The following is an 878,565-nucleotide window of genomic DNA, read 5'->3' on the forward strand; positions in this document are numbered from 1 at the left end:
AAGCAATAGAAAGGCTTATCCTAAATAAAATTATTATTATTAAAGATAAGGAAGAATAGGAAGTTAAAAAAGTCTTAGTAGTATAAAGGAACCTAAAGGAAAATAATAAGATTAAATACTAGGTTAAATAAAAAGGGTATAACCTAATCTATAATACCTAGGAACCTATCGAAAGCTTTAATATAATAAAACTAATTTAAGACTTTTAGAAAAACTTAGGATTATATTTAAAACTCCTAACACTAGCTACTTAATAAATAAAGAACTAACTTAAGAAAAGGATATGGGAATTTCTTCTTATACTATAAGAAGATTTAAACCTTTATACTTTAAACTAAAGGTTTAGGAAGAGGAAGGATTAACAGTAACCTTAGAAGGATTTAGGAAAATATTATTAAAAACGGTACTTTAATTAATAATATCTACTGCCCCTGCTACTTAAATATTAATTACTACTTCTGCTTCTGCCTTTTCCGCCTCGTCTAGCTTATTAAAAGAATAAGTACTATAACGAAGTATTTACTTACTATAAACGTTAATTTACTTTTACTACTTCTATAATTAAGTTAACCGTAAAAACCTTTTATTTATTTATTAAGTTAATAATATTATCTACTATTATTATTAAAATAACTCCTATTTAGTTTTATACTCTTTAGTATTTAAACGTTCCTTTTTAATAGTTAATTATTACGTTAATTACTATTAACTATAAAAACCCTATATTAAAAACAAAAACTTACTTACCTACTGCTAAGGAAATCCTATTTCTATTGCAAGAACGCCTACGACGTATATACTCCTTATACCTATTATACCCCTTTGCTATTTTATAAGGTAAACCTTTTGCCTTATAATAGGAATAAGGTATAATAATAATATTAATAGTCTTAATTACTAATACTACTGCTTTTTGATTTTTTATTGACTTTTTCTTAATGGATAACGGTTACTTAGTAATACTACGAGGTATTTTATAAATAAAAAAAGGATCTACCCCTTAAAGAGAAGGGGATAGCCTAACTTATATACCTGGCCTTAAGGATAAAACTAATAGAAAGGAGGTATTATATTACAACCTAATCTAAAGTATGTACCTTTTGGGAATACTATAGAAAAAATAGCTAATTATAAGCGAACTTTATAGGCTTACTTAGGTACGTATACTATAGTGTGTAAGCCTTAACCCTAAGGTTATAGGCTTACTAGGTATAATAAAACTTCGTAAAGTAAACTACTAGGAATAACTAAATATATAAGATTTAATTCTCTACGCTCTTTAGGTAACTTAAATAGTTAGTCGTTAATAAAGTATTAAGATTAAATATAAACTAAATTTTTATTATATTTTATTTACTTTATAATTACACTTACTTAAAGTTACTTCCTATCCTCTTTGCTAATATAAACTAATTAACCTTAGCTTATTACCTTAGGAACTTACCCTATACTACCTAATATTAGGTTAAGACGTTACAGTAACTTTACAAAATTGCTTATGGCTGACGAGATCCCTGAATTCCAACTTCCAGCTCCTAGCGAAGTCGCAGATAAGCGACCGGCCGACGAAACCTACACTCTCTTCCTTGAATCATTAGCATTATATGCCCCTCAAGAATTAGTGCCCTATCTCGTAGGGCCTCCTCTTAATTCAAACTGGAACGACTTTGTTTATGCTGGGGAAGGCCTGAGGTCTCAGCTGCCTGGTGATATTAAGGGCATCACCAGTCCGTACTGGTATCTAGGGGGCAAGTTTGCCGGCACAGCCTTTCACAAGGAAGACTGTGATCTTAGATCTATGGAAGTTGTTATATACGGCTATAGATTATGGCTTATTATCAGCACTCAAGACACAAAGAGATTTGAGGAGTGGGTGAGGCGCTTTTGGGGCGAAGATGCAGGCCACAGTGATCAATGGCTAAGGCATTTGAACCTTATTCTTCCACCGTCAATGCTTAAAGAGGCCAACATTGAATTCAACCTTATATGCGCTGGCCCGGGGGATATGGTAGTTACCTCTCCGAATCAATATCACTATGTGATTAACATGACCACCAGCCTGGCAATTGCGGTTAATTTTCTTCTGCCGGGCGAAATGATAGCCGGGCAGCCAACCACGCTATGCGAGAACTGCGACTTGTACCCCTTGGTTGGTCTCGTGCCTAATCTCTGCTCTGATTCTGACCAAGCGGCCACGAGAAGATCTTGCAAACGATCAAGTACTCAGCCAGAACTGGGCCACATACGAAAGCGCCGCCAGCAGCCTAAAACAGTAGATTCAGTCTGTGAACACACTGAGCACGATGAGAACGCTCGTCGCGCTGCTGTTATAAAGAGACTGCAAGCCCCGCCAGCTAGTTGCCTTATACCTATCTTTCAAGAGGGAGACCTCCCATGTTCCAAGATCGTTCGCCTGGCAATGGCTATGAGAGGCCATAGTGCTATTTCACAAGTATGGAGGCTACATCAGTCTAATAATAATAGCCAATTTGCCAACATCCGTGCGGCCCTTATTGACAGAACCCTTACCGGTAATATTCAGAAGATGGCTTTAGAGAAAGGTGTAAATATTTGCACTGGGGCTACTCAGCAGTCTAATCTCCTCCGACGTCTTTTAACCTGGCACTTTTCAGAAGCCGTGGAACTCACTAAGGGGCCGACATCTATACGAGTCTCATCAGCTGCCGTCACCCAGTACGCAGGCGAGAGCCCGAGGAGCCGCTATAGCAAACTTAAGTATCGCGGTGACATTCTCCACATGATATGCGGTTCTCACCGAGGGCTCCTCCCATTTATACCACTCCAAAGAGATGACGACTGCGGTATTCGAGATCCCGAGAGCCAATACCAAAACTCAGCGACAAAAAGGGAATTCAAGGACTTCGAGAAGATCTTCCACTTAAATGATGTCCTAACTCAGGTGCTTTGTGCTATTGGTACTAGCTTCCTTGATTCATGGGGTTATAAAAACCCCTGCCAATTCAAATATAACGATTGGCTTCGCGAACTGCACCAAGACTTCAATGAGAAACTAGTACAATCGATGGCTGAGAGCCTTGGGCGCGGAGTTTGTGGTTGCAGTGATAAGCAGAAGATTGCATGAATACCATCACCATCTTTTACTGAGCCATGTTTCATCCAGAAGTACACATTACGTGAATTTAGTCAACAGATGAAATATACATCACCTCACCCAAGCTTATTACTGTTACGTGCCGGGAGTACTCTGTAGACCTCCTACTTATGCACAGTAACCGGACCAACCCCTGTATGCCTAGGTACTGACACTTCACTCAACTCCGAACTTCCAAAGCTGCTTCGCAGCTTTGCTTGATGAATAAGAGTTTATATGGATTTTAGTAGTGCTCTATGTCAACTTAACTCCGAGTTTGAAATCATTTGGTTTAATATTTAGCAAATCTTGTACTGGATTATACTTTCACTCAATAATTTTAGTTAGGACTATGGAATCATTTTAATAGTTCAACAATCTGGTTTGAATATGTAGCTAGCCGGCCCGATGCTATCCAGCATCGCCGACTCAGTAGTTTAGAGACCTATAATAACGACTATAAGAGCCGTATCGTTATATCTGCAGTCTATACCTAGTTATTCCACTACCACGCTATAAGTATTGTCGTCTTTAAGTTGCGTGACAACATGTAATTCTTCGACAACCAATCCATCGAATACCGGCCGCTTGATAGTAGCACGAGATGGGCCTTCTAATTTGGCAGGATCTTGTTCGAAATCATCCAGCATGTAATTAGACAAGTCAATTGGCTCAGTTGTTATGAAAGCTTTGAAAGTATCCCTCATCTGAAAACCAGGCTGGCTTTTGAATGGTTTGAGAATGTCCGGGATTGTAATACTAACGATAACATCTTTTGGAATTGCCTCACGCGAAGGAAGCTCTGAGCTGCTTGCAAAATCATTTGGAAAAACCTCCTGGATGCCATAGGCGGGCCCGAGATTCAAGATTGTTACGTACAGACCTATATTGCTATTGTTCTTGAAGACTATTCTCAAGTCTCCAAGAGAATTGTCGTCCTGTGACGTGCTAGCCAAGCGCTCAATTGTGAAGTCGTACTTTGGCCTCGAATCAGAGGAATGTTGAGAATTGTCGTCCTGTGACGTGCTAGCCAAGCGCTCAATTGTGAAGTCGTACTTTGGCCTCGAATCAGAGGAATGTTTAACGTCCAACAGTATTTGGTATAAGCAGAGATGATTGAGCAAGCACGTGAGCTGATTCACATTTCTTTCTCCCTCTACGGGTATTAAAGGGAGGCCATCGAGGGTGTTTCCGTCGCGATCCTGCACCCGAAATTCTGCCTTCTCGTCGACACTGACGTCGAAGTCGGAAGTGGGAGCATTGGCGGGAGGATCGAAAACCAAATTGTATGGCGCCGAAGGATTGACATTATGCTGCCAGCCAGTGCGAATTCGCTCGTAGGCAGGTTTATCTTCCCCTGGTGGAAATCGTACATAGACTAGTTTGGCGTGGGATCGCTTTGACAGTCTTGCAAACCACCCTAACACAATATCGGGCAAACGTTTGGCATTATCTCCGCTGAGCACAAGATTTGAGGTGAACATATTAGCTGAACTAACTTCGGCCTCTATGCCGGTTGCATCGTCTGCAAGAATGAGTCCTAGGTAGACCTGAGAAGGAGGATACAGCAGGAATTTATCTCCGACGGTTATCTGGTTTGCAATTCCCTTATTCAATGTCACTGTCACTAAGTCTTTGTCGGTTGCAATAACATTTGCGGTCAGAGCTCGTGCTTTAATCTGCATGGTTTCAGTAGCGAATAGGAAGCGATCTGTATCACCCAAAAGCATGGGGATTTGCGTAGTGCTGTAGGGGGTGTCCCGGAATAGGGTTTGTATTTCCTCGCTCAGTTGCTTGTAGGTCACGGGTTCACCCGATGATCTGAGGCTATCCAGAGACTTCAAGAAGTGGTAGGTCATTGCACCGCACCTCAAGTTTTGCCACTTGTTATCCACTTTCTTCCTGTAAGGCCACTCTGCAGCGTTCTGATTTGGCTGACAGCCCGCAAGGAGATTGTATTTGCGAGGACTGTAAAGCGCACTGTTGTTTGAGGGAGTAGCGTTTCGATAACCACCATTACCAAGAGTAGACAAGCCTGAAGGATCCGAGACTTGATCAGATCTTGCATCGCCATGAGTAGTTGAATCCGAAAGGTTCGAGACTTGAAGAGGGATATAGCTCCTGCAACGGAACTTGACATCAGGATCCGCTTCTTGTTCTTTGTCGCGGTCTGCACCCCCCGAATGACAACTATCCAGCGTGACGAAAACTGTATGTTTCTCGGCTAAACTATCCAGAGCATCGCCTAGCTCGACGTCTGTGATATCTTCTTCCCAAGTGCAGATGCATTCATCATGTTGGCCCGATCCTTTGCGATCTTCGTATTTTGTAAGACTTCTATCGCCATGACCTGAGTAGTGGATGTAAACGAAACCACCGGCTTTCTTTTCCGTAAGCTTATCCAGCGCCGCAAGAAAGTTTTTCTTGGTAGGGGCGTCTGATGACGAATAGTCAAGCTTCCTTCCTTGAGCGGCGGTGAAAACTTCAATGTTCTCGGCAGGGATATTGAGATCAGTCCTGAGACGCTCGGAGACATCAACTACATCCTGGACGCAGCCGGATAGGTTAATTACACCGGGGGGGTATTGGTCGATCCCAACGAGAACAGCCCATTGTTCACGGTTTTCGGTCTCCATTATGAAAGAGCTGACACAGCGTGTTGTAGAGTGTTCAAAAAGGTATGACAAGATTGCTTAATTAACTGACTGGCTGATTGACTGATTGACTGATTGACTGAATAAACTGAATTTTACAAGGAGGCATCACCAAATTTATATCCAATCATGTAGACATAATTTATACTATTTGGTATAATGCTACCAGAACAGTTCAGAGAAACTGCTTGATCTTACAGGTATTTACGCATGAGCAACATTCTTCAGAATAAATTAAGATCCCCATGATTACACATGATGCTATAGTATTGATTTACAGAATAAGAATATATCGGCCTAGCTAATACATCCGCTCAGCGAGATCATATGGTGGTAAATACATGTACCTAGCAAGTAAAGGTAATAACCAACTTGACAAGCCAAGTGTTCGTAGCGCACTCCTTCAAAGTCGCAGGCTAAGGTTCCAGTAAAATTTAACTGGAAACCCCCACGCAAATAACAGCTGCAAATAGAGGAACGCTGATAAAAACGAGAATTCGCCATCATTATTGCTGCACAATTGATTGCATTTGATACAATTTGTTGTAAAGATGAAGAGACTGACGTTCGCAGGCTCTAGCTGTAGCGATGCTTCTTTCTCGTTACTAATAGTTTGCCTGTTGGGAATCTATTACTCAGCACCTTTGCGCTCCAATGTGGTTGAACGTTGTAGTCATTAGTTGTTCTACGTAAAGCCCAACGTCTCACTCTTGAAGAGTCTCTTTGCTGTTAATTTAGGTCATCTCTGACATGATTTTGTAATAGATTTACATTATCAGTTTGACATCCATTATGGACAAAGCCTAACTGGCCTCGCTTCGTTGCATTGGCCCGAGGACCATATGATGATCTATCCTGGCCACAGGCGATTCACATTTGAAGACGTGATATTGTGGATATAAAAGACAATGATTCGACAGTATATGGAACTTGAAGTATAAAAGAATTTAACTGTTCTCTCTGATCCAAGTTTTTTATCGTCAGCTTTCACTGATCAACAGCATTCACCTCACCAAGCAACGCAGCGACGCAAATCTTTCATCTATAATCTATTCGATTACATCAACACGACGTAATGTCTGAGATCCAAGAGACCAACGTTGGTGAGTTTATTTGCTGAGTTTGACAATGCATGACGTTCTGACAAGAACTACCAGGTGCCATTGTCAGCCTTCAGGGCCCCGAGGAGGGGGACATCTACTGGGTTGCGACTCAAGAGGGTGTTGGCCGCTCTCTTCCACCTGGGCGCGGTCGTCCTAGCATCGACTGGTCTTTCGGCCCGATCAAGGTAGGAAAAAGACATTACCAGACCGCGATACTATAGAGGTAATGCTGAACGGACATGGATAGATCACTGGGTACATCGACACTGATACTTTCGAAATTGGTGTCACTGTTAGCGTCGCCGGTATCACTGTTGGCAATATTTTTGGAAACTTAAAGGATGGTGTCGGTCTCAAGATTGACCTGTTCGTTGCTAAGGGTGAAATCCGGCTTTACCTTAAAAACGGCAATGAGGTCTGGGTTCACTACGATTTAAAGATCTCTTTCGACGGCAGTTACCAGGGAGACGCAAAAATCTTTTCTTTTTGAGAAGATTACGTCCATATTCTAGTTACCATGTCGGACAGCCGCCGCTAAGGCAAAATGGCTAGCATGTAAGTGAGTCGGGGATTGAAGCGAACACGACGTCGTCAGTTCAATTGGATCCCCGTTCAGCAATATATGATAGAAGCCTAGTTAGTGCATTTTCTATATTCAGCTAATAAATTTGGTTACCGAATCTACTTGGTTCATGCTCGCTCTCTCCGTTGACACCTCCGAGTCAATGGTAGGCGCTTATAAGTCTACGGCTGTGATCACTGGTAAGTCTATTTGTAAATTAGATAGCTAGGCAACTCTCACTATATCGTCAGTGGTAATTAGCAACAATATCTTTTGTCAATAGCTCTGTGCATGATTTTCCCCGTAAGGGAAGAGATGAATTATCACATCACATCTTCCCCATTCAATGCATACCTTTTTTATGTTGATATGATGCCGTCCGACCGGATATCATCATAGAAAGAAAATGGATGCTAGTCCTGCAATGGATATATTGAGTTAATGAATCCCTTAAATGCATTGAGTCAATCTGTAAAGACCGTATTGGGACTAATTGCCGGCCCTCGACAAGAGATAAGTACAGACATAGGATTCGGGCAATTGCATCATATTGTGCCAACATAAATCGGTAACGCGTTGGCATATAAGACAAATCAGGATGATACTTTTGGGCACTTTGTAGATTACGGTGGACTTGGTAATAACATCTGGACGTCATATGTCAGTTCGGAAGCTATCTTAAACACAGCTTGATAATGTAGTGTTTCGGCCTATATTACCAATATTGCTCTAGTGTAACCAGATGTCCAATTGGAAGATTACAGGCTCTTCCGCGAAATGGAATCCTCAGAACAAATTGTGAACTGATTCAAAGTGACAAATCAATAGTCCGGTTAACCGGGCAGAGGTTGGCTGCGTCAGGAATATGAAGTCGTCATATGTTATATTGAAGCCCAGATTTCATAAGAATTGATCTTGCGCCTGTGGACGGTGGCTCAAGGAACGATCCATCAAGCATAGAGCTTACTCACGATCACCCTTAAGACTCAATGAGAATGAGATTTTTATTCAGAGGCCTTTTTGCTTTGCTTTCCGGTGTCGTCGCGCAAGTCGAGCCGCCAGAGCTGAAGCTGCCATGGGGAGCCTGGCGGGCTGCTGTTAGCGAAGTTGACTCCAAGGTCTGAAACCTATTCTCGACTGGCAGCAGTGTAACTTTAAACATGACAATTGACACATCGCAGATTTATGTCCTTAAGAATGTTCGTTTTGGATCTAAACCCGTTCGCTTCGCGGCCCCTTCTTTTCCGGACTGGGAGGATGATTCTCTGCAAAACATCACTTCTGGAACGACTTGCATCCAAATTGACACCACGAAACTACGCAATCCTCCAGGCGGTAGAGATCGTCTTGGTGACCCAAATGAAGCGGCGGGAACACTGGAATTAACAGATCAAAGCGAAGATTGCCTATTTCTAGACATTTATGTACCAGTGTCGGCGTTTCAGGCCGAAGCAGAGTCATTGCCGGTCATTGTATGGATCTACGGAGGCGCATATGCCTTTGGCTCCAAAGATCAAGATACAATACTGTATAAAGGCGACGCCATCGTCAAATCTTCTGGCTACAAAGCCATTTTCGTTGTGGGCAACTACCGAGTTGGCGCATTCGGATGGCTTGCTGGCTCTTACATGGAAGAAGTAGCGCAACCCAATGCCGGCTTGTATGATCAAGCTCTTCTGCTCCAGTGGGTTCAAGAACATATTGGCAAAGTCAAAGGAGACAAAAGCCAAATCAGCGTCTGGGGCGAGTCAGCCGGCGCTGGATCGATCTTGCACCATCTGATTCGGGAGGACGGTCAAGTTGATCCTTTGTTCAACACATTCGTGGTACAGAGTCCGGCATTTGAGTGGGCATGGGATAATTCGCAAAATGGTCGTCTCGACGGTATTTACAAAAAGTTCTCTAACCTTGCTGGCTGCAAAGCCGAGTACGACATTGACTGTCTGAGAGCGACTGATTTGAGTACCCTTATCAGTGCCAACCAAGAACTCTTCGAACAAGTTAGGAAAACGGGCCTCTTCCCAGTCGGTCCTTCAGTAGATGGAAAGTGGATCAAATCTATACCTGCGGTAACGCTTTCGAAGGGTAAACCAGGAACCCTGGCTGGATACGGCTGTGAGCTAACTTGCTCGCACAGGCAAGCATTGGAACGGTATCAAGTCTGCCATCATCTCACACTGCGAGAACGAGTCTGCGCATTTTACACCCAAACACGTAGACAGCGAAGAAAAGTTTGACGCCTTTCTAGATGAGTTTCTACCCGGCCAGCGACTTGAGCCTCAGAGACGAGCTATCAAGAGACAGTACGACTGCAAACTTACCTTCGGGGGCGACTATCAGAAATGCCTCGCTGCCATCATCCAGCACGCGTCCTTTAATTGCAACACCAGATATCTCTTCGATGCATATCCCAATGAGTCCTATATAATGAGTTATGGATACCCTATTGCTCAATATGCGTATCATGCGAGCGATGTCATCCCGCTCTTCGCCAGCAACGCCGAGCAAGTCGAGCAATTACTGAGAAAAGCCGGCATGCCAGGCTTTCTCGCCCAAAGCTATGCTGAACGACTTGAAGACAAGGTTTCTCTGCATTTGAGGCAATACTTTGCGTCACTTGTTATTTATGGTGATCCGAATAAGCTGTTGCAACAAGGAATACCGGATTGGCAGATTGCACACGGGAATGGCGATGAGATGCAGAACGTGATGCGAGTGTGGTGGAGAGGACTTGAAAACTCATATTTTGAGCTTTCTAACGATAATCAGAATTCGCAAAGCGCATGCTCGTTTTGGACGAAGCTTGCTAAAGAGATCGCTGACGAAAAAAGGCAAAATACCCAAGAGGAGTTAGGAGAGATTCGGGATGAGCTATAAGTTACTCGTTCCTGGAGGGATTCATTAGACGGTGAACCTTAGGGCTGTTGTTCAGGAAAATAAGTCGCCCGATTGCTTCACTGTCGATTCATTTGCCTCACACAAGGTTTCCTTTGACATTGTGTGACTAGCCTTAGGATTGATTCACGACTTATCACAGCATTAGGCGGAACACTCCTCTCTGTTATGTACTTTGATATATATGAGCCTTCAATCCTTTTCGCCTGCAGCACCAAACTCTCTCATTCCAAATCACTGACAGTCGCAGGAAGTGGACATTCTCAGCCGACATTCTAGAATGGGCCCTGAATTATATAGCAATACGAGTAAGAATAAGGGTGTATTTCGTAACTCAAAGTAGAAAATAAAAATGAATGGTTATATACATATCTAGACATGTATACATACATGTATTGATGATAACAGCCTTTCAAGTGCTGCAATTGATTATGGACACCAAGGGTAGCATTTTGAACCAATGTGCGCGCGCCGCTACCGCTGTGCATTGTCAGTGCGCCAATCGAATACGACCCCCCTATCTCCGTATGAGTTTTACATATTTTACATTTGTAAATCTTATTGCTGAAAGCGACTGATAGGCCGGCGCTGGGGGGCTTATATACTCACATTGCGAGAAGCCTGCGTTGGCACCTAACGCAAGTCAATGTGGTTTGCCTTGATTGGGTTCGATGACTGGGGAGGAGTGAAATTATTTGCGGCCAGCATTTTCAGAGTGAATACCAATATATATATGGTGTGTTGCCATTTATTGATACCTGTGCTATAATCGCCATTAAATAACATTGTCGGGCATCCGCAACGGGACCTTTTTTCCCTTTATTCCATTCTATACCGCGTGGCCGGAGATGGACCCAGTCGATATTTTGCTTCTTGAAGAAGACCCCGACTCAGGATTTCGCACCAAAAATGTACCAGGAGAAACTGCCCGCAGCGTTCTTATCGATCGTGGTGAAGCGCTCGTCTTACGAGCTGCTCTAGTCAACGTTACGCATGGCAGTTTTACACCAGATAAAGATGCGGCATCGCTGCTCATCTTCCATTTCAGCTTTATAGCAGCCAACAGCTCGCATAGGTTCACCAGCGCCCAGATCAAGCTCGTCTTTAACGACGAAAGTGGCGATGATAGGAACCGCCCCGAGGTCTTTGCGATTGCGCCGCAAGGCAAATTCGCCATCAATAAGGCCGTATCCACAAAAGACGTCAAACAATCGCTCACAGCTAGTCTTAAAGGAGAGTTCACGGGAGTTGGCGGAGAGCTTGGTTACGTCTGGGAGACTACGCAGGTACAGAGCACGGAACACGCGACTACATTAACGGGCTCCAAGCGCCTCTTGGAAACTGGCTGGGGCAAGGATAACAGCGCCGTATGGACGTTGGCTGAAGATTCCAAGCTGAAGCAAGGAATACCGAGCTTCTTACGGACGGCAGTACTGCTCCGCCGAAGGGATGAGGTTCCGTTCAGCTTTAACATCACGGTTAATACGGATGTCGATATCGGTAGCAAGCTCCGGCAGCTAATAGGCCGGGAAAGGCCAGATCCGATAGATCCCGTCCAGCTGGCAGAGAGCACAGATCTCGACAAGCTGGGGATAACAAGTCTCAATCCAGAAGTGGTTGATCTCACAAACATGAAGCAGCTTGATCTCGAGAAGCATGCCAAGATTGTGGTAGCGACGCTGCTCGATGTCCCGGCCTGATTTTGGCAACAAAGGAAACCTCGAGATACTTACTATTAAATAACAAAAGAATCTACCATACAGAGGTTTTACTAGTTCAACCGTATATAATTGTCCAGACCATACTCCAGTCATAATCCTACTGAAGCCAACTTGGCCCTTTTAGCCTGTAGAATATTTCGACAACTAAGTGTCACATCCTAGGCTTTGAAGTCTCGATACTGTGCCCGTAGGAGAAGGCAGATATCAGGCAATCCTCGGACAACCTAATTAATATAAAAGCAAGTTATAATATAGTCGACACGGCTTATAACAACCAAAGTCGTTTGAAGTTAACACAACTTCAGACAACTAGGCGTGACGCTTGTGAATTAATCATGTGTATAATTCACTTAGTATTTGAACCTTTAAAAATTGTATCATTTGGTGAAGTCAGCTCTTGCATCGTACTTCAAAATAATGCTCCCGACAAAGGATCATGATCTCTTCATATCTCTTTATATTAAAAATAATACTCATCAGCGCAAGGTCCTTCGCTGAGATCCTTGGAGTACAAATACCATCCGTTATTACCAAATCTGGGTAGAAATTATGCCTAAACCATCTATTGGGTTTGAATTTATTCTAGTCACATTGTTTCTACACCGTAGTAAGCGCTGAGATGAGGTACACTTGTCCTATCTAGATGAACTATGCAATTTAGGGAGTGTGCATTTCTGGGTCACCCGTCCTATTTGATATAAAAGCCAAGTCTGAGAAGATGCAATCAGTATCATGGTTTTCAGATTAAATCGTATCATTTCTTGTTAATAGAAGAGTGTATATAGTAGTATCCGTGCAATATCGTGGAAAGCTCGCTGAATCATTTCTAATTATAAGCCCTACATTACAATTGATTAAAAACTTGCGGTTACAACTTGACTAAAGAGACTAATATGTCACTATAATTCTTTTTTGGCTAAATGTTCATGCTATCTAGTGTTGTGTGAAGGTGATATCAATATTTGTAAGATTAGCTCGAATGATACAGCCACAGCGCGATTTGAGAGTGGTATGATGCCGAATCACAAGGGAAATGGATCATCCGCATTTAGAAGCATTAGAAAATGATAAACGATAACTGGAGCCATGTCTCCCTCGGGGAAATGGCGGGAATGTCGGCAGGAGGTCAGAATTGCCCCCGCAGATGTCGGATGCCCACATCGGATGCCCTAATCTATGGTAATCATCAGGACTTACTACTAGATTTCGAATCTTAATACTTTTAAAGACAGTCCGTGTCTCAAAATGGCGAGGCAAGCCGACTGTTACCATATCTGGATCTATCTGGGGGCTGTGTCTTTGAGTAAAAGGAGGCCCAGAGGAGAAAATTGTTCACAGGCTCTATTCTTGAATAAGTCTTTAAATCGTATGATGGATAGAAATTTTATTCTCATCAAGGATAAGACATTGGCTGAGTCTGCCTGTGCAACTTTCAGCAGGCATCCGGATTACACCGTACAGGCATCCGAGCTTCGAGACAATTCAAGGCGACACCGGCGGGAAATGTGGATCTTGCAGTCAGCCGACCAGCGGTCCACGGGGGATTCGTGACCGATTTCAGATGTAAAGGAGAAGAAGGTCTCGAACTTCTGAGAGGCCGGGGACATTTCTCGGGGGAGGCTGCTTTGGACCCGATGCAGGCAGGTATGATGGAATCCAGGTCCAGTGAGGAGGAGATGGTGCGGATACGTGATATCACAAGAATGGAGCGCTTCCACCAGTGTAAATTACTACATATGGAAAGGATGGAGATATGGGGCTTTTGATTGGTGAGATTCGGTCGGATAAAAAGAAGAGATTAAAAAGCGATGCTAGATTCGAAAGTAGATCTGAGATGAACTGATGGATTCAGCATCAGTGTGAGTTTTCCCCCTCTGGTACGATCAACGTCGATGTGTTCATCTGCCTGAACGAGCAATGGCGCCCGCCATCTAAGATTTAGATTCGTGCGCATTTGGGACAAGATCTGGGGATATCCTTCTTTGGAAATCGTCGGCGGCGCTAGCCTCCCAGCTGACCCCAAATCTGGAAATCTCGCCGCCGAAAGTTCCACCAGGGGCCCAGCTTTGTGTCTAGACATTGACCCATCGTACAACCTACGAGCAGCACATGGCGATGATTTTTTTTTTTTGAGGGGGTGGAGGATCTCGTTAGATGACGTAAAAAGGCAATTCGGTAAAATAGGAAAGTCAACCATGGGACGTCGAAGGATACTTAAGGCCTGCGATGTCCTAGCTAGCAGAGCTGGCTTTCTTCATCCAAGAGACGACTGTTGAGAGACATACAGCAGACCGTCTGGAATATCCCAAGTATCCCAAGTGCAATACTGGGCATATAACATATAACAATCGTTTTTGATATACTGCAATTTTTACCATTCATACGCGTACTGGACGACACTTTATTCGCTTATTTACCATTTGTTCTTCTGCCCATCAAGTACACCGTTTGACACCTACATATTTTCCTTCACCATGGCACCAACCGCTATCGTTGATCTCGGTGAGACCTTTTCCGTTGGCCAGAAGCTGGAAAATGTCTCCGACGCAATCGACGATGTAAACTGCATCAAGTACGATTCCGAGTCCAAGTTCGACGCCAACAAAGACAAGGCAAACTTCCGCCAGTACGAGGATGCGTGCGACAGAGTCAAGAACTTTTACAAGGAGCAGCACGAAAAGCAGACTGTCGCCTATAACCTCGCTGCTCGCAGTCGGTTCAAGAGCGCTTCACGGGTGCGCCCAGAGATGACCGTCTGGGAGGCCATTGAGAAGCTCAACACCCTCGTTGACGAATCTGACCCAGACACGTCGCTGTCTCAGATCGAGCACTTGCTCCAGTCTGCAGAGGCGATTCGCCGTGATGGCAAGCCACGATGGATGCAGGTCACAGGTCTGATCCATGACCTTGGCAAGCTCATGCTCTTCTTCGACGAGCTCGAAACACAGGGTCAATGGGATGTCGTTGGCGATACTTTCCCCGTTGGCTGTGCCTTTGACAAGCGAATCATCCTGTCTGACACCTTTGTCAACAACCCCGACACGAAGGATCCCATTTACTCAACCAAGTATGGCATCTATTCGCCCGGCTGTGGCCTGGACAACGTGATGCTCAGCTGGGGCCACGACGAGTATCTCTACCATGTCGTTCGTGATCAGTCGCTTCTGCCGGATGAGGCGCTTGCCATGATCCGCTACCACTCATTCTACCCCTGGCACCGCGAGGGAGCCTATAGGGAGTTTATGGTTGAGAAGGACTGGGAGATGATGAAGGCTGTTCAGGCCTTTAACCCATACGACTTGTACAGCAAAAGTGACGATGTTCCCAGCGTGGAGGAGCTCAAGCCCTACTATATGGAGCTGATTGACGAGTTTTTCCCTCAGAAGGTCGTCAAATGGTAAAAAAAAAAAAAAAGAAACAACAGAAAAAAAAAAAAAAAGATTGAAATAAAGGGGAAATGGGGATCTATTGGTATGAAGCGGGCGTTTTTCAGGGTCTTTGTCTAGAGCGTTGTTTTTTTGTAAGATGTTAGATGAGAGAATAGGAGACTGGATAGAAGGCTTCTTTGCCCTCAAAGCACAGCATGGCTGAATAAGCATACAACTTAGGTGATGACACACGCGGATGCTCCTTTGTAAAATGAAGATGTACCGTGATTTTTCTCACATTTCATCAGTTCCGAAGCCCAACTTTGTCGCGTCTCGGCGTGTTTGCAGTAAGCGTTGCTGGTCTCCAAAGTGGGGGTTCCATGTAACTCGGTCTTGAAGAGCTAAATCAAGGGATAAGTCTCAAGTCGGTAATAATGCGCACCAGTATGAATCGAGACGTTTTAAAAACCAATGAGTTTCTAAGTGCATGTTTAAACAGAAGATGCAGTCCAAAGTTCATCGTTTTTGCTGAAATCAGGATGTTTGGCCCAGTACAAGAAACAGACTGAAATCACGTGGCTGTCTGCTCACCCTGGGTACGAGTCCCAAAGTACCGACTAGCTCCTCTGGCAGCTCCAGTCCGCAATATCCATAGTAACCAAAGCTGTCGTCACTGGCAGCCAAGCCACTTTGCGCTGGCCTTTTGCCCTGTCTTCACTATCTCGAGGCTATTCCAACATCACCAACCCGGCGCAATCGCTTCGCCCTACCCCGTCAATGCCTAACTGAGGGCTTGTTTTGTTTCTGGCCTCATCGTCCCTGCAAGCTCAAGCTACCCCGCCGCCTGCCAACAAGCCGCGACAATGGCCACGCCCGCCCCCCCGGAGGATCAGGCTCGGCTGCTGGAGGATGCCCTGGTTGCAGTGCGCCAGCAGACGTCGCTCATGCGGAAATGCCTCGACACGCCGGGAAAGCTCATGGATGCCCTGAAATGCTGGTAGGTGCCGATATGTCGCGGAGACAGAAGGAGGCGGGAAACGCAAACACGTTGAGAGATGTGAGAGAGAGAGGGGCTAACGCATTCACCTTTGCCTCCTGGCTTTATAGCTCGACGCTCGTCTCTGAGCTCCGCACAAGCAGCCTTGGTCCCAAGCAGTACTACGAGCTCTACATGGCCATTTTCGACGCCCTGCGCTTCCTGGCCGTCCACCTCCGAGAAAACCACCCCGTCAACCACCTTGCCGATCTCTACGAATTGGTTCAATATGCCGGAAACATCATCCCCAGGATGTATCTCATGGTCACCGTGGGAACTGCCTACATGTCCATACCTGATGCGCCGGTCAAGGAGCTGATGAAGGATATGATGGACATGAGCCGCGGTGTCCAGCACCCCATCAGGGGACTGTTTCTGCGTTACTATATGTCAGGCCAGGCCCGGGATTTCCTCCCGACTGGTAGCGGCGATGGCCCCGAAGGCAACCTCAGCGACTCGATCAATTTCATCCTGACCAACTTTGTGGAGATGAACAAACTGTGGGTTCGTCTACAGCACCAAGGCCACTCCCGCGAGAGGGAGCAGAGGATTCGTGAGAGAAAAGAGCTCCAGCTGCTGGTGGGAAGCAACATTGTGCGACTGAGCCAGCTGGTGGATCTTGAAACGTACAAGACGGGCATTCTTGCACCTCTGCTGGAACAAGTTGTGCAATGCCGAGATGTTCTGGCCCAGGAGTATCTCCTCGAAGTTATCACACAGGTGTTCCCCGACGAATTCCACCTACACACGCTTGGTCAATTCCTTGGCGCCGTCTCAAGATTGAACCCGCACGTCAACGTCAAAGCCATTGTCAGTGGCCTCATGGACCGTCTCTCAGAGTATGCTGAACGTGAAGGCGGGCGGGAGAGGGGCCCTGATCAAGAAAAGGCCGAAGCTGAAGCCCTCGCCAATCTGCTGGAGAAGGTGAAGCTCCAGAAAGAGGCCGAGCCACAAGTTACTCCTCCAGCCGCCACTGAACAGCCGCCTCCTGCAGAGGATGCCGCTACTACCGATAGCAAGCCTAGCACTGAAGCTGACCAACAGCTACCAGAAGAGGGCGAAGCGGCAGCACCGCCTGCAACTGACGAGGCGGATACTACCGCCGTAGCAGATGAATCGGCCGCTTCAGTTGCTGAAACAGAGACAACGGCTGTCAATGGGAAAGAAGGAGAAGAGGAAGGGGAAGTGGTTGGCGATGCTAAAGATGTACCTCTCTACGAAGTTTTCTTCACACAGGTCAAAAACCTCGTTGAAGCCCAGCACCTCCCTATTCAAGACACCATTGCGCTGCTGGTATCGCTCTGTAACCTGGCGCTGAACAACTACCCCGACCGACTGGACTATGTGGACCAGATCTTGGCTTATGCCACTACAAAAACCAAGGAGAACATCAACAATGCTGATCTCCATTCTGCTCAAGCCCAGCAGAGCCTCCTTGCGCTGCTGCAGGCACCTCTCAACCGCTACGTATCCATATTTACCGCCCTTTCCCTTCCGACATACGTGCCACTTTTCCAAGCTCAGTCATATCCTACTCGCCGGGCCGTTGCTGGTGGCATCATCCGCGGCCTCTTGAAAGACCAAATCAAGATTTCCAAGGTGGACCAATTGGAGCATGTCCTCGATGTGCTGTCGGTTCTTATCAAAGAGGGAACGCAGGCGCCACAAGGGTACGCCGGAGCCACACAGCGGCGAGCTGTAGAGACAGATGAGACCTTAGAGGAGCAAGGGTGGCTGGCAAGAATGGTGCATCTGCTTCAGGCTGATGACAACGACACGCAGTTCAAGCTCCTACAGCTGACCCGCAAAGCATTCTCAGAGGGCAATGACCGCATCCGAACGACCACACCACCGCTAATAACGGCTTGTCTCAAGCTGGCTAGGAAGTTCAAATCTAGAGAGCACTTTGAGGACAACTGGGAGTCGCAAATCAACGCTCTGTACAAGTTTATCCACTCTGCAATTAGCACGCTGTACACTCGCGTAAACGGCGCGGGGGTGGCTGAGTTGGCCCTGCGTCTGTTTTGCTCTGCAGGACAGACGGCAGACCTGACCGGGTTTGAAGAGGTGGCATATGAGTTTTATGCGCAAGCCTTTACTGCTTATGAAGAGTCCATCTCGGATTCTAAAGCCCAGTTCCAGGCCGTTTGCGTCATTGCCAGCTCACTTCACCAGACTCGCAACTTTGGCAAGGAGAATTACGACACGCTCATCACCAAGTGTGCCCAGCACGGCAGCAAGCTTTTGCGGAAACCAGATCAATGCCGAGCAGTCTACTTGGCAAGTCATTTGTGGTGGGCGACGCCCGTCGCCGTCAATAACGAAACAGAAGAGACTGAGGTAAGATATCCAAATAGAAGGGAGAAGGGAGAAGAGAGCAATGCAACATCCGCTAACAAGTCCTGATTCATAGCTCTATCGTGACGGTAAGCGAGTGCTTGAGTGCTTGCAGCGAGCTCTTCGTGTAGCCGATTCGTGCATGGAAACAGCGACTTCCATCGAATTGTTTGTCGAGATTTTGGATCGCTACGTCTACTACTTTGACCAACAGAATGAATCGGTATGCATCTCCGTCGCCAGATGATATTTGCTGAAAAATTTACTAACATTTTCCCCTTTCCAGGTAACTACCAAATACCTAAACGGGCTCATTGAGTTGATTCACTCCAACTTGGCGGGTAACCAGCAGGACTCGGCTTCGATAGAGACTAGCAAGAAGCACTTCCACCAGACCTTGGAGAATATCAAGTCTAGGCAGTATGAAGGCGTCGTATTGTATCCAAGCTAGGAGAATGGACACTTGGTCTCTCGGCCGGGGGGGTTGAAGGTTGAATTCCGCGGTACAGCAAAAAAACTATATCAAGAATAGGCTCTTGGGAAGGGGGGAAGTAAAGGCAAGATGGGGACGGGATGAGAACGTTTAGATGTATAATTTTCACCACCAAGACGCAGCCGGAGCAAAGAAGGACAGGGCATGAATGACTATTGATGTATTTTTATTCTTATATATAGCTTTGGTCGCAAGAGGCACGTTGATTGTTGAGAAGCTGGGTATATAAAACGAGGGGTTATAGTACACCAGGCGTCTTGTAGTGATTGATTCATGTTGACAGCAATGATTGAGTTTGTGTGTACTCGTATGCGAAGGTATCAACATATTCAACCCTCCTAATCTCGCAGCTATTCTCTTGTAGCACCAATCACGCAGCACCAAATACGATGTGGAGCTAAACGACTGGGCTTTGCTGTCGCCTTATTTACCCCGACCATCTGTGGTGTAGCGTATTTTCCTTCCATTTTTAATTACAGCTGGGGTACGAGTTCGGGTGTGGTTAGTCTGACTGTGCTAGGTATTGACAGATCAATGAGCAGATTTGGCATCCCATCCCATGCGGATCAGCGCAAACGAACGCAAAGCTGGCGTCTTTTCAAGGGTCCAGTCAGCTGCAAACATGGATTGCCTCGTGTTTCAGCAATTTACCTGTAGACGATATCTTCTATTTTACTTTATTTTTATTCTATTTTATTGATATCATGTCTACTATTCCGCATGCATTGATTGAATGAATGCAGAGTATTGAATTCACAGGTATTCGCTTCTACAAACGGGATGCATCGTGAGTTACGAGTACATACAAAAGTCCGCAACGTCTTGGTGGCGTTAATAAGACTTAGCCAAATGAGGTGCAGCTGCCAAGCGCGGATTTTAATGTAACCCGTCACGTTTCGAAGGGTCTAGGAGGCGATTTCAATTTTATAGGGGCGGAGTGCGGCGTCTTGTTTTATGGGGGGGAAATGGAATTCATTCTAGGGAGGGAGAATGCCAATCAATGTAGGTACTGTAATACCTAGTAGTACTGTCTAATAGCAGATGAGCAATAGTATTGCACTGGCTTGAGTAGGTTAATAGCTGTCTTGCTCAGCTATTACGGTTGATTATTGGTGGTGTTATTTATTCTTGATTTATTCTTACCACTCATTAATCATCAATCGTCAAACCACAAATTACTCCGCATTAGGCTTTTGGCTCTGTTGCGATATCGATCCAAAGTGGGCGGTGCACAGAAGCCCAAGTCCCAAGTCTAGGCGGCCCCCCCGGCTTTGTACATTTACCTAGCAGAGCATCGTCATCCCTTATCTTTTCGACGGCCTCGTAAGCCTCTTTGTTCCTCCATCCCAACTCCAGCGGATTCGACCGGCTGGACGCTCATCAGCTCTTTTTTCTTGGATATGCGGCGCTCGTAATCGGCCTCGAATACTCACTCTTCTTGTTACTCTTCTTCGTACTACTGTACCTTTGCATTATCCTTTTCTTCTTTTCCTCGTCTTGCTTCTCGCTCTCTCTCTCATTTTCTCGACACTCGTTTGATTAGCCCGCCTTGGCTCGTTTTCTAAACGGAAAATTAACCCCCTTCGATCTGAATGGCCCCCTCGACATCGCGTGCTCTTCCATACCAGTTCGCCCATCGACGAGTATAGACGAACCCTCTGCGGATGATTGCGCAACATCGCCTGTACACTACACCTTTTGTTTTTGCTTTTCTAAACCCCCCAGCCCACCATGCCTTCGGAAAAGGTGCCGTTTTACGACCCGGTGCCGCCGACGTACGATGAGGCATTGGCCGGCAGCAGTCGTGGCTGGGCACCACCCACGAGAGATGCCATCGACGAGCGCAACGCGACCGAGACCGAATCGCGATCACTACTGCCTCGGGCCGGCGACAGCTCACAGGGCTCCAGGCGGCCCGATGGCTATCGAGCGCCGACGGTGGAAACGGATGACGAGGACAGCTTGTGGGATAGCGACAGCGATGCCGACGAGACGAATCAGGTGCGGCGGGAGATGGAGGAGCTGGAGATTGAGGAGCCCGGCCGCACAGGAGGATCAATATGGGGGAAGAGGATAGGCTTCAACCTGTCGCTGCCGGCGTGGAAGTTCAAGTGGCGCCTAAGATTACCGCGGATACGCATCCAGCTGCCATCGCGGCCGTCAGCAGCGCCAGCGAACAATTCGACCGCAGACGAGGCGGTTGAAACGGAAGATCTCGACAACGTGAGAGGGTGGTTGCGAGACTTTGCCTTCCCCAAGGTCAACAGCATGATGATTATTGTCACGGTTGCGCGACTACTAGCGCTCGGCATCGTCATTGGCTTCATGTATTTCCTCTTTGCGAGCGGCATGCTCAGTGGTCTAACAAACGGCATGAACAATGGAGGCATGCGCTTCGATCCGGAGGATCTTCGAGTCCACCTGCAAAAGACTGTCGATCCCAGGAGAATGCGCGCCGCGGTCAAGATCTTTTCGAGCTACGCACACATTGCTGGTACCGAGGGTGACTATGCGACGGCACTGGACGTTGAAGCCATGTTCAACAAGGCAGGACTGGATATTGTGGAGATGGACGACTACTACGTCTACCTCAACTACCCACGCGAAAACGGCCGGGCCGTGCAGATTCTGGACGAGACTGGCGACAATGCAGTTTGGACCGCCGAGCTCGAGGAGGTTGAGCGCGGAGGCGAGTCGGCCGGAAAGCAGACTTTGGCGTTCCATGGACACTCCAAGTCTGGCGACGTCCACGGCCCCCTGATTTACGCCAACTACGGAGCGAGGGAAGACTACCAGAAGATTAAGGACATGGGCGTCAACACTACCGGGGCAATTGCTCTCGTTAGATACTACGGCACTCAGACAGACCGCGCTCTCAAAGTCAAGGGAGCCGAGCTGGCAGGCTTTGCAGGATGCATCATCTACAGCGATCCTGCGGATGACGGCTTCCTCAAAGGCGACGTCGCCCCTGGTGGGCGATATATGCCGGAAGATGGCGTCCAGAGAGGCTCCGTCAGTCTCATGAGCTGGGTTGTCGGCGATGTCCTGACGCCGGGATGGGAGAGCAAGAAGGAAGTGCCCCGCATGAAGGTTGAGGAAAGCCAGGGCCTGGTCAAAATTCCCAGTCTTCCTCTTGCTTGGAGAGATGCGCAAGTCCTGCTGCAGAATCTCAAGGGCTTTGGCCAAAAGGTGCCGGATGCTTGGAAGGGAGGCGTGCCCGAGGTCAGTGAGTGGTGGACCGGAAACGAATCGTCACCTGTTGTTCGTTTACAGAACGAGCAGGATGAGAACGAGAAGCAACCCATCTGGAACGTATACGGCAAGATTATAGGCATGGAGACGTCGGCGAAATCAATCATCCTGGGCAACCACCGAGATGCATGGGCATTTGGCGCGACCGACCCGCACACAGGCACGGCCATCATGATTGAGTTGGCACGCATCTTTGGAGACTTGGTCGATCGCGGCTGGAGGCCTCTCCGTTCCATTGAATTCATGTCGTGGGACGCCGAGGAGTACAACCTCATTGGATCTACCGAGTTTGTGGAGAAGAATGTAGATGCCCTGCGTGAGAATGCCTTTGCCTACATCAACCTGGACACCGTAGTATCTGGGCAGAATTTCCGCGCTGCCGGTTCGCCTCCCCTCCGAAAGAGCCTGTTCCACGCCATGGAGCGAGTCGTCGATCCAAACTTCAACACCACCCTCAAGGACCTCTGGGATCGCAGCGGCAGTAAGCTCGAGGGCTTGGGAGCTGGCAGCGATTACGTCGCTTTCCAGGATATCGCCGGAACAAGCTCGCTGGATCTCGAGTTTGCTGGCGAGCCGTTCCCCTACCACTCCAGCTACGACAACTTTGACCTGATGGAGCAGGTTATTGACCCTGGCTTTACGTATCACGGTATACTTGCCCAAGTCGTCGGTCTTATTATCCTCGATCTGGCAGACCGGCCTATTATGCCTTTTGACATGGTCAACTACGGCCGAAGCCTCGAGACATGGGTTAGCGATCTGGAGTCGTGGGCGAACAAGGAGGCGGAGAAGAAGAAGCACAAGGGCGTTCTCAAATTCGTGGACCTCAAAGATGCGGCTGCGACGGTCTCGGCAAAGGCACAGCAGTTTTCGAAGTGGGAGATGGAATGGGATCGACTGGTCATTCGAAGCGGTGGCTGGGAGACGCAGGAGCTGGGCACGGCGCGAATCGCGTATAACAACAAGATGGCCATGTTTGAGACGGCTTTGTTAGATTTGGAGCTTGGCGGTGGTGTAAGTTGTTTCTCACCCTCTTTCCTCACTCAGGGGAAGGGATTGTTAAACTGATGCTAATTCTTTTCTTGCTAGATTCCCAACCGCACACAGTTCAAGCATGTCGTCTTCGGCCCGCAACTGTGGTCAGGCTACGACGAAGCCTTCTTCCCAGCCGTCCGCGACCTCGTCGACGCAGAGGCTTGGGAAGATGCCAACAAGTACATTGCTAAGACAGCGGCTCTAATGAAGCAAGCGGCAGCGGTTTTGGAGATGTAACGAAAACTAGTTTTCTCCTTTTTCTCTTTTTCGAAACCTTGATTTCTTTAGATGCTATGGGAAATGTGCTGCCACCGTGTCAGACATTGTTATCGACACACCTCTCTCTATATCATATATATATCCGATATTTCCCGCCATACATAATCCAGCTTTTTTCTTTTATTAACGAACGACAGAACTCAAGAGGAGTCCAATGGGGGGGAGGCTAAGATGTGCTTTGGGAGATGATGGATGGCTCTTTTTTGTTTTGGAGGATATGTCTGCTTTGGTTCTTCTCCGCGGCTACTCCACCAGCCCGTTTTGTTTTTCTTTGTCAATCTACTTTGAGTTTTTGCGTGGAAAGAGTGTGTTTTACTTGCTGCAAAAAGGGATGATGGGTATTTTGGGGCCGGGAGGTATCATGGGGTTGGATTCCCGGTCCAGTGTCTTGTCTTGTTTTATATTGTGTGGAATCCTTTCTCGAATCTGAGAAACGGCATGGCATTGGCGTTTTTTAGGTCGCCGTTTTGTTTATCTTGTCATCTTACCCCATATGTTTCTCCTTTGAATCAAAGCACTGAAAAAACAAGAAGCTTAGCTATTCTCCCCCCTTGAAAAGAGTTCCATCTTTGAATGAAAAATCCCATTGCTTGCTCATTCCTACATGCTCATATATATCCCGTAAAACCCAATCCCTTAATTTTACCTCAAAACTTCGCTCGTCCGAAAAAAATCACTCCTTCTTCTCAAGCTCCTCAAAATCCTTCATCGACACAAACTTGCCAATAATATCATACTTCTCCGTAAACCTCTCCTCCCACCCCCTCAGCGCATCCATCTCCTCCGCCCCCAAATCTGCCAACGTGTCCAGCGGCCCATCCAAATCCTTGGTCAACATATCCTCATCAAAACTCCCGCACGCAAGCCCCCGACTAGCATCCCTGCCAGCGAAATTCGCGTACGGACCGCCGGGACCGTAGAAGTTGCGGCCGCGGGAAACGTCGAATACGGCGCCACGGACGGCGAGGAAGACGGGGGCGCCGTTTTCGCCGTTGAAGGGCAGGAGGGTGTGCGGGTTGTAGGTCTTGAATACGACGGGGGGAGGGGGTTTTGGGAGGGACGGGTAGGAGGTTTTGGCGAAGAAGGTGGAGTAGGCTGTGTAGAGGATGATGGAGAGGAGGACGATGTTGAGGGGCGAGACGAGGCCGGAGCTGGAAAGGTGAAAGATTGATGTTAGCTGGGGGGGATATAGAGGAGGGAATGTGTGTGTTTGTTTGATATACCTGGCGGCTTCTTTGACGGCCTCGTCGTTCATGCGATGCTCGACGTACTCCATCTTGTAGTACCAACTGCAGTAATTGCTCAGTGTGTAGGTATGTAGAAGCTTAAGTGAAGTGCCGATCGAGAATCCGAGTTGGGGGGAGATGCGAGTTTATACAAAAGAGCTAAAGCATCAAAAGCCGTGCTCTAGCTCGCTCGGGAACGGTCGGGGGGAACGGTCGGGAGGTGGATATGGGATTTGAGAGAAATGCCCCGCCGTTGATGGCGATTTCGAAGCAAGCCTGACGTTGTATTGCAGGTTGCGGCAAAAGCTCGGACCTTGGATACCTCGGGTTGTGGGAATTCCAGGCACTTCTATTTGCGACTCCGCGGATTATCTGTTTGGCTGACGGGGTTTTGCATTGCAGTGTCTAGTATTCGTATCCGTGGAATTGCGTAATGCTCCGAGGTTATGGCTTTGTTCCTTGTATTGAATTGCCATTTAAGGGAGTCTTGATGCTACCTAGACACGACACCAAGGAATCTAGAGTCAAGATGGTATGCAAGGCACTTTTAACAGTAGTTATCTTCGATTACATGCTACACTATCACTGTCCGTCCTAGTGTCGGAATGAAGAATATATGTCAATATTAATATGAAATTGAAATGCAAAATCTTAAACAAAGATGAATATCCCAAGTTAAACTAAACGCCGTTTCAAGGGTATCTGCTTGCGCCTTATACCGACCCCTGATGTCTAAATCTAATACCTGCTTTTTAAACTACCTATCAAATCAACTCCATCTCTAATGACCTGAGCATATCAAACAAATCCAGTTGTGTAAATAATAAAACATGTCGGCTTCTATAGCTCATAAGACCGATTTTGTAGAAGCAATGGGAAAAAAGACCACGTAAGTCCTCTTATCGTACTTGAGCTTTCTTTAAAGAGTGACTGGTGGTGTCATGGGTTTTTCGGATGACTGATCCTTGACAACGACGACGGAGGTGACGGTATTGTCACCGCATTCTCTATCGCATACATTGCTGTGATTGTTCACAAAGGCGCAAAGGAGCTAGTTGAAATCTCTGACATCGTCGTCCGGTTCGCGAGACTGTGGTATGGTCATCTGGCGAACGGCATCGGTTAGAGCCCTGGTGGCGGGGATGGGTGACTGCTCTGCCTCATCCTCAACAATAGGCTCAAGGAGGAACCGTGTCTGAGGTTGAGGTTCAACCTGTATAGTTCGAGGCTGAACTTGGGACTGAAGTTGAAGCTGAACCGGATCATCAGTTTGAGTCTGAGTCTGAGCCAGTAGCTTGGCTTGCTTCCTGGCATGGCGCTTCTTCTCCCGCACTTCGCGGATTCTCCTTCTCCATGCCGGCTCATATTCAGAATCCGATGATGTAGACGGAGAATCTAGATGCAGCAGTGCGTCGCGGGCCTTTCTTCGAGCTACCCGGATCTCGTTCGCCAAAGCGCGCGGTGTCCTTGAGATGGGCCACTCGTTGGCAAACTCTTCGCCGTAGATATTCTCACGTATTGACTGTCGCAAGGCAAGCCCACGCAGTCGCTCAAACAGATGGTCATAAAACGAAGAAGGGTCGTGACGGGACTCTACTGCATTCGGCGACGATGGCGCTGAGATGAGATGTGCGCCTTGCGTTTCAACTGGATTAGGAAGATAGTCCTATAGAGTCGGTTAATCAAGAGGCGACAAGGTTAAAGATTTCGGGAGGCTGTACATATTCGTTGAGCTCCGTGAACTTGGCATACCAGTATGTCCAGGAATAGCTAATCTTGGGCTCCGTTAATTCCAGTTCAGCGTCCATCGTCTGGTCTACCGTCGCCGCGGTTGCGCTTGCGCTTGGCACAAATATCTTGTCATGGTCAAAGCTATCATGCCCTCTGAAAGAGGCCATTAAACCGGCAAAGTATGGCGATCGAGGCGCATTACAGGCGTGATGATGTGTCAAGTTGCACAAGCATGACATTGTTCGGTTGCAGTCAACCTTGATAGGATCACACACTGGATAAGATCACGTGATGCTCCATCCCAACAACCAGCATAGGCAGCAGGTCTGGTGACCAAGGATTTATAAAGCAGGTATATGATGCATTTTATAGTTTAGATTGTTACATATATCTGCCTGATTTATTCTAGTTGAAAAGCGACTCTGAGCTCAGTATGGCGTCTCCCAGCAGCGTAGCCACTATATTGGACCCGCTAGGATTCAATAGTCCGGCTGGGCGTGCGCTGATGGTACTTCGTCCAGAAAACGAGGCCGCCAAATGGGCTTTTTCACAGGTTGTTGACTTTATCAAAGAGCAAGATGCTCAATCCGACGATGATGATCTCGTGACTGACGTCCGGAGCCACTATGCGAAATTCATGTGGTTTTCCGATGAACAAGTCTATGATTCTGCCGTCTCCCGATTTGTCAATCATAGCACAATAGTTGAAAGTCCCTCGTCACCGTCTTCGTTATCATCATCTACATGTAGTCTTGAAGAGCCATGTCCCACCATGATCTGGACAGGCTTCTATTTCCTAGACTCAAATATCAAAACGCTTCATTCCGACTGCGGCTGGTTAATTGGCCGTCTCAGCAAAAGGGGTGTTTCCTTTGCCCAACCTACCGTCGACATATTACTCACAGATAGTCGTGCTGGCAACGTCGCTAGAAGACACGCCGTCATCAACTTCTCTCCAGAAACACGTCTAGCGACCGTTTCGTTGGAATTCGGCAACTCTGCTGTTGTTAATGCAACTTCTTTGACTTCCAAGGGCAGCGTTGCCGGCTGTGCCCTTGGGCAAAATCGAATTCATTTTGGTGATTTAATGTACTCACTCGAGTATACTTCATATTGCCTCCGACCTCAAGGTCAAACAGATCTCAGTAGCCACCTTACAGGTATTCATGGTGACAATCAGCCAACCAAGGAAGTCCTTCAGGCTACTCCTACACCTCAAACAACGAATGTCCAAACTATAGGAAAATATACAATTACAGGCGGCTTGACAGGCCGAGGCACCTTTGGCCGCGTACGTCCAGCTGTTGGTCCGGATGGACAAAAGATTGTGGCCGTTAAGACGATGGAGGCTAGGCCAGGCAGGATACAGTATACTCGAGAAAAGATTGCATTGATGGATTTAATTGCACAGCGAGCACAAGCCGAAAGGCAGCACAATGTTTTAACAATGATTGAAAGCATTCACATACGAGGACGGCAAGTGGATGAATTCCACATTGTCTTGGAGCCTTACATTGGGTTTACACTATCTGAAATACCCAAAGATACACAGTAAGTGGCAAGCCTGTTTGTTTTCGTGTTACTCCAGTGCTTATTTGATTCCGACAGCTATACAAAGCATGAGCTCATCTTACACGACTGTCTTCGAGGTCTTGCCTTTTTACACGCACACGGCATAGTGCATACAGACATCAAACCGGAAAATATCGGACTATTAGACTTCCACAAAAATGAAATGCATAAGCCGGCCCAGCTATCGTCTTATTCGCGCCCTCCACGCACTGTCATCCTTGATATTGACTCCATGGAGCAGATTCCCAGAGGACAAGCTGTGATTAAAGCAGCTCCTGGATCAAATGGAACAGTTGGATTCCATTCCCCAGAGCACGAAATGTCAGAATACGACGGCAGAACAGATGTCTGGGCTTTGGGTGTCAGCCTCTTCAGAGCAATCTTTGGTACATTTCCCTGGTCTTACGGCACAGAAGGCAATCCATGGAGGAAAGACCGCGAAGTCCCTGAAGCACGACAGAAGTTCCATGCCCGATACGACAAGGCAGTTGGCAAGATTACCGATCATTATCTTACCAATCATGATCCCAGACTAGGCGGTAAGTCCATCCAGGCCAGGCCCATATTGACATTCATATGCTTACTCTTCATAAGAGCCACTTTGCGACTTCTTGATTGCCGCCTTTCGGTTTCCAGATTCTGAGATAGCATCGCAGAGGAGAAGCCGGCCAACGAGTGCAGAGTGCGTTGACATGATAGTTAAAAAGTCTGAATTATTAAAGGAAAGATTGGCGATGGAGGTAGGGATGGCTGCTGAGGCTACAGCAACCACACCAGAGACTAATTATACCATTCAGAGTGGGCATACTAAAAAACGACCGGCGCCAGATTCTCATGCGCAACCCAAGAAGAGGGAGATGGAATACAGACATCAAGACAGACATCACATAGTAGACGCTATATCTAGAATAGATCCTATAGATAAGCTTGGAGTAGAAAAGGCACAAATTGTAGCTGAATAAGAATGACAAAACACACAGAGCACAACTAAAGTGAATATACGGTGATGGCCAACCTGCCAAGGAGGTGTGTTCCACGCAAATCACTCGCTACCCCGCAGAAGACCAGTATGTAGGTATGGTAGAACAGGAAAGAAGAAAAGAGGAAAAAGAAAACAAAAAAAAGAAAAGAAAAGGTGGCAGCGCATACTCAACAGTAATAATTAGTATCGCTGTCAAAAAGCGCAAAAAAAGAAGAAACACGTGGAGACAGAGGGATTTGAACCCCCGACCTTTTACAGGCTTGTATTGAATGAACAATGCAAAGCAAACGTGATACCCCTACACCATATCCCCTGTTGGAAATTAGTTGCACTCATTAGTCATTATAAGGCTAGGCTCTGACTGGGGCCAGCCTAAAACTTTAGCCCCGCTCTGGAGTTCGCAGAGATATCGGCCTACCCTGAAGGGAATGAAAGTGAGGAAATAATTGACTAAACCAAAAGGTACTAGGTAGTTAGAATAGATGTGATGAATTTTTTTCCCTATAGCTTCTTTGTATTAGGTCAGAAAGCTATCACTCATCCCCATTGAGAGACAAGGTTTGGTGGATCAAATCTCCTCGTGGTACTCCGGCAGTATGTAACACTACTTCTTGAGAATGCTCAATTAAGCACTTTTGACCCTCTTATAAAACATTTGCGCTGCCTCTTCCATGACAGCCTTAACCTTTGCTGCATCTAGCTTTTCCTGTCGACTAAATGTGTACAACCCATTTGTCTCTTGCTCAATGTCCGTCCTACGAATATTAGTGAAAAGTTACACATTCAAACTTCATATACTCAAACTTACAGCTGTGTGTATACAAACCCGCAGCAAAACCCTCCACCCGCAACACCCTTGACGACCCTCTCGACCCTCTTCAAGAGATCTTCAGGATCTGCCGCAGTGGTGTAGCCCCAATCCCGCGATTCATCACCGTCGTCTTTCTTGGCTAGTGCAATGTTGATGCCGCCGCACTCTGAGCATATGATGGGAGCCCCAGGGGTGTGGTGAGCGCCCTTGTCGACGTTGGGGATTTCGCCAACGAAAAGGTCTCGTCCAGCTTTGGGTCCGAGAATGGCATCTAAATCGGCGCAAGTCTTCTCTAGCTCTGGGCCGTCGCTGTAATCGTGAAACGTAGAGAGATCAGTACAAACGTGTTCCCAGCCGCAGTTGTCGTTGATGCTACGGGTGGGATCCAACGTCCTGGGAATTTTGTAAGCATTCATGAGTCTCACCATATTACCAATTAAAAAGGGAACAAGTCGAGGCCACTAACTTAGTCAAGTAATAGAGAGAGCGTATGTGGTTGCGCTGCTCGGTGTTATCCTTGAGTGATGTATATGCCCAACTCTCGTTGACCGGTGTCCATGTCACCACCGAGGGATGGTTGATTGCCAGTTTCACAGATTCAGTCCACTCCTGATTGAAACGGTCGACATATTCTCGGCTGAACTGGTAGGCGTTGGCGATTTCAGCCCAGACCAAGTATCCCTTTTTATCTGCCCAATAGTAGAACCGAGGATCCTCAACTTTTTGATGCTTCCGGCAGCCGTTGAAGCCCATCTTCTTTGCACACTCAATGTCCACCTCTAGGCTGTAGTTGAACTCTGGAGTTAGGAACGAGTTTGGCCAGTAGCCTTGATCCAGGTTCAGCATCTGGAAATAAGGAGCATCATTCAGTCTCCACAGACCGTCACCGTTGGACCATTGTATCGAGCGCATGCCCGTTGTTGTTTTGATTTCGTCCACCTCCCTGCCCGAAAATGAATCAAACAATCTAACTGTCAAATCGTACAGCTGAGGATGCTCTGGTGACCAGAGTGCGACGCCGTCTCGCCAGCAAGAAACGTCGCTCAATGGTGCATCTTTCAGTGTTGACTCGGGAAGGGCAGAAACACTCTCCTTTGAGAGACGGGCGCTCAAGCTGAACCCACCCGATCCTTCTTTAACATCAACTTTGGGGGATTTGGAGACGAGTTGGCCCCCAAAATTGACCTCTGCTTCGACGACATATCCACGGCCTGCCTGCAAACCTTGTGTAGCAATGTCGAAATGAATATCCCCAGCATGGATATCATTCGATCGGATTACAGTTCCATAGCTACTATCCGCGATTCGTGCTGCAGGCACAGCCTCTAGCCATACGGATTGCCAAATTCCACCAGAAGGGGTATAGAAGATGCTCTCTGGCTGGGCACCCCAATATTGCTTCCCTCGCGGCTGGGTCAAATCATAAGCTGAATCAAAGACACGCACTGTCAATCGATGATCGCCACTAGTATTTGCCTCAATGGCATCCGTGATGTCAAGTTGGAACGGGACGTGGCCTCCCCGGTGGCTACCGACAAAACTTCCATCGACCCAAACAGAGGCCTCATAGTCCACGGCGCCAAATCTAAGCAGAAGACGGCGGCCCTCTTGCCGTTCGGTTTTGTCCCGCAAGTCTGAGATAGTCCGCTCATACCAGAGCACCTCGTGGATGCCGCGCTCATTAATGCCCGACGCAGGACACTGGAAAACGAAAGGGACCGTAATTGGACGCTTGTGGTTGGTTTTCCCCGAAGAGTCCCGTGTAAAGAGGTTGTCTTTGAGTAGATTTTGTGTCCCGGCTGCAATGCGCTGAGTGATGGTGTCGCTCTCAGACTGGTTTCCAGCCTCACTCTTCTTTAATGTTTTCTTGACGGCAATTTGAGTAGGCAAACCGGACTGTTGCCATCGTAGGCTTAAGCCGACGTCGTCATCGTCAAAAAGAAAATCCCAAGGGCCGTTGAGTGACAGCCAGCGTGACCCGGTGCGCTGGAAATCCGGACGAGGATACTCTGGCGAGTCGTGATACTGAGGCTGGCCTTGCATTTCTGCTAATTTAATAACCTGTCGTCAATGAAGTTGTTGCCAATTACAAGCATTGTGCTGCTATCTCAGACTGTATAAGTAAGTTATAGGGACATGTGTACACGTAGCTGGACCCCCGCCATCACCTACCAATTCAGCTCCGCCAGTTCATGTAATTGAGGGTTTATCACCAGTTTTTCGGGTCGCCGCGCGTCGTGTTAAGGGGAATTTGCAATTCTGCCCATTTTTTGATCGTCAAAACTGCGTTTTGTACGGCATATCATTGCCTCAAAGATGGCTGCCAGACCCAGTATTTACGTCTCATGCATGCCAATCATGACGTCGCTGGCGGCTATAGAACATTAGAACGAATCTAAACGCCCACACCGACATAGTGCCTTTGCTATTTCTCCATGAAAGGACAATTGGTTCCTGGTTCCTGGCTGGCTATTTACGAGTACATGGGTGATTGATGTTTTTGCAATTTCACTGCCTGTTCTCTCTCGATAAGATTTGGGCAACCTTTTCAGTCGAACGCTCAATCGTAGAATCAGCCATGTCCACACAGCTTTCTTCATCTGGGGATCGAGTGAGTCGAACGAAGGAGGGTTCCGAGGCTCAACGCTGGTGACAAGGCCTCGCGATACACAATTACACAGCTCTTGGAGGCTGTGTTCTTTGCCCCAAGAATTGGCCTCTGTTGAATCTATTTGGAGAATTGCACAGTAAGAGCGGTGAGTAGACTGGTTGGATGTCGTACAACACCAGCCACGTTCGGCCTCTTATTTGGGAAGCACGACATGGAAAATGGAAGGGCCCGACTCTGAGAAAAACCCAAGAGTCGAGATTGTGGTCATGATTCAAGGTTGCCGTGGAACGGGGTCCTGGCTACAGACAGTTGGCCGGCAGATCGCACGATAGTAAGATCCGCATGTCCTACCGAGATGGTTGTAATGGACGACGGGAGCAAAGATGAATACTGTTGTTGTGCAAGGCTGCCTCACTTTGGTTTGTTATGTGAATATCGAAGAGGGGTATGAATTGTTCATTGGGCTCTCGCGTTAACTATCACATGTTTGCAACAGTTTTCGCAAGGCTTCGCCGTCTCAATGGAGTTTGCCATTGCTAGTCCCGATGCATGACGTATCCGAGGTCCGAAGAGGCCGGTGAGATGGAGACTAGACGGTATTGATGACGCTTTTCAGGTAATGGTTACTGGATGTTTGTCGAATTGGAGAGATGCAAGATACGACAGTGTTACTCTGTGTGAGCTGATGTACGACGCTGGGTCAAAGTCGAACGAGACCCGCGCCACTCCTTTTACCAGACGAGAGCTCGCATGCTCGGTGGTTTTCTGGTTGTCGTCGGCCGGAACAAAATCATCCATTGGACTCTGTGCTCGTTACTCTGCAGAGTTTCCACCTTTGAACGTGGCGATGCAAGGGCACAGCGGGATCCGTCGTTGCTCCCTTCCAAAGCCCAACCAGAGCTGCGCTTGTAGCTTTTGTGTGATGCTACCACTACTAGTAAGCATAAAGATTCGGTCCTCGGAATCTAGTATACTTGCATAGCCCACTGGCATTAGGGAGAGCTGGATGGGTCCGGACCAGGATCAGCTGCTGGAGCCCAACGTTCTATCACGACGTGGCATACCTAGGTCCTTGGCAAGGATAGCTGAGCAACACCTTTGTGACTCTGAATAATATATCTTGCCACGCTGGCAAGGGAATTGAGGTTATTTTTAATCATCGTGTGGGTGTTGCGAGGTGCCGAGGGTGCTGTGATACAGGGAGGGAAGAAGAGAAGTTGAAGGATCTGAGTCAATGTAAATTGAGTTGTCTAGCAAAAATTCCCTTTGTTGTTATATGAAGACAGCACCTGATTGGCACTAAAAAGTCATCCGTACATAGGAAGGTACGGGTACATGTGGTACCTAGGTAGACATTCAGGTTGGTCAATGGGCAGTTGCAGGGTGCTTCACATGATCTTGATGTTGTTGTACATGGACTCTTTTACACAGTTGTTGAGACGGAAGAATTAAAACCGCTCTCACCGCATCTACTGGCTAGCTAGTAGCAGCTGTCAACCGGGGTCTGATGCTTTATTCTCAGCTGATATAGCAAAAGAAAAAGAAGAGGAGAAGAAGCATAAAAAAGGGCGATGCTACCTGCTCGATACCGTTCAAGTTACATTCATGCAAGCACAAAATACGAGGTTGTGGGTTGTCGATCACTGCAGCTAAGAGAGCCCACCTCGCTCTTTAGCGTCCGCGAGCCGCTAAATGGGCATGCGGCTACCGCTACAAGGCCGCTAAGGCACAGTGCAGAGCCCCCAATTAGTACTAAGGGCCCTTCTGTCGACGACCCTTCACTGCCCCCTTACAGATGCAGCTGCCGGCGAGACTAAACATCTTGTGGTCCGTGTTCTTGGTTTTCGCACTAGGTCAAGTACAGAGTACCTCCTGCAAAGATCATTGTTGCTCTGTAAATCTCGTACAAGATACCCGCCGTCATGACCTGACACCGACTTGCCGACGGCATCCAAACAAAGGTCTCGATCCGCCACGCCGATTCCTTTTTTTTTTTCTCCGCAAACGACGGGATACGAGATTCGTGCTACGTCATGAAGAATGGCTGGGCCCGTGTTCACTCTCCAGCCTCTTGTGCGTCACTCGTTGTACTTGAGCCTGCCGGACGTGATCGGAGCTTACCGTTACTCTGACTACGAGGATATTGTATAAGAGGAAGCGATGATCCCCGGTTTGAAGGGAAGGATATCAGACATCATAGAATCATCAGCATCAGCCGACAGTCTTGCAACTCCTACAACACAAACTCCCGTCGTCATTGCGTTGCCTCGATAGCAAATCCTCCCTTCAACATCACCGCAAACCACTATCACACAATCCCGTCACAATGCTGGGCCTCTTGTCTACATGTGCTCTCCTCCTCTCCAGCTCAGCTCTGGCTCTGCCCACTGTCCCTCGAGCCAACGCCAACTATCCTTACCCAGTGCCTCCCACAGCACCAGGATGCACAGACAAGTCGACGAACCTCACAGCATGGACCGTTGGCGACTTTGACTTCCACAGCTCATACACCTTCACAACGCCTGCCCACCAAAACTCCTGGGGCTACGTCAACTTCACTTTGACCAACCCGGCCGTCGACTACATTCCAGTCTGCAGTGCGGCGTCCAACCAGCTGTCTGACTTCTTCTATGGCACTTTCGTATACGAGTGCACTGTCCCCTCCACAGCCGGCAAGGCAACCTTTACCTATTCCCGTCCCAGCGGCCAGCTGCAGATCAACCAGACATGGAGCTGTGCCGACGAAGGCAGCCGGTTCACGGCCATTGGAGGCGTCAACCTCAATCTCACCTGCGATGACACGACATGGCAGAACCCGAACTGGACCGTCGGCCAGATTTACTCCACTCGCACGGTCACCTGTGGCAAGGTGACGCTTCCTGCGCCTATCGAAGAGATGAGTGCTGTCCTGTAGTACAGAAACAGCACCATACTACTTCCTGTGCAGAAGTTTAAGCCTGTTCGTCCCGTTGTTCGTTACGTGTAATAAGAGGGACGTATTAACGCGAATAATTAGGGGTTGATGCCCTTGGACACTGGACTGCGCGACTTGCTGCGATGGGTGTTTGTTCTTGTTGCGGTTATGACGTTCTTTTGATGATCAATGACATTCTTTATGATGATGAAAATGGATATTAGAAGGGTTCTTGGGTACCTTGGTAATGATTAATCCTCGCCTGTACTGTATCACACAGCATATATATATAATATTATTTGCCAAAGTTTTGAATTGCAACCCCCATCCTGAGTTGGCTATCCCGTATTCTGTCTCCCAGATCTAGTCGTGACTGATAATAGTAGATACGACTTGTCTTGGATGAGTGGTAGAGCAAATACTGCGTAGGTAGGTGTAAATGATTCTGTGCCCGCTCATGACCGTCTCGCCTTGGAGCATGGCGTAAAGAGGGGGAAGATAACATGAAGCCACGGAGTGCAGGATGATATAAGCATGTTGACAGAAGTCAGATAAGTCTAACATCCGCATCAGAGAGGACATACCCTAAAGAACCGAGAATGGATCATATAGCTTAGGAGGGAGATTTTACAAAGGCACAATCTCACTGAACTGTGTATATAAGGTGATAAGTTGAGAAAGAAGGGCTTCACATCTTATTGTAAACCTAGTCAGCTCTCCCCTTGCATCGTGGGAAGCCCCTGGAAACGTACAACGATTCTCTGCTGAGTTCTTTGGTGAACATCCTGAAGAGGACAAAGTCCTTGCTATATCGAGAAGTGGGTGGGTAAGTAAATTAAGGTGCCAGGTAGATGCATAAGGTAGATGCAGGTATGTAGGATTGCCTGACAATATGCCACGTTTTGCGAAGATCTACATGTAAAGTTTAAAGTTAACTCCTAGAGTAAATCCTTCAGTCCATCCGAGAAAAGCTATTGGCCAACAGAGCCTGGGTAGGTAAGCCTTCCTGCTTATGGAGTTTGGGTCGCAATGAAACAAAAACTCCATTTCGTAACGCTCAGCTTCCGGTGGCGGACCGATCATGGCGTCCCAGGGGCCCATCGGCCGCCGCCAGAAGTCAATGATAACGTCTGATGTCGTCAAGATCAAGCCACGGACTGGGAATATGACCATCTTGCCGTCTCGATATACATCCATGATTCTGCATACCCCTGCTTGCTACGGCACCTTTGCACCCGAACAATGGCGAATACCCCCGGGCTCGCCACTACATGCTGCCAAGGCAAAATTTTCCAACTCATATCGAGTTTGAACTCGCCAAACTGCTGGAGGTACATACATAGTGAGCCATGATTGTAAATCGTTTTAGCTATCTAGCTGAGTACATAGCGCCTCATAACGCCATCATAAACGATATGCAGGTACATGTTTTGCATCTCGTTGGCTAATCACTCCCCGAGTATCTTCAAACCTTGCTGCTGGTGAGTGATAGACCAGGATGATATGGCCCTGACACATGCGGCGCAATCCATATGCCACATGGTCTCGAGTCAATCTCTCGATAACCTGCTCATTTCTTTTCAGCTATCGTTAGATCTAACAAACGCAAGCAAGCCTCTCCATGAGGCAATGGGTCTAGAGCTTGGCAATCGGGCTTCATATCATCATCAAGCCTCTCAAAAGTGAATCACTCAACAGCTAGCTGGGCCAAGCTTTCTCACCCGCTAGACCCTCGAGTCATGCCACCGTATACAAGAACGAGGCATTATCCTCCTCGCTTGCAAAGGGCGTCATGACTGAACCATCCCCATGATCCCCATGGGCGGTGCGCGGCCCCCCCGTGGTTCATTAGTTTGACAAGACAAGCACTTTTCGTACTCGTTATATTGACAGCGATATCTATCACGTAAAGGAAACTCCATCACGGACTGCCAAACTAAGCCCTAACCAAGAGGCTAGACGCATCCCATCCACCTTTTAGTATCCATATTCCGCACCTGCGGCCCTTCTTTTTCCATTTGGGACCAGCCTCGCCAATGAGGAGCTGAGGTTGGCGCGGCGTGTGCTTTTGCCGCAAGCTGCGGGTAGTTCAGCTCTGCCGGACCGGTCTCTGTCTCTCTCCTGAGCGAGAGCCAGGGGGACCGGGAAGAGGTGAGCTTCTCTTGTGCTTCTAGCCTCTCCGGCTTTCTTCTTTTTTACTATGATTTTCTCTTAAGCTACTTCCTCAGCGCCACATAACGATATTCCTCCGTAGCGGCGGGTTTGTCCTCCCCCTTGTCCAACCAGAAGGGCGCGAACTATTACCTGTAAATAACCTGTTCAGAAGCCTAGAAGCCCATCCCCGGCACTGCTTTGAAGGAATCAGGCGGCCAAATTTGCAGCGCCGGCAGACGTGATTGGAAGAAGCTCCGATCGCGTCATCGGCCCACGCCGGGTCCGGGCGCGACAGAATCGGGAAAGGCCCCGATGTCGTGCTCGGTGGCGGGTCTCTCACTCTTTTTTTTTTCTTCACCTTTTCTTTTGTCTTTTTTTCGAGAAGGATTCCAGGGCTTATTCTTTGGCTTTAGCTGTTGCTTTTTTCTGTATTGGAGTTAGTTTGGCATGTGAAGGGGTCATGGATAGCATCGGCTTCTGGTTTCGTTGGGTGATGTGTTGTTGGATGGCACCATTGTGTCTCATGTTGAGCTTCTTTCTTTTCGACTTACACGATGCTGTCTTGAATGTTAGCTAGCATAGGCATCCTTTTACGCACTGACTGATTTGTACCTGACTACACGTATCGTACTATAGAAAAGCAAACGAGTAAGTTATTTGAAGTATGCTCCATATTACTAGGTACTCTGGGTTCACGACTCATGGCCCGCTCTTTGGGACATCAGCTTATTTGCACACAATGAAAACTTCCAAGAAATACCTGTAAACGGAATCCCTACAAAGAACGAAATCCTTGTCCCCAGAAAGCCTCGAATTCAATATCCTCTCTCTTGGCGTGATACGGCCTGCGCCTCTTTACCAAGCCTAGGCAAAATCATCATCGCCAAGTCCATTCGCCGCCGTCCCCAATATCACACACACCTCGAATGCTACCCAAAAAGGGGGGGCCCTTGAAGCTCCTTTGCGTACGTTTAGCACCCGATGGCACCATGCGGGCCTGGCCCCGCTCAAGAACAAGCTTTTCTTCCTTCTTGCTACTCGTGCTTCTCTAGTTAGCAGCTGTTTCGTTCTGGTGTCTTTCTAGCCTTTGATCCAGTTTTTGCCTTTCCCGGGTTGTGTGTGTGACTCGATCCACCATTGTGTGTGTCTGGCTTGTCTCTTCGTATAAGTCTATAATAAGAACGGATCCCTTCGTCTTCTTCTCCTGCCTTTTTTATGATTCATCACTGCTTTTGGCCTTTTGTTATATAGGCTTTGCTTTATACATTTGCTTTAGTCTTTGGGTATACCTGAGAGACTGGGCTTGTCTGTTTTGTTGTTTCTCTGACGGCATTTTGCTGTTTTGTGTAAACCAGCAGAAACCATGTCGGGAATCAAGGGCTTCTTCTCGCCCAAGAGCGACGATGTCACCAAGTTGACTGGACAAGCTGGCAGCGACGCTGCTTCAGTGCAAAATGGAACTGAGAGTATGTCCAATCATTATCAAATACACAAATTGGACAATAACATGTACTAACGGCTCTTCCTCTTCAGCTCAGTTCGAACAGGCCCGTGAAGCCAAACGTCAAATCGGCATCCCCTCAGCCTCCATGCTCATCTTCAACCGTATTATCGGCACCGGTATCTTCGCAACCCCCGGCTCCATCCTCGCCCTGTCTGGCAGCACCGGTCTCTCCCTATTCTTGTGGGTCGCCGGCAGTATCATCGCATGGGCCGGCACGGCCGTCTACATGGAATTCGGCACCGGTCTCCCCAAGAACGGTGGCGAGAAGAACTACCTCGAATACGTCTACCGCAAGCCTCGCTTCCTCGTCACGGGCATGTACACCACCTATGTCATCCTCCTGGGTTGGGCAGCCGGTAACTCGGTCGTCTTTGGAGAATACATCCTCAATGCCGCCAGAGTCGAGGTTACGGATTGGAACCAGCGAGGAATTGCCGTGGCCTGTATCACGACGGCGTTTTTGATCCACGGAACAGCTCTGAAATGGGGTATTCGTCTCCAGAACATCCTCGGTGTTATCAAGATTTGCATTGTCATCATCGTCATCATCGCTCCGCTGGCCAATATCAAGAAAGTCAAGGAGATCAACTGCCTCCACAACGCCTTCGAGGGCACAACTGGAAGTGCCTACGGCGTAGTCACCTCTCTGTACAACATCATTTGGAGTTTCATTGGCTACAGCAACGCAAACTACGCCCTCAGCGAGACCAAGAACCCGGCCCGCACCCTCAAGGTCGCCGCTCCCTTGGCTGTCGGCAGCGTCACCATCCTGTACATGCTTGCCAACGTTTCTTACTTTGCTGGTGTGTCCAAGGCAGAGATTCTAGAGGCCAAGAGACTCGTTGCTGCCTCCCTCTTCCGTAACATGTTTGGCGAGCGCGCCGAGAGAGCTCTCTCCGTCTTTGTGGCTCTGTCTGCCTTTGGCAACGTATTGAGTGTCATCTTCTCCCAGGGCCGCCTCGTCCAGGAGCTTGGCAGAGAGGGTGTCTTGCCCTTCTCTCGCTTGTGGGCTAGCAACCGTCCTTTCAACGCTCCCCTGGCTGGTCTGTTTGAGCACTGGCTCATCACCATGATCACCATCCTCGCACCCCCCGCAGGTGATGCTTACAACTTTGTTCTCAAGTAAGTACAATACCACGTCTACACACTGAAAATAAAACAAACGTATACTAACCTTGTGTTTCAACAGCCTCATCTCCTATCCCCTCGCCATCATCAACGTCTTCGTCGCCGGAGCCCTCATCCACCTCTACCGCAACCGCGCCGAATGGAACTGGAACCCCCCGATCAAGGCTACCTACCCAGTCGTCATCTTCTTCCTGCTCAGCAACATTTATCTCGTCGTTGCGCCATTTGTGCCTCCCGAAGACGGCCAGAATGTCTATGAACACCTGCCTTACTGGATCCACTGTGTCGTCGGCTTCGGCGTCCTTTTCCTCGGCGCCGTCTACTGGTTGCTTTGGACCAAGGTCATGCCCTGGATCGGCAACTATGAGCTCGTGGAAGAAATCACCGTGGATCCCATTGACGGATGGGAGAGATCTAGCTTCACTACTAAGAAGAAGTAAAGGGGAGGGTCATGTGTATAAAAGGAGGACAGTGTTGGTAATGAGGTTGTGTTGAAAGCGTTTGGATACCCCAATAGATCAAAATAATGTTAATGAATTTTATCTACTCCCGAATTCCTACAGGAAAGCCATCTAAATGAAATGTGCAAGTAAACTATGTTTTTTGAGTAAAAGAAATCGCGTTGCTATTGATGCAGATGTAAAAGTCTGGAAGGGTACCGCCTCTGTGAAGTGGCGCTCATGTCCCAGCTTGTAGAGATCTATCCAAAGTCATGTATTCCTGGTCCAACTCATCCTGTAACCCTAGAAAAGACACAGTCTGAGAGGCTATCTGGAAAAGAAACCCCGAAATATTGCAGCCTGAAAACCAATCTGAGAATCGCAACCTGAAAAGAATAAATGGATACCTCCGGCAGTCCAGAACAAAGGAAAAGGAAAAGATGATAACGTAAATAAAAGGATAATATCCGACCGCATGTATAGGATGAAAACAATATCATCCAGTAGTATTCGTCTATATGTCCATTGTGATTAGGTGAAAGGGGAAGAGGGAAAAAATGGAGAGAAAGAGATAGCGAAAAGGAGGTTTCATGTCCACAAGCCTCCTCTTTCCGCCCCTTGAGTAGAATGAAGGGAATGAATAACTCGATGACGTTGTTTTACAGTCTGCTTTCATCGAGGTTTTGGGGTCGATTATTTCTGTGACTGTTTCGGTGCCGGTTTTTGGCGGGTGGCAGTTCGTGAGCCCTGGGTGATTTGGCGTAGTTTGCGGTTCTTGTTCATATTTACTTTCATGTTGTTGCCCTTGTGCTATTTCCCCATGAATCCATTAGCATTTTGGTCTGGTAAAAGAGAAGAATAAAGGGGTAGTGTAGAGCCAAGAAACTTACGCCTAGTTCCCCCTGGGGGTTGTTGGCGATGCGGAGTTTCCAGCCGTCGCCTGCGGAGAGGAGAGATTTGACGAGTTGTTTTGATTTCTGTGCGAGCTGTTAGTACCTTTCTTCTAGAGTGTTCTTTGCAAACGGGGTCTTGGGTATAAACGACTTACCCTCAGAACATAACACATTGCCTCTACGCGCTGCGCAAACGAATCGTAAGCCTCCTAAGCTCCGTCGGCGCCGCACCAGTGCGGTATCTGGGTGATTCCCTGCTGGGACTGGACGGCAGCCTCCTGAAATTTGCAAACGAAGAGTCAGCGTGCTTTCCGCTTCTCACGGGACTGGGGCGTTCGTGAAACGGTTTAAGGGTTACTTACAATGAGGTCCCAACAAAGCCATTCGATTGTCTGATCGCTGAGCAAGCGGCCCAGAATCTTCTTCTGCTGGTCTTGGAGGGGTGGGAGGATGGATTCGAGCTCCTCCTGGCTGGGCCGCATATCGTCGAGCGAAATGTCTGTGCCTGCGTCATCACTTCCGGCCTGTTTACGACGCATGCTGTCCATGATTCGGTTGCGCTCCTCCGTCTTAAGAGCTTGCGGCCACTCTCTAAAATGCGACCAGTCATTGATGGCGTCAAACAGATTCCTGATGTAGATCATCTTGTCATCATCGTTGGTGGGAAACGTATCATCAGTGAAGGGAAAGCTACAGCTTTCTCTAGGCTTCCGGTACAGCTCGAGAAGCCTCTGTAGTTTCTTCCTGGCCACATCAACGCTGTGGAAATAGGCTTGATAAACGCCCGTGGGTTTCGACTCGCTGTCCTTGTGAATCTCAAAGTCTTCACTGTTGTCAACCTTTGTCGTCAGCTGGGGCTTGATGACGCGTTTCTTAGGGGCAACGGGGCTCTTTTCGAGGTCAGCTACCGAGATGTTGCGTTTGCGGGCTGATGATGGAAGAGAGGATGGAGGCGAAATGACAGAGAGGGGAGACGGCGGGTTTAGAGACTGGTCGAGTGGTTGCGGAATCATGGATGTCGGCATTGGCTCTCCAGTTTCACGGACTGGCATCGTTATCGAAGCTGTTCGTCCTGAGTCTAGTCTGCCAAACGGTCGAAAATAGACACCGCCGGGCGACACTTCAGACGCTGGCTGCTGAGTTGAACGATTCGACGCTTGGTTTCCCGCTATCAGGGGATGAAGAGCCACGTTCGGATCGCAGATGGAGTCTGGAGCGCCATCTACACCCCTAGGAGTATAATAGGCGATTCCGAACGGATCGCCATCGTCATCGAAGTTGGCCACGTCTGCACGAGGAGGAAACGGTCCCGACTCTGGCCAGGGCAACTGGGCTTCGTATTCGCTGCTGATGTTGTCGGCGCCGTACCCCATCAGATAGGCTGGCGCGCCTCCGTATTCGCTGTTGAGGAACAGACTGGGAGACGATTCTGAAGCAGCACACCAGGGGTTGTAGTGGACGTCTCTAGCCAACTCACTGTATCAAGTCAGCACTTAGCCTCTCAGGCTGCTAGGTTCAACTACCTACAAAGGAAATTGGTCCTCGTAGCACTCTTTGATGAGCGGAGATCGCTGAGTACAGATGAGGGATGTGCCGTCGTGGAAATGTCCAGGGCGATGCTCATACGAAGAGGCTGAAAACGCGCCGGTGTCGTGTTGACTGAGAGGAGCGACACTGGTCCCGTTCGTGACATTGTACGCCTCCACCATTCCCCTGTCGCCATCAGTGGAGGCCAGCTTGTAGTTGGCCTCTCGGGTCTCCATCACGGCTCAGGGGGAGATTTCAGGGAGAATAGTGTCGTCGTTGTCGTTGGTCCTATCTTAGCACGTTCGGCAGACACAGCAGAAATCAGGAGAGAAAAGTAGAATTCCAAAAAGAAAGGGAGAAGGTGCTCTAAATATCAGATTGAAGTGAGGGTGGAGATGGAAAGTAAGAGCTGAGATGGAAGATGGAGATGCAGCTGGCGACGGGCGACGGGAGCAGCGGCTGCAGAAACGCGAAGGCAGGCTGTCAGCTGAGGCTCTCGAGATGCCGCGTCTTCGTTTGTGCTGGCAGGTGAATCAAGCAGCTGCGGTCTGTTTATGAACTGGTAGATTGGAAGCGGGAAGTAAACCTGCATGGCCAGTTGAGGCATCAGTTGAAGACGCAAACACAAACCGTGCTCATGGGAGGCATCATCAAGATCAGCTGTCTCAGCACGGACAACAGCTGCCCACTCTGCTATCCGTTATCCATATCTTCTATCTGGGCCTCCAACTCTGTGAATTTTGCACATCTCTGATGCAGCTGTCACTGGGGAGCGACGGCTGTCAGCATCCGGCCATGGGAGAAGAAGGCGGCTGGCTGCATAATAGGGCTTCCATGGGATGCCGCCGTTGGGACGCTGTAACTTGCACGGAATGGAAGGCTATCAGCCCGTAGCCGTTTGAAGGAGAAAAGATGTTACTGCTTGTCTAGTTTCTACATTCGGCAGTTTCTTCCAATTTCCCTTCCCTTTGCCTCTCCTTCCGTTTTCTCTCTTCTCTCCTTCCCTCCTCCTTCCCTCCTCCTCCTTTCCCCTCCTCCTTTTTTTTTTTTCTCTCTGCCTCCGAGTTCTTCCACAGAGTCGGCTTCATTAAAGCCACCGATCAATCTCTCGTATTCATGGCGGTTCGTTTGCGGAATTCGAATCAGCGGAAGCTTTCCTTGCTTACCCCCCACGACGAGCTCGGCAATGAAGCCCCAATCACCGACCATTTGGGTTTGACAATGGCATCAACACTCAGTAATTGGGCAACTTGGGAATATGACTATCGAGTATGACTATCGAATACCACCACTATCTCTCGCCATCACGGCTTCGGTCGGTACTCCAAGTAACTGAAAGCCGCGGCTACCCTCCCACTCTGGCTTTGATTGCAAAGGTTTAGACGGTCAGCTTTGGCGTTTCATCTGGACCAGCCTTAGCTTCGGCCGGGATCTAAACATGGCAACGGAGATGGAGACATTGATAGATTGCCTAATCGAACTATTTGTCTACCGTGTGTGTCATTGGAGAAGCAGCTGAAGCTAGGAATCGACCCACCGCTTGCTTCCCACGGCAAACAGCAGATGACCGAGGTGTCGCTGAGCCGTGATCATCCAGCTCAACTCTGCAGATTGGCTGCTAACAAGCGCCACTCCCACGTGTCGAAAGGGCACCGCTGCAACCCTATGACCAGAGAGACGGTGTCTGGCTCTACAGTAGGCTGTACCTGCGTTCCATTCTTGGAAATCTTGGGAGTAATGGGCATGGTGGTATTCACAAGCTGTTTGACTCGTGGCATCCGGGGGTGGTGGAGATGCGGGGAGACGATTCTGGGGAAGCGAGAGTTGCACGTCCACTAACGACTCTCGCCCTCTTTGTGTTGTTTAAGTTTGAGCCAATCCTGATCCCACAAGGCGAATTGCAAGACGCATGAGTCGCCAGTCGACGTTTCCATATCACAGCAACAAAGAAGACGCCCCACCTCAACGCCCTCCAGGCAAACTGTTGGCGGATTTATTGATTTCTGATCGTGGCCAAAGACCACTAACTCCAGACTTGTGGATAAGACGGGGGGGCAAGTCCGGACCGCTCGAACGGCTTCTCCAATTCCCCAACCACGAGACGCTGCGGAGAGAGATTACATAGGCAATAGGGCCTAGGAGTAGGGGAGGAGGGATGGCTCAAACAAGAGCTAAGGAGGCTAGATTGGCTGCTAAAAGACGTCCGTCAGCACGCTGTTTGAAGCCCATTAAGACCAATCTGGGAGCGAAAACCCGGGGAAATGGGGCATGGAAGGACCATGGACTTATGGCTGAGGTTCCTTTTCGCGGCGGGGATGGCTTGGCGTGCAGAGCCAATGGCAGAAGATGCCTCGGGAAATTTACAAGCCGCTCACGACTTGTTTGGGCTTGGTGTTGTGCGCACGCAAGTCGTCGACATGGATATTCGATCCCTGCCAATAACGTCGACGGGCACGCACATTACAGTAGGCTGCTTCTCCTCAGCTCAGATCAGCTCCCTATCAGAATCCCCCAACGCATCCGACTTTCTCACGCCATCTCCACACAACAAAGACAGTCGGCAGTCGGTGAATCTGGGGCACCGTGACAGCAACGACGCTGAGCGTGGGGATCCCTGGTCAGAGACAAGGATGCGGAGGAAGAGCGGCTCCACAGGCGCCACGATCTGCCAGGATGCCTTACGCAGCTTGACTAATGTGGCCCGGATGGCGAAGACGGCAGCCAGCTGTAGCAAAGTCTTACAGCAGACTGGAGTTAGAGTCAGAGTCCGTGGACGCCGTGGGCGGTCCGAAATAGTCGGCTTGCTCCTCTTGGACGACGAGACGGCGGCCCACCCCGTCGCTCGCTTGTTGGACGAATGCCAGTGGCTGCGACTAAGAGGAGCCTAACCCTGTTGACTTGGATTTACGACAATGCGACAATATCCTGGGGAATTGGGAAGCACGAGCACACCAGCTGCCGAGTCCGAGTACAAATAGGGTCCGGCAGATCCCTCTTGTCTCTTGTGTTCCACTCGCTTGTTCCCTCGTCCTGCCAACGTCCAACATCGAAGCCTGTGCTTCCTCCTCCCTCCACTATTTCACGTGGGCTTTGCCCTTATTCTCAGAGTTCCAGCTGAGAAAAGAAGAAGAATTTCATTTGTTTTAGGAATAGGGAGACGCTCATCATTCAATTCGTCCTCCAACACAGACCGCAGCAATGGATGAAAAGCACAGCGGCTCGGGTCGCAACTCGACCGATGTCCGTGACACCGAAGTGCCATTTGCTGCCGACGAGGTTGTTTGCCCGCCGCACACAACTGAGCGGCGCCTGATGGCAAAGATCGACATGCGAGTCGTGCCGTTTCTCTGCATCATGTACCTGCTTGCATTCCTGGGTGAGTTGCATGTGCATATACACTCATGTTATGTCATGTCATGTCATACATATCATACTAAACATCTATCACCATTCACTAGATCGTGTCAACATTGCCAACGCAAAGCTGTTTGGCCTCGCTGGTGATTTGGATCTCGGCACTGGCGACAAGTACAACACGGCTCTGGTCATCTTCTTCGTGCCCTACTGCATCTTTGAGGTGCCCTCCAACATCCTGCTCAAGAAATTCAAGCCCCATGTCTGGCTGTCCATCAACATGTTCCTCTTTGGCTTTACCACCATGATGCAAGGCCTGGTCAAGAGCTACGGCGGCCTGCTCGCCACGCGCTTCTTCCTCGGCCTTTTCGAGACTGGCATGTTTCCAGGAGGTACGCTTCTCGCAATCATGCTTTTGGTGTCGCGTTGTGTGGTCGCGAGCTAACCAGTGTAACTTTTATTTAGCCTTCTACCTCATTGGCATGTGGTATAAGCGATCTGAGGCCCAACGACGTTACTCCTTCTTCTTCAACAGCACGACCCTCGCCGGTGCCTTTGGTGGTCTCCTTGCCGCCGCCATTGGCAAGATGGACGGCCTGCGTGGCTACCACGGCTGGCGCTGGATCTTCATCATCGAGGGTGGTCTCACCGTCTTCGTCAGCTTCTTCTTCTTCTTCCTTCTGCCAGACTTCCCTGAGGAAGCCAAATGGCTTACTGAGGACGAGCGCGTGTACGTCGCACAACGTCTCCGCGTCGACCAGGGCACCGGCTCTGGCCACGTGAAGAGAATGACGATCAAGGATATCCTGAACGTGTTCAAGGACTGGAAGGTCATCGCCGGTGGCTTCATGTACTTTGGCCTCATTGTCCCCGCCTACGGCTATGCCTACTTTGCTCCCACGATCATCTCGACCTTCCACTACAACCCCATTGAAACTCAGCTGCGCAGCGTCCCACCGTGGGCCGTCGCTTTCGGCTTCTCTCTTCTCATTGCTACTCTGTCCGATAGATTGCGCCACCGATTTGCGTTTGCCATTGTCAGCATGTTTATTGCCATTGCTGGCTTTGCCATTCTCCTTGCAGAGCACAGTAACAAGAATGTCCAGTACGGCGCGCTATTCCTCATCACGTCTGGCGCATACACTGCCATGCCCATCGTCGTTTGTTGGTTCAACATGAACCTGGGAAGCCATACTCGCCGTGCCGTAGGCAGCGCATGGCAGGTCGGCTACGGTAACCTGGGCGGCATCATTGCTGTCTTCATCTTCTTGACCAAGGATGCGCCCAAGTTCACTACGGGTTACAGCGTGTGCCTTGCGTTTACAGTCATCTCCATGATTGCCTCAACCATTTACGGAATTGGCTGCTTGATGGCCAATAAGCAGAGGGACAACATGACTGAAGTCCCCGACCTTACGGAGGAAGAGAGGACAGAGCTAGGCGACTTGAACCCCGAATATCGGTACCTGCTGTAATTTTTTTGGTTTTTCATTACCTATGTTATGAGTCATGAAGGGGGACCACGTTCAGAGTCTATGATTGTAATTTAATGACTAGTTGGAAATATTCAAACAGGATTGGATAATAGTTCCGAATCCATTTCTTGGCCTTCCATGCCTTTACTCGTGCATTTACTACATTTACGGAGCAACAATTGTCTGATCGCCGAGCCGGACCTGCGCAAATCCTTGCCCCGCTACGGAGCCCTCCGAAGACGGATCTAGGCCTAGCCAAAGTGAAGAATAGGCTCTAACTAGTTGTGAGCTGAGGGCATGGGATGCCAAGGTCGGGATTCAAATGCCGGCATAGCCCAGAGAGTCTTCGGGTAATCTTTTATTCCATCCTTCAAGACTCTCTCTTCAGTATCCGAGCATGTTTTTGCGAAAAGAAAAAAATCAATAGTTTCTGGAAACTGGAAATAAAGAAGGAAACTTCCCGGACCGTGGCGTTCTTTTTTGCGCCACAACTGGGTCCAAGGTTTTGTTCTAAGCTTCTTGGTTCCATGTTTATCTCTTTGTGCTTGAGTCAGGTCTCCCGTGTGCGGAGAAAATATGGGGTGGCTGGCTGGTGGCCTATTTTTTGTTCTCTCTGGGGGGAGAGCCTAGGCCTCGGTTTCGCTGATTTTACCTTTCTTGTTCGGTGGAGACTGGGCCGAAGACTGGAGCTCATGACTCTCTTCTTTTGGGCTGGAGGAAGGATGAGGCATCATGAAGCCTGATGGGGATAGGCGTTTTATTTTCTCTATTATTTAATGTTTTTGGTATGGATGAAGGGATGTGAATTGTTTGATTTAGACTACATAGTTGACTTTGTAGATAGAGACCGGAGAAACAGTAATACTTTTTTCTGTCACTTGTAAGTCGCAATAGAACCTTGATTTACGTGCATGAAAAAATAAGCCTCTAGCTGCACCCCTATTTCGCGAAAAGGAAAGAATCAGCAATGCATCCTCCGTATTTAGATACCATCCATAAAAAGCAAACGAAAAAATCCCTGTCCATGTGAAAATAGCATCATAATACGAGTACCAATGACCCGAGTGTTACTGTTATTCCGGCCTTACATCTCTCGGGCGAGATTGGTTGTGTAACATCGGTGTACCTGGCGACTATTCCTTGGGCTGACTTAGTCCACTTCTGCTGCTACGATGACATGCAAGTAGCCAGCTGAAAAAATGTTGAATGATAAGGAGACGAATCATCTTTTAGGGAAAACAAAGGGCTGCTGATTTGGCGTGTGGTGGTGGTTACACGCATGGAGACTTATGCCCGCGCGAAACTTTCCGAACATGTCCAAGTTGAGGATTTGATACCGTTTCGAAAGACAAGAAACTGGCATCGTTAGAGGCAAGGATGGCTCTTCACTTTCGATCCTGCACTGCAAGATAGCCCACCCAGAACTGCTCGCTGCTTCGCGCATGCCAGTTGACTGCCGCAAAGTCGTTGAGGACTCTAAGTAGCGTCTTCCACGCATCCCCAGGGCCAGCCGTCGTCCGCACCGTCTCCTAGAGCATGGCAACGACGAGCTTGAACCTCTCGGTTGGTAGAAATGCCACCTTGCACACCGTCAGTACAAGGCGAACCCAGTTGTCTACGAAACCCTGGTTGAAAGCAGCCTGCGCATGACGGAATTCGAGCATATGCGAGACGCTATCGTCTTCATGCTTGTGAGTGTTGATTTTCAAGGCTGTGGGACGAGTGTCTCGAGTCTTGGGATGACATGAGAGCATCTGGCTGACTTGATCGAGGTCGGTGGCCGTCCAGAGAAGCTTGATGGCCTTTTCGACGGCTCCTGTGCCCTTGAGGATGTTTGGGGGGAGATTGGCTTCTGCGAGGGGGCAAGCTGGAGAGTTTGTCGCATAGGCAAGGCCTGAAGCAGCGATGAGTTGGTTATGGATTTGGCGGCGGTGAGGCGAGCACAGGTGGAAGAGCAGATTGTTTTCGAGAACGACGACGAGCGTGGCGACACGTTGAACCTGGAGAGCTGTCAGATCCTGTTTCTGTCCTTGTCCCTGATTTACAAGTAGCCCCTGAGCGACTCCCTGAGTGAGAGATGGAACAACAGCCGGGCTGACGTGGATGTGCAGACCGCAGCCATCGTTGATATGCACTCTCGCTGAATGCGCTGTCCAGATGGTGTAAACGGCCGTGTTGAGCCCCGGAAACAGATTGTTGGCCTCTGATTCTCGCAGGATCGGGCTGGTGAGCGCGGTGGGATGCCAGGTCTCGTGTTGACCATGACCACTGATGTTTCTATCGGGATTGATCAGCCAGTATCTCAGGAGAGGGTTGTCTTTGGCGCCGGCCTTGATCCAGGGGATGGACGATTGGGGGCTCATGATGAACATGTTGCCGTTGTGTTTGGTCTTGATGATACTTCCCCTGGGTGCCTGGGCGAGGAGCTGACTTTCAGTCATTTGGCCGTCTGTGTCTTGGTCATTGTCATTGTCATTGCTTTGGTCTTTGGCTTCGGGGTAATTCTCTTCCTTGTTTTTCTTCTCTTCTAGGAGAAACGCAGCTTGGAGTCCGGCATTTTGGAGCGCAGAGGCAAAGTAGTGGAAGCTGCGGTCGCGATCAGGCACAGTCTCCGAGACCGGCGGGGTGAGAAACTCGAGTTCGACGACGAATTGAATACTCGTGACGAGCGAAAGTCTTTCCTGAGGCTTGGGAGCGGAAAAGATGCGCATCGTTTGGAGGCTGCCTGGTTGAATTGATTGGAAAGGGGGGAATGTCTTTTGGGTTATCTGGTACGAGGTGGTTGGAACAAAAGAGTTGAGGATTCAGGCGATTTGACGACGAAAAAGACGATCTTGCTTCTTCTAGACGTTGAGGTGGAACAGATGAAGAACAGGTAGGAATAAGTTGGCTATCTGGGATGATGTTGAAACCTTGATCTTCCCTAGCAATGGGGGGTGAATGGAAACTGATCGTGCAGTGTCGAAACAAAAACTTGCTCAACTTTGATCCGATGATTCACGGCTAGAGCAAACAGACGGACAAACAGAAACGCCGCACAATAAGCAAAAAAGGGGGACACTACAGACAGAATCAACTGGACTGATGGATATAGTCGAAGGCACCTATACATTGTGTATCAAGTATGATCGTATCAATGGTATCTTGGAAAGGGCTTGTTACAAGGTTTCTATTCGTTTTCAAGTAATCATCCTATCCTAGTAGTAAGCAGGAAAGCTTCTGCTAATCGACGGGAGGCCGTTCGCTAAACAACGAAGTGCTCGATACAGTCTCATAAATTACAATACCGCAACTAGATTATTCAACTCCTAGCAAGGGATACCAAGTCAATCCTTATCCTTGAATCAAGCGGTACAACAAATCCCCATTTGTTTGCTCAAAAGCTATTAATTCATCCGCATAAAGTCTCGTGATGAAGTTTCGTCATCTCAAACATTCCCCCGTCACAAACATCTTCATCAACAACCAATCCATCACCATCAGCATCATCCCAAATCCTCGCAATTACGAAAAGAACCAATCAGTAATTCCCCGACAAACATTCAATTTCCCCGTCTCATCACACCATCAGCCATATGTTTCGTAACACTTTCGTAATAAGCTTCCCGACGCCCGTTGCTCACCGAGCATGTCTAGCAAGTATAATGCAAATCTTAACTACTGCAAGCCAAAAGGCATCAACATCCTGTCGGGGAGTGTCGGCAATCCAGGTCACACGCAGGGCAGGCTTATTCACCGATGGCGGAGAATCGGGGAGCTGCCGAATCTAGTGTACAAGTGCTAGGTTTGGGTAATACGCGGATAAATTGCACGCCGACCAGCTTGGACTTTAAAATGAGCTGCGGTGTCTCGTGGTTTATATAAGTCAGTTTCACTTGGGCTTTGTTAATTATAGTGGATAATTTTGTCGAAAGAAAGAGAGTGTGGTTGAAAACATCAGTATACAAACTGTGGGCATATATATATGTACTGACTTACCACACACCCACTCGCCATGTCCAAGACGGAACTCGTCACAGCAGAGACAGAGACCATCCTCCTCCAGCACATCTCCCCACCAGCCCCCATAGCTTCCATCCCGCGTCGATCTTCTGGTCCGGATCTCCCAGCTCCGTTCCCCGAACATTCGGTCCATGATGCCGAATCAGCCTTACCACCTGAAAGTGCCGTCTCCACGGCCCAGAGATGGAACGATCCACCCAGGAACAAGTACCGTGTGCTGTCGTGCTTCTTTGCCTTTCTCGTCTACGGCATGAATGACGGCGCGCCGGGTGCCATGGTGCCGCTCTTTGAAAAATACTATCACCTGCCTCACTCAATCGTCTCCCTCATGTTCCTCAGCCCCATGGTGGGCTGTGTGCTTGCCTCCTTCACCTCCAACCGTCTCCACGCTATAGCTGGAAGACGTGGTGTCGCACTGACGGCAACTGGTGCCTATGTCCTGGCGTATCTGGGCATCTCGCAGCATCCTCCCTTTCCAGTTGTAGTCTGTCTCCTTGTATTGACGGGATTTGGGAGCGGCTTGATGAATGGAAGCTGGAATAGCTGGTTTGGAGGCCTGGTTCAAGGCAGCACGCTGCTGGGATTCCTGCATGGGTTTTGGGGCGCGGGTGCGACACTGTCTCCAATTCTGGTATGTTGCGCACACTTCTCTCGAATGTTGTGAGTTGGTTGTATTCATGCGGGTTATTTCAGATTTCCAGAATTGCGACCAAAGTGGAAAATTGGTGGATCTTTTACTGTAAGCGATATCCCAAGTCAACGTCGTCCTTGTTGCTGCATCAAGCTAACACAATCTAGGTCTAATGGTGAGTTGAATCGCTCTGTTTCGTCTAGAAGAACTGTCAGCTCACATGCTCTCATCTATTTAGATGAGCTTGGCTTGTCTTGCCTGTATAGCCGTAACAACCTCATTTTGGGATGATACTGGGTCGGGATTCCGTCGACAGAACGCGACCCCGTCGCCCAATGCACAAGCAGGGACTCTCAAAGTCTTGAAAAATCGGGTACTATCTCACTGTGGTTGTAGAATCAGGTTGATGTAAAACTGACACCGACTAGGTGACTTTGACGTTCTCTCTCTTCATGGTTCTCTATGTAGGATCTGAAGTCACTATTGGAGGTTGGCTTCTGACCTTTATGATGAACGTCCGCAACGGCTCGCCCACGGCCTCCTCTCTGGCTACTTCGGGCTTCTGGATTGGTCTCACGGCTGGCCGCTTCGGACTGGGCTGGATCACCGGATATGTGGGAGAAAAGGTCATGGTGACGATATACCTGCTCAGTGCAATCGGACTGGAGCTTGGGGTTTGGTTCGGCAAGGAGTTTGCAGTCAGCGCCGTCATGGCTGCGCTTGTTGGAGTGTCAATCGGAATGCTTATGCCCTCAGTGAGTTGCCTGACTCGTGCTCCAGACACGTTGAGATTGTTTTGACTCGAGGAAAGAGAATTAACAACATCATGTTCAGGGAATCCGTGTCATGACCAAGCTTTTGCCGCCAGAAAAGCACCTTGTCTCCGTTGGTTTTGCGACAGCGTTTGCCGTGTCTGGATCTGCCGTGTGCGTTTTCCCAGTCTTATTCCGTACATCTTCACGGGCGTCAGACTTGTGGCTAACAGACTTTTCATTATACAGCTTTCCCTTTGCTGTCGGTGCGCTTGCTGAGGCGTATGGCGTAGAGGTGCTTCAACCCGTCGCCCTGGCGTTGTTTGGATCGCAGCTGGTGCTATGGCTGTTCATCTCGAGAGGGAAGTTCAAGGTCTAGATGACCAGATCCATCGGACCGTCGCTACTGAAGGCTGAAACAGCACTCATAGCATATCGTATAAGTGCCGATGCTCCTTGCGGAACTCTGCAGCCCCTTGACAAGTTGACAAGCCACTGCATGGCACGTCGGCATTGGCTTTGGATGGATCGGAGATGGACTTTAGAGACGCCGCCCAAAGGCCGCCCAGATTTGGTGGTGGATCAGGTAAGCCCACCAGAAGGGCGATTTTGACGACAGCAAAGGCGCATCAGAATGGAGGCCAATGGAGGCCAGCAGAGAATCGGCGGCCGCTGACTCGCTGCTATTTGCGGCGACCCCGCCATGCGCCCCTCCTTTGAATTCCGAGATGGGCAAAATGATTTTGCATTTGTCTGACCCCACTGCGGTTCTCCAACTTTACTTAAGAGCCGCCGTTCGCTTTTGTAGATGTAGTTTAAAGTTCTTCAAGTCCGCAATCATCTGTATCTTTAGTTGGTTTGAATTTTTGAGAATATATATAAACCCAAGCAAAATGGCAACTGTTCGACACGCATACCGCGAGGGTAGGCTCACTCCCTCTTGTGCAATTGGCAACGTAAGAGGCATGATGAGAATGATCTGCTAACATGAATGCGCATTCGCAGATGTACCCACAATCCTGAAATTCATCCAGGATCTTGCCGACTATGAGAATGAATCCGATGCTGTCAAGGCGACTGTCGAGACTCTGGAGAACACAATTGCCTTTGCGCCATCGGGTGTTGTCAGCCCTCAGAACTCTCTACCCGTGACTGAGAACATCTCAGCAACTCGTCCTTCGCGCTGTTTCCTCATCTTCGACGAACAAGGCAAAGCCGCGGGAATGGCGCTCTATTTCTACAACTATAGTACATGGCGAGCCAAGTCTGGTATCTACCTGGAGGACCTTTACGTCGACCCCTCATACCGTGGCAAGGGATACGGCAAGAAGCTGCTGTCCGCGCTGGCCAAGGAGGTTGTCGCAATGGACGGCGGTCGACTGGAGTGGTCCGTGTTGAAGTGGAATGAGCCGAGCATCAAGTTCTATGAGCTCATCGGAGCCACGGCAATGAACGAGTGGGTGGGGATGCGTGTTGATGGACCGACGCTGAACAAGGTTGCCAACCTGACCGACTAAATACCGTATATATTCTGCATTTGAAAGCCGTAAATAAAAAAAAGTTCATGTCTTCACGATGATGGTGTCTTTTGCTGTTTACGGCCGTTCTCATCCACGCCTTCAAAGATGTCGAGTTGATGCTTGGCCGCGGGAGGGAGCCGTGACTGGATGCTACCCCACGTAAATGAGTATTTGAGTGTGTTGGGATCCTGTGTCATTGTTGGTGTAAGTTGCCATGCTCTAGTGTAGGCTCTCTGAAACCATCTCGTTGACAAGTTGCGGTCGCGATCTTTGACGCTATATGGACCGATGTCCTTTTGGCCAGTCCGCCGCTGTTGCTTTAGAGATCTTGGCTTTTCGACAATGGCCGTCGGCTTTGTAGCATAGTCTGTCCAGTTCCATTTTGTTTGTGCCGTCATGTCTTCTGTCGCCGCCAAAGAGTTTGCAAGTGGGCGCCTTTCTGGTATCTGCCACTCGCCCCTCTCCTGGCCTCCATTGCTTAGCTCCTTGAGCATCTCCCATTCACCCCTGCCCAAAGGAGGCATAATCTTGTCGGCATTTCGTCGCCACCAGTTGGCCCTTTTCGTCTGCTTCAGATTCTCTCCGGGTGGTTTCCCCCAAATTGTCTCTTTAGGAATGAATTGATCCGGATCAAGCGTCTTGACCGGAGTCCCAGGCCAGCTAGCTGTGCCCTTTGTGTCTCTTTGCTGCTGTCGCTGTGATTGCAGAATCCTCATAAGCTTCTGTTGGTCCCATTTCTCGAAGAATGCTTTTTTGACTTTGACAGTGGAATCCGTTGTGGCATGTGTCGTTGAGGAAGAAGCCTTGTTAGCTTCGCTGCTTCTTCTCGCTGAATCGAGAGCTTCTTCGAGGGCGCTTGAATCTTTGGGGCCTTGTGGAATCACAAACTGTGCCATTAGTTCTCGTCGCCTACTTCCTGACCTCCCAAATCCTTTGAATATCAGGTTCTCCATTGCTGCTTTTTCGCCGCTGTTGGCAGCTCGCAGCGTTCGCAGAGCTGTGTAGGCTCGGGACAGATGAGCCTTTGCACGCGTGTCATATTTGCGATGACGGTGGAAGCGATCTTGAATTGTAGACGCAATCTCAGCTCGAAAGGCTGGGGGGAGGTAAGAGCATTCTCGCAGTAGATGACGGTAGAGCTGAACAGGTGATGGTGACGTGGGAAGAGGATATGACGGGGCAGGCATACTGAACGGCAGAAGTCTAGGCTCTCATGAGCCAACCAAAGGGAACAGAATTATGCCTTAGGAAATTGAAGAATCCAGTGTGCTTTGTAGATGGCGGAGCAATGAACGAATGGAGCTTCTGATATGGCAGTATCTTATCGCAAGATTTAGCAAAGATTCGATCGTGATTGGTTAAACCCCGGCTGATTTTGAATTGGAGTTGCAACGAACAATACTCCATTTCGGTCACTAACAAGTTATTTACTATAGAGGAGCTGGAGTAATTACGATAATTAATTATTTTTTATACATCATGTTACTATATCGTTATAGATAGTATCTTATGCCATCTATTTGCCAAGCTGTATCAACTACAGCGATATCTCCAAAGCTCATCTCTTGGAGATTGCCTTTTTTTTCTCTCATCATTATATATATGCTATAAAAAGTTGCGAGCTATGCGAAGCCAATTGGCTACTCTAAGGCAACTGACTGACTCTGTCCTTGTAAGTTTGCTCTGCTCTGGTCCAAACGCCCTCGGTGTCACGGCGGTCCAAGGTGAGTAAGGCTGGCAACAACAGTTCAGAATACTCATCAGAGGATTCACGTGGGATCAAGGTTGGAAGGTGATCAATGGCAATAATTCTCAGCTCTGGGTCATTGACAGGCTTGGAGGTTGGAATCGTAGGCTTGTCGAAAGTGGACCAGGTTGAATAGATGGGGATAGGGTTGTTCGGACTGCGCAGTTGTTAGTATTATGAGAGCCAGGATGTCAACAAAATTAGAGGTAACAGACCTATTCGGGTCACATGAAACATCGCAGATGACTCGTAGCTTCCTGTCCGGGGTCGCAAGAGAATCAAAAGTAACGAAAGGAGGAGTGGGGTTGGGTCCAAGATAGACGCAATTGACGAAGATGTCCGATTCCGCAACCTACAAAAGTTAATACAGATGGTATTAAATAAACAGAGAGGAGAGCATACCTCTTTATACGGGCCTGGCTTGGCAGAAGTTTCTTGTAGGTCCCACTTCAGGATAGATTCGTCGTCAAGTCCGGCCTCACGGCAAAACTGAACAGCTCCACTACCACAGCGTCCCAAAGCTCCGATAACAATAACACGGGGAGCTTGGCCGTTGTTGGCACGAATAGCCGGCTCAAGCACAGACTTGACATGTGAAATCAAAGCAGGAGCATTCTCGAAGAGAGGCACTTGGGGTTGTGTGACACCAGGGTTGAGGATTTGGTGAGCCCAAGAGATGAACGCCACAGCAGTGCCTGCGTAACCGGCCCAATAGCCAAAAGCTGCGATTCTTCGATTATCCGAGTTGACAAGAAATTCTAGGTCGTAGAGGGTGCCACCAGCTCGTGCGAAGCGGGAAAGTGAAGGAGCCCATCCAGTCTGCTTCTTGAAGATGTGCTGGAAGTGGATGTATGAATGGGGCAGGTCGATGTCGTCCTCGGGAAGCTCCTTGAGGCCAAAAATGATGTCTTCCTTGGGGGCCTTAACCCACGATCCGGCAGGCACTAATTCAGCACCAACTTCTGCGAATTCTTCATCGTTGTAGATACGTTCGGCCGATCGCTCGACACGAACAATGTAGCCAGCGTCGAGGAGAGCCTTGGCAGTCTTGGGCGACACTATTCCAATTGTTAGACATGTGATGCGACGCAAGGTTAGCGCAACGTACAAGGCGAGCGACGCTCGAATGGCTTGGTATCAGCTCTCAGGTGGATTACAGTAGGCATCTTGGGCGCGAATTGATGTTCGTGCTGTGTGTATGATGTAGAAAAAGAATGAATTGAATGAAATACAGACTTTGCAAGGCAAAAGAGGTTAATATCTAGTAGATACAATCGGCCTTCTTGAGTCACAATCGCAGCGATGGTGGGGTAGCAAAAGTGAAATGGCGGGGCAAAAGAGGCCGTATCATCACGTGAAGCGGCCAATTGACTCTTTGACAGCTCCGACAACGCTTCACTGTTTGTTTGTACTCGATTTAGCGGGAGGGTCTTTAGATGCGCTTTTTACATAGCATCAGCCATTGGGCAGCCAACGAGCTTTGTTGGTTCGTTGGGCTATTGCGCAACGATGCGGCATTTCATGTAGAGCCATGAAGAATCTTGTTCTATTCATGTGTATCTGCAAACCAGACAGAATGTAACCCTGATAGGCATCTGCTATGAAGGTACATGATACAGCATCCAAAGTCTGTGTTGTTGGTAGCCAACTGTTGAGTCAACCATGGCGGCTTATATGCCGTGCTCGTATCAAGAAGACCGGGATCTTACGTATGATCAAGATGACGAAGAGCTTCGGTACAAAAGAACAAGGCACCCAATTGTAAGAGCTGATGATGACATCCCGCTCTTTGGCTACTGTATACCGTCGTATCGGCTGTGCATATGGCTCGTCAGCTGTCAACACCCATCTACACACTGCAAATACACAAACTTTTGCCGTGATTGGCAGAGAGACCGAGTGTTGACGGTAAACAAAAACATTGAATGGCCCTCCAAAAAGGCGCCACTGAAAGCATCTTTAACAAAACAAACATAAAACAGTCTCACATCAAGTCAGAAGCAAGCCCAGGGTTATTGAACCCCACCATGATCCATCTCACTGGCAATTAAAGTCCAAAAATAAGGGTCGCTTTTGTCGCGTGGCGCGACACGACACGAAATCACGAAACAGACACGTCGCCAGCAATTCAATTAATTGAGTTTGAGGTTGCAATGCAAATACACGCGCACCGCATCGAAATTGGCATTTTCAATTTGCAGACCAAGTACCTCGTCCTAGTGCTCGTACCTCGTACCTCGCACAGGCAATATTTCCTGCAGTGCAGGTCTGATGTACATACGGGGAAAGCCTTATGCATATGCCTCTGTGTCTGTTCCGTTCCTTTTCAGGTCCCCACACATCATTTTCATTGCATCACGGCTTTTGATCCTTTTTCGTGTTCTGTGCTCCTTGCTGCGTGATCCGTGCAAAGTATCCAACCTAAACTAACCTTTACGGAGGCCCTGTAAGGTTTCGGAACCTTCCACCTGTAGCCCTTTGTTCTGATTCTGAGACCAAAATCCTCAACTCGCGTCCTCGCTTCGGGATTTCTTTTCCCTCCACAACCACGAGACAAGTGCATCGTTAATCTGCAGCCGTGATTCCGCTGTTTCATTCGTTGCAATTCCGCAAAGCGGAGACATTGCCGACCCCCTCTCGGCAGAAGTAGTAATAATAGTTACATACCGGAACTGACCTTGACCTTGCATACAATCTTTGCTGCAGATTTGCTGCTTGTGTTGGTGCTTGCTTGTTACCCTGCCAGCAACCCACGGCGGTCTCATTTCGCTTCCAACACCGGCCTCGCTCAAACCCTCCGACAGATCAACAGCTTTGCGACAAAGCAAACGTCGGGCAGAACAAAAAGAACAATCAAAAGGCGGCGACGCAACTTTGGATCCGGCGCGCATCAACTTTTTTTCTCGAGCCAAGTATATGGATTAGACTTTGGGTTGGGAGAGCTCGCTAGTGCCACCATTTGTCGTGTCCAATCTCGTGCGACAACCGCTGACCGGCATCAACTCCAACCTTTCCTCGACAAGGCAAGGCAACACTCACACTCCGCCATGCCATCCGCGTCGCAATCGTCGCAACAGTCCTTCACAATGAGCCAGCAGTCACAAACAGGGCGTGCGGCCTCATTTAACCGCGGCTATAATGGCGGCGTCGATGGGCCTCAAATCTACTCGGTATGCACTCCCGCCATATGCCGGCACAGCGCTTCGGGGCGAGAGATGGCCTGCTCCCCGCCATTTCGAGCTATCGGGGAGCCATTGACTGACATTGTGTGCAATAGGCGTCGTATTCGGGTGTCGATGTGTACGAGATGGAAGTAAACAACGTGGCCGTCATGCGCCGTCGCCACGATTCCTGGCTGAATGCCACGCAGATTCTCAAAGTCGCCGGCGTCGACAAGGGAAAGCGCACCAAGATCCTCGAGAAGGAGATCCAGATTGGCGAGCACGAAAAGGTGCAGGGAGGCTACGGCAAATATCAGGGCACCTGGATAAAATTCGAGCGAGGAGTCGAAGTCTGCCGCCAATACGGTGTGGAAGAGCTGCTGCGACCATTGTTAACCTACGATATGGGCCAGGATGGCGGTGTTGCAGGCCGAGGCGATTTCAACACACCTACCAAGGAGCAAGCCATGGCAGCACAGAGGAAACGCATGTACAATGCTGGAGGAGATGGAAGACCCAACGGTCTGTCGGGCACCTTTTTCAAAAACATTTCCAGCACCGCCTCACACGCAGTTGCTGCTATCAGCAAAGCTCGTTTTGGCTCCCCTGGACCCCGAAGTCGAAATGGCCCATCAAGAGCCCCCAGCTTTAGCCGCCAACCTTCGATGCAAAATGGCGATGATTTCCCCGGCAACTCGCAGCAAAGTTATACCTCCGACTATACCAACCAAGGCGTCGACTCTGCTTACTCCACACAACAGCAGCAGCAACAGCAGCAACATCAACATCAACAGCAGTCCCAGCATCAACAGCAGCAACCGAATGGCAGTGCGAGCATGCCTGACAACGAGCCGCCTAGAAAACGTGCACGAGTCACAATGACTCCCGCCGACAGCTTCGGAACCTATGGGCAGAACATGGAGGTATATGCCAACGCCTTTCCGGGGTCACCCACGGAACCGAACGAATCCTTTGTATATACCCAGCAAAGCCAACTCAACGATCGCGACGCTGTCGATGAAGGCAAGGGCCCGTCACCCCCGCTGCCCTATGAGATGTCTCCTGATGTAGAGATGAAGCGAAGCATGCTGATGGGTCTCTTCATGGACTCAGCTACAGAGGAACTATCACATGATATGCTTCAGACATTTACGCCTCTCGAGCTTGATATGCCCATCGATCCTCAAAGCCACACCGCCCTTCACTGGGCAGCTACACTAGCACGAATGCCTCTTTTGCGAGCTCTCATCACGGCTGGAGCCTCGCCACGACGGGTGAATGCATCGGGAGAGACCGCCCTTATGCGGGCATGCCTTGTTACAAACTCCATGGACCAGGGCTCATTCCCAGACCTTCTTGAGGTTCTGGGAGGTACTATTGAGTTTCGCGATCACAAGGGACGAACCGTTTTGCACCACATCGCAGTGACGAGTGCGGTCAAAGGCCGCAACGCTGCCAGCCGATACTATCTCGAGAGTTTACTGGAGTGGGTAGTACGACAGGGCAGCGTCCCCAACAGCCAAGCGACACAGCTGAATGGTAATGGTATCAACGGGTCACAGTCCATCCCCAAAATGGGCATCGCTCGATTCATGTCCGAGATTGTCAACGCCCAGGACAGCTCAGGAGACACGGCACTCAACATTGCAGCTCGGATTGGAAACAGGAGTATAATATCTCAGCTTCTCGAGGTCGGAGCCGATCCAGAGATTGCCAACCGCGTTGGCCTACGGCCCCTGGATTTTGGTATTGGCGGCGAGAATGCCGAAGGAAAACTGAATGGCGACGCCGCTGCCGAGAAGAATGGCGCTCCAGGATCCAGCCAGCGAAGTCGTGAGAGCAGCGATGAGATTATTGATTGTGAGTTTCATTTCTCGCTAATATCCCCCCTATCCGATCAACATGTTTCTTTTACCTTGCACATACTGACCTTTGATATAGCCATTACTCATCTTCTAAACGAAACTGGTGCCACTTTCCAGCAGGAAATGAAGAGCAAACAAGCTTCTCTAGACAACCTACATTCTACCCTCCGAACAACCTCCACCCAACTAGGAGAGGCCCGCCGAAGCGTCGAGCAAATCACAGCCACCCTCAAGAAGCAACAGCTAGCCCGCCAAAAGGTCGCCAACCTCACCCATGCTCGGGAAGACGACCAATTCAGAATCATGAACGAGCAATCCAACGCCGCTCAGTCCAACCCCTCATCATCATGGGAAACCGAGCTCGCCGCTATGCTGGAGGCTGCAGACGAAGCTTCAACGTCAGGTGGCTTCGCCAGCGAGGGAATGCTGCCCTCTGCGACGATCTTACGAGCACGAATCCGCGCCATCGAGAGCCGCCGAGAAGTTACCCGCAAAATGGTCATGGCCCTCAAGGGAAGGAGCCGCGACGTCGAAGTTAAGTATCGTCGTGTCGTTGCTCTGTGTACGGGCGTCCCGGAGACGGAAGTGGATGCCGTCGTTGACGGTCTTCTCAAGGCTGTTGAAAGCGAGAAAGACGAGCTGGAAATAGGAAGGGTAAGGAGATTCCTTGGAGGAGTCGAGGGTGTGGTGCACTAGTGATGGCGCTCACCTCTTTGGATCTCCGTATTCCTCTGCCTCTTACATTTTCTGCTCTTTGTCTTTGAAAAGTAGCGCTTTCTGTTTTTTTGTTTTTATTCCCGTCGAATTCGTTGTATATTGTATTCTGCATATGTGGGACAATTTCCGACATGGAGCATATCGGATATTACTTTGGCCTCTATTTTCACTCTTCTGGACGGTTCTCGGCCTTTTTTGTGGCGGTATATTACATTATTCTTTCTTCCTCATATACACATACCTACATATATTCATATATGCGTGTAGCATTTTTCGGCTTTTGTTTTTTTGGTACACTCGGATATCAAAGGAGGTTGGGGGAGGGGTGTTTGGTTTGGTTTGGCTGAGGTTTTGGCATCGTTTCGATGTGTATCACTTCTTGGACGCTTTCGAGGTCCTACGATGGTGATGTTTTATTCCTTAGCTTGTGTTCATTGTATAACGGAGTCTTATATTTTTTCATTATTGCATGTAATGTAATGAAGGCATGTTTATGTGAGGGCCTTGAAGGAGAAACAGTCTATTTCCTTTTTGCTTGAAATTCAACACGATGCTCAATATGGCGAAATAGTAATTTGACAGGAATGAGTGATTGATTAATATCTGGTACCTATATTACTTCAACGTGTACTCTAAAGATATCGTAGATGGTCGCTCTAATCAAGATCCTCCCTAAAATGGCTTCGAAGCAAAAGACAAACCCAACTTGCCTTGATTCCCCTTGAAACAACACTCGAATAGCTTCCAATCCGCCATAAACGCCATACAATGCCAAGTAAACCCCAGAAACCACCGTCTGTCTTCAGCTTAATAAAACGTTCGCCTCGACAGCCTGATAAAAAAACAAAATAAAGGGAAAGCAAGGCTACTATTTTCCAGCTAGGCACCATTCCGATATGCCACCTCCCACTTCTTCTCCACATCCCCAATCTTCTTCCTCAGCCCCTGAATCTCACCAGTAAGCTCGTCCAAATTCCTAGACAGTGCACTGACTTCCTCGAATCTCCTCGCGCCATGGGCCGATCTGACCATTTCCTCGACCATAAACTTTTGCTCTTCGAGAACGGCGAGGCGTTCCTTCAAGTCTTTTTCTTCTGTCTCTAGCAGACTCACCACCGTACTTGCCTCGCTAGGCGCCTGAGAAGCGTTCTCGGACTCGGCAAGTTCTGAATGCCGCAGGCTTGACGTCGAATGATTTGTCGAAGGAAGGAAATGTGAGTGTGAGGAGGATGTCGAGGGTGTAGATCTGTGGCGCAGCATCTGCGGTAGGTTCTTCAGCGGCAGCATATTGGTGTGTAAAAATGAGCTTGCATAAGCATAAACCGCGACTTGCAGTCTCTGTTGAGTCGGGCTATCGGTATTCAAGTCGCGAAGCCTCTTGGCGGCAGATCCGTACTTGGAGAAGCTGTCTATTAGACGTTTCCGTATCTTGCTGGCTTCCTGGATTTGCGCATGTGTAGGCGGGGGTTTGTTGAGGTCGACTTCCCCATTCTCTTTGACCTCTGGCTGTAGAGCCTGAAGCGCCCGATGGAAACTCGGTAGAAGCTGCCTTATGCCACGCTCAAATTGGCGAAGCGTTTCGTAGGCTCGCTGATCCGGAGGTCTATACGCTAATGACGCTGCAAAGTCGCGACTAGAGAAAATGGTGCTGTTACATTCCTTGCACATTCTGATATCCACGGCCATATGGCCATTGCCGGCAGAAGAGGGCGGCTTCTCCGCGCCGGGGCCGGTTGCTGTGTGTGAGGTTAGTCTAGAGCACAAGAAAAAAGAAGACATAAAAGGGCCAAATTGTACGTACGTCCAGCGATGCTTAAACTAACTTCTGATGAGCAGCCGGTTTGAGGGTCTCCGCATACTACACGGCCACATATTCGGCAGTGATGTCGCCTAAATGTCCAGGAGCCGAACTCCTGGCGGCAAAAGGGGCATTCTGGAACCTTGTCATCCTCCTCCCATGTCACAACTGACTGTTCAATTAATTTCCGAGGGTTCTTTTGTCCAGTCAAAGATTGCACAGGGCCTAGCAGTGAGCCGTTCGATGGGTTGGCAAGTGCCTCTGGTGAGTTTGCAAGTAGTCTCGTAAGTTTGGTTAATCGCTTCTCCAGTCGTGAAACCTCCAAGGTGTGTCGTTCGACCTTGTTCCGCCTAACAGCCTTGAACATGTCCGTATGATCGACCGAAGTTCCGTTGTGGTCGTTGTATCCTTCCCTAGACTTGTAGCATGTCTCGCAGACCCGTGCCCAGTAACCTCGAACGGGTTCATGGCTTGCACTCCTATTGAGCTTCATCTGATACATGGTGTGCTGCTCGCAAAAGAGTCGCCCGCATTTCCTACAGTTGACGTTTCCGTTTATAGGGCCAAGCCCCTTTCCACAAGTAGGATCCGTACACATATCGTACCCCGTCGAGCGTTGCCAATGACTTCTGGTTATGAATTCTTCTGGGTCGATGGGTGTCTCTATGGGCAGCTTGCTAGAAGAGCTTGTTCCTGTCGGCAGCGGCGGCGTGATCGGGTTGGATTCGTTGGATTCGAAAACTTCGAGGCCGCGCAGCTTCATGTTGATCATGGACAGCGGCTGGAAGCGCTTCGCTTTGAGGACCTGCTTGTCGAACCAAGTCTTGACTTCATTTTGTTCTTCGGCAGGGAGTTCTTGGTGGGTGTCGTCGATGTGGCGGTTGAGCTGGAGTAGCGTGACCTTGAATATACCATCAACATTAGAATGCGTTCACAATAAAGAGTTTCCTCCCCCTCATAGCATCACGGTATCGTATCATACCATCTCCTCGCTGCAGATGGGGCACACAAGGCTCGACGCACCGGCTGCGCCGCCCTTTGGTTGTGCTCCCACGCTGATGCTAGAGCCAATATCCTGAGTCAAGTCGGCCAAACTCCCACTAGCAGGCGGCGATATCGAAGAAGAGGCGATGGAAACGGTGCTCTCGGACGGGGCAAACGGACTGGATGATCGAGGCACAGCCGGAGGGGTCGGGCCAAGGCCCTTGCCGCTGCCCAGGATCCTGCCGCCGCCGAGCCTTCGTCCAGACATGGCGGTTTGGTGGTGATGAGCGAAAGGAGAAGAGGCGAATAAGGCGACAGACAAACGAAGAGTACAGAGACCAGAAATCACAGAGGCAACCCGGAACGACGAGACGACCAGACAAGGCCGATCCGTGCCTGGAGCTGCATAGCTAGAGAAGCAAGGCAAGGCTAAGAGGCTGAGGGGGGCTGTGGACGCATGTACGAGAGCATATGCGGCCTGGCTTCTAATGTAATTACGTCGCTGCCGCAGGTGGCCCCCCGCTAATGATTCGATGATTAGCGCACTGGGCTGCTGGCTACAGGGATCAGCTTGACGTGCAAGGGCGCTAAACCGGGCACGCGCGGACGCCATTACAGCGGGCGGGAAGCGTCAAGCGCGCTGTGAAGTGCTGTAAGTAGCAGACACACCAGTGCACGGGCTTGCAGTGGGTCGCCTCCCCGGGGCTGCTTATCGGCTCGCCTTATCGGGCTCCGAATCGCTCCCGTCCCCAAATTCCGCTGCAAGACTGCATTGAAACCTTGTCTTTGCCTCCGAAATCCAAAACCGTGTCGCGTGGGCACTCGAAGATTCGTATCCAAACCCTTGCAATTGATCGAGACCCTTGCTTGAGTATAATAATTTGACAATGGGTAAACCATTTCCGCAAGTTCAGCCTGGAGGGAGCCTGATTCTGGCTTACCGCGTCAAGGACAAGAACGTCCTGGTGGTAGGCGGTGGTGAGGTAAGATCTCACTCATCTCTGTCTAGAGTGTCTCTCCAAGAGTCCGTGAAGCGTCTAACAAGATCATCTCGGTAGGTCGCGGCTGGCCGCATCCTCAACTGCCTCAATGCCGATGCCCAAGTCACCGTCGTCTGCCCAGCGTCAGGCCTCAACGAAGAGGTCGCATTCCGAATTGCCGAGAAGCAGGTGACACACATCGACCGCCTGTTCGAGCCCTCCGACTTAGACAAAGCAGACATGGTGCTGGTCGCCATCGACGACCCGGCAGCCTCTACAGCGATATGGAAACTGTGCAAGGAGAAGAGAATCCCGGCCAACATTGCGGACGTGCCCCCTGAGTGCGACTTTTACTTTGGCAGCGTCCATCGTGACGGGCCTCTACAGGTCATGGTCAGCACCAACGGCAAGGGACCGCGGCTGGCGGCATCACTACGGCGGCACATTGCCAGTCAACTGCCGCAGAATGTTGGGAATGCTATTGAGACAATTGGAGAGTTGCGGACACGGCTGCGCAAGGTTGCCCCCAATCATGAAGACAGTCAGAAGCGAATGCGATGGTGAGTGCAGACGCGCCTTTATGGTGATAGCCCAGCAATTGTGTAACGGAGACTAACAAAAGTATAGGATGTCAAAAGTCAGCGATACCTACAAGTGGGAAGAGATGAGCGAAATCACAGAAGAGGATATGGACAACCTCTTGCTGTTCTACCCAGTGAACAAGGTTCCGGATATCGACATCTTGAAATCGCTGCGCGGCCCGGATAACGACGTCAAGAAGCTCGACATCTTTGACGGGTCCTTTGGCTTCAGCGTGGGGTCATGACGATGATGAAAATGAAAGTATCGGCGATTCGGGGTTGCTTTGTTTTTGTTTGGACAGTTAAAATGGGAATCTCCTAATGATGTGTTTTTGGTGTTGATGTACTATAGGAGCAAGCGCAGAGCTTTTTTGACTACCAGGTATAGAATGACGTATTTCTTTTCTCATATTTTTGCCAATTCAAACATGGCTTCGGTGATTCTTCTAGAAAGCGAAAGGGAGAAACATGCGGAAAAAAATTCGATTCCAAAATCTCAACCCAATTATGACTTTTCCATCCATCGCGGGCATCCCGAATGTGGCATGACGTCTATGGCGACCGGAGTTGAACGCCATTCTCCGGCCAAATTCTTCGGATATGCCTCAACAACAACACCGGACATCTCATATGCAGTAGCACGCCGACTGACTCAGTCGGCGAGAAATTTTTAAACATTTAGCATTTAGACATTATTATTGATTGATCTTTTGTATATATAGATCAGATATCAAAGGTGATGCAGCATGTCTCGATTAAAGCAAGAAAACATCCTCGCCTATCATTGGACAGCATCATTTAACAACTCTTCATAACCATCGATTCACTTAACATGGCTCCCCCTACCGTTCTCATTATTGGTTGCGGTGTTGCAGGGCCTGTCCTCGCAATTTTGCTCAAGCGCAAAGGCTACCATCCCATTGTCTTTGAAAAGGTCCGGGAACTGGGTAATGCCGGAGCATCGCTGATGGTAATGTCCAACGGGTTAGTGCTTTGTCAAGCAGCAGCAACACGTTGAAAACATGGTGCAGAAATACTGATTTTTGAAATTGTAGACTTAAAGTCTTTAACTTGATTGGAGTTGCAGATGCTATCAAGGCAGAGTCTCTTCCACTCACAGCCCTCTGGGATGCTAAAGCATCAGGAGAAATTCTAGGCCAGTCCAGTCTGGCAAGTACATTTGCCGAGAAGTACCAACAGCCCGCTACTGGTATCAGACGAACCGTTCTCAATCTCCTCCTGAAGAATAAAGTGCTAGAAGAGGGCATTGAGGTCAGAGAAGGGTGGGGACTGGTCGATATTCAGGAGCACGAAGACTCAGTGACGGCGACATTCAGTAATGGCGAATCCGTGACGGGATCCTTCCTCGTCGGATGCGACGGAATCAAGTCTGCATCAAGAGCAGTTCTACAGAAGCAAAAGGGAGTTGAAGAAGGTGCTCCTTCATTCACGGGTCTCACACAGGTTCGTCCGATGGCAAGCTGATCAAGATGATGTCGGAGTACAGAGTGGCTAACGAAAGCGATACAAAGACGGCCTTCCTATCAGAAATGCCAGAAGCCCTTGGAGACATGGCAGCGATGCGCAACTGGTACGGCGATGGAGTTCACGTCATTGCCTATCCAGTTGGTCCCAAGACCATGTCATGGGCCCTCACACAACGGGAGACGCAGGAGAGAGAAGAGACATGGCGCCCCTTCACAGCGGATGAGATGGAGGCCCAACGAGATGCCCTGTTAAAACTCCTCGACGGTTGGGACGCCAATATTGCTCAGGGAGTGAAATCGGCAGAGCGCATCATCAAATTCGGCCTCTTTGACCGCGACGAGTTGGAACCGGAGCAGTGGTACTCGAGACGCTGCGTGTTAGTCGGAGATGCTGCCCATCCCACGAGTCCCCATCTCGGCCAGGGTGCAAACCAGGCCATGTAAGTGATAATGCAATGATTATATCATTAATACGTGTTTACTAATTATTTGCCTTCACAATACAGGGAAGATTGTTACCACTTGAGTACCGCGCTCCCGAACCTTTCCACCGATACCCAAGACGAAGATTACAAGAGGAACCTCGAAGAGCTGGGAAGCAGTCTCTCGGAAGACATATTCCGTCCTTTTGCAGAGAAGCGTCAACCACGAACGTCAATCCTCGTCAAGGGTGCTCGCGCTCTCGGCGAAAAGCGAGTCGCCGTGGGCCCCGAAAAGGGCAGAGAGCGAGACGAGGCCGTTGCGCAATCATACCAGGGCGCCGCCGAAGCTGTTGTCGCCAAGTTTGAGGGGTTGCTGAGCCAGCCGTTTAATTAGATCAAAGGCTTCGGAGTTCCGCATGAAGGTAATTTGTCGATGATTAATGAATCTATTGCTTCTCTAAAGATAGCATGTACATATTATTAGAACAATCAAAAAGGAATAGCCGGTTTGTGTGTGTCTGTTCGGGGTTCCCCCCCAATTGGACTCGGCGAATGACTCTGATCTGTCGATTCTTGAGTCCAAAACCAGCCAAAACTAGATCAAGCTGCTGAAAACCTTCCAACAAAAGCTTAACCCAGAACCTCAATTGGTTATTCTAGCCTTCAATTCTCAATTTTAGTCTTCTTCTTTAAATCCTTCGAATCCTTTTTAAACTTTTTTTTTCCTTTTCTGTGTTTCTCTGTTGCTTTGATTGTGCGCCCTTCGTTGAACATTGTCCGACCGGGGCTGCCTTTTCTTTCTCCGAACAGCCCACATGTCCGAATCTCCGGTCACCCACCAGGCCGGCATCGACAGCAGCCAAAAGAGACCCCAGCGCGGTGGCCGCAAGCCCCTGAGCTGCCTTGCCTGTCGCCGGCACAAGCTGAAATGCGACCGCGAGGTGCCCTGCGGCACATGCATCCGCTATCGTCGGGAGGCTCAGTGCCGCCTGAATCCGGCACCTCCGAAGCGAGGCCGGGCCAAAGGAGCCATCCGGGACACCGATGTCGATGCTGGATCGGAGTTGGTGGATATTGATCTTGCAGAGTCGGAGGCCATTGATGAGTCTTTGGAAGTCCCGGGCCGAGATCCTGTTGTTGGCGGATCTACGGACGTGGGCCTGGTTCGCCTTCGGAATAGCTTCAAAGCTCCCGGAGCTGATATCAAGGATACTGCTTTTTTTCTCCGGGCCCTTGGCTTAGACGCCAACACCACTTCAATCCCTGTTTCTTCACTTTCACAGCTTCTAGCTGAGATTCAGACTGCTGGCCAGCCTTCTATCTTGTGGCACATGATGGAGGGGGCGACCAGGAGACGATATTGGGAGACGCAGCTGCGGTCTGCCCTGCCCTCACGGTCCATGTGCGACCTACTGCTCAATTATTACATTGATCACATCAACTGGATATTCCAGATTACGCACGTCCCATCGTTCCGCCGCGAGTACGAAGAGTTTTGGGATGCCGGAGATGACCACGAGCTGGACTTTATCTTTACGGCCCTCGTCTTCACCATCATCTCCGTCAGCGCCCTGTACATTCCGCCAGCAACGGTGGAAATATTCGGCTGCCCTAAGGAGTCTGTGCGAGATCTTGCGCATGTGTGGCATAGGGCCTCTCATCAGGCGTTGGTAGCTGGAGACTTTGAGTCGAAGCCGTGTATTGTGCAGCTTCAGACGTTTTCTATTACACAGTTTTACTGGTATGCGACTAATGGGATTGATGCATTGAATTCGTGAGTCATTGACACGATAGTATATGGAAATGCATTTATTCGCTAACTATGTAAACTGTATAGACGGCTAGGACAAGCTGTACGGACCGCCCAGAATCTGGGACTAGACAAAGACTTGACTCCCTCTCAAACCCTGCATGATGAGATGAGGCATCGCATTTGGTGGGATCTCATTGATTCAGATACGTAGGCCCCCCAATATCATTCGTGAATTTCCAAGCAACATTTAAACTAACTACCATCTTTCACCGAAAAGATTCCAATCCATCTGCTTAGATCGCCCGCCGCTAATCCGCTTAGAATCTCCGGGAGTTCCCTTCCCACTCAACTGCAACGATAGCGACATAACCGACTCATTCTTACAGCCACGTTCCCAAGAAGAACCTACTATTATGATGCTTAACATCTTCAGAGCTCGGTTCTTTAGGCTGATGAACCACCATCTCTGCAACAGCAACGCCGACGATGCCAAATCTTACGATGCCATCTGCAAGTTGGACGACGAAGTTCTTCAAATCACCAGAACCTACCCCTGGTTCTTTCAGCTTGACCAAGATGGTCGGCCACCTCCGATGCCGCAGCCCCTTGGAGAAATACTCACCTGGCAAAATCACATCATTCGCACATGCATCAGCACGCAGCGCATCCGAATGTATCGTCCGTTTCTGTCTCCCCGCCTCGGAGACTCTTGGGCGAAATGCATCGAAGCGGCGGAAGACGCCTTGGCGGTGTATAGAACTATTCGGACCAATAGATCAATTACTTCGTTGCAAAAGTTTCTCCCTCAGGCGTATCAGATCTTTTCCGTTGCAGTGACGGTCACTGCGCTGCTTCTGGTTGAGGGCTCGCTGCCGATATTGAATGTACGGCAGCAGATCAGGGATATGGCGGAGGATTTGCTGATCATGGAAGATCAAGGTTGTGTATCTCCTGTTGCTAGTCGTGGGAGAGAAATCCTGCTCAAGATGTTGAATTTGGTGGACATGGGGAATGGAGCATCAGCATCAGATCAAGATACTGATAGCCTGGTGTCAGGCATAGGCTTCATCTTTGGCGGAGAGCAAGCCGCGCGGACATACATGCAGCGACTTGCATCACGAAACAAGAGACTCAACGCATCAACGACGAAGCAGCAGTCTACGCCGACTTCGATGGAGAGCGTGCCGTTCTCTCAAGGTCAGTTCAGGGGGGTAGTTGACGATAGCACGGCGAATGCATCTGCCGTGGAGACACCGATAGAGTATATGGATGGGACGCAGTCGATGGGGGTGTACCAGATGAATTTGGTGATGGATGATGTTGTATTGCAGAATTTGTTGAATTTCGATATGACGGCGTTGATGCCTGATTCTCAATATGGTTGAGAGTGGGTTGTACGGGATGTGCTTTATGATACCTCGAATACGCTTTTAATTTTTATGAGATGATGAACCGAAGATAGGGGCATAGGATTTCCTATCGCTATGGAATGGATCAAAAGTTCATCAATTAAGATGCAGTCTCACTTCAACTAACATCTCTATCTCAATATCAGTCCGATGGAGACTGTTCCATTAAAAACTGCATCATCCGTGTTTACCCTTGTCTGCATCTCTATAAAGAACTAACAGTCTGCTCCATCTACCATCCGATTCACTCAACCGTCTTATACGGCAAGGATACTTCGACCTCCATCTTGAGTGATCCTGCCCCGGACCCGAACCTTTAGGTGTCCATAAGACAGTTTAATGAGTTGTGGACTTGTTTCCTTTGCGGGGGACCCGTTTTTCGGTGTAATAGCTGTCGTGCGCACGCCAACTATGCCTGATGGGCAGAATAAGAGAGCTTCTCCGCGTCGCAAAGCAACAATCTTGCCGAAGAGCTCTGCTGCAACATCGTTGGGGTTTTCACGGACGTTTCTAACGCCTTTAACCTTTTTATCACCATTAGACACCCCATTTGCGGTGTCTTGACCCTTGGGCAGCAGTGAAAGAGATGCGCCTGCTAAGTGTTTTCTCAGGCTCTGCAGCCAGTCTGGCGAAGTGAAACGATGCACGATCGTCACAGAGCATAGATCCAATAGTTTAGGGGATATGGTGGGCTCCTGAGTTGAGATGATGACCCGAAGCCCCAAATGACGTTGTAAACGAATGTTGGATAGAAGCGATTCCGTCAATACTTGGCATTCAGCTGTGTCCGTCATAAACTTGTGAGCTTCGTCCAACGCAACCACACGGCCGACTTGAGGACTCTGCTCCAAGAAGAGACTGAGACAGATATTGAACAGGGAACATGCCGTCTCCTCTGTCACACAAGGGCAGGAAAGATCGATGATGGTGAGCTGGGCGGTCTACAATAAGATTTCCATTTGTTTAGCATTGGCCGACTAAGATTTGTTTGAGGGTAAGACAACTCACTTTGGGCTCCCAATCGTTCCCTTTACCTTGGCTCTGAATGGCTTTCTTTTTGGAAATATGGACGACTTGTTCCTTAACCATGAAGCTCTCTAGAGTTTCAAGTCGCTGCTGAAGTGGTTGGAGCTGGGCCGGCGTCAGAGCGGCATCCAACAGACGCTGCTTGAACTCCCGGTAGTTGAACGTTGTTTCCTTTTCTTGTTGCTCGATTCGCAAGTCTTTCAGAATACGTTGAACTACATGCATATACAGCGGCATGCCACCCTGGACGGAACTAATCGCCATCAGATCCATCATCCTCTTGGTATTTAAATCTGATTGGTTAATTCGAAGAGTCTCGACCCGAACATTTGGAAGCTTAGAGTAAATTCCCTTAGAAGTTGTTAGCGGGTTAAACCTTCTGATCGTGATTCGCCTGTCTTGACGCACCTCAATTTGCTTCACATTTGTTGGCGGACAGAGAACTCTGACCGGGATCTTTGGGGCTGAAGCTAGATAGGCGGCCTCACAAGGCGAGCCCCTAGAAGCAGATACCCAAGGATCGTAATGGAACACGATCCCTGTTAACGGATGAGGCAGAACGCTGGCCTTTGAACCCATTAAACAGTTCTCCAAAAGGCAGCTTAAAGTGTGGCTTTTCCCGGAGCCCTGGCTACCACAAATGAAGACGCTTGACGGAGTCGATGTGTTAAAGAACAGCCTGGGATCCTTTGGAGCAAATTCGGGACTGTTTTGAGCTACAGAGGTGTTTTCAATGATGCCAGCTAGCAGTCCGTATTGAGCAAAAGGCTTCTTGGGTACCGTTTTCAAAGACGATCCATATTCGTGAACAGCTTGAGTGAAGATGGGTGTTGCGGCAAGTTCTTCCGCATCTTCTTTCATGTCATCCAATGACAAGAGAGAAAGATGAGCTGTCAAGCTCGAGTCCATAGCACCCATCTTTTTCGAAGAAGAAGAAAAAGTATTGCTAGGAGTGGAGGATGAAGGCATCATCCAATGCCTTCTGGGGGCGTAACTAAAAAGTGCCGTATATGATGATTGCCGCAACGTAAGAAGATGGTGAGGCAGGCTCAGAATGGTCATGTTTCCAGGACGGTATCGAAAGAAGAGGGAAGGCGAGGACATTTGGCGGCGGATCCAATAAATACCCCAACAGTTGACTGAATTCACTCATTAGATGAGTTGTTAGACTTTTCTGTGGGAGGCCGACAATGTCTCTCGACTCAATTTCGGATAGCGACTTTCATTCGCCGGGCTGTACATAAAGGGCACACTAATCATGCATCAAGCTACTCTAATAATATGTCGCCATATATTGTCTCGAGAGATGGAGTCGGTGAGTGTGATAGCAGTCACTCATCCTTCTCCCTGGCAGTACGTGTAACTATCACCATGTGGAAATGCAATTCACTGTAGTCGCCCCGCATCTACCTATGGCTCAATTCCTTGGATAGCCACTGGCTTACCTATTGAAAACACCTTGTAAAGGGTTCTGCAACTTGCCGATAGTGGTCAGTGCTCAGATTCGAGGATTGTATCCCCCTTGCTTGACCTAGCCAGAGATATTCAGCACCCTGCGTGTGGCAGGTAAACAACCCCATATTGTTGGTATAAGGGGTGCCTGGCCATATCTCGAGGTGTCTTAGGTAAACTGAGACCTTTTTTTAAAATCCAATAAGGTCCTTTGTCTATATTTGCGAGGGGCACGTACTTGTAGCTTTACAAAAAGTTGAGAAACGCGACGCTTCCAAAATAGGCGCTTCCACATTACTCGGCTTACACCAAGATTGGTGCCTCAGCGGAACGGTTCAAGGGGTATCATAATGTTGCATCAAAAATTCAGCTCTCTGGAATACATGGTGCCATAATATGTGCAACAATATTAATTACCCCTCGATTATCACAAGATGGTTGCATGCATTAATGAGATGGTGGGATCGTCACGCGGGGCGCGAGCGAATAACGTCATTGGATCTTGAATATCCGTAGATGGCATTTTGGCTCAATCATCCTGTTTCTTGTCAATGCCAACGAAAGCTTTTCTCTCGAACACCCTCATATTTATTCCAACATCAATCGAGAAACAGTGAGGAAAATGCCCAGTGTCGACACTTCCATTCACTCAGCGCCAAGCGGTGCAGCTGCTCAGCTAGCTGCTCGCCATGCAGATGAGCAACCCCTCAAGCTATATGGAGGATGGTTCTGCCCCTTTGTCCAACGAGCCTGGATCACGCTGGAAGAGAAAAAGATTCCCCATCAATACGTGGAGATCAATCCATACAAGAAGGAACCAGAGTTTCTCAGACTGAATCCCCGCGGCCTAGTGCCCACTCTCGCGGTGCCTGTCAATGCGGCCGGAACGGAGCAGAAGCCGCTCTTTGAGAGTTCCATCATCATTGAATATCTTGAAGATGCATATTCAGATGAGTCCAAGTACGGCCCTCACCTGCTGCCGCCGGATCCATATCAAAAAGCCAGGGCTCGACTATGGATGGACCACATCAGCACAAGAATCATTCCCGCCTTCTACAAGTTCCTGCAGCACACTCCGGATAAAGACTTCACCATCGATCAAGCACGAGAAGATCTCCATAGTCACATCAAGACTCTTTTGGCGGAGATGGATCCCGATGGTCCTTGGTTTTTGGGACAGAGTATCAGCTTGGTGGACATTAGCTTGATTCCATGGGCGAAACGATTATGGTTGCTCGATTACTATAAGCCGGGTGGCCTCCAGCTACCACAAGAAGGAGGCAAAAATAAGGAGTGGACAAGATGGAATTCGTGGATGAAGGCTGTTGAGAATCGTGAAAGCGTGAAGAATACCTGGAGTGAGAGTGAGAAATACATTGATGTTTACAAGAGGTATGCAGACGACACAACAAATTCGCTGGTGGGACAGGCAACGAGGAAGGGCACTAGACTTCCCTAATGGATAGTTAAAGAGAATTTATGAATGAGATTATTTAAAATTGTAATGAATGCAAAATTGAGAATAGAACTCTTGATTGAACCTTTTTTATTACAGTTTCTTTGATCAAGTCTAGGGTATCAATATGCTGGAGGCTCTTACAGTGTTAAGGCACGTCACTCACACTATATCCACTATCAGATTGCAGGCGGATAGCATCGCAGACAGCTCCAAAACCATCCTCTCTCATCACAAACTGCTCGATCCCAGCATCGGCATTGCCGCCATGTCAAACCAACAGGCCTCGCGTTTTACGCCCCAAAACAAAACAACAAACGAGCGACTGTCGACAAACACCGTCGGCCTCGTCGCCCTCTCAGACTTTCGCAAGCGGCGCGCAGAAGTCCGCGAGCAGCAGGAGCGCGAAGCCCGCGAGGCTGCGCTCTCAGGCACGTCAAAACCGGACCGCTCGCTGACAGGCACTCCTGACAACGCTGGCAGTGATTCCACCGGCAGCGCTGGCCCGGGGCCGCTGAAGAAGAAGCTGAAGAAGAAGACGAAGAACCCAGGCAAGAAGCTTCTGTCCTTTGGCGACGACGACGACGACGATGACGGTGGCAATTCCGAAAACGTGAGCGCGAGCGCCGCTTCTGAGCCTTCAAGCGATAAAGATGGTGCTTTAGGCGAGAAAAAAGCCAAGATCAAGGCGAATGCTGCCGTTGGCTTGGCCCCCAAAGCAGTGACAAAGGCGGCGCTGCGCAAGGAAGCTGCCGAGAGAGAGGCCCTGCGACGCGAGTTTGTTGCTCTACAAGAATCTATCAAGGCAACCGAGATTGCGATTCCGTTTGTGTTTTACGATGGTGCAAACATCCCCGGCGGGACAGTCCGCATGAAGAAGGGTGACTTCATATGGGTCTTTTTGGACAAGAGCCGCAAGGTTGGAGCGGAGCTCGGAGTTGGAGAGCAGGCAAATGCACAGAGAGCATGGGCTAGGGTTGGCGTAGATGATTTGATGTTGGTAAGAGGGACTGTCATTATTCCTCATGTGAGTCTATCCATGCATCCGTCTATCTATCATGCTATGCTTTCTATCGCTTTCTATCGCTTTCTATGCAGAGACGCTAATTCTTATGCAGCATTACGACTTTTATTATTTCGTCGTCAACAAGAGCCTTGGCCCCGGTGGCAAGCCCATCTTCGATTACAGCGCCGAAGCGCCGATCCGCACAACTTCGACCGACTCCGATTCGGACATTTCCTCTGGTGTTTTGGTGACTGCGGCTGCCAAGGCGGCAGCGGCTAAAGCACGACAGCCAGATGTCTCAACGCTGGAAGGGTTCAATGAGGACCCGACTTTGACAAAGGTGGTGGATCGTAGGTGGTATGAGAGGCATAAGCATATATACCCAGCCAGCACTTGGCAAGAGTTTGATCCGGAGATGGACTATTCGGCGCAGATTCGGAAAGACACTGGTGGAAATACGTTTTTCTTTTCGAAATGAAGAGGTTGAGCGCATGTATGGAGCTCGAGTGGAAGATCGAGCAACCAAAATTCGGGGCCAATGATTGTTCGGCTTGTCGCCGATCCATGCAGCTGGATCATGTAGGTGGGAGTTGTTGTTTCTTTGATTGGATATTTCAGAAATATGGCCAATCGAGTAATCGAATCAATCAGCCGGCCAATTGCCACAGGGCAAACAAGGCGCCGCCGATGAGCAGCCAGCCAGGCCAGAAGACGATGAGGAAGATGGCGTTTCCACAGCCGAGGATAAAGACTGCAAATTCGTAAAAGATGCGGGCGCGGATTTTCTGGATGCTCTTGGAGTCCCAGGCGTCGACAATTGCTTTGGTGGACATGGCGAATGCGTGTTTGAGAAGAAATGCGGAGGCGAGAAATGCATAGAAGAAAGCATGTCGCGTGCTGATGAGGAGAATGGAGGAGATAAAGTACGATTGCAGGCAGATGAATGAGGAAATGTGCTTGAAACGATGATGTAATTGAAGGGGAATCGCGAGGGTTCTGCCAAGGCGGGCAACGACCGTCGAGTGGGGCCGGATGGCCACGGTGGGCTCGAGCCGAGATGCCGTCAACAGGGTGACTTTGTCCATGTTAAGATGAGATTGAGATGAGATGCGATTCACGAGCGAAAAGGGGGAGATTTGGATGCTACAGTGCCCATGGCCCGAGCAAGCAGTGGATGGATGGGAGACAGCCTGGTGATGGTGTTGTTTATATCAAGGGGCCACCACCACTACAAGAGCCCAAGATTGCCGGCTTGGGACACCACCATTATTCTATTTGCAGCCCAAGTTGCTAGATAGATTAAATTGCCTTCCCGGTCTGTCCAAGGGTGGTCTGAGACCCCTCCAACGCCGATCTGCCCTTTGGAGCCAACCATATCCCGTCGCTGAGGCAGATGCCGGTTCCCCCAGGTCCGATTTCTCGCGACCAAGAATGCACGGCAGCCGAAGCGAGACACGCCTAGCCCGCACATTTTCTCTTTCCGGCGCGTTACTCGCTGCAAATTGAGCATGCGAGTAAAAAAGGTAATACGGAAGCGTGGAGTTGGTGCAACGGCCTTCTTGATTAAACCCCTCAATGGAGCATCTCGGTGAGGTGTGTGAAGCCCACGTGGGGGAGGTGATTCGTTGGGTGGATGAAGCGGGCTTTGAGGCTTTGTGAGATGGATGGGCGGGATGGAGAGATGCTGGTGGCAAAGGGTATTATTTATAATCAAATAAAATGTATGTTGAACTGAATAATGTGCATGTTGTGAAGAATGGCTTTCCAATAGATGAAGGTATCTGCAGCAGGTGTTTATCGAGGTTGAGCACCAGGAGGATTACGCGGATCAAGTACTTAGTAGATGCTATCTCCGGAGTAGAGACCCTACGTACTTACACACTTCAAACTAACGCACGATTTAAGCGCCCGGAAGTGAGTTGCATCTCGCGTAACAAGGGCCCTGCATGCATGAATCAAACGTTTAAACGGGCAATTAGTTGTCAAGACAAGGTGGTGGGAGGGAAAAAGTAGAGGCGGGCTTGGCCTTAGCCTAGGCGCCACAAGGGAGCCCACGTGGTGGTGGCCTGGACCGGCGTTGGTGGGATTTTACTAAGACGGAGGAATTTGGATGAGTAAAGATGAGAGACATGGTTTGAGAGATGAATTATATTGGTTTGGCTGGTCATGGGGTTTCAGATAAGCCGTTTTCAAATGTTTGTAGTTGTTGTTTTGCGTTCCTTGGTGGTGCTGCTCAGCTGTGACTTACACACACTGTATTGCGCCTTAGATGTATCGTCTAAATTGCAAATGGAACATCTCAAAGATACAGAATATCACAAGTAATAATCCATCTAAATAAAAACGACATCAACCGCTCAAAACACATGGCCTCCCCCATCAACAACAACATCCGCCCCATTCATATAAGACCCAGCCCTACTCAACATCATCACCACCACCCCAGCCAACTCCTCCGGCAATCCCATCCTCCCAGCCGGATTCCTCTCATTCCAAACCTTTCGTGCAGCAGCCAGTCCCTCGCCCTCGTTCAGCACCGTGTCCATGTATCCCGGACTGATGCTGTTCACCGTGATGCCGTATCTCGCCCACTCCGCCGCCAGCGAACTCTTGAGCATGAGTAATGCCCCCTTGCTAACGTTGTAAGCGACTTGCGGCTGCGGGAAGTTCACTCTGTGAGCGGATATCGATGCTGTTAGGATGATTCTGCCTCCGTTGCCTTGTGAGACCATTGCTCGTGCTGCCGCTCGGGCGCAGATGAATGCTCCTGTGGTGTTGACGTCCAGGACTCTTCGCCATTGCGAGATGGGCATGTCCAGAGCGTGAGCGCATCCTACTATCCCAGCAAGACAGACCAACATGTCAACTGAGCCCAACGTCGTGACTGTCTCATCAATGGCCTTTGTTACAGCTTCTTCATCAGTGACATCAACTTCACGAGTCTCGACTTTGGCGTCCGGAAACTCGTCTCGCAGCGCCTGAACCGCATCCCGCGACGCCTCAACGTTGAGATCAAGCAGCATCAGGCCCGACGCCCCATGCTGAAGCACCGCCTTGGCCACAACCATGGCGATGGCGCCGGTGCCGCCCGTTATGACGGCGTTGCCGGCGATGCTGAAGCGGCCGGCTGCGGAGTCGCGGGCGGCGGGGTGGAGAGAGTCGATGCGGGCTTCGGCGGCGGGGGAGCGGCCTTGGGCGAGGGTCATTTCGGGGAGGACGCGCTTGGTGAGGGCATCGCGGTCGGAGGCGTGGGAAGCAGCCATATTTCTCGAATTTGATTTTATGGATATGATGTGTTGATGCGAGTGTTGTGGTGAGATGTGAGTTATTGTGGGTGGTGTTGATGACCAGAGATGGGGAAGCTTGTATGTCGATCGGCTAAATAGGCGAGGACATGTTATGTAAAGATGCAGCTCTCTGGCTTCATCTGAGCATTCATATATCAGCTCTAATGATCAAATTATACATACAGACTATTATTTCTAGCATGTAAGTTATTCAAAGTATGTCACTAGGCATAACAATTGACGCCCTCTCGCTTGGCTGCCAGATGAAGCTCACAGCTGGGAATCATCACATGTGTACGAAGCTCCCCCCACCAACCAATCCTCCGTCACAAGCATCTCTTCGCCTCCAGACATTGGCCAGCAGCTTCGTACACAGAAAAATGAAGCCATTACAATAACAGCTCGACCGCCTTGATACATCTCGAACATAGTTCCCTTTTAGGATACTCCGTCAACTGCTTCACCCATCAAAGGGCGTGCTAACACAGCCCCCCACTCTCGTATAGCGGCTGAAGCTTCACTTCCCGCCTCTCATCTCACATATAAGTCTCTCACAAGTCCTCACTTACACTTAACGCTCACTCACTCATCCTCACCAATCCTCACCCTCACACAAAAAACAAACCAATCAATCTTCATTCACAATGACTGCTGATAGCGATCAAACCCACAAAGACGCCACCCTCGTCTACAACTACCACCGCATGAACATGCCCCTCCTCCTCGCAGACGCAATCTTCTGCCTCTGCAGCCTCGACACCCGCATCGCCGCCCACGCAGCCCAGCTCTACCTCGACGGCTTCGCCCCCTACCTCATCTTCTCCGGCGATTCTGGTGCTCTCACAAAGGGCCTCTTCACGGAGCCCGAGGCCGTCGTCTTCGCCGCCATCGCCCGCGAAATGGGCGTCCCGGATGACCGCATAATCGTCGAGCCCAAGGCGCGTAACACGGGCGAAAACGTCCGCTTCACGCACGCTTTGTTGAAAGAGAAGGGGTTTGAATTCAAGAGCCTTGTGTTGGTGCAGAAGCCGTACATGGAGAGGAGGACGTATGCGACCTTTCGGAAGCAGTGGCCTGAGGAGGGGACGCTGTTTGCTGTGTCTTCGCCGCCGCTGAGCTTTGATGAGTACCCTGATGTGAATAATCCGAGGGATCTTGTTACGAGTATTATGGTGGGAGATTTGATTCGCATTAGGGAGTATCCGGCGCGCGGGTTTCAGATTGAGCAGGAGATTCCGGACGATGTATGGGAGGCTGGGCAGAGGCTGATCAAGGCGGGTTATGATAAGCATTTACCGTGAGAGTTTGAGCGATGTGGTGAATATTTCATAAGAGAATTGTCAATTAGAACCGATGTTATTAGATAAGACAGTATTTATAAACTTAGCAGAATAGAGCTCCTCTGAGAGGATAAAGCATCAGTCATCTCCTAAGCCGTTTTCTTCGCATCCTCCACGGCCTTCTCCGACGCCGACTTCAAGAATCCTTGAAAGCTCTCCAAGGCCTTTTCATCATGCCCTTCCAACCACCGCGCTTCAACAGAGATATCCATTCTCCCGACTCTCACGGCAACGTTGAAGCCAAACATGCAAATCTGCTCCTCAGCCATGGGTTTGACTGCTTTCTCTTCACCATTCGCCTCCATCTCCATCTCTCGCTTCTTCCGTCGCCGGTATGGCCGTCCCCATACCTTGTCCACGGCCCTTCCAATCCCTTCGAGCTTCTCCCTATCCCAGTTCCAGGATATGAGATCCAGCGCTGCGATGGCGCCGCTTAGATTCTCAGCAAAGCCTCCCACGCTCCCTTTTAGTGGCATCTTGTATGCAACAACCTCCGTAATGGCTGGTAAGATACCTCTCGACAAAGCGGCCTTGGTTCCTCTCGCAACGCTCTGCGTAGGTCGTAAAGACTGAAAACTCCATGCAATCGCCCAACGCCTCGTCTTGTTGCCCTGCTGAAACTCGGTGATGGCGTAGTTGTCTATCTTGTGTTCCCGTAGCTTATCCACAATGTGCGTGAGACTTGATAGGAATCCCACCATGGCGGTGTACCACTGGACGCGTTCGCGCAAAACAAGAGATTCTTCGAAGATACGGTTGATAAAGCCGACCTCGCCGCCTTGCGTCACCATCTCTACTTTCGCGCCAGTGCAAGCTGTAAATGGCGGCCGTGATTTCTCTTGTGCGCTCTTTACCATTGCTTCCTCGGATTCGTAAAAGGGTGGGTTCGTCATGGTGAAGTCGATGGAATCCTTTTTGAGATGATCCAGCGGAATGAGGGCATCGTCGGGTTGGCGGCCAATAAGCTGAATCCGGCTGTCAAAGTCGTTGAGCTTGACATTCTTCTTTGCCCATTCTAAGCTCTTCTCATCGATATCTTTTTATAAACCGATTTGTTAGTATCTTCTGCAGCCAATCTCGCTCGGACTATGCAAACAACAGCAGGAGAACGCACCAGTTGCGATAAATGACCACGCGCGTTGGGCACATCCAAGCAACGGGTATATGCAGCTTGCCCCGGTGCCGATATCCAGTCCAACGACTTTCCTGCCAGGCTCATCATATGATGTCGTGTCTAGCAGATCCTTCAGCCACAGTATGTAATTGTGTCTATTCGCGACCTAGCCTCATATGTTAGGGTCTAGACTCGTCTGCAACGGAAAGTAAAAACATGACCCAACTCACTGGAGGACACAGCCGATCATCTGGCAGCTCAATATTGAGATCAAAGTCTACCTTGAGTAAGGTCTTGGTCAGCTGCATCACAGCTTTGGGGTCGTTGAAGTTTAGGTCGCGTCCCTTGATGCTGTTTCTCACATTAGCTTGACCATCCAGAATATGAAAGGGGGAGAAGACGGACACGGCAGCAAAGTCTGGATCTAGAAGAGCTATCGCCTTGAAATCGGGTGCTTTTGTGTACAAATTGCGAAAGTATGCATCTTTCGACTCCTTGGCCAGTGGCCTATGGGATCCCGTCCCAGCTTTGGCGTGCTGAGGGCGGCCCAGAGCATCTTCCATGGCTTCTGTCGGCGTACAAGTCCAAGCTCAATCGGACGCGATTCTTCATCCGCGGTACAAGGACAGCCTTTAAAAAGAAATTATGATGAAATTAAAATAATGCTCAGGCTATCGACGTGGTATGTAGAACTAAGGAAATATATCAAAGAGTTCAAAGAGCAACCCAACGCTGGGTTGCGATTTGTGCACAAGCTTCGTTACAATCATGCACCTTTAGTAGGATATGTATCGTCATCATCATTCTCGCAGCCAATTCACCATTCCAAAGCCCCCATTAGTAGAAAAACGGCCAAACTCTATGCAAGCTCCCTGCAAGCTCGTTTCACCACAGAATCACTCTCCACCTCCATCCGTCCAGAAGCTTGAGGTCCTTTTCGTCGATTTCCTGGTTGCCGTACTCGAGTCGCTGGGAGAGTTTCTTGAGGCGCTTCTGCATCGTCTTGGCCACGCGCAAAGTCACCTCGTTCTGGAACACATACATGACGGAAAAGACAAAGAATGCGATGCTGGCAAGGCGATGATGGCCGAGAACCGAGTCTTTGATTCGCTGGAGGAGGCCCTTTGACTTGCGGAATGCATACTCGGTGTTGTTAGAAGAAGCTCGCGATTCTACATCTGTGCCCCGGCGGAACAGCTTGCGCACAAGAGGAATGAACGAGGCGCTGGAGGACTTCAACTTAGCATGAAGTTCGCAAAAGCAGGGAGAGGGGCGCGGATCTTACATGAACCCTCCAAACAACCATCGTCGCCATCGGTGATTCTTGGCGTTCTTGACCAGTCTGCGGACCTCGTCCTGAAGCGTCCGCAGTTCGCCGATCAAGAGGCCGGTCTGGCTTCGGATCTGCCACTCCAGATCCACGGCCTGCGTTGAGTAACCAAATGCGCGCCGCTGGTTCTGGAGGTAGATGAGGTGACTGAGATTGCGCTGGCAGTTGGACTTGACGTCGGCCAGCTCGAGCTGGGGCGTCGTGGGCTTGTATGGGGACTGGAGCTGTTGCATCGGCCTGACCGGGTACTCATACGGCCTCGGGGGGAACTCGTGAGGCTTGGGGTAGCCGTTGTCCTTGGGGTAGTCGTTGGCCTTGGGATACTCGTTGGGCTTTGGCGGGAAGTCGCTGGCCTTGAACTCGGCGGCGCGTGTAACCGGTGTCGCCCTGGGCAGGTCCATGTCGTTCGGGTGGTCGGGCTGCTGGTCCATGGCCGGTCGCATAGGCAGAGGTCCTGAGGATGTGATGCCGAAAGCTCTACTGGACACGGGCGAATCAATGGGCTCGGGGTCGAGCGTCTTCAAGGGCGAGCGGGAGTCCATGGCTGGCAGTCTATGGTTGGTCACGCAAAGCAGAGCAGAGCAGAGGGAGGAAAAAAGACGTCAAGAGTCAAGTCACGGCTTTGGAGATGAGCGAAGGGCTTCCTTGGAATAGACCTGGTGAGCGCCAAATTGGAGGTGGCTGGTAAGGCTATGGCTATGATAGCACTATTGCATTTTATTAATCGTACACGGCCATGACCCCTACGAAGCTGAGGACGGTTAAAAGTGGGGGTTTGGCATCATCCCGTACCGCCAGTATGCAATATGTCGGGGCGTCGATGAATTTATGCGTATAACCGGGAGGATTGACACCAGGTGGGGGCCCTGAATTGTGCATGCAGAGCTCCATCGATGCATGGCCTTGCTGGGGATTGCACAGTAGCGCAGCAGCACGAGGAGGAATTGATTGGAGGCAAATGCTGCTTGATGCAATTCTCATCCTCACGACATTCTTAATATTCAATAACAGAATCTCTTCCACTGCTCACCATATCATTGCAATTTAGTGGATTATCCGTATCACGATATCCACTCTACACAGTCCATAGCCTCGTTATGACCCTGACTGAGCACAAGGCCTCACCGACAAGTTGGTGTAAATGAATCCCACATCTCCTTGCCAAGGTTCTTCCACAGTCTGTGCAGCTTATTAAAAGCCTCCTCTGTTACCCCTAAACCCCTTTGTCAATTTTTTTTTCAGAAAGTTTTCAATACTATCCACTGCCTTCGCTGTCTTCATCTTCTCTTTCTCCATAGGCAAAGACGTATCGTTGTATGCGCAAGGATTCTCCAAATGCAGTGCCGGAGCAACCCAATACAAATCCGCCACAATCCCACGAGTAGCTTCTAAATTTTCCATCTTACTTTGATGCTCAGGATGTTCTCCTCGTTTTTACCCGGGTATCAAATTTTTGCTGAGAAGTGTATAGCATTGAGTTCAACATGAAGATTCTCTCATCCTTGCAATATGCATATCTACATACACTAGCTTGTTCTGTATAAATCAAGAACGATTTCGTGCCTACGTTGTAATAATTCTGGTAGCCTAAACGCCATTTCCCAGTAGCTGGCTTCAATTATAGGCTGATATACGTGTAGCCTGACTCCAACATCACCTTAAGCCACGTAGCTACAACAAAAGCCCATCTCCGGCAGTTTCATCAACCGTGTAGACTAATATTCATCTCACGTATCTTCAACTCGAGCTCAGCCACTTCAGCTCAGTTAGTTGCCGGGCCAGACCAAAGCGGAACCGTAGCCGTCTTCCCATTGGCAGCCAACAAATTAAGACTATCCCTCGAGCTGCCTTAGTCTCAGGTAGCCACTTTAAAAGTCACGGCCATGACGCATCCAGAGTTCCCCCGCGACCAGGAGGGAGCCAATAATTGGCAACCTTGAAACGGCCAGATGCCAGTATCGCGTCATGTTTGTTAGTTAGAATTCACAGACGACGCGGCATATGCAATCTCGAGCGAATCAGGCGGCGGCGAAACAAAGAGCAATGAGGCCAGTGTGACTCTGATATGCAATTACACGCTTCTGCCCCGCGTCTGCCTGCGCTGCAGCCTACTGATCTAGGAAGTTAGCGGAGTTGAAGCCAACTTGTTTGGTCCAAGTAGACAAAGAAAACGCCTTACATTCAATGTTTAAGTCGTACGGTTTCTTGGCAGGTACATAGGATTCATCCGGCTTATAAAAAGACTCAGGCATCCCTCTTTCACTTTCACCAAACCTTTGATCAATCATCATCTCCTTCTTATTACAAGGCATCCAGTATAGTCGTTCAATTTGTAGCTCAGTTCAACCAAGTTATTGTGTCATTTATACGTCTGAGTGAAGAACATTACACAATGGGTGCCTCAGCTGCCATCAGTGAACTGGAATCAGTCCACAAGATTGAATATCTGGCCAGCGATCTCAACACACCCTCGGTAACCCTCTTTCCTTCTCGGGCACAAGTATATCGAGAGATTAAAGGCGTTCAGCTCAAGGTAAGCTACCCTGCTAGTTCAAGCAACCAATCCTTAGCTTCAATCAACTAACAATTTACTTCAGCGAGGCACAAACGAAGTAACCATTGTTGGGCTCAGCCAAACCGTCGACTCAGATTCAATCAAAGTCGAGACCAATGGCAGCGCCACCATTACCAACCTGGAGGTAGAGTCAGTAACTAACCGCCAGCTCTTCCACGAGGTGTACCCAGAGTCTGACTCCGAGTCTGAATCTGATTCAGATGAGGAAGAATTCTCTGAAGATGAGGCAAAGGCAGAAAGTCATGAACTAAAGTCTGCTGAAGGTTTACTGCAAAAGTCTCGAGATGCGTTGGCCGCCGCCCGCGACAACGCAGCCAACGCACAGAGACGATTAGATCTCTTGGAGGCCATTGGCATTAACAACAATAACAAGAATGGTGACTCTATCCAGACCACCCTCGAGCAGTACAGAGAGGAGCGCAAAAAGGCCTTTCAGGACCTGACAGACAGTAATAACCTTCAGAAGTCGCTCAACAAGGAGGTGGAAAAGGCCGAAAAGAAGTACAACAAGCTGCAGCGAGAGGAAGACAAAAAGAACGCCAAAGAGAACAAGGCCAAGGCCCAAGCGAAGAAGGAGAGAGAAAAGAAAAAAGCTCTCAAGGACCGGCTCAAGGGCGAGGCCAAGAGAGAGAGGCAGCGTCTGCGCGACGAGCAGCAACAATTCTGGCCCCTGGAAGTATACAGCGTGCGCATCACACTCGAAGTTGCAGCATTTACGCCCATGACTTCCCGTCGGGGCTCCACGTCCAGCGATGTCGACACCGTCAAGGTCTCAGTGGCTGAAGCCGAAGTCGACGAGGATGCTAGTCCCGTCGAGGTCGACCTGGCATTTTCGTACGTCACCTCGGCGGCGTACTGGACGCCGGCCTACGACCTCCAGCTGTCGACGACAAACGCCTCGGCCACGCTCTACTTTGACGCCATGCTCACCAACCAGACCAGCGAGTCCTGGAGGAGCTGCAAAGTCACCCTCTCGACGTCGCAGGCGACATTCTCCAGCCTCTACGACACAATCCCAACGCTCGTCCCCTGGCGCATCAAGCTCGCCAAGTCGTCGCAGTTCCTGGGAAACCAACCCGACATCACTCGCAGCAACGAGGAGACGTCACATTCGAGCAACAACAACCGCGGCCACATGCATGCTCCGATGATGCTCCATCAACAAAACCGCAATCGGATGATGATGGTGAAGAAATCGAAAACGTCGTCCGCGGCACAGCCCGAGGCCCTGAGGTCAGCAGCGCCGCGAGGATCTCTCTTTGGCGGTGCTCCCTCTCTGCCTCCGCCTCCGCCGGCACCAATAGCACACATAGCATCGGCGGCCTCTGGAGGAGGATTGTTTGGCTCTTCTGCCGCCCCGGGAGCCGTGAACCCATACGCGCAACAGCAGATGCAGGCACAGCAACAACAATCGATGCAGCAGCAAGCACAGGGGTACGCGGCGTTGCAGTCAAACAACGTCCTCAACGACTTCGACTTTGACTCTTTCCTCAACGACCAAGGCGAGGAACCCTTCAACTTCGACAACTACGAAGCCTCCCAAGTAGAAGAGACCGGTCTGACAACCACCTACGACCTTCCGGGCTTTAAGACGCTCGTGCCCAAATTCAACGGCTCCAAGCAGCGCGTCGCTCGCATCCCCTTCTCCAACGTCGTCTTCAGCCACACCGTCGTCGCAAAGTACAAGCCCATGGCCTACCTCAAGGCCAAGCTCAAGAACAGCAGCAAGATGGCCCTGCTCAAGGGCAGCGCCAGCCTCACCCTCGACGGCACCTTCATGGGCAAGACTTCCTTGCCGCGGTGCAGCTCCGGCGAGTCCTTCAGCCTCAGCTTGGGAGTCGATCCTGCCATCAAGGTCACCTACCCGAAGCCCGACGTGCGCCGCGCCTCTGTGGGACTCTTCACCAAGGAGGACAGCGCTGTGTACATTCGCACTATTGAGTTGAATAACACGCGCGCCGTGGGGGGTAGGGCTGTCAACTTGCTTGTGTTGGACCAGGTGCCTGTTTCCGAGGACGAGAGGCTACGTGTGGAACTCGCGTACCCGAGAGGTTTGGCGATTGATAACGCAAATGGGGTTGCTGTTGGTGAACCTGGCAAGGCGAACAAGGACGAGAACTGGGGCAAGGCTTCGGCGAAGCTCAAGAAGGATGGCCAGGTGACTTGGGACGTGAGCTTGAACGCGGGCAAGACGGTCAAGCTTACGCTGGAGTATGCTGTGTCTATGCCTAGCGGAGAAACAGCTTACCAAGTTTGACGGGTTGTGACAGCGTGGCTAGTAGTGAGTTTTGTTCATGTAACAGGCTTCATGTTGGCTGGGGTTTTGTGGTTCTGGTATAAGTTGGTATAAGTGAGGGTTTATCTGAGATTGTTCATCTGAGATGATCTGCGCCATGCAGAGTGCATATGCAGATCAATAGCTACATATTTGACAGGCGGATAGTGGAGAGCAGAAGTAAAACTGAAACGTCAGATGTAATAAATGACATACTTTAGTAGCATTATCTGATCATTGTACTGCTCAAATCATGTATGTAGAGGCCGTTATAGACAAAACGAGAAATCTCATTGAAGTCTTACATCTACACACCCCCGGCTTTCACGTAGTATTCCCAAACAACACATTTACCGAAAACCACTCAAATGTCTAACACAAATTCCACAAAGAACATATTATTCACTCCTACGCACAAAGAATGGCTGCTCCTTCCAGATTCACCTTGTGCAACGCCGCAGATGCAAGCACAGCAAAAACAAAGTGCCTAGAACCCGGGCCGGTCTCGGATTAATTTCCGAGTGTTTAAGCTTAAAGCGAGGGGTAAAGGCCAGGGACTCCTTTGACAAAGGAAACTGCCGTTACTGTACTGTAGAATACTAATACCGAAGCGCCCACCTGTTCATCCAAAGGCCGACCACGGCTAGAACTGAGATAGCCGAGGCTTGTAGTGGCCGTTCGGAGGCGGATTCATCTTTGCCGCTCGCGAAGCGCCAAGGCGTGCTCCGTCTAAAAGTAGCACAACAATGTGATACTCCGCACTTACCACTTCCTTTTAGCACGCACTCCAGACGCTGACTCTCCCTCCCGCAAAGACGAGACAAAATGTCCTCCCAAACTCGGACATGTCTCGGCCTCGTCTACCAAAACGGCAATCCCGTCGTGATCCTTTTTTCCCCAAGTGAAGCCTCCAACGCCGTACCAGAGACACAAAAAGGACCGTCACGTGATTTCCCATTTCCCGGAGCCGGCCGCCACAATCTCGTCTCCATCCTGTGCCGAGAATAAGCCGGGTCTGGGTCCCGGGTAACGTTTCGCGGCGGTGCCCCATTTTTGCAATGGACTCGTACATACGAATGTGCCTGCTGCTCCTCTTCAATCTTGTTAGTGCAAATCCCTTGCTCCCCGTAGCACGAGGACTTGCTCCACCCCGGACAGCAGATGCCGCTAGCCGTTGAATGAGAGCCATCGGCTGTTCCGAGTCGAGTACCGCGAGCAACAGGCAGAGAACGGAATTCAATTTCTAACTGCTGCCTACGGTGTCCTCCGTGTTGCAGCAGGGCGGGAAATCAAACAAGGACAAAGAAAATATCGTGGGAAGCGGAGCAGCTCGTGGTCCGGGGTAGACGCCCACGAGTCATCCGTTGCGGTACTGCGGTTAAAATGGCTCATCCAACCACTGGTTCCCTTTTCTGCTTTGCTGTTGGTTTGCCGTCGGCACGGGGTAGGAACACCTTTGGACAGTTCAGGACGTAGTGCGGAGTGGTGGCATGCTCATCTTGGTATAATGCTTACTTGCACTAGGACCCAAAGGAAAGAGGAAAAGAAGGGGAAAAAAGGGGTTTGATTATCTCATGCACGTAGCACACACCGGCTGGGACCGGAAGATGCGGAGCTTGGGAGACGCGCTTGCGAGCAGTTGGATCTCAGATCTGCCAGCCGTTGAGAGCGGCCCTCGACACGTCACGGCCCGAATCGCGCTGCCATGTCTTGTCTTTGCCGCAGTGCTTTGTTTTTTTCTTTCTTATCCCTCGCATCAGGCTCGTTCGTCCGTTCATTGTGTACTCCGTACCGCAGTAAGCTTGCGAATATTAGATGGCGTAGCAATAACAAGGCAGGACGAAAAGCCATCTCTTTCTAATCAGACGACCCTCGTCTGGAAACACATGTCAACGGCGTCTTAGTCACCCGCGTGGTATGATCCTTGCTTGCCCAGCTCGGCGAGAATGATCTGACGCAAAGGGACGTGGTGCGAGGATCGACTGGACTCGAAAGCTAGGACCTCTGAATCAAAGGGTGAAATTAAAATTGTCGAAACTTGCATCATGCTAGCCACAAACTGCAGCGGGGGATGAACGGAAGCGTCGCCGCACAGACAGGTATACAAAGCGATGCTCGCTCCGATCCGGCTAGGGCTGCAAGTGGTTGCGGGAGAAAGCATAACAACACGAGATAAGGTAATTATTAATAACTCGCACCAATCGCGAGGTACTCTCCAGTAGAAGCTCTTTGGGGGGCCACGCGAAACCGAATGAGATCCATGGCTGTTCTATCGGTGAGGAAGACAGGCAGTGAGAGTGCCTGGTACTGCTAAGCCATCTATTGCCCAGTAGGAGTACACATCCATCTTCGGCATGGAAAACCACTCCGACATGGAGCTCAAGGATTGGATGCACTCGCATGAAAAATCCAACACAGGAACGGCGCCTTGTCCACGATTCGGGGGGTTCGACTCGAGCCGCCGTGACTGACAGCCGCGATTGCGTTGATCAAAGGCGGGACCCAAGGTGGACCAGAAATTGGCCAAATATCGGAGCACACGGAGGGCCCACCGAGTGCGTCGCGAGGTAGCATTTTTCGGATTTACTTGCACCACTTGTTTGCCTTGGCCACCCCAGAAGAGCCGGAACACGTTCCATTTGGATGGCTCATACCCCGGAGATAGCACCCATGGTGAGGCCGACGCTGTTAGCCAGAGCCCAGAGGCATGGCCAACCGGCTGTGATGCGTGGGTGCTGCAGTCGAGATCAGCGGCTGACGCCTAGATGATGGAGGCTTTGGGACTCTCCTCCCCATGTGTCTCGCATCTCCCTCCACTTTCACGGAGCCTCGCGTGTGCCTTTGCGCCTTTGCGCCGTTGCGCTTTTTGGCTGGGCATGACGCATTGTTTTGTTGTTGTGCCTGTAAGGCGACGACAAGGCGAAGACACTGCGACGAGACAGGTGGTACCAGCTACTGTGCTGGCGACGAGAAGCAAGGGCCAAGGCAAGGCGCGTCCTCGTTGTCCTCGCTGGCAGCATCCGTCCGGCTGCGGACATGATCAAACTGTTCCGTGGATAATTTGGGTCCCACCCCACCGACTGCGACTCTGCTCGCGCGCGCGTCTTCTCACTGGCCGCCTCCTTTCCTTTCCCCCCTTTCTCTTTCTCTTTCGCTTTCGCTTTTTATATCGCCGTGATGCTCCGGGACACAGGCCTACAGCCACTGGCAGATATGGCAACAGAGAGTTTTGATCACCAGGGCATAATTTTGCTTTTCACATGTACAGCCTCCAAGGCAGAAGAGCAGAGAAGCAGAAAAAGAGGCGACCACTGCTGGCGTCGGTGCCGGAGAGCGAATCTGGCTGCTCTGTGAAACCGGGACGGCGCTACAGCCACCCACCTGCATATTCCGTACTAGCCGGCGCAGACCGTGCTCCGAGAGTACATCGACCTCCGCACAGAAAGTGGGCTGGCCCTCGGATTGGCGCTGTTGCTTGTGAAAGTGTGAAAGTCTGGATTCCCATTTCCAGTCCCATTTCTCACGGCGCCAGGCTCAGATGCTTGCATACGAATACGTTGTTAGTGGAAAGGTGGCTTCCATTGTTGATAGCCGGCGCGTAGGTACGAATGAATACCCATACTCGTGCAGGTCTGTACGACAGAATGAGGCTCTAGAGACTTTAGAGAGACAGCGCCGGCCCCACCAAGGCCTCTTTTTTGCCTTGCCTTGGTTGTTCCCTTGATTCTCGTGGCCACACCCTCGATCCCTCCAATGGAAACTCGAGATGCGCCTTGGACGTGCGTGCCCGCCGAAGCTGTGCCGCCGTCGGAGAGCCGCTGTGCACGGAGTACTTGCTATGGAGGCCTGGACACGTACATGGACTTGTCGCTGTCGTACCGGCGTCGTGTGCGTACATGATCGGACGTGTAAAGTCGCAAAATCACCAGATCGGGTGTTGCAATGTCAGCAGCCAGCCGCAGCGTCTTTTTTTTCCCTCCCTCGACCAGAGCCTGGGAGGAATCGGACGATGGAGCTTTTTCGGTTTCGGCGCGGCTCACGGAGAGCGTTTCCAGGTGCACCACGCGCCGCGTCAGTCAGCCCATTTGCTGGGGCACGGCGGAAAGGATTGGCTGATTGGCCGCATCTCAGCAAGCATCGTCGTCATTGGTCCCCCAGATCAAAGTGGGCGAGCCCGGCTTTTGGGAGGAGGCAATCGGCGCTTGCTGGTGAAATGAGAATCAAGGTCGGGGGCAGATGAGAAATGGGGGGGAAAGGGGCGAAGGCCGCAGCACCAGCTCTCACTCGTTCAGTACATTTGGAGGCGCGGACGCCGCAGCCTGGGCAGCCCACGCGCGATGAGAATTTCTGACTGGAGTTTGAATTGCCTTTTGGGCGGGTTAATGCACCTACTTAGCTGAGGTGCATACAGTACACGTTGTCGGGAACCTGCGGGCCCTCTGATTCTGACTCTGATCCTGATTCTGATGCTGCTGCCATGTCGTCGTTTGTTGCCAGAGCAGGGACAGAGACACTGATGTTTGACTCGCGAGAGCAGAATCGTGCCTGGATTTGGATGGATCAGTACAAGGCGAGTACCAACAGCGCAGACAATCGCTGGCGCAGACCCCGAGTACTGTGGCTGTATCGGGCAGAAGCACGGCAGGCGGCAAAACTCCGATCTGGCCCTGGCTGCGTCATTGTGGGATACTGTACCAAGGGCAGTGGCACTAGTCCGGCCGGAAGAGCGCGACACTTTCGCACACCCCAGGAAAAGAGCGCAGGCGTCTGTGACTTGGGCCAACACTGGGTGGTAAAAGAGGACGGGAGGCCACATTCCGAGAGCCTGCGAAAGCCAATGCCTCTTTCTGCTGGAGGAGATTGCATTTTGGTGCTTCTGCTTATGGGTGGCGGCGAGAAAATTTGCATAGTAGAGCGCTCATGTTATATTGCTTTACTGACCGTGTTGATATGACGGAAGAGAGTTTAGACAACCTGGAACAAACGGGATCAAGTCCAGGTTGACGAGATGCGAATCCCGTCAGCGCTGTAGGTACCGCTGGACACTCGCTGGAACACTCTCGCTGGACGCTGGACTCTGAAAAAAAAAAAACGGCTGTCCAGAACCCTGTGGGTGGGGCCGGCAGGACAAGGCCTGAAGCCGATCCGCCCGTGGGGCTTCTGAAGCTGTGGCCGCTGCCCGCTGTCCGCTGGGACACACACTCTCTCGACACGCCCCCCGCCTTTCATCCCCCAAAGACCCTCGCGCCCGTCTCCTTGTTCCATCTCTTCCCTCCTCACCCATCGCCAGATTTTTCTTCCCCTTCTCCTTCTATCCCTTTGCTCACCTGCGCTGTGCAGACCTGCGATCCCACCTGCTATCCCTCTACCACGGCCTCCATCTTTCTGATTTGCCTCTTTACTTGCGCAATCTCTGCCGAGAAGAGCCAGTCGTCAGCGCGTGCACCGTCCTCGTCCCGGACCTGCGGTGTCGCCATCTCCGGCCCTCTGCAATCTTGCCCGTCACCATCGCGACGCAGCAAAAGCCCGGTGCCGACCGAGTCGTCTCTGGGACGGCCACGCGCCTCGCATCGCATCGCGCAGTTTTTCCCTCATCAATCCCCTCTCTTCTGACCCGAATCTTCGCCCACAATGTCCTCCGGCGTGGTGCGCTCCACTGCCCTTAGAGCCGGCGGCGCTTGTGTGCGCTGCCGCAAGGGCAAGACCAAATGTGTCTACGAAAACGGCCGCGCGCCTTGCAAAAACTGCGCAAAAGGCATGCATGAGTGCTATCTGCCCTCGGAGAGCATGGCCCATCACCACGGCCAAAGCCCAGCTCGCCATACCGCTGCCCATCGCCCTTCTCGCGACGCTTTGCCGGCCTCCGGGCCCGGTGCCTCTGACGCCAGGCAGCCCGTTGTGGGCTCAGGCGGAGCCAGACACGTTCAGACCACCTCCGAAAAGTGAGTGCTTTGTTTCCTTGCGCGCCCCCTCTTTTGCCTTTTATCGCCGCCCGATGCAGAAGAAAAAAAGAATCAAAAGAAGAATTTATCTCTTCCTTTTCTTCTCTTTTTCATTCCCTCGCCTTGCATCGACGTCGTCGTTGCCTTGGCCTCTGTTGGGACGGTGTCAATCCCGTCTCGTCCCCTGGCCCTAGCCCTTGGCCCTCGGTACAGCCTCTGCCCCCCCGACTATTTCCCCCCCGAGTGGCCCGGCCGCCCTTCTAGCCTCGTGCTCACTTTGAGCTATGCTGCTTGTTTCTTGTCCCCACTCGCCCATTTCCGTTCGGATGGCAGAACGGCCCGATTTTTTCTTTACCGCCGCCCTATGCGCGAGCTGTCAAATTCTCAATTCCCCCTCCAAGTCTAGTTTGGCTAGCCGATGATGCCGCCGGAACCCGAGCGGAACGTTTGCTAACGCTGCCTCAGGCTTACACCAGAGCTCATCGCCGAGTGCGAGCGTGTCGTCTCAAAGACATTCCCGGCCTGCGTGGCCTTTCACAAGCCGACGTTTGTCCAGCAGCTCAAGAACGGCACGCTGGAATCAAGCCTCGTCTATGGTCTTTTGACAGCCGCAGCCCGGTAAGCCACTTTTCTTTTCTTTCTTTTTCTTCTTCTCCATGGCATGCGCTGCCGTCCTGCAGCGACGACACATGTTTCAGCCGCGCCGGTTTCTGTGGATCAATTGGTCCGATCAGGCGCCGCATGTTAGGCTACAACACAAGCCTTGTCCGCAGTGGCTTGGCATCTAGGAACGCGCATTGGCTTTGGCCATTGATCTGCCTATTTCTTTTTGTTTCTGAAATAATGCAACATGAGCTAATACATCTTCAGGAGCTCTCCAAACCTCATCCGTCGCTATGGTGGCACCCCCACGGCGGCTGCCGACACCTTTGCTGGAAAGACAGTTTCCCTAATCAATGCCAACCTGGACCAGCCTAATCTTGCTGATATCCAGGCTCTCTGCCTCGTCATCATTCACGAATGGGGCAGCCGGAATGCCGTCCGTGCCTATGTCTATCTCGGCCAGGCCACGCGGCTGTTGCAGATGTACCGGATTCTTAACAGCCATCACGCATCTGACAATGCCGACCAGTTCCTGCGTGACGAGTCCTTTCGCCGCACCTTGTGGCTGACTTACATCCTCGACTGCCTTCTCACATGTACGCCTGGCCGCTACCCGGCCCTGGCTCTTCAGGACACTACCGACGTAGCCTTGCCCTGCTCGGACATCAACTTCGCATTTGGTAATACCGTATATGTGAAGACGCTTCCGCAGCAGCTCGCCCAGCACAACACCCACGCCTCACCAGGCCATGTGCCAACCGGTGAGATTGGCGAGTACGGATACATCGTCTTGGCTGCCACCATCTGGCGCGATGTTGTTGGCATGCTCGCCGTGTCTAGCTTCCGCGAGGATGATTGCACAGACCTCGTCATCAAAATCGAGAGGCTCCGAGCCACCCTCCCTATGCAGTTTGTCGATAAGCCTGGCCAAATCAACCTTCATATGACGATGGGATCTGGCTATACTTTTGCCATGCTGCACTGCCTGATCCACTGCGCCACCATCTTCGTCCACCGTCGACGGCTCTTGGAGGATGTGACATCTCCCTCGTTCAACATAGAATCATACCGGATGAGCCCCCGGTGCCACGACATCGTCGATCGCCTCTTTACCTCCTGCCACGGCACTCTGTCTCTCCTGGCAGCCGTCGAGTCTGGCGCTGAGAAAGATCATGTTACCTGCTTCCCCATTTTCATGCTCTTCTCCGCATTCACCGCCGGTGCGACCATTGCCTACCTCTCGCTCAAGGGGTTGACACCTCCTAATGCCGTCGAGACGGCGGCGCACATTGTCAAGGACGGACTGCGCTTTATGCACGATGGCAACGAGAATTGGCCTCTCATGACTAGTTGGCTTAGGCACCTGACCGTTATGCAGCGCGTCCTGCACAACGATGCCGCGGCCATGATGGGCGGTCCTACTGGCCACCAGCCTCACCCTCACATGCCTTCGGCTGCCATCAAGGACGAGATGTCGTCAAATGCTGATACCAACCCGGATGCCATGGAGTATGACCAGCAGAACTCTGGTGTCGCGCCTGGCCAGCACCCCAGTGAACCACGCTCGGTATCCGGCTCTGCCCGAGGGGAAAGCAGCGAGCCGCCCATCTCCCTTCCGCGGCGGCCCGGGGTCACAACCATCAACGGAGGGTCTAACCACGTCTCCACCCCGGATGCCGTATCTCCGCCACCAGCCGGTGCACCGCAAGCGAATATGCAGGTGCATGAGGTTAAGCGACAAAGTCCCGAGATGGTTCAGAACGGCATGGTATCTGTCCACGACGGCCAGACTACGAGTCAAGACATGACTGCCCCAGAGCTGTGCGAGGCTTTTGAGCGCCAGCTGCTCGACCTCGACGATCTTGCCGCCTTCATGGGTGGCGGAGTCTGACTCGAGACAGCAGGCGAGGCAAGCGAGGCATGGCAGATGGCAGCTACAGATGGAGCCATGATGCTAATGACCCTCGCTGGGCGCGCAATGTAGAGAGGGCGGGCTAGCTTGGCTACTTCTCCCTCTTCTCTTCTCTTTCTCCTCTCTCTCTTTTCTTTTTTCAAGAGCGTACAAGACGGGATCTGCAAGACAAAGAACGGCTATACAAAATTACGGCATCGTCAAGACGCATATAATGACACGACACGGAGACTGGAATCGTTATGGATTGAATTAATATGGGGGTTTGTACGTGTAGGACTATTAACCGGGCAAGTCTCCTTTTTTTATTATTTGGATTTTGGTTTTCCGATACCCCGGGAGGAGGGCGGTAGGAGAGGCGTTGAGGCAAATAGTGATAGGGAATGGTTCGACTTTGAGTAGTTTTTGATAGTTTTGGTTCAAGCTGGACTGAATTAAGATTATGCAATTCGGAAACTAAGACTTTGTTTTTGGACCTGTGAAGCTTTGAATCTGTCTTGAGCATGACTCGGAGTGGCGGATAGGTGAGGATACGGAAGCGGTCCGGGAAGCGGGAATAAAGTGGGAGAGGAAGCTGCTTGATAAGCTTCGTCAGGAATCAAATTGAGGTTCTCCGCACATTGAAGGTGATGACTTGCGAGAATGATTAATTGCTTTGATACTACAGAATGATTGACGCGGCCTTCTACCCGTATCATTCCGAGTACCCCTTTTCTCCGCATTCTCGAGACGAGAGTTTCGAGAGGGCGTTGGAGAAAGGGCCGTGACGAGAAGAGATTTTTGGGGTCAAGATGTGGGGAAGAGAGAAAAGAATGGGATGAGACGTGGGGAAGCCCGGGGGAGAATCAATTCAATGGTTTCATTATTGGGGCGGCAGTTGGAGGAGCGGGCACGGAAAGGCACCGAGCATGAGTTTAGTGGAGTTTTGGCCTGTTCTAGTGTTCAGCGGCGATTATTTATATGGATAGGTGGTTTCTCCGGTGACATACAATATGTTACGAGGATATGTAAGGGTTTTTTTCGTGGAGAAGTTGGGGTAAAATTGGGATTTTGATTGATTGACGCGTGCTACGGAGATGTAGTGTTACATGGGGACGATAAAAAACCGGATCCAAGATTCTCTTAGGATGATACTCCGTAGTTTAAATGAAAAGAAAGTGATGAGATTTGCGGATGCGGAGGAGAGGGCGTTTTTTGCATGGTGGGTGAATCCGGGGGCGAGTTCGCTCGCTTGTTGGTTGCAGGGGTTTTTTTACTTTTGGTGGATGATCTTTTTCCTTTCTTTTCCAAAGGCCGCGGAATGGAGGCAGGAGTCAAAAGAGATTGTTTGGTGTGACGTCGTGTTACTGCAACCTTTGCAACAGGGCTTCCGCGAGCTGAAAAAGAAAGGATTACTATTTCTGGCTTACACTAGAGGGAATTTCTCGCGTGGTAAAAAACCGGACCGTAGCATTCGATTCTGTTTTAAGTCTATCCTGAAATGCTCCCTGTGGGTTGCATTCTGGGCGCTTAGTGCTTAGATTTTTGTAACGAGACGGAAAATACCGTTGTCTGGTTGGATCTTGGGGATCTAGGCCTCGTGCCGTTCGCGTGGGAAAAGGCATCCAGTTCCCCAACTCTAACGCCCGGATTTTTAGATTGTTTGGCGTTGGGGCTATTTTGTCGTATGGGGCAGAGGGACCAAGATCCTATTGTTGCTGATGGGTTGGATCCCTATTGTCAAGGAAAAGAAAAAGAAAAGACAGTCACGTGTATTTCGTCTGTGCTTTTTTCTCTGGGTCATTGTCAGATTCCCGCTGGAACTCATCTCGTGCGTATTCGCCCGCCTAAGCTCCGAAAACGCTACCGTTTGCCTCTTTGCCAAGCAACCAAGGAAGCTATCCAGCATCCAGAGAGCGGCGGCAAATATACAGGGTCTAGGATCTGTGAACTGAGTCAAAAACGCAAGACTATCTATTTGGGATTGAATGTTCGGACTTCTTCCGGAAGAGCCTGCATGGAATGTGGCTCTCGGAGTCAACTCGCACGAGCAAGCCCAGTAAAAACAACTAGCGTCTTCTTTTCTGCTTCTCCAAGCCTTCTTCTTGTCTAGTTGGTGGCTTTTTCCTGCTCTGGTTGCGGACGAGGCTCGTAGGTTTTTTTTTCCATTTGATCCTTTCAAGCGAGAATGCGGTCCGGCGCCGGCAATCAAAAGTATTAGCCGAATCTACCGAGTTTGCCAGCCAATGGAACGACACCAAACTGCTTGGTGTGCTTTATGTAATACCGCTAGATTGACTCGTGGCTTGCAAAAATAATGGAAAACAGTAAATAGATAGATAATAAAAAAATGGTAATGCTGGTGCCTGATGGTGAGGCAAAGTGGTCGGAAAGAGTTGCCCTGCTCTGGCCTACTGTACCTTGCCCGTGCCGTAGAAGGAAAATGCGAGACACTTCCCGCCGAATACTGCCACCACTTCTCTTTTACTCACCCTTATACTTGTTAACACATACAATTTCTCATAGGAATAACAACAATTACCCATCACACAATGCGTATTCTATTCAGCTGGATTGCTTACTTTGCCTTTTGCATCTACCTACATAAGGTTGACTCCCATGCGGGCGGGGAAGCAGGTCCGAACTCCTGATTGGCCTGTACCACCTGGAGAGGGCATGCCAAGCCCGTCGACCGGCAATCCTGTGCCGAGAAGGCTGCCATTTGCTGCCAAGACGGGACTAGGCTTGGCATCTAGCGCTGCAGATCCTGGTCCAAAGACAAACTATTCGCGACTTCATGATGGCGGAGAAGCGCACTCGAAAGGGAAAGGGCACCTGGGGAATCGAAAGCCGGATGCGGCCTCGATGGCGCCAAGTACATCATCATGAAGCGAGAAGTAAGTTGTGTCGATGCATGTAGATCGGTTGTTAGATGATTGCAACTGAACCTGGAGAAGCTTCTTTTTGTGTTTGTACGAGCACAGTCAGTAGCTGTGGTCAGCTCGCGAGCAGCTTCAGATGAACCGGTACGTTGTTCAAACGAGTCAGAAAAGGGCTTTATTGCTTTGGGATTCCCGAATCACGGTCCTCGTACGATTTCAATGGCGGAGAATGGATCTGATCGTGGCTTGCATCATGGCTGAATCTCTCGGTTAGGCGTCTGGAATCACATTTCCGGCAAGCCATGGAGGCGTTAATCCGGTTGTTATTGGCGTTGTGTCGAGCTGAGATGATTAGCTCCATCTCCAACTCGCAATGACCTCTGGTACGAGTCATCAAGCAACAGCACTCGAGCATCCACAGAGCTGTTGCTCGTAAGACATTGCAATGGCAAGCATCGTACATCGTACATGATCCTTCTTCGGCATGGCCGCCGTGCCTTTCCATAATCGGAGCCTTCTTCGCCGTCATCTGATGGGTGCCCGCTAAATAGACTGAGGACACAGAATTTGGCCGCTCCCGACTGTCAAAACGATGTCTTAGCAAGGATCATGCGCATGTATTAACCGACTACGAAGTCAAGTTGGAAGAAGCGTTCGCACGGCAAACCTTCATTTGGGGCATGTTGCTCCGTTGGTTTGCGACATCCATGTAAGTCACTTGTGACGGGTTTTGACGGGCTCCATCTCATGGTGTGTGACTGGCCGGCAGACGCTGTCATGGTGGTTCCAAGCCGGGTGGATCACGCTTTGATTTTTTTTTCTTCTGTCTCTTGACCCCGACCCTGGTCGTTACATTCGTATTCCCATTCACTTTGCGGGAGCAGATAACCGGGCTACGGCTGGCAGATCCTGCTGTACAATAGCCCGCCTGCTGGTGCTCCCACTAGATCATGACGTTGGGTCTCAGCCCCGACCCCAGGAGCAACAGAGAATAAGCTTGTGTTGCAGCGACGTCTGTGGAGGCAAGGCTAGAGAATAATTAGGCTTGAACTTTTAGCCCCATCTTGGCTCCGTCTTCGTCTCCGAAGCCAGTGCCAGCATCACGCACTGGCATGTACGGACGCTGGTATTGTTGCGAATTCGCCGTTCCAGACCGGCTCGTGGGCCGGCTCCAGGAAACGTGGAGAAGGGCTAGCAAGCACAGGCACCATGTAAGCCTCAACCCTGGAGAATTCCCGCTTTTATACATGATCATTCTGGGGTTCCCCAACTTGCTCTGCGTTTAGCCATCGCCCCTCGCCCTCCCTTCCCTTGCTCCGCATTTTCTATATATCTCCTCCTCCCCCTCCTCCAGGTTTTGGAGTCCATTCCTCTCCACGGCCCCCCTTTCCTTCTTCCTCTCCTCTACTCTTTCCATTTGGCCTTGTCTCATAGCATCGTCGTCTCAAAACACCGCCATCATGGTAGGGAATAATGAGGAATACTGGGTTCCCGAGAACTACGACAATATGTCGGCTGGCACCTACCTGGCCACGCGGTTCTCGTCGCTCAAGCCGCCCATGCTCAACCTGCCCAACCCGTGGAAGCTTCTGCGCATGCTCAACCGCCAGCAATGGGCCTTTTTCGCCATTGCCTTTTGGGCCTGGACGTGGGACGCCTTTGACTTCTTCACCGTGTCCCTGACCGTTGCGGACCTCGCCAAGCAGTTCGACAAGCAAACTACAGAGATCACCTGGGGCATTACGCTCGTGCTCATGTTCCGATCCGTCGGCGCCATCCTCTTTGGTGTTGCCGCCGATCGCTACGGTCGCAAGTGGCCTTTTATTGTCAACAACCTGCTGTTTATCGCACTGGAACTGGTAAGAAGCCCTTCCATTCGAATTGTGTTATTTCCGCAATCTGTGACTTGGCGATTTGCCAAGATTGAGCCGGCGGTGCCACCCGCCTTGGCCACAGGCCCCAAAATCCCCGCCAGTAGCCAGCGGCACTGCACGCACTGTAACTGCCGGAGCTATTGATTTTGCTGCTCAATTCATCGTGGGCTCACAAACACGCTCGGAGAATAAATTGATGCGATTAAGAAAAAACCGCTAACCATGGCTGCCATTTGTAGGGAACTGGTTTCTGCAACACATACAAGCAATTCCTCGCCTGTCGCGCCCTGTTTGGCGTTGCCATGGGTGGTTTGTACGGAAACGCTGCCGCCACCGCTCTAGAAGATTGCCCGCAAGAGGCTCGTGGTATTATTAGCGGTATGCTCCAGCAAGGTGTAAGTCAGCTCCGATATCGCCCTGTTTTGAAATACGAAACACCAAAAAGGACCCAATTTACTGACCAGCTTGATTCGAACAGTATGCCTTTGGTTATCTCCTCGCCGCTGCCTTCGCTCGGGGTCTCGTCAACACCACCTCCCACGGATGGCGCCCTCTGTTCTGGTTTGGCGCCTGCCCGCCCGTCCTTTTCATCGCCTTCCGTCTGATGATGCCCGAGACTCAGACATACCTTGAACGTGAGCGCATGCGTATCGAGGCCGGCCAGAACAGAAGCAATGACGAATCTGTTGGCAAGGTCTTCATCAAGGAGGGCAAGGTCGCCGTCAAGCGCCACTGGATCCTGTTGACCTACCTTGTTCTGCTCATGGCCGGCTTCAACTTCATGAGCCACGGCAGCCAGGATCTGTACCCTACCATGCTGACGAACCAGCTGGGATTCAGTGCCGACAAGGTCACCGTGACCCAAGTCGTTGCTAACCTGGGCGCCATGACTGGCGGTACCATTGTTGGTTTCGTGAGCCAGTCTGTCGGCCGTCGCTTCAGCATCATCATCTGCTGCATTGTCGGCGGTGCTCTGCTCTACCCCTACACCTTTGTGCACGACACGTCCATCATGGCCGCTGCTTTCTTCCAGCAGTTCTGCGTGCAGGGCGCTTGGGGAGTCATTCCCATTCACTTGATGGAGCTGTCTCCCGGTGCTTTCAGAACCTTCGTCGTCGGTACCGCTTACCAGCTCGGTAACCTGGTGTCTTCGGCCTCTTCCACCATCGAGGCAACCATTGGCGAGCGCTTCCCCCTGCCACCCACCGCCTCTGGCACCAAGCGCTACGACTACGGCAAGGTCATTTGCATCTTCATGGGCTGCGTCTACGCCTACGTCCTCATCCTGACCTTCTTGGGTCCCGAGCAGCTTCGCAAGAGCTTCGATGTGGCCTACGACCAGGACGCCGCCGAGGTGGCTGGCTGGGACGACAAGCCCAAGGCTGTGCACGACGAGGAGTTTGATACCAAGGCGCGGGATTCCACCGCGGAGAAGCGAGCTACTGAGGAGGTTTAAATCCGGATACCCGTAGTTTTTGAATGTCATGTTTTGATTTGTTTTGGGAATTTGGGAAATTGGAGGCCAAAGCTATGAACACTTTGATTGGCCCCCGAGGGTTTTGATAGGATGCTCTTGGAGCTCCGGGCAGTTGGAAATGTGAAACTGTCGATTATGACGTGACGCAATATGCGGTTTATACATAACGAACAAATACCAAATTTATATGAAGCCCATCATTTGGGAAATGAACTATTCAACGTGCGACTGGTCTTAAGTGATGTAGAAGAATCTGAAGCTGGCCCTTTGGGGAATGAGATATTGAACGTACGACTGATCTCGAGTGATGTAGAAGAATCTGAAGCCTAGACGATGAGAAGACACAGTCGGAGCAGCAAAGCCTTGCAATCAAGTGACAGGTATAGAAATAGTCGATTTTGCACGCATCCTGATATATGCGGTTCATGTACGAATACATGTAAATATGGCTTGTGTTTATGTCAAGAGTCCGTATTGTAATCGATCTATGTATGGATCTTGCAGCAGACGCCAGTTATCAACAAACACGACAAACGAGACATGAATGTATGTATAGTCGTTATAATTTCTCATTTCATATAAAACAAAGAAAATAATAATAAGAAAAAACGCCCCTCATAATCATGATATTCTAACAAGAGGTATAAAAAGCACAGTCGCCCTCATCGTATTCGACCCGTTTAGTCACGGTGGTGGTGGTGGTGGTGTCCGCCCTGGCCGCCGTAGGCCATGTTCTCAGCCTCCTTCTTCTCCTTGTGTTTCCTACAATCATTCCGTTAGCATCACCATATCCAGTTATTGAGTTGGGGGTATTTATTAAACGTACTCAAAAACGTTCTCAATCAAGTTCGCAGCAATGGCACCGCCCACAGCAGCCAGACCACTGCCCACGAGACCACCGCCGGCCTTCTTCGCAGCGAAAGCAGCGGCACCGCCTCCGATGAGGGTCGCGCCGAGGCCGCGGTCGCCGTCCTGGCCCTCAGCGCCGGGGTACTGGCCCTGCTGGTCGGCGCCGGGGTACTGGCCGCCGTAGCCGGGCTGCTGCTGGCCGTACTGCTGCTGCTGGTGTTGCTGGTACTGGCCCTGCTGGTCGTACTGGGGCTGGCCGTAGGAAGAGGCGCTGCGGTTGTTGTCGTATTGGGGCTGGCCGTACTGCTGCTGCTGGTGTTGCTGGTACTGTTGTTGCTGGTCGTACTGGGGCTGCTGGCCGTACTGCTGCTGTTTTTTTGTGTTTTGTTAGTCGAGAAGACGAGAGAGATTGTTTGGGGGAGGAGAGACGAACCTGCTGAGGGTAGCCTTGCTGCTGCTGGGGGTAGCCGCCTCCGTATTGTTGCTGCTGGCCGTATTGCTGCTGAGGGTAGCCGCCGCTGCCGCCGGCGTTGTTGTAGTAGTCGTTGGCGGACATGATGGCGGGGTTTATCTGAGTTGTTGAGGTTTTATAGAGGTGGAGGGTTCGGAAATGTCGCAACGATGAAACAGCAAACAGATGAGGGAAAAGGCGAGATGGAAGAAGGATAAGAGACTAGATAAGTGGAAAGAGAGTCAGAAGCACGGGCAAGCTTATTTATTCCGTTTTTATAATCATGCGGGCAAGGGACCTCTCTCTCTTTTTGGTGGGGGGGGGAACCGGAGTAAGGACATGGACATGGACACTTGATCCTACTAACACGGCGCCTGGCCTCTCAGCTGGACGGACGGTTCAGTCAGTGTTAGCCTTAGCGGCTGTTCGATGCACACGAATCAGCATGGCTGGTGGAGGCGTGTGTGGATATTGGGCCTCGGATTACTTTGCGCCTGCGGTTCGTGCCTTTGCTTTGCTTTGGCATGCAAGGTACATGTGCATTGGGGGAGTGGCGCAGTCACTGCGGCTCTGGGAGGCGCGCTTGCGGTGGTGGAATCCAGCAGAACAAATGACGACTGATGACAGTAATTCTACATGGGAAGTTTATGGAAACATGTTGGAAGATTACAGTACAATTTTCTTTTCGTATAGTATGGGTTTTGGTTTTGCAGACACTGGTTTGCTGAGGGCTGATGAGATACAATGTAGGTGAGCGGCGGCTAATATCACCAAAACTGTAGAGGGCCAGTCAGCTTAGACAGGGACACCCAGGCCAGGCCACGGCTTTCCCGGCACATTCTGGAGCTGTCGACAGACTTTTGGCCTTGAACCCATCAGGCTAGAGACTCTGCTGGATGGGATGGGAGAGAGGGATTATACAGTACAAGAGGATCAACGAGGGGTTCACATGCAGCCTGTTGCAGCTGAAAGTATCAATCTGAACAAAGACTCTACGTCCTGATATGATGTGACATGTACGTAGATATGACTGACTCCCTGGATGCAAGAGCAGTTTGACTTTCATATAAAGCAACAAGGTGCATCTTTACGCCAAGAACCTAAATTACGAAGCACCAAATCTCTCATTCCGCAAAATATTCAGCGCAGTTTGATCCTCAAAAAGAGGGGAAGATGCAAAGCTGTCCCAAAGCCCGAAACAGTGGCGGCGCGAGCTACACGGACGGTAGCACTTTAGATTTCCGCACCGCCAAAACCAGCCATCCGCTCAGCCACTTCTACGTCTTTCTTTGTTTCTCAGGGGCAATCATGTGCTGAAGCAACTAAAAGGGCAAGCCACACCAACAATCAGCCGACGCGCATCTTTTTTTTGCCTCTTAGACGCCCAAGGCTGATTTTCTTATGTCGCGATTCCGTGAGGGGCCGGGCGGTTACAGATTACTCTGTGCAGGGTCCCCCATACTAGCCTATTGCCTACTAAGATGGGATACTGGGGAGGGGTCGCATTGCTTTTCGCGTCTTTTGTCCTATTTCGATGAGTGAGGCTCTGCTGTTGAGGGGCCGTTTAGTCGCCGGTCGCTATCGTTTACGAGTACTACTTTCATGTTCATAGTTGATATTCACAGAATCTCTGAATACATATCGCTGATGTTTATTTTGCATCTCATTTTATGATGAATATTCGCGGGTGACAAGACTCGTCTGCTCCGTGCAGAGGCTTAGCTCTGGAGCACTTGATTTCTTGGCTCTCAACAGCAGTGGTCGAGCCACGGCCAAGAACTCTTGGCTGGCTATTCGTTCTCCATCCAGCGTAGCATCTTTGTTGCAATAACTACCATATGACAAAGTACATGTAGAGACAGGGTCAGTTATGCTCAAAATCACGCCTCCATCGCAGGCCAAAATGCATTCTCCGCCGCCACCACCTCGTGCCATTTCGCCAACGCCCTATCCAACAACTGCACCCTGACAAGCTCATCCGCATCCCGCCGCAGCTCCATCTCCCGCTGCACCGCCGAATCGATAATCTCGCCCAGCTGGTCGACAAACTGCGTAAACTCCTCGGAGCTCCAGTTCGGAATGAATTCCCGTCTGAGGGCCCCGCCGTCGGCATCGTCATCATCTTTGCTGTCCGAGGGAGTGGAGAGCCGGGCTGCGGCGCCGGACCAGGCGTCGAGGTAGCATTTCTCTGTCGCCCAGAAGACGATGGCGGCTTCGAGCCAGGGGAGGATGACGTCGTTGTCGTTGCTGGGGGAGATGCCGTCGAAGAGAGCCTCGAAGCGGCGTAGACCTTCCAGTTTGGTGTCGTCGGCAACACGGCCGTTGGCATCAGCAGGTAGATTCACGTCGATGCCGTATTTAGTTGCGGTTTGGACGAAGAAATCTTCTTCTCGACGAATGTTCACAAGCGCATCAATCATCCAGTGAAGCAACTTTGCGTTTGTCGGATGCTCTCGCTCAGCTGTGTCATCACGAGGAGGCGTCACCACCTCGGGTAGCTGCAGAAAGCTCAGTAGACGGCCCACGCCACGGATGTAGGCGTGAATATACAGCCGATCATTGGCAAGCCATTGACCTAGAAGAGTTTTGGAGACGCGGCCTTGGGAAGCGTTGGCGAGGAAAGGGGATTGAGTGGCCGATTTGTAGCCGAGAGGGTCGGAGATGAGAATGGTTTGTGTGAGAGAGAAGAGTTCAGCCATTGTATTGATATAATTAACTCGTGGCTTTCTGAAGGTAAGTATTAGTTGAATGCGATATTGATATCAGTGATGCATACTCAAATGTATTGACAAGAGACTTTGGGGGAGGATTGAGGTGTAAATGTGATGCCGAAATACTACGCATGTGTAGATCAGTAAATTACGTCACGCGGGTGACTTTACTAGACACGCAAGAAGCGACATTCTTGGCCAATGCCTCATTCAGATCACTGGCCACGATTCTCGTGAAAATTTGCCCCTGCTTATGGCAGCGCTTGATTAATAGGTATTTGTTAGAGAAAAACACAAGTGGTTAAAAGAGTCGGATATCCTCTTATTATGCTACCCTATTGTGTTTTGAGTTCTATGCTAAAGTGCTCGGCATTTAATGAGAAACTTTCTTTATTCGTAATCTGAATACTGGAAAAGCAGTTTCTTCAAGTCTATTTTATTCTATCGGCATCTCTGGTTTCATTTTCGCCCCCGTAGTTTTCGGTAGTCTCTCTGATGTATGTAACTTGGCAGTCGCCATAATTCGAAAAAGCATTTTATCTTCGTCTCTAGAACCAAGACGGCTCGTTCCCCATTTTGAAAATTCGTGAAATAAAAGAAATCGAAAAGGATGTCGCATTGTATCAATTGCTGAATGGACCATGGACCCGTATTCCCTCTTCAAGCCTTAACGGGAGGAATCACCATGCCGTACTTCTCATAGGGGAAGTTCTCCAGGCTGACTAGGTACTCGGACCAGCCATCGCCCAACTCACCGACCTGGTGCAGGTCGACTTGTCCAGCCTCACCAGTTCGGCCAGCTAGGACTTCTTCTTCGCGGCCGGCATACTCCTTCTTGAGCATAGGGTGAGGGCACCAGATGACGCGCATGCCAGCGCGGCGGCCAGCTTCAACACCGGGAACGGAATCCTCAAAAACGAGGCATTCCTCGGGCTTGATGGGAGCTTCTCCCTCAGGCAGCGAATCGTTGATGGTCTTGAGGGCGAGGAGGAAAATGTCTGGAAGGGGCTTTCCACGACCAGGAGTGAGACGAGTGTCATCGCCCACAATGCGTCGGTTGTCGGGGAAGACAGAGAAGAGATCAGCGAGGTGGTTCGTCTTGAGCTTAAAGTTGCCCATGTGCGAGCTCGTGGCCAAAGCGATGTGCACCGGGGGTGTCTCAACGCCAGGCTGCTGAGTTCGGACCAGGCTGGTGAGCAGCTCAGGGACGCCTGGCAGAGGCTTGGTGCCAGGGAAGAGCTTCTGGTGCAGGACTGCGTTCTCAGCAGCGAATTCCTCTGCCGTGATGGGGAGCTGCGCCCATTCCAGGAAGATCTTGTTGGCGGCTGGGCCGGGACGGCCCTGGAGCTGGGCCTTGATGGACCAAGGAAGAGAAGGGCGAGAGTACTTGTCCAGGATGAGATTGATGCAGAGAGTGTAGATGTCCTCGGTGTCGAGAAGGAGGCCGTCCATGTCAAAGAGACAGGCTCTCACGGGAGGGAAGCTGGGGTCGTGGTTTAGCACTCAATCGATGGGTGAGAATGAGCGATGAAGAACATACTCGGTTCGGGGAGCCATTTTTAGAGAGAGAGGGACAGAAGATGGCTTCTTGTGGTTGTTGTTTGTAGGAGGTTGAAGATGAGGCTGAAGATGAGGCTGAAGATGAGGCTGATGAGAGATGATGTTTAGGTGCAAGGTGCAAAAGGTTCTGTTGAGCGAGAGTTGAGGGATCGAGGGATGCTCCTTATCCTCGCCAACTTTTTTTTCTTCTCCCGCGTGTTGGCAGCTGGCGGCGGTTTTATGTATCGATCAAAGGCTTCTGATCTACAGCGGCCCAAGTGGGGGCGGGGCGACTTGGAGTTATCGGGACTCGCCGAATGACTCCCACTGGAGAGGCCGACCGGAGTATCGCTGGAGAATTGACATTTGGTTCACTATAGACATGGAACTTAGTTTCTCGTGATATAATTTATTTTATAAGAAACAATTTCTGTCAACCCAGAACGCAGCCTTTGGTTTACAATGGCGCTACATCTACCTGTAAAAAAACTTCACCTGTGCTGCCCTTGTCACTTGGTACCTGAAATTGTCCCCTCAATTCGCTGACATAATCGCATTCATGCCACTTCCCCACCAGCCACGCCTCTACGTAGCCTCCTAGCCATGTTCAATATTCACAATTTCATCCATGACTCGCTGCCATTCAGCACATTAAAGACATTCACAACCCAAACATGAGTGACAAAGACAAAGACTCAAGAAGCACAAAGGACGTATCTCAAAAGGAGAAACCCGATGATGAGCCGGAAGTGGTGAAATTCTCTCCTGAGGAGGAAGCAGTAAGTGCAAATTAGTGTCGTTTATGTCATGGTTAGGCTCTGGGATATCACACACCATTTCTTCTTATACCAAGCTTGGTTCATCTTTTATATCTCTGTACCATATAAAAAGTTCATGGATCTCTTTTAAGACTCTCATTCTGTACTCATACATATGCTACTAGCCTCCTTGTCTAATCTCAATCTTACACTCATATCACTGCCCGGAATGACCTCCATAGCATGAGCCATCTCCCTTTTATTACTATATCTTACACCTTCTCACTATCCAGGATACTCACTCACTTTCTCATACTAGGCTCTTCTCAAAGAATCTCATGCAATCAAGGCTGACGCCAACTCCCTCTTCGCCTCCAAAGACTACCACAATGCTCTCTCCAGATACGACGATGCCATCGCGTCATGTCCCAACTACCTCCACTATGAGCGTGCCGTCATCCAAAGCAACATTGCCGCATGCCACTTGAAAGTTGAGCAATGGAAGGAGGCCATTAAAGCAGCATCAGACGCCATCGACGGCTTGGCAAAGCTGGAAAGCGAGTCAAGTCCAAATGACCCCAAAGAGGAAACACCAAACAACCAAGATACCAAACCTGCTGAAGAAGAGGACGACGTGGAAGAAGAAATCGTCAGCTCTGGCGCAGCTCGCTCCGCGCCCGCTCTCGCCCCTGAACCAACACCAGAGCAAGTAGCCCAAGAGACTCGCAAAGCAGACATCCTCCGAATCCGCACCAAAGCACTACTTCGACGTGCGCGCGCCCGTTCCGAGGCCGGTGGCTGGTCGAACCTCGCTGGGGCGGAAGAGGACTACCGCGCGCTGTCTCAAATGCCTGGGTTGACACCGGCTGATCAGCGCACTGTTCGTACGCAGCTCAAGGCCTTGCCGCCGCGGACAAAGGCTGCTCAGGAGGCTGAGATGTCGGAGATGTGGGGGAAGTTGAAGAGTCTTGGCGATGGTATCCTTAAGCCTTTTGGGCTGAGTACCAATAATTTCCAGATGGTCAAGGATGAAAAGACTGGTGGGTATAGCATGAATTTCTCACAGGGAGGCTCATCATCATGACAGGGCGAGGAAAACACCCTATATTGGTAGAAGGCTACGTGAATCACTGGTGGATTATGCTTGGATGATATATGACCATGGTTATAGCGATGTAGATCATAGAGCGGTCATATGCATGACCTTGAATTTGCAATTCTCTAGATTTAAAGTTGATCTGAGCTCATTTGTTATTGCCATAGCATACCTTATCAACGTCCAGGCCTAAGTGATCCTGAGCAGTTCACTGTGGGTATTCGATTTGAGCTTTCATTCTCTGTAGAATGTTCAGGACCTCCATGCGTTCTTTGTCTCCTACCAGAGCACCTAAGGCAACCAGGAGCGCCTGTACGGAGATCGGTCCTAGACAGCTATCCTCCGTGTGGGCCACGATCCCACACACCTCACGAGCATGGTGCAGTTGAAGTGCAATCATTTCCTCCGAAAGCATAGTTTGCTCCATGGGATGTGTCTGCGTAAGTATAGACTGTGCAGTATGGTATAAAAGACGACAGAAAACTGCCTCTCGTTTAGGAAGCCTAATCAAAAGAGGTCAGCTCTCATGTCAAAATCATCGTAGAAGAGATCGCCAGACATACCATGTTTTCGGAAAAGTGGAATTGTTCTCCGTCTGATCGGGATACATGTATCCCAGCGGACGCATGTTCCTCGGGCAAGCGTCGTTCCATTGATCGCAAAGCTGCTTCAAATGCTTCCATTCCGGAAGAAGATTCTCCAGCGTCCTGTTCTCCCGCAAATCTACATCCGTAAACGACAGCACGCATAGCCTATAGCTTATCACCCTGGCGAGTATAAAGAGCATCCGCTGCACCCACAATTCTTCGTCCCCATGGGTCATAAATTCGCTACCATCGCTGGGCATGCGCATATCGACACTCCAAGAGTCAACGTACAAGCAGTATCCTGCTTCCAGGCTTCCCACAATGTCGAGATAGGCGTTTAGCCAGAAACAGGCTGACCCAATACCGTCGCTCTCTGGACTCCATTGGCTTTCACTGATGATGGAGTTGAGCACGGTAGGACTATGGCCACCGCTCTGCGGGCCTTCTCTGAATATGATGTTGTAAAGTTTGAGAATGACTGCTACAGTTGAGCACTCTTCAATGTCACGCTCTGGATTCTCGTGATAGCGAAACAGCTGCATATTCGCCGTACTGTAGTATGCTGCAGCTGCATCGCTCATGTCAGGATGGCGCTGTGATAGGCGTCGAATGCCGCAGGCTAAGAGAGAATAGAGTAGAAGACGAGAGTCGAGCGCTCTGTATGGAAGGACTTCACCAAAGTATCTTTCTTTGTTGAACGAGTCCATCCATGTTGCAACCTCTTCTACGTAGATTTGCATATATCGGACATGTTCGGGCATGTCGAGGAATTCGCGCTCCGAGGTGGTGACTGTAGTAGTTGGGCATGTAACGCTGTCATCCTCAACGGGTTCGCTAACATTCGATCGATCTTCAACTTCAGATAAACTCATTGGCCCTGATTCGACTTCCCCATCTTTACGCCACTCAGTTGCTTGCAGTATCAAACTGTCGCTATATATGCTTCTCGTTGTGTTTGAGCCTTCTGGTGATATATAGACTTGCCATACATGCCCTTGAAGAACATGGTCGGACGGCCCTGGATCTGGACTTGGGAGTTGTGTTTGGACCGCCGTTTTGTAGTCAATATGTTGGCTATGCGTAGTATCTGCATATCTGCTTGATCCTCCTTCATACTCTGAGGCAATACGTCGAGAATCATCTTGGAATAAGACTAAATGTATCTATATTAGCCCAGAACCAAGACGGTTTGAGAGCACCCGATCATACAATCACAGGGACCAAATGGAACAAAGTAAGCTGAATCGTGGATCGTAATGTTTGAGAAATTGAGTCGAATGCCGCGTATGCATTTTCGGCCGCCTTTCTCGCAGTTTCGGCAGGCTGGTACTGATTCGTCGCATTTGAGATGTCGATCTCGGCATGTTAGACAGCCAGTGCGCACTCGCTTCGACTTGGGCATAGGCTTGGGCGTGGGCAGATCCCCCGAGTAGAGGCTTTCCATTGCAGATTTTCTGGTTGGGATCGGTATATGGCACAGATACCTGCTAGAATAATCGACATGCATAATTGATTTGTCGGAACGAATCGAATCGAGTTTATCGGTGATGCTCTAAAGGCCAGGATGTGTTGAGAACTCGTTCCTACCAGATCTCCCTGGAAGATCAATTCTCAGAGAACTAGTGGCAAGTAATCTTCGGATTACACCTCCAAGAATTAGTTGGCGTACCTGTCAGCTGTTCCCAGCTAGGGTAGGCCGAGATCAAGAGATAAAGAAGATATGCTGTAGTTCCCAAGAAAGCAGGATTAGTATACGCCTAACGTTATTATCTGCAATCTTGGATTCGAAAACATGCCTCATACACGGTATTGGTGTGATGAATAGACCCAGAATGTAGCGGCAGGTATTAGGAGTGGAGAGCTCCGAGATGATCAAGTTCATTCAAGTCTAGTGTTGATTTGCGTCTTGCGGTGAAGAATCTTGTCTATACGATACCTTGATGGAGAACACTGCGAGTTTAGCCACTACTCTTGTGAAAGTTGATCGGATCAAGTAGCCGTTAGAATAAGAAAGTCTCCATCAACAACCGGCGAAGTGTCAATGAAGCAGTGCAAAAAGAGTTTGAGGTAATGAGATGCCCCTGTTGAACCCAAGTCAGATTGCATCAGCGTTTGTGACGGTGATACGAGATGTTCGGTGTTTGTATTGCCCAACCAAGACTACAAAATTGAGGAGAATGTGCAGATGGAACCATAGGCCAAGGGTTTGAGCCAGTGCCCCAGATATTTACACCACTGGCATCTCTGTAACACCAACCATGGCACCTGTGATAAGCTTCTTGAATCACACTGGCCTCGAGCGCCTGAATCTGGAATCTGGCCACTCTGATGACAGCAATCCGCCAAAAATGCCGTTTATAGAACGGCCGATATTAAGCATAATGTGGCGGCAGGGGACACGGAGCCGTGCCTTGCCAAAGGCCGAGGGAAGTGGCAAGTTCGTATGGAATGGGCATGAGCCCACCGGCATCGTTGCAGCAGTAGCATCTGCTTTGGACTCACACAGGACACAAGAGGATGTCCGGGGGTGTGAAGGAGACCGGCAAAACACGACACGCTCGACAAGTGGATAGCCTCATCCCTCTTCTGGTTGTTTGGTTGGCACCAGCCTAACGCACTGATATTGCAGTAAAACATGTATGTTTAATAGCGGCAGTTGCTGATATAGGGGAAATCAACAAAGTCGTACAAACTGAAGCGTTCATGCAATGCCTCTCTGTCCGTATCCATGGCTATCCGTATATGTGAGGTTTCTCCACCTACTGATGCGAATGCAAACCGCCGTGTCAACTTGCGGCATCGGGCAGTGAGCAACACCATTTCAGGGCAATAAACGGAGACTTTTGAAGCATGCCGCATAAATCCAGCTGGCGAAAGCCCTTTCGCTTGAATCGGGCTGTCCGAAGGACTACTGCCTCAGCTCTCGCTGCAGGGAGTGCTAGAGATGCTACTCTCAAGTACTGCCTCCGAATCTATTTTGAGGCGCTCAAGACCACAACGCAGCACGTTCAACTGATCCATCATCATCCAATACATCTCCCGGCGCGGCCCGATATCTTTTGCGTTGCTACCAGTAAGACTCCATACCTTGGGACGGTGAGCTTGTTGGATGGTGCAAAAGATACGGCGTTTGCCGAGCCTGCCCAAGGCGTCTAGGCATCAGTATTGAATTGCCCAGTAGACTGACTTACTGAAAACTCGTGGCGGTGGCTTGCTGCAAAGACAGGTGAGCTGCCAACCTACATAACGCTTTGGATCAGGAAGAGGCACTCCAATTAAACATAGAGGTGGCCAGGGCAGATAAAATTACCCTATGAGAGATACCGGGGCTCCCCTCCTTCTGTTCATGCGGAGGCCTCGAGGAAAAAGAAAGGCTATCGGTAGAGTCTGACAAAGCTGGATCGTGGCAGAGACCAATCCGGAGCCAAGGCCAGTGCTCAGCTTCACAAGGTTCACATGCATGTCTCAGAGGGAGGTGAACAGAAGTGAAGTAATTTCATGAGATGCCTTGTGATCGTGGCACCTCCAGGGATAAGGATCATCGCTTGCTGTAACCAAAGAGATGAAAGATGGCTCATTGAGGTTGCAGAAATCCGAGACCTTGAGAGTAACGCAGCATGAGAGTCGCTGTAGGTCGCCGGTCACCCGCCCTGGATGACGTTCAAATTTAACCTCTGCCCATTTTCCCCCACACGTCCAAATAATTTGATCGTATCCTTCAGGTCCATTTGCGCGCCTGCAATGAAGAAAGATTTGAGTGGAGGAGCTTGTACGGATTGTAGATGTGAAAAGTTGTTGAGAGGACTTGTGCGAGGTATACAACGACCCTGCACGTGACTGATAAACTTGCTCTGTATCACTCGACGCCTCTTGAACTTGCAATACTTGCCCTCTAACACAACCCAACGCAACAGAATCGATCCTTAGACAGATGCTCTCTTCATACTCATGAAGTGCCCCGTTTTGCTAGGGTAGCAATGTTTCAGCTGATAGGTATTCATCAGTTGGCTGCAAAGGCGGGGAAAAAACATGGCTGAATCAACGCCGTCGCCAAAAGCGATATTACGAGGCCATAAGGCCCAGATCCATGCCGCCACTTTCGTGAGACAGAACGAGCGCCTTGCGACTGGCGATGCGGAGGGCTGGGTGGTGCTCTGGGACCTCACCATCATGCGGCCAAGGGCCGTTTGGAGGGCCCATGAGAATGCAATTCTCGGCATAAAGGGGTGGGGTCGCGACAAGATCATCACGTATGTTCTGCTCTTCATGGCGTGGAATCAATTTTGTTACTGACCAGAGTCTCAAAAGTCATGGCCGCGATCACAAGCTCATCGTGTGGAAGCTCACAGAGGAGGACGAGGGTCGGCTCAGCGTTTCTCTGCCCCTGGAAGACACCACCACGCCGCGCCCCCAGCCTTGGGTGCTTCATCTGTTGGAGGTGAACACAATGAACTTTTGCTCATTTGCCGCCTGTCTCAGTGACGCTGAGCAGGGCTCACTCGAGGCGGCCTCACCCACAGCAGAAGTCATCATCGCCGTACCAAATACACTGGCGTCGGAAGCCGTAAGTAGCCGCTGTACTTGGCAGGGCTCTGCGTCTAACTAACAGAATTTGAAGATTGACATCTACACCCTCCCGAGCCAAACCAGGATACACACCATCAAAACCAGCCAGAAAAATGGCATGGCCATGAGTCTATCTCTTTCTTATCACCAAGGGTGCCTAACACTAGTGGCGGCTTTTGAAAACGGGTTTGTCTCTGTACACCGTCTGGGCCCTGATGGGTCTTGGACGATGACATATCGGTCACAGGCACACACGCAGCCGATTCTATCTATAGATGTTCACCCTAGTCGAGAATACTTCTTCACATCAGCAGCAGACGCACTGATAGCGAAGCATCCAATCCCAATCTCTCAGCAAGAGGTGGATGCTGACTTTGAGCCTGGCCAAAGGGTCATGGAGGTGGTTGAGCCTCATCAAACTAACACGGGAAAGTCCCTCCTCTCGGCAGCATTAAGGGACGCTACCGCTTCAGAAACCAGACCAAGGCGCAAGAAACTCAAAGAATGGGAGCATCCGCTCAAAGTGGTTAACACGAAGCACTCTGGTCAACAAAACCTCAAAGTCAGATCCGACGGAAAGTTGTTTGCCACAGCCGGATGGGATTCCAAGATACGTATATATTCGGCCAAGACTCTCAAGGAACTAGCCGTGCTTAGTTGGCACAAAGTCGGGGCGTATGCTGTCGCTTTTGCCACTGTCGATGAGCTAAGTCCTTTGTCAAATTCCCCCGAAAACACCAAGTCCACACCCTCTGAGCAACAAAACGAGAATAATGTGAAAGAGGCCACCAGTGCGTCACCACAAGCGCAAGAAACAGCGAGCCTGGTAAAAGGACCTGGAATGAGCGTCAAGGACCGCAGGCTTCAGCTTGCAAAGACGGCGCACTGGATCGCAGCAGGCGCAAAAGATGGAAAAGTGAGCTTATGGGATATATACTGAAATTGACTATCATACACCAAATTCATAACATCATGATCGCGTTGACCCATCTAATCGTGTCAATCAATACCACCGCTTTGAACTCGCTGGGAGAAAGCTTACCCAAATATGCTATTTACTCGTCAAATATCAGTCTGGTTGAATATACCTTTGATGCAATCCTCCTAACCAAACGGATCCGTCTTCTTCGCAAGCTCTGACCAAACTCTCGACATCCACGCAGATACCAGCGCGTCTCTCTCACAAGCACCCATCATGGCGCTGACAACCAAGGTCATGAAATTCCCTTCGGTCACTTCTCGTGCTACTAGCTGACCGTCTGCATCGCTCCACTCGTATCGAACGGCTTTGTCTTTGGTGGGGATAGCCGAAAAGAGAATGTCCCGACGCACGAGTTGATGATCGGGAGACTTGGTTGCGGTTGCGCGCCGAATGCGATAGCCTTTCGTTGTCGACAGTTTCCTCGGCCGAAAGCTCTCCAACCCGAAAGCGCAGAGGCTCTGCCGCGAGGTAGGCTCGGCATGATACGCAAATGTCGGGCCAGTAACCCGCAGAGGATGCTTCAAATCGTAGATGTGCCTCTTCCGCGCCGCCAGCTGAGCTACACCGTCTCGCCGCTTCATAGAGTAGTCGAGTCTTTCGATGCGCACATTGCGATCCGTGTCCTTGAGGAAGCTGACCGAATGCGAGAGCTCGTACAGTGGCGGCGCCCATGGATCAACGGAGTGGATGAAGCGCCCCGCGACGTAGAGAGTTGTCGGTGAGAGAATATCGTCTTGCGCACCTGGGCCGAGGCCGTAGGTTTCGCTGGAGTCTTGATATGGCGGCGGATCGTCCATGGGGATATATATGCTGACTGAAAACCCGAGACTTCAGCGGGTGTTAGTGACTGAGGAGAATGCGAAAGCGAGAGGCGAAGGCGAACTTCTTGAGTGGACTTTTCGTGAAAGTCGATGCTATCGGTGGCTGTGCCCGTGCCAAGGATTCATTCAGCTTGGACCGTGTGAATATGCTTTGCGAGGCTCGTGCATGACAGCAAGTGACGTGATGCCAGGGCGCTGTCACGATGCTTTGATTCGCGGCGCCGAGCTTGAATTTGGCGGTACGAAAGGCGCCGTCCAATAGGCGGGTTGAGAGATGGGAATCTACGTCGCCAATCTGACGATAGCGAATCTGCTTTGAGCTATGGATGACATCACGTTATAGCTGGATACTCGTTCAGGCTTAGTCGTGGCACATGGCACCTTCGGGCTATTTGACGGACAAAGACGCTAAAGATGCTGTCACAGATTGACAGAGAGCGGGACGGACACAAAGATCGTTGCTGGATTGGGCCTTGACCTGCTTTCAACGCGTGCCGATCTGGTCTTCGGGCTCGGCATTTGGCAGCCGGTGGTGAGATTTGAAACGTGCGTGCATTTGGCCATCTGCGATCAATGCTGCATTGCATAAGGTATGTGACGTGACGTACCTGGATTACGAAAAGACGGGCTGCCAGTGAGATTATTCCGAGCATGGAGCGGTGGATCACTTCCATGAACACTCTATACATAACTAGCACTAGGGCAAATTGTATTTTAAGCAACCTTTTACTCTTGTTTGTATAATACAGCACCGTCTAATCATGTATGACGTTCCCGTTAGTGTCTGTAAACCTGGCTGTTCAAAGTAGATGAGATCTGACCTTCTCATCCCCACCGTTGTCAGCAACTGACAAAGGGAATCAGCGTCATGCCCGTTATATCTGAGCTATTGATGTCGACTGTATCCATCACCATCATCAACTGCACGATGGCTTCAACATCACCCACCTGCAATGACATGAAATAACACCGAATTGCCATTACTATTTCTCGCATTGACATCGCCATCTTCATCCACCAGCACTTGGAAGTTGGCAGGTTGCTTAGACGCTGCAGCTCTGTGTAAGGGCGTTTATTTCTTCATTGCTCTTGCCATTCACATTGGCACCTCGTTCCAATAATAGCCATAAAGCATCGATTTATCCCATATTGGGCGACTGGGAACGTATTATGGGTGTCATTCTGTCAAAGCCTTTAGCATTGACATTGACAACTTTTTTTCCGATAGATAACCGAATCGTATCAATGTTTCCGTAAAATGCAGCGTAATGAGAGCGCGTTAATTCAGCAAAGTTTCTAGTACCTATATCAGCTCCTCTATGCCAGAGTTAGTAGATAATCGCCGGATTGATCAAACATGCAGCAGCAGAAAAAGGGCGTCGAGCCTTTACTACCCCTCGAGTATACACTATCTTTCTATTAACGGTTATCTATATCACTTTAATAGATGCATCATTTCTTTCCACTTGACTAGAATAACTGTGAGGGCATAGAAACGAAGATGTCAAGTTGGAATACACGGTCTAACGTCTTTTAGAAGCGGTTTCGTGACAAACATCTTGCTTCAACAGTACTCTGAAAAACTCTTTGCTCACTTACTTGCCTACAAGGATGCATTTCTGGGCGAAAATATCGAGGTAAGAAGTCTCGACGTTGAAATTGAGTGCACAAATCATTTACTTTCAGATCGAATCTGCAGCCTTGGTAATAAAGGCATCATAGGGTGCATCATTTGGGTTGGCTCTGGATTCTACCTAAATCTGGATTCTCTAGCTATCATAATTTGTTAACTTGCCTGATTGAAGCAATATCTTTATGATTTTATGTTTCCCATCATGCATAGCTACCATCATTGGTGTCTTTCCTTGGTCATCTGGTCCATTGATGTCAATGTCGTCATTTTCAACCAGTAGCTCAACGGCAAGTATATCATCGGCCAAAATAGCATAGAATAACGCTGAACGGCCAGTTTCATCCCTCGCGTTGACATCGGCTCCCAAAGCTATCAACGTTTGGCTCATCTTAGGATTCCTCATCACTATAGACATGATTAATGGCGTCACACCATCGTCCCTTTTGGTATCGACATTGGCGCCCATTTGCACAAATAACCTTATAGTATCGATCTTCCCAAACATAACAGCTGTAAATAGCGGCGTTACTTCATTCCATACTCCATGGATATCAGCACCACTTTCAATTAACAGTCTCATAATATCCGTATCTCCGCAGACGGCGTAATTAAGAGGCGTGTGCCCTTCCTCTTGTCCAGCATTGACATCAGCACCTTTTTCAACTAGTAGCTTTATAGCGTCCAAATTCCTCCGTGCGATAGCTGGAAATAGGGCTGTCTCTCCATTTGAGGTTCTGGCATTTATATCAACGCCTTTGTCGACCAATTGTTGAATAATCGACAATTCTCCCCAAACAACGGCGTAATAAAGAGGTGTTCTGCCATCTTTATCCGATACGTGTACGTTGGCGTCTCTTCGCAGCAAAACACCAAATATGTCCTCTCGCTGATAGTAGATGGCTAACCCTAAGACCGTCATTTGACGTCCCTTCTCTTTGATCTCGAGCTGCGCTCCAGCATTGACTAAGAGCTCCACAACAGGTAGATGCCCTCTCATCACAGCCCAGTGCAGTGGTGTCATGCCAGTTTCGTCATCTGCTTCGTCTAAATCGGCTTTTCCCGTCTGAATAAGCATTTTAATGGCATTTTGTAGATCAAAGAAGGCAGCATTCGAAAGTAGCGTACAACCAGTATCGTCTTTCGCATTCAAATCAGCACCACTCTCTATCAACTGATAAATGTTGACACCACTGATTGTCGCCGAGGTACTACAGGTGCTGTCTTTGGATGTTTGAGTCACGTCTCGATTCTCTTTTTCATCAACAGAGGGGAGCACCCTTTCAGTAGGAAAACCCTCATAATACAACAAACCAAATCTGCCTTTTCCATCTTCTTCGTCAATAGCGCCACCTTTCTGGCAAAGTAACTCGACAATCGTGTCATTTCTGTTAGATGCAGCAAAAGATAACGGTGTTCGGCCGCCGCGATCTTGCGCATTAATATTAGCTCCTTTCTCTAGAAGTAACTCGACTACGGCCTCATGTCCTTCCGCGGCCGCCCGTATGAGTGGTGTGCGTTCGTTTTCCCTATCTTTTAATTCAAGATTTGCTCCCGCAATGATCAGTAGCTCAGCTACAGCTTCATGGCCATAGAAAGACGCATATGATAAAGGGGTATAAGCGTACTTGTCAAGTACGTCTGGGCTATAACCACGTTCAAGGAGCAATTTTGTTGCTTCTGTGAGCCCTAAGACTGCAGCCGCGTGCAGTGCTGTCATGTTTGAGGAATCTTGTTGGCTATATTTTTTGTGTAAAGGGTGCTGTTTCTCGACGAATCGCGCTTGTATCGATGCCTCAAAATTGGGCTGGCTCTCGAGAAAATGTATTACATCTTCAATGACTTCCGTATTGTGAGCAAGGTGACATTCCCAGTGATTCGCGGCGTAATGGAATAGTGGAAAGGATTCTATCCTGTGTTCAAACGCCTCATCTGATTGACAATGCCCGTACTTGAAGACTTCGAATGATAGATATGTAAGACAGCTTCTCAAAATCGACTCCTCAGCGCTGGGGAACCAAGAATTTCGAGTTTGCTCTAGATATTCATGTGTTGTATAGTGTACTAGCCGAATTATGCGACTTTCTTCATCGACAGTAAGTAATCCAACACAAGCTGAGGTTATGTCTGTGAAATCAGGCAGGTCATCGTGACTGAGTGTAGTCATCCCGTCTTGCGTTGCAAGAGCATGCTGAAGCTCCAATGTGGTGATTTGTCTTTTTGCGAGTGTAACCCATGCCAGCGCTCGCAGTGCGAGGTCCCTGATCCCTTCTTTCTGATTTCTGATTCTCTCGATAGCTTGCTCGTACGCATAGGTAAGCGTTTTCCCTTTTTGACCACTGTTATTCTCTGTGTTTCGGGATTTGAAGATCGCTAATTGTCTGCGTATATCGTTCAAAGTCATCTTATCTTGAAGAAGAACAAGATATATGTGAGCTAAAAGAAATCTGCGACATGTTAATATTGTCTCGTTTCTCTGAACATCTCACAACGTACATTCCATCGGCAGCTTCAGATATATCTGCCTTAATCTCGTCCCTTAGAACTGGATTTTCACGAGCGACTTTAGGTAGTCTGTCCATTTGGGCCTCTATATACTTCGTGACATCGCTCGTCTCGGCACGAATTCGTAGCTTGACGATGTTGTCGTTATCGAACTGATCCATAACTTCTGGAATAGGCCTCGAAGTTGTCAGAACCTTTATTTTATATACCCTTTGAAGCTCGAAGAGTCTAGAAAGGAAGAGATGTAATTCGAAAAAGAGGCATTCATCCAGAGCATCGAGAATGATAAAGACTTCTGAGTAATTCGCTATAACACACGTAAGGTCTATTATAATCTCCTCAAGCGACGCTCGTGTTCCCTTAGAGTGCTCATTATACAACTGTTTGGTGCTTTCCGGTAAGTGGTGTAGACCTCCAGCAAGCTGTTTCAATAAACTCGCAAGCAGTTTCTGGAAATCTTGATCTTCCTGCCTATTATAGTTAAAGTAGACATAGGCTATACCAATATCAGAGCTGCTTTGAAATCTTGATGAGAGATGGCTGATGACTAGTGAGGCTAGTATAGTTTTGCCTGCTCCGGGAATACCGTAGCAAAACAATGTATTGTTGCTGCCCGTAATCCAATCTTGGAATTCTTCTCGTTCAAGGAACCACCTCCCAGTTCCAGGTTGGAGTCTCTTGTAGTAGTCGCTGTGTAATAACCCATAGTCTATGGGTGTAAGCCAGTCGAGAATTTGCTTCTCTTCCTGTTCAACCATCTTCAATTGAATGTGGCTTACACTTTGGTAAACTGCGGTTTCGGTCAATTTGACTTATGGTTTAAAGTAAGAGGATGTCAATGACAAACCTTTATCTAAAATATCTCTTGCCGAAGGCTCCTCTTCAAATTGCGCAGGTTGCACTATCTGCAAGAGTTCCTTTGTCAACGCCGCTGCTATGCTTGCAGCATATTCCCGCCAGTGATCATTCTTTTTCGAGTCTGCATAGTCGCATATTCCTCGAACGACAAGGCAGGGAAAGTTGTTCATCACTCCTGCTGCCTCCATCTCCACACAGAGCACTTGGCCGCCCAGTCTTGTATTTATTTCGTCTCTAGTGGAACCGTCTTTAATGACCTGGTTTCCCGATGCAATCAGTCCGTAGTGAATTCTCGGATCACCAGGCGTTCTTTTGTCATCCGTGTTCCCTGCTTCGAACGCAGTGTCTTTGAGCCTATCATTCCATGTATATTTGGAGGCTAGCCTTGGCCATTTTTTTGCAAGCTCCTCTAGAAATTGAGATACTTTGTGCCCTTCCATCTCATGGTTGGTCTTCATCGTCGTCATAGCCGATAGTAGTGCCCTTGGAGGGCGGTCCAACGACCCAGTTCGCACGAAGCCGGCCCCAGTCGCCTTGCCGAGATCCCACTGAACCACTCCAGGATACTCTCCGACAGGTTTACTAACAACGATATCTCCTAGTCGGACTTGTGGAGGGATACCACCGCCGATTCCAACCAAGAGACCGAACTTGATCGATGGGAATGTATTGACCAGCTGCATAATTACGCTTGCAGCTGAGTTGGTCCCTATCTCGCCCTCGGGTAGACAGACCAGAACAATATTATGCTTGCCGATGGCCCCTAAGGTGTAAGAGTTGGTGTCGGTTGAGTTGGATATTGGAAGAGAATCATACTTTTCGTCCAGCATTACTATCACGGCTGTTCGCTCCTCTGATAAGGCGCAAATCCATCCAATAGTGTAGTCATTGTAACTCAAAGACTTGGATGCCATGATGGCTTCATAGACCAATTTGCGATAGAGGTAGGATAGTAGGCTTTTGATTATGCTCAAATTTAAGTGTCATCAGTTGATTGCTATCGTCAGGCTCTTCTCTTAACTGCACGCTCTACTGCCTGATTGCCCAACCAATCAGTACATGTAGCCAATCGAACATCAGCTTCTATTGGCGCCGCTATTGGCACAGCCTTACCTGACCAAATGCTGCCTAATCCAATTGTCTTGTCGCATTGGTTTGGTTTCTTTATTGGACATAATTATAATTATTCTTAAAAGGTGCTTTGCATAGCTTTATTGTCTATATATTTGTGTCTCGTTACCTAAGGTCTCTGACTACATACACGTACCTAGTAGTAGTTACCTGGCTTTCTCGCATACGAGAGTCGGGTACCAATGTATGAATGAAGACCCCTTAGATACATTAACATTATTTTGAGCGCTTTCTAGGATGTGTCTGCATGTCGTCACTATCGTTGTAGTCTTGTCTTGTCCTATCTCAGGGTAGATAATGCATATTGACAGTTTTTCCATACGCGACAGAGAAATTCTTAGGTCCATATAGAATTATAGAGATATTTCTTTATTAATTTTTCGTAAGGCAAGGGGTCGTCGCGATCGCTTAAGCGCCGGTTGCGCTGCTTCGGAGTAGACAGTCCGCGTAATACTTGAGGACAAGAATCCTCCAGTTCGAGAGTAAATTCTGATGGGAATATTTGAGCTTTTCATCATATGGCGTCAGCATCGCGAATGTTCTTTGGGCAAGAATATACTCTATATTTCTCCCAAACCTCCACCAAAGGAACTGAATGGGTCTCCGAAACCTTGCAGAAACGACGGCTCTGAGATGGCGTAGCTTGGCTGATGGGCGTGCATCGTATGAGAACAAATAATTTGTATGCGATACTGAAGAGAAAGAGAAAGAGAAAGTTCATCATGGCAAAACCGCCTGACAGGATTTTGCTGAATTGAAGGAAGGATCTGGCGCGCCCGCACAAGTGGACACTTGCATATCACGGCTGGTCCGTATGATATAAGACGACAACTAATGATCCTTCGACGCCCTTTGGCCAACTGTTAATTGTTACATATGCCAAGAGGATAGTCCAAACTACGTTACTGTAGAAGAATATGTCTGTTCCCAATGAATGGGTAACTTTATTATTATAGTTGCTACCTGAAATCCTTCGTCTCAAGGTCATTCGTCTAAATAAATTACTTGCAAGTATAATCCTATGGAATATGATAACGCCAAAAGGACAAGTATCGGTTTACGTGCGATGGCCTCGGTGTCTACTCTATAGCCCCCTATTATGTGATATCTACCTGTAGGTTGGACAAGAGCTTTGGTATCAGATCAGTCCAAGCGCAAGACATCAAATGATACTGGTATACCAACGTATAACCACGACCGGGTGATGCACTGCAGAGAATCTTGAACTGAATGTCATTTTAAACAACAAGTTTGCCTTGCGAAAGTACTGAAATGTCAATCATGGAGAGGAGGGGAGGAGGGGGCGTGTAATTTGCTGGGTCGTTGGTCTACGTTCGTTGGCCACTTTGCCGCCGCTGATTGATAACAAACAAGAAGGATCTCATAATCTACTGCCCCAAAAGGGAATGTTTTGTATCCCAGCTGTATTCACAAAGGTGCTATCTCTCGAGATTGCAACACAACAGTCGCCATTGTGTACATCACTGTCGTTTGCCTCACCCGACATCAATGCCAACGCACACCATCCGCAAGCTGCATCATCAAAGTCATCTAGATGAATCGTTCCGGAGGGTCGAATGCCCTCAAAAACTCGGAGTTCATTATTAATGTATTGATGCCTGGCGGAAATATCCCTTCCCTTGCGGCGCGGATCTCGTGCTTTTAGGCAAGGGAGAAAGAGGCTGGGATGCGCAGGTTTCGAACCGCAATTCCCCCTCAAAGGTCTGGTGTCGGAGTTGCTGGTCCCTCAAAACCACCATCTCGACCCTATTTCCATGTTTGTCGTCATGATAGCCTATCTTGTTCGGCGGACATTACAAAACTCCGCCAGCCCAACTTGCAAGGCTTACAAAACATGCTACACTACGGGCTGTACTAGAGCCATGGCGTGCAAAAATATGTACTCTACTCAAGCAGAGATTCGCTGCAACTCCGTTAGCCTCAGTGGGATTTCCTGGAATTAGCTGCTAAATCACGGTAGTGGCTTGTCGCAGTCCGGCTCAATATTTCATCCGCTTTTTTCCGTTTGGTCGAGAGTCAAGAGCTGGGCAGCCAAAAGGGCTCCTCGACTTGTCCGGAGTCCTAATTCCGTAACCGATGGCTGTCGGAGAGATCAGGATGGGGCTCAGCTGTTTAGAGGCTCTTTAGAGGACATCTCTAGGCGCTCTAGGCTGGGACAGGGGGTTGGATGTGTGCGAAATGTGTGCGTAAAGTATTACTGGTGAATACATGTATGCGTTTACGGTAGAGTTGACCGGGGTGGTCACGCCGTGGAACGCCGTGGTCTTTCGGCAAACCTTCAATGGATCAAGGTGCGGTTGAGCAGAGATTTCTTTGAGGCTAGTGAGTCACCGGGGCCTCGAGGCGATTCCTGATCGAGTCAAAGGTCGGATCCTGCTAGAAGCTTAGCGGTCGGTAGTCTTGCTCATGGTTGGGCGTTATGCTGCTTATGCCGTGTTAGTCTGGGATCTCGCGTTATAAGCGTTATGTTGCCCGTTCCTTCAACTTAGATTCTGACTCGCACGCCCTTTGTTAATCTTAGAGAGCAACAGTTGAGTGTATTGTAAAAGAAAATTAGAAGAAAATTTACTGATTTTCCATCTCGGGCAATTGTGCTGAGTTGAGTTGGGTTGGGTAGGTATGCGCACATCACATTGTCTCTGATGCAAGGGACTTATACGCCACCTGGACATGCTGTGAATAGCTGCACACATGGCCTGTTCCCGGAGTTACGTGCACAAACAACAACCATTAATTGATTGATTGCTTCGGTCTTTTGACTATATCCGGATTCCAGCAGCGTGTTGTACCGTACCGTACTCGTACCTGAGCCCATTCATTATAAACACATATCTAAAATCTCATGCGAGCCACTTTGGGCCGCTAACTAACATCACGTCTTGGACGCTTGCGGCACGCAGTTCCACCCCGTCTCTCCGTCACTTGCAAGGCAAAACATGTCTTGGGAAAAGCTAAACATGCATAAGGCGGCCAACCAGGCTCGACAATCTGGCTCACACGCCGCGATGATGAGCTTAATTGAGTCAGCATGGGAGATCAATGTTATGTCACCCCTGCGGACTTTGGAGATTAAGTGTCCGAGAGTCGAGAAGACTGCATATCACTTATACGCACCAGAAGCGGGTCGAGGAGGCCATACTAACTAGCAGTGACCTTTACGTTCTCGCATAACGGGCCAAAGGGGGGCGTGTGGATAAAGAAAGAAAAAATAAGAGTACGAAGCACGAGCCGCCGAGTGACGACGCCCCTAGCGGACTTGGGGAATCCGCCTTGATGGAGATTTTTATCTTGATGTGTTGGTTTTATCTTATCCCCAGCATATATAGGATGGACGAGGGCCGGGATGTGGTGATGGAGCTTGCTTCGACTCCTTGTCAACGTGCAGCTGCTTATTGCTCCTCGATACCACCCTGATCTCGCACTACTCACAACCGAGAGACAGGCTCCCTTGTCGCAATGGCAGACTTACACTCGAAATCGCAGACCCCTGAGCGGCTGCATGCAGCAGTAGCCTCGACAACCACGACTCTCTACGGCGAGGACTTTGATAGCAAGACTCCTGTGCCTAGCGTGGGAGACGAGGATGAGGCTCTCGATCTCGGCCTCGATGGTGAGAAGAGAGATGAGAAGAGAGACGAGACAGACGAGAAGCAGGAAGAGATTGCTTCGGTCCAGAATGACGAGCTATCAGAGGATGAATACCCTTCGGGTATCAAGATGTTCTTCATTGTGCTCGCCCTGGTGCTGAGTGTCTTTCTTCTGAGTCTCGATATGGTGAGCTCAACACTCTCTCTTGTCTTTTCTTATGCGACAATGTGAATACTAATTCTCTTACAGACAATCGTCGCCACCGCCATTCCCAAAATCACCGATGAGTTCCAAGGTCTCGACAAGGCTGGCTGGTATGGCGCCGCCTTCTTCATGACAGTCGGTTCATTTCAATCTACATGTAAGCCATACTCGCCTCCCATATGCATATTCATCATACTAACTTCATCACAGGGGGAAAGGTTTACAAGTACTTCCCGCTCAAGGCTAGCTTCCTCATCGCCATCTTCATCTTCGAACTCGGCTCCGTCATCTGCGGCGCCGCCCCCAACGCCGAAGCCCTCATCACCGGCCGAGCCATCGCTGGCCTCGGCGCCGCTGGTCTCGGTGCAGGCGCGTACACCATCATTGCCTTTTCCGCACCGCCTAAGAAGCGTCCTGCGTTTACGGGCATCATCGGTGCTTCGTATGGTTTCGCCAGTGTCATCGGACCGTTGCTGGGAGGAGCTTTTACCGACCACGTCTCCTGGAGATGGTGCTTCTACATTAACCTGCCCATTGGAGGTGTCTCTGCTGCCATCATCTTCATCTTCTTCCAGACTCCTCGAAATGCGGTTCCCGTCAAGGCGCCCTTTGTTGAGAAGATCCGTCAGATGGACCCTCTCGGTGTTATTCTGATGATGGGAGCCACCGTCACCTTCATCCTGGCTGTCCAGTACGGTGGCATCGCTCACCCCTGGAACTCTTCCGTCGTCATTGGCCTTCTCGTTGGATTCGCCCTCATCATCGCTACTTGGGCGTTTGTCCAGTGGTTCCAGGGCGAGTACTCCATGGTGCCGCCTAAGCTGTTTGCCAAGCGCACCAACCTTGTCATGTCTCTGGTCGCCTTTATCCAGGCCGGTGGCTTCTTCGCCGCCATCTACTACATCCCCATCTACTTCCAGTCTGTCCACGGCACCAACCCGACCATGAGCGGTGTCCGTAACCTGCCGTTCATCATTGCCGTCTCCTTCTCTACCGTTGCGAGCGGTGTCTTGGTCACTGCCACTGGCTGGTACCAGCCTCTCCTCCTCGGAGGCACATCCGTCGCCACTGTCGGAGCCGGCCTCTTGTACACGATGGGAGTAAACACATCGACTGGCAAGTGGATTGGCTACCAGATCATCGCTGGAGCTGGCTGGGGCTGCGCGTTTCAGATCCCCATGATTGCCGTCCAGGCATTGGCCGACCCGCAGGACCTCGCTGCCTCTACCGGCATGCTTCTCTTCTTCCAGGGCCTTGGCGGAGCGTTCCTTGTATCTGGCGCTCAGTCTGCTTTTGTCAATACCATGATCCAAAACGTTCTCAAGCACGCTCCTCAAGTCAGCGAGGCGATGCTTGTCTTGACCGGTGCCACGGAGATCCGCAACAGGTTCCCCGTGGACCAGCAGCCATTTGTTATTGACGGCTACATGGCTGGTATCAAGGTTGTGTTTGCCATGTGTGTCGCTTGCACGGGCATTGCGACCCTTATTGGCCTTGGAATGAGGTGGCAGAGACTCAACCAGGACGCTCTCAAGAACGCCGGAGGAGCGGCATAAGCCTCATTTTTCCTTATATGCCATACTTTGATACATGCGACAGCCTGATTTTTATTAGGCTTGTAGACATAGCATGTTCTAGAAGATTTGCATCGCAGGCGTTTTGTTTTTACGTGTTTGACGAAGCGGAGTTGATCATACTCCGTGGATGGGTAATAATAGGCGGAGTGGGATTATGACGCTCTAGACTAGCATCTTTTTTTTGTATACCATATAGATAATCCTTCGCAAAGAGAATGACAACTTACGTACGATTGCACATTTGGGCATTGCTTTACGAGAGAGCTCTTGGACCGTGATGCATAAAGTGGACAGATAGTCAGCTTACTGTAATGAGAAAAGATGATGGCAAGATGCAGGGTGGAATCACGAGTTGGCAGAGTGCGAGTGCATGTGAGGTTGACTGCAGCGAGAAGACAAGGCTGCAGCTAACCCTTGCTTTATACTATATGTTGTGTTGGGAGAAGAGCAGACAAATGAGAGAAGAGCTTGATATATAATAGGCCGGATATACGTATGGAGTAGGGTCATCTCTCTTTGTGAATCACTATGATTTGTGTTGATAAACGTTGGATATCTCGTAATTACCTAGTTACCAGGGCTTTAACAGCTGTAAACTGCAAATGACGTCTTACGCGATCCAGCTCCCAAGCATTGATCTCACGTGGGACATCAGCTCTGCAACCTGTAATCCAGTCCAAGCTCCCAATCCTGCCGCCGCTCCTTTCACGGCCAACTCCGAATCTCCATGCAACACACCTTCAATCCCCAATCCCCCCAATCTCTCAAGGAAATGGAGGGGCCACAAACCCGGCAGCCTGGTTAAGCCATGACATCAAATGGTACACTAGCCTCCAGGGGACTTGACTTACAATCTCCAAAAAATTACGGCAGCACTGTACTATTAGCCCACCACCCCTCACTCCTCTCACTCGTCCCCAAAACTCCGCGGCAGAAACCATCACGAAAAAGAGAAAAATCCCTGGACTTGACTCAGCCATTGCGCGTCGGCGATGGCGGCCTCGGCTTCGATTCCTGCCTGACTGCTTCGGCTGAGCGGAGAGCTTTCACCTCGACGTATATTTAATTGCTTTGCATACCCGGCTGTTCTCTTGTGAAACCTCGGGCTGCTGCGTTCCACTGATACGATACCGATAACAAAACCTCAACTCCAAAAGCCAACCACATCTCCAATTCCACTCCTAACAAACACAAACGCAATCACAAACAACACACATCTCTCACAATGCTGCCGCAATCCTCCTCCTCCTCCCTCTCGCGCCTCGTCTCCCGCGCCGCCATCCGCACCCTGCGCACCGCCGCCGCCGAAACCGTCCCGTCAACGTCCATCAAGGTCCTCCGGCTCGTCGACGCCGTGCGCCAATGGCGAAGGCCTCACCTGACAAACTTCCGCTCCGTCGGCCTCGTGCCCACCATGGGCGCCCTGCACGAGGGCCACTTCTCGCTCATCCGCGCCGCCGCCCGCGAGAACCACCACGTGGTCGTCAGCATCTACGTCAACCCGGCCCAGTTCGGCATCAAGGAAGATCTCGCCTCGTATCCCGTAACATGGGACTCTGACGTCGCGGCGCTGGCCCGCCTCGACCGCGAGTTCGCCGATGATGGGGCTAACCTGGGCCGCATTTCGGCTGTCTTTGCGCCTTCAACGGCCGAGATCTATCCGTCTGGTTTTCCGGGCCAGGAGATTGACAGCAAGGGCAGCTTCGTCACCATCACGCCTGTGGGTGAGGTCCTCGAGGGCGCCAGCAGGCCGACCTTCTTCCGCGGCGTCGCAACCATCTGCATGAAGCTCTTCAACATTGTTCAGCCTGACCGCGTCTACTTTGGCCAAAAGGACGTCCAGCAGACCGTCGTCATCAAGCGCATGGTCAAGGACTTTATGCTGCCCACCGAAGTCGTCGTCTGCCCGACCACGCGCGAAGCCGACGGTCTTGCCCTGAGCTCTCGAAATGTCTACCTCGGCACGCGCCGCCGCCACGTCGCCGTCGTGCTGAGCAAGGCGCTGCGTGCTGCTCAGGAAGCCTACGGCAGCGGCAAGCTGAGCCGTGGCGATGTCCTCGGCGCCGCAAACAATGTTGCCGACAGCATGCTGCAAGCTCAGAAGGAGCTCCCGCCTAACCAGCGGGTTACTTACGAGGTCGATTACATCTCCCTGGCCGACCCTGACACGCTGCAAGAAGTTGATAATGTAGACCCGGCGAAGGGAGCCGTCCTCAGCGGCGCCATTAAGATGCTGCCTGTGGAGGAGCCGCAAAATGGAGAGGATCTGGGACACTCTGGAGGCCCTGCGGTAAGACTGATTGACAACATCATCTTGCCACCCAAGGCCCAATAAGAAGAATAGAGATGGCATGGTTTTACGATTGACGAATAAGAAGTATGGGTTAACGGGAGTTTCACGAGTTGAGGAAGAAAAAGAAATATAGAGACACAGAGATGTTCATTGCGGGTAGAATTGGAATACTTCGCTCCTTCTCCAGCGGCCGCTAATATGCGCGCTCTTCATTGGATCTTTTTTCTTAATTTACATAGCATCATTTGGGTATAATACAAAACAGGTGGAAAATAGGGGGAAAATAAAGAAGAGAAAACAACCCCCTCAAAGTCTTACAAATGCGCTCTGCCTTCCAGCTTCCTCTTCCTTCGTGCACTCTCCATGTTGTGATCCAGCGCATCTTGATCTTCCTTGCTCAACCTGCTGGGCACCTTTCCGCCCTTCTTCTCTGCCTCTTCAGCTTCAGCAAAGAGCCTGCTGCCAAGCTCATCCGTCAGACGAAGCACACGGCTGCTAACCGTGGCGCCATCACGCCGATTCTTACCCTCACGACGCGAGCTCGCAATCTTCTCCGTAAAGTCCCACAGCTTACCCTCAGCCAGCAGAGCGCCGGTCTCAGGATCGCGACTAGGGCGCCAGGAAGGATCGAGCTGGAGGCGGGGAGGAATCTTGGAGTCTTTGGATTTGACGACGTTGATGATTTGTTCTTGCTGGAAGCGCATGTATGAGTTTTTGAGGGTTTCTTTGTTGACGGCCTCGAAGTAGGAAAGGTCGCCTTGGTGATAGAGAGTCTTGCCGAGCTATAATACCACAGAGTGAGCAGAAGTCATACAAAAAGAAGAAATCCACATGAATAATTCTTGCTTACCAATTGGGCACTATTCTGAGCCTTTGCCTCCTCGATCCATACGTGGCCATTTTTACCCGCAGGAGGAGTGAGGCCCATCAATGACACCGCAGCGAGCCAACTGGCTTCGATAAAAGGCCAGATGAGGAAGCAGTAAAAGTCGTAGTTTTCTCTTCCTGCCTTGCGCTCCTCATCCGACAATCCAATGGTTGCAATGTTCCCATTCTCGTCTCTATCCAGGCGAACCACATGGTCAGCTTCCAAGCCGCGCAGTGTGACATCCAAGTTTGCGACAAGACCAGCGCCCGAGAAGATGAACTCTCCGCGGAACAGCGAAGACAAGAATCCTACTTGATCTTTGAGTTCATCGTAAGTGATGTCCTGGTTCGACGGCCCGCCTCCACGCTTGACGCGCGTGTACATGGCAGCGCTGACAAGAGCCTCGTAAATGAAGAGGTGAATTGTCATGTTGCGGTAAAAGGAGAGCTGGAAGCGGTCGACAGCGTAATACGTCGGTTCGGCCAGTCCCTCAACCACTCCAACCAAGTCCTTGCCCAAGACCTCCAGACCTCGGTCGACAATCTCTGAAAGGGGGGCGTTTCCAAAGTGTGCCACTCGTCCACCTTTGGCTCGGACACGAGCGGTCAGCCACTCGACACGACGGACCAATTCCTCTTTCCCGACACCGCGACCACGCAGAGTGAGAAGAACAGTGCCAATGAGGGCCGTGGGCATCACGACCGAAACCGCGTTGATGTCGCCGAGGACTTTGTAGCCTAGAGCACGAAGAAGTTTTTCTCGGACAGCTCTTACTTCAGGGTTGTTATGCCCCGTGTCTAGGCTTGCAGGAATGCTATTCAGCTTTGACAGGTGGCTGTCGACAAATTTTCTCAAACTCCACGGCTCATTAAACCGAACATCGACTCGGCCCAGCTTGAGAGAGAGAATAGAGGGTCCGTTGGAGAGGAAATCGGCCAAGTTTTCCTTCTTCTTGGGCATACCAAGCAGCTCAGTGACATAGCCCTCCGTCTCGATAACCTTGTCATACTGAGTGCTGACAGGGCACACAATGCAATCCTTTACTCGGCCGGATAGGATACTGTCGAGAACGAAGCTCAGAATGCCAAACTTTGGGGGTAACAGCTTGCCTGTACGCGATCTGCCTCCCTCGATAAAGCACTCGAAGTTGTATCCTTTCTGTAGCAGCGTGTCGATATATGACTGCACAAGTGTGGTGTACAAGGCATCGTCTCCGAATGATCGTCTAATCCACATGGCGCCCGCATGCTGCAAGAAGGCTCCTACAACCGGAAAGTTGAGGTTATCTCCGGCTACGACTACCGGCAATGTCAGGCCAAGGCGATAGCATATCAGCTGCAGAGAAACGTAATCCACGTGTGATCGGTGACTCGGCAGGAATACAATGCTCTGCTTATTCTTGGCGGCCAGCTCTGCCACTTTTCGTATTCGCAGAACCTCTTCGCTGGACACATGGATTCCCTGATGGTAGGCGCGCGTCACCAGCTGCATACAAAGGTAGTATGCACCACGGATAAAGGTGTTGCTCTCCATCTTGCAAATCATGTTGTCTGTAAGCTTCTCCGCGACCTCTAGAAGAGAGTTTTCTAGGACATTGCGTCGCTGCGCACGCTTCGTGATGTAATCTTTATCATTCTTATTCAACAATCCTTCCTTCTCCTCCACCGCCAGACGATCGTCGGCAAGCTGCGAAATCTTCTTCTGCAACAGCGGCGCCGACAGGACCATGGAGGTCATGTTCTCCGAGAAGCCGGAGTAGAACACCGGCTGGCCGATGACACGGTCGTAGGCTCGCCATCCTTGGCCAGACACATAGAGGGAGACTTCGCGAAGAAACCTGTTGCCAGCGGAATTAGTAGGAGCGAGAGGAGCCGGCAAGCCTCGGCAAATACGCACTGGAGCGGCTCGCTGCGAAACCTGGGCGATTGATTCATCAAAGCTTCCTCTTTTTCATCGTGGACCATTCCCTTGGGCTCGACGAAGCCACTGGGCTGCAAAGTGATTTCATCGCCAAGGATTTGGAGGTCGGGGGCCGAGCTATTGGCGTCGTCAACGGCATCGCCATCGTGGGACATGGCTGGAGGTCGCGGAGCCGAGGGATGGGATTGTCGTGGTGTGGAATCGATTTCAGAGACGGCAGAGGGACGTTGACACGAACAACAGCAAGGCCATGCTATAAAGAAAGGCGCTTCAGCTGATGCTCGGTCGATGCATAGAATACGCGGAATCAAAGCTGGTGTAGAAGAATAACAAATGGCCAGACATGAGGAGTCTGATGATTATCCGGGGTACCGCAATAGTGCTGTGGGGCAGCAGCGAGTGCTAACAAATTGGCCTTCCAGCGGTTCCTTGGCCCGAGGGCATGTGAAGCAGAGCTGTGGTCGCATTGAACAGCTGAAAACGCTAGCGGCCAAGCCCGTACCAAGTACAGCTAGGGCGCCACCAGCAGCTGCCCATTGCTGAGTACCGACGACTTTTGCTCCACCTGCAAGGCTACTGCCAAGCTTTGATATCCCAAAAATTGCCGATTGGGATGGAATTTTCATCAAACATTCAATCTCTCATTCACGTCAACCTCCCAGTTTCTTCACTCCCTTCAAAGTCGATTTCAAGGGATTGCTGTATTATCAGGCATCTGAGGTTCAATATTTCGCATCGCCATCATGGCATCTTCCGAACAGATCAAAGTGACTCAGGATTTGCTGTCAAGAGCGCACTCTCCCGACAGCGCAAACCGCATCTACAGTGATAAGATCCAGTATCGAACTCTTCAGCTCAAGCCAACATCTCCTCCTGCTGCTGCTCAAAATGCCAGGGCAGCACGTCAAAGAGCCCGTCTGCAGGGCAAACTCCGGGGGAAACAAAGGCCGAAGCCGCTCTCTGCTCGTGAGCGCCGCCAGCTGGGCCTATACGACATCCCCAAGGAGGGGCAGAAGTATGAAATTTACGAAGGGCTGAACAAGCTGTGGATGGGCTACGCCTTGGAAATCTTGGGCAACGACATATACACCGGCGGCCCACTGGCTGCTGCGAAGCTGGCAAGCGCCGAGTTTCACGGAGCTGAGGCCGAAGTGGTGAGGAGTCGGTGCCCAGGGCGAGTGGGTATCAAGGGCATCATTGTGAGGGACCGCAAGTTTGTTGTTGAGCTGATTACAAGAAAGAGGGGGCTCAAGGTTGTTCCCAAGGAGGGGACCACGTTTCGTGTGGAAGTATCTGAGCCTCAACAAGCCAGTGATGCCCCGGAGAAGAGATTCGCCTTTGAGGTTCTTGGAGACCAGATGATGCTGCGTTCTGCCGATCGAGCCAACAGGAAATTCAAAGCGCATTTCCTAAAACATGTCTAACGTTTGGATGTTACGACTACTTCGATCCCTGATGCCCCCGCCCCTATCCGTCATGAGGTTGGGGGGGCGTCTCGTCATTACGAGCTCCACGACCAGACTGGCTTGTCCATTTTTTAAGTTTCAATATTGGGATATACGTCGTCATCCTCCACTCGTATCCTACGTATTGTTGGACTGATATTAAATATCGAAACGTGTCCCCAATATTGCTGCAACATACAACAGGCCTTTCACTCATCTCATCAACTCATGGCTATCGAGCAAAGACGAGACTGCACAGAATCCCGGATCTCTGATATTATCAGCCAAAACCGATCTATCTCTCTACAGCTTACAGAGAAGCGTCAGCAGCAATGTTTTTTTGCGAGCCGATCCCATGGAGGATACCTGTGCCCTTCGTTGGCCCCGCGCTGAGGACGATGGCGGCTCTCATCTTGCTGGCCAACGTGAATGCGCTCTACGACAAGATGGAAATCTTTGGCGTCAAAATATGTCTTCCCATTTATGCCACCAATCTTTGCTTGGTAAGATCACTAGCAAGGCTGTGTGTCGTGTCTAGAGAACACAGCTAATCATTGCCATGACGGTTGTTCAGATTGGCGCAATATTTTTAGTCCTGTGTATATTCGCAGCCCTAAAGCAGCACGACTTTGCCATCGACTATGACACTCTCTGGGCTACAATTACAGTTTCCATTCTCTGGACCATTACCGCTGGTTTCAATATAGGCATCGTGATTACTGCCATGGTGCATTGCCACAATCCTCGCTTCAAACACGACGCCGAGTTGAGATACTGTCACTTCTTTGGCAATGCACATTTGGCTAGAGCTCATGGATGGGCGGGAAAGAGTTGGCCCTTGTACTACTGGGTCAGCGTGGTCTCGGCTCTGGTAATGGCATTCTGGCAAATGTGCGTCATATTCCCCTTGAAATGATCCCCAACGAGCAACGTGTTGACTTGTGATTTTCTTAGGCTCAACTGGATACTGTGGATCAAACGCGTACGGCGGATCATTATATACGGAACGAGACCGCCACATATTCATCTGAATGATTGGCCTTTGCCTCCTAGGTGAGAGGCTGTGGATGAATAAGAAGCAGGGCGGAGCGGGCAAAGCGATCCATGGTTATGAGGCGTGGTTATGGACGATACCTAGGTAGGTATGTAGGGGGATTGCCTACCTAGATGGCGTATTTTGGATAGAGGAGTAATGGTAAGGGTTATTTATCATAGCGACAGCCACAATGATATAGATACCTGTACTTCTCATGAGCTGTATGTAAAGCTCTTGTCGATCCTTTTGCGCGTGCTCTTGTGTGCTCTCCAATGATACCTCCCTTATTGAGCTTGATGCTGTACATGGGTACCTAACCTATGGAGTTGGGCTCCGCATGTGGCTAAAGGTTGATCGACCCTGTGATCCAAAAAGTCGGACCATTGCCAAGTAAACGTTTGCCGTATCTCTCCGATCGAGATAAACAGTTGAAACGTATGGATAATTTACTTTTTTATATAAATACTATCTCCTAGTAGGAGGAAAGATACTAAGATACGCAGAACGTGGGAGAACGAACAACCAAAGTCAATATCTACCAACAGTCAGTACCTGCGGTTGGTGGCGGTTGGTACGTGCTCGTATGTATTACAACAGTCACCAAAGCAAATAAGAGCCCAGACCTCGAATGAGTAATACTGACTGCCCTGTTGGGCCGTTACCCCAAACCAATACGGCTGCGGCTGCATATGTATTAGCATAGCGCAGAGCCATTGCTCCGGAGATGCTACCCTTCCCTTCAGCTGCCGCATGACCCGTATTAGGGCAAATATCACGCAGTTTGCTTCAGGGCTCACATGTCCAGATGCAACTCTTCTCGAGCCGTGATTGTACCAGTACTATTTTATTTTATTTTTTATCCAATGCCTCTGCATTATTTGGCGCTTCCTCAAGCCCCCGCCCCGGTGCGTTGCCGCACTTATCGCAGCATGTCGTAATACGGCGCTGGTCGCCCTGCCAGTTTTCTCGATTAGGATTTAGCCCTCGCACAGTAGGCTCGGTTAAGGTTCGGTCCTGTCCTTTTGCGGCCTAGCGGCGCCCAGCCTCGCTGTACATACAGCCTGGGGAACAGATTGGAACCAATTTTATCTTTCCCAAACCTCAGGTTTTTAACGCCAGCAAAGCCTTGGTAGCATTAGTTTCTCATTCAAGCATTCTGTCCTCTCGCGACCTAGCCTCCAGCTATCCATACGACTCAGACGACCTTTTACGCGCGCCATTGTTATCACCAGTCATATTGCTACTCCTAGCAGACTTTGGAATTTTTCCTTCTCGCCAGACACAACCCACCCGTGTCTGCATTTCTCACCCTCCAGTCGTCGACCCACGACTGCCCCGAACTCGACCAACACCCCCGCGCCTCGATACACGATTCCGATCCGTGGGACAAGTCCAACCATGCCGTCCAATCTCCCGTCAAGCTTTGCCTCGGCCGCTGCCGGCCAGAATGCCAACCGCGATGCGAGGGGTGGCAGAAGTGATGGAAGGGGATCCGCTGGAGGCGAATGGTGAGTCTTTGCCCCCTCGCCAGACACCTGCGTTGGACGCGAGATCTGCAGACGACGGAGATTTTCTGTCATGCATGCAATTTGTCCTGCTTCCGTGCACTAGTGTGTGCCGTACGAAATATTATTTTTTCTATTTTTTCTTATTTTTATTTTTTTGGCGGGGGATGCGCTCACGACACAGTGCCCCTCTGTTGTTTTTCCGAAAACGGTCATGACCTCTTTTCACCTTCGTCGAAGCTAACTTGGATGCTTAGGTCTAGGAGAGACGGCCGCTCAGCTAACGGTACACTGACTTTCCGTCGTTCCTCTACCACGCCCCTGAGCCAGACCTCAAACCCTCCCCCTGCGAACGACAATGCCGTCCAGCTACCTACCGTCGAGGACCCCATCCCACAGCCCACAACATACGAAGTTGGTCCCTCACGTTATACCAAGGATGATCTGCTCGAGATGTATCAATCCCAGCGACCTGGTGGCAATCCCTCTCATCTCTTCATCTCAGGTTGGGATCCAAGCAATGCTAGTGGTAGTGGCGTAAAGGGCTGGGGAAAAAGCAACGAGAACCACGTGCCACAGGATCCCGGCACCTGCTGGGATTTCAACGGCGACACGGCACCCATAGGATTGTCGGGATTCTCTCAAGACGAAAAAGAGGTTCGAGATGCCCAAGTTTTCTGATTGGAGTTGTTATATGGGCGCTAAGTAACTAACCCTTGACCAGGCCTTTTCTACCGACATCAACTCGCCACTCAAGCCTCCTACGCAAGCTAAAGAAGGTCACCAAGCGGCAGTCAACGGCCGGAAACCATCTCTTTCCCATGCCCCTGGAAGCACATTTGGCGTGAGCTCTCCATCATCCGCTGTCCGACCTGCCACCCGCCGACGAGAAACCGTCGACTCCAATCCGTTCAGCCCTACCAACATTGCGTCGCCAACTGCCAGCCGGTTTTCGCGAGATGACCCCCTGTGGTTTTCGCGAAAGCCCGGTGAATTGAGAGAGTCAGAAAATGATGATCCCGACAACACCGAACAGGCCCCGCGTGATGCCCCAAAGCCGCCGATTCCTGGTTTAATGCGAGCCAACACGTCGACCGGTGTGAGCATGACGTCAATGTGGCCATCATCTACCGCGTCTAGTGCTGGCGCGTTTGGTAGCTTTGCCTTGCCCACTTCGCCAGCCGTTGGTGATAAGCGACCGGGCGGTGCTCCGGGAGGCAGTCGACTTGCTCATCTAATCCCCAAGGACAATACCGAAAGCGCGGCTAGCAAATCATCCGAAGCCCAGAATCCCCAACAGTCTTGGAGGACTAGGCCACGAACTGATACTGATCCTTTCGGCGGCAGCGAGGAGGTGTCTGGCATGTCTGGCATGTCGGGTAGTGCTGCTCTCCAAGGCGAGCAGGATATTGCTCCTGGCGGTCCACAGCCACCAAGTAGAGGGATGCCCTTTGGCACTCCCATTAAGGGGTCTACTGGAGATTTTGGAATGTCCAACCTAAATTTGGGCGGCTCATCGTCCGGCGACAATGGTCCTGCCAGTCCCTCGGAGACAAACCCTTACCGGAGCCCCCCGACAGAACGCCACGATCACGACGGACCTTCTGATCAAGGTACTGGGGATAGGATTCATAGCACTGGCCATGAACAACCACACTCCAACTATAGTACGCTTTCTAGAGGTTTTGCTGCTGCCTTTGACGGGAGCGATCGTAGTCAGACGTCCAGCGTGGGCGCCAAAGCCGCCTTTCTGTCGTCTGGTTGGCCCGCGCCAGCTGGCCCATCTACCGGAACCCCTGACCGCGAGCGGTCCAATTTTGGAGGAGCATTCGGCAGCTCTCTCTTTAGCCCTATCGGTGACATCCAATCTCCCGGCTTGGGCAACCTCGGCGGCGTGTTTGGGCCATCCAATACCGGTAGCATCGGTCGGCAAAGCAAGTTGGGATCTCTGTTCCCTCCCGCTATGCAGGCTCAGATGCATGCACATGAACACGAAAGCAGCCTCTCCGACTCTCTTGGTGACCTTAGGCAGAGCAACCCGCTCGGTGCTATCGGCCGAGGCAACTTCGCCGTACCTACTCGAGACACGGATAGCCCCATGAGATCTAATCGTGGAGTCTTTGAGGAACTTTTCCCCTCCAGCGATAGCTCTAGAAATCTCGCTGGGTTTGGAACCTCAGATGCTGGACAGCCTGGCATCGCTGCGGCAGTGCCCCAGTCATTCACACCAGTCAGTGGCGGAATGCCGTTTGGGAATGCTCAGGCTGGCGTAGAGCCCCCGTCTGCCCAGGTCCGCCAAATGGTAATGCCTGATCGGATGCGATGGGTCTACCTCGACCCTCAGGGGCAAATTCAAGGTCCTTTTACTGGACTGGAGATGAACGACTGGTACAAGGCCAACTTCTTCACTCCTGATCTTAGAGTGAAGAAGGTAGAAGACCCCGAGTTTGAGCCTCTCGGCCAGCTCATCAGGAGAATTGGAAACTCTCGCGAGCCATTTTTGGTCCCCCAGATCGGAATTGCTCATGGACCTCCTATGCAGAGCGGCCCCTTTGCACCTGGTGCTGGAAGTGGCATCATTCCACCCCTGAGCGGTGTATTCCCAACGTTTGGCAGGACTCTCACTGCCGAAGAGCAAAACAACTTGGAGCGTCGCAAGCAAGAAGAGCAGTTTCTCATGGCTCAACAACGCGACTTTATGATGCGACAGCAGGCCATGGCCAAGTTCCAAATACAGCCAAGCCTGCAGCATCATTCCAGTGCTCATAGCCTCCAGAGCCAACCAAGTTTTGGTAGCATGACATCGCCGCTGGGAGTTCCCCAGCAGCAACATCACCAGTTGCCGCATCAACAACCCATCGGAGGCCTGGGCCCGGCCACCGTTTTTGATACCCACCCTGGTGCTGCCAACCCCGCTGCTGTCCGCGCCGCTATGGGAAACGGGGAGCTTTTCAGGCCGGAAGACCTGGTTAACCTCTCGGCCAATGAACGTCAAATGCTCGTATCCTTGCAGGGTGAGCCTGCCGGTACTGAATCTGGTGCGCCTCAGCCCATTGGGACTCCGGGCGACGCAAGTCTACGGTACGGTCTGCCAGAAGCTAACGAGCTCAAGGAGGACGATGAAGGTTTCAAAGATCGTTTGAAAGAATTTGAAGATCTACGCGCCGAGCATGACGCCGAACAAGCTGCTGCCGCGATCGTCGAGGAATCCCAAGAGAGCTCCGCAAAGCAAGAAGAAGCGATCGTAGCAACGCCCCCCTCCGTCGACCCGCGAAGCGAACCTGCCCCCTCAGCCAGCAAGCCAAGCAAAGCCTCTAAGAAGAAGGCTGTCAGTGAAGAGACGTCGTCGCTTTCTCTAACCCAGCAGGTGCAAAAGACTCAAGCCTCTGTAGCTGCTTCAGCGGCCACCCCTCCTGCTCCCCAGCCGACTGAGCCAGGAATGCCGATGCCATTCCCCCCTCCAGCTTCGATGACCCCCCTTCCCGCCCCAACGGCACAGAGAGCCAGGTCTAACTTGCCTGAGCAATTCAACCGATCCCAAACCGCAACTCCCGACGCCATCGCCCAGCCTCCTCCGTTGGCCCCGTGGGCCAAAGATCCCGGTCAGGAGGGGCAGAAGGGCCCAAGCCTGAAGGAGATTCAAGAGGCGGAAGCCCGTAAGGCGGCAAAGGCCGAAGAAGCTGCTGCTGCGCTCCGAAAGGCCGCGATGGAACAAGAGGCAGCTCTGCTCAGAGAGAAGGAAAAGTCGGCCGCTGCCGCTGCGGCCGCTGCCAACGCTGGCCTCCCAGCAACCAGCACCTGGGGCCAAAGTTCGCCCGTGGCATCTGTCAGCCCCTGGGCTAAGCCGGGAGCTACCAAGGCCAAGGGAACAACACCTAGCGTAGCATCTGCTGCGGCTGGAGCCAAGAAGACTTTGGCCGAAATCCAGCGCGAAGAGGAAGCACGGAAGCAGAAGGCAAAGGAAGTCGCTATTCAAACCGGTGTTGGCGCCCCTGTTAATACCGCCAAGAGCTATGCCAACCTCGCCGGTAAGCCGAATCACGGCTCCACTCCTACAGCACCCTCTCCCATCTTGACCAGTGGGAGTGGTTGGGCCACCGTTGGAGCTGGTGGCAAAGTGAAGAGTCCATCTACTGTCCCGTCTCAGCTTCAAAGCCGCTCAGTTAGCAGCACCAGTGTCAAGCCTGCTTTGGCCACCCCAGTGAAGCTGGCACCCAAGTCCATTGTTAGCAATGTTAGCTCTACCAACACCGCTATGGATGAGTTCAACAAGTGGGCCCATAGGGAGCTCTCGAGGGGGATCACTGGCGTTAACGATAGTAAGTCGTCTCTACATGGTTCGCATTTCACGTCTCCGGAGTATTCTAACGCTTATTTTGCAGTCACGAGCTTCCAAGCAGATCTTGCTGTCCTGCCCCTCGACACTGGATTGATCGCAGACGCTGTGTATGCTAACTCTACCACGATGGACGGACGCCATTTCGCTGAAGAGTACGTTCGACGAAAGAAGCTGGCAGAGAAGGGTGTGGTTGAAAAGCAAACCCAGGCTGAGAGCAAGGCGTCGGTCTCCGGCGGCGGATGGAGCGAAGTTGCCAAGAAGAGTGGTGCTGCTACCCAGACCAGGGAAAGCGAGGCATCGATCCAGAGTGCCGACTTCAAGGTTGTTCCTGGCCGCAAGAAGGGCAAGAAATGAAGCTCTGTTTAAAAGCGCTGTTGCTTATAGTTACATGTATTGAGCTTGAGGTTTTGTTGTTGATTTGGATGACTGCGGAAGCGGAAAAGCGACATGTGTATAAGCGAACATGACAGCTGTTTAGTGTAGTTTCATGTAACATGCCTTCTGGTGTTGAGAAATGACGTTCAGAGATGCAATTTGTGTCAGATTTTGTTGTCATGTGTGTTGTAATTGCAGTGTTGATTGATCCATGCCAGCGACTTAATATCAGGTCTGGGCAGTGCCCCTTTAATATGTAATTGCATCAAACCCTTACGTGCTTTATGAATTCAAGTAAACTTAAAGTCACAGTGTTTAGCACTTTCAGATGAGCCTTGCTTCGATAGTTTTTGCATTCATCTTATTCTAGTCTATTCAATTCCTGTCTATTTTCAATCCCTCCATGAGATTCTCCAACGTTCGCCACCCCTGGCTGTCCTCCCACGTCGCCTTTCCTCGTCCCATGACGCTGCGGACGGCACTTCGCGCCTTGCCCTTCCACTTCTGTCCAATAGTCTCGACATCAGGTCCCCAGTTCTCAAGTACAGAGACTAGCTCGTCGGTTCGCTTGACGACTTCCGTCCAGGCTGCCTCGTCGGACGTCCAGTCGGTGCTGGCAGATTCGCCGGGTAGCAGTCCGCTTCCAGAGGAGCCGACGGCGGCACGCCAGGCACGTTCCGAAGCGTCGATTGCGCCAGCATAGTCGTTGCGCCAGGCACGGAGACGCGAAACAAGTGTCCAGAGCTCAGAGCGGGTAGTTATGAGGGGCGTGATCTGCTCCTCTATAAGCCGGATTACGGCGCGCTCGACGGAGCCGCGGGCGGGTTCGTAGACGCCGCTGCTTGCGGGGGCTTTATCCTTTGACAGGATGGCGTCCTGGAGGAGGGCGGAGAGGATGTCGATGTCGAGGGCTGTTTCGGACTTGCGGATGCGGATGGTGTTTGAGATTGCGATGACGATGTCTGTGATGGGGGTCGGGTAGATGCGCGAGGCGAGGGTGACGACGTTGTCCCAGATGCGCCAGTTGTCGTGGGCGATGGAGGCGCCCTTTTTGTATGCTGCGAGGGATTGGGCGAGGAGCTTGTTGGGGTCGCGGGATATGTTCTTTTCCTCTGCTTCTGCTGTAATGCTGTCTTCATCATCGTCGTTGACGGTGCCGTTTGTAGGCTTGCTCTCTTCTTTGTCTTTTCCGGGGGCTGTCAGCTCGCAGTAGAGGCTGTACAGAGCACTTCCAAGGTTGCTCCATGTTCTGGCGCCTTCACCTCCTTCGGTATCGTTTGCGCTGCTGATTGATCGACTGTAAGCCTCTGCGGCATCTTCGAAGCGTCCAAGACGCAGGCTGATATCGCCGAGACGACCCCACATGTCGGGACTGAGCCTGTTGACGTTGGTGGCCTTTTTGTAGGCTTCGAGGGCCTTGGCCAGATCCTTTTGGCCGAGATAGTATTCTCCCAGTGATCTTTGGGCACGGGCGAAGCGCTGCTTGGAGATTTCCCATGCGCGCTCATAGTGAGCCGGATCGTTTTCCAAGTCACCGAGGATGCACCACAGACGGGCGGCATTCGGGGGAGGAGGCTGTCGCTCCGGTCCTGAAAAGTCATCTGCTTTGAGGAAGCCGACGTCTTGGCCGACAACTTCATCTTCCGGCTCGGATGTGGAGTCTGCTGCGGCTCCGGTCTTGTTGAAAAGTCTCCAGCGGATGATCCCCTTGGCTTTGGCCTCTCCTCCACTGCCTCGACCGTCTTCGTCTTCGGCAGCCGCACTGCTGGCATAGCAGAGAGCAACTTCTGCCCAAAGTTTGAGACGCTTGAAGATTTCCAGAGCTGATGTCATGGAACCGACGCCAGCCCAAGCATAGGCAAGCTCAGATTCGAGATGCCATCGCGGAGGAGTAGACAGAGCGTGGATATAACGGAGACGAACGTGGGCAGGGGCAGATTCTGAGTTTGTTGCGGCGGGCAGGAAAGTGGTGGGTTTGGAATCGTCGACAGGTGCGGTAGCTTGGCCAGGAGCAGTGACCTGAATAGCTGGGACATCAGATTCATCGTCGTCCTGAGCTTCTTTGCTTGGAGTGGAAAAGGTGGTATCGGTGAGGACTTGATCGGCCACAGCTTGTAACTGGAGCACACCGCGCTCAACTGTTCTGCTTCTGTGGATTTCTATCCTTGAACGAACGAGCAGGGCTTGTGTGTAAATCTGCCAGTTGACGGACTTGTCGGTCAAAACACGGACTGCAAAGGGCATAATCTGCTCAGAGGTGAGGCCGTCGACGGGTGAAAAAGCGTCCTTGATTGTTGCCTCAGTAAGAAGAATGATTTCATCAAGGGCAGATAGCTGTGGCTGGTCATCTGGCGCCAGGTCTGCCAACGCAGGCGGTAGAGTCTCAACGGCTGTCGTGGTCTTTGCGGGTTCCTTTGCGTAATGGATCTCTTCCAGTAGGGTATCGTCGTTGAGCTTGAGAGCATCCGGCTTGGCCTGTTCCTCGTCGTCCTTGCTGACGGCTCCTGCAATATCCTGTTCGGTGGCACTCTTTGCAAAGACAACCAGTTGACTGAGGTTGTTCTCTTGGAATTTTGTCCTTTTTCCAAGGGCTCCAGACAGAGCGTAGGCAATTCCAGTAGCCTGCGCGGCCTCATCTATAGCTTCCTTTGCCTTATCATTACGACCAAGTAGAATGTAGTTGTTAGCAGCTTCGATAAGAAACAAGGCCTTCTCTTCTCTGGTCCAGGTTTCTTCTGTGGCCCAGACTTCAGTGCCGAGGATTGTTTCCCGAAGAGCGTCTATTTCATTGCTGATTTGTGTTGCCAGTGTAGGCACATCACTCCATTGTGAGCTCTTGTTGAAGTTGGATGATGAGCCTAAGCTTGGCTGCGTGATAATCTTGTAGTGCCAGACGTTGACACGCAGCCTTTCCCACGCAAGGCTACGCTTTGTTAAAGTCCCTTCAGGTGAAGGTAGCTCAAATATGTCTTTTGTTTCGGACGCTAGAGAATCAACCAAGATGTACTTGGCCAGAGAGAAGAGTTCTAAATGAGGAATATGGGCATATGGAACAACGCCATCAACTTCGAAATATCTCAGGCAGGCCCTTCGAAGCTGATGCAGAGCAACAGCAGAGTCATGAGATTCTGAGTTGCTGGAATTCCAAGCACTGATAAACAGCTTCTCGACGTGAGTTGACTCTTTCGCTGGCAAGACAGGGCCGGTGACGGTTGCTTGGAGGAAGGCATCGAGAGCGGCTAGACCTATGGCGAGGAGTTCTGAGGATGGGTGCTGTGTGGATGAGACCGGGGCCGGCTCATTTGATATGGAGACCAGATGAGATACATGTGCCGTTATGAGTTGCTCCGTTACAGCACTGCCAACCAGGGTGGCCAGGCTATTAACATTTTCTGATGTTGAGTCCATGGTGGGGTTGATGCTGATATTTGGAGTTGGTGGTGTTGAACGGCAGCCCTGGCAGTCACAGAGCCGCCACGAACCAGGAATAAATGAATCCGGGTATCGAAAAGATGTCACCTGTACGGTCCTAAGACAGACACGAGCTGCCCTGAGATGCCTTGATACGGTATCTTGCGATTGTTTCGCAGGCTTCCTTTTTTTGTGGTTTTCGTTATCGATAACAACAGTAAGGTGGGATGGCGGTTTTCACCAAGAAAATTTTAGTGTCCAAGAACCCTTTACCCCACCTAACAGAACTGACAGCCAGCCATGTGTGTCGATTGAGATGGAAGAAATTCTGGAAGCATTCTCTTGCATTCAGCCTCTACTACGATTTCATCCGATTTCAATTGGATCATTCATTTCTCTACCTATCATAGTTGCTACAGCTACTGAAGGAGAGGAGCATATAAGAGGCAGCTCTGGCTTGTAAGCGGTGAGACGCGCAAAGTCCTGCCTTGGTTGTTACATCTTGCATGGATGCTTGGTGACCATGATCAGGAGCTTCAAATATCAAAGAGCTAGGCTATGAATATCTTCACCGCTAACGCAAATAGATGAAGCTCTGTGCTCACCTCATTCAACAAATTTCATCAGCTTCAGAATGCCATCTCTTTGACATGTGATTTCCCCAAATTGGCAATGCAAATCCGGGGTGCTGCATCTACTCAGTTCTAGGCCTTTGTCTCGCTTAACTTATATAGCCTTATCGCGACATTGCTACTAAATTTGTTGAGCTTCATCTCTATGCGCGGAGATGGCTTCATCCAAATGAGAGAATCCATCTTCACATGCTTCTACAATGAAGAACGTTCTGATGATTTTTTCCTTTCTCTTTTTTGCCCCATCTCATGTCTGTTGGCTTTACTCGATACGCACCGTCTTGAAACGGACCCACACGCTCACCAAGCTGAGTGTGAGTGGACTTGGCAGAGTTTTTCTGACCTGTGCGGGTTTTAGTGATGATGTCCTTTTACTTGTATACTACGAGCAGTAAGAATGCTCCGGGTGGCGGCGGCAAAGGTCGAGTTTTCTGTAAAAGTACATGTATGGAGACTCAAACACAGCAGAGTCTCGACAACAGTATTCAGAGAATATGGGCAGAAAACGTATACGGAGTACAAACACTCATATTATAGGATGCTATCCCCATTTGACCTGGGTAAACAGAGGTCACGCGACAGCAGCAGTAGCGATACGAGGCCAATGCGAGCAAGGCGAGTACTGAGATGCAGCCAAAAGCCACCCTCGAAGAAAAAAAAAGCCCGAGAGAAGAAAGGCTTGCGCTATAATTTACCGTTAGCGTCCGTTTCTTACGGCTCTGGACGCTCATTGGCGACTTGCCACCAAAAGCCCCGGGGCTGCTGAGGCCCTGAAACGACTGTCGGGCGCCGTCTAATACGTCTTCTGGTCTTGTGCTCCCCCGGAGCAAAGCACCTACAGTACGGAGTAGAACATGGAAGAAACTAAAAGGCAGTACGGGGCACGGAGTCCTTCATTCACATAAAAGGTGAAGGGACTTTTTGCGGCACGAGCGCTGCACCCAAGTGTCCCGTACACTGTCACAGTGCGAAGCCAGCGACTCCACCGCCTATCCAGGTCAGCGTACAAGTACGAGAGAGGAACCTGACCACCGTCAGAAACTAGCGAGAACGAGCGGTTTCCGTGAGGTAGAGACCCCATGTTCGGGGTTAGGAACCGGCAGGTACTAAGTCAATTGGTGTGTGCCATGTTAACAGGAGCCCACACAAAAAGTACGGCGAACTGGTAGTCCAATCTAATCACTCCGTATAGACCCCCACTCCAAACTGTGGAGAAAAAGCGAGTCCACAAATCAACTGGCGACGTTTTATTCCTTGCTTCTCGCCTCAACAAACCACCATTTGCCCATTTGATTCGCTTTTGCTAGCCTTGGCTGTCGAGGTTCGCCGTCGCCTTCAGCCAAGGCAAATATGACGATTTCGGCTCTGATGATGTATGGCTTTGCTGCTGTCCTGACTCGCGTCCTCCAGCCTACCGCATGCAGCTCCTCTATCTGAATGGCCTTTTGTTGGAATGTATTCAGCCGGCAGCCTTGTCTTGCTTGTCTTCTCCTCGCCAGCACTTGAGACAAGGATCCGGAGGCAACCACCAATATCCGGCTACGGCTTTCGGCTAGCCTTCCTTGTATCTTGCCTTGCTCGCTACCAAGGGGCGTTGCAATCTCAGGTTATTATACGTGTGGTTTTACAGTAACCAGAATTCATCCAAACAGTTATATTAGATCACACGTGCATAGCACTCGGGTCGTCGCACTCATCATGCCAATTCTACGCAGAATGGCTATTCAGTCTCGCCATCAACACTGTCCCGAAACTGTGCGACCAGGAACATCGTCCACTGAGCCACGGATCGGCGATAGCCTCTAGTCCAAGGCGAGTTAGTAGCGGGACAAGGCTTAGGCGGAGTGACGTCAGTGTTGTGTGCAGGGGATTGATTCCTTCGACGAAAGCAGCTGGATCATGCCGCTTTCAAGGGATAGCAGAGGAGATGAGGAGCGTCACTCGCATGTCCTTTGAGCAGCATGCGCTTTGTCCAGCCGTGATGGGAAAGTTACCAGAAGAAAGAGGCTTTGGTCTAAGCCTAAAACTTTCCGCGGAGTGGCGAAGGGGTCTTCCGGCGACTTGTAGTAAAGAAGCCGATCTGCACAGTGCTCATTCGCAGAGCTGGGTAATCGAGACAAACGCTGTGGAGGTGAAACGAAACGACGAAGATGGCCTCTCTGTCAATGGCGAGAGTGTAAGAGACAGCCAAAGGAACATTTCGGATGGTGTTATGCTACGAGAAGTACACAAGACTCGGAGCCGAATTGTATCTCAGGCTCCATGCAACTCTCGATGATCCATACAGAACGCAGTCCCCTCGGATCAATTGTGATGGTTGAAGAGCCGATCTCGAGATTCTCGATCCGATCTTGACTGAGTAGGCAACATCAAGATCCATTTGACTTGCAAACTTATCCCTAACCTTGTTTTCGGTTGTTGAGTAGCTCTATTTCGGAACGCAGGTACTGGATAATCACAACAATCTTACCAAATCGGCTTCAGCTACCTTGCATCTGTCCGTGGTCAAGGATATCTAGTCGGAGAATAAATGAAAAACCAACGTCATGCAAATTTCAAGCGCTCGAAGCTAATCAATATGACCATATATACATACAACTGAAGTCTCGCCAAACAATCAGTTATTTATCAAGGAGACATGCTCCCTTGCTTCACATGGCGGGCAAGATCCCGGATGCGTCAAGCACTGCTGGTTAGTTTATGGTCCAAATTCTTGAAGGTCACTATACTGAAGCATTTCAGATGTTCCCGTGGTTGTACAGTACCACTGCCCGTGTGTCTACTCCGTTATTCAATACTAATCATTATCTACAGTACCAGATGTTCTGTACCTCCTTTTGGCGACGACACCGTCTGTTGACCCCAGTATCTCTGGCGAGTACAGAATGTCTAGGAGCATGTACAGGGAAGTCTGGGAAATCTGACACTGTGCCCTCCCCCCTGTTCATCCATCTGGGTCCCTGGCCCTCCTCTGTGTGGATGGCTGCTCATCCCGTTCGTTCTAAGCAGGGCCTAATGCGCTAGCACTCCTCTGGCGTCCTCCTTGGCTTCTCCACCATGGACGACAATGGCAGGGTACGCGCGCAGAATAGAGAGCGACTCGCCTGCTGTACGACAAGAGCAGCTTTGGGGCAGTGTGCCAAGGCCAATACAGTTGACTGCGCAGCATCAAGCGCAAAAAAATGGCCTGAGAGCATATTGGAAGCGTTTCCAGTTCGGCCCTCCCCCCACATAAGATTCGGCGTCACAGTGATGCTGTCCAATCTAATCGCGGTTCTAAGTGCTCGGTGTTATGTTCGCTCTTCTGCCGGTCCCTGGTTAATCAGGGTTTAGTATTTGCTCGTTCAGTCTTTCGGTCATTCCCAGCCATATACTCGGTAGGTACTCTCGGCCGTCCCTGGCCCGTTTGATTCGCCGCCTATCAACAATTGCTACAAATACTCCTCCTTCGCCCGTCACTCCTCCCATGTGGAACTTCATTCCTCTCCCTCTCATCCTTTTTCGTCCTTGGATGTTTTACTGTTGGTTGTCCCCACAGCAATCATTCACCTAAAGGATCAGCATTATTGCTTGTTGATGCTCCTCAACTAAGCACTTGGCCATCGTCACACTTTCTCATGACGGCGAACTAAGAGACAACACTACCGTTGCGTTACTGATTAACCTCCAAAATGGCCACTACGGATGATGAAAAGCACCCCAAGTTCGAGGCTCCAGGGTCGCCAGATGTGGCGTCCCAAGAGTTCATCGAGAATGCGGATGGCCTTCAGCGACGACTTAACAATCGTCAAATCCAACTAATAGCCATCGGTGGCTCGATTGGTACTGCTCTCTTCGTCAGCATCGGAAGTGGGCTTTCCACAGCCGGACCGGGCAGCCTTTTCTTGGCTTATGCTCTGTATTCCATGGTTCTCGGATTGGTAAACAACTCTCTCGCAGAGATGACTGTCTATATGCCCGTATCCGGAGGTTTTATTCGTCTTGCAGGTCACTGGGTCGATGATGCTTTGGGATTCATGGCCGGCTGGAACTTTTTCCTGTACGAGGCTCTGCTAATTCCCTTTGAAATCACGGCACTCAACCTTGTCATCTCCTTTTGGGACGAGAATATCACCAATCCGGGCCCGACTGCCGGTATTTGTGCCGCCGTTATCGTTTGCTATGCGTAAGATTTCCATTTCCTACCACAAGGGGTGAATGTCGCAAAGTGATTTCCGCACTTCTAGATTTTACCGCCTTCTCTCTCTTGCTACCCAACCGCATTTGCTAACCCGGTGAATATGTAGTCTGCTAAACGTCCTCGCTGTGAAGGCCTACGGTGAAGCGGAATTTTACCTATCCGGTGGAAAGGTTATTCTCATCTTCATCCTCTTCTCTTTCACCTTCGTGACTATGGTCGGCGGAAACCCGCACCACGATGCCTTTGGTTTTCGATATTGGAATAATCCCGGAGCTTTCGCCGAGTACCATTCGCAGGGCGCCCTTGGCCGCTTCGAAGGTTTTCTGACCGGCCTTTGGAGTGCAGCTTTCGCCGTCGTCGGACCCGAGTATATTTCCATGGTAGCGGCCGAAGCTCAACGCCCTCGAACCTACATCAAGACCGCCTTTAAGACCATTTACATCCGCTTTGGTGTTTTCTTCATCGGCAGCGCCTTGGCAGTCGGCATCATTCTTCCGTACAACGACAAGACGCTGGCTGACCTGGTCAGTGGTGGAAAGGGTAGCGGCACTGCAGCGGCTTCGCCATACGTCATTGCCATGCAAAACATGGGTGTCTCCGTGCTGCCTCATATCGTCAATGCCCTGATGATGACATCCATTTTCTCTGCTGGCAACACCTATACCTACTGTGCAACCCGATCACTGTACGGCTTGGCTCTCGAGGGTCGTGCCCCTCGATTCCTGCGCAAGTGCACGAGCAAGGGTGTGCCCATCAATGCCTTTTTGGTCGTCATGTGCTTCCCATTCCTATCCTTCCTTCAAGTTGGCAACGGCTCTGCTGTCGTGCTCGACTGGTTGGTCAGCCTGATTACTGCTGGCGGAATTATCGACTACCTTGTCATGTCGCTTACATATCTCTGGTTCTACAGAGCTTGCAAGGCCCAAGGTGTTGACCGGAAGTCACTCCCCTATGTTGGCTGGGGACAGCCCTACTGCGCCATTATCGCCCTCGTTATTCAGCTTCTGGTGGTTGGAGGATACGGATACGAGGCCTTCATGCCTTGGGACGTCTCGGCCTTCTTCCGCAACTACACCATGCAGCTTCTGGCACCTATCCTCTTTATCTTCTGGAAGGTGGTGAAGCGCACCCGAGTTGTCCGTCCCAGTGAGCTGGATCTTGTTTGGCAAAAACCAACTATTGACGCCTACGAATCACACTTTATCGAGCCCCCGACTGGATTCTGGACCGAGATGCTGCAGTTGGTTGGAATCAAGCGCAACAAGAAAGACGCGGCTTTCGTTGTGGCGTAAGGAGGGAAGTTGAGAGACCTCCTACGTTCATCTTTTACGACTAAGGCCGTTTTATGAGCACATGTCTTATCACGTCCCTTTCTTTCGTTTCTATGTTATTTTTTTTATATACCCATCACGTTTTGTGGAATTAGAGATTCTACATGGGATATACGGGGCTAGACGTGTAAGATGGATGAGCTACATAGACATGATATATACCCAGGACATATGATGACAAAAATAGAAAATATTATATTAATCATACTTTGACCACACTTGCAACATACAGGAGCACACAAAAGATGTCACCATCATCACCAAGACCACGCAGCCCCACCAAAGTTCATCACATCTCCACGACCATCTTCAACGCTCAAAACAACAAACACCAGAAGCAAAAAAAGAAATCTCGATGCGTAATCTGGGAATCGAACCCAGGGCTCCCCGACGCTGCTCGGATGGCAACGGAGAATTTTACCACTAAACCAATTACGCTTTGGAAAGAAAAGAGGACCGAGAAATGAGCATCTCGGGACTGCGTGAACTGGGAATCGAACCCAGGGCTCCCCGACGTTGCGGATGGCAACGGAGAATTTTACCACTAAACCATTCACGCTGATTGGGTGATTGTTGGGAGAATGGGCGAGTAGAATCGGGTCTTGTTGGTTTGAGGACTGGGAATGAGATTAGAATGAGATTGGGAAGAGGTGTATGAGCGTACCCTGGAGGTTGAAGATGATTTTTGGATAATGGGATGAAAGACGGGTTGTGGAGGGAATTGTTTGAAGAGAGAGGTTTGTGAGAAGTCAAATTGAGACACATTCCGCAACTAACTCTTGGCTGCGTTGTCGTTACCAAGTCGGATTGTGCTCGGACTACAATGGTAGTATTTAGAAGGAAACCATATGATATATATCAGCAAGCTTCAACTCTTGACTACATCAGCCCAGCTAGACAGAGAAGGGTGGCAAACATTGTTCCTAGTGCTATCTCTCAATACCGTGTTGGTGTCAAGGAATAGAACCTTCGGAAAGATGAACATGATGTGAGCTGTCATGAGTTGTGTTTATTTGTATAGCCAAAGTGAGCCATCTCCTGATGATGTCCGTACCAACTTGCGTAAAACACAAAGTAACAACCACATGTGAATTTATAACACAAGGCTTGTATCTTCAAAGCATGCATACTTGCATCTTAACATTCACAGAAAAGAGGCACACGGTGGATGAATTCAAGAGGTTTGTTACTAAAAGTCTATTCGGGCTTCTATGTACCCTCTTCCTCCTCTATAGCCCAAGGTGCGAGAGCTTGTGACAACATGGGGGTCCTCCATCCCCAGGTCGTAATGTCCCACACTCATCCAGGCCATCAATCTATTGAGAAGGCCCTCTCTATCGGCAGCCCGAGCATACAATCATCGCAAAAACGCATCGCAACTTTTCCGTTACCAATCCGTATTTTTCATCAATTAAAAACAAAAGGAACATGGAAAAAAAATCCTCTAAGTCATCAAGGACTAGGCGTCATCGAGATGCCGTGATGTGGGGTATGTTGAATCGTTTACAGATCATCCTCGTCGCTGAACACCTCCTCACCACGCTTTCGGCGGGCCATACGGTCTGGAAAGCAAAGATGTTAGTAAATGTGTTTGTTATTAGATCATGAGATGAATTCGCAATGGACTTACCCTTCTTCTTCTTTCGCAGCTCGGAAGAGGTCAGCTTGGCCTTCTTCTTGGTGCTAACAATCTTGTTGCCCATGGCATCAAACTTGTCCTCCTCATCATCATCGTCCTGCTTGAGACGAGGACCAGAGCCCTGGCCCTGAACCCAGTTGTGGCCGGAAGGAGTCATCTTGCCGTCCATGACAGCCCAGACTTCCTCAGTCAAGTCCTTGGTGAACTCGGCAGAGTGAGTAATGATGATGACACCACCCTCGAACTTCTTCAGGGCCTTGGACAGAGCACCCAGAGAGTCACGATCCAGATAGTTGGTAGGCTCGTCAAGGACGATCAAGTGGGGTCGCTGCCAAGAGCAAGCAGCCAGGACAGTCTTGACACGCTGGCCACCAGACAGACCGCGCATGCGGGAGTGAGAAACCAGCTCGGCATCGAGGCCGAAGTTGGCGCAGTGGGCCTCAATCTCCTTTCGGACCAGAGGTCGGAACTGACCAGAGGCAAGAGCCTCCTTCATATCGACATCAGCGACCATCTTCTGGTGAGAGGCCAGCAGCTCGTTACGGGGCAGCCAGACGTTGTCAGCGGTCATCATGGGAACCCATCGCTCGCCCTTCATGCCGACGTTCTCACCCAGAGCGAATGAACACTCGTACTCGTAGGAGTTCTTGAACTTTCTACGGGCGTTGATGCCAATGACACGACGCAGGGTACCCTCGATCTTGAAGACCTTGTCCATGGCCTTCTCATCAGCCTCAGTGATGATCTTGTTGGCTCGGTCCATGGTCTCACGATCCTCACCAGTCTGGAAACGCCACTGGATGTACTCGGAAGGAGTCTTGTCAAGGTGGTTATCAATGTGGGCAAAGGCGTGCTGCTTGATGTAGGCGATACGGATGTTCTCGTGCTGGTAGATCTCACCACCGGTGGGGATGAGCTCACCGCAAAGAACGTTGATCAGAGTAGACTTGCCGGCACCGTTGGGACCGATAACGGCAATACGAGAGCCAAGAGAGCACTGGAAGCTGATCTCCTGGATCTGGGGCTTGGAGGTACCAGGGTACTGGAAGGACATCTTGGTGGCACGCAGGATGGCCTTGGCCTTGGTCTTGACACCCTCAAGGAAACCGGGCTCGGGGAAGGTGAACTCCATCTCGGAGGCACCGAGCTCGTAGTAGGACTTGGCGGAAGGAACACGCTTGACGAACTCCTTCAGGTTACCACGGTAACGCTTAAGCTTGAATCGCTCATAGTGAACGATGTGCTGGCAGACGTTGTCAAGGAAGCCAGAGTCGTGAGAGACGATGATAGAAGTGCAGGGGGAGCTGGTGAGGTAGTCCTCGAGCCACTTGACGTTCTTCACGTCCAAGTGGTTAGTAGGCTCGTCGAGCAACAGAATATCAGGGGCCTCGAAGACAGCACGGCACAGAGCGAGCTTCATCTTCCAACCACCAGACAGGGCGGAAATCTCGCCCTTAACCATCTGCTCGGTGAAGCCGAACTCGTCCAGGCGCTTCTCGACATCAGCCTGGGTGACGTCGACCTTGGCCTCGGCAAGCTTCTTCATGGTCCAGTCGATGGTGGTCATCTCGGTATCAGCAGAGTCAAGGTCGTGCTCAACGAAGACAGTCTTGACTTCGCTTTGCTTGGGGAAACCCTCGACCTGCTCGTTGTTGATGGCACGCATGAGAGTAGACTTGCCGGAACCGTTGGGACCGCAAAGACCGTAACGCTGACCACGCTTGAGGCGGAGGTGGGTCTGGTTGAGCAGGATCTTGGCACCGTAGGCAAGAGAGAATGTGCAGTTGCAAAGGTCCTCGCCCTCCTCATCATCAGCCTCACCCTCCTCCTCCTCGGCGGCACCGGGAGAAGCGCGCTTGCGGAGAGTGTCAATGGTGCTCTCGGCGTTGTCGATGCCGGTGATGACAGCGACGTAGGGCTTAAGGCTCTCGACCCAGACGAGGGACTCACCCTCCTTCATGTCGATGAGCTGACCAGCAATGGCGGAGATGTACTCAGCGACAGGCTCCATCTTCTCAAGAAGGGAAGCGTAGCGGGTGGAGAGGATCTCCTTGAGCTTGCCAAGGACGACGGAGACGTCACCGTCGTTGCGAACCTCGGGGATCTTGCCGTCAACGACGTTACCGACACGGTACAGGGTGTCAAGGGCCTGCTTGGTCTTCTCACGAGCCTCGGGATCAGCAAGGTTGTCGTAGTTCTTCTGGAGACCTGGCATCATCTTGGGCAAGAAAGGAGCGACAATGTTGGGGTCGTCGACAAGCTTGCACATGTTGTCAACAATGACAGCAGACTTTCGCTTGATGGCAGTCTCACGCTCGGCAAGACCACGATCCAGAAGAGGGACCATGAGGGCGAGGGTAGGCTCCTGGACCTCAGTAACGAAGGTGGTGGCACCGAGAAGGTGGACAGTCTCGGGGACGTTCTCAGGCTTAGCGATACACTTGATAAGCTCGGGAATGAAGCGCTCAATATCCTTGTTGACGATAAGCTGGCAGATGGTCTCCATGACCTTGTAGGCGTGCTCCTTGACCTCCTTCTTGGTGTCCCACATGGCCTCAGAGACGACGGGGATCAAGTCGGGAACACGGTAGGAGAGCTGAGCAGGGGCGGTCTTGACAAGGGCAAGGATGAAGTCCAGAGCAGCCATCTTTTCAGGCCACTTCTGGGCAGTGCGGATAGACTCCATCAGGTAAGGGAGGGCGCTCTTGACAGCGTTGCCGTTGATGGCGCTGGCAATGGCCAGGACAGCAGCGGTAGCGGCATTCTTGACAGCGGTGATCTTGTCGCCAACAGCGGCGAGAAGAGTGGGCAGAAGAACGATGAGGTAGGGCTCAACGTTGGCGGCGACCTCAGAGTGAGAGGCAATGGCCTCAATGGCGATAGCAGCCTTCTCACGGGCAGTGGCGTCCTTCTTGTTGACGAGGCTCTTCTTGATGTCTCCGACGATCCTAGGAAAAAGGCGTGTTAATACCCTTGAACGCTAAAAATTGGTGTCGCACAGCTAAAGGAAAAACTTTTCAGGGGATTTAGCAGCCAAGGTGGCCACTGATGGAGGGGTAGGCAGGGAAACCCCGCTGTGAGTGGCGGGGCATTTTTTTGCCAGGCGAGATAGGAGGCAAAAAAAAAGTTTTCCCGCCTAACAAAAAAGGGACAATTGATATCAAGGTATTGCAAAGATCAACTTACTTCTCGGGGACAGCCTGGTCGTCAATGCGACCGTTGAGGAAACTAGCGAGCTCTCCAGCAGACTCCTTAATGTCCGCCGCCTCCTTGGAGACGGTGAGCTTCTGGAAAAGCTCGTCCAGGACCTTGATGGACTCGGCACCTTCGCTAGGCATTTTGGCGGTGATGTTGAGTATGTATGTGAATTATAAAAGTCGGAGGACGAAGGAAGGAATCGAAATCGATGTGAATCGTTCGATTTCCAATGAAGCCAACAGAGCCGATGGAGGAATCGACTCTCGTATCGAGGCTTTTTTTTTTTGTAGATTCGGGGTGGCGGGGCTGCTCGATGGGGAGGAACCAAAGAACAACTCGTCAAAGAAGCGAATGGACTATCTGAAAGACAGGTCCAAGGTCGGAATCAGTGACGACCAAAAGTAGATGAAAAAAATAATGAAAGGAGATGGAGGTAAGATCGAAGGAGAAGAAGAAAGTGGGTGGGAGGGAGACAAGATTTAAAAGGCTGCGGCCCAAGAGCCAGCAAGTCCACAACTTTTTTTTTTTTCCTCGCGGGGTGTGTGGCTAAAATCGGGCAGCCCAGAAAGATTTTTTTTTGCTGCCCCTCCATTGGGCGTCTCGAGGCTTATCAGCTTTATCATGGCGCGCTAAGCCTCAAAGGGCCAGCCCACCACAAAAGCAAAGGCGGTGAGGCGTCTGAGTGCTGAGAATTTTCAGTGGGAAAAAGAACATTGTGGCGGCCGAGGAGAAGAAATTCGATGCGCAGCGAATGTTTTGCCTCAACAGAAAATTCACTAGTGCCCATGGCTTTGGAGAGTTGAGATATCGGGGTTTGCACAGCCATTTTGCATATCAAGTCCCAAGCCCCCTTACGTTAGGTATCTACTTTTGGCAGCCGAGTTGAAGATATGCTTTGCCTGAGTGAATCTGCATCCAAAGTATCGGACAACAGCCTTTGATTGGTAGCCTGTTACTGCTGCACCCCTAACGTGGCAGCAAGCCGGTGGTTGGCTTCTGTCTATCGTGCTTTGGCGAAGCTTCGTCTTGGTGGGCATCGAGGTTCGACGTTACTGGTCAACTCTCGCAGTCCTGCTCGCCAAAGCCTCTGGGTGCATCGTCTAGTCATGTACGGCGCAAAGGCTGGTGTGGGACGCCTCGTCCAGACTCCTGTGATCTGCCGCCACGCTTTAATATAAGATAGATTGCCTGGCTGATGGTCGTCTCACACACTTGCTCCAGCCGATGCCGCCCCTGCAGATGGAGTAGCAGCACTGCTACTCCAGTACTCCAGCTTATACCGGTACCTATTGGTCCCGTTGTCACTGCTAAGGTATTCACAAGATGCTCCTGCATAAGAACCGAGGCGGTGTCAGAAGCTCTCACACCTCACCGGCTTAGCCGGGCTGTCTGGCATGATTTCTTGTGTCCAGTTCAGTTCAGTTCCCCCCTCAGAGGAATAAGACAGTCAGGCTGCTGCGTCGTCAGCGCATCCTGCCTCATCTCACAACCTCATACCTGAATGCTCCCTACTTGCCCGCACATGCTCGGGGTTTCATACGCTTGTCACCCTCTCGGCAACGGTGGGCCCGGCAGAAAAAAAAGACCGTTCCAATAAACTCGGCCTGCCATTCCTGTCCGGCTTTGGCGCCACGTTGTCACATCAAGTTCGTCTCAGTGGCTGGCTCTGGGACGGCGTGGAGCAGCGCCCGGGACTAGCAGCCACTTCTATGTTGTCTTGGTCTGTTGGATTCGACTCCCATCGTCGGGTTTGAGCAGGTGCAGTTGATATCGAGATCTAGGCTTCACTTTTTGGTAGCCCAGGCTTGCATTCGGCAGCCAGACAATCGTGTCGCCAATTCACTAGATCCAATGCCTTGATCCACCACCATCGCGGGGCCCCAGAGTCCAGCCTGCATTCTCTGCTCCAATGCGCATTAGCTGGGGGACGGACTCACCGACAGTCAGATGCGGCTGGACGGAGCTTGTTCATCAGACCCTTACTCGTACGTACTTGTGGTTAGAGTCCGGCTTTCGTTGAGAGCCGTACTCGCAATATGCCGTAGAGCTTCCGCTAGCACCTCTAGTGTTGAAGAAGAAAATCACCAGCGTTGACGGACAATCTAGAGGCAAATCACGACGTAGGGGGTACATGTAGGCAAGAATACAGAATGCAGGTGCTACTGTAAGGTGCTTCCTATCCATAGAACCTCCGTGCTGACTCATCTGGATGTCGATATCATCCTCGACTCTTAACAGTACCTTGGTGGTCTTTGTCTCTCCTCAAAGCACTTCAACATCAAGATTTCAAAGTCTGCTGATCGAGGCAAACCCCTTTGTGCCTTAAATGGACCCACAGTAGGCATTCATTCAACGGCGTGCGTCTTTGTTGACCCCTCGAATAGCTCATCAGCTATCGCTTTGTAGAGGCTTTAACAATGAGGTGAAGTGGCAGTCCTTCTTTGTAACCATACGCTGGCATTCACTACCTACTGTCAGTGATTGACTGGGCACAGCTTCAAGTTCCTTTAATGAGCTCCAAGAAGCCCGTCCACTCATATCTTTATCTTTATCCAATCATGTGCCTGCGTCTTTGTCGTCGCTGCCCATTCATGGATCCAGCCACTCGTCCAAAGAACCATCGTCTCCAATAATGTTGCATCGCTAGTTCACAAGACGTCTCGATGTGTCAATAAAATCATGGACTTTTCTTTCTTTCTGTGAACCGTCTTGTCAATTTTTATATTCTGAATTATAGGCCTGGTATTTTGAACGGCACATTCTACCATACGATTTATCCTCGTTCTTCAGATGGTTCAACTTCATTGCTAGTCCAAAGGGAAACGCCAGTACACACAATTACAATGTCTCAGAGTGATCAAAGCAAAGGTGAAAACGGCTTACCGTTGAGAGATAATGTGCCTGCTTTGTACGTTCCATTATGGACAGCTCCAGGCTGGAAGGACGACGCAGACGCTCGCAATGGCACAGATTTTTCCGTTCATGACCCTGTAAAGGACGTCCTAAGACCAATGATGCTAGATACAGATAGGGCAAAGAATCCCACCAAAAACGCTGTGAGATTTGGCATATTTCCAGGTCGTTCTGATGGACGGTCGTGTACCTCACCAACCCGATCGGCAGAGCGATTCATGGCAACGCGAGATGGATCCGGCTGCGGCTTGACCGGAAGAGACCTTGCTAGCAAAATTGAAGAGCAGGCGCAACGAAGAGGACTCCATATTGACGATTATCTTACTTCCCAGTCTCCCAATGCCGCACTGAACGATGAACCTCAAGAACGCGAGTGTATAAAAGCGTTTGACGAGCTCCTAATTGAAGAATTCTGGCAAGGATGCCTCTTCGGAGACATGACTATGGATGAGGCGAGTGAATAGAAGCACGTTCGTGACATATTATGAATGCTGACTATGAGTAGCTTCTGGCCGGAAACTATTTCGAAATTGGTGACTTTCAGAGCAATCTTCGAGGGCCAATAGACAGGTAAAATTACATGCTCATTATACAATGAGGTGGAAGCAGTATTCTTACTTGTGATAGCTTGTTCTCTCGAGAGAAATGGGACCAATCTCCTCCTTTTAGCGTTGCCGACGTCCGTACGGTATCTTTTCGTCTTGACGGAAAATGCCTCGATATGGAAGTGGAGGTAAGTTTTTATCGTATGCTGCAAAATTTGGCTAATTATAGGTACTGACTTCCAGCAGCGGAATGATGAGGTCTGGAACTGCCTTCAGCCTACCCTTCAAATGGCAACCAGACTGTTCTGTCAGGATGATCCTTTCTTCAAAGCAGTACTTGACGTAGGAAACTGGTATAAGATCCCGGTGATCACGAACTCGAATCCCCAGAAGGCGAAAGCACCCAACTTCAAGATTGAGCTTCGAAGCGATAAAAGTGAGGCCATAGGCTATCGACACAAAATCAAACCTTCTGCAACATTTAACCCAGTGGAGCTCACCTTCAAAGTTTTGGAGAGTAGATTGAAATGGCGAATTGCCAGTGCTCATTACGATGTTGAATCACCTATAGGAAAGTTTGACGCAGAGACGGCTTTTGCTGTGACACGGTGCAATCTCCCCAATCCCAACACTTCGATTTGTATTGATCTCGCAGCAGAAGTTATTTGGCAACTTTTGGCGGCCCAACTAAGTTCTTCGGAGAAAACCATGGTCAGCTGGATGCTTGCGGCGACGATGGTGCACGAATTATGTGTCAGTAATTCTCTCCTACTCTCATCATTTAAATGCATGCTATGAGAAATAGTTACCGGTTTAACAGAACACATTTGCTGACCTCAGTCTTCATTGTAGCATGCAATTATAGAAGCAACGCTCCTATGGATCCGGCATCCTCGCGAGTTTGGGGTCTCTCACCCTGCGGATCTCAGATTTTGCAAGTTACTTGAGAGGGATTTATATCCATCTGCACCCCATTATCCAGACATTGAGCCATACTATAAAAATGATTCGAGGAAAGAAATTGGGGAAGCTTTTGAAAGACACGTACGTAGAATTCACTCCCCCCTATAAAATGTACAGAGTACTAACGGACTACGTGCGTAGGTTTTGGGGCATGATCCATATCCAATGGCGCATTTATCCTTTTATAAACCAATGTTCCTAATGTATTACGGCGGTCTCACTTCTTCGTTCGACCAGAGCGAATTTTATCCTCGGGATTCTGCTAAACACGAAGTACTGGCCCCGTACGCAGTGGGTGAACAATCATTCACGTTCAACTCTCACAGAACGATTCAAAATTTCTTCACGCAAGAGTTTTGGAGCACTACATTCAAGAAGTATGGCTCGGCAGCTCTGAGGAGCGTTCCAGATATCCCACAAAGAGTTGCCTGGTTTTCAGCCGTGGAGTCTACTACATTTCACTCTTCCCTCGGCGATCTTGCCTTTGGCACTCCTGAATCTCGGGAATGGGTCAGTTGTTTCATCCTGGAGCTGAAAGCGAGCGGCCAAAAAGTTATCGCGCAGTACATCAAGGCTCTGATTTATGATGCGTGGAAGTTCCCGATGCTTGCCAAACGTTTTGTTGAGATTGCGGAAAACTGGCACCATAGAGGCGAAAGACTGACAGCGCAAGCTTGCAAAACGGGTATGATTGCTTTTGAAGCAGGCATATTCTTTTTGTATAAAAATAAGAGACTCAGTTCCAGAAATAAGAGGCAAGAGGCAACAACTTTCTATAAGCAATGGCGGCGATTGCGAAGCCACAAAGGCGTCGAGCCCGATGAGGCTTCCATATCATTAGACGGAATGTCTGCGGATCAATTTATGTCGGATATTACCCATGGAAAAAACAGATACGATGACCGTATTGTCAAATCACTCATGGAATTTTCCAAATTCCTACACCAAGAGTTGTGTATTCAAGAAGCCATGGTAGCTCAATTATATGAGCTGCCTATTGGATTCTGGGAGCACTACCTTGAAGGGATCCCTGGTCATCAATTCATCTGGAGAGTTCGAAACAACATGATCATCACCCAGTTAACAAGATTACTTAGAGATCTCAACGGGCTTCAAGCGCATTTGCCATCTTGGAGAAACGAGTGGCAGGCGAAGGTACTATCCTGGCTAACCTCACTTCGAAACATTTCATACCTCATTTCTAAAGATGCGAGAGAAGTGCATGCCAACTGGCGGCAAATGCTGCATACAGTATCCATGCTGCGCAAATCAAAGCGGACAGTGTGGGAAAGATGGTACCCCTTGGCGAAGCGGGCGATGCTCAACCTGAAAGGCGACCAGCTTGCTAAGCTGGAGGAATTTGAACAGAGATATGCCCGAGATTTCGACTTGAACTCGTACAAGATTGTTTTGCCAAGCCGGAGTGCAGGAGTACTAGAAGTTGCTGAGAAATGGGCAGGCTTACTGGATAATATTGTGGAGTTTGAGCAGGATGAGGGCAAATTGATGGAAGATCTTGAGCGGGAAGAGTTACATGCCCTTGCTTCCACGCCAGATGCTGCCGATCTTGCCACAACAGTAGATCACAAGCATACAGGGGATTATCGAACAGGACAATTTCATCAAGCCATGGAAGCCGAAAAACAAAATGAAACAAGATTGCGCTTACAGCGTGCAGATTCGTATCGCCAAGGAGCCGACAAACAACTAGCTTCCGAAAGTATAAGTTGGCGATGCCAGCTAAAGGAGGCACAGCACTTGGACAAGGCTCGTTCAAAACTCAAAGTCCGTGAACCACAGATTACACGAGCTCTAATGGAGGATCACCCAGTCCCATGTATCAGCTCTGGAAACAAGAGAAAGCGCAACTGGGATCTCTACACCACTGGATTTGACATCCTTGAAGGCCCCGTACCAAAGAAGCGATCCACTGATTCTGTTCAAAAGATCAATAGTCTGTCAGAGCTGATGGCAGAAGTCAACAAAGATACCAACGATAATGTCTTCGCCCCAGCGGGGCGTACTCCGCAGTTGATACGCCGAGAGATTCAAATCTCTGGCGAAATCCTCAATGAGCTTGCCGAATCTGTCCAACGAGACATAGACATGATGGATATTGATGACGAAGAGTTTAAAATTCAGCATACAAGAGAAATGTTTGCGTCTGAGATACAACACAATATGAGAGGGCAGAGGGAAACGCTGTCCAAGGCGAGGGAGTACCAGGTGGTGGCTCACAAGCTTGCTCAGCAAGAACGGGAAAAGGCAGCCGAAATGCAGGACAAGAGGCTAGAGCGTGAGTAACACTATGTGGCAAATTTATTAATACATCACATGGACTATTGTCTTGGATTTGTCCTCAGCCGAGCCGTGATTGTGTCGTATAGAAGGTAGGTGGCGCTGTCCCCCCTGCTTACAGCCAGCCCAGCCGTGCTGCAAACGTGAGGGCTGGGGAGCAGAGCTGAACTGGAAAAAAAAAAAAGGAAATATAAAGTAGAGGCCCATAAATATCGAGTCTGATCTCCCCAGGAAACTCAATTGCTCTTGGACCTTTCAATACCACATCCTACTCACCTCTGTTCAACCCAACGATTTGAGAAACTATTTGCATATTTATACCAATTGCAGCCATGAAAATGAACATAGAAGTACTCATTCTCACAGGCATGCTCACTGCCAGAGCTGTTGCTTATAATCCTTGCCCCAGTGACCGACATTACAAGGCGTGTTGCCCAAAAACCCCCGTCTTCCTTATGCCCTGCAGGCCCGGTAAGCATCCATCTCCAAATGGCCGAGGTCTCCCAGACAAATGATATCTTTGTTAACTTGCAATATTTACAGCGCCCCAATATGTTGAAAACGTCACAGAGTTTGAGGAGATATGCCAAAAGAAGGGAAGGGTCCCTCGATGTTGTGCGAGTAATATAGTACGCTTCGACTGAACCAAACCCGAGGGGTGTTAATGCTAACCTACCATTACATAGTTTGGCATTGCACTTGACTGTGCCGACCTCGTGGAAATCACCCAATAGAAAAGTTGCGATACATCTCATATAGCTACTTGTAGTTTGATATTATAGGGCAGGCATAGGCGAATGAGACAATGTGGCAGTCAAGGAACTTGTTGGCTATTTGCATATCCTACTGAAGCGAAACAAACCACATATACTCAGATATACCTAAATAAAGTTGAATAACCTTGAACTAATGGCTTGTATTTTCTCTTTGTAGAATGCTTCTCTAAAAAAGGACGGAGGCCCATTAATAGTGAGGTAACAAAGCAGAGAATGGCAGCTTTGGGTGATGTCCACTTATCCAAGGAGTATACAACACCAGCAAGTGTACCTATTTTTAGGTAGTATTATGTTACTTTCAAATTTATTATTCTATGGCCTCAAAAATCCTTTGTGTTAGGCCTTTCAGTATAAAAACAAGTAAAGAAATGCCATGGTGGTGAGCGGAGAATGAGGCCAATGAGATGTTCACTGCGGGGGCGCAGCAATTCCGCATCGATCGGCTCAATGAGGGGATCAAACCACTTGACACTCATTGCATGCAGGTCTAAGCCATTGATCGTTGACAGATTTAATCATTGTTTGAACGAGAGAAAAGGAATACTTGGTACATGTGTTGAACTCTATCAGGTATCGATACGCCACAGCCCTAACACGTGCCTGCAATTGAACTTCCAATCTTCATTTGCTTCTTCGTTTCCCCATTGTTCTTTGCTTCATCTCACCCGCATCGCATCGAACACCTCCAACACCCGCCTCTCCCCTCTGAGTGAACTCGACAAGAAGAAGCAACAAAGCAAAGAGTGAACCCTTCTAGCGAACACTAGTAGCTCAAAGACACCTGAGCCTAAAACATCCGAGTACTTATAGTACGCATCATCCGCCATCCAGAAACACCAAAATACTAGCCATCAAGAACCCCAGCAAATCTCACCCTCACATCAAACCACTCTCTCACAGAAACAAGAAACACCACCACCCATCGCCACCATGTCGTCCAAAGTCATCCGCTCCGTCGCCGACATCCCCACCATCTCCCGCCTCTACGCAACCGGCCGCCTCTCACCACCACCAGCAACCACTCCAGCCCTCCGCCCGCCCTCCGCCTCCCTCAACACCCGCATCTCCCTCCTCCGCGCAGACATCACCTCCCTCCCCGTCGACGCCATCGCCAACGCCGCGAAAAACTCCCTCCGCGGCGGCGGCGGCGTCGACGGCGCAATCCACTCCGCCGCCGGCCGCGGCCTCGTTTCCGAGTGCATCGCCAGGTACCCCAACGGCTGCAACACGGGCCAAGCCGTCATCACCGGGGGGCATAACTTGCCCGCCAAGCACGTCATCCACACCGTCGGCCCCATCTACCAGAACCGGGCTACCAGCGAGCCCCTGCTCGCCAGCTGCTACGAAAGCTGCCTCAAGGTTGCCGTCGAGAACGGCTGTGCTACCGTTGCCTTCAGCGGCATCAGCACCGGCATTTACGGCTACCCCAGCGAAGCGGCGGTTCATGTGGCCTGTAGAACTGTCAGGGACTTTCTCGAGGGGGGTAACGACCAGGGCAAGATTGAGCGTGTCGTCTTTGTTACCTTTCTAGCTAAGGATGTGAACGCCTACGATGCCGTGTTACCGTAAGTATTTTTTATTTCCTTTTGTTCCATTTTTGGAGACGACTGCTAATGCTATTGTGTAGCCTTTACTTCCCTCCTGATGAGAGTGAGATGCCTCAGTCAAGTACCGACTAAGGATTATTGAGAGGGAAGAAACAACAGAAATTGGATTGTTTATCAGCCGGCGTTTACGGTTAACGGGAGGGGCAAGCAACATGTGCTTTGGTTACACACACACAAGGAATAGGTAGTTTCACATTCGGACACTTGCAGAGGCACACTCAACAAGGTGGTGGGTGACGCATGCAATCACCCAATACGCATACCAAGTTGGAGAACTTCTGTAGATGTCAAAAGAAATGAAATAAATTATGCAACCCTCAATTTTCCATGCTATGTAAAACGTAAATGCAACCATTTCCCAAATCTCAACAAGCAAAGTCATTCATACATTGAGCATCACCTATTCGTCCAAAGTCCCCGTGTCTTAGCTCAGTCCACGACATACAAGAAAACGCCACCCTGCTTGAGCAGCATTTTATCAAATCAGAACCATTAGGGGTATATACGCCGTCCTTAGACCAAAGATAAAGCACACAATCTTCACTCCTTTGCCGCGCTTACGTGCCCCAGCATTGGCGCCTTGAGCGTCGTTTGCTTAGCTACCGCCGCTCGGGCCGGCTTGCGACCCCTTGTTCTTGTTCTTTCTTCTTCTTCTCTTGGCCTTTGGTTTGGGATCTTGTTCGCCCTCTGCCCTGCCTTCGCCAGATGGACTCTCAGGGCTGGCATCATCGCCTTCGACTTCCTCAGATTCGACACGTTCAACACGTTCAGGCGCAGCCTCTTCGGGAGCCTTGGCCGCAGCCTCTGCATATGTCTCCTCAAGTGGGGCGCCTTCAGATGTCTCGAGAGGAACGCCTTCAGCAGCCTCTGACGGCAGGTCTTCGGGGGCCGTGAACGGAACGTACTCGGAGGTCTCGAGAGGGGCACCTTCGGGAGCCTTGAAAGGCACGTCTTCAGGGTCCTCTGGCTGCACATCATCCTGTGTCTTGGTCGGGGCATCTTCAGAGGAATCGACCGCTGCCTCTTCCGATGGCTTGAACGGTGCGTCTTCAGGTGCTTTGGATGCGGTGTCTTCAGGTGCCTTGGATGGTGCAACTTCGGGTGCCTTGGATGATGTATCTTCACTCTCTGGTTCTGGTACGGCTTCGGAAGGACGCGTAGATTCTTCCGCTGGCTCGGCCTCCTCTTCAGCTGGTTTGGCTCCCTCTTCAGAATCCTTGGACGGCTTAGCAGAATCATCAACCAGGTCAATTAGCTCTTCGAAGCTGCTCCCCGCCGGGGCTTTGCCAGATGAGCTTGCTACGTCGTGTGCCACGTCTTTGCCGGTGCTCGGGGCATGATCCGTTTCCTCATGAGTCGTTTCCGAAGATGGCTTGAATTCATAGGCGCTACCGTCCCCAATCTTGGTATCCTGGCTCGTCGGAAAGTGGACATGGTCGCCAAGGTCTGCCAGCATAGACTTCAATCCAGCAAGCTCAGCACGCAGTTTCTTGATCTCAACAACGGCTGGGTCATCATCCATATTTGGCTTGACAGCTTCGCATGTCTTGGCCCATCCTTCAGCACCAAAGTCAATGTCGTGCGCGAGCTGTTCCCATTCTTCAATGATATCGTCATCTGCCTCCCCACGAGCTCGGTTACGACGAATAGCATGCGCCGTGCGGGTCTCGAAGATTGCCATGATCAAAAGAAGAGGTGAGTAGAAAAGGCCCATGACACAGTCATTGATGAACTCGTACCACTTCTTAGGCATCCACCACTCAAAGAGAGCTGAGAGAACAATCTCGATCAAATTGAGCGGAGCAATATAGACGTTCTCATCTGGTGCGCGAATGAACTGCATCGTCTTTTGACTGAACAGTGCCAAATATTCATCGTCCGCGTTCTCATAGATATCCTCGTAGGCAGAGTTGTACAAGGCAATGAGAATGTTGAGGAGGATAACCTGGTATCATTCATTAGCTTGGACTTGTTCCCACACAATTCACTGTCAAGACATACCATAACAATAAATGTAAAGCAGTAATACAGGATCGCGCCCCAAGGCGGCCCAAATCCATCGAACCCATCAAACTCTGGGCTTCCAAGGATAGCCCTCATCATAGACTCGATGATGAACCACACGTCATCGGCAACGTTGTCATCAGTGAGGTCAAGACCGATAAAGGCTTGTAGGAACCCGATAATAATGACAATGAGCAAGGCAAAAAAGATCACGGATTCCTTCATCATGACTTTGAGGACGACAAGCATGGCGCCAAAGAACCTGAAGCTGTCCAAATAGAGCAAGAGACGACACCAAAACAGCGGAGCGGTAAAGGCCAGGATGTTGTATCCTAGCGTGCTGTAATGGGTACGTCCATCTGAATTTTCCGCAAAAGTCAGGCCGACAATGCGGAATATAAACGATGCCGTCAAAAACGCGTACAAGATGGCGTTGAAAGCATTCCAAAAGCCCAAGATCTGATAGCCAGCCTTGTAGACCTTGAGCAACTCATCGCATATATATCCGAGTGTAAAGAAATAGAGGGCTCCTTCGGCAATGTCGATGACGCCACTGGCGTTGACTGAGTTGATGGCAATGGTGAAGAGGGCAAGATAGACAAGGGAAAATAACAGCTGGGCAATGTTTTGGTTTCTAGGGGTTCGCATCCGATCTGGATCCATATGAACCAGGAAATTCGGGTTGTCCTTGTCGTTATAGTCGACAAAGAAAGATGGATCGTTCTCATCCTGCACGAGCCAGCCACGCCAGAGATAGCTGATGCATTTTTGGTATCCCGACGAGCCAATGACTCGAACTGCATGTAAATCGACAGCTTTTTCAATGACATTGACAGGAGGCGTCGGGATGCCGTTTGCAATATACGAGTATCGACGCAGGAGCACCGAGTGCAGAAGATACGCCGTGTCTTCCTCTTCCTCGATACTAGTAGTCCCACTGTTAGTATATACCAATGAGTTATTTGCAATTGGGCTACGTACAGGGCCTTGGCTATAACACCGCAAGCTTCGGCTCGCAGATTGTGCAGACTAGCATCCCAAAGCTCAACATTTGCTTCATGATTGAACCAACGTTGATTGACGAGTAAAGCGTAGACCTAGGTGCTGTTAGCGAACAATCATCTCAATGGTGGCCGGGATATATTCAGCCGTCACGTACCACACAACCCTTGTACTCTTGACCGCCTGCTTCCTTGGCAGCTTGGATCACGTTGGTCGTAATAATGCGGCTATGGGGCGCGGTGATTCGGCTCTCTTCCATTTCACATGGTACGCACTCTTGGACCAGGTGTCGTAGTCGGAGGCATACTTTGGTAACGTCGGCGGGTGGAATGGCAGAGTCTATCTCCTCATTACGTAGCTGTGGGAGCACTAGAGCCGGGGTGCGAAGCCCTCTGTTAGCATGATGGCCTCTAGAGGCACGTGGCGAGGATTCGGGGACCATTGAATGTGTCACGACTTACAGGCGCGTTCTTCTTCATGAACCCATTGGCGGCGAGAGTGATAGCCATGTCTATCGAAGCCAAGCAGGCGATCAATGTTGCGCCAGCGGTTGGATCGAGGCATGACGGCGGCGACTTTCGAGACGGTGAGAAAACAGCGGGTGCAGCAAGAGAAGCAGGCCCAAAAGCCTCGCGTCCACGGTCAATGGACCTCTAAGCAGGAAAAAAATCCCAAAGAAGCCAGGGATGATGGCTAGTGATGGATAGTCTGCGACAAAATCGCCTGACGCCGAAAAGGAGAGCTGCTGGGTAGGGCAACTAGCCAGCTGCATGAAAGGTTGAAGTTGAAGTTCCAACGCAGTCAAAATGCCCTACTAATACCATCGGGTCACTTTTTCCTGGCACAGCTGGTCATGGATGCCTTAGCCAAGGAACAGCGTCTACCCGTGCTTAAGCTTCCTGCCATGGACAGGTCGTGCATTAGCTGATAAGGGAGCTGTCACGGCCTGATCAGACGTTATCGGCGTTAGGGAGCTACAGCTTCCAGCACTAGCACCCCGCATGACGCAACATGACGGCCAGCTGCCTTTCCCGTAGCAGCTTAGCAGCGACTTTGCTCGAGCCGTTAGCGCTTCTTCGGTGCTTTTAGTGAATCGGCGCGACCAGCTGAAGACGCAAAGATGATGCAGCGGAGTCGGCCGCTGGAAGCTCGTAGCTCCCATGTACCCAAGGCGATACGAGGACGGGTGCTTGAGGTCATCTCGGGCTATTGTTGGGCCGTAATGAAGTGATTGAAGAAATCTCGATCTTCAATTGGCATCTTGGCTGCTGCCCGGTGATTAAAATGTCGCATCGCTGCATGGATTGATACCCGACCTTGGGCCGTAAAGCAGATGTTGGTGGAAGGCATCCAATGCCGTGCGGCTCTCTACATGTATCGGATATTTCCTCATGCAACATCGGATCCGGACAGAAAGCCTCTACTTCAATACGCCCAGCTAAATAAAGCACATGCGTGGAATGCAAGCTCTCAATGTACGAATGGCGAGCCAAGACATGCATACACGTACATGAGTTGCAGAATTTTAAGGGAGGCACAGCCTATGAGACAGATCGGGCAGACCACATGGCCTTTGCGACTGGACAAAGCAAGGAAAGATAACGGCCAGGTTGATTGGATGCGATGCAAAATTGCTTGCATCCCGAAGCCGCCTTTTTGTTGTACATATATGGAGTAGCTGCATGTGCGGACGGGTCCAACGTGGAAATATCCATTGTATCATGTCGTGGAAATACAGAGAAATGAGAATATTGATGCTGCTTCTCTTTGTGATTCGCTTGTGGGTGCCAGGGTCAAGATAGTACATACATGTATCCATATCTACAGTCTCGTTTATCTTGACGGCATCGATCCTGCAGGTGCTTATCAGAAGCAGCTATCTGCAGCGTAGTCTACATGCAGTAGATTCAGCGTATATGTCGATTGCGTCCTAATAAAGATGTGCCATCCCTCGAAAAGCCTGGATCTACTTGAAACACATTTCATATATAATCTACCTATTGGATAGACGGTGGGAGCAAAGAATATGAATGTTTTGCCAGAACGAGGAGTACACTGTAGGATGTTACAAATATGTTGGTTGGTGGAGAATGTATGAGAGCTGTAATATTTCTGCCTCCATTCAGCCCCGTAAGATAGAAGGAGTCGTTTTAATATACCGTGATTCATGAGTCCTTTGGTGAATATGCACATGCGGTATATCCATAGGTAACAAATACTCATTAACTTTCCTCAATTGCTCCGCTGTATACGAATCTCTGAAGTCTGCCAAGGGGTACTCTTTATCTCAGTCATAGAGGTCGATAGTAGTCCCCTCAGCGTCACAGAGCAATAGGCAAGCCTCGATACAGACAGAATTATAATAAATTCTGGTATCAAGTCCTTTGGGAGCTTAGAATCTCCCCAGAATCTCATCTCTTCTCGTCATCAAAAAGTGCAAATACTCAAGAATGACTGAAAATGTAGGGGTAAGTGACCGAATTACTCGAGCGCGGCGCGAAATGTAGACCTCAAAAGGAGAACCTCCACATCAAAAGTCACTCACTGACATGGCTGTCCAGAAATTTACTGACATGGCTGGAGTATAGATGTTGTGGCTTTTTGAGTGGTAATTTGACATTCTGGTATGCCACTAAGAACAATGAAAGCGCCAACATTAATGACAAAGAAAAGAATGATATGTTTCTGGGCCTCGTAGGTATGCTGTCGAACAAAATAATAGCACGAGATATCCAAAGAGTGAGCAGACTAGCAAAGATCACCAGTCTCTAGGTATAATGAGAGGCAAAAAACGGCATACGTAAAGAGAGCGAAAGACGCCGGCCTCCCATAATTTCTAGTTCTTCAACAGCAGAGAAAAGACATGATTCTGACAAAAACAGCATCGCCTGATTTGGGCAATATTGAACCAGCAGAGGGGCAAAGATTACATGTGACCAATAGGCATCTCCGTCTAGAAACAATCGACGTTCCATTGCACGGCCAGACGATATTAGACATCTGCCAACGCTAATGTGTCATCGTGCTCATAGACGATACCAGCGAATTTTGAAATTTTTCAAGGGTAAGCGTCTTTTTGCCTTTGATGTTGTTCTTCAGCACCTCAGATCTCCTGAGGGGTGACTATTCCTCACAGGCAACCGGTTGCACCAGCAGGCGAGAGCACTTGGCCAATAGGAGATTAGGCAGCTCAGGGGAAAGGCGGATGAACTGGCATGCCGCAGTCTCAGAGGTCGAGAAGCTTAGATTGTGGTCAAGATGGCATTGTATTAGTCTTCTGCGAAGAAAGAGGTTGCTGACGTTACACTATTGGGGGGAAGGGCATGGACATTCGACTGGTACAAACGAGATCTCAAAATAACTGGCCAGCCGATGGTATTTTCTACCACCGATGTTGTAAACAGGCAATAAAGATGGTATTCTCTCTTATTGTGTACATCATTATATATTATCTATCGCGACTGGATCTATTTGTTTTTCTAGACAGAGCTGAGTATGTGCGTGATGCTCGTCTTTGACGGCGCATACCCTAGATGCTCATATTGCGAGCTGTTTCAGATCTTTGTCCAGAGAGGCAGGGGGCTTTAAGATCTAGTAGGGTATTAAGCAAAAAGAAGATACGGGGTACAGCTCGATGACGACTACGCAACATGCCTATCGCGTGGAACTGAAACATTGGCTAGAGAGCCATGAAGTGGTGACCATAGGAATCTCCTGGTGGCTAGAGTGGTTGGCATTCTGCATTCCTCGAAACGGACACGACTTGATTCCTCAGCCACAAAAGAGGGGAGCAAGAATCGAACGATGCTGAGTTGTTCATGCATATGCAGGAACCGACCTAGTACATACAGTGCGTGTATTTACAACGAGATGCGTGATTGTGTCTATACAAGTACATCATTCACGGCTACGAGCATAGTATAAAACATACAAACCATTGCACACGTATGCAGTGGCAGTGCTCGTCGGATGTTGAGTAGTTGAGATTAGTATTCCAAGGATAGAAGTTTTTCATAGGGGGTTCGGAGCGTACGAGCCGTCGAATGTTGGGTCTTTTAGGAGAATGCCGAGAGAGGGGGGTTGAGGTAAGGTGAGGAGCTGACGCGGGTCCGAAGCTGCGGCTGGGGATGTGGAGAGCCGGAAAGGCGGGATATGCACTCGCACGGAGAATATGATGGATCCCAGGGGCGGTGCCCGTGTCGACGAGGTTTATAGGAGAAAAAAAAAACAGGGAAAAAGACGGGGAGACGGGATAAGAATAGCACTCATAGTAGCGGTGGGTATTAGCTGCAATGGTCCGTGTGGGAATGCGATAGTTGTAGTACGATTGTACGTAGTACGGGTACATGCAGCAGATGGATCGATATTGGAGGTGTTGCTTTGTGGATAAAGTCAATGCTATTTCTGATTATGCATGCAGTTGAGAGAGTATTGACACTGACGTGTCTGTGGCGCGCGAGAAGGGCGATTGGAATGGAATACTATTTTGGCGTAGTTCCTCTGGTATTGGTGCATGAGATGCGGTGAACCAAGGGGGGGCTGGAGTGCGATATTGCTCCCATAGAAGCGCCCTGCATCGCACTTGGCGTTGTTTGAGTTCGCAGCCACTGTAGCCATTGGAAGAGCGAGAAACGAGGAGACAAATCATTAATGCAGCTCAAGTGCTTTGTTCCCCATAGCGCATGCTACTGTACGCAAGGAGCCATTGGATGCGACAGGCTCAAATACGACAGCCGAACGGGCGAAATTGGATGTGCAAATAGGCGACAAACTGGAAAGATTCCAAGACATGCCCTCGTATTCCGTGACAGCTTCTCGTCACAATGAGACGACTTCCATTAGGTAATCTTGCGGCGACAGAACCCTGCAGGTGAACCTTGGAACAAGTGGACGACAAAACTGCCGGCCTTTACCGCCCGTGACCAGGTTGTTTTAGCCGTTGGGCTTGGCTTCACGAGCCGGTAACCCGATGCAGCAAAGCCCCGATTTCGCACGAAATTACCTCCCAGGGGCGTCTCATTTCCCCTTCCAAAGGTCGGCTACAGGGCTGCGGTGGAAAAGAAAATCTATTCCTTATTCCAGAAGGCGTTGGCGGCGGACTGCTTGTTCATTTGCGGCCAGCGAGATGGCCTTGCGGTGGGAGAAGGGGAGGGGGAGAGACGAAGGGGAGGAAAGGAGGGGAAAAGGGAAAGGGAAAGGTTGGGAGAACAAAGATGTCTGGTGTCTGTCTCGTGCTTGGAGCCTGAGTGGCTGCTGAACGGGCTTTGGCGAGGCGTCATTGGCGTGCGAACAGGCGCCGAGAACAGTTGGGGGGAAACAAGGAGGTGAATTTACAGGTTCTCGTGTGAGGATGGGTGAATGATTGATTCGATTTTCTGGAGGAGATTATGCATTGAATCAACAAGTACACGCGGATGTCCGGGTACTTGCGATGGCCCATGTCTGGCGCTGTTCTCCGCGGTATCTTTGATGAAATTGGTACGAGAACGTTTGACATGGTGGACGTCAACCCATGCGTGGATCACGCGTGGATCGTCCACAAAGAGGACTGAATGATTGATTGCGTGCGTGAACACGACTGGGTGTCTGTCTGTTCTCTGGCTGTTCGCCATTCTGTCATTGATGCATCATCAGCTTGTCAAAGAAAACTCTGATTTGTGCAGCACATGGCTTATCGTGTCAGCAAGAAAGAACAAGCTTTGAACAAACCACAAAGTTTCCTCGACTGAAATTCTCCATCTTCAGCTCCGGTTGCAGAACTGGCCCAAGGTTTGTGCATGTGGGCTGACGCGACAAATTGAACCAGACAGCTCCAAACATTGAACCCCAATTCGGGCTCCACGCCCACCTGGGCCAATGACAGGCAGCGGGTACCTGGTGGTTCCTGGACTGCTGTGGCTAGCTTCGTGACAGGGGTCTCTTAGCTCTCCTAGCCAGGTTTCATGGGGGGAGCATTGAGTCCACACATCTTTAGGGGCAGACGGGCAGCTTTTACGAGCCAGTCCAGCACAGGCACAGGCGTTGCCACCCACTAAGGAGCCCCGAAGCACGGTTCGCTTGCAGAAGTTGGCATCGTGTGCACTCCCCCCTGCTCCAGGGCCCCAAGACTAGGTGCACACAATGTTCGTCCCCTGGCTGGCATGCTGGGGACTTAATAACACCCGCTTCCCTCCCGCTCCCTTTCTTCCTCTCTCCTCCTCCTCACCGTCTACACCAGGCCTCAAAGTCATTCCTTAAAGACAAGACATCGCTTGCGTTGCCAACCACCTTCTTTTACGCAATCCTACAAACAACGGCATCTCGCCCGCGCATCTAGTCGCCTCGCTCCTTCGGCCTCCTCCAGCAACAACCTCCTCGCGGTATTCTGGAAATACTAAGACGATCGCTCGCTCCTTTGGATATACAACCCAGACAGCATCTTTTATAAACATCGCCAACATGAAGTTCTCCACCGCCTCCGTCTTCCTCGCCGCCCTCGGCGCCTCTGCTCACCCTAGCGGCCACGCTCACAAGCGCGCCCACGACTCTCTCGAGGCCCGCGGCGACTTTGTCATTGCCAACAAGCCTGTTGAGCCCAGCCCTCCCGCCGCCACTCCCACTCCTTCACCTGCTGCTGTTCCTACTCCTTCGCCTTCTGCTGCCGCTCCTCCTGCTCAGAAGGCTGCCAGCTCTGCTGCTGGTGTCGGCTCTGGCCCTTCCACCTACACTCCTTTCTGCGGTGGTAACAGCAAGCGTGCTACCGCTGCTGAGATCGCTTACAAGGGCAATGTCGGCTCCGGCGGCGCTTACGGATGCAACCTGATGCTTGTTAAGAGCAACCTCCTCGACCAGTACGAGTACACCGTGGTTTTCAACAACGCTGGCGACGACTCTACGTGCAAGTGCTGGAACAAGATCGGAGCCGATGGCCAGATTGACGGTTTCTTCAACGGCCACGAGGCTCTGACATTCGACCTCCCCGCCGGTGACAAGCAGGTCCTCGCTGTCGACTCCAACTCTCAGTTCGGCTGTGCCTGCGGCGCTGGTGGCCCTGAGCTGACCAACATCGGCCAATTCGCCTCTACCTGGCTCGAGGGTGATGTTGGCAACCTCTCCAACGATGGCTATTCCGGTTTCGACGCCTCTTCCATCGTTGCCGCTGCTAACAAGCTGACCATTCCCGGCCTCAAGGTCTGCGGTACCGGCGACTACGCCGGCACTTGCTCTACCATCTGGCCCGGCGGTAAGGGTGACAACGCCTTCGTTGGCGGCACCGAGGCTCTCGATGGCCTAGGTCTCAACATCAAGCCCGGCAATACCTCCGTCGAGGTTACCGTCAACTTCTCAGGATAAAGTACCGACTGATGACGCAGAGGGGCATAGAGAAAATATGTTGGGCTGGCTTTTGGGATTTGATACATGTGTTTCGGCTTTAAGAATTCTTACGTGGAGAATATCTACGGTGTTTGGTGTGTGGCTTTTACGGATTCCCCCGATGTCCATCGAGGCTATGGACGTCCACGCAAGTTACTTTGAATCCGTTTATATATATATATATTACGGTTCTCTTATATATATAATTGAAATGTTTATTTGCTCTTATGATACGAATTTGCCTCTTGACGTCTGTGGTTGCAGAGCTTAACTCTAACTTTCTTTGAAACATGGCAAAAGCTGTTGTATGGCGTTACACCATCCCACTTTCAAAACCCCATCCAAACCTCTCATGCTCGTCTGTGAGTTGTTGGAACGAAATGCGCCATGGCGTTATCCTTTCCGTAGCCCATTCTCGCCGAGCCGAGCCAAACGTATTCCCAATGGTTCGGTCTACTATTCAACACTTAGTCTGTGTTCTAAAGCTGTCTGGAACTTTTCTATTTTGGCAATGGGAAGTACATCAGTATGAGTTTTTTTTTTCTACTTCGTTCTCCATTATCATGGGTCCTTTGTTGTCACTGGCGGAATGGTCGCCGATTTGGCTACCGGTGCAGGTATCCGGTCGTTAACTAATGCAGGTCACAAGTTTTTTCTCATCCAAAGCTTCCGATTGCACCGGATGTTCAAATTGTTTTCTTACGAGAAAGTGTATTTTCCCCTCTTTTTTCTTCTTAGGACCTTGTTTCGTTGTCATGCATGGATGGGTTGTGGATGGATGATGATCCGAGTGGTCAAGGTACACTGCATCTTGCATGTCACACGTAATTAGGCACACGTACACACACAGGAAACAAGAAAAGAGGCGGGTTGCAGCGGATTGATCGGACGCCGGCTCGAGTCATTGATGAGTTGGCACGACAAGGCAACAGGGTGGATTTGTCCTGTCCGCCACGTGGAAAATGGATTGTGGTTGGCTTGTCAGTCATGCTAGTGGGCCATGGACTTGATTTTGTAGTCTTGTTATTAGCTTAGAGGAGGATAGATGGACGTTCGGGTTGCGGCCGATATGCAAGGAACGAACTTTTTTTTTTTTTCTCCTCCTTGGTTCCTGTTTTTGATGGTGGGGGAGTGGATGGAGACGAGGCATTATTTTCTGGGACTCATGGAGAACGATTGCCGAGCAGTGGCGAAAAGGATGGACGTGAAGCTAGCATGATGGATGGGGTGAGGATTCATGTAAGTGGTTGGATGTTTTTGGAGGTGGATGGAAGATTGGGTACGATGCTGCAGAAGAAAAAGTCTGCTGGATGATCGGGTGAGTATTAGTCCACATGTATTTCATAAATGTTTATGAAATTCTATATATATCTCATTAATAGTTATGAAATTAGAAAAACTTTGTAGATTATTGTAGCCATCTGAATGCTGGTAAGTATGCGTGTGAAAGCATGTGATTTTCGGTAGAGTGAATGCAACGTGGACGACGAAGGATTCAATGCCTTAAAGGGCCGTGATGGCGTCTTTTGCTAGTGTGGCCTGGACCCCTAACCTAGACAAACTGAGCACTCACCGAGGCTAGACTTTTCCCTGGATTATACACCAATCAGGTCAGTGTATGTGAACTTGATGTTGGCTGAATTTAGCTATTTTACGAATCCATACAATCGGTATGGTTTCGCAGTTGCTGATAACAATCGATCAACTACTACCTAGGTACTCCATAACAATGACCTTTTTATCAGTGAATTCACCTTTTGGCCATGTTTGTGACTTTCCACATGAAAAAGCTTCGGAGGCGGTAGAAGTATGATCCGCCACACAGTATGAATTAGGCATCCACAAGGTTCTCACGAAAGCTTCATACTGCAAGGCTGTGCATTTTTAGGCTGTAAAATCAACGGAATGGCAAGAGATTGGCCATGAACTTTCCAAGACTGGGCAATCCCTATTGCCTCTTCCTTCCCTCAACACAACCATCATGGGCTCAATAACTGCCGAGGAGCCAGAGCCTCACCTCCTTCACGGCAGTTCAGATGATGTTGCTGCCACCAAGCAGTTGATGCTGCAAGAGACTCGTAAGAATATCCTTGCGTGTGACTCATACATACCCGAGATTGAAAGCTTTCTCAAGACTATCGAATCAAAGATCAAGAACTCGCGTGTGACCGGTCTGCCTGCTTTTATCCGTAAAATAAGCAAAGAACATGATATCCTGAAACGAGTGGAGTCCGAACTCGTCGACGGCGAGCAGGATGAGATTGGATTGAGTCTATTAAACAGAAAGCTGGTGGCTAGTGCTACAATCGTACAGCATGGGGCGGTTCACTGGGAGATCCTCAAGCGGTGTCATGCCTTTCTCGTCATCGATCAGACATTTCAGGGGTCAGCCAAAGAAGACCGGAAGAAACAAACCTCCCAAATCGTGGGCAATGGGAGGGAAAAGCAGCAGCTTAATCGAACTCTCAAAGAACAGGCCAAGGTGGAAGTTGACGTGGTTGAAGGAGGAAGCGAATGGCTCGATATTCGATGGCTTCAAGCGGACAGATTGGCTCGACAAATGACCGACTGCGGCTGGGGATGGGGTGACCATGAACTGGGAGATATTGTCGACCCGGAAGAATGGGAGGACACGCCTCTTGCCAAACAAATAAGGCGGCTCGTTGCTGCGGCCAAAATGAATCGGCACGAGTATCGTATTCCCCGCTTACGCATTGTCTTTCCTAACCTCATGAGAGGAGAAAACGAAGATATCGATGTGCTGTTGGACCAGATATGCCGCCTTGACCCCCTGGTTGACATCGTCGTGGAGGATTCTAGCAGCGTGTTCATGCAAACACAACCTCCGCCTATCCAGGATGCCATAAGGAATCTAATAGGAGACGAATTTGATGGTCTAACGGATACCCTTAACATGGATCACACGATCCTCATCGACCTCATCTCCGACATCACCCACCTGCAATTGGACCCTCAACCATGGCAAGCCCAGACAACGCGGCTGCAAATCGAAGAAGAACGAAAACACGGCGGCGTCATGGTACACGCCCTGTATCCAATCCTACAAAGCCGCGACCTTGTCTGCACGCAAGAAGCTGCAGAGCACTTCCACGAAGTCCTCCGAACAGTCGGCACCCCTACCGAAAGGGAGCGTGGAAAGCTCTTAGTCCCTTTTGATGATGCCACGCGGGATATGCCGGTCGAGGACATTCGCAGACGCTTCCAAGAGCTGTCTGTCCATCCTCTTCCCAACAATGTGCAAATCCCTATCAAAATCCTCAATGAGACGTGGACCATATCTACCGTCAATCAGGCGGTGACTGAGGGTCGACTCCCCATGGTTGCTCTCGACGTTGCCAAGTGCGGTGCGTTCAAGAGCTCCAAGTTGAGTATCTACATGTATGGCTGGGCGACGGGAAATGTCACCATCACGTCGAACAAAGAAGTACGGGGTCAGATTCGCACATGGGTTGAGACCAACAGACGCCATGACGAGGAGCGTGGCCCGATTATCTGGCGTATTGATGTTACGAGGAATCTACTGGCCAAGAGTGCCACACCACCGCCAGCATTACGGGCAGAGAATGGTCTAGATGAGAATACGCCGAAGAGACAGAGATGAAATGGATTAATTATGTTCGACTAAATTCAACAAACTACATACCAAACATAACAGTTACCATGATATCTTCCTGTAAAACAAGGAAGACATGATTCACTCTCAAAACCATCAAATCAGTAAAATATCACGAACTAGATCATGCGCCAGCCAACGCCCAACGCATCATCAAACTATTATCCCACAAAAAAATCCCCTTATCGACCCCCTTTCGGGGTTCTGCATGCCATGGCCGTGATCTTCGTCTTCCCCTTCATAGTCTTCGTTGTCGGCAACGGTCCAACCTCGAAGGGATACGCAGCCGTGCCCCAGACCAGCGCACAATCACCACAATCCTTATGCGCCGTCGTTGTCTTAGTCGCAGTATAAATCTTTCGCACGCTGCCTAGACGCGACGGGAAGAGGTTATAGTACATGGCGCACTCCACCGCGTCACGGCCCCTGGGGAAATCCGTGTACGTGGTAACGAGCGGGGGCCAATGGTCTTCCTTGGTGAGGTGTGTCCGCACAGGTTCAGGGATGCCGCCAACGCTAACAATTTCTCTCTCGGCATATACACCGTCCTGCGTGGGTTGAGGTTCGCAGTTGAGCAGCGTCGTCGTCGTGGGCTGGATGGCCGTGACGGTCGTGGTGTATTTGGGGAATTGGGGCGGGTAACCCGGGGAGAAATAAGGGACTGTCTTGACGGCAGTGCACCGGCCGCAGTTAACGAGCTGGGATACGGTCGAGGTGGTGGTGTAGCTGGTGGTAGTGTTCGTAAAGTCGAGCACGGGGGGGCCCAGCATGCGTGAAGTTGTGCAATCCATATTCATGCGGTCGAAATGTTGAGGTGCGAAGAATCCAGGCTCGGAATGGTCACTGAGGTAGTCGTCAACCTCGTCATCTTCATCCTCATCTTCATCCTCATCTTCATCCTCATCTTCATCCTCATCTTCCTCATCAGTATCCTCGTCGTCCTCGTCGTCCTCATCAACATCGTCCTCATCAGCATCATAGGTACCGTCATCTTCCTTTTCGTCCGGATCGCGTTCCCCTGGTCCCCCCCAAGGAGGAAACACACGCGAACCTTCACAGTAATACCGAGTACTAGTCGTCGACGAAAGACCATTAGAGAATTCGCAAGCCGGCGCCGCGAACGATGTTGTCGGAAGCGGGCGATGAGAACAGTCGACGGGTGTATGTTCAATGACCAGGGTCAAATGCTTGGTCATTGTTATATGTGCATCCACAGGGTAGGCCGAGCTCGTAAAATTCGCCTTTGATGAGAAGATTAGTTTGTGTTTACGCAGTTTTTCTTCTTTCTTTTTAGCGAAGAACGCACCAGTGTTGTGCCATTGGACCTTTCAATAGGATGGCGAGAGATGGGGTTTGCCGTGGCAATGCAAGCGACAGCGCCCACGACGAGGACGGATTTGAGTGAATGGTGCATTGTCATTTTGAATTTTTATTTGCCTTGTGCTTTGTCTGGTTTGGGTTGGTTTTGTAGGAAGATAATGAGCTTAGAATGCGGCAAAAGAGAAAAGGTGAGGAAAAGGGGGGAGAAAAGATAGGGCGGAGAGGGCCATTATATAGATCAACGTATAAACTATCGTGTGAAAAGTATCTTCCAAGCCGGCAATGAACAAAACCAAAACTATGGGAAAAAAGAAAAGAGATAGAGGAGAACCAAAGTCAAGTTAGAGTTTCCAACATATCGCTGCCTACCAGGTAGGTACCTACCTTCAAGGTATCCTCTTCAACTTCAATCGGTGCCTCATCCTAGATATTCTCTGTGTTTAAGACAAGATATGAAGGTAATTTTTGTAATATGCTCAAGCTTTGTGTAAAGAGAAAACTAGGCGAAGCAAAATGATAGACGATGGCAAATGTTTGAGTTGGCGGCAGAATCTGATGAGCCAGTGGCGCTTTTGCAGTCGGTCCCATGGATACGGCCACATGAAGTTTGAGGAGTGTCGTGGACTGTATACATGCGATAACAGGGCAACTACTAGGTACTATGTATTATGGGGAATCATATTCCTCATGAAGCTGCATAATAGAGTTCATACCACGTAAACTGCACCAAGAGGTTGACCATCTCACAAGGCGTATATAAACGTAGTAGCTTTTGTAATAAGGGCCAGGATCAACTATTTGACATAATAAAGTAGAACAACGGAATCCGGACCTGACTCGAGCAAAAGCTCCCGTATAAAAGGCCAATCAACAAAAGCCCATCCCAAAATGCGATACTCACTACCATCTCTCCACCATATCTCTCTACACTCCCCATCCCACTCCTCAAAAACTAAACAGCAGCCACATTTCCCATCCCATCACCGATACTTTCCCATTATCAAACTCATCAAACTCAAGCCGTAGGCGTAGGAGTCACCGCGCAAACAGTGCGATAACTCGTCGAAGGCGTCGGCACATGCACCACCGTCGAAATAATCATAGCCGGACAATGCACCATAGGAACCGCCGTGACTCTCACATCCGTGCAGCCATGGCAGTCCACTGGGTCATCAATCGTGACAGTGGACGGATATACCGTCATAGTCCCATCCCAGGAGCACTGCTGCCAGAAGGGGGGAGTTGAGAGGCGAGACTGAGTGAGTGTGATGGTGGACGTGCAGCCGGGCAAGCTGCTGGGGATGACGATGTCTTCGTTGGGCTGAGCTGTGGCTAGCTTTGTGAAGAGCGTGGCGAGGAGTAGGATGTTGGTTTTGAGAGCAGTCATGGTGATGATTTATGAGAGTAATTGCCTGACTTTGAAGCGTCTTGAGCGGATGAAAGCTCGAGTTCGTTGGGTTGTAATAGAAAAGTCGAAATCAACAATAATAGAGCAAAGAATCTTTCCTTCACTGCCACCTTCAGTCCTTCTTATAAGAGCCTTTTCTCTTCCGTGCGAGTATGAGAAAGACGAAAGCTGAACATGGCGGTGTCACCTGCAGGGAGGATCTTTTTTCAACTCGGCAAAAACGGAACTCGGCGCAGGAGCAAAAGGGAGACACTTGACGTAGCTGATTGCCTCCTCGCCCACCTATCAACCAACAGCATTTTGTAATTTTGTACAGAATCAACGGGCACTGCTATTTCGGGCAAGTGGGAGGAGTGCGTAAACGAAAGTGCCAGAGACAGTGTCTTGCCTCCTCCCCCTCTAATCGGGTAATATCACGAAAAAAAAAGAGTCTCAGCAATCTATATATAGAGTAGAGCGGAACTTTTTCTTGAGTTGAGTGGCATCCATCACAGACCCCAGGTTCTACCTAACCCAATCTAAAACTCACCAATGTCAAACCCCAGCTCCTCCATGAAATTATCAGTGTCAAAATCAGGATCCCACTGCGGAAACGAGATGCCCTGCCCGTCCTCCCACGTCCAATCCTGCATCCAGTCCATAGGAATGTCCCCCAGCGAACCACCATCAAGGCTTGCTGTCTCAGCCTCCCACTTGGACCTGGGCAGTCCCTCCCGCTCAGCAACCTCCTTGAGAATCTCAAAGCACTGCTGCCCAACCTCCGTCGCCGCTTGAAACATCATGCGCGTCCTCTGCTTGACATCGACGCCCTGCTCCAGAGCCTTGACGTGCGCGAGGCAAGCCGCCGCGAAGATGATGCCCTTGACGTTCGTCTCTCCGGACCGAACCCGTTCGAGCTTCCACGCCTTCGTGGCTTCGAGACGGGCGTGCAGGTTGGCGCTGCCTACCGTTGGGAGATAGCCTAGACTCGTAGGCTGGCCGGCCTTTGCGTTGAGAAGCTCTATTTGGACGATGATCATGGCCTGCGACGCGACGTTATGGAACATGCCCGTTCCGTTGGTGACTAGCCTCTTGAGGTCTGCGTCCATTGCTTCAGAGGCGGTGGTTTGGTCTTCAACCCAGGCATCCGGGAATCCCCAGATGTGTGTAATCTTCATGGCGCTGTCCAGGCACATTTGCCGAGAAAAGTAGAATCTGGCGTCGTTTATATATTTGACAATAATCGGTTGGTGAAGTGCGTGGAAGCAGCGGTAGAGACAAATCTCCGTGACCAAGACGTGAAAGTGCGTGATTGGTGAGCTTGGCGCGGCCTGAAGAGATTGGAGAGCCTCTGAGATGGCTCGGCAGGCCTTTGTCAGATCTGAATTCAGTCGCAGCGTTTCTTCATAGTGGTCGCCCGGCCTCGTGTTATTGACGTGGTTGATGAGGTTCATGCGTAGTGGAATTGTTGCCAACAAGGCCCTCAGTATGGACGTCTGAGTGGGCACTTTTGGGCCTTTAACATTCAGCCTGCCATTGTCCTTTTCGTCTGTGAGCTCATCGTCATTCAGGTTGGCCGGAGGAAGAGTATCGTAGTGAGCTGTAGACAGCAGTGGCGAACCGCCGCCTTCAAAGGATAATTGCAGATTCAGTTCTAGGACAGTCGCCCACAAACGACGCCGCATCTCAGCTCGATATATCGTTAGGTCTCCGAGATATCTCGGATCTCGGTGAAGGCCTACAAACATGGCATTCCTCACCAGATTTCCAGCCATCATCCACACCATGTCTACGCCGACGTTGCAAGTGGACTTGGCGAGGAGCAAAAGACACTGTATCTGGATACCCTCAATATTCATTCTTTTCTTCTCTGGCGGAATCATGAGCCACATTTGGGCTTCAAAAATGAACTGCGTAGCCATTGGCCTCAGGGAGAAGTGATCATCGTACAACGCTGCTCCGAGCGCCAAGACAAGCTGGAGGAGAATCGGAAAAGACTCGTTGGACGGGTGGCTGTCCTCCCAGAATCTCGCATATTCAGCTCGAAACGTAGGAATGTGAACAATTCGGAAGACGCCTTCAAAAGTGCGGAGATAGTTTTCGACAAGTACATCCGCCAGTTCTCTGGTAGGCATATGGGCTCCGAGATTAGTTGAAGAGAGCGGCTTTAGACGATTCTTCTTGATCTTGCGGCCAATTGTCTTGCATCGAAGGAGAGATGCATATAAATCACCCCGGTTGATTTTGTCTTGGCCCATAATATCATGCTCAACTTTGAGCTGGAATGGTATTCTAATTAGCCAAACATTGTTACATGTTAGAGAAAAGAAAAAGAACTCACAATATTGACACCATATATCCAGTGACTGTGGCCGTAATACCGGGACTTGGCCACGAATCCATCCCCAGGCTCCGCCATCTCCGGTGTAGATGGACGCCTCTTCGGCCCATCTGAAGTATCATTGATGCGCAGAGCTTTGGCAAGCTTCTCCTCCAGCTGGTGAACTCGGGCAACCAGCCAGTCGACATTGGGCGACGACGAGGTGGAAGAAGACCCAGCAAGCGAGCTGACGACCTTTGACGAAGATGCGCTGGTAGAGTCCATGTTGATAAACGGTAAAACTGGGTGGATGGTATCTATCGTGTCTGTTCCTAGACCTTCGAGCCTGGGTTCCGCTGCCTTGATGGCCCTCAACGGATTCTTCGCCGCACTATCAATTGCTGAATCCCCGTTGCCGGTGGCCATTAGATCTAGCTTCTTCGCTCGCCATGCTGGGATGTGAACTGGCGCATATGTGCAGCTGGGGGCGTTGGACTCGATGCATTTGTTGCACGGCTGCGTGCGATCGCAGCGAATCTTGCGTCTCCGGCATTGCTCACAAGAAAGCGGCGGTCGACGGCGTTTCTTCTCAACAGGGTTTGTTGGGGGAGGAACCTTTGGGATATCGTCAAGAGACCCGGGATCCATGGTTTGGAACCTGGTGGAGCTGGTTTGCACGACTCGGTGATTTCTCTTGTTTGAGTTTGCTTTGTCTTCTTTAGAGGAATCTGTCTACAAAATCACGCGGCACCCGTGAAATGACGCACGCAATAGCCGCAATCAACAACGGTATTTTCCCCGAGAATAAATTTGCAACGTCAAGAAATGCGCGCAACAGTCCAGAGCCCAAGGAGTTCTGAACGATGACGGCAAGGCGTAGCTCGCAGCTTGAAGCTCGGAAAGCGGCATATTCGAAGCTCCTACTCGGTGTTTTGGCGACTGCTCATTGGCTAGCCTCGGCCAATTCACCGAAGCGGTTTCGAACATCTACGAGCAAACTAATAAGCCACAACTACATAATACGGTGCTGTAGCCTCGAGATTATTGATTTTCCAATGATTCATGTCGACTCAACTCAACACCCTTTGCCTAACAGCGGTAATGGTGGAACTGCTACAGTATTGCTCTTGAAAGGGGAAAAGGTGCCCTAGCCACCTACACGAGCCGTGCCAGGCAGACGTATAACGATTACGGAGCCCTCGTACAGTATTCATGGAATTACATGGAACTCCGTAATCTTGGGCCGTTCAATCTTCAACCAGGATCACGTCTAACTCCCCGGCGGACCGCGCATCTCGCCAGCGTTGTAAGACGACTTGACACCATTCTCACTTCGGACGTTCGGGTGGGCATTCCGAATCCTCCATTCCATGTCCATGTCCCGTCTGTCGTCTGGGTGAGTACCGCGGAAACTGAATAAGCGGGTTAATCAAACAACGTCCATGATGCCGAAACTCTCTGCCGTTAATGCGTTGTGTGTATTTTCATTTCTTGTTTCCTCATCCATGCTTTTCCGTCAAAGGATTTAGCCCGTTTGACTCAGTAATCGTTTGCAGGGAAAGGAGTTATGAGTTATGCTGTGCGTGCGTTGGGCCTTACATCAGCCAGCACCTTGGACTATTAGCGTCTAAAATAGGCGCCATGATGATCTCCGTCGGTCCAACACAAGCAGTGTGTACGTGTATAAATTGATCCGAGTGATATCGCAACTCGACAACACCTTCGGTTTCAATGCTAGGATTTTTCTCTTCTCCATAACTCATCGGCCGACGCTTCCTGGCGATGTAACGTACTCGATTCAACCCATTACAAGTACTGTAGCATCGAACACAACCAAAGAAAGCAAAAACTCCCTCGGAGAAATGCGACGGTCAGCAGGACCCGCCATCTTCGTGTAACCCTTCCATCTGTTGTTCGTACCTTGATTAGACCCTTTTGACGCCCTGTATGCCGGGTCAAATACCACCGACAAAGGAATTTGCAGCATCCGCAAACCGATACTAGTCCTCACCGAGCTGTCACTAGCACTGCTAACAAAGGTTAGTTTAACTGACATAGTCCTGGTAGCTGCAGGGTCCAAATCATCCGGTCCCTGAGCCCTGTAGATTCACCAACTTCCAAAAACCCTGGGCCATATTCATCCCGTCTCGTTGCTCGCTCCATAGACTCCCCTCTTAATATCATCCCAGACAGAGAATGTCATCGCCGTTTCCCTGCGCAATGCGCGTCTTAAACCAGCGAGCGCATAGAGGCCATCTCGACAAGTCGCACCTTGTCCAACCTCAGCGCTTGCTCGAGCAAGGAAGTCGTCGGCCAACTTTTTTTCCTTCTCGGGAAAGGTTATCACCGTTAAAGTTTCGACTCATGCCCGTGCGTTCAACTCCCGTCAAATCCTCTTGTCGTTTGGGGTAAAGCTCAGGAAGAAACTTGCATGCGTCCCCCCTTGCTCTCTGGAAGGGATATCAAACTGTGCTAGCCAGACGGTATAATGCGTTGCTGGTAGAATTACTCCGTGCTAGGGCTGATCGGTACAATGTCTTTCTTTCCCTTGTCTGTCCGAGTTCCCTTGTTCAGAGGCAAGGTGAGTGTGAAAATCGCCATTCAAGCAGCAGTGCTCATCACGCTTGGTTGGAGGGTAAGCGTATCAAAGACAAATCGTTACCGGGTTGTCGCCATCTGGATCTCATGCCGAGGCTCGTGAATAGCCTAGACAGGGCCACGATGTGCTGCCATTCGGTCGTACTTGGATATCCCCCAGTCGATACGGTGATCATCTCATCGCATCAGACGGACGTCTTATCATATTCAATCTGGTTAGTGCTCCGTGTTACCGACAGCGCTCCTAACCCAGATTGTGGTGGGAGAAGCGCGCATCCGTCTCAGAGCAGACGGCTAGCTCACCTATCATGATCATGACCGACGGCCAAGCCGTGACCGAAGCGGTGGCGTTGCGAGCTGCCACAAACGAGAGCATCCGAGCGTATTATTTTGTCAAGATGATGTTGAACTAACTACAGATTGGATCAGCACCCGTAATGTGCTAAGGAAAACGCTGCTTACTCGTCCGTTCCGCACCGTTTTTGGCGCTTAACAAGGTGAAACTAGCATCGCTACAGGGCTTACTTGAATCCTCCTTGGTGACAGGTTGCTTACGGCTTACCGGCAAAGAAGACGGAAGCGTAGAGGAATGTGCTAGCGGTGCGTCACTTTGAGTTGCATCCTAACAGTGTTTGGGCTCCCTGGTATCCCTGATAGTAACTCTCGCAGTCTTGATCTTGGTTCCGTCTTACCGGCAAAGACGGCGGGAAGGTGGGAGAGCGGGAGAGCAAGAAGAACAAGAAAAAAGAAAGGCATCATGAAACACACGAGTGGTATATTGCATCGCATCATGTTCACCGTTTGATAGGTTGCATCCTGATGTCATTTTGGCTCCTTGGCATCCAACCCACCGAGAACCGCATCTTGATCACAACTGCGCTGCTAGTACAGTCACCCATATGCTCAATACCACATTCCAAAACGGTTGCCAGATAAGGAACAGGTTGACAGCGAGATCGGTGATAAACGAGCTCGAGGCAAGGGACTGTCACCAGTCATCCGCTTCACAACTGCAGACAGGCCGGCCGCTTGGCAAAGTCCAAAGCCGTTCGGAAAGCTGCAATACGCGCGCGAGAAGGTCCATCAGTCACCGCATCTCCCCTTTCCTCTTTTGTCCTGTCTTTTCCTATTTGGAAGAAAGAAAAAAGAGTAGCAATGGTAACGTAGAATCTCATTAAGGTTCACGGGCCGAAAGGAGACTTCCAAAAGTTCCACAGATGCCGGGATACGATGCAGAAAGAAAAGAGAGAGATGAAACAACTGACAGAATCTTTTCCAAAATCGCCGGCCGGCATTCACCTAGCAGTCCTCGTACTTTTTTCGTGTTCGCATGATCTGCAGAAGTTTCAAGATGCATTGCTATGATATCAGTCAACGCACATGCAGTGCAAGTATAAGGCCACCTCGAAGCTACGGGGCCTCTGCCTTGACGCAAGGATGGAGACGAGTTCCGTGGCAGCATCTGATTAGAGAGGGTCTTATCCTCCGCATTAGTGCGGCCTAGGATCACGCCGGAAAGAAGAGCCTTCTTAGCATAGCTCTCGTTTCTAGAATGGCGTTCACTCCGAACTAATTCGATACATGTGGTCAGCCCTGCATACCACTTGGAAGAAGAGCATACCTCATAATAACTGTAGTCTCATTTTGACCGTTTTGCTTTACCCATATGTGAAGCGAATTAATCGTAGCAATCATTCTCCAAAGGCTCAAAGCTGCTCTGTTGATTTTTTTATACCAGGTAGTATCTTTAAATCTCCTCCATGTCCTCCAGGTCGTCGAGAGCCGGGTAATCTCCAATCTCCACCCTCTCTGGCCTCACAAAGACTCCATGCTTTAGCTCTGAGGGTTGTCCCCAGTAACGCTTGCCTGAGATGCTGCCGTCATTTTTCCCCACAGGCTCATCCAGATGAACCCCCACCCACGGTCCAGCACCGTTGGGAATCTCTTCAACGTCACCAACGTACTTGACCTCACCTCGACGAGTGTCCTCTCCACCGACGCGGCATCTCTTGCCAACTTCAATGCCACGCTGGGCAATTTCTTCCTTGAGGGCAGCCACCCTAGCCTCCTCGCGGCTTGGCGCTGTAGGGTCAAATCGGCCAAGCTTCTCCGTCTTCTTCCAGGCTAGCACGGAATCTGTCTTCTTTTCGTACTCCTCATCGGGCATCACATACTTATCCACGCCTGAAGTATCGGTGAAGTTAGGCCTGGCTGTTGGTGGGCGGGTGTCAACAACCTACGAAATCATGGCGTGTTAGCTTCGTCTCCATCTAGGCCCCCCCTCTTCTCTGCCGTCTGCATCCCCAGCAAATGCAGAGAGGCGGTCCATTATGGACAGCAGGGGGCACGCGCCCAGAAGAAAAGCGTTTGGCTGCCCAAACCTCGATGAAAGGCCCGCTTTGGGATTTCATCAGTTCTCTTTCAGGCGCTGGCTTGATTGCAAAGCAACCCTCCCCCCACGCTTACACATAGAGAGTAGAAAAAGCGAGGGAAAAATAGCAAAAAGGCAGGAAGAGAGACAAGCAAACCGAGACGTTTGCGCTGCATAGCAGGGTATGAGGTAAAACGCCACATCCCTGACCAGCAGCACTGTCGGCGGCTAATGAAATCGACAATGGCTGACTTACATGCAGCTCTGCATACGGAGCCAGGGGAAAGCTGGACAACCGGACCGCGTCCTCATCTGCTGCGACGAGGGGGATTTTTTCCGAGCCGGCTGACGTCTTGAGACTGAGAATCTGGCACGAGGGAGGGATGCCTGTGACAGGCTCGAGTTTGGTCTTGAGCGTGAAGATTGTCCACGAAGGGGTGATGCGCCGCTCGGAAGCAGCGTACTCCGAGATGACCAGTAAAGGGACGTCGGCCATGGCGTTTGACGGGGTGAGTTTTTAGCTCGGCAAAGGGACCCTTTGGGTTTGGAATCTGTGACGTTTGTCGCTAAGGAATCAATGTTGTGGTGGTTGGTATCAATTCGGCAGGTTTGGTTTTTTGAGGACGAGAAGCGTCGGCTGCTCTCCCACCGTCTCTTCGGACAAACTAGCGGGGTTTGCCCCTAGAATATCGACGCAGAATGGAGCACGGAGTAACTTGGTCAAGGACACTTGACTAGTGGCCCAGGAACAGACCTTGAAAGGCAGTAGATTTGATGTGCAGTGGAAATGTCGAAGCAAGGGATATGACAGTGAAGCAGTCAAAAGGTCAGAAAGGAGAGCACAGTAAATTTCTCATGCCCAGTTATATATTGGCCAATTACTAACGCTATAGTCAGAGTGAAAGGCAGCAACGAAGCAAGTTGTTTCCTCGCCAGGCCGTAACTGCCTACAGGTAAGAGGTACTAAGCAACTAAAGTGCTCGGCGCCACAGGGGAAAAGAACGACGCTGTTTACTTGTGGGTGAGCGCTGTACCTAGAGTTCTGTAGGCGATCAAGATACATAGACATGCACCGCATCAAGGCACTGCGCGAAGTACTCAGCGTCCAACCAATTCAAGTAGGTACCTCTAAAGATCGCCAGCCACACTTGTCGCCCGCCACCTCTTACGGCACTACGGGCCAAGAATACAGGCTGCTTATAGGCTGGAGGCGTCTCCTCCGTACATGGGCTCAAATCGGTACCTAACCATTTTCTCCCTGGACCCTCAACTGCGTAAAGATGGAGCATCACTTTTCATGGGACGGTGGCCAGCGATTGGCTTCAATTTGGCTGCCTTGGATTTGGGTATCCAACAAAGATAGATACCCAGTTGATGATACATACCTAGCAGATGCCTAGAGGCCTCGCCTGAAACCTCAATGCACATGGATACTATATCATGTCAATCGAAACCGCAAACAACAGAGCAAGTTCGAAGGAAGAGAATAACCCACCTCAGCTGCTACCTTTGTGCGAGCGCTCAGTCTCTAACAGGCCGTGGGAATGAAGAGCCGTGCCAGCAAGCGTCTAAGTCGGCTCGGCACTTGGGCATCAGTTCGGGGCCCTGCAGAACCCTTACCCACATGGCATCTCAAAGCAAACAGAGACGACACCGAAACCCTTGCTCGACGGCTGTATCACCCGCCTCGGGGGTATCCGCCGACGGCTGCCTGTATCTACTACTTCGAGGTAGTGGTAGTACATATGGCCAGCCATGTCATAAATGACTAGATTAGTTGGGTGACCCTGTGTGTTTGCATCGGAGCATTGCCGCAGAGCCCATCTTGAATGGGTGGGTGGATGCAACAAAGAGGCAGGATGTAAGTGCCCAAGTACTAGGCCCAATCAATACAGGCGATGCTACTCATGTATACTACATCTGCTTGTATTCTGCACTTCCTTGCCTGAACGAATAGGATACGGGCATGCCAACTCTGTGAATGATAGGAAGAAAGCGATTTGTTAATATGGAACATGAGTACCTTCAGAAGAGCACGAAGCATTGTGAAGCTGCTCTGCAAGCGAGCAAAGAGATGTTTGCAGGTAGTCGTAGTTACAAAACCTGTATACCCTGGAAATGTCAGCATTAAAGAAAGTCATTTGTCCATTGATCTTGACATAACAATTTAGTCATTTCTGACTTGAATCGCTCTTCTGGGCGGTGATGAGATCGAGATAGCACGTCGAGTTCGCAGAGGTACCTGTGTATTTGATTAGGGTTATTGGCTAAACGTGACTCCATCTACCGTCTACTATTGGTGTGCAGAATCTTTCACGTCACACAGCATACGGCAGCCTTGTCCACATCTAGATCGGAATGAGCTCCGTTCGAGTAATTAAGACAATGATGCAACCATTCTCTTAAATCTCATACACCGATGTGGCAAAAGGATGAACAAAGGGTAAGAGGGACGGGTCATGTCCATCAGGAATCGTCGTCACACTTCCTCCCCATCATCATGATAAATGGGTGTCTTGGATTCCGTTGTGCAATGAATATGCCTACGCATATGCACAAATCTTTCCGTCGAGCTGGGAGGCGATGTCTCAGTGTGCAAATTCTTGTACTCCTATGTCATCGACGGTCTCGGCTCTCTCTCGCTCACACGCTTCATTGAGCGATTGATAAACGACGTCTTACCTCTGGCGGCTGCTAAATTACCCCGTAGGCTGCTAGGTTTGAAGCAGCACCCCAGACCCCTGGTGGGATGACCCTGGCCAGGCATGAAGAGGGAGGCAATGCTACCCTAACTACGTATCACTCAAGCTCCTCCTCCCAACCTTCGGTGATCCCCCCGTCCTTTTTTGGGGGCATCATGGCGCCTGGCGCCTGACCCGATACTCACCGCCGCCACGTCACGACCTTCTATTGCTTGGATCATGTACAGCCTGCGTGTTCTACGTCGTGGAGGGGAGAAGGAGGTAAAAGAGGAGAAAACTGAGGAGGCCCAGTAGCTGCAGCCGCATGTTATAGCTGCGGCAGCAGTTCTGTAAAGCGGAGCTTCTCAAGCGGCGTGGAGTCGATACCTCTCTTCAGGTTGCGCTACCATGTGTGTAAGAAGACGCTCTGCATGTGGAGGATGGCGTTGGATTGGCTGGTAGGGTGTTGGAAATGGTCCTCCCGGACTCGCTGCCCACGCGATTGGTAACGGGCAAAACCTGCTGCACGTCCCGCGATGACAGACAGATGTGAGATATGATGTCCCGACCGGGGAACGGCTGCTGGAGCGACGTCGTCTGACAGGGATGTCTCTGGGGATGGCGTGTCGAGCCAACAAAGCCTCCTGTGGATTCGTACATTCGTACTTGTAGCATCTAATGTAAGGAGTTGGGCTGTCAACTATTAGATGTAGACGATGAGAGTTCATACGGCTGACCGATAACGTCCACCGTGCCTTGAGTTGGAGAGAGTAGTGAGTGACCTTGTCGTCATCGTTTTATTTTTGGCAGCACAGAGTTGGCACATTTGTGCCACGTTAATGTATGCGCCAGCAGCACTAAGAACAAGTAGTACGAGTATATAGCTGTACGAGGTAGTACCTGGTATTTAGCATTGAAAATAGTTGGTGATGGCGCTTCCGGGAGGCACCGCGGCAGATGGAGGGGCGGGATGTGTGCTCCGTACGGAGTGCGAGGCACGGAGTATTCGCAATGCTAGCCAGGGAGGGCTGGTTCATGAGCAAATCGACCAGGGCAGCCGCGGGCTGAGAAAATGGCTCTGGTGATCTGTATCCTTGCCTGCACTCGCTACTCCGTACGGAGTGCTAGGCACCGTATTAATGCTCTTCGTTACGGAGTAAGTACTCTACTGACCCTAGCATTAACTTAACATGGAGGAGGAAGGGAAGTGCCAGTGGGAAGCGAAAGCGGATCAACTAGGGAGAATGCTGGCGGTTTTCGGTTCTCGCTGCTCAGGCATCAACACTCGAGCTCGGTACTTGTGGACTCCCTACCGTAGCATGTACAATTACACATGCTCCTATATTAGTGGCAATAGTTCCAGGCCAGAGCCGCGCGGGTTGATCAAACTCCAGGGCATGTGTAATTACTGTTTGGTCGTTGTTCAAAGGGTGACGCTCAGTCCGTGGGGGAGCCGTCTGCTGTTCGCGTGCAGAGTGGACGTCGGAAGGGCCGCTGTGACATTGCCGATAAAAGCGGCTTGCTTTGTTCACCGCAGATCGTCGAGTGCTTCATCAAGCTCGTCTCGTGTCCTGGAGATGTTTGGCTGCGATCAAGCGTGCGCCTCTTGGTGTTCTGGTCCAGTAGCAGTTCGTATATAGCGACTAATAGAGGTGTGGTGGACCTGAGACACAGAGGACATGGGGCATAGCAAGCAAACGGCGGCGCACCATGATTCAATCTCTCAAGCGGCTCGGATGACAGTGCAGCTGAGGCGCAGACCGCCGGCGGAACAGACAGCCAGCAGAGGGCCACGAGGGGCGTACGAACAGGATCTCGACGAGGTGGCCAGTCTCATGCGGCTTGGGACTGGGCGATCATGGTTCGCAGTCAGTTCGAACGATGGTGCCCTGATTCTGGTCCGGCTCCTGAAGCCAACACACAGACACAGACACACACATACGCACGCACACACACACACGTTTGAGCGAGGTGGTGCCCATACCCACGCCTCCACGCTTCTCCCACGCCTCTTGCATGCTTAGTTCTCGTAGGTGCATCAAAGTGAGTACAAACTGGCTGCTCGAGTTTCACGCACCGCTATCGTCGTCGTCCTCTGCCTTGGGCTGCCTGAGCCAGAGTCTAGAGTGGTGGTAGCTTGGAGTTGACCGCCAATTCATCGGCAGCCCCGGACAGGTTCCCTGGGAGTGCTGATGGTGCTGAAAGTCAGCTTGCCTGGCCTGACGATTCCTTTCATCCGCCATGGCCTGTTTTAGTTCGGGGCAGCGGCGCAAGTCGAGGGATGGACATCGGATCATTAGGTATGAAGTTGTACAAAATCCAGAATTAGAGTGATAGACGGTAAATTGATATGGGGGGGCCTGGAACATTAGGTGAATGAAGTGGCAGGGCTGGGGGGCAGGCATGACCGACGTCTAGTGTGCTGGAAGATGAGAGGTAGGGAATGTATGGAGTACCTGTACCTGTGCCTGTACCTAAAGGAGGACCGCAACAAGGCACTCGTGTACCTTGTGTTTTAACTTGTTGCAAGCCCAAGTATGACAACACTCTGCTAGTAGGTAATTAATTTGCCCTATCCAGCACTCACGCGATAGGCATCCTGAAACGGCTTAATATTACAGGTGGCTTCAATTCGTATCCTATTGGTGGTAGCGCTGCTAGACTGAATGAGTCTGTACAACTTGGTAACCAGGGCAGATATACAAGTACAAGTACCTATCGTTGATGCTATTTTTAAAGTTGTAGCTCTCCATGAAGCCTCATCCAACCCTAATCTGGAAAATACAGTAAGCGAACGGAGTAGATGACAGCGATTGTCCGGCGAGTGCGCCGTACAGTAATCAGAATGATTCCCAAGATCTTCATAAACTCCTGCGGCGGGATAAATTTAGATGCAAGCCGACGGTTCGTAGTTACCATCAGACGTATTTCCTAGTGTGTGGCTTGAGGTGCTGATGGCTGACCAAGGAAGGGGGCTGCAGCGGTTCTTCAGAGCCACCCGCAACGACAAGTTGGGTCCAGTGTGAAAATTACATAACGGTACGAGTAAACGGACATACATCAGCTAAATCCTTCTCTCTCTTTTTTTCTTACAGGGCTCGGCGTTTAGATTTAGACTCGGGATTTTCCCCCTTCAACCTACTAGTAAATGGCCGCTATTGCTTCTACCAAAGCAACAGCACCTTCACTTCTCCCTGCATTGGCTTCTGCCTACCAGCCTTAAACCCTGCTCCTGGAGAAGTAGGGTTTGCGAGAAAAGTGCCGAACGACAAGCTCAGCCAGGGGTGCCGCTCATTCAGTTGGACGCTTCCCCGAATCTGACTTGCAAAGTATTTTGTACCTACATGTACGAAGAGGTAGGATCTAGTACAAGTAGTATTAAAGACTCATACAGTACGCCCGTCAAAAAGAGCCGGCAGCCTGGTTAGATGTCAGCCTGATCATCTAGGTAGTTTTAAGCTCGGCTCCCGCAATGTAACATCGCCCTTGAATTTGTTCTGTATTATTGGACCAGGTCCGGGCTATGCCTGCTCATACGCATGTGGCTAATCAGGTCATAGATGTGATAGATCTAGCAGGAAGCTCTAGCGTGTGGCCTCGAACAGGGAGTACGGCACATGTATACCAGGCACTCTGTACTCCGTCCCTTGGTGCTAGTAAGTGACACAAGGAGCAACCGGTTAGTAGTGCTCTAGATTACCTCTAAATTAGTAGTAATAAGGAGTATACTCGTAGTAATTAAGGAACAGGAAGCACTAAGATGAACCCGTCACGGAACGAGTGCCTCCATCTATGTGAGGGCGATTGATATCATTTTGTACCATGTACCGCTTCCCACTCCGTCTCCCCCGGACCAGCGACGGCTCGGGACGCCAAGACGTTGGACGGAACGAGCATCCGGGAAGCGATATATATTACATAGATGGAGACTGTGGCGTTTCTCCTTGCTTCTATGCCATCAATACTGTATGAGCTCGCAGGTGACGGCATGCAGCAGCCACAGACGTGGCAGTCCAGGAGGCACGGTCTTTACGAGGAATACACGTATGAAATGCAGTTCATATTCTCCGTACAACCCCGAGCGAACACGTTCTTATTCAAGGGACAGAAATGCTCACCGCGGTTTGGGCTTGGCGAACCAGGACGAAGCTCGCTTGGCCTGCTGACAACCATTATAGGTTTCACCTTGAACCCTGCGGTGGCGTCCCAAATACACGTTCTAGAGGGGGCCCGGGGAAAAGGCAAGAATAAAGGTAAGACATGATCAAGACAAAAGAGGGCAAAAACCGCCGAGGCGCATTAAATTAAAACCACAACAGGGTTTAACCTGGTGGTAGAAGAGCTGACCTGGCCTTTTAGGGCAGCTTTGCCAATTTGAAAAGAGGTTGAGCGCGAGTTTAGCTTGATTACAACTAGTAGTCTCCAGAGTGGTATCCTGATCCTTGGGACCGTTAGCTGGGCCAAGCAGACACTAGGCGGCATTACTGCTCGCAAGCTAGAGATAAGGAGATTGACGGGTGTCATGTCCCGTAAGATGATCGATACTGTATATCCACCCTGGTAAGCGTTGATGCGAGACTATGACTTACAAGTAAGTGTTTGGGTGTTGTAGTCTGTCCTGTTCTCTCCAAGCAACTGGCCATAGCCTAAAAAGCCCAGCGTCATTAGCCATTGTTTCACCATTTGAATAATTCCGGAAACTCCTGTGCACTACCATGTGATGACGGCCTCTTATCGGTTTGTCGTGTCCCAATTCTCCCGCCCCAGAAGTCTATTCCTGGCAAACGCCGTGCGTGAGGCGGCGCCATCCCGCCAAACACGGTGGTGATGATGGCGCTAGGGAGGCTGCTCTACGGTAGGAAGCTCAACCACGGCCACAACGCAACCGCTCGGACACGAAGATGGCTGCGGCTGGTCGAGTCACGACATTTGGGGGCCGCGCTCGCCAACATTGAGCACGAGGCCCAGCCCAGCGAAGCCCGACGGAAAAGACACAAGCACCAGCAGTCCTAACAGCAGACGGGAAGTGGGATTGCCATTGGTCCTAACCCAGTGCGTACGAGTACTTCGTATGCCCAGCAACTTACAGCATGCCGGGCACCGTGCTAAAGCAAGTATCTAGAGATTAGTACCTGATGATGCATGAGTGCGTGGTCAGGTCATGTGCTACACTGCATATTGTGTATATGAAAATACTAGGACCAAGTTACTGGCGGTGGCTTCAGATGTGAAGCAGCTCGGAAAGAAAAAGACAAGACAACAGATACCTTGGAAGTGGCCAGGCCGCAGCCTATTGGCGGGCTATTTGAAGCGACATTGATGTACAGAATACAAGGGGGGGAAATGGGGCTACCAGTTGGAAGGAGCTGGAGGGGGGCGTGCGCTGAAGATCTGAGCCAGTTGAAACGGTGGCCAGGGCTACCAGGGAGTACCTCGGGGCTAGTGGTGGTGGCCGTGGCAGACGGGGTACTGCTGAGGTACAGTGTGCCGCATCCCGTCAATGCATTGAATTTGCTGTACAAAGTACGAGTACAGACCGTTCTGCTCAAGCCACGACCACGCCCCCCCCCTTCTTCTTCCAAACCCTGGAACTTTCTACCTGGCAATATGGATCGAAAGACGGGTTCCCGACCAGCTGCATGGTAGCATCAATGCTGCCAGGATATGTAATACTACTAATCTATCTTTATACCCAAATGCAAGGCCGTAAGGCGCGATGCACCCGGACCCGCTGTGTGTGTACAGAGGTACTTGGTCTTCTTGCTGCGGTCCTCGTACAGCACAGGTATGCAGACACGCACAAAACGAAGCCATCCATCCATCCAATGCCTGGTGCTGATGCGTGTCTTGGGCCAGCGCGAATTTCGGATGCCTCTGGACTGGCTGATGGAGGCAAGTTCTGTTGCTGATGCTGATACCAGTTCCAGTTCCAGTGCTCGTGCTCGTGCTCATATGAGAGATGAGCTCATGCTTACAAGGCAAGCAAGGGGCTTGGCTCAACGACACGACGACGACAAACCGTTGCTCGACTGCGGCAATGCATGGGCAGAATGGTATGGAAACTCGGTGATTCAATGACGCACCGTCCGGCATTTGAACCCACGCGGTCCCGCCACTGTCTCTCTTCAGCCACTGGACGAACGATACAAACGAGAGGCCACGACGTTGCCAGATTTCCCAACCCGACCCGGCTTCCTCCACTTTGCAACAGCCCAAGACCAGCGAGCCTCTGATCTGATTAGCTACCGATGGACGTCTCCATGCAATTCGCCTGACGACTTCTGGACGGCTAGACAGCCACCGCCATACTCTTGCTCACCGACTTGAACTTCAACAGCTGGACTGGAGAGTGCCTCGAGCAAGCTGGGTTTCTGGTCTCGTTGCTTTTTTGGCTTGGAGACTATTTGCTGCTTTTGTCTTCAGCCGCACCCCTCCCCTGCTCTGTGTGCTGGTTTGTGTTTCCTTTCCTTTCTTTTTTTTTTTATTAATTTTTTCCCCATCTTTTTCCTTTTTCTCTCTTATTCTACGCCTTCCATTTCTCCCAGTTTCCCAGTTTCACCCTTCTTCCTTTTGATGCTGCCCTAACTTGACCTGGCTTGGTCTGGGTCAGTCCGTCAATATTATTCCGGACACTGTCCACAGCGAGCCGTGCTGTCCTCTTCCATCAGCCGTCCTCCCTCCTCAATCTCCCGCCTCACTACCGGGCCATTCTTTTTACTCTAGCGCCAGTGTTAATTAATTGATTCATTATTTACCGGGAGCTAGCCCTATGTTGCTCGGGCCCGTCCTAGCTCACAACCCCAGGCTCAATCATGTTGCTTGCTTCTCCATGCATGCAAACCAGTCCAGGGCCAGCTCCAACATGCCATCTTTTTTTTGGCCCCCCCTTGAATGCTCTGGTTCCCAATTCACACTCCCCCACCGTTCTCTGTTCCCCCAGTCCAGCTGGTGTCTAGAAGCCAATCAGCTTTTCCTTTGACTCTTCCTGTTTCCTTTGGACACCCCTGGGCTGCTCAATTGCTTGCCCGCTTCCTTCGTCTGCACCAACAAAGTGGCTTCCCGACTGGCGTCCGCCCTGTCCCCAGCGCTGGGTCCTCGCCACCCCTGCCTAGCACATCTGACGTTTCCTCTCTCATGGGACTGTCGAGATGGAACTTGTGACTCTCCCAAGGCCTCTCTCCTTCCTACAGGCACGGCAACCCGATCTAGTGGCAGGGTCCTGGTCTGGTCTTGACGTAGTGGCCCGTTGCCGCCGGGCCATGCTCTGCTTCATCGACTCCTCTCATGGTCCCCCCCATTGGCTCCATGAACCCCCCCGGCACGCCAATCATGTTGGCATTTTGTCTTCATAAACTCACTCGTTGCCAGAAGCCCATTGTATTCATTTCTGAGACAGTACCATCCTTCTCTTTCCCTCGTGCTCTTCCCCCCCTTTCGCGGTACCTACAAGTTGGCACATCCGAGCCTCGACTCTTTTTGCTTATCTTCAACTCCCGTGTGCTTATTATTGTATCCTCTCAACACTAGGACACACAAGCTGTCCAGTCCTCCTCCTTGCAGTTCCTGCCTCTGGCGCCGTGGTTCCTCTCTCACACAACGCGAGTCCGCCTAGTCTCGTTTGCTGCCTTCTCTGGTTCTTCTCTAGCAGCAACCCAACCAGGCCCGGGGATACTCATCGACGATCGTTCGAACTGCGTGTGCCTGCACATTTGCTGACCCAGCTTTGCCACCTCACTGGGTCCTGCTACGCCGGGCCTCTTTCATCGCCTCATTTGCATAGCCCACGCCGGGGCTTAATCAGGCAGTCGCTGAGCTGGCTCAACTCCAGAGCCAGTCGCCGCTCTGCCTCCTGCAGGCAGGGCCACCAACGTCGTTCAACGTGGTCGCACACGGCAGTTTCGACCTGATCCGCGGTTCTGGCGCACCTGCTGACCGGCCCCGTATGGGCGGCAGAGGCTTGCCAGCCAGCCCCGTGGATATCACCTCCTTGCTTCGGTTTTCCTCAAACGCTTCAAACGAATCCCCCGTGCCGTCCCCTAGAAGACAGCTTCGACCTGCCTCTGTACCGTCAACACCCACGACTACTCCTCATGATCTCCTACCTCCGCGTGTTGGGCCTTCGGCTGTAGCTCCAGCTCTCATCCCGAGCAACAGGCGCAGTATGACGCCTCACGTCCCGGATCAGCCAGTCAAGAAGCAAAGCAAGTGGTCTCCTGAGGAGGACGCCATCATCATTGAGCTGCGGGGCAGAGGAATGAAATGGGAAGATGTTTCAAAGCGACTACCAGGACGCAGTGCCATTAGTTGCCGGCTTCACTATCAGAACTACCTCGAGAGACGGAGTGAGTGGGATGAGGAGCGCAAGAACAAGCTTGCCAGGCTGTATGAGAGGTATGTGTGATAGCGTCATGGCAGCAAGAAGCTCTTGATTTATATGGGCTTGCCGATCTTCTTCTTCCTCCTTCTCCTCCATCTCCATCTCCATCTTTGTCATGACAGAGTTGACTAACATTCCCAACTCCTAGATTCAAGTCTGACATGTGGGCCAAGGTAGCTGAAGAGTTGGCTGTCCCCTGGCGAGCAGCCGAAGCTATGCACTGGCAGCTTGGGGAGGCAGACATGGCTCGCCGGGCTGGTGTAGTTCCTTTCTCTCTCGCTGCTGTCAATACTAGTGAGTCGTCGAGCAACAGGGCTTTGGCAAGCCGAGCCCAGGCTCCGATTCAGCCGCAGGATAACAGCGCTCTCCGTGAAATGAGGCCACCGTCTCCTCCCACGGGCTACAGCCGCAGCCAGCTTATGCCCCCCATGACCTCGGCGCGAACTCCTCGACGAGGACCTATCAACTCCCAACCGCCTCCCCCACAGCAAACGCGACCAATGCTACCTCCGCAACACATGCATCAGACACCCCATCCCTCACCCCACACAGTAGTACCAGGACCACCGGCTCCGCAGCAGCCGCCGCCACCACCGGCGCCTGCTGCCGCTCTGGCACACCCTCTTGGTGACTACCGCCGTAGCCCGGGTCCTGGCCTGGCTCCGATCCAGCCTCACCCGTCCTCCCACAACACCGGTCCTCTGCCAGGTGTTGCACAGTTGACCACGGGAATGAGCCCATATGGTCCGCCAAGCGGACCACCGACGCCTACCTCTCTGCCTGCGATTGCTACTCCCTCGATGCCTCGTTACGTGCCCCTCGAGCAAGCAGGAACGAAACGACGAGCGAGCCCCGACATGACACGACCCGATGCTGCTCATAGGCGAAGACTCGCATAAGATTATCTTGTCACCATACTATCTATCCAACGATTTACATGCATCATGAAAAGAAAAAAACATACATACCCAAGAAGGGGAAGAAAAAAAGGGACGCTTATAATAAGCGACGTCGATGGATACTGACGATACATTCATTCATTACTTGGGTTAAAGGAACATGGACTCACATACTTACACACTTATCACACCTGAATGGATTCAATGAGGCAATGCAAATTAGCTTGCATTGGATCAAACATTCACTCTGACATCAATAGACGGGGCATACGGAATGTGTTTCAAAGCAGGAAACGCTTACTGATACGGACGGATGGTATCAACAGCACAATACGCTCGGTCACGGACGCTAAGACAGCTGCTATTTGTTTTGTTTTGTTTTGTTGATTTGCTTGATTTGGTTTTGTCTCGGTTTTGATTTTTGTTTGATCTTGGATTTATTTGACCGATCTCGAATCTGTTTTATGTTGGCTTTGTTTTTTTTACCTCATTTCTTGTCGTTTTGGCTCTCTTTTCGGGATATGGCTAGAGGCGCTTCTTGGATTAAAGAAAAGGCTTTGAACTTTTTTGGGGGTCTGGTACATGATGGGCATTCTAATATGGCTTAGAGTACATGAGACGAACCGACAGGAGGCGATGACGGGACATCTTGGGCATCGATGTTGGGGCATCCGCTGGGTAGACGCCAAAGAGCAGGCAACATGAGCGGATGGGCGTTTTATTTGGAATGAAGGAATGGCATTGGCATACACTGGGCACACAGCCACTCTTGTTTTTTCTATTTAGGTAGCTAGCACACCGCATGTCTGCAGCGTTTACTTTGTATCAATCAAGGAAATATGTTCTCGAGGTCTCGTGGTTTAGGCTGCTGCCCAGGTATCATTGTGCAAGTACTACTATATCTAGAAGAAGTGTATTTTCAGACTTGGTTGCTACATGTCACCCACCAATTGTCCCTCTCATAGCCGCTCTCTAGAACTTGCCCCCCTGCCGCTATCACATCCTCCTCCAGCTCCCCCTTGCGATACAGGTGATAGTACCGCTCGAAAGTCTCATCCGGCTTGCCCTTTGAGCGCATCACCCATGGCACCAGGGTATCCTGCTCCGATCCTTCGTCCCAGCCCCTGCGACTCGAGCTCTGCTCCAAGGCCCAGGCATACACGAGCACTCTCCCGCCCTTGTGGACACAATCCAACAGCGCCTGGATGAGCTCCTGGCGTCTCTCCCGCGTAGACAGATGGTGGATGACGGCAACGCAGATGACGAAGTCGACGGAGCGCTGGCGGTAGGGCAGGCTGAGGGCGTCTGCGACGGCAACCTCGCCGTTGCGCTCTGTGCGGGCGAGATGCACGAGGGCGTCGCTGCGGTCGGAGCCGAAGATGTGCAGGGTCGGGTTGACGGGGAGATATTTCCCGTTGCCGCAGCCGACGTCGAGGCCAACGGAGCCGGCGGGCAGGGAGGTGAGGAAGGAGGAGATGAGGGGCCAGGGTTTGTGGCGGGTGGATGAGAAGTGAGGCGCGATGGCGTTGTAGACGGAGTGGACGTGGGTGGCCTCGTAGGCCTCTGGTGAGGAGGATTGCATTTTGTTGGGGAGAGAGTGGGTGAGGAGTGAGGGTGGGGATGAGTTGTGATGTGGTGGTTTTTGGTGTTTTGAGGAGGAGTGGTTGAGATTGAGATTGTCTTTGAGATGAGGACGGGAATGAGAAGTAATCGTAAATGGCTTAGATGTATGTATGAATTGATGTCAATATGAGAGACGAAAATAAGGAATCGGAATATCCAATCTGTGTTGCCGGCCGTATGTATTATCTGATCTGTATAAAATGGCTCCTCCGTTTGACGTTCAAGATATCCAAAAGTAAGTCTGTCGTCAAAGTTTCAAACACGGAAAGTGGGGTGGCATCCGTGCAATGGTTCACAAAAGAAAGAAAAAAGAATTCATCCGTGTGTGGGCGTGCCCGTAACAAAATTTTTGGGTTGGCGGAACAATATTTTTTCGCTACTAGGTACGCGGGCATCCGCGTGGGGGAAAGCAGCGAAAAGCTAATCTGTCGTTTTTTTGGGTTGTTGTGCGAGATGGAGGACCCTTGCTGGTTTTCTTTTTTTAAAAAAAGATAAGTACTTGTGATGTATTCTTTTTTTCTTTCTTTTACACCCTGACAATTCTGCATTGGTTGTTGGGACACCCTTGCGGTGCATGTACAAGTACAAGTCGGGGAGGGCGGAGGACATGGGCGGATGTGGACATTTGCCCCGGAAAGGGTCATGGATAGTTGGGACTCCATTAGACTCCATCGTAGACGGCATATTTCTTATCGTGTACTCCGTATTTAGCTATGATGTTCAGATATTTGATGGACAAGAGGTGAGACGGGCTGGAAGATGAAATATGGGGTGGAAAATCTGGTCTTTACGCAAAGCAGTTATTCGTGCATGGGATATACGGTAGCTCATAGTCCAAGGGCCGGGTTCTATCTCACTTGTATACGAAGCACTTGACTACAAAAGACTACGCCCGATGCCGTGTGGGATTGAGCATTCCATCGTGTCAGGGGATGGGTGCCGGATCTAAAACTTCCTAGATGGGGGTGGCATGTCACTTGTCACATACGTCAAAGGACGCATATTCTCGAAGCTGCTAGTCACGACATCCAGCTTTCTGGCGTTTTCCAATTTACCATTTGATGTTATGTTTTACTCTTTATTTACGTATGTCTCCACACTCTCCCTTTTCCCTCACTGATTGCCCGTGTTGAGAGGGCTCTTGGGGTCATACACATCGGTGGTAATCAGCTCCGGATACGTGATACCACCCTGCCTCAGCGCCTCCTCCATCGTCTCCATGATGACGATGCTCTCCTTCCAGGGCAACGTGGCGCTCTCCAACTTGCCGTCACGCAAGCAGCGAGCGCACTCGTCCGCCTCCCAGAACATGCCGTGGCCCCAGCCGTTGCGCGCAGGGTCCGCGGGCTGGGGGACGTCGAACGTCTGGGCCTCGCCGTTCTTCTTGACCACCCTGTACTTGGTCGGCCGGTAGGCCGGGGCGAAGACTTGGATTTCTCCCTTGGATCCTTGGATGCGGACCGCCGGGACGACGTTCTCGGGGTCGGTGTCTGCTCGCATCGTCGTTGAGGCGATGCCGATGCTGTTGTGGCCGGGGAAGCTGCAGATGATGGCCGTGTTCTCGTCTGCGCCGGTGGTGTACTTGTTGCTGGAAGCAATCACGGTTGGGGCCTCCTTGTCTTGCTCTGGCTGTAAGTGATACAGCGTCTGGAACACCCAGGTTAGGGGGTAAACTCCAAGATCGAGAGTTGCGCCGCCTGCGAGGTCGGGGTTGACCATTCGATGAGAGTCTGCGAAACTCAAGCCGCTACCCTCCTCTGCGTTTGAGTTGATCGACAAGTCACCTGGTTGCACGTTAGTATGTTCCCTTTCTTCCTTGTGATTCTGTGTTTTAGCTTTTTTGAATCATGGCTTACCAATTGTTCGGAAGACGGTGCCAATCTCGCCAGAGGTAATGAGTTCTCGAACCTTGATGCTCAACGGGAAATATCGTGTCCACACAGCCTCCATCAAGAACAGTTTCTTCGCCTTGGCCGTCTCAACCAGCTTTCGGGCCTGGGCAGCGGTCACGGTGAAGGCCTTCTCACACAAGACGTGCTTGCCGGCCTCCAACGCCAGCATGGTGTTCTGGAAGTGGTGGCTGTGGGGAGTTGCTACGTAAATGATGTCGACGTTGGGGTCGACAACGAGTTCCGAGTATGATCCATATGTCTTTGCGTCAAAAGCACCGTTGATCTTCTGGAGGAATTCCGCCGCCCTCTTGCTGCTGCTGGAGGAGGCCACGGCAACAATCTCGTGGCGCACATCATCGGCGCCGCGAACTGCAGGACTGCACAGGAGATCCTTGCAAAAGGCTGATGAACCGTGTTAGTTTCTAGCGATTCGATCGACCTACACAAGCAGGCTCAAGCCATAAGATACTTACTCTCTGCGATGCCGCCGGTGGCCATGATGCCCCATTTCAGGGTGTAAGGGTTTCCGGACGCCATTGTGGATGAGAGTGTGTGGTTATGGTTGAGGTTGAGATTGAGGTTGTTGAATGAAAGGTTTACGACGGCTCTCCTAAACTAACCCAAACATGAGGTAATGGATGGTTCTTTATATCCTCGGCCACTAGCACTCAGCCCTCTTTTACGAGACCCGAGATCCTTTTCGAGTTCGCCGTAAACCACCAGCCAAGGCTAAGCGCTCCACACTAGATGGAGTGGTTGATCCTCGCGCTCGCCAATCAACAGCCTCATAAGTCCGGTGGTCGTGCGGACAAAGTTGCCCCGCGGTAGCAATTTCTCTCTCTCGCATCCGTATTATGACGGATATAGTCAAATAGCTCACCCACAATCCTGCTCATGGCCTCATGGCAACGTTCCTAGCGGCGGGGAGACAAAATCGGCGCTTGGTGGGGTTGGCAGCTTGCGATCCAATTAGGCTCAATGGACGGCGTCATTTTTCATGGAGCCAATTACCCCGAATATTGAAGAGCATAGTAGGTGGCTACATGGAGAAGATTGATAGACTATATATATGCTGCTATGACGGTCGGCACAAGGATTGGTTAAGAAGCGTTGGCTCTACAATTGTTGTGTAGCTGTTAAGGTTGAGATGTAAGATGTAAGAAGCAAGAAATAAAATCTCCCTTGTACAGATTGAAGATTACATGTACACAGTAGATATGTACGCTGATAATGACAACCCTGACGTGACCTCGTCCTATCTTTGCCCCGCGTCTTGAGCTCCGCTGCTATGTGCGTGAGAATGGACATGTGCTTACAACAACCAGCTCCAGGCTTTACTCTACAATGCAAGCCTCCAGCTTCCATCATCTCCTCCATCATAATGAAGGTCGAATAAATAAGTAAATCACTGGTCTGATTGTCATTCATTCCACATCAGCTTACTTTACCCCTCCTCCACCATGGCTCGTCCAGCTATCGGAGCGCAAGCATCACGGCTTGCGCGAGATCTTCCTCTTGGGCTATCGACAACCTCCACTCTCATTCCGAAACTCATCTACGGCACTGCCTGGAAGAAGGAACAAACCGCGGATCTCGTCTACCTAGCTTTAAAAACCGGCTTCCGCGCCATCGACACTGCGGCTCAGCCCAAACACTATGACGAGCATGGTGTTAGTGTAGCTGTCAAACGAGCTGTGGGGGAAGGCCTCATTAAACGAGAGGATTTATTCGTATGCACTACCCGATCCTAGTAATTTCATCAAGAATCCTCTTTCTGGAGCACTCTGGTTGACACATTTTACAGATCCAGACTAAATTTACATCCCCGGCTGGGCAGAATAACGTCACTCCATATGATTTGAACGCTCCGCTGGCGGACAAAGTTCATCAGTCTGTGCAGTCGTCTCTGGCCAATTTCAGTATTGAAGGCCAGGAGCCATATCTTGATAGCCTGGTGCTCCATTCGCCCATGGATACTATGCAAGAGACAATAACCGTGTGGAAGACTCTCGAAACCTATACGCCGCACAAGATTCGGAACCTTGGGATATCCAACACTACCCTACCCATCTTACAAGCTTTGTTCAATGGCATGACCGTCAAGCCCGCTGTCGTGCAGAATCGTTTCCACAACAGAACTGGCTATGAGACCGAGCTTAGAGCGTTTTGCCGTGAACAGAAAATTGTATTTCAATCTTTCTGGACCATCAGCGCCAACAGACATCTGCTTCAATGCAGCCCTGTGCGAGAGGTGGCGCAGAAAGCTGGGGTAGGAGCAGTTGCGGCGTTTTATTCAATGGTGTTAGGACTGGAGGGGACTACCATCTTGGATGGCACAACAAGCCAAACTCATATGGAGGAAGATTTGGAGGGCATAGAGACTGTAGGAGTATGGGCAGAGGGGGATGGAGCTTCAGACTGGGCTTCCGCACTCAGTAGCTTCGGACAGCTGATTGGGGAATCATAGGCGTTTTAAAATTCTTGAAAGCAATGAAGCAAATGTGGTGAAAACTTTAGTGGCTCTAATCTATGTCTAAATGTCTTTCGCAAAAGTATTTGCTACTATAAATGGAAAGCATGCCGTCGCCTCAAGATAGACCTATTGCTTCGCATCAGCTTATATTCATGAGGCCTCGGATAGGGGGAGAATACTAACCTTGACGTTATCTGCCCCAATTTTAATCTTTCCCCAAGATACTGCTTCGTCTGGACGCGCGCCGGCATCGCTGCCGTCGAATTCCTGGGCTGTGTTGATATAGACGGCTGATTCAGCACCGTTTCTCATGAGGCATGCGTTTGCAATGTGGTGCTTGACGACTCCGCCTCCCAGGATAATCATTCCTGCTCTTTTGGCTCGAACGGCAATAGTGTTGATGCGTCGAATATCTTCTACCAGATCAACCCGTAGCTGCTGTGGCGAACTCTTGAATGTGTGGAAGTAGAGCATGTCTCCAATACTGCCATCCGTCAAGGCAGGACAGAAAACGGGAATGTCGTTTTTATAAGCCCAGTAGTACACTGAACGCTCATCGTTAATCTCCTTGCCCAGTCGGTGGATAACCTTTGAAGGCGTCCAGTGAATCTCGTTTTCGGTTCCTTTGCTGGCTTCCTGCTCTTCCAGCATCTTGTCAAAGATGGGCACCACCCAGTCCTCAAAAGCGCAATAGTTGGCGTTGGGAACGACGAGGTTTCCGATGCGGTTGAGGCCCTTTTTTCGCAGGTCTGCGCCGTTCGCACTGAAGGAGCTCATGTATGTTTCGCCGAGACACTTGATGAAATCTTCCTCTACTCCTCCAGCTGTTGTAACAATGCATGAGACATGCTTGTGCTCCACCAGCCACCGCAAGACACCCCTTAGACCGGATGAAATAAGGTTGGAAGTGTATCCCAAGAAAATTGTCGTCTTATCGCCAGTTTCGGGGTCTCTCCAAGCTCTCTTTATGAGGCGTTAGCTATACTAGATTCCTCTTAAGGAACTCTTTTCTCTCATAGGTACTGACCATGTCGTTGATAATCCTAATGGCTTCACTCATTGAAGTTGCCTGGAATCCCATATTTTTCATTCCAAGGAATAAATCCTCTGCAGTAATAGGTCCCTTTAGCTTATTGAAGTCGAGTTCTTCTACTTTCTGTGCGTCTTTTGGCATTTCCTCTGATTTGACGAGCACCGCATTGGTGACCTCCAATGGAGGCGCACCTGAGTTGCCATTTTCTGCCATGTTAGGGAAAGTGAATGTTCAGTATAAGATATGAGCTTCTTGTACTGTGTATTATCGGGAAAAGAAGAGCCTCCTCCAATAAAGGATGAATGAGATGAAGAACAAATATAGCTTCCTTGTTTACAGGCTTGCTTAATCCAGTATGAGTAATTGAAGTAGGTACTTGATGTCTTCTCACAATTTGCACAGCTCGCGGGTAACTTGATCCGCTAGCAAAAGATTGGATTTTTTTCTGCTTTTTTTCCTTTGAGTTTCCATTAATCTCATAACGGGGCTAGTCTCGCAAGTAGCACTAACCGCCTCAGGTATCATATTAGTAATTTTCCATCTCGACAGCGCCAAGCCCTCGCTGACTGCCGGGGGGACAGGTAACAGTAAGGCTCAGAATAGATTAGCGCCTAGCGTCTCGCGGCAAAGAAGACTGCCTGTACTGTCCAAGCGCCACGCGATCTGGATGTATTTTGAAGTCTCTCTGTGGACCTCGAGATCTTCAGCTCCTTCATCATTCCAGCCTCTGACGGCCATTTGCATCGATACCTTGGGATAGTTCGCAGCACGTTAGTCCGACATCGTCGCTAGAATTTTCTTTTGTTTTTTTGAGGCCTGCTGCCTGTTGATATCGACTTTCCCAGCCACCCCCTGCGCTGCAACGGGGCAGAGACGCCTGTTAGCCGAGGAAGTGAGCGATTGAGATTCTCGTGATCAACACCACGGAAGCCGACTTCGTTACGCATCTCCAGTGCCGGTTTCGCGACGCCGCCGGCTTCTGGATGGGACCTGCGGGATTTATGCAGGATCTCATCCGGCACTGGCCCGCCATTCATCATGTACGTACCGCGCTCGAATCGCAGCAGAAGCCGTTGTTTAACCTTGATCGGCGGCATCGACTGCACCATGAGACGAGTCGCGATTGTCTTCTACATCTGTCACTGGTCGTCTTACTCACACTACTTCCTGTTGCAGGGCGTTCAGATACCGACACGACGGTGACCGGCGGTCGAGGTCTCCTCCTCGAGGAGATCGCTCCCCGGACCGCTTTGATCGGGCATCACACTTCAGCGATGGCGATAGGCGCCGTTCGTCTGCAGAAGCCAGAACAAATTCGGCGCCATTCTCCCAAGGCAGGGACGTATTCGCGGATCCGTTGCGCCGAGAACCTCCTCGTGGCCCCAAGGCGCTGATAGATCCTCCCGCCGGGCCGAGAGGAGGAGGGTTTGCCGGCGACTTTAGAGGTGGACGGGGGCGAGGGAGAGGAGGGAGAGGGTGGCCTGGCAGAGACGACAGCCGCGACAGGGGAAGGGACAGAGACATCGACTTTCGAGACCGAGACCGAGACCGATATCGAGATGAGAGAAGCCGGGAGCGAGAACGGGACTGGCGAGAGCAGAGAGACTTCAGGCTGCGCAGATCACCAATTGGAAGAGCACGATCGCCGACGCGAGATTTTCGTGATCGGGATATCCCCCCGGGGCTAGACGCAGACAGATCCCGTCGCGGTTCTCGCGATGGTGGCCCTCCATCAGCCGGCTCTTCATCGTCCGAGCCTGTTTTCAACGCACCACCATTTTCTCGTGGAGGCTTCCGTGGACGAGGCCGTGGAAGAGGCGACTGGCCTATTGAGAGAGGACGAGGCCGAGTCCCGTATGACGACCGTAACGACCGCTACCAGCGCAGTCGCTCTCAGGAAGGCCGCTGGGCACGTGAGCGCGACGAGCGCGAGCGTCCTGACAGATACCCAGAAGCCCGTGACCCACGCGATGAAAGGGATCGAGGAGAAAATCGTGAACTTTTTCGTGCCAAAGTGGAAGCGCGAGCGGCCCAGGAATCCGCTGCGCAAGTCAGAGACGTTTCGCCCCCTCCTGTGGCGCCATCGGCCCCGGCATTTGGATCTGTGCCAAACCGGGCTTCGAGTACTGGCGATGCGCAGGCTACCCCGGCCGCTGTCACGACTAAGCCACCACCGACTGCTCCCCGCGCCTTTGGGGAGCGTCCGGTGTCTGCAGGGCAGGCTTCTGGAGCTCCCGAAACTCCTCAGCCACCCACTGGACCCTCAAAAGTATTACCGCACGATAGCCCTCCTATTCCTCTGGGTCCCAGACTACAGCAACCCAAGCCCCCTCGCCCATCGAGCAAGCAATGGATCAACCCAAGTCTGAAGAAACAACCACCCGAGTCGCCCAAGGTAATGAGATCGCAAAGCTTCGTCCAACAACGGCCAATTCCCCCTCAACCTCCGCTGCAACGGGGCATCTCACAAGTTGATACCTCTGACCCAAGGCGACCGCGTAGTAGCGATGAAAAGTCAGATCCTTACTTGGGAGTAGAGAATAGAATGCGAGCTCATCATAGTGAGGAGCCGGGCGAGATAACTTCACGAAGCGAACTCGAAAAGCCACCGCCAAGTGACGTGGCCGATTACGAACCGCCAGAATCGATGGATCACGATGCCAAGCCTCCTGTATCTCCGGCGCACTCTGTTGGACAGCCTTCGACTTCCCCGAAGCTTGACTCACTTCCTAAGCCGCAGCAGGAAAATGGAGCGACCGAAGAAACGAAAAGCCCTGCCGAGGCAGCGCCTGTGAAACGAAAGCACAAGCCGCTCAAGGTCCGCGCCGTTCGATTTTCTCTACCTCCAAAGAAAACTCAACCAGAAGAGCCTCCCGAATCCGACGACGAAGATATGGGCGATTATTTTGATATGGAAATCAACAAGACCGAAGCTGAATTGAGCAAACTGCAAAAGCCGGACTTGCCAGTGGAAATACTCAGGCGTTACATGGCTCTATCGCATGGGTCAATGGTACAGATACTGAACGAGGGAGAAGGATTGTCAGAGATGTTGGGCGAAATTCCGACCACCCCCGAGCCCGTGGTCGAAAAGATGGAAATTGAACCCGCCGAGATACAAAACGAAGAGCCCCCTGTTTCTCACGACGAGCCTCTTGTGTCAAAAGAAACCGAGGAAACCACTCAAGTGAAAGAGCCCGGTCCTGTTAGCGATCAACCTATTCCAGCCCCAGTTGAAGAACCGAAGGAGGAAAAGGTTGAACAAGTTATCTCGCAAGAGCCAGAGGATCGCCAGCCCAAGGCGGAAGAAATGGATATCGATGACGAACCCAGGCTTCCACCCCCTGAGCCTAATAACGAACCGGAGCCGATGATCGAAACTACGATAGACGGCTCTACCAAAGAGGATAAAGAAGCTGAAGTTGTTCCGACCGCCGAAGAGACCTTGGCACCACCTATTGATGAAGCCACCACTTTGTTGAAACCTGCCGAAATAGAGACCAAGCCTCCAAGCACTCCATCCCAAGTAGCAGACGAAGATGACGAGACCGAAACCGAAGATGAGGCGTACATGGAGGTCCAGGCCGCTGCTGCTGTTGCCACAGTCCGACGATATATGTCAACACCGCCTGTAGACAGTCTTCCCGACGAATATAGTGATCGCCCGCTCTGGTACCAAGATAGGGAGTTCTTGGCAACGTTGGAATCGGACCCTGTTATTGATAATTTCGTTGCCATGTATCTTGAGAAGGTGCACCTCGATAGATCGACCGAGCAACGGCGCGCACAGGAGGAGTATACGGAAAACTACATGCAATATCTTGAGTATACCATGTCGGATGACCCTGTGGCAACAAAGAGCAGAGATAAGTTTTCGGTCTCGGCTCCCTCAGATACTGCAGGTACTCCAACGCCTGAGCAGAAACCGGAGGGCAGGGGAACAGGTAGAAGATTTGCTACAGAGCGTGACCTTGAACGTGTACTTCAAGCCTCCATGCGAGAAGATGAGGAGAGAAAAGAACGAGAGTTGCGAATCCAACAGGAAAAGTATCGCAGCGACAAGGAAGCTGTAATTCCAGACATGTACTGGGACGATTTGGAAAAGCAACAAGTTCAGTACCTTGATCATTCGGGATTCACCCCTCCAGAAAAGCTTGTTTCTGCATGGGATGTGTTTCAACCCGTCAACAACTTCACAGAAGAGGAAGCCCATCTTTTCGAGAAGCGCTACCTGGAGTGTCCCAAGCAGTGGGGTAAGATTGCCGAGGCTCTTCCAAATCGTGACTTCCGCGCCTGCATTCAGTATTATTATCTGATGAAAGGAGAGCTCAATCTCAAGGAAAAGTTAAAGAAACAGCCAAAGAGGCGGAAGAAGGGTGGCCGGGGCAAACAGAGATCCAGTGCCTTGGTCTCGGAGCTCGGCAACGGCGAGCCGGAAGGAGAAGAGACACCCCAGGAAAACGGCGAGAATGGAGAAAGGCGAAGGCCACGACGAGCTGCTGCTCCTACATGGAATTTCGAGCAGCCTCAGACGGATGGCGAGAGCACCCCTGCTGCAACCCCCGGTCGTCGCGGGGCATCTGCTGCTTCTAGAGGTGACCAGCCCGAAAAGGTGGATGGAAGGAAGGGAAGAAGAAAGGCCAAGGATAAGGACAAAGATAAGGAGAAGGAAAAGGATAAAGAGGCCAAGGCGTCCAAGCCAAACCAAACCCTTGCAGCCGCGCCGGGACCCGGAGCCGGGAAAGGAAGAGGCCGAGCTGATTCCCGCCCGGTGGCTGCGGAATACCTGCCGGGCCCGCCTCCCTCCGACCCTCATCGTTTGCCAGTGCAGTACGAACAGCCCTTGCAAGCGGGTATCCAGGCGCCGTTTGCCGTGCCGCAGCCACAGCTCATTGAGAGGCCAAAGCAGCCTGTAGTCGTCCCTGGATCCATCACAGAAGTCATGGCAGCACCTTCACTTCGACCAGAACCACCGCCACCTCCTCCGTCATCTATCACCACTTTCAACTTGACGCAGAACATTCCGGAACGGAAGCAATTATCTCAGGCATCGAGCTATTGGAGCGTGTCTGAAGCCAATGACTTCCCACACCTTCTAAGGGCATTCGGTACTGATTGGTCAGCAATTGCGAAATACATGGGTTCAAAGACAACAGTCATGGTATGTATCCTTCCTAGTTTTTGAACTGAGAATGTTTACTAATGCGGAATCAAACCAATAGGTGAAGAACTACTATGTTCGACAGAAGGATTCTGGAAAGCCAGAGTGGGAGGCAATTGCTCAAGAGGCGGATGCGAAGCGAGCTAGGGGAGAGAAAAGGCCTGATCCTCCTGTGCCCACTACCGGTGGGCGTGGTAGGAGATTTGAAGGCACTGCATCTGGTACCTCGAGGCCTATTGCGGTGGCTCCAGGAGTTGCCGACCCTCATGGCGATCTTCCACAGCCCAAGGTTGAACCCGCGCCTCCTCAGCCATTGAGGCAAACGCAGCATATACCTAGCTACGGGGTACCGATTGCCCAGGCTCCGGTCCAGGCTCCTCTAGCACAACCTAACCAGGCACCTCTTGCGGTACCGGCTCATTCAGTACCCCAGGCCACGCAGCAAGCCATATCCCCCAATGCCCGCACCTTGCACCAAGCATTGCCGCCTTTCGGCTTTCCAGAACGTGAACGCGAGCCTGCTCAACCCCAGCGAGTCCCACTACCGCAGAAGCCTTCTGCTAGCCAAGTTCCAGAACTCCGAGACTCTCGTCCCTTGTCTGTGGCACAGCCTCTGCAGCCAGCACATTCCGATGTCCTTGCTGAACGTGAACGTGCTGCTCAGCTAGACCGGATGAACATGGAGAAGCGGTACAGAGAGCAGCAGCAAAGAGAACAGCAACACAGGGAGCAGCAGCACAGGGAGCAACAACATAGGGAGCAACAGCAGCAGCAGCAACAGCAGCAGCTCATGCGTGAAAGGGAAATGGAAATGGAGCGTGAACGTGAGCGCGAGAGGGAGAGGGAGAGAGAACTCCGACAAGCAGAGCAGCAATCGATGAGAATGAAGCAGGAATCTGAAGCACCACTTCACCGTTACGAACCGTATGGCGGCCATCGACAGCAGCTTAGCCACGGCGGAGGCCCTCGAGAGCCATTCTCACTAACGAGACCATCATCCCAAGAACCTCGTTCTGTTGCTCCTCAGCCGTATCCCACATCAGTTCCGCCACAGCAGCCAATGCGGTCGTTGCTTTCTGACCCCGTAGCGGTACAGTCACCTCCACTGGCGCCTCCGTCCTCAAGGCCAACCCAGCCTCCTCCCCAAAGGATCTCATCAGGGCCTCCGCACGAACCTTACGGTGCAGCTGCCCCGCCTCCTCAGCACCCTTCTTCAATGCCCTCTCTTACACCTGCTCGACCGCCTGAGCCTCGAAAGTCAAATATCATGTCGCTTTTGAACGATGATCCTCCGCCCCCTAAGCGGGTGGCTGAGGTTACGCAAAGCCACACACCTGGGCCATCTTCAACGCCGCCATCCCAAGGTATCGGTCGACCTCCACCACCTGCGGCCGCATCTACACAGGCTCCTCCGATCCGCCGGGAAACAGACTCTCACTACTCTCCTTATGGACGAACGCCATCCAGTGGACCATCGGCCATGCCTTCTCTCAAACCTCCTTATTCTTCCTCGCCGGCTTCTTCGCAACATATCAGTGGACACCGAAGTATGCCATCTGATTCCGCGGTAGAGGTTGATTACTACGGACGGCATGCATACCCACAGAGCCATCCAGCAAGTGGTACAAACTCTCCCCAGACATCACAGCGTTACCCTCCACCTCCGCAGTCAAGTCAATCCCAGTATCAGTCTCAGACTGGTTATCCCACAGCCTACGGAGGTGCTCCTCAGCCAGCGCATATCACTTCGCCACCGACACAGCAATACGCAACTCACTCATCGTCTAGGAGCCGTGAGATTCCACCAAGCAGCCGTGACAACGTATGGCCGTCGTCTGGCCATCAAGCTCAACCTTCTGATATTCGATCACAAGGCAACAGCTGGCCATCTCAACCTCCCAAGGCATCACAGGCGCCTCCTCCGCACTCTCAACCGGCTTGGGGATCCCAGCACCCTTCGACAAAACCAGGGACTCCTGCACAGGCATGGCCAGCAGCCGCTCCACCGCCCCAACAGCACATGTCTTTGAGAGATGACCGGCCTCCTTCAATATACGGACAGGGTACCTCGGGCTTGTCGCAGCAGCACTCGCTACAGTCTCGCTATCCGCAGACGACGCGAGCGCCGGAGCCCATGTCTTCTAGTGCTCAGCCATACCCGCGTTACACGTCAACTCCAGGGCCGGCGCCACCACGAGATCCTCGGGACCCTCGAGATCCAAGAGATCCTAGAGACCCAAGGGATGTCCCGCCTAGCCGAAGCTACACTCCAAGTGTTTACGATAGTCGCGGGCCGCCACCTCCCCAGCCTCAAGTACATGGTTACCCAGCACCAGATCCAAGAGAGATGCAGCTACGTGACTCGAGAGACCCCAGAGATCAAAGAGATCCGCGAGATCGAGACCCAAGGGATATGCGAGACCCCAGAGATCCAAGAGACCCAAGAGACCCCCGTGACATTATGAACCGGGGTAGTCTTCGACCTCACGAGTATGACAGGCACCCCGATAGGTTCGGACGCTGAAGAGCGCCTGTTGACGACCATTGGATGAGCGAGGGAAAATAACATGCTGCTCATTATCATCCATGTGTTTTGCCTTGCCGTTGCTCGTTGTTTTTCCAAGTTTTTGTATACGCGTCTTTACTGTCATCAATCTACACGAGTTTGGTGTAAATCTATAGAGGGCACTTTAGGGTACTGGGGGGCTTATATAGGAAGGTCTCGGGGTGGGTTTATGCAATGTTGACGGAGACCAACTGTGTATCGGAGGGGGGTGGATCTGGTGTGTTTAACTCTTTGTTTAAAAAACGTGTTGTTTATGGAATTGCGAGTGTTACAGGATGTTTTTGAGTTTGGACAGGACCGCAGTGCGAGATTGCTGGTTGTGGGGGGTCGCTTTGTGGCGATGTTGTATGATATTTATCTCGAATAATGAAGTATATTTTCAGTATATGAATTTTGATTTTACATCTTCTTGTGTGAAACTTGATATTAAAAATAGAATAGCCTCCTCCAATTGTATTAAAATCGAATTGGAGAATGATTGGAATCGCTGGCGGGGCACGTTATTGGCAAAGAGAGACAACACCCCAACCCCACCATGAGCTACAGCAAAGTTGGAGAAGCTGCAGCATATCGTTCCAGCCACTCAACGCGTCGCGCAACCTCCAAAGCTTCCCTCCTACACTCTAACAAAATCACACATACCCAAAATCAATCCACTTCACCCCGAACACACAAAAAACAGCACCCGACGATATAAAGCATCTAAAGAGCAGCAGCAGCAGCAGCAGCAGCCAGTCCTTACAATGGACACCCGCAACAGCGTCGCCGGCACAGCAAGCAGCAGAGCCTATTTCGAACAGCAGCGCGAAGCCCTCATCGGCGACATTGCCGAAGTACGTTCCGTTCCTTGTACCAACTTCGCCTGAACAAGTCTTCTATACTGACATCGCGGGTTGGGGGATTAGAGCTTCGAACAAGTCCTCGGCAACATCAACAAATTGAATCGATCCCTCGAGGCCATCATCGCTGTTCGTCTCCCTCCAATTCCCAAACGCAAACAAGATCAAATGACGGTATGGGCTAACAATTGGAGTTAGGTCGGCAATGAATTCTCCTCTGTAGAAGCCCTCTGGTCACAATTCGAAAACGTAATGGGCAAAGACGAAGAATCCAATAAGCAGACCGAACAACAAGACGCCGCAAAGCACAACGACGACGACGACGAGACAATGCAAGAGTAAAGATAAAGATAAAGATACCCAAGAGAGACAGAGACAGAGACGAAGAAGCGGACAACAAACGAGAGATTATATTGCTACAGCACGCATAGGCAAAAGATACCCCCCTTCCACCAAAGTACCCCAGCCCATCTACGCTTTGTATAATCTACACTATCACTATCACTACAACACGATCGCTAGATCGGAAATGAAATAGGGGGGAAAAAGTAGGGAAGATAAGAGACAGCCGGTATAGGGGTGTGAATATGATGATTTTTTTAATCTCCCAATCCCAAACCTGATTGAACTCAACAGTATCATGCTACATAAGAGAAGACGCAATAGCGGATAGAAAAAAAAAGAAACACGAAACAAAAGAGAATAGTAAAAAAAAAAAAAAGTACTAAAAGACCACACAAAGTTTCGCAAAAAACGTCACCACCGCCGTTTCCTAGTTGCGTTTAAAAAGTTCGTGGCTCCCACAATCCGCCCTTCCCTTCCATGCGTCAAAAGGCTAGCATAGCAGGACCTGAAGCGCAAATCCAAAAAAAGAGGCCGGCTCGAATATGTTTAAATCAACCACGCGGACTCCCGCTTATATACCAGGCTGTAGCTTTCTTTCGAGGAGAGAGATGCACCAGCAGCTCGTCTCCACCACCTCGCTTTCATCGTCTTGATCTTGAGAATCGTGGACCATAGCCGTTGGACGTCGTTCGTAAAGGGGCGCAATTCGTCGTAAAGGAATCGTCTGATGGTCATTACAATTTCGGTATCCGCATCCACGTCCGCGTCCACATCCGCATCTGCATCCGCAACCCGCTCTCGACGCCCAAACCAAATTCCACCCTCGACGGCGTGCTGCCTTCTGCTGCCTTCTGCTGCCGGTGCAGAAATGATGAGCATTCGGAGATTTCGAGCGAGCCCTTTAGAGAAATTGACACTTTCTCTTCTTCCTCTTAAGGCCCCCTACCACGGGAGCTTGTGTCTTCCCATCGCCCGCAGACGCAGCTAACGCGGCAGGCGTCTCGTTGTTCCTCCGGTCGTTGGCCACAACAGTCATGATGGCCTGCTCGAAGATTTCGTCGACACCTCGCATTTCCTTACTGCTGCACTCCATATAATGGGCTCCCATCTTCTTGGCAACAGCCATTCCTTGCTCTGCGGTGACAGGCGTGAGTCCCTGGGTCTTGAGCATGTCGATGCAGGATTTCTTGTGTCGGAGATCTGATTTCAGGCCAACCAGAATCAGGGGGGTGTAAGGGCAGAAATGCAGAACCTCGGGGTACCACTGTGGCCAGAGTTAGCAGATTTGAAGACGCCGACGAGTGACGTATGCCGGTTCAGAATAAAAGGGGGGAGAAAGAGAAAGGGGGGCCATGCCTTATCCATGACATTGTCCAAAGAGTTGGGGCAATCGATGGCGAAGCAAACGAAGATGAGGTCGGTTTCCGGGTACGACAAGGGACGGAGGCGATCGTATTCTTCTTGGCCGGCGGTATCCCACAAGGCGAGCTCTACGGTCTTGCCAGTGGGCGGGTGCGTCGGGTAGGTGATGTAGTTTTCGAATACTGTAGGAACATATTTCTGCCCGCGAGGGAGGCGGTCGTCAGTATCCGTTTTCTCGTGCAAGATACGCGACAAAACAAAAAGGCGACAAGGCTGCGGCCGCGGCTGGAGCCCTGGGGGGTTGCTTACCTCTGGGAAATAGCCCTGGCTGTAGCTGATGAGCAGACATGTCTTGCCGCATCCACCGTCTCCTACAACGACAATCTTCTTCGAATATGTCGGGGCCTCCGTTACGTGAGTCGCTGCTGAATCGCGGCCTGACGATGAGCTCATGGTTGTACTGACAGTTCCCTCGCTGGAGCGGGTGCGCTGGCCGCGCTTCTCGTTGCTGCCCGTCGCATATTGCGAGTTGCGGTTCTGATACGCCGCCATGATGGGAGCGGGTGCTGGGAGAGAGAGCTTGTCTCAGGCAGCCAACGGTGGTCTCCTCTCTCGACTGGAATGCTGAAGCTGCTTCAACAAAGAATAGGAGTGGGCACCGCGGCAGAAACAAGGAATCCGGCCGGCATGCAAGTAAAGGAACAATGCGGTGTAAGGGCAAAAGAAAAAAAAAATAACACGAAAAAGAAAAAAAAGAGATTAGATGAATAAAGCACCTGCGGCGGTGTGGGATACGATGCGGCGACTGTTCGACTGTAGCGCAGCCCCCGTAGCTGAAGGTTTGCAAGACGGACGGGATGCAGAGGCTGGGGGGGAATGACGATGTTGTACTTGGCTCTGCTGTTGCTATTGCTGTTCGCTCCGGGCAACGAGACAGTTGGTGGGACAAGGACTTGTTGCTGCAGCTGGTGCAGACGGGGGACATGGAAACCGGAGCCCAAAGGGCTGAGTAAACAGTTGGCCGGGCAACGGATGGCGGTGCACTGACGTGACAGACATTGGCGAGTGGCTGGGGCGGGTTGTTCCGGCTCCGAGGTTGGTCCGTGCATTAGCCGCTCGCGAAAATTCTAACTTGGCCATTTGCTAGCCTGAGTAGACGCGAGCACGGTGAGTCGAAATTTGCAGTATAAAGCTCTTTTTTCTTTTTTCCACCACACGTGGATTCTCCTTTTTTAATTTCTTCTTCTCCCTTCTTGACTTTGTGCAAAGTCACCATGGATCTCGCTCCGCCCAGCAAGTACGTGACGCTCGTTTCCGGAGACGGCTTCGAGTTTGTCGTGCTGCGTGATGCTGCCATGGTGAGCCCGATCATCAAGGGCATGCTGGACCCGAGGAGTGCGTGAAAGAACACCCCGGGAGCCACCAATATCTCTTACATGTTCCTCTGCCTGCTCACATGTTTGTGCAGGTCAATTCGTCGAGGCCAAGGACGCCAGATGCGTGTTCCAAGAGATGAGGTAAGATTTACTATGCACGGCGATGAAATGTCCGCGTGGGGTGACGAGAATTCACGAGCATACTTGACAGAACGCTGCCATCTCACCCGGACTCATTGTCTTCGGGAGAGTGTGCTCGCTGGTCTGGCTGATGTTGCAACTACACTTGAACCGACCAAGAAAAAAAACCACATTGGAAATGCCTGCTGTCATGATTCCACATCGTGTCCGAACTGGCTGACTGACTACTCCCGACAGCGGAATGGTACTCGACAAAGTGGTCGAGTACTTCCACTACTGGTACCGTTACAGAAACAGCGAAGACGTGCCCGACATGGACATTCCTGTAGAGCTCTGCCTTGAGCTGTTGGCCGCGGCCGATTACCTGGGCTTGGATCAGTAAGCCATGTGGGAGTCGAGCTCTAGGCACTTCTAACATTTTTTAACAGGGCCAACATGAGCACGAAATGAGTGGTGCACTGCCATGGATGATCCATGAAGAAGAAGAAGATTATGAGACGAAATATGATACCACACCGATTACGAACTAGAAGAGGAAAGCAATGCGCCTCGTCCCTAATACTAAGAATAACGAATCACAACAGCAACTTGTCTTTACAGTGATACTCATGATGATGATCCTTTGGTGACATCCATCTCAGCATATGCGTTCCTCTCTCACTCCTCCGTGGGTTGAACGTCTATTAGATTTGGAAGATTGATTGCACTCCTCTCACTCTGCTTGACTCGCAATTCTTACATTGAGATCTCGCTTTTTTTGTAGGGGCACATGCTTAACTGAGTATTTTATTCTTTGTAGACGTATGACTTTGCGTATTATTCGTACTGATGGAATAAGTCCTAGAATCCATAGATGTTTATGATCAGCGGCTTATTATTTTACAATTGCAAATTGAAACATCCCTTAAACATGAACAAGGAAAGATGACTCTTTCATTCCTGGTATATGCATGCAGATGCACGATCTGTGACTCTTACAAGCCACAGTGGCTGCATATTAAGTTCTGTGACTCAACTCAATCCTGGCTGGTGCAAATTATCCTAGTCCCAATGAACCATTCATATTGTAGGCGTCGGCCCTTGTTTTTAGAGCCAACGGATTGATAGCAGTGATTCTGGCTGGCCTGGAGGCTATTTTCATGCTGTCTAGCAAACATATCAGACGCCTTTTACGCCCAGTCCCGTTGGCGTGGACTCGCGCTAAGCCCAACTCATTCACCTTTCTTTTTCGACAGCACTTTGGGCATTCAACCTCGAAAATGGCAGCATTCGAATCTCAGGGTGTTCGCATTGCTGTTGAGGGCTGCGTGAGTCTCTCTATACTGTGTCTCTATTAGCTGTTGGTGATGAACTTCAATTGACTTGCTCTCTTTCTTCAGGGCCATGCCAAGCTCAACGCGATATACACCTCCGTCGAGCAGTCTGCCCAAGAGCGCGGCTGGGATGGCGTTGATGTGCTTATCATTGGAGGTGATTTCCAGGTATTTATAAATATCATTAGGAGTTTCACGACGTTGTGCCTGTTGCTGATATTCGTAGGCTGTGCGCAATGCGGCCGACTTGACTGTCATGTCGTGTCCCGTCAAGTATCGCAAACTCGGCGACTTTCACGACTACTACGCTGGCAGAAAGAAAGCGCCCTACCTGACCATTTTCATCGGCGGGAATCATGAGGCTGCCTCCCATGCTTGGGAGCTCTACTACGGCGGCTGGGTTGCTCCCAATATTTACTACCTCGGTGCTGCCAACGTCATCCGGCTGGGGCCAATTCGCATTGCTGGCATGTCTGGAATTTGGAGAGGCATGAACTACCGCAAGCCGCACCATGAACGGATTCCTTTCACTGGCAGCGACGTCAAGTCTTTCTACTCGGTTAGAGAGATTGATGTTCGAAAGTTGCTGCTGCTACAGACGCAGGTTGACGTCGGCCTAAGCCACGACTGGCCACGACAGGTCGAGACTCACGGAGATCTGGATGCATTATTCAGAATAAAGCCATTTCTGAGGCGCGAATCTATGGATGGGTCTCTGGGCAGTGTGGCTGCGGAATATGTCATGGACCGTCTACGGCCGCAGTACTGGTTCTCTGCACATCTACATGTGAAGTTCGCTGCGCTCAAGAAGTACGATGCATCAGGTGCAAAAGAGGCTGTTCAGGCGGATAACCCCCCTGAAGCGGCACCTCCTGTCCAAGATAATCCTGACGAGATTGACTTGGACATGGACGATGAAGATGTCGAAAAGCCTGATGATACCACCAAAGATGCGACTACAGAAGTTCCAGAGGCTGGAGCTGGAGCAAAAGCTGAGACAACTACGGGCGATGTTCCTGAAGATCTGAGAGCACAGCTGCCAGCATCATTCGCTCGTCCTACAGCAAAACCGAGGCGCACACCGGGTCAGCCAGTCCCCTCAGGCATCGAAAACAGAGAAGTTCGCTTTCTATCGTTGGACAAGTGTCTACCAGGACGGCATTTCCTTCAGCTATGCGAAGTTCATCCGTTTAAAAAGGAGCAACTATCACTATATCCACCACAAGCCTCGGGCCCTCGGTATCGGCTTCAGTACGATGCTGAGTGGTTAGCCATCACCCGTGCCTTTCACAAATTCAACATCTTTGGTGACCACACAGCCCAAGTGCCCGAAGATTTAGGCGAGGAGAATTATCTCCCCCTGATTGAAGCAGAGAAGGCATGGGTTGAAGAGAATATTGTGCAAAAGGGGAAGATGGAAGTGCCGGAAAACTTTGAGATCACAGCGCCTCCATATGTCCTCGGCACGCCTGAGATTGTCAACAACCAGCCCGACGAGTACACAAACCCGCAGACTACGGCATTTTGCGAGCTTCTGGGCATTGACAACCTGTGGGATGCTAGCCCGGAAGAGAGGAAGCAGAGAAAAGCCAAGGGGCCGCGTCAAGAACAGGACGTGGGTCGCGGTGGTGGAGGCGGAAGAGGGAGAGGGGGCCATGCTTTTGGACGGGGAAGGGGAAGGGGTAGAGGAGGAGGCGGAAGAGGAGGAGGAGGAGGATTCAGTAGGGGCTAGATTGGAGAGAAGTGGTGATGATCAAAATGGGCAAATATCGCTGCCTTCGAGCTGGAACGGGACCATCTAATCCTGCATACTGTATGTACAGAGTATATTCGAGCATGGGGCAAATTAGCAGCCGTTCTGTTCCTGCAGAGCGCTGAGATGATACACGGGTTGCCCCTATAAGCCAATATTTACCCAGAAATGACTGTGGGTGCCGTGGGGATAAGGAGTCTTGGTGTTTGTTTACCCACTCCTTTCATGTGTGCTAATGCACGTCTTACGCACGAACTTTCTCAGCAGTTCGGCATGCCGTAAACGGTGGATAACAATCAATGCGCATTTGGCATCACGAACGAATAGAATCGCCAGGCTTCCATGTTGTCTTTTCCGGCCCACATGCATCACATAGATTAAATTCGATGGAATTGTGTATCGTATGGACAAATATAGATTGGTAAGTAAGTATCCGAATGTAAACATCGCAGAATATTAGGCAGCTGTTGTTATTGTCACCGCCAGTTTTCTATGGAGCAAAAAGGGCCTGTGCTATTGACATGACAAAATGTTGATGCAATGTTAGTAAGGCGGCTAGTTCGGCGAGACGATTTTCCGTAAATGCATTCCAGTCGCGAACGTGAAACAGACGGGCATCGTCGCTCGTGCCTTTTGGCGGCCAATGTCCGTTTTGCTTATACGGGAGTTAGAGCAAGAAAAAAGATGGCTGTTATCCGGGTAATCGGATATACCTCGAATGTGCGCCCAAGTGGCGGTATATCGCGATGAAGGCTTAACAAACGCCATCTAAAAAGGGATCCCATTATCGTGGCATGCTTTGTCTTTCCTACTCAATGCCGACAACACTCTCATTTCCCTCTTCCAATATCTCGGGCATCATGGTCAATTAGGTTTCTTTTGTTGATTTTTCCAATTTGAACCGTTTCCTTTCCTTCATCATGATCATGGGGCATCTGCAAAATCTCATAACATGGGCCAAGGCGCAAGGTGTAGTCATCCGAAGCATCGAGCCCAGCAGCATCCCTGGCAGAGGCACAGGGATTCTCGCCACGCGTAAAATCAAGGTAAACAGCAGACCTGTTGAGTGTTGAACTTGCACTTGGATAGGTCTAACGTTTTGCTCGCTCGGGAAAAAATAGGCTGAAGAAGAGATCCTGACGGTGCCTCTCCGGGTTCTTCGCCGCTTGGAGTCGGTGTCTACGAGAGTGCGGGAGAAATTGCCCGCAGACACGACTATCCAAGGGTTGCTGGCTGCGGATCTGGCACTCGACAAGACTCCTTACTTTAAGCCTTGGAAAGCTGTGTTGCCGAAGATGAGTGATTTCGAAGCGGGAATACCTATGTTGTGGCCGAGGGAGTTGAGTGATCTCTTGCCTCTGGAGTCTAGAGATAACCTCCGGAAACGAGAAAAGGAGTTTCAGAGCAACTGGAGTGTCTTCAGGGATGCATTTCCGGAGGTTCCGTATGAGGAGTATACGTATGCCTGGATGATTGTCAATACACGGACGTTTTACAACGAGACGCCGGAGACGTTGAAGTATCCCTGGGAAGACAGGTTGGCGCTGATTCCGGTGGCCGACTTGTTTAACCATTCAGATGACGGGTGTAAAGTGTATTACTCGCCTAATGCGTATCATATCGTTGCGGATCGGGCGTACAAGAAGGGTGAAGAGTTGTTTATCTCGTACAGTCGCCATTCTAACGACTACAACTTGCTGGAATACGGATTCATCCCTGATGAGAACCCATCGGATGATGTCTACATTGACGATGTGGTGTTTCCCAAGTTGAGCAAGAGTCACAAGGAAGAGCTCAAGAAGCGAGATTTACTGGGAGAGTATCCTCTTGGATCTTCGACCGAGGAGTTTCGCCGCACGCAGGGAGTATTGCGTTTGCTCTGCTGTACGACAAAGCAGTTTCACGAGTTCCTTGACGGTACGGAAAAGGAGCGACTTGTTCAGGATCGGGTTGATGCATACCTCGTGGGCTTACTTGAGGAATTGTTGAGCGATGTTGTCGTGAAGCGGTTGCAGCAGATTGAGGAGTTGAAGGTTGGAAGGGAAGACCAGAGAGCGCTTCTGGCGAAACGGTGGATGCAGATTGAGGGATTGGTGAGAAAAAAGATTGAGATTTATCGACTTGGCTCGAATTAGAGGGGCTGTATGAAAGGTAATGGGATAGATGGGATAATAGATGGGCATCTAGATATACACGACATAACACGCCACAATTATAGAAGGGGGACATTAGAGGGATGGAGTTGCTTCTGCCAAGCCAGGTATAATAGATTATTCGTTTCTTGCGTTGATGCCCTTTTGTCTATATCCAAATTATAACTTGACTCCCAAACATCAAGGCTCCTAGGCAGAGATAGACTTTGGTATGACTATTTACTTCTGCCGAATGGTCGCCCTTGAAGCCAGGAGTTTGTCACACACCAATGATTCTGCTTTTTTGCAACCGAACCATCTCCAACCAGTTGCTGTTCAATCTTTGAGCAGCTAATCTCTCATAATTCCATTCCAACTGCAAATTAGAGTCGCTCTCATACAAAAGAGGCTTTCATTTCGGTCGCAGCAGATAGCACCAGTGAAAGATGTCCGGATCCGTCACTGCATTTTTCGGCGTCGGAATCTTTGCCAAAACCTCGATATCAAAATGAATTTCGCCAATGTCAAATCGCGTCGCAGAGTAACTCATTGAAACCCAAAGGGCGCCATCTGCAAGACATTCCCTAACGCAATGAGCCATGTCACGGACCTGCTCGTCTCCGCCACATGAGATGGCATCTGCAGTGCTCTTGTCGACGACAAGGTCGAATTTGTCGTTGTCGTGTGTTTCTTGGTTATTGCTGTTACTTGATAGTAATAGAGATTTTGTAGCGTCTGCTACTGAATACTTCATCTTGACATCGCCAAAAGCTTGTTCCTCAAGCTGTCGTCCACGTTCCACTGCTAGAGGCTCATAATCGACATTTGTGACGTCTAGAAAGCCTAGTTGACGAAAGTGGTTGTGTAAGTCACTAGTCCCGGAGCCGAGATGTAGGATACGAGCTGATGAAGGCTCAAGATTGGTAAGAAGAGGCTTTAGGATTGAAATGAAGTCGGCGGAACTCAGCAGCCATTCAAAGGAGGTTTCGTTGGTGAAGCGGTGATGCCAATAGGTTTGTTTGTCAAAGTCGGTGGGCATGATTCGTATTATTCAAGGCCAGTTTAAGAGGTAAAAATAACAAGAGTTATCAACGTTCAATGTCAAGTGGAAAACAAATTGGGAGCGATTGGTGCAGAGATCATGACGTGAGGCGCGGTGCTAATGAGACGGGCACGGACGGGTGGGGCCGTTGGAAGATTTGCTGTGCAGAGTTTAAATATGTAAGAAGAATGAGAGTTTTGAATCAAAATTAAGCCCAGGTTTAGAGGCCTGTGTGAACATGTTATAGTTGAACAGTAGAATACATGCAGTATGAGTTGAGAACCCTTTTTTGGTTCATATGCACCTAACAAGTACCTTGGTACATATTCATAGGCAAAGTTTCACCCAGACAAGTGGAGGATAGAAAAATCGAGACTGGGAAGATTACGAGCACCTACGCGTTAAATTATACACTTATTCTTTAAGTATATACTATTATGTCTATGTTTCTTTAGTAACTGTAACTGCTACTCTATCTACATTTTTCTACTAACTACTACTATATCTACATTTTTCTACGAACTGCTACTATATCTATATTTTTTCTAATAACTGCTACTATATCTATATTTGTATAGTAACTGCTGATATATATAGTTATATAGTCAAATCTAGATGCTGTCTGAATAGGCGTTCTACGAGTTGGTTAAGGGCTTATATTACTGAATGTATGTACGTATTCACTTTGCGGTCTTGCTTTTTCTGACCTTCCCTTGCCAGACTTGCGGCTTACACTAACCTTCACATACAACTCCAAGGTATGTAATAAGAGCAAACATTTGATTAGGGCAAGAGTAGGTTCTAAAAATACGTGTATATTAAAAACACTAACTGTCGACTCCACCAACTTCATGCAGACTAACTTGTCACAAGCCGAATATATAGAGGAACTTTCTGTAAAACCATGCTAATCTGAAAGCTTTCGCTAGTCTAATAGAAAGAAAATAACAAATCTGAAGGCATTACATCTTGCGGAGCAACAATACGCGTGTAAATATTTAGTTTCTGGATGTCTTGTCCCTCAACATCTTGTCCCTCAACATCTTGTCCCTCAACATCTTGTCCCTCAACATCTTGTCCCTCAACATCTTGTCCCTCAACATCTTGTCCCTCAATGTTTGGTTCCTGGATAATCAACTCCTGAACATTTTTTAGTTCCTGGGTGCTTGGCTTCTGGCGCTCAATATTCTGTCCTTCAATGTTTAATTCCTGGATAATTGGTTTCTGAGTTATTTTTAGTTCCTGGATTTTTGGTTCCTCGGTGTTGGACTTCTGGCACTCAATGTTTTGTTCCTGGATAATTGGTTCCTGAATGATTGGCTCTTGGGTAATTGGTTTCTGGATAATTGGTTTCTGGGTAATTGGTTTCTGGATGCCCGGTTTCTGGATGCTTGGTTTCTGGATGCTTGGTTTCTGGGTTGCTTTATATTTGAAGTAATTACCTTCAAATGTACCGACTTCTTTTGGATCATCTTGCCACAGCCCCATCTTGTGGAGAGTTTCTCTATCGACTCCAAGATTGTCGGTGAGATATGCTATTGTGGCCTCTCTTGATTCCCTCCGCTTATCGAACCTGTGTACAAGCGTCTGCTCAGGACGCCTGCTCTGGCGGAGACATTCGACTGCCCGGTCCTTCCCAATGACCTCCACCATCATGACCAGCATGTCTTTCAACCCGCGATATGCGGCGGCAGCAAGAGCGCTGCCATGACTCCCGTGATCAAGCAACATCGCGGGATCAGCACCAGCTTTCAGTAGAATTTCCAGCACGTCGTTAGGATGTGCGTCTCCATATTTAGCCCTCTCCTCGGGTGATTTTGGTTCGCAATAAAAATATATCGTCGATTCTAATGCGCTGCCGGTCTTGCCACTGAATAATTGCAGGTTAGGGTCAGCACGATTCTTGAGAAGGAGCTTTATTATCTTCACGCGGTCCGGCTCAAATGTTCCCTGTAAGAAGGCCGAAGTAACGGCAACGGCAAGGGCGCTCCCAAATCTCGGTGCATGCTCGGGGCGGTGATCTACATCAGCTTTAGCCTCGAGCAGATCCTTGACTGCCTGTAAGTTGCCCATCCTTGCAGCTTCGAGTAGGTAGCTTCCATGCCACGCAACGAAGAGTTCTTTGTCCCCAAGCCACTGGATTAGGCCGGGATGAAGAGCTGCGTCCACAATGGCATCTGGCTTCTCGAAAAAATAAGGAATGCCTTCAAGACCCCCTTGTGTCGTCAAAAGTAAGATGACATCTTTGCGGCCTTCGCGCACCGCGTTTGCCATTGCAGGCTTAAGTTGAGCCGAATCGTTCTTGTCAATCGTGCTCAACAAACATTCGCAAGCTTCTATACACCCGCCCTTTGCCGCAAGTTCAATCGCTTTGTATTTAACATTGATCAGGCCAACTGGCCTATTGTCAACGTAATTCTTCCACCAATCTCGTAAAACGTTGTAAAATCCGTAACGGCACATGGCGAGCCAGCAAATGTCAGAGGATTTAAACCCATCCGAATAAGAGTACCTGCCTTTACACCATCTGATGTAGTAGGTGCTGCGCTCCTCTGGTGCACCAAGAAATCGCCGCAGAGAGGCCACAAGTTGTGCATCCGGGGTTGCGCCCTCTGTTGAGCCCAGCCATCGGTCGTATCGTTGGACGTCCTTCGGCCAATCATTCATGAAAAAATGTCTGAAAGGTGTGTAACCAGTACAGAATTCCGGATAGTCGGGGTCGTCCTTGTGAGATTCTATATCAAAGGCGTCCTCTTCAGGTTCCATAAGGATCTTGAGCTTTATATTGGCAACAAAGGCATCACTGTTCCCCCAAATCTGGCTCTTAGATTCAAAGTATTCGGCAACTGAAGCATGTGGCAGCATCCACACTTGTTTCTCCGCGTCAATTGTCAAGAAATCTTGGCAAAGAGATAGAATGTGCTGAGAAGCTTGTCGTTCTTTCTCTACCAATGCATCTCCTTCAATGGTATATCGGATTGCCGTCAACAGATCTCCGGTCCCTATCGGATGTGGAGAGCCCAACACCCACTTGATGGCGCGCTCAATCAAGGGCATGTCGCATTCACGATCCTTTTTCAATTTGTCCCAAATTTGGTCGTATGCCTTCATTAAATCGTCAGGAATCGTTTGGGCCCACGTCTTGACCGCATCATCCGATATGCACAAACTTAATCGTCTGACCTGTAGATAGACCCATCGGAACCTATAGTTAACAGATAGTATTAGTTTACTATAGTGAAAGAATGATTGCATAGATAGAAGGGATAGTCGGGAGTAATGTGTAATTTGCGACGTGCAACGTGCAGTGACTTACATTCCACCATTATGAGTTTTGAAAGTTTTCTCAACCAATCTTCTAATATTCATCGGCAGGCTCTTAAATAAAGGTGTAGAGTAGAGCTTCGCATCAAGATATTTCTTTATATCAGCCAGTTGGTCGTCGCTATTAATTTTAATTGTCGATTTTCTTTCAAGCTCTGCTAGATATTCCCGGTCTGGGCGACTGGATATAAAGATTCTCAGCGGCCTCGTGGAGTTTGCTTTCAGATCAAGCAGAGTCTCGGCTAGACTGTGCTTCTCGGTATCACATTCGTCCAAAGCATCAAGAACTATAGTAGAAAATAAATAGAGGCTCAGCAATTCCGATATCAGCTCTCTGCATTCCTTGTAGCTTAAGTTTCTGCCTTCATTTTTCGCCTTCTTATATGTCTGAATGACGCTTTTTGGGAGGTCTCCGTAGTTTTTCCTGTAAGCTAGCTGGCGAATAAAACTTCTTAGAACGACGACGGGGTCCTGCATTGAGGTTCCAGATCGGCCACAGTAGAAGAATGCGAATCCATCATTGTTAGATGATGTCTCCCAGACTTCCTTTAGGTGGTCGATGACTCGTGAGGTAAGGTACGTCTTGCCAGTGCCGCCTGGATTAGGTTAGAGATAGAGCATACAGGAAACCAACAAATAAAGAGACTTACTATTTCCTTCGAGACAAAATACTTCAGAACTCGATGTTTGCCACTTGCAAAAGCTTTTATGTTTTATTAACCAATCACCAGTGCCTTTTATTCTTGACTCACTAAAATCGGAGTGACCTTTACCATATTGCGGTGGACTAATAAAGTCCATTATCTTTTCCAGTTTGTCTTGGTCCTTCTCCTGGAAGCGCTCGACGTGCCTAGCCATTTCGTTTACCTTCTTCAGCGTGTCCTGTGTTGTTTGGCCCAATTGTGTGAAATTTCTGTCGCTGTGGTAAGCTTGACAGCCTAGCACTTCCGTCGCAACCCTTTTCTCTTGATCTTTAAACTTTTTAGTGAGTTCTGTGGCCTGATTGGGCTGAACAATGGTATTGAGTATTTGTTTAAATGTTCCCTTTCTGAATAGCTCGTCAGAACGGGCCAGCAGCTCCATTGCCGCGATATATAAATCTTGAAGGGCGCCGCGAAGGTTGGATAGAAGCCTTGTATTCGTATTTTTCTCAGTGAACATCAACTCATATTCCCAACCTCTGTGGACAGCTCTTGTAAACAATTCAGTTGTTCCGGCAAGGGCTGCCTTCTGCTCGATGTTTTTGAGTGGCATCTGTGACTCATCAATATTACCGATGCTGGCAAATTAGGTAGATCTAGTAGATAATTAGGAGCCTTACATTTAGCAATACCTTCACGGCAGCCCAAGGTGCGTTGGCCATCGGTGGCGCAAAATTCATTGCAACATCCCCAAGTACGCGGAGAGCGCTGACGGTAGTTTGCAAATAATCGCGGACAATTATTGTATGGTCGCCAATTACGATGTTGGAAGGCGTGTCTTTGTCGTCGGCCAGAGTTTTGCTATCGAGAAGAGCAGCGAGCCTTTGTATTTGGCTTCCTGGCTGCGAATGCTCGGTTGAATTGAGATGATGGGTTCGAATCCATTTTTTGGTCTCTTCATTGACGTTTTCGAAAACATAGTTCCAGAGATTCAAGGGTGGAATTGGAGTTTCGGGTATTTGCTCAGTAGCTGTAGTACCGGGTGCTGCCTCGGTGATGGGAACAGAAGGCGATATTATAATGGTCGGAAGAGGATTTGATGTTGATGATTGATTAGGACTAGGTGAGACAGATGGTTGAACGGCCAATGGTAGAGATAAAGAATGAGAACTGGACAGGTTCTCAGAACTTTGAGATGTTGCGTTATCGTTTACCGATGAATTCATACGCAAAGAGTTCGATGACACTTTTGTCAGAAGTTGCGGCGCAGCAGAGTGTGAGTTTCCATGTAACGATGTAGACGCCGTATTTGCAGCTAATGAAGAGTTTCTTTCAGAAGACTTGGGTCTTCTTAGGAAGGACTTCACCCTGTCTCTTTTAGAAGGTGAACCACTCATCTTTCACAGTACTGATTCGGGAGTTGAGACAATGTGGAAAAATGACGTGTGTTCAATCAGCAAGCAATAAGAATATAAGAACATATTTAGATAACTGCTTGACGGATTGACCAAATACTCGCATTCGATGTCCATTTTCTAAATTTGCGATGTAAATCGCGGGGGTGGACAGGGGTGCTCTCCAATAGTCAAGGCAACAGCAATCCTTTGCCTCATCTATATTAGCTGAACAGCCAATAACCATCATGAGATAGGCGCTGGGCGCAGCTAACACGGCCAACAAGCAAGGCGGAATCTGCTTCACCGAAATTTCTCCCTTCGGGCGGCAAGGCTGAGTCCGCTTGATCATGGCAACTTGCAGCTGCTTGGTGTGGTATGGCAAGCGCTTATTCAGATCACCGCGCTTAAAACTATAGATCTAAGATGATGTTGCGATCCATTGAAAAGGCTGGAATAATACACGGATACTATATCTGCATGTTAACATTTGTTAAAAGCATCGAAGTATCACCGCTTCAAGTGGTCCTATAACATCATATCTTGATGATCACGTATCCTATTTCAGCTGGGCTAGCGTAACAATGGACGATAATACATGCATGTATCCATCTTGTACGACTCTCGAGCCTCTATACGAGACTCAAACCGTCTCAGGATCCATCACTCCATGTACCTATCCATAGTATTCCGTACAACCAACACTCACTCACGACTAATTCTTTGCACAAACAATGTTCAAGCCATATGTTCCCGGAGGCGCAACATAACACTCATCGGTCAAGTCCGCCGTCGTCCCTAAAACTACATCCGTGCAGTGCCTCGAAGGCGTATCGCCAGCCTGCTGAACAAAGTAGACTGTGCATGTCTGCTCCTCGTTGGTCTGCAAAGAAGCAGGGATGGTCTGCCCAGGAGTCAACTTGACGGCATCTCCAAACTGGAATGCCCATGCTTGACATCCGCCATCGGTCACAGTCTCAGTGAGAGTCTGGACGCCGTTTGCTGTGCAGTGTTGGGTGGTAGGGACGCTGCCAGGAGTGAAGAAGATGTCGAAGGTGAGTCCGTCGGTGGCAGCTGCAGGGGCAATCGCCACTGCGAGGAGTGCCTATATAAAATTAATTTAATACACAAGATATTCAATGATTGGATACTATGTTCAACTTACACCAATGATGGAGAATTGCATCGTGAAAGGATATCGGGGTGGCTAGCTGGTCCGGTTGAGGATGTTGAAAGAACTGCTCTCTTAAGCTGCAACAGCATGTAGTTATAGGCTTCAAGTTTATGTGCCGAGTCACAGATTATGACATACATGTAATATAATGTCCGGACGAGAAAATGCATCTCCGCGCCCTCTTTGTAAGGCTTAGGCAATCATTGCACTTGTGCCGTGGCAACATGACCCGTCGGCTTTAAATGCTACTGCCGCCGCCTACATTTTTTGCTATTTACGGAAAATACACCTTCATACCTATCAAACGGTTGTACCATTGTCAATTCATACTCTCGTTGAACTGCCTTTTTCTCAGTCTCGGTAATAAGAATCTTTGAATCATATCGGTAGCTGAGACCCTGGAGCTTAGAAACCTTCAGTCTCCTCGTCTATACCAGTTGAGCATCTTTCCAATTGGGGATTTTCTACTTTAAGCAAATACATTGGCAGTTAAAATACCTCTTACTAACAGATCAAAAACTTCACGTATCCAAGCTTGTTTTGACCTCTAGAGCCACAAAATAGCGTTTGTATGGTTACATTTTCATCGGAGATTCATGCAATGCTCACGTTATCAAGGTCTCATCAGCTATTCCTTTCCATCCTAGTGGCTATAATGAAACGATATAGGATTAGCATCACGGGTAGACTGGAAGATGTTTCACCGACGCTATTGCCGACTCCCGATCATATTCGTCATACGGAATACAATTTTCCGCCAAATGCCGTTCGAGATCTGCATCTTGTTTGAAGATTCCAAAGCTACTAACTCAGTGGCTAAATAGAAACAGGATATCAATAAACTACCTAAATAGCTGCCAGTTCTGTCAAGCGTTTTGCCTATTGCCTTTCTTGGTATGTTGATTGGAACGGCTAAATCGTCTATAACAGCGAACCACCTAAGCAGTGCACCACGATTTATAAATGAAACAAAGATATATACTAGTAACCTAGCAGACAGTTCTGCCAAGTATTTTGCCTAACTAGATTGCCTACGACAGCGGGCGATTCAAATTGATCGATTTAGAAATGGAACAAAGCTACTACGTAATAAACCGACATAAGTGTCCCAAGGATTCTACCTATTGCCTTTCTTTCTTAGTATGTAGATTAGAATGACTCAATCGCCTACGACAGCGAGCAATTTGAGCCGATCGGTTTATAAATGGAACGATGATATTAATAAACTAACAGGCAGTTCTAACAAGTATTTTACCTATCATCTTATACATATGATTTCAGTGAATTTAGGCATGCATATTTTATATTTTCAAACAATATTAAGCTTTGGACATAGGTTGTTGGTCAGCAAAAGGTAAACGTAACCTCATGATGGCCGTCCATCTACGAGAGCGATCTTTTAAAAGCAAAAGAAAAAACAGATCGCCGGAAAAGGGTACAGACACGCGTATCACACTACAATGGATTTGACTGGTTGGCATCACGACGCTACGCAGTGCGAAAGGGAATCTCAAGTGACGAACCTGGGTAGGAACACAGACGCACACCATGTCGATACCGCTCTAACAGTGTCAGCAAGAGACGAAACACAGAGAGCAAAAGAGAGAAATCATAACAAGAAAAGGAGTATGCACCTTTGGTTTATAGATATCCCTAACAAAAAGTCCAACAAAGCGGTATAATTAGTACTGGATGCAAGTATTCCGGCAAAGGGAAACAGATAGAAGAAAATTCCCACGCAGCCCATCTTTTTGGTGAGCTTTAGCCGAGCCGTACTCCCGCTTCCCTGCGTTTCTTCAACTGCTGCGCCGTCGCCAGGTTCATACCGGCGTTCTGGCTTGCATCGAACATGCTCTGAGCCTCGCGCCGCTTCTCGTCGTCAATCTTCTTCAAACGCTTCTCTGTCTTGCCCTTGCCGCTGCCCTTTCCGTGGAACTGGTGACTGAGGTGCTTGAAAGCCTCCTTTTGATCCAATCTCCGGCCATGATCGTCGACGTATTTCAACTCGACGTTTGGCTTGTAGCCTGCGTTGAAGAGCTCGGCCATCCGCTTCGATTGCTGATGGTCTCTGTGGGTGTTTTGCTGACGAGCCCATTCCTCCCTTTCCCTGACGGACATCCGGTCTAGTCTGCCACTCATCCTATCACGTTCTCTCTGCTGTCGTGTTTGCTCATCCAGTTCTCCTTCCAATACTCGTTTCTTTGCAAGGAAATCTTCGCGAGCTTTGAAGTCTTCATAGTTTCCTCTATCAGAAGATTCGAGAAGACCTCGCTCTCGGAGCAAAGCGAGGGCTGCACCCATACCCGCGCCAACAACTTTTTCATCTTCAATACCCGCATCATCATCTTCTTCATTTTGTTCCCTTTTGATTCTCTCTTCCTCTTCTTTCTGGGCGGCGAGAAGGGCTTCTTGATGTTCCGCCGCGTAGTCGTCCATTTCCGCATCTTCGTCTTCATCGCCCATATGACGATCCTCTTCCAGCTCGGGACTTTTTGTGGCCTGCTTTTGTCTCCTCGACTGGCGGTCCTCGTCGTCTGGCTTGCTCAAGCCGGCGACAAATTCGGAAATCTCACCAATGACAAGACCGCCGCTTTGAGTTTCCTCGGGCTCCTCCTCATCCTCCTTGAGTTGTCTTGCGATATCTTCGGGACGTGTCCTTTTGCGCTTTTTTAGAGCATTCTTCCGTTGGATCGCTAGTGATGCTTGGAGATCGTCGTCATCAGCAAAGGCATCCGAAGTAGTAGCTTTCCGCTTTTTCGCCATTAAAGACTCTTTAGAATCGACATCCATGGCGCCGGTATCCGCCGCCACTGCTTCTATAGGGAAGATGTCATCTTCATCATGCTGTTTTTGCCTGGTCCCCTTGCTTCCCTTCTTCTTCTTTGGCTTCTTCACCTTGATCTCTGATGGAGCAAGATAGTCGGATGAGGGTGCTGCGCCATCTATAGTAAGTTGTTAGCGGCGGTCACATTGAAACATTGTGGAAATAAAGGGAGATATGTACGCACCTATAATATCGTCAAGGCTTATTGACTGAATTTTCTTTCCTTTTCGCTCCGGTTGGCCGAGGATGTCTGAAAGCTCAGCAATAGCGCCATCGTCATCAAGAGTGAATTTCTTCGCCTTTTTGCCGTTGATCTCCTCGTCATACTGTGCCAGAATAGTGCCTTCACCGTCGTCATAATCATTAGGGTTGTAGCCTTTTAGCTTCTTCTTGAGATCCAGTCTCTCGGTGAGCTTCTCTTGTTCTTTAATGTTTAGGTTCTCAAGCTCATCTCCCTCTTCTTCATTCTCATCAATTGTCGTATCTTTCAGAGTAAGAACCTGTTCGTCTCCGTCTAGAAAGGATGTTGAGTCGTGTGCAACCTTGATGCCAGCAAGGTCTTTGGAGGTGTACTGTATGGCAGCGGCAGCGGCAGCTTCTGCTGCAGCAAGTTCCTCCTCAAGCTTCCTTGCCTTATCAATCTTCTTCTGCCTCTTCTTTTGGCCTGTCAACCACGCCTTCGCATCCATGTCGCCACCTTCATCTTCTTCGCCTAGCCCCTTCCCTTCGAGAAGTGCAAACCGCTGGGCCTTTTCACGGGCCTTTCGTACGGCGGCAGCCTTTTCTTCGCGCCGTTTCTTGGCGGCTTCGTCATCCTGAACTTTCTTGTAATTGTCGTAAGCTTGCGCCTGGCGGGTCTCGACTGTGCTCGCTGGTTCTTCGCCATCTGAAGCCTCGGCTTGGGGCGATGCGGCAGCTCCAGGTACCGGCAAGGGCTTCATGCCCAGCGATATCCGGATACGGTTCGTCTCTTCGATCGTTGCCGCGTCCATGATGCTTTGATATTGCGTCAGAGGAGACAGATCTGGTTGAATTGTCGCGAATATGAAGGAAAGTCAGCCTAAAGCATTGACTGTTGATAGCAGTAGTTCGCCAAGGCTTATCGCCAGCTAAATCAGTTTTGCCGATATATCTCCGTTCACGTGATGATCTCCACCGACCCAATCTTATCGCAACGCCATATAATGCCGTATCGTGAAATTTTCTTCTAGGCTTTCTCTCCTTCTCAACAAACTACGGATCTGTGCTCAGCGATCCTCTGCGTTCACGCGTTAGGGTCGATTGCTGTGCAGCTCGATAACTCTATGGAGCCATCAACTTGCTATGGTGTCAATCATCCTATCGACAGGTCCAAGAACAACTCGGCCTCTGGCTGCCTCATTCGCTGTCGAAAGATGGCTTGAGTGTTGTGGCTGGAGGATTCGGGGGCCCCATATTCCAACCCTTTTTTCCAAGGCCGTCGGCCGATGAGGTTGAGGAAAACCATGGGTTGCCTACATCACGATGCTGGTACTCCGTATTAGCAGTTCTGCAGCGGCCGTTGAGCCTCATGTTAGCCTTCTGACTCGATGATGCCATCTGACTAGCTGTACGGAGTAAATATGATTAATTGTGCAACGGGGACGATGAAAAAACATGCACGAAGTAACCGGGCGTGGAAGAAAGGATCCCTTGTTGGTGGGGCGAATGGGAGACTGCTTACATGCCTCGTGACAAGTTTTGTCGGGCCACGGCAAGCCTCTTGGGATTCTGCCAGTGGTGATAATTGCTGTATGATGACAGTATATTGGCTGTGTGTTGAAGCAAACGCACCAAACACCTCATCAAGCCTAGCTTGGCGTGTGCTTGGATGAGTTTGATTACTTACTCCATCGCGCCTCAATGCATGTGAAGATCTACCTCAAAGGAGCAGTTTGGGCTGCTTTGCTACGACGCATTAATGCAGCCCGGCCCTTTTTCCTGTCCCTTTTCCTCCGCTTCACACCATGTTCTTGTTTTCTCCCATCTCCAGCACGTGTGAGGCAGCGAGGAAGCTCGGCCTTGGCACAGAGATCCAGACGCATATGCGAAGATCTTGGTCCACTGCAGGCTGTCATCACGAGCCCTCGGTTGCTTGTGAAACACAACTCAGCTCTCCAAAGTTCGTAGTAACGCCGACTCGGCGTCTTCTGCGCCACATCCAGCGGAACTTGCATGATGCTAGAAGCTGAAAATTTTTCTAATTGATGCCGTCTCGCCCATCTTGTCGCTTCTGGTAGGCACCAGACACGTGCTATCAATGCAAAGCACACAAAAGTTCCGACTGTGTAAATGGGATTCGCAAATTCGAGGCCGTTGAGTCTAGGGTAGGGCGACTAGTACCGGAGGCTAGAGGCGGTAGTGGGCGGGAACCTGGCAACTGCAAACTCAGAAGAGACATGAGCCGGGATGCTGCCCCACGGGGGAGTTGGAGATGCGGAGCAGCCCCTTGGAGCTGTTGGAAGCTTGCTCGGAGCTTTTGCTGACTATCGCTGGTTCGTTTTCGCTTCTTCTCACCGTGCTTTGGATGCTAGCCGATGGCCTGCCTGCTCCCTGCTCCCTTGCTCCCTGCCTCGCCTCCCCTCCCTCCCCTTAGCTGCGCATGTTCTCCTGACAGCGTGACTAATGACGCGTTGCCAGCCTATTCGCCTGACGCATCCTGGCATCTGAGTCTAGCTCGTCACGCTGACCAGGCAGAGCAGCAAGCTGCTGGCATGATTGGGCCGTGCCCTGGCTGGCATCAGCTGGCCATCCGCTGCCACCCGAGACCACATCACCGACTCGTCGGATCTCTCCGAGAAGGAGCTGATCCTGGGCAGCGAGACGATTGAAAAAGGCCGTCAGATCCCGTATTCAGAGGGAAAGAGAGAGAGAGGCTCGTCTGTCTTACATCCAGCCAGCCCGCGTGAAGAGGAGACGATAGAAGGATAGAAGAGCCGAGCAGGAAAGAGCTGAAGATCCCTGCAATTGCCCAACTACTGTTTATTGCCATCGCCGCTGCTTGCTCCTTTGTTTCTATCCCGCAGCCACTGAGTGCAACCCGCCATATTCAGCCGGCTTTTCTTTTCGCAGGTTTGCACCGCCCGTCGCGGCACTTGGGCCCCGGAGAATCGGCCCTTTCACAGCGTTGCGGCCCTCAGTTCCCCATGGGGACGATCCGCACATCCACTCTTGGCCCTGTAGACCTTTTGTTGTCGGTCCGAGTCGGACTAAACTGAGTGTTGAGAGTTGTACCTACGCACGACGTTGCGGGCAACAGCTGATCTCATTGGACCAAGTCGGCAAAACGAAAGCCGTTGTTGTTATTGCGAGAAGTGCTCTGACTCGGGGCGCCGTATCATAAAGATGCCTGCCTTCGCCATGGACCTGGCCGCGAGCCACTCGGCATCGGCTCTGTCTCTCAACGTTTCCTCTCATACGTCCTCCTTCATTCCGCCCATCATGCACGTGCTGTCGACTGCTGTGCTACTTGGCTCAGTTGCCGTCCAAAAGGTTCTGGGAAGACCAGGATCAAATGGCCTATCCGGCGTCACAAAACGATCTGTGGATGACTTTATCAACACACAGACTCCCATTGCACTAAACAACCTTCTTTGCAATGTTGGCCCTGATGGATGCCGTGCCTTTGGTACATCGGCCGGTGCTGTGATTGCATCTCCGAGCACAACTGACCCAGACTGTAAGTTTGACTTATACCGGCATATTCCTGATATGTCAAGTTTCATATACTAACACGAGGGTGATTAATCAGACTACTACATGTGGACGCGAGATAGTGCTCTTGTCTTCAAGAACATTGTCGACCGCTTCACTCAACAGTACGATGCCGGCCTGCAGCGCCGCATCGAGCAGTACATTTCTGCCCAGGTCACTCTTCAGGGCATCTCAAACCCCTCTGGCTCTCTCTCGGACGGGTCCGGTCTTGGTGAACCCAAGTTTGAGTTAACCTTGAGCCAGTTCACTGGCAACTGGGGTCGTCCGCAGCGCGATGGCCCAGCTCTCCGAGCCATTGCCTTGATTGGTTATTCGAAGTGGCTCATCAACAACAACTACCAGTCAACGGTATCAAACATCATCTGGCCCATTGTGCGGAATGACCTCAACTATGTTGCCCAATACTGGTTAGTACAAGCTTGCTGTCTTTTCGCCTTGTTTATGACTAATTCTAACGCCTTCACTTCAGGAACCAAACCGGTTTCGACCTGTGGGAGGAAGTCAATGGTAGCTCGTTCTTTACCGTTGCCAACCAGCACCGAGGTATGTAGCAACATCTCATGTGCAATTTTTAGTTGGAGATAAACAATGCTGACGAGTTCTCCAGCTCTTGTTGAGGGCGCCACACTTGCTGCCACCCTCGGCCAGTCGGGAAGCACCTATTCCTCAGTTGCGCCTCAGATCCTGTGCTTCCTTCAAAGATTCTGGGTGTCGGGTGGATACATTGACTCCAACAGTAAGTCCACCAGTACCATATGCTTTGATGAAGGGTGATACTAAACAGCTTGCTATAGTTAATACTAACGATGGTAGGACTGGAAAAGATGCCAACTCTCTTCTCGCTTCTATCCACACATTCGATCCTAGCCTCGGCTGTGACGCCTCTACCTTCCAACCTTGCAGTGACAAAGCTCTCTCCAACCTCAAGGTTGTTGTAGACTCCTTCCGCTCCATCTACGGTGTCAACAAGGGCATTCCCGCTGGCTCTGCTGTCGCCATCGGCAGATACCCCGAAGACGTGTACTTTAACGGAAACCCCTGGTATCTCGCCACGTTCGCTGCTGCCGAGCAACTTTACGACTCCGTCTATGTCTGGAAGAAGACAGGCTCCATCACGGTGACTTCCACTTCTTTGGCCTTCTTCCAGGAGCTCGTTCCCGGCGTCGCGGCTGGAACTTACTCCAGCAGCCAGTCTACCTTCACGAGCATCATCAATGCCGTCTCGACATATGCTGACGGGTTCCTCAGCGAGGCTGCCAAGTACGTCCCCGCTGATGGTTCGCTCGCCGAGCAGTTTGATCGCAACACCGGCACACCTCTGTCAGCTGTTCACCTGACCTGGTCGTACGCCTCGTTTCTCACCGCCGCGGCCCGTCGGGCTGGCGTTGTCCCCCCATCATGGGCCAGCAGCGGCGCTAACTCAGTTCCTTCAAGCTGCTCGGGAGCTTCTGTGGTTGGATCCTACTCAAGTCCTACGGCCACGTCATTCCCACCATCGCAGACCCCCAAGCCTGGCGTTCCTTCTGGTACTCCCTTCACTCCCATTCCCTGTGCTACCCCAACTTCCGTTGCCGTCACTTTCCACGAGCTTGCCACAACCCAGTTTGGTCAGACTATCAAGGTCGCCGGTAGCGCTCCCGAGCTGGGCAACTGGAGCACGAGCGCGGCCATTGCTCTGGATGCCGTCAACTATGCCACTAACCATCCCTTGTGGATTGGATCGGTCAATTTGGAGGCTGGAGACGTCATTGAGTACAAGTACATCAACGTGGGCCAGGATGGTTCCGTTACCTGGGAGAGCGACCCCAACCACACCTACACTGTTCCTGCGGTGGCTTGTGTTACCGAGGTGGTTAAGGAGGATACCTGGCAGTCATAATAAGTGAAAGCGTTGAGGTTACAGAGTACAGATTGCAGATGGCGCATGGAAGATTGCCAATAGAACAAGTGGGATATATCGGGCAACCAGTAGGGAATAATGCTCTCCACGATGATGCGTTACAGCATGTATATTAATTTAGCCATTATGAATCAGACACGAATATACGATATGATATGTACGCCGCATTGGCATGCGACTCAAACGAAGTCCGTTTTCATTTCGAAGCTTAACTGAGAAAATAGTAATAATCAATAACTTGGGCATATGCAATGCTCCATTTGCACAATAACAGACAAACCCGCAACGACGTTTCCATTCCGATGAACCAGACAGTGCCCGAGAAAAATAACAACCCCCTGTGCATCCCGGTTCTCACTTTGTAGCGTACCACCTTCTTTGCGTTTGCATTTGTTCTATCATTCATTTCATTTCTCTACGCAAACTCAAACTCTTCAACAATCGAGTTTTTGGCATCCTCCAAAACCATCCTCCCCCACTCATCCAGCGACTGATCCTTCGTCACAAGCGCATCAAAACCATTCGGGTCCTTGTTAATGATGGCTTGAAGAAGGTTGAACAGCAGGTCGTACCTATTCTGGTACATAGTGTCCATTCGTCGATACATCTCGAAGTCTTGGGGAATGCCGACGTCCTTGTCGTCGCCCTGGGCTAGACGGCAGACGCACACCTTGAAGTAATAAGTGGGGAGGCCAAATCTGTTCTTTGTTGGGTCACCTTGCATGAACCTGATGATGGTTTGGTAGGCTTCGATGGCTTCCTGGTAATAGTTGTACTTGGCATTGCCCTTTTCGGTGGGATGGGGGAGGAGAGTGGCGAGGAAGGCGCCGAGATCAGCATACTTGGCTAGTAGAGTGTTGGCATTGCTAAAAGTCATACGTATTAGCTATCAATCAACAATGGAGGCTTGGCTCAATGGCTTGGCTCAATGCTCGAGCGAGGGGGGAAACGTACATTGGCGCGTCCAAGCGTAGAAAGTTAGCAGCTTCTTTGTATGCGACGCGCGCTTCCTGCATGGCTGGCAGAATTTGACTCTCTAGCCACTTCAAATGCGCCTGCTCCTCGTCACTAAACGCTGTCTTTGACTGCAGCCACTGCAGCTCGTCGGCCTCCTGGGGAGTCGGCTGTAATTCCGCCGCCAGAGTATCCATGCGTTTCTTGTCCTCGGGGCTCATCTTCTTCGAATTCAATAGATCCTGCCTCGCCTGCACAAACGGGCCCGCAATGTCCTTCTCAGTTATCTGACCAATTGCATCGTACATTCTCGACAATCTTCTCAATTTACTTGAACTGGTGGACGACTCGGTCAATGTAATGGCCTTTTTTCGGCAGTTTATCGCCTTCGCCTTCGCCTCGGCCTTTTCGTTGTCGTTGAGCGGCTTGACCTCCTCCATGAGGGCTCTCCGATAAGCATCGGAGGCATGGACGTAGTTGTCGGGGGCCTCGAAACCGTCACTGAGATGATTTGCTTGTATGTCGGCTGCTTTTATATATGTGGCGGCCGCATCGAGAACTATTGAAAAGTCAACCACAACGATACGCCAGACAGCAGCTGTGAAGTCCCCGTATGCTTTCATTGGGGGAGCTCTCAGCAGAGCGGAGGAACAAAAGGACGGAGAAGACGTACAGTGACCATTTATCTCGTATGCCTGGGCCGCATTCCTGTAGCATTCGGCAGCTTGCTCATATTTCTCTTCCGAGCCGCCAAAGAAACTCCATCCGCTCTTGCCCTTAGCCACGAGCTTCTCGGCCTACCGTCTCAATCTGTTAGCTAGGCGCGCGTCCTCATTTCTTCAGCTTCAACCAAGCGACAAACGAGATGCGAACCTGTTGGATGAGAGCCTCGGGATTATTCATGATGCCGGCAATCCTCGATTTGAACGGTATCAAATGGCAGAGCGGTGTGTTTATGACAAGTGCGTCATACAAAGTCTCCCGAATAGATGGAAAGTAATAAATGTCAGGCCGGACATGGGGTTGAGGCGACATGGTCTCTGGCTGTTTCGGAGTTAGAGCTATATGTACCCGGTTATCAGCAACTGGTTGAAACTGGCCGTAGAAGAGCCGGAAGTATGTTAAGCGCGACTTTGGCTGGACTATGACGATGTGAGGAAGCTGGCAGTGGGGGGTTGGGGCGCAGCTGACTATCCTCCAAGAGGCTGGAGTTTGGATGGATACTGCCAGATGCGGACTAACCCTGCTCCGCCCGTCTCACTTGTACACAGTTTGAATAACATTCTGTACTCATTTGTGGCAGGAAACAAAAATCAGATCAATGAGTGGACAATATCAGTTACACCAGCTGATATTCTTATTTCGAAGCATCCAAGATATCGTCATTCACTTCTCACAAAAATCTCTATTTTCAATCCAATCGCCACAAATGTCTCTCTGCGCCAGATGCCGTCTATCATGCCTCAGACAAAACCTTCGTCCCAGGCAAACAACAGCCACGGCCTCTCTATCAACCAAGTCCTCACCATCCTCAACAGCTCACGATATCCTCTCCAAGCCAACCTGGTCCGTCAGCTCTCTACTTCCATCTGAATCACACTCCGCACCAGAAGTCATCACTCCATCTCAATTGCACCATCTGCTGCGTCTATCTGCGCTCCCCTTGCCCAAATCCCCAGCCGAAGAGCAGTCCATGATTGCGACGCTCCAGAGCCAGCTACAGTTTGCGCGGGCAGTACAGAGAGTCGACACCAAGGGAGTGGAGCCACTTCGAGCTATTAGGGATGAGACAGAAGCTGCAGTCAAAGAGATGACCATTGGGTTGGAAGACTTAGAGGAGGTGTTGGCAAAAGAGACTCTTGTAGGCCATTATCAAAGACCCAGGAGGGCCAAGGAGCGCATTGAATCTGACGCTGAGAACTGGGATGCACTGGCAACGGCATCAAGAAAAGCTGGAAAATACTTTGTCGTCGAGAGTGGAAAGAAAGCTGAATCTGGGGAACCGTGAATGCCATTTCTGTCTTGTTCGACATAGTCTGCTGTAACCCTATGGTATATGAATCGGTATATGCCCTGTTTTTTTTGTACGATACCCTTGATAACAAGCAATAAAGCCGTATTCCCTCCAAAGAAAGAAAGAAAGAAAAAAAATGTTAAGAAGTCATGCCGTGTTCCTCGTTTCAATGTTAAAATAATGCCGCCGTGTGTTCCTCATTTGCGTGCCAGCATCCAAAAACCAGAACAATAACCTTGAAACCCTTTAAGCAAACCTGAACCATTTGTTTAACTCCAACCATGCGCTATCTTCCTTGAGAGATATATTGTGCTACTTGGGAACTTCTTTACCCGTATCCTTTGGCTTGGGTTTTGGTATCTTTTCGTATGCATTTGGACTTGGTGCCCTCTTCTTGCTGTTCCTTTTGTCCCGTCCGTGGTGATGTCTGTGTCCATGGTCATGAGCGTGACCACAATCGTCTTTGTCGCCGCCAGCCTTCTTTTTGCGTCTAGATTCAGCCTCTGAATCCGAATCCGAATCAGATGAGGAATCGGACGATGACTCGTCGCTGGATTCGTCAACTCCCTTGGGTCGATGGTATATGCAGCACACTATCCACAACTCTTGTCAGCTTCATTTTCCAGCTTCTCTCTTCATTTTCCAGTTTTCCTCTTCGTTCCATCGCGTAGCAGCCACAATAACAAAGGGAAAAAAACAATCTAGTCCTTGGCACTGCTCTGCGAAGATTCCGCATACACATACCTTTTGAGCTTTTGCGACCCAAACCCTCGTTATCAACCACGTCCTCAGCCCACTGCACCGACCTCCCATTCGAAGTATGCCCTCCCCTCAAGCGCAATATCACCCTGGGCGAACTCTCCGCCTCCTCCGGCCGAATAGTATCCGTTGTCGTCTGTGACGCCGGAGGCGCCTGCGCGCTGCGCTCTTGCTGCTGCGACATGGTGGTGGCAATGGGCGCTTTGATCTGCACGGAATCTAGATCGATGGGGAGATTCTCAGGTTCTTGCTTTTGTCTGGATGCTCGGATTCTTGCTTTTGTCTGTGGCGTGCCTGTTGATCGCGCAACGTCAAATGAAAAGAAAGATTTAAAAGCCTCTTCTGTGTCGGTATGCGGAATGAGGCAGGTTTTGTGTGTGGGTTTCAGAGGGGGAGATGGATAAGGAATGATTTGACAGGCGGGATGTTGTTTTTCGTAGATGTCATCGATAGGCAAAAAAACGGCCAGGAACAGGTATTGGCCCCGCGGTTCCCCCCCCAAACGGGCATTTACCAGCCCTGTCAGGTGGCGTCACTCAGTAAACATCACCCGTAGTTTAAGGTTCTAGACTCGATGTCTGCCCATCATTAATAAGACGATACTCGGCAATAGCTTGCTTTGTTTATTTCTTGATTTTCAGTCTTCGGTTAATATGTGCTACCCGAGTGAATTTATCCATCTATCTATACAAAAATCAATGACATTTGGGTGTGGTCATAATATACATTGTATACAGTCGTCATTATAGGTAGTGAGGTGGTATTGTACACGGCATCTGGCATGTGACACCAAATCATGCATCGTGGTGCTCGCCCCTTCGCTGTTTTTCAAGCTTCTTCGCCCCCTTCATGCTTCTTCTTGGGCGGCTTTTCTTGTGTTCCGCCAGCTCGCGTGGCTTGTTGTTCAGCCACCCGTTAATCGGCTTTCTCGAGCCAATAAACTTGCCCTCCGGAGAATAGATATCAACAGCCGGCCAGTCTGACGACTCTTGAGGCTGCAGCTGCACCTTGGGCTCTGTGACTTTGTCGTAGGCGGCTGTATCCCTCCTCATGCTGTACATGTCCGAAAATGGGTCGCTGGTATTGCGCGGCGTCTCTTTTGGTCTTGTCTCCTGCTCAATTTCTCTGGGTGCGTTTTGAGACGCAAGTATGCGCTCCAAAGCCCGTCTGCGAACTTGAGCGACGATCTCAACGTACCCAACGCCTTCGATGAGGATATCCACAGACAGTACACGGAATGGTAGCTGCTCAACGCTCAACCCAATAGCGCTCTTCCTGGTTAACGGACCAGCTCTCTTTTTGGTCACATCGTGTTCAAGTTTGAATGTGCCTGCGTGTTTCATCTTATCTCCAGCCCCTGGCAAAGTGATATTCTCAAGGCCAATGGATTGATGACTTTGGTTTTGGAATGTGATGGCCTTTTCCGTTGAGGTCAGATGCTCGTGAAGTGGCGTAAAATTGTACATGAGAAAGATCATATCTGGCGTTCGAGGAGTGATACGAATCAGTCCCCCACCCAGAATAAGCGAAGACCCAGGCTTGACAGTAATCTGCTCGGGAATGATGCGCTTTTTCATAATGAGCGACTGCCTATGCTCTTCCTTTACGTACAGCTCAAGATCACTGCGAGCCAACCCCGGCAGATCGATGAGCTCTCCTTTGCCATTGCCAAAAGGGATGCGGATGGGAGACGCAGTTGTTCCTGGAAGTGACGAAACAATGGGCATGTCCGGATAATTCTGGGCCGGCTGAGGAGGAGGAAGGAGAGATCCAAAATTGACAGTCGCTAAAGTCTCGTCGTCCTCATTCGACGTTGGTTTACCGGCAGATACGCCTCTTGAATGCGTCGAACTGCTGGCTCGCTCAGGCTTTTCGATCATTCTGCCCTTTGGGTATATGGCTTCAAAAAGCTGACTCTTCCCCACGTTGACTTTGCCAACCATCCATCCAGCGCCGCCACGATTCCAGACGTCCTCCTTGACTGTCTTGGTCCACCATCCTCGTCTCGCGCTGACACACCTGACATTGCCCAGGCGAATTCGCTGGCCAAGTCTCCCCAATGCGTCGCGCAATACGTCTTTCAAATAGGGCATCATGGCATCCACCATCTCTTTGGTCGGACCCAAGAGATCGCCCCTTGTAATAATGAAGCTCATCTCGGTCTTGCGATCGTTCTGGTACTTGTCCGCTCGGGAGCGTCGATTGCGCGTGCGCAGTGGAACGTCGCCCAGCAGCACATTGAGTCGCGGAATGAGAGACATGGGAAAGTCGGCGGCATCGATGACGTGGTAGATGTGGTTATACTTGTGAGGCGACTCCTCAATTGTCTCTCGCAGAGACTCGACGCTTGGATGGTACATGGTGACCTTGGCAGTGTCGCCTTTTGTGCTATGGTGTAGCAAGTCATGACAACGATCGCAAACAGGGGCCTTCTGGTGCGATGTCACTGTGCGCAAGTTAGCATGAGGCTATATTCAAGTTTGAGTATCAAGATGTCTCCTACGGCTCATGGTCTCGTTTTCTGTCCCATCGCCTTCGACAAGCGTCGCGGGATCCAAACCAAGCTCTTTCAATCTGCCCTGGTCCAAAGATTCTAGCGCAGCATTGACAATCTTATCTTCGTCGCCTTCCAGAGGACTCGAACGCCGCGCAATGGGGTGTAGCCATTCTCTCACCCTCCTCTTGCTCACATCATAGTATCCAAGCTGCTCAGGGTCCTCAGTCTGCGTGAATGCGCCACACCCAGAACACGTCAATGGCAATCTTCGAACAGGTTTCTCTAATGGCTCAGAAAGTGGTGATGCCGTAGCAGATTCGGTATTGCTGGATAGAGCCTCGGTGTGGTTTGCTCGTCGTTGGGAAATGCTTGTTGAAGCTCTTAGACTTATACTCGAAAGCTTGCTTGAGAGTCCAACAACTGCAGGACACAGATATAGAGGCACTCCCGTTGAAGGCGCAGCTTCGCCTACCCTCAGAGCCTGCCTAAGCAGCCGTGCCGTCAGCGCCCTATGCATCCTCGCTGAAAGAATTGCGTTGGATCACAATTCATAGAACATGATAAAAGGCAAAAAAAAGTTGTCTTATAAAAAAAATAGATCGACCCTTCTGAGAAAATCGGCGACAGTTGACATCCCCCACTGTCGCGTGGTTCACCCCACCACTAAGAAAAAAAAGTCCCGGATGATTAGCCGGCCCGCCAAACTCGCAGCGGTTTGCAGTGCGATTTTCTGAATTGGACCAACTTTGGATGTGAGATTGAACAGCTCGTTGCGATAATTGCTGCCCGTCAAACCCTTTTAGCAATTGGACCCTCGCTATAGCCGAGGCGCAAAGACACAAGCCAAGATGAGGTCATTAGGAGAGCGGTTAAACCTGCTTCGAAAGGTAACATCTTGAATCTCCCCAATGGTGTGACAATCGCTAACCAACTACTACTATAGAAAGTAAGAAGATCCAATTCCAATGCACTCTCGTTACGAACCGAACTCGAACTTACGCAGCCCTCACACAGCTCATTAACATCAGATGCGGCCCCGGCGCAGCGATCCTCCCCGCGGAGGTCACCCGGATACACATGGACTTTGCCCTCCGTCTAAAAGGCGGCCACATGGGAGCTAGGTTCGTTTCTCACGATACCTTCAAGACCGCACATCTCTAACGGGCAAACAACCAAACAGGAAATTCTGGAGAGAATACCTCCCCCGCCTGAAATACCACAACCCCTCCATCCCCATGATCGTCAACCGCCACGACCAGAACCAGCTCCCCCCAACCATGACAATCTACCTCCGCAAGGCCGGCTCCTCAGCAGACCCAGCGTCTTCTTCTTCTTCTTCTTCCGAACCCATCGCCCAGCCCTCATCCTCCCGAACGAACCTCTCCAAGGCGCAGCCCCCCACCGCGGACGAGCGCGTCGTCCACATCGACATGGCCAACAAGCACTCATCACATATCCTCGAGTTCTTCATGGCCGAGACCCGCGCCGTTCCGCTGCAGCCTACAAACGAGGAGATTGCCGAGATGCAGGCCCTCGAAACGCTACGCAAGAACGCAGAGGTCGACCGCGAGCGGGTGCGACTGCTGAGACTAGAAAAGAAGAAGGAAGAGGATATGCTGAAGCGAGCTAGAGCCGCGGGTGGTATGGCAGAGCAAGAGGAGGCTTGAAAAAAAGAAGATAGATATTTGTACGATAAGCGGTTATTGTTTGAGTATATGGCAATGTATCGTCCAAAAAAAGAAAAAAGACTATGGGCTGAATGATAAATATGACACATGTTAAATTCCCCCAAGTATTGCAGACGCTCAACAGCGGCTGGCTCACATATAAACTAATCTAGGGGTATTGTGTAATGCTCGACCGCTCTAATCCATGATAAATATGTCCAAATATGCCGAAAAGCCAAGTGGTCGAATGACAACTGTGATATGAATGATACTGAGCTCACAACGGTTGCCGACTATTTACTTGAGACCGAATCCTTCACTCTCATGAACTGCTCTCCACAACATTGATTCTAGCCTTTCCTTTGAAGCATAACGCCAAAGAGATAACATATTGAAGCATGTTCTGGCAATAGGATACCTCCCACAGTCATCACCAAGACAAGACAATTTGATCGTCAACGATGCGGCCCCCATCGCCGGTATGCGGTCACTTCCAGTGACAAATGTAAGTAGCTTGCGTTGGTCACCGGGACTAGCCTGTTGAAACGTCTCCCAGAACCAACCAATGACCGGCTCGGTTTCTTCAGGTTGTTTACTCTCCCAGTTATCATACTCCGCCACGGCTCTCAGCGACGCAATATCCAACGGCTCATCAGACCCCCTGATAAGGAGTTCAATCTCCTCTGGCCGGAAAAGGGAAAAGGCATTGCCGCCGCAGACCGTGTAAAAGCCCCTCTTGAAGGGCTCAAACTGTCTCTTTACCGCAATGTCGAGAACATGCCGTACGTAAAGCTCGACGTATTCTCGTCGATTCTCGTTTGTTACGGGCTTGTGTTCGCCACCGGGGCAGAGAGGCACTTGTACCTTGGAGCCGTATCTATCCGTTTCAATGACAAAGTCCAAGCAAAATGTTTCTTCGACGTCTCCATCAAAAGCCAGAAGTTGTCTTAATCCGTTTGCAAGTCGTGGTCGGTATTCAGCCAAATCATCTAGCGTATATCTCATTGGTGGTCGATGCTGTATAATCGATCCAGGGGGAGAAGGAGCCGAAGCAATGAGTTTTCGGAAAGCAAAAGGAGGCAGGGCAACATCCAAAATGGTAGAATTGTAGATAGCCAAGCCCATGACAACGCCAACCAAAAAGAACTGATCAGCAGGCTCAAACGAGTTTGAGTTGAAGTAGCAATACTGCGAGTCGTCGTCATAGATAAACATGCCTACTCTTGTTAGATTGACGAGCTTAGCAATTTATATGCATGAGAATCAACGTACCATAGTCGGGATTGAAAACCTCCCGGATGAGGAGCAAGAACCATTCTTTACGGAGACCACCCGCATCTATTCCCTCCTCCCCCTGGAACGAAATGCGGAGGCCTTTCTTCAAATCTTCACCACCACTGCCAATGACGCTACTCACAGCTGTCAAACTGTCGTCGACAAGGCAGTCTCGACGTACATCAAGGACCATATATTGGTTGACGTTCCTTCGAGTCATGATGCTATCGAAAAAGGCGTCTCGAGCTTTGCTCTGCATCTGCCGACGGGCATCGTGCTCTAGGATGTGCGTTTTTGCCCATACACTCAAGAGAAACGGGTATTGGCAGAAGGAGAATTTACTCCTCTTAGATTCCCAAGACTCAAAATCGTCAATGAGATCGGCGTAGTCTATCATGGAATTGTAGAAATCAGTGGGTGGAAGAAAGTACCCGCCAACACGAGGTGCTCCGTTCCAGTTAACTTGACTGTTTTGATGAGCATCCTCGCCGCGACGATTCGGCGACATGTTGTTTGCGGAAAACAAGAGGGACAGCACACGGGAAGCAGCTTTGATCTGCCAGTCATCTGAGTAGGAAATCACCTTGGGTGGCTCCTTGGACTTCTTCGTAGGTCTAGGCCCGCCTATCGCATCATGAAGAGACGCACCGCCGTTTCGACCAGCCCGCATCTGTGGTATCAACCCAGCTGTCGGATCTACTGTGTGCTCAGTCTGCTTCTTTTCGCTTTGTCGAATCATCCGGTATGTCAAAAACCCCGATGCCAGCTCCTTTACTTTGATGAAGCGTGCGGCATGGTATCTAGCCAGCCATGTTATCATTTGGTTTTGGCACTCTGACGATGCATTCGAGATTAATCCCAGTATTCGTTTAACGATTCCAGAGTGCTGCCCTGACAGGAGACCTGTATTTCCAGCAGGGCGATTCACATCCGTTGGCCTTGAACGTATAGACTGGTTCATCTCGGGCTGAAGTAGCCCTTTGAAGCTTTCATTATCCGAGTGAAGAGACGGATTCTCCATAATTATCAAAAGGAATCGAAGATCCATCGGGTCTTTAATTGGGCGGCCGGGTCTTTTCAGCAAGTTTTCTGTGACTTTCAACAGCAACCGCTGAGTGTGATCCTGTCCCTTGAGCACATCCTGCTCGATGGCACGAAGTTCTTGCTCAGCAAGATGGCCCAGAGAAAGATCCGCCGAGACCTCTTCGTAGATTTGAAACCAGCCTTCCGCTGCATTGTTCACGACTGAGTACCATTCATCAATATCGGCCCAATTCAACTGCGGTGACCTTGTTTGTGGAGATGGCCGGTGAACATGGACAGGCTCCTCCTTGTTGGGAGTCTTCTTCGGCGCCGTTGTGTCCTGGCCGGTCCACCACAGCCCATTTTCCGCAACATCGCCTAGCAGTAGCAACTTCGGGTCCAAATCCACTATGGGAGAGTCAACCTCCAACTGAGATGGCCTACGAGGCGCACTTTTTATCTGTGCGGGCTGCCGCACGTCCCTTGAAGGGACTGAGGGACGTCGAGGGGTATCACTTGCGGATCTCGAGGCATATCGGGGATGCTGCGTGGAAAAGGACGAGTTGATACATTCAAAATTATTGAAACAATTTGTAATGTAGTCTTCTAATTGCTTGAATATCTTTCTAGGGTCATCAGGCGGGCCAGCAGATCGATCTCGTGGGCGCGGGCTGACATGGTTATTGTTGCTGTTGGGTGGCGGGCCTCTTAACCCGGGTTGCTCATTGGAAGATGAAGGATACGACCTGGACATGGCGATCGGAGGATTGGCGCTTGCGGTATTGAGATGCAGCGTTGGCTCCTCGTCAAAGGTATACTTGGTGACGGAACCTTTTCTTCTTGGAGTGATATCCAGTGGCCCATGAGTCCGTATGGCAAGATCTGGATGTAGTCGATCTTGCCGCAGCGGCCAATCGTCGCCAGTCTGCTCAACCTGAGCCTCAGCTGATAAGTCGCGAAGCCTCCTGAGAACATATGATCGCAGATTTTGCCGGATCAGATGTTTTGTTTGATCGAGAGAGATGGGCATATTGAGTTGGCCAAAGGGACTCGTCCTGGGACCTTGTCCCGGCGCCATACCAGGAGAATGCGGCGGTTGCTTTGATGACGATGGCCCTGGGCTTGTGTCATGGCGCTGTTGCTTGGAGCCTTGATTATCAACACTAATTGGAACCAAGTCATTGATGGTCATGCAAATGGTACACTTGAAGACCTTTAACTCCTTGGGCCACTTTACGAGCGAGGCACATGTCATACAATTGCCGGTAGCAAAGTCTTTGCTCATGGAGGGGTTCCCTCGTTTGTGCGTCTGTACCGGCCTGTTGCTTGGAGCAGGGCCACCGATTGCTCTATCCACGTCGACGGAGGGCTTTGAAGCCGAGCCCTGCCTCCTACGGCCGTTGAAGAGCGACGGAAACGGATTGCTCATGGAGCGGGAGTGGTTCGGCTGGCGGCCGCGATTCTGCTGGGAAGACGATTCGGCGTTGGCGTCGCCCTCGGAGTCGGAAGAGCTGAGGTTCGGATTCACTCGCGCGTGGGTCGTCCTGGATTTAGCAAGTCGTCGTGTGAGGGAAACGGGCGTATCAAGAGCGTCTGAATGCAGTCGGCTGATGAGGTCGGTCTCGTCTCGCGGCGTAAACTCAGATCCGCGTCGGGCAGTGGGAGGAGTGGGATATGGAGGGGCCATCTCTGCGGTTGCCGAGGCGGCTATGATACGATGCTCCTACTTGTGGCGGTTGCGAGCGAAGATGGCAGCAGCATCTGTGTCTGGAGAAGGCAGAAGGCGTCGACGGCTGAAAGAACGGACATATGATCTACTACCAGTGACAGCCAGGTATGTACAAGTAGCGCTCCAGGCATACGAGCACAAAGCATACGAGGCACAGCACAAAGGCGCAGGCACTGGCAGGCCGCCGGCGCACAGGGATGGCCGATGAAGAGGACCAGGGGCCCCAGGGAGAGGCTCTGCCCCCCTTTGGTTTGATGAAGCGAGGTATGGAGACGTCACTGGCTGTAATAGATGTTGGATAATTGGTGGGCTCTGTCGAGAGGGAATCGCGAGAACGAGCAATCGTACGGGTTGGTGGAAGTGGGCAGTTGGTCGATCGGCAGGGGCTTGAAAGTCTATATTTTTCAGTTGGACGAGGTTGTATCGAATCGCTGGGCTTGGATGGCCTTCAGCGCATGTGCAGGGGAGAATCGGTAATTGGCAATGCACTCAATATTGTGTTCGTCACCGGTGGGAATCCCAGTCGCAGATACAGGGAAATTGGACAAGGAAAGGAAAAAGACAAGACAACGACAAAGGCCGGCGGAGGAATTGCTTTGCATCATGGGGCTGCGCCCACGAGTTTGTTCCCCTCCAGCGTGCATCAAATGCCGGTCGTACCCCTGACGCCACAGCCCGGACGCTTGGGAGGCGTTGGCTCTAGCGTCTGCAGTCTTACCTAAATCATTATGCACACTCATCCATGGATATCCATTTATAGAAGAATATTCTTTGGGAATCATTCAATGACAATACAATACAATACAATACAATCATCGTGATACAAGATCAAGCTGTGCGTATTTTTTGTTAAGTTTAATATTTTTAATTTTCTATATAAGACTAGCAAGCACCATTAATTATTCTTTTCTAGCTATAAACTGCGCAACCACAATAGCCAGGCCTTTTTTTTGGTTTCGTTAGATGCAAATTACTCTACAAGGGACACTTGCTCAGCCATCCCTAATTGTAACCCATCCCAGACGCCATCTTTCGCTCATACATGTAGAAAGTTCCCTTGTCCGGATCTCTTCCGTTTACAGAAGGAGTTCCAGGGGGTTCTCGAGAACCTTCTTGAGCTCACGCATCCAATCGGCACCAGTGGCACCGTCAACGACCTTGTGGTCGAAGCTGCCAGTAACGGTAATCTGGTCATCCCACTCAACAACGGTCTCACCATCCTCATCCTTGGCGGGCACGGCGACCTTTCGGGTGGTGCCAACAGCCAGGATAGCGGCCTGGGGAGGGTTGATGACGGCAGTGAAGTGCTCGACAGCATCGTTCATGCCCATGTTGGAGATGGAGATGGTGCCGCCCTGGTACTCCTCGGGCTTGAGCTTGCCATCGCGCGCCTTCTTGGCGAGCTCCTTGACCTTGGAGGAGATGGACTCCAGGCCACGGGCCTCGACACCGGTAACAATGGGGGTGATGAGGCCAGTGGGGGTGGAGACGGCGACAGAGACGTCGACAGTGGAGAATTGACGGATAACATCACCGCGCCAGCTGGCATTGGCGGCGGGGACCTTCTTGGAAGCGATACCAATGGCCTTGATGAGGAAGTCGTTGACGGACAGCTTGTACTTGCCCTCGCCGGAGGCGTTCAGGGCCTGTCTCAGCTTCAGCAGTTTGGACACGGAGATGGAGCTGCTGACGTAGAAGTGAGGGTTGGTCTGGGTGGACTCCAGCAGTCGGTTGGCGATGGTCTTTCGCATTCCGCTGATGGGAGTGTCCTCAAAGGTGGCGCCGGGAGCGGCAACGGCGGGGCTGGCGACCAGCTTCTTGACGTCCTCCTCGGTGATCTTGCCTCCCTTGCCAGAGCCCTTGACGCCCTCCAGGCTGATGCCCGAAGTACGGGCAAGTCGGACGGCAGCGGGGACAGCATTGGGTTCACGGTCGAGAGCGGTCTGGAGTCTGCCCTCGGAAGCGTACTGCTCAGGAGCAGAGGTGGACTGAGGGGTAGAGGCGGGGGTTGATTCAGGAGCAGGCTCAGAGTCCTTCTTGGCCTCGGGGGCCGGGGCGCTGCCGCCGGCATCTTCCAGAGAGAACTTTTCGAAAGCGGCGATGTCGGTGCCCTCCTCGACCAGGACAGCGATAGGCTATGGAGCGAATATGCTTAGCATCGGAAAGAGACGGAACGAAACAAAACAGGCAGAAAACGACTTACGGTGCCGACAGCGACGTCCTTCTCGCCAGCCTCCTTGAGGATCTTGGCAATGACACCCTCCTCCTGGAATTCAAAGTCCATCTGGGCCTTGTCCGTCTCAAGCTCAACCAAAACCTCACCGGGGGCGATGGCATCGCCGGGCTTCTTCTGCCAGGCACCAATGTTGCCAGCCTGCATTGTGGGCGACAATGCGGGCATCTTGATCACCTGGTGGCTGGGGAAGGACGCATAGTAGCGGACTACGTGCGCAGTGAAGCCAGTTCGCAGGGCCTGGTGAGTAGGCGCGAGGATACGCCTCCGAAGAGCGGCGCTGAGCATCTTGGAAAAATGTCTCTCACCTGTGAGAGAGATGCCGGGGCAAGCGGGCAAGTAGGCGGGCGGCGGGAAAAGGGCGGGCGACGTGAGGCACGAGGAGATGCTCACGGGATGATCGCAATTGACGCTGTATCCAAGGGTGAAGGAGGGACAAGCGAGGGCCCGAGGGTTGTTGATAACACAATGGTCGAGGTGACGGACAAGTCGTTCAAAATCCCTTGGGGCTAGATTTTTGCGTTGAGCTCTTGCGCCTGGAAGCTTTGGGACCTAGCCCTCATTGGGGCTAGCGCCATTGGCCATTTCAACGCTTCTGCGCCATAAAAAAGGCCCTGTTTTGCGTCCATATCAGATAATGGATCAACTCTGCTGTGGTATTTATTAGTGCTCCATACTAACGGTAATAAAGAGTAAGTGGGAGGATTCCATTCCCATGCATGTTCCACCAAGGGCGCCATTTTCTAGGCTCGGCGAGATGAGTTTGCGGATAGTGTCCAACGGGTGAAGAGGTGAGACTGGTGAAGAGGCGATTGTTTTTTCTCTCTGTTTCAATTGTATCAATTGGGCCCCACGAATGAGTGAATTGTCATTGATACCTTTTCAGCCAGTTGGGGTTTTGGGCGCAACACACATGTACTCTTTACTCAATAACGAAGCACGTAAAAATTCGCCGGGACTTAATCACCGATCATACTTTACCTAGAAGGTCCAGTGATAGGAGAAGCGTGGCCTTTGGCACCAACAAAACCATCATTATCCATCACCATCACTCAAGCTCGAGGTTATCTTGCCAATATCATCTCTCCTGCGCTTCCAACAGATCCTTCCGCAACAAGAGACCGAAATTTCGCCAGGCCGTTGATATATATGATCGCCGCTGCCGTAGCTATGACTCCTAAACAGGAGGAAATGTCGTATTCAACGTACTCACATGTATCAGCAGATATCTGCCAATCAGCCATCTGCAGGAGGGACTCAGCAGTCTTTTTGATACTCTGTGCTGAGCTTTGGACGGCTCTTGAATCAGAATGACTAAGAATGGCATCCTAGACAAAATCGTAAAGCACGACGGTGACATCCACCCAGAGAAGGACCAAAGAAGGAAACATATCACAACAGAAGATCAAAAGAGGGCAGATTCGGATCAGAGGTTAAAGTTTGATGTTCTGGTGCCTACGCACCTACCTCTTGATAGTGTTGATGCCATCTGCCTCTCAACTTCAAACTCTTCCTTCTCTATCTTCGCTTTTGTTTTCCTCCCCTTTTCTTTCTTTTCTATATACACATTTTCCAAACCGTTCACGTCATCGTCTTCCTTCTGAACTACTTCCGGTTATCTGTCTTGCTCTCCAGCTGCCGAGTTTCGCCCATTCTCTCCTCTCGTTGTAAAAATGGGGGGAACAGTCAAACATGGGAAGCAGGGGAAAGAGGGGATAGACAAACAAGAGAGGGAGAAGGGAGGGAGAAGCAATCGATCCTGGGCGAAGCAACGCCGGGGGAAGCAAGAGAAAAAGAGGCAGGAAAAAGAGAAGCAAGAGAAAGAGAAGCAAGAGAAAGAGAAGCAAGAGAAAGAGGAGCAAGAGAAAGAGGAGCAAGAGAAAGACATGCAAGAGAAAGAGGAGCAGGAAAAGGAGAAGCAGGAAAAGGAGCAGCACGAGAAAGACACGCACGAGAAGCACGAGAATGAGGAGCAAGAGAAGCACGAGAAGCAAAATGAGACTGCCCTTGATTGGCTCCAGCGAGAGCTTCAGGCCCTCAAACAAAAGTACAAAGCATTGGAACAAGGCATCCAAATGGCCAAGGGAAATAATCAGAAATTCGGTGAAGAGATCGACGAACTACGAGAGGAGGCGCGGAAAGCCTTTGAAGAGCTTCAGATAATTTACGCAGAGAGAGTAACTGGAGAGGCGCATGAGATGACGCAGGAAACGCGCGATCAGATGCGCGATCAGACGCGAGAAGAAGAGAAGCTCTTTGAGGAGCTCATTCAAGAGGAGATGCAAAGGTTGCGCGATCAAGTGCGAGAATATTAGATGCTCCCCGAGGAGCAGACGCAGGCAGCCAGTGAGGGAATACAGCGAAGCAAGTAAGAAAAGTCGATGCAGTTTTTATTGATATGGGGAGACCGTCTCACACGACAAATACTTCATTGTCGTGCGTCCCTCTAGTCATTTCGCGGGTTTCATATTGGAGAAGCTGACAAGATATAGGATGGAATATCTTCGCCGAGGAGTTTTCCTCGCCGCTGTGTTCCATCTTAACCCAACGGCCCACAGCATCCATATTCCAAGATTTCTCACGTCCATGTCGTTTGTGCAGACCATGAACGGTAAGCGCAATATCTCCTTCATCTGACATTGAAGTTACTAACCATCAATACCAGTCTTGAAGCTGTGCGAAGTCTTGTGCATTCTTTTCCATTCTGTTACATTCTACTTAGTGAGGCCTGGATCGATATACAATACTGATAATGGCCCTTTAACAGCTCTCCTTTGTGAAATTTGGATCCCTCGTGTACTTGATGTCTCTCAGCACCTTAGGCTCTCCAAATTACTTCAGATATCCCAAATTTGTATTGACATCTACCAAAATTCCTCTTAACTCTCTGCTACCGTAGCAATCCTGGCAAGATATCAAGCGAGAAGTCCCGCACACTCATTCGCAGCGACATTAATGATATGGACAAGAATATCAGCCAATGATATGGACGATAAATCCACTTCGTAAAATTATAAAAAGCAGAAGAGTTCTGATTCATGTACTATCCGTTTTAGCCGCCATTGACATATGCACTCTGTCAGCACTCTTTTTATCCATTTCCGTGTTGGGCTTTTTGCGGCACCTTGCCGTGCAAATGAATGTCGATGCCCGGCAATAACAAATGACAGGCTAGAGCTCGACTCGACCTTGATTCACACGACCAACAAACATTTGCCAAGTCAAAGCGACCTTGTCAATTTACCGGACATGCATAACGTAATCCGAATCCCGCATCGCTTGCTTGCACGACCCAAGCGAGCTTGACAAACAGAAAAAAAAATAAAAGAAAGAATAAAGCAAACAATAAGAGGTCGGGTATAAAATCGAGTCTGGTGCCATGGCTGAGAATGCATATGGCAGCCAGGAATCAGCATCGGAGCTGCCTCCGCTAGAAGACCTGCTTCGCGAATATTCCACCAGCAAAGGCGAGCAGACAATCAGAAAACAGGGGGATCGTGGTGATGATAGTTACAATGATAAAAACACCAGAGATGAGGAAAACACCAGAGAGAGCAGCACCGACAAGGAAAACGCCAGGAAGAACAGCATCAGCACCAGCACCAGAAGCGATAGCATCAGCACCAGCAGAGACAGCGTCAGCATCGACGACGACGACACCAGCACTGAAATGGCCAGTGCAACCAGCCATGGCAAAGACGACAGCCCCGACGATCTCGATTTCATCCCCCCTCTAACAAACACCTCCGCCGCCATCTTCGTCCCCATCACAGAGTCCACCAATCTTCTCTCCCCTCCCCAGTTCGTCCCCGGATCATACGAATATCACCGTGCAGCACTCAATATCGTCACCAACCATGAGGCCTCCGTGCGGAACAACATCCAAGCCTACTACCAGCGCGAGATGCGCCGCATCAACCGTGAAGCAGAAGCCCGCGACCGTTCCTTTGACTACTTCACCGCCGTCGCAGAAGTCCGGAAACAGCATGAACCCGCGCTAAAGGACGACTTGGACAGCATAATCGCAAAGATGCGCGAGCGCGACAATCCCGCCACTGACTACAGCGTCAAAACCGTCCCGTTGCCTGACATGGACAGAGTGCCTATAACATATGTGCCGCTCAACTCGCCGCGGGAAATCGCCGCTCGGGACGTCATGAAGGTCATTGCTGCTGCCACGCAAGAAATCTCTTCTTTTGACCATCATGTTCGTGGCATGAGCGACGCCATCAAGGTGCAGATGCAGGCCGCGGCCTTGAGACAGAAGCAGCAGCAGGGTCGGATGGACGTCGACTAGAAGCCGGTGCGCCGATCCAGCCTTCGCTCTCCTTCGGCGAACAGGCCCAAGAAGAGAGTTCGCTTCGGGGATCCCATTGTACAGCCTGAGCCGGGCGAGAGCGGCTTCGAGGAAAGACGATATTGAGTTCCAGGAGGAAAAGGAGAAAAGGGGGCCGGCAACGTTACGTTCGTATACCTACTTGGAGAGAGGGACAAATTGTCCCACCCATGTGGATGCTTTTGGGGTTACACGACATGACCTACGCAAACGCATATAGTCGTACTTTATCTTCACCCCTCATACTCGACACCAACGCACAAGGACGGGGGATAATAGACAAAAGCCAACTTTTTGGTCAACGTATTTACCACACACTTCTAGTCCCCCCAACATCCTATATATGTACATATCGACATACCGCTCCGGAACTGCAAGGGAAAATTCTTCTATTTTAATACATTCACCTATCTTAAGCACCGTACGCAACCTGGCCCATGGGCCTGTCCTCCTCCATACCAGGAGCCATGAAATTCGTCCTGGGGTCGCCAGTGGTCTTGGCCGCTGAGCAGCGTGCCATTGTCGGTGAGCTATGAGGAGGTTAGCATGAATTTGTTGTCATATAGGACATAGCATAGAGCATATGATATAGGGAAGTGTATACTCAGGGGGGAGTGCACATACCTTCTGGAGATGACATCTGTGAAGTAGAAGTTCTCAATAACCTTCTTGAGAGGCTGGTTGCTGGCCTTGGCACCCTTGTTCTGCTCAACGAGCTGAACCTTGCTCAGCTCCTTCAGGGCAACAGGCTCAACAACGTCGTAGGCAGCCAGGGCGGGGCTGATCTCGATCATGCGGTCCCGCACAGCGGCGACATCGTCGTAGGGAAGAGGTGCGCCAAGGAATTCAGAGGCAGCTCGGAGAATCTTCCAGTCAGTGCGAGCGGCACCGGGCAGCGAAGTGGCGGCACGAGTCATCTGCACACGTCCCTCGGTGTTGATGTAAGTTCCGGCCTTCTCGGTGTAGGCGGCACCAGGAAGGACAATGTCGGCAATCTGAGCGCCACGGTCACCGTGGTGGCCCTGGTAGACGACAAAGGCGTCCTTGGGGATGTCGGCCTCGTTGACCTCGTCGGCGCCGAGGAGCCAGACAAACTTGGGCTTGGTCTGGGCAACCTCCGCGGACGGGGTGACGAAGCCAACCTCAAAGGCACCAGCCCTTGAGGCTTCCCTCTGGAGCACGTTGTAGCCGTCCCACTCAGCAGTTCTGAAGTTGGCAGCGTTCTGGTTAACAAAGGTGCCGACGGTCTCGTAGAAAGCCTTGGCGTCAACGTGGTCGGTGACACCGGATCCAACAATGATCATGGGCTTCTTGGCGGCCTGGAGCTTCTTGCCAAAGGGACCGGCGAGGGCCTTCTTCAATGCAGCGTGGTCAGCTCCCAGGTGCTCAAACTCGAAGGTGGACTCCCAGGTCTCGCCAACAACACCAATCTCGAGATCGGACCGCAGCCACTGCTTGCGGATGCGAGCGTTCAAAACGGCGGCCTCATGTCGGGGGTTGCTTCCGACGATGAGAATGCAGTCAGACTCCTCAATACCCCAGATCTTGGAGTTAAAAAGGTAGTTTGATCGCACGTCAACACCGTGAGCAAGGGGTTGGCTGCCAGTAGGGGTGTCGAGAGCAAGGTTCTCAGATCCCAGCTTGTTGGCCATGTCCTTGGCAACGACAAGAGACTCTACTTCAGTCAGTGCACCGGCAATGACCTTGAACTCGTTGCCCTGAGGGTTTGTCTGCTGGTAAGCCTTGGCAATCACTGTCAAAGCCTCTTCCCAGTCAGCGGTCTCGAACTTTCCTTCTCTCTTGATCAATGGAACGGTAAGTCGCTGGGTCTTGAGGCCGTCGCAGGCGAAACGGGTCTTGTCGTTGATCCACTCTTCGTTTACGTCGTCGTTGAGTCGGGGAAGAACACGCATAACTTCCAGGCCACGAGAGTCGACGCGGATGTTGGAACCCAGGCCATCGAGAACGTCAATTGACTCGGTGTGCTTCAGTTCCCAGGGGCGAGCTCGGAAGGCATAGGGCTTGGAGGTCAGGGCACCAACGGGGCAGAGGTCGATGATGTTTCCAGACATTTCCGAGTCCAGGTTCTTCTCCAGGTAGGTGCCGATTTGCAGGTCGTTTCCACGGCCAGTTGAGCCCATTTCAGGGGCGCCAGCGATATCGTTGGCAAATCGGACACATCGGGTGCAGTGAATGCATCGGTTCATGGAGGTCTTAATCAGGGGTCCAATGTTCTTGTCCTCGACAGCTCGCTTGCCTCCGATCTCGTGGAATCGTCCTCGGTCGGCACCATATCGCATAGACTGATCCTGGAGATCACACTCGCCTCCCTGGTCGCAGATGGGGCAGTCGAGGGGGTGGTTGGCCAGCAGGAATTCCATAACACCCTCGCGGGCCTTGTGTGTAAGAGGCGAATTGGTCTTGACGACCATTCCGGGCTGCACGGGCCAGGCGCACGAGGCTACAGGCTTGGGAGCCTTTTCAACCTCAACCAAGCACATACGGCAGTTACCGGCAATCATGAGTTTTCTATTAATTGTGTGGTTAGGATTCGGAATCGTTGTGAGAGGGGCGAGGAGGGGTTAAAGCTTTCGTACTCGTGGTAGCAATATCTGAGACATGTTAACATTAGCTTTTCTTGCAACTTTTACATGTTTTTTTGTTTTCCTGTTTAACAACTGACCTGGGAACAGTAGCTCCGGCCTTTTCGCAAGCCTGGATCAGAGCAGATCCGGCTAACAATCCATGTCAGCATCTATGCCCTCTTTCTTATCCCGCAACACAACAACCCCTCCATTGCAAAGCCATACCTTCGATCGAGACCTTCTTTCCATCTGCACCGCCGTTAGCAACTCGCTCCAGCTCCAATTGCCCGCCGCGAAAAAGAATCAGAATGCTTACCAATGGTGAGCTCCACCTCGGCTGCTCGTCTGGGCGTTGTCGCGAAAGCCCGCGAGGCGGCGGCGGCCCGCCTGCCGGTCCGCCAAGCCGAACGTGCCAGAGACTGTCGGAGCATCGTGTCGCCTTGACGGATTGAACGTGATGGACGTTGCGGCGAGTGAAAAAGGGCTCAAGTTCGAGTGGGATGGGCGTCGTCGAAACGGATCTGCTGTCTGGATGGTTGGAAAGCCCATTTCCAGCGCTAGTGGGTTTCCCTTACGGATCCATTTAGAAGCACGCTCATTGGCTGCAGCTGCCCATTGCCGCTGCCTGAGGCACTGATGTCCCGCATTGCCGGGGACCTTTAATTTGCTGAGCCTTGGCTGAACTTTTTTTCTTCTTTTTCTTCTTTTGCTTCATTAATTGTACACGGGCACATTTTATTGTAGGTGAGCTTGGGCATCGCATTCTGCTTTGCTTCTGTCGAGTCCTCCTCTATCTTGTGCTCTAGAAGAAACTCTACGCCGATTATGGAAGCATGGGAGAGAATTTTCATCTCGATGAACGCTGCCTCTTACCGCCGGTCGTAACATTTCATCCAGTAAAAGATGCCGTAGAAAACGCAGCCGTGGCTACTTTGTAATGCCGATGTGAAGAATGAAGTCATGAGAGCGCAATTGGGCTGTATTTAGCTTGCTATCTATGAACTGCAGCTACATTGCATCGCTCGCTCAAACCTGGGCACATCGCCAACCCATCTTTGTTCCTCCTCTGGGTCGCCCTTGTACTCAACACCGTCAATTGCAATTCCGTCCCACGAGTCCTCAAACGGGTGTAGAGCCATGTGCATGATGCGATCCAAGACTTGTCTCTCGCCCTCTTTCTCAACACGCCGTATCACCTCGTCCAAGATCCAGCCTCTAGGGACGAAGTTTGGGTTCACCTGCTTCATGGCCTGTCTTCGTTCCGCATCTTGATCTTCAGACAGGGCATCGGAAGATTCGCTTCCCCAGTCCTCCAAGACACGCACTCGCCATTTTTCAAGCCATTTGGCAATTCTCTCCTTTGCATCGTCTGCACTCACTGCCTGGGGCGGCCCTTCTTTGTGAAAGAAAATGGCCGCCTTTTCTTTTCTACCCGCTGGATCTGCGATATCCGCCAGTTTAATGGTGCCCAAACGACGGAAGAAGTGGTTGAAATCCAATTCTAAAGCTTCCATAGTATCAAGCCCTTCGCTGAAGAGCTCGTCGAAATCTGTCTCTTTGAAGTTGCGCAGGCCAATTCTCGCTGTCATTAGTCGCTTGTACTCATTCAGGAAGACAGTCTTGTATTCCTCTCCAGCTTGAGTGATAAGATTTTCCGCCCTCTCAACCAGTTCTTTCTCCTGTTCTTCTCTGATGCCTTTGTTGACAAAAGTCTCGTCATCAACTTGGGCTCCAATGCCCACAAGCTCACCAAGAGCTTCGCCGAGCCTCACGAGGTTCCACCATATAATAGTAGGTTGATTCTTGTAGTTATATCGCAGCATATGGTCATCATGGTTTGGAGTATATGACGGATCGAAATTATCCATAAAAGCAAAAGGCCCATAATCCATCGACAGGCCATATACTGATGTGTTATCGGTGTTCTACCGTACATGTTAGCAGCCGACTTTTCCAAAAGACATTTCGCAAAGCGGTACATACCAATACACCGTTCATGAATCCATACGCTTGCCAGTGGGCAACCGTCACTGCATTTCGCCTCACAATTTCTCGATACAGCCGCTGAAATCTATTCTCAGCTGCATTACTGGGCCCTTCAACCTCAGAAGCCGGTATCCCGCGCTTAGGAGGTGGTGATTTCTTAGGGTCCTCGGGTGTCTCTAGTCGTCCAGGAAGCGTTTCCCATCCGCCAAAAACATCTTCCGCGATATATGTTGCAAGCTTCCTTATGAGAGCGCGATCTCCTCTTGCCCGCATGATATCAAAAGTTCCTAACCGCAGCCATGATTGGGCGAATCGGAGCACTATAGCTCCAGGCTCGGTTGTCTCTCGCATAACTTTGGAATGGGGAAGCAGGGTAAGAGACAGCGCTCTGGTTGTGGGTATCTTGAGTGCATTGAGTGCTTCGGAAACAACAAATTCTCGGAGACTGGATCTAAGCACGGCTTTTCCGTCTGCAAATCGAGAGTATGGGGTTAGGCCGGCTCCTTTGAGCTGTAGCTCATATCGCACATTAGACGTCGGATTCGTTACCTCGAACAGCGAAATGGCTCTTCCGTCTCCGAGTTGTCCTGCCCACTGGCCAAACTGAAAGCCACCGTAGCATTGCGCCCAAGGGTACCCGCCTTCCAGCTTTGTCTCATCCCAGCCGTACAGCTTGTTACCAGCTACCAGCTGTCGAAAGTCTTCGGTTTTCTCCTCGCCCTCTTTAATTCCAATGTCCCGCAGTGCAGCTGGGCTTACAGCCAGCAGTTCGGGGTCTTCCTGTTGGCTCGGCCGTACCCAAGTAAAGAGAGCATCGCGCACTTGCCGAGGTAAGATCTTGTCTCGGGGAGTTTTATGCGAGTCTGCCGGAGTTGGGAACGCTTGATCCGGAGGTAATGAGGCTGTAAAGTTCCATGATTTGGGCAAATCGTCCAGCGAAACGCCCTCAAACGGCTTTCCTGAAGAGGCCATGGTTCGCGTGCTTCCGCTATGCCGGATGATATATCGAGCTGATGGAGCGCCGAGGATCCTCAGCGACAGGTTCCCTCTTATGAAACGGCTCGCATGGAGTTGTCTTTGCAGCATGGGCGATGATTGAGTGTTCCGTGACTTGGCCGGCTTAAGGCGATTACAATCGGATAATGCGCGGAAACAGTTGCGAGCTGCTCCGTGACATCACCGAGCTGGCTGCATTTCGCCCCACCATCCAATGACAGCGGAATAATGATGCCGCGGATCGGACCTCCGACTTAACCGCTGCGGGAGGCAAAAGGTCCCCGTATAAGATGATGCAAGTGCCAATAACAATTACTTCATTAATAAGAAGATATTCCCAGCTGATTCTTCAGGCAGAGGGCAATAACGCAGGTATATCTATATTGAGTAAGAAAAACGACTGGATGAGGCAAGCCTGACACGGCGATAAATGTCTAGCACCTAGATCAGCTTCATCCTCATCCCGGCTAATACCCCAATAGCATCAAGCTAATGATATGGCGTGACGCACTTCAGCTTCCACCTCATCGTATCTATCTATGATGTCTATCTTATTAATGTGCATAAAGTGTATTATGATTTGGCCTATGTACTGTAATCTTGACGTGACCCCCAACAAAACACCATCTCGTGTCTCACAAGATGAGATGCAGCCCGCTAAAGCAAGCAATAGTTCACATAACCTGTAGCTGCATCCATGCCGCATCATAAGCGAAATAGGCGACAAACAAATCTCGCCCGCGCCCGATTTCCTTCGTACAGCCTCAGCTAGCTAGCACCATCATTCAAACCACCACTAAATAATTCATTCCCTTATTCCCATCAAGTAGCCGCAAACTGCATTTATCATCATCAGTGGGGTAATTGCACGCCATGCGCCAAAGCGTCTTGAGCCTTGCACCTCCACTTATAAGTAGGGCCAGCTGCTCATGGTCTCGTATCAACGCCCGTTCAACCCCCTCTCTTTGTTCATTCAAATCTCGACAACAAACTGTGTGTCTCAGTCATAGACTCTTCAACTCTACAGCCGCCAAGATGTCGTTCCCACCAACTCTCAAGCTCAATGACGGCAATGAGATTCCGCAGGTATGACCCCTCCCTCACTCATATCGTTTCTGAACTTCGCTCGGTGTTAAGTTGAGCCGATACTGACCGGGTTTCCAGCTCGGATATGGCCTTGGAACTGCCCGATTCAAGCGCAATGGAGGACCTTTAGACGCCGAACTCATCGAGCTCACCAGAAAAGCCATCAACATCGGCTACCTCCACCTTGATGGTGCCGAAGGTATGCCGAGGATGTGAATGTTATTCGAGTCAGCATAATGTTTCTAATCACAGCCTTTAACTTTAGTATATGGAAATGAAGAGGAGCTCGGCGCTGCCATCAAGGCTTCAGGCGTTCCCCGAGAGAAGCTCTTCGTCACAACCAAGATCAGTGCCCTCGAGAAGAAGGACACAGAAAAGGCCTTCGCCCTCTCACTGAAGAAGCTCGGCCTGGACTACGTCGATCTGTATCTGATCCACGGCCCTTACTTTGCCGACACCGACGAGGACTTGCAGGAAAAATGGGCTGACCTAGAAGCTATCAAGGCTTCCGGCCGGGCAAAGTCCATTGGCGTCTCCAACTTCCTCCAAGAGCATCTGGAGGCTCTCCTCAAGACGGCCAAGGTGGTGCCCGCAATCAACCAGATCGAGTACCACCCTTACCTCCAGCACGGCGATCTAGTTGCGTTCCACAAGAAGCACAACATCGCCATTGCCTCATACGGCCCCTTGGTGCCAATCACCACCGTCAAGGGCGGCCCAGTGGTGCCCGTGTACAACAAGCTAGCGGAGAAGTACGGCGTTACAGACTCTGACGTCGGCCTCCGATGGGTTCTCGATCAGGGAATTGTCACACTTACAACTAGCTCCAAGGAGTCGCGGTTGACTGGATATCTCGAGAGGTTGCCCAAGTTTAAGCTAACGGACGAGGAGGTGGCGGAGATTTCGACGGAGGGAAACAAGAACCACTTCCGGTCATTTTGGAGAAACAAGTTTGCCGAGGACGACAGAAGGTAGACGTCTGATGGCGACCATCTCAAATAATCACTATTCCTTTTAGACATAATAATAAGGTTATAGATTGGTGGGCGTAAAACACTAGCCACCTCTTGTAAGCTGACGGAATGTGTTGGCGGGACTGCTATGTCATGCATATACTAAGAAAAGTAATAGATTGCTCAAATGTCAGACCTGTATGCTAAAGGAGATATATATCATTCTTTGAACCAAAATTCCCAAACGCTGCTCCCAAATCAAATATCATAAATGAAAGTGAAAGAAACAAAAATACGAAATCTATATCCTGACCCTAGCTCCAATACCTCGCCCTTCGTAATGAACGGTCTCTATCCAATTCCCTATCCTTAATGTTGCCTCTGCCTTGGCATCCAGCTTCAATGAGCCGTCCATTGCGTCAATCAGTTTGTCATAGCCGATACTATCGGCCGACCAGGTGACGGGGAGTCGCGGAGTCTCCGTCACCCCTGGAGGCGCGTCGAACGGCTCATCGTAGAGGATGTGCCCGACAGGTTCTGTATGATTGTAATATGCTGTAGCGTTTATCTTCTCAATGTGTATAACGTTTTGCTTTAACGGGGATGCGAGACTAAAAGAGGCGGTGGAGGAGAAAATGTGGAAGATGGCATCTCTCACAAAGTTTTTGCCTTGATGCTTGCCACTCTTGTCGCCGGGAAGCTTGATCCGGGGCGTTGGCAGTGAGATGTTGAACTTGGAGAGAGCATCACCAATGATAGGCATCCCAGGGATGCTACCTTTATGAGTTTTGAATGTAAGTGTCGTGTTCTTGCCCGAAAGATAGTCGGAAAGGAGTTGCGCAGCAGCCTTGTGGCTCTTCTCTCCACCTAGAGATACTGGATCCCAGGTGGCCAAGACGACCAAGTTTGAGTTATTGCCCAGCTGTACGTCTAGATGATTGACGATGACTTCTCCGATTATCAGCCCCTCGTGGTACACGTGGACGTTTGCAGAAGGAATAGAGGCTGTATAAGGCGTGGGGTTCGTTATGTTGACCGACGCTTGCATGTGAACAGCATGCTTCGTTGTATTCAGAATGACCAAATTGGAGACGCGTGGTTCAATTTTCGTAAGCGATTTACCAGGAAGCTCTGTTCCAGTTTGTTAGCAGAGCCGTCCTTGGGTGCCTTGTGAGGTAACCATAATCGTACTTTCATCCACTTAAAAAGCCACGTTATGCTACCAACACAAGCGAGCCGCGCAAGAAAATCACCAAGGCGAAGACAGACGTTTTACTGGAATCTTGCCCTTTGCGGGTACATCTCTGAGAACAAGGTCTCCAAGCACAGTTGAGACCTTGATGTCGACACGAGCCTCGACATCAAGGATGACGTCCTTGCCGCCGAGCAGGAGCTCTCCCATGACGTCGCTGAAGACGTCGCCATCGGTAATGTCGAGGGGCACATTGGTGATTCTAGAGGTGATTCGGAGCAGCGATTTCTCATCCTCGGGGTCGATGGTCTTGCTCGAGTTGGCCTTTTGCCATTGTTCCACGTTCAGTTCACCAAATTTCTCGCCTTTGTAGAAAAGGTCGCCACTGGCTCGGAGATTGTTGACGCCAATATCCACGTTCAACTCAGAAGGAAGCTCGGCAAGAATATCAACCGTTCCGGACACGCGAGCTTTCGAATCCGGATCGTTGGGATCAGCAAATGGACTGGGAAGCTTGAAGTCGACATCTGTGAGCGAGAGGTTTCGAATGGCATCATTAAATGATTGCCCCGGAAAGCTAATTGGGACAGTAACACTGCTGAGGAAGGCTCGAATCCACTCTGGAATATCAGACTTGTCTGAATCCTGCCCTCGGACGAAAATCTGAGCGTCTTCACCGTGCATGTAGCGCTTGAAAAAGTTATCCAGCGGCGACATGTTGGTCAGAGGACAGGCTCGAGTAAGAGTATCAGGAATGTCATTGATGAGACCAATGGCATCAACGGTAACATTAGCATGCGGCTCCACATCAATTGGCTCAGTAATAGCGGTAGCCACCATAATATGGGGCTCAGACGAGTCACAGTTGGGGACGAGGAGATCAAATGCAAGTTGCGGAACAGTGAGGCCAATTGGGTAGTCGTTGTATGCGACGATTGAAGCATTCGCACCAACGGCCATCCGTCCACCATCACCAGTAGGAACATCATGGATGTTGAGGCGGTCAATCTTGTATTCGGGAATAGAAGGAATTTGCTTAGCTATAATGGAATTAGCAAACAGTGCATCAAATAACATATACGCCAATGACTTTTCATGATATTGTTTTTTCTCCAAAGTACAGTAAGGCAAAGGAGCGGTAGAGAGATTGACCTTCAAAGACCATCGACTCGACTATATCGTGAGTCCCAAGAGGCAGAATGCCAGTTTTGAGGCTCAGTGCTGCCGAACCGGTCACTTTGACTTGCTCGAGCTTGCCATCCAACCAATCATTGGCAATCCGGCGCAAGCTTTCGGCGTCTCCAGGGCTGAGATCAGCAACAAAATCCAGCACGGTAGTCTGCCCATCAACCAGATTGATGCTCAATGGAGGTACAACGGCAGATCCCAAGAGGAGGTTGTCGTAGGTTGGCAGATGCACGCGAACCTTTGTCTCTTCGGTATCGAGCGTCCTGACAATGCTGGTAGCCAGCCTGCCGAGGCGCCTTGCGGTATCGTCTTTGACTCGTGAGCCATCTAACTTGAAACTGGCTTGGATTCGGGCGCGAACTCCATCTGGAGTGAGGGATTCGAGAGACAAGCCCGTTGGCTCGAGGACGGCAGCATTCTCAGCGTACGACTTGACGGCTGGAGGGACAAGGAAGCCAAGGACCATGACCACCACAGTAAGGGCGGCCAGGATTAGTATGGCAATAATGGAGGGCCATCGCCAACGGCTTTCTGACTTTGACGCAGACCTATTTAGGCTATCACTTTCATCCTCTTCGCTCTCTTGATGATCACCATCGGAAAGCAACGGCGAAGACTCAGTTGCAGTCGCAGGTCTGTGTTCGGCTTCCGACGAGAGTAGGGGAGACGTCTCGGATGCCTCCGGGGCATCATTGTCTAGTGTCGTGCCATCGGCGGCGGTGCGGGACGACAACGGTTTCTTGAAGCTTATTGCTACCCGGAAATCGGGCATGAAATTAGGCATGGTGAGCCCAGGTGGTGGTGTTGGGTCAGGCCGAGCAGACCACTGGATGATGCGTCCCCTGGCGAGGCGTCACCTCTCACTGGAGGCTGTCTGCAGAGCTCTGCAGCGTCAAGGGTGGGCGGCCCCAGGCGGATAATTGCTGTAAGTGGAGGGTTGAATAAGAGTGCAGGGATACCACTGCTACTGTAAGATGAGCTCGAATGCGTTAAGACGAGACGATGACCAAGAGTTGGTAGAGATATTGGGCAGCTGGTGTTGTCGTCACGATTGAGCGATAGGAGTGGGCACAGGTACGGAACAGGACGGAGACAACGCACGTGGATGGCTGAATCTCATTGGGTGGCGACTGTCAGAGATGCTTAGTCACGCTTCTTCAACCCTCCTTGGCGGTGTCTCACCCAACAAAAGCTGCTCCAACTGCGTCGTAGAGGTGCGCTGTACTAAGGCTAGTGCAGGGGCTAGCACTCCAATAAAGGCACGGCACAGCGCCATCAGGTACCTGTCAATCGCTTTGTGGAGTGTGGTCACGCTCCTAATGCTTCCGCTGCTGGTGCTAGACCTAGCACGGGCTAGCTGAAGAGAGCCGTGCAACTTGCTATTCCTTCTGCCCCGTTCATTGGTACACGGGTGTGTAAGAGGGCATAATAGAATTGCGAGACAGGGCAGGTAATCAGTACAATTACTAAGATGTTGATAGAGGTATATTACTACCTGTAAATACTCTAGTGTTGGCGTAATTTGGGAGTATTACTGGCGTATTATGGAAAAGTTGTCTGCCTCTTAGTAGAACAACAGTGGGGCTGGTGTCAAGGTGTCATCGACTTTCTGGTACAACTGGATGAATCAACCACTCAGACTCAAGAACCTCAAAGACGTGCTTTCATTTAATTTGACTTTTTGTGGCTTTGCTCTTCCAGTTCTCACGTCTCCAAAAACCGCCGACGCTATCCGTGCTTTCTCCCGAATGTGAGCCGAATCTCCAGGACTATTCACTTTGATCAAACACTAGTTCATGATGAATGGCTACGCCAAAGCCACTCTCCTCACTTTCAAGCTCCAACATGATGCGATTGGAGGAATCATTCTTTGCGAACAAATACAGGACCTTGACAATGGGGCATAAAGAGCCTTGGCATTGGCAAGCTCGTCCCCTCTCTCATTGACTTCAGGAACATTTCCGACACCCGACTCCGTGCCAAGAGCATCGTGAGCTTCCTCTTTCGGTAATCTTCACTAGCGCCAACCCCTGGAACTGAGTCCATAACGACATCTCATGTTCATGTTCGTGTGATGACTGCACAATTGCCTACTTTTGGGTAACACTATTGCGTGCAAGCATGTAGGCATCCATCATCTGTTCGGTCTTTGTCTGTCTTGACTGCCCGCAACATCGAGTCCCTGGCTGGAGGGCTTACACGCCAATATGCTGCTCTTGACCCCGACTCTAGAACTAGCTAATATGCGGAACTGTGTGGAATTAGAAAAAAAAAGCTCATAGTGATAGTATTTGACTCTCTCTCGAGATGGCATTGCCATCGCTACTCGCTGTTCGAAAGATGGTGTTTTGAGTCTTCGATAACCCGTTCCTACCGGTACATACGATCGTGAAGCGTCCAGCTTCCACGATGGTTCTACTGCTCTGGCCTCGTGGTTAACTAAACTTAAAAATTACTCTACTTTCATGGTTACTCTAGTGGGTCCAATCACTTTAGCAATACTACCATGCCTTGGTACGTGGTAGTCTTGTCTAGGGTGATTGAGAGGGCAACACGTTTCCCGGGAACAGATGAGGAGCCCGTCAGCCTATACCCGAGGCCTCCTGACGAGAACAAGCTAGTACCAGCGCGGAACTTGTAGAATACCCTGCCAAATAGAGTTTCCATATGACCTTCCAGATACTGCTCGGGCAGTATATCGTTGAGTGGATAGAGTCAGGACACCAAAATACACTAAACCCATTGCTATGGATTCGAAGAAGCACTAAATTTCAAAGTGAGGCTGATTGAATGGCATCTACCTTGCAAAGCTACTACTCCTAGTACTCTCATCCCGGAGTACTATTGTTAGCATTAAACTTTAAAGTATAAACCATGAAAAGTTGGATAAACTATGTTTCATGGGTGGATGTTCACCTGATAGTGGCCGGCTGCTCCGAACCCATTTGCACACGACGAGATGGATAGTTTACGTGTGAGTTCCGTACTATGGATTGCTCAGCCTTGTGATATACACCGAACATGGCGTTGCATTGAGATCTGATTTCTAAGATTACTCTAGAAGTTAATCCACCACTCACAGCTTGACCCAACCCCGATCCATTCCACATCTTTCATCAATCTCCTACCTAATTAGGCTTTGGCGATGCATCAGCTGTCTTGGCTCGCGGATCCGCCGAGATCCAACCGACCAATATCATGTTAATTCTCTCGTTTTGACACTGAACTACCAGGGGCATGGCATAAGCATATTGGATAGTTTATTAAGGGAACATCGTTTGGAACGGCGGATTTTTCTCCGAAAACATGACAGATTTCTCAAACTAGCCATTACTGTCATCCCAAATCATACACTGTTTCCATGATTGTTGCTATCAAATTAACTATCTGGGTAGGCAGATGTGATCATGGCTAGGGATCCTAGCCTCTATACCCGTGGATGTACGTAAATGATGCCATACCCCTTGTCCTTTTCAACGAAACGTATAGTGAAGCAAAAGTATAAGTAACCTCAGGTCCGTCGATCATTTCCTCGAGACCATCTCCATCCAACGCGGTCTTCCCATCAAAACCCCATCAAAAGAGACAATCACTCCCAAAATGGTTGCTATTCAGTCCATCTTCGCCGCCGTCCTGGCTATCCTGCCTGCGGCCAGCGCCACCCGAAGCTTCTACAACGATGGCCACCTCAACGGCTGGGACTTTGTCCGCCACGAGAACCAGGGAACCGTCTCCGAGGTCTCCAACGTCGTCTTCAAGGGCAACTCTGCTCTCAAGATGACCCAGACCTACACTCCCGGCTACAAGGACCGCTACCACTCCGAGGTCGACCACAACCGCGGCTACGTCCGCGGTGAGGAGCAATTCTACGGTTTTGCTTTCCGTCTCTCTGAGGACTGGCAGTTCCAGCCTCAGTCTTACAACATTGCCCAGTTCATTGCCAACCGCCCCGGCGCCGGCTGCGGTGGCGACGACTGGATGCCCTCCAGCATGTTCTGGATCCAGAACAACCAGCTCTACGGCCGCTACGTCAACGGCCACTACCGCCAGCCCAACTGCGGCCGCAACATCGTCACCCGCCCCAACCTTGCCACAGTCAGTGCTGGAGTGTGGCACCGAATCGTCCTCCAGATCAACTGGAAGTCCGACAACACTGGTTACTTCAAGGTCTGGTTCGACGGTGTCAAGGTCCACGAGGAGTACAACGTTGCCACCACCGTCGATGATGACAGCGTCTTCCAGTTCCGTGTCGGTCTGTATGCTAACAGCTGGCACGACGATGGCCACATGACCGGCAGCCAGAGCTTCCGCCAGGTCTGGTACGATGAGATCTCCGTTGGCACCACCTTTGACGACGTCAACCCTGATCTGCACTAAATCATTCATTGAGATGGATTTCTCGTGAGGCGTCGAACGAATCTGAGCATCACGAGATTTACATCCTAATGTCTTGCAGAATGCCTATACCCAAGTACATAGCTTTACGTCTCTGCAAATACATGTATATAATTCATGAAGCAACGATTAGTTGCTGATACATATATTGACAATAAAACTTTCAGTCTTACTTACATTGCTTTCCATCTTACATGTGCCCTAATTCCAGAACAATTGATGTGAATTCTTTGGGGACTTGCCTGTGAGCTCTCGAATGAGCTCCAAGGCTACATACCTGCAAATATCAGCTGTAATGACAAACAGATTTATGACACGGAATGCTGTATAAGTATATTGGATTATTGGCTAACAAATCCCATTATTCATCAATATTTTTTTGGTATGAAGATGGCTCGTGAATCTCCCAAAGTGCTTGCATATTGATTGCTATCAAAAATCGCTGATAGGGCGTGGAGCTTGATAGTTGCAGCCGGTGACCCCACATTTCCGTCTTTCGCCAGCTTCATCGGCTCGATGACTCTTTCAACAGCTCTTCATGACTCTGCATGTAATTTTCATGACATCTGCCTCCACGAGCAACTATAATTCCAATAACGGTATTAACATCAATCGGTTGCTTCCATCTCCCTTCATAACTCCAATTGGTAAATTTCCCATTCCTCAACCGCAACTCCGAACACGGAAGCTAATAAAGCAAACCTTGTTCAAAGCTGCTACACAACCACAATAAAAAAGAATCATGAAGACGGTAGCGGCACGAGCATTCCGGGGCGCGGTCAATGGCTTGCAAAGCCGTGCCTACTCGCAGGCAGCCAAGCCCAGGCATCTCATGTCCATCAGTGATCTCACGCCCTCGGAATTCTCTTCTCTAGTGCGCAATGCCGCTGCTCGGAAACAGGACGTCAAGTCCGGTCGCGTGTCCCGGTTGAGCGGCGGCTTGTCTGGTGAGACAGTGGCTATGATGTTCAGTAAACGAAGTACGAGGACGCGAGTGTCGACCGAGGCGGCGGTGACGATGCTCGGCGGGCATCCCATGTTTCTGGGCAGTAACGATATTCAGCTTGGCGTTTGTGCTTCCCGATAGCCGTTGTCATGATAACTCATTGCTAAATGCCGTGTACAGGTCAATGAGTCGCTGTATGATACCTCTGTTGTCATCTCATCAATGACATCCTGCATGGTGGCCCGAGTTGGTCCTCACTCAGATGTTACCGGTTTGGCGGAGCACTCGACTGTACCTGTCATCAATGCGCTCTCAGACGATTTCCACCCACTGCAGACCATTGCCGACTTTCTCACCATCTACGAGGCCTTCCCGTCCTCTCTGTCAAGTAACAACACCCTCGACCTAAACGGCCTTAAAGTTGCTTGGGTAGGTGACTCCAACAACGTGCTCTTCGATCTTGCCATTGGCTGTGTCAAGACAGGAGTCGACATCGCTGTTGCATCGCCCCAAGGCTACGGCATCCCCGATCACATGAGGCAGCTCATCAACTCGGCCGCCAACGGCGTGCAGTCGCCCGGCAAGCTCTCAGAGACAACCATTCCGGAGGAGGCTATTAAGAATGCTGACATTCTGGTGACTGACACGTGGATCTCCATGGGACAAGAGGCTGAGAAGCAGAAGAGGCTCAAGGCTTTCGCCGGCTACCAGATCACAAACGAATTGGCAAAGCGAGGCGGTGCCAAAGATGGCTGGAAGTTCATGCACTGCTTACCTCGACACCCAGAGGAAGTTGCGGACGAGGTGTTTTACAGTCCCAGGTCTCTTGTCTTCCCCGAAGCAGAGAACCGACTTTGGGCCGCTGTTGGTAAGTTTCCCTTTGCGGTTACTACTCATCGTACATGAATGACAGAGCTAACTTGTTTTTTTCTTTTCACAGCGGCGTTGGAAGGATTTGTTGTAAATAAGGGTGTCCTTGAGTAACTAGCTCAACTTGTGCAATTTAGGAGGAGTTATCAAAATGGTGGATTTGGATGCATGCACGTAACACACAGGCAGTAAAATTGAATTCATAAAATTGCTAAACCAACGATCCTATCCCCACCGGACGCCAAGTGTCCAAAGACCCTAGCTACATACAAGCTCGCAAGAATAGTCAAAAAAAAAAAACAGTGCTTTTAACCGGGAGGAAGCTGGCTGGCATCAACAACCTCTTCGGCATCCTTGTGAAGAGGCTCTTCGGTGTGCTCATACAGGGGTGATCTGGGCAGGGCCATCAGACCGGTACGGGCAGACTCGAGGATTCCAAAGGGAGCAACAAGCTTCAAAAACGAATCGATTCTCGACTGCTTAGCAGAACTGTTATAACATAGTCAGCACAAGAGCACAATACAAACAGGTGTACCGGGATACGCAGGACTTACACCTCAACGATGCAGCTCGTAGTACTAATATCCAACACCTTGCCTCCAAACTGGTGCGTAAAGTAGGTGATGGTCTTCAAGTGCTCGTGCTTGTGTCGGAGGGCCTCACTGGCAGCCAGCTTGCTAGGGTGGAAGTCCTTGGCCGATTCCTCAAGTGTTCGCTCAAACTCGCTGCCCTCTACCTCGCCGTTGCTCATCTCGCGGTGGTGGGCCAGCAGTTCCTCAAAGAACTCGGGTCCAAGAATGTTGACCTTGGCAAGGAGCAGCTCACGTTGGACCAGAGCAGCATTGCTGTAGTCCAAGACAGCCCAGACAGGCACCAAATCTTCCAATTGACGCCTGGCCTGCTCGACAACGCCGTCCTGACCAGTCAGGACAATGGTCATGCGGGACAGGTTTTCCACCTCGGTGTTGCACACGACCAGCGAGTCAATGTTGAAGCCTCGAGCGGCGAGAATACCCGAAAGACGAGACAGCACACCAGGCTCGTTCTGGACCAGACAGTTGAGGATGTGGCGCTTCGGGGGCGCCATGGACGGCGTGGGCATCTCATACAGAATGTTGGAGACGGCGGCCTGGGCTGACCATGCCGGAGGAGAGTCAGTGGTGGGCAGAGGAGCCGAGCGGCGTCGCAGAGCCTTGTAGGCGATGGCAGAGGTCGAGCTGCTGGACGAACTGTGTCGAACCGTCGTCCTGCTCGCAGCGGCGGCGAGGCGCAAAGAGGCGCCCAACGGCCGAAGCGAAGCCATGCTGCAGCGATTTCTAGGCGGTCACTGCAGGACAGCAAGTTCGGGCGATGGAGTTGATGGTGGATTGGCCCGTGGTGTTGAGTCAATGAAGAGGAAAAGGAAGAGGAAGAGAAAGTCAAGTCGAAAAGTTAGTGAGTTGGAGGCGGGCTCCGATAAACCGGAGGTTGACTGACGCAGCGGCTTAGCACGGATCAGGGTCGCTGCTACATTAATACAGGCACTTGTACTTTGCACGTGTAATTGGCCCATGGACGCTACGACAATTCCCGTTGTATGACTACAGGTAGGAAACTTGCATATGCATTAGTGGTTTCGGCCACCGAAATTCTGCGACGGCTGGGATTACTATCCATGGATGGCAATTCGCGGCAAAGTTACCAATTGCTGAAAGCAGAGGCTGCCCCGCGTATTCTCTTCGTTCCCCGCGATCTGGCAGTAAGATCCCGTCTCAATGTTTATGGAAGCACCGGATGTTTTCATGACAATTTATTTGTCTAGTGTTCGTGACAGGTGATTTCCTCTGCTATTCAATTGATGTTTTTATGACCCCATTGATTTTCTGGGGACTCTTGATTTCGCAGTTATTAGTCGAGGTTGGGATGGACCCCATTGATGAGCCCGACCCTGCAGCAGCCTCACGTAAGAGCGCCGGCCTGGGTGACTACATGTACATTTGCCGCTCAAATCCGTGGCTTGATTTCACTTCATGCGTTACTGTAACATGCTTTGACTCTTGGGGCTGTAGTGACACGTGAATGGCTGCTGGATGCATTCACCAATGACTCTTACCACAGATCCCAGTACAAACAGCAGAGTCTTTGTTCTGTGGTGGAGCACCGCTGTAAAGACCCTTGAACCTATGAAGCTCCGACACCGCAGACTTTACAACCAATTCACAGATCGCTTTTCCCCAGTTCAACTTTAACTCAAGCTGCATTACATAAGTCGCCCTTCAAGGTCGCGAGTACATTTTTCCGATGCGGTTTTACGAGTCCCATCGCCCACAAGGCTAACCACGCCTGGTCGTTCTACATCCAACCCAAAGTAACCAAGTACGGCATACGGAGTGCCTTACCTAAAATTAAAATTACTGCTGATCCACGCACGTCGCGAGCTCTCGCGCCTTGCAGCCTTGCATCGCTCATCTGATTTTTTTCTTAACCGCATACGACACAACCCCGGCCGTACTGCAGCTTCCCGCAGCCTCTCAACCTAGCGGCCGAATCATAACCGCCATTGATCTGCAAACGACTTTCTTTGTGCGCGACACCATGGAGGACTCCGAGCGACGACCCAAACGTTCTCGTTTCGACCAGACGGAGCCTGAGCCCAGGCGAGCATCGAGATTTGACAGGCGTTCTCGATCTCCACCCACGCGCCGCCACGAAGGGAGAGATCGCAGTCCCCTTTCCAAGGAGGATGATTCCGAGACAAAGAAAGCCCCGGTAGACGCCGCCGCGGCTGCTGGTACGTCCTGAGACCTCAATCTACTGAGGCGCAAACTCTCGTGACTTTGCGACAGCATCAAGCTAACCTTGCAAATAGCCGCTGCTGCTGCCAAAATCAACGCCCAGCTGCAAGCACGAAAGGCTCCTCAGCATGTCGATGTTCCCCCGATCAAGTCTGCTAGCGGAGATTCTGCAGCAGCAGGCGAACATGAAATGAAGCCTGAGATGTATGTTGCCGATGGCGACTACATCCAAGACATCGAGGTCAACGACTTGCGAAACCGATACCTGCTGACCAAGGGCTCTACCCAAGAAATGGTAACCAATCCTCAAACCACTATTGCGCTTCCTTCGCCGCTACTTTTGGCAGCTTGATGTTCACGGCACCACCATCGTGGGCAGCACTAAAGCTACGAAGTTGACGGCTCACAAATGCCCTCTCCCCTTTTCGCTCTCGCTAACAAGATGCCGTACTATTAGATCCGAAATGATACTGGCGCCGGTATGCATTCATCCTTGACTAAACTAAAATGTAGAATGGCGGTGTTGACTTGTATTTGCTAGACGTTACGACTCGTGGCAGCTACTACCCCAACAAGAGCATGGCGACCGCAGCGGTAAGATGACATGCTCACTTTGCTGCTTCACTCAATGCTCGTTGCTAACTGCAGACTTGCCTTGGTATTGGAAATAGAACCCTCCTCTATATCTCCACATTACTAGTACTTCCAAGGAAGGGCTTGAAGCTGCCGTGGCGAAAATTAATGATCTCATTAAACAAGAGCTTCCTCAACTGGTTGATGAGCGGCGGTTTCGGCGTCGAGACCAGGAGCAGCAGCCCCAAGTTGAACGAGATGAGTATGGACGAGTATGAGATGCCCCAAAATCACCGATTAACCCACTTCACATCTAACACTGCATTTCAGAGGAAATGGCCTGAGGAGAAGATTCCCATCGACCTTGAGCCTGTTCATGGCTTCAACCTTCGTGCTCAAGTAGTCGGTCACGGCGGTGCCTACGTGAAACATATCCAGCAAGAAACCGGCTGCCGCGTTCAAATCAAAGGCCGAGGCTCGGGTTACCTTGAAGCGTCTACTAACCATGAAAGCGATGAAGCCATGTTCCTTCATGTCACGTATGTATCCAGAGTGGAATCGTCTCTCTACTTTGATCTGCCTTATTGACTTGATAACCACAGCGGACCGGACCCAAATATGGTTACCAAGGCCAAAGAGCTCTGCGAAGACTTGATTGCCAATGTCAAAGAACAGTATGAGGAGTTTAGGGCTAGGCCCCCTCGCTACAATAATGACCGTGGCGGATACGGTGGTGATCATCACCACCGGGGATCCCACGACAGGTCGCACGGCGGCTCCCACAACAACTCATACTCTTCGTACAACAGATATAACTCAGATAGCGGCGCAACCAACAGCCCTGCTCCGGCAGCCAACGCCACTCCAAACGCCACCGACTATGCCGCACAATATGCTCAATATTACAACGGCGCGGATCCCTACGCTGCCTGGGGAGGATATGCTAAGTAATTCTGCCCTTCCTGAAGCGAGTGCTCGTAAAATGGCTAACACTTGATAGCTATGTCGCCTTGTATCAACAGTACTATGGAGGTCAGACTCAAGCACCCGGTCAGAGCTCACATGCTGCAGGAGCCCCAGGTCAATCCGCTTCTCCGCCGCCTCCCCCTCCCCCTGCCGAAGCGGCTCCTCCTCCACCTCCTCCCCCAAGCTCTGCACCACCCCCTCCGCCACCATCCGGGCCTCCTCCTCCTGGTGGAAGCTTCAGCGCTGTAAGTAAATTCGTATCCTGCCTCACCCCAACCCCCTATTCCCGTCACTGGTTACTTACCAACCCAATTTAGGTTCCACCCCCTCCTGGGCTTTAAGGGAATACGTCTCCATGACTGACATAAGAGCTCGCTACTCGTTTTGTTATGCTGACTTTGTATTATGCATGGTTGACAACAGGGGGCTACAGATCTCGTACACGAATGGCTTGGGGGAAGCGCAGAACTGCTAGTTCAAACGCACCGAACAAATTTCTTAGGTTTGGTAACAAGGATTTAACTGACAAGTCCAGAAATTTGAATTTAGACATAATCCAGTGGTAGGGAGATGGTCTGAACGAGACCATAATCTTTCGTTGTTGATAACTGTTGTGTAAACAGGAAAAGTGTTTGGTCTTGTGTGAGAAGTCTTGACTGCTGACAAGCACAGGCTGTAGACATCAACCAGGACCAGAGTAAATGGCAGTGGTTTTTACAAAGTATGTTTGACGTGACGGTTGAAGTAGTGATTTGCATTGTATGAAGCTAAGCTCAAAACCATAGCTTATAGCAGATTATACGCATTTAATCTTTGTAGTCGATATCTTAAGAGTGGCGTGTACAGTGAGGGATATCCGTAGTATGTTTTATCTCTGGGATCTTCTATTTTGTTTCCCACTCCCTCCCTGTGAACCAAGAGGCCAGCCCTCGTATCGAGCGCACCCTAACAACGGCATGTTGCTTAAAAAGATCTTGGAGAGCCTGCGGTGGACAATCCTCCAGGCTGGTTACTTGAGTAGAAGTCCCAGCAACATCGAGTAGCACAGGATTCCATCCTGCATCAGTTGAACCGACGACATCCTTGGCATATTCATCGCCGACGTACACTTTCTGCCAACTCTGCAAGTCGGCTTCAGCAGGAGCCTTGCCGTGTCGAGCGGCGATGATACGGGACAGCATGAGCTCAGCAGCGTTGAATATCCGCGTGTCCGGCTTCTCGACACCAACGTCATAAGACATACAATGGAAATCAATGTCATATCGGTCCTCATGGTTCACATCTATTTGGTCTTCTGAGCCGTACCGCGCCGGACTAACGTTAAGTCCAAAGGAAGACAGAATGCTTGGAACTCGGTCATCGGAATTGGTGACTACGCCAATGACTACCTTGTCAAAGCCCTGCAATGATTTCTCATGCCGTAATGCCCTTAACGCAGGGACAAGATCGTGCTGAGCATCGTAGCCTTCACTTGAAGAGAACCGATGCATCAACTTGGGAACAAGACTAGGGGGAAGCGCCTGATCGCTGCGAATAAGAGGCGTAAATGTCTTGTGAATGACCTAGACGCATGTTAGAATAACTGATTCAGAGAATGATATGGGGTTCGCTTGCATTTGTCCACCACTTTGTAGCTCCTAGTCCAGTTGCTTTGCCGTAATTGGGGTTCTGCTCCCTTTCCTCTTTGATGGCTGCCAGTAACCGAGATTGAAGCTCATTGTCGCTAAACTCGGTGATGCCGCATTGTCGTGCAACTTCGGCGTATTGCTGGGCGACTGCGCCTTTGGGGCTGAATAATGTGCCAAAGGCATCGAAGCAGAGCAGTAGATTTGGCTTTGCCATGTTGAGAAATGGTCTTGAGGGTCTCATGGACACGATCTCAGCCCAATGGGCGAATTACAAGAATGTCAAGTAAGGGACGAACGTCTCCCTTTTCGCTAAGCAAGATAGCAGGTCTTTTCGATGATTAACTTTCACATGAACGATTTCATATTCGTAATGAGAACGCATAAATAATTGAATAGGGAGAGGTAGGAGTAGAGAGGAAATCTCGCATGACCGGCTATCGGAGGTTGGAGACGGACGATCTTCAATTGAGGGACGTACAAGGCACTAATAACAATTTCAGGGACCTGCTTCTGCGTCCCTAGCCTCTCTAGAACAATACTTTGCGGGACGTATCAGGCTTTACACGAGTTGCATATACACAATATACCTAGTAGTTATGTCTATTTTTTTTATGAGCGTCTACGAGATACAATGGAGAATCTAGATACATCTTGGTTTGACCAAGTGTTCGAAAGAGACGCCCATAGTGTCAAATGTGTACGGGCAAACGGGGCACCCCGCTGTAAGTTACGGACGCTAGAGTGCTAAGAATAGAGAGTTGGCGTCTTATCGATAAGGAGCTCAGCGGCAGCTGCGTAAGGTGTCCCGCATCCGTGGTCGCCTGTCCTGATTCTGACGTCCCGAACAGTCATAAACCGACAAGTGTAAAGCAACCAGGCGAGAAATGAGCCATCAAGCGTACCCTTCTCACGATCCTATAAAGGAGCCGCATTCGGTCTCTGTCAAAGTGCTCAGGTACGCATCTATCGCTTGTCAATTGAGTGGATCGCTCCTCACCTAGACGATTGCCAGGCTCTCTCAGCCATCGCTCGTGACGCAGTATCCGATAGATCCTCCATTCTCTCCTCCCAACACCAAATCGCAGCCGGCGCCCGCCTCACTCGCCTACTCTGGCTCTAATACGAACCCAGACCCTTTCCTGCTCAGCCCGATTCTTAACTTGCCGGTATCGTTCGGCTCGGCCTACGTGGGCGAAACGTTTAGCTGTACCCTTTGCGCCAACAATGATCTCCCCCCTGATGCGGCGAAGCGCATACGTGATGTTCGCATTGAGGCTGAGATGAAGACCCCTGGCCTGGGAGGCACCCAGAAGCTTGAACTCGGGCCTGCGAACATACACGGTGCGGCGCCTGCAGGAGGGGTGGATCTTGAGCCGGGAGGAACGCTGCAAAAGATTGTTGGCTTTGATTTAAAGGAGGAGGGCAATCATGTCTTGGCCGTGACGGTGAGCTACTCCGAGGCTACGGAGACGAGTGGACGGACACGGACGTTTAGGAAGCTATATCAGTTTATATGCAAGGCGTCCTTGATCGTGAGGACCAAGGTTAGTAGCCTCAACTCGGATACAAGCAACATCAAGAAATGGATCCTCGAGGCACAGCTAGAAAACTGCAGCGAGGACGTGATACAGCTTGAAAAAGTGGTGCTGGACACGGAGGAGGGCCTGGGCTATCACGACTGCAACTGGAGCTCGGACGGGGACAAGAAGCCGGTGTTGCACCCGGGCGAGATTGAGCAGGTTTGCTTCCTGGTGCAGGAGAAGGGTGCAGACAATGGTCCACGACTGACGGCCGACGGAAGAATGATCTTTGGTGTATTGGGCATTGGGTGGAGAGGTGAGATGGGGTGCCGAGGGTTTTTGTCAACAGGCAAGCTTGGTGCTCGGGTTGCCGTTCGATGAGAAGCAAGGGAAGTCGGAATAGCAGTTCGTTGATACAGAGGCGAGCCAGACCAAGGACTATTACAGAGCGTTTGCCAAAACGTTCCGATTTACGGACCAGACCAGCGTCAACCCGGCAACCGAACTCAAGTTGATAGCGTGGCTGGGCGAGTGCATGGCGTTCCATAGACATGTATTGGAGCAAGGGGGGAAGAGGCATCACGATACACGATTTACGATTCACGAAGGAGGGGGCCAAGCCACGGAGTACAGGGGGGCAATGAGAGCCCGATGGCCCGGTCTGACGGCCGTCTGCCGTGCTAGGATACGAGGACACCGGATCACAGAAAGTCAAGAGCCGATGGTTACGGAGTACAACATACGGGTGTGCGGTTCCGCTCTGTTTTTCGCACAAGTACGGCTGTAATTGATAGGGACTTTATGAGTGTTACCTGGCAGGATTCTGTGCTACCAAGACTGGACGTCTTATCTTACGAAACCAGAGGAGAGAAGGTTACCTGTCATCTATCTTGTTTGTGTATGTTTGGCGGCATAGGACGTGGGCGGAGATATTCGTAGCATTATAGTATCTAGAACATCTTTAAATAAATGTTACTGTTATAGAGGTTATTTTCAGGGTCAATTGGCCACGATTGCATGTATGCAGCTTGATATCCGTCAAGCAGGGTCTGTAATTACTCACGTCTCCCACGCCGCTCCAAACCCAACGCTAGCTACTAACCTAAAACACCTATTCATGATTTCAGGGATACGCCTGCCAGTGTTACAGTACAGTACTCACTCCCAAGTATTACGAGCCCGTCTATTAATAGGCAAAGACGTCGTGTATGCAAGGCCATGTGGCCCGATGCTGACGACGCATATCATACGAGTTCTTACAAAGTTGAGAATGGCCACTCAAAATGCAAACCGATTTTCCTTGCCTGAGACTCCGTATGTACGAAGTACGAGTGGCAGTATCACATCTCAGTCCTTTCTCTCCCCCCTTGCAACATTTAAGGGGTGAAATAGTGCCTTACAAGAAGAGGCTAGTAGCACGATAGGTAGGTAGTAATGGATATGGAGTTCGGAGTATTTTCTTTTGTTGCTGGGTATGAATTTATTACAGCTGAATGGAAGACGATGGATGAGCATGGGGTAGCTGATCAAATAGTAATTTGAAGGGTTTGCTGAAGCCCAATGGGGATTATACGTCAATCTAGAGACATATGATATAAGATGAGAACTGGTAAGAAGCAACAAAATAGCCATCAGTGATGATACTCAGTATTACGGAGACTCAGTCGCAAGATTGAATCGGGAGCATAATTCAGATCAGAGTTAATGTGAAGCCGCCAATCGGGTACAAATGCGCCGAGTTGAAGAAGACGATCGACAGAAAAAATGATTAAATGTGATCGGCGTTCGGCCTTCCATAACGAATTGGGCCGGTTGAAGACTTGACGTAGGAGCTGCTGCGAAGCGTGGCGTTACATGATTGCTTGGTCCCTTGGCGGCGTTGGTTGGATGAATTGGAGGGGTCTTTTGTAGGATTTGCAAGCGCGAACATGTACATTGTTTCTGGAGTGGCTTATGATCAGTGATACTCGTAGCTGATAGTTTGGTTCACCTGCTGGTCATTAAAGGGGCCTGTCGTGATGATATGAGTTCTGGTGGCATCCGCAATGATCCGTGATTGCAGTCACCGTCGATAACATTCCGTGATCCAGGTTGATCACGAAGCAAGGGTTCAATTTGGATTGAGCAGTCCAAGTGGGTGGCTGGCTAAGATCGTGACACATCATATGTGGGGTGTCCTGAAACGGCCTGCAGCTGCTTTCTTCCAGTTGCACCAATTTGTCCAAGTAGGCTGCTGAATCTGCAAAAGGGTGGCCATCCCCTGTATGTATGAAGTATGTACTCGTACTTGCACCATAAAAAAGGTTCTAGATGGGCTGTAACATATCACCAGCGTCGCTGCTCGGTCTGGAGTTGGTCAAGCCTCAGAGGGATAACCAAGGGGGGAAACAAGATTCGAGCGGCGAAGAACGGAAAGACGGTTCAAGACCAAAAGCTAGCTGTATCCAGCCATTTAGCCAGCTTCGAGGAGAAAGGGGTCCTCCCCTCATATGTCAACGTGCTCCGTATCCCAACTCCATGGAGACGAATCTTGTCCCGTATACGAAGTCCTCCGCCCATATCCCATATTAGTTCTCCTTAGTGCGAACTCGCGCAGCAATTGCTTCCCAAGGCCCGTGCTTCTGCTTCCCAGCCGGAGCCAAACAACCTTGTCCAGGGGCTAGTTGGAGACCGCTAAAGTTGGGCTTTGGGTTGATTGCTTCCATGTGCGTCGTCCGAGTGCTTGGTGCTGTCGCTCGCGTGCGTGGCTGTACCTGCATCTCAGTGGCGACAGGAGGTCTCTGCTGCATAGATACGGGCATGTAACTGGTAGCATTCAGTCAATCGGAGTACCTTTTATCAGGTTTTCTCCCCTTGCGCTTCGAGACTGTGCGCAAATATCGCCTGCAGGGAGGAGTGCTGCTCAAAGCCACCCACGATGGCTGCAGAGCAGAGCGATTGCGGTGAGAAGAGAGAGCCCATCTTATTATCGATCAATCATAATCCTGTACCGCACAAGTACGAAATATTACAAGCACCCCCAGGAGTCATCAGCCGCCGCTAGAGGAAGAAGGCCGACGACGAGCCAGTTGACGCGAGGCGCGCCTACCGCCCTAGACGTGCCAGGGGTATCCCTGACGCCTTGGGTTGCTGGATTTGGTGCCTGGTTCCTAGAGTTTGGGAGAGGGATTCCGGCTCTGGTTCTGGAAGCTTGCCTGCATCTCTCAAGAGGCACGAGTGAGGCAGCGTATCAAAAGGCGCGGGAAGAGATGATTGTGCTGTCCCAAGAACTCGTACTTGTAGATGATGCACGTTCCATAACCTGTTGATCGTCTCTGCCGCTTGATTGAACGTGGTTGCCATGCCTCTTGTTCTGAGAGGAGGCGGAGTTGTGCTAGTCCACGGAGTGTCCACAGCAGCTTACTCCGTACTTGTACATGCGCATACATGAGGCATGCAAGTCATGGAGCATCGATTATGGAGCTCGAGATTGGCTCTCGGATCACCCTTTCAAGTCTGGGGGGACTGTAGTAGGATTGCTGCTTACCAGTCGACCAGCGCACAACTGCACTGGTAGACACACCTCCCGATAGCCGTCACTTAGTTGACCGGGGACTGCCCAACGACTGGCTGTCCGATTCTGTATTCAACCTGTCTGCAGCACACTGTGGCGATTGCGCTTGGGAATTATTAGCATGCTGTCGATTTTTCGCATATCAACCTTGATACTTGTGCTACGCCAGATACTAACCTAGCAGCATCTCCAATTGGCCTAGCACAAGCTGCCTGGACATCGATAGCATTAGCTTAGGGCCGGCAATGTTTCCGCTGCCTGTCCGGGTGAAGAGAGATCAATGCCGGTCGTTTGTTTCGGGGACGGTTGGAGATGATGGAAGAGGTAAAAATGGCACCTCTGAACCTAACCTCAACTGCACTACAAATTTGTAGCGTGCCTGCCTTGACAGCCTGGAGGTTTTGTTACCGGGCAGGCAGCGGATGCAGGACTTGTCGTAGGAGCAGAAACCTCTAGGTCTTTTTTGTGACTCGTATCTTTGCCCATCCTCTTCTCTAACCCGCATGCATTAGCACACCTCCTCAGTGCCTTACTTGTACCCAAGGAAGACGTCTTGTAATTGTAGCTGTACCTTTAGGTACCTGTTCACCGAAGGTACACGTAGTCGTTCAACCTCTTGATAATCGGCTCCGAACTGGCGGTCTTGGTTGTCTTCACCTTCGTATAACGCCCTGCAACAGGTATAAGACACCAGGTGGGCATAGATCCTGCAGTCAGTTGGGTTCTCGACTCTCTTGCTGACATCGAATATGACAACATGAACGCTGTTTAACACCCCGATCCTAGACGGATTGATTGTTGTGAGTACGAGAAAACGTCATCGCCTGCCGCCGTCCTGCACCCGATGCAAATGCAAAGACGGCCATGCCGGAGCACTGATGCGACTGACCAACAGGTCCGGAAGACGATGCACGGTGACTGATTTGGATCCCTGGGTCTGTAATCCGTGGACGTTTCCCATCAGCACCAGTACGAATAACGGAGTTGGGTGTACAAGAACCAACATGCAGGTACCTACCCCTACCACTACCAGCGACGACCATCAGCCTCCTCTCGACCAAGTACAGTACCTTCTACTGCCAAACCCGGCAGCACCCAATTATAATGCTTACAAGTGCTAATGTTTGCTTAATCCCTGTGGCTGCTCCATCAATGCTATTTCTGCTGCTGCTTCTGCGAGATGCGTGACCCGTGCGTGGAAGCCCAAACTAGTAGGTGAACGAGGGCAGCGGAACGCGACCTGCAAGCATTCCTTCCATCCGTACTGGTACTTGAATACTTGGGATGCAAGTGTTCGTTCTCTCAAGCCGGGCTGGAGTTTAGTGCCATGAACGCAGCCATCATTCTTTGCAGTGCTATCTTTTGTACTTGTCGCCGATGTAGAAACTACCCAGCGCCTTGGAGAGCCGTCGTTTCCCTGGAAAACTTGTGTAGGGCGTTGGCTGCTATACGGCTCGACGGGGTGGCTTGCTTCCGCAACTCGCAACGCTACGGCTAGTACCTGGTACCTTACAGGTTTTGCCATTTTAGTACCGTTTGGCTCCAGCGCTCCGTAACTGTACCTGTACCTTAAGCCAGACCCCTGCAAGCCTCGCACCTATACAGATTGCAGGTGCTTGAAGAATCGATTGTTGCTTGGGATCGTAAAAAGGATGGCAGCCACTTGATGCGGCTAAAATCAGCGATGTCCAGTCACAGCCCTCCGTCGTCTCTGGCATGAAACGGGTGGGATGCGATATTATTCACTGAGAAAAACACAGCCATAGACGAAGGGAGCTTGAAAGTCCTGTTGTTTCTGGCTTGCACGGGGCAGCTGCTGCACTGGACGCAAGGTAGAGGTACCTGCGATTCCCTGGCTGCACCTTTATTCGCTTGTCGATGGCTGCAACAAGCGCCGGCGCAGATCGGTGCCAAACCGGCTGGCGCCCCCAAACTCCCCCAGGCCAGTCCCTACAAGCCCACTGTAGTGCCTGTATGGACACCCGTCCCTGTACCCGTACCCGTACCTGTACCTATGCCCCATAGCCATGCCGGGGGGCTTTGCGCGACCCTTTTCCTCCCCTTTCGAGACCACCTTAATCCCCTCGAGTCTTTCGCAGTTCGCATTCCGCAGTCCGCTCTCTGCACTGCGCACCGCTCCAGCAGATCCTTCTGTTGCGCTGCGAATGCATTCGTTCACCAGGTCGACCAGAGCTGGCAACCCAGTGCTGAGCTGTGGCGTTTGAATCGCTTGCGGGACCAGGAGCATCCTGGAAAACAATCGACGTCGAGGCATCGAAGCTCTGCAGCACCAAAGACCAAAGGGGCTCACGAAACCCCCCCTCCCACGGCGCCTTTTTTCCCCCAGTCCAATTTCACGACAATTCTTCTCCAGGTCGACCTCGCCCTTTTGTCGCTTTTCTTCTCCCTGAATTAAGCCGTACGGCACAATCACTAGAAATAGGAGGCAGCGTCCTTGCCTGTGTCTCGGTGCGTACTTGTAGCTGTTTCACAGCTTTGGTGGCGGCAGCGATGCCACCTACCGTCAAACAGGCTCCATGCCCCTGTCCTGCGTGCCCCTACTGACTTTCTTGCAGCATTCAACGTGCCACGCGCCGTTCACCGACTGCACGTTCCTGAGCCGAGACGAAAAGGAAAATTAGAAAAAAATCTTGGGCGTTGGCAGAGGAGACAGAGACAAGCCAAACCAAAGTGCAAGGCCACTGAGGGGCTGCTACTGCACATTTGTCGAAGCTGCAATCGCCGTATCTGACGGTAAGGGGGTTGAACGATTGACATGACATGGAGGGCTCATCGACTCCCCTGGCGGAATACTTCTGGATCGCCGGCATAGAGGCGGTGATTTACGATGAGCACTTGCCGCCAGTGACCCATTCCACCGAGACGACTACCATCGTCGAGGATGGAGAGCCCGAGGACGAGGAGGACGCTGCTAGCAACCACACCAAGCCAAGCGCCGCCCGCCACTCTCGCCAGAATTCTGCCAACCGTTTCTCCAAACTCTCTTTGGACGGCCGAAACTCCGTTCAGACCATCGAGGAAGATGATGGCAACACAAGGAGCAACAGGAGCAGTGCCACCATCAAGGCCAAGCCAGGAATTGGCAATGGCAGCGGCATCCCTAACGGCGATGGTCTCAACAATGGCGGCTCGATGGGCGAATTCTTAGGCCTTATGGGTGACTTTGATTTCGACAAGGCACTTCTGAAGTTCGCTGCAGAGAGGGAGAACTTCCTCGAGGATCTCTCCTTCAGTGCTGGCGCGAAAACACAGGCACGAGCGCCCATGGTAAACCCTCGGGCTGAGCGCATTCGTGCCGACGAGGCTGAACCCAGCGGAAGGGTCAGTCCTCTGAGGAGCATTAAGGGTAGCATCCGCCGCAAGATCAGCTTTAGGGATATGAACAGCCTGCGGAAGCAGCCCAGCGTTGCCAGACCCATGTCACAGAGAGCTCGTGAGTCCCTTTCCCCTTCTCTTTCTCCCCTACCGTGGATAACTTGAAGGCCATATCTAACGAGACCCTGTCATAGCTTCAATACGGACCACGAGACGACTTAGTAACTACAACTCGGTGATCCCCCCTCCCGAGCCTTTGAATACCGATCCCGATATGCATCCCCTCAAGAGACGCTTCGAGCCTATGCTCCTGGACCGGTACCCGCCCAAGACTGCTACCGACGAGGTCGCTCGACGAGGGAAATTCCCCGATTATGTGCCCATGTTCGCCTTCCCCAATGATGTTCAGATTGTCTCGTCCGATGATCGGCCGAGGTCTACCTGGCATGGCTTCACAATGACATCCGACGACAATTCCAAGTTGTATGGCATTACACTCATTGTGTGGACAGCACTACCTGCCGATGTGGCCGAGGTGGTAGAGAACAAATGCGAGGACTGGCGACAGAGCCACATGTCCAACGAGGAGCGGGAGCTGGCTGCAAGCTTGGGTGTGCGCCTCGCCAGCGAGCGATCGCACTTGTCGCAGCTCTTGGCTAAGCTTGGGACAATTCCCTCAGGCACTCCGGCCCGCGATAGACTCGAGGATGAGATCGGAGGCGTCGAGGAAAAGATTACCCTCATGACAGACATGCTTAGGCCCCTGAGACACGGTGCAGCCTCTAGAATTGAAGGCCTTACAACCGGCGAGACAGGTCTCTGGGCTCCACGCGCGTACGGTATTCTGGGCAGAGATCCTGCAAACATGGCATTCTGGAAAGAATGGCTCAAGGCGATAGTTGTTCCCATGACCGACGGCGCCGTCCTCAGGATCCCTCCAAGCTCCCCCAAGGTCGGCCGATGGCAGCCTTTGGAACAGTATGTCGTCAACCTGTGCACTGAGGCTTTTAGCCCACTGGGCTCCAAGACTCAAGTCGAGATTGGCGTACGGGAACTGCGCCTCTTCTCCCGCAAAGAAGCGGCCAACGAGATTCCCGGTTCCAGGACCATTGATATCTACGCTCTATTCAGATGTCTCTCCCTCGAGAACATTGTGGCTCTGTTTGAATACGCCATGTCTGAATCTCGCATCATCTTCCTCTCCTCTCACACCAGCATGCTGCACTTAGCCTGCCATGCTCTCGCAAACCTCCTGTACCCCCTGAAATGGGCAAGCATCTTTATCCCTATCCTGCCCGCTAGGTTGATCTCTGCTCTTGATGCTCCTTGCCCATATATTGTTGGCGTGGAACGCCGTTATGAGCGAATCGATCTCCCTGACGATGATTATGTCCTAGTTGATCTCGACAAGGATACTATTGATGCTACGTCGCAGCCTAACCGCTTACCTCGACAGCATCGTAGGAAGCTGATGTCTTTGCTGCAGGTTGCGGCTCCGCACAAGCTTCGATACGGTGTTACCACAGGGCCTCCCCCTTACGCAATGGAGGCTTTCCCGTATGATTCCTTCTCATCGGAAAACGCATCTCTGTTCACAAGCGTTGCTCCGCCGTCGACTCTCGGCAAATGGGTGTCTCAGAATTCGTCTAGCTTTGCGGACCCCGACCCCCCAACTGAGCTATTGCCCCCAGTCTTTAACGGATTTTCTGTGTCTATGGTGGACACAGGTAAATCCGATCGACCGGGGACGAGCAAGTCGAATCACACCAGCCCTCAATCCTCTGTATCCCCAGTATCCATGAAATTCCCTCCCATGCCGTCCACCCCGGTCTCGCGCAGTGATTCGGGCTTCGCCTTGACCGCAACGCTTCGGGAGAAGCGATCTGGGCATTTTGGAGAAGACAAGGGCCGACGAAGCTCCTCTTTTGGCGTTGACAAGCACCAGGCAGTCCACCGCCCCAGCCTCCCCTTCCTCAACGGCCATCAGACAAATCTATCCATCTCAACTTTGGATTCTCAGTCGTCTTTTGGAGGAGGCTATGCTCCATCGACGTACGCGGCCTCGACTTTGGCGGCTTCGACTATTATGCCCAACATGCAGATTCAGCCAGTCAGTAACACTGATACGACGGTCTGGGTAGAGGGGCACTGCTTCAACTGGAACCCCAAGGATACCGCATCCGTCTGCACAATTTGCGAAGAGAGGTCCGAAGGCGATGGATTCTACAAGTGCGGTGCCTGTAAGACTGTGGCTCACGGTAGATGCCTGGGCTTCGTATCCCTGGTGTGTACAGAAGCTTTCCACGCCGACCGTGTCCGGGCGGCGTTTGTGCGGTGCCTTGCAAGCTTGTTGTATACATACCGCAAATACCTGGGCAAACCCTCAAAGCAGCAGAAGAATGGTGGCCAGTTGTATGCCTTTGACATGGATGGGTTCATCAAGAGTCTCCCTTACGATCAGCAAGAGTATGTTACGATGATGCGGGAGACGCAAGGTATGCTTTTTTCTATCCTTTTACTTTGTCACAGCAGCTGCTAATCAAGCTCCACAGCATTCAACGAATTTATCCATGACAGAGAAATCAAGCTTGCCTCTGAGCCCGAAATCCGGCTCTTTGACGAGATCATTATGGCTAAGAAGGCCCGTGGACGCACCGGCCTGCCATCGAGCTTGTCCCGACTGTCTACTCTTCGTGGTAACAGCGGTACCAATTCATGGGGGCTCTCACCGTCTGGCCGTAGTGGCAGCAGCGCATCCAGCAGCGGCAGCAACGGCAAGATTCCCCCCTATCTTAGCGATACTTCAGAGCACATATGGCGCACGGCCTCTGTGCCTCTGCCCAAGGGAAACTTCCCGGGCGAATATCACAGCATCGTGACGCGGATGCCGGCTCGCCTTGACAGATCGCTCATGCGTGAGCCTCGCACCATCCAGGGGGTTCCCCGTGTCGAGCCGCGCGGTCCCAAGGGAGTTGCTCGAAAGCAAGTCCCGAACATGCTGGGTGGCACGCCCCTATGAGATCCCCCTTTTCTTTCTTGGCTTTGAGAGGAAAAGTGGACAAACTTTGCATTGAAAAGGGAGAGTGAGAGAACGAGAGAAAAACGGCGATGTGGATGAGAAGCAAGATAAAACCTTCAAATGTATAATAAAATCACTACGCATCGATGTAATCTATTGTCGAAAGTCACAACATACTCGCGGATGGGGAGGAAGGATGAAGAAGGGGTCAAGAGATTATTTTTTTTCAACTGTAAAAAAAAAAGAAGCAACGGGCATGCATGCATGGAATTTTTTCATATTAGATGAAGGAGAGAGGCATACGATGGCATATAAAAGAACCAAATTTGTGTTGGTTTCTTTTTCTTTTTCTTTTTCCTTTTGAACTGGTTTGACCTAAACGGGATGGGAAGCTCGTTTTCTTTTTTTTAGAACAAGCAATTTTTTTTTCTGGCAAGGGAGCTCTTTGTTAATTGGACTATTTTTGATTTGATCTTCTTGACCGCCTTTGACGGATTTGTGTTGTATGCCTGTGCACTCAACTTGCTGACCTCCTGATATTGAACAGGATTGAGTCCGTTACTTAAGAATGGATAAATCTTATAGACAGTAGCAAAGTTGGCTGAACCATAATAGCTAAATAAATACAAAAACTGTCGACCAGAAAGCTATTCACACCGCATCTGACTAGATAAAAAAGCTCGGGGCTCAAACACGAACGATACAGAGTCCTTCTCTCCAAGTCTGAAAACACAACTCTCCGTTCGAGTCTGGTGACAATCTAGTAAACGTACGCGGCTGAACAAGCAACAAACTACAGCCTGGCATATTTTGATACACTTCATTTTCCCACTTTGACAGCATCTGCCCTGATATCCTCCCAGCCGACGTTCTTCAAAATTTGACTCACCTGGCTTTGATAACTAAGATGGCCTCGAGGAAGGTTACGCACTCTGTAGTTCTCGACACCATCTGCTCCTTGGATATCCTGCAAGCCAGCGACGCCGAATTGAATATTGGAGGTTCGATATAGAAACCCCAGGATATAGTCGTGCTCTGAGTAGACGTTGATCAAGCGACCGCACACAACGCTCTTGAGCGTCAGCCACACTCGACTTTCCGATGGCGCTGGGGTACCCATCAGTATGACTGAGTCGACGATCCCAAATTGTCGGCGCTCTGCCAACACCATGAGGCATGCGTATATGGCTCGGGCCCCAAGACTGTATCCTACCAATGAAACTGGCCTGTCTCCCTGGAACTTTTGTCGCATAATGGCGTCAGCAAGGACAGCACCCGCCTTCTCCGCTCTTACCATTCCAACACTCCAAGAATTGTCCATAATTTTGCTTGATCTGAGCAGCTTAACTGGCCAGGTGGAATCGATGAGGCTTGAGAACACTGCACATAAACGTCAATATTGAGAGTTAATACTCTGTTACATCAGCCCAATTCCACTTACCTGTGCGAGCTTTAATCTCTTTTTGCCCATCCATCCAAGCACTGCTCTTTACAACCTCTTCGAGAGAGTTGCCAAGATTGGTAAGAGCTGCAACTTCCCATCGTGTGACAAAAGACTCCGTAAAGCGGCCAAGACAACGCCAATTTTTTGTGGCGTCTTCATCTTCGAGAAGAAATCCGCTCAGAGCAATTGTAAGACAGAGCCTACGATGCTCCGCAGGGATCTCTCGAGCATCGCGATACTCAGAGCCTTCCACACCATGAAGAGGGATGAATGCAAAGTCTTGAATCTCGCGGGCAAAAATCTCCATCATCTTGGCTGTCGGTTTCGAAGCATTTATACCGAAAAGGGCTCCCATTGCAGTTGCGTTTTCTGCCATTGTACCCAAAAGGCTTGCAGCGGCAGAGGAGGTGATGCCAAGGCCCTCATGTGCGGTACCAATACCGACGTCAATAAGGGAGGCAGCAAGCTTTGGAGCAGCAAGCTTTCCCGGATGGCCTCCCAATCCAACTTTCCAACGCCGTGCGCTCTTCGATTCTTCAGACTTTTGGTTGATAGCATCTTCCGGAGAAAGATCAAGAGCCGCCTTGGCTTGATCAGCCTTGGCTTGATCAAGAGCTGCCTTGGCCAATCCTTGAGCAAGGCGCAATTCTTCCTCTTGATACACCTTGAATGGGAGATTCAAGGAAGTTGTGAGGCCTAGAAGGAGCTGTCTCGAGTTTGCCGTGTACTCTTGCATGGATAACATAATAAAGAAGACGATCTGAAGCAGCGATTTGCGCTTGTTCATATCCAGAGTCCATAGTGCATTCGGAATTGGGGGATGGCGAGCAGCCAAATCACGATCCGCGTAGTTCGAGGGTGCACGAGGCGGTCCTACAAGATCGTTAGTTTGCAAAATTTCTCCCCACGTATAGTTGGAGAAAGATGGGAAGCTGGGAGAGATTCATCGAACCTGTTGCTAGAGTCTGGGAGCGTATTATTCCCCCACCACGGCCGCCTACACTTGGGCCTCGCCCGCGAGGTGCTCCTCTCAGTCCGCGACCACGACCACGAGAACTTCCCTGGAAACATTGCTGATCATTCACAGCAACATTTTTAACACGTAGCAAAACAATTGATTGCCATTTGTCAAAGAAGCCCAAGGCCTCCTTTTTCAACTCGCGTAGTTGTGGAGTCATAGCCTGCTTTTCCTCCTTTTCGATGATTTCTCGAGCCTTATCATAGGTATTTGATGAATTGGCGTGTATCAAGCCCATTAGAGAATGGGAATGGGATGCCGACCTATTCTGTTTGTGATGCAACAGGGGGAGCAAAAGCCACTTGTGATGACCGTGGTCGCCTTGAATCGGAGCAACGGGAGGAGAGTCAAAGATGTTGCTAATATCTCTGGCCATTCTTTCTGTAATAGCCTTGACCAAAGTCTCCAAGTCATTTCTCTCAGCTATTGAGATAATTCCGGTCAAGTCGACTGCGCGACGTTGGCTATGATTGCCGCCTCCGCGTCCCCGAGCCATGATGAACGTTTTGATTCGCCTGAGCAGGACTTTTATTTAAGAGAATGAAGTATCGTGCCGTGTCGAAATTCAGTGTCTAATTCTTGAGAGCCTGCTTCGAAGAGAATGATGGGTTGATTCGATAGCCCGTCAACGTTAAGAGACTGGGTATTGAGTTCTGAAAGGCAGGATGCAGATGTCTGGCAAACAAGCTCCTGAGCAATTGAGTAGTGGAGGCTGAGATTCGGGGTGACTGCCAGTGAGGATGGCCGGAAGAAATATCGATTCGTGATGATGGTGGAAATAGCGATCAAAGAGGCCGGATTCTGCGAGAGGAGATGAAGCTGTGATGTGTCTGATCAAGTAACAGGCATATCAACCTTGTGATAGAGAAGGGAGGTCAAGATTGGTGGATGTGCGAGTTGAGAGGAGAAGAGAGGAGAGAAGAAGAATCAGAAGGTGGAAGAAACGAGAAGAAGGAATGGAGATGAAACAAACAGAATCTGAACTGAAGGTGAACTGAAAAGGCCGTGGGAAGGAACGCTGGTGAATTTGGGGCCGGCCAGCTGCCCGGCGGCTGCCAGTCGTTGCTTCCGAAACGGATGGCAGGAGCAGATTCATGCATGCAAGTCATTGAGAGAAGGAGCAGAATGGAGATAGAGAGTGGAAGAGAGAGAAGGAAGTAGAAACAAAAAAAAAGAGGAAAGAAAAGGGAAGGAAGGAAGATGGAAGGAAAGAAAGAAAAGTAGAAAAGAGGAACAACTGATAAAAGGATTGTCTTCTCAATGCACCCTAATACAGGAGATAAAGGTCGGTCTACAGTCAAAAAGAGCTAAGGGCAGCAAATAAACACAGCCGTAGGGAAATATGGGAGGGTGAAATAAAGGGCAAACAAAGGCAAAGTCACTGCATCACGAACGGTAGCGGGATGTAAAAGACCAGAAACGGCTTCACTTCCCTTTGTACTCTGGGCCAACAAACTACTATACTTAGTACTTTGGAGATAGTAAAAGCAGCAACGCAGCTACCAACAGCAATAATATTTAATAAAGAAGGACAACAAAAGACAAAACTCACCAAGCTAACAGCAATTCAATCGCCAGCGGAGGACAAAGGCAAAAATATCACAAGGCCGCACTATGGTGGCAAGGCGAAGCTGCCAGAGCACCGGCTACCCAAGAATCCGCATAGCGTCTGCATCGGCTCCGCGTCCCGTGGTGGCCACTGCATGTTAGGAGCCGTCGCCTTGTTCTGCGTGGCTGAGCGATAAGTTACTCCCGTGCGTGTTTCGATGAAGTGCCGAATCTATGAGTGGGAAGAGAAGGAGGGAAAGACTGGATGAAAGAGAAGAGGACAAAGAAGTGAAAGATATAAGAAAAAGGAGGATAACAAAAAGACCCAGGGTGAGGCTGATAGGGGCATATTAATCGGCATTGTGAGGCGGAACCGAAGGAGCTGCTGGATTTCGAGACTCCGAACAAACAAAACAATCCATGTCTAATATTTGCTGAATATGTGTATATCCGCTGCGCAAGAGTGCCGCCACCCCAACAATACCATGCCGCCAGCCAGAACATCAAGTTAAGCTTACTCGCGACCACCCGCTTCTAAGAGATGCGAGATGTGTCGCTGGCATATCGTAGCATCGAAATATTTCTCTCTCTCTCTCTTGCTAGAAGACATCGACCTGTCAACGCACTAGAAGGGCAAGGCAATCAAGCTTTGGTCTGACAACGGGACACCTCAAAGGTGGCACAGACACGACAGCTATCCGTCCACAAACATGACGGAAACGAATCTGTCTCATCATCATTCTGTTTGCCAATCCGAGTTCTTGGGTACCGTATGAACTAACATATATACTTAATCTACAACGGCTTGCTCAAAACGTTAATTCTTGCAAGCTCACACAGACTTGATCCAACAATGCCTTTTGAGCAGCCCCCCCCCCTTTTCATCGTCCCTCATTCATATTGCCTAATGTGGTTGTAAATTCATTTGTGTTACACCGCCCAAGCCACCTCATTTATGAAACCCTTATTAGTGTGTGTGCTGCCAAGAAACCTCCATCGAATTGCGCCTGGGTCGGTGATACTAGTGACAAAGGAGGCGGCTTCATTAATACCGCCCAGCCGGTACGCTTCGAGTTTCCTCTCAAGCTTTGGCTAAATAAGGCGGCCAGACAAGGGTATGCGCCCTCGTGGAATATTATCTACGCATAGGCATCGAGAGCACCATGTTCCACCGCAGCTCACAGCGCAGTCAAAGCACATGGTGTCAGTGGTCCTCAAGTAGTCAACTATGACGTGCAATAGCATCGCACAAGAATAGCCACTTCAGGTGTAAGTCTCTAGCTGGTGTGGCTCATTCACCCAACTCATGATATCTCGAGTGGGCGGAGAGTGCAAACGAAGGTATAGAATGACCGCAGGTAGCGCATATGGAATTGTCTGCAGCCTCCCAGGAAATGTCAGTGTCAGAATCAGAATCTTCAGGCACCAAGCTCTCCAGTTCATTTTCCATATTTTGATCATTCTCGTCAATAGCGTCAGATGTAATTTTCCATGGGGCAAGCACTTCATCTTGCCTCTTGAACATGGTTGCTATGTCCCGTCCCGCTCCCATCTTGTCGCCAGTAGCTCCAGCAACCATGTTTGCGGCACAGATGTTAATCAGCTGCAGGTTCCACGTTTGACCCTTTTCATTCTGTAGGCGGCGAAGCAATGGTAGAAGCGCTTCTGCGACTAGTTGCTGGGCGATCTCATCGATGTCAGCCTTGAGATCAAACACAAAGCTTGGCAACGGTCCCGACCGAGACACGCGACTAAAGTCCCGAGACTGGGAGGCATCTGATTTTGGCCACGATCGAATCGAGAGGCGAAGCGTCCTTGGTCGAGCAATCCACTTGCGACTGCCTGGGATATCCGAGCCGTCATCCAGGACAGAGAGATCTACCCTCATTCTGCGGATGAGAGAACAAGACAGCTTGTGAAGCTCTTCCGTTATTCTGGGCACCGTCTCAAGGCCCTTGTAGGTGTCTTCAATGCTAATCTGTGACGGTACATCAGTGGCTTCCTTGACTTCAGTAGGATCCACGCCGTGAAGAAACCCCCAAACTCGAGATCCGATGCCTTTTTCAGCCCCTAGGCCGCCCAAAAGTGTTTCTAGGAAGGATGGCGTGACGGTTGGATGGAGACGAGCTTCCCCTGCAGTAACCAGAGAATCAAAGGGACCAAGGTCCTGATCGAGTTCCTTGGACAAGATATGGGCTTCCAAAAGGTGCGTGATCTTGGAGCCCATTCCTGGGATGGTGCGAAGCTTGTGTCCATCTACAAAGTTGACGATATCATCATCAGTCAATGCAAGAAGCGTTGTCTGATTCTGCGGCTTGTTCTTGCTGCCAACAAGCTTGCTCAGAAGCTTGTTTGTAGAGATGCCACATGTTGATGTGTAGCCAAAGTCTTGCTCTAATTTGAGTCGCAAGTATTGGGCAAGGTGGGATCCCAAGAGGTGTCTCAAATAGATGGGGCTCTCCAAATCCACACTATCAGGGGCGACGCCAACAACGCAGCCTGCAATGGAGGTTAAATCGCATACAAAGCCCAGCTCGGGATCCTTTTTAGATAGGTAGAAGAAAGATTCAGCCATTGAGGCCCGGTTGAGACAGAACATGTTGTATTCGATAATGTCCGTCACGTCTGGTAAACCTATTAGTATTTGTAGATATTTGCCGTGCACTTTTAGACGCACCCAAGAAGACCTCGTCAAAACCAAGGCGTTCGGCTTTACCGTTCCAAGAGTGAGATCTTAGGAAATTGAAGAGGATTTTGCTCATGTCCCGAAACGGCGTCAGGTCCTCACCGTCGACAAGGACAAGATCAGGGCATATCTTCTTTGCCTCTGAGATGAGCATGAGCTTCTTGACATTTCGGCGGCGCGCATTGTAGTTGCACGTGGCCAAGATGTTCTTCTGCTTGACGCCAACCGGCTTTGATTTCAGAACCGGGTTCTTTTGCTCAAACACTTGGGCGTAGAAGCAGTCATAGTCCTAGCACGGCCCGAGTTTAGCAACACGTACATGCCAGACATCTATCTACCTTCTATTCACGGCAGAGTTGGGAGTAAGACGGACAAACTGCAGAATGATGCGGCCTTCCTGGCGTTTGGGCGGCTTCTTGACCCCCGAGCCGTCCATGGCATCATCTCGAGGGCAAAAAAGGACGTTGGCCCTCTAGAGGCAAAGGTGATATTACTAGCTGGAGAGCTAGATGGCCTCTAAACAGGAGCTGTTGGCGATATTGATGGACATTGTACGGAAATGCACTGGGAGGTGAATGCCGCTGACCAAGTGCCGCCATTGCTCGGCCCACCCTGACTGAGCAAGCATGGTAGGGGTTCAACTGCACCAATCAAAGCCCAGCGCGACAACTGGAAGATTGATGACAGTGGAGGCTCTAACCCATGGATCAAATCATGGATGGCTTCAGCGCCCTTCCGCTGCTAGGGCTCTCACTAACCTGGAATGCCAACACGCCGGTGCCGGCCCAAAAGTTGCCCCTCCATCCGCTAGCACTTCAGAACCCTTCGATTGGCGTGGGGTTCGTTCGAGTCACAGCCAAGATTCTGCTGATCTGACTTACATCTTACTGCCCCATCATCAACTCTGCAGACATTCCATGCGCCCATCTTCAACACTACTTTGAGATTCTCAGCACGAGGTCTGGCGCTCTTCCTGTAGACGCTCCTCTTCTCTTCTATCTCGTTCTTCATCTTCTCAGTTTCCGCATCGATACCATACATACCCTCTCGCAATGGCACATGTGGTAAGCTAGTCATCTTTTTTTTCTTACATGCTGATCAATTTTCTTCACTTCACCCAGAAGCCGCCCAGTTGGGCTCGCCACCCTCTTTTGCATGGTCTCAATGCGCTAATATACTATCCTTGACTATAGAGAAGCTTCGTCCCGTCGCTCGACGCTGTCAGAGAGCTCCTCAACAAGCCCGCCAAGAGCGGCGCAAAGAAGCCCACGCTCGTGCCCGTCTATCGCCAAATCAGCTCCGACCTCATCACCCCCTCCGCCGCCTACCTCAAGGTCTCGGCGCACGCCAAATCCACCTCCTCCGCCTCTTCCACATACTCGTTTCTCTTCGAATCGGCCGCCACCGAGCAGGTCGGCCGGTACAGCTTCGTCGGCGCCAACCCGCGCAAGATCCTCACCACCGGCCCGCTACATGGCGACGAGAAGGATCCGCTGCCAGCCCTTGAGGAGGAGCTGGCGAACCATGTTGTCGCACACGTTCCGGGACTGAGGCTGCCTCCCATGGCGGGAGGAGCCGTTGGCTACGTTGGCTACGACTGCGTGCGATACTTTGAGCCCAAGACCGCACGGCCGATGGAGGACGTCTTGAAGATTCCCGAGTCTCTCTTCATGCTGTACGACACAATTGTGGCCTTTGACAAATTTTACGGCATCATCAAGGTCATTAGCTACGTCAAGGTTCCGGCGGACGGACAGACAGGCCTGGAACCGGCGTACGACGATGCAAAGAAGACAATCGACGAACTGATAAACGTCCTCAACAGCCCCGAGATCCCCCTGCCGGAGCAAGGCCCCATCACGCTGGGCCAGGAGTACAAGTCCAACATTGGCCGCGAAGGCTACGAAGGCCATGTCACCAAGCTAAAAGAGCACATCGTCATCGGCGACATCATCCAGGCCGTCCCCTCGCAGCGCTTCGCCCGCCCTACCAACCTCCACCCCTTCAACATCTACCGACACCTGCGGACCGTCAACCCGTCGCCGTACATGTTCTACATTGACTGCCAGGACTTCCAGATCGTCGGCGCTTCTCCCGAGCTGCTGGTCAAGTCAGAGGCCGGCAGGATAATCACCCACCCCATTGCCGGAACGGTCAAGCGAGGCCCAACGCCAGAGGAGGACGAGCGCCTGGCCGACGAGCTGCGAAACTCCCTCAAGGACCGCGCCGAGCACGTCATGCTCGTCGACCTCGCCCGCAACGACGTCAACCGCGTGGGTGACCCATTCACCGTCCGCGTCGACCGCCTCATGGTCGTCGAGAAATTCAGCCACGTCCAGCACCTCGTCTCCCAGGTCTCCGGCGTCCTGCGTCCAGGCCAGACCCGGTTCGACGCCTTCCGGTCCATCTTCCCCGCCGGCACCGTCTCCGGCGCTCCAAAAGTCAAGGCGATGGAGCTCATCGCCGAGCTCGAAAAGGAGAAGCGCGGCGTGTATGCCGGAGCGGTGGGATACTTTGGCTACGGCGGAGTAGATGAGAACGGCGAAGACGTGGAGGGTGCCATGGACACTTGTATCGCTCTGCGGACCATGATGGTCAAGGAGGGCGTGGCGTATCTCCAAGCAGGTTCGTTTTTGACTTTTTGCCCTTTCAATGATTAAAAATAGAGTCAGCAATAATTAACTTTTCGATCTTGATAGGTGGCGGTATCGTATTCGACTCAGACGAGTACGAAGAGTGGCAAGAAACCATTAACAAGCTGGGTGCCAACATGCAGTGCATCGTCCAGGCCGAGGAGATATATTACGATCAGCAACAAGGCGCAAAGACGGCATAAAAAGTTATTTTAGCAGAAAAGACAAATAAAAAGGAATATACAGGTATATTATGCAGCAAGTAATTTGTATGCCGTGTGTATGTGATCTAGTTAATACAGTAGCAACTTGTGACTATCCTTGCTTATACGAATCCCTACGTGTCCTTACACCAACTGCTCCCGTCGATCAAGACAAATAAACACAGTCACATGATTTTAATCACGAAGATGCAAAAGATGAGGTTGTTTCGGCTAATCAAAGCACGGTGATAGTATTCAAAGAATAGTAATATAACATGGTATAATAGCATTGAAATAACCAACCCCTACTCACAGAGCAGATAAAAACGCCAGGCCTGTATGTGTATTCAGGCAATTCGCTATCATAAAAGTTCAGTTCATTTCTCATCAGAATAAAAATGTACCCTTTTTGTTGTTGCTTGCCATGAATAAGAAAAAAAAAATGCAAGCGGCCAGGATTGCCTGGTCCGTACCACCCCCCATCCACATGCTCATCCCTATTATCGTACAAATACAGAAAGATTTTTTTTTTTTCCTTTTTCGTTTCCTTTTTTTCTTTTTATTGCTGGAGTGCCCCCTTGGTCGATTTCATTTCGCCAGGGGGTCAACTCAGCTGTGCCCGCTTACGGGCGTGTCCTGCGCCTCAGCTAGCTCTGGGATAGGCGTATCCCGCTTCCGCTTATTGTACTGCGCCCTAGGCTCCGTAGGCGTCTTCATCTCCAGCTCAGCTGAAGCAAAATGCGCAACGAGATAATGCTGAGAATCTTCTGAGACGACGCTGCTGGCATCTGACATGTCAATGTCGATGGCCGAGTCTGCGCTGCTCTCGATGCTTGCTGTGGGTGTGTCAGGCACCATCTGGATATCTGGAACAACTGTCGTAGACACTGCTTCATCACCACAAGGCGTCTTGGCAGGTGCCTTGGCCCTTGTAGAGGCGGCTTCAGCCCTCGAGGCCGCGATTGCGCCGCCAATGCGTTCGTCATCCTCTTCTTCCTCGTCTGCCACGCCAATTGTCCAGACCCACTGGCGTTTCTTCTCCTTACGCTTGCGCTTGCGAATGCCACCCGTCTCTGATGGAGACAAAGTTGCTGCACTGCCACTCAAAGCCGCAAGCTTGCGTCGCATGTCCTCGAACGGGCCTGGCGTTTGGCCCCCATCCTCGATTTCGTTGGGCGAGAAGGCTTGCTTGATGTTGATTGCCCTGTCGCCCCCAATAGGGGAAAATGATGGCGAGGCGGGCGAAGCCTCTTCCACGAGGAGGTCGATATGTGACTTGGTATACTTGTTGGTGATGATGGTCTGGGTGAGGGGATTGTTGTAGCCTACTCGCTTGGCAGCCTTTTCCTGCAAGCGCAAAGACTGCCGCCTTGGAGAGGCTGGAATTGCCGTCCGAGGGGGAAGAGGTGAGTTGCGTAGAATGCTGTGTAGGGAATGAGGGTGTGTATAGGGAGCCGGGGCGGCAGTGGTATACAGTGAAGTAAACCGTCTAGATAGAAGAGGCTCGACAGGTGAGCATGGAGAGGTGACAGCATATGCCCTAGTCTTGGAGGAGATATCCATAGGAGAGAAAGAAAAGGCCTTTGGTCCGTTGGGGTCGACGGCACCAGCAGACATGGGAGGTGTCGGTGTCATTGTGCTCGGAAAGGCAATTTCCATCTGCTGTGGCGGCGAGCCCGAGGTCTCTGTGGTTGGTGTCTCTGGAAATGCGGCGACATATGGCGTCTTGATTCTTAGCTTGGGGCCTCGAGGCTCCATTGGTGTCTTGAGAGAGAAGCTTTGTAGGGTGTTGATTGCTGTGAGGGGTTCTGCTTGGACTGGTGTAGATCTCTCGATGGCCGTGGCATATACGTTTGATAGTGTGTTGCAAGCGGTGCGATCGGTAGGGTCGACTTGGAAGCCTCTTGTAGGCCTGCTGGGGACTGAAGGGCTGGAGGTGCTGATCTTGAGGGATAGCCGTGGCCTCCTGGAAGAGGTCTGTTGGAAGGGTTGAGAAGCCATCACGATTCACTCAGAGAGATGTACGTTTAAACGGAGACGGGTGAGAGATGTCAAGGTTGAAGAGTAGGAGTAGGAGTAGAAGAGAGAAATAAAGATGGGGAGTGAGTGGGGTGAGTCAACAAGATCCCGGACCCAACCAAGTCAAAGTCAAACTGTATCGTATTATCGTCCCAGGTACGAGTACGAAACAAAACGCAAACCTTGGGGTTGTATTATAAGCGTCGTGAGACGAGAATAGAAATGCCGCAGAACAAAGCCAACAGACCAGATGGCGGGATCGTCGGCGGCTATATACGACGAAACAACCGCGCATGTTGTGCATCGTCCTCGGCGTCTTTTCGTCTCGTCTCCTCCTCCTCTCTTCTTCCTCCTCCTCCTCTTCTCTCTCCTTCTTCTTCTCCTCTTCTCCCCCAGTCCTTGCGCCACCAGCGACAAAGTGGAGCCGCTCCGTCCTTGTTCAGCCGACGCAGCTGCATGATGCTAACGGCAGCGAGCCAAATCACATCCGCTGCAGTCGTCGGGATAGACGCGAGTAGAGCGAGGCCAGCGGAGGTGGAGGGTCGACCATGGCCGTGAGTGGCCCTGTTGCTATTTCTAGCCTGCGGGTAAGCGCTGAGCCCCGGCCCCTGCTGCAGCGCCCTGAGGCATCCCGCCAATCGCCCGCTGGCCCCAGGAGCCAATGGCGTCTAATCGGGCACAAAACTTGTGAAGCAGATGCACGACCTCGGCCGCTGTCACACGGCCGTGCCAATGGCGAGTCGCGGTTTGGGATGTTTCTTGCTTCTTGTCTCGGACCAACGAGCAGATTTCCGGCTATCGCAACATGGCGTTATCACAATTGGTGGCGTTTGTGCGCGCATCTTTTGTTCTTGTTTGCATAAACGTCGGTCCGCACTACTCCGGACGAACAGTGCAGATGCGGCACGAGGACGTTTTTGCCATGATCGAGTTTTTTTGCCTTTGCCACTGGAAACACCGTCGCGCAAAGACTCATGTCCGTTTCGCCATCGTAAAGAGCAAGTTTCGGTGGGAGTTGCAGGGAGTCAAGCTAAATATAGAAATAGAATTCGCACAGACAATTTCAAGCTCCACGTCATGTTCTGGGGGAAAACTCTACAGTAGTGCCAGTGGCCCTGGGCGGTGGGTCGAGGGTCTGTGCGCACTGTGTGTACTGTACTGCGGAATAACCTGCGGACCGATGCTCCAATTGCAGATGACGACAGTCTGCATGTCTCTTTGTTCGCTGCTGTCGGTCAGGAGCTTCCAGAAATCTTGAGAGAATTGAGGTCGATTTGGCTTCATTTTCGGTACCTCCGACGTATTGGATGTTTTTATACTAATACGGCAGAATTGAACGATGTCGCATTTCTCAACTTCATCCATCATGACTCCAGGACTTAGACGATCTCAACGAAGCCTTTGTCTGTCCCTCCACCGCCTCCAGATGCTGAGCAGCACTCTCATTCCTCCCACCGTGCCAGGCTTAAATAAGAGTCCTCGCTCCACGATAGCTTCGCCGTCAAGCCCACATCTTAAAACTAGCCAGGGCAGCTTTGCAAAGATTCCATTTTAAAGTGTTCGTCTACTGCTCCATAGCGGAGGATTACTACGGAGGTAGTCAGCAGCATAGACTCCAGGGATGGTGAGAGATGCCCAAGTTGGGAACATGCAATTTCGTAATTAGCCTAGAACTGTACTAGCATATGCAGTAGAAGTAAGTTATGTTTCAGAATAAGAATAGTGACATGTTGGCTATGGCAATTGTCAAGATCCTGGTCCGCAGAGCCAGCGGAGTGGAGATCCATATACGAGCTTGGTTGTTGGCTCAGTGTTCTATCAAGGTAAGGCACATTAATGCTGTGGAGCGGAGGTATTGCAGGATATTAGATGCCCTTTCCATCGCTTTATTCTGGGGGAGGATAATGAGAGTAGCAGATTATCCCAGATGCTATCAGAACGTGTAAGACAATTCCAAGAGGAGTAATTGTAGGAGAACGAGACAACCATAGGAACACACCACACACTGCAACCGCTAGGCAGGTGAGAAAGTTCCACGTTACTTGATATTGTGATCATTACTGAGTACTAGGTAATCAAGTAAATAAGAAGTTGCCCTATGCCGTTCAAAACCTGTCTCTTCACACTCAAGTTTACCTATTTCCAGATCAAGCAATATTAGACACCAACCACTTGATTCCATACACCTGCATCCAGTAAAATCTTACACGTCCATAGTCATTTGGACAACCAATATCCACCAATTACATATTCTCCTCCTCCTTCTTTGCTTACCCACAGAGTCTCTTCGCTCTCACAAACAGGTAAAAATCCACCCCATCACAAACACATAAAACATCTATACTAAGAAAGAACAAATATAGCACGAAACATCCCACATAGCATACAGCTAAATACTACTAGGTACTACACCTCAGTACATATGTATTTATCGTCATAAACGGAAGCATCTGTCTGAATCAGCACTCATTCTTCAGCAATCTCCACCAAGTCCTATATTTAGCATCCCCCAATACATGTATTAATAGACACCCTCCCCTCCCTTGTCCGTACCATCCATCCATACATGTACAGTCAGGAAAAGCTATCCTACAACTTTCCCTACACAGAAGGAGGTCACGCATAGTCCGCCCAACATCAGACGCATGATGACACATCCAACCTCATCAAGACTCTTGTTATATAAATAAATAGAAAGAAATGAACAAGAAGAGAGAGATCGCAAGACCCTGTCTCACCGTCAGCATACCAACATACCACCTGCCTACTAACACTGCCCGACATATCGATCCTCTCCCCCCAGCCTCATCTCAAAATCACCCTTACTCGCTGTCCTTGCTAGGTATGTACATAACAAGCATTACTTCTCCAGCTCCCTCAAGCAGTCATAGCGCAGGGCATCATCATCATCATCAATACCTATTTCGGGGGGGCCTTCGGACCCGATCTAACGTCGCAACCCGGATCTACCTTACAGTGCGCCAAAACGTAAGCATGGAACAACATACATTATTAGCAAAAAAGAAACAAAAAACTTACTAGGTATAGCTGGAGAGATGCATTTGCGCACGCAACCTCACGCCCGGCAGATCATCCATAGCCTCCCCCCTCCCCCCCTTTCCACGCTATTTTCTTACTGCGCTCCCACAATTTACCTGGTAGGCTAACCCCTTTATTATTGCTTGCTCCCAAAATGATTATACATACCTACATTTACATACACACATAGCATGAGCAGCAAAAAGGCTTCATCAAAATATGATCAATGTCTCTCCCCCGCAATCTTGTGCGATTTTCCTGCCAGGGGCCCTGGAGTATCTCCATCCATGACAACCAGGATTCTAAGAAGCCACAAAGCATATGGGCCTTTCTCAATGACCTCGCTCTCGCTCAACTGCAGCAAGATGAAATAGATGTTCTTCACAGGTGGATCTCACCATTCGGGTAATCCTTCAAAGAATCAGTCCGTCCCTGGACATCAAATATGGCATCTCTACCAAAGATGCCACCATATTTCGTATTCATGCTAGTTCTTGCTACTAGGCCAGTAAGGGCCTTCCTTCAACTCCATCCATGAATCTCATTTCGCATGGCGGGCATTAATCCGCGTTCATTCCTCATTGCCACATTTGATAATTTACCTCCAAAATCCTCCTTGTGCCCACGGTGACGCGATGACGACTGTAGACTCGCGGCCGCTGAGGCTGGTTGATTCGTCATCCGACTTCAACCGGGGTGGTAGATGATTATAGACAGAAATAGAACACTCCAGTGTACCAGAATTTGGCGAGCCAGACGCTGTATGTGTCTTAGTAATTCCCTCGTAGTGCTCTTCACGAACAAGTGATTTCGTACCAGCGTTCTCCTTTTCGGTTTTGGTCCGCCGTTTCGTGTATATCCATGCTAAACGTATGAGTCAAGCAGTATAAAATCCAGCTTTGCCTTTCAGCCGCTGTTGAGAATGCCATGAGACTCGAGCAGGTTGCCCAAAGCCCCGAGCTTTACCGGCTTAGTGAGAAACACATCCATCCCACTCCCAAATGCCTCTTGTTGAGCGTCTTCTGTTGCTAATCCCGACAGCGCAATAATGGGGACGGGCGTCAGTCCCATCTGGGCTTCATGTGCTCGAATTTGCCTCGTGGCCTCAAATCCATCCATGACCGGCATGGATATGTCCATTAGGATGCAGGCATACGCGCCGGGGTGTGCAAGGAAGTAGTCTACCGCTTCCTTGCCGTTCTTGGCTTCTTGGAACCCAATGTTGCGCTTCTTCATATAAGTGGATAGCACTCTCAAGTTGATGTAATTGTCATCAACGAGCAAAAAGCTGATTTGAGGCGCCTGGGGTTTATCCCGCCGAACTAGAGTCTCTTCCGGGGACTTTGGAGGCGTTTCAGTCTGAGAACTAGTCGATATAAAAGAACCGTCGCTCGTCCATATTGAACCGCTGCTTCGAGATATAGCAGTTGTCGGTCTGGTCAATGGCGGCCTACCGGTACGAGCAGAAGAATATGTACTCGGCGTTCGTTTGGGCCCTTTTGGCCTCGTGGCCACCAGTGGAGACGAAAGAGGTGCTCCTGGCGAATTGAAGCTGCTCATCCAGCGCATGTATGCCGAATGCAGTGTTCTGGCAAGTTTACGAGGGCCGGTCCTAAAGATTGCAGCGCATGAGTCAACGAGGAACAAGAAAGTAGCACCAAAGATGGAGAGACTTACGGCTGAGAAATAAACTCAAAAATGGCAGGAGATGCAGCCTTCTTGAACATGTGTGACTGGCGATAGGCTTGTAGAGCGTTTGAGCACACGACAACATTGGGCGTTTTGTCAAATGATTCAAAATCTTCGCTCAGTCTCGCCATGTCCATATGAGACCACAGCACAAGGTCCGGCGTGACGCTTGTGTCCCGGGTGTTGGGGATGATTTCCATATGTAGCCATTCGCGGCAGGTGTTGACTATAGCCGTTTGCCAGTCAGAATTCGCCATTATAACCCGCACACGCAGGCCTTTGAGGTCAGCGACTTGTTCTTTGAACGCCTTGTCTTCTTCATCGGAGATTGTAGGGGCCACTTCCACAGGACGCGGTAGCTGCTCCAATGGGAGTGTGACACAGGCTGTCGTCCCAACGCCAAGCTCGCTCCGAATCGAGACATCACCTTGCAGATGAGATGTTATCTGCTGCACAAGACTGAGACCTAGCCCAGCGCCAGGTGATAATGGATCCTCCTGGGAAAAGGGACGGAAGAGCCCGTGCTTGAGGAAATCAGGGCCGATGCCTTTGCCGGTATCCTGCACCGTAAATCTAACAACACGCTCTTTCTTGCGGCCCCTCAGACGAACCATTTCCTGCGTAAGTGAAACTGTAATCGTGCCACGCTTGGTATGCTTCAAAGCGTTGCCAAATATGTTCATGACTATGCGACGGATGGCTCCCACGTCAACACAATACGCCCAATTGCACCTGGCATCCATTGAGAGAATTATTAAGACATCGTCGAAGCTCCACCTGAGCTCCCCATTCTTGGTCATCCAGGGTTCGAGCTGATCTATTGCTTGCAGAGAATCTGAGTGATGATTCGCATTCACATCGCTGTTAATCGACCCGCTGTGTTGGTCAGAGAGTTGTTTGACAGACAAGTGTAAGAAGTTGAAGCCAGCAAAGACACTCTCAATAACTTCTTCGACAATGTGGTCGATTTGCGAGTCGCGCAGCAAGGATTTCTTGCCAAATTGCCCCAAATCGAGGCCATTTGCCGTTAAGCTGAGCGCCCTGTCATCTCGTCCGGACAGATGATTTATTCTGGAATATTCAAGGAGGTGGTCCACTGTGTCAAGAAGTGTGCGGGAACAAGTTTCAATAGTGTGGGCAACGTTGCCCTGAAAGATGTCGAGCTTGGTATCAATTAGCAGTTCGGCGTTGAGCAGAATTCCATGCAGCGGGGATCGAAGCTCATGTGAGAGCGATCCAAGAGCATCCGTCTTTGCTTTATCAGCCCGCAAATCCTTGAACCGCAGAATTTCAGACATGGCAAGCATCCCTAGAGCTCTCAGATAACTTAATTCCTGTTCAAGTGAAAAACTTCGAGCTACGTCCTTGGTGCAGATGAATCCGCCGGCATGCCACCGATCTTTCCTGGGGTCCCAGATAGGAACAAATCCTATGCTCCGAGAACCAGGGAAAGCCTTGAGGAGAGCCTTTCCCTCAAGCTGCCTCGCCGAGCTTTTCACTCGCGGCGCTGCTAGATTTATTTCAGAATAACTAAAGGGTAACGGAGAGACGTTCGGGTATGCCTCTGATGACTGCCATGGCTGCTCGTCTTCTGATGAGTCCGATTGTAACTCTCCGTCAGCGCCAAAGTTAAAAATCTGGCCCCTGGGATAACGACGAAGAAGCTTGGACAGAAAGTTCTCTCTTAGCGGAATGCAGGGCCGACTTGGAATAGCCCCATTAATGCTCGATGCCGTAGACGTAGAAAAGCCAAGGAGCCTACACTGCGACGCAGTCTTACTTGGACGCCTCGCTTCTAGATCCTCATCGCTACTGCTCGTGGCAGACGACTGGCTTCCATCGTCAGTTGCGGTGCTGTTCTGCGCCGCCGGGGACAGATATGACTGGATCGGGGCTTCGAAGAAAAGGCAGCCCTCCACCTCGATGGACTCTCTGACAATGTTTGCAGCTTTTGACAGAATGACCATTGAGCTTTCGTCTTCTGTCAGATTAGCCATGGATTTGAATTCGGGCCTCGTGGATCCTGAGCTGCCAGCAGAGAATGTACGACGTTCATGGCCAGAGATGGCGTCGTTTGGGCTTAGATTTGCTTCGTTTCCTGGCCTTGAGGCGTCGATTGGATCTGTCAATGTCGTTTTCGGTGACAAGTCGGTCACGAGATCATCCTCTGGTATGTCCTGCTGTTGCTGTTGGAAAAATCGTTGCCTGTGGCTGGGGCTGTTGGGCACTGTCTCCAAGACAACATCATTCGAAGACTTCTGCCCTCCATATATGGTAGCTTTGCCCTCGATAAACGACCCCAAGCCTCTGTTCATTCGCAGATCCCGCTTATGCACAACTTTGAGTCTCTGTGCCTCGAGATGGTCCATGATGGCCCAGGATATGTCTCGTAGATGCTGCGAGTGGGCATCAGTCCAGGCCTTGTTTGGTGTCTCGTTGATGACGCAGTAGACGCCGATGTTGATTCCACGTCGAGTTCGGATAGGTACAGCCGCATAGAACCGAGCCAAAGTGCCTGGCTGGCAGTACGGCTTCTCCGAGAACCGAGGGTCGCCAACAAGGTCATGGGAAATGGTTAGAGGTAGCTGGTTGGGGGTCTCTCCATCGGCCGCATCGAGAGCCTTGTCGCCGAGGAGACTCAGCTCGCAGATTCCATGGCTACGAGGGATAGCGGTGCCACATAGCCAGAGAGGGCGGTCACAGTCGTCACTCTTGAGAGATGGATATAGGCGCTGGGTGGGTGTTGCTTCGGCGACGATGCACTGGCGGTGGGCGTCGAACAGCGAGATGAGGGACCTGTCGGAGCCCGTCTGCAAAGCTCCCAGCTGGGCGAGGCCGGTGAGAATAACGTCGTCGGCGGTAGCGAGCTCAGACGAAGGCGTCGGCTGGCCGGTTTCGTTGAGCCTGACGGCGCTGAGGAGAGAGGAAGAGTATCTACATGATGATGATGCCACGGATTAGCACAAAGAAGAGCCTGACCTGACCTGGGACGATGGCAAGGCCCGATCTGACGATAGCAAGAAAACAGATAGAAAAAGAAAAAAGCAAAAACAAAAAAGAATCCCCAACTCACTCAAACGTCTCTCGCTCTCTGGCCGACTCGGACACCAGCTTGGCAGCCTTCACCTGAGCCCGGTCCGGAATTGCTGCCATCACCGTTCCACAGCCGCCACAAGGTGCACGGATCGCTGTCGCTCGGGATTGGAAAAAACCATGGGGGCGCCGATCACCAACGACTCTCAGAGGCACTATGCAAGGTATATATTGGAGGGTACCCCGGCATGTTTTCAGCACCTTGCCACTTGTAGCAGAATCTGCAGTTGCCGCAGCGCTGCAGCCCCTCGAAAAGCTACATATCCCGAGTACCAAAAAAAGAGTCTGGTGCTCCGTACTAACCTCCGATAATGCAGTTGCCACTCACTGCCTGTACTGCCACCTGTACTACTATAAGTACCTTGTTGACTGACAGCTTTAACCTTATCGTACAGTCCGTACAGTATCAGCAAAACTTGAAACACAAAAAGCATCAAATCTGATTTCATCCATATTGGAACGGGGAACTAACATATGTGCCAGCAAAACTCAAAACTACCCCAAACAGCTCCCCCTCCGAAAAAGCTGCCAAAGCTGCCCAACTAACTGGACGGGACGGCTAGCCTCCAACGCCAGATGCAAAAAGTGGTGAACCTTGATTGCTGCTATGCCTACCTGAGCAGCCATAGCTCTGGAGCTTCTGAACCATGTGCCCACTCTTCCCATCGGAGTCTTTGCTCCCTTTTTTTTTCATGGACGATTAGCTGATTTCTTTGTGCGGCCCCAAATTAGCTACCGCCGCTGCTAATCTATCTGAGGTTACAGCGTCCATCCTTTTGCCGGCTTTAGCACCTGTTAGTGCCCTCGTCTGCGTACTAAAATCCAGATGTGCGCTTGTGACGTTTCTCCAGGGCCCAGGTCGCGATGGTGCATGCAAAATCAAGATGGCAGATAAAAGACGATGCCTACCTACTCACCTAGTAGTACCTAGTGCTGATAGAAGAAGCAATATGCCCGTGATAGAAAGATAGAAGAACGTATTTACGATTAGAAAGGTTCCTGTATCTACTACGTGGCGATAGAGTCTACCGATGCCTACAATAGGAAGTCGTTTAACTTGCAAATGGCCCCCGACCTTACCACGCTCATTCTAATAAGGGTATGATATCAATCCTTCTCCTCTGTCAGCTGCGCGATTTCCTTCACTCTGATAGATAAAATCTCCGCATTTGGTATTCAGTATAGTCGATAATCATTTTGATCCCGCCTGGTATATCCGTGTATGTACCCAGCCCCAGCTATGCAATAGCAAACAAAAGACAAAAACACAAAGAGAAACAAGAGAAATCAAGACACAGTAAAGCGCTCAGGCTTCACAACACAATTCATCACTTATAACATCCAGCTGCCGCCTCGCATCCTCGCTTAGTCGACTCCCAAGTTGATTCAAATTAATCATAATCTGATTCATCCTATCTTTTTCTACCTGGGAGGTTTCAGCTAGAGCTTCGTTCTTAAATCCACCAGACCCTCTTTGCTCGACCGACGGGGCGACGAGAGATTCGGAATTTGTTGGGTTTGCCCTATCCCACTGCTTCTTTGCCTGCTTCGCGTTCCAATTCTGCAGAGACTGGTTATATGTCGACTCTTGGATTCCATCGTACCAGAGAGGCTGTGAAGCTGTTGTTGTGAGATCGCATGTTGGGTCGAAATCGGCATCAGAGCCAGGAGGAGTAAAAGAGTCGGAATTGCTTGACTGCTCAGTTGGTGACGCTGTCGCTGTGGTCATTGCAAAGGGTAGGGCGTCAAAGCAATTGTCGTCAATGTACATCGAAATGTCGTAGCCTGCTGTATTTGTGAACTGGGAATCGTAAGCCAGCCCACCATTGGGACCAGCTACTGAATCCGCAGCTATTGCGCCATCTGCTGGAGCTGCTGTCCTGCTTTCTTGTCGTCCTGTATTCGGTGAGAGAAAACATGGTATCCAGGAGTGCTGCCCCAGGCCCCAAGCTATCTGCGGGAACTCTTGTGCAAATTGACGACTGACTTCTTCATACCGAGAGAGATTGTCTAGAGCATCTTGGCTCTGGACCTGACCAAATCGTATAAGCGACACTGGCCGGATATCATACGGCCGGCGATCGGAGCAGGCTCTCTTTGTCATTTCAAGGTCGGTGGACTGTGCCCGATTGTGTATTTCCAAAATTGAAAAGATAAAAAATCGTTTAAAAAAAATAATAATGGTTGTGTTTGATTGAAAATGAATCCCAGGAGCAAGAAGCTATGGGAGCTTTACATGGTGCACACACAATTGGAAGCGTGGGGCAGACATGGGTATCGATTTTTTTCAAAACCGCATCGAGATGCTGATTGCGGCCATGCCAGACGTCATTCTCCAAACAGCTCCTGTAAGCGTGTCTTGTCCGCGTGTCTGTTCTGTGTCAACGTGGGAACTAAAGCTCCCTGTGCGTGTCTTTAATGGCCAGCGTCCATCCGTGGCTTTTCGATATCCAACATAGTCCGGGGGTAAACCTCCCCGACTAGGTAAGAGATCGCCACCGAGCGGCCAATGGGTGAGGCTTGAGATGATTCGCCTCCTGCATGCCCACCTTGTTCAATGGCACACAAAACAGGTAGCTAGCTGGTCGTATCACAAGGGCAGTTGAAGGCGACATACCGCGTATTTGCCCTGCATTGCTTGTAGCCTGAATGCCTGATTGTGTCCTTTTCTCGGTCAAAGTACCTTGGCCGCCGGAGCTTTATCTACGATTATAACCATCTAACTGAGCCAATCACCGTTTACTCGCAACAATAAGGACAGGGATAGCTACACCTACTTGACAGAGGTTTACTAGCAGATAGGGCGACCATGATACTACCCCGAGTAATGGTTCGCCGATGCTCGTTCGATTAGCGATAAAGGGTTATGGAAGCGAATCGGTTGGTAAAGGATAGTTAGGGGGCTATTAAAACCCATCAACTATCACATCGTTGTTGAGACATCATCTAACTTCCCCAAGCAGGAAACCCTCTTCGATTCAAGTACTTCGGGACAATATGACGAGAAAATGCCATATTTAAGACCTCAATAGATAGAAAAAATAAAAGCGCATAAATACAAGATATAGATCCCTTCCTAGCAGAACAATCGAATCCGCTCACGACTCAATTCCCAAAGCCTTCACTCCCACAATCCTACCACCCTCGTCATCGCGCGAAATAACAAAGTACTCCGCCCTTGTCAGATCCCTCGCAACCCTATAAACTCTCACATCGTTTCCCTTTGTCGCCTCTCTCACAGCATCAATCACATTGCCGTATTCTCCCTGCGAGTCCCAATCGACCGGGTCCATAATGTCGATTTGCGCGTTCTCGGCGTCCCAGTGGTTAATCAGCTTTGCGAATTCAACTATACAGACATAGTTTCAATTAGCTCTTCTGCACAATTTTCTCTCTTCCACAGACTTCAGGGAACAGCAAAACCCCTAATCTTGAAATAGAGTGTCCAGGCATAGAACAAGAAAACTGACCTTCATCCGGCAACCCTCCCTCACCCTTCCACTTCAACGACACCCCCTTAAACGGCTCATCCGCCTCACTCACGTAAAACGCATCCTTACAAACCTCCGCAATGCTCTTCGGCAGCTCGCTCCCCTCATCCGCAGTCTTAAACGCCCTCTGCTGCCCCGCTCCTCCTCCCCGCGAGCTTTGCGCTGCTGCCCTCCCCTCGTCCGCGTCCTGGTTCGCCTTGTTGAGGAAGGCCATGTAATCCTCGTCGCTCGCCATTTTTCTAGACACAGTATTCGACAGGGTTCGGCGTTGGGTGAAGCTCGGCGCAGAGATGCTGCTGTTGTATTGACTTTTGCGCTGAAGATGGATAGTAGCTTGCGGGATGCGGTGCGCTATGCGGTTGTTGATATGCAGTGCTCTTCTAGATGGGCAAGAAAACGCAGCAAAGAGGCTTTGTTGACGGAATGGCATGAGGGAGAGTGTGTGAGGAAGATTCAAGCAGGTAATGAAGGTGCTTTCGTACTATTAAAGCTCTGGAGGTCTGGTCAGCTTTTGAGGTGGGGTGACGTCAACGACGAATCCGTTGGAGTTTGAGGCGCTATAAATCAGGTCCGTGAGCACTAAAAACGTTAAAAATGCTGCAAAATCCATCACTCAAAAATGCGGATATCAGAACTATCTAGAATGAAAGTTTCCATGGCAGCCGTGCTTTTTTTTGGTTCTATAGTTGTTTACAATTACAGTCGTGCAATAAAATCCTTTATAGTGCTACGGTAGATTCACATCAAGACTTGCGTATAAATGGTCAGTTCTTCTCTATTGGCGTCGCTACTTGGCATGCACATGCGCGGGATTTCCATGATCATAACAGGAAATCTCATTTCGAATTTTTCAGATCTCTAGCTGAAATTCATCTTTTTTCGTGCTCCTCCCATTATGAAGCCCCAAAACCCAGCCCAAAAAGCAAGGCAAACCAAATTCCGACACCAATGCAATGACCCGACGCGCAAAAAGAAAATAAGCTTTTTATGCGGAAGCCAGATCCTTCTTGAGGGTACCCTGGTACTGCTTCTTCTCCGCAGGGGTCTGGAAAGCACCGTGACCGAACTCGGATGAGGTGTCGATCCACTTGAGGCTGATCTTCTCCAGAGCCTTTCTTGAGGTGTGAGTCCACATGGACTTGCGGAGGGTCACAACACGCTTCTTGGTACCAGGGATAGAGCCCTTGACCATGACGAAGTCGTTGTTGATCTCACCATAGCGGACGAAGCCACCGAGACTGCAAAGACGACGTTAGCAATTATGTACGCTGATGAGCGGCGCAGAACAGGAGAGTAAACATACGGAGTGATCTTCTTCTTGGTGACATCAATGTCAGTGGAGGCGTTGTCGTCAGCATCACCCTTGCCGATTCTGTAAACCTTGTGGTTGACAGAGGTACGGTGGTGGTAACCCTCCTGACCGGCACGGGCAACAGTCCACTGGACGTGGGAAGGATGCCAAGCACCGATACAAGCAACCTTTCGGAGACCCTTGTGAGTCTTACGAGGAAGCTTCTTGGTGCCCCAACGGGCGGTGACACCGCTGAATCCGTGACCCTTGGTGACGGCGATAACGTCAATGACCTCATCCTGCTCGAAGATGGTGTCGACGGAGACGGGCTTCTCGAAGAGGTCCTTGCCGAAGTCGACCTTCTCGGCAACGGAGCCACCGTTGACCTGGATCTCCATAAGGTGGGCCTTCTTCTGCTTGAGGGGGGTCTTGCGGATCTGGGTGTGAGCCAGGATACGGACGACGGTGCAGTACTTCTTGATGCGCTCGAGCTCGCGGTTGATGGAGGCACCGCTGTTGTCGGAGTGCTTCTTGGCGTACTTGGTGAAAGCCTTCTTCTTGCTCTTGTACCAGTTTTTGTAGAATCGGCGCTTGACTTCGTCGGACAAGTGCTCGGCCCACACGGTGGTGAGGGATCGCAGACCACGGGGAGTCTCGATGTATCCCACAAGACCAACAACGATCATCTAAAATAAGATGTTAGCCATAGGCACATAGCCAAGCGGGCTGCATTGTTCGTACAGGGGGGGTATCAATGATCGAAACAGCCTCCACAACTTCCTTCTTGTTCGCCTTCGCGCCGGGTCGGTCGAGGTCACGAACGATCGTGGTCATACCGGCCTTGTAGCCCATGGCGGCGGTCAGGTGGACGGGCTTCTTGGGGTCATCCTTGGGGAAGCTGCCAGTTCCAATTGATTAGCATTGCTCCTTGTGATATCCTCGGATTGAAGGCATATGAAGTTTTTTTTCGTCTTCTTCCAACACTTACGACTTGACCTTTCCGCGGTGGCGGGCAGCGCGCTTCCGAGGCAGATAAGCCAAGGAGCCGTGACGGGGAGCCTCGTACTTGCGGTGCTATTATAATGTTAGCATCGTCGTGGGAAAACTGAAGGTTCTTTTCGGTATCTTCACATACACTCATTTTGGGCTGTTGTGTGGTGATGAGTTTAGTATGAAAAATTGACGAAGCCTGCGCGGAGCAGAAAAGTGAAAAGGGCTTTCAGGAAATAATTTGTGGGCGAAATTTAAGCGAGACCTGATGTGAGGTTCAGATTTCAGCGCTAGCCGTATATGGCGCAGGAGCCACTTCAACCAATCAACCACTACTAAAATTTTGGTACGGACACAAGAGCGATGGCTCACGTGACTCCAGGTCTCCAGCAAAAGCATTTTGCGGGACAAAGCATCAAAGAGAACAAACTGGGTATAAGACACAGTACGGATACATCCCCAAGGGCCACAGAGAATTGGTCAAAAAAGTCATTGGGATTTAAAAAGGACTACACCTATGGTACGGAAAACGCTCCCTGGCGACAGTTTGTTTTAGCCAAAACCAATGATCCGTCCCCCATTGCCGTCCGTCAAAATCGTCCCGTAACATATGAAAAACTAAGTAGTAATACTGGGGTTGAAAATCTGATATATAATAAAGAAAAGAAAATGGGGGAAGGGACACTGCAACAAATCGCCACGTAAAAGACCTGACTCATAAAATCCCATCCTCTCTTGGTCTGCATGTTAAAATGTCTTATTCGGTTTTGGGCACAGGGCCAGAAGCAACATTGACGTTGCTTGCAGAAGACGCCGGGGCCTTCAAGTCAGTTGATGCTGCCGGAGGCCCAGAACCATTAGTGAGGACCACTGTCTTCTTCTCGTCTTCCCCGCTGTCATCATAGTCCTCGTCGACGTCCATTTTCCTGGCAGCACGCTCGGGCTCAGAGGCTGGTGGAGGAGCTGGGCGAGCTGGGGGCGGCTGTTCGGCACGGGGTTCTTCCTTAGGAACAACCGGCGGCTGGGGTTTTTCGTGGACAACACCAGTCATGGGGCCTGATCCCGGCTGCATCGGCGGCAGGTGGTTTGAGCTCACACTGTGACTTTGCGTGTGATGAGCGGCCTCGGACGGGTGATAGGTCTCCGTCTTGTGGCGCGGTTCATCGGACCTCCTGGGCTCTTCAGGACGACGTTGCTCCTCCGTCCGGCGAGCCTCCGACGAATTGCGGCGGTATGGGTCGCGGGGAGGGGTTGGAGAGGGCCTGCGGTGCGCCAGATCGCCCAGTCGTGCACGAGTCTCCTCATTAGCCGGCTTCTTGGCCACAGACTCCTCTTCCCACTCACGATGCCTCTTGGGTCCTACAGACGAAGGCCGGTCCTCCATGCGTTGAGCAGGGGGCTCAGAGATCGCCGCAGGCGGGGGAGGCGGCGGCTGTGTGTTGTTTTCGGGAGCACTCTGGGGTGGCATTTCTGGATGGTGGGGGGCATAGTGAGGTGGCGGGGGAGCTTGGTGCTGGGGATAAGCCGACTTGGGGGATGGCATGCGGTTGTCGTGAACTGGAGGGCGGCCGTCGGTAGTGCGAGGGCTGTTGGCCGTCCGGAACGGAGCCATTGCATTCGGAGGCGGGTTGGCATTGGCAGCAGGAGCCGACGAAGGCGTCGAGCCATCCCAGTTAGGATTGACAACACGTCGCGAAGGAGTCGGTGCGGGAGCCGGGGGTTGAGACTGAGGTGGTGGCGGAGGAAGAGGCTGGGCATATTGATGGGCTTGGGGAGGCGGTGACGGGCCACGACGTGATGGGCCAGGTCTGTTAAGCTCAGGGTATGGCTGGCGCGAAGGCGGCTCTTGCGGAGGAGGGCTAGGCTGCCGGAGAGGCGGCGCTGGACCACGGAAAGGCTCGCCGGCTCTGCTCTCATAAGGGTTGGGCGGTTGAGGTGGCGGGTTGACGTTGGACAGCCTGCCAGCCCAGCTCTCCCCAGCTGCCTGAGTGGCAGCAGGGGGACCAGCGGATTGTTGCTGCGCGGATCCTCCCCATTGAGGAGGGCCTGTAGGACCTGTCTGATACGTCGAAGGATGCATATCGGCAGGCTGAGGAGCAGCAGGTGGCGGACCGCCATTTGTACCGCCGGAGCGAAGAAGCTGAAGGCGAGCCTTGATGTGTGGGTTACCCGGATCCAACTCTGCTGCCCGTTGATAAGCGTCCAGTGCATCGGCAATCTGGTTGTTGCACGACTCATACTGCTCCGAGTCAGTAATCCGTTGTGTAAGAAGTAGATAGTGAAGACAACAGGGGGACTTACGAGAGTGCCGAGGTCATACCAGACCTCAGAAATATACGGGTTGAGACGAATAGCCCGTGAGTACGCGTCCAGCGCATCTCGATATTGGTTGATCTGATAATACAGGACACCAATAGAACACCAGAACGTGGGGTTCTTACCATCCCGGTATACGGCTTGTTGGTATGCTTCATAGGCCTTGGGGTACTTTTGCTGCGACATATAGCAACGGCCTAAGAGATACCAGCTTTGCGCATCTTGGTTGTCTGCCGCGACAGACTTCTCCAAGTACTGGATGCCACGTTCTTGAGAGTCATATGCCGGGCTCTGTTGGTGGTAGAGCCAACCCAATTGCTGTAGAACCTTGGCGTGGTTGGGCGACTGGTCCAGGACGCGCTGGTAGGCGGACTTGGCGCCATCGAACTGCGAAGCAAGGTTAGCATACCATACAGTCGTGGTGAAAATGAGAAGCTCACATCTTTCTGTTGCTCATGAACGTGACCAATCTGGAACCAGATGTCTTCCTGGGTAAGAGGCCCAGGAGGAGAATTGACAATGTATTTGAAGCACTGAAAAGACTGTTAGTCAAGATGGCTAGAGGGTTGCTTAGTTTAGGGCATTGCCTTACATCCAAACTCTGGTTGAACTTCGACTGTTGCTTGTAGATTATGCCCAGTCGGAAGTATATTTCGTTGGCCTTCTCAAAGTCGGGTTGGATGGTCATGACCTGAGAAAATGCTTCCTCGGCATAGTCGTAACTGCCATAGCGATCGTACAATATACCAATACCGTACCACAACATTGGGTCCTACCATGGTCACAGTTATTACCCAGATCGCCAAGCAAAGCCAAGCTGTCTAGCGCGTCATCCACATACCTTGGGATCCCGAAGGTTGACGAGCGCCTGCTGGTAAGCGTCGTATGCCTTTTGTAAGTTTTCAGTCATCAAGTAGCAGTGGCCTGTAGAGCATTCGATGAGCTAAATCCAAAGAATCAGTGTAGCGGTGACGCGGCATACCGAGATTTCCCCATGCTTCGCCATTGTTCTGATCGAGCTGGACAATGGCTCGGAAGAATTCGAGAGCTTTGTCAAAGGCCTCGCGACCCTTGAGGAGCATGCCAATCGCGTTCATTGCGGCGGTAGAGTTTGGATTGGCCTGCAGAGCTCGTTCATAGGCGTGCATGGCCTCATCAGGAACGCGCAACAGCTCGGAAAAGCTTCCTGTTCAGAGTGTCAGTCTCAAAGCCCGGCCTGGGTGAGCTGGTAAGTAGGGGAGGGTTCATACCGATCTGCAACCAGACAGCCTCATTCATAGCCGCAATCTGGTGCGAAGGGTTGAAGTGGTTTGGCTGGACATTCTGAGGCGGTGCCACGGGAGGGGGTGCCTGATGCTGCATCTGCATCATCGTGGGTGATGGGTGATGGTTCGCCATCGCGACGCACTCGGCAGCGGATTATCGCGACAAGGCTGGCGGTGTAGGTTGAATAGCGCGGGCCTGGACGGATGAGTCTCGACGCGACGGCGCGAAAATCTCCGAGCTGGTGATTGCCGTGTCGATTGAAGGGCGATGGCTGTGGCAGCGGTCCAATGGCTTGGATACAGGCACCGCTGAAAAAGCACCCGCGCAAAGCAGACACTTAATTTATGGCGCCAGTGACAGCTCGGCCCGACAAAAGAAAGAATGAAGAAGTAAAAAGAATACGCAAAGTAGAAATGCAAGCGAAACGGAAGGCCGGTGAGGCTAAAATTCTATGCAGAAGGATAGTTGAATAGTTGGTACCGTGCAGGCACGTCAAGATCCACGAACCCCCGACGCTGCTTGCTATGGCTGCGAGTTGTGATGGAGGGGAGAAAAAGAGAACGGGTAATGGGGAGAGAAAAGGCTGGTCTTGTGGAGGACGGACCTGCGCTGCTGAACCGACAAACTTACCTTACCCATGAAAATGATGAAAATGGGAGGGAAAGGATGGTCTATAGCCACGGAGGGCGTGGCTTGTTGTGGAGCGGGGCCACCCTGGTCAAGTGGGGCCTTTGGCTGCTTGGCGGCTTTGGCTCTTCCTTGCCGAGTAGGTAAAGTGGGGGTGTGGGCAGGGTTCTGCGAGAGATGGTGTGCCAGTACAAAGTACCCGGCTACTCACGCTCAGGTACGTACCGCTGTAGTGCCCGAGGCTACCACCAGCAGCCCACACACACTCTGGGCTGCAAAGGGTTAAAAAGCTGGGGGGGAGACGGAGACTTGAGAGCCTGGGCACCCGAGTTGACGCAGCTGCCGTGGCTCTCTATTTGCAGGCCATCTACGAGTATATGCATAAAGCACAGTAATACGGCCATGTACATAGGCGAGGGGCTAGGCTAAGGCGGCTGAGAGGAACCATGGCGAGAGCGCTCACTCCCCTGCACGGAGACACTGATCACCCGAGAGGATCCATAGCAGAAGAAGCAAAAAAAGAGACCAGTCTTATCTGACGGCGAGGCTGTCGATTTGCTGGCACGCAAGCGGAGGTCAGAAAAAGCGAGACCGCAAAGTAAATATGTACATACATTCAATAATATAAGCACCTCATCAACTCATTGAGTAGTGCTTTTGTATAGCAGTACGCCTACTAGTAATCAGTCAGCATATATATTTTATTATATAAATATAGTAGCAGTTACTAGAGAAATATAGATAGAGTAATAGTTACCAAAGAAATGTAGATACAGTAGCAGTTATTAGGGAATTATAGATATAGCAGCTACTCCCCTTGTAGGCGTATGATTTACTTGTGGGTGTTCGAATTCTTGTCGGCCTCGGTTTTTCTGTCATCCGCTTGGCACGCAAGCCGGTGCAAGCAGTCATACTCGTACTTGGCGGCGCAGACTCTATTCACAGGCTGAGTATGCGCAATTTCCCTCATGCCACCTATGCAGAGATAGCGAGTGTCCAGCCAAAGTTTACTTCTGTCATCGCTGGCTGCGAACATGGCGAACATCGCATCGCTCAGATGAGGCAAATCGTCAGAGTTTGAGGCGGCAACAGATTGACACTACCAGATGGCGGTGGCTGTACCAGTAATTACAATTGATAAAGTGCTCACCTCAAGGAGGAAATGCGTTCCATACTTATCCTCGTACCTGTATGTATTTCAGTAGATTTAATACATCGGTGCATCGCAACGCAGGGCCTGCGAAAAGATCCGTAGGTATCCCGGTTCCTGAGGATCCATGGGCGCATCGAGGCAGAAACAAGCATGGCACGAGGATCCAGCGGGTAAGACAACCGGCAGCAAGAGCTCTCCAGCTAGCTCTCGGGGATCTTCAACCATTATTGGCGACGCCGGCCCTCGATACGAATACAGGCACGGAGCGATGCGTAGTTTAACCCCCGGTATTTGCCGGAGGGAGACAGTGTGTTGGTTGGCTCGTGGGCAATGCAATGTCAGCAGCTCTTTTGGCCTGAGTTTTGGTGGGCGAAATGACCATGGCGCTAGTTTGGGCAGATGGCGGTAATACCAGAGGTGGCACCAGAGGTTACACATGGAGATGATGGCAGTGACACGCTTCAGGTACAAAGGCGCTCCCTCGTCCGGCATACAGTGGCAGGTGTACTCGACAACTTGGTGGCACTCCAGTCGACCAGAACGAGTCAACTAGAACGACGCCAATAAATGGTGGCGTGTAGCCAAGGTGACAAGAAGCCAGCCGGGATGCCTGGCAAGCCACTCAAATCTTGAAGAGGAACAGCTCCAGCCAAGGTTTGCGCAAATGACCGCGTTGTTGGCCGGAGAATCGCTATTTGTACGAATTGTAAGGCTTTCCAGCAGCCAGGCAGAGAAAATTCAAGTGGAAATGGAATCGAGGTACCCGCTTGGTGTTGGGCTCCAGCACAGTAGCTAAGCTCGTAAGAACGGAGCCGCGCTCACTAGATGGACGTAGGTGGCACCTCATTTCCCATTGCCGGCCCAGACAGCAACTCCGTGATAAAAACGCTCGCAACAAGAGATGACGGCTCCCACGGAGTGCCGCTCAAGTTAGAGTGGCTGCTAGCAGAGAGCATCGGACGGGGCTAGTACCTTAGAGGAAGTACTGAAGTACAGGAAGGGGGCGCTAAAGAGAGACCCCACAAAAGAGACGTGAACGGAAGAGCACAGAAAGAAAGAGCGGCACCGGGGCCAGAGTCTTGGCTTTGAGCTCCATACCTAGGTAGTCGGGGATAAGGCCAGGGGGCGCTACGAAAAAGGAACGACGGTCATGTGACCGGGGCTGCAGCGCCTAAAATATAAGGTCAGGGTAGCGCGGGAGGGCTGGGCGGCCTTTTTTTGGGAGCCTCAGGATCAAGATACTCCAAGCCGTATCTTGCATTCGGCCTTTTTTCTGCAGGCAACCTTTGTTACATAAGCGTGTGCCACGCATGTGTTTCTTGTGCCCAGCCCCCCGTTTGGAGCAATGCAAAGCCGCGAGCCACCCTGAACAATTGTTTCGGGAGCGACTGCTTGCATCCATGTGAGCTCTGCTTAGCTGCGGCTGCTTAGGTGTCCATACCATCCATACCTTACCTACTAGGTACAGCGCCATAATCCCGACAGCCAGCAATGGAAGCCTCGCCACTGCCGCACAAGGCTCCAAGACTCCAAGAACCACAATACACCTGGTGGCTTACAGTCTACTGCTCCTGTACTGTCGTTGAGGCTGCGTGCTACGCTACACTGCCCGGCTACGGCGGTCGTGGTACCGGTAGGATCTCTGCGCTGGCCGGGCTCGTTTGGTGGAGCAGGCCAGACAGACAGCGATGCTACACGGAAGCATTGGGGTGCATGGCATGGCTCGCGGGAAAAAGGGACATGGACAGCAAGACAACCTGGACACATGTACAGGTACCTCAGCATCTACTGGTACACGACGTCAATTGTTGCATTTCATGTCGAGTGCCGTGGCCTGCAGCTGCGCCCCACGCGGCGTGCGTGGAGGCAGGTACAAGTACATGCACCTGCACCTGCACCTGCACGAGCAGAGGTCCATCATGGGCCTTACTGGACGAGTAGATACGCCGCTATGTAGGGAGGGAGCATGCTCGCTGACGATGAATTGCGTCGGTGGTCTGGTGAGAAAATGCTCGGACACTAGCCGCGTGTTCGCGATGCGGTCTGAGTCCCCATCGCATCGCAGGCACGAGTACTGTACAGGTACGAGCACACCCACGAGTACCCGTCCTCTAGAACGCACTGCGCACACGCTGGGGCCGCTGTACGCTGACTCCCTTTTCGCTCGCAGCCCGCTCAGCTCCAGCACACCCCTACCGTGAGCGCGTCCAGTCCACAAGTGGCTCCACCTCCTCATGTCATCCATTTGGAACAGAACAGAGAGAGAAAAAGAAGTTCTGCTACCGAGTGGCTACCGAGTGGATCTCGCCCACACACTCCTGAGCTGCTCAACACACTGACGTGCCACGGCCAGCCGCCGGCGGATCTGGCCATCTGGGGCTCTTCCCAGCTCTTGCTAGCTCTGCCTGGCATCCTAGCTCGGCCCCTTGCTTTGCTCAGCGACGGACGCGATGCGTGTGGGCTCCAACCCCAGAGGTCCAGAAGCCCCGAGGCCCGGCAGGAGGGCGGCAAGCAGAAACGAAGCCAGCGCCATGGCCGCCTAGCCAGAATCCCGCACGAGATTGGCTCCTCCAAGTAGGTTGGCCAAGGTGACCCCGATGGCTAGTGCTCTCGTCTCGCTCTGGCCTGGCCTGGCCTGGACTGGAGTGGCATCCGATGAAATCTCGCGGGCTAATGCGAAGCAGCTGGCCGCGGCGCATTCCCATTGCTGCCCTCCCCATCCCCTCCTTTACCCTCTACCCTCTACCCTCTACGGCTTAACGCAACCGCAGCATTAGAACGCTCTCGCTCCCTCGTTCGCTACGGCATCATCCATCAACGTGCTTTTTCCGCGTACTTGGTTTTAGGGGGACGGTTACCACCACGACTTGCATCCGTGCAGAATGCTCCTAGCACAGATCAATTCCAATAGTGGCCGCACGTCCCCCTGCAACGACTCGATCGATGCTCCTTGTGCTCAGCGCGCCATCCATCATCCAGAGACACAGGCCTGCCTAGCACCCTTTCCGGACTAGCTGTGGGCAAGCTGTGGCCTGTCCAAGTTTCATCGCCCATCGAACAAAGGCGAGCCGCCCAGCCCAGATTCCCGCACGTCCGACTTGCCAGGTTTCGCCTGACTGCGATGTTTCGTGCCAATCTATCGACGAGTATGTACTGTAACTGCATGTGTACCCGGCATCTGTGGGTGTCTTGTGCTGTGTGACCTGCCTGTAGCCTCTCTCGCTCTGCGTTACGTGAGCCCGTCCGTCCGTCCTTTGCTGTACAGTGAATGCACGCAGCAGCAACGTTGTCCTGCTTTTGCAGCTCTTTTTGACTCCGGCAGCGGCCCAGTGCTTCGGGTTTCGCCATTGGACGATGGTTGGCAACTCTCGTGTCACGGCGATTCCAGCCTGCACGCCCCTCCCTCCCTTGCGCAAGGCCAGGCGACGAACGGCGGGCGGGCCAAGGACTATCACCAACAGTCCGCGAGCTGCCCGGCTTGTTGTCGCTACCCTAGATGGGCCGCGAACTGTGTAGTAAGCTAGTAATTACGCTGCCTGCTTGATCACCGACCTACTTGAGACTGTAGATGGATGGATCTAGATTTTGGATCGTTCGATTTCTTCAAGTAGCTGGTGAGAGCGCCATCTAAGCTGGGTGAAGCTGAAAAGAAGCAATTCTAGCAATTCTAGCAATCCATGATCAACCCCAGACAAGCAACTCGCAGCCTCTGCCGCAAGCTCCACTCCCCCCAGAATGAGCGTCAGGGGTGCAACAATTTGGCAAACAACCTAGTAACCTTGACAAGAGACGAAAAGAAAAAAAGAAAGAGGATGGTGATGCAAGTACTTCCGCCTGTCATGAGCCGCTGCAATACTAATAGCTTGCACCCAACGAGCAGTCGACGCATCAACTTTGCCGGGTCACACAAAAGCTGCAAATTGTTTCGGCAACAATGTTTCCTACTCCCCCCTCCCCTTTGCATCGTTAAACAAGAAAGCTGGACACACTCACTCACACACACACACACCCTCTTGAATCAGAATGCCACCATCACTAGCTTCCCCCCCTCGATGTTGCTGGAATACATACAGGTGAGGTAGGTAGAGCAAAGCAAGCAAGCCACAATTTCACCCCTACTCCATCCGGGGTGCTACTGTCCTACATGCATGCCCCGGCTTTAGGACATTACTGTAGGTGTCCTTGTATGGATGTATTGATATGCGACTGTTTTGGTGTTATTGTATTTAAGCCCGGGTAGCTGAGGTTTTGGACGCGGGGGATTTTTTTGGGGATTGGTTTCAGGACGCCATGCCTCTTTTTGCGTTTGGCTGCCTCTGGTTGGACTCGTTTACGATGGTCTTGAGAGGAACATGACACGTACGATGGGTAGGTTTGTGATTCTATCAATAATCATTTTTTTGCTAGTTCGTAGGATTTCATTGCTATTAGTTACTACTGTCCTAGACCATGTGGCTTTACACCCTGGGAGTGTATCTCTATGGACGCCTTTTTTCTAATGTCACCCCTTTAATATCTTCTTCAGATAGTCTCTGGAAATGTATGTGATGTGCATCTAGCCTGAGATGCTGGATCCGTGCCGTCCTTGGGAGGGAAAAAGGAAAGACTGCTCCTAGTCTTCTATAGCAAATCACCAGCGTGTTTTAGATATCGTGGCACTACCACGCCATACGATGTGGTGCGATACGATACAATGTGGTATTAACTGTCATTTCTGCAACCTCGTCTTCATATACGTGTTTGTGATATTTGATCTTAGATTATCCATGCAAGCATCAGAGTCTAGGAGTGTCATGAGGAACTCTTAATTTCCCACATACATTCATTCAGATGCCAGCGGCGGCTGAGCTCCCGTTGCATATTGTACCATGTACCATGTCATCGTGAGACAAACAAAGCTACCTCCTTGCTCCGATCCAATCAGCTCAACTGATCGTCACTCAGCTTTCATTTGATTAAGAGGCATTCGCCGCTCATCTACCTGCTTCCCTCGAGGCTTGTGTCCGCTCCTATCCGAACAAAGCGCCTTGCAAATACAAAACACCCATGTCTCGTATCCATTCCAAGACAAGCAAAGAGTGGTGCTCTTCAAAAACACAATTCTAAAACGGACATGTTCTGGTATCGACACGGCAAGCAAAGGCATGATTCATTCTTGACGTGCTGGCTAGACAATTAACCCCATGATCCAGGACAACCAACACCAAGGCGCCAACTTACTGTCCATCGATCCAATCCGCTTGTATCATTATTATCATTTGATTCGTGACGCCATCGCCCCTGGTTCCCTCGCCTCCGACATCGAGATATCACTTATATCATTACATCGTATGAATGTGCGGCTCGCCCCTGAGACTCTCCTATGAATCATCTTCCTCTGGCTCAAATTTGGTCTCGCCGAGCATTGGTCCTGGCTCAGACTTCATAGCTGTCTGAGCACCTGCTTGGGGCTGAACCTGTACAGGCGGGCCGGTTGGCTGCGCAGAAGCTGGCGGCGGAGCCGGTGCCGACTGTCGAGCAGCAGCGGTGGCTGCATTCAGTCTCTGATCCAGCGCTTTGAGCGCGATGGCTCTCCTTCTCTCGGCTTCGGCACGAGCACTTCCCGGTGCCCCTCTCTGCGAGATGCTGTCATGGCGTGTGGCTATGCCCCGCTGTCCCGATGGCTTGCAGAGCCGAATCACCACAAGGATGCCGTAGATCTGATCTGCAACGGCGGCCACAAAGGGCTTGACAGGGCCTGGGAAGAACTCGGCAAAGGCAAACGTTTCGCTGGCGTCACCCCGCAGCGAGGCTGGCTGAGCTGAATCAAGGTCGGGAAAGACTACCTTGAAAAATCGCAGGTATGTCCAGCTGGTGAGGAAGCTGTAGTTGGCCAGCCACAGAGCAGCGCGCGACAGAATCGGTGTGAACGAGAGCAAGGTGACGATGCCGATGTAAATGAGGGGTATTTTCGGGACTCGGAGAGAGACGACTCCTCGGAAGAGCGTTACCGTATGGGCAGGGATGAGTTGGCTGAAGGCAACGAGGAAGGCGATCTGGAAGGGAATGGTGCCGCCAATAACCGTAAGACTGTTAGGAAAAATCGGGTGTTAGCAGTCATCTCGCATAGAGTAACATGCAGCAGGGATATATAAAGATGTATGTGTGTGTGTGAACTCACGTCCAGTCAGGATTCCTGGTCAGGGTGAAGAAGAAGACCATGGTAAAAAAAGTTAGGACATTTGGGATCAGCGAAACAATGGCAATAAACTTGGCCAAGTCTGCCGACGACCATGCTCTCTCCAGATATCTGCCGCCATGATACAGGGTCACAGCGCCCAAGCCAAACGTAAAGACGTTGCCCTCAACTAGGGAAGCCGTCAGAAAAGTCCATGGGTAGGTGATAGACAGCTGTGGGATGAGCGTCAAGTACGGGATGACGATGTCCGTGTCTTCGGACCACTGGCGATACCTAATCGCGGCGCTCAGGACAGACTGGAAGAGCAGAGTGCCGAGCAGGGCTCGTGTGACTGGCGGGATGTTTATTCGCGGGGGCATGGCGACGGGATGCGATGCGGGATGCGGGATGCGGGCGGTTTATCGCGGGGATTTCTCCGATGTCATTTGAACCGGGGGGGTTTTGGCAAGGCGAAGCTGCACGGCAAGGCGGGAACAAGGCTTTGCTGTCCTCTTTGCGTGCGCTCGGATATTCGTTCTCGCAGCTTTGTGGTCAAGGCGACAGCTTCCATGCTAGGGATGCTAGCATTGTGATTATGTGTGCAAAGGGATCTGGATCGGGAGCTGCCGACTGGCTGCTAATGTATGAGCCTCAGGCATCAACCAACGAACACTGGCATTCTTTTCCAGCTGCAAGTGATCTGAGATGAAGCCATTACTACGAGGAAAATGTGATATTTATTTTCTTCTTCTTTGATAGTATGATATCTGCGAGCCACCTGATAGCTGCTATACTGCACACTTGGCGGTTGTTCATGGTATTGCATACCAAGGCTGGACGTGCATTTCCTAGTTGAGTTCTTGTGGCTGGCGCGGGAACGGCCTTGAACCTCCGCGCGACGGTATGCCAAAAATGATGAACTAGGATCAGTGCATTTTGGCTTGAGAACTGACAAACCTTGTAACCCGCATCGATCCTCTCTAATCATTGCAAAGCGCTCATATCCTGCGACTTGTGGATGCGGTCGTCCCAGTTTGCCTGTCCCATTCTTACTCACGCCATGCTTGTTCACCATCTGAGTTGCTCTGTCGAGACCATACTCTGTATCTCCTCGTGCCAAACGTCATGACTCAGCGGTGGACAATTCGAAGGGCAGAACCTCGGCTAGAACACCGGGCTTTCCTCCTATCGGGTCCATCAGCTTGATTCGGCAGCCTGCAATTGAATTGGCCATCATGTGGGGTTCCGATGTGCAAAAACCCGCAATTGGGGGACCTTGTGCGAAGCTCCCGCTCTGTACAGGCACGGGTACAGGGACAGGTACACGTTACATGTGTCACGGAACACGGGGGCACAAGAGACAGGCGGAGAAGCCGTCCCGAACGAGAACCTGGCGGCGAACAGATGGGCAGAGACAAGTGTCGGAATAGCCGACCTTGCATCAGTCCTCGCAGCAACGTTTGCACAAGCTCTTGGCATTGCTCGGGAATAAAACGTCAAAGGAGGAGGTCATCAACTTGTAGGCTCAGGTAAGGTACGAGTACCAAAAGGTTAAGCATAAGGCACTCGCAGTGCTGCTACTGTACCGTTTGTATGTATAGCCCGCAGGCATGGAGGTCAAGGTTGGTGGGTTCGCGGGCTGTGTGTGTACATGTACTCGTACCTTGCAAGTACCTCGACGTTGTACCCGTGGTAGGCCAATGCAAGCTCATGTGCAAAGTACGAGGTGCATGTGCTCCATCTGTACGGAGAGCTTGGTGCATTTGACGTACATGCACGTCCGAAACCGCGACTTGATTAGCCTGCCTCACGATTCTTGTTCCTCGAAGAGTTCTGGGTCGCGTAATCGGTACGTACCTCGTCCTTGTCCCTCGTCTGCGAATCCATGGCAGGTTCTCTGGGCGGGTTGTCGGTGGGGCGAGCTTAAGGGACCCATCAATCACCAAAGATGCTGACTTTTGGAATCCCTTGGATGGAGTTTTTTCGGGGGGGCTGTGGATGTGGATGCAGCGTTTTGTTTTACCGCGACACGTCTCTCGGGGGACAGACGAAGCGAAATTCAGCGCAGCCGAGGCCTTTTTCTTCGGTCAGAGTTTTCTTGGCTCCCAGAGATCCGTATTGACGTACCTGTGATCGTACTTTGTACTCGTACTGAAGAATGCATCGCCAAATATATGCGCTGGCCGGGCTTGGCTCCGTCATCCCCCCTCGTCTCATCCACCGTCTCCGGGCTATAATAAGCCATGGCAGCCATCTCATCGCACCCCTGTCCCCGGCACGCACATCGCAGCCGTCACCTTCGACCCCTGTGCAGATGCATTTCACAGGCATGAAGGGGAACAGGCAAGCTCGCGGCGCCACCTCCCAGGCGGACCACCACACAACGTCGCCGCCCGCCCCTTTTGTCGCCTGTGACCAGTGCCACGTAGTCTGACGATAAAGTCACCTCACCCTCCAAGACGCTGATGTCGTCCACAAGGCTGCTGCGGGAGGAGGAGACCGGCCAAGAGTCGGAGTTGGGAGAGCACGTTGCCCATCCTTGGCCGCTACGGAAGCTTTTTGTGAGGGCTGCCAATTCCAGACTCGAAACGCTGCCAGGGGGAACCGTCAGTGCGCGCGCGTGAGACTGAATCTTAAAATTCAGGACCACTTTTTGGAGGTTAGGTAATCAACGAGGCCATAAGAAGAGGACATGGAAGGTTCAAGGTTCTTTCTTGCGCCGGAGATACAAAGGATTCTGGTAAGCAAAGCGCTGGCCAAAGGAGCTACAGTATGAGCTCTCTCCTCGCATAGCGCACAACGCACAGGCAACGCCGTTGCCTTTCTTCTGACCTCTCACGAGCCCCAGATGCATTCAAGGGGATCCCGTGGCAGCAGTACGGACAGTTGGGCGACAGGACAGGCTGCGGGGCGCGGGATGTCCAGGTACTACTGGAGAGAGTTACGAGACCTTGTCTCCATTTCCGGAGTAGTGCCTAGCCGATCTGCAAAGTCTCAGATTCCTGAGCTTGTAGCAGCACAGCTTGTTTGTGCAGCCCCGATGCGCTCTGGGGTCTGCTCTCGACCATCATGATGGCAGAAATGCCCAGAGGAAACACGCGGACGAGGACGAGCGAAAGGAAGCGAGGCTCGAGAACGACCAGATGGGGAACCAAACAACGAGCTGCTTCTTTTGGCCCTGGATCGGAATCTCGATTGGTGATGGGGATAGTCCGGAGCTGCTGCACAAAAGACCGCCCGAACTTTCGCACTTTGCCACCGCATGAATTGAGGCTTTTGGTTTCCTATCCTCTCTTGGCAGCCGCCTTAGTAATCCTGGGGGGGGACCCTCAGCAATCTGTCCCCGTACACTCTACAGTACAAAAGCAATTTGGTTCCCCCCTTTGCAGGGACTCGTTCGAATGGTTTGGGCTATCGTTTTTTTAACCGAGTCCGTGACGACATGACCAAACGGGTTTTACCGAATCTTACTGGAGCGGATTTTACGGGATAGAAACGTTTCCGCGCGGCTCCCTTGCTGAGACTTGTCTATGTTCTGGATACGGAGAAGCTTTTTGGTCCGCAGAGACAAGGGAGAGACACGGTGATCGAGGGCATCACAGCGAAAGCATGGAACAGATTGATGCGATTGACGAAGAAGCAGCGGTTGGCGCCACCGACGCTAACAACTGGGTGCAATTTTTCTTTTCTCCCTCTCGATCGTCGTGCCCTTATTCGCCTCTTGGAGATGGCACGCGGCGCTGCCACGCATGTCGAAGCCGGGTTACGTGACAGCACAGTAGCACTGTACCAGAAACTTGTACCTTTCATCGTTGCCGATAAATGCACGCACTCGTCAGACAAGGACGATTCTAACTGGTCCCCGCAAAGACTGGTTCCTCTCGATGGCGAAAAAAGCACCTTTGAATGTACATGCAATTTGCGAGCACAGCATGGCTGCCATTTGGGCCGTCTCTGATTGTTCCCTCGTACTTGAAGCCCCGTGACGGGTACCTTGATTCATTGTTCAGATGGTCCGTCAAAGGTCTCGGCAGCTTGGCCAAGGCCTAGGGTTCTCCCCAATCCCCGTTTCTCCCGTTGCCCTACCGCCATGCTATCTCGTTCCACAACGATTTGAATGCTCAATCTAGCGCCAGACCAGTCCACTTTGGTGGCCGACTAGATGCAGTAGTGCCAAGTACGGAGCAGTACATGGACGTCGCACACATGCCGCGGCGTCAGCTCGGTACCTCTCCGTATTCACAGGCTGGGAGGTAGCATGGCAAGTGTGTTAGGTAATCCGTTGCCATGGACGGATGGGACAGTTTTGGCTTCAAGGGCTGCCTACTAAATAGGGTCTGGTGCTAAATACGCCGGAGCGCCACTGCGATGTCGACGGTAAAAGCCACCAGACACTTACCTGCGAGCTCACGTTAGCAACAGACATAAAGCATGTATCAAGATAGACTCGCTCAGGCTGTGCAACATCCGCCCTCTGGCCTCATGCTCATGCTCATGGGGTGGACGCGAGAAGAGTGTCATGCTGCAGACGGTCGTTTGTGTGCATTTGAGCCCCCATCCATGGCAAGGCTAGCGCGTGTACAGCACCCAGCACCAGTACCAGTAGGGAGGCAGATTGGGGGGGAGATCTCTCCAGCATTAGGTTTGGGAATGCCTTGGGCGCGACCTTGGCTTGGGTACCTTGTACATACATAATTGGCAGAGGGCTGTCTGGTCTTTAATTGATGTCTGGCGCCGGCTATAGCGCAGTCCACCGGCTAGGTTTCTCCTTCGGCGCCTCGCCTTTCTGGGCTCTCCAAACAAGGCCCGTTAGTCTGGCGTGGGCTGAAGGGTCGGTGCAAAGTATGCGGTACTTGGATGGTTACCTGGGCGGTGGCGCTGGCTGTGGCGGCCTTGCAGGTACTCGCAGCGCCGCCTGCAAGTACTGCCTACTCCATGCGCGGCATGGCAGGGCCAATGTACCGACAGAGGCACGCAGAGGTACCTTGTCTCTGCCGACCGTGGGCGAGTTGTGGATTCGATTCATCTTCTCTTGAATCTTCACTCACTCACTTCCTTCTCACCACCAGCCTGCCATTCGGATTCCCCTCTGGCGGCTACCCATCAGGGCCTCTGCGCTGCTCGATAGCTGCAACAATCACCCTCACCTGCGACGACGAGCCGTGACACTGCCGCCACCTCGCTGGCGCGCTTCCCCCTCGGAATCTGGACCCCCCGGAAACCATGGTCCTCAAGGAATTTCTCGACTCAGACCGAGTCAACTTTCTCATCTGGAGGTTCGTCCCAGCGCCCTCGAATTCCCGTGGCCTCTATCAGCCTTGTGCTCGTTTTTTGCCCCAGCCCAGCGACCCCCCCAACGAACTCCCGCCGCAGCCCAATCCTTACCTTCAGTTTCCCCGTTTGCCCTGGCGTTTTTTGTCCAAAGAGGCCTCGTTGCCACTCACGCTTTTTGCTGACCCTTTTTGCGCAGGTATTTGCTTGAAGGCAGTACGTGGAATCGCATAGCATTCTCCCTCTCTACTTCTCGTAGAACTGGACCAAGGATAGAATTCTAACCTGTGATTTACTTTTTTTTTTCTAGACTACAGAGAAACAGCCGCCAAATTCCAGAAGGAATGGCACGTCAAGGAGCCGCAACGGGACTTTGATTTTGCGCGCCATGTCAAGGGCCGTGCTCTAGTGTCCGTCGTCAACAGCGGCCTCATCTATTATGCTCTCGAGCGAGAGCACTCACGCCGTCAGGTACGCCATGATTTTTACGTTTTGTTACGATTTCTCATGTCTGCCGGCTCTTCTTGATTGATTTCCCTGCCCGTTCGCGATTGGGCTTGGGGGCCGCCTGTGCGCCAATCGCGGGTCGCTTCTCCCACTTCCTTTTTCCCCCCCTTGGCTAACCATCCAATTCGGCTGCAGATGCCTGAAGATGCGGCCGCACAAGCCGAGGCGTTGCGCAACGGCATCTTTGGGCCGTTAGAAGTCCAGCCGCCGGCAAAGATGGAGGAGGAGGACGAAGATGCACCCGGAGAGGAGGACGACGAGGCAGAGCTGTCGCGAAAACGGAATCACAACTCTCTGCCCAATGGGTCGCCCTCCAAGCGCCCACGGCTCAGCAACGGCTTTGAGAGCAAATCCGATGCAGCCACCGTCAGCACCCCCATGGATGTGGACCAGCAAGACAGCCACCACGCCGATGACGACCAGAGCCTGCACGATAACCACGCCTATCCATCTCCGCTGGAAGGAGAGCAGGTTCCTCTGCCGATTGTGCGGACGGAGGGACCCGAGCAAGGCACGCAGGTCGACAAGGTTGAGCAGCTGTTTGCCGGCACCACCTTCATCCGCCTCATGGACGACTGCGCCACTGAAACAGCGCCTTCGCCCTCCCCAGCTGGCTCTGCCTCTGAAAACACTCCCATTCTGCTGCAGTGCGAGTGGAACCCGAAAGACCCATCAATCCTCGCGGCTGCTGGGACCGATGCGCTAGCCCGTGTTTGGACCGTTTCGCGTGCCACAGCAACTGACCACGGCCAGCATCATCACGTGTCACCCCACGCCCACGCCTTGCTAGATCCCGATTCTCCAAAGTCGACGACGGTGACGGCGCTGGCCTGGACATCGGACGGCGCCTCCATTGCCGTCGCCAGCGATTGCGGAGGAGCTCGTGCCGCCATCCACCTGTGGTCTGCCGGCGGTGAGCTGGTGCAGTCCCTGGACGTGTCGGAGCCGCCCATTGTCAAGTTGCTATGGAACCCTAGCAACACGGCGCTGCTGGCCATTTCCCCAGAGAACAAGGTCGACACGCTGGTGACAGTGCACTCAATAGGCTCTAACAAGTCCTTCCGGTATCTGCTACCAGGCCACAGTCTCGACACGGGCTTGGACGCAACATGGACGGGCGACTCGGAGTTTTTGATTTGCGGCGCCGGCACTTTTGAATGCCTGAGCGTGGGCGAGACGGCCATTCAGAGAACCCGAAAGTTTGAGACAAAGGAGGATGATCACTTTGCCCAAGTTTTGTTTGACCCACGATCCCAGCTCGTTGCCACCTCAAGTGACAAGGGCGTTTTGGATGTAAGTTACAACAATCGGAGGAACGAAAAAAATATGAGCGCTGGAATCAGAGATACTAATCATGTACGTGCAGCTGTGGGATGAATCAGGGCAACGTCGGTCAATATCAGCCCACCAAGGTTCAATCACAACGATGGCTTGGCAACCCCTACCGCCAGACCAATCCGGACCGGATGACGAGCGGTTAATCGCCACTGGAGGAGAGGACGGCGCCATTCTGATTTGGAACGCCAGAAAACCCGAAAGCAAACCAAAGTGCTTCTTCACAATGGACCTGCCAGTCGTACGGCTCGCCTTTACGCCAGACGGAGCCTTTATTGCAGGGGCCACGCCACGAAGTGTCTTGATATGGAAGGTCGACAGCCATACCGTGCCTCGGGCCATCTGGAGACCGTCCAAGGACGAGCTAGAGAACCTCAAGAGCAATCAAGATTCCGAAGAAGAGGATGAGCACTGCCTGTGCTGGGACAAGGATGGCCAGAAGCTTGCTTACGGCGCAAACAGTCGTGTAAGTGTTACATGTACCAAACAGAAGAGAGGGTAAGGGATGTTTAGTGGGCAAGCCATGCTAACCATTTTTGAATAGCTTGCGATTATCAGCTTCAGTGGTAATAACAGTGGATAGAAACCACTGCCGCTGAGGATACGAGAATGCAGACGCATTACGGCGAACGCATATAATATTTTTAGTGATGTTGAATGGATTGAGCGACTCTAGGTGAAGCCGTGATAGACGATACGGCAACCTCTAGAAAACAAAACGGTATGGGCGGATGGCGCGACATGACAACGGGGCTGCGACATGATCTGGTTCATCTCGACAGCGGACCCTCTTCTCTTTTCTTTTTTTGCTCTCTCTCTCTCTCTCTATTCTTCTTTTTTTTTGGAACAAAAGATGGTCAAAAGGATGTGGGGGAGGTGAGGTGCCGCGAACTCAAACGCTGGGGCTCGAATAGCCCTGCGCTTCAATCCCTTTTGTTTACCAGCATTCCCCGTTACACTTTCTTTTTTTGGTCACGAACCACGATATATCTGGACAGCCGGGGGGAAAGCTGGACTATGCTAATCATCTTGACTACGCGGATACACTCGAATGAAGGGACAGGGATAAAACGGACGTACGGAGTAACGAGTGGTGTTATTTCATTTTATCTATTTCATCTTTGCTTTTATCTGCTTTTATTTTGCTTTTTACTCTCTCTTTCGGGTCCAAGGCAAACGGGAGGAGGCGAGGGACAGAGAAAGGGGGAGGCAGCCGGGGCATTTTCTACTTTGTGTCTACACTTGTTTGAACAGGTCGGCGAATAGTGCGACTGCTTCTTGTACAATAAAACCTGCAGAGTACTATCAATCTATCGAGGGACAGCGTCCCCAGTTACTAATCAATCTGCTTTGTTTGGTGAGGGCTTTGTGATGGGATTGATGCAAGGTAGAAACGATATATGCAATTGTCATGTGCAATAAATATATCGGGATGCGTCTTAATAAGTGAATTCTTATTGGAAGGCGGGGTCTGTGTTGAGGCTCAGCGGATAATAAAAGACCATGGAGCAAATCGCCACTAGGCGCGGCAAACCTGACACTGCTAACCTCATTCATCCTCCGCCCAACCACTTTTGTTCCAACGACAACTTGATTGACAGCCAGCGCAACTCGTTGATTTCCAGACCAAGCACTAAAAAGAATAAAGAAAACCACACAATTTAAAGCCAGGCGCTCATTGTAGAAAGGACATCAACTACCAGATCAAGGCATCATCCGTCAATATGTCTGCCGCCCAACAAGCAAATATCAACCAGCAATACCAGCACCAGCTCCAAGAGTCGCACCTCATGCACCAGCTTCACCAGCACTACCACCAGCAACAACAAGCCCAGAACCCGCAGCCCCGGAGGCGCGTCGCCGTGAAGAAGACGTTTCCGACGCTCGTGTCGGCGAGCATGCGGGATCGGCAGGCGCGCGGGAAGAACGCGTACAAGAAGCATGAGGACGACTTGACGGATGAGGAGGCTGATGACGATGAGGATTTGGAGGAGATGGAGGAGTTGGAGGAAGAAGAAGAGGAGGAGGATGAGTATGATGATGATGACTTTGACGATGCTAGCAAAACGACTACATCGTCTATTTTCAGCTGTAAATCGGAAGCTTTCGAGACGCGCGAGCGTAGAGCCTATGCTCTTGCTGTGCTGGATCGGCCTGAGCAGCTGATGATGTACGCCAACACTTCAAATGACGTGCGTATAACCACTCCCACCCCCCCTTCAGATTTTGAAACACCTTAACTTTCTTTATTCTCCTTCTTCTTGATATATATAGAATCCATGACTGTGATACTAACATATGGATACAGAGCCTCGCAAGTCAGAGGCTGCGCTTCACGGCCATGATGTGCGGCTACGAAGACGAGGCGGATTGGCGGAACAATGCGCACTTCAAAACTACCCTGTCGGTGGCGCGGGAGAGGCACGTCAAGACGCGAAAGGCTGTTAATAACATGGACCTGGAGGATGATTGATGATGGGCCTGAATCTTTTTGCTCTTCTTGCTCTTTTTCTTTTATTTTTTTATTCATCACGGCGGATTATGAACTTTTATGACCATGGCATCGGATCCATGACTATTAACGACTCCTTTCTTTTCAAGCTATTCAATTAAAATCATTTCCTATTTGCAATGCCCCACGATTCAGACTCAGCAGCTGTTATAGACAAAAAACGTCAAATCTCAACATCTTTGTAACGATGGGTATGTATGTATCAGCTGTATGTATCCAAAGAAAAAACCAAAACAGCCCTGTTCCCTCTTTCATAAGTCGTCATTAAAATGGCACCCACACCACGAAAAACGCCGTCAACAAGTTTCCAAGCATGCGTATAATCTTTCCAAGCCACAACAAAACGAGAGTCTTATCCCAAGCTGTTCCAGATCCCATACAGAAAAGACAAAACCTCCATATTCGATATAAGACAAAGTGACAATCAATCAACTGAATAAAAGACAACTGATATGTGCGCAGCACTTTTAGGCATACCGCTCTATTCTCGGCCTCCACCCCTGATTCGGCGGCTGTCCGTATTCCGGAGGCTGCTGCTGTTGACCATAGGCCGGCGGCGGCGGATCGTACTGAGGTTGGGCTACGCCAAACTGTTGCCCCGGTCCACGGCTCTGGTTGCCTCCCCACTGTGTCCATGCTGCCGACGGGGGCGAAGAAGTCTTGGGCACTGCGCGTCTTCGCCGGCGGCAGCAGCTGATGATGCAGCTCGCCACTACGATGATGAGCAGAATTCCAACGACGACGGCGATGGGGATGACAATCTGCTTGTGACTATCGATCCAATCTCTAATTTCTCGAGACGTCGAGGTGCCTTCGCATGATCCATTCGAGCAGTGTCCGCCGGCACCGCAGGGCGTTCCATCGATGAAGTTCTGGCCAAACAAAAGACATTGACGCTGCCCAAAAGCAGATTGTCCGTTCGAGCAGGAAACAGTGCAGCTGTCTCGTGTATCTGGGCATGCAGTCGTCGAGCTATTGTCAGCCGTGGTACCAACGGCGGCCTGGCACTGCCTATCACGAGATGTACACTGGCCCGAAGCGCACTGGAGACCGTTACCGCTGCCACAAGTGTCGCCATCTGCCCTGTGCTGGTCGTCAGGACACCTGGCTGCGGTGCCTGGACACGTCTCCTGAATGTCGCACTCGCCAGTGCTGGGACGGCATACCGTTGTCGAGTTTGCGAATTGGCACCGGTCGGTGCAGCAGTCTTCGTTGGACGGGTCGCATACGGCGTTGTTCGTAAACCTGCAAGTCGTGGGGTTGCAGCACGTGTTGTTCTGGCAGCCCTGGGTGCCACCACAGTCGCATTCTTCGCCTTCTTCGACAATACCGTTGCCACACTGGCTACCTGTAATGGTTGGTACGTTCCTGTTGTCTGTTAGGCAGCTTGACAGAGATGCAGCTTTGAGGCTGGAACAGATGTTGCCGATGCTGCACGGGGAAAACTGGGTGATGCCGGTGCCAGTCGAGGGGTTCATGATGTACCGACCCCCAGCATCACAGGTGCTGGCACTGAGCGGACAGCACGATTGTGATGTTTGGCTTACGGGACAAGCAGAGCTTGTACAGTCATGGACGGCTCCAAAAGTGTGTCCCGACTCGTGGGCAAACACTTGCCATTCTGTCGAAGTTCGCACGACAACATTGGCGCCAGCGACGGTTTCATTGTTCCCTTGCCCGTCCGAACTGGTCCCCGACCCCTGACGACATACCTGGCTCCTCCAGGCTAACCCAACAGCTGAGTCTGTGGGACACGTAGTCAACAGAGTCCAGTAGGCATTACCATCGAGAGATCTACCGCGCCAGGCAGAGAAGAGGTTTAGTCGGTCGCTAATGGTGGTGTTGGCCTGGCAATCCACGTTCCAGGGTGTGGCAGTGGAGGGTGCGCCTGGGCAGCCACGGTCGAGGACCGTCAGGTTTCTGATGCCCAAAGAGATCTTGAAAGAGTTTTCATAGACTTGGGAAGCTTGGTTAACAATGCCGATGACGTTTCTCCTAAGATCCTCGGAAGAATTGAAGCCATTCCAATAAGTACAGTCAGTAGCAATCCCGACCAACGCAACCTTCTTGGTAGTGGGGCATCCAGCTGTGTCTCCAATACTCGCAATGAGATTCTGGCCGCTACCGCTGGAGCCTCCGTCGATTTGGCGGCCGAACAGGCTTCTCGGGTCAATCCCTCGAAGCCCAGTTGATCGCCTCAGCTCCAGGTCAAACTGGTTGTTAAAGTTTAGCGAGTCTGAGATGCAGTCTGACGGCTTCGAGACGTCACGCTTCAGGTCTTCGCGGCTCTGGGAGCCTTGAACATCGGAGTCACGCCATATAACCATGACTTCATCGTGATCTTGTATCTCCTCCCAGTCTGAAGGGAGAGGGTCATCTTTGGTCTTGAGGCTGTTGTACTTGGAGCCGGTATGGATGTGGTGGTTGTCGCCGTCAATGCGGAAAGCGCCGTCAAATACCGGATGTTTACCATCGCGGTGCATCGTTATCCTCGCCCATCCACCGAGAGACCAGCCATCTTCGCCGGGACGTTCAACAAAGGCGTCGCCTCGATAGACCTTGTGCTCGGCACGTTCCACCTTTTCTCTTGACTTGACCTTTCCTTCCGAGTCGAGAAATGTCACTTCGAAGTCATCGTGGAGGATATCGTGGTTCGGGTGAAGCGATAGCCGGACTCTCTCTTCTCCCTGGTTGAAGGAGAAGGTCAGGTCAAAGTCGGAATGCGAATGAACTCGACCGGCAGGTGTGTGGATCTTGACATTGTCAATGACAGACACGTAGTTGAGAGGACTTCTCTTCAACGAATGCGCTACAGCCGAGGCCAACGTTAGTAAACGAGAACCAACCCAAGTCAAGAGAGTAAAGGGTTATGGTAGAGGAGCAAATAGTACCAATCGCGGACTGGGCTAACAAGGCAGTGCTAGCAAAAGCGGCCAGAAGAGGCCGGAGCGCAACCATAGCTGCGGGGTGGGTAATATCTACACGGCCCCTCAGCGATATAGGCGGCACGTAATAGAGTAGAAGCAAAGAGGGAAAGCTGTGTTATCGCAAACAGGCCATCCAGATGACCGAACCGGAGTGTCTCTTAACTTAAAGCAGAGAACAAAGACAAAGCCAAGAAGCGATTGCGTCGGTCAGCGTGGCGCAGAACAACGATCGGACTTAGAGATGCAGCGAAGGGAAACAAAAAAGAAAAAGCCGACGAGACCAAAGGAAAGGAAACAAAAGCCCCGAAGGTGGGGAAGCGCGCGCCGCGGACGGAGGCCGGGACAATGAAGGAGGAACAAAGAGGGCGATAATGTGGTGAAGGCGGAGAGAAAAGAAAGCTGAGGCGAGATGGTGGAGGAAAGCCTCAAAACCAAACATCAGATGGCGGTTGAACCTTACTGTGGAAGACAGCTAGAACTAACAAGAGTCGCTAGCAGCGGCAGCTTGGCAGCTTCTGGGGGGCCCACTAAGCCTCCACTGAGCAGCGCTAGACTCGTGCAAATTAGTGGTTGATGACAGGCAGGGCTGCTTGGCGTTTGGGTGCTTTGATTTCAAGTCTGTTTCGCAGCGTGGCTATGCAACACTAAGGCCGGTTATTATTTTGTCTGCTATGTTATCTATCTACCGTGGTCTACGATGCGGGCGTTGTCACTTGATGCCGATTCTGTTCTATTCTTCCCGACGTCATCCATTAGCATTGCGTGTCTCGGTTGTTACTGCAGGTGATGCGGGTGGTGATTTTGTTTCCATACCAAACCTGAGCCTCTACAGGCCTCCAACTTTTTAACATCGACTGGCGCTGTTATGCATACTGCGATACCCTGAAACTTCCCTGGGGGATCCCTGCAGCTCCGCTCGTGTCACTCGCCTTCTCTGACCACGAATCCCTGCTGACCCAATTATAGAGTCCGTGTTGCAAGAGCCGGAAACACTGCGGTAATGGAAGCGCTTGTTTCGTATCAGATACGAGAGGCATTGGAAACGTGCAAAACTACTTGATGCAGACGGTAGATCAATGTTGTGTAAGAGAATCTGATCTTGTATCTCGCAAGAAACAGCTTTAATATATCGATAACAGCCTTTCCGTTAACCGAGAGAAAAAAAAGAATAAGAATTAAAATAAACTCATCTCGTCTCGACATCGTAAAACACATCCCGTCACCCCATTTCTCACCCTCATACTTCGTATAAGGAGGGCTGAGCCACTCTTGGCCGGGAAAAACCCGCCCCGTGCGGCCCTTGACCGCCAGAGATGTTAATTACACACAGTAAAAATCATCATCATCATCATCATCATCATCATCGCGATGCGAGTAGTACCAGCAAAGCAGACATGGAATCCTCCAACAAGAGACAAAGACCTTCTAGTGTATGTAGAATGTCCTCATCACGCTTCGCCCCGATGAGACTTGCAGCCCCGATCCAACCAACGAGAATCCCCGAACCTCAGCGCCCTCGTCCCATGACGACGCCTTTTGTCTTGGCGCTGACCATTTCGAACCAACATTTTTCTTCTTTTCTCCAATCTCTCGGCTTTTAGCCCAAACTCCCCTTCCCCTCTCCCGGCTCTTTTTGCTGTTCTGTGAGGCCGCCTGTGAATTTACGCCGGATATCTCACAAACTTGTTCTACACTAAACCCGGCCCATCACCGCCATCACAAACTTGCTTCTGCACTAAACCCGGCCCCATCACCAACACACAGATACAAGCGCCCCCTTCTCAGACTACTGCTTTACACACACAGATACAAGCCCCCCTTTCGTACTACTTTACACAAACGCAGATTCGACTTCCAATGTCTTAGTGTTGCATCTCCCGGAATCGTCGGCGTGGGTCTCTTGTTTCCAGGCTGTGCTGCATTGCCAGTCTTGGCTCGACTCCATTCCGAATCGGTGGCGCATCGAGCAACGATTATCGGATGAAGAAGTGTCAGATAGTGTGTGCTCAAACCTATCCCTTACATTCGCTTGGATACATGTACCTAGGCGGAGATGTACACAGGCCATACATGCCCCGTACGAGCTGTACTTCTGATTCGCGTTTACAAATCTCCTTGGCAAGAAACTGCGTCGAACAACTCAACTCCCATGCTTGCATCGAACCTTATTTGCAAGCTACACGTACTTTAACGTCTTACTAGCCGAAGGAGTACGCGCGTCCTTTGCTGATTCCTCAGCGAGTGGAACTCTCGTCAAGCCTTGAACTCTCGCCTTATCAGCATCTTCCATTATGTATCACAAGAGAATCCGCCATCAGTGTAACGTAAAAAATTGGATTCGTCGTCTTAGATATCAAAATGCTATCCCATATCGTATCTTCATCCCAAAGAGTTCTCCCCCCATATTACCCTGGTTTTTTAACCTCCGACGGACATTGTCTCCTATCCGAATTGTATCGACTGACAAGCTAAATGCGAAAAACAAATCCTGCTGACTCCCGAATTGCTATTTACTTAGTTTATTTTCCCCTGGCCTCGTGGACGGTGGCGATGATCTTGTCCACGACTGAAGGATCGGACAGCGTTGAAACATCACCAAGTTGATCCTCCTCACCGGCCAGCACCTTTCTCAGAATACGACGCATAATCTTGCCACTTCGAGTCTTGGGGAGATCTCCAATGATGAAGACAGCCTTGGGGGCGGCAAAGGGGCCAATGCTCTTGCGGACTTGCAGGACAAGCTCCTTGCGGAGCGCATCTGTGCTCTCGTTGCCATCCTTGAGAGCGACAAAGGCGTTGACAGCCTGGCCAGTCAGCTCGTCGGAAACACCAACGACGGCGGCCTCGGCAACAGAGTGGTGCTCAATCAGGGCAGCCTCGATTTCGGCAGTGGAGAGACGGTGACCACTGACGTTGACGACGTCATCGACACGTCCACGGATCCAGTAGAATCCCTCGTGGTCACGAGCAGCACCGTCACCAGTGAACTATTACATCTCCATGTTAGATACATGTTTACTCTTAGAACGTCTGCAAAGACGGGGGTTTCTTACGTAGTAGCCCTTGTAGACGTGCAGGTAGGTGTCCAGGTATCGCTTGTGGCTACCGTAGACGGTACGAGCAATGCTAGGCCATGACTGCTTGAAGGCAAGGACACCCTCAACGTTGTTGCCGTGGAGCTCCTCACCAGAGACAGGGTCAATGATGGCGGGCTCAATGCCGAAGAATGGTAGTGAAGCACTGCCGGGCTTCATGGGGGTAATGCCGGACAGAGGTGTGATGACGTTGGAGCCGGTCTCGGTTTGCCAGTAAGTCTGTAAGTCGTCTGTTAGTTTTGCCTTCTTGTTTTGTAATTTTTATCCTTTTTCCTCCCAGGCCGGTGAGATCCATCAGGATGATTGGGTTTGTTAAAGCTTACATCAACAATGTGGGCGCTCTCCTTGCCAACGATTTCATAGTACCACTTCCAGACCTCGGCAGCGATGGGCTCACCGACGGAACCGAGAGTTCGCAGGTACTTGAAGTTGCCGCGGACGTGCTCATCACCAGCTCGCTTGAGCAGTCTCAGGGCGGTGGGGGCAACGTAGAACTGAGTGATGTTGTGCTTCTCAATAATGTCCCAGTATCTTGAGAAGTTGGGGTAGGCAGGTGTGCCCTCGAAGACGACTGTGGAAACACCCAAGAGCAGGGGAGAGTAGACGACATAGGTGTGGCCAGTAATCCAACCCACGTCACCACCGCAGAAGTAGCGGTCGCCGTCGTGGATATCGAAGACGTACTTGCCGGTCAGGGCGGCGCCGAGCAAGTAGCCGGCGGTGGTGTGCATGACACCCTTGGGCTTTCCGGTAGAGCCAGAGGTGTAGAGAAGGAAGAGGGGATCCTCAGAGTTCATGGGCTCGGGGGCGATGTAGCTGGGCCACTTCTCGACCTCCTCGTGCCACCACAGATCACGGCCGGGGACCATGTTGATATCGGCGCCGGTGCGGCGGTAGACAAGAACGTTGCTGACGTCGGGGCACTGCTTCAGAGCATCGTCGACAATCTTCTTGGTGCCAATGAACTTGCCACCTCGCTTGCCCTCATCGGAAGTAATGACGAATCTGGACTTGGCATCAAGGACACGGTCCCGGAGAGCGTCGGCGGAGAAACCGGCGAAAACAACGGAGTGGACGGCACCGATACGGACACAGGCCAGGATGGCGACAACGGCCTCGGGAATCATGGGCATGTAGATGGCAACGGTGTCACCCTTCTTGATGCCAGCCTGCTTGAGGACCCAGGCAACCTTGGAGACATCGCGAAGAAGCTCGCTGTAGGTGACGTTGCGGCCATCGTCGACCTCATCAGCTTCGTAAATGATGGCAACGCGGTTAGGGTCCTTGTAAGCATGGCGGTCGACGGCGTTGTAGCAGGCGTTGAGCTGGCCCTCTACGAACCACTTGATATCGCCTTCAGCGAGGCTGCCGGCAGAGACGGTCTCAAAGTCGCGGGTCCAGGAAAGCAGCTCGCGAGCTGTTCGGCCCCAGAACTTGTTGGGCTCGGTGATGGACTCCTTGTAGAGCTTCTGGTACTCCTCAAGGCCTATCGTTTTTCAAGCATTGTCAGCAATCATCGTCTCGATAGTCTCGATTGCGTGACTGTAGTAGTAAGCTGCACCGGCCGACCGGACAGGCGGAAAAAACGCGCCGTTGATTTGACGCAATTCCGGCCGTCCGGGTTGCCCCCCGCGGACTGCGCCGAGACCGGTGCAGATACGGGGCAGCTTCTTTGAGGTGTTTAGGAAAACGGTTTACTCACTTGCAATGTGGGGTTTGCCGGGGTGCTCTGTCAAATGGGTGAGAGAGAAAAAGATGTCAGCTGGATCTGGTGCCAAACGCGACTAAAAAGGGTAGGGGTGGCTGTCTATCGGAGATTTCGAGGAGCGGCTAGCGGGCAACATACTTGCGAACATCTTCTGAGGAGGCTCTGTTGGGCGCACAGGTTAGCATCGGCTTGGAATGGCTAGAAAAAAAAAAGAAGAAAAAAGCAAAAGCACGGAGCGCAAAGAAGTCCTTACGGAAAGTCTCAATCTCGTGGGCTTCCACGACTACTCCCTGGTTGTCGGCCATGGCTGCGGTTGTTGAAGAGTTTGTGTGGTTTGTGTGTGCCGAAGCGGGAAAAGAGGTAGAAAAGAGGTTTGGAGGGGTAGAGCAGAAGGAAGCGCTGTAGAAATGCGACCGGGTGCGGGGTAGCTTTTCAAGTCCAGAGTACTTTGGTGCTACGTTGCGGTGGATGGATATTTTCCCCCCAACAAAGCGAAGCTGTTGCGATGCGATGCGATACAAATAGCAACAGTCGGTAAACGGAGTCGTTGTCCCTGTTCGAGTCGCAAAGGGCTCGAGGATGGGGAGCAACTAGAGCAGATGCCGGACAAAGGCAGAGAGAAGCTGGACGCTCTTTGAATCTTTGGTGTTTGCCTCTTCGTGACGTAGGGTGAGATGGTCAAGAGCAAGAGCAACAAAGAGAGGAGAGAGAGGACAGGAGGCGGCGGAGCGGAGGGGGTTTGGATGACTTTATAAGATGGTGGAGGCGATTCTCCAGTGCCGTCCAGGGAGATGGCGTTCTGGGGATAGCTTTGAGGATGCTGTCTGGTGTGTGGTAATACCAGACCAGACTCGTACTCCATTGTCGCTCACTACTTTAGTCTTGTCAACCTACTTGACTGACCCTTACCTGTCTGGTATGGAGCCGCCCATACTAATACCACCACCATTCTCCATCTCGACACGGCGTTGCACCTAGGAACCTGCCATTAATAGTGGATCGCGACAACGGCAATGCTGTCTGTAGCTGGGTTTCGTGTCCAGGTACCATGTCTAGTTAGCATATAGTCTTCGTACTTGGTCTGGAGAGCTGTCCATCTCGAGGCGAGGCTGGTGAAGAGAGAGACGAACGAGGGCTTACAGCAACCTCTCTCTCCAAGTACTCGGTACACCATGGTACCGTATCTACTCGCCACGACGCCGGCCGTTTCTTCCCCCGTACTTTTCCCCAGGCTCACTCCTCACTCCCCCAAAGTCCCCCAGAATCCCTAGCGGCTTGTCCTGCCACCTCTATGCGCTTTTGGGAAACCATCGCCACGCACTGCGTATCTGCAACGGGTCAAGCACCGCTGCTGCTGGTGAAGCCTTTGCCCTACAAGCGGCGCATGTCCCGATGGGCCGGGTGGGGTATCAACAGCTCCGTTGCCCCGAAGCGCCAGAAGAAGCATTTCCGTGTTCAGAGACAAGACCCACGAGTCATATGAAACCGGCCTGGAAAGGGCTCGGGTTAGCTGCTCGTCCTGGAGAGTTGCGTCTCTCGTCTTTCGTCATTTGCCATGTTGCCGGCGCCTGTCGTCCGAGGGGCCACGAGACATATTCGACCTTATCCTCGGGTCTCTTGCCATTGAGAGCCCTGGATTTCCCGGGCATTCTCGTGCTAAAGCTGATGTCTCATATAATCACGCTCACTCAGCACTCGTACATGTCAATACGTAATTTTCATTCTGGCTGCTGCTGATGCCGCCGCCTCCGCCTGTTAAAGTGCTAGCAAAAGAGTTTGCAGCTCCTTGCAGACGCATGCCGTCTATCAGGCAGCGGCCGCCAATGGCCGTGAGCGCTGAAATTGCCTACCCACGATGCGCACATGCTAGCTGCATGCATCCCGGACAAGGTGAATAAGCGATGCCCCCATCTAACACCAGAGCTACAGTATGGAGTTCCATTCCGTGCTACTACCATGGGTTTGCCTTGGATCACCGAGGGGTTCCTTTTTCCATCATTTATCACGGATGGGAAATTGTGGCCCGCATCCCGGCTTTTGCAATATCAGATCCACTACTTGCGTGCACTAGATAGGTGCTTGGACGTCTTTTTTCTCCTGCTTGTTCCCGAGATATCCGCCCGCTGCCGTCTTGTACGAGTAGTCAAAAGCACGGGAAAAGGAGACAGACCCTGACTAAGAAAGAATGTTGCAAATCGCCAATGGTACAGAGTAAAATAGACAAAAAGGGGGACTGGCCGTTGTTGGTGGTTGGTTGGCCTTAGATCCTTCGATGCTACTCTGCTCCAGGAACTTTGCCGTGTCCATGCGCTGCCCCTCTTTTACCCTCCCTTCCATCCATCCATCCATTTTCTTCAGTCCACTCTAATGTTGCAGCGAACCGTTACCCTACAGAAATAAAAGCGACGTTAAAAAGGTCCCCCAACGCACCCAACCAACCGGTACGGATTATGCGTGATTAATTTGAGATGAACCTACGGAGTAGCACTACTACTTGGTTACGAGGCCTGAAACCTGAAACTGCAAATCTCTGCTTATTCACTCTTTGCTATGGCTGATAAGGTAGAGGGTCAAGGTTAAACATTATACGAATCTTGGCCAAGATTGCCGGTTAAATACCAAAAGGGTTTTGTGACGGATATGATCGGAGAAGAATGATAAGGTAGGTGTTGGCTCGTCTCATGTTGACAGGTTCTGCATCAAGCCTCTGCAGCCCTGTCCGAGGCACCAACAGATGACTGCATGGATCGGATGCATCTCACCACCATCTCAACGAATGGCAACGGCTTCACGGGGAAACTCTGGTCTAGTTAGCACCTCCGTAGCGGCCCGAATGGAGAACGCAGGCACACTACCACCTTAGTACCGCGTTGAACCTCGAACACCACGGCATGCGTCTCCTCGTTACAGGTATTTTAAAGCCCATGCCAGGGCAGCTTTTCGTGAAAAATCACTCGTTGCGACCTAGCGTTGGTCTGTCTCACTTGTGTCGAAGCTACATTGACTGCTATTTTCGTTGCAAAGGCGTGACAATGTCTTTGTGTTGGCTTGAGCAAGTTTTCTCAGATTCCCTCCGTGAATTAGCCTTGAAAGACTGAAACAAAGGGTTCCGAATAACATAATAAAGTATTAAAGGCAAAAGACTTGCAACAAAGGCTCATTGCTTCTACTCGTTTCATCACGTCCAAGAAGCCTCTGCAGAAATCACTGATAGTAGTCCTGCGCTCGTGGCAGCGGTATTTTCTCGCCTCTAATAGAATGGAAGATCCATCGCGCTATCTCAAAGGACCAAGGATGTGTGAATAGGTACCCGATAGACAAGCAAGGATCATTAAACAGTCAAGAATGGGTGCTATTATTAATTTTTTTTGGTCTTTTACTCTGCATGCCTATCTTAGAACTTCACTCTTCGTTTTTCCAACCTGCTCATTAAGTCTTGGAAAATCCAACGCATCAAACTCGTTCAACACATGCCATCAACTCGAAGCAATTTCAACCTCGCCGAAAGAACCACCAAGTTCTAGTTCTTGCCGCCGCCTTTTCAGTGATCTCAGACGGCATTATTGTGTTGCGATCTACCATGACATAGTCATCCTCATCCTCAAATAGCTCGACAAAGCCGTCGAAGTCGAAGGCAGCGTAAAAATCGAAGTCAGTGTGAAATTTGGTGGCATATTTAAATAGCTTGACGAGGCCCCAGAGGTCGAACTTAGTGTAAGATTTGACGGCACCCTCAGGGAGCTTGACAACAGCCTCGGAACTGAACTCAGCATCTTCGAATAGCTCGACAAAGACCTCAAAGTCAAAGTCAGCATAAAAGTCGAAGTCAGCGTAAACGGTAGCGTAAAAGTTGGCGACATCTTCGAATAGCTCGACAAAGCCCTCGAAATCGAAGTCGTATTTTTCATTTTCTTCTTTCCTTTCTCTTCTTTCTTCCCATTTGTTAACCACCTCGATTATGAATTTGCAGGCGACTTGCTCAATCAGTTTCCTAAGGGCCTGAGTGGCACCATCGTCAACCTTCATAGCACTACTAACTTTGTCATCAGAAGTTGGCGGCGTCTTCGTCAGCTGCCTATTTACGCACCTCCACGTAAGTGTTATCCGTCTCTGCGTCACTGTCTGTGACGATTTCATCGAAGGGATTTTCAGATACTTTGTCGTAATCTTTGCAAGCGATTTCGTCAACCTCATCGAATTTGTCGTCGACAGTCTCGCGGACAGGCTTGTCAACGGTCTCGTGGGAATGGACTCCAAATCGAGCTTGAAGACGGGCTTTAAGTTGGACTCCAATCTCGTGGAGAGAGTCTTTATCGACGTCATGAAGATGTATGCGGACTTTCTTAATCTTGGTAACGAGTTCGTGGCCAATTTTGTCACCTTCTTTGGTGATAATCTCAGAAATCATTTCTATTTTTCTCTCTCTGGCTTTCTCGTCGGAGTTGCTGGCGTCGTGTTCCGCACAATGGAAAAAATGCGCTTTGGTCAAGTCGACGAGATATTTTGAGAAGGCTTCAGAATCATATTTGGGCCATTTCTTCTCCGCAATTTCAGCTGCAAAGACGAGAACCCCGTCAATCGGGTCACAGATCTTCTCAAGGTTGGGACCCCAAACTTGCTCGCCCACGCTGCTGCCTTCCCTGGGGACCTTATCAATGGGTTGAGCAAGCTCCTGGCTTGCTCGGGCATCATGATGCTTTATATCAGAGCTCATTGTTGCTGTCGCGAGATTTGATGGCCTTTGAAAGTTCTGTTCGGCTCAGTAGAGTTAGTATGTCTCGCACGGAAGGCGTGGCAGACGTACGCGTCCAAGGAGTCCTTACTATGGGTTGAGCAAACTTGGTAGGGTGTTTGTTGAATTCTGTGATGAATCATGTCAACGGGGGTAAGCTTTCCGGCATAAGAGGAGACATATATATAGCCAAGTGGAAGCCTCTTTGTTTGCCTGAACAATCACATGAAGCGCTAGATTGCCTTTCTTCTCTTTTGTAGGACATATTCGGGGCCAATGAACAACTTGTGGTAAAATTAAAGGGTCCGCAGAACAAAGCTTCCTTTCAATTATTTTTCTAGTACTCCAGACGCCATCGTGACCAGTCGCTGTAATTACATGTCCATGCTCATCAGGTACATTTCCAAGATGCGCATGAATTTTGCGACAAACGCTTCCAAGTGAAAGATAACCTTTGTACCCGTCTTGATTCGGTGTTCATAGAACGCAGACCACTTTATGACTTCTCCTTTGAGCCCGTCGTCAATGAGACCCAGCAGCTTGAACGTAAGGGTCTTGAGAATCGTGGTTGGTGGGATGCAATGTGTGAGGAGATCGTACAGCTTAGCGCGCACCTGCAGGATCCTTGCCGGGGTGTGTTCCTCGATGATCTCTTTGGCGATCTGGCCAACCAGTGCTTCCCAGTCTGCAGGCGGGATTGGTGTGCTGTCTGTTACTTTCTCACTGTGGCGAAAGGGACAATTAGCAAAGGGAATCAGAGCTATCGATCCATTCGATTTCACTTACTTCTGAGCATGAACCGCTTCGTACATCAGTAGCGCGCGGCGCAGATTTCTTCCACTCTCCTCAGCTATCCGCTGGTGGAGTCCTTTGACAACTTCCCAGTTCTCTTTCTTTGCCGATTGCGCAAGGACGTCGCAGATTTCGGCATGGGTCGGAGCGGCAACTCTGACGAGCAGTGTTCTTGAACGAATTGGCGCAATGATGTTCGCTGTGGAATTGGCTAGTAGGATCAGACGCAGGTTGGGAGAGTATTTTTCCATTGTCCGACGAAGTGCCGCCTGCGCATCTCTGGTTAGGTGGTCTGCTTCATTGATAACGACCACCTTGAATCGCTGCTTTGCCGACTGGTCCACCTGCTGCGTCTGCGCTACTTCTTTCAAAAGATCCTGCACAACGACTCGATCGTATTGCCCTACGTCGGATGGTGTGATTTCCAAGTGGTAGTTTGAGGCGACAATGTTGAACTCGAGCTTTCGGTTGCTAGACGTCTGGAACACTCGTGCGTCGATCTTGATCTTCTCCACGCCGGGACCGTACAGCTCCTTCAGCGTTGCCACTATTCTTGTTTTCTTTCCGGCTCCTGATGGGCCGTAGACTAGGAGATGGGGGAAGTCACCGCTTTGGGCCTGTGACGGGGGTTTAACGGTTAGCCATTGCAGCTGCGAATGTGAAGAATCGCATCATACGAGAGATTGAAGTCGTTCTGAAAGCTCATGATGATATGACAGAGCCTCGAGAGATCGTGGGCGATGCTTGTCGACGATGAGAGCCATTGTGTTGGCTGTTGAGATTGGCGTGCTTATTGAATTGGAAGCTCCAAGATTTTGAAGGTTGGCAGACGCGTCGTCGCGTAAAGTGCTGTGCGATGAACTCAGGGTGGGGAAGTCTAGGTGCCTGCTGCAGTTCCCTGTAGCCACTGGACGAAGCTGGTTTTACGGCCAAAAAAATCCCAGGCCGCTGACTATTGGTCCAACGACTCCATCAACGTGCACTTATACTGCTTCAAGTTTACAAAACTACTATAGTAATCAACTTTCTGTTTTAATTTACCCATTGTCCTTGTTAGTTTCTTTCTTGTAGGTATCATTGGAATTGAATAGGTTTCACTTTTACTAAAAGCACAGGATTACAACATTGCCGACATGGTGGGGGAGATGACCCTTGCTTGAGACCCATGCTCACATTTTCGTTATTTCTTTTCTATTTTTTCATCAGGCGGCTTTTGTTTTATATACAAGTATTCTTATGGTACATGGCATCATCCTTGATGCTTATGAGGACCCAGACGGCGCAGATGTGCTTCCGGCTTCAGCGGTTGTTGTAGAAGTTGATACCTCAATAAGCTCTTGAGGGGCAAGCTGCTTTCTAGGTCTCTTGAGATCCTCCAGTGTGATACCGTCCAGCTTGGTAATTCCAACAACGGGAGCGTCACCCTTCTTCACAAATTCCCACTGGCCTGTAACTCAGTTAGTGGTGGTCTGAAACGGGAGATCGTAGAGATGATTGATGTTTCGCACCTGGGAGCTTGTTGCCAGCCAACCGGAAAGCGTCTCGAACGATCTGCTCGTGGATTCGGCCCTTGATCTCAAACAGGACTTGGCTGACTGCCATTCTTGTGGCCCAGTGGTCGAAGGAACCCTTTCCTTTACCCATTCGCATCTATTTCATCATTTAGCTTGCTATTGCCGTCAAACAATTTGAAGAACGAGTCCGCACCTCGTTACCGCTGACGTAGACACCAACGTTGCAGCATTTCCTCTTGTAAAGTCGGTATTTCTCTCCTCGAAGTCGCACTTTGATCGTATCCTCGGCCATCTTTAGTGACTTGGCGCTGATTCTTCGGTGGTGGTCAACCATGCGCAATCCGTAGTCGCCCCAAATAACCGTTGTGCCCTTCGTAGACCCTCCCGTCGCTACTCGCGGTCGTCCCTTTGCCATCTTCTTCTTTCGGTTCAAGCTAGGCTCGAGCCATGTGCCCATCATGGCCGAGCTTGTGGAAAAGGCCCTGCCATTCTGGAGCAGAGCGGCGCTGAGGACCTTGGACTGGTGCTGAATCGGCGCCCTCAGTTGTCGCAAGGGAGTGCATGCAGAAATTTTCAGCCCCTGGAAGGCGCTCAGCAGTGCGGAAGCGCCATTGGACCTCATGGCGTCGGTGTGGCCGCTTGTTTCGGCTTGTCTCGAGATATCGCACGACTGCTCCGATATCTTGAAAAGAATCCCACCATGGCATGGATCCGTCTCGTGGTGGGGCCTGAGATCTCAGGCCCCGAGCGCCGCTGCTTACTCATCCGGCAGCATCAGGCAATTAAGCCCAGGTCACGCACCTCGCGTCAGCTTCGCGTTGCGCTGCAAGTGGGATCTAGTGCACGTCACTGAACAATTAATTTCTAGGCTGCATCTTCCCTCTGCACGCCGGACCCGCGATTGGTCAGGCAACAGCACCAAATTGCAGTGGAAGAGATCCTTGGGAAGGTTATATCAAGGCTATATTTTGTCTTGTCGCCTCCGTCAATTTTATTGTCTCCTAGCACTTCATCTGCGTTTGAATAGCAGGACACAATGCCTGATATCCGATCATTCTTCGCGCCAAAGGGTGGTGCTGCCCCCAAACCTGCGGCCGCTAAACCAGAGCCACCGGCGGCCAAGGGCAAACGAGGAAGTGAGTGTTTTCCATCGAAAAGTCATCAATTGATACTGACTAGTATATAGAGGGCCGGAAAGTTGTTGAAGATAGCGATGATGAAGTTGTAGAGTACTGCCACCCCGTTTCAAGCTATCACATGCTTCACGCTCCGTCCCTAACCGAACTTACAGAGAGAAGAAGCCCGCACCGAAACCGGTGGCAAAGAAAAGGTATTTACTGCGATGGTCTATTCTTGTTTTTTGCCTTGCCATTGTGATTTTCCTCTCTAACCCCATATCAGGGAGACGGAGCCTAAAGGCGTAGCGATATCCGCCGACGACTACTTTGCTTCATCGAAAGATTCCAAACCAGTCAAGGCATCCCAAACGCCCAAGAAAAGCAGCAGCAAAATCGTTATCGAGGCCGAAGTTCCCGTTAGATCTAGCCCCCGGACCAAGAAAACCACAGCAAAACCGGCTGCTCCAGAGGATGAGGATGAGGACGTAGCTCCTCGATCGAAGAAGGCCAGGACCTCGTATAAAGCTCCTCCTGTTGACGATGATGAGGATGTATATATGGATGATGGCGATGAGGATGGAGATGACATCTTTGCTGCTGACGCTAAGGGTCGTAATAAGCGCAAAAACGATGATTATGAGGAAGAAGAATCAGAAGACGAAGTTCTACCAAAATCAAAACGACTTGCCACACGAGGACGACCTGCTTCTGCCAAGAAGACTGAAGAGAAGCCAACTACCAAGACTGCATCAGCCAGCAAGAAGCGAAAGTCACCAGAGGAGGAATCAGATGACGAAGAAGAAGAGCTACCGAGAAAGAAACCTACAGCTGCAAGCAAGCCTCGAGCACCAAGGGCAAAGAAGGCAGACGAACCTGAGGACGAAGATATTCAGAACATTCTTGACAGCGTAGCCACTGTGAGAGCGCCAACACCACCACCAAAAGATCCCAATGCGAAATTCGACTGGAGAAAAGCTGCCACAGGAGGAGGTAATGCCGCTGCGGCGCCTGCCCTTCCAGCCGGCGAACTTCCAGAAGGCGAAGAGGAGTGTCTCAGCGGATTGACTTTTGTTTTCACTGGTGTATTGCAAACCATTGGTCGCGACGAGGCTCAAGCACTGGTGAAGCGATATGGTGGCAAAGTTACTGGTCAACCCAGTAGCAAAACAAGCTTTGTCGTGCTTGGAGGAGATGCTGGGCCATCCAAACTAGCCAAAATCAAGGCAAACGGCATCAAGACAATCGATGAGAATGGCCTCTTTGATCTGATTCGCAAGCTTCCAGCGTTTGGCGGCACCGGCAAGGGTGCTCAGAAGGCACAAGAAAAGAAGAAGGCGGAAGAAGAAAAGGTGAAAAAACAGGTTGCTGAAATGGAGGCAGAAGAAAAAGCAAAGAAGCTAGAAGCAGAAAAGGCAGCGAAGAAGCTGGCTGCATCCCGAGGCCCAACAAGCAGTGCGCCCGTTGAGCCTGCAAAGGCACCTGATATGCTTCTTACTTCTAAATACGCCCCGACACAGTTGAATCACATATGCGGCAATAAGGCGCAGGTGGAAAAGATCCAGAATTGGCTTCGAAACTGGCCAAAGTCCAAGAAGTACAATTTTCAGAAACGTGGCGCTGATGGCATGGGAGGCGAGCGAGCCATCATTATCTCTGGTCCCCCCGGCATTGGAAAAACTACAGCAGCACACCTGGCAGCTAAGCTTGAAGGTTACGATGTATTGGAGAGCAATGCTAGTGACACACGTAGCAAGAAGCTTGTCGAGGCCGGCGTTAGCGATGTTATGAACAACACGTCCCTGCTGGGATTTTTTGCAGGAGATGGAAAATCTGTGGATTCCACCAAGAAGAAGATTGTGCTCATCATGGACGAAGTTGATGGCATGTCGGCTGGTGATCGCGGCGGAGTTGGCGCCCTGGCCAAGTTCTGCAGGAAAACGGAGGTGCCATTGATCCTGATCTGCAACGAGCGAAGACTGCCAAAGATGAAGCCTTTCGATCACGCTGCGTTTGATATAAGATTCAACCGTCCCACGGTCGATCAAGTCCGCTCTCGAATCATGACGATTTGCCATCGAGAAGGCCTGAAACTGCCTCCTCCGGTTGTTGATGCTCTTATTGAGGGTAGTAACAAAGATATTCGCCAAATCATCAACATGATTTCCACAGCAAAGCTTGATCAATCGTCCATGAGCTTTGACCAAACCAAGGCCATGTCAAAGGCATGGGAAAAGCATGTTGTCTTGAAACCTTGGGATATCTGCCAGAAGATGCTTGCTGGTGGCCTATTTGCACCCTCTAGCAAAGCAACGCTCAATGACAAGATTGAACTCTACTTCAATGACCACGAGTTCAGTTTCCTCATGATCCAGGAGAACTACCTTCGCACCAAGCCCATGGCCCTGAGCGGTTCGGGATATAGTGGCAGAGAAGCTACTTTGAAAGCACTTGAGCTCTTTGATCAAGCAGCAGAAAGCATTAGCGACGGTGATTTGGTGGACCGCATGATACATGGACCGCAACAGCATTGGAGTCTGATGCCTACGCATGCTGTTTTTAGTACTGTGCGACCTGCCAGCTTCATTGCCGGCCAACTGATTGGATCCAACTTTACTTCCTGGCTTGGAAATCACAGCAAAACTGGAAAATTGGGCCGGTATATTCGGGAAATCCACTCTCACATGCGACTCAAGTCATCGGGTGACCACAACGAAGTTCGACAAGAGTACCTGCCTCTACTGTGGTCTCAGACAGTGGATCGACTTCAGAAGGAGGGTAATGAAGCAGTGGGAGAAGTTATTGAGCTGATGGACAGCTATTACCTCACTCGGGAAGACTTTGACGCCATCCAAGAGCTCGCAGTTGGTCCCATGAATGAGGAGCACGTCACTATTGAGACCAAGACGAAGGCTGCTTTCACTCGAACGTAAGTAATTTGCATTACCCACTTTCCCCTTTCCTTCCAATGATTTTCATTTTTACGATGCTAATTCGATATAGATACAATGGCATGACTCATCCATTGCCATTCATCAAGGCCACCAATGTCTTTGCACCGAAGAAGCAGACCAAAGATGCGCCAGACTTGGAAGAAGCCATTGAAGAGGAAGACGACGCCGAGCTGCTGGAAGCACCAGATGCTGACGAGGATGACGAGGTTGACCTCAAGAAAGACAAATATATCAAACAGCCCAAGGTCAAGAAGCCAACAAAGAAGGCGGCAAAGGTCGATACTGGAGATGACGACACTACAGACTCGAAGCCAAAGGGCCGCGGCAAGGCCAAGGCATCCGGAGCAAAGGGAAAAGCAAAGAAATAATGTGCTTACTTGGGATGAACGACCCCATGTCACCTTTCGATGTATAACTTATTATGATGAACATGGCTGGAGCCACCTTGCAGGCTGCTGTATAATGTTGACTGGTTAATGTCAAATGTAAAAAGAGAGAAAAACAAGAATCGGCCTGGTACAATTGCTTTTTATGTCACAACAGCATCGAATTTTACGACTATTAATGTTAGAGACGGATGGCTGGTGGATTTCTTCATGGCGGAGTTGTAGCTCTAGATAAAATCATTGCAAGTCATGTCACAAAGACTCTTTATATGAGCATCAGATTGTTCAAGTGTGTATCGTTCCGCTTGAAGCGGTTGATTAAAGGGCGGCTCATCTGAATGCCGCTCAGAGGACGCAAAGTCGTATGTACATGTATGGATATCCGCTCATACAAAAGATTCTCTCTTCTTTCTCTCTCTTCTTTTTTTTCATCTTCACATTCATGTGTCCAACTGTAATGCGTTACCCTTGTTTTCCCTTTTTCATCGCCCTTGCTCAGGTTTCCCGAACCACTATGCAGATATTATAAATGATGTTTTTCTTTTCAAAGCCGTCATCGTGAGAGGAGCATTATACACTTTTTGACCTAACGCCAAGCCAACGCAAATTCCGGTAGTAGTACAAGTAAGAGGTGTTTGTTGTATGATTGTTTCGAATCATGACATCCACACATCTTGAGGTATAGTTTTTCTTCTTCTTTTAGTTCATGTCTTCTTTTCTTCGAAGTGGTCAAGGATGTAAGAAGAGATAGTAAGGAGAAGGAGTTGAGTTTTTTTCATTCTTTCTTTAAGCGTTCTTGACGACGCCGACCTTGGCAGCACGCAGAACACGGCCGTTGAGCTTAAAGCCCTTCTGCTGGACGAAGAAGACAGTGTTGTCCTCCTTGCCAGGCTGAGGGGCCATGAAAGTAGCCTCGTGCTCGTTGGGGTTGAACTTGTCGCCATCGGGCTCCAGGCGCTCCAGGCCGTGCTTGGCAAGCGTCTGGATGAGGATGCCCTCGGTCATCTTGAGGCCCTCGTAGAGGTTAGCGAGCTCCTGGAGGTCCTCGCTCTTCTCCTCAGCCTTGAGCTTGTCCGCAGGGACGGTGGAGAGGGCGCGGTCAAGGTTGTCGACGCTGTCGACGAGGTCCTTGGCGAACTTTTGGATGGCAAAGTCGCGGGCGGACTTGACCTCACGTGCGGTGCGGTCTTGGAGGTTGCGGAAGTCGGCGACGGTGCGCATGCATTTATCCTGCGAGAAGAGTTAATAACAATGCATTGGATGTTTTTTTAACCCTTATTGGCGTAGAAAAAGTGTAGAGAGAGAGAATACAAACCTTCCAGTCGCGAGCCTCCTTGTCCTTGGCCTCAAGGTCTTTCTTCAGCTGAGCAACTTCGTCAGTCTCGCCATTCTTCTTCTCGCCCTCCTTGGCGTCGGCCTTTTCCTCAGCAGCTGGAGCCTCCTTGGTCTCTGAGGACTCCTTGGTCTCGCTGTACCATCGGCTGGCGATAGGCTGGAAAGATCTTATTGAGATGGCGGGGGCGGCAGTCTGAATTTGAGGCCGAAGAATTGCACGGCTGGCAGCGATGGGTGTTGAGCGCAGAGCTCTGGAAGAAGAAGCGAGAGCTTGTCGAAGCATGATGAATGATTTATGAGGAAAAGTGAGGCTGGTGAAGATTTGTGAAGACGATCAATTGGGAGGCTCTGGTGGTGAAGAAGCTCGGTTATGTCTGCTATTAGACTGGACTTGTATGAGGGGAGGCCATAAAAATTCCAATCCATGGATGACTTGACCCGCCTCCGGCCTGCGCCGGTACAGGCGGTTCAGCCCACCAGCCGGGCGGATCATTAACGGCCCGGGATTTGTTCTGTGCTCCGTACTTGTGCCGGCAGCAGCACTGCAAAAGGTGGGAGGTTAGGTGTTGTTAGGTACACGCTACTTCGCGGGGCAGGCTACAGGGTTGAGCTTACTAAGTAGACTGTACCTTGGAGGCTGGGCTACGTCGCGCTGTGGCTACCTGGAGGGACAAGTGAAGCTCAGATCGAGATTGTGCATCAGCATCAACTTCAGCTTCATTCAACACCAGCATTTCACCATTCACGCCGAAGACGGACATCCTCGGCCTTGCGATAAACGGTACAACACATCGGATTAACGATTCTGCCGCTGTCACCATCATCACCTCCCGAACGCCTCACTTAAAAGCTCCCCGACCTCGATTCAACCTATTCCCCCTCCCACCATGGCTGCCGGCGACTCGAGCCGGGTCAAGGAAGCCCAAGACCTCGTCAAGACGGACCCGAGAAAGGCAGAGGCTGCTTTCAAAGACATCATATCCAAGGCCCCTGCGGCAACCTCAGACGCTGCCACGCGCGAATATGAAGCTGCTTTGATAAGCTTGGGAGAACTCTATCGGGATGAGAAGTCAGTTGTGATGGCCACGGAATTGTGTTTGCTGAGCTAACCTCTCCAACAGGAAGACTCAGGAACTCGTAACTTTGGTGCAGGAAAGCCGGACGGTATTCTCATCCTTTGCCAAGGCCAAGTCCTCGAAGCTGGGTATGTCTCGCTTCTTGATGCTCCGACTCAATGCTTAGCCTTTGGGATATATGAACGCTGACTGATTGATGCCTTGGCAATATATAGTCCGCCAGCTTCTGGACCTCTTCAAAGATATTCCCAACAGCGTCGACGTCGAAGTTGCCGTTACAAAAGATTGCATAGAATGGGCCACCTCCGAGCGCCGTGCCTTCCAGCGCCAGGATCTCCAAGTCCGCCTGGTCACCCTCTACATGTCCAAGCAGACCTACTACGACGCCCTCACCCTCATCAACGGCCTCCTCCGTGAGCTCAAGCGCCTCGACGACAAGCTCCGCCTCGTCGAGGTCCAGCTCCTCGAATCCCGAGTCTACCACGCCCTGGGCAACATTCCCAAGGCTCGTGCTGCTTTGACGAGCGCGAGGACAAGCGCTGCCAGCGTTTACACCCCTCCGCTGTTGCAGGCCAACCTCGATATGCAAAGCGGAATGCTGCACGCTGAAGATAAGGACTTTAACACGGCGTTCTCGTACTTTATCGAGGCATTGGACGGATATCACACCCAGGAAGAGGCTCCCAAGGCCCAGGCTGCATTGCAGTACATGCTCCTATGCAAGATCATGCTGAATCTGGTTGATGACGTCAACCAGCTCATGGCATCCAAACAGGCTGTCAAATATGCTGGAAAGAACCTCGAGGCCATGAAGGCCATCGCCCGTGCCCACGCGAACCGATCTTTGGAAGAGTACGAGCGAGCACTGTCTGCTTACCGATACGAGCTTGGCAGCGACACCTTCATCCGCAACCACCTTCGCCGCCTGTACGATGCCCTGCTGGAGCAGAACCTCATCAAGGTCATTGAGCCTTTCTCACGAGTCGAGATTGACCACATTGCCAAGATGGTGGGTCTTGATACCCAGCAGGTGGAGAGGAAGCTGTCGCAGATGATTCTCGACAAGGTCATCATTGGCGTCTTGGACCAGGGTGCTGGCTGCCTTATTATTTACGATGAGACACAGAGGGATGAGTCGTATGACTCTGCTCTAGCGACGATTGAGAAGTTGAGCAATGTTGTGGATGTGCTGTACACAAACCAGGCCTCCATGCTTGAGTAGACGAAAAAAATACAATGGGCATGGGAGATGGGAATTGATGGCTAGAGAGGATGGATCTTGTATTGTAATGTGTTAGTCACGGTAGATGAGGCGTTCATTCATCCAAAAGACTCGCCGTCCCTACTGAAACACTTCGTTCTATTTTCGTTCATGTGAATGCAAGAAAGGTCCAGTTCTGTTAACTCAAGATGTGACTCTTTTCATTCCATTATAGCGTAATTCATTCCCATGGAGACAAAAGGGTAATAGAATAGCCAACCGTACCGTATTCCACAGATCCATACATACAAGAAGCTATGGTAAGTTCATCCAAGTATGAACAAAAAAAGGTAAGCCATGTTTCCCCCTTAAACCAAACCCGAACAATCCAACCGCTCAAAGTGGTATCTTTTTTCCTAAATACAGTTGTAATAAAAAGCAAACCCCGAACCGAAAAAGCCAAAAGCCTAGCCAGAGCCAAAATAAATAATCAAACCGGTTCCCCCTTTTCCAACGCCAACTCATGCATACGTATTTGTTTTGTGCTTCGGTTACCTTTCCTTGACTCTCCCCAACACCGATGAAATGCTATAAAAAATTTACAAAATCGATTTGTTCCGTTTCTGCCAGTCATGGATCCAAAAAATACAACTGTACCGGCAGAACAAGTTGCAGGTAAATATGATAAACAGTGGTAGACCCTTTCTTGGTTCTCGTCTCATTCATTCAATGAAAGATCACCCCGGGAGATGTGCTCTCGGAGTTTCGACGCCGCTGTGCTTCTCCAAGAATGAGCGCAAAGAGTCTCTTGGCGAGCTCGCCCTCATCCCAGCCTCCTATCTGGGATTTAAAAGCGTCGACGCACTCGAGATGCCACTTCTGCAGCACTAAAGATTCGCCCATACTAGTGACGACTTTTCCGAGGTACCGTCGGGAGACAGGCTCGTATTGTTCGCTAAAGGGGCGCTGTCGCCGCATTTGCAGGAGTGTATCGAGGAAGATCCAGTGTCGACGGGTCCAGACCGTCTCGGAGGGGGGTTCTCGTCTTCCTCGCTTCTTTGCCGATCGTTTCTTCGTCACGCCTGCGGGTTGAATGACCTTCGGTGCGGGCTTTTGTGGTGGTTGCTTCTGCTGCCTGCCCATGCTTCCTTTGCCTGCCCGCGGCTCTGCATGGGTTGGGACAGCGGCAACGGCGCGGATATCCTCCCGGGATACGTCTTCGTTAGCTCGGCCGCGTTGTTCGCGAATTTGAGCTTGCTCTTGAGGCGACAACACGCTGCTTGTAAACTCAACCACTCGTCCAGGAGTGTGGGGTTTCAGAGGAGAACGAAGACTTGATTTCCTTGGCGAGGCATGCTTTGACGGCAGTGGCCTCAGTGCGGATGGGCTGGTAGGCGAACTTCCATTCGCACTTGAGGTTTCGAGCTGCCACCTATGAATATCGTCATGTGTCAACTGCATCCTTGGTGGAGTTGCAGCTGCGAGTGAGGACGAGGGCTGGAAGAAGGATTCGCTGGATTGTCGCGGCCGCGGCGTAAAGTTTTGCTTCTGAGGAATAACAGGCAGAGAAGGTTCCTCAGGAGGAGTGCCGTGGGATGCAGGTTGCTCAGCCACTTGCTTATCAGCCAGAGGCTCAGGCCGAACAGTTGAAGATATAGGGTCTTTGCGACGAACAGTTCGCGGAACATTTCCATTCTGAGAAGGTCTTGAAAAGATTCCTGTCGCAGGCACTGCTGGAGGTTCTTGTCGGGGTTTAGCAGGCTCTGCTTGCTGAACGGTTGCCTCAGCATGTTTTTTGGATTTGGGTGACAGGAATTTTTCAGCCAACAAGCCGGGAATAGCAGCTGGTGAGGAGAAAAAGGATGATAGGTCAAACCGCTTGGATTTAGACGCAGTTGCGGGCTGCTGTTCTTGCTGATTCCGTGAAATCACAGAGTGCTCCTCGCCTCCAAAATTCTCCTCAGCACGCCGGCTAATCGACTGTCTCATGCGAGATGATTTTGACAAATCATTTGGAGCAGTAACGGCTGCGGCAGGTGCTCGTTTTGCGTCTCTCCAGGAATTCGAATGGTCCGGTACCGCGCCGCGATCTTGTGCTAATGGCATCAGCGGCTGCTGAAATTCTTGGCGAGGCGGTACTTCTCGCCGTGCTTCGTATTCCCAGATATCAATATCATCGTCATCGTCCTCTTCATCTTCTTCATCCTCTTCGGGTTGCTGTTCCTGCAGTTGCTCTTCATGTTCCTGCTCCGGTTCCTGTTCCTGCATTTGTTCCTCATATTCCTGCTCCGGTTCCGGTTCCTGTTCCTCTAGCTCCTCTGGCTCTTCCAACTCCTCTGGCTCCTCTTCTTCCTCTTGCTCTTCCTCTTGCTCTTCCTCTTGCTCTTCCTCTTGCTCTTCCTCTTGCTCTTCCTCTTGCTCTTCCTCTTGCTCAGTCTCTTCCTCTGCTTCTACCTCTGCTTCTACCTCTGCTTCTACCTCTGCTTCTACCTCTGCTTCTACCTCTTCCTCTTGCTCTTGCTCTTGCTCTTGCTCTTCCTCTTCCTCTTCATCCTCTTCTTCCACTTCTTCTTCCGCTTGCTCCTCCTCTTCCTCTTCGTCCTCTGCGGCGCCATCAACTTGAACAAAGGGAATAGCATGCCTAATGCTCGAGAAACGCGATGATTGCAGGAACGAGTTAACGCCCTTTATAAGAGGACTTATTGGACCCTCCCTTTCGAACCAGTTCGTGGCACTGCCACTCGGTGGCGTGTTGCCCAGAGAGCTTGCTACGGATTCTCTTGATGATGGTCGCTTCCTATGTAGGACTTCCTTTGGCCCAATATCAAGTGGCTGGCGTACACCGCTACTGCGCATACCAAAAGCCGCGGTTTTAGCAGTGACTGTATGACTCACAGACGCCCTGTTAATAGTCGACTGGTCGCGACCAAAAGGGAACATCTGTGGCGGGCTTTTGCTCGAGAGCTGATATCTGTCTTCTTTGGCACCTTGTGATGACTCTTTGCTTGCGGAACTCCTGAACGGGCTTCCCAGATGTTTCTCTCGGTCTCCTGGTGAGGGTGGATCTGAAGTGACATTTTGTAAAACACGGCCAGCTCGCATTATTGAAGATAGCACAGGTCGTATTGCCGGATACTGCACGGGTTCTGGAGGGACGACGGTTTGAGGGTCCTGGAGTGGCGATGACATCTGATGGAGTGGTGTGGCTTTCACTGCCTGCGCTTCGTACTCAGGTGTCGGCTCCAATTGCTCGGCTTGCTCTAGAGGATCGGAGCGCATTTCTTCGTCGGCATAATAATCTTTGTGCGCAGGCTGTTGGCGTGCAAACGGGTCCGCCCCTAAGCGATGTGAAGATTCGTAGAGATGCTCTTCGGGCTCTTCGGGCTCTTCGTGTTCCTCATGTTCCTCATGCTCGTGCTCGTGCGTCTCGTACTCCTCGATTTCTTCATGATCGTCGTGCTCTTCCTCTTCTTCCTGCTGCTCTTCATCTTCTTCCATTTCTTGTTCCAGTTGTTCCACTTCTTCCTCTTCATCATCTTGCAGTCCATGCTCTTCAAAGTCTTCCATTTCTGCCTCCTCCTGATCGTCTTCCATTTCTTCATGTTGTTCTTCGTGGTCTGTTAGCTCTTCTTCTCCTCTTTCCTCCTCCTCCTCCACCAACTCCAGGTCCTGGTCCGGTTCTTCTTCATGTTCATCGTGTTCTTCAAGTTCCTCTTGTTCCGCATGTTCATATTCTTCTTCTTCTGCGTGTTCCTCATATTCTTCCTGCCCTTCGTGCTCTTCGAATTCTTCATGCCCTTTGAATTCCTCATGCGCCTCGTCCTCACTCTCTTCGACGACATCCCGTACGGGAGAACTTATTATATCAGGCGATGGCGGTGTTGGTAGCCTAATCGTGCTTGGCCCAGCCGTTCTCTGGATTTGTGCAGTTAACGGCCCTTCGTCTGCCACTTCGTCTGCATCTTCCTCGACATATTCTTCAACGTCATCTTCCGCAGGTTCTTCGGTATGCTGGGCTGGTTCCTCTTCGGCTGGTTCCTCCTCGGCAGGCTCTTCTTCCTCTCCATGCAATCCATATTCCATCAGATCAACTTCTCGTTCGGTTCGAGTGGCGGCGAAATTTATGGGCTTAGGGGTGGCAGCATCAAGAAAATTCTGAGGAATCTCGGAGAAGGAGTCTTCGTAAATTTTCGACTGACGCTCTTGGGAATGTGAGGATGCCGGCCGTTTACCAGTCTTAGTGGGCGTCGGCTCCTCCTCCCGTTGGTCGAACTTGAACAGCCTCCCTGATCTCTTCGCAGCCGACCTTAATAATGTCGTCTGATGTCTTGTTGGTGATGATCCCATCTTCTTAGGTTTGCGAGACCACCATGGACTGTCACTCAGACGCGCATTTCTGGCGGATTCCCGTATGATCGGAATGAATTCCACCTCCTTTTCTGGCGAGTCTTCGAGCTCGGGAACTTCAGGAATTTCGATTGCCTCTGTGATGTCTACTGGATCACTGGATTGAGCAACTTCTTGTCTTAATGAAGCCAGAGTATTGTTGATTATGATGTGTGTGTCTTCGCCAAGCTCGTCATCGTCATGGGCAGTGCTGTTGCCAATGTAACTGTTCTGCAAGGAAGGGATGGAATCCATGAAGATCATACTAAAATCCTCACCCTGGGCAATCGTGTCGTTGGTCTGAGAGCTAAAGTCATGGTGTTCATCCACGGTGGAATGGTCGCTTGCTTCTGGAGCACGGTCAGTGTTTCTACTATCAGCAGCTCCAAGCGGCCTGTTTTTGGAAGATAATGATATTGTTGAAGGCTGTGCTGAGGCCTTAGGTGTCGGCTCATCGTCATCGTCCATTGATTCTGTATCGGCATTGGATGCAGCATTAGCACCTGAAGCACTGCCATTGGCACGTTGTCTCGAGGGAGGCTCGGTTTCGCTTGGCCGGCGAATATCTTGTAAACTTCTTTCAGCCGCCGCTTCTTCCGTGATTCCGACCAACTCATCGGGGGCCATTGCCCGTCGTCTTCTCCCTCGTTTCGCGGTTCCTAGCTCGCTGGACGGTTGGACAGCCTTGTTCTTGGGCGGACGCCCTCGCTTTGCGGTTACAGGCGTGGCCTGAACATTCTCTTTCTCTTCAGAATGTAGCTCCCCGGTGTTTCCCCCTGTGAATCTCTCATCCCGTATGCGACGTGGATTTCTGCTGATTGGTGATCCCGCCCTCCTCTTGACTCCCGCCGTGGGAAGAGGTGTTCCATTGGAAGGTCGAGCGCGGCTTCGTCTCCTACTAGGAGTTACCGCAGCTGTGAGCTCATCTTCGACGGATTCCCTGAGCGGGACCGTGGTCGTGATTGTGTCATCCGCCCTGCGCCGCACTGTGGGCGACTGAACCGGCGACTTGAAGAGCTTCCTCCTCGTGCCGCTGGATGCAGAGGCCATCTCGTCGTCGCCCTCCGTCTCGCCGGGGGCTCGTAACCGCTGCGGCGACAATGAATCCCGGGCTTGCAGCTCAAGCGTCTGTTTCTGTTTCTGTTTCTGTTTCTGTTTCTGTTTCTTGGACGAGGCCAGCGAGATTCTCCGTTGCGGGCTGCGCGACACGCGACGCGACGAAACCGATGACTGAGGCGCAAAGCTAGGATACGATATAGTGGGTTCATTCAGCGGGTCAGGCGAGCTCATAATATCAACACTAGGCGTGTTGGGGTCCGCGATGCTGTGCCAGCGGAGGTTGAACGAAGCGGGTTTGAATCCGGTCTTCCTGCGCCGGGGCATCTGCAGCAAAGCAAATGTTTCATTCCAGATCCGTTGTCGCAGATGACATGGGCATGAAGCGCAGGGCCAGCCACCGCGTGAAGAAGCTTGGGTGAAGCGTTAAAGGTATTCGTCACCGACTGAGACGAGGAAAGCTACATCAGCCTGGTGGCTTTTTCGGCTACTGCCCGCAGAGGTTTAGCCGATTCACCTTCGGCTTTTGGTTTTTTTACAAAGTTGACAATAGACTTTCTTTTTGCCGCAGTATCGTTACTCCGGTGCTGCTACACTTCACCTGTTGCTGCTTGATGGACTTGAGATGCACATGTACACATGCAATTGAAGTGACTTTCACGTTACGGAAGGGTGCCAAGTGACATGCCCTTCATTTCCCCAGACTCGACAGGGCTCATTCCCGGACGCCATGAAGCAACACACACAGTGACACAGTTCACACCAAAGTCTCGTGCTCGCACTAACAGCATCCAGGCAATTTAAAACACCCGCTTGCCATTTAGTGATTGCCGCCATCCCCGATCCAGCACCTACCTCGGCACCCGCATTCTGTAATCACAATCCCACTGATCGATCTTCTCGCTACCCAGAAATCCTTGCGCCCTCGAAGCCGCCCAAACCGCCCAAGCCGCCCAGACACCCCGCCAAAGTCACATGCAATGCCCCCAAGCTCCAGCGCACTAGCGGCCTGCCACGGGGGAAGCATGACTTCATTCCAGCGCTCTCTTGCCGCGCTAAAGCGGAACAATGCGGTTACAGACACAACCGCCGGCTTCAAACTTGCAACAGGGACCTCGGCTTGCATCTGTCAGGGGCCCATCGACGACGGGTTACACGACTGGAAGAACCTTTGCTTCCCTCGCCGATATAGCATCGAGCTTCCGCACAATCGCATGCGATTCGAGAACCCGCCGTTTTACTCTTGTATCATCTTATCGTCGGGTACCAATTCGATAGCAAAGTCACTGGTCGCAAGAGGCGTCGCGATACTTCACCAACAAGCCGATCAAGCCGCCGATTTCAATTCCTCGATAGTCAAACACCATGGCTTCCAAGTCTCCAATTCCCCAGAACGACAATGTCGCACATGCCCTGGCTGGGGCAGGCGGTGGCATTCTGTCCATGATTTTGACGTAGGATGCCCCCATCTCGTTCCAGGATTGCGATGTCACATCACGAGAGCAATTCCTCTGGCTAACATTCATCCTCTTATAACAGCTACCCTCTCATCACCCTCTCCACCAGAGCCCAGGTCGAATCCAAAAAGGCCGAGAGCAAGTTCGTCGAAGCCATCCAGAAAATCATCGCGCGCGAGGGCGTCTCGGGTCTCTACTCGGGCATCAACTCGGCCCTGTTTGGCATCAGCGTCACCAACTTCATCTACTACTACTGGTACGAATGGACCAGGGCCTTCTTCGAAAAGGCCGCCACCCGCGCCGGCCGCGCCAGCAAGAAGCTCACCACGATCGAGTCCATGATCGCCGGCGCCATTGCCGGCTCCGCGACCGTCATCATCACCAACCCCATCTGGGTCGTCAACACGCGCATCACAACGCGCCGACAGGACCCGGATCTCGAGGCCGGTGCTGGCGCCAAGGCGGTCAAGCCTCCCACTACTCTGGGAACCCTCATGGCCCTCTTGAAGAATGAGGGACCCAAGGCCTTGTTTGCCGGAGTTATTCCAGCCCTGGTGCTGGTCATTAACCCCATTCTCCAATACACGCTCTTTGAGCAAATGAAGAATACCGTGGAGAAGAAGAGAAAGATCACTCCCACCATGGCGTTCCTGCTGGGAGCTCTGGGCAAGCTCTTTGCCACCTCAGTGACATATCCTTACATCACTGTTAAGAGCCAGATGCACGTCGCTGCCCACAGCGAGAAGAAGGAGAACATGTCTCAGGCTTTGAGCCGTGTCGTCAAGGACGAAGGTTATTCTGGCCTATACAAGGGTGAGTCAAATTCATCTGCCAAAAAAAAGCATGCCAAAAAGCCATGAGAGACTAACAAAAAGTGAATTACAGGTATTGGCCCCAAGGTTACTCAGAGCGTCCTAACGGCGGCCTTCCTCTTTGCCTTCAAGGATGTTCTCTACGAGCAGATGGTGAGGCTCAGGATGGGTCGCAAGAAGGCGTAAGCTGCCATCTACTATAACCAGTGGTTGCTTGCTACCACAAAAAAGCATGCACTCTCTTCCAACAACTTGTATCACTGGACCAGATGCCATGTTGAGAGCCCAATAGATAGGGGATGTAATTTTCTTAGGCTGTACCATAAGTGTACCATCACCACAGGTAAGGTGACTTTTATGAAAGGGCGGTTAATATCCCTGGAGGTATAGAATGGGTTTCCGGAATGACTTCGAACGAATTTTAGGTTGATGGATGTATGTCACGAATGGATACCTTGGGACCTGTTCTTTTCTTTTCTTTTCTTTTTTCTTCTTCTTAACTTTACAAACGCTCAGGGAGCAAGGAAAATAAAAGATGCGATTTCAATTATTCATTTTCCCTTTATTAAATATTTACATGGGCCTGCTCTCATGCTAATGGCACTATCTTGGGGACAATCCATGATTCATGATATGCCTTTTCCGGAGTTGGAATCTCGACCTTGATCTTCAAATTATCCAAATCCTTTGACTTTTCCACCGCCTTCGCCACCGCCGAAATGGCAATTTTCGTAGCAATGCACGACTTGAGCCCATTCTTGGTAGCCGCGGCCCATCGCTGGTGAGAACCGACTGAGAAGGATTCCTCGGCAGTCATCTTGCTCAGAGCCTCAAAGCCCCTCTTGGCGCCTTCCACTGCTCTCTCCGCATACTCAAAGAGCTCGTCAATCTCCGTGTCGGGTTGCAGCGTTCCGGCCGTAAACTCTTCAAAAGTGGGCAGGACGGGAAGACCAACTGGCGCAAATGGTCTCATCCGGATCTCGTATCGGAGTTCGTCGGTACTATACGGCCTCGGCGGTGCTTTAATGAGCTTGAGGCGATTCAAAACAGTGTACAGACAAGATAGAGAGTCGGATAGCTCCCAGGTGACGGCGGCGTCTAGCAGTGATAGGCGAGTGTACATGAGTGATCGCTGCAGCTGTGTGCCGATGAGAGGATCCGGGTTTCCCGGCTGCCCATGCGTCTCCTCAACCCTCTTGATGACAAACGATTTGATTCGTTCAGTGTGGTGAAGGCGGGACTTGGAGATGTAGTTGAGATACCAGTACATGCCAGCGAGCTCGTCGGCCTGGTAAATCTCCAGCTCAAAACCTAGTTGGATAATTTGCTCCATCTGCCGTAGCTTGTACAGATATGTCCATGATGACAGGGGCAGCGAGTAAGACTCCACGCCGCCACTGCCCATGGATGACCAGTGCATGGTCGGCTGCTCCTTGACCTTGACCTGGAGGATTTGGTCGATTTCTTCTGCGTCCACCTGGAGGCTCTCCCAGTCACGAAGGAGATGGCAAAGGGTCCTCCTGACGCGGCACCGATTCTGGCAGGTCGTGCGTAGGATATCCAAAAACGGTTGGGCTGCTCTTGTTCTAAAAAGCTCCATCTGCTGCGCCATGGCGTACCGTGGATCCTGAACAGCTTCGACTTCATCGTTAAGTCTATCAAGATACTGGTGTGCCGGCATCGTGAGAATGGCAAAGTCGTCGTCGAGAAGTTGGCGGATGCTCATAGACCCTAAAACTTCCATGGCGTCGAACAGGAATGTCTGTAATAGCGTTCGTACATATACTATAGGCTGTGGCTTCTTCGCTTGAAATGTAGATACAAACGTCTGTTTTTCGTTGTCAACATATATGGCCGTCCACTAGAGCTTGGTGACTTACGAGCAAGCACTGCGAGTCAGTATAATGTAGAACATCGATAAGCTCTAAGCCGTCTTCGAACAGACTCTTCAGGTGGCCGAAAGCGACGTCAAAGTCGAGCTGAACAATGGGCCTTGGAGGCATAGTGCTAGCCAGCTTCCGCTGTAATTTGGCGCTGAAGGCTTCATCCACCGGCGAAGCGAGAGAGTGAGATTTCTTCAAAGCTGGTAAGATGGCGAGGCCTTCCCTCCAAGGCTTCTTCGCCATATCAGGCTCCTTCATATGTTTGGGGCATTCTACGGCATCCAGGAATATGTGCCTCAGCTCCAACCGAAGCAGCAGGGCGTCGACGAGATTATCAGTGATAGAGCTTCGCTGTGATTTGAGAGCTGCTATGGCCTCGATTATGACGTCTCGGATCGCATCTGTTGGTAGGCTTGCCAAAAGCGTGCGGTTATATGTGTTTGTGACGAAATCTTCTTCCTATACTTTGTGTTGAGTGACCAAATCGCCGAGGTTACCTGAGCATGAATACTCACCTCGTAATAGTGCTCCGATTTGATTCTCTCATTAACATAACCACAGCTTTTGAGCATGCCCAGACAATACGCCCGCAGGACCTGGAGCATGGGTTGTTCATTTGGGTCATGACCGCCGTTGCGGATAAATGTAGCCTCTTGGATGCTTCGGGGATCCGGCGTTGAGAGAGCCTCAACGTAGAAGCTTGTGAAGAGGGTTTGAGAGAGGGGGTATCCAAGATGCCATGACATCTAATCAACTATGAGCCCGTGAAATATGACATGGTGCAATCTTTTCCACACTAACCTCATGGCATAAAAGCTGATCTATGATGCCGAGCACCTCCTCGGGTAAGAGTGGCTTGGAGACGTCGTAAAGATGTTCTACCTCAGCCTCCGTAGTAGAGCACCCGCTGTCCATCTTGGGATCCATGATCTGTCGCCATGTAAGAAGATAGAAGCCTCGCACAAAGCAGTCTGCAGAACACGCACCTCCAAAGCGGCGACAGAGTCGAACAGCGTAAAGAAGCCATCTTTGACGATGGCCCCAGGCTCAAGGGCTGTTGTTCGAAATCAGCTTACGTGCACTGCACGAGAACGCAATTAGATTACTCACTCTTAACAGCATCTGAAAATTTTGCTGTTATGTCCACGACGGCTATACCGTCGCTCCTGATGCTCGGCGGCAGCGTATCTTGAGGAGCAGAGCCCTGGCCCAGCGATAATCTCGCGATTTCTGCGTAGCCTCCAGATTAGAAATTTGCTGGGGATGGGGGGAGGATTGTGATGGCTTGAGCATCTTTTCGCACCGTCTGGCACCCCAACGCCAAAGTCAGCCATGGTTGTAGATGGTTTACACGCTCAGGGGATATTAGCTTGGCATTATTGCGCGGAATATCTGCTTGTTTTAACGAGAAAAGAAAAAGAAAACGTAGAGTTCTATGTTCCCTTGCGGTGGCTTGAAATGGGGTGTGATTTTGGTGACTACTGGAGACAGGCACTGTTTCGCGGGCCGAGACACAGACCTAAGACGCATGAAAGACAGCGCCAGATGCTGAGCAACACCCCTCCTTTGCAAGCCCGGTTTTCGATAGGCCTCAAGCAGTGAGTTTACATGATAAAGGGCATAAATTTAATTTCCTTTTAGGAGATTTACCCGGATTGCGACTTTGCATAAGACCAATAGCTTCATGTGAGATCTCAATCGCATTCTCCACCATACATTCATAGGTAGAGTACATGTACATAATTTTGCGTGAGCAGACACAGTCACCCCTCCCAAATTTAAATCAGTTCAGGATCTGACGCAGGTTTGTCCAAAACATTCAAAAAACCCTCGTCGGACGATTAATTTGCTTTAATATATTGATGTATTGCAGCAATTATTTATTTTACAACGCCAGCAATTTGGAACTCCAGCCCCATTCGCATGGCCTTTCTCATTGTCGCTTCCAAACGTCTATAGCAACATCATTTCGCCCGTCTCATCCACTCTTTTCCCACACGTTTTGCTTAAGAGGAGGCGCTCTCGGCCATGGCGGCGGCGTTGGCGGCAGCAAGATCCTTGGGCTCACCAGCCTTGCCGTTCTACTGAGGTATTAACAACCAGGTTCCGGCGCTTGTTCGTCTTCGTCCAGTCAACATACCTTCCAGGTAGCAAATCGCAGCTCGGAAACAGCACGGCGCTCGGCAACAATTCTCTTGTCCTCCTTGAGGCTTCGGCGGATGGCACGGGCGGCAACGGCCAGGTAGCGGTTGTAGCTATTTGATCGCAAGTCAGTCAGTCTCTCGGCTCGCAGAGTTCGGCAGAAAAAAGTCGCAAGGCAGCGGTCGTGGGGGATTCGGGATGGTGAGGGCGAGGGTGATTCGGCAGGGGATCAATTGACGTACGTCAAACCGGCGGCTTTCCACGCAGCAGTCATCTTGGCGAATGGATGGGTTGAACGGCGAAAATAGGCGTTGTTAATGATGCCGATTGAATCTTTGCCAGAATCGAGCGCTTGAGTATGCGCTAACACCTGAGGCTTCGAAAAGTCACGTGCTGGTAAGTTGCTGACTCATCGGTTGTTGTCGGCAGTGCGGGATCCCGTGCATCTTAAAGCAAACGGGATCCCGGACACCTATTTTGGCCCTTGTCAGCATCTTAGATATCTTGGTATTTCACTTACACCTGAATTGTCTACCTAAACTGCTGCTAATCAAAGCTGGTTTACGTATTGTCTCGGCTTATACCGACCAGGATCGTGTCAGATCTCAAGACATATGTGCAGGACTGAAATACTATCTTTTTGCCAGGGTCTAATCGGCATTGCATCAGCAAGTCCAGCATAAGCCGAGATGATGAAGTCAGCAATTCCGCTTTAGTCCGCCATCTCTCCTTTGATGAGATGATCTTATTCCTGGCCCGAATAGGAAACACATGCACCCCAGATAGTCAAAACATGAAAGTCCGCCAACTCATGGCGGAAGAACTTGATAGCGCCAATTGAATCTCAGACGCTGAGACACGCATTGGCCCAGACTTCTTACACGCCTATGCTCATCAGAGCTCTTCTTGGCAATGGAGTTACCTTAACTCCATTCCCAAAAAGCATTGAACTTATATCAACCTGCTCCTGCTCTCTTTCATACAAATTTTTTCCTTGAGTGCGCTTATGTTTTGTCAACTTCAAAGAAAACATGTCTTCTGCTTTACAGGGAAGACGGCGCAAGCCGCAAGAGCTGCTCCTCCCTAATGGCAGAAAGATAATCGTGGCCCTCCCCGAGGATTTGGAGGACATACGCCGAAAATATCAGGGGGACAATGATACGCAAGTGGAGGTGGTTATTCACGGCTCCATGGAGCACAGCCAATACCTCCGCCAATCTCGAGACCACCATGAGGAGCGCCGGCAATTGTTGCGAGAACAACACGGGCCCGCATTTGAAGAATGGGAAGACGTTCAAAACCAGCTGTCATCGGTGACCGCAGAGCTGGAACGCGTGGAGAACCAAGCATCAGGGCTATACGGCAACTTCAACAAGTTTGGCTACGACGCTGCTGTGCGAACCTACAATGACGAAGATCCGCCTCCTGCTTCTTCGCACACTTCCATTTCGGAGAAATCCCGTGGGCAGCGTGAAGAAGGTGGCCGTCATGGTGAGACGACCAAGTTATTCAAGCGGCCTGTGATTAGGCAATGGTTTCATCAAGGTTTATTATGGCGAATGTCTGAGCCGACGGAAATTATGGCCATTGAACTCTTTCTTGATCTTGTGTATGGTACGTTGCCGCTTGCTATACCGGGCTAGTAAAATCGGGCAGAGAAAATAACAACTAAACAGTCGGCATCATTCATTCCAATGGCGAACACATGGCAGAAGAAGCAACCGGGTACGAGCTGCTCCGTTTCGTCATCACATTCATCATGACATGGAGGATATGGACAAGCATTACTCTTACACTCAGCTGGTTTGAGTCAGACGATGTTGTCACCAGGTTGGAGATTTTGTTCTGCATCTCAACTCTTATTGGGTAAACCGGCCTAACCCAGCGGCAATTGGATGCAAGACTTTAAAGCTAACAATTGATGATAGTTTTACTACAAACATGACCCATATCTTTATCGAAGACCCAGCAGAAAATACCTACGTGCAACTGGTATCTTTTTACCTTGCCGCGCGAGTTGTTACCGCAATATTCTACGGCATAACCGCCTATCTCCTACCCATGATCAAGGGCGTTATGATTTGCCAACTCCTCGGCACTCTTATCCCAACGGCTCTGTGGATCGCCAGTATTCACGTCGACATGCCCGGCCGCCTGGGATTCATCTTTCCGGCACTGTTTCTCGACATGTACGGACACGTCTTCTTCCTCGGTCTATTCATGTATGGCCAAAGGATAGCCCCCGAGGGCAAATGGAAGAAGCGTCTCGGCGGCATGTTTGAGTTTTACCCCGCTATCAGCATCGAGCATCGAGTGGAAAGGATGAATGCATTCGTATCCCTGGTTCTCGGTTATTCGGTGGTTGCGATTCTCTTCCAGAGCCAAGGTGGCTACAACATCAATGCATTTCTAGGGAAGGCTATACTAGGCTTGATGCAGGCCTTTACGTTTAACTGGATTTACTTTGACATTGATGCCAGCAACTTGAATCTGCATGCTATTCGGCGTTCTCGGATTTCAGGTAAAGTTTTGTGCAGACTCTTCTTCCTGTGAACACACTGCTCACAACGCTACAGCGGGAATTTGGGAATTTGCCCATTTACTGTTCGTTATGGGCTACATCGTCGCCACGTCAGCTCTGTCCAGACTTGTCTTGGCGACGGACGTGCCAGACACCAACCCAGAACAACTCGCAGAGCCTTACCGGGATAGCGCTGAAGATCACTTCAATGCAGGCGTCCGTTTCTTTTACTGCGACGGCCTCGCCATCGCTCTTCTTTCCATGGGAGCCATCGCCTTTTCTCACGAGCACATGAACCCTCCCACGCTTCGGTTGCACAAAAACATCAGGCTCACAAATCGCGCCGCCGTCTGCATTGTCATGTTCTTTTTGCCAATGGCGCATTCGCTTCGGTCCCTTGATCTGATCTCTGTCACACTGGGCTTGTCGATCTGGGTGCTCATCGTGGAGTTATGGGGAAAGTCAAGTAGGGATGACCCCTTTATTGGTGAAAAGGATGGCTGTTGCGTAAAGTATGAGGCGAATTGCAAAAAGAAGGATCTCAAAAGAATGACTACGTCGGATGAAATACGGCCAAGTGGAGAGATATTGGAGCTGGGTAGAGGAAAAAAGACGGCGATTTAGATTCAATTTCTTTCATCAGTTATAAAATCTCATAATCGCTTAGCCATAGCCTGCTAAAGGAGGGGCGAGCCGGCTGTATAGTTACATAAATATATAGACTAATAACATATGCATCATTCTATTAAACACAAAGAAAAGGTGATATCGGTCAACGGGTATTGTTCAATATTTCATACAATCCCTTCATCATCAATCCATTCCCTCAGTGAACAGCCGCGGCGGCGAAATAACACGGCGATGTCGTAGCAATCGCCTGCTGCATCCTCCTCCTATCAACCTCCTTCTTCAACATCAACAAGCAGCTAGCAATCACCAACACCTCCAGCTGCTCCGCCTCCCCCTTGGTCCTCTCCCACTCAGTCAAATTCATCATAAGCCTTCCCCCGTTCCCAGCCGTCGTCGCCTTCGTTCCATGCGTCCTCACCATTTCGTTCCTCAGGAATTTCGCCACAGGAGTCCTCCTCTCTTCTTGGCCTCCGCCCTCAAGAGCCACCATAATGATCCGATCGAGTACCATCAAATTATTCGCTCCAGCAGCCTTCCTCTCCTCGCGTCCGGCGTAACGCCATTGAAACGTACCAAGGTGCGTGCGGAACACTTGCGATCTCGTAGTAAGTCCCTTGCTCACGACTTCAAACTCTTCATCAAGAGCCATGTCGCCAGCAAGCTCCATCCTAGGTGGCCTACCAGGTCCCCATCGATACGTAGTCCGACAGATGGGATTCTCCTCCGAGTCACCGGCTCGGACAAGGCTACAGTTGCCAGAGTTTCGAAGTGGACGAAGTGACTCATAAGCGAGGTCGGTAACGGTATCTGAAGAGAGATCTACGTTGTATACGGGGATGGGAACCGGTCGAGGAGGAATTGGTAGAGCAATGAGAGGCTGACCGCGCGTTTCGATCTGGAAGGCCTTGGTGCAGTGGAATGCTGGCTGATATGAAGAGGACGAGCCACAGGCATCGAGGGTGTCGTATTGAGGAGGAGAATTGCTGGAGCGTGAGGATGTTGTGGATAGGGGTCTGAGTTCGTAGCTGCCGGAGTCGTAGGCTGGTGGAAGAGATGACGCTCCAGTTGAAGGTCGTGAATGCTTTCGGTTGAAGAAGAGTACTTCAGTTCGAGTGGCGGTAGCAGCCATTGTGTATGCTGGTGGTGACGATGACTGTGTATTGATTGGAGGCGTAAGTTGATTGTGAAACTGTCAAGTATTAGAGTGATGCATTCTTCTTGGTCCAAGTGTAAGTCTTGTATATTAATTCTCAGCTTCAAACTTGATTCCCTCCATGGCATGTGCAACTCAACGTCACTACTTATACTCAGTCATGGGCACTACTAGGCATATCAAAACAGCATCGTCTTAGTCTCTCACCATCTGAAGCCTTAAATCACCCAACATCAACCAAACCGCCTAATCCGACCAATACGTTCCCTCACAGCCACCGCATCAACCCCATCCCATCACTCTTTCCCTACGTCAAAGTCTCAGCTCCTGTCCTGTTACGGCCACCAGCGCGCTTTCTCTGCATTGATGTTAGCTAGACTAGACCCCAAAGCGGGGCCCTCTGTTCTCCACCCGAGCCAAATACGTGGAATACGATGAACGCGGACCAATCACTCTTCGCAAGGAGGATATCAACTAGCGCGATGCCGTTAGTGAGATCCTTCTATGGAGCCTGCCGAAAGCATAGTCGCACCTTCTGCAATGTCTCGTTGTTCTCGTGCCTCGTGGGAAGCCTGGAGTGGCTGTGCCGGGGGGGCTTCGAGAAGCTTGCTGAGATTGGATGCTTGGGATGGTATCAGGCTTTGGGAAGGGAGAATCGACTTAAGATTCTCGGTGGACAAGAGGAGAGCTAGCGGCTTTGCTGACGGGGTCAGTACTATCGAGGCTTAGCATCGAGTAACCTTTGAATATTACTCGCCAGGCCAACTGCCGTATTCCTCGTAAGATTCACTCTCGACCCAAGAGATATGGGATATGCCATTGGCAATCGGTATAAAAACCGACCGCTATTATCGCAGGGCACCTCTACGTGTAACGTGTATTACTTTGTATGCAACCTGCAAGACCAGATATCATGCCATTCGGCATTTCGGCTATATCTCCCAGCCCCATTCTTTGTCTATCACCCCGGGTGCGGTATCGGACTGTGCCATAGAAATGGCTGTTGTAAATCTTCACAATTATCCTCTTCTAGTTCTTGTAGCTTGCGAATAAACGTATGGCTAGGAGCTCCTCGTCAACTGTGATAAAGAAGTCACGATCTATATCATCATCCTTTGTGGTGTTGCAGAATACGTGATGTGCCAGGGCGTTACATTGTAATCGGGTGTGGCTTCGTGGGAATAGTGGTGTGGGTCTGCATTAGCTCTAGCACGGGCACGGGCCTCTACGTTGAGAATAGGGAGATTCTTATCAAATATATATTTTCCCTTGAGCTATTCAAGGCGAGTAAGATAGAAGTAGTAGGTAGACTCAGACCCAAACACCTTAGGGCAATCCATAGCACCCGCAACAACATTCTCATTAATATACCGGAAATGGTCAAAAATCGGCTTTTCGTCATAGATCATAGCAGTCGAAGTCACGCCCCGAAAAACCATTTCACGAAGCTTACCATAAAACTAACATTAGTAACAAAACAACAGTAAAAGTAATCGGAAAGTAAGAGTAAGGCATGTATAACTAACCGAGCAGTGGCCCCAATCTTTATTCCAGATTCGGTTCCCTTGTTCGTCGAGAACCATGATCGGGTCACCGTCATTCTCAGACCGAAAGTCTTTCCCAGCCCAACGCATTTCACTCAGTGCTTGGTGCCCGATATGCCCTGTGTTGAGGTCGCCGCCTTTCCATTTTCCGATGAGGAATGAGGGCGCGATGGGTTTGAGTTGGTTAAAGACTTGTTCGGCTTCTGTCTCTGAAACTAGTCCTTCGACTTTTGTGAGACGGATGAATTCTTCCTCTGGTCTATACCGAAGCCAGTCAGTCTAAGGAATCCTTGAATAGTCTATATAATGAAACAAAACCAGCTACTAGAGCTATATTACATACCGAGACATGTTTGGGGGTAATATGAGAAGTTGATGATAAATGATTCAGCAAAGGGCTATAGGAGTTGTGGTGTTGCTAAAGATTGAAGGAGTAGTGATATAAAGGGTTAATAGAATATAGGGAATATATACCCAGCTCCAGCAATCACCCCATGCTCCTCGGCTTGTACAGACTCCTCGGCTAACACAGACTCCTCGGCTACCACAGTCTCCTCAGCTACCACAATCTCCTCAGCTCTCACAGTCTCCTCAGCTTCCACGGACCCCTCACTTTCCATGGACTCCTCACCTTCACGGGTATATCGGATGACACCGGGCTCGTATATAACCCCGAAAGTCCGCCAACTATCCTGGTTTGTGTTACAACCTGGCTTTTATAGTCGCGATTTACGATAATAGACATCGCTCCTAACAGAACAATCGCACACCGCTTCGATTATCATCTATACAGAGACTAAAATCCAGGTTACATATACCGAAAAGACCTACTTCAAACCTCGTACATTAATCATCGCCATCTGATCAGCTTGAATCGCACACCGATCGCTCATCGATTCCGAATCAGTCATTATATATGTCGAGTAAATACGCCGCAAACAAACGACGCCAATATGCCTGCCAACTTGCTCGAATCCAAAAGCTTCCTCTCTACCGACGCTTTCCGAAAAACGTTATATCAATGTCGAGCTGCTCATCTACCCATCTTGGCCACTGATTAAACATCTGATGTCCTTGATTGACACGCGCGTTCAGATACTTGAGCCAGCGAATGAATCCTGGGTCGATACGGCTACTCTCTTGTTGAGCAGGGTGTTTCTCCCGCACCTCATACTCTTGTTCATTGATGAAAGCCATGATCTGCGATAGCGCTATCCAATGGGTGTGCAACAAGATGATGACTTGATTCTTGGAGTTGATAAGTTCTTGGAAAGAGGCATGCGGCAACAGCATCCACCATGCATATTGTCTCGAATTGGCCTTGTACGCTATAACAATCCACATTAGCACAGTGCCGGTTACCAGATATAACAGTCAGCCTACCTTCGAACGAGTTGGTTAGGAGATGGGACGCAATGGTCATCAGCTTTTCATGATATTCGATTTCAACCTGGTGCGTACACAGCGGGCCCAAGTTCGTAATGGATTCAATAGCCGTCTCCGCCCATCCTTTCTGGATCAACGGCAATCCTTCCATAAGTGGCGCAAGGACATCATCGTTATTGGACTCAAACAGATTGCTAAAAAGAGGTTTGATGCTCTTAAACATCATTTGCATCCCCACAATGACAATGCCACGAATAAACGTCATGTACTCGGCCAAGCCGTCCTCGAGGCTGACGGACTGGAAAGTCAGTGCGAAGCAGGTAGCTACTAGGGCGTTCGCCTCTTCGTAAGTCGTGTCCATCTTTGACGTCTCTGTTAATCGCTTCTTGATTGCCTTGATGGCTTTGATACGGTGCCCCATGGCCACCGGCGCAAGGTTACTATCTGCATGCATCAGTTCTGAGGCGGCATACCCCAGGATAGCATGCATAAGAAACTCGTGCTATCAAGTGCGCATTAGTATTTTTATCGATACAGCATAGCATACCCGCACGCCGGCAGATATGGTGCCATATGGGAGCCTCAAACGTACGTTATGTGCTATGCTTGGAATCTCATGAGTCCAGATCTCTTCCTGCTTCAGAGGATGATGTGGGTAGCACTGTGTCAAAAAGTACTGGAAGCATCGCATGTCCTGCAAACTAAATAAAGGTATCTGATTGTGAGGCTGTTTGTGGTGTCAGCCAAGTCTCAAATGTATATGTTGGCTGTGTGACGTGATGGTTTTCTCGCCGAGACATACCTGGTGGGTGATCTGGGGCGAAGCAGGGTACTCGCATTTCAGACCCGTCTTAAGACAGTGACCGCAGGCCGGGTGTGTCTCTTGACACTAAAGGTACAATCAGCATATTGATTTCCGCCAATCGAAACGAATGCTTTATGCGCGTTTACCTTGATACGCCGCCTCTTGCAGTTGTAGCATCCCCGACGGCTCTTGGTATGGCCTCTCCGCTCCAGCCGCTGCCTTTGCTGCGCCGGCAGTCGACGGAGGCTCATGTCGACGGCATTGTAGTTATTGTTACTGCTGCTGGACAGGCTCCTGGAGCCGGGATAAGGGGGTGTGTGCATCCCTCCTGACGACCCGGATAGCGAACCCGTCGACTGGCCCTGCATAGTATCCATGAAGCCCATGTCGTCGGCTTGCAGAAAGGAGGCATAGTCGAATTCAGAGGGATCCGGAAACGACATGATGTCGTTATCAAAAGGCTGTTGGTCCATGTTAGGCAACGTTCAGAGCACGCGCGCCCTTCTCTCGGCAAATTATAAGCAGGTCTGTACGAATCCAGCTCGCCGATGACTCTATATGGCCCCACGCGCGTATTCGTCCAGGTTAATGCGACATCCGCACCAGTGCGATTGGTGCGCACGTGTAGTTGCACACAGAAATCGCTCGGCAGTCGCAGGAAACCGAGCAACAAAATGCGAACTACCGAGGGCACTACATAAAATATTTGTAAATATGTGTTTGTGATGCCAGTCGCGAATAGTCGAAATAGTCATACAGCTTGGCTGCCGTAAATGGAAGTAGTAGAAGCTGTCAGACAAAGAGCCGGGACGGCAGTCCGCTTGTTGCTTCAATTTAGCCGCAAGGAACGGAGCACCTTTACTCCGAACTCACGACCTCCGCGCAAATATATACTCGCAGCCTCGTAGCTGCTCCTGATACCACCCATTGAATTTTCAAGGCGAACCGGGCAAAGGCGGCGCAGCAATGCCTTAGCACTAACCAGGCACCAGTATTTCCACGATGGCTTCCACACAGGCTTCCAGTCGATCAGCTGGTTTATTCTTGGCTGTCGCGCTTCTAGCTTGTTTCCTTTTTAGTACGATAGCATGATGACGATTCCTTGGCTGCTTTGCACTGAGGTTATCGCATCCATTTCGCCCTGAAGACTTGGCAGATTTGGTGACCGAAGGTATCACTTGATGTGACCAGGTTAGCAAAATCCTACGAGCTTGGAGGTGTGTGGATGACATTTTTGGTGCAGGCTAGAAGGGGTCGCTTGTAGTTAGCCAAAGAAATGCTTTGCAAGTACATGCAACTGCTGATCCTATTGCGATAAGTGATGGCCATACGCCAGCAAGTCAGGTATTATTTTCTACGTTGATCGGGCACTACCTATATGTTACGTGGGAGGATAATAGGCAGGCTGCCACCATCAGTGATTCTTCTGGCAACAGCCCAAAATCAACGCTCTTTACACCGGCATCTCTTTACAAAATACAGCAATCACCATAATACTACGACTACCTAATACTCTATACTGTATAAATTCAACCCGCGCACTCGCCTCATCCGCAACCCCGCGTTTTCTTCCCCAGCTCCAGGGTAGATAGTTATGCCCGCGCTCGGTGAACCAATTGAGGCTTCAACGCCTTGGAAGCAACGGAGCATGAACTGTGGCGTTCATCGGTAAAGGTTGATAATCTTCTTCTTCATAATGACGGCACTCTGCGAGATAGATGTGGCATTGACTGCGGCTATTCGATTGTTCTTTTACGCTTGTGGATAATCGGCACATTGGCCTTTTGAATGGCGATGCCACTTACATGCTCGGTGAAGGATTCAAGGTTCAATTATGTAATCACCACAATAGAACGAGACACAGCACGCGCAGTCTATTGTAACACGCAGACAATTGAACGTTCCTAGCTCAACAGCGCAAGTGATTTTAGCGCTGTAGCTCTGCCTGGGTAAACTTTCGCGGTGCTCTCCCATGATGCATCACCCACTATAAGTCTTTGCAATGCACACAACATCGTGGGGTGCTTATAGGCCCTGGTGATAGCCAAGAAAAAAAAAAAAGTGTTGCTCAGGTCTTCGTTGGGGGCCAACCACTGGATCCTTCCTGTACCCATATTCACAGTTCGGTAGGAGCCGATCGTAGGGCCCTGAGGGTTGACGCAGGCTAGAAATCTCAGTAGCGTCCAACGTGAATCGGCCTTCCAATACCGGTTGGTCAATGACCAACAAAGAACGTGGCCAACAACTCCATCAGCTCCAGGCACAACAACATGGTGCTAATAAAATGGACCACAACGGTGGCTTATATGGAGCGTGCGATGGGCGCCTCGCCGCAACTTGAATCAAACTGTCACCATCGTCGCGCCATGTCATTCACTGGTGGTAATGCTTTTTTTTTCGTATGATTTGTGCTTGCTGCGACAGAGGCCCAGGCCAGGTTCTGGCGCTTACTGATACAAGTACGCAATTTCCGGATGTGGCGGTCACAAAGTAGGCAATCTGTAGACCTATCCATTGATGACTTGGCCAAAGACACGCCCGTACTTACTTATTACTAGTTGTAGGAGATGCGGCGGATATATATGTCACCAAGATTGGCAAAGGGACGTATATAGATTGAAGCTTCAACTGAAACGCCCAAGAATGTTCGATGAGATGGCAAGATAACCAGAAGTCAGGCCGACAATTTACAGGAACTATGGCAGGACCAGCCGCTCCACTGACTCCGAGTCGGCCCATTGGCCCAACAAGCAGGACATCGGTGATGGAATGTGCGTGTACTCCGTTGGAAGCGCTCGTATATATTAACAAATTAAGTACCTCCGAATGAGTTGAAGGCCAGGGCTTCCATGATTGGCCCAGGGTTCAGGTTTGCTGTGCCGGGTATCCCAGCACCCTGCCTGTAAACAAGAATCGAGGTCCGCCAGGGACATGGGGGTAACCAGGCGGTTGACATCTTGGCCAGAGTCTAGAATAGCAATTGTAGAATAGGAAAGGGGGAAGGTAATTTCGAGGTTGACATATCGCGCCATCCGGCCAACGGCGTGCGCGGAGGCTCTTCTTGACACAGCCAGCATCTGGAGGCAAGGCACTTCTAAAAGATTTGTCTGCACGCCTCCTTTTTGAACTCAGCCGTAGTGCCCTCCTCTCAGTAATACTGCGAGTTTCTGCGGAATTGCAATATGGGCTATCATTACCGTTCCTGTACGGGGAATCGCAAACTCTCTCCAAACAGGCGGTTGGTCCGAGCCGCGAGAGGTGTACGAGTCCAGCACTCGTATCCACGTGTTTGCATAGAGCAGCATGGATGTACCCACTACGACTAATCTTGTACTTCTATTCTCGCTCGTACTATTAATATTAAATTCTGACAAAGATGGTCGTAATACGCAGTAGAAACTCCAAGCTGCTCAGCTTCTTGACAGCTGAAGCCAAGCTGAGCGCCCAGGACTCGAGGCTTGGTTCGAGAAGTCGTCTGTTGGCCACGATCCTTGTATTCCGTAGTAGTTCTAGACTGCAGGTGCCAAGAACGCGAAAGGAAAAAAAAAGAAAAAAACCACCGCTATCTTTGTAACCCGGATAGCCTAGCGATTGGCAGGTCTTGGCCTTGAGGCCGAGCCAACGTGGCCAGGGGTGGAGCTTGTCACCACGATGGTGCAATTAAATGAAGTCTGTGCGAGTCCTCGTAGTCACAACGGCGGCTGAAAAAAACCGACCGGTGTCGTTAGTCAAGGCTTGCATACGATCTAAGCCAGTTTGAAGTCGCGGCCTTTTTTCTTCTTTTTCTTTCTCTTGTTTCACGTTAGTGGCGCGAAAGTTAATGTGCGCAAAGGAAACATGTGAAGCGGCTCGATTGGAGCCACGTTGGTCGATGCAGAGTTCAAATCTTGCAGCTACCCGAGCAAAAGCTTAGCATACAGTACGATAGATAGACTGTCTCACGGCTCCGTGAGACAATCGCAACACAAAGGACCTGCTACAGTAAAATCATTTTGCATTGTGAGCGGAGAAAATGAGACTCCATACCCTTTTATGTATCCGGAGTACTCCGTGCTCCGTATTCTGTATACATTCCATTGGGGGAAACATCCTTCGATGCCGGGCTCCGGTTTGTTTGCCTCGTCTGCCATAGCCAAGTTTCCTGGCCGTTCCATTCTGGTGAGCATGAAACCAATAGGCCCCACTGGCATCGGCGTACCCTGGCACCGACAAGGGATGAACGCGTTGCCTGCCGGGGGGCCTTGTCCCCTGTCTTTCTATATGCGGTGTCAGTTTCCAAAGACCTCCCTACGAACAGTCCAAGTTTACAGCGTATCTAGTAATGATTTTATAGCTCGATCTCAACAGGAGGATCGAATGCAACGCCAAGATAAACTCCAGGCACGTCGAATGGAATACGAAAAGCAATGCGTGACACAGACTCGTATTTTGTCGATCTTTCTACGCATTTGTGAATTTGTCGGGCGTCTTACATGATCATGCCCTCGCAGCCCACTTTACTTTACAGACCAAAGGTTAGTATCCACGCACGCAGCTACATATGTACGAGAAAAGGCAATTTGGAGGGGTTTGCCTGCCATTGCTTGTTCTTTTATTTGTCCGAAGAGAAAAGGGTAAAGGCCTCATCGGCGCTGATCCTTTTAATAGGACGTGTATCAGGAGAGGATGGAGTGTGGAGGAAGTGCGATATTGTGGTATCGTACCAAATGGATGACATTGGAAGAAAGTGACAGAGACAAACGCCCGAGGGCGTGGCCGAGCCCACATGGCCAAAAGCCTCAACCTTCTTTCTCCATCCCTAATGTCGACCTCGGTCAGCTATGAGAATACCAACGCATGGCCAAGCGAGGGCCAAGCCCGCCACCGCCCAAAGCCACCTGTAATCACTAGAAAAAAGCGAGCAAAAATCCAACATACAGTATTACTCGTAAGCAATTCAAAGAGAGAAAAGAAAAAAAAAAAAACCAACGCACCCCTAAGGCAAACCGGATCTGGGCCACGCACGACTTGACATGCGAGGGCTGTTTCACCTTGACTAGAAGACGGGGCGCCGTGGATGGCGATTGGGCCTGGACGGGCCGGACTCACCCGCCGGTGCTGCTGGAAGCCAACCGGAAGTCTGTGCCTGGCAGGCTGCGGCCAATCAGCAGGGGGAGGGGTGTCGTTTGGGCCACTAAGCAGCCTCAACTGGCGCTGTACCTGTGCCTGGCGCTGCCCCCCAAAAACCCCCTTGCGCTAGTAAGGCTTGGGCCGGCGCTAGTTGGTGCTGGAACTGGAGCCCATGGTCGGTTAACGGGACGTCTTTGTATTCCAGTTGAGCACAGGTTGATTTTTCCCACGAACTCGTAGACCTCGGTGGGTTTGGGTTCAATGTCGCTGTTCTCTTCTATCCTGTGTTCAGTGTTTTATCTTGACGTTGTTCTTGTGCTACACAGTTGAGATTGTACAGGGCGATGGAATATGATGATGAAATGCAGTGTTGCAGGTGCTGCTGTGTATCCCTTCATAAGGCGGGCAGGCATTCAATATCAATCAATTGAATCCATATTGAGCCCCCAATTCAGGCCTCTCAGTGACACTACATCAATATATTCCTTACAGGCTCACTCGCACAATCCTCCCGCCCTCTGTCACTGTGTGGACCCTCGCAGGCGCATTCTGACATGTACATGGCAAAACAAGGCACGACTTGTATCAGGTTGCGGATGACGGACCACAAACGGACGATTCTCGTGCTCTGCATGCGCCAGAGGGTACTTTGCGCTGCTTCTCCGACCATGTACCTCATGAGCACAGCAGAGTTCCCCCGTGCCCCGTGCGTTACAGTGCACACACACGCAGTTTACAATTGAACGCATGCAGCACGTCCATATCACTCGAGGTCAGTCAGGGCCTTGAATCGTGTACGGGTCCTCACCGGCGCTGGCTTCCCTTTGCCACAGCACTAAAACACCCTCGCCCTACCAGGCCCAGGGCCCCGCTGCCCTGCCGCTGTACCTTGCAGAAGGCCCTGCACCTTGCGGCTTCCATTTGCCGGCTACTTCAGGCCCCTCGCCCCTCTCATCCCCAGCTCATCTCTTCCTTTTCTCCTTCTTCCACCATTCCAACATTTCTTTTCCCTGGCATCTCGTCAGCTCGTCTTTCCTTTATCTTCTCCGTCGCCAGTTCGACTTCTTTTGAAATCAGCCAGGCTGTTTCACTCTTTACAATCCGTGTCTTTGATAGACCCTTCGCACTCCTTGCCGGCCGCGCCGAACACACCATTGCCTCGCTCTTCAAAAGCATTACAAAGTCAACTCGACTTCATTCCCACAGTCCTTATCACTTTCGACATCTGAAAAGAAATCAAAAACCAAACCCCGTCAAAATCTAGACAAAATGTACAAAGCCGTTGCCCTCACTTCCATTGCTGCCCTCGCGGGTCAGTCCATGGCTTTCAACGCCCACCGCCACCAGCACCAGATGGACAAGCGAGTCCTCAAGACCGACTGGTCCACTGTTTGGGAGACCGTCTATGTCACCGTTGACCCGTCTGCGTCGACTGCCGCTCCCTCTGCTCCCGCTGCCGCCACCGGCACCGGATTCGGTGTTCAGGATGTCAACCCTACTGGTTCCCCTGCCGGAAACAACGCTGGAGCTGTCCCAACCGTCACTTCGACCGCTACCGTCGTCGTTGCCTCTTCCACTGCGGCTGCTTCGACCCCAGCGGCTCCCGCTTCCTCCAAGGACTCCACCACCTTGATCACCGCTGTCCGTTCGTCTTCGGCCGCTCCCATCGTGACCAGCAGCACACCTGTTGCCCAGGCCTCCTCTTCTGCTCCTCAGTCCTCTGAGCAGGCACCTTCCAGCACTCCGGCTCCCCCTACCAGCTCGGAGACTCCCACTCCCACTCCTACCCCTACGCCCTCTTCGTCTAAGCCGGCTCCTCCTCCTGCCACCTCCTCTGCTGCCCCCAGCAAGGCCGCCAGCCCCCCTCCTGCTTCCGTTGGTGGTTTCCCCGGCAAGCGTGGTCTGGCTTACAACGACGGCACCCTGGCCAACACCTTCGGTGAGAGCTGTGACAAGTGCCACTGGGCCTACAACTGGGGCTTCTGGCCCTCTGGCATCGACACCAGCAAGTACAGCTATGTTCCCACCCTCTGGGGACCTCAGCCTGAACACTCCACTGGCTTCGATGCCCAGGCCGAGGCCGCTCTTGCCTCCGGCTCCAAGGCCATCTTCTCCTTCAACGAGCCCGATATTGCCTCCCAGTCTAACCTGTCTCCTGCTGCCGCCGCTGCTGCTCACGCCCAGTTCCTGAACAAGTACTCTGGCAAGGCTCTTATCGGTGCTCCCTCCGTCTCCAACTCCGGTGCTGATGGTCAGGGTCTTTCTTGGCTCCAGAGCTTCGTCGATGCTTGCAGCGCTCAGGACGGCGGTTGCGCTTTCGACTTCTGCAACATCCACTGGTACTCCCCCGCCTCGGCCATCGACACTCTGTTCACCCAGCTTGAGCAAGCCAACAAGGTCTGCGGTGGCAAGCCTGTCATCCTTACCGAGTTTGCTCCCTCTGGCTCTGACGACGAGATCAGCGCTTTCTTGCAGGAGGCCCTTCCCAAGCTCGACGCCCTCGACTACGTCATGGGCTACAGCTACTTCATGGTTGGCGATGGCATCCTGATGAACGGCAACTCCCCCAGCGACTACGGCAACGTCTACGCCACCGCTTAAGTTGGCGTTCAAAGGCATCTTTCGCTTCCTGTATAGTACCAGCTAGGGACATCTCGGTGCATCTTTAGCCATTTTTCAGACACAAAGATTTTATTGAAGGAGGAATCATTTAACCAAAAAAATGGGTATCGGAGGGGAAATAGGCGCAACTCAAGTTCATTTGTACATATTTTTAACTCTCTGGTTCTTGGATGGAACATCCACAGCATCAGTACACTGATTTTTGTAAGGGGGTGTGCTCCAGATATTCTGCCATAGTCACTTTTGGTGGTCATCTCGGCCTTCCGTCTTTATTTCACTTCAATATCCATGAGACAAAGGAGAGAGATGTTCACGGAAACATGAAGATCCAGTATGTATCTACGTATAGAATGGGGTCGTGGACAAGACTTTAGCATAGATCTACGAGCTACGAATTAAACTAAAGGTCTTGCGATTTCACTTTTTTTCTCTTGTGCCTTAAATCAGTAATGGTGACCTTTCTTCTTCTCTTTTTTTCTTGTTAGGTTCTTTTTTGACGTTAGAAGCGGGCGTAGACTAGTCATTCCACCCATCCATGTAAGCTGTACGGAGTATAGGTAAAATATCGAAAAACTCTATTAGGATCAAGGTGATAGGGTAGACTAAGCAACATTATTCGTCTCTCTCAGGACAAAAGGCTGACAGTAACAAATATCCACTTTCTGACCAAAGTCCTCCAAAAAATGGGAGCCCCCGGCCGTGATCTTGGTCTGTGGTGAGAAGAAGTTATCGTCCGCCAAGCATGACCTTCGGTACATCAGGCACCCGCACCCGCACGCCTTGGAAGATTCTTTGGTCAGTCCGTTGAAGTTATAAGAACGCGGTCTAGTCTCACTCTCAATCGTCGTAGTCACCATGACGGCACTGGCGGGCTTGCTAATAACCTTGGCGGCGCTGGTGTCAGGGGTGTCGTGGTCATGAGGATCAACATCATCGGCTCCGCGGGATCGACGCCTGGTTGGCACGAGCGAGATGTCGGCAAGAGTGGATGATGGCGTCTCATGGAGCTCGCTTGGAGTGGATATGCGATTCATCCCAGAACCGAGATCTCGGGATCGTCGAGCTTCATCAGAAGAGGAGCTGCTTATCGTCCCGGCGTTGTCCCTGGATGTGACCCATTGAATGACGATCGCCGAGAAGAGGACTATCAACAATAAAGAATTAGCCAAGAACACTATATGTGAGAAGATGCTTGAGCAACATACTGTCACAATTGCAACACATCAAGCAGACCCATCCCGGCTCACCATTAAGGGCCATTAAGACAGACAGATTGCTAAAAATGGTGGTCAGTTAAGACTTGCGGAATTGATAGACCTGATTTTGGTCACGAATCATACACAATGCTGCTCACAAGCGTGCAAACTGCTCCGCAAAAGGTTCTGAATGCCACCATGCGAAGACGAATATTGGCCCGCGTTCGAGCCATGTTGGTATAAGAGTAGAGCTCTAGCACAATATTAGTCATGATCGTCTCCATCAACAATTTTTCTTAGAAGGGTTACTCTTCAGCGGTATAAGAAACATGATCGTGAGGTACACGTTAATCACCGTGTCAAAGGAGATGAGGGGGATCATGGCGGCACTTCGCATGCCGATTATGCATTCCCCGCTGCGCATCTCTGTGATGCGACTAGCCTAGGTGTTATTAAAGCTCAGATGCCATCGTATACCTATCAAACTTACAAGACGAAATTTAGGATGACCACTGCGATATATATGGTGAGCATGCCCAGCGAATTCACTAGGTACAATATAGACTTAAGGCGTGGGGTCGTTGCACCGCGAATGATCCACTGACGTCCATGAGTTAGCAACCCCTTGTAAGTTGGACTGTGTCTAGTACTCACAGCCTTTTCTGCGAGAAATAAGTAAATGAACTGAGATGGTTAGCATGAAATATATGTCTAATACGCAGAGGAACGGTATGCTCACAATCTATCAAGACGTATCAAGTCAGCAATGGAACACTTGTAAGTCTGAGAGAACGTTCATCACCTTGGTAGTAACGTAACACACAAGGCATAGGAATATAGCGGCTTCGCAGATGCCATAGCTTGAATTGACACCGAGTGAATGCTGGAGCACTGCCGTGGCTATAACGAACAGGTAGGAGTCGACATAAATGGCGAATACCACTTGGAATATATGTTAGCCACTTTTCACTGATGAGGAGAGTAGTATTAATGGGAGAATCTGAAACACAACTTACACCAAACCACAGGTGGCAATCGGTTCCAGGCTTTAATCACGAGAACTCTTTGTGCTGACATACTCACGGCGCTTAGCTTCTTCCAGTCTGAACAAGATAGTTGAAGAAGAAGAACTCAAGGGGTAGCCTCACTCAAGAAAAGTGTAAGAACAGTCGTTGCTGCCAAAGACAACATGACGCTGATGATTTGTCCTGGAAGCGGTACTCTAGCCCCTGCATCCTGCGACGTGATCTGCGGGGCCATGGCGGCATGAGGAAGGCTCTCCATGGAAATCGATGCGCAGCGGTAGGTCCTTGTAGAGTTTCTTATCCAAGAACCTATGGCGTAAAGAGAGAGGGGGGGCCTCTCAGAAGACGAATGGAGAGCAAATCATTCTGCAGGAGACGGAGTGGATAGACTGGACTCGAGGATATGTGGCGGCCACTTTGTTGATAGGAAGCAGATTTGTGAATATTAGGTTTGAATCTGTGAAAGAGGAGGAAGATGAAGAAATCATAGCTTGGAGTATCCAGATGGTTGATTGGTGCCTGAGGAGAGGAGATAAGGAGATAAGTAGGTAGGTCTGTCATCTGGCAAGAGAGAGCGGTTCGGTTCATCCTTCTCCATCTGAGTATTTATTGAGAAACACTGTCTCAGAGAAATTGATATCTTTACCAAGGATAATAATGATAGTAGTAGCAGTAGGTAGACTTAATGACTCGGATTGGTCCTACTCTACCTAGATACACAATTGTAGCACAGGGTATCGACTCGGGTTCAGCTGCCATCTCTTGCTTATGAGAGAATAAACTCTACTTTCTTTTCAATTAATCTCTTTTCCCGCGAATGATAGCTCGATTCCAAGTCTTTTGGACGCTGTATAACGGTGGTACAGAGAGGCTGAAAGGACACCGCTTGGTTTGTCATGTATTCAGTGAGTGTAACTTGTTCTATGCGACGGCGAGAGTACATGCAGGAACAGTCTGAGACAGCGCTATCGAGATACGAGCAGTTGTTCGGATATTTAGTATTTAGAGAATATGTATAGGCATGAATGGAAATATTCCTTATGCATACTTACAACCTGGAGTTGATGCACATGTTGCATCTCACGATATACATGCTCGTATCAGGCACAGCGGGCCTCTACTTCCCAGCTGCTTATACACCGCTGTATATCTCAGCTTGCACAAACTCTCATCTCTTACACAAAGATGAATCTATCACCGCCATTATTGGGCATTGCGTCTCGTTATACAAGCTAAATGACCTGCATCGGGCACACCACAGCTTCACCACAAGTGGATAGTCTAGTCATACGTTGCTGCATCTCAGCGGGCCACGTCCGAGACACCGATTCGAAGTTGATAGATAATAAGATACCATTTCCTCGGTCTACAAACCAAATCAGCTGAAGCTCAATTTCCATATGACTCCTTGTGGTCGTGGGTGCTCTGTATCATGACCAGAATCAGCTCATCGGGATGGAATTCATTCCATCATCCCACTACTTCCCAGTAACTAAACGCCTCTTATCTTGGAGATTGACCTTTTTTGCATATTCAGCAAGTTAAAGACTCTCATCCCACTATATCCCGTCCAATTCAATGCTTTCTCTTCCTTACAAATTCACATCTGCAAATGTCTTAGTAATGGAACTTGCAATGCTCACGCCAAGCCGTGGCTGTGGCTTCAATTGTGGCAAAGCTCGCCCTGGCGATCTCCAGCTCATTGGAGTTACTGCAACCGCCAAAATCCCCAGCATCGCCTAAAAATAGATGATGTGCAGCGCCCCCCAGCCACGCAATTCGTGGTCCCACTTGCTTCTCACATGCCGCGTCAACGCTTTGGAATTCGGTATTTCGCAACTCTTTTTTGCGAGGGAAACATTGTATTTCGTCACCTGTTTTTCTGCAGTTTCTACCTTTTAATATATTTCTTTCATCCTTCATCCTTCATCCTATGACATTCGTTCCTCAATAAAGTAAACATTGGCTTTACTTCTACTATTCAAGCGGCGGGGTCAATCGTTTGTTGATCTTAATTTCAAGCACATGATTCATGCCACCTGACTTCAGTTGGAGTGCCAAAACAAGCACCTAAGGGATATTCTTCCTCTGAAACATCAAATCCGTCACCGACAACCTCATCTGTGAAAATGGCGCCATGGCAGCCTCTTGAAAGCGCTTCCACTATCCACCCCGACTCTCAACACCAATATCATGTCCTCCTCTCTCGAAACCTCCAGCATCCAACTCACACTCAGGCCGTCACATTGGGCGTCATTGCGGGATATGTCGTCGCAATCGCCATCCTCTGGAATGTGCCTTACCTGCGCATGATCTTGTGGCCGTTCAAGGTATGATGATAGCTTCACGTTTGAACCAAACATTGTTCCATCTATACACATCCGCCCACACAAATGTATAACATACACTAACGCCCCCTCTCCCAGATGCTCGTCATCGCCTTCCATGAATTTGGCCACGCCATCACCGCCATCCTCACTGGTGGCCATGTCAAATCAATCTCTCTCGACCCCCATGAAGGCGGCGTCACTCACCTCACCGGCGGCATCAGCGCCATCACCCTTCCCGCGGGCTATCTCGGCTCCTCCATCATCGGCGCACTGCTCACCATGTGCGGCTTCGACATTGTTGCCAGCAAAATCGCCAGCATCGTCCTGGGAGTGTGTTTCCTGCTGACCCTTTGGTGGGGGAAACGCGACTGGCTGACCATCATGACCATCCTGCTTGCTGTTGGACTGCTGATTGGAAGTTGGTTCATCGCTCATGCAGAGGCGTTGCGCTTCATTGTACTGTTCATCGGTGTCATGAGTTCGTTGTACAGCGTGTGGGACATTTGTGACGATTTGATCCTTCGAAAGGTCAATGAGTCGGACGCGAGCGTTTTTGCCAAGAGGTACGGCGGCTCGTCGCAGTGCTGGGGTGTTATCTGGTCCATCATTTCGGTGCTCTTCATGGCTGTGGGCATCATCATAGGGTTGGCCGCTTTTTCGCAGTCGTTTGCGCAGCAGGAGGAGGATTCCAAGCACTTTATCCCTACGTAGATGCATGATTTTCGGGATACTCAAGCATGGCTATGCAAGAGGTGGAAGAAGGACGGGGAGTGACGGCGACGACTGATTTTTAGGACTTGTGATGAATGTTTTATGATACCCAACGTTATAAACGATGAAATTGATTACACTGAAGTATAGTACACAATTAAATGAAATCATATACAATCAATTCAATATGTGCAAAAAGTCAGAGCTATATACACTAGATGTTCGACAGACATATATACATATATACAATCTTACCTTTGGGCCCTCGCATTGTCAGGCCACCCCCATTCTCCCAACACTTTGGAGCTTTTCCGTATCTTATAATTTTGCCCTTTATCTCAAAGCGTTGACGACTTGCGTCTCAAAGCCAGTGTTCTGGTAAAGCTGGGACATGTCCCACATCATGGCGCCGGCAAAGGTGCTGAATCCCTTCGAGTACTGGAAGACGGACGTAAGCTGAGAACCAGAGACGTAGCCGCGACCAGCACCTGGGCCAGCGGGAATGCCGACGAGAAGCTTGACATTGGGGTTGGGGCTGGTCTTGGCCCAGTTCTCCCAGGTCTGGTAGTTGTAGTTGTTCTGGGTGCTTGTGCCGGGAGTGAAGCCGCTGACGCCGCAAGGGTTGTTGTAAAACTGAATCTGGATCCAGTCCATGGGCACAGCGTTGATGAGGGCGCCGACAGCAGCGTCGGGGAAGAAGCACTGGGGCGCAGCAGAGAAGTAGTACTTCTTGCCGCCGGCAGCGTTGGTTCGGCTCTTCAGTTGGGCACCGAAGGCAGCGAGATTGTTGGTTGTTGCTTCAAAATCAAAGTCGAAGCCATCGACGACTGCACTTCCAAAGGGACGGTGGACGGAGCTTCCGGATTGAACGGGGCCGAACATGGCCCAGACTTGATCAGCAGCCGATTGAGCAGCACCTGTTGAGCTCCAGCCACCTTGAGTGTAGGAATCGCCGCCGAGAGAGAGGAGGATGGTCTTGCCATTGGCCTGGCAAGTCTTGATGTCCGCCCTTGATGGTGAATCATAATTAGTACAGACGTATATGAAGCAGGGAGGTTGAGGAGACTCACTCAATTTCGGGGCATTGCAAGAGCCAAGGGTTGTCGGAAAAGGGCGTGCATCGGTCACCGGCATTGGCGAAGTTGGTCATGGGAGGAGTAATTCCGTTCAGGAAAGCAATGTCAATGACATTGATGTTGGCGTCTTGGTGATAATTGTTAGTTCTGTCTTGTCCCATTTCCCGACTGAACTGTCTCGCAGAGTTTGGTAGGCATACCATTGCAGTAGAAGGAGAGACGCTGCTGGGTGCTTTGCGAGTTGGCAGAGTTCTGGCCTATTCGCATGTTAGATGATCTATTCTCTCAGACAAGAAGACTTCATCGAGAAATACTTACCCCAGTATACGGCGATATTTTGCTTCGAGTTCACATTCCAGCCAGCCAGAGCAGAAGGAACAAGAGCGAGCAAGCCCGCAAGAGCAGTCAATGAAGGCATCCTGGGTATGGGGATGCTGAGGTTATCGGAGCCGAAACGAAGATGCTTTTGATGACGAAGAGGCAGCGTGCCACCTCACAAGGTCGGACCAAGAGCTTTTTATATCCTCTCTCGAGTTCAACATGTAAGAAAAATGGGGAGAAGTCCTCCCCCGCTGTCTTACCACGATGCTACATCAAGTTTCTGAACATACGTGGCATTGGAAACTCTTTGCGCCTGCCGCCGGGTGAAGGGACGAGATGAGACGGGGGTCATGATGAACTCGTGATGGAGCCATGCTACCTTTAATGGGAAGTATAGAGGAGTGCCGGCGTCAGTAGTAGCCCCATCGGCTCACTATATCGGCTTTTAAAGGACGTTATCGGTAGAGATCTATGCAGTGGCTAGCTATAGAGACTTTGCTAGGTGACATGGTTGATTGACGCTTCAAGGTAGCAAAGAAGAAGGTTGGTCGCATCTGAACGAGTGTGCCGAGACAGGTAGGTTAGTCAAGGCTCCGAAACATCAGGGGTTTTGACATGACATACATGTACTCGGATGGCGAAGTACTCAGTGGTACAGCCAAGGTCGCTTAATCTTTACCGCTTTGTACGCATTATACTCGCTCATCGTGCCTCGGTATATATACCGTGTTGGTAATTGGATGGTTCCAGCGTGTATCTTCGCATCTACAGATACCGATTACAGCCTGCCAATGGTGATAAGAGGGTGTATTTACATGCGAATATATGTGTACATGTACATGATACCCAAGAATCGTGGGAGGCACAAGTAAACCAGGGCCATTCGCGGGGGAAACATTTATCAAGATCTGATTGGAGGATTGAGGATCATGACCTGTCTTCATCATGTATGTACATGTAAGGTTTGTGGAGGAACCAGGGTGTGACAACCTCCTACCTACTTGGGCAGCATCCAAACACCCGATTCTGAGTAAGATTCCATATTATGGTGTGGACGGGTTCAAACAGGTTAGCTAGTCCAAATAGAGTTGAGCGATATGAACGAAGACTCATGGGGACCTAGACAGGGTGCGTGTAATTGAGCACTGGTTAAGCTCAGACATCATCAGACTCGGTGTTCATGTACAAGTCTGAAATGACCCTAGAATGATCGACTTTGTTCGGCGAGCTTGAGTTGCACAACACACGTCGTCAGAGTGTATCTAGTCGGCTACCACAACCAGCCATGGGCTCGCAAACAAGAAGGATTGCGGCTGATTCCATCTCGTCGTGGCATCTCCACGCGATGCACCATGGCCATTTCTGCAACGGTAGCATAAGAAGCGCAATGTATCAGAGCAAGTTCTTACGGCAAACAACACCCAAAAAACCTGCTCTCAATTCTTTCCATCTTTAAGCGCAGAATAAGCACTTAAAGAGGATACATCCACCAGTCGGGGAAAAGGCTCAAGAAGCGTATCGCTATGGTTAGCCCTCCCTCAGCATAGGAGCTTCCCGCTTCGGCATAGAGAGCATGTAGATGCTTCATGAGTGGACGAACACACCCCTGCAGAAAGACCGCCGCAGGGATTCCCCTCTAGTTGGGATAAACTCTGGACTGTGCGTCTCTTTAATACACGGTTTGACTTTGTCGTGGGGAAGCATGTAAAAACTGCTACCATTATCGGGTGTCATCGGCGCTCAGGTGGGAGAGGAAGGTATGTACACATGTGCATGTATAGCTGAACTCACACTTCTCTCTTAGGTAGGATATGGAAAGGAAACCAATAGTAATTCCGAAATGATACCTCGAGTATCGTTCAAGATATGCTGCGGGGTGAGTGAGTCGGCCTCGGAGAGATTCAAGGCTGGAGAGAGATCTGGCGGCTCGTTGGTGGTAATGGGCGGCTAACCGGTGTTGGTAGTTGGACGTGGTGATGCGCGTGATGGGTGATTTGCTTCTCCAGATCGATCTTGCTTCGCTAATTGAGCTACTGCTTACATATTAATACCAGACAGTGGGTTTGCTTCTACTGAGTTATTCTGTACTAGGTAGCCATGATATCGCTCTCAAATGCCTTCAACCATGATCCTTCTCACACTCCAGTTCCCCCACGTAAGCATCCATGGACCATCTTCAAAGAGATCAACCCCAACAACCACACTATTGCCCATATCTTCCCTCCTCACTAGAATCAAGAGAGAGAGACCAAAAACTGATCCTAACCACCCCTCTTACGTCGTGTGATGCTGTATGCGGGCGTTCCTGGCATCTCTCAACCCAATCATCTAGCCTCTTGGCAGGCCATACAAAAGCGGCCGCCCTCCTCTCTTAGGAAGTTCGAGCCTCGAAGCTCCCAACTAGGCCCCGTGTCTGTCACAGCTAGGTAACGTTACCTGACGTCGGGCTACACAGTTATCATTCAAACAGACAAGCAGAGATTGTCCTTTTCCTCTCATTGGCAGCTCTCAAAGGCTGTATATTTGCATACATACCTCAGACACTACGAATGCCACCTATCTATATCATCATGCCCATCAAACCTCCCCAACTATCTTCTACCGTGATAAGGAGGTAGGAGTGTGCGATTTGCCGCCAATGCTTCTGTAAACCTAGCTTCAGAGAATTGAAGTTGATAGAAGTGGCCAATTATCGCCTTTGGTCTCTGGTCCTGTCCATGATAACCCACGTGCTGTTCGTATCCGCTAGATATCGTGTATTCGAGCGGCGTGTCGTAGCGAACATGATATCTCCTATCATCTGCACCACCAATTATCCGTGTCTTCTAACGGCAGATGGCGTCCAACTGGGTGCCGGTGCTGGCCGAGGCCCCTTGCAACGTCCCCCCCGCGGCTGCGGCTGCGGCTTCCTCTTCATCTTCTCAGGACGCTCATTTCGAAGCCCATCTTCTTGGTTAGAAGTCTTTCCAAACCCATGGCTGCTCGATGTCTCAGAACCCCCGGACTCATGACTGCCCTACCATCGGCCACGGCGGCCACGGCCTCCAAATCCACCTCTTCCACTGCCGCCTCCCGCCATGCCCTGGTCATAGCCGAAGCCACCTTGGTTTCCACCGAAGCCGCCGCCAAAGTTTTGCCCTTGGTTGCCTTGCGCGCCAGCATTGCCGCCGGTGTTTTGCATCCCAGAGAACATGGCCGCCATCTGGCTTGGGTCCATTTGAGAAGGGTCCATGCCTGAAGCCATCATCTGCTGCATCATGGCTTGCATCTCGGGAGGGATTCCATCCATTCCCTGCATGCCACCCGCACCTCCGCCAGCGCCAGCGCCTGCACCTCCTCCACCCTGCATGCCCATGCCTCCCATCATCATCATGTTGAAGTCTTCCATCATCTTCTTGTTGTTGGCAGCGAAAGCATCGGCACCAAACTCGCCGCGAATCGATTCTTGCTTGGCAGCGTATAAAGCCCACGTGAACTCATCGAAGCCGTAGTTGAAGTAGTCGCTAATGTCTGTGCCTGGCTTACGCCACGGTTTGTCGCTGTCTGGTAGATCTAACGAGATAGGTTAGTCGTCAGGAAGAACCGCGGAGGGCAATGAGAGAGAGGTTACCTTCGTCTATGTTGACTTGTGTTATAGGCTTGCCAGCTGCAGGGTGAACTGGATTAGCATTGATGTCGATTGTTGATTTTGAGGCAGCAGCTGATGTTTGATCCGCGCTGGGAGCGGCAATATTCAGGGCGCTCGTCGGTTTTGAGTCTTCGTCTCTCTTGATGGGCGCTGATACCTTCGCTGGGGTGTCGTTGGAGGCTGATCGTTGGGGAATATTTCTGATGTCGCTATATTTGGCCTGCCTATTGTCATCCTGTCAGCTAAGTCGGCAATGACGTATCGCATTGCATCGCGACACGGCGCGCACGAGGCCGACATACGGTGGTGGCGCTGCCTTTGTGCCATCTTTTCGCTCTGTAATGATGTCTATATCCTGCAGTTCGTGTAATTAGCATGTGGCCCGTAACCTACTTCAGTGAGAAAGCCTCCATACTGAGTCGTCATCATCATCCTCGTCCATGGCGCCGCTTTCATCCTCCTCTTCGCCCTCTTCTAGCTCTTCCACCTTGGGCTTCTGTTCCTCGTCATGCTCAATCTTCGGCTCTTCTGGCTGATAGAGATCGTCATCCTCGTCCATATCCATTGTGGCAATAGGTTAAAAGTAAGAGAGTTGAATATAGGATGTATGGGAAATGAATTGAATGGAATAATGTCACGGAAATTGGCGTATGTATGGTGGAAGTTGAAGCTCTGGGAAGCTCTTCTGCAGACTGAAAGTCAACTACAATTAAGGCTAGCCTTGTGGAATCGATCCTCTCTACTGTACTGTATCTCTCTCTATCTAGACCCAGCCACATAGCATCGCAGCAGGTCCGGAGTTTTTCCGTATCCCTTCACACTCTCAGACCCGCAAAGTCCAAGCTTTGGCATATCCAAACCCAGAGCTCCACACGAATTGGGCCCTTGACTCGCCTGCCCGGAAAAAAAGTCAGTTTGTTTGCAAAGCCAATTTTTTGCTCAGGTGCGATTCCATGTCTCTGGCGCGGTCTGCTAGTGGCCCAGCGGGTCTTAGCATCAACACTTCGGCTGCAAATACCCTGTAAGCTCTGCTAAATCTTCAACACCACGCCGTGAACTTTCTGATATCACCACATCCACGGAGTACAAGGTGCCTTTCACCACCACCGCTTCGCCCGCCCACCACCTCACATACTCTCCAATTAGCTTTGGGCTGATACTTTGTTTCTTATTGTCGCTGACCAAACGCGCCACAGAGGCACAACCTCACAGCCAGCGGCGACTCGAGGACTCTTTGGAGCTGGTAACGCGTCGGCAAGTCCATCAACCATCGGCAGCATGGCGACCACGGGCGGTCTTTTTGGCGCCAAGCCAGCAGCGACAGGCGGTCTCTTTGGAACTCCCGCTACACCAACTCCTCAGCCAGCTAGCGGAGGTCTCTTTGGCGCTGCGACAAACACGGCCGCGACCCCTGCCACAGGTACAACTGCTGGTGGTTTGTTTGGGTCAACACCAACTCCTGCACCAGCTGCTGGTGGACTCTTTGGCGCCAAACCCGCAGCAACAACGACGCCGGCGACTACAGGAGGAGGATTGTTTGGCAATACTGCGGGCACTCAGCAGCAGACGACAGGCGGAGGACTGTTTGGTGCCAAACCTGCGGCAGCAACAACGACGCCGGCGACTGGTGGAGGATTGTTTGGAAATCCTGCGAATACTGCAACTACTCAGCAGCCAGGAGGAGGTCTTTTTGGCTCGACTCCAGCTGCAGCAACCACAGGAGGTGGATTGCTGGGCCAAACTCAAGCAAAGCCCTCTGGCGGTTTATTGTATGCCATGTGCTGTCCTACACAATTCATGATTGCTAACTTGATTATAGTGGATCAACTCCAGCTGCCGCCGCTCCTGCTACGACCCAAGTTGCGGCTGTCCAAGTCAACTATGACAACCTGCGACCGCGATCGCGTTTCGATGACCTTGCCCAGCCGATCCAGAACGAAATTGCTCTCATTGACAAGGGCATCCAGCGCGTTATCAAGATGAGGGATGAGATTGGCGAATTCATGCCCCAGCATGAAAAGGATATCGACCAGCTCGGACGAGACGTCCAATTTGTCGAGTCTAAATTCAAGACCGTTCAGGACGCCCTCAACCGCGACATCCTCACCGTCAAGGCTCTTCAGGACATGACCAAGAAGGACGTTGCGGACGCTCAACTCTCCTTCAAAGCCGCCGACAACCTCAAGCTACCTACGCACTACCACCAAACCGGCCTCTTCGCCGGCCCCCCTCCACCAAACGACTCCAACTCAACAGATGCCTCATCGGCCCATGCCAGCGCTCAGGATCTCATCACTTACTTTAACCGCATCTGCGATGACGTCGAGAAGTACAAGAACCGCTTGGACGAGTACCGGTCTCAGATTGAGCGGGATATGCCCGGGGTGGAAAACGGACTCTACGAACAGATCCGCAGTCTACGCGATCATATGAGCGCGCCCGTCCAGGACCAGCTCAGCCAGGTGCTCTCAGCATTGCGGGAGATGGGCAGCGCGGTCATCGCTCAGGCCGGACAGATTGCGGATACGAGGGAGAGATTATCAAGGTTGCAAGCGGGGATCTTGGATAGCGGGCTGTATTCTGGGGTTTCTTCATGAAGCGATTTGCTTTTTAATGCACTTTTTCTTACGTCTTTTTGGGTCTGGGTTCGAGAGTTCTTCCCTTTTGAGGTGATAGGGGGACACGCTTTTTGGGTTTATTCATTAGGCGGCGCTTGCTGTATAAAGAGCCCTTCTGTGGCTGGGCAGAAGAAAGGTTGCCATTGTCTTCCTCTCAGTTGTTGTCGATGCCAGGATATGTATGGCTATAGAGGGTAGCAACACAAGGGTATCTAGATGATAAATGTAGGGGCAACTGGCTGGTGTAGAATGGCTACGAGTGTAGCCGTAATGATACCCCCCAGGCATGTGAAATAAAATGCAACATCTGAAGGGAGAGCAGCAATCACATTGCTTACTGGCGCAAGATGTGACTCATCGTGGAGTCATGGTTAATGCAAGGGATGGGTATAAGTCTTTTGGCTTTATATACATGTATGGATGAGGAATAGTAACAAAATGCCCGAATGATGGCTTCTTCTCAATGAAAAATGAAATCGTCCCATTAGCCAAGGACCGTTTGATAGTTCCGAAAACCAGTAAGAGAATAGGATAAGAAAGCATTAATATGTCCCTTCACCATCATCTCCGTCTCCGTAGTCGTCGCCGCCATCGTCGCCATTGTCAAAGTACGTTTCAGCATCGTAGTCACCAGCGTCTTCGTCATCGTAGACTTCATCCTCCTCTTCCTCTTCCAGGCCTTCGTCGTCGTCCACATCGGCAGCATCGTCACCCTCGTCATCCCGCAAAGCATCCAATCGTTCCAATATATTCTTCCCATTCACCGGCACACCTTCATCCTCTTCACCCTCAATAGCAGGCATGCCAAACGCTTCCTCCGCATTCGGCAGAGCGTTCACTTTGCTCAGCTCCAGCTTGCGCCTCTTTCTCATTCCACTAGCATCCGCCGAGTCAACCGTGTCGAGAAGCTCGGGAGGGAACATTTCTCTGCACACCGGCCGAGAGGACCATTCTGGGAGGGCGCGCTCCGGCCGGGAGAAGCGCTGGGAGTAGGTGGGCATGGCGTTGAAGGGGTCGACGGAGGCCTTGCTCTTGACGTCGTACAGGGCGTTCATTTGGTCGCGGCCGTAGACTTTTCGGGGGGCAGCGGGGTCGATGAGGGAGGTTCGCTTGGATGTGTAGAGGGGCGATGAGTGGATTTGGTGGCGAAGGAGGAGGAAGCACTGGACGCTGTTGTATTCTGTGGTGGTGAGGTCGCGAGGAGTTGGAACAACGCAGGGCTAGGGACAAGGAAGACTTGTTAGCAGCAGCTCTTCTCGACGGGCATCTTCATGTGAAGCTTTTCTCCTTGGAAATCCAACTCACCGGGAACAGCTCAGAGGGCCTGGCATCGGGTTCATCTGTGTCGTCCCACGGAAGAGCTGGTCGTCCTCCTCGACCTCCTCCTCGACCTCCTCGCCCGCCTCCCCGTCCACCACCGCCTCCTCTTGACATTTCCAACTCAGCTCAATCCCGTTGACTACAATCCAAATTCCACAGTGAACGCGACTCTCATAAGCTCGATCGTGTAAACATAGGCGATTCAAGGTGTATTAAAGCGCGAGGCTGGTCTGCTGGCGAATTTTCTTCCCAAGAAGAAATGCGACCTGCTAGACTTGGGTTTGAAGAATGAAAGACTTCCGGGGCTCAATTGAAGCGCCAAACTTTCAGCGGCCGAGAAAAAAGTTATGGTGGGGAGGCGCGGAATTCGATCCGCTATGACGCTGCCCCGCTGCCTGGTGCTTCTTGCCGTCAGCGCATCTGCCTGCTATTGGCATTGACAGCTTACCCTGTAAATTATAGATGCATCTTGAAGCTTTTACATCAAGCATGCTCATTCCTTCAGAGTAACAGCAACCTGCTTTATAACTACCTAATTCTTTATCAAACCTCAATATCCTCATTTCTCCTGATCTTCCTTCTGCATCATACTGGATACTACCAGCCTCCTAGCCATCAATAAGACAGGCTGTGATTGAGATTCACAATGTCTGAACGAATCATCCCTGACGGCAACACAGACGCTCATCCCATCTCCGGCCTCGATGAGTTTCGCACTCACCTACGAGATCTCGAGAATGACCCTTCTGTGCCTTTCAACCTCAAGCTCCTTGATGATATCGAGCTTCAGTTGACAGGTTAGTCATCTCTACACGCCAAAGCAACACTCCCTTCCCACCCTCACATCTAATGCAATCAAGATTGCTAATCAACGTACAGAATCAAACATCCCTCCTCTCCTCCCAACCGTCCTCCCGCCTCTAACTCAAATCCTCAAAACCACCACTCAAGACCCATCGCCTCTCCTCTCTCTCACAATCAAGCTCCTCTCTCCCTTGACATTCACCCGCACCCTCACCATCGCCGACCCTCCCTCCATCCTCGCAGCTTTGGAATCTCCTTTACCAGGCGCCAACCTCCTCGCCCTCGCCATCATCCACAAGGCCGCCAAAACTCCAACCGAGGCCGCCCTTCTCAGCACTCTCACCGACGTCGTCGAGGCGCTCACCACACGCTGGCTAGTGAGCCCAGACGTTGGCGTTAGTGAGCGCGCTGCTAAAGTCCTCGGCGACCTGCTCGAGACAGACTGCGAGACCATCCGTGGTGAAGGCGTCAATGGTGTAGGAAGCCAAAGCAACATCAACGGCTTCGAGGTTGTCAAACGCCGCATTCCGGGTCATGGACGGCTCTGGCGGTTGATTCTCCTCCAGCGGCCCATGCTGGAACTCATCACGACGCTTTGTTCCCCTGAAACGGTCCATCCTCCTACTCGGCCGAGACACCAGACTTCGCTCTCACAAGGCCGTCTGCTACGTCTCCTTACTCGTCTTGCAACGCTTAATATCCGTGCTATAAGCCAAACTGCTTTCCCGGAGCTATTCCCTCTCTCTCCCGCTGCTGTCCAGGCTGCTGGTCAAGGCATCTTGCAGTGGGCAGCGTTGACCATGGTGTCCAAATCAGAAGACATCCTTATGCATCTCAATCTAATCGATTTCTTCGAGACATTTGTTAGCGTAATGCGCGTGTCTCGTCTCACTACTGAAGAGAGCGCCATTGTGAAATCACTGGTTAGAGTAGCAGCTCGGGATGATGAGCAGTTGAGAGAGGCACTACGGGGACTACCGAACAGGACTGTGGAGGAAGAAGCCGAGCCTTTGCGCGCATACATCAGCGAGATATTAAACTAAATAATAAAAACCCTTTTCTGTCTATTCACATTTAAAGTAGCGTAATGAATCGTAAAACAACGTCGAACATCTTTGTGAGTGTGTCTTCAAAGAGATCAGGTAAAAATAGCCGGCTAGATAGACAGCCATATATACTACACGAAGCTAAATATAACACATCATACCATTATAACATTTTTATCTCCCATCTTAACAAACAGGATAGGCAAGCCTTTCCTAACATACACACACAAATGGTGGCTCTTTTTTTTGAAAGAAGAAAAAGACAGAAAAGAGAAAAAGCGAAAAGACTCTCTAGTACCCGCCTCAACGCCAAATATCGTTGCCCGCTCATAGCATCTTTCGTGCAGCAGCCTCTGACCCGCCCGAAACCTCCTCAGCATTAGCGCTGGCCAAACTATCTCTCCTCTTGTCCCCAACCTTTGTCATCCCTTCAATCCCAAGAGACACCTCGCCGACTCTCCGCAAGACGACGAGCAGCGCACCGCGTAGATCCGCCGTCAAGTCCTTCTGAAGCAGGTCAATGGCCAGCGGGTAAAAGGAGGCCAGGTGAGCTTTGAAGGCGTCTTCAGGGAAAGTGGCGTATCCCTCCAGCACGTCGACGACGACTGGTCTCCACGCAATGATGTTCCTCTGCTGGCTCTCTTCAACCAGCATGGAGTATCCCGTGATGATGTCCTCGCAGAGTGGTACGAGGGCAGCTTCAATGTCAGGCCTACTCTTCAGTCTCTCCGGCGCATCGTCTACAAACATCCTGAACAGGATAGAGACGTACGTCGCCGCAGCACCACTTTCCTGCTTCAACAAGTTGGGCGGCTGCTTCATAAAGCCCTCGCGCCACAGCCTCATCCGAAGCTCTTTATCCTCGTTGAAGCGGCGAGCAAACTGGAAGGAGCGCTTCAAAAGAGCCATGAGTCGTAGGAGTTCAGTGGAGGGGATGTTGGTGTACACGGTGTCATTGCTGAAGAGCTCATTAACCGTCTCAATCATGAGCAGCTGAAGGACGCAGCGAGAAATGATGCGGTTGAAGAATCGCCGGCGGGCTGCAGTCACAACGACAGGTTGTTGCTGAAGAGTGGAAGTTGGCTTGAACTCCTCCAGCTGCTGTCCGTTGGTGCTTGCCGTCGGTGTCCGCGACTCATCCTCATCCAGCTTGTGCAATGTCGGATGATGGATAGATTCGGTATCGGATGCAGCGCTATTCTCATCCCCGCCGTTGATCTTGAGAGACTTTTCATCTGTAGGAGCCTCGGCTGTAGTTGGGCTGAGAGGCGATGTAAACTCAAGTCCGTTGGATGATGCCAACGGGAAAGAAGTAGATGCCTCCATGTTTGCCGCGGTGAATAGCTGATATGCTGTTGTTCGGTCGAAAAGCTCGCAAAACGCTCCAACAATCTTTGTCCAATGTACCAGGCTAAATTTCGTCACATTTTTCAATATCAGCTGCTGCAAGCAGTTGCTGCCAATTCGGGATATCGTATCATTCTCTTGACATATGCAGAGAGCTAGCAGCTCCAGGAATCTGTCCAGCATGTATTCGAGGGCGTCAAAATAGTGAGTAAATAGCGTAATCATGTTGCGCAAGGCTTGAATCATAGTAGTTGACAGCCAGACTGATAGTTCCTCGTGGTTCAGAACATTGGTCATCTCTGGCCGCGAACGCAAGACCATAAAGATGGGGTAGAGCTGCTGTCTCCAGAGGATATCCCAGAATGCTTGGGTAAAGCCGCCTCCGTACTTGAGGAGTGCGGCAAAGAAGTACTCCAGGGCATTTGACCGAACCTCGAGGTCTTCACCGGTCATCAGCACGTCATGGAAAGCAAAAAGTACGGGGAACCAGTAGCCCTCTTCCATTGAGGTCTTTGTCTGCACCTTCTTGATACTTGGAGGTGGATCGCCGTTTTCAGCCCTGGAAGAATTCCATGGTTCATGAGATAGCGGGCACTCTGGAGTTTTGAGCATCGTTGGGATAATCGACTTGAGCAGCTCCAATGCACCCAGACTCTTTTTCTGGAACTTGAGATTCTTTGAAAACTCAGTCAGACACACGATAAGGTCCGTGAAAGCTCCCTGAGAAATGACGACACCGAATTTCTCCTTGTAAACCTGATTGACGTTTTCATAGGCGAGGTTGACAATGCTCTCGTATGGCTCTCGTGCGGCAACGGTGAAAACGCCAAACATGGTCCTCCAACCAGAACGGATGTTGTCTCCTCGAGCTTGAATCATCTGAATGAGACATCGCAGCACCATGTCTTTGACGGTGATGTTGTGAGAGTTGGACAAGACATGCTCAAACGGCTTGAGGAAGTCCTTTTGGAACTTGAAACCCGCCAGCTCTTCAATTTCCATAAATCGCATCGACAACTGGCGCAAAGAGTCCAAAGCAAAGAATACAATGTTCATGTTGTTGTGGCAGCCAACTTGGTTGAAGTGCTCACCGAGAACGACCCAGATGTTGCTCCATTCAAATCTCACACGATTCATGTTATAGTAGCTAATCTCGACAATCTTTTGCAGACTGTATGTGCGAGGTGAATCGTTTGAACCAGAGACTTTGATTTCATCCCAGCTAACTTCGGTCAGGGCCTTAGCAAAGTAGACCATAGCTTCACCCGAGAGGTTCGCAGTGTTGGAGAAGATTCGGTCTACGCTTCGGATAAGCTCATCAGAGCGGCTCTCGAGTGCAATCTCGTTAGAGAAGCCACGGGGCCCAGTAGCAGACCTCTGCCGCGGTCGATTTTTTAACTGCATAGAAGAGCGAGATTCCGATGTCCCGGATCGCGAGGGGGGGATAAAGCGCGCCTGGGAAACGTCTGGAATGGCGCTCTCATCGACACCGCCGGAGATCAGCTGCAGGCGATCCAATTGACTAATGCACATGAGGATATCCTTCCACGACTCCTGGAGAACATTGCCCTCTGTTTGAGCGAGATCCAATATCACCTTCAACGCCTCAATGTTCTTAGCCTGCATCTCTTGAGGATTATTCAAGTTTGTGGCATTTCGGAGTGCGGAGATGAACGCTTCTCGAGGTGTTGACTGATGGAAGAGGCAAGCAATTTGGGTTGCCAGCCGCATGCCCTCCAAGCACAGCTTGTTAACCTCGAGGTTGTGCGCCTTTTGCATTTGCCCTGAGAGCGCAGAGAAGATGGACATCCATGTGATGTCAAACATGGCTTCTACATGCTTGAAAGACGTTGCTTCAATGTACTTTGGCGCCGTCTTGGAGGCGTTTCGTCGCTGACTCTTGAACAAGTTCTTGAAAAGCTGTTCTGAGCGCAGCGCAATCTCTTCTGATTGCTGCATATAAGCCTCTCGTTGCAAGTCACGTCCAACGTTCGAGAAAGCCTGTCCCAAGCCCGCAGCCAGACCACTAGGCTGAGGAGGAAGATTACCGGCGGCTGCTGCAATGTCACGCTCACTCTTCAGAACGATCTCATTGCTGGCGATTTCCTCGTAGATGGTGATTTGATAATCGTGAGGCAAATCGGCATTGTCATTGATGCCCGCATTGTTTCGGATAAATTCTTCCTTGGTCATTCTTTTGGCAATCTTGCTGCTGTGCAAATCCGTATTCAGCAAGATGACAGAGTATGCCAGCACATATGCCGTGTCAGCATTGGCAAAGGCGTTGGGATTGCCAAGGACATAACGCTCGGCAAACTTGAGCATGAATCGATCAATCTTCTGCGCTTCTCCTGGTAGACGGAACGACTGCAAGAAATGGCGAAGAGCATCGACAAACCGCTTTTTGGTGAAGTCCATCGAGTCCACAAACGCGTGCATGGTGTCAATGTTCTTTTGGTCTCCTTCACCAAGATACTCGCCAATCTGCGCTTTGTCCAGCTTGTCCTCATTCAATAAGAAAGTGGCAATATCCTGAGGCGTGTCACTTGCAATGAACCCATCGCGAATAAGCATTTCAATACCACGTTTGGGCTTAAAGTTGAACTGCCTAATTCCCTTCATGAGAGCCGTTTTCCTGGCCTTCTCTTTGCTTAGATGATCCGGGTCATCTTCAAATACAGGGGTCGAAGGCGGTAGAGGGGTGTCGAGCCGAGATGCATTTTCGCTTGTAGTGGGGTCGATAGACGGCCGCAGCTCGTCAAAAGAGGCCCTGGTATCTCCATCCGGACGGAGATTTTCGCCCTCCGAGCGTACGGAGGCGGACCAGTTGACCAAAGAGCGAAGGGTCTCGACAAGAGCCTCTAATGACAGACGCTTGATTGCATATTCCTTGGGATAGTCGGTCTCGCCTTCTTGTGACGGGATAATCTGTGCAACAGTAAGAGAAGGAGGCAGGATGCCCTTGAGCTGCCACTCGCTGGCTGGTGTAGTTTTCGCCCTCTGCTCCTCGTACGCCTGCTCATGAATGGAAGTAATCGCGACAGGGGCCGTCGCAAATTTGGACAGGTCTTCAATGACTGTCTGGAAGATGTTCTCTACTGACTGATCGCAATCGTAGTTGAGATAGGTTTCAACCAATGCTCGAGGATCGGCGCAAAGGCGGTTCAGAATGGAAACGAAATAGAGCTTCTGCGTTAAGGGCGCATTCTTTTGAGACAAAAGGGCCAAATAAATCTCGTTGAGAATGACCTCGATTTCTTTCTATATTGGGGTGAGCCTCTGATAAATTCGTATGGAGGGGTTTTGCGGCAACCTGGCCTACCTTGAACGAGGGGCGCATGTACTTTAGCATGAGCCAAAAAATCTCACAGCAGATATCAAAGATTCTATCCACAGAACTGGCTCCGTTGCGTGTAATGCTAAGGCAAAGATAGAATTTAATGGCTTGAAGAAAAGTGGTAGGCTCGTTGCTCTTGGAGCTCGTAATAGTACAGAGAGGCGAAGTAAAGACGGCAATGTTGTTATTAAGAAGGGTGTGGATGAGGTGTAGAGAGACCAGCTTGGAACGCATTGGCTGGCCTCGCAAGTCGAATAGCTGGTCGGGGGGCAGAACCTTGGTCGACAAATTGCAGAAAGACCGGAACACGAGGTAGGCATCTCGGATGTAAACCTCGTCCTCAGCGTCTAGTGCATCGCTGTCTTCTTGTGGGAGAGACTGGCCCGACACGGACACGTCGCTTTCGTCTTTTTTATCCGACTTGAGTCGCGTAACCATCGTAGGTCCATCGCCGAGGGTGGAATCGTCGAAACTCTTGCGATGTTCAAGGTCTTTGAGCGTGAGTTTGGCCGCACTGACCGGCTCTTCCGGACCATCGCTGCTTTCAGGTGGTGCAGTTGAGGCATCTTCGCCGTCGTCGCTGTGCTGAGTACCGTTGGCAACCTCGGACTGCTCAAAGGTAACATTGCTTGCACCGTGGTTAAGATTGTTCAAGCTCAATCTAGTTTCCTTCATGTGAAGTCTGGTCTTTACTCGCTCAAAGACGGTGCCAACCATTTGTGTCAGGGTGCCTTGCGCAACCTGCTGGTTGGCCGTACTCCGAGAGAGCAAGAACACATTGTAGACTTGGCGCACAGCTTTCAGCAGACCTGCTCCGTGAACAACGATTTTATCATTCAAGACGGCTGCCAGAAGCGACTTGACGATCTGCAGCTGGACCTCGACGGCCGTGGTCTCGCCTTGGAAACAGTCGCATATGGTATCGATGGCTCGTTCAATTAGCGGGGATGCCGGCTCAGCACCTTCTTTATGCGCTTCATCCTTGTTATGGAGAGAGAAGTATGAATATGATATCAGCTTTCCAATGCAGTCGAGGGCTGTGGTTGTGAGCTGCGGGCTGTTGGTCTTGGTTGCGAGCTGAAGTGGCGCGAAAACGATCTCGGGATCAGGCAGCTGGTCCTGCTCTTTGATGGCATCGAGCGCTGTCTTGGTCAAGTCGGCCAGCTGCTTATTTCGCTGGGCATCTTTGGAGGTTGCAATGGCGTCCAGAGAGGACACCACGAATTTTAAGGAGCTCATGAGGCGCACCGAAGAAGCACAGGACAGACAATCGCCGGAGGAAGGACGCGGAAGTTAGGGACCTTGGGCTTGGTCCATCGATTGAGTCTGCGGTTCGGAGGCGAGGGTGATGGTCGGGACGGAAATGCGGGACAAAGGGCTTCGCAAGCAGGCCAGCTAATTAGAGAGGCCGACAGCTGGTCCCGCGGCTGGAAGATGTGCGATGGGCTCAAGGCAGATTTGATGTCTCAAGGGGACAACATTTCCAAAAGCACAAGTACAGCACAGTACAGTAATCTGAGGGAGCCAGAGCGGGACCCGTTACGCCGCCTTAGCCTCTTAGCTGTACGTACCAAGATGGGAAGAACGCGTTGCCGGTAACATCGCCGCCTAGCGCCAAGGTACAGAGTACTCCAGGCATTGTAGCATTCCTGGTAACAGCCACCATAGGGGAAGATCTAGGAACCAGGTATCCGGTACCTTTTTATCGTTTCATTATGGTTTGTTATTGAGCGTCAAGCCACTCCAATTCAAGCCACAGCTAGAGGGGAGTTTAAGGGTCCAGCCGAAAGCATCGACATAATGGCGAAGGCATTTTGCTGCGTTTGAGCTCTTTTTCGCAGCCAACAGTCAAATTGCATTGGATACCTGTATGGAGCGCCTCATAGGCAGCTTCTAACAGGCAACCTACCAGGCATCTACATGTACTTAGCACTTTGAATTTATATATCTGCCTGTTGAACCATGCCAGGTTTGGTGTTTACAACATCACCTTTCCTTTATCGGCGAGATTAGGATCGCTGCACTCCAGGCAGCCAGTCAATTGCAATCTCGTCCAAGGGCATGGATCACTGAGCAGCTTTGTCTGCCTCTATGTAGCAGCACTCAAGCCGTCCATGCCGAATCTTTCAGAGGCTCTGCTGCTGCCTCCTTTCACTAAAGTTATCTGATAAAAAACAATACGAAGCGCTTTGCCGCAAATATATAGGGTAGCCACTTCGCTGCATTAATTAGCGCAGCCCGGTATATGGCGGATTTGCATCCCGTAATCCGTAGGTCAAACGCCATCAGAACCGGTCTTCTATCAGCGACTGCGCCCGCTGGAGTCTCTACTAATGGGTGCTAGAAGTCCAGAGTGACCGGCTGGATGACGCACTCTTCTGGTTATGTGGAATTATGTTGAACCATTCCCGCGGCTAGGAGCAATGATGAAGCCGAGATATAGAACTGCGCTCCCTATTTGTCAAGCAGTCAACGGAAGAATTGAGACAGAGACATACTATCGTCTTCTCCTTGGTTGCCTCTAGTTCTATTTTAAGAGCTTCAATAAACAGAGGCCTGTTGTAGCTCATCATAATAAATTCAATGCCTATAGCGAAGCGGAACGCGTGGAAGAGCTAACAATGTCGGTCCAGCGGTTGCTCTATCCCGTCCCGTCTATGCCGTACGGACTCCGGGAAGGGTGCGTATTCCGCTGGTGGTGATTGTGAATAAGATCCGCTGACGATACGCTCGGGCTGCCAATCAGAAGGAAGGAGAATCTGGAGGACCGAAAGCGGGCAAATGCAGAGAGATAGAAACGTGGTGGCTTGCTTCTCGGCAGTTGGGTGGGTTATCAAGGGCAAAAGCCCAGACAGAAAATGTCTACTGTAGGGATGCAGTTTGAAGATTGTGTCGTGGATATACAAACCTATTGTGATACCCTGTAAACTAATCGCCAAATAGCAGATGCAACATACTAATGTGAGGTGACATATTACTGCAATATAGTACGGATGCTTATCCGCATATCACGATAAAAATAAATTGCATCCGATCCAATTCAATTCCCTCTTCCGCGTAACCTGCTCAAATCCAACGGCTCAACTTCCAGCTTACCTCCTCCACCGCTAAAGCCAAAAGTCTATTAGGCGGGCACTTGGCAGATGCCAAACCCCGCCCTCCCTGCTGCAAACAGCCATCCGGAACACTTTTTCACTGGACAGAGACCGCCAACTGGTGACTGCAAAAGCTGATGGAGCCTCTGAGCCGCAACCCACTGGAGCTATTTTCCGCCGCTCCGGACAGGACGGGCCATCAATCCATCCACTTGTAGTGCCTGCTGATACCGCCATGGCTATCGGGGCAAATCCACCGCGGCCGGCATCCTGGCCTTTGAAAGATTCAAGTCTGTCGTCTCACCTCGAAACCACCGCCAAATCCTGTCTCTCGCATCTTCCCGTGCCTCACCCTGCCATCGCCTGCCAGCGGCGAACCTGACGGGCCTGCGTCGCTTGCATCGCCAGATGTCGCCTCTGTAGATGCGACAAGAAACGAGCAGGGCGACGACCGCCTATCTCGGAGCCAACATTCACCACCTCGAAACGCTGGGTTGAAGCCTCGGGACCATCCAAACAGCCGATTCTCGCCCACACATCTGTGCCCATCTTGCGCGTGCAGCGTTCCGATCTATATCTGAAGAAGCGAGGTATCGAACCAGCCATATCGAACCAGCCATATCGAAGCGCACGCAGTCTTTGCTTGGCATCTTTCCCAGGGCACGAAGCTGGACCATCGCTCTCCTCCAGAGTCCAAGAGTTACAGAAACCATCTACAGACACAAGATGCAGTCAATCCTAGCGGCCATTCTTGGCCTGTTGGTCGCGGCGATATATGCCGACGACAACGGCTCCATCTCCACCTCAGCTCAGTCCGACAGTCCCCCAGACTGGGCCAACAACAATGCGCTGCAATTGAATCTGTCGTCCGACCCCATCCAATATACCGTTGTTCCTGTTCTACCAAATGCTGGCACCAACGGGTCAAATAGTAGCGGCATCCAAGTACGGCTATTATCAAACAAAGCTTATTTATTTCGATCTTGATGCTGACAAGTAGACAAAGACAATAAATATCAACGGCGTCATGATTGCCACCGACGTATCCAATTTTAACAAGATCACAAGTCCCAACGATGTCGCATACATCTCATGCGATGGCTCAAGCAATACCTTTATCAGCACGAATGAGTTGCTCAACGATGTCGTCAATGCAAACCCAAAAGCCATCGTCCTCTACTCATTAGCTGCCACTTGGTGTAGTTTGGACTTTACAAACCCACCTGCGTTTTCCAACATTTTCTCCATGGCTGATAGCGGCGAGGCACAGGGAGTTTTAAACTCCTTAAATGGCACTGCCAATGGGCGAGTGGTCAATGTTTCCATCACAGGGAACGCATCGAGCACAGATTCTGGTAATTCTGGAGGTGGAACCAGCAACTCGACCGTCGCCATGAGCATTCTTTACACCATCACAGCTCTCATTACTCTCTTGTTCCTCGTGATTATCGCCACCGGCGCTGTAAGGGCCCATCGTTATCCGGAGAGGTACGGGCCTCGGCGCGCTCTGGGTGGCCGACCCCGCCAGAGCCGAGCAAAGGGGTTGGCTCGTGCGGTGCTCGAAACGCTTCCCATTGTCAAGTTCAATAATAATCAGGAACCGATCAAGCCGGATCCCGATCTCGAACTAGACGCAGCTACTACTGATGGCCGTGATGCTAGAACTCAGAGGTCGTCTTCGATTCTTACCCAGGAAGTACCACAGCACGAAGTGGCTACAGCTACGCCAGCCACGGCCACGGCGGCCGCAAGCGACAGTAAGACCGGTGATGTGGCTCCGGCTGTTGAGGCTCATGGAGCTGTTGAAGCCAGCCCTCCTCCAGTCGCCAGTCCCCCTCCAGTCGTGAACGTGGGTTGTTCCATCTGTACCGAAGATTTCACAGAAGGCGAGGATATGAGGGTTCTGCCTTGCAACCACACATTCCATCCAAACTGTATCGATCCTTGGCTTATTAACGTATCTGGAACATGTCCCTTGTGGTAAGTTGAATCTATACATCAACGATGTTGAGTATCTTGTCATTAACATATATGGAATAGCCGACTTGATCTTCGTCCTGAGGCTGAGACTAACGAAGGTGATATCGGCATGGCGACAGCTCTCAACAGGGGCCCCGGCGATAGAACTTCAACACTGCCACCTCCTTTGGCCCTGGAAGGTGAAGATGGAGAGGGCGGTCATCCTCACCACCGTCACAGGATTTCTCGCTTTTTCGACGTCAACAGGCTGAGGCAAGCTACAGCAGAGGAGCAAATCGAAGCTCTTCGACAGATGAGATCGACTCGCCAAACCGACGCGGAGGCTCACGAAGCGGGCGCGACCCATGATGCAGAGCGCGAAAGAGGACAGAGGGCTCATCTAACAGCCAAACTAAAGGAGAAGTTCCGAATTCGAACCAGAGCTCGATCTCCGGAACGCGAACAAGACTAAGGCGCGGCGAATCTGACTTTTATCTTACGACTCACTCTTTATGCGTATATGTGAACCACCGGGACTTAGTCCTTTACAAAGGTTTTGCGTTATATATATTTCAATCGCTACATTGGCGTTCGAGGATATAGGGAAGCATAGGCTGGCGTTTTATTTTTTTGGTATCTGTAAATGTTTCGAGTTACTGGTTCAATGTGCTTCCCCGGGCGAGAGGGTTTATATCGGAGTTGGAAGGGCGGGCGAGTTGATTCGTTTTTATTGAAGCAAGCTGTAGATCAGATAAACAAGACTACAAATTGCTGAGAAGACCTATATTCACGGACCGCTCTATATCTTCAGTAACCCATCTATTGTACGGTGATATCTATTGGGACTATTACTGGACATACACAAGGCCGCGGAGGAGCAAAAAGGAATACATTTCCACGTATTTGCAAACTGTAGATGGCTGGTGTATTGTTAACCTCCCCAAAGGCAAAGATATACAGATCGCTAGCAAGGAACACAAGCCATTTCTAATAAGTCACTATCCTGGATGGCATTATGGCTCCTATATACCTTGACGCCTCACTTTCTCTTCCTACTCCTTCAAAGCTCATCATCGTCAGATTCCGTCTCCTCCTCAGCTGCTGGTGCTTTGGCCGGGGTAGCTTTCTTTGCAAAAGGTAAACTTCTCGGGGCCGGGGGTTGCTCAGCTGATTTCTTGGGAGGAGGCTGTACTTTGGGCGCAGGCCCAGAGCTGCTGTCAGCTCCTGACCCAGCCTTCTCGTTGCGGGTATCACTGTCATCACCTCCGTCATCGTCATCATCGTCATCGCTACCACCAGAGGCTGTGTCTTCTGCTGTCTCCTCTTGCTCGCTGTCTTGAGGCTCGATTTTGATCTTGTCCACCTCCATTTCATCTTCTTCTGGTTCATTTTTTGAAGGTTCCGCCGCCTGGACTTTTCGTTTTCTAGGCCGAGAAGGGGCAGGCGTGCGAGATGGCTGAGAGTCTAGCGGTGGCAACCGTTGAGATGCTTGCTGGCTGCTTTGGATCGGGCCGGCAGCAAGGATCTTTTGCTGCTCACGGATCTTCACCTTCTTTTCATTAAGGAGATCCCGGAATTTGAGAAGAAGGGCCGTTTCATCGTCCTCTTTTGATGTAATAAGCTCGTCCAGTTGCGTCTTTAGCTCCTTCACAGTTGTTTCAAGCTCTTTCGCGTGGGCGGCGGCTTCAGCCAAGGCCACGTTGCTTTGCGCCAGAGCGTCTGTAGTCTCTGCGCACCATTTGAAAAGCTCTATGCCTTCATTTTCGTCATGCTTCAACTCTATAGAGCCGAGTCGTTGCTATATTGAAAGCTCGAGTTAGACCCATCAATTTCCGAATGTGCAAGAGACTCATACTGTAATCCCTTGAACTCGCTTTCGAACTGTGATTGAGAGAGAGGTCTCGCTCTCGATGCTAGCTGTTGCCTGTATATCCGCAAATGGCTGTAGTGAGAATAAAGATTGTAATATGGCCTGCCATTCAGACTCAGAGACAGGGCAATTCGGGACCTGTAGTGAAGCTACACGATCATGTTTCACTGGTTGGTGTCAATAGGATGTTCGGTATGATAACTTGGTTGATAGGTGTTCGTACAAGAAGTCACATATGGTGCTTCGCCTTCTGTTCCAACAAGTTTTACATCCAAAGGTTTGGAGCCCTTTTGGATGACTTGGATGAGAGCATAGGTGGATTCATCGTCATCCCGAGGGAGCTTGATAACTCGTGACGCCGCCATGGTTAGTTGCACGCGTCGTTTTTGGAGTTAATCAATTTAAATCGGATGAAAATCTGCAGAGGCACGGCCTGATGAGTGTGGTCGTGTGCGCAGATAGACTGAGAAGCGTTGAAGAGGTGATGTAACTGTTATTTCGACGTGCTTCTGGGACAAGCGAGAGAGAATCAAAGAGTGATGCGATTTGTTGCTCTACTCAGGTTGCTGCTTGTATCGTCGCGTGAAAATTTAAAGGCGCAGTCTGATGTGGTTTTGTTTGTGTCTTACAAGCAACCAGTCGTGAATCTTCATCGAGGTTGAAGTGCATTGCAGCCTCGCGCTTAGCGTGCTTGAATCCGCTGGAAGCAGGCAGAGAGTCCACTGCAGGCAGCTCTGGCCTGGGAGCTCCTGCTGCAGGAACAGGTACAAGCTTGACGGTGGCTTGCTGTGGCGCAGGCTTCTCCACAAATCACGGGTACGTGGGTACATGGCCCGTACCAGCTTGTCAAGGGCGGAGGTGAGCTCCGTGAGGTACCAGCCCTCCACTCTCGCAGGTATCATCTGTCCATCAAAGAATTATACAGGTTTGCATATAATGTGCACGACAGAAAAAATGAAATATTCACGATAATGTTCGTATTCGCAATACGAAGTACAGCTTATACTGTACGGAGAAGTTGGGTAGTAATATCACCCAGGCCTAACCGTTTCTTGTTGGTTTCGAATCGTGTCAGGCATCTGCTGAGAAGTCGTGTCGAGTATTTTGTGCCCGTACGAGTACGGGGGTCTGGGTCACTTCGTACACGTGGGAAATTAAATCCAATGTCCACCCGCCGGCCGAGAGGGTCCAGGTAATGAATTGGCCGCGGGAGCGTTTGGGAAAAAGCACCGCTGTCATGCCCAACAAACGCGGACACGCACTGTAATAAGTTCCGATCAAGCATGGAAGATGCACCTGTTTTCTGATAGTAAAGGATATTATTTCACAGAGGAGATGTAGGTGCTAAGATCTAGTAAATGTTCTATATGTTGTTGAGACATTAGATATAAGTACTGTAGATCTGTAGACACGTCGACCTACCAATACGATATATGTATTTGTACGCCGGTAGAGAGCCATTGATACTGACTCTTTCACACATCGGAGGAAAATTACCATACAGTACGAGCAGGCATTATATGGTCTGGCTTGGCAATTTGTAGTCCCGCTTAATGTTGTCCGCGGCCGCCAGCTACAGCCCAATACGGCTAGGCCACGTTCGCGTGCAAGACGAGATGCCCACTTGCCTCTATTTTGTGAGTGTCTAAATGGCGTGTCTTGGTGTTTGCGCGGGCGGCCGGTGAAATGAGTAACGGCTCAGTTTACGCTAGGGGAACGAGTAGGGACGGGCTAAAGAGCTATGAAGCTAACAGCTACTATTTGATAGTATCAGGCACGATACCAGCACCATACAAGTGGTGGTTGCTCGTTCGTGTGCGGTTGCTAGACTAATGTAGTTTGTTTGTATGTGTAATACGCTGTGTCGCCCACAACACCCGACCTGGCCTATAGTAGGTAATCAAAAACAGAGCCCAGTTCAGGATCGTCCTTCTCCATGCTCTGTGCTCTGTGCTTCCCGTGCTCCGGGCTCGCTTCGCAGCGCCTGTGCCTGTAGTATATGCAGCATGTTGGCATATGCACGAGACGCACCAGCCAAGGGCCCTGTCCGATCTCTCTCTCCACCCAGCAAAATCTGACAATTGACGGGGCCTGCGCGCATGATTGGCAGCTCGTTGGGTTGGTAAGGATAGGGGGCCGGGATGCGCGCTGGGGCCGGCCGTGGTTGTCGTGGTAGCAGGAATCAACTGCAGGTGAGGCGTCATCAGGAGTGCGAAACGCTCAGGCACAGAGTGGGCGGATGGACAGATACGGAGTAGCCTTCCAGCCAATTTCATGCACAGCACCGCGGCGAGATTAGGATGAGGATCGTGAGTCCGGAAGCGACTCCACCTTCAATATGAACAGATCATGGGTTAGCGAGCCGGAAACGCAGCGCGAGTAGGGGTTATCCATGAGAGTGAGAGGCGAAAAATTCAAAGCGAGAAAAAAGCACATGCGACGAGGCCAGATACGTATTTTACTGTAAAGCGAGGCGAGAGTTGAGAAAAAAAAGGGGGGGATATAAAACAAGACGAGCATCCCCAAAACTGTTTGCCTCAATTTCCCACCTACCAGGGAGTTCGCACTCAAGCACAACGAATTGTGAACCTTCACATTCACCTGCTGCATTTGTACGAGTAACTCGTGCAGCCTCCCAGTAGTCCAGGGTACAGTTCCAGGTAGTGACTGAGAATAGACCCTCGAGAGTCAAATTCCTTGCTCAGCTGTGGATTGTAGTGGTCCAGGCGCTGCTTGTCGCTGCTCTACCACTGAAATCTCCATGCAGGCTGCCCCCACCACCTGATCCTCGCCAATCCGACAGGCTTACAGGCAGTCCAGCCACTGTCCACAACGGACCCCCAGCCTTTCTGTTTCGCCTTCGCATCATCAGCTGCGCCCAATCAATTGCCCGCTGACAACATCAACAACAACAACGTCGACGCCTTATCGCGCACTCATCTAAAAAAAGCATCTTCCAGGTCCCAAAGAATCGAAATCGCCGTGCTTGCATCGTCAGAGTTCAAATCAGCGCTTTTTGCATCGTATTGCCCGCCATCTGCCGAGCGTCGGACGCCCTTTGTTTTGTTATTATTGATTTTGGGAGGGGAGCGCATCATCAGCGCTGCTAGAGGAACGAGTCGATTTGTGCGCACCGTAGCGACAACGAACCCCCCGACGCTTTTGCTGCCCACCTTGGACGAATAAGCCGGCTGCCACGTCATAATCCGGGAGCGAGCTGCGGCCTTGGGAATTTTGGGAAGAAATCCAGCGATGGACGGATGCTATTGATTCGGTTATGCCTCCGCCCAATTGTTGTCGCGACCGGCCACGACGAACCTATCCGAGAGACTGAAAGTCAATTTACCCACGCTACCCGAGCGGCCCTGCATGCCGCTTTGCTTTGTTTACGACACGCGATTACAACCCAAAGTTTACCTTGCACAGCACAGTAGACGCATCAGAACAACAGTTGATGGAAATTATGGAGCCGCTGCGGCTAAAGCCCAGACAGCCAGTGGAGGCTGAGATAGAGAACTGGGATGATGACGATTTTATCGTAGACGGCGACGAGTTGAGCCTTCGGCCTACCAGTACCGCTGTCACTACCAATGCACAACCACGTCGACGCGATTCCACCTCGTCCCACATTTCGCTGCGCTCCGATCTGGACTCGGCGTATGGGGAGGAACAACACGTCCACCTCCCGGCAGACGATGAGCGATCAACAATGGCTGCCATAGCCGCCGCCGAGAGGGCAGGTATCCCGTTGCCTAAGAATGTGCCGTCGTCTGCATTGACCGGAGGCACCATCAAGAGGCTCGGCGGCAAGAAGATGCGGAGAACCATCGACGAGGACTGGGAGAATGACCTGGAGCTGCCCGAGGGGCTCCAAGGGCTCCAGATGAAGCCGCGAACCCAGACCGATTTTCCAGAGACCCTGCGCCAGGTCAGCGGAGGCTCGCTGCAAAGCTTGCTGCAGAACAGCCCCAGGAAGACGCCCAGGTCTACCAGAGACAGCCGGCGGAGCTCTATCATGTCCAATTCGAGCATCTTGTCGGCCGCACCCAGCCTAGACAAGTTTAGAGACACGGAGGATGAGGATGACGACTTCTTCGGCGACGGTTTTGACACAATCAAGGTCCCTAAGAAGCGACCGCCTCGCCTGGCTCCCTTTGTCACCCCTCCCACTCCCCTTGAAAGCGAGGCATCGAAGGAGCCGCTGGACGAAGACTTTGAGGGAGACTTTGAGCTCCCGTCCGATGGCAAGCTGAAGTTGTCCGCTAGGAGGGAAATACACAGAACGCTGTTTTCGTCATCGGATGATATAGACTGGGGTGAGGGCAGCAGCCTCGGCACTAGATATGGCGGCACTCGACGAGATGCGAGATCAACTCGAAGCTCGTCGGTCTCGGCCATGAGCCCTAGTCTCTCTAGCACATTCACGGTGGAGAGCGAGGACGAGACCTTTGACGGCCTTGTGCTGCCCCCCGGCCATCTCAATTTTCAGGAGAGGCTGCACCTGCGGAAGACAAACCCACCGCCGGAAGACATACCGGAGGAGCCACCTGCCGAAGCAGCACCCCCGAAGAAGCTACTTCCTGCGGCAGAAGTGGAGCAGCAGGACTTTCTCGAGGGGCTTGATATTGGCGATGGGAACGTGTTTGACTCTGGGAAACTCACCATGCATCGGAATATCAAGATCAAGGACAGCCGGCTCGTCAACCCTGCCCGTCCAAAGACGTCAGTGTCGTTGACGTTTAGTAACAAGCCCATGCCTCCACAGACAAGGATCCCTCGCCTCAACCATGAGAGGTCCCATTCTACCGCTCTTGAGCCCGTCTCGGAGAGTGGCGGTCCGATCCCACACCGGGTTCGTCGACCACAATCCCGTCTTGGCCATTCCAACCAGCTGTCCGTGGCGAGTCTCCCAACGCCTACTACCATTTCTACCTTTTCAATCGCCACAGCCCCTCGCAGGACAGATTTATCACGAACCACCTTTACTTCTACTAGGAATGACCCTCCTACGACAAATGCTCAGCTCCTTAGGCAGAAACGCTCTCTGACAGCCGTGCGGGCTCGAAATCCTCCCGCCAAACCACCCATCGCCGGTCGTTCGGAGAGACCAACATCACGCACGGAGCCAGGCCAGTCTCGACCAAAGACGCCCCAGGATCGCCCAACGGCCACCAGCGAGAGTCCTGGACAAGCAAGAAAGAACTCAATACCATTTATCCCTGCGGGTGCCTCCCACTTGCAATCGCAGCACGCGGGTTCCAAGACCCTGCGACAGTTTCGCCGCCATGACTCCGACAATTCCATCGATGCCCGCCCCATCTCCCGGTCCTTTTCAAGGCCAGGTCTGCAATCGCCCAGCCCAAAGCGCCACAAGACGGCTGCTTCTGGGACGTGGGATCGTCTAAGCAGGCCTAAGAGCATACGCCAATTTGGCGATGGTCACGAGCTAGACGCCTTTGACGATCTACCCACCTCGAAGGAGACGGAAAGCCGTTACTTGAAGCAGCCTTCTGCAGCTGTACCCAAAGCAACATTGCGCAAATCACCACAGGTACCACGACCACCGGCAATTGATAGAAACAACACGCCTTCGCCATGGAACGCAGCACCCAAGCCCGCCATACGACCCAACTATACCCCCAGCTTTGCGCGTGACACCGCAGCTAGCCGCATCGCACGCGAGACAGCTCTAGCCCACCGGACGCCAAGCGGCGGGCCGTTGGCTTCAGTTTCTGCTCAGCGAGCACCAACTCGAAGCAATGCCCAGCAGACGTCTTCTACAACTCGAACCAAGAAGTTGAAGCGACCCCCGCAGCTAAAGCCCCATCTCATCTCCAACTTGAGTGGTGGCAAAGAATCTAAAGGTGTGTTTCTAATCCCAACTCCATTATTATAATCATATCTAACGTTACCGTTTTCTCTAGTCGTCAAGGGGATGTTTTACAACGCCGCGACATACTGCTGGGAAGGGAACGAGAATGCTCTAAATGCGTTTGATGGGTCGACCTCGACGCCATCATCAAATTCTGTTCCCTTGCACTTGGCTCGAGATAAGGAGACTCCAGTGCCTCGGCCAGCTCTCATTACCAACATCAGCACCACTAAAGGTGTGCAAGTGGTTGGTGGCATGGTGTTTGATCCTCAAAACATGTGCTGGCTGAAGCTCGGCCCTCAGAGCATGACAAGATCCGAGGCCACTGATAGCCTGGACAACTTCAATGCCTTCGAAGATGATGAGGACGTCTTTAAGGATATTCCCGATCTCGAAGACAATACCGTCACTGATGAGCGTGAAGGCCACTCCAGTGACATTAAGGATGACTGGCTAGTGGGAGAGGAGTTTGACGTGGGCCCCGAATTCATCCGGAGACAGCGTGAAGAGGAAGAGAGGTGGCGGAAGAAGTGTGAGAAGTGGATAAGCCACACTCCTCGAGACCGAGACGCCTGGCGATGGACAATTCGCGAACTCGTCTCTGGATTCGACGACTTTGCGATGCCGAGCGTGGCTAGGTAAAGCCAGATGCAGTGGGAAGGCTCCCTCGCTCAGCGGCATGTCAGCTACACACCGTCTTGGACTATCTTGCTTTATTGTTATTGTTATTGTTTCTGCTTCTTCTTTCTACTTTGCAATTGCATTGCTTGCTGTTACGCGTTGGCATTGCATTTACATGTTTTTTAATACGATATGATTTTGACAACCAGTGGGGATTGGTCAGGGAGGGAGGAAGGCATCAGGACCAAGGCATAGTGTGCCTGTTTGTTTTTGCTTTACGCTCAGTACCAAGTTTTTTGTTTCTGCTTTTTTTTCCTGTCGGGAGTTGGGGGGAAACTGTTTGGTTCACGACCATATCGGCCCACCGCACGCAAAGGGGCTGTTGTTGATTTATGATGACTGGGCACATACTGGGATATCGCGATAGAGAAAAACGGCTACGGTGCGCAAATCACCGGTAGAGTTTGTTACGACGAAATGACATATAACGAATGCAACATGGATGAGTTTTCTCTGGTATGAAAATTGGAGGGCAAAGGAAGGGGGAGGAAGGAAATGGTTTTATGTATCATTATCGGGGTGGTGGCTGGAGGGAGTTTTTGTCGTTTAGTTTTTGTAAATTTTAAGATTGCGAGTTTTGTTTTGCTGTTATTCTGCCAACCAAGTATTTTGAAACTGAGAATCTGAATAAATGATGATAATGACGTGTGTATGTCTTGGGGTGAGGCTGTTTCAGGGGCTCGTGGCGTCGACATTGTTTATGGGCGTCTTTGGTGTTGGAGTTTTTGGCGGGGTACTTTTCAATGCGACCCCCCACGTGATTCTCCGACGCCTCCAAGCTTGTCACCAACGTAACTCGGAGCTACCAGCAAAGCAGCCTCATCTTGGACATACAGGAACCTGAACAGGAATATTCGAAAACCGCCTTGTTCCTCTAAGAGCGCATTCTTCGGCGCATCTTCTCTCGTCCTTCTTATCCTCTCGACAAATCTCGTCAGTTAGCGCGAAACTCGCACATCGCCGGTGCCTTTCCCACCCCGCCTCCCCTCTTTTCGCATCGCGACGAACGAGTTGCATCTCGACGAAACACAGAAGCTATATCACAACCTCGTTATATCTACTGCAACAACTCGACATACAATACACCCTTTATAACAGAAGAAAAACAAAAAAACCGTCACAATGGCTGAAGTCGCATTCGCAAAAACGTTCCTCACCTCCCTGGACTCTCGTCCCATCAAGCTCTCCCCAGACCACATCGAGGATCCCAAGACATTCCCTCCTCGCCCTCCCGTACGTCTTCAAACCTCCAATACCCTCTTCTTCCCAACTTATAAAAGCTAACAACAATAGTACATCCTCCCCCGCATGCCAACCCCCATGTCCAAACCATCATCCCGCCTCCCCCCCGGCTCCGAACGCAGCATCGACATCACCCTCAAATCCCTCCGCAACCCGCCCCTCGATATAACCCTCCCCGCCACTCCCCTAAGTACCTCAATCCTCGACGTGAAAGCCGCCGTTAATGCTCAAACACGCATCCCCGTCGAAAAGATGAAGTTGTTGCTCAACAAGCGGCCCGTCGCGGACACAAAGGTCCTCAAGGAGCTGCTCGCCAAGGAGAGCGATAGGACGATTGATTTCTCTGTCATGGTCATTGGCGGCGCGGCGGCGATTCCTCCGCCTGCGGATGAGAAACCCGCTGGGGAGGCTATGGAGACGACGGACGAGCCGGTTGCGACGGCGCAGGCTGACGCGGCTGCTGTTGAGGCTGAGCTCGAGTCTGATGCCTTTTGGGCGGATCTCAGCGGTTTCCTGCAGCAGAGGCTCAAGGCTCAGGATAAAGCTGAGGAGCTGTCCAGCTTATTCCGGTCTAGTTGGCAGGCAAGCAAGTCAAGTTCATGATATTTATCTGTAAAAACATGACGGGCGTCTTCTTTTCTTCCTTCTAATAGAGCATACTTTCAATTTTTTCTTTCACGCAAGCAAACAAAGTCACCAGTGAAACGTCGTCACATGCAGTACAAGAAACGAGTCTGATTTTCCCTTGGTACGGTGTACATCGTCATCTGTAGCGCTAGCACATCTGAAAAATTACCTATGCCTATCCATCGAATAAACACAGCCCTCCAGCACGCCCAATCTAAACGAGGACATGGCAGTGCCTCCCTTCTTTTGCTTCTTCCTGGTAGCGGCCCCTTCCCCCATGCGTCACATTATTGTTTGGTGAGGGTTCGCTTATGCGTTCACCTTGGCCAGGACGGCGTTGAGGACAGAAGCGTACTCGAGGTCGTCAGAGTCGTTGGCCTGGATCTCATAAGCGTAGCCTTCCAGGGATCGCTTGAGAGCCTCCTTGGAGGCGGCGTAGATCATCTTGGGCTGTTGCTTTGTGTCAGCGGAAAAAACAGGTCAATTTATACATGAGTAACATGGTTAACGCACGTGGACACCGGCATCATCGGGAGACCAGGCGATGAGAATGATCTTGTTGCTGTTTCAGACTGTTAGTAAACTGCGGCAGCTCCATCATTGGGGTGGCATTGGGCCGACATACATCTCTCGGCCGTCAAACTTGAAGCCAAAGTCGTAGACAGCGTAGCGGGGACCCTTGCCAACAGCACCCTAATGAAAGTCTTCAAGTCAGCTTTTATTCCGGCGTGTACGTCATTTTAGACTTTTGAATTCTTTGGTGGTTGAGACGCACAGTCTTGCTCTTGGAGGTGGCAGAGAGGAGCCTCTCGCGGAAGCTGTCCCAGTCGTCATCGGCCTCAGCGTGCTCAACCTGGATCTCGGAGTAGTCGTCGGACAGCTTGAAGACAATGTATCTCAGGAGTCGGTTCTTGTCGTTGCTTCGCTTGAGCTTCTGGAACTCCTCGGAGACCTGGGGGGAAACTTTCGCTCTAAAACCAAAGCTTATCATCAGCCTGCCAATTCCCGCCAAGTAATGCGTTTATCTTGCTTCCATTTCTTCCATTTGTTTTTTAAGCTTCTCCCCACTGCCTCCAATCCGATCATGCGGCCACATCTGCACCGTCGTTGGCTGTGGTGAAGACGATGGCGGGTGGCGGATCGCGTGGAGGGGGGGCTATAAATAGTGGAAGAGATAACGTCAAAGGGGGGAGAGACACGCACCCTGATTGAGACTGGAGTTACGCAACGCGGTCAGTACTAGAAATATATAACAAAGACACGCCTTGTAAGCTGTAATGCCACGAGAAACAACTCACCATGTTTGCGATTTTGGTCGTCGACGGAAGACGGACTGCGGTGTAGAAAAAAAAGGAGGGGTGATGAGCTGACGAGGTTTCTCCTGTTAGCGATGAGGGGGTTCCTTGAGTATATGCGGGAGATACGCCAAAGCGCCGCTGCACCGTTGCCCAAAACTAGAGAAGTCCAAAGCAAAAACAAGAGACGGGCAACAAGATGCAAATGACGCGGAGGGAATCAGGAATCGGGAGAAGCAACACACAGGAAAAAGAGAAGAAACGGCGAGACTGGCGTCAGGACGTGGGTTCGACGATGATGCCAAATTGGTGTGACAGCGGGATGGTCTGGGAACTGCGCAGGTAAGTTAAGTACAAAGAACCAAGCCAGCAGAAGGAGGCGGGGTGCTAAAAAGGGCGAAAAGCTGCTGGTCCCCACGGGTGGGGTTTTGCTTTTGGCCGAGAGTTGCTCGAGGGGGAGCTGCACGTGACTTGGGACTGACGACTCTGGGACTGGACTGGGGGGGAGATGAGAAGAGAGATTGGACTGGAGGGCTTTTTTTTTTATATGGGGAATTACGTATTGCATGGAGTCGGGATGTGCATTTTACCTGGTGCCTAACGAAGAAGGGGGGAGTAGATAAGTAGATGGATGTACTCGTACGGTATGGTATGATGGACGCTGTGTGTGGTTTTGGCAGAGGCTTTGTTTGTTCAGGTGACCATTGAGAAGAGAACAATGAGGTGACAAAGACTCAGCCTCTCTTTCAGCCTTTCTCTACGGCTCGACAAAGGCGGCTCAATATATATATAACTATATCATTCATTCCAGTCCAATCCAATCCAACAAAGCCAGGCATCAACATTTTTCAGCTCCCGTATCTCATCTCATCCTGCTTCATTTCCGGCTGCCTCAAGGCAACCACAATTCTCAACATCCAAGTACAGCCACAATTGCGCAATGGACATACTTATCTACAAATACTCGGACATTACTTCATTTCACACTTCTAGTTGCCTAAATCTTTTGCAAACATTGTCTCGTTAAAAAAACATTTCATTCGTTATTATCCCTTTTTTTGGTAGTGGTACATGGCCAGGAGCGCTACAATACAATACAATAAACAGCAAGTCTCGGTTTGCCCACTCTCCATGGAGATAAGGGCAAGCTCAGAGCTCAGCCGCAGATAGATGGACAGGTAGATAAAGAGGAAGATGGAGAGTGAGGGGAGATGGGTAGTAGGCCGCTTGAACCATCCTTCTAGTATAACACCGGAAACCATGCCCCGTCATAGAATAATTTTTATACATCACTTCCTGTTCCGTTTTTCATTTTCTTTTCTTCTTCTTGCGGGTGGCATCTTACATCATGCCGCCCATTCCTCCCATGCCACCCATGCCACCCATAGGAGGACCAGCAGGTCGCTCCTCAGGGGCCTCAACGATGGCAACCTCAGTGGTACCCAGCAGCGAAGCAACACCGCTGGCGTCAATGAGACCAGTGCGGACAACCTTGAGGGGATCAAGGATACCGGCCTGGATCATGTCAACGTATTCGCCCTTGGCGCTGTCGAAACCGCGGTTGAAGTCGCTGCCGTACTCGTCGGTGAGCTTGCCAACGACGACAGAGCCCTCCAGACCGGCGTTCTCGATAATGGTTCGGGCAGGTCGGGTGATGGCGTTCTTGACAATGGTAATACCGAGCTGCTGGTCAAAGTTGGCAGCCTTGACGTCGTTCAGAGCCTGGGAGGAGGCCTTGATCAGGGCAGTGCCACCACCGGGCAGGATACCCTCCTCGACGGCAGCGCGGGTGGCGTTCAGGGCATCGACGAATCGGTCCTTCTTCTCACCGACCTCAACCTCGGAGGAGCCACCGACCTTGATGACGGCAACACCGCCAGAAAGCTTGGCCAGACGCTCCTGGAGCTTCTCCTTCTCGTACTCGGAGGTGGTGGGGTCAGCAATGACACCACGGATCTGCTCGCATCGCTGAGAGATGGCATCCTTGCTGCCCTCACCGTTGAGGAGGATGGTGTCCTCCTTGGTGATGGTGATGGAGCCGGTGGAACCCAGCATGTCGGGGGTGGCCTTCTCAAGCTTGATGTCAAGCTCGTCAGAGAAGACGGTTCCGTTGGTCAGGACGGCAAGATCGCCCAGGATGGACTTGCGGTTGTCACCGAAGCCAGGGGCCTTGACGGCAGCGACCTGGAGCTGGCCACGGAGCTTGTTCAGAATGCAGACAGCCAGAGCCTCGCCGTCAATGTCCTCGGCAACAATGACAAGGGGGCGGCGGAGCTGGGTAGAGGCCTCGAGGGCGGGGATGATGTCCTGGACAGCAGAGATCTTCTTCTCGGAGAGGAGGATCAGAGGGTTCTCAAACTCAACCTTGCCAGACTTGGCGTCGGTGATGAAGTAAGGGGAAACGTAGCCGCGGTCGAATCGCATACCCTCGGTGACCTCGAGCTCGTCCTGCAGGGTCTTGCCCTCCTTGACGGTGATGACACCCTCCTTGCCAACCTTCTCCATGGCATTGGCAATCAGCTTGCCAACGTGGTGGTCACCGTTGGCACTGATAGTGGCGACCTGGGCAACCTCCTCGCTGGTGGTGATGTCGCGGGTGTTCTTCTGCAGGAAGTCGACGACGGAGTCGACAGCAGCCTGGATACCGCGGCGCAGGTCCATGGGGTTGCAGCCAGCAGCAACGTTCTTGACGGTCTCGGAGAAGATGGCACGGGCCAGGACGGTGGCACTGGTGGTGCCGTCACCAGCAGTCTCGTTGGTCTTGGAAGCAACATCTTGGATCAGCTTGGCACCGAGGTTCTCAAACTTGTCCTTGAGGCTGATGGCCCTGGCGACAGTAACACCATCTGTAGAGATAGATATTAGTAAAACGGCTCCCAAGACAACAGATCAACGCTGTAGAATTTCTCAGTCATACCCTTGGTAATCTTGGGGGAGCCGAAGCTGGACTCGATCAGGACATTTCGGCCCTTGGGACCAAGAGTGGTAGCAACAGCCTTGGCTAGAGTATCGGCACCAGCCAGGAGAGCAGCACGGCCCTCGACACCGAACTTGAGTTCCTATTGCATCCAAGTTAGTCCCATGAAACCATCTGCAACTTGTCATCCCAATTGCCATATCCCACCTTGTGAGCAAACCGAAGTTGCTGGCCCAGGCTACCTCCAGATCGGTACTTGTAAGCGCCGGACAGGGCCGAGGCGCGGGCACGGGAAGTCAATGCGCGCTGCATCTTGCTTGAATTTCTGCAATGGAAGAGGGGGAAAAGGGAAACAAAGAAACGGGGGTATCACAAGCCGGAACCACGACGAGCCAGCCTTTCACAGGAACAGCAGGTTGGAGGAAGAGGAAGAGGGTCATAAATCGCTTCCAGTGTTGTTGGAGAGCTCGCACGCCCCAAAAAAATTGTCACGGAGCATCGGCAAAACATGGATCCTGAGCCGAGCCAGCACCAAAACGAGTTTAGCGGCACAGCATGAGCTTTTCTACCCTCTTCCAGCCGAATCTGTGGGGGATTTTTTATGCCGAGACTGATGATTAAGCTGGAGATGCATTGCGATTCATGGCCGATGCCTTGCAATAGAGATCAATTCAGAAGAGCTGGGCCAAAGTGGCCTTGTAGCTAGATACTAGCAGATACTGGCAGCTTGTGATCCTCAAAGCACGTTAAAAGACTTGCATTCAATGCCCTGTTTGACCCCGCCAATGCCTGATAGACCCCCCGCTATCGGAAAAAAAGTACCTGTACCGTCAATTGTGCCTTTCCCTCGAACTCCAACGTACCGTGTTGCTATGCATTAAAGGAAAACTCGCCTCTCGATGCCTCTTGTTTTTTTGGAGCCTTTTTCGTTTTCCGAGTTTTTTTTGCTTCATCTGTTTTCTGAATGTTTTTTGATCTGGTTTTCTAAAGTTGAAATCGTTATCTTCGTGGCCATAGTAGCTGAAAAGCTTGTGCCTTGCGTTGCAGTGTCCCGTTCCCTGGATGAGATGCGGGACGGGTATCTTTGACAGAAAAGGAAAAACAAATAAAAGAAACCATATTGTAAGGGAACATTGGAACTGTTGTGTGTACGAGACACACTGTTCCTTGCTGCGAGTCAGTCTATCTTCTTGATTTTTTTTGTTGTTTTCTCAGTGATGATCATGAGTGGGCATGTATGTCCTGTTGGTCAAAACCCTGTACTCATGTAAAGCGACGTCTGAGTTACTCTGCGGCGGCGAGGAACTTGAGCAACAGGTCGTGGCCGACAAAGTCATCGGAAAATGGGAGTGCAGGCTGCAATCGTCAGTCCAGCTCTCGTGACGGCCGTAGGAGAGGTGATGGAAGAAGGGCAATTACTTACAGTGGCCTCGTCAAGCTGCTGCTCTGGGCTTTCAATCTCCGGCTGGAGTGTCTCCGGCTGGAATGTAGGCAACTGGGCTGCAACTGGCGACGAAACGGGAGAGACGGAGATGCCTCTGTGTTCGTTGGCAGCGGGGGAGCTCTGAGGTTCCTCCTTATCCTCAGGGTTGAAAAGAGCAGGAGGAGTGGGCGGCATGGCGAAGCCAAAAGGAGGTTGGGCCATGAAGTTAGGCTGAGCCCTGAAGTTAGACTGAGCCATGAAGTTAGACTGAGCTATGTTGTTGTAGAAGCCGCCGGATTGAAGGTTAAATGAGTTTCCCATGAAGAAAGAGTTAGGAACCTTGCCAAGAGGTGACTGACCGCAGGGGCTAATCTGCTCATGGCTGGGCTTGACGAGAGGCTGGGTGGTAAAAGGGTCAAACAAGTTGGCTCCGCCCATCAAAAGCTCAGCTTCATTGGTAAAAGTGATAGGGTTCTGGACACCCATAGGCTGAAGTCCCTGTTCTCTGTTAGTATGTGAAGTCAACTGGCGATGATAGTGGGAGAGTCAACTTACCTCAGTGCTGTTGAGCACAAAGTTTGGAGGGGTGATGTCAGCAAATAGGTTGTTGTCAAAGAGGTCAAGCTGTTGAATAGCAGCGACGTTGTCTTGCTGAATGTTCTGGGCATTCAGGCTGTACTGAATAGCAGAAGCAGACACAGGGGGGCGAGGCGCTGCGTGACGGACGGGAGTGGGCGTGACTGGGAGAGGGATATCGTCCTCAAGGACAATGACATCGGCATCGGCCTCAGGAGTGCAGAACTCGTCGCCATTGGCTTCAGGGAAGAACTCGTCTTCACCTTCGTCCATTGCGTCAAAAGCATCAGGAAGGTTGATCTTGGCATCATCCAGCTTCTCGTCGAAACCAACTGAGCGAGTGGCATGCTTGTCATCGCTAGTAGGGTCACGAACGTAGCCTCGGACGGTGGGATCATAGGGAGTGGAAGGGGAAGTCTTGTGGGCAGGGGGAGGCACCATGTGGCCTTCAGCGATGAGTTCCTTGCGAAGGCGGTTGACATGCTGCAAGATTGCCTGGCCAGAAGAGCCGGGGCGAAGGCGGTGCGAAATGGCATCCCAAGGAATGTTGACCTTGTGACGAACACATTCATAGTGAATGTGGAGAAGAAGCTTCTCAGTCATGCGAGGACCTGTAGAAGAGTTAGTGCAAGTGCTCTTGAAGAAGTCAATTGAGCAAAGGGATTTTGATATGCAATTAGCTTACGGTTCCACATGATGAGGCTGCGTCCAGTGACTCGGCCATTGCCCTTCTTCTGCTCGCCGGTAGGTAGGTTGTGAGTGTAAGCAGTTTCTCTGGGAGTGGAACCAGGTGTCTTGAGCTTGTCGACCTTAGGGGTCTTCTGGGCTTTCGTGATCTTGGAAGGAGTGCGGCGGTCATGGGCCGCAGTCTGGTTCTTCTTGGGAGTAGTCTTGATTTCTGGAGCGCCCATCTTGAAGGTATGAAGAAGAGGATTGGCAATGAATTGAAGTCTAATTGGTTAAAGCAATGCATGTTAGTGCTGTATTGGAAGGCATATATGTGTTGGAGATGGGTAATTGGAGGAGAGGAAGAGGCAGGAAACTTGGGGGAATTTTGCTGCTCAAGGCCCAATTGCCGCTGCAAAGCAGCAGAAAGTTGCCAATTGAAGCATTGAAAACAGAAAATAGTCACCTACAATAAATTGAATTGTTGTATGCGTTGTTGCAAAAGATGAATTGGTCGTGAACGTTGATGCTGCTGTGGTTAGTAGACTGACGATGTTGAGGAAGAAGAAAGAAGAGCAGCGAGGAACGGGAAAAAGTGGGAGAAAAGACAAAAGTGAGCCAAATCTTCCCAAAAGGGAAATGCAAAGTTTTTTTTATTTCAGAAATTCAGAAATTCAGAAAACTTCGCCAGTCTGGGTGGATTGTCTGTCTGGCAGCTGGCAGCAGAGTTGGGGGTGGTTGGGGGAAACTTGGGAACTGTCAGATGGACACGACATCTTTCTCGTCTATGGGAGCTAGTAGTAATGCAATTGAAAAAAGTATTATAGTAATGATGAGAGATCTATAAAATACAGTCTCTATCAATGTTCTTTTACTGCTTGGTGTTGTGTGCTGTCAAGGGTGATTTGCAGCTTGGTGGTGGTCGTTGGGGACTTGCACAGGTGTACGTGTGTGTAGGTACCTGTATGTACATGTAAATACCATCATCACTGGAAGCTCTGGGAAAAGAAGTAGAGATGGTAGCGAGCAAGATTGGATTGAAGACATAATCTACATCAGTATCCTTCCAAAGTAACCCCTTTTCGCCGTACCCCAGGAAATGACAGTCCTCTACCCACTTGCACCCAAGATGCTTTTACCATACCAAGAAACTCTCAACTCGATCCATCGTAGCAGTGGAGCTACTTGTTAGACCCAAATATCCTTCTCAATGCATGCCTGAAGCTGCGATTTGACTTGGAGGAAGTCTTGGGAGAAATATGCTTGAGTGAGCCACTGCCATGCTGCGTTGATGCCATAGACTCAATTTCCAAGCAATGGTGGTTGCAAGTGCATTGGCTGGAGAGGCCATCACTAGACACTGACTGCCGAGCCCTAGAGACGTCTGCGACGGAAAACATGGCTTGTTGTTGAGCAAACATGATGTCTCGAATGGCCAACTGAGTCTGTTGTTGAACAGCATTGTGGACCACTTGGTTGATAGCTAGAGGTAGATTGGTGACAACTTGGGAGAGGTGGTTGGCCATATTGATCGTAGCGGCAAAGTTGTCGGCTTGAGCTCCGATCATGGTGTTCATAGTCTTGGATTGAGATCTGAATTCCTCGACGTGTTGTTCGACGGTACGGTAGTGGAGGTCAAGCTGACGGCTCATTGTGTCGTTTTGGTCCCGTATGTCGGTAGTCTCGCGGCGCAGATGCAATTGCAAATCATTCAGAGCATTTTCCTGGTGACGGGCAGATTCAAGAGAACTGTCAAGTCTGCTGATGTTCAATCGTAGAGGACCCATTGCATTGGCCATCTTCTCCTCCACTGCTTGTTCAATGATGGAATGAATGATCTCGCTGGCGTCGTTGAAGTCGATTGGTGTCACAGAAGGCGAGACTGCTCCAGGGACATTGGCATCTTGCTCAGCACTTGCATTCCTGATAGCAGCAGATAAAGCTTCCATGGCATTCTGGACTTCATTCGTAGAGCTCAGAGCAGAAGAGCGAGTTGGAGAGCGAGCTCCCGTAGTATCGGGAGAGTCCCGCTGGACATTTCGAATCGGAGACTCAGGAGGTGTAATAAGACCGGCGAAGATGGGATTCATCTTTTGCGTGTAAGGCGAGCGTGGGACAGCTGATTGGTTGAGATATTGCATCTTGATGCCTGCGTTGGAGAAGGAGGCTGTTCCAGACATGATGGATGGGCAAGATGTAATGATTGGAAGCTCTTGAGATGATGTTCACTCTCGTATAAGAGGATCAACAGATGGGTTGGGCTTGGATGAAGATACTCGGGATTGGCAAAGATGATATCAGCTTGCTTTTGGGAAGCTTCGATGTTGTGATGAGATACTAGAAAGCAATGGTGGCGAGGAAAGAAGAGTTTTGATATCAGCAGCAGCACGAGATGTTCTGATTGCTAGAATACAACAAGCGTCTAATTGTGGTGGTGATAATGAACTGAGTGTCACTTTTCTGGTGTATTGTCCCCAATACCATCATGCTAGTGACAATAGCTACAGATTCCATTCAGCAGCTGCTGCATTCATGTTGCGTTTGCGGGGCTTCCCTCCTTTCCCCTCTCCTGGAGCATGGGTACGTCTCTTTTTGTCAGCTGCTATCAGTTGGGAAAAGTGACTATTCGAGGCGGTATGAATACAATGGGACTCCAATAGGATTGCTACTGTGCCTATTGAAGTCTGAGGGTCGGTGTTTGCTGAGTCTGAAGTGACAGTGAATCACGAGTGGGCTTGGCGGGCTGCCAGTGGGGAGAAGCGGGCTCCGACATGCGATGCAATGGAGCTTCTGATTGAAGCATTTGGAAAACTTGATCATTATTTGATCTAGAGATGATGTTATTGTAGTCGGGGATAAAATCAAACGAGAAGGCAAAAGCACATCATTAGTACCCGTTTGGCGATATTCCGCCGTGGACCCTGTATTAAACTAAGCTAAATGAATTCATAGAATATCTGAATTGCTATGATAGCCATCTCAATTGAAGACCTAATATCCCTAGCATGTCCGTATTGAACCAAATGTTCAGGCAAATGCCCTGCCTCATATCCCAAATCCCAAACTACGTAATCATCATCTCAAATCTCCAGAGCTTCCTATATACTGCCGAGGAAACGAACTTCGTATTACAATGTTCATCATGACTTGAAGTATAGCCGGAGAGCGAGGCTGCAAGAGCTTAGACAGAGTCAAAGCTTGTGCCAGCGTCAGAATGACCCGAGTCGGGAGCGTCTAAGAATCACAGTCAGGTCAGCCAAGTCATTTGGAGTTACAAGATCATGCCAGCAACATACCAGAGAGAGAAGAGTCGCACTCTTCCTTTGGCTCCTTCTTGGGCTCCTTCTTAGGCTCCTTCTTGGGAGCTTTGGCCCTGCCCTTGGGAGTCGGCTTCGTGTCCTTCATCTCGTCATCGCTTTCTTCCTTCTTGGCAGCCCTGGACTTCTTTTGGGCGCTGCCTCTAGCAACTCCAGTAGTCTTGCGCTTCACGGGGGTGGAAGGGGTGTTTTCATCATCAGCGCTGGATTTAGCGGCCGGCTTGGAGGCGTTCACTCCATTGGCCTTGAGCATTCGCTCATACCGCTTCTGGCTGTTCAAGAACAACAGAAAATTGTTAGGTGAGTTCACCAAGCGAGGGCAGGAAGGACTTACGCAGCGGCCTTGGAAACGATTCCAAGCTCTTCAGCGACAAGAGTAAAATCAGGCTACAAGATAAGTCAGATATGGATGCAAGAAGGGATCTTGCTGACTTACTCTTCCATTGGTGGTGTGACCAATGCAGGACACAAGGAAGCGAACTTGCTCAGCGGGATCTTGCTTCGACATGATGTTGAAAAGAGTCGTGTAAGCTTTGGGACTATAAGCAGGTTAGGATCAAGTGTCATGTTTGGATGAAAGAGGTATAATGATGGGATGATAGGAGAAGGACAATGAAAGGGTGGCAAGGGACGAAGAGGTCAGATGATAGAACATGGCAAGCGACTCTACACTGTGGGTAAAGATGATGGAAGAGAATGGATAGAAAGAACACACAAGCAAAATGAGCTGAGATCTGATGACTGAGTATTGCAAGCAACAAAGCGGGAAGATGATGGCTATCGACAAGCTCAAGAGCGCGATGGGACAATGAGGGGAGTCGAAGAGAAAACTTGGACGCAGAAAATGTGAAGTAGAGGGAGAGGGAAAAAAGAGGACACCTCAGGCAGTTCAGACACAGGCTTTACACGGCCCAGGATTAGATTCAGAACAGGAGTGTGCAGGTTAAGAAAATGTAGTTGGGGAAAGGGTGTGAATTGGACAAGTGACCGCCTCACTTCTGGCTCAGGCGAAGAGACAATAAGGAGTAATCAGGCCAAATACAACTAAAACGAAAAAGAAAACAAAAGAAAGAAAGACCAAAATTGTAATTACCAAGACAGAGGATTTCAAGAATGCTGAAGATGTTGCAATTGAGAACTGCAGCTAAGTGTGTGCAGAAAATTGAAACTTCGAGATGGATGATGTGTTGTGTGGGAGAAGAAAGAGGCGAGATGCGACTGTCCACGACACACAACAAACAAACAAATGTCTCCGAGAAAAGAAAATAAAGCGGGTTACGCGTCTGGGGTGTCCAGAGCAGCGAAAAATAAAAACAAAGACGTCCCGCCAGTTGTAAGTCGGGGCAACCCGCCTGGCACCTGGACACCTGGCAGCAGAGTGTCAAGTCTCTCGGTACGCCTAAGTGACCTGAGACTCCCTCGTTGGTTTTTTTCAGTGGCCTTTGTTTTGTATAAGGATTACAGTATAGAGGCAATTGAATCTGGAAATAATTACTACCAATGTTATTTCTTGATTCTTGTGCTTAGACACTGGAAATATGTAACATAGCATTAGAAGGAGTGGAGGTTTTCTTGAGCCTTGGTTGGGAAGATTACGCTTGGCAGCAATTGCACTGCACCAAGTAGACTAGTGATGATAGAATCATCAATCCATGGATGCCATTTTGTTATATAACCTCAAAAAGTGACTGCTATATCGCCTGCAAATCGACTGTCCTGTCTGACCCAGCCTCAAGATACCTATCAGTCGCATAATCACTGCTCTCCAACCACACGATCATTAGATGGTAGTCATATCAACAACAACCAAATTGTATCTCGTCCGTACTCTCAGAAAAAGGCGCCTTCCTCCATTTCCTCCGACTTCAGATAGTCATCCTCATCCTTGATATCATCATCCTCGCTCTCCTCCTTCTTGGCCACTGCCTTTTTGGGGGTTCTAGCCTTCGGCTTCTTGGTCACCTTGCCATCACCAGACGGACCAGTCACGTCGTTCTTCTTTGCTTTGCTGGGGCTACTGTTGGGGGCACCGGTGCGCCAGCCGTGGCGGACAGACATCTGTCGGAAGCGCTCTTTGGCACATTTGGCGTCCTTGAGACCCAAATCACCGGCAACCTTGCCCCAGTCAGCGTCAGGCTTCTGCGTCATGTTGTCAAAGACGGCCTTGATGAATCGAAGCTCGTTCTCACGCAGACCAGTGGTGACGGAGGGCGAATCAGAGCCGTCGGTTTTCTTGGCAGGCATGATGAGTGATAGTCTGCTGGTGGTCAGATTGTATCAGATGATGCAGCAAAGGAGTAAATATCTTACTGTGTGTGTTTGGGAGAATAAATTCGTTGCTTTGTAGCGATGAAGCTGGACAAGAGATCCTGATTGAAGTCTTACAAGACGAACAAGTATTGTGTGGGAAGAGAAGTGGATGGTGGATGCAGATGCAAACAAGGAGAAAGAGGAAGCTTGGTTGCGGGGGAAACAGGATCGACTTTTATAGGAGGTAAAAGCCCCATTATCAAGAGAAAGGCGGACAGCGCATCAATTCGCCTGGTTCTTATATCTGCTAGCACCTGCTGCTTGCCAGGTGGCCGCAATGATGCACTGGCAGAGCAATACCTGACACCTCGTTTTTTGGTCACCCGTATCTACGTCGACTGGACTTTTATAAGGCTGGCCTCGAGAGTGCTTTTTCGTGTATGCGAGCTGCCGCTAGAGAGGCATATTGAAGAGCTTAGGGCATTCACCCCAGGTGATACAGAAGCAATGCCTTAACTAGAGGTAAAAGTATTTAATACGAAATTTGTTGTGGACATGTTTCCAAATCCAGTTGAGATAGAGATCTCGATAGCTGGGAGATGATCTGGCAGTAGGAATCCAAATATCTTGATAAATGATTCTGAATGCAAGAATATATGCAATTGTACGACGAGTTTTACGAGCGATGAGTGATACGATCAAGATCCGAAAGCAACTTCATTCGACTGTCACCCTATATCAACTGGATAATCTGTTGCTTCATCCCATAGTCCCTCAATTTCCGCGTCTGTCTCGACTCCTTCCTTGTAGCTAGTCTCTCAGCTACATTGCTATTCAGTCTCGATGAAAGTAGAGTATAGCCCAAAGAACAAATAGAATCCTCTCAGCAATAGATACTAATCCCTCAAAGAATTTCCAAAGATAGGCCATTCTGGAGACTAGAAAGGATCTTCATGGTCTTCCGCCTTGAGATCGACGTTGTCAGATTCTCCTTTGATGGGAGACGAACCGAAGGGGTCGATGTCATCCATGTCATCGCCAGGAGCTCCCATGCCAGCTCCCGCACGAGTCTCAGCCTCCTCTTCTTTCTTGACTCCACCGCGGCCCTTGCCTTTTCCTTTGCCGCGGCTGACAGGCGTCTTGCGGACCTTGCTTGGGGTCGAGGCGGCAGAAGAGGTGCCGCCCTTCTTTGGAGTGGTGGCTGTATCGATGCTGATGCCGAGCTTGCGTCTGACTTGTCCAAAGCGAACCTGTGTCACACGTCATTAGTCAAAAGGGAAATAGAAAAAGAGACGATGAGAGCGGCATTCGAGGTGAGGGAGACAAACCTTGGCGACTTCGGCGTTCTTGAAACCTTGTTCCTGGGCAACGGCATTCCAGTCGATGTCCGCTCTGTTGCGGGTATGCTTGACGATGGCGAAGAAGAACATGGCTTCAGAAGCCGTTGGTTCGCGTTTGTCGGACATGTTGGCCTCACTCTGACGATGCAAAGAATGCTGGTTGAGAGAAGAACTGCCAGCGGATAATTGTCAGTGTTGATTCCATACGAAGTTGGATATAGCAGACAAGGCACAAGTTGAGAATAGTACTCGAGCTTTGCACGGGAAATAAAAGGTTTGCTTACTTGATAGATGATGAGATGGTGTGCCTTGCGAAAGCTGTGATGCGAAAGCCTGGACGGGCTTGTGTGTAAAACTGAAAGGGAGAGGAGGAAGAAAATGTGAAATGCAGCAAGGCTGGTGAATAAAGTAAGATTTCAGATTTCCACAAGAGTTGGAATCCTATCGAAGAAAGCCTGAGAGTCGGGTGAATTGGCACCCTGGTGGCAGCTGTTAACACTGACAGGCCACCTCCCTTTGACACCTAGGAAGCTCTGGCTGCACCGAGTGATTTGTGAGTGCAGAAGCAGCAGATAAAACATTCTGAGCTAAGAGAGTATCGAAACTTGACTGGAGCTTCATGAATGTGGCCGCTTGCATGAAAAAGGCAGAATCAGGGAACACAAGATGATGTTGATGATTGAGAAGAATACCGGGGACGCATGCAACATACCGTCGTAGATCAGTGTAAACCCAGAGTCAGTCGCGATTATACACATCTTGAATTCTAAGTCACAGGCTATGCGAGTTATGTTCAGCGGTCAACAATCAGTATTGGTTTCTACCATATCATCTTGGTATCTAAGATAGCCGAAAAAGAAAAAAAAGAAAAAAGAAAAGTATCAGGCAGCAAGGTAGTAAGAGCCAGTAAGTAGTAAAAAAGAAAAGAAAAAGCAAAGAGAACGAGAAAGGTAGAAAAATAGAGACGAATATGCTCATCCACCTCGTCCTCACTATTATACACATGCCATTATAAACCCCCCTGTAATCATTTTTAGATTTCCCTAATTCCCAACCGGTCCAATCTTCTCCTTGGAGATGAAAGAGATTTGCCCAAACCAATTAACCACTAATCGTGGCCAGTATCATCAAGTCATAAAAGAAATTTTTGTCGCTCTCCCCACTTCACTCGTCGTCTTTTTTTTTGTAGGTTTTATCTCGTATTCGTAGTGTATCATCTCGAATCAAAGCCAATTTAGTATTGCTGGTCGTTCAATCGATCATCCCAGTCACCGAGAGGCTGAGATCCACCAGAGAGAGATAGGCCCTGGCTGTGAAGATCTCCCGAACCAAAGTTCAGGTCGTAGGCGGCGTCAAACGCAGAGGTAGAGGCATGGTCATGGCCGGCATGACTCAAAAAGTCTGAGTTGCCACTAAGAGGTGGGAACATCAATCCGTTCGCATGTCGGATGTCATCGAGAGCAGATGGAGGAATGGACAGTCCCTGAGTCATGTCTTCGCTGCAGGGTGTGAGGAAGCGAGGGTCGAAATCGTCACATTCATCCATGTAAGGTGATGTGAGTGATGCGAGAGATTCAGGAGAAAACTGACGATGCAAGGTTAGACACACGTATCAGCTGCTGTGGTGTCCGAAGGTCTTACCTGAGCGAACGAAGAGACGTTTGCTGAGACCGGCTCTTGTTTAATTGGCTTCTCCTTCTTTGCCTGCACACCCTTCTTCACCTTGCCTGACTTTGCCTTCTCTGATGGCCGGCCTCTCTTTGACGGTGTGTGGCCGGTGACGGTAGCTCGGAAGCGAGAGTATCGCATTCTCGCGGCATGGCCGTTGGTGATGGGCTCGATGAGGACGGGATCGGCTGCCACTTGACTCCAATCAATCTAGAGATGAATGGGTTAGAGAGGCTTGATCAGGCGAAGGCAGAGAAGCGTGAACCTACATCTTTGAGGTTCTTCTGCTTCAGGATAGCGAACAAGAAGCGAGCCATGGCATTATCGCTGTTAGGAGACATGATGGCGAGCTGGTGTTGGATCTGAAGTTGATATCGGCGGATACGTCGGAGTGAAGAGCGGTTGGGAGAAGAGGAGGCTGTCGAGAGTAGACGTGTGGTATGGGGTATAGAAATGGAGAAAGATGAAAGGAAGAAAGATGGAAAAGATTGGTCGTCCGGTCGAAAATTTGCAAGACCAACTTATAAAAAGATTAACCGATCGAGAGAGGGTGAGGTCATGGGCGGAAGGAGGCGACTTGAACGTGCGTGAACAATGAGCGGATCAAAGTCCAAGTGAGGCAGAAGTGAGGCTTGGGCTTGGCCTTTTTCTTCGTAGAGTTCCTCAGGCAGGAAGAAAAAGTGAACAGAAGAATAACAAGGCTTCGACCTCACACTCACAGATGACTAAATCTTGAAAAAGAGAGGAGAGAGGAAGAGATCAGGAACAAGGAGGAGGCAAGGCCTCTCTTATGAACGGCCTCAGCCTGACAGTTTAGCGGCACAAGCACAAGCACGATAGACTCACTCCTGCAAGGATCCAGGAACCAAGCGGGCCCCAGTCCATCTGTGTTACATTCGTTCATTTTTTGCTTTCCTTTTCCTCCCCCAACTTCCCACCGGGCTGAGAAATCCGCATGCCGAATGGACGCCCCCCGAGCGTTGTCTAAGACCAAACCAGATATCATCTGGCCTAGGGCCTGTTGTTGCCTGGATCTGGCGTCGTTCCGGCTCGAGGGATAGCGATGGAGCACAGTGGGTTTGACGGGGGCTGCAGCGCCTAAAGTGGACGTCGCCCGCTAACAGGGATTGGGGGGTGCGCTGAATGGCCGCTGTTAGTGGGTGTGGCTCCCTGTAAGCCACAGCTAGAGTCGGGGTTGATGTGCATCATATTGAACAATGAATGGTTCTTGCAGCCAAAGTCAAATAAAAGAAAGAAGAAGAAGAAAATGTTTCTATATGAATTGATTCTTCTTAATTCATTTATTTCTGTCGGATAAACTTTATTGTATGCAACTGCGTGGCTCAGATGGGAATTGCCACCTCAAACCCTTGTAGGTACAAAGTATTACCGAGTGACCACTCCCGCCAAGTTCCAATCGCTACCACCCAAGGAAAAAGCAAACTCGAACGGCCAAGCAAATCACAGACAACTCAGACGAAAAAGAAAAGTCAAATAGAAAGGAAACAGGGATCCCTCTTCCGGCATGAGAGACTGAAACCCCGTGTGACTCATCTAATTCCCAATCCACAGCACAGAGGCAAACACTAATGCGTAGCCTGGCAAAATTGCTCAGGAGGGGCGTTGCGATAGAAGAAGCTTCTTTCGGCGACCCAACCAAGCAATGGTTCTCAATGCCATTTAATTCCTTGTAAGAATTAAGACTGCATGTAAGTTCTCAGAACAGCAGAGAAAGAGCCCCTTGCTTTTTAAAGTGATTGATATGCGACATGATGGACCTGTCTGTTGCTTTGGGATATGGTGATGCAATTGTTCAATTCTGCATCTACGAGGATGGACTTGCTCTACAGGACGCTTGCATCACAACCCTCTCGCTCGCTCCCTTTGCCTCAATCGAGATGGCCGTGTGTGTAGTGAAATACGACGAGCAGCCCATTCCCATCCTCACCGATCATTTTCCTCTGGCCGCCCTTGTGCTTGCTCGGAGCTAGCGGGTGTCATGCAGAGAGGGGCGAACTTTTGCGCTCTGGCAACCAAGACGACTGTGTTTTTTATCGCGACTCAATTTCACAACCAGAGGACGAGAAGAAACGCGGAAAATTTACTTCATAATGAACCACGAGATTTAAAACTCATTGAATCCGGTTTCAAAAGTGTCCATGGTCGCATCCCGGCGTCGCAGCGGTCGTCGGCGTCGTGGAGGGGATTCGGATGAGGTGCGTCGGGGAGACGCGATGGGGCGCGAATTTTTGGGGATGCGACGACGCTGAGCCACCAGGAGCATCGCCAGGTTTCCGCGAAAGCACGTGAGACCCGCTCCACATTTCACTGACCAAGTTTGACCAACTCTGGCCAATTAGATGCGAGAGGGGCGGCTGACCAACCAGGGATGATGACGTACTCGTATCTATTGGTCCGGATGCCGTGATGGGCTTTCTGAGGCTTTCCCTTGGCTTTTATCACATTTGCCTTTCCTTTTTGCTGCTTGGCTGATATTGAGAAAAGAAGGGAGGGAGACACGGGTTGCTGCCGGGGTCACGTCGGGATTACATCTAGTATTTCAGCTACCAAGTTCCCCTTGGCGATGCATCGCTTGTATTCCGATGGTGTAGTATACAGTGGTACCTTGTCCATCTCAACTGCTGCTGCATCTTCCCTTGTCCATTCTTACTCATCCCTCGAACTCGTCCAAGTACGATAATAGAATACCCACCTTGTACCCCATACTTTGTAATTCCAACGCATCTGAGGTCCTCGTATGTACGAGCCATGCACCAAGCGCAAACCAGCCCTACTCGAAGCAGAAGGCTGTTGCAGCAGCTCCCCATCAAGTGCAGATCTAGTCTATCCAGAGCAATTAGTAATGTCGCTCCGACTTTGACTCATTCCCCCGTTTCCATCATTACGTCGTGGGCCAATTGCATCAATGGCGAGCCACCACTTTTCGTCCGACGCTTTCGTATCGTTCGACCGCTGATTGTCCCGGCTTGACCACATGCTAAACTGTACGTACCTCAGCTGTTTCTCGTTCCCCGCTAAAATGAAACTTTGACGGGTAAACCCCGTGTCAATATCGGCTAAGTCCCAGCATCGTTGTCTCCAAGATCGCTACAATCCGCTCTCAGGCCTCGCTGGAGCTTGTAATCACGGCAGACAAGCTAGAGGCCGTTTCATAGACCTTGTTCAAAGGGAAATATCAAGCTTGCATCTGCACCACCGTCGCATTGCTCGTGTTTCAGCGCCATGGTACAACATGCCCGACACCTCCAGCTCAGCTCCGACCCAGCTCTAATCGCCCGGATTAACCGTTGATCCGCAATCCGGCTATCTTGTCGCCTCTATGCACGGGCCCCTTTACTCCACGGCTCCCCAACATCCTTCTCTGCTATACCTCCGTACCCCATTCTTCCACTACCAATTTTGCCATTGATTGCCCTCTGCTCTTAACAGCTTCTATCTCACCGCAGGTCACCAAGACAATCCGGCCTAGAGGCTCATCGACCCACCGCCTTCCCGGCTCAAGCTTGTGTTATTGTTTGCCATTTGGCTGCTTTCTTTCGGTTTATTTCATATTTCATCGTATTACTTCAATAGTAGGTATGAACAAGAACTGGAATGACAGGGCAGATAAAGATCTGTTCTTCACTATTTTGTCTGTCAAGAACATAGGCGTTATCAGTGGCGCAGAATGGACAACCATCGGCAATCATATGCGCGGCCTCGGCTATGGCTTCACCAATGAAGGATGCCGGTAGGTGTCTCTTATACTTCTCATCATTTTCGCGTCGTGCCTTTTTTTTTCTATTTCAATCTCTTATCGCGAGTATCTGGGCTTTGACTGGATGGAAATGAACACATCACGTGCAAAGATCATCGTCGGTTGGCCATACATTCATCTCTAGATGTGCATCCAACTGTTATTCCGGCATGCTGTCGATCGTACCTCGACATCCGAGCATGACCATTCCCGCTTACACTAGGCTTTGCCGCTTACACCGATATATATACTACCTATAATATACATACCCTTCATCCATACTCCATCTTCACGCTACTTCTGTTCTACTTGATCTACCCTTTGCTAACATGATCGCAGGCAACACTTTCAAGGCCTCAGGAGAGCGCAAAACAAGGCCGAAGTGGACGGAAGTCACTCTGAAAGCGCTAGAAGAGCTGATCCAACCTTGAATCCCATCACTAGAAGACCGGGGCCTGGCCGCGGGCGCCCCAGAAAGTCACAGGCCCAGGAGTCCGATCAGCCTGACGCAAATACCGCTGATAACTCACCAACTGGTCTTGCTGCTGGCGTACCTACCACGGTTTCTACTGCTGTCCCGACGGTGCTCCCCGGAGCTGTCGTGTCTAGTCCTATGCCAGGCCACGGCCCGGTTATGGCTGCTTCTGCTGTGCCGCTCCAGCAGCAACAACAGCTTCAGCAACAGCAGCTTCAGCAACAGCAGCTTCAGCAACTTCAAGCTCAACAACTTCAGCCTCAACAACTTCAGCCTCAACACCAGCACCAATTTCAACAGCAACAGCAACACCAATTCCAGCAACAACTACAGCAGCACCAATCACAGCTCCAGCCGCAGCTCAAAACGGAGATGCATGATGCTGATGGCATCTCTGTCTCTGCCCAGACACCGAATGATATCGCTTCTAACCATCTGATTGGATCGGAACCCGGATCGACAACCTCTCAAGAACAGCTCCAACTGGACGCTGTGCAAAGTGGTGATGATGAGGAGGAAGAAGAAGAAGAAGATACAGATGAACATCCTTCCAAACGACAAAGATTAGACCCCCACGACCTCGGCCAAGATTCGGCTCTCGATGACGAAGCTGTGCTGGCGCTGGCCGCCCATAACGGCGCGGATGGCACAGATCCGTATCCCTCAGAGTAAGCTTTACCACTACGTTAATGATTGCGGCCAATACTAACAGATCGCGTTAGCTTTGGGTTCAGAGATGGCCAGATATGACACTGGACGTTAAATGGAGTATCTGTGTAATGGAATGATTATCTCATTTGGAAGAGGTAGCATATTTGCTAAATTTAGGCGTGCTTAGCGGGTTGGTCGAATGTCTCTGTTCCCCTTTGTCTACTTTTCCCCTTTGGCAGGTGTCTTAGCGTTTTCTTGCGGAGTTGACTCATTGGGACTATAACTTCATCTCTAGGTAGAGACATAATTGAAGTGGTATGAGGAGTGGAACGGCAAGCAATTGGGGGTGTAGATGGATATATAATGATTGGGTCGGGTGTTTAAGGAGTGTTTGGGGACATGGAGCTCAAAGTCTCATCCCCTTATGCCAGCTGATTTACACCTTAGATATAACACTAATAGATTGCAATGACTATCCAGAACCTCAGTATGTGTTCAGTGCCTCAGTAATTACAAAGTATGCTTGTAGAGAACGAAAGAATTATTATATCACATGGGGTTGTACTAATGGGCTTGTAATGCTGGATAGCCGCGTCCAAATGAGCGCGGCATGTATTGGGTGCGAGCATAATGTGAGCCTCCATTGAACTCAATTCACTGCCCTCCGATCTCCCACCGTCGGCCAGTTTCCAACCGCCATATAAGTTGCATCCGGCAGCCGGCAAACATCGCAACCTCTCGCTCAACTTACCATCTCCAACCTCGAGAACCGACCCCGAAAAGCAACGAGTACGATTGTCAACCTGACAAGAAAACGAGTACGATCGCCCAAACCGACAAGAACGCATCATGGCTCCCAAAGCTGCTTCTGCGACTACCCCAGACTCGGGTGCGGGCTCTTCTGCCAAGCCCACTGGGACTTGGGACAATATCGCGTTGCTCAACGATCTTCTCGTCGCCTTTTATCAGGTGGGCAATCAGGCGGGCAACTTTAATACGCAGACCAATGAAGCGGTCGTCGCCTTTATGACCGCCCAGGGGCATGTAACCTCGTGGAGTGCCATACGGTAAGATTAGATTTCTTTTGATCCTTGTTACTCCTCGATATAGCCGTCTATCCCCTTCAATGATCTCCCTCAATCTGCTCGGCAGTCTTGATCAAGGCTGTATATCTGGAGACACTGCTTATACAACCCCTTCCTTTCTACAAGCTTCAATGGCATCTTCAAAATTCATTCACCTTTTGCAAGCCCTGTTATTTCCTACTATGTCTGCCACCTTTTATACCCATTCTATCTTCACCAACCATCTTCAGCACCTTCACTACTATCTACCGCCATAATCTTCCTCTCACAACCTTCTGCAAAATTCTATTCTTTGCCTCTTACAACCTTTCTTCTCCCTTTCAACACTTTCCATCTTTCTCCACGAACATCATCCGCAGCACCAAAAATGGCTTCTTCTCGCCAGTTGATGAAGTGGACCCCCCAAGTTCACGAGGATATCCTCGTATCCGTGTTCTACAACTTGACCCTATCTACCGAGGATTGGGCAAAGGTGATGAATGATCTCAAGGAGATGGGCTACGCCTTTTCTGAGAGTGCACTTCGGTATGCCAGGTTTATTCGCCTATGTACTCTTTAGTACCAAGTCTGCATTGAATTCCCTATACGCTTGCACTTCACTTCACTTCACTGCCAGTTGGCGGAGAGCCAAAACCCGGCAGAATAATCTACTACCACCTATATATTCTTGCCCGCTGTTTTCTGTTTACATTTTTGCGTTTCTTCATTTCACCCTACTTCTACAAACTTGTATCCCAACTCTCGCACCCCAAGTCCATTCACTTCTCATCACTCCTCATTCTCTTTCACAAGTTCTTACCACTTGGTCATTCTATTTTGCAATCATCATGGGAGCCCCAAAGTCTTCCAACGCTTCAACCACTGGTAACAAGCCTACTCGTGGTTGGGATGCCGCCGCGCATGAAGCCCTCCTCTTGTGCGTCATTGATGAAGTCAAGGGTGGCAAGGCCTTCTTGACTGAGGTTACCGCAAAGATGCAGGCTCGGGGCTACAGCTACAGCTACGACGCAATCAAGTACACAGTTTCTCTTGTTCACTTCTTTGACACCTCCTCGTACTAATCCATCATGTTTTTTCTAGTCAGCATGTTCAGAAATTGCGCAAGAACCGCGATACAACTGTTCTCGGTGGCCCCACGGAGTCTGGTGCTGGAAGCACCAAGACTCCTACTCCTCGAAAGTCGGCGACTCCTCGCAAGCGACGCACTCCCAAGAAGGAGATGATCACTGATGAGGACGATGACATGAACCTCAAGCTGGAGGAAGCCATTGAAGACGAAGAAATGCGCAGCCCCTCCGTCCGCCCTCGTAAGCGCGCCAAATCTGTCGCTTCGTAAGTTTTCAAGGCTTCTTGTTCTGCTTCATAATACAAATGGAATGTTACTAATGTCACTTCTCTGTATAGGACTATGGACGACGAGATGGATGACTTGCCCAAGCTTGAGGATGACTATTAAGCTTGTTTGAAAGCTATTCAGATGGATGCCACTCTTTTGGGATTTATATACCGGCTGAAACCAGTGGACACCCTGCAGGTTATGGGACAAGGATTGGAGAATGGGTTAGCTGGTTGAGTGGCATCTACATTGGGGGACGAAATATGGGCATTTAAGCAAGTATATACCGTCTTCTTTAGACAGGAAATATCTGCAACGCAAGAATTTGATCTTTGACTATATTTCTCTCTGAGTTAGTAATCAGTAAACTGTATCTTGCAGAGTGTGCATAGGCTCTCTGATCAGAATATCACTGTGGGCTCAGTTGCATGAGCTTACCATAACGGCATTCTATGCGCAACTATCCTACATGCTTGCAGCCATTCAGCGTACAAGTTAGCCATCCATTCCACCTTTAGATTGGAGTGATTGATAACCAATATCTACAGACATCTATGCTTTACGGCACTATAGACATAGAACGTTTCACGCTGGAGACGTAGTATCATGAACGGATTACCACCTGCAGGCACGAGTCACCAAGCTTCTAGCTAACAAACTCGTCAAAGTTCTTAGATTCATTGGTACGCAGTATATTTAATGATAGTTCGTTACGATGAGATGGATATTTGGTTCTGGCTCCGAGTAGTGCCACCTACCTACTGTCAAAGGTGAATCAGCATACTCTGGCTTATACTATGCGTCTTCTACCTAAAAAAGCATTCACCACTTGCATGTATAGCTCAAAGATGGTTCACTTGTGCATTATCAAGGCTTCACTAGGTGAAAAAGTAGGCGTAGTTATTGCATAAGGATAATCAACTTACTATAAGCAGGAAACTATCAATTGACATCAAAGTGAACAAAAAGAGAGATACCACTATTCTGTGCACCTGAGAACGCAGGTTACAAGTCTTGAGCAATCCAATTTACACCGCCCTGCTTTTCTGCTGCCCAAGCTCGACCACCTACTTATATCCCGTAGGCTCGAGCCCTCTTCCACTCAACCTCCCTTCCTCTTCTCCCCATCCTCACTCCGCATCAGAACCTGAAGCAGCAATACTTTGCCCTCTTTGCAACTCGCACCAGACCCAATCACCCACAAAGCAACTCTACTTTTCCCTACATCACAACTCATACCCATCATGGCCCCTGTGGAAAAGAAGTGGGATGATGCCGCCGAGCGTGACCTCTGCGTCGCCATCATTCAGGCAAACCAAGATGGCGCCAAAAAGACCTACAACTGGCCTCGCGTTGAGGAGATCATGATCAGACTTGGCCACACTTTTACCAAGGACGCAATGTCGTAAGTTTAACTACTCCCGCTTGGGTTCTCTTCACATTTTCTCCCAATATCCAACCTTGTTCCTACACTCCCTCACTTTGAACACCAAAAGCTAACAACGATATCCTTCAACACAGCCAGCACTTCAGCAAGACCATCCTGAAGGACTTCCGTGCTCGCCACCCCGAAGGCGACACCACCGCAACTCCTCCTGCCAGCGCCACCAAGCCCAAGACCCCTCGCAAGTCCGCTACTCCCTCCAAGAAGCGAACCAAGAAGGCCGCCAAGGGCCAGGACACCGAAGATCAAGAGGACGACGATCTCGAGGCTACTCCAAGCAAGAAGGCCAAGAAGGAAGACAAGGCCGCGACCTTGAAGAAGGAAGAGCCTGACTCTCAGAGGTATGTTCGCTCCATCTTCCCTTTCTCAACTTACTCTCTCCTCCTCTTTCCTTTCTCAACTACTCTCTTCTCCTCTTCCAAGAAATATTTCTTCCGACAGTTCAGCTGACTCACAAATTTGTCTCAGCGGCGACGACGAGAGTGAAGAGAAATTCAAGGCCGAAGGCTCTGACACCAAGGCTTGATAACTCTTGACTTTGCTTATTCTACTCGGTTTATCTCTCGCAATGGGGTCGAGAATATGGGTGCTATTTAGTTTGAGATTTTTTCACAATAGGGTGGTTATTTAACGGACATCATATGCCGGCTGAAGATCTGGATGAGACTGCAGGGAGCCTGCTTTAAGCTTAGTAGTTCTGAAATTTGAATCGTTGAAAGCACTTGATGAATCTTCTCCTCTGGTGAACAAACACTCTTCGTATGGATTCGCTCAACAAAGGGCAGCCCAAAGTCTTGCCTGGTGTAGCTATATGCACATGTAGTCGTCCATGGTTTTGACACGGTCTGATTAGAGACGAATTGTTTCCTACATCGAACCCGAGTTGATCATGATACAAATTTTGCGAAAAATAGAGCTACGATTTCTATGCTGCGATTCGTCAAACCATCCTATGTCACAATTTCCCAGCCCCAAACGCCACATTGCAAGTTTAAAAGCATCAACAATGAAGCGCCTTCATCGTGGTCGCCGGCCATCTAGCCTGTTTCCATCATTTGGCCCCTTCTTGTCTGGGGCTTTCGACTTGTCGTCAGCATCACCCTTTCTCTTAGTAGTTCCACGCAGGCTCTGTCCTTGACCAGCAAAATGGGGCTTGGAGGAGTTTTCCTTATCCTGCTCCTTCTCAGCATCCGTCTTCAGGGGCTTCAGTTCGTATCCAAAGAAAAGCTTGTTGGGAGGAAGACGAAGGGGTACGGGAGCGCCGTCTCGTCGTCTAGGGGCCGCGGTTGTGTCGACCGGTACTGGCGTTGCAGGTTTCGGTGTTGCAGTCTTGCTTCCCTTCTTGGCCAATCGCTGGCCTTCTCCAAGGAAATTAGTCGGCACGCTGGTGACTGATGGAGCAATAGAGTTGTAGTTGATGGCCTGAGCCATGGTCCCCTGGCTGTGCAAAACACCACCAGCAGGCACGCCACCCATGGTACTCCTTGGTGTACTGGTTCCGCTCTTCCTCTCAGGTTCAACGTATCCAACAGGTGCCGCAAACTCGACCGAGACATCAGTTTCAATCATACTAACACCCATCTTGTCCGTCTCCGGTTTGACGTCTAGGACCGCAACTCGGTAGACCTCGTCATTGTACTCAAAGTTGAAGATATCGCCTTTTGTAAGGGTTGCAAAATTTCTGAATGCTTTTTCCAAAACTGCCTTCGGGTCGCTAATATCGAGGAAGTTGACGGATTGTGGCTGCAACTTGACCATTCTAGCAAGCTCCAACGAAGTCGTTCGAATCTGGATCATGTCGCCTACATCCAAGCCTAGGGTCTCCATCATCTGTCGATGGTTAGTCTATACAAAAAGAGAAGGCAGTGGCCTAGAGCATCCAACAACTTACCCACTGGGGGATATATGCACGACCCTCCTCAGCAATGAACTCCAGAACACCGGCATGCGAGTGTTTGCCTTTTTCGCCGTTGATCATTTCCATCAGCAAAGGCCACTGGACGTGAAGCTTAGAGACCTTGTCCAGCGCTGATGGCGGAAGAATGATCTTGGAACCAAAATTCAGCTCTGGCCGTTCGCTGCCCGGCGCCATGATGAGGGGGTAGCATCTGTAATACTCGTCGAACCGCTGGATTATGGGTCGTCGACCATGGCGTGCCATGTTATAGAGGTGTTCCGGATTTCCGGGATCGTAGCCACCAAAGCCAGACTTGCAAGATGTTAGCAGAAGTCAACAGAAACTATGGGAGGCGATGTGCCAAACTCACCATCATGGCGTAGTAGCAGGTAGGCAGCAGGCGAATATGACACGAGGCTGACTGGCAGAAAGATTATAGAAAGGCCCAAGGGAAGATGGAGATTAGCACGGTCAAGCCAACCTCTCCCAATATTCCTTAAGAACAAGAATAACTGTTTCGGTGTCACTGATGCTCCTGCAGCGTGTTCACTGTTTTGATAAAGTACAAGTCAAAAGTCGAGAAAGGCGGAAGACGTGGGGTTCGTTAGTAGTGGAGGCAGCTGTTGAGTGACGCAGGTACCTCTTGTAGAGCTGCGACCAACGCCAAAAAGTTAATCCCGGTCATCGAGCTTCCCTGCGCTAACACGCGCCACTCATTGCCCTCTCAACACGTCATCTCTGGTTAATTATATCATTAACAATTATCTCTAGAGGCATCCTATAATTGGCCGGCTCTTTTGACCTGCTTCTCTGCCCACGACGCGAGAACAAGGGGCACACCGGCCGAGCCATTCTGTCCTCTCAAGGCGCCATGTCTTCTCGATACTCTGCGGCGCGGCCCAAGCGAGCGGGCGAGAACTTTGCTCGAACGCACTATAACAACGAGGAGGATACGAAGCGAGTCAAGTTTGATGTGCGCAATCCGTCCATCTTGGCGCCAGACGCGCGAGAAGACGATGCGGTCCTCGACGCCGACGTCATAGGCGGCAGCGGTGCCACGAAACGAGGTGCTGTGAACCTCGACGGCTACGACAGTGATTCAGACAATGAGAATTTCAACGCGCGAGCAGGCAGCCGCAAGAAGGGAACTGTCAATATCCTAGAGCAGCTGGACAACTACGATGCCAAAGGTGGCAGCAACAAGGAACCGTCGGGCGGACCTATCAACGAAGATGACGACGATGACGACATGTTCGCGGCCGAAAATGACGACGAGCCAGGAAAAGAAGAAGCGAATGGAGAGGATGAACACTTTGAAAAGTCTGGTAGGAAGAAGAAGGACGTCAAGTTTCTCGACAACGCCCAGATTGAAGGCCAAGTCCCAATGAGCAAAAGTGGCGGCACCATCCGCCTGGACGAGCGGGAAAGCAGCGACGACGAAGACGATCTGGACCTTGCGATCCAGGAAGAGGGAGTGGACGAAGAGGTAGGAGCGGGCGGCCTAAAACGCAACGCACCAAAAGTGGAAGCTTTCAACCTCAGAGAGGAAATGGAGGAGGGCCGCTTTGATCAAGACGGCAACTACGTTCGAAAGGCTAACGATCCAGATGCTATGCATGATAGTTGGCTCGAAGGCTTTAGCAAAAAGGAGATGAAGAAGGCGGCAGCAGCACATGAGAAGCGCGAGGCAGAAGCTCGAGAGAGACGCATCCAGGAAGATGAAGTCTTGGTCTCAGAGCTGCTAGCAGCGTTGATCCGGAGGCTAGAGAAAACAGAAACTCCCTTGGAAGCTCTAGCACGGCTGGGCAAAGACAAGACAAAGACCAAAAAGATCCCCAAGTGGAAGCTCAAGAAGATGAACAAGGGTGCAGAAGCTATGGAGACAGATCAAGAGGTGGCAGTCGACCCAAAACAGGCCGAGGTTAGGCAAGCCATCGACGCCATTACGGATGCGGCTGATAAACTACTGAGCCGCGGACACGAGGAGATCTACGATCAAGAGAGAGAGCTGTTGGTTCGTGAATATCGACGCGAGACTGGAGAAGATTGGGTCGACGCCAAAGTGGAAGATCAGCCGCCTACCACCGCCGACGACGACGACGTATCTGTTCCAGCTAGCGGCACCAAGTGGGAGTTTAGATGGACGGACGGGCGTGACAATGCTGCAAAGCAAGGTCCTTTTGACGGCCCCACGATGAAAGCTTGGCAGGATGCTGGATACTTTGGCCAGGGCGTCGAGTTCCGAGCTATTGGCGGAGCTGGAGACGAAGGTGCGTGGACAGCATCGGCTGATTTTTCATGACGACTCAGAGCAGGCGAGCAAACAAGGAGAAAAGAGTACCCGTATATGTGTGAGAGCCGAGCGAGCAGACAAGCGAGCGGGTAGAGCCGCTCCCTCGCGTTCTTGTGGCTTAATTTTCGTGCCGGGCAGACTTGTGAAAGTGGGAACATTTGGAGCCGATGGGCATCTACAAAGCAGCATCTCGTTGGTCGCCTCTGGAGAGTTTAAGGCTCTGCACGTCCGTCCCGGCGCCTCTGCCGCGGCTAAAGAAGGGCACGGTACTGGGCAGACGAGAATGCAACCGCAGATGGTTCCTGGAACTCCCGATCTCAACGGGGCCGGACGGGCTGCCCATGGGGCGATCTGGGGTCGCAGGCTTCTCCAAGATCCCACAAGCCGTAACGCTCCGGCGCTTGTATTCCGCAAAGGCCCTAGGGGAAGCGCGATGGCAGCCGAGCTTTGCCGCCTGGATGCAGATGCAGCGGGATGCAGGGACCGATTCGTTAACATGTACGAGTAGCACTAGCAGACAGACGTGTTGATGTAAAGGTGAAGAAATTGAGGGCATCGCCAACCTCGCGCGGTGAACTCGACACCCGAGTGCAACAAAGAGGCATTTAGGCCCTTAGCAATGCCAATTACGAGACGTGACTACTGCTTTGGGAAACGGCTGGATGAGCGATTTCCATTATTCACCACTTGCAATTCGCACACGCCACCGTTTGCCCCCTTATCGTGCCGTATCAAGTCATCAAGTGTATATCCGCATGCCCACGGAGAAAAAAGTGCGTATCACTGCGCCAGGCGAGGCCACGGGGTGCGGCATCCTCTGGCCAAAGGGCGAATTTGCTTAATTATCCCACTGCCGCCACGGCCGCTGTCCGAGAGCGGCCTTCGCGGTGACAAAGTGCTCCGTCTTTGACGGCTTGGCTTGTTGATGATGGGATTTGGCCCCCCCTGTGGCAGTCTAACGGCCAACAAAAAGACAGAGAAAACTGATAATACGGCCGCGGCAGCACCGGTGAAACGTGGGATGGGCTCAGGTTATGGGCCGTGTGCATGAGCAATGAGCAATAGCCATGAAGCGGATGGCGGCATTTTGTCAGATGGTTATTTCCTTCGCTCGGGGTTTCCAAGAACATGCTGCCATGACCTCATCTTTGCCCTGATAGACGCTGGGCGGCAACCTGACATGTCCCTTTTTTTTTCTTCTGTCCGCCCTATGCTTGACCACGGCCGGCCAACGCCGGTGGAGTTGGATAATAATACAGCAGAGGCGGCCGGGCGTTTGTTGGGAGGCGAATTCCCGTCCCTGGAAGCGAACAGCGCCCCGCCGGTTCCGTAAAAAACAGCGCAGCGCCTCGCCAGGAGCAGCCCTAGCCTTGCGGCGAATTATTAAGAACGGCCAGATGTGGAATCGTCGAGATCGAATGTTTGAAATCTTGGGAGCTGCTAGTTCAAGGCTGTCGGTGAGCTGATGAGCAAAGGGGCAATGTAACGAAGGGTGTTGGTTGCAGTAGGCCATCCATCAATGCTATAGTACGATGATGGATTGATAATTGTGCTATTAGGTAGTAGGAGGCAAGATAAACGGACGTTGCTTGCCTTATCGAACAAGCACCTCCCTGCATTGTACGTCAAAGTCACGTCAAAGCTGCAGCGGCGTATCTCGATGTAGCTCCCAAGTAGCGCCTCACCGTGCCGAGCGAGGGCAGCAACTCGGCGATACTCGCACCCCCCAACACAACACCGCCCGGCAGCTAGAGGCTATACCACGCAGCTACCGCTCAGCTGTGTAGCATTTGCTAGCATTTGCCAGCCCAGCCCAGCATTTACCTGGATGGCCATCCATCCCATGCCAATGCCCTGCGGCGGGTCCAGTGTTTAGACGCGTCTTCTGGCTGGGTAGGCATTAATGTCGCTCATCCGATGCCGCATCACCGTTGTGTCAGAAACACTATTAATCTTTCCACCTCCCACCTGATTTCTTCATCCTTTTCCTTTTCTCTTCCTCTCCATACCCAGCCCTAACAAGCATCCCTATCGTATCAACTTTCAACTCCAGGTTAGTACTCATACCATTCGATATCATGTTCATGCTCCGGCCCACGCTACGACTGCTGTTCGCCTGCCCCTCCTTACTGTACTCGTCGCCTTAGCTACCCCGCCAGAACTTCCCTGCGTCACCAATTTTTTTTTTCTCCCTTATTTACCCCTCCTCCCTCCCACCTCAAACAGCAGAGATTTTGAAGCTTACCACGCATAACCATCAATCGCAGTCACAAATCAGCTACAATGGCTCCCATCAAGGTCGGCATCAACGGCTTCGGTCGAATTGGACGTATCGTCTTCCGCAACGCTGTTGAGCACCCCGACATCGAGGTCGTCGCCGTCAACGACCCCTTCATCGAGACCACCTATGCTGTGAGCCGCGTCCCCCCTCTTTTTTTTCTCTGAAAATGCCCCTCTTCAGCCCAACGCAAGCAATGCCCAATTGAGGGTAGAAAGAGACGAATAATAAGAGTGCACTGCTTGAACGAATCTCTTGATATACCATGAGATTGAAGAGCTTCTACGGTGATGCTGTCATCATGGGAGGGAAATCTTCTCAAGCAATGGCAGGAGCTGCAATGGCATTGTCGACAGATGAGTTACACTTAATGTCTCAAAAGTCGTCAATGTCGGACAAAATTCCAGCTCCTTCGTCTCACGCCACTACCCCTCACTACATGTATAGCTTCATTGTTCATCCGCTAACCCGAGACATCACTAGGCCTACATGCTCAAGTATGATTCCTCCCACGGTATCTTCAAGGGCGACATCGATGTCGATGGCAAGGACCTCGTTGTGAACGGCAAGAAGGTCCGCTTCTACACCGAGCGTGACCCTGCCAACATCAAGTGGAGCGAGACTGGCGCCGACTACATTGTCGAGTCCACCGGTGTCTTCACCACCACTGAGAAGGCCAAGGCTCACTTGGCTGGCGGTGCCAAGAAGGTCATCATCTCTGCCCCCTCTGCCGATGCCCCCATGTACGTGATGGGTGTCAACGAGGACAAGTACGACGGCTCTGCCGATGTCATCTCCAACGCCTCTTGCACCACCAACTGCCTGGCTCCCCTCGCCAAGGTCATCCACGACAACTACGGCATCGTTGAGGGTCTCATGACCACTGTCCACTCCTACACTGCCACCCAGAAGACCGTCGATGGTCCCTCCGCCAAGGACTGGCGTGGTGGCCGTGGTGCTGCCCAGAACATGATCCCCAGCAGCACTGGTGCCGCCAAGGCCGTCGGCAAGGTCATCCCCTCCCTCAACGGCAAGCTCACCGGCATGTCCATCCGTGTTCCTACCGCCAACGTCTCCGTTGTCGACTTGACCGTCCGCCTCGAGAAGCCCGCCAGCTACGCTGCCATCACTGAGACCATCAAGAAGGCTGCCGATGGTCCCCTCAAGGGTAAGTGACGAAATTTAAGCATCGTGTCCGTTTATAACAGAGTGCTAACTATGTGCAACAGGCGTTTTGGCCTACACCAACGACGATGTCGTCTCCAGCGACATGCTCGGCAACACCAACTCCTCCATCTTCGATATCAAGGCCGGTATCTCCCTCAACGACAACTTCGTCAAGCTGGTCTCCTGGTACGACAACGAGTGGGGCTACTCCCGCCGTGTCCTCGACCTCCTGGCCCACGTCGCCAAGGTCGATGCCTCCAAATAAGTGTTTGTTCTGAGATGAGATGAGCCCAGGCTGGGGGCCATGAAAAATCATTGTCGTCTATAGAAACACCAAAAAAATAAAAAAAATTAATAGTGAATACTGAAGTGTGTCCTCGTACAAAGTGTGGGCCTTTTGATAGTTTGGCATTGCCACAACAAGTAATGACAATTTGCTCTCATGCTAGTCTCTGTCTGTTTTTGAATCGATGATGTAGTGGCTGCCTAAGTGCAGATACCGTATGTAGGATCCCTCTTCAACGTGCCATCATCTTATACGGCTTGGCTTCATGTCGCTTGTTGACAAGATCGCAACCATTGAGACGGAGGAGTGGTGACCGACCATCTTTGCAAATACAAGACCCAAGGCCAAGAGTCTTAAACCATCACACGTGCGAAAATCTGCTTTCAATCATAAACAGGGTTTTTATTCCATCTAATTAATGGGACCTCTCCAGGGCTCTCCATCACAGACGACAAAAGAGAGGACAGTGTTGAGCACAGGGGATATCATAAGAAACGTCAGGTAAAAAGAAGAAAAAAAGAACCAGTATTTTTTTGCTAGCAAACAAAGTGTCAAACGATAACAGATGCATTCCCAGTCCCCCGTCTTGCGGTGGTGCATGGGCGAAATCTTCGTCTTCATTCGACCAGGTAAAACCGTCATCTCCCTTTCAGCTCAGTTGAGTTTCTACCAAGTATGTATGTGAAGCCAGACGACAATGAGAGGAAGGATGAAGAAAAAAAAAAGAAAAAAAGGTTTTTGTTCGTGACCCAACGCCAAAATGCAAAATCTCTCTCTCTCACTCCCTTTGAATAAAAATCAAGCATCTTTTGTTCGCCTGTGTTGCCTGCATATAAAACCTAGTGAGTTATTATGGCACAAAGAAAAGCCCGCAGGCTCCGAACCGGCCGCCCAACTCCAACCATCAGCCATGCCGCTTGTCGTAAAGTGTATAGTTAAAACAGAATGTACCAGCTGAGAGGGTTCCCTCTGTCCCATTGGAACATCATTCAATTCACTTCAGTGGTCCCGGGGAGCAACAGACTCTTCGAGGTTAGCGTCAGGAGTCCAGTCGACGTCCTCATAGTGGCACCAGTGTCTGAGCACTCGAAGAGCTTCCGCCATCATTTCGTCAAGCGTATAGTGAAGCTGGCCCTGGGGACGCAGAGAATGATTCTCAATGTTATTGGAAGCCTCGCTTATCTGAGACTGGAGTCGGAATCGTGATCGCTCAAGCCGCACCCAATCTGGAGGTGGGAGAACTGGATTCTCCGTCGCCACATGGCATCGAATAAGCTCATTAATGGCCATAGAATTAAGCCTAAGAACCAAGACGTAGAGGGGGATGAATCGACGAGTGTGCGCCTCTTGCCTCCTCATCTGGCCTTGGATAAATTCGAGCAGCGGGAACAGGCTGGACCATCCAGTCGGGTCACTCCTCTTATTGACCAACCCACGATAGATGTTTTGCGCCTGGAAGCCGGCCATAAAAGCCAGCAAACTTTCCACGCTAATCACGAAGCCTCTGTTCAGATCAGGCTCCCGCGAGCCGCCGGCACCACCTCTCATTGCTGTGTCAGCCTCGTGCTTAAGGCGGCGTCCAAGAGTAGAGAATCGGGCCTCTCTCTCTCGCATAGCTCTAGCTTCGGAGGTTTCCGGACGGCTTGCATCTTGACCATTGACCCTAGCGGCAGATGAGGCCGACGCGGATGGAGTAGCGTTGACGGTGTCCCCGGGAGTTTGGGCCAACGAGTTGCTAGAGCTGGCGCGCGACATGGTGGCAGCTCCCTTTTTGGATGGTGTAGTCGGAGCGGGCAAACGAGACGAGCTGGGAATCTCAGGGACCTTGGGCTTCTTTTGTGCAGTGCTTTCTGACGATGCCGCCGTGTCAGGGGCAACAGGCCGTTTCCGTGCGGGCGGAGGCTGGATAGAGTCTTCTGGTGCAGTAGAATGCTCTTGGTTTTGTGCTTGCAACTCTTTGCGGGCTGCTGTGGATGATGACAGGGCTAAGATGCGTTTAAAGTCTCGCCGCAGTTTCTTGGGCACTTTAAGCTTGACAATGAGCGCCTTCCGTAATTTTTGCTGAAGGGGTTCGTCCTCGTCGTCAGAGTAATCAACCACCGGCTTCTTCTTCTTGGACGGCAGTGGTGGTTCCTTCTCTCTCTCATCTTTGCTCTTGAGGGGCTTGCTTTCCAACGGCTCCATCGATGCTTTCTTTCTAAGTTGCAAGGCGGCTTCCACTATCGGCGGCAAAGTTGGCGAGAGCAACGGCGGGATTCTTGCTGGTGACTTCTGTCTCTTGAGCTCTGATATGGACTCGGACTTTCTATGCTGTCGGTTAGGCGACTTGGTCCGTTCGCGAGAGTCGTCACGGGGTTTCTTCTTGTTTTGTTTCGCCAACGATCTGTCTTCGGCTTCGCGATCCTCAAAGGTCAGGTGGAGAGGGGATAGCAGGGGCGGCACAGTTGACCGTGATGCTTCGGCTTTGGTGGGCGTGACCCGGTTGCTTCCCGAACCGGTAGGGCGGACGCCATTTAGGGAATCGCCTCGTGGACGATGTGCAGGTGAGGTGTTGTTGCGACTAGAGCCCACGGCACCCTTGAGAAGGGCTCTGCCATTGGGGAGAGAGGAGGAGTTGGCGCCGGAAGCAGACAGCCTGTCGTCCTTGTGCGACGGTGCATCCCTGGAAGCCGCCGAGGATGTTTTATCCTTGCGTTTCTGCGCGTCATCGCGGGAGTGTTGTACCCGGTCATCGACGTGCTTGGTGCTGTCCGGCTTGGATCGCTTCTGGGGTCGCGACTCGTCATCCGGGTCAGCCACGCGTTTCTTGGAATTGGGAGAGGGCGGTCGAGGCGGTAATGGGTGTTTGGTAGGAGGTTTAAGAGGTAATCTAGGTCAATGTTAGCTGCTGCTGATCGCTCAATGCTACCGTTGCTCCGATCTGTAGCGGAGCTGCAAGTACCCACCTCATGTCGGCGGCTTGTTCGCGACCCTGTCGCTGTTTGGCGTCGACGGGCGGATCTGATTCTCGCGGCCTGGGCCTGTCCATCTTCCTCGCTTCCGAGACAGACTTTGATTCTGATGCGGATCTGGGGTCCGAGGTGGCCCCCGTGTTGGCTGACAGCTCGCCAGCGCGTTCGCTTTCCTTCTTCTTGGCGATTGATGGCTCTGGAGGCGACGTGGACGACGTGGCCCCCGTCTTCTTGTTCTTGTAGTCGCTCAGCGACAGCTTCTTCTTCTCGCCGCCCTTGGCCAGCGCGTTGACCTCGCGTGGGAGTGGTTTGGCCGGCTCCTCACGCATGTCATAGTCGGACTTGGTGAAGAGGACGCCGCGATCGGCTTCGGACAAGAGCGTCAGGTATTGCAGGCGGGGATGATGCCATTCCTCAAAGGAATTGCTGTCACCGTGGCTGGGGCGAAACCGCCATTCGGGGTGAAATGCTAGGTGATGGGGTCGTTCGGGCAGGATGCGCTGGCTGAGCACCTCGATCGTCTTCCGCGCCGCTTCCATCGTGCTTGGGCGTGATCATGCCGCAGGCACGAGTGAGCGGCGGAGCGCGACCGACGAGACGAGCGGCAGCGGGCGACAGAGAGCGCGACAATGGAGGCGGATTCGATGGTGATGCAGACGCAAGTGCCGCACGGCTGGGGGGCTGCAGCACAGAGGCAAAGGCGAGACAAAGAACTGCCCGGACAAAGGACAAGGCCAGCAACAGAACAGGCGACGGTGGTTGGGGCGCTCAGCAGCGCTCGGGGCTGCGGCCGCTGGTCTCTGGGATCTCGCACAAGGCGCTTTCTCTCGCGAGCAGTAGCGAATCGACTGAGCGCGACAGGCGGCCGAATCGCAGCAGGGCGAGATGCGGCAATGGATTGGATGTTCGTGGAGGGACGTGATGCAGATGCCCACGAGATGGTGTTTGGCGATCGGTACTAGGAAGAGCGGCCGGCGGTGGGTGGAGGCGCAAGTACCTTGACTCTCCGACTGGACTGGCGCTGCTCAGGCCACTCGAACTCAATGCTACCTAAAAGTGCTGGCGGGCGGGAAGAAGCTGGGCTCAACTGCCAACAGGTAGTGCTGATGCTGCTACTGGCGCTGCTACTGGCGCTGGCGCTGGTGCTCCCGGGGGATGGGGGGCCTGTGCGTAGGTTCAATTTTGTATGGACGGATACCCGACAGCGCTGTGCGAGCTCACTTGTCCGTCACTTCAACTGCTTAAGGTTTGAGGCCCAGCGGTGCATGCACGCTATAATACGATACGCGCCGCCAAGCAGGGAAATTCCGCAGTGGCGTCGACAATTGTGATGTTGGTTGTCGATTCTTGAAAGTGAGAGAAAAGTCACGTCACAACGCACGGAATATTGTACTGTATGAGTACAGTAGTCGAAAGAAGGTCACGGGAAGAGACTGAGGCAAGGCAAGGATTACGGCTATCGCTCCAATGGCTGACTCTGCAGTCTATCTACAACGCATTGGTTCATTTCATTGGCTGATGGACTTTGATGTTGTTTCGGATATGCTCTATACGACTTACGAGTAATAGTCGACCAGGGGGAGCTCCTAATCTATCAACAGCCGTGCTAGCTACCTAGTACCTACTATATACTTTGGTACCTTGCTGTCCTTAGGTTCTCGACTCCGTCATAAATATAAAGAGTACAAGCAGTGGCTTTCTTTTTGCCATGTTTGGATGTTCCGCTTCCACAAAAAAAAAAAAAAAAATAGCACACAAGCTCATCTCCTATGCTTGAACTTTAATAGACGGGGGCATGGGGCTTGATATCGATGCAATAGCATCAAGTGACGGGTCCCGGGTGGATATCAAACTGGACCTCTTGTTAGCCTCATTGTTCACATTTGAACGCCCTCCGCTTTGTTTATTTTTTGTGGCCAAACTGGGAGAGCAGCTATGCGTCGTTTTGGACGTCAGATGCGCGTGAGGAAAGCATTGATCTTACCCTGTTAACTGGGATTCACATCTTCTCTATCCACTTTCTCTTTGTCGAGATGTCGGGCAAACATTCTTTTCTGTCTGCTTTTCGTCACACAACTCGTACCACTCTCTTTGTAATATTCTTAGATAAGTATATTTTCTATTCATGGCGTAAGTGTTTATTACACTGTAGAAAAGCAACGATGATATCTCTGTACACCATCAACCATAAATATCAAGCAAGAATAAATCACACGCGCGATAATGTTGATAAACTACATATGCCTACATATCGATCCGTTCCTTTGGTATTCCTTGTCCATACAAATCTCATACATCAAAGATCTCACTCAGTCCTCCAGATCGCCCTTGCGTGCAACCAGCCAAGCTGCCACCGCACCGGTAAAAAACCATCCTGACGGAACACACTCCGTACGACACCAATGCGTTTCCCACTGCGCCAAGCGATCGAAGCAAACATTTTCCCTTTGAATCCTGGCCCCTTGTCTGAAAACCCTAGACTGGCCGAACCATTGGCCTAGTCAATCCCGCCGTAAAGCATTCATTCAGCCGCCTCGAAATCCCCCAAAATTGCCAGGCCTTTGTGCTCCCTAATGCTATGCGAATCTCACATCGCCTTTTTGGCGAGAGATAAAATGAAGTAAACAAAGAAAAATCATTGCGCGTCTATTTGGCGGCCATTAACCACCTTGACGTTTCCGCCGGGAAGCTTCCGCCTCTTGTTGCTTGCATTCTCCCAGGCTGCGAGGCGTGCCTCGATGCCGTTTAGCTGTTGCTTGAGAGCCACGATTTGCGGTGCTGTACCTGGACCTTCCGGAATTGTTTTGTTAATGTGAGATATGATGTTCCCGTAGAGGCCCGCGGTATTGAAGTTGGTCTGCCACGCGTTGAGAGATTGCACCTGTATGTACACACCTTCCATTTGTGATTTGAATCTATCCATGAGCATACTCGTTCGACGGTCGAGCTTCTCATCGAACCGACTCCCTTCCAGGGTATTCAGTTGGTTCTGATTGTTCACCTGCTCCCTTATCTCAGAGCAGTCCGCTTTTATTATGGCATGCTCTTTTTCAATCCCAGCTACCTGGCGAGTAATATTGCCGAATTGTTCCTCCAGAGTCTCTCGCTTAAGACTCTCTTGCACAAGAAATCGTTGGAGCCTGTTCTGGATTCCCTCAATATTCCCACTTATATTTTTGTAAAAATTTCCCAGTTCGGGTTTGATGACTTCCAATATTTTGTTATCGGGGATAGATGCAGACCTAATCGAACTGAGCTTTTCCACACGCTTCTTCATCTCCTCCCATTCTGCCGAGAAGTTGGATATAGTAGAGTCCAGCTTATCAAGTCGTGTAGCTGCATCTTTCTGCGGTTTGTTTTCCGTAATGAGTTTGGAATGATCGCATATTTGTTCCTCCAGCCGCTTGATCATTGTAGAATGGTCGTTCACGCGAGCCTCATGCTTGCTGAACTTGTCATCTTGAGAGAGTGAAAGCTGCTGCAGCTGCTCAGTGAGCTGCGACTTGCTTATTGACGATTCCGAGAGTAGTCGTTGTGCTGAGAGTGCCTGTCTAAGACTGACATCCAGCCTCGACACCTGATCCTTAATTACAGTAAGCTGCTTAGGGTCTACCAATGACTTGATCAGCAGCTTCTGATCTGCTTCCGCCCTGTCAAGTCTGGCCACCGCTATTGCTACCCTTTTTTGAAGTGTAGAGTTCTTTTCTCTTTGTTCAGACAGGGTTTTTTCGAGCTCGGCAATTTTCTGTTCGTAATTTGCTTGTTCAGACAAACTCTTTTCGAGATCTGCAATTCTATCTTTGTTTCGTACTTGCTCGGACAGACTCTTTTCGAGTTCTGCGATTCTGTCTTTGTTGCGAACTGCCTCAGACAGACTCTTTTCAAGCGCTGCGATTCTCTCTTTGTTTCGTACTTCCCCGGACAGACTCTTCTCGAGCGCTGCAATTCGGTTTTTATTTCCAACTTCCTCGGACAGACTCTTTTCGAGTTCAACGATTTTGTCTTTGTAGGATCGTACTTCCCCAGACAGACTCTTTTCGAGAGCTGCAATTCGGCTTTTGTTTCCAAGTTCCTCAGACAGACTCTTTTCGAGCGCTGTAATTCGTTCCTTGTTCCTGGCTTCGTTAGACAGGCTCTTTTCGAGTGCTGCAATTCTGTCTTTGTTCTTGGCTTCGTTAGACAGACTCTGTTCAAGAGCTGCAATTCTGTCCTTATTCTTGGCTTCGTCTGCCAAAGCATTCTCGAGCGCTGCGATTTTGGCCTTGTGATCCCGGTTGATGGATTCTTTCATTTCTGCGATTCGCTTCTCGTTTTCTTGTATCAGTGTCTTCCTGAGAGAGGTTGCTCTGTCTTCACCCTCTTGCGCCAGCGTCTTCTGAAGCGAGTGTAGCTTTTGCTCGTTTTCTTGAGCCAACGCTTCCTTGAGTTTGGCCATTTGCGATCCGACCAGCTCCTTGATGAATTGCTGTGACTCTGCGACCTCTTTCTTGAACGATTCCTCCATCTCCTTTTTCATGGTGGTTTGGATGGTGTTGATTTTGGCCTCCGATGCCTCTCTCTCCTCCGATGCCTTTGATTCATCAGAGCTCTTGCCACAAGCTTCTGAAATGTGCCGTATGAGTGGCTGCATAGCTGATGCGATTTGTTCGTCAAGTTCTCCCACGTGTTTGTCAGCCCTCTTCATGTCGTCGAGATTCTGCTTCTGTTGAGCAGCCATAAACTCCGGAGAGCTGCCGTAGTCTGATGGATGGTAATGACTGTGCGCTTGACTTTGAGTTGCCCTATTGTGAGACTTTTTGGCCTCGCTTTTGAGTTTGCACCAGAAAAATCTGTCAAAAATAAGATCTAGCACTGGTTTGAAAGAGATGCCCGACACATGGTTGGTGAGTGGCTTGGATAACTGGCTCGAAGGATGCTGTTTGGGGGTGTCGGGATGGCGTTGTCTATGTGAGACTGTACGAAAATGTCGTTAGTAGGTTCACAGTCTGTGCTCAGCAAGGATTTCTCGAGCAAATGGCTTCTGGGGTGGCACTACCTAACGTCGTTGGGCTGGATCCTTCAAGATGATCGCGTTGGTCAACAGGACTCCGTTCATCAGGTCGATCGACAGTGCGAATGCGCTTAGCATTCGGTGCGGTATCACCTGATGCTCGTTGACCATCTCCTTGGATCGAGTCTCGCTTGATACTGCGACCCTGGCCAAAGGTGTTATGGAAGCCTTGCTGCGAAGGCCGCCGAGGAGGATCCTGACCCATGATGGCGATGGCGTAGGATGTGGACAATGACGGCGATTAGATGGATTATGTGAGAGAAGATACTCTGGGACAGAAGGATTCAGTTTACTACCGAATCACCGATGATCATCTTCTTCCACCCCAACTCATCTAGCGAGCTGTGGGAAAGCTTCCAGATGAGACAGATGTCACAGAGCATCAAATATGACAAAGTAGTAAGTAGGCCCCGAAATAATCTCCGAAGAATCAAGGCAGACTGTTATAAGGAAAGGCGTTTGTTTGGTTTGGTTGATAGACACAGTGCTGTTGGGCCGAGTATCGTGAAAACAATAATGGACGAGGTAGGTTGGCAGAGAAAGGTGGATGTGGTGCGTGTGCGGGTCAGGGCACTTTTTTTTGTTTGAACGAGTGTTGGTGAGAGTTGTAATGTCGGGTCGTAAAAAGCAATTATAGTCTTAGGGAACCAAGGCACTAATAAATATAGACGAGCCTGCCGCTTTCTTAAAGAGCTGCTGTGCTAGGGGGGGTTTCTTTTGTTTACAGAGCGCCTACTGCTAATGGATATGTAGGTCTAGCATTTTCACGGTGGACTCCATGCCGCTGCATGCATCCAACCTGAATGTAATTTGATGTCGGGTGATGTACCTCGTTAGCTATCAGCTGCAGGTATTAGGGGGGGAAGCTGCTAGAAGAGACCTAAACAAATATTTTCCCTTCCACCTGAACAAAGAGCTGCGAATAGGAACCATTTCCGTGCATACAACTACATCAACTATCTGAGCACAGATAGCAAACAAAAACCCGGGTTACAGGGATTAGATTATAAGAACCGCAGTGAGGTGGCTTTTAACTAATGTTATGGGGTGGGGATTTGATGCTGCAAGAACAGGGATGCGGTTGGTCAGATGGCAGCCAACAAACAGGCAATTTCAGCAAACAAAGCAAATATGAGGGGGGAAGAGTCAATCAATATTAGAGACAGAGGTCGGTCAGGCTGCGGTGTGCAGGATTGGTGCCTAGCATGAGCGAGCCGTGCATAAGGCGAGCATAGGCCGTGCATAATCACATTACTCAGACATTTATAGAAAAATACATGTAATAAAAGACAAAGAGTGACATTCATTGGTTTCACAATCGTTCTTTGATATTCCCCAAGATAACAAACATCCTGGTGTAGTTTGTAGTTCAAAGATTACCGCTTTAACATCCGCCCCTTGTCTCCCCGATCACCCTCTAGCCTCAGCTCGATCAAACTGCCCCACTACCAGTCCACTGTATTTTGACACTACCAGCCTCTGTTTAGCTGTTCTAGCCAACTAAACCGCAACTAAACCCACCTAACGTGTAAGCGCCAGACGCGCGCTTCTCCGGAACCGTAATTTTTCCTGCGCTGAGAAAATGGGACAGAGCTCGAGCAGCCATTCCAATTCGCCGTGCTGCTTTGTTTGGAGCAGGCAAGCATCTAATCCTTCGCTATCAATCCTGTCGTGACCCAACTGCTGCGCCAACGACATCATCATTCTTCACAATGGCTGCTGTGAGTTTGCTCTTCTTCTCCTCGAATGCATTGTTTGTTTCTTTGACTAATTCCCCACCGTGAACCAGCCCATAGTAACCGTTTCCGAGTCCAAGGACCTTCGCGGTCTGAACCTCATCGCCGCGCATTCTCACATCCGTGGACTCGGCGTCGATGCCACGAGTCTCGAGCCTAGAGCCGCGTCTCAAGGCCTTGTTGGCCAGGAGAAGGCTCGAAAGGCCGCGGCGGTTATCCTTCAGATGATCAAGGAGGGCAAGATTGCTGGTCGCGCCGTCCTGATCGCCGGTCCCCCAAGGTATGTCGAGTGCCGCATTCTTTCATCCTTTTTTTTTCCTTTTCTGTATTGGCATTTTGCTTACACCTATTAATCAATAGCACGGGAAAAACTGCCATTGCTACCGGAATGGCACAGTCACTCGGCGCCGACGTTCCCTTCACGACTCTCGCGTCCTCCGAAATTTTCTCCCTCGAAATGTCAAAAACCGAGGCTCTCACCCAAGCCTTCCGCAAATCAATCGGCGTCCGCATCAAGGAGGAGAGCGAGATCATGGAGGGAGAAGTTGTCGAGATCCAGATCGACCGAAGCGTTACCGGCAGTGCCAAGCAGGGCAAGCTGACCATCAAGACTACCGACATGGAGGCTGTGTACGACATGGGCGCAAAGATGATTGATGCCATGACCAAGGAGCGCGTCATGGCCGGTGATATCATTTCCATTGACAAGTCCTCTGGAAAGATTACCAAGCTCGGCCGATCATACGCTCGATCTCGCGATTACGATGCCATGGGCGTCGATACCAAATTTTTGCAGTGCCCCGACGGAGAGCTGCAAAGGCGCAAGGAGGTGGTCCACACGGTGACGCTGCACGAAATCGACGTCATCAACTCGCGAACACAGGGCTTCCTGGCTCTCTTCTCCGGTGACACCGGTGAGATTCGCAGCGAGATCCGCGATCAGATCAACACCAAGGTTGGGGAGTGGAAAGAGGAGGGCAAGGCCGAGATCGTCCCTGGCGTGCTATTCATTGACGAGGTGCACATGCTCGACATTGAATGCTTCTCTTACATCAACAGGGCCCTGGAAGATGATTTGGCGCCAGTCGTCATCATGGCCAGCAACCGAGGCCAGTCGCGTATTCGAGGCACTGACTACAAGAGCCCACACGGCCTGCCCCTCGATTTCTTGGATCGCGTTGTCATCATCAACACGCATCCTTACAACTCCGAAGAAATCCAGCAGATCCTGTCTATTCGAGCGCAGGAGGAGGAGATTGACGTTTCAGCAGACGCCCTGGCCCTGCTTACCAAGATTGGCCAGGAAGCCGGTCTTCGATACGCGAGCAACCTCATCACCACATCGCAGCTGGTCTCAGCAAAGAGAAAATCCAAGCAGGTTGGCATTGATGACGTCAAGCGATGCTTCCAGCTCTTCTACGACCCCGCCAGAAGTATCGAGTTTGTGAACAAATCTGAGAAGCGCCTGATTGGCAACGATGGCGGCGTCGACCTGTCAGTCCAGAACGGTGGCACTAATGCTATTGCTACCGCTGCCGGCTCTGGAGCTATGGACTTGAGCTAGATTTAGAGGAAAGGTGCTGAAAGGGATTTTCAGATGGCTGGCGTTTTTTTGGGCAAATCGTGAGATGAAAACAAAGATGGGGGGGAGGGAACGTAATGGATTCTGTATGTACCATAAAGCAATATTCGGGCGCACGAGGGTCACTGCAGAGAGACCTCTTTGATTAGTTTTTGCAATAAACAAGTAACATGGCAATGATTTCTGTAGCCTGTGCTAGTCTAAATCTCCGGCACTCTAACTGTGCTGTAGTCTAATCCAGTTTGACTTCGATTTCAAAGAGTTGAAGAGCACGCTCAATCCAAGTACCAGCGTGGTCAAATGCCAGGACTCCCTTCAGAATCGCTGTTCCAGCAAGCTTGACGGTAGTAGCTTCATAATGTCCCGTTAAAGTAATGCGACTAGAATTAGGCAAAATGTCCAAGTGACCTTGCAATGAAGCCAGAAGCGTCTTGTCTTTTGTCAACGAGAACCTGCAGTATCCAAAAGGCAGGTCAACCGGATTCCAATTTGATACCGAGAATGTGAGTGTAATCTCCTGGTCAACCAGCTGGCAATTTACATTCGAAACTGAGACACTTGATACGTCGTTAAGGTCTATAGCCACCGAGATGTTATGGCCATTCTCGTCTCGGTCCACCGCGGCGGTAATGGATGTTTCGCCTTCTTTCTGACGGATGATTCCGGACTTGGGCATCAAGCGTTGCATAAAAGCCTTGAATCCTATCATATCCCGAATTTTGAGACCTTGGAGACTGATACACGTTTGATTTTCTTCGTCGAGAATGAAGTATGTGTTGCGACGAGTCTTTTCACCAATAAGGCGTCGACGGTAGAAGAGGGAGACCGTCACATTGCTGATCCAGTGAATGTCGAGTTTTGGGTCGATGGTGGCGGTGACTGCGAGATTGAAAGATCTGTGATAGGAATAAGCATCGTGCAAGAAGAGTGTAACGAGGCAGTAGTGGATTAGTCGCTGGGCGGTCATACCTCATGGAGGGATTGGTGAAATTAAGGTCGTCAATCTGTATTTCCGCCATGATTACAAAATCTCCCAAATGTGTCCGATAGAGAGTTGAAGTGATAACAAATTTGTGACGTCTGGAAGTCGAGAATCAAGATCTGGGAGTATTCTCCAAAATTGGCGTGATGGATTTAAATTTCTGAAGTACTTATAGTTTGGCACCACTTGTAAATTCCTATGGAAGTATGTTGGAAAGAAGGAAAGAAGCAGGTCTCAATGAATTACGAAGAGAAGTTAAATAGCACACTTGGCAGCTGTTACGACACTTCCGCCAGCTGGCTCACCACTGTCAGAACTTCTTCATCCTGCCGTCTGCAAACAAAACCGATATCATTCCATTTGAGCTATTAGAGCTACCAAAAACTGCATACCATGAGCCTTTCTTTGCTTCCATAAACCACCGTCGCTCATGTAGCTTTTCAATATCTGTAATTTTCCTCCATCGCCGATTTTTTGGGTTGAGAAGAGCGTAAAGATTTGTCTTCCCTATTCATCACTTTCATCCTCGCAAACAACCACCTGGTCTAGATCGACTTCGAGTTCAAATTCTCGGATAGCATGAATAAACCAGGTTTTCTCCTCGCCTTTGACGCTGCAACCTCTTAGTTTCGCTTTTCCACAAAGCTTGTCCTCCGAGGGCAATTTTCCCTTAAACGAATAATTGAGCGGGCCACCATCATTTGCTTGGATGTGAAGATGGCTGTCCAAAAAAGCCAAGAACTCTCCATCTTTCTCAAGCATAAACGTGGTCTTCCCAAAAATAAATTCCATGTGAGGATGGTTGGAAATTAAGAAATTGATCACAATTGAGTCGTCAAATTTTCGCACCATAGGTGTACTGGTTTCAAGGCTTCCAGTTCCATCGAGATTTATGCGCATCTCGAGCTTATGACCTTTCTCAGTAATTTGTAGAAAGGCAGTAGGGCATTTATCCGCAGGCTGGCACTTGTCCCTGGTGTTGGGCATTGTATTTTGGATGAGGGTTCTAAACGCAATCATGTCTTGAATTTCGAAATCCTTCAGCACAATATCGTAAGTGTCATCAAGCTCATCGGACAGGACAAATTCGTCTTCCTGAGTAATTTTTCCGATGAGAGTGTCGCCATAGTAGATAGAGGCTGTTAGAGAACTAATCCAGCCAATATCGAATTCAGGTCCAATCGAAAAGCGGATATCGATGTCCGAGGTCCTATAACAGATCAGAATCATGAATGAAAGATAATAATGAGGATTGTTTGAGTTGATAGGCATGCGAACCTCATAGACGGTTGTGTAAAGCAGATCCATTTCACATCTACAACATCCCATTGACGAGATGTGTGGCTCACGTTGGGCGCCATATCCGGCACCGTTGGGACTGATTCGCTAAACGGCTGCCAGTAAGGTGTTTGAGACAGACTATGCTGATAACTTAAGAGAAGCCGAATCTCCAATATTGATGAGCGAGGAAGTAAGACGGCAAGTATGATCCGTCTGTCTATGCACATAAAACACAGATATCCTTGGGCATTATCTCGATCTGCTCTTGAAGAAGATGTAAGGGAAGAGAGAAGAGAGTGAGAGAGTCTGAGTTCGCGAGGAGAGTTTATATAGCACTCTTGGGGCAATTGGCAGCGGATCTCACCAGCTGGCGCTCTGCCGAACACCTGGCAGCATTAAACAGATTGATTTAAGCAGCCGCCCCAAACTCACGACTTGAGAGCAGAAATAACATAATGCGTCTCCTCATTTCAGCCCATGAGAGACTCGTTTATGACTACACTCCCTGAGATGTATGCCACAACGTCATGAGATATCTAATTGAGGGCTAGCCAAAGCTTCATGTTGATGAAGATTTTTGGTCGTGAATTTTTGGTCCACGCCGAATAGGAGAGAGATCGGTTGAAGCATCTTCAAGTGGTCAACCATACCTCAAGGAAGTAGCCATTCAGTGACATAGACTGGTTACTCAGCATCAATGACAGTGTTAGATGATAGAGCGATATAGTTACAATAGTAGCGGAAGGCATCTAATACATCTCGTCGGCATTCCGTTAAAGATACCTAAGTTCATGTAGTTACTGGGGTATTGGATAGCGAACTTGGGGTTCTGCATAGTGACTCTCTGCATTGAGGCAGCACAGTAACAGGAATGGGCCCCTCTAAACCCATTTGCTTTTAGAAGTACATGGCCTTCATTATGCGAAGAAAGATGCAGAAACTCAGGCAGCGGCAAGCCAGCCCGCAGAAGTGGCCTGCCAGCTGTCAGGTGAATGCCATATTATTTCACCTCTCCATCCACTCAACCCAGATTCTTCTTCTTCCTTTCATCCCTCTTTTCTGATAAATGCCCATCGCTCAAGTGGCCCAACGAAAAAGGCTACTTGAATCTGCGCACACGACGAGTCAGAAGCCGTTTTGATCAACATCTTGTCTCTATCACCCTTTCACACACAACCACTCTCGAACCATCTGAGCAACCCACGGCAAGAATCATGCCTCAATGGGAAAGGCTTAAAGCTGCTTTGGGCGAGGAGAGCGATACTGCATCTGAGACGGGAGGTGAAATGGACATTGATTACTTATGGCTTTCAAGCCGTTCCCTCTCGTCAGTCTAATTATTCGCCGATCTCATGTTAACCAATCACTAATTCGACCTACAGACGTCTTTATTTTGAAGTAGGAGGCACAATCTGCCCTGGATTCGAAATCGGTTGGGTCAGCTCGATCAAAGTCTGTCTTTACTATCGCCATCGCCTAATCGGCAGCATGTTTCTCAAAGACACGTCCTTAATTCCCAATGCCAAGAAGTACGTGAAAATAGAATGGGATGACGACCAGGAACACGAAATAGATATCCGTGATATGGTGGCATTCAAGTCTCTTTTCGACGACATCGTGCCAAAGAAGGGCGCCGACTATTCGTATGACGACAAGAAACGGACGACTGCTGCTCTGAGCGTTTCTCCAGATGGTCATGTGCTCACAATGTCGATCGATTTGGGAAACATGCCGAGAATGAAACCTGAAGTGAAGAGCGTCAAAATCTCTGGCAGGCACATCGAAATCAACATGGAGATAGTGAGCTTAAGCCCGCTCAAACAACCATTTGAATTCGGGTCAAAGTTTGTTCTCAAGAAAGGTGAAGATATTGTTGGAAAGCTGAGGGGTTTGTTCTCAATTGTGCCCGGCACACACGAAGTCTCCTTCGATGGAACAATTCGACGTGGAGTTTCTGGCATGGTGACATTGCAAGGAGACCATTACAAGCACTATGAACACAAGTCTTGGCAAAGTTATATTATCAAGTTATTCGAAGTCGAAATTGACATGGATAAGGCTATTATCAACTATGAAGACGATGAGAGCGATGAAACCGATGAGAGCTATGAAGAGAGCGATTCTGATTAAACGCTGCTTTTCCTTTATCGGGTTATTTTCACGAAGGAGTCAAATCAACTATAAGAGTTTAGCAGATTCCAGAATACGTAGAGGCAGGCTCAGCAGTTTGCGCATTTGATGGCTGCAGAGGCACTAGATAGGATGTCAAGCCAATATGCTGGATGGCACCTCTCGTTAGATATAGCATAATCGAGTAAACATAGTACATCGATCTTCTAAAATTGCTTCATGACATCACTTTGCACAATGACCCCGAGTAATTGGAACAAGGAAGGATTTCAATTGAGCCAATTCATCTCCTCCATCAACCTCATGCAAAACCGCGCAGACACTCCCGGCAAGACCAGCCAAGCATCCCGCTCTCCAGAATTTTCTTCACTCGTCATGTTTCAAATGGTCCCTCTTCACCAGGTGCACACGTTCTCACATGTTGGGCATAAAGGAAAATTATCTCGTTGATGGCAAACATTGACCCTGATGCAAATGATTTCCGAGGATCTAACCTCCAAGAACTCCCACGATATCCCCCCTCACTTCCCATTTCTTCATGAGTGGACTCATGGTGAGGATTGCCTCACGTTTTTTAGACTACATGCCGTTGTCTTATTGCGCCATGCATCATAAGATTTGTTAACCCCGAAAGAGACAGATTCGTTTAGGAAGGAGGAGCAGCACCACGTCCACGGCCAAAGCCACCACGGCTGTAAGAGAAGAAAAAGTTAGCAAAATATCCCCAACCATTGAACCGATGATTAAATCAGGTAGCCGTAGCAAGAGAAAACCCCGTTCATATCATCTCCAAAGAAAAAGGGGAGGAAGATTCTCACAATTGAGGAGCAAACTCGCCGGGAGCACCACCCTCCTTGCCCTCGCCAGCATCCCTCCTTCGGTATCCACCCTCACGGTCACCACGGTCGCCGCCACGTCCACGGCCGAAAGGTCGTCGCTCACGCTCGCCCTCGCCGAGCATGCCACGGGGAGGAGCGTGTGATCGCTGCTGCTTGATGTGAGTAGCAGGAACGATCTCGGCAGGCAGGTGAAGCCATTCCCGGAGGTAGTCGAGACCCTCGGGGGTCAGGGTGTAGTAGTAGTATTGCCAAGAGAACTGAGTCTTGACATAGCCGCGGGAGTTGAGGGACTGAGCAGCCTTGATGACGAACAGGTTCTTGGTGTCAATATCGGGGTGCTTGGGGAGGTTGAAGTCCTTCTGCGCGACGAGGACACCCTCGCGGAAGAGGTACTAATACCAGAACAATTGTCAGTGACGGTCCTGGGACTTGATTTCAATTCCTCGAGCTCGCGCTCGCGGTTTCGTAGACATCGTCGAAAAATACCTCGTGAATCTTCTTGCGGTCGGCCTTGGGAATCAACATCGTGGCGGTTTGCTGCTCGGAGGGTCGATGTTGGAAAGTTGACGGTTTTTCGGGAACAGGCGTACAACCAAAAGATCTCGAATTGGATAACTTTTGTGGGCGGAAGCCCTACATGAAATTCCACCCTAGCGAAGTGGGGGGTCGCGAAAGTGTGCGTTGTGGCTGGTAATCACGTGTCGATAAGCGATTCTCCGATAATGGCGACTAGCGCCTCCCGGTGGTGTGGCGCAGGTCGCGACCTCACATGACAAACTTTCCGCCCGTCCATTTCGCCGCCAACTCCCCAAACTTTATGATCGTGGCTCTGCTGCGTCGCAACGCATCTGTTATCGCTTTGCCCCGGCAACGACAAACTTTAAGGCTTGCCAGTCGACGTCTTAAGGGCGACAGCCATTCTATCCATTGTATCAACAACACAACAACCATCTCACGCTTCCACATCATCCATCCACGCTCTTCACTCTTCGCAGCTCTTCTCTGAAACGATCGCATCACCACATCTCTAACGAACCATTAATCACAATGGCGGAACATCTCAACGTCCTCATCTCGACCTTCAATGGTCTCGGTCTTCCACCAACCTTAGTCTTGCGCGCATCTCCAACTACTACAGTCACCTCCCTGCGGGAGCAGATCGATGACAAACTGCCTGCCGGTGCCACCGAAGCCAAATTCATCATCACAACTCTCTCAAATCGACTGCTCCCCCAAGTATCAGAGGCACCTCTTTCAACGTACCTCACATCAGACGAGGATGAATTCCTCAATTTGCGCCTCGCCATTCCCCTATGCGGTGGAAAGGGTGGTTTCGGATCTCAGCTCCGAGCTGCCGGTGGTCGCATGTCATCGCGCAAGAAGCAGAAGCAGGATGATGGCGGCTCAAGCCGAAACTTGGATGGAAGACGAATTCGCACTATCAATGAGGCCAAGGCTCTCGCCGAGTACCTCGCCATCAAACCAGAGATGGAGAAGAAGGAAAAGGAGAAGCGACGTCAACGATGGGAAGAGATTGTTGACCATGCAGAGAGGAGAGAGGCAGAGATCAAGTCCGGCGGTAGGGGCAAGTTGGACGGCCAGTGGGTTGAAGACAAAGAAGAAAGCAACGAGCGAACTCGCGAGGCCGTGTTGGCTGCTATGAAGTCTGGAAACTACAAAGACAACCTACTCAGCTCATCTCACGATTCCGCATCAACTGAGCAAAGCAATAGCAAATCTGCGAGCGATGGGGAGGATTCAGAGAGCTCTAAAGAGTCACCACCTCCAACAGAGGCTGCTGGTCCATCAAAGGCCAAGGCGAGAACATTCTTCGGCTTTGATGAGGATGATGAATTCATGAGTTCTGATTCGGAGAACGAGGATGAAAAGAAATCTTCATAATGAAATTGGATCGCGATTTTGATTTCGAATTTCTTCTTTTTTTATTTTCTTTCAAAAAGCAGTGAAAGGAGTTTGGTCATGGGGAGCATTTGAGAAAGGAACAATATGCGAGTTTGATACGATACCAATATAGCTAATGTATATGTGAAACATTTCTCTGAGTGGTTCTTGTAATCTTGGTGATATATGCGTGATGTACGTCATACTCAGCTATAGGTGCATCAACAGAAGCGATTGGTCACGAGGTAATCGTCAAAAATTGAGCCTGTTTGCTTGTGATTGACTACTACTACAATTTTCCTGCAGCTCATGCGCCGCCTGGCTGCTTAATCTATGTAAACACCCATGCTTATGTACCCCGCCACCTCAAATATGGAATTTAAGCATCGAGCTTCACAGGGAAGTTACCAGACTCTGTTTGAGACCAAAAATCAGCTTTAGTTAGAGGTAAACCGACGACGTGAAACATACCGCGCTGCTCGTCCCATCGCTGGTACCATCCAGAGGGGCACAGTGATCGGTAGGCCAACCAGAACTACACAATGGTTCAGTATACTCAGATGCGCGCATAAGTCACAGCTCTTTCCGGTCCTCGTACCTGACGGCAAGGCGCAAAGTCCTCTCCCTTGGCGAGGATGCACTTGTGGTAGTCGACGTAGTTTTGCCAGCAGTGCTTGGTCTGGTTCACGTTGGGGAAACGGGCATCAGTGCCTGCGCGAGCACTCGGGTTAGCGACATGCGTGCCTATAACGAAGGTATATCTGCGAAGCGGGTCCTCCGGCGACGGGCAAAGTTCAAGCTATTCCAAGCTGCGGGTAAGTAGCTCGCAGTCGATGGGCAATGCATTGATGAAGCTGCCTGAGCCGGTCGGTCGTTTCGTTCACGTAGAAGGGGCCGTGTTGGACAATCTCACCAGCTGCAAAAACGCCGTTGTTAGCCTCGGGTGCACTCAAGAGATCAGACCACTTTTTTGGGAGAGGGGATATTTTATCTCGGGCGAACAGCCGTACCAGTGACAAACTTGAAGGGCTTGGTGACAAGCTCCTGGCCTTCCTCGTCGGACATGATGAATGATTCGGATTCGGCGACGGTGCGGGCGATTTGCGGGCGACAATTGGAGCGAATTCGAGGAGGAGGAATTGCGGGTGGGAGATTTCGCTATGCGTCGAATGTTGGCAGCTAGAGGTTCCGAATCAGATGTTCCGGATTGAAAATGTGTGCCTCAGGCGCTCATCGGGCCAATGGGGCCACTCGGTGGGCGCAAGTGGGTACATTTGCTGATGTGGGAATTGCACCAGCCCATGAGAGACTCTTTGAAACCAAACAATTCCTCTTCCATCAAGCAGCAATTCTTGCGCCCGCCCTGAAGCTCTCTCGGTTGAACCCTCTCCGCTCATCACAATGCGTCCTACTCTTGCTCTTCGGGCCTTCCGCCCTACGGCCCGCATGATGCGACCCGTCCCCGTAAGTGCAGAGCATCCTGAAGCTCCCGATTGGAGAGATCCCGGCTAACCTCGCGGCTATAACAGAAGGAGGACCAGGCCGGTATGTGACGGCATTGATGCTCGCCGAGCAGCTCGGCAAACCAGCAGCGACAGTTATTGACAAGTTTACTCAAGGCCACACCGTCTCCCAGCGCCTCCGCAAGCTCAAGCAGATCCCTGCCGAGCTGTACCCCCTCTGTACGAAAAGACTCACCCCGGCCCGCGGGCCAATTCAATGATGCGAATATTCTAACATGTGCAAACTCTCCTAGTCGTCGTCGTCGGTTTCGCTCTGGGCGCCGCTGCCTACTCCACCACCCGCAAGTTCTTCGTCGACAAGAACCTGCGACTCGCCCGACAGGGTGCCGCTCATCGCGCCGCTCAGAGCTCCGATGGACACGGCGGCGAGCACTAAATTTGTCACAAGTTTCGAGAAGCAAAGCCGTTGGTGGGATAATCTTTTGACATGCAGCAGCTTGGGACATGGGATGGGGGATTAAGATCTGTATATGTCGAGAAGCATTAGGGCGGAGTGCCGAGGAGAAACACAGCTTGCATGTTGTTCCAAAACTTCGGATCCCCATTCATGTAAAAAGGAATACAGTATGCCATGATATGGTCCTTCCAAAAAAAAAAAAACACCGTCGCTATGCAAAAACAATTCAAGTACTCCGTAAACCCATTGCAATCATCCCGTGATCCAACCGGCAGTCACTTTTTTGACCATTACTCTGGCTTTGGACCTGCAACATCCAGCCCCTCGAGACCTTGCATAGGATCCGATGCTGGTTCCTCCAAGTTTGCCTGATTCGTGACATCATCTTCCCCTGCATGCTCAGCGAGCCAGCTCTCCTATACAACGACAAACATTAATATCAAATCACAAAAGGTCAAAATCGTAATAAATCTGAAACGTACCTGTTCCCAAATGGCCTTTTTACTGCCCAATCCCTCATCAGCACTCTTCGGCGCTCTCGCCTGTGACACCTTGATCACCCTGCCAAAGAACTCGGACTGGTCCATGTTGTCGATGGCCTCCTTTGCATCCGCACTGTCCTCAAACTCGACGTACGCAAAGCCTTTGTGAGGATCCGTAGAGTTTGGCGCGTCTGACTTGGGGAGCTGCACCTCGACGATATCGCCGAATGGGATGAAGGCATCGAAAACGTGCGTGTTGGTGACGACGGGTGAGAGCCCGCCGACGTAGACTGTTGCTTTCCAGCGAGCAGAGTCGGTCATTTTGTCAATTGGTTTTTGGCGGTTATAATATGAAGAGTGAATGAAAAAGGGACAGGCCGATGTGCCTCTACTTGAGTGTTTTGGCGTTTGTATGTGGTGAGTGTGAGCGTCTCAAAACTTGGACAAGCTCGTGAACGAAGTGAGGATAGCTGTTGTGCCGAGGTTTCGCCGCTGAGATATTGCTGTATGGATGGGGGGAAAGAGTGGCAAAAGCTTGGGGAGCTGTTGATATTATTATCATCAGAATAAATGGATGGAATTTCTTTTCAAGTTTTTTATCTTATTCTAAAAGCTTGGTATCTGGAATCTTGAAATGCCGTGGTCATGTATGCTTTGAGAGTTTTCATCAGATGCAAAGCACGGGCATCTAATCCAGCTCCACTACTTCGTACCTTGCAGGTGCATTTTGACGACTGCCGTACCCTACAATAAACATCCGAGATACTGTTTCGAGAAGACCTTAAGATATCTTCTGGTCAATCACTTTCATAAATAATGTTGACTATGTAGTTATGTGAGATTTTGATACAAGTCAATTAGAGCCAGATAGAATATTTAGGATGGTGTTGCTAGTAAACGACAAACATCGACTCTTAGATTTACAAAACAATCAAACATCGAGTGGAGAGACAGCGAAAGTATTATACAAAAAGCATTCAAAGCCTCACATCAGTCAAAATAGCCCTTCAGACCAAATCCTATAGCCGCCCAAATACCCGCGCCCACAGCAAACATAGCAGTCCTGTCATCACATCAGCACATCAACTCATTCACCCACAACCTCTCTCAAGAACAACTTACTCAGCCCTCTTCTTCCCCTTCCACACAATATAAACATCCGCCGCACAGATAATCATCGAACTCAGTATCACCGTGCCCATCGCGTCCGTCTGCCCAGCCCGATGCAACGCAAACAACGTAGCCGCCATAGTAAGATCGCGACTACCGACTAACAAGCCCACAAGGCTGCCATCTTTGGGCTTCTCATCACTCGTCGTTGGCTCAAGGCTAAAAAGCTCAGCAGTGCGCTTCTTGTCGAACAAAGCGCTCGAGCCGAGGATCGCGAAAGTAGCCGCGACGCTAAGCCCGAGGGTGTTCCAGGTGGACGCAGAGATGAGAGGCATCTTGGGATAAATCTAGAAGGCTGTTCGGTTTACAAGGGCTAAATGGTGTTTGCGGGGGGAGTTGGAGCAAGTTGTTTTACAGCTACCTAGGAAGCATTGAAGATTAAGCCTTGCTCTTATACTGCCTAGCACCTAGGATAGAAACGCCACAGACTAAGTTCTTGGTCAATTCACGGCGTCTTTCATGTCTAGAGAGTGTCTCCAAATTCCGGAGGGCGAATCATAGGAGGGGAGCTTTCCCGATACAGACAGCTATGCGAGTTCAGCTGACTCTGCGGGGCGTAATCATTTGACTTCAACGTGTGTATTTGGACGGATGGCGAGATAAAATCGTACCGAAGCCGGCCATAACTAACCACGGCGCATTCGACTCGGATCATTGGACTACAGTAGCAGATACTAAAGAACTGGGCATCTATTACTTAGATATCAAGGTAAATGCTTGTAATCGATAGTAATGAATAAACGGCTTTCCTTCACATCCAATTTCGATTCTTCAACTTCACACAGTCGCCAAATGCTGGATAACCAACTTGGGGTAGTGAATAGCTATTGCCTTTAGGTATAATCTAACTAATCGTGCCGCCCGCGGTTTTTAATCAATGCCTTGCATAACATCGTACCGCCAATAAAGCGTATCAAATAAATCACCACAACTCTCCATGTACAGACAACATTATTGACTCATCAAGGAGTTGCCTTGCTCATGCTGATAAGTCGCTTAACTCCAACCTGTAAATATATTAGTAAACAAGTACCTTGACAAACGTTGTCTTAAAGTCATTCAACTTACCATCCAGTTACCGCACTCTTCAGTCTTATCCCGATTAATCTCCATCTGCAGCCTTTGGGCCGTAGCGTAGTCCTTGGTTTGAATGGCGACGGCTAGTTGTGATAGCTGCTCAATTGTTGACGGCTGGACAAGCTCCTCATTGTTCAGGTGATCGAACAAAATGTTCAGACGCTTTTGCGTATCCTTGACCTGAGGGGCAAATGTCGGAGGTGCCTTGGATGCTACTCGCTGCATGTCTTGGCTCAGAATATCCACGAGAGCCTGAGCGTGAGCTGGGATGTGCGACCGATCACCGGGAGGGTACTTTGCTGCTGGGGGTGGTGCGGTCTGCTGTGGCGGAGGAGGAGCAGAAGCCGTCGAAGGCGGAGGACCAGGTCGACCCATCGGAGGAGGTCCTGTTGGCGGTGGCTGACTGGCCGGTACCTGTCCAGGCGCGGGAGCATACGGGGATGGGGCATATGGACTGGGTGCTGCCGGTTGCTGTTGAGCGGGTGGCGCATAGGGGTTTGCAGGCGGCGGTGGCCTGCTTCCCGGGCCGGGAGGTGGCGGCACAGAGCCGGAATACTGTCCCGGCTGCTGCTGAGATGGCGCAGGCGCGTACCTATTGGAAACCGGGGGTCCGGCGGGAGGAGCGTTATAAGGCGAAGCTGTGCGTGGCATAACAGGAGGAGCCGCATGAGTTGGGATAGCTCCGGCTAGGGGGGTTGGCGGAGCATATTGGTTGGCTGCCGCAGAAGAGGTCCGAGGAGGTCCAGTTACCGGCGGTCCGGCCAATGGGGACTGCACTCGAGGAGGAGCTGGTCCCTTGGGTGGTGGAGGAGGACTAGCCCTAGCACCGGGCCCATAAGGCGACGTTGCTGATGGAGGAGGCGGAGGTAGCCCTTGGCCCTGTTGAGCACCGAAGGGCGATGCAATGGGCGTTACGCTGGGCGTCGACCTTCGCGGCGCAGCCTTCGTTACCATAGGGACATCGTTCCAGTTCTCCATATTCTTGGCCTTTGATGGCGGAGGGCCTGCTGATGGTGTCGTGTTCCTCGGGGGCCCGCTGATAGGTGGTGGTGCAATTGGCGCTCCGGTAAATCCAAACTGATTCTGAGGCTGGTAGCCTTGGGGTTGGTATCCCTGGGGTTGATAGCCTTGTGGTTGATAGGGGTTAACTGGCGGTTTGTACTGTTGAGCTATAGAGACTGATGGTGAAGTCTGTTGCAGCCCACCATATGGGTTCACGGGAGCTTGAATAGGAGCAGGATGGGGAGGCTGGTAGCCCACCACAGATGGCTGCTTTCCTGCGGAAGGGATTGATGGCGTTCGGCGAGCTGCTGAAACCGGTGCAGCGGCAGGCTTCTTTTGCGTGGCCAGCTTCACTCGGCTCCTGGTCAGCTCGGCAGCAGGATAAGCGGTGGGCAGCAAATCCAGATATTTCTGAGCAACCTCCAATTTACCCTGGCCAGAGAGGATCTCTGCGTATTCAGTGTACTTGTCGTACAAAGTCGCTAGCTTCCAATCGGCTGTCTGTGCCAACTCTTTGTCCTGGAATTTGGCGACATGGCGGAAGACGGTCACCTTTTCGATGAAACTCTGCAGAGACCGAGTGTGCACTGAGAAAGTAGAACCGCCAGATTCTTCCTTCACTCCAGCTTGCTCTGATTCATTGAGCTCATCCACCCAGATGGCAACAACCTTCTCGAGTTTTGAACCCACAAGGTAACAGAATGAGGCGTCCTTGCGCTGGCCCTGCTCGTTGATCCGGTCTCCCAGAGCCTCGCAAAGATCTGGGAATTCAGTTGGATCTGAGAAAGTGCAGACAATGGCCATGGTCTCCTTCCAATTCTCAAGATCTGCGTTGTACACGATATCCCATAGGTTCTTTTCGACAACGGAGCTGATGAGACGCAGGTAGCTGGGGGTATCACTCTTGCGAGAGAGATATGTAGATTGGACCTTTTCGACGAGTTCTTGACCACCACAGTTGGCAATGAGGAAGGCATCTGCAATCCGATTCTCCTTTAAGCAGATATCAGTGGCCTTGGCAAAATTGCCGAGCATTAGAGCTCTTGTGATGTCTTTCTCGACAGATGTGTCCCCGTCACCGAAGAGGTGGAAAGGCTTATCAGTCTTGGCACCCTTATTGGCAGTCAGACCAGAAAGGAAATCATCGCCATCGCCCTCGCCCTCACCAAACATGTTGGACAGGCGTCTGGACTTGCCCTCTGCGTCTACAGGTTCCTCCTCTTTGGTGGTCGCCTCCGTCTCCTGTCCCTCAGGTGCATCAGTCGATGCTCCGTTTGTTAGGTCTTCTTGTTTGAAGCCAAGATGCTCAACAATCTTAGAACGAGGGTTTTCGCCGACGAGCGTCTCGATAACAGTCCAGTCTGCCTTCTCCTCGTCGGTGTGGGCTTCGTCTTTCTTCTCTTGGCAAAGGGTGGCCACATCATTGGAGTTAAGAGCCTCTTGGAATTTTTCGATGGCGGAGGAGACATCCGAATCTGCAGAAAACTGTGAGATTGCCAACTTGGACGAGCGCTCCTGGCCAGGCTGAGTTGAAGCTCTAAAAATAACAAGTTTACCACCAAAGCCAAACGAAGCACCAATAGGTCGCTCAAACCACTTGGGTGCCTTGGCCAATGACCAAGAGGCTCCCTGAGGCTGCGTCTGGGCAGCCCTGAAGAACTCCTCATCATCCAGGGGCTTTTCGTTGACAGCTTGCGACTTATCGGGGTTTGTGTTTTGAAGCGTTTGAATAGTGATTTTGCCGTCGAAACTTGCGGTGGCTGAGAGGTTGGGGTTGTGAGGGTGGAATCGTGTCTGGAAGGTCCAGTTGGTAACCTCGGGCAATTCACCATAGCGCTCTGCCGTGTTTGGGTTCCACACAATCGTCTTGTTGTCCTTGCCAGATGAAAGCAGCAGGTCGGGATCCTGTTGGCACCAAGACAGTGACAAGACACCCTGCTCGTGTCCCTGGAGGGTCTTTTCTGGGGCATTAGAGTTGCGCAAGTTCCATAAGAAGATGACGGGAGTGTTGTCATCAGCGGTTGCCGTGAGCAGCTTCGTTGAGTTAGTTGGGTCCCAGGCGATGGCGCTGACCGCTTTGCGGTTGTTGTTCAGGGTCAAAGATGCCTTCTTCGTCTTCAGATCCCAGACCGTCACGAAGCCACCAGGCCCTCCAGTGGCGAGGATGTGAGAAACTTTGCGGTTCCAGGCCAAGCAATCGATGTCATCGGATCGAGCCGCTGCGTTTCCCAGACGGAAGGGGTTTTCGATGTCGCCGATGTCGTAGATGAACAACTCGCCCTTGGCGCCGGCAGTAGCCAGGAGCTGGGGCTTCAGGGGGCTAAACTGGATTGCCTTGATGGCACCGGTGTGCTTCGTCGTCTTGGAGATGGAGGCGTCGGAAGCTCCAGTCTCGAGCTTCTCGGCGTCCCATAGTTCGAGTGTGCCGTTTTCCAGAGCACCTGCAATGATGCCCTTGGGGTGATCGGCGTCGGCAGGTCCCCAGGCAATATCGTAGAACCTAACAACCTTGGTCTTAGTGACAAGGCCCAACAAGGAGGGGCGAATACCAAGATCCTACCTGGATTCTGTGGTGATGCTGACAACGGGCTGGAGTTCGATGCCCTGGTCTTGGTTGTCGAGTGAAAGATCCCATATTTCTAGCTTGCTCTCGTCAGAGAAATCGGCGTCGACGGCACCAGCTTTTGTTCCGGTGACGACTAGGGGCTTTCCAGACCCGGGCGACCACGCAAAGGTGGCCGTCCGGGGAATATCTCGTAGGCGCACCATGGCGGCGGGGTTGCGGACGGAAGCAGAACTCGAAGAGGCGAATTGGAAAGGAAAAGGGAGATGGATGCCCAATCAAAGGCCTTGATGCAGCATTGATGGCCGGACTTGTACAGCTCCCAGAATTTCTCTGAGTAGAGAGACAATCGTGGTGCTGGGAGGCTGACTTTGACTTGGACAGATTCAAGGCCAAGCTATGATGCCAGATTGCAGGCCAGATGTTCGCATAGCTCCTCCCTGCCCAAAAACCGCGTCTGTGCTTGCGACTAGCTGGCGACCAGTTCCTTCACGTGACGCCACCATAGCTGCTGAGACAAACTGGAGCAGTAACTTCAATGTTGTTATGGCTCCTGGAACTACCTCTAAATTACTGCTCTGCATCACCAGTTTGAGTACTAATGAAGGCTTAGAAAAGCACATTATAACAGACTAAATACAAGAGATTTAGAAGCTGAATATTTAATTTATCACATTGAAGTTTTAGGTGCTCAGCCCGCATACCTAACACCATCACGACGGATGGTAATGCTACCTGGGTGTGAGGCAATAAGACGGGGCTGTTCTGCGTGGGGGATCCAGATCGGACCCTCAGTTGCGCCTCTACCAAGATGAACCAGCAAGACATATGAAAGTATTAGACCAAATTGTGTCTTATTTATGATGCCTTCAAATATTCTATAAACAGTTGGAGTAAATAAGCATAGTTAGTATCGGGCTTTTAGGTTTGAGGATCTGAATATATATGTATCTACCGTCGTTTAGCAAGGATCGAAGAAACCTCGGTATCGGCTCCGCCCTCACCTCATCTCAAGTCATCCCCATAGCTTTTGTCGTCAACGCTGCTGACATATCATATCCCCCGGACTTTACATGTAAATGCTCTAGATCATATTGTACATAATTATCGGTTGCGCCATTTCTTAGGTCAATGAATTGCACCCCTGGCTTCTGAGCGCCCTATAAACACATGTACATTGCCTTACGCAAGAAAGAATAAATACGGCATGGTTGGTGTTCCAGGACGGTCAAGAGGTTGCATCACCTGTCGCAAACGGAAGAAGGGTGTGAGTACATTGTCACTTTCGCACAAAATGCATATTCAGATTGGTTAACCGGCGTCTCCCAGTGCGATAGGCGCACTCCTGTGTGCGATCGATGCGTACGTGCGCGAGTGACCTGTGAAGGCTATGAGACTGACAGGATCTGGCTCAACTCCACTGCAAGCGCAGCATCTAACCAAGGATGCTGCACATCATCTCAGTTGGAAGTAGTTTCAGACATTCGGCCGTGGATAGTTAGCTATGCAAAAAGGAGAGAAAGCGGCTCTCACGTTGTCCTACCAGATTCGTTCGCAAGGTCGGCGAGAGAACAACTGTACTTTGGACTCTTTTGGAGCCTAATGATACCAGACGGACCTCAATTCTCACCCGAGTCCTCAGATTTATCCTCGGTTGGCTGGACAAGATTCATCGGGGACTTGTATAACACTGAGACTGCTCTTCGATATGCAACAGTGGCTACGGCAACTTCCATTCTCGGAAGGATCAATAACGATGAGCAATTGCGGTTAAAGGGTCTACAAGTGTACAACTGGACAATACAAGAGATGATCAAAGCCGTTAAGCAGCCGAATCGAGCAAAAAGTGACAGCTTGGTAGTGGCAGCCCGAGTGATGGCGCTCTATGAGGTACGTTTCCCTCTCAAGGGTATGCTGTCTACTGTTTAATACTGATAAACCATACACTTTAGCTTTTCTTCGGCCCCGATGGAGACCCAGGAGTTGCTGGATGGCAGAGACATAGTGAGGGACAGCTCGCCATGTTTCTTGAAAGAGGGCCAGAGTCATTTATATCAGGAGTATCTCACCAGTTGTTCGTTGATAGCCGCATAAACATAGTAAGTTATCGACTAGTAAATTCCCATGTTATAAGCCGAAACAAACCTGCTGATGCCAGCAATTTCGGTTATATAGATTTTATTGGCCATCAGACGGAGATGTTCAACCCCATTCAGCTCCGATGATTGGAAAACAATCCCCTGGACCATTACCGAGAAATCTACCAAAGACAAGCTTATTGATGCTATGAGCGGTATTCCAGATATACTGGTTCAAGTAGATTTGTTAGCCGCGGTTGGTACTCAAGAAAGTGCGGATGTGATGCGAGAAAAGATCTTGCCGCAGTGTCGGGAGGTAGAGGCCGCCTTGATTGCGTGGCGGACTCTTGTCGATCTATCCATCTACGACTACGCAATTGCAGGGCTGCCTCTACCTATACCACAACTTGATAGCGATTTTTCATTGCTTCATCTGAGTTGTGTCTACTGGAGTATATGCCTAATGCTGTCATGCATCATAGAGTCCGTATCGAAAGATACGACAGACTCAGCACATTTGGAGTGTCACGATCAGAACTCTATAGGCCGCCCAGAACAGTACGCTTCAAAAATTGTCAATTGTGGCCACCTCTTTTTTGAGCCAATGGCTGGTGCTGTCCAGGGTGGTTCGGGACTCTTTCCTATAGTGTGTGCCTGGCGATTCTATGAGCTGGCTGCCGAATCGTCGGGCGAAAGAAGCGCCGAGTTACAGGTTTTATATGACCTCTTTGATAAGCCGTTCATGGGCAATCAAGTAGGGCGGTATCTAGCTCATCTACAAAAGAACATGTGGAAGCATGATCTAAATATCCAGTGTACTAGAAGAGTTGGATTGTCTAAATTAAATTACTGGATGGCGTGGTTTTAAAGAAGATATCAGTATTATGTTATTCAGAACCTAAATATATATTGGCCTCTATAGTCTAAATAATATTGCTTAAATGACGGGAGCCGTGGTAATAGAACAGGTGATTTGGTCTGGTTGTTTATTTAATGGATAGATGTGACATTCGTGAAAGATGAACATGGTATTTCGTGACGGGGCATGGGTAGTTGCGAACCTGGTCCGCATTAGGACGATATGATGATTCTCTCTGGACGCCGGCCAGAGAATAATGTACAGTCGGCTGTTGTTCCTGTTTCATCTGGAAGGGAGCACCTTTCTGACGTATTCCCTCACCAGCCGCAACGCTGCCCTCACGATGTCTTCAAGCCGACGGTCTTTTCGACTTCGCATCCAGAGGAGTATTATGCTCAGGACGACACAGTCGATCAGCAGGTGCTTCATGACGACGAAGATGAACCACTTTATCCAAGAAGGAAAGCTCTTTTCCTTTTTCGACTTCCACTCTCGTCCCGTGGCGATTTGTTCGCGAAGAGCAGCAACTTCTGCCGAGAGCTTGGTGATGGCTCGCTCCATCTTCTTGGACCACCGGCTGTTCTGAAGGCTGACGGCACGTTCCTCCTCGTCCCTCGCCACCGCATCTTCGTCATCCTCGTCGATTTGCCGGCGGGATCGCAGCTCGACCACATCCTGTTCACTCATGGGGCTTAGGATCTTCATGGGTCCATCGCTGCCGTTCCTTGGCTGATGGAAGCTATGTGTGGGGTCACTTGGGTTGGCAGATGAAGAATCGGAGCTAGGAACGTTGTCTTTGATCTGGTTCCAGACAAACTCGAGCTCAGCAACGAGCTCTCTCCCGTCCCTACTTAAAGTGAGTAAGTTAGTTTCCATGTGTCAACATCCGGGGATACCCTAACTTACGATGTATTTGCGTATTTGTGCATTGTCTCGATGAGCGCCTCGACATATCGCCTCTTGGACTCGGTCCGGGTTAAGCCCTTTTGTGAATTCCACGCATCCCACTTATCCCGCTCCTTCTGCAGCTCGTCCGGAGGTAAACCCGACCCGGCCGTGGGCATCTCCATCACACCATCCACATCCCCCTCCATGGCCTGCTTGTAGAGGCCATACAGCCGTAGGCGCTCGGAAGGGGGCGGCCGCGATGCTCCAGTCTTGGGTATCTTCTTGACGGTGTTTAGGGCATGAACAAAGACTCGATCTGCAGCATTGGGCGGTCAGCATGTACATGTACCATTGCGGGCTCGTGGGGGAGCGAGATGCATCTGCCATTATACCCACCTACGGAGTCCGCCATCGGGGGCGGCTATGACGGGGAGCCGTGCTGCTCCCAACGAGCCTGAAAGCGGCCTCGTGAAATCGCCCGGGACAAAGGAAAATTCTGCTTAGAATTGGTGGAAATTCTTCTCCTATTCTTATTCTTCTCGATTTTTTTCTCTCGTGGCGACCAGATGGCAATTGTTGGGTGGAATAGGGCGTCGGCTGCGGACTTGGATTTGTTGATCCCGAAAGGCTGATCGGTTTGGCGATAACAGCCGACGAACGGTTCGAGACACCGCAGCTACAGAACAAAGTCGTCGAGCCTCAGCGCTGCGACAAGCTCTTATCCCGCGACGATGACGCAAGGCAGGTGGCAGGATGAGGATTTCAGGTGATTACTTAGTCGTGGCAAGTTAGTGGATGTCGAAGATTATGTCTGCGGGCGTTCGTTGGCGATTGAGGCTCGGTCTGTCGTCCGGCTCGCAATTGAACCTCGGCGCGCTCGCGCTCCATAATACTCGGAAATGCTTCGACGCTACCGGCCAGGGGGCTTCGGCTGCTGAAAAAGAGTGTGGCACAACCAGAGCTGCGCTGGGCCTCGCGTCATCAATTCGGGTATGCGATACCTGCCGCAGCACGTGAAAGTCGCCTGGGCGCTTAGTAAAAGGTACCTCGACTGCAGACGGCGCCGGTTCTGCTTTAGTTCCAGTTTACCCCAGATTAGCTGCCCAACACATGTAGAGGGTCTTCCATTGCTTTTATGTACAGCAGACAAAAGAAGTGGCATACAACTTTGGTCCAGTTATTTGATTACATTTACAGAGTACCTGCTGAGTTACTAGATATATCCCAGCGCATGGGTTAACATACCTATTGGAAGAGTGAAAAGGACCAACAAAATACATCTTGAGCTTCAAATTACCGACTTTGCAATGCTTGCTCCATCTGAAGCATCTTTACTGCTCCGTGACACACAACCTGCAGGTGAAACTCCTCATTCATTACTAACTAAAGAATTTTGCAGGCTAAGACAGCATACTCGGGAGATCGGGCTCCCAAAACGCATGATGTGACAAGTGGTTACAAGCTGGTCACCATGGCGAGACATTTCGCTAATAGTCACCACACTCGATACAGCTTGTTCTATTATCAGCAGTAACATGACAATGTTCTTTATTCATTACACTTCAGGTTGTATGTATCCTGTTCAACAGTAATCCAGTTCCAGATTCAAGAGCTAATCCACTCATTATTCTCACGTAATGTATCCTGTGTCGTATCCCTTTGTCGATAGCCATACCCGTAAACGCCTCTTATTTCACCACTCAGATAAAAGGCTGTTCAAAACCGAATCGCCGTCTCTAGCTTGCATATACTGCCTCTTCTTTTCCTCGTATGCCTGGATCAGTCGCTTGTTCTGCAATGCCGTCTCAGCAGCTTTTTGGCCAGCGTCTTTCTTGCTTAGGGCTGTGCCAACTGCCAAGAGTCTTCCAACCTCGCCGTAGCCGGTAAGATATGCTCCAACAGTAAACAGGGGTAATCCGAGATTCTTGTCCTTCTTCTCGCCAGGGAGATCCTTGTAGTCAATCGTAACCCCCTTAGTTACGATTTTCACGCTCAGCCGCTGCTTTGCAGTTGAACTTGTTACTTCCGCCGTTGATGATTGACCTTCTGATCGCTTTTTTGCTGCTTCAGCTTTGTAGATGTCTTCTTTGATAGTCCTACCCCAGAGTGTCTTCAGCCACTCCACCACTTTCGTAAGGCCTTGTTGAGGATCCGAGAGAATTACAGCTGCGACATAGGCTTCGAACATGTCGGCCTGTGTCTTCACCAAGTCTTTATCCTTTGACCTGCCTCGCCCATGGCCCTTGTAATCACCAAATGCACCCGGAAGCTTGGCCCACTGAGACATATCATAATGTCGAAAATACTCGGCGAGAGTGACATTTCGAATCAATCTCTCGCGGAGTTGAGAGCAAGCCCCAGAACGCAGCTGTGTGAATGTTTGGTGAATGAGAGAGCTCGCGATAAGTTCGAGATATGCATCGCCTAGCCATTCTAGGCGCTCATAGTTGTACTTCAACCCAAGTCCTGGGTGTGTGAATACTTCTTCTTTGAGTTTAGGGTCCAAAATAGGAGGTAGAGGCGGCCATTCTTGCTGAATCTCCGATGAGGTCCATGGTGTTACCCTGATATTGGAGAGTAATGGTATGCTAGAAGTGTCATGGGTGACTATTGATGCCTTTGGGTTTTGATGTTAGTGTCTAACTGGCTAGTTGGATGATGGAAGTCGCTGGAAAAGTCATATGCATACCGCTGGTGTTGTCTCAACTATGGGCTGTGGAGCCTCAGGTTCAGGCTCTTCAAGAGAGCCGAGAATCTGAAATGAAGGAAGCAGCTGCTTCGTCAATCGAGACAGTCGTGATTTTACATTTCCGAGCTGGAGCTCTGCAGGGTTCTTGCTCTGTGAGAACTGGCGCTTCAAGGCTTGGAGACAATCTACGAGCTCATCTGCTTGTTCTGCAAGCGATGCCAACGCTTGATTTGATGGCTCGGCGCTATTGACAAATTCGTCATTTTTTCTCGGATCCCCCGTCTGATGCCGCTTTGCCCAGTGGTCCCCTGGGGATGCATTTCGTCGCTTATGCATATTCTCTCTGACAATATACTGAAATTTAATGATGAAATTATTCGCGTTTGATGTGAAGAATCCAAGATGAATTCAAGGCGCTTTTTGGGGCGAGTCGATTCACTTGAGTAGCACGACCCACCTCCTAAAGTGCAGTAGATGCTAGTCCCAAAATGGTTTAGCCTATTTTCTGATATGCGCATTCAAACTTCAATTCAACGTCGAAAACTGGTGCCATCATTGGAGATCAAGCATGTAAAGATGAGTGTCCCTCGTGCGCGGTTGTTAGACTTGATGAAGGTAAATACCCTCCAGAATTCTATTGCTTGCCAATGGCCAACTGACTTGTTTCAGGCGCAATGCCAAGTATTCGCCACGACGTTCAACCCTGAGGGGATTCGCATGGGCAACAAGGTCTTGCGACAGCGACTCAAAGGCCCTGCGCTCGCCGCTTACTACCCCCGGAAGCTGGCGTCGATTAAGGATGTGAAGCGAGAGTTTGGTCCGGTGCTTGCCACGTGGGACGACGCCGAGGAAGATCGATTCGAGTACATTGAAGAGTAGGTGCATTGGAACAAGCCTTGAAGAGACGGCTGGCTAAAACTGCAATTTTAGGCTTAAGCAGCGTGGAAAGAGTGCACCAAAGAAGAAGAAGGGTCCTCCTGGTATGTTATCACTATATGATGATGATTTACTTTCTGTTGGAATGTCCATCGGCTAAGAATTCTGCAGCTCCCACCCCCGGAAAGAAGCGATAATCGTCGCACTATCAGTTGCGAGGTTGTTCTCTCGACGCTATCATGTCTGATTCACTTGAAGACGGATCTATATTATCATAGTGGGAGACTATATAAAGGAAAAACAAAAGGCGTTGAAGGATATGGTGACTCAAGGCTCTGTGATGCCACTTAAGATTGTAAAATCGACTGTACTGTACAATTACCCCCCACGCTCGGATCAGACCATCTGATTCCGTTGCGAGATGAGAAAAAGAATGTTGTCTTAGATGAAATGGATATGAACAGAGGTTTTATGTCAACTAGGATGGTCACCGGATCGAATGAGAAGCGTCTGTACTGCGAATGTTGGAGGCTTCTCATTTCGGCGCCAAGTACCCAGTAACTTGGGCGCCTACCGGCGTGGTACTACACTTTACAAATTTCGCATCTCATGACTCTTCTGACGACCGGAATTTCGAAACCAGATAACTACAAATAATGCTACTTCGTTGGTGTCTAGGAGTAACAGAGAGCCAAGGGCAAACAAAGGAGATCAAAATCCACGTCTCTAGACACTCTTTGAAAGCTGGCTGTGATTCACAGAGGCCTTTTTTGCCTACAATGTCCATTTGGCAAGTTCTCAAGGCACTAATAGATGCCTGAAATTGTCTGATGCGTCTTCGCTATCTATGCTTTCTATATATTCCACTCTTCTCTCTTGTTTCCAGACGTGAATGCATCTAAACTCATTGCAAAGCTTTGTTCAGCACCGCCAAAATATCGCATCCAACTCCTTATTTGTGCCTGACCTTGGGTGACGTATAAATCCTGCCTTGTCTTTTGGCCTTAGCGAGCACCAGACAAGGCGGTGGCCCTTTTCGGCGATAGGAACTGACAGCCGCTGCCAGCTCCTTCCTCCCACTGCCTGACAGGCCGTTCTTTCACCCGAGACTCCAACCGACCACTAATATCTACTTCTAAAATCTCTGTCCCTTTCATTTCTTCCCCGTCTACACAACATCCCAAATCGTCCACTCGTTTTCTTCCTCATTTCCCTCTTTCAACTCTGGCACGCAAACTGCGCCTAGTCTAGCCCTCTTAGGGGAGCTTGTCTATTCCAATCAGCATTCGCCGCTGCATCCTCTCTTTGATCTTTATCTCGTTGATCTCTTCCCATCATCTTCTACGGATGAAATGTCGACTTCCGGCTCATCTGGATCTACTCCTCAGCGTTCGGTTACGTTCTCAGCCGGCACACCCCTGAAAGACATGTTGGTGCAGGCAGGAAATGTGCTCTCAGCTACTGTAGCCTCCAGTGTAAGTTTTTTACCCTCTCTGGATCTGATAATTGCAACAACAGTACAAATGCCGGATATTTGGCTTCTAATTGGCAGCATGAGAGACATGGTGGTATATATTTGGCTTACCCCCTTGCTCTAGGAAACTGGAACCACGTCTGCGATGAAAGAAAAGGGCATTTCGCCATTGACCACTTCAAAGTTGGCAAACCAAGGCTACCCAAAGGTAACTGTCTACATGATCTACTCTTGTGATTTGCCTCTTACTCACAGTTCCTATGAAGCACGTCCACAACCTACCCACCAATAACTCCTATCATATGGAAAAACCTTTTGCGAGAATGCCGGAGCAGGTTTCCATCAATCAACAGAATCAGAACGCGAAAGTAGTGGAAGACGAAGGCTCCTTCTTGAGAGTCTGTGACCAAACTCCTTCGAGCACTTCGCTTCCCATCACTCCAGTAACCGAAGGTTTCTCTGCCACAGCCCCGACCACGCGTCCGGCTAGCGTTACACTTGACGATCCGCGTCCAGATGCTGAAGAAGTTTTTCGCCTGAAACTACAGCTAGCACAAGCCAGGAACCACATCTCTAAGCTGGACCAGGAGCTTGCTCAGTCGCGATCTGCCAAGGAGTCTGACGCAGCAATCCCTCGCACTGATACAGCTCCTCGGGAGAATATTTGGAGCAGAGGCACCCCAGATGATACTCAGTCCGATACTAGTGATTCTGCCTCGGCCACTGCACTTAATCGTGCCCGTGGAATCTGGGGATCTACAAAGGCGCCCTTCGCCAACAACAACTCTCTTCATCCTCCTGCTCCTGAGCCATCTCCCGCTCACTGGTTTGGCGGTCGGGGATTTAATCAGGGTTGCATAGACCCAAACTCGCCTTACATCCTCGTTGACAATCATCGCCCTGAGCGTCAAGCTCCTGATCACGACATCATGCGCCCCCCATCGAACCGCCGTGGTGCTCGCTTCGACAACCGAATGAATCCAAGCCACCAGTTTGGGGCCTCATATGTCAATCTCAACGGCCCAGCTCATCAGTTTGACTCGGTCGGAGGCCCAGTGCCTGTACCGGTCCCAGGTGCTCACGTTAGCGTCGGACCAGCAATGGCTCCGATGGGCATAAACATGTTCCCTCCATTTCATCAACAAGCAATTGGCACTCCTCTTTCTCCCCATGCCTCAGAATTCACCTCAAAGGCTGGCTGGAAGAATGAGGTACCCGGCAGTTCGATGGAAGTCACTCACTACCATCCACATGCTGATGAAAAACAGGTTGTCCCATCAGAGGGACCAACTTATCTCCCACCAACAGAGCCTCTTAATTACCGCCGCCTCCTCGACCGGAATGTGAATTGCAATTGGAAGTACATTGTTGACAAGATTGTTTGCAACAATGACCAACAAGCTTCCATCTTTTTGCAACAGAAGCTCAAGGTGGGCACACCAGAGCAGAAATATGAGATTGTCGAAGCGATTGTGGCACAGGCATACCCCTTGATGGTCAACAGGTTTGGCAACTTCCTTGTTCAACGCTGCTTTGAGCATGGAACTCCAGAGCAGGTCATTAAGATTGCCGAAGCCATCCGTGGCAACACTCTGAACTTGTCTATGGATCCCTTTGGGTGCCACGTCGTGCAAAAGGCATTCGACTCAGTCCCGGAAGAATACAAGGCAATCATGGTTCACGAGCTCCTCCGTCGAATCCCTGAGACCGTGATTCACAGATATGCCTGCCACGTTTGGCAGAAGCTTTTCGAGCTTCGATGGACTGAATCCCCACCTCAGATTATGAAATTCGTCAACGAATCTCTCCGAGGAATGTGGCACGAGGTTGCCCTTGGAGAGACTGGCAGTCTTGTTGTTCAGAACATCTTTGAGAACTGCCTCGAAGAGGACAAGGTAAGTGAAATCTAGACTTTCCTGAGATATTCCAATCCCTAGCTAATACATGGCCATTCAGCGCCCTTGCATCGAAGAAGTCCTTGCCAATATCGACATTGTGGCTCACGGCCAATTTGGAAACTGGTGCATCCAGCACATATGCGAGCACGGAGCACCCCCTGATCGCAGCCGGGCCATCGACCACGTCATCCGGTATGCTGCAGAGTATAGCACTGACCAATTCGCCTCCAAGGTTGTGGAGAAGTGCCTCAAGATTGGAAGTGCCGAGTTTCTCGGTCGATATCTTGATCGAGTTTGCGAAGGGCGCCGCGACCGCACTCGCATTCCTTTGATTGACATTGCCAGCGACCAATACGGAAATTACCTTATTCAGTGGATTCTTAACAACGCTTCTCCTCAACATCGTGAGATGGTTGCTGCCCATATCCGAAAGCACATGGTCTCTCTCAGGGGGTCCAAATTTGGATCTCGTGTCGGAATGCTGTGCACCAACCATGCGGTCACGACTCGCCCTGGCCCCGGCGTTGGGCCCGGTATGGGCAGCAGTCGCATCGGAGGACCAGGACCAGCCAGGTTCGGAACCTCTTACCGCTGATGCGGTATAAGCATTGATGGTGTATAAGTGTGCGAGACGCTACCTAACAATCTGGCAAGCCTTCTGCTAGGCATTCCTGCGCAGCATCGTTTGTTTTTTCTCATAGCACATCTTGCCGACTCGTCCCATATCTAATTTCCACTCTTGTTGCTCTCACGCAGGTCACAAGATGACACAAAGAATTTGTCGACTTCTTCTTATGAACATATTCCCATGCAATCAATTTACAGATCAATCGTCATCCTACGCTCAGCTGGCTACTGCCTGACTGGGTGCATTGGACACAATATGGTTATGCATTTTGAAATATGCAGGAGACTACATCTGCTAACCGTAACGACAACATTCTCTTTGACAAGAGCTCAGATTGCATCTCGACATGTAAAAGGCAATAACACATTCACTTCGAACGGTCCGTACCCCCAACACTCGAAGACGAAACTTGAGCTAACCGATATAGAAGCCCGGTGGTTATTATAACATCTTTAATTGCAGAAAAGGGAAGGGAGTGGGAGTGTATCACGTTGATGGAAACTGCATTTTGTTTTGCGCGGCGGAGACAATGGAGGGATGTTATACGAAAAAAGTCTTAATTGTGTTAATAGTTGCGACGCTCTTTATTACAGGATTACTCTTTTTTTTGTTTTGACTGCGGCTTCCGCGTGCTTCAAGCACAAGGGGCCGTAATTTCGAATAATGATGCTAGGCCGCTTAATCGAGACAGAATTTCAGGTTGAAAGGGGTATGTTTATTAATTCGTGACCAGATATGTTCAGCTTGGCATCCAACTGTTACACGTGAACAGGAGCGCGGGCCATCTACCCGCCAATAGACGCCATGAATGCATTTCAATAGTGATAGCCAGATGGATAGTTTCTTTCCATCACCAGATGGCAGTCATGATACTACCGACATCATGAAGATCCTGTTGTGGCTGCCGCTGCGTTCTGTTGCTCCACCGGAGGGAACTCGAGATCAAGAGTGTTATCAACACCGCTGGCACCCACCTCGGCATTTGCAGATGCCTCCCTCTCCCAAGGCTTTCTGGGAACGGGCCGTGATCCAACAGGCTTCACCGTCTACAGGGAGCTCATGTGTGAGTACAGAAGCCACAGGCAAATGACATCCCGATATTTGAGGTTTTGTACTTACAGGATCTCGTTCAATAGTGTTGGGAATCTGCCTGATGCCGGGAATCGGCTTGCCCTCCTGGAGGAGCTTGATCATTTCTGCGAAACCAAGAGGGTAAGACGGCTCCCCCTCGCCAGAGTTAGCTGCCTGGGCGCTTCGATCGACGTAGAGATCTGCCTTTGGTGCGGCCTGCTGCCACGGAGTTGCGGAAGAAGACGGAGAAGAGGATGACGGTTGCTGCTCGTACTCCTCGGGGATAATGTGCGGGGGCTGGTGGTCTGGGTTCTGGGCGAGCCAGGCGTGGTAGGCGGAGAAGTCGATCTGGACGCCGATGCGCTGGGCGTAGTAGAAGATGCGGGCGTGGGTGGCGATGTCGCGGAGGGAGCCTTGGGGGTTGGAGGAGTTGGGCGTGCCGAGGATGGCGCGGAGGCCGGACTTTTGTTGTTTAATGTAAGTGAGATGAGATTTGGTGTAAGGATGAATGAGAGTATGTTGTATGAACGAGGAATGGTGGATCAAGATTGGGGAGTTATATGAGATGGGTTTGGACGTACGAGAAAGGCAGAGTCTTTGGTCCAGGGGTAGGCGTCGAAGGCGTTGAAGATTGCGTCTTGGTCTGTTAGTGAGCGGATGCGGTCTGCGCCTGGATATGGTTCTTGCGGCTCTGCCATTTTATTGTTTCCTAGGGGAGGGGGAGCCTGGTTTAAATGAGGGGATTCGCTTTGGACGGGCTGTATATATGAGAGGCTGTGTTTTTATGTAACAGCAGAGTTGGGGTGTGATGGATCGAGTCTTGTGCGATGAGAAGCCAAAAGAGGCAGACTATGAATTTGGGTTGTGAAAATAGCCGGTGACGGTTCTCTCAACTCAGTCTATCTCGTTGGCTCAACCTCTTCTTAGTCTATTCGCCGGGGTTGCATGTGAAGTGGGTGAATGGCGGGAGGTGGGCAAACCTCGGCCCCGGTTTTGGTCGTGGGCGGTTGATGCCATTGGCTGCTTTTTAAGTGAATGGCTGGGGGATTTGACAACCATCGTGAGAGTAAAGCTACTTGCTGCAGAACTCCATATCAAGAGTACCTATCAATTCACCTATTCATACTACTGCAATCATAGCAAATTCACTAGAAATCATACGTGGGTAATAAACCGTCCTTGTCATGTGCCATCTCGCGCTTTTTGATGTCCATCTATCTAGCATTTGCGTCCTATGGATGCCGACTTGGCATCTTCATATCGGGAATCATGGGTAGTACTAATAATAAACAACAATGATAATAACCACACAAAACCCCCTTTGAATCTTCGTTTCCCTTTTCCAGCCAGAAATCAACCTGATGGACCACTCATTGTAACCTCCACAGCCTTTTATCTCCCCGAGTATATGAGCACACAACGCCTCGCAATCGTCCCGTGGAATAGTAAAGCCCCGACTCCAAATATTCGAACGCTGGTGTTGACCGAAATATAAAAATAAAGATGAAAAAAAAGACAGAGGGAAATTAAGCGTAAAACCATTAGCCGTCAAATTGATGAACTCATCGTCCTTCGAGGGCAGCGAGCTGGGCAGTCAGGTCCCTATTCCCTACCAGGAGTTCTTCGAGCCAGTCTGCCGTCATTGTCAACATGGTGCTCTTGCTGAAGCCACCCCCGTTGAGTCCAGGAACGATTTCGCACAAGTCATCAAACCCTTCTTTTATAAGGGTTCGGCGCTTTTGCTCGCTACGGATATGGTTTTCTCGCTTTTGTTCTTCCGACAAGTTTTCGCGCGGAGGCTTGACTCCGTTCAGGGCTGACTTCCGTCGCTTGCCCATACCAACTTCCATGGGTGGCGACGAGATGGATCCATTCCGATCGCCCTTTGCTTTCCTCCGCTTGGCGGCAGCAGACTTGCTCCCGTTGGTGCTCTGATCCTCGCCTTCCTCTGTACTATCCTTCTTGATTTTGCTCTTTCGTCTCTTCCGAGGGGGTGCGTCATCGTCGTCGTCTGGTCTCCCCACGGATTCTGATGTATCTCTATGTAAGCCTATCGGGAACGTGGACTGGCTGTTGGTCGGGCTACTAGGACGAGTTGTTGCAGCACTCTGGTTGGGTTCCAAACACTCGAGGCACTTGAGCTGCTCCTGATGCTGAGTCTCGACCGTATCCTTATTATTCGCTTCGGGTGTATAGCCTTGGGCAAGGTTAAAGTTGGAATCAGAGCCCCATTGATAATCCACGGGGATGGCTCGTGTGGTCGAATTCTGGCGTCCTTTGGAACCCGAACCCCACATCCATTCTGTAAAGGTATTATCAATCTCCGTGTGCGCCATGCCTTTACGGCTCTCTTCTCGGAACTCTTCCAGACCCTGGTGGCGGAGGTGGCCGACTGGAGGACCAAGGGGCCGCCGCGGGGTAGACGAGTCGTTGTTCTTGTGACCTCCGCGCATACCAGGTCCATTTTGCATCAACGTGGCGGCGGCGTTCAAAACATCATCGGAGGGGTGTTGTTGGTAAGCGTTCGGCTGGGAAGGGGGAGGTGGTGGCGGTGGCATTAGATGTGATCCGGATATGCCCAAATGAGGGCTGTGAGAGTCATTGGTGTAATTTAAATGTGATTCTTGGCCGAGAGGTGCAGCTGACTGAGATCCATAGGAAGTTGCTGTTCCCATCAACTGGGGCGGTAGGTCGAACCAGGCATTGTAATTCAGACCCTCTCCGAAAGAAGGCATGTTGTACTGATTTGCTGTCATGTCATCGAAGAAATCACTGAGAAACTTGCTATCGGTTTCGCTCAGCAAGGGAGCGCCGGGCGCAGGCTCGGGGGCATCGAATAGAGGTTCTTGGTTGCCATCGACGGAATCTAGAGAACGGCAGGGTCAGCATGACTCTTTTAAGTCCTACAACAGCAGGCGACTCGGGGCAAACGCACATCCGAAGGGCATCTGGAAAGGATCGGAATCGGGCTGCGACGAACCCATCCTGCTGGGAGGCTGCCGGACGGCGAGCATGGGTGCGCCTTTGGAGGAGAGATGGAAGCCGGGCGAGGCCGCGATGCTGTGCGCGGGACTGGGACTAGGCGAAGAAGAATGACGGGAAACAGGCGCTACGGATGCCCTGGCCTCGGATGGACATTTGCGATGGACGGCGATGTTTGTAGGGCGCACGCGATCTTAGTTCGAGAAGCACATGAAAGAAGCTGGGGGGAAATCCGGGGTAGCGGAAATCCGACCACGGGGGGGGATCGAGGTTTAAAGGTCGAAGCAGAATATGAGGTGAGGCCGAGTTGGAGTGGGGCGCAGGACTGTTCAAAGTACTGTCCAGCGGCTGGGTCACGGTTTCGGTGCTTGGTCCAGGTGGTGTCGTGGGTGGTTCCAGGGGGGGTTGGAGGGCCTTGGAGGGCCTAGCAGAGCGCTGGTTTTGGCTGGTGCACCGCTAAAACGGGTCCAAGTAGACGTTTAGAGGGAGTGGAGTCGTTTCTGGTGCTGTCACGGCCAAGTCTGCTGAGCACACACGCACGCACTTTGATGTCCACTATTGACAGCTCAGACAGAGCACAACGACTCAGCTCGCCAGGACTTTGACAGAAACAGGAGCAAATGGCAGTCGAGGGTTACGAAGGGCAAAGGAAAAAGCTGCAGCGGACGAGCCTGTTAGAGGCGTCACTCCACTAACAGGCGACCCCACGAGGGGCACGAGGACATGAAATGAATCCAAGTTCCTGTACTCGGACGCTCGCCGCCTGTACCAAGTAAGCAGCAAGGAAGCAAGCAATTTAGGTGCAGAGGTTGTAGCGGAGCCCTCGGGCTGCGGCTCGATGCGTGTACTCGGTACTCGTACTCAGTACTGGCGCATAAAAGAACCTTGAGAACTTTGTTGCAACAATGCTATGCTAGCGCTCGGGAGGCTAGAGCCGTATTGATTGATTGATTGATTTGATGTGACGGCTTGTGGGAGATCCAGTTGAGGCTGCTTCTGCTCCACGCGCCCTCATGCAACACCGGCGGTGCTGGCGGTGGGCGTGAACCTGAACCCGCTTGGTCGTCGGTTGCGGCTGTGCGTTACTGTACGAGTAATGGCATGAAGGAATCGCCATTGCCCGTATTATTGTCTGTATCCATACTCGTACCTGTACCTGTACGACCGTCTTTGGAGACGAACCAGAAAAATTCAAGCACCCCTGTCCCGTCAAGGCCCGCTCTATTCAAGTCACCTGGTGGGTTCAAGTTGTTTGGCAGAGGTGTACGGAGTGGCTCTAGCTGCAGGAATAGGAATAGCATGACAACGCCTATTGGATACTTTACCTCTTTATCGAGGCTTTTTATTGAGCAGAGCTACTTGGAGCTACTTGGCATCACGCCTATAGTCTCCCTTCAATTTACGGATTGAGTTAGTACTCCAATACTCTGGCTTGTACCTTCAATCCAGTTGATTGATAAACCCCGTTTGATTCAAACAGCTTCTCTCTTCGCTCTGCCCACTTATTCGCCAAAGCGAGCATCACATGCCATTTCGTCATTCTTCATTCTCGGCACCCCAAGCACACAAGACAATAATGATGAGCAGCAACGAACATATGACGGAACGCTGAGATGCATCTAGGAACAGGCCTGCCGCCAAAATGTTCCGTACGGAGATATGCACCCCCCTCCGTAGCACTGCTTGCTCCCAACCTGCTTAACTCGGACATGCGCCGTAAAAAATCTGTCTCAGCTGGGGCAGGTATTATTAGATTCGTTGACGAACTTGGGTTGGTTTGACGTTGCAATCGAATCAAAAAGGACCCCCATGCCATGCCGTTCAATGATCACCATTATGCCGAAAAAGCAGTGTTACACTACTATCTTTCAAGTTGCAGTTGGATCAATTTCCTTTTTTTTCTTAGGGCGAGGCGTTCATGTTCTAGTCTGCAAATCATTTACGGTGCCGGCCGGACTGCCAGATCAGAACATCGGTCTGTGTTCCCCCCCTCTGCGTCTGCCTCGGCCGAGGTTCGCGAGGTATACTCGTAACTACTAGTCATGGCTCCAGTGTCGCAAGATGGCTTCGCCTCCCCCCCTGGCATTTCGATCTCGAAAAGAAGGAATTAGAAGGAGAAAAACATAAGTTCCCGCGTTTGGTGGAGCTCAGTTTCGTGACATGCCGGGTTGTAGTGACATCGGTTGAGTGTTAGTGGTTGCTTGATCTGAAGAGCCGGTGCGCCAAGAGCGATGCCTCCCTTGATTGTGCTTGTGCATCGTAGCATGCAGATAGCAGCGTGGCATGAATAATATGAAGGGCTAATGAGATGCGGTACTGTACCCGAAGTTGGCCATCCAGCATCCCGTGTTTCAATTCTAACATATAGTGTTAATACAGTTAGCACATGCAGTAAGAAGCAGTAGTAATAATCACGAAGGGGGAGTAAGACAGACGCCAGAAAAAGGTGACGATGGTATACGATAGTATACAACAGCTACTAGTAAAAGAAACACAATTACTAGTGGGAATTTTGAAGGAACAGATTCAATGCGATCAAATGCAATGGAAGAGTTGCATCCGGCAGCTGCTGGCTGCTCTGCCGAGGCTCCGGATTCGAGATTCGCACCCCACGAGGTTGAGGTTTTGCTACATGTACCTGCTCTGCGTCCCTACCTCTTAGTGCGCAATGCTTAAAAAAAGGTCCCCTTTAAACGTTCAACGCCACAGTCAACGAAACAATCGGCCTTCCCCTAGCCCGCCAATTAGCAAATTCTATGCTTTGAGAGTATTCCATCATTGTCCTTTTTCGAGATCATTGTCAATTGTCCCCCTTTTTTCTGTCTCCTTGTCACCGATAGCCGTGATTCGACAATATACGCAGCTACATCATCGCGCTGGGAGGCGGTCGCGTCACACCTCCCGCACCAAGCTATCAAAGCCGCGGCCCAGCCCAGCAGATCCATTGCAGGCATCCCCCAATCATCCAAAGCGAGCGGCGCGTTACATCTTGCGGAACGCCATTCGTCTGTCTGCCCTGGAGCTCTGGCCCCGGGCGCTGCTTCAGGCAGAGGTCCCTGTGCTGGTGTGCTGGTGGCCACTCAATTAGGCATCTCGTCTCTGCCCAGCTGAACTCAACCTCGCCCAATACAGCTTTCGCCGGCTCTTCTCCAAGTCCATCATGGCCTTGACTTTGGAGAAGCACCCCATGGCATCAGCCCTTCGAGCCATCCAGCCTAAAGGGCCCTTGAGTTTCCAGTCCCTGCCTGCAGCCCTGCGGCCGTTAGTCCGGGCCTATCTCTTGGGCTATGCCTCGGCCGTTGCGCCTCGGCTGTTGACGCTGATGCTGCAGTTCATCTCCAAGAAACGCAAGAGCGCAAAGAAGTATCTCTCCTCGGACAAGGACGAGCGGTCGTTCAAGGACTCGGCGTTCCGAATCCTACGGACAGGCCTGGATCCACGACGGTTCCCCACGTTTTGTGCCGCCCTCGTGGGAGGCTCGACTTTGCTGCAGGTAAGATGATGACTATCTATTAGAAGTTGGGTTGAGTCAGGTTTGATGACCAGAGACGGTTGGTTTGGGAGACAACAATCCCTCCCTCGGCCAGCTTCCGCTTGTCCGTCCCCATGACAAGGAGAATACGACCGTATAGTCCCGTGTTCGTAATAGTCTGGGTTCAAGCTGTGACCAATTCTCTTAGCCAATTGTAGTATCATTGCTTGGCAATATGTCGCTGACGATCAACCTGTAACATCAATATAGGAACCTCTGCTCAAGATCATCGGCCGCGTTGCCACCCAGCTCAGTACGACATCACAACTCAGGTAAGCCTCCGAATATAGACACAATAGCCCTTCCATCTTGTGCAACGTTTCTTCTATATTGGCCGAAAGCTGACGGTTGGTTTGCCCTTGTCTTGGTTGACACAGACTAGCACGATGGCTGTCTACATTCATATCAGGATGGCTCAGCCTCCAGCTTCTCCAGTCTAAGCAGACACAACAGACACCCCCAGCGTGGGCAGATTCCGGTTTGGCTGCAGTGCAGCAAAGCTTGTCGGAAGCCTCAACCGGCGGTTATGGCGGTCGAACGCTTGACCTTACTCTCTTTGCTGTCACCCGCGCCGCCGACGTCCTCGTCGGTGAGCTGTGGTCTCAACGTCGCTCCCGTCGCAAGGCTTCGGGCAAGTGGACGGTGGTTAGTAGCCTCTCTTCACTGTGCTCTCTTCTTGAGCTAATTGGCTAGATTGAGCAAGTCATGTCCCGTCTCATGGACCCCGTCGTGTTTGCCGCCTCCTCGGGCCTCATCATGTGGGCATGGTTCTACTCCCCAGACAGCCTGCCTCGCAGCTACAACAAGTGGATTACGTCTGCCGCGTCTGTCGACCTACGCCTCATCGAAGCCCTCCGCCGGTGCAGAAACGGGGAGCTCATCTACGGCAAGGAGACCGGCCAGGCGCCGCTGCTGGGCTCCATGTGCGACGACTACGGCCTGCCTACGGAATGGGGTGACCCTGCCAAGATCATCCCGTTCCCCTGCGACCTCGTCCACATGGGGTGTGGCCCGTCATGCGAATATCATGCTATTAGCCGCTTCCTTCGTTCCTGGAAATGGTCCATGCTGACCTACCTACCCCTCGCCTTGGCCCTTCAACTACGCAACCCCAGGCGCATCAACCTCGTCAAGGCCATCACCGGCTCTACCCGATCATCCACTTTTCTTGCTACCTTTATAACCCTCTTTTACTACGGGGTGTGTCTGGCCCGCACTCGCCTCGGCCCCCGCGTCCTCGGCAAAGAAATACCGAACTGCCAGCGAATCGACGAGGGCATATGTGTTGGTACCGGATGCTGCCTTTGCGGATGGAGCGTCTTTATCGAAACGGCCGGTAGAAGGAAAGACATGGCCCTGTTTGTGGCGCCGCGGGCACTTGCAACGTTGGTTCCTCGGCGGTATCCCTTGGAGAAGCAGTGGCGAGAGAAGTTGATATTCGCAGCGAGCACGGCAGTCGTGTTTACTTGCGCCCTCGAGAATCCAAAGAGAGTTAGAGGCGTACTAGGGGGTATTCTGGGCATGGTGTTGAAGAAATAAACCGGGCATATGGGCATATATGGATCTCTTTTGGGGGGCTCTGAGACGTGTACATGACTATTTTCTTCTTCTTCTTTGGATGTCTTTGGAATAAGCTACGGTTTTTAGATGGTATACACAAACTATCGATGTTATCATTGGTAATAAATACATAATATTAATTGTTTATACTGTATTATCCATTCCTATTACACGATGCTATAAAAAAAAGGGCTATTGTGACAATTTACACTAGCCATGACACAACTCCAAGCACAAAGACACACGTCAAAATGTCGGTCCTCACAGCAGAGAAGATTTGGAAATATCGCTGTCCAACCTCAATGTAGCCGCGGTACGGCTGCGGCAAGTACGAAATAGCCGTCGCAACAAATCCCGTGGCGTTGGTACTCCTCTTATCGAGGAAGAACCTCGTCGACAGCAGCAACACCTCGGCCGTAGCAAATGCCCAGAAGAACAGATTCTTCCGCTTCTCCATCTCCTCATCCACCTCTTGATCGAATGCCAGGGCATGGCGCTCGCGCTCGACTTTGCTTCCGGTGAAGTTTGTCGTGAGGACGAAGAAAAGACCTAGACCAACGGCGACCAGGGCGTGAATGAGGCGCCAGAAAGACAGGGACGAAGCTTTGGGTAGCTGAACTGCAGCTTGCTGTTGTGGGAGGTTCATGTTGGCGAATGGGTTCGAAGCTCCATCTGCACCACCGAAGCCTGGTATCGAGCCTCCGGCCATCATCTGGGACATCATCTTCATGATGGGATCGTCCTCCATTCCAGGTGGTAGCTCCATGCCGGGTGGTAGACCTGGACCCGTCGCGCCAACGCCGGGGCCAGCTTGATCAGGACGATCGAGGCCGAGCATCATCTGGCGCAGCTGGTCCTCAGAGAGCGACGGTTCGGGACTGGGGGAGAAGACGCCATCGAGGGGCTTGCGGGAAGACGTCTTTTTCGGAACGAAGAAGTGCTCTGAGATGTCGATCTCGGCGGGATCCGCGTGCTCGCTCGATGTTGCCTTTGATAACGTGGCCGGAGCGGACGGGGCTGGAGAGTCTGAGTCTTGAACATCAATATTCCTATTAGCACGCTTCGCACAGAGAACAAAGAAGCTTAACAAGCTCCCTAGATAGGAAAGAAACACTAAGCAGTATACGAACCTCCAACCACACGACCGCCAACGCCGGTGATTCTCTCCAACCTCGCCGACCCTCCAGCTTTGATCTTTGCTTCTCTGCGCTCCTTGCGAAGCCGCGCCTGCTCGGCGGCTCGCTGGGCGGCGGCGGCGGCGTCGTTAGAAGTCGCGGTGCTGTCTGCCATGATTGCGCGGAGCAGCAAATATCTGAACCAGCGATTTGAGTTGCGTGCGTGGGAGTTGTTGAAGCTGTGGCGGAAAAAAGAAAAATGTCGGAACGTTCGAATAAGTGGCCTGAAAGGTGGACAGCTAATGACAGCACACGAGACCCCACGCACTTGCTTTGCACATGATACATGGGCGCTTGGAGGGGTCCAGTAGGAGGTGCAGGTACCACAGATAATACATGCTGTGTTCAGCCTCTAAATCTACGTCATGACCTCAATGCGTTGTTCACAATCTGCATTACTTGGTGTTGATAAATTATACGAATAAAGCACACAATGACCAAATAGTGTTTTACTTGAACTTGTCATCCATCTTTGAGCGATACCGCCAATTCTATAAGATGGGTATTGAAGCTACCGCTGACCGGATGAGTGCAAACTGCCTAGCTAACTCAGACAAGGCCAACTGAACTGTAGGCAACATCATCAAGCAGTAAACCGACATTCCCAGAAGGCATGCTCTTTTTTTTTCTAGTAGGAGCAGGCACTCATCAGTTTCGATTGCGAGGAGGCGATAGGTGTTTCCAGGTGGGATATTGTAAGACATTGAAAACTAACCACATACGAGGATCTTTCAACATGAAGTAGAAACTACCCAATTTCTTAACAAGAAGACGAGTAGATTCACTCCAAACGGTGGCAATGGGATACAATTTTGCATAATTGCCAAAATCATAAAGGGGCAGAAAAACAGTCATATGGTGGAACTTCAAGAATCACAACGCATTGGCCCTTGCCAGCACACAAAAGTATTACAGGCATGCCGTCTTCATCCTCTCGTATTACCTACCAGTACGAGTAATACTTTGTACGAGCACTTGTAAGATATCACGAAACAAACCCCCTCCGCCTCCTAAAAGTAAACAACCACATGTTCGGGGGTGACCTGTACTGCCATCGTGCAGGGATCAAAGCGCAATTCCCGAAATGAGCTTGTTGCTGTTTCTAGGCCCGATATGTTCATCGAAGCACGCGCCATTAGCGATACCGCACTGTGCCAGTAGACGCCCATGACCCTATTCAGGGAAGCTGAGCTGGCGTCTCTGTCGAAATCGATCCCCTAATTTCCATGGGCTGGGGTAACTGCACAGTGCAAAACAACAAACCGCCGCACTCCCCAGCACCTCGCACTAGACCCGGAACTAGCACTCCAGATTGTCCCGCGGCCTTGTCAGCTCCATCACCCGAGGCAAGAAGAGAGACGGACAATCTTAACCAAGCATCGCTGTTCCCACAAGTCAGCTCGTCGCCGCCCAGATGCATCGTGCCGCTGTCAGGGCGTTCCGGACAAGTCACCGCCCCAGCGTGCGAAGCCAAGTGCGGAACCAAGGACGACATCACCTTCACCACGCTCGCCAGTCCAGCACCTCCCATGTGCCTCTGAGATCGTCCATGTACTTCCGTCGTCTGCCCGTCGCGCTGGCCTCTGGTCTGATCCTTGGATACGGCGCCTGGCACTACAACGGCGCCGAATTCGTCCCCGGCAGCGCCGTCACTCGAAGCTTCACCAACACTCAGGCGGCCGATGCCGCGCCGACGCGCACTGTCCTGGTTGTCGGAGCCGACGAGCTAAGGCAGGGCACCATCGTTGGCGAGGGGCCGTTGTACAAGTCGTCGACCGAGGACGGCCGCAGGATCGTCGAGATGTTGACGCCCGACCAGGCCACGGCCAAGCTGCGTCGCCAGGAACAGTCCTTTTATGTCAATCGTGGCCAGGGCGTCACGCGCTACGACCTCGTCCAGCTAGGGAGCAACGATCCGATTGAGGACGACCACGCCGAGAAGATTGTCGAGGTGCCCACCCGTGTCACCGAGGATGAAGTTAGCAGTAGCGACTGGATGTTCTGGGGAGTTTTCGATGGTCACTCGTTAGTATATCCTTAACCTTCATGTTGTGGTCATTATATACAACATCTATCCCATATGGCAAATGTTGACATTGGTATCCTCTCTTCTAGCGGCTGGACGACATCGGCAACATTGCGGGAAAGCCTCATCAGCTACGTGGCTCGAGAATTAAATAGCACTTACAAGGCCTCTTCCAACGCGGCACCGGCCCCCGAAGCCATTGACTCGGCCATCAAGGCCGGCTTCACCCGTCTCGACAACGAGATTGTCCATAAAAGTGTCGAAAAGGTCTTCAAGGCTAGCTCCAAGGCTGTGGCTGCTGAGCTGCTGCAGCCTGCCTTGTCTGGCTCTTGCGCCCTGCTATCCTTTTACGACAGCAGGAGTAAGTTACTGCGCGTAGCGTGCACAGGTGACTCTCGTGCCGTCTTGGGGCGTCGAACAAAGTCTGGCAAATGGATAGCTACGGCTCTCTCCGAGGACCAGACAGGAGGCAACCCCACTGAAGTTGCTCGCATGCGCATGGAGCATCCCGGTGAAGAGCACGTCATCCGAAACGGCCGTGTCTTGGGTGGCTTGGAGCCAACCCGTGCTTTTGGTGATGCCGTCTACAAATGGAGCCGCGATGTCGCCGGGAGACTCCGCGAGAACTTCTTTGGACGAAGCCCCTCTCCTTTACTAAAAACCCCTCCCTACGTCACGGCAGAACCCATTGTCACAACGACCAAGATCGAGCCGGAGAATGGCGACTTTGTTGTGCTTGCCACCGATGGACTGTGGGAAATGTTGACAAACGAAGAGGTTGTGGGCCTTGTGGGCCAGTGGATTGAGACACAGAAGACGGGAAGGCCAAGCTCGCAGTTTGACAAGGCATGGTCCAAAGTCTTTGGCTCGCAGAGCAAGCCGCTCCCCGTGGAACAGGGCAGAGAAGCGGCTGGATTTGACGGAAAGACACCAATTCGTCTACAGCAATGGGGAATTGATCCCGATGCAAGAGACCGATTTGTTGTTAGAGACAAAAATGTTGCCACTCATCTTGTCCGCAACGCCCTCGGAGGAGCCAACGATGAGCAGGTCTGTGCTCTCTTAACTTTACCATCGCCATTTTCAAGGCGATATCGGTTAGTCTTCTTCCATTATTGTTGTCTACTTGTTAATTCTTACAAATGGCCTATGCTAATCCGATTACAGCGATGATTTGACTGTTCAAGTCATTTTCTTTGGTCACGGTGACAAGACAAGCGAAAAGACTGGCGATGTCACAGTCAACTTAGATGCTACGACAGATCAAGACCCTAGAGCTAGGCTTTAGAAGTATTGGCTTAGGTTTCTACCATTAGCGGCGGTGACGGCATTGCTGTACAAATATTTGGACGATTGAAATGAACTACGTTGATTTTCAGTTTCTCGATGCTCAGTAGCGGCAGCGAATGACATAAAAACTTCATCCGGCAAACAAGACTGCAGCGACAAATGAGCCCAGGGGAAATGTTATATGCCCACCAAACGATCTGTGTTCTTCCATTTGGTGCTCTCTATTCTACGATTTTTCTTTTTTTCTCTCAAACCGTCTGCCGGGGCGTATTAAGAGTAGGGAGCGTTGTTGTAGGGCATGGCGTACGGTTTCTAGAGAAGGTGATGGGAGACGAGGGGGTAACGGGAAATGGAAAACTCGACTGGTGTAAGAAGGGACGATTAATTGCTGGCGATCTGAGTCATGGTGTTGGGGAGTGTATTGTTTTTTGTGCTATAGTATCTAATTGTTTGGTGATTTTGATGGACACACGACACCAGGAATGGCGGACAGTTTTGACGAATGGCAACTCATACTTTCTACCTTATTTTTTTTTTCTTTAATTATTTTGCCCGTGATTGCAGTGTTGCATTGTGTCTAATGAGTTATAATTGACAGAAGATTCCGTCGTTACTATCTCAAAACGAGGCTCCTCAGTTGTTCAACTATTGTGTTATAGGATGCAAGGAAATTGATGTCAAAAGTATACGGGACTATACAATTGTAGGGTAGTTTGATTTAATCAAGTTGTCTAATCAGAAACACGAATAACTTCGGAAAGAGTGATTAGAAGAAAGGAGCAATAAATGGTTAAGGAGTGTAGTCGGGGTAAAAGATACGAGAAAATTTTTTACGTGTCCACTCCAAGTGGGTGGTCAGGAGATGCTTCCTTTGCATCTTACCATGATGCGTAAATACTAGAATTATTGAATACTTCAAGCAATTCCTATGATTTTCACCGCATACTGCTAACAGCAAAGGTCTATAATTACGTTTAGCAAACAGCGATCCAACAACATATAAGGTCTGGTGGTCTAGTGGTATGATTCTCGCTTAGGGTACACCCTGAAGCTTGCTTGCGAGAGGTCCCGGGTTCAATCCCCGGCCAGACCCGTTGAAATGCCTTCTAGGCGCTTCTGCTTTCTTTTTGACAATTTTCCTGGTTGTCTAAACCGGTTGAATATTTTATTCTGTCAAAGCTTTTTATTATTTTTTGATTTGTGGATTTGCTATGATGTGAAGTATAATTTTTGCTCCTCATGAATGAGTAGTTTGAAGCTCTAAACGCAACGCTAAGAAATAAAAGATATATACATATAGAGGGGTATCGTGAAACTCTAGCAATCATAAACATCTATACAAATATCATTAAGATTTGGATTTCGGCCATAGCAGTTTCTTCTGCTTGATGCAGGCAACCATTGTTGCGAAAATGGCAATCCACGCAATGACGAGAGCAATCGTCATGGCGCACCCGAAAAGCTGCAACCCCCTGCTTTCAAAGATATTCCCCATGATTTCGGTTGCGGTGACCTAAAATAGGAGGAAACAAATGAGCCAAACAAGGTTTGTGAAATAAAGGTCATGGGAGGGGGGTTGTGACTTGGGGGTTGGGTGCTTACGAGAGCCGTATTTGGAAACACAAACGACCACCATGTCATCTGGAACGGCATGCCCTTTCCTGTATGCAGATACTTCCATAGGGATCCCATAGAGACGAGGAAGAACCACATGGAAAGACCCCAGAACCAAAGGGCCACGAGAATGGAGATGATCTTGATGATGTCGGCGCTGTTTTGCGTGTCGAGAAAGTTGGCTGGTAAAATAGTACGAGCTTCGCTTCCGAGTTGAGCTTTACAGAGAGTTAGAGTTTTCTCTTCTTTGAATGGGAACCTTGAACTGACCGAGGGATCCAGCGGTGAAAGCATATGGCCCAATTGAGATAAACTGTGGACTATGATGAGCTCATGACCTAGAACCTGGCTCCGGGTCTAAAAGCCCCCCAAAACACTTACAACACCAGGCCGTTGAAAATCTCTGGGCAACTTTTGTGTCATAAGTCGGTATATGAAGGCGGCAGATATCATAAGAGAGATCAAACATCCCGTGCCCTGGGTTGCAACAGCCGATAGAGCAACGGCCGGGGCATATAGAACGTCAATACGGCCCGTGGCGGAAGCTGCGGCGATGAGGTTGCAGGCAAACGGTGCAGTGAGCATGAGCGGGTACGCAGGGAAAACCCAAGTCGGAGTCATCATATGAATCGGGAATATTCTGTTGATATGTGTGAGACACCAGACTGTAATTCGATATTGAGGGAGAACTTACAGTGTAGACCACAAGATGAGATACAGCCCGGCACTAGCAACGGCGCTCAGACCGGTGTATATCCAGAACAGGATTTGCAAAGTCTTAAGGAGCCAGACACCGCAATGGGGGACGCCAAACTGGCATATGTTGATGAGAATAACGGCAATACTAACGACATATGGTAAGAACAGTGGTATACTCGATAGTCACCCAATTACTTACGAGACGAACTGTCCAACGAAGGTTAGCCACTGAGAGTTTGAGAAGATGGCGGGAGCTTGAATTGAGGCTTACAAAGGCGGGTATAAATAGGGACTCTATTTGATCCGTAAACGACTTGGTGAGACTTCCAGGGCGCAAGTAAAACCGCATGGATAGCAACACGCAGTTGGTGAGGAAGAGCACAATGTTAAGGAGGCAGAAGAAGACTCCAAAGCCATTCACCCACTCGGCTTGATAGACCACTTTCATCCAGGTCAGTATATCGGTAAATATCGCGGACGGGGGTAGCATGATCCGTACATCCATGAAGAACGCTGGCCAGTCCTCCGGTTGCCATTGTCTAGTGGTGAGAGTGTGAGCTGGTTGCCTGGGTATACATATGTGTATAAGTGAGTAGCTATCCAGCGCCCCAACCTGACCAGTACTCCGAATTCAGAGGTAGCTATAGCATCAGACACTGGAAGAACTAAATAGAGAATAAGTTCCCTCTGAGTCTCGCTACGATCCTTGAATTGCCCAGTTGCTGGGGTGCTGGATAAGCTCTCCTTGTATAAGTCACCCCTTCCTCAACATACCATAGTGAAAAAGGTCCATTGATAGCAAGCAATGCGGTCTTTGAGTCCGACTTTACGGGATGAGCTGCCTTTCTCCTCATCCAGCACAGAATCAAGATTAGAGGGCCCAATCGAGGTCTGATACCCATCGGGACTGGGATCGCGACTTGGGGGACTTGGGGGCTGCCGAGCATGTTGCATCCGTTGCAAGCGGTGCAACCGCGGGTGAGCCCTCTCGAGAAACGTGACAGTAGTGACATTTTGCGTAGCAGCGGATATAGAGATCCTCGCCGGCGTCGTGGCTCCAGAATGCGTGGGTGTTGGTCCAAAGAAGAATCCGGGCTGGTTGTCCTCGGTGGGCGACTCGTAGCCGTCAAACGGCAAGGCGAAGCCTACAGAGGCACCACGCTGCGAGGAGGCCATTGAGGAGAATCGAGGCTCTCGCTGTCGGCACGGCGATTGCCGAGGCTGGACAGCAGGTGGATGAGGAAGATCTGGCTGGGCTCGGCGTGGGAGAGGGCAATCTGCACATAGACGAGGTGCAGCAGGAAGACGACGCTGTCCAGCACCAGCGACCCTATATTGGCCAGAGGCATTGGATTGTTCGGGCCGGCTGCAGGAGTGTCTTTAATGGCCCAAAGGGAATCAACCTAGAACGGGCGGGATCGCGGCGCGTTGAGCGGCGAATCCAAGCGATTTGGACGCCGACGGTCCAGCCAATGATTCCTAAGCAGCCGTGGCGGGGCGAAGAAAATGCGGGTGGGAAGAAACGAGCGTTTTCCGCTTCAGTTTAGTCGTCGGTTTTCGCCTCGACTCGTGTGCCGGTAAAAGAGGCAGCAATTGCGTCAATGTTTTGTCGGTCAGGCTTGGGTTGGAGAATAGCAGTTGCAGGGTTTATTGGAGCCTAAGCCAGCCCCTAAGGCGAGCATAGCGTAACAAGCATTTGACGTTTTTCTTCTTCTTCTTCTTTCCATTTCGTTGATTTATTGTGCCATTGTTGCGCTTGATTCGTCTCTTTGGCTCGGAGATGGCGAATACTAATCAAAATTTGGACATGAAAGCTTGTCTTGGGTTATGAGGAGGAAGTGGAGGACAACACTATTTCTCCTTGTTTCCGTAACCCGCCTTGGCTAGTAAACACCGCATCGACACCACCAATGAATTAATATCTAGATTCATACGGAATACACCTGCTGTTATCGTTCCTGGAGACCCCTAGGTAATACTGTCGACTATATTTACAGAGAAACAAGCTTGATGTATGAATTGGACTACCTGCCTGACACTATCCCCCCTACCGAGTTATCTTTGACGTATTACTTTTTGGTATCCGCTGCTGCACTCGGATAATATAGGAGCGTTCTATACTTCCGGCTACTCTTGTTATCTTATTCTACCTAGACACCTACCTAGTAGGTAGGTAGTAGTATCTGAAATTGAAGCTGGATAACATGGCACTCTTTGAAGAAAGCGCTCAAACAATGAACCGACGCTCTCGTACGAATACAGACTCAGACACTGTATGAGTCTCACTGCAAAGCCCCAATTAGCCTATCAATCTGCCACCTCCATACGTAAAAGGGAATGCAACGCATTATCTCGCACTGTCCCGAGATATGATCTGTTCCACTTTGACGCATCTCGGTCGGAACCATTCCGACATGTGTCAGTTTTCTTTCCGAATTTTATGTACGTTGGTACGATTAAGACTCGGGCCGAAAAAAGCGAGAGCCCTTCGGACCATAAGTAATCCTTTGATAATCCTCTTGTCGGCCTGGCATCGACAGTTCTCCACATTCCCCGGACACTATTCCGTCTGTTCCTTTGTAAAAGTCGGCAGAAGCTCCACCGGGCTCCGTTCGACTTTAAAGCAACGTTTTGTTGATGCCAAAGCTACCCACGTGACCTCGAAAGTGACACATGTTAGCTGCCGTCATTACTTCCATGTCGCATCAACTTCACCTCGTCTAATTACCAAGTTCATGAGGCTGCGCCTTTGGACAAAAGAAACCATTTCCGTGGTAATGCGTCTCTGTATGCATTTCCAATAGTACCCATCCAATCGAATCCCTCGAAGCACCCGGATTTTGGACACACCTCTTCTTCAAGTTGCGCTTCTTCCATATCGAACGAGGCGCATCGCGCGGCCGCTGTCCAGCCTTGGTCCTGTGAATATAGACAACATTTCTTCGCCCTAATTCCCAGTATGAAGACCTAAGATATACGGGGGATTAGAAGTGCAAATACACAGCCATGACGTTTACGAATGCCCCGGTGACGAGGCTCACTGTCTTGGGTTTGGTCTCGACCTCCATAGCCGCTAGCCTCTTCGATGCGAAACACTACTTTTACATCCTGATAGACACACATATCTTTCGCTATCGACAATTCTGGAGGCTTCTAGCTTACCAATTATGCTACACCAATTCAACAGAGGTGCTCTTCGCGGCCATCTCGCTGTACAATCTCAGAGCTGTTGAGCGCATGTGGGGATCAAGAAAATATGCCGTACGATCTATCCTATATATCTTTCCGCTGTTGCAATGCGATGCCATTTGCTGACCATGACAACTTATAGTCATTCCTTCTCATCTCATCTCTACTCACAGCCATATTCCCTCCGCTCATCCTCGCTATTTTCCGACCCCTAGCTCCGAGTTTGTTTAACTACATGCCGGCCGGGCCTACACCAATCATCTTTGCAATTCTGGCACAATTCCATGCCATGGTGCCTCAAATGTACAAGTACCGAATAGCAACGTCTCAAGCGCCACCTACGAATGAGCAGTTTTCCGGCGTCACGCTATCAGACAAGTCTTACCAGTATGGTATTGCCTTTCATCTAGCTTTGCTGCAGTGGCCGGGCTCTGTTCTTGGAGCTATCATTGGCTGGGTCGTGGGATATTCTTGGAGAGCAGGAATGCTGCCCACATCCTTTACAACGTGGAGGCTCCCAGGTTGGATGGTGGGCTCAAGCTCCTACAGGAGAAGTGCCGAGTTTGAAGGATTAAGGCGAAGATTAGAAGGGGAAGCCCCAGCAACGGCCGTGGCAACTGGTGCTCAAAGCCAAGCCGAAGGCCAGGCCGATCGACGGCGCACGATGGGCCAACAGATTATGGACCAGTTTCGAGAAGCGTTATAGTATGCTTTGTACCAGTTTGACTGTAAATTACCAGCTTCGAGATCATGACGATCACAAAATAGAAGACACTAAGCTAGATGTTTCAGATCTCGATTGGGGGCTATATGATTCATTCGTTTTTGAAATGGCAGTAGCACATGCATTTGGGGTACGAGGTGGTACATATGTGAGCCTCTCAGCCGAGATAATCAGGGTCACACGAAAGGCTAGGCCCCCTCGACTTTACGCACATGCTCCGTCATGACTTTTTAATAATAAAATGTCTTTGCTGCGCAACTGCGGTGGGCATACGCAGCAGAGCCCTAGGATCTTCAAATGAGAGTGGATAGGGCCATTTCGGGGATCTGACAAACGTGGGAAATTAATTGTACCCGCATCTACTCGGAGTAGTGACTGGATGTACATGGAAGTAGACAGGCATAGCTGCGAGGGGTGGCAATGGCGCGGGAAAGGCGTCATTCGAGCGGCAAGGCACAATTTTCTTTCTTTTCTTTTCCTTTTTCTTCTTCTATCTCTTTTTTTGTTTGCACTGCTGCGTGAAACCAACTAGGCGCATAATGTGGAAATGAGTAGGATTGTTGGCTTGCAGAAGCTGAACGTGCACCAGCGCAAAGAAAAGAGAGGCTTCAGCACCGCAATCCGATAGCTCGGCAGCCGGAGCCACAGGCCTTGCTCGGATAGGACTAGCGGCGGGATGGCAGAGGACGAGCTTTCAGGGGTAAAGACGCCTCGTCGAGTCTAACAGCATCTCGCCGCTGGCACGACCAATGATGGATGTCGTCTGATGGCTGCGAGAAGGGCACGGCGTGTTCCCTTGCATGCGCAGCTGAGGGGGCGGGTTCCAGTGGCTGCAGCTCCCCCCAGGGCTCGAGCGCTGGCCCTTTAGTGGTGAATAAGACCCAGAGCCTGTTCGTGCAGCGCCTCCGCCTGCTGTGCCTGGCATCCCTCGTCCACCGTAATCTGCGATTGGGCCCTGTAACTGTGGCCACCAGCTCCTTTCCGTCTTTTTTATCCCCCTCCCGGCCTGCGGACCAACATTGAACTTGCAAACTCCCAACTGCTGTTGAATTTGGCTAATCACGGCTGTCTCGTCGTCTTAGACGCTGCCGCTGCGCCATTGTGTCGTTTGCTTTCTTTCCTTTTTCCTCTTGCTCCTTTTTTTGGTCTCAGCTTCGATTAATTGCTTCTGGCTTCGGACCTGGGCTTGCCAGTCTTTTGAAGTACGACTTTGCGCCAGTGACTCTGTCATTCAGAGATCCAACACTCGTTCTCCACGACCTCGGCTTTGGCTTCGGCCACGCCTCACCATCTGCTTGACGAATTTAACGCCAAGCCGCACGAACCGATATCAACAGACTCGAGCTCACATATCACCATCTAATGTACTAATACGAACCAACGCGTGACGAATTCGATCGCCAGACATGACCGGATATCAGACGGAGCGAAGCTCCTACGACGACGAGGCGTCCAGCGTAAATACGCCAATTTCAAGCAACGGTGACCATGCGATGGCAGGGGCATATGGAAAGGACGGGGTCCATGGATACGAACAGGCTGACCACCAGCTCGAGCCAGTAGGTTATGCGCCGGCCACTCCCACCAAGTTGGCTACAGTATTGACGCGTCCCAGATGGATCCCAACGATGCGCCGAACGGATCGCTTGCCGACCTAAAAGATCCGATTCAAGTACACTTGCTCACCGAAACTGCGCTCTCCGACAGCAAAGAATATGAAATCCTATCTCAAGAAGAGGTTGATAAGCTGAAGAAACAGTGTCAGTTGCTAAGCCAGCGGGTAGAGTCTACGAGATCCAACCTGGCTATTCAATCGAAATATCGAGATGCAGCAGTGTCCATGGCCAAGCTCTATTCCGCCGGCAAAACCGAAGAAGAGCTTCTGGATGACCCCCGAGCTAAGGAAGTCGAGCTGGAGAGGGAGACGACAGAGAAGAAATGCGAGGAATTGTCGCGCGAACTTTTCAACCTTGAAAAGAACCTCATAGGGCCCCAGAGGCGTCTACTTCAGCATACGGCCGGTATCCTCCAGCTTACCCACAAGGCATCCAAAAGGGCAGCAGCACGAGCCTTGCAAAACAGCAATGAGGTCCCTGGCAGCCCCGAAAGCTTGTACACCTACTCTCAAAGCCGGGATAGTCTAGCTCAAGCTGTCGACGAAGACTACTTTGAGGACCCGAGCCTCTACCAGCTCGATTCCATGCAAGGGCTGCAAACAGGGCATCTAAAATCGGCCATTGATATCCCATTGAAATCGCCTGTCCGAGAGCAGGCTACTCACCTTCGTGGAGAAATCGACAAAGCCAAGGAAGAAAATGCACTGTTGGTGAATCTTGTCGCCGATATGGAGCAGAAATTGGAGAGTCTAAGTCTCTCGCTCCGAGAAACCATCGTCAAGTTCAACCCCGAAGTGAACAGCGACTACCTAGACCCTCCCAGAGAATCAGCCGCTGGTGATTCAAAGCCTGGAGACATGCTGAGGAAGCAGCTTGACTACCTCGAAAGTGGCCTTGTCGCTGTGCAAGCAGAACAGGAATCTTTCATCAGTAACGGCGGCGGAAACAGCAGCGGCGGCAACAACTACCTCCTAGATGACGGTGCTGCTGAGCGGATTGAGGCCGTCTTGGTGGGCCTATGGAATAGAATGCAATCCGGGTTTGCTGCAAAGAGGCAGCAAAACGAGGAGCGCCGAAGACAGCGGGCAGAAAAGGGATTGGTTGATGACGATGATACATCTGATGATGATGCCTTTGACGCAGACGAAGCTTACAACCTGTATGCCTTTGAATCCAAGGTTGACTGGCTTTTCAAACGAGCCTCGACGTTGAAGGACCAAAAATCTGTGCTCAAGAGACAGATCAAACAGCAGCGTGAGCTCAACAACAAGACCGACGCCGAAAAAGACGAGGAGATTGAACGAAGGCAGGAGGAGCTGGACCAGACACGCTTCTTGCTTGAACGGGCTGAAAAGGATGCCATGGACGCTCAGACTATGTTGGCCGATGCTCTACAGGATCTTGAAAAGGCCCAGGGATCATCATCTGGCATCAGCGAAGAGGAGTTACACAAGCATACTGCCAAGATAGGGTCCCTGGAAGCCGAGCTTGCTACACTACACGCACAGATCGAATCCCACCAAGCTGCCATCGAGGAGCGAGACGCAAAATTAGAGGCTCTAGATTCCGAGGTTGAAGAAAACATTGCAAGGGCAGAGTCCCTTGAGGCTGAGGCCGAAGCGCACAAAGCCCGGGTCGATTCTCTTGAGGGAGAAATCCAGGCTCGTAATGATCGCATCGAGGCTCTCGAGGCGGAAATTCATACGCACAGCACACGAGCAGAATCCCTACAGGCTGAGGTGCTCGCCCATGGTGTCCGGGTCGAGTCACTGGAGAGCGAAATTCAAGCACGCAGCACTCACATCGAATCTCTTGAGGATAAGATCCAAGGCCACAATTCAAACATTGGATCTCTTGAGGCAGAAATCCAGTCACGAGACGCGCAAATCAGATCTCTGGGAGCTGACCTTCAAGCGCACAACGAAAGAGGTGGATCATATGAGGCCCAAATTGCTGCGCTTGAAGCTGAGAATAAGAAATTCATCGAGCTAAGCTCACAGCTTGATGGCGCCTCCAAGGAGAAGGCAGCAGCCGAAGAAATGGCCAGGGCTCTTCAGCAAGAGGTGGAGAATATCAAGGCAAGCCATACGGACAAGGAGAAGGAAATTGCTCAAAAGGATGCAGATCTGGAGCAGCTCAATATGACGCTGGTGGAAATCAAGACGGAGCTCACGTTTGCCAGGGCGGAGCTGGACGGCGCATATGGTAGCCGCGCCGAGCGTGCGGCAGATGCAGCGGCTCTAAGCAACCAGGAACAAGTCGTCAAGCTGACAAGCCAGGTAGAAAGACTCAAGCAGGAGTTGGCGGGAACTGTACAAGACCTAGAGGCGATTACAAAGGAGACAATTGGAGCGGAGCGCGAGAAGATTGACCTTGAGCAAAAGGCCGACGAGGCAATCTCTGCCAAGGCCAGCTTGGAGGCGGATCTGGAGAAGTCTCGACAGCTGATTGCAAGGCTGCAGGAGGACCTCGACAGCGAACGATTCAAGGTGGGCGTTTCCCAGGGAGGCGTAACAAAGGTTGGCGCCGGAGCAGCTCTGCTCAGCGAGCAGTTCAGGACATCGATGAGAGAGGAACGAAAGAGGTTCCACGAGGATATCAAGGTACGGGCACTGACAGAAGTCCATAATAATCTAGCACAAGATACAGTACTAACGATGATGCCGTTTATAGGAGGAACGCGCCAAGTACCGAAAGCTAGAAGAGGAGTACATTCGGCTGAAAAAGAGCCAGGCAGCAAGCAATGCTCCTCCAAGCCCACGATAATCTACCGCCAGCCTTGGTCTAATGACCCTTTCCCGCCTCATTCCATGCCCTATCAAGCGTCTCTTGCCATGCCATCTTTCACCTATCTTCATCTTTTAATCTTCTTGTATATGAATACCAACTCGGGGTTGGCTTTTGCTTCGATCTGCTTCTTGGCTCTATATGGATGGTTTAAGCCCGCTGTTTCTTCTTTATAGACTCACAACCTTTGAGCAGCAGCGGCTACGTTTTGTCTGTTGTCTCCAGGATAGATTTGTTCACGGCATACAAGGGGGAGCCTGTGATTTTTTGGATAACGAATATATTTGAAAAAAGAAAGGTGGTTGGATGAATAAACTAAACTAACTAGATCAATTGTTTATTTTCAATAATACAAAAAAAAACTTGTTCATTATTTTCATCAGAGGTGTAAAATGGACGTCCTTCTGAGATGATTCCCTCCCGTCCTGTAGTCATTCATTCTCAATGAATGCCACCTCTTTCACTCCTTTTCAAAGGCTGAGATTGATCCAATTGCATAGTATTCAATCTCAATTCCGAGTCACTGACTGCCCAAGACTTCATTCTTGTAAACCTTTGAATCCTAAATCATTTACAATTAGTCTTTCACACACGCAAGTACAAACGTCGTACTGTACAAGTACCTCCCCCACTGTACTTTTACAAAGAAGCAAGAAGTCCTTTTTTATCTGCATTAGGAAACAGCCTTGCACCCTATTGGTCGAAAAGCCCCAAAGCAGCGAGACAAGGCTACGCCCACTGGTTTCTTAAACCCGGGGAGAAAACGTGAGCATAAGGTGGTATTTCTTACCGTGTAGAGTTAAAGAAGTGCTTAAAAAAAGAGAAACAAGTCCGTTTTCTCCGATAGGTAACTGACCTAACGGCATTGAAAATAGATTACATACTCATTATAGTATTTAGGTAAATAGAGGGAAACCAGACGAGAAAGGGCGCCAAAGATGGATAGAATTGAGAGACTTGTTAAGTCGTCTTCTCATATTCAAGGTGATCTACGCATTCACAACAATTGAGAGAAAAAACTTTGAATTAGGTATTTGATAAGATTCAACGGTCTAGTGTACTGATCTAACACTTTTGCTATCTTGTCTTGTCTTTGTATTACTCTTCCGTGTGCAACAAAAAAGCTCTTCCTTCTTTTCCTCCGCCTCTCTCACATTCTATGAGGAGGATCCACCACTCTATGTAAAAAGATTTCTAGCTGCTGGTAAACAAGCAGGCGTTCTTCGCAACCAAACACCGGAAATAAATAAAAACAATAAGAAATCATGATCTTGAACATGAATTAAAAAAAAAAAAGCCGAAGCAAAAGATGAACATAAAACAGCCCCTTTGGTATCGAGCAAAACGTAACAATACGAGTGGACCAAAAAGAACTCAATCCACTGTTGGAGCCTCCTCCCCGGTTCCAGTAAACGCCGTATTCATAAACAAAAACAGTAAAAACAATCCAAAGTTCCGAGATTAAGATGGCAAGCAGGTGCGAATTAAATAGGGATAAGATGATAAAGCAGTGTCTGGAGAGTAGAACATGCGCAAAAAACTGCCAGGAGGAAGAGTCGCGAGTCTAGCGCAATGGGGAGAGAGAAAACTGCTGAAAATGCTCAAATGGGCTGTACATGTCGTGTATGCGTATCAGGAGGTGTGTGTGTTCTAGTGTATAAGCATTGGTGTGATGCATTTCTCAAAGCAAGATGCAAAGAGCTTAGATTTGCATCGCCTCGTCATCGACCGCCATCTGGTCGACATCGTCGGCATACGCCAACTGAGACCAAACGCGCCAGTGAAGGATGCCAAGGTGTGCCAGTCTAGTAGCAATGTCGTCAAGACTTGCCTCGTCGTAGGGCTCCCGTGAAAGGCCATCGGATTCGCGATCCGCTGAGCCAGGGCGGCGGCTGGGGACACGGACGCCAGTTGCCATGGAGAACAGGGCAACTCCAGAGAGCCCCTTGAACTCGCGCACGCGATGGCCAAGATCAGCCATCAGGCGGCCGAGGAAGTTCTCTTCGACGTCTCGGTAGAAGCAAGCGTCGACATCGCCAAGAGCGGCAGACAGCCTAGCCTCCAGCTCCGGCAAGGCGGTGGCAGGCAGGTTGACAAATCGGAAGATTTGCAGCGCCATTGATGGAGCCATCATCTGCCATCGTGCAGAGGGCTGGCTTGCAGGTGGCGATGTCTGCAGCAGGGCGACCAGGGTGTGGAACAGCTCACGGGCCTTGGTCTGGGAGTCCTGTCGGGGAGCGACATAGGAGGGAACGACAAATGAGGATCGAGGAGATGAAGAAGCAGATCCTGCTGCGCTGTGGACGACGCTTGATGGCCGAGAAATAGATGGGGGTGTGTTAAAGTCGAATCGATCCATGATGTCCTCGACGTGAGAAGACGCTTCGGATGAGGGTGCCGAGGGGGTAGATCGGCGGCTCATCTTCTCAAAGTCCTCATAGACACGCATGCACACCTCTAGGTTGATGGCATCCAGAACGTCAGCCCTCAGCTTCATCAGCCGCTCCTCATCAAAGAGGAAGGTGTTGGGGAGGCGTTCGTCCCAAGCCGAGGGAAGCATGAGCCTTGAAAGGGCCTCGAAGAAGACACCCATGTCACCAAATGACTGGGTAGGATGAGATCGGCTGTCGGTGTAGGCCTGCTCGGCCTCCTTATACCATTGCCTTGACATGCTAATGTCCGTCTTGCCAGATTCCATCCTCTTGATGAAGAACTTCTGCTCGAAGTGAGTGGTATCCTCGATCAGGACGGGTCGCAGGCAACGAATCTGATGATTTGCCACGTCCAGCTTCATGGCCTCGAGGACGCTGAGCAGGCTGCGCATGCCAGTAACCAGCTCGTCGAGGTCCATGTTTCGGTTTCCACTGCTCAGCTGGTTGTACATGGTGTCAACCCACTCATCACGCATGGGCGCGCAGTGTGATTTCAGCACACGTGAGAGCCACAGGGCAAGCTTCTCCAGATCGGCAACGCCCTTGTGGAACTGCTGCATGAGGAGCTCGACGTTGAGGCCCTCATCCAGGAATTGGCGGTCTCGCTGGGGAACCAGTGTCTGGATAATGTCCTTGACGGCCTTCAGCAGGATGGGCAGAGTCCACTCGTCGGTCTCGCCATGCTTGTAAATGAATGTAGGCCTGTCGATGATGAACTCTGACAGCTCCTGCTTCAGCGTCTTCCAGAACTGATTTGCCTTGTCCTGCTTTCTGCGACCCTTTTCACCATCCAGATTGGGGCGGAAGTGAAGCTCTGGGTCGAAGTTGATGTCGTGGCGAAGCTTGGGGTTGTGAATGATCTTGGAAACGTCCAGCTCGCTCAGCGTAGCCCTTGTGACGGGAGGTTCCAGAGGTAGCGTGTGTAATGAAGATGGAAGGCTAGGCTCTGGGCTGGAGGCGGCTGAGGTGCCCACAGAGATAGCAGAGTCTGACGAGGGATTGCGGGTTAGGGGTGCAGACTCAGGGGCCTGACACTGTCGAGGCGAGACCTGTGATGATTGTGCAATCTCCTGTGCCGTCTCCTCCTGGCTCACTGGAGCGACTTCGGACTCCTTTATAGGCTCTGCGTCGTTCTTGGGTGGGCAGGGGGCCGAGGTTGACAACTGCCTTCGGGATCGCTCTATCGATCCTCCTGTCTCCTGCTCCGGTACCATCTTTGCGGTTGTTGAAATGTGACGGCGTCGAAATCGAGAGTTCTATAGTCTATGCGAAGTGTTGTAGTTTCGTGGCTGCTGATATCAGCGTGGTGTGAATGAAGCCGCTTCTAGTTTGGTAAAGGCGAGAAGAGCTGGTTCTAGTGAGTGTATGACCTCGACTGTAAAGAGCTGATGGTTAGCATTTATCTTGTACCAGGTCTTACGCCAAGCCTCTCATGAAAAGCGTAACCGATTTAAAGAAAAGAGGCGGTTATCAGCAGATCCAGTCGACCACTCAAGGTTACCACGCCTTGGCTCTTTGAGTGTCCAGCAAGCCCACAAAGAAAGGACGTCTCTTTCAGGGGCGGAGCGCCGTCCAAGTGCCGGAGATGGTACAGTTGAGAGCTGAATGCCGATTGGGCTTGAGGTTGGCTTTGTTGAACGTGTGTATACGTACTTTGTTGAGAGTATAAAGCAAGGTAGATATGATATGCGGTTGAGGATAGGTCCGGGACTCGGTATTGTTCCTTTTGTCTCTTTGATTTCTAAACTGATCCGCCAGATCTAAGGCTGAAAGAAACCCAGTCCAATTCAAAACGAATTCGCTGTTAGGCAATTCTCGCTAACAAGACAAAGCCGGGTTCGAAGAAAGGAGCCTTGGTGAAAGGTGAAAGTCAAGCACAAGCACGAGGATACGCCAAGTGAAGGTGGTGTATATGCAGCAAGCAAGTAAAGAGAGGTGGTTGAGAGTTGAGAGACCGAGAGTCGAGAGATGGGATGTGAGATGAAAAGAAGAGAAGAAGAAGAGACGGGGGGGGAGGGTAGAAGAAGAGAAGGAAAAAAGAAGGAAGAGGAAAAGTATGGAGGACAATTAGTCAAGTCTTGTACTTGTAGGAGGCGTCTTGCAGCAGGACTAATCTAGTTGCTAGCAAAAAGAAAAAGGAGCGGAAAGACGGGACCCTGGGAAACGGAGATGGCACGAGGATGGCAGGGACATATATCCAGGATCCGGAGGTACCTTTACTCGTCAGGTATGGGGGAGAGCCTAGGAGGTGGGAGGTAGAGGCATGGCAACAAGGCATGGCCGGTACCTGCACCGGTACCTGTACTCGGGCCTAACGACACAAGTACATGTACGAGGTCACCCAGCACTGGCGCATGCAGGCCCAAGAGACCTCCTGAAGGGCTAGCGCTTTAGTGGCCTCGCGGAGGGAGGACTGCAATCTTAGGTGTGCCTGAAGTACCGCATACCTGGCGGTGGGCGCCCAAGAGTTGGCGTGGCAGCGTGGCAATGCGGGCTTGGGGCCGGGGAGAGCGAGGTAGCGGGTACCTGGGCTGGCACCTTTTCTGACGGTGCAAATGCGGCAGCAGCCAGGGCGCTACCGGTAGGGGCCATGATCCAGCGCACAGCGAGGACGGTACTCCGTGCATATGAGCGCATGTACCGGTACGTTGCCTCTCCGGTGCAGCGCCGAGGGAGGGTTGGAGGGAGCAGCTACTGCGACACTCGAAGTTATTTGATGTCTGGTTCCATTACTGTACATCCATTTGAAATTGAATTTGCATTTTGATGCAGAGTATTACGAGTACCATACTCGGACGGGCACCTGCTCGTACAGCGTGAGTGGCGCTACGACTGCGGAATACTTGCCCGGCAGCAGTAATATTACTTCCATGGATGGTACCACTAACCAACCTTGAAGGTAGGTAGTCGAGTACATGGGCTTTGTTGGCCACTTGTATGTACGAAGCAGGTACTTCCCTACACTATCACGCGGCAAGGCAAAAAAAGAAACATCAATCCATCCAGTCCATAAAAAAAGAAAAAAGAAAAAAAAAAAGTTCAAAGAAAAGGTGTGTGGGTACGGCATCACACGGCGCTCGACTGGCAAAAAGCCCAGGCAAAAGCCGCTGTGAAGGCGCTATCGGCGCTGACGCATGGCCTCAACTCAACTTCAATGGGAACAACAACCACAGCGCTGGGGCTTCCGGAGGGGGCGACATACTTGCTGGTTCACCTCAAGCCACCTGCACAGGGGGGGGCAGCTTAGCAACAGGTCACGGTACTTGCAGGCACATGTACGAGTACCTGAACATCCCGGCCACGCTGGGCTGGTTGAGGGTGAGGGTGAGGCGTGGGGGAAGACGGAGACCCTTTTGGGACACCACACTGTGCGTCCTGGGCGGCTGCTGGCATGCTCACGCTCACCCTTCCAATTGTGTGTGCTGAGAGGTGTGGACGTGTGGACAGTGCTGGGACTCGTACAGAGCGAAGAGCGTCCAGTCTGATGTGGGTACACCGTAAGTTGCTCTCCGTAGCGACCAGCCCTTGCATGGTCACTATGCAAGCCCGAGGCCAAACGCCGCGCCTCAAAACACAAAGGGCGGAATTCGGACCATGACTAAGGGGAGATGGAAGGCCTCTGGAAGGGAGGCGGACGGCCAATCAGCCAAACCGCAAAACGCCAAAGGGCGAAAGATGCCAAAGGCAGCCCGAGCATCAGGCGTGAAACGGCCGAGGTGCCATTGCCATTCCCCGTCCAGTCCAGTGTCCAGTCCAGCAGTGTCCAGTCCAGCAGCCGGCCTGTGCAGCATAGTCGTATGTTTTATTTCATCACCGTCGTATTGTTATGCCCGACTAGTCGTCTCGTCTTGCCACGTCTATCGTCTGGCTCGATGCCCTGCAGCGGCTAGGCATGAGATATCGCAATCGAATCGAATGGCGTGCAAGAGGGGGGTCTGCCGCTTGGTGCAGGTGGTTTCTTATTAATCACCGTCGACTTTTTTCGGCGCTGGTGGCGGACAGTCTTCGTATTGGTCATTCCAGTTGCACCGCGGCCTTATCCCCAATCCCAACCAAGGGCCCAATGTTTGTCTGCACTGCAAACTTCAGAAGCCAACCAGTGCAAAAAGCCCAGCCTTTGCACTTTGCACTGCTGCCGCTAGATGCCCGTCTGCACTAGCAGTACCTCAGCGGCGCAACATGACAGCCTGTCACGCAGCCAAGTGCCACATCGCAGCGCCACTAGGACAATGGAATCGGAAAACTTTTTCATCTGCTTTTCTTTGTCCTGCCCAATTAAGCGTTTTCCTCGGTCTTCCAATCGCACGGCCGTGTTGCCGGTATATCTCCGTTTCATTTGCCATTCCACCGGCTCCGACCAAAGAGCGAGCCGGGGCCGCACCCAAGGTACTCCAGCCCAGACAGACGATGAACAATTGAGAGCGCCTTTTGCCACCAGCTGACATACCGGTATGCCGTACCTGTACAAGCACCCAAACGTTGCCTTAGCGCAGCTGGCCACTGGGAAAAGAAACGAGAGACGGCAAACGACCCAAGCTAACAGGGTAACCCCTTGTAGTGTGGGATGACACTCGATAAGATACCAGTAGCGGGTGAGGTTAATGCTACTCCATACTCCGTACACCTTCTATAATTATTCATGGGGCCACGTAGTTGTCCTGGATCTTGGGGTATCCAAGTCATAAATTGTCGCATTGCATTGCCCTGTCTGTCGACCCTTCTGATTGGCAATGGAATTGCTAGAAAGGAACTGAAAGAAAAAGGGATTGGCTATCAAGCGTGCCGTGCCCCAAATTCAAATGCACGGTGATAGTATTGGCAGATGGATATTCCAAGAACGGACCTGTAATGATAGCAGTGGTGATAGTAGAAGACATTATAGAAACGTAGCGGTAATGGCGACTGCGAGAAGCACAAGGAAGACAAGTCATGTGGTGGTTCCTCCGCATCTCCTTGTGATCCTTGAACAGCTCAATTGCTGGGGTGTTGATAGCCACTTTCACAAAGAAGAACGGAACAAGAAGCAGTGAGCAAGAGTCGAATTGAGCTGGCTGCATATTGCTCATTTACCAAAGGCAAGGCATGGGACGGGGTCCAACACGGATGTGCTCTCCGTACTCCGTACTCGGAACGCCATTCCGTAGCCTGCTATTCGCTCCGTTTGTTCGCTTGGAGAAAAGGCGGCACTTGGGCAACAATACAGCACCCACGGCTATTTGCTCTGCTTGCCTAGACGAGACATGCTCCAGGGGTCGCCGCCAATTGGATGGCGCCCCTGGGGTTGGAGAGAGACCCCTGCTCTTTGACGCCGCACCAGACAGCTGGGTACCGGTACTCAGTCACCCCCAACCCCAGAGGTACAAAGAGCGACCAGCGCTAGGAGCGAAGAACACAGAGAGGGAAAAAACGGAGAGCAGTTTCGAACGGTTGAGAGGCCAGAGTCATTTCATCCGGTTAGGCATGGCGGCATCGAATGTCGTTGTCAAGGCTGGCCAGGGCCGAGCGGATTATTCCGTGATCCATGCTTTTGCGGACCGCTGCATGCCAAAGTCAAAGAAGAGTTAGGCACAGCACAGCACAAAACAAAGAAAGTCCAAAATAGCAGGCTCGTAAAAGAGAAAAAAGAAAGGAAATACTGTAATATTACCACCGCCTAGTAGTTGGTGGGAGGTCGTCGGGGCCGCATGCGGTGTTGGGTTAGTTCGCGGCTTGCGAGGAGCGACGGAGGTCACAAAAGGGGTGGGCGTGGCCAAAATGGAAAAAGAAACGAGGTGAGAAGTCGGTCGCTGCCTCTCACCTCCGCCTGGCCTCCGTCCCACCAGCTCCTAATGCAGTCCCGTATGCGCTACTGCGCGCAAGTTGACGGTGGAATATGACAGGTGGTTTGGCTATGCGCTGTGCTGGTCCATCCCCATCCCTTTGAGCGATAATCCTCGCTCTCTGCTGCCCCAGCACTGTGTAATGGAAGCAATCTGGATTGCTGCATCAGGTCCAGAGGTGAGGTAGCACTGCTAGCCGTAGCGCTCATACGCTGAGGGCATTAGCCCAACTGAGCCGCCTACCCTGATACTCTCAATATCTGCTAGTACCGCCTAGTCTAGTGTGCACGCAGCGCCATGGGAGGGAATTCCATGTTCCGTCCCTTGGCCTTCATTTAGCACGGGCCGCAGACTCGCGCACAGTCTAAAACGGAAGTCCCTAGAAAACCCCCACTGGGATGGCGTAGTCTCGTCTCGAAATCCCCCGAATCCAGGCACGAGATTCATCACTCGCTAGGGGCGATGGTTAATGTTCGAGTGGATGGATCCCTTGATCTTTTTTTCCCAAGACCCCGGATATGGTACATGGGCCAAGTACCTCCACAAGGCAAGCCTGCCCAACCAACCCGCCAAAAAGGGCCCGACTTCACTTTCCGTCCAGTCTCTCTCTGGCTCCCGTCTCTTGCTCTCTGGCCCTCTAGCAAATGCATCTTCTTGCACTGTCTTGTTGCGCTATTACACGAGCGAGCGAATTTCTTCATTCGCCGCCGGGCTAGAGCCAAGCTCATTTCGCCGGCAACGGCCACGCGTGCGATTGCATTGCAACGAGGCGCAACTCTTCCTCTGACTCCTCCAGCGCCGTGCCCCTCTATCTCGGGCCTCACCGATGCAAGTTACAGACTCGTACTGCTACCGCGCCTTTCCCGCCGCTTCTACGGAGTTCTCGTACCGCTGCCAGCAAAAGTACACCGACCACCAGCGAGGCGTGAAACGCACCAGCAATGCGCTTACAATAGTTAAGCCATCGTCTCTTGCCTCGCCCATCGCTCTCGTTTTTCCCTCGACACCATCTCGACATCCCTCTTATGCAGACCCGCCTCTTGACTGCTGCCCTTCCCCGCCCCTCTGCTGACTTTTGGCTTACCGACCCCTCCAAAGGGAAAACAACGCACGAACGCACACGGCAACCAAGATGACAACAAGGTGTTCGAAACACAAAGCAAGCTCCCTCGCCGTACAGTAGACTCGCCAGATCCGAGTGGATAGCATGACTTCATCGAACAGCCACGGAGTGCCGAGATTGGCCTTCGTACTAGTACTAGTACTACCGAGCGGACCGCACCACCTTGGGAGGTAGAGCTACCTGGCGCCTTACTCAGGTCCCAGACATCTCTGCTGCGCCCTAGTTGACTCACTCACGCCTCGGCAGCCAGAAAACACGCGCTGTTGCTACAGTCCGTTCCGCCTTGCTTATTCGTATCTGGGCTTGCACTGTATCGTGGCCATGGATCTGACTCCAATGTTTCTCCTGCTCCCTTGGCCGTCCGTCATCGTGCATACGGCTCGACGAGACATATCCTTGCGGCTGTCGCCCTGAAGAGGGATTATGCAGTGAGTGCTGCAGCCGCCGCTACCGACTGCTACAGACAAACCGAGGTCTGCCACCCTACCTGCGCTCAAACGAACCAAGTAGACGCTGCTAAGGCAGAGGTGCACCAGGAGAAGCGCAGCTGGGCGCTGGTGCAGATGGACAAACAGGCGACATCCACTTGGGGGTCACGGGGGCATTGTCAGACTGCCACGGCTAGGACGAGACGGAGCCAGTTGGGCTATTCTTGACCCCATCCAAGCACATATTCATGTCTGGTCGTCGCTGCAGCACTCGTGGCCGCTAGGCAGCATGAGCTGCAAATGAGCTGCTCAACTGCTCTTGGGGGGATGCGCACCTTGTCTGTCCTCTCCACCCATTCAATGCACCACGCGCCGTGCAACACCAGGCCTCGCCGGCTAGTGATAGCGCCTAAGCCATCGTCGCTTTTTTCTCTACCCGTCAATCTCAGGCTTGCGTTGTGCGCCCAGCAGCAGAACCCGTAGATGCACCACACCCAAAAGAGCTCTCCCTAGGGGTCCCGTGATGGCCAGGCGCAATAGCACTGGACGGCCTAGGATAACGCATGCGGACGCTTTCAAGGTCACTCATCTGACAGGCTCGAGTCTGGATAAGGTGACTCCAGCCAGATGACGACAGCTCCCGCAATCCCAAACTCATGTTTTCGACGCCCCACCCGAAGCACATTTTCAGTTACAGGCCCGAATCTTGGTAGCAAATCGTTCGCTCCCTCACCTTGGCCCGTATAAGTGTAAATCTGCCGTCGGCCGCAAGTTTGTACCAATGGGCGCCGGTGGCCCGCCAATCCCCGTGTGTGCTCTGTGTAACAACCACAAGTCGATGGCGAGCCGAAGCCGTCTTCAGCAACCGCTATGGAGTCGGCATCGGGAAGATGTTGTAGCCACCGAGCCAATTATTCGTTGGCTGTTGCTGCATTGCGCCCAAAAGGGCAATGCTGTCGCCGTATTTAGCTTCTGCAACGTCGGTTTCTGTTTGTTGCTCGGACGGGGTGAGCCTGTGCTACACGCTGTGCTACACGCTGTGTCACCGCACATGTCTCAAGTTCAGCCTTTCTGTAGGAGTTTGCAGCCGCGCCCTGCTATTGGCCAATAATTTTTCAGGTTATGTCTCGTTCTCCTTGCCCTCATCTGCCATGTGGGAAAGGTTGCAAAGTTTCATCAATAATAAACATCATAGCCGTCTCTCTGTAATTCTAGAGAGTGGCCATCCAACACTCTCAGCGACTCCAGCTCAGGCGTCACGGCGAGAGGCACAGAAGGCATATCTACTCATCTGTCCCTTCCAGTATCTGTTATCCATTTTTGCTGTCTTCTTCCAGCATCTGATATTATTACCAAGGCAAGTATCTTTTGTTATCATATAATTGGATCACCCGAAAGTGTTCCCATTTCCCTGCCTCTTTGCTGCATCGGCTCAGGGTCACAGCATCGTGAAGCCGCGGCGCTGTTTGACGGCGAACGACTTCCAATTCGGGAGATTAGTTGGCAATTACACTTTAACGCCACTGTCCTACAAATTTATGCCGAATACCGCGATTTCCCACAGTATCTGTACCTCGATGTTCGATTCTCAAACACCTTTCCTGGCCAGGCTACCGAACATGCAGAGCGGGAGCCGTGGCTGCAGCTTTCCGAAGCTTCCAGGTCCAGACGGGCACCCACTGCTATGATATCGGGTTGCATATTTTGCGCCCCTTGAGTCGTGAGTATGGAACGCGACCATGACTCGGCGCTCCTCCAGCCGCAATTATGAACAACAACGGCATGGCTGAAAAAAAAAATTATCAGTGGCGCCATGGTTTTTTCACTCTCCTTTCTGGAACTTTTCCATGTGGGAGTGGATCTGCGAGCCGCTTTTCGCTCACATCTTTCTTTCTCCCGCCGTATATACGGTGTACACGGCGAATCAGTCAGCATCAAAGGAAGCTGAAAAGACCACTTCGCTGATTGATAAAAGGGCCCTAGCTCGGTACGAGACACGGCAAAACCGCCGTCGACGCCATCTATCTAGCCTAGAAGTAGTATTCTAGATGGAGGAAGCGTTGTTGGCCTATCCATTGATATGAAAGACATCCCTTGAGCCCCGAAAGGGCTAGGGCAAAGGAGTGAGTTGGTATGGTATGCCGATCATCATGGCATGATCAGACTATCATAATTAATGTTCAGGCCACGGAAATACTGAACCCGTTATATGCGGGAGTGCCTGAACTGGCCATCCGAGCCAACACTTTAACCATACATCGGGTGTTAGATGAAGATCATTCCTCTCCCATCGCTGGTGGGCAAGGGTCCTATTGAGTCCACTTATTCGGACTAGATGCGTGAGTTGAAAAGCAGTTGGCAGGGTGAACAAAACGACTTAGAAATCTGTCCGCCAGCTACGAGTACAAGTACAGTACGAAGCATAGCTGCGGCTACGAGTAAAGGCTGAAGCATGGGGGATATCACATCCTTGCCCTAGATCAAAGATGTCGGGAGACCGGTACGAAACACGCCGTACTGTCCTACCGTCAGCACTGAACAGCGATACTTGTACAAGTAGGCAATGACATGCATGCAGATTCCTGGATAGTCTCTTGGCTCTCCACTTTCGTCAGTTCCACTTCTCCTGTTCTCCCTCTCTTCCATTTTTTGAGTTGTAGACTGCCTTTTTGCCAGCAGAAGCTTCACACAAGTAGAGGTACTAGAGAATGCTGCCCCATTCGAGACGCCAAGTACAGTACAACTATACGCTCCTGCTGGGTCAGACCCTCAGGCCGTTTCACGAAGACACCGGAGAGCCGCGTTTCTTTTTTTCTGGTTTCGGGGGACGGACGGGGGCTTGGTGTGGTCTTGCCGATCCCGCTAGTACGAGTATGATACGGCTGATGCCTCAGCACCAGGGCAAACCAAGCGCCATAACGATTCTACCCACCCAAGAAGATATTGTTGTGTGTGTGTGAGCGTGAGTGTGAGTCTGAACGAGTCAACGGTTTTACCAATTGGCGTCAAGTGAGAGAGCATTGAAAGCCTGCCATGGGAAAAAGACTGGCACGGTGTGTCTGTTTAGGCCAAAGCAAAGACCAGGATTGGGTTCCACCGCTCTCAGGCTCAGCGGCGCGCTCAACGCATTTCCGCTATGTAAGTTAGAAATGACCGTCCAGTTGGGAACACTTCGCTTCTGCAGGCCCGAGGACACCGACGCTGGTGGAGTCGCCTGCAAAAAGGAGCATACGAGTACAGGTGCTGTGATGTGCTGTACAATAAGGAGAGGGACGAGAAAGAGAGGCTGGAAGGATGAAGACTCGTGAGATCTTGATCGCCACGCGTTCTCCAGCTCTGGCCTACGAGTACACCTCACTACATATCGCGAAACTGCAGCAGGCCCTTTTGAGGTTTTGGTTAGCTCACTGGCAACCTTCAGGCGGAAAGTTGTTTCGTCCCAGGGGATACTTTGGGGATTTGGGGTTCAAACGAGCTTCCTCTTCTGCTCAAGGCAGCCTTTCAATTGAGCTTTGTTAGCAGCGATACCCCGGCGCCGCGGTTATGCACTTAGTCAGATTGGCAACATCGAGGATCTCGGAGATGACCTTCTGGAATGCTTCGAAATAAAATAACCCGGGCTAACATAGTCATGCCACTGACGTCAAGGGTCCCAAGGGTCAGGGGGGGGACGCGGTATATGTCGGTGAGCGAGGTACAGAGACTAAACACTTTAGATGACACAGGGTCTGCGAGATTGAGCTTTTTGGAGCTATTCATGCTGCACTGCACTCTTTGATGGTGCTACTGCTGTTACTGGTAAGGCAGAGTAGTAGCGCCGAATAGCTTTATACGGCTGGGGATGCTACGCTGCGTTTTGGGAATTGGGGCCATGTGATTGGGATGCTGGGGGTTGGTGGTTTGTTGTTCGTCAAGAGCGGTAAGAGAGGTTGTTGAGATTGGGAGCCGTGCGTGCGCTCTTGGTGATAGCCTGATGCAAGAAATGAGCCTGATGCTGAGGTGCTCAAATGTGTGAGGCCGTGCGGATTGATTTTGCCCTAGCGTTTCTTTATTTCTAATTGCTAGCCGTGGGAGTGCGTAAGCCTTGCTTGCATGTGAAAAGGCAAAAACAAAACATGAGGAAGAGGCAAAATCATCGTGAGCCTCGTATATCTAAGCTGACTGATACTATTCTGGTCGCCAAGAGCGGGCGCCCAATGAAAGGTTGCTATAAAGGTTATACAAAGTAGTCCAATAGTCTGCGATTGACTTTTGGCTTTGTCGCCTCTTGGTTTTTCGCCAAGAAAGTCAGCGAGGCTGGCAGGGCTGTAGGTATAAAAGCCAAAAGGAAGCTTTCCCCAAACGCCAGTCTAGAACAAGGCAGAAACGGATATGAAGTGTAAGTAGCGCTTATAGGATGAGGGTAGCTATCCAGCACCTCAGCCTACCTAGGTAGCTGTACAAGCTCACGGTAATTATGGTTCAGGTGAGAAATAGAGGAAGCTCCAGTCATATACCTAGGGTTTTAAGTATCTACCATGTGACCTTCTTCTAACATCTAATCCAGTATTGCTAAAAAATCGAGACATCTAAGAGATTTTGCCTAGTTGAATCGAGAGGATATCCGCCTTAGGTAGTAGAGATATGCTCCCAGAACCATGTCGACTAACCCCATCACCTAGGACAGCCAAGCAGTCTTAGCCAAATCTGAAAACTGCTGTCTTCTTGGAGCATCTCTGGCAGAATTCGAAACAACTCTCTGGTGATCCTAATTTGTCAAATCCTAGGATTAAGTGAAGCAATATAGCGAGCATCGCCGCTGTTGATCCTTCAGTAACACTCTTCCGGTCCATCTCTGCGCTCAACTCATAAGAAAGTTCCAGATGCTGAGGCGTGGAGTGCTGTTGGAAATATTCGCCTTACAGCTTTCAATTGGACAACGTCTCTATAGAAGTAAATATTTGAAGTATTATGTATTTGGGTAAAGATATCTCTATCTCTCTGGCGATCTGTTAGAGCGCAAGACACATTCTCTAACACCGATTCGTATGCTTTCCCGCTCCGAGGCTAGTTGACTCCATAGATAAAGCTCGTGGTCATAACGAATGCGCAACAACCTTTCAAGCTAATAGCCAGATGCCAAGCGGAAGATCAGAAGCCGCTGGTGTAGCACCGTTCGAGCCTATCTTAGCTTTCGTCCGTGGGTCATCGTACAACTTATCCATCATTAATTCTTTCGTTCCCTTTGAGGTGGTGCCATCGCATGTCTATCGAGTAATGTGGGGATGAAATTCTCCCTGGACAGGCTTCATCCATTCGCTCAAAATTCCCAGGGTCGAGCCGTCTAAAATGCATGTTTCCAAATGATGATTCGGGTTTCCGGTTTTCTTTTTCTCTTGTAATACGTAGAGAGGATTAGCTGAGTAGCATGGACACCTAGTCTCTCTTATTAGCATCATGAGCAATTGGTGAGTTTGGGAGGTATACGTACAGCCATGATAACACAGCAGATACTTATATACGGACTCAGTCGCTCCCCTATCCTTGCACACTTCCAGAAGATACCCATGACACTGCATCTATATGTTAGTATTCGAAGTATAACGGTTCGTGCGATTCATATGGTATTGCGCCATACCCGTTCTTGTTTCGGTCCATGATGCCGGGCGTAAAGTGGTGGACATAGGTGCTCGTGCAGATTAAGAGCAGGATGACGAGCAGCAAGGACTTGAAGTTGAAAAGCGCAGACTGAATAGCACAATGTCAGCAGCCTAATCTCTGTTTATGAATCTTCACAATTCATCAATAATAGGAAACCCTACCATTTTGGCGACCTGGAATTAATGCCGTTCAAACAAGAACAAGCAAATGCATGTCCACAAGCTGTCCAGATGCCCGGCGCGGTCTCGTCATCCTTGGAGCTAGAAGGGGCCAGATGTGGATAGGAGGAAAGATTTACCGATCCGATTGCACGCGCGGGCCCCACATCAGCTGCAATGACATGCATGTCCCCACCAACCAGAAGTTGCGATTTCGACGCAGCTTGCGAGACGGTTGTGCAGTTTGAGCCGCCTCGACTTTTTTGGTTCATCCATATCACGAGATTTTGATTGAGAACTTCTACAACTGCGAACCCTTACGAGTCTACTCCTACACGTTTTTTTTAGAAGAACGCAGGCTAAAGGCCAGCGGGCAAATCAGCTCAAGATGGAGCCTCGTGCGCGTGCCGGCAAGAATGTCGGCAAAATGAACTTCTCCCACGCCGAACGTATGCAATCCATCCATCCATCCAAAACAAACGAGAAAAAGAAGAGAAGCGCAGTTACAAGGGAAAGTGCAAGTTTCTAATCCGAATTACGCTCTACAGTGGCCCAGCTTCTCTACGCCCACGGCGATATCAAAAATCCCATGCCCGAAACGGTTCGCGTTCTCGACGAGATCCTCACCGACTTCATGCAGTCCATCGCCTTTGAGGCGAACCGCGCAGCCAACTACTCGGGTCGACAAAAGATCAAGTACGAGGACTTTGAGTTTGCGTTTCGAAAGAATCCTTCGTTCCTAGGAAAGGTCCAAGAGGTGTTTGAGAAGCAAAAGGAGATTAAGAAGGCCAGAGAGATTTTGAGGGATGGAGAGGATGAGATTATGAAAGATGCGGCTGAGGAAGAGAAGAGAAAAGAGAAGGCGGTGACGAAGACAAATAAGGTCGAGGAGGAATTGGGCGAAGCGGACGACGATGCTGAGGCGGAGGCTGATGCTCTAGGGAAGAGGAGGTAATGATGATGACCTTGACAGGATGCAAGGTTTCTTTTTCTTTTCTCTTGGTTTCACAAAGCATTACTTCGGAGTTTGGGAAAGCATGGGCTGGGCGTTCGGAGGATTTTGGCGAGACTACGCCAAGTATATTTCTCCTTGTTTTCTAGACACAAGTCTCATCTACATACAACTAGATGCGGTAATCAGAAGCATCCATTTCACGATCCTTCAGCAAATTCATCGTTCTATTGGTAGCCGTTTGTCTGACGTTTCAGCTACGGCTGAACAGCCTGGTCTACCCCGTGTCCCTCGCATATGATGTATCATGCCACTACGGCTGATAGTCCTGTGCGGGGTCGGCTCCGGAAGCCTAGAAATCTTCGAGTTTGGATAATGTCGTTTTACGCTATCAAAATACAGCTATCCTCGACCCCATATTGACCAGGACACAGCAAAGGGGAAAAAAGCCGGGGATCCATTTCAGCGCCTTTGGGAATAGAGCGGAGAAAGATCAGCGACCGATATCCGCTCGATGCCACCACACCACGCTGCCGGCCCGGCCGTAGATAGCGATATCGGGTCATCGTGTTTGGCCGGCTCCTTGGTCAGCCTATCTTGCTATTAGAACTTACATGCTAGTTCGTGCAAAATCCAGCGCCGATTCCGTCAGCCGCTGCCGCAGACAAAAAGAGGTGCCCGCCCACGCCGCTCAGCAACCGCTTCGGCCATGGGGCGAGTTCGCGGGGGCGATTTAGTTCGCAAAGGCGGCTAAGAGAGGTGACGAGGATATCAGATCCACCCCCAGAGGCCAATAGGGTGCCATGGGAGAGGTCGCCAAGCAGCGTAGGAGCAGTCTCTGCGCTGCTGATGGTGTTGAGGAGAAGACGGTCACCAGGCGGTTTTTTTTTCTAAGCTAGAGTCGTGGAGGATGAACCATTTTGTAATAGCACATCATTGCTTCCTGAGTCGACCAGAGCTTTGAAATCCTCGGCCTGGTTGGTGTTGTGTTGTTTGTACCTGGTTGCCACTATCAGCTTTGTTAATCCTAATGCAAGTCGATCCTCTTGTGTCTTCAAAGTGATCCGAGAGGGCGATCATGGAGGTCAGCCGAAGACCTGGATCTCCGCCCGTCGCGGCAGAGATTGAGCTGCACCTCACGGTAGACAAAAATCATCCGGACGAGGCAGAGGTTTCTCAAGTTGCGCCGCAAAACACCCTTGCTCCAAGCGAATATCAGACGAAATCGAAGCCATCTTTGTTTTCTGATGACTTTCGTCGTCTATCAATAAGCCCAGCTCCGAGTGGACGACTATCACCCGTTCCTAATGGACCGTATAATCCGGCAGGGCTCTATCCATCTCCCCCCGAAGCGTCGCCGTCCCTTCTAAAACAGTTCTGGATAAGGAACAAACCTTCCATTCTGGTAGCCGTCTCTCAGTTATTCGGAGCTTTGATGAATCTCAGCGCTCGACTGCTGGAGTTAGATGGCGATGGGATCCATCCGGTGCAAGTCCTCCTGCTTCGACAAGGACTCACGGTCGTCTGCTGCTTTGCTTATATGTGGTGGAAGAGTGTTCCCGATTTTCCTTTTGGCAAAAGAGAAATTAGAGGGCTCTTGCTGCTTCGCGGCTTTTCGGGATTCTTTGGCATTTACGGCATGTGGTACTCTATGATGTATCTGCCACTTGCTGATGCCACCGTCATTACCTTTCTTGCCCCTGGAATTGCCGGCCTGTTATGTTACTTTGCTCTGCACGAACCCTTTACGAGACCAGAGCAAATTGCCACGGCCGTCGCCCTTTTGGGAGTGGTTCTTATTGCGCGGCCGGTTTCTTTGTTCACGGCCCTGTCTCCATCCGACGACCAGGTGGTAGACTCTCCCGAGCAAGTGGATGGAGCCTTTCCTAGCCTCGAGCATGAAGCAACAGCCGAGGAACGATTGGTGGCCGTTGGCGTTGCGCTTCTGGGCGTACTGGGAGCTGCCGGTGCATTCACATGCATTCGTACCATTGGAAAACGAGCCCATCCCCTGATTTCGGTCAACGCCTTTGGCATGGCATGTACCATAATCTGCGTCCTAGCACTGACTCTGGCACCAAGATTCAATATCAGCCAGCCTCACCTGAGGTGGATCACGCCAAAGTCATGGAAGGGATGGTTTCTGCTTCTATGGATAGCAGTGCCCGGCTTCATAATGCAGTATCTTCTGACTGCGGGACTGGCAGCCGACACGTCCAACAGGGCGAATGCCATGATTTACACGCACATGTTGTTTGCAGTCAGCTTTGACCGATGGATATTCGGCCACAGCATGAGCATGATTAGCTTCGCCGGTTGTGCGCTCATCTTAGGAAGTGCCATCACTGTCGTTTTCACGAAGAACCCGCCAGTTCGGACGACCAACGATATCGAGAGACAGGGAAATATAGAAGGAGAAGCGGAAGGGTCTCCGATGCTCATCGATACAGGAGGAAATGCTGAAGGAATAAATCTGAGGAGAGTTTAATCTGCATACTTGTTGTAGAGTTTATGGTTTTGATGTCTTAACGAATAGGGTGGATTACATGCAATCTTGGTAGACATAAATTAATGCAGTTTATAGCATTTAAGAAAGTTTACATTCTTTTGGTTAAATGGTCCTGTATTACAGCACTATTGTCAACTGCCTACTTATATATTAGGTCCCTCCTTTGCTCAGTACCTATTGACTCCCGTTGCTTTATATGTCTTATTTCATCCCTGCTGGGATAGCTACGTCTTTGTATATCTACTCCTGTTGCCACCACATGGTGATATGGGGATTTGTGAGATGCCCAACTGAGAGAATTAGATAATATTGTAAACCGAAAAGCTAGAAATTCATAATAAAATACAAAACGTGGATAATAATAGGAAAATAATTGTTCAAGCTCACGGCTTTAGGGTAGGTCAGTTGCAATTGCGGGATCTGCGTAACTCGGATCACGTGCCGAGAGCTGAGCTAAGAGTCGCGACGCCGCGCTTGGTAACTCGATAGCTGCAGGGTTGCGATCCAATCGCAAAAAATCAAGATCATCGACTCTGGCCTCTGGCAATTCCGCTTGTTTCCCGGATATGCTATAAAATCACAACCTCAACCATAATTTGTTCTAGGTCCAGGGTCGAACTTTTCTTTTCCACCTCTCTCTTCCTTACCATTGACGTCGAAACCGGGAACGCATAGCCAAAATGGTTCAGATCAGCGAGGTCAAGGGCAACAAACGCGATAACCGCACCGCAGCCCATACGCACATCAAGGGCTTGGGGCTGAAGTCTGATGGGTATGCAGACACACAGGCCGCTGGCTTTGTCGGCCAGGTTCCCGCACGAGAGGTAAGCGGTCTCTACACATGGCATCCTTTTCTTTTACTGCAGCCTGCTGACGATTTTTTTCTACTTCGCTAATCTAGTCATGTGGCGTCGTTGTCGATCTGATTCGAGCTCACAAGATGGCCGGTCGAGGTGTCCTGTTAGCTGGTGGCCCAGGAACCGGAAAGACAGCTCTGGCGCTTGCGATTAGCCAGGAATTGGGTACTAAGATTCCCTTTTGCCCAATCGTTGGCAGCGAGATCTACTCGTCCGAAGTCAAGAAGACCGAAGTCTTGATGGAGAACTTCCGAAGAGCGATTGGCCTCAAGGTCCGGGAAACGAAGGAGGTATACGAGGGCGAGGTTACCGAACTCACACCAGAAGAGGCGGAGAACCCACTGGGCGGCTACGGAAAGACCATCAGCACGCTGCTGATTGGATTGAAGAGTGCCAAGGGCCAGAAGAAGCTACGTCTCGACCCCAGCATTTACGAGGCCATTCAGAAGGAGAGAGTCACGGTTGGCGACGTCATCTACATCGAAGCGAACACTGGTGCTTGCAAGAGAGTGGGACGATCCGATGCGTATGCCACCGAGTTCGATCTCGAAGCCGAAGAATACGTGCCCATCCCCAAGGGCGAGGTGCACAAGAAGAAGGAAATCGTGCAGGACGTCACATTGCATGATCTTGATGTTGCAAACGCTAGACCACAGGGCGGCCAAGACATCATGAGCATGATGGGCCAGCTGATGAAGCCAAAGATGACAGAGATCACCGACAAACTACGTGCCGAGATCAACAAGGTTGTCGGAAAATACATTGATCAAGGCGTAGCCGAACTAGTCCCAGGTGTCCTATTCATCGACGAGGTAAATCCTTTCCCCATGTCCCTCTGCTAGGGAAGAGAGAGAAGGGGCGGAAATCTACTGGTATCAGACGCTAACACTGGATTACAATAGGCTCACATGCTTGACGTGGAGTGCTTCACCTATTTAAACCGAGCATTGGAATCACACCTCGCTCCCATTGTGGTTTTGGCATCCAACCGTGGAATGTCCACAATAAGAGGTACCGACGACGTTGTCGCGGCTCATGGCATTCCTCCCGACTTCCTAGCCCGAATGCTCATCATCCCCACCTCCCCATACTCGGCAGATGAGATCAAGAAGATCGTCAAGCTCAGAGCCACGACAGAGGGTGTCTCTATTACGGACGCTGCCATTGACAAAATTTCCGAGCACGGTGTCCGCGTCAGCTTAAGATACTGCCTACAACTGCTGACACCCTCAAGGTGAGTCCCATGGTCGTGAATGAATAGGTCCCTCACATGAGACACAGAGAGCTGACGTGTGATGCCAACAGCATTCTTGCCAAGGCGAATGGCCGTACTCAGATTGACGTCCAGGATGTGTCCGAGTGCGAAGATCTTTTCCTCGACGCCCGCCGTAGCGCCTCGCTTCTTGCTAGCGAAGCGGGACGGGGCTATCTGTAACCTTGATTTTGAAAAGCTGTAGACGAAGCAGGGCTAGATCGGGTGAAGGGGGGAGGATCTCATTGTGAAAGATGACGCTGGGCGGTGTGCCGATAGCGCCACTGGTTTATAGGTCACGACGGATTCAACAGAAATCCTTAGACACTCGTGTGTTTCTTTTTTCTTTTTTTGGTTTGGCTGTTTTCTGCGCGATGTACGGAGTATGAGTACGGGGGCTAGACAGCCCTGGCAAACTATTGGGCTTGGACGAAAGTATCTGAAATGGCGGGCAAGCCGTGTTTCTTAGGTGGCCAATGTAACAAGATTGTCCTGCATATTTCTACAACAGTGTCGGCCTCCCTTACGCCGCACGCCCAACTCCCCGAGACATCGTGGGCCTTTAGGGAGAGAAGAGGCCAGACCGAGCCAGTGTGGAGAAGAACGTTGAAGACCGAGAGCCATGATTCGCGCTCCACCCCTTCCTCTTTGTTTCGCTGCGTTGTCTAGAAGCATGGGCGTGAAGATATGGCAACGTTACGGAGTAGTATTGACGCTATAGGACGCCTCGTGGCCGAAGATGGATGGCGATATGCGTGCGGATTCGCACTAGAACGGGGAAGAGAGGCGGCGGAGTCGGACGCAACGCTGAAGAAGGTCCATCATCACGTGTAGTAGAAACTTTTGCTTGGCTCTTGTCTTGAATCGTCGTCTTTGTCTCACAAGGTAGCATTCCAGAGGGCAGATGGCGCGCATTCCAAAGACGGCATTGTCCGTCTTTGGACGAGGGTTCGGAAGGGGGGGAGGGGTGGTAAGAAAAAGCCCCGGAGGAAGAGAGACGAATCTGAACTCGGCCTGGGCGCAACTATGGAGTCGTGTCTTTGAGAAGCGAATCAGAAGGCCATTGTGAAGAGGAAGAATGTTTTGGGCCGAGAAGCCAGAGAAGGAAGAAGAGACGAAGAGCCACAGTAACGATCTCACGAAACAAAGGTTCAGCTGCCTAGCCGGGGCTTTTTGTCGCGACCACCCGTGTGCGGACGTGCGCGCATCTTGCTGAGAGCAGCGATCGAGCAGAGAGAGGCACATGCTTCTGCGTCTTTTACTTTCCTCTTCCCCCCTTTTTTTCAACGTCGTCGCTGGTCGGTTGGTCGAAATTCTGCGACTGAGTGACGGAGGTGGATGGGAAAACGAGGGAATCAACAAACCGCAAGACCTCGAGGACCATATACGGGCCACAAAGCTCTTATTTGCGCAGTCATTACATTCAAATTTCCTTTATCAATCTCTGTATCCTTATTTAGTGCCATCGTCCATCTCGATCAACGACTCAAACATCTCCCTTGCCCCCGTCTTCTCTCGAGCCCTCCGGACACGCTGCTCCTCGTGTTGTCCTCGACATAGGCGGAGCCGTCAAGTGGCCTTACGACCTTCTCTGATCAAGACATTTACTGAGACATGCAGGGGTGTCCTCGACCACTCATCATAGAGTATCCAGTGGCGGCTGTCGACGGGAAAGAGCAGCGCTATTGTGAATGGCATCCTCCGACATTCACCAATCCCCGGGCTTGTTAATCTGTTCCACCTTCTCTCACTGCCCTTTTGTTTCCCCTATCAATTTCCGAAGCCCCAACTTTTTGATAGGCCCTCTTGTCACTATTTTAATACTACCTTCAACTTGAGGCTTCGTTTGCTGTTGTTGTTTTACTGCAATTTGTTTGAGCTTCCCTAGGGTTTCTGCATGCTCCCTTGTTGTTCCATTGTTGCTCGGAGACAATAGACTCAAGCCGTTTACACATAGCTCGGGAGCCTTTCTACTCGTCTTGGATTATCTCATACAAAACATCCTCCATCAGATCTTTATTATACTACGCCTCATGTTCTGTATTCGACACGCCGGCGACGTTTAGACATGGCTACGTTCCATGATCGCGACTATCTTGACGGGATGGCCAAAAGCAGCAAGCCCCAACCAGTGTTTGAGGGCTCACAGAACTCTTCAAGTCCTACAGGACGACATTTACGTGCTGCTCCGGTCCGGCCATCCTGGGAACACAGAGCTCAGCCTGATCCGTCCCCATTCCACTATCACAGCCATCCTACCGATCACACTAGTAGATCTCGGGAAGAGATTAGAGGTCGACAGGCCTCTAATCTCCCTCCACAGTGTACGGATATAGCTTCGTCTCGTTATCCCCAAGAATCTGAATACGCAGTCGAGTGGAAACGGGTTGAAACGCCGCTGGCCTCGCCTTTTCAGAACGGAAGCCACCTTGATGATAGAGCCTACAGGGGAGTACCCCCGGCATTTTCGAGAGATTCGCAATACTCTCCAACTTTTGCAGGACGGCGTATGGATACGGTCACGGCACAGCCTCATAAGAGTGCAGATTTGATGTGGAGGGGAAGCTCTGACGAGATGGCTAGAGACTCGCACAACTCTTCAAGCCCTACTGGACTGCATAGGGATATGCGCCAAACTCGATCTCGCATGAATGATTTTGATGATATTACCCGGAGAAGCAGCTCCGACGCAGTGGCCAGAGGCTTGCAGAACTCTGCAAGCCCCATCAGCCGGAGACTAACTATATCTCACGGGACATTCAGCACGAACCACGAAGATCGGAAGTTTAGCATCTCATCCTCATTGCAAACTGACGGCAGCGAAGACTTTGATTGCAAATGTCCCAAGGAGCCACCTAGGCCTCGAAATAGTAAGTTGAAGTCTTTCTAGTTGATTCACTGTCGTGGCAACAATACCCAGGGGTATGAGCCAACATCTTTAGCAGACTATCGCTGAACAGATGTTGCCGAGGATCATTGCTGACTGAGATTTCCCAAACCATAGGTTTTATGTTGTATAGGCAGTACCACCAAAGCGCAGTGGCGAAGGACAATAAGGGTTCATCCAACCCTGAGATATCCAAAATTATCGGAACCATGTGGAAACGCCTAGGAGAAGAGGAGCGTAGAGTCTGGACGGAATTGGCGGACGAAGAGAAGAAAATGCATGGACTCAAATATCCAGGCTATCGATATAAGCCAAACCGCAGACCAAAGTCTCAGGGAAAGCAAAGCTATCGGTGTTCCAAGTGTGGTGGTCGGCAGAATAAGACGACACGATCTGCAGAGTCACCGGGATCACCACGGTCTCCAGAATCCGTAGGATCTTCACAGTCTTCGCCGTCCTCCAGAACACCGAAGGCACCACGGGGGATTCGAGGCCCGCAGGGGTATCAGGGGCCACGAACACCGCGAACCCCAAGAACATTACCGACTCCAATCACCCCTTTCGCAGCCTCGGCTGAAAACTCGTTCACGACCCCTCTGTCATTAGCAGGCCATAGGAATTCGGAGTCTCATTCTTGGCCGCCTCCCAATGCACCAAACACTTTGCCTCGTCGCCAGAGTGGCATTACGCCATCTCTTCAGAGAATAATCGAGCAAAGGGAACCTCGAAGTCCTAGAGACTACGGCTCAGCATCACCGGACAGGAGACGACGCCGAACAAACGACGCCGGAGACTATTGTGCGATCGGCCCCGATTTTGATAATGGAAGGCGCCCAGAATTGGCGTTTCATGAGAGGTTGGCGACGTCTGCTGTGCCCGAGCCTGCGTCTTTTCCTAGGTCACAAAGCCTCTCTACTCTACCACCACCTTCTTGGCAGCAGGGTACAGATACGCGGCAGAGTTCAGGGTTTGGCGATCCTCCTCCTCTTCCTACTCTTGAGCCGCCGCTGCCACAAACTCCATCGTGGCCATCCCTTGGGAATTACAGTATACATAGGCGTCTTGAGGAAAAGTCATAGAGGTTTATACGCTTGGGCGGATGCTTTGATTGTAGTAAGAATGAGAAACACGAATCGACTAAAAATTGGGTATCAGATTTCATAGGGTGACATGAATATAAGAATGGACAAGAGGAATATATAAAGCATATACGCATCATAGCATTCGTATACTATTGTGCTTTGAAGGAATCAAAGTCACCAAATAAGTTTGATGGAGGTAACCTTAGTAGTGCAATCAAAGTTACGATGCCGGCTGGGGCGAGCTTATACCCTTCTAGTCTAAAGAATTGAGAGATTTTGTTTCGTTTAATTTTTATTTAATAGCAATTTCGTGTGGATGTGGTTGCAGGTTGAGGGGTTACAAGAACATTGTGCTACCACCTACTGTAGTACAGAGGACTTATTTACTGCTGTATACAGTCTACTGGACTCAGGAAAATATAAGCAATATATCTCGTTTTCAATCTTGATATCAATGGCACCGGCAGCAATGTTCGGTAGAGTTATTGTGATCCTGGTCATATGATCCGCTCCTTTGATACCACAAGCATCACGGTATATGAATGTTATTCCTTTGTGGAGTATAGATAATATTTTTGTTATTTATGTGAAATTTAACAATCGGTCTAGGTTTTTGCTGAAAGGATGGCTCTAAATAAAGGACAAAGTCGGCATTTGCGAAAAGAGGTAGCTGCTAAAAATAACTGGCAATGAAGCTCTCATCCTTGCAATGTTCATTACATTGAACAGCAGAAATTTCTTTTATCTTTGCCTCAACAAGGTCAAGATATTCTTTCTCTGTATCATTTGATGCTTTGTTATTTCAGAGCGTCTAAAAATAATTGTATCCATACTTTGTGTATGCCACTTCTACCTTGACTTCATCATGAATGAACACTCTGGCGGTGATCAAGACCACCTTTGTAGAAGAAGCGGATTTAGCACAATGCTTAAAGCTGTACAAGTACCTGTTACTTTGAGCTCTCTCCTTGCATCCTAGCGTAAGCCAATAGCGGGGTGTCGATGCAGCCTTTTAGCGGCTTGGTGGTTCGCAGAGCTCCCTGAAAGCTGCACAAGCGAAGGGGGGAGTTCCTCCAAGCATGTACCCAGTACAAGCTGCACCTTTGAATCCTCCCTGCCCTTGTCCTCTCGCGCACAGCAATCCAACGCGACTTACCTCCACTTTAACCTCCATACAAGTATTGCTTAATACCTCTGCTTCCAGTCCCTCGCTAGCTCATCCAGACCTACAGCTATCGAACTCCCGCTTGGACGTCAATCTCGACAGCAAGCAAGCAAAATACTTCGAAAACTAGACAAGCAGGCGCCCATTCCCGACCGCCGCGAGCCTCATGATGCAACATCTCCCCTCTGACCTGTCGACATAATGCCGGACTTCAAGCCTGGGCAGACCGTCTTGCTCAACGATGGCCGCAAGGCTATTGTACGGTTTGCGGGCCCGACTCACTTCCAGGTGGGCGAATGGATCGGCGTCGAGCTCGAGGAGAAGACAGGGAAGAACGATGGCAGCGTCCAGGGCGAGCGATACTTTGACTGCCCCATGGGCTACGGCATGTTTGTCAAGCCCATGATGGCCACCATCATCGCGCAGCCCGCCGCTCCTAAGCCCGCCGCAGCAGCTCGCAAACCGGCCGCCAGACCGTCTGGATTCCATCCTACCGTGGGCAGAGCTTCGATCTCTGGCGGCGACACCAATCTCAACAAGAGGAGGCCTAGCATCAACGCGCCGAGCCCCAGCCCGGTCCCTCACCACAAGCCGTCGCAATCGTCGAGTAACCTGCGGGTAAGTTGATGCGCCCTTGATCTAGCATGTCCGTATTAACAGAGAAACTAAGTCGCCTTCTAAATCTCCTACCAAACAGCTCAGCGGTTCGTCGAGTGCTAGCGTTTCTCGAACGGGGACACCCTCAACCGTCCGGGTGCCATCTGCCGCGGGCAAACCTCGCACGGCCCTGCCAAGCTCGCGGACGTCCATGGGACCTCCTCCGCCTCCTCAACCTGGCCAGCGATCGTCAGTGCGACAGTCGTCGGTATCGTCAGTCCATTCGCGATCCGGCAGTGCCCCAACGAGACCCATTAGCGGACGTGGCGGTATTACAGCCCCCAAGGGTGTGTCGCGTCCCGAATCCGGCCGCCGGACTTCTACCAGCTCTCAGGGGGGGCGGGACTCGAGTTCGGCCACCAGATCCGATGAGCTTCTTAGTTCACCCATTGAAGCCGAGGAGGATGAGATACTCTCACCGCAACCGACAAGCCCATCCGCTGGGAGGGCCAATGCGCTGGAGAGGATTGCGGCCGAGTCTTCCGTACCTTCTATAGCGGCTTCGTTAAAGAAGCCTGCGGCGGCTGGTTCATCGCGGTCCTCCATTGGTAGCACTGCCGCGAGCAGGGAAATCGAAGATCTCAAGGCGAAGCTCAAGGTTCTGGAACGGAAACGGGTTGAAGACCGGGACAAGCTGAAGCAGCTGGACACAATTCAAGGAGAAAGAGACAAATTTGAAGGCATCATTCAAAAGCTACAGCAGAAATATCAACCTATCCAACAAGAAAACACAGACCTAAGAAAGGCCATCAAAGAGGCCGAGGCGAGATTTGAATCGGTCGAGGCTCTTCAAGCGGAGCATGACACTGCTCTGGAACTGGCCACCCTGGATCGGGAAATGGCCGAAGAGACGTCTGAGGTTCTGAAGATGGAGGTGGATGCATTGAAAGAAAAGGCTGAGGAGCTGCAATTGGAACTCGACATTTTGAAAGAAGAAAACGCCGAGTATAGCAAGGGTATGACCCCGGAAGAGCGTGCTAGCACGGGTTGGCTGCAAATGGAGCGCACCAATGAACGATTACGAGAGGCGCTGCTACGACTGCGAGATCTCACGCAAGAGCAGGAGCAGGAGCTCCGAGACCAGATTGCGAGCATGGAGGAGGAACTTAAGGAATTCAATACCCTGAAAGAGGAACACACCACAGCCAAGGAGAAGCTGGCACAGTCAGAGTCGGCTGTAGAAGACTTGCGCCAGCAGCTAGACACCGCACTGGGTGCTGAAGACATGATTGAAGACTTGACGGAAAGGAACATGAGCATGTCTGAGCAAATCGAGGAGCTCAAGGCTGTCATTGAAGACCTGGAGAACCTCAAGGAGATCAACGACGAACTCGAGATTAACCATGTCCAAAACGAAAAGGAGATGCAGGAAGAGCTTGATTTCAGAGACAGCGTCATCGCCGAGCAAGCTAGACGAGCACAGCAACAAGATGCTAACCTGGGCGATATGGAGTACACTCTATCACGATTCCGAGAGCTCGTTACCAACTTGCAGAGCGATTTGGATGACATGCGCGCCTCCCAGGCCGTCACTGAGGGCGAGTCCGAGAAGCTCAACGACCGCTCAAGGGCCATGATGGATCTGAACATGAAGCTCCAGATTTCTGCCTCCAAGGCCCAAGTCAAGACTATCGACCTTGAGTTGAGACGTCTCGAAGCTCAAGAGGCCGAGCAACACTTGGAAATTCTTAAACTATTCCTTCCTGATAGCTACCGAGATGATCAAGACTCTGTTCTTGCTCTCCTGCGATTCCGCCGGTTGGCATTCAAGGCAAATCTCGTCAACGGGTTTATTCGGGAGCGGGTCAACGGACAGCCCGAACCAGGCCATGAGGATGATGTTCTTGCCGGCTGTGAGGCCATCGACAAGCTTGTTTGGGTCGCCTCCATGTGCGATCGCTTTGTCAACGACATTAGCCACTGCACTATTGAGCAATTCACCAAGTACCAGAACTCTCTGCTGGAGCTGGAGCCCGTTGAACGTGCGCTGAACAGCTGGATTGATGGCCTGCGACGAGACGAGCTGAAGGAGCAGAAGTGCGCCGACGAACTCCAGCGCACCATTTCGCTCATGTCTCACCTTGGCGAGGTACACATCTCCAGTGGCATCGCTGCCTTTGCTGATGACATTCATATGAGAGCTCTTATTGTTCAAAGCCACCTTGATTCGGCAACTGTCGCCTTCAATGTGATCCGAAGCATGGTGCAGCGGGCTATCCCGGCCGCAGGTGAAGAAGACGAGCTGGCACAGCATTTCGCCAAGAAGATTGATCTCGCCATCACGCAGACCAGAAGCACCAAGGTCTTTGCCGGAAAGGCGGTTCGTGCTTTGGAAGACCTCAAAGCACGATCCCTCTCACTGGGCGAGGATACCAAGGGCGCATTTGAGCAATGCGAGACTCTGACCCAAGAGCTTGCGCGCCTTACTCGTGATATTGGCCTCGGCATCCATAAGCTCCTCACCCATGACGAGGGCCGAAACGAACCCTTCACCTACAGCGAAGTCAACGATGTCGTTCGCCAGGCTGTTCTCGAGTCTACACAGACCAACGAGTCCGACCTCTTCTCCAGCTATCTTAACAAGCTCAAGGTCGCCACCGAGCAGATTTCTGATCTGGCTTCGCTCGCCGCCGATTTGGACCAAACTCACGATTATGATGTTAGCCCGTCTCCTTGGCGTCTTCGCGCTCAAGAACTCAGAATCCTCAAGACAGTTCCCGTGGACACTGAGGAGGAGCTCAGAAGGCTCAAGGCTGAGCACAACGAGGTCCGCCGGACGATTGCGCAGCGAGACGAACATCTTAGCACGGCTGTCCTCAAGATTGAGACGCTCGAGTCTCGGATGCGTGATGCCCAGGCCAATGTCGAGCGCATTGGCAGCTTGCAATCTGAACTTGAGGAGGTCAACGGCCATGTCACCAGCCTCAAGGAAGACATTGAGAAGCAAGACCGAGAACTCAAGAATCTGGAGTCGGAGCGAGACAAGTGGAAGAAGATTGCCAGCGACAGCAGAGCATATGCTGACGGCGCAGATGCTGCGGACATGAAGGCTGGCCAGGAGCGGGCTGTTGCCACGGCACGCGAAATGGATGCGTTGAAGAAGGATATTGAAAGCCTGCAAGCGGCAGTTCGCTATCTGCGTGACGATAATCGTCGTGCGCGCATGAAGGAGCAGCAAGACTACGAGTGGCTCTCTGAGCCTCTGAAGAAGGAACCCAGCTCAGAGCAACAGCGCAAGGCTTTGGTGGTTGCTGAGGGCAAGGATGTGCTTGGAGAGCTCCTCAAGATGGCAACATCGGCCACCGTCTTCGATCTCAGTGCCGCGCCCAAGCAGAAGCTGGCTTGGCGCCCTGCCAGAACGACACCACAATATCACGCCGCGAAGCAGACAGAAGAACTCGAGGCCTGGAGGACTTGGCAGGAGTCGGTGCTCAAAAAGACGGACATGCTCTTCGCCCAGGATCGCAGTATCAGCATCGGTAGAGAGAAGCAGCAGGCCGGCACGAAGCGAGACGCTGCGGCCCGGCTGAGAATCAGACTGCCTCGCGATGCCGCGCAGGGCAAGTTGACGACGTACTCGGGAGAAAATGTGCAGATTGTTGGGTCGCAAGAGTGGGATGCTTTGCAAGCCGCCACGAGGAAGTTTGCCGCTGTATAATGAGCCTCTGAGAACATATGTGTGTATGAACGCCAAAAAGAAACGACTTTTTGTTTTTGGACCTTTTGCTTTTTTTTGCCTTTTTTTGTTTTTGGTGTGAGTGGTTGTAGACATTGGGAGATTTGAAGCTCTTCTGTATACCCCCCTGTTTGCTTAGCCGACTCTCTTGAGGTTTTGTCCTGTATGTACCTTAGCTTTATATGTACCGTTACGATGATTCTTGTATGTGTTCAAGATTTTGAGGTTCGATGCGCTGTTTGTGTTGGAGCGAGCGAAGCGAGCGATGCAAACAAAGATAGAAACACAAAAAGGGGAATTGGTGGTGATGAATAAATGCGATGATGTGGAATTCTCGTGTATGTCGAGGTGATCCTTTCGGGGTGTACTATGTGTGAGAGGTAGAGATAAATGTATAGATTCACATGCACAATGGGTGGCATAAGTAAGATATTCTTCACTTTCCAATAGCTCCAGTCCATATTCACTGAATCATTACGAATTCGTCATTATTGAAAAGTCGTATAACATCGCCATCATCACAGAATCCTCTCTTGACTCTGGACGAACCATGTAAATAAATTGTACAAAATCTCCCCCCTTTTCTTTCCCCCATCAGGGTATTAGACTGACCGCCCCCCTTCTCATTTACTTCCACCCCGTCGTTTCATCAAGCTTTCCCCTTGCCCTTCTTGTCCTTCTTCTTCTTCTTCGTGCTCTCCTCAGAACCGCTCATGCCACCTCCACCCTGGCTAGCCATCAACGCAGCCATAGGATCGGCACCTCCCTGCATCTCCTTCATCATATCCTTGAACAAATTCTCCGAAACGCCTCCTCCCGTCATAGCTGCGCTTAAGTACGGCAGATACTCGCCCATCTTCCACCCGCGCGGCACCGCAGGCTTAGGATAAGGTTTCCCCTCCGGCGGCTGGATCTGTCCCCCAAAGCGCAGCCTCAAACCGGGCGAGTTCTCCGTCGTCGGGTTCTCGCGCAGGTGCTTCGCGACGAGGACGTACAGGTGGTGCTTGTTGGAAATGTCGGCGGAGCCGGGGCTCTTCTTGAGGCCGACCTTGACGCGGCCCGGGTTGGCCCAGTCCTTGGGGTGGATCTTCTCGGGCTCGAGCAGCGTCTGCAGGCGCAGGCGGGAGCAGGCGTTTGCGATCTCGCGGGCGAGCGGGTTCTTGACGGCCAGGGCAGAGGAGACGCGGCGGCCCTCGGCGCGGGACCGCGAGGCGTCGAAGTAGACTGGGTAGAGGCACTGGAAGCTGTTGTAGACGGAGCGGTCGGCCGTCGGGGGCAGCGTCGATGTTTGGGGGCCGGACAGCGGGTTGAGGATGTGGGCTGGCACGCTGGCGGCGATGTCCTCTTCGTCTTCATCGTCGGAGGAGTCGACGCGGTGCTGCTGCTGCTGGCCGGAGGGGCGGGCGCGCAGGATGTCTGATTCGGCAAAGTCGTCGAGGTCGACTTCTTCGGGGTCCGAGATCATGTCGGGGTCGCTGTCGGAGACTTCTTCTACCCGTGGGTGAGACATTGTGGGCGAGGAATTGGGGGGGGTTTTGCGCGGAGTTTGTAGAGGGAGGAGGAGGAGATGTTGTGGGAGAGGGAGGAGAGAGAGGAGAGAGAAGTGGCAGAGAAAGGAAAACGAGTGGTGATGCGACGAAGGATAAAAAGAGGTTTGAGGTGGGAGGTTGAAGTTGGGAATTTTGATATTGCCAGTTGCCAGATTCAATGGTGGGGTCGCCGCTGGAAGTGGTTGGTGGGGTCAGTTGGCTGTACCTGGGGAATACCTGGGGCGCTCACCACCGCTTAGTGAGAGATGGCATTTACCATAGGTACCTTGACTGTACCATGCTGGCTGGAACTCAGTTTTATATAAAGAGAGCACATGCTCTTATACTTCAGCCTCTAGATGAACAAAGCAATGATAATAAATGGGGAGAAAGAATTGTGCACTCTCTGTATAATTACTACGTACTAAGTAAACGTTACTCGACAAAGGTAGAAGTGCCCCAAATTCACAAAAGTCGTCTCATGTGTAGATCAAGAAAAACAAAAGCCCCAAACTCCAAAGTTTCTTATAAGCAACGTCCCTCTCCCCAGCGATGTCAATCTTGTCTCAAGCTCTCTCATTAGTTTCATATCACGAGGTCTCAGGCTCTCTCTCATTATTCTCGAATCGTAAATACCGGGTCGTATGCCATAGATTCCGTACTCCCCGACTTCTAGTTAAGTAAGTTGGCGGTAATATACTGGTTTTTGAAAGTCGTCCCGGGAGGGTGAGCCTCCTCTGGAAATTTGCAAAATGGGTGCTGGCAAATACCGTCTCGGATGCTGGGACACTGTCAAAGTAAATGTGAGCAATACCGCGCAACAACTTCTTCTCCGGGTTCACTAGAAGATGTATTACTTACGTGGTGGCCGTATATGCAATCATCGAGTTCGCAGAACTGACCAGAAGAGCACGGATTCTGGCGGGCCAGGACAGCAACTGCCTTCATCTCCTCGTCGCTGATCTTGTAGTCGTGGGCAAACGGGCAAATATCCTTCTTAGCGCAAGGCCCTCGGAGGTAGTGGTTGTTACATAGCTTGTCGCCATCCTTTCGTCTCTTGATGACGTCCAAAATCAGGGTATTGACTCTAATGGGTTTGTCGAAGCCGCGAGCGCCGGGATTCCAGTTATCAGGCGTGCTCGGCGGGATCAGCATGTAATGCGTCTCTGATTGAGCGCGCGCCTGGGGCTTATCCCGCCAAGATGCCGTCTGTGTTGGCTTTCGTGCCAACGGGAGCGTGATCTGTGGCGGTGGGCTGGCGCTCGACACAATATCGGCATAGGAGATGATCGGGGTGCGAGTCTGACTGGAGCTGCTGGCACTGATGGCTGGACTTGCCGTCCTAGATGCTGCGTTTACAACCGTCTGAGCCAAAACCGCTGCGCTCGTCGGCTGGCTGGGTGCTGAAACTGCCTGCGAGAAGGAAGGAAATTTGTCAAAGAGTTTGTCGTCGCGGAAGAGACCATTGCCTAGTTTGGTTATGCCGACTTTGGTGGCCACAAGCTCAGGCACCGTAGCGACGCCTTCGATTATGCTGATCCTCTGCCTGGTGGCCTCGTTCTGAACAGTTTCGTCCAGGAAGGGGGCATAACCAGCATCGTGAGAAATACCCAACAGAATATGCCGACAGTTGTGATTCCGCAGGTGCCATCTCGCCGTTTCTGAGTTGACACAAAACAAAGTTAGCTCCATGGTCATCAGTGTTTGCTGTTCTGGGTGAGCTTTTCGTTCTTCATCATACCTTTGACTTTTAAATCTGCCCTTTCTTTTCCGAAGCCAATGTCGACATAATCGAAAGTGGCCTTGGCTTGGGTAAATCCGAGCGTAAAGTCTTTTAGAAGGCTCGGATTGTCTATGCAGCCATCCCGCTGCATCGCCTTGGCGAGTCCAGAAAGATTGGCGACAACTTTGACCAAGATTTGCAAATCTCCACCCTCTTCGCTAAACATTTCTAGCACAGCCGATAGCAGGGCGTTGGCAGCCTTTTTACCGCCTTCGAGGCCTTGTTTGATCCATGTATCTTGGAACTATCAAATGAGAAGAGAAAGTTAGTCGCAACCCTGTGGGAAAAGATTTCAAAAGCGCAACGTACCACAAGACCATCGCCATCTATCAATACCATGACGTAAGGGTTATGATTCTGTGATTAGATATTCGTCAGTATCTTGCACTCTGTTAAAGAAAAAAAGAAGAGAGGTTTTCACATACCCTTACTTTGTCCATCTCTCTGCTCGTCTTGTCATGTGCGCTTTCTTCGCGAGCTTCACACAGCTGAACGCGCTGGAGCAGCTCCCTTTGGGTGTTGACTGCATCTGCAAGGTTCATCTGAGAGTTGACTAGCCTTTGGCTTTCCTTGCGGAGTTCATTTTCGACACGATCGCAGTGTAATATGAGTTCCTGAAGGGTGTGAGCATTTTTAGAAGAAGAACATGGCGAATTTTGCTGGTGGTCAGTTATTTAAATGAAGTGAAGAGCAGAAATGAAGAGAATTAAAGCAAGTAGCTTCATTTCATTTCATTCATACTCCAGTGTTGAGCTCAAAAGGTGCAAAAAGAAGGCATCGCCAAATATCATAAAGCAAGGGACGTAGAAAAAAAAAAATCCACCCACTTTGATTAAATTCTCCGAAGTATCGTTGTAATCTCGCAGCGCATGATATCGGTTGACAAAACTCTGAATAGCATCCGGCCCAATGTATGAATTCATCTTATCTGCCATCTTAGATGATTAAAATTTCCTTTTTTGTGTGTGAGTGTGTTCTTTTCTATCTTCTTTGCCGCTGTTGCGAAGGATGTTGAAATCGATTTTTTTTCTGCCTTCGTCTAGCGAGAGCGCTAGGAAGATAAAGCCGTGCAGAAGAAATAAGACGTAGGTGAGATAAAGAAGAGCTTCTTCCGTTATATATGTATTATATTTGACTTGCTGCTGAGAGATGGCAAGAATGAATGAATAGGGAAAGAAGAAAAGATATCATGCAGTGTGAATGTTTGATTGTCGTTGTTAAGAGCAAAAAGTGTGGCGACTCAGGTAGATTTTTTTTTTGTCCCTCTAAAAACCGAGCTGAGAGGTACTGTTTCAGTGCACTGCGGCCACCCGTTATAGTGGTTCGCAATAGCGGTGTCGCACGTGTTTGCACTGTTGCCAAGCCTCCTTCCTTTGGAATGAAAAAGAAGAAGCTGAGCAAATGAATCACTGATTGAGGCTGAATGAATTAATGCTCGGTTCAGCTTTTGTTTGTTGGTTGTCCGGGGTAGTGCACTATTGAATAGAAGGATTTCCAGGTTGGTTTATTTGCTTGCGTTGTGTCCACCAAGTACAAGTTAGAACTAGAGGGGCGTCGTTGCTCGTCATTTATGGTAGCCATGAGGATTAAAATGAATCCCAACGTCTTCAAGTTGATCCCAAGGCTGGGATTAAAATTAAACCTGAGGACTTAACATTGAATTTAAGAGTCTTAAAATTGATACTTGAGGGCTTAAAATTAAGCATGTCACCATCCAACAGCGTTCTATTAAAAGTAACATTGAACCTCTGATTTGCTTCCGTCTTGCGCAAAAGCTGGGGTTCGCAGTAGTCAGCGGTAAAACACGGCCCAGAGTAGACTAGCGCAGGCGTTTATTCCATTGCGTTGAGATCTGGATATTGTACTCTGCCTGTTTGTACTTTTCTTTTCTTTTTTTCTGAGTAGAACAAGGCGATCCTGGGTGCAGACATTCTCTGAGCCAGTATGATGCATTACTCATAATAATAGGTAACTTGAAGCTGTGGTCTTGATCCTCTCCAAGCTGTAGCGGTAACTTGGTGGTACTCGTATGCAGTCTTGCCTGTGCCCTTAGCAGGGGGGAAGCAAAGCTGGAAGCTAGGGACGCTGGTCTGCTCGTTTTCAAACGGCTCTGCGCATTAACAAGCGTTCGTTTGCCGGCCTTGGAACCAATCATCCTTGTCCCCCAAAGACTCAGCCGCTTGAATTCTTTCTGTGTGTCTCAGAAAAAACGAGCAGAAGCCTCCAGCTTAGTTGCTAGTGTAGTAGCACAGAGTCAGCCACCTCATCAAACTCTTTTCCCCATCTCTCCAGGCCCGTTCCATCGTGTCATCACCGCTAGTTCCTTCAATTCATTCAAACGGCACGGCACATTCACGCTATCCTCAAAAGGCCTCCCGTCTCAGCCAGTTTCGTTGCTACCTGGCTGATGCTGGTTGAAGAGCTGCCACACTGTATCTTGCCCAAAGCCTCCCTCAAATTGCCATAGGAATGAATCATCCCCGAGCATCTCTGTGTCGGTCTTTAGTGCGACATCTTCGTCCTGGTCTACCGTCAGCTCTTTGTATATGAGATCTCCCATCGCGAAGAAGGGCGCAATGCCGGGGAGGCCATTCCCATCTTGCGGCATCTCCCAACCGCCAGGCATCATTGACGAGAAAGCCGCCGATCCATCCTCTCCGGTAGACGGTGCCGCCACCGCCGGCGACACCAACTCAGAGGACACTTTGACACTTCCTTCGGCTGAGCTCCGGCCGATCGAACCCCTACCGATCGAACTTGCCGGAGTCGACCCCAGAGTCCTCGTGGTCGATAAAGGCGTATCAGAGGCGTTGCGTAGGGTATCAGCAGAAGCGCTGATAGAAGATGGGGGCGCGCAGTTCCCAATGGCTTTGACTAGTCTAGCCACGACTGCGCGGAGAACTCCTATCGCCGACTTGGCCAAGGGATTCATGTCCTTCATGGTTGCAAACCGCTCAACCGTCCAGTGGCAATGCTGCAGCGCCATTTCTCGATACTCGGCATTCTCGTAAGGGAACAATATGTAGATGGTTGCAATCAGCGTCACAGCGTCGAAACTACCGTAAAATAAATGCCAGCTAGATGAAGAGGGAAAACAAAAGTTAGCCAATACTTCTCAAGGGGGATACGTGCAGTTTCGAAACTTGGGCGAGACATACTTCCTCCAGGATTTTGGTGGCAACCCTGCAAACAGCTGCCTCTGCATTTCCAGCATACCAAGACTGCCCTTGATGACTTCAACCCGACTCTCTTCCCGATGGAAGATGTAGGGCCGATGAAGCGCAACCAAGGTGAAGTGGAACATCTGTTCAGACAGGCACCTTGCTTGCTGAAGCCAATGCAGATCAGGCCTGTGATCCCATTGTCTGTCGGGGTTCTCTATCCGAAAGACGGCCGGCGTGCTATCGTGGATCTCCATGATGTTCTGCTGTACTTTGTGGACCTTTGAAAAGTCTCTGGGGCACGGCCCTTCCGCCTCCAAGTCTAGAACATCCCGCAGTGGGATCATGACTTTGTACAAGAACAGGTTTCTCGTCAGTGGTGTAGGGGGGTCTATGCCTTCCTCTCTGGGGATGACTGGCGTCTTGGATCGATCCTGGGCAGTCGTAAAGCGTGCATCAATGGGAATTGATGGCATCCCATGCCTGTAATCTAGAGAGCCCGGGCGGCCCAAGATGAGACACATGTGAATGTCCCTATACACAGGTTTCACGTCCATCGTCAGAAATCTTCGATTTTCTCATTTGGGCGACATGGTGAAGAAAATCACTTACCACGTTGCCAACATCATATAAAGATGCCTCCTCTTCTCCACCTGCCACTGATTTAACAAGACACTTTCCACATCGTTGGACGTTGGCTTGGGATCGAGCGCATCGCGATGCATGCCAAGCTCTTGTGCGTCTCTTATCGTCCTACCAATCTGGTGCCACTAATCCACACAACCAGTGTCAGCAAAATCATCACATCTACGTGGTAAGAGTCCCATGGGCATCCACGAACCGATTCAGTAACGTTGGCAGTATACTTGAGGAAGGCCGCTCGCATGAATCCAACTTGGATTGATGTGGAAGAAAGCATCTTGGGACCAAAGAGGTTGATGATGGCAATCCCAGACTCGCTGTAGTCGGCTGCCAGATCCTCAAACGTCATGTTGGCAGCGTATTTGAGCGATTCAAAAGACTCGTGGAGAGCCTTGGGGAGAACCAACATTGACGTTGCAATGACTTCGAACAGCAGTGCTGGAAAGACTCTCAGATCCGGCGACAAGGCCTCCGGGCCGCGTGAAGAGAGGACCTTGAAAGGCAAGTTGGACCACTGGTCAAGCAGCTCGTAGAAGATCTGGGGTTCGACAAGGTAATATTGCCAGTTGAAGTCCTTGAAAAAGATTTCCGCCAGCTGGTCAATGTACATCCTGGCGGGCAGCAGTCGGATCAGCCCCTTGTATTTCTCCTTGACGGCAAATGTATCTGAGTATGTGGCCTGGCCCGAGGCGCTGGACAGCGCATCCTCTCCATCCGCCTCGCTGGCCCTCTCAATCTTCTGGAGAAAGCAGAGCGTGGACGCCCCCGTCTGAGCATATCCCCAAGACGTGGCCATGGACGACAGCGGCTCGGCTCTCGAAGTTGGCGTGACGCTATCGCTGTGCTTGGAGGTGTAGAGGCCAGCCTGCGTCTCCTGGTCGCGGGCGGTGGGCGCTCCGGCCTCATAGGCGCAATGGGCTTCCTTGTTCCTGGACCTGCAGTTCCCGCACGGCAGCTCGCGATCGCACTGTTGCTCTACGTCAGCAATCCCCGATCACCCAACGGGCTTTCGCTCGGTCCCGACCTTTTGCTTCCGTCGATGACACTCGGTACACGAGATGACAACCCGTCTCCGCTTCTTGGTCGGGCCCCGCTCGGACCGCACATTGACGGCCACCTCGATGTCGGTCATGTTTTCGCTCGTGAAATTGGACGCTGGCTTCGGATGATGCGGTTTTGAGGGAGCGGCAACGGTGAGGGAGTGAGAAAAATGGTCGGTGGAAAGGGCACCAATGCGGAATTGCGCAAGCCTGGAAACTTGAACTGAAGAGCTGCACCGAAAGAATGGCAGGCAGGTGGGGCGACCGGCGACCACGGAGAATCATGGCATTGCCGCAGAAGGACTCCGCGTTAAATCCGGGCCGCCGGTGATTACCTGATAGTCCAGACGTACGTACATTTGATGGCTTGCACTCAGATGTGCATTCTAATACTACTACTGTATTACTGCCGCTGTTTCTCTTTCTACTTACGTATTTGCCAAGACAGACAGATGCTGTAATGTGCCGGCTGACCTTGTTCTTCCCCGGGTTGCTCTGCAATACATGCAGTAATGTAAATTACGATCAATGCAGACATCCCCGCCGCGTTGTCTACAGAGCGTAAGTAATGCCTGTCTGGGTGACGACTCGAATGCGTATTCCCTGTCCTCATTGCTTCGCTCATCAGTTAATCTACCTCCATGAGCTTAAAAACAAGGTATGAGCCAAGCGTATCTGAATAAGGAACGTTAGCGGTAAAGTTAAAACGCCCAAGGGAATAGGTAATCATCAGACGCGGCCTCTTCTGGGGGCCAAAATCTCGACCACCTTACTAGCATACGGAGTACATATCGACCTATTGAATAAAGTCAATAAATTGTGCCATCGGAGCACCGCATGTTTAGCAGCCCTTGTCGCGGATCAGAAAATAGTGCGTCGGCGGACAGTGTTGCTCCGTGCTTCGACTAATCCCGGATATGGGCAGCCTTATTACCAGACCAGCATTAAGTACCTAACCCGGATCGGTGCTTTTTTAGACTTGGGATGGTTCCCTATCAACGGGCGGTTGGTCTTATTTTTGGCATGGACGGGCCTCTTTCTCCAGAGCTAGCAGCAGATAAGTGCTGGGGGAACAGGATCACGCATATGCAATGTTGCGGCAGCCAAAGTAGGTGTTTATATCCTGGCACTGGTAGTAGTAGAAAAGCCTCCACAGGCTCCAATAGGATTGATACTATCGACTTGAAAATTCCCGTCGTATTCATTACCTATATAATGAAAAAAAGTAGAATAAAACCATCGACGTTGATCCTAAATGTTCCTACAAAAATCCCAACGTTTGTTTGCCTTAACTCGCGAGCATATCGTACCAAATTCCAAATTCCAGATCCACCAATGTTCAGTTCGCCTCCACCTTTGTGCATGCAATGATATCAACGTCACTGGGCAACGTCCCAGTTAGACCACAAAAAGGAAGAAGAAGATAGAGTTCGCCTAAATACATTGCATTCTATGATGCCGGCATTGGACAAGAGCTTCTCCCAGCTCCGCACTCCCTCCCCTTGCTTTATTTTTCTCCTTCCTACCGCAGCAGCCTCTCTGTGTAGGCCTTCCACGCTGCTGACCGGTATCGTTCTGCCTCTTCTACGGGGTCTGAGGCCTTGAGGATGCCTCTGCCCACAATGGCAATGTCGCTACCGGCGAGGCCAATAATCTTATGCGGCGTGTTGTACTGCTGGCCTTGGCCATCGCCTCCAACGGTGCCGTTCGCCTGCTGGTCTTCATCTTCGGGGGGAAGCTGGCAGCCTGGGGTCATGTGGACAAAGGCATCGTCGGCCTCTGTGTTGAGTGTCTCCTGTGAGATGAAGCCCATGACAAAGTCCTTGTGCTCCCTAGCCGCCTCCACGCAAGCCTGAGTGTACTCCTTGTTCATGAAGTTGCCTTGACTAGACATCTGGGCCAGAATCAAGAGGCCACGGTTTAGCGGTGCCTCCTCGATGCCTGGGAATAGTGACTCGTCTCCCTCGGCGATTGCCTTTCCTAACCGGGGCGAAGCAACGGACTCGTACTGCTGAGTGACGGTGGTAATGGAAACAATGCTTCCCTTGCGACCGTCTCCGGTTCGACCAGAGTAAATGGGCTTTTCCATCATGTTGGAGGAGCCATTCCCGTTTCCGTTTCCGTTTCCATTGACGGTGACGGGCTCAGCCTCCTTGACCTCCTCGATATCTTCAAACTGATCCATTGTAGGAGTGCCAACAGTGACCGATGTCTTGACTTCGCAGGGATAACGCTCTAACCATCTCTTGGCTCCTTGGGCCAGCGAGGCCACAGACGCCTTGCCCGGTACCATGTTGACATTGACAATGTGAGCCCAGTCGATAATGCGTGCCGATCCGCCGGTGTACTGCAGCTCGACAGTGTGGCCAATGTCCCCGAACTTGCGGTCCTCGAAAATGAGGAACCCATGCTTTCGAGCGAGCGTGGCCAGCTTGGCGCCAGTGCCAGTCTCGGGGTGGAAATCCCAGCCAGAGACCATATCATAGTGTGTCTTGAGCACGACAATGGATGGGCCGATTTTGTCAGCAAGGTAGAGGAGCTCCCGCGCTGTCGGTACATCGGCACTCAGGCACAGGTTAGAGGCTTTGAGGTCCATGAGCTTGAAGAGATAGGCGGTTAGGGGGTGCGTCGCCGTTTCGCTCCTCGCGGCGAAGGTCGTCTTGAGAGTCGGGTGTGGTGCCATGGCTGCGGCTGCTGGAAACTCAATCTTTAGGGTGCTGCGGTGGCGGGAAAATGGAACGATGCTGGCGCAGAGCTGTGGGAGAGATGACGTTGAGCTTGCAAGCCGTGCGGGAGGAGAAAAAGGTGATTGAAAAGATTGCCCTGAGCAAAGATTGCTTTAATGTCGGGTTCGTCCCCTGGTAAGATTGTAATAGGGAGTAGTCTGAGGAGGAAGCAAAGTAGATGCTAGCGGAGCAGGCGAATCAATGCAGGCGGCGATACCCGATATTGCGTTGGGAAAAGGTAGGCCGGCGACCACCGAATGGTTTTAGTAAAAAGATGGCTGCGTAAATGCGGTGGACCAGAGGGGAGGAGAGATAACGGGAAGACGAAAAAAGAAAAGAAAGAAGTTTGGGAAAAAGAAAAAGAAAGAAATTGAAACAGCTGCGCCGGGAGACGATGCCGGGTCACTCAGCAGCCAGATGTAATAAAGCCCACCGGTCCAGAAAGGGAGCTCGGTCAGTTGAGGAGCCCTAGATATGAAGGACAGCTGGCGAACGTGACCAACGCCACAAAATACAGACAGATACACAGGTTACCCGGTCAGACCTCGACAGCCAAAAGGGAGAAGAGAGAAGAGAGGAGAGGAAGAGAAAAGATGAGATGAGACGAGAGGATAGAGACGAAGAACGCAGTTGGTGCTTGGCATGCGCCGTTCCGATTGCCGCAGACGACAAGTAGTCTCGAACGGGATCCCACAAGGGCTTTTGGTGACCGTGCCTGGAAGTGCCTGCAGCAGTAGGATCAACGAGCCAGAATTGCTGGGGTGGTTCGAGCAGGGGTTCGTGGACGGGATGAGCGCCAACGGGGGGGTCAGTCGATGTGAGAAGGAGGTTTTTTTTTCAGGGCTCGTTTGGTTTTGGTTTTGGTTTGTTTCGGTTTGTTTTGGCTTCAGTTGGATTGGGGTCGTTTCTGGTTTGGGGAGCGCAACAGCAAGGGCTTTGCTCGACGCTCGACCAGGGGCTGATGGAGATACTGATGGAGATGCGGATGGAGATGGAGATGCAAAAATGAATCTAACGACTGCTCCGTACATGCACTGATCAATGTGTTCGCACGCCGGAGGTCCAAGCGCAGGCCCCAGCTGGGCTTAAAAAGGAGAGCGAAAAGGCTAGCAAGATCCGAGTCAATCCAGTTCCGCTAGCAGCTCACCGGCGCCGTGTTGATGATGCATCCAATGCAATGCATGCGAGTTCGATGCTGGCGGCAAAAACTTTTTTTCCCTGCAGTTCCATTATTTTCTGTGCTCCTGGTGCATTTTTGTGTGCGGCCAACTCCAGTCCAGGTGCTAGTTTAGGAGCTGGAGTCGCGCGAGCAGCTCCCCCGTAGGCTGAGGTCCAGCCCAGCTTTCCGCTGCTAATGCTAATGCTAGGGAACCCTAGCAGTCGGTGCCAAACGGTAGTGGCTCTGCTTAATGGATGGATGGGGATGGGATGGGATGGCGGAAGGGGGCTTGCATGCATGTACCGGTACATCTGCATGTTGGTGGGACGGCCTTTAGGAGATGGCGGGGCACCGTCTTTGCGTGCTGGACTGTGCTGGACCCTACTGGACTTGCATGTCTGGCCGCAGGCTGCCAGCATCATGCAACGGATCCAGGCCCGGCTAGGTACCGGTACATGGCGCAAGTCCCTTGGCGCTGGAAAAGCGGCGTGTCCAGCCAACTGGATGTGGGCAAGAGCCACTGGCCTCAGCTGCGGCAAGGGCATGTGCCTGTCGTCGACCTGGATGTAAATGTGATGAGATGAATCTCCAGCTGCCATCAGCTCATGTCTGTCATTTGCAATTACAATCAAGTACCGGTACCAGGATAACCAAGTCAAGTCAAAGACAGCAATCATCACGAGGACATGCGTGGCAACAAATAATCAACACGATACATGTATCAATACTCGTACAGCAGCCATCCCGGGGCGGTGCAGGCAAAAAACGACGACGACGACAGCGGCATCGGCCAAGACTTGAGGCGTCTCTGTGTCGCTGGCTCTCGGCACCACAAGACCCGCCTTGCGACATCCAAGCATCGAGAGACCCAACATCTGGACCGGACTAACAAGCGCCATCAATGCCTCTGGATCAAGCACGAAGACATGCTAGGAGCGAGTACCTCCCTAGCAGCGGTGCTAGGACTTGCTGCTGAACTTGAGCTGAGAGTACATTGCTTTCACCTACGACATAGTGGTGCTACTTTTCAGAGTTCTACCAAGTGTGTGTGTCGGTGGCGCTGAACTAGAAGGGCCTGGCATCTCAAGCACAAGACACAAGATATACTACACGTCGGGCCAGAGGTTATTTGGACCAATGTCTGTGCGGAGCTCGACTAGTGTTGGCCGCAGCCCTGCTCCGTGCAGATGGACGGCGATCCCCCTTCAGACGTCGGCAGTAAAGATGCGTGTGCGGTGCTAGGAAAGGACTAAACGTCGCTGATCCATGGATCCTACGGTACGGTACTGTGCCGTACGCACGACCATTCATCCCTTGGAGCCAAGAGATGCCGTTGGTAATACTGCTGCTACAGTGCATCGTAGCCTACATGCCGCTTTCTGGTCTGGATGGACGGTGCCTGTGCTGACCTTACCCAACTTGTCTGGACTGGTGTGGTCTGGCCTGACCTTGCCTCAAAAAGAGACAAGTTTCCGTCTTGATGCTCCTGCATTGCCGTCGTCGCAACGCATCACATCGCAACGTCCAAAGAAAGGCAGGTCGCGTTGCGCTAATGCTCGAGCCTACATAGCGTCTTATCCCCGGCCGAGATAGATACGTTGGGGGCCAGAGCGGGAACTGGAGAAAAAAGATGGGAGAAAAAAAAGCAAAAAAGAGGCGTCAGCACTCATTCTAGTCAAAATGTCATTGCTGATGCGCTACTCCAGTATTACTACCTGGACGCATGCTTGTGCGAGCCGCTCGCGCCCATCTCCCAAAATTGTCGTCCGATCACTCACAAGAGAGAGAAAGGGGAGGGGGAGGATACTCTCTGCACTAGCACAACGAACAAACAAAACAGTCCAAGCGAACAACAGACAAGTCGGCTAACGCACGAAAAAATGGACTCGAGCATGACGGGCCAAGTCGGCTTTTCTTCCGCATCCCAACTATCATCGAGCCCCTGCCTCGCCCTAGCATAGCGTTGTCCTGGAGCCCCCAGAGTCGATAAACGAAACCCAAGCGCCTTTGGCATCTTTGTCCGCAAAGCCGAACCCGTGTGTTTGAGACTTGTCGCGGGCCCGAAACTTGGTCCTTTTGCGAGAGCCTGTGTGTGCGGATTTCCGTGCTCTTGTGTCGAGATGGCTTATGCAACTCTTCTGTCTGCTTCTTCGGCTCCGCGCCTACCTGTCAAAAGACCAACTTCTAACGCCACAACGCCATCGACAAGGACCCCGTCTCGCCAACCCCATCTTCTCCTTTTGTCTCCGGCAATTAGTGACCGAGCCCTGTGCTAATTGCCTGACAGAAAGGAGAAGGAGACACAATCTTCCCTTGGCCGATCTGACCCCAAGCATAACACCGGCAATTTAACAACCCAGCATTACGGAATGCAAACGCGGAATACGGGTGCCCACGGAATACGGAAAGCACAGATAGTAATTGGCCGTCCCCTTTGCCTGGCATCACGGAGACAACTCATAATCCCAGTCCCTCGCTACCGCCAGCTTAAAAATCTCCGCTTAATTACGGAGCGGTGCTGGCCTGTTGGCACTTGATAATCACATTACTCGACAGCTATGTATAGAGTGACCAGTGTTCGTATTGTATTTGTGATAGGTCCTATACACTATTTATAGGGAAAAAGGGAAAGTCAAAGCCTAACAAGACATAACGAATACGTCTAACGGCAAACAACGAACCTACTCCTACAGTCCCGTTCAGTTCCCAAGCCGACTAGCAGAGTTGGGTTTAGGCCTCGACTTCACAGGCACTCCCGCAATGGCCCTAGCTAAGATCTCTTACACAATAGTCGGGCTTGTGGTTCGCGCCAGTGCTCACTGGACCGTGATCGACGGGGATGCCGAGATCTAGATGTGCAAGTGGTTGTGCTGACGGCAACGTTTCTGGTTAATGGCAAGAGAGTGAGACGGCCCAACTTGATCCAACTGAGCTGACGGCAGGAAGAGAGAGAGTAAAGATGACGAATGATGCCACACGCAACACCCCCCCGCTCGTTTCCTTCGTCCAAGGAGGGTTGCATTAGAAATCGTAGCACTTTCTCTCTCTCGGTGCTAATGCCCGGGGGGGGCCCATGGCTGTTTTGCGCTTTCTGCAGTTTCGTTTCTTTCTGCATCTTCTGCGAAGGCCGTCTTCGAGCCCTTCAAGAGTCTCCGCAATAGGACCGGGAGTTTCCCCCTTCTTACTATGCTCTTCCCGCAGTAGCAGTGCTAGTTGGTAGTTTCTCGTAGTTAGGACGATGGCCGTCAATGCCGGCAAGCATTCCCCGGAAGCTCGCCCAATATGATACATCACTCGTTCAAGGGGGGAGGGAGGAGCCTAATGCTAAATGAACGGTACTCTGCACTCTGATGCTCCATACGGGACATGGGGACTGCGAGACTAACAACATTTTGTTGGTAGGTAAGAGCTGTAAAGGCCCAATGATGATGCTTGTTCTTCGTTGGTGCCCGTTTTGACTTGTGGCTTTTTCACACAGAAGCGATATGCCGTTGGACGGCGCCCAAATAGCCTAATTGGTCATTGTGAAACCGGGATCCTTTGGGGAAAAGATAACGCTGCTGCACCCTGATAAAGTTGTGAGGAGCCAACAGCAGCAGCAGTCCCCCGGAACCGACATCCGGCCGGGAAGTCAGTTTGAAAGCATGTGAGGTTTGCCACGTACGGGGAAGATCAGTCAACACATGGTGGCTTGGACGAGTATTTTTGTTTTATTTCTTGATGGAAAATCAATCCTTTCTATGCTTTAGCCTGTTTCCGTTCTAGAGCCTTCTCCAATGCTGCTACGCGCTCGTCAATCTTCTTGAACGACCAGCCCTCGAACGCGGGGGGGTAAAGGAAAGGACGGAGATCGAATCGGTGATCATCAGGTGAATAGTCGACCGCGTGATAGCTGTTTTTTTAAAAAGAAGAAAGTTAGAAAATGAAAATCAGGAGATTTCTCTGCACATCAACATCTGGGGAATAATGGTCGAGCTCGATTCTCGGGGCGAGGCTTCGCCTTTTCGCGGCCACCCTCGTCCACACGACGCTTGATCCATCTGCGGGCTGTAATGAGGACTTACCTAGGCGTTGCGACGGTCTGCTTATGGCGGCTAATTCATTTATTAATGCCTTGAATTGTAGATGGTGGTGAGGAGAAGTTTACGTACTTGATGTAGTGATAGAAATGAAACCGCTTGACTTTGTCGGCGATCTCGCGGGGACTTAGTTTTCCGTGGCCGCCCCACTCGTTGAGCAGTCTCAGAAACATGCCGTACGGCCCGAGCTTGTGCTGCTTGCGAAGCGTCTGTCGTTTGATGGTAGGTTAGCCCAGTTTTGTGTGGCTTTTGACAGGACTGCTATACTTACACCAAAGCGGGATAATTCGTCATAAGTCATGCCCATGTCGGCTACGTTTGTCACGTCAGCTCAAAAGTTCTTTGACATTTGTATGTTTGTTTCGCTTACCTTCATCGCTTTGAACGTAGTTCTCAGTGATGGGTTCGAGTTCGGCCGTGGCTAGTTGCGTTGTTAGTAACATTGGTGATGATCCGCGGCCTGGCAACCATTGACTTACGAATGGCATGATAGAATTCGTCTAGGATGGGCATATCGAAATTCGTGCTTGCCCAGGTAATGAATCGTTTACTTTAAAGGGAAATATTAGCCATCTCATGTTTTGGAACGTATGTTGGCCAGTCTGTAAGACGAATGTGGAATATTTTGCGAGTAGCGTCTCATCCCGGCATCCCTTCTTTGATATCTCGCATCTGAAAAGTACTTACAGGTCGGTCTTGCTGATGGACCCAATAGGATTGAGATCAGCGGAGCTACAGTCGTATTTGGTGAGATCTAGAGCACAACATTGTCAGCATACATGCATTCAGGATGTCAAGGCTTCAATGTTACTCACATCCTCGAAGGCATTCATCAACGTTGCTCGATCCAAGAACCAATAGGCCTCCTCTACCAGGCCGTTGTCGAACCGTCGGCAGCATCTGCGCGTAATAGTAGGCGATCACCATGCGGGACCGGCTCTGGATATTTTGCAAAGCCACTACGATGACCGTGTTAGCGAATTCATTGAATCATGGCAGCTTCACAGAGAAGAGAGACATACAATTTTCGGCAGCTGATCCTCCGTGAACCTTGAATTTAGGCTCAAATCCGGTTCCCTGTGTAAGCAAGTTCTTCGTGGCGTGGTACGTATCGTCAATGTTCATATCTGTGTGGTAGCTGCCAATACGTTTGGCGAGATCCTTGGCACGCTGTCGAGTCTCCTTGCTGCTTTGATTGGCCATGCCCATGTAGACGGTATGGAATATTTGGTTGCAAAACTCCTCTGGTGTATCGGGCAATTTATCAGAGTAGGCAGCAAGTCTCTTAACGTCGGCGATTACGTCCTCATTCCCGTCCTTTACAGCCTGGACAACGAGGCGGCACATACTGTAGACAATGGTGGCTGTGGCGCATGAGTCGATGCCTCCTGATAGCGGGACCAAATAACCTGCGGTTTTGCTTCGTCGCACTTTGTGTTGATGGTTAGTAGATGAGATCAACAATTCGATGACAGAGCTCAAAGTAATGGGCGCGAAGACTTACAGTAATCCCATAGCCAGCATGCCGGGCCGAGAGCCTACATGATATCCGTGGTTAGCAATAACTCCTGTAGTCTGTCGATAGTATTCGGGTGGACATTGATATGGCGAGTGAATATAAGGTTAAGAGCACATACAATCTCTTCCTCCGGGAGGTGGTATCTTGCTGGCCTGGGTGGTGTCGGGATCTCGAGAATTCGGAGGGTGTCATGCGTGAGTCGGAAATCGACTTCAATTCTCTCGTATACTGGCGCTTGGGTGGCTTGGAAACCGCGAGAGGGAGCGAAGCGGTATGACCGTACTTCCTCAAGATCGACCGTTGCAACAACAACTTCAACATCCACCAAACTGAACTGTGCGCCCTGAGCGACGATCTCGCCGTTGACCATGATCATTGAGCAGCCATCGTAGAGCAGACGGTCACCGTCGCAACCTATAAACTGTCAGTAGAGGAGCGGCTAAAAAAGGGGTGTTGGCTTTGAACGTACCTGACTGATTTGCGTAGAGATAGATACCGCCATTCTTTCGGGTGGCCTCCTGAATCAAAGCAATTCGTTCGTTGAGCTTGCGCAAGCTGTGGTGAGATCCTGAGCTGTTTGTGAAGATTTCAACGCCGTTCAAACCCCTGAGGTTAATAATTAGTAAATGCTGATGAGAGACTGTTTTCATTAAGGGGAATACATACATGTTGATGTGTGGTGCCTGAGGAGTAAAAAGTTCTTCGCAGGTTTCGGCTGCAAGTGTTGTATCATTAAGAGACAAGATAATGTCACCGATAGGCACCTGTCGAACTCCCTGGTGTTCCTGGATCTGTGGAGGAAGGTTGTATTTCTCAACATATCTGGGGCGGTTCCAGGGGGTGAAGAAGCGGTTCTCTCTGAAGTTTCTATAGCAAAGGGATCAGTCATTGCTTATGTTAGAGCTCCCGGCGGATGATTTATGAAGCATCGAGGAGTTCTGAACACTCATGTTGATGAGTGTAAGGCAAGGTAGTCTTCTTAACTCACCCATCGTTGGCCAGGTATATCTTTGGACGAAGACACAGCAGCTTGCCATCAAGGATCATTGCACGGCAATTATATCTGCAGCCTCTGTGCATAAGAGGGAGTCCCACGTCAATGAGAATGCCATGAAGGGATGTATCCGTTAGGATTTTGGATAGCATATCCAGGGCATGATCATAGACATCGGACTCAAGAAAGTGATCGAGACTATCAGTTGTAGTTAGCACTCGGCCGTTTCGGTGTCAACTGAGAAACACAAGCTATTATCCCAGGAGCAACCATATCGACGGCATCAAAGAACCTACCAGCCATAGCCACTTATTTCCAGTTCAGGGCCAGTTCGCAAGGTAGCTCCGGCTTCTTTGGCCTTCAGAATACTCTTGCGAATTCTTGCAAGATTTCCCTCCCAGTCCAGCGCCCACTGGTTGAGGGAGCACGTGGCCAAAGTGATGAGGTTAGCCATTGTGAACCATCAATAGGAGATGCTGGAGCACAGATGCTCAAGATATCCAAAGTGACGATATACCCAAGGTGAGAAAGAAAGAGGAAAAGAAAACAAAGAAGATCCTTTGAGTAGATGGCTTTTGGCGATAGCGGGCCCGGTACCAGTATAGCAGCTCTGCTAAAAAGAGGGGTGTGACTCTTAGGTATGATGATCGGCTTACTTAAGAAAAGTTCAAGATCCCGAACAACGCCGACGCATATTATCGGAGCAGCGTGACTTTTTTTATAGCTCAAATTATTGGGGAGAGAAATATTTAAGTATAAGATATGCTAGAGGCAATTATAATTTTTGATTAATCTGTAGAAATGCGAGAGTAGACAGAGAAAACTCTGTGTAGAGAAACTGTGGATTTGCTCGCTGCAATGGAAGCTTAATAGAAGCCAAGATGAGGGAGAATCCGGCGACGACTGAGCTTGAAGAGCTGCGATTTTCGAGGCAGAATTTAAACAACTCATGGAAACATATCTACAAAAATTTCAGATTTCCTATATCTGCACTTCTATCCTCATCCCGCTGGCTACGGCATCCAGCCTGGCGATAGATGAACCAGGGCGGGCACAGGTTATATGCTTTGAATGAAGTATAATGATGCTCTGTTACAGAATTATAGGTAGACCTTGTGTACTCGTAGATATTCATGGAGTACTACTAGGTAGGCAAGTGTACGTAAAGCAAAAACAGCATCAATTCCTTGCTGACTTCGAACAATTACGAAAGTGTATTATTGGAAATTTGCAGTCCCGCTTATTTCGCCAGACGTCAATTAAACGCATTCGGACGCGCGTTGCCTGCAACTTTACTTTGGAGACGATAAACACCGAACTCAGCACAGATATTGGGATGAGCAGCAATTCTCCGCATGGGCCTTGCTACTACAGACTTAGGTACCTGTGATGAGTGCAAATAGGCGCTATGTCGCGTGTTGTCGATACATGCACGCGGCTCTTCCCCCCCCCCCCCCCCCAGCAAGGCGGAGGGAACCTTGTCTCTGGCCCGGGACCAAGGAGATGGAATCCCGGATGGGCACGGATTGCAAGAATAATCCGCCGCCTTGCTCCGGAGTTGCAGGCATACGAGTACAGATACACAAGGCTTACCCATGCCTGTCTGCTCGGCCCGCTGTGGACTTGGAGGGTGTAGGTGCATTTTCGCACGTAGGTGACATTGCAGCCTCACTCGGTGTTGACGTCTACGGAGTATGCGAAATTGCTGGCTGGCTGGGTGATGACATTGTGCTGGCTGTGTATATCAAAGCCTCCAAGTCGATTGAAGGAATGGCCATGATGAGCTGGCAGGGAGGCGGAGGAAGAGATTTGAAGCAAACACAGCTTTCAGCCTGGATGCCTGACGATCTGGTGCTTCTGATTCGGTGATGATGTGGCTGAAGAAAACATATGTTGTCATGTTGTTACCGGAGAAGCCTCAACCTAAAAGGCTGCCTCCCACGGTTCCAGCTAATGAGAGTTTCTGTAAGACCAAAGTCAAACCAGTCACGCCTCGAGCTGCGGAATCATGCCCTTTGTGGTGTGAGTGCGGAACGGAGATTGGGCAACGCATGAAATGATAAATAATCTTCAAGGATCAAAACGGATTGGATGGATGAAGATCCGCACAGACTGGCTAACCCATTTAGGCGCACCACCACGTGCAGCCGCCACGTAACAGGGCTGAGCGGCGACTTTTGCACCATCCCAATCTACGTCCACGGCAAATTGCGACACCGTGTCCGCCACTATGGACTGCTAGCTGCGTACCCAAGCTTTGCTTTTTCCAATCAAGCTCTCCTTAACTTTCTGTAGCATTTTCCATTCGCATCCGTTCTTTCGCCCAGCTTTTCCATCTTGCTTCATCCCACGACGCCTCTTACATTCCGCTTCAGGTCCCCCGTTGGTTTTCTGCAGCCGCCCGCCTCTTGTGCAACTTCCACGCCGAACCCCTCCCTCCCGCCAAAGTCCGCCTGCTTTTCCCTCCAAAGCTCAGGCAGATAACGAACGCCGAGCACACCTTGGCAGCCTTCGGTCGTTAATCACGCGAGCTTGCTGGCAATTCCGCTGCCCCTCGTATCTCTGCGGCTCAGCTTTGTGATACCTTATCGCACACCATCAATCACCATGTCGGCCCCTCGGACTCGACGGCGAGCTGCCCAAGAAAAGCTCGAGCATGGCTCTGACGACGACCGCTCCACTGCTGTCGTTGACGGCAACGGTTCAACTCGCGATGCGCCGGAAGCCTCGGATTCTGACGGCGACGAGAACATCTTTCTGTTCTGGCCCAACATTATAGGTACGCGTGCAAATCTGACGATGAGACTCCGTACGGAGGACAAATGTCAAGAGCATTGCTAATATTTGCTGCGCTGCCAGGCTACTGTCGAATCGTCCTTGCTATTGCCTCTCTATACTATATGCCCCTGCACCCTCGCACGTGCTCCCTGCTCTACAGCGTCTCTTGCTTGCTCGACGCTCTCGATGGATATGCTGCCAGAGCCTTTAACCAGTCGACTCGCTTCGGCGCCGTCCTGGACATGGTCACGGACCGCTGCACCACCTCGTGCTTGCTGGTTTTCCTGTCTTCGGCCTTCCCGCGATGGGCCATCATCTTCCAGGGCCTGATTGCGCTCGACTTCTCCAGCCACTACATGCACATGTACGCCACTCTGGTTGTTGGAGGCTCCGACTCGAGCCACAAGAACATCGACAAGAGCCAGAGCTGGCTGTTGAACTTGTATTACACCAACAAGGTTCGCTTCCCTCCCGACCACTAGCTCCCCCACCATCGAGGCTTGCTGTACTGACTAAAAAATGCTGTTCTAGACCGTTCTCTTCGTCTTCTGCCTATTCAATGAAGTCTTCTTCATTGCGCTCTACCTCCTGTCCTTCTCCTCGCCCCTCCTCTCACCCCACCTCATCAAGAGCGTGGAGGAGACCAGCGGTGGCCAGATCCAGCCCGGCGTCCCGGTCAACACCTCTCTCCTCCGACAAATGTTCCCCGATCCCTTCAGCGCCGCAGCTCTCGAGATCGCCCGAGCAAATAAGATGGACTCCACCCTCCCCTGGATCATCACCGGCGTCAGCTTCCCGATCATGCTGGCCAAGCAGATCATCAATGTGGTCCAGTTAGTCAAGGCGAGCAGGTGGCTTGCTGAGGTTGACATCAAATCACGAAAGGCAAAGGGCTTGAACAAGAAGGCCAGAAAGGCTTAAATCGAAACGCGATAAGGAATAGACAATCAGTAGCTGCCCACGAAATCCAGTCGGACAGCGGACGCAGCTATCAACACATTATCGTGAAAGGAATGGGGTGTTAGTATGGAAGCTGAAGAACCATACTTTTGAAGGCGGTTAATATTTGTATTGACAGTATGGAGGTCAAACTTTGTTTATCATCTGGGGCAGAAACCAGGCAGGTAGAGCAGTCTACCTCTCTCGGCCCCTTTTCTCTCTCTCGCAACAATGGGTGTTGTCTTGGGTGAAACTCACACAGCGCTGTGCAGCTGTTAATATTTGCATGGCTTGGCGCAAACGGAGGGGAAGGACTCAACAAGGGGATGGGCGGGTCGTGAACTGCCTTCATCCGTATATCGGTATTGGCAGATGGGCTGAAGGGATTTTTAAAAAACACAAATATTCAAAATTCAGGGGGGACATTTGGGAAGGGAGCGCTTATGGGCGTCCTATTTTATTTTATATAGTTTTTACCTCCTTTCTTTGTTCACCCCTTTTCTTAGCGTTGTAGGATGCTATTGTTCCTATCTTCTGTCCTCCCCTCATTTTCTTTTCTTTTTTATCTCTCCTGGCTTTTTCGCTGTATATATCTTCCTCCTTTCGTCTTCTTTTCTTTTGGTTATTCTCTTTAATCTTGGTAGAACAATGGTGTGATCCCGGTAGCTAAAATACGAAGAAGAAAACAATTTGTGTTGTGGACACAAAAAAGTCTACAAAATTAATCTAAAATATGTAAAATAATAATGAAGCTATATGGACCGTCTAGGTACCCTTTTAAACCAGTTCACGAAGGGCAACTCAGTGCAAAAAAGGATCTATAGTTTGGGGTATCTCAAAGTTTCTTCCATTTCAACAAAAATCATTATACGGCGTGAGATTATATAGCTTCATATTTTGTACTCCTCCACACCAAGCACGTCAAAACTCCCATCTACTCCTCATAAAATCCCGCCTCTTCTCAGCTTCTCGAAATAGCGCCTCCGGAAGCATCATTGCTCGATGAGACTGCGGCTCTAGACTCATCGCCATTGGCAGCAGCAGATGTCTCAGTGACTTCGGAGTTTTCGACGATGCGGGTGACCTCAAGGGGGACGAGCTCCAGGGGAGTGGACAGACCGTACCAGGCGACGACGATGACACCAAGGACACCGGTGAGGCAGCTGAAGACGAGAGCAACAATACCACGAGGAGTGAAACTGAAAGAACAATGTCAGATTATAGTATTTACGCAAAAGGGAAAATAATATGCTTACCCGCCGGGGATGGTTTTAGGGGCCCTGTTCTCGCCAGAGAGGTCGAGGAAATCGACAGTGTTAGCAGCAGCGTTACCCTTGGAGGGGGTACCAGCGGCGTCACAGACGGCAAGATGGTCATCAGGAATGGTGAACTGCTTCTGGATTTCAAGAGGAGCCTCGACGAACGTGGCGAGAAGGCCAGAAGCGACGTGCCACTCGATGTGACAGTGGAAGAGCCAGACACCTAATAAATCGAATTAGAAACAAGAAATAGACGACATTGGGCGGATGTAAGGGGAGGCACATACCAGGGTTATCAGCCTTGAAGCGCATGACAATGTTGCCATTGGGCCAGATGACGAGGGTGTCTCGTCGCATGGGCACGCTAGGGTAGTCGCTCTCAGAGAGATTCTCGTCCTCAAAGGTACCAGCCTCCTCCTCAGAGCGGTGAATAGCCTGGAAGGCGTGGCCGTGAAGATGGAAAGGGTGGCGGCCAGAATCAAGGTTGTTGACGACAATCTGGACAATCTCACCCTTCTTCAGGACAAAGGGATGAGTGAACTCGCCGTAGACGGCAGCATTGTCGGCGAAGTCGCCAGTGGACATGGCAGTGTACAGGGAGGGAACCTTGGGCTTGGTGTAAGTGATGTTGTTGAAGAAGGCATAGTTCTTTCCGTCACGAAGATTGTCCATGATGACATCGAGCTCGACGACCTGGTCCGGCTCCGGGAGCAGCTCCATCTTGTCATATGGCACCAGTGTCATATCATCAAAGGGATTGAGCTCGTCGACAAGGGCAGGCTCGGGAAGAGTGGCCTTGGAGTCGTAGGTCAACCAACCAGTGACGTTGTAGTTGAGATCATCTGGCAGAGTGTCAAAGAGAGTCTGTAAATTGATTAGCATCACGACGTGCCGCTGAAGTGCTACTTGTTGGGCGATTGCTTACGGTATCCATGCTGGAGACAATGGGGAAGTTGGCAGAGGTATCGTTCTTGGTGGTGAGGAGGAAGCTGACTCGCTGGGCAGCAGAGATGTAGACCATGTCAGCCTCAGCAGCCTCGGTGTAAATACCGTCAACCTCAACGATGCGCATAGTGTGTCCCTCAATCCAGAGGTACTGGCCGGCAAAGGCACCAATGTTGATGACTCGGAACATGTAAGTCTTGTTGGGCTCGACAGGGAGAGTCAAGTTCTGAGTTTCGTTCATGAGCGCCGCCTTGGGCACCGGCTCAGCACCAGTCGGGTTGTTCTTGGTCAAAAACTGCGGAAGAAGAGTTTGCATCTGGTCATGGTACCAGTCTGAGAGGGTCAGGACAAGTTCATGGTCAACTTCCTTGCGGTAAGGGAACTTGGGGTCGTGAATGACGAGGGGACCGCGAAGGCCATCAGGATACTGCGCATTGTGGTGAGAGTGGTACCAGTATGTGCCGGGTTGGTCAATCTGTAATCTTCAGTGAGAATGCTGTCAAATGTAGGCCAATAGCTAGGCATCGCAAGTCTTACGGTAAAGTCGTATTTGAAGGAGTGACCGGGCGGGATCTCACACTGAGACACACCGACAGGGCCGTCCATGTGTGTGGTGCCGTTCATGAAGAGGCCGTGGAAATGCAGCGAGGTCGACTGGTTGCCAAGCTGGTTGTTGACATTGATGACGATGCGATCGCCAACATTGGCCTCAATGCGAGGAATGGGCCACTGGTTGTTGATGCCAATAACGGGACGCGCAAAGGCTCCGTCTGGGTTGGCCGTGACCCAAGTGATGTTGAAGTCATAGTTGATGGTGGCCGCACTGGCGAGGCCCAGAGAGGCAGCGAACAAGGCCGCCGCTCGCGTGAAGCTATTCATGACTGCTGAATGGTTTCACTTGCTGGGTAGTCTGGAGAACCAGCTCTCTCTCGTCTCCGGGACAGAGCAGACGGTTAAGAAGGGCTGAAGAGGGAGGAAGAGAAGAGATGAGGAGGGAGAGACTGGGGGGAAGAGGAGGAGAAGAAGAGGCGGCAGAATCAGGTAGGAGGGTACCGACCGGCTTGACCCTCGATAGCCTCGAATTTCCGGGACGTCGCCGAGAATCAGCTGCTGAAAATGTTGAGGCGCTTCCGATTATCGCATCACAGATTGATAAAAAGCAATTGGGTGGGCAATGAATGACATGCTAGCCCGCAACTCTTGCTCCACACCACGCAAAGCCACGGCTATAATCGTGCTGGAGAGTCGAACCGGATGATTTTGTCTTGTTTCGTTTCAATTTCGGTTTCTGGCCGCTGTTGACGCACGGATCGGGCGCTGCAGTTCCTCCGGCTGGCTGCACCGAGGACCCATCACAAGACAAAATAAGAAACAAGAGGCTCGCAGAAACAAGGATCATGCATACAAATAAGCTACACAACCTTGCGGTGTTTGTTTGTCTAGCGGGCAGCAGCCCTCGGCTCAAAGCCGCAAGTTTACGGGTTACTGTTAATCGACATGCCTGTCCTGTAGTCACAATCCACCCACTAAAGTGCTAGGTAGGTGGAAGAGCTGCAGCTGCCACTAGACTAGCAAGAAAAAAAAAAAGAAAAGAGCCGGACAAGCATAAAACCTTGGCTTAATTGGAACTTGTGATTGGACGGTGAAGATCGCTAAGAGATCACGGCAGTCCACCCATGGCTCAGCAGGCCAATGAATGACTCAGGAGGGGCGGGGCAGAGACTGATGGTGGACTGATTGATAATCTTTAGTGTGATCAGATAAGATGATCAGAAGCTGGGCTTTTTTTCTTTCCGTTGACCAAAACGGGGCAACATGCGAAAATGGCGCGCAAAGAATTGTCAGTTGGAAGGATGAAAGCAAACCACAATGGGGCCATGAAAGATTTTTTTCGGTTTCGGTTGATGCAAGGGGGGAGAGGCTGGAATACGGCTGCAGTTCAGGTGAGCCGTCCGTGTATGTAGCTGAACATTAGTGCGTGATAGGAACCGCCTCTTCTAACCGTCTTGAGAGTATAGGATTTATAGCATGTGCAAGATGGCCATCACCACCAAATACATACATGATAGGCATCAATACATCTACATCTACATATGGATAGATATCCAAGACATTGGCAAAACATGGCCAAGAGATAGGGCTCAACACCATCTCACGGATCAGATAACTCCGCTTGGCGCCCAGTTTCTCCTCTACATCCACCTCGGTGTCAATTTAACCGACGGTTTCCCTGCACTACCACCTCCCTCCAAAAGCACAAGCACAAAGGCTCCATCACCATCCTAGTTTCAGCCTCGGCGCTTTACTTTGCCCTTAGCCCATGCCCATGCATATGGTACGCGGGTTTTATTTCCCATTGATCCCTCTTTAGCCGTTCTATTTCCTTATTTCCTCTGCCAATGTCGGAAACCGAGTATTAGCCCCAAAGGACCCCTGCAAACCCATAAGGAAATTTTTTCCTCGTTTTTTCTTCGTTGGGGTCATTCGACCCATGATCACGGCTGGCTAGTGGAGGGAGTGGAGGGGCGGGGCTTTCACACGCTTCAAAAGTAAACTTCTTGACAAACTTCCCCATCAAGCTTATCTGATCCGAGTCGGACTAGCAGGCCCGGCTGTTGAATTGGGCCGGCTGGAGACTGACATCCTTCACCATTTTCTGTGGCCTTATTGCTGGCCGACACCGCCGACTTCCTCCGTCTCGTCCATATCCTTTGTATGAGTCGATATCCCCTCGCCTCTTCCCTCTCCCTTCCTCCCTCTTCCGCATCCTCCTCTCGTCTCTGCTCGCGATAGTGAAGTGCTTCCATAATGGCCAAGGACGTCTTCTCAGTCCCCGTCTTCCTCGTCGTCTTTCGAGAGACGCTGGAGACGGTCATCATCGTCTCCGTCTTGCTCGCTTTTCTGAAGCAGACGCTTGACGGCCCCAATGCCGACCGTACAGTATACAAGAAACTGCGAGCGCAGGTAAGGAGTGCAATTTTCTCTACTTTTCTGATTTCCTAGGCTGGAATCCATTCATGCTAATGCGCCAGCTATAGATTTGGATTGGCGTCGCAACTGGCTTCCTGTTATGCATGATCATTGCCGCCGCTCTCATCGGCGTCTTCTACACCGTCGGCTCAAACACTTGGGACAAGAGCGAGCAGTACTATGAGGGCGCCTTTTCCCTCGTCGCCTCCATCATCATCACCATCATGGGCGCCGCGCTACTCCGCATCGGCAAGATGCAGGACAAGTGGCGCGTCAAGCTTGCCAAGGCCATTGAGTCGCCCATCAAGTTCAACTCGAACCGCGGATGGATTTCTCAGGCACTGGAGAAGTATGCCATGTTTTTCCTGCCCTTCATCACCGTCCTGCGTGAGGGTATTGAGGCTGTTGTGTTTATTGCTGGTGTGACTTTCTCGGCTCCGGCGTACGCTGTGCCTCTTCCCGTTGTCATCGGTCTCATGGTTGGTTCTGTCGTCGGATATCTTCTGTACAAGTAAGTGAATCCTCTTGGTTCTCTACCACTGGGCGATAAGAGAGAACTGTGTCTAACACATTATCATAGGGGAGGTTCATCAACGAAGCTGCAGTACTTCCTTGTCGCATCCACTTGCTTGCTGTATCTCGTCGGTGCTGGTCTGTTTTCACGTGCCGTTTGGTCCCTTGAACAAGGAAAGTGGAACAAGATTGTCGGCAGCGACGCCTCTGAGCTTGGCTCTGGCCCTGGATCATACGACATTGACAAGGTTGTGTGGCATGTCAACGTAAGTAGCGTCATCCAACAGGCAAGAATGGACAATCAGGCTGACAATGACTCCCAAATAGTGCTGCAACCCCAATGTGCCCAACAACGGCGGCTGGGGCATCTTTCAGGCTATCCTCGGCTGGACCAACTCGGCCACCTATGGTTCCGTCATCTCATACAACCTCTACTGGGTATTCGTCATGGCCTCGTTTATCCTCATCAGGTTCCACGAGACCAAGGGACGATGGCCCTTCCAGAAGGCCAAGCCCGCCGTGCCATTTGACTCAGAGGCCCGCAGCGGAAGTGAGAGCAACGATGGCGCTGTTGACTCTAAGAACGTGAACGTGTCGGAGAAGACTACGACTCTTAACTAGAAGGGAGCAAATATGTAGTGGGGGATGCATAAGAGGAACACGCTGCTGTGATGTACATGATATCATATAAAAGTGTTCTAAACTCTGTCCTCCGATAAGGTTAACCATAATGAACATGATAAATATACCCTCATTCAACATTCTATGGATTCCTTGTGCTTAAACGGGAAATATACAAAGAAAAAAAAAGAAAAAAAAAGAGAGAAAATTCCAAGCTACATTGTCCATTGCCAGCATATCTATACATGCTCAATCCCAAATCTGCCCAGTGGTCAATACACGTACCAGACGCCAACGTAAGACCTGTGTTCCTGTCCAACTACCTACTAGACCTCAGGCGTCCAATCCCAGGAACTCGCCGTAAACAGGCTTTTGGACACTCTGTCAGTATACATGGCGCCTTCGTAACGAAGACGCTGATCATTAGCCACCGCCCTGGTAAAGACGAATTTTGAACCTTCATAGTCATCCTCTGGTGGTCGGCTGTCTCTAAGTATTGTCCACGACACCTCGGAACGACGCTTCTTCCAGTCAGCATGAGCGATGGAGGTGCCACTAGCAGACAACATGGCTCGGATATAATCGATGATTGGCTCTATGCGGATTCTGAGTCCGCAGTTGGTGTGGTGTTTGTCGATCTGATAGCTGGGGCTTTGTTTCAGGGTAGCGAGGAGCTCGTCGATGTTGATCATGGCACCATCGGGCACTGCCATCAAAGATGACGAGGTGAAGTCGACCAGGAACAGCAAGTTCTTGGATGTCAGGAACTTGATCATCTGGCCAAGCTGGAAGGAGTCACAGGCTGCGCTAGAGTCATATCCGAGCTTGCATTGTCGATCCTTGGAGCAGTACAAGTCGAGAAAGTGTCGTTGAACAGACGCAATGGTATTTAAGACACATTCTCTCCGATATTGCAATTCCTCTATGATATTTTAGTTAGCTACTTAGTGTTTCAATGCTTGATATCTCAATGACTTATCACTCACCCTCTATGCCATCAGGCAAATGCCACCACGCAGCTGTAAGCTCCTCGTGCTCATCGTTGTACTCGCTCCATAGGCGAGATCCTCGAGTAATCAGCTCTCGTGCTGCCTGGTGCAGCTTCATGCCGTTTCCAAGAAGCCATGACACGAGAATCTTCTCACGAAGCGTCTGCTCAACATCGGTAGTCCGGCCATTCTCGTCGGTATAGTTCCTCGTGGTTGTCACTGGCCAGCGAATCCCGTTAAGAGAGCGAGCCACGGTGGTGATGCAGTCGAAGCGGTCTGCGAGAATGGCCATGGTAGCCACCTCTGGCATGGCCGCTCTCGTCACCTTGGCCGGCTTCTTGTGAATGATCCTGAGGATGTCCTCGAATGCGTGCTCGCGGCCCGCCGCCTTGGTGGCCTCGTCGTCATCCGTGATGGTGATCCATGGCAGGTCTGCGGCGTCTGCCTCCGCCGGCTTGAGCTTTCTCGCCGCAAGCTTCTTGTGCGCCTCCTTGATGAGACCGGCCTCTCGGAACTGCGAGTTGGACAGCAGGTTGGCAAAGTACTGCGAGTGCTTCTTGAGGGCGTCCTGGCTGACTCGATACGCAACCCGGACCTTCGTCTTGAGCGCCGGCTGGGGGGCACTGCCGGGCTTCTTTGGCGCATAGGCCGTGGCTTTACGGGACTTCTTGAGCGTCTCCTTTGACGTTTCGAAGGTCACGTCTAGCACGATATCGCCGGCATCGGCGACGGCGATGACATCTGGGCGCTCTACTTTGGGGCGTAGTGCAACAACTGCTGCTGCTTCTGCCTCTGGCTCTGCGGGTGCTGCCGCAGACTCGCCCATCCTTCAAACAAGCAGAAACGACAACTATCGACATACAATAAAGCAGAAGCAGAAGCAGAAGCAGAAGCAACGGTCAAGGACAGGACAGGACAGAAATACAAATTCTGACGGGCCAGCCAGTCGAGATTTTGCTGAAGCAGCCGAGGACCTGCAGGTACAAGTGTCGTCCAGTAGCATCTCAGCGAGTCCCTATCCGGCCAGTCCCTGATGCCTAAGCCGCATTGCTGGGTACGAGTACATACATGGATGTCTCTGGAAGTTTTGCAGGTTCCATTTTTATTTTGAATTTTCCCTAGCAAGGCTTCAGTCAAACCACTGACTCGATGCCTTGGGCCAGATCCAAAAGGCGGTTAGTGTCCTCTCGCCGCCGCCGCTGTATGTACATTCATGTACCGTCAATAACATTTGATACCTATACATGTAGGCTACCTGAATAATGAATAAGCACCGCAAGGCATCAGTCAAATGGCACTGGAGTTGAGGATGGATGGATTACTCAACCGCAAAGGCGTTCTGCTTTTGTGTTAGGGGACGGAGGTTAGTGGACAGGCACCAAAGTTACAGCGCTTCCCATCTCCATTCACCACGCTGTATGTACCCCTGCGGGATGCACCGTTTGAGAGCCTGCAGGGGCCCCCGGCATATCAGTCGGAAATGATATCACGCCTGGCGTTGATCTGGCTGCCTCTGCTTTGTTCAGGCCTCGATGCAGGTGCAGGTGGCTTCTCGGGCTGTGCAATTGATCAATGCATCATTCCGAGCACAGGCCTATTTGGTTCATGTCTCCATAAGAATTCAGTGACGTAGATCACTTCAATGTGTGCTGCATTTTGAAATATGATTCACCAACTGCAGCGAGTCAATGCATGTATATGGAGCTCATTTTAAAGAGCCGCCACTCCAGACAAAGTACATGGCCGGGACATTAAAACTCAATGGCACCGGTACCTGGTAGTGGATTCAGTTCAGCCCAACAGCGCACGGCCATGTAAAGTTCCGAGCAAAAGGCTCAACTAGCAGCTACTCTCAACTTACTCCCTCAAACTATATGCCGCCTCACAACCAATTTGATACTTTTCCGTTCCATTCGTTTGTAGCTATTTCATTATTATTACAAACTCACCCTTCGCAGCTCGATTACGGCTCCATAGTTTATCGAAGCTCTCCAACTCCCGCGGACCTTTCTTTGCTGAGCCGAGTGCAACCGTTGGACTATCCGAACGCTGACCTCTCTGGCCTGAGACTACCATCTTCCTCTGCTTCTCCAACAGCGAGCCCATGGCTCTGAGCAGCAGCAACCTGACAGCGATCCGACTTCGAAAGTGACACCGAATGCTTGGGCTTGCGGGTCTCAAGCATCGGCCAGCGCACACAGTAATCAATGGCCAACCTGGCAAATAAGGCGCTATGCTCAGCATCGAGAGCTGCCGCACACATCTCTCCCGACGCCGTTGCCGCCCAGACGATTCCCGCTTCACTACGAGTTGCCCGCACAAGCCATCTTCAGAACCCTTCAGATGATGCTAGTCGGCTTAGAAGCAAGACCACAGTCAACCATCGACAGCCATATCTGGCCGCAAGGGCTCGCGCGACGCTGCATCCCGTTCTGCCTTGGCGATGCGGAGCCCGCGGGGTATCTCGCGACACCCTCGTGAACCTGCCTCCGAGAAGCAGATATGCCCAGTTGGCTGCTGGACGAGACTTCCATACGTATTTCATCACCCATCTTCCGTCTTCCTCCCTACACCCAGACTCCGGGCGATTTCATGGGCCCGGCCACAAGCTGCCGCGCGAGGCCTCGGAGCCGCATACCCCCAGCCCCGGATCTGCGCCAGCTGTGTCAATACCAAACATGCCCAGTCGAGACATGACAGTCGTGCGAATCCCCTTGAAGCGAGCCAAGCACCACTTTGGCACTGCCACTGCCCGAGGAAATCGACCCTACAATGAAGACGCAGACCAGGCAGGGATAGTGAACATGCCTGCGTTTGCAAAGAGGGCACCGACAAGTGTGAAGCAGAAGCCAGGAGAGCCAACAGTGGCGGGCACCGCACTTGGAGACCCCCAGATATTCTACTTTGGGGTTTTTGATGGGCACGGGGGAGCTCAATGTTCTCATTTTTTGCGTGATGAGCTACACGGGTATATTGAAGAAGCAGCGGCGGAATTTGGCTTGCAGAGCAGTTTGCGCAAAAAGAACCCTTGGGAGGTCTCTAGCCGCCGGTTGGTGACTCGCAAGCAAGCTCTTGATGATGTGGATATGAAGAAACCTGATGAGGTAAAGGAAGACATCAAGCTTCCAACTCGCGAGGGTGACGAAGGAGTTGTCAAAGCCCCGCGCCATGGAGACCCTCTTCCTAGTGCCAAGTCTGAGCCGGTTGAGGTATCGGATTATAAAAAGGCCATCAGTCTGAAGAAGGATCTTGTGCAGGACTATAGAGCGTCAATTGGAGGATACTTTCGCCGTTTTCAGCCAGAACACTTTAACCACGCCGATGACGGTGACAGCGGCACTATCTCGATTGAAGAAGCCCTCGAGTACGCTTTTCTCCGCGCTGATTTGGACTTCGTTACCGCCCAAGCCCGAAAAGCCGATCCGGATGACTCGAGAGTTAGCGACAGGCCCGTGAACAACGACGAGATATTGGGCCAGCCTCACGCTACTCCCTCAGGTCACTCTATTGGTGGCACTACGCGGTTCAAGGGGGGCTCTACCGCATCGATTGTGCTCATCTCAACGCCTACCCCCGCTCCCTTTTGGCATCCGGGTGCGCATTCTTCCATCATCGTGGCACATGTGGGCGATACCCGTGTGCTACTGTGCGATACCGCGACCGGTCTTGCCCAGCCCCTGACTTCAGATCACCATCCTACTACACCAGGCGAGAGCAGACGTTTGCGTAGGTACGCTCCGGCTGGCTCCATGGTTTCTAACGATAGCTTCGGAGAGGAACGTATTGCAGGGCTAGCCAACAGCCGGGCTTTCGGTGACATCAAGAGCAAGCGCATAGGCGTCTCTGCAGAGCCGGAAATCACGAGGGTAGAGCTTGGCCCCGCTCAGTACTCCTTCATAGTCCTCATGAGCGACGGCGTCTCTGGCACGCTGAGCGACCAAGAGATCGTGGACGTCATCAAGGAGGCTAAGACCCCCGAAGAGGGCGCGCGCCGCGTTGTCGACTACGCAACGGAAGTTTCTGATGATGGCGACAACGCGACGTGCCAGGTCGTGCGGCTGGGGGGCTGGGAGCGTCGTTCTGAAGGCGGCCTGGGCAGTCTTGGGACCAAAGAGTTCAGAGATGCCCGACGTGCGGAGGCGCAAGACCCACGACGACGACGCGGGAAGCTGTAAGGGTAAGATGAGGATGGCGGTTACGTTATTCGATGTCAGAAGCATATTGGGGAGGATTTCCTTTTTATCATTATTTTGCGGCTGCATAAAGAACAGCGAGTTTTGGCTTGAGATTTATATATACATATACAGGCGTATATACACTGAATCGCGTGGAGTAAGGCCAGACGGAGTTATAGGCTTAAATCGACAGTTGGGAAAGCAGAGGAACGGTAGCTACTGTTACGTATCGCGTGAGCAGAATCAAGGAGCAATGAGGATCAATATCCCTGGCGACGTTGACATTTTGTGATGCCAAAGTTAACTTCTAAGAAATGTAATGCAAGAACGTATATTCGTGAGTTAATCATTCAATGTAGACTATGTGGTATTTCATATCCTGACCCCCCTTGGCCATCCTCTTACCGTTTACTAGATGGATAGGTAGCGTACAACACTTCCAGAAACGTACATGCTTCAGGCAAAGTTTTCATCGTCCAACGTACACACGCCACAGCTCTAGACACAATATGAAGTTCCAGAATGCCCGGCATCGACTCAAGGTATGTTACACTTAGTAGCCGTGTCGGTGCTCATGCTGAGAGCCCCAGGGAGGCTGTTGATCCTGGTGCCCTTGGCCATGATATGGAGCATACTGGGGCTGAGCTGGGCCACCGTATCCATGAGGAGGTTGGCCCCCGCCGCCGTATTGCTGTTGCTGGTGATACTGCTGTTGTTGGTACTGCGGCTGATGGGAACCGTATTCGTGCTGTGAATGATGTGGTTGACTCTGGTAGCCCTGGTGATAGCCAGAAGACTGGCTATGAGATGACTCCGTATGAGACTGAGAAACGTACGAAGCACTCTCCCCGTAACCATAGCCCCCTTGAGCAGGCGGTGAATAGCGAGAAGGAGGAGCTGGGGAATTGGAAGTATAGTTCACAGCCGGATTTCCATCACGGCCCTCCATGGAGTTTAGATCTCGGGTTTTGACTTGCTCCCAGAGAGACCCGGACACCTTACCGTGACCAAGCTGTGTAACTGTATTCCATGCGTCATGAGCGTGGCCGCTAACACCACCCTTCGTCTTCTGGTTGAGAATGTGGTTCTTGCCCTGCTTGACAGACTCTGAAGAGAGAAGACGGTCGAGTTCGTGGCGGCGAGGATGTTCACTGGCCCAGGACTGAACGGTGCGGAACATGTCTCGTTGGATCTGAACATGCTCATCACGAAGGGCAGGGTGATGGAATGCTCGCAGAACGTCGTTGACGACCTCATCGACAGGCACATTGGGGTTCTCCCAAGCGTACAGCACACGGCTTTGATAAGAACTGTTAGAAAACGGGGTCACGTACGGTGAAACAGATGATACTTACGGAACAGTGTACTGGAGAACCGTAGCTGCAATTCGACCAGCACAGGAGTTTAGGATATTGGTGAAATGGTCCTTTGACAGCATAGAGTGTGTCGGGTCCGAGCTTCTGGGGTTATCCCATGGCTCGAATTGGGAGTTGGCACTGGCGCTGATGACGCCGGAAGAGCCATCCTTGAGCACCTTTGAGACCTGGTTGATGATAGGCCTAATAAAGGGAGCAAGAAGGCCGAGAATGAACGCAGTCAGCGTCTCGCTGATGTGCTCAAGGAGTTTCTCGAGGCCAGGGACCTTTTCGATACCTCGACTAATGGCCTTAACAATCCTGTCGCGAAACTGCAAAATGGGGTAAATCTGCCTTGCAGTCTTGACTGGGTCGAAATTTGGACTCATGCCGGGAACGACATTAGTGTTCCCTCCAGCACGAGTACGTGCCTCGTTGTCTCGCTCCTGGGCATCAGCCATGGCCTTGAGCTCCCTAGCTTGAGAAGCAAAGCCCGATCCGTCGCCAGGGATCTTGGAGATGAGTGAGATGAAATCTTTCGGGGCGTCGATACCCAAGAAGCCCCTGGAAGCGCCTCCACCACCGCTACCGGAGGCTCCAGCGTTGAGGAGAGCAACGTCGACCTCGTCGACTTCAGATTGGGTGAAGTGATCGTTTGCCTCGCCAATGACAGAGTGTAGAAAGTCAACGCCGCCAAAGGTTCCGGTTACCAAGGGGTAGATGCGCTTTCCTCGGACCGTGATTTCGGACTGGGTACCGCAGTGTGGAAAGACGTCTCGATGTCCCAACTCACGGAGGGCCAGCTCGCAGTAGTTGCTGTGGGCGCTAAAGTCTTCCATACAGTGCAGAGCCTGGCCGAGACACCTAAGCGCTTCACACAAGTCGGCTTCTTTGCCGCTCTGTGATCCACTGGTATAGAGACGACCGAAGTGGATGCTTCGAGCGAAGCTGTAACGAAGATAGCCGGCACTGGTAGCCCATCGCCCGCTCTCATTAGCAATGTAGTTCTTCATACCGGTACGAGGATCGATGTCAATTTCAATGGGATCAACCGGACCACGGAGACGAGGATCGAGTGTTCGAGCGTCAATGCCATCTGCGTAGCCTTTGGGGTTGTCAATGTGCTCCTCCGGACGGTAGCAACCTAAGCGTTCTTCGGTCACCTCGAACTCCTCGGTGGCATAGCCAAATGACATGAATGAGAGGACCCAGACCTTTTATACAGATTAGTACTAACAATAGTTTCCATCGGAGATACTGTTTCCTACCAAGATTCGAATTGTAGGAGCATTTACGCCCTTGAGGGAGCCAACATCGACTGCCTGTGAGTAGTCACGAAGCCAATTGCCAAAGTATGTTCTCTTGACAAGCATAGACGTCCATTTCTTGCCGTGAAGGAAGGCAATGCTGGTGAGCATATCCTCAATATCTAAGAGCAGAGTGTCAGTTTTCTCATAGACATCTCTCACTTCCCACATTGTGTCACCCACCTCCATGGCGCCAGTTGTGTCCCTCGACCTGGAACCTGTGAGCTTCTACATGCCATATACATTTCCATGGATAAACCAAGTACAAACCTGTGCTATCGACGGAATATTACCAGCTCCAAATGCTGCCGCTTTCGTTGGCAGCAGCACGAGACAAATGCACAACACCAGCAACCAGGTGCCCCGCGGAGGTGAAAATGACGCCATGATGCAGCCGACTTGGCGGGGCAAATATCAAAGAAAAATAGACAGGCTCGGTGTATGGAACTGTCCCAAGTCAAGTTCGAGTATGAAAACAGAGGCTCTTTTATTCCTTCTCTTTACCAAATTCAAGTTGTCGTCATTTGTATGCTGCGGGTGAGATTGGTTGCCTCCTTTGTTTGTTTTTGTTTGGAGCTACCTGTACCTGTTAGGTAAGGTTGTTGAGCTTCAGCAAGCCACAATTTGCTCGAGCCACACTTGCACATGATAATCTTGGCCATTTTGATGAGAAAGTGGCGCCGCACAGCCACACGTCCATGAGGAGGCTGACACCTCGTCCAAATGCAGTGGGTTTTTGCGGTGAAGTTGGATTATGCTCATGTGTGTTGTTGGGTGTGAATGTTTGTACAGTAAATAATCATTCATCAAATCAGAAGTGATGGATCGGATACTTCGGTATCACAAGCAGAAATGAAAAATGTAGCATGATGCCCCTGATGTTAATATTGACGATTACGCGTGTTTGCTTGGACGAGCCGGGTTTTAAAATGCCGAGAGCTGCATGACTGAAAGAGGAAATTCGGATAGCCTATACATTATCCTATACGGAGCTCTGTTGAAAGGCTACCTGCGGAATACAAATGAATGCACATTACCTACTTGTGACTCCACTGACAACTGGCATATGGATGATAAAAAATAGGTATCTCTCAAGTACCTCGAGGGTCATCCCTTCTTCTTTAACGCCGCAGCCCGTCTCCGGGTTGTCGGTGTTCGGAGACTGCCATGTACATCCGCACTTGCATCTGCAAAACACGAAGCCTGACGGGAGCAATGTAGATGCTCATAACATCAATTTCAATGGAAGAATCGGATCAAGTAAACGGAAGAAGTACCCATAGGTAGAGGTCTTTTAGAACTCAAAAGTTCATTGGTGGTGTGACTTTTGGCGTCTTCTCTGCTGAGGTTCCGTGGTAACGCCACTCTCAGCGCTCGGCTTCCGATGCACTGTAGTGTCAGACACCAGTAGCGCGCTTCAGGGACCCTCAAAAATTATTCATCGGGGCTCCTTGGAACCCGCCCATCCGATCTTCAGTAAATCTGCCGGCCCCTAATAAATCCTTCGCTCCGTTTACTCTCAACTTCTTCTTCTCCATCAACGTGGTGACAGGTGCTTTGCCTTCACATTCGAATCCTTTTTCTTTCTTTTTTTGGTTTTTGACCTTAGATCTGGCCTGCTGTCAGATGCGCCAATCCTTCTCTTAACTTTCAATCGGAGTGCCGCTTTTGATCTGCCCCATCTGTCTTCGTTAACGCCACCTCATCCCTGCCCGCCTTTTTCAATCATCGCAATAGCACGACAAAATGCCTTCCAGAACGCTCCCTACGTTTACGCGCGCCGAAGTCGAGACGCATAGCTCGGAAAAATCTTGTTATGTTACCATCGGCACCAAGGTCTACGATGTCACCGATTTCTTGTCCGACCACCCCGGTGGTGGCCAGCTCATCATCGACTACGCCGGCAAGGACATCGAAGACATCTTGAAGGACAGCGTTTCCCACACTCATAGCGAGGCTGCATACGAAATCCTTGACGATTCTCTTGTTGGCTTTGTCGTTACCGAGAAGAACGGGGCCGCCAATGGAAACGGCACTGCCAATGGCGAGCCGTACGTGCATCCGAGAACTGGCATGGCTAACGAAGAGGACCTCAGCAAAGACACGGATTATACACAGGACTACAAGAAGCACAAGTTTTTGGATCTAAGCAAGCCCCTGTTCGCCCAACTCTGGTATGGAAACTTCACCAAGGAGTTTTATCTCGATCAAGTGCACCGTCCACGCCACTACAAAGGTGGCCAGTCTGCGCCCCTCTTCGGAAACTTCTTGGAGCCTCTTTCGAAAACCCCATGGTGGATGATTCCAATCCTCTGGCTTCCCTGTGACGCATACGGCTCATTCTTGGCCTTCCAAGGATTCGACTACCCCATCATTTTTGCGGCATACTGGGTCCTTGGCTTCTGCATTTGGAGTCTCGTGGAATATGGTCTGCACAGATTCTTGTTCCATCTTGATGAGTACGCTTTACCCCCATGCTAGACTACTTTGCATGACCTATTACTGACTTTAACACAGCTATCTTCCTGACAACCGATATGGAATCATTGCGCATTTCTTGCTCCACGGCATTCACCACTATCTGCCCATGGACAAATACAGATTGGTCATGCCTCCAACCATGTTTTTGCTGCTTGCGACTCCTTTTTGGTATCTCGCTCATACCATTTTCGCCTATAACTGGTATGCGGCGACAGCAGTGTACTGCGGTGGCATTTTCGGTTACATCTGTTATGACTTGACTCACTACTTCCTTCACCACGAGAACCTTCCTCTCTGGTACAAGGGACTCAAGAAGTACCACCTGGAGCACCACTTCCTCGAGTACGAGCTTGGCTTTGGTGTTACCACCAAGTTCTGGGACAATGTGTTTGGTACTGAGCTGAAGCCCAACGTCGTCAAGACCCAGTAAACTCAGCAAGTGCGACACGTACATATGTGCTTTTGCAGGCCCCTTTTATAAGGGTGAATAATACTGCAACATCAGTTTTTTCTCTAATTCTTCTGGCTCTGTTTCGTACGGGATGGGGCAGGCTTTGGCTAATTTGGAATTTGAGGATTATGCATTGTTATGAACATGGGCAGATGGTTTCACGGGGCTGATAATGGATGGGAATAGGAGGAGGCAAAGTTTCTAATGGCTGCTGACACGAGTTACGGACAAATTGGAGATCCACGAAGAAGGGGATCTAATGGCGACACTAAAAATACCGATTGAGAACCTGTAGATATTATACACTTTTAATCCAACGACTACTTAATACTTTTACTACTTTCAATATACCATATCATCACTGCCCACTGTCTAATATTTTGCTCAATACTACAGCAAATTATAAGGTTCTGATAGAGACAGGGCCAATCATTCACTAGCAAGACGCTGGACCGGCATTCTCCTGAAGCGGCCTGCGAATTTGCATCCCTTTCTTGGGTTATGTAATCAGCGACAGCGCATGCGGCGAAGCCACTCACGTGACTCTGTCTCAGCCAGATGCCCAAGGAGAAACTCTCCGTGCTGAAACCTGAAATCCCAACTCGTTGGAAACTTTCTGGTCACTGATCTCAACAACGACGTTGTCGGCTCTGAGGAACTGCTTACGAACACCTTCTGTACTTGCGGGCTACTGTTGATGAGAAATTTCTCAAACACTTGCAATTTCTCGTTTTCGATCATTGGCCACCAAGGCCAGTTCATCATCATGTCTAATCTAGACGTTGAGGCACTGCTCGACGCTACGGCTAAGAACCCAGAGAAAAAGCCGAAGAGCCCTGATGCTGAACGTTCCAAAGATGATGGTAAATCTGATAGACGAGATAGAGACTCCGACCGCGACCATGGCCGAGAACGTGATGGCAGCCGTGTGAGAGACAGAGATCGAGACTACGATCGTCGCCGCCGAGATCGTCGAGACTACAGCCTTACTCGAAGCCGCCGAGAAACACCTGATGCGGGCACTCCCCGTAGCGACACTGGCAGCCACAAAAGTAGGCGGAGAAGCAGGAGTCGTGATGATGACCGCCGTCACTCACGCCGCCACAGAGACGGCGATTACTATCGTGGTGGACGACGCTCGCGGTCCCGTTCGCCCCCTCGACACTATCGGCCTCGTGATGACCGCGATCGCAGAGACCGACGAGACCGATCCGACCGTTACTCTAATGATTACGGCCGTGGCAGAGATGATGATCGTAATGATACACGCAATGAGGGAGGCAATGCCCCGCTTACGGAAGACGAGCGAGACCGACGTACTGTCTTTGTCCAGCAGCTTGCTGCTCGGTTGCGGACTCGTGAATTGAAAGAGTTCTTTGAAAAAGTCGGAGCTGTTAATGAGGCTCAGATTGTCAAGGATCGAATCAGCGGACGGTCTAAAGGGTAAGTGTTTCTTATTCCAGCTTCGATGATTCTTTTGTACGTAATGCTAACATGATGTCAGTGTCGGCTACGTTGAGTTCAAAAATGAAGACTCGGTTCAGCTAGCCCTTCAACTTACCGGACAGAAACTCTTAGGCATTCCTGTCATCGTACAGCATACGGAAGCCGAGAAGAATCGCCAAGCTCGCAACCCAGACTCATCGAATGGTCACCCCAATTCCATTCCCTTCCACCGCCTCTATGTGGGCAACATTCATTTCAATGTCACGGAGCAAGATTTGCAAGCTGTATTTGAGCCGTTTGGAGAACTGGAGTTCGTTCAGCTCCAAAAAGACGACAATGGACGCAGTCGTGGCTATGGGTTTGTTCAGTGAGTCATCCATCCCCTTTACAAATTTTCCGTTGAGGAGAAGAATGTCAACTAATGCTGGATACCTCTCTCTAGATTCCGAGACGCAGGTCAAGCTCGCGAAGCTTTGGAAAAGATGAATGGCTTTGACTTGGCTGGTCGTCCTATTCGTGTTGGCCTTGGCAACGATAAGTTTACCCCTGAGAGCACTGCCAACCTAATGCACAAATTTTCCGGTAACAACCAGGGCTTCCAAGGCTCTGCGTTCTCTGGAGCAGGTGGCCGTGGCCAGCAGTCTACATTTGACCGAGCTGGAGGCCGCGATAGCGAAAAGACTGGCGGTGCTAGCGCTTTGGATGACACAGACGTTGCTGGTGTCAACTTTAACAACTATAGTCGCGATGCATTGATGAGAAAGCTTGCCAGGACCGACGAAGCCCCGACCAATGGCAATGACGAGCGCCAACAGATTCTCAAGCCCAAAACGGAGACGAAACCCCTCCCGGTCAATGTAAACATGGCGAGCCGCTGTGTTGTGTTACACAACATGTTTGACCCCACTGAGTAAGTAGATGATCCATCCTGATGCAAATTCTCAGACAATCTTTATACTGATGGTGAAACAACAGAGAAGAGGGTGACGACTGGGTCAAGGAGCTCGAAGACGAAGTTCGCCAAGAAGCCGAAGAACGATATGGACATGTTGTTCACATCTCGGTCGATCCAAACTCCAAAGGAGATATTTATCTCAAGTTTGACAAAGTCCAAGGCGGTGAAAATGCCATCAAGGGTCTCAACGGTAGATACTTTGGCGGCCGAATGATCGACGCGTCACCTGTTGTAGACGCCGTCTACAGCAGTTTGTTCTCTCGCACCCGGGCAATCTGAAGCTAATGCTCTCTCCTATTCACATTGTGCAATCTAGGAACTTGGAGGTTGGTATTTAGTCTCGAGAATATATACTCCCCAGAGTCACTCATTAACTCATTGGCAGTCGTCCCTATGCCACGTGTGCAAGATTTCCAGAACGATTCCTGCTATCACAGGATAGCAACGAGATGCAGGTTACACCTTTTGTCCAAACGAATACTAAAACAGCCAAGCTCTTTTGGTGCAGCAGATCTCTTGAATCCAACAGGGCGCCTTGGTCGCCAACTTTTGTCCATTTAATAATGCGTTTTAGCACCTCTTCACATGGCAATGTCCCAAACTGATGTTTGTGTGCCTAGGACGGTCATCGATAGTCGTTTTGACCTTGAAAATCGTTTTCGAAAATCCTGTAGGATTAGTTTTGATATTGTAGCAAAAATAGTAACAATAAAAGTCTTAGAGTATGCAATACATATGAATCACGAGGAACTCTTTGATAGTCAACTTGGAAACGGCATTGCTGCTGCTGAGGCTCGCAAATGTCTAGTGAGTATGAGAAAACTCGAGTTGGTGATGGAACATCCAAGTGTTGGTTATGGTAACTCCATGCCCCTATCCTACTTCACGTCCATCATATGCATCATGCTGCGGTTTCCCCCTACTTCTCCTCCTCTGTTGTTCTCTCCGTTTAACTTAAAATCATCTTCTAGGCGCTTCATTCATTCATTTTTTCTTGTGGACGTGTTACAGCAGCATTGTACGTATCTATGTGTCGTGCATGACACGTGATGGCAGTTGACTCTCTCCCCTCGCCTTTTTGGCTCTGTTTGCATTTTCCACTTCACTTCTCCCTCACCTTTAGGGCGAGCCCACCTAATATTAATATCTAATTGATTCATTCACTGTGCAGCTTATCACGGCGTTATCGCTCTCAAAGTACCATCTCTTTCCACATTCTCCCCAATTCTTCTCAATGAGGCACCTCCTTCTCGGCTTCTTGCAGGCTCCTTGGTGGCGGTTCAGGAGAAGCCCCACGGCCGGCAGAAAACCTGCACGAGTTGCGGTACTCGAGGCCGACGACTTGACGGCTTCACTTTGGGCTCACTTTTTGTTCAGCTTTTGGCCTGCTGGCAACAATTTTGCGGCGTGATGATTTGGGACTGCCGGAATTTCTGCGTTTGCTTTCCTTCACCTTTTACCTTTTTCATTCTCCTTACCTCGACAATCCTGCTGGAGATTTTCCACTTCTGCAACATTTTCTTAGCAAAGGCTCGCATGCTTTTCAGAAGAATCGACACTCAGCATCATTCCATCTGTTCGAGGGTTTCTTTCTTTCCTACTTCACTATCTGCGTGGCGTACTTGGACAGGTTGAACGGGATTGACGTTCACAGCCTAGGGGCACAACACTCAGGTCTGTTTCCCAGTCTCATTTTATTGACATCTTCTGTTCAATGCAACATTCATGCAGCTGGACTTTTTCATCTTTTATCTGGTCCCACAGGCCACTGGCATGCTGAACACCATCATCTTTCCCCTTTCCGCTTCCACCTTGCAGCAATTCGCATTCACCGGGCAGCCATCCACAATACTAACGCTCGAATAGTACAACAAGTTTGGGCGCTTCTCTTCACCTGATTTTGAGAGCCTGATTACCGATTATATTACTTTGGATTTTGCTCTACTCTCTCATCTCACACCGGTCGTCGCAGAAATCTCTTCGCGCTCTTCCTCGCAGCAGAGAATGTTCCTAGGGGATATCAGCGCCCTTGCGGTAGAACAACGCTTCAATATCCGCAAACCATCGATCAGTTCAGCTGAATCAAGTATCCAGGGGGCTACGGAGGTGATTGGGAACATGTTGTCGGTCAACTTTTCTACCCCGCTGACCGGGCCTGCCCGGTCTGAAAGGATCAAACAAATGTCTAATAACCACGTAAGTGTATATGTTTCTCTCACTGTCGCCCGATACTAACCAGATACCTCAATTAAGCCTGCATTTGAGAAATCGCGTTTGACGCAAGAGGTTTTGGTCAAGATACAGCACTCCTTGAGGCGAATGCCTGGCGTATCCGCAAAAGAATCCGCCGAAATCATCCAAAGTCTGATAGAAGTTGGTCAGGTCATCAGCCAGGAAACCAGCGCACTCGTTGAAGCTGTGATGAATCTTCATCTCGACCAAGAAGATACGGATAAAGCTATTGCTCGCATGAGCATCGAAGCAAACCTTGCCAAGGCTAGAACTGATGATCAGAGCCAAACAATCAACAGCCTCCGCGAAGAGCTCCAGGCCGAAAAGGAGAAACGGGAACAGGCTGAGTCTACCCTCAAGAACATGATGGAAGGCATAGTGGATATTGCTGCCGAACTCAAGCAGTTGAGGGATAAGGCTGACAAGCAGAAATCCGACTCTTCGAACAATTCATCAACTGCTGACGGTGAACTTGTCGTCAAGGTAAGATCATCACAACTCACAGGCGACGAACTGATTTCAACTAACTATGGCTATCCGATGCAGACTCTCGACAACACGATCCAGATTTTGGAAGACCAAGTCAATAAGCACCATGTGCCTTGGGTTGGCCCTGTGACTCGAGCTATCGAGCCTATCATCGAGATTAGCACAGCAAGAAATGGCTATCACAGGCCTCTTGTGCCTCTTCAGGAAGAGATCTCGGGTGACGGAAGTGTCTTTAGCGATGCTCCACCACCTCCTCGAGCTGCTTCGGCCTTTCAGCCTGCTCATCGCCCTCCCATGGGACCGCCGCCGCCACCAAAGTTTGGCCAGTTCCAGGGCATGCCACCGCGGCCTCCAACAGCCCTGTCTCACGAGCGCCGAAGTGCCAACGCGTGGAATCTAGTTGCACCTATCCAGGGCGGCAGACCAGGCTCCTTCAACAACAAGCCCCCGTTTCCGGGTCCCCCTTATGGCCGAGCTCCCTCTCGCCAGGGGTTTCAGAACAATCATCGTTTTCGCCCTGATAGCTTCCCCCATTCTGCATTTGCGCTGCCAGAGAACCCACCTCCTAGGTCCAACAGCGCATTTGCATATGGGCGTGACTATTTTCCTAACACCCCAACAGGTCCAGGACGTGGCAGATACGGCGGCCGCCTGCGCGACAATAATGTGCCGCCGCCCCCTTCGCTAGATTTCGGTGCCTCCTCGTCAAGCGGTTCTACTTCCGGCCCTGCTACCACCATCGCCAACCGCAGCCCATACCCTAGCCAGCCGATCACGATCACGGAACAAACCGTCCAGGCTTGGCATGGGTATATGATGCATTTCTATGCTGCCATTCGCAACTTTGTTGAGCGTCACGCCAATAATCCCGATGTCACAGGGGAGATCAAACTGAGCCAGACTCATCTGTGGCCGATCCTACTCGCCACATACTTTCCCCTTTCTGAGCAGGAGGCCGAGTCTTATCTCGAGTTTCACGTTCGCAGCGAGAATTCCAAATCATGCATCGTCACTCGGGTTGTGATCGACTTTGTCGTCAACCGTGTTTGGAACGCCAGCGCCTGGGCCGGTGCCGATGCCGATTCTACCTTTAGCATCATGGAAATAGAGAGAGATTTGGACCGAACAGCAGGTAGCTATCTTCCGCCCCATTCCCCCCTTTTCCTCCTGCATACGTGAAGGAAGTAGACTAACAATCGACAGGTCAACCATCGGCTGTTCGCCAACCAATCCTCGACCGCATGGCCACCGTCATTGATGCCGTCATCAAAAAGGAGCAAGGCGGCCCATTTGTCAAGAATAAAATCGAGGAAGCCGCCCAAACGCTCCTCGCCAGCCTGCAGCCTCTCATGAACAAATTCTACAACTCCGCCGACGCCTTCCGCGACCTGGAGCAGGTCATCGACAGCGCCTACGAGATCTCATGTAAGATCCTCACCAGTCGCCTGACGTTTGACTTCCGCTTCCCCGAGATTGGCAGCCGCTTCTCTTCGCAGTCCATGCTGCCCATCTGGCCAAACAGCGACCCGTTGGAGCTGCAGGCGAAGCACTGGCGCGTGGCTCTTGTTACTACCCCCGTGGTGACTTGCCGGAACGACACGGGCTCCAACATTTCCGCGCACTCTGTGTCTCTGGCGGACGTGTTTTGCATGCAATAAGAAAGAAAGAAAAAATTGGTTAAGGGCCTGCTGTGAATCGAGAGAAGAGCGGCTATTTGAAGGCAAGGAAACAAAGGAAGGGATTCATTAGGCAGGATCGGGAAAATGAAATGGGCTATGGCGTTCTCTGGTTTATCTGATTTCAGGTTTTTACTTACTTTTTAATTCTTCTCGAGCATAATTCAACGTCACTCGCCCGGGAGTCAAGCCCTTGGAGAGGCTGCAACGTTTTCCTATTTCCTTCTTCTCTCTTTATGCTCAGAAGATGGGGAGCTCTTTAGATACTTACAAAGAAAGCACCAGGCTAAGAAGAATAAAGCCGCTGAATGACGATCCTTTGATAAACGTCACAATCTGAGAAACGCGGGATACAGACCTAGTCTAAACAGATAGTCTCTTTTTCAGCATTAATCAGAGCATTTACGTTGACAAGCAACACTTTAAAATATCAAGAAATGACGTGCTTTCTCTCGAAATTTTGCCTCTTGGGATTGCCATGGAGTAGTAGCCTTTGGGTTTAACCTTTCTATCCTTCCCAACCCTTGTCCAATGTGATAACCGTAATACCCATGGTGTTTATTACCGCCCAGACCGTAATTTTTGATACAAAGGTGTAGTCAACCTTGCCAACCATCAATCGGAAGCCTTCCCGCCCATGTCCCCCAAAATCAAATTATGAAGAAACCTTTACAAAACCGTAAAGCAAAAAGCATATCTGCCTAAAAAGTTGCCACGTCCACTTAGTTGAAGAACATTTCAACCCAAGTGACTATTCCTATCGCTGGAATATCTCTTATCCTCTCCAATATCTAGACATTCTTCACAGTAGGCAACTTATCCAAGCGGCGAATAACCGCTCCGAGAACTACCTTGAGGATGGTGTCTGCAGAAAGGGTCTTGGGACGGAATGGTCTAGAGGGGTTAGCATCCCAGCTAACAGTGTCCACCATGTCCCGGAACGATTTCGCAAAGTCATCTAGATCTTTCAACGCCTGTGCGGCTTTAGCCACGTTCCCAACTTGGAAGAACTGGATGCCGACTTGATGCACTGGAGCGTCAAGTCTATCGAGATCCTTTGCGTATTTTTCAATGACAGGGTTTGGGTCGTCTGAAGGTTCGCCGTCAGTAATGACAATGATGTTGATTGGCTTGACGTCGTCGATATTCCTAGATTTTTCTTTAGGAGTGGGCAAGCCACCAACATAAGGTCGAAGGATGCTCCGCAGCCTCGAACCGGTAGGCGTCATGCCGTTGGGCTGAACTTTGCGGAATATTTCCGTTATCTCTTCGGGAGTTTCGATATTATAGTACCCGTATGGTGCTTTGCCCTCGGGTGTGTTCTTTGCCTTTGATTGATGGTTCAAGAAATACAAGTCGATGCCGTCCTTGTCGTGGGCGGTGCAAATTGGCGTGATGGCTCGAAGGACGCCGGCTACCTCTTCCCAGGACTTGCCTGACATGGAGCCAGAGTCATCGATGACGAAGACGGTGTCGAAATATGACAGAAACGCAAACGGGTCTTCGCCATTTGAGTATTTTTGCAAACGCTCCGGAACATGAGGTTCGGCAATCACATCCTCTGGGGAGTCGAACGGATTGACTGGAGCTTTAGAGTCATAGGGATTAGATGGAGCCTTGGAGTCGGATGGACCAGCTGAAGAGGGAGCTGGCTCGAGCGAAGAATAAGAAGGAGGTTGATCGTCTTGTCGCAAACTGTCAGCAATCATCCTTTATCCAGCCATCCAGCCTCCATGGAAAGGGGCAGAGCAGGTTACGGAGGGTATCAAACACTCACTGCTATCTCCATCTTCCCAAGAGCTCTCTTGCAAAACGGACTGGCTAGGCCCAGCATTTGAATAACTCGAAGCCCATGACTCGCGATTCTCATTGGGCCGTTTTTTAGAACCCTTGCCCTTGGTGATACTTCCAAAAAATCTATTCATCGTTGCTGAGTGTGAAAAAAGCCAGTTCACAGTCTGTAGTTTGGTAGAAAGGTCGAATAGTAAGAGTAGTGGTAGTAAGAGGAGAATAAAGAAGAAAAAGAAGGAGAGAGGAAGAGGAGGAGGAAGAGGAGGAGGAAGAGGAGAAGAAGAAGTATTAGTGTTGGTTGCTGAACAAGTGCTTGGCAGTGTAGCCGCCGGATGATTAATATCCTTTGTCGAGTCTGTGCTTTCTTTGTCTTGTTCTGATGGTGAAACCTCCAAGTGTCATGAAATGAACACAGCGCTGTTCAATTTATTACCACCTGGTCATGAAAGAGGCAACTATGCGGGTAGCCGTGCCTGCCTAACCACTGGAGTTTTGGCCTTCCGATGTGTTTGAAAATGGAAAGTGTCAAAGCCAATCAAGCAATCAAAAGTCAGCTGCTATTTTCTTGCTTTTGTCTTCGCCTCGTTTTTCTTTGTTCTCCTTGCGTGCGGTGCCGGTGATGAACCACTCAGGCACAGACTTGTGTATAAAGCCTGGTGGTTGCACGTTCTATATGTAATATGCGCTGTTCACCATTGTCCTACATGAAACTACAGGCAATCAAACAAAGTTCCCCATTAGACGACGCCATGATTCATCTCACAGCCCGATAAAATGGACATTAGTATGAAGTTTGCATATGTCCAAGTTCACTTGTGATGCGCAGCCGTCTTCTATCTGTTAGGCATATTAATTTCCATCTTCTGACCATGGATGTCTTGGGAGAGTTTACAAGTGCCAACGGGGCGCTAAAGGGGCTGGTGGAAACTGTACGATGAGCCCACTCAGTGCCTGACCGATCTGGGCTATGGGGTGTGGCGCAGTACCCCACATGTCGGTTGTGCACCAGTAGACTCTCAGCATAGCCCTGCAAGGCCTACCATGAGGCTGAAGGAGCCATGAAGATGCGATTCACAGATGCTTCTGCAACATCTCGAACGTTGAGCCACGATTCCTGACCCTGGCTGCCTAGTCTTCATATGTATTAGCTGACTCCTGCATTTCGCTTCTTCGGCCCCCGTGAACCGAATATATGGAGTTGGTTCATAGCCCTATGTCCAGGTACCAGGGACAGGCGGTTAAGCGACAAGGCAACTTCTAAGGCAGATCAACTGGCGACGCTACACGGGCCCACACATACAAAATTGCATTGGCATTACTCATTCCAGGCGCTACATGTTGGCATCAAATGCTAATCCGCCGGTTATCGTTCTTCTCAATTTCCCCCTTAGGCTCACAGCCTCATGTTCCACCGAACATGCCTCCACTAGTGTCTGGGTTTGGAACCTTCACCCTCACCTTCGCCTTCACCTTCTCCCCATTCTGTCCACGGTGTAAAATTCGGTCAAATTTATGTCTGCCTTGGGCTTGAGCAGGTTTCTTGCTCGCCTCCTTAGTTGGATCGCTTGAACCTAGACCTCAAATGTCAGTGACCGATAGCTTTAGATCAGCGGCTTGGGGCAAAATCGTACTTGTTCACAACCCGCTCAATTCCGTCCAGGCCAAGCTTGAGCACGTCCATTTTAGGTCCGTATGATAGACGGACGAAGTGGTGGCACGGGCTGTCGAACAGGTCACGTCGTCGAGAGGGGTTAAGATCAAAGAAGATACCCGGAACAACAATGACCTTTTCTTCCAAGCAGGCCTGGAAGAAGTTGAGGCCGTCTGAAATGGCATCAGGAAGGCCCTCGAGGTTCAGCCACCTTGAAAATTCAAATAGTCAGCTCAGTCATGTACACGAAAGTTTTGGGGTTGAAATAGGCCGTACAGGTAAAAGGTAGAGTCAGGGACGTATTTGATGGAGAAGCCCATCTCGCGCAGACGACGGACAGTGTAGTCGCGCTTATCCTATTCACCAGTTAGACCTTTACTCTCTCATTGTGTTTATGGTTGCACGAACTCGGAAGTGGCGCTGGAGATGAATCATCTCGTTTTGAACCGTGGCTGGCTCAAGCATGGGGACAGCAGCCTCCTGGAGAGCATGCACAGCACCGCCATCCAAGTAGCTACCACATGAGCCGATGCTAAATAATCCGTCAGCAAAATCGCGGAATTGGCCAAAACGGCATCGCAAGATAAAACGCACGCGCTGATGTACTCCTTAGGACCAATGATCCACGCAATTCGCCATCCAGGAAGTCGGAAGCGCTTGGTAAGTCCATCGATGATCAGAACGTCATCCTCATCGACGTCCTCGACGTTCTCGGCAGCCGAAATGGTGGTACCATCGCAGTTGCTGGTGTAGTTGTAACCAGAGTAGAACTCGTCGCTGATGAAGGTGGCGCGGCCTCGGCAGAGGTCCTGGATCTCAGCCAGCTCGGGGTTGGCAACGACTCGGCCGGTAGGGTTGCGGGGGTTGGAGGTAAGGATGACAGAGGTACCACGGGCAATTTCCTCAGCAATCTTGTCGGGGTGGATATGGTAGCCGTCCTCTTCGGAAAGGGGGACGGGAATGGCTGCAAACTATAGCGCGTGTAAGTCAAATCTGCCTGGCCTCTCAGCTTCCAAATCACAGCGAGACTCACGTTCTTGAACAAACTCAACATCTCATTGTATGCAGTGTAGTCGGGCAAGAAGAAGGACAGATATGAGCTGCCCAGGACAGCGGCAATTCGGATCAGACCAGCACGGCCACCGGGAACAATGGCAACGTTCTCCCAGGTGTACTGGCTCTCCTTGCCCTGACGGTGCGTCTCGTTGTAGAGCTTGGCAACAGCCTCTCTCAGGGGCTTGATACCCGCTGTAGGGCCGTACTCTCGCGCCGCAACGCTGATGTTGATAGTGTCGGGTCGCTTGAAGCAGCCGGCAATCTCATCCTCAACTTCAGGGGCACCCTGGCCAAGGTTGGCCCACGCATCGGGCTCCTCCAAGAAGCCATACTCGCTGGCACGCTCAGTGCACCAGATGACACCGGTGGACGATCGGCTGGCGTCCAGGCCGGCGTGGGGCATGTGACCTTCGTGCGCATTGCGGAATTGTCTGTGGACCTTGGATTGAATCTCTGTAGGGCCAAAAACACAGTCAGCCTTGCCTCAGATAATTGAGCATCTCGGAAGTAGTTGATTTGACAATTCGGACAATGAATTGCCGGGTTAATTTGGCGGTGGCTGTACTGGCTGGGCTAACAGGCTGCGGGGGAGGGGTAATTGGGCTTTGGAGTTGGGGTTGGGTTTTTATGGCGGGGTCTGGACAAAAGAAACAATCAAGCCCAGTCGTGCGCCACCGCTGCTTCTGACGGCCGCCACCATCGTGAAACTGCCACGCGTGAAAAAGGAGAGAACAGCGACGGTGGCGAATATTTCTGATGAATTGATCGATGGGAAAATAAAGGGAGCAAAACTACACAAGTAGTCGCTGTGCGCATCCCGGCATGGAGACGGTGTAGAGGCATCACTGACCGTTCATCGAGGGCTCGACGTTGCTGAAGCGTCGCAGCAGCGGCTTCGGTGCGCCGGTGTGGCGATTGATGGAGAACTTGCGTCCGGAGAACATCTTGGCGGTTCGTTGGACTAAAAAGATGGCCGGATTGATCAGTTATTCTGCTCCAACTGCTGTAACGAAAAGATTGAAGTTGAAGCAACAAACCGGAGGTGAAATGGAAAAAAGAGATCTGCTTTCCAGAGAAAGACCCGGAGGTAGGACGGCCTTCGGAAGAACGGCACGGTACAACGTCACTCAGCTACGAAGCGTGAGGAGCAAGGCAGGAATTGTCTGAGCTTCAGGGGCGATGCGTCAAAAAGGGAGCTGAAGCCTCTGTTTCTGTGTAGCAAACAATGAAGCTGGACAAGAAAAACTACGATCCGGATTCTCTGGGGGCGTCACCGCGAAGCTCGACCTATATAACGGAGCAATTTGAGAGGCCCAGAGGGGCACGGGGGGGCCACTAACAAACGGATCCGTACCAAACCACAGCGCTAGATTCTTCAGATGACCCTCCCTGGTAGGGCCCCCAAATGCCACAGGCCGGTTCTTTTCAGGTGGAGAGGCCGCTGTTCGGCTGCCAATCCGGGACGCTGTCTGGGCACCAAGTGTGACCAAACGGGGGGAAGAGGCTTTGCAGCTTGTAACTAAAACCGGCATGGACCAACCGATGTGAGTGACGGCAAGGCCGGTGGCAGGAGGATCGTCCAAGCAGAATGAATTAAAAAATAGGGCTTTGTAAACGCCAAAAAAGAGGAATTAAATAGCAAAGTTGGCTTTGAGAGGCTTGTGTGTTTTTGTTAGAGAGATTAGGTGTTGGTATGCGTCCCGTTAGATCCAGGGGGAAACATACCTAGGCAACCCGGGCCGCAGTGAGGCTATTCCCACCACCTTTTACTCCTCTTCCCCCTTCTCCTCTTCCTCCACCCCAAGCTGCATGTTAGTTGATCACTTTCATCCAAACAAAAAAAAAACCTGCTAAATCTCCAGCAGTGGAGCTTGCATAGCTGACCCTGCAGCAAATGCAGAACAACAGAACCAGGAGAGAAATAAAAGGAGCGGTGTCCAGGGCCTCCTATTGACCAGCTCTGCCGGCCTGATACGGAACATGTCGAACAGACTAACAAAAGGCCTCAAGTTTGAGGTCAGGGGATGTCGCGAATAGAGGGCTCAACAGGTATAAGTCAAGCAGTTGCCTTGGCTTTTTTCGGTGAGGCCGCCTTCAAAAAGTGAGACATTGTAACCGCCCGCTGCAGGTCACAATGTCTCACTTTTTGATGTTTCGTCGTAATACGAAGCCACACGCATGGACGAGTACAATGCAGTTGAGCATGTCGATCACAGCTACGGAGTAGCAAGTCCCGAAACAAAACAAAAAAGAAAAAACCCAATCACCCGTAGCTACAAGGGGCCACGAAAATGCAATCACAGCCATCGGCCCCCTCAAATCCTTCTTCATCCCTTTATTATGCTTGATAGTACACAACAAAAGCTCGAGACAGGTGGCCACTCATCTTTGCGTCCCGGAAACTACCGCCCGACTCCGTATCGCCCCTCACTCCCGCCGCGATGCCCAACTTTTTGTATGGAGTTGCGTCGTGTGTCTGATTCAGGTGCTCCTCCCAGCGCGCTCCACGCCCGGAGATCCATCAGCTAGAGTGCCCGACATCAGCAGTAAGAACGAAAAGAGACGGTAGTATTCGCTAGCTTGGCGCATTGCTACACGACAAATTCGAAAATCACCGGAATTCTCCAACTTCTAACAAGGAACAGAGTAAAAGAGACAGGTCGGGAGAATGAGGGGTTAGAAGTTGCTTGGCATAACCCTACTTGAGCCTCAACCAACATCAACAACCAGTCCAACTGCGCGCGTGCAAAAAAAGATCAGTTTTTTGTTTCTTTATTCGTGTTACTCTACGGCATCCACTGCCGGACTTGACTAACGCGGCCGATTTATTTTAATTCGTGCGTAGGACAAGCAAAGACTGGGAACTATTTATCTGGAGACCCGGCATCGCCCCGGGCGAGGTCACTCGAACCTATTTCTCCGTATTTAAATGGGGGGTGGTTTAGCATCCGGTATCCCATATTACGTACACGTATGGGGACAGGAACTATCAGAATTTCTTAGCCAGTATGATAGTATGTCACCAGATACTAGAAGAGGATAGCAGCCGGAGCAAATATTTCGAGCAATTGTGTAGGCAAAAAGCTGCTTTTGCTTCTTCTGCATACCGCTGTAAGTTGGTGAGCCACTCCCGTTCAAAATCGACCAATTACAACACCAAGGAGGGGTTGTTAGTCTACAGTAGCCTCAACCAAAAAAAATCGCCAACCCAAAATTCTAGAACCATCGTCGACAACCATCAACTTCGAGTCCCATAAAAAAGAGACACCAACACCTGATTTTGATCCTACACACTCTAAAATCGGTACTTTCACGCGGAACGGCCAGCCGATCGGATTCGAATCGTACTCGTACCCCAGCCTTTCTTCTAGCTGCATCTCTGGCATCCACCACGGCTGCAGTCTCAGACCAACTACACATCAAGACTGATAAGGCATTCGCAAAGCAATCCCGTTGTATCCTTTCGTATAACACGCCCGTTTCATCGATAAGCAAGGCCAATGCTTCGCCGCAGCATCTTCACCTTCCGCAAGTCCCTCGCACCTCGCTCTCTCATCTCGCCCTTTTCATCATCTACTTCCAACATGAGCTCACCAAAAGACGACTCAATCCCCTCAACAGAGCCATCATCTCGCAATGCTCTTCCTGCTCCGGGCTCAAACACCGAAAACGTCACAACCATCGACGTCAGCGGCTCAGGCACAACCGTCAAACTAGACGCCCTCGGCCCCATGGTCGTCAACGTCGACGGCACAATGTCCCGCATCTCCAACTGGGACAAGATGGCAGACATTGAAAAGGAAAACACCCTTCGCATCATCGGCAAGCGGAACCAGCAACGCTTGGCAGCCCTGCGAAAGGCCCGTGGCATCAGTGAAGGGAGCAATGACAGCATAGGCGCTAGTGGCAATCACGACACTTCAGGCAAACAATAGAGCATAATCAATGGACCTGATTCGGAGAGAGAGAGAGTAAAGAGAAACGTTTCATGCAATATAAATAAAGCGTCATTCCACATAGAGCTCAATTCTTTTACTTTTGGCTCTCTATCTCCACCACTTTGGATATATGTGCCACGTATAAAAAAGGTTGCAAAAAACGGATTTCCGCCGCCCCGGCCTTTGTTCATTTCAGTCCCAGATATGGATCGGGTATTCCATGATCCAAATCTTCCCAGGACAAAGACAAAGCTCCCGCCCAGTTAACAATAAATAAAACGCCAATAACCAAAACAACGCCCCCTCACCCCTTCCAATCAAAAGCGACATTATGCAGGTTGGAAAACCCAAGGGATGAGATGTGATTTATCAAGAAGCTTGAACGGCTTCTTTCTTCATCGCTCTTCTTTGAGCTTTTCGCCGCTACTTGACTCGGCAGTCGTTGTCTTGGCCTTCTGGCTGGCGTGCTTGGTAAATTCCTTCCACAAGGCGACAATGTCCTCACTGCCCTCGTTCTTCTCGACAAGGAGGTTCTTTAGCCACTTGTTCTCGGTCTCAAGCTGAGACACTTTGCTCTCCAAGTTGGAGACCTTGTCAGACATCTCCTTGGCAGACTTCTCGAGGGCCTGTTCGCGTTGCTTCTTCTTGATACGGAATCGAGCGCTGGCGGCGGTGTTCCGTCTCCGCTTGTCCTCCTCAGCAGCCATTCTAGCGGCCTCCTCTTGGTTCAGGGACTCGGACTTGCGCTTGTCACCAACCTGCGGGGGTGCCTGATGGAACCGCGCATGGTGAGGAGGAACAGGTACGTGGCCGTGGTTTGGCTGCAGGGGCTGGAAGCTCTGTTCCGGGAAGTTGTTCATGTGGGGCGCCGCATATGAGTTATTGTTATAGTCAAAGGTAAACTCTGATATCATGGATGATTAGCACGGCAACGCCAAGTAATGATCCCTCACACCAATGGATTACGGGTGAGCAGTAAAAGAGACGAGACGAGACAAAAACAAGACGGTAACATGACGGGTATAGAGAAAGGGGATATAGGCCCCGAAGCATCCATGGCCAGTAGTAACGCCTCGCTGAGCCATGGTTGCATTGGCGATGAGAGTGTCAAAATCACGAGGTATTGCACCATCGCCCCGGGATTTGTCAGCGCATGGGATGTGCGGGATGCCCCACTCGTAGGCGCACTCCAGCAGCACTTTTGCTGCATCGCATCCATCTAAGAGACAGCTCGTCCCAATGGCGGCAGCCAAACAGAAGAGGGGAGTTGAGCAGCAAAAGGACCAAAAGATGCAAGGGCCCGTTGGATGGGCCGCGAGTTCTGCGAGGTGATTGCGGAGATGGTTGACGAAGCGTGCCCGTGACGCTAGAGTGCGCGGGTTTGGCTGGAAAGGGAAAAAAACCAGGGTCTGGTTTCTTCCAGGAATGAAGGAAATGTATTGCAGAAAAAAATAGGGCAAGAAAAGCAAAAACATCGAAAAAATAAAGCAGATGTGCAAGTAGAACCAAAAATACTCACCGGACATGAAATCCAAGTTGGGCATTTCACCGATCACAGATGGTGCTGCGCTGACATCCTCAGATGTGGTGCCACTGTGGGGTGCCTTGCCCTCAGTCTTGACAGGTTGAGCTTGAGCCTGAAAGTCGGTGTTCTGGCCAGAGTCGAAGTCGAAGAACTGGGTGTTTGTGAAGAGAGCCAAATCCTCCTCCATGTTGAACGGCTCTTCAACGGCGGTGGTATCGGTAGGGCTGATGGTGTTGAGGTCGCGGAGGTACTGCGACACGTTGGGACCGTGTCGGCCGTTGTAAGTCGACATGGCAGTTCTCGTCAAGATGCGAAAGGCGAGGTTGTCGTCGCCGATTGATTGTGTCTCGCAGTCTTGAGGTCGTCGTGATCAAATGTCGACGCTGCGGGACGGTGTGTCGTCGTGACAGAAAAGTCGTGTCCGCTACTGTGTAAAAACGGACAATCCAAGCAAATATCGCTTCGGTGAGAGATGCGATGGCGCGCCGTCTAATAATCTGGCCTTTTCGACGGAAGATGCGTGACGTCGGTGATGATGGGTTGAAGAAAAGAAGATGCTAACACGAGACTGTAGCGAGATCGCAGGGAAGCCACCTCATGAATTGCTCGGATCGGGGTTATGACTCTCCAGCCCTCCAGTGGAGTTTTTCCTGGCAGCGAAAATGCGTGCAACGTGCCAGTAACCGACGGCTGGCCGAGGGTCTCCGACTGCAGTGGGCCAGAAAGGCCCTTTTAGCGCCTGCACAGGCCGTGCTGAGAAATCAATCAGCTGAAGCCCCACCGCCGTGACATCCATTTTGCTGGGCTCCCGGCTGGGGTTGCAGGTACCGCGCAAGTACCTCGCACAGCGAGAATAGGCCACCCCGACTGTCTAGTGCCACTTGCAACGCCTTTGACGCCTGCAAAGTCCTGCTTCCCCACCTCCGCTTGGGACGCGGCAGCCAGTGAGAGCGGCCGTCGCGGCCGTATCGCCGCATCCATTTGCTCATTCGTTTTGTTAAAGAATTCAAGCTTAGCAGCAGGTTCGGCAGGACTCGCCATGTGCGCCCCCGTCCTTATCTCTGGTGCTGTACTGTATTTGGACAGTGTTCATGATTGCACCAACCGGCTCCATTCATTGCCCTGCTTACCTGTTGCCTCTTAACCAGCTGCGGTAAATGCTGGGTTCCTACAGTACTTTCTTTGCACCTTGCACACCTCAACAAGCATTTGCCTACATCGTACTACCTTATTGATACTGTATTACTGTATTACTTACTGTATTTCGGAAGACGGTTACGTAGCTGTTGCAGCACTGCGTCCCGCAAATCCTCCATCGCCAGCCTGTTTTTGCAATTCGCCTCCTGCTGATCAAAGCGACGATTGCCTCCACCGTCCCATCTCATCCCATCATCCCGTCCAACCGTCGAACCACCGCGCCCCGTCCTGCACTGTGCCTCACTTACTCGCACGCACAGCTGCAATTAAACCCTCACCTTCACCTTGCTCAATGCCCCAATTAGCTCCAATCCTCCCGCAAGGCACGCTGTTATGTCAATGTCCGATTCCAAACACTGCGGAGGACGTGCGTGGGGGCATCGCCAACAGCCTCTTCCTCCGGCCAACCAGCCGTCGCGATTTCACAAGCTTGCAGATGGCGCCGTCGTTTGCCCCCCCGCTGCACTGCAACTCTGCAACACCAGGCTCGGGATTCTCGCACTGGATCCAGAAAGTTGGAGTCGCCCTGCTGTGCTTGGACTCCGCTGCCCCAAGGCATCCGTTGGTTTCGCATTGCTAGCCCAAGAGGCTTCGGCTATACTATTTGACTATGTGGTGCTCTTCTCCTTTTTCTTTTCGTGTCCTCCGTATTGTCCACTTTGCCGGTTATCGTGTCCTCCCTTTGACGGGCAACAGTCGCGGCCAACAGAAACGCCACTTTCGCACATCACCGCGGTTGACAAGGACAATAACTAATTATGCATACTGTAATAAATGATTACCGTCGCTTCGTGCGCTTGAAGATTTTCAGGATCTGCTCCCGCCAATCCCTGTCTCGGCTAATGGAATAGCCCTCAAAACTGCCAGGGTCCTGCTCAGCAGCTTGCAGGCCGGGTGCATCGTCGCATGCTGCCGGGCTCGTGCAATTGGTGCGTTCGTGCATGCCTACGGAGAAAATATCGCCATGTGATCCGTTGTTGGCCGTCCGATGCACATATAAGGGTGCGTCGCATCTTTAAGACGCAATCACGCAACCTGAACGCTGTTGGGTGTTTTGGCCGACTGAAGCTTCACCGAAGCCCTAGACTGCTCGGAATGGTGTCCTTCGGCCAACATGCTCCGTATCACATTCAAGCACCAGACTCCCGTCGTATAATTTGACCAGTTCCAGTCTGGAATAGCTGGGAAGCAAAATCAGCGCATGCAAGCTAAAGAGCACCAGTTAGATGTTTGCGCCTGGCCCTACCACCTCGTGCGAACATGTATTAGCCACGCCACATTTTGCGTAGCCGGCTGTGGTAGCTTTGCATTCTCAATCTATTGTTACATGTGCGCACATTGCATGTGACAGGCAGGCGTCAAAGGAGCCGTCGATGAACACAGCTTGGGCACATTTTCTGTACCTGCTGACGGTGTTGACCTAGGCAGCATTCAATGTCCGAATCGTCTAGTCCTGATGTGACATTCATAGCTTTGATTTGCCATGGATCTTGGGTTTTGAGCAGATTCAGCTCATGTGAAAGCGATTAGCTCCAACCACTCCATCCTTAGTTTCGGTGTTGAATAAGCTTTTGTTGGTCCAACTGTTGAAATCCCATTGACGCAATTGGATTCCACGGGGCATATAGAACATTGTAATGCCTAGAGTCCATGCGTCTTCCGATAAGCCATAGATCTCTTTTGCAAGTAGGGGGGGGGGGAATCTTAAGAGGGGCTGTTCTAAAGTCAAGAGCATAACGCCTCAATCATGGGAGCAAATGACATAAACCTCTTGATATCATTGTTAATGATACCTTGGTCCGTCCAGGCATCTGAGCGTGGATGTTTTTTTATTTATATTTCATCCAAGTCAGATAACTTCAATTCCAATTTTCATTCGGAGAAAAAGGATAAAGGGAGACGTTCAAAATACAACGATGTCATTTCTCTACCTGGAGATGGAAAGTGGGGTTCAAAGCGATATTAAGAGGTAGTGGATTATCTATATGGTTTTATGATTTCAGCAGTCATCTGCCTACGGTTCCAAGTCTCTACATTACTTTTCTTAAAGTAGTCACTGCATTTGCTGTTCTATCGAGGAACCCGAACAGCGATATTTCCCTATTACACAAGTACTGCAGAATGAATGCTGGCAGGCAAAGACATTCGTCGTTTGGTTGTCAATATATTTGACCCGACGTATATGATATTTCACTGCTACTGTAGTAGTAGTGACCCGGATCATAGTTGTTTTCTTATCCACAGTGTCTAGAATTTGCATGTATCTTTTAACGATAGCCTCTCAGAGGAATTGTGACAATTGTTGGCTAGAAGTGATAGGATCGAATTCCCCGAATGGCGTGTATGAGAGGCGATAGCTTCTTGTATCCCGAGGAGTATCCAACGAATGCTGAAACAAAGAGCTATTAAGATGAATCTTAGCTTATGTGCTAATCTCTGAAGAATGGAAGACTGATATTAAATGAATGGGCGAGCAATATGAGATTTACGATTAACGAAGAGAGACGAAAGCAGGAGTAGAAAGAGTCCCAGATCCTCTAATGAAGGAAATGACGGTGATGATGCGGCAGACAAGCGCAAGCTCCGAAATTTGGAGGGCATATCACAACAAAGGGTACAATAAGAGAAAAAAAAAAGAGGGTCAATGAGAGAACTTGTGAGCGACCAAATGACGCTCGTTCAAATGATGTTCGTCCAAAAGTAGATGGATCTACCGCATGAACTTGATAGGCTAGTAGCTCCATCACTGGTTGCATGCACTCCAACTGGAGAACTTAGAAACTACATTGTGAGAACTGCATAATTTAGACGAGTCACACACGATTCGGTAGGGCTCTTGTTGCTCGTTAGGTAGCGCACTAACAAGAGACGAGATTCCAAGAGCATGTTCGTAATCTTAACAAATAGGTATCAGGGAATTGATTCTAAGATGTCATAGTTATCCTAGGACTAGACGGAGCAGTCATAGCAGCGTAGCTTGAATGGATCGCATTGCCAATGTGGAATCCTACAATGCCAAGGGAGATAGTCACTGGGTGTTAAAATTGCTGTGAAGAAGTTCGTTCTGGGAGTATGGAAAAAGTCGACAAGATAAACCCTCATAGTGCATAGGTACACATGTTTCATAGCAACATGCGGCGAAATATGTAATTTTGGGTGACAACCATCAGCTTCACAGCATTTTTAACCTCACCCGGTAGGCTGCAGAGGGAGGAGCAGGGCTACCAATAATCTTTCTCCAGTGGGGCTAGTATGCAAGAGATAGACATGTAGTCCATAAAGTTACGTTAATATGTTGTTTATATTAATATATTAGCGCCTGGGATTAGCCATTTCTTCCAATACATACTTTTGCGAAATGTCCCGTCAAATCATGGCAGTCAAAATAAAAACTCTTCAAAATACTTGCAATAGTGTAGCGTCCCTCGGCAGGAACTGCATGTGTGACTCTGTTACCAACATCCAAAAACATAGTACTACGCTCTTTCATTGAGATACCAAATTACAGAGATATATATAGCTCTACATTTAATATGCAATTGAAGTGGTGCTGCAGGGGGTGTCACTGTGAGAACTTTATCGTTTGCAGAAATAGATACCACCATGCTCTCACTCCCCACCTGCATTTGAACTGTGCTAATGCTTGCCAACTGGCTCACTGGGATCGTGCGAGCCACGGGGCTGGTTATTTCAATGCTTTGGGTCGCCAAAAGCGGCCTGGAACAGCTCTGTGACCAGCGCCAGACGTGATTTCCGTACAAGTTCCAGGTTGACGCGTAACAGCGAGGCATTTCGCTTCGAAAGAGGCAGAACAAATATCACAACCTACGCCGACAATCCAGAAAGGATCCCGAGTCGGCGAGAATAGAGAGGGACGGGATGACAGCGACCGTGAGGGTCGAAGCGAATATAACGTCCACTCCTGCACCGCGGGTACGTTGTCTAATAGCAGAGATGAAATAAGTAAGAGCCGAATCGAGGACTTGTGATGGGGAGAGACCGTATGTCCCGACGAGCAGATCCCTTGCCGAACTGGACGACACAAGAGCATACGACCAGTTGACTTCTACACTGCTGCCACCAGAAGAACAAGTTGGCCCTCCAGAAGCATTCCTTGAAAGGTTTCATACTTGATACAACGAAAACTGCAAAATCCATATTTTAGCTTGAGATGGAAAACACATTAGCAACGTCAAGTGCGTTCTTGTTATGACCTAACTTTTATAATGGTAATAATAAGGTTACCTGTATTATAATAAACCAGGTTCCTACTGTACTATATTTTACTTGTTATTTTTTTTTCCCTTGATCCTTAGAGTTGTAGCATGTATGCGGTTCGTATAACGTTTTTCTATTCTTGATTTTAGGCTATTATGCTTGTATCTCTCCCGATCCGTCCTGCTAATAGCATCCCAATAGCAATTCATTACCATGGCCTGAGGTATGATCTCATACCAAGATGGTCTACATGTAGGCGCTCCAATTGGGTGGTTGCATTAGAGTCGGTACTCAATAACCCGAATCCACAATCCTCCGTCTACTGCCTTTTTAGGCATTGGATCGGAGCAACCCCGCGAAAACCATGCCTTGGCTCCAGATGACAGCTGCAAATATCCACCTTTGGGGAAAGGGTTGAAGCTTTCGGAAATTCACATCATGACATTAACCGCACAGCCGTGATCGTGATTGAGGGGGTGTAGTGCATAAATACATGGAAGCCATGGCGGTGTCCCTCCAAATAGCATACCATGCAATTGGTTTCATTAGACACCAAGTTCCATCTGGATGGCCCAATTTCGATTCTCGCCAGTTTGTGGCTACAACTTGGTATTGTGGTTGTGGCTGGTAATACTTGTACAGCAGGGTTTCGTTACAGGTGCTGCTGTTGACAGTAAAGCGCAAGGCGGCAGACAACGCATCAGCATCAATGATGGCTGGCGATTCTGGCGCTCGCCCACGAACCCAGACGGTCTGCTCTATGACGAGCGCCCAGACACTGTCAACCTGACTGATGTAACCATTTTGAAGCCATGGGTTCTACCGTCTGCCAATATGTTCATCCAAGACCCTTCGAACCACCACAAGCGGCCTGCAGAGGAACCAGACGTTCACATCCCGTATGTTAAAGCCTCTTTTGACGACAGCACCTGGGAGTCGGTCAGTTTACCACACGACTGGGCTATCGCTGGACCGTTCTACACCGACGACAACCCAATTGTCAGCGGTGGAATGGGCAGGCTACCCACGTTTGGTGTGGGCTGGTACAGGAAGACAATATCCATGTCTCACGAGGACAAGGGCAAAAACTTCTATCTAGAGATGGATGGTGCCATGTCCTACCCCATTGTCTGGGTCAATGGAAAGATCGTGGGTGGCTGGCCATACGGATACAACTCGTTCCAACTTGACCTCACGCCGTACCTGACCGTCGGTGACAATCAACTTGCCATTCGTCTAGATAATCCCAACGAATCCTCCCGCTGGTACCCCGGTGGCGGTATCTATCGAGATGTCTGGCTCATTACAGTTGCCTCTACCCATGTCGGCCAATGGGGCACCTTCATCACGTCCCGCGACGTCTCTGCTCGATCCGCTACACTTGATCTGGCTGTTGAAGTGCAGAACAATGGAGATACGAAGAGCAAGATCGATGTCACAACAGATGTCCACGAATACGATGCCAAGACAGGCCAGATCGGCGCCAAGGTAGCAGCGTTTCCGCAGTACACTGTCCTCGTTGCAGCCGGCAAGACAGCATCGCACACAACCACGACTACCGTGAAGAAACCTCTGCTTTGGGGGCCGCCACCATTTCAAACTCCAAACTTGTACATGGCCGTCACGAAGTTGCACAGTGGCAGCCAGGTAATCGATACATTTGAAACACGCTTCGGAATCCGCACCTTTGCATACGAACCAGACAAAGGGCTCATCGTCAACGGTGAGCATATACCCATTCGAGGGACGAACCAACATCATGATCTTGGAGCCCTCGGCGCAGCGTACAATCACCGAGCCCAGCAACGTCACCTGGACATACTGCAGAGCTTTGGTTCGAATGCAATCCGCATGTCCCACAACCCTCCTGCCCCTGGCCTGATGGACTTGGCTGATGAAATGGGTTTCTTCGTCATGGATGAGATATTTGATTGCTGGGTGCTTGGCAAGACGACCAACGACTTCCACCTGATCTTTCCAGACTGGCATGAGCCAGATCTTAGGGCATTCATCCGCCGCGACCGCAACCATCCCTCCATTTTCGTGTGGAGTGTTGGTAATGAAGTCGGAGAGCAGCAGACTGGCGACAATGGTGCCAAGGTTGCTCAAGAGCTCGTCGACATTGCTCACGACATGGACCCAACCCGTCCGGTGACGGCGTCGATGAACTCGGCGCATCCTAACCAGCCATTCCCAGTGGTCATGGATGTTCTGAGTCTCAACTATCAAGGCCAAGGCATTCGCGACACGCCAAACTATTCTCAGCTTGGTGGTATTGGGACACCTCCTGCATATCCTGCCTTCCACGGCAACTTCAGCCGCAAGATGCTGGAGAGCAGCGAGAGTGCTTCGGCCCTCAGCAGTCGAGGAACATTCATCTTCCCCGTCTTGGAGCAAGGCGACAGTGCTCCGGTCAATGACACTTCGGGGGGCAATTCCACCACGTTCCAGGTCAGCGCGTACGAGCTCTACAGCGCCGACTACGGTTCCTCCGCCGACAAGGAATTCCGGTCCCTTGATCAGAACCCGTATGTCGCTGGAGAGTTTGTCTGGACTGGGTGGGATTACCTCGGCGAGCCGACGCCGTACAACGTCCGCAGTTCATATTCTGGAATTGTCGATCTTGCTGGCTTTCCCAAGGAGCGGTTCTACATTTACCAGTCGCGCTGGCAGCCCGACTTGCGCATGGCCCACATTCTGCCGCACTGGACCTGGCCAGATCGTGTTGGCAAGGTCACGCCGGTCCACGTCTTCTCCTCTGGCGACGAGGCCGAGCTTTTTGTCAATGGCAAGTCTCAAGGCCGCCAGACAAAGGAGCCGCTTACCTACCGCTTCCGCTGGGACAAAGTGGTCTACCACCCTGGAGAGCTGCATGTTGTGACCTACAAGGACGGAAAAGTATGGGCCAAGGATACCGTCCAAACTGCGGGCGAGCCTGCGAGGTTACGTCTTACGGCGGATCGCTCGAAGATTACTGCAGACGGCCTTGACCTATCCTATCTCAGTGTTGAGGTGCTCGATCACCAAGGACGATTCGTGCCGCAGGCAACCAATGCCATCACATTTTCCGTGTCTGGTGTTGGCCAGCTTGTGGCTACAGACAATGGCGATCCTTCAGACTATGTTTCGTTCCCGTCTCCCAAGCGTCATGCGTACAGTGGCCGGGCACTTGCCATTGTCAAGGGTGAGAAGGGGCAGCCGGGAAAACTAGTCGTCGAAGCCTCTGCTGATGGTCTTGCGTCTTCAAAAGTTACGCTCCATACCATTTCATGATAAGCTCTTATAACCTTAGTAAAAGGCCTATGTAAGTATTGAATGATGAAAATAATAATAGCTTATATATAATCATTTTTATAATATAAAATTTAAGCTATTGAGGTGCAAAGGCAATAGTGTTAGCAGCGTTGACGTTATCCACGCAGGGCGCGTAGTTCAACAAGGACCAGCTTGGAGATGCCCTTTGTTTGTTTGTTTGTTTGTTTGTTTACTACTAGGCATTAACGAACTTGCTAATGAGTCAAAAAGATTTGTGCCGTGACCAGGAATCGAACCTGGATTTACAGTGTCTCGTAAGATCCACAAACTGTTGTACTAACCGTTATACGATCACGGCCTTGGAGATGCTCTGCTTCTTGTGGGCCATATCCTAGGGTAGCACTACTGAGATTATCCAGAGCGCCGAAGAGCGAATGACGCTGAAAGACTCTCGAATAGGGCCTCAGTTAATGACAACATATTTGATGGAAAATATCCATACTTCATTAACATATACCTAGCGTGGCAAGCGGGAGTTGGGAACTTCCAAGAAGAAACTTGTAAGCATGACTTCAAGGTTGCTATGGACTTTGACATATCGTGGCCTCACAGAGGTATCTGCTACCTACGTAATACCTACGCATCTCTCAAAAAAAGGGTCAAAGTACTAGAGTATATTATGCATATTGGCCATTAATCCACAAATTAGATATTTTCTCATACAATTGCCTGATACCATCTTGTATCCTCAATCAACCTTTTCCCGACTGCCGGTTAGTGGAGGATCATGATGGAAGCCGGACGTGGCTCCACAGTGAACCCCTGTCAGCCCAACTCCGAAGTGGCGCAACAAACCGCCGCTTCTATCCAATTCGGCAAGGAAATTCTTCTTGGTGGGCAACTTCAGCATCTCTCTCAACTCCTTCGATTCTGGGGGCAGGCCTATTCGGCACCTCGGCGCGCAGTTGGCGCATTGGACAGAAACTAGCGACACATTGAAAAGCATTCTCTAGCAGAATGAATGGGCTCAGCTATTCGAATGCTTCTCGGTCGCTGCTGAGGGCCGCGCGGGGCATTTCGAGACAGGCTGCGACATGCTCGACTTCGACCTCGATAACGAATATCGCAGCCTCGCGATGGATGTCATGCTGTCATTTCCAGGGCCCCGGCAGAGAAGCGCTGAGGCGGACCGAGTGGACAGGCTTGAGGGCATGCCGACGGCTTGATGGCGGCCGCCGGACCTTCTTTGCGCCTAAGACTATTCGTGACTACGAAGAGCTACCGAAAGACTACCGTGACCAGACCGGGCTTGCTTTCGGAGGCAGGGATCTCTCCGGGGCCGAGGTGGACAAAATATTTGGCAAAGGAATTGGTGGTAAACGGGCAAATCATTTGCTACGGATTTTGCATGGGAGAAGAGTGGCCGGGACACTGGAGGACCCTGCATTTGCGATACACACGGCGCAGTTTACAGACGAGGAAATTGCCAGAGCGTTGGCATATCTACGGAAAACTGTACCTGTGGAGGAGATTAGGAACGCAGGCCTACGAGCAGAGGATGAACTGGAGCAGATGGAGCAAGAGATGGAACAGGCGGCTGAGAAGAAGGCTAGGGCGAGCAAGGGAGACGGCAAGGAAGAGGACGATGTCGACGATGTTTACAAGCCCGATCCCATTTACGGTCGCAGCAAAATTGACGAGCTGCGAGCGCGGACCAAGGCCAAAGAGAAGGCTAGAGAGAAGGCCCTAGAAGAGGAACGCAAGGCAAAGGAAGCTGTTGAGGGCGTTTCAGGTCCATTGGCGAAGCGAGATGATCAAGTCCGAGAGATTACCAACCCTCGTGTGGCGGAATACTACAAGGCTGCGCAGTCTGACATGGAGGCACCGCCAGAGTTGAAGCCTTGGGAGCGAATCCTGCCCTCTGCTACCGTGGTGGCCCTGGTGCTCGGCTTCATTGCTGCCGTAGCTATGGTGTACGAGGAGCCGGCGCCGCGGTACAGGTTGTTCCGAGAGGTGTCGACTTCGCATGCTACGGTTGGTGCCCTGATTGCAATCAATGCTTTGGTGTACCTGGGATGGAGGATACCGCCGCTCTGGGCCCTCTTTAACCGATACATGATCTTTGTTGTGGCGACAGTGCGACCCGTAACGCTGTTCACCGCGGCCTTCTCGCATACCAAATTCAGCCACTTGCTGGTCAACATGGTGCCTCTTTGGTTCGTTGGAACGTGTTTGCACGATGAGATTGGGCGTGCGGATTTCCTTGCGCTGTATCTCGGCTGCGGCTCTATGGGTTTCTTGGGCAGTCTGGTCACATACACACTCAGGGGCTGGCTGACTGTCACATCTCTGGGTGCGTCGGGCGCAACGCTGGGACTATGCTCAGCTTACTTTTGGGAACATCGCTCGGATGGGTTCAAGATCTTTGGACTGCCACAGGACGGCGTCCACGGCATTGTCTTTCTGGCGTTGATCACGGCCGTACAACTAGCCGGCCTGGGGAAGACGGTGAAGCTCAAGGTAGACATTGCGTCTCATATTGCCGGTATCCTTGCGGGTATATTGGGAATCGAGCTCATTAATAGGACGGAGAGGAGGAAGACACCTGTAGGGGAAGACAAGGCCGTGATAGATATCTTGTCTGGAGAGGCGGAGAACCGGAGGGTGACTGATGAAAAGAAATAGAGGGCTCTGGATATAGAACCAACTGTATTTATGTAACAACACTACTTTTTTGCATACAGGTAATATGAGAATTCCTGAGAATTGCTGAGAAGTGGTTCGTGACGGTCAGACCTTTGACATGTGCATAGCGGGGGACTGCACTGACATTTGAGAGTTTGCTATTCAACCAGCAACGTTTGTTACCGCTGGTTAGATTCTGTGATCTGGAAGCTCTGCTAGATAATAATCAATACCCAGGCAGTTGATATGCATCATCTACAATACCACATAAATGCGTCATTCTAGAATCGCGCTCTCTGCACGCTGCCGAACGCGCATTGCAGATGATATAATATGCGGTACGTACTGCATTCCCAAGGTACCGATTTCTGGCTTGCTGCAGCCCGTCGTCATCGTCTGGGTGAAAATGCAAAACGGAAAGCGCCCCACTACAGAATGCTACCCTAGCTAGTTAGCGCGGCTGCAGTTTCCGGGCAACGGCAGCGTCATAACAGACCACCTTGGCAGGAACAAGCCGGGGGCCCCACTGTATGTACAAGTAGTTGCTGTGATGAGCTGGCAGGAGCTGGGCTGGGCTTCAATTTGGGCGAGGGAGCGGAGGGTTTAATATGGACGTGAAGAAAATGACGATATCCTGCTGCTTCTTTTTCTGCATCTTTTTGGGGAGATGCGGGCGTGCATTAGTCGCTTCAATTTTGCAATTTTCACTTTCTTCTTCTAAACTCTTAATCTTATTCTTCTCCCTTTTTCCCCATGTTAGGTTTCGTGCATCTTCAACCTTGACTGTACGGCTTCTCTCACCAGGCACGGCACAAAAAACTGGAACACAATGGGCTGGATCGCCATTGGCTCCCAACCTCAGTTCCGATAAAAATCTGCGTTCCAGGGCTTCGCGTTTCCCGTTTCACGTAACTTGGGCTCCGACACGATACACGAACGCGCTTGGCGCCACTGATTCAACCATCGTGTGCCAGTCAAGCCTCACCTCGACAAGGCTTTCTTGGACAGAAACTACCTAGCTCCGGCCGAGGCTGCAGAGGCGATTCGACTGCCAGGTTTGCTTTGTTCCGTGACTGGCATAAGCCTCAGCCCAGCCCAGCCCACCTTGCGTCGTGCCTCTTCCTTCGCGAAAAGGGAACTCTAAAAGCAAGCCCCCTTACGCCTGCAACGCTTGCAACGCCCCACGCTGCGCTAAGATTGTCGCTGCACGTTCGCGTGCCGGGCTTTAAAACAGCAGCTGGAGATTTGGCTGCAGGTTGGGGTACTGGCGGTGGCCCTCTTTGGCACTTGGTTACTGGCTCGGGTCTTCACTCATCTGCCCACACCCCCGAAACTCCGCATCTGGACCTGCAAAACCTTGGGACGCAAAGTCGCCTCAAATTCGCTCTTTGAATCCTGCACCATCGCGTTTGCTCAAGGCTGGATGTAGCCAAAAGACAGCACAAGTCCAAGCTGAAGAGAAGGAACAACTAAAGACCGAGGAGAAAGAAAAAAGAAAGCCGGGACTTTGTCAGCTGCGAGATGGTCTAGCCTGGGTTCGCGGTGCACCTGAATTTTCTCTTTTGGACGACCTCGCGCGTCCTCGCGGCAACTCTCTCCCTTTCCCCTACCCCCTTCCTCTCTCTTTTCACCACAAAAGATCGATCGACTTTGGATCCAACAACATCATGGATAACCCTTCGAGTCCTCTATCCTCTCCTGGCGGCTCCCCGCGCGAGTCGCCATCGTCACCCCTCTCGACCCTCTCAAATACGCCCTCCCTGCCCGATATCCCAGTTTCTGCCGTCGACCTTTCAAGACGCTATCCCTCGCCCATGTCTACGACTGCCTCGGGAGCTCAATCCCCAATGCGACTGACGGCCACCATCAGTCTTGGCCAGCCTATGGACGACAATGATTCCTCAAAGAGCGCGGATGACGAGCAACCTCCAGCAAAAAGACGCAAAGTTTACCAGCCTAAAGAACGTACAACAGAATACTTAAACTACATGAATAAGGAGGACAAGGATATGACAGACGCAGAAAAAGCTCAGGAAAAAAGACTGATTGCGGCCCTGCGGAAGAAGAAGAAGATTGTCGTCATTGCCGGCGCGGGTATTTCCGTGTCAGCAGGTATCCCTGATTTTCGATCATCTTCTGGTCTCTTTGCGCGTGCCAAAAATCAGCACAACCTAAAAGGCTCAGGCAAGCACCTGTTTGACGCGTCTGTCTACCGGCATGATTCGTCAACGCAATATTTCCACTCTATGGTCCGGGAAATGGATGAGATGACCACGAAGGCCAGCCCTACCGCGTTCCACCGTCTGCTGGCATCATTGGCGCAAGAAGGACGACTGCTGCGACTTTACTCCCAGAATATCGACGGTCTCGACGCAAACATGGAACCGCTGACTACCAAGATCCCGTTACCCCTCAAGGGCCCCTGGCCGGCCACCATCCAGCTCCACGGTGGATTGCAGCATATGGTTTGCAGCAAATGCGGCAACGTGGAAAAATTCAACAGGGAACTCTTTGAAGGGCCAGAGGCCCCACTGTGCAATGCATGCACAGTCGACGACGAAGTCAGAACGAGGCACGCAGGAAAGCGAAGTCACGGCATTGGGCGTCTAAGACCGCGATTTGTTCTTTACAACGAATACAACCCCGACGAAGAGGCCATTGGAAATGTCTCTAGTGCCGATTTGAAGGCTCGGCCAGATTGTGTGATTGTCGTTGGAACGACTCTCAAGGTTCCGGGCACGAGGAGACTCGTCAGAGAGATGTGCCAGGTTACGAGGGGCCGAAGAGATGGACTTACAATCTGGGTCAATACCGACGCGGAGCCCAAGGACGCGTTATTCAAGGACTGCTGGGATCTTGTTGTGCGCTCTCCGTGCGACAAGGTGGCTCACCTAGCGGCCCTACCACCGTGGGATTGTGATATCGGCAACGACTATCTCGTGTCTACAGAACAGGACAGCCAAAACCAAGAACGCCTCAGGAACACCAAACTTGAGGTTGCACTGCCTCTCAGCCAATCCAGCACTGATCACGATCTCAGCTTGGACGCCATTCCCACGCCACGACCCAGCCCTAAGCTTACCGCCAAGAAGCGGATCGAGCTCCCTATCGGGAGACAACCTCCGCAGAATGGCAAACAAACCAAAGCAGCGAAGCCGCGCCCACGGAAGACGAAGGTGCCTGCCAAGCCCAAGGCGCCTCCCAAGAACGCAGTCACGGACACGTTCAAAGCTGTCAAAAATGTTCCCAAGGGAAAGACGGCAAAGAAGCTCGACGAACGTCCTCAGTCTTTGTCGCTGCCACCTCTGAAATCAGAACCTCTGAAAGTAGAGCTGAATTTCTCTTACGATACCCCATTGAGCGATTTGAGCTCTTTACCTCCCTCCACCCCCGTCGGGTCCTCGCACCCATATAAAAGGGAGACGATATCTCCCAAGTCTATTCCTCACAACATGCGAAATCTGATTGATTGCTGAACTGAGGCGAGTTAAGGTTAGGATGTATAAATGGCATTGGTAAAATGGAGTTTTGCCCCTGGCGGGATGAGGAGCGTTTTGCAGGCATACAACAGTGGATTCGGGATTTGGGTATATATACATGATTAGGCTGGGGTTATGGCTGGGTCTGGGGGCCAGAGCTAAAAAATAATGGTAAACTTATGCTCTTGGTAATAAAATACTAGGCACCTACTTTGATATAGAGGAAAACCAAGGTTCATTCGGCTTATTCAGTTTATTCAGGAAGATTTTGACAGGACAAAATCAGGCGGGGAGAGAGCATGGCATCAATGACAGTTTTAATGTTCATTATATTTATTCAAAGACGTCCGAGATTATCCTCATGGACACTATGATTCAGACACAGCATCAACCAAGCTTCATTTGCTGTATCCCTCAGTGTGATTTCACGCCTTATAAGGGCTCCAAAACAATTCGTCACCATTCCACCTTTTCTGTACTCGATCCAACTCGGCCAATCTCTTCTCATCGAACAAATCTCGTCGTCCAGGGAGGAACCTCATCACGCCCGAGTGCGTTCTCGGAGGAAGGCCATCCTGTTCATCGTCCTTTTGCAGAATAGCCGTGGCCTCGTCAAAGAATTCCACCAGGGCATCTCTGGTTTCGGGCTCAGAGCACCACAGTACCCCGATAGAGCAAAATCCTCGGTCCCTGCCCTCGATGAATTTCCCCTTGCCTTCAGGGGTGGTGCCAAACTGGACGAGCTTAGAAGGGTTGAAGTTGTGGAACATGAAGGCGGTGCGAGCAGCGTCGGTATATCTCTCTGTCACGGCGAGGAACTTGGCAAAGGCGGCCTTGAGGTTTTGAGGGGAGAGGCGGGCAATGCGGGCAGAGGCCATGGATTTATGGCCACCGTGAGCGTTCATCGCCTCGACGCCATTGTTGACGTTGGGGAAAGGGACTTGGACTGTATTTGCCATGAGGGCCTTTTCGACCAAGGATGGATTGAGGAGGCTTGCTCCGGCGGGTGAGGCTTCTGCTTCGCTGGTAGGGCCGTAGTATGTGCCTGTGAGGACAATGATGGGCTTTCCAGCGAGGGGAGTTCCGGGAGGGCCTCGAGTGAAGCCGAAGATGAAGTTCATGGGGTCTGGAGGCGGGACAAAGGCGAGGAACGCGTCGACGGCGGCGTCGACGGCAGTTGGAGGGAATATCAAGGTGCGGCTCCAGATGCTGGGAGTGGCATCATCTTTGCTGGTAGGGGAGAGATTCAAGCTGCTCAAGGGGTAGATTCGCATGGTGACGGCAGCGACAACACAGAGACCGTGGCCAGCGCCGTTGAGAACATTGAATAAAGCGAGTTCATCTCCCGTGGAGGATGGTCCAATTTGGAGGATTTCGCCTGCAGCGGTGACGACTCGAAGAGATACGACGCTGTCGGCCATCCAGCTCACGATGCCGTTTACGGATGTGTTGCCGCCTCCTAGCAGGCTTCCGACGACGCCGACTGCGTTTGAGTTGACGACGGCGGTGAAGTAGCCTTGGTCAGAGAGCTGTTTTAACAGGTCGCCTGTGAGGACGCCTCCTCCGAAATGGACTTGTTCTTTTTGTTTGTCTATGATGATGGATTGGAGATTTTTGAGGTCTAGGTACAACGTCCTTGAATGGATGGGGAGAGCTGAGCCGTGACGGCCTCCAGTGGGGACGATGGTGAGATTGTTGAGGCGAGCGAATTTGATAGCTGAGACGACATCCTGTTCGGTGTTTGGGGAGATGATTATTGCTGGGGGGCCTTCGATGAAGGAGTCTGACCAGCGTGCGAGGAGCTCGGGGGCGGAGGCTGTGGGGTCTGGGATGGTGAAGGGGCAGGCGAGGAGGTTTGTTCCGTTGAGTTGGGGATCTGCCATGATGAGTTTCGGTTTCCTTCTTATTCTAGGATGAGATGTTACGGATGAGGAGGTTAAAGTGAAGCACGGAGAGGATGACGGTGATGGCTCTTTAATGTATGTAGCACAATGGGTGGCTTCGTTAGAGTTAGCCGTTAGGTCATCAAGCTTGGGATGTAAGTCAGACCACGAATACAAACAATTGGATGAAAATGTATGGTGATAACTGACAAAAAGGAGCAATGGTACTTTGAGGCGTTGCATGACAGAAACTTACATTCCATATAAAATAAGCACTTGTCTCGGGCATCAGCAACTACTGTAGGCAGACTACCATCTATTTCCGAGTCTAGCAGACGGCCATGTGGGATGAGCCGATATCCTAATAGACTGCGTAAGAGTATGGAATCATAAGCTCTAAAATCGCGCTACGGGGGTGCTGTGGGTGTTTGGATATGGAACATATAGGAGAAAGAAGTTACGGTGTAGTATGAGGTTTGATTGTCGGCTTTTGGTTGTGAGTAGTGCTGCGTAGTGCGGAGAAATACTGGTGAGATTACCGACGCAGTGAGACGACTGACATGAACTAAATTACTTCTAGGCTTTTAAACTAAATATAAGCTGTTTGCTGATTGAATGAATAATAATAAGCCGCAAAAAGGGTAGTGGATGGAAGCCATAAAAGGGCAATGGATACCTGTATGGAGTGGCGGCTGGAATAACGGTCTCACTTAGAGCGGATACAAGCTTGAATGTTATTGGTATCAATTTTCAAGCTATGTAAGTTGTTTCATTACAATGAATGTGAAGATTGGCCCTTTGAAAGGATACAGCAGCGAGATTCAGCCCTATAATGTGGAAATTAATATTTTTTTGAGTTGAATCTCTCAGATAGCCTATAAGCTTGATGCACCGACATTTGGAGTTTCAAGCCACCGGCATCATACACCGTCAGTGGCAGAGCATAAGGAAAGAGAGAGATTCGCCTCCCGATCGCTGTTAGATCACAAGTCATACAGGAGGGGGTCACAGTCTTGAGACGAAAAACCTCAATACTCGTCTCGTAGCTTAAAATCGCCTGGCGATTGAAGTCGTCTTCCCAACGGCGTCATGTCCAGCAACGTCAGCGTCGGCTGCACTTTTTCGCCTCCCCTCATGAACGTCGAGTACGTATGATAGATGTTTCCATCTTTCTTCAAAAAGATGCTGAAGCCAGGAATGTCACCCTTAAAATCCGGCTTGAACCTCGCATCTTCCTCCTTGAGGTCCTCAAAATTGTATTGCTTAGGGGCCACGGCTTCGTCCAGCGTGGCGTGGAAGTCGTAGTTGAAGTCGGATTTGCCACTGGAATACCAGGGAAAGGTCCAGCCGGCTTTGGCCTTGTACGCCTCGATGTTGTCGATCGGGGCACGGGAGATTGCGACGAGGTTGGTGTTCTTTGACCTAAGATGGCGCACGTCGGGCAGAGATTCGCCCATGTGCGTGCAGCCGGGACAGCCGCGGTCGTCTTCGGGCTTGAACATGAAGTGGTAGACGATTAATTGGTCTTGGCCCTCGAAGAGATCGTTGAGGGACACCGCCTTGTTGTCCGGGCCTTGGAAGAGATACTCCTTGTCTATTTTGACCATGGGCAGCTCGCGGCGTTCAGCGGCGAGAACGTCGCCCTTGTGCGTATACTCTTTCTCTTTTTTGAGAAGAGCTTTGCGGGCAGTCTCCCATTCTTCACGACTAACCACCTTTTGATGGTAAATTGTCAGTATTTGGATGAGCTTTGAGATCGCCACCTCTCAAACAACTCACTTTGCCAGGCATATTGCTTAGTGATAATGTCGAGTAGCTAATCTGATTGAATTGGAATTGTAGTAGGTATCAGATCGGATTCAATTGATAAGGATCCTGAGTTTAAGTAAAGTGGCGATTGAAGAGATGCCCATCTTAGGAAGCTTCCAATTCCCATTTTTATAGTCGCTGAATTAAAGGATATTGCCATCAACAGCTCTACGTGTTCACTAATCAAGGATCTTGATCAATTGCCATCGACTATTCTGCCTGTACCACTTGGCATCAGTTCGACGCCTGTGGCGTCCGGGGCAGGCAGACATGCCATCCATCTCAACTTGAAGATGCATAATTTAGACAGATTCTCTAGGCTGCAGAGGAGGGGTTGTCATTTGATTTCGCAGTGGCGCCCATCTCCAGCGATCAAAGAGGCGCTATGCAAAGGTGGTGATTGGGCATTGGGGAAATCCTGTTTATAAGTGTTTCGGTGAGGGGAACTCGAGCTGAAATCTACAAACGCTGATGTTGGAGCGCCGTGACAATTGCCACAGTTCGTAGAGTGAAATTGTCACGGCAGATTGCATATGCGTGTTAAGTTTGTTTATGATAGTGATTAACTTGCTTTATGAAGCTATTTGTAATATGAATGCATCTCCGATATTTCTGTTCCGGGGATCATGTTGGCCATGCCTCATTCTTTTGAATCCGTGATTTGTGTTCTGGTTGCATAGATGTATTACAGTAAGCTCCTCAAGCGGATGACAGAAAAACCGAGGCCGACAAGAATTCGAACACCCAAGGTTTAAATCATACGCCTACAAGGTGAGTAGCTGCTATATCTACATTTCCCTAATAACTGCTACTATATTTATATTTCTTTAATAACTATTACTATATCTATATTTCTTTAGTTACTACTACTATCTTTATATTTCTCTAGTAACTGCTGCTATATTTATATAACAAAAATGCATATATATGCTGGCTGAATACTAGTGGGCGTTCTTCTGCTATATAAAAGTTTCACTTAATGAGTTGATGATGTGCCTATATTACTGAATGTATGTACTTATTTGCTTTGCGGTCTCGCTTTTTCTGACCTCCGCTTGCTCCTATAGCAAGTTCTCAATTATTCCTGTTGTCTTTAGACGTACAAAAAATCACTATATGTGACTCACACCGAGAGCTAGTATCACCTCTAATCATCACGCAGCGCAGTTCCATCTTTAGACAGCCTTAAACTCTCAATTCTACAAGAATTAACAATATTAGATCATATGGAGTTGGCAATAGACTATTCCACCTGCTTCCAAATAGACTCTAGCTGTGCCATACGCACCCAGTCCTCGGTTCGATTTGAATCCGAGAGCCCAGTCGTGAAATCGTTCCAGTATTGCTTCGACTGAGCCCCATAACTCGTGTCGAACCATCCGAGGCTGCTGTTCCCGTATTTACGCCCATCTCCTGTGCCGAAAATGCTCGACATCGCATCCATGCCCTGGTACCGAATGCTGAGTATCGCGTTGCTGAATGCGGTTTGCTGCTTGATATTTTGCGTAGTGCGAATCAAGTCAATCTGCGAAATCGTCTTCAGGTATATCTGAACCCTCTTTAGACAAAACGATTTGAACTGCTCAAGAGCGGCGTCTGACTCTTTGGACCCTGGCTCGCCGGACTTACACACTTCTAGCCACATTTCCCGCAAACGCGGCGACCATATCTGGCAGAGCGTTGTGCCCTCGATATACTCTCCGTTCAGGGGTAGCGAATCCGCCAACGGCGTGTAGGCTACGAAATCGAGATAACACTCCTGACAAAATTGAGCCTCTGGGTATCCCCACCACTTCGCTTTGCTACACTCCTTGATCTTGGGACAAAGAGGCACTCCCGCAAAAGTCGTGACGAAGTCTGAAAAGTAAGAAAAGACTCCTCGGTCGAGCATCTCCGCAAACTTGACCATGTATTGGGAGAAGCGCGGAGTCCAAGGGCAAAAGTCACACACGTAGGCACTGTAAGTGTCTCGATCCGACGGCTGGAAGAAACGGTCCAGGTCCCTCGTCTGTATAAACCCTGCATAGCATGCCTCGCATATGTTGAACTTTTCGCATCCACCCTTTAGAGTCCACCAGTTTCCGTAGAGGATGCCGTCTTCTGTGCAAGGAGGGAGGCGGTTGATGACCCGCGCCGCTTTTACAAACACTTGGAAGTCGTGCCTTTCTTCGGCTTCCCCTAATGCTATATGTGTTGACAGATTCCTATCTGCCAGTCCACAGGTCCACAGCTCCGGTTCAAAGTCGTGATCAAGGCGTTCGAACTCTCGTTTGAAAGGAGTTAGTGCCAACTTGTCCCAGTAGCACGTCTCGCAGACCTGAAAGTTCCCAATGATGTGGTTCTTCGATAGATACCATTCGGCAGCATCAGTTCGTATCTGCTCCCCTTTGCAAGCTGGAAGTTGAAAACGTCGGCGCGCGGTATTTATAAAGCCGTTCCAATTATTGTGCTTGGACATGGGAGCGATAGCACCCGCAACGTAGGGGACGCTCAAATCGCAACTGAATTTCGAGACTCCTTCAGGATAACTGCCGAACTTGGACTGAAAGCTAGTCCCAGCAACATAATCATTAATGCAGGCTTCACACGCGGCAAATCCTTCAATTTCATTGCCCATCATGCCATAGACGAGTCTGCCCTCAGTATCCTCAGTCATAGTCTGACCAGGGCATTTCTTGAACTGCAGGCGCCTAGTCATGTATTCACGTAGAGCTTTTACGCTGTTTGTCCGAACAGCCTCGGGCCAGAGAACATTTTTGATGCGAGGAAACCGAAACCCGCAGACGGCAACTTCGCCATCCGGCCACCGTATCATTTTGAACTGAGATTCAAGGACAGTTCCTTCGATGTGGTCGGCATGGCATCTGGTGCATATCAAATAGTCTGCGGTGTCATCGAACACGTCTGGGAGGTAATACCAGTCCAGGGCGTAGTTGACTGTGGCGCCCCCAGGACATCTCGGGAGAATTTCTAGCGTATCTCCAGTTTCTCGAACTATATCGGCCGGTCGCAGGCCATCGTCTTCACGATTATTTGATATATGCGGGGTTGCGTCTTGCTCTGGTGGGTGAAGGTTTAGATCGCTCAACTCTGCAGTGAGATCGTCAAAGGGATTGGACGAAGCTGATGCCTCCGCCATAGTATCCTTATTTTGTCGCTCATCAATATTACGAGCACGATACAGTAAGTTTTAGTATTTGATGATGGTTTGGAAGAGCATAAGAGGTCTCAATTGCGATATTTACTGCCGAGAGCGCTAACCCTTGGACTCAAGACCCTCGTGCGGCTGAACTCATCCGATGATAGCAAGGCAGATTCGCCATTATCCCAAGGCAGTCCTTGTAGTATCCCGCATACGCGTATATGTATGTGGCATGTAGGGAGTACATGTCGTTTTCTGTAGCCCTGTATCTAAGACGAGGTAGGTAGACATTAATGCCTATTATTCCCATTTAGCCGAAAGATGCAGAAATCCAATAGTTCCAAATCCCATGTAGCATGTACCACCATTATTACAAAGCATCATATTATCGTAAATATATCATCAAAAAGAAAGTTGACATATATTGTGGTGGATATGATAACCTCAGCCCGCCAAAGTGGAAAGCTGCGGGAGTTCTAATCAGGGGATTTGCTATCTACTGCCTATGCATATGTAAAATTATTTGCAAATGGTGGCAAGTCATACAAGTCATGCATTAATGAACAGCTTCTTGATTCTCTTCATGGCCAAAGCACTCGCCAAGGAAAAGGAGCGCCTTGGCACAGATCTTGACGGACGAGCCAAGGATGCGCGATTGCACGTTGCCAAGACGGAGAGCTGCGTATGCACGATCGTTGTCGTAACTACATACGGATGTCACGTCGTCATATATGGGGTGAAAGTGTGATCAAGGTCAGTGAAATTCTGGAAAATGCAGATTTAATTAGAGGTTGACGAATATGAACACATAGCTGACGTGACTTTTGATATGAGTTTGTATTGGAGGCTGAACGAGATGTTGGTAATTTAGTACATAATCAATATGAGATTTAAGCTTAAATATAGCATTCATTTAAATTAACACCAGAGGTAGGTGATGTGGTTATGTGCACCTGAGCCAACGCAAAATTGCCCTCTCATTTATTCCAATTTTAAATGAGTATGCCGCGGTTTCTTACTACCCCCGAAGATTGCTTAGAAGTGGTAATGGCAGTAGCAGTGGTTGTCGTAACAGCAGGAGTTTTAGAGCTGGTGGTGATGGGACCAGTCTTGGAGTTAGCAGTCTCTGCAGCAGACTTGGAGCTGGTAGATGCTGCTTTAGAGGCGGTAGCCTTAAAACTAGCCAGTTTCCCCTCGCTGACGATGCAGTAGGACCCGACGTTCCACGGCTTGCAGTCTGAGCCGACAGAAGGATTCCACTTGTGAAAGTCCTCGGGAGAAATGCCGAACCCGGAGCGGGTGTATTCGCAGGACTCTATGCCGATGTTATTGTACCACAGGACGCAGGGGGAGATTGTGTTTGGATCATATTTGAATTGGGGCTCGTCGGTTAGTGCTTGCCATTGGAAGCTGGAGGAGGTGTTTGCTGTGGCGAGGGCGATGTGGAACTGAGCAGGAGGGTGCTTGTGAACTTCATTGTGAGAGAGTGTATGAGTCTAGGTAGTTTTTCTACGCAAGTGTCGCTTTCCAGGTAGGCATTAACAGTTGTAAGAAATGAGTGAATTGGGAATGCAAACAAGGAACGTTGAAGAAGAGGCAGTTGAAGAAAAAAAAGGTGAAGGGGGCAAAGGTGAGGACAACCAAGCTGGGCTGATGGTGACTCTACGAACATTGAGGATGTGCTCTCCTTGGCTAACAAGGAAGAATTAGGATGGTCACGCGACAAGATGACCGAGGTTTACAACCCAACACACAGTTGCATTTTTGAGGGATAAGCTAAATAAAAAACTTTTCATCAACTCTATTTCTCATCTTACAACCCTGGCTTTGAGGCCTGTTTGACAGCTTCACATGTCGAGGCCCGCCATATACCTGTACCTTGTCTACATGTACATGTACCCAAATTTCTTGCCGTCGGTGAGGCTCCACTGGCATTAACCAAAACGTTTACGGGCGCTACCTGCTAGGTACCTAATGGAGTCAAGTTCAACGCTCATATTAGGTATCTATTAGGTACTTTTTTTTTTTGGAAGCTTGAGTTACTGCTGTTGGTCGAGCATCTTGAAATTTCTTGGCCTGCGCCTCGGGCAATTTGCGAAGATCTGGATTCGCGGAACGAGCAGCCAGATTCGGCTAGCAATGGCAGCTGAATGCTTTTAGTGGGACGTGCGCTAAGCGTCCCCTAGACGATCTGCCGCTTTCCGCCCAGAGCATGTGCTTTAGTGCATCTTCAGGGTCCAGGTCCCTAAGGGATGCAGTTAACGAAGCGGGCTCGGCTCGTCTAGTCTAGGCTCGGACCCTTGCGCCTCTGCCGTGCTCCGTACATCTACGGATAAAGCATCCATGGATCCATGGATCAATGATGTGACTCAACTCTCTTCTGAATATAATTTCTATCGAGCAGAGCACAGCCAGCTTCGCCGGACCGACTGCTTCCTTTGACCGAACCAAAGTCCGCGGCAATTCTTACTATTACCCACCCTCAGCTGTTGGCTGTGACATTGAGAATCTGATAGTCAGCTCACTTGCGGGACCACACATACGAAACAACACATTGAGTCAACAGAATCACTCACAATGGCCACTACCTTTCATCCCTTCCCGCGCCTCCCATTCGAGATTCGCAGCCAAATTTGGGCCTTAGCAGTGTACCCACGCCTCCTCCATATCCGCATAACTCCCAAGCCAGACACACCTAGGTACTTCGACTATGCCTCCATGATTCCACAGGCGGAACTCATGCATGTCTGCCGAGAGTCCCGTCAACTCTCCCCCTACCGGAAAGCCTTCTTCACCACCTTGCCTGGTGACTGCGAGGCTCGGTACATCTGGGTCAACTTTGACGAGGACATGATCAGCATCCAAGACGAGAAGATGGGACGGCTTTTCCCGCATGCGGCCGATATTCAGCGGCTGCGATTTATGGTGCCAACGGGGAATGATCGTCAATACTGGGAGGACCTATTTCACAGGTTTCCAGATACTCATTTCAAGATGTTTACGGCCCTGCGGGAGCTACACTTTGCTCTATCAAAAGGCTATGCGATGATGGGATATGCGAACTATGGAACGTGTCCCCCGGACAATGTTAGATATGTTAATATACATGGGGGATGGATGTTGACTGAGGCCCAGGTGGAGATGATGGATGAGTGGCAGTGGCGGAAGGGGGGGCTAGTAGAGGATATGGATAACTTTGATGAGGAGTTGGAGTGGGTGGTTGATAATGCCATTACTTTTATTCAAGATTGCGCAGAGATAGACTAAGACATGCCATAGCACCTAATTGAATACATGTAATGGCGGGAGTTTTATTAGTAGCTTAATGTTCTTTGTAGATATTTGTACACGATAAGTTTACATCTGACACGACTGAACAGCAATAATCTGAGAATTCCCAACTGTCTACATCCCGAATATCTCTCTCGCCTTCTTTCTCATCCCCATTATATACATCCTGCGGCTTTGTTGTGTGCATTCGTAAAAGCCGTTATGGCCGCTCTGTGCTCTAGGGCCTTTTCACGAGCTTCTTTTTCGAGTTCAGTTTCCGTACGACCATCAACTGGAGCATCATAGAAATCCTTCTTCACATCGTCCATCAATTTCTCCATCTGTTCTCTGGTACCCTTCCCAGCTTCCACGGCCGCGGCTATGGTCTTTTCCCAATCGACAGTCTCCCACTTCCTTGTACTGTCAACGGGGTTGACCGGTGGATCGAGAACCTCTATTTTCACATCGATGCCGTGCGGTTTCAAATAATTTTCCGCTGCAGCGATGAGGTAGCGGCCATGGTCGCCTATTCTGGCAGTCTTGATCAGGCGGCTGGTTTCTTCAAAACGTGAAAACAGCTTCTCGGTTGCGTCGTCCAGGGGTTTACCAGCTAAAGCGGCTTTGAGCCTAACCTCTACTGATGTTTTGGCCACAACATCTGAAATCTTGTCGATGGCACTCATGTAGTCCGCAGTACCATCTTTCAGTATCTGATATGGCGCCCAATTCTTGACCCCAGGGGATTTAAAAACAGCTGGATTCTCTTGATGTTTATAAAAGTTCTCCGCAGTCTTCTGGGGGTCAGGATCTGTCGTGTCTTGGGGCAACGGCTTGCCCGCGCTGTCTGCAACAAGCTGGTCATTGGAACCTACGCGGCCAAGCTGGTTGAGGAGTGCATTCATGTTGCATCGTTTGCCTGGCCCAATTCGGCCTTTGCACGCCTTCCATAGATCATGTTTGCCTTGCTTAAGGCATTTCTGCTGAGCGCGGTCGTATTTCACGCAATAATACCCAAGAGTTTGGATGCTTTTATCGTTCAGCCCGTCGATTTGATAGGCGTAAAATAGCCACACACGTTCTAGTGCACCGCCGTAACCACCGGCCAAGACGCTGGTGATGAGCAGAAAGAAGCCTGCCAAGATTTTGACTTGCATGATGGACGGCTTTTCGTGAAAGAATGACGGCTCTCCAACATGAAAATGTTGGAAATGAATAAAGAGAGGATACCCAAGTCGGGAGAAACGGATGGAGGAGAAGCAGACAGAGCATCTACGAGCGGACACTCAATATGACACTATTAATACATTCCTTTTTTTCATAGCAAAACAGTCCAGGCCAAAAGGCTATCACCGGTTCACATGGGACTTTTCACGATGGACCTGTTTGTAATAGCAGTTACATAGCCTCTTCGGACTGGAGTCACGGAGACAAGGGTCTTGATACAGGGGTCCGCCAGTGGGGACATGTTCGCACAACCAACAACTCATGTTTAAATTGAAGCTTCGATGTAACCCTGACGGCCTCGTCTCGTAGTATTTTATCTTTATATCGGGCTTATGAATCTCATCGTGGATCTCATCGTGGATCTCGCCATGGATTGAGTCATGAATTGCAATTTCCAGGGACAAGACCTTTTGCTTGTGACTGTGCGCAACCAACAACGCCGAGCCGGTGGCCGGTCCGAAGGGCTCTTACAGGGGCCAAATGTATCTTCATGTAACTTCATGTCCAGATGGTACTTGCAAACATACCGAGCATCATGAATCGGCTGATACGGAATGGCAGAGACTTTTGCCTTTGCCGGCAGACGGAGTCTATCGGTGGTCTTTCAGATACCAAGCTGCGTTGAATAAATCGACTTCCTTCTCTCTCTTCATGGCCACTCTCATCTGTCACTGTCAGTTTTCTCTCGTTCTTTCATCAACACACTCTTTTCTTTTCTTTTCAGTCAGTCTGCTTCCAGTCGTTTTCACAGCTATTTCTGAGCACTCTCATTCTGTACGATTCACCTTCCTTCATCACCGGCTGAGGCCCGTTAGACCTCCCTTCCCTATCAATCATGGTGGTTTCTCTATCATCTTGCCTCACCTCACTCCTTCTGGTAGCAGGAACGATAGCACCAACTGCTGCCTATCAGCATGAGTCTCGTTCAGACCCAGGCTTAGACGCGTGGCATGCAGCAAATGATCGCACAGCGTCTCCCCAACCATGCCCCGAGTCATGCCAAGATATTGACTCTGACTCTGGCGACTCTTCATGGTTCCTGTTTCCTGATGCAGCCAGTCTAGGGGCTTGCAATGACACTATGCTGTTGAGTTTCAACATTCAGAAGACTGTCATCAACGGGGAACAGATACCGGTTACTGCCATCAGAGGGTGTAAAGCAGACTATAGCTTCAGCTCCGAACTGGAGAATTCGGCAATGTCAAAAGACGATGTTGCCGCAGTCTGCTCTACGCCCAATCATGATATAGTCCAGACTTCTGTCACTATTGGCGAGCCTGCTGACGCCACCGGCAGCGGCAGCAGTGCTTCTCTGGACGACATTCTCTCTGCGGGACACCAAGTCCAAAACTATCTGAGCACAAAGGCGCCATCTTGCACGGAGAATGTTTTGACATTTGGTTACTCTCAATCTGCTGTTGTTGGTCTCTTCGCCGGCGCTGAAGTATACCAGCATGGGATCCATGCCGACATCTTGAGCCGCTTTTTGCAAGATGTGGAAGACAAAAAGACCTCATCTGAAGTCCAGATTGTCCAACTCTGCCCTAGCAATGGTCGTGGAGCTGACTACGCAGTCGGAATCATTGTAGCTCCCGCCAATGATTTGGATCTAGTCCAAGAGACTGTACGGACCTGGTCAGATGGGAGATGCGTGGCCGGGAACTTTGAGAACTATATGACAGTCTCTCTGCGAGTTCCTGGTCAAGTCCAAGGCTCCAACAGCACAATCTCTTCTTCATCTCCCTCATCAGCACTGTCAGAAGCGGCCCACGTCTGGACAAAGCGTAGACTGGCCGCGAGAGCTACTTGTAAAACCACTACGGTCAAGCCTAACGATGGTTGTGCTGCTGTTGCCACGCGATGCAAAATCAGCCAGGCAGATTTACAGAAATTCAATCCTGCCAAGAACTTCTGCAAGACGCTTGTCGTTGATCAAGTAGTCTGCTGCTCTTCTGGCACGCTGCCAGACCCTATTCCTCCCGCCAACTCTGACGGCACTTGTAAGACCAAGTCTGTTGTCGCTGGGGATACCTGCACATCCATGGCGACAAAGTGCGGGCTCAAGGCCGCAGACTTTACCACCCTACACAGTGGTGACAAGACCTTTTGTTCGACCATGAAAGCTGGCCAGCCAGTTTGCTGTACCCATGGAAAGTTGCCCGATATTACCCCCAAGCCCAACAAAGATGGGTCTTGCTTTGTATATACCATCAAAGCAGAGGATGGCTGTGATTTTATTGCTGCGTCTCATGGACTTACTAAGGCCAAGATTGAAGATCTTAATAAGAAGACATGGGGCTGGAATGGATGTGGTAAGGTGCTTATCAAAGATGCGCAGATATGCCTCAGCACAGGAACGCCTCCTTTCCCCGTATCTGTCTCCAACGCTGTCTGTGGACCGCAGGTCCCTGGGACTAAGAAACCCACCTCTGGAACCAGTGACGACTGGGTCAAACTAAATCCCTGCCCTTTGAATGTTTGCTGCAACATTTGGGGGCAGTGCGGCACTACGGATGACTTCTGTGTCGCCTCTAAATCGACGACTGGTGCACCAGGCACAAGTGCTATCAAAAATGGATGTAAGTTGTGATCAGTACACTCAAATTCATGCATACGGCGCCTTTTCCTAACAAGCATAGGTATTTCCAGCTGCGGTAGAGACGTCATCAAGGGCTCGGCCCCGGCCAAGACAATGCGAGTTGCCTACTATGAGTCCTGGAACTCGAACCGCAAGTGCCTACACATGGATGTGGATGAGATTGATATAACACAATACACGCATATACATTTTGCCTTTGCCAATGTCACTTCAACCTTTGGCATTGATATTAGCGGTGCTAAGGACCAATTCAATCGCTTCAAGGCCATGCCTAACACCGTCAAGAAGATCATCTCCTTTGGTGGGTGGGACTTTAGCACTAAGCCGGGCACTTACAACATTCTACGCGAGGCCACTAAAGCTGCAAACAGAGCTACTTTCCAGAAAAACATTGTTGCCTTTCTCAAACAGCATAACCTAGATGGTGTTGATATTGACTGGGAATATCCTGGCGTAAGTCACACTCTCAATTCCGACGTTAAGACCAGAATAGTGCTAATTCTTTTACAAAGGCCCCAGACATTCCGGATATCCCTGCCGGAGATGCCAATGCTGGAAAGGACTACTATGATACTTTGAGTGCTCTCAAGGCAGCCCTCGGCAGCAGCAAGTCTGTGTCACTCGCGGCCCCAGCGTCCTATTGGTATCTTAAGGCTTTCCCCATCAAGGAGGTAGGAGCCAAGATTGACTACATCATCTACATGACCTATGATCTACACGGCCAGTGGGATTATAACAACAAGTGGACTTCCCCTGGTTGCCCTACTGGCAACTGCCTCCGCTCTCATGTCAACATCACTGAGACCAAAGATGCCTTATCTATGATCACAAAGGCGGGGGTACCGTCCAACAAGGTCGTGGTAGGAGTCAGTAGCTACGGACGATCGTTCAAGATGGCTAAGGCCGGATGCACAGGACCCATGTGCCAATTTACTGGCACCCCAAGAGTATCAAACGCGGCCAAGGGCCGCTGTACAGACACCAATGGCTACATCTCTAACGCAGAAATCGGGGATATTCTCTTGTTTGGCAAGGTGAACAAGCAGTGGACCGATGCTGGGTCGGACATTCTCGTTTATAACGACACCGAGTGGGTTGCGTACATGAATGACACTACCAAGGCAGCTCGGGCTACTCTGTATGCTTCGTACAACTTTGCAGGAACAAGTGATTGGGCAGTCGACTTGCAAGAGTATGTGGAGTAAGTATTTGCCCTTTACCACAATGATGGCATCAACGTCAGCAAGCTTACATGTATCTCTTATCTAGTGGCTCTGAAGAGGACGAGGGCCCTGATGACAACTTTGTCCCCGTCATTAATGACAATTATTATGCAAAATGCGACGCTAATTATACCAGCCTGGACCAGCTTACAGATAACAAGGGCAGTATTCCCTACTACTGCATGGATCAGTATATCGTCGATGTGGAAATCCAAATCTTGACCGACGCGTTAGCCAAGTACAAGGATCTTGTCAGCAGCGGCTATGACGATAAATTCAAAATCTACGAGGAGTACACTACCGAGCTGGTCCCCACACAGATCAACGCCTTCATGGGTAACGGCCATGCCGATGATTTCTTCAAGTGTGAACAGACGAGCCATAGCATATGCTGTTCCAGTTGCGAGGTAGTAGCTTGCAGTTCAGTCTGCGACCACTCACCAGACTGCAAGGATGGTCTTCTTAGCAACCATGCGATCACCTGTCCCACAGTCTACAAGGATGGACCGGATAATGTCGACTGGCTCCACACACAGGTGCCCAACACGACGTACACTCTGAATAACTCGGATGGCTTTTACAAGGCCATCAATGATGATTACGGAATTGAGAAAGATTGGATTGAGTTTGGTGATGTTGATATAAAACTCACAGAGGGCTGTCAGTCCAAAGAGGATATCAGGCAATGTCAGCGAGAAAACGATGATTGGTTCTGGAACTATCCTCGAGCTGCCAGCGACATCAAAGTCTTCAACCCCAAGGACGTGATTGGCCAATCGTTTGACAAATCTCAAGATTTGCTCGCCAACCTCAGGATACTACGAGCCATTGGCTCCCTGGACTCTCAACTCGACATGGCGGATGTGGCCGATGCGGCTTCTCTGCCGGCCTTGACGATGGCGCTCGCCGTGGCGAGCATGGAAAAGGTTGTCAAGGAGGCTAATGATATCAAGAAACAAGAGCGAGAGGAGATGATTGCCAACTTTGTCGGCGCCGTTCTCTTCTTCATCCCCTTTGTAGGAGAAGCGGTGGATAGCAGTATGGTTGCTATCCGCTCTGCCTTGGAGATGGCTGAAGCTGCGGGAGAGGCTGGACTGCTGGCTTACAGCATTGTGCAGGATCCGAGTAATGCCTTTATGGCTGTGTTTAGCACACTGGCGGGTGCGGGCATGAGCCGTTCGGCGTGGTCAAAAGCTGCCAATGAGAGGAGAGGGATGAAGGAGGACGATATCGGGAAGTTGGGGTCGATTAAGGATGATTTGGCAAAGATTGATAATGTCCGTGGAGGAATGTGCAGGTTTTAATTGCCTTGACATGAATGAGATGTTGATATAATTGAATGCATATAGACAAGACATAAATACAATAGCAGTTTGAATACTCGTCCTCGTCGTTTGTTTCCCTGGGTATGTAATTGTGATATTACCTGAAAGAGCATAAAAACCTTGTTGAGAAGTTCATGTTTGTCTAGTTTTACTTGAAAGTGCATGGGAGAGCAACGCATTCTTCTCGAATATTCGCATACTGAAACACTAAGTCCGCAATACATGACGATTATACCACTCGAATCTTGCGTGGCATCTCATCATGAAATGACCTTCTCAAGAGCCTGACGGGCCAATCTAACATCGTCTGCCTCTGTCTCCCAATACCGCAAATGCGCAAGACACACCTTCAACGTTTCCTGCGCGTGTCGCTCAAGATCCATCTTCTGTAAAAGCCCAACTTTGCCTGCACAGATGAGTATCAGTGCACGACAAGCTGTCTCGCGACACCTGAACCACATGCCAGCGCCTCTATGCCTCAATCCAAAGTTAAACAAAGGGTCGAGGCATAATAGTACCGCCTTTTGGGCCAGTTGTCGTACAGCATCATCAACTGGCCAGCACTTGTCTCTCTTGTGTGCAAGACAATATAGGAATGGGCGGTAGATGCGCAGTTTTATGTTGGCTGAGCGTAGCCAGGGGGCTAGCTGAAGCTCACTGACTGTCGACAAATCCAATGACTTGTCAAAACAGGTAGCAATGGGCTGAGGAAGGGTGTCTTGCCATCGCTCTATCTGCTCCTCAAAGCTACATGCCATGGTTATCATATCGAGTAAATTCATGCTCGCCCAGGCAGCGGGAGATGTCATATAAAACGCCTGGTCGACGCTATTCGAGAGTCGGGAAAGCGAAATCTCCGAGAGATAATTAAACCATGAGCTCTCATGAAGCTCTTTAAAGTCTTGAATCTCAGTTGGGGGAGGGCAAGATGATAAGATAGAGGCGGCGGAGGATGCTGATGTACCATGGTATTGGCTGTCGTCTAAGCCGTCCACGCTCTTTGGTGTCGGAGGCGAAGGGAATTGGTAGGGGTAGTCCATGGTATGTAGAGCAGATTTCGGTAATTCGATCTCGGCGCAAACCTCACTTGATATCATTATCAGCATCGCTTTTACGTGCAATATCTTGCATAGGGGCTAACCTTTCGGACTTGATGCAACTCCAATACAGTCGTTGCTCAAGGCACTCCCTCAGCTCATCATGGCAGTCGTGCTCGTCGGGCAGCGTGTCCATATCAACGCTGTCTGGATCATTTGTAATACGCACCGCAGCTTGACTTTTGAGATAGACGGTATATAGAGATGAAGCCTGAAAGAATGCATTCCAAGCTTCTATCGGACGTAAGGTATACAGAAGATATATGCCGGATAATAAATGACAGTGGCATGCCGTAAGGCTTATGCCAAGCAGGCCAAATCGCCTTCTGGCGGATTGATAGTACGACTCTGCTCTTTGACGGGATTGGGCTCCGTCTTGCCGTGAAGAAGAGCTTGAAAGAGTCTCTACTGTGTCCGCAAAGGAACTGAATGAGTCGGCAATTGCGCCCAACGCCGCAGCAACAAGCTATCCAAGGTTATTCTTCTCATCCACCAATAAGACGGAGATGTATAGTATCAATGTGCTGCCTAATCAGAAAAGGGGTTATGTTAGCTTACCACAAGACAAGTCTGAGAGTCCCACTGTGGACCAAGTTCAGTAATGGTCCTCCCATAGTTCATCAGAGTAGTGCAATCCAAGATTGGATTCATTATGTGGACCATTCTCAAGAACCTTGTCAACAATGCAGAGATTGCTTCACCATCCAGCCGCGGCATTCCAAAAGCTGGACTCGCTCCGCAACTTAATTCTTGCATTTGACTGGTTCCTAACACGCCGAAGGCTACACCACGGGATGATTTTTTCATAGCGAATATTGGCCACTCAAAAACATGGCCCATGGCTGTAAATGCATGTGAACTGGTAGAAGTAGAGCCAGCAACCTGTACCTCGGGCCTTGATTCTGTGGCTGGCGGTAGCCTCCTCAAGATTTCATTCAGAGTATCTAGAACTTCGGAGTTGCTCTGGCTGGAACTAGATGGAGTGCTAATGCATGTAAGTGGCCGTTGGCTTCATAACCCAACAATAATGGATGATACATACGATTGGAGCGCGTATTTTGGCGGCTCGGGATACACGCATTCACAGCCAAGCCGGGCGCACCCAGCACAAGACGGTCTGCCATTAGAACATCTGACCTTGCGAGCACGGCACACCAAACAAGCTGTTGGGGCACGCGGGCGACGGGCTGGTCCGATATTATCGCCTCTACCAGCGTCTGTACTCGCTTGGATGGATGGGCTGGCGGCATCTCCCCGCGGAGAGGACCAGCTCGTATTACTGCGCCGTCGGTCCATTCCGGGGGTTGAATCTCGTTTGGAATGACGTGGCATTATGCAAGGTGAGAAACAAAAGGACAAGAGGAAGCTCTCTTCGGTTACGGAGTCGAGACCGACAACTCCGACAACCACCTGGTCATAGATTTTGCGGCTCGGAGGCGGAGCCGAAGTTGCCGAAGACTCGGGTGGCAACGCCAATATGGCGCCACAAAGCGAATCCTACCTTAGCTGGAGATGGACGGAGAAGTTGAGTTATTTCGTTCCCGGATTTTCCCACATGTTTAAGAATGGAAATTCAATCATCAGATCATCCCGATTACTCATGTAGCTTATCTTTCATAGATTATAGTAATGGAAGTAAGCATAACTTAGCCTCTAGGTGCGTCAACTGTGAATGCTCTGTATCAATATTCAATTATGTACTTAGGAAATGAATTTTATTCTATAATAAGAGAAAATATCGGTAAAATTGTATTTGATAAGTGCAAGAAAATCGCTGTCAAGATCGTATTTCATTATTGCTATTCGTGGTTCCCTATCCTTTAATGAATATCTGCTCCAGAGTTTTCTTCAGTCTTGCACCAAGATAGAGAGGAACTATGTATAACTATGACGCTACATGCATTCAAGGAATTGTGAGCTTTGTCGTCTTCTTTGCTCTCCCGCCGAAACCCCACCCGATCTGGTGGGCAATGTTGATAGTGACACCCAATTCATCCGCCCACTGCCACACTAAACCCGGGTTCTTCAGAAACATTCGACCAGCAGCAATCAAATCCAGCGGTGTGTCGTTGGTGTCTTTGCCCTCAATAATCTCCTGTGCTACCTGTCCCGTTTTGATGCTTCCCACAGAGCTCACCAGCATGGAGTCTCCGACTGCAGCCTTAATTGCCTTTGCAAACGGTGCTTGATACCCAGGTCCGCCGACGACCTTCTGGTGTGAATGGTTACCGCCGCTCGAGACATCCAGCACATCAACTCCGCGCTGTGCCAGGAGCTTGGCAAACTCGATGCTATCCTCGACAGTCCAGCTTGGACCGGTCCATTCCGAATTTGTGTCCAGCCAGTCAGTGGCGCTGATGCGTACAAACAAGGGCATCTCCTTAGGCATAACCTCCCTTACTGCGTCAACTATCTCGAGAGCGAGGCGGGTACGGTTTTCAAAACTTCCTCCGTACTGGTCTGTACGGTGGTTTACTGCAGGCGAGAGAAAGCTGGAGACTAAGTAACCATGGGCAAAGTGCAAGTCGATTACATCAAACCCGGCCAGGAGAGCTCGACGCACGCCAGAAAGGTAATCCCTCTTCAGCTGTGCAATCTCGGCTAGGCTTATGGCTCGGGGCTTGGGGTAATGCTCGTTGAAGGCTTCATCACCTGATGAAACCACATCCGTTGGCCAGCCACCAACCGCTTCGGTAGCTGTAGCTCCGGAGCTAAGCCAGGGTGCAACTGTTGAAGCCTTGCGGCCAGCATGGGCAAGTTGGATCCCGATCTTGGCATTCTGACTATGGGCAAAGTCGACATGTTTTTTCAAAGTATCGACATGCGCATCAAGCCAGATGCCTGAATCTTCCGGAGTGATGCGGCCGTTAGCTTGAACGGCAGTTGCCTCAAGCATGATGAGGCCAGGCTAAGTCACTTGTATTAATTCACTGTAGATGAAAGAAAGAAACACCCTAGATGAAAGGCATAACTTACCCCTCGCTGGGCCATACCACCATAGTGGGTGATATGCCAAGGTGTGTGGAAACCCTCGTGTGCACTATACTGACACATGGGACTGACCCAGATACGGTTTGGCATTTCAATGCCACGGATTTTGATCGGCGTGAAAAGTTTGGGGACAGGATTGCCGGATGCTTGGACAGCGGTCGCACTGCCAGCTACCGGATCTTGCTCAGGTGTAAAGAATGGGACGCCCTTGGCAGCGACGTTTGGAATTGGCGCAGAGCATTTCTCATTCTTCTCGGGAGCAGGTGTTCCAGCTCGTGAGACGGTGATGCCATGGTGAGGATGGGCAATGTGAGGGTGAGGTATGCGTTGGTTGAGGTATGCGGCCATCTTGTACGGCTACTATATTGCTGTGTAGGATGAGATTAATTCAAGTTTGTTGAGATTAAGTCGTAGTTGCAAAACAATTCTCTGGTCGTCTGAGTGGCTTCGTTTTATATAAGTGCAAGCAGCCCCTTGGAAGGATTATTTTCGCCCGCAGCATATGACGACATAGACAAATTCAAATTAAGCTTGATTCTTCAGCGGCAGATCTTGATTTCTCAGCTTCGCTTCTACAAGTTCATGGCGAGACCCGTCCATCTTGGCTCAGCTCCGGTCTACCAATATCAACAGGGCGCCAAAGGATTTAGACGGTGGAGTAGCGGGTTGTTGCAGATCCGGCAATTTCGGTACGGCCTCCGAACAGCCTTACAGGCCGGAAGATAGACTTTTCATCACTCCCGGAGCGGGACATTTCTAAGATACCAAGTCTATTTGGCTGAGGAGGCTTTCCTATCAATTGCTGAGACTTCAATATTGGCTTTATTGCGCCACCCATTAGGTCTCAATCACTTACGGGAATTTGAGTCTTCATCTTCTTTGCCAGCAGCACGATTACTTCATGTACAACAAGCTTTTACTCCTTCGCCGGCCAAGGCGATAGAATTAAAGTGGACAAATAGACCTGCCGAAGCAAACGGCCACGAGACTAACAACCGAGGACAAAACTGGTAGAAGCGAGAACGAGATGAACGTCATGCACACTTGTGGTGCGGTCTGCCGGCATGTGGGTCCCGAAAATACCGAACTGGGCCATTATTTCTTTGGCTTTGAGGGCATTCGACCAGTAACTAATACGTGAGGATATAGCCGAGCGTAGTATCCCTGTCGATAGGCCTAGAGGCCAACCGTATTCGAGAGAGTTAATATGTCGGCAAATGAAACGAGCATGTTGTGTAGATGTCAGGTGGTTTAAAGAAAAAAGCGATCAGTTACTAACATGTCTGTTAGCAAATAGGCCTAGGAATTGGTATCACTAAGATCAAGAGCTGGCTAATCACCCTAGAAGGTACACAATTGCCATAGGAGTTATATTTTTATCAAAATTTCTTAGTTGTAGTCCATTTTATGAAGAGTCTAACACTCGTGATATTATATATCGTCTTTCATTTTCTCCCAGTTACAGTGTCCCGCTTGCTTATGGATACTTGTTCCAGTCAGGTTAAGCAGATGGGGCCAGCCAAGTCCGATTCGCGGCAAGCCAAATGGGGACAGAGCTCCGTCTGACCGGAAGATCCCCGACATGCCAATCTTCAATATTCCTTCATCAAACATCACAAACTCACCGAGCTTGCTGGATTTGGATTTGCAGCGTTACATCATTTTCCCATAGGTCACGAATTTCGCCTCCTCGGGGGTCGAACCTATTGTCTCAGAAGCTTTGATCTAGGAGATTATCGTATTAACCAAATTCAATGGCGCAACCCAAGGATGACACCAGCACAGAGCTATGGCAATCAGTAAAGAATCTCGATGATAATAGTAAGTCTCCTCCTCCAACTATAATGACATCGCAGCCAGTGCTCATAGAAATAGTAATGAGATTCTCGCAACTTGACCTCACTTGCCTAGGACTTGCCACAGAGACCGACCACGAGACAACCGGCGCACAGAATCTAGACCTGTCAGAAAACCATTTCCTTCCATTTCAGCTATCTCCTTATGAAGAATCGTTCGATGAGAACTCGTCAAACCGAGGGCTCTTCGACGGATACCAGTCAATCTTTGCTGATTCGGTAGAATCAAATGTCACTCCCCCAACATACATGATAGATCCTAGCCTCAACGAGCCCCGCTGGCAGACACCATCATTCTCTCTACAATCAAGTCTAGCACATAATGATGCATCACAGACCGAAGGGGGAGACAGAAGTGAGACGTCAGCTACGATGGCACATACCTGTAGACTTGCTGAGATGCTTCAATACTCTCCAGCAACTGAAAACCAGCCGCGTGGCCTCCCGAGACGACGGAGCCGGTACTTTCGCAGCCAACAATATCAATCAACCCTTTCACCACCAATAGACATCGCAAGCTCGACAGTGGTTCCTGATGCTTTAGATCCGATGCAGAGATGGCGCGAGTCACCGCCTGAAACCGAGCCGGCTTCTTTATCCGCCATTGCTGATGCTTTGAAACATACCCCCTTGCGAACTCGCTCCTCCTCATCTGGCAGCCTCAATAGCCAACGATTCGGCAGCCGCGCAGCTTCAACCATTAGCTTCGGGAGCGGCACTAGCTATTCATCGGCTTCCAATGCCTCGACTAGCTCAGCAACCTTTCGAAGTTCGAACAGTCGTTCCCGCAGCAAGGTGACGAAACGAACTCGAGTAAATACAACAAAGATGAAGGACAAAGACCAAGATAAGAGGATATTTCCATGCACATTCTGCTGTGATTCGTTCAAGAGCAAATATGACTGGGCCAGACATGAAAAATCACTCCATCTCAATCTCGAGCGCTGGCGATGCGCTCCATTCGGCGGCACGGTAATTTCACCTGAGACTGGGAGAGCACACTGCGCATACTGCAGCATGCTTGATCCTAATGCAAAGCATCTCGATTCTCATAATCACGGTGCCTGTGAGAGCCAGGGACAGACTCCTACCTTCAGCCGAAAAGATCACCTTGTTCAGCACCTACGACTTGCGCACCACGTTGAAACTCTGCCCATCATTGATTCCTGGAAAGATCAAGGCCCTCCGGTATCATCAAGGTGTGGCTTCTGTAACATCCGCATGCAGACCTGGCAAGAACGGGTCGATCATTTAACAAAGCACTTCCGCAAAGGCGCAACAATGGACAACTGGAAAGGAGAGCACTGCTTTGAGTCTTCCGTCGCAGTCAAGGTCACACATGCAATGCCCCCGTATCTCATCGGAGCCGAGTCAAGAGCCTTAATTCCGTTCTCAGTCACTAGCCACGGGACGAAGGATCATCTCTCCCAGATCCAGCAAGCAACGGAGCAGAGCCTAGGAATATGGGATGGCGGACACACAGCCTCACCTATCAGTGGCCCCGGTCCTTCGCCCGAGTTGGCAACCCAGCCAGCACTTTTGAACCCGTTCAGTGAAGAAACCAATTCCATGACCTTTCCCGAGGTCCTGGCATTACATCTAGGCCGTTATGCTCAGGAACAAATGAGACTAGGTATTATTCCCACCGATAGGATGTTTCAGGACGAGGCTAGGCGGATCATGTTTGATTCTGTAGATCCATGGGATCAGACCATTGCTGATGATGACTGCTGGCTCTCGCTGTTTCGTGACCGTCATCTCAATAATGCACCGGTAAGCAAGGAGGGTTCAGCTTAAGCTATGCCGAAGCATGTACAGTCTTTCATATGGCATTCCGAATGTAATTAGTTACTGTCATGCCTTGGCTCACACTCAAATTCTTCTAACAAATCGAGTGGTTCATAGAGAGGTCAATGCATTCTATCATGACTCCTGAACAATGTCTACCCAATCACTCTCCCTCTTCCCAAACATGATCTCTGTCATTCTCTCCCTCAGCAGTGGAACATGTGTCGTTACACCAATGTTCACCTTAATACTCTCACCATTGAAGCCAATCTCGCTGACCTCCTGGATCCAAAACGCCGTTCCAACCACAAAGACGCTCATTAGCCTGCCGTTGCTAGACGCCTCTTTGACCTCACTCATAGTAATATTTCTTTCTAGCACCTCGCACTGCAGTTCTTTGCTTGCAGTTTCCACGGAAAACATATCTTGTGCCAGTTCTATGATGCTGCGCCGCGTGTTACCAGCCAGTATCAGGCCGTCCTTGTCCAATGGAGGTGTGAGCATTTGAAGATCGCCGGAGGGTGTCTTCCATATCACAAAGATATTCGTTGCACCCGCCTCAGTGATCTGGCGATCTGGTCCAAACAACCAAAGCACTTGATCGTAGCCCTGCTCCTTGGCCAGACCATGTTCTGCAAGCGCTGGTCCATAGTTTCCTCCGACCTTGGCTGATCCGGTGCCTCCAGGCCAAGCCCTAACCGCAGAAACGCTGCTCGCTAACAACCGTGTTCCTGCTTGGAGCGCAGCTCCGCCATTCACGGTGACTAACTTGGGGCCCGGCCAATATACCATGAAGATGTACAGCTGCGCCTCTTCTGGCACCTTGAAGCCCAGGCTGGAATCTGACCCGATCATGGTTGGTCTTAGATACAACGCCGACCCAGGCTTATCCTTGGGAAGCCACTTTGGCGCCTCGAGCTCGCAAAGTTTATGGATTAGCTTGAGCAACTCCCGCGGATCGAATGCCGGAAGGGAGATACGCGTCGCTGACTTGAGCATCCTCTCGCAGTTGTACAGAGGCCTGAAGAGACGGAGACGGCCGTCATAACCACGGAAGACCTTCATGCCCTCGAAGCATTGGGTCGCATACTGCAGAGCGCTTGCTGAGGGCATCAGGGAGATGGGTCCGTAGGGAACCACCTGAGGATTAGCCCAACCTCTCTCCTCAGTCCAAGAAGCCGTTATCATGCGGTCCGTAAATGTCTTGACATTCATAACGTCTGGATCATCGATATCTGGAGCAGGATTAGGATTGGGGACGGCATTGATCTCGAGTCTGGATGCGTCCAAAGGCGCAGGGGAAGATTCAACTGCCATTTTTGCAAAGGCGATTTAGAAGGAAGATATTACACGGGATCTCGCATTTGGCGATAGTCAAGCTGGTGGCCTTGGAGTAGGATCACATCATGATATTAGTAGTGGCCTGCACTTTTAAAGCATTGATAAAGCATTGTATTAAATTGGCTCATCAGCTTGCATCTTATGATCTAGGTATCTGAACATGGAGGTTGGAGAACTAGTAAAGCTGAGTGAAGCACCAGCGATTCCAAGCATCAAGCAGGTAGGGAGTAGGGCGTGGTTTTCGGAGCGGCGTACTGATGGACATGCCACGACTATCTGTAAGCATGCTCCTACAAATCACTCTTTCAAAGACTGCCGATCACATACATTTACTTGGGAGCTTCTGGACTCTCTTTGCCGCGGCAGTGAAGCAGTTGTAAGTGATGCGCGGACCTAAACTGAAATTGGCGATCTTACCGAGTCTGCATCTAAACTTGTTGATTTAGGGTCAAGCTCGAGTGCTAGTTGCATGGAGTATAAGGCGTAGGGCGTGAAATCTGCGCCGTAAACGGCTCGGCGGCCATCGGTGCCTCCGCCGAGATGCGTCCGCTCCACTCCGGTTTTGATTCCGGAATGAAGTGATTCCGCGCCCTGCGCCCATTGCATTGCGCTGTGGGCTCACAAGACACTCAACTGACTCGATGACACTGACTACGTGCCTATGGACAACTGTTCAGAAGAATCGAACCCGCGATCAAAAGCAAAATACCACGCCCTACGACGCTCTGCAATAAGCTGTAAAGGCGTCTGTGGTGGGGTCGATACCATATGTATGGATCATCTGAAGATATTGCAATCCAAAGAGCACTCAAAAGATATGTTCTATTTCGTGGTAACTTTGTAAGGAAACCAAATGCGTTACATGTAACAGCTATCTCTCTATTCAAAACAGGTGAATGTCTCATGGCACCGTACAGATCATGCCGGCTAAACACCTTCCATACGTATACATCAAGGCCGCGATTTGGATGAGAAGAATGAACACGATGGCTCCAAAGGCTACTTGTAATCAACCCAGAGTACATGTTTTGGGACTCGGTAGCATTGGCACCTTTGCAGTGCATTGCCTTGCAGGGATACCAGCCCCTCTAACGCCCTCCATCACCTTGTTACTACATCGACCAAATCTCGTCGACGAGTACATCAAGAGAGGTCGCAAAATACGGTTAGAAACGGTAGAAAGAGAAGTTGTGGACTACGATAATTATCATGTCGAGGTCTTGGATAACGGGGAATGGCACCGCGTTCAGACAGAGTCCGGATTAAGCCCAGCCGTTCAGGACGACATCATCGACCATCTCATTGTTTCGGTCAAGGGTGCGCAAACAACAGCAGCTCTCAAGCCACTAAAGCGCCGACTAAACACATCCTCGCATATACTATTTCTACAAAACGGATCTGGTATGGTTGAAGCCGCCAACGAAGAAGTGTTCACCGATCCAGCCACAAGGCCAAACTATCTCACCGGTGTCATCTCACACGGCGTCACACTGAATGCCCCTTTTGACATTACGCACACTGGCTTTTCCGCTACATCGCTAAGTCCTGTTCCTCGATCAAAGTCCGATACAGAAGCAACCGAGCCATCATACCTACTGGAAGCCCTTCCTCTTGTCCCGAGGTTCAACGCTACGACGTACTCCACCTTGGACATTCTCCAGATCCAGTTAGAGAAGCTCGCCGTCAATGCTTTCTGTAATCCTCTGTGCGCTCTAAATGATGCCAAAAACAAGCTTCTGTTCACCATACCTGACACTCGCCGAGCTCTGCTCACAGAAATCTCTCGAGTTATACAGGCATTTCCAGAGCTACGGGGGATACCTGGCATCTCGGAACGCTTCTCAGTTGACAAACTGGAGACAACAGTGAATGGCATTATTCGTGCAAACTCAGAGACAACTTGCTCCATGGTAGTAGATTTACGGCGGGGGCAGAAGACGGAGATCCTGTTCATCAATGGATACTGGTGTCGAAGGGGGAGGGAGGTTGGGGTACCAACGCCCATCAATGATAGTCTAGTGCGGCGGATTCTAGAGAGGCAGGGAGATATAGAGCTAGCAAAGCAATATTAATTAGAAAGACTAAATGGACCACTAATTGAGGAGTTGTCCGTCATACTCTTACATGTGATGATGGAGCAAAACCGGCTGAAGAGAATAGACGGGGATATTCATATCCCATAACACGACTGAGACACCGGTTTATTTCCGTCATCCAACCCCATGATACGGTCGTGGCCCGCTATGGGCCTCCATCAATAAACCAAGCTATCCAGTAGGGCGAGGTCGGTAAGCCGTACCAGTCCATATAAACTTCAGCATTATTCCCGATGAAGCCGAGGCTTACTTAGGCGGTTGTGTGTTACCAGAAGTCAATTAAGAGTGCTTTATTGCTGACAACCATGTTAGGGAGGACTCTTAGAGTCTTTCTTCCTAACAAAAACATTCGATTACATCCCATTCTTCAACTTGGGCAACGAAATACTCTTTTCAGAATGGCATCGTCGTTTCGTGTAATTCAACACACCGTCAAGGGCTCCCACACGAGAGAGTACATTAGAGCGACAGCTAATGGCGATACCGACACGCCAAGGTTATCGGTGAAGCAATACATTCCGTTGGACAACCCTACACCAAAGCCCGGCGATGTGACAATTATCGGTGCTCATGCCAACGGCTTTCCAAAGGTTAGTGGGATTCTTGCAAATGCCCAGTGTAAGGAGTATGCTCAACGGCCTACAGGAGTTGTATGAGCCTCTCTGGGAGGAGATATATCAACGGGCGTCTCAAGCAGGCATTCGCATCCGGTCAATCTGGATAGCGGACATGTGGAGCCAGGGCCAATCAGGCGTCCTTAATGAGAAAATCCTTGGAAATGACCGTTAGTGATCACTATGCGATGTTGTTTCAGCTATTGACCAGCGGTAGCGAGTTGGACCGATAATGCGAGAGACTTGATGTATCTCATCAACCAAAAACAAGATGACATGCCTCATCCGATCGTTGGAATAGGCCATAGCATGGGTGGCACTCAATTGTAAGAGACATCTGGGCACCCTTCTTCCCCGATCTGTACTAACATAAGAAACAGAGCACTCTTGTCTCTTGGACACCCCCGCTTACTGAGGTCCCTGGTTCTTATCGATCCCGTCATACAAGTCCCGAATAGCAGCATTCCCCCCGCCATGTCGTCCACTTCCCGTCAAGACATTTGGCCATCAAAGGATGCAGCTACATCGAGGTTCAAAGGAAGCAAGTTCTTTCAGTCTTGGGGTCCACGAGTTCTGGACCTTTGGATAGAGCATGGCCTCCGCCAGGTTCCCACGGAGCTCTACCCTGCCGAGCATGCCGAAGACAAACGCTTCACGCTTACGACTTCAAAACATCAAGAATTGTTCACTTTCCTCCGACCTACATACCCCAAGATTCCAGGAGAGAATTATGTTGACAAAGACCCCATTTCGGATGAAGAATATCCAGGATACCCACTCTACCGCCCCGAACCAGTTTATGTCTTTCGCCGCTTGCCAGAATTGCGTCCCAGTATTCTGTACATCTTCGGAGAAAGGTCAAACATTTCACTGCCAGAACAGCGACGGCTGAAAATGGCACTGACAGGGACAGGAGTTGGAGGCAGCGGCGGTGCTGCTGCTGGCCGAGTTAAACAGGAGACTTTTGACTGCGGCCATCTGGTACCGATGGAGAAGGTTACCGAATGTGCAGTCGCCATCACTGCGTTTCTAGGAGACGAACTCGAACGGTGGCGACAAGAGAAGGCCGAGTTCGAGCGATATTGGAACAAGAAGTCAAGAACTGAGCAGATAACAATTGACAAGGAATGGGCTCGCAAAGTGGATCCAAAGGCTATACCTGTTGACAAGGCAAAGATTTGATGGAAGGACAAGCGGCATTACGAGCAGCCACCAAAGTGATTAAGGTGATCCAATTGGAGATAGAACTAGATTAGATGTTAGATCAATCTCATATACAATTTCCAGTGTGACTCCAACAAAAATACATATATGGTAGGGCTCTATGCAAACATGATTCCAGATACAGTCTCTCAGGCCCATCCCACCGCACCACTATGGCTCCGATCTGTTTCACGATATATACGTCATTGCTAACTCCATGATCAACTTGTCTAGAAGCCATTCGTGCCTGAGTAGACAAAAAAAGATAGGAGAGCAGGGCTGACAGCGGGTACAGGCAGTTCCCCAAATTTGTTCGCGCTTCATAAAAGATCTGTTCTGTCTGCCACAATACCGCTAGTCGGAGTAATTATTATACAGGGCATATAAACGTACATTTAAATAAGATCACAATTAGTCCAACAATCACATTGATCAAACTCAATAAAGGCGGTAGATAATGGCAAAGACTCAACGAGATCATCACCACCACAGGCTTACCTCGACCAAACTCAGAGGCTAAAAACCAGCAAAAAAATTAACGTTCATGGCTTAGTTCTGAGGGCATTTGAAGGAAGGGCGTCCAAGTTATTTACAACGAAAATGAGAAGTCACAACGAATAATCGTTGAGCATGGATGACAAAGCAAAGATCCAATCCGCCAAGCAGGAACCTTCTAATACAATAACACCGTGGATAGGATTTGAAAAAGCATAATAATCACTCCCTACGTAATTCTACATGATCAGAAACTGTATGCTCCTCTAATAGATCAAATTTCTTCATGTTACATACAACCTATGTCTCATATATCACAACATTTCGGCAAGGTCACCTCTAGAAGGTGATGAGTAATCTGCAACAGCTCTTCCCATATTGTTATCTTTCTTGAGCTATCTCTTAAAACAACGGCAGATGTCCGAGATCAGCTGACACATACACCGATATCTTATCTCATGGTGTGAGAAAACATACTCTGCTTTCCAGCTGTCCGTTGACATCTCACTATTCCAGAATAGGAGTTTGTAGAAAAGAGTGTAAAATCTCACTTACAGAGGCCTCCACCAAGCTGTCTTAGCATCGCAGCCAAACCTTAAAGGCCAAGTAAGACCCCAAAGCAGGAAGCTGTGTACAAGTCGCTTGACATCTGACAGCTGCGCTAAAGAAGCCTTCAGGCAAAGTCCAGCACGCCGTTCTATCAGCGAACTATCCCCGAGATGGCATTTGCTGTGATCAAATCTTATCTTTGCCGAGGCGAATAGCCGCGGGTCGCTTAACTGTCGATTAGACTTCGTCCCCCGCGTGTAAGTGCCGCCACCACATAAGCCACGACGACCTCGAAATAGGTAGTAAGTCTCGAGGTGTAGTGGTCTGAGTAAGCGGCTGTTCGAAACACCAAACGGTTCGCGATCTGATTGGCTCAGCCTTGCTCCCAGAAGATTGGAAGCAAGTCAACCGCCATCAAGTGTGGATGGTAGCCTAGTTGTCAAATACTAAGCGCGGGCCCTTGTGAGCTTAATCAACGGTCCTCTTCGGTAATCCGGATGGATGACATTCAAGTTGATTCACCGAACAAAGGCCTAAACCCAAATGACAGACGGGAGGTCTCACCCTCACCTCCCTCTATCTCCGCTAAGGCTGACTGGCGAGCAGCCATTTTGCTATTTCCGGTTCCAACCTGCCAGCCAGATTCTTAAGTCCACGCCTCCGCACCAGCCGGCACCAAGTCACGGGTTGGAGCGAGGATGTGACAAATCCGTGGCTGCCACATAAGGCTGTTGAACCTCCGTCCCCCTCACCCGTGATTAAGGGTGCCAGTAAGACCTAAGGCCTAAATCCACGGTCGCGGCGATTAATCAGTACCGGCGCTAATCGGGAGTCGAAGCCTGACAAATGCCTGTGCATCGGTTCACACCCCCTCCACCTCCACGGATCGCGATTGACTCTGAGGCGATCATGAGGGAGTGAGCCGAAACTTGTCGGTGATTGGTCCTTCGGGGCATGTGGGCAATGGAGATAGTTTGGATGGACGGGATTGTATAGCATCAAGCTTGGACGTTGAGTACCAATCTACCGGAAGCCAAGTGGAACAGTTGACTCACAAGATAACCGCCAACGAGAAAGATCGCGGCTCGTTGGTTGACGACCGTCGTTTTCCTCATACTCACGGCTTTGGGCGTTGTACCAATCACCAAAGGTGCTGCTGGCGGTACTGGATCCCGTCATGACTGTTCAGTCATCTACAGCCCTATCAGCCATGGGCGTTGCTAGGTCCGACAAAGTCCGCGGTGCTCCAGCAAACAGCATTATGCGGGGGAAAGCCAATAAGCCGCTGACAGAGCAAAAGCGAGGAACCCGAGCTCCATGGACTTTTTCCATTTGCCACTGCGTGAGCCAATGAACACCCTCCGAGAGCGCAAACCGATCGATTTCGTCCGAACCGAAAACCCAATCCGAGCTGCAGCTCACAGGCCTGTAAACCCCGTCAAATCGTTAAATCGTCTCTATTTGCTTCCGATGTTGCCCGTACAACTGAGGAGCTCGCTGCCGGCAAAGGTGGGGCAGCCTCGGTCTTGTGATGGACAGATGGATACCCGGACACCGGAATTGCGCGAGAAATCGACCAGTCTGATCGTCCACACCCTTCACACCCCTCCGATTTTTCTTGTTCCTGAAAGTGGACAAGGTGTAGCTGTAGAGGGGGTAAGGGAGCTCTGGTCAAGACCGGCACACCTGACCTGATCATGCAGGCACCGCGATCGGAGCGGCATTCAAGCAAGAGCACAGACTCATCGGTGGATCGGATGCACGAAACACCACGGTCCAAAGGGCGGTTTTCATCGTGATCAAGGTACACGGGACTGGCGGCAACCCCCCCAAAGTCACGCGAGCCGACTACAGATTGCGGTTCAATGGGGCTTCTATCCGCGATCGAGGGTTATTCCGGGTAGACTTTGGGCATGTAGAAGCAGCCAGGGAATCGAAACTAAGCGTAAATAAGCATTTCTTATCGCCGCTGAGGTTAATATTTCGACTTCTAGAGATCGCCCCCCAGCTTTTGGTCTGAGATCGAGGAGAGAAGGGAGATATGATGCCATTCATCTTGTCTTCAGATCTCATAGGCATTTTAAAAATAGATGGTCCATTGAAGGATTCGATTTCGCTCCCATGGGCGTCAATGGCGTATCGGTAGTACAGCCAAAGGATTCTTAACAACGTAATCGATGATTCAAGAGGATGAAGCCATTCGGAGTTAGTAATCAGTCAGCACGAGGTTGCCGCAAAGCCACAGCATGTCTCAGAGTTACATAATCAGGGTCCTTGTCTGGCTAAATTAGGGTTAGTGTTATTGCCATGTTCTTGAGGTCGTTCATCCCATCCGTGGCGGCTTATGCAAGTTATGAATAGCATGCAAGTAGGCGAAATCCTCTCGAAAACAATATTGGACACTATTCATCACCATATCCAATCCAATGCTTCTCTTTGTTAGCTTATGGCTTTCATGACTGTTGTTCACCACAATACCACTAATAGTAGTTTCCCGGAATAAGTCCATATGCTGCTCGGATTGAACTTCATCTAGACGGCACTAGCTCATGTGTTGGCTGTGTAGTGAATCAAGATTACTAAATATCCAGTAATGCTCATGATACCAGAAGACAGATACTTTCATAGAGGTCCATTCAACGTGCCATTAACATCTTGATTGAATACTGCAGACACCTACCCACTTCCAATCAGAGAGCATACAATTCGCCTTCTCCATCACAGCTTGGTAATCAATGGTAAGGCTGACACAGCAGTTCGCTGAGAGTTGCCATATCCGGCCAAGCGTCGACAGCTGCACACGTACTGAGTGAGATGCACCGTTCGGGATTCAGGTTGAGTAATTGCAACTATGAGTACCTACGCAACAATAGAGATAATACAATTGATCGACGTATTTCAGATTATTGACATATTATGATATATACTAAGTCGGTTGATTTACTATCAGGTCTTCACTTGTGGTTGGTCAAGTTACAATTTCTCATGAGTCTGTGCATTCTATATGTTGATCGTTTATTCATGCCCCAAGTACCTGTAGCCATATTTTACATCACATCAAGTGCCGGCGGAGTACTATCCCATCCCCATTGCTGCTGCAGATTTGCAACTCTCTCCGTAGTTGAATACCCAGTTTCCCGCTGTATAGTCGCTAGGAGCTGGGCTAATGCTGTCCTCTGTTCGTGTGCCTCAAAGCAAAGCCCTGCTATATACAAAGGTTGTACCATGTGCAGTCGAACAGGGTCATCTGGTCGCCCCAGTGATATTGCACATATCTCATTGGCATGTCCTTCGATCTGAGCTGACAGTTGGCGATATGCATTGAGGCGTTTGGCCACAAACTCCGGATGTGTCTCTGATAGCTTTTGATTCAGAGGCTTATGAAGTAAGAGGAGAAGCTGCACAAAATGGTATAAGACTGCAGCCGTTGCGCACATGGCATTGGCGTAGAAGAGCTCTTGGAATGCACTTTGAAATTCCGACCTCGGCGGCATGGTATCTGAAGGCGTAGGGATATTGTTGTATCGTTGTGCTATCCTCGCACAAGGCTCAAAGGTGTCTGGTAACGCAGCACACCAGTTGTCGAGATGTTGGGAGATGTCATCCCAGCTGTGAATTTTATGGAGTGAGCTTCCACTTGTCTTACCAGCATCTAGAGGGCTACTATCTGCAATTTTGTTGCCGCTTTTTTCATCAGCCACAAACGCAAGTGTCTTCAGAATGACCCATATCAAACTTCTGCAGGCCACCGTTTCCGTCATTTGTAATTGGTGTCCTGAAGTTTCATCGCCGCAAAGTGAAACTGGTAGGTGAATACCATTGACGACAACCATTGGTAGACCCGCAGCTTTCCATAATTCGAGGTTCTCTATATCAATGCGTGGCGGGACCTCTCCGGTGTAGGATGTAACCCAATCGATACAGACAATGTTCCAAAAAGACGCTTGCCAAGCTCTTCGAGTACTTAGGCCGTATGCTCCGCTGCGGGGATTATGCTCGGTGTTTTCGAAGATTTGCTTCAAGTTGAACGTAAGCAGATATTGAGCGCCAGACATATGCCTAATTCAAGACGTGATTAGCCAGCTAGTTTTCAATGATAAAACGAATGAATGCAAATCAGACTATACCTAGAGACTTCTGCAAATCGATTATCAAGTGATTCGTAGAGAAGAAACACGGATATTGCCGCCAAAAGATCGTCCACAACATTATGAGAATCCTGAATGCTCCCAGTCCGACGCCTCTTAAATGATGGTGACACTGCTGAATGAAGGTTCAATGTCAGATCCATTGATGATGGTGTACTTCCAGGTGATGAAGCAGGGCTGCCGTCACGCAGTGTTTGCAGCAATCTCATCATATGGCCGATAGCTTTGTCATAGAAACTTGCGGCTTTGTAAAACCAGTCGATGTGAGCCACTTCAGAGTACTGCTCCAGCATCGACCGGCCAGGCGTCTGATGATTCGTTGAGTACGTCTCTCGTTTTGTCTTCCCAAATTGCTTTGCAGCAATGGCAGCCAAGGCGTTTTGTAAAAGAGGGCTTCGTATTGCCTTGATAGGGACAATGTGTCCAAAGAATCGCTCAATATCAAACACATCCAAGCACGGACTGATTCTTTCAGCAAAATATCGGATCAGATATGCGGTCTCATGGTCGGCCTCGGTCGAAGAATCTGGAATTGGAGACGACAGGTCAGTCCCTGGCCTTTCTGATCTTTCTGATCTCTCGGTGTCCACTTCATATCCAGGTTGTCCATATCCTTCCAAATTGACGTCATTAAGCCAGGAGAGAGATGGTCCTTGCGGGCCGTTGGCATCATTTATCAAGGAGAGGGATGGTATGAATCCGCAGCAGTTGTTTCCATCCGCAAAGTAGACCTGGGGATCAATATCGAAAAACCTGGAGTCAAAGTCTGAGTCTGAGATGCTCTCAGTCGTGATAAAGGACGTGTCGTGAATATCTTGGTTAATAGAAAAGCTGCCTTGGCCAGCCCTATCCAGGCTAGAGCTAGATCCCTGCAGAGCATCATTTTGAGACGTAAGCTGAATTTCGGGCGGGATTGGAGTTGGAGTTGTTGCCTGAGTTTGAGCAACGTCACTGCTTCCGGAGGCTGTCGTGGGTAACAAGATTGAATCAAGCGAGCCTGAATATGGTGAAGCAATGGAAGGCGCCTCAGTCACAGGACGTGAGTCTACGGACTTGATAAGGCCACTATCCTGTGGACTGGCACCGGCCGAGGAGAACTTCTTTCGGAGGTTCTGGCTCTCGTCCAGGAATCTGCGTAGATGGTTGTAGCCCGGGCATGAGCGAGATGCCTTTTCGCACCGCGCACAGCCCGGCAAGCGCTTGTCGCACTGGGAATACGTGAGTCAACCGCACAATCCGAACCGAGATGGCAGCTCGCCATAGCATGGACACGGTACATACCTTGACCCGCCGCTTCCTGCAGAGCGTACACGGCACGGTGGAAACCTCCATTGCGTCGGATCAATCAAGCACCACGGGCCAGACTCTCGATGCTCGCTCCCTTGATCCTAATACAGAACGAGTGTGGTTGCGAGTGAGTGATGAAAGAATCCCTGGGCCGAGTCACCGAGCGCCCCGCGTGAGTGGCTCAATGGGCTGATGAGAGTTCAAGTCCAGTATTGGGTTTATCGAGCTTGGCTGGTCAAGTTCGAAGGTGAGCGGAATGCCGACAATGCCCATGTTGGGACTAGCGGTGTTCGCTCACGTTATTCCAATTACGGCAAAGCGTGCTATCACGGCGACAGGGGGCTGATGAGCACACACACGGTCATCCATCTTGAACAACTCCCATCAATTGAATCCATTCCAGCACCTTATGGCGGCTGCTGCTACATGTACAGTACTCATGGCCCGCTAGAGCTTTGGCTTGCGCTTTTCTCGCTCATTCCTCCCAGCTGCAACTCATCATCTCGCTCCGTGCACTCTTTTTGATCCACGAGAAGCGCTATTGACGGCAACAGTAGACGGATAGCTTCACAAAAGAGCAGCGAGTGTGACGGTCAGCACCAGATTGCGCTATCCAAAATAGTGGTGATGAGGCCGAGCGCCGAGCGAATGCTGAGCGCAAAACAACATATAGATGCGGTAACTGTTACCGACCGCAATTAGGCAGCAAGATGAAAATCCAAAGGGTACCGAACCCGTTCCATCACTGTCTCATCTCAAGACTTGCTGCCCAGGGCTTGGCGATCTCTGTCTTGCCCTTTGGCCCGAAGTCCTATAAGCCACATGACGCTTGCTAACAACACGGTTTTTAGCTGTTCATCTATCCTGTCAAATCACTCTTGCCAATTGAGGTGTCAATTGCAGAAATCACGAGTGAGGGCTTTCGCTTTGACCGGCAGTATATCCTTGTCAGGGATCCCAAGAGCCACCCGACAATACGACCTCATCTGGCCGAGCACCTTACCGTCAAGCGGGTGTATAAACTGGCACTTTTCCAGCCATCAATCAATGATGATTGGTCGGAGCTGACTATCAAGCACACATTGGCCAAGCCGGAGTCTTCAATTACTATTCCTCTCACACCATCGCCACTGTCATGTCTAGACGCGCCGTCATACCAAGTGAGCGTCTTCGGAACCGAGGCTTCGGCCGTTGATATGGGAGATGGCCCGGCCGAGTTCTTTAGCAAGCATCTCGACATACCTACGAGATTACTGTTCATCTCCGGATCGGGTAGCCGCGAGATCCCAGGAGCTGCATACATCCCTAAACACCGGCTGCCATTAACAATCAAGGCTGCCGGTGACCATTTCCAGCCACAACGAATCCGATTCGCGGACGCTGCTCCGTTCCTGGTGACATCAACGGCATCTGAAGAGGACGTCAGAATCCGGCTACCGCCAGATAATCAGCAAGAAGATGTCTTGCTTCGCTTCCGTACTAATATCCACGTTGATGTGGGATCTGTCGCGGCGTGGGACGAAGATCATTGGAGAGAGCTCACTGTATTTGCAGAAGACGGAACTACGCCAAAAGCAGTTGTCCGCTGTGTCTTCAAGACCCCTCGTTGTCTAAGTGTCAACGCCGATATACAGACAGGGACTGGATCTCCGAGGAGCACACAAGTCTACGGCTTAATAGCTAGAGATAGACGCGTAAACAAGGCGTACCCTCGTAAGATTTCTTTCTATTCTCTCCCTGTTCATGATAGGCTAACACGTCTGCCAGTGAAACCAGTGTTTGGGCAGTGGTCCTTTGCAGGGCCCAACGGAGCCTTGCTTCGAGTTGGCGACGAAGTCAAAGTTACGGAGAGAGGGGCAAACGACAATTTGAGTGAGAATGTAAGTCAATAGTCAACGACAATGTGAACTCAGAACCAAGGCTAACGATATACCAAGCTTGTTCAGGCTTGATTCTCAGCCAAGATAATGAATGGTATTCGATATGTACAAAATGAAAGGACACGGTAATATCCTTGATCGTATAAGTTGACATGTGCCTACATAAACACATGTCGTTCAACTATTCTCACGGCGTATCATTTCCAGTACATAAAGGGTACTCTATCCCAGAACAAATACGCAAGTGCACGGATTGCAGCCGTGTCACGATGACATAATGAAGAACAGAGGGGGTTATACGAGGTATCTAGCAAAGCAAAGGCTCATTTCTCCATGATACCCTCAAATAGGCTATTCATCAATCGGCTACCAGTATTGAAATCGTGAATTTGCTTCCCCTTGACAATTCGCCTTCTCCGAGGCCGCGCCGTAAGAGTTGACAGAAGAGGCAATACATGATGTTTTGATATATATGTACTAGTCCCAAATAGGCAGTTCTCAGCGAGCCGCCCGGAGATGCAATGGAAGCTGTGGATATCCGCCAGACCGTCACGATAGCCAAGTTAGACGAGATGCGAAAACGAATGCGGTCATGATTTTGATTTTTTGTTTAGATGGATCGGAATCAGCTCGGTAGTAAAACCCTGATCGGCACAGATGCTATCCGGAGCGATCCTATGAGCTGATGTTAGTTTCTTCCAAGCGCAAGGGACGACGTAATGGTACACATACAACATACATGTATGCAGGGCGTGAAAGGGACAATCCATATATATATGCAATATCAAGGGCATGCTTGTTCGGTATTTGATCTTTGTACTTTAATCACATCCTAAGTCGTGTTTTAGTTACAAACCCCAAAGCACATTCTTTTGACCTTTACATTTGTTCCCCCTTTCTGAAATCACAATGACGGTTGTGCAAAATTTTACCAGCGACGACGAGACGGTAAATCAAGTCGGAACCCCTATTTCAGAAGAAACGATTGAAAACACCGATGTACAAGAACAACCACTACGAGGTGATGAGCACGATGGAGGATATGGTTGGGTATGCGTTGTGTGCCAATTGATGATTACAGCGAGCACATGGGGAGTCAACGGTGTAAGTCCATATTGACAGCATCAAAAACAAAATACCTTGCCAAACCATCAGAAAAGAATCTAATCACCCTCTTTACCACAGGCTTTCGGTGTATATCTCACTCACTACATCTCGACAAACGCTTTCCCCGGGACATCGGAAATCGCCTACTCCTTCATCGGCGGTCTATCCCAATCTCAGATCCTCCTCATCGCTCCCCTCGTCACACATGCCACCAGAAGGTTTGGGACCAAGCCTCCTCTACTCATGGGTGCCATCATGGAGGCAGGTGCTCTAGTCGGAGCAAGCTTCGCTACGCAGTCATGGCACCTTTTTCTCTCTCAGGGATTGCTGTTTGGCTGGGGCTGTTCATTCCTGTATATCGGTACCATCGGCATTATCCCCCAGTGGTTTCACCGGAGAAAGGGCATTGCAAACGGAATTGCCGCTGCAGGAAGCGGTATTGGAGGTCTCATCTACAGCTTGTCCACCGAAGCCATGATTTCCAACATTAGCGTTGCCTGGGCATTTCGCATCACAGCCATCTGCACCGCTGCAGTCAACGTCATCTGCATCATCCTGATCAAGGATAGGAATAAGCACATTCAGCCTACCCAACGCGCGTTTGATTTTGCCCTCTTCAAACGGTCCGAGCTTCTCCTCATTTCGACATGGATGTTCCTCAGCATCATCGGATACACATGCGTTTTATTCTCACTCCCAGACAATGCCGTTCGAATTGGCCTCACTGCTCACCAAGGCTCTATCCTGGGAGCGTTGGCTAACCTTGGAATGGCCATTGGTAGACCAATCGTGGGCTACTTTAGTGACCGCGTGGGAAGATTAAATATGGTGATAGGGGCAACAACTTTGGCAGGAATATGGTGTTTATGCCTCTGGACATCTGGTACCTCGTACTCGATTCTGCTTGCGTTTTCCATTATTGGAGGAACAACGATTGGTACATGTTGGGCTGTAAGTATTTCGGCTTTTTTCCCCGCAACAAATTGAATTAAACTAACACAAAGCTTTACAGATGGTTGGACCTATGCTAGCTGATGCCTTTGGAATGAAGCTTCTCCCTTCTGCCCTATCAATAGTTTGGACGATTTCCGCCGTCCCTTCAGCCTGTATGTCATCTTTCACATGTATCCCTAGGATTCAATATACAGCTTGTCCACCAACTCCGAACTGACATTTTTTTTTAGTTGCCGAGGCTATGGCCCTTGGGCTTCGACGATCGCACTCTCCAGTCTACCTGGATGTCCAAATTTTCTCTGGCTGCATGTTTATCGGTGCAGCGCTATTTTTGCTACCGATGAGATTCAAAAAGAGGATCGAAAGTGTGATGGCATCGGAGAAGCAATAAGACAATGACGATTTATACACGACCACTGCTGAGACGGAAGATCGATTCAGAGTTGGCCGTCTACAGAGCTACCAGAAGATAATACACGATATAGAATAATATGATAGAGACGAAAAGATATAGAAAGATATAAAATGGAGAAGATGGAGGAAATGAAACGAGGGTCTACATGGGAATTTTTTAGATAGATACATGCATTGCTTGGACATTAATTTAAAATGGAATGGAAGCAGTTAGAGAGGGGTCAAATTTAATTACGAGCATATTCAATATAGATGTATATAAATCACTACTCAATATCGGATTAACCTGAGTCTGTATTCAACTTACTATTTATTACGTGTTGAGCTTCTCCTTTTCCAAGTCCAATATTTGCATACATCGGGTTATGCAAGAAATGAATTCGCCAGCCCACGACATATGGCTTGACACCCTTAAAGCAGCACCGACATGTGGCGCCCACGCAGATCTGACAGGTGAAGCCCCGCCTCATGTCAAACATGTTCGCTGCCGCCAAAGTCCACGGGCAACATCCGCGCGGGGTCCGCAGCGGAACCGAGATAATCTGATGGCCGATGGCCGGACTCCGCTTCACGTCTTACAGCTTAGGAGAGAGCTCATGAAACGAGGATCTCCGCGTCTTCTCCCAAGTTAACGGGTGTGTACTGTAGCTGGATAAAATGGAGAGAGGACGGCTGGGGAAAAGACGCCTTGGTGCTTATTCCCATCTAAGCTTTCAAAACGCCTCGTAGGGCTCTTTGCTTGGCCTAAATTCCCAAGCGGCGGATTTGCAGCTAAAGATGAAGCACAACTAAGATATTACTCGGGGCGCCGCCAAAAGCTCACTTCAGCACGGCACGATTTAGCCAATAGCAGCGCCTAAATGGCCCTTTTTTGAAAGGCGAAGGCAAAAAACACCAACATTGGTCCAGTAAGCGCGAAAATATGGAATGGACGTTGTCCGAGGAGGACCAAATTGCCTCGGAGCGGGCGCTTAAGTCGGCGACCTTTTTAAACTTTCGAGCTCTCTGCCTACCTAGGTATTATTGCCAAAACGAGCGAGGTTCGCAGCCTTATCTTGACGGCCAACTTATCTTTACAAATGCTCTATTTACTTTCTTCCCTCCTCGGCGAAGCGCGCCGCCGCCATCCGCTATTTTTGCATCCCTTGTCAGCTCAGCTCTTATTGTGCGGAGAGCAGATGGAGCGGAGGGGGAGGTGTCGCAGAAAAAAGAGCCGCGTGAGGTGCGGGAACTGGCGTCAGGCGAGCCGAGATTTGATAATGAGTGTGCGCGGAATTGCTTACATACCTGGTACGATGGGTATGTAGGTACGATAAAGACCCAGATGCAAATGCGGAGTAATCGTACCATTTTTGCACATCTTAAGATGGACAGATTTATGGCGACACTACCTGCACGATACTAATCGCGCCAGGACGAGCCAAGAGCTATAGTTAATTAAAAAAGAGCGGAAATGTCAATAAAAGCAAGGGGTCAAGTTTAACCGCCCAGAAACAGCAAAAGCTTCACGGAAATGGCAAATATCGCAACACCAAAACGGGGGTCAGGAGGGGGGCGTGTACTTCAATCCCGCCCAACACATGGCCTGATAAGCTGATGCGATTTTGTCGTTCGAAGTGTCCTCCAGATCCAATCTCGGCCCACCCCTTGAAATCTGCTTTGTTCTCTCTCCTTCCAAGATGGGAGAGTTTCACGTGGGGTAAGGGCACATATTCTGTTTTCACCTCTTTGTCGTTGTCCCTCATACGGCTTGCGTAATTACGCCGTTATGTACCCATGTCCTGTCTGATGCGTTGGTCACGCCGGTCGACGCTGCGGGGGGAAGGCAAACGAAGGCAACAGAAAAGGGAAATAAAAGTTGAACCTAGGGGGGTTTTGATAATGGCCAGCGTGCGGCAGGCTTACAAAACAACGGGAAGATTTTCACGTTAGGCGGGATTACGGCTCTGATTTGTTATTCACTCCAGCTACTAGTCATGGCCGAAAACAAAAATGCCAAGGTTTTTCGGTTCAAGCAAGGGAAAGAAAAAGCACAAGCCCAAGCTTTTTGGGGGCGGCCCAGAAGGAGGACAGGCAAACAGGCAAACAAAGGTGAACGGGCGGGCTTTAGAAAACACCCATTCGGCATGTACCGTGGCTCGGATCTCATAAGCATCACGGCAAGCAAGACACACTCACACACCGTCACTCCGGCATTCTGTCTACCTAGTTTCCCCCTCCTTTTTTGTTTTTGGCTTTTGCGTTGCGATTGGGCCGTTATGCCTAACATCCAAACTCCCGCTGACGAATCATCCGTCGCCAGCAGTTACATACCGTAAATCCATGGCCCTCCCGTTATGGTTTTTTTGGCACAAGACAAAAAAGCTGCTGCCTTTTCACCCGCCAATTTTAAGCAAGGGGGGTGTGTTGGTGGTGGGGAAAATTGCAAAAAAGCAAAGATCTGGACGGCAATGCATCTCGTAAGGGCTTCACTCATCTTGCATGCTTGCCAGCTCATACGTTTTTTTTTTTTTTTCTTTTTTTCCTCTTTCGCTTGCTTTTTTACCCATTCATCACACCCCCCTAGACCCGTAGAAGAAAAAAGCAAAGCGGATATCCGCAAAGTCGCCGTCTTTACAAAGCAAGCAGGCTAAGCTAACTCGCTGCAAGCAAAAAATTTTCCTTTTTTCCTGGTCTTTGTCGTCTCGTCGGGACTTGAGTCGTGTCCACTGGCAGCTTTCTCCATTCGATTTGTCCACGGGACCCAGGCAAGGGACCGAGCGCCCGACAGCATTAGAGTAATGGTAATAGATCCATCGTAGCTTTTTTTTTCACGCTTGTTTTTTTTTTTCATCGAAGTTTTCATCCATGGATCGTTGCTTTTTTCTTTTCGCTGGGTCGGGCGGATATTGCGGGCCTGGACTCAATTCTGTTTAGCTTTGTTTTCTGCAGGTAGTTTTTCTTTCCGTTGGATTCTGGCATTGGATTTGCAATTATTAAGGCTGGCGGTAAGCAAAAGCAAAAGCTGGGCCGCCGGCATTGTCAAGTTAGCGCCGCAAATGTACGTACCGTAACTCCTCGGGCCATCTGACCTGGGATTTGAAATGCATCTCCGGTACGTATTCAGCCTGGGCTGCTGCTTATCGGCTGCCACTCCCACCGATGCCGCTTCGTCCGAGCGGCGTCCTGTTAGTGCCGCTCGGCCCATCCGCCATTGCCGCGGGTTTTCGGACATCCTGTCAAATGTCAATCAAATCAGGGTTCAAGTCACTTCGGTTCGGATTTTGAGTCACAAGATTGCAAGCAAAGAGTAGGAGACAATGTAGATGAGTTTGTAACAGTTTTTTGTATTCTGTAATTGGGAAATCGCTATTCGATTTGTTCCCATTGCTACTAACTCGTGGTCCACTCAACCAAGGGAAGACCTGTTCCAGGGAGCGGCCCACCAATGTGTATCCATGCACCTAATCATTCCTCCTCATGAAAAAAAAGAAACGCATTGCCATGACATTGTATGAAATAAGACGTTGAGCTGTGATCTCTAATGGTGTATAGTGGTAATAGAACAAATGAAAGTATAAGTGAAGAAACGCCGTTGTGCCTTTTTATATTCCCTCTTGGGGTATCATGGTGAAGAAATCAGAACGCCTTGCCAAAGCCATGCCATCGCTAATGCTAAAGAATCAAATCATATAGTAGTGTACAAGAAGAAGGATCGGTTGGTGTCGATCAGTAGACTGAGATTGCCGACACCAGGCCCGCGGGTGTTCGCTGGCCCAGGTAGAAATCCTCTTCTGTGTAATATGATGATTCTTCGCTCTCTTCTTTGGCGGGGAGAGGCAGCTCGGCATCGGCTGGTGATGGGGGCATAGCCTCGTCATCTGAAGACTCGGAGTCGTGGTCAATCAGCTCCGGAGGGGAGTTTGAGTGTGAAGGAGTGCGGACGAGCTCGAGCTGAGCGTAGTCCTCCTCGAGATCGTCGTCACCCATGACCTCGTCCTCGACAACCTTGACTGTGGTGGTGGTTGTGGGGATGATGGTGGTTCGGGTGTTGGTCATCTCCATCTCGTCGTAGTCGGACTCGTCGTCAGAATCGGAAGAGGAGTCGGAGTCGTACTCTTCGTCGACGGCCTCCTCCTCGATTCGGTCGGCCCACTGGATGTGTCGGCTGCTGTTGGATCCGGAGGTCTTGGTGTTGCGGACAGACTGGTTGAACCACCGCTCCTGCTCCCGCTCGGCCTCGGCAAGCTCAAGCATCAGAGAGTCGAGGAGGTTGGCGTGTCCGACAAGGAGACGGAGATCGTGATCGGGTTGAGCAGCCTCGCGAGAGAGCTTTGCTCGGGCCTTGTGGGCCAGGTAGTAGGTCTGAGTGATAGACATGCTCTTCTTGGTAGCTTGTCGGAGGAGTGATGCTGAGGCAGACATTTTGTTGTGTGGTGGGGAGGAAGATGGATATATAGTGCAGGTGTGACTCAAGGCAGCCAGATATGGTTGCAGGGATGTGTTCAGATGCCTAGTGGATGCTGTTGTGTATCAATGCGAGCACTAGATGGATGTTGAGATATTGTTTGTTGTTCGAGTGTCTCTTGTATGTTTCTTGTTGTTGTAATGCTCGCTTGATTGTTGTGCTGAATGATATCGAGGCTCAAGGTCGGGGGAGTCGGCATTCTTTTAACTCGGAGCCTCCCAACCGGGTCCCAGCAAAAATCCATTCGGCATCGAGGTACGTACTCGGCACGCCCTTGTAGCCCGGTAAAAGCGGACTTTGGGAGACGGGCCCGAAAAGAGGCACGATTGATGCGAGGGGGGAGGGGTGAGACAGTCATGATCATTCAGCAGAAAAAATCACAGGCGTGGATGCAAGGGGGGGGAGGGGGGTGAGCAACGCCATGGGTTTTGGCGCTGACTAAATCCGAAAGCCCAGCGTCTCCGGTACGGACGTAGCAGCGAGTCAATCATCCGCGAACAGTACCCGACGCCTGGCTGCGCCTGCGCCCCGCGCCCAGGTACCTCGCGTCCCAGAGTACACGGCCGCCCGAGGCTTTGGTGCGAGCAAACCATGGCGTACGCCACGGACGGCTTCGGCATTTTGCGTGACTCCTTCGCAGCATCGTTGCTTTGCAATGGGATTACGGCGCCAGTCCGCATTAGGCATTCGCACTCGCATAGCCGATTAGTCACAGCCCGTCAGAAATTTTTCCCTCCAGTTCCAAATTGCTTGGTTAGCAGCAGTAAGAGAGAGCCGCCAGTTTAGCTGGAAGCTTCCGCTTCCCTTTCGCTACGGGCTTAACGACGGCACCCCTTGCCATTACTGATCACGATTGGCTCGACAGCGTGCACGACACCGCTGATTCGCCCGTGAGCACCAGCCGACGACTGTGGATTATGAATCACAGGCTGCCCCACACCTGGCTCTTCCCTTCTCCCTGCCCTCAAGCTCAACTGGAAGGGCCGCTGATTAACAAGCCCTGACCTACAATGTCCGACACTGCACCGTTGTCCGAGGCCTAATTGCTCCGTTTGTCTATTTCTCAGCACCGCTGTCATTGCGTAGTAATGCTCGTCGATTCGGCACAGTCATCAACAGATCAGACTTTGCGCTAAGGTGGAATCAAATCAGAGAATGCTGCGTCCACTCCCCTTGCCAGTTGCTTTTGATCCGTTATGCTTGCCGATTCCTTAGTAGCTAGTGCCGCCCAACTCGTGAGCGAAGATCTCATCGCAATCGCACTCCCCCATTTGTCACCCACGCTGGGATGGTTTTGCTGTTTTAGGCAATCCAATTCGAAAGGAAGCCATCGCGACAAGGAGTGCATTGCCCATTCGAGCAATTGTCGTTGCTATCACTGTTGTTGGGGCCAGGTACGCGTACGTGCGAAGCTACGAGAGCTGCAAAAGGGCTGCAATTGCTGCGCATTGCGCATAATTCGCATGGCCGTGCACGAGGCTTTGCTCAGGGACACGCATTTGGCATCCGTAATTCAATCGCAATTAAACGCAGCTCAATCTCAGCCCGCCCGTGATCTGGCCTGTTGTGTCGCAGCCTGGGGGGCTTGACAGTCAGCGTGACCCCAGGTTTCACATCCTTTTGCGCACAATCTGTCCCAATGCGGTGCCCGCGGATATCCTATTCGGCAATTTCAATCTTTGCGTGTCTTCTTTCCTTTTTCTCGCTCTCGCATAACAGCATTAGTGCGAATCCCTAGTACCTAGTACCACTAGTAGTTGTGCATCGTACGTCGTACGTCGTATGTGTATACGAATCTGCCAAGCAGGCCACGACAGCGTCTAGCACAGCCCTAAACGGTCGTTTTGGACTGACACCATATCACAAGCTATTTTTCTTTTTTTTTACTCGCACACGGCCAACGTATTGCTCGCATCCGCTTTGATTAGCACAGGCGCCGCGTTGCGCTTGCGTCTCCCTGCTTCACTAGCAATAGCGATGCTCGCCGTTCATTTCTGGTGCCTAGTATGAGTACCTGGATGGGATGCCTGGACTGTAACATGGTACGGAGTAGGACAGTAATACTGAGTGCCCGCAGCCGTTCCGTTTGCCGAGCCGTCTCAAACAAAACTGTCGCTGCCAACCGTCAAGACAATCACAGGCGTGTATTTAGCCCGGCTGATCGGTGGTCGGGGACGGGACGTGGAGACGAGAGCGACGGACCTCCGAGACGTGTCTGTCTCATCGGCCGTAAATAACCACCAGTGCAGAGCTGCCTATATCCTATGTCCTATGTCCGCATTCGTGCATAATGAGTCTTCCAATGCACCTAGAAAAATGCAAGCCATATCGCAGTCATCGCCGTGAATTGGCCCAAATCTCAGCCCGGTCACTCCCATCACCAATCAGACCCATCAATTGGAATTGGAATTGAGATTGGGGCCAGGGGTGTCGATATTCTGTTGCTTGTGCTACCCGCTGTTTGAAGCCGGTACTGTAGCCTGTAGCCTGTAGCGAGAGTAGCGAGTTAGTAGGGCTGAGTCGATTGAGGGCCCATTTTTGATGACTCCGACGGTCTTGGGTGGGTATTGCGGCCCTCGGCAAGGCACCACTCTCAAGTCCACAGACAGACGGGTACGTACCCAATTCAAATCCTTAATGGGAGGGGCGGCGGCACAGACCACGTCAATCAAAAGCAACTCCAAGCCCTGGGCGATCCCATCAGTCAGCACGTCAAGGCTGATGATAAGGCCCAACACCCAAACCAACGATCTCAGGGAAAAGGGGGCTTGCACTGCACTTGCGACGTGGCGCAGGGATGAAGGAATGCGAATGCGCTGGTCCATCCTCGCAATCGGTACGCGGCCATCGAGCCAATGATGCGCTGCGGAATCGGGATGCGGCAAGATTTTGTGTTTTGCCCGGCACTCTTTGGTCCGCCCGTCCATTCGATGGCTGCCGATGTGGCCAATCACAGGTGCAGACGCAGACGGTGTCTGTGTTGCTGACAGAGCCCGAGGATATACGCGCATCGCCCGCGCCCGAATGCCGAGTTGGGCTTTTCGGAGATGTGGCTTTTGCTTGCTGCAAAAACCCCACGCCAGCAAAACAGCGAGCGATGAAGGATTGCCTACCTATCGAAAGGCTAACCCAAACTGCACAAGCTCTCCTGGCGCTCAGTTGCTGCCGCATCTGGACGTAGCTGTGCATCGTCATCAGCTCAGCCAATTCCACTGCGGAATTCCGTAGCAACGGCACAGCGCAGCCACGGCGGCTCGATTATCGTCCGCGTCGCCCAGCTCGCTTTCGTTCACGGCTTAGGTAGGATTAAGCTCGTCAGCCATTTCAAATTGACGGCTATCATAACGGCAGCCATAACGGCTACCCAAACGGCAACCATTACGACGGCTACCCTGACGGCAATCCGCCTGGTGCGTGCAAGCCATGCGTATTACCTACGACTCCAATTCCAATACATCGTACCCTGTTTTAGTACGGATTAACGATTATTTTTAGCCCACAATCTTTTCCTTTCCCTTTGATTGATTCACTTTGGACGCCGAGACATTCCCCCTCAGCCCTGCAGCGACAACCGATGCGATACGAGTTCGTCGTCAGCACAGGCTTCTTCCCCATCCAATTTCGCAGGCACAGACACTGTAAGATCTCTCTCCCTGCAATTAGTGTCATCTACAGCCGTGTTTCAGCCCAGGCACGAACCAGCGGGCGAAGGATGCCATCGCGAAACGTTGGGCGCTATCCCCAAAGCGGCTCCGTCGCCCCAGGGTCGATAAGACAACAAAGAGCCGGGGTTTCGGGGCTTGCGAGATTGAAAGATGATTAATGCCATCTGTCAGCACAGCATTTCAAATCGCCGCATCAGGCATGGCGCCAACTTTTTAACTCTACGCCCATCAACTCCCGTCCGTCTGGGTCCGAAGAGCAAAGTTCCACCGGGGCACATGGCGCGGGAATCCACAAATCCGTGATGGATACTTCCGCTGCCATCTTTACTACTTGTACGTACCTTACCTGATCATCATCAATCGCTGGGTTTGGGTTTTGAGTTTGTCGTTTGCCGCTGGGGCACAATGCTTGGCGTTTAAGCATTGCACGTGCCGCAGTGCTGTCTGTTTGACTCAAGTCAGGGCACCGTTCCCGTGACACAGACCTTGTGCTCTCAACCCCAGATTTCATGAATCGAAATTGTGGTCATCCCGCTGGTTTCCTCATCACCCCCAGTTAGGTAATCAAGACGGCAACTTCCACTGATTTTCGCTGCACCTTATCAATCATCGCGTGTACGGAGATCCTTCTTTCCTATCCGAGGTAATGCTTAATTGGCGTGCCTTTTAATCTATCGCCCAGGGTCGTTCAACAGCAATGGACGTCATAGTACATTCGCTACCCAGTACGTGCGTTGCGGCACAGATTGCGGCAACAACAGTTCCGCAGCGAGGGAAGCGAGAGCGAAGAAAAAGGGTCCAGGGCGGTAGATGCCGCCTTTTGTCCGCCACAATGCCGAAGACGGCCATTGCCCTATCACCACGCACGTTTCCCAGCGGGCCCCATTAAATGCCGTCATTTTTCTGCTCTTTAGCCGGGGGTCTCACTAGAACAGAAAAAAGTGCAATGGAAGCAACAAAGAACATGCAGAGAAGACCCATCTCCCGATAGCCGATGCTTCGCAGCCAATCCCAATCGCCGACGCCATGACGCCCAGCTTCGCCCGGGCGAATGGTGCTTTTCCGGACGAACAACGCACAAAAACAGATCTGCCGGCTTTTGGGGGTGCGGTTGCGGCATCTCCCCTATTTCGTCACGTCAAAGTGCAGATACGGGATGCAAAGGCGGTCCGCTTCTTTCTGTTCTTGTGGCCTTCTTCCCGTGATCGAGATCCGTGGAAGCGCCTCGGGCGTCCTTGCGTCCTTCTCTCATGCTTCCATGCATATTCCGACCATGCCGCTTTCGCAGATCATTTTTCTTGTGTACACACCACAGGAAATCTCGTGACTTCGCTCTCCGGTGGTTTAGCAGACTCCGTTCGCCGCGGACATGGACTCTTCCGTTGCTCTCGTTGCCAGGACGAGGCTCGCCAATAGGCAGTCTTGCTTCCGGTCCACCATGGTCGGGGATCGAGCCTTGCGCTTGCGGGCGTCCGCCTCCGTTTCTCCATGGGAAATCGGCGTTATTTCGTGAACCGTTTGTTTTTTTCGGACACGAGCCTTGTCATGCCGTAAGCAGAGGCATGTCAACGCAGCTCCTCTGCCGCGGTATGGAGCATAGGTCCATTGAGTGAGTGAGTGAATATCCGGCTGGTATTCCCGAACATCGTCCCTCTTTTTTCTCGCGGGAGACACCAAGCAGACTCCATGCATGGCCTGAAAATAGCATGAGTAGCTACCCTGTGGTCCACCACGTTTGGGGACGGCCCGCCAGGATCGCAGAGTACGTGTAAATCAGGAGTAAATACGAGTAATACTACAATCTGCTCCGTATTTACCTTATCCACAAGGCCATGAACCTGGTAGCAATCACCAGCGGACAATTAACCAACTAGATGGCAGCCATCAATGCCTTGAAAGAGCAAATTGAGCTCAATTTGGAAAACGGAATCGTCGACGCTATTCGTTTGGATAAATTCGCTCTCTACCTCGGATCGCGTTATCCGTAACGTACGGAGAACATCAGTTGATTGCGCGATTAGTCAACTTGGCTCCAATCATACGACCGTGTTCCTCGGCTTCCTTCATCGCACCCCTTGACCAACAAGAACGTGCCTCATTGATGGAAATGACATGGTTGAAATGCCGCGGACTCCGTGGTTTGGGGAAGTGAGATCTCAATCCTGCTGCACCCAGTTGTCTTGATGATTCGATCATCTGGCTTCGGTCAACACAGCCGCCGCGCCGAGCCGGCACTCGGCGATGTCACAGGCAAGAGTGTCAGTTTTTTTGATGAATATCTGTCTATTCACTAATACAGGGTTCTGTTCGATGATCGAACCTTGTGGCTAATGTCTCCTGCCATAAAGCGAATACTATACGCCCATGTGCCCGCAAGGTCTGAGCTTTGATACCAGTCCAACTCCGCAATCTACCTTGACAGCACCTATCCCGCGCGCGTGAGGAAGAGCGAGTGCAAGGTGAAGTGAAAAGGAGAACTCCCCCAAACGCAAACCAAATCAAATCAGGGATCGCCTATCCCGCTGCTCTGGTAATGAGATGGATCGGCAAGGTCGTCCATCCCATCGGTCCCAAAGCTGATTGGAAAGCAAAGGGGCATGTTGGTCTTGGCACGCACTCCCCCCCTTGCGAGTAGAAAGTGAAGCCCGACAGCCCTGCTCATTGAAGGACACAGACACATATCATGTTTCCCCCCCAAAAGCTATACTTGGATGTGATAGTATCCCCCTGTTGTGTGACGGCCTTTGGAAATCACCTGGGAACCTTTGAAGACGGCCGTCATCCGCATTTTAACCCACTTAAGCATGGCCCCCCTGCCACGGTCATAGGGCAGAACCTCACTCTCATCTCTCGCTCCCACCCTCCATATCAAATGCCTTTGCGCACTCCGCAGGTCCGTGCCGTGCCTCGTAAGCTGGGGGAAGAGAAAGAGCAGGCTGACCAACAAATCAGGCACTCCGATGCGGCGTAAGATGGGGCCATCCCTCCCCTCAATTCCAATAATACCCCTGGCCGTATTTTTGGCTCCCGTCCCAGCGCAATGGGCCGCCCGGTATCCTGTCAGAACCCGTGTTTCTGACGGGACAGCTTCCACCCTTCTTCCCCCTGATTATCATCTCCCTATGGTTGCCGCATTGGGGAAGGACAGCTTACCCAGCAGTCTGGAACCGGGATCTGAAAATGATGCGCCGTCGCTAGCTTTCGCATCGTTGGGTCACTGCTTACGAGTGCCTCTTGGTGGGTGGTGGAGATGGGATGTTATTGCGCGCGCTGTTGCCGACGCGCACACTCATGCCCTGCGTTCTTGTTCTGTATGCCCAGCCCTGTTTGCTGACATGTTTCCCCCTGATCGACGAGTTGCCAGACCATGGTATTATTACTGGATACCGACGGAGTGGTACATCGCGAACCGTGGTCCAGCTTTGCGGGCGGTGATTCTCTTGCACGCCCCCCCTTTCAAGCGAAGGGGAAGGACAGGTTGACAGATCATGGTATTACTGGATACCGACGGAGTGGTATCGCGAAACGTGGTCCGGTTTGCGGGCGATGCGTCTCTCGCACGCCCCCTCCTAGCGAACGGGAAGAGAATGGCCCGTGAGCAACTCCTAAAGATAGCAAGGTCAATATCATAGTAATAATACCAATTGTACCTTGCAGTAGCAATAACGGCAAGGGAGACCCGAACAACCATGGCACGAACTATTGGGGAAGATGAAAGAAAGATGTCGCTTGGAAATTGATGATGATGCTCTGCTCTTGTAATGGTGAGACTATGCCGACGGCTATGCCTGAAGTTTCTGTTTCGTCCTTTTCCTCTTGCCGCCGACTTCCCTGCCCTCCTCCATCTCCAGCAACGCCTCCCGCTTCTTCTCGCCGACCACTTTGAGGGCGTCTCGGATGACTCTCGTCTCCAGGTTGACGCCCTCCTCTTCCCAAGCCTCCATCTGCCTGCCCACTCGCTCTTCAATGGCCAAGACCAATTCCACATCTCGTTGGCCCACAAGTGTCACGGCCTCACCTTTGCGGCCCGCACGGGCGGTACGTCCCACTCGATGGATATAGTCATCTGGGTCCCGAGGGATATCATAGTTGATTACCAGGCTAACTTCTTGGATATCGAGACCACGGGCCGCCACATCCGTGGCTACCAAGATCCTGGCCGCTGATGCGCGGAAGCGCGCTAGGTTATCCGTTCGCTGTCTCTGAGGAAGTTTGGAGTGCAAAGAGGTGACTCGGTGGTATAGTAATCGCAGCAAGTGATGAAGGTACTCGGCCGTTGATGTACGATTGCAAAAGATGATGACCGTCTTATTGACATTGGCCTCAGTGAGAAGGAATACGTGGAGGTAGTGCTCCTTGTGAGTGATGGGGATCTGCACATGCTTCTGACTTAGAGTTGCCGGGATGGCAAGCATCTGCGTGTCCACCTCACAGACGAAGACGGGTAGCTTTCCAGGTCTTTGTGGGAGATCTTTGAGCGCTCGCACCTCTGGAGTGATGGTGGCTGTGAACAGAAGCGTTTGTCTTTCGGAAGCAGGAGGCAGTACCGACAAGCACTCCTCAACGTCGGGCAGCATGCTTCCCTTGCCAGCGGCATGTAAAAGACGATCGGCTTCGTCGAGAACCACATAACGCACTCTTCGTAGTCCGCAGATTGTGTCCTCTCCAGATGTCCTGATGTGGTCTGCCAGACGTCCAGGGGTCGCAATGATGACGTGTGGTCGTTGAGCCAGCGCAATGGCTTGGGATCGCATGTCGGCACCGCCAGTCACAAGAATCATCTTGAGGCTCTGCGGCGATGAAATTGCCTTGAACTGCTCATAAATCTGAAGAGCAAGTTCTCGAGTTGGTGTGAGAATGACGGCAAAGATGGCAGTTGGATCCTCTGCCCACTTCTGGAGAACGGGAACAGCAAAAGCAACTGTTTTTCCCGATCCCGTTCTGCTACCACCAATGCAGTCCCTTCCCTTTAATATCTCCGGTATGCAGCCCTTCTGAATTCCAGTTGGTCGTCTGATGGCCATGTTTCCGAGTGATTGAACAAGCCATGGCCGCACATTGAGGGCAGAAAATGTGGTATTGGGGTCGGTTGGTGCAAGAATGGGATTCTGCGACTGCGGTTGCGATATGGCAGCGGCTTTGCTAGCAGGCTTGACTTCTCCCTTCTTTTCGACGCTTCTTTTGATTCGAGACGGCACGGCTATAGAGGCCAGTGGCAGCTGTGGGGTTCTGCCACCATCTTCCTCGTCGTCATCGCTCTCATCGACTTCAACTTGAAGCTCGGGAGAGGTGCGGCGCCGTTTGCGGGCAGCAGCGTTGTCGAGGTAATCGGACTCATCGGAGGATGTTCCCGCGTTTGAAGAAAGCTCCGGATCCGAAGACCGGCCCTTGTGTGTGGCACCTTTGGAAGGCATGCTGGGGGGCTTGGAATTGTGCAATTTGTGGACGCACTCCCAGCGTTCTGATGCAAAAAAATTTGGCGATCTACTCAGCGGTACCTAAAAAAAAAAGTTGGAGTTTGGCCATTGGACATGTGGGGCAGCGCGGCCGAGTGGGGTTCGTGGCTCACCGCTTTCCCTATTCGGTTTCAGCGCATCAGAGATCAACTCCAAAGTATCCATCCAGAGCCGCGTTCAATGTTCTATATGGAGAATTAAAGACATCGCAGTACTACTCTGTAGCCGTCGGAGCCTCATGAATCTATTTTTGAAACAGATGTGCGTCGATTTTGCAGGCGAGATCCACCCGCTTCCGCTTGTCTTCGGTTGCCCGTCAAATGGACGAACCAACCACAGGCTGGGCGCGTAGACGCGCGCTTGGAGAAACGCAAGGCTAAAGGCGCAGCGAATCTTATTGGCTCGATGTCAGCCAGTCTGCAAGCTGCGCCGCACTTGAAACCGCATCAGTCGAGCACCTGTGACCACGTCTGGCGTCTGGGCCAATACGAGCCGCGCAGTGGTTTATTTTAGAAGCCCTCAAATCTTAACTGCAGAGGGACGTCTGGGTACGACGCGATATGCAAGCTGCAGGTCGGTCGAATCCCAAGGTTGACTGCGCTTTGAAATGAAAAGCTTGGCTGCAACGCTGTTTGCCCGTCCTCCTGGACTCGCCGAACCTGTGATGGTTTCTGGGGACAGGACCCCGCGTCTTCATTGGCCCGGCTTTGATGCAGTGTGTCAGACAACAATGCTTAGCATTGATGGGATTTTGGGGGCCCGGAACAACTGCAATGTCGAATGAATGGGATGCCAGCCCACTCCCTATCCTTCTGTCTAGCTGCTGCAGGGTGGGCGGCCAGTTCAAAAAGGTGGTGGCCACTGGTCTTACATTCCACGTGTCGACGAGTTCGGGACTTTTCCAGCAGGGCTGATGCTCATGTCTGGTTTGATTTGAATCCTTGTTGGATTGCCGCGGTTCAGCTGCGCGGGCAAGTCAGCGCCCGGCACACCAAGGCTGCGTCTCTTTGCCATGGCTCGAGATCAGCGGCCCTTTTGCCGGACGCATTTTTGCCATCAGTCTCACCACGGCTGACCTGTGCTGCAGATGGATGACGGGTAGACGGCTCAGGGGCGCAACAAGAATTTCAAATGAGTAATTCCCAGGCGCATGACATGGTGTTGTAGGGTAAGCTAACAAGAGACTTGATGCTTGATACTGCGCCGCGCCCAACGACCCTGGCTAGTGCTGCCGGCTCGTCTGCCCCATAGGGCCGGCGATGGGAACATGTCGATACATAGGTTGGAACTTTGTTCCGAGTACAGTACTCACGCGGATCGCTTGCTTTGATAGGTACATCGTGCTTCATGCTCTGGGCTCTGCAATTTTCCTTCCGATGCCCCTGGACCATCGTTGGTGACGCTGATAGGCCTCGGCCGTGCCGTCTCTCCGCATCCAGATAGGCACGCCGTGCTGTTAGATGGTAGTCGACTTGGTACTCGTGCTGATATTACTGGAGCAGAGACACATGATACCTGTAGCACCCGTAATTGCTTCAAGGTTCTACTTGTTTGCCCTCCAGCTCCGTGTTTCCGCGCGCTGATTTGCCCATTTGCTGCTCCCAGCTCATCTCCACGTCCCGAGACGTCGTTTCACCACCGCAAGTCTCAGCAGCAGCCGCGGAAACCGGCTGCCAGCTTCTTTCTGCTCCACCCATCCCTCATCTCCACTGACACGTTAGCGCCGCTTGCTTGGCTGAGCACGAGAGCTCTTGGGGGCCTTTGGGAGCCCTACAGTGCCTGGAGCTCTCCCCACAGCGCCCCCCAGTGGTGCTTCCTTGCAGCGCCTCCCAAGTGCTACCCAACATAATGGATGGACCTCATGTACCTCTCCGGTGCTTCGACGCTCCATGTTGGCGGGCATTGATCCGCTCTATCCCATCAACTACAGTCTACAGGTACCCGCCCTGTACAGAGCCTCTGCCGCTGGCTGGCCTACAGGGGCCCGTCACCACTATGCGCCATGCACAATGCCACTGACTCCGCTGGCGCGCATATGCCGCTTCAGGTAGGTACATGTAGGTACTTGCGTTGCCGACGCCCAAAATCCCAGGAGCTGTACGGAGTAACCCACCTCGAATCCCTCTGCATCTCGTCCACGTACATGTAGCCCGACTTCTCCCCTACACAATAAAAAAAAATCTACTAGACCACGAGCTGGCCATAAGCTTCACCTTCAGCCAACCTTGAGCCATCGTCTGCATCCCTCGTTTGTCTCTTGCAGTTTATTTTATTCTTTATTTCTTCTTCTCTGCCTTTGTGCATCTGACGGCGCTGCCTTTTTTGTCTTGCAACAGATTGACGCTTAAGCCGACTATCCCCTCTCGAGCGTCCCCTCACTCGCCTTCGACCCACGCTGGCACCAATAGACTGTGCATGCGAGCATTCGCCTCCTGCGATTTGAGATATTACTTGCCAACGCATAGCAAGTCGTCTGCCGATATTTGAATTTTTCTAGCATCAGCGTCACTCTATTTGAGCGCCCTCTGGCCCTCTCCCTGTCGTCTATTTAGCACTGCTTTTGTCCGACCGCTGTTAGGACACTCCCTCTTTTTTTCTGCCGTGGCCGATTTTGTACTCTGTACCTGCTTGACCGTTGGGAGTATTTTTTTTGAGTACCGCTCCGACCTTCAGCCTCGCAAAGGTCCCCTGCCATCTCACCACCATCAACAATTCGCTCGCTTGGATAGATTGCGACAAACTGCCTTGACCGGCACTGCTCACCATGGCTGACGCAGCCCCTTCACAATCCCAGGGCACCGACCCCGCCGCTCAGTTCGTGAGTTTCATGCACTCTCCGTCTTCTGGGCACACACAAACTAACCGACCTGCTCCGCTGCAGCATCTCGTCTCCTCCTCCTCCTCCTCTGCTCTTCCAACTCCTGCATCAACTCCGATGTCTGTACCGATTATGAATTCTCCCGCACCTCTTCTCCGTCCTGCCATTCCCGGCAACCGAGGCCGTGCTGCTCCTAGATTGGGTCTGGCCATCCCTCCATCACCAAATGCCAAGCCGGTGGGCAACCTGACGATCCAGCCGCCCGCTAGGCCACCCCTACCGACTCTACACCTGGCCACTCCTATGGGGAGCCAGGTAACACCATATGAACAACCTGCGAGGCAGCAGGGAATACAGCCTGGACAGTCTGCAGGCGGTGGCAGCGAGAGCAGTGCGGCGCATTCAAGGTCGGGCAGCTTCGGCCCTCTTGATGGCCGGGCAAGCAACCCCACGTCTGCGGGCTCTCAGTTTTCGGCCCTTTCATTTGCCTCCCAGTTTGGCATCCCTGTAACGCGACCCCAAGGAACCCCGGATCCTGTATCTGCCGTCGGCTCAATGAGAAGCGAAGGCGGTGTTTCCATGGAGCGAGATGGGAGCCTGCAGGGCCTGGAAGGATTTGACCGACTCAGCATTGAGAAAGCAAGGAATGCGGATGTCGAGGATTTGGACGATGAAGGATGGAGAATTGCTAGTTTGGAAAAGCGAATTGTTGAGTTGGGCAACCTCGGTGAAGGTGCAGGAGGAGCGGTCACCAAGGCTATGCTTAAAGGCGGCAAGACTATCTTTGCCCTCAAGGTAAATGATTTCTGAGTATAACCACCATGCTGATGGCGATGCTAATACTACATCTAGGTCATCACTACCAACCCTGATCCTGATGTTAAGAAGCAAATCGTGCGAGAACTGGGTTTCAACAAAAATTGTGCTTCTGATCACATTTGTCGTTACTACGGAGCATTCGTTGATCCCTCCACGGCTACCATTTCCATCGCCATGGAGTTTTGCGAAGGAGGCTCATTAGACAGCATTTACAAAGAGGTGAAGAGGCTAGGAGGCCGTACTGGTGAAAAGGTACTGGGAAAGATTGCCGAAGGTGTTTTGGGCGGCCTGACCTATCTCCACACACGAAGGATCATTCACCGAGACATCAAGCCCTCCAACATCTTGCTTTGCCGTGACGGCTCAGTTAAGCTGTGCGATTTTGGTGTATCTGGAGATTTCGGAACCAAAGGCGAAGCCAACACCTTTATCGGAACAAGCTACTACATGGCCCCAGAGCGAATTACTGGCCAGTCATACACCATCACTTCAGACGTGTGGTCCACGGGGGTCACATTGCTCGAAGTCGCCCAGCACAGGTTTCCTTTCCCTGCAGACGGGACGGAGATGCAGCCTCGTGCGGGTCTGATCGATCTGCTCACGTACATTGTTAGGCAACCTGTACCGAAACTTAAGGATGAGCCCGACAACGACGTGTATTGGAGCGACAACTTTAAATACTTTATTGAGTGCTGGTATGTTGCTCTAATATTGCTCTGTTTTGAGACTTGTCGCTAACTTTTCGTTTCTTTTAGTTTGGAGAAGCAGCCTAACCGCAGAGCCAGCCCCTGGAAAATGCTAGAACACCCGTGGATGGTCGAGATGCGATCCAAGAGGGTCAACATGGTGAAATACCTCTCCTTTGTGTGGGGTTGGGACGAGAAACAGGTCGGCGGTCGATGAAGCTTCTGACTTTAAACAACACTTTTGAAACGATACATTGCCATTCATTTACGGTTAGACCAGCTGGCTGGCCTCGTCGTATAACGCAGATCGCAAGGCCGTAACGGCATCACAAATACGAAAAAGAGTAATTGGGCATGTGTGACTATTGGATCAAGGACGGGTTTTACACCACTCATGGAGAGGAATCCGGGCCTGCTGCGGTGGATTTGACACAGGTCAGAAAGCGAGCATGAAACTACTATTGCCAAGAAGAAGAGGAGGATGAGGAGGATGAGAACAGCGATAAGGGGGTTGTTCATGCTACATTGTAGAGCTGTCAAATTGGCGCCCCTCAACATAAACTTGAATATCAAGCGCTTGCACATAGCGATTCTTCTGATGTGTTTTTTTAACATCATCTTCATTTTTGTCGATATGGCGTTTATATACACGGGATCCTTTTAGTTATCCAAACTATAGCAGAAAGCAGAAAAAAAGATGAAATATGCCAAAAAGAGGTATCCCTTTTAACAGTAGAGTACGGTATTCCTATGCATAAGGAGGCAGACGTGGCCTATTAAGCTGTGTTGGTCTCAGGGGGGTCTCCCATGAGTTCTCGGAGCGTGACGGTGGCGTAAGCACTTCTGCCGAGCTGGAACTTGATGACTGCGGCGATCTTGAGCGGCTGGTCTACTTCCATGGCTTCTTCTGCCTTTGGAACTTCTTCAGCCTTGTCGTTTCCAGTTGCAGCATCGTTGGAAGCCTCCTCGCTCTGAGCGGCATCGTTGGAAGCTTGCTCTTCTCCTTCCACCTTGGCCACTTTGCTCGGTCTCGCATCATCGCCTTCCTCGCGAGAGCGCTTGTTTCCACTGCCGGCTTTGCGTGCGGCTCTGATGATGTCTAGGTCGGTAGGGTGCATCTGCTCCTCGTCGCTGACGTATGTCTTGAACTCGACGGCGGGCTTGGCGAGGAACCTGTTCATGAGCTTGCGGTACCGCCCGGGCAAGCTGAACTCGCGGCGCATGCGGCGCATCTTGTGCGGGTCCAGCGCGCCGTTCTCCTCGCGGCCCATGAAGTCCTTGTAGAACTCGCCAATCTCGTTGTCCGGGTAGATGACGTCGTAGCCCGGCGTGGGGAGGACAATGTCGTGCACCGTGTACTTGCCGCTGGACGCCTCTTCTTCGGTCAGGGGTCTGGCGCGTAGGGGCACGTCGTCGTCGTCGTACTCGGCTGATGGGTTGATGATGTCGTCGCCGTCCTGGTCCTGGCCGCTGACCTGGGGGGCGGCCTCAGTTTCAACGATGACGAGGTCTCCCTTGATGACCTTTTCGCCGTGGAGCTCCCATCGCCTGCTCGCGGCGTGGTTCCACACGTGAGACTGGCACGCGTGGAGGTACATTGACCGTAACCCTCGGGTGATGTGGATGAGGGCGCCGACAAAGTCTCTTCTGGACTGCTTGCCTTGCCTGTTTAGGTGTCGAAGAACACATACTTCGGCTGAGAACCGCCTGGGCATAATCTCAATGGCCTTTTCGACGTCCTTTTCGGTCTTGAACAGCATGCAGGCAAGGTGGCGACTGTATTCGTCCCTCTTGGCTGGCTCTTCGGGGATTCCCTCTGTTTCTGCCTTTTGGGCAATCTCTTCGTCATAGGCAAGGATAGCATTGATAGCACCCTCGTAGTTGTCTCCCAAAATCAGCTTCCCAACTTCATGAGTTCCAATCTGGTGGGTGCCAAATCTCTGGTGACCAAAATAGTTAATCCAGCCATGCTCGGTCATATGGTCCAATGCAGACTGGACATTGGCACGCATCAAGTCGACTTGCTGGGAAACTGGCTTGGCGCTGTCCTCGCCGACGATTTGACAGTTTTTGATAGTAATGGCAAACTCATTTCCTAGCAGCTCTCCTAGATGGATAGGCTCTGACTTGTACTCGTAGTCACCTGTTGTTATTCCCCAGAGCTTTCCGTTGATACCCGCAAGGCTTCGATCCCGAGTGTATCGGACGGAACAACGTTGGACTGTAGAAGCACGTCGGTCCTTGGTGCCTGCATAATTGATCACCTGAGGCTTCACCTTGAGAATACGGGCAATCTGGTTGACGGCGTCCATGGTGTCGCGATTATCTTTGAAGAGCGTAAAATGAAGATACTCGCCAATCGGCTGGTCGTCTTGCTTGTTCCGGTTGCGATTGCGTCCACCTCGGCCTCTTTTGCCTCGCTTCGTGGGTGCCGAAAAGCTTGCAATGATGGCACCGGCATCGTCCGTGCTGGTCTCTATCCTGGAGTTGAAAATCCGTCGAATTTCTTGGTGAATTTCGCCTCTTTTGGACCTGTCATCCACTGGCTCGGAGACGACTGGCTTCTTCTTTTCTGAAGCTTCCACTTGGCTGTCTCTGAACAGCTGGACGAGCTCTTGCGCAAACTTTTCACCGGCCAGGTTGCTGAGAGCAGTGATATCTTCTGCCGGAATTTCTATGATCTCCTTCTCTTGAGGCGTGTCGTTGGCATCATTGGCATCGGCATTACCAGCATTGCTGGCAGGCTCTTGTTGCTCCTTGGGTGTATCAGCTTCTTGCGCTGCCTGCTTATCTTGACCATTCAGCCCAATCTTGTGCAGATGAACAACAACTCCATCTTTCCCAATCTCATTGACTTGAAAATCTGAGAATCTATCAAAGCATTAGCAAAATGATCGATCCTACTCTCTCATCTTGGGGATTTTGGGAAGCGCGTACCTCACGCGCAAATCGCCGACCCATGGGAATCGCAGCGGCGTTGCGCGCTGTGTAATGCCTATTGATTTGGCATGAGACGCACTCTGGCGCACATTGTAATGCGCTTGGTCACTCATGATAATGTTGATGCAGAAACAGAGGCGTGAATCAATTGAGTTGAGCCTCACTATCTGAAATTCTCACCAAACATTTCCAGATTATTTGGGCCTTGTGGGGCGCATTTTTCAGGCAATAACGGCTATCTAGAGTGAGTTTAGTAGGCGGTGAAATCCATAGCGCATATGAAGTCTTACTAAGAATTCAAAGGGGTAGGCGGTGTAGACAAGGATGGTCCTACCGACCTGCGAAATAGCATTGTTGAAACCATGAGACGATCTACAAAACATTTCCCATTAATTACTTGGTAGTAATTTGGATTGATCGATGTTATTTATTTTACGAATATGGAGTAGGGTAATTAAGACTTGCTAGGTCATGTGACAAGCAGGCACTTTGTAGAGCACTTTCCTCGACATCAAAGTGTACCTACTAAGGTAGCCTCACATAGAAAGCACCGCCCTGCTCACTAACGCCTGCATATCTTGAGTTTTCACCATTCACTTCCATGCCTTCAATATTTTATCAAGCCGATTGGGACGATAACCAAGAGGCTTCAATAAATCCAAGACGCATCTAAACCTAGCCATCATGTCGATCCTACAATAGTTCATCTTTTCTTTCCATCTCATATCTCATCATTCTCATCGGTACTCATAAAAATCACAATTCGATACATATAACTATTGTTCATCATTTTCTCTCTCCTGTTTTTCTCATGACTAAAGCAATTAAAACGACGTAAGGCCACTGAATAATTGGTGCTCGTGTCGATATTTCATTTCAACCGTAACACTTTGTGTGAAGCATCAGGCTAGAAGCCAAGTACGGTCCATCAACCTAGAGGCACATTTTCGGCAAGATGCCTCGGCGGTTAAGATGGATTCTTCCAGCTATTCGATTTGCTACCGACTCGCGGCAATCTTATAAAATCTCAAGTTCAGACTCAGACTTGGAGGAAAAAAGACTTGAGCAGCCAGGTATGTCTTCGCTAAGGAGGCTGGTTCATGTGGCTTCCCTCATCGTTCTTAGATCTATATGGCGCCCTATGGTCAACTGGCTTGCTCGATTCTAGCAACAAGCGATTGAACGAGACAAAATTGTTAGAACTGTCAGATGACATTCGGTCTCACCTTGTTGAAGATGCTTCGCTAGGCCCCAGAGCCGGAGTCGTCAAGAGAGCTCTTCGCGAGTTGGTGAGAGACGAGAGCAGTATCACGCCAACCATGGATTTTGCGATAATTCAAAATGCTCGACTGGATAAACTTCTCTCTGATATACTGACGTTGGGACATCAGCAAGCCTCGTCCCGTCCTCGACCTCGGATTGATATAGTCATGGCTGAGAGACTGCAGAGGCTATGGATGGCTAGATTTCGCGAAAAATACTTCAACATTGATCAGATCCGACATCAAAATTTGTCAAGCACTGGTATTCTGAGAGACGTCGTTTTCAACAGCATAGCCTCGGATGGCTAGGAACTATGGCAGGCGAAGAAGTGCAGGACCCTGTCGGAGCTTGAATGGAATCTCCAATTCAAACCAGGGCAGTAAGCTTCACGGGACCGGAAGCCCTCGGCAATTCAACATACTGACATCGCTTACCAGTTAGTGGCTAAACCTGGCATGTGCGCACCGAGATGGCATTGTAGGGAGCATCATCGAGACTCCAACAAAAGGCAAATACGGGGCTGCTGCGCTTCCGTTACTTACAGGCCGAGAAGAGGTACTGCCCTCGGGAACTGTTCGCTACATGCGAGAAGCAAAGCTCTCAGAAACACACGTCTCCTTGATATCCTGCGTTGGTACCCAAATACGGATCCTTAGAGGTCACCGGCTCAGGAGCCCACTCTCCCCGAAGGCTGGCATACGATATGACGGACTGTAAATATTCATTCCCCTTTCATTTGTAAAAAGGTAATTTGCAACGAATGCTGACCCCTTTTATAGATATATCATCCGGCGATACAGTCATAAGCAGAATTTGCAGACTCGCCTGCATCGAACCGTCATCACATTGGAGAGAATCCCAGGCCAGCCGAACATAGCAGACCTTGCCAAAGTGCCTCGTCCCTCGCAAGTGGACGATTGGTTGCTATTTGAGAAATTCGAAGGCGAAATGATTCGACAACACCATGGCGAGCAAAGCTTCCTGGACTAGAAGTTGATGAAGGCACAAGAACGCATGGAGCGGCGACAATGGAGACGCGCTCTCGAGGTTGGCGCTGCTTTGACGACAGCCCGGCATGCAAGATACAGCTACGGAATGCGTGACATGGGGCTCAAGGAAGATACCCAGGATGCCCCAAATCATTAGAGCATTCCATTTGCTCCCCTCTTATGAAATGCGAGAGGCGTTGTGGGCGCAACACCACGTTGTCATTTTTTTTGTCGGACGAGGTTTTGATACAAGTGTTAACCTGTTAAAAGCCGGGGTCTGATAACTTTGTATTTTGGAGGGGCTTTCCTGGTGGCGGGGCTCATCAAACCGACAAACTTCACTCATACAACCATTGGCCTGTTCACTTACACAAGACCTAAACGATGGGCAAGAACGATAAAAAATCCGGCGATAAAGGCGGCGGCAAGGGAAAAGGCGCTGAGGCCAAAGAAGGAGGAGGCAAGGCAAAGGGAGCGATGTCTATCAACGTTCGTCACATTCTGGTATGTCTAAAGAACTTGAAGTCCGCTGAGATCATTTGCGAATGAATACGGGCTTTACTCTTTCCGCCCTTTCGAAATCTCCAATGACCAACAATTTCCGGATTGGAGCCAAAAATATGCAATGAGATACTAATGGTTCAAAGTGCGAAAAACATGCCAGGAAGGAAGAGGCTTTGTTGAAGCTGAGCGAGGGTGTCAAATTTGACGAGGTGGCACGGGCCTATTCAGAAGACAAGGCACGACAAGGTATTCAAAATCGCCCTTTCCTTTTCATTCGATCAACTGGTACTGCTCTGAAGATGGATCGCTGATGATATTCTTTCTATTCGCGGCAGGGGGTTCTCTAGGTTGGAAGATTAAAGGGAGCCTGGATCCTACGTTTGAAGAAGTTGCCTTTTCTTTGGAGCCGAGCACTACGAGCAATCCTAAAATTGGAGAGGCCAAGACTCCGTTTGGCTATCACATCATCATGGTGAGTTTTGAACTGTTATCCCCATTGCTGGGCATTTTCGGGACTTGGTTTATAACGGGTTTTATAGGTCGAGGGGCGCAAATAGAAAATGGAAAACCGCATGTTTTATCAGAGAGCATTAGTGTGCACAAAAGAGCCAGCAATATCAGATGATTCTTTAAATTCCTTTTTTATTTTTCCCGTCATGCAAGATGGCCATGATACAAGGCCTAGAGTACAACCCTAAAGAAAGTCGTTTTTTTTCACGCGTCCTGAAAAGAAACCAAGACCGCACCTCTATAACCCCTTAAATCAACGCCGTCCATGCCCTTACTGGGAAGTCTGGAAGTAGTTCAGGATGATAGAACGCTCCTGAGACTCCTCACCCCAGTCCTTAACAACGACGCAAGAGCAGTTGACGACCTTGCGGGCGTTACCCTCACGGTCCAGAACGCCTAAAACCAGTGTAAGTATATCATCTTCTCCCCTTTTCTTCCACGTCGTCGGGATATCACATACAAAGACCGGCCCACTCGCCGAGCTGCTTGCCATCGGGAACCTTGATGAGAGGAATCTTGTGCTCATTGCAGAGAGCAATGACCAGCTTCTTGTAGGCCTCCTCCTCGCAGTTCTCGTTCAGGACGCACATGTGAGCCTGGCGACGGTCAAGAGCCTTGGAGGCTTCTCGGAGACCGCGGGCGAGACCGTCGTGCATGAGAGCGAGCTTGAGAACACCCTTGAGGGCGTCCAGAACGGACATCTGGCCCTTGGGGGCATCTCCGGAAACTTCAACCTCCTCGGCGACCTCGGGGGCGTTGTTCTCTTCTACGTCCGACTTTTGCAACAAATTCCCTGGTTAGCGCTGCGTTCCCAATCGTCAAGGGGGGGTATTTTCGCAATCGACAAGGACCGGCGAGGGGCTCATTTTTTCTTTCGTGCATGTGCATTCGCATGGCGGGAAAAATAAAGAGCGTCCATCATTCCGACATTGGCGATTCGCGAAATCCAGGTGAGAAAACTCACCATCTTGATTGTTGTTCTCGTCGGGCGATCCTCGAAGATTAATTGACGTGTAAAGAATTAGTGACGGGGTTTTTGCGTCGTGCGCGACAAGTGGTAGTAGAGATTGAGGATCACGGGGATTTGCCGAAATCAAGGTAACCGAGTGTGCCAAGAGTGCGTACCCTTAGGGCATTTTTACGCGCACGGACCACCAGGGCACACAACGCACCACCCGAGTGCGGGTCCCATACCAGCGCCCGATTTTTTTTTTCCCATCTCGGCGTTTGCAGCTCCACGACCTCACTTCAATCATCAGTCAAACTCCAAACGAGGTATGTATGGCCTTGGTCACCGCTGAACGGCGATTCGGACCTGGCAGGATGACGCCTTTTATCGTGGCTGGGGACAGCAATCGTAGACGCCGGCCCCGATGAGCGACAATGAACGCGCGATGATGCATCAAATCACATCATGCGGTTTTCTGTTTGGCACACAACGGCTTTGGCTGGCGTTTCTCGATACGCTGCTTCCCCTTCGGCAATGAGCGGGCTGAACCCTCGTCGACGGATCGCTGAGGGCACTCTCCACGCTTCTGGGCCACTCCGAGTCTAACATGTGTTTCCCTTCTGGCAGATACCTCATTTCCAACTCCGACTTGAGAATCTCCTTTTCATCAATACCGCCAAGATGGTCCGCACTTCCGTTCTCCACGATGCCCTCAACAGCATCAACAACGCCGAGAAGGCCGGCAAGCGTCAGGTCCTGATCCGACCTAGCTCCAAGGTCATTGTCAAGTTCCTCCAGGTCATGCAGCGCCACGGTACGTTGGACGATTGATGTTTTTTTTTTACCCTATTGCTTTTGCGCGACACCATTTCCCCTGCCTCTCTTCGGCATGATAACTAGGGCTACGATCGATACCGCACCACGGTCCAGCCCCTATAAGTTGCCGATATATTATCCTGCGGTAGATTTTCTTCAGATTTCTATGCCAACTTTCTTCACGTTTCAAATCGCCTGAGGTCTTCCGCAACATTGCTAATACATTCCTGCAGGCTACATTGGCGAGTTCGAGGAGGTCGATGACCACCGCTCCGGCAAGATTGTCGTCCAGCTGAACGGCCGTCTCAACAAGACTGGTGTCATCTCTCCCCGCTACAACGTCCGCCTGGCCGACCTCGAGAAGTGGGTCGTCAAGCTGCTGCCTGCCCGTCAGTTCGGCTATGTCATCCTCACCACCTCTGCTGGTATCATGGACCACGAGGAGGCCCGACGAAAGCACGTTGCCGGCAAGATCATCGGCTTCTTCTACTAAAAAATTGGCGGAGAGAGAAATGAAAAAAGTGAATTTGCGGCATTCTCGGCGTTCCAATGGTGGTCGCGGTGACGGTAATCAGCATCCTCTGATTTACACTGGGATAGTCACCCTCTAGCTTAGCGTACACTGGCAATAAATCACAGATGAGAAAGCCCAATTTTACTTGAACAATTTGTTACCCAGTGCTGCTCAATTTTTGCCATGTGATGGATATATACATCTCAATCTCTTTCAACTCTGGAAATCATCTCCGGCCAGTTATATGGCGAATTACCCTTATGTAATAAATCGGTAAGCCTGGCGCCACTAGCGAAATCCCCACCAACAAAGCTGGACATGTGCCTGAATGGGTTGCCGTCGCCACCTGTGGAAAGTAAACAAATCCCGTTTTGTTTTGCTTAGCCCGAGGCCATTGCAATGGTTTTATCGATTTTGGATTATTGAATCGCTGGAATTTCGCTTATCTATGCCATTCTCTTGAGGCTGGAATCTTGAGGCTCCTTTCTTGGTTCTCCTTATTTCTTGGGGTGGTGATGCGATTGTCTCACTTGCGCTGAGCAGTTGGCTTTCAGCGCCAGATTTCAGCATGCGGCGGCGCACGTATCTTCTGGCCGTGACGGTGTTGCTATTATGTATCTGCGCGTATTCTATCCTTGATATTGTTACCAATAGCTTCAATGTCGAGGATTATCCCCCTATACTGCCTCCGAAACCGCAGAAGCAGCATCAACAGCCGCTACAAGAACCCCCCTCATCACCACCAACAACAACAGCAAAACCAACAAAATCAAGCCCCGCCTCTCAAGGTCCGGTAACATGGGAGAATTTGCCCGTTATAACAGGCGGGCCACAACCAAAGAAGGCTCCCGATGCAACATCACACCCAATCATCCATCTCATGAAAGATGCGCAGCATGAGTTTACAGAGGTCAAGAAACGCCAGTCCAAATCCCTTAAGGAGGCCGTCAAAGAGTATCGCAGGCGATATGGCATCCCTCCACCCCCCCATTTTGACAAATGGTACAATTTCGCTGTGAGCAATGACGTACAGCTGATTGATGAATTTGACATGATTCACGACATGATGACGCCTTTTTGGGGACTGCAGCCGCAGACGATTCGCGCAAGGGTGACGGAGGCGCTTGGCTATGATAATGGGCTGCTTGGAGTTGCCATACGAGATCACGAAATTACGCATATGGAGCATGGATATGAGTGGCAGAAGAATGCGACAAAGGGCATGATGGAGCAGTTTATACAGTATCTGCCGGACATGGACTTGGCTTTCAATATTCACGATGAGCCTCGTGTTGTGGTTCCGCACGACGATCTGATTCGGCTTGTGAACAAGGCCAAGGATAAGAACATGCCCTTGTTGAATGGGGAGAAGAAGCTCGTCAATGAATTCTCAGCAAAGCCATCTGATCTCAGCGACGGCAAAAGGTTCAAAGAGACGAAGCTTTCAAGGTTCAACACGATTCAATATCAATCTACTTGGGCAGACTCCCGCATGTCCTGTCCACCCGATAGCCAGGCAAGGATCCTTGAAGACGAGCGCGCCGACGACCTGAGCAGATACGGCATTAGCGATCTTGCTTTTGTGTACAACACAACCGCCATGTCCGACATATGTCTCACGCCATCCCTAAGCTCGACATATGGCTTTTTCGATCGTCCAAACTCGTTCAAAATCACCCACGATCTGCTCCCCATCTTCTCGCAGTCGAAGATCTCATCATACGGCGACATTATATATCCCTCCCCGTGGTACTGGTACAAGAAGGTCGCCTACAACGAATCCAACGACATGCCGTGGGAAGACAAAGAGAGCAAGCTCTACTGGCGAGGCTCCACCACCGGAGGCTACAGTCGCAACGGCGGCTGGAGGAGGCACCATCGCCAACACTTTGTGCAGAAGATCAACTCCAAAGAGCAAGCCAAGGTCATGGCCAATAGCGGCACCGTCGAAAGCCCCAAGTGGACGGCCAAGGAGGTCCCGCGAGGGGACTACCAGGAACTCATCAACGTGCACTTTTCTCACGTCGGCCAATGCGACCCTGGCGACTGCGAGGCGCAAAAGGAATTTTTCGATGTGGTTGATCCTGTCGACCAGCAGGACGCTTGGGGATACAAGTATCTTGTCGACATTGACGGGAACGCCTTTTCTGGCAGGTTCTACGCCTTTTTGCAGAGTCAGAGCTTGACTTTTAAACTCGCCCTGTTTCGCGAATGGCACAACGAGTGGCTCAAGCCGTGGGTGCACTACGTCCCGCTGAGTCTACAAGGAGACGACTGGCTTGAAGCAGTACGCTTCATCGACCAAGACACCAAGGGGTCTTCCGAAGGGCAGAAGATTGCAAAGGAGAGCCGCGAGTGGGCGAATCAGGCGATTAGGAAGGAAGATATGGAAGTGTGGTTTTTTAGATTGCTGTTAGAGTGAGTCTGCCTATACTCACTTTTGCCCTTTTAGAGGTTGTATAATGGATGATGTGCTAACGAAGACTTGCAGATACGGACGGGTGATTGATGACAATAGAGAAAATCTTGGATTCGAGATATGATGGAGCGGGCATGGGTGGGAGGAAATAAAGCAAGCATCACTGGGCGTTTATATGAAATGATACCATTGTTTACTACTACTACTATTATTATATATAACGATTGCATCATGAATTGGGCAAATCGCTGAACGAACACGACGCAGTTGTACATTCGCTCGTTGGCATATATCACTATAGCATACTATGAATGAATATTTTCACTTCTTTAATTGCCTTTTTCTTTTTCTTTTCTTTTCTTTTAAATATATGTTTTCTCATTTCTCAGTGCAACATATTTACCACTCGAAAAGGTAACGCATTTTCATTACTGTCCATCTATATACCTGATGAAAACCCCAGTGTGCAAACCCAACTACTCCCCGGCCACCAATCCTACACTTTCATTTTCCTTGTCTTCGATGCTCTCCGAAAAAAGCGAGGTCAATCGCTTTCGAAGATTCAAATTATCAAAAGACCAAAAAAGATTAGTTAAAAAGGAAACTCCTCCGTTCATTTAATAAAGACTGGCAAATACGATCACAACTCCATCCACCACCAGCTAAGCTCAATCCTCATCCTCATCCTCATCACCTTCAGCGTCATGGTCCGCAGAAGGAGACCGGTCCTGTCCTCCGACCGGGCTTGAAGCACCGTTACGCTCGGCTTCTTCGCCATCGGCATCGACATCAGCCTCCTCAATGGACTGCTCCACATGCTGCTGCTCATCACCACCCTCATCCTGCTCCCACCCAAGAGGATGCCGTGAGTACATCTTCATGGCGCTCCTCATCTCCTCCGTGGGATCATCAACGGTAAGATCCAGCTGGTCGACCACTTGCGCCTCGTCGTCCTCAGACAGACCATAGTTTGTGCGCGCAATGTTCTTGGTACGCTGGGGCCGGATAGTGGACTTTTGCATGATGGGGTAGTAGTACATGGCCTTTTGCTTAGGGAAGCTCTCGTCGTCATTGAAAGCGAGAATAATTTCGTCTTCGTACTTGGTTGGGTGATCGAGCTCCGTCTCCTGAGCCGTCTCGTACGCTCTGATCCTGTTGAACTGAAAGTAGCCACCCGTGTCGGCCTTGTGGGTGTACAGGTCTTCATCATCATGACTGGGGTCATCGATGTCAAACTTGCGGCGGAAGCGATCCGCATCAGCACGAGTCTGGCCAAGGTAGAAGTCGTAGTTCATCAGGTTGGCCGGCTTGGGGTTATTGTCGGGATCGGCCGCGTAGGCTTCCATAGCTGCTTCAAGAGCCGCTTCCTCGGCAGGCGTGCGGTCTATCGGCCTGAACAAACCGCTGCGGAGACGATTATCATACTCGTTGGAGCTCGAGACGGGGTTCGTGAGGAACTTGATGGTGACATAAGCACCGGAGTCGGGGAACGCGTCCAGATCGGGCAGCAGGGGCACCGCTTCGACGAGCTTGAGGTGCTTCTTGGAAGGATGCTTGACACGCTTGGGGTCCTTGAGATCTTGTTCCGCAAGCTCGAAGCCCTTGTCAATCTTGCGTTTGATGACTTGGGGTGAGTCGGCGGCCGCTTCTGGGCGTTTCACTGGTCGTCGATTCTTGGCCAACAGCGCTCTAGGATGATTCGCCTCGAATCGCTTCGGCACCAGGGACGAGATGTATTCTGTTCGGCGGAGGAAGGAGACGTTTGCTTCAGCGACCTTGGGCTTACCAAGGGCCGCAATAGGTCTAAGGAGGGCTCGATCGTGAGGGTGGATGGCTAATGGCTGTGATGATGCTTGGATTGCTACCGGTACGTCCTCCAGGTCAGATTGGTTCAAGCATGAATAACCAACAAGTCACACTCACATCGCTCATCTCCATCAAACACGCCTGGCATGCCCACCAGATCAAGCGGCATACCCAGCTCCGCATCGGCCTCAATGTTCAGCGGCTGTTCTCGCGCCAGACGTGATGCAAACCCAGGCGTCGTGTACTGGCCGCTCGCGAGGCCGGTGTTGGGGATATCGAGCAGCTTCGGGGGATTCGGCGGCGGAGGCAGAGCATTGGAGAAGCGGATTCGCGCAATGAAGTCCTGGTGAATCATGCGCTCGCCTGAGCGAGCTCCCGAGGACGACATCTTGGCCCTTGTCCCTTTTCCCCTACTCGCTCCTGGTCGGTCGAATCAATGGAGAAGAAGCTGCAAATGAGGCTGTAAATGAATGAATCGTTCGAGAGGTTCCTGCGTACAGGCGCAATTGCTGGTCCGACGGGCGATTGAGAGGCGTGGCCAAGTGTCGGTAATGATGGAGGGAAAAAAAAGAGTCGCGCGCCGCACCTGAGAGGCGAGGCTGTCAAATCTGAGTGTAGCCTCTGCAGGCTCCCCACCACGCGACTTTCGCTTGGTGCAGAGGCCGAACAGCAGCAATTATCGAGCCAAATCAAGCAATCAAACATGAAAAATAAAATAAAATGAAGATGAGAATAAAAATCGAAGTGAGTAAGTAAAATCACAAATTGCCCATTAGCTCTTGATGCCCTAGGCGTACAAAACTATTTCATTAAATTAAGTATAGGTAGCTAGCTCTCTGTGAGAGTTTCGTCTCCAAGACCTGGTTCCCATGCAGTTTCGTATCAGTCATCCGTAGTCTAACCCATCCGTCTACGCCTTTTAAGGATTTAATGACAGGCCCTCGTTTGCTGCTTTTATAAATAAGGAAAATTCTCCTTCAAAGACCCGTCATTCGCCGCACATGCATCTTTTACATGAGCCCACAAAGGCGCATCGATACGTGCCCGTAGGCAGCTGCAATCTGTTACACACGGCTCAAGCCAATCCATTCGAAAACCCATCTCCATTCCCAGTATTCATTTCGAATCCCCAAGACAGAGGCTTCGTCTCCACGTGGTTATTGGCGAGTCTGCTTACGATCGGTCCTTGGCGTAGGACTTCTTGCCAATGGTAAAGGGCACGTAGCGGTACTTGATCATGTGCTGGATCTGTCGGCGCACTGGAAACGGTTGGTTAGCAGAGTGATTATAGGCACAGGTATTGAGGGCTTCATACTCGTGAGGACAAAGAGGATCAACCAGTACATAACCAAGACGGGCCAGAACACGGGAACGTCAAAGATGGCGAACCAAGTGCAGACAAAGGAGATGCCAATGGCTCTCGTGGCCCAGTACCAGAACTTGAACTCGGGGAGGCGTCGGATGAAGGGCTTGAATTCTTCGTCCTGCTTGGTGGGGAGAGTTCCAACGGAGCCATCCTCCATTTCGCTATCCAGGGCATCGCTCGAGGGGTCGAACTTGGGCTGAAGGAAGGCCAGGAAAAGGTTCAAGAGGTAGATTCCCAGGGCGTATGCGACTGCGTGGCACAAGAAAGCGTTAGTATCTGCTGATTCATTTCTTCTTCTCCTCTATTTTCGTTGCAACAGAGACTTACCAATGTACCATCCTTGCGCCACGAAAATGCGCAGGAAGAAGAGAAGCAAGGCCACGCCGGTGCCGATCCATCGGTACATGACATATGGAGTTGACTGGTCCAGAATCGCTTGGTATTGCTAGTCACAGTTAGCACATCGGCGGCTCCAGGAAGACAGGACGAAGCGAAACAAAAGCCAAAGTCGCGAGACTTACTCTCTGGATCCTGGTGGTGTGGGCTGTAACAGCCGCGAAAGGGGTCTGTTCGGGCTCCGGCGCATCCATATTGAAGGCTGTAGCACAATTGTAACGTCTTGGATCAAGCTGGAGTAGAATGTAGATGAAAGACAAAGACAGCGGGTTGCCGCACCAACAATCGCAGGCCCGGCGTTCGAAATGGGGAAACGAGGTTATGGACAGCAAAGGGTCGATTTATCGCGAGGCGAGATGGTTTGGCGTGGGGCGCTGGCCAGCATGTGCTTTGCGTACGCTTTGATTGAAATTCAGCCACGTAAGGCTTGACCCCTGGCCGCTAAGGCGGAGGCCGCCGGTGTTTTGCCGGTGCCTGCAGACGTTAGCGTCGAAGAATATGGAGTTACTCCAACGGCTGGCGGAAATTGGGGGCTTGGCAGGTATCCTGCTATCTTCAGACGAAAAACTCTATACAAAGCCACTTTTGTGGAAGAAGGCGACTTTTCCGTATCTGATAGGCATATTTTAAATATTCGATATTGAAATGCCATTCCCAATTAAATTCTAGGTGTCTATTCTGGTATATGTCACCACGCGCTTCACCATAAACCTGACTGAGATCGGTTTTAGTAGCATTTCAGTACTTGTACAGAGTACGGAGTACACTGGTGGATAAATTGTAAAGGTTGAAAACACAATTTGCCTTCTCCCATAGTGGTCCAACTGCATGAATGTGAATAAAAACAATGATTATACCAGGACCATTTCAGGGACCTGACAGCGAGGAGTCTGAAGTTACAACAACATCTATGTTAGGGAGTCAGCCAAGACCTACTAGGGTCCACCAGTATTCTTCCAGCTCCCATATGCTGACTTGGAACCAGAACAAAAAAAATTGACAATGGATGCGATATTAACTCAGAGGAACATAGCCTAACTCGCCGGTCGCCCAGTTATGCTGCATTTTCATAAGTTTGGCACTGGTCAAGCCGCCAAATCCCAGTCGACCTTAATGGTTTGCCTATGGAGTACATCCGGGACAATTTGATGCCCGTCCTCATGGATTGATGTTCTCACATCCTACCCCGGACAGCTACCACAGCATATGGGGTTTAGTCTTGAATAGCCGGGAAGTAATAATTGGCTTTATTTAAACAAGACTGATGAATATATTTGGATGGCGTTAACAACATGGTGTATGGCGTGCCGCACCCCACATAAGTCTAACAGCTGCCTTAGACACGATGACTCGGTCCGTCGAGCGATGTTCCGCATTCTCATAATTGATAATCTAAACAATACATCAGGGAACCAGAAACAGACGGTGAACAATGTCCATCAGCTACTGGGAGCAGAAGCTCCAGAAATGCTTCATTCAAGCATGGCCGACAATTCGGAACAACTGGCATCTCGGCATAACCGCGTTTGGCGGTCCACCGGTCCATTTCAAAATTGTATGTATGCCAAAACGATAACCAAATTGCTGTAGTAGTCTGACCTCGAAGCAGTTTCATGACAAGTTTGTGTTGAAGCTCAATTGGATCGATGAGCAGATGGTACGCGCAAGTAGAGACAACCCTACCCATTCAGCAGACTAATAAAAGCCGTCCGATAGTACCAGGAGCTCTTCAGCGTCTCGCAAGCTCTATCAGGTCCAGCGAGCACAAAGATGCTTTACTGTGTTAATTTAATTAACAACGGCTTGCTTGGAGCTCTGCTTGCGTTCTTCATTTGGAGGTAAGCCTAAACTTTCGTACGTATAACCATGCAGCGGCCGAGAGTAACATCAATGGCTGCGCAGTTTGCCCGGAGCTCTGGGCATGTTTGGCCTCTCCATCGGCGTCTCTGAAATAGGGAATACTTTACCTCGCGAAGTTTACGCTCTGCTCTCTGGGCTGAACGCTGCAACTGTTGGAATTGTCGCCTTGGCAGCCATTGAGCTATCAAACCAAGCAATTACAGACAAGCTGACCAGGATTCTCGTCTTTCTTACTGGTTCTGCTGGAATGTTGTATAATGCGCTTTGGTACTTTCCAGTCCTTATGTTCGCTTCCGGATTCGCTGCTGTTACCCACGACTACCGTTGGCTTCATCGTCTCTGGCGAGCTGTTAAAAGTATCTTCACACGAGCGAGCCCTTCATCGATGGAAGTAGAAAACGATGCAATTGAGAGAGATAGTCGCATGGACTTCAACAACTCTACCGCCACGCCTCAAGAACATGTACTTACCTCTGGAGACGAACCCGAGTCGCGCACCATACCGCACGAGTATCAGCTAAATTTCTCGTGGAGAACAGGAACTGCTGTCATCACAGCCTTCTTTCTCACCTTTATCGTCGTGATGGTCCTTCGCGGAGTCTTGCATAACACTCCTATCCTATATAAGCTCTTTGCTAACCTCTATCTCGCCGGAACCATCATTTTTGGCGGCGGGCCTGTTGTAATTCCGCTGCTGAGGGAATACGTCGTAGCAGAGGGATGGGTCAGTCCTCGCGACTTTCTTATTGGGCTTGCCATCATACAAGCATTTCCAGGGCCAAACTTCAATTTTGCTGTATTCCTAGGAGGCCTCACCGCTATTGGGATCGGGCAACCCGCCATCTTAGGAGCAATTGTTGCGTATCTGGGCATCTTCTTACCCGGGATAGTCCTGATTCATGGCACAATGGGCGTCTGGAAGGTGTTGCGAAGCAAGCCATGGGTCAAATCTGGGGTCAGAGGGATCAATGCAGCCGCTGTCGGTTTAATCTACACGGCTGTGTATCGGATTTGGCAGGTTGGGTATGTAGATGAGGGTTTCCAGGCAGGGAAAAGCTTGGGCGATGATCCGTGGTGGGTGGTTGTGACAGCGACAGCTTATGTCGGAGGCAGATATTTTGGTCTCTCGGCGCCGCTGGCGATACTCCTCGGTGCTGTGATGGGACTGATTAGATATGGAGTTGTTATGAGGTAAACCTGCTGAAGATAGAAGATGAATATTGTTGAAAGAAGCCTGGACATAAGTGGTTTCAATGTTCAATTGTAACGGTCATCTCCCTCTCTACTCTACGGTAATACAATGCTAATACCTAATACCCTTATATAGCCTAAATCTCACCTTCGAGATTCATCAGTGGGTCTTCGTTTCCGACGAACGTTTCCACCTGAAGCGCGTCATTGGTCTAGGGGTTAGGATTCAACTCTTCCATTTCAAATCGAAAAGTTGAGGCCCGGATTCGAGTTCCGGATGACGCATTTTTTGCTTCTTCTCACTTGTAATATTTTTTGGTTCCAATTTACTCTCTGGCGTAACTCACTCATTCGGTGCAAGTTGAAAGCTTCAAGAATCACCTCTTCACAACTATCTGTCAACTAAAAGAACAAAGACCACCATCCGTTCCCTCAAGCCTCATGCGTCTCGACATGTGTCACTTCTTCATCAAAATCCGCATTCTTGGCCCTCATCTGAGAAAGCACCGCGGCTGAAGTGCTGGTTGAGGCACCGCCGCCCACTTTGGCTTCCTCGCCGTCAAAGAACTTGGCAATCTCTTCCAAAGGGGTGTTCTAAAGAAAAGACCAAGATCAGTATATTGAACACGAGCAAGAGTTGCGTGAGATCATACCTTTGTTTCCACCCAGAGAAAGTACACGACGACAAATATAACGCAGAGGAACACATCGTAAAACTACATTGGTCATGGTCAGATTTGGCGTAGAACAACAGTTGTAATATCGAAACTCACAATGTAGAATCTCCACCCCTGAGATTCGATGCCGACGGGGTTAATGTACTGGTTGAGCACTGGTACAACAAATCAGTCAACAATATCTTGCAAGATATGAGTATTGAATAGGTGCACTTACATGATGAGCTGACACCGAAAAACGTAACGTTGAGACCCTTGGCGCGAATCTCATATGGCAGAATCTCAATGGGATACGCCAACACCAGCCCTTGCCTAAACAACTCTCATCATTAGCATCGAATCCAGTGTAGACACAACATAACACTCAGACTCACCATCCACAGTTGAATGCCGTGTAAAACAAAAAGATCATGACAATGACGCCTTTTGCATCAGCCCCATCCCCCGTAATGTTATACCGCGCCGAAAGAATCGTCCACAGCACAAAACACACGATCATCGACCCCGTGCTTCCTAGAACCATCTTCCTGCGTCCAAACCGGTCAATATTAAACGCCGCCCAGATGGCAACAATAAAGTTCCAGATCTGCAGGCCGCCATTCAGACCCGCCTGCTCGGCATTCTTGGTGATGCCAATCGTCTCCAGCACGGGCACCAGATAGTACGAGACCAAGCCGTTGCCGCACCACTGCGAGAAGAAGCCCTGCAGGTAGCAGATGAGGGTGCGCTTGCGGTTGCCTGGGGTGCTGATGAGGTCGAGCCAGCCGCTCTTGGAAGAAAATTCTCGCTCTAGGGCTAGCGTTTCCTTGATTTCGGTGAAGGAGGTCTCCACGAAGTCGGTGCGCTCGCCGTTGCCGTGGAACTTAACGAGGACATCGAGGGCTTCTTCATGGCGGTCCTTTGCAATGAGGAAACGAGGGCTCTGGTTTCATTGTATCAGACGGAGAGCTTAAGGGTAAGAGATACAGAATTGGGATACTCACCTCAGGTAGGAACCAAATAAACATAATCTGCACAATGGCAGGGAAAGCCTGGATAATGGAGGGAATACGCCAGGCCCATTCACTGTTGATGTTGATGGTGCTGTTTCGGTCAGCTCTGAGCCTCCCAACACTTGAATGCTCAAGCTACGTAAATAAGAGATAGTACATACCCAAAGGTCACCCATGCAGCAACAATGGATCCAAAGTACCACGTCGAGTTGTAAATCGCTGTAATTGTGGCTCGATGCTGGGTATGAGCCAGTTCAGTCACCATGAGAGGTGCACTCCCGTGGTCAATCATGACGCCGAAGCCAACAATAAATCTTCCCGCAACAAACATGCCGACTGTATATCACAACAACCACGGGGTCAACCACACGGTCTATAGGTAAAAGGAAAAGGGCTACTCACCATTAATACTAGCACTCTGAACAGCCACTCCAATAATAGCAATAATACTTCCAATCACAACTCCCCACCGTCTCCCCAACTTATCAGCAATCGTAGCGGGAAACGGAAACGGAATCACAGCAATCAACTGCCCAAGCGCAAAGGCAAGGTTGTAAAACGCCAGCAACGAGCCACGAGGATGGTGAAAATAGTCCTGCCACTGCCCGCTCGTCTGCAGAGCGTTCATCATGGAGCCATCGTAGCCGTTGACCATGGACGTCATGAGCGGCACGAGGAGCAAGAAGTACAGATGGCGGAGACCTGGCTCACGCCACCAAGTCACCTTTGGGAACTCTTTGTTGGCGAGCCTGAAGGTGGTGGACGGCGGAGCCGACGACTTGAGCGGGTTGGCGAACTTCATCTTCAAGTCACGACGGCTTCGTTCTCATCAGCTGTGGGTTGAGAAGGCAGGTGATCGACAGCGGTTGTGACGAGATGAGGGCTCATGCATATCGGCTGCATCTCCGCATTCACGAACGGGGGGGTCTATATATACACACGAGGGAAGCATAAGACGATCACGCAAGGAAAAGGAGGGGAAGCATCCCCTTCTCTGCCCATCAAGCCACTAACACTCTAAGGCTTCTCATGACTCTCACGACTTGGAGCTATCGACAATGTCTTCAGCTTGGAAAGCAGCCGGCTCTTAGTCCAGGACAGCAAGTGGGGGAACCTCGTGCCTTGAAATCGACTACAATAGCCATGAACCGACCCCCGGCACCGGACTTTGTCGCCGTGGCTTGAGGGGATCGGCAGCGTATACTCCAGGTTGAGATGGTACCTTAATGCCGAAATGACAAAGCCAACAACAAGCTCTAGTCCGGGTATATTCGTTCTAACAAGCTTCATTGATGTCTAGCGTCGTGGCTGGCGACGGTTCCTTGATATAAGCACTACAAATATCGTCCATTGGCCTTTTAAACGTTTACCCCGGGCTACCATCGCAGCAAGTCAACTTTCAAATGTCATCGTGTTCCAGCAGAATCTGGGGAAACTCACGCTTGAAATGTGGAATAACCTGGGGAATGCTGGCCAAGTGGAGATGTTGAAGGTGCTTTAGCCGGTTATGCGGGCGACTATGGCTGCTTTTGTCTGGAGACATGAGTTAGTGTAAAAGTGTGGAGTTGAATTGCCGGTGTTTCGTCCATCGCCAACTCGGCTATTTTCCCAAACCGTCCAGCAAGCGAGGACTGACAGCCTTTAAGAAACATCGTCGTATTAGAATCCCTTCCCAATATGATAAGCATCTCGAGAAACTCGCGGGGTAGCACATGGTAAGACCCATCAGAAATGTGGATGATGCGGGGGAGCTTCTGATCTCATGTTCACATGAAGCATCGTGAATGGTTGTCCAGCGTGGGGAAGAAGACATCCGAGATCGCATTGCGCCTCTCTCATGTGTTGTTAGTTTTGCCTTCCTGGAGGAAGAGGTGTAAGATAAGCACTGCGGTTCCTGGAAAACGAGCAAATAAACTGCAGCTGGAGCTCTTCTTATATCAGCTTAGCTGTCAGGCCCTGGTCGTTGATCCTGCATACCTCGACTTTTTCTCAAAGAATCCTACATACTCTATTTCAACATAAACAATGGCCACGTATCTACGGACAGACGTCCATGATGGCTGGACTTTCAAGCAAGCAGACAAGCCAGACTCCGACTTCAGACCTGTTGCCCAGTTTCCCACCGTCATCCATCTCGACCTCCTACATCACGACCTCATCCCAGATCCGCCCAAAGACAGAAACAGCGAGCTGATTCAATGGGTTGGCGAGAAACAATGGCTCTACAGGACGTCATTCACCTCGCCGCAAGCTCCATCAAGCACTGGCAAGGTATCTCATACCATGGTTTTCGATGGTCTCGATACATATGCCAAGATCAGTCTAAACGGCAAAGAAATAGCCAACACCGCCAATATGTTCCTCCAATATCGCGTCGATGTCACAGAGGCATTAAAGCCGGCAGGTGAAGAAAACACCCTTGAGCTTCTCTTCGACTCTGCGTTCTTGGAGGGCAAACGCCTGGAAAAGGCGCAGGGCTACAAGAATCTGTTCTGGAATGGCGATTCCTGCCGCATGAACGTCCGCAAAATCGGATGCCATTTTGGATGGGATTGGTGAGTTTTCACAGTGTTTAGCTTTATATGATGGCGCTCAATATTCTATGACTGACCATGATGATTAACAGGGCACCGACATTGCTAACCTGTGGTCCTTGGCGACCAATTTATCTTGAGTCATTTGTAACTCGCATCGCCGACTTAAACATTGATATCGATGTTGCAGACTCGCTAGATGAGGCGACATTGACTATCACGTCAGAGCTGCAGGGCCACGATGACAACAAGGATGCGGTCCGAGTCACCATCGCCAACCCAGATGGTGAAAACGTTTTCACCGGCCACGGGAACGGCAAAGTGAAGCTCACAAGCCCCAAACTGTGGCATCCAGTCGGTTATGGAGAACAGCCGCTATACACGGTCACAGCTGTTCTGGGTAACCAAAAGGTCGTCCGCAAAGTCGGCATCCGCCATTTGCGTCTGGTGCAGCGGCCTCTCGAGAATGGAGCTCCAGGAACGACCTTCTTCTTCCAGGTCAACCAGATCCCCATCTACTGCCGTGGTGCTAACTGGGTGCCTGGCGATACCTTCTTGCCGAGGATCAATGAGAAACGCTATCGTCAGTGGATCGAGCTGGCTCTCCATGGCAACCAGAACATGATCCGCGTGTGGGGAGGAGGCCTTTACGAAGACGACTCGTTCTATGAGATTTGCGACGAGCTCGGAATTCTCATCTGGCATGACTTTCAGCTCGGGTGCGGTGTCTACCCTGTCTCCGACTTTATGACCAACACCATCCGTGAGGAAGCCATTTACAACCTCAAGCGACTGCGACACCACCCGTCCATCGTCTTATGGTGTGGAAACAACGAGGACCACATGTTTGCCGAACTGCATCATCTCGAATACGACATCAACGACAAAAACCCAGACAACTGGCTCAAGACAAACTGGGCGGCGCGATGGTATTACGACAAGATGCTCCCCGATATCTGTGCCGAACTGGTCCCTCGCATCCCTTACCACAACTCCTCTCCCTGGGGCGGCACATACAGCAATGACCCAACAGTTGGCGACATTCATTCTTGGAGAGTTTGGATGGCAGATCAGCCGCGCTACCCGTACCAGGATTACGAGAAACTCACCGGCCGCTTTGTGAGCGAGTTTGGCATGAAGTCGTCCCCGTCTGTTCACAGCGTCCGCCAGCTCATAACGGATCCTGCCGAAAGACACCCCCAGTCTCGTACTTTTGACAACTGGTTCTGCGCACCGGAAGATCAGCGCACACTGTCAATGTACTTGATTGACAACCAAAAGTACGAACTCGCCTCCCTTCCGGCATACGTATATGCTACTCAGCTCAACCAGGCTGAGGCAACCGACTACTCGCTTCGACCTTTCAGGCGCCTCTGGAAGGGTCCCGGGCAGGAGGAGTGCGCTGGCAGCCTGATCTGGCAGCTCAACGACTGTTTCCCGGCCGCTAGCTGGTCTCTGGCCGATGCATTCCTTCGTCCTAAGCTGGCTTACTTTGTTGCCAAAAGAGATTATGCGCCCATCATTGTTGGATGCGCAAGGACGACTGTAGAACACCCTGCCGATGAGTTCACTCGTGTGTACGTGGAACGCGTTACCTCAGCAGACGTTTGGGCTAGCAACTGCACCACCTCCGAGGCCAAGTTGACCATGACGGTAGCCTTCTATTCCGTCTTGGATGGCGAATTACTCGCTTCCAAATCTGAACAAGTGACTCTACCACCAAATCGCTCAACAGAACTGCAAAAAGTAAAGTTTGAGGAAAAGGAATGGGGGGTCAAGCAAGAGTTCGTAGTCGCCGCTACGAAGCTCAGCAAGAATGGAGATGTGCTGGCCCGCTATGTCAACTTCCCACAGCCGTTGAGGCATCTCGATTTTTCCGCTGCAGAAGTTACCGTCACGAAAAAAGACGTTAGTGGCTCAGCTGGATCTTTCGAGCTTGCTGTCTCGGTCAAGAATGGTGTGGCTAAAGGCGTAGAACTGATGATTGACAGTCTCGATCCAAACGTTGCGGATAGTTACCTCTTTAGCGACAATGCCTTGGATCTTGTCCCGGGGGAAGAGCAGATTGTGACTGTTACTGCAGTCGTCGGCGCAAAAGCTAATCTTGAGAATGTCAAAGTGGTGGAGCAGCACTACGGTTCTGTGGCTCCGAAATCGAAACTTGTGTTGATGTAATAAAATCAGATGCATTCAGGGGGTATCTATGTTGCGTGTATCTATCTATCTGAGTTAGAGAGAGGGTTTCATCGTGGCGGTTAACTTATGGATAAGCCTACGCTATAGTGGTGCCCTCCAAATCCACTCATGGTTAGGTAGTTCAGGCTACCCCTCTCTTCCCACACAATCCCTGCAAAAACATCATCTCCATCCACAAGCATCCAAAATGGCACCCCCATATGTCTGGACCAACCCTCTCCAGGCACTAGCTCTCATAACGGAGAATCCAGCGCGATTATCCGAAGAATTATCCTCAGCTCTCTCGGATCCAAATGCATATGAAACCGCTCGCCAGAGAGCCAAAACTTTGGTTGAAGATTACCAGCGTGTTTCTCCAAGTGATGATACAGCTCCAGTGCTTCGACTTTTTCTTGAGAAGCTGCCGAAACAGGGCCAGACAGCTTTAATAAGCGATATAATCACCAGCGAGAATCTACGTATGCTACGGGACCACCTTGTCGACGCAATCCTGAAACCAAGTAAGGCCATAATCAAATGCTTTTTCTTGAAGTGGCTAACTAACGTTTTCGCAGTGAAGCTATCAGGCGGCAAACAGCCAGTCACTGCGCCAAGCAACCCACTACAATTAGAACAAATTGATTTGGCCATGACTGAGATTGAACCATCTGTACGGAATCAAACAAGGCTTAAAAGAGACTGCCTTAAGCGGGACGGCTTTCGTTGCTGCATCTCAGGCCACTACGACTGGTCATCCGTTAAAAATGGAGGCGTCATTCTGCCGGCGGGCAAGCGGCTAACCATAACTCAATGCGCCCACATTCTCCCATTCGCACTTAGTGACTTCGATGAGAACAGCGCCGCTGAGACGCGGAATAAAGCGATTATTTGGACGGCGCTCCACAGATACTTTCCTGCTCTAAGAGGCAAAATCAATACCAGCTCTGTCAATCAGCCTGGGAATGTAATGATTATGGATAACTCCATTCACGCAGCATTTGGACAGTACTCAATCGGATTATGGCCTATGGACGAAGTATGTTTCTATTATCGACAAATTATATTGTTCCGAGCATAAACTAATCTCATTCATTAATCTAGGACGATACATACCATATTCGCCCACTTGATGGCTTAGGTCTTCCCGCAGTCATCCCACTAGACCAGGAGTATGTTCAATTCATATCCCACGATCATCAACTGCCTCTACCTGATAAAGACTTCTTGAAGACGCATTACCGAATTGGCGAAATCCTGCAAGTAAGTGGTATTGGGCGGCAGATTGAGGATGAATTGGACAACTCCTTGGACGATCCATTGAATCTACGGCCAGATGGATCCACTGATTTGTGGTCAATCCTGGAAAGGAAGATGCTAATGAATGTTTAGTTAGCTAAAAGGGATGCTGAAATATCTATAATCTAACGCAGCGTGGCCGAGATAAAAAGCGCTGGAAGAGGGGATCAGATGAGGGTGCGGATAGGAGGCTTGATGAGTTGGCCTATATCTTGGTTGGAGCGACTCGAGTATCAACCAGTTGCATCCAGGGGGTATCTATATTGCGTGTATCTATCTATATGAGTTAGAGAGAGGTTTCTTCAATGTTCTTGATAAAGTAGATACAAAAAAAAAAAAACTCACGTTTACAGGATATAAGCACTCAGTCAGTTGAGAACCTCACTCCATGTCTCCCTTAGCTTCTCAACTGTCTGGGTTACATCCCATGTCGTCTCAGCTTCGATGCGATGAAGTAGGCTAAGTAGGTACGACTGGGATTTAACATCTCTTAGTGTACGGCCACCTATTAGTCTGATTAGCTGATGTCTGTTTGCGTGTCATGGTTCTAGAAGCCTTCATTATTCTGTGAACGAAATTAAGCGACCCGCCACTCTACTCACAATATGCCAATATTTCCGCAGTATTCACCAGAGCCCCAGGGTATCGACACTCTTTATATGAAAACAGTCCACGAACAATTCCACAGATCTGAATAGTATGCTTGACAGCTTCTGCCTAGAAATGAATGTCAGCTAAGGGCGGTGGAAAGAATGGTGTGCAAGTACAAACTCACGGTATCCACACTCTCCGGGTTCGTTTCACTAGACTGATTGGAAGTGGTAAAAATGACTTTGCAAAGATGGAAGAATTGCATTGCCACATCTAGCAGAGAGCTCAAGAGTTAGATGACATTTTCCAGATCAAGGTAGAGAGGAAGTAAAAGTGACTTACTGTGCCAAATGCATGTGTATGTGATCGCCGGAAAAGGATGATCATCCATAACCACGGAAAGCGGATTAAAGGTATCAGGGAGCCTCTCCTTCCAGTTGTCCACAAGAGTGACCAGCATCTCTTGATGGACAGAAGTTGCTGTGGAAACGGACGAATCAAAGTAGTAGTTGATGACTCGTGCTGTGAGCCAAATGATGTTATTAGTCCAATCATCGTCCGTATCTCCGTCAAAAACGACGTAATACGTTCTATCCGACGTGTCAATATTGGTCGGGGAGCAGCCGCGAAGAGCGGTTAGGATCTCCTGGCGGACATATGTCCAGAATGCAGTGTGCTTGAGGCTTCCTGGGCCAAATTTATTTGCATTATAACTGAAAAGAGATAGAGAACCTCTCAAATGACGCTGCAGATCGACCTCGGCATTGCGATCGCTCAGCATCTCATGCATGCGTAGAATGACCGTTGACAGCGCCAACGCACTCTCGGACGCACACGCAATATCTTTCAATGCGGCAATAAGCCGGCAAACACAACTATAATGATATTCATCTGCCATGAGAGGGCTGATCTTTCGGTCGGAGCGACTCAAATATCGCGCCGAGAATGCGAAGATTGCGTCAAGGAGCATGGGGCATTTCATGGCCAGCTGAGGTACGGATGCTGAGAAGTGGTGTCTCGGATCGTTCAATGCCAACTATATATCAAGTATCAATGGCCATACTACAAACGTATATCGTAGGAAATGAGCCCACCCATCCGCTTAAGTGCTCCGTGTAGACCGTCAGCAGACGCGCTTGGTCCGCATCTCTCAAAGGCCCTCGGAGCTGTGGAAGATATATGGGCAGTGTTGAATTCAGAGCTTCTGCCAGGCTCCCAATAGGAGTACTTGTAGTTTGGCTATCCGAAATATCTTCAAAAAGAAAATGCGAAACCGGTGGAAGGGATATATGGAGGAATCCAGGTTCCAGTTCTGTCTGGCTAGAAAACTGAGATGCTGGTCTCGGGGAGTTTGGTGGGTCGTCTTGTCGTTGTAAGTACAGGGAACCAAGTAATATTTGTAGTGAATCTCTCTCACCTGATGGGTTAATAAGAACTGAATCTGCATCGTCTTCTATTTTGTTAAGAGCTCGGCTGATTCTACGCGATTTTCTTCGTACGTGATGGGCAAATCGCACTTGAGTGGTCATATTAGCCCAGCCCAGACACCCGAGATGTATGGGACGGTTAAACTTACAAGAAGACGGAATCTTGACCCAGACGTGATCCTCTGGAAAGTCGAAATATTCATTTTCTACCAAAGCAACCTCGTTAAAGTTGTCAGGGCTAGCTGCCCTTGGAAAGGAACATGGCCGGCCAGCTATCTCGCAGCGCTTGCACTCTGGTCTACGTTCATCGCCTTTGGTAGAGTCAGCCTGGGAGTGTCTAAGACGTAAAGAAACGCATAAAGCTAGTAAAGGGGGGAAAGAAGATGATAAGTTCAATAACGAAGAGAGAGTAAAGGGATCGTCATGGCTAATAACGGTGTTGGGACTGTCTTGCATTAGCCTACATACATTTAACGTGACGTTTCCTGCATGTTAGGCTGCCCCCGGTTTAACCAGTCAGTGAGGGTAATATCCAAGGGCCAGCAAGTTATTATGCTGTTGGGTCTGCTGGGATAATATATCATACCATCCTGTGCCACAGTGTTAGAAAGAGGGTTTAAAGCAAATCAAGACGGCGAGGTTTGGATTTTACCTGTTTTGACACGCTTCTGGGCAGAGTTGGTAGCCATTATGAAGCAATAAAGGCAAGCGCAGCGTGGCCGAGATGGATAAAGTGGATCATCCCCTTAAATGCGTCATATGTTATGAAGCGATGGAAGAGGAAATTATATGAGGGTGTGGATAGGCGGTTTGATGTGTTAGTCGTCTGTTGTTTGATGAATCCAAGTATGGAAGCCAACAAGAAGACTGAAGTCGAGGAAGGATGGCTGTAGAAGCCCCACAGCAGGTGTTCTTTCCCCACGCCGCTGAGCACTAGCGAGGCTAGCCGGTGCTGAAGAAGAATGCGGAGAAGAGTAAGACATTATCAAGCGGAGGTAAGAAAGAGCGAGGCTGCAAAATGAATAAGTACATACATTCAGCTGTATAGATATCATACTAGGTACCTAGTAGTAAATGAATATAAATATTAGTAATAATAGCTACGAGAGAAGTATAAATATAATAGTAGATACTAGAGAAATATAGGTATAGCAGCAGATACTTGAAGAGTTGAGATTTATAGGCGTATTATTTGAGGCGCGTGTGTTCGTAATCTTCTCAGGCTCGGTTTTCTGTCCCCCGCTTAATTGTCTATTGCCTAGGTAGTGTTGGCTGTGCGGAGTGGTATCTTGACGTTGAAAATGGCAGCTATTCTACGCTTTATAGACATATTGAGGATATTGATTTGATTTGTTTATTTGTTTTTTCAAGGTGCGCATCGTGAAGAAAGAAAGTTTGATGCTCTAACCCGATCATGTGGAACACGAAGCACACTCTCTCATCTGGTACCTGGGCTGAGGCTCGGCTAATTTTGACTTCCTGGCCCCTGTTATCAAGCCACTAGCAACTCTGACCAAACATCTGCACCTTGAAAAACACGTCCACGTATTGATCAGTACAAGTGAAACTGCTTCGTGTGAATACTAACTCTACAAAACAAACAAGACGTACATATGTTCATCTTTAAATGGAGGCAGCATACAACGTTAAAAATCCATTCGACTCACTACTCCACATGCCGTACAGGGTAAGTCTCCCAAGTTGAAGCAACCAAGCTACCTAGCCAATAACCGCTCAACGTCATGGGTGCAGAGGATCCATCATCAATCAATTTCACGGATCCATGGAGGGGCACCACTTCAAACTCAATGCAGTCAGTACGAGGGCCTTGGGCTTTTAGTGCTAACAGGTGCTGCAGCAACGCGTCGCCTCACAGCCCAGCCTGATTGATGCGAGTGCTCCTGGTAGCACAACATCCCATCCCATCCATATTATAGCGCCTTAGGCCCAAGGATCGTCTTCCGACAACCACCCAACGTCATCTCGCCTCGCTCTTTCTTTCTCTTACGGCCATGACGGCCTGCGTCTCTGGCGCAAGGTTGCTTTGCTAGCATTTCGTTTCACTTCGTTTCACCTCACTTCAACGCATCTCAGCGGTTGCGCAGTTCATCCATCAGTCCTGTAAACACTCAAAATTAGCGGAATCGCAAGCCACCAGCTTAGTACAAGACTCCATACCTGTACCGTCAAACACCATAAACAATGCGAGGAGAGCCTGAAGAATCCGAGAGCGACTGGTCCTCGTCCGGCAGCGAGTCGCCACCGCCAGCTCCTCCTCCTCCTCGTGCTCGCACTCATGCCCGTACTCAGTCTCATGCGCCTCCCCCTGCCTCGCATCCAGAACCACATCATGGACATGCGTCAGCGCCAGCACCAGCACCCGCGAGACGCCTAAGCATCGCAGGCCGTCTGCTGGGTTCCCTTAACCAAGTGCGTGCGCAAAACAAAGAGAATAGAGAGAACAGGGACAACAGGGACAACAGGGACAATCGAGAGAGAACTAAAAATGAGCCGCCACCCCCTGAAAGGAGGCGCTCATCCGTCGCCGACAAATCGTCGCCCATGATGCGCATCAAATCGTGGTTGGATACATGCAATGGCCAGCATAACTACCACTGCGGCGGCGATGACGCTGACACAACCACTTGGCGTCCCGTCTACCTTGTCGACTCTGTTGAGCGATGCTTGGTCAAGGCCAAGCCGACAGATCGCTATCTCGCCTTGAGCTATGTCTGGGGTCCACTGAATCCGCGTCGAGGAGGCCCCAACGCCGTTGTGCGGTTGCTCAAGTCTAATATCGAAGCCCTTCAGTCAGAGCTCCCAGAGGTGGACATTCCCGAGACCATCCTCGATGCCATGTATCTGGCAAGAAAGCTGGGCTTCCGCTACCTGTGGGTCGATCAGCTATGCGTTGTTCAAGACGATGATGTGGACAAGGACAACCACATTCGGCACATGCCTTACATCTTTGCAAATGCATACCTCACAATCGCCGCAGCTTATGGAGACCTCTATACCGGCCTTCTCCCCATCAGTCCAAAGCGCCCGCGCGACTCAAAGGCTGGTGGTAGCACCAAGGATCACAACGAATTGCTGCGGCAATCCAAATGGAACACCCGCGGATGGACCCTGCAAGAGCATCTCTATTCGCGCCGTACCGTTTTCTTCTTTCAAGATGCCGTGACATGGGAATGCCACTGCGAGCTTTGGCAAAAAAGCTCCTTGAATATCATGCCAAAGCTGCGAGGCAGTAATCGGCATGAATGTATCAACCGCCTTTCTTCTGCCATTCTTGGCTACCAACATACTCCATGGCCTGACCTGGACGAGTACGCTCGTATCGCAGCCGACTATAGCGCAAGGAGGGTGACTCACGTCGAGGACACTTTGAGAGCATTCTCGGGCATCACTTCCATGCTCTCGCGCACATTTTCAGACGGCTTCATGTATGGCATGCCGCTCATGTTCCTTGACGTCGCTCTACTCTGGCGCCCACAGGCATCAATACGACGGAGGGCACCACCGCGAGCCCCTTTTCTTCCGTCATGGTCTTGGATGGGCTGGTGGTTTGACGGTGTTCCTGTTGACCTGGTGCTATGGAGAGCTGCAGCTGATTACGTCGAAGAGACTAGTCCGGCAAAAGTAGGATCCAATCCTAAACGATTTCAATCAATGCAAACTTTCAGGATAAAGCCCACCATCAGTTGGAATCTTACAGACAGGGCTTCCACAGTTCCCGTGAACAACACTGGGTTGCGGTTTCGAGATCTCCGCTCTCGTAAAAATGCTGGGACACCGCTGCCCCGAGGTTGGTCAAGGAGCGGGTCGGCTTTCAAACACGATAGCGACCGTGAGACAATTTTCAAGTATCCTGTGCCAGTGGTGGACCCCCCAAAGGATGGACAACACGCGCCAACAACCGCCGAGCAGACTTTCCCGGGTCCGCTCCTGTCTTTCAGAACGGCTGCTGGGCTCTTTGATGTCGATCTTGCCGATACTATGGCACCCAAGGATCACTCGAATCCTCAGCTTGCCATTGGAAACATTTGGAGCAAGTCTGGAAAATGGATCGGTGAATTTCGAGCCCACGACGCGTGGATCGGCGTGCAGACGTCCAACCACGACGGAGGCGAAAAACTCGAGTTCATTGCCATTAGCACAGGGATGGAGCGCAAGGGCTCCTTTATCTTCACACCGGAGAAATTCGAAGAGAATAAAGATGCAGACGGCATACTGGATTTTGTGAATGTGCTGTGGATTGAGAGAATTGGCAGTGTCTGCTACAGGAGGGGCATTGGGCATATCCTGCTCAAGGCTTGGAATGCACAAGTACGAGATCAGGTGGATATTGTTCTCGGATAGGGGTAGCCCTCTGAGAGACACCAATGGTATCCTCTGATGAGGGACCGTGAGGCATGGCGTTTGGGAGTCTGATTCCTGGAATCTTGGACGGTGGCAGTGGTGAACGTCGTTACCTGTTCTGCACTCGCATTTGTTCCTTTTTATTTACGTTCATGTTTGATATTTTCACCTTTTACGATGTTGCGTGTCTGAAAAATTGGAAGGCGGCTTAATGAGACATAGTACCTAGTTAGCAGGCCCTTTGATTTGATATAATTTCCCTTGGTATTGCCATATCTGAGCTTGTTATTGTGTATCACTTCTGAGTTGAGTGGCCGCTCGACGTTTAGCACGGGCACGAGTCGGACTTGAGGCTCTTCGTTGGTTATATTATTGCTGTGAATGGTACCCAGAATCTTTGCAACGTGAACTCATCAGATATTGACCTGTGTTTTGCATGTGGCAACCATGCACGACAAACATGCATTGCATCGGGTACCCATCACGTGGAGGCTTCCAGCTGGGCTCTTTGATTCACTTTCACCTATGCCCATACAGAGCCAATCATCCTCGTGGGAGAGAAGAATGTTGTCAATATTTCTTCAAGTGTGTATTGAATTATTACTGGACTGTGTGACGATATTAGGTACACTACTTCCATGTATTGATGAAGCGACTAGAGCTGTATGACAAGCCCAAGCCTCGTCCCACGGTGGCGTAGATGTTTTAGACAATATGCTGTCACTTTGATATCTAGATGGATGACATTTCTTGACCATGTGCCAAATAACCGGATCGGTGCTTTTGTAACAAAATCCTTGTCATGTACATGAACTGATAAACAGTACCTAGTTATCACTGGAGAAGCACAAAGAATTCCACTCAAATAATTGATGTCACAATCTCAGAAACCCACCAAACACGCCTGGCGTCTTATGTACTGTAACGACGGGTACCTGCTACCCCAGGCTGCATCGACGCTAAAGCGCCCTGTAGCCTCAGCGGTAAACTCCGCCTGACCAACTCCGTCTTTAGCGGCCGCCCAGCTTACATCCATGCTTTGTTCCGACGTCAACGCCTCGAAACCGTCCAGCTCCTTTTATCAACGTCACGAGTTCCGCTCTTGCTCTTGCTCACGCGACCGACCCGCCAATGCCTGGATAGACAGGCGTGAGGGATACACCAAAGTCCCTTCTCGTTCTTTTCATACCGAGACCCGAAGGCATCGGAGATTGTAAAACGTTCAGCGGCAAACCTACTTGATACGAAAGATTAACGCCAAACGCCGAGTGACGCCAATTCCTCCGATAACAACCTCCCCCCAGCGGAGGGCAACATCACCAAGGCTTTAATCGAAACACACTCCTACTCGGAGCCAGCGGAATCTGATAGAGAAAATGGCTTCGAGACCAGAATACCAGTCATTAGCGGATGTGGAGGATCACGCAGCAGCCTCAGATGAAGATTCGGCGCTGCTGGGAGGCCTGGACCAGGACAGCCACGATGTGCCCTTTTCGTGGATCGAATATGCCATCTTTTGCTTCCTGGGCATGGCCATGCTCTGGGCCTGGTACGCACAAAAACACACCGTCTCCCTCTAAATCTAAGTGTACATGCCCCAAAAAGACCAAAAACTAATGTCATTCTTCTCTCAACAGGAACATGTTCCTCGCCGCCGCCCCGTACTTCGCATCCCGCTTCGCCGGCGACTCCTGGATAGAAGCAAACTTCCAGTCCACCATCCTCACCGTCTCGACCCTCACGAACCTCGTCTCCGCCCTCATCCTCTCCCACATCCAGCACTCCGCCTCGTACCCCTTCCGCATCAACCTCGCCCTCGTCATCAACACCGTCATCTTCAGCTTCCTCACGGGCTCCACGGCCGTCTTCCTCGATGCCTCGCCGCGCCAGTACCTGGGCTTTGTGCTCACCATGGTGGCATGTACCTCTTGGGCCGCGGGCCTGATGCAAAACGGCGCGTTCGCTTTCGCCGCTGGCTTTGGCCGATCCGAGTATATGCAAGCTCTCATGGTCGGCCAGGGCGTGGCCGGAGTTCTGCCTTCCATCGCGCAGGTCGTCTCCGTACTTCTCTTCCCTCCCAGCAAAGAAAACGCGGCCGCAGGCGAGGGCGCCGGACAGTCCTCCGCCTTCTACTACTTCCTCGCCGCCGTCGTCATCTCCTTGGTGACCCTCGTGGCCATCATCCCCTTGGTCCGCCGACACAACCGCCTAGTAGCCGACCGCCTCACAGAGCACCTCGCCTCCTCCATGGCCAGCATCGAAGAGGCCGAGCGCGCCACCCGCAAAGTCGTCTCCCTGCTGCACCTCCTCAAGAAGCTCCGCTGGCTCGCTTTCGGCGTGGCCCTCGTCTTCGCCGTCACCATGTTCTTCCCCGTCTTCACCGTCAAGATCCTTTCCGTGCACAAGGACGGCGGGATCCTCTTCCAGCCTGCCGTCTTCATCCCCGTCGGCTTCCTCTTTTGGAACATTGGCGATCTCCTGGGCCGCATCGCCACCTTTTTGCCCTTTTCACTTTCCCACAGGCCGGTCCTGCTCTTCGCGCTGGCCGTGGCCCGAATCGCGCTTCTCCCGCTCTACCTCCTTTGCAACATCAACGGCCGCGGGGCCATCATCCCGAGCGACTTCTTCTATCTCTTCATCGTTCAGCTTGTCTTTGGCTTGACCAATGGATGGGTTGGATCGAGCTTTATGATTGCTTCGGGCGAGTGGGTTGAAGACAACGAGCGAGAGGCTACTGGTGGATTCATGGGCCTGTGCCTGGTGGCCGGCCTTGCATCAGGAAGTTTATTGAGTTTTACGATATCTGACATCTAATCACTGTGTTCACTGGTCATTGCAAAGGCGTTATCATGGGGCGTGTATGATATTTAATTTATGGGTGTGGCATTCAACAGCCCGAGTTTGCTAATCTAAAGCTATGTAGTTAGTGTAAGTTACCAGATATTAGAGGAATAGCTATAGCAACAAATTCTAGAGAAACATCCGGGTTCTATTCCGTCACTTGAACTCTACGCGATCGAGGGGCTACTGAATAGTAGCTATATAGATCTTCTAGGCAATTCATTTAAAAAGAATACGAAGCCATCTAATCTATCGTAAAATACAACTGAAAGAAATATATATACGGAGAATAGTGGTATTTTATAAAAACCCAGTAAGCCCAAATCGCCGCCGTTCTGTATTCCTTGCAGCTTTATCCCAGCGCTTCCCATAACCCATTTCGCTGCGTCCGCCAGTGATGCATTTCCTCCTACCTTAGTAGCCTTTTGACGCCCCTTTTAGAAAAGTTCCAATGCCGATTTTGGACAAAAGACAAAGAGAAGAATAAGAGGAAGAAAAAGAGGAAGAAAAAGAGGAAGAAAAAGAGGAAGAAAAAAAGGAAGAAAAAGAGAAAGAGAAAGGGCAAAAGCTATTCGCCCGCCAAAAAAGACCCAGACCGATTATAATTCCATAGTGCCAGATTCTTTATCCTCGTCTAGGATCGCACCTCAAGGGGTTGTTGTAAATAGAATCCGATTGTGCGCCTCCCATCTCTCGTTTAAAGGGCTCCAGGCCCTTGTGTAGCGCCGCAAGATCCGCTGTATGCCTGTATACCGTTTTCCCCGTCTTCGCAAAAGAAGGAGAACCATTCTTTTGGTAGCTCGAGAGCTTATTATGTTTCGTAGTATTATCTTCCATGAGAAGAATGACTGCATCTCCCACCCGAGGCTTCCCCGACCACTCCAACGAGCACAGTGACGGCGGATGATAATATGTATCGCCGCAAACAACCCAGTCAGCGGTATAGAAGCCACCTTCAATGAGGTCTTGCTCTGTTCCGCGCCAGTGGTTGAACTTCTTTTCAGGGTCTTTAAAGTCAAAGTCACCAAAACGAAGTTTGATTTCCTCGTCGTCGTTCGATGGAACAAGTGCAAAGCACGTACAGTCGCGCAAGGTCATGGCGACGACGAAATCCAAGTTAGTAGGAGGTAGCAGCGGCCCTACGTGATCGAGGCTCTTCTGGCATTCCCTCAACTTCTGGATTGCCTTGTGGTGGATGATTTTGTCGAGAATAGCCTGGACGCGTGCGTCATCCTGCAGGGCAGAGAGTTGCGGAGCTATTCGGAAAGGTGACGCGACTTGCTGAGGACAGTCGGGATTTGCAAGCGCAATCGGGCAGGGCCGCCTCTCAGGGCGTGGAGATTTAGAGCCGGGCGTTTTCAGATAGTTGCGAAGTTCCAACGCACACTGCCTGCATCTAATGGCGCCTTTAGGGGCGCTGGGTGACTGTAGCAGCCACTTGGGTTTGAACTCGATAAGGATGGAGCCATCGTCGCCTTTGATTGCCTTGTTAGTATGTAGCCGCAGAAGGTTGAAAGAGCCGCATTACTGTATAGCAACTTGGACGTAAGCATGTGACTAAGGTACTCACCATTGGGTCGCATGTCCTCCACAAGAAAGCCCCAAGAAGCGTGGCCAATGAACGAGCCTTGGAATTTAGGCTTGCGTTGGTGGTTCATATCCTGAAGCATGGCGTTGAGGTCATCCACAATGCCGGATTTATGCAGTACCACCAGCTCCTGGGACACGGCATGTTCGCCTAGGTGCGGCTGAATCTCACGGATGAAGAATTCCTGTTGGCGGAGATAATAGTCGGAGGAAGTTGGAGCGCGGCCAAGAACTGGTGCTTTGGCCACCCTCAGGAGTTTGCCTATGAGAGAAGAGGGTACGAGTTAGCAAACAGTAGTTTGTGCATTGGTGCTTGTGTAACCACATTCTTAGCGTGGACGAATGAGTGTCTCGATGCTCTGACAATGCAGGGCTGTGGGGTTTCTATCGCCATCAGGGTAAATTGGCTGTGCGATTCCGGGCCTAACGTACCTTGAAACTGCGCACCGACGCGACTGCCTGGGGGCAATTTGATCTCGAAGACGGCGTTGGCGGCGCCTTCGCCAACCAGCCTGACGGGCTTTGTGCCTCGCGGCAGGATACTGACCAGAGGTTGGTACGCGCCGTCGCCATCGCCGCCGTTGTCGCCACCCATATCCAGCGCGAGATCAACGTCTTGGATTCGGAGTTGGGGGCGTTGCCTGGTTCGCGGTCGAGTCCGGCTTTGATCGCGGCTGTCGTTGGTGTTGTGTGAATTGTCGTCGTCTTCGTCGCAGTCGCATCTACGGTCGCGCGAGCGGTCATAGCTCATGGCCCGCAGCCGGGCCATATCCGCCGAGCTGACTGCGACAGCCTCATCGTCAGAGTCCTCGGCCAGCGAGTCGGCATTGGAGGGCGATTCTCTGCCGGCATCAGAAAGGAAGTCGTCGTCGAAGCAGTCGCCGGCAACGGAGGAGCCGTTATTGGAAGCCGAGTCCTCGACAAGCTGGGGTGGCAGCTGCAAGAAGGTCTGCGCCTTCATGATTGGGACGGTCGCGGGCCCGTCCTGCAGGCCCTGCTGCAAGGGCTGCAAGGCACTGAGTCGGGGGGTGTGATAGCGCTGTGGCGGTACGTCTCAGGGAGCACGGAGGCCGGGCCAGCGGTCGAGAGGCATGCGAGTGAGTAGATTAGGTATAGCAGTCGAAGGGAGAGTTGAACGGTGAGACAAGGAAAAAGCGATATCGCCCTAGGTCGGAGGTTTCGATGTACCGGCCGTAGTATAACTTGCGAATAACGTCTGTTAGGTAGAGTACGCTTCCCCTTGGTTGGGTTTTTTTCCTTTTCTCTTGGCCGGGTTCCGATGTTGAATTAAACGGCCCAGAGTGGAGAGCTGGAGCAGCGGCGTTATCCTTGCGTGGAAATTAGATGTCGTATTTGGTTGGCGAAGGAGCTTGAGGAACGTCGACAGAGATTTCGCAGGAGATGTTGGTTGGGTCGAAGGTGAGAAAGGGGGAGGAAGAGAAGCGGCTTGTCGATAGATTTAGAGTTTAAAGACTTGACGGATCGAGGCCGCCCGCTATGGCCAGCTTATTATGACTGCCATTCATTGACTCAACTTATTACGCGGGACCTTTAGCACGAGTTACAGGCACAAGCACACACGTGTGTAGGAAGATGGAAGATGGAAGGGAAATATACCAAGACAGACGGACGACGTCGGCGTAGGAGCGAGGCGAGGCAAGGGAGGGCAGTGATGTGCTCAGGTCGTCGGCATAGTGTCGTGTGGCGTGGCGCGGCCAGCCTGTGATCTGAGCTGCGAATCTGACAACTGGGATCGGAATAGGTGCTAAGGCAGACGCTAGTACGAGCAGCTGGAGGCAATAGTACGGAGTAGTATTACCAGACAACCCCTGCGAGTATATGTATGTGTATATGTAGATGCTCGTGCAGTGTATTAATGCCAGGCACTGGATGGAACAAGACACGATCCAAACGGCAAAATTGTGATGATGGCAAACTGCATACCAAGCGTCTGTCTTCCCCCCCTTTCGTGGTGGCGTCCAAAAGGCTCATTCAGTCACTCAAACCCCTCGCAGCAACGAGGGCAAAGAACTCACTGGCCAGACGTAATATTGGGTCTGGTCTCTTTCGTGCCGACTTGGCAAAGTGCAGCTGAAGTCGCATCCAGTGACGTGCATTTCCCCCCTTGGCTCCGCTGCAGACGCTGGACTATTTCCGGGCAACGGCAGAACCGAGAGCACGGTGGTGGTTGTATGCTAAAGAAACATGCAAGAGTCGGTCTTCCAATCACAGCCGCCATCTCGATGCTGCTTGGCGGCTTACAACCTACACAGCTGGGCAGGGCTGAAGCACTGCTTACAAGAGAGAGGCTGATTCGGCTTCTGGCAGCGGCGGTTGGATGCTGGGAACGCCCGTGCGGCCTCCCCTCCCTGTTCATGAATCCCACACGAACCGCTTCCTGCTCTGCTGCCTCGACCTGTGAATGGTGCCCGGATCGCGAATGCTACCACCGCATGTCACGATGCTGAACATGAACATGGTGGGCTGATGCTACATACAGCTGCGCTCCTTCAGCGTTGTCGGGTTTGGCTTTATGCGCACAAAGGTGCTAGTCGTCAGTAGTGCAGTTGTACCAGAGATCAGTGTGCGCCTGACCGTGTACATGTACGTGTATGCATGTATGACTCGGAGGCGATGCATCACAGGGCACCCACGTACATACTCGTAGCCTCGGGAGACCCTTCCTCTGGGCTCCCCTCTCAACCTATCTTAGCACCATGCGCTTCGGATACGTCTCTTGAGTGCATGATGACGGCATCTGGGATCGTCAACGCAAAGGGCAACATACCTACGGGGGGAAGCCTCTGTTATCTAGGTACGCAAGCACGTAGCAATTTACCCCGTACGGATACTGCCGCATACACTCAAGATATTAAACGGCACCCCTTGCCCCGGATTTACGGTCCCTGTGATGTCATTAGGGGGCCAGCCACATGCGCTCAAAGATGCCTTGGACCCCCGCATGCGGCATCAAAATAACGTCGAGATGCAGGACACACTCCCCATCGAGACGTCAGTCAGCAAGCTGTTTCTGCTGTGCTACCAGCCCATGCACTCAGTTCCTGGCCTCCGTGGTCGGGCCTCCATCCAAGTTGACCTGCCCAAATTATGCTCCGCATCGTTAGTGGCTTCTATTGGCCTTCTTCATCTTCTTTGGCTTTGGGACGTCTTCTCTTCCTTTTGGGAGTAGTCGTCTAATACCCTGGCAACTCTTAAACGTTCCTGTGCGGAGTAGACGAGAGTAACGAAGCATTCATGGGATTGCCTACCTTGGTTAGTCTTGCGTAAGTGATTATCGCAGCTCTTGCGACCGTCACTGGTGGTGTACACTGATATCCATATATCTGCTCCCGCTATCGCCGCATTCTCCTAGATCTGGATATATTACTGCCAGGTAGTGTCTAATAACACCAGTCGATACCTATATCTCCGGATACCCAGGCACCGATTAATTCTCGTTAAAATGATAGATTGCCAAATTGGGCCAATCCCGTCAGTATCCTTCTCCTCCCAATGCATCCAGCCCTTTGCGGAATATCGTACGGACACTGTTTGGACAGTGCGAACATCGGGGATTGCGCATGATTCTCATCCCGAAAAGTGCCATGCGTCCTGCTCCGACCTCTACCTGTATCTCCCGGCTGGTCCTCCTCTAATGCCGAGTTTGGACAACTTAGCCGACATTAAGCAGCAATGCTAATATTAGCTCGTTTCGTCTCCTTATGCAGCTTGCGAAACTCAAAAACGCGTCTTTGATGGAAAACATTGGCATTGATTGGTTTTTGGACCGAAGGGCTGGTGTGAAGAGACATTTCTACGCGTCTCCTCGCATCGTCCACGTAGATTCATGTCTTGGTAGCTGCAAGGAGGCCCTCAATTCTTGCCACTCGCTTTTCGATCATCGCCCCCTCATATGCGCCGTGATTTGGCAGTTGTTGCAGATGTAGATCTATCTTGGCTATCCATTTGCGCACTGGGCGTGTATACGAGAAGGGGGAGCTGCTGCAATAACTCGTACATTCCGGGCAGCCGATCGATAGGCTTGGCCGTCAGCTGATTATATGAGTTGAAGCAAAAAAGCAAGTGTCGCGATCAGGAGACATGCGCCATCCAATTCGGCTAACACTGCCGCTGGTTCGTCCTGGGACTGCATACACTTTGGCCTGCATATCGAGACCAGTAAGCATGCAGACGTTACTGATTGCGCTTGGCCATCGCGTCTGGTTGCATTTTGTGCTCCCAGAGTTCAAAGTGGGCAGATGCGAAGCCCGCTCGCGACATATTCTGCACAGTGCCGCCCGCACGGCATCGACGCCAGCGGTGGATTTACAGGCAGAGCCCGCGGACGAGCCCGCCTGAAGCGCCCCACTGGTCGACGGTCTAGCGGGTTGTTTCAGCGCCTACCGCACCATCCGTGCGTCCGCGCCATACCGAGCTCCCAGGTCTAGCTGGTGAAAAATTTCTGGCGCCCACTTGCTTCGCTACGCAGCTTCTCCGAATCTTGGGCCTCAGCTCTCTTCCAACTCTTAATAGCGTCATCTCCACGACCTTGCTCCTCCCACCTCCGCGTTTCCTTTAGCTCAGACTCTTGCATCTTGATTCTCTTTTTTGCATCCTATTCACCTGGAGCTTCCATTCGTCATTGCCCTCGCTTCTTTTATCGAACCGCATCGCTACAGCTGCATACAAACCCCTGCTTACAAGCCCCAAGCGTCTTCCACGATCGATCCCCCACCCACAGAAGGAAAAAAAAGCTGCCTCAACGGCCCATGACGGCCAGCGCCCTGCACATGGTCTCGAGATAACAACTGCCATTTCAACATGGCCTTCAACTTCAACTGGTCGCCTTTAACGGCCGACGCCGAGTTCTACTCGCGTGCCCGAGACCTGCTCACAAAGGCCCTGAACAAATCGCCCAAACCCCCCATCATCGTCGATGACATCCTCGTCAGCGAATTCAACTTGGGCACCGTCCCACCCGACCTGGAAATCCTGGAAATTGGAGACCTTGCAGAGGATAGATTTCGAGGCATTTTCAAAATGACCTACTCTGGAGACGCCTATTTGACGCTCAAGACGCGGGTTCAGGTACGTTTAGCAGCTTTTTGGGAGACCTTCTTCGGCTCCATCCCCGTAATAATTTTTTTTTCCTTTTTTCGTCATGGAGCTCCCTCGCGCCGCGCCGGAAACCCGATAATGCCCGAAGCACTTCATGAATCGCGCCACCACAACAACGCCTCTGAATCGCGCTGCACTTTTTCGGTTATTACTGGCAAGGGTGACAATCAATTCATTATGACTGTGGCAATGAGCTGGATAAGTGTCTGGCTGGCTGGGCAGTGAGCTTTGAGATATCGCGTTGTCGGGATGCATTTCGTCATTACCGGCCTTACCGTCGATCGCTTAGCTCTTTGCGCACTGCACACAAAAACCAGCCGCTGCGAGCTTTCACTCTGGAACTGGGTCTGGCTTCATTGCCGGTTCGCAATGCTACTCATACATGATACTTGTCTCCTTGCATTGGCTTTTTTCAAATCAGATTTCACATTTATTTCTTTGTCGCTGGTGCGCCGGGGGTTGAGGCAGCTTTGCATATCCTGATCAATTGGGTGGCTAACATGATCAATCTCAGGCCAATCCACTCAATACCTATCTCTTCTCAAAACCAGAATTCACCTCTCCACAGCCACTGGCCGCAGCTTCGGGCCTGACGATCCCCCTCTCAATTACCCTTTCCGATATCAAGCTATCGGCCTTCATTATCCTAGTCTTCTCGAAACAAAAGGGACTGACCCTGGTGTTTCGCAATGACCCACTCGAGTCTCTCAAGGTCTCTTCGACCTTTGATTCGATCCAATTCGTGCGGGACTATCTACAGCGGACCATTGAGCAGCAATTACGAAACTTGATGATGGACGAGCTGCCAGCGATTATTCATCGCTTGTCTCTGCAACTGTGGTGTCCTGATCAGGCCAATAAGGGCGTGGAAACCCCGAAAGAGGAGACGGACGAGGAGGGGGTGAACCCGCTGTCAAGCCCACCACTGGACCCTGTCGATGCCAATGGCAACCCGCTAGACCCAAGCGCCATCTCGGAAATCTCTCTGAATGGCGGAGGCGAGACACAATCGCTCTTCTCCCAAAAGAATCTACTGCGTCTCGCTGCGCTAACCGATTCTCATCGGACCCTTTCTCTGTTTACACCTGGTATACGGGACGTGGTATTCCGAGCTTGGTCGGGCTGTGCCGACCGTACTGATGCCGCCACTCCGTCGATTTCGTCTCCCAATCGTGTGAGGACAAACTCACATGCCGGCGTCACAGGCACTACATATACATTCTCTGACACAGGGAGTACCCTGCACGGCTCGATATCTTCACGGCCTTCCTTTACTGCCAGCGCTAATGCTTCTACTACGGGCTTGGGCGTCGGCAACAATGTTCGATCAAGGCAGGGCCGCAAGAAGAAGAACCGTGTGGTTAACCTCAGGAAGACCAAGTCAGAAGCTGTCACTCCAGAGAACCAATCCGAAGCCGGATCCAACACACCCGTTTCGGTCAACATTCCCCTCTCGGAGCCCTTATTCGATAACTCAATACCTGAAGAAGATGAGCATGAGCTGCCAGATGATCCTTTTATCACCGATCATTTCAACCCACAGACGCTCATGACTGACATGGGCGAGAACTCACTCACTTTGGAGGAGCTCACATCCGCCCTGAAAGACTTGAAGATGCTGGCTGACGCCACGGCCAACAGCCGGAAGGCGACTCCCGAAAAAGGCAGCCCTCGGGAGACCCCAGGTGCCAAGGCTCAGTCATCGCCTGATCTTCTAGACCAAGACTGGGTCATGAAAATGGCGAGCGAGATCGCACGCCGCGTCTACGACGAGAAGCGGTCCCAGCAACGGGGCAAGTGGGATGAATCTGAGGACGCCCCGCCCCCGGCATACGAGGCATCGCCCTCGCCTCAGTCCCCAATCCATTAAACACCAGCCCGGTGCCGAGCTGAGTGAGGGCATGGGGCTTGCCACATCCCTACTATTCGCTCCCTACAAAGCCTGTTCTAGCTGTCCCCGCGTTACGGATGTACAGATTGGATTAGACTTGAATTTTCTTTCCTTTGTTTTTCCTTTGTTCGATGGCATTGTGCTGTTTCTACCACTACAGTATGAATATGTATAGACATATACATGCACGTACGCAAACATGGGTATGTTATACCTCGGCGTTTTATGGAGGAAAGGGCCACAGGGAATGCAGGGCACGCATCACAAATCACGTACACACGGGACAAAGAGGGCAGGCAGGATTCAAAAAGCAGAAGCAAAAAAGATTGGCTAGGATTTAATACCGGGTGGGGTCGGGATGGTGTTTTTTTGGTTGCATGATTTGATACCCGGATATGCACTTGAACAAGACAAATGGGTCCAGAAGTGTTTACTTTCCATGTTTCTTGAGTGGTCTGCCGTCCCTTTTTTTATGGAGCCGTCTGTGAGCAGACGTGTACGATGGATGATGCGTGCCTCTTTTTTTTCTTTTCTTTTCTTTTTTCTTTTTCACATGGTTTGGTTCATTAGCCGCGCCAACCCCCATTTGCATTGGCCACCCCCGGCGTGTGTTGGTTTAATACGTCAAAAGTTGTGGGATATTCGGGTCGGGATTTATTGGCAATGTGGGGGGCGGGGCGGGCTTCTTTTTCATGTGCATGGTGTTTATACCACTGCGGCATATGCTCATGATTTGTTTTTGTTTGAGCGTTGAGCGTTCACAAGGCATTGTATTACTAGAGATGTCTTTCATTTGCCCTCCTTTTCTCCCTCGGGAGAGAGAAAGGAACAGGGGGCGTTGTATTATTAGTACGATACGAATTTTGTACTATTATCGTGTACTTGTACTATTGGGATATTGGGATCGGGGTACGGAATCGGGGATCGAGATTACAAAAAGACAGACACAACTCCAATCTGCAGAGAATGATTACAGCGTAAGCTCTGGACCCTCTCGCCCATGTATCACTCGCATATGTGCATGTTTCTGATGATGTGCTTTTTTTGTTTTCTCACTGACGTTATCACGCCAGAGTAAGTCGATGGTGATGTCTCTGTCAGGCTCATTTTTTCACCGCAATTCTCGGCTGTGCGTATTTTTATATGTAGGGGCGGCAGTAAAGGATATTTTAGGTTCACATGATCAGATTCGGCGTCCAAGAGGGTGTGCGCAAGTGTTGACTCGGCCGTTGTGAGCTTGTAGCTTGCTAGCATCCCACTTGGGCGGTTATCTAACATGCCAATGGGAGATGCTCTTGGACGCTGTGAATACCACCATCTATGAATATGTACATGTACAGTAACACCGAGTAGAGAATTTATCGATGGGTACCTATGATACCACCTGCTATTATGATAACTTGGGTTTTTGATTTATTTTTGCTTCTTTTTGATTTTTACTCTTCAATTCGTTGTTACTTGCCTGCTTGGTACGCTATACTAATACGGCGAGCATTTATATCTCTCATATATATGGAGTCTCTGTTACCCTAAGTTTATGCAGCTACCACAAAGAAGGGCAGGTCTCCCAAGCAGTGGGGAAACATATGTCATCACAATCGTCCAACCATTCGATGCTTTTTCTTCCTTTTCCCTTCGTCCAGTGCTACCATCGAGAGATGGACACTGAGGCCAATGCAGCTAAGCGGTAGCAACAACAAGTAGTGCCTCATTTCCATTGCATCTTCTTCCACATACGCCCTACCTCGTACCCCCCTCTGCCCTTCTCCAACCCTTCGTACCTAAGCAAATTCTGATCGAGGGGTCAAGTAGATTCGTATGCACTCTCCAGTAGATGTCTTGTACAAGCCCCAATAGCCCATCTTCTGTGACCATGACCGCAGCCCATAATCTCAGCAAGTGGCAGTGATGCCAAAGCTCAGTCAGATACTGCGGGGATTCGGGCTGACAATCGCGTCCGAATCATCGCTCTTGGCTCGTCCCCTCCCCCTCATTCATGCGGCCGTCCGCTGCGGCCTGCGGCAGACGTTGCTCGCCGCCAAGATCCTGCTTTTGCTGCTTGAAAAAAACTCCAAAAATACCAAGTGCGAAAAAAAGTGGCCCGATGCGCTGGCAGCCTATGGACCAACGAAACCAAGAGGGCGAGCACGCTTTCTGGTGATGGCATCCGGCTTGAAAACACCGGTAGCAGCCACGATTTTTCAACCAGGTGCGAAACAAAGGTGGGGTGATGATCCAGGAGATGCATAGTGCATGATGAGAGCTCTTGCTGATGATCCACGGACTTCCTCTTGGATTTCGGTCGTCGGGACCTGAATCATGAATCTCGGCGGGGGCGCTTCTTTTTCCGTGGAGGCCGCTGCATTGATGACAATCCTCCTTTCTATGAAGTCTTTGCCACTGCTGCTGCGTTCTCGGTCTTTAGTTGAGCCAGCTGCTCTTCCTTCTTCTTCAGCTCGGCGAGGAGCTGCTTGGTCATCTGTTCCGTCTTTTGCTGAGCGTCCGAGAGCTTCTTAATCTCCGCGGCCTCCGTCTCCCGACTAAATGGCTGCCCGGGCCGGTTCGTGTTTGGAATCATGGCCGTTCGTTCCCAAACATCTCCACTGTCCGGCGCGGGGAGTGGCGGCGGCGCGCGGTTCTTTCCCTTGCCCTTTCCTTTGCCACTCCCACCGGCCGGCTTCCATCCCTTGGGCACGGCACCAGAGGTGAGGATCTGGTAAAATGCTTCATAGGGCTCGTTGAACAGCTGCTCTTCATAACTCCAGGCCCGGACCTCGCCGTTTGACGCCAGCATGGACTGCTTCTCCTCCTCGGTTCTACCGTAAGGGTGGAGGCGCAGATAATGATACAGCGTCTGCGGTTTCTCTCCCGAATCATTGACGTAGTACAGCTTTATCGTGATATCAAACTCTCCCCATCCTGTTTCGTTGACGACGAACGGCTTGCCGGGCTCTCCTTCGACCACTGCTCGAACAGTTAGCATGCACAGCTCGGGAGACCACTGCACCACCAGAGGGTGGATATGATGCTTACTCCGAACGTAGTTTGGAATAGACTCGTGTAGCTTAAACTGTACACGTCGCAACCAATACGTGATATCTGTATCCTCCATGCCCCGTACAAAAACCTGCCATGAGTGCGTGTGGTTGTCAGGCGCTCCAGGCGGTCGTGGATTCGCATCTGAAAAGGGAAGCGCTGTGCTGCCAACGACAAACGGTCGTCGGATCTGCGTCAGCTTGACGCGCTTTCCGAATTGATTCGACGGCGCCATGCTGTTGTGAAATGTCGAGCCTCGCAGCGAGAGTTGAGTCGCGTCGATGGTGGGTAAAAAAAGGAAGAGCCAAAGTCGAGAAATGCACGGCACTTGTCAGCCTTGCAGTTATGTCATCGGGATCCGCTATTTAATAGCCAATCATGTTCGCGTATCGGCCGAGCTTCAGTAGTTAGAGTTGCTCAGCCTTATGCGCACTAATAAGCTCTTGCTTAGCTAGGTGCATGATTTCATCGACTTTACCTCATGGCCTGATTCCCCATTAGAGCTCGCATCCTCTCGAATTTTAACCCGCAAAACTAATTAATTGTCAATTCCACTTATACACCCAGCTCCTCATCGTAAACCTCTTTCTTTATAAGCCACCATCTCGTTATAATCCACATCTTCGTTCTATTATTCCGGCCATGGCAGCGGCGGCCAAGAAGCTCATCGTCTGTGGAGGCAACGGCTTCTTGGGGTCCCGAATCTGCAAATATGCTGTGGCTCGGGGCTGGGATGTGACATCAGTCAGGTAAGCAATTCGCACGCGATGCAATTTATCTAATTGATTTCATCATGAGCAACAAACATCCAGCAAAAAAGCCGCTCTCATGGACTCGATTGCTCACATATATGAAAAAGTCGCTCCGGAGAGCCCCGATGGGATTCCGTCACATCAAGCGCCACTCCCCCTCCATGGGCCCATAAAGTCTCATGGGAGCGAGCCAACATCCTCGAGCCTTCAACGTATGCACCATTGCTCAAAGGCTCCGATTATGTCGTTCACAGCATGGGGATCCTCTTGGAGGCAGATTACAAGGGCGTCATTTCCGGCCGCGAATCCCCCATCTCAGGGCTTCAAAAGGCTTTTGCCCAAGCACGAGATCGAGGAGTTGACCCCATACATACTAAGCCCGGCGAGACCATCAAACCTCCCAATCCCAAGGACCAGATGTCCTACGAAGTCATGAACCGTGATAGCGCCATCTCACTTGCCAAGCATGCTGCAGCCGAGAACGCCAGCGCCTTCTGCTTCATCTCAGCCGCAGCTGGAGCGCCGGTTCTGCCTCATCGGTACATCTCCACCAAGAGAGAGGCCGAGATCTCCATTGCTACCAACTTTCCTCAGATGCGCGGCGTCTTTATGCGGCCGCCCTTCATGTATGATAGCTCACGCAAGATCACAATGGGTCTCGCTGCAGCAACCGGTGCTGGGGCCTTATTCAACACATTAACAGGAAACTTCCTCAAGGGCTTCATGGGCGCGGCTGGAACCAAGCCCCTACAGGTTGATACAGTTGCCGAAGCCGTAGTTGAGGCGCTTGCGGATGAGACAACAAAAGGCCCCGTGGAGCCTGAGCAGATTGAGGAGCTTGCGTCAAAGGGTTGGAGGAAGTCAATGTTGTAAACCAAAAGTTCATGTATCATTAAAAGTAAAATTCTGTGCGTCTATATGTGCAGAATAATTCAGAAACAGGAGAGGAAAAACTCCCCTTATGCAATTTCAACCAGAGAGTCCGTATCTCCAAAGCGCCTCATAAAACTCAATAATGATGTACATATCCCCCAGAGAGCGGCTCAAATCATTGTTCCACGCTCAAAACTATCTCTGATCTCCGCTGTGTATTTATTATAGAAACGTGACAGCTTCTGGTTGAACTGTTTGTTCTTTTCGTTGATGTATGTGACGTCTCCGTCTTCGCCATTCTGCGCCATCCGTTCTTTTCTCTTCTTGAGGCGGACATCTTCTGCGCGTTGAAGATCCTTGACCAACCGATCAATAGCTTCTTTATCGGGCTTGTTTTGTGTAAAAGAGGTCGAGTCGGCCGTCGAGTAAAAAGAGCCGTCTTTATCCACGGCAATGAGCTCGCCATCCTCCGTCTCGACAATGTCCAGGCCACCAGATGCCGCAGCCTTTTCGATGGCAGCCATCTTTTGCTTCTCGTATTTCTCTATGTCGGGATTGACGTTTCGCAACTGCCTCTTGTAGGATTTGTTGGCTTCTTGATGGTAATCCGAAAAGGCATTGTTGTCGCGGTGGGCCCCCTTCTTCTTCATGCGCTTATCCCATTTTTCGCTCTCGTCCACAGTCCAGTCCCACGCCCGCTTGCGCTCAAAGTCTTCGCCAGCCTCTTCAGTGTCTGCCTTGAGTAGTTTGTGGGATGCAATTGCGTGTCTCCGATGCAGGGCCGTCAGCTCGCTGGGATTTGTAGAGAGGCGCTGTGATTCCAGAGTTGCCTCCTTGAAGTTGGTTTCTGATGATTTCTTGGCGCGGGCCTGGAGAGCTTTGAATCGAGCCATGCGGTCTTGCGCTTTAGCTGCAGCATCTGGTTCTTCTTTCGCCTCCACGGTCGGTTCGGGAGCTGCTTCGGGAGCTGCTTCGACGGGCTGCGATTCTTCGGGATTTGATTCTTCAATCTTTGGCTCCTCGGCCTTAGGCTCCTCGGCTTTTGATTCCTCAACCATTGGTTCTTGTGCTTGCTCCGCTGCGATGGCAGCAGCAGCGTTACCCCTGGTACGTCTCTTCTTCGCTGGTGGCGCCATTTCTGGATAATGATGAGACTTTTCCTGTTGTTTGTCTTGACGCTTGTTCGTTACAGAGTCGAAATTTTGCTAGAAGCAGTCGTCGCAAAGATGATGTCTAGGTGAGAGCGATGGTTTCCGCGACAACGAAGGTGTAGTTTTGCTTGGGCGAACCTTTGGGGCGCCTTGGTGTCGAAGGTTTGAATGGGCTAAAGTTCGGATTTACGTGACTGCGCTTCCGGCAGCCAGCAAAGTGAAAGCAGCAATTCGGCTTGAGCACAGGCTCGTTAGTGGGAGATCCAGTGGGTATTATCCGCTGAACGTTAGTGGAATCTGGGGTAAAATAGGTACCTCGGAAGACGCTGCAGTTTGGCTCGCGTGAGCAGTACATGCCATGTACCCTTTTCATCGACAGAGCGATGCTACCATAATTTACTCTCATCTCAAACCACCCAAAGGAGGAAGAAAAAGTTGAAAAATCCAAGGCCTATGGAGCGTCGGCCGCCATTGAAACCTCGCCCAACATGATACGCTCAAGATGGCCCTGGACGCTTCGACTAACAAGCTCGGCTCACCAGTCTGTGGCACGTAATCAGAAGCGTTGCAAGGCCTTCGTGCGGAGACTCGACAAGAACAACGAGGTCTATTACACAATATCCAACAAGCGGCCACCAAAGTCTCCCGAATCAATTCCCGTTCGAGATGACTTCTTTGAGATGCCGGATCTATTACTGGACCTCGACGCCGACGGAAGCCGCTTTGTCCGCCCGGTAGACGAGGCTGATGAGGAGCGTCTGGAGAGGAAATGGGACGTTAACCCGAAGAGACTCAATGTCCAGCATCAGTTGAAGCAGTTGCGAGACCAGATCGACGAGTCACGGAAGAAGGCTGATGATATTCTGTCGAACCCGGCAAATATCTGGAGACTCAATTCACATGATATTCTGTCAGCAGCTCTTCGCTGCCCACCAGGAACCGCCAACCAAATGGACGTAAGTACGGCAACATCGGAAGCGCCACCTGCTCTCAATAGGCCCACCTTGAGGCAAGATCCTCGGTTTCTTGAGACGCTCTGCAGAGAGAATGGAATTCCTCCACATGCGCTGCAAGATGATCAGGTCCTTCTAGAGTGGATGTTGCTACGATTCAAGAGCCTCAAGCGGTCTATAACGAATCGAAGCGAAGAGCCACTATCCCCGTCTCAGTTGGCGTCTTCTCTAAAGGACTCAACGTCCATCACTGATATCCGCCGGCTAGTGTTTCATGCTCTGAGTTCTGCAGAAAGAGCACAAATCTACTTCCCCAAGACAAAAGCGGCCAATGACGATTCAAAGAACACATTAAACGTGGCACGGGAAATACGCAACGCCTGTTTAAATGTCTTAAATGAACATCCAGAAAGAGCGGTTGTCCATCTAGAAATATTGGGTTTCATCGGGAATCTGGCTGCAAGATTGTCATCTTACGGTGCTACTATTCCACCAGCTTTGACCGGACTGGCACTTCGACATTCTGCAGCAGCGGGACTTACTGGAGCGACATCTGAATGGCTGCATAGAGGTTTTGTGAACCGTATGTGGGAGAAGCATACGGCATCATCAAAAGACGTGGCCGAAGCTCTCACAACATTCGCCCAACATCTGGGAAATTCAGGGGAAGGTGGCTTCTACGCCGTTCACGATCGACAACTACTATTACAGCTACTAACTGGCATCGATGAGAATCACACGCTCTCAAGTGATTCTTTGCGCTCACTTCCCATATTCTATCTCGGCGAACAGAGTCAAGTCCCTACAGACCGGGCATATGAAATGTACGAATCGTACATGACTCTCCTAGGTCATCTCGGAGCCGTGAGAACCATCTGGAAAGAATGGCACGTCTCCAGACCTATTGTAATACGCTTCCTGAAGCCAAATGACGGCACCCAACGACTCAAGCATATATACGAAACATCGCTGCTGAGCGCTCTTCGAGTCGCCGCCCCCTTGGAGACACGATGCCCTCCAGATATGGAGCTGGGCGAATGCATCGCGCAGGACTATCACTCAATTGCCGCACAGGACACCAACTCTTGGCATATTAATGCAACAGAAATAGCCCAATCAAGCAAATCTACAAACGCTAGTTCTTCAGGCTTGCCGTCTTTCGACCTCCCCCTTGACGAATGGATTGCAAGACTCGATGAGGCTGGCCGTCAGAGGCCCCCCTCAGCTCGGTGATTGCATGAGATTATTGAACATGACTATTTTCAAGATCTAAAGTAGGGGAATAGCCATTCAGCACCTTAGCGATCGCGTGGAGTTAAAGTGATAGAGCAGGATGCTAAGGAAAACTGGAAGCCTACTATCCAGTAGGCATGTTCCTCTACTAGGTATTATCTGGTTTAAATTGGGTTGTTGAATAACCACTCCGCAATGGAGCGATAAAGCCCGGCTTGGTATATACTACAGTTTAGTTTCGGCTTTATGAAGAAGCGAAGACATTTGAGAAGGGTGTATTAGTCGAACATTTTGATATAGCTAGACTACAGCTTAGGAAGTATCAACCTCTAGAGGTAGAATACAATGATTCGAACACTGGAATGTAGGCCGAATGCAAATGCCATGAGAGCTCCGATCTCGCTCAGGGGGGAAACCCAGTATCAGTCGGATGCGGAGAATAAATCAGGCTTGTAGCGCCACAAGCCATATCGCCATATTAGGTGGAGAACCTATCGGGGATGTAGTTTATTAGATCTTTCATGCTCTACGGAGTATTCTTGCAGCTTTGGATAGAAGCCGCGAGATAAGACCCCTTGATCTGGTATTCACATCTGCATATAGGAGTATCAGTGGCGGCCCCCTACCTCTACAGAGTACTCGTACAACCATTCCAATCACGGTGGGTAGCACCGAGCCTCTATCTAGGAAATCTCTTCAACAACTTACTCAATGCCAAAAATAAATATACTATCCGTCTCCGCAAGAGGAGACGTAGAAGAACACTGTGGGTTATTAATTTCAATTCCTGTGAGAAAACCCTGAAAACTAAAGCCCTAATACTCCATATTACTCGAGAGAGATAGGAGACTTTTTAATCAAGGCGCGATTCAAATACCCGTCCCGCGGAAGACAGGGACGCAACTTGCCGGCAACTAAGATAAACTGGTCTGATGCTGGTCAGGAGAACGAGCATTTATGCAGAGCGTGTTGGCCAGGGGGCCCAAGGGACTCTGCATTACTCGTGCAGTGGCTAGGCCTAGGCAAACGGGGTGGCAGCGTCCGGACCGATCCCGCGCAGATCCATTCGGCGGGGATAAATGCCAGACTAGCCCCGTTCCGCTGAGATTACCTGTTGGGCCATCTTTTCCTCCTTGTCTCTGTGGAAGCCCGTGTGAACAAAGCGCAAGGGAACGCTGCTGTCGTGGCATGCCGTGTTTGCTGGCATTCTGGAAAGAAAGAAGAAGAAGAGAAGAGAAAACAACTGGGTTCTCCGTATTTCGTATACAAAAGTGCCTTTTACAGATACGACGCTCACAATAGGCCCACCAGAGCAATAGCTTGTCTTCTTCGACGGTTATTAAAAGCTTGGCGAGGAAGACGCTATATCAACACGTTTACGAGTACAAAGTGTCAAGGGTCTGGCCTTTTGTTCTCAAGTGGACTGAGTGGTTGGTTATGCGTGTCAACACACAAGTCACAGCTCAGAACAAGATGAATGGCTCTTGACAGCTGTCGACACTCTGTCTGAGACATGCATATGCGCATAACAAAGCTAACGGGAAGCACGGACATTGCGTCTGATGGCCTCAGCCTGCACAGCTTTTGCATCAGCTTCCTTGAAGCCCGAGGGAAGGATGCGGGGTTTGGCATCTAGAAGCGGGCATCAAATTGCAAACGACGGCTAATATTGACGACCGGTAAGCCTAGATGCCAAGTCACTGCCACCGCTTCTTTTCCACTATTCATCCCATTTTGCCGTTTCAAGCAGGCCCCCATCTATACCAGATGAAGTCAAAAGCAGGGCATCCAGGGCATGTGGTTGGGAAGCAATGCAGAGTGTCCCTCTTGCAACTCAATTGCGTGTGATGTCTTGATTGGCAGAAACCCTCGTCCGGTAAGTAATCCCTGTTACGGCGGGCAAGACAGTTTTCGTCGGAATTGGCGGTGTTGGAATGGCACGATGTCCATCACGAATTGCAAACTTGGAATCTTTGGAGCAAGGGGAAGACGCAGTTACTGTACGGCCATGGAAACGGAGCCACTTTGACCGTCTGGCGGTATGCCGGGAGAAACGGGCAGCTTCGCCTGTGCAGCTTCTCCATAATAATGATACTCACGATGGAGCACAATGGCACCCAACCGTGCGAGTACATGGAGTACCTATTACAGTATCAGCCGTAGTACAATTACACGTAATCGTGAGGTAGGATTCGCAATGGTGGCGACTGGGGAAAAACGCAATGGCCTCGCAACTGTCTTTTCTCATGCGTCGACCATCTCCTGATACAAGGTATCGTGGAATGATTGGGCAATGGACGCTGAATTGGTCAGGATCATCCCAGCAATTCTCTCTACCGGCTGAAGGGGAAAAGTTTGAAGCTGTTTTCTCCACAGAATGAGAAAGCCGCGGCTATCAATGGCAGAGGGGAACAAGGTGAGAAATAAGCCAGACAATTTTTTTCTTCTTTATGGTTTTTCCTTGTCTGGATTGAAGGTTTATTTCCCCTGGGCCAAGGTACGATGCACAGCTGAACTTATTTTTGCGTTTTCCTCCTCCTTTTGTGTGGGCCGATGGAGCGAAACCCGCGCCTAGGCGAATATTGGCTCCTTGGCTGCCATCCCACGAGCCTGGAGTCTGGAGAACGAGTCGCCAATTCGGCGCCGAATATGGCCACAACCGAACAAGCCGCAAGCCGTAGGTGGATATCACCGCAGCTAGGCAGAACGGAATCCAGGGGTAGAAAGTGGACAAAGCCTTTGGGGAAGAAAAGCTCATCGTCCGTTGTTGAGTGCGAGTACGAGCAATTCGTGTACGAGTATGTACTGTCCATACGGAGTAGATCCAGGCAATTGACAAGCGGAGTGCTTATTTGGGGACGGGAAGCAAGTAAAGAGTAAATTTCTGTACAACCACGGAATCCGGCTATTGCGGCCCGTCAGCCCTAATTGAGAATATGCCTTCTATGAAGGTCGATTGGGCGGCAAAGTCTGACAGGCAGACACCATGTGTTTGAGGCTAAGACGATGCGAGATGCGGTGGCATAGAGCTCCATGCACTTCCCGTGTTGTCCAGGGACCAGCTCTGCACCAGTAGGCTTTTTGGGAGTCAATTGAAGCGAGGTCCGGGTCAGTCCAAGAATATCCGGAGCTGGGGGAGGGAAAGTTTGCAGCATGCGTCTTTGAGATAGCTGCAGCAACCCCACAGACGAGTCAAGATGCTAGATGGAAAGTTGTTAGTGAAGCCTGTAGTCGCAATAGCACCATGGCCAGTGTCTGGGCAATTAATTACTGTCCAAACTAGCAGGCAATAGTAGAGGCCATGGTGAGACTCGAGGTCGAGGCGAATCACGTTCGTGGAGCTGCATGTCTGGAAGCCTGCCGGTCTGCATCAGTGCATTTTGGCCACTTGTTTTCGCACAGCTAGGCCCAACAACGAGAAAATGGAGTTGGAGGGATTCATGCGCTTGCAACTTGGTCCGGAATCCGGGTTAGTCAGGGGAATGCCGAGGACAAGGGACAGGACAGGCGCAAAAAGAGTTTTGCACGGAGGACTCGGACAGGTACAGGGACCCTGATGGCGCTGGCACTTGGGAAGAGGGAAGAAAGTATCGTATGTACGAGTATGAGAGAATGCAAGTGGTTAGCCTGATGACAAAGAGTAAAAGATGAATTCGGAAGACCGAGAATGACGACGCCTCGGAGTTCGAGGAAAGTGGCAGCATTACATTGCCGGTGCGTCATTGTCGGACGGACATCAAGGTGAACGGACAGAACGGAGCAGCGGAGACACTGGGAAACACCGTGATGGCTCGCTCTCGTTTCTGCTCGTTTGTTCCGTCTATTATTTTCAAAAGTCCGGGTGCCGATGTACCTCAGCTAGCAGCACCAGGACCTTGATAGACTGGAAACCTAGTAGGATTTCGAAAGCAAAATTAGCAAAATTAATTTAGAAAATCACTAGAATCCATGATCCTTGAATCTACAGTGAAAAAAACTATTCTGTCCTTTGTCTTTGCCCTGCCTCGCATCACAGTTGCGTAATAGTCTAAGCTGCAACAGAACGGCCATCGGTCCTTTCAACCCAAAGTTTTACCCCCGTGGCCCCGAACCCGCGGACGGCAGCGGCGCTGATTGGATCGCGGTGGTGCGAATATAGCGTTTGGGGACACTGAGGAAACGTGCTCGCTGGACTGGATGACTGTGCAGCCCAGCAGGCGATTCTGCGAGCCGATTGTGCCATTGCCCTGCGCCGTTTATTCCGCCTAGCTGCCCCACGGTCCAGGAATCACTGGAAACGAACGATTGAAAAACAGCCCATTGAGCAAGTAAAAAGACTGGACAAAATAAAAAATAAAAAATAGTAGAACATGTGCGTTCTACTCTCCACTGTTTTGCGCAGCCCGCAATTGATGCCGCAGCGGCTGGTGTCAGCTCGTGTCAATGGGCTGGCTGTCATGGTTAAGCATGACTGAGAAAAGTTTTTTTTCATCTTGTCCTTCTCCCGTACCCCCTTGATAGTGAGCTCATTTTCCGTTTTGCCTTTTTGAATTTTTACAGTAGATTTTAAAGTAAATTTTTATTTATTTTTGTGCGTGATGCCTGTAAGCTTGAAAAATGTACCGACTCACAGGGGTCAAAGCACTGAGACGGTTGCGATAAGGGGCGCCGCCGTGGCTACCACCTGTTAGGAATGTGCTCGGCGCAACAAGCAAGGTACCAAGACTGCATAAGGATTGCGAAATGCTAGAAAATGCCACAATGGCAGCCACCGGGTCCTGCCACTGCTCGCGACAGCCAATGGGGCAGCCAATTGGCGGCCGTTGGAGGGAGAGGAGGCGGGCTTGAAGGATCGCCGTCCGGTGTTTTGCGGGCACAGACACAGCACAGAAGGGAACTTAACTTGGAGGGAACTTAAACTTGGTTCCAACAGGTACGGAGTACTCAGAAAACGGAATCCGAAGGGGAACCGGTACCTGGGCGGACCCCTCGCGCAAAGACCTGCCCAAGAGTGCGATGGGGGTACCGGTACCGCCGCTGCGTGCCAGCTCAAGGCGGTCCCACCAGTGCATGTACCTCGATGGGCCTGGCCGGATGCATGTTGGCGGAGGGGCCACGACGGCCGGCGGAGTACGGAGTACGAGCTGGCCTGCAGGGTGCACGGTATCGGATACATGGGACGATGGTACATGGCGCATTTGGCAGCGGATGACAAAAATAAGCGAGACGGGACGTGGACGGTACAAGAACGTTTGAAATCTTGCTTGGGATGCTCCCCTTATAAACAAGATCTCGCCGACAGAGCACATCCAACAGCTGTTGAAGATTTTGATCTAACCTACCATCTGATAATGAATCTCTGCACGTACTGTACGGATACGATAGTAAAACATATGTACTTGTAGATGCCTGCTTTGTCTCGGGCTTTTTCATGCACATTTTGTCCACCGCATTGCTAGCTAAGCTAGTTCCAACAAAAGCTTGCGCACGCCGTTTATAATCCTCCTCCAACTCCTCCCTCCTAACCCCTGTCCCTTCTTTGGGCCCCGTGCGTCGATCGCCACCAAAAGGCGCCGCCGCAAAATCTCGGAGCAAGCCCATTAGCTCATGTCGGGGCCGTCGAGACAAAAAAGCCAATGCAAATGCATGCGGCCGGCGACTCGTCACTTTGCGTGGGAACGCGTGCTGCTGCCCATTGGCCTCCACTCGTGCCTGGCAGGTTCCACGATGGCCGGGCTCGAGAAAGGATGGAAAGGTACCTCGTCCTGCCGTGGCTTTTGGCGGTGCCTGGGAGGTACAGGTATTAATTCCTCAGCATCCCCGGATACGGGCAGCTGTTGATCTCTGCTTCCATCTCATCTCGTCTCGTCTCGTCTCGTCTCTGGTACTTCTCTCAAGGCACAGCAGCGAGTTTGCAAGCCTTGGTTTCCCATCGTTTGATCCGTTGTCTTGTCTGGTCTTGTGCTGTCCTGCCCTCTCTTGCGTGTACTCGGCGCATCATCACATCATCGCCAGCACCCCCTTGGCTTTCATCATTCTCTCTCCTGCATCAATCCAATCGCACAACATCCAGCAACAAAAGAAGCCCAAACAGCTGCACCCCAGGCTTACTTTTACAGCACAGCACCTCTTTTTCTTTGCTAGCAGCTTCCACCACATCTTGGCTCATAAGCACGTCAGCCCGTCTTACAAGTCCATGCAAGCGAGCCCAGCCCTACAGTACCATTGATTGATCCTTCATCCGAGCTTCAATCTCTCTCCCACAAAACAAAGCTCCAGGCCGCCAATCATTCTTTTCCGTGCCCACATTTTCAATCACAGAGGCTTTCGTCTTCTGTCAAACGTCAAACCAAGTCCCAGAAAAAAAAAACTTAACACAAGCAAACCAGCCCACAAAAACAGAGTCATCGTTGCCTGGTACCATCGCGACATTGTGGAGCCGGGCGTCGACAGTTGTGTCACCGTCTCTGCTGTAAACTTTGCGACTCGTGTCTCCGCTTTCGGCTGTTCTCAATTACTGTGCGCTCCAGTATATTACAGATAATCAACCCGCGACATCGAAAAGGAGTCACACACGCCAGCATTTTCTCACCTCTCACCTCTCACTTTTTCTTTTTCTCTTCTCTTCACTTCATTTCCATCCTGCGGCTCCGCCTTGCAAATCGACGCGTCCCAACCCAACCAAACTGCAGCTCCGCCTCCATTCGGCAGCACTAGACCGCAATCCCGTGCCACTTACACCAAGGCCACTTCCATCTCACCCTGCTAATCGGTGCCATCTGACCGTTAATACGCCTATATTTGGCCTTTGGACTGCTCCTGTCAACTGAGCATCAAAAGTGGATAGCTTTTATCTGCCCGACGAATCGATCTGCAGCATCCATCCATCTACCGGATCCTGTCGATCAGCTCGCCCATTGTCTCCGGTGTGACCGCCATCAATCTGGTTATTACGAGTACACGAGGCACAAGGTCCAGCCCATTTGTCAAGTCACGCATGAGGACAACAGCCTCCTTTTATTCATCTTCATCTTACGAGTACACGCTCTCCAGCACGACCTGTCGCACACATCCATTTGCCTGCCAATAGGATATAAAGTGGACACAACGGCTTTTCTGCCACCAACCTGCAGCTACTCTGTACCTAACCTTGCTTTTGGTTATCTCTCGAGCCTTGGACCGTCCTGGTAGTTCCACACCCTCGTTCCACGAGCTGCCAGGATAACACCTCACCCACGCACCTGGACTCGTCTGGCCTAGGCGCTTTATTAGTTATTAGTCGCTCGACTCCCATTCCAAATGCCTCATCATCAACGTCGAAAGTCCGGACCTTACTCTGCCAACTCATCTACAACAGACGTACGAAAGGCTGTTACTGCCACTCCTACACAGTACAAGCGACCAGCCATGACACGACGACACACTCCGTCCAATGCCCAGAAGCTCGGGCGAGGCAACCGAGAGCATAACAGCGAAGTCTGGGACAATGACGAGCGGGAGAGCTTTCCCCAGTACTGGTATGAACACGCCTCTCCAGTTTGTGGTGCAGCAAAAAGGCCTTTTTCACTGACTCTTGTTTCTTACAGCATGACCTGCGAGAAGCAGTTTGTTCCCTACGACGAGATGTTCCTGTACTGCTCTGATGCGTATGTTCAATACACTCTAAAACTCTATGGATGACGGCCGCTGACAATTTTGGATATAATAGATGCCGCCGAGTTGACCAGACTTCGTCGTCTTCGCAGCAGGCCGCCACGGTTCACAGCTACTACGGTGCCGTTCACAACTCCTACGCTCACTATCCTGGAGACAAGTCCGAGCCCCGAGACATTGTGCCGCGCGCCTCACCATCGAGGCCCAGCTCGATGCACTTCAGCAACTCTCCCCCGGCTTCCCCAGGCACCACACTCAACTACCACACCTCTGCCATGTCCGCCTTGCGATCCCTCAACGTGAGGCCGCCAAGCCCTCCATCACCCACGGGCAGCGGTATCTGGCCCTTCAGCCGCAGCTCAGCTACCAGCCCCAACAACTCGTACACGCGACCCTCTACTAGCGGCTTCTTCTCGTCGGCGAGCACCTACGATCTGGGCTATGGCGGCGCCTACTCACACGACACTGCGTCTGGAGCCATGGACCGGCCACTGCCCTCGCGAAACCCCGGCAGCAGCTCGCGGCCAAAGAGCATCGAGCTTGTCATCCCCATGCTGTCTCGGTGATTTCGGACGCAGGCATGCGTTGGGGAGGGCATGAGGAGGACGCGGCTGGCTGCAGTCTGTCCACCTCGAACCTCCCTAGCGGCCTCATCCCCCCCTTGCGGACGGCATGCCGGCTACCAGCAGCTGGGCCACGGCGGCCTATCACCGGACTGTCTGAGGCCCTCGGACTGGGTTGGCGCAGCTTGGCCACCGCTGTGGGGGTGCTCTGGCCGTGTTGGCGCGTGCAGATGTCGTGACGGTGCTGCAACTCACACCGCGCCTCTCCGCATTTTGCCAGAGCCTAGCCAAACGGCGCATTGACTCGATTGCGGGGTTGCAGGGGTCCTGGTACCAACGGCAAGGGTTGTCTCAACATGTTACCACCATCAACTGACATGTGGAATGGTCTCGCCTGTCCGTCTGAGCATCCAGCCAGCCCCTTTGCTTATGCTTCCCCCCACGGCTGTCTAGCACACTTGTTCATTGTTTTACTCACTTTTATCCGGGCGTTTTATTCCAGGGAGAAACGAAACAAAAGTTTTGATGTTACCATTCCGCTTCTACCTTTATTATTACTAGTGTTTGTTTGTCACCACCATGGAGGGGGCTATCGGGGCCTTTACCAACTTTGGACGACGGATTGTCCCCCCTCGCGCGGCGCTTTTTTTCATATCCCCAACCTCTTGAGCTCTCTTATCAGCCGCTCTCACTGTCACCTTGCACCGCATATGTGACTGCATTCCACCAATGCGGGCCCCGGGCGACCGAGGCCATCTGGAGTGTCGCTTCGCTTCGCTTCCGGACTCTCTTATCTACATTTCTTCTTTTGGGATTTCTTTTCTCTTTTTCTTTTCTCCTTGCGTCTTCTCTCCTCTTATTTCATTAAAGACTTTTTATTGCCTCTTGGCACAAGATTATTACATGTCACATGGATTAGATATAAAGCATGACATGACATAGGTATTGGATGATGATTTGGCGGCGCTTTTGCATGGATATTTCATATACATTTATTTATTATACTATATACTAAAAGACGGAGAGGCAAAAAGCTGTACTAATTTGCTATGGCTGATGGGATGCATCTCTTGGGGCAGACAGAACCCATGAAACCAATAAATCAATAAATATCAATTTAATAAAACAACTTGTCAGAAATCCTTTGATCGAATTGAGCAGCCGGATGCAGTGTTCGGCGGTGTTCGGCGCTTATCCTGCCTGTTTTGTACTGTATTTTCTTCACACTGCAACTTCAACTAGGTACTGCTATTTATATCTGCCTTTCTCCCTTTTATACGTGAATTATGTACGAGTATACTGAGCATTAGAAGTCTCGCGGATAAATGATTGTATTGTGCAGTTACGCGTTCGTACACACATTAGGAGATACTGAAATACTACCTTGGGTACATAGGTAAGATAGGTATCTGGTAGATAAGGCGGAGATACCAGATAAGGCCTCTAGATAAGGTCATCTCGTTGCTGCTTCCGGTTTTGCTTATCATGACTGGCCATGTACGAAGTAAGGTACTGCCTTACCTGTACAGTACATGTACCTAGGTACTTTTTTGCTGCCTTGTCTCACAAACAGTCGCTGCGAGCAGCAGCTTGTGCTCTCGTTTTTACCCCACAGTTACCTAGATAAGCAAGTTAATGTCTTACTTTGTGTTTCTCTTATCTTTCGTAGACTGCCTAGGTAGGTACGGATACTGGATGCAAGGTTCGGGTTCCGAAGGGTTCTCTTGCATTGCATTTGCATTTGCATTTGGTGCGTGCCTGGCGGTTAGGTAGGGATTAAGAGAATAGGGGACCTGCGTTTTGTTCGGTTATGGATGGGATGCAGCGGCTTCGGAAGAGGGACTGAGGGACTGAGATACGCGGAGTGTCTTATCTATTATTACATGGATGAAATACGTGCAGGTGTTTTGTAAGTTATCTCGGTTAGAAGAGGTCAGTATCGGTAACGCTGTCATTGGGTGTTTTTTTTTCGAGAGTATTAGAGTCGATAGGCGGTTTGTTTTCGTTCGGGTTTACCTGGTGTCCCTAATATTTAGTTCGTTTGCGCAGCTGTGAGACTCTCTTGCCTGTGATAGAGTCGCCACTTCTGGGGTAGTTGTTGAACAAGTTGCTGTGCAACGCAACACTATTTCTGGAGTTAACAAGTAAGGTAGGAGATATTCGTGTGGCCACTTGGCGGCGCAGGAGTGCATAATGAAGTGCATGCCTCTACGTCTTTCTCCGTATCTTTTATTTGTGCAGTTCAAAACAAGGGGGCGTCTTTTTACCACATCGTAACATGTAAGTGGCCGTATCTTATGCAGCATCGCGACGTCTAGCGTATGTCGTGCATCTTTGTACTGTCTAAAACGTTGTGCTCGAGCAACTACCAGGATTACACAGAAGTTTAATTATAGGTGATGCGAAGAATCACGTCTCTGGTTGGTCAGAAAATTCAAATGTGTGACGCGGTGGCGGAAGAGTCGTATGGAGAGGTGTTATTTCTCTTCTTGTTTCGTGTGACTTTTTTGGTCTGGTGAGCTGTGAATTTGGTGTGGAGTGTCATGTGTTGCACAACATGATTACGTGCATTACTATATATCATATTCCAAAAACAGTACCGATGCTATCTGGATGTATCTGGTTATGCAGGATGTAAAGGGAAGCCTTTTGTTCATTTTTGGTCCTTAGTAAGTAGGTATCTAGTAGTAGATGGTTTCTGATTCTCTGAGCATCTGCAACTATCACCGCTGTTTTCAGCCACTTCCGCTGCTTTTTCTAGTGTCAGCTGCTAAATTCCACCAGTTTCTACTATTATTACTATCAATGTAAGGTAGCCTCAAAGTGATACACAGGATATTGGATACCTAGCCGTTCTCAGTTTAAAACGGTTGAGATATGAGGTACCATTACAACAGAGGCAACCACACGCAGTCCTGCTGCGGGAGGCCGACAGCCCCACAATCATTTGACAACCTATTCGTTACTGAAGACATTGAATGGAATTTTCTACTACAAGTTAATATATATCATAAATTAGAAGGATTCCACCATGAATAGAATTTGCAGGAGGGTGGTTGACTTGTAATACAGTCAATACCGTATAACAGAACGTAGCATTCCCTGTTCCCAAGACAGCCCTTATAGGATGATTGAAGAATTATATATACCAGAGGGAATGCGATCAAGCTCCATATTATCATTAGACTCTTAACCTATCTTTCCTTACCCCTGTGTAACCCTTTCAATCATGTCATTGCTCGCTGTCATTCCCGGTCATGGAGATGATGAATTATGCGTGGGGCAGATCTATATACTGTCCATTCTCAACACTAATGAAGTCCTGACTGCTGTTGATTACCAGGATCTGAAATTAAGGCCATTCGACAATAGTCGCAATCAGATGTGGCGACTTGATCCACATATTGAGAACAGACAGACATTCGCCAATGTCGAAACCGGCCACTCTCTTGGCGTAAACCGGACGCATGGCTATTTCTGTTGTAAATGGGACAGCTATGGCCCAGGAGAGCAGTTTACATTCATCCCTCAGAAAACCGGTGGCTACCGCGTATATAATCATCAGGGCACCCGGCCAGCATTAGTCACACGACAAGAAAACGAGGATTTCCTCCGAACCACGACATTGGGGAATGCTTTTGTAACCATCGGTGTTCACTGTGCTGAGTAAGTCGCTATGATATAACTTGGTTTATAGAACATGTAGCAACAAATGCTCACTCGATTTAGAGATACAATATTATATGGTTCAGAAAGAAACATATTGTCGCAGCCTTATCCCATCAATTAATACCTGCGGCCACCCAGTGGATAGTAAAAAGGTCTTCTGGCTTTTTGTAACAAGGAGAAGCGGCTCTATAATTGTCCATCTAGGCCTATGGGAGCAGAAGAAGAGATCACCATTGCGGTACCATGTTCTTTGTTTGTTACTGCGATAGCACTCCCGTCTATGCAAACAACCCCCGACATCATTTCACAAGTCACATTTTAGCTTCAAACAATTGCCATCATTTCCTAGTTTCATTTCCCCTACACTATCCACTCCACCCACTTCTCTTCTTTTCTTGTAAAAATAACTTGAACTCAAAACACAAAACAACACCCCAGTAGCATAAAATTCCAACTCCGTACAACGCAGGCAAGCACCCGTTTTTATTCCGCGCGCTCTCCCTCCCCCTTTTCCTTGCAGTCCCATGCCATGCCATGCCAAGATACGTAATGTAACAGCTCAAGATAAACAAAGCACAGCCAGCCAGAAGAACCTGGACGAAGACATCATATATGGCATAATAGCTAGTCTCTCAGAAGAAAAAAAAAAGAAAAAAGCAAGGGCATCATGTAAGTCGTCATCAAAGGAAAAGACGCATCAACGTGGCCGCCATTGTGCCACTACCCTTTTCCCTCCTAAAAATAGCACTCACTCACTCCTTTATGACATGACGTAAAGATAAAGGAAAAAATCATTACAACCATCCTGAAACAAAACTTGTCCTTTTTCGTTTTTATATCCCGTCTATTGGTCTTGAGCTAGCCATTTCTCCGTACCGGCCTCGGTGCTTTGTCGTGTCGTATGCCTGAAGCACGCGCGTCTGGCTCTCGTCGGCCTGCGAAAAGGCATAGCCACGCTGCTTACGCATACGCTGCACCTGCCGAACCTTGCGGATAGCTTTCTGGAATTGCTCCATCCTGTTTAATACAAAGTCAGCGGCGCAGCTCTATCACGTCAAGTTTCAAGATTGCTAGATTAAAAGGACACGGGGGCGGCTGTGCTACATACCTAGGCCGGTAATCCTGAATATTGTACTTTTGAATCTCCTGAATGTGGTGGTATGTCTGCGGCCGGTACATTCGCTTGGCGTATTTCCAGGCAATGTCTCGTGACAGACACAACAACGCAAGGACAAAGGTTTGAAGCCAGAAGACGGGGCTGCTGTACAGCTTGGGAATGACGCCATGGTATTCGGTTGAAATGTTGATCTTGGGAGCGACGGTACCGTAAACGGCAATAAACACCCACCAGATGACCATGCTGCCGGGGATTGCCATCACATGGTACTTGGTCCAGTTGTTGGTTACCAGCGCTGCCTTGCCGAGGACAGTGAGGAGCACAGCTCCGTAAAGAGCAGTTCCCCAGACCCAATGTCCGTCAGTCTGGCCTTGGCCGTCAATGACATCGCTGTACCATATGAGCTCAGCAAAGATGTAGAGGACGATGGAGTGATAGATGGCGTTGGCAATCCACTGCGCAAACACCTTTAGCTTGAACGCGGAATTCTGCTGGCCCATCATGTAGAGCTGAGGGTAGCGATCGAGCAACCGCGCAGAGATGAATTGATCAAGGATACCAATAGCGAGCGGCGGAAGAACCGTATAGAAGACGTTGTAGAAGGACAAGGTCCAAGATTCGTAAATGACCTGGCCGGAAAAGACATTCTGGAACGTGTACCAAAACTGCGTCAAGTATAGGGCAATGTTCTTGTAAAAGGAAAACAGAATCGTCTTGCTCACTCGCTGGTAGCTCCATGCGCCGTGGACAAGTAGCAGCTTCCGTAGATACCTAAACTGGGCAATGGCCACGTCGGCACTTCGAGCAGCCTGCAGACCTTCAACACCGCTGATACCAACGCCAATGTGCGCTGCCTGGATCATGGAAACGTCGTTTGCTCCATCGCCAATAGCGAGAAGAATCGACTGCTTCTGGTATTTCTTGACCAGCTTGACGACCAGGGCTTTTTGCAGGGGCGACACACGACAGCAGATGACGGCCTTGCACATGATGGCGAGGTCGAGGAACAGCTTTTCCAGATCTTTCTCGAGGGCATACGTGAGAGACTTTCCGTCAATGACCAGCGCCAGCGATTCCATTTCGATAGTACCGTCGCCTTGCGTCCTGATGGCATCAATCTTCTTCTGGAGGTTGTCGCGAGTTGCGGCTGCCGATTCCTCGTTGACGATCAGGAGCATCATGTCCTCGCTGAGAAGCTTGCAACTCATACCAATGTTGATAGCCGTCTCCTGTCGATCTCCGGTCAGAACCCAGACTTTGATGTTGGCCTGTTGCAGGGTGTGAATTGTCTCTGGTACGCCATCTTGGAGACGATCTTCGATAGCAGTGGCACCAAGGAGGTAAAAGTCATGTTCGATAATCTCAGCAGCCTTGTCCAGCTCATCCGCTCGATTGCCGCCCACAGTCGTTGCCGCAGTATCAAAGATTTGGCGCCACTCGTGGTACTCTTGTTCCGGCACTTCGCGCATAGCCAAGCAGAGCGTCCGCAGACCCTCCGATGCATATTCCTCGAGGTGGCGCAGAGTGACTTCGACGTGGGGGTTTTGGTCGTTGAGGCGTTCCAAGATGACGGTATCGGCACCCTTGCAGTAGACACGAATCTTTCCGTCAGGGCAGCGGAAGATGGCAGACATGCGCTTACGGGTCGAGTTGAATTCGCAGACAGCCAACAGTTCGTATTCCATTTCTCGGCCATTGGCTTCGATGATGACGGATTTCGGCTTTCGTGCGGTGAACCTGTAGCCCATGGTGACAGCTCCGGCCACCAGAGCACCTTCGTCAGGGGAGGCAGCTTGATATTTAATTTGGCCCTTCTCGTCCATCTCAGGGATAACCGTGTGGCAGGTAGCAAGAAGCGCGAGGAAATGGTCAATCATCCCCGCAGTCTGGTGTCCTTGGGTCAAGTTGGCCTGAAGCGCCTTGAAGTCGTAAATGGCTGCCTCCTCGTCGTCCACGCCCGTCGCTCGGCGGTCTTCGGGAACCTCTTCGGCATACATAATGCCGCCAATAGAGCATTGCTTGAATTCCATCATGTTGCAGGTAAGCGTACCAGTCTTGTCCGAGAATACGTACTCGACCATGCCGAGTTCTTCGACCAAGCTTGATGTTCGGCAGGTGGCTGGAGTATCCGTCTTGTCGTAGTACATGTCGAGATCGTCGTTGATGAGGATTCCATGCCAATACTTGACCAGCTCCACCGTGACGAACAGAGAGATTGGCACCAAGGCAGAGAAAAGCACCCAGTATGTAACCATATCTTTGAAGAACGTCGAGGCTGCGGTTCCAGCGCTGTCGATTTTGTCCAGATAGAGGTATGAGAGCGAATCGCCAGTAGCGCCGCGCATAACCAAGTCCCCAACGGTACTGATGACGCTAAGCACCAGCAGCATGCCGACCAACATGAGCACGAGCCAGTTGAGCTGCCTTTCGACCTTGGTTCGCTTGATTGGCGTCGCCGTGGCGTTTCGCATCAGCTTGGTCTCGTGGCCCGTGAAAACAACGATGCCGTGGATCCAGGGGGTGTTTCTCAGAGTGGCACCTCGAAGGAGCAGCTGCTCGGGATTCAGGGCCAGCTCCTTTTCTCCTCCACCAGCTTGCATGATCAATGTTGCTTCGTACGTGTACAGGCTGCTGTTGGGCTGTTCCGACTTGATGCGACCACCCAGTCGGCTCACTTCGCTAGGGGAAACCAGGGTAGACGTCTCCGGAAGGGCTTGCTTAATCTTCAAGTTGGTCTCGCCATCCAAGTTTGCTGTTTCGATATAACAGAGACCTTCGGGCTCGGAACTTGCCAAAAGAACCAGATCGGCTGGAAACGGCTCCTCAGATTCGACCCTGACCACATCGCCCACCGCTACAGCATTCCATTTCGTGTCCGTGAAACTTGAGCCCCGTAAAACTCGCGCCGTGGAAGTATTGAGAGCATTGTCCGCAACCCTTCTCCGATAATCCTCCACCAATTCCTTACCAGCGGAAACCAAAAGCACAACAGCCAGGGGTCCAATCGTCGTATACCTGTTGGTGGGTGACAATCCAGGGATCTGCTGCAGGGCGGCCGTAAACAGGAAGAAGATGTTGGCAACCTTGGAGAACTGCTCGAAGAGGAACTTGGGGAGAAAGGTGACGACGTTGTACTTGGCGGTCGAGATGTGGTTGCCGGCGTACTTGTTGGCGGCATTGGCGGGGGGGTTGTTGAGGTGGATGATTCGTGGTCCCAGGCTCGCGGGATCTGGCTTACCCCTGCCAAAGCCGAACTTGAAGTTGCCCGACTTCTTGGCCTTGGGCTGCTGCTGTTGCTGCGACCCGCCTCGATCGAGTCCCGGCTCGGTCAACGGCAGGTCCATCTCCGAATAGCCCTGGCCCATGCCCAGCCTGTGCTTCAGCTTGCCAAAGAAGCCTCCTCCCAGCGTCAGCACGCTGTTCCGGGTTCTCGCATTGTCTCTACCAGCTGACGATGGCCCCGCACCAGGAGTGCCGCCATGCTGGTAATACATCTCGTCGTCGTCGAAGTCGTCGGCGTAGCGCGGGTAGTTGTCGAGCGAGGACTGGCTGAATTGTTGATTGTGATAGGGCCCCGACCGCTCTGAGGGCTGCGCCATCTGCGCTCCGCCAGAGCGACCCGGGGGAGGATATGAGGGCTCGGCGCCGACAAAGTCATCGTAGGACACCGACGGTCGGCTCGACGGATCCTGATCGTGCTCGTACGCCCGTGCCAGATCGTCGTCGTTCAAGGCCGACCGCTGCCCCGCGCTGTATACGGGCTGCTCGTTGTCCAGGTCGAGCAGCAGGTCGTCGTTATTCGAGGGCCCGCCATGGCCTCCTATGGGGTGTCGTCCAGCCATGCCGGAGGACAAGTGATGGTTAGGCGATCGAGATGTCGGAAAGGCAACGCATGCGGGATCGACGGCGGGTTTTGTTGATTCGTGGTGGTTATTGTTGTTGTTGTTTCTGAAAACTGGCGGCGTGGTGGCTGCACTTCGTATTCAAGGCTCGCAAAAGCAAGCTCGAAATCGGGTTGACACCTGGTCCCGCGATATCGATAGGGTAGGGTCTGCTCTGGCTCCGTAAGACCGCTGATGTGTTCCGTTGAAGGTTCCCCTGCACAGCCTCGTTTCGGCGCGCAACCCGCTATTTCAACACGCTGTAGCGGCACGCTTGTTCGAGGCTCAGGGCGGTACGTCAGCACTGGCAGTGATTGGCCTCGCAACGGCAGCAAGTTAGAGGCGCAGTTGAGGGCCAAAGAGGATCCCAGAGCTCAACTCAGCAGTTCTTTTGCCCGGGAGCTGACAGAGTACATGTAATAATAGCAATTGAGCACGGATCAACGTCTAATCTAACAGCCTCTGTCTCCTCGCTCCCCCTCCCTGGGATTTCTGATACGAGACGTCTGATGCTGAAAGGGGGCCGTCCAGTGTTAATTGCTGCTGCAGCGCCTGTTTTTGCGAGGCTACAGGCGTCTGAGAGAACATTAGCGGGCCCACGTTCCAGCTCGGGTTCCCCTGAGCGCGGTCCCCTTTGCGACAAGTCTCTCTCCACCGCATTTGCACCGGCGAGGTACCTTGCTGAATGCCAGAGCTAAATTGAGGATACTTTGCAACGGTCGGTTTCGTCACCCTTGGAATTCAAACAGTGCCGCAGCGGCGAATTGTACGGAGTACCGAGTACAGGAAAGCTGCCGTTTGGTCTCAGCCTTGCCACCGGCATCAAACAATCAAAGACATCATCAAAAATCAAAGTCATCAAATTGAACCCACAAGGCTGCCCCACCGTTCACTGCATTGCATCCCGAGGGTTGAAAGAAGAGTTCGAGTAGAAGCGCTGAACAGTAGTCATCACATCAGTTATACATTCTCTTTGACAGACCGGATACCAACAACACCATGGTCTGCGGCAAGTGTTTGAAGCTCCAAAAGAGCACCAAGCTCGCGACCCCAGAGGTGAAGAAAAAGAGTGAAATGTACTATGGCTCGCCGGCCAGCACAAAAGCGAGCGGCTCCAAATCAGCCACTCTAGGTAATACCGGAGTGTCCAAGGTAACAATGGCCTTGCTTTGGTTTCGTTCTTAACATAGAAATATCGCTAACGAGCCTCAGAGTAAGCTGCTATCAAAAGCAGCGAAGAATCCATACGCACAGTACTCAAGGTATGCGCAGAATCTTGGATTCATCTATAGCAGTATGCGCCTCGACTAACAACGGGTTAATAGTTCATGTACCAAATGCAAAACCAAAATCACACAAGGCCACTCTTATTGCCCAAAGTGCGCCTACCAAACCGACTGTAAGTCACTCAATACTGCTTCTGTATTCAGATCATCTTCGTGTATCCAAGCTCACATTACCATTCAATAGCCTGTCCCATGTGTGGAAAGCCAAACAAAAAGTCCAGCTCAAAAGCCCCAACAGTTGATGCCTACAAAAACACGTTGAAATAAAGCATCGCCCATCATAGATGGCAAGGTATTAAGCCGTCTCCTTGACGCAGGAACCAAGATCCAGCACGTCACATTCAAACGGGAACATTCCGAAGAGCGGTGAGCAAATCTCACTCAAACGCTTATGCGAGCGCTCGTATCGCCCCAAGCGACAGTCCTGTTTCTGTATGTGTACCGGCATCGTCCAAACATTCGGTCTTTAGACCCCTTCAATTCCGACATTGCAGAAGAAATGAGTTTGAGATGGCTACGTGGTAGCTCGAAAGAAGATGTGCGGCAAGGCTGGAATTATAACTTCAATAGAAACTTCGCTTCAAGAGAGTATCTACTGATACTCCTGCAGATAAATCAATACAGCTACCTACTGATATACCCAACATTCAATAGCCGTGTCCTACATAACCGGTAGGAAAAAGCCGTAATGACAGCTCAGCCAAATCATAATCCATAGATTTCTCTACAAGTTTTTTTTTTCTTTCTCGCTCAATGCAGTCGAACATTCCCACCTTTACAGCTTGGGAGCGCTGTTCACCTTTGTCAGCCATTTCCCAACGTGCTCATTGATATCAGGTCCAGCCTGCGTCAACGCCCAGTGAGTAGCATCGACCTCCGCCCGGGTCAAGTCAGCAAAAGCTGCGTCCATGCCCTGAGACATGGCCGGCGGCAGAGCATCATCGTGAGTCGCCCCAATGTAGAGCGCGGGCTGCTCGAACGTGTTGGACCGTGCCTCCTCGCCCAGCGCAATCTCCTCGTTGGCGTTGATCTCGCGTGTTCGATACCAGTTGAGCGGGCCACGCAGCTCGGGGGCCTTTTGCAACGCGTACTGCTCGACGTAGAACTCCAACTCGTCAGCATCCAGCAGACGGGGTTGCTGGACCTTGTCCAGCAACTCGAAGATGACGCCGTGCTCCATGGTCATTCCGTATTCTCCGTTGGGGGTCTGGCCGAGGAACACCGCCTTGAAGAACTGTCGTAGCTTGTCCTTGCCGGTAACCTGGGCCTCTACATCAGGGCCTCCCAGCTGTAGCTGGTACTTGAAGTTTTGTAAATGTCCGGCGGCGATGATGGCCTCGAGGGGAATGTACTCTTTGCTCAGGGGCAGCAGAGGAGTGCAGATTGAGAAGACGGCCTTGATCAACTTAGGGTAGTAGTAGGCCGTTCGCCAGACCAGCGCACCGCCCCAATCGTGGCCACCCAGCACAATCTGGCCATCCTGACCGACGAATTGGCGAGCCAGTTCAGCAACATCGTCGGAGACGCTCTTGAAGCTGTACTGTTTGGGGTCCTGGGGAGCGTCGGTGCCGGCGTAGCCAATCATGTTGGGCGCAACGACCTGGTAGCCCAGGGACATCAAGTAGGGGATCTGATGGCGCCATCCGAAGGCGAGATCGGGCCAGCCGTGAACAAGGAAAATCGTATCGACCTTGGCGCCTTCGGGCTCACCGAGGATGTAGGAATATGTCTTGCCGCGGACCTGCTTGGTCTCCCACTTGACACGAGGGTCATTGGGCTTCAGCTTGCTGGTATCCATCTTACTATACTTGCGGGGCCGCATTGTTAGAATTAGAGTTGTATAAAGTAAAAAATAAAGTTATAAAGAGTAAAATTAAAGCTGTGTAGGGTTGAAGAAAAGGAGAAAAGTGGTATAGAAATGAATTGATGTAGTATTGCGGAACAGACAAAACGTACCTCGGCGTTCCTGAAAGCAATGAGGGGCTCTGATGCTACAACGCCTCTCGACTTACACGCTTAGCGGCTACCTAATACTTGAGCTCAACACAATGGAAAGCCGATACAACTACCTGTTCAGACAACAGAACTCATTGATTCTTTCTATACGTAATAGACGGCACGGCCAAGCCTAATATATATGCTTCACTTGGAACATTGTGTTACAGCCAAAGCAAGCAGCAAACATCCCCCCACCAGAAGCCTCGGTCAGCGATCACCTGCGGGGCCCTCTGAAAGGGATGAATCAATTACTTCATGTTGTAACACAGGTAATCAAAACAGGGGGACAAACACCAAAGTAACACACCTGACGCAATCAGTTTGCGTTATTCTGTATATGTTGAGCGTGTTGAATGTTGGTATCCGTCTTGTGAAGTTGTGTAAACCTGCATATTGCATGTACGCTTACCATGCCTCAAAGGAGTAATTGCTTACCCACACCGTCTCATTTGCTTACCGTACCTGATGGCATTTACCTACTAGATGGAGATCCGAAAATCATTACGGACATCTAAGCCTATTTGAGACGCCTCCCGTGCGATATTCTGACACGGCAGCATCCATAAGGAGTAACCGAAGACTCTATACACAAACGATATATCCACAAGTAGGAGTGTGAAGAATGATCTAATCTAAAAAAAAATTATACAGTACCAGCGACAATAGCAGATACTAGGAAAAGGCACCGATAAGAGCGACTACTCGAAGAAGCAGGTCATCGAGATGCCATAGGTACCTAGGTGCTTAGATGCTAAGCGAGACGGCTGAGTGCCGAATCACACCAACTGCCGGAACTACGGCATGATGATACACCTCCAGTGCTGTCCAATTGGAGCTTCAATTGCATCAGTCTGCTCCATCAACAATGTCCATGCTCTTGTAGTATGTGCATTTCGACGCAACGCATTGCTGCTAATCTATCTTGACAAAAGCTACTTTGATCTCAGACGTCAATTTTCACATGACGTTATGCTATGCCTTGTCTGAATCTCTACCTACAATACACATTTTGCAGCCTCCCTATAGCAACCGACGACTCCGTACCATATTGTAACTAGATGGACCTGGAATTAAGAATAATCTCACCGTAAAAAATATCAAGGTATCACTTAGCCTCCAGCAGTGTAAAAACAAAAAGAAATGGGGGGAATCATATGGTTCGCGCCGGTCAGTAAATCACCATGTCCTCCTCAGCCTCCTCGAGGTCATCACCCGATTCATCATGATGGCCCCTGTGCAGATCTTGGGACACTCTTCGTTCCTGTAGGTGCGTTTTATCGGCGCTGTGATGAGGGCTCCGGATAGGGCTCTCGCGCTCCGGTGCTCTCGTGGCAGCAGGTTCATCAGGGGTCACGCTGATTTGCCTCGTTGGGGGACCATACCGCTCAATATGCCGCTGCTTTCGAGCCTTGAATTGCTCCACCTCCTTTTCCACTGCGGCTTTCGCCCTCTGGATTTGGTCGTCGATGAGATCTTTCTGCTCAGGCGTGGTTTTCCATGGAAGGTAGAGCTGCGCGATGTTAGCGTACATCTCCAATAGATGACTGTTAGATCGATGGCGATGCATACAATTGCGGGCTCCGCCCTGGTCCGCAAGAATTTTGCCATGGCCAGCCGTTTTTCGTGCTTCTTCTTCATCTAGTTTCCATTCCCAAATTAGCACACCGTATACCCTCCCACAGAACATGGCATATGTCTTGTCCGTACCACTTCTTCGTCAAACACAATTTGCTCCGCCATGCGTACTAGATGTAGCTTCTCCAGCTTCTCGGCTCTCTTCTGTTCATCCTCGGCTTTTTGCTTTTGTATGCGATCTTGCTGCCGGCGCTCAATTTCTAGTCGCCGCTTCTGCTGTTGAGATGTGTTAGAAGTTTGGCTCAGAGTACTCATCAACCCGCCAAACAGTCGCTTTCCGCGCTTCTTCTCTTCCTGCATAGCTTGTCTGCGCCTGTCCTGGGTGGCAGCTGGAGCGACCTCCTTGTCATCATCCCCGCGGTCGTGGTCGTGGTCGTGATCGTGATCGTGACTAGGCGAAGGTTGCCGCCTCGAGGCGGATGCAGCGTCCTCGTCTTCATCATCGTTGTGCTTCGCACGCTTGGGAGAATCGTCCTCGGAGCCTTCGTCTTCTGCTTTTCTCTTGAGAGATGCAACATCTGGCACCTTTTCCGGCGCTGGACGGTCCTCATCCGCTGGCTTCGATGCCACCCTTGAAAAAACGGCTGCCTGTCAGTTTCCAAAGCAGTGACAGTGAAGATCAACCCACACTTACGTCTCCGACTCCCCCATCGTAGCCATTGTCGTGCCCGATGCAAAGTTACCTCATCAAAGCTGCGTAGCCATGAACAAACATGATAGATCCCAAAGCTAAGGCTGGAGCTGGGAGCTGGTCCGAAATAATTGGCTGGAGGTTGTTCAAGGCTGAGTAAGAAGAGCTGTCTCGGTGAAGGTTCCTCGACCAGATTCGGCCCCCACCATCAAGCTTTCGTGGCGCGTGATTGGCTAAGCAACCGTTTTCGCCTCTGCGTTTCCTCTTCAACGTCACTGCAAGGCTGATGAGAAATCCACACACCTGCATTTCTAGCTCTTTGGAATCTTGGACCTGTCACGCATTCAAAGCTATCCTTCGTCCTCTCTCAGCGTCCATTGTCTTTTTTGCCCTTTTCAACTTCAACAATCGCCAGAGCGTCGCGAGCTCCTCTTGTCCACAATGTCTCGCCATCATCCGTAAGTTTCCATCCTCTCTGCTGCTTGCCATTCTGCCAAACTTTAGCTGACCATCCTTTTCACCTTGCAGCGATCTCGTCATGTGCCGCAAGCAATCCGGCATCGCCATCGGCCGCCTCTGCGACAAGTGCGACGGCAAATGCCCCGTCTGCGACTCCTACGTCCGCCCCACGACCCTCGTCCGCATCTGCGACGAGTGCAGCTTCGGCAACTACCAGAACAAGTGCGTCGTCTGCGGCGGTGAGGGCATCTCGGATGCCTTTTACTGCTACGAGTGCACCCGCCTAGAGAAGGACCGCGATGGATGCCCCAAGATTATAAACCTGGGTAGTTCAAGGACAGACGTATGTTTCCCTCTTGCCCTCTCACGTGCGAGTTGTCTCGCGCTTGGGAGTAAACGTGAAGATGCGCGTATGCTAACCTGTGGAATACAGTTATTTTACCAAAAGAAAACGAATCGGCAAGCAAATTACTAACACAGCTGTGGCCCGGGTTTGGGCGGTACAGCAGTGGAGAGTCACACGAGAACCCTTTTCAATACATCTTTGAAATCATGTGTGCATATGGGGATTGGAGTATGACGGCGTATATACCGGACATCTTTTGGCAGTCGATTTGTGTTTTAATCTTTTTTTTGTTCTGACAATTAATTATGAGTACAATTGGCGATGAGATTCGCCCATATGACCTAGTTCTAGACACTATTCAAGACTGTTTAATTTAGAGCTAAGAAGAGGCATATTCATCATAAAATTATCGTGTCCGCGAGGACGTGGCACCGCAGTACAGACAATACCAGCTAGCTATCCAACAATAAACTCCATCTCAATGCAGAGAGAAAAGAAAAGTGATACAAAGAAAAATTATAAATATATATGGTGTACAATCCCGGGAATCCACGTCCTTTTTAGATATAGCTGACCTTGGTTCCCATTCCCACGGTTGCCGCAACCTTTGCCCAAGACGCTCCCAGCATTTGCTCAATGCGCTGTCTCGTGGCTTTGTGGCCCAGCATGATAAGCAGCCCCATGGTGAAGACCATTAGCCTCATGATTACGGCCGGGTTGCCTTTCACGGAGCTGGCGAGGCCCTCAAACACCTGTCGAAATCGGGACAGGATCAAGGTAGCACGGGCTGTAATGGTCATGGATCCAGACGTAGTCGCAGCCTTGGATTTTGATTTTCCACTCGGACGCGCGACGGTGTTTCGGGGCGATCCAGGTGGCTCGGCTCTTCCTACTCCGCTAAAGCTGGGAGTCTGTTCGATGCCATAGTCGCCCTCGCTGGTCTCTCGGCTTTGCCGTTCCTCTTCCAGCCGTTTTCGTTCCTTCTCTTCGTTCTCGGACTTTAGCCGCTTTGCCTCGGCAATATCTTTCTGCAGCTGCTCCTCTTGTCGTTTGAGCTCTTCCCGTTCCTGTCGTTCCTGTTCTTCTTGCTCTTCCTGCAAGCTCTGCAAGGCTTGCAGGAAAGCCTCCCTGCGCTCCTCGTCGAGCACAGCGCTAACATTGATGAATTCACGAGCGTAGTCCCACTCGTTGTTTTGGGGAAGGACGTGGAGCGTATAGAGCTCCAGAAGCTTGACTCGGGAGTTGAGGTCTCCAGGGGTATTCGCGCCGTTCCTTCTGGCGGGTGACTGGTAGCGACGTGACGGCGCCGTAAAATCATTCAAATCAAGATTGGGAATGTTTGACGATGCCAGATAATTTTCCAGCATCTTTTGATTCAGAGCCTGGTCACGGGCATGTGCTAGCAACAACGTCGCCCTGTCATGATCATGGAGGTTAGCGACTGTATTAGAAGAATGCAGCAGAGAAGGGCCAGTTCCAACTCACAAATTTATTACCACATCGGCATCAACATCACCTTCTATGCCGTGGTATCCATTCTTGACTACTTCCTCCCAGATGGATCCGTCTCGCACTTTGGTGCACAGCGCTCTCCACTCCTGATTACCAAAAGCATCTTTGCCTTCTTCAGGCTCCAGCTCAACAATGGAATTCAGAAGGGTCAGGTATAGACTCCAGACTTTGACCCTGGTCCCTCGCGAGGACTTGGTCACCGGAGCTGGCTCGCCATCGTCGGCCGAGTTGGGGGGAGTGATGATTGGTCGTAGCGTGCTGAGAGCTTCAGGCAGTCGACGCGTCAAGAACAAGGTCGAAGCCTGACGATATGTCTTGGAGACGGGCGAGATGCGTTTGGATCCGGAGGACGACAGGGAGGAGATGGACGAGGCGAGGAGGCCGCTTCCAAAGGACTCGTTACTCGACATTGCCGGGTTGAAATTGGCGGTATAAGAGCCCCCGTACGCCATGGCGAGTAGTTGATCAACGCGACGAGCTGGAGAAGGAGGAACAAGGGGCGGAGATGGCGGAGTTGGCGATGGCGACACTCGGGGCTGGCCGCCAATTGGTAAACAAAAGAGAGGAGAAGCGGAAAAGGCGATGGCTATCCCTATGCCATGCACGCCGAAATAAGATTTAGGCCCTACTCAATGAAGAAAGGGGATGAAGAGGAATAAGGAGACAAAAACGAGAGAGAGAGGCAAGCCGTCAGCTATGCTATAATACTAGGTAGTACAAAGTGGTGATGATGATGTTACGGGGATGGTTCAGCTGTCGTGTTGATGCTGGCAGAAAGTCGCGACCAAAATGACCTGCAACCACTTGCAGCTGGTCGGTGGGCAGACCAGCTTTTTCTCAGCCAGTGGAATTGGCCCAGCTTTTAGCCTCGGCACCTCCAGAAGGGAGAGGTTCCACAAGCCGGGAGCAAGCTGAGAAGGTCAACCGAGGCCAGCTGATGATGGCGGCTGCTACCCGCTACCCGGGCTGACGCAGGCGGTTCTATGGCGCGCCAGGTACCGCGCTAACCTCCGCTACCCGATCTACTTGTCAGGCCAACATCTGATCTCCTCTAGCAAGGATCCATGGTCCAATTCCGGAGATGAAGAGCCCTTTCGAGAAACCAGCGAGATGCATTGGCAGCTTCTGTGCAGCCACTCATTTTAGGGGCCTCCGCGTCACGGGGTCGGTCGTCCGTCTCGGCCGGCGGGGGTGAATTGCAAATGCACAACAAATGCGGGTGATCTAGCAGCATGTGAATCATTCATTTCGCCATGTATGGGCAATTGGTACTAGTTGGTCATTTACGCCAAACTTCAATGAATTAGCCTGCCATGCTAATGGGGATTCAACAACATATTGTTCGTACACTTCGTAGTATCATAGCCCAACCTCTCTCTATACCTCAAAAAGACACTCCTCGCTCTTCCATAAACGCCCCTAATGTACATTTAACCCTAAATCATCAGACATGTCATCTTGTTGCCTCTCCAGCAAGCAGTTGGATTCATGTATCACAGCTCTCAAGCCTCACGCCGCCTTCTTGTTGATCTCCGCGGCGACACCTCAACATCAACTACTTTCTTCGAGACGATGATGCTGTCCTCTCGATCCATTATGGAAGTTGATGCCCCCAGAAGCTCTTCCTGTCGTATCCAGCCAGCCTCCAAGGCAAAGCAGGCCACGTCAGCCGCGCATCCAAATGCAGGTACATCTTTCGGGGCATCTGGGTTTAAATATTTCCAGAGTTCTGCCGTCTCCTTCTTGAACTTTGCGAGTTCTCTTTTGCTGCCTTCGAAGTGGTCCACCATGTATTCGTAGGTATAAGCCAGCCAGAGCACATTCGTGTAGGGGGCATATGCGTCCCAAGAAAGCGGACCGTCGATTCCCTTGGCATACGGGACGTTGTGAGCTTCTGGAGGGAGCCACTCTCGGTCAGCTCGAAGCAAAAAGGACCGCATCTGCCTATAAACTTTACACTGAGGGTTGTAGGTGCTGGTGAATAGGCTGAGATCTCGCTCCAAGTCGTATACAATAGGCGTAGAATCATCGTTTGTTAGGTCTTCGGCTCGCGAAAGGCCATAGTCTAGAATTGTGATTTCGAGGCCCGAATAACCAAATAATCCTTCTGCGTTAGGATCCCTCTTTCGGGGAGGGCGGGCTTGCTTAACACAGAGGTTACCCTCGTGCAGGTCGCGATGCTACCATGGGTCAGCATTGTGATGCCACGGAAGATGAACACACAAGTAAACAACAGAGAGGAACAAATACCGACCTCAAACATGGCAACCTCCTCGGCCCTGGCCAATGCAATCGCCTCCAATAGAAAAATGTCCCATAATTGATCCACGCTATCTAATGGCCAATTCTCCAGCGACTTGCCTGCGTCTCCAAGCTCCACAACCAGGAATTTGGTGTCATCCAAGTACCGACTCGGTGACGGGTAATACTGTGCCCTACCCGGGTCTTCCCTCTTCATCTTCTTCTGGACTGTTTGATGCGTTTCGAGAAGTTCACTCGTCGTTTTTCCCTGGACAATGTACCGTTCTTTGTAAACAGCAAATCCTGGAACATCAGAGAGCCACTCGGAAATTTGCAACTCATTGTTGACATCGTCCTGTGAATGCGGCTCCTCGTCAATCAAACCAGACGCTACTTGCGTTTTTGTCAGGGGCTTGATTGGTGATGGCAGTCTGATGGCCTTGATGATACTGGTGCCTCGTTTGTTGGTGATGCGGTATACCTCTGCGGATGAGGCCTCGGCAATCTTGACAATCTGGTCTCCGGGAGGGCAGACATCGCCCCAAGTGAGAACTCTCAAGGAGGACTCATTCTTGATTGGAGTAATGCGCTTGCTTGTGCGTGTCCTCCTCTCTTTAGGCTTGTCTTTTTGGCGTATTTCGATCTTGTCCTCTAGGATCTGAATCTTTTTTGTTGTATCGTCTTCAACAATTGCAGTTGCCCTGAGCGCCTTGATAGAATCCCGCTTGATTTCAATGACTTCAGACACTTCGAGTTCGTCTTCCACAATCGATGCATCTTTTTTGAAAGCTCTCCTTGACTTGGTTTGGGGTTTCGGGGTCTCCAGCAGCGATACTTCAGATAGCCTTTTAGTCAACGGAGCAATTTGCTCCTCAACCGGCTTTGCATTTTGCTTGGCGGGGGGCTCTCGAACTGGAGTCTGGACCAGCTCTGCAAACATCCGCTCGGCGTTGGATTTCTTGGACTGCTTTCCATATTGACGGGTGGTTGTTGCGCGGCGCATTTTTTATCATATTCTCTATCCTCACGGCTTTGATGGAAGCTGGTTTGGCGGTTCAACTTATTGATGGTGATGCTCACGTTGGGCTTGAAGATTGCTGCCATTCCCAACGTTGGCCAGGCAACAACATCAGGGGTCTGTGTGTTAGTCAGCCGGAATGGCCCACAGCGGCGTAACGTCATATGTGTTCATACGAGACAAGGTCAGAGCATTTGAAGCTCGTTTATATAAGTCAATTCATGTCATCTTCTTTATCAATCCTTTCTGTAGATGCCGTCACATTGTGCTGACCTGGTTGACAACAGCAGACCAGGACAGGACAAGACATGCAATCTGTTCTGTAGCCTAATTGACGCTAGCTGGCGATGGTTCCAGCGTGCTACCCCAGGTAGTAGTGCTAATGCAGTGGGCTGTAGAAAGTCCATGTGTTGGGGAAAGCTAAGCTCTTGGTGATGGTGCATGTGCGAGGCAAGCATCTTGCGCTCACAGTAAGAGATGGAGAGAGATGAATCGTCGAATTGGCCAAATTATCGTTGATTGGATTGATATTCCTAATGAATAATTCTTATATATCACAATCATCTCATCAACTGCAGTTGTTGAACACGTTTCTTATCAAAAGCTCATATTAGGCGCGGACTCGCTCAACCAACCACAGGCAAGGCTAGAAGGAAGCCCAGAGAAGCAAGACCCCACCCAGCCTTCGAGAACCTCCGCAAAAGATTCCACGCTGGCTGAATCGCCATCTCCATCTTCTCCTCCTCCAACCTCAAGCCAATTGATCCGTCATCCGCCATGGCCGACGTCCTCAAGAACATCTTTGGAGGCGCAAAGCCGGAGCAGCCCGCTGCCGCCAAGCCAGACTCTGGTACGTTTTCCCTCTTCTTGTTGCGCCATTGACGCTGTTCCAATTGCTTGCCTGCTTTGCGCCTGTGCCGCTGGTCACCCTGACAAGCCACGCGATGTCTCGAGAGAATTCATAGCAAAAGCTGACTGTATTGACTAGACTTTGCCGACTTTGCTGGAGCTCCTGATGCCGTCCCCGAGGCCGTCCCCGAGGCTTCGACGCTGACCGGGTCGGTCGCCCAGCCCACGGGCGAAGTGGTCTGGACCAAGTGGTACAACATCCATGAGCGCCACTCGCTGTCCGAGTTCAAGCCCGAGGGCATCATCCTCATCATCGCGTCAATCATCTTCATATTCCACATCTTTGGCACGCGCGCAAACCGCTCCAAGGCGAGGGCATGGATCAAGGCCCATGCCCCCGTCATGAAGAGAGAGTTCGCCTCTGTCGGCTTCCGGGGCGTGCCTACGCTCGACTCCGACTTTGACCCCAAGTCTTTCATCAAGGAGAAGTCGCTCTTCGAATTTGCCTCGTATGCCACCGGCCGCCAGAACGTTGCCTTTATGGATGTCAAGATCACCCTTGCCAAGCGATTCAACCCGTTTATGCACTACATCGAGCATGGACTGTCCCTGGTCACTGACACCTTTCCCGCCCCTCAGGAGGTTGTAGAGGCTACCATCTACCCCTTTGATGGCAAGGAGGAGCTCACTCTCCCTCCCTCGGCCGGCGGAGTCGATGCTCGTCCCAAGGACAGCAAGAGCACCTTTGACGGCTTTGTCTGGGCTATTGTCAACAAGTCCAGCATGCAAAAGCTGCGTGATGACCGCTACGACGTCTCTCTGACCGCTACCAAGGACAACTCCAAGCTACCCAACTGGCTCACCATTATGAGCGAGAGCGCCGAGATCACCGATGCCTTCCTGACCCCTGAGCTGATTGAAGCCGCCACCAAGGCCGGCGACCTATTCGAATATCTCATCATCTCTGACCAGCCCATTGACAAGCCCGCTCGCCTGGAGGACACTGCGCCGCGCAAGCGAGTGTTCCTCAAGTACCGTCTTCCGTCGAACAACAACTACGACCAATTCTTGCCCCTGTTTGAACACTTCCTTCGCATTCCTGATGCTCTTGTCAAGGACGCCCATTTCCGTCCCGAGGTTCTCAAGAGGGTTCGTGCCACTCGTGAAGCCATGATTAACCAGATCAAGAAGACAATTGAGGAGGAGAAGAACGAGGAGCGCCAGATTGAGAAAGAAAAGGCCAAAAAGGCAAAGCGAGATGCCGACCTTCAGGGCCTGGATGCCAAGGCGCAGAAGAAGTATCTCGAGAAGGAGAGGGAGAGGGAGGTGCGCAAGTCGCAGAAGAGGATGACGATGCGAGGATAGAGATAACGATGGCAAATGTGTGTGTACGATGGCACGACATGGCGGCGTTTGTTTTGGGAGGTGACAACCGGGGGGGAATATGAAAACGTTGTAATATGTACAAGTAATGTGTACTATGTGATACTGGAATATTTTGTTCGTTTCATGTTTTCTCAATGGGTTGAGGTTCGGGCGCCGGACAGTTTGGGTTGCAACGACTCAAAAGGTTTCGCGAGGGATTCACACGGAAGGCAAGGCAAAAGTACCAGGTAGTAATTAACACTTACATTAATACCATTCGCTTTATTTTTTGTGTGTCATATGTTATGGAATCATAGTTCCATCATTTGACATCCTTACCCAACAAATCTTCAACCCTCTTAACCTTATCCTCAGCAGTCTGTTTCTTATCCGTCCTATCCCAGATATTGTTAGCAAAAGAACATATAACCCAGGGGTACCTCCATCTCAACACCCTAGAACTCACCTTGAACCAACCCTCATCGATGATTGAACTCTTACAACCCCCTTCTCATGAACCGCCGAGTGCGCCTTGCCAATCACCGTCATGACATCTTCCCAGCTGCCCTCTACATAAGAAAGATGTATCAGTTCACATATTACTTTTCATGTTTGACAACTTCTTTTTCAGCCATCAAAAGTGAAAGAAATGAAACTCACCAACCGTCGTTCCCGCAGAGTGCATCGTGTACTTCAACCCACTCGCCTTAAGAACACGCTGAACCTGCGCAACTTCTTCCGCCACGGAAACGCTGCCCGTGCCAACCTGCAAAAAATCTATCAGTAAACAAAAAGAAAACCCTCCATAGCCATCTCACAACACCACGACAAGAAGAGAGAGTAAAGACGAACGGGAATTAAGCAGAAATCGGCATAGCACGATGCCGGCGTCGGAACCGAAGCGTAATCCATGACTGCCGCAGTAGTCCCAAATGCTCGGTGAAATGAATATGCGTAGATATGCCTTGAGGCGCCGTAGAGTCGAGATGAAAGGCGCAGCATTCAATGAAGCTTTTTTGAATGCTCTGTTTGTTGGGAGGTTGGTTTGAGAATGATGGAGGCGAAATTCGGGTGATGGTGGAGGGGTTTTGGTTTAGAGGCTTTTTTGAGTAGCTATTCTTACCTAAGTACTCAGCAGCAAATACCCAATTTCTTGAATGCTTGATGCTGTCACTATCTAATCTCTTCTACTATCAATAATTTCTTTTGGTATTTGCTGCTATAATTATATTTTTCTAATATCTGGTATTATCATGGACTTTAAATTTGAGTCTCAAAATGTTGGTTAGCAAGCTTGGGGTGCTGAAGAGCTGCTCCCTCTTTTTAGCGGGTATCGAGTATTGCAGTATATGCGTGGCGATAATGAGTTGAAAGGATTTGATGTTTACAGGATTCAGAATTAACGACGCAAGAGAAGATATAAATGGATACATCACGTGGATTTTCTAGATGAATAAAACCGTCTGTAATGAATTCGCACATAGAAGAGCATCATGTGAAATGAGACGGTAAACATGACACTTTACAGTCATAATCCCAAGATAGGCAGCAAAGAAGGTATGTATTGGAGATGCAAGTGCATCTCAAGGTATAAATATTCAATTGGTGGCGAATAGAGCCAATGCCTAAGGATAGGTAGATATGCAAAAATGCCAGAATGTTCAAAAAAAATCTCTATAGTTCCCCCAGAAGATGATGTTTTCCCCCTCTTTTTTTCTCAGAAAAGAAAAGATCAGAAACCCCATGCATCGCAATCTAGATTGCCTTTGAAATAAAAACGCCTCGCTAAAATGCCAAATGCAGCGTGCCTGGAGAAGAATAATGGGTCGACTTTATTTAAATTTGATTTGTTTTTTCCCCCGTTCTCGTATTCAGCTGAGCTTATGATGAGCCAAGCATGAGACACAGCCCCTTAAATCATCAACAGCGTTGCCGCAAAGAAGGCAATCAAGGCCCCCGTGCCAAACTCGCGCGCCTGGTTCGTCGAATCTGCCGAGTTGCTCGAACTGTCGTTGGTGGCGTTGATCCTACCGGTGACTTGGTTGATGCCGTTGCTGTTGTCCGCAGCCTTGACCGTCTCGCCTTGGTCCCAGAAATCAACGAGCACGAAGCTGGGGCGGTGGTTCCACTGGGTGTTGCACTGCTGGATGTGGAGGCCCAAATTTCCCGCCGTGGTGGTGTTGTCACTGTTGACGAGGAGGATGTTGTCAGTGTCGGGAATGGTGAGGCCTGCTGTGATTTCCTGGTCCTTGAAGTGGTTGATGAGTCCCATGAAGCCTGATCCAAAGGCTTGCGCAGCAGTACCGGCGTTAGAAGGCCGATCCACAGTGCAGTTGAAGCCGTTAAGGTCGACAACGGTAAATGGCGTCTCAAAGACGTAGTCGAATTCGGGCAGGAGGTAGGGAGATGAAGAAGACGAATCAATATTGGTGATGAAGGACACGACACGGGTCTTGTTGGCGATCATGTCCCGCAGACTCGGCCACTCCGTCTTGCTCTGGGGAACGAAGCCAAAGTTGCTGAGGCCAGACTGCTGGAAAGCAGCCGCAAACTCAGAGACATTTTCCTCATCCGAGTTGACCAGCAAGAGGGTGATGACGTCCGAGGTATGGCTAACAACCCAATCATTGATGTCTGCCAACCAGTTCTCCAAGGGTCCGGCATCCAGAAGACCGCATGAGGTGTGACACAGGTGAAGAGTGCCGTTCTCATTGTGAACCTGTGCCTGAAGAAGACGCAGGCCAGCGTCCAGAGCATCTGTGGCGTTGAGGAACTGGTTGCCGGCAATGGAGTTGCCGGTGCTCGCGTCTCTGAGAAAGGCGCTGTCGTGGGCTCCCATGTAGGTGATGTCGTTGTAATGGCGGTCACATAGCACAGGCGAGTTGTTGCAGACCTGTGACTGATCTGAAGATGACGATGAAGTCTGTGATGGCGATGCTGATGAAACTGAAGTTGGGGACGCTGCAGACGTGGGCTGCTGAGGGATGGCCGAGACGCCAGCAATGCCCATCAGGGCACCAGCCAGAACATGAGATAATGAAAAGCGCATTGTGATTCTGTGTGATGATTATCTGCCTTTGATATGATATATTACCACCTATATCTTGCCCTTGTCAGTTATGAATGCCGAAGATGGAGTCGCTTAAAGATATCCCATGTACAGTAGATACGCCAAGTCGCTGCTGCTAAGTGTCCAGATAGTACTAACCAATATTGGTGATATAAATAGAAATGATTCCGTTCTTTCAAAAAAGAAACGAAATGAAATGAATGAAAATGAAAAGGATATGAAAGCAAATATGTATAGAACGAGTGCAAGAGAGAGACGAGAAAGAGACAAGCAAAAGAGGAAAGAAAAAAGTTTAAATCATAGAACACTAGCGGAGCATTTATGATACGAAGAATGGAAGGAAAATCTAGTCTCCAGATCAACCCTAGGAATAAAATACAAGAAAAAATTAACGTCGCGTTCAGCTTTCGGTGAGTGAGAGAAGACGACCCAAGAAAGGAACCTGAAGAAAAAGTATGGATTGTATGAGAGAAAAACCAGACGCAATGGCCGTCTCTCGGTCTGATAGGAAAAGAGCCCCCTATCGGAAAGACAGTTAGCGAGTGACAATCTGGTGGCGGATCCCTGCATGTGCTGTGCATTTTTTGGCAGTGCCAGAACTGCGCCTCGAGACGTCAGCAGTGGAGACGCGCTGAAACTGCAGCAGATGTGCCCCTAACGCGGTTTCTGCAGATCTCGAGGTTGATGAGGCTCTACGTACGGGCGCTGATTACATAGGGCATGGATGTCATATGATGCGATGTGTGATGGTCTTACTCATGCTATTCTATATAAAACGATAAACAACAGATAAGTTGATATAATAATACAGAGCACTTGTAACTCCTCATTCATGATTCATTCTACCGTCTCTTCCACATCTCTTTATACTGTATCTACACCGGAATCCACTACCGGGCGCCCTACGTTTCTCCAAAACTACCCCAAAACGTGCCACGGAACAGACCACACAATTGGCCCCTCTTCAGCCCCTCCAAAAAAAAAAAAACTCATGTCACTGTATCTCAAATACGAAACATCGATGTGACGAGGCTGTGTGGATTCCGATCAGCTCACAGAAAAAAAAAAAAAGGAAAAAAGTACAAGCTGCTGCTATTTATATCTCTCTCCCACTTATACACTAATCCCCTCTAGGCAATTTCTCTTACAATTACATATCCTCCCCTCCCAAATCTTCGAATTGATCTTTGCCCTTTCGCTTCTTCGCCCGATGGAATAAGGTTTCTGGATTCATTCCTTAAAAACGATGCTAACGCTCGATTTTCTTTTCTTTCGACAAGGGGCATATCTCGTATCGAGCCAAATCTGACAGATGCGGAGAGGCCAAGTCAAAAAAGAGGCACGCGATAAACTCTTCCGTCCAACATACGTACTACTAATTGCCTATTGGAGCGGCATCGGTGATGTTTTCTTACGAATCTCCCCATCTCTCCAGTATCTTTCCTCCAGTATAACCCACCGCCCTTTGCTTTGCCTCCATCACATCACATCACATCCAAGAAAGACATACGTAACCCCCTCGTAAAAAGACAAACATACCAAAACCCTCCACCTCCCCCCAAATTCATGCAAGCCACGTCAAAGCCACCAAAGAAAAAAAGAGAGCGCACAAACACCACATACCAAAACACCGATCTCACCGTTCCCCCCCAAAAAGGCCGCGCGGTCAGTGGAGTCAAAGGTCCTTGTCCGCCTTATCAAGCCAAAACTCCATAGCCTCAAAATCCAAGCCGTGGGAATGAACAGGATTGGGCTGTCAAAAGGCTGCTGTACCCCGAACCTGAACCTTGTTAAGCATAACATAAGCATTTTGTGACCTTGGAACCAAATCTTCCGTCAAAATTTCAGTACGAGTACAAGAATGATCATCGTTCGGATTTAATACAACCGCTGCGTCCATGCCCAATCTCCGTTATATGATGTAGGAACATCGGCCTTAGCCCAAAGGATGACCAAACATTTTACTTCGTATCACTTAAATCTCTTTCGGCGATGCCCATCATCTTGGCAAGAAACACAGCCCGCATGGGCGCTTTAGTTCTTATTATTACACATTTTTTTAAACTATCAACCCATGCAAGGCCGAACTTCAATGAAGTATTTGCCAAAGGACTCGAGAATTATTCCATTTGAATGACTGATCCCAGGCGTTTTCATTCCCCCGATTGGTATCATCCTTACCGTCATCTTCACTCAGGATCGCCCACTACCTCTCTCTCGGCCTCCTTCTCAGCTTCTCTCTCAGCTGCCGCTGCGGCTTCCATTTCTCTAAGCTGCTGTTGTCCTTCTTCAGTCGTGGCATCGATCAGCTCGTCTTCGAGACTTAAGATATTGGCCTAAGACGGAGAAAACTTGTAAGTCCGGTATTCTGAGATAATGAAGGGATGTGTGCCCAAAGATGGACATGCTCAACTTACCTCGCCAAAGAGACCCACCAGCTCTTCCGCGTCCTCGACCTTCATATTCCCCAGCACCTTGTTGACCTCGTCCAATTCCCCTGACTCTAGTGCCTTCTTCATATCGGGAGCAAAGCTATCAAAGATTTTCCGAGCTGCCTGGGCATCTGGGTCGTCGGTGTCGGCAGGGGGGACTCGGATCTGGATCGTAGTACCGGGCTCCATGGCATGTAGTTGGATCTGCTCAACCTCTGTCGGCTCCTTGGCCCGCTCGGCGATGATCTCAGCCGACCTATTCTTGATTCTCATGTATGTCTCCTGAACATCCTTGTAGAACACATCTTGTGCTTGATGTCCTTTGGTCGTGATTCGTTTGAAGAAGAGTGCGACACCATCCTTGCCCAGAGCACGGCAGTACTGTAGCAATAGCGCCTGATGAACGCACTGACGGGACAGGTCGTCTTTGCGCTCCAATGCTGCGTCAAACGCAAGCACAAGCAGTCCGTCCGTCTCTTTTTCTGTCAAGATCTCCGGGTGCTGAGACAGGAACTTTAGACTAGCCTGGTAGTCGTTGACACTAATCTCTGAAAACTTCTTGGCAGTAGGTGATGCTTCCACTTCGTCATCGTCATCCACCGCAACCTTGTCCGACGAAGACGCTCCCGATGCCGATGCCGACGCAGAAGTGGAAAAGTTGGGATTCAGAAGCTCCACCTTGGTATCTTCCTTCTTCTCCGACGGCCCTGACTTGTTCACATGTGAACTGTTGAATCCATCATGGATGCCATCGCTCGTGATCTTCTTCCCTTCTTCCTTCTCGAGATTCTCCAGCTCCTTGGCCTGTTCCTTCTGCAGCTCCTTGATCTTGTCCACGTGCTCTTGAATCTCGTCCATCATCGCCGTATACCGATCATCGGGCTTCTTCTCCTCGAGGGCCTTGTTCACTTGATCCAGCAGTTGCATCAGCATCTTCGAGTACGAAGGGAGCGGTTGGTCGTCGCTAAAGACCCCCTCCGGTCGTGGAGGCGGCTGGTCGTCCTTCGGGTCTCCAGCGGTAGACATGACGGCCTTGAAAGCAATCTCGGCCTGATTCCCAGTCGCAGCCTCGGAAGCGTGGGACTTGAGCGAGTCCAAGAGCGATATTATCCTGCCCAGCAGGGCACTGTTGATGATTTTCTCATACTTGAGCGCTGCGATGCGGTTCTTCCTCTGCTGACGCTCCTGGTGGATCTGGTTTTGCTTCGCTCGAATGAAAGACCGCTTGTCCACGTTGGGGTGAACTTCGATGTCGGAATCGTCGCTCACCTCGATCGCGTCCTAGTTGACGAATGCCACTGGTCAGTAACTGCACTTCTCATGGGGGCACTGCATCCTCACTGCGTACAAATCGGCTGTAGTCAATAGGCATGGTGGGCTGCTCTTGGAGCTCCCGAGAGCTCGGCGGTGCTGCAGGAAGGCGGGATGTTTGATACAAATAGAATCTCGCACGCGGCTTGTATCCCTGTTGATCTCGAAGCTCAAACCTGTGATAGTTATGATACTGAACAGAATTTGTGAGAAGGGAGATGGAAGCTTCCAAGCTTGACATCACCTTTGAAAGAGGTTCGCAAAGGTGGGGCGATAGAAGTCCACCGAAGCTTTGGCGGGGTCCAGCCTGTACACGGATTTACTAGGCATCAAAGGCTTGAAATCAATATTGATGGTATGGTATGTAAGAGCCTCATACAACAACACCCACAGCAAATCAAAATGTCAAATTCAATCAGAAACCCGGCTGGGTATTCATTTCTCGACTTCACATCATATATCCTTGTAGCCCTAAACCTTCCCCCTGCGGCCAATCATACAAAACGCACCGCCGCTTAGTTTCAATACCTAATCTATCTACTGTACAGGTCCAACGAAATCATCCGGATATTTTTTATTTTAGCAAAGAAGGCGCAGCAAAAGAAGAAAGAGGAAGCAAAAGCAATCGCGCCTAGTAGTATTAAACGTGTAGTCATTGTTTCGTCTTCTGCTGCCGTTTGGTAGCCATCTTTTCTCAGATCGGGATCCCCCAATATAGGGGCATCGAGAAACTAACCCGTCAACCACCGACTACCTCGTTCAAGCCATAGTCTTCATGAAATCGTCCAAGTCAAAGCTCTCTTCGTACTGCTTGTTATCCCATAATTCTCCCAGGTCGTCCAGCCATGCCTTCTTGCCTGGTTGCCGCAGTACGTCGCCAGTTTCGAGATCAACCATGTCCTCTTCTCTGCCATCAATGCCGTTTTGCGGCTTGTCAGATATGAGACTCGGTCCCGAGTCGCCCAAATTGAACAAGTCAAGGATCTGATCTGTATCCATCGTCGCCAACCCAGCGTTCTGCTGGTTAACCACTGTGGAAGCGACATCAATCTTGAACCGTTGGAGGCTGAGAATCTTCTCCTCCAGTGTGCCGCGCGTGATGAGACGGTAGACGTTTACCACCTTCTTCTGGCCGATTCTGTGAGCACGATCCATGGCCTGCAGATCCTTCTGCGGGTTCCAATCATGCTCAACGAAGATGACAGTATCTGCGCCCGTAAGGTTCAGTCCAAGACCGCCAACGCTAGTGGTCAGCAGAAGCACATCATACGACGGGTCGCTGTTGAATTTGTTGACAATGTCCTGTCTCTTGTTCGCTTCAACACCACCATCGAGCCTCAGGTAGGAGACAGAAGGCAACATTTCTTTCAGCACCTTGTTCTGGACCATGTCCAACATTTCCTTCATTTGACAGAAAATCAGAGCACGGTGAGGCTTGATTGGCTGGTACAGCGGGTCGTTGGAGTCGTCCTTGTCATCGCCGATGCCACAGTCAATCAGGAGATCTTTGAGGGCAGTGAGCTTCGGCGCATGATGGGCATCCTCAATCGACGTTCCTTGCTTCTGTAGAATTTTCTGCGTCTCGGCATACAGATCGCTTCCCGGCTTCATGACCATGGCAGGCGAGTTGCACAGCTTTCGCATATATTGCAAGGCCTGGAAAATGTGCTGCTTGGCCTCCTTGTCGTCTCGGCCGGCCTCGTCTTGGATCTTCTTGCCCTGCTTCTTGGTAAAGTCCTCGAATAGTTTCTTTTGTAGGTCGCTGAGATCGCAGTAGTAGTTTTGCAAGATTTTGGGTGGTAGATCGTTAAGGACTTCTTCCTTGAGACGGCGGAGCAAGAACGGAAGCACTTGCTTGTGAAGAGCCTCAATCGCCAATGCACCAGCCTCCTGCTCCTTGGACGATGCCTTGCTGTATCGGCTTGCCGCGATGGGCTTCGCAAACCGGTCCAAAAACACCTTCTCGGCTCCGAGGAACCCGGGCATAAGGAAGTCGAATAGAGACCAGAGTTCCAGCACATTGTTCTGAATGGGTGTACCAGTAAGGATCAGTCGGTGGTTGCTAGCCAGCCTCTTTACAGCTTGGGTAATCTTGGCTTTGGGATTCTTGATCAAGTGGCCCTCATCCAGCACAACGTAGTTCCAGCTGTGCTTCTCGAGGATATCAGAGTCGTTTCTGGTCACATCATACGAAGTAATGACAATATCGGTATCGCCAAGTCTATCTTTCATAGCTTTACGCTCCGCTGGTGGCCCAACGTAAGCAGTGACGCTAAGGAAGGGGGCGTAGGTCTTGATTTCCTGCTGCCAGTGGCCTGAGAGTGTTGGGGGGCAGACAATTAGAGACGGCAACCGCCTCACATCAGGAGCCTGGGTTTTGGCAAACTCTTCCTGTCGCTGGTGGTGATCACTAGCGACAATGCAGATAGTCTGCAGAGTCTTTCCGAGACCCATATCATCACAGAGAATGCCGTGCAGGTGATACTTGTTTAGGAAATTGAGCCAGTTGACACCGTCCTGTTGGTATGATCGAAGCTCTGCCTTGATCGCCACGGGGATCTGGAAGGGCTCAACTTTCTTGGGGTCAAGAAGCTGAGCAATAAAGGTTCGTTCCCGATCTCGCCCCTTCAAGAGTTCCTCAGACAAGCCAGGAGGGTCGGGAATGCCGGCTTCGAGAGGTACCAGTTTGACAAGCGTGGCGAAAGATGTGGTAGCAATGAGACGAATCTCGTTGTCGGAATCGCTCATTCGGCCGAGGACAGGCACAATCAGGAAGATGACGTATGGGAGGATCGCGTCGCCCATGACAGCAATCAGGTGGTAGATGGCTTCGATTACTCCTTGGCGGAAGTTGAGATCAAGCGGGTTGGTGATTGAAGGGAGGACCTTCTCCACGAGCGCAGTCATTCCGTCTACGGTGATGACACTACAGATAGTTGCCAGGCATTTGGCGGCCATGTAGCGGAAAACTGAGAGGTCGGAATGCAGAGCCTTGATGACAAGGGGCATCATCTCCATGACAAACGGATGAAGGCTCTCGTTCAATGTGGGCGTCATAGTCCGAATGACTGACATGGCATCCACAATCTCCTGGCCAAACGTCTGCTCAGGATCCCGAGCTTCCGCGGGCAGGTCTCCAGTGAAAGCCTTGATCAGCGCATCCTTCATGAAGCCTTGCAAGCTTGGCACAGACTCGAATAAGGCCGCACCATACGTCTTGGACAGAATCTCCAAGGCTTCTTTGGCACCCCTGCGTGTGATACGAGCAGCCTTGGCTTCCCTTGCCCACTTAGCGGCATCTGGGTGGTCAACGCGATCCTCTTCCTTCTGCATAGAGAGAATGCAATCGGTCTTGGTAGCATGAACGGGAAATTCGGGGGTCTCTGCTACTTCAACGCAAGAGAATTTGACCAGGTTGGCAACAACCTTTTCCGCGGGATTCCGCCTTCCCTTCTCTGTAAAGAGCTGTACCAGTTTGGCGATGGTGTCCGATGAGCGGCTCTGGAGCTGGTGGTTTTCCTCTGTCTTTATCGAATCCATGATACTCTTGATGAGAGGACTAGGTTTCTTCGGCAAGAGCTTCATCGCGACCATGGCACAAGCTGCACCAGCCTTGATCCTAATGTCACGAGCATCCTTGTAGGCCTTGGCCTCTTGAATAGCTGTCATTGTGTCCTGGCGAGATTCATCCAGCTGCTGGCCGGCGATCAGTCGTTGGCCGGGGGGCATAATCTTTTTCAGCCTCTCAAAGTCTTCACCAACGCACTTTTCAGCAGTAGCAATGGAAAAGGCACTGGGGCCGGCTTCGGCTTCGCCTTGAACCACGACGGGAAGGGTGGGTAGCTTGCTGTGAGAGACTTTGCCATGGTCGCGGAACAGGTGAAGTAATTGCTGGCACTGGCTTCTGACTCTTTGAACAAAGCTCACCAAGTCTCGGTAAGCTGAAGGCCGGTCTGATTCGACAATCCGCTGGAGATGATCCAAGTAGCGGGCAGGGTCCTCGGTATTTTGGCAATTCCTTGCAAACTCGTCAATGACAAGACAGGCAGTCAGTTGCGTAGAGGAAAAGGCGGAGGTGAGGCCTGGAACAAGCAGGGCATCATAATCGTCGAGATTCGTTGAAGGCACCAAGGACATGATGAGGCCCATGGCCTTGGCAGCTGAAACTCTTGACCGAATCAGAACCTCTAAGCCAACAAGATCAACATCACCTTGCATCATATGACCATCCACATCGTGCGTCAAGTTGGCGGGGGTGGTGTCTTCGACCTTGGTAGATTTACGACGGCGTTTTACCGGTCGTTCAGGGCCCTCAGGCGAGGAGAGTCGTCTTCCACCAGGCTGCGCCGGGCCTTGAGCCGAGTAGGTGCCACCAGATGGCTTCTGGAACAAGCCAGCATGCATAGGGATAGGATGCCGCGACACGCCAATGGGATGTAACGTCAGCTGCATTAATGGGTCAATGTGAGGAGCAAATTCATCAGCAAGAATGGCGGGGTCCTTTGCCAATGAACGGACAAGGGCCGCCCAAAGGTCCAGCGACATGTCAAGGGTTTCCTTGTCCCTTTCAACAAGAATGTTTTGGAAGATGAGGCGGAGAATTCTACCGTTGAGCCAGCCCTGTGATGTCTCATCTGCAAGATTGGCAAAGGTCAAGAGGGCTTTCAGGACAGCAAGGCGAACAGATGTGATGGTGTGTCGTAAGAATGGATAGAGGCGAGGAACCAGCAGAGTGAATGATCGCTCTTCATCTTGGGCAGCAGATGTCTTCATCGATTCAAGTACCTCGGGGAAACTGCAGAGCGTAGCCAGAAGATCCATAATGCGGCCTGTGCTGGCGCTCAAATCGTCGCCCAAATTGGACAAGCTTTCCCATACTATGTTGGTGAGGCCATCGAGAGCAGCTGGCCGCATGGTGACAAATTCTTTAGCCATAGGTATTAGGGTGGCAGCGCTGACAGATCGTACATCGTCATCGAGGTCTCCGAGGCCCTTCATTACTGCCTTGATAACCCCATCAATCATGTCTCCATCCTGAAGCAATAGATCCTTCCTGACTGCAACAACATATCTCAAGCCAATCATGCCGCCATGGCATACAGCCCAAATCGGCTGGTCTAGCTTCAGATCTTCGTGCATCACCATGCGATACAGGACCCGGTAGATGTCGTAGACGGAGTTGGAGGGGACATGTTTAAGAACAGCACCCAGGGTCTGACCAATAGTCTCTCGGATTGGGGCAACGGACGTATCGGAGCTATAGTCAGTAAAGCGATCCAGCATCAGGACACAGCAGAGTCTACAGGCAACATCGTTGAGCCATGTACGATTGAGCTCATTATTGTCGTCCACCGATTTGCCTCGAACTCTGCCAGCCCCGCCGCCATGGACTCGGAGCACCTCACGCAATCCCATGGCGGCTCCATGTCGCGTCTCCCACGAGGAATCGAAGAGATCAATCTTTAGGAAATCGCAGAGCCGTTCGTACGGCCACTCAGCACCTTCCATGGACTCTTCGGCTTCAAGCTCAGACTTGATCTGCATCACCGAGCCCTTGAACTCGCTGACGACCTTTGCATCCTCATCGATATCGGTTGGACGGTCAAGGTTGAAGTAATCATTCACTTTTCCATTCTTTTTCGATTCGTCTGCCATCGGGGTATCATCTGCCAGTCCTTCAGACCCGGCAGTCGTCGTTCGTCGCAGTGATAGATCTCCAAACCCGCCTTTGCCCTGTGCCTTCATTGCCTCCTTCTTACGTTTTCGCTTAAGTACGTTCAGTTGTCTTGAGCTAAGCTGAGACTCTTCCGTCGGCTGACTCTGGGACTGCGTGCCATCGCCTTTACCGAAGCCACCGCCATTGGGCGCGTCAAGAGGTGTTTTTGGTATCCCGTCCCCTACGATGATTTCCTCGTCCTCAAATCTCCTCCCAAGTAAGCCCAGGCGGCCCAAAAGCGTCTTCTTTTGGTGCTCCAGACGAGCTTGGGGGTCGAGGGAGGCAAGGCTGTACTCAATGCCGCCACCCCGTAGAAGCGGTCGCCCGAACTTCAAGACGGTGTCCACATCGAGAGTCTCAAACTTGAAGACATCGTCATCAGCAAGAATGGATGTCGCTTTGTTATCTTCCTCTTTCTTGATCGTACTGTCTTCGGACGAGCTCTCTTCCTTTTTGGGCTCACTCGGGGCATCTCCTGCGTTGGGATCATAGAGCGGGGCATTTTCTAAGATTTTGCCAATGGCTTTGGCCGCGGTTCCCCTCGTCTCCCAATCCTTGTAACGGAGATACGGGATGACCCGAGACAGGAGATTGAATAACTCATCGGGGTGTTGCTTTTGCCAGTCAGCAAGCTGGTTGACTGCAGTGTCTCGGATGAGCCTTGTGCTCCCTGTCTCAAGGATGCTAAAGGAATATGTCAGCTATGAGGACCAGATGAACTTGAAAATTACTCCGTAATCGAAGAAGAAGGGGATGACACCTACGTAACTAATCGGTCAAGTCTGATGAAAGGTTAGCTGTTGGCTCTACTGCTGAAGGAGTAGGGGAGCGTGGGGACATACCTAGAAGTCATGGCGTAGTCGTGTATTAAAGTGGTATGTAAGTGGTGTTTTGGGGCTCATGACATAATAAGCTGGGTGCTCTATATTTTTAGTTAGCACATGTCATACTTTGTAGTTGACAGGATAATCTGAAATTGAATAGGCAAAGAGGGAAGACCAGGGAGAACGGCAGTACGCGCAGCAGATATTGAGACGGGTTGATGCCAGTCACGCTCGGTGGTCGACACAGACGGTATAGCCGGAAGTCAATCCAAGCGGTCTGCTTATATGTATTTGCAGTGCATCATATGCATGTGGGAGAACTGCAGCGTTGGGCATTGTAGTGAGGCTGAGGCGATGTGACCAAGACAGTCGAGGCAGCAATCGTCAATCGCTGCTGAACCGTGATATAGCGCCAGCTGTCATAGAGAAGCTAATGCAGCACGTGCAGCGTGATGCAGGCCTCAGAATCATCAAGCGTCGAAGTTTTTTGGGGGGAAACGGTGGCAGCGAGGTGATGAAGTGCTGAAATGCATCGGATTGGGACGCCAAGAGCAAATCAAGAGATGAATTGCAAAGGCCTTTTACATGATGGAAGTGATGATAATACATGAAAGAAGATAAGATAAGGTAGGTACCAGATACATGTACCGGGGTGGCAGGGGCAGGGATGGGTGAGATGGAAATGGCGTAATCAGAGAAATAAACACCACAGAGAGTAAGTACTTGCCTGTAAGACGCAGCGCCGGTCAGTTATGGGGGAAGAGTCCTGACGATGCAGTGAGATGCACCGAAAGGACGGCAATGCAGCCAAGCAAACAGCCGTGACTGAGCAAGTGAGAAAATGGTGATGCGACGTGATGCGATGCGATGCGACACCTTGGTTTATACCGAAGCTGGTGCTGTAAGAGGGTACCTGGGAATAGGCTGGTTCGTGCAGCTTCAATGGCGCATACACTATTGGATTGGGTTAGAAATGGTTTTGAGGGCGAGGGGGATCCGCCGAATATAAAGAGCCACGCCAATGAGGGCGCGCGAAAGCACAGTCGCAGCCGGGGGTGTACCAGGTACTAAAAAGCAGCTGTGCGCGGCGTGGGATTGGATGAGGCTTCTTTGGAGCGTGTTGCGGTGGGAACTTGGAAGCTGTGTGTGGTAACAGAGCAGCAGGGGAAATGGAGTATGTACCTTTGGGTGCCTGAAAGGATCAACCCGATGAATCAATTTGATAGCACGTTGAGATGCCAATCAATGCACACGACCTTGTAGTGTAAAGAAGCTGTGCTGCTGCCTCGGGCAACGGAACCCGGAGCAGCGCCTGACACGTAGCAATGCAGCGCTGGGCCAGTGGGAGTGGCGCCGTCTGCCTGCGTCTGCCTGCGGTTTGTGCTCTGGCGAGGGCGCGGGTGCTGTGCTGGATGCGACTATGGCTATGGTCGGGCAGGGCTGGACGGGGAGAATTGAGTGGAGGGCAGGCCGGGCTTTCTATATGTCTATGCCTGTATTTTTATACACGCTGCGCCGTCCCAGCGACCAACGGCGTCTCGCTTAATGTCCCTAATGCTTCGCTAGCGCGCAATAAGCGGGGCCACGTCCCCCATTGCTGGAGCCCTGTCCAGCCTCTAGCGCATCAGTTGCCAGTGAGTGACCGCATACAATGTACTCTCATACCTGTACCTCAGCGCTCTGACTGATGGATGGATCATAGATGGATGTACCTGTTGCTGCGTCTGATGCGCGCTGCAGTACTTGCATCCTGTCTTTGTTCTTACCATGTACCAGGTCGCAACAGCAGTACAGAAGCAACAGCAGGGTACCTAATTCTGTCATCGCGGAATCTTGCTTCTTCTTCTTTGCCTTCTTTTTGTTGGCTCCTCGCCTTTGCGCAAGGTAATTAGCCGCGGCTCGTACGGAGCAAACGACTTACTCTTTGCTCAGCACTGCTGCATGCAATTGCATCTCGAGATACACGGCAATATGCCGGCTGAAATGCTGCCGCCGATTGGGGCACCATTCAGGCAGCTTGCCGCGAAAAAAAAACACCTTGACAGGCGCGTCGCAATCTCGATGCGCAGCATGGATGTGCTCAGCGTAGGGTATCAATCGGGACGCCGGCCGTACATTAAAAGACCAACCATCCTTTCAAGGTACCTCTCAATGAGCTGATCTCAGGCGCCAACGATGCTTACACTCTTCCGACGTGTACTTGGACAGCGACAATGGAAACCTTGCTGCAGCAAACCTACCAAGAAGAGCACAGCAGTTGAAGCTTCAAGGTTCTTGTAAGAAGAGAATTTGCTAGAGCAAACAGGCCCCCGGATGCCCACCCCCGGCAAATGTCGGATCCTCCTGGTCCTTCCTACCCATGCTTCGGGTGATTTTGTTTTGGTTTTTTTTTTTCTGATTCCCTCCCGCATATCGTAGGTGTCTTGGGGCGCCTTTGTCTGCTTGCTTGCCTTGACCATCCAGCCAGCCACGTTCGCCACCAACACAAACCGCACATGGCTTGCCAGCATGATCCTGGACTGCGTATGGGAAGCTATTGAAATCAATCCCTTACAGATATACCCACCTGGGTATTAGTACTTTTACTGAATGAGGACACCAATCATGTATGTATGTATACGAGTATTGCATGTAGTATGTACTACGATGATTTTCAAAAGCGCAACCCCTGACATGCCATGTCGCAAAATTTTTCTCCGCTTGTCTTCTTGAGACAGAATGGCCAAGGTTGGTTGGTGCAGGCCAGATCTGGCTTGTCTAGATCGACCCGTTTGGCCGTAATCTAAAATTGCCGTGAGACGCTATTGTCCCTGTTGCTCAGCATTGGTTGGTCCGACACACGCCATCCATCCCCAACTTGTTTGACTCGCGGAGACTGGTTTCTGCAATTCGACCCGCCTATGACGATCAGTCATGCACGATGGTCGCCCATGGCTTTTCCGCGACTTTGGCGTCGCGTGTGTGTATCTTGAAGGATCGCCGTGGAGGTGATGGGAGCACGAGAATTAAGGCCAGATCATAAAACGAGCGGGAAGTGTCCTGGAACAGCTTGATGCAAATTACTGTGGCGGCGAATACCCCATATTACCGATTACAGCACTAGTGGTCGGGTTTTTGCCAGGGTAGCTACCACGCCGTCATGATGCTTTTCAGACATATCTCAGTCTATCACTGCAAGTGGAACATGTTCATTTACCTCTCGTGGGCTCGTGCCATCTTACGTACTAGATAACATGGGCACCTCATGCTTGGTACGCCATGTCTGGGAATCAAATTCGATGATTTGTTCGTGTCTGTCAGTGTGTGAATATGTACATAGCATGTCGTATTCTTTATCGAGTGGATTATCCTGGTCCAAGCAATGCCCCAGCTGACATGTTTTCCCCATAACAAGACAAAGAAAGGCGGAATAAAATTACCAGTGCAATTATATACTAGCCGTGACACAGGAAGCACTATAACATTCAATAAACGGCTACTAGAAGCTAAGGAAAGAGCTGTTGCACAATAGCATGTCTGATTCTGCCATGATAGCTACGCCAGTAATAAGCCCCAATTAATTTTCATCGGTGAGATGTAGGGTAGATGGCGCCAGTAGCTTTAGGCGCAGCAGGTTGGGTACCTAAACAGAACAGACAGCACCAAGAGCTATCATCGACACCTGATTTTTTAGGCGCTAATCTTAGATGGGCTGGTGCAACGCGACTCCAAGTTCTCTGATTAATCGCGGGCCAGACGAGACGCGTCGCATCGCATCGCATAGAACATTTGCACTCCGTTGATTCTGCGCAACCCGCGGCAAAAAGTTCAAGTTCTGCAGCTTCCTGGTCTCTCGGATGTTGCGCATCGGCGCCCGCGCAGCCGACCATGTATATCAAGCAAATCATCATCCAAGGCTTCAAAAGGTGCGGATTCGCAACCCCGCCATGTTGTTGAGACACACATTGTGTGCTGACTGCTCTCAAATAGCTACAAGGACCAAACGGTCATTGAACCCTTTTCTCCCAAGACCAATGTCATCGTCGGCCGCAATGGATCGGGAAAGAGTAACTTCTTCGCGGCGATTCGCTTCGTCCTCAGCGATGCATACACGCAAATGAGCCGTGAAGAGCGCCAGGGTCTCCTCCACGAAGGTTCGGGCTCAGCCGTCATGTCGGCCTATGTTGAGATTATCTTTGACAACAGCGACGACCGATTTCCCACCGGAGGCAAAGAAGTTGTGCTGCGACGCACCATTGGTCTCAAGAAGGACGAATACTCAGTTGACCGCAAGGTTGTCACCAAGACGGATGTCACAAACCTGCTGGAGGCAGCCGGCTTTTCACGTTCTAACCCGTACTACATTGTGCCCCAAGGTCGCGTCACCGCCTTGACAAATATGAAGGAGTCTGAGCGATTGAATCTGCTCAAGGAAGTTGCGGGTACACAAGTCTACGAAGCCCGCCGCGCCGAATCCCTCAAGATTATGACGGAGACGAACAACAAGCGAGAAAAGATTGACGAGCTTCTTGAGTACATCAAGGAGAGACTGGCAGAGCTCGAAGAAGAAAAGGAAGAACTGCGAGGCTTCCAGGAAAAGGACCGAGAGAGGAGATGTTTGGAATATGCATACCATCACCGAGAGCAAACCACCGTTCAAGCCGCCCTCGAGGAAATTGATAATGCCAGGCAAGACGGCCTGGACAACACAGATTCGAGCCGCGCGCAGTTCCTGGAAGGAGAAAAGGCGATTTCCAAGATTGACGCGGAGATTCACAAACTGCAGAGAGAGCTGGAGCTTCTGCAAATTGATCGACGTCAGCAGGAGGAAGATAGACGCGATAATGCAAAGCTGCTCGCCAAGATTGAGCTCAAGGTAAAGAATCTGAGAGAAGGACAGTCTGCACTGGAACAAGCTCGGGAGCAACATGCTTCCGAACTGGCCTCCGTACAGAGTGAGATTAAGACCAAGGAGAAAGAGCTGGCACAGCTTCTCCCCGAGTATACGCGGACGAAGAACGAAGAAGATGAGGTCAGAAGACAGCTGGATACCGTTGAGGCGTCACGATCACGCCTCTTTGCAAAGCAGAGCCGTGGATCTCGGTTCAAGAATCGCGCCGAGCGTGATGCTTGGCTCAAGCAGGAAATCGAGGAGCTCAGCTTGACCATCAGCACCCAAAAGGCAAACAAACTGGACGCTGATGAGGAGGTCACTAGAACCCAAAAGGCAATCGAGCAGGGCGAGAGAGAGGTTGCCGAGCTGCGCTCACGGTTGGCCAACTGGAGTGGCGACAGGGGCGAGGTGGTAGACCAAGCGGCCCAGGCACGGGCTACGCTGGACAGACTGAATGACGAACGGAAGCTGATTCGCCGAGAAGACGACAAGCTTAACTCTGTCATTTCCAACGCCCGGCAAGAGAAGGAGCACGCTGAGCGAGAACTGGCTCATGCGGTTGACGGAGCCACCGCTCGTGGTTTGGCTACTATACGCCGACTGAAGCAGGAGCAAGATATTCCGGGAGCCTACGGAACATTGGCAGATCTACTGGAGGTTAGTGACGCATATCGACTGCCCGTCGAACAAATTGCTGGCGCTAGTTTATTCCACTATGTTGTCGACAATGCCGATACTGCCACCTACCTCGCAGATACCATGTACAAACAGCACGGCGGCAGAGTCACATTCATGCCGTTGGCCCAACTTCGCCCACGCAAAGTAAACTATCCAAATTCCAACGACGCGGTTCCACTCTTGAGCAAGATCAACTACGATGAGCAGTTTGAGAAGGCGTTCCAACAGGTATTTGGAAAGGTTGTCGTATGCCCCAACCTTGCCGTGGCTGCTCAGTATGCCAGGAGCCACGGTGTGGATGGTATCACAGCAGAGGGTGATACCACCAACAAGCGTGGTGCCATGACCGGTGGTTACATCGACCCCCGGAAGTCACGCCTGGAAGCTGTGCAGGCTGCCAACAAGTGGAGAGAGGAGTATGATGGTCTCATTGAGCAATCTCGCAACATTCGCAGGCAGATTGAGCTCAAGGACCAAGAGATCACTGGTGCCATGTCTGAAGTTCAAAAACTTGAGCAGAGGCTCCGACAAGCTGAGGACGGCTTCGAGCCACTCAAACACGAGCTTCGAAACAGGTCGTCTCACATTGAGAACGAGAGGAGCCGTCTTGATGGGGCCATCAGGAGGCGGGATGCAGTTGAAAAGAACATGAGTGGATTCTTGCAGGAAGTTGCAGCTCACGAGTCCGAATTGGGCACAGATTTTAAGAAGACGCTTACAACAGCTGAGGAACGTGAGTTGGAAGGATCAAGCCGTACTGTCCAGCAATTGCAGAAACAGTGGAATGAAATCAGCAACAACCGCAGAATCCTGGAAAGACAGAAGCAGCTGTTGGAAATCGACCTACGGCAAAATCTTCAAATGAAACTGGATCAGCTCAACAGCCAAGCGTTTGAGAATTCTGCAGTTGGTGGCGCGTCAGGTAGCTTGAAGGAGGCCGAGCGCGAGTTGAAGAAGGCTCAAAAGGCTTTGAAGGCTGTTGAGGCTGATTTGAGCCAGACTGAGGCTCAGCTCGACGAGCTCAATACTCGCCTTGAACAATTTGAATCTGAAAAGGTCAACCGTGAGCAGACTCAACTGGAAATTTCCACAAGAATCGAGAGGCAGCAGAAGAGGATGGAGAAGACCTTGCAGCGAAAGGCTCTTTTGACTTCACAGGCTGCAGAATGCGCGAAAAACATTCGGGAGCTGGGAGTATTGCCCGAAGAGGCCTTTGACAAATACGAGAATATGCAGGCTAATACCGTAAGTCTTGCTTCCCCCCGTGAGGCAGAGTGAGAGAAACAAGGGGAAAGTCAACTAACTTGCTCGCTAGATTACATCCAAATTGAAAAAGGTCAACGAAGCGCTGAAAAAGTACAAGCACGTCAACAAAAAGGCTTTTGAGCAGTACAACAACTTTACGACGCAGCAAGAGCAGCTGATGAAGCGCCGGAAGGAATTGGACGATTCCCAGGGATCCATTGAAGAGCTCGTGGAGCACCTTGACCGGCGGAAGGATGAAGCCATTGAGCGTACTTTCAAACAGGTGTCCAAGGAATTTGCCACCATTTTCAGCAAGCTCGTGCCAGCTGGCCACGGTCGTCTGGTCATCCAAAGGAAAACAGATCGCCGTCAAGACGCTGAAGAGTCGGACGAAGAAGCACGGGGAAGTGTTGAGAACTACATCGGTGTTGGTATTAGCGTGTCTTTCAACTCCAAGCATCTGGATGAGCAACAAAAGATTCAACAGCTCAGTGGTGGTCAGAAGAGTAAGTGCCCTCTGGTTGTTCAAATATTTTGCCTTGCCACTAACTTTCAATCTCCCTAGGTTTGTGTGCTCTCTGCCTCATCTTTGCGCTGCAGCAGACCGAGAGTAGCCCCATGGTCATCTTTGATGAAGTCGACGCCAATCTGGATGCCCAATACCGAACTGCCGTTGCCTCACTTCTCGAGTCCATTTCTAACGAGGCCGGCACCCAGTTTATCTGCACCACTTTCCGACCCGAGATTGTTCACATTGCAGACAAGTGCTATGGCGTGACGTTCCGCAACAAGACGAGCTCCATCAACTGTGTCAGCACGGAGGATGCTCTCAACTTTGTCGAGGGACAGGCCAAACCAGCCTAAGTTGAGCGTGTGCTGTTACATTGGCAGTATGACACTTTGGCTGAACTGAACATAATGCCGGGCAGTGTTTGACAATCTGGAAATCGGGAAGCGGAAAGCGGCGTAGCGGCGTTGGGTAAAGCGGTCACCCGTTTGTGCTTTTTGGAAGGGCTGGTTACTATTGCTATTACTTTGTATGAAAAGAAATGAATCCTGGCTAATACAGTGGAGATTTTTACTTGATGAAACTTAGGGGTGATGGAGCTTCGGGTGCCAGACTTAGAATAAGGTCGAGGTAGAAGAGGCTGAGAGTTGGCCATTATATCATGATGAGTTTGGCTGATATAGCCGGTTTTGATACGAAACGCTCCATGTGTTTGAAATGGTTTGATAACAAGTGAATGTCGAAGAATTCTAAGCAGCAAAGTACCTTCCTTTAATTGCTGAGGGCATTGACAAATTGTCGTACGACAAGTCTCTTTTGAGAGTAACAAGGCAGAATGAGCAAAAGGATAGTTCCAACAGCCGCAGTGAAGCTCTGTATAATGGTGTAAACTATACAATTCATAATGTTACAAGTCCCAACCTTTCGACATCCCTTTTATATCATCGTAATACACATTCCCCTTTCTTTTCTTTTCTTTCCTTTTTTCTCCTTACCGGTCAGCCATCATATTCCTCACACCGCGGTAATACTCCGGCGCCAGCTCCGTCTCCAGCTCCTCCCGCGTCAGCCACTTGAAGTCTGTGTATCCAAAGGGATTGCCCTTGAGGTCGGCCTGGCCGGCCATGATCCTGCCCTTGAGGAAGAAGGTCTTGCGGCCCTTCTTCTCGACCTGGCCGTTGCTGCCGAGGACGGGCTCCTGCACGAGGTGGGCGACGGGGACGCGGCCGACGAGCCAGGTGTTCATGTTGACGCCGGCGGCTTGGTCCATGACTCTCTTTGCGCCCTGTTTCCCTCATGTTAGACCATCATCTCCCATTATAAAAAATCACACCAAATAAAAAACGTACCTCGTGGAGATTCTCGTCCTTGAGAACATCGGCAGGGAAGCCCCATCCATCAGGTCCCTTAACAACAAGATACAGCGTCTTCTCCATCTGGCGATCCAGCCGCCTCACATCCTTCTTCAAATCCGCCTCAGACAACCTCTCCGCCGGCCTCTCCACAGGCACGACGTCCTCCGGCGCAATAACCTCCGCATCATCACTGACCCTTGGCGCAGCGTCCTTAAGCAGGCTCTCCAGCACAGTCTCCTGCGCGCTGAGCTTGTCCCCGACCCTCAGCTCGTCGTCCCAGGCGGTCGAGTTCTTGCCCTTGTACGTCCCCAGCTCCTTGGCCACGGTGCCCCCGCGCTCCTGGACTTTAAGGCTCCAGTCCAGCTGCGCCGCCGTGTCGGGCTTGAAGTATATGCTCGTGATGAAGGGCGTGTTGAGGCGCTCCTCCAGGCGTTTCTGGTAGAAGAAGAAGGCGTTCTCGAAGGGGTGCAGAGTTCTCGTCAGCAGCGGCGGCCGTGTGAGGATGAGGCCGGAGCGGACGTCGTATGGATACGGCGTCTTGGTCGAGGATGCTAGAGGAGGAGGAGCGTCGACAGCAGGAGCCTTGACCTCCGTCGTTGTAGTTGCAGCCGCAGAGTAGAATCGGACAGATGCCGCTTTGTAGGTGGTTGCGCATCTGGAGCACAGCGTGGGGGAAGAAGCTGATGCTGGACGGTTTTGCAAACTCTTGGTCAGTCTTTTTTGACTCAATTGGCGGCTGCAATGGTTGCTTACATGAAAAGATGCCTCTAACGGCTCTGCTGCCTCTACTTGAGGCTGCCATCATGTCGGAATCCTGACTGGCTGCTCTATAAAACCCGCGGAGCAGCGCCAGGCCTTTTGTCGTGATGTCTTGCGCCTCGAACTTTTTTGGTTGTACCTCATCCCACCAACATCAATCTGCTTACATAACAACTACTTATGTAATAAACTCAAAGAGAGCAAAGCTGGAAATGCCAAGCAAAATCAATTCAACCAGAACTACTTGCTGCCTCAGGCCACGACCCGCAAAGCCGCACTTTCAACTACTAGAATAATTCCCACCTTTTGAAATCCTTTCCCTTTTTTCTTTTCTTCTTTTTCTCTCCAAGGCACCATTACCTTATCGTCAAGACCTTGCTTTCCACCTCCACAGCGTCCTGATCATTTATTCGTGTGCCGAGAGAGATAGATGCAGTCTTTTTCGCTAGCGGCACCTTCTTTTCTTCTCCTACTGGGTTCTGTTAGATAGATACTGCTTACATTCTTGCTACCAATTCCAAAATGAGAGCCTTGTTTGGCTCCTCTTTTCCTCTTGCCTTTTTGCGACATTTTTTAGTGTTCCCACCCCGCCATTGTACTGACGTCCTATGAAGCTATTCCCGTTTCCAGCTTTCCATTTTCCGTTTTTTGTCGCCATTTCCCGTGATAGCGAATAAAAGCAGAGTCGTCACTATTTAATGAAAGCTTCGATTTCTCTCTTTCTCTCTTTTTATCGACCGGGCGCAAAGACATGGCATCGAACCTCCTGAGAAGTGCTACCGGCTTTTGGTTTCCTCGTTGAATTTATGCCGGTAAAACTCCTCTTGAGTCTTCAGGACCCGTTGGCTAAAATTTCTTCAATCAGGTGCACAACCTCCTGCCATGAAATACTGCGGCTGGGATCGAAATTGATTGGAACTATATATCTCGTTCAACTACTAGTTCTAAGCCCTAGAAGTCCGCCCACAGAAAGAAAAAGACATGTATGACAAGCGCAATACATATTCAAAGCTCGAATCGCAATGCGCTGTAGCAGTATCGACAGACAGGCGCCCCCAAATATGACCAAAACTACAAAACAAATGCCCGACTCCTATTACACCTCGGTGTCCCTAACTAAATGCACTTCGCCGTCAATGTGGCTGGGGGTATCAAACCATGATATGGACCGCCGACAAAAGCCTTGAAACGCCAGACCAAATGCTTATTGCTGTGCACCCGTGATCAGGCTTGAAGTTCGGAGATTGCCCGGGCCACTTCCTGGGTGACCCTCTTCTCCCATGTTTGTCGTCGAGATTCGTCATCGAGTGAGGACGCGTCCTTCACTTCGTCGTAAAGTTTTCGTGATATATCACGGTTGATTGTTGCATATTGTTCTACCGTCAACTTCTGAGCCCGCCAGTGCGGCCTCAGGGCGTTACGGACGATGTCATTGACGCTCTTCTTTTCCTCAGTCGTCATTGTATGCCTCATGGAGTTTTCATCGCCACCGCGTGTCGGGCTGGACTCTGGCGACATCTCGTGCGCGCGCCGCGGCCGAGGCTGGCGAAGCTCCAGAGGGCGACTCTCGAGCCGATTCTCGCTTCGGCCACCACGGACTTCAAGCTTTATTGGCGGCGATTCGGAGTCGCTGTGGTCGCTACTGCTGAAGCGGGTGGGTGAGTAATTCGCAGGTGGGTATATTGGTTCGATGTGTGTGCTGAGAGAGAGAGTCGGAGAAGATGGCCGTCCATTGAGATTGGGTAATGGAGGTGGTGTTAATGAGAGAGCCCGTGGGCTGCTGAATGCGGATGGAGATGGAGAGAGGGCCGGAGATGATGCCTCATGGAAAGGCCGCCAACCAGAGGCGGTGGCAGACGTCTCGTCTTCCGAGTGGATTATGGGTTCCAGCTCTTTGAGCAAGGAAGAGACCACCAAAGTTGGCTCAGCATCGTCCCGGCTGGGACTGATGGTGTTGGTGTTTCTCGATGAAGTCCCATTTGGTACCCTTGCTGACGACGGACCGGCCGCTGCCGGAGCACTGGTTGTTGCAGAGCTTTCTCCGTGCGTTGGGAGCCGTCGGGTTCGAGGGCGCTTGAGTTTTCTCTCGGGCTCTTGGGCAGGTTGCTCAATGGGTGAGCCCGTGACAGACCGAGCCTTTCGTTTGCGGGTGCTTGGGCTGGAGTTCTCGGCCTCTCGAGCACGATCTAGGGCTCCCCAGGCACGCCTCTCGTCCCGCGTTTCCTCAACGGGCGGTAGCAAGGGCTGGAGGCGTTCGCTAATCTGTGGCGGAATGTTGCTCGCAAAGGAATCCCGCGCACCAAGCCGCTGTGCAATGCTTATCCGTTGCTGCCATCGCTGCAGCTCTCGTCGATCCAGTTGCTGAAACCTGCGGAAACGCTCAAGATCTTCGTCCTCGTCGTCGTGGTTATCGAGATCAAGCTCGCTCATCTCGTAGAAGCGGCCGGAGAACTGGCCCCAGGCGCCCTGCCACTCCATGTTGCGTGCCTGGCGGCGTGCCCGTCTGAGACGAGCGCGGGTGCGGACGTTGAAGCCTCGGTTTGCTCGACCGGTTGGACGGCGAGCGGTTTGAGGCCGTGGTATGGTCTCTGGGGCAGCCTCTGGATCTGGCTGGTCGTCCGTTATTTCGAACAAATGGGCACACTCCATGCAGTACCAGTCACCCTCGGGGATGTAATCGAGGCCAATGCAATGCGTATGGTAAGCTGCATCGCAGCCATCGCAGAGCAGGAGAATGTCCTCTCGTTCGGCTGAGTTGCAGATGGGGCATGGGTTGGATTCTTCTTCTTCTTCATCTGGGTTCTCTCCAAGCCACTGCTGCACGTCGAACTCGGCAACTTGCTTCTTGTCTTCGACTTCGTAGGTTGATATGGCGATGCCTGTAGAATTCCCAGCCAAAGTCAGCAGCTGCACCCGTAGTGTTTGTAAGGGACATTTGTGCGGGCACACAGAGTAGAGGGGTTGCGAGAGCCAAACTCACCATCTTGGCCGTTGTAGACTCTAACAGAGTGAAAGGGCTTGCGGCAAATGGGACAGGTATTGGTCTTTTGAGCCCAGGACCGGATGCAGGCATCGTGGATTATGTGATCACAGCCATCGAGAGCCGCCACTATGTTGAGATAGCTAGAATCGCCCTCGACGGCCTCGGCGATGGCAGCTGTAGCGGTGTCGACGGCGGGTTGAGGGCTCTCGGTCGAGGACGAGGGGCGCGGCAGCGGATCCAAACATATGATGCACTGATCAGGCTCAGACATGATGCCGGGTGTGATGAGTGACGCCAGAAACTGATGAAAACATGTAAAAAGACAATGAGGTCAACAGTGCCCGATGGAGCAAAAAAAGAGTAAAGGTAGGCTGGTTTCTGAAACGTGGGAAACGGCGGTTTGTGGCGTGTGCCGCAGCGAGAGAAACTGGGTTTGTATGAAGGCTAATATGATTTGATGGTTTGTATTAGTGGTGAAGCGGGCGAGCTGGTTGGTATTGGTACAAGGTCTGGTGGGAAGCGGTGCTTTTGTCGGGTGCTGGTAGCGCGCACAGTGAGAGTGAGGTCCAGGTCCAGGCACTACCAGTACGGACCAGACCTTCAGTGAGGATTGAAAGAGGGAGAGTTCAGCTAGAGACAGCCTGGAAAAGGCGGGCTCTGGCAGGCTAGCGCAGGCCTGTTAGGGGTCTGGGCGGGGGCCAATCAGCGAGTCACAGCGCTGGAGCAGCCACGCCTGTCATTGATTGAGCGTGCCGTTTGTTGGATGCTGGAAGGTGGCGGCAGATGGAACTCGTACCAGGAGGGGGATCCGAATGGATTTGATGGATGTCTTTTCTCGGCGTGAGCGTGAGCGTGAGTGAGCGTCAGAGTCAGAGCCCGGCTCGGGGCAGCTCCGTGCGTGATCCTGGTGGGACTTAGAGATTCGATTCTCTTCTGCACGAGGACGGGGAAATGAGTCGAGCTGAGTGAATGAGTGAGTGAGGTTTTCTTGGTTGTTCTGCTATGCCATCAGTTTTCAAGGCAGGGAGACAGAATCTTTAGTGTGTCTTGGAGTGACTTGAGGAGATGCGTTGAGCAAGTCGAGCTCCATGCAACATGAACTTTTTTCCCGGGTTTTTAGCACAGACGATACCATCTGTACATGTACATGTGTACCTGTGGCCAGGTACTTTTCACGCGAGTCTAAATGCGCAAGAAACAGTGTTCAGGTACTAGCAGGTCGCAAGTACTCACTTAACTTAGATTGGTAGGCCGTGTGCTCCGTGCTACCATGCAAGTAAGAGAGGCTCTGCCTTGTGACGGACGTCACACCTCGTATTAGCTCTCCATCAGCACTGAGCCGATACAACATGATCCGTAGAATGTATTTGCATTGGGACTGTGGAATGGAAGCCAAGCATAGGCCAAAAAACACATGATAAATGCACGGATGGCTCGAAGCTACCGTTGGGGTAATGAGGTTAGTAGGAGTTTGTTTGGGCGTTACAAGTAGTGAGGTATAGGACTACAATAAGGTCAGGTATAGTACATTAGTACACATTAAGCGAGACCTCTAGAAGCCCGCCAGGGAAAGAGAGAGAAAAAAAAAGCCATGCAAGAAAGAGGCAAAACGGCTGTGCATATTATGGGGTCAATCGGTACATTACGTTCAGACGAGGAGACAAGGTGCAAAAGTGCAGATTACAGTGCTCCGTATATCCGCCATTGCCTTAGCACGCGCGCATTCCTTCGCTCCTTGCCGCCGCTGCAGCAGTGCCTCTTGAGCGGATACTTTGCAGTCCCAGACCCTTCAATACCTTGTTTTGGTATTCATATGTTGGTCACAGCAATACTAAATACTATCCGTGCAGATCTTGTCTACTAGGCACCATGTTAGGGTCCGAGCTACCTAATGGGCAGACAGAGACAGACATCAAGGTGTTGATTAGAGGCGGAACCATGGGAGCAGCAAGTTACCAGGTACCTGATCAATGTACAAGCAAAAACAATAACGCAAAAAACCTTGAGAGTGCTGGGAAGTGCCTGCAAGGTTCGGTTCGCCGTACTCGGTACCTCCCCGGTGGGCTTCGAACGGATGATGCCTTGCGCGAAACGGCTGGGCCTGTCAGTCTCACGTGCCGAGGCCGGCGTGCATTTTCGTAGTGATGAAACATGTAATTCATTCGCAATTAACCCAGAGACATGGCCGCCAAGGGGTAGCATTCTGGGGGCAGCTGCTCAGTATAGCACCTAGGATGACCAGGCTCTTGCGTGCATGTTCAAAGTATCTACTACCTACTATACCAAGAAATACTAATATAAAATACAGGCATCAATGATACGAGTATTCTACAGATAGGTAGGCGCTCTGCCGCCCAGCCAGACATGAGCCAGGGACATTAGTACCTTATTGGCAGTCATCCGGGTTGGCTTGTATGGATGCATGCGACTTGTTACGGCACTAGGCAAAATACACCTGCTGCTCCGGATGTCGTAAAGTTACATGGCGGAATGCATCTCTGATGGGAGCATGGCCGGGGTGGTGCTACCAAGGTGGTGCTTTGTATACAGTACTCGTGTAACTGTAACCAGAGATCCAAATGGACACTACGGAATGGGAGAAGATAGAGAGAAAGAGAGTACCACGGGATTCATGTCTACATATGCCTGCTAGGAAGACCGATACCTAGTAGACAAGGGTGGTTTTTTTTGAGAGAGAATTGGATTTAATCTGAAGGGGAATATCTCAAGGGCCAAGCGGGGTCTGGAGGGGATTTGCCGGGACTACGATTGGAACGTTCTTGTCTCTTCATTTTTTTCAAGTTTATTTTGTCTACCTCACAAAATTACTCTCTATTTTCACTCATTTTACTACCGGACATTTTGGTCCAAATTTAGAGTGTACACATAGTTAAGTGCCCATTAAATTATGGACGTTATATCGCGGCTTAGAAAAGGCACATGAGCACCCCCATGTTTGCAGTACTTGGAGGAAAAATGAAAAGAAAGTTTAAGAAGAGAGAAAGAAAAAGTTCAAAAGAGAGACTTTGTGTGCCTGCCCCGTCCGCTACATGCAAGGAACCACAGCTGCATTCGTCACTTGACGGACCTCTTCTCCCTCGACTCTCTGCCGGGGCGTAACACGGCCACATGTAATTTACCAAAGGCAGCAATCAACTCCATGGCTGTAATCAAGTTGATGCAGTGTGATGCACTTGCATTGGCATTGGGACCAGAAGCGCCATCTCTGCCGTAATCCCCACTCCAACCCCGTCGTCATTGATCCCATGAGCCGTGAATGGATACGAAGCACTGCGCCATGCCAGTATTGCTAGCACCTGGACAACTTGAGTTAGCATGGTCTGCATCGTTCTCCATTTCACCTGGCAGGCCTTTTCTGGTGAATATTCCTGAGTTTGAAGCGTTCACGTGCCAGTATATGATGGGTGCAGCTGCGGAGGAGCGTCCATTTCGTTTACGGTCGTTGCCATACGAGATACAGCACTACAATAAAAACTGCTTTGATGGCAGGTTGTGACTCTTGCTCAAAGTGTCGCAATGAGATCCCTTGTGACTTCTGTCTGGTGGACCAAATCGGTATCGACGTAGAGGTCCTGCCACAAGAGAGGGGGAGAAGAGGAAAAGACGTGAGCTTTAGTGCACGCTGCTTGTGCACTGGCGTAGCTGCGTCTGCTCGAGTTGCCTTTGAATTCTGTCATTCGCGTGCGTCTCTCCTCTATGTGGTGAGCATGCACATTGCCTCCCGGTTGACGACAATTAAGCGTTCACCTCGTCCAGTCGACCAAATTCCTTCACAAGGCGCTAGGATCCATGGCATCAAATCATTTCTTAGTTCGGGTGTCCGAGATAATGCAATTTCCTTTTTTGTTCATTGCCTATCGACCGGTGTCTATGACCAAAGATCGAGCGTCGACGTTCATTTTTCGTCAACGTAGTGTATGCACGCAAACAATGTCCCCCATACACCAGACCGAAAAGCAAAGCCGAATCCCTTCAACCGTTTTAAGAAGAAACACCTTAAACCTCAGCAATCTCCCTCAATCGTCGCAGAGTTGATCGCATGGCAGCGGCGGCGGGTGTGCTGTAGAACATTGCAACGTCAGTATTTACTTCCGGGGAACAGCGTGCTCGTGGATTGTCCAGGCTCGTCTTGTGGTTTGTGGGCAACGTACGCAACAGTGTAGGCACCGCCAGCAATGGTTCGGCTGCAGGCGCGGCAGTTCCAGATACCAACAGACTTTCTTCGGACGGTGGTCTTTCCGCAGAAGGTGCAGGTGTACTTGGCGTGCTGGGTGATTTCCATCTTCTTCACCTGCTTTCGCAGGGAGGCACCGTAACTATAGCCAGTTGCATTAGTTGCCAGTTCATCTGGAAATTTCCATCCGCTTGCGATAGGTTTTGAGTATCGAGGATCAAGTCTCGCGAGGTTGCCATAGACACAGCCCAGTCTATCCGAAAGCTTTTCTCAAGGAGGTGTAACAGAGGCCGTGTAAAGACAATTGAGAACTCGTTTTCGTCGGGCTCGAAGTCGATATATCGTATTGGGGGTAGGGATTGTTGTGCATCTTTCGAGACTCACCGGGTACCATATTTACCGCTGAAGACAAGTTAGCAGACATTCGTTTGTTGAGTTCTTCCATCAAGGGATTATACGTACGTCACGCCGACCTTCTTGGTGCGCTTGGTCATCTTGACGGATTTGTGTGGATGGGGATGTTTGGTTGCTTGACTTCGGTTGGAGGCTGCTCTCACGAAAATGTGTTGGAAAGCTGGAGTTGTGATTTTCCTTAGGGCACGCACGTGAGCGACGGGCCAAGCGAAGCCCCACCACTGTTTTTCATTTTGAATTGGCTATCGATAAGAATTTCTTAAATCACGTGACTATACAGGCCGCCATCTCCGTCATCTCCACAATTAGTCCAGTTCCCCATCTTTTTCATCGTGTTTGCTGCGTGTGTCTGGATTGGATGATTTATTGTGGGCTTTGGCCATGAGCGAATGGTTTCATCAACATGTTGCGACCACCTGTAGGCGGTTGCCTCGGTTGGAATGGAATCAGAGCATCATTGTTTTCTTCTAGAGTCAGTCTACTTTGTGCCTACCTTATCTAAGTATAGCTTCATTAAATAGAAATGTATTTAGCTACTAGCAGAAGCTTTGGCATTTAACACGCTTGTTCTGCATCTGTAGCTGTTCTATGCCGGTTAATGTACCACCTCCCCATTGGCATCATTACATTGCAAGAACGTGGCCAACAGTTCCAGAAGACCTTGCCACCTTCACAGTCTGTCCATCATCTCTATCCGGTGTCCATTATCCCTCTTTAAACGCTTCGCAACATTCTGTCACTCACAATGCCATTCAAAGACCACAATCGCCAGTATGACTTGGTTGTCTTCGGAGCCACGGGTATGTGATGTTTAAGCTGGGGCACAGTTGAATGCAGACCAATGCTCATCGGCAGTGTAGGATACACCGGTCGTCTGGCAGCCGAGTACATTACTGTCAACTTCCCAGTCAATTTGAAATGGGCCATTGCTGGTCGTTCTGAGCCAAAGCTCCAGGCAGTCGTTGACGATTGCAAGAAGCTGAACTCGGACAGAAACCCTCCAGGTTCGTCTACAGCTATCTCTACCAGCTAATACTATGATATGATGTTTCTATGGAGTAGAATTAACAACACGAGAACAGCAATTGAGACGGCGGGAGTGGATAGCTACGACGAAATGAGTGCGCTGGCGAAAAAGACATTTGTCATGATTACAACTGTCGGCCCGTATAGCGCTCATGGAGAGTATGCAGTAAGGGCATGCGCCGAAGCCGGTACACATTACTTTGATGTAACCGGTGAGACGCCATGGGTCTATAGAATGATTAAGAAGTATGAAAAGATTGCTAAAGAGAGCGGTGCTATTCTCATCCCCCAGATGGGATTGGAGTCTGCTCCAGCTGACCTGTGCACCTGGTCTTTGGCTCAGACACTCCGGAAACAGCTGAATGCTAAGACAAGAGATGTTATTATTTCGATCTATAATCTGCGGTAAGTTGAACTCTTTCATTTTCCGTCCTATAATATTATCGAAAACGTGCGCTTACTCAAGGCTTTACATCCAGAGCTGCTCCCTCTGGCGGCACCGTTTCAACTGTTCTCACCATATTCGATCACTTCACTTTGAGTGAGCTGGCGGAATCTGGAAAACCATTTGCCCTATCCCCTATACCCCACCCTGGAGAGCCAAAGCGACACAATGCCTCCATTTGGCAAAAGATATTTGGCGTCCACTATGTGCCTAATCTTGGAACCGTTACCACGGCCTTTACTAGCTCTGCCGACCAAGGGTTGGTAGAACGCTCATGGGGCCTTTTATCAGAGATTCCTAGCCGGAAAGACGAGTTCTACGGGCCAAATTTTCATTGGGCAGAATGCTACAGGCCTCGCAATTGGCTGTATGGAGTCATTGTCCATTGGGTAATCGTCATTGGCATATTCCTGGTTGCTACTGGAAAACCTGTCAGGACTCTGTTCCGAAATTTTGTTCCGGCGCCAGGCACAGGACCGTCCAAAGATGAGATGGAGAAAGAGGAGGTTGAATGGCGTGGCATTGCAAATCCTGATACGGAGTTGCCTGGTGATAGGCAAGCCTTTTGCCGAGCTTGGTACTATGGTAGCATGTACTCGTGTAAGTGGTAAACACCCGGCCCAACAGATGGTGCTTCTTGAGGACCAGGTTTTGACGATAGTATTTTTACAGTGACGGCAATGTTATGTTGCGAGGCTGCTCGAACAGTCTTGGAAGATGATCTTGAGCTCGATGGAGGCTTCTATACTCCGTGTTGTCTGGGTCAGGGCATTGTTGACCGAGCTCATAATGGAGGCTTCAAGATGGAGACGCGAATCCAGTACAAATGAGCCATGTTTTTTTTCTGAATATTGACCAAGCAGAATTTAATCGTATATTTGGGTATCTACTACTTAGATAGAGAAATACCTATAGTAGAAAATAAACGGCTTTCCTTCACATCTGGTTGCGATGCTGGAGCTCCACGCAGTCGCTGGGATGCCGAATACCTACTCCATTTATAGAATTTATACGCCAATGTACTTTAAACAACAAGTGGCGACGTTACACTGGCCAATATGAAGCCCATAACAACATGTCAGTATATGTATCGTAGAGAAGCCATGCAGTACTTCGACTCTGTGGAGAACAAGTATCTAGGTGGAGATTTGTTAGCGGTAGTGCCTGGATTGTTTTGGAGTTGCAAGCCAGTGTTGACGCTATGGCTCCAATTTTAGAGTTTTCAGTTGAATACAACAAGGTTTGTCGAGAGGATTGGACACAATAACATCCATTGAGCATTGTTGTTAGGATGCCCCAGATCAATTTGGAATCTCCAAAGCTTCAATTCTTGTTTCAATGAGTAGTACCCGCCGGAGTACTCCATACTTGCAGGATACTTGTACGAGTAGAAGTGAATACATGTTTTTCTCACATGCAGCCATAACCTGGCCAAGTACCCATCTGCTCGTGTTTCTCCTGCACCACGAAGCTCCAGTGGGTCGTGTACTGCACTTGTGCACCTACTGTACTCTGTAGTAGCACAGCACGTTAAATTGCCAGTGCCAAGTACCTGCCGGTTACAAGCACTAAGGCTCCCGAGTGGGCCCAGACCGCTTTTCGCCGAATTTGGCCAGGGAAAATTGGACGGTACTCCGTCATCGAGCAGCAATAGCAACCTCCAGAATTCTGCTCGCACAAACTTCTTCACAGCATCTATCCCTTGCTCACCTATCCAATCGCTCTCAATGCCGCCATCCTTCTTAGTACCTAGGCGGAGATAACCCTTTTCAAGCATCCTGGTGTATTTCTTATCCTCCTCGCTGATAGAAAGCCTTCTTCCGACGGGATCTGTCTAAGCCGTTGCCGCCCTTACTTCATCCCCAGCTCCCAGCGTCCAGCCTCTGACATTCGAAATGGACTCTTCCGACACCGCAAATACGAGCGCTGGCGAGACGACGCCTCTGCTACCCACGCCCGATGCCTCTCGGCCAAAGCCTGCACGAACAGTCACCTTTAGCGCCAATCCCGTCAGCCGAACCATCGAGCCCGATCCTCCTCGCCTACCCAGGAGCTATGCCTCTCATAATGTCAACCATCAAGCCGGCAGCAGCGCCGTCGTTGGCCCGCCGATGCTGGCAGCCTTGAATAGCAAGCTTCGCAGGCGACATAGCGGGGGGTTCGTCCCTGTGCTTGCGCCGGTACAGGGGCCCAAGATTGGTCCGCAGAGAAGCACCAAGAAGACAGAGAAGCTCAAGCTGCTGCCGAACCCAGATTTCGGAGACGAGGGTGAAGATGAGGAAAGCGGAAGGGATGTTTATTCCCAGTATACCCGAATCAAGGATCCGACGGCGCGAAGAGATGCTGCGCGACTCGGAAAGGCAGACCGAGATCGACTGCCTCGCGTCACCGCGTACTGCACCGCCAATCGCTATGAGATGGAAGGATTGATGAGATTCCTCAAAGGGCGTGGCAAGACTCGCGGCGCGAACCCAAAGCTCATCGATGAGTGTATTTATACGCCCTATATGTACGGCAAAAGCCAGCGAAACCATGAGGTTGTCGAGCCAAATCACGAGAGGCGCCATTCTACAGGGAGCGAGCTGGTAGACGGCGAGACCGAGCGAGAGGAATTCAGGTCTATGCCTCGTGATCATCAAGACTCTGGCTACGGAGAGGGCCTGATGATCGACCACAGCCGAGAGGAAGCCGGGGACCTCCCTAGTGAAGAGCTTCTAGGTCCCGCTATGCCCGAGCACATGCCCATAAAAGACACGATACCGGATTTTGATATTCAGGTACACATGCCTGAAGTCTTTCTGTTCGATTATGGTGTGGTGGTGATATGGGGCATGACAGAGGCACAAGAGGCTAAGATGCTCAAAGACATTGCCAAGTTCGAACTGGAGAAGCTAGCTCCTGATGATGTCGAGACGGAGCACTTTAACTTTTACTATACTCGGGAATATCAAGCGCGTATCTACAACGATTTTATCACTCTGAGAGACAAGAACAACTACATGACCAAGCTTGCCATTTCGCATGCTTTAGCACAGAGTGTCAAGGTAAGATGAACCCTGACAAGAGGCCGTTGAGAAAGGAAGAAGACCGAGCGTGTAGGAGACTAATAATATCAACAGACGTCACTTTTCGAGGAACTCATTGCTTCCACCATCGACACCACCAAGGATATTCCTACTCAGATTGCCTTGACGGGCAAAGTGGCTCTGAACCGGAAACAAATCAACATGCAGATTGGAGAGCTCTTCATCTTGAGGATCAACATCCATCTTAACGGCTCCGTCTTGGATACCCCCGAGCTCTTCTGGGTAGAGCCCCAATTGGAACCTCTCTATCAAGCTGTCAGAAGCTACCTTGAGATGGACCAACGAGTCGGCCTGGTCACGGAGCGGCTAGATGTTATTGCTGACTTGTTGGCTGTTCTCAAGGATCAGCTAACCCATGGCCATGGCGAAATGCTCGAATGGATAGGTATGTTTTACTTCCTATCAGCCTTATAACTTTTATCCATAAATGTATGCTGACTAGGTTGAATTTAGTTATCATTTTGATTGCTATGGAGATCCTGGTGGCTGCGATCAACATTGTTGTCGATTTGTATGCGGGAGAAGTTTGAATGGAGGTAGCTTAGAGACCTTTTCTTGGAAACCAACTGGCTGTGAATTTGCGTGCGGGAGAAATGGAGTCTATCCTACCTTGGGCGTTTGAATTTATCGTTGTAGCGAATGGGGTCATGGAGATGGGCGGCGTCACTGGCTGGGAAGAAGCGAATCTTTACATACCTATTATTTAACCATGGATAGCAATGCGTAACAAGGCAATGCCATTCAACATACTTATTCTGTCCTTCATCTCTATGTGGGCTGCACATTAACATCTTTGATAAGAGTCATGACAATGTCCACCCTGTAGCAATTCAGAAGCACTGGCTACTTTAATGTACATGCATCCAACGTCCTAGATTACAGATGCACCCCGGCAATTACAGTGCCGTTTAGAGAAAAGAAGAGAAAGAAGGAAAGAAATATTGCCAAGCAGAAAAGCAGAAAAGCAGAAAACAAAAAGCAAAACCGTCTCTGTCCTGTACCAATATGGAAGAAAATAACGCCTTCCGCACCATGATCTGCCGTCGCCCGTCCCATAACCGCGTAGCCGCCCTTTTTTTGTTTACTCGTCGCCGTCTTTGTCCATCTGAGTCTCCTGGTCCTCGGTGTCATAGTTGCTCATCTCAACATCGTCGTCGTGAGCCTCAGCCTCTGGCTTTTCAGCTTCGGGCTCGGCCTTGACGCTGCTCTTCTTGGGAGACTCGACGTCGGCATCACCCTCAGCCTCAGCGGCTGCCTTGTCCTCCTCCTCCTCTTGAGATTTATTCAGCTGGTCCGCCTTGGCCTGATATTCTTCCCTCTCTGTTTCCGGTAGCTCGTCCCAGTCACGCTTGAGCTCCTCGTCAATATTCAGCTCGGTATCATCCTTGTCATCTTTATCATCTTTATCTTCCTTGTCCTCTTTGTCCTCCTTGTCCTTGGCTTCAAGCGCCGGCCGAGCCTCCTCGCAGTAGAGTTCAAAAGCAGTCTTGGGCTCTTTGGAAGACTTGGACACGCCGTTGGCGCGAGAGCGCTTTGCCTGACTATTGGACTCGGACGCTGGGGATGTTGGCTCCTTTGCGGAGCTTTGTTTGGCATCGGCGTCAGCTGGAGCGTTGGACTTCCGGTGACCTTTCTTGATGCGCAGCGGCTTATCCTTGGGCTTTCGGGGGTTAGCATTCGATTCAATGGGGATATCGAAGGAGGTTGCCTATTTCGTTACACTCAAATATCAACACTGAAAAAAGGTGTTTTTGGTGGGGAGGAAAGGGAGCAGCAGCAGCAACGCGTAAAGGAGATGAAAAAAAAGAGTAGGAAGGGGGAGAGAGAAACCCGACCAAGCCGGGTGGTAGCAACGTAAACAACGAATAAAAGAGGATGAAGAAAAAAGAGATACGAGGAAGAAAACATACCGTAGGAGGCGGACTGGGGCTGCCCTCGGAGTCTTCGACGTTTGTGCTGGTGCGCTTGGCCAGCTGCTCAAGCAGGAAGGCCCTTTCTATCCTCAGTTTCTCGACCTGGCGCTTTATGCGGGCGAGCCGGAGCCTGGCAGCGTCGTTGGCATCCTCGACCTCGTTTGTGCGGTTCTTCAGCTGGACACACTTCCGTCGGTAGGCTTCTTCGACAGACGGAGGCAGCGTCGAGGGCACGCTGGCTGGCTCAATGTTAGCCTCGGCAACCAATTTTCTCTTGGCAGGCATTGTTGGCGATTGTTAGGTGGCGAGGGTCGAGATTCGGAGGGATTTAATAGTTTTGTCGCGAGAGTTGGGGGGGATGCGAGGCGACGCAGCGAGGCGCGGTTTGATGCGATGGAGATGGAGATTGGCGACTTTTTCTCCGGCGGGCGGCGGTATCGGAATCGCACGTTGATGCGGCACGGCAATGATGCGGACGAAGATGGCAGATTGGAGAGAATTGGAAGTTTGTTGAAGGGAGGAAAACAAAAAAGCTTTAGGACTCACAAGGCTGGGGCGCCATGATGATGGGTTGCGGTACGTATTGGAACTTAAGAGATGCGCCGACTCAATGGCAAATTGGGCGCGCCAATGTACATGTACCTCTGGCTTGGTCACGACAAACACCTACGGAATGTAGGCAGTACGAGCGTGCAAAGCAACTTAGAAACGAGACCTTTGGAAGACGCTCCACAAGGCGCGGGTTAACGCGTGCGATAGCGATACGGGAGGAGCAATTGGAACGTTGTAAGTGAGAGGGAGAAGAAGGGAAGAGAGAAAAAAAAAAAAAGAGGGAGCAAAAAGAGAGGGTGTAAAGCGAATAAAAAGCAAAAAAGACGAGTAATGACAACGCGACTAGCCGTGATGAACTGCAGCAGACTATATTTTCATCTAATTGGTCTATGGGGAAGATGCAAGGAAAGAAGAGGTGTAAGATGATGAGATCTTGGAGAGAAGGGGCCGGTTTTGGGCAGTGCTGCGAGGCTGTGAATTTCAGCGGGTGTGGCCACTAAGAGCTGGAGAGTTATGTACCTGCTTTTGTACCTGTGCCTATGGTTGGTGGCCAAGATAGGCAATGCTGAATTTAGTAGGCAGTTGGTAGAAGTCGTCAAACCATCAATTCAAGGGCAGAATAGAGAATAGATTCGTCTTTTCGTAATGGCAGGAATCAACAGCGGTGCTCATTAATCGTTCAAGACATGCTGATAGCGAGTACCTGCAGGTAGTCTTGATTATCAATAGCAGCTATCCTCAGCAATCGTCAAACATTGGTATCCTAGGTGCTAGATCATGCACCCAAAGACGACTCATCTTCTCTCCATTCTACTTGATTGCCCAAATAAATTCAATTACATGGGCATTGACAGATACTAATTAGTACTCACATGCTCTATTCCACAGCCAACTCCAACCTCTATTACTGCAACCCCCTATTTTCCTCCCTTAGCCTTCCACGCGCTTTTGGTCTCCATAGAATCGCATGGAGGGGCAGCTGCTGGGAAGCGGAATAACACCCTTTCCTAAGCAGCCATGATTGGCTAAGCACCACAAAAGTGCCCCCCCAGGCTGCCAGCAACCACCCCCAAGATTTTCCCAAGGAGCTCCAAAGGGACCATCGCCAACTCCCCAAACTCGAGTGTCTGGGCGGGTCAACAAGCAAATCTTCCTTTTTCCTTCTTCGTTTGGTTTGATTCGATTCTCATCTTGCCCGTCATGTCTCTCAACATCCCCAACGCGCCCAACTCGGGCCTTTTCAAGAAGGGCTACAACAAGTAAGTTGCCAACCCCGCCATGCCATTTCATCAAAACCCATGGACGACACGAGCCACGAGAGACGAGTCGGAGCACGCCAGACCAGACCAGATCGGATTGATGGCTGACAAGACAATTCACCCTTCTATAGCTACGACTCAGAAGATGGAGCTGTGCTGCGGAATATCGACGCCTGCCGCACCATCGCGTCCACCGTCCAGACGTCGCTGGGCCCCTACGGCCGCAACAAGGTTGTCATCAACCACCTGCAGAAGATGATCCTCACCTCCGATGCCGCCACGATCCTCCGCGAGCTCGATGTCGTCCATCCCGCCGCCAAGCTGCTTGTCATGGCCTCCCAGCAGCAGGAGGCTGAGATGGGTGACGCCACAAACTTGGTCATTGTCCTGGCTGGAGAGCTGCTGCGAAAGGCCGAGGACCTGCTGCGCATGGGCCTCAAGACGTCCGACATTGTCATCGGTTACGAAAAGGCACAGAAGATTGCTCTGGAGACCCTGGAGGAGCTCTCTGTAGATAAGGTGGAGAACATTCAGGACCAAGCCGAGCTGAGCAAGGCCCTGCGAACCGTCATCGCCAGCAAGCAGAACGGAAACGAGGAGTTCCTGTCAAGCCTGGTGGCCGAAGCTGTCTTGGCCGTTCTACCCAAGAACCCCGCCAACTTCAACGTCGACAACATCCGAGTCGTGAAAATCATGGGTGGTAGCTTGGACCAGAGCAGGGTCGTCAAGGGCATGGTCTTCCCTAAGGAGCCCGATGGTTCGATCAAGAAGGCCAGCCACGCCAAGGTCGGTGTCTTTACGTGCCCCATCGACACAAGCCAGACAGAGACCAAGGGCACCGTGCTGTTACACAACGCAAAGGAGATGATGGACTTCACCAAGGGCGAGGAGGCACAGCTGGAAAAGGCAATCAAGGAGCTCTACGACTCAGGCCTGCGCGTGGTCGTGTGTGGCGACCGAGTGGGCGACCTGGCAACACATTACCTCAACCGTTTTGGCATTCTCTACATCCGAATTCTCAGCAAGTTTGAGCTGCGACGAATCTGCCGTGTCGTTGGTGCTACACCACTGGCTCGGCTGGGTGCCCCCATGCCCGACGAGATGGGCAGCATTGACGTTGTCGAGACGATTGAGATTGGCGGTGACCGCGTTACCGTCTTCAGACAAGAAGACGAAGTCACACGCACTGCTACCCTAGTCCTCCGTGGCGCCACCCAGAACCACCTTGACGACATTGAGCGAGCTGTCGACGACGGCGTCAACGTTGTCAAGGCCATCACCAAGGACAACAGACTGGTTCCCGGAGCCGGTGCTACCGAAATTTCACTGAGCGCAAAGATTCAGGCACAGGGCGAGAAGACACCCGGCCTGAGCCAGTATGCCATCAAGAAGTACGGTGAGGCCTTTGAGGTCATTCCCCGCACCCTGGCCGAGAGCTGTGGTCTGGATGCTACCGAGGTTCTCAGCACACTGTATGCCGCCCACCACAAGAGCGAGAGCGGCGATGCCGGTGTCGACGTTGAGAACGAGGAGGGCAACGGAGTTTTGAACGCAACCAAGGAGGGCATTGTCGACCTTTTGGCGTCCAAGAGCTGGGCCATCAAGCTGGCCACAGAGGCTGCCCGCACGGTCCTGTCAGTCGACCAAATCATCGTGGCGAGACAGGCTGGTGGGCCGAAGCCTCCTGGCCCCAACCCTGTAAGTTTCTGACCTCTATCCTATGAGCATCTTTTATCATGATACATATATATGATTGTTTGCTAACTCTTTTTTAAATAGAACTGGGATGAGGACTAAATGCATTAAGGCTGCGTAAGGGAACGGCTGAGGGGAGGCTGAGGAGGGCATGTAAAAGCATAGATATCCGGGACCATTTCGAGGCAGGCTATGTAATATGAGGACAAAGAAAAAATGATAGAATCTAATCTGAACTCTGTGCACATTGCTTAATGAAGAGAGCTCTAAACCGAGGTCATTCTAGTTCTGTAATGGTAGCCGTTATGCCCATGGAAAGGCGTCAGAGTGTATACAAGTCTCAACTCCGACTCAACTCTCGTACTGCGGACTAGACAATTCAACCCTTGGAACTGGGTCGACTAACACAATCTTCTCGGCTATAACAAGCCTAACAAAATGAAAGCTCCGGGTACCTGATCGCAAGTCCGCCCAGTTACCATCAACGGCGTAACGGAGTGCTAATTCCATTGTATCCTGGTAATGCCGAACCATACGCGGATATACAACGGCCCCATGGATGGTCGGAATTACAAGATAGTATACGCAGCCAATCAGACACGACAACGCCGGAGAAGGAGTACGATGGATTTTACTTTTCAATTCTTCACGGAGTATCGCAAAATTTACTTCATTCTCTATTTTCATATTCCCATCCCGCGCGCTTGTTTAGATTGTTAGGAGTTGTGGGTTTATTCTTCTCAGTGTTGGGCGAATCAGGAGACTCGACGCCGGGATCCTTCTTTGGAGCTTAGGAGAGTTCGTATCATATACCACTACCTAGGTATGCAAAGCAACTCTAATACAATGAGATTTAGTATGATCTATGATAGAACGGTGGGTTGCCTAGATTCTTCGAGCGAAACGCTGTGATCCACAATCAAGGAGAGGGAGAGAAACCATGTTGACTAAGTTCATCAAACTGACCTCGTCGTTCACGGAGTTGATCGTGGATTTGGACCTCGGAAATATGAGTGTTCATGTTCAGCATGGGAATCTCAAGCGAGGTAAATGCTCGAATCGTGAATGTCGTGTTTTCGTATCATTCTCTTATCATAATTATTCCTCGGACTTCTAAAGACTCTCCGTGGCGTCTGTCGTATAATCATATCACCTTCCATCTTATATAAACGGGCTGTATATATACCACAGCCTCATCTTCTTCAACACAATCCAACTCACCTCACCTCAACTCTCTCTCTCATACACAAACAAACAATCTCTCACACACAAACACACACATATCTTTCAAAATGGCCTCCAAAATCGCCATCATCATCACCAGCACCCGCACCCCCCGTCTCGGCCCCAACGTCGCCTCCTTCGTCCACAAACTCCTCACCCCCCTCGCACAATCCTCCTCAGCAACCCTCTCCATCGTCGACGTCGACACCTTCAAGCTCCCCGTCTACGACGAGCCCGTCATCCCCGCAAACGTCCCCGCTCGCGGCCAGTTCATCCACGAGCACTCCAAGCGCTGGTCCGCCGAGATCGCCTCCCACGACGCCTACGTCCTCATCGTGCCAGAGTACAACTACGGCGTCGCGGGGAGCACCAAGAACGCAATCGACTACCTCAAGAACGAGTGGGACGGGAAACCCGCCGCCATCGTCAGCTACGGCATCTCGGGGGCAAAGATCGCTTCGGAGCAGGTCAAGGGCTCGCTTGAGGGTGTTGGCCTCAGGGTCTCTGCTACTAGGCCCCAGCTTGCCTTCTCTGGCGGCGTTGGTCCCGACGCTTTCCTCGCTATTGGTGAGGGAAATCTGGGCGAGGCCACGAGAAAGGAGTGGGAAGAGAAGCACACCGATGAGATTATCCAGTCCTTCAAGGAGATTCTCGATGCCCTTGCAAACCCGGTTGAGAAGAAGAAGAACTAGTGGCTTCGAATAGACGACGGAAAGGGTCAAGAAACGGGATAGGATGTTCATATCTTTCTCTGTCTTGCAATTCTCCAATTCTCGGGTTGTCTTTCTTAATTAGGGGTTGAGCTGTCATCAGCACTGTCCATTTGATATGTATGTGTGGGAACGAGCACTCCGAGTTGGGGATATAACGAAAAGGGGCTTGTCAAACATGTATTCAGCATAAAAGCACAAAACTATCTAGCATTCGAATAGAATCGGGCCTCCAACCATTCCAGTGTTTCCTCGTGATACCATGCAAATCGAAATATATGTATGTTACACATAAGCGTCTTTGTTTAATGCACAACCCGCTCTCAGCCAAGTATTCCCAAAGAAAATCAGAGATTCTCTTCCATTATTCCAATCCAACCCATTCCGAATAGAAGAGAAAGAGAAAAAAGAAAAAAAGAAGACACAAGGAAACACTAAGGTCTAAGAGAGGTGCAATCAAATGACAGTAACAAGCAATACGCTAATTGCTTTTTCGCTTCCAAAGATGTCGTAGAGATTGGAAACTTGTATATACGGCTACCATCTTGCATCGCAAAATTAAGACGGGTAGAAAACGTGACCGAAAAAAAGACCAGAAACAAGCTAAGAAAACAAACACGAGGGGGACGTTTCTCACTACCAAGAAAAGGCAGAGACTGTGTATGTGTGCGTGTGTGTGTGTGTTGCGTGTGCCTTGAGGGGGTATACTTTTGAGAGGGAAAAAGGTTGCAGTGTCATAGATTTCTAAAGCTTGATGGTATCACCAGCAAGTCGGTAAATAAGATATCTTGTGCAAGGAAATATCGTGAATACGTCGAGACGTTCCAAGGGAATCCGAATAATCTTCCAAGGAAAAAACCATGAGATCGTTGAAAAATGTGCCAAAAAAAAAAAAAAAGCAAAACAAATAAACAAAAGCAGAAAGCCAGTCCCAAACGCCATGGCCATGCTATAAACGGAACGTACGAGAGTGTCATTCGCTCAAGACCAAGAGACAGTTGAATCATGCCTCTTCGGTGATTCCGCCCTCACCGCCGCCTTCTTCCCGCCACTCTCGGCTGCGTTCTGCAAGGCGCTTGATGCCACCTATCCGAGTCGACCACAGACTCTCAATGGGGCTCCGCGACGTAAAGGCACGTTGCGAGCTTATAACTCCAATTGCTTGGAGAACCGCCTTACGACTGTCGCGGCCGAACACAGCAGGGTGTTGGATCCATTCTAGACTGCTCTCGAGTTCAGCATCAAGAGCAGCAACTGTTGTAGCGTCGATACCAACGCCGAGTGTCAGTCCATCGGTGGAGCGTGACCGGCCTAGCGGAGGAGGAGGGCCAAGCGCAGGCGGGCCATTGCCAGAGGAAGATGTTGCCGACGTAGGCGACGGGCTGCGCTTCCGATCTGGAGTTCCAGATGCTGGAGACCCTTCGTTACCTGGGTGCGGTGTCGAAGGTAGGGATTTGCTGGGAGGTACGGGTGGCAAGCCACCTTTGCCGAGGCCCTTGAGGATGGAGCGAGTTTCGTTCAACAGTGTATGAGCGCGGTCATGCTGGCCACGGCTCACAAGAGTCAGGGCACGCGTGAGCATGTCTGAGGTGAGCAGCTCCATTCGCCTCTGCACAACGCTGGGGTGTGGGGGGATGGGCGGCGTGTTCTGCCACTTGTGCTTCTGGCCAAGATTTGCTGGCAGCATGGTAATGGCCAGAAGAGATGGTCGTGGCATCTGAGCCGTGGTGCCATCTCTCAAGATGTCGCCCCAGATGAGATCAGCCTGGATAAGTGGCACTTCCTCCACAGAAAGGGTCCTCTCTGTATCGGTATCTGTCGACCCACCAAGAGCCTCTAGGCCTGAGACAATGTTGTCCCATGGGTCCGGAGCAAGCGTCTCCTGAGAAGAGGTGTCGGGGAGGATGACAAGCTGAACCAGCACGTCACGCTTATCTCCAAATCGGAGGTCGCCGAGCGACGCTTCAGCGTCTCGTCCTGTTGCCCGCTTGGTGATTTGCAAAGCGCCACTGATTTTGTGAAACTTGGCAGGTGATCCTTCTGGGAGCTTGAGCTTGAGCTTGACGTTCTGGTGAGACAGTGTCTGCATGCTGCCCAAGCACCCAGCTAGACATTCCCGCAGCATCATCCAGTCCTTAACATATGTATATGATGCCTTTGTCCTCGTCGAGAGTTCAATCATTGTGTCAGGCTTATGGGTCATTCCCAGCCCAAAGGAGTGAATAGTGATCCTATACAGCGGCGTCTTTGTTAGTTCCGTAAAACAGGCGATTTTTTATGATGAATACTTCAACTTACTTTGCAGCTTCTGCCCTAGAGACGACAAAGTCCACAGAATCGGCGTCGGATGTCGACACATCGCTGATGAGCAGAATGGTAGCAATGGGGTTGTTGTGCTTTCTCTGCATCAGCAAATCCATAGCAACATTGGCACCTTCGACCACGTCGGCACGATGGCTCTTCTGACCAACGGGCTTGATTGAGCCCAGGACATTGGACCAACCAGGCCAAGCCTTGGTGGTCATGCCAACGATTGGCACACCGCCACCACCGGAACCAAATGTGACGAGGCCCATGCGGTCCCTCTCACCGAGCGTGCTGACCATGAATTTGAGTGCGTCACGGACGAGGTTGATCTTAACACCCTGCATTGACGAAGAGATGGGAACAACGACAACGACGTCGATCGGGACGTGAACAGCGTTGGGGAGGCGAATGGACTTGCTTGGCACATTGGTATACTCGGTCGGTGCAGTCGTGCCGGACTTGTGGCCCCAGGAAGAAGCAATGGAGGATACACGTTGCTGGCCAGCCCGACCCCATTCTCCGTCCTCATCGTTCTCAGAGAACTCTCCGCGGTCCAGATCGGGGCTTCGAATAGAAGGAGCAAAATCGACAGCGTTCAAATCCAATAGAGCTTGATTCCATAGCTTGAGCTGATTGCGGTTGTCGAACCTGAGATGAAATTGTGGCAGTTCAAGTACGGAGAGATTGAGAGTAAGGACGTTCTCATCGATAGCTCCCGTTTCCGTTACGTCATTGAGATGCTTCTTTATCAGGATGGAGCCCTTGAGTGTGCAGCGAGTAGCTTGCTTTCGTTGAGCGCCAGACTCATCCCAGTGGGGCGGGAGCTTCTTCTCCTTGACACAAATGAGCATCTCGGAGAAGAGATAACACTCGAGCTCCTGCCATGATACTTTATCTTTGCCCACTCGTAACGTGCCGCACAGTCTCAGCTGTCCAAATCTATTGAACTCTAGTCCATGCCAGTTATCGACGCGGTTTCGTAGATTCTCCGTCATTTCTTCCAAAACCTCGGGAGACTCGTAAGGGTGGAAACGTGGGGGGTTCGGCGTCGGCGTCGGAGCAGGTGATACGTCGTGAGGGGCCACCTCAGGAACGCCCGGGTTAACAGCCAATTGTGACTGTACCGGCGAGCCAATATCCTCGGGGTCCGGCCTCCATTTGTTGTCAGGAACTTCGATAGTGACAAGGCACGTGAGCGTCTGTTGCTGGCGAGACCTGCTGATGGTAGGAAACTCGGAGCGAACGGTCACAATCGGAGGAGGAATGGGGTTTCTCGTAGCGGCGCGAGGGCTGCTGGGTGTCGTCTCCATTGTCTGGACGTCGTAGTCGTGGCGCCATTGAGAGCCGCTCTGTGCAGTCTCAGGATAGCCATTAGACGAGGCCATGCCAGTACTGTCATTGCGAGTATGTCTCGTAGAAGCGTAGCGATCTGAGCTGTTGTCCCTGCCATCGCGCTGGCTCGTCCTGCCAACACTCGGAGTATGCGTCAACTGTTGACGCCTTTGGGTCTCTACACTGGGTGCCCCCTGGCTTTCCCAGGTGGGCGCCGGGGTGACGGTGCCAGCCCTTGACTCGGTGCCGGCAGTACGCACCATGTTGCTGATTTTGTCTACGTCTGAATTAGCGGCATGCTTCTGCGTTTCCGTGCGTCTAGATGACGAACTGATGTCCAGGACATTGCCGCCTCGGCTGGAGTCGAGATGTAGCGGGGCATCACAGGTTGGGCAGTATTGTGCCTCCATTTCGCGGATGAACTCGTAGAAGCAGGCTTCGTGGGAGACATGGGAGCAAGAGAACTGGAGAATGCGCTCGCCTCGCAGCGTGTGCTCCAGTGGTTCCTCGCAGACAGCACATTCGCTGCCTACGAATGTCCTGTCCCGCCGCATGCGGCCTCGATCCGCGCTGCTCGACATGACGTTGTTGTCGATACCGCCTACTCTTCTAGATGTAGCGGTAGCGGTGCTGGTAGTACTTGCAGACCGCCCTCGGTTGAGAGTAACGGTGCTGCGTGAGGCTGGGTTGCTAGGGGAATGGCCTGAAGGAGGTCAAAGTTAGCGACTCTGCTGAAGAGAATTGAAAGTGGAAAACAGTCATTGTCAGGTGGAGGAAAGAGGAGAACGGAGAATGAGGAAGAGGGGGGGTGTTGGGGAAACGAGTCGCGACGCATTGTAGTTAGGGGGGCGTATATAAGGTTGGCGCGGGAGGTGAGATGCATACCCTCAAGATGGAACGGAGCATCCGTTGCACTACTTTCAGGCCTAAACCGAGGGCCAGCCGACCGTGCTGACCGTGGACTGGCAATGAGGCCCAGGTCGCCCAGAGCACTTGATATTGTATCTTGCTTTCTCCTGCGGCCGTCGACGTGATGCTGACTCTTGTGCCGTCGACTGAACATGGAGACCGCCGGTGGTGGGTCACCAACTCAAGCTAGAAATCGATAATTGATGTCTTGGAGCTGAGCGTGGCTCTCTTTGCGTGTTTCAGCAAGTGCCTCTTAATCTTAATCGGAGCGTGTGCAATGTCGCAAGTTTACTTGGACATTTGACTAGTGGCTTTAGGCGTGGGTTGTTTCAAAGGCGCCCGCGGCGGGAGTTGCTAAGGGAAGAAAGAGAATGGAAGAGATTCTGAGAGAGCGACAAACAACAACAAAGGGACCGGAAAGATGGCGGGGGAAAAGAATGGCGTATTGTATGGAGGTATGCAGATGCAGGTGCAGAAGCAGAAGACGCAGCAATCGGGTGCAGGTACGACGCAGGATGAGGTAACGAAAACAAATTAAAAAAAGAAAGGCGCTCCGTCAAGTAAAGTACTGGTCCAGAATGGTTCGACGTAGTACTAGGACTGGTGTAGGATCGGAAAAGAAAAAATGCAACGCAGATGCAGCTTCTAGCTCCTGGTTCGACAATGGCTTCTCAGTAGCGGGCCAGAGGGAGAGAGGGCGGGGACAGCGTGTGCATGATGGTGAAAAGACGCTGTGCCCAGATCGGGACGGAGGCAGGCGATATCCTACTAGAGTGTGGCTAGCACGGGTGAATTGGGCCAGCTAGAACAGATCAGGGAGATGCTTGGATAAGGGCCAACGGGCTAAAGGATTGGACGAGTGGGCGAGAGAAAAAGAGAAAAAGAGACGAGACGAAAAGGAAAAGAAACAAGAGGTCGATTGTACTGTAATCGTAAGACCAGACAGAGTGGTGAGGGGGGCAAGGAAAAAGGAAAAAGGGAAAAAAAAGAAAGAGAAAATTGGAAAAGAGACGAAAACCCCATGCTTGGGTAGAGCAGGCGAGATTGACGCGATGAGGCCTGTTCCTGTTCGGAAGGGTCTGGTCTGGTACCTCCCAGCTACCTGTCCGTGTACCTGGAGGTACCGAGAAAAGGGGGCCTGCAATTTGTCTTGCTCCCCTCTTAGCTTGGAGCCAGTCATGCCTCTTTTTTTTTCTCTTTTTTTTCTTAGGTTGTTTATGCCAGCAACGACCCCGGACTGATGAAGCCTGTTCCTGCGTTACAGCAGGCTGGGTCTGTTGGTGATCACAATGGCCTCCAGCTCAAGCTAAGCAGGCATTACATGCACGGAATATTACCTCTGGCCTGGGACAGCCATTGAGGTTACTGACAGACAGCAGACAGGTGGGTATGAGAACCACGAGCAGCTGGGAACTTGTGGGTACTTCAGATTGCCAATACTCGTACATGCCAGGTTACGGTACTGGAGACTCAATGCTGGATCCAATTCAAGTTTGCTGCAATCCCATCCAATTTGCACCAGCACGTCCTAGTGCCGCATCCCAGGCCGCTGGTTCACCCGCTGCGTAATTGGTGGGAGGAGCTTACTGCAGTAGCGGTTCCCTGAAAACTTGACGAGTGACGAGGTACCTGCATGGAGGAACAAGGTACCTTCAATGGTACCTTAATCTGTTGGCCTTGGTTCCCGCAGTGGTGAGCTCATCCTCACTTCACTTGGCACCAACAAAAGCCGATGGGATAGGTAAGGTCCATGTAGCCTTTGCAATCGAACATTGGCCCGCACACGCAAGGGCTCTTTTTGACTCGTTTCTTTTTCCCTCTTTTTTTTTTCAAGCCTGCAACCTGGATTGGGGAGATTCGGGTGCTGTAGATCCCGGGCCAACACGGTCCGAGCGAGATTAAACGTACATGCACCTCCACACGACAACCCACGAGGAGAGAGGAGTCAGATGCTGCCGGTGTCATTAAGAGGTCAAGATAGAGTCAGAGTGGAATAGCTATGTGCAAGAACGGGTACGAGCACAGACTGGCAAAGGCACAGACACGCACGCGGGCTCCAAATCGCAGAGACTGCCGGCGGGAATCTCCAGCGCATAGACACGATGCTACTGCTGCTGCCGGCGGAAGCACATGTCCACGAGCAGAGATGGATGGCCTGATTGCCCTGTCTTGCATGACGGAGGCTGCAGAGAATGGAAAGGAAGGGCATCCCAGACAAGGCGCATGGCCCTGCCGTTCGCCTTGGCCGGGTTCTGCTCCGCTGCTGGGACCCCTGCCAGAGCATTCAATGCGATCCCCTGTCGTCGTGTCCCGAATCGGCCAAGGTCTGCGTGGTGGTGGAGAGAGCGCCGTTTGTGCCAAATTCGAAGAATCAGAGCCCAGTGGGCACTTTCATCAGGGCCTGCCCGACTTGGCGCCATGCTGTGCTGGGTCTTTTCCGTCATCAACGCTAATTCATGCACGTCCTGTCGAAGATTTTGGCTTCCTGTGGCTTCATGCTAGTTACGAGCATACCAGTGGGAGGGACTCTGAAGAAAGTGGCGTGGCCGCCAACCACCACCTTGGTTCCAGCCGTTGCTAATCTTGTTGCTTCTACGCGAGACGAAAATGCTAGCGGATGGGCAAGCTCGAAGACGAGTACGGAGTACGCCTAACTGGAAGCTGAGTTCCCATTAGTACTCAGAGTACCCATCAACCGGTTGGAAGCTTTATGTGGACTTATCGGAGTTGCTAGTTGGTAGCTGCAGAACAGGACGTGCGTTGAAGAGAGTGCCATTGAGCTAAAGCCGGAGGTGTGCTGTATCCACTGGTTTACCAAAGTCCAAAGCAAGGCAAAGATATCAAAGCACCAAAAGGCCGTGAGCCCTCCTCCGCGGGAGAAAGAGTAGCCCAGCGCAAAATAGGCTGCCGAGGCATGTCTCTACAGACACTCGTTCGTTGTCAGAGCACCGATTTACGAGAATGGAGCAATAATCAATGCACCATGATGGAAGCTCTCATGCTATACGATTAATGGGTAGCATCAAGTCACTCAACGGCATCCGATTCGGTACTCTCTCGTCTACCTAGTACTTGTTTCGTGCTCACGAAAAGCGCTTCAGTACTACAGCACTAACCATATTGATACGTTTACTTGCTGGGAGAGTGTTAGGGACTTTGTTTGAAATTGTTTGGTGCACGTCACGGGACTGTCTCGTACCCGTTCAGGTTGCATCGTCTCTTTACTGCAACCTCTCCTCCCTCCTCCGCTTTTCATTCCATCTCCATTGCCGCGATCACGAATTTGTATGCCGGCGCCGCCGTTGCAGAAGAAAATATCGCAGGCCTACTCCACGATGAGCCCGCCCAAGCCTTACGGAATGCCTTCCGGCATAGCTTCAAACTCGCGTCTCAAACCGCTATATTAGCCTCGCGTGGCTGCTGGTGGATATGCCAGCATCGGTGACCTATGGGACGACGAGAGCCGGTCCAGCAGGCAATTTATTGGGACATGCATGTTTTCTGCATTCACCAAAGCACCAAGGATTGCGGAGCGCCACCCACTGAGGCGGCCCGCGGTGCAAAGCTCCCAACCATCTTCGGGGCCGACAAGCTGGCCATGACATGGATGACAGCGCCCGAACCTGTTCTGACGGCCCCTACTAGCCACTTAACCAGGACAATTTTTCACCCCAGAGCGGTGGCAGTGGCTGGTATGAGCATACTGTACAGACCTTTCGGCGTACGAATGGTACTGTACATCGACGTCGGGTAATTTGATGCCAGTACTCCGGACAAGTAAGCATCGACCTACTGACGCGTGGGAGCACAGGGGTACCTCTTTTAGCCAGAAGACAAGGACTCTCTGCTTGGATTAACCTCCTTCCCGACCCAGTCCTCGGGCAAAGTCCTGAGATCGTGTCCATGGGCCCAGAGTGTCGGGGCTGCATGTCTCACATGCTTAATCGCTATCGTCTGCGCCTTTTTCCAGGCAGCGAGATGCAAAGGGACGCAACTTTTCTCCCAATCCAGTATTTCGTAGTCGCCAAGCACATAGTACGCTGCGCTCGAAGTCGACCGTTTCGCTAGCTTTGGCTCGTTTTCAACCGGTCGAATTGCATCAAGGACGCTGAGTCATGAACGATAACGGACTTGTCATTAAACTGGCGCCCCTCTGCAGCTGCTGTCATGTCTTTGCCTCTGGCTCTGCCTCCTCTTCATAGGCGCATGAAAAGGACAATTTTGGTTCTTTACGAGCCAGGAATTGGCCTCCAGAAATGGGCGAGGCTCAGCTAGTAGGTTACCTGGGCTGCCGCCACCAGACGAGGACTGAGCTCAGCCTGTCAGTACGAAGTGCTCATCAAACTGATGCATGCAGCTAACATGCACGGTGGGGGGTTATCACACATGTCCCAGCAAAGTTGCATCTTCGAGTCTCCAGGAACCTAGTCGTACTACGAGCACTGCTACCTGTATACAGGCATGTTATGGTTGCTGGGTTCGTCCCAAGGTGCGAGTGCCATAATGGTGGGAAGCTAGGGTTGGGCAATGTCCGGCCTGCTTGTTTGTCCTCCATACCCGGCTATATGGAATTGACTGCACGAGGAGACGAAAGGAGCATGGGCAATCTGCGACCTGAGATTATTCATCCCACCGCCCTGGATCCGCCAATTTCACAGGAATCGTGGTTACGAGAAGCCTGGGAATGGTAGCTTTTTTCTCACTCATCCACTTCGTCCCAGCCAATACCAGTAGTGCTGGATCTCTGCATACACGTGCAGCGATGGCGAAAAAGACTAGAAACATTTTGAAGCAAAGAGACACCTGAAGCGCAGCTGGATCCGGCATAGCATCATAGGCCGGGCTACCTGGCGTCTGGAAGTCGCTGAAGCTACTGTACGTCCTCGTCCAAATACGCTACGCCGTACGGATATATCCCCGCCATGCTAATGAGCCAGTCTGCAGCTCGGCGTTGGGCGCCGGAGACTTCTTCAGAAGCAGCATTAGCAGCATCGCGGGCGGGAGACGAATCGATTCTCGGGCAGCGCGCGCGAAGCGGCTTTGGGATGCTTCCCCGGCGCTCCAGCCGCGGAGAGGCGTCTATTCCCAACTCTCAGCTTGGCTGCGCCCTCTCTCTTATCAAGCCACTGCTGGGTATTAGTATGCGTACGCCGTAAATTCTATACGACTAGCACGACTTGTTGTAGTTAGAAGAGTGGTGACAGACTTTCCTGTTGCACATACGAATATTCCGTACACGCAGGAGACGTGAAAGGCAGCATACTACAGCCAATTTGCAACTGCGGGGGAAATGGCCATCATTTCACGGACGGATCTGAATCACGGTGACTGGCGTCATTCTCAAACGATTAATTAATTAGTCCACGGCACTTTGCCACATGGCTTTTGTGTCGTCTCCCTTCCTCCTGTGCCTTGTTCCCATTTCCTTTTTCCAAATCACTCTGGCGCCGGGGGAACTGGGAGGGAACAAGCCGAAGTCAATGATTCAACTGGCCCTGGCACGTTTCATGCAATGCCATTCGCCAGAAAGGAGAAACAAGGTCGCATTGGTCGTGGGACCAGGGCTACTGAGCAAGGGGTCGCTTGTCGAACCATGGTTTCTGCAAGGCACCTGTCTGCACTTTACGACGTGCAGAGATTTGCATATTCTAGCCTCTATTTGGATCGAGTACATGCAATGCCCTGCTACGACTGGGTGGTTGGAGGTACTATTTCGACTAGAGGGCAGCAAATCCGACGGGGTAGCCAGCCGCTTGTTGTCCAAGTTGGCCGGTCTTGCTCTGTCACCGTTAGGTTGCGGCACCGGGTCTTGTTTCCATGGACGCTGCAGGTCGGAGCTACAAGGCAGAATCCTATATCCGTAGGTCTGCGGAAGAATCATGTCAATATTTGCCTGAGCGTCCACCGTGTATTAACTTATACCACTAGAGCTGCATGATTGACTCGAGAGCACCGCTGAACTGATCGATGCCCTTACTTCTGACGACGTGACACAATTCTTGATATATACTTCGTACCTCGCATGTCATACATGCGAGCATCTCGCTACTTGGATTCTTGCTTATCCAGGGTAACCACCGTCAGATGCTGTACTGGTGTCGATTCCAAGATGCACAGGCCAAACGAGACGCTAGGGGATTTGCAAACTACCCGACAGAAACGACCGGCATGAATTGCCATCTACAGAGTCTACTCCGCGCGAGAGCCGCATAGAAGCTCGTCTAGAGATATGTCCGACCTGTGCGGCGATGCTACCGTACACCGAAGGGAGCTATACTGCGACTATTGGCGCGGCATCGGTCGCAACGCCTCCAACGGCCGACGGCACATGGCTGGTGGATGCTCTCAACTGCCGCACGGGGCAATATGCATCTCCCCGGGAGGCACTAGGTGTTGGTTGACTGTCTATCAAACCTCCCATCCCCCACTTGATCTCATGGCAGCAGAATGATGTGTCACCCGTGCAGAACATGACTCGCTAATACGGGAAATCAACCTAGTTTCTGTCTGTGGAATGCAATCCCGTGCAAATAACTGCCTGCGGGACGAGTGGGAAAAGAGGGCTCGGACTGGTCCGCCTGGCCGAAGAGTTTCAGTCACAAGCTTCAAGCCACGCCGCGCCCGCGTATCCGTCCGGCTCCAGTTGTTTCAAGCCACTGGAGGTGGCATACTCTACTCCATCTGGGCTGCCAACTGAGAGTTGAGGCTGATATTAGAAGAAATTGGGACAATTGAGAAGCTGAAGTCCACCGGGCACCTGGATCGCGTCCTGATTGGCAGACATGCTACGCTGTCGATCAACTACCCAGCACGTACTAGTCAAGCTCAGATGTGCTTGCGCCATCTCTGTCTCAAAGAAGCCCCTTCGCATCAGCTTGTTGAATGGATGCTGACTACTGGACACTATTGATACGGCCGCCTCCTTCAAAGAGCTCCCATTTACCATTGGAATATTCCTGAAGGCCATTATGGGGACCATCAGGAGGGCCATCGGACAAAAATATTCTCCATGACCAGGCCAAGTCTTCTGGTGACAAATGAGATGTAGTACGCCTTTGATATAAGTGAACATTGTTGCCGTTCGACTTACCTCTCGGGAACGAATCATTCCGTGCTCTCTGACTATTAGCTTGGTTTATCCAAGGAGAGACTTCCAACTGCCGAAATATTGTCATAAATGACCAAAAAAGCAGCAGTATCAATGAGTGGCAATATACAATCACACTGGGCAGCTGCCGTCAAAGCAGAATGGCGACGTATGGTTCCCATTGGCCCAGCACTCCATGCATGCTGCGTTTAAAGCTGGGATGATCCTCGCAGGGGCACTGCCACCTGCGCTTCCTGCGCTTCCTACAATTCGGAACCAATGATTCTCTCATTCAACCGGTTGCCTTCCAATTATGTCGTTGATCACTAAACTTCCCAAACGCCAAGTCCTACCTGAACAATACTGACGTTTCAAAGCTGGACTTGAGCTGCCAAGAATTATAGTAGCGGTAGGGGTAGGTGTGATCTATTGTGAATACTGCAAAAAAGATTGGGTTTGGTCTATGTGATATGTCTTTTGCGGCAGCGCTTTCCGAATATCTGACATCGGGTTGGATTCTCGAACGGTCTTTCACACGCATGTTGGCTGAGTACTGCATATAAGCGAACATCAAGTAAATTGGCCTGATCCTTTGCTGTATAAATAGACTCTTTAGCGTGACGGAGAGAATATTCCGCCTCAGTTGCCGAACGCCTCCTTTGGTAGGAATCTCGCTATGATATGCCGAGACCAATGAGAGCTGGAGTCACCCGGGTGATTGGGGTAGAGAAGTGAAGTCACCGCGTTTCACATGCAAGGATCATTGTTTCTCTCACGTTTCGTGATCGTCATCACTATCATCATCATTATCAGCTCCCAACAACACGGCATCACAGTTGTCCCTTTACCAGCTGAAGACAAGGATTCAGTCAACGTCAGAAACCCACTATTTGGGTAAGATCCAAGTCAAATGACCAAATGACCTATTATCTCAAATGCAGTGCACATACGAGTATGCCACATCTAGCTACCCAAGGCGGCATGCCGGCAGGTATTTGCGTTGCATCCGGAGGCGCTTAGCTTAGACGCATGCACGTACTCGTATATCGTCACAAGCGCCTGTAGCGTTGCATTCTCAAAAAGGTGTGACTGTAACCCTTTGATCAGGGGATAAAAAGAAAATAGAGAAGGGGGAGAAAAGAAGAAAGCCTTTTAGAAGATGATGCTGAATGACGCTGTGGATGGTGAAATGTGAGATGAGCAAGGTTTGTGTTACATGTATATTAAGGGGAATTTTTCTTTTTTGAGGCCGGTTTGTTATATGTGATATTTTGGAGAAACCGACAAGGAGGAAAAAAAGGGGAGAAAAAGAACGATAAGTTTATCTCTGTTTGGGCATGTACGAATGCTGATATGATTGACTTGTCACATGTGAGTGATGAGTAGATGATGGGCTTAGCACTTAGATGAGACACTCTCAATCAAATCTACAAGTCGTTCATCTACCTATACAAGTGTCAACGTTGAGAACGTCTCCGGAGGTATTTCTTCACTTAAATATTGATGCTAGGTGCCTAGTCATTTTCATTTACAGGAAAGAGATGCAAGTAGCCCATGTACGGTTGAGAGACTCAGGAACACAAAAGATGTACATTAAACTCCCATTCTATAGAACCTAATTACAGAACAGATCCGTGGCCATTTCTAGTAGTACTCTGTAAAACTGTCGCTTGGTTGTTTGCTGAGAAGCCCTCCCTCCCGAGTTGATGTTTTCGCCCGTGTACTTTATCCGCGATGTTGTGTGAGTCGCCCAGAGTCTGAATTGCCGCTTATGCTGTGGAGAGACTCCCCGTGCTTGTGATACATGGTTTGAATTCATCTTCAAGTTGTCGATGAGGCTGTTATGCGATATATGTATTATCCTTCTGAGCGAACGCTCTTAGGCGGGGAAGAAGTATGGTAGTTATGACGGTTTGGGTATCATCATATGTAGTCGAAGTAGCACTCGCCCCAGAACTTCATTTCCTCTTAAAGAATCCAGTTCCACATTTTGCAGCAGCAGGCCTGTTTCGCTTCAAGAGCAGCTCCTTGGAAGTCCTCGTGTGCTTCTTCAGCTTCGGCGCCATCCTCTCGTCCGTCTTCTTGGCCACCCGATACACCGTCGACTTGACCACTTCGTCCTTAGGCCCGGCATCCAAGCGCGTCAGTCTCTTCTCGACGCCCGCCACCTTTCGCCTCTTGGGCTCTGCTGCGACCTCGGCGGCGTCGTCGGCCTCATCTTCGCTTGAAGAGTCTGTCAGGAATTCTGCGGGCAGGACAGTCGGGATCTGGGACTTTTCTGCTCGCTTCCTTGCTCTGGCGTCAGATTTGGTTTGCCTGCCTTCAGGCTGGTCGTTTTGCGGTTTGGCTGCTTCTTCGGCCTTCTTTCGCTCCTCGGCTTGTTTCTTGAGGAGCTCATCGCGCTGCTGACGCTTGCGTTTTAGTGAGGCGGCTTGTCTGGTCAAATGGTTAGCCCAAGGAAGAATATATCAAAGGTAGTATTGGGAAAACATACTCTTGAGCAGCCTTCTGAGCGGCTTGAGCGGATTTCTTGATATCTTCGGCAGCCTTGGCGGTAGACACGGCCTCAGGTGCCTCATCGTCGCTATCCTCCTCCTCATCTTCCACCTCTACTGGTTCGGGGGCGCTATTTGACTCTGTAGGGGTTTTATATTCAGATTCATCTTCCTTGCCAACCGGAGTTTGAAATTCGGATTCATCCTCGTCGTCAAAAACCATGAGAGTGCCCTTGACCGGAGTCTCCTTGGCTGGTGTCTCCTTGGCCGGCGTGGTCTTCTTTGCTGGTGTACGCTTTGCTGGCGTTGCCTTTGCTGGCACATCCGCATCATCTTCCTTCTCCCTCACCGGCATCTTTCGCGCGGGACTTGACTTTGTTGGCTCCTCTGCCTCTTGCAGGGCCTTTCTTCTCCTGGTCTGGACAACCATGTTGGGCGATGAGATTCAGCTGTGTGAAATTTTCACACCGGATTTGATATCTGCCTCCGACGCGTCGTATATCAAGATTCTCCTTGGTGAGTCACTTCAATTCCTCCTCAATTGACGACAGAGAAGAAGAAATGGATTTCTTCTTATTAAATATTTTTTTGAGAATTTGTTTGTTCTTGGAACTCACTTTTCGTCTTAATCGATTGCGATGGCTTGAGGTTCGAGCTCAAAAAAATTTCGGTGGGCCCCTAGTTGGCGCGTCTGATTGGCCGTCCGCTTGAGCGAATGCGCCCAAAAAGCAACCTCTCACTTATCGTGCGAGCCACATTACCACTATCATCGATCCTCAGGTTCATGAAGCTTTAACGCAATTTGGAAGCCTTTAAAGTCGATGAGAATCTGGTTTCACGCAATTTCTTTTGAATTATCATTTCATCAGAGGCACTCAGAGAGAGAGTTCTGCATCATCTCCTCTCCTCACCTACGTTAGCTTGAAGATCAAGATATTCATCTTCTTCAAGCGCTCGACTGGATTGAGTTGCACGAAGGTTACGTTTTTATATTTAATTCGGCTCTTTGGCTAATACAATGTCGACCTGCCGCTTCTGCAAGGCCGTTTGGCCTTTGGTCTCTTCAGCACGCTCACTTAGAATTGCCTCTACAACGAATTCCATTCAACGACAAACATCATCAGTTGGCAAACCTGGACAATTACGACACTATGCGGTTCCCAGGCTGAAAAGAACTGGCCCGTCACCACTCGAAGTGTACAAACTATCTGAGATTCCGCAATCATCCCTAGAAGCTGTCATCAACAGAAACCCAGAGGCCTTTCAGCGGCATACTCCAGAAGAGTATTATAAATGTGCCGAAAAGTTCCACGAGGCAATCAGCCGAGGCTCGGATCCATGGTCTATCACATTGACAGGCAGTATGCTAATCTTCATCTCCATCTTCATTCGCCACTCGTTATTTATTGGTCACTAATCTATGCTGAAGAAAACGGCTTCCCCGTCGAGGTGATCCATGAGACTGCCTGCATCATGCGTCAAATCCGAGGTCCTCGGAGTGCAGATGCGTTTGCAACCGCCCTTTGGGCATCGGCATCCGAAGCCGGCTATCGGCCTTCCATATTGTCGCTTGCTCGGCATCTTGCCAGATCAGGCGCCTACGGGCGGGTCGCTCAACTCCGAAAAGTCGAAGCTCGATTCAAGCAACTCGTCTCGACAGCCAGAGACCCTGACGCTCTAACAGTGGAGGGCGAGCTGCAGTATGAGCAGGGGAATTACGAGGCTGCAATCAGAGCCCTTCAACGGGCGCTCCAGGTGGGGGCAGCAGGCTTCGAATGGAAGCCTTACTGTCAGCTATGCATGGGAAAGGCATTTGTCAAGACGAGCAGGCATGATGAAGCACGAGCAATCTTCGAGTCCCTGTCCGAGATAGGGCTTATTGAGGCAGACATTGAGCTCGGCAAATTGCTTCGCGTAAGCGACAGGGATGCGGCAGAGAGACACCTCTTCACTGCCGCGTCCAATGGCAGGGCTGACATGTTCAGTCTATTATCGGAGATTGCCCTAGAAAAAGCTGCAGAATCTGGAGATGACAAGACGTCAAAGGAAGAAGCCCAGCGGTGGGCCAAGGAGTGGTCAAAGTTGGCTGACCCTCGCACGGAGTACTAGATTCGTGAACTCCCGCAGACTTGGCAATTACGAGTACGAAGACAACGACTCATGCTGCATTCATTAGCCAAGTTTTGAGTCAATGTCGTGGGATATCCGAGATGCCTCGCATAAATACAAAGTGTGAACATGACAAATCTCCCTCTCATCAGCACCTAAATGGTGTGCGACAGCCTGATCGACGCGGTATCCGACGGGCTGGTAGGGTCATGGTCAGAAATAGCGGGAACCAGCCTTGAAACAATCCAGGCAGCGTGCAAATGAGAGTTGTTCCTTGGGAAATAATAGCGATATCCTTTTAGGCGAGGAAACGACCCGTGTCAAATCTCCTGTAATCGAAGCTAAGGAATCGAATCCTCAAGGTTCGGCTTTAGAACCCAGCTCTCTGACTGTACAGTTCAGGGGAGATTCCCCAAGATTGCGAGGACCGGGCGTATGGATTGGATACCGCGTCCACACGGTTCCGCGTATACGAGGATGCAATCGACACACAGACGTTTGTGTGTCCGTGCGAAGGCCATGTGATAGCCCATGTGACTCTGTGTGAGAGACAAATAGCAACGGTTTGGCATAGAGGTGCACAGGGCCATCATTGAGCCGAGTAACATGTACGAGTAGGGTGTTGAGTATGGTCTGTGCATGTAGATATTGCGTCCTATCCATGAATACAGTGGTTAATATACTGAGACAGTTGTATATATGCGGAGGAGATGATCCCTTGGGCCGTTATGCTGGATAAGATAGTCAGAAGTTGGTAGAAAGCAATTCATAGACAGTAATAGATTATCGGGATAAAGAGCAGTATACCAGTCTAATTCCCCATCCGTCAAACATTCTTCATGGGGCCCAGCAGGATGTCAAGAAGAGGAACCTGACTACTAGATCCTTTGATACGTGTAAATAGAATCCCCTCCCATCGTCTGTGCTTCATGATAAGGCACTTATACATTAAAACGGTTGCTACGGTCACCAATAGGCCAGGCAGCTAATCGGCACTTGCACGACACGTTGCAGATATCACATGAGTGTTGAAGGGGCCACAACCCCACGAAAAGCCTTCTTTGGCCTGATCAGCCTTTGCGCTGGAATGGAGGAGGTAGCAAATCATTGCTACTCCAGCACAGACTTTGTCGCTGGTATGCGAGACAAAGAAGCTGAGCTGGGCTGGAACAGGTGACACAGATGCATGGACCATGAATGACAATGAAGACGAAGGGCCACGCGATATGAATAGAGTCACCAACAAGGAAGTAGATCGTGGTGCTGTCGTGGATAGAACATTTCCAGAATGCGACCCGGTCTTTTTTTGACACCTACCCTAGCATTGTATCTTGAATAAGGTAGATCGGCCTATGGAGTACTTTGCTGTCACTTTTCTGACAATTCGATTTCATTTTATTAGATCAATCAGCGTAGCATTCAATCTCGCTTCCCCTTGTAGATGCAGAGAGCGAAATCGGACTTCGAACCAGAAATATTCTGCCGTTTATTCAATGGTAGGCAATGCCTCCGATTGCTGTCCGATTATCTTGGACGTGCTCTTTCTGGTAATGGAACGTTGCTGCTTCTGGAGAGACCCTATGTAAATTGACGTCATGCCATGGCCAACTTGGCAATACCTTATCATTGTTAAAAATAGACATGAAGTGATGTGATCAACCAGCTTTAGAAGGTAGACAAATCTGCATTGTACAAAGCTCAACAGGAATGTAGAAAACGCCTGTGCGTACTGTCCATGCAGCACTTGTCATACTTGCATCATTTAGTCAGGATTCGCAGAAATAGCCCACGGCTACGAGCACTCAGCTGGGTAGGATGCCTGCAGGCGCCTCCAATTTTGTTTGCATTCTACTGGCCAATCCGTGGATTTGCTTCAAAGTACTTGGTAAGCTGAGCTGCAAGGGGCCTTCAGCCGTTTGGATCCCGCTCCACTTGGGACGCAAGAGATAGAAGACCCAGTGCAAGCAAGCATACTCGTACAGCGACAAAAGGGCCCCTTGCCTGAAGCGGTAGCTTTTTGGAATTTGCCGGTGCCTGGTGAGGTTTGGATTCCGCGGCGGGCCGCACGTTGTGGTGCCTGAGTGTGCAAGTAATGTACTGCACTGTGCTCATGAACAATGGATTTTGATGTAATCGTGCACTGGGAACAAGTTGATTGCTAATACGGGTACACACTCGGTCCAAGTGTGAAAAAGATCAATCGCACTGATTTCCCTTTTTAGGCGTTCCGACCTGGGTGCTTTGTTTGTACCGGTATATTGCTCCTAATATACATGCGAACCGCCGTTGCAAACGGTGAAGAAGGAAAAAGGAGGGAGTGATTACGTGCAGATGAGCCGCCAATGCAGGTACCGATGGGGACCTTTTCTCACTCTCCCTGCAGAAAAAGCGACGGCTCCAGGGCTCTTTTTTTCTTCAACACCGCCCAATGTCGCAGATCCTGTCGCACGTGGCTGAGGAATTCTGGCGAGATTGCCCTCCGCCTCTGGGGCTGAGACGAACATGTTCTGCAGCCGTTAGGCAGAGCTTGGTGAGACTTCGTCGTCATCGTGAGGCTTGTTTTTGATGCTCGGGGCACACAGCAAACAGCCCCAAAGGGGGCTCTCCACAAGAGGCGCTGCAGAGTTTGAGGCTAGGTGCTGAGGCCGCTGAAAAGAAGCCCTAGCTCTAATGCTTGCTACCTGGTACTACTGCGGCAAGCCACTGCGGCGCTTTAGTCGGGGGCCATGTTTACATTGATTGCGCGCTGTGTTTCGCGTCTCAGCTCGGGGGACGCTGCGCTGTCATGGAAATTGACAAGGGGATTTTGGGGCCCGAGAGACATTGAAACGGAAGACGCTTTGTTTTTGTCTCTGAGTAATCTGTCTTCCCAGTCGCCCTTACAAAACGTGGCTCTTGTCTCTTGTTCAGGGGAGGGCAGCCCGGCAACGGTTTCCACTCGGCCACGGGGGAGAGCGACAAATCTGAGATGAGATGAGAAAGCTGACGAAGACACGGACAGGTGAGATGCGGACATGGGATGGTTAGGGCACATGATGCATTCACGAAGCGAAGAGAGAAAGCGAAAATATGGGCCACTCACAACGAGATTTCCCTTGCTTGTGCATTCTCGTTTTGCATATACGTGCTGTAGGGAGCGGCTGTCCTGCAAGCCAGCGGCTACAGTGCGAGTATCACAGCGATTCGGAGCTTTTCGGTAATGATATCGCTACTTTCTTCTATTACGAGACAAGTAGCTACCAATCTTATGTACTGTGTAATTTAGGATACGGGATGCTGGTGACTTTACCTGGGCTTCTGTATGATGTATACAGCGGCAGATGCCCAGGATATTCTCTAGGTTAGCACTATGAGAGTAATCCGTAAGAGTAGAAAAAGCTTCTATACGATCATTCGTCATTGTACCACCCAATTCCCGTATTCATAATCCGACGGCATCTATGATTTCACAGCCCAAAAAGGAAGGGAAAGAAGCTTTCCCGGGAAATGCCAACCTCGGGTCTATCATGGAATCAAACCGAGCCCTAACTCTGACGGAGGGGATTGCGAAGCCGGGCGACAAACCAAGTGGGATAGGGCCATGCAAACAAAAACAACCTTGGCCCAGTTTTAAGGGAAAATAACCAAATAACATCCATGAAATACTAAATAAAGACAGTGTGTACAATTATGGAGCTGGAAAGTTCTTCACTGTTTTCTCCTCCCGTGCCTGTCACTGCTATGGAGTCTCTGCCCGAATTATGGATCCGACCCCCCGATGACTCCGTGCCAGGAGTTTCCATGACTCCGGGACCAAATTCGTCCAAGTGCTAAGATGGAACGCGGCCGTTGTCCCAGAGCCGTGGACCTCCTTTGGTTCCTTGCACTGTCTTTTGCGCGGCCTAGAGAGAGAGGCCAGGCGGTATCGGGGTTTCGCACCCTAGGCCCTTCAAAACGAATGGCTTTTTCTGTGACTTATTACTGTATTCTCTTGTCTTTCTTCATCCCTTCCATTTCCACTTTGATGAGTGATGTGGGTTTGGAAGCCCACCAAGGGTTGATACCGTAAGATCAAGTTGACTTTCACATAGTTTAAACCATGGCAGAGCGAGCTGAGTGCTGTGCCTGCTTTGGGCATGCTCGTCCGAGTCCAGCAACTGCCGTGTTCTCTTTTGTATATGATGCAACCATCTCGGCGCTGGTCATACGAAGCACAAAAGCATGTTTTGCATCTATTGGCAATTGTCATATAATATACTTTTGGCCCGACATAATCGCACAAAAAATGTACAATGTACCAAGTACGAGTAGCTTGCACATGGCAAAAAACCAAGCTTGCTCCAAACGTTAGTACCCGGCACTAAAAAAGTGCCGTCCGGCCAAGTTCCAGGCACAACGAGCAAGGCTCTCCGGCTGCTCCGCCATCTTTTCTCCCGGGCCCATGTTGTTTATACTAAGAGTACAGTACTAGGTAGGAAAAACAACAACAAGCTGGGCTGAAGGCCAAGCAACCCAAGGTTTGACAAACCCCTGTCACGATGCAAGGTTGCCCTTCCCAAGATGTGCCGTCCCCTGTTCCCTGCATCCACCCGGCGAAGAAAAAATCTCACTTTTTTTTTCTCTTGCTTCTACTGTAGGTAGTCCACACGCCCGGATGCCCTTCCGCGCACCTTGTTTAGCACAAAAGCCTACTTTGTTACTTCGTACTTGTATAATCCATGACACCCCCGAACGCGTCAATATTCCCCGACAGCATGAGATTCCGCCAGCTTTTAGTGTAGCTCTTCCCCCTCATCCCCAGGCACGGCCTTTTGCCTTTCCTTCTTTTCCCTCCTCTTCTTCTGTTTTCTCTTTTCTCTGCAGGTAATCCACCCTCCTGTTGGACTCATTCTCTCTTCCCCTCTTCTTCGGAATGCTTGCTCCCAAGCCATTGTAACACTCTTTTCCCACCCGACCCAATCGAATCAATGAAACCAACTATTACTGGCTTTTCTGCCGACCTTCGTTTACTTGTACCGTGGCTGCTGTCACCTGTCTCGACTGTCACTTATCACAAAAATCACAAGCCCCGGAATCCCACCATCTGCCGGGCCTAGGCAATCGCACTAGAGCCGAACAGCCCAGCAGCATCACAACTCGCACCTTGGGATCGATTTGTTGGCTGCCATCAATTGTTATTTTTATCCTTATATCTCATCGTTTTATATCACTGGTTAAGCAATCGGTTAACCGCCTCTGGGTTCCTGCATCGTCATTCGTTGGTGACCAATCAGTTGGCTGCCGCAAGCCTCTGTGTTTCAGTCCCCTCATTCATACTGGAATTCTTCCACGAGCAATCCGTTTCTCCTTCTTTCGAATTTCCTCCTTTGGTGGGCGACTCTCATTCTAAACGCAATGGCTCGAATTATTTCTTTGGCGCTGGGAGCGTTTGCTCTCATTACGACGATGGCCACGATGTGCACGCAAAGCGCAATTAGCGTCAGCATTTCTCAGACGTCGCCGGGCAGGATAGCATCGACTATCGCTGCTGTATTCGATGCTGCGATCTTGATCCTTCTAGGATGGCTAATCGCAGCTGATGTTCTATCTACGTTCCCGGGGCAGTCGAAACTCTGGCGGGGGATTTTCTTTGGTCTCGAAATCACGGCTGGTGTAATTGCGACTGTAACGTCGCTCGTTGGCTTGGTATACTTGACAAAGCACGATGGAGGCGCAAATAAACACCTCCTCGTCGGATCTTCTGTCACTCTTGGACTGGCTGTTTCTAGTCAACTCGTATATACTGTTTACCAGGTCTTGCCCGCTTCAACGGACGCCACTGGCATTTCTTGGCCAGCTCGCAAGGACGAGGAGTCGGGACGCGCGCGCAAGATCAACCTAAAGGCTATTAGATACAGCCAGACGATGCCCATCGTGGATCAACCCAACCCCATGGCGCAGCTCGATGGTCGAGGAAGTCGAAGCCGCTCTAATTCGGCTGACGGCAAGTCAATAGCTGAGACTGTTGCATCGTCCGTGACTTATGTGGCTCACTCAATCCGGTCCGTCTCGAGCAAGTCAAAGATGCGCTCCTCCAAGGAGAGGAGCCGTTCCATGTCGATTGAGTCAACTGCCAACCGAAGCACCATGGCCGATGATGCCTTTGATTCTTGGGACACATCCTCGGTAGACGTACATAACCGAGAGGCAGTGTTGGAGATTTCGACACCCACGCAAAGCAAGCCTCGCGGGCTGGAAACGATTCCCGCCAGCCCCGTGGCCAGCCGGAGTCCGTCACCACAGTCCTTTACTGAACTCGAGCCGCCTCGTATCCAAACCCGACGCCGCAGCCGAAGCTACAGCCCTGTATCTATTCGACGTGAGCTTCGTGATCTGCCAAGCTCGAGCGGCGAGGCTCACATCCACCCTCTGTTCCGATCCGACTCTCCTGATCCGCATCCTTTCGCGACGCCTGGCACCATTGTCATGGCAGCTCCCGATGCGGCGCGGGTCATTGTCCATCGATCAAGCAATGCTTCTCTCAACCGCTTCCGAAGCGACAGCTTGCCAATTGCACCTCACCCCTTCGCCAGGAATGACAGCTCCGATTCGAGATCGCTCAAGGCCTACCGGTCAGAGTTGGATCTCAGCGGGCAGGAATTTGCCGATAGGGGAATGGCACCTCCTGCGCCTGAATGGTTACGGAGGGAGCTGTGATGAGATCACGCTCACAAGGGTCCAACTTAACGACTTAACGTATGCGAAAATTTCTTATTCTCTTCTTCATACAATTAACGAACCGCACTCTTTATCGAATTCACCGAGAACGCCAGAAAAACGGAAAACAAATGGGAAATATATAAGTTAGAAGGACATGGACGGACATGGCGATGATACCATTTGTTGTTGGCCAAAGTTTTAGATGAGCGTGGCGTTGGATGACTTTTTTTTTCTATTTCGTTGGATATATATATTACACATACCTCAAACTCTTTTCGCTTCATTTCGTTGGTATACGATATTTAGCCAAATAAAAGCAGAATAGTATACATACTTGTCAGAGCCCCGTATTCCGAATTCTTGATTTCACATGTCGTGAAATGAATTAATAAGCTGTAGAGGAGTCAAGTACTGTTGGGCGGCTAAAGGCAAATGAGTGGGAAGGAGGCAGTACGTGAAGTACATATTGCGAATTCTTCCATTCTCAAAGGTCCGATATAGAGTTTTGCGAGCGTTGGATGGTGGAGCGACATGACGATGTCAGGGATTTTGTTGAGGTTGAGGCATCAACATGAAAATACTTGGGTACAAAGCTTAAGCGGCGCTAGAAAATCACCATGTGCTGATCTAAGGCTGAGGTGCAGTTGCCAAGTTTCTGCAGAGGGCAGCGATTGCCTTAAGTTGAACGTATGAATGGCCCATGATTGCGCTTATCACGATAATGATATCGATACCATGCATGCGTGCATCCGGCGGGCAGGCAGCAGGCAGTAGCGGCGTGCGTATGTCATCAGCGAGGCTAGGCTGCAGTGCAGCATGCAGATGGATTTGGACGCTGGGGAAATACGTAACATAGCACTGGAGTAGTATTGGGAGAGAGTCGACGGCTGTAACAGATCTGCAGCAAATGGGTAATACATTGGCAGTTGTTTGTAATGAGAAAGTACAGTGTACGTGCTTGAGTTCCTACAGGTGTTGAAGATCAACTGCTAGGCTAAACACTCTGAGCAGCAGAGCCATCAAGTCACCTCAACTTGTTGCCATACCCGCGCTTAGTGAATTCCAGCTCAGTGACGGCCATCGGGTAGAGCACATGGGACCGCTACTGGTACTAGGTAGACAGATACTTACTGGCAGAGTCACAACTCCAGCATCAGAGTTGCAAAAACGACCAACGTAAAAGGCAAACCAAGCTGCATGCATGGCCTCGGTACCTGCTGCGGCAAGTACAAGTACAGGCGAGATGAGGTGAGGGCATTCCCTGTGCTGTGTTGCGCAGTGCTGTGCTGTGGGGTGGTCCAGCGCTTCTGCCGCTCTCCACCACTGGAAATCATTGATCACACAGGCTCAGAGCGACCCCGCCCTCTCCAAAAGCCCAGGGCAGCCTGAACAACTTCCGGCCCGCGCCACCTCTCCTCCAACTTTGCCTCGACATACCATCAAAATCCTATCCAGATCACCCTGCCAGATCACAGCATCTGCGATAGTATCTGCGACAGCAACAGCTACACTGCGGCGCACTCCTCATCTCGCCTCTCGCGCATCGATCCGCCTCTGCCCGCCTGGCACGACAACAGCTAGGCATCCCGCTCCACCTCTCGCCTAGCCGACGCAGCCTCCTCGCTGCAACACCACATCTGCCCATCATGAAGGTCACATTTAGAGTATGTCTTGTCGCTGGCTCTGGATCAGCATGCGCGGGGCGTCGTATGGCCTTCGCCGTGACCGCCGGCTTCCCCTTTGGCTCCTGATCAGTTTGGCTGACGACTGTCTCTCCCGCAGGATCTCAAGCAACAAAAATTTGTCCTCGATGTCGAGCCCACAGACAAAGTACGTCTTTCGCCACGCCGCCTTTGCCGATGGCATTTCCATATGCGGTCGCTTCCATCGCCGTCACTCGCTAACAGACATGTCTTTGATTAGATCTCCGCCGTCAAGGAGAAGATTTCGGCCGAGAAGGGCTGGGACCCCAAGAGCCAAAAGCTCATCTACTCAGGTTTGACATGGCTTAGGCTTAGCTTCGTCGCACTGCTCTGGTTCTGACTTGGCATAGGAAAAATCTTGAAAGATGACGATACTGTCCAGTCCTACAATATCGAGGAGAAAGGATTCGTTGTCTGCATGGTGAACAAGGTACGCCCCGATACCCAGACGGCCTTGCTGCGATTGTCCATCGCCTAATCTTTGCCAACCAGCCCAAGCCTGCTGCTGCTCCTGCTGCTGCAGCTGCACCTCCAGCTACTCCTGCGCCGCCAGTTGCCAGCACTCCTGCTGCACCCCCCGCCCCCGTCCAGTCTTCTACTCAAGCCGCCGCTCCCCCCGCGACTCCGACTCCCAACCGCTCCACCGGCACGCCCTCTGGCCTGGCCATGGGCTCTGAGCGCGCCGAGGCCATCGCAAACATGGAAGCTATGGGTTTCGAGAGAACCCAGATCGAGGCCGCCATGCGCGCTGCCTTCAACAACCCTGACCGAGCTGTCGAGTACCTTCTAACTGTAGGTAGCACTTCTGAATCCTTCCCAGAGGATAGTTTTCACTGACTGTAGTCCGAAGGGTATCCCAGAGAGCGTCCAGCAGACGCAGCGAGCAGTCTCCCCTCCTCAGGCCGCCGCCCCAGCCGCCGCCCCTCTTGACGATTCCGACGCTGTTAATCTGTTTGATCTCGCTGCTCAGCGAAGAGGTGGAGGCGGCGCCGCCGGACAAACCGGCGGTGCCCTGCCGCCTGGTGCTGCTGCTGCCCAAGCCGAGTTGGGTAACCTCGACTTCCTTCGCAACAGCCCTCAGTTCCAACAGCTTCGTCAAGTGGTTCAGCAGTCACCCCAAATGCTCGAGCCCATCCTTCAGCAGCTTGGTGCAGGGAACCCACAGCTAGCCCAGCTGATTGCCTCAAATCCAGAACAGTTTCTACAGCTGCTCGGTGAGGATGCTGAGGATGATGTTCCTCTGCCACCCGGTGCCCAGGCCATTTCTGTCACAGAGGAGGAGCGCGATGCTATCGAGCGGGTTAGTTTCTTTTTCTCAAGCCCTAATTGTCAAGGCTTCAGCTAACAATCTCTCAGTTATGTCGACTTGGATTCGACCGCGACCAGGCTATCCAGGCCTATTTTGCATGCGACAAGAATGAGGAGCTTGCGGCCAACTTCCTGTTCGATCAGCCAGAGGACGATGAACCACCTTCAAACTAAAGAAAACGGAAAAAACCTAAACCCCGCTTGGGCGCTGAGAAATGGTTGAAGGGTCTTATACGATAATACGTAAGGAAATGCTAGGAGGGACAAATCGAAGACTATTATGACGACTTGGCAACATAAAGGCGTAGGATGGCCCCATGGCAGACGGCTGCAATCGTATTGCTTTTTGAAAACCAAGTATCGTTCGCGGGTTGGCCAGGCCAGAGGAATGAAATCGCCGGCTTAATGGACCCGGAGCAGGATTGATGGGACAGAGTGATATGGCACGCTTTGACAGGTCAGATGAAAGTTATTGGAATCGAATTTGGCAACCACAAAAAAACGTCGTTAAAGCAAAACAGTTGTGTCTTGAGCCCGTCAACTGTTATCTCCCCTTTAGTAAATAGTAAGACTGATATGCTTAGGCTTCACACGCAGTAATGGCAAAAGGAGAAAAAAAAAATGAAGTATATGTTTTTTTTTTTTTTCATTTCTTGTCGCTTCTTGAGAAGAAAGATGAGTGTTGTGTCCTAATGAATGCCGAATGAAATAGCATCGCAAAAACCCCTTTTCTCAGAAAATATGAGGGGTATCATCATTCCGTCCCTAGTGATTTGCCCGAGCTTTGTCTGTCTGTTTCTCTCTCCAAACGCCGATTCTATGCTAATAACTTGAAAAAGAAGACAAAATGAAACCTCCGAATTAAATAACAACGAGGAGCCAATCAAGCTTCCCCTGCAAGAATCGGTTCACCATTTAACCCGTACTGCACAGTCTGTTTCCCCTTCTTCTTGCCCTTCTTCTTCTTCTTTCCATCCTCTCCGTCCTCGTCGGCGAACAGCTCCTCGCGCCTCTTGCGCATGACCTCGGCCTGCTCGTCAGCGATGCGCTTCTGTTCGGCCTCAAAGTCCTCCTGGATCTTGCGCTGCTCTGCCTCGATGGACTCGACGGACTCGAACTCAATGCCCGTAAAGGCCTTGTACTCGTCAATGTCAATGCGCACAGTTTTCTCGCCTATGAGGGCTGCGTTGATGAGGTGCGGGCAGTGGCGCTCCTCGCGGTTGTACTTGAGCTTGACGTGCCGGCGCTGCTTGTTGGGGAACATCTTGGAGATCATCTCGAATTCTGTGCCAAACATGCGCAGGCCGCGGTAGAACAGCTCGGTTTCCTCATCGGTCCAGATGTTGGGTCCTTTCAGCTTGGACGTGTTCATGAAGGAGCTGCTTGTGATGAGCCGCGTGAAGTCGTTTTCTTCGACGGTTTCCATGTCCCCCCTTGTAGCCGCGGCGCGAGCGTGTCTGTCCATAACCAGCGAGCTCTGATCGATGATGATCTGGCCGTCGACGATGCGGAATTGGGGGCCAGAAGCAGGGGGCGCCGCCGGCGTGGGCATGGCAGTAGGCGTAGCGCTCTTGCTTTTGATGGATGGGTCGTCTTGGGGTGTCTCTGGCGCTTCTGATCCATCGCGGCTGCTGTCGCCGAGCACCTTCTTGAGCTTGGCCTTTATTCTAGACTGTCGCTCTCGCTCCCGTAGCTCGTCGTGGCGGCTGAATTTTTTGCCAATATGCAGATCTTTTGTCAAGTCGGTCATTTTCAGGTTCTGCAAATCGACAATCTGGTTTTCTGCGTCGTCTGGCGTTACTGAGCGGGCTCGCCTCGCCCGTGTTTGGGGTGTTGCTGTTCCATCCCGAGAGGATGATTTGCGCTGTCTGGGTTTCGGGGCAGTGGCGCCATCTTCGTTTGCGGCAGCTTTGCGCTGCCGTTTCTTTGGTGGTGCTTCAGCGTCTGCGTCTCCATTGGCATTTTCTGGCGCCGAGTCGGGTGCCTTCCTCCTGCTTCTTGTTTTCGGGCCGGCAGATGGTGCTGGAGTGGCAGCCGGTGTGATTTCTTCGGTTGTGGGTAATGAAGATTGCGTCGTGTCTTGGATGTTTTGAGTTGGTTGTGGTGGATCTCGAAGTTCCGGCGCAATGTTATCATCTGTAATCTCTCGTTGTTTAGGGATATTCGGTGGCTCAAAATGCTGCGGGCTTGTTGTCGCGGCTTCTTCCGCCACAGTAGGAGGTACCGCTGGTGTCTCTGGCACGCTTGGTTGTTGTTCGACTGGCGGTTCGGTGTGTTCTTGAGGTTTCAGCCCAGAGACATCCTGAGTCGGCGGCTCAGATGTAGCAATCGGGCTTGTTTTCGCAATGCTGGATGACTCTGGAGAGGCGATATTCTCAGACTCGCTAGTGCTAGCGACATTGCTTGAACTTTCTCTGGTATCTAGACTTGGGCTTTCTACCGCCGCGATCGCTATTGACTCCGGCTCGACGACCTCTTTCTCGACTTGAACATCTGTGGCGGGGATCGCGGGGCGTGGGCGAGCAGATGGAATCTTTGGCTTGAAGGCAAGGCCGCCCTTCTTTTTAAACATGGAACTCATTTTGGGCTGATTATGCGAGTGCGGAAGGAAAGACGAAGCGCTGCCTTTTGGGGGTTGGAAGTTAATCCATTTGATATGTATGAACGGAAAAATGATGCGGCGCAGAGTCGACAAAAAGTTTGGCAACCCTAGTCACCACCAGTCAAACGGCCGGCCAATTTTTTTGCAGATGCGCCCAAGGATTGCTCGGATAAGCCAGAAAAGTTGGTTGCAGAAGTGGGGTGCGTCAGAAGCGCATCCGGGGTTCTGCCGGCTCATGCATACGCAGACGATAAGCAGCAAAACTCGATGAGGCTAGCGCGGCACTAGGCTCGTTTGGCGCGCAGACGTGCCTCTTTGATTTGCGAGGCAACTTCGAAATTTCAACTCCTGGCCGGGCTGCGTCTCTCCATCATCCTCACCCTCACGCTCACCGTCGCGCCCCTTTGCATGACCGCCCGCGCGAGCAGTACAAAGCCGACGCCTGCCCTCTAGCCCTCGTTGCTTGTGCTTCTCTCCCCTCTGTCCCTCCCCTCTCCTCCCTGCCGACCCTCCCTGACGCGCCTTCTCATGCCTGTTGCAACGACCCCCTCTGCCTCGCCTCGTCCATCCACGCTCGTGAAGATGGAGGACAGGAAGAGACCCGCCATCAGCGGCGCCGAAGACCTGGCTCCTCCCAGCAAGAGGGTTGCCATCAATGGGTCCAAGGCCAAGGACGAAAACACGGACATGAAGGAAGATACCTGGATCGAAGTAAGTGTCGCATGATCCCACTGCCCCGTCCCGTCCAACCCGCGAGGCGCCCCGACTTGGCGGATTGCGTCTCGCCACTGTCCCAAACGCCTTGCCTTGCTATTTTCCGCACTCAACCTGCTCGCCCTGTCAGCTGCAGCCCTCGTTGGGGTCTCGTTGCTGGATGATAGTGCTCACCAAGCCAGTGATGTTGCTCATTGCTTAGCGAGAGCAGTCAGCGGCTTCTTTGCTTTCCACAAAAATATCTTCAATAATCCGCTCTGCATATCCTTCACCCTACCGCGCGCTGCGTCCACCGTGATTCTACCCACCTCGTCATTCCTATACACCGACTCTCGCGATATATAAGGGATACATGGCGCTGACTAGGTATATCAGGCATATACAAAGGGAGCGATATATCGGCAAATGCAGGAGTACAGTCGTAAGGCGTCGACAGCCGAATCGCGTTTAGAAGAGCTACATAAACGATCCGTCCACCATGACGATCATTTACGAATTATTGACGCTTGGTGGCGACAGGTATGCAATTCCGAGGACAATGTCTATTTCGCCGTTGGACTAACAATGGCATAGTGTTTAGAAGAACTCGAATTGTTGGTTACGTCCAAAGTACCGACTGCGGAGCCTAGGGGTAAGTCCAATCACTATATATGCAGATTCCCTTCGTTGTATGTTCGTATTCTAACTCTTGAGGCATCAGACACTCCATATCTCACAGCCGTGAGCTTCAAAAACCTACATGATTTCCAAGCTCATCTACAGGAAAGGGGGAAGACGATCAAAGCCAAGGCCGAATCACTACTCACCCAACTCGCGGCCCAGAGGGAGAATATTTCACCCAAAACTACTGAGCTAGAAAGCCAAATCGCCAGCCTCCTAGCGGCCCAGAAAGAATACCTCCTAAAGCTCGACCGATTGAGCGCAGAAAAGGAACAAATGTCAGAGCAACTCAACGCCGCGACGCTTAGGTATTTCAAAGCCGAGAAGAAGCTCGACCGTGCCAAGAGCGCGCAAGTTCAGAGGCTAGAGCAGCAGGCATTTGCTAATGCTACACGGCCCGCGACTACGCCCACCGAGGGAGGATCAGAACCCAGTGAACCAAACGGCAGTGCAAACGAGCTGTTGGTGAAATATGAAGAGGCCACAGCGGCTGCGACAAAACAAAAGGAGCAGCTGGAGTCGCTTCTTGCTGAGCTCAAAACTCTGCAAGAGGAAAACACAAGTCTGAAAGCTCGTCGAGAAACTCTGTCAGACGAAGATTACATCCGCACGGATGTGTTTAAGCAATTCAAGAGTCAAAATGAGGACCTCATCAAGCGGATCAACACCTTAGAAGCCACCAACAAGCAATTGCGCGAGGAGGCGGAAAAGCTCCAAGCAGAGCGAACGGCATTCCGCACCCAGCTCGAGGCAGATATGAACCAGGTGGCACAGGACTATGAAGCCGATATTGCCGCGCGAGACCAGGACCTGACCCGTGTGCGGTCTGCTCGGGACGAGATACTCGCAGAAAACATGCAGCGCAGGGCGAATGCAGAGCAGGAACGGATCGCAATGGAGCACATCAAAGAGCTTGTAGCAGCCAAGGAGGACAGAATATCCGCGCTAGAGTTGGAACTTGCTCGCTTGAAACCGGAAGGGAATGAAGAAACTGGTGATGTGGGCGACGTGGACAATATTTCAGAGGAGGACCTGCGGCAAAGATACAAGAAGCTGAGCCGAGATTTCGACTCCATCAACCAAGAGCTACCGGCAATGGAGAAGGCGTACAAGAAGATGAAGGATCTTGCTCAGAAGAAGGTGCTCGATTTCACTGCTTTGGAGGAGAAGGTGGCGATCCTAATTGCTGAGAAGAGCAAAGCCGATCAAAAGTACTTTGCTGCCCGGAAGGATGCCGACACTCGAAACAGCGAGATTCGAACCCTAAGACACCAGAGCGGAAAATCAGCCGAACTGATTGCCCAGTTGAAAGACTTTGAATCTCAGACCCGAACTTTGCTGTCCAATCTGGAGAAACAATCGGCGGATTTGAGACAGGCCAATGCAGCGCTGGTCGCCGAAAGCAAAAAGATCGAATCCAACAGCCTAGAGGCTGTGAGAAAGTCGGAATCTGTCACGAAGCAAGTGGGAGACTTGACCAACTTGGTCAAGTCCAAGGACGCATCCACGGCTGTTATCCGAGAGCGAAACGCTATGCAAGAGGTCGAAGTGGAGAAGCTTAAGGTTCGAATCGAGCATATGCAGAAAGACCGGGATAGCTGGAAGAACAAGGCGCTGAGCAACTCCTCAGAAGAGGAAGACATGCTACGGGTACGTTTAAAGTTTGCGAATTTGCTGTTCTTTTCTTTCCCCTATGATTTGTCCATTCTGACTCGTGAATTAAACAGACTATGGCTCTGTGTACGGTTTGCCGCACCAATTTCAAGAACACAGCGCTCAAGACTTGCGGCCACCTTTTCTGCAACAAATGTGTGGATGACCGCATAAGCAACCGTATGCGGAAATGTCCTAGCTGCTCAAGGGCGTTTGACAAGATGGATGTCATGCAGGTTCACTTTTAAAAATGAACCTACCAGCATCATTCCCTCTGAGATGAACCGATGAGCACCGTCATGTATCGTCCAGAAGTTGTATTCATTCTTTCCGTACTGTTTTATTCTGCATTGGTCTTTTTGCATTTGGATCTACGGGGGGAACGACTAGAGGATTATCACGAGCTCTTTCACTGTGTTAACTGGCGCAAGAGGGTGTTTGCTAGCGGTTGGATCCGCGGCCGAGGCTGTTTTTGTTACCAATTTGCTTGTTTGTTTTTCTTTTCTCTTTATTGTTTCTCTCTTTTCTTTGTTTCCGGGAAAGGGTTATAGGGGTAGGCGTGGTTGGACAATGTGGCACAAGTGTACGTTTTAACGAGCAAGAAGGATATGGGAAATGCTTCCACCAATGTACATAATATGAAACATGATAGGCAGATGCTAGCCCACTGCCCAAAAGAGCTCTATGGGGAGCGAGGACGGGTTGGATAAGAGAAAAGCCGAAACTCGGCGCCATTCTAACCCTTATGTTAGTTTTATTTGTTCCTTATTTTGTCCCTTCATTTCGTGACTAACTATGTTGCCCCTTGGTGGCTCACTAAACTCGGCCCTGACATTACATATACATATGACCATCTTATCTGCGCCGCGTCGAACCGAAACCTGTGCTTTCGTATCTGGACGAGTTTGAACTGGAGCTCGAGCCAGAGCCAAACGAGGAGGGCTGTGATCCAGAAGGCCCAGCACCCCATCCACGTGTTGGATACCTCTCTTCCCGTCGGTTGTTTCGATTTCCCGCCATGTAGCCAGCGGCTGCTCCCCCAGCAAGGCCGCTCCAAAACCCAGGCCTCCATCCTTGCTGAGTCTCATCAGGTTTTGTGCCTGGATAAGGTGGTGGTGGATCGTTTCCTGGACCCCAACCTGGACCCCAACCGCCGCCGCCGCCGCCTCCTCCACCTCCTCCGCCATAACCTCTTCCTCCTGGACGTCTCTGGTCTGGGTTGGTCCCATTTCGCCATGCTGAATAGATGATCCATCCGAGGACCGCGAAGAAGATGACTGCGAATGCCCAGGCGCCTAGATCTGTTCCTCCTTCGCCGTCACTGAACCAGCGGCCATTGGGATTAGCCACATCGGGATACCGCTGTTCGCCCTTGTCGGTGAGTATCAGCCTGTACTCGACGCCACAGCTGCCCTTCAATACATAAGGGTCGTCGGAAGAAGCGTAGCCCTCGCAGATGACATCAGTGCTGCCTAGCTTGAACTCCTCGGGTAAGGAAGCGCTACAGCTCCATTCGATGTCTTCGGTGCCGTATGAGGAGCCCTGGTTGGTGCAGCGCATGACGTCAATTTGGAAGAGGTCGCAGACGGCCTTTGAGGAAATGCATTTGAGCTGGGGGACAGGGGCGACGCGGCGGGAGGCGGTTTTTGCGCCATTGCCGCGGAGGGTGAGGGTGCGGACTTTGGAGAGGAGGATTGCGTTCTTGGGTTGGGCGGCGAGGGAGAGGAGAGGGAAGGTGAGTGTGAGGAGGAGAGTTTCGAGGAGCATTTTGATGGAGATTTGTTTGGTGATGATGAGCTTTGGTGTAGATGAGATTTGGTTCATGTATATCAGAAGTTGGAGCTCAGGCCATGACGCAATGCGTGTGTAGCTGCGATGAAGCTGTCCTGGGATAGTAGTCAGAGAAAGAGGTTGAGTTGATGGCAAAGGATTGATTTCACACTTCCGAGGTTGAATTTTCGTATGAGAGAGGGCTCACGCTATGAAAGAGGACACATGTCCTGATGCTTGTGAGTGGTTCGCAAAGTGGTGGCGAAGGTGCCTAGAATCTCTTAGTTGGAAAGAATGAATGAATTGGGTAGTGAGCTGGAAGGTGCTGTGCCGCTGCCTCTGATTGGCGGCCTGACCGAGCTGGTGCTGCTGCCTTGGGTGTTGGTTCGGTGAGCTAACAATACGGAAGCTACCCTGTAACAAGCGACTTGACATTAATTTTTTCTGATATACAAGACTTTGAGCGAGGGCTCGGCAATTACTTATAGATTATGCGGTGAATATAGAATATGTGTGTCTCCCTAAAATATTAGTAGGTAGGTGAGAGGATCAAATAGAGCCAATGGGGGTTTAGGACTTACAAGATGTAGATCTAAGCACTGAGAGCTAAAGCTGTATATTGAAACTGCCGAACTATGGCACACTAAATAATAACCAGACTAGTGACTTGATGAACACTCTGCAATACCCCATGCAATTTTACTGTCCTCTGTGTATTTAAAAAATGTTGAGACTTCCAATCATCTTCTGTTCCTCTCGTCGGTGAAGCAAGGGAATGAGTGTCTTTGAACAGGCAGCATCATCAACCAGGAAATCCAGAAACAGCGGATCTACGTCTTCATAAGCAGCCCGGCCATCCTGCCCAACCTCATCCGGGCTGATTTTCACTACAAAAACATCTCCAAAATAACAGAGGGAGGAGTGAGCATCGAAATCTTCCTCAATCCAACGAGGGACGAATTTGTTGATTGGCAGATCGTCGACTGCAAAAGAGTAGAAGACGTAATAGGTCCCCAGACAGTAATGATAAGTATTATGTTGCTGTACAAAGAAGCGCTGCTGAGGAAGAACATATCGTTGCCGGAGATGAAGTATTTGCTCGCGACTAAGGTGTTGTGACATATGAAGCAGGCTCTTGAGGTCATCCGTTTGCTGGCGATGCTGCGAGAGCGGGACACGACCATCTTTCTGTAGGTCAAATCTATGGATGTCACGTAATCTCCATGCTTCTTTCGAATTCCAATAGGAGCGCAGGTCGGGAACGTGGAGGAGGAAACTGTCCGTAGCTGAGGAGTCACTTATTGTGGTAAGCGGGAGGAGGTGGGCGGGAGTGCCGTCGGCTGGGATCCTGGCACCAACAATGGTAACGGGTGGATAATTTTGTCTTACTGGCTCTTCTTCTCTCCAGCCTAAGTAGGACCATATTGAGGCGAACATGGTGGAAGATGGCCTAAGATGGGCATGAAGATGGTAATGACGGGTTAAGAAGCGCTCTGTTGCGGTCTGAATTCGGTTGGGCAATATAAGGCTTTGATGAACTGGGAGGCCTACAAGCAGCTCGCCGCCATATTTGCGTGGTATTTACCTAGTCTCATCTGTACCTGATGATCCCCTCTCTCTTTCATCTAAATTCAATCTTAGACAACTATTTGCTGTAGAATTGAACCATTACATCTTGCTGTCTAAGTAGGGATTGTAGATGGCTCAGACAGACCAAGACTGTACATACATGTAGTTGACATCAACAGCCAGTGCGTAACGCACGGTACGGGCGTAATATGGCAAGGGATGGCTTGAGTCAGCCGCGGGAGATATTAGTCGTAGTATTACGCGCTAAGGCAAGCTTAATTCAGATCTACCAAGGGAGAGAAGCCGGAAGCCGGCCAGAAGAAACAGCAGTAAAAAGTGCAGAAAATGAGCTGATTACGAGAAGATGATTGAAAAGGCAAAAAGGAACTCATATGGCAAAGATAGAAGAGAACGTCACATCTACACATGATCCATACATCGTGGCCGTCTTTTGTCGCAGTCTCTATATGGACGATCTGAGCTCTGGAGAGAGTGTGGCAACCCCAGTAGCAAAAGCGCGCCAAGGCAACGGCCGTCACTTGTCTGACTGTCCTTGTTTCTCAAAGAGGCAATACGTGGCGCTCCTTACGCAAGATTGATAGCTCATCGATAGCTGTGGGCTCATGCATGAAGAAAAAATATGAATGGTAACATGGCGTGGTTAGCTTCTGAAAAGTTGCCAGAGTGGGAAAGCAAACATAAAGGAAAAGAGCGGGAAAAGCCCAAGTGAGCCGTACCCACATCGCATGTCTCGGTCACCCGAGATGAAAGAGGCAAGGAGGAGCAAAATTGGAAGTGCAACAAGACAAGACAAACGGGCTAGGACTTCTAACTAGCCATTAGCTTGAGCGGCAATCAACGGGGCTGGCTTCACGACGATCTTGATCTGTGATTGCAGACAAGACACAAAGGCTGATGATGAAATACGGGATGCAGAGTATGGGGAAACAGTATTGTACTCGTATGTGAATTGGTGGGCTTGACGTGGTCTTATGAGATTGACCAATGCTTACCTGTCTCAACTATTTACTATCCCGCGTGTCTCAAAGCCAACCTTGTGAGTGGCAGGCCATGGCGGATTCAAGAGCTCAGTGTCTTAGACAAATGGCTGCCAGGTCAGAGGTAGCTTTCCGTACGGAGTACAAGCACTTCTATGGCACCCGAAGATGCACCAACGTACAATCCTCTGATTCTTTCGGCAACGAAGCTACCACGTAGTGCGAAATAACATCTCATTTGCCATTATTCTCCTCAATGAATCCCGTAAGTAATAAGCAACAATGTGAATGTGGGTGTGGCATCATACCCACAATCTCGAAGTCTAGCACAGTGCGCATTTGCTAGGCTGGCGGGATGGAGGCGGCACACTGCATGGGCTGTGCAAGTGTGTATGACTGGAATTCTACCATTCCTTTATCCCTGTCGAGAGAATCCCAAGTCTCGAGTTCCCGCCAAACAAAGCAATGTAGCACCGCAGCAGGGCAACAAGGCAGCTCGGCCCATGGCGCGTCTCCTGAGGCCCTTTGTCTCTGTTACCTAAGGAGCTACACTGGAAGTAAAGTATTGGTACGCGTGCTCTCTCGAGGGCGTGTGTCTGTGCGGCGGCTCTTCCTCCCGACAGGTGTTTCTTACAGCAGCACTTGAGGTATTACTGTACTACCTGCCTGAGCTTTACTTCCAATGGTACTGACCTGAGAATCCCGAGGCTGCAGGTATACTTGTAGCTTGTACACGGAGGGCTAGGTCGTCTGCAGCTCGTCTCTTGCTGGTTCTCTCCCCTTACATCCTACATTGCCATTCTATTTTCTGCATGCCTTGATCGTCGTTGGCTTGCCCGTGTCGCGCTACGGATAGCTTTGGTTCGAAGGACACGACATTTACGCAGGAATTGACCGTCAACAATATCGACTAGTAGGTAGACGACTGGCTACTGAACCGACACGGCGGTTATCGCCATCTGGCGACCTCACCCCCATCAGCCATCATGGCTGCTGAAATACCTGAAAAGCCGGCTGAAGGAGGGACCTCGGAGCACTCCACGGGCTCTGGCGATGCCAACATTGTCAATGATCCAGTGGTCACAGAAGACATTCCGCCAAAGGCTGATTCCACTGATACTAACAAGGTAGAGTCAGAGGAAACAGGCGACCATGGACCACTGGAGCCTAAGAAGCCAGATCCCATCACGGCAGATGACGATAAAGCAAGAGAAGATGATCCAGCAACGGAAGAGTCCGATAAGCTAGTTGCTGGAAGATTGGATTTTGAGAAGTCAGACCTTGTAAAGGCCGATTCCGAGAAAGAAGACACTGCGAAATCAAATCCCGACAAGCCACATATCGAAGAAATAGACCACACTTCATCAGATCCAGAGAAAGCAGCCATGGTGAAGGCAGATCTTGAAAAATCGGATCCTAAGAAAGAAGAACTTGAGAAAGCGGACCCTGAGAAGCCAGACCCAGAAGCCAACGCGGAACTCGACGCCGACTCAAACGGAAAGAAGAAAAACAAGGCCAAGAAGGAAAAAAAGCAAAAGCCTTCCAAGGAACCTGAAGTCAAAGAAGATCCCGAAGAACCTTTTCGACACCTGCCCGACAATGAAGCTGAAATTCTCAAGAGGCAAGCCTTGACGCCCGATTTGAAACATGGCGTTGCTGCCCTCTACCGATATACTACTGGTCTTGACATCTTCATCATGATCATTGCGTCTGTCTGCTCCATTGGCAACGGCGCCGCTCTACCCCTCATGACTCTGCTATTTGGTGGCCTCCAAAAGACGTTTTCCGAGTTCACAGTAGGCCAGATCGACAAAGGAGAACTCAGCTCTCAGCTTGCTAAATATGTACTCTACTTTGTGTATCTCGCCATCGGCCAATTTGTCGTCACTTATATCGCAACGGTAGGGTTCATCTACGTGGGCGAGAACATTTCCACTAGAATCCGAGAGCATTATCTTGAAAGCTGTCTGCGTCAAAACATTGGTTTCTTTGACAAAATTGGCACTGGAGAAATTGTGACTCGGATCACCTCCGACACTAACACTATACAAGACGGAATTTCTGAAAAGGTGTCAATCACGATAGGAGCTATTTCGACTTTTGTAACCGCCTTTGTTATTGCTTTTGCCAACTACTGGAAACTCACGTTGATCCTTGCGAGCGTCATCATCGCCATTCTCCTCAATGGAGCCCTGTTCTCTAGCTACATGCTTAAGAACGGCACACAGTCCATCATATCGTCTGCCCTTGGTGGTGGTCTAGCAGATGAAGTCCTCAGCTCCGTGAGGACTGCCGTCGCTTTTGGGGCTCAAGACCGATTGTCTAACCAGTATAATGAACATCTGAAAAAGGCCGAGTATTTTGGCTTCAGGCTCAAATCCGCCGTTGGAGTCATGCTGGGCGGTATCATGTTCCTGCTTTACATGAGTTATGCTCTGGCTTTCTGGCAAGGCAGTGCTTTTGTTTTGCGTGGTGAGCTCTCTCTCAATCAAGCTCTGATTGTCATGATGACTGTCATAATGGGTGCTTTCAACATGACTAGCATCGCACCCAACTTCCAAGCTTTCATCTCTGCTGTTAGCGCTGCATCCAAAATTTTCGATACGATTGACCGTGTTTCACCGATTGACTCAGCAAGTGAAGAGGGTGAGACTATTGACCAGGTTGAGGGTAATATCCGACTAGAGAATGTCAAACACATATACCCATCACGTCCTGGCGCTGTTGTAATGGAGGATGTCACCCTTGATATCCCTGCGGGAAAGACGACTGCCTTGGTTGGAGCGTCGGGATCCGGCAAGAGCACAATCGTCGGTCTTATTGAGCGATTCTACAATCCCGTGGGAGGCACGTTGTATCTTGATGGACAAGACATCTCCAAGCTGAATCTTCGTTGGCTTCGTCGCCAGATTTCATTGGTTAGCCAGGAGCCCACGCTGTTCGGAACGTCGATTTTCGAGAATATTCGTTACGGCCTGGTTGGGACTGAATTTGAAAAGGAAAGTGAGGAGAAGCAGCGTGAGATGGTCATTGCTGCTGCGAAGAAGTCTAATGCTCATGATTTCGTCTCTGCTCTCTCGGAGGGCTATGAAACTAATGTTGGCGACCGAGGCTTCCTTCTCTCGGGTGGACAGAAGCAACGTATTGCTATTGCGCGCGCCATCGTTAGCGACCCAAAAAGTCCGTTCCAAAACCAACCCGTTTCTTTATCCCGTCACAATATGGAAAGTAATTGCTAACATGGCTCTCTCTACGTGTAGTTCTCCTTCTTGATGAGGCAACATCAGCCTTGGATACGAAATCTGAGGGCATCGTGCAGGCTGCGCTGGAGGCTGCTTCGGCTGGTCGAACTACCATCATCATTGCTCATAGGCTCTCAACTATCAAGGACGCCCATAGCATTGTTGTCATGTCTCAAGGCCGGATTATAGAGCAGGGCACCCACGACGAGCTGGTAGAGAAAGGGGCCGCTTACCACAAGTTGGTATCTGCTCAGAATATTACCGCGGCCCAAGGCCTCACCAGCGAAGAGCAGGAACTTATCGATGAGCACCAGGAGGCGCTGATCAAGAGGCAATCAAAGATCGAAGACAGTGAGATATTTAGCGCCGAGGGTGGCAGTGAGAATAACCTTGTGCGGTCGCCGACGCAAAAGTCTGCCTCAAGTATTGCGCTGCGAGCTCGCATTGCAGATAAAGAGGCCAAGTATAGTACCTGGGCTCTGATTGCGTTCATTGCCAAGTTTAACCGCAATGAATGGAAGCGCATGTCGGCCGGTCTCTTCTTTTCTATTCTCTGCGGCGGCGCCAGTCCCATCTCTGCTGGTAAGTCTCTTCTTCCCCATGACAATACATGACTGGTTATGGGTGCCTGCTAATCATTTCATCGAAACATTATAGTTTTCTTTTCCAAAGAGATTGTCACATTGACAAATGCTCTTTTCCCGAATGCCAATATTGATCATATTCGGCATGATGCGTACTTCTGGGCCGTCATGTTCATCGTATTGGCTGTTGGCATACTCATCAGCTACTCTGGCCAAGGAATTGCGTTTGCGTCATGCTCTGAGCATCTTATCCATCGCATTAGGGACCAATCTTTTAGGACCTTTCTTCGGCAGGATATCTCCTTCTTTGATAGAAAGGAGAACTCGGCAGGTATCTTGACGGCATTCTTATCAACTGAAGCCAACAATATTGGAGGTCTTAGTGGTTCTGCTTTGGGAACCATCCTGCTGACGCTATCTACTCTTTTCTCCTCGATGATAATGGGGTTAGCTCTTGGATGGAAGCTAGCACTTGTCTGTACGGCAACCATACCAGTCTTGTTGGCCTGTGGCTTCTTCCGCTTTTACTTGCTACTTAGGTTCCAGAGCAGGGCAAAAGATGCATACGCAGCGTCTGCCGCATATGCCTCCGAGGCCATCTCGTCTATTCGCACCGTTGCGTCACTTACTCGCGAGCAAGATATTATACACATGTATTGTGAAGATATTGCGGCTCAAAGACGCAAAGGTTTGAAGTCGGTGCTATCATCAAGCGCCCTCTATGGAGCCGCTCAAGGTGCATCATTTCTCTGCTTTGGACTTGGGTTCTGGTATGGCGGTACTTTGCTCGCCACCAGAGAGTATGACTTATTCACCTTCTTCGTTTGCTTCATGGGCATCATCTACAGTGCGCAGGCGGCAGGAAGTATCTTTTCACTTGCGCCTGATATGGGCAAAGCCCATACCTCGGCCCTGGCGTTGAAGAAGCTCTTTGAACGGACACCAAAGATTGATGCCTGGTCAAAGGACGGCCAGCGCATAGCAGAGGGCGATATACATGGCACAGTGGAATTCCGTGATGTCCACTTTCGTTATTCGACCCGACCAGATCAACCTGTCCTCCGAGGTCTTAACCTGACGATTAAGCCTGGCCAGTACGTCGCCTTGGTTGGCGCTTCTGGATGTGGCAAGAGCACAACTATTTCACTGCTAGAGCGATTCTATGATCCCTTGTCCGGCGGTGTTTTTGTTGATGGCCAGGACATTGGCACCCTGAATGTGAGCAACTATCGATCGTTTGTTTCGCTTGTAAGCCAAGAGCCGGCACTCTACTCAGGCACAATCAAAGAAAACATTCTTCTTGGCACCCCTGAGGAGGATATCTCAGAGGAGCGGCTGAAATATGTTTGCCGAGAGGCTAATATCTATGACTTTATCATTTCACTCCCTGATGGGTTCAACACGTTTGTTGGCAGCAAGGGCGGCTTGCTCTCTGGCGGCCAGAAGCAGCGTATAGCCATTGCCCGGGCCTTGATTCGCAACCCTAAGATCCTGCTCCTAGATGAGGCCACGTCTGCCCTTGACTCCGAATCTGAATCTGTTGTCCAAGAGGCTCTTGATAAGGCTGCTGCTGGACGCACTACGATTGCGGTCGCGCATCGTCTGAGCACGATTCAGAAAGCAGACGTTATTTACGTGATTGACCAAGGCCGTGTTGCTGAGTCTGGAACCCACCAGGAACTGATGAGGAAGAACGGCCACTATGCTGAACTGGTCAATCTGCAAAGCTTGTCAACGAGCTCGTAAACAACAGTGTTGCAACGAATAGTCTCTATCGCGAATCTAGAAGTCTGGCACAGAGCAGACTAGGTACTACCATCTATTGGCATTTACGTTGCGTTAGCGAGGCATTGGATGAAGCCCCATTGGACATATATACAAAAAAAATTCGACATAATCTGCGGATTGAATCTCTCTTCAAGGCCCTGGAGGAGGAATGTAGGGCAGACGGACATCATTCTTTTTAACTAGACTTGTATGGTACTTTTTCCAATTTTGTGTATTGAAACACGCCACTCCTACCATTTACGTTCGTTTTTGAATTACCTTCTTTTATGTCGAATGCTGCTGGTCCAATTGATGCTAGGAATAGATGGCTTGATGTGTCAGGTTCGCAGTGTGTGACATCGTAGCCCGTTAACCATGCGCAGCTGAAGACGGAGCACGAAGCTAACGCGTCTTATTCCGGTGCCGACGGTGAAGATTGCGCGCGCCGGCCGGTATGGAGCGTGCAGCTAGACACAAGTAGTTGCGTCGCACCAGAATCTATTTTACTCAGACACTTACGGCAACACGGGTATCTATATTGGAACTACATTTCAGGTGACGGTAGTTGAGGGGAAGCTAATGCCGTGTTACCGGCAGGACAGGCTGAAACCAGGTTATCTGTCTGTCTGTTTTTTTATGATTAGGTTATTGCCGAAAATCCGGAGCATTACGAATGCTTTTTCTTTTTGCTCCGGATTTTTCTTGTTTGGCGAGCGAGACAGGGGGTGCTTATGGGGGAATTATTGGAGGGTGATGAACCCTGGGGGCTGTGCGTGTTCCGGATCTCTGATGATGTTGATCGTAGCTGTTCTGAGATTGATGTGAATCAACGGTTGTGAGATAAATTGGTGGTATGGTAAGAACATCTGTGTATTATACGAGCATCCTTTGCTAAATATCACGATACAATGCAAAGTATGTACTGTAATCTAAGTGGGGGAGGAAAAGAGTCGCGACCAAAAGGGGATGAAGAAGTGAGGCTTGCGGGAACCAATTGGTGGCGTTTTGGTGTATGCGCGTGTGTCTCTCTCTGTTTGGTACTCCGTACTATTGTTCTTTTATTCTGGACCCTTAACAAGCCACGTTGTACACCGAAACAGGTAAAGAGAGAGGGAGAGACAAAATTGGATGGATGTTGCTGACCTCAGACGGTGGGTGGCGTGATTAGCAGCAGCAGCAACAGCAACAGGTTTGTTACATAGCTTAGGGGATCGATTTCAGGTTTTAAAATTGACAGAATTGGGGGTGAGTTCTTGGTCTTTGGTTTCCGGTGCCTTGGCAGGGGAGCCGCGTGTGCGTTTTGTGCTGCATTGGGCACATTGTCATATCATTCAATGGCGGAGATTTTGGAGCGCGAAAAGGGCCGGGGATTCGGTGTTTGATGGGTAGATGCCGGTGGTAATTCGTGGCCATGCAGTATCATTGTTACGTGTCGTATCTCACTTGCGTTCTGGATTAGACGGTATGGATCTTTTACTACTACCAACCTTAGCAAGGAACGGTGCTGCTGCAGCACGTGTACCGCAATTGGTCACTTCTAGCCTCTCCCCGGTCTACGAAAAGAGAAATAAATGAGGAAAATTCTGCAAGGCAATGTAACGAATTAAACCAAACCGGTTCGTGATCCCATCAGCGTCACCAAAAACGGTGGGTTGAGGCTTAGCGGGAGACTCGGCCGGTTTGTCGCTAGCTAGCCGGTGGCACGGCAAAAAGCCAAGCTTTCTGCATTGGCGCTATTGATTTGCAGAGCGACCTGATTCTAGAGCTCCCAGGGGGAGCCGCCGGTTTTTAGTGCTACCCTACCTCGCCTTACACGTGCCACCTGAAAGAATTGGAAGTCTGCAGTGCTACAGGAGTATGTCGAAAGGCTTGAATGATGATAGCTAAAGATGCCATAGGTATCTCGGTGCATTGTTGAATTATGTAGATGAGTAAATCTATTAATTACTGAACTTTGATATCCTTATTATTGCATGAATAAACATTCGTATACTACTCATACAACTCGGTGACTCTTGCATCAGCAAATACAATTCATCCAATAGTACCGCCATGTGGCTTGCAGCCGGCTCGCTACGCTGTGGGATGCAATTAAACTCACCTGGCGCTATCAACGGCATCGCTCTCCCACTAGGCCAGGGGAGGCTCCTTCGCCTAGCAGTGGTGCGCCTCTTTAGCTCTCCCGTTGGCCATTGTACTCGTGGCTGCTGAGAAAAAATTGAGAAAAAAAAAAGTAATCTAAAAAAAGAAGAACAGATAAAGAAAAAAACCAGCAAAGGTGGCCATGTATCTGTTCCAATCACGGAGCTTTGCACGCATCAACACCTCCAAATTGCACATCCCGATGTAGATTAACAAGTTCAGCTGCTTCGCCAATGGCACGTCCCCAGCAGGCCAAGGCTCGTGCGGCCTTTTTCCTTTCAAGTATCCAAGTATTTTCCGCGTGCTTGCCTCTGTGCTTCTTGCCAATCGCAGCTGCATACCTTCCCCGTCTTTTGTCACAATGCCCGTGCCCACAGCCACTAGCTGCATGGGGCTTGTACCGATTCGTCCTGCGCACACCGTCAATGGCGGGGCTCCTGCTCAAACAAGAGCGCCAAACGCACCACCAACTCGCGCTTGCCTCGCAGCTGGGGCCTCTGCAGCGGTCCCGCGTCCCTTCCCTATCTGCTACTCTGCTCCATGCTAGGTAGACACTTGCGACCAAGGTTTAGTACTCCTGCTCCGGGCCTTTTCTTTGCACATCTTTGCTCTTTTCATCCTTCGTTTGACCTTCCCTGTATCAACTTCAACTCCTTCCCTACCTTACTAGTAGTAATCTTGCCTTGGCTTCTCTTTACCTACCACGGTAGGTGCTCTGGTGTCACTCGCCGTGCCGACAATCACCTTGGAAAGCGTCTTTCTACTTGTTTCCCCTCTCTCGTTATTTTCTCTCCCCGAGATTAGATTCCCCGGCTCTTACATCGCGAGACGGATTAGACGGGGGGTGGTGGAGGGTTCAAGGAGATCAGAACAGTCTTCGGCGGGAGAGGACGCTGTTCGTTCAGGGGAACAAAGAGAGAGCAAACCAGGCGCCTCGCTACAGCCATTGAGAGAGCAGATTTGGGCATCGTCATCGCCTCCAATCGCCTCTCCAGGACCGAGTTACCTGTGACCATCTACCACGAGAACGACCTCGATCATACGTGCCTTTGTTCTAAGCCGAGTATGCTCCTGATATCTCGATAAGCACTACAGCGTCCCGGGCATCCTTGACGAAATTTTAGCCAAGCCTCAACTGCAACCTACTTGCGACGCTAGCTTCACCGAATATCCAGGGCATTGCGATCTAAGACGACGAAAAGTGCTATTATTGCTTCGGAAGCTGTTACCAAACCACTTATCAAGGCTGTCACCATGCTCAACCCACCAATGGCTGTCTTTACGGGGCAATCCAAGGCCAAGATGCCCAGACTGCGATTGTCTCAGATGCGCTTCGCACTTTTCCTTGCCGTATGTCTTGCGACGACATTCGTATCTGCTGCCTCCGTACCACACCGCGCTTCGACCCGCGTTCCCACGTTATCAATCGATCTTAGCCAGCCTCCATCGCCACCTTCCTCGGAGGAGATGATTAATGGGTTCTCTAGCGGTGTTGGCGAGCACGAGCAGCTTCTCCACGAGGCAAATAACGATGCCACGACTCCTGAGAAAGGCGAGATGAGACGAAGGAGTGCACATGCTTCAGCCTCCACTACTACGGCGTTGTCGAAGCCAACCAGCAGTTCGTCATCGTCATCGTCATCGTCATCGTCGGCTTTGCCTGTGCCATTCGACAATACGCCGGCCTCCGCCTTCCAGAGCTCGGGCTCAACCGACTCCTGTTCCAACTTCATATCCGGTCTTCTCGCAAATCCTACGTTTAAGAGCTGCTATCCGCTCTCTATGATGCTGCAGGTGAGTTTAGTATATTCTACTCTGGCTCCAATGTGGGATGTAGAGTATAGATGTCACTTAGTCATGGTTCGATTTGCTAAAACAAGGATGTTAGACGTCGACAGGCCTCTTTCAAGCCGAAAAGTCGCTTCTCAGCATTGTCCGAGTGCTCGATGCAACCTGCCGAGCTGACTCGGTTTCTTGTGCTACGTTTCTCGATCAAGCCGCAACGAATCTCACCCAGAGCAACAATTGCAAGACAGAGATTGCGCAGAATCAGACTTTAGTCCTGCAAGCATACCACGGGCTGTTGGCCTACAAAACGGTGTATGCAGCAACTTGTCTCCAGGATCCGACCGAGAGCCAGTATTGCTTTGCTAACGCCGTCACCAACCTCAACACGCCTTCGGACGCTTACCTTTACTTTTTACCATACGGATTGGCACTACCTGGCAGCTCAAACCCCTCTTGCAGCTGGTGCACTCAGCAAACGATGGACATTTATTTTTCTGCATCTGCAGACCGCAGCCAAGCCATTGCCGGCGTCTACGTGGACGCAGCCCGCCAAGTGAACACTTTGTGCGGCCCAAATTATGTCAATGGCACTCTTCCGCCAGCCTCATCAGAAGCTCGCGCTCTACAACCAGCCATTTATACCATTACGTTGGCAGTCCTATGTACCGCATTTGCCACTCTCGTCTCGATTTCATAGATGGCTTCTCACCATACCCTGGGATGATATAAAATCCCATCAAACCCGACCCTATTGTCGCCATCATCCCCATTATATCAACAAACCTACCGCTTGGAATCGACTTATTCCGCTTTAAACTTAATGTTTTGAACGATTTATATACCTACGACGAACAACGCCTAATTTTTTTATACATACAAACAATCTTGTCATCTATATCACTCCCAACTACTTTACCGTAATTACAAATACAACGCACTACACTCTGGCGTTTTATTTCCCTCTCCTTTACAATGCATTTTTTTTCTGGGACGTGAGATATTACATATTTTTCTGGTTCTTTCAAAGGTTACTTATTTTGCATATGTGCATATACCTACCATTATATACACACTTCTGGGAGGAATACTGGCATTTCTGGGAATACCAATGCCCCGTTTATGGGCGAATGAGGAGGGCTTAAGGGCACCGGCTGGTGGAACATCCTGGGAAATGTGCCAAAAGGAAGATGGGTTGGCGGAATTCTTGTCATATAATAGCGAGTTTCTGTAAATTTTATATATAATATAAATGAGCCAAAAAGGACATATGGGTCTCTTTGTGATGCCATGATACGCAGCTGGGATATCGCCTTTCCAAGTAGATAATGGATAGCAAACTATTCTTCATAACGAAAGAAAACATAATGAAAAAGAACTTGGTATTGAGAAAGCTAAGAACAATTTCGTTATTCTTATTATCAAATACAGCAGACAAACCTCATGTTGTTGGCAGATATATCATGTACTCGTATAGGAGGCTATCCCAACAACAACTCCCCCCTGTCGTATATTCCAACTCAGGCCTCGCGTTCGCTCTTGGCCCGCCGGCGGAAAAAAGCTGCCCAACGCCGCCAGCAGCAAGCAATCTAACCAGGCCAACTCCTATTTTCTATTTCCGGGAACTCCATCAGCCAACCAGCCAGCCAGCCAGCCAGCCAGCCAGCTATGCGTCACCCATCAACAGTCACCAGTTTTCAGCAGCGAAGCCGGTTGCGCCAACTCCACAGGAATACGCTCCATTGCCAAACAAGGCACCGCTACTCCAGAGCATCAAATGCCAAATGCAAAGGTTAATGCCCAAAACGAGCAAATGGCTGGCAAAGAACATGATCTGTCGGCCATGCCGCCGCACCGTTACGTCAGGGCGGGTAGCACGACACCCTCATTCATTGACAATTGTCTTGACAACCAGCCGCACCAGCCGCACCAATTTCGCCCTCGGCTAATATACTTTTTCGTCCAACGCAGCAATCGAGTTGACAGGTCATCATCTGGCGCGTACAACTGGCACAAAGCAAAAGCTATAACCGCTAACATGCAAGGAAAACTAGCCAGCCAGGCCTGGTCAAGTGAGGCGCCTCGTACGTTGCTGTGAGATAATAGTCTGGCACCCAGAGATGATTAAGACCCCGATGAGCATAAACATGAGTCTAATACATGACAGCCAGCTCCCTCCCGGCCACGTTTGAATGTGGGCTTCAGGGCGGGGGACCCATGAACAAGCGAGCAGTTCCAATGCGGGTTGCAGCATCTCTCATGGGCCATGATTGGTGCTTTCGTTCCACTGTACGTCTCATTTTGGTACTCGTATGCAAAATTGCCCGCTGGTGAGTCTTTTTTTTCTTAGTGAGTCAATATGGGGGGTGTCAAGTGAGGGCATATAACATCACAATTCGAAACCATGTTGTAATACCCTCATGCAGTTGAACAGAGACTCCAGCAGTGCAATGATGCAGGTCAGACTTGAGACTCGTGACAATTCTCGGTGAGAAATGGCTGGTCGAATTAGCTCTTCATCGTGCCACGTACTCCATGTACAGCAAAAAAGGCTGGCACTTTGGATCCAAAGACGGTAAGGATAGAACAACAACAACTTGCGGGCGCCGTAAGCGTCTCTTCTACACACCCTGAATCAATTAGTACTGTCTTAAACCAAGCCGTCATCTTCGCATCCTAGCCTGATTTCCTAAGACCTGTGAGCTTTCAGGACATGTTTAGTACCTTGACATCATCACCGAACGTTTCGCTACTAAGAGGTGACGGGGGCGCCACTGGCGATCACAAGGGGAAGCGCAAAGACCCTTGACTTGGGCTTCAAGCATTCTGAGACAGAACTACCTGGTAGCGGTTATTGTTGCAAGTACTCCGTAATCCAGGTCATATCAAAACACCGAAGAAGGGAGAAGGAGAACAAGGGCTGTCAAAATAGTATCAAGATAGCCTGCCAAGGACTTGATGCCAAACTTAGAAGGATAAGCCACCACACTGTCCATCGATGGCATCACTAGGCGCCAGACATATCTTGCATAGACAGAAAGAACGGACAGCTATGCTTTGGCATGTCTACATGATCTTTTGCGTCATGCCAAACCGGCAGTGCCGCCGTAAGATCAATGCTAAGCTTCAGCTGGTCCACTTGGACTGTCAACAGGCTGATGAGCTAAAGGGTGTGAAGGGGGTAATATGGTGCTATCATTATCACACAGAGGCACGTGTGTGTGTGTAAGTGTGTGTGCGTGCGTGTGAGTGCATTCGTCCATAGGTGAGACATGGATGAGACAGGGAGGCACCGGGAAAATTTTCACGGAATGCACGAAGAAGAGACAGAGAAGAGACAGCAGCACGCCCGTGTGGCTCACATCTCGGAGGAGGGTGTGAGACCTGATAGCATTTTCTTCATACCCGTCCTGATTCGAGGTCAACGGTTCGAGTTGAAGGGGTTGACTGTCGTGGCAAGCTTCTCCGCTTAAGAAAACTCCACATCAAGGCAATCCCTGGCTCATAGCCTAAGGGCCTTGTCCTCGCCGGGGAAGACGGAAGGCGGGAAGCGGAAGGCGGGAGGATGCAACGAAGTCTTTCGGAACGAAGCTACCCAGCAAATCTCGGATGGCCAGGGGAGGCCGTATTGTGCGCCGTCGTACGTTCCCATTTGCAGGTCGAATCCGAATGGAGCACTACTGCATACTTGTACAGAGTGCATGTGTGAGAATGACGGGGATGACGAGCCAACCTGGATAAGCTAATCCACGGGCCCGGTTCTTGGCAACTAGAGTAAAAACCGCGAACGCTAATGAGAGAAAGTCGGACAGGATGCCAGTCTGCCATGAAGCTACTTCGTACTACCACTACTAGCAGTAGTACTCGTGTTGGTAGCTTCGACCATTCCGACCAACGGCACGGGGTGCTGTCTCTAGCAAAGTAAAGATGTCCAAGACAAGTCCGGCCCAGCCTTGCAGGTCGGACCATTGTAGGAGAGTGTCTTGCTTGGCTAGTAGGTGGGAGGGATAAGGCAGCAGCCCGAAGGAAAAGGCGCCCTCGCTTGACCTTTCCAGTTGCGCTTGTACTGTACTCGTATGTACGGAGTACCATGGATGGTCCATAGCCGTGGTAGTAGAGCGTGATAAGGTGACTGCTCACCTGCACAGGGACGTTGGTCTGGAGCCGCTTGACTTGACAAATCGCTTTGGCTTCACTCGCACTGGTACTCGCACTGGTACTCGCACTGGTACTCGCACTGGTACTCGTACTGGTACGAGCAATTTCACCCGCAGCGAGACAGACAGACAGACGAGCGTCCGGGGGGTGCGGCTGACAAGTGAGAACAGGAGTCATGTTGGGATTGCATCGTGCGTGTGCCTGTATCGTGGCCAGCAGCACCCGCGGGAGCTAGTCCAGTAGCCAGCTTTGCAGTGGGCCAGAACAGAACATGACGGGGCAGGAAGCGTTTACCTGGAGTAACGGAGCAAATTGGCCATTCCCAAAGAGCCTGGCGTTGTGATGCCGTCTCGACACGGGAAAGCATCGATCCAAGTGGTTCTCTCACGAACCCTCCGACTGGATGCTTCGTATTGAAGCTGGTTCCTGAGGCAGAGGCGTTAGATAAGCAGGATGGACCTAGGAAGGTCTAGGTAGGCACCTCCGGCTCGACCCCGCCTTACCTTATTCTGTCTGCCCTTTCCCTTGGTCAAATCAGATGGCGGTGAGCGAACGGAGGTTGGTCCGATGGCGAGACGCAAGTGCCGGTGGCGGGCAATCTGGCTGAAAGGTACCCAGCACTACCTGGTGGGTACACTGCGGGCACTAGGCGGGTTCCTTCCCCCTCCAAGCAAGCAGACGGACGGTCAATCAATCGGCGATGATGGCATTGATTGATTTACCTGTGGTTCAAAGAAGTGGACTGGAGATTGATATTGATCTGAGGTACCGCCAGAACTGTGCTGAGTCCTAGGGTTGCTAATATTGTGTATGAAAGCCCGTGTTTCCTTCACAGTGTACCTGTGTAGCAGTTTCATACCGACAGGTGCATGTGCTGTGTTCCTGGCAACTGCCCTGTACCGTAACAATGCCCAAGTGCTGGATATTGGCAGGCACAGCCGCGGCACGGAGCCTGCCAGCTCAACGGAGGACAGTACGGACGATATCCGGTATACCCTGCCGTTGGTGTGTAGGATCCCAGGATCAATACCATGCATCGCATGGATCGCGTATTGACTTAGTACTCCTACAAGAGCACTACCCAAGGGACACCGTCGCCAAGTACGAGTACTAATTGAATTTAGGAGGATGCTCAGGAGCATTCAGGATACATGCACGGAGTACTGCAATTACACAAAGTCTGCTAGCGGCATCAGGACCCTTTCTTCCTGACCTACTACTAGGAAGGGACCTAGGATTAGCTGCCATGTTCTGGGTTAGCAGGCTCAGGTACGGCACGGTAGGAGCAGCGTTAGCCCAAATTGGATCTCGCCCTTTCTCTCTGCACAGCTGAGGACATTCATCGATGGGCACAGTCAGGAGCACTTGCTCACGATTGTGCGCATGTCCAGCTGAGGTGTACCTTCTCTTCCCACGGTAGGTACATTACCTTATTTTAGAGGTACCTGGTAGCAACAGCATTGCCGCTGGGCAAGCGTGGCTCGGTTGGCTCAGCACTGCAGGTGACGGACGATCCTTGGGAGCCCGAGGGGAAAAAGGAACATTGAATAAAAAAGAAAAGAAAAAAACAAAGCAAAGAAAACGCCAACAGTTGCAAGGATCTTCCTCCAGAACCTCGAGGATTCGCCCAGCCCCCCCTCGCTTTTGCTTCCTCAACAAGTGACTTGCACCACGGCGAATTACCATGTGCGTGCGTCAACAAAAAATCCCCGTCGTGATGCTGATATGCGAGTGGTGTAAGAATAGCCAGAAGCGCCTTGGGCATGCTAACGCATCGCGGATGCTACTCTGGAGCAACTCTCGTACTGTACCCTTACAGGCACTGCCGTGGATCGCCTGAGGCCAGGGTCGCAGTACCGCTACTCGTACATGTGCTCGAACGGAAAGCGAACCCTCTCGGCGGCCGTCGTCTATGCCCTCGTTTCGCCGATCATACGGGCCGGCTGACCAGCTTCAATACTCCGTACTTGAGCTTGCTCCCAAGCTGGGCTGGCGAGGCAGCACAGACCACTCAGGCTGGAGGAGCACCAGCCAAAGGCTATCACGCTCCATCACACTGGTGGTCCAACCACAGAGTTCGGGATTCACATTCAAATCTTGGCCCCGAAAAAAAGAGAAAGAGTACAGAGTAGTGCTCCAGCCGTGCCGCCCGCCCCATGACTCGAAAGTCCTACGATTGCAGTACTCGTACTCACTCACTAACACACTCGCACACACTTACGGTTGTACCAGGGCGCAGGTTGGCAAGGTAAGGTAGGGCGCGGCGCATCTTGCACGCCTCCGCCCCAACTCGACCTCTTGCTAGACCCGACGGACTAGATCTCGATGGATCGAGGCCCATCATTCCGTGCTGCTGGTTGGCAGCAGCCACGTCAACTCATGTCCAAGTGCCCCAAGCACGGATATAACTCTCCTGCTCGGCACCAAGCGGTGCGGCGGCACGCGCCCTGCCGATGCCAATTTCCAGACGACTCAGAGCAACTTTTCTTCATCTTCTAGGTGCATGAGGCGGGCGAGCTGATCTGATCTGATCCTACAACGGTGCAGATGGATAGCCACCTACATCAGAGCAATTGCCAATATCCCGGTCTCCCTTGTGATGGGCCTGTCCGTTAGGTAATATCAGGCGACCCTTTGTGATCAAAGCCACCAACAGCCATCCTTGCTTCGCGCCTCGAGCTGCGACCTGGAGGTGCCAATGTCGGTCCAGCGTTGCAGCCATGGCTGGGCTGGGCTGGAATATGGGCAGGCCGCAGTTGCTACCCCGTTCCTGATACCACCAGACGTCTTCAAAAGCAGAAACCTTTGCGGCGGCCACCGACTACCCGGTGCCACTTCTCCATTGCCTGACAGCACCACTTGGGTCTGGTCTGGTCGTGCCCATACTTGGTCCGTCCCACACACGACGACATCTGAGCTCGCCTACTAGCGGAATGAATGCGCAAGACCGTACTGTAAGCCGCAGCGGCCCCAGCGATTCGGATTCATCCACCGCCACATCAACCATGCTGTGACATGGGGCATGTCTCCGCCCTGTAGGAAATAAGATCTGTCAGTTGTAACTTGCGCGCACCCCTGGCCAGCGCCAATTGACAACCCCCCGGCTGGGCCGCTCGCGCAGTGGTCTCATTATTGATTCTGCGGCGTGCCTGTGGAGTGCTCATGCGTTGGTTCCCTACAGCACTGGTGCTACCTCGAGCATGTATTACGGGTAGCGCAAGCAGAGAGGAATCAAGTGTCTCCTACGTGTATACCCGTACATGAATACATGATTGAGTACCCGATACAAGGCATTGGCAAAAGCCTTCCGAGTGCGGACACTGGCTATCGCACTTCCTCTCAACTCCCAGCCTGACCCTCCTTGGCTTTTCTAGCATTTTGCCTACCACCTCTACCTCTACTCCTACTACTACTACTCATCCTGCCCGCCGTGGCTCTCGGCACGCCAAACGCTTTCACTCGCGTTCCCGTGTCTCTTCTACCGCTCCTCCCCCACCCCGTCCTATTCTTGGCTTGCCTCTGTTCTTCCTTTGGAACTGGCTAAATAACCAGCGAATCTGCATTACCGAGAGACTAAGCTGCCGTCTCGCGTCACACCCACCCTCTTTTTGCTCTTTCAATCATCAAGGCTGGGGCTTGTTTGCTCTCCTACTTCGTACTTCCTTTGGTACTACTAATGCCACCAGGCTGAGCAGATGATTAGCCATTATCTGTTCTCAGCGTCCACTTGCTTGCTTTGTCTCGACGGCCTTAGATGCGACCCTGCTTAGTATACATAACCATTTACCCATAGGTCTCTGCCTAGCCAGTTGCTCCATACGACCGGCAGCCGCTTTTCTTCTAATCGCCGGGGTGGTGTGTCCTGTGTCTCACAAGGGACGGCAGGCTCATCGAAAGCTTGCATCGTAAGTATGCACATGTGTATTTCTCCCTCTACCGCCCCCCTACTTGAGCTTCTGCTCCGGCCTCTCTCGAGCGGGTGATTCGACTGAGCGGTGCTCGTCTACCGCCCATCGCGCCGTGCAACCTCCAAGGCTGCGTCCAAGTTGCTTCAGACGACGTACGAGTACAAGTAAGCAATCCAATACCGAATTGCACTTGTCCCGGTTCCCGAATCTGCAGTAGCTTCTGTATACACACACTCCTCTTTGCCGCCCCGCATCAGCGCACACATCATCTCCTCCACCCACGCCAGCAAAGATCTTGGTTGCAGGCATGCAGCTTCCAGTTCCCTCTACCTGGTTCAAGAACTCCTCCCGATTGAGCCCTGGAATGGGGGTCTAGGAGATCTCTGACCAAGACGGCATTGGCTCGTTTGCGCGTCTCGCTCCAGAGCAAGGGTGCGCCGCCTGGCCTTAATATACCTACTACCAAGACTACCATCTTTAGCTGCCGACATTGCACTACTACCTACTCGTATTTGCCTGATCCCGTCTACCCCCATTGCACCCTTTCTTCCCTCCCGTGTGCTTGTCCTAGGGCAAAACTGATTATGTCTTCGGCTCCAGGGCGCGGCCAAGACGACCTGTCAAGGCATCACAACTCATCTCCAGCACCTTCTGGCTTCGCATTTGAGATAGACCCCAGGAACTCTACGAGAGTAGAACATATGCCTCGTACACCAGACAACATCGCCATGGATCGCTATTCCGCCAACCCCGCCATGGGAATGCAGCGATTGCCACCTCCGCAAGGCCTACTCGCTGGAGCGCCCAGCGGACCAGACACTTTCCGGCCATCTCCTCAGGATCCTCATTCATATTTTCACTCTCAGCCTTATCCTCACAACAGCGCCGGCCCTGCGATCTCGTCACCTCTAATGTCTCCCTCACACATGCCTTTTGCCGGCGCCATCCCTCCTCAGCCCTATCCTGCCCGCCATATGACCGGGCAAGGCCAACCACCTCAGATATATCCACCTGGGAGGCCGGATAACACGATTGATACGCGATTGCCACAGTTTCCCCCGAGCATGAACCACATGAACCGCCAAACGCCACCGCCACGACCATACCAACACCCTGAGGCCGGCGGCCCACCACTTTATGTTGCGAGACACGAGCAGGATACTCCCATGGCAGAGTCGCCGTATGAGCCAGAGATGGCAAGGCCTGCAGGTCGATTGCCATCTCACGCTTCAGAGATTTCAGTGCCCCCAGCGGCTCGAGTTCCAAATCTACTGGGTGCTAATAGGGCTCAATTCTTGAGCGACATCAGCTTCGAGCTCAAGATGCGCCAACAGCCAAACGCAGCACGAGCTTGTGGATTTGGCGATAGAGATCGAAGAGTTATTGACCCGCCTCCGATTGTGGAGCTCGTGGTCAGAAACCCGAATTTCACGCAAGAGGAAATCAGAGTCTACCTGAGGTACGAGAGCTATGTCATGAGCTGCGCCATATTCGACGAATCAGGGGAGCGGGATTCTTCCTACATGCCAGAAGAGTATCAGCATCAACGACGTCTGATGGGCTCTCTGGTCTCAACACCATTCGTGGGACAGGACGAGAACGGGCAGGAGGGCTGCTTCTTTTGCTTCTCCGATCTTTCATGTCGCACGCCAGGCTCGTTTCGATTAAAATTCACGTTAATGATGATAGACCCAAGCCGGGCTGGGGCGGTTAAGCACTTTCCCATTCTAGCGGAGATCAAGAGCGAGCCCTTCAAGGTGTACAGCGCCAAAGAATTTCCTGGCATGGTGGCCAGCAGCAGTCTAGCCAAGCGTCTGAAAGAGCAGGGATGTATAATTTCAATCAAGAAGGGAAATGATAGAGGACGAGGCTCTAGGATAAACGACGATGGCTCCGACAACGATGACGATGACGATGGAGATGCATCGCAAGGCCCAAGGAGGAGACGGCCGACGCGAAACTAAATCTGGCTCGAACACAAGTGTACACACCAGAGGACCAAGGGAACACCGGCATAGAAATTCATATGAGCATCAGAAATGCACTCATTACGTATCGCCAAGGAAAGACGGTGGGGGAAAAGAATAAAAAGGGAGGTAGGCCATCCCGGCAAGCATTGGATGATTGGGCAAATGGTCATGTTCTTTATTAGCTTGGTGTTTGGCTTTGACCACGGCGCTGTTTTTGGCTGCCAGTTGGAGTTTTTCTGGCTCGCAATGGCTGCGGCCACTGGCCCAGCACATTACATGTAGTTTTGGGAACAGAGGGGTTCAGCAGGAGGCCAGGATAATGCCTCTCGGGACGTCCCCCAGCGATGTTGATAGACACCATTCCATTATAATTCCGTTGAGGATACATATTTCCGTATTTTGATTCTTCTCCCCAACCCCGCCCTGCCTCATGCGGCTGTTCTGCAGCAGCTGATGGAAGTTATTATACAGGTACTGACTACGAGGCGTACAGTACGAGCAGCCAGTCAGCCATACAGAGCATCACGGAGGCTGCTCCGGGGTGTACACCTCATCGGATAAGCACAGGGACAGGCAGCCGTCTCAGCTGCATGGGCTGCACCAATGGCAGCAGAGGCTCGATGAGGGGGCAGAGGGCGTCTTCTGATTGCAAGACGGCGATTGCCAGCGACCCTTGCTCTCGGTTGCGAAGATCAAACAAGAGGTACTCGTACTTTGTGCTAACTTGCATGTGTACTCCGTACTAACAAGGAGGATTAGATTAGTATAGACTGGCCTCCTCCCTGCACGAATTGGGAAGCAATGCATAAAAAAAAGCTACAGTACATGCACCCTGCACACTCGGCGCGGCAGCTCTGGACATGCTTTTACAGATTATGTCCAGACAGGAAATCTGCAAGGTCCTTCATGCCGTGTAATATGCGCTGCAAGATACTGCCTTACTGGGCAATGTCTGTGAGCATGTGGTTCGCTTCGCACTGCAGGTACTTTTTTTTTTTCGCCAGAGAATTGAACGGTTGGACCGAGTTCCGCCAAGCGTCGGCACGGGCCGGGCAGTGGCACAGTAGTACCTTTGCGTTGCCTGTATTGGGAACCAACAGCAGATGAGAGGGCGGTTCGCGGTGACTTGACTGGTCGCCTGCATGGGCGGAGGGCAGGCGGCTAGTTCCCAGGGCCTCTACGACACGTCGATTCTGCATCCAAAACCGTACTCGGTAACGGCTGTGTTGGATTGATGTTGTTTTGGTCGAATTCGGAGCATCCAGGGGCTTGGAGTGGCTGTACTGCAGCCGGAGCCGTCAATAGCTCTACTACCTTACTTACCTGATGTACAGGTAAGCTCAAGCTGTACAGTAGCCTCACAAAGTAAGGTGCATTTGGTGCTTACTTGCTGCACAGTGAGTGCATGCCACATGCGTTGGAACGAACAGGGCAAACAATCAATGGAACAGCAGCTCGCTTCTCGCCGCCCCCCGCAAACGCCACGGGAAGCGGAACAGCCTGAGAGGTGCACTACTGACAGCCACTCCATGCCAACTTGGCAGTAGATGGACTCGCCAACTTCGTACCGCCCGCCAAAAGGCCCTGCTAGGGCACCCAGTAGTGCGCGACGGGAGCAGAAAGCAGCCTGGTGTTGAGGGGGAAGTGCCGCTGTTTACATGTACTTACTGTACAGCGCAGTACATGTAGGTACGTGTACCCATGTTGGCGTCATTCGCGTGGCAGCTTACGCACTTACGCACATCTCACAACAACGTATTGCCCTGGATGTACGTCTGTTATCGATTCAACCAGATAAGCAATTGAAGACCTCGGCAGGCTATTTGTTTCGACACGGCCGCCACACTGTTTTCTGTCTCACATTGGACGTGTCTCAACCGTGCATGACGCTTGTAATATCTGGTTCATACACCACGCCTATCATATCATCGCATGGACGAGTCGGCAGAGAAGAGGCGGCTGCTGCGGCCTGCGTCTCCAAGCGGAGATTCACGCTCGCCGCAGCCTCCGCCATATGAGGTCCCAGCCTATCCCAGGAGACCGCGCCATCGCCGGCTGTTTGCGCGGAGCATCTTGTCCATCAGGACGGGCTTGAGCGTTGTGGTTGCTGCATCCGTGTTATGGCTGTGCTTTGCCGTTGATCGCCAGTACCGAACCCAGCAGCCCCATGACGGGAGAGCGTCGTCGAAGCTGTTGCAGCGCTTTGAGGAGTCGCTGGCACAATGCCAGGGGCTGGGAAAGGTCCCTGGTAGGCCTTCGCCTGGTTCTCGACAGAGCAACCCGCGATGGTCGCCGACCAATGGCCAAATCGGGACGACTGTGTTGAGAAACGCAACCCTGTTCGACGGTGAGGCTTTCGTTCCCGGCGCAGTGGACATTGTCTTTTCCAAGGGTCTCATTGAAGCCATCCACAAGACGTCAGACAACAAGGCGATTGTAGGCGACAACGTCGTCGAGTACAACGTCCACGGCCGATATGTCACCCCCGGCCTGGTGGACATGCATTCGCATCACTACCTTGGGACATGGCCCGGGACCGCATCAACTGATGACGGCAATGAAGTGCACCCGGACACTAAAGCATTCACCCCAGCGGTGCGTGTGATCGATGCCTTGAAAGCTTACGATGAAGGCGCCACGTTGATTTTATCGGGCGGTGTCACATCTTCACTCATCATTCCCGGCTCGGCAAATCTCATTGCTGGTGAGGGTATGCCTGTAAAGAACTCGCTCTATTCTGGAGAACATGCCGAGCCCGTCGTTGAAGATTTGCATCTCGAGAGAGGTGTGCCTGTAAGCAAACGCCGCCGGTACATGAAGTTTGCGTTTGGCGAAAACCCAAAGGGTACATGGGGCTACACTCGGCTCGGTAACGCCTGGCACTTGCGAGAGCATCTGCAAAAGGCCAAGGAGTTGAAAGAAAAACAGGACGACTACTGCTCTGCCATCCTGGAGAGCCGTCACTGGCATGATGGCCTCAAAGCAAGCTTTATTCACCACCACGGAAAGTTTCCATTCCAGCTAGACCTCGAATCAACAGTCGCCATTCTTCGGGGACAAGTCATTGTGCAGAACCACAACTATGAGCCGGAAGACTTGGAGACTATGCTTCGGATAAGCCACGAGTTTGGGTACAGGGTCTCGGGATTCCACCACGCTACCGAGGCCTGGCAAGTGCCAAACTTGCTCAAGGAGCAGGGAGACAACGTCACTGTTGCCATCTTTGCAGAATTCAGTCTGTACAAGCAAGAGGCGTATTCGCCGAGCCTGTATGCAGGGCACATTCTCGATAAGAATGGTATTCCTGTGGCTTACAAGTCTGACCACGTCATTGGCCTAACAAGTGCCAAGTATTTGGCCTCTCAAGCAGCCATTGGGTATGCCTTCAAGCTTCCGGAAGAAAGGGCGCTTCAGTCAATCACCTCCATTCCAGCAAAGGCAATTGATCTTGATTTCCGTGTTGGATACTGTAAGCCTGGCTTCGACGCAGACATTGTGGTGTGGGACTCGCACCCTCTATCAATTGGCGCGACGCCTCTGCAGGTCTTCGTCGATGGTCAAGCCCAACTTGATGAGTCTCAGGTCAAGCAGAGCATGGACATGACATTTACGGCAGCTCGTACTGGAGACGAAAATGACTCTAGTAAGCCACAGATGCGGTATGAGATCTCGGACGAGCAGAGAGAATCGACGTGTTCTCAAGCCTACGAGGCAGGCCAGAGCTTCGTCATTGATGGTGTTGAGAAGGCCTTTGTTGACAACTACCCAGAGCTAGCAGTCTCGCTGGCACAAGCTAACGATGAGCCTCTCAAGCTCATTGTTGAAGACGGAGAGATTTCGTGTTTCGGTTCAGCTGGTACATGCGCAGAAGCAAGAAGCAAGCTCGAGCAAAATGGAAAGAAGGTTCTTCACCTATCTCTACAAAATGGCCATGTCTTGCCAGGATTGACGGCCGTCACTCGAGCGCTGGGAATGAGCGAGATTGCCATGCTGGACAGCACTGGTGACGGCCAAGCGGCAAACCAGAAAATCGGAGATCCCGAGAGCCTGGTTTATGCGAAATACGGCCTTTGGCTTGACGGGAAGTCGTTTGCGAGGGCCCGTCTCGGCGGTGTCACCCGAGCAATCTCGCTCCCGCTGGCAGATGCGTCCGGCTTCGTCCAGGGCGTCAGCGTAGAGTTTCTCACCAGCGGCAAGAAGAGCCTTACGGACGGAGGTATCGTTCAGGGTGATGTGGCTCTGCATCTGTCTCTGGGTGATGCCACTAAGCAATCGGAGGGCACGGTTAGCAGTGGAATTCACCATCTCCGGAAAATGCTGGAGGATGGGAAAGGGAAACATAACGAGACCCTGTACGGGCGAGTGGCCGCGGGTAAACTGCCACTTGTTGTGCAGAGCAACAACAAGGTGAGAAACTGCTACTTCAACCGTATTCAAAACGAGTGAATATGCTAACACCAGCTGGCTCATTAGTATGACTTATCTCAACTGATCCTCGTCAAGAAAGACTTTCCCGAAACCAATCTCGTGATACTTGGCGGCAAGGAAGCGCCCTATGTAAGCCAACATCTATTCATAACGCTGGGCAATGGCCAGATACTGACACTGTTGATTAGGTGGCCAAAGAGCTCGCTGCTGCCAACATCTCCGTCATTCTGTCAGAAAATCGGCCCGCCCCTGATGTATTCCGCGACAAGGACGCAGTAGTCGGGCCGCCTCTTACTAGAAGCGTGGCCAGTTATCTCAAGGAGGCTGGTGTTACATTTGCTTTGTCCATTTTCGAGACTGGTAAGCAACGCCTCCCTTGTGTCATTCCGCCGCTGAAGCAATTCACCTTCTGACTCACATGTTATATAGCAATGCCAGTAGACTATCGCGTCCACGATCTAGGTCCGGAAGCTGGGTGGGCGGCCAAGTACGCTCACCTGAGCCAGGAAGACACCGTTCGGCTTGTGACTTCGAACGTGGAGTCGATTTTGGGGCTGGAGAAGAGTAGGGATTTGGTGGTGTTTGAGGGCAATCCGCTGAGTTATGGCGCTTCCGTGGCAGTTTCTTTCCATGCGAATGGGGAGACTGGGAAGTTGGAGGTCGCTACTTGCTTTCCTAGGGAGGATGAGCATGCGAGCAGCTTGTAGTAAGGGTGGATTTTTCTTTCTTGAATGTATCTTAATCATATACGCCAGCGATATGCTTGGGAGTATAATAACGAATTGGCAAACGCATACCCTGCAAAGCATCATTATCCCGTGTATAACACAAAACGTAGAAGCTTGTAGGTATTTTCAATAGCAGTTGTTACCCTGGAGAAACATACATGTAGTTTCACGACTTTGGAGATCACAAAAGCTTGTAGTTGGGTGTTTTGAATAGCAGCTTTTACCCTAGAATATTATTTTATACTGGTCTTTCGTAATCCCATGCCGTCTTGGCGTGTTTTCTACAAAAGTAGCTTCATGTGTTATCCAGACATTTCGCATTAGCTAGAGTCAGCCTTGCAGTAATTGGGCTGGCCGGCGAATAATGAAGATACCTTTCAATCGCCGGCAACCCAAAGCCCAAAGAAGCGAGTCCTTAGAAAGCAGGTGCCATCAAAGTAAGCAGTAATAAAACATTTAACATTTAGCTCTTGAACCATCAGAATCGAAGTTGGAAAGATAGGTTCTTCTACGGAGTACTAGTTCCGAAAATTATACGGGCATCTGTACTACTGAGGTAATAGGCAGGAGCTACTATCGTTTTTGGCTCTTATTACTAAGGGTTGCCAAATAAAGAAATCCCAAGATAGGGTATCAGCGGAAACTTTTGGCGAGGTACCTTCCCTTTTCACAACAAGAATAAGGGAGAAGCGGCACTTTGCGTACAGATTTGGCAGGATCGATGGAGATCGATGGAAGGGCCGATCAATGCGTGCTTATTCCTAATTCGTAGAATTTCGCGATTTGCAGCCAAATGGGTCATTAGGTAAGGTCTTAGCGCGGGTGCTTTGTATTGGCATTACGAGTACATGATGCTGGCCCCTGGCTGGTGGGAAGTTAGGTGTAAGAAAAAGAACGAGAAAAAAAAATAGTCGCTGGAGTAGAGTAGTATTTCCACAGGTTCAGTGTTGAATAGGTAGTTACTAGGTAGGTAAGAATGGCTATGCTCGCGAGAAGGTGCTGCGTCCTTCCTATTCCATAGGAGAGATGCAACGGGTGGAGAGGGTGCAGAGGGTGTAAAGATGGAGCGATGGCTCCGAAGGCTTCAATTCTTTGCGATAGTGGCATCATTTCTGTTCTCGAGAGGTGAGAATGGCGAAGTGTCTCTGTTGGTGAGACGACATCGACCTACCTATTATGTAGTGGAGGCTATGGTGTTGGTTCAAGTAATTCGATCATTCATTTCAGCATCACTAGCCGTTTCATCAGCAGCTCAGCTATCAATAGCGCAGCTACGAATGTACGAGTATGAGAGTTTGTCACTCTATTCGCCTTTCGTCTGCTGCAACAATATGATGCTGCTCTGTTGCGGTGTTGTTCCAAGAGTGTCGTATCTGCCTTTTAATACAGCCACCAGCCTCCCGTTTGCTCTCTGTAGACCCCAAAAGATGAACCCAGAACGCACGTGTGGGTTATTGGCGCCAAGTCCGGCGGCTAGCCGGCAAGGGAGCTCGTGCGTGGCCCCATATCTCGTCAATATCCGCCATGAGAGGTTGACATTCTCACCTGATTCTAAGACCAGGGGAAGAGGGGATAGTAAATGAAAAGATGACTGGGGAGGGGGGCCAACACTCACGAGCCCCCCGACCCTTACTAATGGTGTCCAGTAATAACACCGTGCCCATCTGTATAGTGGTCGTATATGCTTTAGTACGGATATCAAATACCCGAATGGAATGAAATGGAAGGCTAGCCTAGCTCTGGCCTTTGAGTTGGGAGTAGAGTAACACAGCAGATACTAGTTTGTACACCGCTTCGGTTGGTTTACCCCTCTCTTTTCATTTGAACTCGGTTTGATAGGGTCTAGATGGACAATGCGGCAATCTTTCCGATACTGTTGGCTGGTACACAACAGACGGTGCGGTCGTTGAGTGCGAGGGGACGAATCAGCAATCGATTAGAGTTCCGTCTTGTGGAGGGCGATAGACTTTTGTTCCTGCATTTGTCACTCGTAGTATATTACTCGTAGATATTGCTTTTTAATGGTTCACAACAATGGGTCAAACTGAACTTCTTAGCATATTGAATATTTCTCCTCAAATCCCACCAATAAGCACTTTGCAAGTGGACTGTCTGAATCGTATATCAGCACGCATAAGCCGCTGATATACATAGCTAGACGAGCAGTTTATCTCGTCCACGACACAATATGACGCGGAATAGACTCGATTGTTGATTGCTTACCCTACAAGCCTTCTCCATCTGCTTGGCGCTTTACAGTTGCCGTTATGCTCGTATGCTTAATCCATCACCGTCTTACAGATTTGTCGTTAACTTTTGCCGCCAAGGCCCTATTGCCTGATAGCCTCCAAGGGATACGTACCCCGTCAGCAGCGCCCGAGCCTGGCATTCGGCCGAAAGCAGTAAGAGGCGGCCAGGGCAGCCAATCGGCTAAGGCGTTGCGGTCACCAGCGCTAGTGCGTTTCAGAGGTATGAAGTTCCACTGGGGCTAGCTGGTTCTGTGTAGATGGAGTCAGGCACAGCAGCAAAAGGAGTAGCCCAGGAACGGAAGACGGAATACAGTAAACAGAGAGGCAAAAAAGAATAAGGAGTGGAGGGGTTAGACTATGCTAGAGTACGGAGCTGTGGATGCAGCTAGCAGTATCAAGAAGAGGCAAACAAGTCAAGTACAGGCCCCATTGCTCCGGGCTCCGTGTCAGTTGGCTAGCATCATCAGGAGGCCTTGAGAGTCGCCGCGACTGAATGACAGCGACCGGGGAAGGGAAAATGGACGAGATGGGGCGTGGGAAATAGGGGAAGAAGCATGGCTCTGTGAGCAAACACGAGTAAACAGAAATAAACAAAACGAAAACACAGCTGTTGGGCAGCACAGATTTGTGCCAGCAATAGTCCGCAAAATTCCACGCCTCCGCGTTTCCGATATAGACCCCTTGTATACGGAGCGTATTGGCCACAGCGAGGGCATCCCGGTACGGAGTCGGCCTCGGGGCATCTCGCCTTTGGATATCCACATGGGGGCGCTCGTCTACTTTGATCACAGATGGCTACATGCGCGCACGGCCGGACTGCCCAAGGTTTTACAATGGCTGCTAGCACCAGGCTATACTCGCGCCACGTCTCCCGGAAGCACGGCCGAGGCTTTTCTCTTGGCTTTCCTCCTCTTGGGAGGCTGCCCTAGCCGCGCCCCTAAAGTTGGACGAAATGTCAGGCTCGGAACGAACATACGGGGTAAAAGAAGCAATGTGATGGGTGACGCAGGGCCCACAGAGGCTCGGTCCAGGCCACCACTTGTAAGTTGTCGCTATGGGCCAGGGATGGATTCGGTTATCACCACCGATGGGCCGTCATTTTTTTGTTCGATTCCATCGATCCGTAATTTCAGCAGAATCAGTTGACCTGGCTTGAGTGACATCTTCGACTTCTAGAAGCCGTGGACCGGTGAGTGATTACTTTGTACGTGTATGGGGGGAAGACCCCATTCTATAGATTGAGACTAGGTAGGAATTGATAAACATGGCCGACACCAAAAGGGCTGTCCAAGAGGGGAAGAGAAGAGACGATTAAAACAGAAACAAAAAGGGGGGTAACTGGCAAACGGCAAACTCTTTCCTGGTCAGCTTGGTAGATGCAGCTGAAAACAAAACAATGGGCTTTCTGATATATGCAAGGAGGCCAACATGGCTGACGTAGAGTTTCCTTTTTCTGCAGCCACGCCAATAGTTTGGCTGCAGCAAACAACACAGCTGAGCACACAAAACAAAAAGATAACCATAGTAACCCCTCCATAAAAAAAGTTAAAATAATTGAACATGCACACAAAAAAAAGCAAGGATAATAAAAAAGGACGAGTAGGATAACACTGCATGCGATAGCGCTCTGGGCGGCAAATCGAGTGGCCAGTCAGATGGCCCGGCGCATTCGGATCCCGGTCCAGCAAACAGGAAAAGATTGGTGTTTCAGATCTGCACATTAGCGCCCAGCCACGCAGGAAACGTGGCCGTCAAAACCAGAGACATTTCGATTCCGAGCCAGTGGGCGTCTAAGTGGAGAGCTTTTTCTGGGTTTTGGGCGAAAGGGCGAGCGAGGCGCCGGCCGAACTGCCACCTGAGATGCCAATTTTAACGTGCAACGGCTAGTCTGGAGTAGATGACAGTTTTGGCGAGCGTTGGGGGCCTGGATGACAGGTTGTTAGACTGGAGTGACATTTTATCAAGGGGGACAAAGCACAGGCGCCCGGCGGGATGAGATGGCCTCGTACGAGTAATCCATTCGACGATGCTGGCACTATCTGCATATGTCATGCAGTCTGGTCACATAAACCCTTTCATATTCGAGGAGAGGCATATTTTCCTTGCGGGCTTGAAACGTGAAACACTTTGGCTGGCCCCCGCCTGTGCCGAATGCCCAATCACGTCTGACGGAGGAGGCTCTGAGCCCTTATGCAGGTACAGAGTAAGAGCCGCGTGTTAGCTCATTAGACGGAGTTTATGATGGGGCCCTCCAGCTCTTCTCGGTCTGTCTGGATTTAGTACTTGCCACATTGTGTCTGGCTTCTGCTTACTGGGCTGAACAGGTACTGGGTACTCTGTACGCACTCGTACAAGTGAATGCATCTACCTATCTGGGCTTGATGTGATGGTGTGATGACTGGAGGAACCCGTTTGTTTCTTTGTTTCAATGTACGAGTAAGTCTGCCTTGTACTTGCGGAATGTTCCAGTCCATGTACAGCTTGTGTAACTCCATAGGACTTTTTGCTTGTGCGCTCGCCCCCAGTCTCAGCCATCTTGCATGTCCTTGTGATACCTGTGCTGTACATTCTTTGTCCTTGAACAAACTTGGCACCGTCCAGCTTACTCGTATCTTCTCCTCGCCCATGCGCGGCCTCGAAGCACACGATTCATTCATGGTTGTCTGGACTGTTTGGAAGAATGAACAGAACAGAGCCAAAAACAGTTGTCCCCTGTATGTACCTATGCCTGTGCCTGCTTACAGGTATTTGCCATCGTGCAGGCTAGGCCCTATACGAAATATGGCCGTGATTTCTTTTAATCTATTTCTCATTGCCTACGGATCCCAGCCTGGCCAGCTTTGGAACGGCCTTCCCCCTTCGCCGGGCTTCTACGATATTGTCCAGGATCTTGAGCTTTACGACTTGGTGCGCTGCCAGTGGGATGCCGGCTGCTGGCGCCAGGGGCTCGACAGGGGACAAGGGCCTCTGAAGGCGCAAATCCCCGGTTAGGCGCAGTGCTGTGCATCCACCACAATGCTTGGCCTGAGATGGCAATTCAATTCTTAGCAGCCCAGGCCCTTGTTCCTTGTTCGCAGGGCCAGAAACAGGAACTCCTTCGGCCCCACTGCGTATAATCGTCCCCACGCCCTCAAGATACCCTCACCTCTCACTCTCTCCCCCCTCTCACTTTTTTCCTATATCATCTCCATCGCCGCCGGATCCTTCTCTCGGTTTTTTCTTTCTTTCTTCTCCAGGCCGCTTCTTTCCTACATCTTCAAAGTTGCTGGGCACTTCCTCTCCTTTTAAAGCATTTCCGATACATTTGGCATTCTTCTTTCGCTCTTGTATCATTCCATTCCTTTGTCACGACAGACATTCGACATTCTCTCGTGATTCAAGTATATATACACTCATTCGTTTCCAAGGTGCTCAGGTATCACCGCTGCAACTATTTTCAATCGTCCTAGCGACCCTTGCATAGCTCGTCGAAAGCATTTCCTCGATTTTGATACAGTTTCGTTTTCCTAAAGTCACGGATCTTTCAATATGAAGTTCACCACCACCACCGCGGCCGTTGCCGCCATGGCTGGCATTGCCGCCGCCGCCAAGGACAGCCGAACTTTCGCTGTCCTGCGATTCACCAACAAGGGCTTGGTCACCACTCGTGCTGATCCCATTGTCAACCCTGGTGTTCCCTCTGGACACGTCCACAACGTCCTGGGTGGCAGCAACTTCGGCTTCTCCTCCACCGGTGCCGACCTCGTCAAGTCCAACTGCTCTACTGCTCTCGTCAAGGGTGATTACTCCAACTACTGGTACCCTATCCTCTACTTCCACGACCCCAAGACCGGCGACTTCGAGTACGTCGACGTTTACTACACCAACGTCTACTACTTCTTCGAGGCCACCAACGATGATATCAAGGCCTTCCCCACTGGTCTCCAGATGCTGGCCGGTGACTCCATGTCCCGCACCGTTCCCGCTGCCGGCGGTGGTGACCAGCTCGACCCTTCCAAGGGCCCTATCAACAACGTTCAGTTCACCTGCCCTCGTACCAGCTACAACCCTCCTTCATACCCCGTTGGCTCTGACGGCTCCAAGGCTGGTATGGTCGACCCCAACAACCAGGGCGCTGGTGTTGGTTTCCCCGATGTTACTTGCGATGGCATGTACTCTCCTCTCCGTATGGACCTCCACTTCCCGTCTTGCTACAACCCCGCCGCCGGCCTCACCAACTACAAGGAGAACATGCAGTTCCCTACCGATGCTGGTGACGGCAAGCAGGACTGCCCTCCTGGCTGGATTCACACCCCTCACATCTTCTTTGAGGTCTACTTTGACACTCAGCCCTACCAGGGCCGCTGGACCGAGAACCAGGGAACTCAGCCCTTTGTCCTCTCCAACGGTGATGTTACCGGATACGGTGCCCACGCTGACTTCATGGCCGGTTGGGACGAGGATCTCCTCCAGCACATCATTGACACTTGCGATGCTGGTGACTCTGGTATGGACCAGTGCCCCGGTCTCTTCTACGGCCTGAACAGCGGTGACTGCACCATTGCCCCTCTCGTTAACGAGCAGGTCACTGGCACTCTCACCAAGCTTCCTGGTAACAACCCTCTCAGCGGCTTCAGCTACGGTGCTGCCCCTGCTATGCCCGTTGGTTCCGCTCCCGCTTCTTCCAGCAAGGCTGCTGCTCCTGCTTCCTCTAGCAAGGCTGCCGCTGCCTCCAGCAAGCCCGCCTCTTCTCCCTCCAGTAAGCCCGCCTCTTCTCCCTCCGGCAAGCCCGCCAGCTCCTCCAGCAAGCCTGCCGCCACCAGCAACGTTGTCAACGCCGGCCAGCCCGCCAAGACCATCGAATCTGCCCCTCCTGCTTCTTCTCTCCCCGCTGCCGGTGGCCCTGGTAACGACGCTCAGTGCAGCGCCGCCAATGTCCACACCGTTACTGAGACCATCACAGTCACTGCTGGCACTCCTACCGCCACTTCTGTTCCTTCCAAGGGCAACTCTGCTGCCGCTACCGTCGGTGGATACACCTACGCTGGTTGCTACCAGGACAACATCGGCCGTGTCCTCACCGGCGATATCCTGCCCAACCTTGGCCCCATGACCAACGACAAGTGCGTTGCCAACTGTGTCAGCAAGGGATTCTCCATTGCTGCTACTGAGTACGGTGGCCAGTGCTACTGTGGCAACGACCTCGTTGGCTCTGCCAAGCTCGCCGACAGCCAGTGCAGCATGGCCTGCGAGGGTAACTCCAAGGAGGTCTGCGGTGGAAGCTGGGCCATCAGCGTCTACAGCAAGACCGGCTCTGTCTCCATGAAGGCCGCCAAGCGTGCCGAGCACGTCCACCGCCACCGCAGCCTCCGCCACTAAGTGGTTACTGGCTATTTCGGCGCACTTGGGGATATGATCTGAGTGTTACGGAGTATTTGGTTTGAAGCGTTGCATGGGATTCCGGTGGGTTTATGGTAGCGGGATCTTGGAAAGGTTGGGGTCAGCAGCGGGTATGATATCTGCTGACCTTTGGAGTGATTTGTTGGATACTTCGATTCTTCCGTGTATTTTTTGATGACATAATTTTCTACGATTCTTGGTTTACTATCTGGCAAGTCAGTTAGGGGCCTCCCGCGAGGGAATTTGAAAGCATTTATCAATTGAGGTCTATGAATGACTGGGTCTTATAGAGTCTGAATAAAAGTTTATGAGCAATTCACAAAACAAAAAAAAGTAACGAATTGGTGATTCAGTAGATGATCAATGTAGAAGTTGAAGTTGTGTGCAAAGATCAGGTATTCTGTAGCCGAAGATCATCTTGCCCTAGCACACAGATGGTATTCTGCACATGTATTTTAAATTACTTCCAGTACCTAGGTACTCGTAGTTAATGATGAAGTTTGAAGTCAGGATAAGGCTGGTAGACTAAAAGCGGGTGAGGCGCATGAAGTTGGCCGGCGGCTCAACTACGGCTAATTCGATATTTTACCTTTCTTAGGAAGAACTTCATGTCACATTATTCTCTTCTACCCTTTCACTTTCCCTCTCTCTTCCTTTCCTACACCCTCAATATTTTCTCTCCTTACTAAGAGGGGATTTCTGTAGGAATGTCGCTCTATCATGAGGCTGCGGAGATTTTATCGTCATCAGCAGACGCCAGCGGAAGCTTGAAATCACGAGTGTTTGGCAAGAAGAAAGGCAAATCACCACCTGCGCAGCTGTATGCTCTCGTGCTGGAGAGTGCGAAATGGAGTCTGGTGCTGAAAGAAGTAATTGAAAATGCAGAAATTCTAAAACTGGAGCGAAAGGTAAAGAAAAAAAGGCCTTTTGAACAATCTTTTTGGATCGATCCACGTTGAGTTGAGTAGTGAGTCTGTGGGTGCTAACTTTTTTTCTTTTCTCTTCAATGTGTAGCTTACGCCTACCCTAGCTTTGCTACTGGTACATGATTTATTACTTGCCAAAGGAGGTATCGCACTGCCGCAGAGCCATGGGCTGAGAGCATCGATTGAGCGCCACAGGGCGCGTCTCAGCTCGGAATTTACGAGGGCGAGGGTTAGGAGAAAGGCGCCGACAGTGGACTTTTTGAAGGAACTGGTCGAAAGAGCATCAGCGGGAGAAGAGGCCAATTACCCGAGATGGGTGCGTGTCAACGCTCTCAAAAGTACTGTGGAGGAACAACTGGAGACAACCTTTTCGAAACACACCAGAGCCGAGAGCATTCAAGACATTGTGACCAAGTCAGGCAGACATATCTATATTGACCCCCATGTGCCGAATTTGCTTGCCATTTCTGCAGGGATGGACTTTGCAAAGGTGGAAGCTTATACGTCTGGGAAAATCATCCTACAAGACAAGGCGTCGTGTTTCCCGGCCTATTTGTTGGACCCGCGATCTGAGGACGGAGATGTCATCGATGCTTGTTCTGCGCCGGGGAATAAGACTACGCATCTCGCAGCGATTCTTTACAAGCACCGCCCAGAGTTTGAAGATGCTCCTCAGACAATTTACGCTTTTGAGAAGGATTCAAGAAGAGCCCAGACGCTGGAGAAGATGGTCAAGATTGCTGGGTCGAAGAGCGTCACGCGGATTGGGTTTGGGCAGGACTTTCTTCAAGTGGATCCTACATCCGAAAAGTACAAGGATGTGGGAGCTTTACTGCTGGACCCGAGTTGTTCAGGCAGTGGCATTGTTGGTCGAGACTCAATGCCCGAGTTACATCTCCCAGATCCACCAACAGAGAATCGCGGTGGTAAGGGGAAACCGACCCCGGCTAGCACGAACAAGAAGAAAAGGAGACACGACGAAATTGAAGAGCCCGCACAAAATGTGCTGGTAGACGATGATGGAGTCGAGACCGTGGTGAAGTCAGAGAAAGACTTGGAAGCGCGGTTGGAAGCGCTCTCGTCGTTCCAGCTGACGCTTCTGCTCCACGCATTTCGTTTCCCCCGAGCAAAGAAGATTACTTACTCGACATGCTCAGTTCACTCTCAGGAGAACGAACGAGTTGTCATTAGAGCCCTGTCGTCGGACATTGCAAAAGCCAAGGGATGGCGCATCCTGCGACGAGAAGATCAAGTAAGCGGGCTTCGGGAGTGGCCCGTCAGGGGCGTGGTCGAGGCCGCAGAGGGTGACGAGATTGTCGCGGAGGGTTGCATACGGTCGTATAAGGGGGATAGCCATGGGGTAATGGGCTTCTTTGTTGCCGGCTTCGTGCGGGATTCGGTCGATATGGATTTGGGGGACCAATATGAGGGAGGGGCTTCTGTTGATGTTATTGACGGGGATAGTGGTGAGGGGCCATATCTCCGCGACGACGATGGTCGGATTTTACGGGACGTTGTTGGGATGCCGGTGCTGAAGTCCACGGGGAGACCTGTTTCGCTCCATGGAGCAGATGAAGGAGAGGGAGGTGAAGATGATGATGAAGAGAAAGAAGACGAGGAGGATGAGGAAGATGAGGACGAGGATGACGATGACAGTAATGGCGGAGATGAAGACGAGTGGGGAGGCATTAGTGATGCGTAATTTCGCGCTCAAAGCGTCTGATAATACCAAACTGTATTCCGTTGAGCGCATTGTACCTGGTGACACTGCGAAAGCCGAGTTTCGCCTTACCGTTGAAGGGTCTCGAATGTCTTAGTGCTAACTGCGGTAAATTGGCACTCTGATCATTGCTCAGTCCTATAGAGAACGAGGTTGGCCGGTGAATTGTATTCTTGACGGCGAATTATTATTGCTCATAGATAAGTCTGGACATGAAATGAGTCACTTGACTTGTGATGTTCGAGGCACAGGTATGGCAGTATGGACCAAGAGGGTAGCCTGCACGGGGAGAGCAGGAGTAACGAGAGGGAGGCAACGCTCGTTCGCCAGCATGTAAAGCAGCTGGTCGAAGCCGGTGTCCGACCCGAGGATATTGCCATCGTCACTCCGTACAATGCACAGGTATGTTTCTTGATAGTTGGATCCAGCATAGGAGCTACGAGGTTAGGATTGTGGGTAAGCGGTTTACTGCCTCTGTATTAGCTGCAAGTTGGAGCTTGCTATCTTGTGTCGTCATATGGAGCAAAGAAGAAGCTGGCCAGCAAACATCTCTTTCACAGGCAACCGAGTAACTACTGTAAGTACATGTACATGACGTTTGCCACTTGAATTCGATTTTGTCAACATGACACCAGACAGGTGTCAACTGCCTCGTTACCTAATCGGCGCCGGATCGACTACACGGATTTCAAACCCGGACTGCAGACGAGCAGACAAACGTGAATCATGTCATGCTATCCTACAACTAATCGCTTGCCACGTCATATGAGGCATCATTGACGAATTCTGGTGCCTTTTCACGTTTTTGCTGCCTGATAGCACAAGATGCCGCGCCTTTGCGAAACGAGGCTGAGCTGAAGCTAAGAAGAGGCACAAGACTTGAGTGTTTGCCTCGGCACAGAGCATGCGAAACTTGGCATGTATTTTAACTCGTGGGATTAGTGGCATGTTTAATTACATGAGAGCGACGAGGCTCCGGTGTGGTACTCCGCTGTGGATAGAATATTGTGGTGAGGATCTCAAATATTGGGGGCACCTGTTCTTTTTTTTACGATAACACGAGGAGGTTCCACAGTGAGACAACTTTAGGAAGGCCCAGAATCACAAGCAAAGCGCCTTGTTTCACATGGCAAATGGAGAGAGAAAAAAAGAGAAAATTCTTTCATTTTCCTTTTTCTCTTATCTGTCTCGGCTGTTACCGAGAGTAGAGAGGCGAGCGAAAAGATAGTGTCGGGCCGGCTTCCGCAAAGAGATCTACTATCAGGCGTCAAGTGGGTTTTGGTTTTCCTAGCAAGAAAAAAAAGGCGCGCGCCGTGACCGATGTACGATACGAGTAGCCTCGGCACATGAAGATTCTTGGACTGCTGAGATTTAACGTATTGAATGCACGGACGGGCAAAACGTGGGACTCTCTCTCTCGGTCAGTGCGTTTTTTTGCCCCCCTGTTGGCAAACGGAAACGGAGGCTGGGTTGTTTGTCCGAATCAAGGAAAAAATGGTGCATGTGGTTGTCAGTCAGGCCACGAGCCGCGCCCCTATCGATCATGGCATGACTAATTGTGGTCTACGGGTATGTGGGTTTGTCGTTTTTCGAGATCGAATTCCGTTGGCATGGGCGTGTGATATGATGTGGATTGTTTATCTTTAGCGCATGATGTGTTAATAGAAACAAAAAAAAAAAGACAGGAATAAATCGAAAAACAATAAGCTGAATAATCGAATCGAGATATGGATCGTTTCATGCGGTCAGTTGCCTGTACTGGGTACCCTGTGCTTGTAAATGCAAAAGCGCCTGCTATTTTCAGCCTCATGTCGAAATGCCGTGGAAAGAGACAAATAAAAAAAGAAATCCACGCTTCATTTTACCAGAAGCACGCCAGGAAGGCAGGTTGACCCTTGTCCGTGAAGCTTATTGCCCGAATAGGCGATGGCCAAGAACAAAATGCTCCGAGACGTTAGTCAGCCGCATTTAGGGGAATTGAAGAAAAAAAAATAAGACGGGCAAAATGAAAGGAAACAAGGAAACAAAAGAAGCGGAAGAGAAGCCGCCTTAAAGAAATGAAAAAAGAAAAAAAAAAACGATAAAAGAAAAAAAAAGGAGACGGCGCGGCGCTAGCCCCACAAAAGGTACTGTTCCTTCAATGGCAGCGCAGGATCTCCACGTGCCAAACAAAGTTTTGAGCTACTCCACTGGGGCTAGCGTCTCGGCGAAAGCGGGGCCGGATGTGATGATGGTGCAGAAATCCGCGGAGTTTCCGTCAAACGTCTTTGAAATGGGTGACGACTCTGGCTTTTCTGTTGGTTTCGTCTTCCTTCGGAATTCCGCAATTACTCATGGCCCATGGAATCTGCTCGAGATTATTGGTCTCTTCGTGAGATTTCGTTTTAGATTCGGACTGTTGCTTGGACTCCGTCGTGCTGCTTGAGATGCGCCTACGGGGTGGATCTTGGAGTCACTTAAGATGCTGATATATGCTCAATATTGGTTGCTACGGA

General features: G+C 50.7%; 314 protein-coding genes and 6 non-coding genes across 320 annotated transcripts; 160 read left to right on the forward strand and 160 right to left on the reverse strand.

Moving 5' to 3' along the window:
* Positions 1-1,498: 1,498 nt before the first annotated feature.
* On the forward strand, positions 1,499-3,103 carry V8C40DRAFT_284187 (uncharacterized protein; the record flags this gene model as incomplete). Its single annotated transcript, XM_083222118.1, has 1 exon — positions 1,499-3,103. One exon carries the CDS (start codon positions 1,499-1,501, stop codon positions 3,101-3,103), a length of 1,605 nt encoding a protein of 534 aa, XP_083076635.1.
* A 506-nt stretch (positions 3,104-3,609) lies between these two features.
* V8C40DRAFT_272803 (caspase domain-containing protein) lies at positions 3,610-5,748 on the reverse strand (the record flags this gene model as incomplete). Its single annotated transcript, XM_083220396.1, has 2 exons — positions 3,610-4,096; positions 4,169-5,748. The coding sequence occupies 2 exons, from the start codon at positions 5,746-5,748 to the stop codon at positions 3,610-3,612; spliced, it is 2,067 nt and encodes a 688-aa protein (XP_083076636.1).
* Positions 5,749-6,841: 1,093 nt separating this feature from the next.
* Positions 6,842-7,359, forward strand: V8C40DRAFT_284188 (uncharacterized protein; the record flags this gene model as incomplete). The annotated part of the gene is made up of 3 exons (XM_083222119.1): positions 6,842-6,869; positions 6,924-7,054; positions 7,117-7,359. The coding sequence occupies 3 exons, from the start codon at positions 6,842-6,844 to the stop codon at positions 7,357-7,359; spliced, it is 402 nt and encodes a 133-aa protein (XP_083076637.1).
* A 1,061-nt stretch (positions 7,360-8,420) lies between these two features.
* Positions 8,421-10,308, forward strand: V8C40DRAFT_272804 (carboxylesterase family protein; the record flags this gene model as incomplete). Its single annotated transcript, XM_083220397.1, has 3 exons — positions 8,421-8,549; positions 8,613-9,516; positions 9,569-10,308. 3 exons carry the CDS (start codon positions 8,421-8,423, stop codon positions 10,306-10,308), a joined length of 1,773 nt encoding a protein of 590 aa, XP_083076638.1.
* A 669-nt stretch (positions 10,309-10,977) lies between these two features.
* Positions 10,978-12,082, forward strand: V8C40DRAFT_234573 (uncharacterized protein). The gene has a single exon (XM_083213658.1). The coding sequence runs from the start codon at positions 11,175-11,177 to the stop codon at positions 12,024-12,026; it is 852 nt and encodes a 283-aa protein (XP_083076639.1). The 5' UTR covers positions 10,978-11,174; the 3' UTR covers positions 12,027-12,082.
* Positions 12,083-14,140: 2,058 nt separating this feature from the next.
* On the forward strand, positions 14,141-15,627 carry V8C40DRAFT_234574 (inositol oxygenase). The gene has a single exon (XM_083213659.1). The coding sequence runs from the start codon at positions 14,522-14,524 to the stop codon at positions 15,446-15,448; it is 927 nt and encodes a 308-aa protein (XP_083076640.1). The 5' UTR covers positions 14,141-14,521; the 3' UTR covers positions 15,449-15,627.
* A 435-nt stretch (positions 15,628-16,062) lies between these two features.
* Positions 16,063-19,565, forward strand: V8C40DRAFT_234577 (retromer subunit VPS35). Its single transcript, XM_083213660.1, has 4 exons — positions 16,063-16,412; positions 16,523-18,791; positions 18,865-19,011; positions 19,075-19,565. Exons 1-4 carry the CDS (start codon positions 16,279-16,281, stop codon positions 19,237-19,239), a joined length of 2,715 nt encoding a protein of 904 aa, XP_083076641.1. The 5' UTR covers positions 16,063-16,278; the 3' UTR covers positions 19,240-19,565.
* A 1,225-nt stretch (positions 19,566-20,790) lies between these two features.
* Positions 20,791-23,903, forward strand: V8C40DRAFT_134163 (M28 family metallopeptidase). Its single transcript, XM_083211094.1, has 2 exons — positions 20,791-23,547; positions 23,623-23,903. Exons 1-2 carry the CDS (start codon positions 21,013-21,015, stop codon positions 23,803-23,805), a joined length of 2,718 nt encoding a protein of 905 aa, XP_083076642.1. The 5' UTR covers positions 20,791-21,012; the 3' UTR covers positions 23,806-23,903.
* On the forward strand, positions 23,904-24,399 carry V8C40DRAFT_134164 (uncharacterized protein). The gene has a single exon (XM_083211095.1). It carries the CDS (start codon positions 24,002-24,004, stop codon positions 24,275-24,277), a length of 276 nt encoding a protein of 91 aa, XP_083076643.1. The 5' UTR covers positions 23,904-24,001; the 3' UTR covers positions 24,278-24,399.
* Positions 24,217-25,392, reverse strand: V8C40DRAFT_234582 (cytochrome b5-like heme/steroid binding domain-containing protein). The gene is made up of 2 exons (XM_083213661.1): positions 25,071-25,392; positions 24,217-24,998 (listed from the first exon to the last, which is right to left on the reverse strand). Exons 1-2 carry the CDS (start codon positions 25,121-25,123, stop codon positions 24,521-24,523), a joined length of 531 nt encoding a protein of 176 aa, XP_083076644.1. The 5' UTR covers positions 25,124-25,392; the 3' UTR covers positions 24,217-24,520.
* Positions 25,393-25,650: 258 nt separating this feature from the next.
* V8C40DRAFT_234584 (uncharacterized protein) lies at positions 25,651-27,033 on the reverse strand. The gene is made up of 2 exons (XM_083213662.1): positions 26,795-27,033; positions 25,651-26,739 (listed from the first exon to the last, which is right to left on the reverse strand). Exons 1-2 carry the CDS (start codon positions 26,969-26,971, stop codon positions 26,125-26,127), a joined length of 792 nt encoding a protein of 263 aa, XP_083076645.1. The 5' UTR covers positions 26,972-27,033; the 3' UTR covers positions 25,651-26,124.
* Positions 27,034-27,193: 160 nt separating this feature from the next.
* On the forward strand, positions 27,194-29,358 carry V8C40DRAFT_234585 (kinase-like domain-containing protein). The gene is made up of 3 exons (XM_083213663.1): positions 27,194-28,355; positions 28,413-28,915; positions 28,971-29,358. The coding sequence occupies exons 1-3, from the start codon at positions 27,238-27,240 to the stop codon at positions 29,336-29,338; spliced, it is 1,989 nt and encodes a 662-aa protein (XP_083076646.1). The 5' UTR covers positions 27,194-27,237; the 3' UTR covers positions 29,339-29,358.
* Positions 29,359-29,579: 221 nt separating this feature from the next.
* V8C40DRAFT_t56 lies at positions 29,580-29,671 on the reverse strand. The gene has a single exon. It is a non-coding gene; the product is annotated as a tRNA-Ala (tRNA).
* A 312-nt stretch (positions 29,672-29,983) lies between these two features.
* On the reverse strand, positions 29,984-32,212 carry V8C40DRAFT_262192 (glycoside hydrolase superfamily; the record flags this gene model as incomplete). Its single annotated transcript, XM_083219345.1, has 3 exons — positions 29,984-30,113; positions 30,167-30,562; positions 30,636-32,212. The coding sequence occupies 3 exons, from the start codon at positions 32,210-32,212 to the stop codon at positions 29,984-29,986; spliced, it is 2,103 nt and encodes a 700-aa protein (XP_083076647.1).
* Positions 32,213-34,524: 2,312 nt separating this feature from the next.
* V8C40DRAFT_134231 (uncharacterized protein) lies at positions 34,525-34,991 on the forward strand. The gene has a single exon (XM_083211096.1). It carries the CDS (start codon positions 34,576-34,578, stop codon positions 34,873-34,875), a length of 300 nt encoding a protein of 99 aa, XP_083076648.1. The 5' UTR covers positions 34,525-34,575; the 3' UTR covers positions 34,876-34,991.
* On the forward strand, positions 34,617-36,029 carry V8C40DRAFT_234592 (uncharacterized protein). The gene has a single exon (XM_083213664.1). The coding sequence runs from the start codon at positions 35,107-35,109 to the stop codon at positions 35,692-35,694; it is 588 nt and encodes a 195-aa protein (XP_083076649.1). The 5' UTR covers positions 34,617-35,106; the 3' UTR covers positions 35,695-36,029.
* A 2,977-nt stretch (positions 36,030-39,006) lies between these two features.
* V8C40DRAFT_234594 (amino acid/polyamine transporter I) lies at positions 39,007-41,029 on the forward strand. The gene is made up of 3 exons (XM_083213665.1): positions 39,007-39,314; positions 39,382-40,474; positions 40,542-41,029. Exons 1-3 carry the CDS (start codon positions 39,212-39,214, stop codon positions 40,918-40,920), a joined length of 1,575 nt encoding a protein of 524 aa, XP_083076650.1. The 5' UTR covers positions 39,007-39,211; the 3' UTR covers positions 40,921-41,029.
* A 584-nt stretch (positions 41,030-41,613) lies between these two features.
* Positions 41,614-43,576, reverse strand: V8C40DRAFT_272811 (uncharacterized protein; the record flags this gene model as incomplete). The annotated part of the gene is made up of 5 exons (XM_083220398.1): positions 41,614-41,730; positions 41,811-41,897; positions 41,969-41,998; positions 42,176-43,289; positions 43,341-43,576. The coding sequence occupies 5 exons, from the start codon at positions 43,574-43,576 to the stop codon at positions 41,614-41,616; spliced, it is 1,584 nt and encodes a 527-aa protein (XP_083076651.1).
* A 2,008-nt stretch (positions 43,577-45,584) lies between these two features.
* Positions 45,585-46,383, forward strand: V8C40DRAFT_134253 (uncharacterized protein). Its single transcript, XM_083211097.1, has one exon. The coding sequence runs from the start codon at positions 45,602-45,604 to the stop codon at positions 46,226-46,228; it is 627 nt and encodes a 208-aa protein (XP_083076652.1). The 5' UTR covers positions 45,585-45,601; the 3' UTR covers positions 46,229-46,383.
* Positions 46,272-48,308, forward strand: V8C40DRAFT_234597 (major facilitator superfamily domain-containing protein). The gene is made up of 3 exons (XM_083213666.1): positions 46,272-46,716; positions 46,799-47,086; positions 47,160-48,308. The coding sequence occupies exons 1-3, from the start codon at positions 46,539-46,541 to the stop codon at positions 48,167-48,169; spliced, it is 1,476 nt and encodes a 491-aa protein (XP_083076653.1). The 5' UTR covers positions 46,272-46,538; the 3' UTR covers positions 48,170-48,308.
* A 1,337-nt stretch (positions 48,309-49,645) lies between these two features.
* V8C40DRAFT_272813 (uncharacterized protein) lies at positions 49,646-50,880 on the reverse strand (the record flags this gene model as incomplete). The annotated part of the gene is made up of 2 exons (XM_083220399.1): positions 49,646-49,726; positions 49,759-50,880. 2 exons carry the CDS (start codon positions 50,878-50,880, stop codon positions 49,646-49,648), a joined length of 1,203 nt encoding a protein of 400 aa, XP_083076654.1.
* Positions 50,881-52,051: 1,171 nt separating this feature from the next.
* V8C40DRAFT_284199 (major facilitator superfamily domain-containing protein) lies at positions 52,052-54,658 on the forward strand. The gene is made up of 7 exons (XM_083222120.1): positions 52,052-52,802; positions 52,865-52,910; positions 52,970-52,977; positions 53,041-53,175; positions 53,231-53,557; positions 53,637-53,728; positions 53,804-54,658. The coding sequence occupies exons 1-7, from the start codon at positions 52,164-52,166 to the stop codon at positions 53,931-53,933; spliced, it is 1,377 nt and encodes a 458-aa protein (XP_083076655.1). The 5' UTR covers positions 52,052-52,163; the 3' UTR covers positions 53,934-54,658.
* On the forward strand, positions 54,342-55,166 carry V8C40DRAFT_234604 (acyl-CoA N-acyltransferase). Its single transcript, XM_083213667.1, has 2 exons — positions 54,342-54,478; positions 54,560-55,166. The coding sequence occupies exons 1-2, from the start codon at positions 54,448-54,450 to the stop codon at positions 55,069-55,071; spliced, it is 543 nt and encodes a 180-aa protein (XP_083076656.1). The 5' UTR covers positions 54,342-54,447; the 3' UTR covers positions 55,072-55,166.
* Positions 55,098-56,364, reverse strand: V8C40DRAFT_134284 (LYR motif-containing protein). Its single transcript, XM_083211098.1, has one exon. The coding sequence runs from the start codon at positions 56,259-56,261 to the stop codon at positions 55,125-55,127; it is 1,137 nt and encodes a 378-aa protein (XP_083076657.1). The 5' UTR covers positions 56,262-56,364; the 3' UTR covers positions 55,098-55,124.
* Positions 56,365-56,518: 154 nt separating this feature from the next.
* V8C40DRAFT_234607 (saccharopine dehydrogenase (NAD+, L-lysine-forming)) lies at positions 56,519-58,096 on the reverse strand. Its single transcript, XM_083213668.1, has 4 exons — positions 57,930-58,096; positions 57,224-57,879; positions 57,037-57,173; positions 56,519-56,978 (listed from the first exon to the last, which is right to left on the reverse strand). The coding sequence occupies exons 1-4, from the start codon at positions 57,985-57,987 to the stop codon at positions 56,720-56,722; spliced, it is 1,110 nt and encodes a 369-aa protein (XP_083076658.1). The 5' UTR covers positions 57,988-58,096; the 3' UTR covers positions 56,519-56,719.
* Positions 58,097-59,920: 1,824 nt separating this feature from the next.
* Positions 59,921-62,736, forward strand: V8C40DRAFT_134405 (MBP1 family protein). Its single transcript, XM_083211099.1, has 2 exons — positions 59,921-61,842; positions 61,924-62,736. Exons 1-2 carry the CDS (start codon positions 60,129-60,131, stop codon positions 62,541-62,543), a joined length of 2,334 nt encoding a protein of 777 aa, XP_083076659.1. The 5' UTR covers positions 59,921-60,128; the 3' UTR covers positions 62,544-62,736.
* Positions 62,737-63,120: 384 nt separating this feature from the next.
* V8C40DRAFT_284201 (FYVE zinc finger-domain-containing protein) lies at positions 63,121-65,614 on the reverse strand (the record flags this gene model as incomplete). Its single annotated transcript, XM_083222121.1, has 3 exons — positions 63,121-64,300; positions 64,366-65,263; positions 65,345-65,614. The coding sequence occupies 3 exons, from the start codon at positions 65,612-65,614 to the stop codon at positions 63,444-63,446; spliced, it is 2,025 nt and encodes a 674-aa protein (XP_083076660.1). The 3' UTR covers positions 63,121-63,443.
* A 499-nt stretch (positions 65,615-66,113) lies between these two features.
* Positions 66,114-67,625, forward strand: V8C40DRAFT_234614 (bifunctional precorrin-2 dehydrogenase/sirohydrochlorin ferrochelatase MET8). Its single transcript, XM_083213669.1, has 3 exons — positions 66,114-66,329; positions 66,405-66,886; positions 66,954-67,625. The coding sequence occupies exons 1-3, from the start codon at positions 66,234-66,236 to the stop codon at positions 67,150-67,152; spliced, it is 777 nt and encodes a 258-aa protein (XP_083076661.1). The 5' UTR covers positions 66,114-66,233; the 3' UTR covers positions 67,153-67,625.
* V8C40DRAFT_234615 (FAD-dependent oxidoreductase) lies at positions 67,626-69,448 on the forward strand. Its single transcript, XM_083213670.1, has 4 exons — positions 67,626-67,891; positions 67,963-68,371; positions 68,440-68,834; positions 68,901-69,448. Exons 1-4 carry the CDS (start codon positions 67,740-67,742, stop codon positions 69,208-69,210), a joined length of 1,266 nt encoding a protein of 421 aa, XP_083076662.1. The 5' UTR covers positions 67,626-67,739; the 3' UTR covers positions 69,211-69,448.
* On the forward strand, positions 69,449-72,089 carry V8C40DRAFT_234617 (transcription factor domain-containing protein). Its single transcript, XM_083213671.1, has 3 exons — positions 69,449-70,590; positions 70,654-70,776; positions 70,847-72,089. The coding sequence occupies exons 1-3, from the start codon at positions 69,632-69,634 to the stop codon at positions 71,952-71,954; spliced, it is 2,190 nt and encodes a 729-aa protein (XP_083076663.1). The 5' UTR covers positions 69,449-69,631; the 3' UTR covers positions 71,955-72,089.
* A 38-nt stretch (positions 72,090-72,127) lies between these two features.
* V8C40DRAFT_284205 (G protein-coupled glucose receptor regulating Gpa2-domain-containing protein) lies at positions 72,128-73,922 on the reverse strand (the record flags this gene model as incomplete). The annotated part of the gene is made up of 3 exons (XM_083222122.1): positions 72,128-72,919; positions 72,987-73,355; positions 73,413-73,922. The coding sequence occupies 3 exons, from the start codon at positions 73,920-73,922 to the stop codon at positions 72,236-72,238; spliced, it is 1,563 nt and encodes a 520-aa protein (XP_083076664.1). The 3' UTR covers positions 72,128-72,235.
* A 1,064-nt stretch (positions 73,923-74,986) lies between these two features.
* On the forward strand, positions 74,987-76,023 carry V8C40DRAFT_234619 (glutathione S-transferase). The gene has a single exon (XM_083213672.1). The coding sequence runs from the start codon at positions 75,079-75,081 to the stop codon at positions 75,913-75,915; it is 837 nt and encodes a 278-aa protein (XP_083076665.1). The 5' UTR covers positions 74,987-75,078; the 3' UTR covers positions 75,916-76,023.
* On the forward strand, positions 76,002-77,481 carry V8C40DRAFT_134517 (XAP5, circadian clock regulator-domain-containing protein). Its single transcript, XM_083211100.1, has 2 exons — positions 76,002-76,939; positions 77,031-77,481. Exons 1-2 carry the CDS (start codon positions 76,040-76,042, stop codon positions 77,394-77,396), a joined length of 1,266 nt encoding a protein of 421 aa, XP_083076666.1. The 5' UTR covers positions 76,002-76,039; the 3' UTR covers positions 77,397-77,481.
* Positions 77,382-78,657, reverse strand: V8C40DRAFT_134522 (uncharacterized protein). Its single transcript, XM_083211101.1, has one exon. It carries the CDS (start codon positions 78,001-78,003, stop codon positions 77,566-77,568), a length of 438 nt encoding a protein of 145 aa, XP_083076667.1. The 5' UTR covers positions 78,004-78,657; the 3' UTR covers positions 77,382-77,565.
* Positions 78,658-79,067: 410 nt separating this feature from the next.
* On the reverse strand, positions 79,068-80,422 carry V8C40DRAFT_234622 (uncharacterized protein). The gene has a single exon (XM_083213673.1). The coding sequence runs from the start codon at positions 80,179-80,181 to the stop codon at positions 79,276-79,278; it is 906 nt and encodes a 301-aa protein (XP_083076668.1). The 5' UTR covers positions 80,182-80,422; the 3' UTR covers positions 79,068-79,275.
* A 295-nt stretch (positions 80,423-80,717) lies between these two features.
* Positions 80,718-81,622, forward strand: V8C40DRAFT_234623 (uncharacterized protein). Its single transcript, XM_083213674.1, has one exon. It carries the CDS (start codon positions 80,850-80,852, stop codon positions 81,504-81,506), a length of 657 nt encoding a protein of 218 aa, XP_083076669.1. The 5' UTR covers positions 80,718-80,849; the 3' UTR covers positions 81,507-81,622.
* V8C40DRAFT_134546 (uncharacterized protein) lies at positions 81,516-83,450 on the reverse strand. The gene is made up of 4 exons (XM_083211102.1): positions 83,065-83,450; positions 82,890-83,010; positions 82,660-82,825; positions 81,516-82,581 (listed from the first exon to the last, which is right to left on the reverse strand). The coding sequence occupies exons 1-4, from the start codon at positions 83,220-83,222 to the stop codon at positions 81,635-81,637; spliced, it is 1,392 nt and encodes a 463-aa protein (XP_083076670.1). The 5' UTR covers positions 83,223-83,450; the 3' UTR covers positions 81,516-81,634.
* On the reverse strand, positions 83,390-84,697 carry V8C40DRAFT_234625 (uncharacterized protein). Its single transcript, XM_083213675.1, has 2 exons — positions 83,945-84,697; positions 83,390-83,884 (listed from the first exon to the last, which is right to left on the reverse strand). The coding sequence occupies exons 1-2, from the start codon at positions 84,529-84,531 to the stop codon at positions 83,545-83,547; spliced, it is 927 nt and encodes a 308-aa protein (XP_083076671.1). The 5' UTR covers positions 84,532-84,697; the 3' UTR covers positions 83,390-83,544.
* Positions 84,698-85,905: 1,208 nt separating this feature from the next.
* On the forward strand, positions 85,906-89,148 carry V8C40DRAFT_234627 (DUF4139 domain-containing protein). The gene is made up of 2 exons (XM_083213676.1): positions 85,906-86,522; positions 86,587-89,148. Exons 1-2 carry the CDS (start codon positions 86,382-86,384, stop codon positions 88,819-88,821), a joined length of 2,376 nt encoding a protein of 791 aa, XP_083076672.1. The 5' UTR covers positions 85,906-86,381; the 3' UTR covers positions 88,822-89,148.
* V8C40DRAFT_234629 (uncharacterized protein) lies at positions 88,987-90,670 on the reverse strand. Its single transcript, XM_083213677.1, has one exon. It carries the CDS (start codon positions 90,026-90,028, stop codon positions 89,615-89,617), a length of 414 nt encoding a protein of 137 aa, XP_083076673.1. The 5' UTR covers positions 90,029-90,670; the 3' UTR covers positions 88,987-89,614.
* Positions 90,671-94,349: 3,679 nt separating this feature from the next.
* V8C40DRAFT_134615 (Zn(II)2Cys6 transcription factor) lies at positions 94,350-97,355 on the forward strand. Its single transcript, XM_083211103.1, has 3 exons — positions 94,350-94,781; positions 95,247-95,399; positions 95,652-97,355. The coding sequence occupies exons 1-3, from the start codon at positions 94,471-94,473 to the stop codon at positions 97,273-97,275; spliced, it is 2,088 nt and encodes a 695-aa protein (XP_083076674.1). The 5' UTR covers positions 94,350-94,470; the 3' UTR covers positions 97,276-97,355.
* A 3,969-nt stretch (positions 97,356-101,324) lies between these two features.
* Positions 101,325-103,704, forward strand: V8C40DRAFT_234640 (major facilitator superfamily domain-containing protein). Its single transcript, XM_083213678.1, has 3 exons — positions 101,325-102,016; positions 102,271-102,426; positions 102,510-103,704. Exons 1-3 carry the CDS (start codon positions 101,618-101,620, stop codon positions 103,485-103,487), a joined length of 1,533 nt encoding a protein of 510 aa, XP_083076675.1. The 5' UTR covers positions 101,325-101,617; the 3' UTR covers positions 103,488-103,704.
* Positions 103,705-104,135: 431 nt separating this feature from the next.
* V8C40DRAFT_134716 (uncharacterized protein) lies at positions 104,136-105,002 on the reverse strand. The gene is made up of 2 exons (XM_083211104.1): positions 104,791-105,002; positions 104,136-104,720 (listed from the first exon to the last, which is right to left on the reverse strand). Exons 1-2 carry the CDS (start codon positions 104,911-104,913, stop codon positions 104,325-104,327), a joined length of 519 nt encoding a protein of 172 aa, XP_083076676.1. The 5' UTR covers positions 104,914-105,002; the 3' UTR covers positions 104,136-104,324.
* A 1,414-nt stretch (positions 105,003-106,416) lies between these two features.
* V8C40DRAFT_234648 (uncharacterized protein) lies at positions 106,417-107,684 on the reverse strand. The gene is made up of 2 exons (XM_083213679.1): positions 107,585-107,684; positions 106,417-107,531 (listed from the first exon to the last, which is right to left on the reverse strand). The coding sequence occupies exon 2, from the start codon at positions 107,505-107,507 to the stop codon at positions 106,689-106,691; it is 819 nt and encodes a 272-aa protein (XP_083076677.1). The 5' UTR covers positions 107,508-107,531; positions 107,585-107,684; the 3' UTR covers positions 106,417-106,688.
* An 80-nt stretch (positions 107,685-107,764) lies between these two features.
* Positions 107,765-109,258, reverse strand: V8C40DRAFT_234653 (haloacid dehalogenase superfamily protein). Its single transcript, XM_083213680.1, has 2 exons — positions 109,060-109,258; positions 107,765-109,002 (listed from the first exon to the last, which is right to left on the reverse strand). Exons 1-2 carry the CDS (start codon positions 109,074-109,076, stop codon positions 108,180-108,182), a joined length of 840 nt encoding a protein of 279 aa, XP_083076678.1. The 5' UTR covers positions 109,077-109,258; the 3' UTR covers positions 107,765-108,179.
* Positions 109,259-109,483: 225 nt separating this feature from the next.
* V8C40DRAFT_234655 (uncharacterized protein) lies at positions 109,484-111,060 on the forward strand. Its single transcript, XM_083213681.1, has 2 exons — positions 109,484-109,837; positions 110,136-111,060. Exons 1-2 carry the CDS (start codon positions 109,733-109,735, stop codon positions 110,898-110,900), a joined length of 870 nt encoding a protein of 289 aa, XP_083076679.1. The 5' UTR covers positions 109,484-109,732; the 3' UTR covers positions 110,901-111,060.
* Positions 111,061-111,120: 60 nt separating this feature from the next.
* On the reverse strand, positions 111,121-112,943 carry V8C40DRAFT_272831 (Zn(II)2Cys6 transcription factor; the record flags this gene model as incomplete). The annotated part of the gene is made up of 3 exons (XM_083220400.1): positions 111,121-111,415; positions 111,476-112,652; positions 112,709-112,943. The coding sequence occupies 3 exons, from the start codon at positions 112,941-112,943 to the stop codon at positions 111,121-111,123; spliced, it is 1,707 nt and encodes a 568-aa protein (XP_083076680.1).
* A 2,451-nt stretch (positions 112,944-115,394) lies between these two features.
* V8C40DRAFT_234663 (WD40-repeat-containing domain protein) lies at positions 115,395-117,075 on the forward strand. The gene is made up of 3 exons (XM_083213682.1): positions 115,395-115,749; positions 115,808-116,063; positions 116,118-117,075. The coding sequence occupies exons 1-3, from the start codon at positions 115,529-115,531 to the stop codon at positions 117,003-117,005; spliced, it is 1,365 nt and encodes a 454-aa protein (XP_083076681.1). The 5' UTR covers positions 115,395-115,528; the 3' UTR covers positions 117,006-117,075.
* V8C40DRAFT_234665 (aldehyde dehydrogenase family-domain-containing protein) lies at positions 116,981-118,538 on the reverse strand. The gene is made up of 2 exons (XM_083213683.1): positions 117,931-118,538; positions 116,981-117,875 (listed from the first exon to the last, which is right to left on the reverse strand). The coding sequence occupies exon 2, from the start codon at positions 117,842-117,844 to the stop codon at positions 117,170-117,172; it is 675 nt and encodes a 224-aa protein (XP_083076682.1). The 5' UTR covers positions 117,845-117,875; positions 117,931-118,538; the 3' UTR covers positions 116,981-117,169.
* A 1,099-nt stretch (positions 118,539-119,637) lies between these two features.
* On the reverse strand, positions 119,638-123,775 carry V8C40DRAFT_284212 (ankyrin repeat-containing domain protein; the record flags this gene model as incomplete). Its single annotated transcript, XM_083222123.1, has 4 exons — positions 119,638-120,672; positions 120,976-121,945; positions 121,995-122,814; positions 122,851-123,775. 4 exons carry the CDS (start codon positions 123,773-123,775, stop codon positions 119,638-119,640), a joined length of 3,750 nt encoding a protein of 1,249 aa, XP_083076683.1.
* Positions 123,776-126,944: 3,169 nt separating this feature from the next.
* On the forward strand, positions 126,945-129,703 carry V8C40DRAFT_234673 (major facilitator superfamily domain-containing protein). Its single transcript, XM_083213684.1, has 3 exons — positions 126,945-127,787; positions 127,851-127,962; positions 128,016-129,703. Exons 1-3 carry the CDS (start codon positions 127,470-127,472, stop codon positions 129,359-129,361), a joined length of 1,776 nt encoding a protein of 591 aa, XP_083076684.1. The 5' UTR covers positions 126,945-127,469; the 3' UTR covers positions 129,362-129,703.
* Positions 129,704-130,484: 781 nt separating this feature from the next.
* On the forward strand, positions 130,485-131,853 carry V8C40DRAFT_134932 (pantoate--beta-alanine ligase PAN6). Its single transcript, XM_083211105.1, has one exon. The coding sequence runs from the start codon at positions 130,608-130,610 to the stop codon at positions 131,715-131,717; it is 1,110 nt and encodes a 369-aa protein (XP_083076685.1). The 5' UTR covers positions 130,485-130,607; the 3' UTR covers positions 131,718-131,853.
* Positions 131,820-134,846, reverse strand: V8C40DRAFT_234679 (acyltransferase-domain-containing protein). Its single transcript, XM_083213685.1, has 3 exons — positions 134,440-134,846; positions 132,526-134,380; positions 131,820-132,457 (listed from the first exon to the last, which is right to left on the reverse strand). Exons 1-3 carry the CDS (start codon positions 134,616-134,618, stop codon positions 131,990-131,992), a joined length of 2,502 nt encoding a protein of 833 aa, XP_083076686.1. The 5' UTR covers positions 134,619-134,846; the 3' UTR covers positions 131,820-131,989.
* Positions 134,847-135,101: 255 nt separating this feature from the next.
* On the forward strand, positions 135,102-136,411 carry V8C40DRAFT_234680 (RNase P/RNase MRP complex subunit). Its single transcript, XM_083213686.1, has one exon. It carries the CDS (start codon positions 135,207-135,209, stop codon positions 135,885-135,887), a length of 681 nt encoding a protein of 226 aa, XP_083076687.1. The 5' UTR covers positions 135,102-135,206; the 3' UTR covers positions 135,888-136,411.
* V8C40DRAFT_134941 (uncharacterized protein) lies at positions 136,065-137,097 on the forward strand. The gene is made up of 3 exons (XM_083211106.1): positions 136,065-136,411; positions 136,483-136,799; positions 136,863-137,097. Exons 1-3 carry the CDS (start codon positions 136,241-136,243, stop codon positions 136,963-136,965), a joined length of 591 nt encoding a protein of 196 aa, XP_083076688.1. The 5' UTR covers positions 136,065-136,240; the 3' UTR covers positions 136,966-137,097.
* A 901-nt stretch (positions 137,098-137,998) lies between these two features.
* V8C40DRAFT_234684 (GYF domain-containing protein) lies at positions 137,999-143,379 on the forward strand. The gene is made up of 4 exons (XM_083213687.1): positions 137,999-138,452; positions 138,707-139,106; positions 139,174-142,768; positions 142,832-143,379. The coding sequence occupies exons 1-4, from the start codon at positions 138,343-138,345 to the stop codon at positions 143,140-143,142; spliced, it is 4,416 nt and encodes a 1,471-aa protein (XP_083076689.1). The 5' UTR covers positions 137,999-138,342; the 3' UTR covers positions 143,143-143,379.
* A 121-nt stretch (positions 143,380-143,500) lies between these two features.
* Positions 143,501-147,071, reverse strand: V8C40DRAFT_234685 (tetratricopeptide repeat-containing protein EMW1). Its single transcript, XM_083213688.1, has one exon. It carries the CDS (start codon positions 146,569-146,571, stop codon positions 143,539-143,541), a length of 3,033 nt encoding a protein of 1,010 aa, XP_083076690.1. The 5' UTR covers positions 146,572-147,071; the 3' UTR covers positions 143,501-143,538.
* Positions 147,072-150,366: 3,295 nt separating this feature from the next.
* V8C40DRAFT_134978 (amino acid permease/ SLC12A domain-containing protein) lies at positions 150,367-153,009 on the forward strand. The gene is made up of 2 exons (XM_083211107.1): positions 150,367-151,371; positions 151,493-153,009. The coding sequence occupies exons 1-2, from the start codon at positions 150,878-150,880 to the stop codon at positions 152,676-152,678; spliced, it is 1,680 nt and encodes a 559-aa protein (XP_083076691.1). The 5' UTR covers positions 150,367-150,877; the 3' UTR covers positions 152,679-153,009.
* A 64-nt stretch (positions 153,010-153,073) lies between these two features.
* On the reverse strand, positions 153,074-153,155 carry V8C40DRAFT_t55. The gene has a single exon. It is a non-coding gene; the product is annotated as a tRNA-Gly (tRNA).
* Positions 153,156-153,196: 41 nt separating this feature from the next.
* On the reverse strand, positions 153,197-153,276 carry V8C40DRAFT_t54. Its single transcript has one exon. It is a non-coding gene; the product is annotated as a tRNA-Gly (tRNA).
* A 934-nt stretch (positions 153,277-154,210) lies between these two features.
* V8C40DRAFT_134997 (armadillo-type protein) lies at positions 154,211-157,816 on the reverse strand. Its single transcript, XM_083211108.1, has 3 exons — positions 157,543-157,816; positions 154,348-157,304; positions 154,211-154,279 (listed from the first exon to the last, which is right to left on the reverse strand). The coding sequence occupies exons 1-3, from the start codon at positions 157,692-157,694 to the stop codon at positions 154,221-154,223; spliced, it is 3,168 nt and encodes a 1,055-aa protein (XP_083076692.1). The 5' UTR covers positions 157,695-157,816; the 3' UTR covers positions 154,211-154,220.
* Positions 157,817-160,210: 2,394 nt separating this feature from the next.
* V8C40DRAFT_135027 (uncharacterized protein) lies at positions 160,211-164,315 on the forward strand. Its single transcript, XM_083211109.1, has 6 exons — positions 160,211-160,919; positions 160,973-161,037; positions 161,095-161,200; positions 161,259-161,765; positions 161,865-162,056; positions 162,117-164,315. Exons 1-6 carry the CDS (start codon positions 160,398-160,400, stop codon positions 164,277-164,279), a joined length of 3,555 nt encoding a protein of 1,184 aa, XP_083076693.1. The 5' UTR covers positions 160,211-160,397; the 3' UTR covers positions 164,280-164,315.
* Positions 164,316-164,526: 211 nt separating this feature from the next.
* Positions 164,527-165,135, forward strand: V8C40DRAFT_234697 (uncharacterized protein). The gene is made up of 3 exons (XM_083213689.1): positions 164,527-164,744; positions 164,817-164,902; positions 164,960-165,135. Exons 1-3 carry the CDS (start codon positions 164,606-164,608, stop codon positions 165,005-165,007), a joined length of 273 nt encoding a protein of 90 aa, XP_083076694.1. The 5' UTR covers positions 164,527-164,605; the 3' UTR covers positions 165,008-165,135.
* A 395-nt stretch (positions 165,136-165,530) lies between these two features.
* Positions 165,531-166,787, forward strand: V8C40DRAFT_284227 (macro domain-containing protein). The gene is made up of 2 exons (XM_083222124.1): positions 165,531-166,614; positions 166,677-166,787. Exons 1-2 carry the CDS (start codon positions 165,980-165,982, stop codon positions 166,726-166,728), a joined length of 687 nt encoding a protein of 228 aa, XP_083076695.1. The 5' UTR covers positions 165,531-165,979; the 3' UTR covers positions 166,729-166,787.
* A 357-nt stretch (positions 166,788-167,144) lies between these two features.
* Positions 167,145-170,524, reverse strand: V8C40DRAFT_135048 (uncharacterized protein). Its single transcript, XM_083211110.1, has 5 exons — positions 170,124-170,524; positions 169,820-170,031; positions 169,642-169,757; positions 168,658-169,585; positions 167,145-168,601 (listed from the first exon to the last, which is right to left on the reverse strand). The coding sequence occupies exons 1-5, from the start codon at positions 170,224-170,226 to the stop codon at positions 167,252-167,254; spliced, it is 2,709 nt and encodes a 902-aa protein (XP_083076696.1). The 5' UTR covers positions 170,227-170,524; the 3' UTR covers positions 167,145-167,251.
* A 5,342-nt stretch (positions 170,525-175,866) lies between these two features.
* Positions 175,867-177,246, forward strand: V8C40DRAFT_234710 (uncharacterized protein). The gene has a single exon (XM_083213690.1). It carries the CDS (start codon positions 176,101-176,103, stop codon positions 176,992-176,994), a length of 894 nt encoding a protein of 297 aa, XP_083076697.1. The 5' UTR covers positions 175,867-176,100; the 3' UTR covers positions 176,995-177,246.
* Positions 177,247-178,758: 1,512 nt separating this feature from the next.
* On the forward strand, positions 178,759-180,734 carry V8C40DRAFT_135149 (uncharacterized protein). The gene has a single exon (XM_083211111.1). It carries the CDS (start codon positions 178,997-178,999, stop codon positions 180,635-180,637), a length of 1,641 nt encoding a protein of 546 aa, XP_083076698.1. The 5' UTR covers positions 178,759-178,996; the 3' UTR covers positions 180,638-180,734.
* Positions 180,735-180,831: 97 nt separating this feature from the next.
* Positions 180,832-182,069, reverse strand: V8C40DRAFT_262242 (uncharacterized protein; the record flags this gene model as incomplete). Its single annotated transcript, XM_083219346.1, has 2 exons — positions 180,832-181,890; positions 181,956-182,069. The coding sequence occupies 2 exons, from the start codon at positions 182,067-182,069 to the stop codon at positions 180,832-180,834; spliced, it is 1,173 nt and encodes a 390-aa protein (XP_083076699.1).
* An 820-nt stretch (positions 182,070-182,889) lies between these two features.
* On the reverse strand, positions 182,890-183,657 carry V8C40DRAFT_135167 (uncharacterized protein). Its single transcript, XM_083211112.1, has one exon. It carries the CDS (start codon positions 183,354-183,356, stop codon positions 182,985-182,987), a length of 372 nt encoding a protein of 123 aa, XP_083076700.1. The 5' UTR covers positions 183,357-183,657; the 3' UTR covers positions 182,890-182,984.
* A 9-nt stretch (positions 183,658-183,666) lies between these two features.
* Positions 183,667-186,571, reverse strand: V8C40DRAFT_234718 (uncharacterized protein). Its single transcript, XM_083213691.1, has 2 exons — positions 185,698-186,571; positions 183,667-185,635 (listed from the first exon to the last, which is right to left on the reverse strand). The coding sequence occupies exons 1-2, from the start codon at positions 186,322-186,324 to the stop codon at positions 183,896-183,898; spliced, it is 2,367 nt and encodes a 788-aa protein (XP_083076701.1). The 5' UTR covers positions 186,325-186,571; the 3' UTR covers positions 183,667-183,895.
* A 3,450-nt stretch (positions 186,572-190,021) lies between these two features.
* Positions 190,022-191,141, reverse strand: V8C40DRAFT_262245 (CAP Gly-rich domain-containing protein; the record flags this gene model as incomplete). Its single annotated transcript, XM_083219347.1, has 2 exons — positions 190,022-190,510; positions 190,902-191,141. The coding sequence occupies 2 exons, from the start codon at positions 191,139-191,141 to the stop codon at positions 190,022-190,024; spliced, it is 729 nt and encodes a 242-aa protein (XP_083076702.1).
* A 785-nt stretch (positions 191,142-191,926) lies between these two features.
* Positions 191,927-192,911, forward strand: V8C40DRAFT_234728 (uncharacterized protein). The gene has a single exon (XM_083213692.1). The coding sequence runs from the start codon at positions 192,066-192,068 to the stop codon at positions 192,411-192,413; it is 348 nt and encodes a 115-aa protein (XP_083076703.1). The 5' UTR covers positions 191,927-192,065; the 3' UTR covers positions 192,414-192,911.
* Positions 192,912-195,180: 2,269 nt separating this feature from the next.
* V8C40DRAFT_135261 (uncharacterized protein) lies at positions 195,181-195,814 on the reverse strand. The gene has a single exon (XM_083211114.1). The coding sequence runs from the start codon at positions 195,729-195,731 to the stop codon at positions 195,396-195,398; it is 336 nt and encodes a 111-aa protein (XP_083076704.1). The 5' UTR covers positions 195,732-195,814; the 3' UTR covers positions 195,181-195,395.
* Positions 195,815-201,061: 5,247 nt separating this feature from the next.
* On the forward strand, positions 201,062-202,700 carry V8C40DRAFT_135287 (SANT/Myb-like DNA-binding domain-containing protein). Its single transcript, XM_083211115.1, has 2 exons — positions 201,062-201,717; positions 201,852-202,700. Exons 1-2 carry the CDS (start codon positions 201,269-201,271, stop codon positions 202,600-202,602), a joined length of 1,200 nt encoding a protein of 399 aa, XP_083076705.1. The 5' UTR covers positions 201,062-201,268; the 3' UTR covers positions 202,603-202,700.
* Positions 202,701-203,397: 697 nt separating this feature from the next.
* On the reverse strand, positions 203,398-204,676 carry V8C40DRAFT_135290 (tRNA (carboxymethyluridine(34)-5-O)-methyltransferase). The gene has a single exon (XM_083211116.1). The coding sequence runs from the start codon at positions 204,182-204,184 to the stop codon at positions 203,522-203,524; it is 663 nt and encodes a 220-aa protein (XP_083076706.1). The 5' UTR covers positions 204,185-204,676; the 3' UTR covers positions 203,398-203,521.
* Positions 204,677-204,773: 97 nt separating this feature from the next.
* On the forward strand, positions 204,774-205,182 carry V8C40DRAFT_234739 (uncharacterized protein). Its single transcript, XM_083213693.1, has one exon. The coding sequence runs from the start codon at positions 204,800-204,802 to the stop codon at positions 204,986-204,988; it is 189 nt and encodes a 62-aa protein (XP_083076707.1). The 5' UTR covers positions 204,774-204,799; the 3' UTR covers positions 204,989-205,182.
* A 63-nt stretch (positions 205,183-205,245) lies between these two features.
* V8C40DRAFT_234741 (Gfo/Idh/MocA family protein) lies at positions 205,246-206,757 on the reverse strand. The gene is made up of 3 exons (XM_083213694.1): positions 206,591-206,757; positions 206,082-206,519; positions 205,246-206,009 (listed from the first exon to the last, which is right to left on the reverse strand). The coding sequence occupies exons 1-3, from the start codon at positions 206,652-206,654 to the stop codon at positions 205,339-205,341; spliced, it is 1,173 nt and encodes a 390-aa protein (XP_083076708.1). The 5' UTR covers positions 206,655-206,757; the 3' UTR covers positions 205,246-205,338.
* Positions 206,758-207,391: 634 nt separating this feature from the next.
* On the forward strand, positions 207,392-208,715 carry V8C40DRAFT_234745 (NADP-dependent oxidoreductase domain-containing protein). Its single transcript, XM_083213695.1, has 2 exons — positions 207,392-207,847; positions 207,922-208,715. Exons 1-2 carry the CDS (start codon positions 207,578-207,580, stop codon positions 208,582-208,584), a joined length of 933 nt encoding a protein of 310 aa, XP_083076709.1. The 5' UTR covers positions 207,392-207,577; the 3' UTR covers positions 208,585-208,715.
* Positions 208,618-210,067, reverse strand: V8C40DRAFT_135321 (Deoxyhypusine synthase). The gene is made up of 3 exons (XM_083211117.1): positions 209,618-210,067; positions 208,774-209,553; positions 208,618-208,716 (listed from the first exon to the last, which is right to left on the reverse strand). Exons 1-3 carry the CDS (start codon positions 209,834-209,836, stop codon positions 208,651-208,653), a joined length of 1,065 nt encoding a protein of 354 aa, XP_083076710.1. The 5' UTR covers positions 209,837-210,067; the 3' UTR covers positions 208,618-208,650.
* A 223-nt stretch (positions 210,068-210,290) lies between these two features.
* V8C40DRAFT_284231 (SANT/Myb-like DNA-binding domain-containing protein) lies at positions 210,291-217,455 on the forward strand (the record flags this gene model as incomplete). The annotated part of the gene is made up of 4 exons (XM_083222125.1): positions 210,291-210,382; positions 210,577-210,663; positions 210,800-214,784; positions 214,846-217,455. The coding sequence occupies 4 exons, from the start codon at positions 210,291-210,293 to the stop codon at positions 217,306-217,308; spliced, it is 6,627 nt and encodes a 2,208-aa protein (XP_083076711.1). The 3' UTR covers positions 217,309-217,455.
* A 516-nt stretch (positions 217,456-217,971) lies between these two features.
* V8C40DRAFT_234750 (DASH complex subunit Dad1-domain-containing protein) lies at positions 217,972-218,860 on the forward strand. Its single transcript, XM_083213696.1, has 3 exons — positions 217,972-218,183; positions 218,256-218,318; positions 218,388-218,860. The coding sequence occupies exons 1-3, from the start codon at positions 218,094-218,096 to the stop codon at positions 218,529-218,531; spliced, it is 297 nt and encodes a 98-aa protein (XP_083076712.1). The 5' UTR covers positions 217,972-218,093; the 3' UTR covers positions 218,532-218,860.
* A 575-nt stretch (positions 218,861-219,435) lies between these two features.
* V8C40DRAFT_272853 (P-loop containing nucleoside triphosphate hydrolase protein) lies at positions 219,436-220,448 on the reverse strand (the record flags this gene model as incomplete). Its single annotated transcript, XM_083220401.1, has 3 exons — positions 219,436-219,798; positions 219,891-220,094; positions 220,206-220,448. 3 exons carry the CDS (start codon positions 220,446-220,448, stop codon positions 219,436-219,438), a joined length of 810 nt encoding a protein of 269 aa, XP_083076713.1.
* A 609-nt stretch (positions 220,449-221,057) lies between these two features.
* Positions 221,058-222,323, forward strand: V8C40DRAFT_234756 (elongin C). The gene is made up of 4 exons (XM_083213697.1): positions 221,058-221,291; positions 221,365-221,413; positions 221,651-221,791; positions 221,842-222,323. Exons 1-4 carry the CDS (start codon positions 221,171-221,173, stop codon positions 221,861-221,863), a joined length of 333 nt encoding a protein of 110 aa, XP_083076714.1. The 5' UTR covers positions 221,058-221,170; the 3' UTR covers positions 221,864-222,323.
* A 140-nt stretch (positions 222,324-222,463) lies between these two features.
* On the forward strand, positions 222,464-225,064 carry V8C40DRAFT_234758 (RNA lariat debranching enzyme). Its single transcript, XM_083213698.1, has 4 exons — positions 222,464-222,720; positions 222,793-222,894; positions 222,953-224,900; positions 225,027-225,064. The coding sequence occupies exons 1-3, from the start codon at positions 222,553-222,555 to the stop codon at positions 224,456-224,458; spliced, it is 1,776 nt and encodes a 591-aa protein (XP_083076715.1). The 5' UTR covers positions 222,464-222,552; the 3' UTR covers positions 224,459-224,900; positions 225,027-225,064.
* Positions 225,065-225,114: 50 nt separating this feature from the next.
* On the forward strand, positions 225,115-226,865 carry V8C40DRAFT_234761 (uncharacterized protein). The gene is made up of 2 exons (XM_083213699.1): positions 225,115-225,525; positions 225,601-226,865. The coding sequence occupies exons 1-2, from the start codon at positions 225,400-225,402 to the stop codon at positions 226,612-226,614; spliced, it is 1,140 nt and encodes a 379-aa protein (XP_083076716.1). The 5' UTR covers positions 225,115-225,399; the 3' UTR covers positions 226,615-226,865.
* V8C40DRAFT_234762 (S-adenosyl-L-methionine-dependent methyltransferase) lies at positions 226,760-227,870 on the reverse strand. The gene has a single exon (XM_083213700.1). It carries the CDS (start codon positions 227,648-227,650, stop codon positions 227,024-227,026), a length of 627 nt encoding a protein of 208 aa, XP_083076717.1. The 5' UTR covers positions 227,651-227,870; the 3' UTR covers positions 226,760-227,023.
* Positions 227,871-228,452: 582 nt separating this feature from the next.
* On the reverse strand, positions 228,453-233,144 carry V8C40DRAFT_234763 (uncharacterized protein). The gene is made up of 4 exons (XM_083213701.1): positions 232,299-233,144; positions 231,628-232,231; positions 230,970-231,573; positions 228,453-230,858 (listed from the first exon to the last, which is right to left on the reverse strand). The coding sequence occupies exons 1-4, from the start codon at positions 233,013-233,015 to the stop codon at positions 228,584-228,586; spliced, it is 4,200 nt and encodes a 1,399-aa protein (XP_083076718.1). The 5' UTR covers positions 233,016-233,144; the 3' UTR covers positions 228,453-228,583.
* A 395-nt stretch (positions 233,145-233,539) lies between these two features.
* Positions 233,540-234,599, reverse strand: V8C40DRAFT_234766 (uncharacterized protein). Its single transcript, XM_083213702.1, has 2 exons — positions 234,178-234,599; positions 233,540-234,117 (listed from the first exon to the last, which is right to left on the reverse strand). Exons 1-2 carry the CDS (start codon positions 234,196-234,198, stop codon positions 233,728-233,730), a joined length of 411 nt encoding a protein of 136 aa, XP_083076719.1. The 5' UTR covers positions 234,199-234,599; the 3' UTR covers positions 233,540-233,727.
* Positions 234,600-235,392: 793 nt separating this feature from the next.
* Positions 235,393-238,076, reverse strand: V8C40DRAFT_234769 (U4/U6-U5 snRNP complex subunit SNU66). Its single transcript, XM_083213703.1, has 3 exons — positions 237,195-238,076; positions 235,821-237,128; positions 235,393-235,748 (listed from the first exon to the last, which is right to left on the reverse strand). Exons 1-2 carry the CDS (start codon positions 238,000-238,002, stop codon positions 235,948-235,950), a joined length of 1,989 nt encoding a protein of 662 aa, XP_083076720.1. The 5' UTR covers positions 238,003-238,076; the 3' UTR covers positions 235,393-235,748; positions 235,821-235,947.
* Positions 238,077-238,784: 708 nt separating this feature from the next.
* On the reverse strand, positions 238,785-239,287 carry V8C40DRAFT_234772 (uncharacterized protein; the record flags this gene model as incomplete). The annotated part of the gene is made up of 1 exon (XM_083213704.1): positions 238,785-239,287. A coding segment is annotated over exon 1 (295 nt), but the record flags the coding sequence as incomplete, so codon positions are not given.
* A 1,182-nt stretch (positions 239,288-240,469) lies between these two features.
* Positions 240,470-242,621, forward strand: V8C40DRAFT_272858 (glucoamylase; the record flags this gene model as incomplete). Its single annotated transcript, XM_083220402.1, has 5 exons — positions 240,470-240,707; positions 240,780-241,149; positions 241,212-241,285; positions 241,350-241,478; positions 241,537-242,621. 5 exons carry the CDS (start codon positions 240,470-240,472, stop codon positions 242,619-242,621), a joined length of 1,896 nt encoding a protein of 631 aa, XP_083076722.1.
* Positions 242,622-242,748: 127 nt separating this feature from the next.
* On the reverse strand, positions 242,749-244,706 carry V8C40DRAFT_234776 (alpha-soluble NSF attachment protein SEC17). Its single transcript, XM_083213705.1, has 4 exons — positions 244,470-244,706; positions 244,270-244,393; positions 243,597-244,155; positions 242,749-243,508 (listed from the first exon to the last, which is right to left on the reverse strand). Exons 1-4 carry the CDS (start codon positions 244,629-244,631, stop codon positions 243,058-243,060), a joined length of 1,296 nt encoding a protein of 431 aa, XP_083076723.1. The 5' UTR covers positions 244,632-244,706; the 3' UTR covers positions 242,749-243,057.
* A 201-nt stretch (positions 244,707-244,907) lies between these two features.
* V8C40DRAFT_234777 (uncharacterized protein) lies at positions 244,908-245,726 on the forward strand. Its single transcript, XM_083213706.1, has one exon. It carries the CDS (start codon positions 244,918-244,920, stop codon positions 245,602-245,604), a length of 687 nt encoding a protein of 228 aa, XP_083076724.1. The 5' UTR covers positions 244,908-244,917; the 3' UTR covers positions 245,605-245,726.
* V8C40DRAFT_234778 (type 1 protein phosphatase-activating protein YPI1) lies at positions 245,589-246,809 on the reverse strand. The gene is made up of 2 exons (XM_083213707.1): positions 246,355-246,809; positions 245,589-246,203 (listed from the first exon to the last, which is right to left on the reverse strand). Exons 1-2 carry the CDS (start codon positions 246,551-246,553, stop codon positions 245,923-245,925), a joined length of 480 nt encoding a protein of 159 aa, XP_083076725.1. The 5' UTR covers positions 246,554-246,809; the 3' UTR covers positions 245,589-245,922.
* A 158-nt stretch (positions 246,810-246,967) lies between these two features.
* V8C40DRAFT_234780 (uncharacterized protein) lies at positions 246,968-249,487 on the reverse strand. Its single transcript, XM_083213708.1, has 2 exons — positions 248,873-249,487; positions 246,968-248,815 (listed from the first exon to the last, which is right to left on the reverse strand). Exons 1-2 carry the CDS (start codon positions 249,381-249,383, stop codon positions 247,164-247,166), a joined length of 2,163 nt encoding a protein of 720 aa, XP_083076726.1. The 5' UTR covers positions 249,384-249,487; the 3' UTR covers positions 246,968-247,163.
* Positions 249,488-249,582: 95 nt separating this feature from the next.
* V8C40DRAFT_234784 (mitochondrial 54S ribosomal protein mL61) lies at positions 249,583-250,727 on the forward strand. Its single transcript, XM_083213709.1, has 3 exons — positions 249,583-249,753; positions 249,881-249,987; positions 250,047-250,727. The coding sequence occupies exons 1-3, from the start codon at positions 249,715-249,717 to the stop codon at positions 250,531-250,533; spliced, it is 633 nt and encodes a 210-aa protein (XP_083076727.1). The 5' UTR covers positions 249,583-249,714; the 3' UTR covers positions 250,534-250,727.
* Positions 250,554-255,139, reverse strand: V8C40DRAFT_234787 (HECT-type E3 ubiquitin-protein ligase). Its single transcript, XM_083213710.1, has 2 exons — positions 251,806-255,139; positions 250,554-251,750 (listed from the first exon to the last, which is right to left on the reverse strand). The coding sequence occupies exons 1-2, from the start codon at positions 254,516-254,518 to the stop codon at positions 250,831-250,833; spliced, it is 3,633 nt and encodes a 1,210-aa protein (XP_083076728.1). The 5' UTR covers positions 254,519-255,139; the 3' UTR covers positions 250,554-250,830.
* Positions 255,140-255,402: 263 nt separating this feature from the next.
* Positions 255,403-257,525, reverse strand: V8C40DRAFT_234789 (dihydrolipoyllysine-residue acetyltransferase). The gene is made up of 3 exons (XM_083213711.1): positions 257,503-257,525; positions 256,764-257,442; positions 255,403-256,695 (listed from the first exon to the last, which is right to left on the reverse strand). The coding sequence occupies exons 2-3, from the start codon at positions 257,079-257,081 to the stop codon at positions 255,637-255,639; spliced, it is 1,377 nt and encodes a 458-aa protein (XP_083076729.1). The 5' UTR covers positions 257,082-257,442; positions 257,503-257,525; the 3' UTR covers positions 255,403-255,636.
* A 1,130-nt stretch (positions 257,526-258,655) lies between these two features.
* Positions 258,656-259,563, forward strand: V8C40DRAFT_234795 (uncharacterized protein). Its single transcript, XM_083213712.1, has 3 exons — positions 258,656-259,161; positions 259,286-259,404; positions 259,459-259,563. The coding sequence occupies exon 1, from the start codon at positions 258,680-258,682 to the stop codon at positions 259,106-259,108; it is 429 nt and encodes a 142-aa protein (XP_083076730.1). The 5' UTR covers positions 258,656-258,679; the 3' UTR covers positions 259,109-259,161; positions 259,286-259,404; positions 259,459-259,563.
* A 122-nt stretch (positions 259,564-259,685) lies between these two features.
* Positions 259,686-260,174, forward strand: V8C40DRAFT_234796 (uncharacterized protein). The gene has a single exon (XM_083213713.1). It carries the CDS (start codon positions 259,863-259,865, stop codon positions 260,097-260,099), a length of 237 nt encoding a protein of 78 aa, XP_083076731.1. The 5' UTR covers positions 259,686-259,862; the 3' UTR covers positions 260,100-260,174.
* Positions 260,045-261,556, forward strand: V8C40DRAFT_234797 (uncharacterized protein). The gene has a single exon (XM_083213714.1). It carries the CDS (start codon positions 260,173-260,175, stop codon positions 261,088-261,090), a length of 918 nt encoding a protein of 305 aa, XP_083076732.1. The 5' UTR covers positions 260,045-260,172; the 3' UTR covers positions 261,091-261,556.
* On the reverse strand, positions 261,409-264,289 carry V8C40DRAFT_234801 (NADH-quinone oxidoreductase subunit G family protein). Its single transcript, XM_083213715.1, has 6 exons — positions 264,031-264,289; positions 263,940-263,963; positions 263,813-263,864; positions 263,727-263,741; positions 261,754-263,658; positions 261,409-261,659 (listed from the first exon to the last, which is right to left on the reverse strand). The coding sequence occupies exons 1-6, from the start codon at positions 264,143-264,145 to the stop codon at positions 261,542-261,544; spliced, it is 2,229 nt and encodes a 742-aa protein (XP_083076733.1). The 5' UTR covers positions 264,146-264,289; the 3' UTR covers positions 261,409-261,541.
* A 420-nt stretch (positions 264,290-264,709) lies between these two features.
* Positions 264,710-266,672, reverse strand: V8C40DRAFT_262272 (uncharacterized protein; the record flags this gene model as incomplete). Its single annotated transcript, XM_083219348.1, has 2 exons — positions 264,710-265,639; positions 265,698-266,672. The coding sequence occupies 2 exons, from the start codon at positions 266,670-266,672 to the stop codon at positions 264,710-264,712; spliced, it is 1,905 nt and encodes a 634-aa protein (XP_083076734.1).
* A 1,059-nt stretch (positions 266,673-267,731) lies between these two features.
* On the forward strand, positions 267,732-268,757 carry V8C40DRAFT_262273 (NADP-dependent oxidoreductase domain-containing protein; the record flags this gene model as incomplete). The annotated part of the gene is made up of 3 exons (XM_083219349.1): positions 267,732-267,782; positions 267,861-267,981; positions 268,048-268,757. 3 exons carry the CDS (start codon positions 267,732-267,734, stop codon positions 268,755-268,757), a joined length of 882 nt encoding a protein of 293 aa, XP_083076735.1.
* Positions 268,758-268,841: 84 nt separating this feature from the next.
* On the reverse strand, positions 268,842-272,172 carry V8C40DRAFT_234808 (uncharacterized protein). The gene is made up of 3 exons (XM_083213716.1): positions 271,080-272,172; positions 270,005-270,967; positions 268,842-269,866 (listed from the first exon to the last, which is right to left on the reverse strand). Exons 1-3 carry the CDS (start codon positions 271,897-271,899, stop codon positions 269,037-269,039), a joined length of 2,613 nt encoding a protein of 870 aa, XP_083076736.1. The 5' UTR covers positions 271,900-272,172; the 3' UTR covers positions 268,842-269,036.
* Positions 272,173-274,614: 2,442 nt separating this feature from the next.
* V8C40DRAFT_234811 (polysaccharide lyase family 20 protein) lies at positions 274,615-275,683 on the forward strand. Its single transcript, XM_083213717.1, has one exon. The coding sequence runs from the start codon at positions 274,716-274,718 to the stop codon at positions 275,490-275,492; it is 777 nt and encodes a 258-aa protein (XP_083076737.1). The 5' UTR covers positions 274,615-274,715; the 3' UTR covers positions 275,493-275,683.
* A 356-nt stretch (positions 275,684-276,039) lies between these two features.
* On the forward strand, positions 276,040-277,557 carry V8C40DRAFT_234814 (ornithine carbamoyltransferase). The gene is made up of 4 exons (XM_083213718.1): positions 276,040-276,157; positions 276,224-276,579; positions 276,637-277,324; positions 277,397-277,557. The coding sequence occupies exons 2-4, from the start codon at positions 276,253-276,255 to the stop codon at positions 277,438-277,440; spliced, it is 1,059 nt and encodes a 352-aa protein (XP_083076738.1). The 5' UTR covers positions 276,040-276,157; positions 276,224-276,252; the 3' UTR covers positions 277,441-277,557.
* Positions 277,453-278,921, reverse strand: V8C40DRAFT_234815 (acetolactate synthase regulatory subunit). The gene is made up of 2 exons (XM_083213719.1): positions 277,881-278,921; positions 277,453-277,815 (listed from the first exon to the last, which is right to left on the reverse strand). Exons 1-2 carry the CDS (start codon positions 278,627-278,629, stop codon positions 277,635-277,637), a joined length of 930 nt encoding a protein of 309 aa, XP_083076739.1. The 5' UTR covers positions 278,630-278,921; the 3' UTR covers positions 277,453-277,634.
* A 706-nt stretch (positions 278,922-279,627) lies between these two features.
* Positions 279,628-282,023, forward strand: V8C40DRAFT_135702 (uncharacterized protein). The gene is made up of 9 exons (XM_083211119.1): positions 279,628-280,096; positions 280,175-280,395; positions 280,558-280,579; positions 280,642-280,694; positions 280,772-280,945; positions 281,004-281,212; positions 281,276-281,620; positions 281,674-281,884; positions 281,957-282,023. Exons 1-9 carry the CDS (start codon positions 279,901-279,903, stop codon positions 281,978-281,980), a joined length of 1,455 nt encoding a protein of 484 aa, XP_083076740.1. The 5' UTR covers positions 279,628-279,900; the 3' UTR covers positions 281,981-282,023.
* Positions 282,024-282,206: 183 nt separating this feature from the next.
* On the reverse strand, positions 282,207-283,714 carry V8C40DRAFT_234821 (uncharacterized protein). Its single transcript, XM_083213720.1, has 2 exons — positions 283,254-283,714; positions 282,207-283,201 (listed from the first exon to the last, which is right to left on the reverse strand). The coding sequence occupies exons 1-2, from the start codon at positions 283,506-283,508 to the stop codon at positions 282,524-282,526; spliced, it is 933 nt and encodes a 310-aa protein (XP_083076741.1). The 5' UTR covers positions 283,509-283,714; the 3' UTR covers positions 282,207-282,523.
* Positions 283,715-284,108: 394 nt separating this feature from the next.
* V8C40DRAFT_234822 (trafficking protein particle complex subunit 13) lies at positions 284,109-285,773 on the forward strand. Its single transcript, XM_083213721.1, has 2 exons — positions 284,109-284,222; positions 284,280-285,773. Exons 1-2 carry the CDS (start codon positions 284,152-284,154, stop codon positions 285,166-285,168), a joined length of 960 nt encoding a protein of 319 aa, XP_083076742.1. The 5' UTR covers positions 284,109-284,151; the 3' UTR covers positions 285,169-285,773.
* A 5,219-nt stretch (positions 285,774-290,992) lies between these two features.
* Positions 290,993-294,899, forward strand: V8C40DRAFT_135765 (AEX-3 domain-containing protein). The gene is made up of 3 exons (XM_083211120.1): positions 290,993-291,794; positions 291,871-294,171; positions 294,229-294,899. Exons 1-3 carry the CDS (start codon positions 291,122-291,124, stop codon positions 294,693-294,695), a joined length of 3,441 nt encoding a protein of 1,146 aa, XP_083076743.1. The 5' UTR covers positions 290,993-291,121; the 3' UTR covers positions 294,696-294,899.
* Positions 294,900-295,376: 477 nt separating this feature from the next.
* On the reverse strand, positions 295,377-297,653 carry V8C40DRAFT_284245 (uncharacterized protein; the record flags this gene model as incomplete). The annotated part of the gene is made up of 3 exons (XM_083222126.1): positions 295,377-296,075; positions 296,137-297,012; positions 297,092-297,653. 3 exons carry the CDS (start codon positions 297,651-297,653, stop codon positions 295,516-295,518), a joined length of 1,998 nt encoding a protein of 665 aa, XP_083076744.1. The 3' UTR covers positions 295,377-295,515.
* A 2,343-nt stretch (positions 297,654-299,996) lies between these two features.
* Positions 299,997-301,827, reverse strand: V8C40DRAFT_272875 (uncharacterized protein; the record flags this gene model as incomplete). Its single annotated transcript, XM_083220403.1, has 3 exons — positions 299,997-301,330; positions 301,383-301,680; positions 301,765-301,827. The coding sequence occupies 3 exons, from the start codon at positions 301,825-301,827 to the stop codon at positions 299,997-299,999; spliced, it is 1,695 nt and encodes a 564-aa protein (XP_083076745.1).
* Positions 301,828-302,243: 416 nt separating this feature from the next.
* Positions 302,244-304,322, forward strand: V8C40DRAFT_234837 (anthranilate synthase TRP2). The gene is made up of 3 exons (XM_083213722.1): positions 302,244-302,455; positions 302,585-304,016; positions 304,091-304,322. Exons 1-3 carry the CDS (start codon positions 302,444-302,446, stop codon positions 304,225-304,227), a joined length of 1,581 nt encoding a protein of 526 aa, XP_083076746.1. The 5' UTR covers positions 302,244-302,443; the 3' UTR covers positions 304,228-304,322.
* Positions 304,323-304,676: 354 nt separating this feature from the next.
* Positions 304,677-306,511, reverse strand: V8C40DRAFT_135801 (uncharacterized protein). Its single transcript, XM_083211121.1, has one exon. It carries the CDS (start codon positions 306,226-306,228, stop codon positions 304,837-304,839), a length of 1,392 nt encoding a protein of 463 aa, XP_083076747.1. The 5' UTR covers positions 306,229-306,511; the 3' UTR covers positions 304,677-304,836.
* A 4,363-nt stretch (positions 306,512-310,874) lies between these two features.
* On the reverse strand, positions 310,875-314,266 carry V8C40DRAFT_234847 (GAF domain-containing sensor histidine kinase). Its single transcript, XM_083213723.1, has 2 exons — positions 314,048-314,266; positions 310,875-313,908 (listed from the first exon to the last, which is right to left on the reverse strand). The coding sequence occupies exons 1-2, from the start codon at positions 314,125-314,127 to the stop codon at positions 310,959-310,961; spliced, it is 3,030 nt and encodes a 1,009-aa protein (XP_083076748.1). The 5' UTR covers positions 314,128-314,266; the 3' UTR covers positions 310,875-310,958.
* A 1,000-nt stretch (positions 314,267-315,266) lies between these two features.
* On the reverse strand, positions 315,267-316,471 carry V8C40DRAFT_234848 (uncharacterized protein). The gene has a single exon (XM_083213724.1). The coding sequence runs from the start codon at positions 316,169-316,171 to the stop codon at positions 315,374-315,376; it is 798 nt and encodes a 265-aa protein (XP_083076749.1). The 5' UTR covers positions 316,172-316,471; the 3' UTR covers positions 315,267-315,373.
* A 551-nt stretch (positions 316,472-317,022) lies between these two features.
* Positions 317,023-318,158, reverse strand: V8C40DRAFT_234850 (uncharacterized protein). Its single transcript, XM_083213725.1, has 2 exons — positions 317,538-318,158; positions 317,023-317,416 (listed from the first exon to the last, which is right to left on the reverse strand). Exons 1-2 carry the CDS (start codon positions 317,986-317,988, stop codon positions 317,166-317,168), a joined length of 702 nt encoding a protein of 233 aa, XP_083076750.1. The 5' UTR covers positions 317,989-318,158; the 3' UTR covers positions 317,023-317,165.
* A 96-nt stretch (positions 318,159-318,254) lies between these two features.
* On the reverse strand, positions 318,255-320,056 carry V8C40DRAFT_234854 (60S ribosomal protein uL3). Its single transcript, XM_083213726.1, has 5 exons — positions 319,985-320,056; positions 319,838-319,923; positions 319,591-319,747; positions 318,862-319,535; positions 318,255-318,796 (listed from the first exon to the last, which is right to left on the reverse strand). The coding sequence occupies exons 1-5, from the start codon at positions 319,988-319,990 to the stop codon at positions 318,544-318,546; spliced, it is 1,176 nt and encodes a 391-aa protein (XP_083076751.1). The 5' UTR covers positions 319,991-320,056; the 3' UTR covers positions 318,255-318,543.
* A 259-nt stretch (positions 320,057-320,315) lies between these two features.
* Positions 320,316-323,978, reverse strand: V8C40DRAFT_234855 (tetratricopeptide repeat protein). Its single transcript, XM_083213727.1, has 7 exons — positions 323,406-323,978; positions 323,138-323,341; positions 322,997-323,079; positions 322,748-322,927; positions 322,596-322,688; positions 322,141-322,542; positions 320,316-322,078 (listed from the first exon to the last, which is right to left on the reverse strand). The coding sequence occupies exons 1-7, from the start codon at positions 323,551-323,553 to the stop codon at positions 320,597-320,599; spliced, it is 2,592 nt and encodes an 863-aa protein (XP_083076752.1). The 5' UTR covers positions 323,554-323,978; the 3' UTR covers positions 320,316-320,596.
* A 6,583-nt stretch (positions 323,979-330,561) lies between these two features.
* On the reverse strand, positions 330,562-331,738 carry V8C40DRAFT_262291 (eukaryotic integral membrane protein-domain-containing protein; the record flags this gene model as incomplete). The annotated part of the gene is made up of 2 exons (XM_083219350.1): positions 330,562-331,270; positions 331,362-331,738. The coding sequence occupies 2 exons, from the start codon at positions 331,736-331,738 to the stop codon at positions 330,562-330,564; spliced, it is 1,086 nt and encodes a 361-aa protein (XP_083076753.1).
* Positions 331,739-336,114: 4,376 nt separating this feature from the next.
* Positions 336,115-336,868, forward strand: V8C40DRAFT_136054 (uncharacterized protein). The gene is made up of 2 exons (XM_083211123.1): positions 336,115-336,634; positions 336,829-336,868. Exon 1 carries the CDS (start codon positions 336,216-336,218, stop codon positions 336,522-336,524), a length of 309 nt encoding a protein of 102 aa, XP_083076754.1. The 5' UTR covers positions 336,115-336,215; the 3' UTR covers positions 336,525-336,634; positions 336,829-336,868.
* V8C40DRAFT_262292 (WD40-repeat-containing domain protein) lies at positions 336,582-339,054 on the forward strand (the record flags this gene model as incomplete). Its single annotated transcript, XM_083219351.1, has 6 exons — positions 336,582-336,634; positions 336,829-336,845; positions 336,940-337,100; positions 337,272-338,429; positions 338,503-338,937; positions 339,016-339,054. 6 exons carry the CDS (start codon positions 336,582-336,584, stop codon positions 339,052-339,054), a joined length of 1,863 nt encoding a protein of 620 aa, XP_083076755.1.
* A 950-nt stretch (positions 339,055-340,004) lies between these two features.
* Positions 340,005-341,175, forward strand: V8C40DRAFT_234876 (uncharacterized protein). Its single transcript, XM_083213728.1, has 2 exons — positions 340,005-340,663; positions 340,780-341,175. The coding sequence occupies exons 1-2, from the start codon at positions 340,196-340,198 to the stop codon at positions 340,942-340,944; spliced, it is 633 nt and encodes a 210-aa protein (XP_083076756.1). The 5' UTR covers positions 340,005-340,195; the 3' UTR covers positions 340,945-341,175.
* V8C40DRAFT_136072 (Metallo-peptidase family M12-domain-containing protein) lies at positions 341,081-344,029 on the reverse strand. The gene is made up of 2 exons (XM_083211124.1): positions 343,875-344,029; positions 341,081-343,792 (listed from the first exon to the last, which is right to left on the reverse strand). Exons 1-2 carry the CDS (start codon positions 343,939-343,941, stop codon positions 341,451-341,453), a joined length of 2,409 nt encoding a protein of 802 aa, XP_083076757.1. The 5' UTR covers positions 343,942-344,029; the 3' UTR covers positions 341,081-341,450.
* Positions 344,030-346,164: 2,135 nt separating this feature from the next.
* Positions 346,165-349,570, reverse strand: V8C40DRAFT_234883 (uncharacterized protein). The gene is made up of 6 exons (XM_083213729.1): positions 348,967-349,570; positions 348,852-348,875; positions 348,708-348,734; positions 347,329-348,491; positions 346,964-347,224; positions 346,165-346,897 (listed from the first exon to the last, which is right to left on the reverse strand). Exons 1-6 carry the CDS (start codon positions 349,016-349,018, stop codon positions 346,430-346,432), a joined length of 1,995 nt encoding a protein of 664 aa, XP_083076758.1. The 5' UTR covers positions 349,019-349,570; the 3' UTR covers positions 346,165-346,429.
* A 2,491-nt stretch (positions 349,571-352,061) lies between these two features.
* Positions 352,062-353,559, reverse strand: V8C40DRAFT_234893 (uncharacterized protein). Its single transcript, XM_083213730.1, has 3 exons — positions 353,537-353,559; positions 352,801-353,463; positions 352,062-352,712 (listed from the first exon to the last, which is right to left on the reverse strand). The coding sequence occupies exons 2-3, from the start codon at positions 353,425-353,427 to the stop codon at positions 352,206-352,208; spliced, it is 1,134 nt and encodes a 377-aa protein (XP_083076759.1). The 5' UTR covers positions 353,428-353,463; positions 353,537-353,559; the 3' UTR covers positions 352,062-352,205.
* Positions 353,560-353,566: 7 nt separating this feature from the next.
* V8C40DRAFT_234895 (replication factor C subunit 5) lies at positions 353,567-355,095 on the reverse strand. The gene is made up of 3 exons (XM_083213731.1): positions 354,915-355,095; positions 354,232-354,854; positions 353,567-354,168 (listed from the first exon to the last, which is right to left on the reverse strand). Exons 1-3 carry the CDS (start codon positions 354,999-355,001, stop codon positions 353,820-353,822), a joined length of 1,059 nt encoding a protein of 352 aa, XP_083076760.1. The 5' UTR covers positions 355,002-355,095; the 3' UTR covers positions 353,567-353,819.
* A 269-nt stretch (positions 355,096-355,364) lies between these two features.
* V8C40DRAFT_234898 (mitochondrial 54S ribosomal protein uL16m) lies at positions 355,365-356,422 on the reverse strand. Its single transcript, XM_083213732.1, has 3 exons — positions 355,945-356,422; positions 355,746-355,887; positions 355,365-355,684 (listed from the first exon to the last, which is right to left on the reverse strand). Exons 1-3 carry the CDS (start codon positions 356,371-356,373, stop codon positions 355,500-355,502), a joined length of 756 nt encoding a protein of 251 aa, XP_083076761.1. The 5' UTR covers positions 356,374-356,422; the 3' UTR covers positions 355,365-355,499.
* Positions 356,423-356,580: 158 nt separating this feature from the next.
* V8C40DRAFT_234899 (replication factor RFC1 C terminal domain-containing protein) lies at positions 356,581-360,578 on the forward strand. Its single transcript, XM_083213733.1, has 5 exons — positions 356,581-356,887; positions 356,938-356,980; positions 357,043-357,081; positions 357,153-359,795; positions 359,870-360,578. Exons 1-5 carry the CDS (start codon positions 356,788-356,790, stop codon positions 360,186-360,188), a joined length of 3,144 nt encoding a protein of 1,047 aa, XP_083076762.1. The 5' UTR covers positions 356,581-356,787; the 3' UTR covers positions 360,189-360,578.
* On the reverse strand, positions 360,491-361,960 carry V8C40DRAFT_234901 (mitochondrial nucleotide exchange factor MGE1). The gene is made up of 2 exons (XM_083213734.1): positions 361,522-361,960; positions 360,491-361,436 (listed from the first exon to the last, which is right to left on the reverse strand). The coding sequence occupies exons 1-2, from the start codon at positions 361,822-361,824 to the stop codon at positions 360,993-360,995; spliced, it is 747 nt and encodes a 248-aa protein (XP_083076763.1). The 5' UTR covers positions 361,825-361,960; the 3' UTR covers positions 360,491-360,992.
* Positions 361,961-362,240: 280 nt separating this feature from the next.
* Positions 362,241-364,093, forward strand: V8C40DRAFT_234904 (proteasome regulatory particle lid subunit RPN6). Its single transcript, XM_083213735.1, has 3 exons — positions 362,241-362,610; positions 362,663-362,745; positions 362,833-364,093. The coding sequence occupies exons 1-3, from the start codon at positions 362,429-362,431 to the stop codon at positions 363,837-363,839; spliced, it is 1,272 nt and encodes a 423-aa protein (XP_083076764.1). The 5' UTR covers positions 362,241-362,428; the 3' UTR covers positions 363,840-364,093.
* V8C40DRAFT_234905 (uncharacterized protein) lies at positions 364,030-366,224 on the reverse strand. The gene has a single exon (XM_083213736.1). It carries the CDS (start codon positions 366,084-366,086, stop codon positions 364,545-364,547), a length of 1,542 nt encoding a protein of 513 aa, XP_083076765.1. The 5' UTR covers positions 366,087-366,224; the 3' UTR covers positions 364,030-364,544.
* Positions 366,225-367,208: 984 nt separating this feature from the next.
* V8C40DRAFT_234907 (uncharacterized protein) lies at positions 367,209-367,473 on the forward strand. The gene has a single exon (XM_083213737.1). The coding sequence runs from the start codon at positions 367,218-367,220 to the stop codon at positions 367,440-367,442; it is 225 nt and encodes a 74-aa protein (XP_083076766.1). The 5' UTR covers positions 367,209-367,217; the 3' UTR covers positions 367,443-367,473.
* Positions 367,474-370,271: 2,798 nt separating this feature from the next.
* V8C40DRAFT_234909 (mitochondrial carrier domain-containing protein) lies at positions 370,272-372,143 on the forward strand. The gene is made up of 3 exons (XM_083213738.1): positions 370,272-370,714; positions 370,800-371,530; positions 371,603-372,143. Exons 1-3 carry the CDS (start codon positions 370,626-370,628, stop codon positions 371,713-371,715), a joined length of 933 nt encoding a protein of 310 aa, XP_083076767.1. The 5' UTR covers positions 370,272-370,625; the 3' UTR covers positions 371,716-372,143.
* V8C40DRAFT_284257 (Mak10 subunit, NatC N-terminal acetyltransferase-domain-containing protein) lies at positions 371,563-374,746 on the reverse strand (the record flags this gene model as incomplete). Its single annotated transcript, XM_083222127.1, has 7 exons — positions 371,563-373,357; positions 373,410-373,871; positions 373,928-374,158; positions 374,214-374,342; positions 374,399-374,466; positions 374,523-374,651; positions 374,716-374,746. 7 exons carry the CDS (start codon positions 374,744-374,746, stop codon positions 372,119-372,121), a joined length of 2,289 nt encoding a protein of 762 aa, XP_083076768.1. The 3' UTR covers positions 371,563-372,118.
* Positions 374,747-375,230: 484 nt separating this feature from the next.
* V8C40DRAFT_234914 (F1F0 ATP synthase subunit epsilon) lies at positions 375,231-375,882 on the reverse strand. Its single transcript, XM_083213739.1, has 3 exons — positions 375,797-375,882; positions 375,553-375,667; positions 375,231-375,493 (listed from the first exon to the last, which is right to left on the reverse strand). Exons 1-3 carry the CDS (start codon positions 375,826-375,828, stop codon positions 375,419-375,421), a joined length of 222 nt encoding a protein of 73 aa, XP_083076769.1. The 5' UTR covers positions 375,829-375,882; the 3' UTR covers positions 375,231-375,418.
* Positions 375,883-376,039: 157 nt separating this feature from the next.
* On the forward strand, positions 376,040-378,833 carry V8C40DRAFT_136263 (bacterial low temperature requirement A protein-domain-containing protein). The gene is made up of 4 exons (XM_083211125.1): positions 376,040-377,168; positions 377,231-377,420; positions 377,483-378,075; positions 378,131-378,833. Exons 1-4 carry the CDS (start codon positions 376,586-376,588, stop codon positions 378,697-378,699), a joined length of 1,935 nt encoding a protein of 644 aa, XP_083076770.1. The 5' UTR covers positions 376,040-376,585; the 3' UTR covers positions 378,700-378,833.
* On the reverse strand, positions 378,748-380,182 carry V8C40DRAFT_234921 (uncharacterized protein). Its single transcript, XM_083213740.1, has 2 exons — positions 380,066-380,182; positions 378,748-380,002 (listed from the first exon to the last, which is right to left on the reverse strand). Exon 2 carries the CDS (start codon positions 379,832-379,834, stop codon positions 378,902-378,904), a length of 933 nt encoding a protein of 310 aa, XP_083076771.1. The 5' UTR covers positions 379,835-380,002; positions 380,066-380,182; the 3' UTR covers positions 378,748-378,901.
* A 967-nt stretch (positions 380,183-381,149) lies between these two features.
* On the reverse strand, positions 381,150-381,817 carry V8C40DRAFT_136285 (GXWXG domain-containing protein). Its single transcript, XM_083211126.1, has 2 exons — positions 381,746-381,817; positions 381,150-381,661 (listed from the first exon to the last, which is right to left on the reverse strand). Exons 1-2 carry the CDS (start codon positions 381,751-381,753, stop codon positions 381,325-381,327), a joined length of 345 nt encoding a protein of 114 aa, XP_083076772.1. The 5' UTR covers positions 381,754-381,817; the 3' UTR covers positions 381,150-381,324.
* A 336-nt stretch (positions 381,818-382,153) lies between these two features.
* On the reverse strand, positions 382,154-384,425 carry V8C40DRAFT_234923 (Zn(II)2Cys6 transcription factor domain-containing protein). Its single transcript, XM_083213741.1, has 5 exons — positions 383,740-384,425; positions 383,591-383,677; positions 383,381-383,515; positions 382,786-383,290; positions 382,154-382,730 (listed from the first exon to the last, which is right to left on the reverse strand). Exons 1-5 carry the CDS (start codon positions 384,064-384,066, stop codon positions 382,393-382,395), a joined length of 1,392 nt encoding a protein of 463 aa, XP_083076773.1. The 5' UTR covers positions 384,067-384,425; the 3' UTR covers positions 382,154-382,392.
* A 5,263-nt stretch (positions 384,426-389,688) lies between these two features.
* V8C40DRAFT_234928 (glycosyl hydrolase catalytic core-domain-containing protein) lies at positions 389,689-391,744 on the forward strand. Its single transcript, XM_083213742.1, has one exon. It carries the CDS (start codon positions 389,972-389,974, stop codon positions 391,301-391,303), a length of 1,332 nt encoding a protein of 443 aa, XP_083076774.1. The 5' UTR covers positions 389,689-389,971; the 3' UTR covers positions 391,304-391,744.
* Positions 391,745-391,876: 132 nt separating this feature from the next.
* On the reverse strand, positions 391,877-392,993 carry V8C40DRAFT_136325 (uncharacterized protein). The gene is made up of 4 exons (XM_083211127.1): positions 392,830-392,993; positions 392,665-392,773; positions 392,530-392,600; positions 391,877-392,468 (listed from the first exon to the last, which is right to left on the reverse strand). Exons 1-4 carry the CDS (start codon positions 392,942-392,944, stop codon positions 391,927-391,929), a joined length of 837 nt encoding a protein of 278 aa, XP_083076775.1. The 5' UTR covers positions 392,945-392,993; the 3' UTR covers positions 391,877-391,926.
* A 2,340-nt stretch (positions 392,994-395,333) lies between these two features.
* On the forward strand, positions 395,334-396,840 carry V8C40DRAFT_234931 (peptidase M50B-like-domain-containing protein). Its single transcript, XM_083213743.1, has 2 exons — positions 395,334-395,875; positions 395,972-396,840. Exons 1-2 carry the CDS (start codon positions 395,675-395,677, stop codon positions 396,584-396,586), a joined length of 816 nt encoding a protein of 271 aa, XP_083076776.1. The 5' UTR covers positions 395,334-395,674; the 3' UTR covers positions 396,587-396,840.
* On the reverse strand, positions 396,760-398,151 carry V8C40DRAFT_136330 (glycoside hydrolase family 18 protein). Its single transcript, XM_083211128.1, has 4 exons — positions 397,981-398,151; positions 397,863-397,919; positions 397,657-397,789; positions 396,760-397,595 (listed from the first exon to the last, which is right to left on the reverse strand). Exons 1-4 carry the CDS (start codon positions 398,078-398,080, stop codon positions 396,920-396,922), a joined length of 966 nt encoding a protein of 321 aa, XP_083076777.1. The 5' UTR covers positions 398,081-398,151; the 3' UTR covers positions 396,760-396,919.
* A 2,848-nt stretch (positions 398,152-400,999) lies between these two features.
* V8C40DRAFT_262314 (cleavage polyadenylation factor subunit FIP1) lies at positions 401,000-402,176 on the reverse strand (the record flags this gene model as incomplete). The annotated part of the gene is made up of 4 exons (XM_083219352.1): positions 401,000-401,535; positions 401,594-401,835; positions 401,914-401,966; positions 402,027-402,176. The coding sequence occupies 4 exons, from the start codon at positions 402,174-402,176 to the stop codon at positions 401,000-401,002; spliced, it is 981 nt and encodes a 326-aa protein (XP_083076778.1).
* A 299-nt stretch (positions 402,177-402,475) lies between these two features.
* V8C40DRAFT_234941 (nucleoporin FG repeat region domain-containing protein) lies at positions 402,476-404,711 on the forward strand. The gene is made up of 3 exons (XM_083213744.1): positions 402,476-402,632; positions 402,808-403,380; positions 403,431-404,711. Exons 1-3 carry the CDS (start codon positions 402,565-402,567, stop codon positions 404,206-404,208), a joined length of 1,419 nt encoding a protein of 472 aa, XP_083076779.1. The 5' UTR covers positions 402,476-402,564; the 3' UTR covers positions 404,209-404,711.
* V8C40DRAFT_234943 (DNA-directed RNA polymerase III subunit C31) lies at positions 404,611-405,849 on the reverse strand. The gene is made up of 2 exons (XM_083213745.1): positions 405,535-405,849; positions 404,611-405,449 (listed from the first exon to the last, which is right to left on the reverse strand). The coding sequence occupies exons 1-2, from the start codon at positions 405,661-405,663 to the stop codon at positions 404,772-404,774; spliced, it is 807 nt and encodes a 268-aa protein (XP_083076780.1). The 5' UTR covers positions 405,664-405,849; the 3' UTR covers positions 404,611-404,771.
* A 169-nt stretch (positions 405,850-406,018) lies between these two features.
* V8C40DRAFT_234945 (uncharacterized protein) lies at positions 406,019-407,408 on the forward strand. Its single transcript, XM_083213746.1, has 2 exons — positions 406,019-406,346; positions 406,429-407,408. Exons 1-2 carry the CDS (start codon positions 406,196-406,198, stop codon positions 407,394-407,396), a joined length of 1,119 nt encoding a protein of 372 aa, XP_083076781.1. The 5' UTR covers positions 406,019-406,195; the 3' UTR covers positions 407,397-407,408.
* On the reverse strand, positions 407,398-413,642 carry V8C40DRAFT_234947 (Arf family guanine nucleotide exchange factor SEC7). The gene is made up of 2 exons (XM_083213747.1): positions 412,069-413,642; positions 407,398-412,007 (listed from the first exon to the last, which is right to left on the reverse strand). The coding sequence occupies exons 1-2, from the start codon at positions 413,320-413,322 to the stop codon at positions 407,727-407,729; spliced, it is 5,535 nt and encodes a 1,844-aa protein (XP_083076782.1). The 5' UTR covers positions 413,323-413,642; the 3' UTR covers positions 407,398-407,726.
* Positions 413,643-415,285: 1,643 nt separating this feature from the next.
* V8C40DRAFT_234951 (RING-H2 finger protein) lies at positions 415,286-418,159 on the forward strand. Its single transcript, XM_083213748.1, has 3 exons — positions 415,286-416,123; positions 416,185-417,158; positions 417,219-418,159. Exons 1-3 carry the CDS (start codon positions 415,905-415,907, stop codon positions 417,607-417,609), a joined length of 1,584 nt encoding a protein of 527 aa, XP_083076783.1. The 5' UTR covers positions 415,286-415,904; the 3' UTR covers positions 417,610-418,159.
* V8C40DRAFT_234953 (uncharacterized protein) lies at positions 417,932-419,931 on the reverse strand. Its single transcript, XM_083213749.1, has 3 exons — positions 419,231-419,931; positions 418,993-419,174; positions 417,932-418,935 (listed from the first exon to the last, which is right to left on the reverse strand). Exons 1-3 carry the CDS (start codon positions 419,370-419,372, stop codon positions 418,198-418,200), a joined length of 1,062 nt encoding a protein of 353 aa, XP_083076784.1. The 5' UTR covers positions 419,373-419,931; the 3' UTR covers positions 417,932-418,197.
* Positions 419,932-422,716: 2,785 nt separating this feature from the next.
* Positions 422,717-425,521, forward strand: V8C40DRAFT_272894 (uncharacterized protein; the record flags this gene model as incomplete). Its single annotated transcript, XM_083220404.1, has 2 exons — positions 422,717-424,871; positions 424,932-425,521. The coding sequence occupies 2 exons, from the start codon at positions 422,717-422,719 to the stop codon at positions 425,519-425,521; spliced, it is 2,745 nt and encodes a 914-aa protein (XP_083076785.1).
* Positions 425,522-426,543: 1,022 nt separating this feature from the next.
* V8C40DRAFT_136626 (cell-cycle control medial ring component-domain-containing protein) lies at positions 426,544-427,503 on the forward strand. The gene is made up of 2 exons (XM_083211129.1): positions 426,544-426,793; positions 426,854-427,503. The coding sequence occupies exons 1-2, from the start codon at positions 426,683-426,685 to the stop codon at positions 427,403-427,405; spliced, it is 663 nt and encodes a 220-aa protein (XP_083076786.1). The 5' UTR covers positions 426,544-426,682; the 3' UTR covers positions 427,406-427,503.
* Positions 427,402-429,084, reverse strand: V8C40DRAFT_234963 (actin-binding ADF family protein). The gene is made up of 6 exons (XM_083213750.1): positions 428,728-429,084; positions 428,633-428,643; positions 428,205-428,400; positions 428,055-428,122; positions 427,943-427,991; positions 427,402-427,879 (listed from the first exon to the last, which is right to left on the reverse strand). Exons 1-6 carry the CDS (start codon positions 428,728-428,730, stop codon positions 427,739-427,741), a joined length of 468 nt encoding a protein of 155 aa, XP_083076787.1. The 5' UTR covers positions 428,731-429,084; the 3' UTR covers positions 427,402-427,738.
* A 42-nt stretch (positions 429,085-429,126) lies between these two features.
* On the reverse strand, positions 429,127-430,023 carry V8C40DRAFT_234965 (uncharacterized protein). Its single transcript, XM_083213751.1, has one exon. It carries the CDS (start codon positions 429,984-429,986, stop codon positions 429,771-429,773), a length of 216 nt encoding a protein of 71 aa, XP_083076788.1. The 5' UTR covers positions 429,987-430,023; the 3' UTR covers positions 429,127-429,770.
* On the reverse strand, positions 429,763-432,101 carry V8C40DRAFT_234966 (Hsp60 family chaperonin; the record flags this gene model as incomplete). The annotated part of the gene is made up of 3 exons (XM_083213752.1): positions 431,849-432,101; positions 431,642-431,783; positions 429,763-431,570 (listed from the first exon to the last, which is right to left on the reverse strand). Coding segments are annotated over exons 1-3 (1,747 nt in total), but the record flags the coding sequence as incomplete, so codon positions are not given.
* A 165-nt stretch (positions 432,102-432,266) lies between these two features.
* V8C40DRAFT_284267 (uncharacterized protein) lies at positions 432,267-436,486 on the reverse strand (the record flags this gene model as incomplete). The annotated part of the gene is made up of 5 exons (XM_083222128.1): positions 432,267-432,997; positions 433,065-433,562; positions 433,620-434,251; positions 434,326-434,591; positions 435,672-436,486. The coding sequence occupies 5 exons, from the start codon at positions 436,484-436,486 to the stop codon at positions 432,926-432,928; spliced, it is 2,283 nt and encodes a 760-aa protein (XP_083076790.1). The 3' UTR covers positions 432,267-432,925.
* A 716-nt stretch (positions 436,487-437,202) lies between these two features.
* On the reverse strand, positions 437,203-438,802 carry V8C40DRAFT_234969 (uncharacterized protein). Its single transcript, XM_083213753.1, has 5 exons — positions 438,717-438,802; positions 438,060-438,162; positions 437,958-438,010; positions 437,603-437,895; positions 437,203-437,540 (listed from the first exon to the last, which is right to left on the reverse strand). Exons 2-5 carry the CDS (start codon positions 438,129-438,131, stop codon positions 437,488-437,490), a joined length of 471 nt encoding a protein of 156 aa, XP_083076791.1. The 5' UTR covers positions 438,132-438,162; positions 438,717-438,802; the 3' UTR covers positions 437,203-437,487.
* Positions 438,803-439,348: 546 nt separating this feature from the next.
* On the reverse strand, positions 439,349-439,844 carry V8C40DRAFT_234970 (uncharacterized protein). The gene has a single exon (XM_083213754.1). The coding sequence runs from the start codon at positions 439,769-439,771 to the stop codon at positions 439,454-439,456; it is 318 nt and encodes a 105-aa protein (XP_083076792.1). The 5' UTR covers positions 439,772-439,844; the 3' UTR covers positions 439,349-439,453.
* A 967-nt stretch (positions 439,845-440,811) lies between these two features.
* V8C40DRAFT_284271 (uncharacterized protein) lies at positions 440,812-441,339 on the reverse strand (the record flags this gene model as incomplete). The annotated part of the gene is made up of 2 exons (XM_083222129.1): positions 440,812-441,123; positions 441,202-441,339. The coding sequence occupies 2 exons, from the start codon at positions 441,337-441,339 to the stop codon at positions 440,812-440,814; spliced, it is 450 nt and encodes a 149-aa protein (XP_083076793.1).
* Positions 441,340-442,006: 667 nt separating this feature from the next.
* V8C40DRAFT_136663 (uncharacterized protein) lies at positions 442,007-442,332 on the reverse strand. The gene has a single exon (XM_083211130.1). The coding sequence runs from the start codon at positions 442,216-442,218 to the stop codon at positions 442,054-442,056; it is 165 nt and encodes a 54-aa protein (XP_083076794.1). The 5' UTR covers positions 442,219-442,332; the 3' UTR covers positions 442,007-442,053.
* Positions 442,007-443,907, reverse strand: V8C40DRAFT_234972 (uncharacterized protein). Its single transcript, XM_083213755.1, has 3 exons — positions 443,151-443,907; positions 442,855-443,091; positions 442,007-442,798 (listed from the first exon to the last, which is right to left on the reverse strand). Exons 1-3 carry the CDS (start codon positions 443,220-443,222, stop codon positions 442,448-442,450), a joined length of 660 nt encoding a protein of 219 aa, XP_083076795.1. The 5' UTR covers positions 443,223-443,907; the 3' UTR covers positions 442,007-442,447.
* A 2,226-nt stretch (positions 443,908-446,133) lies between these two features.
* V8C40DRAFT_136673 (uncharacterized protein) lies at positions 446,134-447,972 on the forward strand. The gene is made up of 3 exons (XM_083211131.1): positions 446,134-446,632; positions 446,978-447,781; positions 447,836-447,972. Exons 1-3 carry the CDS (start codon positions 446,481-446,483, stop codon positions 447,861-447,863), a joined length of 984 nt encoding a protein of 327 aa, XP_083076796.1. The 5' UTR covers positions 446,134-446,480; the 3' UTR covers positions 447,864-447,972.
* Positions 447,973-448,613: 641 nt separating this feature from the next.
* V8C40DRAFT_262330 (uncharacterized protein) lies at positions 448,614-449,408 on the forward strand (the record flags this gene model as incomplete). Its single annotated transcript, XM_083219353.1, has 2 exons — positions 448,614-448,831; positions 449,015-449,408. 2 exons carry the CDS (start codon positions 448,614-448,616, stop codon positions 449,406-449,408), a joined length of 612 nt encoding a protein of 203 aa, XP_083076797.1.
* Positions 449,409-449,676: 268 nt separating this feature from the next.
* On the forward strand, positions 449,677-450,305 carry V8C40DRAFT_262331 (uncharacterized protein; the record flags this gene model as incomplete). Its single annotated transcript, XM_083219354.1, has 3 exons — positions 449,677-449,864; positions 449,930-450,181; positions 450,254-450,305. The coding sequence occupies 3 exons, from the start codon at positions 449,677-449,679 to the stop codon at positions 450,303-450,305; spliced, it is 492 nt and encodes a 163-aa protein (XP_083076798.1).
* Positions 450,306-451,429: 1,124 nt separating this feature from the next.
* V8C40DRAFT_262332 (uncharacterized protein) lies at positions 451,430-452,155 on the forward strand (the record flags this gene model as incomplete). Its single annotated transcript, XM_083219355.1, has 3 exons — positions 451,430-451,590; positions 451,707-451,970; positions 452,098-452,155. 3 exons carry the CDS (start codon positions 451,430-451,432, stop codon positions 452,153-452,155), a joined length of 483 nt encoding a protein of 160 aa, XP_083076799.1.
* A 185-nt stretch (positions 452,156-452,340) lies between these two features.
* V8C40DRAFT_234982 (polyubiquitin-binding protein UFD1) lies at positions 452,341-454,194 on the reverse strand. The gene is made up of 3 exons (XM_083213756.1): positions 453,897-454,194; positions 453,521-453,838; positions 452,341-453,459 (listed from the first exon to the last, which is right to left on the reverse strand). The coding sequence occupies exons 1-3, from the start codon at positions 453,900-453,902 to the stop codon at positions 452,647-452,649; spliced, it is 1,137 nt and encodes a 378-aa protein (XP_083076800.1). The 5' UTR covers positions 453,903-454,194; the 3' UTR covers positions 452,341-452,646.
* V8C40DRAFT_136713 (U5 snRNP complex subunit LIN1) lies at positions 453,897-456,133 on the forward strand. The gene has a single exon (XM_083211133.1). The coding sequence runs from the start codon at positions 454,398-454,400 to the stop codon at positions 455,826-455,828; it is 1,431 nt and encodes a 476-aa protein (XP_083076801.1). The 5' UTR covers positions 453,897-454,397; the 3' UTR covers positions 455,829-456,133.
* A 1,280-nt stretch (positions 456,134-457,413) lies between these two features.
* V8C40DRAFT_136791 (type I glyceraldehyde-3-phosphate dehydrogenase) lies at positions 457,414-459,687 on the forward strand. Its single transcript, XM_083211134.1, has 4 exons — positions 457,414-457,872; positions 458,098-458,231; positions 458,581-459,265; positions 459,327-459,687. The coding sequence occupies exons 2-4, from the start codon at positions 458,103-458,105 to the stop codon at positions 459,527-459,529; spliced, it is 1,017 nt and encodes a 338-aa protein (XP_083076802.1). The 5' UTR covers positions 457,414-457,872; positions 458,098-458,102; the 3' UTR covers positions 459,530-459,687.
* A 244-nt stretch (positions 459,688-459,931) lies between these two features.
* On the reverse strand, positions 459,932-463,095 carry V8C40DRAFT_234991 (uncharacterized protein). Its single transcript, XM_083213757.1, has 2 exons — positions 462,496-463,095; positions 459,932-462,419 (listed from the first exon to the last, which is right to left on the reverse strand). Exons 1-2 carry the CDS (start codon positions 463,038-463,040, stop codon positions 460,550-460,552), a joined length of 2,415 nt encoding a protein of 804 aa, XP_083076803.1. The 5' UTR covers positions 463,041-463,095; the 3' UTR covers positions 459,932-460,549.
* Positions 463,096-465,044: 1,949 nt separating this feature from the next.
* Positions 465,045-468,448, reverse strand: V8C40DRAFT_136895 (uncharacterized protein). Its single transcript, XM_083211136.1, has 2 exons — positions 467,537-468,448; positions 465,045-467,454 (listed from the first exon to the last, which is right to left on the reverse strand). Exons 1-2 carry the CDS (start codon positions 467,754-467,756, stop codon positions 465,137-465,139), a joined length of 2,538 nt encoding a protein of 845 aa, XP_083076804.1. The 5' UTR covers positions 467,757-468,448; the 3' UTR covers positions 465,045-465,136.
* Positions 468,449-469,141: 693 nt separating this feature from the next.
* Positions 469,142-471,044, forward strand: V8C40DRAFT_234996 (RuvB family ATP-dependent DNA helicase reptin). The gene is made up of 3 exons (XM_083213758.1): positions 469,142-469,272; positions 469,341-469,567; positions 469,648-471,044. Exons 1-3 carry the CDS (start codon positions 469,264-469,266, stop codon positions 470,849-470,851), a joined length of 1,440 nt encoding a protein of 479 aa, XP_083076805.1. The 5' UTR covers positions 469,142-469,263; the 3' UTR covers positions 470,852-471,044.
* Positions 471,045-471,101: 57 nt separating this feature from the next.
* On the reverse strand, positions 471,102-472,047 carry V8C40DRAFT_284287 (uncharacterized protein; the record flags this gene model as incomplete). Its single annotated transcript, XM_083222130.1, has 2 exons — positions 471,839-472,047; positions 471,102-471,765 (listed from the first exon to the last, which is right to left on the reverse strand). Exons 1-2 carry the CDS (start codon positions 471,886-471,888, stop codon positions 471,102-471,104), a joined length of 714 nt encoding a protein of 237 aa, XP_083076806.1. The 5' UTR covers positions 471,889-472,047.
* A 311-nt stretch (positions 472,048-472,358) lies between these two features.
* V8C40DRAFT_262340 (uncharacterized protein) lies at positions 472,359-473,212 on the reverse strand (the record flags this gene model as incomplete). Its single annotated transcript, XM_083219356.1, has 2 exons — positions 472,359-473,061; positions 473,130-473,212. The coding sequence occupies 2 exons, from the start codon at positions 473,210-473,212 to the stop codon at positions 472,359-472,361; spliced, it is 786 nt and encodes a 261-aa protein (XP_083076807.1).
* A 1,134-nt stretch (positions 473,213-474,346) lies between these two features.
* Positions 474,347-475,372, forward strand: V8C40DRAFT_284291 (uncharacterized protein; the record flags this gene model as incomplete). The annotated part of the gene is made up of 2 exons (XM_083222131.1): positions 474,347-474,459; positions 474,515-475,372. The coding sequence occupies 2 exons, from the start codon at positions 474,347-474,349 to the stop codon at positions 475,260-475,262; spliced, it is 861 nt and encodes a 286-aa protein (XP_083076808.1). The 3' UTR covers positions 475,263-475,372.
* A 142-nt stretch (positions 475,373-475,514) lies between these two features.
* Positions 475,515-476,703, reverse strand: V8C40DRAFT_235002 (40S ribosomal protein eS10). Its single transcript, XM_083213759.1, has 3 exons — positions 476,588-476,703; positions 476,081-476,493; positions 475,515-475,954 (listed from the first exon to the last, which is right to left on the reverse strand). The coding sequence occupies exons 1-3, from the start codon at positions 476,624-476,626 to the stop codon at positions 475,909-475,911; spliced, it is 498 nt and encodes a 165-aa protein (XP_083076809.1). The 5' UTR covers positions 476,627-476,703; the 3' UTR covers positions 475,515-475,908.
* A 165-nt stretch (positions 476,704-476,868) lies between these two features.
* Positions 476,869-478,164, forward strand: V8C40DRAFT_235003 (splicing regulator SDE2). Its single transcript, XM_083213760.1, has one exon. The coding sequence runs from the start codon at positions 477,149-477,151 to the stop codon at positions 478,001-478,003; it is 855 nt and encodes a 284-aa protein (XP_083076810.1). The 5' UTR covers positions 476,869-477,148; the 3' UTR covers positions 478,004-478,164.
* An 87-nt stretch (positions 478,165-478,251) lies between these two features.
* V8C40DRAFT_235006 (cytochrome c oxidase subunit VIb) lies at positions 478,252-479,153 on the reverse strand. Its single transcript, XM_083213761.1, has 4 exons — positions 479,006-479,153; positions 478,602-478,715; positions 478,475-478,538; positions 478,252-478,417 (listed from the first exon to the last, which is right to left on the reverse strand). The coding sequence occupies exons 1-4, from the start codon at positions 479,066-479,068 to the stop codon at positions 478,383-478,385; spliced, it is 276 nt and encodes a 91-aa protein (XP_083076811.1). The 5' UTR covers positions 479,069-479,153; the 3' UTR covers positions 478,252-478,382.
* A 72-nt stretch (positions 479,154-479,225) lies between these two features.
* V8C40DRAFT_235010 (uncharacterized protein) lies at positions 479,226-480,401 on the forward strand. Its single transcript, XM_083213762.1, has 4 exons — positions 479,226-479,467; positions 479,533-479,548; positions 479,623-479,685; positions 479,760-480,401. Exons 1-4 carry the CDS (start codon positions 479,405-479,407, stop codon positions 479,900-479,902), a joined length of 285 nt encoding a protein of 94 aa, XP_083076812.1. The 5' UTR covers positions 479,226-479,404; the 3' UTR covers positions 479,903-480,401.
* V8C40DRAFT_235012 (RNA-binding protein) lies at positions 479,979-480,820 on the reverse strand. Its single transcript, XM_083213763.1, has 2 exons — positions 480,406-480,820; positions 479,979-480,339 (listed from the first exon to the last, which is right to left on the reverse strand). The coding sequence occupies exons 1-2, from the start codon at positions 480,724-480,726 to the stop codon at positions 480,214-480,216; spliced, it is 447 nt and encodes a 148-aa protein (XP_083076813.1). The 5' UTR covers positions 480,727-480,820; the 3' UTR covers positions 479,979-480,213.
* Positions 480,821-481,291: 471 nt separating this feature from the next.
* Positions 481,292-482,077, reverse strand: V8C40DRAFT_137185 (DUF4267 domain-containing protein). The gene is made up of 2 exons (XM_083211139.1): positions 481,528-482,077; positions 481,292-481,468 (listed from the first exon to the last, which is right to left on the reverse strand). The coding sequence occupies exons 1-2, from the start codon at positions 481,848-481,850 to the stop codon at positions 481,396-481,398; spliced, it is 396 nt and encodes a 131-aa protein (XP_083076814.1). The 5' UTR covers positions 481,851-482,077; the 3' UTR covers positions 481,292-481,395.
* A 162-nt stretch (positions 482,078-482,239) lies between these two features.
* V8C40DRAFT_235016 (uncharacterized protein) lies at positions 482,240-486,635 on the reverse strand. The gene is made up of 3 exons (XM_083213764.1): positions 486,215-486,635; positions 482,644-486,154; positions 482,240-482,582 (listed from the first exon to the last, which is right to left on the reverse strand). Exons 1-3 carry the CDS (start codon positions 486,421-486,423, stop codon positions 482,538-482,540), a joined length of 3,765 nt encoding a protein of 1,254 aa, XP_083076815.1. The 5' UTR covers positions 486,424-486,635; the 3' UTR covers positions 482,240-482,537.
* Positions 486,636-486,765: 130 nt separating this feature from the next.
* V8C40DRAFT_235018 (Zn(II)2Cys6 transcription factor domain-containing protein) lies at positions 486,766-489,243 on the forward strand. The gene is made up of 4 exons (XM_083213765.1): positions 486,766-487,484; positions 487,547-488,107; positions 488,170-488,316; positions 488,393-489,243. Exons 1-4 carry the CDS (start codon positions 487,425-487,427, stop codon positions 489,161-489,163), a joined length of 1,539 nt encoding a protein of 512 aa, XP_083076816.1. The 5' UTR covers positions 486,766-487,424; the 3' UTR covers positions 489,164-489,243.
* Positions 489,244-489,299: 56 nt separating this feature from the next.
* On the reverse strand, positions 489,300-490,635 carry V8C40DRAFT_137208 (acyl CoA binding protein-domain-containing protein). Its single transcript, XM_083211140.1, has 3 exons — positions 490,439-490,635; positions 490,061-490,358; positions 489,300-490,001 (listed from the first exon to the last, which is right to left on the reverse strand). Exons 1-3 carry the CDS (start codon positions 490,452-490,454, stop codon positions 489,437-489,439), a joined length of 879 nt encoding a protein of 292 aa, XP_083076817.1. The 5' UTR covers positions 490,455-490,635; the 3' UTR covers positions 489,300-489,436.
* Positions 490,636-491,379: 744 nt separating this feature from the next.
* V8C40DRAFT_235020 (ribonuclease III) lies at positions 491,380-493,123 on the reverse strand. The gene is made up of 2 exons (XM_083213766.1): positions 492,732-493,123; positions 491,380-492,659 (listed from the first exon to the last, which is right to left on the reverse strand). The coding sequence occupies exons 1-2, from the start codon at positions 493,065-493,067 to the stop codon at positions 491,736-491,738; spliced, it is 1,260 nt and encodes a 419-aa protein (XP_083076818.1). The 5' UTR covers positions 493,068-493,123; the 3' UTR covers positions 491,380-491,735.
* A 171-nt stretch (positions 493,124-493,294) lies between these two features.
* On the forward strand, positions 493,295-494,472 carry V8C40DRAFT_235021 (mitochondrial 37S ribosomal protein mS33). Its single transcript, XM_083213767.1, has 4 exons — positions 493,295-493,346; positions 493,401-493,606; positions 493,662-493,711; positions 493,779-494,472. The coding sequence occupies exons 1-4, from the start codon at positions 493,308-493,310 to the stop codon at positions 493,802-493,804; spliced, it is 321 nt and encodes a 106-aa protein (XP_083076819.1). The 5' UTR covers positions 493,295-493,307; the 3' UTR covers positions 493,805-494,472.
* A 754-nt stretch (positions 494,473-495,226) lies between these two features.
* V8C40DRAFT_284296 (armadillo-type protein) lies at positions 495,227-497,574 on the forward strand (the record flags this gene model as incomplete). The annotated part of the gene is made up of 3 exons (XM_083222132.1): positions 495,227-495,295; positions 495,348-496,976; positions 497,038-497,574. 3 exons carry the CDS (start codon positions 495,227-495,229, stop codon positions 497,572-497,574), a joined length of 2,235 nt encoding a protein of 744 aa, XP_083076820.1.
* Positions 497,575-497,759: 185 nt separating this feature from the next.
* V8C40DRAFT_235025 (PEX14-like KPWE domain-containing protein) lies at positions 497,760-499,596 on the reverse strand. The gene is made up of 4 exons (XM_083213768.1): positions 499,260-499,596; positions 498,727-499,140; positions 498,098-498,653; positions 497,760-498,021 (listed from the first exon to the last, which is right to left on the reverse strand). The coding sequence occupies exons 1-3, from the start codon at positions 499,374-499,376 to the stop codon at positions 498,489-498,491; spliced, it is 696 nt and encodes a 231-aa protein (XP_083076821.1). The 5' UTR covers positions 499,377-499,596; the 3' UTR covers positions 497,760-498,021; positions 498,098-498,488.
* A 187-nt stretch (positions 499,597-499,783) lies between these two features.
* V8C40DRAFT_235026 (basic helix-loop-helix domain-containing protein) lies at positions 499,784-502,287 on the reverse strand. The gene is made up of 2 exons (XM_083213769.1): positions 501,614-502,287; positions 499,784-501,544 (listed from the first exon to the last, which is right to left on the reverse strand). The coding sequence occupies exons 1-2, from the start codon at positions 501,690-501,692 to the stop codon at positions 500,241-500,243; spliced, it is 1,383 nt and encodes a 460-aa protein (XP_083076822.1). The 5' UTR covers positions 501,693-502,287; the 3' UTR covers positions 499,784-500,240.
* Positions 502,288-504,342: 2,055 nt separating this feature from the next.
* On the forward strand, positions 504,343-506,907 carry V8C40DRAFT_235034 (uncharacterized protein). The gene is made up of 4 exons (XM_083213770.1): positions 504,343-505,153; positions 505,403-505,464; positions 505,570-505,837; positions 505,886-506,907. Exons 1-4 carry the CDS (start codon positions 504,821-504,823, stop codon positions 506,729-506,731), a joined length of 1,509 nt encoding a protein of 502 aa, XP_083076823.1. The 5' UTR covers positions 504,343-504,820; the 3' UTR covers positions 506,732-506,907.
* Positions 506,908-506,957: 50 nt separating this feature from the next.
* On the reverse strand, positions 506,958-508,042 carry V8C40DRAFT_262357 (GET complex subunit GET2; the record flags this gene model as incomplete). The annotated part of the gene is made up of 2 exons (XM_083219357.1): positions 506,958-507,784; positions 507,883-508,042. 2 exons carry the CDS (start codon positions 508,040-508,042, stop codon positions 506,958-506,960), a joined length of 987 nt encoding a protein of 328 aa, XP_083076824.1.
* A 1,120-nt stretch (positions 508,043-509,162) lies between these two features.
* V8C40DRAFT_235040 (phosphatase 2C-like domain-containing protein) lies at positions 509,163-511,794 on the forward strand. The gene is made up of 3 exons (XM_083213771.1): positions 509,163-509,952; positions 510,043-511,050; positions 511,121-511,794. The coding sequence occupies exons 1-3, from the start codon at positions 509,342-509,344 to the stop codon at positions 511,239-511,241; spliced, it is 1,740 nt and encodes a 579-aa protein (XP_083076825.1). The 5' UTR covers positions 509,163-509,341; the 3' UTR covers positions 511,242-511,794.
* A 452-nt stretch (positions 511,795-512,246) lies between these two features.
* V8C40DRAFT_t46 lies at positions 512,247-512,336 on the forward strand. The gene has a single exon. It is a non-coding gene; the product is annotated as a tRNA-Pro (tRNA).
* Positions 512,337-512,415: 79 nt separating this feature from the next.
* V8C40DRAFT_235047 (voltage-dependent anion channel-domain-containing protein) lies at positions 512,416-515,363 on the reverse strand. Its single transcript, XM_083213772.1, has 9 exons — positions 514,331-515,363; positions 514,056-514,095; positions 513,828-513,997; positions 513,756-513,763; positions 513,552-513,701; positions 513,239-513,497; positions 513,128-513,170; positions 512,846-513,075; positions 512,416-512,756 (listed from the first exon to the last, which is right to left on the reverse strand). Exons 1-9 carry the CDS (start codon positions 514,730-514,732, stop codon positions 512,592-512,594), a joined length of 1,467 nt encoding a protein of 488 aa, XP_083076826.1. The 5' UTR covers positions 514,733-515,363; the 3' UTR covers positions 512,416-512,591.
* Positions 515,364-516,273: 910 nt separating this feature from the next.
* Positions 516,274-517,926, forward strand: V8C40DRAFT_235050 (uncharacterized protein). Its single transcript, XM_083213773.1, has 2 exons — positions 516,274-516,817; positions 516,888-517,926. Exons 1-2 carry the CDS (start codon positions 516,563-516,565, stop codon positions 517,449-517,451), a joined length of 819 nt encoding a protein of 272 aa, XP_083076827.1. The 5' UTR covers positions 516,274-516,562; the 3' UTR covers positions 517,452-517,926.
* A 468-nt stretch (positions 517,927-518,394) lies between these two features.
* V8C40DRAFT_235052 (Up-regulated during septation-domain-containing protein) lies at positions 518,395-522,245 on the forward strand. The gene is made up of 3 exons (XM_083213774.1): positions 518,395-519,028; positions 519,085-521,688; positions 521,759-522,245. Exons 1-3 carry the CDS (start codon positions 518,876-518,878, stop codon positions 521,849-521,851), a joined length of 2,850 nt encoding a protein of 949 aa, XP_083076828.1. The 5' UTR covers positions 518,395-518,875; the 3' UTR covers positions 521,852-522,245.
* A 1,329-nt stretch (positions 522,246-523,574) lies between these two features.
* On the reverse strand, positions 523,575-525,518 carry V8C40DRAFT_272905 (T-complex protein 11-domain-containing protein; the record flags this gene model as incomplete). Its single annotated transcript, XM_083220405.1, has 1 exon — positions 523,575-525,518. The coding sequence occupies one exon, from the start codon at positions 525,516-525,518 to the stop codon at positions 523,575-523,577; it is 1,944 nt and encodes a 647-aa protein (XP_083076829.1).
* Positions 525,519-532,491: 6,973 nt separating this feature from the next.
* V8C40DRAFT_137538 (uncharacterized protein) lies at positions 532,492-533,133 on the forward strand. Its single transcript, XM_083211144.1, has one exon. The coding sequence runs from the start codon at positions 532,625-532,627 to the stop codon at positions 533,054-533,056; it is 432 nt and encodes a 143-aa protein (XP_083076830.1). The 5' UTR covers positions 532,492-532,624; the 3' UTR covers positions 533,057-533,133.
* Positions 533,134-536,688: 3,555 nt separating this feature from the next.
* Positions 536,689-537,575, reverse strand: V8C40DRAFT_137551 (protein kish). Its single transcript, XM_083211145.1, has 4 exons — positions 537,476-537,575; positions 537,292-537,401; positions 537,180-537,226; positions 536,689-537,040 (listed from the first exon to the last, which is right to left on the reverse strand). The coding sequence occupies exons 1-4, from the start codon at positions 537,476-537,478 to the stop codon at positions 536,871-536,873; spliced, it is 330 nt and encodes a 109-aa protein (XP_083076831.1). The 5' UTR covers positions 537,479-537,575; the 3' UTR covers positions 536,689-536,870.
* Positions 537,576-537,701: 126 nt separating this feature from the next.
* On the forward strand, positions 537,702-539,025 carry V8C40DRAFT_235067 (transcription initiation factor TFIID subunit 13). Its single transcript, XM_083213775.1, has 2 exons — positions 537,702-537,921; positions 538,021-539,025. The coding sequence occupies exons 1-2, from the start codon at positions 537,861-537,863 to the stop codon at positions 538,425-538,427; spliced, it is 468 nt and encodes a 155-aa protein (XP_083076832.1). The 5' UTR covers positions 537,702-537,860; the 3' UTR covers positions 538,428-539,025.
* Positions 539,026-539,355: 330 nt separating this feature from the next.
* Positions 539,356-541,102, forward strand: V8C40DRAFT_235070 (DMT family transporter). Its single transcript, XM_083213776.1, has one exon. It carries the CDS (start codon positions 539,503-539,505, stop codon positions 540,910-540,912), a length of 1,410 nt encoding a protein of 469 aa, XP_083076833.1. The 5' UTR covers positions 539,356-539,502; the 3' UTR covers positions 540,913-541,102.
* Positions 541,103-541,428: 326 nt separating this feature from the next.
* V8C40DRAFT_137586 (RuvB family ATP-dependent DNA helicase pontin) lies at positions 541,429-543,356 on the forward strand. Its single transcript, XM_083211146.1, has 4 exons — positions 541,429-541,757; positions 541,835-542,602; positions 542,693-543,024; positions 543,072-543,356. The coding sequence occupies exons 1-4, from the start codon at positions 541,614-541,616 to the stop codon at positions 543,223-543,225; spliced, it is 1,398 nt and encodes a 465-aa protein (XP_083076834.1). The 5' UTR covers positions 541,429-541,613; the 3' UTR covers positions 543,226-543,356.
* A 405-nt stretch (positions 543,357-543,761) lies between these two features.
* Positions 543,762-544,538, reverse strand: V8C40DRAFT_137588 (uncharacterized protein). The gene has a single exon (XM_083211147.1). It carries the CDS (start codon positions 544,285-544,287, stop codon positions 543,811-543,813), a length of 477 nt encoding a protein of 158 aa, XP_083076835.1. The 5' UTR covers positions 544,288-544,538; the 3' UTR covers positions 543,762-543,810.
* Positions 544,539-544,927: 389 nt separating this feature from the next.
* V8C40DRAFT_137607 (HMG-box domain-containing protein) lies at positions 544,928-547,134 on the forward strand. Its single transcript, XM_083211148.1, has 2 exons — positions 544,928-545,912; positions 546,047-547,134. Exons 1-2 carry the CDS (start codon positions 545,111-545,113, stop codon positions 547,006-547,008), a joined length of 1,764 nt encoding a protein of 587 aa, XP_083076836.1. The 5' UTR covers positions 544,928-545,110; the 3' UTR covers positions 547,009-547,134.
* A 1,053-nt stretch (positions 547,135-548,187) lies between these two features.
* On the forward strand, positions 548,188-552,895 carry V8C40DRAFT_235076 (dynein associated protein-domain-containing protein). Its single transcript, XM_083213777.1, has 2 exons — positions 548,188-548,794; positions 548,847-552,895. Exons 1-2 carry the CDS (start codon positions 548,378-548,380, stop codon positions 552,489-552,491), a joined length of 4,062 nt encoding a protein of 1,353 aa, XP_083076837.1. The 5' UTR covers positions 548,188-548,377; the 3' UTR covers positions 552,492-552,895.
* A 59-nt stretch (positions 552,896-552,954) lies between these two features.
* Positions 552,955-554,194, reverse strand: V8C40DRAFT_235077 (RNA-binding signal recognition particle subunit SEC65). Its single transcript, XM_083213778.1, has one exon. It carries the CDS (start codon positions 554,017-554,019, stop codon positions 553,159-553,161), a length of 861 nt encoding a protein of 286 aa, XP_083076838.1. The 5' UTR covers positions 554,020-554,194; the 3' UTR covers positions 552,955-553,158.
* Positions 554,195-554,710: 516 nt separating this feature from the next.
* Positions 554,711-556,756, reverse strand: V8C40DRAFT_272909 (uncharacterized protein; the record flags this gene model as incomplete). Its single annotated transcript, XM_083220406.1, has 6 exons — positions 554,711-554,827; positions 554,900-555,699; positions 555,780-556,065; positions 556,131-556,178; positions 556,247-556,480; positions 556,649-556,756. 6 exons carry the CDS (start codon positions 556,754-556,756, stop codon positions 554,711-554,713), a joined length of 1,593 nt encoding a protein of 530 aa, XP_083076839.1.
* A 1,445-nt stretch (positions 556,757-558,201) lies between these two features.
* On the reverse strand, positions 558,202-560,756 carry V8C40DRAFT_262370 (Zn(II)2Cys6 transcription factor; the record flags this gene model as incomplete). Its single annotated transcript, XM_083219358.1, has 5 exons — positions 558,202-558,898; positions 558,980-559,516; positions 559,595-559,752; positions 559,824-560,591; positions 560,649-560,756. 5 exons carry the CDS (start codon positions 560,754-560,756, stop codon positions 558,202-558,204), a joined length of 2,268 nt encoding a protein of 755 aa, XP_083076840.1.
* A 1,351-nt stretch (positions 560,757-562,107) lies between these two features.
* Positions 562,108-563,634, reverse strand: V8C40DRAFT_137660 (orotidine 5'-phosphate decarboxylase). Its single transcript, XM_083211149.1, has one exon. The coding sequence runs from the start codon at positions 563,345-563,347 to the stop codon at positions 562,187-562,189; it is 1,161 nt and encodes a 386-aa protein (XP_083076841.1). The 5' UTR covers positions 563,348-563,634; the 3' UTR covers positions 562,108-562,186.
* Positions 563,635-568,287: 4,653 nt separating this feature from the next.
* V8C40DRAFT_272911 (glutamine-dependent NAD(+) synthetase) lies at positions 568,288-571,595 on the reverse strand (the record flags this gene model as incomplete). The annotated part of the gene is made up of 15 exons (XM_083220407.1): positions 568,288-568,441; positions 568,614-568,643; positions 568,701-568,837; positions 568,900-568,940; positions 568,999-569,049; positions 569,108-569,178; positions 569,316-569,382; positions 569,444-569,587; positions 569,651-570,058; positions 570,133-570,166; positions 570,266-570,561; positions 570,617-570,753; positions 570,814-571,014; positions 571,136-571,339; positions 571,438-571,595. 15 exons carry the CDS (start codon positions 571,593-571,595, stop codon positions 568,288-568,290), a joined length of 2,133 nt encoding a protein of 710 aa, XP_083076842.1.
* Positions 571,596-572,535: 940 nt separating this feature from the next.
* Positions 572,536-573,180, forward strand: V8C40DRAFT_235091 (uncharacterized protein). Its single transcript, XM_083213779.1, has one exon. The coding sequence runs from the start codon at positions 572,645-572,647 to the stop codon at positions 573,008-573,010; it is 366 nt and encodes a 121-aa protein (XP_083076843.1). The 5' UTR covers positions 572,536-572,644; the 3' UTR covers positions 573,011-573,180.
* A 412-nt stretch (positions 573,181-573,592) lies between these two features.
* Positions 573,593-574,890, forward strand: V8C40DRAFT_137738 (CDP-diacylglycerol--inositol 3-phosphatidyltransferase). The gene is made up of 3 exons (XM_083211151.1): positions 573,593-573,920; positions 574,001-574,377; positions 574,451-574,890. Exons 1-3 carry the CDS (start codon positions 573,749-573,751, stop codon positions 574,838-574,840), a joined length of 939 nt encoding a protein of 312 aa, XP_083076844.1. The 5' UTR covers positions 573,593-573,748; the 3' UTR covers positions 574,841-574,890.
* A 738-nt stretch (positions 574,891-575,628) lies between these two features.
* V8C40DRAFT_137732 (Cupredoxin) lies at positions 575,629-578,094 on the reverse strand. The gene is made up of 5 exons (XM_083211150.1): positions 577,600-578,094; positions 577,043-577,537; positions 576,405-576,981; positions 576,115-576,340; positions 575,629-576,057 (listed from the first exon to the last, which is right to left on the reverse strand). Exons 1-5 carry the CDS (start codon positions 577,939-577,941, stop codon positions 575,820-575,822), a joined length of 1,878 nt encoding a protein of 625 aa, XP_083076845.1. The 5' UTR covers positions 577,942-578,094; the 3' UTR covers positions 575,629-575,819.
* Positions 578,095-579,131: 1,037 nt separating this feature from the next.
* Positions 579,132-581,306, forward strand: V8C40DRAFT_235097 (iron permease FTR1/Fip1/EfeU). The gene is made up of 4 exons (XM_083213780.1): positions 579,132-580,026; positions 580,101-580,543; positions 580,613-580,811; positions 580,873-581,306. Exons 1-4 carry the CDS (start codon positions 579,871-579,873, stop codon positions 581,164-581,166), a joined length of 1,092 nt encoding a protein of 363 aa, XP_083076846.1. The 5' UTR covers positions 579,132-579,870; the 3' UTR covers positions 581,167-581,306.
* A 93-nt stretch (positions 581,307-581,399) lies between these two features.
* On the reverse strand, positions 581,400-583,224 carry V8C40DRAFT_137752 (uncharacterized protein). The gene is made up of 2 exons (XM_083211152.1): positions 582,153-583,224; positions 581,400-582,088 (listed from the first exon to the last, which is right to left on the reverse strand). The coding sequence occupies exons 1-2, from the start codon at positions 582,979-582,981 to the stop codon at positions 581,493-581,495; spliced, it is 1,425 nt and encodes a 474-aa protein (XP_083076847.1). The 5' UTR covers positions 582,982-583,224; the 3' UTR covers positions 581,400-581,492.
* Positions 583,225-583,787: 563 nt separating this feature from the next.
* V8C40DRAFT_235101 (type 2C protein phosphatase PTC6) lies at positions 583,788-586,620 on the forward strand. The gene has a single exon (XM_083213781.1). It carries the CDS (start codon positions 584,363-584,365, stop codon positions 586,328-586,330), a length of 1,968 nt encoding a protein of 655 aa, XP_083076848.1. The 5' UTR covers positions 583,788-584,362; the 3' UTR covers positions 586,331-586,620.
* A 263-nt stretch (positions 586,621-586,883) lies between these two features.
* V8C40DRAFT_272914 (heterokaryon incompatibility Het-C) lies at positions 586,884-589,379 on the reverse strand (the record flags this gene model as incomplete). Its single annotated transcript, XM_083220408.1, has 5 exons — positions 586,884-587,628; positions 587,686-588,899; positions 588,954-589,114; positions 589,176-589,203; positions 589,263-589,379. 5 exons carry the CDS (start codon positions 589,377-589,379, stop codon positions 586,884-586,886), a joined length of 2,265 nt encoding a protein of 754 aa, XP_083076849.1.
* Positions 589,380-590,473: 1,094 nt separating this feature from the next.
* Positions 590,474-592,288, forward strand: V8C40DRAFT_235106 (fatty acid alpha-hydroxylase). The gene is made up of 2 exons (XM_083213782.1): positions 590,474-591,451; positions 591,510-592,288. Exons 1-2 carry the CDS (start codon positions 590,739-590,741, stop codon positions 591,901-591,903), a joined length of 1,107 nt encoding a protein of 368 aa, XP_083076850.1. The 5' UTR covers positions 590,474-590,738; the 3' UTR covers positions 591,904-592,288.
* A 240-nt stretch (positions 592,289-592,528) lies between these two features.
* On the forward strand, positions 592,529-595,102 carry V8C40DRAFT_235111 (uncharacterized protein). The gene is made up of 4 exons (XM_083213783.1): positions 592,529-593,367; positions 593,429-593,737; positions 593,813-594,280; positions 594,346-595,102. Exons 1-4 carry the CDS (start codon positions 592,622-592,624, stop codon positions 594,602-594,604), a joined length of 1,782 nt encoding a protein of 593 aa, XP_083076851.1. The 5' UTR covers positions 592,529-592,621; the 3' UTR covers positions 594,605-595,102.
* A 1,341-nt stretch (positions 595,103-596,443) lies between these two features.
* On the forward strand, positions 596,444-599,141 carry V8C40DRAFT_284311 (uncharacterized protein; the record flags this gene model as incomplete). Its single annotated transcript, XM_083222134.1, has 3 exons — positions 596,444-596,521; positions 596,579-598,178; positions 598,250-599,141. The coding sequence occupies 3 exons, from the start codon at positions 596,444-596,446 to the stop codon at positions 598,702-598,704; spliced, it is 2,133 nt and encodes a 710-aa protein (XP_083076852.1). The 3' UTR covers positions 598,705-599,141.
* Positions 599,142-599,386: 245 nt separating this feature from the next.
* V8C40DRAFT_137942 (uncharacterized protein) lies at positions 599,387-600,970 on the reverse strand. The gene is made up of 2 exons (XM_083211153.1): positions 600,500-600,970; positions 599,387-600,406 (listed from the first exon to the last, which is right to left on the reverse strand). The coding sequence occupies exons 1-2, from the start codon at positions 600,645-600,647 to the stop codon at positions 599,514-599,516; spliced, it is 1,041 nt and encodes a 346-aa protein (XP_083076853.1). The 5' UTR covers positions 600,648-600,970; the 3' UTR covers positions 599,387-599,513.
* Positions 600,971-601,617: 647 nt separating this feature from the next.
* On the reverse strand, positions 601,618-604,249 carry V8C40DRAFT_235117 (pyridoxal phosphate-dependent transferase). The gene is made up of 7 exons (XM_083213784.1): positions 604,071-604,249; positions 603,198-603,673; positions 602,759-603,135; positions 602,573-602,696; positions 602,441-602,520; positions 602,145-602,375; positions 601,618-602,084 (listed from the first exon to the last, which is right to left on the reverse strand). The coding sequence occupies exons 1-7, from the start codon at positions 604,162-604,164 to the stop codon at positions 602,066-602,068; spliced, it is 1,401 nt and encodes a 466-aa protein (XP_083076854.1). The 5' UTR covers positions 604,165-604,249; the 3' UTR covers positions 601,618-602,065.
* Positions 604,250-606,598: 2,349 nt separating this feature from the next.
* On the forward strand, positions 606,599-607,354 carry V8C40DRAFT_137960 (uncharacterized protein). The gene has a single exon (XM_083211155.1). It carries the CDS (start codon positions 606,721-606,723, stop codon positions 607,153-607,155), a length of 435 nt encoding a protein of 144 aa, XP_083076855.1. The 5' UTR covers positions 606,599-606,720; the 3' UTR covers positions 607,156-607,354.
* V8C40DRAFT_137959 (uncharacterized protein) lies at positions 607,355-609,377 on the reverse strand. The gene is made up of 2 exons (XM_083211154.1): positions 608,678-609,377; positions 607,355-608,062 (listed from the first exon to the last, which is right to left on the reverse strand). Exons 1-2 carry the CDS (start codon positions 608,973-608,975, stop codon positions 607,554-607,556), a joined length of 807 nt encoding a protein of 268 aa, XP_083076856.1. The 5' UTR covers positions 608,976-609,377; the 3' UTR covers positions 607,355-607,553.
* A 4,975-nt stretch (positions 609,378-614,352) lies between these two features.
* On the forward strand, positions 614,353-617,433 carry V8C40DRAFT_138021 (beta-galactosidase). The gene has a single exon (XM_083211156.1). It carries the CDS (start codon positions 614,666-614,668, stop codon positions 617,369-617,371), a length of 2,706 nt encoding a protein of 901 aa, XP_083076857.1. The 5' UTR covers positions 614,353-614,665; the 3' UTR covers positions 617,372-617,433.
* A 195-nt stretch (positions 617,434-617,628) lies between these two features.
* Positions 617,629-617,711, reverse strand: V8C40DRAFT_t53. The gene has a single exon. It is a non-coding gene; the product is annotated as a tRNA-His (tRNA).
* A 543-nt stretch (positions 617,712-618,254) lies between these two features.
* Positions 618,255-620,248, forward strand: V8C40DRAFT_235133 (rhomboid family intramembrane serine protease). The gene has a single exon (XM_083213785.1). It carries the CDS (start codon positions 618,371-618,373, stop codon positions 620,036-620,038), a length of 1,668 nt encoding a protein of 555 aa, XP_083076858.1. The 5' UTR covers positions 618,255-618,370; the 3' UTR covers positions 620,039-620,248.
* Positions 620,249-621,381: 1,133 nt separating this feature from the next.
* Positions 621,382-623,914, forward strand: V8C40DRAFT_138027 (DHS-like NAD/FAD-binding domain-containing protein). Its single transcript, XM_083211157.1, has one exon. The coding sequence runs from the start codon at positions 621,706-621,708 to the stop codon at positions 623,512-623,514; it is 1,809 nt and encodes a 602-aa protein (XP_083076859.1). The 5' UTR covers positions 621,382-621,705; the 3' UTR covers positions 623,515-623,914.
* Positions 623,915-623,942: 28 nt separating this feature from the next.
* V8C40DRAFT_272918 (FAD-binding oxidoreductase) lies at positions 623,943-625,400 on the reverse strand (the record flags this gene model as incomplete). The annotated part of the gene is made up of 1 exon (XM_083220409.1): positions 623,943-625,400. One exon carries the CDS (start codon positions 625,398-625,400, stop codon positions 623,943-623,945), a length of 1,458 nt encoding a protein of 485 aa, XP_083076860.1.
* Positions 625,401-628,435: 3,035 nt separating this feature from the next.
* On the reverse strand, positions 628,436-629,941 carry V8C40DRAFT_235138 (uncharacterized protein). The gene has a single exon (XM_083213786.1). It carries the CDS (start codon positions 629,905-629,907, stop codon positions 628,453-628,455), a length of 1,455 nt encoding a protein of 484 aa, XP_083076861.1. The 5' UTR covers positions 629,908-629,941; the 3' UTR covers positions 628,436-628,452.
* Positions 629,942-631,185: 1,244 nt separating this feature from the next.
* On the reverse strand, positions 631,186-632,853 carry V8C40DRAFT_284322 (uncharacterized protein; the record flags this gene model as incomplete). The annotated part of the gene is made up of 2 exons (XM_083222135.1): positions 631,186-631,822; positions 632,832-632,853. The coding sequence occupies 2 exons, from the start codon at positions 632,851-632,853 to the stop codon at positions 631,344-631,346; spliced, it is 501 nt and encodes a 166-aa protein (XP_083076862.1). The 3' UTR covers positions 631,186-631,343.
* V8C40DRAFT_235140 (2EXR domain-containing protein) lies at positions 632,683-633,779 on the forward strand. Its single transcript, XM_083213787.1, has one exon. The coding sequence runs from the start codon at positions 632,929-632,931 to the stop codon at positions 633,616-633,618; it is 690 nt and encodes a 229-aa protein (XP_083076863.1). The 5' UTR covers positions 632,683-632,928; the 3' UTR covers positions 633,619-633,779.
* On the reverse strand, positions 633,643-634,963 carry V8C40DRAFT_235141 (uncharacterized protein). Its single transcript, XM_083213788.1, has one exon. The coding sequence runs from the start codon at positions 634,773-634,775 to the stop codon at positions 633,798-633,800; it is 978 nt and encodes a 325-aa protein (XP_083076864.1). The 5' UTR covers positions 634,776-634,963; the 3' UTR covers positions 633,643-633,797.
* A 247-nt stretch (positions 634,964-635,210) lies between these two features.
* V8C40DRAFT_235142 (glycoside hydrolase family 18 protein) lies at positions 635,211-640,045 on the forward strand. The gene is made up of 5 exons (XM_083213789.1): positions 635,211-635,356; positions 635,407-637,424; positions 637,485-637,897; positions 637,957-638,645; positions 638,714-640,045. The coding sequence occupies exons 2-5, from the start codon at positions 635,681-635,683 to the stop codon at positions 639,969-639,971; spliced, it is 4,104 nt and encodes a 1,367-aa protein (XP_083076865.1). The 5' UTR covers positions 635,211-635,356; positions 635,407-635,680; the 3' UTR covers positions 639,972-640,045.
* An 87-nt stretch (positions 640,046-640,132) lies between these two features.
* On the reverse strand, positions 640,133-642,573 carry V8C40DRAFT_235144 (uncharacterized protein). The gene is made up of 4 exons (XM_083213790.1): positions 642,132-642,573; positions 641,648-642,074; positions 641,134-641,555; positions 640,133-641,078 (listed from the first exon to the last, which is right to left on the reverse strand). The coding sequence occupies exons 1-4, from the start codon at positions 642,419-642,421 to the stop codon at positions 640,253-640,255; spliced, it is 1,965 nt and encodes a 654-aa protein (XP_083076866.1). The 5' UTR covers positions 642,422-642,573; the 3' UTR covers positions 640,133-640,252.
* A 287-nt stretch (positions 642,574-642,860) lies between these two features.
* Positions 642,861-644,181, reverse strand: V8C40DRAFT_235145 (NADH:flavin oxidoreductase/NADH oxidase). The gene is made up of 2 exons (XM_083213791.1): positions 644,066-644,181; positions 642,861-643,997 (listed from the first exon to the last, which is right to left on the reverse strand). Exons 1-2 carry the CDS (start codon positions 644,168-644,170, stop codon positions 642,993-642,995), a joined length of 1,110 nt encoding a protein of 369 aa, XP_083076867.1. The 5' UTR covers positions 644,171-644,181; the 3' UTR covers positions 642,861-642,992.
* Positions 644,182-645,670: 1,489 nt separating this feature from the next.
* V8C40DRAFT_235147 (uncharacterized protein) lies at positions 645,671-647,860 on the forward strand. Its single transcript, XM_083213792.1, has 2 exons — positions 645,671-645,901; positions 645,956-647,860. Exons 1-2 carry the CDS (start codon positions 645,835-645,837, stop codon positions 647,731-647,733), a joined length of 1,845 nt encoding a protein of 614 aa, XP_083076868.1. The 5' UTR covers positions 645,671-645,834; the 3' UTR covers positions 647,734-647,860.
* Positions 647,860-649,041, reverse strand: V8C40DRAFT_284324 (aminotransferase; the record flags this gene model as incomplete). Its single annotated transcript, XM_083222136.1, has 1 exon — positions 647,860-649,041. One exon carries the CDS (start codon positions 649,039-649,041, stop codon positions 647,860-647,862), a length of 1,182 nt encoding a protein of 393 aa, XP_083076869.1.
* Positions 649,042-650,051: 1,010 nt separating this feature from the next.
* Positions 650,052-651,137, forward strand: V8C40DRAFT_284325 (ketopantoate reductase family protein; the record flags this gene model as incomplete). Its single annotated transcript, XM_083222137.1, has 1 exon — positions 650,052-651,137. One exon carries the CDS (start codon positions 650,052-650,054, stop codon positions 651,135-651,137), a length of 1,086 nt encoding a protein of 361 aa, XP_083076870.1.
* A 422-nt stretch (positions 651,138-651,559) lies between these two features.
* On the forward strand, positions 651,560-652,957 carry V8C40DRAFT_262399 (Alpha/beta hydrolase family-domain-containing protein; the record flags this gene model as incomplete). Its single annotated transcript, XM_083219359.1, has 4 exons — positions 651,560-651,751; positions 651,807-651,945; positions 651,993-652,101; positions 652,156-652,957. 4 exons carry the CDS (start codon positions 651,560-651,562, stop codon positions 652,955-652,957), a joined length of 1,242 nt encoding a protein of 413 aa, XP_083076871.1.
* Positions 652,958-657,069: 4,112 nt separating this feature from the next.
* On the reverse strand, positions 657,070-659,502 carry V8C40DRAFT_262400 (Zn(II)2Cys6 transcription factor domain-containing protein; the record flags this gene model as incomplete). Its single annotated transcript, XM_083219360.1, has 3 exons — positions 657,070-658,081; positions 658,150-659,378; positions 659,452-659,502. 3 exons carry the CDS (start codon positions 659,500-659,502, stop codon positions 657,070-657,072), a joined length of 2,292 nt encoding a protein of 763 aa, XP_083076872.1.
* A 320-nt stretch (positions 659,503-659,822) lies between these two features.
* Positions 659,823-662,007, forward strand: V8C40DRAFT_235154 (uncharacterized protein). The gene is made up of 4 exons (XM_083213793.1): positions 659,823-660,182; positions 660,309-661,170; positions 661,225-661,337; positions 661,395-662,007. The coding sequence occupies exons 1-4, from the start codon at positions 660,168-660,170 to the stop codon at positions 661,407-661,409; spliced, it is 1,005 nt and encodes a 334-aa protein (XP_083076873.1). The 5' UTR covers positions 659,823-660,167; the 3' UTR covers positions 661,410-662,007.
* Positions 662,008-662,246: 239 nt separating this feature from the next.
* Positions 662,247-663,789, forward strand: V8C40DRAFT_284328 (major facilitator superfamily domain-containing protein; the record flags this gene model as incomplete). The annotated part of the gene is made up of 4 exons (XM_083222138.1): positions 662,247-662,441; positions 662,523-663,395; positions 663,457-663,550; positions 663,629-663,789. The coding sequence occupies 4 exons, from the start codon at positions 662,247-662,249 to the stop codon at positions 663,787-663,789; spliced, it is 1,323 nt and encodes a 440-aa protein (XP_083076874.1).
* Positions 663,790-664,018: 229 nt separating this feature from the next.
* V8C40DRAFT_235157 (uncharacterized protein) lies at positions 664,019-665,068 on the forward strand. The gene has a single exon (XM_083213794.1). It carries the CDS (start codon positions 664,178-664,180, stop codon positions 664,442-664,444), a length of 267 nt encoding a protein of 88 aa, XP_083076875.1. The 5' UTR covers positions 664,019-664,177; the 3' UTR covers positions 664,445-665,068.
* Positions 664,590-665,451, forward strand: V8C40DRAFT_138223 (uncharacterized protein). Its single transcript, XM_083211160.1, has one exon. The coding sequence runs from the start codon at positions 664,735-664,737 to the stop codon at positions 665,215-665,217; it is 483 nt and encodes a 160-aa protein (XP_083076876.1). The 5' UTR covers positions 664,590-664,734; the 3' UTR covers positions 665,218-665,451.
* Positions 665,452-665,817: 366 nt separating this feature from the next.
* V8C40DRAFT_235162 (uncharacterized protein) lies at positions 665,818-666,986 on the forward strand. Its single transcript, XM_083213795.1, has 2 exons — positions 665,818-666,708; positions 666,861-666,986. Exon 1 carries the CDS (start codon positions 666,149-666,151, stop codon positions 666,443-666,445), a length of 297 nt encoding a protein of 98 aa, XP_083076877.1. The 5' UTR covers positions 665,818-666,148; the 3' UTR covers positions 666,446-666,708; positions 666,861-666,986.
* A 213-nt stretch (positions 666,987-667,199) lies between these two features.
* On the reverse strand, positions 667,200-668,319 carry V8C40DRAFT_138156 (uncharacterized protein). The gene has a single exon (XM_083211159.1). The coding sequence runs from the start codon at positions 668,214-668,216 to the stop codon at positions 667,521-667,523; it is 696 nt and encodes a 231-aa protein (XP_083076878.1). The 5' UTR covers positions 668,217-668,319; the 3' UTR covers positions 667,200-667,520.
* A 1,952-nt stretch (positions 668,320-670,271) lies between these two features.
* V8C40DRAFT_235166 (uncharacterized protein) lies at positions 670,272-671,292 on the reverse strand. The gene is made up of 2 exons (XM_083213796.1): positions 670,881-671,292; positions 670,272-670,746 (listed from the first exon to the last, which is right to left on the reverse strand). Exons 1-2 carry the CDS (start codon positions 671,268-671,270, stop codon positions 670,594-670,596), a joined length of 543 nt encoding a protein of 180 aa, XP_083076879.1. The 5' UTR covers positions 671,271-671,292; the 3' UTR covers positions 670,272-670,593.
* A 3,452-nt stretch (positions 671,293-674,744) lies between these two features.
* Positions 674,745-675,556, forward strand: V8C40DRAFT_138247 (uncharacterized protein). The gene has a single exon (XM_083211162.1). It carries the CDS (start codon positions 674,885-674,887, stop codon positions 675,404-675,406), a length of 522 nt encoding a protein of 173 aa, XP_083076880.1. The 5' UTR covers positions 674,745-674,884; the 3' UTR covers positions 675,407-675,556.
* On the reverse strand, positions 675,557-677,689 carry V8C40DRAFT_138244 (ATP-dependent RNA helicase DBP8). The gene has a single exon (XM_083211161.1). It carries the CDS (start codon positions 677,336-677,338, stop codon positions 675,707-675,709), a length of 1,632 nt encoding a protein of 543 aa, XP_083076881.1. The 5' UTR covers positions 677,339-677,689; the 3' UTR covers positions 675,557-675,706.
* Positions 677,690-677,925: 236 nt separating this feature from the next.
* Positions 677,926-678,322, forward strand: V8C40DRAFT_235174 (uncharacterized protein). Its single transcript, XM_083213797.1, has one exon. The coding sequence runs from the start codon at positions 678,091-678,093 to the stop codon at positions 678,292-678,294; it is 204 nt and encodes a 67-aa protein (XP_083076882.1). The 5' UTR covers positions 677,926-678,090; the 3' UTR covers positions 678,295-678,322.
* A 2,008-nt stretch (positions 678,323-680,330) lies between these two features.
* On the forward strand, positions 680,331-681,920 carry V8C40DRAFT_272925 (kinase-like domain-containing protein; the record flags this gene model as incomplete). Its single annotated transcript, XM_083220410.1, has 3 exons — positions 680,331-680,993; positions 681,051-681,712; positions 681,773-681,920. 3 exons carry the CDS (start codon positions 680,331-680,333, stop codon positions 681,918-681,920), a joined length of 1,473 nt encoding a protein of 490 aa, XP_083076883.1.
* Positions 681,921-682,326: 406 nt separating this feature from the next.
* Positions 682,327-684,797, reverse strand: V8C40DRAFT_235176 (pseudouridine synthase PUS7). Its single transcript, XM_083213798.1, has 2 exons — positions 684,641-684,797; positions 682,327-684,574 (listed from the first exon to the last, which is right to left on the reverse strand). The coding sequence occupies exons 1-2, from the start codon at positions 684,754-684,756 to the stop codon at positions 682,480-682,482; spliced, it is 2,211 nt and encodes a 736-aa protein (XP_083076884.1). The 5' UTR covers positions 684,757-684,797; the 3' UTR covers positions 682,327-682,479.
* A 257-nt stretch (positions 684,798-685,054) lies between these two features.
* Positions 685,055-686,552, forward strand: V8C40DRAFT_235177 (PUA-like domain-containing protein). Its single transcript, XM_083213799.1, has 3 exons — positions 685,055-685,716; positions 685,769-686,285; positions 686,344-686,552. Exons 1-2 carry the CDS (start codon positions 685,599-685,601, stop codon positions 686,212-686,214), a joined length of 564 nt encoding a protein of 187 aa, XP_083076885.1. The 5' UTR covers positions 685,055-685,598; the 3' UTR covers positions 686,215-686,285; positions 686,344-686,552.
* A 677-nt stretch (positions 686,553-687,229) lies between these two features.
* On the forward strand, positions 687,230-688,167 carry V8C40DRAFT_235184 (peptidylprolyl isomerase). The gene is made up of 4 exons (XM_083213800.1): positions 687,230-687,399; positions 687,543-687,645; positions 687,735-687,871; positions 687,939-688,167. Exons 1-4 carry the CDS (start codon positions 687,280-687,282, stop codon positions 687,954-687,956), a joined length of 378 nt encoding a protein of 125 aa, XP_083076886.1. The 5' UTR covers positions 687,230-687,279; the 3' UTR covers positions 687,957-688,167.
* On the reverse strand, positions 687,928-689,057 carry V8C40DRAFT_235187 (40S ribosomal protein eS12). Its single transcript, XM_083213801.1, has 3 exons — positions 688,874-689,057; positions 688,370-688,685; positions 687,928-688,305 (listed from the first exon to the last, which is right to left on the reverse strand). The coding sequence occupies exons 1-3, from the start codon at positions 688,874-688,876 to the stop codon at positions 688,181-688,183; spliced, it is 444 nt and encodes a 147-aa protein (XP_083076887.1). The 5' UTR covers positions 688,877-689,057; the 3' UTR covers positions 687,928-688,180.
* Positions 689,058-689,129: 72 nt separating this feature from the next.
* V8C40DRAFT_235191 (40S ribosomal protein uS8) lies at positions 689,130-690,350 on the forward strand. Its single transcript, XM_083213802.1, has 3 exons — positions 689,130-689,184; positions 689,486-689,672; positions 689,908-690,350. The coding sequence occupies exons 2-3, from the start codon at positions 689,540-689,542 to the stop codon at positions 690,165-690,167; spliced, it is 393 nt and encodes a 130-aa protein (XP_083076888.1). The 5' UTR covers positions 689,130-689,184; positions 689,486-689,539; the 3' UTR covers positions 690,168-690,350.
* A 170-nt stretch (positions 690,351-690,520) lies between these two features.
* Positions 690,521-692,920, forward strand: V8C40DRAFT_235193 (glycosyl transferase family 90-domain-containing protein). Its single transcript, XM_083213803.1, has 2 exons — positions 690,521-692,606; positions 692,680-692,920. Exons 1-2 carry the CDS (start codon positions 690,757-690,759, stop codon positions 692,729-692,731), a joined length of 1,902 nt encoding a protein of 633 aa, XP_083076889.1. The 5' UTR covers positions 690,521-690,756; the 3' UTR covers positions 692,732-692,920.
* Positions 692,921-692,984: 64 nt separating this feature from the next.
* V8C40DRAFT_235194 (RNA polymerase II-associated) lies at positions 692,985-695,014 on the reverse strand. Its single transcript, XM_083213804.1, has 2 exons — positions 694,531-695,014; positions 692,985-694,468 (listed from the first exon to the last, which is right to left on the reverse strand). The coding sequence occupies exons 1-2, from the start codon at positions 694,799-694,801 to the stop codon at positions 693,276-693,278; spliced, it is 1,464 nt and encodes a 487-aa protein (XP_083076890.1). The 5' UTR covers positions 694,802-695,014; the 3' UTR covers positions 692,985-693,275.
* Positions 695,015-695,162: 148 nt separating this feature from the next.
* Positions 695,163-696,563, reverse strand: V8C40DRAFT_235197 (protein retrieval receptor). The gene is made up of 4 exons (XM_083213805.1): positions 696,301-696,563; positions 696,107-696,224; positions 695,729-696,028; positions 695,163-695,672 (listed from the first exon to the last, which is right to left on the reverse strand). The coding sequence occupies exons 1-4, from the start codon at positions 696,367-696,369 to the stop codon at positions 695,587-695,589; spliced, it is 573 nt and encodes a 190-aa protein (XP_083076891.1). The 5' UTR covers positions 696,370-696,563; the 3' UTR covers positions 695,163-695,586.
* Positions 696,564-697,013: 450 nt separating this feature from the next.
* V8C40DRAFT_235198 (chromate transporter-domain-containing protein) lies at positions 697,014-699,254 on the forward strand. Its single transcript, XM_083213806.1, has 5 exons — positions 697,014-697,528; positions 697,584-697,730; positions 697,785-697,832; positions 697,892-698,013; positions 698,078-699,254. The coding sequence occupies exons 2-5, from the start codon at positions 697,608-697,610 to the stop codon at positions 699,228-699,230; spliced, it is 1,446 nt and encodes a 481-aa protein (XP_083076892.1). The 5' UTR covers positions 697,014-697,528; positions 697,584-697,607; the 3' UTR covers positions 699,231-699,254.
* A 173-nt stretch (positions 699,255-699,427) lies between these two features.
* On the forward strand, positions 699,428-699,511 carry V8C40DRAFT_t47. The gene has a single exon. It is a non-coding gene; the product is annotated as a tRNA-Gly (tRNA).
* A 147-nt stretch (positions 699,512-699,658) lies between these two features.
* V8C40DRAFT_272934 (general substrate transporter) lies at positions 699,659-701,697 on the reverse strand (the record flags this gene model as incomplete). Its single annotated transcript, XM_083220411.1, has 8 exons — positions 699,659-699,820; positions 699,880-699,942; positions 700,000-700,058; positions 700,121-700,215; positions 700,278-700,825; positions 700,887-700,986; positions 701,057-701,231; positions 701,298-701,697. The coding sequence occupies 8 exons, from the start codon at positions 701,695-701,697 to the stop codon at positions 699,659-699,661; spliced, it is 1,602 nt and encodes a 533-aa protein (XP_083076893.1).
* A 1,223-nt stretch (positions 701,698-702,920) lies between these two features.
* On the forward strand, positions 702,921-705,604 carry V8C40DRAFT_272935 (beta-mannosidase; the record flags this gene model as incomplete). Its single annotated transcript, XM_083220412.1, has 2 exons — positions 702,921-703,450; positions 703,522-705,604. The coding sequence occupies 2 exons, from the start codon at positions 702,921-702,923 to the stop codon at positions 705,602-705,604; spliced, it is 2,613 nt and encodes an 870-aa protein (XP_083076894.1).
* A 162-nt stretch (positions 705,605-705,766) lies between these two features.
* Positions 705,767-707,255, forward strand: V8C40DRAFT_235208 (HNH endonuclease signature motif containing protein). The gene is made up of 4 exons (XM_083213807.1): positions 705,767-706,125; positions 706,180-706,640; positions 706,706-706,864; positions 706,994-707,255. The coding sequence occupies exons 1-4, from the start codon at positions 705,813-705,815 to the stop codon at positions 707,027-707,029; spliced, it is 969 nt and encodes a 322-aa protein (XP_083076895.1). The 5' UTR covers positions 705,767-705,812; the 3' UTR covers positions 707,030-707,255.
* On the reverse strand, positions 706,674-710,099 carry V8C40DRAFT_235210 (Zn(II)2Cys6 transcription factor). Its single transcript, XM_083213808.1, has 11 exons — positions 709,983-710,099; positions 709,552-709,929; positions 709,387-709,415; positions 709,068-709,229; positions 708,909-709,007; positions 708,586-708,854; positions 707,834-708,527; positions 707,676-707,764; positions 707,503-707,617; positions 707,246-707,405; positions 706,674-707,173 (listed from the first exon to the last, which is right to left on the reverse strand). The coding sequence occupies exons 2-10, from the start codon at positions 709,605-709,607 to the stop codon at positions 707,269-707,271; spliced, it is 1,650 nt and encodes a 549-aa protein (XP_083076896.1). The 5' UTR covers positions 709,608-709,929; positions 709,983-710,099; the 3' UTR covers positions 706,674-707,173; positions 707,246-707,268.
* A 366-nt stretch (positions 710,100-710,465) lies between these two features.
* Positions 710,466-713,634, forward strand: V8C40DRAFT_235215 (heterokaryon incompatibility protein-domain-containing protein). The gene is made up of 2 exons (XM_083213809.1): positions 710,466-710,605; positions 710,671-713,634. Exon 2 carries the CDS (start codon positions 711,121-711,123, stop codon positions 713,278-713,280), a length of 2,160 nt encoding a protein of 719 aa, XP_083076897.1. The 5' UTR covers positions 710,466-710,605; positions 710,671-711,120; the 3' UTR covers positions 713,281-713,634.
* A 711-nt stretch (positions 713,635-714,345) lies between these two features.
* Positions 714,346-716,354, forward strand: V8C40DRAFT_235217 (nucleoside transmembrane transporter FUN26). Its single transcript, XM_083213810.1, has 2 exons — positions 714,346-714,829; positions 714,918-716,354. Exons 1-2 carry the CDS (start codon positions 714,657-714,659, stop codon positions 716,092-716,094), a joined length of 1,350 nt encoding a protein of 449 aa, XP_083076898.1. The 5' UTR covers positions 714,346-714,656; the 3' UTR covers positions 716,095-716,354.
* Positions 716,327-719,324, reverse strand: V8C40DRAFT_235220 (inositol-pentakisphosphate 2-kinase-domain-containing protein). Its single transcript, XM_083213811.1, has 4 exons — positions 718,141-719,324; positions 717,692-717,970; positions 716,636-717,596; positions 716,327-716,611 (listed from the first exon to the last, which is right to left on the reverse strand). Exons 1-3 carry the CDS (start codon positions 718,667-718,669, stop codon positions 716,746-716,748), a joined length of 1,659 nt encoding a protein of 552 aa, XP_083076899.1. The 5' UTR covers positions 718,670-719,324; the 3' UTR covers positions 716,327-716,611; positions 716,636-716,745.
* Positions 719,325-722,408: 3,084 nt separating this feature from the next.
* V8C40DRAFT_138701 (ERMES complex subunit MDM34) lies at positions 722,409-725,053 on the forward strand. The gene is made up of 2 exons (XM_083211165.1): positions 722,409-722,796; positions 723,341-725,053. The coding sequence occupies exons 1-2, from the start codon at positions 722,530-722,532 to the stop codon at positions 724,694-724,696; spliced, it is 1,623 nt and encodes a 540-aa protein (XP_083076900.1). The 5' UTR covers positions 722,409-722,529; the 3' UTR covers positions 724,697-725,053.
* Positions 725,054-727,033: 1,980 nt separating this feature from the next.
* V8C40DRAFT_138681 (YEATS domain-containing protein YAF9) lies at positions 727,034-728,402 on the reverse strand. Its single transcript, XM_083211164.1, has 3 exons — positions 728,232-728,402; positions 727,751-728,175; positions 727,034-727,681 (listed from the first exon to the last, which is right to left on the reverse strand). The coding sequence occupies exons 2-3, from the start codon at positions 727,986-727,988 to the stop codon at positions 727,101-727,103; spliced, it is 819 nt and encodes a 272-aa protein (XP_083076901.1). The 5' UTR covers positions 727,989-728,175; positions 728,232-728,402; the 3' UTR covers positions 727,034-727,100.
* On the forward strand, positions 728,246-729,504 carry V8C40DRAFT_235237 (ubiquinone biosynthesis protein COQ11). The gene is made up of 2 exons (XM_083213812.1): positions 728,246-728,502; positions 728,613-729,504. The coding sequence occupies exons 1-2, from the start codon at positions 728,396-728,398 to the stop codon at positions 729,376-729,378; spliced, it is 873 nt and encodes a 290-aa protein (XP_083076902.1). The 5' UTR covers positions 728,246-728,395; the 3' UTR covers positions 729,379-729,504.
* V8C40DRAFT_138654 (SYF2 splicing factor-domain-containing protein) lies at positions 729,464-730,713 on the reverse strand. Its single transcript, XM_083211163.1, has one exon. It carries the CDS (start codon positions 730,512-730,514, stop codon positions 729,549-729,551), a length of 966 nt encoding a protein of 321 aa, XP_083076903.1. The 5' UTR covers positions 730,515-730,713; the 3' UTR covers positions 729,464-729,548.
* Positions 730,714-730,889: 176 nt separating this feature from the next.
* V8C40DRAFT_235240 (uncharacterized protein) lies at positions 730,890-733,215 on the forward strand. Its single transcript, XM_083213813.1, has one exon. The coding sequence runs from the start codon at positions 731,018-731,020 to the stop codon at positions 732,713-732,715; it is 1,698 nt and encodes a 565-aa protein (XP_083076904.1). The 5' UTR covers positions 730,890-731,017; the 3' UTR covers positions 732,716-733,215.
* Positions 733,216-734,976: 1,761 nt separating this feature from the next.
* Positions 734,977-735,974, reverse strand: V8C40DRAFT_235245 (uncharacterized protein). The gene is made up of 2 exons (XM_083213814.1): positions 735,586-735,974; positions 734,977-735,513 (listed from the first exon to the last, which is right to left on the reverse strand). The coding sequence occupies exon 2, from the start codon at positions 735,471-735,473 to the stop codon at positions 735,111-735,113; it is 363 nt and encodes a 120-aa protein (XP_083076905.1). The 5' UTR covers positions 735,474-735,513; positions 735,586-735,974; the 3' UTR covers positions 734,977-735,110.
* Positions 735,975-739,458: 3,484 nt separating this feature from the next.
* Positions 739,459-741,090, forward strand: V8C40DRAFT_138764 (uncharacterized protein). The gene is made up of 3 exons (XM_083211166.1): positions 739,459-740,211; positions 740,281-740,340; positions 740,403-741,090. Exons 1-3 carry the CDS (start codon positions 739,994-739,996, stop codon positions 740,911-740,913), a joined length of 789 nt encoding a protein of 262 aa, XP_083076906.1. The 5' UTR covers positions 739,459-739,993; the 3' UTR covers positions 740,914-741,090.
* A 2,954-nt stretch (positions 741,091-744,044) lies between these two features.
* Positions 744,045-744,881, forward strand: V8C40DRAFT_138768 (uncharacterized protein). Its single transcript, XM_083211167.1, has 2 exons — positions 744,045-744,576; positions 744,640-744,881. The coding sequence occupies exons 1-2, from the start codon at positions 744,140-744,142 to the stop codon at positions 744,698-744,700; spliced, it is 498 nt and encodes a 165-aa protein (XP_083076907.1). The 5' UTR covers positions 744,045-744,139; the 3' UTR covers positions 744,701-744,881.
* Positions 744,882-744,911: 30 nt separating this feature from the next.
* V8C40DRAFT_235254 (aminophospholipid-translocating P4-type ATPase DRS2) lies at positions 744,912-750,099 on the reverse strand. Its single transcript, XM_083213815.1, has 2 exons — positions 745,688-750,099; positions 744,912-745,596 (listed from the first exon to the last, which is right to left on the reverse strand). Exons 1-2 carry the CDS (start codon positions 749,536-749,538, stop codon positions 745,413-745,415), a joined length of 4,035 nt encoding a protein of 1,344 aa, XP_083076908.1. The 5' UTR covers positions 749,539-750,099; the 3' UTR covers positions 744,912-745,412.
* Positions 750,023-751,588, forward strand: V8C40DRAFT_235255 (cysteine-rich PDZ-binding protein). The gene is made up of 4 exons (XM_083213816.1): positions 750,023-750,729; positions 750,790-750,839; positions 750,903-750,976; positions 751,048-751,588. Exons 1-4 carry the CDS (start codon positions 750,577-750,579, stop codon positions 751,128-751,130), a joined length of 360 nt encoding a protein of 119 aa, XP_083076909.1. The 5' UTR covers positions 750,023-750,576; the 3' UTR covers positions 751,131-751,588.
* On the reverse strand, positions 751,286-753,195 carry V8C40DRAFT_235259 (alpha/beta hydrolase). The gene is made up of 3 exons (XM_083213817.1): positions 753,154-753,195; positions 752,820-753,091; positions 751,286-752,670 (listed from the first exon to the last, which is right to left on the reverse strand). The coding sequence occupies exon 3, from the start codon at positions 752,659-752,661 to the stop codon at positions 751,639-751,641; it is 1,023 nt and encodes a 340-aa protein (XP_083076910.1). The 5' UTR covers positions 752,662-752,670; positions 752,820-753,091; positions 753,154-753,195; the 3' UTR covers positions 751,286-751,638.
* Positions 753,196-753,447: 252 nt separating this feature from the next.
* Positions 753,448-755,329, reverse strand: V8C40DRAFT_235262 (pinin family protein). The gene is made up of 4 exons (XM_083213818.1): positions 755,131-755,329; positions 754,569-755,067; positions 754,431-754,499; positions 753,448-754,371 (listed from the first exon to the last, which is right to left on the reverse strand). Exons 1-4 carry the CDS (start codon positions 755,154-755,156, stop codon positions 754,030-754,032), a joined length of 936 nt encoding a protein of 311 aa, XP_083076911.1. The 5' UTR covers positions 755,157-755,329; the 3' UTR covers positions 753,448-754,029.
* A 49-nt stretch (positions 755,330-755,378) lies between these two features.
* On the forward strand, positions 755,379-756,407 carry V8C40DRAFT_235264 (PHF5 family protein). The gene is made up of 3 exons (XM_083213819.1): positions 755,379-755,585; positions 755,656-755,929; positions 756,020-756,407. Exons 1-3 carry the CDS (start codon positions 755,569-755,571, stop codon positions 756,059-756,061), a joined length of 333 nt encoding a protein of 110 aa, XP_083076912.1. The 5' UTR covers positions 755,379-755,568; the 3' UTR covers positions 756,062-756,407.
* V8C40DRAFT_235266 (uncharacterized protein) lies at positions 756,222-758,256 on the reverse strand. The gene is made up of 2 exons (XM_083213820.1): positions 757,418-758,256; positions 756,222-757,348 (listed from the first exon to the last, which is right to left on the reverse strand). The coding sequence occupies exons 1-2, from the start codon at positions 757,894-757,896 to the stop codon at positions 756,493-756,495; spliced, it is 1,335 nt and encodes a 444-aa protein (XP_083076913.1). The 5' UTR covers positions 757,897-758,256; the 3' UTR covers positions 756,222-756,492.
* A 412-nt stretch (positions 758,257-758,668) lies between these two features.
* V8C40DRAFT_235268 (uncharacterized protein) lies at positions 758,669-760,882 on the reverse strand. Its single transcript, XM_083213821.1, has 2 exons — positions 759,699-760,882; positions 758,669-759,624 (listed from the first exon to the last, which is right to left on the reverse strand). Exons 1-2 carry the CDS (start codon positions 760,686-760,688, stop codon positions 758,947-758,949), a joined length of 1,668 nt encoding a protein of 555 aa, XP_083076914.1. The 5' UTR covers positions 760,689-760,882; the 3' UTR covers positions 758,669-758,946.
* Positions 760,883-761,430: 548 nt separating this feature from the next.
* On the forward strand, positions 761,431-763,418 carry V8C40DRAFT_235270 (CCDC47 family protein). Its single transcript, XM_083213822.1, has 3 exons — positions 761,431-761,550; positions 761,689-763,312; positions 763,384-763,418. The coding sequence occupies exons 1-2, from the start codon at positions 761,481-761,483 to the stop codon at positions 762,915-762,917; spliced, it is 1,299 nt and encodes a 432-aa protein (XP_083076915.1). The 5' UTR covers positions 761,431-761,480; the 3' UTR covers positions 762,918-763,312; positions 763,384-763,418.
* On the reverse strand, positions 763,166-763,963 carry V8C40DRAFT_235271 (MTH1187/YkoF-like protein). The gene is made up of 4 exons (XM_083213823.1): positions 763,770-763,963; positions 763,578-763,683; positions 763,384-763,486; positions 763,166-763,312 (listed from the first exon to the last, which is right to left on the reverse strand). Exons 1-4 carry the CDS (start codon positions 763,917-763,919, stop codon positions 763,240-763,242), a joined length of 432 nt encoding a protein of 143 aa, XP_083076916.1. The 5' UTR covers positions 763,920-763,963; the 3' UTR covers positions 763,166-763,239.
* Positions 763,964-764,459: 496 nt separating this feature from the next.
* V8C40DRAFT_139030 (PLC-like phosphodiesterase) lies at positions 764,460-766,232 on the reverse strand. Its single transcript, XM_083211169.1, has 2 exons — positions 766,126-766,232; positions 764,460-766,014 (listed from the first exon to the last, which is right to left on the reverse strand). Exon 2 carries the CDS (start codon positions 765,964-765,966, stop codon positions 764,830-764,832), a length of 1,137 nt encoding a protein of 378 aa, XP_083076917.1. The 5' UTR covers positions 765,967-766,014; positions 766,126-766,232; the 3' UTR covers positions 764,460-764,829.
* A 1,312-nt stretch (positions 766,233-767,544) lies between these two features.
* V8C40DRAFT_235276 (uncharacterized protein) lies at positions 767,545-767,888 on the reverse strand. Its single transcript, XM_083213824.1, has one exon. It carries the CDS (start codon positions 767,794-767,796, stop codon positions 767,566-767,568), a length of 231 nt encoding a protein of 76 aa, XP_083076918.1. The 5' UTR covers positions 767,797-767,888; the 3' UTR covers positions 767,545-767,565.
* Positions 767,889-768,176: 288 nt separating this feature from the next.
* Positions 768,177-769,791, reverse strand: V8C40DRAFT_262438 (Hsp90 co-chaperone CDC37; the record flags this gene model as incomplete). The annotated part of the gene is made up of 3 exons (XM_083219361.1): positions 768,177-768,323; positions 768,405-769,700; positions 769,768-769,791. 3 exons carry the CDS (start codon positions 769,789-769,791, stop codon positions 768,177-768,179), a joined length of 1,467 nt encoding a protein of 488 aa, XP_083076919.1.
* A 249-nt stretch (positions 769,792-770,040) lies between these two features.
* V8C40DRAFT_139063 (DNA-binding ATPase) lies at positions 770,041-776,476 on the reverse strand. The gene is made up of 3 exons (XM_083211170.1): positions 776,289-776,476; positions 776,211-776,228; positions 770,041-776,130 (listed from the first exon to the last, which is right to left on the reverse strand). Exons 1-3 carry the CDS (start codon positions 776,297-776,299, stop codon positions 770,490-770,492), a joined length of 5,670 nt encoding a protein of 1,889 aa, XP_083076920.1. The 5' UTR covers positions 776,300-776,476; the 3' UTR covers positions 770,041-770,489.
* Positions 776,477-779,503: 3,027 nt separating this feature from the next.
* V8C40DRAFT_272941 (cohesin subunit SMC3) lies at positions 779,504-783,930 on the forward strand (the record flags this gene model as incomplete). The annotated part of the gene is made up of 6 exons (XM_083220413.1): positions 779,504-779,521; positions 780,006-780,175; positions 780,240-782,799; positions 782,947-783,066; positions 783,137-783,572; positions 783,632-783,930. 6 exons carry the CDS (start codon positions 779,504-779,506, stop codon positions 783,928-783,930), a joined length of 3,603 nt encoding a protein of 1,200 aa, XP_083076921.1.
* Positions 783,931-784,362: 432 nt separating this feature from the next.
* Positions 784,363-785,852, reverse strand: V8C40DRAFT_235283 (mitochondrial 54S ribosomal protein mL46). Its single transcript, XM_083213825.1, has 3 exons — positions 785,683-785,852; positions 784,924-785,615; positions 784,363-784,859 (listed from the first exon to the last, which is right to left on the reverse strand). The coding sequence occupies exons 1-3, from the start codon at positions 785,732-785,734 to the stop codon at positions 784,566-784,568; spliced, it is 1,038 nt and encodes a 345-aa protein (XP_083076922.1). The 5' UTR covers positions 785,735-785,852; the 3' UTR covers positions 784,363-784,565.
* A 942-nt stretch (positions 785,853-786,794) lies between these two features.
* Positions 786,795-789,350, reverse strand: V8C40DRAFT_139107 (uncharacterized protein). Its single transcript, XM_083211171.1, has 2 exons — positions 788,669-789,350; positions 786,795-788,567 (listed from the first exon to the last, which is right to left on the reverse strand). Exons 1-2 carry the CDS (start codon positions 788,940-788,942, stop codon positions 786,913-786,915), a joined length of 1,929 nt encoding a protein of 642 aa, XP_083076923.1. The 5' UTR covers positions 788,943-789,350; the 3' UTR covers positions 786,795-786,912.
* Positions 789,351-791,140: 1,790 nt separating this feature from the next.
* V8C40DRAFT_235286 (uncharacterized protein) lies at positions 791,141-791,423 on the forward strand. The gene has a single exon (XM_083213826.1). It carries the CDS (start codon positions 791,154-791,156, stop codon positions 791,322-791,324), a length of 171 nt encoding a protein of 56 aa, XP_083076924.1. The 5' UTR covers positions 791,141-791,153; the 3' UTR covers positions 791,325-791,423.
* A 1,265-nt stretch (positions 791,424-792,688) lies between these two features.
* V8C40DRAFT_262443 (60S ribosomal protein eL43) lies at positions 792,689-793,360 on the reverse strand (the record flags this gene model as incomplete). The annotated part of the gene is made up of 4 exons (XM_083219362.1): positions 792,689-792,752; positions 792,844-793,008; positions 793,251-793,268; positions 793,329-793,360. The coding sequence occupies 4 exons, from the start codon at positions 793,358-793,360 to the stop codon at positions 792,689-792,691; spliced, it is 279 nt and encodes a 92-aa protein (XP_083076925.1).
* Positions 793,361-793,614: 254 nt separating this feature from the next.
* Positions 793,615-795,801, forward strand: V8C40DRAFT_235292 (Saccharopine dehydrogenase-domain-containing protein). The gene is made up of 5 exons (XM_083213828.1): positions 793,615-794,080; positions 794,141-794,284; positions 794,363-794,711; positions 794,786-795,351; positions 795,424-795,801. The coding sequence occupies exons 1-5, from the start codon at positions 794,026-794,028 to the stop codon at positions 795,579-795,581; spliced, it is 1,272 nt and encodes a 423-aa protein (XP_083076926.1). The 5' UTR covers positions 793,615-794,025; the 3' UTR covers positions 795,582-795,801.
* Positions 795,802-796,375: 574 nt separating this feature from the next.
* On the forward strand, positions 796,376-798,540 carry V8C40DRAFT_139274 (RMD1 family protein). Its single transcript, XM_083211173.1, has 3 exons — positions 796,376-797,795; positions 797,871-798,222; positions 798,291-798,540. The coding sequence occupies exons 1-3, from the start codon at positions 796,647-796,649 to the stop codon at positions 798,365-798,367; spliced, it is 1,578 nt and encodes a 525-aa protein (XP_083076927.1). The 5' UTR covers positions 796,376-796,646; the 3' UTR covers positions 798,368-798,540.
* V8C40DRAFT_235300 (uncharacterized protein) lies at positions 798,532-800,776 on the reverse strand. Its single transcript, XM_083213829.1, has 2 exons — positions 799,748-800,776; positions 798,532-799,545 (listed from the first exon to the last, which is right to left on the reverse strand). The coding sequence occupies exons 1-2, from the start codon at positions 800,033-800,035 to the stop codon at positions 798,919-798,921; spliced, it is 915 nt and encodes a 304-aa protein (XP_083076928.1). The 5' UTR covers positions 800,036-800,776; the 3' UTR covers positions 798,532-798,918.
* Positions 800,777-801,114: 338 nt separating this feature from the next.
* On the forward strand, positions 801,115-803,583 carry V8C40DRAFT_235303 (chaperonin-containing T-complex subunit CCT8). Its single transcript, XM_083213830.1, has 3 exons — positions 801,115-801,561; positions 801,693-803,259; positions 803,341-803,583. Exons 1-3 carry the CDS (start codon positions 801,503-801,505, stop codon positions 803,356-803,358), a joined length of 1,644 nt encoding a protein of 547 aa, XP_083076929.1. The 5' UTR covers positions 801,115-801,502; the 3' UTR covers positions 803,359-803,583.
* A 965-nt stretch (positions 803,584-804,548) lies between these two features.
* On the forward strand, positions 804,549-805,172 carry V8C40DRAFT_262448 (NADPH-dependent FMN reductase; the record flags this gene model as incomplete). The annotated part of the gene is made up of 1 exon (XM_083219363.1): positions 804,549-805,172. The coding sequence occupies one exon, from the start codon at positions 804,549-804,551 to the stop codon at positions 805,170-805,172; it is 624 nt and encodes a 207-aa protein (XP_083076930.1).
* A 1,021-nt stretch (positions 805,173-806,193) lies between these two features.
* On the reverse strand, positions 806,194-809,892 carry V8C40DRAFT_272945 (Pleckstrin homology domain-containing protein; the record flags this gene model as incomplete). Its single annotated transcript, XM_083220414.1, has 3 exons — positions 806,194-807,421; positions 807,489-809,511; positions 809,715-809,892. The coding sequence occupies 3 exons, from the start codon at positions 809,890-809,892 to the stop codon at positions 806,194-806,196; spliced, it is 3,429 nt and encodes a 1,142-aa protein (XP_083076931.1).
* Positions 809,893-814,804: 4,912 nt separating this feature from the next.
* On the forward strand, positions 814,805-815,822 carry V8C40DRAFT_139346 (uncharacterized protein). The gene is made up of 2 exons (XM_083211174.1): positions 814,805-815,598; positions 815,667-815,822. Exons 1-2 carry the CDS (start codon positions 815,117-815,119, stop codon positions 815,674-815,676), a joined length of 492 nt encoding a protein of 163 aa, XP_083076932.1. The 5' UTR covers positions 814,805-815,116; the 3' UTR covers positions 815,677-815,822.
* A 2,438-nt stretch (positions 815,823-818,260) lies between these two features.
* V8C40DRAFT_235315 (uncharacterized protein) lies at positions 818,261-819,955 on the reverse strand. The gene is made up of 2 exons (XM_083213831.1): positions 819,320-819,955; positions 818,261-819,261 (listed from the first exon to the last, which is right to left on the reverse strand). The coding sequence occupies exons 1-2, from the start codon at positions 819,748-819,750 to the stop codon at positions 818,784-818,786; spliced, it is 909 nt and encodes a 302-aa protein (XP_083076933.1). The 5' UTR covers positions 819,751-819,955; the 3' UTR covers positions 818,261-818,783.
* Positions 819,956-820,338: 383 nt separating this feature from the next.
* Positions 820,339-821,429, forward strand: V8C40DRAFT_262451 (uncharacterized protein; the record flags this gene model as incomplete). The annotated part of the gene is made up of 2 exons (XM_083219364.1): positions 820,339-820,681; positions 820,750-821,429. The coding sequence occupies 2 exons, from the start codon at positions 820,339-820,341 to the stop codon at positions 821,427-821,429; spliced, it is 1,023 nt and encodes a 340-aa protein (XP_083076934.1).
* A 4,648-nt stretch (positions 821,430-826,077) lies between these two features.
* Positions 826,078-828,454, forward strand: V8C40DRAFT_235322 (uncharacterized protein). The gene has a single exon (XM_083213832.1). The coding sequence runs from the start codon at positions 826,803-826,805 to the stop codon at positions 828,102-828,104; it is 1,302 nt and encodes a 433-aa protein (XP_083076935.1). The 5' UTR covers positions 826,078-826,802; the 3' UTR covers positions 828,105-828,454.
* A 1,143-nt stretch (positions 828,455-829,597) lies between these two features.
* Positions 829,598-831,647, forward strand: V8C40DRAFT_139442 (XPC-binding domain-containing protein). Its single transcript, XM_083211175.1, has 7 exons — positions 829,598-829,771; positions 829,890-829,937; positions 830,031-830,103; positions 830,161-830,240; positions 830,303-830,602; positions 830,661-831,110; positions 831,167-831,647. Exons 1-7 carry the CDS (start codon positions 829,754-829,756, stop codon positions 831,290-831,292), a joined length of 1,095 nt encoding a protein of 364 aa, XP_083076936.1. The 5' UTR covers positions 829,598-829,753; the 3' UTR covers positions 831,293-831,647.
* Positions 831,648-831,740: 93 nt separating this feature from the next.
* On the reverse strand, positions 831,741-833,851 carry V8C40DRAFT_235329 (transcription factor TFIIIB subunit BDP1). The gene has a single exon (XM_083213833.1). The coding sequence runs from the start codon at positions 833,697-833,699 to the stop codon at positions 832,002-832,004; it is 1,698 nt and encodes a 565-aa protein (XP_083076937.1). The 5' UTR covers positions 833,700-833,851; the 3' UTR covers positions 831,741-832,001.
* Positions 833,852-834,080: 229 nt separating this feature from the next.
* On the forward strand, positions 834,081-837,611 carry V8C40DRAFT_235333 (BRE1 E3 ubiquitin ligase-domain-containing protein). Its single transcript, XM_083213834.1, has 5 exons — positions 834,081-834,431; positions 834,810-834,953; positions 835,008-835,065; positions 835,135-836,744; positions 836,822-837,611. The coding sequence occupies exons 1-5, from the start codon at positions 834,249-834,251 to the stop codon at positions 836,993-836,995; spliced, it is 2,169 nt and encodes a 722-aa protein (XP_083076938.1). The 5' UTR covers positions 834,081-834,248; the 3' UTR covers positions 836,996-837,611.
* Positions 837,478-838,807, reverse strand: V8C40DRAFT_235337 (uncharacterized protein). Its single transcript, XM_083213835.1, has one exon. It carries the CDS (start codon positions 838,569-838,571, stop codon positions 837,603-837,605), a length of 969 nt encoding a protein of 322 aa, XP_083076939.1. The 5' UTR covers positions 838,572-838,807; the 3' UTR covers positions 837,478-837,602.
* Positions 838,808-839,170: 363 nt separating this feature from the next.
* On the reverse strand, positions 839,171-840,183 carry V8C40DRAFT_235339 (uncharacterized protein). The gene has a single exon (XM_083213836.1). It carries the CDS (start codon positions 839,952-839,954, stop codon positions 839,235-839,237), a length of 720 nt encoding a protein of 239 aa, XP_083076940.1. The 5' UTR covers positions 839,955-840,183; the 3' UTR covers positions 839,171-839,234.
* A 1,327-nt stretch (positions 840,184-841,510) lies between these two features.
* Positions 841,511-847,199, forward strand: V8C40DRAFT_235341 (P-loop containing nucleoside triphosphate hydrolase protein). The gene is made up of 4 exons (XM_083213837.1): positions 841,511-841,731; positions 841,799-844,264; positions 844,345-844,908; positions 844,984-847,199. The coding sequence occupies exons 2-4, from the start codon at positions 842,071-842,073 to the stop codon at positions 846,654-846,656; spliced, it is 4,431 nt and encodes a 1,476-aa protein (XP_083076941.1). The 5' UTR covers positions 841,511-841,731; positions 841,799-842,070; the 3' UTR covers positions 846,657-847,199.
* Positions 847,200-849,954: 2,755 nt separating this feature from the next.
* V8C40DRAFT_139549 (uncharacterized protein) lies at positions 849,955-851,486 on the forward strand. The gene is made up of 2 exons (XM_083211176.1): positions 849,955-850,613; positions 850,708-851,486. Exons 1-2 carry the CDS (start codon positions 850,074-850,076, stop codon positions 851,302-851,304), a joined length of 1,137 nt encoding a protein of 378 aa, XP_083076942.1. The 5' UTR covers positions 849,955-850,073; the 3' UTR covers positions 851,305-851,486.
* A 759-nt stretch (positions 851,487-852,245) lies between these two features.
* V8C40DRAFT_235349 (uncharacterized protein) lies at positions 852,246-853,018 on the forward strand. Its single transcript, XM_083213838.1, has one exon. The coding sequence runs from the start codon at positions 852,382-852,384 to the stop codon at positions 852,700-852,702; it is 321 nt and encodes a 106-aa protein (XP_083076943.1). The 5' UTR covers positions 852,246-852,381; the 3' UTR covers positions 852,703-853,018.
* A 794-nt stretch (positions 853,019-853,812) lies between these two features.
* V8C40DRAFT_139573 (uncharacterized protein) lies at positions 853,813-855,192 on the reverse strand. The gene has a single exon (XM_083211177.1). The coding sequence runs from the start codon at positions 854,937-854,939 to the stop codon at positions 854,196-854,198; it is 744 nt and encodes a 247-aa protein (XP_083076944.1). The 5' UTR covers positions 854,940-855,192; the 3' UTR covers positions 853,813-854,195.
* Positions 855,193-859,117: 3,925 nt separating this feature from the next.
* Positions 859,118-861,051, forward strand: V8C40DRAFT_139660 (velvet factor-domain-containing protein). The gene has a single exon (XM_083211179.1). It carries the CDS (start codon positions 859,255-859,257, stop codon positions 860,632-860,634), a length of 1,380 nt encoding a protein of 459 aa, XP_083076945.1. The 5' UTR covers positions 859,118-859,254; the 3' UTR covers positions 860,635-861,051.
* Positions 861,052-862,372: 1,321 nt separating this feature from the next.
* Positions 862,373-865,827, forward strand: V8C40DRAFT_139616 (carbohydrate esterase family 9 protein). Its single transcript, XM_083211178.1, has 4 exons — positions 862,373-865,047; positions 865,114-865,197; positions 865,257-865,428; positions 865,498-865,827. The coding sequence occupies exons 1-4, from the start codon at positions 862,573-862,575 to the stop codon at positions 865,773-865,775; spliced, it is 3,009 nt and encodes a 1,002-aa protein (XP_083076946.1). The 5' UTR covers positions 862,373-862,572; the 3' UTR covers positions 865,776-865,827.
* Positions 865,828-871,127: 5,300 nt separating this feature from the next.
* Positions 871,128-873,735, forward strand: V8C40DRAFT_235355 (DUF1996 and WSC domain-containing protein). The gene is made up of 2 exons (XM_083213839.1): positions 871,128-872,783; positions 872,988-873,735. Exons 1-2 carry the CDS (start codon positions 871,574-871,576, stop codon positions 873,401-873,403), a joined length of 1,626 nt encoding a protein of 541 aa, XP_083076947.1. The 5' UTR covers positions 871,128-871,573; the 3' UTR covers positions 873,404-873,735.
* A 326-nt stretch (positions 873,736-874,061) lies between these two features.
* On the forward strand, positions 874,062-876,110 carry V8C40DRAFT_235356 (rRNA (cytosine-C5-)-methyltransferase RCM1). Its single transcript, XM_083213840.1, has 2 exons — positions 874,062-874,332; positions 874,439-876,110. Exons 1-2 carry the CDS (start codon positions 874,132-874,134, stop codon positions 876,050-876,052), a joined length of 1,815 nt encoding a protein of 604 aa, XP_083076948.1. The 5' UTR covers positions 874,062-874,131; the 3' UTR covers positions 876,053-876,110.
* Positions 876,111-878,565: the final 2,455 nt, after the last annotated feature.

This window comes from Trichoderma camerunense, assembly GCF_050948025.1.
Source record: "Trichoderma camerunense strain CBS 138272 chromosome Unknown V8C40scaffold_3, whole genome shotgun sequence".
NCBI classification, from domain to species: Eukaryota; Fungi; Ascomycota; class Sordariomycetes; order Hypocreales; family Hypocreaceae; genus Trichoderma; species Trichoderma camerunense.

Coding starts and splice junctions, on each gene's coding strand:
- V8C40DRAFT_234573 (XM_083213658.1), top strand. CDS start 11,175: ATGGACCCAGTCGATATTTTGCTTCTTGAAGAAGACCCCGACTCAGGA.
- V8C40DRAFT_234574 (XM_083213659.1), top strand. CDS start 14,522: ATGGCACCAACCGCTATCGTTGATCTCGGTGAGACCTTTTCCGTTGGC.
- V8C40DRAFT_234577 (XM_083213660.1), top strand. CDS start 16,279: ATGGCCACGCCCGCCCCCCCGGAGGATCAGGCTCGGCTGCTGGAGGAT. Junction 18,792..18,864: donor ACGAAACAGAAGAGACTGAG/GTAAGATATCCA, acceptor CCTGATTCATAG/CTCTATCGTGACGGTAAGCG. Junction 19,012..19,074: donor TTGACCAACAGAATGAATCG/GTATGCATCTCC, acceptor TCCCCTTTCCAG/GTAACTACCAAATACCTAAA.
- V8C40DRAFT_134163 (XM_083211094.1), top strand. CDS start 21,013: ATGCCTTCGGAAAAGGTGCCGTTTTACGACCCGGTGCCGCCGACGTAC. Junction 23,548..23,622: donor ATTTGGAGCTTGGCGGTGGT/GTAAGTTGTTTC, acceptor TTTTCTTGCTAG/ATTCCCAACCGCACACAGTT.
- V8C40DRAFT_134164 (XM_083211095.1), top strand. CDS start 24,002: ATGGGGGGGAGGCTAAGATGTGCTTTGGGAGATGATGGATGGCTCTTT.
- V8C40DRAFT_234582 (XM_083213661.1), bottom strand. CDS start 25,123: ATGGAGTACGTCGAGCATCGCATGAACGACGAGGCCGTCAAAGAAGCC. Junction 24,999..25,070: donor GCCGTCAAAGAAGCCGCCAG/GTATATCAAACA, acceptor TCACCTTTCCAG/CTCCGGCCTCGTCTCGCCCC.
- V8C40DRAFT_234584 (XM_083213662.1), bottom strand. CDS start 26,971: ATGGCCTCTTTCAGAGGGCATGATAGCTTTGACCATGACAAGATATTT. Junction 26,740..26,794: donor TCACGGAGCTCAACGAATAT/GTACAGCCTCCC, acceptor CCGACTCTATAG/GACTATCTTCCTAATCCAGT.
- V8C40DRAFT_234585 (XM_083213663.1), top strand. CDS start 27,238: ATGGCGTCTCCCAGCAGCGTAGCCACTATATTGGACCCGCTAGGATTC. Junction 28,356..28,412: donor GAAATACCCAAAGATACACA/GTAAGTGGCAAG, acceptor TGATTCCGACAG/CTATACAAAGCATGAGCTCA. Junction 28,916..28,970: donor TCATGATCCCAGACTAGGCG/GTAAGTCCATCC, acceptor ACTCTTCATAAG/AGCCACTTTGCGACTTCTTG.
- V8C40DRAFT_134231 (XM_083211096.1), top strand. CDS start 34,576: ATGCAGCTGCCGGCGAGACTAAACATCTTGTGGTCCGTGTTCTTGGTT.
- V8C40DRAFT_234592 (XM_083213664.1), top strand. CDS start 35,107: ATGCTGGGCCTCTTGTCTACATGTGCTCTCCTCCTCTCCAGCTCAGCT.
- V8C40DRAFT_234594 (XM_083213665.1), top strand. CDS start 39,212: ATGTCGGGAATCAAGGGCTTCTTCTCGCCCAAGAGCGACGATGTCACC. Junction 39,315..39,381: donor AGTGCAAAATGGAACTGAGA/GTATGTCCAATC, acceptor CTTCCTCTTCAG/CTCAGTTCGAACAGGCCCGT. Junction 40,475..40,541: donor GCTTACAACTTTGTTCTCAA/GTAAGTACAATA, acceptor GTGTTTCAACAG/CCTCATCTCCTATCCCCTCG.
- V8C40DRAFT_134253 (XM_083211097.1), top strand. CDS start 45,602: ATGGGGCATGGAAGGACCATGGACTTATGGCTGAGGTTCCTTTTCGCG.
- V8C40DRAFT_234597 (XM_083213666.1), top strand. CDS start 46,539: ATGGATGAAAAGCACAGCGGCTCGGGTCGCAACTCGACCGATGTCCGT. Junction 46,717..46,798: donor GTACCTGCTTGCATTCCTGG/GTGAGTTGCATG, acceptor ACCATTCACTAG/ATCGTGTCAACATTGCCAAC. Junction 47,087..47,159: donor GACTGGCATGTTTCCAGGAG/GTACGCTTCTCG, acceptor ACTTTTATTTAG/CCTTCTACCTCATTGGCATG.
- V8C40DRAFT_284199 (XM_083222120.1), top strand. CDS start 52,164: ATGTCCAAGACGGAACTCGTCACAGCAGAGACAGAGACCATCCTCCTC. Junction 53,176..53,230: donor TCAAAGTCTTGAAAAATCGG/GTACTATCTCAC, acceptor GACACCGACTAG/GTGACTTTGACGTTCTCTCT. Junction 53,729..53,803: donor GCCGTGTCTGGATCTGCCGT/GTGCGTTTTCCC, acceptor TTCATTATACAG/CTTTCCCTTTGCTGTCGGTG.
- V8C40DRAFT_234604 (XM_083213667.1), top strand. CDS start 54,448: ATGGCAACTGTTCGACACGCATACCGCGAGG. Junction 54,479..54,559: donor TCGACACGCATACCGCGAGG/GTAGGCTCACTC, acceptor GCGCATTCGCAG/ATGTACCCACAATCCTGAAA.
- V8C40DRAFT_134284 (XM_083211098.1), bottom strand. CDS start 56,261: ATGCCTGCCCCGTCATATCCTCTTCCCACGTCACCATCACCTGTTCAG.
- V8C40DRAFT_234607 (XM_083213668.1), bottom strand. CDS start 57,987: ATGCCTACTGTAATCCACCTGAGAGCTGATACCAAGCCATTCGAGCGT. Junction 57,880..57,929: donor ATTCGAGCGTCGCTCGCCTT/GTACGTTGCGCT, acceptor CAATTGGAATAG/TGTCGCCCAAGACTGCCAAG. Junction 57,174..57,223: donor AGCCAGGCCCGTATAAAGAG/GTATGCTCTCCT, acceptor TAACTTTTGTAG/GTTGCGGAATCGGACATCTT.
- V8C40DRAFT_134405 (XM_083211099.1), top strand. CDS start 60,129: ATGGAAGTAAACAACGTGGCCGTCATGCGCCGTCGCCACGATTCCTGG. Junction 61,843..61,923: donor CAGCGATGAGATTATTGATT/GTGAGTTTCATT, acceptor CCTTTGATATAG/CCATTACTCATCTTCTAAAC.
- V8C40DRAFT_234614 (XM_083213669.1), top strand. CDS start 66,234: ATGGGTAAACCATTTCCGCAAGTTCAGCCTGGAGGGAGCCTGATTCTG. Junction 66,330..66,404: donor TGGTGGTAGGCGGTGGTGAG/GTAAGATCTCAC, acceptor TCATCTCGGTAG/GTCGCGGCTGGCCGCATCCT. Junction 66,887..66,953: donor AGTCAGAAGCGAATGCGATG/GTGAGTGCAGAC, acceptor ACAAAAGTATAG/GATGTCAAAAGTCAGCGATA.
- V8C40DRAFT_234615 (XM_083213670.1), top strand. CDS start 67,740: ATGGCTCCCCCTACCGTTCTCATTATTGGTTGCGGTGTTGCAGGGCCT. Junction 67,892..67,962: donor CTGATGGTAATGTCCAACGG/GTTAGTGCTTTG, acceptor TTGAAATTGTAG/ACTTAAAGTCTTTAACTTGA. Junction 68,372..68,439: donor CATTCACGGGTCTCACACAG/GTTCGTCCGATG, acceptor AGCGATACAAAG/ACGGCCTTCCTATCAGAAAT.
- V8C40DRAFT_234617 (XM_083213671.1), top strand. CDS start 69,632: ATGTCCGAATCTCCGGTCACCCACCAGGCCGGCATCGACAGCAGCCAA. Junction 70,591..70,653: donor GGGATTGATGCATTGAATTC/GTGAGTCATTGA, acceptor TAAACTGTATAG/ACGGCTAGGACAAGCTGTAC. Junction 70,777..70,846: donor GATCTCATTGATTCAGATAC/GTAGGCCCCCCA, acceptor TTCACCGAAAAG/ATTCCAATCCATCTGCTTAG.
- V8C40DRAFT_234619 (XM_083213672.1), top strand. CDS start 75,079: ATGCCCAGTGTCGACACTTCCATTCACTCAGCGCCAAGCGGTGCAGCT.
- V8C40DRAFT_134517 (XM_083211100.1), top strand. CDS start 76,040: ATGCTGGAGGCTCTTACAGTGTTAAGGCACGTCACTCACACTATATCC. Junction 76,940..77,030: donor GGACTGTCATTATTCCTCAT/GTGAGTCTATCC, acceptor ATTCTTATGCAG/CATTACGACTTTTATTATTT.
- V8C40DRAFT_134522 (XM_083211101.1), bottom strand. CDS start 78,003: ATGGACAAAGTCACCCTGTTGACGGCATCTCGGCTCGAGCCCACCGTG.
- V8C40DRAFT_234622 (XM_083213673.1), bottom strand. CDS start 80,181: ATGGCTGCTTCCCACGCCTCCGACCGCGATGCCCTCACCAAGCGCGTC.
- V8C40DRAFT_234623 (XM_083213674.1), top strand. CDS start 80,850: ATGACTGCTGATAGCGATCAAACCCACAAAGACGCCACCCTCGTCTAC.
- V8C40DRAFT_134546 (XM_083211102.1), bottom strand. CDS start 83,222: ATGGAAGATGCTCTGGGCCGCCCTCAGCACGCCAAAGCTGGGACGGGA. Junction 82,826..82,889: donor ATGATCGGCTGTGTCCTCCA/GTGAGTTGGGTC, acceptor ATATGAGGCTAG/GTCGCGAATAGACACAATTA. Junction 82,582..82,659: donor GTGGTCATTTATCGCAACTG/GTGCGTTCTCCT, acceptor GTTTATAAAAAG/ATATCGATGAGAAGAGCTTA.
- V8C40DRAFT_234625 (XM_083213675.1), bottom strand. CDS start 84,531: ATGGACTCCCGCTCGCCCTTGAAGACGCTCGACCCCGAGCCCATTGAT. Junction 83,885..83,944: donor TGGTTGTTTGGAGGGTTCAT/GTAAGATCCGCG, acceptor GAAGTCCTCCAG/CGCCTCGTTCATTCCTCTTG.
- V8C40DRAFT_234627 (XM_083213676.1), top strand. CDS start 86,382: ATGGGTGCCTCAGCTGCCATCAGTGAACTGGAATCAGTCCACAAGATT. Junction 86,523..86,586: donor TTAAAGGCGTTCAGCTCAAG/GTAAGCTACCCT, acceptor AATTTACTTCAG/CGAGGCACAAACGAAGTAAC.
- V8C40DRAFT_234629 (XM_083213677.1), bottom strand. CDS start 90,028: ATGGCTCTCATTCAACGGCTAGCGGCATCTGCTGTCCGGGGTGGAGCA.
- V8C40DRAFT_134615 (XM_083211103.1), top strand. CDS start 94,471: ATGTCCTCCGGCGTGGTGCGCTCCACTGCCCTTAGAGCCGGCGGCGCT. Junction 94,782..95,246: donor GTTCAGACCACCTCCGAAAA/GTGAGTGCTTTG, acceptor ACGCTGCCTCAG/GCTTACACCAGAGCTCATCG. Junction 95,400..95,651: donor CTTTTGACAGCCGCAGCCCG/GTAAGCCACTTT, acceptor ATACATCTTCAG/GAGCTCTCCAAACCTCATCC.
- V8C40DRAFT_234640 (XM_083213678.1), top strand. CDS start 101,618: ATGGTAGGGAATAATGAGGAATACTGGGTTCCCGAGAACTACGACAAT. Junction 102,017..102,270: donor TGTTTATCGCACTGGAACTG/GTAAGAAGCCCT, acceptor TGCCATTTGTAG/GGAACTGGTTTCTGCAACAC. Junction 102,427..102,509: donor GCGGTATGCTCCAGCAAGGT/GTAAGTCAGCTC, acceptor TGATTCGAACAG/TATGCCTTTGGTTATCTCCT.
- V8C40DRAFT_134716 (XM_083211104.1), bottom strand. CDS start 104,913: ATGTCCGCCAACGACTACTACAACAACGCCGGCGGCAGCGGCGGCTAC. Junction 104,721..104,790: donor AGCAAGGCTACCCTCAGCAG/GTTCGTCTCTCC, acceptor AAACAGCAGCAG/TACGGCCAGCAGCCCCAGTA.
- V8C40DRAFT_234648 (XM_083213679.1), bottom strand. CDS start 107,507: ATGGCTGAACTCTTCTCTCTCACACAAACCATTCTCATCTCCGACCCT.
- V8C40DRAFT_234655 (XM_083213681.1), top strand. CDS start 109,733: ATGAGTGACAAAGACAAAGACTCAAGAAGCACAAAGGACGTATCTCAA. Junction 109,838..110,135: donor TCTCTCCTGAGGAGGAAGCA/GTAAGTGCAAAT, acceptor TTCTCATACTAG/GCTCTTCTCAAAGAATCTCA.
- V8C40DRAFT_234663 (XM_083213682.1), top strand. CDS start 115,529: ATGGCTGAATCAACGCCGTCGCCAAAAGCGATATTACGAGGCCATAAG. Junction 115,750..115,807: donor GGTCGCGACAAGATCATCAC/GTATGTTCTGCT, acceptor GAGTCTCAAAAG/TCATGGCCGCGATCACAAGC. Junction 116,064..116,117: donor ATACACTGGCGTCGGAAGCC/GTAAGTAGCCGC, acceptor CAGAATTTGAAG/ATTGACATCTACACCCTCCC.
- V8C40DRAFT_234665 (XM_083213683.1), bottom strand. CDS start 117,844: ATGGACGATCCGCCGCCATATCAAGACTCCAGCGAAACCTACGGCCTC.
- V8C40DRAFT_234673 (XM_083213684.1), top strand. CDS start 127,470: ATGGCAGACTTACACTCGAAATCGCAGACCCCTGAGCGGCTGCATGCA. Junction 127,788..127,850: donor TTCTTCTGAGTCTCGATATG/GTGAGCTCAACA, acceptor ATTCTCTTACAG/ACAATCGTCGCCACCGCCAT. Junction 127,963..128,015: donor CGGTTCATTTCAATCTACAT/GTAAGCCATACT, acceptor ACTTCATCACAG/GGGGAAAGGTTTACAAGTAC.
- V8C40DRAFT_134932 (XM_083211105.1), top strand. CDS start 130,608: ATGCTGCCGCAATCCTCCTCCTCCTCCCTCTCGCGCCTCGTCTCCCGC.
- V8C40DRAFT_234679 (XM_083213685.1), bottom strand. CDS start 134,618: ATGTCCCACGATGGCGATGCCGTTGACGACGCCAATAGCTCGGCCCCC. Junction 134,381..134,439: donor TTTCGCAGCGAGCCGCTCCA/GTGCGTATTTGC, acceptor CGCTGGCAACAG/GTTTCTTCGCGAAGTCTCCC. Junction 132,458..132,525: donor CTCAGAATAGTGCCCAATTG/GTAAGCAAGAAT, acceptor GTGGTATTATAG/CTCGGCAAGACTCTCTATCA.
- V8C40DRAFT_234680 (XM_083213686.1), top strand. CDS start 135,207: ATGGCATCTTCCGAACAGATCAAAGTGACTCAGGATTTGCTGTCAAGA.
- V8C40DRAFT_134941 (XM_083211106.1), top strand. CDS start 136,241: ATGTTTTTTTGCGAGCCGATCCCATGGAGGATACCTGTGCCCTTCGTT. Junction 136,412..136,482: donor ATGCCACCAATCTTTGCTTG/GTAAGATCACTA, acceptor ACGGTTGTTCAG/ATTGGCGCAATATTTTTAGT. Junction 136,800..136,862: donor GTAATGGCATTCTGGCAAAT/GTGCGTCATATT, acceptor TGATTTTCTTAG/GCTCAACTGGATACTGTGGA.
- V8C40DRAFT_234684 (XM_083213687.1), top strand. CDS start 138,343: ATGCCGTCCAATCTCCCGTCAAGCTTTGCCTCGGCCGCTGCCGGCCAG. Junction 139,107..139,173: donor TCTCTCAAGACGAAAAAGAG/GTTCGAGATGCC, acceptor ACCCTTGACCAG/GCCTTTTCTACCGACATCAA. Junction 142,769..142,831: donor GATCACTGGCGTTAACGATA/GTAAGTCGTCTC, acceptor CTTATTTTGCAG/TCACGAGCTTCCAAGCAGAT.
- V8C40DRAFT_234685 (XM_083213688.1), bottom strand. CDS start 146,571: ATGGACTCAACATCAGAAAATGTTAATAGCCTGGCCACCCTGGTTGGC.
- V8C40DRAFT_134978 (XM_083211107.1), top strand. CDS start 150,878: ATGGCCACTACGGATGATGAAAAGCACCCCAAGTTCGAGGCTCCAGGG. Junction 151,372..151,492: donor GCCGTTATCGTTTGCTATGC/GTAAGATTTCCA, acceptor GTGAATATGTAG/TCTGCTAAACGTCCTCGCTG.
- V8C40DRAFT_134997 (XM_083211108.1), bottom strand. CDS start 157,694: ATGCCTAGCGAAGGTGCCGAGTCCATCAAGGTCCTGGACGAGCTTTTC. Junction 157,305..157,542: donor GACCAGGCTGTCCCCGAGAA/GTAAGTTGATCT, acceptor CCTTTTTCCTAG/GATCGTCGGAGACATCAAGA. Junction 154,280..154,347: donor GCTGCGAAAGAAGAAGAAGG/GTAAGTCCATTG, acceptor TTTGCTTTCCAG/ACCGTATGGCCCGCCGAAAG.
- V8C40DRAFT_135027 (XM_083211109.1), top strand. CDS start 160,398: ATGTCTCAGAGTGATCAAAGCAAAGGTGAAAACGGCTTACCGTTGAGA. Junction 161,038..161,094: donor CTTCGAGGGCCAATAGACAG/GTAAAATTACAT, acceptor TACTTGTGATAG/CTTGTTCTCTCGAGAGAAAT. Junction 161,766..161,864: donor CGATGGTGCACGAATTATGT/GTCAGTAATTCT, acceptor TCTTCATTGTAG/CATGCAATTATAGAAGCAAC.
- V8C40DRAFT_234697 (XM_083213689.1), top strand. CDS start 164,606: ATGAAAATGAACATAGAAGTACTCATTCTCACAGGCATGCTCACTGCC. Junction 164,745..164,816: donor CCTTATGCCCTGCAGGCCCG/GTAAGCATCCAT, acceptor CAATATTTACAG/CGCCCCAATATGTTGAAAAC. Junction 164,903..164,959: donor GATGTTGTGCGAGTAATATA/GTACGCTTCGAC, acceptor ACCATTACATAG/TTTGGCATTGCACTTGACTG.
- V8C40DRAFT_284227 (XM_083222124.1), top strand. CDS start 165,980: ATGTCGTCCAAAGTCATCCGCTCCGTCGCCGACATCCCCACCATCTCC. Junction 166,615..166,676: donor GCCTACGATGCCGTGTTACC/GTAAGTATTTTT, acceptor GCTATTGTGTAG/CCTTTACTTCCCTCCTGATG.
- V8C40DRAFT_135048 (XM_083211110.1), bottom strand. CDS start 170,226: ATGCCTCGATCCAACCGCTGGCGCAACATTGATCGCCTGCTTGGCTTC. Junction 169,758..169,819: donor AAGAGTACAAGGGTTGTGTG/GTACGTGACGGC, acceptor AACAGCACCTAG/GTCTACGCTTTACTCGTCAA. Junction 168,602..168,657: donor GCTTTACATTTATTGTTATG/GTATGTCTTGAC, acceptor GAATGATACCAG/GTTATCCTCCTCAACATTCT.
- V8C40DRAFT_234710 (XM_083213690.1), top strand. CDS start 176,101: ATGAAGTTCTCCACCGCCTCCGTCTTCCTCGCCGCCCTCGGCGCCTCT.
- V8C40DRAFT_135149 (XM_083211111.1), top strand. CDS start 178,997: ATGGGCTCAATAACTGCCGAGGAGCCAGAGCCTCACCTCCTTCACGGC.
- V8C40DRAFT_135167 (XM_083211112.1), bottom strand. CDS start 183,356: ATGACTGCTCTCAAAACCAACATCCTACTCCTCGCCACGCTCTTCACA.
- V8C40DRAFT_234718 (XM_083213691.1), bottom strand. CDS start 186,324: ATGGATCCCGGGTCTCTTGACGATATCCCAAAGGTTCCTCCCCCAACA. Junction 185,636..185,697: donor GGATATATGGTGTCAATATT/GTGAGTTCTTTT, acceptor ATACCATTCCAG/CTCAAAGTTGAGCATGATAT.
- V8C40DRAFT_234728 (XM_083213692.1), top strand. CDS start 192,066: ATGCACATGGATACTATATCATGTCAATCGAAACCGCAAACAACAGAG.
- V8C40DRAFT_135261 (XM_083211114.1), bottom strand. CDS start 195,731: ATGCCTGCCCCCCAGCCCTGCCACTTCATTCACCTAATGTTCCAGGCC.
- V8C40DRAFT_135287 (XM_083211115.1), top strand. CDS start 201,269: ATGGGCGGCAGAGGCTTGCCAGCCAGCCCCGTGGATATCACCTCCTTG. Junction 201,718..201,851: donor CTTGCCAGGCTGTATGAGAG/GTATGTGTGATA, acceptor CCCAACTCCTAG/ATTCAAGTCTGACATGTGGG.
- V8C40DRAFT_135290 (XM_083211116.1), bottom strand. CDS start 204,184: ATGCAATCCTCCTCACCAGAGGCCTACGAGGCCACCCACGTCCACTCC.
- V8C40DRAFT_234739 (XM_083213693.1), top strand. CDS start 204,800: ATGTACAAGTACAAGTCGGGGAGGGCGGAGGACATGGGCGGATGTGGA.
- V8C40DRAFT_234741 (XM_083213694.1), bottom strand. CDS start 206,654: ATGGCGTCCGGAAACCCTTACACCCTGAAATGGGGCATCATGGCCACC. Junction 206,520..206,590: donor CACCGGCGGCATCGCAGAGA/GTAAGTATCTTA, acceptor ACGGTTCATCAG/CCTTTTGCAAGGATCTCCTG. Junction 206,010..206,081: donor CACCGTCTTCCGAACAATTG/GTAAGCCATGAT, acceptor ACGTGCAACCAG/GTGACTTGTCGATCAACTCA.
- V8C40DRAFT_234745 (XM_083213695.1), top strand. CDS start 207,578: ATGGCTCGTCCAGCTATCGGAGCGCAAGCATCACGGCTTGCGCGAGAT. Junction 207,848..207,921: donor TTAAACGAGAGGATTTATTC/GTATGCACTACC, acceptor CACATTTTACAG/ATCCAGACTAAATTTACATC.
- V8C40DRAFT_135321 (XM_083211117.1), bottom strand. CDS start 209,836: ATGGCAGAAAATGGCAACTCAGGTGCGCCTCCATTGGAGGTCACCAAT. Junction 209,554..209,617: donor TTAGGATTATCAACGACATG/GTCAGTACCTAT, acceptor CGCCTCATAAAG/AGAGCTTGGAGAGACCCCGA. Junction 208,717..208,773: donor TTGGGGCAGATAACGTCAAG/GTTAGTATTCTC, acceptor GCGAAGCAATAG/GTCTATCTTGAGGCGACGGC.
- V8C40DRAFT_234750 (XM_083213696.1), top strand. CDS start 218,094: ATGGACACCCGCAACAGCGTCGCCGGCACAGCAAGCAGCAGAGCCTAT. Junction 218,184..218,255: donor TCATCGGCGACATTGCCGAA/GTACGTTCCGTT, acceptor TTGGGGGATTAG/AGCTTCGAACAAGTCCTCGG. Junction 218,319..218,387: donor CCCTCGAGGCCATCATCGCT/GTTCGTCTCCCT, acceptor AATTGGAGTTAG/GTCGGCAATGAATTCTCCTC.
- V8C40DRAFT_234756 (XM_083213697.1), top strand. CDS start 221,171: ATGGATCTCGCTCCGCCCAGCAAGTACGTGACGCTCGTTTCCGGAGAC. Junction 221,414..221,650: donor TGCGTGTTCCAAGAGATGAG/GTAAGATTTACT, acceptor TACTCCCGACAG/CGGAATGGTACTCGACAAAG. Junction 221,792..221,841: donor GATTACCTGGGCTTGGATCA/GTAAGCCATGTG, acceptor ATTTTTTAACAG/GGCCAACATGAGCACGAAAT.
- V8C40DRAFT_234758 (XM_083213698.1), top strand. CDS start 222,553: ATGCTGTCTAGCAAACATATCAGACGCCTTTTACGCCCAGTCCCGTTG. Junction 222,721..222,792: donor GCATTGCTGTTGAGGGCTGC/GTGAGTCTCTCT, acceptor CTCTTTCTTCAG/GGCCATGCCAAGCTCAACGC. Junction 222,895..222,952: donor TCATTGGAGGTGATTTCCAG/GTATTTATAAAT, acceptor TGATATTCGTAG/GCTGTGCGCAATGCGGCCGA.
- V8C40DRAFT_234761 (XM_083213699.1), top strand. CDS start 225,400: ATGATCATGGGGCATCTGCAAAATCTCATAACATGGGCCAAGGCGCAA. Junction 225,526..225,600: donor TCGCCACGCGTAAAATCAAG/GTAAACAGCAGA, acceptor GGGAAAAAATAG/GCTGAAGAAGAGATCCTGAC.
- V8C40DRAFT_234762 (XM_083213700.1), bottom strand. CDS start 227,650: ATGCCCACCGACTTTGACAAACAAACCTATTGGCATCACCGCTTCACC.
- V8C40DRAFT_234763 (XM_083213701.1), bottom strand. CDS start 233,015: ATGAGTGGTTCACCTTCTAAAAGAGACAGGGTGAAGTCCTTCCTAAGA. Junction 232,232..232,298: donor CCGTGAAGGTATTGCTAAAT/GTAAGGCTCCTA, acceptor GATGAGTCACAG/ATGCCACTCAAAAACATCGA. Junction 230,859..230,969: donor AAAACTCATAATGGTGGAAT/GTAAGTCACTGC, acceptor TGTTAACTATAG/GTTCCGATGGGTCTATCTAC.
- V8C40DRAFT_234766 (XM_083213702.1), bottom strand. CDS start 234,198: ATGCAATTCTCCATCATTGGT. Junction 234,118..234,177: donor TGCAATTCTCCATCATTGGT/GTAAGTTGAACA, acceptor AATTTTATATAG/GCACTCCTCGCAGTGGCGAT.
- V8C40DRAFT_234769 (XM_083213703.1), bottom strand. CDS start 238,002: ATGGACGCGGCAACGATCGAAGAGACGAACCGTATCCGGATATCGCTG. Junction 237,129..237,194: donor AAGCCTTGACGATATTATAG/GTGCGTACATAT, acceptor AACTTACTATAG/ATGGCGCAGCACCCTCATCC.
- V8C40DRAFT_234776 (XM_083213705.1), bottom strand. CDS start 244,631: ATGTCGCCTCAACCCCATGTCCGGCCTGACATTTATTACTTTCCATCT. Junction 244,394..244,469: donor CCGAGGCTCTCATCCAACAG/GTTCGCATCTCG, acceptor TTGAGACGGTAG/GCCGAGAAGCTCGTGGCTAA. Junction 244,156..244,269: donor ATACGAGATAAATGGTCACT/GTACGTCTTCTC, acceptor ACTTTTCAATAG/TTCTCGATGCGGCCGCCACA.
- V8C40DRAFT_234777 (XM_083213706.1), top strand. CDS start 244,918: ATGAGTGGACAATATCAGTTACACCAGCTGATATTCTTATTTCGAAGC.
- V8C40DRAFT_234778 (XM_083213707.1), bottom strand. CDS start 246,553: ATGTCGCAGCAGCAAGAGCGCAGCGCGCAGGCGCCTCCGGCGTCACAG. Junction 246,204..246,354: donor GGGTCGCAAAAGCTCAAAAG/GTATGTGTATGC, acceptor AGTTGTGGATAG/TGTGCTGCATATACCATCGA.
- V8C40DRAFT_234780 (XM_083213708.1), bottom strand. CDS start 249,383: ATGCATAGGGCGCTGACGGCACGGCTGCTTAGGCAGGCTCTGAGGGTA. Junction 248,816..248,872: donor AGAAAACGAGACCATGAGCC/GTAGGAGACATC, acceptor ACTTGCGCACAG/TGACATCGCACCAGAAGGCC.
- V8C40DRAFT_234784 (XM_083213709.1), top strand. CDS start 249,715: ATGAGGTCATTAGGAGAGCGGTTAAACCTGCTTCGAAAG. Junction 249,754..249,880: donor GGTTAAACCTGCTTCGAAAG/GTAACATCTTGA, acceptor GCCCTCACACAG/CTCATTAACATCAGATGCGG. Junction 249,988..250,046: donor GGCGGCCACATGGGAGCTAG/GTTCGTTTCTCA, acceptor ACAACCAAACAG/GAAATTCTGGAGAGAATACC.
- V8C40DRAFT_234787 (XM_083213710.1), bottom strand. CDS start 254,518: ATGGCCCCTCCATATCCCACTCCTCCCACTGCCCGACGCGGATCTGAG. Junction 251,751..251,805: donor GGTTTTCAATCCCGACTATG/GTACGTTGATTC, acceptor TAACAAGAGTAG/GCATGTTTATCTATGACGAC.
- V8C40DRAFT_234789 (XM_083213711.1), bottom strand. CDS start 257,081: ATGCTCAGCGCCGCTCTTCGGAGGCGTATCCTCGCGCCTACTCACCAG. Junction 256,696..256,763: donor AGGACGTCGCTGTCGGCACC/GTAAGTCGTTTT, acceptor TTCGCTCCATAG/CCTATCGCTGTCCTGGTCGA.
- V8C40DRAFT_234795 (XM_083213712.1), top strand. CDS start 258,680: ATGCAAGAGAAAGAGGAGCAGGAAAAGGAGAAGCAGGAAAAGGAGCAG.
- V8C40DRAFT_234796 (XM_083213713.1), top strand. CDS start 259,863: ATGCACTCTGTCAGCACTCTTTTTATCCATTTCCGTGTTGGGCTTTTT.
- V8C40DRAFT_234797 (XM_083213714.1), top strand. CDS start 260,173: ATGGCTGAGAATGCATATGGCAGCCAGGAATCAGCATCGGAGCTGCCT.
- V8C40DRAFT_234801 (XM_083213715.1), bottom strand. CDS start 264,145: ATGCTCCGACAGTCTCTGGCACGTTCGGCTTGGCGGACCGGCAGGCGG. Junction 263,964..264,030: donor CGAGGTGGAGCTCACCATTG/GTAAGCATTCTG, acceptor ACGGCGGTGCAG/ATGGAAAGAAGGTCTCGATC. Junction 261,660..261,753: donor ACAGATGTCATCTCCAGAAG/GTATGTGCACTC, acceptor ACCTCCTCATAG/CTCACCGACAATGGCACGCT.
- V8C40DRAFT_234808 (XM_083213716.1), bottom strand. CDS start 271,899: ATGCCTAATTTCATGCCCGATTTCCGGGTAGCAATAAGCTTCAAGAAA. Junction 270,968..271,079: donor CGAGTCGATGGTCTTTGAAG/GTCAATCTCTCT, acceptor ATTCCATTATAG/CTAAGCAAATTCCTTCTATT. Junction 269,867..270,004: donor GGGCAAGATTCCAGTAAAAC/GTCTGTCTTCGC, acceptor AAACTGGAACAG/AGCTTCCTGGTAAATCGCTT.
- V8C40DRAFT_234811 (XM_083213717.1), top strand. CDS start 274,716: ATGGTTGCTATTCAGTCCATCTTCGCCGCCGTCCTGGCTATCCTGCCT.
- V8C40DRAFT_234814 (XM_083213718.1), top strand. CDS start 276,253: ATGAAGACGGTAGCGGCACGAGCATTCCGGGGCGCGGTCAATGGCTTG. Junction 276,580..276,636: donor GTAACGATATTCAGCTTGGC/GTTTGTGCTTCC, acceptor TGCCGTGTACAG/GTCAATGAGTCGCTGTATGA. Junction 277,325..277,396: donor CCGACTTTGGGCCGCTGTTG/GTAAGTTTCCCT, acceptor TTCTTTTCACAG/CGGCGTTGGAAGGATTTGTT.
- V8C40DRAFT_234815 (XM_083213719.1), bottom strand. CDS start 278,629: ATGGCTTCGCTTCGGCCGTTGGGCGCCTCTTTGCGCCTCGCCGCCGCT. Junction 277,816..277,880: donor ACGAGCTGCATCGTTGAGGT/GTAAGTCCTGCG, acceptor ATGTTATAACAG/TTCTGCTAAGCAGTCGAGAA.
- V8C40DRAFT_135702 (XM_083211119.1), top strand. CDS start 279,901: ATGGAGGACTCCGAGCGACGACCCAAACGTTCTCGTTTCGACCAGACG. Junction 280,695..280,771: donor AGAGCATGGCGACCGCAGCG/GTAAGATGACAT, acceptor TATTGGAAATAG/AACCCTCCTCTATATCTCCA. Junction 281,885..281,956: donor CTGGTGGAAGCTTCAGCGCT/GTAAGTAAATTC, acceptor AACCCAATTTAG/GTTCCACCCCCTCCTGGGCT.
- V8C40DRAFT_234821 (XM_083213720.1), bottom strand. CDS start 283,508: ATGAGACCCTCAAGACCATTTCTCAACATGGCAAAGCCAAATCTACTG. Junction 283,202..283,253: donor CTACAAAGTGGTGGACAAAT/GCAAGCGAACCC, acceptor ACATGCGTCTAG/GTCATTCACAAGACATTTAC.
- V8C40DRAFT_234822 (XM_083213721.1), top strand. CDS start 284,152: ATGAGCCATCAAGCGTACCCTTCTCACGATCCTATAAAGGAGCCGCAT. Junction 284,223..284,279: donor GTCTCTGTCAAAGTGCTCAG/GTACGCATCTAT, acceptor GACGATTGCCAG/GCTCTCTCAGCCATCGCTCG.
- V8C40DRAFT_135765 (XM_083211120.1), top strand. CDS start 291,122: ATGGAGGGCTCATCGACTCCCCTGGCGGAATACTTCTGGATCGCCGGC. Junction 291,795..291,870: donor ACCCATGTCACAGAGAGCTC/GTGAGTCCCTTT, acceptor ACCCTGTCATAG/CTTCAATACGGACCACGAGA. Junction 294,172..294,228: donor GATGATGCGGGAGACGCAAG/GTATGCTTTTTT, acceptor CAAGCTCCACAG/CATTCAACGAATTTATCCAT.
- V8C40DRAFT_234837 (XM_083213722.1), top strand. Junction 304,017..304,090: donor CGTGGCGTATCTCCAAGCAG/GTTCGTTTTTGA, acceptor CGATCTTGATAG/GTGGCGGTATCGTATTCGAC.
- V8C40DRAFT_135801 (XM_083211121.1), bottom strand. CDS start 306,228: ATGGCTTCTCAACCCTTCCAACAGACCTCTTCCAGGAGGCCACGGCTA.
- V8C40DRAFT_234847 (XM_083213723.1), bottom strand. CDS start 314,127: ATGGCAGCAATTCCGGACCGGGCTCAGGTGAAGGCTGCCAAGCTGGTG. Junction 313,909..314,047: donor AGAGAGCGAGAGACGTTTGA/GTGAGTTGGGGA, acceptor ATCATCATGTAG/ATACTCTTCCTCTCTCCTCA.
- V8C40DRAFT_234848 (XM_083213724.1), bottom strand. CDS start 316,171: ATGACAAAGAGAGCCTGCTCCGATCGCCGGCCGTATGATATCCGGCCA.
- V8C40DRAFT_234850 (XM_083213725.1), bottom strand. CDS start 317,988: ATGCCATTCCGTCAACAAAGCCTCTTTGCTGCGTTTTCTTGCCCATCT. Junction 317,417..317,537: donor GGGAGGGTTGCCGGATGAAG/GTCAGTTTTCTT, acceptor ATGTCTGTATAG/TTGAATTCGCAAAGCTGATT.
- V8C40DRAFT_234854 (XM_083213726.1), bottom strand. Junction 319,748..319,837: donor CACCGCGGAAAGGTCAAGTC/GTAAGTGTTGGA, acceptor TGGAACTGGCAG/CTTCCCCAAGGATGACCCCA. Junction 319,536..319,590: donor CGATCATTGATACCCCCCCT/GTACGAACAATG, acceptor ATCTTATTTTAG/ATGATCGTTGTTGGTCTTGT.
- V8C40DRAFT_234855 (XM_083213727.1), bottom strand. CDS start 323,553: ATGGCGAACCATCACCCATCACCCACGATGATGCAGATGCAGCATCAG. Junction 322,689..322,747: donor AGTTCAACCAGAGTTTGGAT/GTAAGGCAATGC, acceptor CAGTCTTTTCAG/TGCTTCAAATACATTGTCAA. Junction 322,543..322,595: donor TTCATGAGCAACAGAAAGAT/GTGAGCTTCTCA, acceptor CTTGCTTCGCAG/TTCGATGGCGCCAAGTCCGC.
- V8C40DRAFT_136054 (XM_083211123.1), top strand. CDS start 336,216: ATGGTTACCTGGGCGGTGGCGCTGGCTGTGGCGGCCTTGCAGGTACTC.
- V8C40DRAFT_234876 (XM_083213728.1), top strand. CDS start 340,196: ATGTCTGCCGCCCAACAAGCAAATATCAACCAGCAATACCAGCACCAG. Junction 340,664..340,779: donor ACGCCAACACTTCAAATGAC/GTGCGTATAACC, acceptor ATATGGATACAG/AGCCTCGCAAGTCAGAGGCT.
- V8C40DRAFT_136072 (XM_083211124.1), bottom strand. CDS start 343,941: ATGGTTGCGCTCCGGCCTCTTCTGGCCGCTTTTGCTAGCACTGCCTTG. Junction 343,793..343,874: donor GTTAGCCCAGTCCGCGATTG/GTACTATTTGCT, acceptor CCTCGGCTGTAG/CGCATTCGTTGAAGAGAAGT.
- V8C40DRAFT_234883 (XM_083213729.1), bottom strand. CDS start 349,018: ATGGCCGACAACCAGGGAGTAGTCGTGGAAGCCCACGAGATTGAGACT. Junction 348,876..348,966: donor CCACGAGATTGAGACTTTCC/GTAAGGACTTCT, acceptor TGCGCCCAACAG/AGCCTCCTCAGAAGATGTTC. Junction 348,492..348,707: donor CGGCAAACCCCACATTGCAA/GTGAGTAAACCG, acceptor GAAAAACGATAG/GCCTTGAGGAGTACCAGAAG.
- V8C40DRAFT_234893 (XM_083213730.1), bottom strand. CDS start 353,427: ATGAGCTCTGATATAAAGCATCATGATGCCCGAGCAAGCCAGGAGCTT. Junction 352,713..352,800: donor CGGATAACACTTACGTGGAG/GTGCGTAAATAG, acceptor GGTGCCACTCAG/GCCCTTAGGAAACTGATTGA.
- V8C40DRAFT_234895 (XM_083213731.1), bottom strand. CDS start 355,001: ATGGCTCTCATCGTCGACAAGCATCGCCCACGATCTCTCGAGGCTCTG. Junction 354,855..354,914: donor CAGAACGACTTCAATCTCTC/GTATGATGCGAT, acceptor CCCCCGTCACAG/GCCCAAAGCGGTGACTTCCC. Junction 354,169..354,231: donor GAAGCGGTTCATGCTCAGAA/GTAAGTGAAATC, acceptor CTTTCGCCACAG/TGAGAAAGTAACAGACAGCA.
- V8C40DRAFT_234898 (XM_083213732.1), bottom strand. CDS start 356,373: ATGAGGTCCAATGGCGCTTCCGCACTGCTGAGCGCCTTCCAGGGGCTG. Junction 355,888..355,944: donor TCTACGTCAGCGGTAACGAG/GTGCGGACTCGT, acceptor ATGATGAAATAG/ATGCGAATGGGTAAAGGAAA. Junction 355,685..355,745: donor GGCTGGCAACAAGCTCCCAG/GTGCGAAACATC, acceptor ACTGAGTTACAG/GCCAGTGGGAATTTGTGAAG.
- V8C40DRAFT_234899 (XM_083213733.1), top strand. CDS start 356,788: ATGCCTGATATCCGATCATTCTTCGCGCCAAAGGGTGGTGCTGCCCCC. Junction 356,981..357,042: donor AGCGATGATGAAGTTGTAGA/GTACTGCCACCC, acceptor CCGAACTTACAG/AGAGAAGAAGCCCGCACCGA. Junction 359,796..359,869: donor AAGGCTGCTTTCACTCGAAC/GTAAGTAATTTG, acceptor AATTCGATATAG/ATACAATGGCATGACTCATC.
- V8C40DRAFT_234901 (XM_083213734.1), bottom strand. CDS start 361,824: ATGCTTCGACAAGCTCTCGCTTCTTCTTCCAGAGCTCTGCGCTCAACA. Junction 361,437..361,521: donor AGGAGGCTCGCGACTGGAAG/GTTTGTATTCTC, acceptor CTCTTCTCGCAG/GATAAATGCATGCGCACCGT.
- V8C40DRAFT_234904 (XM_083213735.1), top strand. CDS start 362,429: ATGGCTGCCGGCGACTCGAGCCGGGTCAAGGAAGCCCAAGACCTCGTC. Junction 362,611..362,662: donor GAACTCTATCGGGATGAGAA/GTCAGTTGTGAT, acceptor CCTCTCCAACAG/GAAGACTCAGGAACTCGTAA. Junction 362,746..362,832: donor GGCCAAGTCCTCGAAGCTGG/GTATGTCTCGCT, acceptor GGCAATATATAG/TCCGCCAGCTTCTGGACCTC.
- V8C40DRAFT_234905 (XM_083213736.1), bottom strand. CDS start 366,086: ATGCAGGAACAGGAACCGGAGCAGGAACATGAAGAGCAACTGCAGGAA.
- V8C40DRAFT_234907 (XM_083213737.1), top strand. CDS start 367,218: ATGTTCCTCATGCTCGTGCTCGTGCGTCTCGTACTCCTCGATTTCTTC.
- V8C40DRAFT_234909 (XM_083213738.1), top strand. CDS start 370,626: ATGGCTTCCAAGTCTCCAATTCCCCAGAACGACAATGTCGCACATGCC. Junction 370,715..370,799: donor ATTCTGTCCATGATTTTGAC/GTAGGATGCCCC, acceptor CTCTTATAACAG/CTACCCTCTCATCACCCTCT. Junction 371,531..371,602: donor TTATTCTGGCCTATACAAGG/GTGAGTCAAATT, acceptor AGTGAATTACAG/GTATTGGCCCCAAGGTTACT.
- V8C40DRAFT_234914 (XM_083213739.1), bottom strand. CDS start 375,828: ATGACTGCTGCGTGGAAAGCCGCCGGTTTGAC. Junction 375,668..375,796: donor TGGAAAGCCGCCGGTTTGAC/GTACGTCAATTG, acceptor GCGATCAAATAG/CTACAACCGCTACCTGGCCG. Junction 375,494..375,552: donor TGCGATTTGCTACCTGGAAG/GTATGTTGACTG, acceptor ATACCTCAGTAG/AACGGCAAGGCTGGTGAGCC.
- V8C40DRAFT_136263 (XM_083211125.1), top strand. CDS start 376,586: ATGTCTTCTGCTTTACAGGGAAGACGGCGCAAGCCGCAAGAGCTGCTC. Junction 377,421..377,482: donor TGCATCTCAACTCTTATTGG/GTAAACCGGCCT, acceptor AATTGATGATAG/TTTTACTACAAACATGACCC. Junction 378,076..378,130: donor TCGGCGTTCTCGGATTTCAG/GTAAAGTTTTGT, acceptor ACAACGCTACAG/CGGGAATTTGGGAATTTGCC.
- V8C40DRAFT_234921 (XM_083213740.1), bottom strand. CDS start 379,834: ATGGCTGCTACCGCCACTCGAACTGAAGTACTCTTCTTCAACCGAAAG.
- V8C40DRAFT_234923 (XM_083213741.1), bottom strand. CDS start 384,066: ATGGACCAACAGCCTTTTGATAACGACATCATGTCGTTTCCGGATCCC. Junction 383,678..383,739: donor GCAAGAGGCGGCGTATCAAG/GTAAACGCGCAT, acceptor TTGTACCTTTAG/TGTCAAGAGACACACCCGGC. Junction 383,516..383,590: donor CGCCCCAGATCACCCACCAG/GTATGTCTCGGC, acceptor CACCACAAACAG/CCTCACAATCAGATACCTTT.
- V8C40DRAFT_234928 (XM_083213742.1), top strand. CDS start 389,972: ATGTACAAAGCCGTTGCCCTCACTTCCATTGCTGCCCTCGCGGGTCAG.
- V8C40DRAFT_136325 (XM_083211127.1), bottom strand. CDS start 392,944: ATGCGCAGCGGGGAATGCATAATCGGCATGCGAAGTGCCGCCATGATC. Junction 392,601..392,664: donor ACGCTTGTGAGCAGCATTGT/GTATGATTCGTG, acceptor CACCATTTTTAG/CAATCTGTCTGTCTTAATGG. Junction 392,469..392,529: donor GATGTGTTGCAATTGTGACA/GTATGTTGCTCA, acceptor TATTGTTGATAG/TCCTCTTCTCGGCGATCGTC.
- V8C40DRAFT_234931 (XM_083213743.1), top strand. CDS start 395,675: ATGGCGCCATGGCAGCCTCTTGAAAGCGCTTCCACTATCCACCCCGAC. Junction 395,876..395,971: donor TGATCTTGTGGCCGTTCAAG/GTATGATGATAG, acceptor CCCCTCTCCCAG/ATGCTCGTCATCGCCTTCCA.
- V8C40DRAFT_136330 (XM_083211128.1), bottom strand. CDS start 398,080: ATGCCTTCATTGACTGCTCTTGCGGGCTTGCTCGCTCTTGTTCCTTCT. Junction 397,920..397,980: donor AAATATCGCCGTATACTGGG/GTAAGTATTTCT, acceptor ACATGCGAATAG/GCCAGAACTCTGCCAACTCG. Junction 397,790..397,862: donor TCTCTCCTTCTACTGCAATG/GTATGCCTACCA, acceptor ATTATCACCAAG/ACGCCAACATCAATGTCATT.
- V8C40DRAFT_234941 (XM_083213744.1), top strand. CDS start 402,565: ATGTCTCTGGCGCGGTCTGCTAGTGGCCCAGCGGGTCTTAGCATCAAC. Junction 402,633..402,807: donor ACTTCGGCTGCAAATACCCT/GTAAGCTCTGCT, acceptor AACGCGCCACAG/AGGCACAACCTCACAGCCAG. Junction 403,381..403,430: donor AAGCCCTCTGGCGGTTTATT/GTATGCCATGTG, acceptor ACTTGATTATAG/TGGATCAACTCCAGCTGCCG.
- V8C40DRAFT_234943 (XM_083213745.1), bottom strand. CDS start 405,663: ATGTCAAGAGGAGGCGGTGGTGGACGGGGAGGCGGGCGAGGAGGTCGA. Junction 405,450..405,534: donor GGCCCTCTGAGCTGTTCCCG/GTGAGTTGGATT, acceptor CCTTGTCCCTAG/CCCTGCGTTGTTCCAACTCC.
- V8C40DRAFT_234945 (XM_083213746.1), top strand. CDS start 406,196: ATGTCTGAACGAATCATCCCTGACGGCAACACAGACGCTCATCCCATC. Junction 406,347..406,428: donor TATCGAGCTTCAGTTGACAG/GTTAGTCATCTC, acceptor ATCAACGTACAG/AATCAAACATCCCTCCTCTC.
- V8C40DRAFT_234947 (XM_083213747.1), bottom strand. CDS start 413,322: ATGAGCTCCTTAAAATTCGTGGTGTCCTCTCTGGACGCCATTGCAACC. Junction 412,008..412,068: donor ACATGCGCCCCTCGTTCAAG/GTAGGCCAGGTT, acceptor ACCCCAATATAG/AAAGAAATCGAGGTCATTCT.
- V8C40DRAFT_234951 (XM_083213748.1), top strand. CDS start 415,905: ATGCAGTCAATCCTAGCGGCCATTCTTGGCCTGTTGGTCGCGGCGATA. Junction 416,124..416,184: donor CAAATAGTAGCGGCATCCAA/GTACGGCTATTA, acceptor AAGTAGACAAAG/ACAATAAATATCAACGGCGT. Junction 417,159..417,218: donor TCTGGAACATGTCCCTTGTG/GTAAGTTGAATC, acceptor TATATGGAATAG/CCGACTTGATCTTCGTCCTG.
- V8C40DRAFT_234953 (XM_083213749.1), bottom strand. CDS start 419,372: ATGGCGGCGTCACGAGTTATCAAGCTCCCTCGGGATGACGATGAATCC. Junction 419,175..419,230: donor AGCACCATATGTGACTTCTT/GTACGAACACCT, acceptor GACACCAACCAG/TGAAACATGATCGTGTAGCT. Junction 418,936..418,992: donor AGCGAGTTCAAGGGATTACA/GTATGAGTCTCT, acceptor CTTTCAATATAG/CAACGACTCGGCTCTATAGA.
- V8C40DRAFT_136626 (XM_083211129.1), top strand. CDS start 426,683: ATGGCTGAAGTCGCATTCGCAAAAACGTTCCTCACCTCCCTGGACTCT. Junction 426,794..426,853: donor CATTCCCTCCTCGCCCTCCC/GTACGTCTTCAA, acceptor TAACAACAATAG/TACATCCTCCCCCGCATGCC.
- V8C40DRAFT_234963 (XM_083213750.1), bottom strand. Junction 427,992..428,054: donor AAGTTTGACGGCCGAGAGAT/GTATGTCGGCCC, acceptor AGTCTGAAACAG/CAACAAGATCATTCTCATCG. Junction 427,880..427,942: donor CCGATGATGCCGGTGTCCAC/GTGCGTTAACCA, acceptor ACAAAGCAACAG/CCCAAGATGATCTACGCCGC.
- V8C40DRAFT_234965 (XM_083213751.1), bottom strand. CDS start 429,986: ATGGTTTCCGGTGTTATACTAGAAGGATGGTTCAAGCGGCCTACTACC.
- V8C40DRAFT_234969 (XM_083213753.1), bottom strand. CDS start 438,131: ATGTCGAAGCAAGATCCCGCTGAGCAAGTTCGCTTCCTTGTGTCCTGC. Junction 437,896..437,957: donor ATCGTTTCCAAGGCCGCTGC/GTAAGTCCTTCC, acceptor GTTCTTGAACAG/CCAGAAGCGGTATGAGCGAA. Junction 437,541..437,602: donor GTGCGACTCTTCTCTCTCTG/GTATGTTGCTGG, acceptor TGTGATTCTTAG/ACGCTCCCGACTCGGGTCAT.
- V8C40DRAFT_234970 (XM_083213754.1), bottom strand. CDS start 439,771: ATGACGCAGAAGCCTGACGCTGACTGGGGCAAGGTTGCCGGTGATTTG.
- V8C40DRAFT_136663 (XM_083211130.1), bottom strand. CDS start 442,218: ATGTGTATAATAGTGAGGACGAGGTGGATGAGCATATTCGTCTCTATT.
- V8C40DRAFT_234972 (XM_083213755.1), bottom strand. CDS start 443,222: ATGTCTCCTAACAGCGATAATGCCATGGCTCGCTTCTTGTTCGCTATC. Junction 443,092..443,150: donor AGCAGAAGAACCTCAAAGAT/GTAGGTTCACGC, acceptor ATTCATCTCTAG/ATTGATTGGAGTCAAGTGGC. Junction 442,799..442,854: donor ACGTCTCTTCGTTCGCTCAG/GTAAGACCTTCG, acceptor TTGCATCGTCAG/TTTTCTCCTGAATCTCTCGC.
- V8C40DRAFT_136673 (XM_083211131.1), top strand. CDS start 446,481: ATGAACAAGAACTGGAATGACAGGGCAGATAAAGATCTGTTCTTCACT. Junction 446,633..446,977: donor TTCACCAATGAAGGATGCCG/GTAGGTGTCTCT, acceptor ACATGATCGCAG/GCAACACTTTCAAGGCCTCA. Junction 447,782..447,835: donor ACAGATCCGTATCCCTCAGA/GTAAGCTTTACC, acceptor AGATCGCGTTAG/CTTTGGGTTCAGAGATGGCC.
- V8C40DRAFT_234982 (XM_083213756.1), bottom strand. Junction 453,460..453,520: donor GTGCATATATCCCCCAGTGG/GTAAGTTGTTGG, acceptor AACCATCGACAG/ATGATGGAGACCCTAGGCTT.
- V8C40DRAFT_136713 (XM_083211133.1), top strand. CDS start 454,398: ATGTCTTCTCGATACTCTGCGGCGCGGCCCAAGCGAGCGGGCGAGAAC.
- V8C40DRAFT_136791 (XM_083211134.1), top strand. CDS start 458,103: ATGGCTCCCATCAAGGTCGGCATCAACGGCTTCGGTCGAATTGGACGT. Junction 458,232..458,580: donor TCATCGAGACCACCTATGCT/GTGAGCCGCGTC, acceptor AGACATCACTAG/GCCTACATGCTCAAGTATGA. Junction 459,266..459,326: donor TGCCGATGGTCCCCTCAAGG/GTAAGTGACGAA, acceptor TATGTGCAACAG/GCGTTTTGGCCTACACCAAC.
- V8C40DRAFT_234991 (XM_083213757.1), bottom strand. CDS start 463,040: ATGGAAGCGGCGCGGAAGACGATCGAGGTGCTCAGCCAGCGCATCCTG. Junction 462,420..462,495: donor GAACAAGCCGCCGACATGAG/GTGGGTACTTGC, acceptor ACATTGACCTAG/ATTACCTCTTAAACCTCCTA.
- V8C40DRAFT_136895 (XM_083211136.1), bottom strand. CDS start 467,756: ATGGGTCAGGATCCTCCTCGGCGGCCTTCGCAGCAAGGCTTCCATAAC. Junction 467,455..467,536: donor ATCCAGCCCAACGACGTTAG/GTAGTGCCACCC, acceptor ATTTTCGTACAG/TCTCACATAGACAACGCCAT.
- V8C40DRAFT_234996 (XM_083213758.1), top strand. Junction 469,568..469,647: donor CTGATCGCCGGTCCCCCAAG/GTATGTCGAGTG, acceptor ATTAATCAATAG/CACGGGAAAAACTGCCATTG.
- V8C40DRAFT_235002 (XM_083213759.1), bottom strand. CDS start 476,626: ATGTTGATTCCCAAGGCCGACCGCAAGAAGATTCACGAG. Junction 476,494..476,587: donor ACCGCAAGAAGATTCACGAG/GTATTTTTCGAC, acceptor TTCTGGTATTAG/TACCTCTTCCGCGAGGGTGT. Junction 475,955..476,080: donor GGCGAGTTTGCTCCTCAATT/GTGAGAATCTTC, acceptor CTTCTCTTACAG/CCGTGGTGGCTTTGGCCGTG.
- V8C40DRAFT_235003 (XM_083213760.1), top strand. CDS start 477,149: ATGGCGGAACATCTCAACGTCCTCATCTCGACCTTCAATGGTCTCGGT.
- V8C40DRAFT_235006 (XM_083213761.1), bottom strand. CDS start 479,068: ATGTCCGACGAGGAAGGCCAGGAGCTTGTCACCAAGCCCTTCAAGTTT. Junction 478,539..478,601: donor ACTTTGCGCCTTGCCGTCAG/GTACGAGGACCG, acceptor ACCATTGTGTAG/TTCTGGTTGGCCTACCGATC. Junction 478,418..478,474: donor GCGATGGGACGAGCAGCGCG/GTATGTTTCACG, acceptor GGTCTCAAACAG/AGTCTGGTAACTTCCCTGTG.
- V8C40DRAFT_235010 (XM_083213762.1), top strand. CDS start 479,405: ATGCGTCCTACTCTTGCTCTTCGGGCCTTCCGCCCTACGGCCCGCATG. Junction 479,686..479,759: donor TGCCGAGCTGTACCCCCTCT/GTACGAAAAGAC, acceptor AAACTCTCCTAG/TCGTCGTCGTCGGTTTCGCT.
- V8C40DRAFT_235012 (XM_083213763.1), bottom strand. CDS start 480,726: ATGACCGACTCTGCTCGCTGGAAAGCAACAGTCTACGTCGGCGGGCTC. Junction 480,340..480,405: donor AAAAGGCCATTTGGGAACAG/GTACGTTTCAGA, acceptor GTCGTTGTATAG/GAGAGCTGGCTCGCTGAGCA.
- V8C40DRAFT_137185 (XM_083211139.1), bottom strand. CDS start 481,850: ATGCCTCTCATCTCTGCGTCCACCTGGAACACCCTCGGGCTTAGCGTC. Junction 481,469..481,527: donor AAGGGGAAGAAGAGGGCTGA/GTAAGTTGTTCT, acceptor ATGTGATGACAG/GACTGCTATGTTTGCTGTGG.
- V8C40DRAFT_235016 (XM_083213764.1), bottom strand. CDS start 486,423: ATGGTGCGCCTACGAGATATTCCCCGGACGGCCACCTTTGCGTGGTCG. Junction 486,155..486,214: donor AGCATCACCACAGAATCCAG/GTAGGATCTTGG, acceptor CAAGGTTGTTAG/GTTCTACGATATTGCCTGGG. Junction 482,583..482,643: donor AAGAGTGCGGTAACTGGATG/GTAAGTTGAATG, acceptor ATATATTTACAG/GTTGGAGTTAAGCGACTTAT.
- V8C40DRAFT_235018 (XM_083213765.1), top strand. CDS start 487,425: ATGGTTGGTGTTCCAGGACGGTCAAGAGGTTGCATCACCTGTCGCAAA. Junction 487,485..487,546: donor GTCGCAAACGGAAGAAGGGT/GTGAGTACATTG, acceptor GGCGTCTCCCAG/TGCGATAGGCGCACTCCTGT. Junction 488,317..488,392: donor TTGATAGCCGCATAAACATA/GTAAGTTATCGA, acceptor TCGGTTATATAG/ATTTTATTGGCCATCAGACG.
- V8C40DRAFT_137208 (XM_083211140.1), bottom strand. Junction 490,002..490,060: donor CACAAATACGCAAATACATC/GTAAGTTAGGGT, acceptor CACTTTAAGTAG/GGACGGGAGAGAGCTCGTTG.
- V8C40DRAFT_235020 (XM_083213766.1), bottom strand. CDS start 493,067: ATGCATAAGCGACGAAATGCATCCCCAGGGGACCACTGGGCAAAGCGG. Junction 492,660..492,731: donor TAGTTGAGACAACACCAGCG/GTATGCATATGA, acceptor CAAAACCCAAAG/GCATCAATAGTCACCCATGA.
- V8C40DRAFT_235021 (XM_083213767.1), top strand. CDS start 493,308: ATGAGTGTCCCTCGTGCGCGGTTGTTAGACTTGATGAAG. Junction 493,347..493,400: donor GGTTGTTAGACTTGATGAAG/GTAAATACCCTC, acceptor GACTTGTTTCAG/GCGCAATGCCAAGTATTCGC. Junction 493,607..493,661: donor CGATTCGAGTACATTGAAGA/GTAGGTGCATTG, acceptor CTGCAATTTTAG/GCTTAAGCAGCGTGGAAAGA.
- V8C40DRAFT_235025 (XM_083213768.1), bottom strand. CDS start 499,376: ATGGCAGAGCCGCAAGAACCATATCCAGGCGCAGACCGCATCCGCTCA. Junction 499,141..499,259: donor CCAAAGACTCTGCCTTTCTC/GTACGTCCAAAC, acceptor AAACAACAAAAG/TCCGGCCTCCGCGCCATCCT. Junction 498,654..498,726: donor ACACTATTGAACGAGATCCT/GTAAGTACAAAA, acceptor AGCTCCCTGTAG/ACGGTGAAGCCTGTTGGATC.
- V8C40DRAFT_235026 (XM_083213769.1), bottom strand. CDS start 501,692: ATGCTCGCCGTCCGGCAGCCTCCCAGCAGGATGGGTTCGTCGCAGCCC. Junction 501,545..501,613: donor TTTCCAGATGCCCTTCGGAT/GTGCGTTTGCCC, acceptor GCCGTTCTCTAG/ATTCCGTCGATGGCAACCAA.
- V8C40DRAFT_235034 (XM_083213770.1), top strand. CDS start 504,821: ATGGCCTTGACTTTGGAGAAGCACCCCATGGCATCAGCCCTTCGAGCC. Junction 505,154..505,402: donor GAGGCTCGACTTTGCTGCAG/GTAAGATGATGA, acceptor ACATCAATATAG/GAACCTCTGCTCAAGATCAT. Junction 505,465..505,569: donor AGTACGACATCACAACTCAG/GTAAGCCTCCGA, acceptor TGGTTGACACAG/ACTAGCACGATGGCTGTCTA.
- V8C40DRAFT_235040 (XM_083213771.1), top strand. CDS start 509,342: ATGCATCGTGCCGCTGTCAGGGCGTTCCGGACAAGTCACCGCCCCAGC. Junction 509,953..510,042: donor GGAGTTTTCGATGGTCACTC/GTTAGTATATCC, acceptor CCTCTCTTCTAG/CGGCTGGACGACATCGGCAA. Junction 511,051..511,120: donor CCATTTTCAAGGCGATATCG/GTTAGTCTTCTT, acceptor ATCCGATTACAG/CGATGATTTGACTGTTCAAG.
- V8C40DRAFT_235047 (XM_083213772.1), bottom strand. CDS start 514,732: ATGGCCTCCTCGCAGCGTGGTGCCTCTGTAGGCTTCGCCTTGCCGTTT. Junction 513,498..513,551: donor CTCATCTTGTGGTCTACACT/GTAAGTTCTCCC, acceptor ACATATCAACAG/AATATTCCCGATTCATATGA. Junction 513,171..513,238: donor ATTTTCAACGGCCTGGTGTT/GTAAGTGTTTTG, acceptor CATAGTCCACAG/TTTATCTCAATTGGGCCATA.
- V8C40DRAFT_235050 (XM_083213773.1), top strand. CDS start 516,563: ATGACGTTTACGAATGCCCCGGTGACGAGGCTCACTGTCTTGGGTTTG. Junction 516,818..516,887: donor GGGGATCAAGAAAATATGCC/GTACGATCTATC, acceptor GACAACTTATAG/TCATTCCTTCTCATCTCATC.
- V8C40DRAFT_235052 (XM_083213774.1), top strand. CDS start 518,876: ATGACCGGATATCAGACGGAGCGAAGCTCCTACGACGACGAGGCGTCC. Junction 519,029..519,084: donor CTGACCACCAGCTCGAGCCA/GTAGGTTATGCG, acceptor GACGCGTCCCAG/ATGGATCCCAACGATGCGCC. Junction 521,689..521,758: donor GGTTCCACGAGGATATCAAG/GTACGGGCACTG, acceptor TGCCGTTTATAG/GAGGAACGCGCCAAGTACCG.
- V8C40DRAFT_137538 (XM_083211144.1), top strand. CDS start 532,625: ATGCTGTCGCCGTATTTAGCTTCTGCAACGTCGGTTTCTGTTTGTTGC.
- V8C40DRAFT_137551 (XM_083211145.1), bottom strand. Junction 537,227..537,291: donor ATGGACCGAAACAAGAACGG/GTATGGCGCAAT, acceptor ATATAGATGCAG/TGTCATGGGTATCTTCTGGA. Junction 537,041..537,179: donor AAGGATAGGGGAGCGACTGA/GTCCGTATATAA, acceptor CAAGAGAAAAAG/AAAACCGGAAACCCGAATCA.
- V8C40DRAFT_235067 (XM_083213775.1), top strand. CDS start 537,861: ATGGAGCCTCGTGCGCGTGCCGGCAAGAATGTCGGCAAAATGAACTTC. Junction 537,922..538,020: donor GAACTTCTCCCACGCCGAAC/GTATGCAATCCA, acceptor TACGCTCTACAG/TGGCCCAGCTTCTCTACGCC.
- V8C40DRAFT_235070 (XM_083213776.1), top strand. CDS start 539,503: ATGGAGGTCAGCCGAAGACCTGGATCTCCGCCCGTCGCGGCAGAGATT.
- V8C40DRAFT_137586 (XM_083211146.1), top strand. CDS start 541,614: ATGGTTCAGATCAGCGAGGTCAAGGGCAACAAACGCGATAACCGCACC. Junction 541,758..541,834: donor GCCAGGTTCCCGCACGAGAG/GTAAGCGGTCTC, acceptor TCGCTAATCTAG/TCATGTGGCGTCGTTGTCGA. Junction 542,603..542,692: donor GTGTCCTATTCATCGACGAG/GTAAATCCTTTC, acceptor GGATTACAATAG/GCTCACATGCTTGACGTGGA.
- V8C40DRAFT_137588 (XM_083211147.1), bottom strand. CDS start 544,287: ATGTGCCTCTCTCTGCTCGATCGCTGCTCTCAGCAAGATGCGCGCACG.
- V8C40DRAFT_137607 (XM_083211148.1), top strand. CDS start 545,111: ATGGCTACGTTCCATGATCGCGACTATCTTGACGGGATGGCCAAAAGC. Junction 545,913..546,046: donor GCCACCTAGGCCTCGAAATA/GTAAGTTGAAGT, acceptor CCCAAACCATAG/GTTTTATGTTGTATAGGCAG.
- V8C40DRAFT_235076 (XM_083213777.1), top strand. CDS start 548,378: ATGCCGGACTTCAAGCCTGGGCAGACCGTCTTGCTCAACGATGGCCGC. Junction 548,795..548,846: donor AATCGTCGAGTAACCTGCGG/GTAAGTTGATGC, acceptor AGAGAAACTAAG/TCGCCTTCTAAATCTCCTAC.
- V8C40DRAFT_235077 (XM_083213778.1), bottom strand. CDS start 554,019: ATGTCTCACCCACGGGTAGAAGAAGTCTCCGACAGCGACCCCGACATG.
- V8C40DRAFT_137660 (XM_083211149.1), bottom strand. CDS start 563,347: ATGGCACCACACCCGACTCTCAAGACGACCTTCGCCGCGAGGAGCGAA.
- V8C40DRAFT_235091 (XM_083213779.1), top strand. CDS start 572,645: ATGGAATCCCGGATGGGCACGGATTGCAAGAATAATCCGCCGCCTTGC.
- V8C40DRAFT_137738 (XM_083211151.1), top strand. CDS start 573,749: ATGTCGGCCCCTCGGACTCGACGGCGAGCTGCCCAAGAAAAGCTCGAG. Junction 573,921..574,000: donor GTTCTGGCCCAACATTATAG/GTACGCGTGCAA, acceptor CTGCGCTGCCAG/GCTACTGTCGAATCGTCCTT. Junction 574,378..574,450: donor ACTTGTATTACACCAACAAG/GTTCGCTTCCCT, acceptor ATGCTGTTCTAG/ACCGTTCTCTTCGTCTTCTG.
- V8C40DRAFT_137732 (XM_083211150.1), bottom strand. CDS start 577,941: ATGAATAGCTTCACGCGAGCGGCGGCCTTGTTCGCTGCCTCTCTGGGC. Junction 577,538..577,599: donor CCTTCAAATACGACTTTACC/GTAAGACTTGCG, acceptor TGAAGATTACAG/ATTGACCAACCCGGCACATA. Junction 576,058..576,114: donor CCTAAAACCATCCCCGGCGG/GTAAGCATATTA, acceptor TTGTTCTTTCAG/TTTCACTCCTCGTGGTATTG.
- V8C40DRAFT_235097 (XM_083213780.1), top strand. CDS start 579,871: ATGGCCAAGGACGTCTTCTCAGTCCCCGTCTTCCTCGTCGTCTTTCGA. Junction 580,027..580,100: donor ACAAGAAACTGCGAGCGCAG/GTAAGGAGTGCA, acceptor CGCCAGCTATAG/ATTTGGATTGGCGTCGCAAC. Junction 580,812..580,872: donor AGGTTGTGTGGCATGTCAAC/GTAAGTAGCGTC, acceptor ACTCCCAAATAG/TGCTGCAACCCCAATGTGCC.
- V8C40DRAFT_137752 (XM_083211152.1), bottom strand. CDS start 582,981: ATGGGCGAGTCTGCGGCAGCACCCGCAGAGCCAGAGGCAGAAGCAGCA. Junction 582,089..582,152: donor TTTGCCTGATGGCATAGAGG/GTGAGTGATAAG, acceptor AAAATATCATAG/AGGAATTGCAATATCGGAGA.
- V8C40DRAFT_235101 (XM_083213781.1), top strand. CDS start 584,363: ATGGCCAACCTGGCAAATAAGGCGCTATGCTCAGCATCGAGAGCTGCC.
- V8C40DRAFT_235106 (XM_083213782.1), top strand. CDS start 590,739: ATGCCTTCCAGAACGCTCCCTACGTTTACGCGCGCCGAAGTCGAGACG. Junction 591,452..591,509: donor TTCTTGTTCCATCTTGATGA/GTACGCTTTACC, acceptor ACTTTAACACAG/CTATCTTCCTGACAACCGAT.
- V8C40DRAFT_235111 (XM_083213783.1), top strand. CDS start 592,622: ATGAGAAATTTCTCAAACACTTGCAATTTCTCGTTTTCGATCATTGGC. Junction 593,368..593,428: donor ATCAGCGGACGGTCTAAAGG/GTAAGTGTTTCT, acceptor ACATGATGTCAG/TGTCGGCTACGTTGAGTTCA. Junction 593,738..593,812: donor CGTGGCTATGGGTTTGTTCA/GTGAGTCATCCA, acceptor ACCTCTCTCTAG/ATTCCGAGACGCAGGTCAAG.
- V8C40DRAFT_137942 (XM_083211153.1), bottom strand. CDS start 600,647: ATGAATAGATTTTTTGGAAGTATCACCAAGGGCAAGGGTTCTAAAAAA. Junction 600,407..600,499: donor TTGGGAAGATGGAGATAGCA/GTGAGTGTTTGA, acceptor GTTTGCGACAAG/ACGATCAACCTCCTTCTTAT.
- V8C40DRAFT_235117 (XM_083213784.1), bottom strand. CDS start 604,164: ATGTTCTCCGGACGCAAGTTCTCCATCAATCGCCACACCGGCGCACCG. Junction 603,674..604,070: donor CGTCGAGCCCTCGATGAACG/GTCAGTGATGCC, acceptor TTGGCCCTACAG/AGATTCAATCCAAGGTCCAC. Junction 602,521..602,572: donor ATCTCCAGCGCCACTTCCGA/GTTCGTGCAACC, acceptor ACTGGTGAATAG/GATAAGCGCGACTACACTGT.
- V8C40DRAFT_137960 (XM_083211155.1), top strand. CDS start 606,721: ATGCTTCGCCGCAGCATCTTCACCTTCCGCAAGTCCCTCGCACCTCGC.
- V8C40DRAFT_137959 (XM_083211154.1), bottom strand. CDS start 608,975: ATGTCGACTTACAACGGCCGACACGGTCCCAACGTGTCGCAGTACCTC. Junction 608,063..608,677: donor CAACTTGGATTTCATGTCCG/GTGAGTATTTTT, acceptor CCATGATATCAG/AGTTTACCTTTGACTATAAC.
- V8C40DRAFT_138021 (XM_083211156.1), top strand. CDS start 614,666: ATGGCCCAATTTCGATTCTCGCCAGTTTGTGGCTACAACTTGGTATTG.
- V8C40DRAFT_235133 (XM_083213785.1), top strand. CDS start 618,371: ATGAATGGGCTCAGCTATTCGAATGCTTCTCGGTCGCTGCTGAGGGCC.
- V8C40DRAFT_138027 (XM_083211157.1), top strand. CDS start 621,706: ATGGATAACCCTTCGAGTCCTCTATCCTCTCCTGGCGGCTCCCCGCGC.
- V8C40DRAFT_235138 (XM_083213786.1), bottom strand. CDS start 629,907: ATGACTAGGCGCCTGCAGTTCAAGAAATGCCCTGGTCAGACTATGACT.
- V8C40DRAFT_235140 (XM_083213787.1), top strand. CDS start 632,929: ATGGCCACTACCTTTCATCCCTTCCCGCGCCTCCCATTCGAGATTCGC.
- V8C40DRAFT_235141 (XM_083213788.1), bottom strand. CDS start 634,775: ATGCAAGTCAAAATCTTGGCAGGCTTCTTTCTGCTCATCACCAGCGTC.
- V8C40DRAFT_235142 (XM_083213789.1), top strand. CDS start 635,681: ATGGTGGTTTCTCTATCATCTTGCCTCACCTCACTCCTTCTGGTAGCA. Junction 637,425..637,484: donor AAGTGCTATCAAAAATGGAT/GTAAGTTGTGAT, acceptor TAACAAGCATAG/GTATTTCCAGCTGCGGTAGA. Junction 637,898..637,956: donor TTGACTGGGAATATCCTGGC/GTAAGTCACACT, acceptor TCTTTTACAAAG/GCCCCAGACATTCCGGATAT.
- V8C40DRAFT_235144 (XM_083213790.1), bottom strand. CDS start 642,421: ATGCCACGTCATTCCAAACGAGATTCAACCCCCGGAATGGACCGACGG. Junction 642,075..642,131: donor CCAAAATACGCGCTCCAATC/GTATGTATCATC, acceptor TACATGCATTAG/CACTCCATCTAGTTCCAGCC. Junction 641,079..641,133: donor AGTTGCATCAAGTCCGAAAG/GTTAGCCCCTAT, acceptor AATGATATCAAG/TGAGGTTTGCGCCGAGATCG.
- V8C40DRAFT_235145 (XM_083213791.1), bottom strand. CDS start 644,170: ATGCCAAACCGTATCTGGGTCAGTCCCATGTGTCAGTATAGTGCACAC. Junction 643,998..644,065: donor GTGGTATGGCCCAGCGAGGG/GTAAGTTATGCC, acceptor CAAGTGACTTAG/CCTGGCCTCATCATGCTTGA.
- V8C40DRAFT_235147 (XM_083213792.1), top strand. CDS start 645,835: ATGGCGCAACCCAAGGATGACACCAGCACAGAGCTATGGCAATCAGTA. Junction 645,902..645,955: donor AAAGAATCTCGATGATAATA/GTAAGTCTCCTC, acceptor TCATAGAAATAG/TAATGAGATTCTCGCAACTT.
- V8C40DRAFT_235154 (XM_083213793.1), top strand. Junction 661,171..661,224: donor CGTAAACAAGGCGTACCCTC/GTAAGATTTCTT, acceptor CACGTCTGCCAG/TGAAACCAGTGTTTGGGCAG.
- V8C40DRAFT_235157 (XM_083213794.1), top strand. CDS start 664,178: ATGCAAGAAATGAATTCGCCAGCCCACGACATATGGCTTGACACCCTT.
- V8C40DRAFT_138223 (XM_083211160.1), top strand. CDS start 664,735: ATGGAATGGACGTTGTCCGAGGAGGACCAAATTGCCTCGGAGCGGGCG.
- V8C40DRAFT_235162 (XM_083213795.1), top strand. CDS start 666,149: ATGGTTTTTTTGGCACAAGACAAAAAAGCTGCTGCCTTTTCACCCGCC.
- V8C40DRAFT_138156 (XM_083211159.1), bottom strand. CDS start 668,216: ATGTCTGCCTCAGCATCACTCCTCCGACAAGCTACCAAGAAGAGCATG.
- V8C40DRAFT_235166 (XM_083213796.1), bottom strand. CDS start 671,270: ATGCGCGTATATCCTCGGGCTCTGTCAGCAACACAGACACCGTCTGCG. Junction 670,747..670,880: donor CCATTAAGGATTTGAATTGG/GTACGTACCCGT, acceptor CTCTCGCTACAG/GCTACAGGCTACAGTACCGG.
- V8C40DRAFT_138247 (XM_083211162.1), top strand. CDS start 674,885: ATGCGGCGTAAGATGGGGCCATCCCTCCCCTCAATTCCAATAATACCC.
- V8C40DRAFT_138244 (XM_083211161.1), bottom strand. CDS start 677,338: ATGCCTTCCAAAGGTGCCACACACAAGGGCCGGTCTTCGGATCCGGAG.
- V8C40DRAFT_235174 (XM_083213797.1), top strand. CDS start 678,091: ATGCAGTGTGTCAGACAACAATGCTTAGCATTGATGGGATTTTGGGGG.
- V8C40DRAFT_235176 (XM_083213798.1), bottom strand. CDS start 684,756: ATGAGTGACCAAGCGCATTACAATGTGCGCCAGAGTGCGTCTCATGCC. Junction 684,575..684,640: donor GTCGGCGATTTGCGCGTGAG/GTACGCGCTTCC, acceptor ATGCTTTGATAG/ATTCTCAGATTTTCAAGTCA.
- V8C40DRAFT_235177 (XM_083213799.1), top strand. CDS start 685,599: ATGCCTCGGCGGTTAAGATGGATTCTTCCAGCTATTCGATTTGCTACC. Junction 685,717..685,768: donor AAAAAGACTTGAGCAGCCAG/GTATGTCTTCGC, acceptor CATCGTTCTTAG/ATCTATATGGCGCCCTATGG.
- V8C40DRAFT_235184 (XM_083213800.1), top strand. CDS start 687,280: ATGGGCAAGAACGATAAAAAATCCGGCGATAAAGGCGGCGGCAAGGGA. Junction 687,400..687,542: donor TCAACGTTCGTCACATTCTG/GTATGTCTAAAG, acceptor AATGGTTCAAAG/TGCGAAAAACATGCCAGGAA. Junction 687,646..687,734: donor AGAAGACAAGGCACGACAAG/GTATTCAAAATC, acceptor TATTCGCGGCAG/GGGGTTCTCTAGGTTGGAAG.
- V8C40DRAFT_235187 (XM_083213801.1), bottom strand. Junction 688,306..688,369: donor CGGCGAGTGGGCCGGTCTTT/GTATGTGATATC, acceptor CACTGGTTTTAG/GCGTTCTGGACCGTGAGGGT.
- V8C40DRAFT_235191 (XM_083213802.1), top strand. CDS start 689,540: ATGGTCCGCACTTCCGTTCTCCACGATGCCCTCAACAGCATCAACAAC. Junction 689,673..689,907: donor CCAGGTCATGCAGCGCCACG/GTACGTTGGACG, acceptor ACATTCCTGCAG/GCTACATTGGCGAGTTCGAG.
- V8C40DRAFT_235193 (XM_083213803.1), top strand. CDS start 690,757: ATGCGGCGGCGCACGTATCTTCTGGCCGTGACGGTGTTGCTATTATGT. Junction 692,607..692,679: donor TTTTTTAGATTGCTGTTAGA/GTGAGTCTGCCT, acceptor GAAGACTTGCAG/ATACGGACGGGTGATTGATG.
- V8C40DRAFT_235194 (XM_083213804.1), bottom strand. CDS start 694,801: ATGTCGTCCTCGGGAGCTCGCTCAGGCGAGCGCATGATTCACCAGGAC. Junction 694,469..694,530: donor GTTTGATGGAGATGAGCGAT/GTGAGTGTGACT, acceptor ACGTACCGGTAG/CAATCCAAGCATCATCACAG.
- V8C40DRAFT_235197 (XM_083213805.1), bottom strand. CDS start 696,369: ATGGATGCGCCGGAGCCCGAACAGACCCCTTTCGCGGCTGTTACAGCC. Junction 696,225..696,300: donor ACACCACCAGGATCCAGAGA/GTAAGTCTCGCG, acceptor AACTGTGACTAG/CAATACCAAGCGATTCTGGA. Junction 695,673..695,728: donor GATCCTCTTTGTCCTCACGA/GTATGAAGCCCT, acceptor AACCGTTTCCAG/TGCGCCGACAGATCCAGCAC.
- V8C40DRAFT_235198 (XM_083213806.1), top strand. CDS start 697,608: ATGTCCATCAGCTACTGGGAGCAGAAGCTCCAGAAATGCTTCATTCAA. Junction 697,731..697,784: donor CACCGGTCCATTTCAAAATT/GTATGTATGCCA, acceptor ACCTCGAAGCAG/TTTCATGACAAGTTTGTGTT. Junction 698,014..698,077: donor CTTGCGTTCTTCATTTGGAG/GTAAGCCTAAAC, acceptor ATGGCTGCGCAG/TTTGCCCGGAGCTCTGGGCA.
- V8C40DRAFT_235208 (XM_083213807.1), top strand. CDS start 705,813: ATGGCACCCCCATATGTCTGGACCAACCCTCTCCAGGCACTAGCTCTC. Junction 706,126..706,179: donor CGACGCAATCCTGAAACCAA/GTAAGGCCATAA, acceptor ACGTTTTCGCAG/TGAAGCTATCAGGCGGCAAA. Junction 706,865..706,993: donor GAATTGGCGAAATCCTGCAA/GTAAGTGGTATT, acceptor ATGAATGTTTAG/TTAGCTAAAAGGGATGCTGA.
- V8C40DRAFT_235210 (XM_083213808.1), bottom strand. CDS start 709,607: ATGGCTACCAACTCTGCCCAGAAGCGTGTCAAAACAGGTAAAATCCAA. Junction 709,230..709,386: donor CAGGAAACGTCACGTTAAAT/GTATGTAGGCTA, acceptor ACTCTACCAAAG/GCGATGAACGTAGACCAGAG. Junction 708,528..708,585: donor CGGAGCACTTAAGCGGATGG/GTGGGCTCATTT, acceptor CTTGATATATAG/TTGGCATTGAACGATCCGAG.
- V8C40DRAFT_235215 (XM_083213809.1), top strand. CDS start 711,121: ATGCGAGGAGAGCCTGAAGAATCCGAGAGCGACTGGTCCTCGTCCGGC.
- V8C40DRAFT_235217 (XM_083213810.1), top strand. CDS start 714,657: ATGGCTTCGAGACCAGAATACCAGTCATTAGCGGATGTGGAGGATCAC. Junction 714,830..714,917: donor ATGGCCATGCTCTGGGCCTG/GTACGCACAAAA, acceptor TTCTCTCAACAG/GAACATGTTCCTCGCCGCCG.
- V8C40DRAFT_235220 (XM_083213811.1), bottom strand. CDS start 718,669: ATGAAGGCGCAGACCTTCTTGCAGCTGCCACCCCAGCTTGTCGAGGAC. Junction 717,971..718,140: donor CGTCGGTGCGCAGTTTCAAG/GTACGTTAGGCC, acceptor CTTCTCTCATAG/GCAAACTCCTGAGGGTGGCC. Junction 717,597..717,691: donor GGAGGACATGCGACCCAATG/GTGAGTACCTTA, acceptor AGGCAATCAAAG/GCGACGATGGCTCCATCCTT.
- V8C40DRAFT_138701 (XM_083211165.1), top strand. CDS start 722,530: ATGGCCTTCAACTTCAACTGGTCGCCTTTAACGGCCGACGCCGAGTTC. Junction 722,797..723,340: donor CGCTCAAGACGCGGGTTCAG/GTACGTTTAGCA, acceptor GATCAATCTCAG/GCCAATCCACTCAATACCTA.
- V8C40DRAFT_138681 (XM_083211164.1), bottom strand. CDS start 727,988: ATGGCGCCGTCGAATCAATTCGGAAAGCGCGTCAAGCTGACGCAGATC. Junction 727,682..727,750: donor TATTCCAAACTACGTTCGGA/GTAAGCATCATA, acceptor CTGTTCGAGCAG/TGGTCGAAGGAGAGCCCGGC.
- V8C40DRAFT_235237 (XM_083213812.1), top strand. CDS start 728,396: ATGGCAGCGGCGGCCAAGAAGCTCATCGTCTGTGGAGGCAACGGCTTC. Junction 728,503..728,612: donor TGGGATGTGACATCAGTCAG/GTAAGCAATTCG, acceptor TATATGAAAAAG/TCGCTCCGGAGAGCCCCGAT.
- V8C40DRAFT_138654 (XM_083211163.1), bottom strand. CDS start 730,514: ATGGCGCCACCAGCGAAGAAGAGACGTACCAGGGGTAACGCTGCTGCT.
- V8C40DRAFT_235240 (XM_083213813.1), top strand. CDS start 731,018: ATGATACGCTCAAGATGGCCCTGGACGCTTCGACTAACAAGCTCGGCT.
- V8C40DRAFT_235245 (XM_083213814.1), bottom strand. CDS start 735,473: ATGAGCTTTTCTTCCCCAAAGGCTTTGTCCACTTTCTACCCCTGGATT.
- V8C40DRAFT_138764 (XM_083211166.1), top strand. CDS start 739,994: ATGCCTCATCATCAACGTCGAAAGTCCGGACCTTACTCTGCCAACTCA. Junction 740,212..740,280: donor GAGAGCTTTCCCCAGTACTG/GTATGAACACGC, acceptor TGTTTCTTACAG/CATGACCTGCGAGAAGCAGT. Junction 740,341..740,402: donor TTCCTGTACTGCTCTGATGC/GTATGTTCAATA, acceptor TGGATATAATAG/ATGCCGCCGAGTTGACCAGA.
- V8C40DRAFT_138768 (XM_083211167.1), top strand. CDS start 744,140: ATGTCATTGCTCGCTGTCATTCCCGGTCATGGAGATGATGAATTATGC. Junction 744,577..744,639: donor ATCGGTGTTCACTGTGCTGA/GTAAGTCGCTAT, acceptor CACTCGATTTAG/AGATACAATATTATATGGTT.
- V8C40DRAFT_235254 (XM_083213815.1), bottom strand. CDS start 749,538: ATGGCTGGACGACACCCCATAGGAGGCCATGGCGGGCCCTCGAATAAC. Junction 745,597..745,687: donor ATTCAGGATTACCGGCCTAG/GTATGTAGCACA, acceptor TGTATTAAACAG/GATGGAGCAATTCCAGAAAG.
- V8C40DRAFT_235255 (XM_083213816.1), top strand. CDS start 750,577: ATGGTCTGCGGCAAGTGTTTGAAGCTCCAAAAGAGCACCAAGCTCGCG. Junction 750,730..750,789: donor GTAATACCGGAGTGTCCAAG/GTAACAATGGCC, acceptor AACGAGCCTCAG/AGTAAGCTGCTATCAAAAGC. Junction 750,840..750,902: donor CCATACGCACAGTACTCAAG/GTATGCGCAGAA, acceptor ACGGGTTAATAG/TTCATGTACCAAATGCAAAA.
- V8C40DRAFT_235259 (XM_083213817.1), bottom strand. CDS start 752,661: ATGGATACCAGCAAGCTGAAGCCCAATGACCCTCGTGTCAAGTGGGAG.
- V8C40DRAFT_235262 (XM_083213818.1), bottom strand. CDS start 755,156: ATGGCTACGATGGGGGAGTCGGAGAC. Junction 754,500..754,568: donor TTGTGTTTGACGAAGAAGTG/GTACGGACAAGA, acceptor AATGGAAACTAG/ATGAAGAAGAAGCACGAAAA. Junction 754,372..754,430: donor CCAGGGCGGAGCCCGCAATT/GTATGCATCGCC, acceptor AACATCGCGCAG/CTCTACCTTCCATGGAAAAC.
- V8C40DRAFT_235264 (XM_083213819.1), top strand. Junction 755,930..756,019: donor TGGGTAGTTCAAGGACAGAC/GTATGTTTCCCT, acceptor TGTGGAATACAG/TTATTTTACCAAAAGAAAAC.
- V8C40DRAFT_235266 (XM_083213820.1), bottom strand. CDS start 757,896: ATGGCGTACGGGGGCTCTTATACCGCCAATTTCAACCCGGCAATGTCG. Junction 757,349..757,417: donor GCCGATGTGGTAATAAATTT/GTGAGTTGGAAC, acceptor TGATCATGACAG/GGCGACGTTGTTGCTAGCAC.
- V8C40DRAFT_235268 (XM_083213821.1), bottom strand. CDS start 760,688: ATGCGCCGCGCAACAACCACCCGTCAATATGGAAAGCAGTCCAAGAAA. Junction 759,625..759,698: donor AGGAGGTTGCCATGTTTGAG/GTCGGTATTTGT, acceptor GACCCATGGTAG/CATCGCGACCTGCACGAGGG.
- V8C40DRAFT_235270 (XM_083213822.1), top strand. CDS start 761,481: ATGGCCGACGTCCTCAAGAACATCTTTGGAGGCGCAAAGCCGGAGCAG. Junction 761,551..761,688: donor CGCTGCCGCCAAGCCAGACT/CTGGTACGTTTT, acceptor GACTGTATTGAC/TAGACTTTGCCGACTTTGCT.
- V8C40DRAFT_235271 (XM_083213823.1), bottom strand. CDS start 763,919: ATGCTGCGCCTTTCATCTCGACTCTACGGCGCCTCAAGGCATATCTAC. Junction 763,684..763,769: donor CCGATTTCTGCTTAATTCCC/GTTCGTCTTTAC, acceptor GATTTTTTGCAG/GTTGGCACGGGCAGCGTTTC. Junction 763,487..763,577: donor CTCTGCGGGAACGACGGTTG/GTGAGTTTCATT, acceptor TTTCTTATGTAG/AGGGCAGCTGGGAAGATGTC.
- V8C40DRAFT_139030 (XM_083211169.1), bottom strand. CDS start 765,966: ATGCGCTTTTCATTATCTCATGTTCTGGCTGGTGCCCTGATGGGCATT.
- V8C40DRAFT_235276 (XM_083213824.1), bottom strand. CDS start 767,796: ATGCTTATGTTATGCTTAACAAGGTTCAGGTTCGGGGTACAGCAGCCT.
- V8C40DRAFT_235283 (XM_083213825.1), bottom strand. CDS start 785,734: ATGATGGCAGCCTCAAGTAGAGGCAGCAGAGCCGTTAGAGGCATCTTT. Junction 785,616..785,682: donor CGTTAGAGGCATCTTTTCAT/GTAAGCAACCAT, acceptor AAAACCGTCCAG/CATCAGCTTCTTCCCCCACG. Junction 784,860..784,923: donor AGGACGAGAATCTCCACGAG/GTACGTTTTTTA, acceptor TGAGGGAAACAG/GGCGCAAAGAGAGTCATGGA.
- V8C40DRAFT_139107 (XM_083211171.1), bottom strand. CDS start 788,942: ATGTCTGAGCCTGATCAGTGCATCATATGTTTGGATCCGCTGCCGCGC. Junction 788,568..788,668: donor AGTCTACAACGGCCAAGATG/GTGAGTTTGGCT, acceptor GGAATTCTACAG/GCATCGCCATATCAACCTAC.
- V8C40DRAFT_235286 (XM_083213826.1), top strand. CDS start 791,154: ATGGCGGAATGCATCTCTGATGGGAGCATGGCCGGGGTGGTGCTACCA.
- V8C40DRAFT_235292 (XM_083213828.1), top strand. CDS start 794,026: ATGCCATTCAAAGACCACAATCGCCAGTATGACTTGGTTGTCTTCGGA. Junction 794,081..794,140: donor GGTTGTCTTCGGAGCCACGG/GTATGTGATGTT, acceptor TCGGCAGTGTAG/GATACACCGGTCGTCTGGCA. Junction 794,712..794,785: donor ATTTCGATCTATAATCTGCG/GTAAGTTGAACT, acceptor CTTTACATCCAG/AGCTGCTCCCTCTGGCGGCA.
- V8C40DRAFT_139274 (XM_083211173.1), top strand. CDS start 796,647: ATGGACTCTTCCGACACCGCAAATACGAGCGCTGGCGAGACGACGCCT. Junction 797,796..797,870: donor CTTTAGCACAGAGTGTCAAG/GTAAGATGAACC, acceptor TAATATCAACAG/ACGTCACTTTTCGAGGAACT. Junction 798,223..798,290: donor CGAAATGCTCGAATGGATAG/GTATGTTTTACT, acceptor GGTTGAATTTAG/TTATCATTTTGATTGCTATG.
- V8C40DRAFT_235300 (XM_083213829.1), bottom strand. CDS start 800,035: ATGCCTGCCAAGAGAAAATTGGTTGCCGAGGCTAACATTGAGCCAGCC. Junction 799,546..799,747: donor GCCCCAGTCCGCCTCCTACG/GTATGTTTTCTT, acceptor GTAACGAAATAG/GCAACCTCCTTCGATATCCC.
- V8C40DRAFT_235303 (XM_083213830.1), top strand. CDS start 801,503: ATGTCTCTCAACATCCCCAACGCGCCCAACTCGGGCCTTTTCAAGAAG. Junction 801,562..801,692: donor TTCAAGAAGGGCTACAACAA/GTAAGTTGCCAA, acceptor ACCCTTCTATAG/CTACGACTCAGAAGATGGAG.
- V8C40DRAFT_139346 (XM_083211174.1), top strand. CDS start 815,117: ATGGCTTTTGTGTCGTCTCCCTTCCTCCTGTGCCTTGTTCCCATTTCC.
- V8C40DRAFT_235315 (XM_083213831.1), bottom strand. CDS start 819,750: ATGGTTGTCCAGACCAGGAGAAGAAAGGCCCTGCAAGAGGCAGAGGAG. Junction 819,262..819,319: donor GCTCAGAAGGCTGCTCAAGA/GTATGTTTTCCC, acceptor CCATTTGACCAG/ACAAGCCGCCTCACTAAAAC.
- V8C40DRAFT_235322 (XM_083213832.1), top strand. CDS start 826,803: ATGGCTCGAATTATTTCTTTGGCGCTGGGAGCGTTTGCTCTCATTACG.
- V8C40DRAFT_139442 (XM_083211175.1), top strand. Junction 829,938..830,030: donor ATGTCGAGCCCACAGACAAA/GTACGTCTTTCG, acceptor GTCTTTGATTAG/ATCTCCGCCGTCAAGGAGAA. Junction 830,241..830,302: donor TTGTCTGCATGGTGAACAAG/GTACGCCCCGAT, acceptor TTTGCCAACCAG/CCCAAGCCTGCTGCTGCTCC.
- V8C40DRAFT_235329 (XM_083213833.1), bottom strand. CDS start 833,699: ATGAGTTCCATGTTTAAAAAGAAGGGCGGCCTTGCCTTCAAGCCAAAG.
- V8C40DRAFT_235333 (XM_083213834.1), top strand. CDS start 834,249: ATGCCTGTTGCAACGACCCCCTCTGCCTCGCCTCGTCCATCCACGCTC. Junction 835,066..835,134: donor ACCGACTGCGGAGCCTAGGG/GTAAGTCCAATC, acceptor TTGAGGCATCAG/ACACTCCATATCTCACAGCC. Junction 836,745..836,821: donor AAGAGGAAGACATGCTACGG/GTACGTTTAAAG, acceptor TGAATTAAACAG/ACTATGGCTCTGTGTACGGT.
- V8C40DRAFT_235337 (XM_083213835.1), bottom strand. CDS start 838,571: ATGAACCAAATCTCATCTACACCAAAGCTCATCATCACCAAACAAATC.
- V8C40DRAFT_235339 (XM_083213836.1), bottom strand. CDS start 839,954: ATGTTCGCCTCAATATGGTCCTACTTAGGCTGGAGAGAAGAAGAGCCA.
- V8C40DRAFT_235341 (XM_083213837.1), top strand. CDS start 842,071: ATGGCTGCTGAAATACCTGAAAAGCCGGCTGAAGGAGGGACCTCGGAG. Junction 844,265..844,344: donor CATCGTTAGCGACCCAAAAA/GTCCGTTCCAAA, acceptor CTCTACGTGTAG/TTCTCCTTCTTGATGAGGCA. Junction 844,909..844,983: donor CGCCAGTCCCATCTCTGCTG/GTAAGTCTCTTC, acceptor GAAACATTATAG/TTTTCTTTTCCAAAGAGATT.
- V8C40DRAFT_139549 (XM_083211176.1), top strand. CDS start 850,074: ATGCTCAACCCACCAATGGCTGTCTTTACGGGGCAATCCAAGGCCAAG. Junction 850,614..850,707: donor CGCTCTCTATGATGCTGCAG/GTGAGTTTAGTA, acceptor CAAGGATGTTAG/ACGTCGACAGGCCTCTTTCA.
- V8C40DRAFT_235349 (XM_083213838.1), top strand. CDS start 852,382: ATGCCAAATGCAAAGGTTAATGCCCAAAACGAGCAAATGGCTGGCAAA.
- V8C40DRAFT_139573 (XM_083211177.1), bottom strand. CDS start 854,939: ATGACTCCTGTTCTCACTTGTCAGCCGCACCCCCCGGACGCTCGTCTG.
- V8C40DRAFT_139660 (XM_083211179.1), top strand. CDS start 859,255: ATGTCTTCGGCTCCAGGGCGCGGCCAAGACGACCTGTCAAGGCATCAC.
- V8C40DRAFT_139616 (XM_083211178.1), top strand. CDS start 862,573: ATGGACGAGTCGGCAGAGAAGAGGCGGCTGCTGCGGCCTGCGTCTCCA. Junction 865,048..865,113: donor TTGTGCAGAGCAACAACAAG/GTGAGAAACTGC, acceptor CTGGCTCATTAG/TATGACTTATCTCAACTGAT. Junction 865,198..865,256: donor GCGGCAAGGAAGCGCCCTAT/GTAAGCCAACAT, acceptor ACTGTTGATTAG/GTGGCCAAAGAGCTCGCTGC.
- V8C40DRAFT_235355 (XM_083213839.1), top strand. CDS start 871,574: ATGAAGTTCACCACCACCACCGCGGCCGTTGCCGCCATGGCTGGCATT. Junction 872,784..872,987: donor GCCCGCCTCTTCTCCCTCCA/GTAAGCCCGCCT, acceptor AGACCATCACAG/TCACTGCTGGCACTCCTACC.
- V8C40DRAFT_235356 (XM_083213840.1), top strand. CDS start 874,132: ATGTCGCTCTATCATGAGGCTGCGGAGATTTTATCGTCATCAGCAGAC. Junction 874,333..874,438: donor TTCTAAAACTGGAGCGAAAG/GTAAAGAAAAAA, acceptor TTCAATGTGTAG/CTTACGCCTACCCTAGCTTT.